At 44.1% G+C, this 1,153,433-nt stretch overlaps 1 protein-coding gene and 2 long non-coding RNA genes across 3 annotated transcripts; 1 reads left to right on the plus strand and 2 right to left on the minus strand.

Moving 5' to 3' along the window:
- Window positions 1-55,362: 55,362 nt before the first annotated feature.
- Window positions 55,363-81,550, minus strand: LOC138259061 (uncharacterized). Its single transcript, XR_011198631.1, has 2 exons — window positions 81,340-81,550; window positions 55,363-55,567 (listed from the first exon to the last, which is right to left on the minus strand). It is a non-coding gene; the product is annotated as an uncharacterized lncRNA (long non-coding RNA).
- Window positions 78,533-783,001, plus strand: ADAMTS9 (ADAM metallopeptidase with thrombospondin type 1 motif 9). The gene is made up of 40 exons (XM_069206502.1): window positions 78,533-78,899; window positions 79,249-79,616; window positions 139,970-140,132; window positions 169,810-170,090; window positions 181,748-181,831; window positions 181,922-182,046; window positions 184,103-184,143; window positions 200,442-200,547; window positions 204,501-204,647; window positions 217,338-217,479; window positions 217,700-217,807; window positions 245,269-245,414; window positions 254,838-255,019; window positions 255,105-255,241; window positions 268,800-268,917; window positions 269,302-269,397; window positions 318,386-318,552; window positions 318,635-318,764; window positions 326,847-326,973; window positions 341,351-341,561; window positions 344,179-344,343; window positions 348,736-348,900; window positions 366,491-366,610; window positions 366,890-366,979; window positions 410,874-411,041; window positions 411,412-411,690; window positions 434,627-434,788; window positions 434,929-435,105; window positions 585,018-585,185; window positions 614,521-614,694; window positions 684,750-684,920; window positions 714,220-714,414; window positions 716,598-716,730; window positions 717,536-717,630; window positions 722,221-722,315; window positions 723,838-723,971; window positions 725,254-725,345; window positions 766,070-766,174; window positions 774,281-774,375; window positions 779,595-783,001. Exons 1-39 carry the CDS (start codon window positions 78,797-78,799, stop codon window positions 774,368-774,370), a joined length of 5,760 nt encoding a protein of 1,919 aa, XP_069062603.1. The 5' UTR covers window positions 78,533-78,796; the 3' UTR covers window positions 774,371-774,375; window positions 779,595-783,001.
- On the minus strand, window positions 515,014-615,569 carry LOC138259062 (uncharacterized). Its single transcript, XR_011198632.1, has 4 exons — window positions 615,403-615,569; window positions 614,504-614,669; window positions 563,398-563,433; window positions 515,014-519,658 (listed from the first exon to the last, which is right to left on the minus strand). It is a non-coding gene; the product is annotated as an uncharacterized lncRNA (long non-coding RNA).
- Window positions 783,002-1,153,433: the final 370,432 nt, after the last annotated feature.

Genomic DNA, 1,153,433 nt, shown 5'->3' on the forward strand with positions numbered 1-1,153,433 from the left:
TGAAATCAATAGTCAGAGCAATGATCAGTTCCACTGTCTCACCTGTGTGTCATTGCCGGTGACTGATGTCCTGTTGTCCACATCCTCATCCTCTGCCTCCTCCTCCTCCTCACTGTCCTCAGGGTCCACTGCTGTCACAGGGGCATCTCCAGTCTCCTCCTTCTGCAGGAAAGGCACATGTCATCTGAGGGCCAGGTTGTGCAACATGCAGCATGCCACTACTATCTAGCAGACCCTTCTGGTTGACTAGCACAGGGATACACCTGTCAGATGGAAGCACCTGAACCTGGCCTTCAGAAGGCCGAAGGTCCTCTCAATTATTCTTCTGGTTCACCCATGTGCCTCATTATAATGGTCCTCAGCCCCTGTCTTGGCATTCCTCACAGGGGTCAGGAGCCACAACAGGTTTGGGTAGCCAGAGTCACCTGCATGTATTGAGGGACAACATTTAGCCTTACACAATGCTATGGGGATAACATCTTAAGGCATACACTGACATACAGTGGGTGGGGCCTCTGGCTCACCTATTAGCCACACCCTGTGCCCAACTACAGAGGCAATCACTTTGGGATGCTGCTATTCCTCAGGACAAAGGCATCATGCACCCAGGATAGTTGGCAGTGATGATGTGGGAGCTATAGTGGTCCGCCAGGCACACCATTTGTCCATTCAGTGAGTGGAAACTCTTACGATTCCTGAACACCTGTTCATTCTGGCGGGGGGGGGCAAACGCAATATGTGTACCATCAATCGCCCCAGTAGTATTGGGGATATGCCACATTGCATAGAATCTTGCCTTCACAGTTGCCAAATCTTCCACCTGGGGGGAAGCAATGTAGCTGCACATGTGTTTCACCAAGGCAGACAAAACCATTGCCAGCACGATTGAGAACATTGGCTGTGACATTCCTGCTGCCAAGCCCTCTGTCATTTGGAAAGAACCAGTTGGCAGGAAATGGAGCAATGATAGAACCTACACAGGAGGGGGATCCCAGTGGGATGACAGATAGCTGATATCAGGTCAGGCTCCAATTGGGGACACAGCTCTGTGATTGTGGGCCTGTCCAGCCTATAAATCAGTATAATGTGCCTGTCCTCCAGTGTAACCAAGTCCACAAAGTGTCTGTACACGGAGGTTTGTCTTCTCCTCCCATTTATCTGCAGCAGTAGGTATCTAAGGCACTCAAGAGTGAGTAGGCTGTCACAATTTGAACAATGAACCCCCCACCTCAGTGTACATAGTGCATTTATGTGATGGAACAGTGGAAATGCAAGGTATGTGGAAATCTAGGCAGTGTCGCAGTTAAGGTAAACCTGATCGTTGTCCACCACCATGAAATGGTGAGCACCTGTCCTGTATGTAGGGACAGGTGGAATTGTGGTAACTCCTCCGATGAGCGTAGTGGTGGAAGGCAGTCTTGCACCGCAGTGCAATTCGTCATTGGATAATATGGGGCTCTACGGAGTACAGTGGCCAATGGGGATCAGCGCCGGCAGTGATGGTGTACACCGCCGCGGATGTGACCGCCATTTTCTATCTGAATCCTCACTTGTTTCCTGACCTTCAGCAGGAGAACACTTAAACTGCGTGTGCTGCTGTGACCTGTGTCTGGAACCTACCATGGCCTGTGTGACTGGGGAAAGGGCCCCTGCCTTCACTGCAGAGGAGTTGGAACGATTGGTGGATGGGGTCCTACCCCAGTACGGACAGCTGTATGGGCCTCCAGACCAACAGGTGAGTTCACCTTGGGCACGATGCATGTGGGAAGGATGCATGGATATGTGTGTGCAAGCATCGTGTCATCGGGGGGAGAATGTTTAGTGGTGGTGTACATGGTGGGCGCGGGGCGATGTGTGTGCCAGTGGTGAATTAAACAGATTGGTGGGCCACATGTGTGACAGGCTGGATTTTATGTGTAATGGTGCCCTGCTGTCTGCATCACCTCTGCAGGTCAGCGCCCATCAAAAGAAGGGATTGTGCTGTGCCATCTCCAAGAACGTGCAGACCCTGGGGGTCTATGGCAGGTGGAGCACCCACTGTCGGAAACGGTGGGAGGACCTGAGACGTTGGGCATGGAAGACCACAGAGGCCGAGCTGGAGATGGCCTCCCAATGAGGAAGCGGTACCCATCGGAACATGATGCCCCGCATACTGGTGGCGGCCTACCCAGAGCTGTATCGGCACTTGAGGGCACCACAACAGCCACAAGGGGGTGAGTACAGTGGCCGTTACAACAATAATTGGTAGGTGGCATGGGATCCGGGTGGTGGGTGTCAGTTAGTGTGTGCCCCTTAATGCCAGGCCAGACATTGCAGCGTGATCCAGCTCAAGGGTAATGGTTGAAAGGGAAATCAAGGTAACCTAGCTAGGTTGCATTCCATGTCAGACAGGGCTTAGTGGGTCCCAGGAGGGGTGCAGTTGGCGGTGGTTGGACCTCATCTTGCTGTGGTATCTAGCCAATTGTTTGGCAGTGCAATGCAAGGTGCTTAATCCTGATTCCTGTGTGATGATACTGTGTATGCCTTCTGTGGTGTTGGTGCAATACTTTACCTAGTGCTCTCTTTCTTTCTCTCCCCCCTTTTTTCTTCCGTCATCCTGTCCATGTGTGCACTAGCATCATCGACAGAGGAGCAGCATCCCACAGGACCCAGGAGGCAGAGTACACCTATGCCGAGGGAACCAGTGGAACGGAGGGCGAGGGGAGCACCACAGCGAAGACAGGAGGTGACAGCACAGACTTCAATACCTCCGCCGATGGAAGCTCCCTGGTGGTGGACACCTCTGTGACCCCAGCTGCAGGTACAGCAGCAACCCCCTGTACCAGCACCGCCCTCCCAGTAGCCCCTCAGCGAGTTGCCCATGCCTGCTCACCCAGGAGGGTTGGCATCTCCTTTGACCCAGGCACCTCAGGCCCTGCCCCAGTGAGCCCTGCTGCCCTGAGTGAGGAAGCTATTGACCTCCTAAGATCCATCTCTGTAGGGCAGTCAACCATTGTGAATGCCATCCAGGGGCAGTCATCCCGGATGCAGCAATGCAATGCATCCCTGGAGGGCATCCACGACAGCCCAACAGAGATCAATTCAGGCTCTGGCTTCCTCTCTGATGGCAGCCAATGTACGTCTTCCTACCATCCCCCCTCCAACTACCACTTCCCAGTCCCTTTGGTGACTGTTCCCATTCAATACATTCTCATTATTGTCTTCTTGTTTCATCTACAGCTGGTTGTGTGTAGGGTGTGTGTGTGTCTGGTGTGTGTTGTGCATGTGCGTGTCACTCTCCTTTTCCTCCCTCCCTCCCTCCCTTGTGTGCTAGGCGGCTGTACTCACCGTCGTTGTCTTCGTCAGCGTTGGTATTCCAGGTGGAGCATGCCGTAGGAGAGCATCAGGAAGACTTGCAGTTCCGGTTCCCTGGTGGCGTTGTCCTTCTCTGTGTATCTGATGGTGAGACTTTTGTCTTCTATGCAGTGTTTCCGCCAGGCTTTTGATGGTGTTGGTTCCACCCCGGAAATCATGGTGGTGTGCTGTGTCATGATATGGTGAGCGGTACTTTGTCTTGCACCTGGCTGTTGATGGCTACCACTATGGTGTTAATGCCCTGGGGGATGGTGTGGTACATTAGCTGTCTATGGGAGTGCTCGCCGCCATGGTCATAATCTGGCGGTAATTACCGCTGGCCTGTGGCGGTATTTCTGCCACTTTATCACTCACCACCAGTGTTATATTGAAGGCCAAAATGGTGGAACATTACATCAACACTAGACATTCTGTGACAGACCTGTAATGGGTAATTCTTGAACATATCAAATCAAAGACAAGAAATTTGGAGCAAACACTATTTAAAAAAGAACAGCGCTGGATCTATAGATCATCAATGCAAATTAAGGTATTGAATGAAGGCATATATAAAACGTTTTTCACATAGATATTTATTTCATATGTTTTCACATGGTCTGTATGACTGCATGCTTCATGTGTAGTACACTGTTGAGACCAGTGTTAGGAGCTGGTACTCTTGATAATCTGTACAATTTCTACAGTTTAGAGTTGGTCCTGAAGAAAGCCTGCTGATCCTGAGTGGCACTGGTAAAGGCTGAAACATGTCAACCTTAGTTAGTCACAGATGTTAAGGGTTATTTTAACCATTAAACATCTCACAGTTTTTTTCCAAGTTAAAGGAGCTTATTAGTACATAGACTTTGGGATCCTGAAGGCTTTTTAAATTGCACTAAGGTTTTAGGGAGAGCTCCACTTACAAACTGTGTTGAGCCCACCCACTCATACTAGATGCAGTGGTTGAGGATCCAATGATGAAGCATGTCTCTGGTGGTACTAGCGGGTGAGGGCCCTACTAATATATGCAAGGGATACAAGTGTTGCACCGATTCACCTAGGTGCTGATCCTTTCCCGCTTTGGTATATATTAACACCAATTGAATTTTGACCCTTCCGGATGGTAGTGGTCAGTTATACGTGAGGTTTCCCCTCTCTTGCACTTTAGGGAGGCTGTGGATTGCTCCTATTTAGCTTCTCTAACCCCTTATAGTTACTTGTTGATTATAAGCTTCAGGATCACTATTCCAGTTGGAGATAAGGGGAAGGAGGGTTATCTTTATGAGGACTCTGTGTCGTTATGCAGCTTTTATTTTCTGCTTTTTTGGGCACCCTTTGCACATTTTCAAGAGATTTGTTTCTGGTTGGCCTTTCTACATTCTTATTTGGAATTAGGGGTGACTGGGCTGGCGAATGGATGGTTTGTCGATATTAGATGCTGCCATACTACTACAGAACTCCATATCAGCAGCGGTAGTGGTAAAGCCTCCCTCAGGGTTCTGAACAAGGGGAAAGGTTAATAGCTAGTTTATAGCTGCTGACAAGTCTGTTACAGGTGAGCGAGCATTCAGTGACAATCACCCCTCAGAGAGTTCAATCTTGGTACTAACAACACCAATCACTCTGCAGCAGACAATCAATCGCTGTCTTTGGGGATGAGTTTAGTATAGAATTAAACCCACCTGCTTCCTTCTTACCATGTTCATGATGAAAGAGACTAAAGTGCAGTCGTGAGCGTGGGATGTGGTATATATTGTATGCTTTTAATGAGACTCCCAGCAAAGATAAAAGACCGCAGATCCAAGAGTGCTGGCTGAGCCCAGGCTCCTCCGGGCTCTGATGAGTGCAGACAGGCCCACACTTGGCCCAGTCTTTGGCCGCGCACAAGCCCAGGCATATCCTGCACTGCGTGTTGGTGAACATGCTTTTATAGCACTTCAGGTGTTACTTCTGCAGGGCCTGCCTTCCTCGAAGAACAGCAGGCTGGGGGACAAAGTCCCACTCCCAGACCAGGGTCAGCAAAAGCAAATGGCACAGTTTGTAGCACCTCTAGCGCTGTGTGTAGGTGAACATGCTTTTACAGCGCTTCATGTGCTAGACCTGCAGTGCCTGCCCTCCTCAAAGAACAGGCTGTGGGACAAAGTCCCACCCCAGTCTAGGATCATCAAAGGCAAGCGGCACAGTTTGTAGTGTATCCTGAGCTGCATGTAGGTGAACGTGTTTCTATAGTGCTTCAGGTGTTAGTCTTGCAGGGTCCGCCCTCCTCGAAGAACAGTGGGCTGGGGGACCCTTATAAGATGCAATCTGTTATCCTATCTCAGAGCCTCTGCCTTTTTTAGCTGAAAGATAGGGGCTCCTCTCCTCCAGCCGTGTGGTTCGGGTGCACCATCATCTACAGCCGTGAAGCATCCTCAGTGACAATACCTGTCCTGAGGCAGGGATTCACCTCCTGTTGTGCCTACCACCTGGCTCTGAATAACAAGTTGACGAAACATATACTTAAGTGTACACAAGACGTGATATTCTTCCTATTTGTTCTAATGAGGGAGAGAGAATATATGTCCGATGTATCACACAACCTCAAGAGAAAAAGTACACATTTGGAGCACATGGTCATGTATATTAGTAATTCACTTGCATCTGAGAAGTGTAAATTATCTTCATATCAAATGGTAGTAAGTATGCGAAAAAAATAAAAAATAAAAATCTTTATGAAAGATACAAAGATCGTGCAAATGATTTATACTTTTGATAAAATCATCTCTATAAAACTGCATAAAATCGGGATTTTTCGCTCTCATGTGAATTGAGACATCCATAAGTAAGGGTGTCCACTTGTGGAGTTACAAAACACACATACTACAGCGATTAAGCAAATATATGCAATAATTTACAGACAATAAGTACGGTACTAAATTCAAACGTTTGTTTTTCAATTTAATTTATGTTTTATCCTTCCGAAATCACCTGAAACTATGCACACACATTAATCTAAACTATCCTGTGCTATTTCACAACGACTCTAATGCAGCTATTGAAAAATCCATATTTACTCAAAACTTGTTGTGGGTGCGACAAAGATTGCTTCTTCTTTGGATCATGAATCGGTAAAAAAAAGTAGATTGTATTCAGGTATCTGCCAGCCTTCACAAGTATGTCATTTAGTGAGTGCATCGGCAAACTCTTCGTAGATAAAACTTTACAAATTAAGTCGTAAAAATATGAGAATGAGGAATATATTGTACTCCTTTTTTGCCCTGGAAGCAAACGTTTATATTTACAGGTAGCCAGTGCCCAGCTCTAGTATGCCATTGGGATACCAATCTTTCATTCTTTATGAAGTAATGAGGAAATGAACCCAAATATGTCACGTTCTGGGAAAATAAACGTCTGTCTCAGCAAGAGTGTCTTTTTTTCTACACGCGTGCTTTTACAACAGCAAGTGATTTATGGAGTTTTTCTGAAATGTCTAAGCAAAGCCATAACCCACTTCTGATTGTCGTGCAAACTAGCACTGGTTTAAATACTTTTGAGCACACAGATGCACGGTTTTTGCCTATAAAGCTTAATGTTGGTATTTTCCAATGTTAATAATCTTCTCGTGCCAGTAATGGGATGTGCACAATTTGCTCCTCATCTCGTAAATGTGTCTACCCCAACAATTTGAACGTTCTTCCTTAGTGGTTTGTTAGAGGTCAAAAATGTTTTTGGGGTCTGTCATTCATTTTTATCCAATGTAATGGTCCTTGTGTTTGATATGTTATATTTCATGATGTACCCCTATATGTTATTTCTAAAGTACGCATATATCATATGGGTTGGTGGTGCAAGGGGGCTGAGAGGCTAGATCTGCATAAAACCACTAAGATTTGAAGATTATTCCACTCACCTAAAAAGTAAGCTTTCCAACAGCGCTGATCTAATAAAAGAGAGGTAAATGTGAAAAGCGCGGATGGGTGGAAGTTCTAAATCGTGGGAGCCAGAAGAACATATCTCTGTTCACTGATAGCCACATGATTAAATAGGACTAGTTAGTACAATTGTAGATGAAGATCCAAGAATGAGTGGTGAAGTTAAATAAAATAGGTGGTCATTACGAGTCTGGCGGTCACTTGACCATGCCACATTATGACAATGGCGGTCGTGCCATGGTAGGACCGCTAGGATCAGAGATCCCGGCAGTCTGGTGGTTGCAGCAGTCCTAATCTGCCAGGGCAGCGCTGCAAAGCAACGATGCCCTGGGGATTACGACCTCATTCTCCGCCAGCGATTTCATGGCGGTAACACTGCCATGAAAAGGCTGGCAGAGAACCGGTGGATGGGGCCCCTGCACTGCCCATGCAGTTGGAATGGGCAGTGCAGGGGTCCCCTGGCCAGCACCCTCACAACGTTCATTGTCTGGTTTGCAGACAGTGAACATTGCGAGGGTGCTGGTGCACTCTGCATCCTACAGCATTGCTGCAAGCTCGATTTCAAGCCCGAGACAATGCTGTAGGGTGTTTCTTGATAGGCCAACGGATGGAAACTCAGGTCTCCGCTTGCCGACCTAGCCGGACACTCTTAATGGGCCCGGTGGGGAGGTAGCCACTATGGGGAAACCTCCCTATCAGAAGTTTGGTGGACAGCCTAAACAGTCTGCCGAACTCGTAATCAGGCTCATAGGGGGTCATTACGACCTTGGCGGTCTGAGACCGCCAGGGCTAAAGTGGGGTCCGTACCGCCAACAGGCTGGCGGTACGGAGACCCATATTTCGACAGCGGCGGTAGCGCTGCGGTCGCACCCCTGGGGACGGCGGTTTCCCGCCGTTTTAGCCCCGGCGGTGATAATCCGCCAGGGCAGCGCTGCCCTGGGGATTATGACTTCCCTACCGCCAGCCTGTTTCTGGCGGTTTGCACTGCCAGGAAGAGGCTGGCGGTAAGGGGAGTCCTGGCGCCCCTGGGGGCCCCGTGCAGCTTTTCACTGAAAAGCGCGACGGGTGCAACTGCACCCGTCGCACTGCCGCAACACCGCCGGCTCCATTAGGAGCCGGCTCCTATGTTGCGGCCGCATCCCCGCTGGGCCGGCGGGAGTAAACTAGGTTTGCGCCCGCCGGCCCAGCGGGATGTTGTAATGGGCACCGCGGGAGTGCGGCCGCATTGGCGGGTGGCGGAAGCCGCCCGCCAATGTTGTAATGACCCCCATAGTGTCTTTCAGAGGAGTGATCACAAAGGCAGTGGTGAGCAACAAAGTGGGTTATTACTTAAAGATAGACCTCTCCTTCATAGCGAGCTGGTGTATTTACAGTAACTAGCTGTCGAGCAGTTTGGTTTCTGAGGCCATGAAAGCCACTGTGTTTGGAGTTTGGGGTTCCCAAAGTAAAGAGAATTGATATTGTAGAGACTGGATCCACTGTGGCTGTGATGGCACAGCTCTTCCTATCTCCACCAAGGTAAGGTAAAATTGGACTCAGTGGCCACTCATCTGCTCCTGGACCTCAACCAAACATTCTTGGAAACAGGCTGCTAACAAACTATTGCCATCCAAATTGTGTCCCGCCAGCATACATGGTGAAGCAGAAGACAAATAAGTGAATTTGTGTGGAAACAGGTTACACATAGATATTGAAGATCTGGGGGAATTAAGTATACATCTGTGGTTCTTAGCAGCCTAGAGTATGTGGTTGCAATGAAAAGAAGGAGGATAACACATTTTGAAAAATGTGTCAGAAAGCATTCCAACCATGTCAGTGCAGGTTCAGTGCAGACCTTAGTTAAGATGGTTGATTTTGTATAGCAGCCCTGACAGAACAAGAAAGATTAAAATGGTGACACTGGCAGAATTCACCTGTGCTCTAAGGTTGGTTGGCAAGGGCAGTCATAATGACAGACTCTGTGACCAAGGTGAAGGCTGGCATGGTAACTATCCAAGACCAGAGAGTTGGAGAAACTCACTTAGTTTCTTGCCTATGCAGCCTTCTAAAGGTAGTTAAATATGGCAGTGGTCAAAAAGTAGTCAAAAAGTTGAGTTGGACAGGAATCAGACATTACACCAGAGCTCATTTAAAGACATTTAAAGTCTTTAGCCACTACAACCTGATGCAAGGAGGGATTAAAGAGAAGTGTCAGGGCTTGAGGACAATAGTGCTAAGGCCCTTGAGGACATACATCGTACCAACATCGACTTCAGTTTGGCAACAGATGTATTAGAGAGTTAAAGAAGCAATGGTAGTGTGGTAACAAAAACTTTTCTATCTGGACACCCAGTACTTTTCACCATTTTGTGACCCTGTTTTTGTTGGTATTATGCCTCGGTGACAAGGCTATTCAGCACCTTCAAATGGTATAACGTAATTAGTCTTGCCCAAATGGTCTATTTAACTTTCCTATTGATGCCATAAAAATGGCAACACTGCCAGGGAACTTCAATGTCATATGCGGGCTTTGATATGTATTTATATCATCCAATAGATGATGACAATATATGGTTCCTGGGAGGACTGCTGTGCTCTATCTGGGCTGCAGTTTAAAAGCACTACAGTGATACATCAAAAAGAAATGTTCATGTAGCAAAACCTACTGTTATGTGTTGTCACCCCCAAAGTGTGCCCTGTAAGTCCTCAGGATAGGATGCTATGTATAAAGCATGTGGCACATTGCCTAATGGAAATAGTGTGCATTTATAGTTACTAAACACATTAAATATAATTGAACTGTGCAGGTTAAACAGGTTAAACCAGATTCTCAATGACAGGCTTTGGTCCAAATCAATCCCTTAATGTACATCTTTGTTTGGGAAAATGCTAGAAAAGTGATTCAATGTTACTTCCTACTTAATTTCAAAAGACTAATGCAATGGCGTAAATACATTTTGGACAACCTTAGTGAGAAAGTATCTATATAAAAAGTACTTTGCGCTACCTAAACCAAAACGTAGAACCAGTTTTCCAACTAAACTCACCTCCAGAGGCCCAATAAACATTCCCACTGGAGAAACAGACCATAATCTCCAAAGGAGGGGTGTAGTCAATAACAGGCCACTTAACATAGGGAAGTCCTCTTTGCATGCTCCATGGACCCTTAAAAAAGCCAATGCACTTCAGTTACAAACATTGCCCTCTGACTACAGAGGACTGGATCCTGGGAAGCCCTCTCTGGATGGAGATCTTGTGCCTAGAACACTTTTTCAGCAGTAGCTAGATAAAAATGTGACTTGAGAGATTTGTCTCCTCCTCTGATACTTTTACTCCTCTAGGTGGACTGTAACAAAGTGTTAAGGCTTGCCCAGGGATGCCCCACCCAAGGCAGGTAGTCATACCAACTCTGACCCTCTCACAGCTTTTTACCATGCTGAAGACAGGTTTCCCAAACTGGAGTGGCATGGTGAGTAAAAAAACAATGGATTAAACCCAGATCTGTGATGAGTGTTTAAAAGTTTCAGCACCCTGTCCATCATCCTTTTGTGTTGCTAAAGTTGCCCTGAGTGGGAATGACATGCCCAGACGTGGGCCCCATGCTCACTGTGCCCCTGGAGTCAAGCTAGTCTGGCTGATGAAGGGTGATACTCTGGCCTGGCAGTTCGGGCTGGACAGGGGCAAGACTGATTTGCATATGGCTGGGTTCAAACTGAGGAGGCAGGGTGAGCAAACAAATTATGGAAGAAACCCAGATCTGTGACTGGTGGTGAGTGTTTGAAAAGTTTCAGCTTTTATGTTGCGAAAGCTGGTTTGGTGTGACCTTGCAGCAAGACATCTAGCCTTGTGTAGAGTAGCTTCCAACCTTGCTCTGCTGCCCGATTTTAAGAATCTAAAAGTGTTGGACCGAGACAAGAGAGCAAATCTATCCCAATGGTGAAGTTTCTTCAGCAGCTTCAAAATCCATCTTTCTCCCACTTGAAGCTTTTGGTGCCAAAACCAATGGCTTCAGAACTGGGCTAACCACAACATTTTTGACTTTTGAAAGACCTAAAGTCTTGGACTTTGTCCTGCTGGAAAAATAACTTTAAAAAAGTACACCAAGTACACTAAGTCATCAGGCTTAAACTTTGACAGAGGAGACATGCATTGTGTAACTTACACTTGTACCGTCACAGTGGGACCTTCAGTCTCACTTAGATCCCAGTTAGCTTTACACTTTAATTTTTCTACTTGCTTTTTGACATAAGCTTTAGAAAATTCCTATCACTAGTTCCCCTTACCCACCTTTAATCGTTATGGTGTTTTTTTCCTTATTCATTTTTTCTCTGTTTTTCTAAATTGGTTATTGTATTGCTTTCATGACTATAAAACATTGTCTTACTGCAACTCTTGTTTAGACCTTGAGGACAGACATCATACCAACATTGACTTCAGTTTCGCAACAGATGTATTAGAGAGTTAAAGAAGCAATGGTAGTGTGGTAACAAAAACGTTTCTATCTGGACACCCACTAATTTTTCACCATTTTGTGACCCTGTTTTACTGGTATTATGTCTCTGTGACAAGGTTTTACAGCACCTTCAAAACCTCATAAAGTGTGTTTATGAGGTTGATAGGTGTCTCCCCTTTCCTAACTTAAAAATGGTCTTTCGACAGGCAACACATCTGGAAAACTGTCATCCAAATGTTGTGCAGGTCCTACAGTTGAAAGGGGGGGGAAGGGATAACACTGTGGATATTTCATTTCTTCTTCTATAAATGAGCTAGGGTAACTACAAAGGTTTTACAAGGGAACAATAGTAATAAGGAGTTTACAGTATCTGCTGGTTCATCCATGGTGTTAAAGACTTACTCTCTGGATGTTTCCAACTTGAGAGATGCGCCCTGATAGTTGATTTTAGAAGTAGGGTCATAACTTCAACGCAGGAGGTGTTCACTTGTTGTACCTTAGTTTTTGACATAGCATAATGTATATTACACCATAATGCAGGCTTAGTGTTGCAGGTCTTCCTTTTCAGCTAGCTGGGAGAATCAGATCTGCTGCTTGGGTAATCCAGAACCAGAATGAAAACTACATCTTCATAGGTAAGGCCTACAGACTAGGGTAGCAGATAAAGAGCTAACATCTATGATAGACTAGATACAGGCAATAACGTTTTTAACTGGTTAAGGTGACCACGGAAGTTGCCAATTCCATAGATTTCACAAGGCGTTTGAATCATGACCACACGCTCAAATGTAGTTTAAGTGTAGTTTAGTCAGAACAGATCACAATTAAAAAGCATTCTGATAATCAGACAAACAGGGTTAATGAGAATAGAGTCTGCAGGATGCTATGATAATGGCAAGTACCTCTCGACTACATACAGGCCGTCAAAAAAAGATACAAGGTTAACTCTGAGGTTAAAAAACTAGGGCTGGAATTAACATGTTCTGCTGGTTTCTCCCTGTGAGTTAACAGGGATAACGAGCTAGTTCACCAGGAATGGCGAATAGCCTTCTGACCAGAGAATACTAAGTCTAAGTTTGCATGATTCCCACCACCCCCTTCCCACAGTCAGGGAGTTAAAACCTGCTTATTTACCACTACCTTGCAGAAGGTGATGAATGGTGCTGGAGCTTTTTTCTTGGTACTGGGGATTTGATGTGGCACAGCAGCACTGCAGAAGGGTTTTTAATTTCACTTAAGAGAGCTGTTACCCTCTATGATGCTGTATGTGGTGGAGCAGAAGCTGCTTTCAGTCCCCACAATAGACTCCAGGTCCAGTTTCTCTAGGGTCGGAACTATTTTGTCCAGATTTTATGCATCTGATAACTCTGGGTCTGAAGAAACTGGAGAACTTATAGTTGCCTGGAGCAGTATCCCACGGGGGATATCGTTCGGGCAATTCATAATGATGTCCAGATTCCAAGGTCCAAAAAAGTACTACGAATAGATCACGCAGAAATGAGCAGAATGCGAATCCATAACAAGGAATTGCAGGAATATTATGGCTGGAATCTAAAGAAAGCCACTCTAATTACGGGTTGTCACTACTCTCTTTCCTGTAGTTATGTCTGCTGCTATGCTTAAAATCTTTAGAGTACATGATGATATAATGACAGTGCCTAAGAAGCCTTTACTTTCATTCATAGGTTTTAAAAATAGACAAATCATATATTAATGGCAATAAGAAATTCTTAAATTATATTGTGGTTTTTCACAGTACATTTTGGTGTAGTTCTACCACTGCCTAAATATGGAAGTCAACTGCAGGTAACCTTTCACGCTGCCAACATGTGTGGAAGAAAGCAATGTATCAAATAAATTACAATTTCGAGTCTGCAATCAAATCGATGTTGAAAAACATATAGAATGAATCTTTTGACATTGCTCCCAATAGCTTCATCTCTAAAACCCTTGGAGAAGAGTCCCTGTTAAAGACTTATAAACATACTTCACACCTTTGGGAGTGGTTGCATGTTAGTGACTTTTGCATTGCAAATCCAAATATATCAAAGTTGTGGTTCTTTGCTCTAGAGCAAAGCCGAAAAGTATTTTTTTACACCATTGTATGCCACTGGGGATCAATAAAATTTACTTCAGCGACGTCCCCAACGTCCCCAAAACAAAATTACTTGAATGCACTAGACCCACAGATCTCGGGCCTTCGCTTATTTTCCTGAATTTTTCACCACAAAGCCCATTTTACTGGCTATGCGAAAACAACCTATTATCATAACACGGCACACTATGCATTACGCCGATACCACTCAAAATCAGCTGAAAACACAACTCAAGCTGCTAACTATTAGCGGTTTACCGAAGCACATCTTGCACAGGAATCTTTTGACATGAAACGCGAACATCTCAGTCCCCAAGCATGCATAATTTACAAAGTAAGTTTTGCCAAGAAAATTCCTATTTTAGTACAGATTGTTATTTTATAATTTTATGGTATAACACGCCATCTGGGAACTAATTTATCTTTTCAGAACAGATAAGGAGATGCATTTGCAACAGTTTAAGTAGCTTTGTTTTATTGGCTTCTATCTGTCCTAAAATGCAACTATTAAATGTTTTCAACTCATGTTTCATCTGTTTTTGTGAGATTGTCATTCGAGGATGAACAAATGACAAACAGTTAGGAGCGCACCTGCCTGACATCCCAGCAATTAATCTGCCCCATTGCATCATGGTAGATGTAGTATCTTCAAAAAACGAACTCCATTAATTTTTAAATATTTCACCTTTAAGTAGGTACAGCCTTTACTGTGCATCTCTGGACACATGTGTTTCTGGGTTAGTCCCTTCTTCAGCAGAGAACATATTTGTGGGGTGCTGGGAATGCTGCCATAAATCACCCGGTTTCAGTACCTCTTTCCTGGCATGCTGGTGCCTGCTCCAGAGCTCGTCAGCCCAGTAGCTCAAGGGAGCCTTTAAAGTCACAAACAGTTAGGAGCGCACCTGCCTGACATCCCAGCAATTAATCTGCCCCATTGCATCATGGTAGATGTAGTATCTTCAAAAAACGAACTCCATTAATTTTTAAATATTTCACCTTTAAGTAGGTACAGCCTTTACTGTGCATCTCTGGACACATGTGTTTCTGGGTTAGTCCCTTCTTCAGCAGAGAACATATTTGTGGGGTGCTGGGAATGCTGCCATAAATCACCCGGTTTCAGTACCTCTTTCCTGGCATGCTGGTGCCTGCTCCAGAGCTCGTCAGCCCAGTAGCTCAAGGGAGCCTTTAAAGTCACAAACAGTTAGGAGCGCACCTGCCTGACATCCCAGCAATTAATCTGCCCCATTGCATCATGGTAGATGTAGTATCTTCAAAAAACGAACTCCATTAATTTTTAAATATTTCACCTTTAAGTAGGTACAGCCTTTACTGTGCATCTCTGGACACATGTGTTTCTGGGTTAGTCCCTTCTTCAGCAGAGAACATATTTGTGGGGTGCTGGGAATGCTGCCATAAATCACCCGGTTTCAGTACCTCTTTCCTGGCATGCTGGTGCCTGCTCCAGAGCTCGTCAGCCCAGTAGCTCAAGGGAGCCTTTAAAGTCACAAACAGTTAGGAGCGCACCTGCCTGACATCCCAGCAATTAATCTGCCCCATTGCATCATGGTAGATGTAGTATCTTCAAAAAACGAACTCCATTAATTTTTAAATATTTCACCTTTAAGTAGGTACAGCCTTTACTGTGCATCTCTGGACACATGTGTTTCTGGGTTAGTCCCTTCTTCAGCAGAGAACATATTTGTGGGGTGCTGGGAATGCTGCCATAAATCACCCGGTTTCAGTACCTCTTTCCTGGCATGCTGGTGCCTGCTCCAGAGCTCGTCAGCCCAGTAGCTCAAGGGAGCCTTTAAAGTCACAAACAGTTAGGAGCGCACCTGCCTGACATCCCAGCAATTAATCTGCCCCATTGCATCATGGTAGATGTAGTATCTTCAAAAAACGAACTCCATTAATTTTTAAATATTTCACCTTTAAGTAGGTACAGCCTTTACTGTGCATCTCTGGACACATGTGTTTCTGGGTTAGTCCCTTCTTCAGCAGAGAACATATTTGTGGGGTGCTGGGAATGCTGCCATAAATCACCCGGTTTCAGTACCTCTTTCCTGGCATGCTGGTGCCTGCTCCAGAGCTCGTCAGCCCAGTAGCTCAAGGGAGCCTTTAAAGTCACAAACAGTTAGGAGCGCACCTGCCTGACATCCCAGCAATTAATCTGCCCCATTGCATCATGGTAGATGTAGTATCTTCAAAAAACGAACTCCATTAATTTTTAAATATTTCACCTTTTGAAGATACTACATCTACCATGATGCAATGGGGCAGATTAATTGCTGGGATGTCAGGCAGGTGCGCTCCTAACTGTTTGTGACTTTAAAGGCTCCCTTGAGCTACTGGGCTGACGAGCTCTGGAGCAGGCACCAGCATGCCAGGAAAGAGGTACTGAAACCGGGGGATTTATGGCAGCATTCCCAGCACCCCGCAAATATGTTCTCTGCTGAAGAAGGGACTAACCCAGAAACACATGTGTCCAGAGATGCACAGTAAAGGCTGTACCTACTTAAAGGTGAAATATTTAAAAATTAATGGAGTTCGTTTTTTGAAGATACTACATCTACCATGATGCAATGGGGCAGATTAATTGCTGGGATGTCAGGCAGGTGCGCTCCTAACTGTTTGTGACTTTAAAGGCTCCCTTGAGCTACTGGGCTGACGAGCTCTGGAGCAGGCACCAGCATGCCAGGAAAGAGGTACTGAAACCGGGGGATTTATGGCAGCATTCCCAGCACCCCGCAAATATGTTCTCTGCTGAAGAAGGGACTAACCCAGAAACACATGTGTCCAGAGATGCACAGTAAAGGCTGTACCTACTTAAAGGTGAAATATTTAAAAATTAATGGAGTTCGTTTTTTGAAGATACTACATCTACCATGATGCAATGGGGCAGATTAATTGCTGGGATGTCAGGCAGGTGCGCTCCTAACTGTTTGTGACTTTAAAGGCTCCCTTGAGCTACTGGGCTGACGAGCTCTGGAGCAGGCACCAGCATGCCAGGAAAGAGGTACTGAAACCGGGGGATTTATGGCAGCATTCCCAGCACCCCGCAAATATGTTCTCTGCTGAAGAAGGGACTAACCCAGAAACACATGTGTCCAGAGATGCACAGTAAAGGCTGTACCTACTTAAAGGTGAAATATTTAAAAATTAATGGAGTTCGTTTTTTGAAGATACTACATCTACCATGATGCAATGGGGCAGATTAATTGCTGGGATGTCAGGCAGGTGCGCTCCTAACTGTTTGTGACTTTAAAGGCTCCCTTGAGCTACTGGGCTGACGAGCTCTGGAGCAGGCACCAGCATGCCAGGAAAGAGGTACTGAAACCGGGGGATTTATGGCAGCATTCCCAGCACCCCGCAAATATGTTCTCTGCTGAAGAAGGGACTAACCCAGAAACACATGTGTCCAGAGATGCACAGTAAAGGCTGTACCTACTTAAAGGTGAAATATTTAAAAATTAATGGAGTTCGTTTTTTGAAGATACTACATCTACCATGATGCAATGGGGCAGATTAATTGCTGGGATGTCAGGCAGGTGCGCTCCTAACTGTTTGTGACTTTAAAGGCTCCCTTGAGCTACTGGGCTGACGAGCTCTGGAGCAGGCACCAGCATGCCAGGAAAGAGGTACTGAAACCGGGGGATTTATGGCAGCATTCCCAGCACCCCGCAAATATGTTCTCTGCTGAAGAAGGGACTAACCCAGAAACACATGTGTCCAGAGATGCACAGTAAAGGCTGTACCTACTTAAAGGTGAAATATTTAAAAATTAATGGAGTTCGTTTTTTGAAGATACTACATCTACCATGATGCAATGGGGCAGATTAATTGCTGGGATGTCAGGCAGGTGCGCTCCTAACTGTTTGTGACTTTAAAGGCTCCCTTGAGCTACTGGGCTGACGAGCTCTGGAGCAGGCACCAGCATGCCAGGAAAGAGGTACTGAAACCGGGGGATTTATGGCAGCATTCCCAGCACCCCGCAAATATGTTCTCTGCTGAAGAAGGGACTAACCCAGAAACACATGTGTCCAGAGATGCACAGTAAAGGCTGTACCTACTTAAAGGTGAAATATTTAAAAATTAATGGAGTTCGTTTTTTGAAGATACTACATCTACCATGATGCAATGGGGCAGATTAATTGCTGGGATGTCAGGCAGGTGCGCTCCTAACTGTTTGTGACTTTAAAGGCTCCCTTGAGCTACTGGGCTGACGAGCTCTGGAGCAGGCACCAGCATGCCAGGAAAGAGGTACTGAAACCGGGGGATTTATGGCAGCATTCCCAGCACCCCGCAAATATGTTCTCTGCTGAAGAAGGGACTAACCCAGAAACACATGTGTCCAGAGATGCACAGTAAAGGCTGTACCTACTTAAAGGTGAAATATTTAAAAATTAATGGAGTTCGTTTTTTGAAGATACTACATCTACCATGATGCAATGGGGCAGATTAATTGCTGGGATGTCAGGCAGGTGCGCTCCTAACTGTTTGTGACTTTAAAGGCTCCCTTGAGCTACTGGGCTGACGAGCTCTGGAGCAGGCACCAGCATGCCAGGAAAGAGGTACTGAAACCGGGGGATTTATGGCAGCATTCCCAGCACCCCGCAAATATGTTCTCTGCTGAAGAAGGGACTAACCCAGAAACACATGTGTCCAGAGATGCACAGTAAAGGCTGTACCTACTTAAAGGTGAAATATTTAAAAATTAATGGAGTTCGTTTTTTGAAGATACTACATCTACCATGATGCAATGGGGCAGATTAATTGCTGGGATGTCAGGCAGGTGCGCTCCTAACTGTTTGTGACTTTAAAGGCTCCCTTGAGCTACTGGGCTGACGAGCTCTGGAGCAGGCACCAGCATGCCAGGAAAGAGGTACTGAAACCGGGGGATTTATGGCAGCATTCCCAGCACCCCGCAAATATGTTCTCTGCTGAAGAAGGGACTAACCCAGAAACACATGTGTCCAGAGATGCACAGTAAAGGCTGTACCTACTTAAAGGTGAAATATTTAAAAATTAATGGAGTTCGTTTTTTGAAGATACTACATCTACCATGATGCAATGGGGCAGATTAATTGCTGGGATGTCAGGCAGGTGCGCTCCTAACTGTTTGTGACTTTAAAGGCTCCCTTGAGCTACTGGGCTGACGAGCTCTGGAGCAGGCACCAGCATGCCAGGAAAGAGGTACTGAAACCGGGGGATTTATGGCAGCATTCCCAGCACCCCGCAAATATGTTCTCTGCTGAAGAAGGGACTAACCCAGAAACACATGTGTCCAGAGATGCACAGTAAAGGCTGTACCTACTTAAAGGTGAAATATTTAAAAATTAATGGAGTTCGTTTTTTGAAGATACTACATCTACCATGATGCAATGGGGCAGATTAATTGCTGGGATGTCAGGCAGGTGCGCTCCTAACTGTTTGTGACTTTAAAGGCTCCCTTGAGCTACTGGGCTGACGAGCTCTGGAGCAGGCACCAGCATGCCAGGAAAGAGGTACTGAAACCGGGGGATTTATGGCAGCATTCCCAGCACCCCGCAAATATGTTCTCTGCTGAAGAAGGGACTAACCCAGAAACACATGTGTCCAGAGATGCACAGTAAAGGCTGTACCTACTTAAAGGTGAAATATTTAAAAATTAATGGAGTTCGTTTTTTGAAGATACTACATCTACCATGATGCAATGGGGCAGATTAATTGCTGGGATGTCAGGCAGGTGCGCTCCTAACTGTTTGTGACTTTAAAGGCTCCCTTGAGCTACTGGGCTGACGAGCTCTGGAGCAGGCACCAGCATGCCAGGAAAGAGGTACTGAAACCGGGGGATTTATGGCAGCATTCCCAGCACCCCGCAAATATGTTCTCTGCTGAAGAAGGGACTAACCCAGAAACACATGTGTCCAGAGATGCACAGTAAAGGCTGTACCTACTTAAAGGTGAAATATTTAAAAATTAATGGAGTTCGTTTTTTGAAGATACTACATCTACCATGATGCAATGGGGCAGATTAATTGCTGGGATGTCAGGCAGGTGCGCTCCTAACTGTTTGTGACTTTAAAGGCTCCCTTGAGCTACTGGGCTGACGAGCTCTGGAGCAGGCACCAGCATGCCAGGAAAGAGGTACTGAAACCGGGGGATTTATGGCAGCATTCCCAGCACCCCGCAAATATGTTCTCTGCTGAAGAAGGGACTAACCCAGAAACACATGTGTCCAGAGATGCACAGTAAAGGCTGTACCTACTTAAAGGTGAAATATTTAAAAATTAATGGAGTTCGTTTTTTGAAGATACTACATCTACCATGATGCAATGGGGCAGATTAATTGCTGGGATGTCAGGCAGGTGCGCTCCTAACTGTTTGTGACTTTAAAGGCTCCCTTGAGCTACTGGGCTGACGAGCTCTGGAGCAGGCACCAGCATGCCAGGAAAGAGGTACTGAAACCGGGGGATTTATGGCAGCATTCCCAGCACCCCGCAAATATGTTCTCTGCTGAAGAAGGGACTAACCCAGAAACACATGTGTCCAGAGATGCACAGTAAAGGCTGTACCTACTTAAAGGTGAAATATTTAAAAATTAATGGAGTTCGTTTTTTGAAGATACTACATCTACCATGATGCAATGGGGCAGATTAATTGCTGGGATGTCAGGCAGGTGCGCTCCTAACTGTTTGTGACTTTAAAGGCTCCCTTGAGCTACTGGGCTGACGAGCTCTGGAGCAGGCACCAGCATGCCAGGAAAGAGGTACTGAAACCGGGGGATTTATGGCAGCATTCCCAGCACCCCGCAAATATGTTCTCTGCTGAAGAAGGGACTAACCCAGAAACACATGTGTCCAGAGATGCACAGTAAAGGCTGTACCTACTTAAAGGTGAAATATTTAAAAATTAATGGAGTTCGTTTTTTGAAGATACTACATCTACCATGATGCAATGGGGCAGATTAATTGCTGGGATGTCAGGCAGGTGCGCTCCTAACTGTTTGTGACTTTAAAGGCTCCCTTGAGCTACTGGGCTGACGAGCTCTGGAGCAGGCACCAGCATGCCAGGAAAGAGGTACTGAAACCGGGGGATTTATGGCAGCATTCCCAGCACCCCGCAAATATGTTCTCTGCTGAAGAAGGGACTAACCCAGAAACACATGTGTCCAGAGATGCACAGTAAAGGCTGTACCTACTTAAAGGTGAAATATTTAAAAATTAATGGAGTTCGTTTTTTGAAGATACTACATCTACCATGATGCAATGGGGCAGATTAATTGCTGGGATGTCAGGCAGGTGCGCTCCTAACTGTTTGTGAGGATGAACAAATGACCCTATACCAGTTTTAACATGGAGGACTAGAGCAGAGTATTTGAAATTAAGGCACTATTCACCGACATCAAGAGAGAGATGCGCGAGAGATATTTGCAGATTTCACAAGTAGTCGTCGCTGCAAATCACCATTTCGTGCGCTTGACACGATTCAGAGCAGGGACATCTTGTCAAACAATTCGCTGTGGATCATGCCTTTTCATCAAACCAATAATTTTCTATTGTCTCCAGCTGTGTCTGAATTTATAGATGTTAGAAATAGAGTAGTTGGTTTACCTTGAAGTGAGCCCTAGTCAAGCAGCAACCACAATCCTAGTCTGGGTAAGGCACAATCAACCCCAAATTAACCTGTGCTCAACCCCCTGGTAGCTTGGCACTGAGCAGTCAGACTTAGCTTAGAGCAATGGTTCCCAACCTGTGGTCCGGGGACCCCTGGGGGTCACAAAGCCTCCTCAGGGGGTCCGCGACTACTTAGAAAATTAAAATATGTACAGAGTAGGTCCCCTGCTTTTAGTAATGACTCAGTGGTGGGGGTCCCCACATTCCAATGATGATTCAGTGGGGGTCCCCACGATCCAGTAATGATAAAGAGGGGGTCCACAGAAGTCAAAATGTTGGGAACCACCGACTTAGAGGCAATGAGGAAAGTATTTTATGCAACACTTCAAACAGTAAAACAGTGAAAACACCACACAAAAATAACCCACACCAGGTTCGAAAAATAGAGCCAAATTTAACAAACAAAACAAGACCAGAACAACAGAAATCCAAAGAGTAGAACTTGAGCTATGATTTTTTAAAGAATCAACTGTAGAATACAGCCTAAAAACATTAAGCACCAACTGGGGACATCTGTTTGTGCTGGCCCGGGTCAAAGTCAAAATGTTCATGCTAACTGTGATAGAGAGTGGGTCTGACATAGTCCCAGATTAGTCCTGCTGAAGGTTTCCATTCTCAAGTTTTATGCTAAGGGTCCAGTTCGCGGGGAAGATGTTCACCAGGAGCAAGGAATGTGTCGGTGGCAAGGGTCAGCAGAGCGCAAAGAGCAGGCCAGGTGTCGCGGACGGCCGGGCTGGAGCCTCGCGTTGGCGATTCAGGCAAGTGTACAATGCTTGCTATCCAAAGAGACAAATTTACAGTGGCTCGCGCCGATTCTCGGTGCGAGCTGCGCAGTTCCGGTACTCAGTCACAAAGAGCCCAAAAGCTTGAATTTAAGAAATCTAGAGCCATGTCAAGGGCCCAGAACCTTATGTCACTCAGGCTCGGATGAAGGGGCCAACAGTCTAGCCCCTGGTCACTCTGGGGTCCTGGGTGCAAGATGGAGATACAGGTCCAGCTCTCCTTCCCCAGGCAGGAGAGCAGCAGTCAGCAGTACCTTGTAGAGCAGCAGTCCAGCAGAGTGGCAGTCCTTGTAACAGCAGTGCAGTAATTCTTTCTAGCAAAGTATCCACTGGTCCAGATGTGTACTGAATCGGTGGTGTCTGAAGTCCAGTATTTATACTGTTGTGCCCTGGTTCTGGAAGGTAGTAGAAGCTTCTGGGCAGTGGCTATGAAGTGCAAAGAATATCCTAACTCTCCTGCCCTGGCTCCAAGCTGGCTGGAGTGACAGTACAGTGTTGTTAAGCCCTTTGTGTGTGGACAGGACACAGCCTATTCAGATGGTAGTGAGGCTGTGTCCAGCTCCTCCCTCACATCCTGCTCCGATGACCCATTACATCACACCTAAGCTCCTATTGTGTGTGGCTGTCTAGAAGGAATACATGAAGTCCAACTGCCAACTACACCCAGTCATGTGACCAGAGACAGGCTGCAGGCACCAAATGGCTATGACAAGAAAACGCTAACCTAATAAAAGAGGCATTTTTAGAACTTCAATTTAAAATCTGACTTTGCCATGTCAGGACTTTAAATTGTGATTCCAGAAACACTAAACATGAAGGTGTGTCTTCCCATTTGGAAACAACACTATAAGATGTAATAAGGCAACTACAGTGTTTTCCTATGGGAGAGACAGGCCGTGCAATAGCGAAAAATGAATTTAGGAGTTTTTAACTTCCAGCACAAGTAAAACCTAACAGCGCATGTCCTCCTTTTAGAAACACTGGGCCCTAACCTTAGGGCTTTCTAGGGCCTACCCTAGGAGTGACTTATGTGTATAAAAAGGTAAGATTTGGACCTCGCAACAGGTTTAGTTTGGCAGGTCAAAACTGCAGTGTAAATTGCACACAGGCTCTACAATGGCAGGCCTGGGACATGTTTAAAGGGCCACTTCAGTGGGTGGCACAATCCATGCTGCAAGCCCAGCAGTAGCATTTAATTTACAGGTCCTGTGTACATGTAGAGTATTTTACTAGGGACTTATGAGTAAATTAAATATGTCAATTGTGGATAAACCAATATTACAATGGTTTAAGGAGTGAGCATATTCATTCTGAACACTTTACCACAGGTACCCAGTACTGGGAATACGTAACAGCCCCAATAGGCAATGTCGGGTGGTTAGGTCCACTGATATCTTTGTCACTCTGCACACCTCCTGCTTTACCTTTTCCCAAAATGTCTCGGGTTGCAGGTAGCCCCATGCAACATGGCTGAAATCTGGTGGGATACCCCTCCACTTAGCACAGCCTGCCAGGCGCGTCAGATAAGCCTTGTGTAAGTGCTGTGGCGTTAGATACACCCCTATAGAGAAAGTAAAACTGCACTAGCTTAAATCGGGCATTGCTGGCTACTTCCTGCAAACGCGCAACAGCTCTGTTCCACTCCCCATCCATAAGCAGGGAACTAATTCTCTGTCCCAGGTGGCACATTTTATCACAATGTTCATCTGTCTATTACTTTTTAGGGTTGAATTTAACTGGTATATGATTCCCTTAAAGGAGTCGGGATCTAAAATCACCTGAAGGAATTGGGACTGCTCCGGTTCTTCAGGGAAGGTAGTCCAAATCTCATGAGCAGTGCGAGATATGCTCACATAGTAGTAAAAACTGCCTTGGTTCGATGCCGTAGTGAGCTTCAACCTCCTCCACAGACATGAAGATGTCATTTAGAAAATAGATCTCATCCAATGTAGCAGCCCCCCTCCAGCCATTTAGTAACATCCATGGAACCACCGATATGTATGAAGGGGCGCAGCCACCAGATCAGGAGAAGCCTAGCATAAGGCACCCATTTCAGGACCTCTGTGATTGCCTTTTCCCACGCTTGGGTTACCTAGCGGACAATAAATGGGGTCCTCATTGGAAGCCTACTTCTGCAGATCAGCAGCTTAAGGAGTTTGGGTACCTTAGTGGATCCAGAAAGTCTTTCCTTTTCTCAGTTAGGGCCATCATCACACCACATTACAGCATGTTGTGATAGATCTGCTAAACAGTACATTTGGAGTTCTGGAAGCCCAAGTCCACCCTGACTGAGGTCCAGTTTCAGGATCTCCAGGTAGACCCTACTCCTCCTACCTGCCCACACCAAGCTCACCAGCAGTGCATCAATCTGCCAGAACAACGTGGATGGCAGTACACATAATGAATTTTGCATTATGTAGAGGCAGAGGGGTAACAGGATCATTTTGCTTACTGCTACCCTAGCCATCACCCACAGTGGCAGCGTGATCCAAAACTGCACTGAGATCATGAGGCCTTCCAGTACTCTACTCATGTTCAACTTGTACTGGAGATGGTGATCAGGAGTTATCTGTATGCCCAGGTACTGACAACTCCAGGTCTCCCACTGCAGGTTCACCGTCAGGAGATCAGATTCATTCTGATTGGCTGGTGCTGCCAAGTGCTACAGTACCGTCTTGTGGTAAATAACATGGAGCCCCAACACTTCACTGAAGTTCATCATCAGCTGCAGGAGGAGGGGTATAGAGTGCTCCAGATCATTCACATAAATCAAAATATCGTCAGCATACATGGACACAATGTGTGTCTTGTCCCCCACCTACACACCCAAATCCTGCATCTGATCTCTGAGATACGTTGCCAGTGGCTCCATAGGAAGGGCGAACAGTAGTGGCAACAATAGGCAGCCCTGTCTCGTACCCCTCTCAATACAGAACGTGTCAGAAACCTCAGCACCGATGCGCACTCTCGCAGTAGGTGCTTTGGTGTAGAAGTTGCACCCATGCCAGGAACCCAACTCCAAGCACCATCCACCGGAGGAACACCCAGGACAGAGTATCAAACACCTTCTCTATGTCTAAGGCTGTCAGTGCAGCACTAAGGTCAGTGGTTTGTGTTTCATGCATCACATGTGACAGGTGTTGCAGTTTCATCTGTGTACTTCTTCCTGTCATGAAGCTGCATTGATCATCCTGAACCAAGTGTGCAATGACCCGGCTCAACCGTGGAGCCAGAACCTTGGCAAGCAGTTGAACATCCATGTTTAGCAATAAAAGGGGTCTGTAAGACCCTGAGTTGGCAGGATCTTACTCTTTACCCGGTTTCGGGAGCATCATTATAATTGCTTTGCTCATAAGTGATGGGAGTTCACCAGCTTTGCATGCCTTGAGAAGTATCTAAACAAAGTGCAGGGAGCAAAGCAGTGGAGTTTGCCTGATAATATTCAAATGGGAGACCATCCGGTCTGGGACATTTCTCCCTGGCGATATCAGGTAGGGCTCCACTCAATTCTTCCAGAATTATGTCTTCTCTGAGCCCTTCTGTCTGAGCCTCCATCAACCAGGGAATGGTCATCCAAGCCAGGAAATCCATGACTCCACAAAGCAGTTACACCCCATTCAAGTGGTCTCACAACAGTTGGGTAATAGCCATCTGACCCATAATGACTAAGTCATCAGGCCTACGGATGGCAAAAATAAGCGGTGGGAGACATTCACATTTATTTAAGCAGCCAGGCCAACATGAGGCACAACCTATCACCCTCTCTGTGTAGGCACTGCCTAGCCTCCCTTCGGACATGGCAGTCTAGTCTGTCCTAAACGGGCGCCACCTTTCTATGCGCCTCTGCCAATGACCCACTACCAATCTCCTGTGCTGCAGCTCAGCAATGCCATTCTTCCCCTCCCCTCAACTCCTACCCTAGTTTCCTTCTTATGGCACAGGTCTTACCAAGGGTTACGTCTCTAACAACCAACTTTAGAGTCCCACATTCTGCACCACATGTATGGGCAGTATTCCAATTTGTAGTGAAGAAGTCTTGGAGAGCTTCTTTCATATCAATGTTATATTCTGGGTCTCCCAGCGCCCCAGGCACAACCTCCACAAAGGGAGTCGGGGCCTATGACCACTCACTCCACATTCTAACATCAAGGGGGCATGGTTGGAGAGAAATCACACTTGGTAATTTACCTTCACAACATTAAGAATGCCCTCATTGGTAAGAAGGAAATGATCCAACCTATTATATGTCCCGTATGTGGGGGAATACCAGGAATATGTATTTATCACGGGTGGAGCTCTCTCCACACATCAACAAATTAAAGTCACACACTGCAAGACGGGGGAGGGAGAGCAAATATGGAAGGGGAATGTTATAGTGCAAGAAGAAACAGGAAGAAAAAAAGACTAAGAAATAGAGACAAGGGAAAGGTTAGGCCAATTACCCTCTTTGAACATTGAGCATGTGCTGGGGCTTCAAATGCCCTTTTCTGTACACAGTATCCTGTCTGGCACTTCCCCCCACACACCTGATGCTCTTCCAAGGGACTGCAGTCTAATCACTCCTTCCATGTCTCAGGAATTGTACCATTGTGCACCTCCGGCCACCTCTGTATCTCCTTTTGATCAGTTTGGGACATCAGATAACAGACTCGACAAGTGCTCTGGCCTCCTCCCACTCCTGTCACTGTGTCTCCAGTTTCAGGGTGCCATCCAGCCCCACCACCACCCTCGCACCAGAGTGTGAACGTTTTCTGTGCCCGCTTCTTTTTCAGGGTGTGAACCCTCTCCCATGGTGTGCCCCATCACGGCTCTGTCCGAAGGCGGTGTCGGAATTCGATCACTGCCTCTGTGTTCATCTAGTCCCATGTCTCCTCGGGTGTCATAAAGAAGTGAGAGCAGCCATTGTGGATCACTCCTAACTTGGTGGGAAATAGTAACATGTACGTCAGTCCCATTGCCTTCAGCTTCTGCTTGACATGGCTAAAGGATTGCCTCTGCAATTGAACAGTTCTGGTGTAATCTGGGGAGATGCATGCAGTATGATTTTCAGACTTTGGATCACCCTGGTTTTGGAAAACCTGTAGGATTTCATTGCAGTCCCTGTAGTTGAGGAACTTAGCTCTGAAGGTTCATGGAGGAGAACCTGGCTGCAATTTCGAGGTCAAGGATCTATGTGCCCTTTCTACTTTGAAGAAATTCGACAGCACCACGCTCGGGAGCGCTATCACAATCTGCTCCTCCAGAAAGACTTCAGGGTTGCTGCCCTCTGCACCCTCAGGGAACTCCATGAATCTGAAATGAAGCCTATGGGAGTGCCCCTCTGTGTCTTCCAGCTATGCCTCCATTTTATTTGAGCAAGTTTCGAGCGCAGTCCTCACGGCTTACAGCTGAGGAACCTCTTCCCACATCTCAGTGACCTGGGTCAGAGTAGGTTCACATCTAGTGCTACGGCCTCACTTTTTGCCTGCACCGCTAGCCCCGAAGCATCCATGGTCGCCAGATTATGACCTCCCGATGGTTTGTTAGTACCCCGCTTGGTCTCACCCCCTGGGCACTAAATTGGCCCATTTTTGTTCGTTGGGCGCCGATCAGTCCTTGCCCAGATTGCGATGGAGGGTATGCTTGTTGTATACAACACAGCAGTAGCCTATCTCTGCTAACCGGGCACCTCTACCCATAACACTTGGCCTCCTGCTACTCGTCACCACCACTGGTGCCCATGGATTGTCGGGCACCTCAATCTGTACCAACTGGTTCAAAGGGATGTCCCCTGCGTGTAGTTGATGCCACAAGGGGGGCCCCCAGCACTTCCGCCACCCACCACTCCTTATGCACGATATAGTCACAGCCCACCATGGTCTCTCTCGCTGCAGGGGTATCTGAGTCACTGCAGGCAAGCCTATTGCATGCATGCAGTTTTAGGGCTGCCCACCTCTTTGTTTTGCAGTCTGGGCTGGGCGCACACCTCTCAGCCACCACATGGGAAGAGAGAAGGAATGGGCCCCTGGTGTTGCATCCCCCAATGGTTTCCTCAGAGTAACCCCTGGTCGGGGCTAGCAACCTCAGGTGGTGCTATGCAGGACATCACCTCATGGCCGACACCTCATGGTCAGGGGCCGAAATTAGGTCTCGGCTGCTGCGGTTTCCTTCTCCACTCTTGTGGGGGCGGTAACAGCTGCACTGATCACAGTTCCCTCCGCAGCAGCAGTTATCACTTCAAGTTTGCATCAGGTCCACTCTTCCCTGGGCCGCTACCAGCTGGAGGCAGCTGTCCAGGCATCTTCAGTCACAGCTGACAGTGTGGCGACAAATTTACATAGGGGAACCCTGTCGCCACATAGCCGCTTACACCCAGCTATGCCACCACACTTTTGGTGTCTGGGGGAGTCAGTGGGCAGAAGAAAGGAGTACGATCTCTCTTTCAGGGCCAGAGCACACGTTTAGTGCTGCCGCTTGCCCATCTTGTTGGCCACACGCCCCTGTTTTACTAAAATAAATTGAAAACAACATTCATATGATAGTGAGCACATTTGCAAGCCAACTGAGGAAAAACCTCTGGAGAGCCTTCCAGTTTGCATTGTGGGGATTATCCAACATGTGTATCCTTTACTTCCAAATGGCCACCATATCACAAGTTGAGATCAATGACAAAATAGAGTCAAATTAGACAACACTAGGGTCTACCTTTAATTCTCCTTCGTCCTACAATTTCCTACTACAAATGTAACAGAGTAGTCCAATACAATAAGTAAAAATGAAACCACATTTGCAGCAGTAACAGAAATGCTACTCTGCAAACAGAACTTTCACTATCCAATACAAAACAAGCATTGGCAAAGCCAATAGGTCTCACCTGGCGCTACTGGCTTTGGCTATGTGTTTTTGACATGTTGTACACCAGTTCAGCATGGCTAAAAAGGCAGTGGTGTGGAATGTCAGAGCAGAGTGGGGAAGTAGAGAGTTGTAGAGTGGATCTGTTGTAGTTTCATTGGGGGAAGCAAGGGGAGTAGAATGTCATTGGTTGAGTTAAGTAAAGGGGACACAAATTCAGTGGTTCAGTGGCACAGTGCCGTAGAGTGGGGTGGAGTGTGTTGGACTGGATTGAGGCAGTGGGATGGATTGGATTGGGGTAGAGTGGTATGGATTGATATGGGGTAGATTGGAGTGGGGTGGATTGAAATGGATAGGTGGACTGGTTTGGGATGGATTAGATTGAAGTGGGTGGTTTGGATTGCAGTGATAGGGCTGGGGTGGATTAGATCAGACTAGAGTGGGGAGGATTGTGTTGGATTTGGGTGGATTTGATTGGACTGGGGTGGGTTGGATTGAAGTGGGGTGGGGTTGCACTGAGGTGCGGAGGATTGGATTGGCCTGGGGAGAACTGTACTGGAGTGGGGTGGATCAGACTGGGGTGGAATGAATGGATTGGGTTGAGTGAGGTGGTTTGGGGTGGAGTAGGGTGAGGTGGATTGTATAGACTTGAGTTTCATTGGGGTGGGGCTCAATTTGAGTGAGGCATACTGTGGTTTGGATTCGAGCAGATTGTATTAGGGTGGATTATATTGGAATGGGGTGGGGTGGATTGGAATGGGGTGAGGTGAATTGGATTGGAGACAGGCAAATTGTTTTGGATTGGAGTGGGGTCGACTGGAGTGGGGTGGATTGGAGTTAGGCAGATTGTTTTGGGTTGGAGTGGGGCAGATTGTTTTGGATTGAGTGCAGCAGATTGCAGTGGGCATACTGTTTTGGGTTGGGACAGGTTGGAGTGGGTCAGATTATTTTGGGCTGGAGTGGGAACGATTTGTGTGGGATAGATGGGATTAGGGTATATTGTTTTGGATTAGAGTGGGGCAGATTGTTTTGGAGTGATGCAGATTGTTCTGAACTGGAACGGGGCAAACTGGATTGGGGCAGATAAGATTGGGGTGGGTTGGGAGGATTGGATTGGGTAGGAGTGGATTGGGGTGAGTGAATTGGATTGGAGTGAGGTGGACTGGTGTGTGGTGGATTGTAGTGGGGCAGATTGGAAGGGAGTGTATTGGGATGTACTGCACGAATATGTATTATAGCATTTCAGATGTTATACATAATAAAATAACAATGTCGCTTTGCAATATTTAGAACAAGAAGATTGTCATCTTTTGAGAACAAAGGCCATAAGCAAAAATGAAAGAAAACATGAATGCAAACTGAGAAAAGACCACCTGGCAAAATAAAAGAAGGTTAGATATAAATAAGAAACTTTGCAATTTTGTCTGTCCTGCTGGGCATGTTTTTGCCAGTCACAAGTCTTCTGTTTTCAGGGCACTAGAAGTTAAAAAGAACAAGATAGTACCTCAATCACGTCAGGAGCAGAGGACAAGCACTGATTAAGTTAAATCAATCAGTGCTTGGTCCTTGCTCCACATAGAGTAACGGAAATGATGCTTGGCCTGCAATGACGAAATACGAGGATGTAAAGAGTGTCACACAAGCCAAGAAATAGTAAGCAACAGGCAGGCTCCAAGCCCTTTACTGTACACAAAGTCTTATAAGTGAGACGCATGCACTAGCGCATGCACTCGCAGGATCAACCCTAAAAAGGTATGTTAGGGAATTCAACAGAAAACTTTCTTCATCAAAATATCACTAGATTAGCACAAAAGGGGGCAGTTTACCTATAGAACAGGGGTCAATAGTTTCATAGCCCATTCACCCCAAAAGCCAATGAAGACAACAGACACTAAATGCAGCACTTAGCAGAAATGAAAGGTACAACATTTAACACAAGGATATACAAATCTTTATAGTAACTTATTCAGTCTACAATGATTGCCCTTGAGTATCTGCAAAGGGGTCTGGTCCCTCCATAGTATTCTTTTTCCTCACCTTATGTTCTTCCAAGGGACAGACTGGTGGACTGGAGTGCTTTCACATGAGGATGGGTGGCTTTACAGTTGTTAGGGCGTCGCTTCTATTGTAGTTGGACTCTTGCTCCTTAGTGAGACTGCTGGTTTAGGAGAGACAGCACTTTTGTTTGTGGGTGACTGAGTCACTCCTACAACAAGTTGCAACCTGCGGCCCAACCCTCCTGGATCGCAGGCAGTACCTCACAAAAACACATGCAGTAAAAGTGATTTCTGGCAGCCTTACACTTAGACTCTAGATAAGACCTCTCAGGGTATTCGTGGTAGAACGGAAGTTACCCTTTTCTAGCCTTAGCAATACGTCTCAAACACACATAGGCAACATAGGAGATGAAGGAGAGTTCTCTATATGTTTATTGAAAAGACTGCAGTCTACAATAAAATACATGTTCTGCAATGACTAAGATAATGAGTAGTAAAAAAAAGCAGAATTGAGAGATGTGAATATGAAACCCCCACCATCTTACAATAAACATAAGATATATAATTCCTACCCAAGAATGCCTAATATTAACCCTGATGAGAGCTAGGTGTGATAAATGTAATCTGCCAGTACCATATCCATGAGAAGTGCCCCCCCAACCCAGTTTACTTTGGAATGAGGCCTCTAGGTCTGACTCCGTGAACACACAATGGCTGAGTTCTGCAGCAAGGTGAAGTGCTACTTAGCTGGCATCAGGAAGAGACCCATCCGGTGACCTTGTCCATGCGAGGTTTATTTATACAAATCATGTAGTATCCCTGACGCAGGTATGTTCCTAAACAACTGATAATGTGGCAGACTTGTGTCGGCAATTGCATAATCAATCCCTAACAAATGCGTATGATGTTCCTGTCAAACGTAAGTGAAAAAAGGACATGATGAAAATATCTATGTGCATCACTGATAGTGATGCTGATAATGATGCCTTCTCAGAATGGCACTGATAATGAAAATCAAAAATTTCTCATAAAATGTAAGCATTGGCAGCAAGCCAAAAGAAATAATAGAATAAATGGAATAAAACAGAGCATACTAAGTGGTTAAAAGGTCAATAGGTGACAGGGCAACAGGCCTGCAAGCCTAAGCTAACTCCTTTGTCCCAGCAGGAAACAGGCTCAAAATGCTGCTGGCGGAACAATAGCGGCCGTCGGGCTGGATATTGTTATCTCCGGCCCGGTGGCTGCTACCACCATGGCGGTAGGAACTGTAAATTGGTGGGTTGGCTGCAGCCAACCCGCCAATGTCATAATGTGGTGGTATGTACCACCAGCCTGTTGGCATTACTACCGCCACATTATCACCGACCATCGGGGTCATAATGATCCCCATAATGTTCTTGTTTTTGGTAAAGGGATTACAATTGGTTTTCTTCAGAATACACACATGGGCAAGGAAGAGGCTGATAGAGGCCGCCGGAGATGAAGCGTTGTCTGTACTTGGACACTTAGTCATCCTATGAAAAAGGGGGTGGGCATAGGGATTACTGGACATTCACAGTTTCAGGTGTAAATAAACTAGAGGGTACATATTTGCGGTCGGTGGGTATGATGAATGTTCGGTTGATCTATGTTAAAGGTATACTTAACAACATGTAATCCAAAATTTTCCCCCAAACAATGGAATTGTTGAGACTGTCTGTTGGTGTCCTGATAATACTGGCAGGAGATTTCAACTGTGTGAAGTGCGAGACATGTGATAAGAGTATCCCAGATGACAGGCCTGATACCCCGCATAAACAGTTGAAAGGCCAGCTCTTGGCATTTATGACTGATCTCTGGTGAGTGCAACACCCAGCACTGACTACATTAGTTCTTTTATACCCCTCTTGATCAGATTTTATTTAGCATGGAGTTAGGTGATGTGTGGAGATTCAGAATATCTGGGTAGTAGACTTTTGGGTTATAGGATGATGATAATGATGAAACCAACTTGTATCGCACACAGCTACTCCAGGGAGCACCCCTGTGCTTGGCACAAGTCAGAGAGATGGAACCACTTTGGGACTATTCCTGCACAAAAAAACAAGTTTTTTAAAATGCTCTGATATTATTCAATGAGTGAAGCTCCAAAGGGAGCTGATTCCATGCTGCTGAGCTTAGATAGGTAAGTGATCTTCCTCCTACTCTGGCACATCAAATTCTAGGAGTTACTGCTAACAGTTTGTTAGCTGACTTCAGGTTTTTTTGATGGAGAGTAGAAGCTGACCCTTGTTCTAAGGAAGACCGCATCAGTCTGGTAAAGAGCCCAGTGAACCAGATCTAGTTCCTTGAACAAAATGTTTTTCCTTATAGGGAGCTAGTAGAGAGCGCACAGATGGGAAGACATCCGCATTCTGATTGGCAAGTTCAGAAGAAGGTGAGCTGACGCATTTTGGACCACTTGAAGCCTGCCCAACAGCTCTTCTGGTAGTCCAAAAAGGAGGTTATTACCATAGTCTAGCCTAGAGGTTTTCAGGGCCTGAATAACAGGTTTTTTCACAGTGAAGGACAGATAGTGTAAGAACTTTTTAAGACGCACAGAATACCCAAACAAGTGCCAATCACTGACCATATTGAGGCTTTAAGGACAAGCCATCATCAAATATGTCCCCTAGATTCTTGACTACGCTTCCCTGTGGGCCTGGAAGGGGAGCATCTTAGACCCAAAAGGTCTGCCACATTTTTGGAGGGGTATTGCCAACAAAATAATTTCTGTTATGTCAGCATTGCACTTGAGTTGGTGTAGGCAGGCCGGCAGGTTTTAATTCGAACTCCTGAAATCTCTTCTCCCTTGCCACATTAAAACAGCCGCTGCGTATCATCAGTATACAATATAACTTTTGCCCCAAGGGCTTCAGCTATCGGGGCGACATGAGGTAGATAAATGTTGATCAAAGTTGGACTTACGGCAGAGCCCTTGGGAACTCACTGTCAATTTATGCTGTTTTGAGAAAGGAAGAATCCAGACTTGTTGGCATCTGCCTCCCAAAAAAGAGGTGACCCAGTCCAAGGCTTGCCCATTAAACCAATAGACTGGAGACACATCAGATGTCTAGAGTGGGGGACCATATTATCATGGATACTGATGATGTATTCAGAGACCTCCATAAGTGCTGTCTCTGTGCTAAAGCAGGGTCTAGAGCTGGATTGGATACAATGCAGCAGGTTATTGCATTCCATATAGAGGGAAAGCACATGCTTTTCACGTAGCTTGGCTAGTGCTGGCAGCAAGGAGATCGGCCTGTAGTGAGACAGAATACTTGGGTCCGCAGATGATTTCTTTACCACCGGTATGATCTTCACTTGCTTCCACGAACAGGGTACCATAGCTGTTTTCTTGCAACGTATTGAGCACCATGTTCGTCAGAGCATTGGTGATGAAAGCCCCTAATGCGAGGCAGGCACGGGTCGGATGGAGAGCCTGATTTAAGAGTACTCAAGGCTGTAGAGGTTAGCGCACATTCAATATTTTCTGAAGTTAAGTAGGGAAGAGTATGCTGCTGTACCTCTATAGATATCAGAAACACACGAAATACTCTTGACTGGTATTAGTTTTCTGAGCTTCTAAAAAGAAAATTAGGTACGGTTTTAGTTTGGATTCAACTAGTTAACAAGTCACCAATAGCAAGTATAAACAAAAACAAGGAAATTTCTTAAGGGTGAGTTCTGGAAAGGACTACTAGATAGGGTTGCATCTGTTTCCTCTTATTTGCACCAGCTTTGGAGTTACTGGTGGCCATTTTATGGAGACAGGTTTGAATGGGGATAAGGATAGAAAAGATCACACATTTTGTACCTCTCTATGAAGACAACACACTGGTGTTTCCAAACAATAGGTCTGTGCTCTGTGTACAGAATAAATGGTGAACACTTGGGGAGCTGTCTGGATTTTAAGACACCATAGCTAACTCAAGTCTGCTACTTATTGGGCAGTTAAATGGACTGAGAGATGTGGCCTCCAGAGGCTGGGTCTGAAGTGGCAGCCAAATGGTGTAAAATATTTGGAGAAGAGAAAAATACCCATACTGAAGAGACATGTTCAAATTTATTATGCATAAGAGCACTGGAGAGTACAAAGGAACATGTGCTATTTAGCACCTGTCTGCCACTATGTGCAATAGGTAGAATTGCTCTTGTAAACATGATCATGTTGCCATGATGTTTATATCATTTTAGAGAGTCTTCCCATTGATACTAAGTGATTTATGAAAGGCCCCCTTCCTTATATTTGTGAAGAGGGTAAAAATTGGGATTGCAGTTGGTCAGTTTCAAGTTGGGTGGAGCAGTTTCCCAGGCAGACCCCAGGAATCTTTGCTGTTTCAGAACTAGTGGAACAGGGGAGGGTCAGGAAGTATTGTCACAGAATGAACCACTGCATATGTATCAGGTGGAATAAGGAGCTGCCTTGGCTGATTCAGAGTGGGCATGAGACCACTAGTATACAGCTGAGTGTTCAAGTAATGCCTGAATTAATCTCACAGTGTGACACTATCTGCATAGTGTAGTCAACAAACACACAATATATAAAATGTAACCGCAGTACGCAGACACATGTACTTAGTGTGGCAATGGTCACAAATATGTGTTGCACATGGTGTGGGGCAGTCAGATCGTAGCCCAGTTCTGGGATGCAGTTGTGAATAGAGAACACTTTTGTACTGGGATTTTATTCTAGGAACAAGAAATCAGAATGGGATACATATTTTTTAGTCTTTACTGGTCTTAGCTGCGAGATTAACTGGTCACAATACATTTTCAGTTTTTGAAAAAAATAGTACAAGAAAACGGGCTGTATCTGAAGGACAAAGAATAGCATTGCTCCTCTCTGAAGAAAAACTAGAGAGGATCATCAGGAATGAAGCCAGCTTTTTGGTGGCTTTATAAAACATGATGCTTCACTAAATGCTTCCAGAGACGCTTATATCTATAGACACAGATTCATCTTCTTTAATAAAATGACAGGTCATTTTCCTTGAAAAATAAACAGAGTTGTGGTATTGTGATTACTGCTGCACTTCTTTTTTGTAATAAAAGTCACCAGATATTCCTTTCTGCATTTAAAATAGCAAAGTATTTGACAACAAAAGACATGTCAGAGAAAGGAGATGGGAAGTTAACCTGGGAAGGGGTGAAACAAAAGACAAGAGAAAAAGAGCAAGAGAAGAGAGAAACGGCACAAAAATGTTATGAGAAAAAAGGAAAGGGAGTGCAGAGCTATGTTAGATATCTTATTAGCTCAGAAAGGTGGAGTCTGCAATATGCTGAAAATTGTTGTGCTTGCAGAAAGCTTGTAGAGTGTGCAAAGAATATTTCTGATTTAAAACTCTTCTTGAACCTTTAGAAACCACTTGTATAGTTCAAAGCTGTGATAAATGCTTCACCAAAGTAGCTAGTTGGCTAAATACAGTAGGAGGAGGAATCCTTAAAGCAACAATAGTTCCTGTATTAATAGTAGTAGCTTGCTTTATATCTACACTAATGATATACAAAGCAATAACAATGATATTGATAAGGAAAAGAGCTAGAGACATGAATAAAAGAAGAGAGATTTGGAACTGAGTGAAAGTGAATGAAGAGTATAAGAAAATGAAAGAAAGGGAAAACTTGAAAAGGAAAAGACGCAATACTGAAGAAGAGGATGAAAGAGAACTTTCACAAATAAATTTGTGTATGACTTTGTGATGGGTTTGAACCATCAAGGGAGTAGGTTGCTAGAGATTTTACTAGAAAAATAAAATCTATGAATTAAATAACATGTACGACTGAAAACCAGGCCTAAAAAAGGCTGCATTTAAATGTGCACTTTCCTTTCTAAACTTTGCATGACCAGCATTTGCTCGACCTTCTTGATTTGCTAATGTTGTCAAATTCTAACTTACTTTAGTTCAGCAGAAAAGTTTCTATACTAACCTTTGCATGGCCTATGCATGATGCCAACTTCTATATGAACAAAGAAAACTCTATTATTTTATTGTTTCCATGTGACTGACCTGCATTGGAATTCCAAAACTTGCCAAACTAATCTGAAACTTGCTTCTTTATAAATAGACTTATAATGTGAAGATGTGTGCAAATGTAATTGACTGAATTAGAATAAACTTAACACCTATACAAGTGTCTTATTTTTCAGAAAGCAAAGGTCATGAGAATGAATGCGTAAGTATCCAGACAGAAACAGAATGTATTGAATGTTTAGACTGCTCTTTGTTCAAAAGGTCACATCAACAAAAAGTGTTCCGTTCCCAAGAAAATGCTGCTTCTGATTGGGTGTCTAATATCTTGAAAGAAACAACTTTGCTAAAAATGTATTTTTCATGTTACATGCATAAATGAGTTCCAAGGAAAGGAACAGAAGGAGTAGTTGGTAGACTTTAGCAGACTCACTCTTAGACCCTCTCCGACCTCTTGACACTTAGATTTATTTCCTGCTTAGACTGTTCTCTATTTGTAAGCAAGTTACAGTTTTCTTAATGAGTACTGATACAGGCCTTGAAAATTCTACTCTATTCTGAGTCTAGCACCTACTCTTCAGTGTGCTCGTCATCCAGTAAGTGAGTAATAAAGGCACCTTTAAATCTTGTTTTCATCTTGACACATTAGCTTAGAATAGGGTGTTTACTTTTCTTTCTATATTACAGTAAGGGTATTGTCCAGTAAGCTGTCTGGCAATCATTGTGAAACAAAAGTCTGTAAGATATCAGGTTTTTTTTCTAACACACAACAAATATATCAGGAATTACGGGAGAAGAAAACATTTTTTTTGTAATTCAGAAGCGAGATGAAAACAAAGATTTAAACAGGAGCAAAACAAATCAGAAAACTTTACTTGGTGATGTGCAAATTACAAATATTTGCAGAAACTTGATTTCCAAACATTGTACACTATGTAGTTTTATCAGTAATACCACATCTCAGTGGAAAATGTTGTGGCCATTTCAACAGAAGATCAGCTGATTGCAAATAACCACTTCATGCTTCAGGTAAATATTTATTAAAAGTGATAGATTTTAAACAGGATTTGAGAAACCCTGAAGACATTGTGGTTAATGAACTAAGAGGCAAGTCAGATGTCATGTGTATCCTATATGTAGCTGTATTTGTATTATATATGGAACAAACATTTAGTCTATTAAATCAAACAACAGTGTTATTGTGCAGCGGACATGCAGAACTCGCGTATCTGAAGCTGCTCTCATATGTGATAAAGTAAAAAAATGTCAGCTCAGTGAATTAAAACATTTGCCCAGGATCACATAATTTGAAACCGGTTTATGAGACAAGAACATTATAATTCGGGCAAGTACATTATTTAAGTCATTAGACCTGCAGGTCTAGTAAGAGTTTTATTCTTTTTCGAGGCCTGTAATAGCTTTGCAAACCAAACTGTTACTAGAATTATTCTTTTCACTATTCACGGACTAAAATATTTTTACTTTTACTGAAATAGAATACTAGACTAGAGACAGATTCTGAGACATACTTTATACTATGTTCTGTTAATTTCAATTGACTAATAAAGACCCCCAACCTTATGATAAAATAAATATTCTAAAACTTTAATCACATCCCAATATTGACTCCTGAAGAAAGGGATATTAATGCATTAATATTGAGAATTACATCTTGCACTCCCTCCCATCAATAGCACAAGCTTAGCTGCATAAAATCAGAATTAGAGACTGGGACCACTCAAGAACTGCGTTCTAGATCAAAATTAAGTGTAAAAGGTTTAACAGATAATAGACTTTACAAATAAATACACATTGCTTGGCATGAAGGCTCAGATACAGAATACAAAATCACAAATTATAACCCGATCCCTAGCTAAGCAATTAATATCTGTAGATTCTAAGTGTCATACTCATAAAGAGTACCGATAGCAACCTGAGTAAGGAACGAAAATCTCAAAATAAATCGGACAGTTTTGGGAGGAAACTGGAAAGTAGCCCGATCCCTAAAAATCTTTTTTTTTTCCTTTACACAATATATCAATTAATAAAATTTCAAACTCAGCAAAGTATGATCATGATTAGGTGACTTTGGCAAATCAAAAACAACTTTGTAATTCTACAAGGTTGTTAGCATTAACCCATTCCTTAAGGGAAGAGAAATCTTCTGCTTGCTTCCTCAGCAACTCCATTCTGTAGATTTAAAACATAAGGTTAAACATTTCTTTACAATAGCTCATAGAAATATGTTTTTCTGCACACATGCACCAGAATTCCAGTGGAAATCCTTCAAAATGGTATATCAGACACATGATGCAAAGCTTAATTCACAATGTACACATTCTAATACAACAGTTCTCTTGTGTCATAGCACTCTGTATTTTGTGGAAATTGTGGGGAAGAGATTATTCACATTGGGTAGCTGAGTGATAGGGGGAATAAGCAGAAGCAAGATGAGCAGAACACCAGAAACTGCATCAATTTTAAATAAATGGTGTCTCATAGGAAAATGTGACATAAGTTTACTACAATATTTATCACACTTATAATTATCTCATTTACATAATTTATGTGAAAAATCAGTTCATCGGTTACAGTCATATGAATCATTAAAATTAGTAATTTGCACAAATAATTTGTCACACAAAATTGCACAATAAAAAAAAAAAAAAAACTTCTAGCCCTCTAGCCCAGTACTACCCAGTACTGCACAGGGCCTCCTTTTACTCCATCTATATTCCCTAAAAGTGTTAGCCTTTTCCAGACGGTGTGTTTCAGTGCTGTTTCTTTCCACAATTGACACTTTTAAAGAGGTTTACTGTGAAATGAGCAGCCTCATGATATCAGGTGTTAGTGGGTGTTTGTTAATGGGGCACAACATTTCATGCTTTATGTCATCCTATATTCCATAAAAGTGTTCACTTTTTCTGGCTGGCTATTGCAGTACTGTTTCATGCCACATATGACCATTAAGTAGTGGATACTGTGAACTCAATTTCCTCCAATGTAACTATCTATCTGGGTGGGTGTTCTTGATGGGGCACACAATGTTATGCTTTACTACATCCTACTTGAGGGTCACCTTTTTCTGGATAGTCACAGATCACCCATATTTAATGAAGGGTGTTGCCTTCATGTGCTCATGAAGGCTTTCAAATTAAGGGCAGTGGAGGCAAGGGTAAAGACAGTGTGAGTTTCCTGCTATGCATGTGAGTCATAAATGTGTTTGGCCTCCTTTGTAATCCAATTCCTAGCCTCTCTGCAGAGCACACTGAGCAAACGTCACATATGAGCCAAATGTATTACACGTTTATGTCAAAGTGTGTGAACAAGGTTTCCACAGCTTTTGAAATAGTCAGCAGCTTACCTCAAAAGTCTAGAATGTTACTCATGTTACTGACATTCCTATTTTTCATTTTGTGAATATGTTCTAATGTATAGATACATGTATATTTTCTTTCAGCATTGCATACTATGAGTTTTGGTAGTAATTTGGATTTTGGTGGGAGGCTAATATTTTAGAGGTAAGTTTGTCTGTTGTTTCTACCAACAGCTCAGGCTGGGGAGACACCACTGCACAAATTGGAGCACAAATGGAGAATGTGCCAGGCCAATGCAACTCTCCCCTAAGATTCAACCACCAAGTGAATCAGACCACTAAACGTGTCACTCCTGCAGACCACTTCAATGCTAGCACTAACAGAAGCACACAAATCTTTGCCACTGTAAAAGATTTTACCTCACCATCGGCCACCTCCAATTCGACCCCCCTCTTTGCAAGACCTCTGCAGCAATCTCTCTCAATTCTTCGGCCACAAAATTACTGCCATTTACAGCACACCCAACCCACATTCGGACCCAGCAGGCTTCACCAAATGCCTCCTGATCCTATCCAGAGAACCAACGCTAACCACAAGGCCCATTATACCAGAAGAAACCACCACCACAATGAAGTTATGTGTAGTCATCAGCCATGCTCACATCCATTCTGAATGCCTCAGCCTCTTCTGCATCCCTATCAGATGCTTGTAGACACGCAACTGTCATCCTATTGCTGAAAAACCCCTCTGTGGATGCTTCAACACTTGCCAGCTTTCAAACTGGTCTCACTGCTACCATTGTGCCCAAGTTCTTAGAGAAATTCATCAACAAACTCCTCACTAAATACTTCAATGACCACCAACTACTCAACACCAGTCTGGTGTCAGACCCAACCACAACATGGACACTGCCCTCATTAATGTCATGGATGACATCCCCACGACTATGGACAGATGAGATATAGCAGCCCTCATTGTCCCGGAACCTCTAGGCAGTATCTGACACAGTCTTGCACCCTATCCTCATTTAGTGCCTACAAGACATTGGAATCCAAGGACATGCACTCCAACAAATCTACTCCTTCCTGACCGGAAAGACCCAGTCATTTAGCCTGGCATCACACATACCTCTGACACATGCAACCTCAGCTATGGAGTGCTGCAAGGATCCTCCTTGAGTCCGACCCTCTTCCCCTCATACATGATGCCTCTAGCCAATATCATCTGCTCTCACGCTATCAATGTCCTCTTCTACGCCAATGACACACAACTCATTCCCTCCATCACAGAAAAGGCACCCAGTACCCGGATCAAGTTCAATGCCTGCATGAATGAAATCACCAGGTGGATGAAGACCAACTGTCTAAAGATAAAGACTGACAAGAACAAAGTTGTTATCTTTGGGAATAGCACATCACAGTGGGACTCCACCTAGTGTAAAACAGAGCTAGATCAACACTCAGTCTAAGAGCCTCTGGATTATCATCAACAGCAAACTCGAATGCCCAAGTCAATGCCATCACCACCTCATGGCTCTCAATCAGCACCCAGAAAACTGTCACGCAAGCCCTGGTCACAAGCAAGCTGCACTATGGGAACACGCTCCATGCCGGGATCAACAAAAAATGCACCAGAAGTCTGCAGAGCATTTAGAACTCAGTGGCCGGAGTAACTCTCAACCGTCCACACCCAAACAGCATTCATATCACATCACACCTTAAGGAGCTTCATTCACTAACAAACATAATTCAAACTCCTCACCCACACTTTCAAAGCACTACTTTAGCCCAGCATACCTCAATTTCATCTACTTTCACAAACCTTTCAGAAAGCTCTGCTCTCCCGGAGCTCTGTCATATTTGCACAAATCATACGCATGTGGAAAACCACAAATCGCGGATGAGCCTTCTCCTACATCGCTTCTTAAGCATCGAGCAAACTGCTGCTACACATGAGTCTCCTCCCCACTTCTTGAATTCCACGAGAAGCTGAAGACCTGGCTTTTTGAGTAGCCCCAGTAGGCTATAGGTAAGCCTAGACTTACAACAGCTGAGCGCCAGTATACACTCCCAGGTGAGAGTGACCTCTACAAATCTGCATAACATAACATACAGGTTCTGTGTGTGTTCAGTTTGAGAATTCCCTTTATTACTGCATGGTTACTGGTTGTTTTTTTGTACTTTTCACTACAATCACCCGCCCCATAGTATAAAGGAACATTTTGAGATCATCACACAAATAAAAGGGTCTTTTTCATCTGGTGTGGCCTCACACAGAATAATTCACTATACCTGGAAGATAATGCTACCCTGTAAACACAAAGAAGGCACTTCAGTACAGGCAAGACGATCCACTGAAGCTCATTATTTAAGATATTTTTCTGGAATTGCTTTCCGGTAGAAGAGGTAGTATTACAAACAAAAGGCCTAGAAGAAAAACAAACACTTTAAATGGCAGTCCTGGGGAAAACCGACAAAACTTTTCTGCAACAGCTAGTGCAGATGCAAACTGTACCTGGATGCAGATAACCAATCAATGAGTGCTTGCAGTTTGAGAATTATGTATTAACCTTGACAAACTAACAACCTCCATTTAAAATTCTGGAAAGCAGGTGGGGGTGTTTTGCTTCCCTGCAAAACGTATGACACAAGTCAATACGCCCAGTACAGTACAGGGCCTTATTTTACTTCATACCTTATACCTTGAAAGTGTTTGCTTTTTCCAGATAGTTTCAGGACTTATTCATGTAGTGCTGATTTTGTAAAAAATAAATAAAAAGGTGTCATGGCTAAAGGTATTCGATGGCAAGTCACTGCAGCTTATGCGACCTACCAGTGCTGCTAAATGTCAGTGATACCTAATGACCAAAACAATTAAAAACAAAGTGACCATTTAGATTATTTCATGTCATTAACCCATCGGGTAACTGGGATGACATGGTTACGTCCTCGGCCCTAGCGCTCAGGTGCCCAGGATGTAACCAGCTCGTCCTGCACCCTGCCCACAGGGGAAGCGCTAGCGCTCCTCGTGGGCCTCCCACCCCCTCCACTGGGCAGGAATGGAAGGGGAAATCGCTTCCCCTTCTACCAGACATCGTATCCCCCTCCCCAGTGACGTCTAATGAAGTCAGCTCGCAATTGTGCACTGACTTCTTCAGAGGCCGACCCCACTGTGCTGGATGTTCAGCTTCCAGCGCGATCGTAAGAGAAATGAAAGCATTTCTCTTCCGTTCGAAGGGTGGGGAGGGCAGAGTCATGAAAGGAAAGGACTTGCCTTTCATCTCTTTCTGAGCATTTCAGCAGCCCGATCAAAATGCCCACTTGACACCAGGGATGTTTGTTTTTTTAGATATAAACAATGAAGGGGAGCGGCCCCTTGGGTAAGGGTAGCTCCCCAGGGGGCAATTTTTTATTAGGACTTTTATGCCCCCCTCCCCCAGGGGCAGATCGACCTATTTTAATTAGGCCGATCTGCCCCTAGGGGAGGCAGAAGCCAATAGACACCAGAGATCATTTACTTTTATTTTTTTTACACGTGGGGAGTGACCCCTTAGGCAAGGGTCTCTCCCCTGGGGAGAAATAGTTTTTAGGCCATTTCTGTCCCCCTTGGGGGCAGATCGGCCTATTTTAATTAGGCTAATCTGCCCCTAAGGCACCAGGGATTTTAATTTTTATTTTTTACACATGGGGAGCAACCTCTTAGGCAAGGATCACTCCCCTTGGGGGCAAATTTATTTTAGGCCATTTCTGCTCCCCTTCTATTAGGCCGATATGCCACCCCGGGGGGGGGGGCAGCCCCTTGAGCAAGGGTTGCTCCCCATGAGGGCACATTACTGATGGCCATTTCTGCCCCCTTTTGGAAGGCAGATCGGCCTATTTTTTTTAAGGCCTATCTGCCCCAAAGGGGGCCATAAAGCCACCAGATTCCAGGGAAGAATTTTTTTTTTTTTTTTTTTTTTTTTTAAGAGGGTGGGGATACGGCCACACCTCCACTTCCAATAAATTGGTACAAAGTTGTTCTGCCCACCGGTGGATGGATGGGGCAATTACCCCAGATCCACTCCCTGGGGTGCAGAAAGCCTACTAGATGCCAGGGAATAAAAATAAATAGTGGGGTGGTGGCTACCAACCAGTATGGGCATGGTTATGCCACCAAACCAGTGCGTAACAGTCTTTCAGCTCTTCCCCGCACACTAAAAGATCTCATCCCACCAGTAAGCAAGAGGATATTTGATTATTTTGGGGTTTGGTTTTACATTTGGGCAATGAGAGCTTGTCTAACTCAAACCTCCAACTTTGCTTGAAATCACAGATTTTCCATACATTTTTGCAATTGAACCAGGATCTGCAGGAATCCACAAAATTTCTACCACACAGCATTGTCGCATCTATCCCGAAAAAAATTCTGCCCCACTTGTCGGCCTAAAAATGTTTTTTTTTTTGTTTTGTTTTTTACAACTGCCGCTTTGGTTCCCCCTCAATTTTTATATGTTTTTGGCTCTTCCCTGTCACAGGAACAAGGCCCACCTACACAAATGAGGTGTCATTTTTATCGGGAGACTGGGGAGAACTTTTGGGTGGTAGGAAATTTGTGCCACTGCAGTGATCCCACACAGAAATGTGGGGAAAATTCGATTTTTTTTGTTTAGCTAAAATTTGAGGTTTGATGAGGATTCTGGGTAACATCCACACAAGTCACATCTCCCTGGACTCCCTCGGGTGTCCAGTTTTTAAAAATGCCTAGGTTTGGTAGGTTTCCCTAGATGGCCGCTGTGCCGATGAACAAAAACCCAGGTGCGCCCCCCGCAAAAACAGGTAGTTTTGTATTTGATCATTTTGATGTGCCCACGTAGTGTTTTGGGGCATTTCCTGTTGTGGGTACTGGGACTACCCACAAAAGTGAGGTACCATTTTTGTCGGGAGATGTGGGGGAATGCTGGGTAGAAGGAAGTTTGTGGCTCCCTTTCAGATTTCAGAACTTTGCAGCACCGAAATGTGAGGAAAAAGTGTTTTTTTGCCACATTTTGTGGTTTGCTAAGGATCCTGGGTAACAGAACCTGGTGAGAGCCCCACAAGCTACCCCATCCTGGCTTCCCCTAGGTGTCTAGTTTTCAAAAATGCACAGGTTTGGTAGGTTTTCCTAGGTGCTGGCTGAGCTAGAGGCCAAAATCCACAGCTAGGCACTTTCCAAAAACACCTCAGTTGTCAAAGTAAAAATGTGATGTGTCCATGTTGCGTTTTGGGGCGTTTCCTGTCGCGGGCACTAGGCCTACCCACACAAGTGAGGTACCATTTTTATTAGGAGACTTGGGGAAACACAGAATACATGTAATTGTCCCTTGTCTTTCTCTATATTTGTTTCCTTCCAAATGTAACACAGTGTGTAAAAAGACATCATTTGAGAAATGCCCTGTAATTCACATGCTAGTATGGGGACCCCGGAATTCAGAGATGTGCAAATAACCAGTGCTTCTCAACACCTTATCTTGTGCTCATTTAGGAAATACAAAGGTTTCCTTGGTACCTATTTTTTACTGTTTATATTCCAGCAAATGAATTCCTGTATACCCAGTATACAATGAAACCCCATTGCAAGATGCAGCTCCTTTATTGGCTCTGGGTACCTAGGGATTTTGATGAACCTACAAGCCCCATATATCCCTGCAACCAGAAGAGTCCAGCAGACACAACAGTATATTGCTTTAAAACATCTGCCATAGCTGGAAAAAGTCATAGAAGAAAACATGGAAAGAAATTGCTTTTTTTCACCTCAATTTCAATTTTGTTTTATTTTAGCTGTTACTTTCTATAGGAAAACCTTGAAGGGTCTACACAAATGACCCCTTGCTGAAGTTAGAATGCTGTCAATTGTTTTAGAAATGTTTATGCATCAAGCATTGGTTTCACACCCATTTCTGTCACTAACTGGAAGGAGGCTCAAAGCACATAAAATAGTAAAAAAGGGGCATGTCCCAGTAAAATGCCAAAATTGTGTTAAAAATGTGGTTTTCTGATTCATGTCCGTCTGTTTCTGAAAGATGGGAAAATTGTGATTTTAGCACCACAAACCCTTTATTGATGCCATTTTCAGGGAAAAAACAGAAGCTTTCTTCTGCAGTCCTTTTTTCCCATTTGTCTTTTAAAACGAAATTTTAGCTGTATTTTGGCTAATTTCTCGGTCTCCTCAAGGGGAACCCATAAACTCTTGTTACCTCTAGAATCCCTATGATGTTGAAAAAAAAAGGATGCAAATTTGGTGTGGGTAGCTTACGTGGACAAAATGTTATGAGGGTCTAAGCACGATCTTCCCCAAATAGGCCAAAAAGGCTCGGCACTTGAGGGGGAAAAGGCCTGGCAGCTAAGGGTTTAAGGCTGTAAGAACTACCTGATGAGGTTTTGTTAATTATTTAAATGACATTTATATTGAATTTTTACAATCTATTGATGTGCTCTGCTCAGAAATAATCTGACAGCCCCACCATGTGGTCGACTGCCAGAAATAAGTGTGAAGCACTGGAAAAACACTGGCACAAATTAAGAACTCGTTTCTTGCAACATTTTGTCCTTTTATGACGACTAATGAGAACTGAATTGCCTTAAGTGATCAGGTAGTGAATAGGTGTCCATGGGCCATCATGAATTCCCATTTCCCAAAAAGTGTTTGCTATTTCCAGATGGTGTTTCAGCACAGTTTCATGTCACATGTGACCCTTGTATAGTGGATACTGTGAACTGAGTTCCCTCCATGTGTTCATGAAGGACCACAAAATAAGAGCTCTGGATCTGAGGCTGAAGGCAGTTTCTCTCTGTGCTTGTAAGTGTGTCAAATCTCTCTGGACTATTTGTTCATCCAATCCTTTTCTCCCTGCAGATTACTGGGTAAAGGGCCCATATATGCCAAACATGTTATAATTTTACATGAAAGTGTGTAATGATGGTATTCACAGCTTTTGAAACAGTAACTTGGAAAGTCCAGAAGGTTACTCAAGTTACTGGCATTCTTACTATGTATACTGTGTGTATGAGCTAATGCACATGTGTCTGTATGTACATATCTTCTTTCAGTGCAGCATAATATGAGTTTTGGTACCAAGTTGATTTTTTATTGAAAGTTAAGTTCTTGAGGTAAGTTTGTATTTTGTTTCTACAAGTACTGTACAAGAATAAGGCTGATGGGGGGTTGCTTCAGAGAGTCCAGCCTGCTGTGATGCCTTTTAATGGAGTTGTTGGCTGTTCTGCGGACAAAGGCAATTACACTACAATTAATTTTAGAAAATCAATTTGTGGACAATTGGTTCCTCTGCAAGATGGCTGCACAAACAAATCTGTAGGCTAAGCATTATCTGACAACACACAAATAAGCAACTGCTCATTCTAAGAAAGCACTTGAGGTATTGAAAGTGTTGAGGTCTTACACTCCAAATGGGCATTATCTCTAAAACCTGTGTGTCCTCTTCTGGGCTCATGACCCAGTGTGGTATACACTACTCTTCTCTGCTGCCATGACCAGAGATATTTTTTTGTTTCAGCAGGGCATTCTCATTTTCTTTGATAATGCACAGGTGCTTCCCAGAGACCATCCAGACTCTGATCATCTCATCAAAGTTTGTCCTGTGCTGAACCATTTTGCCAACCTGGAAAGAACATAGCTGGTTATGAGTACTTTTCTGCAAGGTCAACCTTTTTTTTCTTGTTTTGCTTGACCCTATATATTTGCTGGTGTCGGAACTCTGTGCAATTTTATCTGTGTTAACTAGGAGTAAGGTCCCTGGGCTTCCACCTCAAACATGCTTAAATTGCCATATTTCCAATTGGTTTCTATAACTTACTTACAAGTCCCTATTATATGGTACCAGCTGTACCCTGGACCTGGATATTGAACACATATTGCTGATTGTAGCTCCTACTCTATCATCCACTACAGTAACAGTGCAAACATTGCATCAGGTGTATCCTGTGTAACTTAAATGTAGCAGCGTAAATACTGCAACTGGACTGGTCATAATATACACTTTGAAAGGTAAAAACCTCACTTTTAAATATTAATAGGTTACCTATATATAGACCTTGTAGTCCACAAGGCAGGTGTATCATGGTATTCAAACGTAGGACAGTACACATTAAAATCTGAATACTGTTATCTTAGGATCGGGGCTAGCTAAATAGCTAGAAAAATAAATAAATATATATATATATATATATATATAAACACACACACATATATATATATAAAAAACTATTTTTAATAGTTATTTAAAATCAAATTCAATGGTGAAGTCAGATTTGAATGAATATTAAAGAAAAGGAATGTTAGGAATGTACCTTTACCCTGTTGGAAGTTCCTGAAGGCTAATTTACTTTTACTCCCCAACTACTCCCAGTCACTGATTTGAATAAATGTGAAATGCCTCCCAGGATAAAACAATGGGCTGACCTGTATAGGCAGAGATGACTCCTCTGAACCTCTCAGCATGTAAAGATCAGGGGCTCCGAGTATTCTTTTTGACTTAACAGTGTCAAATCACACTCGAGTGTTAAAGCGTCATTGACAGGTATGCTGGGATTACATATAATACTTTTGGACACTCCTGAACGGCAGATTACAAAATGCCAAGATAATTCTTGTGTAGCCACTATCTGGTTGCTAAAGGATCCTGCTTTTGAACCAGAAGACGTCTGTCTCTTGGTTTTACACATAACAGTCAGGACGCATTTGAAAGGATGGAACAAGATGGCAAGACAATTCATGTGTAGCCACAGTCTGGTTGCTGATGAATCCTCTTTTGTTCTACTAGACTTCTCTCTCTGGATGAGTGTGTGTGTACAACGGATGCCCCAAACTGATTTTAGTGTTAGAATTGGGAGAACACTAGGATTTCTATAGTACACTCACCAAGCACACACACACACCCGTAAGAGCCCACGCTTCATGTGATTGAAGACGTTCTCCGTCTTGAAAATGCCCAATGTGTGTAGGGTTGGCACTGGGACCTTCTACCTCATTGTTCTGGGCGTGCTCACAAGTCATTCCCATCTTCTAGCTTATGCCCAGCTTACATGTGGCACCTCGAATCACCCACTTTAGAACACTACTTGACCTGAGGAAGAACAGAAGAGGAGTGGACTTGCAATCTGGGACATGAGAACCCTGAAAGACTGGATCTGCTTCCTCTTGTACCCAGAAAAAAGAAGTGGACTTCAATAGTAATAAGACTGAGCTGCTGTTACAGCTACAGGGACGAAACTAGCTAGAAAAGCCAATTACCCGCATCTGCCCTGGTCCATACTGGACAGAGCTTTAGATGTGGACTTCTGTGATGGATTGGGATTTAAAGGTCTAAAGTCAAAAAATAAAATATTTAACCAGGACAAACTTGTTTGGTGTATCTGACCCATGCTCCACAGCGGTCAAAGTCAAATTGTGCCTAGGTCCTAGTGTACCAAGACCATTGACTATCATTGGTACATTTTGCTTCTTGGTACTATTCCTAGTTAAAACTTTCAAATTTCATATATCCGGTTCCCCTTTGAAATTGTTTTGAATTTGGTGTCAATTTGTTTATTAAATTTTATCCTATTTTTCTAAATAAGTTTGGTGTTTTATTGTTTAGTATTTCGACAATTGTAGGCACATTTCTAAAACCTGAAAGAAGCAAAACCCTGATTAAGTAAAGCACAAAATAAATGTTGTTTTGAAGATTTTTTAGAACAGCTTTAGTACTGATAAAGGTCACTAGATTGATTAACCAATTTGATTAGGGTTGATTTGTTTTTTTCAGCTGGCACAAAGGCCCCAGAGGAAACAATCCCAATTATGGCTTCTCTGGTGGGGACCACTAGTAATCACTTGGGCCGCATCCCACTCCTTTGTTATTTTTCATACCATGCCACCTTAGTTTGGACCCAGCTACATGCAAATCAGTCTTGACCCTGCTCCAACAGAAACAGCCCAGCCTAAATTGCCAAGCAAGGTCCTCCCTGAAACAGAACACCAGCAACCCAGGACTGGTTTCACGCTATTAATGGGCTCATCAGCAGGATACAGCTTGGTTTCAGTGACAAGGAGTGCAGGGGACCCACGTCTGGAAATACCTAACCCACTTACAGCTACACAATAAGTACACAAAACAATGATGCAACCCCTGGTAGGGTTGTATGCCCTTTCAATGGAATGGGTGAACTATTGCCTGAGGGATTAGTGAATCACGCTTTTGTAAATGCAATTCCTTTTAATATCTACTTTTCTCCAGGTGACAATAAGGGATGCACCAAGTGCACTCCAAACCTTTACTCTTCCTTTTCATGTCACCTAGTTCTGGTGTATACCATGATTTGTTGAGATTCTGCTGTAATGACTTAAATTGTTTCACAAAGCTAGCAGTGTTAGATGTGAGACAACTATGAATTGTCATAAACTGTGTCTATAATTCTAGTTAATGTGGGAGCAGAGGAGGAAATAATGGTAAAAAAAACTATGGTCTTTAAGCTTATTCCACTTTATATTAACATATGACCAGGAGCTGTGTAGTAGTACCCGTCTTGAATAGTAGTGGCACCATCAACCATGAAGAATAACATTATGATCAGACTGTGATACATTTGAGGTGGAGAGATGACAGTCAACACCTGAGGCAAACATAAGATAAAATGTATGACTTCTATCATGGTTGGAGCAAAGGAATAGCTGTTTTTACTTTAATTGCTGCATGGTGATCCAGGCACGCAGAAGACTCCTAGGCAGTGAAGTCATATACGCAAGCATTAAAATGTCTTAGCACAAGTGGTTTACCTAACTAAAAAAGAAGGGGGATTATGCCTTCAATGAACGTATAAACGAATATGTTGGAAGAGCTGGGAGGACGGGGGGGGGAGGGGGAACAGCACAGATTTAGGATAAGTGTGGAATTCAAATTAATAATAAATGCAAGAAATTATGTGTTGAAGATCGAGGAGAGTGGGAGAGACGCAGTGCAAAAATAGTCCTTGTTGGTTAAGGCAATGCCATCACCCACACAAGACTGGTGGTCAATGGAAACAATTTCATAGCTTTCAGGAACCGCTATCTCAACATTAGATTTTGAAGAATCTTTTATCCAGGTTTCAATAACGTAAACAGAGAGAACAAGCATTAATTTACACACATGAGATAGAATACAGTAGCCAAGCTCCTTCAGGCCACAAAATTGCAGAGACAGTAGAAGGGCCATGGCAAGGTAGGTTGTGGAGAAGCACAATAAAGTTCAGATGTCAAGTCAGTGCAGAAGATCAGTGGGAGGCTTCCTACCAGGCATTCTGTATCAAAGAAAGAGAATAGGGTTCCTTCTTACCTGGAAGTGAAGGGAGCTTAGACCATCAGCATGACCTGGTCTCTGCCTAGGCGGTGAGCATACAGGTGCAAGTGGACTTGCCTTAGACCATGTCTGGTAAAAAGGCCTGAAACCACAGAGAACAGACACGAAGAAATATTCCCTTTCTGCCTGGGGATATTCTATTTCACCTCATAAAGTCTAGGTCCTATAACTGTTACGCACTTGATTCAAATGATGATCATTCAGGGGACATGGTACAAGAGAAAGTGGTGACGTTCTCGAAGTGAGAACTGGGCAACCCTTAGTCTGTGGGGATAGTGAAAGGAAATGATAGAAAAGTAATCCCTTAGGACAGGAGATGTTACAACTCCAACTACCAAAGAGTGCTAAAATAAACGGCCCCAACTGACAAAGGCCAAACATGCCCTAATCAAGAAATAAGATCTTAAGTGGGTGAAAGGAGGAGAGGGTATGATAGAAAAGAGGTGGAATACATTGGGAGTTACCTGGGGCTAATTCATCTCAAGAGGAATGTATGAGGGAGAACTCCCAGCACTCAAAAAGATATACAGATTTGACTCCACCTAGACAATTCAGAAGAATGACGAGTCAGAAAGAGTAGGTGTCGTGTGTGCAGGAATAAGGTAGTGAGGACTACACAGAGATTCTCTCCCATACTGAATTTATAATACTTTACCTCTACCTTCCAGACAGCAGTGGGCAGGGGTTTAGGTACAGGGAGATTGGCTACACTCATCCAACCAAATTCCAACAGTATGGAAGTGAAGATTCCTTCTTTATTATGAAAATGGTTAGTTTAATTGTTCAGTCAAATTAATGTTACACTCCAGATCCTCTTCTCAGAGCAGCAGTTATGTCAAAAGGGCACTCAAACTAAAGCAAAATGCAAAACATTTATTTTTCATCATCATCATCAAAATTACTTTAATGTGGCTCAAAAGTACATTGTGAAAAGAAAAAACAAAGTACCTAGTATATAAATATAAAAACATACTTTGTTTAAAATTAATCAAAGCAATGCATGTACGTCAGATAAAAAGATATAACAGTGTACAAATCTTGAGGCACTAGTCAGGATTGACCAAGTATGCATACCTTTTGCGAATACACCATAACATAAATAAACATCTTGATACCGAAACGACAACTGGCTGCCAGGAATTCGTTTCTAGGATTATAAGGGCCTCCACATGCTGTCTAGTGCTCAAATACCTGCATATCGAGAGCAACCACTTTCTTCTCGGAAGGGCATAGATTTTACAAAAGAAAAATACACATTGGCCTCAGACTCCTCACCTGCCCCACAAGCAGGGCAAGTCTTGTTCAGGGAGTTATTGCCACTCCTCCACTTGCTAGTCAGTGCACGGAGGAAGAATGTACTGTGCCTAAACTGCATAAATAGTTTATGTGCCAGCAACAACTGTATCTCATCTAGGAAGGATTCAAGCGCATAACAGTCCTTGACCTCTAAACATCTTTGAGCCATTGGGCCTAAAGAGCCACTCTCTAAAATCATCAACAATTTAAAATGCTTATATAAAACTACAAGATCTATCCGAAAGCAATGGGCAGGCCACCTCAGGTTCCTCCCACCATTCAGGCTTACCCAGCTTGGTCATGGTATCCCTGATATAATGCAACAGAGACAAATTTTCAGCAGGGTAGCCCAATAATTTCTTCCATTCATCTGTATGATTCTAATTCTGGAGTGACCCATAGTCTCCTCCAAAAAAGGAGAGGTCTGAGCTCCAGGTCATCAGTAATTGGTCTTATTCGCATATCAAACCTCAAGGGGATTAAAGGTGTGCTTGTTTGGAGGTTTAATAGCTAACAGAAGCATTCTTAATCTTTTGTATCCTGATCTCTCCTTTGTGCCCCCAAAGCCCTGCCCCATACTTAACCACCCCCAAAGCTTGTGACCCATAGATTTAAAAAAACAGGGCTTATTGACCTGAAAAAAGAACCTCTGAGGCCCTTACTAAGCCACCAGTGAATTGGGCCAGTCTAAGCTTTCGCCTAGCTCTGTGAGTCAATAAGACTGTTAATATGCAATAGAATTAATGTGGGGGCCAAAACACAGACCCGTCCGACACCCTTTCTTACAGAAAAAAGGTTTGAGAGTTCCCCTGATTTATCACAGTGTACTTGTTCAAAGTTCTCCTGATGCAATCTCTGGATGATATTAGATAGATAACGAGAAACCCCCATATCAACCAAAACCAGCCACAGGGTGCCTCTAGGGACCTAATCAAAAGCAGCCCGTAAATCAACAAATACTGAATAAACACTAGCAGCCTCGTAAACAACTTTCTTCCAATACAGAAGCTGGAGACGAAATAGCTGATCTATAGTAGAGGTGGACTGCCTGAAGTCCGTCTGAAGGGGGCTAAGGACACTACTATCTTCCAACCATCCCTGCAGTCCTCCTAGAGTCACATGTGCAAAACAATGTTTGCATCATGTCTATCGGACTTATCAGTCTGTAGTTTGCAGGAGATGGGGGAACCCTTCTTGTAAATCAGAAATATTTCAGCACTACCCCATGACACAGGAAAAGACATCATCCCCATGATGGCATTAAGAAATATAAGTCTCCCGGGATTCTATCTAACCCAGGTGGATTTCTGGGGGCTATTCATTTCATGGTGCTAGCCAACTCTTCAAAAGTAACCATGGGATATTCTACAGTGTCATGAGGACTAGATGGCACATAAGGACTAAAACCCACAAAGTCCCCATTCTCTTCCTGTAAATCATATAGGGAACTAAAGTGGGTGCTCCACTGCTCAGCCTAGATGTTATTCTCCATCATTACCCTAGAGCCCAGGCACCCCGGGGCAACAACCTGCCAGTGTAGCCTAAAATCATTGTGCTTTGGTGCCCCGTGCATGGCCTCTCACTTTTGCATCTTCCACTTTTTCTTAGCAGAATGTTGGCACTTTTATAGGCACTTCTGGCAGATAGGAGCCTACCCGACATTCTTCGCTCTAATGGTCTTTATAAGTTCAATTTTGGCCATGCTGCACTGCTTATTATACCACCCAGCGGGGATTTTTCCTGAACTCCCTGGCTGCCTCACTTTTGAATCGATTTTTGCGTTCTCCCATCAATTCTTAATGCATGGCCATGATCCCATGCCAACGATCAGATTGATCTGCCAGATCTAAATTCTTCCCCATATTTTCTAGAGCCAAGCAGACGACTTTATAGCGCTGCTGCAAAGATTAAGGGGACAGAATAAACTCCTCCCACGTAACTCTATGTCTATTTGGTGTTAAGGTTAGCCCTTGGTCCAGTCCACTATTTTTCAAATCTGATGTTTTAAATATTTTACAGCCTTTTAATGAGACAGTTATGTTACATATATGCAACCTGAAATACAATACTATTTTGTGGGATGTTATCTAATGAAAGGAGGTGCTTCCATAGGTACATGCAGTGGACATATAGTAAAACAGAAACAAAAGGCTAATTCTAAAACATAACATGCTGTGCATTAATAAAAGCCCCACTTTTTATTACATAAAGTATGCACATGCAGGTGTGTTCTCTGCTGAATGTAACATGTTTTACACAATCTATTTTTACTACTGAAGTTAAACTGAATAGTGTTTATTAATACTTTCGTGTTAAACAAAATTACTGTTTGTTGGTGAACAACATCTTCTAAAGGATTTCGTGAATGTGTACACATTGTTTCTTTTTTTTTTTAATTGCTGTATTCTGCATAGCTTTATTCTTTCTATCACGTGTGCTTAAATTATAAACTAGCTACATAATAACATATAATACAATAATATAAATACTAGAGAACATGCTGCAGATTTGTCTGTCGCATAATGTAGTCACTCCAACTCATAGTTTGGTCCCCTGGTGCCGAGTAGTTCCAATTGGCCTGCTAATGAGAGAGAAGACGCTCAGACTCATGAACAATTCAAATACATGTATAATCAGAACATAGTTTTCTCCAGCATTTCACACTAGAAACTTCCGCAATGTATCACATCGCTGCACATTAACTTAGTTTGACTTTTTTTTTTTTTGCATGCCCAGTACATTATTTAACCGTGACCAGTCCATTATTTAACCATCGCGCCCATGGACAAGTACCTTTATAAATAATTCCATACTCCTAGACTGAGCTATTTAATTTATCTGTATATTTTTACTGTTCTCCGGAAAAGCACATTTCATTACATTGCCTTCATTGACACTGTGTTATATCGATCACGTAGTATTTCACATATGTTGATCAGCAACTGAAGTACTCAGTTAATGTCAAGTTCTGGAAAAACATTTGGAGGGTTATAAAGATCGAACTTTTATTTTCTTGAGCATTTAGTCCACAATCAGATGGACGTGCAACACCCGCAACAAAACTTACTTTAACAGTGTGTAACATTTTCTCCAAATCAAAGTCCCTCAGAATAAGTGGAACCTTTGCTCATAATAATGCTTAAATACTAGGTGCATAGACTGTGTATATCACTAAGAACGCTTTAATGCTGTGGAAATGGTATTGGTGTGTTCAGTTTCAGTCTGAGCTCATGCATGAGAGTATAAACTTCAAAGAGATCGTGTGTAGTTATGTTAGCAGTGCTGAATAGAGATACTGATATTAATTATGTACTTATTTCTAAACCATTAATGATGTACTTTCTGGATGAGCCTCATAAAAGACAAAGACACTGAGAGCTCTATATATTTATAGTTAAATACAGCTGTGCTAGCCCAGTCCAAGGAATGTTGCACTATATTTCATGAAAGCACTGCTTCGTGGAGAGCTACGGAATGTAAATATAGTTTCTAAGTCCTTTTGGACTTCTTTGAATGGCGGCTGCTAGACAACCAGATGTGACATGCAACTCCATGAGAAGTATGGGATAACTATTTTTTTTTAACAAAGCACAACGATTTTTCCCATCTGTAAAGACGTATAATCAATTAAAGTGGATAGCCTGGTTGATGAAAGCCATTGCTTCCACCCTTTCAGCAGTAGCCCACCTAGATTGTTTTGGTAAAAGTGCTCCCCCCTCTGAAGCTAAAGCATTCACGGCTTAATTTATAAGCCCAGTGGGTCTGACGTATTATGGCAGCCGGATGTAGTAGGGTAACGCTCTAGTGTTCACTGAATGATGTCACGTGCAGATATAAAATGAACATGCTGCCTGTTGATCGGGGCGGAGTACATAACACCATACTAAGGTGGTCATTACAACATTGGCGGTAAAAGCCGCTTACCGCCGTGCAGAAGACCGCCAACACACCGCCGCGGCTGCGGAATTCCGCCACAGCTATTATAACCCACATCTCGGAATCCGACAAAATTCAGACACCCACACTAGTCCGCCACACCAAAGGTCAGTGATAAATTGGCGAAAACAAAACCTCCACCGCCACGCCAACAGAAATACGCCCACACTATCACGACCCACAAATCCACGTGGCGGTCTTTCAACCGCGGTATTCCATTGGCGGTACACACCGCCGCGCTCAAAATACACACACAGCTACAAAACACAGCCACATTGGACAATTCGAAATACACACACCTGATACACATACACGTACCACTCCCACACACCCAATACAATATAAAACACACACCCACATCACCCACAAACCCCTACGACCACAATTACAGAGAGAAGGCCAGAGAGAGACACCACCATCAACAAACTAGCATCCACAGGCACACAATACCTTCACCCACATAACTTCCACGCACCTCACACTACACACCACTACATATCACCACACATCACCTACACCACCCCATGGCACGGCAAAGACACCCCAGATTCTCGGAGGAGGAGCTCAGGGTCATGGTGGAGGAAATCGTCCGGGTAGAGCCACAGCTATTTGGATCACAGGTGCAGCACACCTCCATTGCAAGGAAGATGGAGCTATGGCGAAGAATAGTCGACAGGGTCAACGCAGTGGGACAACACCCAAGAAATCGGGAGGACATCAGGAAGAGGTGGAACGACCTACAGGGGAAGGTGCGTTCCGTGGTCTCAAGACACCACTGGCGGTTCAGCGGACTGGCGGCGGACCCCCACCTCCTCCCCCCACAACTAACAACATGGGAGGAGCAGGTCTTGGCGATTCTGCATCCTGAGGGCCCTGCAGGAGTCAGTGGAGGAATGGACTCTGGTAAGTCAAATGTTAACTATTACATCCCCCACCCTACCTGCATGCTATCACATACCCCCTCCCTCGCCTCCACCCCTATCACTCCAACTCCTCACAAATGTACCAATATCACAAACCACACATCCCAGCACATCCGAACACAAAGCCCTGTATGCAACAACAACGCATGGACACCCATCACTAAAGCATGCCCACTGCACATACCCATACACCCCCCTAAACCATCATCACACAAACTCCCACACAGGAATGCCAGCACTGGGGTACACAGTCACCCACCCATTGCACACCATGACACACACACATGCGATAATAATGCCTTTCCACCCCTGCAGGACCACTACCCAACGTCACCAGACAGGAGGGTCCAGACATGTCCACTCCACTCACAGAAGAGGCCCACAGTGATGACAGCACCTCTGTCCACCTGGATCTAGATGACCAGCCCGGACCATCGTGGGCCTCGGGACAGTCGGTTCCCCTCACACAGGCACAGGCCACCACAGACCTTCCCCCCTCTGGAAACACCAGCACAGCACCCACCCAGCGGGCCCATACCTCCGTCCCCAGAACACGTCAATCAGCTGTGTGTCCACCACTACAGGGAACCCAGGATAACCCACCACCCCAACAACAACAGGGACCTGGGGGCAGTGGCAGTGGGCACACGGTCCAGGGGACGGAGGCCCAGGAACACAGGGGAACTGGGAGGGCTGCTGTGCGACAGGGGGCGGACAGGCCAAGGGAACCCACTCTCTACGAGGCCCTCTCCTCCATCATGGGAGCCTACCAACACTCCCAGGAGACGATGGCAACGGTACTGGCCAAGTTTCAGGAGACCCAGCGCATGCAGGAGGAACAGTATTTGGGGTTCAGGGAGGAACTCAGAACCATCAGCTCCGCCCTGGGCACCATCCTAGGGGTGCTGACGGAAGTACTCAACACCAGGAGGGACACTGTGGCACTCCAAGGGACCCCTGACACTAGCACGGACGATGAACTGCCCACCACCTCCGCCGGCGCTAGTGGACGGGACGCCCTGCCACAGGACCACCACACCAGCACCTCACCCCCTGCAGACGGAGAACCACCCCGCAAACGGTCCCTGAGATCCAGGAACAAGACAGAGCACAATGCCAAGACCCCCGCCAAGAAATGAGACCACCCTGATTGTCATCCTACTGTCCATATTGAAACTGCCCCAGCTCCACTTCCCATGCCCATATGGGCAATGCACCTGTGAGACTACTAGACTGGACTCTGCCATGGACCCTCCTCCGCCATCACCCCTCACCATTTAACTTCCCCCTCCAATATTTTAAATTTAAATAAACACACCTAAAGCACCAAAAGATCTGGAGTCTGTCTGTGATTTAGAAATAGTGTATTTGCAATTACAGCGACAAAATGTTTATGAAATAGTAATGTCAACATACCTATTGTCACACAGCTCTAGTCCATGAGGAATCTAAGCAGATGACACACGTCGGGACCCACACCTGTGAAACCGTAAGGGAAAGTGACAACTCAGTGACCATTCACTGGGTGAAATCGACTGACAGGAGAGAGGTAGAAGTGTAAAAGTACATGTAGTAGGCAGGAATGTATTCTCACCTGTGTTTCACTGGAAATATTGCTGGATGACTGAGTCCCTGTTCTGCATGTCTTCTTCCTCTGCTTCCTCCTCATCACTATCCACAGGCTCCACAGCTGCCACAACACCGCCATCTGGACCATCCTCCTGCAGAAAAGGCACCTGTCGTCATAAAGCCAAGTTGTGAAGCATACAGCAGGCCACGATGATCTGGCACACCTTCTTTGGTGAGTAGAATAGGGATCCACCTGTCACATGCAGACACCTGAACCTGGCCTTCAGGAGGCCGAAGGTCCAGTCGATCACCCTCCTAGTTCGCCCATGGGCCTCATTGTAGCGTTCCTCTGACCTTGTCCTGGGATTCCTCACTGGGGACAGTAGCCATGACAGGTTGGGGTAACCAGTCACCTAATAGCCACACACGGTGCCTCTTGAGCTGACCCATCACATAAGGGATGCTGCTATTCCGCAGGATGTAGGCGTCATGCACTGAGCCAGGGAACATGGCATTCACACAGGAGATGTACTGGTCTGCCAAACATACCATCTGTACATTCATCAAATGATAACTCTTCAGGTTCCTGTACACCTGTTCACTCCTGTGGGGGGGACCAAAGCCACATGGGTCCCATCAATGGCACCTATGATGTTGGGGATATGTCCAAGGGCATAGAAGTCACCTTTCACTGTAGGCAAATCCTCCACCTGAGGGAAAACGATGTAGCTCCGCATGTGTTTTAGCAGGGCAGACAACACTCTGGATAATACGTTGGAAAACATAGGCTGGGATATCCCTGATGCCATGGCCACAGTTGTTTGAAAAGACCCACTAGCAAGGAAATGGAGCACTGACAGCACCTGCACTTGAGGGGGGATTCCTGTGGGATGGTGGATTGCTGACATCATGTCTGGCTCCAACTGGCTACACAGTTCCTGGATTGTGGCACGGTCAAACCTGTAGGTGATAATCAAATTTCTTTCCTCCATTGTTGACAGGTCCACCAGCGGTCGGTACACCGGAGGATTCCGCCATCTCCTCACATGTCCCAGCGGACGGTGCCTATGAAGGACAACAGCGAGCACAGAGTCAAACAACTCAGAGGTATGTACCCACAATCTACACAGAACACCATTCATACACAAAATGTGGCCTGTATGTGTGTTGAGACTAGGCCTAGGTATGTGTGACGCAGTTGGTAATTAGGCCATGTGGGCCCCTGAAATGGCGGCTGCCTGACCTCTAAACTGGGACAATGGGATGTGAGGTAACTGCGCTGGCGTTGTACACCGTCGCGGTTGGCAGTCAAAGACCGCGGCGAAATGCTGCATTGAATAACATTGGACCCTATGGGTCCCAGGAGCCAATGACGATGTACGCCGGCGGTGATGGTACACACCGCCGCGGACGTGACCGCCATTTTCTATCACTTCAATCACTCGATACCTGATCTGTGACAGGAGAGGACCTACACTGCAAGTGCTGCTGTGACCTCGGTCTGGAAGAGACAAGGGCCCTTGCCTTCACATCAGAGGAGTTGGAGAAGCTCGTCGATGGGGTCCTCCCCCAGTACACGCTACTCTACGGTCCTCCAGACCAACAGGTAAGTACACAGGGATCATGTTGTATGGGCTATGCCTGTGTGGAGAGGGCTGGTTGTAAGAAGGAAGGGGGCAGAGTTATGCGTGCATGAAAGACGGTGGGTGCATGTGCCACATGGCAAGGGTAGGGATGGGGGCCACTCACTTTGACAGCGCAGTTGGTAATGACTTCTCTTCGCACCCTGTACACTTCATGTAGGTCAGCGCCCACCAGAAGAAGGATATTTGGCTGCCATCGCCAAGGACGTCCAGACCCTGGGGGTCCACCAAAGACGGAGCACCCACTGCCGGAAGAGATGGGAGGACATTCGCCGCTGGAGCAAGAAGACGGAGGAGTCTCAGCTGGGGATGGCCTCCCAACGTTGGAGGGGTGCCCGTCGAACCCTGACCCCCCCGATGTTCAGGATCCTGGCAGTGGCCTACCCGGAGTTGGATGGGCGCTTGAGGGCATCACAGCAGACACAAGGGGGTGCGTACACTCTCATTCAGCTGACTTTGCGTGCAGTGGAGGTGTCTGGGTGGGGGAGGAGGGCTGTGAGTTTCCCTAGGCCAGGGCGAGTTCCGTAGGCTAGGCCCCTCCGTAAGGCATGGCCCGGTGGCCCCCCACCTCTGTAGAGTGCCAAGTACAGCTATTCATGCACCTGTGTCATCTATGTGTGCAGATGTCGTCCATATCCTTGTAGGCCATTTCCCAGGAATTGCACTGTAGAGCCCAACAGCGCGACGTAGTGCAGGGGGCTTCTGTGTCTGTCTTGTCTGCCAACGGTAGCGGTAATCCATGCACTCAACAGGTCTTTCTTCTGTCCCCCCCCCCCCCCCCTTTTTTGTGGTCTCCCTGTTCTTGTGTGCATTAGCATCATCAGGCGGAGGAGCAGTGGCACCGGAGCACGAGCACGAGGGAGCTGCATCCCACATGGCCATGGAGGGCCACACTACGGAGTCAGAATACACCAGTGGGACGGAGGGCGAGGGGAGCACCACGGCGGGGACAGGAGCTAAAACCAGTCACAAGGACTCATCCTCTGATGGGAGCTCCCTTGTGGTGGCGGCAACATCTGTGCCCCCCACTTCTACAGGTACAGCCGCCACCCCCCCCTAACACCACCGCCCTCCCAGCAGCCCCTCAGCCTTCGCCCGTGCCCGCTCAGGCAAACATAAGCACCACACATCCCACAGGCACTCACGCAAGCATCACACACATACAGACACACCAACATCCACTGCATCCACTGTGTCCCCCTCCTTGTCATCTCCCTCCTCCCTCCCAGTCTCATCTACACTCACACCTGCATGCACTACCTCTACAGCCACTACATCCCACACCAGCACACCCACCACCACACCCCGCTCACGTGCAGTCACCACCCCACTACCATTCACACGTCCCGTGTCCTCTCCCAGTGTGTCTGTGAAGCCCCCTCCGAAGATACACAAACGCAGGCACACACCCACCCATCATACATCCACCTCACTACAGCTTCCAGCGCATGCATCTGCACCCAAAGCCACAAAACGTACACCTCCTACAACCACCACCTCTTCCTCCACTCCCAAACCCCCTCCAGCTACCCTTCCCAGTGTCTCCAAACAACTTTTCCTGTCCACCCTTAACCTATTTCCCAACCCCTGTCCAACTCATAGGTCCCGAACTAGCACCTCAGCCACAACATCTCCGTGACCAGTGGTGCCTGTTGTCACAGGTATGTGGAGTGCACCGGCCACCAGAACAGCCAGTGTGTCACGGAGCCACAGCACAGCCAGTCCCCCCCCCCCTGTGAAGCACCAGACGTTGGCCAGTGCCCGGCGGGAGAGGGGGAAGACTCCAGCCACCCAAGCCGCTCCCATGGGTCCCGGTGGGAGTTTGGACGCAGCTGTGACTCCTCCAAAGGTGGGGAAGGGCCACAAGAAACCCGGCAAGTCTGGGAGGAGCAGCACGGCGAAGAAGCCCGCCATCATCCCCGCTGCCCAGGAGGGCCCCGCCAGCCCCATCGTCGCTGCCCAGGAGGCCACCACCAGCCCCATCGTCGCTGCCCAGGAGGGCCCCGCCAGCCACAGCCCAGATGCCCAGGAGGGCCCCGCCAGCCACAGCCCAGATGCCCAGGAGGGCCCCGCCAACCACAGCCCAGATGCCCAGGAGGGCCACGCCAGCCACAGCCCACCTGCCCAGGAGGGCCCCGCCAGCCACAGCCCACCTGCCCAGGAGGGCCCCGCCAGCCACAGCTCTCCTGCCCAGGAGAGCCCCGCCAGCCACAGCCCAGCTGACCAATGAAGGACCGCCAGCCCCAGCCCAGCTGGGCAATGAAGGACCGCCAACTCAAGCACCGCTGCACAGGACAAGCACCGCTGAACAGGGCAAGGACCGCCAACTCAAGCACCGCTGCACAGGGCAAGCACTGCTGAACAGGGCAAGGACCGCCAACTCAAGCACCGCTGAACAGGGCAAGCACCGCTGAAGAGGGCAAGGACCGCCAACTCAAGCACCGCTGCACAGGGCAAGCACCGCTGAACAGGGCAAGGACCACCAACTCCAGCACCGCTAGCCCATGAGCAGCAGGGGCACTGAAGCAACAGGTACCGTCACGGGGTGAGTGATGCACTCTGGGCACCAGTCCTCCTCCAGAACCAGTGGAGAGATACATCCACTACCTCAGTCCTTGGCAGGATGAAGCACTCTGGGCACCAGTCCCCCTCCAGAACCAGTGGAGAAAGACATCCACTACCTCACTCCTTGGCAGGATGAAGCACTCTGGGCACAAAGCCCCCTCCAGAACCAGTAGAGAGATACATCCACTACCTCAGTCCTTGGCAGGATGAAGCACTCTGGGCACCAGTCCCCCTCCAGAACCCGTGGAGAGATCCATCCACTACCTCAGTCCTTGGTAGGATGAAGCACTCTGGGCTCAAAGCCCCCTCCCGAACCAGTGGAGAGATACATCCACTACCTCAGTCCTTGGCAGGATGAAGCACTCTGGGCACAAAGCCCCCTGCAGAACCAGTGGAGAAAGACATCCACTACCTCAGTCCTTGGCAGGATGAAGCACTCTGGGCACAAAGCCCCCTCCAGAAACCAGTGGAGAATGTTATCCACTTGAGAGACTGTGGCTTTGCACTCCCCAGGATTGATCAGTGGGCAAACCACCCACTGTAGAGACTTGAGAGACTGTGTCTTTGTACTCCCCAGGATTGATCAGTGGGCAAACCACCCACCGTAGAGACTTGAGTGACTGTGGCTTTGCACTCCCCAGGATGCAGCAGTGGGCAAACCACCCACTGTAGAGACTTGAGAGACTGTGGCTTTGCACTCCCCAGGATGCAGCAGTGGGCAAACCACCCACTGTAGAGACTTGAGAGACTGTGGCTTTGCACTCCCCAGGATTGATCGGTGGGCAAACCACCCACTGTAGAGACTTGAGACTGTGGCTTTGCACTCACCAGGATGCAGCAGTGGGCAAACCACCCACTGTAGAGACTGTGGTTTTGCACTCCCCAGGATACATCAATGGGCATGGAGGCCCCTTGTGGATCTGGCGTCGTGCACTCATTCGGCTGAGGTGCCCCCCCCCCTCCCTTCCCCCTGAGGTGCCTGTTGTATTTCTATCCGATGCCCCTGCAGTGTTCTTTCTGTTTTTGTTCTGGTATCATGTGTGGGCCTCGCCCATGCATTTTGGGCACAGTGGTCCACGGACTATGAATGGTGCAATACCTGGACTAATAATCTTGGTGTATATTTTGTTAATAGTGTATATATGTATATTTTTGCTTACTGAATTTTGATATATTACAATGGTTACACTCATTTCCTTTTGTCTTTGCATTCTTCCAGGGGTGTTAGGGGGTGTAACTATAATGTATAAATAAATGTGTATTAGTGTGTGTTTTGTAGTAGGTGAGGGTGGGGTGGGGGTGGGGGTGTTGCGTGTGTGTGTCACTGTTTTTTGCCTCCCCTGTGTCATAGGTGCGGTACTCACCGTGGTCTTCGCCGCCGGCGTTGGTGCTCCTGGTACAGGAGCAGGAAGACTATCGCAGGGAGAATTTGGAGTTCCGGGTCTATGGTGTCCTCCTTCCTTGTGGAGTGTGTAGAGGTGAGCGTTTTCCCTTAGAAATTCCTGTTTCTGCCGTGTTTTTATCCGCGGTGTATCTGCCCCGGAAAAGGTGGCGGATTGGCCTGTCATAATAGTGTGGGCGGTACATTGTCCTCCGCCTGTCTGTTGGCGGTGACCGCCGAGCTGTTTGTTTGTACCGCCGTGGCGGTCAGAGTGTTAACGTGGCTGTCTTAGTTGGCGGTTTCCGCCACGGTCGTAATTCCAAAAAGTTTCCGCCGGCCTGTTGGCAATCTTACTGCCGCTTTAACACCGTCCGCCAGGGTTGTAATGACCCCCTAAGTGTCTGTTAAGTTTGTTGCTGATTCCTCTGTTAAGAATATAGCCATCACACAACCTTTAGCTGCCCCACTGACACCATGTTAATGACAAGGATTTTGCCGCAGCCTGCCATTGACAGCAGTGATGCTGGTTTTCCCCAACCACGCTGTTACTGACTGGCAGAGTACATCCCAACCTGGGCATCCTGCAGAGTGAGCCGGCCCACGAGGAACAACCTAGCCCAGCTAGGCCCCCATCCATGGCACTCTCGTCCGGAGTGCTTCCTCTCCACCATGCTCCACCTGCATGGCCTTCTAGTGTCCCCGTAAGAAGCTGAAATGAAGCAAAGGAAGGCACGCACTCACACTGTTTGCATTCTCCCTACTCATGGAGGCCCGCCCTCCCAGTGAAACACACACAAAGTATTTCGGTTCACAGAGTCAGACCGATATCGCTCTCCTGCTCTGGCATTTTATTATCCAAACTCCTCCCCCCCCGGAAGCCATCCCCGCCTTCCGGGTCAGGTTCTAGGGTCCAAGTTTCAGGACCACTAGACCATAACACAACAGTACATCCCTCCCCAACTGGACCAAAACACTTAAATACCCAATTTACACACAAAATCTTTCAGTCTCTGGCTGGGTGTGAGATTGGGTCTCAAGTTGTACCTCCCAGACTGGGATCTAGTCTCTCTGCCTTGAATCACCGTAGTGCTAGTCACTGGCTGCCTTGGAAGGATCAGCACAGCTGCTGACGGCAGCTACTCCTCCCGATCCTGTCCGGGACCCTCGGTAGCGGAACAGTCGGGTATTTGGTCATCTGCTTCCTGATCTTAAGGAGCCTCTACAAAAGTTGCCTTTTTAAACCAGACACATTTCGCGTTACCTGCTCATTACCTTTTCTTGCTGTCACCGTGGTTCCGGGGACCCAGTCACTGTCCATACCCCTGGTTAATAGGGCGTGTGGAATTTCGAGCCGGGTTTCCGGTCCTTGATAATTACCTGGTCACTTACTCAGATGTCTCTTACCATGGCACGTCTTCTTTTGCTCACCTTATCATTCACTTCCTTCTTCCTGGTTTGTGTTTCCCCAGGGTGATACAGGGTGGGCCGCCAATCTGGGGCTGTGGGGATAGTATCTTGCCTTTGCCTAGCAAGCATTGGTGACCAGGGAGTCTGGCCAGTGGTGCAGTGAGGGGTTCCTCTATACTCCCGTAGGAATCGATGAAGGCTGAGTACTGGGTCACTGGTTTGCAAGAGTCTTACTGAGCGTCCGCATGAACCTTTCGACCTCTCCATTTGCCTGGGGCCACTACGGTGTGATTTTTCAATGCCTAATGCTGAGGTTTCCCATTATCTCTTGAAATTTGTTTTCTTCAAATAGGGGTCCATTACCAGTTTAGATTTCTTCCTGGAGACCAAACATACCAGATAGTTTCTCCAGGACTGGACCCACATGTGCGAAGGCAGTGGATGCAATGACCTCCACGATTGGATATTTGGAGTAGCCATCTATGAGAGCAAGGGTGATCCGGCCATCCGGAAAACTTCCAAAGTCCAAACTAGTTTGTGACCACAGGGTCGTGCAGGCTTCTTCAGTAATGATTGGGGTCGGTGCCTCAGGATGGTCGTTAGCCCACAGGCTGGGCACTGGCGCACACACCTATCCACTCCCTCTTCAAGTCCAGGGAACCACACCTTCTCCCTCATGCGCGCTTTTATTTTGGTAATCCTCTGATGACCTCCGTGTGCCAGCAGGATCAGGCGAGGTTGTAGCTGCATGGGAATGACTAGTCGGTGTCCCCGGAGAAGGCCATCAGGTGTTGAGCTTAGTTCATTTCAGACTCTCCATAGTTTTTTTAGTCGTTCTCACTCAGCCACGGTCCAATTCTCCGTGTTCCGGAGAAAATTGTGCCAGGAGCCACCTTTCAATGCTGGTTTGACTCACAGCAATACCTCATCCTCCAGGATAGCTTCTGCAATTTATTTTGCGCTGAGCGCCTTAGGACAACTACCCTGAGCTAGTGCTTGCACGTGTGCCTCAGTGTCTTCTGCATCTTGGCTGGTGGACTGAGCCTGTTCCGAAGGGTGTCTCGATAGGAAATCTGCAGGGTTTTTTGGCTCCAGGTTGGTATATTACATCCATGCAATAGTGCTGGAGCTGAATTGCCCGCCGTTCAATTCGTGGAGGTGGGTGTAGTGCGTTCCCCTTGAACAGAGGGACATGTGGTTGATGGTCGGTGACCACTCGAAAGGGTCTTTCATGTAGATAAAAGGTGGAAGTGACCACACGCCCACTTAATGCTCAGGGCCTCCCTCTCGGTTTGAGAATAGCGCTGTTCGGCCGAGGTTAAAGCCTTGCTGGCATAGGCTAGTGGGGCCCATCGGCCCGGCTCACTCTCTTGTACTAGGACTGCGCCGAGGCCTACCGAGCTCGTGCCGACCATCAGTTTAGTCTTCTGCGTGAGGTTAAAATAGGCCATGGTCGTTTCACACAGAAGGGCCTTCTTGATCGATTTGAACGCTTCTTCCTCACGGCTCCCCCATACCCACGGTGCATCAGCTTTTGTGAGGGCTCGGAGTGGATCTGACAGTGTGGCTAGCTTTGGGATGAACCTGCCACAGTATGGCGCCATGCCCAGAAAACACTGTACTTCCGTCAAGGTCTTCGGGGCGGGAGCTTTCCGGATGGCACTGGACTTTCATGGGTCCACTTGGATACCTTCTGGTTAAACACGTATCCGAAAAACTCAAATCGAGGTCTGACAAAACATGCACTTGTCTCTGTGGAGGATGACCCCATACTCGGACAGTCGATGGAGGGTGTCCTTTTAGTGCCGTTGGTGGTCCTCTGCCATTGCGGAGTAGATTAGTATGTCATCACTGACATTCATGACACCTTGTAAACCAGACAGAGTCTGTCGAATGGCGTACTGAAACACCTCCGCCACAGACAATACGCTGAAACTCAGGCGTTTGTACCTTCTCAAACCAAGGTGCATTGAGAATGTTATGATGTATCTGCTCTACTCCACCAGCCTCAGTTGAACCCCGCGTTCAAGCCTAATTTGGAGAACGACTTGGATCCATTCAGATCAGCGATGTCGTCATCTATGGTCGGGTGATGTGCCTCTCTCTCTTGATGGCCTGGTTGGGAAGTCTCATGTCAATGCAAAGACTAATTTTTACAGGCTGCTTCGGCTTCTCCGCGATCACCATGGGTGACACCCAGGGAGTGGGACCAAATACTCTCTCAATGACACCTTGCTCCTCGAGGCTTGCCAGCTCTCTTTCTACTAGCTGTCTCAGGTGAAATGGTATCTGCCGGTGTCGTAGGGCAACCGGCTTCACGGCTTTGTCAAGGAGTAGCTTGAATGGAGGTGCTTTGAGGCACCACAGGCCCATGAATAAGTTCAGGAATTTCCCAAGCAGCTTGTCTATCTGGCATGTCCTTCTGATGTTTGCAAACATGACCAGACCCAGTTCCTCTGCTGCTTGACTGCCAATGAGCATATATGCTTCCCTGCCTACTATGTGGAATGTGGTGTTGATTGTCCGGCCCTCTGCCTGTACAGTCACAGCCATACATCCATTGAGAAGCAGCGGCACGGGACTTCCATATGTGAATATTTTGGTGTTTGATGGGGTCAAGGGTGGCCAGGGCTGGGGGCGGTGATACTGGTGCACGCTCATCACACTCACTGATTCTCCTGTGTCTATGAGGGCCTTGACCAGAGACCCTGCTACTTCGATCATGCATGTGGGCTGAGGCCGCCAGTGCCTCTTTAAATCATTTGTGAACGATATTAAAAACACTTCTTCTTCTCCGGGAGAGGAGTCTTCTAGGGCATGTTGTGACCCTAGGTAGTACGCTCCTCATGCTGCATATTCATCTAGCAATAGCTTTTTGATTGCCTTGGAGGGTGGGTGCCTCCCTCTCATTTCTCTTCTCCTCATTCCTCCTTTGCACACAGTTGCAAAATGATTCAGTTTGCCACAGTTGGAGCATGTCCTCCCTCGAGCCGGACAGTCTCTTGTGTTGTGTTCTTCCCTGCCGCAATATTCACACCGTCCTCCTGGATTAGCGGGGGCATACTGTCTAGGTTTCCTCTTTGTTTGTTGAAGCTGCACCATGTCCGCAAGTTCTGTTTTGACCACTGGGGTTTTCTCTGGCATGTGTGACATTGCCATGTGCATCTCAGCGGCTCTGGCCGCAGACAAGTCATGGGATCGTGCCATGATTAGGTGCTCATCAAGACTGATATTAGGTTGTCTCAATATCAGTCCTCTCAGTGTCTTGTTACGGCATGCTTGTATAATTTGGGCTCGAACCCACTTCTGTTGGTCATCTTTGGTGCATGGGAGGATCCAGGCCATTAGCAAGGGCCCCAATCTCAGCAACTGAAGTGGAAGAGACCAGAGAGTCTCGTCGGCACACAGACAAGCATTACTTGTTGGAGGAGGGTGAAGAAGACGAGGAAGTATTCCTCATATTCTATGTCAAAAGGCCGTCAAGCCACAGAGTTTAATAAACAGCAAATATCAGCACTCACTGACAAAAGGGCCTCGTGAACATCTTGACCACAGTCATTAACAGTCAATACTCCCTGCTACAATTTTAAAAAACACACAAGGTCTAACCTGACCTGTTTTTGCAATGCTGCTGACATTATCAGCCCCCTAGTTTTATGAGGGCAGTCTGGGCCTCCTCTGAATGATGGCAGGCTATTTTTAGCTTTTTTTTTCCACATGTGAAAATCAAGTTTCTTCCACAAACACCTAATAGCCTCCCTCCTCTTACAGCCGCATCCTACATAACATTTAATCGAGATTTCCCAGCTCCCTGAACTGCACTTCCAGGCATCCCTAGGCAGCCATGAGTATGAAGGTCAAGAAAGCGTGTCTGTTTTCTGACGGGGTGTGGGGCTATGGTTTCTCCACTGCACTGGGGTTAACCCAGTCACACTGCTTCTGTACTGCTCGAGTTAAAGCCAGCAACAGCAGAAGACACTCCAAATTTGTAGTATGCCAAGCGCAGCTCAGGGACTCCACAGATCTGAAACTATTTGAGAGATGCATCCTTGTCATTTTCATGCCTGGATGAGCTACAGCCAAATGCTCACCGACAAGTAATTTTTTTATAAATGGTCCCTAAGTGGGGACAAATTTATGATACGTGCCCATGGATAGGATTCCCATCCCCTTTCAAGCATGTCTCAATTGGTAGAAGAGAGATTCTAATCCTGGAATGCTGGAGGTTTCTGTAGTAATGTAAGGAGTTTTTCATCAAATGAATTTTGTAGAATTCTTGAAAATACTAATTGCTACCTGTAGATCATGAGCATTTATTTATGAAGAAGTTTCACCCTTTTTGAAGTTGTTTCACAATAAAACACAATGATTGCTAACAACCTTGTAAGATAAAAGTCTCAAGGAAAACGTTTTATAAGTTAATCTGCAAGAAAATCATGCCACCATTTACAGACCCAACTAGCAATGGGAAGGAAATATGCCAATATTTGGGGATAAACTAAGCCAGAGTCTAAACGTAGGGAACTCAGGAAACTCTGAACTTTGCACACCTCTGGTCCTTTGTTGACAAATGTGATTGATGCAAAAGAAGGATAAATGACACAAATTTCTAGCAGGGAAAAGTGGAGACATTGACAAAGGCACATAAGAGTGCGTAAAGAGTGCTCCTGTAGTCTTCTACATACTCTGGTACTTGTTTATTAATTGGGCCCACAACCTCTACAATGGGAAAAAAACTGGGGTATAGCAGGGTGGGGCATGAAATAATATACAGTTAGTAGTATGAAAAGAAAGGACTGATCTTGTTGCACTTTTACTGCAAAAACATGTAAGGGTGTTCAAAAGGGTACTCCTATTATACTGCTCCTCAATCTCATTAATGCTATTTTGAATTGGCCCATTATTTATCAGCGACCGGAACATACATCGATTTTTATGTCACTTTCTAAACTCCAACTACCAATCCTAATTCTCAAACTGTCTAAGGTTCACATGCCACCAAACTTTTCAGTGTGCTGCCTCACAGAAAATTCTGCGGTAGCAGATTATGAGTAGAAAATAATATGTTTTGTCTTCTGTAATACCGTATTGCAAGAAACTGTGACATTATTTTGGGTTGCTGACTACTTATTCCAAGAAATAACTGAAACCTTTGTCAGAGTGAACCTTTAAAGTCACTATGTTAATCAAAACTCAACTTCTTAGTAGGTATGATAGAAAACAGACAAGCTTTGAGGCAATGTGTTAAGTATTTATGCATTATAAAAACAGTTATTATAATAAAGTCAAAATGCTCAACAATTAAAATTCCAACCCAAATTAGAAGATATAGTAAACTGTGATAAACAAACAAAGTGACACCAGATGACAACCCTCCAATAAGGGGAACCAGAGATATGGATTTTTAAAGTTTTTAAGTAGAAATAACTGCAAAAAGCACAAAGTGCCAGTGATAAGTCAATGGTCACGGTAGGCTGGGCCTAGTTACAATTGGAGACAGAATACAATGGAGTGTGGGTCAGATACACCAATCAGGTTCATCCTTGACAAAGATTTGACCTTCTAACTTAGCCATTTAAGCTCCAATAAACTACATTAGTACACATCTAAGGCCTCCCAGGACCTCAGTGGAGGCACACAAAACTGAACCCTGGAGTCTACTTATTTGTCCTGGGTACAAGAGGAAACAGGTCCAGTTCTTTAGGGCTCCTTTCAGGTCACAGAAAGCAGGCCTATCCTGATCTTCTACATGTCCAGGAAGTGTTTTTAATTGTTAGGTTATAGCAGCTTGTATAGCACATAGCTGCCCTAGCAACGGGCTTCCCAGCATTGAAAACTGGGACAAAGGTACTGAAACTGCATACACAAAAAGGAGAAGGAGGGGGCTAGCCGGAGAAGAACCGGGGGGAATTTCATAAAGGGCAGATGGTTCTGGGTCTTCCTACAGGAGAGGGGCAGTTTATTCCATATAGATGCAATTTTTATGCCTGGAACCAGTTAGGGGCTTGGGTGAGTCCTGGGCACTCTAACCAATGGGGGTAAAAGTTTCCAAGGGGAACTCTAAAACCTTTTTCAGTAGTTTCTGTTTGCCAGTTTGGAGCAGACACTGTACCAACAACAAACACAGAGATACAAGTCTGGTAGGACAAAACTACGTTTAGCCAGCAACAAAACAGGGAATTGTCTTGATATCCTCTACTCCACCTCTAATTTGTGTCCCAAGTGTTACATGTGGCTCACAGAGCTATCAAGCAGGATTTGACATAGTGTCAAAAAGTTTGCTAACAGCCTCTGCTGTACAGACTGAAGTTTTGATGAGTCGCCTCTGTCCGTTCAGGTCAGCCTGTGATTTACTCCCAGGAGACATTTCACCTTTTTCACACGGACTCAAAGCTGAGCACTGTTGAGAGCTAGCAAATGCTTACACTAAATCAGCCTTCTGACAGTTAAGGCAGGTAAAAGGTTAACTTTCCAAAAGTTGTTTTTCTTGATATTTATTAAAAGTCCAACTTCACACATAATTTGGATTTTAATACCTATTAAAAATTATAATCTACTTACTTTTTAGATGCTCCTGTTCCAGAGATACAGTATTTCCAATCAATATTTCTCCCCAGTGTTGCTCTATGGACAAGCCAGCCTTCCTACAGTTAAACAGCTTTTGTGTGCTAGTCACTGTAGGGATATGCTAACTTTAAATTTCTAAATGCCCTACTTTTAAATACCATGTACTCTGCCTTTGGGCCACATGGACAATACAAGGGTGACTTTTTAATATTTCAAAGATTTCCACCCGTCAAAAAGGCTTATTTGAGCATGTCACATTGCATGTTTTGCACTGTTACAGCCAGGCTACATTGGAAGGCCTGAAATCATGTTTGCACTGCCACTATAGAGGATGGCACAATATGTGCTGCAGTGCACTAGTGCACTTAACTTCCAGGCCATGGGTGCATTGTGAACCATAAATTATGTACTTCTAGCCAAGTTAAATATACCAATTAGAAATATGCCAATCTGACCATGTTTAAAAAGAGGAGAACAGGCACATTTACTCCCGAATTGCAGGGCTAAAGTACAGAGTACTGAAGCAAAAAAAAAAAAAATGGGGTCCAGCAAAAGCCAAAAAAAATCAGAGGTGACCACGATGTAAAGGTAGATTTTGTAAACAGGCTACCACAGCCAAGAGCTAGGGTTGACTAATCAATTACATGATGGACTTCTCCATTCACACTACAGAACATGCACAGTTTGCCACTTCTGTGGTGGCATTTGTGTGATCTATGCCCCTCTGACCCTGCCTGAACCACTATGTCAACATCTTCCCTAGCCAAGAACCATGTCCATGGGGAACCCTGCTTCTAATGTGCAGAACCCCAGCTGTGAGGCAACTAACCTTAGTTTGCTCAGAGGTGCATCCCAACAGGCAGACAACACCACTAATGCCAACAATGTGATGTGGCTCATTCTTCCCTCTAGGTCGGACATCTGCCCCCAACCCAAGGCAAACTCTGCTCAAAAGGATAACAGCCTATAGAGGCCACGGACAGCAGTCAGTGTCAGGAACAAAGCCCCTGGCCATCCTCTGCCAGGTAAAGGATCTGTCCAGGGCCTTGGATAGGCCTGACTTTCAACTGTGGGGCTTGCAAATAGTCCTCCACTTGCACCCGAGGTCCCTTTGGCCTCTTAGTTTTCACAGAGTGGCAAGCTACATTTTCAGGTTGCAGACGTCCCCTTTCCACTCTTACTTCCACCATCTAGGGGTGATGCCCTCCGACTGCCTCTTCAGCTCAAAATCTGTATGAAGAGACTAATTATGTGCCTAGCAATCCATACTCTCGGAGTGGGCAAACCCCCTCAATAGAGACACACTCTAGTGGTGTCAAGCAGGGGACTTCCCAGCACAAGAGTCCTGTCCTGTCTGTCACAGTGTAGGCTGCACCTCCAGGTCAGAGGTGGCCTCACAACATCAGCCTTAGGATGTACTCCTTTCAGAGCAGGCAACCTTTGATCGTCTAGTTCTCCCCATGTGGATGGCCTCCTACCCCAGAATTTTATTCTGGGCTTCCACACCCTCTGTCTAGGTATGGTACCCACAGAAATCTGTGTTGCTTAAAGTTTTAAGTTTAGTGTAAAACCACAAAGCACCAAAGATAGTCAATGGGTATGGTACACCATGGCACAGGAGCAATGTGAGGCTGACCATTTTGGTGTGGACAGATACACCAACTAGGTTCATCCTGGTCAAAGATTTTATCTCCAAACTTACGGCTTTGTTACGAGGCTGGTTGTCGAACCGCTGCACTCTAAAGACCGCGGTCCCTGCCAGGAACATTGTTCCCAACGTGGTGATGGCAGTTGGGTTGTAGCCAGCCAGGGCGGCTCTGAACTTAGCACCGCCTGGCTGATTAGAACACCACTTTCTGCCAGCCTTTTCAGTTCAGGGACCCGACCATGAAATGGCTGGCAGAAAGTCAGTGCTGGGGCCCTCCTGCCCAGCACCGTCTGAATGTGCACTGTCTGCATTCCAATAGCGTACTTCCCATGAGTTTGGTAGTCCAAACTCCTAATGAGGCCCTTATCTTTTAAGTCCCAGTCCACCACAGAAGTCAACTTCTATGCCCCCCCCTTGACCTCAGGGAAGGCACATACAAGTTCACACTGTGTCAAGCAGAAGCTAACAGCAGGATTCAGTCCAATTCAAGTTGCCAATGGCCATGCTAGGAAAAGGCCTCTTGAAGCATGTTGCCTCCTTGTAACCACACGGATCATCAGCCAACTGGGTTCATAAGGTATCAGCGCTCCTCTCAGGTCACAGTCAGTAGGTCAAGTCCTCTTCCCAAGCTACATAAAGTATTGTAAAGTAGCTGTCTGGAAGTGCCACATTTATACCTAAAGCCAGCTTGGGGGGGTGGAGGGCTTGGAGGACTCACAGGGAAACCGTAACAAAGGGTAAATGTTCCCAGGGTAACCACTTTTTTCAGTAGTTCCTGTTTACCACAAACAGGTCCAAAATACAATGTGTCAGAACAAATCTGACAGTGTATGTATACACAAACACATGCATACAATGGATATTAGTGTTTGATGCTACTACCCCGCATCAAACACTAAAATCCAGTTTGAAGCAGACGCTGTACCCACAACAGAGACAGACGTCTGGTAGGACAAACGATAAATTATAACTTTCTCAAAGTTGCTTTTCCTTAATATTTATTTAAAATCTGGCCTCACCATGAAATAGGATTTTAATAACTATAAAAAATAGTCGTTTCATTTGTGTAATTTTAAGCTGGCTCCATTCCTTTGATTCTGTATTAGTATGTAATATTGTATCCCAGTGTTTCTGTATGGGCCAGCCAGTCTTCCTCCAATGAAATTAGCTGTTGGGTGCTGGTCACGGTAAGGACATGTTAACTTTAAATTTCTAGATGTCCTAATTTTAATCACCATGAAACCTATCTTGTAGGCTACAAGATCTACCTAGGGGTGACATTAAGATTTAAAAAGGAAGATTTACACCTTTCAAAGGCGGTTATTTTGACACGCTGCAGTGTATGGTCTGCAGTCTTACAGACTACAATGGTAGGCTAAAAGCCATGCTTGCACTGCCACCATGGTTGATGGAACAATAGGTGTTGCAGCCTTCTAGAGGCATTTACCTTTCAGGCCCTGGGTGTATTTTGCACCATAAACTAGGGACTCTCAGACAAGCTAATTATACCAACAACTGTGAGTACCTCAATTTAATCATGTTTAAAGGGGGAGCAAAGGCGCTTTTACTCCGATTCGTGTGGGTACAGTGCACAGAGTTCTAAAGCCAGAATAAATATAGGGTACAGCAAAAGGGGAACAATCCGGGATGATCAGGCAGAAAAGGTGGATTGCCCACCCACAAAACATATGCATTTTATCTCCTCAAGATGAAACTGCTAATGACTTCTATAATCAATACACAGAGCAAGGCTTTGGGGAGCACTATTAACCCTTTGATTAGTTTGCTTAAATGAGCCCCCTTCAGTCATTGCGTGAGAAGAAGTATTATTCAGTTGAGAGAAGTTTTTCTTTCCATCAGTCATCCTAGTGGCTATTGGATATTTACCTATTCCTAGAGACTACTCTGATTTCCATAAAGGGGGTGCACTGTTGGAGCAGCAGCTCTTTCTGAAAAGCAATGTGCTTGAGTCCTGAGGTGACCTTGAACAGAAAGTTTCCCCAACTAAAAGCAATACATTCTGTGTTAAAATTCACTTACTTTTAAATGTACCTTTTTGTCAAGTGTTATCTTTCATGAAAACAATATTTATGAAAATGACTACAAACGCACAATAAAAGATTTTATTATATATAAATAATAAACATATAAAATTAACAAGCATTATAGTGCATTTGCTGATATGATTAACCATTCTTCAAAGAAAGTTAGGTTGGTTTCAGTAGGCAAAAATTTCCTACACAAAGCTGAGCTAGCATCTCCAGTCACTGCACCTGCTCGTCCTTTCCAAAACCTGTTCGGCCGGAACAATCCTACCCCTCGGCACATTGATGCTTATTACTATTTTATGGGCGTGCATGTAGTCACATACAACATTCATTTAGTTTGCTACATTTTCCGAGACGATTTAGCGATGTGAAGAGTAGTGAATGAACATAAACACTGTGCTCTCTTTAGCTGCAGATCAGAGTATACAAAAGCAGATGCAGTTGACTCCAGACTGACGAGTACTGTCAATGAGACGTTGCACTGCACTTGTTTTCACAAAAACTATGTAACTGTGGGAAAATAATTAAAAAAAATACGAAAAAAAACACACAATATTTTAGTTCCTAAATAAAAGAAAATATACAGTTAAATTATGCATTAAGAACGTAAACAATGTATTTAGTCCTCTGCTTGGCAAGGGTGTGACAGAAATACACACTTTTTTAGTAATATGGATTATGTTTTTTTTACTTTGTTGTCAGAGTTTAGTACGCAAAATGATAATGATTGTGTCTAGCAGTAAACTAATTTAAACATTGAACTGTTCTTATGAACATCTCTACTCGTCTGCCTATACACTCACACTCACCTACTTATACTCACATCTGATTACATGTAATTACTCCTATTTTTTTAATTTACTCACTCCTACGTATGCCTACTCTCAAGTATTTGTTATAATCCTGCTTTACTTTACACGTCCGTACCTTTGTGCACTTCGCACATATAGCAATGATTTTCTTCTTCAGAATCTGACAGCTAAGGTGGCAGAGTTGGGATGTGATGAGCCTGATATGTGCAGTATGGCATTTCTGGGGGTCGCATTACTAAAGAAGAATCACGTTATGCTCTAAGCGCGTCCTGCTGATTAGGGTTGGGGGAATGAATCATAAATATCTTAATGATCTCAAGCTCTGGAGAAATCAACAACGCACCAAGTAGAATGTCGCATATTTACAAAATAAGACACAACTTTTACCACGCACTTGGAAACATGAAGTGTAATTAAATACACTGCAGTACCGAAAATAGTTGAAAAAAAAGAGACCCATGTTAGTCATTAAAACAGACTAAAGTAGATACGTTTTGTAAACGAGCACGCATGCCGGCAACAGAGCTAGAAAAAAAAAGTATGCAGAACCAAAATTAACATTTTAATACATCGAGAACAAAATAACGAAAACCCTTTGGAACCGTTGCGCCCCAAACCTGTACTACCACCCCCCCCCCCCCCCCCCCAAACTCTTTCGTTAACCTGGGAGAAAACCTGAGCTGGAACGTTAAGCAGAAATAGAAAAACAGTTTGTGTAAAAACGGATCTGAGACGTAACGGGGTATAAATTATCACGAGAGCCGATTCTTTTCTACTCCTATCCTTTGAAACGCACTCAATTGCTTTAAAATGAGACGGCACATAATCTTACAGTGAGCCTTTTCTGCGGTTGAAAAGGGACCGACGATATCACCCTGTTCTCGGGTAGTGGTTGGGTCCCTTACTCTGTGCAAGCAGAAGCAGTACATAGAAATATACTCGATGCAGAACTCCGCCCAATGGGCGAGGAGGGGTGTGTGGTTCAAGAATTCCCCGCCCTTCCCCTGTCTGCCACCCCCTAGCGCCCAGAGTTCTCAAACTCTCAGCTGCACAGGTTAGTCAGAAAAATATAGTAGCCCACCAGGCGGAGAGTGAGTCCGTCCCTTGCCCCATTAACTATGCTGGTGCATCAGTCCCTCAGGAGCCCCCGTCCATGTCAGAGCTGCAGCAGAGGCGCGCGAGAGTACACCGGAGAGGCAGCACTCACAGGTTGAACACTTGTGAGCCGGGTTGCAAGGGCACTGGGTGCTTTCTGGGCAAAGCAGAGGAGATAAAGCGCGAAGACCGCTTCCCTGGCTTGAACTGACAACCATGCATCTTGTGCTCTGGGCGCTGGCATTAATTACTGTACTGCGCGACCTGATAGCAATTGCAGCGACAGACAGAAGACAGGAGACCCAGCGCTCAAGACAAGGTAAACTTTCCATTCATCCGCTCGCGCTCCGAGAAGAAATGAATGAGTTAGTTGCACGTAGAGACCGCACAGCACGGATGCAGCAGCCAGAATCAGAGATATTTTATTTTATATTTAAATTGTATCCGACTTCGCTGTAGAACATAACGGTGAAACATGCGATTTGTACATGTAGACTAAGTATTGTGTAAAGAAGGTAAATAATTCGCTTGGGTACAATTTAACAGGGGAGACAGAGATTCTGCAGTTTCATGTCATGCAAACTTTGATTACAAAGTAACAAGTGAAAAGTGGCTTTCGTTGTTAATAAGGATTTGAAGGTCACGTTTGGAATTTCTTCTTTTTGCAGCGAAACTGTTGGATAAACTTGCCGAGTACGAGATAGTGACCCCCACACGGGTGGATGAGTTTGGACAAGCGTTCCCCACTAATCTGCACTTCAAAAGGAAGAAGAGAAGTGTCCCCTCTGACCCTTGGGCCCTCTCCCCTAAAACCCACTACCGGCTCGCGGCCTTCGGGCAGCAGTTTCTCCTCAACTTGACGGCCAATTCAGGATTTATTGCCCCACTTTTCAGTGTCACGCTCTTGGGCGAGGCCAGGGATAACGGTACCGACTTATACGGCGACGAGGACGGGGACATGAAGCACTGCTTCTACAGCGGGCACGTCAATGCCAGGGCTGAGCACACTGCCGTCATCAGCCTCTGTTCGGGGATGGTAAGTGTCACATTTAAGCACGTTTATGTCCAACCAGCATTGACAGCAGACTATACCGTGCAGCGCCAACCATTTCTTAATATACAAAGCGCCTTGTAAATTCAAAACACTTTATAACTGTTCTTCAGATCTGTTGCGTACTGTGCAATATGTCACTCCATAGTTTAAAACCAGGTACACCCTCACTGGAAACTTAACCAGGAGTCGGAGTGGGCTGGGGGCTTAACGTCCCTAAGACGAGCATTGCCATGAATACTTTTCCACGGAAAGAAAATATGGGGAGAGTTAGAATCATTCAGAAAAATGGTAATCAGAGAAATTAGATCTATTTAAAGCTTACACATCACTACAACATGATGCCAATCTGACATGTCTTCAGTTGCTCTGTGTGCAGAAAAGTTTCATGCCGCCGTTTATGGTTTGGAGTACAAGAAGTTCCTTCTAAGCACAATCTTTCAGATGCGAAACCAACTCAGCTCCAAAGGCGGCCGCAGTTACCCCAGCACCAAAAGGGAACTCACCCCCCTCCCTTTGCTTAGCGCAACTGAAGGCTTTACTAGAAGTAATTGGTGAATTCCGTAATTTTCTTGGGGTCACCGGGGCATGTACTGTTCACACGACGTTGTCCTGTGCCGGTGGCCCCATAGGATTAATGGATGACGCGATGCTGAGATGGGCTGAAATATGAGTGGGAGAAGGTCAGAGCCCACACGAGGGAAAGAGGGGCTGGGCTACTCAGAGTCTGAAAATCGAGAGAGGACTAGCAAGCACGTACCTATCCCTAGCGCACAGGACAGAATTACTCTAGGTGGCCACCTCTGCACGACGAACTTCTAAAACGCAATAAAACTTAGCAGAACAGGCTTCCGAAAGCTTTCGCACTTCTGTTAACTGAGACACCTTCCTGTGGTTAAATCAGTAAATCCGTAAACGAACCTCTAGAGTGCTCTCCTTTAATCCCACTGCAGCCCCTTTTCTCTTCAATGACGCACTAATATTTTGATGGAGTTCAAACATACTGTCCTCGTACGGAGGCACTTAAACCCCCAAGACCCCCTCCCCAAATTTGTAAAATGGCCGCAGTCTTCACTGTTGTTGCGCACACTGCATGGTGTCGCACGAGCCTAGAGCTTCGCAGTTCTATAAATCCCGACTAACGTGAGTTCGGCGCTCTAGTAGGTGTTTCTTTGCCAAAACTCTGCGGTTGCCTCACCAGACTAAAATTGTTACGTAATTAGAGTGACGAGATATTGGGTACAAAATTAGACCAGGTTAGCTAAACATTGTTTCCTATACACGTACCAACAAAACAGTTAAATAATACATCGCTCTCATGCCACATACATGCCAGTTTAAAGTCGAGGCGCCCTCCTGCCGCTACTTATAAGTTTCAAGGGCAAGTCTGTGTTTCTTTATGGAGGCAACGGAACAAGCTACATTTGCACTACGTTTTCAGTTACGCTTTCTAGCGTTCGTGATCTCATAATTTAAGAACATCAAAACAATTATGGGAGTGTCAGGCAACACGTTTACGTCTCCCTATAAACGGGATAGCTTCCACGGGGAACGTTCTGGAGAAAACATGCCATGTTTACACCAAGTACGTTTTCGTTAACAAAAACACAAACAAAAAACCCTTAATTTATTGCCACTCTTCTCATTCTAGTAAAATTTGGCATGTACCAGTAGGGAAACGCGCGAGCGACCTACTTGTTATACTCACAAAGTTTCACAGGCCAGCTCCAAACCTCTGTTTGCATAAAAGTTTCTTCTTTACTGGAAGACAACTGGGTGCTCCACAACAACAAAATATCAGGATGGCGGTGTATATTTCTTGTAGATCTGAGGTAGCACCACAGACCACCGATTGCATGCCTCGCTCTATGCTGAAAGTCTACAGTCACAGAGTTGTTTTGGTGTGTTTGGAGGCGGTACTTGAGGCCAGACGAAAGAGTCTTCTTAAAGGGGCCAGCCAGTGACGCCTTCAGTCGAGCTAGACGTTAACAGAGACAGTGAAACAGGCACACTGTTGTCCTTTTTGTGGGTGATGGATTGGGGGACTAAAAGTTTTCCATCAGCTGGATGGCCCACGTGTGTTATGTGGCACTGAAGTGGAGTATGAAACAACAATCAGGATTGTAAATTATATTTACGTATCGCTTATTGCTTCTAAAGGGCTATCATGAACCCAAGATTAGAGGTTACTAGTATTTTAGTACATTTTAAAAATTCCCTCGTGATTAGTTGTGTCAGGTTAGTGCTTTTGATGTTTTGTGCGTTTAGTAGAGTGTAGAGTAGGGAACAAATGATGGGAATGCACTTTAAAGTGGAAGTAGTAAGTTTAGGTCGAATCTAAAGACGTCTTGGGGCTGTTCTGAAAGCTTCACTGGGAATACATTCCATCTCTTGCTTACCATTGGCTTTGTGGTTTGTAACTCACATTTTATGGTTTTCTGTTTGCTGGATTTATTTGTTTTATAATAATCCAGGATTTGTAAAGCACAATCACCCGTGAGGGTCTCAAGGGCCCGAATTTTAGGCACAGGGATTAAGTGATTTTCCCAGAATCATAGGATGTTGTGCTGATGCTGAGACTCAGAAATGGTCCCCCACCTCTGAAGTCAGCAGCTCAGGCTATTATCCCACAGCCTCTCCTCTCAGTTTAAGGCTGTCCAGGATCAGTTATCCCTACTAAGGAGCAAAGCTTTTTCACACTACCTCTTCTTGCATTCTTCAACAAGTGCTTCCTTCTGTAAACATCCTGTAAATTGTGTTCTAATCTTGTCACATATGCTGTACATTCAAATACAGAGGTCAAATGACTGTCTTCTGAGGGAGCTTGGTTTTTACTTTTCTTTCTCTGACTTTAAAGTGAAAGGATGTATGTGACAATCTTGCTGGATACTGAGTGTAGAGGAAAGGGATTATGTTTTAGTACACAACATTTAATTGTACTCTGCAAAAATTTCAGAAAATATCAGAATTAGCAAAGCATTAATGAAGCACATTTCTTAAATTCTGAAGTGTGTTTGAAACAAATTCTTTAATATTATCGAAACAAATCAATACACTAGGTGATGTCAGTTCCACACATTATTGTTTGTGCACTGCATAGTTTTATTTGTAAAACTGTATGTCTGTGCAAATGTAATGGTCATTTCAATTGAAAATGTGTTGTATAAATGCAGCGTGCTACCACACAATGCATATTCCACTCCACTCTGCAGCACTTTACACCTCTCCACACTACTCTGCACCACTCCATGCTACACAAAGCTATTGCACTCTGCGCCACTGCACTCTACTCCTGTCTGCACCACTCCACTCTACGCCACTGCATTCTGTCACTTCACCTTACGCCTATCTACTCTGCACCACTCTACTCTATTCCAATGCACTCTACGCCCATCTACTCTAAATCACTGTTCTCTTTACCACTGCACTCTACTTCTCTCCACTCCGCACAACTCCACTCTGTGCCACTCTGCAACACTACACTCTACACCACTGCACTCTATTCCAATACATTCTACACCAATGCACCCTATTCTGTACCACTCTACTGTACACCAGTCCACTCTATGCCAATCCACTGTATGCCACTCTAATCTATTACACTCTATGCCCCGGCACTCTACACCACTTAATGCCATTACTCTATGCCACTGCACTCTACACAGCACCTCTCCACTCTATGCCACTTCACTCTACCCTGCACCACTCCACTCTGTGCCACTGCACTCTACACCATTGCATTCCACGCCACTGCATACTGCCTCTGCACTCTACTCTGCACCACTGTAGTCAGTGCCACTGCTCTATATGCCACTCAACTCCACTGCTCTCTATCCTAATGTGCTCTATGCCACTCTACACCAATGCACTCTACTTTTTGACTCTACACTCTCCGCCCTTGAACTCTACGCCACTCTTCCTTGCACTATTGCACTCTATGCAATTGCACTGTGCAGCGCTCCACTCTACACCTCTGCATTGTATGCATTCTACACCACTACACTGTACTGTGCATCACTCTATGCCACTGCACTCTACTCTGCACCACTGTACACTACTGCACTCTACACAACTCTTCTCTACACCACCCTACTCTGCACCACTGCACTCTATGCCACTGCACTCTACCCCACTATATGTGTGTATTTGATCGCTCGTATGTGAAAAGACCACAATAAGTCCCATGAAACATGCACAACAAGTGTAGATTAACATCAGTTCAAAACACGAAGCTCTAAAAATGCTCACCGCTGCCTCAAAGGACTCATGCATCTTTTACAGGAGCTACTTATGATAAGTCCAAAAACAAAGATTAAGGGCCTGATTCTAACTTTGGAGGACGGTGTTAAACCGTCCCAAAAGTGGCGGATATACCACCTACCGTATTACGAGTTCCATAGGATATAATGGACTCGTAATACGGTAGGTGGTATATCCGCCACTTTTGGGACGGTTTAACACCGTCCTCCAAAGTTAGAATCAGGCCCTAAATGACTACTCACAAAAATTAAGTCAATAATCAACACAAGAAACACAAATAAGTACTTCAGTAAATACTAAAACTAAACACAATAACCCGAATGTGAGCATTGACCAGGGAAAAAAATGGGAAGGTATAAAAAAAAAACGCAGTGCTTATCAAGTTCTCATATACAACTGTAATTATACAACAATTGATCACTGCTTCTTACATTTTCATAAACAAATTAATTAAGTTAGAATAGATGTGTTTTGTCACAAATTTAAATAACAATACAAATGTCGCAAACATCATCTCTTCGAGCTTTGTATTAATCAAATTAGAGCAACCAACTTTAATGATTTATACATTCCAGAATGTTGAATAAAAAGTTAAAATATATGTCAAAGATAAAGTGAAAATACCTTTCAAAGATCACAACCATCCATAATAATTGCTCCAAGGAACACAATATTGTACATTTCAACATTAAAGAAAAAGAAAACTTGTGGGAATGGTAGACAATAAAGTACAAGCTACCTTCAGCAAGTAATCAATGAATTACATTCTTTGAATGCCTTCAGTCCATTTGTGATGCCCTTGCATCGAAGAATCCATCAACTTTCAGCCTGATTAAGGGTAGTCTCTATACCTCCACCTAGAGGAGGTCTTTAGATAATTTCAATAACTTGCCAATGTCGATCATTAGGTGAATGATAAAATGTCTAAAAATGAGAAACCAAAGGTGCTGACATAGTCTTAATACAAATAAGTATTTTATGCTGTGACATTCATGACTTAACCATCTTGGTGGTTTGACCTACATAAATTAAGTCACAGGGACAACAAATGGCATAAACCACATTTTGTGAAAAGCAATTCTATGCCACTGCACTCTACACCAGGAAACTCTGCATTACTCTACGCCCCTCTATGTCACTGCACTCTATGCTACTCCAATACACCATGCCACTCCACTCTATGACATTCTACTTCACTCTTCACCATTCCACTCTGACACTCTATGCTACCCCTCTATGCCAGTAACAATTAGACACGCTTAAGAGCAGCCACGTTAGCTAAACAACATTGGCAAAGCCAATAGCTATTGCATGGGCGAGATCTATTGGGTTTGCCAATGCTCCTATTGTAAGTAGTGTTCGTGTGTCTGTTAGTTGGGTGACATGGAGAGCTATTTAATTTGGCAATGTTTTGCATCCTTTGCTGTACAGCAATGCGGACGCTTTGCAGTGTGGTTAAAAACAATTTTAAAAAGTGCTATGACACAGCCAGGGCTAATGTGCTTTTTTAAAACTCATGTTGGAAAATGACCTTCTCTGAAGTGTTATTCCAAAACCTTTGTCTTCCTCCTTTTCTTTTTCTGATCTTGTTTTGGTTGACTTTATGACTATGTTCACTTTAACACTGTTAACTAGTTCTAAAGTGTGTGTGCTCTCTCCTTAAAACATGGTAGTATTGGCTCATACCCTATTGGCCTATTTAATTTACTGATAATTCCCTAGTAAAGTGCACTACTTGTGCCCAGGATCTGTAAATTAAATGCTGCTAGTGGGCGTGCAGCAATGATTGTGCCACCCAAATAAGTAGCCCCGTAACCATGGCTTGCCATTGCAGGGCTTGTGTGTGCATTTTACTGACCCTTCGACCTGGCATTTAAAACCCCTTACCAAGCTGTAAACTCCTCCTAAAGTAGTCCTTAGGTAGCACATAGGGCAGAGTGCTATGTAACTAAAAGGTAGCACAGGTAGTTGTAAGATTTACATGTCTTGGTATTGAAAAACTCTCAGTCGTCTTCCTCCACTGTGAGTCCTACTCCTCTCATAAGCTAACATTGGGAATTTCTTAATAAACTTTTAAGCTGTAACTCCTGACTAGAAAGGGGTAGCTGTATTGTGTTTCATATCTTTGGAATGATAATGGTAAACCCTCTTTGATAGTAAAGTTGGATTTAACATCACTATTTACAAATGCCACCTTTAGAAAGTAGGTATTTCTCTTCAATCACAACTCTGTGCGCTTGCAGCCTGTCACAATACAATACACATCTGGGGTGGGTGACATCTACACTTTGTGTATTGTGTATTCCCTCTAGACAGCCAAAAACCCAGGAAGATTAGATGTGTCTGAGTACTCATCTGCATTTATCTGCGCTTTGATGGCTCTTCCAGGGAAGGAAGGGCGAGAGAGCATGACACTTACACTTCAATAGGCAGGGCCTGTCCCCCCACAAAGATTTGATTACCCACTACTGATAGTCTGAAGCCAGAAAGACCCTTCTTGAAGTCTCGCCCACTACAAAGATACATTTCGGTATAAGTACTGGGACTCTGACCCCACAAAATCAGACACTACTCTACCTACAACTGGACTCAGTCAAAAGAACTTCTGCACTGCAACAAGGACTGTTACTCTGCTGCATTGCTAACCTGTAAGGACAGCTTTTTTGCTGTACTACCCCGCTGCCTGCTGCTCTCTGATCCCGTCTTGCACCACAAGTGATCTCCAAAGGCTTGTTGGCTTGCTTCCTGTTGCCTGAGACTCCAGAATATCAAAGTCTCCACCCCTGCTCCTGGTTCACTGGAAATGGACCCAGATAGTTACATCATGGAAATCAGGGCATCTCCTGTCTGCATGTAGCAGAACCGGCACATCGACCCGATTGCGGGAGTAGAATTGGTGCACTCCTCTTGGAACCAATACATTGCTTCGAGAACCCGACACATCAGAACCATGCTTTGCCACTGGAACAGTCTGCGTAGATCAGCACATCTCTTGATTGCTTTAAGAAACTCGATGCATCTCACTTCGGAACTAACCCATCTCTGCTCCTGTGCTTGTCTTCAGAAACAGTGCATCGCTGTCACTGAGTGGGACAAATCAACGCATCACCATCCCTGAGAGGACCAGATCGATGCATCTTACCATGCATCTCGCGGTTGCTACCAGGAAGTTACCTTGTTCCCCGGGGCCTGTGTTGGTCCTGTAGCCTGTGCTCCATCACGGTTAACTCGAACTTTGACTTTGCCCCGGTCCAGCACAACCTAAAGTAACCCCTAAAAGCACTATTTGCTTCTAAGCACTATTTGGCATTTATTCTTTAAAAATTCATATAACAACTTATACACATTACATTTTTATTGTTCTGGTCTTATTTTATTTATAAAGTCATAATCTATTTTTCTAACTTGGTGTGGAGTCTTTTTGTGGTGTTGTCACTGTGTTACTATATGAGTTATTGCACAACTGCTTTACACATTGCCTTCTAAGTTAAGCCTGCCTGCTCTGCTCTGTGCCAGGCTACCAGAGGGTGACTACAGGATAATTTAGATTGTGTTATGACTTACACTGACCGGATTGTGGTCCCTACTTGGGCAGAGTGCATACCTCGGCCATCTAGAGACCCAATTTCTAAAAGTGTATTAGTGCTGGATGCATCATTGTCCTTTTATATTATTATTTTTAGTTGTGCTAAAGAGCAGCCACTCTGCAATACAACATGGCTACCAACCATTGCCAAAGTTGGCAATGTCCATGCTGTACAGCATGAACAAAAGGCAATGGCAGAGCCAAAAGTCTCAATGACTCAATGCCAGTGCTTGTTCGGTCTTGGCACAACATCGGTCACTTGGAGCAGTTAATCCTCCCATGTGTGAAAAAAAATTACATTTAACAAAACGTCCGTTCACATAAAGAAAGCCATTGTACAAATGCCCATGTCTTAGTGAAAATACATTTGGAAGCACATAACATCTCTTGTCACAATAAAAGCAGATAACATTACTTGTCACCATAAACATTAACTACAAAGGAGGAGGTTCAGATAGGATGACCGTGATGAAGAGTAATCAAAAGATGTGCCTCATTCACGGTGCAATCAGCGGAAGGACAACAATCAAGCTGAAGCAATCAATACTTGGTCCATGCTCCGGTTGAAAGAAGATGAAGTGAAGCCAGGGTGTGCTGACCAATTAGAAGGCAGCAGATAAGAGTGACAGTGAACCAAAATGAAAATGTTATAAAATAGGTTGGCTGCAAGCCACTTGTTATATACAATATCTCTCGCAAGCAAGAGGGCGTGCGCTGTCCGAGGCAAGACCAAAAAAAGGAGATCTACGGGACAGTGTTCAAGGGAATGGCAACTGCAAATGCAGGTCAGGGAGAGCTAGAAAATACTGTTCACATTTTATTTGCTCAAAAAAGTAGCAGCCTAGGAGAATGTTGCTACCTTTGTTAAGAGTCTATGAGATTAAAAATCCAATAGAGGAGCCATGGCATTGTTATAGGACAGATGTAGTGTTTATTTTCCGTACTGTTAGTCTGTATGTATGAGTAGCTTGTGTAAAACAAGCCCATTTAATGGATATACATAAAATATTGAAGACAGTCAATTCACTTTAATTTTATTCGCTGTTGATAATTTAAAATTAGTTTTAGTTTTTAAACTTTGTGTGGTGTGCATATTTTGTTTATATGTGTATTTTAAACAATTATATGCCTTTTTAGAGGAAACAATAAAGTGGGCCTGACTTGTCTGCTGTGTTCCTTGACTTTTGTTATAGTAAAACCCACTATTCACAGTGCTTTGAAACTGAACAACTAAAGTATCCAGATTATATAAAAACAAGTTATCATATAATAGTCATAAATCAGAGGTTTATGACGTTAATAGGGCATATCAAGTAGCCGTTGTTTATTAATTTAAACAGCATACTCTCTACTATTCTGCATCATAAACTGTTAGCCAACTATAAAGTCGCGTGGCATGGCGTACCAAATAAGTTTCTCTATTGACATAAAATTACAACAGATCCATAAGGTACTGCAACCTTCTCGTATAAGGCTTGCTCCCAACTGTTACCAACCTCCTCCCATATCATTCCCTCTTCATGGTTACCCCACGATTCCAAATTCCAGCCTTCCTCCACAACATTCTCTTCCCGTGGTTAACCCGCAATACCAATGAGGTAAACCAGGTAAGGCCCAACGCATCTTCCTCCTTAAAAATGTTTTTTTGTGCAAAATAACTTATGCATGGTATGCATACGACTTAAAGCTAAGACAGAACCCATATAACCTTAAATGCCTAAAAACAATGGATACAATTTGATATAAATTGCAAACGGAAACTATTCTATCTACATATAATATGTGGAAATTGTGGCACAGTATAAATTTAACTGAGAACATACTCATGAAGTTTATGTGGCAGTTTCTTCCTTCTGGTTGACATTCTATGTGTTGAACTTCTGCCATTCTTTAACTCAGATTGTCTCCGACACACCTCACCGTTCTTGCTTTGTTTGTTTCTAGCCTTTTCTTTGATGTCATGCATGAACTTTAGCCAATTGTTCCTTTTTACACCACTTATCATCTTCTAGTTTCATCACAATTTTCTTAACTTCCATTATCTTTTTGAGTGCTGAAAATTTGGACTTCCCTCAATTCTTGAAATGTGTACTCTTACATAATCTCCTACCTCAATCCTTGCCACTGTTCTCTGTTCATCCACATACTTACTTTAGGCTTCTAATCGTTTCCTGCTTACATCTTCTATTTTTTGCTTACTTAAAGAAAATTCCCCCGTCAACTGTCTTGTCATTTTGGAAGCAAGAACCCTCCCCCTCAGTAACACAAATGGTGACACTGCACATCTTTTTCAGCACTGGGAGTTGTGTAATTTGCCCAAGTAACTTCTCTATTTCCAATTTAGAATTTGGTCTGTTTATCCTGGCTAACTGTACATTTTCTTTGATTACTCTAAATCTCTCTACGAGACCATTACTTCTGGAGTGATATAAAGAAGTCTTAGTATGTTTAACAACTAGAAATTCAAAAAATCCTGTAAATTGTGCAGAGGTGAACTGACAACCATTGGCTGTAAAAATGTCACCAGGATTACCTACCTTGTCAAAAGCAGATTCCCAAAACTCTATAACCTTTAAGCTGTTATGAATCTTCACAAATTTGGCTTCCTCCCGGCAACAGTAAAAGTCCACTGCCACTATGCCATCTTCAGATACACCACCTGATAGTTCCATGGGACCAATGATATCTCTTGCTAACTTGCTCCAAGGCTTATTTGGTACTTTTATAGCCTCCACAGGACATGGAACAGTAACCTGCAATTTATCACTAATGGCACAATTCATACAATCCTTCACATAATGTTCAACACTCCTATCCAGTCCTGGCCACCAAAAATTCTCACAACTCCTTCTCTTTATTGCATGTATTCCAATATGTCCTTCAGGTGTCAAGGATAATACTTTGTTCCTGATACCCTCTGGAACCACTAGAACATTGGATCGATATGACAGATCATTAACAAGTCAACTCATCATAGACTTTTTTGTATGCTTCACTCAATTTTCCTTTGGATTCCCACCGTGACCACTCTTGAATAATACCTTCCTTCACTTCTTTGATCTGTTCATCCAAACTATATGCTAACTTCCATTCTTCCTCTGATAAGACACCCTCAGAATGGCCTTCGATTGTGCATACTAACTGTGCATCATCCTCGTACAATTCCTTCAATTGGGCTTGCTGATCTTGGGCAGGAAGAGGGGAAAGGCAATCAGCCAGGAATTTATTGGCACCAGGCACATATTCTACTCGATAGGTATACTCTTGAAGCCTGTACTGTCACTTGGCCATCCTAGGGGTGGAATGTTCTCCACTCTTAGTGGTAAATAACTGTACTAAGGGTTTGTGATCAACACCCACAGTGAAACTTGTGCCCCACAAAAAGCGTTTAAGTGCCCCTCCAGCACACTAGACTCTCCCTTTCTATTACAGAATAAGAGGCTCTGCGCCCCCCGAGGCTCCTAGAGTCCAAATCTACCACTTTATCAGTGCCTTGCCTGCACTGCATTAAAACAACACCTATACCTTTCTGACAGGCATCTGTCATGATGATGCCTTCATCCCGGATTTCAAGTGGTTTCAAAGGAATAGCGTACATCACCTCCCTTTTAATTAGTTCAAACTCATAATCACATTCCACACTCCATTCAAATTAAAAAAAAAGTTTTTCAAAGAGGTTTCTCAAATTCTATGATTTTTCACCACATTTAAGAATTAATCTTGTGTAAATCTTGACTAGTCCCACGAAGGACCGTAATTGGTCCTTATTTTCTAGAGACGTAAATCTTTAATTGCTTTGACTAAACTATATTTAGGTTCAACTCACTTAGATGACAATTTGGAACATAAATAATCAATACTTGTTGTATTAAATTTACACTTTTCTGCACTGAGTGTGACCCCTCTCTCCTTCAAAAGGGACTGATGTAATCTAGCGCCGTATTGTTCTTGATTCTTCCCAAAAAATAATACATCGTCTTTGAATGCTACAGTACCCTCCAGATATTTAAATAAACTTTACAGTACTCTTTGAAATACGGCCAAAGCTACTGCTATCCCAAAAGGCTTGCACTTGAATTGGAGCAAACCCTCTGGAGTTATAAAAGAAGGATAGTTTCTGAAATCAGGATGTAGATTGATTTGATAGTAGACTAAGTCATATCAAGCAAACTGAATGTGTTACGCCCACCCCCTTTCATGGTTGATAACGTTTCTGTTATATTAGGAAGGGGATGTTGATCGACCCATATCTGTTCATTGAGCAGTGACATTTTCCTTGTGAACGATCACAATTGGTGCAAGCAAATCAGAACATTCAATATGTTTTGATGATTTTGTGTTTCCACAATTGTCCAGTTCTTTTTTTTTTTTTAGCTCAAAATGTAAAGTGAACAGTATTTTGCTTTCTGCAGAACTGGACTAGCATGCTGAGACACCTTTCTCTTATGTCTGCACCCTTTGAATATGCCTAAATCTTTCTGAAAGACCTCAGGATAACACTTTCCCCACATATGTTTCTCTACTGAATGAATTTTCATGTACTCCCTACTCAATAACACTTGAGCTGGATTATTGGGATCTAGTAGAATTCCCAGTTTCTTTTGATCATACAAACCTAATAAACAAGCTTCATCTTCAACTACATACATGACACCTTGGCCCTCATTATGACTTCGGCGGACAGAAATGCCTGTCCGCCGAAGCTGTGCGGTCAGAAAACTGCCAGTGCGGTGACAGGACCGCGAGGGCTATTAAGAGATTCCCGCTCGTCACCAATATAAAGTCACAGAACACAGCTTAGCAAGTTTCTTTATTGACATAAAATTGCAAGAGGACCATAAAGGACTGCAACTTTCTCCTATAACACTTCCTCCCAACTATCACCAACCTCCTCCCATAACATTCCCTCTCCATGGTTACCCCACTATTCCACATTCCAAACTTCCTCACTAACATTCCCTTCCCTTGGTTACCCTGCAGTTCCAATGAGGTACACCAGGTAAGACCCAACACCAGCATCACATTATGTGTTACTTAAATTCCATGGCCTGGCCAGGTAGTGAATTGTCAGCTAGCATCATTCCCATCCTCACACATATGAACATAACTATATTTAATCTTATTAGTGGGTAGGTATTTATTTGTGAAGTCTTAAGTGGTTATTTTCAACATTGAAATTATTACTCAAGTAAAAGAATTTGAAACATTATGAGATTGACATTTTTATATAATCTTAAACACTGCATTGTAATACTTGTTTCAGCATGTTATACCAGTTGGGTCCAAGTCCTGCCTCAAAGAGGGCACTGTGTAGTAGGAAATACATTTGGGTGGTTGGTGTTTTACAAGCATTAAAGTAATAATTTCATAATTTCCACATGTCTAGTTCCCATTGTCTTGCTTATTTTCATAAACCATCATATAAATATACATCGATCCTAAAGTGACAAAACAAAACTGGGTGGCTCAGCTGATCACACAATGATGTACACCAGGTATTTTTTGTATTGCATATAGTAGTATGTATATAGTGTAACTCTGTTAATCAGTGTCTTCTCCTAGGTACTCGTAAATTGAGTTATGCATGTTACCACAATTTTATGTGGTCTCATCCATGCACAGGCAAGCCTAGTCCCTCGCCATCCTTATAAGAGAAGCCCAAGAAAGGTGTCAGCCATCTTGTTAAAGAGTATTCGATTCTGCACTTGTTATTATCTCTGACAATTTCACTGCCAGTTCTAGTATTCAGTCACATTGCTCGACCACTCGTCCAAGACCTTCCGGTCTGGACATCCAGAAGATCAGTTGCACCGTTCAGCCGTGCATCACTTAAGGCTTTTTTGTGTCTACACAGACTGTTACTTTCTGTTTTTCCTAGCGTTTGGCCGCATTACCAACAGCACTCTGTACACTGTTTTCAAAACTCGAATCATCTGTATCACACAACATCAATGGTGTCCTTGGTTACGGCTATGCATTGTGTACCTGAGCCATACTATCAGTTAACTGTATGTTCAGAGGCTACAGTTTGATTGCGTCTTTGTTGGCGTAAGTTAAAATCACTCCTGCAACTCCTTTAAAATGGAGTAGTGTTTCAGTAGACTTAGTTTGAGTTCATAGCTCATCCTGTTATCACTTGCAGAGAGTGATCCAAGTCTGACCAGGTTGGTTATGTGAGTGTCCCATTTGCTTTGTTTACTTACTGGGTATTATGTGGCACCGCAGTGGTTCATTAATAATCATATTGGTTCTTTTGACTACAGCTTTGGCTGAACAATCAGATTAGTATCCCATTACACAACACAGGTATATGGCAATTTAATACTTCAGAAGGTTTAAGTGAAGGGACTTTATCATGTATTGTAATGTAAGTTGAGCATGTCATATATTGATACTAGCCCCCTATTTTATAATACAGATGATATTTTATAATACAGATGATGATTATAATATCTGACTTGTTCCCTGCAAATTGTATCTGTTCTGATGATGGCCTTAATGTTACTAACAATATCGAACTGTTGTTGACACTACAGCAGACAGACTAGGGCCTCCTACATTAATTGAAGTATTGTGCTGTGGAATTTAATGTAATTCACCCACCCAGCCTTGTTGATCTGACCTTGGTTGCGTTCTAATTGTATATACACACCTTGAATCATAATCCTTGTTGCAAGTCATTGGGTAATCATTGGGGTACTGTTCGCTTGATTTGTCACTTTATAATCAATGTATGTGGTAAAATGGTTTATTAAAATAATTTGATTGAAGGTACTAGTGCTATAATTCATGAACTACATTGGCATTATTGTCAAATTGTTTTGCCTTCAAATTAATAATTACTTGTGAAATTAGGGGTAGGTGAGGAGGCAGGAGGAGGCAGGATTTCAATTCACCTAGAAGGCACCACAAGTTCTTGTAATTATTCTGTATGTTTTTTGCTTTTGCAAATGTCTTTTAATGATTTTGGAAACAATATTTCATAATTTACAGATAAGACCTATTGAGGAGTTGCCACAATACTGAAGGATGGTTAAACTAATTTATTGTTGAATACCTATCTTGAAAGAAAACAAAACCCTGCCCTTCCCCCTTTCTGTCACATTTTTCTGATTTTTGATTTTACCTCTGAATGCATGCTTACTTTTGAAGTTCCCAGCACACCACAACTGCCAGGATCTCTTTCTAACCTATCATGTGCCATGCAACCCACTCCTCACTTCTTTTTACACCTTCCTACCCTTGCACATCGTCGCCAGGCAAGAAAACCTACACTGCAAAAGCCCAGTGTCAACCACATCAATAAACACGCATTATGAACATGTTGACTATACTGATCATAAATTAATTCTTCTGGATTTCTATCAGTCCTTTCCTTGTAATATTGGAGGTTCTCCACCCCCATTATCTAGTTTTTAGATTCTTTCATATTTAGTTAGTTCTATCTATCTATCTATCTATCTATCTATCTATCTATCTATCTATCTATCTATCTATCTATCTATCTTTGCACTTTTAAAGCGTACACTGCCATGAATGGGTTGCAACAACAAGAGGCCCTAGTTCATAAGTTTGGTTCACATACCTCTGAACATTGAGAGTTATTTTAGTTTGTGGCCCACATGGACACACATAATAGGTGTTATGTGAGCATACCAAAGGTGTCTCTGGGGCAAGCCCGTCTGCACCCATTCAAGGCTTGTTGTTGGACGTTGTCAGGCCCACTGACTGACATCCTTTCAATCAGTCTTTTTTTGCAAACTTCTGTTACAATAAGCTTCTCATCATTTGGTCCAATAATATTGTTACTTGTCCTTATCTTGATTAATTTACTTTGAAATATGTAGAGAGCTGTGTCTAAAAGGGGAATACCTTTGTCTTTCCACCTAATCCTGGTGCGTATTCTACCTTAATGCTTTTTATTATGATGTGATAGTCTTTCCAGCTACCTTAACCCCTTCCCCGCCAAGAACGTAATAGTTACGTCTGGTGGCGCGGCGCTGAGGTGCCACGAACGTGACCATTACATCCTGGTAGGGGCCCTCGGGGGAGGCGTTGCCACTCCCCCCGATGGCCTTTCCCTTAGGGCAGGGCTGGAAGGGGAATCACATCCCCTTCCACCCCAACCCCCCACCCCCCAGTGATGACAGATGATGTCCGCGCCAACGTGCGCTGACCTCATCAGACGTCAACTCCTGTCAATCTGGAAGCAATGCTTCCAGGGCAACCGAGGAGAAACTGATTAGTTTCTCCTCTGTACGGAGGGCAGGGGAGGCAGAGAGACATGAAAAGGGAACAAAATGCTTTTCCTTCCCTTTTCATGTCTCTCGGTGCATTCCTGCAACACGATCGCATAGGGATTGTGCTGCAGGAAGCCACTAGACACCAGGGCATTTTTCTTATTTTGGGGGAAATTGTCATAAGGGGAGCTGCCCCTTCAGCAAGGGCCACTCCCCAAGGGGGGGATTTTATTTAAGGCCATTTCTGCCCCCCCCAGGGGCAGATCAGCCTATATTAATTAGGCTGATGTGCCCCCAGAAGGGGCAGAAGCCATTAGGCCCCAGGGATGTTTTTTTTAAAAAAAAATATTGATAAGGAGAGGGACCCCTTTAGCAAGGGGCGCTCCCAGGGGGACATTTTATTTAAGGTCATTTATGCACCACCCTGGGGGCAGATCTGCCTTTATTAATTAGGCCGATCTGCCCCCCGGGGGGCTGAAGCCACTAGACACCAGGGATTTAAAAATATATATATTTATATTGATAAGGGGAGCGACCCCTTAGGCAAGGGTCGCCCCCAGGGGGGCAGTTTTTTTATTAGGCCTTTCCTGCCCCCCTTGGGGGCAGATCAGCCTATATTAATTAGGCCGATCTGCCCCAAGGGGGCTGAAGTCACTAGACACCAGGAATTTAAAAAAATATATTTATATTGATAAGGGGAGCCACCCTATCGGCCTATATTAATTAGGCCGATCTGCCCCCAGGGGGCACTGAAACCACTAGACATCAGGGATTTTTTTATTTGTATTAATATTGATAAGGGGAGCAACCCCTTAGGCAAGGGTTGCTCTTAGGGGGGGTTCAAATTGTTTTTAGGCCATTTATGCCCCCTTTGGGGGCAGATCAGCTTATTTCTATTAGGCCAATCTGCCCCCAGAGGTGGGGAGGCAGAAACCACTTAGGCACCAGGGATTGGTGTGTGTGTATGTGCGTGTTTTGTTTGGGGACAGCCCCTTGGGCAAGGGTTGCTCCCCATGGAGGCACATTACTGTTGACTATATCTGCCCACCCTGGGAGGCAGATAGGCCTATTTTTGGAAAGCCCATCTGCCCCGAAGGGAGGCCGAAAGCCCACCACAGACCAGGGAAGATTTTTTTTCAGAATAAGAGGGTGGGGCTATGGCCATACCCACACCCCAAATAAATGGGGCCAAAGTTGTTCTGCCTACCAGTGGGCAGATGGGGCAATTTCCCCCGATGCACACCCTGGGGGGCAGAAAGTGTACTAGATGCAAGGGAATTAAAAAAGAAAAATGGGGTGGTAGCTACCAACCAGTATGGGTCTTTCAGCTCTCCCCCACACACTAAAACATCTTGTCCCATGGCAAGCAATAGGACATTTGATTGTTTCGGGTTTTGGTTTTACATTTGGACCATGAGAGCTTGGCTAACTCTCAAACTCGTCCTACTTGGAATGGTGAGGGCTGCACTTTTAGGCCTTTGCGACGCTGCCATGTTGAAAAATCCACAAGACCTAGGCACATCTGAAAACTAAACATCTGGGTGAGTCCAGGGTGGTGTGCTTCACATGCACCCTGCACCATTTTCTTACCCACAATGCCGTGCAAACCTCCAACTTTGCTGGAAATCACTCTTTTTTTCCCCACTTTTGTGATGGAACCTTCCGGAATCTGCAGGAATCCACAAACTTCTAACCACCCACCATTGTCTCATCTATACCGATAAAAATTCTGCCCCACTTGTCAGCCTAAAAATGTTTTTTTATTTCAAACTGCCCTTTTGGACCCGCTTTGGTTCCCCCTCAATTTCGACATGTTTTTGGCTCTTCCCTGTCACAGGCACTTGGCCCACATACACAAGTGAGGTATCATTTTTACCGGGTAGACTGAGGGGAACGTTGGGTGGTAGGAAATTTGTCTTGGTGCGGTGGTCCCACACAGAAATGTGGGGAAAATTAGATTTTTTAGCTAAATTTGAGGTTTGCTGAGGATTCTGGGTAAGAAAACACTGGGGGATCTACACAAGTCACACCTCCCTGGACTCCCACGGGTGTGTAGTTTTCAGAAATGTCTGGGTTTGGTAGGTTTCCCTGTGTGGCTGTTGAGCCCAGGACCAAATACGCAGGTGCCCCCCGCAAAAACAGGTAGTTTTGTGTTTGATAACTTTGATCTGTCCAGATGGTGTTTTGGGGCATTTCCTTTCACAGGCACTAGGCCTACCCACACAAGTGAGGTACAATTTTTATCGGGAGACTTGGGGGAATGCTCGGTCATAGGAAATTTGTGGCTCCTCTCTGATTCCAGAACTTTCTGTCACCACAATCTGATGAAAAAGTGTTTTTTGACCAAAGTTTGAGGTTTGCAAAGGATTCAGGGTAATAGAACCTGGTGAGAACCCCACAAGTCACTCCATCCTGGATTGCCATAGGTGTCTAGTTTTAAAAAATGAACAGGTTTGGTATGTTTCACTAGGTGCCGGCAGAGCTACAGGCCAAAATCTACAACTAGGCACTTTGCAAAAAACACGTCAGATTTCAATGTAAAAATGTAATGTGTCCATGTTGTATTTCCTGTCGTGAGCATTAGGCCTACCCACACAAGTGAGGTACCATTGTTATCGGGAGACTTGGGGGAATACAGAATAGCAGAACAAGTGTTATTTCCCCTTGTCTTTCTCGACATTGTTCCTTCCAAATGTAAGATAGTGTGTAAAAAAGATTTCTATTTGAGAAATGTCCTGTAATTCACATGCTAGTATGGGGATCCCGGAATTCAGAGATGTGCACATAACTACTGCTTCTCAAACACCTTATCTTGTGCCCATTTTGGAAATACAAAGGTTTTCTTGATACCTCTTTTTCACTCTTTGTATTTCAGCAAATGAATTGCTGTATACCCAGTATAGAATGAAAACCCATTGCAAGGTGCAGCTCATTTATTGGCTCTGGGTAGCTAGGGTTCTTGGTGGACCTACAAGCCCTGTATATCCCCGCAACCAGAAGAGTCTAGCAGATGTAACGGTATATTGGATTAAAAAATCTGACATTGCAGGAAAAAGTTACAGAGTAAAACATGGAGACAAATGGCTGTTTTTTCACCTCAATATCGATATATATATTTTTTTTATTTCAGCTGTTATTTTCTGTAAGAAAACCTTGTAGGATCTACACTAATTACCCGTGCTGAATTCAGATTGTTGTCTACTTTTCAGAAATGTTTAGCTTTCTGGAATCCAGTATTGGTTTCACACACATTTCTGTCACTAACTGGAAGGAGGCTGAAAGCACAAAAAACAGTCAAAATGGGTATGTTCCAATAAAATACCAAAATTCTGTTGAAAGATGGAGTTTTCTGATTCAAGTCTGCCTGTTCCTGAAAGCTGGGAAGATGGTGATTTTAGCACCACAAACCCTTTGTTGATGCCACTTTCAGGGAAAAAACCACAAGCCTTCTTCTCCAGCCCTTTATTCACACTTTTTTAAAAAAAGCTGTGTTTTCAGTCCTTCAGTGGAACCCACAAAGTCTGGGTACCTCTAGAATCCCGAGGATGTAGGGAAAAAAAGACTCAAATTTGGCATGGGTAGCTTATTTGGACAAAAAGTTATGAGGGCCTAAGCACAAACTGCCACAAATATCCAAAAAAATGCTTGGCACCTGAGGGGGAAAAGGCGTGGCAACAAAGGGGTTAACATGCAATAGAGCTATCTGGATTTTAATTGATTCCAAGCTATATCTGCCAGCGGTGTGGAATTTAATAAAATATCTACTTGTCCACGGAACAGATTGCTTCTTAAATCTATTTGTCCTGTAAAAAAATCTACTTGTCCCTTTGGTGCCATGTATTACTGCGACCAATTATGAAAGCGATCTCCTGATTATATCAGGGCTACTACTATAATAGGACTTGAATTCTTGCAATTTCAATTCCTACTATAGCAATTTCCTTATTTGCCACTTTCCACAGATCTACATACTGGGGCTGGAGGAAGCAGTAAGCAATAGTTCCAGGACTTTGAGTTTGCAAACCTACTAACTTGCATGTTTTAAGGATTTTCACTTGCTCTTCTCTAACTTTTTCCCATAATGAGAAAGGTTGGAAATGTACTGACAACGGCAGAAGTAGCAGTTCTTCCAGGGTGGGGAAAAAAGTGGATGGAGGGAAAGTAAACATGTAAACGCTCAATAGATTTTCACACGAGCAAATCTACACATGTATATTTGTTCGTGCTAAAATACAGTTGACAAATATTTTCTAGGAGAACGATTTCCTGTAAGCTCTTGTAAATGAATGAAGTCCACTAATTCAAAGACATATACAATGGGTGCACTTTTGTGACTTTCTTTAAGAATTGGGTCCCTAATTAGGTCAGGTGTTAACAAAGACATTTTGTTTTTTTTAAACTTCTATTTCTCTGTCTGTCGGCTGGCTTTACTGGGAGTGATCGCATTCTGCTCTTCTATCAGCTGGCTTTACTGGGAGTGATCACATTCTGCTCTTCCACAAATAGCATATTGGCACACAAAGTAGTTTTGTTCAGTGCCAGGAACTACTTTGTCAATCAGTGGGCTAACGAAATTGGAGGGGCCCCCTGCAAAGAACATGGAGACCCCTGCCCTCCAAACTTTCTCAGGGCAGGTGCTGTGCTTATGGGCCCCCTGGAGGAGGGCTGCTGGGCCTTTGTTAAACCACTGGTTGCAATGTGTGCTTTGTCAGACCAAAACCTTTTTTTTCTTTTTGCCAGTGTTCGTTACAATGGTGATGACCTGGCAGCTCCCATAACAAAAAAATGTGTTGCAAAAACCATGTCAAAACAAGACACACATTGACGAAACCAAAAGACTCACAGAAAATGTCAGATCGGTTGGCTTTGCCAGTTCTTGTTTACATTAATGCTTCCCATAATCCTGTTGAAAATGGTTTCACTAATTTTCCATTAGGAATATATTATTTTGAAATACTAGCACGCATCAGCACATTTAATAAATGATGCTTCAAAGGAATAGTACCTAAAATATTATTATAGCAATACTTCCATCTCTGCACATTTTATTTTGAAAGCAAAGAATCATCACTCTTGCTTACGAGCTTCTGCAAACATTTGCATTTAATCAGAGAGCATTCTGGGAGCATTATACTTAGCCTCATATTGTTAAACTTTTCAAATATTTGTACTCTTTTTTTTTTTTACTGGAACTACTGTAGTGCATTGTGACCTTAAAATGTTTATTTACCGTGCCCACCCTTATAATGAAGGCTTTTAATTAATGAACCGTAAATACAAGTTCAAACAGCATTAACATACAGACTCATGTATTACCTCCACTGCAGACAGTTCCCTTCTTTGTAAACTGGCAACCAAAGGGTTTGTGCTGCAGGGTGTTGGGCCTACTTGTCTCAAGGACAAAACAAACATGAAAACCTGTTGCCCTTGATCCTAAACAATATGCTCCGCCATGGGGCTATAGGAATTTCACAACCCTGATCTGCTCTTTCTCACTAAGCCATTTATTTGAGATTCTTCTTACTATGATATTGCTGTTGCAGGACTGATTACTGATGCAATTCTTCAGGTAAGTCCTACTGGTAAACTCTGTAATGGGTATTTACTGTAAACACTACTGTTCCTAGAAATCTCTTCCCCAAAGCTTATGATCTCCGGTTACTTTTCATCCCTCAGCAACTAATAGTTCTAGAGGGATTCTGGTGCATCACCCTCCTAATCCTGTCTCAAACCTTTGCACATAGGGCCAGATGTAGCAAATAACCAATTTGCGACTTGCAAATTGCGAGTCCCTGCGACTCGCAATTTGCAAGTCGCAAATTGGTATGCAGTACGGTGTCTCAGACACGTCTGCGACTCGCTATGGGGTCGCAATGACCCACCTCATGAATATTCATGAGGTGGGTCGCAAATTGCGGCCCCATAGCAAGTCAAGGCACTCGCAAACATGGAGGCCTGCTGTAGTCAGCAGACCTCCATGTTCGTGACTGCTTTAAGTAAAGCAGTTTTTTTTTTTTTTTTTTTTAAGTGTAGCCCGTTTTCCTTAAAGGAAATCGAGCTGCACTTAAAAAAAAATACGAAACCTTTAGTTTCGGTTTTTTTTCAGGGCAGGTAGTGGTCCCTGGGACCACTACCTACCCTGAAAAAATATTTGTGGGTCCATTCACAAAATGGAAGGGGTCCTATGGGGACCCCTTCCAATTTGCGAGTGGGTTACCATCCACTTGAAGTGGATGGTAACTGCGACACCATTTGCGACCGCATATGCGGTCGCACATGGTATTGCATATCACTCAGAATCGCAAATAGGAAGGGAACACCCCTTCCTATTTGCGATTCTGAAATGCATATTGCGAGTCGGTACCGACTCGCAATATGCATTTCTGCATAGGGAAACGCGCATAGCGAGTCGCAAACTGCAATTTTTGCCGTTTGCGACTCGCTATTTGTCGCAAATGGCAATTTGTTTCCTACATCTGGCCCATAGTTTGTTGAGTTTATCTATCCTCTGGCCCTAAATGCATCTCCTTTTAGTTTTAGAGGATTTTAACAATACTATGAATAATAATGATATTACTGCCTCCAAAGTCTCAACTAATTCTTGCAGCTCTAATAGCTTCTCAAAGCATGTTTTCAACTCTACTTATGGAGCTCAACACGCTTGATTTCATCTTTATCTCATTGAGTTAATTGATCAAACTAATTATTATCCTATTAGGTAGCTAATCATGTGGCTGGCCTGTTCTACAGTAATGTTTTATTTATTTATCTATTTTATTTGAATTAGTAGTGCACCCACTGAAATAAACATGCAAAATTGAATCATATAGCCACATAATATTATTATTATAATATAGTCTTGTAGGACGTGTGAATGCCTTATATAAACTATTCTATATTTAAAAATATAATAATTGTTCTCATTTTATAAGTGTAAAAATGAAGTAAAAAAGTTCTACACCCTACAAACAAACATTTCAGGATGGGGATTCATCATAACCATTAACACATGATCATAGGGTCAAGTTCATATTTTACAAATGTTTAGTTAATTTATTTATGTTGTTCATTCACAAGTACTGGACAGAAGAACCGTAAATGCGGCATGTGTCTACATTAATCTGATTTCATTGTCTAATTTTCCTTAGTCTATGGTGGCCTTACCTCCTAAAGCAAAATCTACGTAATTTAACACTACAGGTTGGTCAACATGCAAGTCCATTTTTGTACATGATCCAACGTCTATTTCACAATTATCCAGTGATTAATGACAATAAAATACTCTAACATGATAAAGTCAACCCTTGACGAAACACACACAGGCTACCCTTTGAAGAATGTGACACATTATAAACAGAGATTTGTAATTCAGACAATTTTATAATGAAAGATTATGATACTTTACAAATGATAACTGAGCAGCATAATCATGGAATTTTGTTTAACAAGAAATATTAATTAAATTTGGTGTACTGCCCATTCCTTTGATTTTAATTCAGCACATTGGGATTTTTCATTCTTATAGAAGGTCACCAAAATGTCCTGATAGTCGCTATAGCAGCAGTCTATGCAGACTCTACCACCCACCACACATGCTCCTTGGTAGACACAGATAGCGACTTATTTGACGGATGTGTGTACCTAGTTTTCACAGCTCCTGTTTTAAAAAAAAAGTTGATTCCACTGGTTTTCGACTCGGTGGTATAAACTCTGATTCAGATTTTGATTCCGTGGCTGATATGATTTGGTTCCCCTTTGAACTAACTTTGAAGTACTCATGAAGGGCCCTGTAAAGGGAGCTCTGCAAGTGCTAATTTAAGGCATGGTTTCTGCCTTACTTTTGGGCTGACTGTTGTCTCAAATAAGGGAAGAGCTGGAGCAGCCCTGTTTTACCAACTGAAACCATGGCAAGTGGTTGCTTTGCATGAGCCACTTTTGTCTGGAAATGTATAATCGTTTGTTGGCATATCTAAAGTAAACATCACAGCAAAACACAAAAGGATATACAATACCATACACAAAACAACATAACACAATTGAAACATAAGCAGGCATTCATAACACTGTGGTAAAAGGTGCTTGCACCAAGTACTTCCTTAACTTTCCACCAGGTACATGTTTTAGCACTAGTCAAAATGTGTTTGTGATACAGCCCACAGAGAGATGGCCAACTATGCGGTCCTTGTCTAGACTTTACTGCAGCACTCCCTTTATTTTCCTAGAAAATATCTGTAAGAAGACTTTTAAAAATATCCAACTGTTAATGCTAATTAGGGAATTACATATGAATGCAACTGTTCAGGTGTGCAAAGAACGAAAAAAGAAAGTTTATTCTGGTTTTCAGTTGTAAAGAGACACAGACATGTTCAGCTGTTATTGCTTGTTCTATTTATACTTTACTGAAGTGACCAGGGAAATATTTTCAATTCAGTCCTTTAAACGCCCCATCAAAAGAAACTGGGACTTTTTAAAACTGGTATGTGTACATGACACCTTCTTGATGACCTAAGGACGACACACTCTACAGGCATCCTTGACCACTACCAGGGCTGGCTCCTCCATAAGGGCGGAGGAACGTCGCCCCCTCCCGCCAGCAGCGACAGCTTCCACATTTCCACGTTTCCACAAAAGCAATAATAAACTTTCTTTATTATTGTTTTTGGGGAAAAGGAGCAGGGCCACGGGGTGACGAGCAGTGAGAGGGAGTGCTCAGCACTCCCCCCTCAGAGCCCATGTATATTTGGCCGGCTGTCTTGGGCCTGCACAGGCTTCCAGTCTGCCTGGCAGCTCCCTGGCTGGGTGATCCCAGCCAATCCTGATGCTGCTCTGAGCAGCGTCGAGATTGGCGCAGGGCAGGCTGAGAGCCTGTACCTGTGGAAAGAGGTGAGGAGCAGTGCTGTTCTTGCATCTGCAGCCCAGGTATGTTTTTTTTATTGTTAATTGAATCCCCCCACCTCCTGCGCGACGCCCCGCGACTGACTGCTACACCAAGTTACTACAAAATTAATGCAATCTAAGTAAATGTCCTCAATTCAGCAATTATGACCTATCCCAGAGCCCGAACATTTTCAAAGAAATTGAAAATAATGCATGGCAAATTGTAATTATCAGTGAAAATGACCCACTATCAAGAAAAATAGCCAATGAGGAGTACACATTTCTCAAGAGAGGAAACATTAATGGCCCTATGTATATTCTTTGGCCATGCGTCTTGCGAGCCTACTTGTGTTAGCAAGGGCAAAAATCCTTAATGTAGCAGAAAGAAGTGTAAAATGGATAAAAAAAATCGAAATTGCATATGTAGCCTGGGAGGAAATAGACCTCATTCCATGTGACACATTCTGTATTTGGTATTCAAGGGCAAATGAGAAATCGCACAGGAATGTACGCAGGGGTGTTCTACCTGCTGGGAGACTGGGGCCTCACACCCAACATGGTCATTTCTGTATTACTCAAAAGAGTGCTGAAGATTAGAAATTAACATCTGAGAACTAGTGGATTAGACACCAAATTAAAATCTAAAGAGTGGGCAGAGGACAAATAGCTTTTTTAACATCGAATGCATGTGAGGGCTTTGAGAGGAACAGGCTATAAAAATCTTAGATATAAACTCAGAGCTGCATTCTTACTCCTCCATTAAAGTTAAGAACTAAGGGCTGATTTACAACTCGCCGGACGGGTTACTCCGCCACAACGGTGATGGATATCCCGTCCGTCGAAATCTAAATCACATACTATCCAATGGATTTAGATTTGGTGGTCCGCCGAGTTCTAAATCAGGCCCAAAGTCAGTTGTTCTCATGCAGAGAGGAAAACGTAGCTTTTTTAAAATCTTAGAAAGCGCTCCCCAAACCCACCTGCAACCCACATGTTGACCTAAAAACCTAAAGTTCATGGTGTGTAACTGTTTATGTTTATTAAATATGTGTTTTATATGATGATGGCTGGAACAAAACATATTGGAGACTGAGGGCCTTATTTAGAGATCGGAGGAAGGGACACTCCTTAACAAACGTGATGAGTGTCACATTACCGTATTACTTGTGCATTCTAACCTATGGCACGTGCTAGGCAAGATAACCACCACATTTTAACAGAGTGACCAATTTCTAAACTAACTAATATCCCTTAAATACTGAAAACAGAAATCTGGTTATTTCCATTTGAAGGTGGAGAGGAAGGCAAGTTACAAGTATCAATTCACCATTGACATATTCTGGCATACCATATGTTCTATCTTGGCAAAAAAAACTTTCACACCGGGTCAGAACCTGACACCAGCATTTACATTCCTGTGGAGGTTTTACACTTTTGATTGGAAGACAGATGCGTTGTCCTTTCAGGTGAAGTATTGTAATTTTGCCAACATATAGTGATTGTGATTATAAAACGACGAGATACTGCGAAAAATACATAACTATCCTCAGTACAGAATGTGGAGTGTCATTGGTCTCTCAAGTGTCAAGGGCCCACTCCATCCCAGTTGCTGTTTTATGTTTCTCTGCCAGGGTATGGGTGGCTCATATCCTTTCCTTACGTAAATGCCGCTGTAATTGTTATGGCACCGAGCAAGTGCCTGCTGCTACCATAGATCTCTGTGCCAAGCTGTTTTTTTAAAGACCTAGGTTGGAGTGGCCAATAAACGATGTCTTCATTTTATGCAGTGTTTCTAATTTTGTGTCTATCATTTTCAAAACAAGATAATCTTCCTCTTGCTTTTGGATGCATGTTGTGTTCTTTCCAAGCCTGCCCGATAAATAAAATAGCCTTTCCCATCCCCAGTACCAGAACTCTCAAATGTCACGGTCTGTATCACTTCCACCAGCTGCGAATTCTTCCCACATGTCTGCAACGCTACATAAATATACGGAAGTGGCAATTGACCCCTGTTGCTCCGGACTGGGTGAGCAATTCCTTTGTACTGCTGTTTATCTGGTATTTGACTGCTAACACAGTACGAGGGCATCCTATTTACCAAGCACGCAGTTAAGAAGAGCCGCCAGTATTCCCTTCGTGACGGGTAGCAAGAGCATTAAAGTCCTTATCAGTTGATGCTGACATCTGACATCAAGGCACATAGAAACTAGTAGCAATGACAAGGCATTTATTTGACTTTGGGAAGTGATCAAATATTTCGGGAGGCGCGGCATGTGATTTGTGAATCTCAGCAGGGAGGTTGGGTCAGGTTTAGAAATCCACATACTTTAAGTAGAAATAAGAAAGTGGATACTGACAGATGGTGAAATGAAGTAGACTCCTTTTAATTACGGCAACTTTGGGCGATGTATCTACACTTTAATTAAATGCCGCTCCTTTGTGATTTATTGGACTCTATTGTAATATTACTGCTGAGCTCATGTAGGATTACTCAGCTGTCTAGATTAAAAGCAATATATATATATATATATATTTTTAACTAATTGCTTAGCCATCGGCTTTGCCAATACTTGTTTCACTGGCTAAAAAGTTCAAAATAGTTACTAGTGTGCATAACACAGTGGCGGTAATTTTGGAATTAAAAAAAAAAGTTTCGTTGACCATTTTAAGAAGGCCGACAGCAATTTTAGAATAGCAAATAAAAAAAAGCAAAGTATGCATGCGATGCTGTATAAAGCAGAAAAAGGAGGTGGCCTAGTAGCAGTGTGCAGCTGCTAGACCTCTCAGAAAAAAAAATATATATAGTAATAACAAATTGCAAGTGAGAAGAGGAATGGCAGGGAGCAATGGACAAGCAGGAAGCAGTCGGTCGAGATTTAGTCTGTAGTTTTCGGATCTTCGCACAGTCAACAACAAAAAATATGTATTTAAAAGCAAAAACAATGAGGTGGGATGGGGTGGGGTGAGAGAGCAACCGACTAGAGGGTGGGGTAAAGATGGTACTAAGTGGATGGGGAAAGGGAGGGAGGTAAGCCGTGCGCTTCTCTGTCAGTGGCTGAATAGAACATATCCAGACAAACAAGTGGTAAAGAAGATATTCTCCAGTGGTGGGACACAAAAAGGGCATAGTGGGAAGACATTAACCTCTTTGCTGCCAGACCTGTTCCCCCTCAGGTGGCAGGCCTGTTTTTGGCTATTTGGGGCAGTTTGTGCTTAGGCCCTCATAACTTCTATTCCACATAAGCTACCCACGCCAAATTTGCGTCCTTTTTCCCACCATCCTAGGGATTCTAGAGGTACCCAGAGTTTGTGGGTTCCCCTGGAGGAGACCAAGAAATTAGCCAAAATACAGCAAAAACTTCTTTAAAACCAAAATGGGAACAAAGGGCTGCAGAAGAAGGCTTGTGGTTTTTCCCCTGAAAATGGCATCAAAAAAGGGTTTGTGATGCTAAAATCACCATCTTCTCAGCTTTCAGGAACAGGGAGACTTGAATCAGAGAACCATATTTTTCGAACACAATTTTGGCATTTTACTAGGATATACCCCATTGTTACTATTTTTTGTGCTTTTAGCCTTCTTCCACTTAGTGAAAGAAATGGGTGTGAAACAAATGCTGGATCGTGGACAGCTAAACATTTCTAAAACATAGACAAAATTCTGAATTCAGCAAGGGGTCATTTGTGTAGATCCTACAAGGTTTTCATACAGAAAATACCAGCTGAAATAAAAAAACATTGAAATTGAGGTGAAAAAAACAGCCACTTTTCACCACGCTTTACTCTGTAACTTTTCCCGGCAATGTCAGATTTAAAAAAGCAATATACCGTTATGTCTGTTGGACTCTCCTGTTTGCGGAGATATATAGGGCTTGTAGGCTCATCAAGAACTCTCGGTACCGACAGCCAATAAGGAAACCTTTGTATTTCCAAAATGTGCACAAGATAAGGTGTTTGAGAAGCAGTAGTTATTTGCAAATCGCTGAATTCCGGGGTCCCCATACTAGCATGTAAATTACAGGGCATTTCTCAAATAGACGTCTTTTTTTAAACACTAACTTGGATTTGGCAGGAAAAATGTAGAGAAAGACAAGGGGCAGTAACACTTGTTCTGCTATTCTGTGTTCCCCCAATTCTCCCGATAAAAATGGTACCTCACTTGTGTGGGTAGGCCTAATGCCCGCAACAGAAAACACAACTAGGACACATCACATTTTTACATTGAAATCTGACGTGTTTTTTGAAAAGTGCTTAGCAAACCTACCAAACCTTTGCATTTTTCAAAACTAGACACCTAGGGGAATCAAGGATGGGGTGACTTTTGGGGCTCTCACTAGGTTCTTGTACCCAGAATCCTTTGCAAACCTCAGAACTTGGCAACAAAAACAACTTTTCCTCACATTTCGGTGATAGAAAGTTCTGGAATCTGGGAGGAACCAAATATTTCCTTCCACCCAGCATTCTACGAAGTCTCCCTATAAAAATGGTACCTCACTTGTGTGGGAAAGCCTAGTGCCCGTGAAACATAATGTCCCAAAACTCTATGTGGACTCATCAAAATGATCAAATACAAAACTACCTGTTTTTTGAGGGAGGGACACCTGCGCTTTCGGTCCTGGGCTCAGCAGCCATCTAGGGAAACCTACCAGATCCAAACCTTTCTGAAAACTAGACACCCAAGGGAGTCCAGGGAGGTGTGACTTGCGTGGATCCCCCAGTGTTTTCTTACCCAGAATCCTCAGCAAACCTCAAATTTAGCTACAAAATCAAACTTTTCCCACATTTCTGTGTCGGATCACCGCACCAACACAAATTTCCTACCACTGAACGTTCCCCTCAGTCTCTCAGTAAAAATGTGCCTGTGACAGGGAAGAGCCAAAAGCATGTCGAAAATAAAGGGGAACCAAATCAGGTCCAAAAGGGCAGTTTGAAAAAAAAGGTTTTTAGGCTGACAAGTGGTGCAGAATTTTTATCTTTATAGGTGCAACAATGCTGGGTGGTAGGAATTTTATGAGTCCTGTAGATTCCGGAAGGTTCCATCACAAACATGTGGGGAAAACTTTGATTTCCAGCAAAGTTAGAGGTTCGCAGGCCATTGTGCATAAGAAAATGGTGTCTAGGTCTCGTAGATTTTTCGACATGGCAGCGATCCAAAGTCCAAAAAGTGCAGCCCTCACCATTCCAAGTGGGACGATTTTGAGCGTTAGGCAAGCTCTCATAGCCCAAATCCAAAATAATCAAATGTCCTCTTGCTTGCCGTAGGATAAGATGTTTTAGTGTGTGGGTGAGACCTGAAAGACTGTTACCCCCTTCAGTTGGGGTGGGGCATAACCATGCCCATACTGGTTGATAGCCACCTTCACGCTATTTTTTTTAAATTACCTGGTATCTAGTAGGCTTTCTGCCCCCCCCCCCCCTGGGAGTGGATCAGGGGTAATTGCCTCATCTGCCCACCGGTGGGCAGAACAACTTTGTTCCCATTTATTTGGGGTGGGGGAATGGCCATACCCCCAACCTCTTTTTTGAAAAACAAGTCTTCCCTGGCCTCTGGTGGGCTTTCTGCCCCACTTGGGAGCAGAGAGGCCTTACAAAAATAGGCATATGTGCCCCAAGAGGGGCAGAAATGGCCAACAGGTATGTGCCCCCATGGTAAGCGACCCTTGCCCAAGGGGCTACCCCCCAAACAAAACACTCACACCAATCCCTGATGCCTAAATCCTGTCTGCTCCCCCGGGGGCAGATCTGCCTAATAGAAATAGGCCGATCTGTCCTTGAGGGGGGCAGAATTGACCTAAAATAAATTTGCCCCCAGGGGAAAGACCCTTGACTAAGGGGTCGCTCCCCTAGTGTGAAATTGGTGCAAAAACAAATCCCTGGTGCCTAGTGGTCTCTGCCCCTCTTGGGGGCAGATTGGCCTAATAAAAATAGGCCAGTCTACCCCCAAAGGGGCAGGAATGGCCTAAAACAAATGGACCTCCCAGGGGAGTGACCCTTGCCAAAGGGGTTGCTCCCCTTGCGTGAAATTGGCACAAAAAAAAACCCTGATGTCTAGTGATTTCCTCCCCCACTTAATATGAGATACAAATAAACAAGATTTCTAGTTGATACTCACTAGGACTCAATAGGAATTATTTGTGAGATTTGAGATTGAGGACTACACAAGACTATCAAACTAAACATAAAGTCATGGCAATTTGCCCGTTCTGGAAGATCAGCCTGTATATTTTTTGCCTTTTTGCTGGACCCTATATTTTTTGCTGGCTATAAAACTCTGTGCACTGTACCCTTACTAACTAGTGCTAAAGTGCTTGTGCTCTTCCTTTCAGCATGGTAAAACTGAGATATTCCTAATTGGCATTTTTAACTTACCTATAATTCACTAGAATGTTGTACAGACATACCCAGGCCCTATATGTTAAATGTTACCTGGGGACCGCAGCACCCATCAACTCCAGTTGTACTACAAGCACGACTAATACCCTCTATAAGCGCTCTAGCTGCTGCAGTTTTAAAAACTGCTTATTTGAGCTGTCAAATATTCCCTTCTGACAGGTCAAAACCTTCCTTTCAAATATTTATGTCACCTTTAAGTAGGTCCTATAGGAAGGACCTGTAGGAATTTATTGTTAAACATGTCTTTATGGTCAAAGGCTGTATTCACTGTTGCATTGACGGCTGTTCCATATGAAAACCCCGGGTACATTATTGCCTTTAAGAATGCTAATTTCAGTTTGGAAACATCTAGAAACACATTTCAAATACTCTTTTTAATAGTCCTTCAAAATCTAATTGAACTGTAAAATCAAATTTTATTTAACTATTAAGGAAAATATACTTTTAGAAAGTTTCCTTTTCCCTGTCTATAGCCTCTGGAGACCCATTTGTATGTGTTCACCCGCTGCTGCCAGCCAGCAATTAGCATTTGAATAGGTGTGAATTGGTGTGAAATGTCTCCCAAAAGCAAATAATAAGCTGATGTAAATGGGAAAAGATGACCCCTCTGAACCTGACTGAATATGCTGGGCGGGACTCTGAACATCCTTTTCTGACATTGCAGTTTGAAGTCCTGTTTAAATGTCACATTTGAATTGACAGATCTGTTGTGGATTTTCATATGACACTTAGAGCACACTTCAAAGAGGTCTCCCACGTCACAGTCAAATGGTAGCTGACACTAGGTCAAGGTTGTTCTTTATTCCTACCCTTCCCACCCATTAGGCAGGCTTCAGTGGCCTTCTTTTTGACATTACAGTGTCAGAGCCTATTTGACAGGTCTGATGAGTTTACATATAACACATGGGGCATACTTCAAAGCAGAGAAACACAATGTTAAATTAATGATTGTTTATTCACTGTGAAAACTCAGCTTTTATTCTACCATACTTCTGTCTCTGATATTTTTGTGGGTACAAGGGCTGCCTCAAACAGGATTTTAGTGTTAGGTGTGGGAGAATACAAGGCTTGCTATAGTATACTCCCCAATCTCCCACAGCCCTCGGAGTCCAAGCTGAGTGTGGGCAAATACTTCAGCTGTCTTGAAAATACCCAAAGTGAGTACCTTTACACCGTTGTTTAGGGCGCCCTCACTGGTCATTTCCACCCCCTAGCTCATGTCAGGCATAAATGTGGCAACTCCAGGCACACACATCAGAACACTCCTGGACCTGTGGAAGTTCAGAGGTGGATTGAACCTGCTGTCTAAGACCAGAGAAGAGCCTAGAAAACTGGAACTACTTTCCCTCTTGTATCTAGGACAAAGAAGTGTATTCCTAGGATGAGTTGGCTGACTTCCTGTGTGGCTACAGGGATACATCATGCTATAAGTGGCCTTTCCTGCAACTGCTTAGCTGACCAATGGCAACTGGACCTGGCCTTGAAACTGCTGTTGACTTGTACCAAACACGTAGTGAGTCTCTACGTGCCACCCGTGAGGTTCTGTGGAGCTTTAAAAGTGTGCTCCTGTGGTGGACTGGTACTTAAAGGATATTATTAAAAGGCAAAATCTTTGACCTGGGCCAGTCTAATTACTGTATCTGACCCACACTCCATGGTGAAATTGTGCCTAGGTCGTTCCTCTTCCACAGTGACCATTGACTATCATTGACATTTAGGGCCCTATTACGAGTCTGATGGTCTGAATACCGCCAGATTCGCTGTGGAGGTCGTACTGTGGTCCGACCACCACATTACAACCCTGATGGCTGGACTCCCAAAAGACCCTGACATCCCGATGGGATGACGACGGTCATGGTTGTAATCAGCCATGGCGGCACTGAAGTCAGCGTCACAATGCTGATTACAGCCATATTCTCCGCCAGCCTTTTCATAGTGGTTCACAGGGGTCCCCTGCACTGCCTATGACATTGTTGTGGGCATTCCAGGGGCCCCCTCTCCAGCACCCTCAGAATGTGCACTGTCTGGTTAGGAGACAGTGCTCATTCTGAGGATGCTATGGGGGCCCCTGTGAGACGGCATTAGACTCTGCTCCATGTGGAGCCGAGTCAAATGCTGCCGCACGTTTTCCGCTGGGCTGACTGGGCTGACCGGCGGAAACCCAGTGGAAAACTCGTGATGAGGCTGATAGGGAGCCCGCTAGCAGTGCGGCGGTCTCCTCATCAGGAGTTTAATGGTCGGGTTTTTTTTTGACCGTCAAACTTTTAATCAGCCTCTAAGTGGTTCTTGGCGCTTGTGCTACTTAAAACCTTTAAAAAAATCATATCTCCGGTTTCCCTTTTTGGATTTAGTAATTTTGGTGTAATTTTGTTTATTACATTTTACTCTATTCTAATTTTTGGGAATTTTATTGTTTTGCATTTCAACCTTATTACTTGTTTAGTACTGCATAAATACTTAAAGCATTGCCTTTTTGTTAAACCTGCTGTCTACTGTGGGACACAGCTACCAGGAGGTTGAGCTCAGGATTTCTTAGTGACTTAAGCAGTTCATGCTGATAAGAATTGTGATTATTACTTGAGGTGGGTATGTAATCTCTCAACTAATAACCCAATTATTTACACACACCTTCCAATAAGCATGTATTTAATTGACTTAATACACTCTTTGTAGATATACTAAATTGCAATCACCACTATTTTGTGCCTAGGGATGCTCAATGCCTTCTATGTAATAAGCTTTGCGGTGGTGGCCCAGGGATAAACTAGGGGCTTACCACATGGAAGTAATTCAGGAATATTTCTTTTACCTTGACACAAACGTGTTATGATTCAGACTAGCAACCAAGACCACTTTTTCCCTTTAATTAGACTTTGACATAGAACTAGAACTACTAAGCTACACCCCCCAGACTCAAGTGTGTAAGATTGCAGTGATACACCCTGCGTGCTTTGATGCGCCATTTAATAAAGTTAAGAATGTATATAGTATGGTGCACACATTAATATGATTAGATAGATACACACAAAAGGAGTGTACTATGCGAGTGTTTATAATTAATGACATCTCAGTGATTAAGTCCTACAGAACTACTATTTACTGATACACCCTGTTGAATCCTGGTATTTATTGGCTGCCTATTTCTCTTTTAACTCTATCATACTTTCACCAAATGCAAGTTAGAAGATGGACCACGATTGTAGAACATCTATTGACGGCTCTGTAGAGATTATCATCTTCTCAATGGCAGAAACTGTAGCTGCTATTAACTCCCTAAAATCAGCCAAGGCACCAGGCCCTGACAAGATACCAGGGGACCTGTTTAAATCTGAACCTGTCATGTGGTCCTGGTACATTAATACGCTATCAAATGCTATAGCAGCAGGAGGTTCTATCCCCGAAACTTGGTATGGGGTGGAAATAATTCCCATTTATAAAAAAGGGCGATGTGGGTTCGCCTGCTAACTATAGACCAATCAGCCTTATTGATAACCTTCAAAAACTTTTGCACAGCAATTACTGGATAGGCTTTTGGAATGGGTTCAAGATAATCAGGTGCTATCCCCACTCCAGGCAGGTTTTTGCCCAAAAACTAGTACGATGGATCAGGTTTTTAGGCTGACCCTTCTATTTTGGAAATATGTTATCTTAGCAAAACAAATCTAATATGTTGCCTTTGTGGATCTAAGACCCGCCTTTGACTTGGTCCCTAGAGGGAAGTTATGGGAAGTTCTGTATAAAATTGGCATCCCAGAGAATATAGTACATCTAATACAACAGATGCATGAGAACACTTACACACAGGTGAGATTGGGCAGTCAGGGAGAGCTTACAGATCGTATAGATATCCGGCGGGGGGTGCGACAGGGTTGTGCCTTGCACCCACTCTTTTTACTTTGTTCATTAATGGAGTGGTGCAAGTTGTGTCCGCCTGCCAAAACGATGCCCCCTCTTTGAATGATCAGAAAATTCCTATCTTATTATTTGCTGATTCACTTCTGATTTCCAAAATCCCTATGTGTCTTCAGATCCTGGTGGATAGGTTTAGTGCCTTCTGTGTGGACCATGGATTGGAGCTTAATGCCAGTAAAACTATACTAATGATACTAAGTATGGGCCCTGACAGGAGATGCGCTATTACATTAACTTGGGCTCCCTTAAGTAAGGTACATTCAATAGACTATTTGGGAGTAAGAATTACAAATAATATGTAGTGGGAGGCCCAGATTGACAAGAGCGCCGCACTTCTTCAGCATAGATCAGGTGCCATCTTGCGGTTTTATAATTCCACCAGGGTGAAAGCCGTTTCTCCGGCTATTAAGACTTATTTAGCAAAGGCCCAGGGTGCAGCGTCTTACGGCGCTGAGGTCTGGGGATCCTCTAATGCTAGCAAATTATCTGTAGGTGAAAATAATTTGGTAAGAACTCTTCTTGCATGCCCTCATAGTACACCATTGATCCCAGTTTTCCTGGACTTTGGGTTTCCCTGCATCTCTGATGTGATAGTCTTAAGACCTTTACTTTTTTGGGTGCGCATTTGGACCACTCCTGAGCTAGCTGTTTATAAGGAATCCATGCTAGGTATCTTAGGTAGACCGAATGCACTTTCTATTCCCTGGCTCAAGCATGTTTCAAAGTGGTTCCATATCCTGGGACTTGGGAACTTTTGGAGGTATCCCCATAATCTAGGGAGGGCTCAGAAGCAACACTTGAAATCAGTTTACTGGTCCTATGTTAGGACTACCTGTTATGCACGTCATATGGTCGACTGACACCTCAATTTCTTTATTTTAAATGGTACCCTCAGTTTGAACCCTATCTGGATTTAATTCCTGATTTACTATGTAAAAGTTTGTATGCCCGTTTTAGATATGGGTGTTTACCGTTAAAGTCTTTCACCGGTAACTGGCAACCCTCATTTACAATTGACCTATGTCCTAGTTGCAATTGTGCTTCCAAAACTATAGTACATTTTATGTTGATTTGCCCAGCCTATGGGTTTGCACCGCAGAAATGGATTTGTTCAGTCTGCATGAATCTGGGCTTGAGACACTGTAAAGTTGCACTCAGGATGTTGATGAGAGACACTTCCCCTTTTTTAATTTGTGCGGTTAGCAAGTTTCTTGCGGCCGCATTGGTATACAGGTACACTTAAAAAAAAATATATATATTTTAATGATTGCTGTTCTTAAACTTTTTTATTCACTTATTTATTATGTACAGTATATAAGTTTCGGATTGTTGTGACTTTTCTTTTTGCTTTGATGGTTAAATGTGACCGAATAAAGCTTGTGTTTGATGATGATGAAGGCATTGACAAAAGAAAATCTGTTTTCGGTCAGTAGAAGATGAGTTAAGTGTGAAGGGATAGATAGGCTAGAATGGGGCATTTCTGAGGTTGTACCTAGTTTATGCACACATAGGCATTTACTTCAAGTAGAGTTAAAATTAAACTTTATGAAAGGGAAGGAATAACTTTTATGAACATTTGATTTTATATAATTGTTCTTTCTACTGTAAGCTGTGTTAAATGTACTATCTATGGGAAATTGGAAATGTTTAAAAGGAATGTAAGGGCCGGTGAGGCATAACGGTGGCTGTAGGAGAAGTGTAATTACATAATATTGATCTCTTCAGTAAATATTTGAAAGTGCCATCATGTGAACTTTGGCCTTGATGACATCAGAGGAAGTGAAAACATGTGATGCTTGATCCTGATGTCATCACAGCGATTGGCAGTTTGTGATCTTTAAAAAGAAAAACTGTGTTGCTTTTCCTACATTGTTTCGGAGCACTAGAGTCAGATTGAGCAATTTGGTATGGATTTCTGTGAGAGGATAGACTTTTTTTATAACCACTCACTACCTCTGTGTGTTACCCTAGTCAATTTGTGCATGTGCCTCTGGTTAAATAATGCTTATGAAATGTAAACAAAATACAATATGAAACAGCACCATCATAGATAATTATAAATTAAATAGGGCTATCCAGGACTGTTTCGCACGTTAGTGCATAAGTAAGTAACAGAATATTTTGTATAGAAAAAAGATAGGCCTGTTCATGACTGAAACAGAATGTAGTATTCATGTGCAGTAGGTCAGCATACACTTTTGAAAATAGCTCATTATTACAATAATGCTGCAAGGAGATACAGTCGTTGCTACTTTTGAGCTTAATAGTCATTATGCACATTAGAAATGTGATTTCTCCACATCTATGTGAGAAAAATATAAGCATTACTAAAATCAACAAGGGGAGGGAGCACATTGCCAGCAGGGCAACACCAGCTGCCCCTCACTGCATTCTGGTAGGTGCAGGTCATAGTATTTTGAATTTCGAACCAGTGGAAGAATGCATGCCACTGGTGATGGTGCAGCCAGTGTCTGCACTTCTTGACCAAATGTCTAGGTGGGTGGAGGCGAGTCACACTGGTTTACTTGATACACTTTAAGCAGCCTTTCAAGCAGTGCTCCATAGCTACTCTTTCGAGCAACCATATGCAGATACATAGAAACCCTTTTATTTTACATGCACTTTGTTGGCAGTGCTAGCTAAAGCTTTCTTCAGCCACACTTAATGAGAGCACAGAAGAACTTGTGTGTTGCACTCCTGTTTATTGATTGCCATGAATCTCTATTTCTTGACTTTGGAATCCTAAGGATTTCAGAAGTGACTAATGTACATTCTTAGTTTGCAGAGTAATCTTAAATAAGCATGAAGTATGGATTCTTTCATTAATTTGCCACTTTTACTCTTTAAATTGCTAAATGGGCAAATGCTTAAAAAATGTATTTCCTTGGGTCTGCTGGGCGGAGCAACACTAAAAATATTGTGAAATGCGTACAGTCTGGAGATACTACAGACTCTAATTCACAATAAACACACAGGTAACTGCAGATAGAAATCCTTTTATATATGCTATATATTACTGGTACACACATTTGGTCTTAGTAATCAGCCAGAGACATGTAGCAGCTCACAGAGACTGAAGTCTCCTGGTGCAAATGCTGCATACTTAGCTCATGGAACTATTTTCACAAAGAAATGTAACTAAACAGCCAGAGTGGTGTCTCTCACATTTGATGATAGATGTGCAAGATCAAGATTTGCTGCAAGCGCATACCCACAGGAATCCAAAGGTGAGACAAGTGAAGGTTTTAATTATGTGGGTGTATTAATACCCAAAAAACCTGCCTAAGTTGAAAAACATACATGCTTTCAGACTGTATATCTATGTAATATATAAGTGGTTTCACAAACTCCTGTGTTCTTTGTCTGCATATGTAACCTTCTTATTTACCAGTCATTGATGTGTTACCATTGCTTTTCTGCCCCATACAAAAATACCTTGAAACGTAAGGTGTTGTGGCCAGATATTGAAGGATCTTTCAATATGAGCATTTTAAATATGTATTCACAAATGTAAACGTAGAAGCAAAGGTATATTGGCCTACTGCGAGGGCTTAGTAGGTGATTTTGAGAAACTGGGAAGCTGCAACCACAATCCTCCTTGTCAGGGAAAGGCAAAAGCCAATCCCAAAATAACCTGTGCTCAACCCTGGTGGAGTTTGGCACAGAGCAGTCAGGCTTAACTTAGAGACAATGTATAAAGTATTTGTGTAATACTTCAGACAGTAATAAAGTGAAATCATCACATAGAAGGGATCCCACACCAAGTTAGACAAATAGAATAAAACATAATAAATAAAGCAGGACCAAAACAGCAAAAATCCAATCAGAAGAGCCAGAGTTATACATTTTTTAAAGATTTCAGTGAAAAAAGCACCAAAAAGCACAAAGCGCCAACTTGGGATATCTGGTCACGCTGGACTGGGTCAAAGTCACACTTTCGGGCTGACTGTGAAGGGGATGTAGTCACCAGGTTAGGCCTGGTGAAGTTCAAATTCTCAAATCTGTGCCAAGAGTCTAGTTTGCATTAGAGGGGGCCGCGAGGAGTATGGAGAGCATCGTGGAAGGCTGCTATTGTAGCACAAAGATCCTACAGTTGTTGCAGACAGGTGTTGCTGGAGCCATGTGGTGGTCCCAGCGAGAGGTCAATGCTGTAGTGCAAAGAGATGGCTGCTGGAGCTTCGTGCTGAATCACAGTGCAAGCAGCAAGATCTCGGGAAGGGACCGAGTGGTTCACAAGTGGAGGGAGGGTTGTTCCAGGTCTTTGCGGCGGGGTAAGAGAAGGAGCGGCCTCCGCTGCAGCTAAGGCAGATTTGTGGGACGTGTGCAGGGAGGCTGACCAGAGTTCTCTGGTGGATTGGTGGAAGGTCAGACTGTGGTTGATGTGTTTTGATCCGATGTTGTGGAGGGCCTTAAAGGCAAGGGTCAGGACTTGAATCTGCATCTCCTGTGCACGGGCAGCCTGTGTAGGCTTCTGAGGTGTGGGGTGATGGTGGTGCGTCTGGGAAGATCCAGAATGAGTCTTGCTGCGACGTTCTGCATTGTTTGGAGGCAGGACACTTGTGCCTTTGAAGTGAGGAGAAGCTTCTACAGGCAGACGTTTGAAGTATACAGATGTCCTGCCTTCCAGTCTCAAGACTAACTAAAAGGGATGTGCAGCCCTTTGTGTGGAGACCGGACACAACCTATGTAAGTGTAAGTGGGCGCTTGGCCCAGCCCCTCCCACCCATCCTGCCAGTGATGGCCCATCCAGTCACACCTAAGAGCCCCATTGTGTGTGGCTGTTTAGGAGGAATACACAAAGCCCAACTTTCACGCTCCCCTATGCATGTGACCCAGAGACAGGCTGCAGGCACCAAACGACTAAGGTAAGAAAATGCCAACTTTCTAAAAGTGGCATTATTAGAATTGAAATTTAAAATCCAACTCAATCATAAGTTAGGATTTTAAATTATAATTCCAGAGACACCAAGCATGAGGTGGATTCCTATTCCCATGTGACAATTACACTTATAAAACGTAATAAGGTAACTCCAATGTTATCTCATGGGAGAGGTAGGCCTTGAAGCAGTGAAACACAAATTTAAAGTTTTTTCACTACCAGGAAATGTACCATGAAATGTAAAACATAAAAGTACATGTCCTACCTTTTAAATACGCTACACCCTGCCCTCAGGGTTGTCCAGAGCCCACCCTAATGGGTGACTTAGTTGTACAAAAAGGGAAGGTTTGGGCCTAGCAAAAGGTTTACTTTGTTTAGGTCGTAATGGCGGGTTAAAACTATACACACTAAGGATGCAATGGCAGGCCTGAGACATGCCTAAAGTGCAACTTAATTGGCTGGCACAATCAGTGCTGCACGCCTACTAGTGGCATTTAATTTACAGACCCTAGGAACAGGTAGTGCCACTTTACTAGGGACTTTAAATATGCCATTTATGTACAAGCTAATTTAAAATGTTTGAAGGAGAGAGAACAAGCGCTTTCACACTGCTTATCAGTGGAAAAGAGCAGAGTCCTAAGGTTAACAGAACAAATTCAGCAAAAAGTGGAGGACAAGGACAAAAAAGTTTGGGGGTGCCCCTGCAGAAAGGACCAAGTGCAACAGTGCGTTAATGACTCACATCTAGTCTACTACAGGAGATCTTACTGAATAGGATGCTTCTGTTTATTTACACTAGGATTATTTAATGTGCAAATGCTTACTGAGATAGTTTTTCACAATATGTCTTGTGTAGGAAATAACATTCATATGGTTTGAGTGCTTTCCAGTAACAATCTCATATTTATTGTTTTATGAAGTTCACACCCTGCCTTGTGTGTAATGACACAGCTGCAACTGTAGCACCAAATGAGCCAACTCAGGCACTTTATTACTGAATTCCGCAGGGTGCCAGGAAGGCTACCCTCCTCCTGAGTCCAACACAGAAAATTGATAATTTGTTTTTGGGCTATTATGTTTTAAAAACATGGTGTTGCATTTCTGTGTCTTTTGAAGCTCAGTAACCACAGAACTATAAGCATCTCATCATTTCTGGCAAATAATATTACTGATGGTAATCCATAGTTTGAGCCTGAGTGGTTCCACTATTAAACACCAGTTTATTATATTATTATTTCTGATTTTATTATAATAGTGGCAAGATATAAGGATGTTCAGTCAATTGGATGAATAGAGGAGCAGGAAATGGGGTCAAGGCTTTTCGATAATCTCCACTGCCAAAACCATCCCATTTCCTTTTGGGAGGGGTGGTGCAGGAATCCTTGTCCTAATTTTCTCAGACAACAGTGAACATGATAAGTAAACTCTCTTTATCATACTGACTGGTTTCTGTTACCATCCTATGAAAAAGACACTAATAAAAACATTGGTAACATTAACTTTTGTGATCACCATTACTTAAATGATGACTGGAGGTTCTTATTCGTTTTGGGCACTCCACGCTCGGACCAAAAGTAATGAATTATATCTAATAACCTCCTAAAATTGCCCTCTTGTTTGCTGAGTAATCTTATTACCCAAAGTATAATTGAGCTTCATCACTTCTTCATATTCTGACTCTGATCCGAACCTTGTACTCAAGTCTGGCAAACACACAGGCACAAAAACATTATAAATGTAATTGTCTTTGAAGAAAATGCAAATGAGAACTAGAAAAAATGAACTAATAAAAGATAATTAATGAAAAATCACACAACTGCTTTTGAGAATGCGTTAAATATTTTGTAAGAGTCCGTGCACTATGGGCCAATAAGAGTTGGTACACAATGGGCCCAATTCACAAAGATAAATGCACACAAGTATATTTACTCACATCCCTATTTACTCTAACCATTAGGTGTAACTCTCCACTTTTTTACTATTTGCCATTTCTGAGTGGAGATTAATACCTAGGTATAGAATTGATTTACAAGTGTAGTTTACTACTGTTAACTCCTCATCTGTTGATTGAGGCCTTTTCCACTGAGGTGGGATCTCTTTAGTGTAGGGGAATTTAATGCAATTTATTATGTTTAAAAATAAATCATTAAAAGTGGATAAGTGTACATTAACTTACAGTATTAAATTAACCTGGAAACACTTAAGTAAAAACTTACTGCACATCAACTCATTACATTAAATGTGCATTAAATAATAAAATACTTCATATAATAATTTATTTATAAATACTAATTTTAAAGCAATAATTTTAAAATATTACTCACCCTCACTAACATTTACTGTCTAGCAAGGTTGGTTAAACAATACATACCTAATACATTTGAACACTTTGGCATCTTTTTTAAAATGTATAAAAGTTGAATTTAATTTGTTTAAAAAGTTAAGTCTATTTTTAATGTTGTTTAAAAAATAATTACATATAGTTAGTATCATTAATATATGTGAATGTATAAATACATTTATACATACATATATTACCCAGTGGTGGTCACAACTGGGTAGTTCTAGTTAGGTCAGCATTTCCATGGGAAATGCTTTTTTGTGTTGCTAAAAACGTTGGCCCGTTTGACAAATCTACATGGAACTTTCCATAAGGGGGCTCTTATTTGCCTAGTTTGTGCATGACAAGTTTTGCAGTGGTCTGTCAAGCGGGAGCTGAGAAAAAAAGAAGTATTCCAAAATGCAAAATCCCAATGCATTTTCAATAGACTTCTTTAAAAAGCGCCTTCAAAAACTGCTGAACAGAATTACACCAAATCTGACAGGAAGCTAGATATTGGCCCACAGATCTGTGTGATGTGGTGCAATATATTCAGTAGTTTTTGAGAAATAAAGTAAAAGAATATTTGTATATCTGGAGAGTTGGTTCTGCTTGAGCCTCTCAAGAGTCTCGCAGGAGGGGCAGTTTATAAGTAGGTCATTCTGATTGGCCAAAGGATTTTTTTTTCCCTTTAGGCCATCCGGTGGGTGCAAACACTCTGACTGGCTGCCAGCAACATGAAAAAAATGTTACTGGCTGTGGACTCGGGAACTTAGCTTACTGTCCTGAAGTTTATATAAGGGGTAAGGCCCACTAGGTTCAATACCCTGCCCCACTAGGTCCGATGGGGGGACCTAGAAGGACCCGCACCCACCTACCCTCCCGGGTCAAAATAAAAAAACAATTAGGAAATATTGCAGGATCTCAAATCTATTTTATAATATATATGGGGAGGCAACACCTTGGGGAGGAAACACCAGTAGGGCCCCCCTCTCCAGCTCCTTTAGAGCCCGAAGTATATTTAAGGGGATTGGGGTGCATGCCCTTCCCCCTCCCCTCCTTTTACCCGTTCCCCACAGGAACATTTTTGATCCTGGTAACCCCATCCCCTGGGGTCCCAGCATTTATTAAGGGGAGAGGGGAGTGCAGCCCCCTCCCTGAGCCATAGTTTGGCCTGGGCACCCCATCCCTTGGGGTCTAACGCATTTATTAAGGGAAGTGGGGCTCACAGCACCCCTCCTCGAGCCGTAATAAAGGCCTCAGACCCAATCACACAGGGGTGTCAGTTTAATTGTAAAGGAGGGGCACTGTGCGTCACCCCTTCCTGAGCCTTTCAGGGCCCCAGGGACCCCATCCCTCAGGCCCGGCTTACTTACTGTGTCCTAGGGAGCCCACCACCAGGGCCCAGTAGTTTCCCAGCCTACACTACTGCAGAAAGTGAAACAACATTACACACTTTATTTGGATATTGGCAAAGGGGTTACTCTGCCAAAATCCAAATCCAATAGGATATAGAGGGTGTTTAGATTTCAACGAACGGGATATCTGTTACTGTTGTGGTGGAGTAACCAGTATCTAAATAAGGCTCGAAGTCTGCTGCAACTGAATGGAGATTTAAAAATGCTCTCGCTGGCTCGAAACAGACTTGTGTTCTGTTTCCCTGCCTTCAGTGTTGCATGCAGGGAAACAGAACACATATTGCTGCCATCCGGACGGAGCAGCATAAAGGCAGCTGCTGCCTCCAGGCCACAGCAATTCCGGCTTCCGCACCATGCAGCGACCTGTATAGGGCAACCAGGTGTCATGAGGGACATGGGACTTCTCCCACAGCTCCCAATGTGCTAGCCAGTGGGTGTCCCAGGCAAGCATCCATCGAGAACTGATGAGGACCCTGTGGGACGGTGTCTCTGGGACCAAAATGGGCTTGGGGAGGGGGGCTGCGTTGCCCCCTTCTTCTTAAAAAAAGAAAAAGGTACTACTCCTGGGGATGTCATCAGTGATGTCATAAGTGATGTCATACCACATGAATGAGTGTTGTAATATCTGACTTTGGAAGGAGTACATGGCGGGTGCACAAATTATAATTAGCTCTGCTAGCTATAAATGATGAATGTCTGTATTTTATTGAGTTCAAAACTTGATCAATAAGCTTGAACAGGCTTTGGTGGATTCGTGGGCTGATTGCCCACAGATAGGAGTTTGTTCTTTACCAGTTCTGCTCTATGCAGATGACGCACTTTTAATGGCAAAGACAGCAAGCGGCTTGCAAACCCTTTTGGGTCCCTTCAGAGCTTTTATGACGAGCTTGATTTAGCTTTGAATGTCAGCAAATCTAGTGTAATGTTGTTATGACCTAACTCAACCAAGTCGAAAACCTTTAATGCGGGGGCACATATTTTTCCAAGGTGAGGTCATTTTCACATTTGGGTATCCCGTTTGACTCAGACTTGAGCTGGAATTCCGTAATACGAGGGAAAGACACAGACTTCATAAGAGGTAATGCAGCTGTATCTAGCTTTGCTTCTACATTGGTAAGGAGACCGATTAGGGCATTAGTGCATGTTTACCTGGCTGAATGTATCTCTAAAGTCTAATATGGCAGTGATATCTGGGGGGTATACTAAACACAACCTTTTACAGGCTTTTGAAAGCAAGTTTGTAAGATGTTTTTTAGATGTTCCCCTATCTATTCCCTCTTTTATAGTGCATGAGGAATTGGGGCCAACTACCTCATGGACACTATAGCCCTGTGCCATCTTTTATGATGGGTAGACATCTGGACTAAAGAGGAAACCAAACTGAACAAGGAGAACTTGGTAGATTGCCTTTCCCTTGATCATGCCCTTTGTATTTCATAGCTTAAATACATCAAAGAGCTGCTGCAGAGCCTAGGGAGGACAAAGCTATTTACTAAACCTGGGGGAATTGTCAAGGCTCACCACAAATCTGTCAGAGAATGCTTTCTGAGACGGAGATTATTGGACAGAGAACAGGTGGCCTTATGGTATGTTATGATGAAAACAACTGAAGCTATGGAATCTTATCTTACAGCTGTAATTAATATATATGATTGCTACCTGCTTACAAGGTTTAAGTTTAATCTGTTGCATTGGCTGTTACCATCTCCATGGGCCCGACAAGGCATTCATTCATTAGAACCCTGCGGCCGTGACCAGGTTTCTCCAAAGGACACTTTGCACTTCATAATGTTTTCCATATATTATTATGTACTCAGGAAGGCTTGTATCATCCCTTTGTTAAAGGACCGACAAGTCACACAAGTTCGACCTGCTCTTCTGTTCTTAAAATTGCTTTCTGAAGGTATACATTTTAATGTAGCCTGTTTTTTTGTTCTGCTTAGCTCTAAACTAATAGAGAGCAGGCTAAAGAATGCAAAGAATGCAGCACTCTTAGTCTGAGTAATGAATTTTTTAAGGAACTTCCCAGGTCTCAAACAAAACTATACAAAAATATTGACGTAAGCATTTAACTTGAATGCAGCAAAACGTGCAGATACTAAAATAATCACAGAAGTTGAATACTAATAAGTAGAAAAAGTGCAATATATCAACAGTGAATATGTATGCAGTGAATATTTATATATATATTTATGCCTGCACACAGCAAAGCTAGATAATTAAGAATTAAAAATGCATCATCATGGGGTTCAATCCAACATCATCCTTGTTGTTGCCAACGTCAAGCTGTGGAACCCTGGACAGCTGAGACAGGAGAAATTTTCCCCAGTGGGACTCCGATTTCCGAGCAATGCATCCATCATCAGAAATAAGAAACCTTATATACCTTAAACAAAGTCAAGAGGAAGGTTCTGGTAACCTTCCCCCTCCCTTTGAGTAAGTGGTGAAATTCAAGCACTGGTTGTACTTGGTCAGTGTTGAAAATACACAAAAGGATTGGCTAGAACCCAATGTGCATTTCAAGACAGAACCATACACTTCTCTGCTATAAACATTCTCATCCTTGTACACCCTTATCATCGTTGCATCCCCCATGTTATGTTCCCTTCTCTGGTGAGAAAAACGAAAAAACATTTAGGGCCAGATGTATCAATTGATTTTGCACTCGCAAACTGCGAAATCGGCCGTTTGCGAGTGCAAAATCGGGGTCTGCAATGCATCAAATGCATTCGCAGACCAAAAAATGAAAATCGCAAAAATTGCGATTTTCTGCGTTGCGACCTGGATTATACGAATCGCAATTTGAGATTCGCAAAATCCAGGTCGCAAAGCAATTCTGCAAAAAATCGCAAATTGCGATTTTTCACAGAATGGTATTTTGCTCTTGCAAAATACCATGACCTGCAACCAGGTGGTAACCTGGTGCAAAATTAAAAAATGCAGTACAACTGCATTTTTAAATTAAATAAGTAAAGCACACATGCCCTTTTGGCATGTGTGTACTTTATATGTGCAAAAAAAAGAAAATGGGGTGCAGGAGAGGGGGCCTTAGGCCCCCAGCACCCTGGCCCTTTGCATTTCCCAAATTGCGATTTCTGTTTCAGAAATCGCAATTTAGGAAATGCAAAAAATTTGCAGCTATGGGCCAACAGGCCCATAGCTGCCAATGGGGCAAGTATCGCAATTTGCGATTCGGTAATTGCATTTGCGATTTTTAAGAAATCGCAATTACCGAATCGCAAATGTGATACATGGCCCCTTTGCGAGTCAGTAATTGCGATTTCTTAAAAATCGAAATTACCGAATCGCAATGGGCCAGATTCATACATCTGGCCCTCAATGTAGAGAACAAGCTGTGCATGAGAAAAATACCTGTGCCACCAATGTGACAGCATTTGAAGCTAAGCGAAGCACAAAATGAAGTCAGTGGTCAAGATGGAATCGGTGGTCAAATATAGATACCATTACATTTTTAAAAGTTGTAATGAGAATAAGGAATTACCTGGATGAATAAATATAATTTGGGTTTTAATGTTTTTCATAATATTTTAACATGTGATCTCTTATATTTTGTACATGAGTGTTACTGTAACCGAATAAAGCTTGACCTGACCGAATTATATAGTTCAAAATATTAATCTTGTCACTGAGATTCACCTAACTATACCATTACTTTAACCTTTATGCAGTAACTTTCTAATGTTGTTATTTAAACAGAAACAGATCTTTTTATCACACCTAACTATAACGTTGGTTTAACCTTTTGTTTTATCATTATATATATCTATATATATATATATATCTATATGCGTTGCCAAAAAAAATTGCTGCACTCCGAAGGCTACCATTTCATTTATTGAATAAGCAGCATTGCGTCAGACCCCACGACATATTTCAACTTTCAGTGTTTTGCAAGAGGTATCTGTGTGAGCACACATTCTTACAATAAGCATGTCCTTTGTAAGTCCAGTGGCATCATGGGGCAGTTAGTACTGCATCACACTTTTCAATTACAAAACTTTACCACTTGCCTCCATGCCCTTTTTGAAATATAGGTCAGTATTGGTATTGCAAACATTTATTCAGTAAATGATGGCGCTACTGCACTTTTGGAGTTACACCTTTTATTTGTCCCCAAGTGCATGTGCAAGAGATTAGTATTCCCATCGCCAACCTATGTAAATCTTTATGTCACCTTTCAGTCCCACTTACCTGGTGCTTTTGCTGCATAAATCCAAAAAACAAACTGGTCTGCAGGAAGGCATTCATAGTTGCTGTGCTGGCTTGGGTTCAGACCATGACCCCTATATGCATAGGCAAAAAAATTGCCGCACTACAGAAGGCTAACTTTTCATTTATTGAATAAGCAGCATTCCATCAGGCCCCACAAAGTGTTTCAACTTTAAATCTTTTTCAAATGGTATCGGTCTGAACACAGGTTGTTACAATTAGCATGTCCTTTATAAACCCAATGGCATCATGAGACTTGCAGTTAGAACTGCATCACAGTTTTCAATTACAAAATATTACAACGAGGGTGAAGGGATACTAATCTCTTGCATGTGCACTTGGGAACAAATAAAAGGTGTAACTCCAAAAGCGCTGTAGCACCATGATGTAATAAATAAATGTTTGTGATACCCATGTTGCCTTATATTAGAAAAAGGTGGCAATGTTTTGAAATTGAAAAGTGTGATGCAGTAGTAACTACAAGTCCATGTCATTATTTCGAACAGGGGGAACATTCTGGCCATTTTCTACAGACCAAAATGCTCTGCACCGAAGGGCAAAGTCACGCAAGTAGACAAACTCAGTGCCTGCTTTTATTCGAGGTGGTGCACCAACAGAACGTGTTCAACTGCAGTAATAGGCTTTGACTGTGAGCCCAGGATTCAAGCAGTGGTGAGACTGTTTGAGAAAAAAAAAAGTTTGAGTTTCTTGTATTGACATGGTTGCATGTGATTAGCCCCCATGATCAACTTCTGCTGTGACTTGAAGTGGCTGCCCCGCTCACATCAGACCTCCTGTTGACTATTTTTTGGAGTTAAAGTCCATAAGCAATGCACTGAGGTTTTTGTACAGCAGATTTGTGAAAGATCACTGAGCTGTTTCTGTGTGCAATGCTCATTGTGCTTCCAAATAATAATTCTCTCTTTTCTAATCTATGGAGGTATAATCTGGCCATTATTCCCAGGAAACCTGTTATGATTTGTGTTACTGTCCACAATGTAGTTGTGTCTAAAATCCCTATGGGATATTGCAAGGAGAAAATGTGTTTTTGGGACCCCCCCTTTTTTCTCAGGCCCCCGCTTGTTGAATCACCCTGACATTTTCCAGACAGCAGCTGAAGTGAGTTACATACTAATTTTGAAATGTTTGTGAAGATGCATTAAAACTGTGCCAAAGTTATTAGCAAAACAAAAAAATGCTTTTCCTATGGAAACTAGGCCATAACTATAACTACAAACTGGCTATCTCCAATAGGTAATGTATATATATATTTATATTCACTGAAAAAAAAACAAAGGTTACAAGGATCTTATAGTTACTTAAACGTGTGAAACCATAGAATTCACTAGTTAGAGTTACCACAAGTAACTCTAACTCTAACTGGTGAATTTCTATAGTTTCATACATTTAAAAATGTAAGCCTGACTATAACGTCCCTGTAACCTTTGGTTTTTTATGTGGATTTCTTTTTTAAATTTATTTCCTAACTATAACGTCGCTGTAACCTTTGTGTTTTTCAGTGAATTTCTATGTTTTTTTAACGTATACTATTTTCAATTACTATACGTGAATCCAACCACCGCCAGGCCTGATGTGATGGTGGTTGGTCCACAGGGCCTGGCTGCTGCCCAGGCCCTGAGGCCAACACCCTATAAGCATCCAACCGTGCACGGCCTTCACCTGTGCGCAGGGGAGGTTGTCAGCAAGACCTGGCCTGGAGCCAAACCCTGTGGCCAACACCCCCTAACCACCCAGACTCACAGTGTGCACAGCCATGTGCAGCAGGAGTTGGCCGCAGCTTCTCTGGGCATGAGAATAGGTGTGAGAGGGTGTATCTAAGGGTGAGAATGGCTGTCAGATTGTCTGGGTGTGAGAGTGCATACATCAGTGTTTTAGTGGGTGCATCAGTGTGTGTGTAGGTCTGTGAGTCAATGCTCGAGGGTGTCAGTGGGTCTGTGAGTGGGTGCATGAGTGTCTGAGTGGGTCTTTGAGTGGGTGCATGAGTGTCTGAGTGAGTCTGTGAGTCGGTGTGTAAGTGTCTGAGTGGGTTTGTGAGTGGGAAAACATTATTGAAAGAGAGAAAGAAAGTGAGAGGGAAAGAGATAGTCTTTTTTAGGCTTTAACATCTCATGTACATGGAATGAGATATTTGTGTTTGATTTAAATTAAAAATTGCATTTATTATTTTAAATAAACTATAATAGTTTTTCTTTATTTAAAACAAAAGGAGGGAAATGAGACCAGCTGGACTCGAGCCCCCAAAGCTCAGTGTGAAGGTCTGCTACCTTCACACTGCATTATATTATGTGAACGCCAAGGGAATTGGTGGTCCCTGGGGCAGTGGGAGCGCCCCCCGCTTATCATAACAAAGCCCAGGGAGGTGGGGATCCCCAGGGCAGCGGGAGACTCCAGGCCCCTCTGCATACAACTAATAACCCCAGGAAGGTATTGGTCCCAGGGGGCAGCAGTAGTGAGCCAGGAGGCCCCCCCACCTTTATACACATAAGCCCCCGGGACTTGGCCGACACAGGGGCATCATAGTAACAAAGCACTTTGAGTTTTTTTTATTTTATGGCGGAGTTTCGGATCCATCCCTTATCCGTCCATAAAATTAAACAAATAATGCTTTTTAGCCCTTTGGGACCTCACCACCAGAGATGAGGGCTCAGAGTGTTACTTTTTTTTTAGGGACTGTGCTTCAGCCGAGTCCCAAGATGGCTGTCAACACTTCAACAACTTCTGTTGTTAAAGTGTTATCAGCCAATCAGATCTCTGCACAAGATCGGGAGGGGTCACAAATCCTTTGTGTCCCTATATATAGAAATTCGTTTTCCCCTTAATTTCTCAAACCTACTGAATGAATTTATACCAAAACAAAAAAGGTCGCTTTCTCAACCAGGACCTACCTTCCTGCCAAATTTAGTGTAATTCCGTCTAGTAGGTTTTGCGCGATTGCTGTCCAAAATCCCTGTGGAAAAATGAATGGGGAAAACGTGTTTTGGGGCTCCCCTTTTTCTCAGCCTGCCCTGGACGGATCACCTCGAAACTTTGCTAGCAAATGTTTTTGAAACGTTTTTGTGAAGATTTGTCAAGTGGCGCCAAAGATATAGGCAAGTAAAAAAAAAACGCCTTTTATAGAAAAACTAGATCTTAACTATAACTACCTAGTGGTGACCACCTCTAGGTAATATATATGAAAATCCAGGGTACTCCTTACAGATTAAAGGATAATTTTATTACAATGCAGTGCCAACAACAACACGACTTAAGACTTGAGAAAGACTGTTTAGCCAAAATGTGTTGTCGCTGGCATCACATCGTAATAAAATTATACTTTGATCTCATTCAACTTGCTGTTTGTACATTTTCACAGGTACCATAATCCGTTGCAGAGGCGCAGAGGCACCAGCACACAATCGGATGTAACCAGTGTCCTGCGGACACTGTTCACTATATATATACATGTATATATATATATACATATATATATATATAATATGTGTATGTGTGTTTTTTAGATCTCAAACTGATTTATTTTAGTTAGCAACCGATTCTGTGGGGTGTTATTTTAATTCTTTGCCTCAGTTGTTTTCTCTGTGATTTTGTTGAAGCACCTGTTTGGCCACATGTATTGTGTGACTTTCTACAAGGCTGAACTGCACTACATTTGAGCTTGTATGACACCTTTGGGGTCGTATTAACTTTAGAAATGTATTTTACGAATTGGACGTTTACTGGTCTTTTGAGGGTGTGTGTTTTGTATTAAAATTTCCCTTTCAACCCCCTCCATAAATTTCCATAAACCCTTTCATTTAGTAGTAATTATTCTTCATTTTCCCACCATTCCCTCTTGTACGTCCCAGAGTCATTACTAATTTGTACACCTATGTTTGCGCTGATCTCCACCACTAAAGTGGAGATCTCTGCACAGACATGATAGGAGAGACTGTGATCTCCAGCAACAGGTTTGTGAAATGCATGTTGCTTATCTGACCGCTACCACTGTAGTACTGCTTTATGTGGAGTTAGTCAAATGAGCCCAATGTGTTTTCTTACATCATTAAAACATTGGAATGTGAACTATGCAATGTATAGTGTTGCCAGATCATTAATGTGAGTTATCTATGATTGAATATTTACTGATTGTATGATTAGGTGTGAAATAACCTGTGCTTGCTACCTGTTTGTGATATATGGTGTACTTTTGTATTGACTTCTGGGTACAATGGAGCATGTAGAGACTGTGCTGTTATGTCATGTGTGCTTTGTGTGTCTACAAGAAAAGCGTTATGTTTTGTTACCCCTTTCATTTGACATTTTGTATTTGTGTGATATAACTTCAAAATGCACGAGTCTCAGTACTCCTTTATGTGGTTGAATTGCTGGGGTATGTTTGTAGTTTTGATTCGTATTTTATTTATGTATAAAGCACAAACAGCTACCAGAAGAAAGTCTAGTTACACACCATAACCATACCTAGCAAAATACCAGAGAGGGGGACCCAAAAAAGTGAGAAAGGATATAGGAGGGATGTGAAGCAGATAATTTTTTAAAAATCGGATCTAAATGTGTGCTGTTATCTATGTGTGAGTGAGAGTGTGTGTTTATGCATGTGTGTGTATGTGTGCACGCACACCTCACTGCGTGCCATGTGGAGTCAGCAGCAAATAGTCAATGCTGTATTCATTTGATTTTTACCACACCTGAAGTCAAGGTTTCATAACCCATAACTTTGACTGGGATGTATTTACTTCATGCACGTTTATTAAGGTGTATTTTACTTAGGTCCTCCTTCTGACTCTCAGACAAACTTCAGTGTGTGCACAAATAGTTGTTTACACCTAAATCAGTATTTTAACTCAGCCGCTAATGTCGTATCCTGTGAATGTTTGTCCACACAAATTATGTCAAAATAAAACTTGGGGCAAATTGTATAGGTAAACTGCACACACACTGACTTTGCACAGCTTCGACGGGGAAAGTATCCACACATATCATGTTATTTCCCATTCTGAGGCTTGGAGTGATGCACAAATGGCACAAACAGTGAATACCAAACATCCAGTATTAGTTTGGCCTGACATAACTTGGCAGACAGGTTACTCTGTCACAACAGTGACGGATTACCCGTACGTCAAAATCTAAATCCCACTATTTTCTATGAGATTTAGATTTCTGAAGACTGGATATCTGTCACCATTGTGACGGAGTTAGCCATCCGCTGAGTTCTAAATGAGGCCCTTCGTTATTTCTTGATAATGATATAGATCCACATTTTTCAAGTATAACAGTAACTAAGTTTGGAGCAAATTTGCTAGTCTTCTTGGAATATTTTTGCACCCAGGCCTCTGTATGCAAAATGTAAAAATGGCTACATTTAAAAAAAAATACTTTCTTTTTTAACATTTCATTGGGTTTCATTTCACCTCATATCTGTAACATGTGTCAAATATATTGGCCGCTGTTTAGAGTATTTCAAACCTTAAATCTCTACCAAATAAGATATGCCTGAAACGTTTAATGGCTGCACACATCTGCTCCAAATTGCATGTTTCATGCTGATTTCTCTTCACTTATGTTTCCCAGTGATTGTTTAATATTTGCAAATTAAAGTAGCAAAAAAAGTACCCAATGCTAGACTGTAGAGCAATCGCCTTTGGGATCACTTTGGTTTTCTGAATCAGTGTATACATAGCTTTTAAAAGCACATTCAATTTCAGATTATAAACTGTAGTGATTTTCATACAAAATGATGTTGTTCTTTCCACCAAACGCCAAAAGGCAGCAAGTCAGAATATAATCTCCCTATCTAAGAATATGAAAATGACGCAAAGGTTCTTCTTGAAATCTGGAAAAAAAGTCAGCTACTATGACTGTCACCGGTTCCCTTGGCTACATACTTATGCTGGAAAATTTGATGTTGTTTTGGTAAAAACAGCATAAATGTCTTTCACATACCCTTTTGGTATAGCAGAGAGATGAAGTATCCGAGGGCTGTGAAATAGAGGCTGTGCCTTTAAGAAGCCAGAGACCACCAGTTACCCATCATGCTGAGCAGGGTGCAGTTGCTTCAGTTCTTTTTTTCCGGCTCCTGCTGACAGGACCCAGGAGCATTGAGCTTGGCCAAATTGTTCCTTTTTTCTTCAAACATCTGTACTGAATTTTGATGACAACTGTTTTATTTGACATCTTTGGTTGTTACCAAGCTTCTTCTGTCTTTTTCTGACAGGTATTATAGGTATTTTCACTGAAAATACCCTCTCTTCTGGATAAATGTCCTTCCTGTGGGAGGAAGAAGACAAAGATAGACCCTCATGAAGTGTGTATTCTCTGTCTTCCTTAGACTCATATTCCTGCTTCGTGTCAACACAGCAAGACCTTTTCCAGACGCACCCTGAAGGACAGAGAAAAAAGTTGCCTCCATGGAACAGAAGAAAGAAGAAAACAACAGACAGTCTGAAGGAGGGACCTCAGAGAGAGAAGAGGGTCAGACCTCTACCAGGGCTCTTTCATCTGTCTCTGGTGAGCATCCCAGACAGAAATTGTCAGCAAAATGACATAGGTTCTGATCAACTTCGACATCGAGGAGAGGTACGGCCCCTACCCCTTTACAGTCCATCCATGGCTCGCCATCGAGGAAAAGTCACTGGTCACCATCAAGGCATGGGTTGTCAACGTTGAAAAACACTGTTGACTAGGAGATCTCTGTCGCCGCCGAGGAGTCCAACGCCACCTCCATTCTCGCCATTGACGTCCAAATCGTCATCAAGACTCCATAGGAGATCGACGTTAAGATCCATACCCATGTCGAGGCGTCAAAGTCTTTCACCGTCCACAAGTCAGTCTACATTGAGACATAGAAATCAGTTGAAGTTGAGGAGCTTGACAACAGGAGGCAAGAAGTAAGAGGAGGCACATTTATACCTCTCCAGATTTGGAGTATTCGAGAACATACTCCCCTCAAGACTTCAACCTGGCTCTCTGTTGCCAGCACCATCTCCTCAACCACCTCCGCTGCCTCCATCACCACCTCAATCTCTGCCTCTGCCACCACCTCTGTCTCCAGCACGAGTAGTTCGACCCAGGTCCAGAACATGTTCTAGATCATGCCATCAACCACAATGAAAGCAGCGAGCACTACAGCCCTTTTAGGCAGATACAGGGCTTTATGGAACTCCATGTAACAATTTATTGACCATCTACCACAAAACAAATGAGAAGATTTCCATGAAATCCTCAATGAGGGGTTACTTGTCGCCAGTCAAATCATTAGTGCTGCTGCTGATTCCTCACTCCTTGCAGCAGATGAATTCTGCCACGGGGTCACTCTCCAGAGGCACTCTTCACACCACCTTACATCACTCAAACAAGAATCTCAACAGAGGATTTTAAATCTCCCATTTTCTAATACCACTCTATTTGGAAGCCACACTGATGACAAGATGTCAAGGATGAAGAGGCTGTTGGCCTGGAAAGATCCAGAGATCAACGAACATCTTTCTGTCCCTACCAACTACTGTACTATACTCAGAGGGCTCAAACCTCTCAGTGGGGATGCCAACAAAGTGGTACTCTTGCCACCAGTACTAAAGAAAACAGACCAGGAGTAGATCCACCCAGCAGACTACTCAAGGTGGGAAGCAACCATCTACGTCAAAACTCTGAGTTGTTACCGAACCCTCTTCTGTTATCCACTCAGGTGGGGGAAGCATTTGGAAAAGTGGCAAAAAATGACAAAAGACGCCTGGATTCTAAATATTGTATGAACTGGATATTTTCTCAGGTTCACCAGTCCTCCATCGTCCATCCCTCCGAAACCGTCCAGATTTCAACTCCCACTGTTATGGTTGGAAGTCAACGTCCTCTAACAGAAACAAGCAGTGGATCGTGTTCCTCACCAACCACAAGGGATAGGCGTTTATTTAAGGTACTTTCTGGTGAAAAAGAAAGACAAAACCAAATTGATACCCATTCTAGACCTCCAGTGAGCCAACAAGTGGATCTGGGAAGAAAGGTTCAGGATGCTGTTATTACAGCAAATTTAGCCCCAATTACACCAGGGGGATTACCTCTGTTCCATCAACCTTCAAGACGCATACTTTCATATTCCAATTGCCAGAAAGCATTGCAAGTTCTTGAGGTTTGTAGTGGGACAGGACACTACCAGTACAAAGTGCTTCCATTTGTTGTCTAGTTAGAACCCAGAACATTCTCAAAGGGCATGGCAGTGATGGCTTCCCATCTGAGGAAGCACAAAATATTTGTCTACCCCTACCTAGCCAACTGGCTGATCAAGGTGTCAATGTCTCAGGAAGCTCAGCTTCACTACAACTAGACTTGTGGACTCCTCTAAAGATTAGGCCTCCAGGTCAACTTCAACAAGTCAACTTCTGTCCCGATTCAAACCTTACTCTACCTGAGAGCTTCCATCGATACAATACAAGAAAGAATGTGTCCTTCACAGGGGAGACTTTTATTGATCCTTCATGAATGTCACTCTCTCATGACAGCTTGCTGTCCAACAGTGAGAACAATCTCTTTTCTCCTCGACTCAATGGCATCCTGCAACTTCCCACACTAAATGCTCACCTCCATATGCGACTCCTCTAAGAATATCTCATGGACCAGTGGGACCAGCTGACGGGCAGTTGGGAGGGCAGGATAGTCCCATCTCGTCACGCAAAGCTCTCCTTGAAATGGTGGTGGTCCCCAAAGAACCTGCTTTGAAGGATACTTTTTCATCAGGAGTTTTCTCCTCAAACCAGAGTAATGGCCGCCTCACTGCTAGGCTGGGGGGCTCACATGGACCAACTCCAGATCCAGGGCAAATGGTCAGACAGAAAGTCAGCATACCATATCAACCTCCCGGGGTTATGTGCAGTTCATCTAGCGCTAAAATCATTTCACCTATCGTTCAGATCCAACTCCCGGCTCGTCCAGACCGAGAATATGACAACCCTGTAACACCTCAAGAAGCAGGGAGGGATGATGTCCAGTCCTCTATCACATGGAGCACGAGCAATATGGCAATGGCTCATAGCCAGGAATCTTAACAATCACTGCAACTCACTTTCCAGGTGTCCAAAATGCACAGGCAGACTTTCTCAGCAAAATTATGCAAGAAAACCACAAGTGGGTCTTGCACGATGACCTCGTTCACAACATATTTCATTTGTAGGGAGGACCTGCCATCAACCTGTTCTCCATCGCAGAAAACAAAAAATGCCGAAGCTTCACCCCGAGATACTACCAACCAGGGAGTCTGGGAAATGGATCGACTGATCCAACAAATTTCTTTAAGCTTTTCCACTGATTTCCCTGATTCCATTAGTTGTTATCAAGCTGTCCCACTCGAGAGCCAAGATGATCCTAATAAGTCTGGAGTAGCCACATCAATGGTGGTTCACTGGACTGCTTCACCGGTCCAATCGTACACATCTCAAACTGCTATGCAGAACAGACCTACTAATGAAGTTCTGAGGCCAGATGGTACACCCCAATCTCTCCTCCTTGAATTTGGTGGCCTGGCTCATGAACTAGTGCAGTAAGGTCACTTGAATCTGCTGCAGGACTGCATGGACCTCCTCAAAGAGGCTAAGCCACCTTCCACCCATTCTGCATTTGCCTTCAAGAAAAAGAGATTCTGCATTGGGTCTTCCTCTTGAAACGTGGACCCCACTTCTTGGCAGGAAGCTTTCATTCTTCCATACTTACTCCATCTGGCAAAATCTGACTTGCAATTCTCTTCTACAAAGTTCACCTGGCAGCCCTTATTACCTATAGAAAATGTCCTTCACAAACCTCTTTTTACAAAATCCCTGTCATCAAGGGTTTTCCAGAAGATTTGCAAAAGGTTTTCCCTCCCATTAGGTGTCCTTCACCTCCCTGGGTGCTAAACAATGTACTCTTTCGTCTTACGCAGGATCCCTTTGAGCCTATTCGCAAAGCCTCACTACAACACTTCTCTTGGAAGACAGTTCTCCTTGTAGCATTGACATCAGCTCGCAGGGTTAGTGATATCCAGTCACTTTGTCCTCACAAACCATAGACAGTCTTCCATTCTAGCAAAGTGGTTATGAAAACTCACCCGAAATTCCTCCCTAAAGTCATTTCGGACTTTCACGTTAACCAAACCATATCTCCTCCAACATTCATTCAGAACCCCTCTACTCCAGCGGAAAGATCTCTTCATTCCCTGGATGTGACGAGAGTTTTGAAATTCTACCAGGAGAGGACATGTGACATTCGTAGGGCGAACCAACTGTTTATTAGCTATGGTCCAGTCTATACAGGCTTGGCCTCTTCTAAACAGTCCATTTCGCGATGGATAGTTTCCTGCATCCTATTATGTTATCAAAAGACTAGCAAAACACTAACAGCTAAGTCTATACTAAATGTAAAGCATACTCCTCTAGAGGTAAAGCGGCTACAGCTGCATTATTAAGAAATATCCCTATCCAAGATATTTGAAAGCAGACATTTGGAGAGCTGTCGATACATTTACTAAGCATTACTGCCTGGATTCAGATGCTCCAGTAGGACAGGCCTTCCTTAGGAATCTTTTTCCTTGAAATTACCTTCTTTGTCCTCTCCACCACCTTAAGTAGAGATGGGCTTGCTACTGTATTCACAGCTTATAATGATAAATGTAAAAAAATCCCCTACGAGAGAAGGGATGGTTTCTTACCTGTAACTCCAGTTTTCTCATAGAGGAATTTCCATTGTAGTCATAAGCAAACCTCCCTCTTCCCCAGTGGATCAGACAAGTTCACTAGTACACTGATGTGTCAACACACACATTGTCTCAAAAAGAACTGAAGCAACTGCCACCTGCTCAGCATGAAGGCACAGCTACTATTTTCACTCTTATAATGGTAGCCCATGGGGCTACACTGCCCTAGGATACTTCATCTCTCTGATATACCAAAAAGGGTTGGTGAAAGACATTTATGCTGTTTTTACCAAACCACCATCGAACTATATACATATATAAACTCCTGGCCCCTTTTCTAAATTCAGGATGAAGAATTTGGCCATTGTAACCTGTTCCTTTAGGCTGCATAATAATGTTATCTCTTAAGTGACTCTGCAGGCCTTCCTGAATAAAGGCGAACATCTGCACTTAAGAAGATATATTATAAAAAAGTGCTCTGGGGTCCCCACAAGTGGGCGGAATTATTCAGTGCTTATGACTATAAAGGAAATTCCCCTACAGAGAAGTGGAGTGACAGGTAAGAAACCGTTCATTCAGTTTGATTGTTATATAGTATGAAACATATTTGTCCTAATTCATACTTAACCTATAGCAGGCACTATGACAGTCTACATTTTTCGGAGAAGCATATACAATCTGAAAAAGTAGAAAGAAAATTCTTCAATCAGCAGGAAGGGGAAATTCAAAGGGAAGTTCAAGGGGAAAGCAAATAGTTCATTGCTATTTAAACATTTCAACAGGGAGTGTTTCATTTGTATAGTGTCTCTGCGTTACTGGTCCTGAATTTGCTCATGCTCCTATAATGAATGCTATTCTGTCCCCAGACTCGTCTTCATGTTACAGGGCGTCGTTATTTTATAAGTCTTCCTTCCTTGCTGCATATCCCCACTTCTTCCGTGGATAAACATAAATGCCTTCCATTGGTACAGGTGCATGAAACTGTTCTAGATGTCGTTCTTCAAGGCACAAGAAGATTTTACATTTTTACTTTGACTTCTGTCCCTCTGTGAGTGTGCCAGAAATTTGAATCATCAGCAGCCCATGCCCTCACTCTCCAGATTTTTTCCAAGACTTAGGTTGTCACTTTATCAGCATAGACTTCCCTGCATTCTTTTCTCTCTCACGGGCTGTTGTATCTCTACACCCCTATTTAACATCCAACGGTATGCATACTAAGGACAGGTGTATTTCAAACTTCATTATGAACTCGACCTCTTGTTAATTAGTGTGCACATTTATAACTTTGCATTGATTTTTCTTGTGAGTGCCAAAGCATTACATTTTTAATCACGGTTTATAAATATTTCTGCTTTGACACTTTTTATAATGCCAGTTGTTCATTGAGATTGTATGGCGTAGCTACTTGTCACCATTCTCTCTTCACTAAGGGCGTGCAAATTGCCAGACGAGAAAATACCGGTGTGGAAAATGTTTACTATGAAATATATTCCGCCCTATTTTAAATTTGAGAGTTTAAATCAGGATATTAACCTTTATTTTTTTGAATTTCAGCTAGGCACATTTAGGTCTCAGGATGCAGCCTATTTTGTTGAACCGCTGCTATCAAAGGATGGACAACACTATGAAGAAGAACACAACAAACCACATATTGTATACAGACAGAGTGCAGCACAGAAAGCTTCAGCAAAGGAACCGTATACCTGTGATACATCAGGTACACTTCACTTAATATCATCTAAAAACGTCTTGTTACTCCTTATACACTTATATGTATGCACATATTCACACGTGCACCAGAAACACACAATTTAATATGACGTCTACAGGATTTTTTTTTATGTCTAGGCATATCGCAGGTTTAAATAATTCTTCATACTTTTTAATAGCATAGGGCCATGACAGAAAAAACCTTTGGCTTGGAAACGTTCCTCTGCTTATGCCTGTTTTTTAACCTCGAAGTCCTCCAGATAGCGCAGCTGTGTGGTTTGCTAATGACATCTTGGGGACATTTAGAAAACTTGTCTAGGAATGCATTCCATCCATTGCTTACCATGGGCATTGTGGTTTGTAACTAACATTTGCTTGCTTTCTACTTGCTGACTCTATTTATTTAAGGCTGTCCAGCTTGAGTTCTTTCCTTCCCTCACCCATACCCTATTTACTGTACATTTTCACCAGTACTGGATTTCTGTAAACAGGCCTCTGAATCTTGTTCTTATCTTGTCTTGTGTATTCAAAGACAGAGGTCAACTGTCAGGCTCTGTTTTCTAGGGAGCTTGGTGTTTACCTTTGTATTTCTTTTATTTCAAAGTAAGTGAATTTATGTGACACTCATCCTGGATACTTGGGGTGTGCTTGAGGAAGGTTGTACAATGTTTATTTTCTTTTCCTAACAAATAACAAAATGTAAATGTCTGTAAACGAACTGTGCATATATTCCTTAGAATATAGCAGAATTTTAAATGAAAACATGAAGCACATTTTTGGTAATTGTGAAGTGTGAGGGAAACAAATATTTTAATACAATCAAAACACATCTGTAATCTAGATGTTGACATTTCCTCACAGCGTTTGTGCACTCTATACTTTTATCAGAAATGGTCATTTAATTTGAAGATGTGTTGTCTGTAATGGCAGGGTGCTTGCAAATAAGCAAGAATATTTTTCTGTTTAATTAAAGCTATAAAATGGTCATATTTCTCATCATTTGTCTCCCAATAAAAACAATATCTCACTTGTGTGGGTGTCCCAGGTGCCTGCAACAAAAAAAGGCCAAAAACCTGTAGAGATTGAGGGGATAGCACAGCGAGTTGATAAGCACATATTTTTCTTTTATACATCTTTAAGCTGACTCTGCTTTGGGGACCCACACAAGTGAGGTATCATTTTACTTGGGAGACTGAGGCGAACGCTGGGTGGAAGGAAATGTGTGCCAGAGCAGTGATCCTACAAAGAAAAGTGAGGAAAATATGCTTTTTAAAGCAAATTTTGAGTTTTGCAGAGGAGTCTGGGTAAGAAAATGTTGGGGGATCCACACAAGCCACACCTCCCTGGACTCCTTTGGGCGAGACCAGCTCATCCAGGGCACCTGAGGGTTTAATAGTGATCAACATCAACAATGTATGGATCCAATAGTCCATACCTGTACCATATGTTTTAGTAATGGACGAAAGGATAGACATTTCTTCCTGATTGTATTTGTTTTGAATGATAAATTGGCTGCAGCTGAGATTCTGTGAACTTTGCACTGATAAGGTCAGTCAGTTTTAGCAGCCTTAAGAATCACCCATATATGGCTGTGCTGAAGGAGACGTGTGATTATCCGTTTAGGTCATTCCATGTGACCCGTCCTTCTGCATCAAATGCTGTGTACTCTCTTAAAATCGAGCTGCCCTTCAAGCTGGTGTGCTAAGAACATTGGTAAAAGGAGTTCAGAACAATACATTTTGTTTTCTTAGTATTAGTGGTGAGTTTTTTAGAACTGCAATAAGATTTGAGCCTTCTCAATAGGCGATGTGCTGACAGCTCAGTTTACACCAGGAAAAAAGCATCTGCAAAAAATGGTAGTGGAATTTTCCCCTCCTCCCATTTCTGTTACGTTCAAATTCAACTCCAAAAGGAATTTGTTCACATAGTTTATATATAGGTTGAATGAAATTGGTGCAAGTACACAGCCTTCTCTGACTCCAGCTTGAATCTGAAAATCAGCCATATATTCTCCTTTGGGCCTATACCTGACCCTGACTGTTCTAGCGGAGCCGTTATAAGGCAGGAAGGAGATTTTCTCGTAATCCCTATTCCCTAAATAGGAACCAGAGTAGGGTTCTGTCAGCTGTGTCAAATACTGTTATCTGTCTATAAAGACCAGGTACAGAGTAGACTTTTTAAGCATCACATATTTGATAACATGTGAAGTAGACTCTCATTGCTTTGTCAACAGTCATACTCCTTCTCTAAAGCCTGCTTGGTAGTTGGACAAAACCTTGTGGTTTTCAGCCCAGTTCTGGATACGATAAGGAGCAGTTTACCAAACATTTTCCTGACCCGTCCTACAGCGAGATTGGGGGATAGCTTCCAGGGTCCATACAATAACTTTTTTGTGTAGACTGGAACTATAATTGCAGTTCACTAAGAGAATGGGACCTCTCTTTATTTCCAAATGGCATTAAACACTGTCTGTAGGTTAGGACCAATATATAAGTGGGAAAGAAGTCCAGACAGTTGTGGCTTGCCGGGCCTACACGGGGAGGGGTGAAATATTAATAAGGTAAATAAATACATTAAAAAAGAAAACTTAACTCCTCTCCGTACCGCTACTCCTCTGCTAAAGGTAGGCTGCAGGCACAGACTCCCAACCGACCCTGTAGCCAATCCCGATGCTGCTCAGAACAAGGATAGGATTGGCTGGGAGCGCCCAGCCAGGACGCTCCCAGGCAGACTGTGAGCCTGTGCCTACTCTCTCCAGCCCGACAACACAGTGCTGGGCTGAAGAGAGCACAGTGCACATGTGTGTTTGGCTGGCCCGAGACAGCCGACCAAACATACAGACGCACCAAGGGGAGTGCTCTGTGTGGTTTGCTGCTTCTGCTGCTGGCAGAGGGGAGACGACAAGGCGGAGGAGCCCACACTGAGTCCAGAGTGATTTAAATGGGGCCAGGTGTTTTTAGCAAGCTTTGTCTTTTTATAGCCTCAGTAACCTGTTCATCTGTGAATTCCAATATTGAAATCTTATTCTTTGCAAGTTTGTGTGATCATAGGTATCGCATATTTTGAAGAACCACTTCCAAAGCCTAATCAAAGGTACTGACTGGCTTTAGTGATGAAAAATGGTTAATATTCTCAGCCGAACTAATTCACGCTGTGATTATTTGGAAATCCGTATTGCTACATTTGAATCATTAAATCTCAGTTGAAGCACAATTATTACGTTAGGCAGCATTACATCTGCGAATACCACTGTATTCAACATTAATTAGACAAAAAGCACCATTGTTGAAACTCATGAAGGAGGACTAGACGGAAGGGGTCATTTCGAAATCTTTCAAAATTTAAATATGTCACTTCTCACCCAGCCTCAGTTGGCTGTTAATTGAAAATGTAAAATCTGGATTACATCTTTGCAGCTGATAGAGCAATATAAAATGTTCGAATATTATCTGTATTCTGTACTGTGATTCTATTTATCTCACGCTGTTCAGGTATTGTGAATCTTTAAATTTCATGCAGAGTTCCGTTTACAATTCCCTTACTTAATCGTTCACTTTGTGTGTTTATATTTATTTTATACTGCTACTTTCTGATATATTTGTCTAGTTTAGCCCTTTAAGAGTTTCGTGCTGTATATGCCTCCATAGTTAAATGGTAAAGTGAGTTGTTCATTTTAGCTAAGATCTATGGTTAGACTTTTCTAAGCCGTTGAAACAAATTATTCTTCACACTGCTACTTGTCTTCCTTTTCTTTTGCTATTGTTTATATACAATCTCTTCCTTGCTCTTTTTCACATGCCCAGCTTCTCCTTTCCTCTGTGCACACCCCGCTATAGCTGTCATCACTATGACGACCGCGCCCCAAAGACTTGGCTAGTTAAAATAAAATTATAATAAAGCTGGTTAATTATCATTTTATTTTTCAAGTTTTGCCTCTGCTGGCAGGTGGGCAGCGCATCTCCACCTAAACCGAGGAGCTGCCCTTGCCTGACACAAGCCTCTTTAGAGTACTGAACCCCATTTACCTACATCTTCCCCTAACCGCTGCATGTGAAGATCACAGAGTTCTAATTGAGAACTGGAGTGCTCACCTAGTTAAGTGTGTCTCTGCTTTGGGAGGCATGTTGCTGGAGGATATAGCTTCGGAATTATTTCCTTTCCTGTGCAGATGTCTGAATATATAAATGAAAATGTGTGTTATCCCTGCTACTACATGTCCCTGAAATGAATGAGCTCCAAAATATTCTATTTGTTTGTATTGTATATTTAAGGGGTTCTGTCTGGAAGTTGTGTAGTTTATGGCACTTTTCATTGTAATTTAAAACAGCAGTCCACACAAAGCGGGTCACAGAATGGCACTCTTTTTCAGGCTCTGTAGGCTCCTTTTACTGGGACCACCTATACTTCTCCAAAGTATGCAGAATGTTCAATAACATACTTCTGAATCATTGTGGTGCTATCAATATAGCAAAAATGGATGTTTGGACCTTCAGGGCTCTGCAGCTCTGGTGAGAGGAGGACTTGTTTTTTCCCAGCTGTATCTGATCCATAGAGGTCAAACGAGTGTGGGAATGCTGATTATGTGGATGGCGGGCTCAGGCATAACAGGGTCCGGCATGGACCTATCCAACTTTGACACCTATAAACTCACACAATTAGGGAGGTGTTCTCTAGGAGATGTGATCCCACCAGTTCATAGTGTTGGGTAAGGGCACGAAGTACGACGAGAAAGAAAGTATGTGAGGAGATGGAAGCCAGAAATACCTCAATTGGTGAACAAGCAGAGGGCAAATTGGATAATGGCTACCCTTGAATATGACCTCAGCAAACTAGACAAAATGGAAAAGACTTGACTTTAGAGGATGGAATGTAGAGTGACGGCAATGGAAAACTGAGTAATAGAGATTGTATGCAAAATGCAGGCTTTCAGGCCAGAATGCACCACTTTGTAGTAGCTCTGAAGACTAATGTTGACTTCCATGGTGGTGTTGCTCATGCACTTTAATGCAGGATACCAGAGTGAAAGCTTTGGAGCACTTGAGTCACACAGCCCACGTTTGGGACTTGCATTATCCCTATGATGTCAGAGGACATCTTTGCAAAGTAGATGACAAGGTCTTTGTGGAACATCTCTGGCTGACGATGTATGAAAGAATGTTTATTGTACATAAGGTGTATTGAAACCCTGCAAGGTAGAAGGGTCCTCCTAATACAAAAGAGGGAGGCACTGTCATAGTGACACTGACAAAGGCAGACTGTGTGGTCCTGGGCCGCTAAAGTGATTGTGCTGAATCAAATTAGAAATGGGCAAAAACTAATTTTGTTGTTTCCTGATCTCCTCTCGTCTACTGTGATGCAAAGAAAGGAACCCCTGGTGATAAGGCAAGAGTTTATGCTTTCTGGGGTTTCAACACCTGCGTCCAAATGTCCAGTGCTGTCAAGGGATGATGTAGCAAACTGTGGAGACTGGAACTCCTGGTGCCTACTTGGTGCCCGATTCCTCCCAGAGCTGATGTAACTATATGGGGAGACTGAGGGAACATGGCTGAATCTGATTTGTGTTTTCAGTATGGGTTGATTAGTTTGTGTAGTTCCTACCCTCTATGCAGGGATTGTTCCTGTATCTTTTTATTGTCTTACCTTTCTGATCTGTGTCCAAACATCTTCCCTTTTCTGTTACCTACTAGGCCCAGAACTTTCCTGAATGGTGCATTTTGGCATTATTTTTTAACAGTGCATTATTAGTCAATGAAAAGTGTTGCTTGTCATTTTGGCGCTGTCTTGCAGATCTAGATGGATAGATGAAAGTATTATGAATGTCATAGTTATAGAGAATCCATCTGATGTGACTCCCTTGTTCTGTATCTGATACAAATGAAACATAAAATCCACTAGCGGGCATTTAAATGCAAGATTAAAAAAATCTATGTCTCCAGAAATATTACTATTTAAAATTAAGGTGGTTTTAAGTGGCAAAGTGGATGGTAGTCTAGAGAAACAGTTGTAGGGAAGGATGATGATTAGCTGTCCTGTACTTAACTATGTTTAGCCTTTTAAAACACATTATGTGAACAAGAGCAAAAACTCATATTTTTCAATTTCAGTTTTATTTTTATTTATGATTTGGAACTCAACTGAGGTCCACATAAAAAGGGGAACAACAAAAGGGAAAAAGAAAAAAAGAGGAAAAAAGAATTTGTGTTACAGCCAAACAAAAAATCAAATTTACCCTTTACATCTAACTGAAAACCATATAAAAGTTTATAGTATAAATAAGCCAAGAATCAAAATTACTATTTATACTTTACAACCAATCAGGTACAAAAAATTAAAATTAAAAGATATATACAATAAAATATGACATCAAAATCCTGTGTCATGGGTACAGACTTTGTGTATACACACTCAATGAAACTCCAATTCAAAAGAGGTAAGAATACCGGACTGTCGGAAGACAGAACCGCGTTAACCATAGTATTGGTGGTATATACCTGTGCAAAAACAGCATTTTCACAATCCAATCTTGAGCTCTATCAAAAGGGGCCTGCTTTCTTCAGTCCCACATATTAAATCATAGTAATATTATTATTATTATGAACAAGTTAAAAACATTGATTCTATTAATTTATTTAACCAAGCCACCTGACTAGCCCTGCTACACACATTTCTTAAAATAAGTTTAAAATACATTTGAAAAAATTAAATATTTTAAAACAGAATCTTTCATTCGGAGGATCATACAGGGCTTGGAAAAACTCAGACACTGACAACAGAGAGAGCTAAAGACAAATTGGTTTTAACCATTTAGGCCAAAAAGGGGCAAGAGAAGGGCAAACAAATAATACATGACGTAAATCTTGAGATTCTGCCGGACAAAAGGTACACTCCTTTGCGGTACCATACCATTATGCTAGTAAGGTGTTCAAAGGGAGCTATCCCTTTTGCAGCAGTGACCAAAAGCGCCTAACGCTATGAGGGATGTTCCAAATGAGATAAAATGAAGAAAAAAATTATTACTAGAGTGTTAACTATGTTCGCAAAGGAGCTTCTGTTTTTACAGCTCTCTAAGTTTTGGCGGAAGCTCAGGGTCTACGAAGCGTTCTTCAAAATCGCCCTCAAGTGCAATGGGGAAAATTCTAGGACTTGGCTACAATCTAGCTCCAACCTTTCCAGAGCAATGGAAAAATTCTTACAAAAGGAGAATTTAGCCTTACTGTTATCTAAAAAGAGCTCTTTCTTTAAAAGTGATCTTATAGTGTTTTCTTTGCTCTTTAAAATTGAGGTGGCCAATCGTATAACCCCGCTAATCCTTGAGCATACACGCTTCTAAGCCCCATTCCCAGCCTCAGAGCCGCCACTGAGGCTGCCGCGTTAACAGATAATAATTTGCTGAGAATTTTACCTTCTACTTGATTTAGGAACCCCCATTTGGAGATGTCTATGAGTTCCACCCCATATAACAGGGATGCAGGAATTTTAACTCGATACACTGATAAAAGGTAAAGGAAATGTCTTCTCCCTGTGGCTGTATATAGAGCCCCCAAACCTCTTGCCTGACCTTCAGCCTTTGCTTTATTAGAGGCGATGTGGGCAACATCGCTAAGGTTCCCGCTCATGATTTTCCCTAAGAAGGGATAAGATTTCACGATTTCAAGATTTTGATTGCCCAATATCCAACGATAATTGGGGAAGGTAGTCTTTTTTTCCCCCAAGAGACAGAGAACCTTACTTTTGGATACATTGATCTTCAGATAATGAGAGTCCGAGTATTTTGACAAACGCTGCAAGCAATTCTGGAGGCCTTTAGGGGTTAAATAAAAAATTAAGATGTTGTCAGCGTATAACAGGCAGCAAATTGGGCGCCCACCAACTAGCGGGGGAAAACCATTACCCTTAGACAAAAAGGAGGGGAGATCTGAGATGTAAAGGGAAAAAAGCAAGGGAGACAGTAGACAGCCCTGTTTTAACCCGTTAGATGTAAAAATCTTATCGGATAAACCTTTATCACCCCCAAGGACGATTCTACACCAGGTATTGGAGTGGAAAGCTATTATTAACTCCAGGAGGGGTAAAGGTATCCCCAAGCTGCATAACGTAGACCATAGAAGATCTCTATCTACTTTATTGAAGGCCGTGGAGAAGTCTATGAAGGCGGCATAAACAACTCCACCTCTCAGTTTAACATATTTTTCCATAATAGTTTGAAGCACCATGATGTTATCTAGGGTACTATGTTTGCGCCTGACTCCAGATTGTTCCAAGGGAAGATGTTATTCTTCTCTGCCCAAGACATCAGTCTAGAGAGCAGACATTTGGTGAAAATGTTTCCCACTGCATCAAGGAGGGCGATCTGACGATAATTACTAGGACAGGATCGGTCGCCCTTTTTATATAAGGGTACAATTATGCTACCAACCCACGAGGGAGGAATACATCTAGAGGGGAAACATCTTCTAAAGACCACGTATAAGATCTTAGACCAAGAGCTCCTGTCCTGTTTTACAACTGATAAAGGAAGTTTGTCTGGCCCCATTGCACGGGAAGAACGCATCTCACCAATAGCACAGTCAATCTCTTTTATTGACGGAGGAGAGAGAGTGAGAATTCCTGGAATTTCTGGGAGCCGGAAGGGTGCAACCCCATTGGAGGCATACAGGGAGGAGATGGATTCTGACCAGCAGGTTTCACCCACTGATGCCAAAAAACGCCTAGCCTGGCACTTTGTAGTGGCTTCCTGGAGATGGATCCAGAGCCTGTCCCACGCTTCTTTTGCAAGACGAATCTTCAGCCGCTTCTTTCTCCTTTTTAATATGACAACCCTGATTTTCCTTTCCTCTGAGAAAACTAAATACTGGGCCCTGACCAAGTTATTTATTTCTGTATTTAAGTCAAGCAATACGCGGGGGATTGTTTTCTGGGCTACTTTATGCCCACCAATTGCTTCAGGAGATCAGAAAAGTTGAGCAACTCAATTCCCTCCCAATTAATAAGATTAGCAACCACGGGAGTTAAATTGCGGAAACACCAGCAGTCCTCTTAAAATTCCACTGGGTCCTCCCAGTCTTATTATAAAAACTCTGGGTAAACCCACCAGATATCCAAGAGTCTAATGACGATATGGAAGTTTCTAAGGTGATAAAAAGCTAATTATGATCGCTATAAGGGGTACTTATTATCCTAAGATCTTCCAATAGACCGAATGAGGAGTAACCCAGGACTAAATAGTCTAAAATGGCCATTCCCCCCGGAGAAATATGCGTAGAAGAGGCAGGGGAATCCAAAGTGGACCTGCCATTAGGAATAATACAGTATTTTTTTTTAAGAAGAATAAGGAGAAGTTTACCCCTTTTGTTTGTTTTAATTAGTGGGGGAAAAATACAGTCTGGGATACGCAGTGCTGTTTCCCTCTCTACGTCACACATTTGACATAGGGCAAAGTTGGAAATTTTGCAATTTAGATCTCTCATTAGTGCTATCAGAGGAGAGAACTCAGTATCTAAGGCGTCCCCTATAAAGGCAAATACCCTTTCTAACAGAGAATCGTACGCGGCCTCTGGGGGCATATACGCATTAATTAATAACAAAGAGGTAGGACCTCGCGAGGTATTATGCAATCGAATCGTAAGAACCATGAAGAGGTTGCTGAGGTCTTTATAGCAGGAATAATCCCATTTGAGGGTGTTAGACAGTAAACAAGCTATCCCCCCTTTAACATGTCCCCTTCGAGACAAAGAGGCCTTACAATCAACTACAAAATAATTATCCCACAGCAAGTCCGTGTCTGACCAAGTCTACTGAAGACAAATTTAATCTGGCTTGAGTGTGCTGAGGTAAGATAGCTTTTCCCTACTAAATTTTACCCCGGCTGCATTCCAGGAAATTATTTTTAAACCTCTATTAGTAAGAAGGCTGGAGTGGGTCCCTGGGCCCCCGATCTTGCGCAACGGCTCCCAGGAGCCAACCCCAATCTACCAGGGCAGAGGTGTCATACTTCCACTCACATTTGTTGGAATCATGTGGTGTCATATATGCAGTAACACCGGCTCATTTATTTCGGCCTGCCCCACTAAAAGCTTTTAAATTATTTTGCTCCTACTCCAGCAAAACGGCCATCAGGAGTGACTCGGTTTTGTCTTGAATGTAGAAAGTTAGCCCTCTAGTTGTTCATGAGAACTCTGTGGTGAAGATTCAGTAGAGCACTAAGAAATCAACTGACAACCGCTACTGCTGTTGGAAGTACATGTTTAACTGTGCATGCCAAACATTTTTTTCTGACATGGGATAACGAGGCTTTTTGCGAATTTATAGAAAATGGATCCTAATTTTAGGCTTCTGGAGCATTAGCTATAACCATAATTTCTAGAACAAAACAAAACCCCTCATTTTGTTTGCTGTTTGCAGTTTCCACGGGAAATTTTTTCAGTTGTACAGCAGCTATTGCAACAATCTGGCTTTCAGGTGTGCCTTACATTTGACATGAATATAGATTGCTAGCGCTCTAGATGTTCATTAGAACTTTATGGTGAAAATCATGTAGAGCACTTGGGAATCATGTGACAGGCTGCTGATGTATGTTCTACTCAGCATGTCAGAGATTTTCTAATATGGCCGAGGAAGATACTTGTAAATTTATAGAAACCATAACTCCATACCATAACTGCATTTCTAGGAACAAATACTTCCATTAAAAAACATTTTCTTTCAGACATGGCTCATCAAATTGCAGTGGGGATCATCATTTTTAACAGGATGGAACCCCTTAGAACTCAGAACAGGCCCTAAAGTTAGTATGACACCACCAACAAACGTTTTAATGTGTGACATGTTATAAGCTCCTTCTTGAGACCATCAAAACCAGATATTAATTACAAAGTACTTCAGTGAAACAGAAATGGTGAAGCTCCATCGCCAAAATAAAAAGAAAACCAACAGTTATGCTTCTTGTAACCTTCCACCTAAATAGTCTCATGAAACAAACAGTGACTACCAAACAAATTTGTTGAGTTACAGAAAAAGTAGATAAAAGCTGCTATTTATTTTTACAAATTCATCTATGTTTGGGTGGGAGGAATTCCATTATATCAAGAATGGTTGCATTTTTGAAGTTATAGATCATAAAAATTATATTTAATATAAGGATATATTCACTAGGGAAGCATTTTGGGGGAATACCTAATTAGTTCAAAGTGATAGAAGGTATGTAAATTGGAACATATCCTAACAAGAGTAACCAGTAGATCGTTTACAGTGCCCAAATTAGAGTTAATTGATTTTAAAACCTCACAAAAAGAATTACGAAACGAAAGAAAGCACACTAATTAAGCCAACTTTCTAGAGGTAAGTAATGGTAGAAAGTATCCCAAATGTATCTCTAAGTTGGTGACATAGTGGAAGGAGCGAATTGTTTGTTCTGATTTTTCCTTGTGACCAAGGACCCAGAATCCAACACCCAGATCCACACTATAGCTCTGTCTAACTCACTTGTTTTCTCTCACTTAAATGTTTTGTTTATTGCTAATTATTTGTAATGTGCAAACACTGCCTGGCTTTAAGGTGCAGGATTACTGAAACAGTCACCATATGGGCCGTTAGGCAAAAAGGTCTGAGCGGACTGGATACTGTTAGCGCGTCAGAGCCTTAGTAAGTAAACTTACAAGGAGACGCTTTCAGGGCAACAAACCTTTGGACCGCGTTTTGAGACTTCCCAGAATGAAGTATTTTCTTTGGTAATCATCAATCAATAAATCAATTAAACAATCTATAATAATAATCAATAATTGAACACACCATGACCTTTCAGTCATGAATAACCACACCAGTTAAGTGATAAGATATTTATTTCCCTATTAGTAACAATCTAATATCATGTCAATTAATCTCAATAGCAATAACACATCAAAACACTACTTAATTAGCAATCAGAGCGCAACTTAATCAAACATGGATCATACTCATTCAGTAAATTTGTTACATCATTAATATGAATCAACTTAACAGACTCTCATTAGTACGTGAATCACCAAAGCAATAACTCAGTCATTTGTCTATTTGCATCAGATATTAGTGAACACCTTAACTAACCTCAAATTAGCATTAGCATGTTGGGCTTCATGCAAAACATTTAAGTGAACATGAATTTAGAAAACATCTAAACTAAGGCCTCTATCAAAATAGCAGTTGGTACCTAGAAAGAAAAGGCAAACAGACAATCACAATTTGCATCGGATAGTTACGAATCCAACGGATCAGCAAGCAGCGTCAGTCTTCGTCCTCAGGACATCAGTTCATCAGCATCGGGCAAAGTAGGACGGGGCAAAGACTCAAGATAGCATAGCTCAGGAACATTACTTCCCACAGATGGAGGAGAAGATAATATCAACAAGGATGGGTAGAGGATGGTTTTTCTGAGACGACACGATAACTAAATTAAAGTATGGCAACTGGCAAAAGTCCCTGAGGAATGGAAAAGGCAATGCAATGCAACATGCAGAATGCTGAATGCGGAATGTGTTGATTTCTCCTTGGGTCATGCTGTTAAGTCAAAACAGGCTAACTATTCCCTAATTCCTCATTGGATAATATTTGAATCCGTATCTCTGTCCAATAATTTGCAAACACCTTACTAGAATTTTCCACAGTTCACAGTGCCCATGTCACGGATTGGTCCATGTTATTGACGTCTTCAACGGTTGGAATGTCAGGTAGAAAATGTTACACTTTGCGCTCCAGTCAGTGTCTTCATTGTTTTCTCCTAGTACGGTTAACCTTGCACCTCTTACAAATTACACTGTTGCATCTAGCAAGAACATCGCCTTGAGCAAGCCGGTTCTCATGAGAAAGAATTTACTACGGCTACACACATATAACTCCTGGAAAAATACAGCTTTGTGTCCTTCAAGTAAAACAGCACACTACACGTTAGAAAATGCAATTCCATATGAAGTCGGGAAGCTAGGCCCAAGCCCTTACTAAGCTAAAGCCCTTGTGTTTAATAAAGCAAACTCTTAACATATAACCTTAATTATGGTACACTAATACAAATTCAAAACATTATTGCATTATAATTCAGAATTCATAAGCCTTTTCATTAGTCTTCGTATACATTGGTAGCCACTCCCCGTGGGCACATTTCAAACGCATGCATCATTTTCTATGTTAACACAATTTCTATGCGGCTTTATCACACATTATATTTCAAGCTTTTCGTATTAATATTGCTTTTAAAAGACACACTCCAACAATACCTGCCTGCCTGGCCATTGCTCTTCACTATGTAAAAATGTCTCTACTGGACACAGGGTGCCAACTGTTTTTTTTTAATTAGAATACTAAAAATAATTTCCCAATGTAATAATTTCTCTAATCACGTTTATCAAAAGTGCATTCACTCAATTGAATGCAGATGCTAAATCGTGGGTCACTCCCATATGTGTTAATCACAGTATTACAAATATTACTGATGTACTTACAGTTTATTCTCAATAAACTGAGAGTTAAGAGAAACGGTTTTAAACCACATTGTCCACAGTTTCTTGATTTTGGCTTCCACTAGGGTTTTCCAAGAGAAAATCATTCAGTGTAGTTCTGTGACAGAAAGTGGTATTATGGCATGCACCTAAAGTGAAATCTGTATGGGAACCCAATTTCTACATATTTCTGCAACACATAACTGCTTGTGTGTGACATAATCATACCTTATATCTCGTTATGTACCTATAAACCAGAAGTGACATATGGTAACCTGCCTGATGTGCCTTTTTTACAGCCTTTCTAAAAGTTAGATGTTGACAGGACTGTGATCAATTGGTTAAGTTACAGAAATAAGTGGACAAGAGCATTTGGTGATTTGCTGTTTAAGGAACTGATAACGTTGAGCAAAGTAACAATGACATTGACATTACTCATATATGCACATAATCTGCTTTTCTCAGAGCTTGGATGGGGGGATTCCAGAATGTTAAGAACGGGTTTGTTTCCGAAGTTATGGATAATACATTTGGTTACAGATGCCTGTTTTTACAGGGATCGGAATTCCAACTTTTGAAGAGTCCTCTGCATGGGGCTTCATAATTTACTGGTCAATTTTGGCAGATGAAACCTGCCGAAATTTGTGGTGAGAAACTTGCTCAGTAGTTACTGAGAAGTGCAAAGGTTTGGTATGTTTGGTGCCAAATTCCTTTTGTTAGTCACCATATCCGAATTAAAACGTAAAATAGGAGGTGGTTACCTAACATGATAAACACCTCAACCTTATCCCAGTAAATACCACAAACCCTCTGGGGCACTCAAAATTGAGGTCATAAGCTTACATTTATAATGCTTCAACAGTTTGTGCATTTATCTTTTTCTGCTGTTATGATGTTTATTTTTGCAAGACTGCTGCCTTTTTCATGCCAGGGCAAAAAAGTTAGAGATATACATTCAGTCAGCCGTCTATACTTGTGAATTAATGCATTTGTAGTTAATTTTTACAGTTAAGTGCCTGGTATTGTTATACAGTGCTTATAATGATTGGTTCTAAGTCCCCTTTTTATATAAATGTAGTGTTTGATTTATGCTCAATGGACCAAACTGACAAACCATTTTTCAATTGCAGTACTTCTTTAGAGAGAGAAAGGTTTTTGGGCCAGGTGTACTAAGAAAGGAGTCAGTAAAAGTGGTTGTAAATTGCGCACTGACTTTTACCGAATCCGTTTTGATTTTACGAAACAAGTTATTCACTAAAAGTGGCTCCTCCTCTGTTAGGGTGGAAGAGAGTTGCTCCCCCCTACCAGCAGCAACAGCTGCAAAACCTTTACAAGAAAACAATAATAAACTGTGTTTATTATAATTTTCTTGTAGAGGGGTGGGGCCACGGGGTGGCGATCTGTGAGGAGGTGCACAGCACCCTCCCTCAGAGCGCATGTGTGTTTGGCCAGCCATCTTGGGCCGGCCAGACACACATGTACAGGCTACCAGTCTGCCTGGAAGGGCCCTGACTGGGCACTCCCAGCCAATCCTGACGCTGCTCTGTCAGGATTCGTCACTGGGAAGGTTAGGAGCCTGTGCCTGCAGCCTGCAGCAGAGGAGACAGAGGAGCAGACGGCACGGTGCGTGCCGGTAAATGGGTTTTTAAAAGAAATTAGTGTCATGTTTATCCCCCCTCCCTCCCACTGCACGCCGGCCGCCCTTTCCAGGGCCCCACTAGCTAGAACTGTTCACTAATAGGTCGGATTGCAAAAACTAGAATCATAGTGGGTCGCACATTTACATGCCTCATCAATATTAATGTTGTGGGTTGTAAATTCTTACCGACTGGTATTGTGGGGTCAGCAGACCACCATGTCTGTGATTCTTTTCAAATAAAGCAATCATTAATATTTTTTAAATGCAACCAGTTTTCCTTAAAAGAGATTTAGGTTATGTAAAAAGAGAAAAAAAAGCTTGACTTAAATCTTTAAGGGCAGGCAGAGGTCCAGAGGACCACTGCCCACTCTAAAATGTTTTGTCATCATTCACAAAGGGTAAAGGGGACCCCTTCCAGTTTGCAAATATCTTACCATTTCCCTTTAGTAGTTGGTAAACTATGGATTTCTGCCACAAAACACTTATACAACCCACTACAAATCAGTATTTGTTGTAAACACACTTCTTCCAAATACTAATTTGATATGATTCCATATGTATTGGAAAAATCAAATACCGATTGGGTAACATGCTGCTGAATTGCATTTTGGGTTTTATAAATGCCAGAAAGTATTTTTGGAGACTCAAACTGCCCAGTTCTGCTAATCATACCTTTTGCAAAAAGAATAAAAAAGCGTTCATACAACTAGCCCACAGTCTTTTAGCAGCATTCCTGATGCAGGAATCCAAATTTACCACATTATGGTGGATTTCTGGTTATACATAAATGGCACTTGCAACACTAAAAATGTTTTGTCAATGGATATTTATATAGCGCGAATAGTCACAAAGGTGGAAATATGCGAGTATTGGCAAACATTTGCAGTTACGTTTTCCCTCACTAAAGGCACTTAGGGAACATTGCATAATTGACACATAAGTTTATGTGAGGATTCAGAAGCTACATTATACTTGAAGAATTTCTAGTGCTTTCGTGTGTGCACAGATATATGTGTGCCTTTCTGTGAGTTCCTTCCAAGTCTGTCAGCATTCTTAAATCTCTCTTCTACCATCAGACGTCTACCATGCTACCTGTGTGGTGAGGAGATTACTTTGATGTGGAATCTAGAGTTGCACTGGTATACCTTTCTCATCTTTATTTTCAAAGCAGTAGAATAGCTATCCTCAGTTCCAGTAATCGTTTCATGCACATACATATTTCTTTTATCCACATTTTTGGGAGGAGACCCAGTTCATATTGGTCTTTTTATTTTTGATCAGGACTGCATTGACTCCAATCAAGGTGGGAGTTTGACTCCTGCAGCATTTTTGTATGTTGTTATATTTTATGTCACAACTTCCGACGTTTTTACTTTCCATTAGTCCACTAGTCTTTCTCATTACTTCTAAAGGACTTCGACTTGTCTAAGTGTGATTCTTAAGTATATACGTATTGCAAAGCCAAAAAGAAATATAATTGAGCAAAAAAAGTTTATTTCAATTGCTGACCTTTCATGCTTTTTCAAATTAGACACATTAACATTTTACATATGTAAAAAAAAAATTTGGGAGAAGAGAACATCAGAAATATTTTTTTTCTTGTAAGTTCGATCTATTTGTGAGAACAATAGGAATATCCCTATTTGCTTCCCAGGGAGTGGTGAAAAAGAAAATGAAAAAAGAAAAACTCACTTACAGAATGCTGAAGTGTGCAAGCAAGTCAAAGGGAGAGAGAGGAGGTCAAGAAGGAAATTATTGATATCTGGCCTTTCACACAGGGCCAGTTTAATCTTTTTAAAACCCTCTGCTTTTCCTTGGGCAATATCATATAATATTTTATTTACCAACCTACATGAACCTACGTCCCGATAAAAGAGTCTGGACATATATGTAGATACCTGCACAGGCATAGACTAAAATAAACAGCATGTCTCACACTACACAAGATACATTGTAGCTAATAAAGGTATAATGTAAACTGAATCTCATTTGATTAGAAATTTAAAAAAGCTATAGTTGGCAGTGAATGTATACTTGAAAAACCCCAGAGTCTTTTATTCTTAGTCGCATCTGTGCTGTGAGGTGCTTGGTTTGAAAATAAATATGTACTGGGGCTCAGGATATATAATTGGAGGCCACTAAAGCTTGCACACCCTGCCAGAAATGCTAAGCATAGTCCCACTGTCATGGGCTAACCATCTCATGAGGCAGATGTGACAATTTGGATCATTCCTTGTCACCAAAGTTGTAAGAATAGCCTTGACGAGGTTTTGTGATTTTATTTTTAATGTATATTGAATATTTAAATGCTCTGCTGATGTGCTCTTCTGAAAAATAGGCTGACAGTACCACCATGTAGTCGCCTGTCAGAAAATATTGCTGGTGTTGACCTATAAGTGACAATGCCAAGCATTAGCAAACAGCGGCACAAATTAAACACTGTCCTGTTATCTAGAAATATTTTTCTCAACTTTGTCTCATGATTTTATTTCATTTGGAATGTTGTTTCTTTGCATTGCAATGATTCACAGTTTCAGTCAATTGAAAATTCAAAGCTTAAGCACTGTCGACATGTATTTCCATTTTCTGATGGATATATCTCCCTGTTGATTCCTCATCTTTTGAATACTCCCAATGCTGCAGCATTCAACGGAAATATTTTCTTTCTAGCTCCCCACAAGGACATCACAATGATATGGCTGGGCACGTGACTCTATCTGACATCACCAGAGCTATAAGAAGTCCTCGAAGGTGTGCTGACGTCAGTTCCCTTTTTTCCGCACCTTCAATGCTAATGGTTTTTCCTACCTCTCCTGTTTGTTACACTGTTTCGAGGCGGCTTCTTCGTTGAAGTTTTTGTTGTGTTACAATATCACCACCAAAGAAGTTGGGTTTTAAGCCTTGTAGAGAGTGTGGAGGCCAAATGTCGGTTATTGACCCGCACAAAGATTGCCTTTAGTATCTTGGTTCCAACCATGACGTTGGGGGTTGTTCTTTGTACCACAGAATGAACCCGAAGGCTTTGAAGGAAAGAGAAGCTAAACTGTTCCTCTCGAGAGCTAAAAAAGAGAAGCGTGGTCATAGAAGATCGAGACATCGAGAGGGGTTGTTGTTGCACCGATCATCGAAATTGAATTAGAAGCATTGTCGTCATGGCTCATGACGTTGTTCCTCGTGAGATGATAGTCCATCTCCGGCTTCTAAGCCTTGGCACCGGTTGACTAGGGAGGTTAGTCCTACCTTATCTCCTCCTCAGCCGAAGTTGCCTGATGTATCGCCAACGTCGCCTTTGGTGGAAATTTCGGCGTCGCCGACTAGTCCTGCACGATACTCTCCTGTTACTCCAATGGATCAGGAGATCAGGCTCAGTCTCAGCAGAAGTATCTGGGTTTTCCAACCCCGGGGACAGACCCTTCTGCTTTTTTAAATGATATGTTTAGCATTTTTAATAGTGCTTTGGCCCCTGCTGGTGCACCGATGGGCCCACAGGACTTTTGGCCTTTAATCTTGGAGGACCCCCGGCGCCATATAAACAGGCTCCTTTCTTGCCTTTCATGCCAACGGCTCCAATGCCATCTGAGATGACGGCACTGCCTACGCCGATATCGACGACTGGATTGATCTCAACTGGCGCTGAGTCACTCCACTCGGGGTGCCATCCCAGCGCTGGGTCTGGCTTCACTGGTGCCACAAAAGACATCTTCGACATCAGCACATGCTTTAAAGATGCTAAGACTGGAATCTAGACTGAGATCTAAAAGAGAAGCCTTGAAGCTTTTAGAAGAGAAGCAATCTAATGAGGAGCAACGAGAACTTGAGGACAGAGAAATTCCTTTACCTTCTCAAGGTTCTGAAGGTATTGAGGAGGTTAGTGGATTGGATACCTCTCCGGTGTGGGAGTTGTTATAACTTGGGAGTATTCCTCCTCCGGAAGTTGCTGGTCACCATGGGGTGATAAGGAAGGCGGCTGAAGTTTTGGAACTGCTGTTACCCTCTTCAGAATTAAAAACACACATTCTGACTGAAATTCTTAGCACCTCTTCTGCTACCTCAGAGCCTTTGCTTCCTTTTAATGATGCTTTGACTGAGCCAGTCTTGGCCTTGTTGCATAAACCAGTCACTCCAGCTGTGTCCAAGGTGATTGCCAGAAGATATAGCTGCACCAGGTGAACTGCAATTTCTTACTCAGCATCCTTCACCTGAAAGTATGGTGATCCAGGCTTCTTGCTCTTGAAAAGCAGCTCCTGGTACCATCTCTACAAATCCGTCAGATAGGGAATCAAAATGCATGGAACCATCTGCAAAGAAGACCTTCTCCTTTTGTAGTATGGCATTAAAGTCAGTTAATGCTACATGTGTGTTGGGCAGCTATATCCATGTGCTAATAGATTTGGCGAGAGAGGTTGTTCCCAAACAAGAATTGTTGCAGGATAGTCAAGCAGCAGTTAGGCAGGTTATTCAGTCTGGCCTAGATACAGCAGACTCTGTTGCCAGAGCCATGGAAGCATCAGTGGCCAGTAGGAGTTATGCATGGCTTAAAGGATCAGGATTTTTCCCAGATGTGCAGTCCATCTTGATGGACCTCCCATTTGATGGATCCAAAATGTTTGGTGAGAAAGCAGATTCTGCACTTGAAAGGTTCAAGGACAGCAAGTCACTGCTAAGTCTTTAGGTATTCAATCACTCTCATCGACCTGTAGAGCTTTCAATAGGTTTAGGGCATTTGGCCGTAGCTCCTCCTTTCGTGGGAGGAAGCAGTTCCAAAGTCAACAACCTGCCAACCCTCTCTACAGGTCCTACAGAGATCATGGAAGACTAAGACACGTGGTCCCACGCATCAGCCTTCCTCCTCCTCCTCTTCATCGTCTGCTGGGAACTTGTCAGGGAAGCAGCCCTTGTTCTCTCCCCTTTCAGCAGCATGTGTTGCCCGTAAAAGAAGTTTAGTTAATTTTCTCTAAGAGTGAGAGTTGATAACATCAGACTCATGGGTGCTGAGCGTTGTAGGAAATAGATATGTCCTTCCCTTTCGGGAGATTCCACTCCCTTCCCTCCCCAACAATCTTTTTCCTCAGAAGAGCAGCTGCTGTTGCTCGTGGAGTTGGTTTCGGAACAGGAAAGAGGTCAGGGATGTTATTCAAGATATTTCCTGATTCCCAAGAAAGATAGTCATTTGAGACCCATTCTGGACCCGAGGATTTTGAATTGGATCCTCAAACAGGAAAAATTCAAAATGCTGACCATGGCACAGGTACTTCTTGCACTGGACAAGGAAGACTGGATGGTTTCTATCGACTTGCAGGATGCATATTTTCACATCCCCATTCTGAAGTCTCACAGGAAGTATCTCCGTTACATGGTGGGGTCAAACCACTACCAGTTTGCGGTCCTTTGTTTTGGTCGTACTCCCGCACCTTGAAGTTTCACGAAGGGGATGGCAGTGGTTGCAGCACATCTCAGAAGGAAGGGAATTTCTGTATTCCCTTACCTGGACGATTGGCTGATCAAAGCCAAGTCATCAGAATTAGTGTTGGACCATCTGCAAATGACAACCCAGTTGCTGTTCAACCTGGGCTTTTTGTTGAACAATCTTTTTGCTCAGAAGAGCAGGTACTGTTGCTTGCGGATTTGTTTTAGAAAAAAAGGAAAGAAGTCAGGGATGTTATTCAAGATATTTTCTTATTCCCAAGAAAGATAGTCATTTGAGACCCATTCTGGACCCGGGGATTTTGAATTGGATCCTCAAACAGGAAAAATTCTAAATGCTGACCATGCCACAGGTGCTTCTTGCACTGGACAAGGAAGACTGGATGGTTTCTATCAACTTTCAGGATGAATATTTTCACATCCCCATTCTGAAGTCTCATAGGAAGTATCTCCGTTTCATGGTGGGGTCGAACCACTACCAGTTTGCGGTCCTTTCTTTTGGCCTTACTCCCGCATCTTGAATTTTCACAAAGGGGATGGCAGTGGTTGCAGCGCATCTCAGAAGGAAGGGAATTTCTGTATTCCCTTACCTGGACGATTGGCTGATCAAAGCCAAGTCATCAGAGTTAGTGTTGCACCATCTGCAAATGACAACCCAGTTGCTGTTCAACCTGGGCTTTTCATTGAGCAAGCCTAAAACTAACCTGGAGCCCTCTCAGCACCTCCTGTTCATAGGGGCAGTACTGGACACAATATTGAATCATGCCTTTCCTCCTCCTCAGAGAATTCAGGACATACAGGCTATGGTTCCAATGTTTCAGGATGGAGCTGTGGTTCTGGTCTTAAAGGTCCTACGTCTGCTTGGTCTGTTAGCGTCTTGTATTCTGCTTGTCTCTCATGTACGTTGGTGCATGAGGGCTTTCCAGTGATGTCTCTGCAAGTACTGGTTTCAACACAAAGGAGATCTCAAGGAGTCAATAACAGTCTCCAGAGACACTCCAGCAGATCTTCGATGGTGGAGTGTGGATGGCAACCTATGTCAAGGAAGGCCTTTTTGTCTTCCACCTCCTGTGACCACAGTCATAAAGGATGCTTCCACTCTAGGGTGGGGAGCACATCTGGGGGATCTGGAGATCAAAGGTCTTTGGTCTTCATTAGAACAGATGTTTCACAACAATCTGTTGGAGTTACGGGTGATACGTCTGACTCTCAAGGCCTTCCTCCCGTCCATTCGCGGTCATTTGGTACAAGTCTTGACAGACAACACTATGGAGATGTGGTACATCAGAAAACAGGGAGGAGTAGGGTTGAATCTGCGCCTCTGGTCCTGGGCTCCGGACCATTGGATTTGCATAGTAGCAAACCATTTGGCCGGAGTTCACAACGTGTGTGCGGACAGTCTCAACCAGCACTTATCAGCCGACCATGAGTGGTGTCTCGAACCGGAAGTGGGTGTTCACGTCTTCCATTTGTGGGGGACCACTCAGATAGACTGGTTTACCACTCACGAGAACGCAGACTGCCCGTTGTTCTGCAGCCTCCAGTTCCAGAAGCAGGGAGCATTGGGGGACGTGTTTCAGCTGTGCTTGAGCAACCCGCAGCTTAACACGTTTCCTCCCACACCGTTGATTCCTCGGGTTCTGAGGAAGATTCTCTAAGACCAGACGCGAATCATACTAATAGCCCTGGATTGGCCAAGAAGGGTGTGGGACACAGACCTTCTTCAACTCATACTATGCCCTCAGCTCCGTCTCCTTTTCAGGGCAGACCTCCGCTCGCATTTGCAGGGACAGTTTCTACACCCCTCCTCCACAGCCTGCACCTACATGCCTGGAGATTAAACAGGGCAGCCTGAATTATTTTTCTGTCCCCCCTGAAGTGGTGAATGTTATTTTATCGGCCAAGCAACACTCAACCAAGACTGTCTATACTGACAGATGGGCAAAATTTGTTAAGTGGTGTGAGGAGAGACACACTGATCCTTTCAAGGCCCATTTGTCGGATGTTTTGCAATTTGCTCTTCCCTTAGCGCAACAAGGTTGCACAGTTGTCACAGTGAAGGATTACCTATCTGCACTGTTTGTTTTTATTTGTTTGCCTGATCAACCCTCTTTGTTTAAGTCCCCTATAGTATTAAGGCTTCTTAAAGGTTTGACTAATAGGTTTCCTCCCACTCCATTTATAATGACTCAGTGGGGCTTAAATTTAGTCTTAACATATTTGATGTGTTCACCTTTTGAACAATTGCATAGTTGCCCTTTGAGGTTCCTTACATTTAAGACTGTTTTCCTTATAGCGGTCACGTCAGCTAGGCTTGTTAGTTACCTGCAAGCTCTTAGTGTGAAAACCCCTTTTACTACCTTCCATGCTAATAAGGTGGTTGTGAGAACCAGGGTGGCTTTCCTACCTAAGGTAGGGACACCTTTCCATTTAGGACAATCTGTCACCCTTCCATCCTTTTACCCTCCTCCCCATCTTTCGAAGGAGGAGGAAAGGCTGCATCATCTGGATCCGAAGAGCGCACTGAGCTTCTATGTGGACAGGATGGAAGACTTCAGGACGGGTGGTCAGATCTTCATTGGCTATGTGGGCAAGATGAAGAGCAAAGCCGTCCACAAAGGGACACTGTCAAGGTGGGTCATTCTTTGCATACAAGTATTTTGTTTTCTAGCAAAGAAGGGCATTAGAGGGCATTATAGCTCATTCGAACAGAGCTATGTCTGCCACTTCTACTTTGGTAGAAGTATACCTATTGTTGACATTTGCAAGGCAGCATCTTGGGCTCCCCTCCACACTTTTGTAAAACATTACTGCTTAGACTCAAAAGTGAGGAGGATGGTCATTTTGCCCGTTTACTGCACGATTTCTTGGTATAGCCAGACAGGCACCCACTTCAGAGTGCGGTACTGCTTTCGTATTCTATTAAAAAAGGTAAGGAATCCACAGGTAGGGTGTATCCATCAAGAGAAAACAAGGTACTTACCTTTGGTAACTCTTTTTCTGGTGGATACAGTATCTACCTGTGGATTCCTCACGTCCCCACCCGCCTCCTCATTGCATATCTGGTTACACCAAGAATGATATTAGTTGTATATATATTTAATTCTGTAAATGTATTTATTCAAAATGATATATATATATATATATATATATATATATATATATATATATATATATATATATATATATATATATATACATATTTTTATATGTACATATACATAAGTATATAATATAAATTCTTGTATTGAGTTTGCACATGTTGTGCTTGTGTTGTTGGTATTCACCTGTTAGCCTCGAAGGCACTGTAAAAAAAAAGAAGTGGCTGAAACTGACGCCAGCACGCTGGCAAGGACTTCTTATAGCTCCGATGACGTCAGAAAGAGTTGCGTGCAGAGCCGTATCATTGGGACATTAATGTTGAGACTAGAAAGAAAACATTTCTGTTGAATGGTGGTGCATTGAGAGTATTCAAAAGGTGAGGAATCCAAAGGTACATACTGTATCCACCAGAAAAAGTGTTACTGAAGGTAAGCACCTTGTTCATTTCCATCTATAGCCTCGAATATTTGCCAACAGCTGAAAGTTAAGTGGACTTTAATTATACATTTCTGAACCTCTTTGTATTCAGGATAAGACTTCAACTCTTTGAATAAGGTAAATGCCTCCTAACAAATCCAACATCACTTGTTGTTTTGCATTACCTGCAACTTTGAACTAAGGCTATTTAAATACTCTAGTTATACTGCCTAGTGTTTACATAAAAAATATTGCTGCAATACTGGGTTTGTACTGAGATTGGGAATAAGAAGCATGCATCTCCAAATTCACTGTTTTAGCAATCTGACAAAGCCAAACGTTCTTTATATTTAAAAGTTTTTATCGTCTCGCTTGAAAGCACAGCTGCTGCCAGACAATTGTGTGAGAAACACCAGGAGAGGGTTATGGCTCCGTTCACATGCTAGAGGTCAGAAGTACATGTTTTGTTTAGGAGGAATTGCATGCTTCCACACAAATGTGCTTGCTCTCCATGTAGCTGTGAGCATTTATTTACCCAACTTGCTGAAGTTTTCGTTTCAGGAGCACACACATGACATGTTATGCAACTTCTATAACTAGATAATTGATGGTGTATTTCTCTGGAAGCAGCCAAGATGGAAAAGGGATAGCCCTTACCCTACATGGAATTTTAGGTCTGGCATGAAAGTGTAACTGTCATCTGACCTTTTACTCTACACCAATATTGTTCTACAGTTCTTTGTTTCCACACAAGTACATCTGCATTCACATGTTGTCCACATGCAATGCTTCACATTACCATACAATATTATTTTAAAGCCAGACCTATTGGCATTGCTGAGACATGCTTATTCACTGCAGTGAAGGGGAAGTCACACTAGGCCTAGCCATCTTCACTTCCTTGATTACCCCCTTTGAGCTGTCTTTTTGCGGCACCCTTGCACATCTGTCCAGATCACCATTGACAATCTCACTGTTGCTGCAAGCATTTGAGTAGATACTAAAAGACCAATCTTCTTCTTCATTGCATAGATCCTATTTTAATAATGTCTTTTAAAACATTCTGTGGAATAAGGTAGGCTTTTTTGATAAATTTTCTTAAAAACGAATTACCTTGACATCACTGTCTCACAGAAGTGTGAGGCATAATCTATTTTCTATATGATAGGAACTAATTGCTATTTTCTGATATGTTTACCATAAGCATGGTAAACAGATGGTTAATTTCTATTGTATTGAAGATCACTATAAAGTGTTTGCTGCACATATGATAAATTAGTACAGGTCTGCTTGTCGCAACTAGGAGCAAAATATTAAATAATATAGTGTTTTATTTACAATAAAAATTCTACCACTCATGAAATCTACATGTAGGTTGACCATATAGGCTGCATATTTAGCAGTGCCACACTATTAACTGAACTCAAACTAAAATAATACACTTCCTAGCAGAAATGATTACCTGTAAACATATCTTCTAAAATGCAGTTTATTTTGTTTGATTAAGTTTCAACACATATAACAACATTATTCAACTCCTATTTTGTTTTACACATAGAATGTATATTTCTTTGCATTAGAATAAACTCCTGTCTCATACAATAACTATATAGTAAATTAGTTTTTTTAGTATAGTAACCCACATTGTATCTTAATTTCAAAGCAAGATGAAATTTTACAAAGATAAAAGGTACATTATGTGTTTAACAAATGGGACATTCAAAGAAAAAAATGGCTGACCTCAAAGCTGCCATGATTATTTAAGACATAATTTGCTGATGTAATTTTAAACAACTTAGGGCCAGATGTATCAAAGGTTTTTACCCATTCTGTGTCTATGGGAAAAAAGGTTTGTACATATGGCCCTTAGTGTCAAATTGACCTTTGACAATGAAACTTCTATAATCCTTTTCACTCATTACTTTTATTTGTTGTATCTATGTGTAGGCGTAAATGAATGTAAAATGAAGGTGCTTCTCCAAATAGGCTTTTTTCCTGATATTGGAGCTGCTTTTGGTTAGCTAAATGTCAAATTAAGCCTTGAAAGTTACATCCAACCTCATGCTCAACCACTAAAGAATAGCTAATTAATAGATTATCAGATAATCGCTTCTCAGAGAACACACTTTTCCAATCCACATGGATGAATTTAACTGGTGGGAAATAATTCCACAATGCTGAGGCAAATCATCTAGTTTGTGTCTCTCTTTGTCTACAGCCCAACTAATTGTGACTCATTTCAAGCCTCCCTTTCTCTCTTCTCACACCACCCTGTCCTACTAATTTTTATAAGTCACTTAAATTGACTGGGAATGATGGAATCTATATTTGTGATGATGAGGCATTTAACTCTCTTGGCTGACATTATTCATTGTACTTATTGCAAAATAGTTGTTAGCGCGTATTCAAATTCTGGCCACTTGATATCATGTTAGGAGAAGGGCAGAGAGGTTCTGTGTTCGCCCAGGTACAATGTCCATGCCATGAAGTAAGATCCTTGATGTAGCAGTCCCAAGGGCCATAACAAAGTTGTTTTTAGTGGTCAGGCAATTTGAATGATGCACACCTGGATCTTAGTTTCAAACCAATTATGATAGCAGTGTTGCTTGATAAAAAGCTAGTTTTTTATTTAGTGGTGCAATATTGTCTGTGAGAAACAAAAGTCTTACATTGGATTTTAAACATGCAGGAATACCATTATGCCTTTTTTTCAGTAAGTACAGAAAGCCAGGTAATATTTATTTAATGTAAGGCACATTAAGATGCTTTTTTCAAACCTGGGAAGGGCAATATTGCTATGTGAAATTATTGTTTTTTCATTTGAGAACTTGATAAAATATTCACATTTGGGTCTATGCCCAAGTTAAATGGAACCAGATATAAACTGTCTTTTTGCATAATTACGGGAGATCAGGTCAGTTGATACAATTGGTCATTGTTGTACATAATAACTGAAAAAGATTCTCTGTGCAATACATATTTTTCAAAATGTTAAAAGCATTTTTCTCATGTAAGTGTGGAACGTCAAAAATCGTCCCCATAATTTAGGTTCTGTTATTAAGTTGTGTATTTAGAATAACCAGTACTTCATAAGATATACTGATCTGAAGTCTATTGTATTGTGCTGAGTAGAGTCATATGCAGTCTCTGTTTACTACGAGTACATATTTCCAAAATATCTACTTGATCCCTACACTGGGTCAGTTATGTGTTTTTATTAGAGAATGTAGTACATAAGAATCCTTGGAATAAATAAACTGGCCTGTATTTGAGTGTGGTCCCTTCTGGAGGGGGCTTCGCCTGGCAGTATGGAATGGATTGTTTCCATGAGCAGCAGGGTCAGTAGTGATTACCTAAGGTGGGCCTCTGTCTAGAGTGGCGCAGTGGGCAAAAAGATATGGGGTGGAGTGCTACCCAGAGCGATTGCCAGAGGATAGACTGTTTGCAAGCATCCAGTCTATTTCTTTGTTGTGTTTGACTTTTGTTTGAATCACATCTTCCGTCTTCTCACCTTTGCTTGTGTGAGAGTTAGCACATTATTACATTTTATATGATATAGATTATTTTTAGAGACTATTTCCATTCCAGCTAAGGAGACAAGTCCACTGTTCCTTTCCCCACATAGCTTATGGGAGCCAAGAAAGCCCAGAGTCTTTCGTATGCTGCCTTAGTAGGATGGTACTTCTGGTATGAATACACTCTAAAGTACTTGTGATAACATTGGGTTATTCCTTCTCATGCAGGTACACTTTTGGTTCCATTGGGACCTGAGTGCAGGAAATCTGACCTCATACTGCTGCAGGGAACAGTATGATCCTGTCAGCTGTGAGGGATAGGATTTGTGCATCTGCTACGTTGTGTAAAACATGAGCAGGAAAGAAAACCTCTCCATAAATGTAAATCAACACAATGTAAGAAAAGAGAAACCCTTTATTCAACAATATAGACCTAGCACACTTATTTTTTGTAAAGATGAAGATGGATATTTTTTTGTAAAATATTCAGATTTAAATGATAATATCGTGAAAGGTAGGTAACCATTGCCACTAATGAATGATTTATTGTACCATTTTCAGAAAGCTACAATATTAATCAGTTTAGGGCTGATGGGTTCCGTAAATTACATCAGGATTCTGACATGGGATAAAGGGAAATAGTCTCAAAATGTATATTTGGTCACCTTAATTAAAAGTCATTGTCCTTTGTAGTGAGTAATGCTAATTCGGCCTTTTCCATTTAGTTGATGATATTAGTATGATGTATAAATTGCAAGACTGGGCTAAATTTTAATTATGCCTGCGTAATTTGCATCCTTTTGGTAATTTTGCCTTACTCTTGTTTCGCTAAATTCCTGAAATTACTCAATTCCGTAACTTCATGTAATTATGCACCAGTCACTGTAACAATTACCATGAAATTCACCATTTGCTGTAACAATTTACCCCAAATGCACTCGAACAACAGAATATGGTTGTTATAAGTGGTGCTTTTGTGACTTTCCTAGTTTTTAGTTCAAAACACATCAAAAAATGATGTGAGGATACATTGTACACTAAAATACAATTTAAAACAACTGATTTGAATTTCACATAATTATGTGTGTAATTTTGTGTATTTTTGTTGTGATTATTCATAAGTGTGTTAAAGCAAAGTATACACATTTCAAACACCCCTAAATTCAATTATATCAAAAAAAAATCTTTACTTAGTTTATTTATAGGGTGTATTTTTCAATGCCATGGATGAACATCAACACCATGTAAAGAGTGTGTTATGATAGTTGCAATGCTATCAGTAATTCCCAGTAACATTTTAAACAGAGCTGCCACTGTGTGGGTATCAGCGAGGGAGTGAAAAACAAAATGGATGGATTTAAGAACACCTTAGTGGCGGCCTACTGGAGTTGGCAACTAAAGTTTAGTTCACGCATGTGCAGGTTTCCATTTGTTAGTGGGCTTGTGGTAGTACAATAATATCCTGAAGATTTGCAAACCAAGTGGTTTGATATGGAGGGAGAGAAGGGGATGGGGAAGTGCAATGGGAGAGGTTGATCCAGAGGTTAAACAGTGTGCTACCACTGTAGAAATAATTTATTAGGCCTTTCTTAGCATGTAATTTCTAATCCCTATGTTACATCTCCTGAAGTGTTTTTGGAAGGTTAGCTACAGTCCGGAGAAGATGCTGCTTTCTCTGACCCAGAACTTTTCTAACAAAATAGGCTTATATTACATTTAAATCATTTTCTTGACTGTGAGATGAGCAGTGTTCATGATGTTAAAATAAGCAGTATAGTTAATGTGCACCTGTATTGCAGTGAACTCACATTGGTTTTAAAGTATGTGAGGGAAGGAATAAGAACGTAGGAAAATGTTGTAAGTGTACAGACGTTCCTAGACGTATATACTTACGTGCCTTTCTGCGAAAGTCCTAGGAGGGTATCAATAACAGAATTCGAAATTACCTGGACAATAAACAGAAATGTAAAAATAGATGTAGATACTAAATACTATCTGTGGGGTTTTATAGAGGAGGAAGACTGGACTTGGTGCCTTTACTTGTTATTAGTTTCTATGTATTAATATATTAAATGGTATGCATATGTCTAAAAAGTATTGATAGTAATGTTTCTATTACAGACAAGGACGCCAATCATGGAAAGATGAAGAAAACAAAAAAATGGAAACATAGTAGTATATTATCTCATCTACAGGCGTTAAAAAGCAGTATTGTAAATAAGCACACAACTCCATATGTTAAAGTGACGGGCAAAATGAATGAAACGCAAGCCAGACATAGAAGAACAAAGCGTTTTTTGTCATATCCTCGATATGTTGAAGTGATGGTCGTAGCAGACAACAGAATGCGTGGATATCATGGAACTAATCTGCAGCACTATATTTTAACACTGATGTCTATCGTAAGTTGTTTTCCCAACTGTTTATTAAACCTCTGGAGATCACTTGCATCATTGTTTTCAATTAAAATGTTATAAAGTAATATTTAGTTTAGCTGCTTACTGATTTTGCATTTTTTAAAAAAATATTATCCCACTAGCATACATTGCCGTTTTCTGATGTCCACTCTTACGTGGCCTTAAACTAAAGAACCTCCCTGATTTGTATGTGGAATGTTACATAATGTTACATAATTTTAGTTTGCTTAATAAGAGATATCACACAAATGGAGACTGCACAAGTCGTAATTGCACAGGGGATGCCTCATCAAGTGACTGCTTAGGCTTTTAAAGGAAGGAATAGAAAATTAATAACTTCTGCATTTTATATTTTCAAGTATGAAATAATATTGCCTCCTTCTCAGGAGAAGTGCGGAATTATAGATGCCAATGGACAAAAGTCTTCCCTTCCTGCAGTTCTGCTTGTCTTCTCCAATTCCAGAAGTGTTTTGATTTTCAGTTGGTGTAAGCCCCTTTATATAGTGTTATTCTAGGATGGGTGAACGAAAATCCTGAATCAATAAAGTCTGCTTTAGTCCATCACTTAAAAGCTGATCATAATTGATTACACATACATCTAAAAGACAAATATCTATTAAAACCAACAAGTGTGGCTAACGTGTTTCCTTATAGCCACCATTAGAAAATAGCACAAGAATGACATATCAATAATTCATAAATAAAATACGATAAACCAAGAAGTTAGAACAAATAAAAAAAGGAACCCATATAATGACATTTACCTTTACGGGCTATCCAATATATAAAAACCATATTTAAAAAGCATGGATTTACGAAAACCTACAGCAGATTTTAACAATAAGCCTACAACTGAACAACACATTAACTTTGGACAGTTAATGTGTTGCACATATGTCAAAGCCAGTCTTCACTTAGAAAATGGAAGCTTAAGGGACACTAAACATTTTTGAAGCCCAACCTGAACCCGGGTCAACAGCATCCATTCCTATGTATTGGAGAACAAATCCAGATAAGGCTCCACCCCAGCATTGTTCGAAACACCCAATATTCTCCCACTGATGTTTTAATAAATTTCGTTCCCTCCCTCTAGGCCCTCCTATCAGACATAAGACTCTCTCTAAGCCACCCTTTATTTTTCTTTCTCAGATCATTAGTGCTCACAAAGATAGAATGACAACTAAGAGCAATGGTAGAGACCTTAATTAAGTGACGCCTAGTATTTTCTCACCTTAGTCACATGAAAGACAATCAATAATTATCTCTTTAGTTAAAGAGGCATGCCTGTTGCTCCACATCGAGCACCACAGTTCCAAAAGGGGCTAGTCTAATCAGATCCTTAATGTATTCCAGTCCCAGATCTCAATGGGTTGCAAAATGCGAAGTACTCAATGATACACCCAAGATATGTCAGCACTCCCTATTCGCTTCAACTTGAATGCAGCCAATATCATTGTATCCTCAAACAGTTGCACCACATCTTAAAACGGGGATACTTATAAATCTCCAACAAGAGACTAATGTATTTTCACCTGTAGTGGTAATGAGGGACAAGACAGTACCAACCAATGGCAGAAAGTGACTTTTCCTATTTATAATAAAGGGCATGATCAAACAATATCCCTAGATAAGGGAACTGATTCACTTTATGTCAATAAATCTATCCTTGCTACTCATACAACGAGTCTTCATATTTTTAGGAACACAGATAAAGGTTTTAGAGCAATTTGTCTCCAAATGTAGGCATTTCATGTAATCTATGAAGGCATCAAGAAGGATTTGAAGTCATTCGCTGTTATTACAAGCAAGACACCATCCTCCGCGTACACGAGCACTGGAATGGGCTTGTTGTTTACTACAGGGACATCCAACCCCTTCTTAACCAGAACAGATTGTATCCCATTCACATAAGCAAGAACAAAGTAGGTGCCAGTATGCATCCCTGGCACACATCCCGTTGGGAATGAGTCTTTACATTTACTTGTTTCCCATATCTCACCAAGGCTATAATGTTAGTATGTAACACACGCAACATTTTGCAATTTTATGTTTGCTCACTAGCAAAAGCAAATTAAAGGATTGTTCAAGTGTTCCAAGACCTCTCCTGAAACCATTATGGACTGCAAACAAGATGGTATTTTCCATGGTGCAAAGCAACAGGGTATCCAAGACAATTCTACCAATAATTTTCACTGACAAATCTATTAGGGAAATGTGGCATTACCATTTTGGCTCCTGAACCGTCGCCTTGTTAGGGACTGGTACAATTATTGCTCAATGAAAAGAGCGCGAAATGCCAACTTTACCTGCAGCGCCATGGTATTTGTAAGAAGGGTTCCCAGAACTTGACATTTTCCTTGTAAAGATTCATAGGGACCACATCCATCCCCGGAGTCTTTTTAGATGGACTATTATGTATGACATCCACTACTTCTTACAAAGAAAAGGAAATATCTATGGGAAATATGAAATGGTCCCTATTCAAACAATCATAGGTACTGTTAGCAGGGCAATACATCATACAAAATGTATTTACCCACTCTTCTAGGCCAATATTCAAATGTATCCTGTTCTTTGAACTACTGGGAGCTAAGTTAGCATTAACTAGCTTTCAGAAAGCCTGGATATCTTTTAGTTTACAAGAATAGATTAACTTTTCCCGTCTCTCAGTCTGCAAATTAGCCTATCTCTTTTTAAGACCCTTCCTATAATCTCTCCTACAATTTATTAATGCTTCTCTGTTCCTAGGTTTGTGGCTCAGTTCTTGTCTAAGCCAGACATTAGCAGCTCCATATACCCTATTATTTCCCAATGGATTTTGGTAATTTTTGTTTCCAACTGATCTAATAAACAGAGCCCCAATATTGGCGTTCAGCTTGCAAACATTTTCAACAGTAGTAACAGGGTTGTTGTCATAGGACAGACAAGAACCTCAGTTTCCTGCTACCGCCAATGACCTTACATATTATTATATCCGTTTTTGCAGACTGCCAAACTAACCTTTATTCTGAGTCATTGGTTGAAATATGGGGCCACTGGTCGGTAAATGTCTTATTCTCTTTCTTTGAAACAATTAAAGAAACAACTAAAGAATTGTGGTCGCTGTGTACACCAGCCAGAACATCCCTATTGGTTACATGATTAAACATGTTCCTAGACATAAAAATATAATTAATTGTAGAGCAACTACCCCTACCTATGTTGGCACATGTAGCTCTTGATCAATCATAACACTATGGAGGCCATACGTCACCAAGTGGGTCTGTAGCATACGACCCTTGGAGTCCTGGGGGTGAAAGGAATTCTGCTCCTGGTGCAAAAAGGAAGAGGCTTAAGCTGAGGGAAACAATATGATGCCCAGTGTGGCATTAGAATCACCTGCCCAGTTTGGCATTGAAATCACCTGCTAATAGAAGGTTAAAACCAGTACCCAAAAATGTATTCATATTGGCAACTCTGTCTAGAAATTCAAAGCAATTTATGAACCTTTGACTGTCCTTGGTAGAAAATATATCATTATAAAAATTCACAAGTACCATCCAAAATGTATTTCCCTGTCTCACCTTGAGAGATCTTCCATTCCTTAAAGGAATGTGTCAGAAAATTTCAGTAAATCAACGCTTTGAACCAAGAAGCGAGTTCTGCTCTTGCCCAACCCAAGGCAGACAGTTAAGCAGTTAGATTATAACACATGTATTTATCAAGACAAACATCATGCATTGTCTGCGTTGCTTGCAATAAAATGATATCATAGATGCTAATGAACTGTATGCAGTTCTCTGACTGCAAATTGGTAGATAGACCACCTACATTCCAATGTAACCATTTTAGTTGAAATCGCTTGAGATGAGATTGCGTAGTGTCCTGCGCCAGCCCTCTGGATGCAAGACAAGGGCATGTCGTCATAAATGGAAGCTTTCCCCCCCCCCCCAAAGGACCACCAAATGCATCCATTGTTCAATGCACTTACTTAACAAGAAGCAGTTCCTTATTGGTTTCATATTCCAAAGGTATCAACTCGCAGGCTTTTGTTCTAAATGTAGCTGAAAACCAGAGAAATGTGGACCAGCCTACATGGCTCTTAAACTGAAGAAATTACCCCAGCTGCTCTGTGCCTCTTTTGAGATAAAAATGAGGAAAGGTGCAGGGTTTTAAATCAAGTGCAGCACTCTGACAGGAGGAGAAAGGGTGTAGGAGAGATGGCAAGTAGAGATGAGATGACAGAGATATCCGGAGTGATAGGAGGGAACAGGAATGTCACTGTGAGCTCCAGGGCTCAGGATTACCATCGGTGTAAATCCTGGTAAGCCCCAGCCATCAGACCACCATTGGAACAGCTACAGATTGAAGAGAAAACGTACCTGATAAAAAGACCAGTCTGGAGCCACGAAGGGAGTCAAGACAAGGATTTGTCTTGAGGGAAGGTAATTGTGCAAATTGACCTTCAATTTGAGGGACTTCACTGACCAGGAGTCGGATGCCTTTTGCCCAATCAGCAGTGTCGAGCATGAATGGAGTCCAGTAGCTGGGGAGCTGGGAGATGGCCAAAAAGGCAGTGACAATATGTACTCCTGGGAGGCAAGCAGGGGTGGGACTGCTGCAGTGCAGCACCGAAGCAGAGGCCCCCTTCCAACAACAGGAGGTGTGCTCGGTCCCCGGGCCGGTGGGCAGATTCACCAACCCCTATGGGTACCAACCTCTTGGACTGTCCTTGCAAAAGGAGAGTGTCGGCATCTTTGGGCAGGAGGCACAGCAGCCTACGATTCCCAGCAGATTGGGGCCAGTTCTGGGAGCAGCACACCCTCCATAATTGAAGTGCTGGCATTCTGTGACCCCCCCCCTCTTTACAAAGGCTACATGTTATAGAAATTCTGATAAGCATTTGAATAGTTCCACCCACGTTCGGTATCCCGGAAAGATTAGTTCAGTCAACATGCAGTATCCCAGAGCACTTCTTTACATAGTCTCTTCTTATAGATGTTCGCCTTGCTTCAGGACGGCCTGCGGAGAAACTTAAGAAAGAACATAATATGCAACCTACGCAAACAGGCTACGGTGGTGTAATTCTTCAGATTTTACTTAGAAAAAAGAGTAAAAAATACCCTTATAAATGTATAATTTGAGGTAAATGTTTACACCAGGCCTCAAATCTCCTTCACAAACACTTTTTCTGACAAAGTAAGGAAGGAAGACTAGAAACGAAGTGTAGCCCCATAGGCTGATATTATGTGAGTGGAAAACAGTGACTGTGCCTTTTAGGCTGCCGAAACCACCTCTATCCCATCATGCTCAGCCGATGGCAGTTGCCTCAGGTTTTTTTTTTATCTGGTATCTGGTGACAGGATCCTGGAGCACTGAACTCAGCCTTTTTTCTTCAAAAATCTTCTGTGAATTTTCATTTAAATTGGTTGACTCTGCATTTTGCATCAATCTCTTGCCTTCTGAGCCTTTTCTGACAGGATTTTGAGGCATTTTCTACATTTATCATGCCTTCCCTGTTTGACAAGTGTCCTTCCTATGGAAGAAAAAAGGCAAAAACAGACCCCACAGCATCTGTATCCTTTGGCTTCCATCAAGTCAATATCTAGAGCAGTGTCCTTACTGCAAGACGTTTTTGCACCATACGCCGAGAGAGAAGGTTTGACTCCATGGCAAAGGAATATTAGCACAGACAGAATATACAGTATTAAGGTGAGACCTCAGAGTGAGGAGAGGGTCACTCCTCCACTAGGGCTGTTACATCTGCCTCCTGGGGATGTGGAATGCCCACAACAAGAGTGCCACAAAGAAAATTCCATCATTCCCAGTCGATGTCGACGTCATTCTCTACTTCCTAAAATTACAAACTATAGCTGTCACAGTTGCAGCCTAAAAAGTAATTTATCAGTTGTCTAATTAAGGATCTTCTTTCAATGTTTTCAGGGCTTCAGTCCATTCGATACTCACCCCACATTATTCAGAGACCCAGAACAATAACTTCTGTCAAAAAAGTCTGCAGTAAGCCCAAATATGAAATGATTCAAACTTGTACTTTGAAAACATTTATCTGAAGATGCATTTCTCAACTTTGAAACTCTTTCTGGAGTGATATATTATATATTTAATATGAAGTGTTGTGATCTTCGTAGATTCAGTAGTCAATGTAAGTCTTATAGAAACTAACCAACCACTTTACCACCCAATTTAACCCTGAGTCGATTCACCTTTGTAATATATTATTACAGTAAGTCATATACAGATTTCTGAAAGATATGGGGCCACATTTATAGTTTGGTCATTACCTCCTCCACCTTCACTGGTGGAAATCTCTGTGCTTTCAAAGGAACTGCCACTCCTCCCAGGGCACTAAAAGTTTGTTTAGAGGCCATCATGGTTTCATGCCGCTGTTCAGCAAACTTCCCCTCACACCCTTTGAGCTTTCTCTGATAGTCCTGAACAGAAAAAAGTACATGGGACTTTTCTCTCTAAATAGGGCAGACTTACTAAGGTACTTAAACTGGCAGCTCCACATCCTTCTACCCATCGGTGTAAGGTTTCTACTGGTGGACCCAGCAGAGACATGGCTGGCTGAAACATGACGGTCCACCTGACTCTACACAGAGTGGACAAACTGACGGTTTGGTATACATGGTATTCTGCCACGTTTCTGGAAGAGTACCCTATCCACCAAACCTGAAACGATGCCCATAGTGTTTTAACTACAAGGGATTTAGCAACAGATTGTAGTAAACAGCTTCTGGGTTTGGGCCTTCCTGGAGACTTCCAGGAGACTGCGCATCTTAGGAGACGTTTGTCTTTAGAATGCAAAATGGCACTGAAGACTGCAGTAATCATATGTCTGCTTAGAAATAAAATAATAATTGCCACATTTCTATATGTTTTATCATGTTAATGGTTCTGCTGTTGCATTTATGTGCAGCTCTTTCAAGGCTTGGAAGAGATTTGGTATGATAAGCTGCTCATAATTCCATGGAGAACATTGGGAAAGCGACACCCCAGACATCTCGCTTAATTCTGACTGTGGTATACTACCAGTGAGGAATCCCAGCTGTGTATAGGATAATTCTATACCAGCAATAATTCTGAAATGTAATACTCACATTTTGGAAAAGTGCCCATCCAATCAAATTATCTTACATGATAAAAAGATTAATTATCTTTACATAACAGAAGGTTACTTCTAATACTTGTAAAAGGGACCCCCGCAGGAGGAATTGGTCTTGGTCGGAGTCCCTGACACCAACCGCACCACTCTACTTCAATTCAAGGTCTGCCTCTTCTACAATCATGACTGCGCTGGCTCCAGCCCTAGACCAACATCAGAGGCCGTCCCCTGCAACATGACCACCTCTGCGACCCAAGTTTCAGTGTTGGCACTAATGTCACCAACGCTGTATACATATCCATTGGTTTTTTCAGATTTGGAAGCTCAGCCCCTACCCTCTGGACCCCCGACATTATGGCCATTCCAATCCAGAAACCTTTTAATAATATGATAATGATGAGGGCGATGGTGACTATGAAGGTAATATCTATGAAGTTGGGGATGTCTTTGAAGATTAGAAGGATGCCAGTTGGCTAGACACCTCACCAGAAATGTAGATATCCTTCCCAGACCAGCCTATGGCTACTAAAGACTCTGCGTCCTTCACCACGATGATTAGGAGTGCAGCAGAAGTTCTAAATCTTACTCTCCCCACAGACCCCTCAGTTGTCTCATGTAGGTGACAAATGAGAATCCCAAATTGTTGAGGTGGTCCATCTCCCTAAAGTGAATAGACTTTATGGTTGAACACCGCCTTGAAACTGGCCATACCAATGCTGATGATGCTTCCAGCTTCTTCTTCCTTAGTGATGGGAACTCCCATGAGGGTGGACAGTTCTCCCCACCTTTAGCTGGGGAAAATAAATTTGACTTGACTTACTTGTTGTGGTTTTACCACAATATGTTGCCTTCACTCCTTCTGTTTTGCTGAGTTTTTTTATTAGCATTAGGAGTGTATGGACTTTATCCAGTACTAAAGTGCATCTGATCACTCCCCTAAACATGGTAAAATTGGCGTTCACCAAGCTGTCATATTTAATGTACTTATAAGCCTCTAGTAAAGTGGTATTGCATGAACACAGGGCCTGTAAATTAAATGCCACTAGTGGGTCTACAGCACTTGTTGTACCACCCATTTAAGTGGCCTTTTAAAACGTATTCCACGTCTGCCATTGTAGCCTGCATGCAGTTTTAAACTGTTGTTTCAACCTACCAAAATAAACTTTTTACCAGACCTGAACCTCCTTTTTAATACATGTAAGTCACCCTTAGAGTATGCTCTAAACAGCCCATAGGACAGGGTGCAGTGTATTTAAAGGGCTGGACATATACTTTTAAAATGTACCTGTCCTGTTACAGAAAAGAACTCTCAGATTTGTTTCTGACTATTGCAAGGCCTACCTCTCCCTTAGGGATAGGATTGGGTTTCCTCATTACATTTAATAGGTCCTCAATTTTGATTTGGGACAAGTTGGAAAGTCAAGTTTGGTTTCTAAAGAACTGTAATTTAAAACTCTCTTGAATGGTAAAGTCAGATTTTAAGTAACAATTCTGGAAATTCCACTTTTAGAAAGTTGACACTTTCTTGTCCTAACCATTTGGTGCGTGCAGCCTGTATCTTCGGTCACATGACTAGGTGTAGTTATCAGTTGGCTGTTGTGTATTCCTCCCAGACAGTATCACAAAAGGGGAGTGGGTGTTGCCAGGTTGGGCCATCCTGACAAGATGGGAGGGATGGAGCTGTGTACAGCCACACTTGCTTCAAAGGAAGTTCTTCAGCACCCACACAAAGAACTTCACACCAGACTTTTGTGACTCCAGACATACAGGACCAAGGTCAGAAGGAAATTCCAGCACTATATGGGGGGAGTTGAGAGTTTCTCCCACTTCAAAGCTGTCACCAGGCATAAATATTGGACCCTCAGACCAATTATTCAGTATATTGCTGGATATATGAATACTGCTGAAGAAGGACTGCTAGGCTGCCAGAGCACTGCCCTGCTGCCTGAGGTCAGCCCTGCATGTTGAGACCAGATCAGCTCCCTTCTTCCCAGGCTATATGAAGTGACACCAATGGTCACCTGACTGACCGCCTGTTCAGAGCTACAGGGACACAACAAGCACCAGGAGCTTCCCTGCAATTGCCCAGCTGACCTGCTCTAACTGGACCTGGCTGGACCTGCCTGAGCCCTGCTGGCCTCTACAAGAGTGAGTCCCTGACCCTCAAGAAGTGACTTCCCAATTACAGGGCACTTTGTTGGCATCAAAGAGCACTCCTCTGACCATAAAGGAGAAATCTTGACCTTTCGGCTCATCGTTACTGCAAATGTGCTGGTTTGCCCCAGGATCTTGACGCCTGCAATGACGGCCAACCTGAAGCTCCTGTGAATCTGACTCTTTGCTCTACAGGGACCGCCAGTAACAACTGACAATGCAAGATTTGTACTTCATGTTACAGCTTCAACAGCCTGCTGTGACCACCAACCTGAAGTCCAGCAATGACTACCTGCAGTGCCCACCAGGATGTTTGTGCTAGATCGATGACCATCCTTGACGCTTTCCCTGCACCTCAGGGCCTCCTGCACTGTGAACTGGACTCTTCCTGCCAGACTTTGGGAAGGTAACTTTTTCAGCGGGACTAACCTGGTACCTTTATCAGACCCATAATTCATTGCAGTTCGTCCAAACTGTGACTTTTACTGGTGACAGACAACCAGATAACTACAAGTGTGGCTTTGTGCTTTCAGGCACCATACCTTAAATCGTTGAAATTGTATACCTCCAGTACTACTGATTGGATTATAATTTTTTGTTTTGGTGTCAAATGATTTTTAAAATTTGACTCTATTGTTCTAAATTTGGGGGTTTTATTACGTTGTTTTCACTTTATGACTGTGTACTGCATAAATACTTTATCCATTGCTTCTCAGATAAGCCTAACTGCTTTGTGCCAAGCTACCAGAGAGTTAAACACAAGTTCATTTAGTGACTTGACTGTGGTTGCTTGAGACGGGTTAACAACCCTTCAATCGATAACCTAATTTCTCACACTCCTTGAGTGATCTTACAGGTCCTTGACTGTGTCTTAATGGAGACCTAGTGTGCCCCCAGTTCTTTATTCATTTGATGTGCAGATGTATTCTCAAGACTGGCATTTGGCCCTTAGACATCAGTCCAGAAAAGTAGCTTTCAGTGACAATTTACCATACTTCAAAGATAATTTGGATTTAATGCAGCATAACCGCATTTAATTGTGCAGTTTACACATAATGGAAGATCTCTCTCATAGCTAGTTCATGTAAGTTGAACATTCTTTGGAATGGGTATTGTAGTTTGCCAAAATAGACGTTTTTTGTGTAATCAGTTAGTTCACAGGACCAATGCTATTGTTCCCTTAGGAGGATTTTAATAGTCAACGATCTTCTGAAGGGACAACAGATGGAAGAAACTTGATTTGGTACCATAATTGTCTTTTTTTTACTGTGTTCGAAAAGGGAATGGCCCTAATTCTAATGACCACAACAGCATTGACCAGATTAGAGAGCTCTACCAACCACTATTACCTTTGTTTTTTTATGGCTCAGCCTAAGCCTGTTTAAACTCAGCCAGTTATCTCTTGCTTGCAGGCATTTCATGAAATTTTCTTTGCCATGAATATAGGGTAATATTCTGAATGAAAGCTGTGTGTCATCAGTATAATTTAAAATGTAAATGAAAAAAAAATCCAGCGGGCTTTACGAAGGTTGCAATTATGTGTTAAAGAATACACATGTATGAAGTATTGTTACAATCTTGTTCTAGAACTTCAAAAACGATAGAATACCTTTCAGGTCGCAGACTTGGGTCTTGCAACCCATTCAGGAACATGGCCTGATTAATTTCATTGAACCGCACTGACAGGTCCCTCAGGATCTAACACCACAAATATCACCACAAATACCAGCTAGTAATCTCCGATCACAGTAATAAGTGATTCTGTCCTCCGTGCCCGGTGAAACCCAGCCTGCATTGGACTGAAACAATTCCTGATGTGCCGTCACCATCAGAAAATTCATCACAATCCGACGTACTGTAAATAATGAATGTAGGACAGAGCCATGAAGTAACGTGGACAATTCTGACTTCCTGTTTTTGACTCCTAATGTCTAGTTATTGAAATTATTTTAATTTCAGATTGTATTACTTTTTATTTGTTTATTTGTCAGACACCTGCTATGTTTATGCACTGGCGCAACAAAGGCTCCTGCAGCCCCAGTGACGCGGGGGCCCTGAGCTCCAGGCGGCCCTTAGTACAGCACCTGGCCTGAGTGAGTCCGGAGGGGGGGCACCCTTCACGTTCTTTGCAGGGGCCCCTCTCCAGTTTCCTTACGCCACTGTGTTTATGTCCTCTGACTTTGCCTTCATGCCATTTCATCCACCCTATGTCCTACCTGCACATCACTATTATTTGGTTGTCTAGATTGGAGCAATGAAATAATGATATTTGGAGAATAGTGTGTGAATTGGTGCAAAATGATTTGACTGATAATGCTATTCACAAATAACATGTTGTCTGCTCAACACAGTCATTAATTGAACACATTTCTTGTTAATACAGGTCGCTTCTATCTACAAGGACCCAAGTATTGGAAATTTAATTAATATTGTAATTGTTAAATTACTTGTTGTCCAAAATGAACAGGTAATTATTTATTTTTTAAAATAATTTCAACCTCTTTGGTTTTGATGGTTTACCTACTAAATTGCACTTAATGTGCCTATTTTTTTCTAGGATGGGCCTGCAATATCATATAATGCCCAAACGACTTTGAAAAACTTTTGCATCTGGCAGCAGACTCAGAACACCCCTGATGACAATCACCAATCTCATCATGACACAGCTGTACTGATTACCAGGTATATTTATATTTCTCCTAGCATCTTATTATTGGAAACTTAGATGGCTAATACACATTTGCTGATACTGCCCTTTAATTAATCATTTATAAGATACCGAACTGTAATTCACCAATGTGTTTGAAAATGAAAAGACAACTGCAACCAAGGTCAAATACACCGATTTTGCCTCATTAAGGGAAAATCTTTGTTGCACACCGCAGTGCGAATTTTGCGTGTCAAAGATTGCAACAAGCCTGCACAGCATGCGGTCCCCTGATTAGTAAATGAGATCTGTGTAATGTGGCAGGACACATTTTCACTGCTAGTGCAAGTGCTCTGCAGCGCAGTCTTCAGTGAATGACTCAGCCTTTGATAGGTTCCAGTCAGAGGGGAAATTAATGATGATGTCACATGCCCCCTAGCTTTCCATAAGCTGTCTGAAATTATTTTCTAGTTTTCGAGCCCTGTTGAAGCCCTGGGAAAGGAAAGACCTATGCCTATGGTCTTGCAAAGCACGAAAGTAGCCATATTTGACAATCCAATGTAGGTTGGTATCTGACATTTCCTTCCAGTTGTCCTGCAGGCTCCGTGTAGCCCCAGACCCCAGCACACTTTCCTGTGACGCACAGCCCTCTGCGTGCTTCTCCTGCGGCGTGGGATCCTTCTTAAGTTGTGCTGCGTGGGCTCCTCTGTAACTCCTGGGTCCTCTTCCAGTGGGCCTCTGTGGGGACTGCCTTTTCTTCTGTGGACTCTCTGCCTTGCTGAGGGTCCCCTGAGACTTCCCCCCCCTGTAGGTTGAGTCCTCTTGGACCTTGCTGGTCCCCAGCAGCTCCACTTTTCCTCTACACGACTCTTGCCTTTGCCAAGGCTTGTTGTTTACTTTTCCACACCACAGAACTCTTCACTGACTCCAGGGCTGCATTGCTGACCGTCTTCGTCCTACTGTGGATCAACTCCTGCAACTACAGAAGGGTGGGTAGTGGCTTCTCCCACCACCGGATACTCCTGTGACTTTTGGACTTGGTCCTCCTCTTTTTCAGGTCTTCCTCTTTAGGAATCTACAACTGGTGTCGTGCAGTCTTGACTGGGTGTTGCATTCTTCTTCTTTTTAGTCCTTTTGGTGGTTTGGAGAAAATCCAGTAACTTAGTCCGTTCTTCCTGGTCGCGGGGGGCACTAGGATACTTACCTTTGGGGTTTACTAGTTCCCCCAGCTCTCCTCTATAGATTCCACTTACCTAGGTGGGGTCCTACTTTCGCATTCCATTTTTTTAGTATATGGTTTGAGCTTCCCTTAGGGTCACTATTGTCTATTGCTCTGTTTTTTACTGCTATTTATGCCTATTTCTGATTACTAGTGTACATATTTAGTGTGTTACTTCCTATTGGAGGGTTGCCTCTCGAGTTCTTTTTGGTAATTGTGTCACTAAAATAAAGTACCTTTATTTTGTAACACTGAGTGTTTTCTTTCATGTGTGACTACAGTGGTATTACATGAGCTTTGCATGTCTCCTAGATAAGCCTTGATATAGTATAGTGTAAGTACCTTAGGTATCCACCACACACTAGGCCAGCTTCCTACACCCGTGTTAGAAAATCATGCTAGTTGGTGCGAAATATTTTTTGCACTTGCCAGCTTGCATTTTCTGAAGTCTCACTGGAGAAAAATACCACCCCACAGTGATTGGCAGAATTTGACCGGAACTCCTCATTAAAAAGTAACGTGAAGTGACCAAAATTCCACCAGTTCTGCAGGGCAGAGTGAAACATTCTGTCCACCATAGTTATCAGCCATTAATCAGTGTCTAGAGGTGCTCATCATTATGGTTTTCAGCTCCTAATTAGGTCATGGTTTTCTTTAGTTTATTACTACATTATTTTTCTAAAACGCCATCTTTATTTTCACTATTGCACTATTTTTGTATTTGCCCAAAAGAACCACAGGTAAAGTGGTCTGAAACCAACACACGATTTTCACTCCTCGGTGTTTTCATAATCCCTTCTTGTTCTGATGTCGTATCACATGCACTTAACATGCTAATTAATGTAAACTCATGAAGTCTGTTTTCCTTTCAGGCAGGATATTTGTAGAGCTCATAACCACTGTGACACTTTAGGTAAGTGTGAACACGGAATGCACTTGTTATTGGTAAATCAAATATGGTGAAAGAAATGATTTTGACTACGTCTGCCGATATCAAGTATACTTGAGAGAGTGTGACTCGTGTTACCGCTACTCAGCTGCCCTGAGAACACGCAAAGTTGAATGGTGAAAGAACATGCAGTTAAGCTTTCTAGTTGCAATTCTAAGTTCACGGGCCAGTGTAAGCAAATAGAAACACAGACACTTGAACTCTCCAAGTCTAAAATCTAATCGTAGCTTCCAAAATGTAATTACGCTATAGTTCGGAAGATATTCACAAGCACACGAGCACAGAGGATCACCTTGAATTTAAATATGCATTTGACATGCTGAAGCCTATGGACTTTTTACATGTATCAACATATAGCCTCAGGCAAGTTAAATGTGACATATGTACATGTAAGGTCATGTGCCTCATTGGATTGCAGAAATGCCACAGTCGTGTTCTTGAAGTGTTTAAAATGCTTAGCTCAAATAAATCATTAGGACTTCGCACAGTAATCCACTAAGTAGGAAAATCCAATAATCAGTTTTTCAAGATATTCACATTCAATATGTAGGAGAGTAAGGTACTTGGAGTTTTGCGGATGCCAGATATCTGCCACAAACCAGGTGAAGCCCCGTCTCCCCTACTTACAATGCAGTGGCCATATACACTTTAAATAGGGCGAAGGAGACATTCCCTGCTTTTTAGCAGATGTACTGTGTTCATCAAACTTTAAACATGCACTCATTTATTCAAATACATTTTCAATGGAAAATATTAATGTACTGAACGTCATCAATACATTACGTATTTGTCGTGAAAACCTAACTGGATTTTACTATTCACACGGTCAACGAACCCAAATCTATAACTCATAAACAGGATTGAACAGTTTTTGCCGTATCCCAATACCTATTAGTGATCTGCATGTGTTCAGAGCAGAAAGATGTGAACATGCCCAACAAAGCAGGGTTAGCATGAGAGCAGAAACTGAAGGGAAGGGACGATCCCCACTTACTAACCTAACAAGTGCCCAGAGGTTTCACATTGTAGTTGATTTTCAACGTTTAAGCACCATGCAGTTTTAAGTTGCAAGTAGAAACATATGCTTCTGTTGCTCCAGAATTTAGACTAATTGTATTTCTTTCATCGACTCAGGGTCAGTGCTTTTCTAAAAAATGCTATTTATGCCTTTCGGGCATTTATTGTCCGATTTATAAAAACAATTTCTGTACCTGAGTTGGACTTTGGTGTGTAACAAGCACACATTACTGTTTTGTATTCAGAGAATATGAACTTAAACTTGCAATGTAGTTTACTCACCTGTAACATAACGCCAGCAAGCTGTAATATTACATCTAAACAAATCTGCTCTCTGGGTTGGGGTGCGAGAAAGGGTCCCTTGGAAAGATGGTGAACATCTATAAAATGTGAATTTGTGTGTTTTTCCTAGATTCTTGCAGGGCATGTTCACATCCTGGATATAGTCCAAAATATAGGAGTAAATGTCTGTCCAGGATGGCAATGCTCAGGGACCCCCTTTGAAATTGTTATGTCTATAAAAGGAAACAAGGGCAACTGCACTTTTACATTACATTGCACATAGTAAATCATAACATAGGTGAGTAGTAGCAATTCAAAAGAGAATTCCACAGTGCATCCGTTGAGCCTCAACCTTCTCACAATTTACCCAGGACAAGCTGTGGATAATTTGTGTATACCTCGCGTGTAAGAGGGAGTTTAGGGGGAATTATACTTCGTGCAAAACACTGCTGGTAGATATTTCTACTGGGATTGCTAATTTGAGCATATTGAAAACTGCCCTCAAGGTTTGAGAACAAACACAAGGCTCCATAAATGACTATCAGACGCTTGGCTTAGGGCCCAGCAATTTGGAAGAAACACACTATATCACTAGTCATTAGCACATGACTGATTTAGTAGATCAAAACAGCAACCCTCCCCATTCCACATTCCTAACACTTGTTGATTATGCCATCTGACAGAGACTTCTAGTTACAGATTCCTTACCTTAGAATTTCCCCCAGGCGTCAGACTGGATCCGGAGATTTTCCTTCGAGCAGTACCCTTGCGTGTTGTCAGGTGGTGTCAGTTATCTATGCATGCGTCATTGGTGTCATTGTTAGTGTGATGATGTAGCAGTCGTATATGAGCGCCACCCCCGGTGCGCTGACGTCAGTTATTTTCTTTCTTCACACGCAGATCCGGAAAAGAGCTTTCCTTAGTAATTTTTTTACTAGCTTCAAATTTTTTGTTGTAATTGTTTTACGTTTTGGTGCGTAGAGGGATGTCACAGAAGACTGGGTTCAAACTGTGTGACTCCTGTCACCTAATGATGTCGGTGACGGATCCGCACCTCGTGTGCTTGTGCTGTCTGGAGCGCGACCACAACCCGAAGTCGTGCTCCGAGTGCAAGGCCATGAACCCGAAGGCTTTGAAGGAGCTGTTCCTGAAGCTAATCGCTGCCCGGCACTCGACTCTGCATCGCTCCTGATCAAATTCGAGAGGAAGATCAATAGGAACGCTTGCCGAGTCATCATCACTCTTCCTCATCCCATTCAAAATCTTTGGGACACTCAGGTCATAAAAAGAAGTCAAAGAAGGCCAAACGTTCTTTGACTTTCCCCCATCACTCGGCCGACGCGACGCATCGACACACTAGGCCTCTGTCTGTGGAGCCTACTTCTGGGTCCACTCTACACCTCCCTGGCTTCCCCGAAGCCAGAGCAACCCCTGCCCAACAGAAGGTGGCTTCCCCGGAGCCAGAGCAACCCCTGCCCAACAGAAGGAGTTTTATGAGGCTATGCACCTCATCTTTGGGCCGACCGACCCCCTGCAGCACCTTTAAAGCCTGGGGGATTGGATGGGGGCTCCTCGGGGTCCGTGCCAGCGGCTTCGGCTCCGACCACTGAGGGCCCCTCTGGATCCGTACTGACGCCGGTCGTGCCAACGCAACCTTCCCTAGTACCCATTGGCTCCTGATCCCTGGCGACCCAGAGCCAGAACAGCGTCACTTGACACTGGATCGGTCTTCTATGGAGTCGTCTCACCCCAGGTTGGATTCTGACCCTTCTTACTATGGGTATGGATATGGGGAAGGTTTGGAGATGTCTCTGGACCATCTGGAATACCAGCTAGACAACCGTGAATAGGACTGGTACAGGAATTGGACGATGCTAGTGGTCTGAATACTTCTCCAGACACTGGCATGCTTTCTTCACCTACCGTGCCTACGGCGGAGGGAGCATCATTTTCAATGGTGATCAGCAGGGCAGCTGAGGTCTTCGGACTCAAGCTTCATTCTATGGTGGTCAGGTCTTACCTCCTGACTGAGGTGCTTCAGCCTGGGGTTCCACTTCGAAACCCCTTTTACCTTTCAGTGAAGCCCTCACGGATGTCCTTCTGGGTACCTGGTCCAGACCCAGCACAGGGGCTCCTGTGAATAGGACAACTGCCCGCTGCCATCTGCCTGTGCCGAACGACCCTAAATTCCTGTCTCAATATCATACTCCTGAGAACCTTGTCATCCAGGCTTGTTTCTCATCTGGCGCATTCCCATCCGCTTCCCCGGATAGGGAATCAAAAAGACTGGATCAGCTTGGGAAGGTGATGTTTTCTTCCCCCTGTCTGGCATTGCAGTTCGCATGCCTCTTGGGCCGCTACACCCATTCTATATGGAAAATGATCGCGCAGGTGTTGCCGCAGGTCCCTGATGAGGCCTGGGCCATAATCATCTCCCAAGTCGTTGCTGATGGGAGGGATGCAGCCAAGTTCACAATCTGTTGCGGGCTGGACACGACCGACTCACAACATAGATTGGTGGCGTTGATGGTGGCCTTAAGGCGTCAACAGTGACCTTAAGACGCCACGCTTGGTTGAGGACGTCTGGCTTTTCATGGGATATCCATCAGTCTCTCATGGACATGCTCTTCAATGGCACCTGTCTCTTCGGAGACAAAGTGGAATGGTGCTCGAGCATTTTAAGGAGTCCCGGGCTACGGCTCAGTCCCTTGGCCTTGCAGCAGCACCTTACCCAGCACAGTCCAGTTTGTGCCCATTTCGTGGCCACGGAGGAGACTCCCTCCCGCGTCCTTTACCTTCCAGCCATGAGCTGTGCATACCACTCAGCTACTACAAGGCCATGAATGCAGAATCCCATGGGTTCATGGGTCAGGGAGCCGAACGTCTGCCCAGTCCACCCCTGCCCCTGTAGAAGCCTCCAAACCCTCCTACTTAGTCACAACATCCTGGGCCAGATGGTGTCAGGATCCGCCATTACCTGCCTCACTAGGAATCCATCACGATGGGAAGATGGGTTTTTGCAAATAGTCTGAAGGGGCTACTCCCTTCCCTTTGAGACTACACCTCCACCCATGCCACCATCTTATGACCGCTTAGCACTTCTACGTGAGGAAGTCGCAGCTCTCTTGGCCAAGGGAGCCATAGGGAGGGTCCCTGCACCAGCAATAGGTTGTGGTTGTTATTCCCTCTACTTTCTGTTGCCCAAAAAGGAGAAGGGACTTAGCCCTATTCTAGACCTCCAGGCCCTCAACCTCTTCCTCAGGAAGGAGAAGTTCAAAATGATCACCCTGGCTCAGGTCCTGTCTGCCTTGGACACAGAAGACTGGATGGTAGCATTGGACTTGCAGGACGCCTACTTCCATATACTTGTGCTGCCTGTCCACAGATGTTACTTGCGATTGGTGGTAGGTCACAAGCACTTTCAATTTACCGATCTCCCCTTCGGCCTTAGCAGCGCCCCTCAAGTGTCCCTACCGTGCCAACTGGCTGTTGAAGGCGAGCATGCCCAGACTGTTCAGACTACGGCAAACCTTTTTCATTCGCTGGGGTTCACTATAAACGTGCCAAAGTCACACCTGACTCTCTCTCAAATGCTCCCCTTCATCGGAGCTGTTCTGGACACAGTGCAGTTCTGGCTAATCCTCCCTAAATGCGAGTTCAGGAGATTCAGGCTATGACACAGATGTTTCAGCCTCTATCCTGGATTTCAGTGAGAATGACTCTGAGGCTGCTGGGCCGCATGGTTTCCTGCATCCTGCTAGTGACACAAGCCAGATGGCATATGGGGGCTCAGCAGTGGGGCCTGAAGTTCGGGTGGGCGCAGTCTCCACATCAGTCTATTGGAGGTCCGAGCAATCATGCTTGCATTGAAAGCATTCCTTCCCTCTCGCAAAGAGAAAGTGGTGCAGGTGTTCACAGACAGCACCACCGCTATGTGGTATTGCAAAAATCAGGGCGGAGTGGAGTCATTGACTCTTTGTCAAGAGGCTCTGCGCCTCTAGACGTGGCTGGAACACCAGGGCATAACCTTGATTGTTCAACATCTGGTGGGCTGTCTGAAAGCCAGAGCAGACAAACTTAGCTGTTGATGCATGGTATCCATCCGGAGGTGGCGCAAGATCTCTTTCAGCAGTGGGGAGAGCCTTGGTTAGATCTGTTCGCCTCTCTAGAGAATGCACAATGTCAACTGTTTTGCGCATTGTAGTTTCCAAGGCAGCACTCGCTTTTCATCCTGAGTGGAACTAAGGCCTCATTTACTCCTTCCTGCCACTACAAATTCTGCCCAGAGTTCTGAAAAAGATCAAGAACGACCGGGCCCATGTAATCCTTGTGGCTATCCCCTGGACAAAAAGAGTTTGGTATTCCAAGCTGTTGAGCATGGCCACAGATCCTTCGATCATACTGCCCCTTCGGGAGGATCTTCTGTCGCAATAGTAGGGGATGGCTCTCCACCCAAACCTGTCCAGTCTCTGCCTTCTTGCATGGAGATTGAGTGATGGCAGTTGACAGTTTTCAACCTTCTGCCCGAAGTCAGCCATGTGATATTGGCAGCTAGGAATCCCTCCACCAAAATGGTATACACCTGTCATTGGCATACATTTGTTGCATGGTGTACCAATAAATCTATTGATTCCCTTTCTGCACCTTTTTCTGAGGTTCTACTGTTTATCATCCCTCTTGCCCAGCAGGGCTCTGCTTTAGGCACCCTTAAAGGCTACTAATCTGATATCTCAGCCTTTCTTAGATTGCCAGATCAACCTTCTCTATTCAAGTCTCCCATTGTGGGGAGGTTCCTTAAGGAACTCACCTTTTTGTACCCACCTAAACCATTCATAATGCCACAGTTCATGGTGAGGAACATTTTCACGATGGTCCATTAATTTTGAATTTGTCGTCTCTCTGAAAACATTGAAAATAGAAAGGAGTTCCAGGTAAACTAGTTGCCATTGAGCAACATATTCACTTTTACGTGTCTGACCAACAATTCCCTTGCAGCTTTTCTGTGATCTCTAGATCGTCTGTTCCGGTTTTATATCTGGAGCCACAGCATTGAACCTTCCCTCTCTGTTTTTCATCACAAAATGTCTTTGGATGAATTTTCTGTAGCTGTATGTTTTTTTTTTGTTTTTTTACCTCTAGCTTCTTCACTCTTTTTCCAAGTACTAGGACCCATACCCATAGTTTATGCAACTGAATTCGTAAAACACAGTAACCAGTAACTCCACAGTCTTCACGTGTAGCTCCCAATCACCTTCCCGATCAGCATCAGTTTTTCACTAGAGCTATTGTGTAAAACATTTCCCCAGTACTTGCAAAGTTCAGATTTTTCTTCACATTCTTTGACAATCTCTACACACTTGCTTTTCAGGTTTTCTGATTTTGAACTGAGTGTATTGCATTATGTCTTTTGAATGAAGTGCACCCTGTGCCTAGTTCACTTCTGAGATTAGATATGCAAAACTTAATTTGTCATTCTTGTTCCAGAAAGCATTCCAATGCAATGTTTCTATAGCCTCAGATATGATGAGCACACCCTGTAACAAACGGACATAATGTGTTCCGCTCAATACTGACTGGATAGTTTTACTTCCAAACATTTCAGCCTTAATAAGTGCATCCTCTATTTCACATCCACTGAGAAAACGTCCTGAACACTACAACACAACTTTTGTCATGTGGAAAACACCCATCCTTTCATAAAGATCATCAAATTCTACTGGATTGCTCATAAAAATGTCAGCTACAATATGGAAAACACATTCATTGCAGAACATTGGCTGAATAGGCTGGTCTTCAAGCTGAGCATCCACATTTTGGATTTTTTTTAAATCTGTGTATATTGTTGCGTAGTTTGTGACTAAAGATGGTATTAATGATAAAAACCCAACCTTCTTCAGTGGGATGATATTCTGGGAGATCAGAGCATGAATTCCAGCCCATGGAGGAACTGGTTTTCTTCATCCTTCAGTCTGCACAGAATAAGCAATATGATAACTTCACATAAATAAGCTTTGTGGACCGCAGCATCAGGTAGAAGAAGATCCATTTCCTCAGCCACTTTAAAACTTTGTGGTAGACTGGGATGTGCTGATGGCTTCTAGTGATTTTGTACACATTGGCAAGGCAGTTGGGTTATAAGTTTGCAACTTTGTTTATGCCTACAACTGACACAGCTTGTTTTTCAGCAGCTACTTCATTGGTACAGTCTTGAAAAAACACCATGGCAGTGTCATGTGTGCTGGATGTTCCAGACAAAGAAGTGCTGTTTTTAAAATCGAAATTTTCAAGAGCAGCAATTGTAAATCCTTTCCTGGTAAAGTGACTTGGAAGTGGTGTGCTCTTGGATTTACAAGATTTTGCAGCATGAGCTGCTAACAAGTTCCTGCTCCGTGCTATGTCATTACAACGTGTTGATACACCATTCCTATTCATTGAAGTAATTAGCTGTCTACTTTTAGACTTGTCATAGATTGCGTGGGCTGTCATCATGTTGAGCGGAGTTTTCTTTTTGCCATGATGTAATTCATAAAAGGTGATTTGGAAAAGATAGTTCATTTGCACAGCATAAGCTTGTTGGTTCATGGGATTGTCTTTCACTTCTTCACTTAAATCTTCAAAGTCATCATCAATGTTGTTGGCTTCTGTTCCGAACTCAAGAATTTAAGTTTTTAACAATTTTGCTTTGCTGATTTAAAACAGTGGTGTAAAAAATGTTAAGACAATATCAGGCATTCTTGTTGACTTCCATTATTTGCAGAGCTCTGGGGCATCACAAAATTTGTCATTAAGTCTAAAGTCTATGGCCCTCATTATGAGGCTGGCACTCATCAGACCGCCAGCCTCACTGTGGCAGTCTTAATGCTGCGGACCCGGCAGTAAAGACCACTGCATTACAAGTTGTGGGGTCTGGCAGAAGCCAAACCGCCACAATGCCACCTGACCCGCCTGTGCGTTTGTTCACCAGCGTTGAACACCTGCGGCCTGGATTATGAGGCTGCAGACGCCAGGCTTTCCATGGTGGTCGCCCCGCCACGAAAACCCTGGCGGTAATGCACCCAGCAACAGGAATCCTCATTCCTGTCGCTGGCACACACATGCACACATGTCCCCACATCTCCATACACTCCCCACCTGTCATACACCCCCCCAACTGAACACATCCATCCAAACACCCCCACCCGCCCTCCCTTTGCACCACATACGTACACCCACTCCCCCCTGCACCGCATACATACACTCACCCACTCTGCCTGTTCACTCACACAAACACGCACCCCCCTCCCCGTCCACTTACACAAACACATGCACACGCACACACGCTCCAACAAATACCCTCCCTCACCCCCATCCACAAACACTCACTCACCCCTATCCACAAACAATTGCTCACACTCGCACCCCATCCACATTCATTCATACCCCTAACCCCTCCATGCACTCATACATTAACACACTCCCCTCTCTGCATACGCACACTTGCACACATGCACCCCAGTCACTCACAAACAGGCACTCATACACCCCCATTCACATACATACACGCACACACCACACACATGCACCCAACACTCCCTCCCTTCGGACGATCACCTTACCTTATCCGGCAAGCTGGTTGTATGGGAGGGGATGGGTCCTGGCGTTTTTTTACTGCCAGCACCACCACAGCAACAAGACTCCACGATGCCGTATTATGGCTTGTAATACGGCGGGTGGAGTCTTGCTGGCGTGTCAGCGCTGGCAATACACCCGCCTCGTTGGAGTCAGACTTCCACCCATAAATGGGCAGAAGTCCTCCAGCGACTCCTAATATGACGATCAGCAGATCGCCAGCATTAGTGGTCTGTTGGCTGCAGCGGCTTTGGAGGTCTCTCAAAAAGAGGGCGTAAACCTTTCAGGACATTTCTTAAAACAGTTCCTACCTGATTTTACTGCAACCTGTAATCTTAGTTTGGCAGCAAAAAGTCCAGGAGTCAAATCAGCTGAGAACAGCATAAGTGGTTCATTCTTTTTGTTAGACTGACAAAAACGAATTCTGCCATTGTACATTCTCACCATATAAATCTTAATTTCACTACTATGGATCAGTACAGTTTCATCAATGTTGATCATTATTTCTTTGAGTGTGAACCCGTAGTCCGCACAGTAGCATGCCTATGGCCCGTAGGCAGCACAGTAGATTACCTGTGACTTCTGAGTGGCTTTAAAACTTAATTTGCTTTTTCAAAGCGTTCAAACTTAATTGAAGGCTGGCGGTTACATTGCTGCTGGGAGCTCATTGTACATTCCTATTTTTGAATGTATGCATGCATGTAGTTTCGGATGGGCATAGAAATCCGCAGCAAATACATTCACCTCGCTGTTTAGAAAAGCTACTCGACTGAAAGCGTAATCTTGGAAGAAATTAGGGGCAGATAAAAACATGTTTGCTCTTTGAGACTCACATACTCTGTACTTTGTTTTTTCTTCACTCTCTTTGGCCCTTGTTCTGGCTAAACCACAGATAGCACATTGAAGATCCTCTGCTTTCTGGTCAGTTGTTGGAAGTGGACGAGGGGTAGTCATCGATCTTCTGAGTGGATGGGAGTTGGGTTTTGTTATCGTCGCTTTCTCAGAAGACTTGTATTCTTGTTGTGATTCATTGGTTCTGCTATTTTATGGGAATTTTTTCCAGGCTTTGTATACTACTTGTAGCACTTGTTGTTACAATGATAAAATATTTGATCCTCCTCACCCATCAGTTTCAGACTGTTGTGAACTTTATCTTACCGTATTTCTGCAGCACCTCAAACTCTCTTCAGTCCAGCTGCAGTTGATGTTTTCATTCAGATTAGTTTGGCATATGACCCATTTTTCTTTGTTGAACAAGTCCCCAGATTGTGTAGTTAGCACACTCTATCAGGAGGAAAAAATCCTCTACTACCACCTGCTTTGCTCTTGTTTACAAATTTGAATCTACGGGAAAACCTGAAACAAAAACAATATTAAATAAATTACCAATATGATGGGTAAAACACATCATTATATAGCTGCCTTTTTCAAAATGCCAGAGGGAGTTATTTTCTGTCTCCTTAAGACCATGTGACCCCCAAAATCTATTTTTTGACAGCAAAATGAAGTATATAGGCCTCATGGTTCCTGAAATATTACATTATCACTGCAACACATCTGCCATTTTTTAAAATGTTGTCCAACAAAAATCGGCCCGGATTAGCAATTTCTACCCAAGCTAAAAAACTTCTCTAATGATCCAAAAACACAAATCAAAAATGAAAATCTCTGGACACAATCTTTTTTACATAGGTATGTCAAGGGGCCAGGACTAAATTAGATGGGGAGAAATCCAGCCAGCTCTAGGGGCCAGATATGTGAAACCATTTTCTTGTTGCAAACACTGAGATTCTGTAAATTGCAGGGTTTCCAACAAGTAAATTTGTTTTGCGAATGTATTGAACCGATTCAGCGAGATTCCTTATGGTATGCATCAATGCTTTGCAACTCAAATCCGATCATACAACATTAATATTTTGCAAACTGTTAAAATGTAGTTCAACCAGTTAGCAAATTGGGAGGGGTCCCTGTTGGTCCTCTGCCCCTCTGTAAATGTCCCCAAAATTTTTTTTGGGGTAGGCAGTAGTCCAGGGGATCACACACTACTCTTAAAAAATAATATTAAAAACTTATTTTTGAAGCACTCTGTTTTCATTAAGGAAAACGGGCTACATAACAAAATTGCTTTATTTAAAGAAATAACAGACATGGTGGTTTGCTGAACCGGGCAGCCACCATTCCTGTGATGGCAGTGAATCGTAGTGAGTCACAGTTTGCAACATGCCTCATTAATTTTCATGAGGTATTTTGAATTGAGACACACTGTAAATCTGTATTTTCTGAACCGACCCATTAGAATGTAGCTCGGTTCAGAAAATACCATACTCAAAAGTATGTGCGCAAATTTTAACCTTTTTTTGCAAATACTATGTTAGTACATCTGGACTTTTATTCTGAAAAAAAAATAAGGCTCCTCTGACTGATTATGTCCCAACATGTTTCTTTCTACACAGACATTTGGGTTTAGCCATTTAATGTATTTGTCCAGCCTTATATATCAGACAGGATTATTCCATCAGTCCTGGCACCATGCTTTAATGATCCCGGTCTTAAAAAAAGGAAGATTAAAATGATTGTCTTTTGTCACTTTTCGATAGTATAGGTAAGTTATACAGGAAGATACTATGTAATAATGTGCAGGTGGTGCCGAATGCAAAAGCAGCTATGCTGGACCAACCCTGAGGTCGATCTCCGACCTGAAGCCAAACCCATATTGTGCTACGAAATAGCCAAAATGAAAGTAACATCACTGGAAAGTGATCCCCAGCTCATTCCTCAATGTCATTTTTGTAGAATACTGGAGACAGTTTTGATTTCATTTCATTCCAAGGGCTTGAGTCTATATCTCACAGTGGCAATGAAAAGGCAGCCAACTTACTCCCTACTCATTACACTGAAGGTGGTCTGTACATCAGCCTAAATAATTCTAGGTGGTTGGACACCTCTACTGAGACCGAGATAGAATCCTCATCACCTCCACCCACAGAGGAAAGTGCTTCTTTCTTTTTGGTGCTGGTACACAGGGTTGTAGAAGTCCTTGATTTACAATAACCTAGTGGAGATATTAAATATAGGTTAATTTCCGAACTTTTACAGCAGGGGCCTGCCTCATCAAAGAGGCTCTAATAAACGCTTTAATAGTTGTGTGGGTGAAGCTATTGTTGTCTCCCATTGTCAGTCGACCTGTGGCCAGGTGACTTAGGCCTGCCCATGGTGACCCAGCTTTCCTGACCCAACAACCAACTCAGGAAATTCTTGTGATACAGCTTCGACAAGCAAGATGTACTTTAACACTTTCCTTTTTATTCTGCCAGGTAGGGAGTCAAAACACATTGACACAATCAGTAAGAGATTGTTTCCATTGGCAGCCTGGCCCTGCATTCTTTGAAGGTGGTGTGTCTCTGGGCTGCCACCCACTTGCAATATGGGACATCACCTGTAATGTCATGTTGACTGTCCCAGAAAAACTCGAAACAAACTTCACCCCAAACAATTTAGGATGGACAACATACAGCAAAATATTTCTGGATATTTCTGGCAATATCCAGGCATCCATGATGCACATACTCTTTGACAGATCCACAATCTTTGGGGACAAAGCCATCTTGGCACTGGAGAGGTTCAAGCACAGGAAGCTGACCACTTGCTCCCTAGGATGCTTTCATGGCCCACTAACTCCACCAATAATATAGGATATTTATGGACTATTTGCCTGGTATATCGGTAGTCGTGGCCCTCAAAACCTAGCTGAGACTTTTCTCAGCTCCAGGGGATGTGTTGGAAGCTGAGGCAGCACACACCACCTAGAATAGCAGTCTTTACCTCCCTCCTCCACTGCTTCATGGAGCCCTATCTGCTCTGATTTATCCTCCCCTGCTTGAGTCCCCTACTTCAGATTGGGGGGGGGGGGGGTACTGCAAATCATTCAAAGGTGTTATGCCATGCCATCCCCTTCCTGTCATCTACCATACCCCCAATCTCAAGGTTCAGCTGACCATGCAACCATCCTTCAAAAGGAGGTAACTTCACTCCTGGTCAGAGCAGCCATTCAGAGGGTGCCAGAACCAGAGCAAGGTGAGGTGTGTTATTCTTGTTATTTCCGGTGGCCTAAGAAGGACGAAGGGCTTAGGTCTATCCTGGAGCTAAAGTCTTTTAATGTATTCTTATAGAACAACAAGTTAAAAATGCCCACTCTGGCTTATATTCTTTATCCTTTAGACCTATAAGTTTGGATACTATCCATGAACTTGCATGATGTGTACTTTCTTGAGCCCATCCTGTAGTCCCACAGTCAGTGCCTGCAGTTCATGTGCTGGTTAGGACATTTCCAATTTGCCGTCTTACCCTTTGGCCTCACCTTGGCTCCTCAGGTATTTACAAAGGTGATGGCCAGTCCACCACAGTCCAATTTACAAAGGTGATGGTGGTGGTCACAGTTCATTTTTCAAGGTCAGGTAGAGATATATTCCTGGACCAGGCTGTTCAAGACGAGCTCTCAGAAGTCAAGTCACAAACAACGTCAAGATAACAGTAACCCTTCTGTACTACCTTGAGTTTTCTATCAGTGCACAAACGTCCAACCTGACTTCTGTGCAGAGGATCATGTTTATAAGGTCTATTATGGACACAGTGGTGTTTAAGATCTTTCCACCTCTGCAACAAGTTCAGGACATTAAGGATAAGATCCTAATGTTTTGAGACCAATCCAGGGACTTGCTGAACATGACTCTGGGGCTTCCTGGACTTCTAGACTTGTGTATCCTCTTTATCTCTTGTGCAAGAAGCCATATGCAGGCATTGCAGAGAACCTCCAAACCCAGTGGCAGAGCACTGAGATCTCTATCAGAGACCTCCTGCATCTTGGAGGAGAAAGCTTGGGATCTTCAGAGGTGGCAGATGGTCACCTGCCCCTCTACTGGCAAGCCACTCACCCTGACCCAACCAGAGCTCACAGTATCTGTGTTGGAGAGGAGACATCAGGGGTCTATGAACCAAAGTAGAGCATCAGCTTTACATCAGCCTCCTTGAGCTTTGTGCCATACAGCTGGCCCTAAAAGAAACTCTACTTTCTGTCAGGGTGAAGGCTTGTGACGGTTCTCATGGACCAGATGTCCACTGTGTGATACTGCAACACGCAGGGAGCCATGGGGTCCTGGATCTTGTGCCAGGAGGCAGTACGACTTTGTGTGTGGCTGGATCAGCATAGGATCTTTCTTGTGGCCAGTCACGTGGTGGGATTTTTGTTTAATTTAGAGCAACCTAAGCAGGTGTCCTCTGGCAGACCAAGAATGGTGTCTTCATCATTGATTAGCGCAAAACATCTCATCTAGTGGGATCCACCCCATTCTGGTCCAATCCACCCCAATCCAATCAACCCCACTCCAGTCCAATTCCCTACTCCAATCCAACCATCTCCAGTCCAACCCCCCCAATCCAATCCATCCCATCCCACTCCAATACAACCCACCTTACTCCAATACAACACACCCCACTCCAATCCAATCCACCCACTCCAATCTACCCCACTCCAATCAGGTCCACTGCTACCCAACTGACCTCACTCCAATCCCATCCACCCATACCACTCCAATCCATCTCACTCCATTACAATCAACTTAAATCCAGCCTACTCTAGTCCAATCCAGTCTACATTTATCAACCCTACTCCAGTCCAATTCACCCCACCCCAAACCACCTTAATCTACCCCACTCTAATCCATTCCACCCCTCTCTAATTAATCCACCCCACACCAATCCAATCCAGCCTATTCCATTCCAATCCACCCAACTCCAATCCACTGCACTCCAATCTAACCCAGCCCAATCCAATCCAAATACATCCAACTCCAGTCCAATCCACCACAGTCCAATCTACCCCACTCCCATCCAGTCCTCCCCATCCAATCCACCACACTCAATACAATCCTCCCTCCACCCTAATACACCCCACTCAATCCAATCCACCCCACTCCGATCTACCCCAGACTGAGCCATCCCAATCCAATCCACCTTAGACTGATCCACCCCAAACCAGTCCACCACAAATCGATCCATCCCAATCCGATCCACCTCACTCCAGTCCACCCCACAAAAGTCCCCTTAACCAAACACCATCCCAATCCAATCATCCCACCCAACCCCACTCTAATCCAGTCCTCCACCTCCACACCACCCCACCCCAATTCACCCCACTCCATTTCAATCCAATCCACCCCACTCTACTCCAATCCACCCCACCCCACGTCAATCCAATCCACTCCAGTCTCCTACACTCCAATCCCTCCTACCCCAATGCAGTCCACCCACCCCAACTCACTGCAATCCACCCCACTCAAATGGACCCCAATTTAATTCATCACAGCCCACTACAGTACAACACACCCTACTCCAATCCAGTACACCCCACACAACTGCAATCCAATCCATACCACTGCAGGCTACCACACCCCAATCCAATAACACCACTGCATTACAATCCAACCCACTCCAGTCTAACCTAGCCCACTCCTCCCCAACCCACTCCAATCCACCCAACTCACTCCATTTCACCACACCACACTCCACTCCAATCCACACCCTGTATCCCCATCCAATCCACCCCAACCCCACCCAATCCACCCCATCCCAGTTCAGTTCATCCCACTCCAATCCAATCCAATTCATCCAGCCCACCCCACTCCAATCCAAACCACCCCACTCCAATCCAATCCAGTCCACTCCAATCCAATCCAATCCAACCACTCCAATCCAGTCAAATACTCCCCACTCCAATCCAATGAATCCAATCCACCACACTCCAGTCCAATCTAATGCACCCCACTGCACTCCATTCCAATCCACCCTACTCCAATCCAGTCCACCCCAGCCCTAGGGTGGGCTAGGCCCAGCAACGAAAGGGTTAAATGAATATTTTGTCTGCAGTGCCATTGTCCATATCCAGTGCCAGTAACTTTACTTAATAGTCAACATAGTATTTTCATCCCACACAGTTCTGAGTCAAATTACTGCCTTGGGTTATTTCTTTTGTCCCCCATGTCACTTGTATGTGACCATTCCTATGCAGGATTGCCCTAAAAGAGTCCAACTAGAGTCCAACATGTGGATAAGTCCATAGCATGTCCTCATATAGGACTTTTTTTTACCACATTACTTTGCGAATAGTTGAAAAGCACCTTTACCATGTTCACTTCTTAAGTATTAATGCTCTCTCTCTCTCAATATGTGTGTATATATATTTATGTGTGTGAGAGAGATAAATAGTTTCTCTAAATATGTAAATTGATTAGTGTTTCTGTTTTGTTTCTAAATATTTACCAAATGGAACATAAAATTGTTAATTTCTTTTCATTCTGCAGGGTTGGCTGAACTTGGCACGGTCTGTGATGCATACAGAAGTTGTTCAATTAGTGAAGATAATGGATTAAGTACAGCTTTTACAATAGCACATGAACTTGGCCATGTGTATGTTTCATGTAAATATTTTGACCTAAAACGTATACACTGTTGTTGCTATCTATGAATTAATAGGTTCAAGTTCATTTGAAAGAACTTATCAAAATGTTTTCGGTCCTATTGGGAGCGCACAATATTACATTTTAGAGGGGTCAGTGTTCCAGGAAGGAATGCCCTTGGCTCTGTAGGGGAGGAGTTGGGGATTGACTAAACGTTTGAACAGTAGATTCCCTGTGCATACATTCGGAGTACTAGTGCTATCAAGGACAGGGGTGAATTTGTTGCCTCAACGGGAATTGAAAGGGTCTACCCCAAAACTTTGCTAAAGGTAGGAGAAAGGGTTTCTGCCTTGGAAAAATATTTCTATTTGAAGATACGTTACATTTATACATGGAAACATTTTGCATTGGTGGAGTTCCAGATTTACTCCTGGGAAGTATGATTGTCTCTGTTTCAAAGGAGGACTCCTGAAATCCTCTGTAATTTTTTTTTTTTTTAATAACTTGGCCATAAATGCATTTTTGGTCTTTCTGTACATCTCAAGAAGGCTACTTACAAGGGGTCTAACATGTTAGAATGACCACAGATGTTCTACTTTGTAACTCTAATTTCTTCTTGACATCAAAATCTTTCTTAAATGTGGCACTCAGACTAGTCAACTGTCTTTCACTGTAATTGTATCTCCATACGCTATCTACTGCTTATGCAGAAACAGACTCTAGTCGTCCCTGTCTGGATCTTCCTGTATTACTTTAGGGCCTAATGGTTCGCAAGCAGTAGTATGTTGTTTTACATCTACTGGAGGACTTTGTTCAACACATGACTCTGCTAACTCACAGAATAGTAGACTGCATACGAACGTGTAACTAGTATTAATGACCCTCACTATTTTGGTCATTTTATGGGCCCAATTCAAGATTAGTTTTTTCAATTATTAAGGGGTCTAGTATGACTTCGATGTAGGGAAAAGTCTGTCCGCCAAAGTCCCGACAGGCAGGTTGCCACCAGTGCGTCCGTCTCCCCGCGGGCCCCATTACGAGTTTCCCACTGGTTCAGCAGGCGGAAAATGAGTTTCCATCCGCTGGCCTAGTGGAAAACAGCCTACAGCATTGTCTCCGGCTCATAATACAGCCGGCTGCAATGCTGTAGTGCGTATGGTGCACCAGCACCCGTCGCGATGTTCACTGCTTGCAAAGCAGACAGTGAACAATGCGACAGGGCTGGCCAGGGGGGGCCCATGCACTGCCCATGACAACTGCATGGGCAGTGCAGGGGCCTCCCTGGGACTCCCTGCACCCTGTCTCTTCCAGCTGTTTCATGGCAGTGCAGCGCTGCCCTGGCAGATTAGGACTGCCAGCAATGCCAGTCCGTCGTGTGGTGGACCAGCCACGGTCATAATGTGGCTGTCGGACTGCCACATTTGCGGCGGTCTGACAGCCACTGCGACTGCCAGAGTTGTAAAGATGGCTCTTGTTACCATTGATGTGTCTACTGTTGGAAATTCAGGAGAAGGAGACATTCCTGTTTGAAGTAAGACACAGCTTCTTGCAGGACAGGCCTTGTAGATCATGATGCATTTATGTTTTGTATGTAGGGCATGCAGATGCCAAGTGCATTAAAAAATAAGACTAATCCCAATTCTTCCACAAACATATTTTAACATGGCATACGCCATAAGTAAATGAAAATTAAAGCAATATAAAACTTATAGTTTTAAGATTAATATGCCCTGGAAGTGTCATGTCCTGCTGATTTCTAGATATGCTTGGTTATGATTTTATGGAGCTATGTTAAGGTAACCAATAGATGTTGTTTCTATTTGAAAGTGCAAATTATTAGTGAACTGCATAATATGTTGTTAGATAACCTCAGAAACGGAGCTCCTCAAAATAGAAGTGAATATCAAAAACTGGCTGGTACAAATCTCGCAATACAGTCTCACCACTGAAGTGCTAATTTCAGTTTTGTCCACTTGCAAATGAGTCTGAGAACCTTTTTTCAGTAGTAGTAACTAAGACTGGAATCTGTGTGTATGTTTTCCGTTTTACACTTGGATAGGTACAAGTGATTTTCTCCTTTATGGATTTTATTAACTGAAATGTCTGTAATGGGTCACATAATCTTTATGTGTGTGCCTGCAAGCAATATATCAGAGAGACTGTTGATACCTTTTCAACGCTTAGGAAAGTTAAATGTTCCACTGCAGTAAATACAGCTTCACTGTGGTAGGATGAGCTAACTCCAAATAATTCTTCATTTGGAAGTTTAAGCATTTAAAAAGGGGCCCCATGAGCACCTGAATTCCACCTTAGTGCTTCTAGGGAATGTTACTGATATCACAACTTTTCACTGAATAACCCCAGTGGTGTCAATAGTAGAAGAACTAGGGCAGACATAGGGTCCTTGACCATAGATCAGGTGCATATGAGCTGTGTAAGTGTATTCCACCCACACCATCCAATGAATATCTGCTGGTGCCTGTCCTTAACTTTAATTTACTTTAGTGAACTGGGCCTACAAAAAAGTACCCACCTAAGAAGGGTTTATTGATGAGGGTGAAGATGTATTGTCCCCGCAGCAATTATTGAAAGAATTAGCAACAGATCATTTAAACTGCTTTCCAACTAAAAATCAAGAAGCAGTACTCAGTCACTTAATCCTGTACTTTCCTTTACCAACCATATACCCTTAGTTGGACCATACCAAAAACAGTTCACACTGAAAACAAGGAAAACATCTTAAGAAGAAAATGAGGACACAAATGGGAGAACACAAACTAAGAGTCAAGGAAATCATAACATCAGAGTAAGAACAAGAAACAATGGAACTTCTACTAATGCTCACAGATTCATGCTAGAGGAGTATGGACACAAGGAGCAGCACAAGATCAAAGTCCTCTCAGACCTCCTGTGCCTAAATTTGGCTGCCATGTCATGTCTGACTCTTTAGATGCAGATGCTACTGGCACTATAATGAAGGGTGGTAGGCCATCTTTCCCATGTCCATAGTAGAACATGAAATTAACAAAATTGTCTCCCATTTTATTGATTATATTGATTTTGTAGATCTGTTTCCAGACATTCACTTTGCATCAATATGCCCTGGAAAATGATAATCTGGAAATTACGAGTCAGTACTTGATGCATTACAAATTTATATGTGCAATGTTTCCATTCATTTGAAAAAAAAGGCTTTTATTTAATCCCAGTACACCATAAGGGTGTACTTTTGATAAGGATCTATTTCATATTATGCAGGCAATTTTAGCTATTTTACTTATTGTGAATCAAGCCCTGCTTCTAATATTCAATTTCAACACAAGAATAATAAACATACCATCTATGAATATTAGGAGTGTGAAACACAATGAATTTTTTAACATTCCAGGACCCCAGCTCACTAATCAAAATGGGGATACTGGAGAGAATAAATTGTTGACTACTCTTCTAGACTGATGATCCGGTCTGTTGAATATTTTATAAGTGGTGTTTATAGAGCGTTACTTACTACTGAGTGTACTGCTTCACAATGGAGTAAGTGAGAAAACTACATGAGCATCAGAAGGCAAAGAAGAACAGCGTTCAATATTATTTAGTGCAGCAGAAGACATTACTTTGGTGATGACTAGTACTTCCTCAACTAATAAAAGATAGTGTTGAATAGTTTAAAACATGCTAGACGGTCTCTGCACTAACAAGATATGAGTAGTTTGGGGTGGGAGGAGAGGAACACACTTCTGCCTACCAGGGTATTGTAACCATTACAACTTCAAGTACAATATCAAATACTCAGAGCAATTAATATGCATAACTAAAAGTGTGGAAAAGGTTTGTGTGTGGATGAAAATGGGACTTCTTCTTTCCTAGCATGAACAGGCATTGTGTGACTATCCTTTAATCTTTGCTTTAACCTATTGGGAGGAAATGTTATGTAAATATCTACATTTATGTGTCTCTTAACAGATTTAATATGCCTCATGATGATAGCAATAAGTGCAAAGAAGAAGGAGGAAAAAATCAGCAGTTTGTGATGGCTCCAAGATTGGACTTTAACACAAACCCGTGGATGTGGACAAAATGTAGCAAGAAGTACCTCACTGAATTTTTAGAGTAAGACTAAAGCAGTCATTTGTAAATGTTTAAGTAGTGCAACTATATAAAACTTTCACACTGATAAATGTTGAACCTCATTTCGACAATTTGATAATACAGTTGATACATATGGAACATGTTTAACAGTTACACAATCTACAAGTGGATGGCTGCCTTGTGAGTGAAAGTTGATGTTTAGACTTAGTAAGATAAATTCAAAAATGTTTTTCTTATTACAGTGGATTCATGTCTTTATATTGTGCACTAGTATTAGTGACAGTGGATTTCAATCAGCTTCCACCTGCATCAAACATTTTTATAACTATTCCAATAAACAAGTATATTACATTTGGTAAATACATAATTGCTAGGCATCTTTCATTAACTCATAAACAACATACATTTAACAAACAACAAGATGTATAAAACTATTGAAGGATAAATTGTGTTAATAAAAGATCTCATAAAATATAGAAGATGGTAAATGTAATCGTTTAAATTTAAAAGTAACAGATATTAGTTCAAGGACTGCTTTCACCAACACGGACCACAGTAGAGGGGTCCTCTAGTCAGTCAACAATTGGATGTATTTTTTGTTCATGAAAGTCAACCAAGTCCCACTTAATTATTGTGCTTAATCAATTTCTTTACATATGTCAATTTATTTTAATAAAATAAAACACTATTACAATAGCTTTATATAAAGACACTGGTGTTTGAATTGAGAAAAAATGAACAATTTTTCAAAAGAAGTGAAAAAAATGGAAACACAAAATATTGAACTATTTCCTGAGCTACACCACATTCTGTAATGCAGGAAATCTCTCAAATATGAGCTATTCAAAAAATGTGACAAAATAAATTTTAAGTTGAAATGCAACATTAATGCAGCATTAATAGCAGCCTGTTTAAAAGTACAAAAAGCTCAGTTTTAGAGAACCCTTCAACTTTGACTAGGCTTTTTTGTTCATGTGAAATCACTTCATGCTGCTGTGGGTTATGGAATTGTCACTTCTTTTCAAAAGTTCCTTTAGTTTCGTAGGCCAATTGCATTTACATTTTTGTTCTGATTTGAAAGAACTGCAATATACATTCCTTATTGTGGGAGATATCAGTGCTTCTGATATCAGCCTCACTCCAGGGAACTGTGATTTAATGGATGTGTCCATAACAATGTCCCTTAATTTTTTGTTTTTATGTTACATACACCAGTGTAAAAGATTAAACATAATAAAAATCAAATATTGGGCAAGTATCACTGTGTTCTCTTTAGGGCTACATGAAGGGCCTAACAAATATGTTAGCGCTTGGTGGTGGGTGGTTAAACGGTTCAGTATTTTGTGTTATATATTTAACTGGCCTCACCTTCAACACCACTTAATGGCCTTACTCCATACTTAGTTCTTACTGGCATAAGTCAATACTCTGTGATGGGTATTTGGATAATACTTTTCTGGTTAATGCCATCTAGGAAACACAATTACAAATCTTAGAAATAGTATTGAGACACTCCAAGGAGCAATCCTGAACATCAAAGCAATTTAATTGTGTGAGGAATTGAGTTGTTGGTTGACTGGAGTGTGAGCCCTGGTCAAGCAGCAACCACAGTCCTTGTCAGGGTGAAGCACAAGCCAACTCTATATCAACCATTGCTCTACCCTCTGGTAGATTGGCATAGAGCAGTCAAGCTTAACTTAGAGTCGATGTGTAAAGTATTTATGCACCTTTTCAAACAGTAATAAAGTGAAAGTACTACACAAAACGGATCCCACACCAGGTCAGAGAAATAGAACGTTCTCTAATAAATAAAATAAGACCAATGTGGAAAAAATCCAACTAGTAGAACCAGAGATATTCAGTTTAAAAGTTTTAAGTAAAAATAGCACCAGAAAGCTCAACCCCCAACTGTGGGTATCTGGTCGCGCCAGAGCGGGGCAGAGTATAAGTTCAGGCTGACCACGATGGAGCATGGGTTGGCTACACGGACCCCAATAGACCCGCTAAACAAAGTACCTTAAATCCTCGTTTGAGGGGTGTTACGTGGATCCTCCTCGAAGATGCGTTGCACAGCCAAAGTGATGCATCAGTTCCAAAATGTGGTGAGGTTGCGATGCAAGGGCCTGTGCCATCGTTAAGAATCTTGGCGGGCAGTTGGGGCAATACGTTGGTTCTGAAGAGCTGTGATGCTAAGTCTGGCGTCACCCTCGAGGCTGCCGTTGACAAAGACTGCTAGGGTCTGCGCTGAGTCACGCAACTGGGGTGATGCAGCAGTTCTGAAGAGCTGGGATGCTTGTGACAGGTCCAAATGACACAGCTGTGCTTATCTGTCAGTTCTGCTTGTGTCTGTGCTGCTCAGCAGAGGAGATGAGTTGGTTCTGCTGGATCCACAGAGGCAGGTAAGCACCTTAAGTCTACTTCCAAGAGTCCGGGACTGGGGTGGCACCAGTTGGTAGGCTAGACTCACAGATCGCAGAGCCCAGGTTCAAGATTGTTGGAAGCCTCTTATGTCCCTGAAGCTTCAGATCAGGAGATCAACCAACAAGCCCTTGAAGTCACTATGGCTTCTGGGTACAAAAGGCCCAGGTTCAGTGTTCAGGACAGCAGTCCAGCAGAGTGGCATTCCTTGCAGCAGCACATCAGTCCTTCATCTTTGCAGAGTATCCACAGGTTCAAAAGTGTACTGAAGACTTGGTGCCTGGGGTTATTCTTTTGTACACATTTGTGCCTTTGACATGGGGAAAAGCTTTTAGAGGCATGCCTTTGGAGTGCATAGATGCCCTGCCTTCCTCGCCATGGCTCCAGAGTAACTACAGAGGGTATGCATCCCTTTCTGTGAAGACAGGCCACAGACTATGCAAATGTAAGCTCCTCCCACCCATCCTGCCAGTGCTCTCTAGTCAGACATAAGCTCCCGATTATGTGTGGCTGTCTAGGAGGAATACACAAAGCCCAACTGTGAAACACCCTCTCATGTGACCCAGGCAGGCTGCATACACTAAATGGCTTAGGCAAAACAAGCATTTTCAATGCAACAGGTCTTGCATCTGCTCGAGTTAGAGCTATTAGCGTTATAAAGAAAATACAATGCACAGCGATCGCACTATGTAAAATGCAGCGCGATCGCACTGCATGGAAAATAAACAGATAAAGTAGTCTGGACCCCAGGCTGAAAACATCGAGCCTCGTATGTTTTTAGTAGTTTACCGGTGCTGTGTAGGTGGGCTAAACACCGGAAAAGGCATGACATATGCATGCCTTTCACAAATGAAAGCAAGCGAATTTTAAAAGGCAAGCCCACGAACCAATGTAAGTGGCTGACGTGTCATGGGCGTGGTTTGAAGCCCAAAGAGAGATTACAGAATGGACGGATCGCTTTGCGCTCGCCCATAAAAATGCCAACTTTCTAAAAGTATCGATCACAAAGAAAAAGCCAATATTCCCTTTTGGCCTTGGTTAATTACAGGTATGTAGGTAAGAAGGCCAACAAGGGACTTACTTATAAACAATCTTTCCAGTAGATTTATTATGCATTTATGATGTCTAGGAATGACATCTTAAATAAATTGAATGCTTTTTAAACCTATAGAGAGTAATTAGAATTAAAGAAACACCTCAGACAATCTGAGATGCAGGTGTATGTGCTTTCAAATTGATATTTGAAAAAAAACAGATATTTAAACAAATAATCACAGGGGTTCAAACATAAATCTAATTGTTATATAGGCAATGTTTGCTACAATGTATTTTTAGTCTCATATAACATATGTTGATGTACTTTATGCCCACTTTCTGACATACAACTAAGGACGGTTTAAAAAAAAAAATACAAGACTCTTTGAGGGTGATAGCAATTTCTGAAAGAAAGTTGGTTTTCGTCGTTGACTTTTCGGTCTTGGTTGTTGCACATCTGTGCGGTCATCTTCAGGACTGTCTCTTTTAATGAAGATGAAGGACCCCCGTGAATATTTAAAAGGGAACATGACTAACATAGAAGAATTTCTCAAGCTTTACCCTTTAAAATACATCTGCAGTTAAACAAGTTGACAATTTTCGAACGAACGTGAGGATAGAAGGCAGTCGCCGTACTTATAGTTCATTAAAACTGAGTTATCTATAAATTTCTCGTGACAGATTATATTTGTGCCCAGTTTACAAGAGTTATCAGAGCAGCATTTAGAAGAAGACCGTATGGTGTATAGAATCTTAACTTTCAGAGCTATAGCAAAGAAAATGAATAAGGACATGAATTAGAAGACCTTCACCAGACTAAAACCAGCGCACATCTATTGTATATTATATTGTAGTTTAAAAAGTACATTTATGCTTACTGTGTGGCCAACAGATTGGTATTTGGCTGGGACTGCCAAGGCAGAATGCTCAAAAGTCACGTAGTATTGAATCCTGAGAGGTTCAGTACTCTCTGTAAGAATAAACCGAATGATTACACTGATCTATTAGAGAAGGAACCCTGGAGCATCACATCCCATTAGGACAACAATTTACGGGGCACTCACATAAGAATTGCAGTCCGGGACACGCTTAGTGATGATTCAGTGGTGTTTAGATGCACAGGTCGAATACTGCTAGGAAATTCAGCATATAGACAAAATCCTAGAGAAATAAATCGCTATTGGAAAATTCATTTTTTTAAGAGCAGTGTTTATTTGCTTCCGTATATTTAGTTATAAGGTCATATGTAAGTGAAGCGTTTGGGTTAAATGATGTTACATATGGCAGCATAGACTGCATGTGCCATTAGTATTGGCTACACTGTAACTGTAGTTTATTGAATTGTATTTACGCTCTGAAATCAGTTGTTGGCCTTATTTGCACTTATTATTTTGGAGTTGACAGAGCTTAATGTCTTTTCTGGATAAGAAAAGAATGGCTAATCGTGGCTACAGAAAGTGAAACCGCATTTACCGTGGACTTAATGTTAAACCACCAGCGCTTTAGTAAGTCAGAAATTGTGCGTAAAGTAAGTACATTGACATATGTTATATAAGACTCACAAAATACATTGTAACAAAAAATGTCAATGTACAATGAGATTTTATATTTTGAACCCCTGTGATTATTTGTCTAAACATCGTTTTTTTTCTAATATAAATTTGAAAAAACATATACGTGCATCTCAGATTGATTGATTCCTTTCTGTTTTTTTCGAATTACTCTATATAGGTTATCCCCTTTGCTGAGCCTTTTTTGGCTATGTGGGGTAGTTCTTGCTTAGGCCCTCATAACCTTTTGTCCACAAAACCTATCCACGCCAAATCTGCGTCCTTATTTTCCAACATTCTTGAGATTCTAAAGGTACACAGAGCTTGTGGGTTCCTCTGGAGGAGACCAAGAAATTAACCAAAATACAGCTAAAAGTTGGGGTTTTGGGGAGAAATGGGAAAAAATTGTTGCAGAAGAAAACATTTGATTTTTTTCCCTGCAAATGGCAGCAACAAAGGGTTTGTGGTGCTAAAATCAGTATTTTCCCAGCTTTTGGGAACAGACAGACTTGATGCAGAAAATCATATTTTTCAACACAGTTTTGCCATTTTACTGGGACATACCACATTTTTTCTATTTTTTGTGTTTTCAGCCTCCTTCCAGTTAGTGACAGAAATGGGTGTGAAATCAATGGTGGATCCTGGACAACTAAACGTTTCTGAAAAGTAGACAGAATTCTCAAATCAGCAAGGGATCATTTTTGTAGATCTTTCAAGGTTTTCCTATCAAAAGTAACAGTTTAAATAAATAAATATTGAAATTGAGTTGAAAAAAACAGCGATTTCTGTCTATGTTTTCTTCTGTAACTTTTTCCAACTTAGTCAGATTTTTTAAAGCAATATACTGTTATGTCTGCTGGACCCATCTGGTTGTGAGGATATATAGGGCTTGTAGGTTCATCAGGAACCCAAGGTACCCAGAGCCAATAAATGAGCTGCACCATGCAATGGGTTTTCATTATATACCAGGTGTACAGCAATTCATTTGGTAAAACATACAGAGTGAAAAACAGTAATAAAGGAAACCTATGTATTTCAGAAATGGGCACAAGATATGGAGTTTAGAAGCAGTGGTTATTTGTACATCTCTGAATTCTGGGGTCCCCATACTAGCATGTAAATTACAGGGCATTTCTCAAAATGACTTGTTTCTACACACTGTCTTAAATTGGAAGGCAAAAATGTAGAGAAAGCCATTTGGCAATAACACTTATTCTTCTATGCTGTGTTCCCCCAGGTCTCCTGATCAAAATGGTACCTCACTTGTATGGGTAGGCCTGGTGTCCGCAACAGGAAACGCCCCAAAACCCAACATGGACAAATCACATTTTTCCACTGAAAACGGATGTGTTTTTTGTAAAGTGCCTAGCTGTGGATGTTGGGCTGCAGCTCAGCCGGCACTGAGGCAAACCTACCTAACCCTTACATTTTTGAAAACTAGACACCTAGGGCAATCCAGGATGGGGTGGCTTATGGGCCTCTCACTGGGTTCTGTCACCCAGAATCCTTTGCAAACCTCAAAATGTGGCTAAAACACTTTTTTCTCACATTTCGGTGCTGCAAAGTTCTGAAACCTGAGAGGAGCCACAAACTTTCTTCCACCCAGAATTCCCCCAAGTCTCCCAATAAAAATGGTACCTCACTTGTATGGGTAGGCCTAGTGTCCCCAACAGGGAAGGGACCAAAACACAACATGGGCATGGGGGGCACCTGTGTTTTTAGTCCTGGGCTCGGCAGCCATCTAGGGAAACCTAAGAAATCCAGACATTTCTGAAAACTAGACTACCAAGGGAGTCCAGGGAGGTGTGACTTGCATGGATCCCTCAACATTTTCTTATCCGGAATCCCTTCCAAACCTCAAATTTAGCTAAAAATAACATTTTCCTAATTTTTCTGTGTGGGATCACCGCACTGCACAAATTTCCTACCACCTACCATTCTCCTTAGTCTCCCGATAAAAATGAAACCTCACTTGTGTAGGTGGCCCAAGTGCCTGTGACAAGGAAGGAACAAAAAATTGAAGAAATTGAGGGGGAACAAACGGGCAGGTTTTTTTCCAAATGTTTTTAGGCTGACAAGTGGGGCAGACTTTTTATCGCTATAGATGCAACAATGCTGGGTGGTAGGAATTTTGTGGATTCCAGAAGGTTCCATTGCAAAAATGTAGGGAAAGTGCATGATTTCAAGCAACAGTAGAGGTTTGCAGGGCATTGTGGGTATAAAAAAAGGTGTGGGGTGCATGTGAAGCACACCACCCTTGACTGACCCAGATGTTTAGTTTTCAGATGTGTCTAGGATTTTTCTACATGGCAGCGTCCCAAAGTCCAAACATTGCAGCCCTCACCATTCCAGGTGGGAGGATATTGGGAGTTAGCAAAGCTCTTTTGGCCCATATGTAAAATCAAAACCCAAAAGAATCAAATGTCCTCTTGCTGGAAAATGGGATGAGATGCTTTAGTTTGTAGAGGGAGCTGAAGACGGTCACCTCCTTCAGTTGGGGTGGTGGGCATAACGATGCCCATAGTGTTTGGCAGCCCCCACCCCTCTTTTTGTATTCAATTCCCTGGCATCTAGTGGGCTTTCTGCCCCCCAGGGAGGAGGGGGTGTATCAGGGGGATTCACCCCATCTGCCCCCGGTAGGCAGAAGGACTTTGTCCCCATTTATTTGGGGTGCGTGTGTGGCAATACTCCCACCCTTTTTAAAAAAAAAAAATCCCTGGTGTCTAGTGGGCTTTCTGTCCCCTTGGGAGCATATGGGCCTTAAAAAAATAGGCTGATACACCCCCAAGAGGGGCAGAAATGGCAAAAATGAATGCCGCCCCAAAGGGGACCGACTCTTGCCCAAGGGGTCGCCCCCCCCAGACAAAATACACACACACAACAATCCCTGGTGTCTAAGTGGTTTCTGCCTCCATTGGGGGCAGATGGACCTAATAAAAATAGGCTGATCTGCCCCCAAGGGGGACAGAAATGGCCAACAATAATGTGCCCACATGGGGAGCAACCCTTACCCAAGGGGCTGCCCCACCCAAGCAAAACACACACACACAACAATCCCTGGTGCCTAAGTGGTTTCTGCCCCCTTTGAGGGCTGTTGGCTTAGTAAAAATAGGCTGATCGGCCCACAAGGGGGGCAGAAATTGCCTAAAATAATATGCCCCTTGGGGAGCGACCCTTGCCTTAAAGGGCCGCTCCCCTTTTGTAATTTTATTTTTTTTAATCGCTGATTTCTGGTGGTGATCTGCCCCCAAGGGGAGCAGAAATGGCTGAAAATAATTTCCCCCGAAGTGGAGCGATCCTTGTCTAAGGGGCCGCTCCCCTTATGTAAAATAAAATGACAAACAATCCCTGATGTCTAGTGGTTTCTGCCCCCACGTGGCTGCAGATGGGCCTAAAAGAAAAATAGGGCAATCTTCCCTCAAGTGGGGCAGAAGTGGCCTAAAGTATAATCCCCATTGCCTTAGGAGCTGCTCCTTGCCTTAGGAGCTGCTCCCCTTATGTCACAATACAAAAAAAAAAAAAAACTCCCTGCTGTCTACTGGGCATTCCTGTGCGATTTTGCAGCAGGGATGCTCAGAGAGATATCAAAGGAAAGGAAAAGAACTTTCTTTTCCTTGGATGCCTTTCTGACCTACCCCTTCCCGAGAAGAAACTAATCTGTTTCTCCCAGAGACGCACTGAAAGCTATGCTTGACTTGCTTGATGACATCAGCGCTTGGTGCACTCTGACATCATCAGATGTCACTGGGAGGAGGCTGGGGTTAGGGCGGAAGCGCTTCCGCTGCCATCCCTGCTGGGGTGTGGATGGGTGGCCCACGGGGGGGGAGCGCTAGAGCTCCCCCCATGAGTCTGTCCATGGACATACAGTTATGTCCATGGCAAAGAATGGGTTAAATAACCATTTAAGTGATTTGTGATGTCATTACTAGACATCATAAATGTATAATAAATCTATTAGAAAGACTGTTTTTAAGTAAATCCCTTGGTGGCATTTTTACCTACCTAACATTCTGAAAGTGGTATTTTTAAAATTGTGATTGAAAATCCTACTTCACCATAAGTTAGGATTTTAAATTCCAATTCCAGAGACACCGAATATGACCAGGGCACCTGTTCCTATTTTTATAAAATGTAGCACCACTGTTATCCTATGGGAGAAATAGGCCTTGCATTAGTGAAAAACAAATGTAAGTTTTTTTAATTACCAGTACAAGTAAAACTTAAAAGTACATGTCCTACTTTTTAAACACACTGCACCCTGCCCTACCTTAGGAGTGACTGGTTTGGGCTTAGCAAAGGGGTTATTTGCCAAGTCAAAAAGACAGTTTAATATATGCACACACAGGCTGCAGTGGCAGGCATGATACATATTTAGAGGAATACTTAAGTGGATGACACAATCAGTGCTGCAGGCTCATTAGTAGCATTTAATGTACAGGCCCTAGGCACCTGTAGTGCCACTTTACTCTGGACTTGTAAGCCAATTAAACATGTCAATTAAGTAAAAGCCAGTCTAACATGTTTTAAGGAGAAATTTAAAGCAATTTAGCACTGGATAGCAGTGGTAGATTGCAGATAGTCCTAAGGCCAACAACAACAAAATAATCAAAAAATTGATAAGTGAAGCAAGAAGCTTGGGAATGACCCTGCAGAAAGGGATAATTCCAACAGATGGTATGTTGGAAAAGATTGTGCAGTCTGCCACAGCCACCAAATATGTGATTGGGGGTTTCAATCCCTCCAGACTTATATCCCAGCTTTCCTTAATTGGGGAGCCCCAACTGGTCAAACCTAGGGCACAGCTTCTCCCGGTATAGCTGATTATGATCAGTGATGTATCCATTATGAACAGTTTTTGTTTTGACTTCATCCCACAACCAATAAATGTGATCTGCATTGAGACTGACCAGAAGGCCTTCCATGGTTTGCAGTTTTTTGCTTTTTAGCAATCCCAGTTTTAAAATCACATAACTTTGATCAGATATTCATTTTAGAAGAAGTTGAATACCACACTGAACAGGAAGTGATGCCTACTCAGCGGTTAGTTGCAGTAATATGAAGGATTTGCTTTTGTGAATAGGAGCGTATTAAATTGGTAAACAACTGAATAGCAACTCTTTGCTATTAAGTCATATACTTTGAAAGCCACATCTCTGTTCAAACGAATTATAGCCTCCTGAAAAGACTTATGAGCATAAGGATGGAAATGAAAAGTTTCAAGTTTGCCTGTTTAGTTACATTTCATAGATATGGCCATGGACAATAGAGCAGGCCACAGCGATTAATCTCGTAATGTCTAGGTTTTATTATTTAGTTATTATGGAAGTATAAGACCCACCTGGGGTAGGTTGGTCTGTATCCCCTAAGGCAAACCTAGTAGAGCATTGTAGACAAAGTCAATTGGCCCTAAACTCTTTTTAAGAATATTTTTTTTTTCACTCAGATATTGATCCATGAGGGCCTTTTAGAGAGATGTGCAAGCTCTTATATTCCTGTTGAGAAGATGGTCACTATAATGTTATTTAATTTTATCAAATCCCTTTGTGTATGTTTGAGGGTGTGATCTCTCATATGTGTTAATGGGCAACAACATGCTTCTATCTGTGTGGCTGCAACGGAGAGTCATCTAAGCAACATATCATGTGTCTCATTAGGTTAATGTTTATATCTCGTTCTAGGCACAGTTTCCATTAGCAATGGAATCAGTCTATCAAACAGATGGGCTAGATAGTCTTTGTGCATGATTGACCAGAATGGCTTTTCAGCCAGTATTGTATATTCTTTAATTTCCTACTTACATTGGAGTAATCTCAAAGTAATAGGGAAAAGCTTAAAAAAGGTCACTCTTAACAGTGAACCTGTGCCCAAATTAAGTAGAAGTAAATATTATCTTTGAATATGTGTGTACAGACACTTACTTTTACTGTTATTGCAAAAGTCTATTTTTTGGCACAAGTTGAAGGAAACACCATAAATGCATGCACTTGAAATTTTTTTGTATAGTCTAGGATGTGTAAACAGGAAAATATAAATACAATCCAGTTTTGTCCAACTAAGCTATACTAAATTTATAAATATTGTCAATAGACAGAGCAGCACTCAATTGCTGCTAGCAGTTGATCTAAACTGATTTAACACTTTACAGAATGATAATCCTTGTTTGGGGGGGGGGGGTTAATTTATTTGATGCCTAAACCCAACAGGTTCTAAAATGGTGACGCCCAATTCTTAAAAAAATAACATTTTTCGACAACGGTCACTAATGACAATATATATATATATATATATATATATATATATATATATATATATATATATATATATATATATATATATATATATATATAAAATTGTCTGTTGTGTTGTGGATATATGACTGATACAGAGATCTGACGGTTCAAAAATGAGAGCCCTCTTGTCACACTAAAGGGATTAGGCCACTCAGCTTTTTCTTCAAATCTACAATTGTGTGCAATGCAGGTACAGGATTTTATCGTGATGCTTGAGAGCAATACACCCATGAATCCTCTGTTCCCTGTCTGTAGCTGAATTTTGTGCTAAGTATGTATATGCATTATTATTAGTAAAAGGCCTCCTGTCATAACACAGTACTTAGAGTGGACTTTGGTTTATTCCCTTGCTCCTCACTGGATGGCTTTGTTTTCTATTTGAATTCTCTGTTCTTTGTTTGATGTCTTTCCTTCTGTATTTCTGTATGAACCGCCTCTGGAGCATTGCTGTTTTTACATAGTTTTTTTTTTTTTTTTCACTACTGACTTGTGGGACTTTTTATTTATTTTTCCTTCAGCAGTCCATGGAAAAGCACGTTCTTTCCTTGCTCTCTCTCCGTCCACTTATTCTAATCAACTCCTCCCACTTCCACTCTTTCTTTATCCATATTTTTAATACACATTTTCTGTTTCTCAGTGGGATGTCACTCCTCTCTCTCTTGCTGGTATAGCTCACTATCCGAGTCGAAGCCATGCCATGTTTTTAGCTCTTGCGGCTCCCATTTTGATATTTGAAATTACCCTTTTGCATTCTGGACTACTGATGAATTCATACGTTTACTACTTTTCATATGGGGATGCTGATCGCAGTGTAGTTTTGATGATAAACTGGTCATCGGCAAGGGCTCCACTAAACTTCCAAAGTAGTTCCACAGACCGCAAAATTATTGTGTCAATTCTTTAACATTCTATGGTGAATCCACCTCATATCGCTCGTCATGTCTATGTTAACATAAATGAATAACAATTCCGCATCAGTGGTTTCGCAGAAGATTTGTTTCTGTTTGAAAAATAGGGTTTGCAGCATTCATTTCTCACTAATATCATTTTACAGTGCTGAAAATGAAATGTCTTCCAGAAAGAGACAACTGCTAGCAGTGCTAATTAGTTTAATTATTTTTGTTTCTTTCTGATAAACACAAGAATGACTTTAGCAATTACTGTAATCGTGTGCCATTAGTATTTAATCCTGCTTCTCTAAAATGTGCTATAATAAGACTAAGACTGAATTTATATCGTCTATATATTGTTCTTGTTGTTATTCAATAGCTTTTACTTAATGTGTTTTCTTTTTATTGTGAGAACTTTGTCTATGGAATTTGTGCTTAAATAGAAAAAACAACAATGCTGCTATAATTCTGTTTCTAAATTTTTGAATTATCTGTTTGTTTAATATTTTTTCTCTGTGTTTTTTACAGCACTGGTTATGGTGAATGTTTACTTGATGAACCTGTATCAAGAAGATACACGTTGCCTCAACAACTTCCAGGTTTAATGTACAATGTTAATAAACAATGTGAGTTAATTTTTGGACCAGGATCTCAGATGTGCCCGATAATGGTTAGTACTGTGAGAGGTGTTTTCAAAATCATGGTGTAAAATATGGATTACATGCTTATTAAAGTGAAAGTTAATATCTAATTTGTAACTCATTGTTAAGTGTATTTTAAGCTTTGAAGCAGGAATTGAACTGTACTGAAATGGTGGTATCAGCTTGGTTGTAATACATAAAGTACAATGAGTTGTATTTGAATTCATATTATTATTTTCCAACATTAAGCAGATGCAGTGCAGACGACTCTGGTGTGTCAACACGGAGGGCGCCCACAAAGGATGTCGTACTCAGCATACGCCTTGGGCAGATGGGACCGCATGTGAACCCGGAAAGGTCAGTAAGATTGTCTTCAAGGTTACAAGAAGTTTCACAATGCAAAATGCTGTTACCATTTCTGGTTATTGTCAAATTTAACTAACTTTCTTTCCCAGAAACAGGAGTTATATAGAAAAGGCCACGTGCTATTATTCGCTTTTCAAACTCTAAAAAAAATCCTAACCGCCCCTAGCTATTGGCCCCTGCTTAAAGTTATCGCAACCAAACTAATTCCAACTCTAGGATATGGAAGCAAAGCTCTGTGTGAGCAAGACACTACTATCCTAAATAAAATAATTGGAAAAGTCATTAGGTCCCTATTTCAGCTACCAGGATACACCTCATTAGCACAAATTAGGCTGGAGTTTGGATATGTAAACCAAAGCATAGACAGAAAAGCCAGCTACATCAAAGCCTGGAAACAGTTATAGCTGGCAAAGGAAAATCCGCTCTGTCGTGCCCTTTGGAAAGAGATCAGCTCAAACACCGCAGCCACTGGGCGCCGGTACTTAGACCAGGCACTAATCGACCTAGGGGCAGTAGAGTTATGGGACTCAAATATCTCTTACATTTCTTTAAAACAATTTTTTACATCGGATTGCAAAAAAAGATCACTAATCATGGACAAGGATTTACTAGCTACTAGATCACACTTGTGGATGATCATTAATGATTACAAACTTTTAAAGCTTCAGCCGTACCTGGAGGCAGGGTGGACCAAGACAGATAAAGATCTTTTTATTAAACATAGATTTGGGATTATTCTGGGCAATGCCCACCTAGTCCCATGGGAACGCTCTCTAAAAATCCCACAGTGTAGGCTATGTGGTAAAGGACAGGAAGATATAATTCATTTAGTTTGTATCTGTAACGTTTTAAGAACCGAACGCAAACTTCTATTGAAGTCATTATTTAATCAGAGGGGAATACGGTCTTGCCGGCAAGCAGTGATTGCCTGCCTCAAACCCCAGGACATTGTTTTAAATGCTAAATTTTCAAAGTTTCTACGCTTTGTATCCTGAAAACTTCTAATGGTAGAAGACAAGTAATATAAAAAATCTTTGCACAGGAGTGTGGGAACCCCTTTTTAGATAACAATAAGTTTTTGGTATGCTTTTTATCATCTAGATTGTAGAATGTTAAACTGATATTTTGTATTGTATATTTATTATTTTTATAGAATAATGTGATGTATCGATGTATTGATTTTTATTAATTACGCATCAAGAATAAACTTGTAGACTTGTAACAACCTACAAGTTACATGACTCAAACAGACCTCTTTTCTATTGCACCAGTTCTCTCTTTGAACTGTGTTCTGCATGTAAAAGCTTATGTTAGTTGCAAGAAGTAATAATAGCCTGTAGTAACCATGATTACAAAAAATGATATATTTATTGTTTCTGTTCAATATGAGGAGGTACTTAAACATTATGAAAGTTAAAATCACTCCTACTTTTTTGCTAGGGACATATCAACAAAGAGAATCCATATTTCTTTTCAGATTGTTAAATGCTGCTGGCATTCCAATTTAAAAGTTCTCCAACATTGTATATTTTATATGTTCACATGCTTGAAGCATTCCCTGTGGTCAGGCTGGGAATCCCCGGTACATTAAAATAGCAGTATACTGTGTAAAATATACAGTAACACATCCACCTCATTTGAAAGAACACACATTTTAGCTAATGAGGTGGAAGCTTAAACACTCCTACTCACCCTAGAAGTCACCATAGCTCAGGTTTCTACTGCATATCATGTGTGAGGGAGTACCATGTAAGTGCTCTGCTCTAACCTTTCAGTGAACCTTAATTGTTTCCACTTTTTTCTGCCCTTGGATTTGAACCAGCCCTATCTTCAGCACTACTGTACTGTGAGTTGTTTTTTTGGAAGGTTGTTACAATTTCTGGACCAAGGAGATAATTTAGTCTGACAATTAACTGTCACTAACTGTCATAATGTCTGACAAAGAGGATAAATCTCTTTTTAAAACTTGTTTATCTTGTGGCAGCAAGAAAATGTACACTGATGACCCACACACTCAGTATATCTATTGTCTTTATCCTAAGCATAAGTCCGCAGAATGCAAGATTTGTAAGTCTTTCTCAACGAATTCTCTTAAGGACAGAGAAAGAAGGTTGGCATTTTTTCTTATGAATAAAGAGAATGTTCCTCTTTCTAAAGGAGGTGGCCCCTCTTCAGGGAGAGATTTTGTGAGAAGTGCCCCCCCAAGCACTTCCATGAAGGCAGCACACAAGAGGAGACGTTTTTAGTTTCCTGAGCATTATTTTATTTTGAAGCCACCTCCTTTCCTGATAAACCCTATAAGTATGCGTCTAAGTGCTACTGAGATTCATCTTTAATGAAAAAGAAGTCTACAAAGGAAACCTTTTTTGATGACGAGACCGTTGGCGAATTCAGCTCCTTCATCGATGAAGATACCATCACTGATGAGCATTCTGTTGATGAGCATTCCATTGACAACATTGTTAATGATGAGCATTTCGTCAACGATGACACCATCGACATTGAGCATTCGGTCGATGTTGGAGAGGCCATCAATGACGACTATACCATCAACGATGAAGTCACCATTGACGTCATCACAGTTAAAAACCATGCAGTAAGTCAAAAACACCAGAGGAAATGATTTGTCCCTTTAAGGTTGATGGGTTTACCTCCAGTGCAATTACTGCAGTCATATCAAGAAGAAAAGGCTAGTGATTCTGCCTCGCTGACAGCTTACAGCCCACAACAATTTGATGTGAGTTATGTCCCTGATTTTGGAGAGGAAACAATGGACAGTGAGTAGTCCTCCTGCAAATATGTTTATCAGCAGGAGGGCAAGTCTGAGAGTATTCCAATTGATATGAAGCAGAAACCACCAAATATTATAGAGAACCAGATGTAGTCTAAGTGCCAATGTTCTTCTTATCAACATTGCAACAGATGGTAGATACACTTAAAATCACCACAACAACCAACTAATAATCCTCACATTGAGTTACCTGCTACACCCATTCTCCCACCTCCTCAACCTGCCCCTTTAACAGTTTCACCTCCTAGGCAGCCATCACTGCTGCCTCCCCCTCTAATGCCAAACAGATCGGTCCATGGAAAAGATATGGATGAGGCTTAGTCTAATGGTCCTACATATTCGGATATGGAAGGATAGGAAGGAGAGCTGCCGCCAGATGGTGATGGGAGAGATGATAATGAGCAGAACTCATTGTCCCAAGTGGAAAAGACGGGCCAATTCCACAGGACTATTATATCCCTAAATTTAGTCTACCAATGACCTCTGTAGATCAATCGTGCTTTATTTATGACTTTAAAGAATAACCTCAGAAATGTGTTAAGTCTATATCCATTCTTGATTATGTCTGGTCAGAAGAATTGAAATCAGTGAAGACACGGACTACCGTTCCAGCTGTGGTACCTGATCTGGAGTAGAAATATAAGTCTCCAGCTTCAGCTTCAGCTTGCTTCACGGGTCATAGTAGACCGGATTCAGTAATTGCTTCAGCAGCTCAGAGAAAAACCAACACCCCAATAACGCATCATCTAGGCTGTCAGACAAGGATAGCAAATGTATTGACAATCTGGGTCGAAGAATTTTCTCTATGGCAGCAACTTCGATTAAGACAGCCAATTCCCTGGGTATTCTAGGTCATTATGAACTCCAGATGTGGCATGACATTGCTCCATTGCCGGAACTTATCCGTGAGGATAAGAGGGAAACGGCAAGAGCTACCCTAAAGGAAGGAAACCTAACTTCTTCTATCATTATTAACACAACAATGGATGCCTCAAACTCAGAGTTTTCGCCAGTTGGCAGGAGGTGCTGTACTAAGAAGACCAGGCTGGTTACACAGCCTTCCGTACTAATGTGCAGTCCTTTGATGAGCTAACTCTTTTTGGTAAACATGTTGATGAAGCTTTGCAAGGCCTTAAAACCGATATTGACCCAGCAAAGGTGTTAGGACCTTTGCAGTATCGCAGCAGATTTGGGTCGTCTAATTTTCGTAGCTCCCGAAGATCACTAAATTTCAGAGCAGGATTTAATCAGTATGGAGATCAGGGATGTCCTTGTTATTCTCAAAGACAGTCTGGATACAATCAAGGATGCTCTTTCAATCGAAACCAGCGACATACTTACTGAAGGGGTTCAGGAAGAAATAAAGGTTATTCACAAGCATGAACCAAAGACAATCAGAAAAGAGCTTGACTCCCTGCTCGTACCCCCTTTTTTGCCTGGTCCTAAGAATTTGGGGGGACAATTTCCCTTTTTGCTATTGCATGGAAGATCATAGCATCAGACAAATTGGTGATACAAATTGTCCTGTCAGGCATAATCTAGAGTTCATTCAGAGACACCTCAGTTTGTCCACCACGAAAGGAACATCAACTGAAGGAGCTGCAAATGGAAATTCTCATGGTTCTCTTAAAAGGAGCCATTGAGACTGTCCCCAAATTGCAAAGGAATCAGGGTTTTTAGTCCAGGTTGTACCAAATCACAAAGAAGGCAGGTCAGTGGAGATCATTATTGGTTCTGAGGGACAAATGTCTATCACAGATCCCCATCAACGTTGTCAGATAGCAAGTGGTACAAATATAAGAAGAAAGAGAAGAAGTGGTTGCTAGTAAGTTCTTCTCATTGATCTCCATCTCCAACATGACTTTCAGCCTCAGATCTGGAGCTCATCCTTATTCCCACAGAGGACCCGCCACAGCCTTGCCTCCACTGAGAAACCAGCTCTGGATCGACATCCAGTCCTGATGCCAGGGCTCCTTTGGCACTGGCCCCAGCACTTCCTGACTTCCCAGTGCCTGGTGCACATCCTGCAGTGTTTCTCAACTCCATATATGCCATAGAGGATTCTGGAAGAGGAGACATAGAGAACTTTCCGTCTTGTGATCTTTGGGACTGATTAAGACCCAGTTGTGTTCTACTCTGGAGTTACAAGGAGTGTCTTCTGCACACCAGTTGGACACCTCACCTGAACTCGCCATTGGCTGTCTAAAAAGCCCTCCAACAGCAGCGGTTGTCTCCCTCCACAAATTGATGCTCAAAGCGCTAAAGTGCTGGAATTTACATTATAGACCACTGATACGAAAACAAATGTCCTCACTAAGGTTCAGCTGAGCCACTTCTCCAGTTCAATAGTACCCTGGTAAATCCAGTGCTAGCAGCATGTGAGAAACCTTCTTCATCATCAGCAGTGAAACTCCTCATGAACCTCATCCCTATCTTGCAGTCTCATCGGACATCACGAAGTTGATGCCAGTGGTGGTTGCATATCTCATTTGATCAGCCCCATCCTTCCTTACGTGGATGACTGGCTTCTCAAAGCCTATTCACTGGAATTGGTGTCCCTCCATCAGTAATCAATAGCATCTCTGCTGTTGAACCTGGTGTAGGGAGCTGGCTCTCTATATAGTGTACTAAAATGAAGTACACTTTGCAGAGATTCCAGTGGATCCCCAATTGGTAATGCAGGGGCAAAAGTGGATAGGACTAATGCTCTATTTGTGGTAGTGTGAGCGAGCAGTTAAGCTCATCAGAGGGTCATTCTAAACTCATAGGCAATAAATAAGACACACACTTAAAGAATACAGCTGAGATCAATTTAGACATTTCATACCCAAGAACTTCATAATCCGGTAAGTAGGCTTGTAATACTTTGCAGGTTCAGATATAGACAAAGTGCAGTTTTCTGAGTTTTCTTAATGTTATCCTATGGAGGAAAAACAATGTTCAGCAAACAAAGGGTTTACAACGACTTACAAAGCCAATCTCAGGGAGTTAAGGTAAGTATTGGGAAGTGATCAGAACCACACCGAAAGGTCACATCGGGTGGCATTGGGGCAGCCGGGTGCAGAGGTGCAGTAAGGCGTTGCGTGCCTAATGGTTTCATATGGGTGTTTGACCCTATGACAAACAGGCTGCAGTGTCTGGCTGGGAAGCCAGTCGGGGACAATAAACAGGTAAGTATTAGACTTGGGGTGCTCGGGGACATGGGTGCACTTTTGGCCCTCTTCTCCTGTGCCCAGGGACAACAAATGCATGGGTGTCTTTTGGTGTCAGGTTTTCTCGTCTGGGAGCACTTGCAATCAGAGAGTCCTGTGTGTTGCGGCTGGAGGCATCATCAGGGAGTCTGACAGGGCTCGAGCCAGGATGGATTTGAGCTCCTAGGAGCCGGGGGACATTGTTGGCACCTATGACCCACCTCAGCTGGGATCGGGGGTCATGGGTGCAGTGATTGCTGGGGTGTCTGAGTTTCTCTCATCACAAGCCTGTGGGAGAGGGGACCTGCCTGCAGAGGCTGCAGGTGTCTTAGGAGAGTCGAAGGTGGGTGAGACCACACTGGACTTGGTCTCTGGGCTGCTGGGTACCTGCGTTGGCACCATTGATTGGCTTGATCTCGGGTCATGGACATTGGGTGCAGTGGTTACTTCTGGTGTCAAGTTTTTGGGGTCCAGCAGCTGCAGAGTCTTTTCTTTAGAGTTTCTTCTTGTAATGCAAGTCCGCTGCCCACGGGAGTTTTGAGTCTTTATTGAAGGCTGGGAGAGTTGGCTTCCTGTGTAGGATCCTTCGAGGTCAGCAGGCAGGCCCAAGGGGCTGGTTCCAGATCAGCTGCTTCTTCTTTTGCTCTTCTGTGGGCGTAACTCTTCCTTGTCTGGGTCTTCTTAGGTTGTCAAAATCTGAATTCTGGAGTACAGGGGTTGCACCTAAATACTCAATTTAAGGGTGTTACAGGGAGTGCCAGGCTGTAGCAAATGGGCTGACCACCTTTAGGATGACTATACCCTTCTTATGACCTTTTCTGCTTGGAAGTGGGCATAACCCTAACCCTGGTGGCCTAATTCCTTCCAAAGAAGGTAGAGGAATTTGAAAAGTATTGTCCACTTCTGCTCCTCCACCTTATGGGTGGAACTGGCATGAAGTGGGCACTCCTAATTTAATTCATTTTCTCAGTCAGGACCTATCCTTTGCTTTATTCATTACCCTCTCAAAGTTTCCAGACAGGATTATCACCTCCCCTCCCCCAGAAGAACTCAATACATTTTGTAAAACCTTATTGACAAATTGATGTTGGCCTTGGTTCAGAGTATACAAATCGACCACTGTCAGAGCTACAGTTCAGACTTTACCATTTTGTTTATAACATACCACCTTCCCAGGAAGTGTTAACAGGATCTCTGTTGCAGAGAATTGTATCGCCACCCCTCATGTTTTTATATATACAGTGTATTTTTGTCTGGTAATGCCTCGAATTTCCCAGTCTCTGCATTCTTAAATGTTTCTTGTAATGCCACAACTCCGTCGTTGAACACATTTAACTGAGCATGTATTCTGAATCATTTCACCGTGAAATTTAGTCCCCTGACTTAAAGAGAAGGACGGTAATCTATAATGTTGAAATGTCTTAAAAAACCTTAAGGATTGTTTCCATTTGTATGTCTAAATTCCCCAAAGTAAAAGAAAGAACCCCCTCATATTCACCCACTTTACAGTAACCTAACCATTAAAACGCTAGTGTTCCAAATTATATAACGTAGCTCCATAATCAGATCCGTATATCTTCATGATGGCCCTGCAGCCATGCCCCTTATGGACTCCTTACCCCCTGCAGCATCAACAGTTACCCAGGTAGACCTTTATTTCTCTGTTGTTGTGTTTAGCTGTCACCATCCTGCCAGTCCCTGCCGGTAGAAAATGTAATTCGATATGGCACACTTCTAGCCTGAGTTTTCCCTTTAGATTATCAATGTTTTTCAAAGCTCTCAAAAACTTCCACAACCAACATCGACACAATGTGACTGCAGGGTGTTGAAATACAATTTATTTGTGTAAAATTCGTTAATCTATTCCAGCTAGTCGAGGAGTACATGATGCAAATTAAGCATCAGCTAACAAACTTTAAATTCACTCAATTACAATGTCAGCTTAAATCTGTTCTTTCGTGAGGTCCAACAGTAAAACAGTTATAGCAGCATATAATTATAATTGTTCACTATTTGTAAAATAATAAAGCTAATTCTTCCTTTCGGAAGTGATTGTTTAAACCCAAAGTAAAACTTAGTTTAATTAACAGTCTGCTTGTATGAATACGAATGATGAATGCAATGTGAATTTCAAACAGCCTATCTCAATTGGCTTATATGTGTAGACGTCTTACATGCATGATAGGAATCTGGATATTTTGCAATCTAATGTAGCTGTCAGAAATAAGGTTCAAAATATTGATCACAGCGGACATGAGAAAAAAACAACCAATAGGTTAAGAATGTCTGTCTTGCATTAATATATCTTAAATTATTTTCTTTGATCCGTGTGTTTTTCGTTGATGAATGTCACGGACTTGTCCATGGATGCACGAGGCCTCAATGATGTATTCAGTGAGCATATTCAAATATAAAAATGGAACTCAACCTGACGATACACCATGATTAACCACTCCCGGGGAAAATATCGCATTCAGAGGGGATCATTTCAATTAAAATTGTCAACATTGTTCAAACGAATGAGCTGTTTGAAGGAGATATAAAAAAAGAACATTGTGTGGAAAAAAAACTAATTTGCAAAGGAGAGTTTTCAAGAACTGCATCAAATTGTCGTTTCATCCAGCTCTGTGCAAAAATATGCCCTTGAAAACAGAAACCCTTCAAGTCTGCACTCAAAATTCAGTTAAAAATAGAATTGGTTTAGCCAGGCTTAGTCATGCCTGTTAGAGAACCTACTACTGTTTTTATGCCTTCAGGCAGTGTCGATGTCTGGTATGGAAGGATTTTCCTCTGTGTCAACCTATCTTCAACAATTCGTGTGGTGTACCACTGCTCTATGCTTGGAAACTTTCCCCTAAAGTTGATTGGGGAGCCATCAATGCACGAGGCCTTCAGTGAGCATATTCAAATATAAAAATGGAACTCAATCTGATGATACACCATGATTAACCACTCCCGGGAAAAATATCGCATTCAGAGGGGATCATTTCAATTAAAATTGTCACCATTGTTCAAACGAATGAGCTGTTTGAAGGAGATATCAAAAAAGAACATTGTGTGAAAAAAAACAAATTTGCAAAGGAGAGTTTTCAAGAACTGCATCAAATTGTCGTTTCATCCAGCTCTGTGCAACAATATGCCCCTGAAAACAGAAACCCTTCAAGTCTGCACTCAAAATTCAGTTAAAAATAGAATTGGTTTAGCCAGGCTTAGTCATGCCTTTTGGAGAACCTACTACTGTTTTTTTGCCTTCAGGCAGTGTGGATGTCTGGTATGCAAGGCTATTCCTTTGTATTAACATATCTTCAACAATTTTTGTGGTGTACCAATGCTCTATGCTTGGAAACTTTCCCCTAAAGTTGATTGGGGAGCCATGAAAAATTGACCATCCTCGAAGTGTGTAAAGATTGTTCATTGTTTGATGAAATTAATTATAATTACTAATTATAATTCACTTATAATTATGTCTGTTGATTTTAAATGATATATTTTCATTTGTATTTTTTCATTTACTCTGCAGATCTGCCCTCATCCCTGAGTGCATTAACCCTGACTATACTTCCCAGTTAAAGATTAGTTAGTGTGGTTCACCTAGACTTATTGTTTACCTCTCCTCACATGGACTTTAAATAAAAAAAGCTTACAGGGTCGAGTATGACACAAAGAATCAAGAATACGGAATATTTTATGCTTTCTTCCTAAGGTCTGGAGCACCTCCATTTATTGAATATGTTACACATGAAAACTAAATTATGCAAATTATATGCACAAGCTATGGCCAAGGCTCTACTAAAATACCAGCTCTGTCCATCTCTTGTCTTGCAGCTCAGAGTTCTTTATCGTGCATGGTGTTTTCAGATGTGGAACGTGCCAACGTCTTGGTCTGAATTTTAATAGAGAAAAAGAATGGCCATGTGTGTTCATTGTTCATGAAGAAGTTTAAATAGAGACCTTGAGTTCAGAATGTCCGCATTTACTAAGTGCCTGTCATTTCGTGTCAAAGTGTATATCCTTTTTAACCAGTGTTATGTAGCAAGACCACGCTCTGAGAATGCACCCGTTATGCATTACTAATTAACAGTTTCCAGGCTCAAGGATCCCTTTGGTCATCTCTGTGCAACACATGACTGTCATTCACATGTGTGTCCTGGGAAACACACCTTAAAAGTGTAATTGTTTGTGTCTTTATAGTTTAAATTACATACTCAATGCAAGTGAATAAAGTCACCTAGTGGGCCATTTCTGATATGTTTGACTTGGGCATGCAGTTCCAAACTTTGTAGAAACCCAGTCTTCGATTTTCTAGAGGAGTCTCATGTTAATATATCCAGTTAATGGTGCATTGGGGCAATCAGGACCCAATCAGAACTCAGTCTTTTCCTTCAGTGATCTCTTCCTACTACTTAACTGCTGTCACTTTCAGCCAGTCCCCATCCTTTTATCCTCAACGTAGTCTACCAGTGTCCTGGCTGATTAGTACAGAGTTGGCAATAACCACCTGAATGGCAAGTGCATGTTGACTGTCTTTGACTGAGACAATATGGTGATTTTCCACATTCGGCTGAACATCACAGGGGAAGTTCCAGATAAAACTGATGTCTTTCTTGAAGAGCTCCTTAACTATTGGTCCTAGAATTCTACTCTTGCTTGTGTAGACCGCACCAGATCTTGGAGCATGATTATTTTATCTTTTAGATACCACCTTGGGCTCTTGCAATTGGCCTCTTAAATCAGGAGATTTTTTGTGGGAAGCATGACATTTTGAAGGATTGTTCTCTGCCTTTTAATGTCGTCTCCAAGTCAGTGGAAGCCAACATTTACACCTTGTTTGTTGACCTCTTTAAATTTTTTGAGATCCATGACCTCTTGAAAGAGTTTAATAGTTTAATGTTTGTTGGAATGCAAGACGTTTCCTCTTCATCCCTTCTATTTGTGATGTTAGTATCACCAATTTAGGCTAGTTTTTTTAAATTTACACAATTAGTCTGTAGTATGTCAATCTGGTCATCCATTACCTTCAATGTATTTGTGGATTTAACTCCCTCTTTTCTGAGACCCACAAGTCTTCCTTCCAGTTGCATGTTTCCTTGACCTACCTGGTCATCAGACTGATTTGTAAGGTTGTTTTAACTTCTATTAAGGTCCTTAAGCACTGCAGACAATTCCTATTTTGGGTCATTTTTTCATTCTTTTTGCAGGTTTTTTAAGACGTTGTGTAAGCCTTTTTAATTGCAGATCTTCCTTCTTCTTCAGGGGATCTCCATTGTTAAGCACAGAATAGTGGTGCCCCCATGTGAAATCAGAGAGCGCTTCTTTAAAATATATGTTCCTACGTGTTCCTCTTCACCTTGAGAATGGTCACGTTTTAGCATATAACTTTGATTTTTTGCCTCCTCTCACATAGGCTATATTGCCCAATAACTTTAATTTAGTCATCAGACTGATTTGTAAGGTTGTTTTAACTTCTATTAAGGTCCTTAAGCACTGCAGACAATTCCTATTTTGGGTCATTTTTTCATTCTTTTTGCAGGTTTTTTAAGACGTTGTGTAAGCCTTTTTAATTGCAGATCTTCCTTCTTCTTCAGGGGATCTCCATTGTTAAGCACAGAATAGTGGTGCCCCCATGTGAAATCAGAGAGCGCTTCTTTAAAATATATGTTCCTACGTGTTCCTCTTCACCTTGAGAATGGTCACGTTTTAGCATATAACTTTGATTTTTTGCCTCCTCTCACATAGGCTATATTGGCCAATAACTTTAATTTACTTTTTAAAATATCACATTAATAATTAAAATAGGAACATTTCCAGAGAAAAGGTAATCTTTCTCAAACACTTAATTAAAAGAAACTTTTTAAACAGAAAATGGGGTGGAAGGCATAGGCCAATGTGAACATACTCGCTACAGATATGTTAGCATGAAAACTGACACTGCACTTTTAATGGCCAATAGCCCTTCAGCATTTCATCATGCCCAGAAGGAGGAAGTTCCCTCAAATCTTGTTTCCGTCTTCTGGTGACAAGATCTTCTGGCACTAACTTCAGCCTTTTTTTCATCAAGTGTGGTTTCCTGTCATTTTCTGACTGGAAATGATTGATTTCCAGCAAATAAAATCTTTATTTGCCAAATGCCCTACTTGTGGGAGAAAATTGGCAAAATCAGATCCCTGTGATCTGTGTATACTCTGCCGATTCTGCCTCTTTCATATCCCAGACAGATTTCAACACTTTTCCGATGGTCATTCCAGATTCTCCTGAAGATCACACCTCTCCACACCCTTCACCATCGTAACACCTAGTTATGCCAGAGACTCCTCCACCTCCATCAACTTCTGAAGTTCTTCTGCCTCTGCTTCCCCATCCTACAGTACCATTGGGATCTCACTCTCCAACAAGGCCACCAGCAGCCCCAAGGAGATTAAGGTCCTCATTACTACTTAAACCACAGGCGGTGTCCTGCTGGCAGAGCGCTGCCGGCGGAGGAAGCGCCCCTTCCCGTTTACTGCTGGATGACCTTCTCCCCAGAACAGATAAGGTGACGGGGGATGGAAGGAGGGGTGTTGTGTGTGCGTGTATGAGTGTGTGGTGTATGCGTGTGTGCATGAATGTGTGGGTGTGGATGCGTGGTTGTATGCGTGTCTGAATGTTGAAGTGAGGGTGTGTCTGCATGTCAGTGTGTATGTGTGTGAATATGTGTGTTTGGATGCCTGCTTGAATACATGTATGAATGTTGTGAATGAGTGAATGGATGCGTGTGAGTGGATGCATGTATGTAAGTGTAGGAGAATTGGTGTATGTATGGTGCATGTGAGTGTCAGTGTGCATGTACGCGGGGAGGGGAGGTAGAGGGTGTGAGGGGGGAGTCTAGTGCTTGCTGAGGTGGAGCCTTTCCGTCATGGTTTTCGTGGCAGATCTACTGTAGCAGAAACCATGTCAGAAGGCCAGCTCCTGATACCGCCAGCAGTCTTCTGTGGACTGCCAGGTCAGAGATGATCATCTCCGGCCCGGTGGTTCCGACTGCCATGTTGGTATGAGTAGAGATGTAGCAGGTTGGCAGAGACCAACCTGCCACACTCATAATGTGATGGTCTGCACACCAGCTTGTTGGTGGTGGGACCGCCACATTTACCTTGGCGGTCAAATGAACGCCAGGATCAAAATGACCCCCTAAGGCACCAAAGCCATCTAGGTAGCTACCAAACCCGACATTCTGTTATCAGCTCCACAACAATCACATCAGTGTTTTTTTTAAATTCTTCACCATTGTTCATCATCAAGGCCACTTCTTCGTCTTGTTCCAGACCTATTTGTGTCACACACACACCTGGTGCCAACCGCGGGGATGACACTGGAGCCGATGCTAGGCCCCCACTCCCAAGTCAAGACGAATCTGGACCCAGGGATAGTGCTTCTATTACCCTCAGACTTCTAGAAGGGGGAAGGAGGGATTGGAGGACAAAATAATGAACACAAACTTGTGGTACTGAGTCTGCTCACCAATGGTGCTACTCTGCTTAACAGGGTCAACACTTCTTGACCTGATATAATCGAAGATGAGATTTGCGAGTCAGCCCTTATGGTTATCATGAAAACACAACGCACTGTAAACAATAAGCAGCAATTACCATCAGTATATACATTCAGTAAACAGTTTACAATGCTTTCAATTTGCTTACACTTACAGGTTGATTAAATAATCATAACGGAAGCAGGTGAATCAGATACTCTAGTGGAATAGTCTGGAACTCTCAAAGAAGAACTTGCGGTACTAGGTTAAGTCACTCCACGGAAAACTCAGAACATAGATTTGAGTTAATTGCACTCCAAAACAAGCACTCAATACATATGTTGAAAACAGGGACATTCGCAAAGAAATAGAAAACCGGGTTATATTGGGCACGCAGGTTGGAAGTTAAACACTCTCTGGATATGTTTGAGACCAGGTTACTCCCAGGAATGGATTACATTCTGGATTACCTGAACTCAAAATAAGACTACACAGAACACAAGGTTGGGATTATGTAAATTCACATGAAACAGAATTATCCTTGATACTTTTTCCCAGGATTATACTCTGTACATTGACTTACACTTGATAACACTACATTAATTGAAACAAGGTTATTCCATGACACAAGGTTGGACTAACTGATACTTCCATGGAGGTGCTCGGAACATGGATGGGAGTTAAGAGGGGCTCCCAAGGCAATCTCCAGTCTAAGGCTGCAGTTGTAAACACTCCCAAGGTATGCTAGAAAACACAATTACACTCAGTACATACATTGGGAGTATAAGTTGGTTCTGGAGACAGTCTCTCGTCCATGAGCAACACAGTTCAGGAAACCAAGACTTGGAGAAAGAATCCAGAGGCAGTAGGAAGGAAATAGCAGAGAGGCCTGCAATGACTAGTAAAGATGAGTGTGCACTAACCTTGAGGCAAGTACTTAACCTGGAAGGCACTTTACAGAAGTTCAGAGGTAGCAGACGGGTCCTTGCTAGAAGTTAGGAATCGTAGCTCATGGAGAGAGACACTGGAGAGTTCTCGGGGGTCAGGATCTCTGAGCTGTCGTAAAGGACCTGAAAGACTAGAATGTCAGGTGTTTTCTGGAAGACTTGGCAGATGGTGCAGAAACAAGGTAGTCCAGAAACAAAGTGAGGAAGATGAGCGCAGGGACGACTCAGGAGATGGGTGCAGTGATGAAGCTTGCTCTGAACATGCATACAGGAGATCCAGGCAACTCAGGAGTTGAGTGCAGGAAAGCTGCTTGCTCAGAACTTGATGGAAGCTTGTGCGGGTCCGGATACACGTACGAGGCCAAGCCCCAATGCAAGTTCAGAGGGGCTATTTATACAGTAAGCCTAGAGTGTTACAGAAGTGCACATGCCTCACGTGTAGGCTTCCAAAGGAACCTGGGAAAAGTCATGTGTTTATACAAACGGGCATGGCTCAAAATTTTCTTTGGTGTTCTCAGATTTCTGAGAAAGGTCCTAAATCATTGTCCAGGCTATTTTCCTCTTTCGCCTGGACTATGGAAATGCTCTTTATCTTGGCTTGCCTCAATAATTAATGAAAAGGTTTCAGACTTCACAAAATGCCGCTGCTCGGCTTCTTATGAATATTCCTAGGCACCAGTCTGCTAAGAATGTGTTAAATGATCTCCACTGGCTTCCAGTGGGGCAGCCTGTTTAATTTAAGGCACTATGCATTTTGCATAGGTCTTGTCATAAGAGTGGTCCTACTCTGTTAAGATTGTTAGCTACCCTGTACACTCCTGAAAGATCACTTAGATCCTCCTCTGCCCATTTGCTGCAGGTTCCCTGAGTTAGACGATCTCTTTGGGGAGGCTGGTCTTTTTCCTATCAGGCCTCCAAACTCTGGAATTTCCTTCCTCCAGAACTACGCCAGCTGTCCAATGAGCTGTACTTTTGTAGCTTCACACTGCTTAGTCTTGTTGGTAAGCTGGCATCATGAGGGCCTGTTCTAGCACTGGAGGCTTCTGGGTATCTATGCGCTTTATAAGAACAACCAAGGGAAAAAAAAATAAAACCAAGCAGCAGGTGCAAACGGTAACTGACAACAACAAGTACAACGGGAACCCAAGTGCATGAAGGAACAACCTAATAGGCAACATTACTATTGTAGGAGGGCACGTGATATCTGCAGGTCCAAACTAGATTAAACTTGCATAGCAACACACACAGGAGGGTCGAGGAATCAGGCCTAACGGGAGGATGGAGTCATGGAGCATCCATAACAGAAAGTCAGCACAGTGGAAGGAATGACATGAGGGCTGTGAGTAACACCCACTGAACATAGGGCACAAGATTGAGTGGTGACAATTAGAACTGGCTACGGAATTACTTCTTGCACCACTATTAGTGAAACTGTGCCATCCAAGCTCAGAAAAAAATACTGATCTCATGATATATTCCTTCTTTCAGATCCTCCACTTGACTCTGTAGTGGTCTTGGCTGCAAAGAAAGTCCATGATACCACACCATCAGTGGGTCAAAACAAAACTTGACTATGTGGGACAAATGCTATGTAGTAGAGCAGCTACTAATATCAAGTGGGCAAGGGCTCCAGCCCTCAGAAAGAACCAAGGTTGTGTGCCTCTCTCCAACAAGTTGTAGATGATCTGTCAAGAGATTGCACAAAAGATTTAGTGGAAATCTTGAACGAGTGCGCGATGCTGTCTAACCAGTGAATCACTGACTCATTGCTATTAGCAGCACATGGTTACTGCCATGGATTAGTCTTAATGAGGCACTCCTGGCTAAAATTGACAGCCCTCAAACCAGAATCTCAGCAGAACATAATTTATCTTCACTTCTCTAGATTTAATTTGGAAGTCATACAGACGAAGATATGTCTTCCTTGAAAGTTGAGATGGAGACCCTGAAGGCTGTTGGTTTGGAGAGACATACGGAACAAAAGAAACATTCTTACAGACCTTATGGACCTCTTTACTTTCCAGAGCAGGTTCAAACTCAAGCCCTGAAGGTCACCAACTGCAGCAATACAGGTCTTTTACAAAACAACAGAGGTGACAACCAAAGGAGAGAGGAGGCCACCAATCAACTGCAGCAGAAAAACCTTCTCCAGGAACAATACAATGAGCGTGTACTTCGCACTCATCCCTTTCCTGCTCCAGTGGGTCGAAGAATTTCCAGTTACCTGGAAAAGTGGCATTCCATCACAAAAATAGCTACTGTCTCAGATTCACCTATCCTCCACTAGCTATACCACCAAAGATGTCATCTATGCAACCTCTACAACAGTTTCAACTAGAATGTGCTCCTAGGGAGTTTATTCCTGTTATTTGTTGTTAATAAAGAAAGGACCACAACACAGGTTCTGGCCGACCCTAGATCTGAAAGTCTAAAAACAAATGGATACAGAAAGTTCAGATGGCTAGTGTTGCATCACATTTACCCTCAAACCCATTAAGTAGGTTGGCTGTGCTCCACAGGTCTTCACGATGGGTACTTCCATATTGAAATAGCCAGGAAGCACCACAAATTCATGGGATTTGTGATTGGAATGAATCACTGCCAGTAGAAGGTACTTCCTTTTGGCCTTACATCAGCCCTGTAGTTGCAAGTCTGTCAGGAAATGCAAATCTTAATCTATCCTGATGTAGATGGCTGGCTCATCAAGGCATCAACATACCAACAAGTCCATTGACATTATCAAATAATTATCTGTACTGTCATCATATAGGACTGCACGTCAATCACAAGAGGTCAACATTATCCCTGATGCAGTCTCTACATTATCTAGGAGTGATTCTGAATACAATAAAAACAAAAGAGTACTCTTCGCAGGAAAGACCGTTATCTATAAGTCAGAATTGTCAAAGTCTATTGAAAGCCACTAATCTGACTGTGAAGCAGGTTTCTTCTATACTTGCATCATGGCATTCTGCATCTTTCTGTCCTGCCTCCATATGAGGTCACTACAGGAATGTCTGGAAGACCAGTGAAGTCACTTTTCTCCGATTTGGAATTCAAGACCACCATTTGCTTCAATGCAGCAAACTGCCTCAAATGGTGGTGTCAACCAAAGGATCTCCTCCTTGGAATGCCCTTTTTATTATTGGATTCCATCACAGAAAGTAGTGACCCATGTCTTTCTTATTAGTTGTTGTGCACATATGGATCACATTCCAATTCAAGGAATGTGGTACAAAAAATAAATTAAATGATATATCACATCAATTTACTAGGAGTTGGTGATATTCATTTGGCTCTGATGTATATTCTACCCTCACCCAGGACAAGCATTCTCCATGTTCAACGGATAACACAACAACTATTTACTGTCTGAACAAGCAGGAAGGAATGAGATCCAAAGCTTTGTCACTGGGAGCCCAATCCATCTGTTTTTGGTTGCTAGCCAGAAACCTGAGAATTATTGAAGCCCATCTCCCAGGTGTCCAAAACATTCAAGCAGACTCCCTCTGCAGGCCAATTCAAGTAAATCACAAGTGAGTTCTCAACAACTGTGTCATTTACGATGTCTCATTCACCTGGGGCTTCCCTCAATTTGATATTTATTCCTACCACAGAGAACAAAAAAGTGCAAAGACTTCGCCTAATTACCGACAAAGAGGAATGCCCTATGGATTGACAGGTCCAGAAAATTTCTCTAAGCTTTTCTTCAGATACCTCTTATTCCAACAGTAATCATTTAGTTGTCTTACTCCAGAGACAGAATGTTTTTACTAGCTGTGAAGTGGCCACATCAGTTGTGGGTCATAGACCTTCTACTCATGTCAGAACAATCATTGTGCAGACTGGACCGTCTCATCAAGTTTTGAGAGCAACTTATATATCCCAACCTTCCATCTTTGAGTTTGGCAGCCTGGCTTCTGAATTGATCCAATTTAGACACTTGGACCTTCCACAGGACTGTATTGACAGTCTTAAAGAAGCTAAATCTTCATTTACAAGAACTTTCTACTTCTTCAAATCGAAGAGTATTTGGTATTCTGTGATCCGACCTCCTGCCAAGTTGAAGCATAACTACCATGTTTACTTCTTTAGCCAAATCTGCTTTACAATTATTTTCTACTAAAGTTAATTTGGCAGCAGTTACTGCCTTTAGAAAGTGTCCTACATAAACATTTTATTAAGATCCCTGTAGTTAAGGACTTCATAGAAGGCATTAAAATATTTCCCTTTCGTGCCTCATAGGTTCTTCATTCTCACCTATCCATAAAGCATCCTTACAACACCTTTCTTGGAATTCTGCATTCCTTGTGGCTATCACATCAGCACCCAGGGTTACCGAAATTGGGGCTCTATGTTCTCATGAATTGTATACAATATTCCATAGCAAAATCAACAGAGTGGTCATGATGACTCATCCTAAAGTTTTCCCTAAGTGAGTTTCGCATTTTCACATAATTAAACCATTAACTTATAAAATTCCAAACAATCTCTGCCCATAGGGATAGTTTGTGCATTCTTTATGCTATCAGAGAGCAAACAAAGCCTTAGTTGCTAAACCAACATCTCCCACTACTAGAGGTAAATCTTTTATGGCAGTTTTAATGAGGACTATTTCCATTGCGGACTTCTGTAAGGCAGTCAGATGGGGATTTGTTCAAAAATACACAAGACATCATTGTCTCGATATAGATGCTAGGCTAGATGCCCAAGTATGGCTAGTCCCCTTGAGAAATCTCTTTTTGCTTAATTTCTTCTGTTAGTCATCTTTCTCCTCTTCCACCGCCTTTTCAGGAATGGCTTGCTAGTCTATTCAGTGCTTATGATTATCAGTGGAGATTCCCTCAAGGAGAAGGAAAAATGTGTTACCTGTAATACTAGTTCTCCTTCATTTGTCTCCAGTGGAAGGGACAAAAAGATTTAATAATTCTTCAAGTTTTCAGTATCCTTTTTCTCTCTCTCTGTAAAAAAAAGAATTGAGGTAACTGCCACCTGCAGGACATGACAAGCTACTGAAAGACTTTGGGCCTTTAAAGCTGTAGTGTCAGTTTTCATTCTGTCGTAGCTGGAGCCTATATCCCTGTGTTGCCCTGATTCCTTCAACCCCCATTTCCTATGAAAAAGGTTTGGTAATGAGGTCTGTAAGAAAGATTACGTTTGTTTGGCAATTTTCCTATTTTCTTTTTATTAATTCGGCCTTTTCAAAAGTAAATTAAAGAAATTGGCCAATATAGTCTCTTTCAGAGCCTGCAGTTTAAAAAAAGTATATGCTCAAACTTGACCTTCCTGGAGTAAGGTGAAGATGACTCCTTAGGAAAATGTATTTGAAATAAGTGCTTGACGATTCAGTGTTTATGATTTCAATGAAGATTCCTCTGAAGGAAAACCAGGATTACAGGTAAGAACCTTTCCTTCTTCTCAGTCATGTCTGCATGTACTGTGGGGAAGAGAACCTCCTTCTGCCTCTAGTTGTCCTCATCCTGCATGTCCACTACAAACCTATAGTTCTGTGCTCCCTAGGTGGGCTTACATGCCTCATTCATGTGCCTTTGTCAGTTCCCACTACAGATGTCTGTCCCAAGTGTCAGGCATTTGATTCTCACACATCGTCTATCTTTCAAGTGTTCAAAATGACATTTTTTTCCTGGCTCATAGCGGTAGGTTCCAAGGTTGGCCTTAAAATCAGCTTTTGATCTATGTCCGTATAATAAGCAGAACATCGGCACACTTCACAAACACTCTGATGCATCTAGTGTTAGATCATGTGTTGTTCCATAGACTGCAATCTTCCTGAAATGTATATGGACCCCTTTAAAATCCTCGAATTATGACCACCATTCGAGTGCCTAGCTCTAGGCAGAGTGGGGTACGGCACAGGTAATATTAATTAGTTACTGACATGTCTTGGTTCCTTTTTGCTGGGACATCTTTTTATGATGAGTTGGTGCCGAGGGCCGGGAGTCCCTCACTTTAGCTGCTGATCTGAATGTTGTTTCTAGGATTACCATCACCTTATCAGTTTCCAAAAGGACAACACGCTTGACCTCCACACACTGAACTTCAGCATGGGCCTCTCACATTTGATTACCTGTCCAATGGACCCACTATGTTTCATTATGCATTTTTACCTGCCTCATCACTCCCTCTATTTAATGCCTTTTTCTTCTCTTTGTCCCCCTGCACCTCGTCATCCTCAGACTTGAACTCCCCAAGGCATTTTAATCAACGAGCTCAATGATCTCTTTGTGCCCTCAGCAGATCTCCAGCTGGTTTTCATTTGTTCTCCCTCCGCCTCCAGCCTCTGGTCAGGATCCATCTTAGAGAGCCTTCCCAGACTGTAACAAAGCCTCAGTACTTGCTTCACAGATATACTGATTGTCTAGTTGTCCTCCGTGTGAAAAACATTCCCGTCCTTATGTTTTCAGAGTCATGCCCCTAGGCAATATTTATTTAATCCCTCCCCCAAGAAATATCACTTAATAAAATCTTCTAGTAAATAGACTTCATACTGTGAAATCGTTGCTTAGCAAAAAAGTAAAAACAATTGAGGAGGTTCTGCTACATTCTCATTCTCTGTGGTTATGTTTTAATTTTCCCGTGCATCAAAACTCGAGTAACTGCTTTGCAACTTTTTACCCAATTCTCGATCACAGGGGACTGAAGTGAATATACGAGAGAGATTAAGATGATTGTGCTTCAGTTGCGCGCATAAAACAGATACGGTTTTTAGCTCTTAAGTCTCCCATTCTTGATACAATTCCTTAAGTAGAACGGCCTAAACATGTGACGTGTCTTAATTTGCAAACATCATTTCTGAGATCTTGGGGTGCTAGTCCATGTAAACGTGAAAACATGAAAAACTAATTGAGAAGTTTTAAGGAGTAAAAGACTTTCCACCAGACTGAGGTCTTCTTTTATCTATGTCACATTAATTAAGATTTGGAAACTGCAAATTTTCAGTTTTAAAGTGAATTTAAAACTTCGTATTTTGATACAACCACTTACTTCCGTCCACACCTTTGTTCAAGAATTCAATTGAGATCATTTTGAGTACACCTAAGAGGTTTCACACTGAAGGAAAATTTTGCATTCAAATTCCGTGCTACAATTCCCGTAATGCAAATGTTGTTAAGTATTTCTATTTGAGGAGGAGATTCAGATCATCCTCTCAAGGGTACACTGGAACTAACTCTAGGGGAAGTGCATTAACACATGTAAAATGCAGGTGGTCCAAACAGAACTATCTCTGCACTCTTTACATCTGAGTAGAACAATATTTGGATTCTCACTAACCCTTCTGCACCTGCACTATATTGTTTTATCAGTCAGAATATACGGGGCACAATAATTCCACTCACCTTTTTCCTGTGCTTGAGTTTACTTATGAAAATTTTAACAATCTTCCACTTTGAAAAGTTGTGGTTTAACACACATCAAGCTACAGTAAACTTCATTCTAATTTTATTACTAGAAGGTTTTGTTCAAACCAGGCTCAGCCTGTCTGTTGAGAAACGTTTAAAGAAACCTAAACGTCTTGGAAATGTAAAGGTAGAATTTCTTCTGTAGTGAATTTTTTTTTTTTTTTAAGTTAAATGAGATGTTAATTGTCTAGGTAGACGTGAGTGGAAGAAAGGCAAGTTAGGCCTGTCAGTCTTGGGTGGTGTTCCCCCCAAATTTTGCGTTTCTCCTACATTTCTGCTAGCCTCGATTTTGCTGGCCTCAGGACTCTGCACACTATACTGCTGCTAACCACTGCTTAAGTGCATGTACTCCCTCCTTAAAACATGGTACCATTGGCTCATCCCCAATTGGCATATTTAATATACTTATAGGTCCCTACTAAGGAGGAACTACGTGTACCCAGGGCCTGTAAATTAAATGCTGCTAATGGTGCAACACGATTGCACCACCCACTTAAGTAACCCGTTAAACATGTCTTAGGCCTGCCATTGCAGCCTTTGTATACAGTTTAAACTGCCATTTCGACCCTCCCTCCTCTCCAGTGGAAGGAAGAAAAAGATTTAATAATTCTTCTAGTTTTTAGCGAGACCCAAACCTTCCTTTTTAATACATATAGTTCACCCCTATGGAAGGCCCTACACTGCCCAGAAGTCAAGATGCAATATTCTAAAAACATAGGACATATGCTTTTAAGTTTATATGTCCTGGTAGTGAAAAACTCTTAAATTTGTTTTCACTACTGTAAGACCTACTTGGAGTTACCTTATTACATTGGTACAAGTGTAATTTCCAAAAGGGAATAGGTGGCAAGTTCAAGGTTGGTTTTTCTGGAATCCTAATTTTAAATCCTAACATGATTAAGTCAGATTTTAAATTACAATGTTGAAAATACCACTTTTAGAAAGTTAGTACAGCAATAAAAAGGCCCACATGGGTAGAACAAAGACTATATTACTTACGCAAATTGAACCAAATTCTCAAAGAGCACACAGATTACTCATAACTTATCTAATGGCAAAAGAACAGAAAAAACAGTTGAAAAATAAAACTAGAACATAAATATATGCAAGATATTGCATGTATATATATTCCATACTATATACAATAGTTCCAAAGTACAATAGTTGCTCCATAATGTGAAATAATGATAAAAAAGTGCTTGTACAAGGTGACAAGAGGTGAATATTTACAAATAAAACAATGGAAAAAACGATCACAGTGCATGCATGCAACTACATACAGTCTGTCTGTATCAATCAATATCCTATTTGAAACCTCATCAGTTGGAGGATTGGTTATTAATAAATCAATTCCCTCCTAGTGAATAATAATTCAGTCCAGGTCTCGTTTAGGAAATTGTCGAAATTTTGACCTAAAAAACCTGGTCATCCAGTGCCTTAAAATATGGGCCATCTTTGAGTCTACCCTGCCACATGGTGCTTTCCCAGTCCTGGGCACTTGGAAGTGGATTTAAGGTGCTTTGCCAGCCTGTGTGGACCTACCGGAACTTACGCATCTCCTCTGCTGCGCAGTGCAATCCTGGGCAGAAGTGATGCATCACCGCTGCTGTGTGGATCAGAACCTCCACAAAGACCCACATTGCATCCCGCTGCTGCCTCAGAACCTCCGCTACGCAACGCATCTTTGGAGCAGGGCCTCGCATCCTTTATCAGCAGGCTTGATGATGACTTTGGACTCCGCATCACAGCCTTGCAGTGCCTCAGAACCAATACATCACCTTGACTAAACAATGCATCTCTGAATCTGGACTTCTCATAGCAAGCCCTTGTCCACTGGCTCTTCGCCAATGATGCAATAGGACTTCGCACTGCAGCCATGCCCCATCTCGGAATTGACGCATTGCTTCGGCAACGCATCTTGATGCAGATCCTCGCAATGCTCTGCATTCCAAGCGTGAAGATACTTTGTTCACCTGGCCCGCTCTCCACCACATTTGGCCAGAGCTTGTGACTTTGTCCCGGTTCGGCACAACCAGATATCCACAGTTGGCAATTTGCTCCTTTTGGCCCTATTTTTACTAAAATCTTTAAAATTGTATATCTCTGGTTCTACTGATTGGATTTTTGCTGTTTTAGTCCTGTATTTATTAAAATATACTCTATTTTCCTGTAATGGAGGAAGATCCTTTTGTGGTGTATTTTCTCTGTTTTACTGTTTGAAGTGTTGCACAAATATTTTGCACATTGCTTCTGAGTTAAGCCTGAGTGCTCTGTGCCAAGCTGCCTGATGGTTTAGCACAGGTTAATGTAGGGTTTGCTTGTGACTTCGCTCTGAAGAAAATTGTTGTTGCTGCTTGAGAAGGGTTTCACCCCCTCAACCAATGACCCAATTTCTTATAAGACTGATACTGCACATTTGCTTCAGAGTGTTAGCTCAGGTTCAGGAGTGGTAGCTGTCTGTTGTACCATAGTTTCCATGTAAATTGGATTCAATAAGTAAAGGTAAATGTTTTAACCCAGCAGTGTAACACTGTTGCTGTGTGTAGCTGTACAGCTTCAGATTCAATGTTTATAAAAGCAGTGATGCTTTATTGGCTGCCGAATATAAACCTTCTAGTTTAGCCATAGCAGTGGTGCTTAGCAACTGTTCTGTATATTTAGATGTTCCTTCTGGATCATTTATAGTAATGAATTCATACATACCAAAGGTAGAAAAGATTCGTGAGAGCTGCCAAGTGCATAAGTTGCATCCTTGCGGTTTAAGTCTGCATATCTACATTTGTACAGGATGCAGTGACTTGTGGCATGTATGATACACGAATCATAAAATACACTCACAGAAGCAGCTCACTGCGAAATCTGCACCAACAGGAGTTTTGCCCTCACTGCTCTAAAAGGCGAGAATCTTGTAATGCATTTACTCACAAAGGAAGAATATCATTTTAGAGATGATCCACTTTAGATCATTTTAAAGGTATTCTAATGAAGTCGAATCTCTACACTTGTCCTGTGTTCTGGATCAAATAAAGAAGGAAAGTTGAAGTTGTATATATCACAGTCACAGGAGACGATATGCCGATGCGCATGGAAAACTTTGTATGTACGTACTGTGATGTGATTCATTTAGACAGCTAACACATTAGAAGTCATATATTTAGTACACAAATGGCAATTTTTAAAATTAGTTTTGGCATGGCATTTCATCTTAGTATGTCTGGCTCGAATCTCCAAAGTGTTAATGCACCAAGCTGGAGTGTGATATATGTGTATATTTTTTAATGTGTAGTTAAAAACTTGTCCACTGCTGGTTCCATGTTCTTGTCGAATCTATCAGTGTGTGGTATGTGCAAGCCTACGGATAGCTAGACAATGAGGCGGCAGGAAGCAGCCTGTCTTTCAATTAGCTAGGCGCAAGGTATGCGGATCTATAAACACACACACTCGTTCTCTTTCCCTCTCTCGCTTACACACACTCTCTCTCTTTCTCTCTCTCTCTCTCTCTCTCTATCTCCTGTTTACTACAGAGAGTGTTCTATGTCAATGGTTACTAGCCGGATCAGAGCTATTCAGAGTCATTGACAACATTTCAAGGGTTGCAGGGTAATCATTTGATAGGCAAACAATAAGGTGTACTATAGTAGAGGACTGCTGTGAACATTGCGTAGTTCATCATAAATTGACGTAACAAAAGAGCCATGGACTGGAATGCAGATAGAGAAAATGGTCTCTTGGTAATTGGTAAAAGATAGCCATTATTAGTGTGCAATTGCATTCTCAGGTTACGGAAACTACCTGTAAGAGCAATAGGCTCGATTTAGAAACCGTAAATCGGAAAGTCAGAAATCTACTTCCATAATGTAACTTTCAAGTTCGAAGCACATTTCTGACTTTTGAACGAGTCATACACAGAGGTGCTCCAGGATATCTCTGGTAGTCATATTTCATGGAATCATCCAGTGTGGAAACTTTAGGAATGCAGAATTTGCACCCAGTGGGAATTCTGCTTGTGGAAATTAAACATGTATGTGCATAAAAAACTTTTTTTTTTTTTGCACGGTGTACACATATGTTTTCATTATATCCTTAGATGATATGTTCTCTCCCTTAGCATCTTTAAATACAATTATTTCTTTCTGTGCCAAGGACTAATTTACTTTTTTTTCTGAGTGGGATGTGTATATCCACAAACTTATGGCATGCTCCGTTTGCATTAAGCGTCCTCTGAAACACTCATATTCTCAGCTCAGCACTAAACCTCTAAATAGGTCAATTTCTCCTCACTCGTTAATTTTTTCCATTCATAAGTGTATCTTAAAAACATCGCGAGCCACAGTCCTGTTTGTGTGCATCTTCGATATTGAAATTAGGTTCAGAAAGTAAAATTTGTTTGCACCTACCGTCAATATACGTGTGCAAAACCTTTTGTGTATCTTTGAATTTAACTTACGTCTTCAAGATAGCTGCCTTAAGGTAGGTGGGCAACACAAGTCTTGAATATAAGTGCTAGGTTGAACAAGCGTGTGCAATGCCATGGGTCTTCCGTTTGCTCAAGTTAGAGCTATTAGCATTGTAAATTCCTAACAGGACTTTTCAGGCCATATAAATTTAAAATGTAAAGTAAAACAGTTGACATAAGCGAGCCGATTCAGAGCACCAAGGCCTCCATGACCGTGAGCGCGAAGGAGAGACGCAAAAGGTAAAAGACGTTTGCTCGCAATCCATGTAACATGGTCGGTCCCCAAGGTTGTAACAAAACCGCCCCAATACAGGAAAAAACATAAAGGAAAGGCATGCCCATGAACGAGTGAAAGTGATGAGCATGAGGTGGGCATGGTAAAAAGCTCACATAGATACCAATATGTCAAAAAAGCAGCACTTGCGCACTGGTATGCTCAACCTTAAAAAAGGAAAGTTTATTTATAAGAGCTGGAGTCATAGGTGGGTTTCATTGGTTAGAAATGTATCTATTGACAACCCCCAGCTATTAATTTTTAATATAATTTACCTGTCCTGTATTTCTCTTTTATATATAAAAAACTAGTGATATAACAACTAAACTTTATTTTCCCTTATATTTATTACTACAGTACAATGGGCAAACTCCACGTTATTACCACAATATATTGTAACTGATTTAAGAGAAAGCACTGCCTAATGTTCCAGAGATTACATTTTAGAATCGCTTCACAGTAGAAACCAAATAGAGCTATACTCACAAGTCCTAGTACTATAATTCTATCTCATTGCAGGGATTTCATGTTGCCTGGTAATAGTGAAATATCTTTGTTTTTAAGTACTAAACATAAAAAAGCATCGTATAAACATGTTTGCAGATTTGTTAAGTGTAATCTCACTTTAATACCACTGTTGAGGGTGGGGTGGAGTGCATGACTCACTTAAGCGTTTGGCTCTCATGAATCCTGGCCCCTCCCCATGTTTAACAACGGCAATACATAACATTAAACTCTTCGTAGTTCTGTGACACAGAATATAACTTAAAAATGTTTCCAAATCTTGTAAAAATCTCTTTTTCCTTCACTCAATTATCATCTTGGAATTAACACCAAATCGTTGTGTAATCCCCTTTCTTGAATACAGCACTGCATACATGGAGTTTGTGTCCTCAAGGAACGTGAAGTGGCAATGACTGATGGAGCATGGGGTACATGGAGTCCCTTTGGAGCCTGCTCCAGATCCTGCGGTGGTGGAATAAAAACTGCACTACGAGAATGCAACAGACCTGAGTAAATACTATTATGTTATATCATCTGTAAAGCAAATGGAGATGCATTTTGTCAGAAAGAAAATTAATATCCTACACAGTTGGAAATGATTATACTTACTTTGATGTTAATGAGAAAAAGAGATCCTCAAATACTTTTTTGCATACTGAAAAGATGTGTTGACTGCATGGTTAAATTAACTTTTAAATTATTTCACATAATTAAATACAGTTATTCTGCCCATGCAACATAGGGAGGCAATTGTCAAAGTATATACATACCCTAAGTACCAAATCTATCTCAGCAGAACATCTATTTCAGTGGCTAAAAATTTAGCTTTATCTGATAGAGGCTTCTAGTTTCAGATTCCTTATCTTTGAATTCACCAGACTGGATACAGAGAATTTTGTAAGCAGTACCAGTGTGCGCCATCAAGTGATGTCAATCGGCTCCACATCTGTGATGGATATGATGTCATGGTTCCTATATAGGTGCCACCCCGTAATTTATTTTTTCTCTGCACCAGCAAGCGCTGATTCGAAGAGAGCTACCTCTCAGTGATTTTATGACTGACTTCTTTCAACTTTTTTATCAAACATTTCTATAATTTTTCAACTCATGAAGCTCTGAGGACATCATTGTGGAAGACCAAGTAAAGCCCTGCAGTTCTTGTCATTGGGGGATGTCTGTGACAGATTGCACCTTGTATGCCTTTGGTGCCTGCAGTGCGACCAGGACCTGAAGCCATGCTCTGAGTGTCAGACCATGCATTCAAAGGATTTTAGGTACTTGTCCCTGAAGCCGAATGTACCCCGATGCTAGAATCCACCCAAGTCGGGTTTTTGGTCAAGAGGAAGGTCCCATGTTCGGTTGCGGAGTCCTCAATCATTGTTGTCCCATTCCAAGTCTTTAGGCAATCGGGTAAGATGAGACACAAGAAGAAATCTAAGACGTCGATTTATTCTTCAGCTTCTCCTCATCCACCAGGCAATGAGATGAGGGAGCATTGACATTCTAGGCCTCATTCTGCTTAGCCTGGACCAGCTCTACACCTCCCCAAGTTTCCAGGAGCCGATGCAACCCCTGCCCAACTCAAAGAGTTTGATGAGGCCAAGCGCCTCAGTTTTTGTCAGTCCGACATCGCTGGAGCATTTTTGGGTCTCATAGAGTAAGAAGGGGCCCCTTTAGGTTCCATGCCAATGGTTGCGACCTTGGCACTGGGTGGCACCCAGGGATCCAGTACTGGATCTGGACTGATGTTGGTCATACCACTCCGACCTTCCCCGACAACGGTCCAGAAGCAGAAGCTCCCAACACATCTGCTCCCATGGGCAGCACCATCCCCACAGTAATCCCTGACTCTGACACAGAGCTGGATGGGCGTCGTACAATGCCACTTCAGACAAGGGCTGGAGCCTTGCCTCCCAGGTCAGCTCCTGAGCCCCTTTCTTATAGGCTAGGTTACAGTGGTGAATGGGAAGGGTCGCTGGACCGTTTAGAATACCTGCTCCAGGATGAACAACCTATGGACTGGCGTACAGACTGGAATGAAGCCAGCGAACTGGATACTTCTTCAGATACTGGCATGCTTTTGCCCCCTGCAATGGCTACAGAGGAGGGAGCTTCCCATTCTATTGTGGTGAGGAGGGCAGCTGAGGTCCTGGACCTGTGTTGTCTTTGGTGGCTTCAGGACTAATCTCCTGGCAGAGGTCCTACATATGGGAGCTTTCACCTCAGAACCCATGCTCACGTTTAATTAAGTCCTCCTAGATGTCCTACTGGGTACCTGGTCCAAACCCAGCAAAGGAGCTCCTGTGAACAGGATGATTGCCCGCCGCCATTGCCCTGCTTCAGGGAACCCAAGGTCTCTGATACAACACCCTACCCTTGAGAGCTTGGTTATCCAAGCCTCTACCTCCCTGGGTGTGTTCCCTTCCGACCCCCCAGATAGGGAATCCAAAGGTTGGACACACTTGGAAAGAAGATGTTTTCTCCCACCAGCCTTGCATTGCAGTCTGCGGGCACTGCATGCCTTTTGAGCTGTTATTCCCACATGCTGTGGGGTATGGTTGCACAAGTGCTGCCACAGGTCCCGGAGGAGGCCCAGGCTGTACTCTGCACTGTTGCCAATGGCAGAGACGCAGCAAAGTTCACAATCCGCTGCGGACTGGACACAACGACTCACTGGGCAGATTGGTTTCCTCAACAGTGGCCATAAGGCACTACGCTTGGGTGAGGACATCTGGCTTCTCAGGGGATGTCCAAACTACCTTAATGGACATGCCCTTTGATGGCACCCATCTCTTTGGAGACAAGGCAGACTCAGTGCTCGAGCTCTTCAAGGATACTGGATCTAAGGCTCAGTCCTTTGGCTCCTCCGTGGCCCCTCGCCCCCCTTAGTCTGCCTTTCCTCCCTTTCGTGGCTACAGAATGGGTCTCCAACCACGTCCATTACTGGCCAGGCACCATGCCGCCCATGCTGTCCAGCCTCTGCGTGGACAAAGGCGTGGGATTTACCACCCTCATGGATTTGGTATCCAGCGGTCTGGCCAGTCTGCCACTTCTCTCCTTCACAGCAGCCTCCAAGCCTTCCTAGTTTGACTCTCCTCCACCTAGGGCCAGTTGGAGTCAGGATTCGCCATCACCTGCTCCGCTGGCAATCCTTCACATCAGACAGGTGGATTTTACAGATAGTCTGAAGAGGCTATTCCCTCACCTTCAGGAATACCTCTCCATCCTTGCCAACGTCCTACGATCAGATGACAGAGGATCACTTGGCCCTTTCACACAAGGAAGTTACGGCTCTCTTGGCCAACGGAGCCATAGAAAGGGTTCCAGCGCTAGAAGTAGGCCATGTTTGCTATTCCTGCTACTTTCTGGTACCCAAAAAAGAGAATGGCCTCCACCCTATCCTAGACTGCGTTCCCTCAATCTCTTTTGTAAGATGAAGAAGTTCGGGTTTGCTCTCTCTGGCTCAGGCTCTGGGCCCAGAAGACTGGATGGTAGTGTTGGACTTGCAGGATGCTTATTTTTATATCCCCATCCTACCTGCCCACCAGCTCCACTTGCGGTTCATGGTAGGCCACGAGCACTTTCAGTTCACCGTGCTCCCATTTGGTTTTTCTAGTGCCCCTCGGGTGTTCACCAAAGTGATGGCAATGGTTGCAGCTGATCTGCGCATATCAGGGGTTTCAGCTTTAACCTATCTCGATGACTGTATGATGAAGACAGGCTCGCCCTAGGCTGTAGTCTCCCACCCCCAGACTACAGCGGACCCCCTGCCTTCACTGGAGTTTACTATAAACATGCCGAAGTCACACCTGACTCCCTCTCAAATGCTCCCTTTCATCAGGGTTGTTCTGGACATAGTGCAGTTTCAGGCATATCCTCCAGAGCGGCGAGTCTAGGATATTCAGTCTATGATGCTGTTGTTTCAGCCTCTATCTTGTATTTCAGTCAGAATGACTCTGAGGCTGCTGGGCCTTATGACCTCCTGCATCCTGCAAGTGACACATGCCAGATAGCATATACAGGCTCTGCAGTGGGACCTGAAGTTTCAATGGGTGCAGTATCAGAGGAATCCCTCTGACAAGGTCCAGATCTCAAAGGGAAGTGCGCAAGATCTGCAGTGGTGGTGAATGAACCACAATTGAGTCAGAGGCAGATTCCTCTCCCTCCCCAACCAGATCTGACAGTAGTGACAGATGCATCACTGCTAGGGTGGGGCGGCCATCTGGGAGAGGTGGAGATCAGAGGCATCTGTATTCCAGCAGAATCTGGACTCCACATCACATCAACCCTGTTGGAGCTCTGTGCGATCCGGCTGCCACTGAAGCAATTTCTTCCTCCTTTCAAGGGAAAGACAGTACTAGTGTTCGTGGACATCCTTACTGCCATGTGGGACTGAAATAAGCAGGGCAGGGGGGGATCATGGACCCTTTGTCAAGAGGCTCTACACCTCTAGACGTGGCTGGAACATCAAGCATATCCCTGGTGGTTCAACATCTGGCAGGCTCTCTGAACACCAGAGCAGATGAACTCAGCTGAAAATGCCTAGTGGATCATGAATGGCATCTCCATCCAGAGGTGGAGCAAGGTTTCTTTCAGCAGTGGGAAGAGCCTTGGTTAGATCTGTTCACCTTCGCAGAGAACGGGCAATGTCAGCAGTTTCGCGACTTGGAGTTTTCCAGGCAGGAATCGCTCAGAGATGCTTTTTGGCTTGATTGAAACTCAGACCTCCTGCACACCTGTGCCCATGCCACTTCTGGTTTAAGTTCTCATGAAGAACAAGACCGAACGGCCCAAGTAATACTTATGCCTCCAAACTGGGCAGGGACAGTCTGGTATCCCGAGCTGCTGAGCATGTCCATCGATCCTCCGATCAGACTGCCCCTTCAGGAGGATCTTCTATTGCAGCAGCAGGGGAGGGTCTGCATCTGAAGTTGTCCACTCTCTGCCTTCTTGCATGGAGATTGACCTTTCTCCTGAAGTCTGCAACATAATCTCGGCACTGATGAGTACCTCCACCAAAACGGTATATGCCTGTTTTTGAAAGAGTTTAGTGGCATGGTGCACAGACAAATCTGTTGAGCCCTTTTCTGCAACTCTCTCTCTCTGAGGTTCTGTTGTTTTTTCTTTCTCTGACCCAGCAGGGCTCTGCCGTGGGCACTTTTAACTATTATCTGTCTGGTATTTCTGCTTTTTTGTGGTTGCCTGATCACCCTTCTTTGTTTAAGTCCCCTATTGTACATAGGTTGCTCAAAGGTCTTACACATCTCTTTCCTTCATCCCCATTCATTGTGCCACAAAAGGATTTGAATTTGGGTTTGACATTTCTGATGTGCGCTACTTTTGAGCCTCTCCACAATTGTCCTCCCAGGCTTCTCACTTTGAAAACAACCTTCCTAGTGGCCATTACATCTGAGCGTGGGGTAAGTGAGCTGCAGGCTTTATAATTTAAGCCACCCTACCTTTCCATCTATCCTGACAAAGTGGCTCTTTGCTCAAGGGATCCTTTCTGCCAAAAGTGGTTACACCATTTCATGTAGGCCAGTCCATCCCCTGGCCTACTTTTTACGCACCCCCACATCCTAAGGAAGAAGAGAGACCCTACCTCTTGTCCCTGCTGTATCGCCACCGCTGTCCCTGCTGTATCTCAACAAAAGTTTATCCACCCTCTAGGGACCCTTGAAAGCGTCAGTCTTGAGCCTTGTCCTGCTGAAGAATTCTGACATCCAAAGAGTAGACTAGGTTAAAAGGAAAAAAGCTTCTTGGTGTATCCAGGTTCCTCTCAGTTGCGATTGGTCTAAATCATACCTAGGTTCAGGTCAACCACGAACTGATACTTTACTTTGGTGCTTTAATATTTCTTGACACTTTATGTGTTCAAAATAAAAGAATCGTATGTCTTGTTCCCCTTATCTGAATTTGATCATGTGATGTCTTTTTTCTCATTACATTTTTCCATATTTTCCTATTTTTCTTTTTGCAGTTTTATATTTCACGAACTCGGCCGAAAGGTATTTCTTTACATGAGCAATAGTTACATTACACAAGGGCACATTCATTTTTTTAGGCAGGAGGAGATAAGTGATTTACCCAGAGTCACAGGATGTTGAGCCAATGTCAAGACTCAAACCTGGTCCCCCTGTTTCCAAGTCGGTAGCGCTGGGCATAGCACTAAATCGTTTCCCCTAAATTGTTTTAAAAGTTTTATTATATTGTTTTCCTGAAATGAAAGTTTCTGGTAGTATTTGAGCTTAACATGTATTTCTCTGTGTGATTGCCTTCTGCTTAAGCCACAAAGAGTTTCAATGAGAAATGTATAGAGACCTAACCATGTGATGTTTACTGAGTTAGGACGGGTATCCACATCCCAAAATATTAAGCTACTTTCTGACACTAATGTAGTAGTCTCAAAAGAACTGTTAATATAGCTAGGGTATCAGCAATATTTCACTTTATACTTGCATGAAAAATCTTTGTGTAATCAATGAAATATGCATACAGATGTGGATCAAATTATAAATTTGATACTTTAGGATAGATATCTGAAAAACAAACTGTTAGAAATGGGGTCTCTGGTTGGCAGTCAGTTTGCATTATGTCCAAGCATCGACCCTCACTCTCGTCGGGGTCAGGGAGCACAGCTCAGATAACCCCTGCTCACCCCCTTGGTAGCTGGGCACAAGCAGTCAGGCTTATCTCAGAGGCAATGTGTAAAGTATTTGTACAATCCCACACAGTAACACAATGAAAATACCACAGAAGCACTCAACAACAGTTAAGAGAAATAGCCAATATTTATCTGCTTAAGGAAAGGCCTAAATGACAAAAGTCCAACACACACACAGGCAAAGTTATGAATTTTCAAAGCTTAAACTTCAGCACAGCGCTTAGCAACACAAGTGTTTCAATTTGGTGTTATCACGGCATTGTGACTGAGTCATTCCCAACAATCTGACGCCACTGGCGCCGGTCACGCAGTCACATTGACCCCCCAGGTACAGTACCTTTTGAAGTGAGGAAACAAGCCGGTGCATGGATTTGGGGATCGAGGCGTCGCTGCATCCAGCATGGCATTGGTTCCGGTGCTGCAGAGCAGAGGAGCGGAGGCGTCGGTGCAAAGCATCGGTTCCTTACACTTCCGACGGGGTCGATGTCCCTCAGTCAAGACACAGTGGGGAAACCTCACGGGGTCATGCCACAAGGCTGAAGGCGCCACGGCGAAGTCTGGTGTCACATATGTCTGTTACACAGCACTTTGGGACTCACAGAGTTGTGGACTTCAACAAGGCTGCATCGGATCTACAGGATCGTTTGGTGGTGTTGCACTCCAGGGGGGACCACGGCCTCAGTTGCAGATGGCGTTGCAGGATCCTGCAGCGGCATCAGTCCGGGGTCGTCCAAAGTTGGCGCACTTGGCTTTTCTCGGTTTTTTCACCAGCTTCTCCTTTCCAGGGGCAAGGGACTCGATTAGGCACCACTTGGTAGGGTAGGAGTCTCAGCAAGAGAGTCCAGGTACTGGCAGAGGAAGCCTTTGATGGCACTGAGACTTCAGAATAGGGGGCAAGCTCAGTCCAAGCCCTTGGTGAGACTTCACAAGCAGGATACACAGCAAAGTGCAGTCTTTGCCCTCTTTAAGGCAGAAGCAGTAACTGCAGGCCAACTCCTCCTCCAGCTCTTCAGTTCTTCTCCTTGGCAGAGGTTCCTCTTGATCCAGAAGTGTTGTAAAAGTCTGGGGTTTTGGGTCCACTACTTATACTCCTTTCTGCCTTTGAAGTAGGCAACCTTCAATCGAAAGTCTCAGTTGTTGACAAGATCCTGCCTTGCCCTGGCCTGGCCCCAGACACATACCAGGTGGTTGGAGACTCCATTGTTTGAGGACAGACACAGTCCTTTAAGGTGTAAGTGTTGGCTCCTCCCTCCCCACTCTAGCCCAGGCGACTCATCAGGATATGCAGGCTACACCCCGGCTCCTTTATTGTCACTGTCTAGAGAGCATTCACAACAGCCCAACTGTCAGTCAGACCCGGATGTGGAATACACAAGCAGACAGAGGCACAGAATGATTAAGCAAAAAATGCCTACTTTCTAAAAGCAGCATTTTCAAACTGACAATCTAAAAAAAATGTTTACCAAAAATGTATTTTTAAATTGTGATTTCAGATACCCCAAACTCCTTATCTCTATCTACTCCCAATGGAAAACTGCATTTAAAAGATATTTAAAGGCAGTCCCCATGTTAACCTATGGGAGAGATAGGCCTTCCAACAGCAAAAACGAATTTAGTGGTGTTTCACTGTCAGGACATGTAAGACACATCAGTACATGTCCTACCTTCAACATACACTGTACGCTGCCCCTGGGGCTACCTAGAGCCTAGCTTAGGAGTGTGTTACATGTACAAAAAGGGAAGGTTTGAGCCTGGCAAGTGAGTACATTTGCCAGATCGAATTGGCAGTTTACAAATGCATCTACAGACACTGTAGTGGTAGGTCTGAGACATGTTTTACAGGACTACTCATGTAGGTGGCACAATCAGTGCTGCAGGCCCACTAGTACCATTTGATTTACAGGCCATGGGGCACCACTGGTGCACTTTACTAGGGACTTACAAGTATATGAAATATGCCAATCATGGAAAAGCCAATTACAAATACACTTTAAACAAAGAGCACTTGCACTTTAGCACTGATCAGCAGTAATAAAGTGCCCAGAGTGTCAAAAGCCAGCAAAAACATAGTCCTGCACACAGTCACAACATAAGAAGCAGAGGCAAAAAGACAGTGGAAACTTCGCTAAGTATGCCAGGTCTAACACAAACCTTTATAGTTATTTAACTGTGCTTCTGGAGTTTTTGATACTCCAAAGTATTGAGATTTTAAAATTATTAGGTTCAAATGTGGTCGTCAAACTAGATTGTGGTTTTATACTGCAATATTCTCCCAACCTCCCTGCCCTCCAGATAGAATATGATAATGTAAGTGTTCCTTTGCTTATTGTTATAAATGAGCCCTTCCATTGACACGAATCACAAGGCATTTTAAAAATTACAAACTTATTTTTTGCCAATATTGTCATTTTGTTGAAATGTGCTAATAAAACTAACATAGATAATATATTTAGTATTTATTCTAACCTATTTGAACCTTTTACCCCCAGCTTTTTTTGGTGCACTGTTTTCAGACGATATGGTTACACTCAAGGAGATCAGCCTTTCATGTTAATGCATATTTAAAAATCTTTCTGTAGTTGTTTTCTCATTCTTCTTTTGCTTTCTTCTGCATTAAATAGGAGTCCAATGTTCTGCCTTGGTTGTGTAATGAGTTGTCAGTTTGTTTGTGAAACTGTGGGACAACTTCCTTCCATGCATTTAGGCTTTTGACAATCATTGAGAATTTTATCAAATTCTTTGGTTGCAGATTTAGCATTTTGTATTCTGTCTGAGTAGTAGCTTTTTTTTTAGCCATTACTCGCAATCAAGCACCTTCAAGCAGATATGCAAACACCCCCACACACATGCACAATCACCTACGTCCTGTGTTGGAATCTTGCAATACTGATGCCTATTTCGTAAGGACCGGAACCTTGTACCCTGGTTTCCGACGTGTTACTGCTTCTCTGTGTTTTACTGGATTAGAGAAAGACTAAAACGCCCCCCTCCGCCCCCCGACAAGACCTAAAACGACCAACATTGGCAATGTTTTGTTTTACAGTGTGTTCTTACATATGCACATGCAGCGAAATACTTTGTAAAGCACCTAAATAATGTTTTTTTTTTTTTTTCTCATGTCTGCAGACTAATAATATTGATCCTTCCAAAGACGAATTCGCATCCCAACAAATTAACGAACACATTGTTATTTCACGAATCGTTTAATATTATGGAAAAGAGTAAACTCGTGTTACTCGTTGGTATAATATATTGTTGTATTTCCTTAGGCCAAAAAATGGTGGTAAATATTGCGTGGGTAGGAGGATGAAATTTAAATCATGCAATACTGAACCATGCTCCAAGCAAAAGAAAGACTTCCGAGAAGAGCAGTGTGCCGACTTTGATGGGAAGCATTTTAATATTAATGGTCTACCTCCAAATGTCCGCTGGGTTCCCAAGTATAGTGGAAGTAAGTAATTTAGTAACAGAATGCAAATGGTTTATCGCTGTGTTGAGAAATAACGGACGTAACGATCTTGTGTTTGTCGTTACAGTTCTAATGAAAGACAGATGCAAGCTGTTTTGTAGAGTAGCGGGAAGTACCGCCTACTATCAACTCAGGGACCGAGTTGTGGATGGCACTCCTTGTGGCCCAGACACAAACGATATATGTGTTCAAGGACTGTGTCGGGTAAACCTTCATTTATGGACTTTTTAAAATGCTGCCTAACCTTTGATGTTCTGTACAGCTTTACCTTTGTGTTTTTCCGTTGTGTTTTGTTATATGTATCTTTAAAGCATCCACTAGCAACAGATAAGTGATGTGACACCGCACAGATATCGCCTAAAGATAGCAAAATGCAAAGTCATTTCTCACTGTACCGATCTTAACCAAGTAGCAGTGGGCACGTATGCCCAAGATGATGTTTGTTTAATTCCCAATACATTTCCTCATTCATTTGGACGTGATGTCAAATATTTTTGCTGAGGGCAGACTGCTGCTCAACCCCTTTTTTTATGTTGTATGCCCTAGCTATGGTATTGATAAAGTGTAGTGTACATTTCTACATGAGGATGAGGAGGTGCCCCGATAAATCCTAAAGAGATTCTGGAGCTTACTCACGAGTTAAAGATGATTAAGCCACCTGACCAGGGGAGGCTGGTAATATATATGAAAGTGGTGGGTCGAGCGAAGTGCCCTGCCGCACCCCAAAACACATACATAAAATAAGCATGCAAATTCAAAACACTTGCATACATTATAATGCCATTAAACATAAAATAAACATAACGAGGCTGCATCCTCTGTGTCCTTCACAGTCTGTGGCTCTGACTGGCACAAGTGGAAGAGATAACTTTTCTAAATTCTCCAAATGCTGCTAAGTTGTATGGCGGAAGAACAAGCTCAATGTGTTTTAGACACCTAGCAGTTGCGGATCACGGGGGTTCCTGGGGGTGAGGCGGTGCGCGGGGAGCTAGGAAGGGGGGGTTCAGGAGTAATTAATAATGAAATATATATATATTTTTTAATCTACCTCTGCTCCCGTGGCGAGCCGAGCCGCTCCTCTCCTCACCTTTGTCCGGATGCTGCAGTCACAGGCTCCCAGCCTGCCCTGTGACCAATCCTGACACTGCTCAAAGCAGCGTCAGGATTATCTGGAAGCGGCAGACTGACAGCCTGTGCAGGCTCTCTCAACCCAAGAGAGCCTACTGCTAATGTATGTTTGGCCGGCCCAAGGCGGCCGGCCAAACATGCATGCACAGTGATGGGGAGTGCTGTGCACTGCCTCTCAGTGCACGTCACCCCTGTGGCAGCGCCCCTTTCAGAGAAAAGGATAATAAACATAGTTTATTATCCTTTTCTGTGAAAGGTTTTGCAGCTGCCACTGCTGGCGGAGGGGGCAATAGTCTTCCGCCCTTATGGGGGAGCCGCCCCTGACGCCTAGTCTCCTAGATCACGGGTCAGGAAATTGATTCACTCCAAATGTTTTAAATTCACTGCACTGCTCTACAAAAAACAACAACAGTACTAACAGACCATGGACAGTGCTCAGTATCATAAGTTAAAACAAAAATCCGCCTTCTTGTAACAGAGTCATAGGCCATATTTCAGCCAGTAAATAAAGAAATGTGCTCACTACAGTTAATTGGGGAATACAAATATTACCATCTGGATTTTGTGAACAGTAAAATAATTTCAGCTGTATAATTCACAAACAGATGGCCTACTTTCATGATCCGATCTTAACGTGATACAATTCTCACATATTTATAATAATCTCAAGCATCCCACGAGTGGAAATGCTGTATCTTGTTCATTTGGATGGGACCTTAAAATAAAAGTATGATACTTTGATAAAGCACCTCGGGGCAACATCTTGAATCATCATTGCTTACTTCTGCTCAATGTCCTTATTACAAACATAATGTCTCAGATTATCATAGCATCAAACACAATCAGGCCCAAGTGAGCGGGTGCAAGCTATTCTTTTACAGAGACATCTGCTCCACAATGGAACCCCAATAATGCCCTAAACCTGAATTGTTGAGGTATGTAGCAAGTGACAGCAATGTTTACAGTTGCAACACAAACTATAGAGATCAACAATGAACTGGGTCACTAAAGCCCAAGTGGGAAAGTCCTAGCTTGACTTCAGTTTAAACATGTGCATCAAATGGAAAGCCTAAGACCTACTGGGTGTAAAGTGTCATAGCCAATCATAAATCTGGCTTCTAATCCTCTAAATTCGAGAATCTTGTTGCTGTCTCTCTTCTTGAATGGAAGTCTGTCAAGTACAACCAATTTGAGGGGATTCACATTTTTATCATGATCTTATTTGAAATGACAGGTAGCAGGGAATTGCTTGTCTTCATTATCTATGGCCCGCATATGTTCTATGACACTTTTCTTGGATTTATATATCAGGCTGCCTATATAGAATTTATTGCACGGGCAGCACAATGCAGAAATTAAGAAATCCAAATTGCATACGAGATGTTTCCCAATCTGAACATTTTCGGGAACTGATGGAAAATTAATACATTTCTTGTTGTCACTATGCCTACAGGCCTTACAATTGCCACAAGCGAAAAAACCCTTCGTATTAGTGGTAGCTCTAGGCTGTGTTGCAGAACTACGGCTGAGTGCATCCTATAATAGAGTACTCCTCCTAAATGTAAACTTCGGGTGTTCCTGAAGATGCCATGCCAAGATATCATCTGTCTAGAGAACATGCCCATATATAGAAAAGTTGGGTTTGACCTCCCATGTTCTGTCATGATATGTAGTGACTATGTGTCTGTTTCAGATTTCTTCTCAGACAGTAACAGGTCTGCCCTTTTTACCTAGACTACCTAGGCCTTGTCAATTGAGGTTTTAGAATGTCCTTGCTCCAGGAACCTGTTGGACATATTTTCCACTTCCTTCTGGAAAGCAGTTTCAGAACTACAATACCTCTCGGCTCTCAAGTAGCTCATTAAAGGGGATACTGTGGATCAAATTCTTGGGATGATTATTGCTAGAATGCAGCAGGCTGTCCCCTGCTCTGTTCTTACTAAACCGACTACTCTTAAATCATGTGTCATGTATGCACAGCTCTAAATCTAGAAACTGAATTCTAGCATTAGTCATATTGCTGGTGAATCTAAAATTCAATGTGTTGCCATTCAGAATATCCACAAACTCCTGGGCTGATTCCTTGGTGCCCTTCCAAATACAACAATTTTCTTTGATGCACTGTACCCATAGGACAGCATGGTTGTCAAACTGATTGATGTTACTGACCACCTGTTCCTCCCACAAGCCAAGGTACAAACCTACATAACTGGGGGAGAAACAAGTGCCTACACAGTCCCCTGGGCCTGAGGTAAATCGGTTTATCAAAGATGAAAAAAGCATTTGTCAAACACACCCATGTCTAACAACATCTCTATTTGGAGAAGATGGGATAGTGACCATGCCCTAAGAAAATGTCTACTGGTCTGTATCCCAGGTCCTGTGAGGTGTGCATGTATAACAACTATTGACATCTAAGCACATGAGCAGAAAGCTTTCCTCCAAGGTGATGCCATCAATAAGACATAAAAAGTCACCAATATCCCTAACATACAATGGTAGGGCTTCAACAATGGGACGTAGAGAAATATTGGCATACCTAGAAGTGTTCTCAAATAAACTGCCCCTCAAAGAAACAACAGGTCTCCCCGGGGGTTAATAGAGCTTTTAAGTAATTTTGGCAAAAAATAATGTGCTGGGATTCTGGGGAACTAACATTGCAACAATTGCTACTCTTCCCCTTCTAACAATTGCTACTCTTCCCATTCTCTCCAATCAATGAGTTTATCATAATAACTCTTGTTGGTTTTCATCATCACCTCCTTACTGGAGGGCTCATAATTGGCTCTGCCCTGCAACTGTCTGTTGCCCTCATGTAGATACATCTCGATTGGCAGGATCACATAATTCCATCCCTTATAAGATTTTTTAATTACGATTTTGTCATTCCCTTATAATTCCCTGATTGCCTCCCAGTGTCTGGTTTAAAGATTACTCCAACTCCAGCCCCTCTTGTACTTTTTTCTTTTTGAATTCTTTGACTACTTCTCTTTCAGACACATCTATTTGGTCATTTAATGTGGGCGGGAAAAATACTGATTTCGGTCTGAAACCATTTGGACAGCTCATGTCAAAATTAATTTCAACATTAGCCAGATTGAGAATAGGGTCAGGCATACTATTCACATTGTCATCGAATTCACTTAGTTTATGCAACACCTCATTGCCACTTATAATTAAGTTAGGTCCGTCCTTGATTTGTCATGAAAGTGCTTTGTGGCAAACCATCTTTTGAGCTTTAATTTTCTAATAAAGTGAAACAAGTCAATGCAACTCTTTGTAATCAAAAAGGGCAGAAAGGGAGGCGTAATGACAGTACGTCTATCTGATAATCATTTAGAATAAGGTGCAAAAGATTTACCACCGTTTTATGGTCCATTATTTCAAAGATGTTTGGCATCTTTCCTGCATTCCCATAGATTCTCCAGCTTTGTCTATTTTTCTTGTGCCTCTTCTGTTTCCTCTCTTCCTTCTCAACCTCTATGGCCCGGTGATTCCCTGCTCAGTTGAGCGGCTAACTTTCCTTGGGTCATGAGATTGAATTCCATTAAAATGTCGGCTTTTACTCCAACCATGTCTGAGTGGACTGAGGTATCACTACCCATGTGTTTTCCTTGATTTGTCTCTTCAGTCATAACCAATTTCATTGATTCAGCCAATCCTGTGCCTGTTGCCTCTGTCTCTCTTCATGAGCCTGTGTGTTCCTGTTGCTTCTTCTTCAAATGATCATATTTTTGCCCAAAAGTTAAAATTTGGCCCTTCTCATAATCAATCAGATCCTGATTAAATGTATGTTGTATTTTTTGCTTTTAATTCTTTATCAGCTTTATGCAATCTGTTGGTCAACTTATTCATCTCTCTCTCACATTCTTGCTTCGTGCATTTGTCATTCAGAGGTGTTATGATTCTGTCAATCTCAGGCAGTAATCAGTAAATCACTGCTGGCAAGAGAGTTTGGAATATTGTTGGTTTTCGTAAACCCTCGGACCCTGGGGGCATTCTGCTGAACAGCCTGCATTTTGATGATTGGGGGTTCACTACCCAGCTGTGGTCAGTGGATATCAAGTGGCAGGAAATCCTGCAAACTAATGGACGTGATATATGTGTGTTTGTTTGATGGCATGTGTGGCTGAAGATTAGATACACTGCCATCTAGTGTTGGATTATATGTGTATATATATTTACATTATATATATATATATATATATATATATATATATATAAAATACTGGCGGCCGCCTGTATGTTGTAGTTAAGACCTAGTTTCCATTGAAAAAGCGTCTTTGGCACCGGTTGAGGAATCTTCATGAAATTTTCCCCAAAAAATTTACGCTTACTTCAGCTCCTGCAAGGGAGCGGGTGATCCGTCAAGCGGGGGATGAGAAAAAGTGGAGAGGGGTCCCAAAACACGTTTTCCCCATGCTAATTTCCATATGGATATTGAAAATGACTATGTTGCTGGACAGATTTACACCATATTTGGCAGAAAGCTAGCTCTTCCGTTATTTGGTGTAAATCCGTTCAGTAGTTTTCTAGTTATTAATTGAAAACCAAAGTGTGTATATAGGGATGTGGATCCTCCACAGATTGTATGTGGATCCAGAGAAAAAGCAAGGCCCTGATTGACAGGCTGCTTTCTAACAGAAAAGTTGCCACCATTTTGTTTCTCGCATTGCCTGGGGGGGTGGGAAAAAACAGTGTAAAAATATATAAGGGGTCAGGATACAGGTATTCTGACCCCATTGGACACGTGGACGGGTCCCTTAGGGACCCATCATGGGCAAAAATTGCCCCTTTTTTCAGCTGATCTGCAGATCCTCAAATCCTCTGTGGATCCTCCTCGAATCCAGGGGAAAGCCAAGGCGCTGATCAACTGGCCGCAACCTGAAAAATATTAACATGTGCATTACAAAACCATACAAATTCACTGAAAAAAAGCAAAGGTTACAGGGATATCACAGTTAAGTTGACGTTTTACCCATATGAAACCATAGAAATTCAGCAGTTATAGTTAGAATTATACTGATCTGAAGAAACTATAGCTTGTGCCGAAAGTAACTTTGGGCAATGAATTATAGTTTCTTAACATAAATATAGGTAACTGCTTAATTTCTATAGTTTTGTATGGGTAAAACATTAGCCTAACTATAATGTCCCTGTAACATTTGTTTTTTTTCAGTGTATATATATATATATATATCCATATATATGCTTATATGCATAGTTCTGCCATCTAGTGTTGGGTCCGGAAGGTTGAAAGTTGTTTTTCTTTCAAAAGTCTTTTGAGTCCCAAGGTGTAATGACTCCTCCTTTTGCTGGTAATGCGCATGGGCATCGTCTCCATTGTTAGATTGTTTCTGCCATTGAGTCCGGTTGTGTTTCATCGAGCTCTGGGTCAAGACTGTCTTTTCAGACTCTTTCAGTTCAGGATACATCCCCCACCTTCGGTATTGTTTTTGAACATACATATTCCATTCCATGCTTTTCGGGATGAAAAGAAATCATCTGTCAGATAAGCACGCTCTGACAGAGGACCTCTCTATTTGACCAACTCAAGAATGAACTGCTAGTGGAACGGGCCCTGCGAAGTTCCCACCGATCGATCAGCACCAGGTCTGCAACCTCTGTTTGTCCCCGGACCATAAAGAGGAGAGCTGTGAGGCTTGGCAGTCTTTTCGATACAAGAAAACTTTACGGGTTCAAAGGGCACACCACCGTGAGATGCAGCGACAGGAGATCAAAGTGATACTGGACATCTTTGGAGAACTAGATGTTGAGTCGTAGCTGAAACCAGAAACACAATGGGGCTCGGCAAATAAGAGGGAGTAGGCCTTTTCGGTAGAGTACTCCGATTCGGATGTGGACCCATTCCTTAAGATGCAAGATCTCCCTCTAGCACAACATACAGTGAGTACTGGCTCCCTTGTCCTGCTGAGCACCTTTATCAAGCCCATCCTCCATAAGATAAAGCAGCATCTCAACACCAAGCAGACACGGCTTCATATACAACCACAGACTGGCTGTATCTTGGTCAAAGCTGTTATTACTACCCCTTTAAAGAGAGAGTTTTAGTTTGGAGAGGCTGTTGATGTGCCTGTGCCTCCTGCAAAAAGTAACAGGATGGATAAAGACTCTGCTGCTGTACACCCTCCTCTACCTACCTCTCCTCCACTACCTACACCACCTCCACCACCCTCGCCCTCACCTCCTCATTCACAGGGTGGCCCTCTTGACATCACCCCTCACGGTTCTGCTCAGTCTTTTAATGGTGATCAGGGAGCAGGGATGACACACTCTCTTTCTCACATTATACAGACCTTTGGTTAAATTACGATGTCGATCCCCACATCGATCAAAATATCTACCCTGCCAGACCATCTTCAACAGATGACACCACCTCCTTTCAGGAGCTTAACAGTAGGGCGGACACTTACCACCAGGTGCCCTTAGATAAAGAGCCCACTCAGGATGATCTCCTTGTGAAACCCTCTCCACTTCTCACAGGGCAGTACAGTATCTCCAAATGCTGATGAGGCACTTAGAGGATATCTTTAAAGATCCTGGTAGGGTATGCATCATTACACCGCTTGTGGAAAAGAAATATAAGGCTTCACCCCAGACCCTATTTTCATTAGAAGTCAGATTTCCCCTGATTCACAGATGGTCTCCAATCCTAGAAAGAGAGCAAATTCTCAGCCTGCTAGTGGTGCTCCATCTCCTGATAATGAGACCAAGCTTATGGATGCCTCTAGCAAGCGGGTTGCAGCCCAAGCTGGCGTATAGCAAACACACAAAGGCTGTTAGCCAGACACAATCGTGCCCACTGGGACGATTTGGATGAACTCCTCCAATACCTCCCAGAGCAGTACAGGAAAAGGGGTCAAGAGATTCTTAGTGAGGGACAGCTTATTTCTAATAATTTAATTTGTTGTGCTTTAGATTCCACTGACACAGCCACCAGAGGAATAAACACAACCATGCCTTTGTACCGACATGGGTGGCTTCACATATCCGACTTTAAGCAAGAGGTACAATAGACCATACTAAATGTATCTTGCCATAAGGAACACCTCTTTGGCCAACATGTCGACCAGACATTTGAAAAAATAAAGAAGGACACTGAAATGGCTAAATTAGTGGGGTTCCCTGTAGACCCCTGCTGCACGTGTGTCCTTTCACTGACCATCCTTCAAAGCGGCCTTCAAAGCTGTGGCCACGGACACCTCGTCTCCCTATCACAAAGGTCAAGGCAGACATTCTCCCTAGAGGCTTCTATAGAGGTTCATACAGGGGAAGTAATAATAAAGGAAGAGGCAAAACACACTCCCCACATGGCTCCTCAACTGCCACAAAGCAGTGACTGCCTTCGCCTTCCCCTGACTACTCATTACCTGTCAGGGGACATCTACAACAGTTCCTCCCTGTCTGGCAAAATATAACATCAGATCAATGGGTATTGGAAATTATCCAACATGATTACAATCTGGAGCTTGTTTCCACATCTCCAAACATTCCCCCTCACACTTACAAACTTTCTCCAAAACACATCACTCTGCTCAAACAGGAAGTTGAGGCTCTCCTAAACAAAGGAGCCATAGAACCCGTTCCTTCACACCATTAAGGGACAGGAGTCGACTCCCTGTACTTTCTGATCCCCAAAAAGGATGGATCGTCAAGGCCTATTCTAGATCTCAGGCCCTTAAATTATTACTTCATGTCAGAGCATTTTCACATGGTAACACCTCATGATGTGATCCCACTCCTTCAGCAAGGCAAGTTTATCTCAGTACTAGACTTGAGGGATGCTTACTTTCACATCCCTATACACCAAGCACATTGAAAATACCTCAGATTTGTGACAGCAGGCAACCACTATTCATTCAAAGCACTCCCATTTGGGGTAACTACTACACCATGGGTTTTCACAAAATGTCTTGCAGTGTTAGCAACTTGCTTGTGCAGACAAAATATCAGGTTTTTCCATATTTAGATGGCTGGCTTATCAAAGCCAGCACTCTCAAACTATGTCTACATCACATCCAAGTCACCATAGACTTGCTTCATCAACTAGACTTCACTATTAATTTTCAAAAATCTCATCTTCAGCTGCTTCAGATCCAACCCTATCTCGGGCTGTTCTGAACATGCAGCTGGGATTAGCTTATCCCAACACACCAAGGGTGCAAAACTTTCAAACACAACTTTTGTGTTTTTGTCCCAGTCATCAAGTCACTGTCAAATGTGTCATGAGACTTCTAGGCATGATGGCTTCTTGCATTGCCATAGTGCTAAATTCCTGCCTGCATGTGTGTCCATTGCAGTAATGCCTAGCTCATCGGTGGTTTCATTCACAGAGTTGTCTGGAGGATCTAGTGTTGTAGTCAGCCATACCTATCACTCTCTGCAGTGATGTAATAAAAACACCTTGTTGAAGGGGCAGCCTGCACTATTCCTCAGATGATCCTGACAATGGGCGCATCACAGAAAGGCTGGTGTGCTCACTTTCAGAATCTCACAGTCTAAGATACTTAGAATCCAAAACACTGCAGTATGCACATCAGTTACCTAGAACTTCTCACTGTTTAACTAGTGCTATAAAGCGTTCACACCTAACCTGATCCACACAGACAACATGACAACCATATATTATGTGAAAAATAAGTGGGGCACATTCTATACAGCTGTCTCACCTATTGCAAACCATCTGGCATCATGCCATTCACCACAACAATTAGCGGATGCAGCAACAATTCCATGAGTGGTAACTTCAAACACAAGTCCTGCTTCCATACTTTCAAAAGTGGTGGTTCTCAGACATAGAACTATTTGCAACAAAAGAAAACGCAAACTGCCCACACTTTGCCTCCAGGTTCCCGCACCCTCAGTCCAAAGGCAATGCTCTATGGATGAACTGGTCAGATATATATTCCTTCGCTTTTCTGCCTCTCCCTCTCCTTCCATTTCAGATATGGAAGCTCGGGCAAATCACACTGATTCTGATGGCCCCCACATGGACCCAGCAACAATGGTTCACCACTCTTCTAGAACTGTCAGTAGTTCCTCATGAGAAGCTTTCCCTCAACCCAGACCTTCTGACTCAGAACCATGGTCAAATGAGGCACCCAAATCCCAAGGAATTATGCAGTGCGATATGGCTCCTGAGGTCATAGAGTTTGAATATATCAACCTGCCTCAAGAATGCATGGATATCCTTAAGGAGACACATAGACCCATCACTATGGCATGTTATGCATCAAAATGGAAACTTTTTGTTTCCTACTGTCTATCAAGTAGACCCTTTCAAAGTCATCGTGCAGGGTACTTTTTCATATATTCTCCATTTGCAAAAAGCAAATTTAGTGTAAACCTCCATAAATCTGGCAGCCATAGTTGCTTTCCTTCAAAACAGACAGCATCTTTCCCCTTTTCAAAATTCCAGTCATCAAGGCCCTAATGGGAGGATTTAAGCAAGTGATTCCTCCAAGAACTCCTTCTGTGCTTTCCTGGCATCTTAATATTGTACTTACAAGACTCATGGGTCCAACGTTTGATCCTGTACATGCATGCCCACTTTCAGTTTGGATCATGGAAGATGGCATTTAGTTGCTATCACTTCACTAAGGCGTCTCAGTGAGCTCCAGGCTTTAACCCTGCAAGACCCCTTTTTTTACAAATACACAAGGATAAAGTGGTTTTTCGCACTAAACCTAAATTCCTACCAAAAGTGGTATCTCAGAGGTTGCAGACCTGGTGCTGATTGATCTATTGAATTGCCAGTCTTCTTTCTGCAACCAGATTTTGTTGCTGAAAGGGCTCTTCACACTCTACATGTTAAGAGAATGCTTATGTTCTACATTGATAGAACTAAAACCTTTAGAAAGACCAAACAACCACCACTTAAAGGCAGCCCTATATCCAAATCCGGCATAGCCAGGTGGATTGGAAAATGCACCCAAACTTGTTATGCTAGAGCCAAAAGACCATTACCTGTTCTTCCTAGAGCCCACTCCACTCATAAAAAAGGAGCAACATTGGCCTTTTTAGGAAATATTCCCATAGCTGACATATGCAAGGCAGCTATGTAGTCCACATCACACACCTTCACCGAGCATTATTGAGTAAATGTCATATCATGCCAACAAGCTAATGTAGGTCAGGCAGTGCTAGGTACAGTTTTTCATACCACTGCAACACCCACAGTTTAGCCATCCTTTTTAAGGGGCATTGCTTGCAGTCTGTATCACACATGATATCAAACGGAAAATGTTACCTACCCAGAAGCATCTGTTTGTGGCATGTAGTGCTGTAGATTCACATGCACCTACCCTCCTCCCTGGACACCCCTGGCTGTTGCGGTCTTTTTACAATGATACCTAAATACATTTGCATGGACATTGCAATCTTTACTCTCTCACTACACTCCATTCTCACCCGTCTGCAGGAAAACGATCTAGCAATGGAGTTGATGCCTGTGTGCATTACAAGCAGAAAGAGACAGAAGGCAAAACTACACTTCCTGACTTGAAATACTTTTCATGGAAAAACAGCTTGCAACCTTCCGGACCCAGCACTAGATGACAGAAGTATGCAGAACATGTGAATCTACAGCACTACGTGCCACAAGAAGATGCTTATTGGGTAAGTAGCGCTATATATATATATATATATATATATATATATATATATATATATATTATATATGTATGAGTGTATATATGCACACACACATATATACACATATATCCAGAGAACTTGGGCAGATCCTCCTTGTCCATGATATAACAATGGGAGGAATACTGGTATGACACCAACAACTTGGAAGGACTTTCAGATCCATTTTTAAAAGAGGAAAAGTTGAAAGGCCCATGGCTTACTGTTTTGCCTCACTTATTGAAGATTCCTCAGAAATATTTGCCTGTTTGCTAGCACGAAAGGTAGAAGAATGTGCTAGTGCTAACATGCTAATCGCTAAAGGACAGACTGGGTTTAGCATGGGCCAGTCAAACTTGCACCATATTTTTTTATGTACTTACATTGATCAAAAAACAGTTTGTGAAAGGAGGGCTTCTTTATTCCAAACTGGTAAGAGGGTCCTCCTAAATGGGTTATTCCAATTATAAGTGGCCTTTCATAAAGACATATGGGCAGTGACCAGTTTTGACTATGAAGGGGAATGACTGCCAAGGGTAACATTACAAATAGCCTTGAGCGATATTGAGTGTTTGCTCATTTGTTTTTCTCCCCGTTTATACACCTGCCGACCATCTCACAGAAGGCTAAGGGTGAAAATCCAAAATTCAATGGTGTACGAGTAAACTCTGTGTTGTATGCAGATGCCCTGGTTAATTGTGACACCTGTTGGGCTACAGAAGTGGTTGGTGACTAGAAAACTATCATGCAGTGAACATATTGCTTTTCAACACAATTAGTACAGATGTAAAACAATTTGACAAACAAAAACTGGCATTTATGTGGAAACTTAAGATTCTAAAATAGAAAATGTTCTGACAGACTTAACATTTTCAACAAACATTCTCCAAAGCACTGTCTCTGTGACTGGTCTCTGTTACTTCAGTTGACATTTTGGAGGTCAGTGAGTCTGTCTCTGAAGGTCTATTTAGCAGATGTAGGCAATACTGCAACGAGTGGTTATCCGCAGCTGATATTAAAGGGCATTTCATTTCCGTTGTGGTTGAAGTGGAGGCACTACTATTGAACTTGGTTTGTTTTTGTTCTGTCACCATCAAAAGTGCAAACCACTATAAAAAAGATTGCAATTTATAAAGTTTATGGCTGTTATCGGGACAAGTTAACCACGCGGTGGTTGCAGCCTTTGTACAGCATCTATAAAAGTTTGAGACACATTTTGCCTGTAAAATGAGTTCAAAATGTAAAGAATTCGGGTAAAAATATGGCTTGCATTTTTATCTAAAGGCAATCTTCAGGGCTTAGACTGTGACAGTAACATTGAGTCCCTGGAAGCAGAAGCCACTCAAGATGTAACTTATAGAAGATTTGCAATTTTGTAGCACAACGCATCTGTGTTATGATTTCATAAATCTAAGGAAATTCCAGGTGTAGTAGACTACCTACTAAATGTACTTATCCATAACCTGTGCTATGATCTTTTAATATTTATGATGGGGGTACAGACTAGTCCGTTTATTTAATTTGGGGTTATTGTTTTTTCAAAATGCACCTGTCCATTTCATAGATCTCGTGAACTGCTACTACATACTATGCTTCTTTGTCTAGTTTACAAGGTAATGTGGTTCAAGATGCCAAACCTCCATAATAATTAATGGCCTTTAATCATTGACTGGAATTACAGTGAAATAAGGTAGCTATTGCTGTCGCTGTTTTATTTCAGTGCTGCTCGAAGATGTCATTTGATTTCTTGCTCTCAGTAACAATATGTTTATAATTTATAATCTATTTTGTGTTCTAAATATGTTATTTTTAAGTTGTTTTATTATTTTAAATATTCCCATCAATGCCATGGTCAGCACACGTGCTTACTCCCCATTCGCCTGCAGGTTTATTAAAATGGCTTGAAACGTGGGTGCTTTGTTGAGGCTCGAATTTATGTTTTGTTCAATGTCCTTTTATTTTTTATTTATTTTTCCTGCTAAAGCAAGCTGGGTGTGACCATGTGCTCAATTCAAAAGCCAGAAGAGACAAATGCGGTGTATGTGGAGGCGATAATTCTTCCTGCAAAACGATTGCAGGCACATTTAATACAGTACATTATGGTAAGGGACACCCACTAACATGAACTAGTATGCAATGTTTACATCTGACCTAACACACTGTGTACAATAGACTTAACGTTAACTAGCAATTTATTTCATTATGTCATGGCTATTGCACGTGTGTTCATATGTGCACTTTGTCATTCCTATAATTTTGCACAGAAACGCGCCTTTCAGACACATAACCAGCTTTACTTCCTTCATTCTGTGAACTCCTTCTGGTTGCATGGTTGTTTCTGTGAAATGAGGCATTGTGCTGTTGTCATCTTCACTTTATGTAATTGATTTTCATTTTCGTGGTGTGCACACAATTCTATATTTGTACACTTCAATAAACAGAGAAGACATTGAACAGTAATCTTGATTTGTGTGAAATAATTTCAGGTTATAATACGGTGGTTCGTATTCCAGCTGGTGCTACTAATATTGATGTGCGACAACACAGTTACTCTCGGAAACCAGATGACGATAACTACCTTGGTAAGATCAGTTTGTATGTGTATATATTTATTTATATCTATTCTAATTAGATGTGTAACCATATAGCAGGATTGTTTGTGTCTTTACGTGCTTTCCTTGAGGCTAGTTTGTTTGATTTGCATTGTGTAACATAGTATGTTGCCCAACTAATTCGTAATGTTGAATGTCTGGTATGTGTTCAAAACACTGTAATTATCCTACGAGGTATACGCTTTGGATGCACACCGTTCAATTTTCTGCTGTCCTGGAACAGGGCTGCGTAACCTTTTGAACACGCATTGACAAAGCCAGATGTTTTGGCTATGTGTATTGAAATGTTTTACTTTTAAACTTCTTATGCCTTAGTTTGAGCCTGTGGATTCTGTAATGACAGTCTAGTTAGAGCTACTAGACATCAATGTATAAAAAAAAAACTGTATGTCCTGTGGCCTTTCCAAATCCAAATTTACATTAAATTGCTCTAAGGAATACCATTTACCATGCTATGAGTGATGTCTTATGTAAGGTCATAACCAGTGCATGGTGGGGCAACGAGTTATGATTACTTTTCCCAACCATAACTGGCGATTTTCATTTTTATAACCATAACTGTGCTTTGACTGTGCTGTTTCAGTGAGAAATATATAATCCCTAAATTAAGCAAAGGTTACAGGGATGTTATAGTTAGGTTCACAATTTCCACATACAAAAGCAGAGAAATCCAGCAGTCAGAGTTAACCCAAGAAACTGACTTGTGCTCAAGGTAACTATAACTCGTGCCCCCACCATGCACATTTTTCTTATCAATACTTTTACAGCAAATGTTACACTGATATTATCAATGATTTCATAGAATGATGTAATATGTGACGTAATTAGCAGTGCATGGCAAGGGCACCAGTTATAGTTACCTACGTAGACATGTTATGTTTTCTTGAGATAACCCTAACTGTAACTGCTGAATTTCTGTGGTTTTGTGTGTGTAAATTGTGAACCTAACTATAATGTCCCTGTAACCTTTAGTTTTCCTAGAGAATTTCTAAGGTTTTTTAAATTCTATTTCCTAACTATAAAGTCCCTGTAGCATTTGATTTCAGTGATTTTCTATGTTTTTTTCAATGTAAAGTAATATTTAATTACCATACGTTAATCCACTGAGTTACAGCCTTTGGTCATGCGCGGCAGGGGGTTGGCCACACCCTGCAGCAAACCCACTGCATGCAGCCAACCCCACGCACCTGCCTGCTGCCAGGCACTGCAGCTAACCCCTGGCTTGCAGCCAAACCCACAACACACACAGCCTTCGCCAAACGTGGCCCGGTAGTCAACCCTCCAAAGGCAGCTAATCTGCGAGGGGGCATGCAGCCATCCTCTCTCTGCCGAACTTGGCCCTGGGGACACCATCCCCCAGGGCCCACCATATTTTTTAGGCATTGGGGGTACATGGCCCCCTTTCCTGGCCCGTAATTGACCTGGGGGACTCCATATCCTGAGGCATGGCCATATTGGAAATGGGGAGGGGGCATGCGACTGTCCTCCCCGGGCTCATTTCTGGCCCTGGGGACCCCATCTCCCTGTGCCTGGCCATATTTCGAATGGGGAGGGGCATGTAGTCCCTCCTTCCTGGGACAATATTGGCCCTGAGGACCCCCGCCCACAGGGCCTATTTAATTGTTAAATGGGCGCATGTGGCCCACCTCCTGAGGCTGATTTTGGCCCTGGGGGGCAACATCTTCTGGGGCCCAGCCACAATATGAACTGTGAGGGGTGCAAGCAGCCCCCACTCCCTGGGACAAAATTCCCTGGGGCCTGGCCGTTATAGGGTGGGTGCCCTGGATCCCACCCAGGGCAACCACTACTTCATTGTTGAGGGCTGCGCGGGTAGCCCCAATGCCGCTGCAGTCCCAGCCGGCCCCAACACCTGCAGCATAAACTGCCATTGCTCCCGCCCACAGTGAACAGCAAAAATTGCTGCTCCCTGAGGGCGGGAGCAATTTTTTCAAATGAAATGAAATTAAAGTTTGCTCCTAGCTGGCGGGAGCATTTTACATGCTCCCACCCGCTTTGAGAGGACTTAGGGGGTCATTCTGACTCCCGCCGGCCGCGGTATCCGCAGGGCCGGCGGGAGCCGCCAGAATACCGCTGCGCGGTCACAAGACCGCCGCGGGTATTCTGGGTTTGCCGCTGGGCTGGCGGGCGACCGCCAGAAGGCCGCCCGCCAGCCCAGTGGGAAACACCCTTCCACAAGGATGCCGGCTCCGAATGGAGCCGGCGGAGTGGAAGGGGTGCGACGGGTGCAGTTGCACCCGTCGCGATTTTCAGTGTCTGCATGGCAGACACTGAAAATCATGGTGGGGCCCTGTTACGGGGGCCCCTGCAGTGCCCATGCCATTGGCATGGGCACAGCAGGGGCCCCCAGGGGCCCCACGACACCCCATACCGCCATCCTGTTCCTGGCGGCCAAAACCGCCAGGAACAGGATGGCGGTATGGGGGTCGGAATCCCCATGGCGGCGCAGCAAGCTGCGCCGCCATGGAGGATTCCCCAGGGCAGCGGAAAACCGGCGGTACAACGCCGGTTTTCCGTTTCTGACTGCGGCTGTACCGCCGCGGTCAGAATGCCCTTGGGAGCACCGCCAGCCTGTTGGCGGTGCTCCCGCAGTCCCCGGCCCTGGCGGTCCATGACCGCCAGGGTCGGAATGACCGCCTTAGTGTTTGCTCTTGCTTGGCGGGAGCTTTAAAATTGCTCTAATAAAGTGAGAGGAAACAAAGGTTTCCTACTAGCAACGGTGTGGGCAAGAAAGCTGCTATGTCCTAGGGGTAGGTGCTCTCGGACATAGCTGGAGCCATGCCCTTGGGTATGAGGTCCCTAGGGTCATTATTGGCACCGGGAGAGGGAGTGATGCAGCCTCGCTCCCTTTGGTATGCACAGCCGGGCCTTGGGGAATGGGATCCCCAGGGCCAAGCGTGGCCCAGGGATGGGGGTGTGCTTGGGCACCCCTTCCCCTTTTTAGAAATCAGCCAGGTCCTCAGTAATGGGGTCCCCATGGCCAAGATTGGCCTGGGAGGGGGGCTCGTTGTTTATGAAATTGGCCAAGCCCGAGGGAATGGGATCCCAGGGCTGAAATTGGCTTCAGGGGGGAATGTGCCCTCGCCTTAATATAAACAGTATTTCCCTCCAGAGGCATGGCCCACCCGGTGGGCAAAAAAAGCAAATGCAGGCAAAAAGGGAAAGATTTGGCTCCTAACCTACAGCCCTACAGTGACTCCAAGGATCAGTTGTCTGATCTCCTGGAACCATCTCTGGGGAAACAAGACCGAAGAAGCCCAAACCAACAAGTTGGTTGCAATCACAAGAGTTTTGCTGCTACCATTCTCCAGGCACTCAAGAGGACAAATCCCAGATAGCCAAAAGTTGCTCCTGTGTCTTCCAGACCTGGGTGTGCCATCAAAGTCTGTATTTGTCGTACCCAAGGGACACTAGGGACCTAAGGATTTTGTCCCAACCACAGTACAGACTGGCAAATAGCCAAGCATCAGCTGATAGCTACTGCAGCATAGAGGATTTTAAGGGGTCCCAGTCTTTGTGGCCAAGTTCACCCCACTTCACCTGTGGACTGAGGAGCAACCCCAAAGACACCCCATCAGTCTCACCACATCCAGAGCATCCTTTGAGCAACTCAGTTTCAGAACCACTCTATTGATGTCTATGGCAGTCATCCTATAAGGTTTGGATTTTGCTTTAAATATGCCCCCTGGACCAAATAATTGCCCAAAGTATCCTTTCTGGCTCCCTCGACCTGTGTCCTGCTGGACCTAGTCACCCAACTCAGGCTAGAGTAGCCCAACCAACCATTTAAGTTTACAAAGTTTTTGTTGGTCAATGCTTGTTTGTGGTTACTATAAACGTTATTTATTGATTCTGAAATGTGTACGTTTGGAAACCTCAGGTGGATTTTTATGATTAACCCCTTCGCTGCCAGGCCCTTTTTTGGCTAATTAGGGCAGTTCGCTCTTAGGCCCCCATAACTTTTTCTCCACATAAGCTACCCACACCAAATTTGCGTCCTTGTTTCCCAAAATCTTAGGGATTCTAGCGGTACCCAGAGTTTGTGGATTCCCCTGAAGGAGACTAAGAAATTAGCCAAAATACAGCAAAAATTTTGTTGAAAAAAAAATATGTGGAAAAAGGGCTGCAGAAGAAGGCTGGTGGTTGTTTTCCTGAAAATGGCATCAACAAAGGGTTTGCGGTGCTAAAATCACCAGCTTCCCAGTTTCAGGAACAGGCATACTCCATTTTTACTATTTTTTGTGCTTTCAGCCTCCTTCCACTTAGTGACAGAAATGGGTGTGAAACCAATGCTGGATCCTGGACAGCTAAACATTTCTGAAAAGTAGAAAAAATTCTGAATTCAGCAAGGGGTCATTTGTGTAGATCCTACAGAAAATAACAGCTGAAATAAAAAAATATTGAAATTGAGGTGAACAAAACAGCCCTTTTTCTCAACATTTTACTCTGTAACTTTTTCCTGCAAAGTCAGATTTTTTAAAACAATATACCGTTACATCTGCTGGACTCTTCTGGTTGCGAAGATATATTGGGCTTGTAGGTTCATCAAGAACCCTAGGTTCCCAGAGCCAATAAATGAGCTGCACCTTGCAATAGGTTTTCATTCTATATCGGGTATTCAGCAATTTATTTGCTGAAATATAAAGACTGAAAAATAGGTATCATGGAAATCTTTGTATTTTCAAAATGGGCACAAGATAAGGTGTTGAGAAGTAGTGGTTATTTGCACATCTCTGAGTTCCATGAATAGCATGTGAATACAGGGCATTTCTTAAATAGATGTCTTTTTTTACACACTTTCTTACATTTGGAAGGAAACAATGCCGAGAAAGACAAGGGGCAATAACACTTGTTTCCCAATAGAAATGGTACCTCACTTGCGTGGGTAGGCCTAATGCTCACAACAGGAAATGCAACATGGACACATCACATTTTTACATTGAAATCTGACATTTTTTTTGCAAAGTGCCTAGCTGTAGATTTTGGCCTCTACTACAGCCGGCACCTAGGGAAACCTACCAAACCTGCAATTTTTTTAAAACTAGACACATGGGGGAATCCAAGATGGGGTGACTTGTGGGGCTCTCACCAGGTTCTGTTACCCAGAATCCTTTGCAAACCTCAAAATTGTGCCAAAAAACACTTTTTTCTTCATATTTCAGTGACAGAAAGTTCTGGAATCTGAGAGGAGCCACAAATTTCCTTTGACCCAGCGTTCCCCCAAGTCTCCCGATATAAATGGTACCTCACTTGTGTGGGTAGGCCCCCAATATAAATGTTTCCTCACTTGTGTGGGTAGGCCTAGCGCCCGCAACAGGAAATGCCCCAAAACACAACATGGACACATCACATTTTCCCAAAGAAAACAGAGCTGTTTTTTGCAAAGTGCCTAGATGTGGATTATGGCCTGTAGCTCAGCTGGCACCTAGGGAAACCTACCAAACCTGCGCATTTTTTAAAACTAGACACGTAGGGGAATCCAAGATGGGGTGACTTGTGGTGCTCTCACCAGGTTCTGTTACCCAGAATCCTTTGGAAACCTAAAAATTTGGCCAAAAAAACACTTTTTTCTTCACATTTCAGTGACAGAAAGTTCTGGAATCTGAGAGAAGCCACAAATTTCCTTTGACCCAGCGTTCCCCCAAGTCTCCCGATATAAATGGTACCTCACTTGTGTGGGTAGGCCCCCGATATAAATAGTACTTCACTTGTGTGGGTAGGCCTAGCGCCCGCAACAGGAAATGCCCCAAAACACAACATGGACACATCACATTTTCCCAAAGAAAACAGAGCTGTTTTTTGCAAAGTGCCTAGATGTGGATTATGGCCTGTAGCTCAGCCGGCACCTAGGGAAACCTAACAAACCTGCACATTTTTGAAAAATAGACACCTAGGGGATTCCAAAATGGGGTGACTTGTGGGGCCCCCACCAGGTTCTGTTACCCAGAATCCTTTGCAAACCTCAACATTTGACCAAAAAACACTTTTTCCTCTCATTTCGGTGACAGAAAGTTCTGGAATCTGATAGGAGCCACAAATTTCCTTCCCCCCAGTGTTACCTCACATCTCCCGATAAAAATGGTACCTCAATTGTGTGGGTAGACCTAGCGCCCGTGACTGGAAATGCCCCAAAACACAACGTGGGAACATCACATTTTCCCAAAGAAAACAGAGCTGTTTATTGCAAAGTGCTTAGCTGTGGATTTTGGCCTCTAGCTCAGCCAGCACCTATAGAAACCTACCAAACCTGCAAATGTTTGAAAACTAGACACCTAAGGGAATCCAAGATGTGGTGACTTGTGGGGCTCTTACCAGGTTCTGTTACCCAGAATCCTTTGCAAACCTCAAACTTTGGCCAAAAATACTGTTTCCTCACATTTTTGTGACAGAAAGTTCTGGAATCTGAGAGGAGACACACAGTTCCTTCCACCCATCATTCCCCCAAGTCTCCCAATAAAAATGGTACCTCACTTGGGTAGGCCTAGTGCCTGTGACACGAAATGCCCCAAAACACAACGTGGGCACATCACATTTTGCCAAAGAAAACAGAGCTGTTTTTTTGCAAAGTGCATAGCTTTGGATTTTGGCCTCTAGCTCAGCCGGCACTTAGGGAAACCTACCAAACCTGCCATTGTTAAAAACTAGACACCTAGGAGAATCCAAGATGGGGTGACTTGTGGGGCTCTCGCCAGGTTCTGTTACCCAGAATCCTTTGTAAACCTCAAAATTTGGCCACAAAAACACTCTTTCCGCTCATTTCAGTGACAAAAAGTTCTGGAATCTGAGAGGAGCCACAAATTTCCTTCCACCCAGCGTTACCTCAAGTCTCCCAATACATTTTTTACCTCACTTGTGTGGGTAGGCCTAGTGCCCACGGAAGGAAATGTCCCAAAACACTATCTGGACACATCAAAATTATCAAATACAAAACTACCTGTTTTTGCAGGGTGGGGGCATCTGCGTTTTTGGTCCTGGGCTCAGCAGCCATCTAGGGAAACCTACCAAATCCAGACATTTCTGAAAACTAGACACCCAAGGGAGTCCAGGGAGGTGTGACTTGCGTGGATCCCCCAATGTTTTCTTACCCAGAATCCTCAGCAAGCTCAAATTCAGCTAAAAATTCACATTTTTCCCACATTTCTGTGTGGGATCACCACACCAGGACAAATTTCCTACCACACAACATTCCCCTCAGTCTCCCGATAAAGATGATACCTCACTTGTGTAGGTGGACCAAGTCCCTGTGACAGGGAAGAGCCAAAAACATGCCTAAATTGAGGGGGAACCAAAGCAGGTCCAAAAGGGCAGTTTGGAAACAATCATTTTTAGGCTGACAAGTACAGCAGAATTTGTATTGGTATAGATGACAATGCTGGGTGTTAGGAATTTTGTGGATTCATGCAGATTCCGGAAGGTTCCATCACAAAAATGTGTGATTTCCAGCTAAGTTGGAGGTTTGCAGGGCATTGTGCGTAAGGAAATGGTGCAGGGTGCATGTGAAGCACACCACCCTGGAATCACCCAGATGTTTAGTTTTCGGATGTGTCTGGGTCTTATGGATTTTTCTACATGGCAGCGTCCCAAAGCCCAAAAAGTGCAGCCCTCACCATTCTTCGTGGGGCAATTTTTAGAGTTAGCCATGCTCTCATGGCCCAAATGTAAAACCAAAACCCTGAATAATCAAATATCCTGTTTGTTTGCGTGGGATAAGATGTTTTAGTGTGAGGGGGGAGGGCTGAAAGACTTTTACCCCCTTTAGTTGGGATGGGGGCATAACCAAGCCCATACTGGTTGGTAGACACCACCCCACTATTTTTATTTCTCTGGCATCTATTAGACTTTCTGCCCCCCCCCCCCCGGGGTGTGGATCGGAGGTTATTGCCCCATCTGCCCACTTGTGGACAGAACAACTTTGGCTCCATTCATTTGGGGTGGAGGTATGGCCATACCCCCACCATCTTTTTTTTTAAAGAAAATCTTCCCTGTTCTCTGGTGGGCTTTATGCCCCCCTTGGGGGCAGATGGGCATTCCAAAAATATGGCCAACAGTAATGTGCCCCCGTGGGGGCTGCCCCCCAAACAAAACACACATATGCACACACACCAATTCCTGGTGCCTAAAAGGTTTCTGCCAAAATATAATTTATTTTTATAAATTGGTGTCTTATTTCTTTCGTGTTGTGTCACTTGTTTATTTCATTATTTGGTGTTGTTAAATGCTTTATTCATAGTTCCTATGTCAAGTTTTACTGCTAGCAGCCACAGCTACCCAGGGGTGGAGCTTAAGGTTAAGTAAATGAGACTGACTGGACCTAAGATGGTATTTGTGAGTGTACTGCACAATGAGGACCCACAGCCATATCATATAGCACACCCAACTATGCACACTGACTTATATGACACATACATGATTGAATTCCCCCTTATTCATATTATGAATTGATATAGGACAACTTGAAATTACTACCTATCATAACTGCTGGTGGGGAGCTAATTTCTCACTTCTTAAATCGACTCTCTCTTGGCCAGCCCCCTCTATTCTTCTTTCTTGCAAAGGTGGCAATACAGATATGCTCCTTCCTGTACACTGGCACTGACAGAGCTATACATCGAAGTGTTAACTATAGAAACTCTAACTGTCATTCTACTTTCTATCAAAGGAATTGGCAAGATATTTTGAAACAGAGATTTGTATTTTGGATGGCACTACAACTTGTGAGCCTTCCAGAAACCTGAATTTGGTATAACTATTGAAAAAATACTAATACAAACTGTATTGTTTATCATATTGCTTTAATGGGTATGTAGATTTCGCTACGAGTCCAGGAACAGGAAGTTATACGATTCAGATTTGGTCTTAATGGTACTTTAGAAACATGAGAAAACCAAATTAACATATGCATCAACTCTGGATTGTAGATTGTGTGGTAGCTGTCAAGAAAGGTTTGCATCACATCCACAGTGATTGTGAACCAACACAGAAATATCGGAATCACTCTGTTTATTAGATATGAGGGAGTTTGTGGAGAAGGTTCAATTCTCTACAATTTCATGAATTGTAATACATTATTCACAGTGAAGTTCATAATGAGTACATCGAACATATTATTTGGATTTCAATCTCTTTCGATCTCTTGTATATAGTCACATACATATTATCTTCATTACATTCGTAAGAATGTTTTCTGGTGGGTATTAACGAGCAGTACTCGTGTGAGCCCCCCACCCAGGTACCCGAATGTATCTGTACATTTTCCCCAGTTCTCATAGCAGTCAGCCGCATCCCCCACCTGAAGTGACATGCTTCTGTTGTTAAACTTAATGCGTAGATTTGCATTATGTACCTTCATGGCATACAAGCATCATTAACAGCATATTCCTGTCATTTTGCGTATTTGCGTCCCTCTTCACAGCCATTTTTCTTTTGCCCTATGTGGAGCGGAACTTATTTCTCACATGCTGAAATAAGCACAGCTCAGCCCTGAAACTGTGGGTCATTTTGGGGTCAGTTGTTTTCTGTTCTTTTCTCTCCGTTTCCTTTTTCCTACAGATTAGGTAGTTTATCCCTCAACGCTGCAGCTTCAAGCTATGCACACCCTACCATCTACCATTTTCAGTAGCTGACCAGCTTTACTTCTGTGCCTCATGCTTGCAGAATAGTCTGTCAGTGCGCGCCTGCGCTATGCGTGCCACCATCTGTACCAGGCTACTTCACAACTGCCTGACTTGCGAGCACTGCAAAGTACACTGATTCCTAATAATATGCATTATTTAATTACTAGAAAGACAGGTCAAGTGGTAAATGCTGGGTACCAGCACCAAGCACCCTTTCTTCTTTAAGATGGCTTCCCCACAGGTATCATTCCCCTTCCTGTTTCAAGGTGTCGTCACTGGCCTTACTGGTGCACTTTACCATGGGGAAGGTGAAAGTAATTGGGCACATGAACATTATACCCCTATATCCGATGGCTGGTTACAACTGAACCTTGTTGTCCCAGTTCAGGGAAGGGATGTGAAGCGCTCAGGAGCAGGGGACATCTTTAACGTTGAGAATCTCTCATGCTGCGACCACTCTGTTGCACCACTACTTTGAGTGCAGCTTCTTGTCTGGGTGTGAAGGTCTAAGCCAATGTTTCTTTTATAGGGTGAAATATTCTCTTCTAGGTGGATTGCTGAAAGACCATTGCATCAAGAAATGGAGCTAGTTTTTTAGGGTCAAGCACACAAGCCTGTTGTAATCTCTCTTTGGGCTTTCAACCATGCTCATGTCACGGCTGTCACTTTACTTGGTTTGTGGGCTTGCCTTTTAAAATACACTTGATTTCATTAGTGAAAGGCATGCATACGTCATGCGTTTTCTGGTGTTTAGCCCTCCTCGAGCTCACCAGCCAACTACTGAAAACATACAAGGCTCCATGTTTTCAACCTGGTTTCTGCACTATTTATTTTAATATTTTTATTTTCCTCGCTCAATATATGTGGAAAGAAAAGCAACTTAGGAGTTTACAACGCTAATAGCTCTAACTCGAGCAAATGCAAGACCTGTTGCATTGCAAATACTTGTCTTTCTATGCACTGTTAGTGGGACCAAAATTTCCTCCATTCCTGGGGTCACTCCATCCCAAGTGTATGGTATGCACAGCTGTGGTAGGAAGGGAGTGCCACTGATTTACGATCATGTTCCTGCTTCGTTATCCTTGAAATAAGACAATCTACTTGCACCACGCAGGTAAGCTCAGATTCACCTTTGTAGAGTGTCACTGTACTATTGTGATTAGGGAAGCCCATTTCCTGACTCCCTCTCCATACCTATGAATGAGCTTTTCCCTTGCACACTGTAGATGGCTGTTGAGAAGAGGAGCACCATTCAGTAAGTAAGGGCCAGATGTAGCAAGCAGTTTTGCCCATTCTGTGTCTATGGGAAAATGTGTTTGTACATGTGGCCCTAAGTGTAGAAACTGGCAGAAGAAGAGGTTCTACTCCATAACGCAGTCCAACTCCAACTCCCCATGTGCGGCTTGTGTCCCTGTGCAGCTCCTACATACCCTGGCGCAGCTCCCAAAACCAGTGAACCAGTCCTCCAGTTCCAACCTGCACAGAGCGCATTCTTTTAAAAAAAAACAAATTTTCCAGAGGTAGCAGATTCATAAATATAAACAACTGTTAATTATCACAACACAAATAAAAAAAGAAACCATCAATTACCTTGAAAATCAATCTCAACATTATTAAAATCAAATAAGGTATGTAAACATCAAACTCAATCCATAGAGAATTCATACTGATTTTTCCCAATTTTTCCATATTTTAAACACTTTAGAAGTGGACATTGTTAGTTTTGCATACATTATTTATTGAGAAAGGACTCTTTGCCACTTGGTAATGTAAAAATGTAAAAATGTAAATTCGCTTGGACATTGAGGGGAGTGTGTCTGATTTCCAATTTGCCAGAATTAAAGATTTTTCCATCAGCCTGGGAATAATGACCAGCTGGCACTGACTAATTGGTACTTCCACAGGTTGAACCAATATCCCAAACAGTGCTCCATATGCATCCAGAGATGCAATGCACTGGAGTCTTATGTTAATTTCGGCAAAAGATATCCAGCCAAAATTCAAACAAATAAATGCAAATTAACATCATATTAAGCCAGTCCCCATTCATATTGATTTGTCTAAAACATATGGCCCCTGCTCATAGATAAATTTCGATTTAAAAAAGAGAATTCTTCCTAAATTAGCAACTCACACAGATTTTGCACTAAATTTGATTACAATATTTTCACTGCTAAATATCCAATCTGTAGCCTGTTGAGGATTAAATTTGCTGCAGTAAGTCTGATATCAACACCTCACTTCTTTTAGCCCATACCAGTTCCCCGTACCCTGTATTTTAGAGATAAAGTAAGCTTTACTAAGGGTAGCTGGTAGAGTTCCATCTCTTATTACGAAGCCATCCAAAAGTGCTTAATTTGAACATAACTAAACAATAACTAAGTCCTAAGATTAGGGTTCATATTAACCAGCTACTGACACTGGGAAAACTCATAATTATGGAAAGAATCTTGTAGCCTTCACAACAACAGCAAACCCCACCTACTGCACGTATAAATAGGCAAATGCAGACCCAGCAACTACTTTCTGGTAGGTGCAGCCGGGGACGAAGACTAGAAATTTCACTTTCTTCCCATACCCTGGTAAACCGCTCCACAATGATGCAGGGTGTCTCATATCTAGACCTCTTTGGTAGCCTTGGGATATTCATGAATGGAAACTGCCCATTTTCCGATAGAGATATTAAACTATAACACAATTTTACAAAAATATATGAAGAAAATGAATACATATGGGTAAACTCTTGGCCTGGTCGGTTAAGCACAGATCCAATCCTAATTGCATCAAACAGGTTCAAGGTCTTAATTCAGATAGGATTTTAACTCATCCGCAAGGCATAGCTGACGTTTTCTTCTGCCACTACGCAAGCTCTATAATGCACCCTCTGAAGTGGTGAGCAATTGGCTAGAAGGGCTTATTTTACTGGCCTTAGCTCGAGAGCAGGGGGGAGCCTTAATTAACCCAATTTTGTTAGCAGAAGTTGCACAAGTAGCTAACTCTACCCATACAGTGGTACTGTAGTGCTGTCACAATCAAGGTTTTGTAGGCAGTGTTTATTGTAACACCGGTGTCTGCTGGAGAATTATGACATCTGTGCCTAAGTGGCTACAATAGCTACCACACAAACACAAGGCCTCACCATGGAACCTCATTCCCTAACCAGGCTCATTAGCAGTATAAGAAGCCTTTCTCTGAGCCTTTCATCTCAAGCATGTAGGACACTTGGTAGCAGGCCCCAATGTAAAAGAGTGCTCATCGTTCTTCTACAGTACTGAGGCCCCAAGATTGTCCAGTGTTTGCACTCAGGAAAAACTCCCAGCTCAGGCTGTTACAATGATTTAGCTTCTCACAGGGACATATATTGGAAGATTGTCTACCTCTCTGGAGGGCTAAAGGAAGAACATATACCAGTGCAGAAGTCTCTTAGGCTGCCAGCAACAACTTGGGACTGAGGGCTTATTTAGACCACTGAACAGAGATGGTGGACTGACTGTAGAGAAACATCTTTAGAGAAACATACATCCTTGAAATAATGAAAATATTTGAATGAAAAAATCCAGCAATTAACTCCTGACAGTGCGAATAATTGCACAAAGTGCATTGGGCATTAAACCAGGATATGATTTTTTGGGATTTGTGAATCTTAGAAAGGAGTTTATTAGAACACAATTTTATTCAAATAAGGGAGCATTTTGAATTGATTTAAAGGGGAAATTCCCATCCAAAGAATGTGAACTTTATACCAGGGTTTAAGTGAACCTCGGCCAGTGGAAAAAGGCTGTTTGGTCATAATGGTTGCCCAGTTGTAATGAGGAACCTTTGACATTCTATAAATTGGATGGAGTTGTGAGATGTACTTTAAGGGTTTCTGAACATAAGCAGATAGACAACATTAGTGTAATTATGGACCCCTACAGTTGTTATTGTTGTTCCTGTCTGCGTTCAGTACTAACACAAGTATATGCTTAGGTGAGGAAACAGGATGATGTCTGGGGCTGTTAAGACCAGAAGTGACAGATGGATAAAAATCATCCATCACCCGTTTCTACAACGTCCTTCCTGCGTCAAGGTACAGTCCATGAGGGCTAAGTTGAGGACTGTGGAATTCTCCAGGCATGTACTTGCCAAAGACATATGACTGGCCTCAGGTGGTCTACCACTGATTCATTCTGTTAATACTTTTCTCTTGAGGTCTGATCTCTGAGTGATGCAAAGTTTTTCAGGATATTTTCTGACACCTCTTTGACTATACCTTAGCTACTTAAAGCTGCTTTTCTCCTCCTCCTTTGCTTGTTCTCAACTGTATTGGAATCTACATACAGGTTGAGAATGGGAAAGAGCAAGGACAAAAGGGTTATATACATTTACATTCATAGTAACCCAGTTACTTTTATTCTATAGGCTGATGCTCATTATAATTACCTTCCAGCCAACTTCTCAGTCATTGGTCAGAAAACACATACTGACTGCGTTCTATCTAAAATTGTTATCAGTACAATCTGATGATGCTGAACCAAGTCGACCATCTGCCTTGGGTAAACCATAAATTCATAAGTAACCATTATGCCTGATGTAGAATGAAGAATAATCTGTGTTCTGTTGCCAGGCGTCCTAATTTTGGAAACTTTCAGGATTCAAACCTCTGACCATACAGATTACTGGAGTAGATGCATTAGATCGCTTCGCCACTGAACACGAATCGGAAAACCTTGGAGTTAGAAACAAGGACTCAGATAAAAACCCGGGACTCTCCATTCATTCCTCAGTATTGAAGAGTGTTTTATTTTTTGAATAAAGGTACTGAGCAGCTTTGGTGTGCATACATTTATTCAGTCCTGGTGGTGTAGGACTGTCATATGTGGGGGTCCCTCAAGGCATCATGTTGAGACTTTTTGGCTCTACACTTAGAGGCTTTGACTGATTTGTAGTGAAATCTTTTACTGTTATTTCGATCGTGACATGCGCTCCTGAGTACAGTCTCTTGTTGTTTTCAGATTCCACTAGCAAATCTTCAACTTCTTCATTTGGGAGCAAGTTATGTTGGTATATGCATTACGCAGCATTTTACTTAGAATGAAATGCCATGTTTGACCATATAGCAGTTGAAAAAAATCTGGGAAATAGATAAAGTACATAAAACAGAGGCCATGTAGTGTCCGAGAGATAGTCGTTACTCTATCTTTGCAATCTTACACAGGTAATCATTTAATGCCCTTACTGTTTGTCTCTTCACTCTGGTGTTGCCATACATTCAGTAGGCCCATTACATAAGTTTGGTATGTTCAAAAATAAGCAGCTTTAACCAAGTTATCCTGACCCTTTCAAATATGGCTGCATTTGCTATAGAAGTATTGCAAGCTCTTTCAATGATGATGTCAGGGCCTTCGCAACTGAGGATCTCCTTAATTAACAGTAAATGAAAACGTCCTTATCTTGTCATTTTAATTTCCAATTCTGTTGGCTGACGATTGTTGCACATATACCCATGAGCTCTTCAAACTTGGCTTCTAGGCTCTGCCTACCTCTAATCACAAAGCTTAAGTTTTGGTAGCAGCCGAGCAATCACATCAACTGTACCTCATATTAGGCTCTAGTCATCTTTATGCAGTATTTTAACTGTAAGTCCTTTAATTACCGTCAAGACCACTGGACATTTTTATGCGAATCCTAAATGCACTTGCATAGGTTGCTGACTATAAAAATAATAACGCACAGTTGATCATCCTGGGGCACTATTAATAATATTTACACCTTGACCTTGGCATAGATTTCAAGTGTCAATTGGAGTTACTAGATGGACTCACAGGGCTGGCTTCCAAGTTGGAGCAGTGTGTGTCAACAATAGCTCACACAAGTCACCAAGGGAAAAACTTAATTTTGCTACCCAGCGCTTATCATGGAATACTGCCTTCAATAAATCTGCTTGAAGGAAGTAGTCTGGCTGATGGATACTGTCTGATCCATGTCTCTGTTTACCGCTCTTCAAAAGCCCCACGTGCTTTGATCATCCTTTAGGGCCTGATTTAGATTTCGAAGGAGGGGTTAGTCCATCACCACCATGATGGAGTAACCCCTCTGCCGAAATAATAAATCAGGCACTTCATTACATTGGGACACAAACCAGCACCCCATACACATTGAGCTGGTGCCCATTCTGCAGCTCCACAATCATAATGTGTAGTTTCCAGTAAATTTAGCTGCTGTTCAGGCACATCCAACCTTGAGAGACACGCATCACTGACACATTGATCAGTACCCCTGGCACACTGAACAACAACCCTGGCACACTGAGGAGAAAGTTTGATGTTTCGAGCAACAGTAGATACATATTGACCACCGCCTTTGAAATGTGAAGCAACTCTTAAGTGGTGAATAGCATCTGGCCCATCAGTACTGTAGAAGAACTATGAGCACTCTTGTACATTGAGCAGTACCCTGGCATTATGAAGTGCTCATGTTATTGGTCAGACTGTGGCATGCGGCGCGGCAGTCAGATTTCTTTCTCAGGTGGTGTTCATATTGATATCATGTCGTTGATACCTATATTTTAGCATTTTGAGCAATACCAATGAAGTTATGCCTCATTTGATGGCTTTTGGAACAGTGTTTTTTTGTATCGTCTGTGATTTTGTTTACTTGACTTAATTTGAAACATGAGAGAACAATTGAAAATAACTTAATTATTGCTCATCAAATGAATAACCTTGTCATGTAGCTAAGCTCAGCAAAATTATCTGTTAATACAGTTATTGGATATCCGTTTATTACATTCAGTGGGTAATTTTTCAATCCTCATTTTTAAAAAAAGCAGACATTTACATTGCGGTTCCCTAGCATGGGCTTCGTGCGTTTCCGACTCTGTCAGCCGACGACGGACCTCCGTACTCAGCCAGGGCACCACCAAATGTTTTGTCTGGACTCATTCGGCCTTCTTCCGAGTGAAGGATTAGAACATGTGTTTGACTGTTGCCTGCATCCTCCGGTCTCTTGTGCCAAAGTCAAATGAAGCAGTGCGTGCGCTAATTTCACACTGCCTGTAAAAGGAATACATTAGGGCGAAATCGTTCTTGGACTAAATATTTTAAACTGCCGACATGAGTTTTAAAATGTTTTATAATCTGACAAACTTTTTCATTTTAATCGAATAAGACGGTCACAATAAATTGAAAATAAAAACGACGGCTCTTGTTAATACCCACACAATTCAGAGAGAACTTGTAGGATTTAATTTACCTACGTTTTTACAATGCCCTGTGCCTTTATCTGTAACGCGTTTTATGCACGGCGGGTCTTTGCAAAGTGGTCTTCACTGTTCAGTTGCTATATTTTTGTTTTCAAGATTTGGCGACCCTTTACAGTAATGTAACTGTGATGGGTGTAATGGTGGGGAAACTAACTCAGGAAATTAGCTACATAATCGCATTAGTAGGAAGTTGTTTTTTCGGGAAATCATTCTTATTTAAGAAGAAAAAAAAACTTACACTAAAGCCTTGCTGTTAAATTCTTGTATCTGGAAAAAAAAAGAAAGTTCCTCCTTGAACTGCATCATTGCTGTTAGTTAGCTATTTATAAAGGGAAATTCTACCATTTGCATTAGTACCGTTTTGAGTTGTGGAATACCTACTTATGTTTGGCCATAAAGAGGCACAATTATACCTTTAGTGCGTGTCAGAAAATGTAATTACAAAAATCCTGAAATACAAATGTATCCACGTAAAAGTACTTTCTTTATTATTGCAAACATAAAAAAATGTGTTTAAATAGAAGGATGTCTTCCTCATTACTGTTATGGTTAATTCTACCAGTATAAAACCTTCCATTTATATTATGTATTATATTACAGAGGTGATCCAAGATCCCTCCTATTGATTCCTCCCCAAAGATATTTAACATAAAAGTGTAGTGTAACATAATGATGGATATCTATTTTGCAGTGCATCCCCATACTATATGAATTCAAACAGTGGAAAAACTTGCTTACACAGCACCCCTCGTACTCAGTCGTGAGACACAGAAAAACGGTCACACGATTCAACCAGTTAGTAGCTGTTCTACCTCTCAAAGCTCATTGACCCTAAGCTTAAATAGTTTGAATTCACGGAACAAAATAACCTATGGCAAATTATTAATGGTTATGTTTCAGAACTGCACGCGTTTTAGTGGATTCTAAACCCATAATTTGATGAAAGGCCTAATAGCCTATAATTATTTTCCATAATTTATAACATCATAAACAAGCATTTGCAATGCAATGGGTCTCACGTTTGCTCGAGTTAGAGCTATTAGCGTTGTAAATTCCTAACTGAACTTTTCTTGCCACATAAATTGAAAATTAAAAGGAAAACAGTTGACATAAGCAAGCCGATGCAAAGGGCGACGTCCGCCATGAGCATGAGCGCGAAGGAGAGACACAAAAGGAAATAGAAGTTTGTTCGCAGTAAAACTATAAGCAAACATGCAATTATCTATGTGACAGGGTCGATGGCCAAGGCAATAACAAAACTGCCCAAGGTGGAACAAACGTAAAGCATCTACCAATGATAACAAAGGATTTTTGAAAGACAAGCCCATAAAAGAGTGATAGTGATGGGTGTGCCATGGGTGTGGTTAGAAGCCGATAGATAGATAACAACAGGCCAGAGCATTTGCGCGCTGGACCTAAAAATGCTCACTTAATACCAAAAACAGACAATGTGTAGCCAGTTCCAGTAATGCATTTCCATTTTATGTGGCATTTACAAGCCACTTTGCCTTCTACATTATGCTGAATAACTAACCACCAAAATCATTCAATAGCATTATTTCCTTATTGCCCTCCCTGTTCTCTTGTGTTACTCTGTCCCATGCCAAAAATAACCCCTGATTAATATATTTCTCTGCCATCGTCTCCTCAGACATATAGTACTACTGTACTCCTCACGACTAAACCATAATCACCACCACATTTTAAAAGGCTGGCAAAAATAGCAGCAGTCAGTATCACCTAACATCATAAGATACTACACACTAGACCAAACTAAACCAATTCATTTAACAACAAAGACCAAACGTTATTGCACCATGCCACTTTGAGTAACATCAAACCAAATCACAGCAACATAGTACAATATACTACACCACAAGACACTCTTTACCATTCCCCATCACACCAGTATTGCACCAGACACCATAATACCACACCAGCCACATTACCATTCACCACATTGCAACAACCACCACACAGCTTACCCCACTCTTGGGAATGCTCTCTCCCAACCTCCAAATGTACAGTTTTGTGATTTAAGTAATGTATTTCCTAGATAGGCAGGCTACTGCTGTGGCATAAAGATATACCACATTCTGCAGCCCAGATCTTACCAGCATGTAGTTAGACAATCTCTCAAATGGGCATGGACCCCTTTTCATTAAAAGATGTTAGAGTAAAAAATAATTTACTTTTCTGAGTTTTAAATGTTGCACTTTCATTTCCTCCCTTAGTAAATGCTTCCTGACAGCACCCGTTAATGATGATCAGTACTATGTCTTAGTCAAGTGATTTTCTTTCCTACTGAGTTGGATGCCAAAAATCAGGAGCCTTAGGATCATGATTAGGAGCAAGAACTGCCTCTCGGACAAATGTAATGGTCCAGAGAATGTGCAACCTTTACGACTTCTCACTTGTTGCTGTTCAGTGTCATGTAAACCATCTATATTAGTCCTTATGCACAGGTTTTCCCGTGTCCATATAATGTGTACAAAGAGGTGTGTATTTGCTTGTTTTGACCACAGGGCGCATTCTTTACACATCTGCTCTGTGACTTGACCAGATAGACTGAAGCATCATTATCATTATGCCAGAAGGTCAGGAGTAGCTCAGTCTTCTTTCGTCCCTTTTCACCACTGAAATAAAAATGATCCTTTGTGGTCTTCACATCAGACTCCTTTTGGTTGTATTAACAAACTGATCAACTATCGTTATTCAGTTTCTTCAGGTCTGTACAAGGACCTACTCACTAGTTCTCAAGCACACCAAATTCCACTAACTTGATTTTCTAATCTCCCTGCACTGATGTGTATATCTTCAATGTTGCCCTCCGGTAATGCCAGAGATTTCATAGGGCATCATCGTTTCTTACATTGGGTTTGCCTCAGTCAGCTGGCCCATATGTTTTACTCAAGCCCACTGCATGTTGTCAATCATGAGTCTCCTAGGATTGTTCTCTCTATGGTCTCCCACCATATTGTCCCATGACCTTGTGTCTAAATTTGAAATAAAAATTACTGATTTCATGAAAAATTTGGGACCTCTCCCTAAGCAAATACAAACTCTTGGAGGGACAGTTCTCATTTATTTTTTATTCTTCCGGGTCCTGATCATTGACTTCCAGGTTTATTGTGTATGTATTTATTTATCTACTCATGTTTGTATTTATGGGATTATTTATCATTATGTTTTGAATGGCAATTACCTTATTATCTTTTTGGTTCTTAAAAATGTTTTTGGTTCCTTTAATGATTTGTGTGACCTATGACTCTGACTAATTACTATTGAGTTTGGCAATCTATGCAAGAGTTAGTGTGTCCACAATCCAGTGTCATGGTTTTTTTGGAGTGTTGTGTCAGCGATGTTTTGTTTTGAGGTGTGGAGACGCTGGGCTCTATGAGAATAGACATGATTGTTACCGAACTATGCTCCTTGTGCTCTTTTTTTGCTTCAATGGTGGTTCCTCCTTTTCTGATGACAGATCGGCAATTCAGTTTATTTAGGCATGTCTTTACTGATTGCCAATCCTTATTTTCCAGAAGGTCTTCAGAGAATGTAGAATATTTTAGTTGAATTCTTTATTTCTTTTGGTGCCAATGCAGGAATTTCCTTCGCTCACTTAGTTGTGTGCCCTTTGTAGTTCACAATCTGTTATTTATGATTGCCTATAACATTTTGTTAAGTTAGACCAAGCAAGGGATAGCCAGGGCTCCACTTTGCTCTGTATGTGGTTTATTTGAAGGATTGTCCAAGTATCCCAGAGTGAGTTTGACTAGAATTTAGCACCCATCATGTTTGCCTTGAATTTGGAGAGAAGGTGTTAGAAAGTTAGAATCAAAGAGGATGCTATCACATAAATGAAAGTGAGCATTACTATGAGTTCTGATGTAATAGATATATTCAGGCACAAAAAACTCCCCATCTACTAGAATTGAATGTCCTCAATGTAAATAGGCTCTTTGGACTGATATGCTGAATCTTTATCGATATGGTAGTGTTTAGTTTGTTACTTGTGTAGAACAGAAGGCCAATCAGCATATTATGCTTTGAACATCAGAGGGCACAAGGAGGAGTCCTTAAATACAACCTGGTACTGAGCCAATTTGGACTTGTTAGTTGTGGGCAATAACAGGATGTATTCATTTGATGCCTGTTGTGGACGCCAACTTCCATTCATGTGGGTTGACTTGTAGTACCCAGTGGTTCTGTCATAAACTGTTGTGAGTTCAGAAGAATTAGTACTGATTGCTGTATATCATCCACTTTGGTGGGCATACCCTCATTGGTGGCTGTTAGGTCTGACTCTATGACTCTAGCAAATCTCAACTCTGGCTGTTAATGCACAGTATACCATTGGTTTCTAAAGTTGTTTTCAGCTGGCAGCTAAGCTGACTCACAGGGAGTTTTGATTTATAGGTACTTGGGTGGGCTACTGTTAATTTGTGGAGATGGGCTGTTTTTCATTGAGCCCTGCAGGATGTCGTTATTAAGGCCATTGCTGGTGTCTGGCATAAGATTGCTTAAAATGATTGGTCCATGTTGCAGCACCGCTTCAACGTGTATGTTAGCTGTTTTTAATCTTCTGGCGGTTTTCAACTCCTGGATTGGGCTCATAGGTGTAAAGGCTGTTGAGGAATCTTGCACCACTGGGGAGGAAATAGAAAATAACATTAAGTATGTTATGGGTACAACCCTTGTACAGTGGCATAAAACATATCTGCAAACTTTGCCATAGAGTCAAGTACACCAGGTCCTGTCTCAAAAGAATGGCATAATTGTGTTTCTTCTATTGATACTTGTTAGACGTGGCTTCCTTGGCGTGGTGTCCCTTAACATTTTTTGCCCTCTGACCTGTTTTGCTAACCTCGTTTTTGCTGGCTTTAGGACTTTGAGCACTTTACCACCGCTAACCAGTGCTAAAGTGTATGTGCTGCCTGCTTAAAACATGATAACATTGGCTTAACCACAATTAGCGTATTTAATGTACCTATAAGTCTCTAGTAAAGTGCATTACCTGTACCCAGGGCCTGTAAATTAAAAGGTAATGGTGGGCCTTCAGCGCTGATTGTGCAACCCACTTCAGTAGCCCTTCAAACATGACTCGGGCCTGCCATTGCATAGCTTGTGTGTGCAGTTTTAAACTGCCATGTCGACCTGGCAAGTTACCTTTCTTGCCAGGCTCAAACCTTCCTTTTTATTATATTAGAGCCACCCCTAAGGTACGTCCTAGACATTCTAAGGGCAGGGTGCACTGTATTTAAAAAGTAGGACATGCAGTTTTAGGTTTTATATGCCCTAGTAGTAAAAGACCCTTACATTTGTTTTTCAATACTGCAAGGCGTGTTTCTCCCATTGGATAGTATTGGGATTAGCTTTTTACATTCTATAATTGTAAGTGTTAGTCAGGAAGAGATGGAACCCCCAAGTTTGGTGTCGCTGGACTCACAATTAAAAAAACACATCTTATGGTGAAGTCAGATTTTAAACTGTAATTTTGAAAATGCTACTTTAATAAAGTTGCCTCTAACCATCTGATGCCTTCTGCCTCTCTCTGAATACTCTGAGGACACCGCATCACCGTCAATGCAAGGATCGGGAGCACCACATTGTTGACTGTGTGATGCATTGCCTCCATTGCCAACGCATCTTCAACTTTGCTCAGCTCAGGGCCCACTCATTGCCTACATCCACAGGACTTATCAGATTTGACCCAGTCTAGCATGACCAGATACCCCCAGTTGATGCATTAAGCTTTTAAGCATTACAACTTACTTTATTCTTTAAACATTCATATTGCGACTTCTGCTAATTGGATTTTTGTAGTTTTAATCTTGTTTTGTTATTAGTTGTGCCTTATAAAGCGCTCATTAAATTAAGGTCTATTTTTCTAACCTGGTGTGGTATATATTTGTATGGAGTTTTCACTGTTTTAGTGTTTGAAGTGCTGCACAAATACTTTACACATTGCCTTTAAATTTAAGCCTGGCTGCTGTGCGCCAAGCTACCAGACTGTGAGCACATGTTGCTTTATGGTGTGTAACTGACTTAAGCTAACTAGGATTGTGGTTCCTGCTTGGACAGGGGCAATACCTCTGCCAACAAGAAACATAATTTCTATCAATTCTATTTGTTTCCAGGAAATCCAGTCTACATCAGCTGACTTTAAAGGTTACTTATCCTTTGCTGTTTCTGCTTGTAATAGTCAAGTCAGCTATTCTTTGGTTTGGTATTCTTATATGGTTTAGCTGTGCCAGCTAACTCACAGCATGTTAGCTGCAAAACCAAACATTCAGCAGCTTCGTATAAGGACCTACAGTCACAATACCATTAGGCTAAACATGACTCTTACAACTGACCCATGAATTATCACACTGAATTTTACACTTTTAGTAAGTTCAATCCTGTGATAGAGTCAGTACAATTCAGACAGGTAGAATTTAAAACAACCTTTGTCATATTAACATGGGGTTTAAACCTACAAAATAACTTCCTACTACAATTAGGTATTTTATACAATTATTAATACAGGGTTACCCCCACTTTTTACCAGTTGTCAGTGTGCTGAGACTGTTTTCACTGGCTCCTGCTAACCAGGCCCCCAGTGATTGTGCTCTCTCCTCTAAATTTGGTTGCCTTCGTACCTTTTACACACTCCAGTTGGAGTACTGGTTTACCCCTGTAAGTCCCTAGTATATGGTACTTCGGTACAAATGGCATTGGTACAACAGGGGTCCCCATGGGCTGCAGCATGTATTATGCCACCCATGGGAGCCCATGCAAACTGTGTCTGCAGGCCTGCCATTTGCAACCTGTGTGAAAAGATGCATGCACCCTTTCACTGCTATTCACTACACCAGGTCACAGTAAGTCACCCCTATGGTAGGCCTTTCCAGCCCTAAGGGCAGGGTGCAAGTCCCTGTGTGTGTGGGAACCCTTGTAAGAGCAGAGGAGTTCCTATTAACTCTAGTTCCAATTCCCTGGACGTCGTAAGTGTGTGGAAACCATTTTAGCTGTGTACTGGCCATAGGTGGTATCAAACATGTCGGAATCATACCTCATAACTTATGCCATGCACTCTGGAGGCTCCTTAGAGGACTCCTTAGAGGACCTGCCAGTATTGCTCATACCAGTCTTCCAGGGTCTGCGAGAAGCCCATGGTACTACAACCCCTCAGACAGGATTCTTCCCTCATGCTGCTTGACCAGCTCAAGCAGGGGAAGGCAGAACAAAGGATTTCCTGTGGGAGAAGGGTGCAACCTCCTCTTCCTTGGAGATAGATGTTACAAGGCTGGGGAGGGGTAGCCTCCCCATGCCACTGGTTTGCTTTGAAGGGCACATTTGGTGCCCTCCTTGAATAATCCAGTTTGCACCAGTCTGGGGGTCCCCAGTCCCTGCTCTGATGAAAAACTGCACAAAGGAAAGGGGAGTGACTACCCCTGTCCATCACCACCAAGATGGGCATAAGTCTCTGGAAGCATCTGGCTGGTCAGGTTAGGCAAATGACGTCAGTGATCCCCTCTGATAGGTGGTCACCTTGCAAAATGACCATGTCCCTGTTAGGGCTATTTAGGGTCTCACTTGGAGGTGGTTCCCCAGATTCAGTGTGCAAGACTCCACCAGGACTCCTCTGCAACAACCTCTTCTGCTCCTGACCACTGGAACTGCTGCTGGACCCCACAGGAACTGAACAAAACTGCAACACTGAGACAACCTCTTCTTGCAACATTGTTTCCGTGGCTCCTGTCAGCACTTTGCAACATTTCCACGGCTGTGTATCCTCAGGGGTCGGCAAGACTTCGACTGCACCAAAGAAGCAAGAAGGGATCTCCCTTGGAATGGAGTAACTCCCCTGCATCTGCAGGCACCTAAGGCTACAACGTCCGGCTGCTGAGAACCTCTGTCCTCGGAGAAGATTCTCCAACACAGGTCGTGGTTCTGAGCGGTTCTCTGGGTCCTCTTTTCCTTTTGTCCAACTTGGGAGACGATGAGCCCTTGCCTCTTCCTTCAGGACGGAAGCCCAGTGCACCGCAACTGTTGCAGCAACCAAGGCTTGTTGACTCCTGCTTCGAGGGATCTTAAGGTTCCAAGCAGCCCGGCCACAAGCACTCTACCTCTGTGTGGATAGTTTCCTTTCTGCTGTTCCAGCGACATGGGACTCCTCTTCAGGTGTGCTGCCTGGGCCTCACTGCGACTTACTGTGCTTGCTGCCAGTGGGTCGCACGCAGGGGCTCCAACTGCTTTTGCTGGCTCTCCTATCTTCTTAAGGTGAGCCTGGGCTCCCTTCCAAGGGTCGAGTCCCCAGGTCCTTGCTGGTCGTCTTCAGTACTAATCTGCATTTTCTTGTGTTTGTTGGTGTTCCACCTGACCACTGACCCATCTGCAATCCAGCGACCGCCAAGGGAGAGCTCCTAGGTGATTTCAGGGACTCCTCTGCAGCTCCTGGACTCTGCAGCTGGCCTTCATCTATTACCGTCGACTTGGATCTTTACCCACAGAAGGGTGGGCATTGCCTACTGCCCTACCTGGACACTCCTGCATGGACTGGACTCTGTCCCCTCTCTTTTACAGGTCCTCTTCATTCAAAATCCACTGTTGGGTTCCACTGGCCTGCTCCTGTTCTTGCATTGTTTCAATTCCAAGTCCCCATGTTAGCCCATGGGATGACCAGGTAATTTACCTCTGCTCTCCTGATTGCTGGGGGTCTTGTAGATACTCACCTCTTGGAGTTCGTTATGCTCCCAGCCCTTGGCTAAATACTCCATATCCTCTGGTGGGGGACCCATTTTCGCATTCCACTATTGTAGTATATGGTTTGCCCCTGCCCATAGGGCCCTTGCTATTTCTAACGTTTTATGCTAATTCCTAGTACTTATCTGTGCATTTTTGTGTATAATTATATCAAGAAAGGGTGGATTGCCTATAGTATTCAAGTTCATTATTATATCATAAAGTACCTTTATTTTTGCAACACTGTGTGGTTCCTTTCATGTGTGATAAGTTACTGTGTGACTACTGTGGTATTGCAAGTGCTTCACACTCCTCCTAGATAATTCTTGACTGCTCACCACAGCTACCACAGCTACAGAAGTCAGAGCCCTGACTTCTTAGACACTGTAACACTTACTAATAAGGGTTGCCTAGACCTGGCATAAGGTGCCAATACCATAGGTGTCCACCACACACCAGGCCAGCCTCCTACATACCCTTATGATGCTGTGCTGTTATCTAGGACACCCATCTGCCTACAGAAGAAGATGGTTACATTTGGGGAGTTTATGGCATTTAAAAATATATTGAATAATAAATCTAAAACCTATACAATGATATGTGGGACTAAATTTAAAAAATGTAAACCTTTTTTTCTTGTTGAGTCCCCAATTTCTGGAGTAAACTCCTTTTGTTATTTGGAGGTCCTATTCACAAGAAATGGTGAGTGGGCTTGGCAGGTTTTTAGGGCTAAATATAAGATGAGCATGAGTTGTCATGGGGTTTTTAGGTTTTCAAATAAACTGGGTAGTCGACCTGTCAAGGAGATGGTTGAGATTTACAAGGCCAGAGGGGTGTTTACAGCTACCTTTGGGACGGGACTGTGGGATTATTCCCCCCCAATAACCTTCTCCAAGTTGAGAAAATCAGTTTTCTGAAATGCCTCTTGTGTCTACCCACCTCAGCCTAATCCTTATTGCCCATAAGGAGGTTGGTCCACAGTATACGGAGGTCTTGGTTTAAAAAAAAATCCTTTACTACTGTGGTTCTCCATACGGTCAAAAGAAGAAACTAGTTTCACAAAATCAATTATTTTAGATTGCCGAACTTTGGATAATGTCTCTCTTATTTCCTGGCTCTCGTATTTGAATACAGCTTTTAGTACTTTGTTTAATTTGTCACTGTGGCAAGATCCACTTAAAATTGTATCTCTTACTAAGAGGCATATTAAGGATACATTCTTTAAAAATAGGGATTACCGCAGAATGAAAAGGCGAATAAATCAACAGTAGCTTTCTATATGTCTTTTACCCCCTTGGAATGGGTTGTCAGTACTATTTGACCTGTGTTGAAAACATTCAACATCGCTATGTCTTGAGCTGACTTAGATTGGGTATGGTCCACCATTTTGTCGCTTTCCCTACTATGAAGACTTGCCCTTCAGACTTGACGCCATGTCCATGTGATTGTTTAAGAATCTTAGGTGTTTTTATCTTAAACCAATTTTTCTTGCTCAGAATATTAAAATTTATAAAAATGCAATGGAATATCTAATTGCATTTGGAGATTTATTTTTTGTTTTAATGTTGCTTTATTTATAAGGAAGGTTATACACCAAAGGAAAAGTATTGTGTGTTAGACGTTACAAAAGGGTGAAATTGTCTGTCTTGCAAGCTTGGCAGCTTGTAAACCCTTAAACATTTCTATTTTGTATATGCCTTTTATGTTGGATATTTATTGCACGTACGTTTATGGCTGTTTTTTAATTTACCGAATATAGGGCCAGATGTAGCAAAGGGTTTTTCCCATTCTGTGTCAATGGGAAAATGTGGTCGTACATATGGCCCATAGTTTTGAACTGAAATGAACTGATTACAAGAATATCCAAAGGTAAATTTGGTACCTTATTTGGGAGGATGTGTTGTTGGCTCCATTCCCTTAGTAATATGGATAAGGACTAAATTGGTGTCTCTGGCCTGGTTAGAACACAGGAAGTAAAGACACTCAGGGAAATACCTTAAATGCACTTTGCATTTTCATCCCACCTGGTTTACAGCTTGATCCGAGCAGCTCTAAAGATATTTAGCAATTGCATGCAGGCCTGGTTTTACTGTGCAGTGCCTCTACACACTTTCTCTCTTTTCATCTATTTTCCTATGGAAATTCCTCCAATTAAAACTGGGGGAATTTTGCACTGAGGAAATGTATGTGGTCTGACTGTAAATTCCGTTCAACTGGAATCTTTTATCAGGTGCCATTACTGTTTTGTCCGACTTTAAATTCATTAGGCTCCAATAACAGTGATAGGCTAATCTTGAGCCATGTGAAACATCTTTTGGCTCGTCTTCCATTGCTGCCTTGTTGCTCATGGCGCTTATTGAAAAAGTCTGCAAACAAAGTAAACAAAACTACATTTTCCTTGTTGGTATCTGTTGTTGCTGATGGGGCTAAACAGAGAAACCTTATTTAGAAGAGCTAGCCGCTTTAGTCAAGGTGGACTCAGCTTCAACTATCATTTCCCCCTGCTCTTTGTCTATATTTGTCAGCTTACCACTAAGCAGAGAACTTTTTTAATCTCATTCAAACCTCAACTACATCGTTAGTTAAAGATTTAAATGAACAAAGATTACTTATCAATATCCTAGGGCTTTACTGGAAGTATAAGGGAAGGACCTTGCACACCAAAGCTTCAAGTTAAAATCAGTTGTCTCAGAGGCTATGTTAAAAGAACATAGACGTTCCTTACAGCCACATAATGGCACAACAATTAAAATCATCAAGGACCTCCTCTGTACCCCTTCAAATGCACTTACGTATGAAATATCCATTACAGTATTATATGTGTTTTGATGTGGATGGGATGGCAGAGGAAAGTCCATCAGGTAAGTGACCCAAATAATGCCCATGTATTCCACATAATCTAATGAATAAATTGTTGACCAGCATATACTGATGGGTGTACTGTACGTGTATTCTTATGAAGGAATGTATTACAACATTCACAGTTAAACTTAGATAGCACCATGAAGTTTATCATCACTAAAAACTTACCATCAACAATTCTACTATGAGGACAGTCGAAGGATGTGAGAATCGTGATCAAGAGGTGCTAGAGAGAGCAAGCCATATTAATTGCTGGATTAGCAAATACACAATCCATGCCTGATTTCTTGAAAACGGATGAGACACTCAAATAAATAAATCACAGCTGATGCCAAAGAAGCAAATCCAAAGATACAATTCAAAGTGTAATTACATCTTACATCAGAAAGGTGTAAATTTGGTCCAAAAATGCCAACACCAGAATACATTAAATGAAATGAAATCCCTGGGTGGAAAATTATATTCCCAGTAATATATAGTTATTTGGTAGCCCTTTCCATTTGGCTACGCCTTGGGTCACTAGTATATTCTCTTTTATTGTGACAATGCATTAATAGCCTTTAGGCACCAGGGGCCATATGTACGAAAGCTTTTTCCCATGGACACAGAATGGGTAAAATCATTTGGTACATCTGGCCCCAGGTCTCCTTCCTAGCACTTTGCACTAATCTCCATTAAACATGTGAATAGAGACCACCAGTTTACTAGTAACCACTCTGAATTAATGTTGAAGATAATTTTCCTCTAATTCCTGAAGTGGTAAGGCTCCATTCAAGTGAACCTTTGCTTACAAATCATAGCATATGCCTTTACAATGTACAATTGTCCTAAATCAAGTATGCATAACATGTGTAACAGGCCACTAAACAAAAAATATTGTAATTCTTCCACAAATGTTTATGTTTCCCTACAGGTGCGCATTTTCTTACTTTGTCTGATTCAAAAACCTTCCCAGGAATATGCCTCGAAAGGGGCAGTGGTCCAGTTGTGTTCCTGGAAAATCATAGAAATATTCTATTTTATATGTGTTGGCATTTCCCCAATGTAGAATGTATACATAGTTTAATCAGTATTATGGCCCTTTGTTGGAGTAAATCTCTGACCATTTGCAGAGTGGGACAACGTCAGAGAGGCGTTTGTCTGCATCCATGAGCTTGTGTTCATGGGTGTTTACAAACTTTCTAGGTTCAGAAGGATTATAAATGCTCATCAAGGCACATGCAATAAAATTTATATTATCATGCAAGTAACGGCATAGAATTCTAGGCCAGATGTGCAACCATTTCCTTTTGCGACTTGCAATTTGTGAGTTGCAAAAAGGAAATGTACTAATGTGTCACTGACACATTTAGCGATTCCCAATAGGGTCGCATTTGACCTGCCTCATCATTATTCATGAGGCAGGTAGCAAAGGCGACCCATTGGGAATGGGCAATAACACAGGGATGGTAACCTGCTGGGGACACCAAACCACCATGTCTGTGTTTGACTTTAAATAAAGCAACTTTCTTTTTTTAATGCAGCCCAAAGTAAAACAGGCTACATTTCATAACGAAAAATTAAACGCTTATGTTTAATTTTTGAAGGGTACCACTGCCTGCTCTTAAAATACATTTTTGCTACCACTCACAAAGGGGAAAGGGTCCGCTGGAAACCCCTTCCTGTTCGCAGCTGGTTTACCACCTACTTGAAGTAGGCGGTAAACTGTGATTGTTTTGTGACAACATTCCAATTGCAGAACAATGGTACATCCCCCTGCGGCTCATGTGGTCCTATATCTGGCCCAAGATTTCTAAAGTTTCTGTAGGGTTACTAGAATAGTGTACAAACTGAAGTGTTCTGGTATCTTTCTTTCCATAATTTGCATTTAGTCCTGTCAGTACTAAACCCCTTTCATGCCAAATCTTAGAAAGCCATGACATTTCCCAATAAAACAACATTGCTCGTGATAATGAGAGCTTGCAAGCTGAAAAAAGCAATCTGTTATGGGTATGTGTCGTGATATCACTGAATATGTGACATTAAATGAAAACACAGACATTTTCCTGAGGCTTTATCTGCCCCGAATTAGGTACCAATCACCTCCACATCTGAAATATATAGTGGCTGTATTGACTAACAAATTAAACGATTTCAGAAGTCACTTAAAATAAGAGGTGGTATAATCTCATTTTATTTCAGAAGTGGACCAACCATTTATTATAATCAATTGGAAAAAGCGTTGCATCTGTTACTGCTATTTTCATCTTCTATTCAAGATTCCTTGTAACTATTACAGTACCTAAAATGAAAATGAGGAACGCTTTTGGACACCACTCTGCAAGAGTATTGTTTTGTGCCAATAAGGCAGGCGAAGTGTGAAAATTATGTATTCTGGGTTTTAATGTGCTGTGAATAAATGCAATGTTTTCACCTGAATGGATAAACACAATTTAACCTCATTCAAGGACAATGGGCACAGCATACCGCGTGACTTCTGACTTTTTCTTCCAGCGACACAGTTTTCAAAGTAACTCCATAGAAAGGACATAATAGACCTTTAAAATCCAGCACTGTTGAGAAGACCTTGAAGCAGCCTCTCATTATTTGTTTGACTATTTTGTGTAGTGACTTCACTTTGCTGCGATTTAATAAATCTCTTTTAGCAGTCTCAGCAAATTAAGGGCCAGATGTGTGGAGGGAAAAGACTCCCATTCAGTAAATCGGAGCCTTTGTGACCGCAAAATTAGGTTCAGTATGTTCAAAACTCAAAATGTGATTCTGTAACATGTTACCAATCACAATTTGGATTTGCAAGTGTGTACTAAATCGCTATTGGAAGGGGCTTTCTAGAACGTCCCTTCCAAACAGCTATTTGCAATGAGATGTATTAACGTTTTACAACTGGCATCCAGTCACAAAATATTATTATTTTACAGACTTCATAAAGGTAGTGGTCACCAATTCGCAAATGAGTTTCGGAGGGCTCTTACATCGGGTAGTAAAATAGCATGGTATTCACTAAAAGTCAAACTGCAACCACTTTTAGCAAATACAATGTTAATACATCTGGCCATAAGATACTTAGGTCAGACTTGTGTGTGGAACAATGTTTCCACTCCTCTCTTTAAATGTCTTTATTTGGATGTTTTTCTTTTGTGTGTATCATGTAAAGTCATTAAGCCTTTCCAAGCTAACATTAAATAAAGGCAATATCAAAGCAAATAGTTTAAATTATTAGCTATTCACTTTTTAAATAGAAGAGATGTGTGACCATGAACACATAACTAAATCAAGGACCTTGTATTTTTTAAATATCTCAGCTAAAAATAAAATTGTGCTTACAACCGTAATTTACACTAAAGTGGTAATGGAAAATTTAGCAAAAAACAATTAACAGATATGGCAATTCCAGCATTAGAAGAATTACTGCAAATTTTGAGCTATGCCAGTTGGCAGTAATTCCTTCTCCCTCTCCATTAAAAAAAGGGGGTTAAAACTGTCAAAAAAAAGTTAGGGTAATCTACCTACACCAAATGGGAAGTCCATCTCACTATTGGCAGATAACATTCTCGGAATCCCCAGCTTGAAAAGACAACAAACAGATAGAGTGAATATGAGAATCCTGTCATGCATGCTGATGAATCTTTAGAGTATGTGGTAGGTGTTGAGGAATATGGGTATTCAATGATGGACTGCCTTTTAAAAGGTACATTCCCATTGCCTGCATGTAAAGGTATGAATTATGCAAGTGCAAGCACCCATTTCTGGACTATCTAGTGATGGATTTACTGATTGATTGTAAATCCATTAATCCGTCTTTGCCCGCAGTAAATACTGCCAAGTAGAGACATTAAATATACCACCAGCAGGAACTGCATTTCCTCTAGACAGACTCCAAATCAGCTCCTACATCTCCAGTTACATATGAATGTCACATAGAAGACTGGATTAAAGGGCAAAAATCCCTGTGCCCATGCATAGTGGTCCTTTCTGGACCACTGCTGAGGCCCTCATTCTGGTGGATTTGGCGGTGTACACAACATGGGATTGACACCAATTGGCCAGAAATAATGGTGTACAAATAATACATTCACTTGAACTATCCTTGTCTGACAACCCCTGTATTCCACATGTACTGGAGTCCAAGACAGGACTTCAACATGCTAAATTCTGGGACTTGCTGCCTAGAAGAATGTCAATCTTTTGTATCCAACACCAAAGAAGGTGCTCCAGTGATCCAATGATGCTGCTGACACATAACAATCCTGAAGCCCCATACATCACCGCACACAGACATATGGGGCTTTCTTTGAGCCTATTTATTGAGAATGAGACGTGTGAGAGAGCATGGCAAAATAATATGTAAGGTGTCATTGTTTTGTTGTTAAACACTTAACATGTATCAAGCTGTTCCAACAGTGAAGCTTTGGTATCGCTGCCTCTGTAAACCACTTGAAGTATATGTAGGCAAGGCAACATCTGTAACTCACCCCTGAAATGGTTGTCAATAAACTATGTTTGATGCTGAACTGAATAATTTGATTTATCTCTAAGACCCAAAATGTACGGTGTGACGGATGTGATTGTATTGTTATCAGTATCCAGAGTTCTTCCTGAAGGAAAAAGTGCAAAGATTAGATGAAACTGATCATTTGCTGGCATATTTTTTTGTGAAATATATTGAGTAGGAACAAGTAGATTTCACAAGCAATGCTGTATGTGAACTAATGAAATATTGAAATACTTCAGGGTCTGCTACAGTACACAGGAGCAATATTTCTCTGCAGGATGAAAGCAAGTAGATACCTATAGGAAAATTGTTTGCCACATGCAAAATCCCAGTGAGCAAATAGTTGTCTCTGATCTAAAACATTGTCTGATAACTAGGGGCCTCATTATGACCCTGGCGGTCTAATGACCGCCAGGTTTGTGGTGGACCGCCAGGTTTGCGGTGGTGCGCCAATGCAGTGGTCCGAGCACCATATTACGACCGCGGCAGTAGCACTGCGGTCGGGCTGCCAGCACCTCCAGATTACGACTTAATGTCGGCCTGGCGGTGCAGGTGGTCCTAATACGCCAGGACAGTGCTGCAAACACCCTGACCAATGTGGCACAGAAAGAAAAGTCCAATCTGTAAAAGTTTCAAGGCTTTATTTTACATCCACAAAGATAAAGTCACATAAACTGTGCACAAAATCAAATTGTAAAGATAAATCAACACCATTTGTTGCCTAAAACAGTGAAACAAGTTTAACTTACTTACCATGAACACCATTAAATTAAACAGAGATCATGAGTCAGGGTTTAACATGAGTTATCCCCACAACAAGCCAAATTCGGGCATGCATGTGTGGGAATGGACTAACACATGTGCGCAAAAGGAGACAAAAATAATTTGGTAAATAATGTCTCGGGCTAAGGGAAGCTAACTAGAAAAATAAAATAGGTAGGTGTCAGCATACTAGCTTCTATTAGAAAAAGGGCATGTCAAGGAAAATAGCATTTATAGGGAGATGTACCTCTCCTAGGGTCAGCATTCAAGGGATCTTTGTCAGCAAAGTTCAGTTAGAAGCACAATTAGGGTAAGTGCAGAAGATGAGCTGCACAGACAACAGTTCTCAGGGACAACCAGAAGACAACGAACTGAAACTTACAAAGTCCATTTCTGTTGTAAAGTACACAAATGTCTCTGATTTAACCGTTCAGTGATCCCGCATCACACAAAAGGGGCAGTAACCAATCACAGTCTAAACACAAATCAGAGTTGAAACATTTCAAAGTTTTCTCAGGTTTGGTCTGAAGTCATCTTCTCTGTGAATCCAATAGTCAATTACAATCTTCGATCAATTTGCAGCAAAATGGATTGCCAGGGCACACAATAGACTCATATTCTCCCCATGTGAAAACACATGTTGATAGAAACAATTTATTTCACATTTAATCCACAGGCGAAATGTTCTGGAACCAAGGTCATTTAGAAACAAGTCTTGTAAAATTAAACAAATTAACCCTTTATTATTCATAAGAACAACCTAATGGAACTATTCATGTTACAAAAAGTGAAATGATTCATCACTTTTACATAACTGCAAATATGAGGTCTGCAGGCCTAATTATGCTAATACAAGAAATATAAATGCATTGATATATATCTGTTAAGAAAACACACATAATAAGCAAACTTATATATTCGGTGTTAATAATATTTCACATGGACCTCAATTCACTGAAATACCATGGGTAACGAGTGACATCACATGCCCCTTGACCTTCACTTGCACACACACACATACACACACACATGCTTACGCATACTCTCAAACTCACACTTACATACATTTTTTCTCACATAAACACACTCTTCCCCACAAGCACGCACACACCATACATTTAAAAGCATTTTCTACCTACCTCAGCTGCTATGGGTGGCTATATTCCAGCTAATTGTACTACAATTTTATTACACTAATAGTGAAAAATATGTTACTATTCACTATTAGTGTGATAAAAAAAATGACAGAAAATAAAGAGTGGAGTCCCAGCTGATGTCCATAAGGAGGAGCTAACTCTGTATTCCTGACACTGAATTTGGCACTTCTGAGGTCAGGGGTCGCACAGGCAGTCCCAGGGGTGGCAAAGACCAAGCCAGGGGTCGCAGCTGCGATCCCTAAATGATGTCCATGATATATCATCAGAAAGAATAACACATTTTATTAGGACTTATAAACTAGTTAGGGCATCAATTAGGTATGACAGAGAAGTGCATTTTTTTGTTTATTCACTTGCCTACTAATCTAAAAAAATCACACATTAAACATTATAAAATCAAACTTATATCCCCACTACCAGTTTCTTTAATGTTTAAAATATACTTCGACTTTATTTAAATCTTGTTAGCACACTGCTAAGCCTGGTAGGCACAATGGTGTCCACCACTAATGAAAACATGAGCACTTTTAAAATACGTGTCAGTGCAGCTTTTCTCTATGCCTGACTAAATTTTACATTCCAACACCACTATGCTAGAGATGCTGCTAAAATATTTCAAAGATCTGCTGAATAGGCCAATGGGCCAGTGGTAATGACTAATGTTCAGATAACTTAGAGATGCTTTGATGACGACTTTATCTGAATGGCAAAGGCAATTGCCATGCCAGCATCAGCAGTTGCTATCAGCAGCATGTAACATGACATTGCTATGCAAGTATGCAAAATGTTTCTAGCCTTGTGAAAAAACAATTGTCATGCCATTTTCTACTATTGCCCCCCAGCAACGTGTATAGCATTGTTGTCCTATCAGCATTAACAGCTCTCAGTATGGACAACACAAGCCATGTTACTATGCATACAACTGCCAATATATATAACCACCTTTACCACTCCAGAATGAACAAAGCCCCAGAACTGAAGCACTATTTCCATTGTAGTTCACATATTGTTCTGGTATGTAAAACATGAATGGTGTGAAAGTATGTGCATTTCCCTAGTATGTGCAAATGCTACTTCAGTAATTCCAATTTGTCCCAGTCATGTAAATCATGTTAAGAACACCTGTATCCACACACCATGCAAGGATATACTGGCATGCCGTGACCTACTATTCACCAGGGATTCTCTATTCCGGTGACCTTGGTGGACTGGCCCCCATGCGGTGTTTGCAGGGGACAGGCAATAGGGGGTGCTGCATAAGGGGTCTGTAATGTGTTGCACTGGCCATCTAGCACAAGACCAAGACTACCTCCCAGTTGATAAATCGCTTATTTTCACATGTTCATATTTTAGCATGTGTGTTATTGCACAGTTTTAACACCTTTAGACCCTCACGGGTGAGTAGTCGCGCTTTACAAATATTGGTTATTTGATTGATTGATATACCAGTGGTTCTTCAGTTTCTGTTCCATGGCTGGATCAGTCGTATTCTTTAGAAAGGAGCAGGTAGGCCACTGTCTTTTTGTTAGCCATTGTGAAGTGTGGGTAATATTTACCGCAAGATGCCTCTACATGGAGAGCTAAGTCCAGTCAGCCTGTAACTCCCCATTCCCTAGAGGATCCCTTGGTTTCCCACTGGACTGATGCAGCAGTGACAGTACTAATGTTAATTCTGTTGGTTTGAGACTGTGGCCCGAGGCCGAGTTTCACGGTACTGGTAAGCTGTTACATCTGCACCTGTAGGAGTTGATACTGTGCATTAACACCTCACCAGTACTGCGGAATTCTGAGTTTATCCTTATGGAATGTGAAATAACTATGATGATCCGGTTTTATCAGAAGGAATTCCACGCGGTATCCTCTTTCCTGCTTCAGTAGGTGAAGGAGAGAGTATAGTTGGTAAGATGGGGAAGAGCAGAGGAGATATTAATCTGGCAGATGTGGCGCTTTAATTCTTCCCCATGCCACTGCTGGGGGTCGGGCTGAGGCAGGAGACCAGGTTCAGGTTAAATGTAGCCATTGTCAAAGCCAATTTACAGGCTGGATTTTCCTGTTAGTTAAATCGGGCCAGTATTCCCACATTCAAGTAACACAGCTGTGAGAACACAGGGCCATTTGTGATGAGGCAGAGCATATCCCTTGCTGGAATTCCTTTACCCCTGACTTGTGATCAGGCCCTCACAACTCACAGTCACTACTAATCAATTCAGAAACTCTGAGGCAATGTGGTAACATTTTTATCAATTTGTTAGAAATTGAGTCTCTAGTTGGCAGTCAGTTTACGCCCTGTCCAAGTAAGGACCCTCACTCTAGTCAGGGTAAGGGAGGTACATAGCTCAGATAACTCCTGTTCACCCCCTTTGTAGCTTGGCACAAGCGTTCAGGCTTATCTCAGAGGCAATGGGTAAAGTATGTGTACCAACACACACAGTAACATAGTGTAAACACTACAAAGGGACTCCACACTAGTTTAGAAAAATTGCCAATATTTATCTAAATCAAACAAGACCAAAATGAAAAAAATCCAACATATGCAAGCAAAGATATGCATTTTTAAAGTAAAAAGGGTCTTAATCCATAGAAATCATTGGATGCATCGTTTTAGCACAAAGTACCTAGTAGGCACCAAAAATAAAGTCGCACTGGTGAGCGTGCATCGGAAAAGCAAGTGATGCGTCTGTTCTTTACTTGCAAGTGAGGCCGTGCGTGTGTTGATTCTTTCTCCGCCGGGCAAGTGATGCCCAATTCTTTCCTCGCAGGGAAGGGATAGGGATGCTTTGATTCCCGGACAAGCAGGCTCAGATCCGTGCAGTGATGTTGAAGATTTTGACACCCAGGGACGATGCATGGAAAATCTGGACACATGGCAGTGATGAATCTGCGCTCAGCTGGCGATGTGCTGATTTTTCAGCCGCAGTGCAGGCGCTGTATCGATTTTTCTACCGCTCACACAGCGGTGTGTGGATTTTCCCCTGCAGGTTAGCAGCTTCCACTTCTGTGGGCCGAGGGTCTGGATTTGGCACCACTTAGTAGGTCAGGACTCCCAGCAGAAGAGCCCAGGCACTGGCAGATGAAGCCTTTGATGTCCCTAAGACTTCAGAATAGGGGGCAAGCTCAGTCCAAGCCAGTGGAGAAACTTCACAAGCAGAATTTCAGTAAGCAAAGTCAAGTCTTTTCCCTCTTAAGGCAGAAGCAGCAAGCCAGCAAAACAACAGGCAAAGTGGCAGGTCCTCCTCAAGCACCAAGCTCTTCTCCTTGGCAGATGTTCCTTTTGATCCAGAACTAATCTAAAGGTCTGCAGTTTTGGGTCCACCACTTACACTCATGTCTGCCTTTGAAGTAGACAAACTTCAGAGGAAAGTTTCTGTTCTTCAGAAGACCCTGCCTTGCCCAGGCCTAGCCCCAGACACACTCCAGGGGGTTGGAGCCTGCGTTGTGGGAGAACAGGCACAGCCCTTTTAAGTGCAAGTATCAACTCCTCCCTCCCCACTCTAGCCTGGGAGACTCATTAGGATATACATGACACACCTCAGCTCCCTTTGCGTCACTGTCTAGAGGGAATTCACAAACAGCCCAACTGTCAGTCTGACCCAGATGTGGATTCCACATGCAGGCAGAGGCACAGAATGGTTAAGCAAGAGAATGCCTACTTTCTAAAAGTGGCATTTACAAACAGACAATCTAAAAAACAACTCTACCAAAAATGTATTTTTAAATTGTGAGTTCAGAGACCCCAAACTACAGATCTCTATCTGCTCCCAATGGGAAACTGCACTTAAAAGATATTTAAAGGCAGTCACCATGTTAACCTATGAGAGAGAAAGACCTTGCAATAGTAAAAAACGAATTTGGTAGTATTTCATTACCAGGACATGTAAAACACACTAGTACATTTCCTAGTTTTTAAATACACTCCACCCTGCCGTTGGGGCTCCCTAGGGCCTACCATAGGGGTGACTTACATGTAGCAAAAGAGAAGGTTTGGGCCTGGCAAGTGGGTACACTTGCCAGGTCAAATTGGCGGTACAAAACTCCAGGGCTACTCATGTGAGTGTCACAATCAGTGCTGCAGGCCCAGTAGTAACATTTTATTTACAGGCCCTGTGCATACATAGTGTACTTTACTTGGGACTTACCAGTAAATCAAATGTGCCAATTATAGAAAAACTGTTACCAATATCTTTTAGTCAAAGATCACTTGCACTTTAGCACTGATTAGCAGTGGTAAAATGCCCAGAGTATCACAACCAGTAATATCGAATTACAGCACAGGGCCCCAAAACAGGGGATCAGAAGCAAGAAGGTACAGGGAAACCACGCCAAGAGCTGCCAGGTCTAACTCAATTTTAGAGCACTTGAAAGGAAAAGAAACCTACTTCTACTCTCAGTTGACAGACGATATCCAGGATATCCATGCTGTTGCACCTTTCAGGGTCGGTTTGCCTGGCTCGAAGGTAGGATGGCCGCTGGTTGGGCTGAAGCAGAGAACCTTCCTTTGAGGATATTTCTAGGGAGATTACCTGGCTACCCCCTCTACATGAGTTTCCAACTACAGGTTGGAGAGGGATCAGCCTGAGTCATGGTTTTTAACACTATAGTGTTAAACTTTGAGAGCTTACAATAACGTTTGTTTCTTTCACCATTAAAATAGCTATGTGGCATTGCTTATAGATTATGCGTTTTCACTTAATGTGAAGATCAGATTGAATGCATTCTACTTGGATGTAGTTCATATTGTAAAAAAGGAGTGGAGGATTTAGCCTCATGACTTAAAAAACAGGAGAGGAGGAAAGGACGTGGAGCTAATGCTATTAGTTTTGCACAACTACCATTGGTTGTCTGGATTGTGCAGAACGCACTTTATCTGTGGGTCCCCCTCCTCAGGGGCCTGTGAGAAGGAGAGCAAATAATGTTTTATTTGAAACAAAAGGTGTCTGTGGTGAGGTGGGAGCACCATATAATGTAGTTTCATGAACAAGGACATGGGACTCGGAGTGTTGAAGAATACCAGTAAGTAACTTGATCATTGCGGATTTGTAAGCAAGTAAATTCTGAAAACTCTTAGAATTGTTTACACAGGTCACAGGTTTGTTGGAGGATGGGATACATACTGTTCAATTTTTATTGGTGTCAAAGGAGGGCATTCAGGTTCTATTTGCTAAAACGTGTTGCTTAATTAAACTTAGATTAGGTTATTTTAGAAACGAAAGTGTAAACCCAAGTACCCTCTTAAGGTCTCCAAGTAGCTGTAAATTTATTTCCAAATGGTTCTTTCACCAGTATTGGTTCTTTCATAGATTCACATGCTTGTATCATCCCCTTCGTCGAGGTGGGAGTCCCACGGTAACCTTAAATATACATAGCAGTAAGTGTATTACACTAGGCCTCAATGGCCTATACTGGCACTGTTATAGCCTATCCATGTTCTTTTATAAAAAAAGAACCAAATCTGAACTATAACCAATCAGGGGACAGCAACCTCCAGAACACTGTTTCCCTCAGATTTTCTACCGCACGTCGTGTGAAAGGAGTCTCCCTGAGCTGTAGTCAGCTTCTTTTTCTGACAGGAAAATGTCTTTCAGATATCTTGGATTTCCAGTGGTCAGGATGTCCAACCAAACTAAACAAGGACTTTTCAGAAATTGTGACAGTTGTGGGAGAAATAGACTTCATATTTATGTCCCCCACAAGAAGTGTATTTACTGCCTACATCCAGACCATAAGGTGAGAGATTGCAAGATTTGTCACACCTTCAGTCTGAAAGACAGAGGGGAGGACTTTTGTTATGGCTACAAAAGCAGAAGGCTATGGAATACCCTTCTTCTGAGGAGAGTGAGGCCTCCTCACAGACTTCTCAGTCCCCAAAAAAGGCCTAAAAGTAAAGAAAGACTTTCTGCAGAACATCCAAAGAAGGTTTAAAAAAAATCTAAACACCTTTCTTTAGAGAAGCAAAAAGGCCAAGAAAGCTATGCCTCATCATCATTAGAAACCTGGTTAAAAGCCTTAAAAAAGGTTCACTCAGAACCTACAACTCCTGTGGGGAAAAGAGCACCTCCAAAAAGTGCTTCTCTGTCTTTGTCACAGAGGAAAAAATGGGAAGAAAATTCTTCAGACTTTTTACAAAAGAGGCTCATCGACAGCAATACTGTCGACGACCAAGTCTACAGTAACCACGATGACTATCACGTCAACGTTCAACACAGCAGTTTCCCCTATGATAGTCACGTTGTGGCTACTGTCGTCGACGGCGATCATAACAGCTAAAATCTACAAAAGGGCACCGTCGACGACTATTCAGCCATCAGCTATGCACGCGTTGACGAAGAAATCGTCGACGAGAGACAAGCCACCTAATACTGTGTCGACATCAGATCGGTCTACAAGACACAAATCGAAGACCCTATTGAAGACAGTCCCGTCGACAAGAGAACCGTCTAAGAGAGACCCGTCAAAGAGGGATCCTTCGATGAGGCATCCGTTGACGAGGAACCCCTCCATGAGGGACCCGTCCATGACACAACCATTGATGACATGTCCATCAACGACAGGCTCGCCGACAACACAACCGTCAACAACGGACACAGCAATGAGAGAAACATCCACAACTGATCTGGCAATGACCACTTCAGGAATGTCAAGGTTTCTCTCTCTATCATTGATAACTGTAGGAAAGAAAGCATCTCCAATCAGACCAATGCATACCTCCCCAAGTAAGGTATTACCGTATCCTCCTCAACACCTATTAGATGACGACGACGGATCTTTTCAAGATCACAGAATGTTTGGAGTGGCCAACAGTCCGTCACAACTTACTGTCAGGACCCAGATGATGATGGGGATGATCAGTATCAGGACAGCTATTATTCAGCAAAAGTCCAACCAGATCCGTCGTATTCCGCATATGGGGACGCAGACACCTCTTTCCCTATGCCAAGGTCATTAGTGACAGGTCTCCAAAACATGTTGCAGGACCACTACAGAAGATTTCCGCCCTCAGTATCAGCAACTTCAACCACACAGCAGTATGACCTGCAAGTGGGACTGTGGACCCCTCTACCTAGACATCCAGGGACAACGCTCAGATCAGATACAAACATCCCTTTTGTACAGCCACCTGAGGATGACCCTCAATCCACAGATGGAAAAAGGGAAGAGGGAGAAATACCTGAAACCACTCCTAGTGAGTAGGACGAATACCTGATTCCTATGCCATCACCACCATTTGCAGGACCAGTGGATTCACCCCCGGAGGACATAGGGGGATTCCATAATTTAATGGAACGAGCGGCTAAATGTTTCAAACTGCCCATTCTCTCTCTCTCTCGAGAAACTGATTGTTTCTTGTATGACTTTAAGGAACCATCAAAAAAGTCACTTAGAGCCATACCTATCATTGACTTTATATGGCAGGAAGGATTGAAAGCAATCAAAAACCTGGCTACAATACCTTACCTGATCCCACGTTCAGAGAAAAAATATAAAGCCACGGAAGATTCTCCAGCTTGTTTAATTGCGCAACCGAAGCTGGATTCCGTGGTATCTCAGGCGACGCAATGGCGCTCGAAAAATCCTTCAACACAAATAACATCCCCATCAGATAGAGAAGGACGCCGTCTGGACAACATAAGAAAAAGGTTCTCCTCAGAAGCAGCAATAACAGTCAAAGCTGCCAACTTGTTAGTCATTCTAGGCAGATATTATCAACAAATGTGGGCAGTCATCCTCTCACATTGACCTCTTGCACGAGGATGCTAAACTAGAGGCAAATAGTGTTTCTGGAGGGAGAGGAGATCGCAGCCGAAGTGATTGATTGCGCAATCAATATCTCACTAATGGGATTTAGACAACTGGCGGGGGCAGCGGTGTTGCACAGACAGGGCTGGCTGAAATCTACTTCTTTTAGGCCAGAGGTGCAAAACAAAATACTTGACATGGCATATGATGGGGAAAGCCTCTTCGGCAAGCATGTGGATGAGATGTAATAGTCCATAAAGGCATATACAGACAATAACCAAATCCCTAGGTACTTTGCAGTACAAAAGACAGCCATTACGAGGGGGCTAGACGTAGGGGAAGTCACTCCGTTCGTGGTGGTTTCCAAACATATAGACAACAATACCAAATTGCTCAAACAGGTTTTCAACAGCAGTACGGACAACACCAGCAGCAATACAGATTACCACCTACAGCTGCCTATAGACACCCCACGAGGGGAAGAACTGCTTCCCGTGGCAGAGACATGGGCAGAAAACAATGACCATGCATTCATTCCAGCTACCAGCCCCACTTGTGTTTCACAGATTGGAGGCTGCATCACTTCAGAGGTCAAGGATAACATCAAACAAGTGGGTACTAGATATAGTATCCAGGGGACATACTCTAGAATTCATTCAGAAGCCTCCAAATACCCCTCCATCAGGACCACCACCTCCATGGTTAAAACAGCTCCTCAAAGAAGTATATTCAATTTTATGCATATGGGCAATAGAAGTTGTTCCAATTCTGCACAGGAACCGGTGATTCTCTTCCCTTTTTTTTCTAGTAAAAAAGCCTTTGGGGGATTGGCAAACGCGATTTGAGGTCCTTAAACAAGTTCCTGAAAAAACAAACGTTTCGTATGGTAACGCTTCAGGACATTCTATGCCTCTTGAATACAGGAGATCACATGACATCTCTAGGCCTCCGAGATGCGTATTTCCATATCCCAATACATTGAAACCATTGGAAATTTCTCCGGTTCAAGGTAGCTGGTATACATCTACAGTTTTGAGTCCTTCCATTTGGATTAAAATCGCCCCCCAGAATTTTTACCAAAGTGCTAGGCCTAGTAGCAGTTCACCTACGCCAGCTGGGGATACAAGTCTTTCCAGATGTGGATGACTGGCTCATAAGGGCATCCACAAGAACTCAGGTGGTAAACCACACATCCACTTGCCTCCAGTTGTTCAAAACTCTAGGCCTTACCATCAACTATAGCAAGTCACACTTCCATCCCACAAAGAAGCTGAATTTCCTAGGAGCGATACTGGATACTATCCAAGGCAAAGCATTTCCATCTCAAGAGAGACGGCGAAAGATTTCCAAAATGGCTCAGAAGCTATCAACAAAAAAGTTCATTTCAGTTTGGAATTACAAATGATTCATGGGAATGATTTCTTCATGTATTCCACTGATCCCAAATTGCCGACTGCACATGCGACCTCTACAGGAGCAACTAGACACTCAGTGGCTCCAAGTGAATGGCTCCTTCGACTATCAAATTCAGATCATGTCGGAAATGAAAACTGCCATGTCTTGGTGGGAAAAACAGGCAAACTTATCCAAGGGCCTTTCTTTTCTTCAACAAGTGCCAGAATATATAATGACAGATGCGTTGCTTGAAGGTTGGGGTGTCCACCTTCAAGATCTGCAGATAAGTGGCAACTTGACATAAAAGGACAAACAGCTTCATATAAACCAACTGGAGCTGAAAGCCATAGATCTAGCACTGAGGGCTTTCTTACCAAAAATACAAAACTCAAAAGTTCTCATCAGAACGGACAATACCACAAGTATGTTTCACCTGAACAAACAGGGCTGCACAAAGTCCTTGGAGCTTTCACGTCAAGCTCAGAGCATCTGGGAATGGGCCATAGAAAATTAAATTTCTCTGAAAGCTGAACACCTGCCAGGACAAACCAACCTCTTGGCGGACGCTCTGAGCAGGACATTCCTCCCGTATCAGAAGTGGGAACTCGACCAACAAGTTCTCAACCAACTTCTCCAAAAGTAGGGCAAGCCGAACCGGTATCTTTTTGCCACATACGAGAACAAGAAATTCCTGTATTACGCAAACTGGCATCCCCAAAAAGGGTCGTGGGGAAATGCCTTTTTGATTAGATGGTCAGGAATCTATGCCTATGCTTTTCCCCCAATTCCGCTCATCCCCAGAGTGATAAACAAAATGTAAGCAGAGGGATGCCATCGCCTCATTGTGGCTCCCAGGTGGCCCAGACAGGTCTGGTTCACAGAACTCCTTCTGTATTCGGAACAACCACATGTTCTACTCAGACAGACACCAGTCCTACTGACCATGCACCAGGGCAAAGTCAGGCATCCGGATCCTTCATCTTTACACTTATTGACCTGGCTCCTGAATTCAATGAGTACTCCACCATGAACATTTCATCGAAATGTAGAGAAATATTAGCCAAGGCCAGAGCGGACATCACCCCTAAGACCTATAAACTTAAATGGAAACATTTCTGTTTGTGGTGTGCTACGGAAGGAGTCCATGCTATGTCATCACCCCCGGAACAAATACTTCCTTATTTATTACATTTAGCAAAATCTGGGTTTTCTTACTCCTCAATACAGGTACATGTGGCAGCAATTTCAAGATTCCGCTGTTCTCAGCACACCTCCTCACTATATTCTGCCAGGATTGTAAAACAATTCCTCAAGGGTCTTTTTAGAGTATTCCCACCGGTGCATAAACCTCCACCGTTATGGTCGTTAAACATGGTGTTAGCACAACTCATGAAGCCTCCTTTAAAACCAATCCACAGGTCAGAGTTAAAATTCATCTCTTGAAAGACATCGCTTTTACTGGCTCTCACATCAGCAAAAAGAGTGAGTCACATACAGGCCTTCACCATCAAAGAAGCTTTTCTTCTGTTCATTCCAAATGGTGTTATACTTCGAACATACCCTAAGTATATACCAAAAGTACCATCAAACTTCCATCTAAATGAGCCAGTGGTCTTAAGAACATTTTTTCCTAACCCACAGATAGCTGCAGAGAAATCACTGCATTCGCTAGATATAAGGAGATGTTTAAAGTTTTATCTTCAAAAGACACAGAGCATTCGAAAATCGGACCAGCTATTCGTAGCATATGGAGATACAAGAAAAGGCTCTGCAATATCTAAGCAGACCATTGCCAGGTGGATGGGATTAGCTATACAATTTTGTCATGCCCAGGCAGGAAAATCGCTGAATGGTAAGGTTATAGCCCACTCTACCAGAGCAGTAGCCACATTAGCAGAGCTTATCGTGGAAGTACCCCTGCAACTTTTAAGGGCAGCATCATGGTCCAGCCAGCATACATTTACAAAGCACTACTGCCTAGATGAGATTAACAAAATGGATACAGCCGTTGGGCAAGCAGTGTTAAGACATCTATTCCATTAAGGTGAGCCTCTCTGGTTATCCCACCGTCCACTTCAAAGGTATGGGATCTATATTTGTTTAATGTTATTGTTGTTAATATTGCTTTTATTATTATTATTATTATTATTATTATTATTATGTTATTATTATTATTATTATTATTATTATTATTATTATTATTATTTATATCATAATTATTATTGTTATTGTTCTTATCATTCTCAATACATATGTATATTGCTTTCTGATATTGGCTAAATGTGGCATCATTCCTATTGTTAGCGATGTTATGGCTAGAATAAATTATATAACTGATCACTACTCTAATTCAAGCATGTGAATCTATGAAAGATCCAATACTGGAGAAGAAATTTGGTTACTGTTAGACTTTTCATCCTTGGCGTGGTCTCCCTTAACTTTTTGCCTCTGTTCCCCAGGTTTTTGATGTGTGCTGGACTCTGATTTTACTGTTTTTGTTACTCTGGGCACCTTACCACTGCTAACCAGTGCTAAAGTGCAAGTGCTCCTTTACAAAATGTGTATGTAATTGGCTTATCCATGATTGGCATATTTGATTTCTTAGTAAGTCCCTAGTACAGTGCACTAGAGGTGCCCAGGGCCTGTAAATAAAATGCTACTAGTGGGCCTGCAGCACTGGTTGTGCCACCCACATAAGTAGCTCTGTAATCATGTCTCAGACCTGCCACTGCAGTGTCTGTGGGTGCAGTTTTAACTGTAAATTCGACTTGGCAAGTGTACCCACTTGCCAGGCCTAAACCTTCCCTTTACTTACATGTCAGACACCCCTAAGGTAGGCCCTAGGTAGCCCCAAGGGCAGGGTGCAGTGTATGGTTAAGGTAGGACATATAGTAATGTGTTTTATATGTCCTGACAGTGAAAAATTGCTAAATTCGTTTTTCACTGTTGCAAGGCCTGTCCCTCTCATAGGTTAACATGGGGGCTACCTTTAAATCTGATTAAAGTGTAGATTCCCTTTGGGAGCAGATGGACATGTGGAGTTTGGGGTCTCTGAGCTCACAATTTAAAAATACATCTTTTAGTAAAGTTGATTTTAAGATTGTGTGTTTGAAAATGCCACTTTTAGAAAGTGAGCATTTTCTTGCTTATACCATTTCTGTGACTCTGCCTGTTTGTGGATTCCCTGTCTGGGTCAGTTTGACTGTTGGGCTGGTTGCACCTCACACTAGACAGTGACACAAAGGGAGCTGGGGTGTAGCCTGCATATCCTGATGAGCCATCTGTGCTAGGAGGGAGGGGAGGAGTGGTCATTCACACCTGAAAGGGCTGTGCCTGCCCTCACACAATGCAGTCTCCAACCCCCTGGTGAGTGTCTGGGGCCTGGCCTGGGCAATGCAGGATTTCACATTCCAAAGAGACTTTACTTTGAAGTAGGCCTACTTCAAAGGAGAAATGAGGTATAATACTTGAAAAACACTTCTGGAACCAAGAGGAACCTCTGCCTGGAGAAGAGCTGAATAGCTGAGGAAGAAGAGCTGCCCTGTCTGTGACTGTGCTTTGTGGAGCTATCCTGCAGTTGCTGCTTCTGCCAGAGTAAGAGGGCTGACTGGACTTTGTGTGCCTTCCATCTTGAGAAGAAATCCCCAAGGGCTTGATCTAGAGCTTGCCTCCTGTTGTTTGAAGTCTCAGGGACAGCAAAGACTTCTCTCTGCCAGCACCTGGAGTCTCTGGAGAGACTCTTACTCTGCCCTGTGGTGTCCATCCAGTTCTTGGGACCCTGAAAGAAGAAGCTGGCAGCCTAAAGACAAGAAAAACCACGCACAGAGTGCTGTACGGGGAAAAGATTGTCGCAAATCCGATCTGCAGCTGAGAAAAACGACGCGCCGCCGGCTCCACAGCTGAGAAACGACGCTCGCAGGAAACGCAACCGAAGAATCGACGCACGGAGCAGGAGAAATGATGCGCTGCATTGCTGACGGAAGCTGCGAGAGCACAACCTGCGCTGCGGGATTTTCGGATCAGCGTGCGGCTGGATTTTCGACTCGCATACCACTGTGAGGAGTTATTTTTGACGCATACCCGCCCGTGTGGGGTACATTTTCACTCTAGCAGCGCTAGTGTGTATTTAAAACTACTTAAAGACACTTTTTGATTTTTAATTGATAACTTGACTTGTGTATGATGGATGTTTGTCGTTTTGGTCTTGTTTTGTTTAGATAAATATTTCCTATTTTTCTAAACTGTTGTGTAATTTTGTATTCATGTTTTCATTAAGTTACTGTGTGTGTTGGTACAAATACTTTACACCTAGCACCCTGAATTTAAGCCTACTGCTCTGCCAAGCTACCAAGGGGGTAAGCAGGGGTTACCTGAGGGTGATTCTCTTTTACCCTGACTAGAGTGAGGGTCCTTGCTTGAACAGGGGGTAACCTGACTGTCAACCAAAGACCCCATTTCTAACAGTTACTTACCTGTAACTGTAGTTCTCCAGTATTGATATCTTTCATAGATTCACATGCAACCCACCCTCCTCCTCTCAGAGGCTCCCCTTATTTCTAAAGACTATGTACTTCACACTTGTATGGGAACATCTAGGGAAACTGCCTCTGTTGGGAGTGTTCTGGAGGGTGCTGTCGACCTGATTGGTTATAGTTCAGATTTAGTTATTTTTTATAAAAGAACATGGATAGGCTATAGCAGCGCCTGTAAACGCCATTAAGGCCTAGTGTAATACACTTACAGCTATGTATATTTAAGGTTACCATGTCCCACCTCAACGACGGGGATGATTCAAGCATGTGAATCTATGAAAGATACCGTTACTGGAGAACTACAGGTAAGTAACCAATTTTCTTTCTGCTATGTTGTATTGCATTACAACCTATGACATAAGACGGCATATTTTATTTAAAACATTGTTATTAATTATTTCTTGTTATTTTCCCCAAAACAGCTTTATCCAACAATGTTGGTGATTTCCTGCTAAATGGAGATTTTATCGTCAGCATGTTCAAAAGGGAAATTAAAGTAGGGAATGCCGTGCTTGAATACAGTGGATCTGATCATTCTGTGGAAAGAATTAATTGTACTGATCGCATTGAGCAAGAAATAGTTCTTCAGGTAACATATACATTCTTGAAACGCAGGTATATCGGAAGCGCCATTTCTTTAATTAATGCTAACCATTTAATTATTTTTGTAGGTGTTGTCAGTGGGTAATTTGTATAACCCTGACGTTAGATATACCTTCAATGTTCCAATAGAAGATAAACCCCAGCAATATTTCTGGAATCCACACGGCCCTTGGCAGGCCTGCAGTAAACTTTGCCAAGGTAGGAGCTGTATTTCGTCGGAATCTTCTGCTACTGTGTATACCTTGCAAAATACTGTGAACATATTTTGGACAACTCTCAAATATCTGAGTTCTTTTATTTTTCCATTAACAAATCATCTATTGATGTGTTTATTAGAAGTATTAGAACAAGGTTTGCCTGTGTTTTGTCTAATAAATTCATTAAATTAATGTGGATGCTCTATAATGGTTTGTCGGTTGTTCAGTTATGTATCATAGTCAGTGGGGGACACCAGTGCTTCATTTGTGCCGGTCTTTGCAGGTACTTGGACCAGCACTTATTTCATGACACAGCCACATATTTATCACAGTCCACCACATGGTGGCGCTGCCTGTCTATTTTTAAACATCATCAGAAGATTTAACAGTACAACATTCATAAAAAAATGATAATACCATTACATCTGGGCTATTCTTACTTCTGTGGATGGCCAAGAATAGTCAGCATTGTCACATGTGCAGGAGTGTAATGGGAAGTAGGTAGATTTGATACTTGCATTTGGCAGCGCTGAGAGGGACAGTGCGTGGTGAAATCTGCAGTGTCCTCCTAAGAACTCTGTTGGGCCATAGCACTTATTTGTCCTTACATTAAGCACTGGATGTCATATTCTTGCCCATTAAACCTTTATTTTTGCATCACTATTGTTTTTGTATGATAATGTACCATGTAGTTATCCCTCCTTGTCAGTAGTAAATGCTTAGTCATCAAATTATGACTGCTGCACATGTTTGGTTGTGCTAATTATGTGATGCATACTTGGTTATTTGTGCCTCTAAACCTGGAGAAAATAATTTTGCTATTCTCACTGTGTGGTTTACACTTAAGCAATCATCTAATTCCTTACCACGGACTCACTGTGTGGCATGTAGCACATGCTTTACCATTCTTGCCTGAAACATGCATGGTAATTCGCATTGTGTGGCAAGTGCTTGGTCATTCCAGTTGTTTCATACTTGCTTGCTCATGCTTCCGTCTAATTATGAGGCTAATAGCCAGCCATTCTCAATGACATTTCTCAATGTGTGGTATGTGCATTGTTGTTCATATTCTCTAGGAAGTACTTAACCACTCTTATTGTTCAGGACATGCTTTACGATTCAACTCTATTTCTTTGCAGGATGCCATAAGCATTCTATTGTACGATATAGACTTGCCAATTCTTATTCAATGCCCCATACAGAGCTATTTGTTCCTCAAATTTTGCAGTGCATCCCCGACTACACCCATGTTGTGGCACATGGTTTTGCAATCTTATTGTGCGGCACATGCTTGATCATTCTCCTTCTTAGGCACATGTTTGCACATATTTGCATATTTATTGGGTGGCACGTACCTCGTCTAGGAAGCTGGCGGCACTACAACGCTGTTCCCTGGGAAGTAACCTGCTGACAAAAGCAACAGTGGGTCCTGGCCATCATCATTGGTCTGGGATAGGATTGCTCCTATCCCATGCTCAGAGGCATCTGTCTGCTCAATGAACTGCTTATTATAATCTGGAGCTTTGAGAATGGACGCTGAACACAGTGCATCTTTCAGGTTGTCAAAAGCCTTTTGACAACTCACTGTCCAGTTTACATTTTTAGGTTGCTTATTGGAGGTGAGTGCTGTGAGGGGTGCCACAATAGTGCCATTGCCCTTCACACATCTCCCTTACTACCTAGTCAAGCCAAGGAATGCCCTGACTTGGGTCTGGGTTGTCGGAGCCTCCCAGTCCAGAATAGTCAGGATCTTTGGTTGTAATGGTTGAACTTGGCCTCCACCTATAAGAAGGCCCAAGTATACAATAGTGCCCTGCACTATCTGGCACTTGCTAGTGAGTTATACACATGCCTACTGCAGGGCCTCAAGGAACTTTCCAAAGTGGGTCAGGTGATCCTATCAAGTGCAGCTATAGACAGCCGTAGATATGCTGCACTAAAAGATTCCAGCCCAGCAGGGACTTTGTTCACCAATCTTTGGGAGGTGGCGGGGCATTATTTCATCCAAATGGCATTACAGTAAACTGGTAATGTTCATCTGTGGTTAAGAATGCTTTTTTCCTTGGCTCCTGGGGTCAAACCAATCTACCAGTGCCCTGGTATTAAATCAGAAGTACTGAGAAATTTTGCAGCACCCTGCTTGTCAATAGGTTCATCTGCCATTGGAATGGGGTGTTCATCAGTCTTTGGGACAGCACTGAGGCACTTGTAGTCCACATAAAACCTCAACTCTGGTTGGTTTACCTCCCTTGGGATAAGGTTTGGGGACTAAGACCACTGGGCTAGCCCGGGAACTTTCAGAGGGCGCACTAACTCTAAGATCCAGCATCTTGCTGACTTTAGCTCTGATGCTTTTTCTGATTTGATCAGACTGTAAATTTTGCTTTTGATAGGCATGCTCTCTCCAGTATCCACAACATGGGAACATCGGGTAGTCTGTCCAGAGGTCAAAGAAAAGAGCTCAGCATACTGCCTCAGGACATGCCTGCAGTCAGTCTGCTGTTGAGCATTGAGGGTGTCTGGGAATATAACTCCAATCTGCAGGATTGTGGGAGAGGAGGTCAGGGAGAAACAGACTTCCTGATTCTCATCAGTGACCATCAGCCCTGTCATAGAAGGGTTTAAGGTGGTTTACAAGGATAACCCTGTGAGGGATCTGGAAGTGCCAGGGTACACTAGATAGGTGACATCCCCATTTCACTCAAGGATAGGGTAGGGTCCACTGAATTTGCCCTGGAGGGCCCTAAGGGCCCCAGACTCCAACATCCATACCTTCGCCCTGGTTGGTTAGCCAGCAGTGCAGCCAAAACCATTGCTTCTGGAGCTCTTGGCTTGTCTCGAGGTTTTTGTTGGCTTTTTCCATTCTGAAACGAAGGCCAAGCACATATTCCACAATGTCTTGCTTGGGGTCTTTGAAAGGTGTCTCACAGCATTCCCTCACTAGACTCAACTGTCTCCTAACAGGATGGCCAAACAAAAGTTCAAAGGGACTAAAGCCCACTCCCTTTTGTGGCACCTCTTTGTAGACAAAAAGCAGGCATGGCAGGAATACATCCCATCTCCTTCAGAGTTTTTCAGGGAGTCCCATGACCTTTTGTGGTCTTGTTGAATCTCTCAACTAGACCATTTGTTTGTGGTTGGTATGGGGCAGTGAACTTATAAGTCACCCTACATTCCTTCTATATGGTTTTTAGGTAGGTGGACATGAAATTACTACCTCTGCCTGAAACCACCTCCCTAGGGAACCATACTCTTGTAAAAATACTGACGAGGGCCTTGGCACCTGCATGAGGAATTGCCTCAGGATACCTAGTCGCATGATTCACTACCACCGGTGTAAATCTGTTCCCTGATGCTCTTCGAGAGTCTAGGGTACGAACAATGTCAATCTTTACCCTTTCAAAGGGAACTCCAGCCACTGGAAATGGAATTAAGGGGGGCACTGGCTTGACAGGTGACACAGGAGCTGCAAAACTCCTTCACTTTCTGGGACATACCTGGCAAGTCAAAGTGGTTAACCAACCTACCCCAAGTTTATGTCTGGTCAAAATGCCCTGTTTGGGGATGTCATGGGCCAATGTGAGTAAGAACCCCTTGTAGTGCTGAGGCACTAACACTCTTCTAGTCGTGCCAGGTTTGGAGTCTCTGGCCTCAGTGTAAAGGAATCCCTCCTCCCAATAGTTCCTGTAGGAGTCACAGGACATCTCCCTTTTCCTGGCCAGCAGCTTGTTGACTCATGCTTTTAAGAGTGGAACAGGTCCTCTGTCCCTGGCAAAGATCTTCCCTGGAGGGTCCTCCAGGGCCTAGGAGCTCTGCAGTGTAAGGCTCAAGTTCCCGGGTCTCAGTTCCCTCAAGGACTGAACCAGTCTTCTCCCTGAGGAGCGGGGACCTGAACTCGTGCCTCTTTATAGGTTGTTTCCCAGCCTAATTGCCTTTTCTCTTGGAGGGCTGAACCATTATTCCAGGCTCCAACACCTCTTTTTCACCCTGGACCTTGATCTGTTGTTTGGTTTTCAAGCACACACATTCAGGTATTCCCAGCACGGCTGCATTGGTTTTCATCTATACTTCAGCGTACGCTGAGGTGTCCAGCTCATTTCCCAGCAGACATTTAACAGGAATTGCACAGGAGATGACCACCTTCTTCTGGCCAGTAACCCGTTCCCTTTCCAAGGTCACCATTAGCCATGGTATGAACCTTGACATTGTTATCAGCTTTGATAATTGGATACGTTTGTTCAGTTATGTATTGGTCTGGGGATACCAGTTTTTCAGTCACTGTGATGACAATTGCATCCCTCAGTGCTTCCATCTCATCCCCATCAATATGTGGCTTTTGTCTTTATTTCTGCAGGTTACTGGGCCAGTCAGTCAGCCTAGCTGCATCAACCCCAACCTCAGGGATCAAAGTGGCTTCAGTGTGCTCTCTGGCTTGGTCAGGGCACACCTGGAATCCCACCTGGAGACTCTCCACCCCAGTAGTTATGGTCTTTTTGGGACACATACAGTCCCCGGTTTGGTGTCCATTGGCCTTACAGTTGAAAAACCAAGCCTTTTCAGGATCCCAGTTTTTACCCTTATACCCACCCTTTGATTGAGAAGAGTCTCGGGCCCACTCTTTTGAGCAGGTGTTTGGGGGTCTTTGGAAGACTCTTTGGGGCTTTCCTCTTTGTGCCCTTTATATTTCCCTTGGGGGATTTGCAAACCCTTTCTTTTGGTCACCCCTACCAATGGCCTTCCTGGACACCCTTGTTTCATCCTAGTGGTCAGCCTTCTTCCACACGTCTTGAAGAGAGACTAACCCTAAGTCCACTAGGTAAGGATGCCGTTTTTATGAAGTATAGTTACTTAACAGATGCTCCTTCATAATTAAATTTTTGTGCCCTTTATAATGTACACTTTATTACCTGTTTTGATTGAAAATTCTACAAAATCTACCCAGGACTGTCTCAAGGTTTTGTGAGTCTCCCTGAACTTAATCCTGTACTCTTCTGTGGTGAGTTCAAAGCCCTCTATTAGGGTATCCTTCATGAGGTCATGCTTCTTGGGGGGGTCTGCAAAAAGAGGACAAAACAGAGCAGCTGGACCACTGTTGGTGTTGGCCTCTGCAATGATGACATCCATTGGCAGCTGATCTCTAACTGCGGTGTTGGAATCTCGATTGGATTTCAAACAAGCATTGCTGCTACAAGTGGTCTGGGTCCCCGGGTATCAGTGCAGGATGACTCCGGTGGGTTCTGGCATCTTCTCATTTAGTAGGGACATAGATCTGACCTCCTGGAGTACAGTGACCTCCTCCTGGGCAGATGCTACCGGCCGAACTGGCGGTTTGCAGAACGGTGTGCCGGATGTTGCGGTTGGTGCCTGCAGAGTGCCAAAGATGCTAACGGCTTGGTTAAGCACTGGAAGCTTTAGGAGGATGCACAGCTGTAGGACAAGTCGAGTTGTTGTGATTGTCGGGACAGGAGCTAGTAGGCAAGCAGGGTTTTGTGCCAAAGTCCACCAGCAGACCGCCGTTCTTACTTCTTCAGCTCTTGTTATTCCTTCTTCTTCTTTTAGTCAGGCGAATCGATTCTTCTGGTGTCAGGGGTTCACCTAAATACTCAATTTAGGGGAATTTAGGAGAGTGTAGGGTAGTAGCCAATGGGCTACTTACCCCAGGGGCGACTACATCCCCTATATGACCACTTTGTGTGGGGAGTGAACATAAACCTGTCCCATAATTCCTAGTTTCACCAAAAACAAGATGATGGAACCCTTCTTTCGTGGCGCACATCAGGCTGCCTACCTTAGGAGTATGAGACTAAAATATAAACATGGGTAGTGAGTGGTAAGAATGCCGCACTTCCGTTCCGTTACAATTCTTATTAAGGTAACACAATAAGTTAAATGAGAAAAAGAGGTGCCACTTGGTCGGGTGCCCCACTACCCTGGTGGGCACAAAGATTTGGGTATCAGGGTACACAAAAACAGTAAGTACAGTTAGACCAAGGCACACAGAGAAGTAAAAGTTCAACAATGTTTATGGGACGAAAGTAGAGCCCAAGTACAATGAAACAGCTGTTTCCTGTAAGACGACACAAACCTACACCTGTGAATAAATACTCTACCTATAACACCAACCCGGAATCATCGCTTTACTCTTCGCCTTTGGATTCATTGTACTTGGGCTCTACTTTCGTCCCATAAACATTGTTGAACTTTTACTTCTCTGTGTGCCTTGGTCTAACTGTACTTACCTTAGGAGTATGACTAGCCTGGTAGTGCACCACGCCTACATGCATGCTTTATTACCCACCTGTCCAGGTACCAAATGGGCCTCAGGGCAGTGGGTGACAACTCCAGGTCTGGGGGTAGCCTGAGTCACATATCAGAGGCGGCAGGGACTCTCAAGTCCTTGGCCTTGGTATGCAGATCTACAAGCCATCCTACTCGAGGAGTTGATAACACCTTTTTTGGAGCAGGTATTGTTTCTGGCCTGAGAGAGCATGGGCTGTCACATCCAGGAGGGACAGAAACATGTCTGTGGTGGCGCACTTGTCAATATCAGTCAGCCAGCACACTAAGGATCTGGTAGGTTTCAGGGAGAACCTGTAAGAATCCCTCTGGGTGCATGTCATAATAAATCCAAGACTGGCAGCAGTCTGGATTTTTTAAGACAAGGTGTTTGATAGGTTTCAGTGAAGCCAATATGTAGCTTGGTAACTTGTAATGACGAGTGTCCAGTAGATACCTCAAGATGGCTTCCTTGTTCACTTACGACATCTAGGAATCGAATTAGACATCAAAGGGGCATACGTGCTTATGAAGATATGTCCTCACATCAAATATAATGCACCCTGCTTTAGGGCTCCAAAGCCTGCTGCTGGGGTGACTTACATAAACTTAGATGCAGTGGTCGGGGCATGGCACACAGTGATTGTGCCATGTTGTGTTTACTCTCATGGCTTGCACCATGGCATGCAGTCTGCAATGTCAGGCTGTGTGCAATTTTCAGGGGGGTCCCTTTGGGTGGCACAATACATGCTAGAGCCCTTAGAGACACTCTCTAGTGCCCAGGACCTAGGTACCAGGGGTACAATTTACTTAGGACTTACAGGGGTACTACAGTGTGTGCCAATTGTACACAATTTAGATCTTTTACCTCATTTTAGGGAAAGAACGCTAGCACTGGGGAACTTCTTAACAGGAACGAAAAACGACAGTTCAAGTGAGTAAAAAGTGGGGGTGACCATGTCCAAAAGCGGCACTTTCCTAGACTTGGTTGTTCTCTTTCTATTGCATTAGCTAAATCATTCACTTACTGTGGCAAATACTTGTCCACCTCTTTCTGTGAAAACATGCGCAATTATACTCATTCTTTAACACATACAATGTTATTCAGATTTTGTGGTTTATTCTCCATTTTCATTCTGTAGCACATTTCTAGTCATTCTCATTCTGTAGCAAATGCTTAACATTTCCATTGTTTGGCACGTGCCATGTCAAATTCGTTCATTAACACATGCTTGTACATTCTAATCCTGTGTTGCATGCATGAAAAAGTTCCTTCTTTGATACTTATCTAGACTCATGATGCACATGCTTGCTCATTTTGTTGTGGATAACTGTCCATCTCATTCAGCTGCACTTCCTTGTCCTCCTGATTTTTTGTTTATCTATTCTTATCGTGCTGTACTTTGTTGGTCCACTTTCAGCCTCTTACATATACTTGTCATTCTCTTGTGGCAGTATATTCTTGTCCCTTCATAGTCTGAAAAGAATGGTTTTCTATTCTAGTTCTGACCATGTGCTTTCCCACTCTCTTTGTGCAACATGTACCTGGAGGTTTGTCTGCAGCAAGTGCTTCCCCGTTCTCACACTAAGGTACATGCTTAGTTATTTGTTTGAAATATTTTTGTAGGCACGTGGGATACATATTGGGTGGTTTTAATTCATGAAAAGAGGCAAAAATGAAAATATAACCTGTGTTTATATTAAGGTTAATTTCTGTTTATCTTCTTGTGTTTAGTGCTTAACATTTTACTGAGAAGGGTTGTGATTGTTGTTGTCTGTGCATTAAAATATTTGCTTTATTGTTCAGGGGAGCGAAAGAAGAAACCAATTTGTACCCGAGACTCAGACCAGTTAGTGGTATCAGACCAAAGGTGTGATCGAATCTCCCCACCAGATGCAATAACTGAGCCGTGTAATACTGAATGTGAATTAAGGTATTTAGACAGATAAAACTGCGTTTTTGTTCTTACTTTTTTCAAACTATTTATGTCTCCAGGCATGTTGTGGTCTACCTGATAGCTGGGCCCTCTTTACTGATAAAGTACCCCTAGAGGTAAATTATCACTCTGGTGAGATTAATGTTTCCGCATAAACACTAATGATTGTACATCCAGGGCTTAATTTGAGTCAGTGGTTTCCGGTGTTCGGCACCGGCTTTTAATCGTCAGCGCCGGCTCTAGTGACAGTCCATTACAATTTATTTTTGAGTGGAGCACAACTACAGTGCTTAACAATTCAATATACAGTAAAAAGAATAATACCTGTCACTCATGACGTTATTATAGCTTTGGGTGGCCTGGAATAGTCTGAATTGTCACACTTGTAGGAGTGCAATGGCTAGTAGTTGTGTTGGTTATGTCATTGGCAGCGTTGGCAGTGACAATGGTGGTGCAGTCTGCATGAACGACCTGGGAAGGGCCCTGGCACTTAATTTATTTAAAAACAAACGCACTGGCTATAGCAATCATGCTTTTCTGCTGATATGTTTTGAAGAGGATGAATGACTGCAACCTTTATAAGACACCTGAGTGATCTTTTTTTAGGCCTTCTTGGGCTGCTCACTAGAAGAACAGGAGTGAGGGGCCCTGTCCCTTTTTTAGTGACCTTCTAGAGGACGTAGATGTGTCCCTACTCTCACAGCCACACACAGGGATATTTGTTCAGCTTCTGGAGCCAAATCAGCAGCCTCCATTCTCTGCGCTTTAAAGTTTTATTAGAAAAGGCTGATATACCTAACGGTCCTTAGCTGAATGGTCTGGATAAAGACAATAAATGCAATCCTTATGTGGATTCTCGAAGTGAAGCCTCTTCTTCCCACAGGCCTTGCAGGCTCTGAAGAGACCCCTTTCCTCCTTATTTGACAATGACTGGTAAAGAAAATGTCAGATAGAACACCAACAAAAAGACTTTGGTGTAAAAGAGAACTGGTGAAGTACAGAAATTTTGGAAAACATTTCCAGAAATAACACTGAAAAGGTGTGACTGAGCAGAGCTCAGTGAAGACTCCCTAGCACGACATACAGTAGAAAATCTGAGGGACTGAAGCTTCTCACAGAAGTGTTCTAGAAGGTAAAGCAGCCTGATTGGCTGAAACCTATGTTTGGCCTCTTTTTTTTTAAATAGACTAGGATATGCTACTAAAGTGAAGGGCCTAAGGCCTTCATGCACTAAACTTAGCATTACATTGCTCAGACAAGGCACCAGGGGACTCCCCCTCAACGACAGGGAATGATTCATGCATGTGAATCTATAAAAGATGCCAGTCCTGGAGAACTAAAGTTACAGGGAAGTAACTTGGGGCCAGATGTAGCAAAGGGTTTTACCCATTCTGTGTCTCTGGGAAAATGTGTTCGTACATGTGGCCCTTATTTCCTAATCCCTGCAGGATAAGAAAATGTTGAGTACTTGTTGAAGGTTGCAGGAGTTCCACCAAAAATTTGAAGATTACCCATCCTTGATATATAGATTATATATCCTCTTTAAAGTGTGCACCTATGTATATGCCATGAGTAGGTTGGATGGGACATCATCCAGTTCTTGTCAGATATCCCACATTTGCTAAAACTGCGAAATTCCTCAAACATTCCTTTGCTTATGCTCGGTTGAGTTGTAGTCAATGTGTACTTACCTGAAAGTTTTGTGTTACTCAAGAGTGTGAGTGTAATGCACATTTAAACATGTAATCGAAAATTGAACTAACACTACTCAGTAGCATGACCAAATAGGCTGTCACTCCTCCCACCACCCCCCCCCCATGATGGATGGTGAACTCCCGTTCAGCCATTTGGTCACTGCATACTCTCCCTTCCCCACCACTCCAAGAAAGACATCACAGAATAGGCTCCACCTTTAGATACCATATAACTCAGGTGGCACTCTTATGAGAAATAGAGTTTACAGGCCCAGGTGTTAAGCTTCAAATAGCAGAACTCGCCCACCATAATTTAGTCGCTTCAGCATTAGAAAGCAACAGTTTCATTACATAGATCTTTCAAATGCTTTGTTGTCATAAACAGCAGGTCTAGTTTGTGACAAAGAACCTGTTAGATTTGATGTCATAGCGCACACCTTACACTCAGAATATATATACTTTATACATTTGCTACTCTAATTGCAGAGTTATACCTAAGGTACAAAGTTTATAATATGACGACCAGAGGAGCTGTCCCTCAGTTTACACTGCTCCTTTTGACTGTTTTTTTTAAAACAAATAATTAGCCAAATGCGCTGCTCAGGATGACAAAGAGAGTCGGGAAGGAGCAATGATCTCCATATAGTGAGTGACTGATTGCACAGACCGCAGAATTAATCAGCTGCGGCCGCAGTACATGCTGAAATTGTATAGTGATTTTAGAAACAAGACATAGTGCAGCGTAGGCTTTCAAAGATATATTACTATTGTAAATAAAAGTAAACTTTATCAAACTATTTCCTGCAAATGCAGCGAAAAGCAAAGCTGGCGTCAGGCTCGGCCTGACGGTATTACACTTCACTTGTAAATAGACCAAAGTGCCAAAACAAAGTATCTTTCTTTCTTACTGATATAACTTACTGATTTGACTACCTAAACTGGAAGAGGGCCATGTTCAATAACCTTGCACGCACAGTCCACCTTCATTTCTTGAGCCTGTGATAGTGAAAGTAAGTTTTGTTGTGAAATGCAATTGAGTGCCACATCATAATAAAATGAAAAAAGAACAATTTCTCAGCTGGAACTCCATTCATTTAAAGGCAACAGTGACACTGCTAATTACTTACAGACGACGTACTTCTGTCAATTTATCACAGGATGCGTGTACTCTTGTATGCCCTTGAGTACAATTTTCATACAGATGGCCAGAAAAATATAATTTGATTTGGATAAATTGTGGTCGTTTCACAAAAATATTTATATGAAGTAATACTGCAGGAATACTCTTACATAATTTGCATGCACAAACGTGACAGAGTACCTGTTCACCAAACAGATGGTCGCTTTAGGGACCTATCATGAGTCATGCAGAACAGAAAGAGCAAATTAAAAATGCGTTAAAGTAGTTCTGCTCATTATTAGTTGTTAGATTTTTCCACAGCTAGTTTTTTCAGGTGTGGAAGACCCCGATTAATTTTTTCAGCCAGTAACACTGTCCATAAAAAACTGCCCTGAGCGTTTTCTGGAGCAGCCAGGCATGGGGGAAGTGTGGGAGGGGTCACTGGACCCTTTAGAATACCAGTTACAGACCCCAACTTCATTAGACTGGTATGAGCAAATAGGAGGTGCCAGTCGGCTGGACACCTCTCCGGATACTGGCTTACTCTCTCAACTCACCGTTGCTGCGGAGGAGGGAGCATCTTATGCAATAGTGGTGAAGAGGGCAGCGGAGATCCTTGGCCTCACATTTCCCTCTGGGGTGGTTAAGACTAACTTCTTGACTGAAGTGCTTCGGCCTGGGGCTTCCTCATCCGAACCCCTGTTGTCCTTTAATGAAGCAATGACTGATGTCCTGCTGGGAGCTTGGTCCAAGCCCAGCACAGGGGCTCCTGTGAACAGGACAATTGCCCTCTGACAATGCTGTACCCTGGGTGATCCTAGTTTCCTCATTCAACACCCCACCCCTGAGAGCCTGGTAATCCAAGCCTCAACTTCCCCAGGCGCATTCCCTGACGCTCCCCTGGAAACGGAATTGAAGATGTTGGATAGTGTAGGCAAGAAAGTGTTGTCTTTCACCAGTCTAGCATTGCGGTCGGTGAACATCACATGTCTGTTGGGCCGTTATTCCCATCCCTTGTGGGATATGATTGGGCAAATGCTGCCACAGGTCCTGGAGGAGGCCCGGGCCATCCTCTCCCAAGCAGTAAAAGACGGGAGATGTGCAGCGAAGTTCACCATTAGATATGGTTTGAACACGACTGACTCACTGGGCAGTGCGGTTTCCTCAACAGCGTCCTTGAGGTGCCACACCTGGCTGAGAACATCCGGTTTTTTGGGTGATGTCCAGGCCAACCTCATGGACATACCCTTCAATGGGACTCATCTCTTCAGAGTAAAGGTGGACTTCACACTGGAGCGCTTAAGGGACTCGTGGGCTGTGGCTAAGTACCTGGGGCTCTCAGTGACACCTCGCCCCCAAGTCTGCCTTTCCCCCCTTTCATGGCTATGGAAGGGGCGAACACTGGGCCAGCCCTATGCCAGCCACCGTCCTGCACAGGTTCCCAAGCTGTGTAAGGACATGGGCGTGGTGTATTCAGAACCTGTGTTTCTAATAGCCAGAAGTCGTCCACCACCAACTCCCCCAGCAGCTGCAGCCTCCAAGCCCTCCTAGTTTGGTTCTGCAAGACCATGGGTGCCCGGTTGGAGGGAGAATCCAACATCATCTCCGCCACATGCTGCCCATTACATCGGACAAATGTGTCTTGCAGATCATTCGGAGGGGCTACTCTCTCCCTTTCCAATCTTTCCTTCCCCTAATACCGCCAGCACAAGAACGGCTAGCAGATGATCATCTGTCTTTGCTCCAAGAGGAAGTTACAGCTCTCTTGACCAAGGGAGCTATAAAGAGGGTTGCAATTTCAGAAGTAGAGATTGGTTGTTATTCCTGCTACTTTCTGATTCCCAAGAAGAACAAGGGTCTTCGACCTATTCTAGAGCTACAAACCGTCAATCTCTTCTTAAAAAAGGAGAAGTTGAAGATGATAACTTTGGCTCAGGTCTTGTCTGTTCTAGACCAAGTTGGTAGCGTTAGACTTGCAGGATGCGTTTTTTCACATCCCAATCCTTGCTGCTCTCAGACATAACCTGCGGTTCAAGGTTGGCCACAAGCACCTTCAGTTCTCAGTGCTCCCTTTTTGCTTTACCAACGTCCTTCGGGTGTTCACCAAGGTGTGGCGGTGGTCACAGCTCATCTGCACAGGTCAGGGATTTCAGTCTTCCCATACCTCGATGACTGACTGTTGAAGGCGGGCTCGACCCAGGCTGTTGTCTCCCACCTTCAGACTATGGCGGAACCTCCTGCATTCGCTACGGTTCACTATAAAGGTGCTGAAGTCACACCTGATACCTTCTCAGACTCCCCCCTTTAATCAGAGCAGTTCTGGACTCAATGCAGTTTCAGGCTTATCCTCCCAGGCAGCGAGTCCAGGATATTGAGGCTATGACACCAATGTTTCAGCCTCTGTCCTGGATTTTGGTGAGAATGACTCTGAGACTGCTGGACCTTATGACCTCCTGCATCCTGCTGGTGAAACATGCTAGATGGAGTAGGTGGGCTTTGCAGTTGGACCTGAAGTTCCAGTGGACGCAGCATGAGGGGTATCTCTCCGACATGGCCCAGATCTCAGGGGGAACTACAAAATACCTGCAGTTGTAGCTGATGAATTGCGATTGGGTCAAAGGCAGACTCCTCTACCTTCCCCAAACAGATCTGGCGGTTGTGTGTTACTCCTGGGATGGAGCAGCAATCTGGGAGGGGTGGAGATCAGATGACTCTCCTCGCCAGCAGAATTTGGACTCCACATCAACTTGCTGGAGCTCTGTGCGATCTGGCTAGCTTTGAAAGCATTTTTTACCTCTGTTAAGTAGATGTTAGTGCAGGTGTTCACGGACAACACAGCCGCCATGTGGTACTGCAACAAGCAGGGCGGAGTGGGGTTGTGGACACTTTGTCAAGAGGCCCTCCGTCTCTGGACATGGCAGGAACTGAAGGGCATAACCCTGGTGCTCCAACACACAGCAGGTTCTCTGAACACCAGAGCAGACAAACTCAGCTGTCGATGCCTAGTGGATCAAAAGTGGCATCTCCATTCTAAGGTGACACAGGGTCTCTTTCAGCAGTGGAGAGAACCTTTGATAGATCTGTTTGCCTCCGAAGGGGACACGCATTATCCACGGTTTTGCACATTGAAGTTTCCAAGGTGGCTATCGCTCTGAGACACTTTTCGTCTCCAGTGGAGTTTAGGCCTCCTGGATGCCTTTCTGCTCATAACACTTCTGACCAGAGTTCTCAAGAAGATCAGGAATGAGCAGGCAAATGTTATCCTTGTGGCTCCATACTGGGCACAGAGAGTCTGGTATCCTGAGCTTCTGGAAATGAGCATCTATCCTCCAAACAGGCGGCCCCTTCAGGAGGATCTTCTGTCGCAACAACAGGGGAGGGTTCTGCACCCGAACCTGTCAACTCTCTGCCTCCTTGCATGGAGATTAAGCGTTGACAGATATCTTTTGGTCTTCCTCCTGAAGTCTATAACAGTATCTTGGCAGCCAAGTGTTCCTCCACAGTATATGCCTGCAGATGGCAAAAATGTGTAAATTATTGAAGAGAAAAGTCTAGCAACCCTATGTCTGCCTCTCTTTCTGATATTCTTCTCTTCATTCGTACCCTTGCCCAGCAGGGCTCTGCTCTGGGCACTCGTAAGGGTTATCTCTCTGCTCTGTCCTCCTTCCTCCTGCCTGACCAACCCTCTTTATTTAAGTCCCCAATAAATAGGCTTCTCGAAGGGCCAGTACATATGTTTATCCCTAAGCCCTTTATAATGCCTCAGTGGGATGTTAATTCAGTTCTCATATACCTCATATGTGCTCCCTTCAAGCCATTTCACAATTCTCCCTTCCTGCTGCTCACCATCAAGACAGCCTTTCTAGTGGCAATAACATCTGCCCCAAGGTTGAGTGAGCTGCAGGCTTTATCATGCAAGCCTCCCTGTCTCACTGTGTTCCCCGACAAAGTAGTGCTTCGCACCCGGGCCTCTTTCCTCCTGAAAGTGGTGACCCATTCCATTTGGGACAATCTGTCATCCTGACCACTTTCTACACTCCTCCACATTCCTGAAAAGAAGAGGAGCGTATCCACTCTCTGGATGCAAAAAGAACTTTGTCATTCTACCTTGACAGTACAAAAGAGCTCTGGATGGACGACCATCTCTTCGTGGGCTATTTAGGAGCTAAAAAAAGACGGGCAGTACAGAAATGAACAATTTCATGCTGGGTCATTCTCTGTATCAAGATCTGCTATGTCCAGGCTAATAAGCAGACTCCTGAGGGTTTACAGGTCCATTCCACCAGAGGGAAAGCGGCAACCACGGCATTAGCTCGAGGAGTCCCAGTCCTGGACTTCTGCCAGGCAGCAGCGTGGGTGTCCCTGCACTTTTTTGCCAAACACTATTGCCTGGACAGTCAGGTCCACAGGGACTGGCATTTTGCCTTTTCAGTCCTGCAGAAAATGTGTCCACAGTCCACTGCCAGGAGGAAATAGCTTGGGTATCTGTTCAAAGGTGAGGAATCTGCAGCCCGATTTCTATCTGATGAACAAGATACTTACCTTCGGTAACACATTATCTGGTAGAGACTATATCTAACTGTGGATTCCTTACACCCACCCATGCCTTTCCGCTCTGCATACAGATTTGTAGAGTTAGGGTTGATCCCTTTCAGGGCCCTAGTTTGGACACACATTCGTCATTCCTGGCGTGGAAAGTGGTGAAAAGTTATTGATGTCCGCGAGCCTGGGTGGCGCATATATAGGTGACTGCAATGCAACTTCCGGTGCCAACAACGCTGCTGATGCCACGTAGAACATAAATCAGTCACCTCACTGCGTGCAGGGGTACTGCCCACGCAAAAGTTTATGGATCCAGTCTGACACTTGGGAAATTCAAAGGTAAGGATTCTGCAGCTAGATATAGTTTTAACGATATAATGTATTTGCGAAGGCAAGTAGCGTGTTTAACAAGGAGAAAAATATAGTTTTTCCCCTTGCAAGAAAAATGCTTCTCCTTCACTCCACTACTCCCTCCCACCCAACACCTTCATTCCTCTTTCAACACAGAAACTGCAGCATATATTTACCACTTACTTATTGTATGCATTAAGCCCCATGTAATTAGGAATGCCAAGTGGTTTTACAGAAAAAAAAATGGAACCACCTGGTATTTAACTCATAATTGCATGGTACTGGGCAGATTTACCACATGGTAATAGTACATTTGCTTTTATATTTACAGTATGGTCAATCAGAAACTCATAATTGGGACTTTAGCTTCTGATGGATCATCATGTTTCTGTCAGCCATGCCAATGCTGGTTGGTGTTAAGTGCAGCTTCTCTACCCTATCTAGAACACATAATCTCAAACACTTTTTTCACTTTGAGACCTTTGTAAAACGCCTGGTGGTCCTGAAAAGGAAAGAAAAACAAATGACCAGTCATGCCCTGGGAGAAGACTCCCAGGTTATCGGAGTTAAAATTTGTAATGCCCGTTTTGGGCATTTGTTTTTGTAAAACAAAAAAGGTTGTTGAATAGCTGCATGAAACATGGCTCTCAGTAAACTTTGAATGCTGTGGTGGCAGCTCCTTTCAATGCATTGAAGATCTGAGATTACTGTGGGTGGTAGTCTGCCTGGGCAGATGCACTTCCCGAGGACCACATGCAGAACCTTAAATAAGGGCCTGTGCTGTTTGCTGGTTCAACCCAGTTTAAATCAAAGTATCTGGAGGTCATTGATAATGTATGTGCAGTCTCCTGGAAATGTGCAAATTTACCTACTGGTCTGTGGATGATCTTTGCATGTAGGGATTTGGATATTCCCCAGATGAATCTCACTGTGAAAATATCAAAGCCGGCATTTGGATCTGCCGTAATCCATCCACTGATTTTTCAACGCTGTTTTTTCAAAAAGGTTGATTGTGCAGGTGGGTTATTTCGTCTCGTAACCCATGTTTGACATCAAACTATTATTCAGTGGTCTCTGGCCATAAAACAATAATCTTGTCTGAATAGCACCTGTTTGACCTTATTTTATTAATGGCGGATCTCACACTGAGCAACCCTCTCTTCCCTCACCTACAATCGGCCATTTCATAAGGAGAAAGCACCAAGCTCCAGATTTGCCAATTTGCAGAAACCAAAATGGTCTGGATCAATGATTAACTTCTGTATTGTAAGATTCATTGATGTCTACACCTCCACTCTTCCATGATTAGCTAACACCTCCTTACTTGCTTATCAACCGTTCTCCCTCAAGGTACATTTAGGAGGCTCTTATGAGAATTGAGGGTAAGTTTGAGTTGACTTGGCCATATTACTAGCCTCTTTCAAGTCCTCAACTGTTTCATCTATTATGGTTACTCATTAAAAGTGGAAATGGTATGTTTGCTTGTTTCTGAATCCATTTTATCTGGCATACACTCTACTTCTTTGTCTGCATCATTCTAGAAGATGATACAGTGCATACCTACCCAGTTATTCAAATCCTCCAGCCTCTTACCCGAGCCATGCGTCATATGTATGTGTTCAGTGGGATCTGAGAGAGAAGGGACAGTGTAACAAGGTTAAAATGACATCACTGTGCAACGCACTCAAATTGACATAATGAGATCAGTGCTCCTACCTGTGATTCTATTGAGACATATTGAACCTCTGGCAGTCCCAGCTTTCACACCTTGGACCTTGGATACTAGAATATTGATGCAAGAAAATCATCGGACATAATGATAGTGTCTTGTTGTTTATCCATCCTTCTTTACCAATGACCAATCAGTATCAGGCCCTACCCTCCTCCTCAGTTAATAATTAACATTATGCACCTAGGCAAAAAGGGAAGGGGGTTGTATGCAGTAATTTTGCGGGTGTTACAACTGATGATACTATCATAGGGTCCCCAATTGATTCCATAGGCTCTAGTGGGAAGGTCATATAACAAGCCCCGCCTATAGAGGATGGTTATAAGGTATTTGTTACCCTAAATAATTTTCCTGAATAAATAATTTTCCTGAATCTAGAGATGAGGCCAGGGCTAAAGGCATTCAACAGGATGGGCATTTGAGTCTTGTTACATGGAATGTGAGAGGATTATTAAATAAGATAGGGTCCAAGGACTGGTAAAACTAAAGATCTATACATTATTTGTATTCAAGAAGTATGGCCTGTATCTCCACTATATTTACAAGCTTTCTCATCCCATTTCACATCACAAGCGGGAGAGCAAAAGGGAGATTGCAGATCCTTATTTCCAACAACCTTCTTGTTAAGTGAAAGAAATCAGATTCAGTGGACCAGTCAGGCCACTTACTGTGGTTATCCTATTGGGGGTTGAGACATGGTGTTTATCAACTTTTAAAATAACATCTTTGACTCCACTGGTTTCAGAGTTGCACACACCATTGATCTGCGTTTAGGAAAGTTTGTAAAAACTATAAACACTTGCTATGTGTTTCTATATGTAGGTGATTTTCATATACAAAACATGCCCTTTACCAGCTGCAGGGGTGTGTGGATTCACAGATCAGAAAGTTGAGGGTATGGTACATTTTCACCACAACGATTATGGAGAGGCCTTGAATACAGTACTCTTAAGCCATGATCTTGATTTGCTGAGGGGTAGCTGTGGTTATAATGGGAAGCCTATTCCAACATTTACGGGGAGGGCCAAGACTTTCATTATTGACTATGTGCTGGTGTCCTCATCAGCGAAGGGGTTGTGGGGCTCATCTTATATCTTGCAGACCACAGTGAGTGACCATGAGCCTATTATAGTCCCCTTTACATTTTAGCGTTCGAGGCAGGCAGTTAATGCCCAAATAAATGATATAGAACTCCATTAGCTGAATGGGGTACAGATTAAGTGGGTTGGCATTAATCACCAAGGTATTTTGAAGGAAATAGTGATGGGGAATTGGGTGGAACCGCGTCTTTGCCTTCAGGAAGAAGTCTCCCCAGTAGTACTGATAAACTCTTTTGACTATATTGTTGGTTATATTAAGGTACTTTTGACACAACAAATGAAGGGCACGCAGAGTAGGAGGAAGAGAGGTTGTTTTGATAAGGTTCATGATGATTTATATGGGGAACTAAAGGAAGTCCTTCACAAGCCCCCTCGGGACTCTGTAGTTATTAAGTTATTGCGAGTTAAATACAAGGAGGCAGTAAAATCCAGGAAAAAGGTACTTCAGGAACTAGCAAGGAACAAGTTGGCCCTGGCTGTGGAAGTCCATGATGTTACATTATTTTGGGAAAGAGTTAATGCCCCTTTTTTGGCTAGTAAGGTGACCCTGGAGCCTGGTATGACTGTTGCAAGTGCTGCTTGGGTGAATCACTACTTTCAGATTTTTAAGCAAGTTTCTAGGGTTAGTGATCGAGAGGATGATGTTTTTATGTAGGATCTCCCTCACCTGAACATCTCTTTTTAAATCTGCCCCCATTTGTAGGGCCCGGTTCTACCCAGGGTTTTTAATGCTGAAATTGCAAGTAAAATAGCTTCTTCCTGGGCCTCCTCAAAAATTGTTCTGGTTTGTAAAAAGGGAGCTAAGTCAGACCCTTAAAATTATCGGCCAATACCACTTATTGATTCCTCAGATAAGCTGGTTAGCTGGATTCTACTGAGAAGGTTGGAGGAGTGCATTCAGAAGTGTAATGTCCTATCTCTGGCACAATTTGGTTTTAGGAAGGGTCTGGGGATTATTGAGCAGTGTATAAATTTAAATTTATTAATCAGAAAGTATACTAGGGCCAAATCAGGTACCTTGTATTTATGTTTTGTGGATCTTAGTAGTGCCCTTGGCCTTATGGAGCATGATATTCTTTGGTCAATTCTAGTTGACCTTAGTGCTCCAAGGGAGATTGTTTTTTTAGCCCAGCTTTATGGTAATTTATCATTCAGGGTACGTTATAAAGCCGCAGGAGAGAGGGGGATTTGTCAAGGTTGTGTTCTAGCTCCAGTATTGTTCTCTTTGTTTATAAATGGAGTTGACAATTTTTGGCATCTCTTACAGGTTCCTGTTCCCAGGGCAGCGAATCGGCCTATGTTACTATATGCCGATAACGCTGTCCTCCGGTGCAGGACCCCATTGGGATTACAGACTCTAATGAGAACTTTTGCTTATCTTATTACATTGAGGGGAATGGAAATAAATAAAACTAAAACATACACTATGGTCTGTGGGAAAAAAGTGAATAGGTGTAAAACCTTTTATATCGCTTATACTCCAATTAGTAATGTAAAATCTTTTAGTTATCTGGGAGTTATGTTCTCTAGTAATGGGTCCTGGGAACAGCAGATTTTAACAACCAAAGCTAAAATGAGTCGATATTTAAATGGAATTTTTAGATTTTCTAGCAAACTTGGAAGTTGCCCTATAAAAGAGATGGTCGAAATATATGAGTCTAGAGTGGTGACAATGGCTTCTTATGGGGTGTGTCTTGGGCATTCCCCCTACAAGTAGAGGAAAATATTTTTTTGTTTACCTACCTCTGCATCAACATGGTTTATTCATCAGGAAGCAGGGCTACAGATTTTAGAGGATGTGTTCCTGGTAACACCTCTGTTACCGTGGCATAGCACTTGGACCAGAGAGGAAACTAGTTTTACTAAAATGATTATTCACGATTGTTCAAAACTGGATCATGCTTTTAGGATTCGTTGGGTCGTATATACTGATTTTGTTTTTAAGGGAACATTCAAAATGTCTGTTATTGAGTACCCCCAACAAGTACTTTCTCTTAGTAAAAAAAAGGATAAAAGAGTGTTTTCTTTACAACAGAGACTGGAAAGAAGGAGGGAGATTGAAATGTATAAAGGGTCAGTTTCCCTCTATATGTCCCTGGAATTAGAAGAAGGTTGTAAAAGTTATCTACAGTTACCAATCTGCAACATCGTTTTGTATTACCAAGATGAGGATTAGGTACGGTGCACCACTTAGTTGCATTCCCTAAGATAAAATGGTGCCCTCCTGAAGCAATGGCCTGCCCATGTGATGAAATCAGTAAAAAATCCACTTTGCACTTTATGTTGTTTTGAAAATGTTATAGGTGTTTTAGGTGTTTTTATCTTAAACCTTTATTTATTGCGCTAAATATAAATTCCTATCAAGGTGCTATGAAATTTCTGCTTGCATTAAATGACCTGCATTTGTGTTTTCATGTAGCAATTTATATTTAAAAGTGTATATATGAGACGAAAAGTATTATGATCTAATAGGGTAGGATGTAATGGACATTGTCTGGTAATTGATGGCTTTGGATTGATCTTTATTTATTTTTAATTAGGTATATTTATTTTTATGTTTCCAATTTTGTGTGGTGTATGTTTTGTGATATTTTAGTTTTATTTGTACTTTGATGGCTGTAAGCATATAGGCCGAATAAAGTTATGAAACTGTGTCTTAAATATTCCTTAGAAAATAGTGCCAAACTGGAGTTACTAACTGAAAATATGTTACCAATTGGACGGTACTTATGTAAATAATAATATATGTCAAAAATATTTCTGTAGACGATATTCTGACAAAGAACCGTGGAAAAGCCCTTTTGTCTTGATTTTCTTGTTAGTCATTTTGCCTTATGTAGTTGACTTTCACTTGCATTACTTCTACTCAAGTTTTAATTGCCCAGCTGTTATCTTTACAATATTCTTTTTTAATGTGCATCAGTACCTTCTGAAACTGTGTTTAATAAAGTGTGGTTATATTCTTGTCTCATGAAACAACTTTTGTGAAAATAATCAAAGTGAACTGCGTGGCTGGTATAACTCGCAGTTATGATTGCAGTATGACACTGGTGTTCAGTGCTTTAAATGGAAAAATAGAAGTGCAGGTACTCTGTACCAGAGTACCTGCTTGTTTCTGAGAAGTGCCGGTACTCTCCAATTAAAAGTATTACGTTTTTCGTGAGATATGCTGGTACTCTCCCTCTCAAAATAAAAAAGTGCCGGTACTCAGTACCGGAGAGTACCGGCCCATTTAAAGCACTGCTGGTGTTGTGTTTTTATGGATGGCCACTTGTGAATCCCTCAACTTTTGCTGGTGCAAAAACTGCTCCGATTAAATAGTGTTAACCCACAACGGCGATTTTACCTCGGGGTGGTTTTGTGTCCCTTTTGAGATTGCAAATTTGGAATGGCAAATAACATGCGGTTTTACTGCATTGCACAATTACATGCTTTTACTTTTTCCAACGTGAATTCCCCACGCAATTGTCTCTATGTAAGGACTGGATAGTTTTGTGCATGAAAATACCATAGGTCTGAGTTCAAATTTTGCTTAACTCAGAGCCTGAAATCACCAAGAGCAGTATTTGCACCTATTCTTAGAATGTTGCGGGTCCCAGTATAAGCTATTTGCTGAATGATTGTTATAAATAAAATGTATGTCAGCTTTATTAACTTCAGGCAATTTCCACGTTTAACGCCAATAAATAGTGTTTAGAACTGTGTTTTCGTATGACTTACTATGTACATTTATAGACTGCACAGATAGAAATTAACAGGATCCTCATCATTTTTGTCATCCTCAGACAAGCATTTATTTCCTTATGTTGAACAAGTATTCTTTCTTTATTGCATATAGGTGGCATGTTGCGCGAAAGAGTGAATGTACTGCACAGTGTGGTTTGGGTTACAGAACTTTGGATATCTACTGTGCAAAGTACATAAGGTCGGAAGGTAAAACAGAAAAAGTTGATGACCGATTTTGCAATGGTCAGACCAAGCCAAGTACTAGAGAGAAGTGTTCTGGAGACTGTAACATTGGAGGCTGGCGATATTCACCATGGTCAGAAGTAAGTTATGTTTATCGCTCCAAAAATTACTTTGTCCAAGCGTTTTTATGTATCACAAACACCTGATTCTGAAGGATAGATTTTCCCAAGTTTCCTCCACTTACGAATGTCATTCAGTTTGCAGACTGGGTCCAGGAGTTGTTTTCCCCCAGCCATAGCTCTCCCCCACCGCCAGGTAGCGTCAGACAAATCCAATCACAACTCTTTATCCGCTGAGCGTGATGAAATCTCGCTTTATACTGCTTTGTCTGGCACACTGGTGTCAGTTCACGTTATTCAATACCTCATCAATACGAGTCTGTAGCTATTCTTGTGTGTTTTTTTTTACTAACAATATTTATCAGGGAATTCAACAACCAAATGGTCAAACGTCTTTTCTGATGGTCTTGAAAACTCTGAATTGAAGGTATTTTCCACACAAAATAAATACCCCACCGTGGGTAATGGTATTTACCAGATGTGGTAAATGCCCCAACTCATCAACACAAACTTGTAATGAGGACCTACATGTTACTTTAACAATTCTTGATGCATAGCACAATACAGATGCTGATGGTGGATTATCTATTAGTTCACTTCTTACTATGTTCTTTGATGCAATAAACAAAATTGTATTTTCTCAAACAAGTCAGTTATTTAAAATAGTTTTTGTGTTTTTTTCCTTCGGATATGTGTGGAATAGGCCTATTTATCACAACAGATTTCAAAACTGTTTATCTATAACCAAGTTTGTTTATTTACAAAATTATTCCACACCAGATTCAGAGGTATTTAACTTTTTTGATGACTTTAATGCAGAATTCCATGAAGATATTGTTGGTTTGCTCTCTGAGAGTGAAATGTGGTTTGCCTGTACCATGTATGACTTTTCTTTTTTTTTTTTTACACAAATGCAGACCTCGTATTAAAATAAAAAGGTTTTATAAGATGCGGACAAGGGGATGATCCAAGCATAAAATGTCCACGAGAGAACATTATGTGAAATTGAATAGAGAGAGTTTGAGGTCTAGAACTACAGATGATATTTGTATCTTCTATTTTATTTGAATCTTTTTTTAGTAAATATCACTCAGGAAGCTTCTCTAATTTCTCCATTATCTTAATTACTTCATTGAGAATGTCTTTGCTGCAGATTTAATGTTTATATCCCATGGGATGTTTTGAAACTTCTGATGTACTTAGCTAACTCAAGGTATTTGGTTGTCAGGCTGTGAATGACCTATGGACATATACATGTAAAAAAACCTGCATTCCAAAATTGAAGTCAGTCTGCATATGTTTTTTTAGGAGGATGAGTCTCACATTTTAAAACTGGATAATTAACCATTGTGAATATGTTTAGCCTCCTTTTTGTACTTAGTTATGCTTTAGGCCCTGATGAAGCAGAATTAGAAGTTGTGAAACATGTTGGCCCATTTCCTGCTTGATTTAAACATGAAATTTGTTGCAGAGACATTCTCAATAAAGCAATTAAGATAATTGAGAAATTGGAGAAGCTTCCTGAGTGGTATCCACTACAAATGACGGTTCAAATCAAATATAAGATACATTGTATCATCTGTAGCTCTAGACCTCAAACTCTGTCTGTTTATGGTTCTTAGAGGGTCGATCCTGAGGGAAAGGTATGACCTTACATTTTGAGGTCCAAATTGTCTGAAAAATAGAGCCTCTTCTTTTCTCAATTCGTTTTCACACAATTATGTGAAAGTGCTTACAGCAAAATTTATAGAAATTTCATGACTTTTGCATACTGTGAATTTTAGAAATGTCATGAATTTTGTCAGTATTGTTCTAATTTCACGTAGGCCACTAAGAGGGAATGGCATTACAGATGGATACTGAATACCTCCTGACCTGAATAATTATTCAGTTTCAATATTTGGACTGGCATCACTGTCATTAAAATAAGTTTTGCATTGTTTGTCTCAAATCCCAAATTACAGGGAACCCTGCCATTAATTTAGACATGCCTTTGTAGGTGGCTCCTTTAGGAACAGTCTGACTACCTGTAAAGTTAAGACCAAATCCTAATAGATAGAACTTCCTGAAGAAAAGTTTATTATCTATCCAATAGAGACCAAGATGAAGATACAGTATCTGAATAAACCAAAAGCTGAACACATTTAAACTTAATTTGGTCTTTTGTCATCAAACATACACTAAAGTTTATCCATTTCATAGACATGAATCACATACTTTGGCAGTGGAAAGTGTGATCACTTTTTAGTATGGTACTGTTAACAGAGCTAGAACTAAAGTATTCTTATGGGCAAAGAGTCCATCGGTGACCCAGCTGCAGATGTAATTGGTATAAAAAATTGTTAAGAATCCGGCAAGTTAACTAAGATTGTTTGAAAGTATAGCAATAGGTAAACGCCAGAAAATTGCTTTAATCAAAGGTCATATACAGCTTACCATTGCATTTAACTCAGCTGGTCAGACACATCCACCATTATAAGCCTTATAACAATCTTCATGATGTTTGAGTGATGTCTTTGTTGTCTCACGTACAACATGCTCGTAGGCACATTTGGTTTTATCAGGAAAAATGAACCATAATATGTTCTTTAACTGGATGAGTTACTTATGAAAATGCATATTTTTATATTTCTACAAGTGTTCCAAAAGTTGTGGTAGCGGCTCACGGAGAAGAGAAGCAATCTGCATGAATTCTTTGAATGACGTCCTAGATGACAGCAAATGCAGCCTTCAGGAGAGGCTAACAGTTCAACGCTGTAGTGATTTTTTGTGCCCACAGTGGAAAACGGGCGATTGGTCCGAAGTAAGTACGAAAGAACATGATCATATTTAAAAAATCAAATCAAAAGGTAAGCGAGAATATGTATTTTCAATGGGAACTGCTATTCCTTTCCTGTTTCCCTCCCATTTGAATTTCCACTACATCTATTTCAAATCAGTTGTGTTTTTATTAGGGGACTTACACTTAATGAACTAGGGGCCAGATGTCCGACCCCACTTTTTGTGACTCGCAATTCCAAGCCGCAAAACCTTATGTACAACAGTGTACTTTACACTGTTTGCGATTCGCAATGGGGTCGCAAATGACCTACCTCATGAACATTCATATGGTAGGTCACAATTTGCGACCCTATTGGGAATGGCCGCCCTCACAGGGATGGTGGCCTGCCGGAGACAGCAGACAACCATATCTGTGACTGCTTTTAAATAAAGCAGTTTTTTAAAAAAATGCAGCCCGTTTTCCTTAAAGGAAAACGAGATGCATTTCAAAAACAAAAATGAAATTTTTTTTTCTTCATTTTTTCAGAGCAGGCAGTAGTCCATGGGACCACTGCGGACCACTGCCTGCTCTGAAAAAATATTGTTGCTACTATTCACAAAAAGGGAAGGGGTCCCATGGAGACCCCTTCCCATTTGCGAATGGGTTAGCACCAGTTTGAAACTGGTGCTAACTGCGATTGTTTTGTGACCGCATTCACGGTCACAAAACAATGCTATATCGCGCTGCGACTCGCAATTAGGAAGGGAACGCCCCTTCCTAATTGTGACTCGCAAACCTATTTTGAGATTCAGTAAATAGATTACCGAATTGCAAAATAGGGTCTGTACCAAAATATTTTTTTCCTGTTACAAATGGTCCGATTCTGCAAATCGGGCCATTTGTGACAGGAAAAATGGTACGTACATGTGCCCCTAGGTATAGATCAGTGTTTCTCAAACTTTATAGAACAAAAACCCACTTTTCAGAAAGACAAGCTTTTGCATACTTTTAATGGGCATGCGGAGGGACTATTTTTTAATGTAACTAAACCATTGTGTGGTAGCGTATTGTCATTTACAGACAGTATATTCTCCATTGAAATTGCCACTAACTTTGCACAAACACAGTTCTACTGATACAACTATAAAGCACTCAAATGATAATGTGTCAAAAGCACCTTTCTGTGCATATTTATCATTTGTGGATCATCGAGTAAAGTTTTGCTTTGATCCTATTAAAATTTCTGTTTTCAGAACACTTCAGAATTACCAAAAATGTGTTTCATTGCTGCTTTCCTAACTGCTGGATACCTAAAGGTCATGTACAGGTTTTAACATTTTGTTGTATGTTGCAAAAACAGGACACCCTACAGCCTTTCTGTTAGAAATTGGGTTGGTGGTTGACTGGGGTGTGAGCCCTGATCAAGCAGCAACCACAAACTTTATCTGGATAAGTGTCAGGCAAACCCTAAACTAACCTGTGTTCGCCCTCGGTAGCTTGGCACAGAGAAGTCAGGTTCAACGTAGAGGGAATGTGTAAAGTGGTTATGAAACTCTTCAAACAGTAAAGTAATTAAACGCCACACAAATATATTCCACACCAGGTTAGCAAAACCTATCTTAATTTAATAAATAAAATAAAAATAGAAATGACAAAAATCCAATAGGTAGAACTTGAGTTGTGAATTTTTAAAGAATAAACTATAAAATAACTCTTAGAAGCAAGAAGTGCTAACCTGGGATATCTGGTTACGCCGGACCATGACAAAGTATAAAGTTCAGGTGGTCCAGAGTGGAGTGCGGGCCAGCTACAGTGACCCAGTTAGGTCCACTGAACCAAAGCACCTCAAATTCTGACTGCAGAGCGGTGCGTGGGTCCGGGAAACAGATGCATCACATAGCTGAGGCGATGCGTTAGTTCCGAGAGGCGGTGAGGCTATGGTGGAAGGTAAAACTTTACACTGTGGTGGTTCCAAAGGCAATGCATTGGTCCAAAGATGCAGTGATGCGAATCTGTTGGTCAGTTCCGACCCAATCTTTAGTGGTGATGGGTAGGTTCTGCTCCATATAGCAGCGGTCATGCATGGGTTCTGCTACCACAGCCGTAGATGCATTGGTTCAGCGGGAGCATACACTTTAGGCTCACTTCCAAGGGCCCAGAACTGGGGTGGCACCACTTGGCAGGGAAGACTCACTGATGTCAGAGTCCAGGAGCAGGGTGGGTAGAAGTCTTTTATGTCCCTGAGACTTTGGATCAGGAGGCACTTTGGGTTCAAGTGATGTAGGTCCAGTCCTTCTCACCCAGGCAAGAGAGAGCAGCAGGCAGCAGGGCAGCACAACAAGTCAGCAGTCCCACAGATCTTCTTGGCAGAATCTTCAGAGGTTCAGAGGTGTACTGAGTTGATAGTGTCAGAAGTCCAGTACTTATACCAGTTAGGCATTTGAAGTGAGGGAGACTCAAGGACAGGCCCTTCCTGCCTTGGCTCCAGACACACTGTAAGGGGAGTATGTACCCCATTGTGTGGGGACAGGAAATTAATGACAGCTCTTCCCTCCCATCCTCCCAGGATGGCCCATCAAGTCACAACTAAGTTCCCATTGTATTTGGCTGTCTAGGAGGAATACACAAAGCCCAGATGTCACCCATCCCAGAGAAGTGATCAGAGAAAGGCAGCAGGCATCAAATTGCTAAAGTATGAAAAAGCCAACTTTCTAAAAGTGGCTTTTTGAGAATTGCAATTTAAAATTGGACTTCAAAATATGTTGTGTTTTTAAATTGTGATTCCAGAGACACCAAATTTGAAAAGTGTAGATTTTCCAGATTGTGAATTACACTTAAAAGAGGTAATAAAATAATCTCAATGTTATCCTATGGGAGAAATAGGCCTTTCTGGAAGTTGGAAGTTTATTTGGAAGTTTTTCACTGCCAGGACATGTAAAACTGAAAAGTACTTGTCCTGTCTCTTAACTACTTGGCACCCTGCCGTCTCTATTGTCCAGGGCCTACCTTAGGAGTGACATATGTGTAAAAAGAGAAGGTTTGGTCCTCGCAAAAAGGCATATTGTGCCAGATTGGCATGGCAGTGTAACACTGGCCATTCAGGCTCTACAGTCGTAGGCTGGAGACATGGTCAAAGGGCTACTTGAGTAATTTAATTTACAGGCCCTGGGCACATGTAGCACACTTTACTAGGGACTTATAAGTAAATTAAACATGCCCTCTGTGGGTAAGCCCATATTACCAAGGAGTGAGCACAAGCACTTTAGCGGTGGTCAAGTGCACAGAGTCCTAATACCAGCAAAAACAAGGTCAGAGAAATGGAAGAGGTGGGCAAATAGTTGAGGAGAAAACCACCCTCAGGCTGTCAGGTCTAACACTTTTCTTTCTCATTCCCTGAACCCCATCAAGATTGTCACATAATTCAATTTAAAAACTCCTCTGATTCTGCAGTCAGAAAAATGAAAATAAACATCAATCCCTATGTTTAAAAGGTAAACAGCAATTTGTAAGAAGATAGATACAGTATTTAAAGGCATATTTATTTATTGCTCAGACTTTCATAACCCACAAAAAATTAGATTGCGGCCCAAAGTTTGAGAAATACTGGTATAGATCATACTTGTGCCATATATTGCATGTTCACAGATGTTCAAAATTGTTTCACTGTAGCATGACAAAGGAATTTATGGTACCCGAGTCTGTTGCAATGTACTGTTCAATTTACAGAACATTCCAGGGGTCTCAGCATGTTAGAAAGTGCTTGTCTGCTCAGTGCACACGCTGAAGTTACTATGGCCAGCAAAGAAGTGGCCATGCCCAGCGCAGACAGGGACAGTTTGCGATAGTAAGTATAAAAAAAGGTGCTTTCCTAGGAGCAGGCACCCTTTAGGGATGCGCCACTTCATAAGTGACACAGAATTAGTGTGCCACCTAATGGCTTGTTTGCCTCTCTGCCCGCATTTGTAATAATCACAGGGGCAAAGGTGTTCCCTCATTTAGTAAATACTTTCTCGGAATCGCATGGGTGCAAAACGTGTGCCCACATCATTTTTAATAAAGAAGGGGCATAGACGCACTTCTGAGGTGTGCAAAGTGGACCATGGGTACAAACTCCTATTGCACCCAAAGGGCATGTTCTATATTGTGCATTTTATATATGTTTAATGCTTATGGTAACACCATTTTCAGCAGAAAATATATTGGTGATTTTATGTGACTTTGTTCTTGTAAATATTTATCAGTTGCTTAAACATAATAATGCTATGAATCTTCAGATTAGACATTTTGAGAGAATAACTATGAATCTTCTATGAATTTGGGGACAAATATTTGTAAAACAGATTCACAACTTTACACTAATGTGATACAAAATGATTGGTCAAAGAACGCTTCTAAATAAATAACATTCGTAAATAGGTGATTATTTTCTTTTAGTGCCTAGTAACTTGTGGTAAAGGGCATAAACGTCGACAAACCTGGTGTCAATTTGGAGAAGATCGATTAAGTGACAATGCATGCGATTCTACAACAAAGCCGGAGTCTGTGCACATGTGTCAACAACAAGAATGTGCAGCGTGGCAAGTTGGGCCATGGGGACAGGTATTTTAACTGATAAAATGAATTTAAAATGTCTGTTTAAGATTGGTACTTGTAACTGCAGATTCCTCTCTTTGTGAGCATCCCCATGTGCTAGACTGGAGCAGGAGATTCAGCAAATCCCCTTTATACCAATAGTTGGTGTTATGCAGCTCCGCAGTGACTACGTCGTGCCATTGAATGGCCCTAGAAATAACTTGTGAGTCATATATATCTGCTACCCCTGCAAGCAAGCATCAGTGCCTTTCTTTCTACGCCTTCCAGTGTGGATCCGGAGCTTGAACCCTCATTTTCTCTCCTTTAGCACAACTCATTTGATAAAAAAGAATATTGCAGTATGTCTTCCCGTAAAACTACAAAGTTCATACTCTGCAAGGACTGATGTAACCAGATGTCAGTGGAGGAACCCCCATCAAGGATATCTCTGGTGTTTTTGTTTCTCACCTGAATCGAAATCGTGTGACGACTGTGCCAGGATGAAACTGAAGGCCATCCAAAGTCTCATGGCCAAGCTCTATGTAACTGAAAACTGTCTGAAAGCATGGAAGGACTGTCCTTCTTCGAAGTTGTGGATGAGGACATGTTGACACTATCAAGCCCATTCTTGAGACAGGTCCTCTTTCCACTCCAAGTCGTCAAGTAACTCCAAGTCCAAGTAAAAACATAAGAAATATAAATGTAACTCCCCTTCAAGTCCAAGTAAAAACATAAGAAATATAAATGTAACTCCCCTTCTTCCTGCCACTGTCATCAAAAGAAGTTGCACAGGCATCAGGGTGCCTCTCAGTCTTGGTCCCAAGTCGACTGGTGTAGAGCTAATCCCTCAGCTCATCCTGATCCAAATTGAATTCCCAGTTCCTTCACCATTGCCACAACAGGTTGAAGCATTCCTGAAGGCCACTGCATACATTCAGCACCCTACTGACTCCCTCTGGCATGCCTATGGGCCACAAGGATCCGAGGAGTCCTCTAGTCAGAATGTCACTGGCCAATCCATCCCTGATGCAGACTGTGCCTCTTGACCCAGCTGCGGGGCCTTTTTTGACTTCTCACCTGGTGCTGGGATCTTATCTGGTTCCCCAATTGTTGATGGCTGCACCGACACCACTAACGCTAGATGAAGAACCAATTGACCTTTTGGACTTGAGGGCAAATCTACCTTGACTGAAGTCACACCGATTTTGACTGCAGACACAGTGCATGCAGCCCCTTTCAAGCTAGGATGGGACATTGCCACAGCTGACACACTTTTCAGCTCTAAAATGCCATGATGGGGATGATGATTCTCAACTTTATGAGAAGGAAAGCCTGTTTTGGATCTTCAAGATGCCAGTGGATTAGATATGTCCCGTGGCCTGAACTCTCAATCTAACCCTTCCATAGAGAAGTTAACATATTTTGCTATGCTTGGTAGGTAGGCTGTAACAGTCCTCAAACATCAACTGCGATCAAGAGGAGGTAACCCCGAATGTTTTCATAGAAGTTGTGCACCCTCTGTAGACTTCTTCAAAGCCAATTCTCCCATTCAAATAGGCTCTAATAGATACCTTAATGGGCACTTGGCCCAAATCTGGATCATGCCCTCCTTTGATTAGACATATTGCAGCACGGCACAGCCTGCTCCAGGGGACCCATCATTTCACCTCCAGCACCCTACTCCTGAAAAACTTGTGGTGCAAACTTCTACGAGCAGGTTGAACCCTAACTCTTCCTACCTCACACCCAAATAGGGAATTCAATTTCATGGTGGCCTTCGGGAGGATAATATCATCATCATTGCCAAAATAATCTTTATTCAGTTATATAAAACCATAAAATAAGCAAGCAGTACATTATGATCAAGGAGCATAATGCATGAGTAAAAACCCGATCAAACAAGGAAAATAAAGAAACCATACAAAAATCCTTTAAAAAAGTCATGCTAACTAGAAATAAAATAAAGTTAAAGGTAAAACAACATTTTCTTAAAAACAAAAACGGTCATCCCGTAGAGTTGCTAGCAACCTCTTCTCTTTATTGTTCTAATTAGACCTATTAAAAAGTTGACTAAATTCAAACAAAATATTAATTGTGCAGCATCTGTAAGAAAATTACGGTGTACGGTGGGACTGGCTTGTGCAAATTGTTTTCCTCTTAATAAAGGTAAATACTATTATATTCACAGAATAAAAGTGCATTGTATCTTGATTAGAAAAACAGTCACAACTACTTTGGGCCAGATTTTTAACTTTGGTCCAGCTCACCGTCTCTGCCACAATTCAGTGCAAGAAGTTTATGCTAAATCCTGTTAACAGAAACCAATGATGAGGGTTTGTGACCAATGTATGATAAGGCTCTATATAGCCACATGTTTTTGTGATAACGTGCACGCGCTGAGGGCTTAAATAACTCTCTGCTCTATCTAGATGCTGGTACTACAGCAAAACGTATTTTTAACCCCCACAAGATCGCCGCAAACAATCCTGTCAGAGTGATCGTATAAATCCAGTCATCCCTATTCCCTGAAGGCTAATCTGATATAACTTAACCATAGTATATGATCAGCCTTGTCAAGATGCCTACAATCCCTCAAGATTGACTTGTTCAGCTCCAGTTCTGGGTTTAACTCATTGAAACCTATCTAAGTGAGAGTTAACAGATCGGAGATAAATCCCACCCGTAACTCTTCATGCACAACAAAGTAGGCTACAGATTGAGGCACCAGGCGTAGGTGTCTCAAAAACTTCGTATCAATATTCTTGATTACCTGTAACTCAGAGACCTCTTTATAGCGCCAGATATCACTGCCATAAAATACAAGGGTGATACATTTAGAATGGTAGATTTTAATCGGTGCCTAAAAGGGCCTGGCCCCCCAAATGGATAGCAAAGCCAAACACTGAGGCCAGTGCCCTAACAATAGCGTTTCAATTAGATTTTAATAAAGGTGCTCAAGAACTCTTTTATCAAATAAGGCCTTGAGGTAAAGAAAGGTGTTTAACCTAGAGATCTCATCCCCCTCTAGGGTGTATTTCCTCCATCCCTTTTCTCCGGGACCTATTACTATGGTATCAGATTTACTATAGTTTGTGCAGAGATCCAAATTATTAATGAAACGAACAAAGGAGTTGAGGAGATGTTGCAGACCTATGGCAGGAGAATATTCTCACCTGCCAGCCTAACCCTCAAATCAGACAACTCCATTTGCCTCTTTCGATGTTGCTTGCATTTATTATAAGACATGGTGAGTGAAATCTTACCTGCAGTCCCTGATGAGTTTCACACCAATTTATCTCAGATCATACAAGATTGGCAAGATGCTGTGAAGCATAAAATCAGATCAGGGGTGGACATTGCCGATTACTTGACTATGGCAGTCGGCATCAGCGTAGTCCTGCGCAGCCACTGGATGAAATCCACGCTCTTCACAAGTGACATCTAGGTTTCACTGATGGACATGCCATTTGATGGCACCTGTCTCACTGGTTGGTTTGGCCCTGGACCTACTGGAACTACTGGAAGCAAGTTGGGCTTTCAGCACCCTTGCAGCACTATCTCCAATGGCATCCCCCTTTTCAAGTCTTTTGAATGACAATCCTGCAAAGGCGATGCCAAAGCCTTCATCCACAACAAAAGACCTCCCAATTCTTTCAACCCAGAGGAAGGAGATCCAGCCAACAACACCCAGATCCGCAGGGAAGCATACTACTCACTGCCCCACCTCCACTGCACGACTCCCAAACCCTTTTACACTGTTCTCTGTGGCACACTGTCATCCTGTTGTAGGAATGATAAGTTGTTACCTCCATGGGTGACAAATCATCACATCAGACAGATGGGTACTTTACATTCTTCAGGATTGATATGCCCTACGTTTCCTGTCCACCCCTCTTTATTTGCTCACTACACCACAGCTACTTCAGAGGGGTTTCTTGTCCATTCACCAAAGGGACAAGGAAGATATTGAGAGGGTGCCAGCATTAGAAAGAGGAACTGGGTGTTACTCCCATTATTTTCAGATGCTGAAGATGGACTGGGAACATTGTGCTATGTTGGCCCCTTACCCTGTTACTTTGTTCCTCAAAATGGAAAAGCTCAGGATGCTCACCCTCGCCCCAAGTTCTGTCTGACCTAGATCCAGGTGACTGGATGGTGGTGCTGGATTAGATTGGCATTGAAACTCTTTCTGTCATCCATTAAAGGGAGGCTGGTTCAGGTTCTCACGAATGACAACACAGCAATATGCTATTGCAACAAACAGCTGAGGGGTGTTCTGGTCTCTGTGCCAGGAGGCCCTATGTCTCTTAGACTGGCAGAATCATCAGGGCATTTCTATAATTGAGTACCACCTGACAGGATCTTTAAATGCAAGTGCGGACAAACTCAGCCAGTGATGCCTAGCAGATAATCAAATAGCAGTTATACCTGAGATGGTGCTGGCATCTTCCAGCAGTACTCGCTCCATCTCTTCGCCACCAACAAGAACATGTGGTATCAGCACTTTTGCACGCTTTAGTTCTCAAAAAGGCTTGCTTCCTGGGATGCATTCTGCCTAGATTAGAGCCTGGGACTTCTGTATGGCCTCCCACTGCTACCACTCTTGGCCTATGTTCTGTAGAAGATCAGAAACGACCAAGCCCAAGTTATCCTAGAGGTTCCGAATTAGGCCACAAGAGTGTGATATGTGGCAATTCTGGGCAGTTCAGGAGGATCTTGTGTCGCAACATCAGGACAGGGTCTTTCACATGGGCCTGTGCAATCTACGCCTTCATGCGTAGAGATTGACCACTTTTGATATCCTTCATCAAGTAGTTGATGTCATCCTTGAAGCCAGGCATCCTTCCAGGGAGTCTGTTTACGCTGAATGATGGGACAACTTTTTGGCTTGATGTGGAACGTGCAATATGGATTTGTTGCAGGCCAAACTGTTGGATATATTTTTGAGTTTTTTTTTTGGACCCAGCAAGGACTTGCAGTACGTCTAACGTCTGTCCTTATTCATATCACTTTTTGGCATCCTATTCCATAGGTTACCTCCTAAACCCTTCATGATGCCACAGTGGATTGCTAATTTGGCCCTTACTTTTCTTAGGGGCACCCTGTGGAGCCGACGCCCTTTACAGTCTTTCTTGTTGTGATGACTGCACCTCATCACATACGTGAGCTTCAGCCCAGCTGCCCTACCCCACCTTCTTTCATGACAAGTTATTTTGAGGATAGAGCATCCTTTCTACTGAAGGTTAGTGACTTTCTCTTATGTCAGACAATACACCACATTTCTGAAAGTCTTTGTTCCACATCACCCCTCAAAGAGGAAAAATTCCATTGTTTAGACCAAAAAAGGGTGCTGAGTTTTTACATCGAGCACACCAAGGCCATTGGGTAGACAATCAGCTTTTTGTCGTACTCTCTGGGGCAAAGAAAGGCAGGGCAATGCAGAAAAGGACTTCAAAGTTTGTTACACACTGGCCAAGAGGCAGCCCCTGTAGGACTGAGGGCCTATCCCCACCAGAGCCAATACCCTAGAACTACGTTGGCACATGGAGTGCCTGTCCAGGATATCTATCAGGAGACAGCATGGTCTATAGTGCACGCGTTCATGAAGCACTACCGCCTTGAGAGCAAGGTCAAGCAGGAAGGACATTTTGGCCATTAGATCCAGCAGGATCCCGCAGACCCACCGCCTGGAGAGGTACTGCTTTGATATATATTCTAAAGGTGGGCGATCAGAAAAACTATTTACATGCATTCAGTAATGCTAACCGCAGATTCTTCCTGCCTCCCCATTCTATGGAATGGCCTCTTTTCCATCTAAAAAGGTCACAAGTTGCACACTGCCACCCTTAACTACTTTTTAGACTCCACATCCACGGGTATGGATGGTGGCATGAATGAAACTGACCTGAATGCACTTGTGCAGTGCTTAAATGAGGCTCCAAAGAATCAACACAGCGGTTCAATGGGTCCCATTTACATGTCGTCATGAACTTACAAAACAGTAAGCTCTTCCTCAATGCCATCAATGACTTCTTGTATTTATTCTCCAAAGAGGTGGTTTTTAAATTACAGTAGTGCAGACTGTGCAGGGCTCAAATGTGTAGTGATGTGAACAATAAAACATGATGCATGTGTACAGGTGGGATTTCCACAATTTTATGACAAAACACAGTTCAGTATATATCCTGATTTCTGTATTCAGATATTTACACACTGAACAATCCCTATCACATGTCTATGTTTCAACCCACACCCAAACTCCAAAGAATCGACTTGGGACATGACATGCCATCTGGCACAACACCTAGTTGTGTGTATTCTTCACATGCTGGGTTGCCTAGTACTGATGCCTCAAAGTCTGCTCCTCAAATTCAGCTCAGATAATAGCAGATGTCCCAGCCTGATCAGGATCCTCCAATAACATGTTGTGGACTAAATATCAGAAACTATCGGAGCTGATGAGTTTGGTGCACCGTGTAGTGTCTTCCCGTGTTGCTTCTTCCCGTGTTGCCCCAGTCACCTTCCCTGCCTCCATTGTCTGTGTTGCCCCACACCCAGCATAAAAAAAGTGATATAACGCGGTCTTCACATTCTTTTCCCCACTCACTCCATTGTCTGAGGTGCAATCGCACATGTCCTTTCTCTCTCAATTTGTCTTCTTGCTCTGCCCTCCCCCCGCCTGCCAGCAATAAAAAAACATGATGAGGCAGCCAGTATTGGCCATAGCCCTTTTTTAAAAACATTCAGCCTTGCTGCACAGCAGTTGCGCTGCTATTTAACATGGCTACAAAGATTCATGAAGTCAATACTGCGCCTAGCTGCAACGCATTGGTTTTGCCAAGGCTTGTGTTTTTGTGGAATTTTCTGCAAGCAAAGTATACTGGTATGACTTTAACCACTCTCGCTTCAACAAGTGATTGCTTGTCATGATTTACTCCATTCGACATCATATAGCACTAACCAACTACATCCACTTATAGGCACTTGGACCATTTTTTCAGGTACTTTAATTTCTTTAAGTATGCAACTTTTAATCAGAAAAATAACTGATTTTCACATTCTCATATTTTTATTTTGGTTGATTTGTTAGATTCTTTCATTAGATTTACCCGCTATAGACTCAGGTGTGCTTTTTATGCTCCTTTCATAAGTATATTTTTAGCAGAAGTATACATACTGTTATCTAGTTGTGGTACTCTTCATCATAGCTTCAGTCTGTGTGTGAATTGACTCCCTGCGTTGTTCTTACCTATTTGGCTTATTCTCCAACACCTCTGAGACTTAGGCTATATTGACTCCATGTAATGAAACATTGGGTGTCGCATTGTGTACACCATTTCATGTGGAAGTAAAAAAGCATGAGTTGAATTCAGATCATTGATAACATATCCCCAGTTCAAATGCAAAAGAGCATCACAAAATCCTTGCAATTTAATTTCAAGACCGGAGGCTACCATTATGTATTATATCTTTATATATTTGAATGCAACTCTCAGCAGCACCTTCAAAGAACATCTACACAACATAAATCCAGAACAAGAACACATTAATCCATATATACATCCTTCTTAGAACACTCATCCTCTTTTAATTGCTGCTCTTGGAAGAGATAAATACCTTCATTATAAAACTTTAATAGATATATAGAAGGACATGGATTAGTTGTATTAATTTATTGAAATTCTAATTTACAGAAGCTGTATCAGTTTAGTTGTGTCGGCTTAGAGTTAAAATTTATACATTTTACAACTTTCAGTATATATTTTAAACAGAGACGAACATTTCTTTATAGAAAATATTAGGTTTAATCATGTTTAACTAAAAAACATGAATTTAAACTGCAACATTTTAAATAGTCCAGGAGACATGTATTTATAAAATACGACCATTCGCAGTCGCAAGAGCTTATTTTGAAAGATACAATACCTAGCGTGAGCCTCCTCCCGGCCATCAGGTTTCTGAAAGGGAGCCTGCTGCATCTTACAAGGTAATTTCAGTGACTGCATGCGTATTAGAGGAAAAGTTTCTTTAAGTAAGGTAGTCTCACGAGTTTTGGGTGCCACTTTGGACCGGAATAGGTGTTCGTAAAGTCAAAGAGAAAGACACGAACACATACCTTTCAAGGTAATTTCAGTGACTGCATGCGTATTAGAGGAAAGAAACTTAAAGGTAATCTCACAAATTTTGGGTGCCTCTTTGGACCGGAATAGGTATTCGTAAAGTCAAAGAGGAAGGCGCGAACACATATGCTTAAAATAAAACAAAAATCAAATTTACTGAATTTCACATTGTAACGAGGAATGCTTGTGTCAGGGGAGTTTCACTAGGTTTCTAGAAAGAGGGAGAGAATTTAAGGAGAATAATTTAGACAACAAAGAAAGTAGTTAGATGTAGACATTTTGAAGCTATAGATAATAGACATTAGTTAATAAGTGCAAAACTATATTAATTTAATAGGATAGATTAATTAGATAAGGTTACATTCTTTTTTAAATTGATGAATATGGAGAATAGTCAAGGTTCTAGCATGGAGGTAAAAGGTACAGTTACGAATGAGGAAGTTGTGAGGAGAATATTTGAACATGAGATAAGAAATAGGGTTCAAGAGTCAGTAAATAATATTTTGAAAAAGGAAAAAAGAAAAGAAATGGAAACTGGAGAGGAGTTTTATTCTCTTTTAGAAGAAGAGGGTCACAGTAATACTACAGGGGGTAAGTAAATGAGAAAAACAAAGCATGTGGACTACATGAATATGTAAAAAAAGGAAAGGATGGTTTGGATACCATTAAGAGAAGAGGTGTCCTTTGCAGCACACAAAGGAAAGGTGTTCTTAGCAACAAAGTGAGAATTGTGAGAATTGGCAAGTTGATTTGGGCAATTTTTCCATGTCAAATGCACATACAGAGTTTGATGAGTATGTTTTAGACTTGCAACAAGATGAAAAGTTTTTGGATGGATTTAATAGTTTTGAGGGAGGTTGTCCATCTGAGATCCTGAAAGAACCTTCAGGAGCAGATATGTTTTCGCTTTATAATATTATATAATATCAGACGTCCAAGGAGTGGAGACTTGTGGCCTATGGAGCATGTAGGCAGCTTCATTTAAGAATGGATTTGTATCTCTTTAGATAAGGAAGTAAGGCGAGTGATGAGAGCTGAATGCTCTAGGTCTGTCATTGATGAAAAGGTGTGTAACACACCTAACTTGGACCCTGAGCTAATTAGCTTATTGTTTTAGACAGAGATCATAGGAAGGGTCTGCAACGATCTCTGAAGATCTGTCAGGACAAGGTATTGGATGTGATGGGTCCTTTGGCAAGAATAATGGATATGGCTGAGGAAGCTTATGTAAATGAGACTAATGTTGACCTGGAGTTACTTAGGGGATGGAGCTAGAGAGCTGTAGTTCTTTTAGGAAATGCAAATGCAGGTTTGCTTGCAGAAATAAGGAAGGCTATTCTAATGACAATTAGTCCAAAATTGGGAGATATGGCACAGAATGAACCTAGTGAAGAAGCAAAATATTTACTTTTGAGAGAGGGGTTAGTTAAGAGCCTTGGAAAATTTGTATCCACTTTCACAGCCTTAGAAAAGGCGCAAGGGAATCTGAGAAGTGTTTGGAAGGAGTGTTTTTGAAAGGGCCAGTAGAAGGGGACTCTCTACTGGCTGAGGAGACACAAAGGTCCCAATACTATAATCAATATAGAGGAAGAGGATCCCAAACATCTTCAGGTTTCTACCCAAATCGAGAACAAGAAGATCAGGAAGAGGAAGGATGTTGCGAGGAAGAGGTCAAAGTTTTACAGGAGGGGAAGGTGAGTACGGAGATTCTTTCTGGTTCTTTTTAAAAATAATTAGGGGGCCAAATTTGTTTTTTCATACGGGAATGGAAGAGATTAACTTAAGATCCCTGGGTTCTGGAAACTATCACGGATTTGTAATAGAGTTTGTGGGAAATCCAAATCAGAAAAGGGAACCAAGAGAGTTACGAGTGGTAAAAGAACAAAGGAAAGTAGTGAATGCAGGGATACAGTCCTTGCATGATTAAAAAAGGGGCTATAATTCTCACTGAGGAATCAGAGAAGTGCTATGTGAGCACAATTTGTTTGGTGCAGAAAAAGGAGAAAGGATGGAGGCTAGAGATAATTCTAAGAGCATTGAACAAATTTGAAGTGTGCAGACATTTCAAGATTGAGGGTATCCATTGTCTGAGCGATTTACGGTTGAGGAAGGATTGGCTAGCAAAGCTGGATCTAAAAGATGCTTATTTAGGTATTTCTATGGGAAAAAAGTCTGAGGTATTTGCAGTTTCGATGGAGGAACAATCTGTATCAGTTCCAATGTCTTCCATGTAGGCTTACATCTGCTCCAAGGTGATTCACAAAATTAATGTGAGTTATGGCGGCATACTTACATGAGATAGCAATTTGTATGATTGTGTGCCTGAACAACATTTTAATACTGTCTCAAACCAAAGAGGACTTGGAAAAAGATTTAATTCAGGTGAAGGAACTGTTCGAAGTTTTAAGTTTCTTGATCTGTGGTGGTACCTGCTCAGTAGATAGATTTTTTAGATTTTCCAGGTAGATACAAAGGGCCTTATGTTATAGCTTCCAGAGAAAAAGGTAAAACTGATAAGAAAAGAGATTCTGCATGTGTTGAGAAAGGATTTGCTGTCTTTGAGGGACCTAGATCCCATAATACGGTTGTTATCATCTTTGATAAAAGCAATTTTTCCAGGACCCCTGCATTATTGTGATTTGCAGAGGTTAGATGAAATGCCTTAAGACAGTGCTTCCCACCCTGTGGTATGGGGACCCCTGGGGGTACGTGAAGCCTCCTCAGGTGGTCCGCAACTTCTTAGATAATTAAATAATATTAACAGATTAGGCCCCCAGCTTTCAGTAATGACTTAGCGGGTGTTCCCCAGATTCCAATAATGATTCATAGGGGTCCCCGGTTTCCAGTAATGCTAAAGTGGGGGTCCACAGAAGTCAAAAGGGAACCACTGCCTTCAAAAAACCTCTTTTGTATGGAGATATGTCTGAATGGCGAAGAGAAAGAGGAGTTACTCTGGTGGTTGAACAATATGCGATTGTGCGATGGCTGCACTATTTTTGAAGGTACCCCAGATTATCTGTTGGAAACAGATGCAAGGCTAAGATGTTGGGGAGCACGTTTGGGAGACCAGGAGGAAAACGGACAGAGGGGGAAATGTTGAGGCAGATAAACTGCTTGGAGCTGACTGCTGGATTGAATGCCCTAAAACAATTCAGAGGAATTTTGGGAGGGCAATCAGTATTGATAAATATGGACAATATGTAAGCGGTTGCTTACATCAACACAGGGGGGAGCAGATCAACTGGCATTGGGACCTCTGGAGGTAGATTTGTTTGCGAGCAGGATAACTTTTCAGATAAAGAGTTATTTCAGCTGGATGCCAGATCCAGGGGCATCAGCAGTGTAGGAAAGTACCCTCTTTTTGGCATGGTTACCCCCACTTTTTGCCTGCTGACATTGTTTTGACTATGTTCACTGGGATCCTGCTAACCAGGACCCTAGTGAATGTGTTCTCTCCCTCCAAATGTGGTTGCTTAGGACTTTGCACACCCCACATTTGGCATACTGGTGCCCCAATATAAGTCCCTAGTATATAATACCTAGGTACCCATGGCATTGAGGCACCAGGGGGTCCCCATGGGCTGCAGCATGTATTGTGTCACCCATGGGATCCCAGGCAAAATGTGTCTGCAGGCCTGCCATTGCCGCCTATGTGAACCAGGTCACTGTAAGTCACTCCATGGTAGGCCCTTCTAGCCTAGAGGGAAGGGCACAAGTACCTGTGTGTGAAAGCACCCTTACATGAGCATAGGTGCCCCTACAAACTCCTGCTCCATTACACTGGACTTCATGAGTGCAGGGAAGCCATTTTAACTGTGTACTGGACCTGTGTCCAGCTCCATCATGGTAACTCCAAACCTGTGCATGTTTGGTATCAAACATGTTGAAATCATACCCTAGTATTGTTACCAGTGTTGGTTGTATGATTCCATGCACTCTGAGGGCTCCTTAGAGGACCCCCAGCATTGGTCCTACTAGTCTTCTGGGTTTTCCGGGCAGCCCACTCTGCTGCCCCCCCCCCTCAGACAGGTTTCTTCCCTACTGCTGCTTGACCAGCTCAGGCAGCGGAAGGCAGAACGAAGGATCTCCTGTGGGAGAGGGACGTAACACCCTCTCCCTTGAAAATAGGTTTTACATGGCTTGTAAGGGGTAGCCTCCCCAAGTCACTAGTATGCTTTGAAGGGCACATTTGGTGCCCTCCTTGCATAAACCGGTTTGCACCAGTCCAGGGACCCGTAGTCCTGGCACAAAACTGGACAAAGGAAAGGGGAGTGACCATTCCCCTGACCATCATTATCCAAAGGGTGAATCCATGTTGGGCAGAGGACCCTGGGAGCATCTGAGTGGCCAGATCAGCTAGGTGACATCACAGCCCTCTCCTGATAGGTGATCACCCTGCTAGGTGACTGTTCTGCTTTACTGCAGACTGAGAGGAGACAAAATAAAAGGAATGCCAAGAATGCAGCACTCTTAGTCTGAGTAATTCATTTATTAAAATGTCTCTTAAGTCTCCTGCACAGACAAAAACAATGTGAACTTTTACATCAAAGGCAGTAATTTAAGTGACATTCTGAATATAATCACAGCAGTGAAATATTAATAATGATCACAGAACTCAACAATGGTTATTGCATGTATTAATATATATATATTGTATTCACAAATGCACAACAAAAAGCTAAAAATAAGAATTAAAAATGCATCACCATGGGCTTGACAACGACACCATCCCTTTGTTTGCCAGCATCAGGCCGTGGGACCCAGACGACCACTGAGAGAGAACTACCCGCAATGGGATCAGGTTCTGAGCAAGGCATCCTTCCTCAGATGAGCTCCCTCTATCCAGCCGTCAAGCTCCTAATACCTTATGTACTTTAAACGAACTGGAGAGGAGAATTCTAGAAACTCCCCCACCCATTCAGTAAGTTGTTGTTGAAAAGCTGGCCGTACCAGGTCCGTGTTGAAAAGAACACGCTAGAGACTGGCCAAATCTAACTGTGTTTTTCCGTAACCGAGCTTTCCTTGCCTTACCATAAACATTCTCAGCCTGGTACATCTTATTATCCGTGTTCTTCACTCCTCCATGTTATGTACTCATCCTTTAGTGAGAAAGAGTGAAAACACATTGCACAAGCTGCGCATGGAAAAATACCTGATGGTGTGTGAAGCTAAGCTAAGTACAAAATGGAGTCAGTGGTCATGATGGAGCTGGTGGTTAAATACCAATAGCATTACAGTGACCAGTCCCCTTCCTGGGCTGTTTAGCTGTTTAGGGACTCCCTCTTGGGTAGGTCCTAAAATTCAATGTGCAAGATTCCAGCAGGACTCCTCTGCATTGTTTACTTTATCTTCTGGCCAGTGGGACCAACAGGACTGCAGCTGGACCCACCATGAACAGACAATCTGCAACTTCAGTGACAACTCTGCTCTGCAACATTGTTTCTCCGTCTCCTTCCAGCAACTGCACATCCTTCCAGCAACTGCAACATTTCCCCAGCTGTGCATCCTCTTAGGGCGACGAGTCTTCAGCCTGCACAAGAAGTAAGAAGGAATCTCTCTTCGAGTGAAGGAGTCACTCCCCTGCATCTGCAGGCACCAACTGCAATGACAACCAGCTGTGTGGATCTTCTCTTCTCCGGAGCTAGGTGAATGCTGCATCACAGGTGGTGGTCAGGAGTGGTCCACTTGGTCCTCTCTCCCAGCTGTCAGACTTGGGAGACAGTAAGCCCTTGCCTCTCCTTGCAGGACAGTACCCTTGTGCACTGTAACTCTTGCAGCTACCAAGGCTCGTTTGTTCCTTCTCCAAAGGATCTTCAGGCTCCGTGTAGCTTGGCCCCCAGCACTCCTTCCTGCAAAGCACAGGCTCTGCCTGCTGCTCCAGCGATGTGGGAAACTTCTTCAGGTGTGCTGAGTGGGCCTCACTGCGACTCCTGTGCCTGATGCCAGTGGGTTACCTGTGGAGGCTGCCTCCTCTTCTTGTGACTCTCCCAGCTGCTGAGGGTCACCCCAGACTACTCCCCATTGGCTCCAGTCCTCTGGATCTTGCTGGTCCTCTTCAGCCTTGCAAAACCTTCTTCTCCGACTCTTACCTTTTCCAAGGCATGTTGGTGGTTTTCCAGCACCACTGACCGACAGCATCATGACCACTGTCGTGGGACATCACTTGCATCATCTCTAGAACTCCTCTTCTGCTCCTCTGCTGCAATGCTGACCTTCTTCGTCCACCCTCGATCTAGTCCTGCATCCACAGAAGTGTGGGTAGGGCCCCTGCCACATCCGGACAATCCAACTCGAACTGGACTTGGTCCCCTTCTTTTGCAGGTCCTCTTCTGTCAGGATCCACCTTTGGGTTCTTCCAGTCTTGGTTGGGTCTTGCTTAATTCTTTTCCTAAGCCCTTCTATTGGTTTTGGGGATAACTAGGTACTGACCTCTGCTTTCCTGGTCTCTGGGAGTCACTCTTAGCTATTGGGGTTCCTAGTTCTTCCAGCTCCCTCCTACTGATTACTCTTTCTTGGATGGGGGGGCTGCAGTTCCCATTCCACTTTTTTTATATATGGTTTGGCCCTTTCCTAGGGCCCTCACTATTTGCTATTGCTTTTACCAATGCCTATTGGTTTCTATGCTATCTACTGATTTCTACTGTTTCTATAATAGTGTGCTTACTTACCTTCACTTGGGGTATTGCCTATATAGTATTTGTGTTACTACTAAAAAGTACCTTTATTTTTGTAACACTGTGTGGGTCTTTCATGTGTGTAAGTGCAGTGTGACTGTTGCATGAGCTTTGCATGTCTCCTAGATAAGTCTTGCCTGCTCATCCACAGCTTCCTCATTAGAGCCCTGGCTTCCAAGACACTGCCTACCCTTCACTAATAGGGGATACCTAGACCTGGTATAAGGTGATAATACCATAGGCGCTCACCATACACCAGGCTAGCTTCCTACAAGCAGTAGATGCATTTTTAACAGACTTGAAAAGAGAAGAAAGGCCATGCCTTCCCGCCCTTTGCTATGCTTCACAGGGTACTTTTGAAATTGAGAGAAGAGAAATGTCAAATAGTGTTGGTAACTCCATTTTGGGTGTCTCAGGTATGGTCTCAACTGTGTTGGCATGTGCAATTCCTTATTTGATTCCAGCAAGGGAAGGTTTACTAAAAAATGTAGTAGGAGAAGAAGATCCTTTAATTCAGGGCAGTGTTGGACCTTCTTGTTTGGAAGGTGTCGGGAAATCTGACTATTTCAAGGGACTTTCAAGCAGGGCTGCAGAATTATTGGAGGAGTCATGGGCACCAGGAACTAGGAGAAGATATAAAGGAATATGGAGAGTATGGACATATTGGTGCTTGGAGAGGAGTATGGATCCCATGGAGGTTCCTGTCATAGAGGTGATAAACGTTTTAGTAGAACAGTTTAAGAAGGTTTTTTGTTACAGAAATATGAATTGTTACAGATCTGTAATTTCGGTATGTCATTCTTTTGTTAATGGCAGGTCATAAGTATGAGGTTGAAGAGACCTTCTAGGAAGCGTTTTGATATTTTGTGGGATGTGAATGTGGTTTGATCATTATTTTTGAATTGGCAAATGAATAAGTATTTGGAAATACAGAAACTTTCAGACAAATTGGCTACTCTATTGTGTTTAATTTCCTACAAAAGAGTTTCAAATGAGAACACTTTGGAGGTAAGTAGAAAGAAGCATGGTCCAGATGGAGTATATTTTTAAATCTGGAAAAGGACAAAGGCCATATCAGAGTCTATATTTTACCCAATATTTCCAGAGGAGAGAACAGCAACGATCACAAGATGGGTGAAAAACATTGAGACAAGCGGGGGTGATGTAGACAAGTTGAAAACATTCTTTAAAAGGTGCAATGGCGAGTAAGTTGTATCTGTCTTGGGGTTGTTTGGAGGAGATACTTGATTGGTCTAATGCTAATACTTTTGCAAAACAATACTTTATACCAACAAAGCATGTGTCAAATGAGGTGTTAATGGTAGCCTCCGGTCTTGAAATGAAATGGTGATTCTCAGATTGAAATGAAAAGAGAATCAAGATTTCATTAAAGACACGGAGGCTAACATTATCCCTTCCCACCTCTCCCATTTCTTGGAAAAAAAAGAAATGTTGGAGTGCATAACTGACAATTATTTAAAGTTTGTAATATGTATTGTAAATATATGTACATAACATCTTGTTTAATGCTGTGGAGCTATAATAGGTAGTAAAAGTACTTATTACTGATATATCTATTTTATTATAGAGACACAGTAGAAGAAAGGAAATGTCTTTTAGAAGATGACAAGAAGAAGAAAATACTTAGGAGATCAATTTTTTTCTGCATTTAAAAGAGAACAAGTGTTCTAAGAGGGATCTATTTATGGACTAATGTGTTCTAGTTTTGGATTTTTGTTGTGTAGATGTTCTTTGAAGGTGCAGCTGAGAGTGCCATTAAAAGATATAAAGATTAAGGGGGTGATTCTCACCCTGGCGGGTGGCGGAGGCCGCCCGCCAGAGTTCCCCCCTCCAAAATACCGCTCCGCGGTCGCAAGACCGCTGAGGGTATTTTGGGTTTTGCACTGGGCTGGCGGGCGACCGCCAAAAGGCCGCCCGCCAGCCCAGTGCAAAACAGCCTTCCCACTAGGAAGCCGGCTCAGAATTGAGCCGGCGGAGTGGGAAGGTGCGACGGGTGCAGTGGCACCCGTCGCGTATTTCAGTGTCTGCAAAGCAGACACTGAAATACAAAGTGGGACCCTCTTACGGGGGCCCCTGCAGTGCCCATGCCATTGGCATGGGCACTGCAGGGGCCCCCAGGGGCCCCACGACACCCCATACCGCCATCCTGTTCCTGGCGGCAGAGCCACCAGGAACAGGATGGCGGTATGGGGTGTCAGAATCCCCATGGCGGCGCAGCGAACTGCGCCGCCATGGAGGATTCTACAGGGCAGCAGAAAACCGGCGGGAGACCGCAGGTTTTCCCTTTCTGACCGCGGCTGAACCGCCGTGGTCAGAATGCCCTGCGGGGCACCGCCAGCTTGTTGGCGGTGCTCCCGCCAACCCTGGACCGCCGGGGTCAGAATGACCCCCATAATGCATAATGTTAGCCTCAGTGTCTTTAATGAACTCTTAATTCTCTTTTCATTTTTCATTTCAAGCTGAGAATCTCCATTCTCCACTATACATTTAAATTTATATGAATCTTATTTGCTAGCCTAAGTATATATGATATATGATATCATCCCTGCATTTAGTATTGACTTCTTAAAATGCTAGTTATATTTTTGTGATATGTCCAAACTAAATATATGTTCTATAGAAGGAACAATCATGTAATCCCATTGCCAGAGTTTTTCAGTGCTCCTGCAGCTCAGTACAATACAGAAACAAATACATACATAGAAAATAAGGTAAAACTAGGAAAAGATGTCATGTTTATAACAAACATTGAAATTGCTTTTATCATGTATTCCCTTGATGGTATTAATAATTTTTACATAGTGTACTGCAACATGTGGAAAAGGGTACAAAATGCGAGCTGTGAAGTGCGTTGCAGGAGCCTACAGAACAATGGAAGATGACAATGAATGCAATGCTGCTACTAGGCCTACAGACACTCAGGTGAATCTTGATATACTTGTTTTTAATAAAATATGCTTCCTTCTCATTTATGTTACTGGAAATAGAAGTAAAACTGTCTAATGTGTGTTAATTTTTATTTCTGGGTTTTTTGTGGAAAGGTGCAGTTACCTGGTGGAATCAAAATTACATAATTTCTGTGTACAATTTTAAATATGTAATAATATTTATAAATGGGAAATATGTTAGTTGTTTCCAATGTGACTTGAAATGCAATTTTTTATTATTTTTTTTTAAACAAAAAATCATATTATTTGCTAGGACTGTGAAGTAGCACCATGTCCTGGTGTCCCAGAAACAAAACGACTCTTCCACAGTAGGACACAATGGAGATATGGGTCCTGGACTCCAGTGAGTGTTTTTGATATTTATTTATATTGAAAGTGTATATTTTCTTTTGTAGTACAGTTGAATGCAATGAATGAATGCACAGGAAACAAATAAATTTTGAGTCAGAAGACTGCTCTTTAAATAATGCAAGTAAGTCAGGAAAGATGAAAACTTTTCTTTTGAAACTTCACCTAAATGGCTCAATGCTCTTCTTCCCCAGTATTGGATTTTTCATAGATTCACATGCTTGAATCATCCCCGTCATCGAAGTGGGAGTCACACGGTACCATAAAAAAGCAGCATAGAGAAATTTTCCATAGAAAACAATGTTGAGTGCATTCACTTTTACTGCTTATCTGCATGATTAGAAAAGACCCAAGTCCAGCCAATCAGGTGACAGCACCCTCTAGAACCCTCAGCACAGAAGTTCCAGTCATATTTTCTACAGCACGTCGTGTGAAGGGAGTCTCCCTGAGCTCTGCTCCATTTTTTCCTTACTTCAACTTATAAAAGCATCAAGATGTCAGATATTGCTACAAAGGTCACTTCAGATCCTGCAAAACCTGTGGGTAGAAGAGATTACATGTGGATGATCCACATAAAAGCTTCCTCTACTGCCACCATCCTGACCACAAGCCTAAGGACTATAATGTATGCAGAACTTTTTCTCTACCAAGACCCTAAGAGATAGAGAAGTGAGGCTTCTTTTGTGGTTACAGAAATCCAAACCACAAAGACATCTCCTCAGATGAAAGTGACATCTCCTCTCACTCTAAAAAAGAAGTAAGGTCCAATAATCAGGGAACCTTTGGGGCAACTAGAAAAGCCCTAAAAACTCACTACCATTGGCTGTCAGCCAGTGGCAAAAAGGAGAAATCTGTTAAAGTATCCATAAAGGTTTCTTCTTCCAAGCCCTCAACTCCATCTGTGAGGCCTTTATCATATACTTCCACACCGTTGACAAAAATGTCTCCGTCGACGATGCTGTGGTTGACAGCGATGATAATAATGACCACAAGATTGACAAGGCCTTCTACAATGAGTATGACAATGACAACCGCCGTAGATACCACCACCTATACCATCGACACAACTATACTGTCAATGAAGATTTTCTCAGCGACGAAGACTCCACCGTCAATGAAGACTCCACCGTTGGTGAAGACTGTAATGTTGACAAAGACTCCACAATTAAGGGCACCATCATCAACGGCACCGTTGTCGACTGTATCGTCGTCAACGACACCATCGGCGTCTTCAATAACGTCGGCGATTGCAGGATCATCATTATCAATGCCACCTTCATTGACGATGACTTCCATCCCCTTGCCAATGACATCATCAGTCTATCTTAAAGTCACCAGAACCTTCCTAAAACCACAAGACACTTTTCCCATTAATGTATCGCCATATACCCCAAGTAATCTGTAGGTTTTAGACGACTCTGACAACAAAGGTCTGTTTGGCACAACTCATAGCCCTTCTCAGCTACAAGTAAGGTACCATGATGATGATGAGGAAGGAGATGACTTGTATTATGGGAATACTATACAACTCAACCTACTCATAGGTATCCTCCCTATCACGCATATATGGAGAACACCCAAGGGATAAAGTGCTGATTCCATCGCATTTAGTCCAAACTAGGCTATATTGCAGGATTACCAGAGATGCTTTCCTGAAACAACAGCTCCTGCACCTCATCCTCCTGCACAAATTCCGGAAACACTAAGGGCTATTCCACCCCCAATCACACCAAGAATGACTCCATCATCATCAATACCAGCATCAGCAAGAGATGACTCTTCGTCATCTGACGATGACGGGGAAGAAGGCGAACTTCAAGACACCCATTCACCTCAAGATGAATGGGATGATTATCTTCTCCCCATGCCTTCCCCTCCAGTGCCGCATCCTTCATACTCCCATCCTGAAGACATTGTGGGTTTCCACAATTTAATGGAGAGAGCAGCAGCAAGATTTGACCTGCCTATTACAGTAAAGCATTCTGGATTAATCCTATATGATTTCAAGGAGCAAGCAAGAAAGTCTATTCAGCCGTTCCGATAATAGACCACAGCTGGGAAGAGGGCCTCTAACCTATGAGAATTCTAGGAACTGTGGCAGCAGTCGTACCATTCATAGATTAGAAATATAAGGCCCCTGACAATTCCATTCCCCTGCCTGCCTTACAGGGAACCCTAAGGCTAACTCCGTTGTTTCTCAAGCAGTGCAAAGGTGTTCCAAGAGTCCTTCTATTCCAGTCACCACTCCACCTGAGAAAGAGGGCAGACAATTAGATAATATTGGTAAGCATTTCTCCAGTATGTCTGCCATAACAGTTAGAGCGACATATTCATTAGCCATCTTGGGCCGCTACGACAGACAAATGTGGTGGGACATACGTGCTCTTCTAGAGCTGACTCCAGAAGACAGAAAATCGGAAGCCTACAAAATATTACAGGAAGGGGATGCATATCCTCAGAATTAATGGACTGTGCGATGGAAGTCACCTCCACCTGATTCCGGCAGCTTGCAGGGCCTGTTGTCTTGCAGAGACAAGGATGGCTGAAAGGTACATCATTTAGGCCAGAGGTGCAATCCAAAATACTTGACATGCCATACGATAGTGAGACACTTTTTGGAAAGCATGTTGATGATGCCTTACTTGCTGTTAAGAAGGACATGGCTACGTCTTTGGGCATGCTACAGTTTTGCAGGTTCCCCTTTCATGGAGCTCGTGGCAGAAGTCTACCCACATACAGAGGAGGCTTTCAGAGCTATCATCTGCCCTTTCAAGCACAGTTTGGACCTCCATATGAGTAGTAACAATACTGTACGCCATCATCAGTGGCCTACAGCAAACAGGCAGGAAAAAAGAAGACAACCTTCTCAATCCAGGCACACTGTTCTCAAGCAATGATTCCAATAGGGTGCCAGCTACTACCAACTCTCAAACATTGGGCACAAATATTTCCAAACATCTTTCACAATGGTGGGAAATAACAACTGTCAAATGGGTACTAGATCTGATAACCCATGGTCATACACTGGAATTCATTCACAAACCGCCAAACATGCCTCCAAAGGGGACCCTCTCACCTCATTTTCACTTATTGCAAAGAGAAGCTCACATCATGATAGCCAAAGGACGAATGAGGAAGTACCTCCCAACCAGAGAGGCACGGGTTTCTGTTCTCATTTTTTCCGTATATAAAAGAAATCAGGAGAATGGAGACCCGTTTTGAACCTCAGAAAACTCATCAAACTCCTCAGGCAGCAATCATTCCTCATGGTTACTCTAACTGACATCCTGCGTCTCCTAAACCATGGAGATTATATGACCACTCTCGACCTGATGTATGCATGTTTGCATGTTTCCATGTTTCCATATTCCCATATACCCGAAACATCACACATTTCTCCATTTCACCATAGCTGGTACCCATTACCAATTTAAAGTCCTCCCATTCGTCCTCAAATCACCACCCCACATTTTTACAAAAAGCCTAGACCCAGTAGCAGCAGCTCTCAGAACAAGTGGTCATGAAATATTCCCATACCTAGACGATTGGATGCTAAAGGTACTATCACCTGCTCAAGCAGCCAAAGACATAAGGGATTATATGACTCTGTTCCACAACTTGAGACTCACTTTGAACCTTCAAAAATCAAATGCTGTCCCTCACACAAGATCATCTTTCTAAGATCCATCCTGAATACCAAACAAAAGAAAGCATTTCTCACTATAGAAAGGCAACAAAAAAAAAACTCAGCTGGCTCTAATGATATCCAAAAGAAAGTCTGTTTCAGTGCGTCGATTGAAATCTTTACTAGGAATGATGTCTTCTGCAATAAACCTTGTCCCCTTAGCACGCCTGAAAATGCGATCCTTACAGGAAGAACTTCAAAAAGTGGATTCAGACAGAAGGCTCCTTTGAAGACTCATAACAATAACTCCAAGGATGATCCAGCCAAAGGCTTTTCCTTCCTACCATTGATACCAGACTTCATCATCACAACAGATGCCTCTCTGGAAGGTTGGGGTGGTCATCTTCAATACCTATAAATTCAGGTCAAATGGTCCATTTTACAAAGTTCCCTTTATAAAAACCGTTTGGAGCTCAAAGCCATCACTCTCCAGGCCTTTTTACCCTGCATACAAGGATCTGCAGTGCTGGTACTTACGGACAAAATGACCAGAAGACATTATATAAACAAACAAGGAGGTACAAGGTCGCAAGCACTCTCAGAGCAGCACAGCACCTATGACACTGGCTGACAGTGCACAACATACCTCTGAAGGCCGATGATGTGTCATGGGCAACCAACAGCTTGGCAGACACACTCAGCAGATTCATGGAGAGTTGCCACCAGTGGGAGTTGGATCAAGTAGAACTCAACAAAATATTTAACCTCTGGGGTAAACCAGAATTAGACCTCTTTGCTATGAACAATAACAACAAATGCTGTTTTTATGCCAGTCGGCACCTTCTCTCGGGATCATGGGGGAATGCCCTTTCGATAAGATGGTCAAGGATGTTTGCATACGCTTTTCCCCCATCCCCATGATTCCAAGAGTGCTCAGAAAGACAAAAGCGGAGAAGTGCAGTTTAATTCTGATAGCTCACAGGTGGCCCAGACAACACTGGTTCAAAGAGTGTTTTTTTCAGTCCGAGACCAAACTGATTCACCTCTCCAAAAAGCGAACTCTGCTTACGAGGAACTAAGGCCAAGTTCTCCACTCGGATCCAGGCTGTCTTCAATTAGCTGCATGGCCCCTGAATTCCATGAATTTGAGAATATAGCCATTCCTCAATACTGCAAAGATATCCTCGCAATAGCAGATTCAACCAAGAAATCTTATAGATTAATATGGAAAAAGATTTTGTTTATGGTGTCAAAAACAAAACTTGCACCTTGAAAGCATCACCGGAGCACATATGACCTTATCTCCTCTCTCTCACTCAGGTTTGATGCATACCTCTGTGAGAGAGACATCTTGCAGCCCTCTCCAGATACAGATGCTCTTCCCAGAATGCATTGCTTTGCTCAACAAGAATAATCAAATAAACAATTAATCAAGAGCTTATTCTGTGTCTTCCCTCCAATCCGTCAACCACCTCTCAAATGTCATCTAAACATAGTCCTTGCTCAATTGATTAAATCACCATTTGAGCCAATTCACAAAGCGGACTTGAAATTCCTTATCGGGAAAGTGGCTACACTGTTGGACTTATCATCCCGTACAAGGGTAAGTGAGATTCAGGCATTCGCAAACTGAGAGCCTTTTCTCACATTTACAGGTGAATGAGCAATATTAAGACATAATCCAAAATTTATTCCAAAGGTAATCTCATAATTTCATTTTCATGAACCTGTTGTTTTACGGACATTCTTTCCAAATCTAACCACCCCAGCACAGCAATCTCTGCATACCTTTGACATAAGAAAATTTCTCAAATTTTATTTACACCGTACCAAACCCTTCTGAAAATCAAAACAGTTGTTTGTCACATATGCACAGTCATGAAAGGGCACTGCTATTACGAAAGCAAGCATTGCCGGATGGATTTCAGCAACAATACAATTTTGCCATTCTACAGTGGGCAAACCTCTTTCCTCCAAAGCAAAAGCACACTTAACAAGAGCTGTTTCCACTTCAGTTCCATTGTTTGTAGGTGTTCCAATGGAAAAGATATGTCGTGCTGCAGCGTGGAAGAGTGTACACACATTCACTTGACACTTGTTTAGACTCATCACAGCACAGAGATAAGGCAGTCGGAAAGGCTGTGTTACGACATCTATTTCAGTAAGATGAACCTCTGTTTTCACTATTATTTCTCAAATAAATATCTGCCACCACACATGACAAATGTATATTTTGCTTGTTATTATTTTATTGACATTGTTATAATTATTTTTATTTTTACTGTTACTAATTTTATATTGCTATCATTTTACTACCCTTCTTCCACAATGTAGGACAAGCTTAAGTACATAATATTTTGCAACTGCTTGCTATTCTGATTCAGGCATGTGAATCTATGAAAGATCAAATACTGGGAGAAGAAAATGAGTTACATTTAAGTAAGATTCTCCAGTATTGCTATCTTTCATAGATTAACATGCGACCCACCCTTTTCCCCACAGAGGCTCCCCTTATGTCTCTTTAACATGTCTTTCACTTGTGCTGGAAAATCTGAGAGACTGGAGCTTCTGTGCTGTGGGTTCTAGAGTGTTCTAATGCCTGATTGGCTGGACTTGGATCTTTTCTAATGATGCAGATAAGCTGTAAAAGTGAATGCACTTTAACATTGTTTTCTATTAAAACATTTTCGATACTACTATTTTAAGGTACAATGGGACTCCCACTTCGACGACTGGGATGATTCAAGCTTGTGAATCAATGAAAAATATCAATACTGGAGAACTGAAGTTACAGGTAAGTAACTAATTTTCTTCCTGCCTAATCTTTACATAATATATTTCTCTTTTACTTTTTTTCCTTTCCTGTCTTTTCCAATTACAGTATTTTTCCCTTCTCCTTATCACTCCCCAGATATCTTGCCTCTCACTTTTCGTTACTGAAATGTACCACATTTTTTATAGTTCAATAGTTTCATTCACAAATAGACTGGGACCCACTTCAGGTTATGTTTGTGTCCTGTAAATCACTGTGAAGGTACAGTAGCAACAGATAAAAGTTTTCAATACGACAAACTTTACCTGGGTGGTTAAATACAGGTATAGTATTATGCATCTGTCTGGGTTTGGGGTCACTAATACAAGTCATGTTATTGTTAATATGAAAAGTTCCACCTATCAGTAGCTCAGCAGCATTGCAATGTGGCAAGCACCTTGCAACACTAGTCGTGGCTCTGTTCCCATGGAAGTTATGACACTAGCTTATACAGTGGAACCTTTCGCTCAGCCATAAGTCTCTTTTGCACTCTGTTGATTGGCATCTGGAGCTCTTCTATGATTTCCATTAACTGTTTTCAAATCCTAAACTACACTTTCTGTGCAGTTTAGGCCAAATGGTACCTCTTAAGTGGTTGGGGTTTAAACCCTGTCATAGCAATGTTGTGAACAGGTGTCCCTGTCAACTCCTCACACATCTCTATGCAGTGCCTACTGCAGGATAAGGAACTGTTGATCTGTGATTCCTGTGCCTTCATGCTTTCATAGGCCATGATAAAGCAGGAGACTCTCAAAAGGTAACCCCCCTTAAACTCTCCAGATAGGAAGTGGTCCTCCAAGGTATCCTTTTATAAAAACACCATATGAAGAACAAGTTTTCCTTTTCCTTTTCTAGAAGATGGTCCATATTTCAGGACTGCTTGGAGAGGTGCTTGCATTCTTCTTTAAGGGCTGGCGTCCTCATCTTCTTTCTAGAAGTCAGCCCTTGCTCTTTGTGCTGATCCATCTCAAGTGGAGTTTTTCAGCGAACTAAACTGGACATTTTCTGGGCTCCACTTCCTCTTTCTGGACTGTTTAAGCTCCTAAGGACTGACCATGCCCTTTGGGCCCAGCACATCCAATGGCTCCACCCAAATCGACACCTTGTCAAGCCTCAGCTTTCATGCTGCCTCTTTGGAAGCTACATTCACCTACCAAACACCCATTTCACCTACAAAAACTATCACAGTCAACATCCTCTACAGCACCACTCTCGGAGAAGACAGCACCTCAGCCCTAGAAAGAAGAGGAAATTTTAAGAGTGGCTAAAGAGAATGTAAGAGCATCCTTTGTTGACCAACATCTTCTACCATTTGCCTAGAGTTTTCCCCATATGAAAGAGATCTTTGGCTTGGGATCAGTTACTTTGGGTATTCCAAATTTGGAGTTCCAGTGCCCTAAGAAGGATGATGTCCCCATAAGACGCTGATGCTTTTACTTTCTCTCTGGTTACTGATGCAGAGCTTTTTCTATAATTTCAGAATGCTGGTGCTCTTGCTAAATCTCTGAAAGGGCATATCTCCAATCCTCCTGCCCTGCCTTGAGGAAGAACTTCTTTACTAACAGCCATTGTATGCAAAGCAATAAAGCTGCTTGGATTGTACATTACAGCTGCTGAGCCTAAGTCAAAGATTCTGAAAGAAAGTCTGCACCTGTCTTCTTTGACTCATGAGCCTTTTCTTCCCTCTAATGAGAATTTGCTCATGCAGTGCTTGAGGGAAATCATTGTTAGGCCATACAGTCTTTAGAAATATTGCATGCATTGCCCAATTCAAGGTTTTTGTCAAACTATCCTTTGCCAGAAAGCATAATAATTCAGGAGTCCTCAGTAAGAAAACTCCAGCCCTTAATCATGCCCTACCCACTGCTATTGCCACATACTTCCTTGTGTAGAGTATTCATGGGTTGGGAGAAGTTACCAAATAATCTATTATTAGACACCATGACACAGTGAAAGGTCCATTTCCTGAACTGGCCATGGGCAAATTTGATTTAAAATGTGGTCTGGATTTTGAAATGTATAAAGTATTGGATCTTTCATAGATTCGCATGCTTGAATCATGTTCCGTCTTCGAAATGGGAGTCCCACTGTACAATAACATAGCACTATGCATCATTACCATATGCCTCAATGGCAATGAACAGTCTCTTCAATAACTTATCTATGACCTTTTTTTAAGAAGGACCACACATGGACTATAACGAATCAGGCAACAGCACCCTCTAGAACACTTCCAAGAAAGGCTGTTTCACTCAGATTGTCTACTGCAGGTCGTGTGAAGGGAGTCTTCCTGAGCTCTGTTCAGTTTTTCACTTCTTGTAGCTACAATTTCAACAACAAATGTCTGATACCTCCAAAAAAGGTCTGTTCAGATTCTGCAAGTCCTGTGAAAGAAAACGTCTGCATGTGGAAGACCCACATACCCACATAAAGAACGCTTTTACTGCCTATATCCCAGTCACCAGGTGAAGGACTGCAAAATATGTAGAACTTTTTTTACAAAGACATTAAAGGACAGAGAAGGCAGGCTACTTCTGTGGCTACAGAAGTCTAAAAGCCGAAAGACAACCACATCTGAGGAGGACAGTGACACCTCAGAGAAATCAAGAAAAAGGCCGAAATCCTCTGAGGGAGGTAAGAAGGTCTTCAAATCCCATCATAAAGAACCGCTGAGAAAGAAGAAAACACACCATATTTCCACACATGAGGCCTCTTCTCATCCCACGACTCTATCTCAAAAATATGGAGAACCTTCTGCGTCCAAAACAGATAAAAACTATTCTCGACGACATCACCATCAACGGCACTCTCATCACCAATGACGACTGTTGTGACCGTCTCATCCAGGAGACCATCGTCGGCAGGAACAATGACGGCCATCAATGCACCTATATTGTCAACGAAGATTTTACCACCGTCAACGCTACCATTGACAACAGCTCTGTCGACAGCACCATCGGTGTTGGCACCACCATCAACGACAACACCTTCGAAGATACCACCGTCGACACCAACACCAAAAAAGGCATCGGAGGCACTAAAATTAATGTGGATGACCAAGCTGCCTGATTTTGCATCGACAATGACTTTGTTGACAATGATAATAAAAGTGGCAATAAAAACAATTACACCAGGGATTACTTCTCAAGTAATGTCTCTACATTTCTTCCTTCACATCTATCAGTTATAAAGGAGTCTGATGAAGAAGGACCATTTGGAACTGCACATTGTCCACCTGAACTCTTGGTTAAATGTCAGGATGATGGTAATGACGTTTATGAGGACGTCGAGTGATACTACCATCAGTATTATGCTCCTCCTCAAAAGAGAAGTTATGAACAATATAGTTATCAGCAAAGACAGGAGGAACCACAAATAGCTATCTCCTTGGTACACTTGCAGACTATTTAGCAAGATTATACAAGGATATTCCCTGAGACAGCATCAGAACAGGTGTTACCACTTCAACCTAGTGCACCTTCTACACCTCAGCTTATTCCTCCTCCAATAAGAATTACACCATGTCTAATGATGGCAGCACCACCTGGAGAGGACCCTTCTTCATTTGACGATGAAAGAGAAGAAAGGGAAATTCAGGAGAATCTTCCTCCACAAAATGAGTGGGATGAATATCTCATTCCCACACCATCACCCCCATCTCCACATCCATCAGATTTTCCACCAGAGGACATAGTAGGGTTTCACAGCTTGATGGAATGAGCAGCCACCAGATTTCACCTACCAACGTCTATCAAACAAGCTGATTGTTTCCTTTATGATTTCAAGGAACAGGCAAGGAAATCAGTGTGAACCCTTCCCATAATTGATTACATCTGGGAGGAGAGGATAAAAATAATGAAGAAGGGGGCTACATTGGCGGCAGTGCTAGCCAGGTAGACAAATAGTATAAGGCCCCTGAGGATTCCCCTGCATGCCTAACTGGTCATCCCAAACCTGACTCAGTTATTTCACAGGTGGCACAAAGACGCTCCAAATATTCTTCTTCTCCCATCTCCACACCACCAGAGAAGATAGGTGTCTGGACAATGTTGGCAAAAAATGTTCCCTTATGTCTGCTACTGTACTCCGAGCAGCAAATGCCCTGGCTATCTTAGGCCGCAATGATAGGCAGATGTGGTCGGACATTGGCAATCTAATAAACCTCATCATAGAAGATAAAAAGTCAGAAGTGATCGAGATTTTACAGGAAGGAGAGCACACCTCCTCTGATGTAATAGACTGCACACTAGAATTTGCCTAAGTAATCTTTCAACAGCTGGCAGGAGCAGCAGTCCTTAGGCACCAAGGATGGCTGAAATCAACTTCTTTCAGACCGGAGCTACAATGTAAAGTTTGAATATGGCTTACAATGGAGAGACATTATTCAGTAAGCACATTGACAAAGCACTGTTAGCAAAATTACAACAGATACAGATACTGCGAGATCACTTGGCACCTCCAAAATAAAAAAGCTCCCTTTCAGGAAATTAGTGGAAGGTTTTTCTCATCCAACTGAGGTTCATACCGTGTCAGCAGTATCAGCCCTTTCAATCACTGTACAGGGCAAAATTATCAGCAGCAATACCGTCAGCCACCACAAACGGCCTATACACACAAGGCCCCCAATGAAGGCAAAACCTCCCAGACTGTAGAGACAGGTCGCAAATAGTGGCCTCTGCTGGGTACTGGTTACATGCACCTATCTTCATCCGGTGGGTGTGAAGATTTCCAAGAACCTACACCAATGGAAATTTATAACATCAGGCAAATGGGTGTTAGACCTTGTAGGGTATGGTCACACTCTAGAATTTTTACAACTACCACCAAACTATTCCCCACAGGGAATGTACCCCCCTCATCTTCGCTTACTGAAAAAATAAGCACTCACCATGCTTGTAAATGGAGCAGTCGAGAGAGATCCATTTTCTCAAAGAGGCATAGGCTTCCATTACAGATTCTTCCTGATAAGAAAGAAAACAGGGGAATGGAGACCCATCCTGGACTTAAGAAAACTGAACAAATTATTTTGCAAGCAATCCTTTCGGATGGTCACTCTCTCCAATATCCTGAACCTCTTCACAGTAGATATTTTATGACAACTCTCAAATTGCAAGACACATATTTCCACATCCCCATTCATCCCAAGCACAAAAAATATCTTCACTTCACCGTAATGGGTACCTCCATTCGGTCTGAAATAAGCACCTCTCATATTTACTAAGTGCCTGGCACCAGTAGCAGCTACTCTCAGGAACCAAGGTCAAGTGTTTCCTTACTTGGGTGACTGGCTATTCAGGGCCCCAACAGCATATAAACATCCAAAACCACACAGGCCTGTCTAGACCTATTTCTCAAATAGGTCTCATGATCAATTTGTTAAAATCAGTTACCATCCCAAAACAAAGATAATGTTTCTAGGAGCTCTTCTGGACATGATACACAATAAGACATATCTATCCCAACACAGACTGCACAAATGAAGAGATCTGGCAGTCAAGCTTTCAAAAAGAAGGTCCACTTCAGTATGTCTGTACAACTCCTTGTTAGACATGCTGTCTTCTGCAATCAGTCTAAGACCTCTGGTGTGACTGAAGATGAGACCACTTCAGGAAAAATTACAGAAGCAATGGGTCCAGATGGAGGGATTGTTTGATGACATTGTGACCATCATTGAAAATGTTAAGAAGTCCCTATTGTGGTGGTTCCAGGTTTCTCATTTTTTTCAGGGCCTAACTTTTCTTCCGCATATTCCTGGGTTCGTAATAACCACAGACCCCTCTTTACAGAGCTGGCGTGGCCATGTACAAGACCTGCAAATTCAGGACAAATGGTTGAAGCAACAGAAAACCTTACATATCAACAGTCTTTAGTTGAAGGCCATCTTTCTCACTTTGTAGGCGTTCCTCCCAAGGATAGCAGGTTCAAAGGTGCTGGTTGGACGGACAACATGACCAGCATGCACTACATGAACAAGCAAGGTGGTGCATGATCGCTAACACTCTCCCAACAGGCACAAGATCTGTGGAATCGGCTCACTACTCACAACATGTCCCCGAGAGCCGAGCACGTGTCCAGAATCAGCAACACTTTGGTGGATACACTGAGCAGGACAACAAACTGTTGTCACAAGTGGGAGTTGGATCAGACACAGCTAAACAGGATATTCTCATGCTGGGGTACACCGGCGTTGGACCTTTTTGCGACAGACAAGTACACCAAATGCCAGTTCTCTGTCAGTCGGTACCTGCTCCCAGGGTGGTGGGGGGAATGACTTTTTGATAAGATGGTCAGGGATTTATGCTTACGCTTTTTCCTCCTTCTCTCTCATAATGAACGTTCTCAGAAAACTAAGGAGGGATCATTGTCGGCTGATCCTAATTGCTCCTAGGTGGCCCACGCAACACTGGTTTATGGAACTCCTCCTGTTGTCGGAATGCAAACCTATTCACCTGAATACTTCACCACTTCCAACATTATTAACCAAGAACAATCGACAAATTTTACATCCAGACCCACCATCTCTGCATTTGTGTGCATGGCTCCTGAATTCAATTAGTTTAAAGACCTAAAAATTCCTCAGGACTGTAGAGATTTCCCATCCAAGGCAAGAGCTGAATCCACCATCAAAACCTACAGGTTAAAATGGAAAAGATTCTGTGTGTGATGTCAACAATCTAACTTGAACTCCTTAAAAGCACTGTCTGAAAAGATTTTGCCATATCTACTATCACTAGCTAAATCTGGATGCTTTGGTAAAGGTCCGCCTTGCAGCAATATCAAGATATAGACTGTCATCTCATTCTCCTTCCCTCTGCTCTGAAAGAATAATTAAACAATTTATGAAAGGATTATTGAGGGATTTCCCACTGGTTAGCGCTCCGTCCCCTGTATGGCATCTCAATATAGTTCTCTCACAACTACTGAAACCACCATTTGAACCTATTCATAGAAGAGACCTAAAATTTCTTACTTGGAAAGTAGCATTGTTACTGGCACTCACCTCAGCTAGAAGGGTCAGCGAAATACAGGCTTTCACTACACAGGAACTATTCATGCAATTCACCAACGGCTACATTCTCATAAGAACAAATCCTCGCTTCATTCCAAAAGTACCAACTCAATTTCATCTTAATGAACCAATCATTGTTTGCACTTTGGGCCATATGTACGAAAGCTTTTTCCCATAGACACATAATGGGTAAAATCCTTTCGTACATCTGTCCCTTTGTTCCCTGAATCCTGCCACCCCAGCAGAAAAATGCTCTTTACTCTCGATAAAAAGGGATAGCTTAAATTCAATTTGCGTCATACTAAGCACATATGCAAATCTGATCAACTTTTCATATCATAGTCACGCGCATTAAGGATCTGCAGTTACTAAAGTCACGATCGCAAGATGGATTTCTATGGCCATCCAGTTTTGTGATTCAGAGGCGGATAAACCGCTTACAGCTAAAACTAGGGCACACTCAACAAGGGCGGTATCCACCTCAGCTGCTCTGTTTGCAGGTGTGCCATTGGAAAACATTTGCCGTGCTGCAACGTGGAAGAGCACCCACACATTTACACAGCACTACTGCCTGCAATTGGTGCACCATGAAGATGCAGTTGTCAGACAAGCAGTGCTATGGCATTTGTTGCAATAAGGTGAGCCTCTATTTATGTGGGTTTTGTATATTACGAGTTAAATGGTTTACTGGTCATATGCTATTATTTGTGTGCAAGTTATTCTATTTCTAACATGTCATAATTAGACGATGTAGCTATGTTGCATTGATTTTTATTACCCGCCATCCGCAAAGGATATTTATATTGTTTCAAAGCATACTTATAATAACTGCTTGCTATACTGATTCAAGCATGTGCGTCTATGAACGATCCATGACTGAATAAGAAAATGAGTGACTTACTTGTAACTGCAATTATCCAGGATTGGTAGCTTTCATAGATTCACATGCGACACACCCTTCTCCCGTGAGAGGCTCACCTTATAGCTCACATGCAAATGATTACACTTGTGCTTGAAAATCTGAGGGAAACAGCCTCTCTTGCAAGTGTTCTAGAGTATACTGCTGCCTGATTGGTTATAGTTCAAGTTTGATGCTTTTTAGAAAAAGGACATATGATATGTTATTAATGAGACTGTTAATTGCCATTGAGGCCTATGGTATTGATGCATAGTGCTATGCTATTGAACCATGGGACTCCCATTTCGACGACAAGGAATGATTCAAGCATGTGGACCTATGAGAGATACCAATACTGGATAACTGCAGTTACAGGAAAGTAACAAATATTCTTTCGAGGCATACTCTGTTATGACTGCAGTGACCTTATACAGGCATGCCTGGAGCCAGAATTTTCCAGAGAAATGTCCTGGCTGCTTTGATGTGGTTGTCCTTTGACAGGAAGAAGTCCTTCATAGAAGAAATTGCTCAATGGAAAAGGTCAAGAATGTTCCTGCTACTACAAACTGTGTAAGGCTGGTGTCTCCTGCTATGCCATTCCACCAGCAATACCATCACTTTTACAGGTTTTTGAGATTGCACAGCAATGTTTCTCCTTTTGTTGGAGAGAATGAATGAAGGGTTGTCAGCAGGAACAGTAAATTCCTATCCCATACCTTAACCACTGGCTATGCTGCCTTAATGATTCACTGATATTTCCTTCTAAGGACCTTCTGGTCAGAGGGAGGGTCTCTTATTTTCTAATGCAGTGGGACTCTTCACCATGACTGGTGGGCACTTCCATTTACTCGAAAGACTATGCCTTCCCCTTTGTGACTAGTTCTCCATAACATCCCCACTCTGCCCTGAATGTTCCCCAGTCATACTTTTATTTTGGATGTGGAAGTTTTGGTCTTTTGAAAAAGGAAATATAATAGTGGTACTGTTGGAGTAGAGGGGTAGGTGATTTTACTCCCTGTATTTGCTGTTTCCTAAGAAGGATGGGGCCATCAGATCTTTTCTGGATCTCTGGTTATTGAACTTCATTATCTGCCAAGACAAATCCAAATGCTGTTTTTGAGTCAGATCCTCTTGGCTCTCAGCAGACAAGAGTGAATGGTTTCCTCCTGGGCACCAATTTTCATATCTACGTCCTTTTAGCCCATGGGCATTTCCACTGCTTCACATTGAGGTCACGGCATAATCAGTAAGTGGTGGAGCGCTTTACCCTATCGACTGCTTCATGGGTTTTCACCGAAGTGCTTGTAGTAATAGTTACTTGTCTCAGGAACTTCCATATTTTCATACTTTGACTACTTGTGAAGTCATGGTTCCTTAGTTGGTTTCCGACCATTTAACATGTAGCCCAGCCTTGCTTTATTACATGGAATTTTCCATCAATCTGCAGAAATCACACCTCAATTTGAATCAACATCTGTTCTTCAATGTTTCAAACCTGGGTCTGACCTACCGGAAGTCTTTTCACTCTCTTCAGTGAATCTTGGACATTCGGGATGTGAACCCAATAGTTTGGACTACAGTGGCATTTCCGCCACAACAGGCAAGAGCAAGTGTATTTGAGGATCCTATTCTTGGAGGCTTTACATTTGTGGGAGCAGTTCTTGAAGCCTGGACTTTTTTAGTGGCTTCAAAACTGGCAGTTGCATTTAAAGTGAGGGCAGATGCCCTAAATCAACTGTACATGGGGAACCATGAATGGATCTAGAGACTTCTCTTTACATCATCATCTTCTAAGTCTTGACAAAAAAGATCCGTGTGTAGATATTCAGGAACATTACATTAGGTGTATTCATCAGCTCTGGTCACAAGTGTACCATTGATTAATATTTGCCAGATGGCTATGTGCTCCTTGTTGCACACTTCTAGTAAGTATTATTGCTTGGCGGCTCAGGCATGAAATAATGGCTCTTTTTAGCTCCATCTCCCAGTGGGTAGTACTTTAGAACTCATTCTTAAAATGAGACAACTGCAGTAAGAAGTATGCATCAAAAGAATAAGTTATGTAGCTTGGGTAGTGCTCTCTCTTCCCATAGGTTCCTCACTGCCATCCCACATCCCCTTCCGAGGTAGAGCCGGTCTAATAGGTTCTAAGCTATCTAAGTATCTTTGCCTTTACATTGCTCCTGCAGTACCTTCTGCTGCAATTAAGTTTGTTTGGGTTCCTCTCCGTAAGCCTTGGTTGGGAGCAAAAAAAGTGAAGAAACTGGCACACGTGGGCCAAGTGGTGCCATGATTAAGCCCGTGTTTCCTCTGCAGCTCTGTGACTGGAGAGCTGCTGCCGGGAGAGACGTTTCCAGATCTTGTCTTGTACCTGTGGCAGTTCATAAGGTGAGGAATCTGCAGAGAAGTATAGTATTAATGAGAAAAACCATTACCAGATCTAAGCAACCTAATCTTCTGAACTATTGCACCAGCGTTAACATGGTGAAGGAAAGTTTAAAGAATCTATACCATTTAATTTATTGTGTGACTTGAGCTAGAAAAGGCACACGAACATTGCAAATTCATTCGCATTAAAAAAAGAATGAAAGAAATAGAACCCGTTCTTAATTAGAGCAAACTGAGAAACAGAATAGTTAGGTTATCAGACGACAATGTTTTGTACTCTTCTATGAACTAGGACCGAAGTATAATCATGTACGAAATGTTAGATCGAAAATATTAATGGTTAGTACGGTTTGCACGGAAACTGTCTCTGGTATTTGCCCACCTTGGTTTTTCTCCTTTCTTTTGAGCAACGTAATGCTTTATCTAAGGTAAGAAAATGAGTGAACAAATGATGCAGAGATTGCTGTTTAAATCATTTGCCTTGTGAATGGTTGTTTTGTTGCTACATCCCTGAATAAATAGCACAAAAAAGTATTTACAATATCTTAATCGATATTTTAGCGTTTAGGAGCTTATCAATATACGATATTTCACATCAATCAGAGCCCTCTTACAAAACCAACAAAAATGTAAAATACAGAGGCAACTGTAAAAATAAGCATACACTTTGCCAGAACTGCAGCGGTTCTCATATTATTACAGTTATAAATACCATATTTTCTCTATTAATCACTGTTTCTAAAAATGTGTCAACCCTATCACATAGTTTCATATTACTGCATGCCAATATCATAGATAAGTCTTTTATATCTGTAGTACTGCTGTAACGTGCCACTATAACCTGTGTCTAGTAAATGGATCAGCTGTGGTCCCTTCCTGCAATCAATAATGTCAGACTGCAGAGCCTTAGTTTTTAGCATGTTCTTTTTATTGAACTTTTACTAGCTCGCAGTTGGAGTTCATTAGAAGTAATAGCAAAGGATGAATTCATAGCCTGTAAACCATTACCTAAGTTCTTAGTCCAGAAGGTTGTATCCTTCAATTGCAACTTATGTTTGAGTAAATATCTAAATGTATTCTTAGATGCTGGCCATACTTTTACTCCATAATTGTACATTTTCTGCCAATACCTTTGCTTAATATTCAAAAGGCCCAATTCCTGTCCAAGTGCATTATTGATCTAGCTTTTTAGAAGTTTCAAGATTTTTTTCCAAATAGCCATTTGTACTGATTGCTGGTGTAATATATCAGATTCCACCATGATTCCAGAGCCGTCCAGCAGTAGCCTTACTATTTTTGGAGTGTAAGTTTTTTTTTAAACCTGAAGAGACCTATGCCCCAGAGCATTATCCATCTTCTTTAAGGAGCAAGAAACGACTTTGACCCTCTTCTCCTGGCTGGTCACATGAGCCTTAAAATTAAGATTAGCTTTAAAAGTTATACCCAGATATTTGTATTCATCTGCAGCCTTTAATTTCTTACATCCAGTCCACCATTTTAACTGTTTCTGGTATGCCTTACTCATTAATCTCAAGAATATCATTTATTTGTTTTTTAAAATATTACTTATTAAGTCATTAGCTAAAAAGTAGTCAAAGTGTCCAACTGCTTTTGAAGGCTTAATGGTGTTTGATCTAGTAAAATAGTGTTGCCAGCGTATAATATAGCTGGGATTAACTCACTTCCTTATTTTGGTGGAAAAATAAGTCTCAGCCTTTAATTCACCATGATATCTGATATATATATTGAGAAGAGCAATGGTGCCAATATGCAACTTTGGTGCAGGCCAGTTGGAGTATAGATTTTCCTTCTTAGGGCTCCATTGTTCCCAAATTCCACTTGAGCCCAAACACCACCAAGTAGTTGGACAACCTGCTTCAATCGCCCAAGGGGTATATTCTAATTCATAAACTTTTCCCATAGTTCTACTCTATTGATTGTATAAAAAGCAGTAGTTAAGTCTATATACGCTACATAGATGGATTAATTTCTTCTAAAGACATAGGGCCTTATTATGATTTTGTCAGACGGTAAAGCCTGTCTGCCGAATTCCAATGGGTAGGTCACTGCCATTGTGAGAGCCTCCCCACCTTGCCCATTACGAGTTTCCTGCTGGGTCAGTGGGTGGACTCCTCAGGTTCCACCTGCTGGCCCAGTGGGAAACGGCCTACAACATTTTCTCTGGCTCGTAATAGAGATGGCGGCAGTGCTGTAGTGCGCAGGATGCACCAGCACCTTCGCAATGTTCACTGTCTGCAAGGGAGACAGTAAACATTGCGACAGTGCTGGCCAAGGAGGGGGCTTTCACTGGCCATGTCAAGTGCATAGTCCCACAGTGTTCCAATGGAAATGGAAAGCACACATCAACAGTTGAATGGTTCCTTCTGAATCCCAACTGAACATTTGGGAGGATTTCTTCTTTTTCAACCTATGCTTCTAGGGCCTGTGGCAGATGTTTTGCATACATTCTCATTTAGCATTATCATTCTGTATTTATAAGGCATTACTTATGATCCTTTAAAAAAAAAAAAAATGGGACACAAATACTCGCCTGACAGAATCCTTTTTATTCTACCCCCACAAACTATGTTAGTGATTAGAAGGGTAAGAACTTGTGCTCAAAGATCAGTTTCCAATTTTAATATATCTGTTGACAGCGCATCCGGGCCTTGGGCTCAAAAGCTCCTTTAGTTCTTTATTTTAGTTGTCATCTTCTTTATTGAGGGTATTAGAATATTCTCGTCCCTTCTAAGACTTGTATTCCCCCGAAAGTTAGCCAGATAGTCCTGCAGTTAATTTTCATTGTTACTTTTACACTGATTATGAGCGAAATTTCGCCAGACATCTCTTCCTTTAGTTACCCAGTCAAGTGTTAATAGAAGAGGTCTATTGTTACTCCCAGTGGATTCCCCTATGACCAAGTCATCAACTAAACAGAACTTCTCCATGGATATTATTTCATAATCAATTAAGGAGGCCATTTTTTTCATTCTTAAACATAGGCTTACTCGGGAAGAAGCTAATGAAACTGATTACTTGAACCCAGGTGTTAATTACCATTTCCAGAAATACATATGCGATTTGATGCCACGTTTTGTTCAGGATTTATTACAGTTTCTACAATTATTTAATGTGCACATTCAGCAGAGTTTGTTTTTAAAACAAACTTCTTATGCATGGCATTGTTATTTAACAAAAAGAAAAGTACTATACCAGCAATGAAGATTAAAATGTGCATCAATTATTTATTTTGTAGTAGGATGATTTTCGGAAAGAGATCCACAATGCTAGTGAAACTTTTAAAACATTGAGTAGTTTGCTATAAACATCAAAAGTAAAATGTTTAAGTGCATTTTTTTAAGTGCAGGAATGGAATTGGCCAGTCCAACTTTTCTAAAATGTCTACATACTATCATGAGATTGTTATTTATTTTACTTGTATTTCTATGTCATACTTATGCAGCCAAGGGACACTATGGACCAATGGCAGTAGGGATGAAGAGTAAACAGCCTAATTAAAATAAAGTCCAAGAACTTGGCCGATGGGGGGGAGGCTTCAGCTATTCATAGGAAGGAGCCTTTGTGGTTGAGGGCCAGATGTAGCAAAAATCCAATTTGCCAGTTGCAAATTGCGAGTCCTTCCGACTCGCAATTTGCAACTCGCAAATTGGTATGCAGAACGGTGTCTCAGACCCACCTCATTAATATTAATGAGGTGGGTCGCAAATTGCGGCCCCATAGCGACTATGGGCACTCGCAAACATGGAGGCCTGCTGTAGTCAGCAGACCTCCATGTTCGTGACTGCTTATAAATAAAGCAGTTTTTTTTTTTTAAGTGTAGCCCGTTTTCCTTAAAGGAAAACGAGCTGCACTTAAAAAAAAATCTGAAACCTTTAGTTTCGGTATTTTTTCAGGGCAGGTAGTGGTCCCTTGGACCACTACCTGCCCTGAAAAAATAATTTGGGGTCCATTCACAAAGGGGAAGGGGTCCCATGGGGACCCCTTCCAATTTGCGAGTGGGTTACCATCCACTTCTCGTAGATGGTAACTGCGACACCATTTGCGACCGCATATGCGGTCGCAAATGGTATTGCATACCACTGCGAATTGCAAATAGGAAGGGAACACCCCTTCCTATTTGCGATTCGGAAATGCATTTTGCGAGTCGGTCCCGACTCGCAAAATGCATTTCTGCATAGGAAACATGCATTTGCGAGTCGCAAACGGCAAATTTTGCCGTTTGCGAGTCGCAAAGTGTTTCCTGCATCTGGCCCTTAGAGACGTGCCCCCAAACCATTTCAAAGACCACTTAGACATCGCAAAAAGTTCTATAAAAATAAAAGCTACAGAGCAATTTAGCAAATTATTTTAAGATTGTCAAAATATAACATTAATTAAATGAATTCAAGTTCTTTAGAACAGCTTGAATTTTATCACAAACGACCTCAACATTTTAAAACGTGCAGGTGTCAAACAATTTGGAATCTTCTAGCAAATGTGTGAAAATTAATTTAAATTTGCCTTTTGACTTTCTTGACAAACTACTTAAACTTGAGTAAGTGATATACCATTTTAGCAAACTGACGCAACAAGTACAATATTGCTAAACCTTTAATATAGTATTCCAACTGTTTAAAGCCCTCACAACTTTTTTTCAAACTGTATATATTCAGTCCTGTATAAAATCTCCTATTACCTTTTAGTTTAATTTTAAAACTATCGAAAATAAGGTGAAAAGACTCACAAACCTACTAAAGTCTCCTCACATTTATTCAGCAAACAAGCCATAGTGTTATGGAAAGTGATAGTATGCCCCCTCTGTAGTTAATAATAACCCCAACCCTAATTTCTAAGATAGCTATTTATTGTTTCACAACGAACGTGGCCGAGGCCTTCGGTGCTGGTCCTCTCCCCCTCATGTCTGGGCAGGTCTGGGCAAGTTTTGGTGGTCTTACCTACAGCACTCGGAGTCTGCGGGAGGAGCCTTATTTTGGCATGTTTTGTTGCAAAGTCAAGAAGGAGCCACTTTGCAATTTCTAAATACATTTTTTTCATTGAAAGTTTTTCTGTAATACATTGATATTATCAGTGATGTTATCAAAGATGTTACGAGTGCTGTAATTTGTGGGGTAATTAGCAGTGCATGGTGAGGGCGCGAGTTATAGTTACTTTATGGCATCAGTTATAGTTACTTGTGATACCTATAACAGGTGAATTTCTATGGTTATGTACATCTAAAATGTGAGCCTAACTATAACATCCCTGTAACCTTTGTTTGTTTCAGTGAATTTCTATGTCTTTGCCAATGCGCAGCAGGGGTTGCCCGCAAGGCTTGGCCTGCAGCCAGTCCCTTCTGCCAACCAACCAACACCACTCTACACACGGCCCTTTGGCCGTCTGTGTCGGGACTTGGTCGTAGCCTATCTCTCTGGCTGTGAGAATAGGTGTAAGTAAGAGGGTGTATCTGGGTGTGAGAGTGTCTGTGAGAGTCTCTGTCTGGGTGTGAGAGTGCGTGCATCAGTTTCTTTGTGGGTGCATCAGTGTCTGTGAGGCTCTGTGAGTGGGTGCATGCAGGTTTCAGTGAATCTGTGAGTGGGTGTGTGAGGGTTTGAGTGGGGCTGGGGGGAAACGTGTTTTGGGACCCCCTTTTTCTCACCTCCTGCTTGACGGATCACCCTAAAACTTTCCAGTCACCAGTAGGTAATTATAGTTATAGTAGGATGTCGTTTTTTTATAGAAAGACTTGTTTTTTTTTTTTTTTTGCTAATAACTTTGGTGCGTTTGATGAATATTCATGAAATTTTCCAAGAAAATATGACACTCACTTCAGCTGCTGCCTGAAAAGTTTCGGGGTGATCTATCAAACTAGAAAAAGGGGAGTCCCAAAACATGTTTTCCTCATTCAGTTTTTTATAGGGATTTTTAACGGCTATAGCGCCAATACTACTGGACGAAATTATGTTGCAGAAAAAAGGAGCTCTTTGGTCCGGATGGAGTCCTTTTTGTTATTTGTCGTAAATCCAGTCAGTGTTTTTTGAGAAATTAAAGAAAATCCAAATTTGTTTATAGAGGGACATGAAAGATTCACAACCCCCCCTGATCTTGTACTGAGATCTTATTGGCTGTCAACACTTCTACAAAGCCAATTTTAAAAAAGAATAAAAGGGGCCAGGGGACTGATACCTTGACCCCTTAGCCCTGGGGGTGGGGTCCCAGCGGGACCCCCCAGGGCTAAAAAGGATACATATTCACTGAAAAAATCCAAAAGTTAAAGTGACTTTATATTTAGAGGAAATTGTTAGTGCCAAAGTCTTAAACTTAAAAATAACCCACTGAAATTCTTCAATTAAAGTTATCTCTATTAGCTCTAGCTCATGCCCTAAGGTAACTATAACTTCAGTGGTGTGTAGCAGAGGTAGGTCGCAGAACCTGGCCTATGGCCAGGCCCTGCATCCAATTTCCTATGGGTAGCCAACCCCAGCAAAAGTTCAGGCAGGGAAAATCATTGTGTCCCAGGGATGGACTCCCTGGGGCACAGTTAAAGAGCTGGCCCCAAAGGATAGAGTTTCCATGGCCTTGTAGGGCTCGAAGAAGGGGGCTGCATGCCCCCCTCACTTCTTATTGTTTGGCCTCCAGGGATGGGGTCCCCAGGACCCATTTTGGCTAGGAGAGGGTGCTGCACACCCACCTCCTATAAATAAAGAATCTGACCCTAGGGGATGGGGTCCCCTGAGCCGCTACAGGCTCGGGGAGGGAGCCCACTCACACTTACTACAAGGGCTAGAGGGACAGATTATCCCTACCTTGCCCATTTATATTTTTTGTTCATTTTAAATTGCAGGATAGAAGACTAAATCCACAATTCCTATAATGGCTGCTAGCAACATATTTCTTCATGTCGCTGGCAGCCAATCAGAGCCTTGCTTCCACAGGATCAAGATGGTCAAATGGTAAAAAGGCTCCCTTGCCTAATCAAATGGCACTACTTTTTAAAATTGGGTCCCAGGAACTCTTGCAAGAGCCCCTTGAACTCAACCGTACAAATGTACAAATATTTTTGGATCCAGATTTTTTCAAAACTACTGAATGGATTTACACCAAATCAAAAAAAAGCATGCTTTCTGGACCAAGATGTAGCTTCCTGTCAAATTTGCTGTAATTCTGTTCTGCGGATCTGTTCGATAGTGCTTCTTAAAAGAGTCTATAGAAAATGCATGGGAATTTTGCATATTGGAACCTCTCCTTTTTTCTTGGCCACGTCCTGAAGGATCACGGATCATCCCGAAACTTTCCATGCTTTAACTTGGCACAGAAGAGAAACATTTTAGAAAGTTTGTGGAGATTCATCAAATGGTGCCAAAGTTATTAACAAAACAAAATGCATTTCCTATGAAAATGCTGACCAACTATAACTATATATATATATATATATATATATATATATATATATATATATATATATATAGTGAGATAACTATAAATGGTGAATTTCATTGCTTTTTTAGTTAGAACAGTATTTCTAACTGGCATTTTCACCTAGCTATGATCATTAACCTTTGTTTTTTCAGTCAATTTTCAAGGTTTGTTTAATGTAAAGTAACATTACAGTTCCTAACTATAAGGTCACTTTAACCTCTTTTTTCAGTGAATTTCTAAGGTGTTCATTGCTGTGCACGGCATGGGGCTGGGCACAAGCCCTCTGATCAACTGTTAGAAATGAGGTTTCTGTTTGTCAGAGTATGCACCCTTTACAAGCATGAACCACCACTGCAGTCAGGGTAAGCTAGATAAACACTTACAGATAACCAGTGCTTACTCTCTGGTAGCTTGGCACAGAGCAGTCTGGCTTATATTAAGAGGCACTGTGTAGAGTATCTGATAGAGATTTCTAGCTGCAGATTCCTTACCTTTGTTTTTCCCCAGGTGTCAGGCTGGATCCAGAAGCCTTTGCTGAGCCATACCCCTTGTGAACGCCGCCGGGTGGCTCTATTCGGCATCTGTGTGATGTTGTTGGCGCCAGATGTGATGTCCCGGGCACCTATGTAGGTGCCACCCAGACCTGCAAGCGTCAGTTCTTTCAGCACCAGTTAGCTCAGATCCGGAGAGAGCTACCTCTCTGTCGCTTTTTGACAGCCCTTTTTTCAACATTTTGTTGAGTTTTTTGCTAATGTGTTGAGAAATGTCTTAGAAGAAGGCTGGGTTCCAACCGTGTGGTGCCTGTCACAACGCTGTGTTAATGACTGATCCCCATCTCGTTTCTCTGTGGGGCCTCAAGCACGACCATGACACCACGTTGTGCTTGGACTGCCAGGCCTTGTCACCGAAGGCTTTGACGGAGTGGGCACTAAAGCTGCATGCGGGCCAGCAGTCAGCAACACCAGCATGTGTGGTGCCCAAGAAGGTCTTGGTCCCGGTCGAGAAGGAGGTCGCGGCACCGATCACAGAGCCCCAAGTCCTCTTCCTCCCATTCGAGGTCATCAGGGCACTGGGGAAAGAGGCACAAGAAGAAGAAGTCAAAAAGGATTTTGACTTCACCTCATGGCAGCACTAGTCCCATTTTTATATCCGATGATCTGGATCCGAAACAGCGTTGTACGACACCGATTTCAGCACCGAAGGCACGCACAGGTGCCAGATCATTGTCTAATCCTTATTTTGGGATGTCATGCCTAGGGGAAGAATAAGATGGGATGCTGGACCCTTTAGAACACCTGCTAGAAAGATCTGTGGACTAGTATGAGGAGCTAAGAGTGTCCAGAGGTCTGGACACCTCTCAAACACTGACTTCCTCTCTCCCCCCACTGTGGCTATGGAGGAGGCAGCCTCCTATGCGATGGATGTGCTTAGGGCACATCCATCGCATTTTGACCTCGAACTTCCCTCAGTGGCTGTCAAGATAACATCTTGGTGGAAGTGTTTTAACCTGGGGCTTCCACATCAGAGTCCCTTTTGCCCTTCAGTGAGGCACTTACAGACGTCCTGCTGGGAACTTGGTCCAAGCCCAGCACAGGGGCTCCTGTCAATAAGACAATTGCCCCCCATCATCCACCCATTCCGGGTAACCCTAGCTTTCTCAGCCAACACCTCACCCCTGAGAGATTGGTTGTCCAAGCCTCTACGTCCCATGCTGCATTCCCTTCCACTCCTCAAAATAGGGAATCCAAGATGCTGGACCATCTTGGAAAGAAACTGTTTTCTTCCACAAGCCTGGCATTCAGGTCGGTGAGCACCTCATGCTTATTGGGCCATTTCTCCCCTACCATTTGGGACACAATTGCACAAGTGCTGCCTCAGTTCCTGGAGGAGGCCCAGGCCATCCTCTTCCAAGCAGTGAAAGACAGAAGAGATGCAGCTAAGTTCACCATACGGTGTGGCTTATACACGACTGACTCGCTGGGCAGACAGTTGTGTCGACAGTGGCTTTAATGTGCCACACTTTGCTGAGGACATCTGGTTTTTTGAGGTATGTTCAAGCAAATCTAATGGACATGCCCTTCGATGGCACTTGCTTGTTAGGTGAGAAGGCAGATGCGGCACTGGAGCATTTTAAGGACTCTCGGGCTACAGGCAATTCCTTGGGCCTCTCGGCAATCCCTCATCCACAATCTGCCTTTTACCCCTTTCGTGGCTACCACGCAGCCTCCAGCAGCTGCAGCCTCTAAGCCCTCTCAGTTTGCATCTGCAGGACGATACTTGCCCAATTGGAGAGAGAATATACCATCATCTGCTCCACTGGAAGTCAATAACATTAGACGCATGGGTACTGCAGATCATCAGGAAGGATTATGCCCTACTCTTTCAATCCTTTCCTCCTTCTATCCCACCTACGTTCAAACAGCTCATGGAGGATCATTTGTGTCCACTCTGAGAGGAGGTTATGGCTTTCTTGGCCAAGAGAGCAATAGAAAGGGTCCCAATATCAGAAGTAGACACTGGTCGCTATTCCCGTTACTTTCTGATTCCCAAAAAGAACAAGGGTCTTCACCCTATTCTAGACCCACAGACCATAAACCTTTACCTCATAAAGGAGAAATTCAAGATTCTTATGTTGGCTCAGATCTTGTTGGCCTCGATCCAGAAGACTGGTTGGTAGCACTAGACTTGCAGGATGTGTATTTCCATATCACAATCCTGACAGCTCACAGGCATTACCTGCAGTTCAAGGTAGGCCACAAGCACTTTCAGTTCACAGTGCTACCATTTGGCCTTACCAGTACCCCTCAGGTGTTCACCAAGGTGAAGGCAGTAGTCACTGCTTATCTGAACAGGTGAGGGGTTTCAGTCTTCCTCTACATCTACGACTGGCTGCTAAAGGCAAGTTCGCTCCAGCCTGTCTTACCCAACCTCTAGACTACAGCAAACCTCCTGCATTTTCTGGAGTTCACTATAAACGTGCTGAAGTCACACCTGACTCCCTCTCAGATGCTCCCTTTTATTGTAGCAGTTCTGGACACAGTGCAGTTTCAGGCTTATCCTCGCGAGCACCGAGTCCAGGATATTCAGGCTACGATACCCATGTTTCAGCCTCTGTCCTGCATTTCTGTCAGAATGACTCAGGCTGCTGGGACATGGCATATGTGGGCTCTGCAGTGGGACCTGAAGTTCCAGTGGGTGCAGCATTGGGGAAATCACTCCAGCATGGACCAGATGTTGGGAGGAACTGCGAAAGACATGCAGTGGTGGTTAACGAACCGCGATTGGGTCAGAGGCAGACTCCTCTCCCTTCCCGAACCAGACTTCACAGCAGTAACAGATGCATCACTTCTGGTATGAGGTGGCCATCTGGGAGAGGTAAAGATCAGAGAACTCTGGTTTCCGGTGGAATCCAGGCTCCACATCAACATTTTGGAGCTCAGGGCAATCGGATTAGTGTTGAAAGTATTTCTTCCTTCTCTGAAGGGGAAGTTAGTGCAATTGTTCATGGGCATCACCACCGCCTTGTAGTACTGCAACAACCAGGGCAGGGTGGGGATGTGGATCCTTTGTCAGGAGGACCTGCGTCTCTGGACTTGGCTGGAACAACAGAGCATAACCCTGATGGTTCAACACCTGGCAGGTTCTCTGAATATAAGAGCGGACAAACTCAGCTTCTGATGCCTAGCAGATCAGTAGTGGAGCCTCCATTCAGAGGTTTTACAAGGTCTCTTTCAACAGTGGGGAGGTCCTTCGTTAGATCTGTTCGCCTCTGAAGAGAATGCGCAGTGTCAGCACTGTTGCATGTTGGCGTTTCCAAGGCGGCAGCAGCTTGATAATGCTTTTTGTCGCAAGCAAAGCTCAGGCCTCCTGTACGCCTTTCCACCCTTACCAATCCTGCAGAGAGTGCTCAAGAAGATCAAGAACAACCATGCCCAAGTAATCCTTGTGGCTCTGGATTGGGCTCTGAATTGGGCAAGGAGAGTCTGGTATCATGAGTTTCCGAAAATTAGCTTCGATCCTCCGATCAGGCTGCCTCTTCTGGAGGATCTTCTGTCGCAGCAGCAGGGGAGGGTCGTCCACCAGAACCAGACAACCCTGCCCCTTCATGCGTGGAGATTAAGCAGTGGCCGTTGACAGCTTTTGACCTTCCTTCTGAAGTCTGTAACGTTATCTTGGCAGCCAGGCGTTCTTCCACAAAAACAGTATACACCTGCTGTTGGCAAAAATGTGTAAGATATTGTACAGAGATGTCTACAGATCCTTTTTCTGCTTCTTTATCTGATATTCTTTCTCTGAACCAACAGGGTTCCTTTCTGGGGACACTCATGGGCTATCTTTCTACTATATTAGCTTTATTGCAGCTGCCTGATTGTTAGAAAGGAGGTCTCCAGTTGGCAGTCGGTTTGCACCTTGTCCAAGTAGGGACCCTCCCTCTAGTCAGGATAAGGGAGATACCTACTCAGATAACCCCTGCTCACCTCCTTGGTAGCTTGCCACAAATAGTCAAGCTTATCTCAGAAGCAATGTGTAAAGCATTTGCACATAACACACAGTAAAAAGTAAAAGAACCTCAAAAGGACACCACACCAGTTTTAGAAAAAAATGCCAATATTCATTTATATAAAACAAGACCAAATACAATAAAAATCCAAAATACAGTAATAAAAGTATGAATTCTGCAAGATTTACTTAAAAATACAGTTTCTTGAAGTCGATAGCTCCTCCTGGGGCTATCTCCTTGTTGTGATCAACAAAACCAACAGTTCAGGCCGGCTGCGGAGTTGTTGGCCAGCTATGGTGTCACGAAGACCCGCAAACAGTACTTTTCAGAATTGCAGGGCGTTGTGATCCTCGCGGTGAGCTCCGGAGAGCGGCGTCGCTGGTGTCGCAGTGTTGGTTCCGGAGCCGGTCCCTTGAAGTCACACACGTTGTAGATCGAACTCCGGGCTGCTGAAGTCAGGAGCACTGGCGTGGATGCCAGTGAGGCTGCGGGGCGAAGTGGGATGATGCAACGGGTCATGGAGCAGGCAGCGGCTAGGTTACAGCATCTAGTGGCGTCGGTGAGTCCAGGGCTGGGGTGTGAAGTGGGGCGGTGCGATGTGCAGTGTTACCAGGTCACGGTGCAGGCAGCGGCATCATCATTGCTGAAATGCTGTCATCGGTAGGCCCAAGCCGGCGTTGCAGTACAGGACAGTGCTTTGTGACCCTCACGAGCAGTGTCCGCAGGCCACAGTGCAAGCAGGGATGCCTGGTGACGATACTGAAGTCGATGGTGCTGCCGTCAGTGGACCGGGACTGGATGGCACTATGTGTACCTCATGAGTGGTGTCCACAGGCCACGGTGCAGGCAGCGGCACAGTGTGAGCAGGCGATGCTGGAGTGTGGGGCTCACAGGTCGTGGTGTGAGCAGCGGCTTTGTGAAGTTGTCTGATGCCAGTGAGACCAGGTTCACGGTGCGAAGCGGAGCAGTGCGGCTCTGTGCGGCATCATCAGGTCATGGTGCAGGCCAGCGGCGTCGTTGGCCGCATTGCAGTGGTTTCTCCTCTTGAACAGCACAAAACACACAGTTCCCAGTGCTGCAGGTTGAGGAAACTGAGACTTCCAACAGGAGGCAACCCCTACTCCAAGCCCTTGGAGAGCTTTCTCAAGCAGGACACCCAGCAAAGTTTACCTGTTGCGTAGGCTCTCATTATTCTAATGAGACTACTGGATTTTGAGCTCTAGAATCGCCTGCGGTGTGGGAGATTGAGACTTAACACTACAGGTGACGCCTGTCGCCCCAATCCAGGTTTTGCTCCAGCTAACTAGCAGTGCCTCGTCTCTACCCATGAGCAGGGATGGTTGGGCAGCCGAGCGCATGACATAATTGATTTCTCAGGGAAATCGTTGTCACTCAGGTCTCATCCGTTTCTCTCAGTTACATTAGTTTCACATACACAATGACAAACAGAGGCAGTATATGTTTCAATAAGGTTTTAATGAAGCAACTGCATCTTAGATAGCAAAGCATGTACTGCAATAACCAGGACGATACAGCATGAAAGATTAAAATCGCGACAAGGAGAGTGAAGCATAGAAATAATGCTAACATATTGTCTCTAGAGTCAATAGACTAATTCCTATCTAGGCTATGATAGAGCACAGCATGTTAAACTCTAATTCTGCCTTTCAGGTTCCCCTGGGAAGACATCATCCCCCATACCTGAGCAAAGGCCTGAAGTCTGCATAAGCAGCTGTAGCGAAGTGTTCAGCAATCAGCATACAGTCATGGTTCTCTGGCTGGAATCTCCCTCTAACGTGTAAGGGACAAGGAAGTGTTTTTTTAATAAAACAGCTGATGTTTTGAGAGAGTGTCCCTACGTAAGGATGTGTGTTTTCTATGAATGTCAGAGACAAAACTTGTACCACGTTCACCCGCAACCTATCTTGCTGCAGCCTTGAAAAAGCACAGAGTGAACAAGAATCTCTTGTTTAAGGACGTAGTGCTGGCCTCAGCAAAAAACAATAGATAAAAAGAAATAAAACAAGACCGCAAATTGGCTATTGTTAAAATAATAAATTAAACTGAATAAAATATATCTACGTTAAAGTGCACAGCGGCAGGCCTAGTATGCTAAAATAACATGCATGGAGCTGTAACTAAAACAGCTACACAACACCCTCCCCTTGTCAGTTGAAGGTGGTTTGAAATCTAAGTATGTATAAAAGCTACTAAGACTCAATCTAAGATATATATGTAAAGAATTTCAATAATGATAAGTTAAAAGGACTCATGAGCATATATAAAAGGACAATTTAAAATGGTAACATGTGGCGTAAAAGGCGCTGAATCAAGAGTCAAAGTAATTTTAAAATTTGCCAATTGGATCCGGAACAATGGAGGACAGGAAATCTTCCACTTCGGCAGGTGTTAAAGTTGGAAAGGCATCGCCGAGAAGGACCAGGGAGCAGTCTTGTTCCATAGCCTAAGCCTCAGCCAAGGCAGCAGCCCAGAAATGAGTTCAGAGCTGCATCCTCCAGGAAGGGCAACTCATAAGCAGCTTCCCGTAGCAAATGCACCCTCAATGCGCATGTCCGGTAATTAACCCTCAGCGAGAACATCAACAGATCAGCATCCAATGAAAGCAAGCGCTGCGTAGAAAGACAAACCTCCAGTGCATGTTCGAAAGAGCACCAAACACACCAAAACACGGGCTGCACACAAAGCTAAACCGGACTGAATGACAGAGACCAGTCACACTCCAATTCCTCCAGGAGTGATGCGTTCATGACACAGCTGCGCTGGAGGGAGCGCTTTCATTCCTCCTTGTTGCGGCGGGACAGCCATTGCACAGAAAAAGTAGCAACAGCAAGATGCCAACTATTATAGTCAAAGTTACCGGAAATCCCCCGAAAATACTGGTAAATATTGAGTGTATGGCTGATGGTATTAAACCGAATATGGAGGAGAAGATGTGAACAAAACCAGAACCAACAGCCTTAAAGAAATTTGCAATTCCAGTAGTACTGGATGCATTAAATATTCATCCCACAAGTTCACCAAAGTGTCTCGGCAAGTTGGTACTTAAAAGGGACTGTATCTCTGCTGATGACCTTGCCACCTGAAGTGTGTAGGTCTTGCATAAAGATGTGAGGGCAACATGTTTTTGGAACAGTAAAGCTTTGAGTCTGCTCAACTTGTCAAAATTCACATTAGAAGTAGCAATGTGGGGCCAGATGTCAGCTACCTCTTTTAATCTAGTGGGAAGAAAAAGTAAGTTCCTGCAGCATGTAACAATCTTAGAGACCAAAACAACATAAACTATTCCGGCTTGCATCCCACAACAGTCTTCACCATTGAGGAGAACATTGCTGCCATTGGAAAGCACCTGGAACATGGGTCTAATCAAGGGGACTAGAACTCCCTTCAGATAACAAGCCGAATTTGCTGCCGATGCGTTACATGCCCCGTGCAAGGACAGCTGTTTACAAACCATTGAATGGCTGATAGAAGTCGTGCATTCACTACCGCTAAGAAAGACTTCTTTCATGCCACTGAGACATTTGTACGAGAAGGGTAGATCCCACACCTCATGGAACTATGTTACTATCTCCCAGCCTTTCATATCTGCCTACCGGAATGTGTTTTAAACAGGACGTGGATTGTAGTGTGGAAATAAGCAGATTAATGACCCCGTGTATTAACCATAAAAGGCATCTTTTCTAATTTTTCGATGTTTAGTATGATATAAGTTGCTTCTTTCTTAGCCATTAGTTGTTGTTGCGTTAAATTAAATGTAGTAAATATGTCCTTTGCGCTAACATGTTGCCAGGGAACGCAACCTGCCTTCAGTGTTTGAAGTGTCCAACCCAACTGCATAATGGACCTTAGTTGACTCTGTCCATGGTGTAAGGAAGACATATCTGTTTGTATAATGTCTATAACAGAAGTGACAAAGGTATTTAAGGTGTATATTCAGTTGTACAGGGTATTAATCCCAATCTCTACAACAGCTAATGCCTTCTGTAAATTTTCTTGGTCTATTTGCCTTAACTGGGAAGCAGCTTCTTGTTGGGAAAGCTTCCAGATTTCTGGTAAACTTGCGTATGTTGGTCACTAATGTGATATTGTCTGATTTGGTCAATATTACAATACTTATATTATTAGTACCACAGGATGACTTATAGTGGGCATAAGTGGTTCTTATAGAAAATGTTGAAGTAACCTGATTTTAATTTTAATTATAAACACTCACAACAGATTTAGCTGTTTTGGAAATAAGAAAGTTTCTTCATCCTGGTACCTAGAAAAAGGGGTCTTGACAATTGCACCAGAATATTGTTACCTAAGCTTATTTGTCTCATAAGGGTTGTGATAGGGTCAAACTAAGAAATTGTAAGGGGCAAGGCTCAATCAGATATGAGAACTGTTAGAGGATTTAACATCATGTACATGGGCCTAGCAGTTATAGTTTTCCTTAAAACCTACGCACCTAAAATAACACAAGTGTCATTGTATGGGTTTCCTATTATGATGCTAGAAGGTAATTTTGACTTTTCAAGTATGGAATAAAAGTGCCTAAAACTTGCACTTTCTCTTCCCATGCAATCTGTGACTGAGGCCCTATGCCTAGAATGTTGCTTGTGCTCACCTAATGTCCTGCGTGAAAGCTTCAGTATAAATTTCTTCTACTTGCTGTCCTGTGATCCAGAATCAACCATCACTGGTTTGTGTTTCTATGCGTTAAGTCTTATTCTTGCTAGGAAAATGCTGTCTCTGGTGATTTCCAGCTTTAGAGTAGATTCAATTGAATTATGATCTGAGTGTAACTGAAAGAGGTACAAAAGTGATTTGAAAGCCTACATATGGAAACACTCCATTGCTTATTGTTGGGAAGCAGTCTTTAAAATCTATTAGCTATCAAGGTGTGGACATGGAATGTATTTAACTTCTTCATATGATCCAAATCTTAGACATATACTCGAAAATTAAATTAAAGAAGAATAGGAGGAAATGAAGCGACCATGTGATTTCTGATGAACTGTGCAGTGCTTAATTTGGTCCATTGGTTGTCGGTGGAGCTCACTGGCACTCAGTTTTTGAGGACTGGCACTTATTTTTCCTCATCACATACTGACCGTGAGCAAGAGAGGGAAAAACACACAAAGTGAAAAGACAGAGGAAGGGAAAGATGAAAAATGGCACAAAGGGGGAAAGCAGGATTTGGCAATAGTAAGATAATAGGGCAGAAATGTCTGGTAGTGAATTAAAGAGACATGAGGTGAATTCAACACTGCATAGCTTTGGTATTTGGCATACTGATTTTTAATAGCACTGAAGGAGCAGAGCTTTGAGCACCAGCACACATTGATTTACAAGTTAAGCACTGGGAATATGTAACATCAAAAATATTTGTTGTTGCATGTTATTGATTTCACCATTGATTTTGATACAAAGATTTTGAAAACAAGTTTTACTTACATCAGGTCTACATTAGGTAAAAAGCATTTCAGTTATTGAGTGACTTGAAGACCTCTTGTCATTGCTTTTGCATTGTCAGACTTTTAAGAACTGCTCAGAATGTTTTTTAGGTTTCCCCTGCTCAGTGCTTGTTGTGTGCTTGCAGCGTTTTGTTTTTTAAGGGGCTTAGAACCTGCCCCTTACGTGAACTTACAATTTGTGGATTCCAATGTCACTCTAACTTACTTGCTTCTCGTTGGCCAGCGCATCATCTGCTTTCACTTTTTGCTCTGCTTTTTCCATTCATACTATCTCTTGAGGATTTGACCAATTATAGCTTCTGGACACTGGCCACTGGCTACTTGCCAGTGTCCTTGTGTTAACCACATGATTCCCCAACTTACTTTGTTTTACTTTTTCAACTGCACTCTCTAGGGATGCACATGCTGCAGTCCATTTGCTCAAGCATGCTGTATTTCTTTTCCGAATTCTTTATTCTACCCGTGTTTGCCCAAACCTCCCTCACCCAAACCCTCATATTATTACATTCCTTGCTTGCCCTACTCTCCTCTCCATTAGATGATACTCTTTAAAACTTCATTGCTTAATTTTAGAGCTTTCAGAGCCCGAGGTCCTAAGTATCTTACTGCGAGATGCACGCACTATACCCCTTCTCGGACACTAAGATCTTTCTCTGCTAATTTCCTCAAACTTCCTAAGTTTAAACTTAAAATCAGAGGCGGTAAGTCCTTTGCTGTTCTTGGTGCTAAAGCCTGGAACCAAATCCCCTTGCAGCTGAGGCTTATTGAGTCTGAAACTTGTTACAAAAAAACAGCTTAAGACCAGGATTTTCAATGCCCCTGAAGCTCTTTGCCATTCATAAATAAATTAATTCTGTTTCTATAAATTAGAAGCTTGTTTTCAGATCATAGCCCTGATCTTTTTTTCAGTTTTTTCTAAGTAGGTTCCCCTTCCACATAAGCTTGTCAGGCCTCCCGCTTAGCACCAGCATGCTCCCACTGGAGTGTAAGTTGCGCTTTATAAATATTCTTTCTATTCCATTTTATGTTACAAAATTTTACTCACAGTGATATCTGCCGTTTCAACTTCGGACACGTCGGAAAGAGACCCAAGGTTCCTGCTCAATCAGAGATGTTAGACCAATGGGATAAACCAATTTAAACATGTCAGTGACCTGGGTAACCCTGTGCCCCTTTAGCTCTTTCATCTGGAATGTAAAGCACATTCCATTGAGAAGGGCTATGAAGTCGTCAAAATCGGTGTAGCTGCTATGTAGAGCAAACATTGGTAAAGCCTATACGACATCTATTGGGTTTGTCAATGTTTTTTAGACCTGTTGCACAGCCATCGTGGGCTGCTGTGCAACGTGGCTTAGGGTAAAAACAAAACGAAAGAAAAAGCTATGAATCGGATAGTGTTGGCCACGTCAAAGCCCTTTTTTCAAACAAGTTTAAACCACTGCTTTGCAACATCTAAATATGCATTAACAGACTCAATATTTGTCGCATATGCCAAACGTACTGCTTTCTCTTCCTGTGGTCGTGATGCCTCCAAGAGAAAACGCAGTTTCTTGATAATATCTTCTGATCCATAGCAAAGAACACCAGTCCGCAAGTATCCAATAGTGGAAATATTTGATCAGTAACATCTTATTTCTGAAAGCAAGTAGACTGGCCAACAGACAGGATTTCCCAAAAACAAACAGCTGCCGGCAGAAGACAGTTACGAAAACAGCTGCAGGGCTTTAGCAGCTCTCTCTCTTGTGCATTTGGGGCGCAGGGAACTATAATTGATGAACATCCTGGGTCCCTGTTTGACTTTCCAGCCGAGAACGAGCAGCACACAATATTCTTTTAAGTGCATATATTTCGCGCTGCAGAGAAGGGAATTATGTCATATCATGCATCCATGGAAAGGTTGGCTCCAGTTATGCTTGAAAAAGTATGGATTTTATACAAAACCAGGGACGTAGCTTCCATTGGTGCAGCAGATGCAGTGGCACGTGCGCCCGGAAGTGCGGGGGGGAGGCATTCAACCCTAAATATTGCTATCTTTTTCAATTCAAATAGCAGTTAGTTCGTTCAGTTCTTCCTTGTATTAGGTCCTATGACAAATTGGCCATGCCTTTAAGCATGCTCAAATAATGCCTACATTAGCTGCAGCTACTCCCAGGCCAGACTGCAATACATGGCTGTGCACATGGTCACAATCAGGAGTGTGTAGCAGTGCCCCTACCACCACCCCCCCTCCGAACTCCACTTCTGGCCTCTATGACATGCGTGCAACCTCTTGCTTTGACAGTTTCATCCTCCCCCTTCCATCTCACCTCAAGGCACTGGAATGCTCTCTTCTTGTCAACGCAAACAGTGAGAGCAACGCTTCCCTAGGAAGAACCTCGAGACCCTTGGATTTCACTAAAAAGCAGCACCACTGAAGGCCTATTGCTGTACTGACAGTACCTCTACTTCATGAACACCATCAAAGCCGACTCACCTCTCATCCTTGCGAGGCAGATAATAGGAAAACTACTGTTTAAAAGCAACATTTGTGATGAACGCCAAATAAAGTTGTATAGTTACTGTTGTCATACTTATTTTATTTTTGTAGTTTTATGTAATTCAAACTTGGCCCAAGGATTTTGAAGCGCTTTCCTTGAGCAGCCAACACAGATCTAGATACTATTAATTCTGTTCCAAAACTTTGAGTGGCTACAGGAAGCTTTTGATATCTTAAGGAAAACTAAACAGGACAAAAGAAAACCAACACCTTGGAGAAACACAGAACTTAAAAAGATAAAGCAACAAATCAGAAAGTTGCAGCGGACCTGGCTCAAAACAAACAAACAACAGTCAGGACAAACTGCAGCTACACAAACTTAACAGAATATACAAATCATCAATCAAAAAAGCTAAAAAAAAAAAAAAGGTACTACTCAGACAGAATTAAAAATGCTAAATTTGCAACCAAAGAATTTTATAAAATTCTCAATTAATTTCGAAAACCTACATGCATGGAAGGAATTCATCTCACTATTCAAGATTTCACAAACAAACTGGCAACTCATTACACAACCAATGCAGACACATTGGACTCCTACTTAAAACAGAAGAAACCCATCAGCACCAACCCCTTTCCTAAAATACCCTCTAAGAATAAACCAACCCAGCCTCTACAGCTGCTTTGTTTCTCCCACAAAGCTATACACGGAACAGGACCACTTTTTATCAGGAAACAAAATAACCAAATACATTCAACAAAGAAACCTCCGCTCAAGATTGCCACCCTGCCTTAACACACCACCATACAAGAAAAAGAGTATAGGTGGTCCATCCTTTGCCATTCAAGCAGCCAAACTATGGAATTCATTACCCCCAGCTATAAGAGCCACTGATAACTATCTTGTCTTCAGAAAACTACTCAAGAGTTGTCTCTTTCCTTCATAACCACCAAATTCAAACAGCTATGGACTGCATATGCCTAGGTTGATAAATATTTTTTATCTGATTATGTGTATATTCTATTCTAGTTATATATAGTTCTTTGGAAAATATGTATCGCTACTATATCATAAAAATAAACTACACACATAGGGCCTCATTCTGACCCTGGCGGACGGCGGAGGCCGTCCACCAGGGTACCGCCGCTGAATGACCGCACCGTGGTCAAAAGACCGCCGCGGCCATTCAGACATTTCCTCTGGGCCGGCGGGCGCTCTCCAAAAGAGCGCCCGCTGGCCCAGAGGAAATGCCCCTGCAACGAGGACGCCGGCTCAGAATTGAGCCGGCGTAGTTGCAGGGGTGCGACGGGTGCAGTTGCACCCGTCGTGTATTTCAGTGTCTGCTTAGCAGACACTGAAATACTTTTCGGGGCCCTCTTACGGGGGCCCCTGCCGCAGCACCCCCTACCGCCATCCTGTTCCTGGCGGGCGAACCGCCAGGAACAGGATGGCGGTAGGGGGTGTCAGAATCCCCCATGGCGGCGCAGCAAGCTGCGCTGCCATGGGGGATTCTAAGGGCAGCGGTAAACCAGCGGGAGACCGCCGGTTTGCCTCTTCTGACCGCGGCCGAACTGCCGCGGTCAGAATGCCCTGCGGGGCACCGGCGGCCTGTCGGCGGTGCTCCCGCCGACCCTGGCCCCGGCGGTCTTAGACCGCCGGGGTCAGAATGACCCCCATACTCTTTAAACCTGTTTAACGAATGTATATTTACTCATGTTTTAAATATGTATATGTATGTACATATGTGTGCACATGTGTGTGTATTCATGTGTGTAGGTATATATGTATATATATATATATATATATATATATATATATATATATGTTATTCTATGCTTAACATGTTCATAGGTCATTGCATAGCTCCTAGATAAGTTATTATATTAGATACTGATGAATCCCTGCTCTCTTTTATCACACTTTGTCTTCCCATCACCATGTCATGTCTCTATCAATCTATCCTCCATTCCCACTCTGACTCATCCCAAATCCATTCTACTACTTTCATCTCCTAAATAACCCTGCCTAAGCTCTTCCCTCCTCTTACACATCTAACTCACCCAAACCTCACTTTACTAACATGATCTCCCAAACAGCCCTACTAAATTATCCCTCATTTATCTCACCTTTAAATCATCCAAAACCCCTCCTGCTACTATGATCTCCCTAACCCTTTCCACAGACTCTTCCTGCCTCCATCCCCCTCATCCCAAGCCTAAATTCTATTACCATAAACTCCCAATTAACACTTCTGGATCCTTCCCCCTCCACCCCTCCATTACTCCAGTCAATCCAACTAACAAAGTCACATACCTGCGACTCAAATTTACTCATAATAATACTAAGACTGTACTGATATTTTCCTATACTAATCCACCACTAATTCCTTTTGGGTTCCGGAGAAGCGTGCTACTCGCCATAAAGCGCTTCAACGCCTCGTCAGGGGTAGTACGCGCTATATTAATACTATTACAATACAATACATAGTTAGGTTCATTTTTTTTCGTTTTTAGCCACGGGAAGCTAGGGTGATTTTCGCAAAATCACATCTTGTTGAGTCGGCGCTGGGACTCTGGCCTACTTCCCCCTGTGTAAAGTCGGCGGCAGCTCTGGCTGGAACAACACACCTTCCCCAGAATGAATGGTGGTTAGTTATTCCTTTGTATATGTATTGAGTGCCAGCGGATTCCACCTGCTTTTTTTGAATAATGGCTTCATGGCTTTCATTAATATCCGGCATCATAAATAATGACTTGGCAGTCATTTTAAAATGTAGGCCCTTTATAGTGAAGTCATGCGCTTTTATTTTTTTATGTTTTTTTTTTTTACTTTAAGCCATGATGCACAGCAGGTCAACTGCTGTCCACCATGTAAAAATACATTGGCAAAGCCAAATACATTTTGAATTAGCAAAACCAATTGTCTTTGCCAGTGCTTGTTTTTCAACTGTATTTTGTTGTACAAAGTTTTTTTTGTTTTTTTTTGGTTTTACTGTTATTTATACCTATTTTACTTTTGTTTCCAGAAATGTATGGGGATGTTTTCTAGAGATTTTTATGAAATGTTGACAATTGTTGTCCAATACATGGTAAATGTGTTTGTTCTGTGTGGCTGATAATATATAAAAGAAGAGCAATTCCTGCTCATTCCAAATTTTCTCCTTTGACCCTCTTGAAGTATCAGCATTTCTCATCTCATTGCTGCTTTTGGTACAGAAGGTCCTTGGACACTCATAGATATAGTTTATCCAAAAGAATCCACTGTAGTACACTGCTAGAATATTTGACTATCTTAGAAAATATTGTATGCTTGCATAAAAGAATTCAGACAATATGTATTGTCTCAGAAATGTTATAGATATTGACGCTGGGCTAAAATTGCATTTCAATAAGGAAATGATATCTAATGATGCTAGTTGGCCCACGGGAACTCCCCTTTGTTCAAACCTGTCAGATGTCATGGGAGCACAGTGGTGTCTATGAAGCCATATTTTATTTAGCATTGAGTCTCATGTTATGAAAGATTTTGTACTGTGATCCTCAGATCAAGAAGATCAAGGCCCAGGCATCAAGCTTTTCTTCAATTACATTTCTATTACTTTATCCACAACACTTTTCTTAACTCCAGGCTATGATGATTTCTACATTTATAAGTATTTGATTAAGTGACATGCCCTTAAAAAGTGGTCATCTGATAGAGATATCTAGCTGCAAATTCCTTACTTAAGAGTCCTCCACCAGGCGCAAAACTAGATCTGATATTTATTTTTTCACAGCACGTCTGTGTGTCAGAAGGTGTCACCGCACATCTCCGTATCGACATCGTCCACCAGATGCGACGTTGATGGAGTCCATATAATCCTGTCGCTGACACCAGTTCCTTCTTTCTAACGCTTACAACATGGATCCAGAGCAGTTATGGGACCGTTGTTAAGCCCATCTCGATAGTTTGTCGTGGAAACAGTGTACTTTTTGTGATGTCTTCAGTGTTTAAGCCCTTGGCTCTTGTGGCAAATAGATGTCTGTCACAGATCCTCGCACCATTTGTATATGGTGCCTTGGAGAACACCATGACTCAGAAGAATGCGATTCCTGTAGTCGTCTTCGCAGAAGGCGTTAAGAGGGCATCGCATGAAAATTCTGGCGACACAAGTATCAGAGACAAGTTGTCGTCAGCAGTCCTCATCAAAGTCCAGAGACCGATTGAGGAGCCATTCGCATAAGCCGTCTCCTTCAACATCGAAGGAGGCGAAGTAGAAATGTTCAAGACTTAAGTTAGTCTCAAACACCGTCTCCCAACCTTCTGCTGTGAAGCACGGGTCCCCTCCCTTGTCTCCCTAAATTTCCTGGAGCTGGAGCAACTCTAGTCCAAATGCGGGAATATTATAATTCCCTGCATGAAATCTTCTGGGCCTCAACCCCCACATGGTGTACTTTGAGATCTCAAGGAGGTGCGAGGTGCGCTGACTGTATCCTCGCTGGCACCTTCACCATCGTTGACAGTTGAGCCCTCTGAATCCGTTATCGATTCCAACTAGTGCACAGCCCCTTGGGGATACCACCTTCGGCATCACATCAGCCAGTGACGTTGATGGCACTGATCAGTGCCGAACCCATTATCCTTTCCAATGTTAATACAACACTGCAACTACGCCAGACCGCATCAAATGTGGTGTCGATGGAGCAGTCTACTTTAGAGAATTCTCCATATGTCTGTATGCAACCTAGCTAATGCGTAAAAGCTTTTATTTTCAAGGTTTACTCAACAGTATCTAAATCATGTGTTGTTAATGTCATTATGATGGTCTCAATTCAATCACAATGCCTAATTAACTACCTAAAGTTCTGTCAATGGTGTTGTATCATTTACTTTTATTTGCTGAAAGAGGCATTCAGGCTGATTAATATCAGGACTAAATAAATACTCTGCAAGGCTGGTTTTCAGCCTGACTAAGAACGGACACTTTTAGTGCATGACTAACTGTGATGCTAAGGTCGTTGAGGTACACACTTTGGTTTTGGTATCCTTGTATGTTTTCCATGAAGGCAATGTAGTACTCAGTCACTCATTCCAAGATTATCTTTGGTTTCCACATCAATCAGACTATCATTCCCCCAGTTTTCTTCCAAACAACTTATTTTAATGGGTCGGAAGAAAGATCACCATATAGATGATTTTAGATGGGAAATGACATTCTACACCTCATATAAAACTGGAAACTCGCTCACTCAAACGTTTTCTTGTCATATAGTTGACATCCTCCAGAAATGTAAGCTTCCTTTGCTATTCTGTTATGGCTCTCTGCATCTGTTACTCATTTTACTGTTTCAAGATACAAGAGGTTCTGTGGCCATTTCACTAGTTGGATTCCGCTTAACAGGGGGTTTCTTCTAATAAGATTATCAAGTTGGCTACAAGCTGTGCCGTGCTTCATTAATTAACGATTCTGCCTTTGACCAATTATTCTTTAGAGCTTTGAAGCTTTCTCGCTTGTTACCTGGAATAACCCAAGGCTGCTAAGGCACCCCTAGACAATCCTGACATGACTTTTCTTACCTCAACATGCTGTTATGTTCGAGGCAGCAAGATAATAAAGTGAAGAAGATTGTACACCATTAACTCTTGCACTTTTAGTTAAAAATAAATTTTCCTTTGCTAAATATCCGCCTCTATCCCTAGCTAAAATTAAAGTTGGCACGTCTCACAATATTGCCACATGGAAGGCGTGCTTGTGTTAGTCTGTTGGTCACACTTGTCATTCCAACTCTCCGAATAGTTCCGTTGCTTTCCATAAATATTTACGATTCATAGTATTTTGTAAAGGGAGAATCACTAGGAGCAGTGACATGAATTGAAAAGCTAAATCTGTTATCTATACTTCGTAGGTGCTCTTGCCACACCATCTTCAGTCTCAAGTCTTACAATATTCTCCTGGCCTGCAAAAACAGGTGTTATTACTGCACACGTTTGTTCTTAGCCAGTACACTGGTATGGGGAACTCCACACAATTGTAATGACATTAGCTGTTGTATGTTTGTTAATGTTATTGCTTATAAGTCGAAATGCCTTTTATTGGATCATAACAAAAAACACAAATGTGTTTTTTACTCTTTGGCTTTAGCAACCCAAATACCTTTATGACCAAGAGTGTTTCCCATCTTTATAATGTCCAAGTCAGAGAAAGCTACCTTACATATTTATAGACAGAATGCTTAAAAGTGATATACCATATCATCACTTTTGCTAGCCCAGTGAAAGGTGGAAAATGTAACAACTTTAGGAAAGCAAATCAGTATTCCAACCTTCAATCATGGTTGTTAGGTATTAGTTGCATACATAAACATGAGTAACATAAATGCATCAACCATAATACAGAAATGGGTATTCCAGAACTTGGGATAGAGAGTGAAGTGTATTCCTTGTACCTTCTTATCCTCAGGAAAGACAGAACATTGTTCTTGATGCAACTGTTTTCATAGAGAAGAGTATCAATCATTTTTTTTAGCAATAATCCAACTTGTTTTGTGGGGTGTGATTAACTTTAAGGGATACAGGTTTTAAGGGATCACCAAAGCAGTTTATAAAATGACACACAGATATAAAGAATCCATTTCATAAAACAAGTGAGTGGCAATGAAGCCAACCAATGGTAAGCATGGACAGGCTCTTAGCCCACTGTATGCTAGCAATACATCTCACAACAGACAGTGCATGTGCTGTCCAGTAGGAGATATATAAAACCTACATACATAGCTGATCATTTAACCTTGCTCTGGAAGTGCAATACACTAATAACCGTCAACTCAGTGCTACCTGTGATCCTCATAAACAAACTACTGCGCTCCTCAAGAGGTTGTTCTATAGTCAGAAGTCTACCAATGGACCTCTATAACACAGCTCTATCATTCATCAAATATAATGTACCTCTCTCTTCCTGTTGGCTTACTGCCAGCACCAACTGCTAAGCCTTAAAGATAACTCTTCTTTAGTTATGCCCTCATTGTGCATTCCTCATTTCTTTCATGAATGTTACTTTATTTGTGTTTCTATGTTTACCTTTTATAAGTACAACCTGCTGACACCATCCTCCCATTAACAGTGCTGTAAGAAAACAAATAAATAGCAAATCAGTTGGTGCTACACTATAGTATGGGATGAGTAGAGGTTGTCTACAGAGGCCTACTCTACAAATGGGCAGATGAAAAACTCATAAAAATAATCAAGTTAGCTATGAACAACAGTGATATATACACTTCTGCTTAAATATTGGTGATTTCTTTCAGTGTTCGGCAACATGCGGGAAGGGCACCATGATGAGATATGTTAGCTGTCGCGATGATCATGGTGCAGTGGCTGATGAGGCAGCATGTTCGCACATTCCAAAGCCTTCAGGAGAAGAAACATGTAACATAACACCATGTGGACAGTGGAAAGCCCGGGAATGGTCAACGGTAAGTGTTCATCCTTACTGAAGGAAATTGTAAATGTTGATTGTTTTATCGGAGTTAGCCCTGTTAAATGTGCTATTGCTTTAAGTTAATTTAGTACTGATTACGAGTCTTGGCAGATGGAATACTCCGTCACAAATGTGATAGATATTCCATCCACCATGTTACAATTTCCGTAGGATGTAATGGATCATAATAGACAGACAGAGTAGCCCCATCTGCCAAGATCATAATCAGGCCCTAAATCTTTCCCTTAATTTGAAATGATATATTGTGCTTCCTCGGTTAATAATTAAGCCATCAAGGATCACACAATTTTTTTATTTAAGAAATAGTGCTTTAAATGATTCTGATAAAATATTTTCATTTTCAGTGTTCAGTGACTTGTGGTCAAGGTAAGGCAATTCGACAAGTGGATTGCATAAACTACAGTGATCAGATTGTTGAAACAAGTGAATGTGATCCAGATGGTCTTCCAGCAACAGCGCAGGAGTGCTCTATGTCTCCTTGCCATCACCCAAACCAGGACTATAGCAGAACTGTTCATTCTTCCCCACACACGGATCATCGAGTAAGATCTAGTCTAAACCGAAACACAGGCCGTTCAGTTGTGGCAGGTGGCAACCAGTGGAGAGTAGGACCTTGGGGCGCGGTAAGTGATTCTTTCCATATTTTCATGTGTTTTCGTAGCTATGACCTACCTCGTTTTACCGTGTTACTTTATAGAAACTAGGCAGTTGCAGCCCTTCCATTGTGAGAATGTAATAACACTACCAGCTACTGGGGAAATTGTACTATATATATGTTGTCTCTTTGGTAAGGGCCAAGGATCAATTGTTTGCATTTTTCTTTGACCTTTAGTTGCAAGCAATTTTACTTGAAACTGACATTCCAACTTGCAGCACTGGTGCTGTGAAGTCTAACATTTTTAACAGGGAAACAAGGCAGTGTGTGCCAGATTTACTAAATGATGATGCTACCTGATCAGTTTATTTGGCCAGGAGATATTTTTGCGACCATCCAGTTAATAGAACGAACAGCTATATTAATAGGAGGGCTATTGCTAACAGTCATTTGTAATGAACTTGCTGGAGGAAAGTATGAAGAATGAATTACTTATGACTTAGTCACACAGTGTTTTAGAGTAGCATTTCTCAAAATGTGGATCGCAACTCGATTTTTGGTGGGTCGGGAGAGCAATACATAGAGCTTCCTTTAAATTCTTTTGTTTATCTTGTCACATTTGCCATTGCTTCAAAGACAGAAGTCAAATTATGTCAGGCTATGACTTCTGACAAGTTGCTACTCATTCACCAGTATTGGATCTTTCATAGAATCACATGCTTGAACTTATTCCCCGTTCTCGAAGTGGGAGTCCCACGGTACCATAGAAAGCAGTCGTCAATGACATACATAGCTGTTAATGTTAAGCAACATTGGCTTCAGTAGCTTCTCCTCATCATTTAATAAGAGCCAAAGTCCAGGCAACAGCACCCTCCAAAGTACTCACCACTGAGGCTTTAGTCCCTCAGATTTTCTTACACACGTCTTGTGATGAGTCTTTGTGAGTTCTGCTCAGTTTACTACAATTTTCTCAAATTTGCGAAGGATTTTCTTCAGATCAATATTGATATCTACTTCTTTGTACTATAACTACTCAACCATGAAAGAACCACCTAAGAAGGGACTGTTCAGGCAGTATGGAGCATGTGGCAAAAGGAGGCAGTACTCAGAAGGGCCGGACAGGGAATGCATTTACTGCCTACATCTCAAACACAAAGTAAAGGATTGTAAGGTATTAAACACTTTTTCTCAAAAACCCTTGAAGGACAGAGAGGTAAGGTTACTGATTTGGCTTTAGAACCTACAATCCAAAGAAACCACTCCTTCTGAGGAGGATAGTGATGATTCCTCAAAGACTGTAGAATCCTATAAGATGGAAAGGTCTCATAAAAGAGTGCCTCCAGGGTCACCAAGAAGGCTTTGAAAAGGACCCTGTTAGAGCTGACAGCCTTAGGGTGGTCACCCCTAACTTTTTACCTTCCTCCCTCCACTTTGTAGATACTGTTTTTGCTCGTTTTAGGACTCTGCACACTTTACCACTGGTAACCAGTGCTAAACTGCATTTTCTCTCTCCCTTTAAACATGGTAACATTGGATCACACCTAATTGGACTATTTAATTTACATATAAGTCCCCAGTAGGATGCACTATATGTGCTCAGGGCCTGTAGATTAAATGCTGCTAGTAGGCCTGCAGCACTGGTTGTGCCACCCACTTATGTAGCCCCTTAACCTTGTCTCAGGCCTGCCATTGCAAGGCCTGTGTGTGCAGTTTCACTGCCAATTCGACTTGGCACTTAAAAAGTACTTGCCAAGCCTAAAACCCCCCTTTTTCTACATATAAGACACCCCTAAGGTATGCTCTAGGTAATCAATGGGGCAGGGTGCTGTGTAGGCAAAAAGCAGGACATGTACCTGTGTAGATTACATGTCCTGGTAGTGTAAAACTCCTAAATTCATTTTTACACTGCTGTGAGGCCTGCTCCCTTCATAGGCTAACATTGGGGCTGCCCTCATACATTGTTTGAGTGGTAGCTGCGGATCTGAAAGGAGTTGGAAGGTCATAATTAGTATGGCCATAGTGGTGATACAAAATCCTGCTGAGTTGTGAAGTTGGATTTAATATTACTATTTTAGAAATGCCATTTTTAGAAAGTGAGCATTTCTCTGCACTTAAATCGTTCTGTGCCTTACAATCCACGTCTGGCTGGGCTTAGTTGACAGCTCCCTTGTGCATTCACTCAGACACACCCCAAACACAGGATACTCAGCCTCACTTGCATACATCTGCATTTTGAATGGGTCTCCCTGGGCTGGGAGGGTGGAGGGCCTGACACTTGCATGTCAAAGGACATTAGCCTGCCCTCACACAAAGGACTGCCACACCCCCTACTGAGACCCTGGCTGACAGGACTGAACTGAAAGGGGACCTTGTGCACTTCTAAGACACTCTTTGAGGTCTCCCCCACTTCAAAGGCACATTTGGGTATTTAACCAGGGCCTCTGCCCCTACCAACACATACTCTTCCTGGAGAAGAGAACCTGAACCAGAACTTGCATCCTGCCAAGAAGACCTGCCTGGCTGTTCAAAGGACTCACCTGTCTGCTTTCTGTGAAGGGCTGCTGCCTTACTGTTGCCCTGCTGCCTTGCTGCTCTCTGGCTGTGGTTAAGAAGTGCTCTCCAAGGGCTTGGATAGAGCTTGCCTCGTATTCCCTGAAGTCTCAGGACCAAAAAGACTTCATTTCTATAAGAAGGACACCTTGTGTGGCGAAATTCGATGCACAGCCTGCCAGAAACGATGCACAGTCTGCACCGTGGCGAAAATTTCACCACACGACGAACCGGACCAACGCAGCCCGACTTTGCAACGAGAAGATCGATGCAGTGCCAGCGTAGCAACCGGAAATTCGACGCAGGGCCTCACTGGATCGACGCACAGCTCAGCCGGAACGACGCAGCCCGACTTCCAGAGAGGAATCGACGCAGCGCCTGCTGTGCGGTAGAAAATTAACCGCAACTCCTACCGGATCAACGCAGCTCCTGTGACTTCGTCCTAGCAGCGGCGGAAATCCACGCATTGTACCCAGGGCATCTGAAAACTGAGGATCCACGACCGAGCGCCGGAAATCGATGCACAGCCGTCCCTGCGTGAAAACTTAATGATGCATCGCCGTGTGCAGTCCGAGAAATCGACACACACCCCTTTGTTTCCACGCATCTCCTCCTCTGCGGTTCTTTGTGGAGATTTTTCACGCGAACCAGGTACTCTGTGCTTGAAAGAGACTTTTCTTTTAAAAGACTTAAGACACTTTATATCACTTTTCAGTGATAACTCAACATATACTTATTGCATTTTAATCATTTTGACCTGCATTTATCCAGATAAATATTATATATTTTCCTATATGCTATGTAGTGTATTTTTGTGGTGCTATATTGTGTTAGTGTATGATTTATTGCACAAATACTTTACGCATTGCCTTCTAAGTTAAGCCTGACTGATCAGTGCCAAGCTACCATAGAGTGGGCACAGGATAATTTGGATTGTGTGTGACTTACCCTGACTAGAGTGAGGGTCCTTGCTATTGAGGGGGTAACCTGACTGCCAACCAAAGACCCTATTTCTAACAGACCCACCATGAGTCCTCAAGGCATTCAAAAAGATCAGAGGAACATCCACATTCTTCAGAAAAGGAGAAGCTCCCCTCAGGAAAGGTTCAATTTGAGCCTACTGTTCTTTCACCAAAGGAACCTCCTCTAAAATAGTCATCCAGATCCCTTCTGTCAACGACTAAACCACTAAAAATGTCTGTTTCATCTCAGTTTGATTTTGCATCAATGATGGCACCATGGGCGAAACCCTTGTCAATGACACTGTTGGCAGTTACCACCACTATAACAACATTAACATTTTCATCGACGGCATTACCTATGATTATCTGGTTGTCACCTATAGCCTCGACAACAATAACAGTGAAATACTCTCAACGACGGCACCAGTGACCAAGAAGATACTGAGGAAGACACTGACAAAGACCATTGATGACAACACCACCAATGATGGCTACGACTATGATAATCACACTGACAAGATCCCCATCGACAATTACAACGCTGACAAAAGCCCCATTGATGTCACAACGTGGTTTAGTTGTCGACTGAAGAGATCTGGATGAAGCCAGCAGTTTGAAAGACAGACGGACCAGTAGTTACTATCTCGTATGACCCACAACCCTCGGTACCTGCTCTAATTTAGTGTGCATGGCGTCCGCTGCTGTGTTATGCAGGACTGTGTTGAGCTTGGTGTCATGGGTCACTGCATCCGTTTTGGATAAGGCAGGATCTGCAGCTGTACTGAGGTGCAGCACTGCTCTGTGCAAGCTGCAGGGATTTCCGTTGATCCGGGTCATGCTACTGCATAAGGGGGCCACACTGAGATTCTTGCTATGGGGCGTGGCTGCCTCCTCACAAACCAGGCCGCAAGTTACACACTGGATGGTGAAGGGACCATAATTGGGTTCTTGCCTGGTCACAATGATGGCCTCTGATCGGGTCCAGTAGTGTCTCCAAGGGCCCCCAGTCAGCAGTTAAGGTGGGTGGCATCTCAGTTCAGCCAGGACTTGGGCAGTGCATAAGACACGCTAATCCTTGAGTCCTTTGAGTGCAGGGCAGTACAACAGGGCAGAGCAGCAGTTCCTGGGAACAGTCAAGTCTGACATAGTGGCGATCCTGACACACAGCAGTCTTTATTCCAGCAGAGTCCCCTTAAGTCCAGAAGTGTACTTACTTGAGTGGGTCAGAGACCCAGTACTTATAATACAAAAGTGCCTTTGATATGGGGGATGACTTCAAAAGATTTCTGTGAAGTGCACAGGTTCCCCTTTCAGCTCAGCCTTGGCTCCAGACTATCAGTGGTAGGCCATCAGCCCCTTTGTGTGGCCTCTGGTCACTACCCTTTAAAGTGTAAGTGTGAGCCCTTTCCAACCTCCTCCCCAGGAAGACCCATCAGTATGTAGATGAATGCAGATGAAGTTGAGTATCCTGTGTTGCGGGTGTCAGGAGGGCAGCCATGTATTGGAGACATGCTGTAGACACCCAAGACGGTGAGAGCAGAGAAATGCCCACCTCCTAAAAGAGTTGTTTCTAAAATAGTAATGATGAATCCGACCTTACCAGTGAAGAGGATTTATCATGACCTTTCCAGTGATACAAAACAGGATGCTGCTACTCCTCTCAGATCAGGAATTACAGCTTTAAAGTATTTTACAGAATTTCCACTGCTGACCCTATGACAGGAGCAGGCCTCACAGTAATGAAAAATAACTGGAAGTTTTTGATTACCCGGACACTGAAAAACTTAAACGTACCCTTCTGCCTTTTAATTACATAGCACCCTGACCTATGGGCTACCTATGGTGACTTATACGTAAGAAAATGGGAGCCTAAGGCTTGACAAGACATTCTAAATGCCAAGTCTGTGTGGCAGTGAGGCTGCACATACAGGCTCTGCAGTGGCAGGCCAGAGATATGTTTACAGAGCTACTTAACTGGTTGCCACAATCAGTGCTGCAGGCCAATTAGTAGCATTTAATTTAAGGTCCCTAGGTATATGGTATACCACTTTACAAGGGAAGTACATGTAAACTTAAATATTCCAATTGTGGAAACACCAATGTTACCATGTTTAGAGAAGCACATGCTGTGGTAAAGTGCTCAAAGTCCAACAAAAAGATACAGCAACAAAACAGAAGGTAAAAGGCAAAACGTCTGTGGTAAGACTACCCTAAGGATGCCAGGTCTAACTGTAGTGTTGTCTAGGCTTTATAGAAAAGTCCAAAGCACTAGACAATTCACCAGTCTGTCTAATCAGTCATACCAAGCCAGATTCAGTTGCATTCCAAGCTGACCAGCATTGCTCAAAGAATCCATCAACCCCTATTACAACAGCACCAGATCTAGACAGGAGTAGGCTGAATAATATTCTGAAATGCTTCACTTCCATGGCAGGTACTACTATCAGAGCAGCTAACTCCCTCACTATATTAGGACGCTACGATAGGCAGAGGAAAATTCAGCAGGAGGGAGAAAGAATTTCCTCAGAAATTATCAAATGTGCGATAAATATATCGCCAACTGGATTCCAGGCAACTGGCTGGGGCAGCTGTCCTCAGAACACAGGAATGGCTGAAGGCAACATTTTTCAGGCTAGAAATACAGAGCAAGATCCTAGATATGCCGTATGACGGTGAGGCGTTATTCGGAAAACATATTGATGACGCTCTCCAAGCTATAGAAACCAACATGGATACAGCAAAATCCTGAGGAATGCTACAAATGAAGAGGCAGCCCTTTTGGGGAGCCAGGGGCAGAGGATCATACTCCTATATGGGAAGCTTTCAACCATATAGAAAACAACATCAACCCTTTCAAAGCCAGTATTACTCTCAGTAGTCTCAGCAGCAATACAGACAGCCACCTACAGTAGCTTACAAACAAGCACCCAGATGTAAACAACCTCCCCAAGAGAGAGACACTGCCAGGAAGCAGTGACCCTTCAATGGTGCCTGTTACTCCTGAGCAATTGCCAAAAGCAACTTGGAGGTTGAATGTCAAAGTTATCTCCCTCAATGGGTCCCCATAACAACGGACAGATGGGTTCTGGATGTCATCTCACGTGGACACACATTGAATTCATCACAAAACCACCAAATACCGCACAAAAGAGCCACCTCCTCCCCATCTACTTCTTCAGGAGATAGTAACCATGTTCAGAAAAAGAGTAATAGAGGAGGTCTCGAACACCCAGTGGAGTATGGGTTTCTACTACTGTTTGTTTCTAAAAAAAGAAAAAGTCAGGAGACTGGTGACCCCGTCTTAGACCTCTAGAAATTCAACAAGTATCTAAGAAACCAATTCTTACACATGGTCACCCGGCAGGATATATTGCATCTCCTCAACCCTGGCGATCACTAACAGTACTAGATCTCCAGGATGCATATTTTCATGCCCCAGGGCAACCAAAGCATCACAGGTTCCCATGATTCAAAGTAGCCGGCACCCACTACCAATTCAAAGTTCTCTCTTTCGAACTGAAATTGGCACCCCACATCCTTACCAAATGTCTAGTTCCAGTAGCAGCTCACTTGAGGCAACACGTTAATAAAGGCAGCCATGTCGCAACAGGAAAAAAGGGATGCATCAACCTGTCTCACATTCTTCAAAGCTCTAGACCTCACAGTCCACAAACTGTTCTATCTGACACCGCCAACAACCTTGGTTTTCTTGGGAGCGCTATTAGATGCGAACCAGGACAAGGCATTCGCCTCCGCCTCACTAGAAAAACAGATAATGATTCAATAGTTAGCACAAAAATTAAGCGGAAAAAGTCTGTTGCAGTTGGACTGTACAAATCTCTCCTCTGAATGATAGCATCTTGCATTCCACTAATTCCAGATTGCTGCCTTCACATGTGGTCACCAGAAGAGGAGCTAGACAAATAATGGTTGCAGAATCAAAGGTTATTCAACAACATCATTCAGATTAATCCAACTATGATAGCATCCATGAAATTGTGGACACAGAGTACATACCTATCCAATGGGCTAACATTCCTTTCGCAGTGGACAGTGGAACCACCTCCAGAAGAAGATGCACATAAACTTGCTGGAACTCGGAGCCATAGCATAGCATTGGCCCCGCTTTCTTTCCTTCCCAGAGTACCAAATTCATCAGCCCTGTCACAGCAGGCACAAAACCTTTGGAAATGGGCTCTGCAGCATCAAACAACACTCAAGGCAGAACATGTGCCTGGAGCAACCAATGTCCTAGCAGACAGTTCGAGCCTGCTGTCGCGAATGGGAGCTCAACAGCAGATTCTGAAGGACATCTTTGATCACTGGGGAAAACCAAACCTAAACTTGTTTGCGACAAAGGAGAACCGAAAATTTCAATTCTTCAAAAGCTGGCACCAACAGGAGGTACTGTGGGGACACATGTTTCGGATCAGATGTCAGGGATCTATGCATACGCTTTTCCCTGGATCCTGTTGATCCTGAGGTTCCTCGTGAAAATAAGGAGATTCTGACAAAGGCTAGGGCTGATGCAAGGAATAAAATATGCAAACGTAAATACAAGTGTTTCTGTATGTGGTGTCAGGAAGCTATTGTTCATCCTATCTCATCATCTTCGGAACAACTTCTCCCGTATCTGCTACACTTGGCAAAGTCTGGAATGGCCCACTACTCCATTAGAGTGCACCTAGCAGTGATAACACGTTTTTCGGATAAATTATTTTCACTATGGTCTAGCAGAGTGATCAAGCAATTGATCCTTTTTAGAGTGTTTCCTCTTATAAAGAAACCTCCTCCTACTTGCCACTTTAATGTAGGGCTACAGCAATTGATGAAGGCCTCATTTGAGCCCGTTCACAAGATAGACTTAAAATTTCTGATGTGGGAAACAGTGCTGCTTATAGCACTTATGTCAACTAGAAAGGTCAACGATATTGAAACACTCACAATCAAAGAACCATTCCTACAATTCAAACAGAATAGTGTTGTGCTGAAGACCACTCCTAAGTTCATAACACAGGTCCCTTTGGATTTCCATTTGAATGAACCCATAATACTCAGAACATTCTTTGTCAATCCCTATGGCAGAAAGATCTTTGCATACATAGGATGTTAAAAGATCAATTATTTGTCGCTTATAGGAACCTTACAAAAAGCAATCCAAGTGTCCAAACAAAGCATAGCAAGATGGATTGCAGCAGCTATCCAGTTCTGTCACAGGCAGGCTGGAAAACCATTGACAAGCAAAATCAAGGATAATTCAACCAGAGCTGTCTATACGACCACAGCGCTCTTTGCTGGCATGCCTATACAGCCAATATGTCAAGCAGCAACATGGTCCATCAGGCCCACCTTCACACAACATTGTTGCCTGGATTCTTCGGATCAGAATGATGCAGCTTTGGGACAAACAGTGTTGCACCTTCTACTTCAATAAGGTGAGCCATATCTTAATATGTTTCCCACCATCCACTATACTCTGTTTATGTTGTTAATTGTAGACGATTTTACTGCTAACTATTCTGATTCAAGCATGTGAATCTATGAAAGATACAATACTGGAGAAGAAAATAAGTTACCTGTAACTGCGGTTCTCTAGTATAGTTATCTTTCATAGATTCACTTCCAACCATACCTCTCCCCCGTAGAGGCTCCCCTGCTACATAGGTCATTCTCTACTGCTTTCGATAATATAGTGGGATTCCCACTTCAACGATGGGAAATGATTCAAGCATGTGAATCTTTGAAAGATACCAATACTGGAGAACCACAGTTATGGGAAAGGAACTTTTAAAATGGGGATTGGTGTTTACTTTTCTTTTTCTGACTGCAAAGTGAGAGGAGTTTTTGAAGCTAATTATTTGACAATGTTGCTGGAGTAGAAGGTACTGCCATACCAGGTAGAGTAGCCCTTTCAGGAATTTCAGTCTGCCACGACACACACTAGAAGGGGCTTCCATAGCAACATCAGCAATAATGCCAAAAGTGCCCAAAGTAAGAATTTTACTCTAAGCAGTGATGTTCCACACATTCTCACGGTCACTCAACACCTTTCAGGGGATGCATCACATTATAATTTCTCCAGTAGAGGGATATAGCTTAGGATTAGTGTGTGCTCTCTGTCGTTGACTGTAGCTCCTTTGTGGTATTCCATACCACACCACCCAATATACCACCATGCCAGTACAGCATCAGCAAATACAACCAACAGCTGTAGCTAGAAACATTTTTGATATATACATTTCTGTATTGTCGTCCATCACATATTAGTTTATTATTTGGTTATAGCAATTTGGTTTTGATGTAATGCAGTATTGTGTTCATTTTTAAATGTCTGTTTATTAAGCAATATTGGTCTGCTGTATCAGATTTACAATAAGGATTACCTTGACTGTGCTACATAGTGAGGGCAAAGATGCATGTACTTTTCTTTCAAGCTTCTGATCCCTGTCTCCAAGTATCTCCTGTAGACTGAAACTTTACTGCCATCCAGTTTTACACATATTGGGAGAAGGCATTTCATTTTGTTTCTACACATGCACCTTGCACTTCAGTGTCAAATTCTACAGTTGGTTAACCCCACAGATCTTCAGATGTAAGGAACGTAGGTTTTCAGTAGTAATTCTGTAAGTCTTACAAACACAGACGTAGTAGTGTTGTCTCTTGAATTGGTAACATTTGTCAAAATAGGCATCTTATTTGTAAACCATAGGTTGCATTTTAGTTCATCGACGTTTTTGCAAATATGACACGTCGGCACACATCTCAGGTAAACGAGGTTAAAGAGTTAAACTAGTTTGGTACTAATCAATAGGGAGTGAAGACGGGCCCCCGCTTAGGCACAGCAATATGTATAAAAGAGGATTCCTGCTCCTTCCGTTGACAGAGTTCCATATCTACCTAGAAGTGGTTATAAAATGTTATTCTAATTCACCAATTCTGGATAGAGAACAGCACTGCGTGGGTCTCGAGAAAGGCACTCTGCAAATTATTAATTTCATCTTATTCCATTGGTTGCTTTACATCCAGGTTGACCCAATTTGAATCTTAACAACTTCAAGTTTCTAGTTACTTTCCAGAAGAGCAAAGGGCTGACTGCTTGTTCTAAATGAAGAAGAACAGTAAGCTACATAGATCAACACAGAGACAGAATACATCCAAGTCAGCGCCTTCAGCATATACTATGTTTTCAATATTGAATTTTATATCTAATAATGACGAATGGACTAATTTGAGTCAGCAGTGTAGGAAACTGGCTCTTTATGTTGTTGACCAAAATGAGGTACACTATGCAAAGAGTCCAAGCAATCCCCAGAGGTATCACAGAGGAAGAAGTGACATCCCAAATGCTCTCTTTTTGGGTAGTGTAGTCAAACAGTTAGGCATATCAGAGAGTAGTGCTAAGCATGTAAAGCACACACTCATACAGTAAGTGAGACACACACTCAATAAAGACATCTAACATCAATTTATAAAAATAACATATAGTTTTATATAAACTTTGATACCAAGATGATCGGAATCAGGTGAGCTCTTTTTGAGATATGGATTTTTACAGTTTTTGAAAGTTGACACTTGCAATTTTTGGGTACGGTAATTTCATCCTATGGGGGAAAAACATGTACTTCATTCGGACACTTCACAGCAATCTACAGGAGTGTTCTCCAGGACTTAACGTAAGTATGGGGCAGGGTACCAGGCCATAACAACAGGTCACCTCGGGATGCTCTGGTGTGTCCAGGTGAAGAGGTGTGTTATGGCGTTGGTTGGCCCATTCACTTCAATCGAGAACAGTCCGGTCACAAAGTTTCTGCAGGATGGACTGGAAGGTCATTCCAAGGGAATTCACAAGGGGGCTCAACCTTTGAGGTCCTTGGTCACCTGGGGACACTGTTGGTCCACTTAACCTGGAGCTGCGGGGGTAGTTGCAGTGGTGTCTTTTGATGTCAGGTATGATGCTGGAGTGTCTCGCGTTTACGGAGGGCCTGCAGAAACAGTCGGCAGGCGTGGGTTGTGGGTGTAGTCCGACCAAGTCAACAAGTGGGCTCAGGTATCATAAAACATGGGGACACCCTTGGTTCTCTTCTTCTCAGTCTGGGGTGGACGGGTGAGGAGGTGTCCTGGGCATTGGGTTTCTGTCTCCTGGTCACTTGTGGTTGCAGGGGGGTCTGCAGAAACAGGCTGCAGATGCCGTCTTGAAGTCCACAATGGGTGAACACAGGGTAGACTTCGTGTCTGGGGGTCCTGGGAACCATACTAAAACTGTTGGCCGACTTCAGCTCCAGTTAGGTGGCTCATCTGCAGTGGTGATGTCTGATGTAGTGTTTTTGGCAATCACGTCTTCTCTGTTCTTTCTATGGTGCCTGTGGATGCAGGGGAGTAGCTCCTCTACTTCAAGGAAGTTCTTCTTGGTGCTTTGTGAAGCACTGGCAGCTCTTCTAGTTTCTTGGAGGCTGCAGCGCAAGACAGGCCAGTTGCTCCTTGAGGGTTGGGTGCGGCAGGCAGGCCGGCAAGGTTGGCACCACATCAGTCATGCTCTTTGGTTCTCAGGTTCACCAGGCTTCGTTCGTATGTGTCCAGCGAAGATCTGCAAATCTGGTATCAAATACTCAATTTAGGGGGCGTTAAGGGGAGTGAAGGGTAGTAGCCAATGGGCTACTTACCCCTGTGGTCACTACGCCCCCTAGTTGACCACTTCCTGTGTAGAGTGGGCAAAACCCTGTCCAAAGGTCCTCAATTCCACCACACAAAATATGGCAGAATTTCCGAAGTCGTGTCCACTTCAGGTCATCCTTGGGGTGTTCCCAGTCTGGAAATGCAACTCGCCTCCTGCATAGCTAATTATCCTCCCTGTCCAGGTACCAAATGGGCCCAGCGAGAGATGCCAGATCTGCATTCCAAAGGCGGTGGGCTTCTTTGAAGCTCCCTGACTTGGAATTTAGGTCATCCTGTGGAGAGGGGTGTTTCACACCCCAGCCAGAACAGGCTTTTGTTTCTGACCTCCAGAGAGCCAGGGGGTCTCACCCTGTGGGGGTCTGATTTTTGTCTGTTGGTGGCAGACTGGCCAGAACTGGTCAGCGAGCTCACCAGCAGTTGGTAGGTTTTCAGGGGGCACCTCTAAGGTGCCCTCTGGATGCATGTATTAATAAATCTGTCACTGGAATCATTGAGAGTTTATTAATATAATATATTTGATACCAGACATCCCTACCTTCATAGAAGCCATCATGTAGTTGGGGAACTGTATTGACTAGTGTCCAGCACATATATTTAAAATGGCTTCCCTGCACACTTACTATGTCTAAGAATCAACAAAGACATAGTAGGGGCATATTTGCTCATGCATATGTGTCCTCACTTGTAATATAATGGCCTGCTGTAGGGGTGACTTACAAACAATACAAGCAGTTGTACACAGAGAATATGCCATGTTGTGTATTCACTTTTGAGAGCACCTTGTCACTCAGACTGCAATGGCAGTCTGCATGAGGTTGGTGCTGCGTCCCTTAGAGTGCTAAAAGTTGTGCTGCAGCTCTTAGAGGCCCCTTTCAGTACTCATGCCTTAGGTACCAGGTGTACCATAATATAGGGAGTTACAGAGTCTGTAAAGGACCTGGCCACTTGGGGATCAAGTGACCAGGTGTCTTGTTTGAGGAAAGGAACACTGGCACTGGGGACTTGGTTAGCAGGAACCCAGTGCACTTCAGTCAAAGTTGCATCAACAAACCAGGCAAAAAGTGTGTGGGGGTACTGAAACCAGAATCCAATTTCCTACAAGAAATAATTGCTGCACTTCCTTCATTCTTAGTGGGTAACTACCTTACACCTCTGGTTTTATTCAAGGATGCTACAATAGATTTGACAACACCCCACCAGTAACTTTTTTTCACCGAGCTAAGGTATATAAGTTTGACATCCTTAACTTGCCAGTGAAGTAAGTTATGTTCTTGTGGTTCTATCCAACAAGAAAGACTACAAGCCTGCCTAATAGTCAGTGATCTTGCCTGGACTACAGTCCATTATCCATGAATTTTCTAGTGGATGTTGAACAAGCTTCTTCAGTGACTGCTTCACACATAGGGGGTAATTATGAGACTGCCAGACTTGCGGCGGTCCGAGCGCCACAATATGACCACAGTGGCCGTGCCGCAGTCGGACCGCCAGCTTGCAGTGCTCCCTTCTCCTACCCCCTTCTCCTCCAGCAGTTTCATGGTGGTACCACTGCCATGAAAAGGCTGGCAGAGAACGGGTGCAGCACGCCCCAGGGGGCCCCTGCACTGCCCATGCACTTGGCATGGGCAGTGTAGGGGTCTCCCTGGCCAGCACCCTGCATCCTACAGCAATGCTGCCGGCTCAATTACGAGACGTAGACAATGAGGTAGGGTTTTTCCCGGTAGGACAACAGGCGGAAACTCAGGTTTCCGCCCACTGATCTAGTGGGAAACTCATAATGGGCCCAGCGGGGAGGTAGCTACTGTGGAGACAACCTCCGTTTTGGAACTTCGGCAGACAGCCTAAACTTGTAATGATGCCCATAATGTTTTTACAATTGCAGTCTGTTGGAAAATGGGTTATTGGTAGGGCAGGTAGGTACCTACACCTAGCAGCAAGCCACTAACCTCCACATAGGTACAGTTAGGTCTCAGTAAATTAATCCCAGCTCTACCCTTGGTAGCTTGGCATCGAGCGTCAAGGCTTAACTTAGGAGACAAAGTGTAAAGCATTCAAATATCACAAAACAGTAATTAAATAAAACACAGGAAACAGTTTAAAAATCCAAAACCAATTTATAAAAATAGCTTATATTTTTATCTTTAAAATGACACAAAAACGATTAAAATCGGTTCAGGGGAACCGGAGATATGAATTTTTAAAGTATTATTATTTTCTAGCGCTTAGAAACAAAAAGCGCCAATCGGGTCATCTGGTTGCACCAGGACCGGGGCAAAGTCAAACTTTCAGGCCGACCGCGATGGAGCCCTGCTCGGCTACAAGTCGCGGGAGGCCTCGGTTAAAAAGTTACCTTCTGACTTAGTCTTTATTTTGAAGTTTTTCTTCACCGGGACGAACCTGCCAGTTGAATCCGACCTCCTGGAGCCCTTGTCCGGATACGCGATGTGGGTTTCCTTGGTGGAGACTTTTACCTTCGGACTTAGTCGTTTTTTCGAGATGAAAATCCTTCGACCGGGGTAAACCTGGATCTTGATCCGACGTCCATGGAGCCCTTCTCGGATACGATGGCTGGGAGGTCCCGGTCAACTTTTTACGTTCGGACTTAGTCTCTTTTTTGGATGTTTTTCTTTACCGGGACGAACCACGAAGTCAGGCCGGGTCGCGGTTGAGGCAAGCCGGCTAGAATTTCCGCGTCGGGTCGGTCACTTTATGGAGCTTTTTTTCAAAAATTCTCCAATCTTTTCCAAACTTCTGGGGCTTCACCCAGATGTTCTTTCAAGGTTCTTTTGGGTTCCACAGCTCACCCCAAGGGTCCAGAAGTTCTGTGATGGTCCTTGGGGGTGCGGACTTCAACTCCCAGAATGCACCTGGCGCAAACTCCTTTTTTGGCCACTGGGCAGTGGTCAGCTGGTCGCTTCTTTCAGGAGTTGGTGCGGGGGACTCTGGTTAGCAATTTTTCACCTGTAGCAAACAGGGAGTCCCTCCTTGAACCAGTTGAAGCCAGGCAAAGTCCTTCTTGTGGTGAAGCCCAAGTGTGCAGCTGGTGCAGTCCTTCTGAGTGCAGGGTCCAGGTGCAGGCCAGGGGTCCAGCAGGGCAGTCCTTCTTCTCCTTAAGTTCCTTTCTTGTTGAATTCTGAAGGGGATCTGAGGTGTGGGTGCAGGTCTGCCAGTTTTATCCTTGCTCCTGGGTGAAAAGCAGGGGGGGGCCTGGTTCTCCAATCAGGGACAGGGTCGTCCCCCTGTGATGACCACTTCCTGGGAAGTGTGGCAAAAATCCATCCCAGAAGGCAACAGTCTCTAAAAATCCAACATGGATGAATCTGATTTTTGGAGGTTACATCTGGCTGAGCCCACCCACTGGTGTGGCTAAAAATCATAAACACACCCCTCTCCTAATCTAATCAAGGGGGCACCTAGCTGTCTGGGGTTGCAGGATGTGGGGGTGTTGCTGGGTGCTGCAAATGTCCTTCTCTGCCTTTGAAGACCAGTTTGGCAGCCCTCCCCCTTCCTGCCTCACCATCTGCTGAGGGGAGATTCTCTCCCCCAAGCACATTCCTTTGTGTGAAGTCTGGCCACTTCACACCTCATCAAGGCAGCCTGGCAGAAGATGCTGCAGGCTGGCCAATCAGAGCACAGCAGCAAAAACAATGCAGAGCTGAAATTGGCAACTTTTTAGGTAAAGTCTAAACTTTTTACCTGGACAAGTTATATTAAATCCCACAACTGGAAGTTGTGGGATTTATTACAACAATCAATTTGATACCAAATTCTTGGTATGTAACATTTAAGGAGACTTTAAAATTTAAAATAAAGTCTGCCCATTCTAGCCTATGAAGGCCATTTACTTCAATGAGGGAAAAACGAATTTGGCTGTTTTTACCTCACCAGGGCTTATAAATCTATTTTTATAAAGTCCCTGCTTATAGTTACATGGCACCCAGCCCTAGGGGCACATAGGGCACACCTTAGGGGTGACTTATATGTAAAAATAAGGTAGTTTAAGACTTTGGAAGTACCTTTAATTCCAAAGTCGAATTTGCATATAACTTTAATTTAAAAGCAGCCAGCAAGGCAGGCTTGCTTTTAAAATGACACTGGGCACCTCAGCAATGCACCTAGGTGTGCACCACCTATGCTGTGGTCCCTAAACCTACATGCCCTACCATATACTAGGGACTTATAGGTAGGTTAACTTAGCCAATTATAATTAGCCTAATTTGCATATCCATTTTACACAGAGCACAGGCCCTGGGACTGGTTAGCAGTACCCAGGGCACCTTTAAAGTCAGGAAAACACCAGCATAAAGTGGAAAATGGGGGCAAAAAGTTATGGGGCCTCTGCAATCAGCCCTGTTTTCTCACACAACCCCCCCCCCAGCCCACACGCCCAGGAGACTCAGCCCAACCCTGGGAGAGTGTTCCTGGCTTGTTAGGCGAGGAAGACAGTGAAGAAAACTGGCTGTCCCTTTGCAGGGCCTACTCTGCCTTACATCCCCCTGTCAGGGTCACTCCCTCTGGGTAGTGAAGCCATCCCAACAGTAAAAGGACCCAACTCAAACTGAAACTTCCCTCTAGGGGGGTCTTCTTCCTTTCTCTCTGCCAACTTGGGTAGTGAGGTGCCCACCTCCCCTACTCCAAACTTTGCTAGGGCAACACCTAGCTTACCCAAAGAGGTCACCCAACACTTGAGCAACCCCACCATGACCAATAGGGTCAGGGGGGCTACTTTGCTATTGGCCCTGGGGTCTGCCTCCCAGGCCAAGTACAGTGCTGCCAGGAAGGCTAGCACCCAGCAGAGGCTACTGACAGCTGTCAGTACCCAGAACCACACCCTAAGCTCTCCACTGACAGGTGGCTGAGCTGCTTTAGGGGCAACTTTGGGGTCCTGGCACCCCTCTTGCTGTCTAGAGTGGGGGGCTACCACCTCCTGTGGCAGACACCCTCCTTCCACTCTCCCTTCTGTCAGTGCAGGGGCAACACCTTGCATCTGGACAGCTGCCTGACTACTCAGGACTTCCTTGGGGTCAGGTGAGGCCTCACCAGTGCCAACTCTGGGCTCCCCTCTTACTGGGGCAGAGGGCCCTTGGCTCCCTGGAACTCTCTTTAAGAGTGGCCTACCCTTCCTTTTCTTCTTTCCTTTTCTTGGGGACCCCTGTCTCCTAACTGTAGGGACTGACTCCCCAGGACTTTGGGTTGGGGGGGCGCCCTGGGCCACCACCCCATCTGTGACCAGACTCACCTCTGGGAGGTCATTGCCCAGGATACAATCTAGGGGAAGGTCAGCACTGACTACCACCCTAATCCAGTCAAGGATACCCTCCCTCTCTAGGGGCACTATGGCTACAGGTTTGGAGGTGACCTCCCCTGTGGCTATCCTGACTTTCTTTGTCTTTCCTGGGACATACATGTCTGGGGTCACTAACCGGTCACTCACTATAGTGTGACTGGCACAGGTGTCTCTCAGGCCAGTGGTAGGGATCCCATTCACTTGAATGTGGTGGAAGTGCCTACTCCCACCCTCAGGGATCACCAGCTTACCATCTGGTCCTGTCTCCCAGCTCAATGCTAGGAGGACTTCATCATCTGAGGAATCCTCCTCTATGGCTACACTGGACAGCCCAGTGCTAACCACCTTCTTTGGACAGGCTGCATCTCCTCTGAAGTGACCTGTCTGCTGACAGTCAAAGCAAGCCCTACTGTCCAAGAGCTTTTTTAACCCTGGGTCTAACTGTCTCTGCTGGTCAGAGTGGGAGTGGGATTTACTCTCCTCCTTCTTAGGGTTCTGGGGTACAGAGGGAGTCTCTGTGGTGGGCTTACCACCTCCCTCCTTAGGTTTTTGGGGACCTGTCCCCCCCTTCTTGGAGTCTCCCCCCTGGGACTTCACAACCACCCTGGTTCTCAACCACTCATCAGCTGCCTCCCCTAGCTCTCTAGGGTTGGTCTGCTTAGAGTCCACTAGATGCTGGCGTAACCTTTCTTGGATACAATTGGTCAAGATGTGCTCTCTCATGATCAGATTGTATAACCCCTCATAAGTATCTACTTCGTTACCAATAATCCAGCCCTCTAGTGCCTTTAGTGAAATGTCCACAAAGTCAACCCAAGACTGGGTACTGACCTTCTGGGTGTCCCTGAACTTCATTCTATATTGCTCTGGGGTCAGACCAAACTTCTTGGCTAAGCACCTCTTCATACTAGGGTATGAATCTGCCTCCTCCCCCCTTAAGGTCAGAAGCCTATCCCTCCCTGAGTTGGGGACCAACTCCCACAAAAGGGAACCCCAGTATTGAGGCCTAACCCTTCTCATTTGGAGTGCCCTCTCAAAGGCCCCCAGCCACTTATCCATGTCATCCCCCTCTACATAAGCAGGAACTACCCCCTTGGGTAATCTGGGGCAAACTCCCCCACCCATGGACACCTCAGCTTCTTTATCGCTGCTTCCATCTCTTTTCTCTTTGTATGCCCACTTTTTCTTTTCTAGGGCCAGCTTCTCTGCTTCCAAAGCTATGTATGCTAGCTGGGCCTCCAGCTCTCTTTCTCTGATGGATGGGTTCTCTCCTCCTGAAGGGACCCCCTTCCTACTCTAGCTTTGGGCCTGCCCCTAGTGACTGTATCTACTGAGGACTGTTCTTCCTCGTCCTCACTTAGGGTCAGATGCCTTCCCTCCCCTGAGTGGTTAGAGCTTGCATCCTCCCTTCTTTCTCCCTCCTCTGGAGCTTCTTCTGACTCTACCTCTTGGGCCTCAGTCCATGCTGTCAGGGATGTGATCAGGATTTGCTTCCTGAGATCAGTGGTTGCAGGCAACCCTCTTTCAATACACAACCCCGTAAGCTGGACTACTGTCAGTGTGGGTAGGCTAGCCAGATCAAGCTCCATGGTTCCCTAGTTTTGTGTCAACAAAATCTTTTTGCAAAAATTGGAAACAAGAATTTAGAAAAATTACAAAAATTCAATAATTGAAATTAATCCAAATTAAAAATTAAAAACAATTTTTGCACTAGGACAATTTAAAGGATTTTTAATTTGTTTTACCTAAAACTGTAACGTGATATTGAACACAAGTACAGGATCCCGTCGCTGCTTCCAATTATGTTGGAAAATGGGTTATTGGTAGGGCAGGTAGGTACCTACACCTAGCAACAAGCCACTAACCTCCACATAGGTACAGTTAGGTCTCAGTAAATTAATCCCAGCTCTACCCTTGGTAGATTGGCATCGAGCGTCAAGGCTTAACTTAGGAGACAAAGTGTAAAGCATTCAAATATCACAAAACAGTAATTAAATAAAACACAGGAAACAGTTTAAAAATCCAAAACCAATTTATAAAAATAGCTTATATTTTTATCTTTAAAATGACACAAAAACGATTAAAATCGGTTCAGGGGAACCGGAGATATGAATTTTTAAAGTATTATTATTTTCTAGCGCTTAGAAACAAAAAGCGCCAATCGGGTCATCTGGTTGCACCAGGACCAGGGCAAAGTCAAACTTTCAGGCCGACCGCGATGGAGCCCTGCTCGGCTACAAGTCGCGGGAGGCCTCGGTTAAAAAGTTACCTTCTGACTTAGGCCCTCATTCTGACCTTGGCGGTCGGCGGAGAGGCGGCGGTCGGACCGCGAACAGACCGGCGGTATTAAAAATGGCATTCTGACCGCGGCGGTCACCGCCGCGACCGACCGCCACTTCCCCACTCCGACAGCCACGGCGGTCATGACCGACGGGCTGGAGTCTGCGCACTCCGGTCCGGCGGTCGACCCAAGACCGCCAACGGTATCATGACCCTGCTTACCGCCGCGGTTTCTGGCGTTCGGGAACCGCCATGCGAACCATGGCGGTAGGCACTATCGGGGCCAGGGAATTCCTTCCCTGGCACTGATAGGGGTCTCCCCCACCCCCCACTGCCCCCCCCGAGTCCTCCCCCCACACCCTCCACCCCCCTGCCACCCCCCAGAGGTGGTACGAACCCCCTCCCCACCCCCACCCCGACATGCACATACACGCACCCCGACATGCACACACCCCCAACATGCACATATACACACCCCCTACACACACACATACACAACGGGGGCACATACCCGCACACATACATGCCGACATGCGCACCCGCCGAACTACACACATTGCCCATAGGCACAGCAGCACTCCCCGCCCGCATGCACGCACTCACACACCCCCTCTACACACTCACACGCACACCCCCATGCACGCACACATCACACAACACCCCCCCACCCCCTCCCCTCACGGACGATCAACTTACCTTGTGCGTTGGTCCTCCGGGAGGCGACGGGAGCCATAGGGACGTGACCGCCAACAGAAGACCGCCAACAGAAGACCGCCACACAGAAATGTGGGTCGTAATTCTGGGGGCGGTGTTCTGCTGGCGTGGCGGTGGAGGTTGACCAGTCTCCACTTTCCTGCCGACCGCCAGTGTGGCTGCTGGCGGTATTCCGGCGGAACGCTCCCAGCGGTCGGAATACGCGCAGCGGCATACCGCCACGGTCGGCGGTCTTTACCGCGGTGGTAACTCGGCGGTCTTGCGAAAAGACCGCCAAGGTCAGAATGAGGGCCTTAGTCTTTATTTTGAAGTTTTTCTTCACCGGGACGAACCTGCCAGTTGAATCCGACCTCCTGGAGCCCTTGTCCGGATACGCGATGTGGGTTTCCTTGGTGGAGACTTTTACCTTCGGACTTAGTTGTTTTTTCGAGATGAAAATCCTTTGACCGGGGTAAACCTGGATCTTGATCCGACGTCCATGGAGCCCTTCTCGGATACGATGGCTGGGAGGTCCCGGTCAACTTTTTACGTTCGGACTTAGTCTCTTTTTTGGATGTTTTTCTTTACCGGGACGAACCACGAAGTCAGGCCGGGTCGCGGTTGAGGCAAGCCGGCTAGAATTTCCGCGTCGGGTCGGTCACTTTATGGAGCTTTTTTTCAAAAATTCTCCAATCTTTTCCAAACTTCTGGGGCTTCACCCAGATGTTCTTTCAAGGTTCTTTTGGGGTCCACAGCTCACCCCAAGGGTCCAGAAGTTCTGTGATGGTCCTTGGGGGTGCGGACTTCAACTCCCAGAATGCACCTGGCGCAAACTCCTTTTTTGGCCACTGGGCAGTGGTCAGCTGGTCGCTTCTTTCAGGCGTTGGTGCAGGGGACTCTGGTTAGCAATTTTTCACCTGTAGCAAACAGGGAGTCCCTCCTTGAACCAGTTGAAGCCAGGCAAAGTCCTTCTTGTGGTGAAGCCCAAGTGTGCAGCTGGTGCAGTCCTTCTGAGTGCAGGGTCCAGGTGCAGGCCAGGGGTCCAGCAGGGCAGTCCTTCTTCTCCTTAAGTTCCTTTCTTGTTGAATTCTGGAGGGGATCTGAGGTGTGGGTGCAGGTCTGCCAGTTTTATCCTTGCTCCTGGGTGAAAAGCAGGGGGGGGCCTGGTTCTCCAATCAGGGACAGGGTCGTCCCCCTGTGATGACCACTTCCTGGGAAGTGTGGCAAAAATCCATCCCAGAAGGCAACAGTCTCTAAAAATCCAACATGGATGAATCTGATTTTTGGAGGTTACATCTGGCTGAGCCCACCCACTGGTGTGGCTAAAAATCATAAACACACCCCTCTCCTGCCCTCTCCTAATCTAATCAAGGGGGCACCTAGCTGTCTGGGGTTGCAGGATGTGGGGGTGTTGCTGGGTGCTGCAAATGTCCTTCTCTGCCTTTGAAGACCAGTTTGGCAGCCCTCCCCCTTCCTGCCTCACCATCTGCTGAGGGGAGATTCTCTCCCCCAAGCACATTCCTTTGTGTGAAGTCTGGCCACTTCACACCTCATCAAGGCAGCCTGGCAGAAGCTGCTGCAGGCTGGCCAATCAGAGCACAGCAGCAAAAACAATGCAGAGCTGAAATTGGCAACTTTTTAGGTAAAGTCTAAACTTTTTACCTGGACAAGTTATATTAAATCCAACAACTGGTAGTTGTGGGATTTATTACAACAATCAATTTGATACCAAATTCTTGGTATGTAACATTTAAGGAGACTTTAAAATTTAAAATAAAGTCTGCCCATTCTAGCCTATGAAGGCCATTTACTTCAATGAGGGAAAAACGAATTTGGCTGTTTTTACCTCACCAGGGCTTATAAATCTATTTTTATAAAGTCCCTGCTTATAGTTACATGGCACCCAGCCCTAGGGGCACATAGGGCACACCTTAGGGGTGACTTATATGTAAAAATAAGGTAGTTTAAGACTTTGGAAGTACCTTTAATTCCAAAGTCGAATTTGCATATAACTTTAATTTAAAAGCAGCCAGCAAGGCAGGCTTGCTTTTAAAATGACACTGGGCACCTCAGCAATGCACCTAGGTGTGCACCACCTATGCTGTGGTCCCTAAACCTACATGCCCTACCATATACTAGGGACTTATAGGTAGGTTAACTTAGCCAATTATAATTAGCCTAATTTGCATATCCATTTTACACAGAGCACAGGCCCTGGGACTGGTTAGCAGTACCCAGGGCACCTTTAAAGTCAGGAAAACACCAGCATAAAGTGGAAAATGGGGGCAAAAAGTTATGGGGCCTCTGCAATCAGCCCTGTTTTCTCACACAGTCATGACAAATTATCATAAATATAAAGGGATTCTTGAGATTGCCTTTATATATATATATATATATATACATATATATATATATATATATATATTTCTGTTGAGAACCAAATTATGCCTTGCACTGTTATTTGCTGTTAATCATGTTAACATATTTGTACGAAGCATTGGCTAACTGCTTTCTTTTTACAGTGTTCTAGTACATGTGCTGGTGGATTCCAAAGGCGTGTAGTAGTGTGCCAGGATGAAAATGGGTATCCAGCTGTCAACTGTGATGAAAGATCCAAATCTGCTGAACAAAGATCCTGTGAATCTGGTCCCTGTCCAGAGTGGGTTTACGGCAATTGGGGAGAGGTAATGCTACTCACCTTGGTTGTATCTCCAGTTACGAAATTGCCAATGCTGTCATGTGATAAAATTGACACATTAGATCGTATTGGATGCTGACATCTTAAGATGATGAGCTCTACAAATTTTGGAACATTTTTTTCTAGTGTACAAAGAAATGCGGAGGAGGAACACGGACAAGACTTGTAGTGTGCCAGCGTCCTAATGGGGAAAGATTTAATGACCTGAGTTGTGAAGTGCTTGACAAACCTCCTGACCGGGACCAATGCAACACGCAGAGCTGCCATCATGATGCTCTCTGGAACACTAGTCCTTGGAGTTCGGTACGACCATAACTATTTATATCTATGTCAATAGATTACTGCTCTGTCATACTATAAGCATACCATGGTCAAAGACACAGCAGAACCTTAGTGACTTTCATGTTTTGTGTTGTTTTAAAACACTGCCCTTAAAGAGTATTTACAATGTGTAGAGAATGAGAACACAGTCAGAAGAAGCCCAGATTGGATTGGGAAATTTTTGAATTTGAGAAGCACATTCTAGTGCCTATAAGACAGTAACATTTTATCTGAATGTGCAAACTCTACGCATTTCAAATCTAGGTTCTGGTTGACTTTGTGATTATTCCCAATTCTTCACATTGGATATATATAGATTAGGTACAATTTATATTTTATAAGCATTAGCTTATATTTATTTGTTAATAGTTGATATCTTGGTGGTAGCATATGACTCACAATCTCTGCAAAAAGCTTTTTATGGAGAATGTTGTTGGTTGGGCAAGTTGTTCTCATTCAGTGAAAATTTTCAGTATTTGAAAGGTGCTTTTGAAGTCGGTATGGGCTTTGTTTTCATAAGTTTTAGAAATATAACCAACACCATTTATAAGCCAAGTTAAAATGGTGTTCAATTAAATGTAAAACCTCGCTGTACTTTTTAAATCAGTTTAGTCTATGGGTTTATTTTTGGTATGCGATTCCAAAGCACTTTATATAAAAAGGCATTTGGAATATATTGGCTGTATGGTTAGATGTGCTAAAATCGTGTAGTGAGGTTTTCCCTTAATTGACGGTTTCTGTTGATGCTCCTGTATATACTCATAATCTGTAATCATACCTCAGTGCATTACGCTGAAACCATAAGACTGTGGATGAGTATTTATATGGTACTTCATCGTTACTAGGGAAAGTACATTGAGGTAATAAGGAAAGCATTCATATAATTCAGAGCAGAGGTATTGTCCCAGTATTTAACAGAAAAATGCTGCTACCGTTTAAAACGTGCCTCAGTGTTCCATGCCCAGAAAAACAGAGAAAGACTGTTACTTTTGTACTTCGCAGAGCATGCGTTGATGGCATAATTACAGTGAGTGTTGAGTGACATCTCATTTGAAAATGTTTTTTTTGTGCACCTTCAGCAAACTGTCCGTTAGATTCTACAGCGATGTGCATTTTGGAAAATCGTTTGCCTTATTAGTGCTGCTTGGCTGAGTGAAGGAGTCTGCAACCCCAGTTGCAGGAATTTGTGAATTGCCCTAGCGTAAATCGTACCATTAGTCTATATGAGGTACACGTTGGTTTCCCCAATGTTTGTTCCGGTTAAATTACCAAGGTGTTGGGCACAGACCTCTAGAGCTAGAAACATAGCGAGTGTAAAATCCATTCAGTGACTGAAAGGGTGATAGGGATCCCTTGCCTCCAGTGTCCCCTGTAATGAATGATCTATGGCACTGCTAGCGTGCCACTTGCAATTCATTTCAGAGAACCTTTGTATAGAATTTGTTTTCGCACATTGGTGGCAAATATGAACCCGTGGGTCCGTGTTCAACTTTATAGGTGGGATTTTGTATTAAGATTCTCAAGACAGTAAAACCTGCTACTTGTACGAGTGTCATGCTGAGATGAATGATAACATATGGGAATCGTGACATAAATGTTTGCACATTTAAGAATGCCGCCAATGCTGTATTCAGTCCCGAGAAATTTGATGCCGTGTTGTGTGTGACAGGTAGAATTCAGAACGTGTCTATTACATTGTCATAACCAAAGGCAATATACCTATCTAGAGAGTCAGTTGCTAGTAGAATTGTTCTTGTGGTGGCTGTTATATTTGATTTGGGAAAGTGAGTTCATGAACATTTGGTGAACTGGAAAAGGGTTGTGAAAACTAGTTTGCGTGTGCTGGAGTTGCTAGGACGATGGCAGGCCGTTCATGTGGTGCTCTATGTGTTTATTTGGACCCTTGATGTAGACAATAATTGTGGGAGGAAATATATGTGTCCAAGTGAATTGGTTAAACAGTGATATTTTAACCTTGTAGTGGATGGTCACTCCATTGACAGCTCTAAAAATCTAAACATACTCACTACTAAATTGGTCATCGGCATTGAACATGACAGATTGGAAGGCCTACCAACATACTAAGAATGGACAATTATCTATGATAATTATTTTTTCTTTCTCTAAGTAGACCAGCTTTTCCTTTTGTTGGACAAGGGGTATAGAGCATGACTGTGAACAAACCACTGGCAGGGGAAACGAAGTAATAAAGTAAGGGTGGTGATGACCAAACACAAGGTTCTCTTAACATATTGTATGAAGAGCAAGTATACTGAACCTTACTCTAGATATTTGTCCAGATGAATGGAGCTTTAAATTCCTCTTGTTATGTGAGAGAAAGTGGCCATATGTAAACCACACTCATCTGCAGTGTGGTAGGAGCTACAAAATATGCACAAACCAAGTCCTGTTCTTTGAAAATAGCGCACAAACCCATGGCTGTTACAAAAGGAGCTTGTTAGGCCAAGGAATACTGTATTTTGCTTTTGTAGATTGGTAAATTATGACTTAACAACATGAAGATATTTTTTCAGCAAATGCAACATACATAGTGTGTGTTAGAGCAACACTACTTTGTGTGAAAAGCAATGACAGAAAATCAAAATGTAGTTGCCTATTTAAATTCAGTGAGTTTTAGGATACATTCTGCGAATCAAACAGTTACAATTTTATTATTCATTACACTTGTTTAGGTGTTCTTTAATAGGTAATAGAATTGCAACATCATTTTCTGGCCTGGACAACAGTGGTAGAGTTATGTTCCTTTACATTTAAAAAATGCACTTATCGCAACTATCTTATAGAGTATGGAGCTGTCAGCATCATAATTTTTCCCTAAGTCTGAATTTCTGTGCACTCTGACTCTGGGTAATGTGAGGCAAATAATGCTTAATCCTTACCTAGAAGTGTGCAATGCCAGTCAAAGGTAGTTTACTCCTTCCTTTGGACGTCATTTGTTATTTTATTTGGTGACCAGTTGGCCTGCTTTTGCATGGCCCTACATTAAAAGAGTTCATATGCCTCTGATCTGTGACTAACTTGACAATTTGACATACCCTCATGGAGGACAGTGCCACTGATGCAACTTTGTGATCACTATCCCATTGCAAAGTATAATTGGCAATGGCTTATATTAGTTTACTAATCCCCTTAATCACTTCATGCAACACTGAGTTTGCACATTCACAAGACTATACCAATATCAGACCACAGTGTTGTACCCATTTGATTGTGCCAAAATATTTGGTGACACCACACTCATTGGAATGTATTATTTTTCTGTGTAGCATCCAAGACACATTATTATGATTTTATGCAAATGCTCTCTATGCTTAATATGTAAAAAATATTGTCACTCTTTTGCAGGCATGACATCAAGACTCTTTATACACTAGCCAATGAGTGTGAATTCCCACCTTAAAAAAAGATATTAGTATACTATGTAAAATGGTGATCTGTTAGAGTCAGCAATCATCACAAAGTGCAAGGTATCACCACCGTCTTACCTGACACATTTTTTAAAGAAGATAAGTGCCATTGGCTATGTTGACATGGCTTCTGCTGTCTGGGTACATGAATGTTCACAGATGCAAGATTTATCTAAGAATGGAAAACTCGTTAGCGAGTGAATATACAATAATATTATCAGAATCCCTGACCCAGTCATGAATACTTGTATGGGTCCATATCAGAGAGCATCCTAAAAATCATTCAGAATTCATGTCAAAACTATTTGTTCTTCAAGAGATAGAGAATGTCTATAGTAGTGGCCATCTACAGCAATACTTACAAAATCCACGTTAATATAAAATCACTCTTGAACAGATTATTGTATAACTTTTCTAATAGGGGCGTCTGCTTAAATGTTTTGTAAATATCAAACACAGCAGGAAAGCCAGATAGCTAAGAGGTAATGGATGGCTGAACTGTTTATTAGCAGACCTATCTTTATGTTGTGAAGTGCACAAATTATTCGAGGTAGTAATTTGGAATAGGTGTAGTGACTCCTTATGATTAATAGCTGATGTACATAAATCTGAATATGCACCATCAGAATGTCTAGACAATCTTGATAATGTCTTAGAAAATACTCAATTGCACATACCTTCTGCATTCCAAAGTGTATCCCAGGTCAGTTGAATTAGGTTACTTAGGGCAATCAAGCTTTAACTTAATTTTAATATTCTCCATTGATAAACCCTAATTATTTTTTGTGTATTATCAAAAGCATGGACCATGGTGTAACCAGATGTTGAGAAATGCAAAAGTTTAATTTAAAGAATTAAATGTTTTGATAAAGATAGATGCCCATTGTTTAAAGGAGAGAAACACAATCTATTTGGCTTAGTAAGTATTTCAGACTCCCCCCGAACGAGAGACTATATAAAAGGACATTGACTACTTTTTTCACATTCCAACTATCCTTGATTTTAAATGATAGGACCTTATATCTGTTAACTGTAAAATCCCATGGGAAAGACTCCGCCAATGTGGTTTTGAGTTAACTAATCATTAGTTCATGATCATTTGAGAACCTAGTATAAAAAGTGGGCTCTAATACTAGCTGATTAATGGAGCAATCCTCATTTAAAAGTACTGTGAGCAGTATGTATGAACATTGAATGAATTCCACCTATTATAGATGTGTTATGATGAACACCTTCAGTTGCGTGCAGCCATCAACTTAGGGCTTGTGTTTCAGAATACTGATAATAAAGATATTGTTTGAAGTAAATGTGCTGTCCTAAATATCACTTACAAGAATATTGCTCCATTTTATGTATATTTTCTATTATTAACTTAAATGGGGTGATATTGGTGTAAATTATGTTTAGTGCACCCTATTTTTGTCAGACTATATTTTAGCCCTAGTGTTCTGGTACTTAATCCAGTGGCGGAACATCTTTATATCCCCACCTGGAAATCGGATGGCAGCTTCAGTTGCCTTCCTCATGTCAGGTGTTTTGAAGTATACAGTAAAGGGCCAGGGGTTCTGAAGCAGAATTTTATTAATCTGTGCCCGAGTCATTTCTGTGGGACAGAATTTTCAGGTGTTTTTTTTTCAAGGAGGACACATTATACTTTTCTCTGGTAATCTAACAGAAGTACTGAACTACCTCGTTTCGCTATTACAGTGTGCTACTATTGTGAGTAGCAGAAAAATATGTTTATTAGAGATATGGAATTCTCACCAGTCATTTGCTCTGGCATTTTTCTCATACAGAATAGCTAGTTGGGCTTCTATTTATTAAAATGGGGTGTCCATGCAACATTGTGAGATACTTTTAAAATAGAGTATAGTGTAGTATTGGCTGTATATTTTCAGCATCATGGATTTTTGTATTTATGTAATAAAGCTTATTTATTTTTCCAGTGCTTTTATTTAATTTTATATAATTGTTACATCATACAGTGTTTAATGTTAATGTTTAACATTGACGATGAAAAACAAGTAGAATGTAATTATAAGTGTTTTTGTTGTTTTGCGTTATAAATTACTTTGGGGGTATTTACTAAATAAAATGTGATATGCATTTTGTTTTAGCATTTTATAATATGAACTTGAGTACATCCTAAAGAAGGAAACTGTATTTCATGTTCTGAAAGTAATTTATTCTGTAAATTTTTTCAAATGTTGATATTTTATTCAAATGTTCGAAATTAAGTTTATAATGCAATTTGATAGTGTAAAAAATAAATATTTACATTGTTTACATTTTTTTAAACTTTTTTTCTCCATTGTTATGTAACACATACGTTTCTTAAAAACTTAGGGCCTGATTTAGAGGTTGGCGACTTGAACACCACCACAAATGTGGCAGATACCTGATCCCACTTATTACTAGTGCATTAGGATATAATACTCTTGTGATCAGGTAGATGGGATATCAGTATAAGAAACCCTAAATCAAGCCATTACACACGAGTATAGACTAAACTTTGACTTTATATCCTTAATATCAATAGTTTATAGATTTTGGGAGCTGTGAGCTAAGGCCATCCCAACCCAGTCAAAAATACATACTGATAGCAGGTCTTTAACAAGACAGCTGGAAGTCATCACAGCCATGTTTTTAAACTCAGTCTATTATTGCAGTTTGGGTTATGAAGCATGGGAAGAGGATAATGCATTTCCAGCTGGTCTCTAAGCATGGTTTGCCTCTCGGCACCCAGGCATGCACATACACTACGTCTTCTTGATTCTTTCAGATATATTCATTGCCCTGTGGTATCCAATTAAGCACCCACTCTGCACATACTCAGGAAGAACCCAATGATTACAGTGATAACTTGAAGAATACTTTGTAACTTTGTAAGTAACAATTTTTCTTATAAAGGTGCACTTCCCAAGTGAATGTACCTTTTCATGGTTTAAACCTCCAATATAATTAGCCCCTTTAGGGACTGCCTGGTCTAGATGTTAAGGATCTAATCGGGAGTCAGGATTGTTTTCCTTTGAGTGCCAACTGAGAGCTACTGTGAGCAGGTGCCCAAGAAAAATCCTGTACAGTCTGTCAACATACAGGGACTGGTACCACAGTTAGAAAGCATAATACATGTTTTTTGCACCCTTAGAAATGAAACGTTCCCCAGTTTATCTAAAGCCAATGATCAAATATAACACTTTCCATCTCCTTCGTTGTGGCTTTAGTGGTTATTTAGCAACAAAACTCTTACCTTGAAATATTGCCAATCATTCTGTTACGCCATGGTTTCTCATTAAGTACACAATAGCAGGTTTGTCACTTTATTAAAGGGGCACATCCATAAATGTGCTGGAATGTGAGATATAAGATATGAGAAGTCTACCGTCCATTATGCAGGTGTGCAGCATATTTCTGCATCCACTGAAGGCACTGGAGATGGCATTTTTTCAAACTGAGGTAAGCATCACTGGCATAGTTTAAATGACAAAAGACTAGAACCACAACTGTACAGGCCTTCTGTGTGTAACCTAACATAGAGCACTTTCTTTAACACCAATGGACTAAAGTAAATTGTCACTGTCATAATTTGTGATAATATAAAAGCTACTGAATAACATAAACACATACATGCTCCACCTTAGTGACTGAAGAAGAACCTCCGTGGGAGAAGCAATGCATTACCAAGGGAACCAGGCAGATGACATGGTTCAATAGTATGCCTTTGGAGCACATTATAATACATGTTTTGGGGGGATTCCTTTTAGCATATTGGTGTCTATCCAGGGGTATAGGGCGTTTATATATTGACATTGAGGTGAGTATAATTTGCATAGCTTTGCTATGGATGTAGAGGTTGGCACAGCAGTTTCTACCATTCTTGGTTTCATTTTTAAACATAACATCGGAATAACAGGGTTTGAGAATATATGTTCCAAACTGATATGTAATCATTGCATTTTAGCTCCCTTCCCTTTCACCTTCAATAGGAGTTATTAAGATGCATCCTGTGAATTATTTTTTACATATCTCATAACCGTAGTAACCACTTTAAGAAGATAGAAGTGGATGCATTGCATTACATATATGACATTACTTTGTGATTATTCCCCTGACATCCTGCAAAAGGCTATTTAGGTAGAGATTTGGTATGCTTGACAATAATGCATTAAAATCAAGTTTGTAAACATTTGGTCAGTAATGGGCTATAAGTATCTGCACATTCATTTAAAAAAACAAACTGGAAAAGGGCTCTCAACGAGGAGTATTCTCTTAATACATTATTGTTATCTTTAATTAGCATAATGTTTTTAACCAAAGGTATAGTGGATCATTTTTTAAACCATTGCTTAGAGTCTCCAATGTCAAGATTACACCAGACTAATCTTTGGAGGTGATATATGATTACCAGTTACTAGTACTTCTATTAATAACCTTGAAGGACCACCATAACAGTGGCACTTCGGTGTAAGGGAGTCCACTTGTTTAGAATTGGTTAGGTTTAAGTAAATTTCAGCCAGGTCTTTGCACTGGTACATATAGTTGTGTCTACTCTATTGGTAATAATTCCTTCCATTGAGTACATGTAGAATTACTTATGAAAACCCTGGGCAAATATGTAATCTATGCATTTTTTGCAAAGTATGTGCCTGACATCTGGATCATCCATTGCTTTATTAAAATTGGGTAAACTCACTATCTGTTAAAATGAATGATGAAACGTCAGTTCTGTCTATGTCCCATGAAACTGATTTCTCCTTGCTACTTACTAATAAATCTTACCATGTTTGCTGCTCCTACTATCCTAACGGGGATCGTATGATGCTCAGAGATGTCCAATTAAGATTAAAACCTACATGCCGATTAGATTTTACTTCCTAAACTTGTTAAAGACTGCTCATGCTTTGGACAACATCCCTTCCACTGACCAAATCTGTTGGTTATGCCATGCATCAATTAAAGAATTTCAACAAGTTATGTTTTTTTGGGATGAGTTCAGTATAACTATACAAATATCTTGTTGAATTGTTACTCTTCCTGGTATTTCCAGCATAGATTACTTAGAGTATAAACATCCCTGATATATTTGTATTTTATATGGTGAATGATTATTTAGTTTTTTAATCAATTAATAAATGTTGTAAAGGGAAAATACTATACAATTTATATGGTTTTAATTCACCACAAAGAAACTATAATTTAAAAAATCTAATAATGTGGAAAGCTAAAAGATTAAATCACTGAAGCCTGTGGATTAAGTTAAATAATACAGAATGTTGAGTACAATATAATGCCTGGTGCAACTCTCTGTTTAAAAGGAAGGAATGTTGACTATAATAAGCTATCATAAAATACCAGAGGCAAGGGAGTTTGAAAACTGTTTTCATGAAACTTTGGCCTTGATGCCTGCTTGAGACAACTAGTCAATCTGAATGAGATACAAATGTGTCAAATGCTGCAGCGAGACCCATTATCTAATGTGCCCAGGACTGTTTCTGTCCTTAGACTAAACACCACATACATGATCTTAGATTCAAGGCCTGATTCAAAATCCCTCACAAGCCAGAAGTTAAAATATTAGGAATGTAACTGTGAAAGAAAAGATGACAATAATATTGAATCCACTACATCGACCTAATCAGTACTTTGTTATGTGGGTATATTATTATTGTTTGTAATCCACCTATATTTATCTTGCCTTTATTGAAGTATGTGTGGAGTTAGAAGTAGAAGTTATATACTTACTAATAGTAGGCAATGTAATGTATACAATTTTATTGTGGAACAATATTATCACCTCAATATAATGACATACAACAATGTTCAAAGGTATAAAACCATCTGATACATACATTTGCAAATGTGTACATTGCCCATGTCTTCTACACACATGTTTGTCATTAATCTTGATCATTTTAATGCTGAGGAATTCGATAGTTTTTCTCCTTCCCAATCCTAAACACCTTCTATTGACCTGATTGCGTATGTTACCATAGCCCTTGAAAGACAGCATGTATTTATTCTATGAGCGTCTATAGACTAGAAATTAAACTAATACAATTCTTCTGAAACTGAATGTAGAGAAAATAGTTGAGAACAAAAGGCCCAACCAAGTGCACAATTGACATTGTTAAAGGAAGATGTAATATTAGAATGTAAACAACTGGCAATTGTAAATGAGCTGTTGGCCTGACTGGGGTCTGTATTAAATTGTTTGATCATAGTAAAGGCTAGACTTGTGAATGCAAAAGAGAATTAAACGCAGGTGTTAAATAAAATAATGTAAAGGTTAATCTAAAATTTCAGCACATCATGAATTGCATATCAAACAAAAGACTGTGGTCCTGTATATGGAACTCATTTTCATTTTTCTTTCTTTGAAAAACACTTAACAGCATATCTGCCATCTGATCTCTATGTGATAAATTCCTCAATAGCACATAGATTGTGCCAAATTGGAAGAGTCTGTTATTGAGAAGACTGAGATATGTCATCATCATTATTTCCTTGCCACAAATTAAAAAGGATTCTGAGATATTCTAAAATGAAACAAATACTGGCACATTCATTGCAAGGTGCATACAATTTGCTAATTACTGCACGCACTCTAAGCAAGATTTCTTCTAATAGGTACCAGCATGCCCAGTCTTATAATAACAGAATTTTGTTTTGTTCTCTATGGACAAACATGCTCAAATGCCATTTAGATTTTAGACTTTTCTCTCGAATGTGAGTGGCACTTAGGCCAACATTCCAAAGAAGTCTTGACTGTGCTGATTTCACAGTTCATGTTCTGAAGCTCAAGTACATTTATTATTTTGACTTTCCTCAAGATGAAACCATAGGTTCAATAATGGCAGCTTCTAGCGTTTTAAACAGCGAATAACAATCAAAAATCTCATTGTAATAAATATGGGTTACACTGATGAGTGTTCTGTCATCAGTAGATTATACCATATAAGACTCAAGGCTTATATGTATTCTGATGGGCAGTGAGGATGTATATGGTCTCAGGTGATTGAACGTACATGATTCAAGCAAACATCTTATTTTTTGGGAAGTAGCCCTCCTACAGTTTGAGACTTGAGCAATGCAGTTTAGTTATGTGTTGGTCTAGTGCTGAAAAAAGGGAGATACGCAAGCAAGCGCTTAATAAATCAGTAAGAACTTGTAGAGCGTGTATTATCACCCATGGAGTCTCAAGGCGCTGTTGTGGGGTTAATATACTATGGTCTATAATATGACCTCAGTTTAAGCTTGTGGTTTATCTGTCTTTCTTGATTTTTGTTCTATATAGATCTCTTTTGTTTTAGTAGTATTATGGTTGGTGTTTTACCACTGTTTTGCACTCTGGAATAATATGTGTCTGTGCATGCAGGACATTATTGATTTTTTAGTTATATATGTGTTTTATAGTTTCTTTTAATCTTTTATAAACTAATAAAAAAATTAAAACAAGTTTATATTATGCTGAGCTCTACAAAACAGTTATGCATGTATGTGTTACCAAGTCACAGTCTTGGTTACTTGACACAGCAAGCAATAGTTGAGCAAGCCATAGCTGTAAGGCAGATCCTTCATAATTTGCTATTCTCTCTCACTTTCTTCATGCCACCTACGTCACTAAAGAGATGGCTTATGGGTCTGCTAACATATGTGGCTAAATGTATGTGACTCTGCACAGTAATGAAAATAATATTTGCTGAGATTACATCTGTTGAGTTAAGAATGTATGTGACTGTCAATCTGTAATATAAAACAGTGTGGCAAGTTCACAATGACAGTAGTAAATCTGTATGCAACAAAATTATGCCTGTGAACATGTGCAAATTTACTACATTTTGCAGTCAGACACAATATCGTGCCTGGTAATCTTGTGTCAGGTGTAAGTTTCAAGGTGCACAACTGTGAATATCATGTGACATTGCCAGGGCTCCCATCCCAACAGTCAGAAATTTAACATAGATTACGAACATGCAAAAGGGAAAAGCTGCTGTGCAAATGCACACTTTTTTTATTTTTTTCCCATGGAGAAAAACACTACTCTGCAGTAACCCCCCCCCCCCTCCCAAATAAAAAAAAGAAATTCTGGAGGTAATCTATTCCTCTTCCACTCATGGCAGAAATACAACTCTAACCTTTTTTAGGGTGGGAAAGAGTGAGATCAGAGTAGGGGAATCTCCACAAGTGTATGAGGTTCTGGGTGTTCCCAAACTTACAAGACTAACCAAACCTTGCTTTGCCCACTTCTCACCTGCTGCATGATTGTGTCCACACTGTGGCTGAAAAATCCTCAGTAGTAAACCATTTATATCTCCCAGGACTCCTTTTGTCAGTTCCTGCTGGCATAAACAAGGGTATTTTTGTTTGGCAAACTATGCTTACCACCGAAAATATTAGCCTGGTATGGTTAGAAGTTCTACAATGGAGTGTATCAGTATGTCTTCCATATCTTTCATAATACCCATTGTCATTGTTTCCTCTGTAGTCTGTGTCTGAAGGGAAAGACATTAAGTGACTCTGAAATCAATACTCACCTCTTCTGACACATTATCTCACTAAAGGCTTAACCAATGATTAGTTTCTCCATAATGTCTCTTATAATATGTGGATTACATACCTGCTTGTGATCTCTATTGTACATAGCATCTTATGCAAGTTGTATGTTGTACTTAATTTGGCTCTCTGCATCTCCTAAGTCGACTTAATCACCATTTACTTTATTCCTTATCCTTTCGAGCTCGTTGTCAAGGATGTTGCCATGTAATTGTAATATAACTTTTAATCTCCGAGCATGGAACACAATCTGAGTGGATACATTTCAAATCTCAAGCATCCGTCAGGAACCGTTGGGGATAGACTGGTGGCAGGGAAGACAAAGGAGGCAGAATACTGGTATGGAGCTGCCCAAGATCACACAGAGAGTCAGACAAGAGAGGGGATCCAAAAGGGAAACTATATTCAAGGGAATAGGAGAGGTAAGGTTCATAAAGAAAGGGCATTCAAAAGGCAATGTGGCACCCAGACAAACCTGCAAGATATGTATATATGCCATAAACAATAAAGAGAATGTGGGGTAAAGCACTCAGGATCTCCACACGGTAATACTGAGGCTCAGTAAGCTCCCCACCCACAATTGCTGTTAGAAATTCCGACTGCTAATCCCCATATATTGGATATAGATGCAAAGGCAGGGTCTTAGGAGCTGACTCATGGTGATGTTAAAAAAAGTAACTGAAAGACAATACTCACAGTGGACCAGAAACATCACCAAGGTTGTCAGCTGAGCCCACGGATCCTGCCGATCAAACAGGAATCTACAAGGCAATAACAGCAAGGGTGTAGAAATAAATACAACCACAATAGAGAAGGAGCTACGAAGGAGCAGTGCTTAACAGGAAAGAAGGGACAACAGAGGGCATTCTTGACAGAAAGCAAGTAACACACATACAAGGAAACTAAAAGCAAGACAGAAGTAAAACAGCAAACGGAGAACTGGAACAAAATAATGGAAAGAAAGTCAAGGACTGGGAAATGGACAATACAGGAGGAGTACAAGAAGTGCTAGTGCAGGAATCAAGGAAACCAGGAAACACTGCAGGCAGAACCAGTAGAAGGAACAAGGAACAGCTGAGGCTCAGATGTCAAAAAAGCTCTGTGGGGAGTGCTAGTTCAGGAATAAGGATTTGCTACAGCTCAATAACAGGAACACGGATAGCTACAGCTCAGGAACAAGGAATAACTAAGGCTCAAAAACTTCAGGAAACAATGGTCGGTCCCACCAGAAAACAGCTACAATGACCAACACTGGGCTGAAGGGAGCTGAGGCTTAAAAGGACTCACAGTAATCACATGCATTCGGTGTGAGCAGGCTAGAAGCAGCCTGTCACAGGTGTGCTGAATTCCTCCACCATTCCTTGGCCTTCAGAGGTGGAGACGGAGCAGTGAGCAGGGGATTCCAGGTAATGGAGTTCCAAGTATGAGCAGACTGGTTTCCACAAAACCCAGCATAGATTGGGAATGGATGGTAATTTGCAAATAGCATCTAAATGGCTGGAAGTTAGGATATGCAGGTAGGGAAGGTCTGGAAACTTATGAGAGCATTGAAATGTCCCAAAATTTGATTCCCTGGTGGTAGGCTTGGGTGCGCTGGGAGCAAATCGTGACAGCATCATTGACATTTGGAGCCTGCCTTTGCAATATATAGTAAACTTGTATGACATCTCCCCTTGATTATATTAAAATCTGGATACTTACCCTGGCACATACCTTTGAACTGAATATAGTTTTTCTCTCTAATGAGTTATGCGAAACAATGCGCCCTAGTTACTTATTTGGAGCACCTTCCTGTTTTACACTCACCTTGCAAGTATACTTGTATGCAACATTTTATTGATTGTTTTTGATAAAGCTCATTGTATCTCATGCAGAGTTAGATGCAACTATCTATAACTTCCTATACCACATCAAGTGATAGATCACATTTCTGAGAAAATTTCTCTTCTGTTTTTTAACACTCATTGTATCCATTTTAATTAAAGGCTTGTCCCAGGGTTCACAAGTATACATCATCATTGAGGAACCCTTCCCTTTGGCATCATATATTGCTATGCTTTATTATCCATTTTTCCCCTGTAGATGTATTGTGGAAATTTATCATCATTTGCAACATTTGGTGAGACAGAATATAAACTTAATTTTGATTACCTTTACCGCAGTCTGAAAATGCTCAATGTTTATTAAGTCATTGATCATTGTCCTCCAGCATCCTTACTATTCTGTTTGGTGTCAGTTTTTATGTGTCAGGACAATACATGGAAAAAATAACTCAGCTTCTCACCAATTAACTAGTCAAATGTACATGTGTGATAATGTTGACAGTGGCAGATAGATATGTTATTTCCCAATGGAAAATGGAAATCATTATCTTCATGGATTGAGAGATAGATTTACTAATTTCCATCCTGTTTGCTGTTAAGGCGGAATTGTCTCCATCTACTTCTCCACTTATATTTTGCTGAAGGGATCAGGTCACAGTTATGAGGTTGTGCTCAGATATCTTAGTTGTGGCAAGTAGAAGATCTTTAACTCTGTGCTAGTGTTTCGTTTGGTGCCCTCATCCAGCTGAGCTCTGACCTCTGGTCAGTAAAACAATCACATTCTTGATCTTGTGACATCTAGCAAAATTACAGTAGCAAACATGATATCTCTAACTCTTTACCTGCTTGAACCATTGGCACCTCTCTGCATTGGTAACAAAGTGTTCACCTAGAACTAGTGGAAAAATGTATGGTCCCAAAGCCCTTGAATTGTAATAATATTCCCTGGTTGGTGAAGGAGAATAGATAATTGTCCATGAGGATCATGGAGACAAGGAAGTGCAATAGCTTCAATCAAGTGATATTTGTAGAGGCAGCTGGTGTCCACATGGCCCTGAAATGGGACAGATCCATCCATGCTGATGGGAAGAAAGGTTGGGTGAGGCCATTTGGGTCACCTGCTGCTGACCTTAAACAATTCACTCCTTCAGAAGCAGTTCAGTTTTTCTACAAAATAGGAGTAATTCTCTCGTAAGGTAATTCCATTTATAGTCATAAGCACTGAATAGTCCTGCTCAGCCTATAGGAAGAGGCTACAACAGTCCAGTTGTTCATCTTAAACTTAAAAAAGGAGCCAGAAAATTATATATGTTTATAATTTCATGATGTTTTTTGTAAAACAGTATAAATGTCTTTCACAAACCCTTTTTCAATAGAGTAGGGAGATGAAGCAAGGCAGGACAGTGTAGCCCCATAGGCTGCTATTATGAGAGTTAAAATAGGGGCTGCGCCTTCACCCCTTGGTCGACATGGACATAATGGTTATGTCCGGTGTCGCGGAGCTGAGGCGCCATGGACATAGCCATTACGTCCTGGGACCGGCTCACGGGGGAAACACTAACGCTCCCCGAGGGCCTCCCCCCACACCCTCCCAGGGAAGGGCTGGAAGGGGAATTGCTTCCCCCTGCATCCCTGACCCCTACCCCCCACATCCCACAATGACGTCTGATTAAATCAGCGCACGATTGTGCGCTCACCACATTTGAGGCCACCCCCATTGCGCTGGAAGCTGAGGGGGTGGGGGCAGGCAGAGGCCTTAAAGGAAAGGAAAGACCTTTCCTTTCTTTTGATGTCTCTGTGAGCATTTCACGATCGGGCTGCAGAAATGCCCACTAGACACCAGGGATTTTGTGTTTTGTTCTTAATAAAGGGGAGCAACCCTTGCAAAGGGGTGAATTTTTAAATTAGGCCTTTTCTGCCCTCGGGGGAGGCAGAGAGGCAGAACCCACTAGACACCAGGGAGTTTTTTTTTATATTTTTTTTTTAACGAAAACGATGAAGGGGAGCAACCCCTTGAGCAAGGGTCGCTCCTCTGGGGGGCAGTTATTTATGAGGCTTTTTCTGCCCCCGCGCAGACCGTCCGATCTTAATTATCTAATTATCTTATTATCTTAATCTTAATTAGGCCGATCTGCCCCAGGTTTAGTGGGGGGAGGGGCAGAAGCCACTAGGCACCAGGGCTGAAAAAATATATATATATTTTTAGAGGTGGGCAGCTACCCCTTAGGCAAGGGTCAGTCCCCTGGGGGGCAAATTTATTTTAGGCCATTTTGGCCTATTTCTATTAGGCCGATCTGCCCCCGGGGGGCAGAAACCACTTAGGCACCAGATACTGGTGTGTGTGTTTTGTTTGGGGGGCAGCCCCGTGGGCAAGGGTCGCTCCCCATAGGGGCCCATTACTGTTGACCATTTCTGCCCCCCTTTAGGGCAGATCGGCCTATTTTTGTAAGTCCCATCTGCCCCCAAGGGGGACAGAAAGCCCCCCAAAAACCAAGGAAGATTTTTTTTTTAAATGCCTACCTGATGCCAGGGAATAAAAAAAAAACATTGTGCGGTGGTTGCTACCAACCAGTATGGGCATGGTTATGCCCCCAGCCCAACAGTCTTTCAGCTCTCCCACCCCCCACACTAAAAGATCTTATCCCAACTGCAAGCAAAAGGACATTTGATTATTTTGGGTTTTGGTTTTACATTTGGGCCATGAGAGGTTGTCTAACTCTCAAAATCATCCCACTTGGAATGGTGAGGGCTGCACTTTTTGGACTTTGGAACGCTGCCATGTAGAAAAATCTACGAGACCTGACCATCTGAAAACTAAACATCTGGGTGAGTCCAGGGTGGTGTGCTTCACATGCACCATGCACCATTTTCTTACCCACAATGCCCTGTAAACCTCAAACTTTGGGTGAAATCACACATTTTCCCCACATTTTTCTGATGGAACCTTCCTGAATCTGCAGGAATGCACATAAATTCCTACCACCCAGCCTTGTTGCATCTATACCAATAACAATTCTGCTCCACTTGTCAGCCTAAAAACATTTTTTTGTCAAACTGCACTTTTGTACCCGCTTTGGTTCCCCTTCAATTTTGACATGTTTTTGGCTCTTCCCTGTCACAGGCACTTGGCCCACCTACACAAGTGAGGTATAATTTTTATCAGGAGACCGAGGGAAGCATTGAGTGGTAGGAAATGTATGCCGGTGTGGTGATCCCGCACAGAAATGTGGGGAAAAATGTGATTTATGTTTTAGCAAAATATGAGGTTTGCTGAGGATTCTAGGTAAGAAAACACTCCCTCAGGTGTCAAGTTTTCACAAATGTCTGGGTTTGGTAGGTTTCCGTAGATGGCTGCTGAACCCAGGACCAAAAAAGCCGGTACCCTCAGCAAAAACAGGTAGTTTTGTATTTGATCATTTTGATGTGTTCACGTAGTGTTTTGGGGCATTTCATGTTGCAAGCACTAGGCCTGTCCATACAGGTGAGGTAAGGCTGGGTGGAAGGAAATGTGTGGCTCCTCTCAGATTCCAGAAGTTTCAGTCACTGAAATGTGAGAAATAAGTGGTTTTTTTTTAACCACATTTTGAGGTTTGCAAACGATTCTAGGTAAGAGAACCTGGTGAGAGCCTCAAAAGTCACCCCATGATGGATTCACCTAGGTGTCTAGTTTTCAGAAATACACAGGTTTGCTAGGTTTCCTAGTACCAGCTGAGCTAGGGGTCAAAATCCGCAGCTAGGCACTTTGCAAAAAACAGATCAGTTTTCTTTGGGAAAATGTGATATGTCCACGTTGTGTTTTGAGGCATTTCCTGTTGCAGGCACTAGGCCTACCCACACAAGTGACGTACCATTTTTATCGGGAGACTTGTGGAAATGCTGGGTGGCAGGAAATTTGTGGCTTGACTCACATTCCAGAACTTTCTGTCGCCGAAATGTGAGGAAAAAGTGTTTTTTGCCAAATTTTTAGGTTTGTAAAGGATTCTGGGTAACAGAACCTGCTGAGAGCCCACAAGTCACCCCATCCTGGATTCCCCTAGGTTTCTAGTTTTAAAAAATGCACAGGTTTGCCGGTTGAGCTAAAGGCCAAAATCAACAGCTAGGCATTTTCCAAAAAACATGTCAAATTTCAATGTAAAAATGTGATGTGTCCATGTTGCGTTTCCTGTCGCGGGCATTCGGCCTACCCACGCAAGTGAGGTACCATTTTATTGGAAAACGTGGGGGAATACAGAAGAGAAGAACAAGTGTTATTGCCCCTTGTCTCTCTCTACATTTTTTCCTTCCTAATGTAAGACAGCATGTAAAAAAGATGACTATTTGAGAAATGCCCTGTAATTCACATGCTAGTATGGGGACCCGGGAATTCAGAGATGTGCAAATAACCACTGCTTCTCAACACCTTATCTTGTGCCCATTTAGGAAATACAAAGGTTTTTTTTATACCTATCTTTCACTCTTTATATTTCCCCAAATGAATTGTTGTATACCAGGAATACAATGAAAACCCATTGCAAGGTGCAGCTCCTTTATTGGCTCTGGCTGCCTAGGGTGCTTGATGAACCTACAAGCCCTATATATCCCCGCAACCAGAAGAGTCCATCAGACGTAACGGTATATTGCTTTTAAAAATCTGACATAGCAGGAAAAAGTTAGAGTAAAACGTGGAGAGAAATTGCTGTTTTTCTTTACCTGAATTTCAATATGTTTTATTTCTGCTGTTATTTTCTGTAGGAAAACCTTGTAGGATCTACACAAATGACCCCTTGCTGAATGCAGAATTGTATCTACTTTTCAGAAATGTTTAGCTGTCAGGGTCCCAGCATTGTTTCATACCCATTTCTGTCACTAACTGGAAGGAGGCTAAAAGCACCAAAAATAGTAAAAATGGGGTATGTCCCAGTAAAATTATGTTGATAAACGTGGTTTTCTGATTCATGTCCGCCTGTTCCTGAAAGCTGTGAAGATGGTGATTTTAGCACCGCAAATCCTTTGTTGATGCCATTTTCAGGGGAAAAAACACAAGCCTTCTTATGCAGCCCTTTTTCCCATTTTTTTTTTTTATGACATTTTCACTGTATTTTGGCTAATTTGTTGATCTTCTCCAGGGGAACCCACAAACTCTGGGTACCTCTAGGATGTTGGGAAAAAAGGATGCAAATTTGGAGTGGGTAGCTTATGTGGACAAACAGTTATGAGGGCCTATGCGAGAACTGCCCCAAATAGCCAAAAATGACTTGGCACCTGAAGGGGAAAAGGCCTGGCAGCGAAGCGGTTAAGAAACCAGAGACTACTAGTATCCCATCATGCAGAGCAGGTGATAGTTGCTTCAGTTCTTTTTTCTGGCTCCTGCTGACAAGACCTTAAAGCACTGAAATCAGCTAAATTTTGGCATTTTTCTTCAAAATTCTTTAATGATTTTTGGTGACAACTACTTTATTCGACATCTTTGGTCTTTACCAAGCTTTTTCTGTCTTTTTCTGACAGAATTTAGAGGATTTTTTAATTGAAAATGCTTTCTCTTTTTGACAGATGTCCATCCTGTGAGGGGAAGAAGGCAAACACAGATCCTCACGAGGTGTGCTCACTATATCTACCTGACACTCATATTCCTGCTTCATTTCAACATTGCAGGTACTTTCAACCAGGGACGTTAGGAATGCCTTATGGATCGACTTGTCAGGCAAATTTCTTTCCACTTTTCTCTGATTACCCTGATTCCATGAGACTTCATCAAACTGTTCCACTTGAGGGCCAGGATGATCTTAATAGCTCCGGAGTGGCCACATCAGTGGTGTTTCACGCTCCTTCACTGGCCCATCCATCCACATCTCAAGCTGCCATTCAAGACATACCTGCTCATAAAGTTCTGAGGCCAGATGGCACACTCAATCTCTCCTCCTTGATTTTGGCGGCATGGATCCTGAGCTACTGCAGTACATACCTGTAGGCTTATATTTCATCACACATTGCCTCAAAAAGAACTGAAGCAACTGTCACCTGCTCAGCATGATGGGATACTAGTGGTCTCTGGGTTCTTAAAGGCACACCCTCTATTTTAACTCTTATATTGGCAGCCTATGGGGCTACACTGCCCTGCCTTGCTTTATCTCTCTACTCTACCAAAAAAGGGTTTGTAAAAGCCATTTATGCTGCTTTACAAAAAGCACCATGAAATGATATACATATATAAGCTCCTGGCCCATTTATTAAGTTCAGGATGAGCAATTGGGCCATTGTAGCCTCTTTTTATAGGCTGCGTAATATGTTTTCTTAAGTGACTCTGCAAGCCTTCCCAAAGAAAGGTGAACATCTGCTCTTAAGAAGATGTATTGTGAAAAAGTACTCTGGGGTCCCTGCACGTGAGGGTGACTATTCAGTGCTTACGACTATAATGGAAATTCCCCTACGAGTGAACTGGAGTTGCAGGTAAGAAACTATTCCATATTCTGCACCATTGTAGAATGTAAGCCTAGTCATTGACATGTTAGACATCAAGACTTTTCAAGCAATTTTGTGCATTTACTATTTCCACTAAATGAATGTTTAAAGAGACCACCTCTTTGCTTACATCGCTATACACACTTTTAGGTAATGGTCTCTCAGAGATGTGTCATGGTACAGACACACCTTTTCTTACCACTAAGAAATGTAAAATATTAAAAGTGTTTTGGTCAGAGTGAAGAACTGCATGAAATATGGAGTAAGGTAGACACACGGAAGCTTTGGATGGCCTTAGGATAAAGGAGAATTCACAAGTTGCACTGTAGATGAAAGGTGCTGTATTCTATACACGGTGGGGGAAACGTGTAAGCACATCAAAGATATGATGGCAGTGACATCAGTTATGACTATAGTGGGTGTTTTCCAACATATCTTTAGTATGACAAACCCAACCTATCCCTTACTCATCTAAACCCAGCTTACATGTCTTATTAGGGGTACGCATGCCAGCATACAATTGACAGTATAACAGTAACCTCTTTTAATACAAACAAAATCACAAATCATGAAATTAGTCAGTTTAGTGCTGGTGAATAATTACATAGTCAGGGATCTATGGCTCTGCTTTATAGCAGAGCCACAGATGAGCAGAGGGAAATCAAGAGACCAGGAATACATCAGAAAAATAAAAAGGCTCCAAGATGACAAAATAACATCAGGAGGCCAAGATGATGTCCACCTGAACAGTCATTTATGAGGAAGGGAAGTATGAACCATGTCGTCAAGAGTAAACTGGATATGACAGCGAAAAGACGTTGCAATTTGCAAATGTTAGCAAAGAAGACGAAAATAGCTTACATGGTTCTTGTGCCAACTGGCTCCTCCAAGCCCAGAAGAAACTGTAAGTCTAGAAGAAAGTCTCCAAAACCCACACATCACCACAGATTTGAAAAAAGGCACCATTTTCAAACACCCTTGTCATTCCCCGCCATCCACCTCCAAAATATATTTGGATGCCTGCACGTGTCAGAAACAGACACTTTTGTATACCAGATGAAAATATGAACACTTTTATGTGGCTACTACGAAAGTTGTTCTTCCCCACATTTTACATGAAACACTGACAGCTTGGAAAAGCTGGGCTGTCCCTGCCAAAGGGGATGTGAGCCAGGTAAGATCCTGACAGCATTTCCTATGTAGTGGAAGCCATGTTATCTGAAAGGGGGTTGTGAGAATGAACAATTTAAGCCAGGTAGGGAAATGTTAGCTTTGGGATTTCAGTATGAAATTTAAATACAATCTCCAATTATCTGGGAGTTTAAGGTGGAAAAATGTAGTACAACCATAAATGGGTTCGAACTGTCAGAGTGCCAAAATCCATGTTTTCATCGATTACCTATTGCTTTTTATAGTAAGTTTCCCCTTATTTAGTGAACCGTCCAACATATTTCTGTATCCATGTTGGCCTTGATTAGTAGTGATGACGTGCATCCTGATTGAAAAAGAGAAATATTTGTATTGCCTACTGTCCCTATTAATGTGTACTTTGGACTTTAAAATATAAAGTCTGACCAGCACACAATTCCTAAATAGTCAGACTCTTAGTTGTAGTTAGGTATGCTTCTGAAACTCTGTGTTGCTGATTTCTTAGCTTATGCTATTCCAGCAGTCACCTACAATTATGAACCTGCGAAACTATGGGTCTCTGGTATCGAGCCTAGAGTGTTACTGAGCATAACGTACAGACCTAAATAAACAAATTAAATTAAAAAGTAGTTATGTCTTCAATAATATCAGCATATGTGTTCACAGAGACGACGCTGTGTTCCTAGCTTCACATTCCTCAAAAAAATACAAGGCCAAATAGCCATGTACAGAAGCAGAAAGGCAACAGGAACGAAGGGATTAGCTTCAGCACTACAGTTGGTGGAGACATTCATACCAGGATTAAATCAAATTCGCACGAGTAAGAGTTCAATCAGGAGCTCAGTGGGGACATCAAAAGAGGGACCTATTCACCATTTAGACCAACAGAAAATTTCCAAGTGTTTTTTTTTGTGGCAGTATCCTTTGAACGGATCAATCAAGCTTGCCCTAATAGCTGACTTTGGCTTGCCACTTTGCTGTGCTTTTCCTCCCAATTGTTTTCATGCCCCGGGTTCTGAGGCAAACGAAATACCAAACTGCAGACACAATCTTCATCCTTCAGAAATATTAGTCAGAAGGGCCCTGGAGTTGAAGGTTACAGTATTAGTTTGCGCTGCATCACTTACACTGACATAAATGCCTGGCAAGAAGACACTTTGACATTTTTTGGCTTTCTGTATGGCATATATAAATATTTTAAATCCAGTGTTGCTTATTAAGATTTTAAGTAGTGGACTAATTATATCAATGCATAGAACAGCAAGGCTAGAACATTATTGAATGTAATGTTATTCACTATTGGAAAGAGGGACTCATACGATTAAGAGTAGCACTTCAATTGATGGAGTAATTTTCTTCTGTCTGGTAATCAAAGTCTCAGGCGAGAAGAAGTGGTCCTGCGAAAGAATGATTGAGTGGTGTTGAGACCATCAGGTAAGCTGTAAAATTGACACGAACCCATATCGTGAGCACTGCGCAAACGGCACAGAAGTGAGGCACGTCTTTATAAGAAATTGCACTGTTTTCAGCATAAAAATTGGCTCAGAAACTCTACCAGTTAGAGTGTACGCTGCACGCAGCACAGTAAGGTTCCTCCATTACTCTGTTTGCCTGTGCAGGCGTTCCAGACGTAAGAAAGGAGTAGAACTGTATTAATACAAATAATTGACAGTGTCTATTCAGGTCATATGTAGTTATACATTTGTGTAGCCCTATAGCTTGGTTAGACCGCAGCTAGCTTTTGTGAAGATTTAGATTGGAATATTATTCAATCTAAAGCCTCATACAAAAAGAGAAAGATAAGTTACAAAAATGAAGCAAATAGAATTACATGATCCACCACAACCACTCAACAAATTATACTATTGAGCGATTACAACAATTTGTGTTTTTTATCGGGCATTAAAGATAGCTAATTATCTTTGCCATTTTTTTGCTGTAGGAACGTACATTTTTAGAAAGCAAGCTACACCACCTCATACATGAGTTTCTTTTAAGCCATTTTTTTCCCACTGCGATTATTGCTTAATTGGAAACTATTTCATTCTACAAAATTAAGGGTGTTTATATGAAGGCTTTGTGTTTCTATATAATAAAATACTCTACTAGAAAATGTTTTTGCAATGGATTCTTGTTCCTGTCGTATGCTAATTAATATAATTACTTGGAATATGCAGCCGGGAGCCATATGAAAAGTGTAATACTCTGCATAGGCTCTAAAATGTTCCGCGATAATTGCTTGTTGAGCTAGTCCCCACGGAACGAGTTCCTCTAATGCCGTTGCTGAAAAGTACATCATGTCCATCGACGCTATGAAGCAAGTCAGCCAAATTCCAAATAAGGGATTCGTTTTTCTTAATGAAGCAGGATGGGACAGCGCGCCAAATCGGCCCTGCTCCAGCGTGACAGTCGAAGTGTATGATTTGTAAGGCCGAAATAGTAAGCGGACTATTTTAAAACCTGGACAAATGTCAACATTCTCAGCCTGAATTCTTCAACTGACACTGACAGTTGAAAGTGTTGCACAAAATCAAACCTGGGGGAGAGGGGGGTTACTGGCCGTGCAAAGCAGTGTAGGCAAGTGTTTTACAAAGAGACAACCACCTTTTTTATCAGCAAATTGACAAAGATCTATGACAATATAAAAGATTCAATGTTCTTAGGAGAAAACTAGCTCTATTATCCTTGAGTGGCCCGGACAAGATTGTTCCAGGTGAACTTTTGTACCATCTTTGAACCACCAGTGAAGCTGTTATTACGAACTGGAAATCTGGTTCCTCAGAGGGCACCCACCGAACAACTATGTTGCAGGCTCTGGTCCCATTAATGATAAGCAGGCTAGCACAGATATTTAATGGTAGTTTGGGTGGTTCATTAGCCATGGAAAACCGGGGTGTTTTCTCCAATTTAAAAAAAATGTAATCTTGATCCAAGTGACACCAACAAATACCATCAGGTTATAGTTCTGTATGACTTTGGGAAGCTACTGGAAACGTTGACAACCACACAATATTCAAGCTAACTTTAGGACTACAACATTGACCCTTGGCAGACAGAATTATGCCTAGTACTTGGTTCTGAGACCACTTTGGTGGCGACCTTGTATGAATTTAGCTCTATTATGGATAATGGAAGAGAAGCAGGAACGATCCTTTTGTATCTCTGTCTGCTTTTGAAACAGTGAAACATGATATCCTTGTCTTGCACATTAAAACACAATTCTGGTGTGGTTCAAATCTGTTTTTGATTAACCACTTCTTAGCATACTCTCTACCTTCTACTGGTCAGACAAGATGCTGGTGTCTGTGTGTGCAGCATCCCTCCTTGTTACCTATTCTCATCTGATGGAGTCATCTAGCTGCAGATTCTTACCTTTGAAGTTTCCAGGTGTCCGAATGTATCCGGAAGATTTTTGCGTGAGCAATACCCCTTTACTCCATCAGGTGGCTTTGTCTGGGCCTTCCTTCATTTTCGGGAGTTGAAGTGACCCCCGCTGAGGTAGGGGAGTTTGTTGAGGCCATGCGCCTCGTCTTTAAGTGAGTGAGCCCCACCAATGCACATTCGTGCCCCGTGGGTTCAGAGGGGGACCCATCAGGTTCCACGCTGGTGGCTTCAGCCGTGACTCTGATGGGCCCCTGTGGATACAATCTTGAATCTGGACCGGCACCAGTCGTGCCAACGTGACCGTCTCCGGTGCCAGTCCTGGCATGGATGCTTCTGAGGGCGCCACTGCCCACTGGCAGCACCAGCCCCATTCTAATCCCTGATGGAGCCAGAACAGAGTTTGTCGACACCGACTCCGACACTGACAGGGCCATTGGTCCTAGATAATTGCCTGAGCATTTTTGTGAGCAGCCAGGCTTAGGGGAAGAATGGGAGGGGTCACTGGACCCTTTAAAATACCAGTTGGGAATATCTTTGGACTGGTATGAGGAACTTGGAGATGCCAGTGACTGGACACGTCTCCAAATACTGGTTTGCGCAGAACCCCTGCTCCCCTTCAATGAAGCACTGACTGATATCCTGCTGGGAACCTGGTCCAAGCCCAGCACAGGGGTTCTAGTGAACAGGACAATTGCCCACGGCCATCACCCAGCCCGGGGTGACCCAAGTTTCCCCAGCCAACAACCCACCCCTGAGAACAAGGTAGTCCAAGCCTCAACTTCCCTCGGCACGTTCCCTGCTGCTCTCCCAGATATGGAATCCAAAAGGTTGGACACTTTGGAAAAGAAAATGTTTTCTTCCATCAGCCTAGTACTGCGGTCAGTGAACATTGCATGCCTTTTGGGCTGTTATTCCCAAACTCTGTGGGATACGGTTGTGCAAGTGCTGCTGCAGGTTCCGGAGGAGGCCCGGGCTATCCTTTCCCAATCAGCTAAAGATGGGAGAGATGCATCAAAGTTCACAGTTAGGTGTGAATTCAACACGACTGACTATCTGGGCAAAGTGGTTTCGTCGACAGTGGCTCTTAGATGCCATGCTTTATTGAGAACATCTGGCTTTTCGGGGGATGTCCAGGCCAACCTCATGAACATGCCCTTCGACTGAACTTGTCTCTCCGACGAGAATGCAGACTCGGCACTAGAGCGTCTCAATGACTCATGGGCTACGGCGAAACCCTTGGGCCTCTTAGTGACCCATCATACCCAGTCTGCCTTTCGCCCCTTTCGTGGCTACAGAAGGGGCATACCACTGCATCATCCATATGCTAGACCACCATCCTGTGCAAGCTTCCCAATCTGTGCTAGGAAGTGGATACGGTGCATTGCACACCCTCTGGTCAGGTAGCCAGAAGTTGTCTGCCACCAACCCTCAGCAGCTGCAGTCTCTTAGCCCTCTTTGTCTGGTTCTGCAAGACCATGGGTGCCCAGTTGGAGGGAGAATCCAACATCACCTCCTCCACTGGCAGTCCGTTACATCAGACAAATGAGTCTTGCAGATCATTCGGAGGGATTACTCCCTTTCCTTTGAAACTTCCCCCTCCACCTATACTACCAACCTAAGAATGGCTGATGGAGGATCATTTATCCATCCTCCTAGAGGAAGTTACGTCTCTCTATGCCCAGTGAGCCATAGAAAGGGTTTTGATTTTAGAAGCAGGCAGAGGTTGCTATTTCCCTTTACTTTCTGATACCCAAAAAGCACAAGACCTCTGAAACCATCAATCTGTCCCTCAAGAAGGAGACATTCAAGATGCTCACTTTGGCTTAGGTTTTGTCTGCCCTCAACCAAGGAGACTGGTTGGTAGCGTTGGACTTGCAGGATGCTTATTTCTACATACCCATCCTGCCTGCTCACAGACATTACCTGTGTTTCAATATAGGCCATGAGCACTTTCAGTTTACTGTGCTCCCCTTTGGCCTTAGCAGCGCCCCTCAGGTGTTCACCAAGGTGATGGTGGTGGTCGCCGCTCATCTGCGCAGACCAGAGGTTTCAGTCTTCCCCTATCTTGACAACTGGCTGTTGAAGGTGGGCTCACCCCAGGCTGTCATCACCCACTTCCAGACTACGGCGGACCTTGTGCATTCGCTGGGGTTCACTATAAGCATGCCAGAGTCACACCTGAATCATTCCCAGAAGCTCCCTTTATCAGAGCAGTTCTGGGCACAGTGCAGTTTCTGGCTTATCCTCCCTAACAGCGAGTCAAGGACATTTAGGCTATAATCCGATATTCCAGCATCTGTCCTGGATTACGGTGAGAATGACTCTGAGGCTGCTGGGCCTCATGAGCACCTGTATCCTCTTGGGAATCATACCAGATGGCATATGTGACCTCTGCAATGGGACCTGAAGTTCCAGTGGGCACAGAATCAGGGGAATCTCTCCAATGTGGTCCAGATCTCGAAGAGGACTGCAAAAGACCTACAGTGGTGGCTGGCAAACCGTGAATAGGTCAATGGCAGACTCCTCTCTCTTCCCCAACCAGATCTGACAGTAGTGATAGATGCGTCACTTCTGGGGTGGGGTGGCCATCTTGGAGAGTTGGACATCAGAGGTCTCTGGCCTCTGGCAGAATCCGGACTCCACATCAACTTGCTGGAGCCTTGTGCAATCGGACTAACAATAAAAGTATTTCTTCCCTCTGTCAAGGGGAAGATAGTGCAGATGTTCATGGACAACACCACCACTAAGTCATATTGCAACAAGAAGTGCGGGGTGTGGTTGTGGACCCTTTGTCAAGAGACCCTGCATCTCTGGACATGGCTGGAACAGCAGGCCATAACCCTGGTGGTTCAACACCTGGAATGTTCTCTGAATGCCGGGCAGACAAACTCAGCTGTTGAGTCCTAGCGGATCATGGGGCTACTCCATTTGGAGGTGGCGCAAGGATTTTCTCAGCAGTAGGGGGAGCCTTGGTTAGATCTGTTCACCTCTGATGAGAACACACAATGTTAGCAATTTAGGGCATTGGAGTTTACAAGGCGGCTATCACTGTGAGACGCTTTTCGTCTCGAGTTGAGTTCAGGCCTCCTGTTCTGCTTTCTGCCTATTCCACTTCTGTCCAGAGTTCTCAAGAAGACCAAGAACAACCAGGGCTGTGCTGTGGGTACTCTCAAGGGTTATCTCTCTGCTGTGTCTGACTTGCTGGGACTGCCTGAACAACCCTCAATATTTAAGTCCCCTACTGTAAATAGGTTTCTTAAAGGGCTTGTACATATGTTTCCCCCTTTGCCCTTTATCATGCCTCAGTGGGACCTTAATTTGGTTTTCGTCTACCTGATGTGTGCTCCTTTCGATCCGCAACATAATTGTCCCCTTCGGCTGCTTACCATGAAGACAGCCTTTCTAGTGGCAATAACAGTTGCCAGGAGAGAGAGTGAGCTGCAGACTTTGTCATCCAAGCCGCCCTGTTTGACTGTGTTTCCAGACAAAGTTGTGGTTCGCACTAGGGTCTCTTTCCTTCAGAATGTGATGGCCCTATTTTATTTGGGACAATATGTCAATCTGCTCACCTTTTACGCTACTCGATATCCGGATAAAGAAGAGAAGCAACTCCACCCTCACAGGGCTCAAGGGCTCATTCTACCTCAGGGAAGGCTGTGACCACGTTGTTGGCATGTCCAGTCCTGGAGATCTGTTAGGCAGCAGCGTGGGCACCCCTGCACACATTTGTCAGACACTACTGCCTGGACAATTAGGTCTGAAGAGATGGGCATTTCCCCTGTTCGGTCCTACAAAACTTTTTAGTTTAGACAAATTTGTCTGCAGCCCACTGTCAGGATGTTTTTGCTTGGGTATCTATTCAAAGATAAGGAATCTGTAGCTAAATGCCTCCATCAGATGAACAAGTTATGTACCTTCAGTAACGCATTTTCTGGTAGAGACTCTATGTAGCTGCAGATTCCTTACACCCACCCATGCCTCCCCGCTCTGCTGACTTGTTACTAAGGTTATGGTTATCCCTTTTCAGGGCCCTAGTTGTGACACACATTGTGCCAGTTCTTATAATGGCTCTGCGCTTCTGGTGTAGAAAGTTACGGTAAAAGTAACTGACGCCCGCACCTGAGTGGCACTTATATAGGTGATTGTGGCATGACATCCGGTCTCAACATTGCCAGGCAGAGCCGAATGCAGCGGCCCTACGGTACCAGCAACGGGTATTGCTCAGCAAAAGTTTCCAGATCCAGCCCCACACCTGCAGATTCCTTACAGACCCACCCACGCCTCTCCTCTCTGCAGACAGATTTCTAGGGTTAAGGACGATCCCTTTCAGGGCCCTAGTTTGGACACACAAATGTCAATGCACTTTATGGCTCTGCGTTCCTGGTGTGGAAAGCCGGGAAAAGTGACTGACATCTGCGCACCTGTGTGGCACTTATATAGGTGACCACGATGTCACTTCTGGTGCCAATGATGCTGACGACGATGCATGGAGCTGAACAAAGCCACTCAATGGCGCACAGGGGGGCTGCTCATACAAAAATCTTCCGCATCCAGTCTGATGCCTTGGAAATTCAAAGGTCAGGAATCTGCAGCTAGATATTGTCTCTACCAGATAATGTGTTACAGAAGTTAAGTAACTTGTTCTTCAATATATGCCAATCTGCTGTCCGTCCTAATCAGCTCATTCAGGTGCAGAGCTACGGCTTATGCTGAAGTCATGCAGCTAATTATAAAAATGAACTCTCCTGCTCTTGCTTCCTTTGCAAATTTGAAGATATACTGGTGGCCATGTCTCAATAATTTATACTTCAAAGACAATAAAACCAAGTGTAAGGAAATTCCTCTTTTTGCATGATCACCCCCAGGTTTTGGATTGATGCTGCTGGATTTTTTACTTTAAGAGTGCACTGAGGTCTGATAACCAAATCTCAGTCCCAGTGTTCTAAGCCCCTACAAAATATATGCTGAATTTGCTGCCCCTGTGACAAACTAGGTTTCTGGTTGGCTGGGGTGCAAGCCCTGGTCAAGCAACAACAACAGTCCTTGTCAGGGTAAGGCATAAGCAAACCTCATATTAACCTGTGCTCAACCCCCTGGTAGCTTGGCACAGACGAATCAGGCTTAACCTAGAGGCAATATGTAAACTATTTGTGCAACACTTCAAACAGTAAAACAGTGAACACACACAACAAAAAATCCCACACAAGGTTAGATTAATAGAGCTTAATTTAATAAATAAACAAAAGACCAAAAATCCACTCAGTGGAATAGAAGTTATGACTTTTTAGTGAATAAAATTAAAAATAGCACCTGAAAGCATAAAGTGCCAATCAAAGCTATATAGTCACGCTGCACTAGGTCAAAGACAAATGTTCAGGCTTATAGTCACATACAGTCCCTGATTAGTCTTTGGCGTGGTGCAGTGAGAAGGCCGATCATTGCAATGGTGGTCTCCCGCGATTGGTTAATGCTGCTATGCAAAAAGATGAGTGGACGGTGGATTGTGCTGATTTTCAGTCCGAGCAGCACGGTCTATCTCAAAAGCTTGATTTAAGCTAGCTGAGCCAAACTAAGGGACCTGGACCTAAATGGCAGCACTTGGGGGTCAGGAACTCACTGCAGCTGGATCCAGGAGCTGGTTGGGCTGCCTTTTATTTCCCTGAGGCTCAGATCAGGGTTCCAGCAGACTACCCCTTTAAGCAACTCTGGCGTTCTCGGTTCAAGATGAAGGTAGAGGTCCAGTTCTTCTTCCCTAGGCACGAAGTGGCAGGTCAGCTCAGCAGGGCAGCAGTTCCTATAAAGCAATAGTCCAGTACAGTGGAATTCCTTGTAGCAGTGCAGCAGTCTTTCTTTCTGACAGAGTTCCACAGGTCCTAAAGTGTACTGAAGAGTTGGTGTCTGAGGTCCGGTATTTATATACAGTTGGGCCTTTGAAGTGTGGAGAAGCTTCTACAGCCATACCTTTGAAATGCACAGACGCCCTGGCTTCCTGGCTCTAGCTTCAAACTAACTACAGGGGGTATGCAGACCGTGTAAGTGGGGCTAGGTCCAGCTTCTCCCACCCATCCTGCAAGTGATGGCCCATCCAATCACACCTAAGCTCCCCATTGTGTGTGGGTTTATAGGCACAATACACAAAGCCGAACAGTCAGCTACACCCAGACATGTGACCAGAGACAGGCTACATGCACTGAAATGCTAAGGCAAGAAAATGCCAACTTTCTAAAAGTGGTATTTTCATAATTGCAATTTAAAAAGATTTCACCATAAGTTAAGATTTTAAATTGTGATCCAATAGATGCTAAACATGAACCGGTCACCTCTTCCCATTTGGAAATTACACTTATAAAATTTAACAAGGCAACTCCAATGTTATTTGATGGGAGAGATAGGCCTTGCAGTAGTGAAAAACGAATGTAAGAGTTTTTCACTACCAGGACATGTAAAAGGTAAATGTATATGTCCTACTTTGTAAATACCTTGCATCCTGCACTCTATGCTGTCCAGGGTCTCCTCTAGGGGTGACTTATGTAATAAAAAGGAAGGTTTGGGCCTGACAAAAGGTTTATTTTGCCATGTTGAAATGGCAGTTTAAAACTGAACCCACACAGGCAGGTCTGAGACATGCTTACCAGGCTACTTAAGTGGGCAGCACAATGAATGCCGCAGGCCCACTAGTAGCGTTTAATTTACAGGACCTGGTAGGTGTAATGCCACTTTACTAGGGACTTACAAGTAAATTAAATAGGCCACTTGGGTATAAGCCAGTGTTACAATGTTTTAGCAGTGAGCACAAGCGCTTTAGCACTGGTTAGCAGTGGTAAAGTGTACAGAGTCCTAAGGGCAACAAAACCTGGTCAGTAAAAATGGGTGGATTGAACGCATAAGGTTTGGGGGATGACCTTGCAAAAAGGCCCCCAGTTGACATAAACTGACTTACTAATAAATCCTTAGTATATGGTATCCAGGGAATGTAAGACAGGGTGTTTCCCCATGGCAGCAGCACTAGTTGTGTCACCCTTTGTGTGAGAGCATACAAAGGGGCTGCCAGCTTTCCACTGCACAATCACAAAATAGGTACACTGTTCCATAAATCTAGGGAGATACTGATGTTCAGGAGCAAGAGCCCTCACACATCCAAATGGATGTCATGCTTCATCATCGGGTTGCTCCTTGTCAGACTGGCACTGCAATATCTGACGGGCTCCCCGTTCGGGGGCTCTTTGCCGGAGATCTTTTTATAAGTGGCTGCCGTCGTGATCGTAAAGGTCAGTCACTCATTCTGGCAGGAAAGTAAAAATTAAAATTGATTCTTAGCCCCACTGAAAACAGCACAGTTTAATGTGTCAGAAAGAAAGGGCCAAGACCAAGATTAAAAATGTAAGGAAAGTGGAACATTGAAGATTTATGTTCAGCCACTTTCTAGTTGAACCTAGAGAACTGGGAAATGTTCCCCTATCTCCTAAGGCATGGTCAACATGTTTCGCGTATTGTGGTCTATAAGGATCCTATAACGCTTCTTCAGGACCGAAAATCAATTTAACTTCTCCTGACTCATAAAAATAGGTGAAATACAGAACTACTTTGTGTATGTATAAGAAAATAACAGTCACTTACATTTCAGTAAACTGTCTGTCAAAAATACTGAATAAAGGTCGCCCATCCCTCATCATTGGGGGGGCCCCATGGGAAGTAGCAAGCCACATGCGTCACTATTTTTGTTGTGGCGGGCGAGGTTGCCTTCACCTACCCCTGGCGTGCACTCCCGGTAGCTTTCCACTGCAGCCTAGAAGAGCAGTTTTAAACTGCTATTTTGACATTGCTTTTCTACCAATGGCAAAGCCTCCACTTACCTTAACAATATATGTGTGTCTTCCCTAAGAGAAGTCTATGTAGCCTTGTATATTATTAAGTAGGACATATACTTTTAATATGTTTTAACAGCAAAACTTTCAAATTGTCATTTTCGCTGTGGAAACGTTAGTAGACCCATTGGCTACCCCAAGTTATATGCTGACCTTTCCACTTGGCTAACTTGTGAACGGGACTGCTAAACTGGGTACTTTAAGGTAACAAATTAATTGTGGCATTAGACCCATCTTGAAGCCTCATTCAAATTTAATGTCACTTTTAAGGAAAGATAACCTTGCTGTCTAGTGTGTCCAGTTACCTTGCACAGTTGCTGGCCACTAGACAGCCTTCTGCCCTCATGGGGAATAGTGTGAATGACACCCAGGCTCAAGAACACTACAAGCCTGCTACAGAGAGAGGTGTTACCTCTCCCTTGCTGTAAGCTACTCATCGGGTTGGCTCCAAAGGTGAGTTTCTAGGGCAAAGCCGCCTTTCGTGAGAAAATGGCAATCACACTCCTGAAGGATTGCCCCTTTGATCAGGTAGACAGGCTGGCGGCAAGGTCAGAGAGAAGAGACCAGTGCCCAAACCAGTTTTCGCATGGGCGTCTAGCCGACAGGTAACCACACCTCAAGGGAGGGCTACCAAACTCATCCAAGGAAGGGTTCAGACATCTTGGGAGTGGGCAGAATAATGCACCCTGGGATTGCTAGATGCTACACATAGGTGAAAGTTGTCACAGGGCAGGATGGGTCATGGTAGTCCACTGGCTAGTGACCACATCATCCCCCAGGCACTTTCTGGCCATAAATATCGCACCCCTGCCACATTGAACCTCAGATCACAACGGGACTGGAGAAAGGACCAAAGAAGGACTGCCCTGCAGACCTCTTGAGCTAGCAAGAGAGGCTGCACTGGCTGCTGGACTGCACCTGCTGCATCTTCAGGTAGCAAAGAGAGAACTGTGCCTGTGGCTCCGGGCTCATGAAGAAGTCGCTTAGGGCCACGGACCAAAGAAGTGACTCCAAGTTTCAGTTGGCTAACCTCCTGGAACCAGTACAACGGCCATCAAAGCTGAAGTAGCCTATTCCAGCAAGTTAGTAGCCACTTTCTGTGAATCACTGTTGGCTATCGCTGGCAACCCAAGAGACCAATCCTTGATAGCAAAAAGTTGCATCCAAGTCTGCTCGACCCAGGAGTGTCAGCTGAGTCTAGATTGGTCTCGGAAAGATATTGTGGACACACAGGGGGTCATTCCGACCCTGGCGGTCCATGACCGCCAGGGCGGAGGGCAGCGGAAGCACCGCCAACAGGCTGGCGGTGCTTCCTGGGCTATTCTGACCGCGGCTTTCAGAAAAGGGGAACCGGCAGTTTCCCGCCGGTTTTTCCCTGGCCCAGGGAATCCTCCATGGGGGCGCTGCTTGCAGCGCCGCCACGGGGATTCCGACCCCCTTCCCGCCAGCCTGTTTCTGGCGGTCTTCACCGCCAGAACCAGGATGGCGGGAACGGGTGTCGTGGGGCCCCTGGGGGCCCCTGCACTGCCCATGCCACTGCCCATGCCACTGCCCATGCCACTGGCATGGGCAGTGCAGGGGCCCCCTCACAGGGCCACATACAGATTTTCACTGTCTGCTTAGCAGACAGTGAAAATCGCGACGGGTGCCACTGCACCCGTCGCACCCCTGCAACTCCGCCGGCTCCATTCGGAGCCGGCTTCCTCGTTGCAGGGGCTTTTGGCGGTCGCCCGCCGGCCCAGCGGGAAAGTTGGAATGGCCGCCGCGGTCTTTTGACCGCGGGGCGGTCATTCGGCGGTAACCGCATGGCGGGCAGCGACCGCCGCCCGCCCCGGTCAGAATGACCGCCACAGTGTACAGAGATTGGTAGCTCAGCTGCAGCTGGCCTTCTACTGAGTCAAAGAGGACTTTGAGGGACACCGACTCCTTTGGCCAAAGTCACCCAACCTTACCCATGGGCCAAGGAATAACTACAAGTACACCCCATTGAACACACAGCACTTAGAGCATCTTTCAGCATCCTCAGCATCATGCATCCCCAGAATCAGGAGTGCTCCCTTTAAGACTACAGTGATCTAGCACTGGTGACCTGATAACTGTCCAACTACTCCTTAGTTGCCCCCTGACCTTTTCTCTCTAGGAGTTGTTCACCACACTTGGTCCGTAGTAACCAACACAGATATTTACAAATTTTCAAGAGTTTCTAAACTTTAGAGTTACCAATGCTTCTTTGTGCTTTGGACTAAAAAGCTGAGCTTTACATTTTACTTGAAAATCTCTAGATCAGCAACTGTCCAATAGATTTTGCTCATCTTGGTGTTGAGAGATTTATAAAAATATCTATTTTTATAAATCAGTGGCAGATTTCTATCATAGTTTGTGATCTTAAACTGAACCCACACTTGTTCTTTTGTTTGAGCCTTGCTGCTCGAAGCCACAGCTACACAGTGGTGAGCTAAAGGTTTTACAAACAAGTCTGTCTAGACCCAATGCAGTTTTGTGAATGTATTCCACTGTAAGGTCAAACAACCATACTAAACAACACGCCACAATCCGCACACCAAGCTACTTCTCTTGGTTAATATCTTCTACTCGTATGAGATCTTACGGTTGCTCTGTATGGTGCTCCATCTACCCATTTTCAACAGTAAGTTCTCTGGAAGCAATCCTCAACCAAAATGCATTGCATAACTGCTCATATTAAGCCGGCTGCCACTGCTTGTTTCCCACTCTTCACCTGATTCGGACGTTCCTTCCTTAATTTCCCAAAGATAGACATACACATGTGATAGTTGGCATGTGTGCTGTGAAAAATCATCTGCTGCAACTATTTCTACCTAATAGACCTGCTCACTCCTTAACAACTCTCGAACATGCTCAGATCTTTGCCATCAAACTAGTACAAGGACTTTGCAAATTCAACCATATGTTGAAGGCTAAGGTTAAAATGCACTAGCAAGTGTCCAATTTATGTATAGCTTCATGACACATAGATCCTTCAATGGATGTGAAGAATCTGAAGTGCCCAACTAAATGTAACAGTTTTTTTCCCCAACACAGTCTCCAGTCATAAAATGAAGAGGGAACACGAGCACACTTCTGTTACCATTGTGACCTCAGCTGTGGAACAATCTGTCCTATGAATGAAAAGTGATTGATTACTCTAGGGTTCTCAGTTACTGTGGAACAAAAATACAGAAATGTTTTATAGCATTTTGAGTGTATATATAATAACATCAGTTTTCTGTATAGTTTCATTCAATATCTGTGTGCTGCTTATCCGAGATTCTGAACGTTCCATTAGGAAAAGGTAAAACACTCAGACCAAACCCACAATGTGGGTATGAAAGCAGCTCATCTTAAACCCTACTCTGTGCATCCCTTGTCTTAAGGTGACTCGGTCTCCATACGTCTCTCTGACCTATTTTAATCAGCCATGCTAATCGCATCTCATCTTAAAACAGCGAATGTTTGATTTTTTGGAATATTATCAATAACTCTAAGGTATAACCCACCAACAACCGCAAAAAGCAACATACTGGCAGATGTGTATAAAGGATACAATAAAAATAAGCATCATATACCTCATGCAGTCTAAAACAAGGAAACATATAAAAGGATATCATGGGCAAAGAGCTGGTTCCCATATAAGGTCAGTCTGTGAAATCTGGTCATTGAAACTATAAATGCTATTTTTCATAGGCAGCTATCTTGTGCTATGTCCCTCAGCCATTTTCGTGTGTTGGTACCGTGGATTTTGTTAAGTGCTATAGAGTTTAAAATGTTGTAGTTTCCAATGAAGTTCAACCCATCAACATTTGTGAGTATTGGAAATAGTACAGTCTGACATGTTGTGAAATACATTTTTAAATAGGATCAGACTAATGTCATCTGTGGATGATCGAGTTCATTTATATATCTGTTCATTAAAATATTGTGGCATTTAATTCGCAGCCAATGTGCCTACATCTACACTATTCTGAAATGCATACACTGGGTAGGTGCCACGGAGTTCAATACCAATTGTGAAAAAATTAAAGTAAGCAACATTTATTCTCAAGTCCTTAGTAATCCACTGTGGGTGGTCAACAAAGTTTTCCAAGCCTCTGGACCATAGCCTGAGCTTGATTTATCTTGCCAGTATTATTTTGCTAGTAATTATACCGGCATATGATATATATGAGCTATCAACACACTATATGAACCCGAGACTAATCCATTACACATTTCCAGTTTCTCAATGTATGTCCTAATTAAAGAAGAACCCGGGTGTATGGGATCATGCCTAGGTTGTTACACAAGCTGAACACTAGCTGACATTGTTTCCAGCTTTGTGATGAGAACAGGTGGAAATGTTTTCTATGTCAGAATGTGTTTTGATAGTTTTGTTGTCTGTGAGGTAATAAAGTCTGTGTTTTCATGCCAAACCCATGTCTTCCAAAGGACAGTAGGCCCACCCAATGATATGCTCGTATTTGTTATTTTATGTTAGGGTTTTTTCTAAAGTGTAACAAATACCCGGAGGTGACTTGGCACTAAAAATGAGAAGAGAGAGCAGAAGTCTAGGCAGATCCAAAGAGCCATGTCACTGTAAGAGTGCTGAGTTATGGAGCCACATGACCACTTTGAGTAAAATGTGTGCAGTCTTTCGCGACTGACGGATGCAGTTCAATATAAGGTTATCTATAAAGTACTGGGGTGGAAATTCATGGTAAAGTATCTGACAGGCAGTCACAATCTAGAATTTTACATTCCATCGATACCCACCCATGGCAGAGTGCTCATCACTGCACTACTATATGTTAATTTTGAGAGGTGGTTAGCAAGGAAGTATTTGTAGGGGAGCACGCAAAGACCACCCGCTTCAGTAGGAGCATGTAGCTTACCCATTTTTAAATGTAGCTTTGAGTTGTCCTGACAAAGATTTCAATGACAGTGTAAATACGAGAAAGTAGCAATCGTTTTTCAAACTGAGGGGTAACATTCCAAATAAAGGAAGAAGCTATCATCATTTTTATAGCTTGCCCACATCCCCACAATGAGAGATTTAATGTAGAACATCTCACAGAATCTGCCTGGGCTTTTATTAAGAGTGGGAGAAGGGACTCTTTGAACATGTATTCTAGTCCTCTATTCAATCAAATACCTAAAAATCGGAGATCTGAATAAGTCCTTTTTTATCAGAAAGTTTGTCATACAGACTCTAGTGGTTTGTCGTAATTAGAGTATTGCATAACTTTTCCCCCTCTTAATCTTGTAGCCTGAAAATCGTGACAAGGAGTCTGTCACAGGTATAAGATTTTTTTGTTTCAAGTAAAGTTATAAGAATTTAATTCAGGTATAAAAATGACTTGATTCGGCCAATATGATTTGGAACCCCTGTAATGACATCAGAGAATCATATAGCTAATGCTACTGGTTTAAGAGCGGCAAGAAATGCTAACAGTGATGGGTCTCGTCCCTGCCTCATACCTCCCTACCAAGACCTTCGCTATAACCGTAATGTCTACATCAATAAGCAATATGGGTCTGTAATTACCATACTCCAGTGAGACTTTTATGGCCTATGGAATGAGTGTAGTAACTACCTTACTTGATAAAGAGCCCAGAAACCTGGATACCTTTGTTTTTAGGAAGGACTTATGGAGAATAGAGTTGATCTGATTCTTGTATGTTTTTAAAAATTCCCCTGGAAAACCATCTTTCCCGGGAGAGCGACGTCTGAAGACACACTGTTGCCTCTATGATTAGTCCCAGGATTACCTCTCCACTCAATAATCCCCATCTTCTTCGGTCAGTGTAGGTAAGGCAATACTTTAGGGTCTATCTGTGATGAATCATGCAAGTTCTTGTAATAAGACAAGAAGGTTTCTGCAGTGTCCTTAGGGTGTGTCAGCTGTTATTTAATTTGTATTTATTTATTTTTTATTTTATTTAAGAGTTTTACATAGTGCTGGGATGACCCCAGGGTATCAGAGCGGTCTATATCAGTACATGTTCAACAAATTACACATACGAGGATATAATCCGAACAGTTGAATCAAGACAAGTCAAGGGTTGAGCACAATGGAGGAAGAAAAAAGGAAGGGAAAGCAGGGGAAGGTACAAGGGAATCTAAGGATTCTTGTAATGTCTTGATGGACGATTGCTATCAGTTCTTCATGCAGACCGCTTATTGCCATGATAGCCATCTGAGCTTACATTTGATGTAATTGAAAATCTACTAACCTACTTGCCTTCTCACTCCTTTTATAATGTGTGTGTTTGAGTTTGACCAATGCATTTTCTGCAGACGTGGTATAGAGAGTATTAAGTGCGATTTTCTCAGCTTCTAATTACTTGCCAGCGACGAGGGGTGGGTCTTGTTTAAAATTTGTGTTCAAGGCGTACGATAGCTCATTTGAACCTGTATTGTTCTTTCCGGTATTTTCTCTTGGCTAGTTCTGAGTCTTGGTTCATGATCCCTTTCCACAATATTTTACCAAAAAACCACAGTGTTTGAACAGAGGAGAGAGTGTCATTCTCCTCTAAATATACACTGAAATGCGCATTCAGATTACAGTTTTCTTCGCGTAGTCTACATTAAGACACCAGTGTATATAAAAATGCTCTGTGGTGGACAGCATGCCCTAACTCTAATTCTTGAACTACTGGTAAGTGATGTTATATTCCTCCAGCAATATATTAGTATGGGTACCTGTATTCAATAATAACCCTGCAGTCAAGCAGTAATCAATTCATCCTGTGAACTGGTGACAAAAATGTATAGTGCTTGTTTGGTGGGTTAGCTCCACACATCCTTCAAATTATGGTCAGACATAACATCCCTGAAAACTGTCGCCAACAGTGGATATGTTCACCAGAACTGGCCGGTCTAAAACTGTCTAAGACTGGGTCGATGGACACATTGCAACCACTCCTGAATAGAGTCCTAGTCTCACCGAACTAGGTCAATATTCTGCATAACCAGGCCACGAATTGGATATAGTTAGAGGAGAGTGGATAGATTGAGCCAAAATATAGGAATCTGGCTGGTCATCTTAATTTTTGCAATCTACCTGCTTGGTTTGTCCAAGTGGAGAGAAGGGAATTTTGGAGTATCTTCCTGATTAGTATTACTACTTTACTTTTCCTATGTACACTTGTAATAGGGACTTTCATGAAACTGTCTGAGTGGGCACGGCTACTGACTGTATTGCAGAATTTTTTCTGTGCTTCATGTAGTTAAATAATCCACTGATATTGAATGATATGGTGAGAAGTGGTTTGTTGGGGGTGCGTCCTAGACACATTGTCTTATCTGTGATTGGTGACTGTCATTCGGGTCGTGAGCTAGTATTATCTTGATGTTGTAGGGAGGAGGACCTCAGGGATCATTCTGAGTATATTATGGATTGACATGTAGTGACCATATGTGGCATGGTATGAGCCAAGTGCTCAAGAGAGCTTTTTGTAAATTGAAGAATAGGTAGTGTGTGGATACCCTCAGTGGTGACAAGCAGGTCTCTACAATCCACCTTACATTACAGTATTGTGCAGCAAATTGTGAGTGATGAGTACAGTAGTACTCTGCTCAAAATTCTGCTGTGGTCTCATTTCTGAGTCAGACTTGTTAGGGGAGAGTTCCAGGGATGTATGAGAGAACAGTGTTGTGTTTTGAGGTACTGTGACTATACCCCTGACTGTCCGTTTGGAAACACGTGCTGTCACATGTACAATTCTGTTGAAGAAAGAAAGAGGGCCCCAGTTAACAGAAATCTATGTAAATAGCCAGTCCTCAATAGGTACCATTGTTACAGAAAATGGCCGAGTTGAGAGTGGGATGCTACAACAGACCTCTGGGCATGTGTAATGAAAAGTTAAAAGCTAGTGAAAGCTCAAGGACTGAGGAGAGGACGGCATTCAGTTGCAGTTTCTATGTTTAGAGTTGTGGTCTTTCAATGAAGAATAGCATTTGTCTCTGTCTGTAGTGAAAGCCTTTAACATCATGTTCATTCTGTCCCTTTCTAACCTCCTGTGATGAGCAGCACGAGGTCCTGTTGCAGGGTAAGTGGATGCAGGAGGTCATTGTGCAGGTCCTGCTTCTTCACATTCATTAGGGCCTTGCTCAAGCAAAGGTGTGATATTCATGGATGTTGAGAAGAAGTTATCTTGAAAGGTTTATGTGGTTCAACAAATTTATGTGTTTTGCCATTGACAGTGATTATCATCGTGGACTGTTCCAGAAAGCCATATTTAGTATTATTTTGTATCTGTCTGGGTCTCATAGTAAGAAATTCCTTCCTTTTGATGGATGTTGCAGGAATCTGTTTATATATATACTTTACCAAAATGAGTTATAGCGTGCCCAGAAGCCAGTGCATCCCCAGAGGTTTAACAGAGGCTAAATTAGATAATACTATACCTAAATGAGTTATAGCGTGCCCAGAAGCCAGTGCATCCCCAGAGGTCTAACAGAGCCTAAATTAGATAATACTGATTCTCTCTATTCTGGTAGTGTGGTTGAGCAGTTAGGCTTATCAGATGGTAGTACAAAGCACTTGTTGTACACACACAGTCAAGAAATGAGGCACACACTCATTAACTTCAGGCCAATGTTTATATAGCAAAAATATATTTTGTTACTTTATTTCTAGAACCAAAAGGATCTTTGTTGCAGGTAAGTACTGTTGTAAGTTTGTATCAAGCTCATATATGAAATGCACTTTGTTTGGGTTTTGCAGAAAAAACTGTTTATAAGTAACACTATTCAGTTTCAAAAGTAGATACAGTGCAATTTCTCATAGGAACCAATGCTGTCCTAGAGAAGGAAAAGTGTTATCACAGTTTAGAGTTAAATACTTGATTTACAATCCCAGTCATCTGAGGTTAGGATGTCTACAAGTCAAAGTTCCAGTTGACCCCAAAAGTGCACCACCAGCAACACAGGGCTAGCCGGGTGAAGAGGTGAAAGTTGGTGTTGTGTTTTCAATGGAATCCTATGAGGACTGGGGCACTCAGAAAGAAACAGGTTGCAGGTAGGTACCCATGGCTTCAGGGAACCGACCTGGGGGGTTTAGATGAGCATCAGGGGGAGCCACAGATCAACACCAAACACACACCCTCAGCGGCACAGGGGGGCATGGTGCAAACATAGCGTTGGGCGCACAATGCAGGAACCCTGAGGTCCCAAAGATGCTGCAGGCTGGATCCAGGGAGTTGGTTGCGGAAAACCAAAGGCTGGACACATACGAGAGGCGCCCGCTGAATGTTGCTGGACTGTTGATCAGAGTTTCCAAGGCCAGAGGGCTGCAGGTGCAGGGGTACCTTTGGGAGTTGGGAATCTTCATCCGATCCAGTCGTGGTTTGGGTGGTCCTCTGGATTTAGGCTGAAGGGGTCATTGTGTTGGGCAGGAGGGGTCACTTCAGAGTGCACTCAATGTTGGAATTGCCTGGGGACCTTCTCTGGACTGGTGGGCCACCTGGGCTTGGGCTGTGGGCATCGGGTGTAGAGTAGGCAAGGCTTGCGGATCCTAGGTGGTCTGGAGTCCTTCTTGGATGTTCCTAGTGGACAGGGCTGCTGTCCTTGGGAGTTTTTGGTCCTCTGGTGGGCAGCCAATCCTCTGGGGGTTTGTAGATTTTGTTGGTCCTGCAGGATGTGTTTCCTTTTTGTTGCAGGAGTGTTGAAGCTGCAGACAGGCTGGTAGGGCTGGGACCAAGTCACTTGTCCCCTGGAGTCTTCACTGCTGAGTTTGGTTCTTCAGTCCTTCTTCTTCTTCTTGAGGTTGCCAGGAATCTGAACAGCAAGGTTCAGGGGTCAGAGGGCAGTAGCCATTGGCTACTGTCCCTGAGGCTGGCTACCCCCTTCCTGTGCCCACTCCCTTTGGGTAGAGGGACACATTCCTATCCCTATTGGTTACTTTCCTCCAAAGCAAGATGGAGGATTCTGCAAGGAGGTGGTCACTTCAGCTCTGGACCCCTATGGGGTGGTCCTAGCTACAGTGGTCACTCCTCTTTGTTTTTCCTAATTATTCCGCCAGACCTGCCACCAAAAGTAGGACCTGGTCCAGGGGCAGGAATCTCCACCAGCTGGAGTGCCCTGGGGCACTGTAACAGGAGGACTGAGCCTTAAAGGCTCACATCAGGTGTTGCAGTTCCTGCAGAGGGGGGGGGTGAAGCACCTCCACCCAGAGCAGGCTTTGTCCCTGACCCCAGAGAGCACAAAGGCTCTCACCTATGGTGTCAGAAACGTGTCTGTTAGTGGCAGGCTGGCACAGACCTGTCAGCTGGTACTTCCCCGGGGGGGGGGCACATATTTCAGGATGTCAGACAGTACTGACTCCTTATCATGGCTTTTTCTCCTGTTACCAAATGGTCTGTTTAGGCTGCAGGACAGATATCGGGCAAGATGTTAGCAATGTGTGGGACAGTTAATGGGTGCCAGACTGATACCGCAATACATTCAGTCGCCTAGTGTTATGTCATGTCGGCAAATAAAGCAAGAATACAATAACAATGGCCATTCAATTATAACGGTATGTAATTTCAGACGAGATGCAGGATCTATTTCATCACTCGGGAAAGATAACTAATAGTATGTGAATATCAGTAGTTTTTAGAACAGAACAGCAAGTGATCATAGCCTGATAATGTAAAAGTAGAAAGTCCCATGTATGCATATATGCTATTTTTAACACAATCAGTAACAGCAGAATATAGAGTTATACTTGTTACTGGTCCAGTAATGTGCCTGTATATGGGACAGAAAAGTTACAGCTGCATTTATATGCCATCATCGGTAATCTTCGCAGCCTTGGGGTGCATTACACACTGTCCCAGACCATTGAGCAATATCATCCCCCTTACCCCCACCCCCCATGAGATTAGTATCTCATCAATTCTGAATAAAAATGAAAATGAAAATTGCGTTACCTCTCTTGCTTCTCCAGTCTGACTCATCTGGTGACACCTCTGATGTGATCCAGCCTCACACTGCCTAGAGGGTTCCGTTGAGGAAGCAAGCCCTCTGCAGGGTAAGTAATCCTGTCTGGCCAAGCAGAAGTCTGGGCTTCTCTGAAATGTCACTTCAAGCAACACTTGTAGGCTGGCCCGTCTTTCCGAAGGTGTACCCCGTTGCTGGCTCCTGAGCTTAACAGGTCCTTGTTTATGTTACCTATTTCTGAGAACCGCACCCGTTCCCCATCAGATGATGGCGCAGCTCGATACAACATGCCGAGCCTGCCACCAGTCAACATCTCCCAGGCGCTGTGGAGCCTCTGTCTAGACACCCATAGCTTGGGAGCTGTACACAGATGGTGTCGGGAAGTTTCGTACGTTGATCCGTCCAACCAGAATGGTCACTTGTTGTTAGGTGCTCGCAGGGCCGACAGTGCTACATACACAACCTTTTCAGATAGTGTTGGTCTGGTGGTAATCAATAAGAAGATGGGCTGTTACACAGCCACACTGGTGCTACAGGAGTCCAAACTGCCTCTATACAAGATCATGCTGCTTCCTCCGACACCACTGCATATTTTCAGAGAAATATGTCAACCCTGATGACGTGATAAAAATTCTGAGATGTCTCCACATGCAGCAGAGAGAATTGCGGAGTGGCTCCATGACTTGCTTCACTTCCTGAAAAATTTCTGTATTTTTAGGGTTTGTTGACTGTATTCATGTTTTGTGCTCATAGTCTGTGCTGGTGCTTTATTGCCCAGAATCTTTAAATGCAAGTCATCCATAAACAATTAAATTAAGCCACCAAACTAGTACTGGTCCACTGTTTATTTCCTCTTAATCAGGGAGGAATTTTCTCAGATATCAATGTGTTCTTTATGATGTCTTTTGAATTCCGAATTGTTGACATCTAGTTTATATAAAGAGCATCATTTTCCTGTACAGATGCCATAAGCGCTAGGATATGGAGGAAAAAGGGAAAAATAATTCAGAGGCAGGTGGCCTAGCATTAAACAAACGCTGTTGACGATGAACAATGTGAAAAAAGTGTTGAATGAAACTATGATAAATACTGAGATTCACAAAGAGTATGCACGTTTTCTCATCAATGCTTTTATTGCAAATGTTGCAGTGATATTATCAATGATGTCATAGAAGATGTCCTGACTGATGTAAAATGTGGGGTAATCAGCAGTGGGATAATTAGCAGTGCATGGTGAGGGTGCAAGTTATATTTACCATAGGGCATGAGTTATAGTTTCTTGAAATATTTATAACTCTAACTGCTGAATTTATCTGCTTTTGTGTGTAAAGTCTGAGCCAGCCAACCCCCTGCATGTAGCCAACCCCACTACACGCATGGCTGTATAGGTGTGTGACTGGGTGTGTATGTTTGTGTATGTGAGTGGGTATATGAGTGGTAGTGTGGGGCTTTGAGCAGGTGTGCGAGTGGTCTTGTGAGTCTGTGAGTGGGTGGGTGAGTGGCTGTATGGGTCTGTGAGTGGGTGGTCAAGTGGTTTTGTGGGTCTGAGTGGGTGTGTGAGTGGGTGTATGAGTGGGTATGTGAGTGACTATATGGGTGTGTGAGTTACTGCATGGTTGTGTGAGTGGCTTTATGGGTCTGTGAGTGTCTGTATGGGTGTGAGTGGGAGTGTCCTTATGGGTGTGAGTGGGTGTGTAAGTGGCTTTATCGGCATGTGAGTGCCTGTGTGAGTGTTTGGATATGTAAATGGGTGTGCAACTGGCTGTATGGGTCTGTGAGTGGGTGTGTAAGTGACTATGGGTCTGTGAGTGGGTGTGTGAGTGGCTGTATGGTTGTGAGTGGCTGTGTGGGTGTGTGAGTGGCTGTATGGGTGTGTGAGTGATTGGTCTGTGAGTGGGTGTGTGAGTGACTGTATGGGTGTGTGAGTGGGTGTTTGGGTCTGTCAGTTGATGTGTGATTGTCTATATTTGTGTGTGAATGGCTGTGAGTGGGTGTGTGAGTGAGTGTGTGAGTGGCTCTATGGGTGAGTGGCTGGATGTGAGTGGCCGTATGGGTTCAAGAGTGGGTATGTGAGTGGCTGTAAGGGTCTGTGACTGGGTGTGTGAGTGGCTGTATGGGTGTGTGAGTGGCTGTATGAGTGGTAGCTTGGGGGTATAAGTGGGCCTGTGAGTGTGTTTGTATTTTTTCTTCCATTGAGGCTAGATCTGTGGATCCATCGTTAATTCTCACGGGGGCCATAATGCCTGCCACAATGGATCCACAGATCCAATCATGTGGAAAAAATCCTTTTGGGAGTCCCTCAGCAAACGATGTATCACACCCATAGGGTTAGGGTACCTCCACACTGACCCCTTCAATCACTGCAGACTATAATTTTCAGGCGCCCAGGACCAATACATAAAATGGTGACTGCAACTTTCCAGTCAGGTTGCGGTAAGCCAATCACGGTGTATCTGCGTCTCTCCTGATATCTAAATTTCTTTATCTTATAGAGACTTATAGCTGCAGATTTCTTACCGTAGAATTCCCTGGCGTCAGCTTCAAATCCAGAATTTTTCTGCTGAGCAGTACCCTGCGTGCACCGTCGGGTGGCTTCGTTCGGATCCGCATGCATCGTCCGGCTCCGCGTGGCATCCTCAGCATCGTTAGAGCTGTCTGTGACATCACAGTTGTCTATATAGATGCCACCCCAGCGTGCGTACATCAGTTATTTTCCTTCCGCGCCAGTTAAGCGCAGCTCCAGAAAGAGCTACCCTTTTTCTTTGACGTTCGTCAAGGTTTTTCGGCTTGATTGTTTGAACATGTCTTCTAGAAAGACTGAATTCAAACCGTGTGGTGCATGTCATCGCACCATGTCGGTCACGGATCCACAGAGTGTGTCTCTGGTGTTTGGAAAAGGATCACGACTCAACCTTGTGTTCCGACTGTCGGGCCATGGCCATGGCTCCGAAGGCCTTGAGGGAGAGATCCCTCAAACTTCTTGCAGCCCGACAGCCGTCTTCGGTCGGCACAACTCCGAGGAGGCCCCAAGTCCTCTTCCTCGCATTCAAAGTCATCTGATCATTCAGGTACGAGGCACAAGAAGAAGAAGTCAAAACGGAATTCGACTTCGCCACGCCCGTCAACCAATGAGGTGTCTAGGGAACATCGACGTTCCGAGCGTTGTTCCGTGGAGCCGTCGCCAGGGCTGACTTCGCGTCTTCCCCCTTTTCCAGGAACCGGAGCGACCCCCGCTCAATGAAAGGAATTTTACGAGGCCATGCGCCTTGTTTTTGAGAGGGCTGCACCCTCGGTGCCAATTAGGCCCAGATCATAGCCTGAGCCTTGTTTGAACAGCCAGGCACAGGAGAGGAGTGGGAGGGGTCTGAGGACCCTTTGGAGTGTGAATTGGAGCAAGAGCAGAACTGGTATGAGGATCTAGGGGATGCCAGAGGACTGGACAGTTCTAAAGATTCTGGCATGCTCTCTCCTCCTAATGTGGCTACGGAGGAGGGAGCTTCTTATGCTATGGTGGTGCGTAGGGCAGCTGAAGTCTCAGACCTAGACTTGCACACAGTGCCAGTCAGGATAAATCTCCTGACAGAGGTGCTTCAGCCGGGGTGACTACTTCAGAGCTGATGTTGCCCTTCAATGAGGCTCTAACGGACGTCCTTCTGGGAACATGGTCCAAACCCTGCTTCAAACGACCCTAGTTTCCTCACCCAACACCTCGAAGAGCTTGGTGGTCCAAGCTTACACTTCCTGTGGTACCTTCCCTTCCCTTCTCCTCCCCGGGATAGGGAATCCAAGAGGCTGGATCAGCTTGGAAAGAAAATGTTTTCTTCCTCTAGCCTGGCATTGAGGTCAGTAAACATCTCTTGCCTATTGGGCTGTTTTCTCCATACTTTATGGGATACAGTGGCACAGGTGCTGCCCAGGTCCCGAGGGCGTACGGGACACTCTCACCCAGGATGTCACGGATGGGAGAGATGCAGCCAAGTTTACAATCAGGTGTGGATTGGACACTACTGACTCGCTGGATAGGGCGATTGCGTCAACAGTGGCCCTATGTCACCACGCCTGGCTACGTTCGACTGGCTTTTCAGGGGGTGTCCAGTCTAGTTTGATGGACATGCCCTTTGATGGCTCTCGCCTTTTTGGTGAGAAGGCAGACTCCGCGCTTGAGAGGTTCAAGGATTCTCGAGCTACGGCCAGATCCTTGGGCCTCTCAGCGCCAGGTCATCAGCAGTCTGTCTTCCGTCCCTTTCAAGGCTCGGAATGGGCACGGTACAATGGCAGCCACAACTCAGCCACCGTCCTCAGGCTTCACACCATCCCGGGAGAGGACGTGGTTGCAGTACCGTCAGACCCAGAGGTTCTGGCCAGCGGTCGGCCACCACACAGCCCCCCTCCACTGCAACCAAGCCCTCCTCGTGTGGTTCTGCAGGACCATGTCCGTCCAGTTGGAGGGAGGATTCAATTTCATCTCCCTCACTGGCATTCCATCACAATGGACAAATGGGTTTTGCAGATCATACGGAAGGGCTATTCCCTCCCCTTCCAGTCTTTCCCTCCTTCTATCCCTCCGACAAAAGAACAGCTGATGGAAGACCATTTGGTTTTGCACCGCGAGGAAGTTATGGCACTCTTGGCCAAGGGAGCCATAGAAAGGGTCCCGATATCAGAAGTAGGCAGTGGTTGTTATTCCCGCAACTTTCTGATTCCTAAAAAGAACAAGGGCCTTCACCCTATCCAGTATTTAAGGGATGTCAATCTCTTCCTCAAGAAGGAGAAATTCAAAATGGTCACTCTTGCTCAGGTCTTGTCTGCCCTGGACCAAGGAGACTGGTTGAGAGCGCTGAACTTGTAGGATGCGTATTTCCACATCCCCAACCTGCCTGCCTACAGGTGTTACCTGCAGTTCAAGTAGGTCACAAACACTTTCTCTTCACTGTGCTCCCCTTTGGCCTTACTAGTGCCCATCGGGTGTTCACCAAGGTGATGTCTGTGGTTGCATCTCATCTGCGGAGATCAGGGGTTTCAGTATTCCCCTATCTCGATGACTGGCTGTTAAAGGTGGGCTTGCCACAGGCTGTCATCTCCCAGCTTCAGACTATGACAGACCTCCTGTATTCACTGGAGTTCACTATATATGTGCCAAAGTCACACCTGTCTTCCTCTCAGATACTCCTTTTTATCAGAGCACATTCTGGACAAAGTGCAGTTTTGGGCTTATCCTCCCAAGCAGCAAGTCCAGGATATTCGGGCTATGGTACTGATGCTTCAGCCTCTGTCCTAGATTTCAGTGAGAATGACTGAGGCTGCTGTGCCTCATGGCCTCCTGCATCCTGCTGGTGAATCATGCCAGATCCTATATGCGGGCTCTGCATGGGACCTGAAGTTCCAGTGGGTGCAGCATCAGGGGAATCTCTCCGACATAGTCCAGATCTCAAGAGGAATTGCGAAAGACCTGCAGTGGTGGCTGAAGAATCGTGATTGGTTCAAAGGTAGATTCCTTTCCTTTCCCCATCCAGATTTCACAGTAGTGAGAGACCCAAAACTCCTGGGATGGTGCGGCCATCTTGGAGAGGTGGAGATCAGAGTACAGTGGTCTCCGGCAAAATCCAGACCGCACCAACTTACTGAAATGCATCAAAAGCATTTCTTCACTCTGTCAAGGGGAGGATAGTGCAGGTGTTCACAGACAATGCTACCATCATGTCGTACTGCAACAAGCAGGGCGGGCTGGGGTCGTGGACTCTTTGTCAAGAGGCCCTGAGTCTCTGGAACAGCAGGGCATAACCCTGGATATTCAACACCTGGCAGGTTCTCTGAAGGCCATTGTAGGAAAGTAGCATCTTTCTGGCATGGTTCCCCCCACGTTTTGTCAGTGTGTTTAGACTGCAGTACACTGGGATCCTGCTAACCAGGACCTCAGTGTCTGTACTTTCTCCCCTAATCTTAGTTGTAAGGTACGTTTTACACCCCACAATTGGCATACTAGGGCACCCATCTAAGCCCCTAGTATACGGTACTTAGGTACCCAGGGCATTGGTACACCAAGGGTCCCCCATGGGCTGCAGCATGTGTTGTGCCACCCATGGGGGCCCTTGCAAACTCTCACTGCAGGCCCGCCATTGCAGCCTGGGTGAAATGGTACATGCACCTTTCACTACAGATGCAATAATGACCTTCTATCATGGTCACTGCACTCTGACCCTGTAAGTCACCCCTAAGGCAGGCCCTTTAGCCCAAGGGCAGGGTGCATATTTCTAAGTGTGATGGCACCCCTGCATGAGCAGAGGTGCCCCTGCAAATGCCAGACTCCATTCCCTGGGCTTTGTAAGTGCATGTAAGTCATTTTGAGGTATGTAGTGGACACAGGCCAACACGAGTGGGCCAACTTTATAATGGCTTCACTGAACTGGCATTTTGACATCAAACATGTTGGAATCATGCAACTACGCTGATTCCAGTGTTAGTTGCATGATACCATTTACTCTGGGGGTTTCCTGTCTGAGAGAGGTGTGACCTCCTCTCCTCTAGAACTAATTGTCTGTGGGCTGCCAGTAGGAGGGCTCCTGCTGAAACTTTCTTTCTTCTTTCTGCAAAGCCTTCTGCAGCCCTGTGGCTGTGCATTCTCCAGAGTCAGTGGGACTCTGCCTGCACTCAGGAAGGCAAGAAGGAATCTCCCTTGGAGTGAAGGAGTCACTCCTCTGCATCCGCAGGCACCTCAATGATGACAACCAGCTTGTGGATCCTGCTGTCTCATGGACTCTCCAAGGCTCGGCAACACAAGTGGCGGTTATGTGGCTCTCCAGAGGTCTGACCTATCTTTCTTGCAACTGGGAAGTTTGTGGTCCCTCGCTGGAGCTGTGGGTGGAACCCCTGTGTACTGCATCTGCTTGTCATTGCCAAGCTTGTTGGCTGTTCAGTCTGAAGACTTCCTAGCCCTGAGAAGCTCCGGTCTCCAGCTCTCTCTGGCTCCAAGAATGATGTCCTCTCTGCATCTCCTGTGACATAGGAATCCCTCTTTGCTGTGCTGCTGAGACCTCCCTGTGCCTGTTGCCAGAGGGTCCTGATGGGGGGGGGCTCCACCAATTCCTACTGGTTCCCTGACTGATGAGGGCTGGCACTGACCTACCTGCCAAGGTTTGGTCATCTGGACCATGCTGGCCCACAACCCTTCTGCAAACTCTGTGTAACTGCCTTTGCCAAGGCTTGTTGGTGGCCCTGCTGATCACTGACCCCCTCTGCAATCCGAAGACTGACCTGGGACAGTGCATGGATGACTCCTGGGATCCTTCTGTATCTCCTGGATTCCACAGCTGCACTTCTTCATCCACTGTCTTTCAGGAAGCATCACCGAGAAGGGTGGACATTTCCCTCCTGCACCGCCTGGGCACCACTGGGTGGTTTGGACTCTGTCCCCTCTCTCCTTAGGTCCTCTTCCTCTGGAATCCATACCTGGGTTCCACCGACCTGGTCCATGGGACATGAGAGCAGCTGCACAACCGAGGTCCCCAATGATTTCAGGGGGAGGTTCCGGCACAACTTCAACCCTGTGCACCTGGGCTCCCAGGTGCAGGCAATCTACTGTTCTGGGTATCCACAGGTGGGGACCCTATCCAACCTCCCTTGTACCAGTGGGTTTCCTCAGCTCCTCTGGAAAGGGTCCTAAAATGCTAGAACTACAACCGCGACTTCCCCATGTTAGCCTATGGACACTAACCAGAGGTTTCTACTCTGCACACATGCCTACCTAATTACCTTTGGGGTGTTAGTAATGCCCCAGTCCTAAGGGTCATTGGTGGTAGTGTGGGTTGGGTGTGGGTTTTGCATCTCATTGTTTTAGTATATGGGTTGGCCCCCCATCGGGCCAATGTTATTTTATGCCTTTACTTACCTGTTACTAAGTGTATTTGTGTATATCCATATCTCCTGTTAGGATATATACCATAGTTAGTTCTAGATTGTATGTTACAATAAATATTATATATTTTTCAAACACCTGTGCAGTTCTTTCCTGTGTGTACTTCATTGACTGACCTGTGTGGTATGTGCAGTCGCTTTCCACCCTCCTGGATAAGCCTTAGCTGCTCTCCACAACTACCCCTATGAGAGCTCTGGTTATCTAGAGCTGCCTACACTATCACTAAGGGACGCCTGGACTCAGTACAGGGGGCTTCACCTATGGGTGTACACCATATACTGAGCCAGCCTCCTACAGCCACGGTGGAGAAACTCAGCCAGTGATGCCTCAGGGATCTAGAGTGGCATCTCCATTCGGAGGTGGCACAAGGACTCTTTCAGCATTGGGGATAGCCTTGGTTAGATATGTTTGTCTCTGTAGAGAATGCACAATGTCTGCAGTTTTGTGTGCTGGAGTTTCCAAGGAGGCTATCGCTCGGAGACGCATAAGATGACATATGACTGCAGATGGCAAAAGTTTGTATTATATTGTTCAGAAAAGTCGATCGACCCTCTTCCTGTCTCTCTGTCTGATATTCTCCTTTTCATTCTTACCCTTAACTCCGGATCTCTGCTCTGGGTACTCATAAGGGTTATCTGTCTCCTCTGTCTGCCTTTCTGTGGCTCCCTGACCAATTCTCTTTAAAGTCTCTAATTGTGAATAGTTTTCTCAAAAGACTTGTTCATATGTTTCCCCCTTCACCCTTCATCATGTCTCCGTGGAACCTTACGCTTGTTCTCAACTACCTTATGTGCGCTCCCTTTCAACTGTTGAACAATTGTCTTCTCTGGCTGCTTACCATCAAGACAGCCTTTCTAGTGGCAATAATATCTGCCAGGTGGGTGAGTGAGCTGCAGGCTTTGTCATTAAACCCTATTTGATTGTGTTTCCAAAGTAGTGCTTCCCACTAGGGCTTCTTCCCTATCAAAAGTGGCAACCCCTTTCCATTTGGGATGATAAGTCACCCTGGCCACCTTTTACGTTCCTTCACATCCCCCTAAAGAAAAGAAGCAACTCCACTGTCTGGACCCAAAAAGAGCATTGTCGTTCTACCTTAATCGCACAAAAAGAGTTCTGGGTGGATGACCAACTCTTCATGGGGTTTGTTGGATCAAAGAAAGATCGGGCAGTATAGATATGAATCATTTCATGCTGGGTCATTCTCTGTATTAAGATCTGCTATTCCCTGGCCAAGAAGCAGCCTCCTGAGAGCTTAAGGGCCCATTCCACCAGGAGAAAGTCCGCAATCACTATATTAACATGGAGCCCCAGACCTGGATACCTGCCAGGCAGCAACATGGTAACCCTGCACACGTTTGCCAAGCACTATTGCCCGCTCAGCCAGGTCCGCAGGGATGGACATTTCACCTGTTCAGTCCTGCAAGACTTATTATTTTAGAACTTGTCTGCTTCCCAACTCTAGTAACGGTATTGCTTGGGTATTTATTCAATGGTAAGGAATCTGCAGCTAGAAGTCTCTATCAGATGAACAAGTTACTTACCTTCGGTAACGCATTATCTGGTAGAGACAATATCTAGCTGCAGATTCCTTGCAGACCCTCCCATTCCTTCCCGCTCTATGGACATATTTCTAGTGTTGGTGAAGATCCCTTTCAGGGCCCTAGTTTGGACACAACAATTTCAATGCTCTTCATGGCTCTGCGCTCCTTGTGTGGAAAGTCGTGAAACGTAACTGACGTCTGTACACCACGGTGGCGTATATACAGGTGACCGTACATCACTTGCGGCACCAACAACATCAGCAGTGTCGAGCAGAGCCGAACAAAGCCACCTCACTGGTCACAAGGGTACTGCTCACGCAAAAATCTTCCTGATCCTTTCTGTTGTCTGAAAAATTCAAAGGTAATGAATCTGCAGCTAGATATTGTCTCTACCAGATAATGCGTTACCAAAGGTAATTAACTTGTTTTTCCTGCTGTAGGCTCCCAAAATACTGATGTCACCAGTATGTTGCCTTCCACTCCTAACATTACATCTAAAATCTCAAATTCCTGCTTACTGATGTTGCTTGTAGAAGCAGTAAGGTTCTTGCTGAAGCTACCCCCTATCGCGATGCAATGTTTTCATTACATGGAATTGAATGTGCAGACTGCACGGGTGCAGGAAGCCTTTCTTGTCTTACTCTGGCTCTAAAAGTATGGAACAATCATTCCTTCTGTTTGCAATGCACAGCCACCCTGGGACACGGGGCTGTTTCTCTGACGTATTGTTGTGGCATGTATAAGCATTGATTTTAGGAGGTTATTAAATTGTAAACTTACATCCTATGGTAGTTTTTAAAGATGTAGTGCAGTCCCATTTTATGGTATTCCCTGCTTGTTTTTTACCTGCTGTGCCCTCTGCCTGCTTGTGCACCGTGCGTACCAGCTTAACACAATTACTCCAAGTTGATAAGCTGCTCTCAGTTTATCAAGAATTGCTCTTGTCTTTGATCTTGGTGTCATTAATGACACGTCAGAGAGTGAGAAAAACTGTTCAGCAGTTTCACGATCATGATTTGCAAGATTATTACTTGCAGACTGCTCTTTTTATGACCTTCTGCATTTTCGCTTTAAATCTTCAAGTTGTATGTTACAGCCACCCTGAGATTCACCGTTGAAAGATTCCCTTATGGATACTGGTGGGGGCTTGGCTACAACTCTTTAATTGTAGCCATATAACTACCATGAATTTCCTTCTGAACTACTCAAGAAAGAGAGTCAAAGTCCTTTGAATTATCTGTAGGTCCTGGCACAGGAATAGTACACCTTAGTTGAATGACTAGTCTACCACTCATGATTGCTCGTGCTCCAGCTGCAGGCCGACTTGGTCTCATTCTGGTTTTCCAACATCGTTAGTAGCTGGAGAATTGTTGATCCCCGAATTTGCCTTTGTTTTGAGTAGGAAGTGGGGCAGAGTAGCAATGTTTCTAGCCAAAACAAAGTTCTTTGATGTGGAACACTGTTTTCTTAATCCATTCTGGCAGACAAACTACATTCTCTTGACTCTGTGAAAAACTCTGACAGAAGTCTTCACCTTACCTGCTCCGAATGATGTCTGGGGTTGGTTGAGTTGAATCCAGTGGCTTTGCAGCATTTACTAGTGGTAGTAACATCCTGTATCAAGCTGACGGGTCTGGAGCCTTTCGGACTGTTGAGCATAATGATTTCATGAGAGGGTTTTGCTGCTTTGAGTGCCATCCTCAGACCATGTAGTCATAACTCAATGCGCTGTAGTCCGAAAGCCCGTATAAGCTGAGCTAGCTCTATCCTACAGTAACAGAGCAAACCATTTGCCTCAGACATCTCCCATCTGTAAATCATTTCCCCATCAGAACTCAACGACACATCTTTCCAGCTGGAGACTCTTTATAAGAAGAGAATGTGCTACACGGTCAGTCAAGCTACTGTCATCTTGCTACCCAGCCCACAAAAAAACACCTTAAAATTCTCATTTTTGATCCCCATCCATGGTTGCTCAGTTTCAGAGTAAGAGAACAGAACTAGCAATTTTGAGTCCCCCCTTTTTGACTAAGCAGTGCTTTGATACTCTACAAAGTTATTGGCTTCTGTGGTATCTCTGCTTCTCAATCACAGCTTCAGGGTTGACCATTATCTGAACAACCGTCTAATTAATTTGTCTTCTCAGAGTTTGAAGAGCACGAAGATGTTGATGGTTTCCTATAAAGATACTGGAATACATAGTAGGGTTTAGTACAGAACGGTTATGGTGAAAGTGTTTTCTCTGACTACCTGAGAGAGAAATTCAGCAATCACCTGAGCAAGATGATATCGTAGAAATGAGTTGTGGTGACACAATGGTTCCACATACAAAGAGCTATGGCAGTCTCTCTGTTACTTATTTCTTGGGCAGGGGTTCATTTAGGGAAGGAGGGCTCCCACACCCTTCTCTGGTGGACAACAAGTTCAGGGGCGTATGAATTCCTCATCCTGTTCACATAGACTGCTTGGGGTCAGCTAGCCTGTCGCTTGATTCCCTCAATTCCGGAGTAGTGGTCTTTGGTTTTCTTTCCTGAATCCCATAAGTCTGGAAATGGCTGCGTGCAGCAGGGATTTGGAGAGTGTTGAGGTTCCTCTGTGCTGGAGGATCACTCCAAACAGGTTCATGGTTTTACTGGGTTGGAATCCAGTCCTCCAATGGGAAAGAACCGATGATTGTGTGGAAGGTTTACAAGTACTGTTATCTAAGTTCAAGGGCTAGGTGTTGATGGTCTGCATAGAAAACATGATAATGAAGGCTTATCTCGCAATAGTAGTTTAGTGCAGGCTCTCTGAGACTGTATTTATAATCCCAGAAAATTTGCTCCGGGGCAAAGATAGGTTTCTCTCCTGTAGAAATTTTCATTCAGCGGTCTCACTAGTTCTGTGCTGACCATCTAAGTCAGGTTCTTTCCTTGCTCATGGTACTTCATCTTTATCCTCTAGCTTTTGGAAAATTCTTCGTCATTGGCCGAGAGGGACATGGTTTCCTCTCCTTTGGTTTCTCTCATTGGAAAGTGAGGAGATCCTTTGCTTATTACTTATTTTAATTTCTTGCTTTCTCTAGCTTCTTACAGAATCTAAATCCATCGATCAGAAGGCAGAGATTCAATGCTTGCTGAAACAGCAATCTCTCAGTTGACAAATGGACTTTAATTTAGGTTCTTTTGAAAGGACCCTTTCTTTTGCTAAGATCTTGCTATATAGGCTTTTTAAGGAGGCTTGATTTGTTGAGACCATAGCCTATGATCTTGTTCTCTTCTTAAGATTCGCCTTCATTTTTTTTAGATGCTTTTAGAAAAATTCCTAACTATAAGGGTTCTCTTCATAGTTACTATCACCACAATAGAAAGGATAAGAGAGTTGGGTGTGTTACTTTGCAGTTACCCATACCTAAGGGATTTTGATGATAGACTTGGTCTAATTTTGGGTTATAATTTTATTTCTAAAATTAGTTTTGCTTTTCCTAAAGGTCAGGGGGTTGTGCTTCATCCTTAAGTTCCAGCTGTTCCCTAGATTCTGAGTCACTGATTCATGTTTTAGATGTTGTAAGATCTAAGAGGTTTCATTATCAGAGGATGGCTGATTTCAAACAAACAGTCTGTTTTTACATTTTGAATCAGGTAGAGCAAGCTGTAGGTTTTCTAAAGCTACCTTTCGTAAATGAATAAAGACTGTGACCTTTTTAGACTTTGACTTAGGTTTTCCTATGTCATTTCGCCTCATTCTGCTGGAAGTAAGAGGTGTTTCTATTACCAGACATTTGCAGAGCTGTCACTCGGGTACTCCTTCTACACCTATGTCTCATTACAGGCTAAATGTAGCCTAAGAAAGGATTGGGATAGTTTTTTGGAAAACAGATTCTTTCTAGGGTAGCTACTTGGTAGTACGTTTTTAAATGGATGTTAATGGCAAATGCCTAATTGTATGTTCTCATTAGGGTGTGATACTAGAGGTTGTTTGTTTCCTGCACCCAGTGCTATTATTGTTTTTAATTGTATGTCTTGTTGGGTTCCAGGTTAACAGACCATGGTGAGGGCATACTCATTTCATTTATCCTCAAGAAAATAAAGAATGGGACGAGGCAGGAGATGAGAAGTTAATGCAGAGATTACTTACTCATAGTTTTTATTATTCCGATTCTTCTTTCCTCGTCCCAGTACTTTTGACTCTCCCTCACCCCTTCCCTGTGAGCCTTCATCAGCTATCTGAAAAGGGGCTTTTACAGTGGAGGAAACAATGCAGAAAGCTATAATGTATATAGGAGGAAAAATAGCTTGGGCAAAATGTTGACTTGGGAGAAGGGAAGAGGATAACCTGCATCGAAGTAAGCACTGGGATGAGGGAGGGTGAGATGGAATAATGAAGATTACTAGTAAGTAATCTAGGCATTACATGTGAAGCTAAAATATGGATCAAAATGCCTGCACAAATAAGAATACTCTAAAATCACGCTGAATCCAAGTGAGCTCTAGAAACACGACTCTTCAGGTCCACATAATTACAAGATGCAGATGACTGGCTATATGAGCTGAAATTGTAATTCTTCACAAATTCTACATTACCTTTCTAGGAAACAAAGGCAAACTATTAATGGTGTGTATTAGCACGCTGCATCCATGGTTTCTTGTATCCTCGCCAAAGAATTGAGCAAGCATGCCCTCTTTCTCTAGCTGGCTGAACAGTGTAGAGTGATTTGACATTTCATATATGACTATTGTTCAACTTGAACAAGAGAAAGACAATCACGATATATATTTCCTCTTCAGCATTCTCTCAGTAATCGTTTACATGGTGATGTATCTCGGAGCAGACTACGATAGAGCCTTGTCTTTTTAATGCCATATATGTAATTTAATTTTGCTCAGCGATTTGAATTGTTCATGACTGAGAAGACAGTTGTTTTCTGGCAAGGTGGCCTTAGAATATGCATTTTCCAAAGTTTCTTAACTAAAAATAGGCAATGCTATTTTTAAGATGGGTGAGCTGCACTGCATGGCATGTAGTGCTGTACAAAATTCAAATTTCCATAACTAGTTTGAATCGCTAAACCCTTCTATCACCGAGTATAATTTCAAAACAGTACTAATATTTTTAATTTGGAAATATTGTAATAAAACAAGCAATTAAGCAGAAAGAAGGCTGACGTGTACAAGTTGTGCTTACTACTATTTTAATTCTCAGCACATAAAATGTAAACAAAATTATCTAAGGCGGAGCAAGTTACACAGGAATTGACAAGGGTGGATGGAAGCATGAAAGCATGAATGAATAAATGAAAGCAGAGTATTTAATAATGTGACGCTTCAAACCGCATTACTTAAATGAAGAACTGCTAACTGTTCTCCCAGAATCAACGTAGGGGGTTTAAAAGTCTAATACATGTAGCATATGCCCAAAATGTGGTTCGATTCTTTGATAGGTTGACAATCCATAACTTATTTAAGAATCTACCGGCCTATTTAAAAGGTATCAACCTCAAGTAGTGACGAACCTGGAGAGGAAACCCTAGTCTCAGTTCACGGCATGCAAATTCAAGAGTGCTGAAACCCCTTACTTCAATTGTTCTGGCTCCTTTGTTGCCTTTCTGGCGAGAATGGAGGCACTTTTTATTTGAGGAGATTGTCACTTGCTATTCTGTTGGGAGAATCCAAAGGTTCTGGGTAGCTGGCATGGATTATTAGCATCTAATTTTCATGCGCCGTCATCACAGTCCTCGGTTGGACTGGTGTCTGAGATGTTAACTATACTTCTTGTCTTTCTGGCTAGTATCTTCTGGTAACCCTGTAGCGTCTTTCTGCTACTACTTGAAGACCTCCCTGATTATGCATTACTGGTATCCCCGGCATCGATGGAACCATCATATATGTTTTGAGAAAACAATGATTCCTAGGAGTCTCTTATGGGTGGATGTTTTTGTTAAAATGGTGGGGATGACAGTGGCCACTGACTAGTGAAATCATCAATTTGTACAAAATCTTATATGCAGAGCAACGCTATCGATATTCATTCTGAAGGGGGTGGTTAATGGCTTTGTTTTATTCCACCTAAACATGGAGGAGGTCATGCTTGCAGGAACAGCAGCCTCCATCTCTACAAGACTGTTACGAAAGTTACATTAATTTCTGTGTATCATCATGTAAAGTCGTATATTCCAAATTGCCACCTTATGAATGATATCTGTAGTTTTTTAGAAGCTTTTCCCCTGATCAGCATCAGTCAGAGTGCTTTCGCCTGGATTACATGCTGGTGTTATGCGCCACTTTATTCAATATGTTATCGTATTTTCCTTCTTCTACTGCAGGCCCAATATCTGTTTCTTCTGCACCTTTTCTTTTTTTCGGACACAGACTGTTCTGTCAGCTAAGGCACCAAATTTGTTGTAAGCTCCGTTTATTTAAATATTGATTTGTTTGAGTCACGGCATGATTGTCTGGACCACTGATTGCAAGGAAGACGACCTGTGTGTCTAAGTGTGCAACGATTAAATGTAATCAGCATAATTACTTTTTTGATCCCAGCTCATTATCAGTTTTACGAATATAACACGTAAACAATAATGAGGATGATGTATTTTCCTGAGCCAATCCCTTTGAGACAGAGGAGAAAAGGGTGAAGGCTGCCATATGCACATTTTCATCAGAAAAGACTTATCCAAACCAGTTCTGCATTGAGAATATCCATAACAGAAAACCTTTCCGGCTGAACTGATTGCCGATGGCATAGGAAGCTTGCTGCATATGCAATACTATCAATGTCTCAACACCGCCCTTCTCGGCAAATATATGTGATTAGGTGGTCCCTGATGTAAAATTCTTAACATCGATGCACCTGTTCACTTTAGTCCTGATTACCAGTTGTGTAACAAAACTTATGCCCCCCCCTACCCAGTCGGAGTCCTGCCATCTGTGGACAGTGAACTCTGCTGAGGGGGCTTCCTGGAGCTTTGGGGCCTCTCCACACCGTGGGGCTGTGGGAGCCTTTGTTAAGCTACTGCCGATTACTTAGGCGTGTGGCCTCAACCTAGACCAAACTTCTAAGTTTATGTCTTTGGGAATTTACCGAGGACATTAATGATTAGTGTATTAATGGCCGCATTCCTGAGGTCAGCTAGGCAAAGTGAATAACTACCTTAGTTACTTCTTTTTTAGGATTTATTTGATGTTCAGATCGAGCACGCTTATAAAACAACATCGTTTCAAGAAACTTTGTTTAAACCAGCCCAACTGAAAAAAAATTACCATTAAAGTTTAATCTTTGCGTCTATTCTTCAGCCCTTCTTCTCAACTGACAAAGAAGGTGGGCAGATGAGTGAGGGAAGCAAACGAGGTGAATGGAGAAAGTCTGTCCAGAAGCACTGCATTCATCCTGTGCTTCCATGCATGTTCTCACCCTCACTGGTAAAAATATTAGGGACCTACTACTCTCACTCCACAATTTAAAATATGACCCCCAACCAACATGGCAATCAATTTCTTGGTGAAGCAAACGAATTGAAACCATAACTCCAGCAACACTATTTCTGTTCTTTTCCTTTTTGCCTGCAGGAAGGCATTTGCTGATTACTTGTTTTAACACCTTCAGCTTGGTAAGGTGCCACAATGATGCCCCTGACCCCAGTTTGATCCGAGTGGCTGCAATCAGGAAATATAATAACTCTCTTGCCTTCAGTGGAGGCTTGTCATCAGTTGGATGACTCAGAATCTTTTCCCTGTCTTGTGTACTGTTCCCGTAGAGTTGGCGCATTAGCTATGGATCTCATAGATTTCCTCACTATGGACTCAGTCAAATTGTCCCTTAGTGTCCCTAAGCAGTTTCATTATTGTCATTCATGACGCCAGTGATTTTGACACTGAATATGCTATTTTTCGTCAGTGACAATACTTGGGTTATGGTTGCGTAGCTAGCCATAATATATGAAACTCAGTAGCATTTAGGCTTTGGTCATAAACATGTCTTCTTAATTGGAGTTTTTTGGGAGAACTTGGGGCTTTTTTAAATAGCAAGTTATTCTTAGGTTAGCCGGAATTGCTGCAACAGTTCTCTATATATGTATACACACCACCGGCAACTACCTCAGGGGCATGATGCAACTGTTGGCGAGAATGAAAAAAAAAAGACGCTGACATTTCCTGGTGGATGATGTGGTGCAGGCTTGGACCTTCATTGTACGTCCTGTGGTCTAGGGGAACTTTCTAGCTGTGGAGACCAGAGACTGCATTGTGCCAAGATAAGAAACGTGTGTGGAGGGGCCTTTCCCATCCAAAGATGACAGTGGCAGTGGGCAGGAGTGATTACTTCCGCTCCCAGGTTGGGGGAGGCAACAGCACTATTTAAGGATGTTAAGCTCTGGAAGCCCCGGCCTTACAACTTGTGAGTTTTTTTTTCCTCATAAGCATTCCATTTTGTACATGGCCTCCATTTGTATTCCTCATCTATTTTAGTCTTCATGTTTCTTCAGGTGGTTCCTACACGTTCTGACACTCAAAAAACTTTCTAGCTTGCGCGTCAAGAATTTTCAATTCTATTAAGGACACAGAGGCGAGGATTATGCTTTCTCTCTCTTTACTGACATCACACAGCAGCCAACAGTAAACACTAAAAACAAAAACTACATTTCCCAGAGTCTCACAGCCTCGTTATGACCCCCAATCAGGGCCAACCATCCATTATATATATCACAGTCACTGATGTCCATCCTCTTTCTTTGCACATCTGCTCCAAGGATACCTGAATAATGAACCAATTGCCAGGAACCCTGAATTTCAGAACCAAACAAAGTCTTTTCAAGTCAGGGAGGTGAAACATTGCACAACAGGTGCAAGGAACCGATTCATCCTAGCCCATTTCCAAAGAAAACATTGCCAACCTGTCCATCAAGTAGTTTTCTCATCTGCAAAAGATAATAAGAAGGTAACATTCTAAACTACTACTCCATGCCATAAAATAATGGGTAGATAAACAAACATTCCAATCTTACAATATTGACATAATTTTAAGACATATTATTAATCCCTATGGTGGGATAATCCTCGCCTCCGTGTCCTTAATAGAATTGAAAAGTATTGGCGAGCAAGCTAGAAAAGTTTTTGATTCTGTGTCGGAACCGGTGGCTTCGGATTATGCTACTTTAAAGTTGAGCGATCACTCTAGAAGCCACATCCACAATTGGTTTATGATAGAACAATTTCAAAGTAGAATCTGATGACCAGTCTGCCACTGTCATAATATCCTCCAATCTACACCCTGAATTGGAAGCCTTGGAGGCCTTAGCCCCACGAACTGAATGAGCCCCAAAAACAGAGGTATCTATGCCTGACTCTTGCGAGAACCATCTGACCCATCTCGCCAGAGTTGCAGAAGGAACAGGACCAAATGGTTTTTGCAAGGTAATCAATAATTGCCTTGCTTGATCTCTACGTAATTCTCAAGTAACATCTTCATATACCGTTAAGCAATTTACCACACATAATTTAGAGTTGTCTCTAAAAGCAGGATAACTAATACATTTTGAGTTTGATTTTGTATGTTTAGAAATACAAAAAGAGACTCCCGTAGGAGTGAAAACTCTACCTGCAATGTCCAAGGACTTTATGTCAGAGACTCTCCTGCATGAAATTAGACAACGTAACATGGTCAATTTTGCCAACAATTGTTTCCTTGAAAGACCCTCATTGGCCGGCCAAGCTAACAAAAATTGTTAAATTATGTTTACATCCCAAAGAGAGGAATACTTTGGTAGAGGAGGTCGAAGCATACGAACACCGACAGTAATTTGCAAATTAATGGATGTTCACCCACAGGCTTACCATCTATGTGAGGGTGTTTAGCTGAAATAGCTGATCTAAAATTATTCACGGTTCTGTATGCTAGACCTTGTGCCGCTATATGTGACAAGAAATTGTCCATCATCTGCACTGAGGCCCCCAAGGGATCCACACTCCTCTGACTGCACCAATCCAACCATCTCTTCCAGGCATATCTTTTATTTGTACTAGGTGCCAATGATTGAGAGAGGAAGAATCTAGTGTCTTCCGAAATCCCAGTCCCTTGAGATGATCACCTGATATCTTTCAAGCCATGAGCGACAATTGTTCCTCCAAAATCAGTGGATGTGGATGCCCCATTGGGTCCAATAAGAGATCCTCCGAATGGAGAATTCGAACGGGAGCAGCACAGCATAGTGTTAACGCCATCTGAAACCATGACTGAGCTTTCCAGCATGGGGTTACCAGACCCAATTCTGCTCTCTGACGAATTACCTGGGGGATGATTCGAGGAATCATGGAAAATGGGGCAAAAGCATATTGCAATCCTCCTGTCCAGACTTGGAGAAAGGCATCTGAGCTGAGGGTGCTCAGATCCGGTCTCCAACTGTAAAAGAGGGGAAGTTGTGCATTCAGTCGGGCTCAAACAGGTCCACCATGCACAGACCTCAAAGCTGATTCAGAAATTAAATACTCTGGGGTGAAGATGCCAATCGCTGGTGTCCCAGAGATGTCTTGAATTCCAGTCCACCAGTACATTCACCCTGTCCGGTATGTATTTTGCTGTTCTGGAAATCTGATGGTCTAGACAGAAATGCCAAAACTCTTTTGCAATTTCCACCAACATTCGAGACCGAGTCCCCCCGAACTTGGTGATGTATCTTACTGCTGAAATGGTGTCCCTCTTCAAGAGTATACAACATTTGGATTTGAGAGGGGACAAAGTCTTCACTGCAAAGGAGCCCACCAGAAGCTCCAGGCAATTGATGTGTAATTGAAGTTGTTCTTGGGACCACCTTCCCCCAGTTTCCATCTGACCACATCTGGCTCCCCAACCCCATCTGCTGGCATCTGATTCTATGATCACTTCCGGAACTGAGGCGAAAATCGCCTTCCCATTCAAAGCGCCCATAAGAGTCAGCCACCATTGAATCTCCGTCCGAGCTTCCTGTGAAAGAACAATCAATTCGGAATAATTCAGATCTCGCTGAAGGTGAAGAATTTTCAAACTCTGGAGAGCTCAATAATGTAAGGGACCCGGGAAAATGGCCTGAATAGACAATGCTAGGAGGCCCACGAATCGGGCAAGTACCCTCAAGGAAATTGAATGAGCAGACAAAGCTCTCCTCAGTTCTTTCTTTGTAGCCAGTCTCTTGGTTAAGGGGAGTTTTAGTTGAGTCAATAAGGAATCTATCTTGATACCCAGGAAGTCTATATTTTGCACCAGCACTAACTGGAATTTTTCCATGTTGATTATGAAACCTAGATCCTGAAGGAGTTGTATTGTCTAGGAAAGATGGAGGCGGGCCTGACGCTCAACCTGTGCCATGATGAGGATGTTGTTGAGATAAGATGTACAGCTTTTTCTCTTAGCCATTGCATCCCCGGGCGCATGACTTTGGTGAAGCACCAGGGGGCGGAAGAAAGACCGAATGGAAGGGTGGAAAACTCGTAACATTGGTTTTCCCAAAAGAACTGAAGGAACATGTGATGAGGGGGAAAAATAGGAATGGTCAGATAAGCATCTTTGAGATCCAAATGGACCATCCAGTCCCCTTCTAGCAAGAGATCTCTGAGAAGATGAATGCCTTCCATTTTGAAATGTCAGTAAACAATCCATGAGTTGAAGTGTTGCAGATTGAGTACCAAGTGGGATCCCCCTCCCTTCTTCTGAACATGAAAAATCGTACTGATAAAACCTCGTGGATGAGGGTGAGAAGTGACAATCGTGCCTTTTTGAAGAAGGGCCTCTATTTAGCGATCTATAAAAACTCTCTCTTCATGGGAAAAACTGAAAGGAGGAGGGATAGCAGTTTGCTGGGGTTTTGAATAAAATTCTAGATGATGACCTGCTATTTGTTCCAGTACCCACGCATCCTGTGTAATCAAAGACCAATTTTGAACAAATGGACTCACTCTGCCCCCCCAGAATAACTTCCCCGGAAGGAATAATTGTTACCTGTTTGAAAGGGATTTGGGTTGTAATATCCTCCTTTGTGGGGTCCTCTAGGATTGCGGCTCCTATATCCTCAGCCTCTGGTTGGGTAGAAATTGGAGCCTGTTTGGTAGTTTGAGTCCCGTCTACCCCTCTGATATGGACGAAAGGTAGGACATGTGAAACGGGGCCACACGATCGACCTCTGAAGTGCCCAGCCCAGTGAAAAAGGCCACTGTTACATACTTTCTTGATTGAGGTTTGGGCTTTGTCCAAAACTGAAAAAGTAGCGACATGCTTAGCAAGATCTTTGATGAACTTGTCGCCAAACAAAAGGCCTTTTGCAGCTGGACCAGCATGAGCTGGAGCTAATTCCGCTAACTTCAGGTCAATGTGCAACAAAAATGACTTCTTATGCTCTGTGGATATAGAGCAGTTAGCATTCCCCAAAAGACATACGGCCCATTCGGCCTATTCCAACAAGGCGTTCAGATCAATAGGTTCTTGCGACTCTTTGGCCTGAACTGCCAAATCAATAATTTTAGTTAGGGGACCTGTAATATCCAATAGTTTGTCCTTACCTCCATGCCAGGCCCTATCAATAACTTATTTCAAGTCTTTCGCATATTTGTTAAGAAAAGTAACCATGTGCGGATCTAGTTCAGTGGTCTCTGCTTCTTACCCTGTGAGTGCCAGACGCGGGTATTCAAAACATAGAGTACTGCGAATATCCTTCTCAAAATGTTTCCTGAGACATGATTGCACATAAGAAGCCACTTCTGGACAAGGAGTCCACTCTGAGGACCTGGGAAGCACTATATTATCTGGCTCAAGCAGGAGATTTTTAGTCAGAGGGGAGATGAATCAGGGTTCTCTGTATGATGCGTTTTGCATTTACGCTTGCCTTTGCGCTTTTCAGAAGCTGAATCCTCTTCCGAATCGGAAACCGATGACTCATCGGTTGAAATATGAGTGGATTGCACAAGGGGTTCGGAGCCTTGACTCTGAAAGGCCCATACTCATATTCTTTTAGCACTGCAATACTGGTGTGCTCCCAGGGGTCAAAATTTGATCGGCCAGGCTCATTTACATTGACCTCAACTGGGATGGAGTTCCCCGAGTCTGCACCAAAGCGCCTGAGTCCAAAATTGAATATAGGCTGCACAAAAGGACATAAGCATAAGGCCTTTACTAAAGCCTTATTTACTAAGTCCTGCACGTGAAAATCGAGGGCTTCCACCAGGCTTTCTTTCATGTGCTGGTCAAACTGGCCAGTGTATTCCCTATATTGGTTATCCTCATTATATTGGGCCATATTTGCAGTGCAATTAAGATAAGCAGAGGTCCCAGTAAAACACTGCACCGATTACCGGGGGGGGGGGGGAACCCAGGTGCTCAAGAGGTCAAAACAGATCTTAGCCGGTAAAATGTAAGTATTTGCCAATCAGAGGAGCCCAGTCCCGCTTCCCCTAGAGCAGTGGTTCCCAACCTGTGGTCCGGATGCCTCCTCAGGGGGTCCGTGACTGCTTAGAAAATTCAATAATATTAACAGATTAATATCTGAGCTTTTAATAATGACTCAGTGAGGGGTCCCTGAATTCCAATAAAGATTCAGTGGGGGTCCCCGGGCTCCAGTAATGATAAAGTGGGGGTCCACAGAAGTCAAAATGTTGGGAACCACTGCCCTAGAGCAAAGCGCTTATAGGGTTTATTACAGCCCCCTTGGGCGTAGGACGGGGAGTGCTGAAGCTGAAAACCTGTCCTTCCTCCGCCAATGCAAGTCGCGCGCTCACAACACTCGAAATAAAGAGTTGGGTGCATGCGCGATCACCGCGGCAGAGAGAGGACTGCCCGAAACAGACCGCGCTTCCCCTGACGCTCCTCACCAGCTCAACACAACGCAGCCAAAAAGGCCGTTGTCACGGGAATGCGACACACAAGCTGTCAGAGATTCAAACAAAGGCGCCTATAGGCAAACCGCTGCGCCATAACAAACACAACAATAAATTTAATAAGAAAATGTTTGAAGGGTGTTAGTACTTATCTCTGCATCAAGCAGCAAAGAAAGGGGGCGGACTTTAGTGACTCTGATATATATAATGGATGGTTGGCCCTGATTGGGGGTCATCACAATAACGCTGTGAGACTCTGTGAAATGTAGAATTTGTTTTTACTGTTTACTATTGGCTACTATGTGATGTCAGTAAAGAGAGAGAAAGCATAATCTGAAGCCTCCCTTCCTGACATAGAATCCAATATTTTCTTAAGGCTACTGCGCTCCTTCAGTCTGCCATTTTCACATCATTTTTAATTATTTTTGATCGTCTAGAACGAAACAAGACATGTCAGTTCTCATGTCGTGCAGTGGTGTTAATTAGACATATCATTTCCAGTATCTATTTTTACATTCTTACCTTATTGCATGCGGGCTCCGGCTGATACGGGAAGTATCAGTCCTCTCTCTGGGCATGTTTCTTCCTTTCCTGCTCCTTCGCCCTTGTTTCCTCCAGCGAGGTAGTTTAGATACAATCATGTATTGGGGTACTCTATTTCAACTCAGTGTGCAGGCAAAGGGTCGGAGGACAAATCAGTTTGAGTTTACTTGTACATGACAAAAACACACATGCAAATACGCACACACTATTTTGCAGAAAATGAAGGCAAATATGAGAGCAAAAAGAACACACATATTATTTGTCTTTAACATTGACTCCTAAGAAAAAAAAACATAGTCTGAAGTTAGTTACACCTGAGGATACTTACCCTCAGAGTGTCCGAGAGTTTAGTGCAAGCAATAGAGGGGGACGGTAGGTCAAAGAAGAGGATCTTGGATCACAAATCTATTGATTTAACATCCATTCACAATATCAAACTGATTCCCAGTTACTATACCGTTATGAGGCTTAGTGGCCATATACATGTAGGTTCACGCGCCCTTATAGAAGCTTATGTACTGGAGACTAATAGAGGAACAGAGGCTGGATTTAATTTTATGTAAAATTAGTGTTACAAATGTGTAATGGCTTAAGCAATTGTGATTTCCTTCACTAGAATTTCTAACTGTGAGCATTAAAAATAGTGAAACTAGTGTGGTAGTATTTTGAGGTCCAACCCCTAAAGCAAGTGCACAGAACAGTTCTAGCAGGCCTTATGACGATCCGTCAAAGCAGCCTTGCATTAATAACTTAGTAAGGATGGGGGATGGAAACTAAGCACACCGAGGGGAGGTGGTCACACATTACATACCGAGGGAGTGGAGCAGAAGCAGACTGGTGTAAAGAGACGACTAGGACAAAGGCACGGGGTAAAAGAGAGGGCAGGGGATCACACAAAGTTAGTACCAAGAAATAGGAGAGGGGCATCAGCAACTGCAGAGGGTCGAAAACAAAGGCAAAAAGGACAGAGAACAACCTACTTCCCGGTGATATGAAACGGAGTGCAAACTACAGTGAAATAAGCTCTGAATTGCAGATGACTTCTGCTCCTATTTGGCCCCACAATGTGTCATCAGCAAGCTGTCTCCATACAGAAATTCCTTCAATGTGCTGATCAATGTCACTTTCAGCCATGTTCCTCGACATAGAAGAATTACAATATGAAACTCTGCTTCGTCTGGCATGTTCAGAGATGCAGTAATTCCAGTTCCAAAGTGGTTAAGCATCAATTTGCATAGAGGATTTATATACCACAGTAACACTAAACTGAAGCTTTGCCGTGCATGTAAAGTAATAGAAGCGCTCCTCTGACACAGCAAAAATATATGATTCATCCAGCCCTTTCCAGTGCTAAATTCTACCTCTCTTTTATTTTCCGCAGCATTGTAAAACGTAATTTCTAAGGTAACTGATAAAAGAGGTGCTTTCAAAATTATTTTGTTTGGTGCTTTCAATAGGAGGGAGCGATGGCTGAAGCCATGAGGTGATTTGGTAATATGAATGGTCCTTATTCTATGTTGTACTTCCTGGGTCTTCACAACACCGATAAAAGACAACTGTCAGGCCATTAAGGGTAACATCAATATGAAGAGATGTTTTCTCCCGCTGAGCATGCACCTCTCTGTCATGGCCACTCTAGAGGGATCAGAGAGGTGGGGATTCAAATTATGAAGTTAAGCTGAGGTGATTCTAATGTAATATTATTGAGGACATTGAATTTGTCTAATTGAATCCAGATGGCAATTGTGCAGAAATAAGCAGTAGTGGCAACCCAGATTTTTGCATGGTTTGCTAGGCTCTCTTTTCAGTAATACTTACAGAGAGTTCTTAAAACGAGAACACACACTAATATGAATTTTATCACTAAAGGGATGCTGTATTAAACCACTGAAAACTCAACACTAAGAAAACAACAGACACTATCACACAGTGGTGCCTCAATTTCAAGATCCTAATAGAGAATGTTATATTATGCCATAACAGTGGTGGATAGCAGTATACAAATAACATAACATCTAAGTTGAGTAGTAAGATGTCCTAGGAAATGTTCCTGCTACCCTTAAACTGTCTGTGCTAAAGGACATTTGTATCACTGCTCTGGGAAAGTCTCATGGTTCTACGATGCAGACGACCCATGTTACGGTTGATAAGACATCTTCTAACATTGCGGCTCACACTTATGTGGACATGACCACTGTGGCCAACTTATGTGTAGCCAAGGCTGTTAAACTGCAAAAGGAAACTTCAAAGGAGTTAGACTATCTGGAGTGGCATTATATTCTTTCTATGTTAAATGTTAACAAAATATGGAAACCAACATAAGGAAGCATTATACATGTCAAATGCCATGCAATGAATGTAATTCAGAATTGCAATATATATAACTCTCGGACACGCAGAAAAATGTTTTCCTTTTATCTCCTTTGTGTGAATTTGACTGCTTATGAAATGTGCTATGTTGCCAGCACTTTAAAATGAAGATCAACATGTTCAACGAGATTGTGCACAGCAGAGAAAGTTCTGCTACTTTCGACCCCAAATGCAATTTGGAATGTTAGATGCTAGATATGATTTTAAAGTAATTTCGTCTTTGGTCGTTGTAGTGAGGATATCAATATGTTCCATTGTGATCTAATTATGAGCAGACTATTAGTCAGGTGAGCATCTTACATCTGCAACTATTTGATTTCACGTAAAACAACGGGGTACTAACAGACCATAATGATTACTCTTTGGCTACTATTTTCTAGACCACAATCAGACATTTTGGGCCTCCAGTTGGAACTCGAATTATGATTTGCAGGACATACATAATGAGGGCCTGCAGCTATCTAACCAAACCGTTTCAGACATCTGTTTTTGTTTAGAGTCTTCTTGTCCATCATTTTCTCTTGGTAGCATTATTGTGTGTTGTAGAATAGAACACAAAAGTTGCATCCCTAAAGGATGTTCTTTTGTAAGGCAATTCAAATATTTCTAGTTTTTCTGGGTGAGGAACTGTAATGACTTCAGGTATCCTTTGTGTTTTCTAGTGGAATGCCTGTAGATAGCAGCATGCGTGTCCATTGGTTGCAGGTTGCACTTTGAATCCTCCTTCACATTACATATTAGAGACAAGAAAGCATTAACATAACATAACATATTGTGAAGTAATAGTCATAATTGATTGATTCTTTGTTCCAAAAGATCAAGGTTCTTGAATGACTGCTAAATGAAGCAAGTTTGTGCTAACCTCTCAAAATGTCTGAATATAAAGTAGTCTATTGTAACATGACACAATCCTTCTTAAGAAAAGTCACGGTATGAGGAGGTGTTCAAATATATAGAAGCAAAAGAGGTCAATGGCTCAACGTCCCAACAAATCAAAACACAAAGGCCCCAAAGTACTAAGGGCCAGATGTAGCAAACTACAATTTTGCGAGTTGCAAATTGTGAGTCATACCGACTCGCAATTTGCAATTCGCAAAATTGTATGCAGAAAGGTGTCTCAGACACCTTCTGCGACTCGCTATGGTGTCGCAAAGACCCACCTCATGAATATTAATGAGGAGGGTCGCATTTTGCAACCACATAGCGAGTCCATGTATTCACAGGAATGGTGGCCTGCTGGAGACAGCAGACCTCCAGGTCTGTGACTGCTTTTTTAATAAAGCAGTTCTTTTTTCTTTTTGCAGCCCGTTTTCCTTAAAGGAAAACGAGTTGAAAAAATAAAAAACTTCCGAAATCATTTGGTTTCGTTTTTTTCAGAGCAGGCAGTGGTCCATAGGACCACTGCCTGCTCTGAAAAAATATTATTTTCGGAATTCACAAAGGGAACGGGGTCCCATGGGGACCCCTTCCCTTTTGTGAATGTGTTACCACCAGTGTGACACTGGTGGTAACTGCGAGTTCGCGGTCACAAAGCAACTCAGCATGGCGGAACACCCCTTCCTATTTGCAAGTCGGTACCGACTCGCAATTTGAGGATGTGCATCGCGTTAGGCCTTTTGCATGCCGCAAATTGCGTTTTTCGCAGTTTGCGACATGCAAAAGGCTTCCTACATCTGGCTCTAAGATACTGGTCGCAAATTGAAACTCTTCCTTTTGCAGCCAGCATTTGTTTTTTGCGAACCGACCTATGTTCTTGCAAGACGCTTCCAAAATATAGTTGCAAAACAACCTACCACGTGAACATTAATCAGGCAGGTTGCAATTTTTGATCAATACAATTGGTTCAGTCCCACGGATAATGGCCTGCAAGTGTCAGCGCACTTACATCCCTGTAATTGACTTTTAAATTATTATTTTTTATAGAACCCCAATGCGTGTAAAAGAAACCTGGCTGCTTTTAAAAATAAAGTGTTCCTTTTTTTTAAATTTCAGTGAGAGTTGATAGTGGTTCCCTGCAGTGGTCCTTCTCTTTTGCAAATAAGGTACTGCACCAACTTGGGAATTGGTAATGTATCAATTCCAGTCACAAACCACTGATAAATATGAATCCGAATTGGCATTTGGAAGTAATGCCCATAGCAAAAGCCTTCCAAATTGTGATTCGATATTCACTCTAGGAACTGGTAAATCTTTACCAGCTCTTAAAAACGAGATTAGTACTGTCAGAATAACATGTTAGTATTTGCAATCACTCTGATTTTGCAAATGGGATTGTCTATTCCCAATTCAAAATGTCCTCCTCTATTTAAATTTATATCAGATTTAGCTGATGATATGGCTTGCTCTGTATCTCTGCCTTGCTGGTGACTTTACTGTTCAGTTAGTGTGAACTATGAGGATTTACATTAGGAGTTTTATGCCTCTATCGATCACTGTAGTACTGAATTAGTTTATTTTCTCGCCCCTTTTGACTTCGTCAATGTATTAGCCATCTCCGGCTTGCCCACTTGCACTGTCCCTATTTTCAAGGAGCAGCTAAGATTGTCAATAATAGAGTATGTATTTTTTTCTCGGAATTTGGAGGACCTAATATTGCATGGTAGGATCCTTTCTCCATGTTGTAGTGATCATAACCTCACAGAGGCCATGTTATCTCTGCGCTTTAGGGGGAAGCATAGGCGGGATGTTGATGCATGTCACTTGAAACCCAACTCTGATAACCTAACATTGTGTGGAGATTGTCTGACCCTGCTCAAACCCTGGCAGAAGTAATTAAAGGCAATTTTGAACAGATTAATCTGTACTTTGCTGAAGAGCTGCTAGGTTTCTGGATAGTGGAAGCTTTTTTAAACTTGTGACCTTGTATCAGGAAGGTCCTTCTGAAACCGGTCGAATCGTTGGCCGACACCCCAGGTGGTTTAACTCAGATTGCTCTGCTGCAAACCAGGCTTTTCAGCTGGCACTTGGTGCTAACCGAGGTATACTGTTTTGATAGTACAACTCCCCAAACATTATAAACAAACCTCAGTGATGCGCTGGCAGGTGTTTGTGTCTGCACAATGGGAAATCTTAGTCCAGGCCTCTAAACAGTGTAACAGTGACAGACGCTTAGCGCACTATAAGATTGCCTAGTACTATTTCTTGTAATATTGTTCCCAGTGTTTGAGAGGACCACTTTCATGCTATTTAAGCAGCTCCCCCATACTCTGTTCCTTTTTGTATGGATTATACCTTGGTACCTTTTTTTCGGACTACCCTTGAAGAAGTGGAGAAAGCCGTAATTCAGAGCGTGGGTGGAAAGGTTCCAGGTCCAGATGGGGCCCCTATTGATCTTTTTTAATGTAATATTGCTTTGTGGGTCCCTTTATCAACTAATGTTTTTGATAATTTATCTCACTCTTTTTTACCTGAGATTTGGGGTACATCCATTATTGTCCCTACATTTAAAAAAGGGAATCATTCATCTCTGGCATGTTATCAGCCAATTTCACTTATAGAGAAGATTCTTGGCTGTATTATTTATAATAGGGTTATGGCCTGGGTAAATGACAAGTCTCTTCTTCACCAATGTCAATTTGGGTTCAGGTTCAAAGTTGGAAGCATTGAGCAATGCTTTAACCTTAATTTGGTTTTAAGCATGTACACTGTGGCTAAAAAGGCTCTACTCTACTGGGCATTTATGTGCCTCTTGTCAGCATTTGATTGTGTGAATCGCGGTAAACTTTGGCACTCAATAGCTGTGCAAGGTCTGGATTTAGTCTTATTTCATTTTCTTGCTAATAGAGATATGAGGGCCAGGGTCTGCATCAGCATGCAAGATGATGTGACAGGGGATATTAGAATCCAATGTGGAGTGAAAAAGGGGTGTGTTTTGGCTCCTCTTTTATTCATTTTATATATTAATGATTTGCAATCTCACTTGACTCAGGTTACTCCTGAAGTTCCAGTAATTCAGGGTAAACCACTGCCCATGCTTCTCTAGGCGGATGTGGCTGTGCTCTTAGCTGCCCCCCAGGGCATTATGTCAGTTAGTTCACACATTTGTTGGTTTAAAGCCCTCCCTGGATTTGCAAACACATTTTAATAAATCCCACATTATGGTTTGTGGTCCAAAGTGCAGATCATATCCAAAATGACATTTAGCAATCAGTACCTGAGCAGTGTTAATGTATTTCCTTATCTGGGTATTATTTTTTTCTGCTCATGGTTCTTGGACACATAATATTGCTCAGAGTTCTATTAAACTATTAGCAACCATTGGGTCACTATGAAATCTTCCTCAGTCCAGGGGTGGGGTTCTGGTACCAATGTTAAAAACATATAGGGGGTCATTCTGACCTTGGCGGTCAATGACCGCCATGGCGGAGGGCGGCGGAAGCACCGCCAACAGGCTGGCGGTGCTTCCTGGCCGATTCTGACCGCGGCGGTAAAGCCGCGGTCAGAAAAGGGGAGCCGGCGGTTTCCCGCTGGCCCAGGGAATCCGCCATGGCGGCGCTGCTTGCAGCACCGCCATGGGGATTCCGAGCGCCTTCCCGCCAGCCTGTTTCTGGCGGTGTCCACCGCCGGAACCAGGATGGCGGGAACAGCTGCCGTGGGGCCCCTGGGGGCCCCTGCATTGCCCATGCCACTGGCATGGGCAGTGCAGTGGCTCCCTAACAGGGCCCCACAAAGATTTTCACTGTCTGCTGTGCAGACAGTGAAAATCGCGACGGGTGCCACTGCACCCGTCGGACCCCTTCAACTCCGCCGGCTCCATTCCGAGCCGGCTTCATTGTTGAAGGGGCTGTCCCGCTGTGCGGGCCGGCCGGCGGTCTTCTGGCGGTCGCCCGCCGGCCCAGCGGGAAAGCCGGAATGGCCGCCGCTGTCTTTTGACCGCGGAGCGGTCTTTCGGCGGGAACCGCTTGGACCACTGCGGTCAGAATGACCGCCATAGTTCTCAGTGCGTACCCATTGCTATGTATAGGTCTGAAGTTAGGGTAATTGCTAAGTCTATGGCCTTTCAACAGGAAGCGAATAGTCTCTGTAGAAGGCTGCTTTTGGTCCCTTTCTCAGCTTCACACTTCATCTGCCACAATAAATTAGTACTTTCCTATTTTGGGGATCTGATAAGGGTCCGGCCGATCATGTTATGCTTAGCTGTCTGGCAACATTTTGAGGCTGTACTGACAGAGGAGATAATAAGGGACTGCTTGGATCTGGATCATGGCCCTTCTTTTCCCTGGCTTGCTTATGTAAAAAGTGAACTTACTGAAGTGGGTAAGCTAAATCTGTTTACTGACCCATCTTCCTGTATTGGGGTGAACAAGAAGGCGGTATCCAAAGCACTCTATGATTACATAGACCTAAGGTGACTTAGAGGTATGGAGGGGAAGTCCAATGTTGACAAATACCTTTGTTTGAGGGAACTGAACTAATCAGCTGATTATATTTGGTCTGCCCGTATTCGTTGGGAGCGTTCCTTGCTTTTTCGTTTCAGGGCGGGCACCATACAATATCTCCATTGTTTTCCTCTGGGATTTGTACATAATCTTCATGTCAAGTGGTGCCCCTATGATGACTCATCAAGACAAAAATTTGCTTCATTTTATGTTTTTTGTACATTTTATGTTAGATATACTAAGCTTTATTTAATCCTACTTTTAAAGAAATATTGTCATGATGTTGGTCAGTGTAGGCTTGCTCTGAGATTTTTACAGTTGCTTACCAATGAAGAAGTTGTCTTTTATATAGGGATTTTTTAAATTCGCCGTACGAACCTGCAGGTCTATGCTATTTTAAATTTTGTATCTTATTTTTTTTGTCTTTTTTATATTTCAGCATTCATAGCTGCTATAATTGCCATTGTATGTTTTTATGTGCACCTTTATGGATTTCAAAATGAATCCGAATAAAGTTATTATTGATTGACTACTAAATAGTGTAGTATATCTGGCCTTAAGATCATGAAACAGGTTGTCTCTGTAGCAGCCCCTAAATGATGACAGTAGCTATTTCTCTCCTGCAGAAAAGCACCTACTATCAACATTTTCAAAATGTTCCGACATATAAGTACTTCTTCAGTAAGCTAAATCATACCTTGCTATGGTCAAACTGCCCAATGTATTTCATACGTCTATTTGCTTTGACTTGTATGTATCTGGACTGGTACCTTACTGGCTTCTACCTCTGGACATATGTTGTTTAACTCCTCGATTCACAGTGAATTTGTTTTGCCCCAATATGCGTCAATGAGGCCTATTCATCAACTGCATTTTGTAGTATTTTTAGTAGCATCACAGTAGTAGCACTAATGCACTACAAAATGTTGTTCACTAACCAATGTACTGAGGTTTGCATTTCCACCTCTCCTATTCCAATTGCAGAGATATCCACACATACTGGTATACATTTCAGTTGTAAATATTGGAACTATGGGGGAGTGCCTGAAAATGGGGAATATTTACAACTAAAGGGGGAGAGGGTTTAGTTAGGAGTAAGAGGGGTTAAGGGAGGGCTAAGGTGGGGTTTAGGGAGGGGTATGGAAGGACATGCACTCACCCCAAAAGAGTAGAGAACATATGCACTAAAGCATTGTCTCAGAGACACAGGGTGGGTACATCTGGCCTAATCCCACTGCTATTCACAAACTGCACTTCTATAGCTACTACAGCCACAAAGGACCATGTTGTAAAGTACTCCATTTCAGAGCGCAGTAAGTCCAGCATCGCTTGTGGACCCACTGGTACTGCAACACACTCCCATAGAAAATAATGGAAGAAGAGACTTAAAATAACAAACAGCCCATATGAAATGATGTATTAAATTACCTTATTTTAACTTTGTTTAAATATAAATTTGTTTGTTGTTAAACATTATATATAGATAAAACGTACATTAGTTTACTAATAAATATGTTAATAATGTTCTTTCGAAATGTAAGCATTAATGTAACTTTAAGTTTAAAAAATAATAATTACATTAATTTTAATTTCATACATACCTTTACAGAATATTTACCCCATAGTAAATAAATAAAAATGTTTTAGATTATTTTTTAATGAAAACATAAGAAATGTTATGTTAATTCAATTTAATGTATTATAAATTATTGCATATTTAATTACATATTAAGCTACTAATGCTGTGGCATTTTTCATTTTATTCTACACTTAAAATAAATATTTTAGATTAATTTACATTAACATTTAAATGTAACATACTTTTACTATTTTTAAGGTTTAATAAACTTTTTATATTTTCCATTAGTTTTCCATAGGGAGATCTCCCCTCTAGTGGTGGAGACCTCCGTCTAGATGTGAAAATTTACAAATAGTAATGTTACACTCATAAATTAGTCTCCACCCCCTGAGTTCAGGGGGTGTGGAGACGTATGTCTACCCTTTTGAATAACTTTACACTCATAAATGGTAAATAGCCAACACTTATAACGTTACTCAAATAAGGTACACTAGATTTACTCCTGTGGGAGTTTATCTTTATGAAAAGGCCACTATATGTTTCCCTCTGGTCCTTATGTAGTAATGACTCCTTACCTGATTTAATTATTCATTTAATGATTCCAATAGTGCGTTGTGCTAGCTTTGATTGGTGTATACTCCTTGTCACAATTTGTAACATAATGCTTGCCTGTATGTATATTGTTTTTTGCACTGTGATGTATTGTTAAGGTCTTGCTCCATTGCGTCTATCATTTATTCTATCCTGTAAATACCTCTTCTTGCCTGACAAACACAAATAAACAAATATGCCCATACATGAGAGATCCAAAGTGATCCTGATGTCGTTATCAGTTGAAGAGAAGACAGGAATGATTTTCCTCATTCTGGTTTGTCATTTTATTTTTATGAATAATAATGAAAGAAGCCCAGGGTATTTTCGTAAGCTCAACCACGCACAAATATATATTTGTCTGCATCAGAAGAATATTAAGTACTATAAAACGGATACAACTGGAATGAGGAATGTGAAAAGTATGCACATAATCCTTATTCAGTTCTCATTTTTAAATAATCCCAAAACTTTACAGTAGAAAGTAGTAAACAGATGAACAATGGGCATGAGGCGCTCACACTATGCCACAGAAATTAATAATAACAGATGATGCGTCTAAAAAAAATTGACCATTATCAGTTGAATGGCAAATATCATTGAGTCAGCCTTACCTTTGCAGGGGTGTAATTATTTGTCATGCCGGGGTGGTAAAAGTAACTCAACCTGTGGAAAAACATTCTCTGGCACAGCACAATCAAAGTTGATTCACAGCACAGTCAAAGTTGATTCACAGGACAGTCAAAGTTGATTTGAAGAGGGAGGAGAGGGCTAAAAGTACTTATGAAGAGTTTTCAAAATAAGTTGAGTTTCAAGATGACATTGGTGTAGAGCTTTACTGGTCTTCAGTTTATCAGAAACAATTCACATTGGTCGTGTCTAATATTGCCGTGAGTGAAATATTTCTACATTGCAGGATTGATAGAACGGCCTATGGCGTCTGATTCCAAAGACTTTTACATTTTAAAAGGTTTGTTAGTATATCATAAATAACTTGCGAGAATATGTGGGGTGTGTTATCACTTAATCACGAATCCTAAAATCTTTAAGTAGAGTACTATTAGGACAGTTGGTAAGATTGTCCAGGAGGTTCAGGAGATGCAGTAGTACAAGTTCAAATATCGACAGCCTGTACTGTATGAATAGTTTGTAAAATACCTCCAGCTCCATCAGAGAAACTCCCCTACAGGCGCTAGGTAAACAACCAAGTATTACTTATTACTCCCGTACGATCCAGAACTAAAATGCCTTTCATCTATATTCAAAGTAGCATCGGTTTTGTGCACAGTGATGTCAATAATATATCACATTATAGACTTGCATTTCTAACAATTTATTTAGTGATACTGAAAACAACTTATAAAATCTTTCATCTTATGCATGTTCTGTAATGTATATTATGATACATTTCGAAGGAATATATTATATCGAATGTGAATAGCTACTAACAGTAGGTGAACAACTCACAAATGCGAATTCTGAAGTATCTAAACCTTTGGAATTAACGAGGGGCACTGGGCACCAACATTACTCAGCCTTGGTGTAATGCAACTTGGTGGGAGGCATAATCGTATGATAAATAACGTTCAGGCCTCAGAGATCAAATGATTACTTGAAATGTTTTTTATATGATGTAAACATATCCTGGCAAGGCACGAGTGGAAGAGCTACTTGATATTTGTGTGTGTGCTGAAGCTGAGCTCCCACAACACCCAGGCATGGAAGACTGCCCTCTGGAAAACCAAAGTTTTAATTATAGCATCTTTGACTTACTCTTGGGTAGCACGAACCGAGCTCAAGGCTTATCTAGGAAGGTATTGAGTTTGCAAGATCCATAAATCAAAATCGTTAAAAGAAAAGAGCGGTTTACTTTTCTACTATACTCTCCTTACGGGCGATGCTGGTGAATTATCGCCAGAAAAATATTGCTCAGACTTTTTATAAGTCCGGCTTGTAGGACGAGGGTGAATAGTTAGGGCAACTCATGAGTGGGTAAGATGTGACTTGCTTTGTATTTCTTGTGAAAAAAGTGGTGTTTAAAGATGTGAAGTTCTAAACCTCTAGACCATCACAATGTATTTTAAAATCATTGACAGCTTCTTGAAGATGGCATTGTTTAATAAAATGGTACAAAATTTGCCCTGCGCTACAGTGTGACCAGAGGGCTGGCAACACACTGCTTGGATCCCACTTACAGTTGCTTCACCAATGCTAAATATTCCCATTTCACTTCTGCAGTAGTCCCCGAGTAGGACTTTTAGCATAGGTGCTTTGAGCTGCAGAGCTTCCACGTTGACCCTAATGTCGGTGGAAACCCTGATAGACAGATGGAACACCCAAATACTCTCTGCCTCATGCATCATCCATGCTAGGTAGGACACCTAGGTCAAGATGATGGGTTGGGTAAAGTGAAACTACATATCAGTCACAGTCCGTGAAATGCACACACTTCTACACAAAGTTTGAAGATGCATGGCATCAGGATGGAGCAAATGCCTCTTCTTACCCGACAAACAAAAATAAACAGGCATGCCCATACATTTCATATGAGAGTTCCAAAGTGATCCTGATGTTCGTGATCAGTTGAAGAGAAGACAGGAATGCTTTTCCTCATTCTGGGTTGTCATTTTATTTTTATGAATAATAATGAAAGAGGCTCAGGGTATTTTCGTAAGCCCAAACATGCACAAATATATATTTTTCTGCATCAGGAGAACATAAAATACTCTAAAACGGCCAATCTTAGTCTGAAGCAGTGCTGAAAAATGCTGATGAACTGGAATAAGTTCTGAACGTGTGATAAACCCCTTTAATGAATGATGCAGGAGTCGAGGACGTTGGATGCCCTCGGTGGCATACCTCAGTTTCTTTTGTATCTTGGGTTTTTATGCAACCTTTCTGGTGAGCAGAATAGAAGTTGAGACTGAAAATTCATGGCTTATGAGAGGTTTTGTGTGATCTTGCAGTGATGTAGTTTTAGGGGGTGGGACAGCTCGAACAATCATTGTGATCAGGCCACAGCTTTGTCCCACTGAAGTTTAATATACCAGGAATCCCGCACTTGGGTTATTACAGTTTTTATTCAATGCAAATCGGGATCTTTAGTGTTGCGTGTGCCTTAAAAGCCAATAAATATTCAGGCACTGGCTCCCAGGAGGCCAGTTCACAGTCTTGCTGAACGCCAGCCAGCAGGACCTTAGCTTTCTCGGCATTTGTATTTCCCAAATACAGGAAGACAAAACATAACAGTAAGCAGTGAACTACATTGAAAGGATGTGGTTTCAAGACAAACAGCGGGATAATACAAATCTGAAAACAATTCTTTGTGTTACAATTTATGGTTCCACAACAAGTTTTAATTTTGAGGCCGGACTGGCCGTACCGGGCATTGGGCGTTTCCCGGAAGGGTGGGGAGCGTTTTAGTTACTAAGGGCCGGTTATATAGTAGTTCAGCATTTTTAAAAGCACTGCAGAGTTCCTTGTGTAGCCATCAGTAAAAATGCCAAGATAACTCTGGTGATGAATGTGCCTGCTGGAGAGAGATCAGGTTTTGTCTAGTGGCAGTTTTGACTCATCTAAGTTAGTGCGGAGTGTTAAAATGCCTGCTGCAAAGGTCGTACACTATGGAGATCACAGAACAGGTTTTTTGTGGCCATACCTCAGTGGGATACTGCTTTGCTCACAGAGCTGCGTTTGTCACTGTGCAGTTCATAAGTTACAATCAAAATCTATCACAGTGAGCTATGACTGCCATCTAAGAGCTGCATGCTGCGTGGTACAGGTTAGAAAGTTATGTTTTTTTTCCAAGTCCTTGATTATTCCAATTTTCCTAAAAATATTTTGGGTAGAAATAAAATGTTATTAGTAAAGTCAACCCTAACTCTTGCGTTACAACCTGAATCTTGAGTTTATGCTTCCCCGGACCAGGCACTCTTATAAAATGTCTACCAGTATGGATGCCATGTGAATTCTACACCTTGTAGTCCCCTTTGCCAACATTCTCTATACACTGATTTACACATGTATGATTCATTGTCTCTGTATGGGTGTGTGATGTAGACTGTTCCAACACTTAGAGAGGGGCTATGGAGAGATGAGAGGCACTGTTAGAGGGTGATGGTGAGGGTATCGTTGAAGAACGCCAATAATGATTGCTGTATCCTGCTGTATTGTTAAGACATCATTTACTATGCTTTAGAAACAAATTTAATTGAATATATAATGAAAAATGTGTTGCAGAATGCACAGTTCATGCTATTTTACCCAAATGTTCTTGCAGGGGGAGAACCCCCAAGCCCCATTGCAGTGTTCAGGCTCACTCGCTATGCACCCTATGGTCTGTTTTGACAAAATTTGCCATGGCTGCTTTGAGTTCCCAGTCCAGCCCTGTTTAGTTAATGTTTGATATGGCCTGGGACAGTTTTGCAGTTTAGGTCACAAGATAAACATATTATATATAATTTTCTAAGGGATGAAGGTACACACTGTTCCAGGTTTGTCCCAGTACTCCCCAGGGCATCATAAGAAATGCTGTTCAAGGCAGTCCATAACTTACAGTGTTTCTTGTATCTAACATTCTCCATAATGAGAGTAGGGGAACATCTTAATTTCCAGGATGCAGTCTTTTCTCAGTTTGCAAGATCTGCCTTTGTAGACTTTAGCAGAAACATCCTTCTAACAAAAACAGGACAACCCCATCAGGAATAACAATATTTCATAGTTGTTAATGAGCGCCACACCTCCCCATAGTCACTAAGCAGAACTGCAACACTACAACACCAAATCGTACAATAACTGTACATGCATGTGTTACTGATTAAAGGCACCATTTTCATGATGAAGGCACCTGTGTTGTACTTTGTTTTGCATTTCATTGTAGTTTTTTAATCAACTGCTTCTAGTGGGCATCTCATACTTCTATAGACCACTTCATTTGAATATGTGCCACACTTACCAGACAAAAACAGTAAAGCCGAAATATTTTTGGCATTTCCTTACAAGTTATTTTCTACTTGGGGCTGCCACCGCATACTCAGGAAAAAAGGATATGAGCGGGTCAGTGTTACCCACGATTCACCTATCTACTCACTCAGCCCCCATGAACCCACCTGTTTGTCCTTCTATCTACCACTGTACAAACATTTACCCACACCTATGTACCTAGTCAACAACTGCCATGCGTCTCTGATCTACCCACACCAGAGCGCATATCCACCCACTTAAACATTCATCCATCTACCCACAACCAAAACTCCACACATCAACTAACAACCAAACATTCATTCTTCTTCATACACTTGCATCCATCTATGTATTACACCTAAAGTCACCCAGCTAAACAGCCATACATCTATCCATGCATCCACCCAACATGTATGCATGTTTTTGTTTGTGCATCCAAATATATCACGTGCATCATTGAACTATTACAATAAAAAATACAAACACCTAAAACTAGCCAGACCAATTGGCATTGCCAATACTTATTTTAGTTAGAATTCACAGCTTTAAGAGCTTTACTGCACTAATATTATGATTGTGTGACTCAGTGTTCACTGCAGCATCTACAACAAATCTACGCAATTTGCTTTGTCTATGCCACAGGTCCACAGCATACTCATGCATTGAATGCATTATTAAACATGTGTTCTCATAGTAGAATCCAAAAACATGTGTTCTCATAGTAGAATCCAAAAAGTAATGTGTGAAAGTTTTTATATAGTTAGCCCTAGGACCCATTCAGAAATGTAAATTCAGATGTAAAGGGGTGCTCATTAACACATTTGCCTTTTACTACTTCTTTGAGTTTTACACAAAAGGTTTCCTGGCATTTACTGGGGCACATATCCCTGCCACTCAAAGGATGGAAAGTGGGTGTTACAAGTAGCGGTTAATCTTGTAAGTTTGGGAATGCCCACTAACTCATACATTTGGTCATTCCCAATCTCCCCCACTTTCCTTTTCAACCTAGAAAGGGGTGCATTTTTACTTCAGCAATGGGGTAGCATAAAAACCCATTGCAGAATGAGAAAGGGAATAGATAATGCCCAGATTTGGTGAAGGTGTAGGGTAAGGGTTTTAACCAATGGGAAAAGCGCTTCCTCATAGAGGAAAAAGAGAGTGTTTGCATTGGAGAGCCTGATCCCCCTCGGTGGAGTCGTTTGCTATGGAGAACTCTATACAGCAGGAATAAAAGCCTTCTTCACAAAGTCACATGACCTTCACAGGTGTACGTCTGGAAACCTCAGCCAATCGGGGCAGAAATATCTGCCACTTCCTTTCTAGCGTTCTTTGTGACTGGGCCTCCTTGACAAGAGAGAGCATGAACCATGCAAGGTCCATTAATACTTACCATTAAATCATCCACAGGATGCGATATGTATCTAGCCAAACAGGTTATGTAGCCCGCTGATAGAGGCTGCACGTATGTTCATTAACATCGTACTGAGCAGAAGAACAGGTACCCTGCTTTTCTCCCATTTACATTGTCAGGATGGGGTTCTTCGGAATCCACACTCGGATGTGCAAAGGACTAATCTGTCGACTGATGGATGTGCCTGCTTTGTTGCTGTGGGTGTTGATTGTACACGTCATTTGTGAAAACAAAAGAACATAACAAACCTTTCCAGATAATTTCCTACCAGAAAGAAGCACTGTGCCATACTTTACTTGGCATCATAACAACGAATCGCACATTTTCTAATGGAGTGTGGCGGTATTCGCGCCTGCTGCTTATGTTTCTTTGTGGTGTGGTAAGAATGTTCCCTTGTGGGAAAGCAGCACTTTGAGAGGCTAGAGCCTGGCTCGGAGAGAGAGCTCTCACGGCCCCTCAGAGTGAGCCTGGGCTGATGCTAATGAAGTGCCCGCCACCATGTACTTCAAAGGCCCGTGTTATGTCTCGGTAGTGTTTTCCTAAGGTGTTGGGGGAGGGGAAGGAAACCACAAAAATGCTTTCTTCGTCTACTGCGTGAGAATGACAACACAAGAGAGGGCGAATAATGGAAGCAAGTGGCAATTATAAGGCTTTTCCTATTTCCACGAGAAGCTGGCGCTGCCCCCGGCAGTGAGATTAGTCACAGGGTCACAGCGGCTTTCAACTCTTTGTCTCTGGTGAAAACGAGGCGCAGGTTAGCGCTGACCAACGTCATTACCATAGTCTCTTCCTGAAACGAGGACGGTCCGGTTCAGGAAACCACCACATCATAGCATTCCTTGTGCTTTACCGCACTTTGTGCTATCACCAAATTACCTCGAGAGAGGGAGAGAGAGAAGTAGATATTAATACACATCACAGACAGGAAGGAGATACATTTGACACAGACAAACTCATTCGTTATGTTGTGAATGTTAATGTCTTCTAATTTTTAGGGTTTCTTGCCACCATTCCCATGCTTGGTCACTGGCTACTGATTTATTTGATTCTTCTGACCTCACATCATGTCAAACGCACTGCTTAGAAGAAAAGAGAGTCCTTGACAGGAAGTGATTTTTTCAGATTCTTACTGTAGAGGATTCCTGAGATGCACACCTGCAAATGCTGAAGTACCTTTCGAGTTGTGCTCTTCGCACAGGTCCTGAGGGACTCGGTTCTGTTGAGACGGACTCTATTAAATCACCACGTACATCAAAGTGAGAAATGATGCTGACAAGACATGGTGGGCCACGGAAAGGAGAAGGCTTCTTCCTTGTCTCAGAGTTAAGGTTAGGATAGTACAGTGTGCTGGTGAGTGCAACAGGAGTAGAGCGAAGCTGCCAGGAATGGTAACAGTAAGTGTATGCATGTCAGAGATAGGAAGACATAGATCTGGGACACTGCATTGAGGTCTATAAGTTAAGAGATGGAGGATCATGTGCTTCTCCTCATGTTCATAATACATAAAGTGGGAAAATCTGATATTCACATTGGTCTTTCCTGTCAAACAATGATGCACCATTGCCAAGATCACTTGAAAGCATTCAGTTGGTAGACGTTCATCCTAATGTGGTAAAGCCCTTTAGAGTCTCTTGAAAATACTCTAGACTAACCCAGAGTTATATTTTAATGAACCATAAGAAGGCAAGCCTAAATCTGAGGTACTCAAAGGCATCTACTAATTTTCTTCGCAGGAAATCTTTGTGGCCCATTCGATCCTAGATTGACTATTGGCTGATTTCAGTCTAAAGCACACAGACTAGTAAACATATTAGATTACATACATTAGATTTAATTATTAGTGATCATATAAGGCATATTGTGCAGAACCTCAGGAGTATAATGATATGTTTGTAGGAAGTACTTCATATTTTTGTCCAGGGTGTCGCCAAACATTTTAACCCCAAAATGTATTTGTTAATTGAAGCAATGTAATTTTGATGTCATATATGTTGATGCAGTAGGATGGAAATCTTGGGAAAAAAGAAAATATTGTTTGGCCAGCTTGAAGAGTTATTTTTCTGTAAATCCAAAATGGATGGCACGTTGAGTCTGCGCACAATGTGGTGCCTATCTTGGAAGTATAAAAATAAAATTCCCAGAAAGCTTAACATTATATTCTAGACTTTTAAAATAGTTGCCATGTTGCTTCTACATGCAACATTACAGCCATCTTGGAAGTATAGAAAATAAGAATTCTAGATGACTGGCTGCTGCTATTGGCTTTGCCAGTTTCTACAGGCTCAGCTTTCAAGAGTACTGGCAAAACCAATAGTAGGGGGCAGCAGAGTGAAAGCGAGGTTTAGGGTAAAAGAGAGAGAGAAAGACACTGAGCCACAGCAGTGCTTTACTGTTGGGATGGTAATACAGCAAATACAGAGCCAGTGAGTAGCGAGGGAGGTAAACGGAGGATGATGGGGCTGTGCATTTATGCTAAAGAAACAAATGGAGAGAGAAAGAAATAGACAGCTCCAGAATATGCCTTCCCATGGCCTGCTAAGCAAAGCATGATTAAAAAAAGAAAATGTTGTTCCCTGATGTGAGCAATGGCATGGTACACGGAACTAATAAAAAATGAGGGTGAAACCTAACTGCTACAGGATTGGGGCAAACACACGAATATAAAGTAAACCATCTATTTAGAAGCAGGGCATTGAAATATACAAGAAAGCCATTGAGCAATGGAAAGGGCAGGCCTAATGCCCACTCTATATCATATACTGTTAGTTTTAGTTACAATACTCTCTGTGATATACAGCTACGGATGTCTGCAGATAACCCACACTGAGCTATAAGTGAACTGCTAGCACTCAACATGGGACAACTGTTAGATCTCTTTCATGACTGCTGTCTTTTTATAATAGAAGCCAGTTGATATTGATGGCAGGGAGAAACAAGTGATTGATTGGCGAAACTGAATGACAGAATCTGGAGCCTCCTCTTACTGCAGGCCTCTTTTCCAGAAGCAGAAGTTAGGTATTTGATTACTATCATATCTATGGCTGCCGATGGGACATGTATCTTGGGGTTCATCCAAATCAGTTGATCCCCTCTCTGTACCTTTTTCCGAAGTTTTCCTTTTCGTTCTTTCCTTGGCCCAGCAAGGCTTCCTCATGTGTTCTCTTTTTTGAGCCGATGCACAGCTGCACTTTATGGCTCATAACAATCAAAACTGTCTTTCTTGTAGCTATAACATCTGCCAGGAGGGTTAGGGTATTGCAGGCACTTTCAATTATTCCTCCATACACTTCCTTCTTACCAGACAAGCTGATACTTGAACCCCAGCATCCTTTTGCCAAAGGTGGTCAATCATGTTTACGTCAGAAAAACATCATACCAAAGAATCCCGGGTGGACTCTCAACTCCTTGTTAGAATTGCAGAGGCACAGGAAGGGAAGGCATTTCAAAAGAGAAACATCTCTCAAAGGATCATCCTTTGCATTAAGATCTGATACACAATGGCCAACAAACAGCCCCTGAAGGCTTAACAGCTCACTCCACTTGACCTACACATGTGACCACTGCATTAGCTAGAGGAGTCACAGTCCTGGACATGTCAAGCAGCTATGTGGGCATCACTGCGCATGTTTGCCAAACACTACTGCCTCAACAGGTCCGGTGAGACTGGCACTTTGCACATTCAGTCCTCCAGTACCACATCTGGGGTCCAGGGCTTGGTAGCTTTTCCGAAGTATGGAATCTGCAGCTAGAAGTTTCTTTCAGATGAACAAATGACTTACCTTCTGTAATGCCTTATCTGGTAAAGACTTTTATCTAGCCACAGATTTCCTACCGACCCTCCCATCTTCCCATTCTGCGAACTGCCTTCTCACATTGAGAGATCATTTAGGACCTCACTTTTTACACACTCCTCCTCAGGTTGGCTCCATGCTTCTGGTGTGGAAAAACAGTCAAGTGAGGTCGGCCTGCTGGGATGGCCCATATCTTGGTACTGCAATGTCAGTTCAAGCTCAGACACTACCAACAGCGCCATGCGGGGGATGACCGACATCACCTACTCGCGTGCAAGAGGATTGCTCAAATATTTCAGTATCCTGTCTGACACCTGGGGAATATTCTAAGGTAAGGAATCTGCAGCTCTATGGAGTTTCTACCATAATGTTTTACCAAAGGTAAGTAACTTGTTCAATATCGCAGCAAGGGGGTAGTCCTCAGGGCTTGGCCTGTGGCCAGGTCCTGCAGCAAACCTGCCACAGGCAGCCAACCCTACACTGCGCATGGCTTTTGGACATACAGAGCAGGGAGTTGGCAACAGGGCCTGGCAGACCCACACAGAGGCAGTGTTATTGCTTACTACTAATGAGGAAGGAGTGGGACCAAATGGGAGGCGCTTGTTGGTGATTTGGCGCCTCTGCATACTTAACAGCATTTAAAAGAGCGAACCATGGACTCTGCACTCAGACCAGGAGACAACAAGAGAGAACCCACTCATCATGGATAGTTACTACAGAAGACACTGCGCTCCAATAAATCAACAATGTGTTCACCTCCTTCAAGAATTTCAGATCGTTTTTCAACATACAATTTTAGACAAAACACACAGTCCATCATCCTTGAAAATGGTGGGAACAAAGTTGCATTGGTGGAGCTTGTAGGTCATTTGACTCCTTTGCATACTCAGCAGCAATTAAAAGGGAGAACTGTGGCTCTGCTCTCAGACCAGGAGATAATGAAAAAGAACCCACTCATCGTAGACGGTCACTACAGAAGTGATTGCGCTCCAATAAATGAAGGATGCATTCACCTCCATCAAGGATTTCAGATCGTTTTTCACTTTGCAAATGTAAAGAAAACACAATGTCCATCATTAAAAGGGGAGGGGAGGCTGCGTGGCCAAAACTGGCAAAAGGAGGGAGGGCACTAATTACGCCCCCTCCCCAAAAATATTTTTTGTTTTTGACACAATCCTGTGGTAGGCCCATGGGATTGCTGCAAACCCATGCATTTATTTTTCCTATTTTGGCCCATAGATAGTAGGGGAACATGGTGTCCCTACCCTGCCTTTATATCTTTTTCCTTCCTAACCTCCAGGACAGGGGACTAAGTCCCCAAGTCCTGTAATGGCTGCCAGCAACATTTTTCTCATGTTGCTGGTAGCAAATCAGAGCACTTGATCCATCCCCTGGGGGTCTGCCTCCTGTGGCAACGAGAAAGCCCAAGGGGAAAAGCTCCCTGGGCCAATCAGAATGCTCTATTTTTTAAAATTAGGTTTGAGTAACTATCATAAGACTCCCTCAAACTCAACCATCCAGATATACAAATATTTTTTAACCTTAATTTCTCAAAAACTACTGAACGGACTTACACCAAATCACAAAAAGCACAATCTGTGGACCAAGATCTAGTTTCCTGCCAAGCATAGTGTAATTCCATTCCGCAGTGTTTGTGACAGCCCTGCGTAAAGAAGACTATGGAAAATGCATGGGGATTTTGTGTTTTGGGACCCCCCCTTCTTTCCCAGCTCCCTCATGAGGGATCAAACCCAAACCTTCCATGTGCAAACCAGGCAAAAAAGAGTACTTTTTAAACTAAATTAATGGAGATCTGTCAAACGGTGCCAAAGTTATTAGCAACACAAAACAACATTTCCTATGCAACATCTGCCTTACTATAACTACCCAGTGGCAATCAAACAAACTGGTAGTTGTGGCTCCATTACACCACAGAGGCCTATACCTTATTATATAAGAATAGTGCACTCTCCTTAGGGTCCGATAGCCATCAAACCTCAATTTCTACAGCTGTATTTAGTCCACTAAATGGCTGCAGCTCCAATATTCAAAATATCATGTCTGATTTGAACAAAAGTCCATCTAGAGATCCTATAGTGATAGTTAGGAGTCATTCCGCAGTCAATTCATTGAGATGAAGGAGGCATCCAAGCCTGGGAAATTTTCAATCTCTTTATTCTTTCTTCTTCAATTGCCGAAAATATAGGTTTTGTTGTGATGCATTTCGCCCCTGCCATGGGACTTCATTAGGGCCTATAAAAATATATACACACATTTTTACTATATTTACAATAAAAACATTTAAAACACAGGTCCATACATCCAAATTCATCTGTATAGTGAGTATTCCTATTTTAATTTTTGAACATTATTTGATTCACACAACCCCACGGCCATCGCCATATAACCACATCATGTTATTTACTGTGGTCCATTACCACGTTTTCTGTCAGTGTAAATCAGATAAATTATTTATCCCAAGGTTTTTATCATACCATAATTATTTTGATATCAATAAACATGTCACCCCTAGTTGCTATTACAATAATTAATGTTAAGATTTCAAGGAAGAAACAACATTCCAAATATTCATATGATGCCCAATCATTTCAAACTATCACTAAAAGGCCCAATATTTGCATCTAGTGACAAATATTACGTCTGGGTTAGCATATGTACAATTAAGACACTTAACAATTATATGAATCATTAATCACAATCTATTTTGTAAAAATAAATTCACAGTTCAAAAATGCTGAACACAGTAAATAGGAAAATGTAATCAAACAAAAAATCTGGACACACAAACAAGTATAGCTTGAATTAATGCATTCAGACCTCATTATCATGTGACACCGGGAAGTGATGTTCAGTGTTCAGTTGCAGTAAGTGCAAACATGAGCAAATGGCCCCAAACCAAATATGAAAATTAAAAATGCATGATGGGTAACTTGTAATATAGAACTATATTACCACCTTGGCGTTCTGGTGACATTTACAAATCACTTGGCCATTGGCCTCATGGGTTATGCTGCCACCACCCCCTTTATAGTGATGTAGAGGCATATTACGTCACTACCCTATGACCACATGAGTTCTGTCCTACTATCGAAACTTGTTTCCCTGAAGCATTTTTAGTGAATGGCTGCACTATAGTGTACTAAGTTACTTTTGTCCCCATATGTTTTAGAATTGAGAAAGTAAGGCCCGGGGGCACACGCGGCCCTCCTGACTTTTATGTACAGCCCCCAATCAACAATACCACTGGGCTTCCTTTTACTCAGTTCTGCACTAATATTAAAAAGATGTTAAATAAATGGGCAAGCATTTACTTAAAGGTTAATTGAGTTTAAAGAAAAGAAGTAGCAAGGATGTCCTGCACGCTTAACGGTAGGAACACCTTCGTTTTTAAAGACATCTTGCACCAAACCTATACACATTTGATAGTCCCTTGATAATTCAAAAAGTGTATTTCTTTAACATGCAGAACCGTTTTACCTTAGTATATCAGATAATAGGAGTGCATTGAGGAGTATTTTTTTTTTTAAGTGAAAGTTTTCAAACATGAGTTTAGAAACAATCATGCTTCTTTCAACCCTGACAACTAATAGGCATGTCAGTTTTTATATGCACCCTTCCAGTGGCATTGGTTCCTATTATACATGAAGGTCATTGTAGTTTAATAAATCAAACACAGGAGAAGATTTTGTACAACGCACAGCCATGTGTTTCAAGGTTCTCATATATGTAGCAATAAAGAAAAAAGATGGAAAGTGAAATAAAACAACTGCTTAGGATCACACAATTTGGTCAAGTGGGGAAGCAAGAATTGATCCCTAGTTGCTGGTTTCACATTGTGCAGTTCAGCCACCAGATGAAAATGCTTTGCTTCCGCTACATTCCCCCATACCTCCAAGCATCCACACCGTTGGCATCAATGCGCCCTCAGTTACACTGCAGACCAACATTTTTGGCCCCTTGAAAAATATTTGTGAGTACCAGTTTTTAGGCCGAGCATGAACATATGACCTCTTGTATACTTTTAAGTACACTTCTACTGAGGGCTTCCAGCTATTTAATTTGTTAGTTTCAGTGTCATTTAAAAATCCTTACTTGCTAGTGGTCAGTCTTGCCTCTTTCTCCCTCCTTCTTCTGTGTGTGAGCAGAGACCAACTACTGTGTAATTACGCTTTGTCATGTTTATCTGGTCTGTAGTGGACCTTTTCTTTACTTTGTTTCCTGGTCCTGTCCAGGGAAACATCCCTTTTCATTTGCAGAGCGTTCTTCCTCTGAGCTTCGCTGTAAACAAGGCTATAAATCAGGCTGCTATCTTGGTCATATTTGGCCTTTGTGGGCTCTATGCACCCTCTCTCAGCTGCCTTTCTCCCTCCCTTCCTTGGCTTGGATTTTATTTACTAAGTGTGCCTGTCTGTGTGCTGAAACGGCCTGTGCAAGGAACCACACACGTGCTGTTTGTCAGAGCACCTCAGTTCTTACAGTCAGTACATTCTGCTGCTCCAGTACTGGGACCTCGGGCGCAGCTCCATCAGTGAACTGCAGTTCACACACTCCAAGCCCTCACCCGTGCCAGTCCCAGGAACCCCACATGTTCTGTCTGCCAGAGCACCTAAATTCTTGCGTCAATACACTCTGCTGCTGTATTACTGGGACCCCGGGTGCAGTTCCATCAGTGCACTTCAGTTCACACATTCCAAGCCTCAGCAGTGACTGTGCTAGGAACCCCACACACTCTGCCAGAGCACCTCATTTCTTTCAGTCAGTACACTCTGCTGCCCCAGTACTGGGACCCGGGCGCAGCTCTATCAGGGCACCTCAACTCATACACTCCAATCCCCTCAGCCGTGCCCGTGCAACCCCACACACGCTGTCAGCCAGAGCACCTAAGTTCTTACAGTCAGTACACACTGAAGTTCAAGTACTGGGACCTTGGACGCAGCTCCATCATTGCACCTCAGTTCACACACTCCAAGACCTTCAGATGTGCCAGAACACCACACACACTGTCTGCCAGAGCACCTCAGTTCTTACAGTCACTACACACTGCTGTTCCAGTACTGGGATCTCAGGCGCAACTCCATCAGTGCACCTCAGTTCACACACACCAAGCCACCCCAGCCATGGTTCATGGGCTAGCCTTTCAAAACTCCTTTATCACCATTGGTAACTGCTTTCCATTTGTCCCTCCTGGGGGCAGTTTTGTTACTGTTTGGCCATTGACCCTGTTACATGGATAATTGCACGTTTGCCAATACGTTTGCCTGCAAGCAAACTTATTTTCCCTTTTGTGTCTCTCCGTGCTCACGGCGGCCGTGGCGCTTTGAATTGGCTTGCTTATTTCAACTTTCAACTGTTTTATTATATATTTTCAATTTATGTGGCAAGAAAACTCCAGTTAGTAATTTACAACGCTAATAGCTCTAACTCGACTAAACGCGAGACCCATCGCATTCCAAATGCTTGTTTAGAATATGGTGATGAGAGTTACAGAATGGCATCAAGGGATATTCCTTGCAAATTCATGGAAGAGAATGCTTGGGAACGGCCTTTGCCAGAAATAATAAGGATAAGTTCATTCCAAATGGACTTACACCCCCCGTAGACGGAAAATGAATGCACTAGTAACATAAAACAAATTTGAAAACGGAAAGAAACGGAAAGAAAGTTGCATACCTGTAACTTGCGTGTGAACAATGCACTCTTTAAACTTTTAGTCTGGCCACACTTAAATTCCAAATAGACTTGCTAAAATGATTAATTACTGAACAGAAGGGCAAGGTATTTACTTCTTTTTCTCCCAGAACTGCAGATCCAATCTGGAATATAGCAGGAATTTCATCTAATAATATGTAAGGAAATAGTTAATATGTCCTAAGCGAGGAGTTCCTGTCCCATTTGTAGGTGCAAGAATGTACATAACCATTTTTTTTCACATTGGTCACGTTCAAGTTTTTCCAAGTGGTTTGGCAGAAAGCTATAGATGGTTCTGTGCCCATTCGGAGCCATGCAAAATGTGCATACTTCACTCACTTTTCCCTGAGAATAGGCCAATTTGTCATCAATAATATATCCTAAATGTCTGATAAAACACATTCGAAATAATTTGCCGGGGTTAGTATTTTATTTCACCTCCATACTAGAAATTGAGGCTCTAAAATTTTCTTCCGTTTGAAGTGAAAGCAACTATCGGAAATTTGCTCCGCTTTGAAGTTTTTCCACGCAAACAAAACTACACTGGAAGCCGCCATCTGCGGCTGTGATCTCCTGTCCTCTGTGTGCTCAGTGCAAATATTGCATCGTAGTTACGCTGTGAGAAGGAATGACCTTGTTCCCAGACTCGCATACGTGGTTTGAGCATGGTCGGAGCCTCCTCTCTGCTATGTTTCGCATATGTAACTTTCCAGGCCAGATTCCTCATCTCTTACGCATGTGGCTGGCTGGCAGCTGCAAGTACAATTCCCAGAGTCCCCCGCCCCTCTACAAATACAGGTGAAAATATCCAGTGCACTTACCCTCTAGTGGTTTGCCTACCAAAAAAGGAGAGCGTGGCTTGTGTATTTTATCAGGTTGCTCGCCCTCATGGTCACCAGTATCAAAGAATCTCACATTAATATTTTAAACGAGTATTGCTTTGTCTTCTGAAATGTATGAGTTCTTGGAAAATACACTGTGATAAGATATTGCTCTTCGAAGAGTAACATATCTCAGAATCGAAGCTGTTGTCAGCCTGGGTGCAACCGTCTGTAGCCCAAATTTGAACTAAAATAAATGAAACGCTACTAAACACTTCGGAATACTTTTTTAATCAAGAGTTACTTTCCTGAGGTCAGCACGCTGTTTGATAATCAAGCCTCACGTGCCCCCCCGTTCGCCCCCAAACATCTATTTGTAAGCTGTACTGCGCCTCTGACACCACTCATCTGCAACTATCCCTCTTGAATGGGATGCATGGTTATTAAAGTTTATTAGTGAACAGTTCACAATCAAATATCTGGTTCAAATACAATCCATTACCTTGCATTGAATTATTATCAGCATTAACCTTTAGCTCATTCAGTCGAACCACCATGCAGAACGCTGATTCGATCCCACCTAACTTATTCTCGAATAATGTATGCAGATTTCCCCTCAAAAACGGCTAAAGCATCAAAGAATCTAAAAATCACAGACTTTAGCTGTAGTGTGAAATGTTTAGATCGTGACATTGAGTAAAGTACAGTGGAGTTATGTAGAGTGCAGTGGTGTAGGGTAGAGTGGCATAGACTGCAGAGGTGTAGAGTAGAGTGGCGCTTAATAGTTTGTAGTATATTGCAGTGGTGCAGAACACAGTGACATAGAGAGTAGAGGTTTCAAGTAGAGTTGTATAGAGTGCATTGTCGTAGAGTGTAGTGGTTTGGTGTAAAGTGGTATAAACTGCAGTGGCATAGAGTGGTGTAGAATAGATTGGAATGGCACAACATAGAGTGCAGTGGGTGGAGTGGTGCAGAGTGGAGTGACCCAGAATAGAGTGGAGAGACGTAGAGTTCATTGGCATAGATGCAATGATGCAGAGTAGACTAGAGTAGCGTAGAAGGGAGTGGTGCAGAGTGGAGTGGTTTAAAGTGGAGTATGCATGGAGTGGTAGTGCACTGCCATTACAAACAAAACGTTTTCAATTGGCAATTGTATTTGCACATGCAGTTTTATTGATAAAACTATATTGCGCACAAACAATAATGTGTGGAAATGGCATCACCCAGTGTAGTGATTGGTTTAAATCAAATTGAAATATTTGTTTCCACCCAACTTCAGAGTTACACACAAATGGTGATTCATTTGTGCTTTCCTAATATTGATGTATTATAAAAATATTTGCACAATTTAGAGACATTTAAATTTTTTTGTGAGGTAGAAAACTACCTTTCCTTTCCCACCCCAGAATCTAGCAAGATTTTCACATAAATCCACTCACTTTTAAGTCAGCGAACAAAAAGTAAACCCTAGGTTCCCTTGGAAGAGAGAGCCTGAAATTTGACCTCTGTGTTTTAATGCCAGGCAAATGTGACAAGAGCAACATTTAAAGGCCTGTCTACAGAAAGTAGCCTCGCAGAAGAATATAAGATGCAAGGTGAACAGGCTATAATTCACAGGAGGGACAAGCCTAAAACAACTAGAGCTACTAAATCTAACATTTTGGGAAGAGGGTTGGAATCCTCCCAAATAGCCTTGTTAAGGCTTCTCAAATCACTCTTCCCCTCTTGCACTCTTCCAGTGTGCAAGTATACATATCACCCATATAACTAGAGGGTTTAAACCTTGTAGGGACTGACGCAAATATATGTCTGTGCAGATCCCCATGAGGTGTGCCTCTGGTGTTTGGGTCCAGCTCACGGCTCCAACACCTACAACGACTGTGCCCAAATGAATCCCAAAGCTATTTGAGGTGACAAAACTCTACAGGACCTTGCACAGGTCCTGCTCTTGGTTGAAGTTAAGAATGCGAACCGTTACTCATTCCCAAAGTCGTTCACTAGGCTGATCTCTTTTGTGGAAAAAGTCCTTGTGTAAGTTCAAAACGAAACACAAGAAGTCCAAGCAGAACTCTGCCCCTTCTTACCACTTTTAATCTCTTGAGAGGGTGTGAGGGTGTCGCCGTGCCTCCAGTTCTCACTCCCATTCCACCCAGAAGTTGATTCCAACCCTGACCCAGATGCACCCCGAGTTTCTAGGTCTGTTGTTGACCTTGCAGCAGATCACAGTCTTCAGAGAGGGCATGCTGCTCATCTTCAGCATGCTTCCTCTATCTTTTGTTTGCCCTTGTGCCTCAAGGCTCAGCGGGGCTCCCAGACAGATTATTGCAGGTTTTTCCTTCTGATTCCAACACTATACCATTGCCATGCAGTACAGCCAGACACTGTGCTAACTTTGTGTCTCAGACTCCAACCACAGTCAGCCATATGGAGAAGATAACGAGGGTGAGGTGGGCGATTGTGACCCACTCTATGAAGAGGATAACTGGTACATAGATCTGCAAGATGACAGTGAATTGGAAACCTCAACCGATTCTGGGGGTTTCCCATCCTGGTCCAGCAACTGAGGAGAGTACATCCTTTACTTCACTCACTAGGAGAACTGCTGAAGGTCTTGACCTCCACTAACCCCTTATGAAGGTAAAGACTAAAGACCATACTGAAATCCTTCAGTCTTGAGAGACACAAAACAAACCTCCCCTACGCTTCAATGAGGCCCTCAATGATACACTCTTGGACACTTGGGCTAAGCCATCTTCTGGCTTTCTGGTCAGTTACCAAGTTGCACATCGCAACAGACCAGCTCCAGATGATCCTGATTTTTTAACTCAGCACCTCAGTGAATTTGGTGGTGCAGACATCCACTAGTAAAGTGAATGCTAACACCTTTCCCACTACTCGTCCTGAGAGAAAATTCAAACGTGGATATGTTTGATAAGAATTTATTTTCATCAGCTAGTCTTGCTGTGAGGTCAGTTAACGTCAGCTGTCTTTTGGGTCACTACATTCATGCACACTCTGCCACAATTGATTAGATCTTACCAGTGGTTCCAGAAGACTTATCGGCTTCAATGCCCCAAACCTTTCAGGATGGTGGGGATGCCACTAAGTATGACATCCGATCAGGCCTTGGCACCGCTGATTGTCTCGTAAGGGCAATAGGACAAGAATAGTGCTTTGGCAATATTCATGGATGAGAGCCACAGGCTTCTTCAGGGAAGTACAGGCATCCTTACTAGACCTGTTCTTTGATGGTTTCCATCTATTTGGCGAAAAAGCAGGCTCAGCTCTGGAGATTTTTTCATTGAATTCAAGAAGCCTGTTGGTTGACCATTTCCCCAATTAAATCAAAACTCGTTTATGTCCGGGTTAAATCCCCCAATTTCGTCCTCCACTTAATTCTGTAAACCAATCCAGGCTAAAACATTATCGTCGCGATAATGTTTCAGCCTGGATTGGTTTACGGAATTAAGTCCCGATAAAGTTTTAGCCTGGATTGGTTTATGGAATTAAGTGGAGGACAAAATTGGGGAATTTAACCCGGACACAAACGAGGTTTGGTTTAATTGGGGAAATGGTCAACAAACAGGCTTCTTGAATTCAATGTGTTAATGGATATGTGGGAGGTTGGTTGTCGATTTCTGTGTTTCTAATCACGAGCACTTTACTTTTGCACTTCTTCTGACCTTCTTTCTGTTTTGATATGTTAGGATGTTCTATAAATATACAGTGAATTATTAAACACAATTTTAATATGGAGGAATTGATGTATTCTTAATGTTATTTTGTGTCTATGCTGTATGTTTGGAAATTATTGATATTGTGTATGGATTATCACTGGAATGCCATTGATGAGTGTTTTCTCCGGATGGATCAATGTAGTTTTGTAAGATGATTAACCCAGGTCCTTTGGATTTTTTTGGGTTACCCTGTGAAGATTGTAATATTTTTTGGGAGAAAAACAGACTCGGCGTTTGAGCTTTTCAAAGACTTTTGGGCTACAGTCAGATCCTTGGGCCTCTCGCCACCCGCTCACCAGCAGTCTGCCTTTTGCCCCTTTCGAGGCTTCGGAAGGGGTGTGGTAACACACCATCCACCAATCAGCCACCATCCTACGTCAGTTCAAGACCCAGAGGGTCTAGCCAGAGATCGGCCACCACCTAGCCCTCCTACTCCACAGTGCTCAAGTCCTCCTAGTATGATTCTGCAAGACCAATCGCATCCGGTTTCGAGGGAGGGTTCAATTTCATCTCCCTCACTGCTGGTCCATAACTTCGGACAAATGGGTCTGGCAGATCATACAGAAGGGCTATTCCCTTCCCTTCCAGTCTCTTTCATTGGACCTGTTCTGGACACACTGCAGTTTCAGGCTTATCCTTCCGAGCAGTGCGTCCAGGATATTCAGGTTGTGATTTCAGTGAGACAGACTCTGAGGCTGCTGGGTCCCATGGCCTCCTGCATCTTGTTATTCAAACATGCCAGATGGCGTATGAGGGGTCTGCAGTGGGACCTGAAGTTCAAGTGGGCACAGCATCAGGGAAATCTCACTGACACAGTTCAGATTTCGGAGGGAACTGTAGAAGACCTACAGTGGTCGCTGGTGAACTGCGATTGGGTCAGAGGCTGACTGCTCTCCCTTCTCCAACCAGGCCTCACAGTAGTGACAGATACATCTGGGATGGGGTGGCCATCTGGGAGAGGTGGAGATCAGAGGCCTCTGGTCTCTGGTGGAATCCGGACTCCATATCAACTTCCTCGAACTATTGGCGATCTGACTGGCATTGAAATCATTTCTACCAGTTGTAAAGGGGAAGGTGGTACAGGTGTTCACGGACAACACTACCGAAATGTGGTACTGCAATAAGCAGGACGGTGTGGGGTCGTGGAACCTTTTTCAAGAGGCCCTGCATCTCTGGACATGGCTGGAACAGCAGGGCATAACCCTGGTGGTTCAACACCTGGTAGGTTCTCTGAATGCCAGGGTGGACGAACTCAGCCGTTGATGCCTAGTGGATCATGAATGGTGTCTCCACCCAGAGGTGACGCAAGGACACTTTCAGCAGTGGGGAGAGCCTTAGTTACATATGCTCACCTCCGCAGAGAATGCGCAATGTCAGCAGTATTGCACATTGGAGTTTCCAAGGTGGCAATCGCTCGGCGACGCTTTTCGTTGTGAGTGGAATTTGGACCCATACCACTTCTGCCCAGAGTTCTCAAGAAGATCAAGAATGACCGGGCCCAAATAATCCTAGTGGCTCCGGATTGGGCACGGAGAGTCTGGTATCCCAAGCTTCTGAGAATGAGCATTGATCCTCCGATCAGGCTTCCCCTTCGGGAGGTTCTTCTGTTGCAGCAGATGACGGCTTCTGACCTTCCTCCTGAAGTCTGTAAAGTTATTCTGGCAGCCAGGCCTTCCTCCACTAAAACGGTATATGCCAGCTGTTGGAAATGTTTTGTATATTATTGTGCAGAAAGAGCTATTGATCCTCTTGCTGCCTCTCTTTCTGCTATCCTTCTGTTTATACTATTCCTTACCCAGCAGGGTTCTGCTGTGGGTAGTCTCAGAATTCCTTCTGCTGACTGATCAGCCTTCACTGTTCTAATCTCCCATTGTACATCGATTCCTCAAAGGGCTTGTACATATGTTTCCCCTCTGCCCTTTGTTATGCCACAATGGGATTTAAATCTCGTCCTTACATTTCTTATGTGTGCAGCTAAATAGACTCTCTACCAGATAATGCGTTACCGAAGGTAAGTAACTTGTCCTTTTGGCCTTCCTACCAACCATCAAAGGGAGGTTGGTGTGGGTTCTCAAGGACAATACCACCACTATGTGGTAGAGCAACAAGCAGGGCTGGGTGGAGTCCTGGGTCATGTGCCAAGAGGCTCTGTGCCTTTGGAATTGGCAGAGTCATCTCTGAACACCAGCGCAGACAAACTCAGCCAGTGACGTCTAATAGATGGCGCATGGTAGCTACATCTGGAGGTGGCTCAGGGCACCTTTCAGCAATAGGGAGAGCCCTGTCTTGATCTTTTTGCTTCTGCAGAGAATAAACATTGTCAATACTTATGAGTGCTGGAGTTTCCAAGAAGCTTCTCACTCGGAGTTGTGTTCTACCGAGACTGGAGGATAAGACTACTGTATGCCTTCCCACCACTACCTGACCTGCCTCAAGTTCTGAAGAAGATCATGAACAATTTAGTCCAATTCATTTTAGTGTCTCCGGACTGGGCCAGGAGTGTATGGTGTTTGGAAATTCTGGGTCTGAGCAGCTGTCCTCCAATCAGGCTGTTGCTTCTGGAGGATCTTCTGTTGCAGCTACAGGGAAGGTTCTTGCACCCGGGCCTGTGTAACCTGTACCTCCGCATGAAGATTGAGCAGTAGCAAATAATCTCCTTTGAAATCTACTTCCGATATTTAATTAATGGTGGGAGCCAGGTGCCCTTCCACAAAATCAGTGAACTCCAGACTCTGGGATAAGTTTGTGGCCCGGTGTGATGTCTGCCAGATGGATTCTTTGCAAGCCGTCTTGTTGTTTGGTTTGTCTTTGGCCCAACAAGGACTTGCAGTGGGCACTGTTAGAGGCTACTTTTTTGCCCTCTCAACCTTTTTACGTTTGCCAGGTCAGCTGTCCTTGTTCAAATGACTTGTTCTGAAAAGTATTCTTAACGGTTTGCAACATGTTTCCGCCAAAGCTCTTTGCAATGCCACTGTGGGACTTCAATTTGGTTCTCACTTTTCTAACGTGTGTCCCTTTTGAGCCAGTGCATAGTTGTCCAGTGTACCTCTGACCTTAAAAACTGTTCTTCTGGTTGCATTAACATCAGCACGTTGTGTGAGTGAGTTTTTGGCCCTCTCTGTCCAGCCATCCCATAAACCTTTTTTCTGGGCAGACTGGTGTTAGATAGTGGAGCTGAATTCCTGCCTAAGGTAGTGATGCCTTTCCATGGAAGACAAGTTGCCACTCTTCCATCCTTCTTTGCTCCACCTAATCCTTCGAAAGAGGAGGAGAGACTCCACTGCTTGGACTCCGAGAGCGTGGTGAGCTTTTACACTGATTGTTCCAAGGAAGATCTGATGGATAACATGCTCCTTGTGGGGTTTTCTGGGGAACATAAGGGCAAGTTGGTGCAGAGCAGGCCATCCTACGATAGATAGTACTCTGTATTAAGACCTGCTAGGATCTTTTAGCTACGAAACAGTCTTCAGAGGGTGTGAGGAGTAAATTCATCAGAGCTAAGGCTGCTAACACTATGTTGGCTCCCAGAGTGCCTGTCTTGGATATCTGTCAAGCTGCTAGGTCAGCATCAGTGCACACATTCACAAAGACTATTGCCTTGATAGGTCAGTCAGGGTGGGCACTGTGCCTGCTCGGTCTTGCAGGACTTATTTATCTGAGCCATTCCACAGATCTACCACCTTGGGGGGGGAGATTGCTTTGGTATAAATTCACAAAGTGAGGAATCAAGCAGTTATAATTATCCATCAGAAAAACAAGTTAGTTATCTTCAGTAACACTCTTTCTGGTGGATACACTAACTAACCACAGACTCTTTACCACTCTCCCACCTCCCCCTTTCAGTGGAATGGCCTAATTTTCCACCTAAAAATGTCTCAATTGAGGAATCTGTTCATTAGTCCTTCTAATCTGCTGACCGACACAGTGTCTGAGAGTGCAGGCAAGCTTCCAAAAGAAACTGACATTAATGTACATAGGTGGCGTTTATATGTGTCTCCGATCATCACTTCTGGAGTTGGAACTAAGTTGGTGTCAAATTACACACCACTACCTAACGACATGCAGGAGCACTTTTTTTTGAGTTTCTGAATCCAGTCTGGTACCTTGGGGATATGATATTCACAAGGTGAGGAATTTCAATTTAGAGTATCCACCAGTAAGAGCTTTACCAAAGGTAATTATAGCGTTCATATAAAAGATGTTACTCTTTTCAGTTGTTACTTGCTTCAATGAACACCGGTTTCAGGTATTGTAGATCACGTTTATTGGATCTGTCTCTCTCTACAGGGTCATCCCCAGACATTTTTGACTACACCTTCTTATTTTCTGAACCTATTTTTGTTGCCTTTTAGGACTGTGCACTTTACCACTGCTATCAAGTGCTTTAGTGCTTGTGCTCTCCCCATAAAACATGGTAAAAGTGGCTTATACCCAATAGGCATATTTAATTTACTTATAGGTCCCTAGTAAAGTGGTACTACATGTACTTAGGGGATGCAAATTAAATTCTACTAGTGGGCCTGCAGCACATGTTGTGCCATCCACTTACTTAGCCTTGCAAACCTTTCTCAGGCCTTCCATTACAGTCTATGTGTCATTTCAACCTTGCAAAATAAACTTTTTCCAGGCTTGAGCCTGCCTTTTTAATACATGTATGTCACCACTAGGGTAAGCCCTAAACAGCCTATAGGGCAGGGTGTGCAATGTATTTAAAAAAGTAGGACATTTAATTGTATGTTTTACATGTCCTAGCAGTGAAAAACTCTTCATTTTGTTTTCCACTACTGTTTTCCACTACTGTATGGCTTGCTTAAACCATAAGATAAAATTGGAGTTACCTTATTCCATTTAATAAGCTATAACTTCCAATTGGGAGCATGTAAACAGTTCATGTTTGGTGTCTTTGGAATTATAATGAAAAATCCTCATTTATGGTAAATTTGAAGTCTGAATTACAAATCTGAAAATGGCACTTTTAGAAAATTGACATTTTCAAGCCCTAGCCATTTAGTGTTTGCAGCCTGTCACATGACTGGGGGTAGTTGGCAGTTGGACTTTGTGTATTCCTCCTTCCTCCAGGACAGCCTCACACAATTGAGCACTTAGGTGTGCCTGAATGGGCCATCACTGACAGGATGGGAGGGCGAGGTTAAGCACAGCCCCACTTACACCTGAATAGGCTGTGTCCTGTGTTCACACAAGGGATTGCATCTTCCCTGTAGTCTGGGACCAGGGCAGGGGATGCAGGAAACGTGAGCACTTCAAAGAGAAACCTCTAGAAGTGCCTCCTACTTCAAAGGAGTCACCAGGTATAAATACTGGAGCTCAGACACCAACTCTTCAGTACACCCCTGGACCTGTGGATACTCCAGAAGAGGGGCTGCTGTGCTGCTTCATTGGCAGAAGTACTGGCACTCTGTGGCCCTGCTGCTCTGCTGTCCTGCTTGCTGAGAAGGAATAGTGGACCTGTACCCATTATCCCAGGCTGAAGTGACTCCTTTTCGGAGATACAGGGACATAACAAGCTCCAGAGGCTCCCTGCAACTGCCCAGCTAACCTGCTGCCTGGACGTGCATCTGGACCTGCAACTAAACCTTTCTGAGACCAGCTAGCCTCTGCTGGAACGAGTTCCTAACTCCCAAGTAGTGCCCCTCAAGTTCTAGACCCTTGGGTTGGCCTCAGTTGAGCACTACAGAACGTTTGGGCCTCCCCGCTTCCACTACTAATTTAAAAAGTTCTGGAGTATCAATTCTTTGCACTACAGAGTCAACCACCACGGTGACTGCCAATGTGAAGCTTTAGCCACAACCGTCCACAACGCCAAGAGGATCTTCACGCTACAGCATCGACCATCCGCAAAGCCCAGCCAGTCCTTTGCGTTACTTTGATGGACGTTCACCCTGCTCCTCCTGGCCCCTTCCACCATGAATGGAACTCTTGGCACTGGACTTAAAGGTAACTCTTTCAGCAGGACTAACCCAGTCCCTGTATCCGGCCCCCTCTCCATCGTGTTTGGCCTGAACTTGTGACTCTTACCCAGTCCCGCACGACCAGTTAGCTGAGGCTGGCACCTTGTGCTTTTTGGGGCTATTTTCATCTAAATTTATAAAATTGCATATCTCTGGTTCTCCTAAATTGGATTTTTGTCATTTTGGTCTTGTTTTATTTAGTAACTTTCCTCTATTTTTCAAAATTGATATGAGATTTTTCTGATAATGTGTTTTCACTTTATCACTGTTTGAAGTGCTGCATAAATACTTTACACATTGCTTCGAAGATAAGCCTGACTGCTGTGTGCCAAGCTACCAGAGGGCTGAGCACAGGTCAGTTTGGGGTTTGTTTATGACTTCACCTTGATAAGAACTGTGTTAGTACTTGAGTAGGGTTCATCCCCCTCAACCAAAGGGACAAGCTTTGTGATGAAGTCCATTAGAAGCTAAATTAATACACTGCGTTACATTTATTTCCCTAAGTATGTTAAATAAAGACTTTTCTACAAGACTTTCTAGAACAAGCATTTGTAATGCAATGTGTCTCGCGTTTACTTGCTTTAAAGCTATTGACATTGTAAACTCCTAACAGGACTTTTCTTGCCACATAAACTGAAAAGTAAAACAGTTTCACATAAGCAAGCCGACGGCCACCATGATCGCAAAGCAAACACACAAAAGGAAACAGAAGTTCGCTCGCAGTGACATTTATCAGCAAAAGTGCAATTATCCATGTAACCGCAAAAGTACAATTAACCATGTAACCGGCAAAAGTGCAAATATCAATGTAACAGGGTCGATGTCATGGGAAAACATTTTTAGCGTTCAACCGAAAAAAAGGCAAAGAGTGAAACAAAGCATCATCTAATAAAATATCAAAGGGGCTGGTCCACCTAAAACTGATAGCATGCCTGTGTACATGGAAAAAGAACAGGGAAATACTTAACAAAAATCCTGAAATGCTGGCCTTGTTACAGGGTACAAAATATTATTTTATGAAAAATGAAAGCGTGTCTTTGCCTGGGCACAGAATGGCTTAACATAAGAATGGATGCAGGAAAATGAAGCACTTGGTGTCCCTGCCATTTGAGAATGCTACAGTCATGTCTGGGCCTGGGCCTGGGTGGGACAAATAGACATGGCAGGCCCATGCATTGTAAAGACCAATAGGACCATCATGGGACAGAGTGGAAGAGTCCTGGTTCTCCCAAATATGCAATGGTGGGCCCACTGGCACCCCCGGCGCAATGTAACCACTGGGTTAAGGACAAGGCACTGTATGGGTACAAAGAGAGGGTGGTGGGTAGTTATAAAGTAAGGTTTCATTTTAAGATGTAGGTTAGCATAGGGTCAGTACACTTGCTTTTGAATCTATTTTACTCAATGTAGTGGTAATCCCTGCAGTGGTAATCTCAGCAGTAGTAATCACACTAGTAGTAACCTCAGCAGTGGCAACCCCTGCAGGGGTAAACTCGGAGGTAGTAATCACAGTAGTGGTAATAGCCGTGGTAATCTCAGCAGTGGTAATCCCTGCAGTGGTAATCTCAGAGGTAGTAATCACAGTAGTGGTAATTCAGCAGGGGTCATCCCTGCTGTGGTAAACTCAGCAGTAGTAATCACAGCAGTGGTAATCTCAGCAGTTGTAATCACTGCAGGGGTAGTCTCACAGGTAGTAATCACAGTAGTGGTAATATCAGCAGTGATAATCTCAAAGTTAGTAATCACAGTAGTGGTAATCCCTGAGGTGGTACTCTCAGAGGTAGTAATCACAGTAGTGGTAATTCAGAAGTGTTAGACCCTGCAGTGGTAATCACAGAGGTAGTAATCACAGTAGATGTAATCTCTGAAGTGGTAATCTCTGGAGGGGTAATCTCAGTAGTGGTAATCTCAAAGGAAGCAATCACAATAGTGGTAATTCAGCAGTGGTAATCCCTGCAGTGGTAATATCAGAGATAGTAATCACAGTAGTGGTAATCTCAGCAGTGCCAATCTCTGCAGTGATAATTTAAAAAGTGGTAATATCATCAGAGGTAATCCCTGCACTGGTAATCTCAGAGGTAGTAATCACATTAGTGGTAACCTCAGCAGTGGTGACCCCTGCAGTGGTAATCTCAGAAGTAGTAAGCACAGTGGAGGTAATCTCTGCAGTGGCAATCTCGGAGGTAGTAATCACAGCAGTGATAATCTTAGTAGTGGTAATCTCAAAGGTAGTAATCACAATAGTGGTAATTCAGCAGTGGTAATCTCAACGATAGCAATCACTGTAGTGGTGATCTCGGCAGTCGTAGTCGCTGCAGTGGTAATTTCAAAGGTGGTAATCTCAGCAGAGGTAATCCTTGCACTGGTAATCCTAGAGGTAGTAATCACTGTAGTGGTAACCTCAGCAGTGGTAACCCCTGCAGTGGTAATCTCAGAGGTAGTAAACACAGTAAAGGTAATCTCTGCAGTGGTAATGCCTGCAGGGGTAATCTCTGAGGTAGTAATCACAACAGTGGCAATCTCAGCAGTGGCAATCCCTGCAGTGGTAATTTCAAAGGTGGTAATCACAGTAGTGGTAACCTCAGGAGTGGTAATACCTGCAGTGGTAATCTCAAGGGGCTCATTTCAATGTAGTAGATTCTACGTAGTGGTGTATGGACTTCATTGTATTTTAGGTGGTGACATGCAACCCTTCGTGCTGGGTCCTTGGTCTGATATGTTCATTGCATTTGCATGTGAATAACGCTGAAACATTGTTTGTTTATAGGGAACAGAAGTCCGCTCGCAGTGAAATTTATCGGCAAAAGTGCAATTATCCATGTACCCACAAAAGTGCAATTATCCATGTAACCGGGTGGATGTCAGGCAAAGTACTCGACTTCTGTCCAGCGAGATCGCGCTGCCTACTAAATAAAGAGGAAAAATAGTGCAGAAACCATACGGAAAACATGGAGCCTCGTATGATTCCAGTAGTTGGCCGGTATGCTTGAGGCCGCCAAAACGCCAGAAAATGCATGGCGTATGCATGCCTTCCACTGATGAAATCAAACTAATTTTAAAAGGCAAGCCAACGAAGCAACCAAAGGGATGGGCTTGACATGAGCGTGGTTAAAAGCCCACAGAGAGATTACACCAGGGACAGAGCACTTTGCGCTCGACCCTAAAAAGTACTAAGTTAAAGGAAGGCAAAGTACTCTATTTTTATGTTGATATCATAGAACTTCTTTGATTAAACAGAGAGCCTGATTTGAGGAGAGGCTCAACACTGCTGTCAAAGTAGGAGTAAAAAGGATATACTCATCCAAGGGCTGAAGTGCAAAATGTGTAACCAGGAAATCTAGGTTCAAATCCAGTCTTCCTGCTTGTCTAAGTTATTTGATCTCAGTCAATTACATTACTCCACTACACCTCTTCTTCTTTGATCACATTTGAGAGCGCCTTGAAGAAATCAAGTTCAGGATTTAAACACCTATAATAATAACAATGGTATGGTTTCTCCTAGCCAGGCTTGTTTGGAACAGAAATTATTGAACACAATAGTTCTTCAAACACCCACATGTATGTATGGTTGTTATCTTTCTCAAAGATAATACTGCTCGTTGTCTGTGTTGCATTCTTTAAAGGCAAAGAGCTAGCACCAGAATAAGAAATTGCATTGCAACTCTCTATAGGCACCACTGCTATGCAAGGATGAGAACATACAAACTTTGAAGAAGCAAAAATGACGTCTAGGAACAAGATAAGGAGGCTTGTGGAGTACATCACAAATTGGTTGAGCATCTCTACTGTCCTCAAAGACATCACTATTGTGAAATGCACCAAAAAGGGTTCCTCCAATGTGAAAGATAATCAGTGCGTCATTGAGAAGCTTAAGTGGTATTTGGGCATGGCTGGTTACAGGCAGCACATGAAATGGGTAGAAGGTATGTCACTTTGACCGAAGCAGTCCTGATAACATGATGGAGCAAGAGGGATGTTGATTGGAGCACTTGGCTGGATCTAAGTCACAATGACCAATAATGTATACACTGGCTAATTAAATTTGGTAAAGAAGCCAGATTAAAAGGCACATAGAGCTCTTGCAGCAATTCCCAGCCACAGCAGAGGTATTAATGTCTGACGGATAGCAGCCTGGAATTTGGGACTTGATAAGTCGGTCCTTGCTATTTTTGAAGGTCCAACAGCAGACCTTTGGGACTTTGATTCAGTAACAACACACTGAAACACAAAATAATCTGATCCAGTCCTCCAGAAAGACCCTATAAAATGTCGGCAGGGTCCTCTGAATACCTTTATAAATTATAAGTGCCACTCCAGCTTCAGGATGGAATCATGCATTAATGCCACAATATCTGCAATTGAAAGTATATACCAAGCAGTCATAGTAACAAGTAGGTGTAGTTCTGGGCCATGGAATATTTTCGGGGGATTGATCACTAGCAAATTCATAGTGAGTTAACACAGCATCAGGTTCTGGGGGCAGCTCTCTCCCCAGAAACAAAATGTTTAAACAGCCATTTGCCAGTGCTGCACACCCAGCACTTTCTGAGTGCCCAGTAGCAAGGTAGCACGCTTGCTCAAATTGTGATTCTTGCTACACCTCAGTTGTGCACACAGCTCAACAAGGTTCGCACACAGAGCCTACATTGCCACTCACCATGAAAAATAATTAGGGGCGAACATTGGTTGTGGATCTAGGTGTTTATAGGCCCTCCGCTCTGGTGTTTGTGCTTATTCTGGGTTGTGCCATCCCTGCTTCGGGGCGGACTGCGTAACGACTGTGGTCATTGTTTGGGTGCCAGCTTGCTGATCCCTCCACCAACAATTAAGAAAACTAGTTGCCAGAAATTATAGCCTCTATTAGGTAATTGTGGTAGCTATGTCCAAATGCTACTCTGTTCCTCCCACAGCTTTGAGCTGCACACATTGTGCTCAAGGACAGGTATGAGTTCACTGCAACAAGTTCGGAATACATCTCTGAATGTTGTACACCTTACTACAATGACCATGCTAAAAACAATGCCAACCTACTTTACAAATGCAGTAGATCTATGTTCGATTTTCTGAAAAACTCTTTAGACCCCTGAAAGGTGGATGTAAAAATGCCACTACACAGTAATACATATAAGTCAACGTGGTGATGCTAAAATTATGGCTTTCCAACGTAGGAGGGCGTGTGCCAACACTCTGCGGCAGGCCAACCTCGCCCCCATGGGTGTCCAACACCCGCCAAAACGCAGTGGGCACCAACCCCCCTATCCGGTGAGACTCTTGTGAGAACCAGGGGACCATACTGGTTCTGTGGGACTCCTGCAAGAGTCTAGGTGCCAGTGCTGGCTCTGGCTCCTGTGGGATTCCTTTGGGATTGTGAAAACCCCCCAAAATATATATATTTTTTTATTTGACCTTCTCGGAAACCCCTCGCCCGACAAGGTCCAGTGGTTCCAGGTACCTACACTGCCTCCTTCTGGCTTATTTTATTTTTATTTTTAGGAAATGGGGACTGAGTCCCTAAGCCCTGTAATTGCAACCCCAACTTTTTTATTCAAGTTGTGCCCAGCTAATCAGAGAGCAAGCTCCTTGGGACTCAGGTAAGCCTCTTGCTCCAGCAAGGGCAAACAGCCACATGAAAAGACTCCCTCTCAACCAATCGGATTGCTCTATTTTGTAACGTTGCATGCCAGAGGGACACAAGTGAGCTTCTTGAGAATTCAATCATCCAGATATCCATACATTTTGACCCTTACTGTCTCAAAAACTACTGAAAAGATTTACACAAAATCACAAAAAGCATGTTTTTGCTGTAGCACTGTCCAAATATCTCTATAGAAATTGCTTGGGGAAAATGATTGCCTTAGCCCTCATTTAACATATGATCCCGGAGCTTTCCGAGAAAGAGCTGAGGTGGATGAACTTTTTAATTTTGAAAAGTTTTGTGAAGATTCACCAAACTGTACCACAATTATTAGCAAAACAAAATATCCATTTCCTATGGTAACTATAATTACACAGAGGCATCTCTCTCTCTCTCTCTCTCTCTCTCTCTCTCTCTCTATCTCCATAAATACATCACTGAAAAAACAAAGATTACAGGGACGTGATAGTTAGGCTCACATTTTAGACATATCAAACGATAGAAATTCACCAGTTATAGAGCTATCCAATTAACTATAACTCGTGCCCTAGTAGCTATAATTCGAGCCGCGGTGGGAGCCGGCACTGCTCCCTGTTTGTGGGAGCAATGTTTTCATCTGTCTTCCCCAGATAAAAGCTCTGCTTTCTGACAGCGGGAGCTGTTTGACAGCACCTAATGTCAGAAAGCGGACTTTGTTTGCTTTTGCTTGGTGGGAGCTGTCAGCCACATAATATTTCTGTTATGCCCCAGTGAGATGGTGGGCCCAGGGGCTGCGAGGGTGGGGCTGCACCATCCCCGCTCATATTTCTGTTATGTCCCAGGGAGGTGGTGTTCCCCAGGGCTGCGGGGGAACTGCCTGTCTCCCCCATTAAATTACATTATAGCAATGGGGAGGTGGCTGCAGGGGCGGTACGGCCCCCCTCATTGCATTTGACAATAGCCCTGGGGCTGTGGGTGGGCAGCGCTGCCCGCATTGAATTTAACTATATATATATATATATATATAAATATGATAGAAACATCTAGGTGCAGATTCCTTACCTTTCAATTTCTCAGGTATTTACATGAACAGTACCACTGCGCACCACCGCGTGGCTTTGTTCCGTTCCGTGCTGCATCGTCAGGATTGTTGCCACCAGAAGTGAGGTCGCTGCCCCTAATGTAGGTGCCACCCAGGCACGTGGGTGTAAATGCACATTCCGAATAAGTGAGCTTTTATGGCTACTTCTTAAAAAAAATGAGCTTCCTGCACTCGCATAATTGGAGGGCTGTGTGCCTGCTGATATCAAAAGACTTTGCTCTCTCCATCCATATTGTGAGCTCAAAACATTTCAACAGCTAGGCTTACTGACTGCCCTATCAATAGATATTCGGCCAGGACCAAGAAGCCAGGAACACTTGTTCTGGACCTAGGGCCTTGCCACAAAACAACTTTCCAACAGAGAGACCTGTGCTTTGTGCCATGAGTAAGATATGCGTTGCAATGTGCAAATCATTCTGTTTTTTTAAATTGGAGTTATTGGTGTCTACAGAATTACTTTACCATACAGGTTCCTATTTTAAAATCCATGAAGGCCCTTCACTTTACCTTTTAGCAAATGTGCTTCATAAAATATTAACAATATACATATGCCAGGCAACATTTTTCCCTCCCTTACACAACTACTTGGATTTACTCAATATATTTTTATTATTTGAAATTAATGCGATAAAAGTGCACATCTGATAGAGACTTCTACCTGCAGATTCCTTACCCTAGAATTCCCTGGCATCAACTTTGAATCCGGAATTTTTCTGCTGAGCTATACCCTGCGCATGCCGTCGGGTGGTGCCGTTCAGATCCGTGTGCGTCTTCCGGCTCTGCGTGGCATCGTCAGCGTCGTTGGTTCCGTCTGAGACGTCACGGTCCTCCATATAGGCGCAACCCCGGTGCGCGTACAACAGTTCTTTTCCTTCCGCGCCGGTTAAGCGCAGGTCCGACAAAAGAGCTACCCTTTTTCTTCGACAGTTGTTGAGGTTTTTCGGCTTGATTGTTTGAACATGCCTTCTAGAAAGACTGGATTCAAACCGTGTGGTGCATGTCATTGCACCATTTCGGTTATGGATCCACACAGAGTGTGTCTCTGGTGTTTGGAGAAGGATTATGACTCGACTTCGTGTTCTGACTGTCGGGCCATGGCATCAAAGGCCTTGAGGGAGAGCTCCCTCAAACTTCTAGCGGCCCGACAGCCATCTTCGGGCACTTGACTCCGAGGAGGTCATGGTCCCACAGCCTGAGGAGGTCGCGGCACCACTCCCGGAGCCCGAAGTCCTCTTCCTTGCATTAGAGGTCATCCGATCATTCAGGCAAGAGGCACAAGAAGACTTTGACTTCGCCACGCTCGTCGGCTGACGAGACATCTAGGGAACATCGATGTTCCGAGCGCAGTTCTACAGAGTCGTCGCCAGGGCCAAATCCACGCCTTCCCCCTTTTCCGGGGACTGGAGCGACCCCCGCTCAAATTAAAGAGTTTTACGAGGCCATGCGCCTTGTTTTTGAGTGGGATGCACTGTCGGGTGGGTCTTTGGGCCCCACAGGGTCAGCAGGGGCCCCATCGGATTTGACATTGGCGGCTTTGGCCTCGGGCTGTTTGGGGCCTCAGGATCCGATAGCGGATCTGGACCGGCACCGGTCCCACACAGTCGACCTCCTCCGGCACCGGGTCCGACATCAACGCTTCCGACATCACCAGCACCCACTGGTGGTAGCCCCATCCTTATTCCGGATGATCCGGAGCCGAAGCGACTTCGTCTGACGCTGACTGCAACGGCGCTGATTAGGTACAGATCATTGCCTGAGCCTTATTTTGAAAAGCCAGGCACACGAGAGGAGTGGGAGGGGTCTGAGGACTCTTTGGAGTGTAAGGTGGAGCAAGATCAGGACTGGTATGTGGATCTAGGGGAAGCCAGTGGACTGGACACGTCTAGGATATTGGCATGCACTCTCCTCCTAATGTGGCTACGGAGGAGGGAGCTCCTTATGCTATGGTGGTGGTAGGGCAGCTGAGGTCTTGGACCTAGACTTGCCCACGGTGCCAGACAGGACGAATCTCGTGACAAAGGTGCTTCAGCCGGGGTGACTACATCAGAGCCGATGTTGCCTTTCAATGAGGCCATAACGGACGTCCTTCTGGGAACATGGTCCAAACCCAGCACAGGAGCTCCTGTGAATAGGACAGTCAGTCACCACCATAGACCTGCTCCAAATGACCCTAATTTCCTTGCTTAACACCCCACCCCAGTGGTCCAAGCCTCCACTTCCCGTGGTGCCTTCCCTTCTGTTCCCCCGGATAGGGAATCCATGTGGCTGGACCAACTTGGGAAGAAAATGTTTTCTTCCTCCAGCCTGGCGTAAACACCTCTTGCCTATTGGGCCATTTTTCCCATACTTTATGAATACGGTGGCACAGGTGCTGCCCCAGGTCCCGGAGGGCATACAGGACACTCTCACCCAGTCTGTCAATGATGGGAGAGATGCAGCCAAGTTTACAATCAGGTGTGGATTGGACACGACAGACTCGCTGGGTAGAGCGATTGCATCGACAGTGGCCCTACGTCATTACCCCTGGCTACGTTCGACTGGCTTTTCAGGGGATGTCCAGTCGAATTTGATGGACATGCCCTTTGATGGCTCTAGCCTTTTTGGTGAGAAGGCAGACTCCGCGCTTGAGAGGTTCAAGGATTCTCGAGCAACGGCCAGATCCTTGGTCCTCTCAGCTCGACCTGAGTCTGTCTTCTGTCCCTTTTGAGGCTTCGGAAGCAGCGCGGTACCACGCCAGCCCCAATTCAGCCACCGTCCTCCGGCTCCACAACATCCCGGGAGAGGACGTGGTCATGGTACCGTCAGACCCAGAGGGTCTGGCCAGCGGTCGACCGCCACACAACCCCCTCCACTGCACCCAAGCCCTCCTAGTGTGGTTCTGCAAGACCATGTCAGTCCAGTTGAAGGGAGGATTCAATTTCATCTCTCTCACAGGCATTCCATCACAACATGGGTCTTGCAGATCGTACGGAAGGGCTATTCCCTCCCCTTCCAGTCTTTCCCTCCTTCTATTCCTCCGATAAAAGAATGGCTGAATGAGGACCATTCAGTTTTGCTCCACGAGGAAGTTATGGTACTCTTGGCCAAAGGAGCTATAGAAAGAGTCCTGATGTCAGAAGTAGACAGTGGTTGTTATTCCCGCTACTTTCTGATTCCCAAGAAGAACAAGGGCCTTCACCCAATCCTGTATTTAAGAGACGTCAATCTCTTCTTCAAGAAGGAGAAATTCACGATGCTCACTCTTGCTCATGTCTTGTCTGCCCTAGACCAAGGAGACTGGATGGTAGCGTTGGACTTGCAGGATGCGTATTTTCATATCCCCATCCTGCCCGCCCACAGGCGTTACTTGAGGTTCAAGGTGGGCCAAGAGCAGTTTCAGTTTACTGTGCTCCCCTACGGTCTCACCAGTGCCCCATGGGTGTTCACCAAAGTGATGGTGGTGGTGGCAGTTCATCTTCGCAGGTTAGGGATTTCATTCTTCCCCTACCTAGACGATTAGCTGTTGAAGGCTCCGACGCCCCAGGCTCTCGTCACCCATCTCCAGACAACGGCGGACCTCCTGCATTTTACTGGGGTTCACTATAAATGTGCCGAAGTCACACCTGACTCCCTCTCAGAAGCTCACTTTCATCGGAGCTGTTCTGGACACAGTGCAGTATCAGGCCTATCCTCCCGAGCAACGAGTCCAGGATATTCAAGTTATGATAACGATGTTTCGGCCTCTATCCTGGATTTCGGTGAGACAGACTCTGAAGCTGTTGGGACTCATGGCTTCTTGCGTCCTATTGGTCAAGCATGCCAGATGGCATATGAGGGCTCTGCAGTGGGACCTGAAGTTCAAATGGGCACAGCATCAGGGAAATCTTACAGACGTGGTTCAGATCTCGAAGGATCTGCAAAGGATCTACAGTGGTGGTTAGTGAACTGTGATTGGGTCAAAGGCAGACTCCTCTCCCTTCCCCAACCAGATCTTACAGTAGTGACAGATGTGTCACTTCTGGGATGGGGCAGCCATCTGGGAGAGGTGGAGATCAGGGGTTGCTGGTCTCCAGCGGAATCCGGGCTCCATATCAACTTGTTGGAGCTTCGAGTGACCGGGCTAGACTTAAAAGCATTTCTTCCTGTTGTGAAAGGGAAGGTAGTGCAGGTGTTCACAGACAACACTACCGCAATGTGGTACTGCAACAAGCAGGGTGGTGTGGGGTTGTGGTCCCTTTGTCAATTCTAAGGTAAGGAATCTGCAGCTAGATAGAGTGACTACCAGATAATTTGTTACCGAAGGTAAGTAACTTGTTCTTTGGCATGTTTAATTTGTATTTGCTTTATACTGCCTACCTCTAAAATTGAGTCACTACAGTGACTTAAAGGGAGTTGGTGTAAGTAACCACGTGAGGATAATCATAACCTTGACTACTGAATTTGTTGATATTACTTTTGATTTCTCTCTTCTATCTGGTACCCTTGCTTATCACAACTGGTAATATATGTGAATAATGTTTCCTAGGCTCAGACATTTTCGTTATACACATCACTGTCTTTCAGAGGTAACAGGAAAGAACAACATTAATGGACTATATAATGCATGCCCTATGACTAGCACCTGTAGCGATTCTCTATTTGTCACTTATTTAATTTCCAGTATTTGTCAAAAGAAGTAATTTGTGTGTTTAAATCTTTGCCATATAGTTTGCCATAAAATATTTATGCGAATCAAAGGACTATCAAGGGAAATGACATAAATTTAGGACAAAAATATGAAAAATAATATATTAAAAATGAATGTTAGCCAGGAGGGATGCAGCCTAAATTAAATTAGGCTGAAAAAGGAAGTTTTACATGACGCACATAAACTCATTGTTGTAACTTAGTGTTTGGAACTGAATTAAAATGCAATTTACCAAGGCGAAACCTCAGGTCTCAGTATTAGGTCCACTGAATATTTATATCAACCCAATGTTTAACTTGGCTACACGTTATACATCACCAGTTCTAGAGTAGCTACACACCATACCTGTTAGAGAAAGAACCCCTATTAAGCAGGAGTAACGGTTTCGTCAAAATAGCCTTAAGCTGGTTATTTGTTGGAAGCTTTTACTATAACGCACAGTAACCAAACAAAGTCTGATGTGAAATACTCTAAGTCACCAAGGGCCAGATGTAGGTAGAAATGGTTTTGCGACTCGCATATGCAGAATGGTGTCCCTGACACCATCTGCGAATCGCAAGGGGGTCACAAAGACCCACCTCATTAATATTAATGAGGTGGGTCGCAATTTGCGACCCCCTTGTGATTCCCTGCACTCACAGGGATGGTGGCCTGCTGGAGACAGCAGACCACCATGTCTGTGACTGCTTTTTTAATAAAGCAGTTTTTTATCTCTGTATTGCAGCCCGTTTTCCTTAAAGGAAAACGAGTTGCAATACACTCGGGAAAATGAAACCATTTGGTTTCATTTTTTCAGAGTAGGCAGTGGTCTATTGGACCACTGCCTGCTCTGAAAAAATATTTTTGGCACCATTCACAAAGGGGAAGGGGTCCCATGGGGACCCCTTCCCTTTCGCAAATGAGTTAGCACCCACTTTACATGGTTGCTAACTGCAAATTGCTTTGGACCGCGTTCGCGGTCACAAAGCAATTCTGCATCGCGGTGCGAATCGCAAATAGGAAGGGGAACACCCCTTCCTATTTGCGAGTCGCATTAACATTTTGCGAGTCGGTACCGACTCGAAAAATGGGAATGTGCATTGCGATGCATGTTTTGCATGGCGCAAACTGCGAATTTTGCAGTTTGCGCCATGCAAAACGCTTTGTACATCTGGCCCCAAGTGCTTTCTGTAGGTAATCTATGTCGTCTGGAGAGAATAGGTTTACTTCCACATGGGTTTCTATTTATGATGCTGTAGTGATTTTTGTGTGCTGTGAGATGTCCTCCAGGAACAGCAGAAAGTGCCAGGAAACAAAATAATGCAACAGAATACAATATATTTAGAACAACATTTTTAGTTAAATCTAACCCACACTTTCCATCACATTTTATCAATCAGTAACCTTCCTGAGGGTCTTACTGAGAACTTCTTCATAAATTCCTGGATCAGTTGCATATGATATGGATATTATGACACATTTGGTTTCCTTTTCATCTCTTATTTGTAATGGGCAGGTGTCAGCCATGGTATTTTTGAGTATTGGATCTGTAAAGAGACATTTTGAATATTGTTTTGTAACACTTTAGATGTTTGTGGGCCTAGCAATAACTACCTAATAAAAATGGAAACCTAAAGCAAAGTCAACATGGTACTGCCTACTGTAAGGAGTGGACACATAATTTAAAAAATTTTGAAAAAAAGACTACCAAGAGAAAGGTAGTCTGGCCATGTTTTTCTGCTTTCTCCAGAATAATCTGCCAAGGCCAAAGACGATATGGGGAGCACAATTCAGAGGGCAGGGGGCAAAAGGCTGAGCGTATGCAAGGTGCAGAAGTGCATCAGAAAGGCATTAGATCAAGCAAAGAAACAGCATGGTACGTGCTGACCAGTAGGTGAGAGCAAAAGATTGAGGACCGTGTAAGAAGAGTCAGAACACTGGGACTGGGATTGTGCACGCGTCTTGACAACAAGGCATGCTGAAACTAAGGCCCATATTTAAACTTCAGCGTCAAGAAGTTTACCGCCAGCTACAGCCATACCAAGATGCTGGCCGGGTGTCATATTTATGGTATGACGCTAAACGGCGTTAAGGCCCAGCTAGCGTCATAGAAAGGATGCTAGCCAGGTGGGGGAGGCGTAGGGGGAACAGGGGGTGTAGCATCAGAGGATAACGATAGTACTGGTAGAGGCAAAACAAATTCCTCTGCCCAGACTAGTCGTTTTCTGATGTTAGAACCACATGGACATGACTCCTGTCTCAGTTAAGAAAGGAGTCATGCCCCCCAGCCCAATGGACATGCCCAGGGAACTTATGTCATGTAGGGAGGCCCAAGTTAGGCCCCACTATGGCACTTCGTAAAATAAAAAGTAATACTTACCCATACCTACCTCTAATTACCTGGGATGTGGTTCCCCCATCCTTAGGTGTCTTCCTGGTGTGGGTGGGGGTGTCCCTGCGGCCAGGGAAGTTCACCTCTGGGCTCTTTCCATGGTCTCTGACCATGGAAAAAGGCCCACAGGTACCCTAACGCCTGCCCTGACCCAGGTGTTAAATAATGGTGCTAAGCAAGCTTAGCGTCATTATTTAATGCCCCTATCCCCTGTGCTAGATTTTAGCACGGGGGGATAAATATAGAGCTAAGGCCATATTGTTGTTTTCTGCACAGGAAAGCCTACCTTGCATCTCATTAACGCAAGGTAGGTTTCCACATCCAGAAAATGATGCAAACTCCATAACTTTGATGCCAAAGTATAAATATGGAGTTAGATCCGCGCTGAATTAGCATTAAAAAAATGACGCTAATTCAGTGCAAACCGAGTATAAATATGCCCCTAAGTCTCCACAGTAAACAATTAGGTTAGGTGAATCCAGTGAGACTTGCCGCAATGGCGTCTCAGCTTGCTATGACGCAGGACGGGCAGAGCTGGGTTTTAGCGCACAGCGTACCAAGAGCGGCCAACAATCCACTTGTAAAACATATTGTAGCTGCACACTTTAAACCTTAGGCATGCACGCATTTTGCATTTTAGGTGAAGACTATTTAGCACTATGTTTCACCTAGCATCCTACTGCAGTTTCACTATATTGTTGAATATTATACCCGTAACACTAATTTTGTAATTACTGTTATAGCCTTAGTATAGGATGCCCTTGTTTTTTCGAACGTTTCAGCTTGAAGAAAAAAAGGCTATTGCAGAATATACTCTTTAACACATGGTTTATGGAACACGAAATTTCGTTTTTATGTTGCGTAAAGGTGGAAACTAAAATGGTCTTCTATTTCCATCTGACAATTAAACAAAAAAACACACTTAGTGACAGGAGAAACACAGTTTTTTGTTTTCAGCCTGCATACAATATATATATATATATATCTATATATATATATATATATATATAACACGCCAAAGCACATCAAAAGCAAATCCTGTTTGGTGGCGAGGAAGGGGCTGCACATCTGCAAAGTTGACATCATCCTGTGATCTTACAATACTTATAATTGACGCGGTTCAAACACAGTACGTATTCTTTAATGTTATCTGACTTAAACGTTAATGATGCCCTCGCGGTCTTCTTCACGTATGTGTAAGGATTATTTAAACATGCCACTTATGGTTCCCATCTGTCCTGTTGAGGCAGATTTTCCTTAATTAGTTTTTCCGAGAACGTTACAAATAATGGCTGTGTGTACTGACCAGAGCAGAGAACGACGACGACAGCGATTTGGAGATAAAAGCGCAGGCAATTAGTAAGCTAAAAACCCCACAACTTCTTCTGCGGGAAAGGGTGGTCTCTCGAACGTGGGAGACTTAATTTCCTCTGTCGCCCGGCACACATTTCTTTGCAAGACTAAATATACCATTATGTTCAGAATTCGAGGCGATGCACCTGCATACGAGCGCGAGAGGGTTTTAAATCAGTGACATGGCATGAAAGGTCACGTGGCGCGCTAGACGAAAAAGCTGAACTACAGTGGCCCGCTGTGTAAGGGGCCCGCTCTACAAAAAACTGTCATAGTCAATCTCTGTCCTGATTGCTGGATTCTTTTGATTCCTCTTTCTTTCGGAGGAGCCTAAGCTGAAATCAAAGTGAAGTCGCTGGGTGCCTGCATGCCAGGAACGGTCAGGTTTGAAAAAGTTAAGTGAACCTGCAGGAAGAGGTTGAAATTAGTCGCCTTACTACAAAGCCTGCAGTTCACACACCTGCTGATTTGCCTGAGTTTTTTCTCTGAATCTAATGGCACGCTTTCATGCCTGGTTTTAGAGCCGTCTCTAAATGTCTTAGATGTGTTGCAGCCTGTAATCCGCAGGCTCATTTTACAAGTTAAAATGTACATTATAAAAACGTTCTTGGGCTTTAATCATCTGTCCTATAATTATTTTACTGTTACATGTGTGTGGTTGAAATATCTGTGTATGCCTTTGCGAATTTGCCGGAGAACATCTCAAATGAGAATAAAATGGATCTATTCAGGTAATATTCACATATAAATATTACAAGCAGAAATAAACTGTGCCCTCTTTGCACCTTTACTAATAGGGAGTTGGACTTTTTGCTGGCGATTCACAAAGCCATGTAAGAGTATGTATAAGAGTACTCGTAGTAGTACTCACCATTCTCATAAAGGCTTTTGTGAGGTATTTAGCTGCATGTACTTCTTAGTAAAGTATGTTTTAAACTGACCACAAGGAAAAGTAAAGGCACATACCTCAAAGCCAGTGCATGGACATACATGCAAAGCCATGGGAATGCAGTGGTTATTTGTCTTACAAATAGCCAATGGAGGACGCAAATGCTAGGGAACCATTGACAATGATCGCCAAGTTCAAAGTAACAATGGGTCTGTGAATCTGCTTTGTTGGAATCAGTGGCGTAGCGTGGGTTGTCAGCACCCGGGGCAAGGCAAGTAATTTGCGCCCCCTAACCTGGGGCAAGGCAAGTAATTTGCGCCCCCTAACCCGTGGATTTAGTCTCTTCCAAGATGTTGCGCCCGGTGCGGCCGGCCCCCCCTGCACTCCCCACGCTACGCCACTGGTTGGAATGCCCAAAGATCCACATTTGCAGTCAATGTATGTGTGTGTGTGTGTGCAGGAGAGAAAGTGGTGAATGTGTATGTGGGAAAGAGAGGTGACCAATAATTGGTTTGGTGTGCAAATAGGTTAAATATGAGCTGGGATGTTTGCCTCTTGAATTCTTCTGGAGAATATCTGTAGAAAGAGGGATCTGTCTCTACTGAGATGGAGAACGTCACCATTGTGCACCAGTTGACCATGTGAGCCAGTTCACTGGACTGGAAAACACCTACGGGCAATATGTGCGTGTAGATATAAACTCAGTTTAAGAAGTCTGATAAAAAAGTGGATTGAGTCGTTTGTGTATGTACTTACTCTTTCAATCCCATCATTAATAACAATCAAATATTCACAGTTCTGAAAGCTTTAAAAGTTTTAAAATAATAGTCAAATATGTTACCTCTATCACCCAGTCATATGTGGCATGACATAGTTCTGAGATGAGGGCTGGATACTTTTTTGATTCATTGGCTGACCTTTATGTGTGGTCCCTTCATCCTCTGCCCACTTTCAGCCAGCACAATACAGCCGCTGCTTTGAGAGTTTAGGCCTCATTTAGGGCTCAATTTAAAATTCAGCGGGTAGGGTGCTCTTCATCAACGTTGACAGAATATGCTTTTGGCCAAGCTTTATAGTAAAAATGCATACAGTTCACAAAAGGGCCAGTGGTCAACTATAAGTTTGGCTGGCAGTGTAAAGACACAGTGTTGAATCTGTACCATATACATGAACTGGTCTGTTAAAGACAAAAGTTCAGCTGAGTTTTTGGCCATTGTTCTCTTCTAATTTCAAAAAAGGAGACCTTCAAAGGGGTCTGCTCTGATCATATTTGAGACAGTGGCATGCACAAATGCTATTGGCATGCATTTGCACAATACAACCAGATCTATTGGCTTTGCCAATGCTTGTTTGTTTTAAGAAGTGAAGAAGGGACGTTCAATGGACTGATTACAACACATGATGGCAGCTTGTCAAAATGTCTTTCAAGTTAACATAGTTATCCAAAGCCTTCTTAATATGAATGAGTTATATGTATGAAAAACAGGCCAAACGTAATGGATACAAATCATGTGCAATGGTCCATTTTCATGCGTTTCATCCTTCAGAAATATGTACTCAAGCACATTACGTTGGTATACCAATTGTATTTTACCTTGGAGATCACTGGATGATTCAAGACATGCTTTAGATGCCAACAAAAAGTCTTTTAACCCCCTAGCTGCTGAACACCCCCCCACATGCTGAGCCCTTTTTTGGCTATTTGGGGTAGTTCACGCTTAGGTCCCCATGCCAACTTTGCGTCCTTTTTTTCCAACATTCTAGGGATTCTAGAGGTACCCAGAGTTGGTGGGTCCCCTGTAGGAGACCAAGAAATTAACCAAAATACAGCTCAAATTTCGTCTTTTTAAAAAAAAAAATTGGAAAAAAGGACTGCAGAAGAAAGCATGTGGTTTTTCCCTGAAAATGGCTTCAACACACGGTTTGTGGTGCTAAAATCACCATCTTCCCAGCTTTCAGTAACAGGCAGATGTGAATCAAAAACACACATTTTTCAATTTGGCATATTACTGGGACACACCCCAGTTTTACTATTTTTTGTGCTTTCAGCCTCCTTCCAGGTATCTTTTTTTAAACACATTTTATTACTTTTAATAGACAACTAACGGGATAATACATTTGCCATAATAGATATCTCCATACATTAGTTTCTCAGTATGCATCTTTTGGTATTAATGACCTATTCCGTTCAAACTTCTTTCTGCACCCCTTTCCCCTACCTCCGAACCCCATTTCCCTATCCACCCCTCAATCTGTGCAGTATTTTATTCAATAGTCCATAGCCACACGTCTAGCCCCATATCTTATCCCTTTAATGCCACTCATGCATGTTCTGCCTTGCCCCAGGTCCCAACGCTCCTCTCCGCACACCAGCCAGTTGGGGGTGCGAGACGGCGAGTTGGTCGCCGGTGTTATCAATTGTTTGAGTTCATCCACTAAGATCGACAACCTTCCTGCCCTCTCCGAAGGGCAACCTCGCTTATGCGCCTCAAGTGTCAATACTGCCCCTTCATAGATGGCCCACTTTAAGAGTTCTTTTCACCATACTAGTGCCCGAAGGCCCTGGGAAGCTTTCCAATTGCAGGCTATTTTCCGTTTGGCTAGTATGAAGCCCAAGTCTAGAAAGTTGGTGGTAACCTTAGTCTTGGCAGTATGTGGAAAGTCACTTAACAAGCAGTAAGTGGGGTCTCTAGGGATGTCTCTCGCTCGGAGGGCCTTGCTGGCTCCTCATCCACTGTGTAAAATATTGCAGCTGCGCCGCCATGTAGTAGTCTTCAAAGTTAGGTGCCGCTAGTCCACCAGTGGATGTGGGTCATTGCAAGGTGGACAAAGCCACCCTTTTGCGCCCTGTGCCCCATATGAATGACAGGGTCATGCTGTCCAAATCCTTAAAAACAGCATGTGGTATTTTAATAGGTAAAGTGGTAAAGTAATAGAGAAGTTGTGGCAATGCTACCATCTTAAGCAGCGCCACTCTTCTCATCACCGTTAATGGCAGTGTTTCCTAGAAGTCCATAGCCCATTTTAGGGGACCCATAGCTCTTCCGATGTTACCTTGTAGCACGTCTGAGTGGTCACGATATACTCCCAAGTACATAATCTGATGCGGCTCCCAGTGGATATTGTCCTGGACCACTGGAGGGTGAACGTCTTGGCAGACCCGGGAATAGACTAGTCTTTTTCCAACTGACTCGAAGGCCTGACATTTCTCCAAATGAGCGCAGTAATAGTTGTGCCCCTGCCAAGTCCCTCTCCCTATCCTGTAGGAATATCAGAATGTCATCCGCATATAATGCAATATGTTGCCAGTCCGCTAATATCTTAAGGCCCCTGTAATCGGTCCCCAAGGGAGCTCGGAGCACCATGGGCTCGATTGCCAGGGCGAACAATAGCGGTGACAATGGGAATCCCTGATGTGTGCCTCGTTCTATTCTGAAACTCGGCGGTCAGGGCTTTTTGTAGTATCAACAACAGCCGACGGGTATTTTGGGCTGTGTTACGATTTGGGATAAAGCCTGTTTAGTCCCTGTGGATCAGCTATGGCATATGGGTTAGCAACCGAGCTGCTAGTACTCTACTGAGAATTTTGTTGTCCGGGTTGAGAATTGACAGTGCAATTACTGTCCATGTTGCAGCTCAGCCAGGCCAATTGCCAACTGTGTTGTTTCTGGATTCAGGATTCTAGAGTTTCCCACAGTTAATGAACCAGTGGTGGCCAAACCGTAGTTTTACTCTCTGGTGGACTCAGAGGAGATCACTCGCCGTTTTGGGTGTGACTATGGGAAGATCCAGCTCAGAGTCTGACAGGTCCGATGAGTCAGACTGGTTTGTTCCGTTACTCATGGCAACTTCGGTGTTCTCTTCTCGGTCTATGGGGTTATCACTACTGGGGGTAGAGTAGGCCAGAGTACTCCTTCCAAAGGCCATTGCATCTGCCAGCACCTGGTGTTGGGCCTATTTCGCCTCCTCAGCCATGGGGGGCTCCCATATAATTTTCCCTTCTTCCATTTAGCGTGATTCGGGCGTGGTGTTTGCCAAGTCTGGGCATCCTGTGAGTGCTGTATCAGCTGCATTTCGACCCAGGACCACACTCCCTGTGGGGTAATGAAGAAGAAGGCAAGTCCTTGCAACAGCACTCTCAGCCGGGCCAGGTAGATCATTGCATAGGTCAGGCCCATTTGTCTCAGTTTCCGCTTCGCAGTCAGGACAGTGTTCCTACGGGTTTGGATTTCTTTTGAGTAGTCTGGGAATATCATGATCCTATTATTGTTCAACATTATGTCACCTTTCTTCTGAGATTGGGCCAGGATTGTATCCCTGTCTTTAGAGTGCAGGAGTTGCGCTAATATGGCTTTAGGAGGAGTCCCCGGCAGAGGGGGCTGTGGAGGGACTCTGTGTGTTTTCTCCAGTGCAAAAAACACCGACAGCCCAGTTGGGCTTCCTGTTTAAACTGGGGATACTTCTTGTTGTTCTAGGGCGCCAGGTCCTGCCATTAGATAAGCACGATCTACTCCTGCTTCCCTTTTTTTACTCACCTTCCCCAAGTTAGCAAGCGCTGGTTATGATCAACGTTTCCTTTTCAGGTTCCCGTCCAGGACACAGCGAGCACTCCTTCTATGGTGTCATATTGGTCTCCCCTTGGTGTCGCCAAAGCCTTGATTCTTGGAGCTCTTTTCACTCATCCACTCAATACCTGCCAGGCAAATAGGACTGCAATATCTCCTCCTTTCAGCTGCTTCTACTGTGTCTCTATGATTCGATGAGCGCAAGAAGCCAGGTGCGCAGTGCCCCCTGTCTCTTGTAGTCTGGTACCCCTCTGTTCACTGGCAGGCCCCCCACTGTCAAGCCCCTGCCCAGTGGGGTCTGCTCGCCAAGCCGGAAAGTGACTACTGCCTTTTTCAGTCCTCCAGATCTTGTCACAGGGTCAGGGTGGGAGCCTGGTAGCAGAGGATTAGCTGGTCCCCTTCATCTTCAAGTAGGGGGTAACTTTTTCGGGGTACACAGACCTCTCAGTGTAACCAGTCTCCTTGTTGGATAGCACCCGAGGTCTCCATGCAGTAAACTCCACCCAGGGTTTGGGGAGGCCGCCCTGGCTCCCAGTTTTTCCCGGTTCCCCTGGTGGCATGCCCCAGCCGACTTTTGTTCTGGCTCCCCCGGGTACCGTTCTGCATCGCTGGCCGCCTGTGCAAGTGAGGAGGCAGTCAGCTTTTCGGTCCGCTCTGGATTCCTGCTTTTCTTCGATATGGGAGGGAGGTAGGATTAATGTTCCCCACTAGTTCCACTGTACCCCCTGACCCTCCATACCTTCTGCTCGGCTGTTCTGTATAGGGGCACTCAGCACCAGCACGCCACACGGCTACATGCATCTCTGCAGTATTTACTCGCGGACCAGCACCGCTTCTGGGTCCTTCCGCTGGTCGGCCTACTGGCAGTCTGGATTGTGGGGGTGGGGAAGGCAAGGGGGACACCGACGACCGGTTCTCTGGCAGTCGTGGGTCTTTCCCCACTCCGTTAACTTACGGGCTCCGAATTACCACAGTAACTGCCCCCAGCTGGCCCTCCTTTGCATCAGGCACCCCGTCAGTCGGCGCACCGCCCCTAGATTCTCCTCTTCAGCAGAGTCACCCAGGCGGGCAGGGGCCAATCGGGGTCCTCACGATCTAGTCCACCCCATTCTCCGGGGCCCACAGCCACTCACCCCTGCCCAGGCCCGGCCACGTTGCCTCGGTTCTCGCTCTTTCACCGGAAGCAGCGCTATCAGCACCAAAGTTCCCCCGCCCGATTCCCGGTTACCAGAGGAATATTACCGGGGCTGTTGTGCTGTATTCCGTTGCCGCCTTGTTCAGGATGATCGTGGCTGAGGAATAGGCTACAGCGGAGCAGTGCTTTACACATCTGCCATCTCTGCCATCTTGGCCAGGCCCCGCTCAGCCTCCTTCCAGTTAGTGACAGAAATGGGTGTGAAACCAATGGTGGTTCCCGGGCAGCCAAACATTTCTGAAAAGTAGAAAAAAATCAGAATTCAGCAAGGGGTCAGTTGTTTAGATCCTTCAAGGTTTCCCTACAGAAAGTAACAGCTGAAATAAAAAAATATTGACATTGAGTGGGGAAAAAACAGCCATTTCTGCCCACGTTTTCTTCTGTAACCTTTTCCAGCTATGGCAGATTTTTGAAAACAATATACCATTACGTCTGCTTGACTCTTCTGCTTGTGGGAATATATAGGTTTTGTAGGTTCATTAAGGACCCTAGGTACCCAGAGCCAATAAATGAGCTGCACATTGCAAAGGGCTGTCGTATACCGGGCATACAGCAATTCATTTGCTGGAATATAAAGAGTGAAAAATAGGTATCAAGGAAACCTTTGTATTTTCAACATGGGCACAAGATAAGGTATTGAGAAGCAGTGATTATTTGCACATCTCTGAATTTAGGGGTCCCCATGCTAGCATGTGAATTACAGAGCATTTCTCAAATAGACTTCTTTCTTACACACTGCCTTCCATTTGGAAGGAAAAAATGTAGAGAAAGACAAGGGGCAATAACACTTGTTCTTCTATTCTGTGTTCCCCTAAGTCTCCCGACAAAAATGGTACCTCACTTGTGTGGGTAGGCCTAGTGCCGGCAACAGGAAAGACCCTAAAAAGCAACATGGACACATCACATTTTTACATTGAAATCTGCCGAATTTTTAGGAAAGTGCCTAGCTGTGGATTTTGGCATCTAGGTCAGCCGGCACCTAAGGAAACCTAGCAAACATGTGCATTTTTTAAAATCAGACACCCAGGGGAATCCAGGATGGGGTGACTTGTGGGGCTCTCACCAGGTTCCGTTACCCAGAATCCCTTACAAACCTCAAAATTTGGCAAAAAAAACTACCTTTTCCTCACATTTCGATGGTGGAAACCTCTGAAATCTAAGGAGAGACACAAACTTCCTTCCACCCAGCATTCCCCCAAGTCTCCAAATGAAAATGGTACCTCACTTGTGTGGGTAGACCTTGTGCCCTGCAACATGAAATGCCCCAAAAAAAAAATGTGGACACATCACATTGTTCTAATGAAAACTGACCTGTTTTTTGCAAAGTGCCTAGCTGTGGATTTTGGCCTCCAGCTCATCCAGCACCTAGGCAAACCTACCAAACCTGTAAATTTCTGAAAACTAGACACCTAGGGAAATCCAGGATGGTGTGACTTGTGGGGCTCTTTCTTTTACCCAGAATCCTTTGCAAACATCAAAATGTGGCTAAAAAAACAAGTTTTTCTCACATTTCAGTGCTGCAAAGTTCTGGATTCTGAGGGGAGTCACAAAATGGAACCTTACTTGTGTAAATGTAGATTGGGTAGGCCTAGTGCCTGCATCAAGGGAGGGTTCAAAACCCAACATGGAAACATCAAAATTATCTATCCTAAAACTACCAGTTTTTGCAAGGGGAGGCACCTCAGTTTTTGGCCCTGGGCTCGGCAGCCATCTAGGGAATCCTACGAAACCCAGAAATTTCTGAAAAGTAGACACCTGGCAGAGTCCAAAGAGGTGTGGCTTGTGTGGATTCCCCAAATTTTGAATTGAATAAAAACTCTACTTTTCCTCGCATTTCTGTCATGCAAACTACAGGAATATGCAGGGATCCACAAAATTTCTACCACCCAGCGTTCAACTAGTCACGATAAAAGCGATACCCCACTGGTGTTTCCCTATATGGCCTCCAAGCCCAGGACCGAAAACGCAAGCGCTCACCTTACAAAACCAGGTTGTTTGTGATCGATAATTTTGATGTCTCCACGAATATAATTTGGGTCTTCCCTGTTGCGGCCCTGTGAGATGATGGGGTTACCCAAACCATGCGAGTCGTCCAGCAGGACTGCAACGTGGGTTGTGCACTAACCCCATTTTGAGCGTAAGGCCCCAAAATATCTTCAGCTCCACCAGAGAAGTGGGAGTCCACTGGCGTTCCCTAGAACGGGCCCCAGGGTGCCTCCATGCTCCCTCAGAAATTGTTTGGAACGCAAATTTATTTGCTGGACAATTTGCTGAAGAAAGTCAACATCCAAAAAGAGATGGACGTAGTCAATTGGCAAAAAGTTGGCTGTATCTACTGTACATCCAGCGTTGCCAGTAAAATGTGGAATTTGGGACTGAACTAAATTGGAGGGCTACCAAGAGAGCACTCTCTGTGCTTGCTGCCGCAAGCACCATCTCTCTGGTTTGGGCTAACTCACTGCTGTCCCGCTTCAGATACTGTGCTTGTGAAGGGACAGCACAACTATCCTCGTCTCTCTCAGAATAACTGGGAAAGGTGTCAACGGCTGGGACTCTGCCGACTGAAAAATCACTCCCAGATTCTGCTCCATTGTCCTCTCCCTCAGATGCCGTCTTAGTATCTGATGTTTCAGTCTCTGATCCTGCCTCAGAGCTGCCTGCCATAATCCAAGTTACAACTTCAGCAGCAGTCATCCAACAATATGAGATCTCTGCTTCTGGCTAAACTGTCCCTCTAAAACACTAGCCTACATAGGTGGCAGATATGGTGACAAGATAGCTAGTGGGTGTGTGTGTTTGTAATGTGTATGACAGTAAATGTCAGTGACCTTACCTTAGCTTCTTCCCTCTAGCAGGTTCTCTGAAGACACTGAAGAAAAAACAAAAAAGACACAATATTATTTCACCTTGCCACATACCCATCATCACAGCCTTTAGTGCAGGTGGCACCCAGTGCAACAAGCTTTTTCACCGCTCCCCCTCCCATGACCTCCTCCTTGGATTTCCTCACTGCCACACAGCAAAATTGCCCTTCATTTCTCCATAGCCCCCCTCGCACATACATTTGTTTTACAGCGCAGGTAACAGCTGGCTTTATTAATCCACTCTGCAATTCACATAAATAAATTACAGATCTGTTGTTTGCAGGAGGCATATAAACCTTCTGTGCTACTTTATGGCATCAAAACTGCCACTAGACAAAAGTCTGATCTCTTTCTCTAGCAGGAACATAATCACAGATTTATTTAGTTATTTTTATTGCTACCTAAATTATATATATATATATATATATATATATATATATATATATATATATATATATATATATATATATATAAAACCCATGCACATATATAGGGAGATAGGGTATCTCTCTCCATATGTATATATAACGATATAAAGGGATCACATTTATATGCGTATATGCGTGTGTGGTTTCCCTGGGGTCGATGTGAGCCTCCAGGAAAACAACATATGCAATGACAAAAGTAATCTATATATATGTATGTGTATGTATATATATATATATATATATATATATATATATATATATAAGATTTCTCGCCCTCTTTAGTCTCTCTCTCTCTATATGTATGTATATACATATATATTTTTTAATAGCTGTTTGATTTCTTTGGGGGATGATCGTGGCCCCCAGAGAAACCACATGTCAGGAAAACTATTGCTAGTGTTGTTAAGTTCTTCCCTCAGCAGAAATGATTCCCCTTTTCCTTGTACCCACGTTGGTTGCAGCGGCATTCTCACTTCCGGTGGCTCTTGTGGAGGCTGTAGTTAGAACTAGGTTCTTCAGATTTAACCACCACCCAAGTTGGTGTCTGCAAATCCTTGTGAGGTCAGCACTCTAGTGTTTCTACCTTAGTCTCATGCTGAAGCTTCCCTCCAGCTGTTTCTCTCTGGGAACCCTGCACTTCAACTGTCATCCTGAGGAGAATGAGCAGTATTCCTGAGGCGTTTAGTTTCATAGAGAATTCTTCCAGTTTTTAGTAATTAATTCTTTTTCTTGTTACGGTGTGCACACCAGCTATTTTTTCGCTTCTGGAGAAGCTGATTTTCTTCCTTCTTCCAACAACTGGCTGTCGGCTTTCTGAGGAGAATTCGTTTTGGCTTAACAGAACTTCAAGCAACTGCAATAAGGAATCCTTTTGTATGATTCCCAGACTTGCCTATATATATATATATATATATATATATATATATATATATATATATATATATATATATATATATGTATATATATATATATATATATATGTATATATATATATGTATATGTATATATATATATATTTATATATGTATATATATGTATATGTGTATATATATATATATATATATATATGTATATGTGTATATATATATGTATATATATGTATATGTATATATATATATATATGTATATATATATATATGTATATGTCTATATATATATGCAAAAAACAAAGGAGAACTCTGGGAAGTTCCCAATTTTAGGTGGAGAGCTGCTCTAGTAAGGAGCACCCTGCAACACCAGCGACACTCTAGATTTGCTCACCTCAAATGTATATATATATGTATATATATATATGTACCTATATATTTAAGAACTCTTTGCTTTGCAGACTTGTCGGTGTTAGAGACAAACCTCAGTGCTGAGACTTATTCCTAGAGACTGTGAATGAGAAAACTGAACTTTGAGAAGGAGTTTTCGTTTCGTGTAAAAGACGTTAGTAGTTTGTTTATTTGTGAAGCTTTGGACTGTTCCCCAGAGAACCTTGGAAACCTCCGACTCCTGGAGAAAAGGAGATATTAAGTTAACATTGTTCTCTTAGAGAGAGTCTAGTCTCTCAAAAGATCCAGGTTAGGAGAGTGATAGAAGTGGGTTAATGTGAATAGCTGAACAGTTGAATGCGCAGTAGGAATATACTTATCTATGCTCTTATCACTCGACTGCAGGTCCTTCCTCTAAAGAAATCCCAATAAGAAGAAAGGTGCAGCTTTTCAAAGTCAGTCACTGAATATCCTATCTTTAAGTGGGAAACACAGATAGTGACCTCGTCCAAGGCTACAGTTCCAGTGTGCCTTGGACGAGGTCACCTCGTCCAAGGCACAGGAACTGGGGGGAGCCTAGCGCCCCCCCCTGTGCACAAAGGCAGGGATGGAAGGGGAAGCCCTTCCCCTTCCACCCCGACCCACCCCCCCCAATCCCCCCTGTGACGTCAGCACGCGAGCGCGCGCTGATTAGTCACTGGGTCTCCCCCATCGCGCTGGAAGTTCTGCTTCCTGCGCGACTGAAAGAGAAATGCTCAGCATTTCTCCTTCAATCACGTGGGGGAGGCCCGGAGAGGCTTCAAAGGGAAGGAAATGTATTTCCTTCCGTTTGAAGTCTCTCCCAGGGTTTCAAAAGCTGGATTGCTTGCAATCCGGCTTTTGAAACCCCACTAGACACCAGGGATTTTTTTTTTTTGTTGGTTATGGACATAAGGGAGCGACCCCTTGGGCAAGGGTCGCTCCCAGGGGGGGCATTGTTTTGGGAAGGCCTTTACTGCCCCCCCTGGGGGCAGATAGGCCTGTTATTAGGCCGATCTGCCCCCAGGGGGGCAGAAGCCTGTAGGGCACCAGGGATCATGTTTTTTTTTTTCTTCTATTTGTTTTGTTTTTTGTTTTTTTTCGGTGGGGAGCGACCCCTTAGGCAAGGGTCGCTCCCCTAGGGGGCAAATTATATTTAGGCCATTTCTGTCCCCCTTGGGGGCAGATTGGCCTATTTTGATGAGGCCAATCTGCCCCCAAGGGGGGCAGGAACCACTAGACACCAGGGAGTTTTTTTTGTTTTCGTGAATTTCACGCAAGGGGAGCGACCCCTTAGACAAGGGTCGCTCCCCTCGTGGGGGGAATTATTTTAGGCCATTTCTGCCCCGCTGGGGGGTAGATCAGCCTATTTTGATTAGGCCGATCAACCCCCAAGGGGGGCAGAAACCACTACGCACCGGGGATTTTTTTTTTTGTTTTGTTTTTTGGTTTTACAGATGGGGAGCGACCCCTTGGACAAGGGTCGCTCCCCTGGAGGGGAAAATTGTATTTAGGCCATTTCTGCCCCCTTTGGGGGCAGATCAGCCATTTTTTGCTACGCCAATCTGCCCCCAAGGGGGGCAGAAACCACTAGGCGCCGGGGATTTTATTTTTGGCACCAATGTCACGCAGGGGGAGCGACCCCGTAGGAAAAGGTGGGGGTTGGTGGGCCAAATTTATTTTAGGCCATTTCAGTCCCCCCCGGGGGCAGAATCCTCTAGGCACCAGGGCAAATTTTTTTTTGTGTGTTTTTTTTGTGTGTTTTCGTTTTTTTAGAGATGGGGAACGACCCATTATGCAAGGGTCGCTCCCCTGGGGGGCAAATTGTATTTAGACCATTTCTGCCCCCCTTGGGGGCAGATCGGCCGATTTTAGGTCAATCTGCCCCCAAGGGGGCAGAAACCACTAGGCACCGGGGATTTTTTTTTTGGCGTCAATGTCATGCAGGGGGAGCGACCTCGTAGGCAAGGGTCGCTCCCAGGGTGGGGGTTGGGGGGGCAAATTTATTTTAGGCCATTTCTGCCCATTTGCCCCCAGGGGGGTCAGAAACCTCTAGACGCCAGGGCAAATTTTTTTTGTGTTTTTTTTTTTTGTTTGTTTTTTTTTAGATGGGGAGCGACCCATTAGGCAAGGGTCGCTCCCCTGGGGGGCAAATTGTATTTAGACCATTTCTGCCCCCCATGGGGGCAGATTGGCCAATTTTAGGTCAATCTGCCCCCAAGGGGGCAGAAACCACTAGGCACCGGGGATTTTTTTTTTGGCGCCAAGGGGAGCGACCCCGTAGGCAAGGGTCGCTCCGGGGCGGGGGGGATGGTTGGGGGGGAAATTTTTTATTTTAGGCCATTTCTGCCCCCCGTGGGGCCGGATGAGCTAGAGGCCAAAATCTACAGGTAGGCACTTTGCAAAAAACACTTCTGTTTTCTTTCAAAAACTGTGATGTGTCCACGTTGCGTTTTGGGGCATTTCCTGTTGCGGGCGCTAGGCCTACCCACATAAGTGAGGTATCATTTTTATCGGGAGACTTGGGGGAACGCTGGGTGGAAGGAAATTTGTGACTCCTCTCTGATTCCAGAACTTTCTGTCACCAAAATGTGAGGAAAATTTGTTTTTTTAGCCAGATTTTGAGGTTTGCAAAGGATTCTGGGTAACAAAACCTGGTCAGAGCCCCACAAGTCACCCCATCTTGGATTCCCCTAGGTCTCTAGTTTTCAAAAATGCATAGGTTTGGTAGGTTTCCTTAGGTGCCGGCTGAGCTAGAGGCCAAAATCTACAGGTAGGCACTTTGCAAAAAACATTTCTGTTTTCTTTCAAGAAATGTGATGTGTGCACGTTGTGGTTTGGGGCATTTCCTGTCGCGGGCGCTAGGCCTACCCACACAAGTGAGGTATCATTTTTATCGGGAGACTTGGGGGAACGCTGGGTGGAAGGAAATTTGTGGCTCCTCTGTGATTCCAAAACTTTCTGTCACCAAAATGTGAGGAAAATGTGTGTTTTTTAGCCACATTTTGAGGTTTGCAAAGGATTCTGGGTAACAGAACCTGGTCAGAGCCTCACAAGTCACCCCATCTTGGATTCCCCTAGGTCTCTAGTTTTCAAAAATGCATGGGTTTGGTAGGTTTCCCTAGGTGCCGGCTGAGCTAGAGGCCAAAATCTACAGGTAGGCACTTTGCAAAAAACACCTCTGTTTTCTTTAAAAAAATGTGAAGTGTGCACGTTGCGGTTTGGGGCATTTCCTGTCGCAGGCGCTAGGCCTACCCACACAAGTGAGGTATCATTTTTATCAGGAGACTTGGGGGAACGCTGGGTGGAAGGAAATTTGTGGCTCCTCTCTGATTCCAGAACTTTCTGTCGCCAAAATGTGAGGAAAAAGTGTTTTTTTAGCCAAATTTTGAGGTTTGCAAAGGATTCTGGCTAACAGAACCTGGTCAGAACCCCACAAGTCACCCCATCTGGGATTCCCCTAGGTCTCTAGTTTTCACAAATGCAAAGGTTTGGTAGGTTTCCCTAGGTGCCGGCTGAGCTAGAGGCCAAAATCTACAGGTAGGCACTTTGCAAAAAACACCTCTGTTTTCTTTAAAAAAAATTGATGTGTCCACGTTGTGTTTTGGGGCGTTTCCTGTCGCGGGCGCTAGGCATAGCCACACAAGTGAGGTACCATTTGTATCCGGAGACTTGGGGGAACATAGATTAGCAAAACAAGTGTTATTGCCTCTTGTCTTTCTCTACATTTTTTCCTTCCAAATATAAGAGAGTGTGTAAAAAAGACATCTATTTGAGAAATGCCCTGTAATTCACATGCTAGTATGTTCACCCCGGAATTCAGAGATGTGCAAATAACAACTGCTCCTCAACACCTTATCTTGTGCCCATTTTGGAAATACAAAGGTTTTCTTGATAGCTATTTTTGACTCTTTATATTTCAGCAAATGAATTGCTGTATACCCGGTATAGAATGAAAACGCACTGCAGGGTGCAGCTTATTTATTGGCTCTACGTACCTTGGGTTCTTGATGAACCTGCAAACCCTATATATCCCCGCAACGAGAGTAGTCCAGCAGACGTAACGGTATATTGCTTTCGAAAATCTGACATTGCAGGAAAAAGTTACAGAGTAAAACGTATAGAAAAAATGCTGTTTTTTTCATCTCAATTTCAATATTTTTCTTTTTCAGTTGTTATTTTCTGTAGGAAACCCTTGTAGGATCTACACAAATGACCCCTTGCTGAATTCAGAATCTTGTCTACTTTCCAGAAATGTTTAGGTTTCTGGGATCCAGCATTGGTTTCACGCCCATTTCTGTCACCGACTGGAAGGAGGCTGAAAGCACAAAAAATTGTAAAAATGTCAGTAAAATGCCAAATTTGTGTGGAAAAATTGGGTTTTCTGATTCAAGTCTGCTTGTTCCTGAAAGCTGGGAAGCTGGTGATTTTAGCACCGCAAACCCTTTGTTGATGCCATTTTCAGGGGAAAAAAACACAAGCCTTCTTCTGCAGCCACTTTTTCCCATTTAAAAAAAAAAAAAAGACATTTTCACTCTATTTTGGCTAATTTCTTGGCCTCCTTCAGGGGAACCCACAAAGTCTGGGTACCTCTAGAATCCCTAGGATGTTGGAAAAAAAGGACGCAAATTTGGCTTGGATAGCTTATGTGGACAAAAAGTTATGAGGGCCTAAGCACAAACTGCCCCAAATAGCCAAAAAAAGGCCTGGCACAGGAGGGGGAAAAGGCCTGGCAGCGAAGGGGTTAATTAGTAATCTTCTGATACCACACAACTCTAAAAAAAAAAAAAATATATATATATATATATATATATATATATATATCCCCCAGGGGGTCAGCCCTGCTCATGGGTGACCCCCTGTCAATTTCATTTTTTTTATTTATTGTTTCTTTTTTTTTAACCCCTGGGTTGGGGGGTATGATTGCCCCCAGGGGTAAACACACAAATAAAATTAAATAATCTGCCCAAGTTTTTTTTGTGTGGGCCTTTCCCATTTCTAAAGGGCAGACCCCCAAGTCAATAACCTTTTTTTTTTTTTTTTTTTAAACCCTGGTGTCTAGTGGGGTTTCCTGAGCATGGATCGCAGAGCGGCTGTGATCCATGCCCAGGAAACACTGTCAGAAGGCCTCGTTTGAAAGGGGAGAATCTCACCTTTCAAGCAAGGCTTTCCTGAAGGCTGGGAGGTGCTTTCGGGCCCGTTTTCCCCAACGGAGCAGAAAGCGCCCCTGTCTCCGCCTCCTGCTCTGGTTGGGAAAACAAACTGTGACATCACAGAGGGACGGGGGGAGACATGGAAGCTCTTCCGTGTCTCCCGATGGGGATTAAATTGAAAAAATATCCTCCCTGATGAACTGGACACACAACAAATTAATTTTGATATGAAAAATCAATATATACTTGATTGAAAAAGACCAGGAACACCCTCTGTAAAGTAAAACATTTTGGGATATTTTAAACTATAATGTGGATTGCATATTTCACGTACCTATAATTCAATTAGCTTATGTTTGACATAAGCCATTTTGTCCATCCTCAGTAGAATTTGTTACAAAGCACCATGGTGCCAAGGCCATTACAGTACTAACACGTTTCTTGTTATGTGTATTCGAAGTAAGAATTTAGGGCCAGATGTAGCAAGCAGTTTTGCCCATTCTGTGTCTATGGGAAAATGTGTTCGTACATATGGCCCTAAGTCCTTAAGTCATAGTTTATTATATTTCTACCACATACATCAAATACCTAATTGGTGTGCTGAATACTGGATAGTTTCAGTCTCCCAGCATCATTCAACACTTCTGAACAGTTCTCAACACGACCTGCTTGATAAACACTACACAGAAATCTACCAAATATCCCAAAGAGGTAGGTATCACCTTGATTAAAACAGCACACAATGTATCACTGTGCCAACAACAGCATACTTCTGTCTGCAGTACATGAAAGCCAGATATGCATTATAGAAGGATATCACCTTGTTTACTGCAGTAGTCTTAAACATGGCATACCAACAACACAGCCCAATAGGCTGTTCAATGGCTGTTAACGGCATTCAGTATTACTCATTAGTACCAATTACTTTGCTCACACATATATAGTAGCTAATTGACGGATCTACAGACTTAGAAATCAATCACAGCCCTCTGGAATTACCTGGAAAACTTAACTAGCTTTGTTACTCACAAATGACTGACATTCACAATTTCACTTAATAAAGGAATCCTCACATTCTTAGTACTGAGGCAGGAGGATTTCGCAGCATTCAAATAAGTGTCTTACAGATTACACACAAGCAGATCAACAGGAGGCACATTAACCCATTATATATATATATATATATATATATATATATATATATATATATATATATATATATATGTATTACCTAGTGGCAGTTGCCAGTAGGTAGTTATAGTTCGGACCTAGTTTATAGAAAGAATGTTTTTTGTTTTGCTAATAACTTTGGTGCCGTTTGAATCTTCACAAAAAGGGGGTCCCAAAGCACTTTTTCCCCATAAAACTTTCCATAGGGATTTTGAACTGCGATAGTGCCAAGTCTACTGGACGGAATTACACCACATTTGGCAGAAAGGTGGCTCTTGGCCCAGAAAGAGCCTTTATTTTATTTGGTGTAAATCTGTTCAGTAGTTTTTGAGAAATTAAAGAAAATCCAGATTTGTATATATAGGGACGCGAAGGATTTGTGACCCCTTCCTATCTCGTGCTGAGATCTGATTGGCTGTCAACACGTCTACAAGAAAGTGTTGGCAGGTATGTTGGGACTCAGCCTGAGTCAAGTCCCAGACAAAATGGAAATTAAAAAAAAAAAATGAACAAAGAAAAGGGGCCAGGGTACAGACACCCTGACCCCTTAGCCTCTTAGCTCGGGTGGTGGGTGCCAGACAGATGCCCCAGGGCTAAAAAGCATTTTTTTAAATTAACAGCAGGAGGCGCAGCAAATCTGCTGTAAATTTAAAAAGTGCAGATTCCCACGCTTCATCTTTTTTAAGCCCCCAGGCGAGCCAAGTCCCTGGGACATTGTTTATTTGTAAAAGGACTGCCACCTCCCAAGGGAGATGCAGAAAATATGTGCGGGCGTGCTGAGTGGCTCCCCCCCAGGGACCATCACATCCCTGGGGCTATGTGTTTTATTTGTGTGGGGGAGGTGTGGAGGACAACTAGCCACCGGGACTGACACCTCCACAGGGCTTTAAGCAACATTAATTCAGGGGGCCAAATGGCCCCCGACAGCTTCAGGGACCACTGCCGCCCAGGGCTATATTTAACTTGTGTGGGGGAGGCTTTTCAGCCTCCCCCACAGCCCCAGGGACTGTCACGTCCCTGGAGTTTTAAGCAACATTAATGTGGGGGGGCCTCCTACCCAGGGCTATATTTAGATTGTGGCAGCGGGAGCTGCATTGCCCACCTCGGCCCCAGGAACCACCTTCCCAGGGCTTTAAAAAATGAAAATTGTGGGGGGCACCCCCAACATCCCCAGGGACCACCACCTCTCTGGGGCTATATTAAAAATGGATGATAGGGGTTCAGTTTGGGAAACTCATAGCCCTGGGAACCAATAGCTCCCCGGGGGCATTGATCGTACATGGCCCCCCTCGAAGAACCACTGATTGCCCTAGGGACTGCCACCCCCTGCCCCCACAGCTGTTAGCTGTGGCTTGGCTGCAGCTTTGACAGCTGTAGCCAAGTCACAGCAAATGTAACTCCACTTTCTGACAGCGGGGCCTGTCAAACTGGTCCCGCTATCAGAAAGAGTGTTTCATCTGTCTTCCCTGCAGTCAGATATGCGTGCAGGGAAGGCAGGTGCAAACATTGCTATTAAAAGCATTTTCTTTCTTGCTGGAGCAATGTTGACTCGTGCAGGAGGTGGCTGGGACCAAAGGGAAAGCCTTGAGGCTCCCCCTGGAGTCCCAGATAGACCACAAAGGGCACAAAATAAAATAAAATAAAAATCAACAGGGACCTCAGGGGAGGCCTTGAGGCTACCCCTGCGGTCCCAGATATACTGTAAAGGGCACAATTGAAAAAAAAGCATTGGCCTAATAGTTAAGGCGGCCTCAGACCCTCATGTGGAGAGTTGAGGGTTCTAGTCCAGGTATGCCTGTGGCTATTTCCCTACTTAAATGTTTTTAACTTCTCTCACTCTTTTTAATTGACAAAAACATTTTTCTTTTCAATTTGTCACGAAATATCTCATTCTAAGTGGATCATTAATTAAAGCCTAAAAAACTCTTTATCACTCTCCCTCTCTTTCTCTCTCTCAATTTCTCTTTTTCAACCTCTTTTTCCCACACACACACACACTCAGACCCTAACGCACCTACTCACATACCCACTCAGACACTCACACAAACACTGACAGACCCACGCAGAACCTAGTACACAAACTCACAGCCCCACTCAGACCCACCCATACCCACTCACAGACCCACTCAAACACTCACGCACATGCTCACAGAACTCACTCAGACTCTCACACTCCCACTGAAACCCTCATTCACCCACTCACAGAGCCAAGTAGACACTGACACACCCATTCTCACCCCCTGATACACCCTCTTGCGCCTATTCTTACACCCAGAGAGGTAGGCTGCGGCCAGCTTCCGACGTGGACAGCCAAAGGGCTGTGGGCAGAGTTGGATTGGGTGGATTCGGTTGTTAGGGGGGTTGGCAGAAGGGACTGACTGCAGGCAAGGCCTTGCGGGCTAATCCTGGTTCTCACAGGCAAAGGCCGCGCACGGTGAAAGGTTGGGTGCTTATAGGAGGTTGGATTAACACATTGTAATGAAAATTAATATACGTTAAAAAACAGAAATTCACTGAATAAACTAAACGTTACATAGTTAGGAAACAGAATTTTAAAAAACATAGAAAATCACTTAAAAAAACAAAAGATACAGGGATGTTCTATTTAGGCTCACAGTTTAAACATACAAAACCATAGAAATTCATCTATTATAGTTAGAATTATCTCAAGTAAGTATAACTCATGCCCTAAGGTAACTATAACTTGCGCCCTCACCATGCACTGCTAATTACACCACAAATTACAGCACGCATGACATCGTTGATAACATCACGGATAATATCAATGTAATACTTGCATAAAATTTTTTATGAAAGAACTAGGCATGGCGGTGGCGCAAGTTATAGTTACCTTAGGGCACGAGTTACACATTTGCTGCATACACATAGTCAATAAAAGACACACACTGTCAATAATGAGATACATGCCAATCTAGAAAAGTAACACATATTTTTATATATTTTCTAACACTAAGAACTTTGTTCTTGGGTAAGTACATTTTAAGTTAGCAGTTTTAAAGTATACAGCAAATACACTTGCATTGGCTTTAATGCTGTAATGTTATCCTATAGGAAAAGAAGCATATACTTCATACGGTTACTTAGCAACAGCTTATAGGACTGTTCTTCCAAAGTTAAGGTAAGTATGGGTCAAAGTCCAAGGCAGCACCAATAAGTCACCTGGGTCAGCCCTGTGGCATCCGGTGCAGAGGTGCTTTTCAGCTTTAGCTGCCCTAATGTTATCCTATGGGAAAGAAACATATACTGCATATCAGTACTTGGGAGCGACTTACAGGACTGTTCTTCAGGACTCAAGGTAAGTATAGGGCAAGGTCCAAGACAGGACCAACAGTCTCCTTGGTCAGCAAAGTTAGGTTCAGAGGTGGTTTTACATATCGGGTGCCCCGTTAAAGTCAATGGAGAACATTCTGATTGAAAAGATGCTGAAAGCAGGGACTGGTGGGGGCCTCAGGCTGTGCAAACCCACAGGTGGGCTCAGCTCTTGAGGGTCTCTGGGTGCAAGGGTTACGGTCGGTTCTCCTCGACTATGGATGTGGGGCTCAGGTGCAGAGGTCTTTGGTCCAGCGAATCGAGGTGGTCAGAGGCACTTGGTTTTTGGTGCCTGCAAGATGCAGGGAAGTAGCTCTGCTACTCCACAGGAGATGCTAGCTGTTGGGTGAGGTACTGGCATTCCTCCCAGGCTTTTGGAGGTTGCACAGTGGCAGGACGAGTCATCACAGTTGTCGGGAGCAGCAGACAGGCCGGTAGGTTTGGCACCAAGTCAGTCGCAGGTTCCTGGTGTCAGGGTGACACCTAAATAAAAACTTTAGGGGTGTTAAGGGGAGTGAAGGTTAGTAGCCAATGGGCTATGTACCCACATGGTCACTACACCCTCTAAATGACCACTTCCTGTTGGGAGTGTGCATAACCCTGTTTCAGAGTTCCTAATTCCACCACACACAAGATGGTGGAATTTTTTCTTTTGTCTTAACTTCATTTAGGCCTGCATATTAAAGGAGGTGTGCTCTTTGAAGCTCCTGTCCTTGACATGCTAATTTACTAGCTTGTCTGGTGAAGGAGGTGTAAATGCCTCCTGTCACATCAGGCATTGTTTCTGACCTCAGAGAGTAGAGCTCTCACCTCCTAAGGGGTCAGAAACTCATCTGTGGTGGCAGCCTGGCAAGGACCAGTCAGCCAGCGCACTAGAGGGCTAGTAGGTTTCGGGGCGTACCTCTGAGGTACCCCCTGGGTTCAGGTATTCCTAAATCCAACACTGGAATCAGAGTGGGTTTACTATTATGAGGTGATTGATACCAGGCACCATAGGTTTCAGTGAAGCCATTATGTAGCTGGGAAACTCTTTTGACCAGTGTCGGGTACATACCTTAAGATGGCTTCCCAGCTCAATTGTAATATCTAGCAATGGAACCAGACATTGTAGGGCCATACCTGCTCATGCAGTTATGTCTACGCGTGCTATAATGCACCATGCCTTAGGGTTCCAAGGCCTGCTGTGGAGGTGTCTTACATATAGCCAATGCAGTGTCTTTGGCATGGTACACAGTGGTGTGCCATGTTGTGTTTTCAATCACGGTTTGCACCATGTCACGCAGCCTCCAATGGCAGTCTTTATGGAATTTGTGTGTGGGTCTCTTAGGGTGGCATTAGATGCTGGAGCCCTTAAGGACCCTCTTTAGTACTTATGCCCTAGATACCAGGGGTACCAATTACTAGGGACTTACAGGGATACTAAAGTCCATGTCAATTGGGTTACAATTGGCCATCAAATAGTTTTAAGGAAAGAACACTGGCACTTAGGTCTGTTTAGCAGGCCTCAGTCAGACTATCAGTTCGAAAACCAGCATATAGTAGCTATATAGGGGGCAAAACTGGGGGGGAATTCTGCAAAGAAGTACACTTTCCTACAATATAATTTTCTCATTTTGTACCTTGAGAGTCACCAGGTGACAACTGGCATTAGCACATTAACAATGAACGCTGTGTGCTACACTGATATTGTTCCCATCTTCTTGGACCAAGCTCTCCCACTCTGTATTCCATGTATTCCTATTAATCCCCATTCCATTGTATCAATCTGTGTTTGTGAATGCTGAAATGTGTCTCCCATAAGACAGTATAGACATTTTCCTGCAGTATTACCTTTTGCAAAGAGAGCCACCGTCCTTCCTTTTTCACCCTAAAAATATGTCTCTGTTGCTCCTGCCAAGTACTAACACTCCTGAAGCTGGAATCCCAAAGTCATAATTAGACCTTATCCTTATGTTACTGTGAGGCATGAATGTTAAGCGTTCAGGTCAATTAGTCCCTGCTGCTCTCTCCATGTGATGGTAGTGCTGATAGCACATCTTCACTAGTTGAATCAAACTCTGTTCTCTTCTTGAAACCACAGAAAGAGTTAGAACCAAAGATTATTGACTTTATTATGTTTGGGGTGCACTGCCCTTGTCTCTGACACAGCACACATTTCTCTCAGTGTGCGTGTTGCTGACGTGGATAGTGTGCCTCTTGACAGTTCCTTTCCCTCTGAGCCGTGTGTAATACAGCATGGGCGCAGAGACAAACAGTTTATTTGTTAGGGAGCATGCCCTCATGCAAATGACTGCACACACACACACTTGCGTTCGCACCTGCACTGCATGAGCGCTGGTGCAAGCTTTATGATAGATAGGACAGCGCAAGCATCTGTAGCCCCTTCACTAATGTCATGGCGCCCAGGAGGCGTAGAAAGTCGGTGCACATGACTGTTACATCCCCGGGGCATTTCGAATAAAATGACCCCTGGAGTATCAAATGAAGATTGTGTGCTACATAAATGCCAATAAAATACAACAACATAACATGCACCCCATAGGCTTTTTCCTAGCATGTTAAAATTGATGTTGTTTTACAATCAGTGTAGTAAAAACGAATTATGAAGAAGACGAGCTATTCATTTCCAGAAAGTATCATCTTTGGTTGTTACTGGCAATCAAATTCCAAGGGACTATAATTAGAAGTGGGTTCTAGCCTAGGTATTATTAATTTTCCCATGATGTCACCCATGACCATTACTTACCTTGTCATTTAATGCTTTTTCACAATATATTTGCCATACAATAATTTCCTTTAAACAACCTCATAATAAATACATGTTAATATGATGTGTTCTGAATTTTAATTATCTTTTTTTCTTAAACTAAGCCTAACCACCACCAGGGTTCTTATTCACAACAAACAAGAATGTAAGGACGGGTGCAGATCTACGTCTTTGCCTGAACACCACTTTATGGTTTATTTTCCTATTCACAAAGGTTCCCAGAAGTATGCACCAGATGCATGTTCCCAAGTACTCCTTTGGGGATGTGAAGGGGCATATTCCTTGGGCTCCTATTCCTGCTGCATATTTTCAACAGAGAGGGAATGCAGACCACTAAGCAAATGCACCTTTTTTTACTTTTTTTTCTCTGGGGTAAACATTTTCCCCTAGGCAGAAAGCCCCTCCGCTACTCCTCAACCATATCTGAGGGTGACATCTTTCCCTTCCAAACCTAGAAGTGACTAGGTGACTAGACTTACTTCATGGCAATTGCTGAAGTAGTAATTGGTCTGAATTCAGTTTGGGAATGCTCACAAACTGCACATTTGTGAGTGTTCACATACCTTTGAGGTTAACCATTGCTTGTAACACCCACTTTACAACACTTGAGTGAGACTTACTCCTGACATTTCTCCACACATCTCTGGAATCCTTTTGTGAATGCCTGTCAGGCTTAAATGAGGTCATTTCGACCAAAACCATGCATATATGGCTGAAAATAGCCCTGTGAATAGAGACCAAATGCTGGCTTTTGTTCAGTTGGTATGTATGTGAAAATAGCTCCCACAGTAAATTTGTGTTCAAGAATATTTAGTTGAAGAGGGTACAGGTAATAATCTTGTGTTGAACATTATTCTCTATTTAACTGTTTGTGGGGTTATTAAGTATTATACCTGACCTGTCACGTTCATACGTTAACTGGGAACACTTTTGCAACCTGCCCTTGTGCTCCTCTCTTTACTTGGGGAAGCTCCATGCACACTTCACTCCTTCACATCGTTTTACAGGGACAGTAAACCCCCTGCATTTTGCCTGTGCTCTACTGCCGTTTCACTGAAGGATTCATCTTCATGGCTCCAATCTGTGAGGTCACATCTAACAGGCTTTTAATCACTAGTTTCTTCCCAGCATGCCACTTTTATGTTTATGACTCTCCTCATTGCCTGGCAGACACTTTAACACTAAATAGTTGTACTTCTTTAGTCAACACTGGCTTTTACTTATTCAACAGGAAAACATAGGTTGTGATTGTTCTTGATACAGGCCAATGTATAACCTGTATCCTTTCAGCTCTGTTTGTTGATGATCTTTTTGCAAAGACCTCAAGTAAGCTACACTATTATATTATCGACTATTTGTCGTTTTGCATAATACAATAATATGGTTGAGTGCTCCTCAGAAAATGCAACACTGCTACCACGATTTCTAATAGAATAAAGGTAAGAGACTGTTTAAAGGAGTGCAATGGAGAAAAAACAGATTTACTTTGGCATTAACTTGAGGCACTAGAGTGATTTGTCCATTTGAGGGCTACACCCAGATTTGTACCTGATCTTATAAAACAATCATTGCCTGGAACAAAATAGGCAGTTATAAAATAATTAGAAGGGGTTTATATACTAAAAACAAAATCACTTTCAACAGTGTGATAGTCAATTGGAGACAAAAACCTATTATTCAACCTTTAAATATTATACTGGGGCAATTTAGAACCAACCATGATAAATAGCTGAATATCAGCAGCAGATGTATAAAAAACCAACCTTGAGTGTTAGTTTAATTGTAATAAAGACCAGATCTATGTTAAATACAATGGTCGATGAGCAGGTGTTATCTCTAACACAAATCATTTGTGGCATCAGATAATTGATTCACGAAGGTCCATCATATAAAAGGCCACATGAAGGTGTAAAAGCACCAACATAAATATCTTATTAGGATTTGTGATTTAAACAAATTATTCAATACTTCAAATAGGGTTAAGGTCTTATGAAAATCACATTGATTGAATTTTTAATTTTACCACTGTTTCTGGGGTGAGTATTGTAGATATGCTGCCCAGGTAATTTGATTAATGAGGGTACTGGACCTGATTCACAACACAAAAGAGTAAATCTGCACCAGAGAAAAGATGCTAATTTACTGCTTTCAGAAATTCACACAATTTCCAGGGTGAAAAGGGTTGGATCATAGTTTGTGAATTATTTCAAAATCTCAAGTTGATGTTCACAATCTATCAAAACAAATGACACCTTGTTCTACTCATTCCTCACCCTTTGAATGGGATTTACTACACAACTTTCCCCACACCCATTAAGGAACAATCTCTGGGGGTAATATTGTTTATGCCTGTTAAAAATCCTTCCTTGAATTCCACAAATGTAGACAGAGAGCCATTTTCACACATAAATATGTTTACTGCCTAAGGTGGCTACATGGATCAGGCCCATTGACCTAAACTTGGAACTGGCAAGTAGACTTTGATTTCTTGATATTCTGATGCAAAAAAGGTACTACCTTATGAAATCGTATTTACTATGGAAGGATTGTCCTCCAGTTGTGTTTCCACTGCCTATTCTTTCATCTAGGCACCAGAATACAAACCATGCGGTAAAGAAGCTTTACGCCATACAGAATGTTAGTATATGACACATTAACATATTGTTTCAAAGAGGAATCTAAATCGGTATGCAAAGTTTCACAATTGTTGGCTTACCAGCTATGGATAGATTTATGCAATGGGGTTTGCGAGACCTATGCTGGAAACTGTTTAATATTAAAAGTATTTGGTGGGTGTGGGGCAAAGAAATATCTTTGTAAAGACTTCCTTTGTTTTCAAGGTGGAATATAGGCTTTGCCCATTAAGCTAATGTCCATCATGTGTACAACCAAAGCGGATATTTTATTCCTGATAACTTCTTTAAGGGCTACCCTATATCTTCATAAGTAATTATATGCACATCCTTCAAATATAGGCACTCAAGCTCCGATGTAGACTTTAGAATGAAGAGGCAATAACCTCTGCTCACCAAACACTTTCCTTCATGCTCCAATTAGAACAATTTGCAGTCTGGGACCAAGTTGAGGATCCCTTCACCCTGGTGTTAGAGTCTACTCTTCTGCACCTGCTCTGAGCTACGAAGCTCACTAAGTATGGGTGACTGCTGCTTGATTCTTATATCTTATATCGTCAGCCACAGGCAAAGGATGACAAAGGGGTGATGGTGAGGTCCATCTGCTGAGAGATGGCATTAGTGTAACTTAGGACAGCATTATTTTGAACTTCATTGAGATACAAAAACATGTACTTGTTCTCAAAGTCTGTCCAGTTACCTTACTCATCTTTATTTTGTGCCTTTATTTCCAGGAGCCAAAGCTAAAAAATCATGAAGCTCAAGCAGCCAATGAAGGGCTTATGGCTGCTGCTAAGTATGATAACAATGTTAAATACATTTCAGAGTGCACAGCTTAATGATTTAAACCCAGTCTCCTTAAAACTAGATGAGTAGAGTTTCTATTATAAATGCAGCCAGTGAGAATAAAATACCACAACCACTTTCTCAATAACACAGAAAGTTAATTGCACCTCCCATATGAGATTACATCTACACCTATCAGAGCATGCAGCCACAAGTCACTGTGTAAGTAAAGTTAGATGCTGGCAGGTGTGGGCCCCTGACGCCTAGAGTGTAAGCTCAAATACTGCACTAGACCTAACATTTTAATATGCCAAGGAGAGGTAACTGAGAAGACTCAAAAAGGTGTTTATACGATTAAGCTGAAGGGAGTGGCAAAACATCCAGAGATTTACAGCAGTAAAGTGATTGTAAAAGGTGTCATATATAGTGGGGTTGTTAGAAGGAAGGTATTTAGTTAGGAATCATTGGTAGAGCAGTGGTAACAAAAGCCAAAAGAGGCTGTAATATTTTAAAGGGGGTGTTGCATAGATGCAGGAATGTAAGGGACTCAAGACTAAGCCCTGAAGAATTCTGCACTAAAGAGTAGAAGTGTTTTGTCAAGAACTCTGAAAAGCAATGGTGTCAGGTTTAGGAAGAAATTAAGGACCATACTGATGCCAAAGGAAATATAATGAAAGAGTGCTAGGAAACAACAATTGATCTAATGTGGTAATGAAGGAAATGTTGAGGTGGTAGGAAATGAGAGAAGGGCCCTCTCAGTAAAGTGAACTGAGTGAGACTTCAAATGAGAGGGGGAAGGAAAAAGGGAAACAAGGTAGATGGAGAGTTGAGATTGAATTAGACATTTAAGCATTTAATGAGTTAATAAAGAAAGGGGAGAAGAGATAGAAAGAAAGTTAGGTGAGATATGCAAATCAATGGAAGCCTTTTGAAAGAGTTAGCGAGAGAGTCACTTAGAAAAGAAAGGATAAACAATAAGAGTAAGTGATTGAAAGAAGGGTAAAGCAGACGAATATGCTATGGCAATATTGTGTCACACCGGGCAGATGTTGAGTTGTTGTTACACTGAACAAGCACATTAAAAAGACCATTCCATAGACCATGGATGGTGAGGAATACAAGCTAAGTTTCAGAGGCAAGGAAGAAGTAGAGTGGTGGCAGTGTTGGGTGCAAGACTCTAAAAGCTCTTTTGCATAGACAAGGGAGATACAAAGAGAGAAAACAAAGCAAACAGTGGCCTTTTCTGCATTAAATAGTTGACAATTTTAGTTCCAGAAAGGGAATACCAATGGAGATATCTGGGGAGAGAAAGGAGAGGTGAGCAGTAGATTGAAAATAGAATGCAAGTGGTTAGGCCCAAATGGAGGGTCACAGTTTGATATGAGTGGCTTAGATCAGTAAAAGATGTTATAGAGGAAACCTGAGAAAGCTATTTTGACATTCCCAAGTGAATAAGGACTGTGACGGCCAAAGGCAAAAAGGTTAATTGACAAGAGCAACAGCACCTGCTCACCTCAAGGCTTGGCAAAGAAGGGGAGTTGTGGAAATGTGTGTGGTAACAATATTCAAAAGAAGTGGAGGGAAGGGAAAAAGAAAGGAAATTAGCCATCAAACGTGTCAAACAAAGGAGCTATTGGTAGGATGGCTCATCACTGTACCTGTGATAATTATATGAGCACAGTTGGCCCTAATCCCAATTTTGTTGCTATATGTTTACTACTCAACTGTAGTGGGCTCATTGACACAAATTTATTGATTAGCTTTTTTAACCTTTAGGGTACTCATACAGTTTGAATTCACTGCTCTTCATTGTTCTTCCAGACTCAGTCACTATACTACCATTTAAATAAATCTCAAAGTGTCATTCCATTTGGTTTTCTGCATGAGTGGGGAGTTTTTCAAGGTGCAATTTGCATGCCACGTGGTGGAAAACATATCCAGTCAAACAGTATAAAGTGAAAAGACCACGTTATAATAAGAAACCTTAATATAAATAAGTGTTTCATTCTATTAAAGACCAGAGAACAACTGCAATTTATGCAAGTAATTTATCGGACCCACTTTCCATATCAGTAACAGGTATGTAAGGATTGTAAACAATAGGACAGCACCCTCAATCTTCGTTGCTTGTTATATATTAGTATTTGTCAGAGTTTACTTAGGTGGTTGTACTCTATAATTGATTTTGAATGTCTTCTGCTGAAATTGAGCAGTGCATATATGAAAATATGAAATAACTAAAAATAGCCACAGAGTTCTCTAATACATATCTTAGTACGGAAAGTAAGGAAGGATAGAGTTACCTTAGTTGCTGGTACATTGGGATACGTATCCACAATTGCAAGCCATCCCATAAGCACTGTCAAGTAAAGCTATAAAATTGAAACAGTGGTACACATACCTATTTTCAAACCATTCGAAGTTTTGCTTGCCTCATACAAATTAAGGATTGTTTGTCAAAAGAGTAGCGCCTCCAGTGGATTGTGAGTTATTGGGAAAAAACATACAAATAATGGTTTGACGTTTTTCTCTGAACTGTTTTGTTTTCTGTCCAATAGGCCAGGCTCCAGTGACAAGCAGGTCAAACTGGGAACTACTAACTATGCTTTCTTATTACAATTTTAACACACATTACAACAGACCACATTTGACTTCCCCATCAAAGATTTGCATAGGCCTGGCTCGATCTAGGAGAACTAAATGCCCTCCCTTGCAATCGTTTCCCCTGTCAGTTCTTTCGACCTACTGCCCTCCAACAACATACAGCAATAGAAGTAACAAGCCCTACCATTTAAAATTCCAACAATTTACAGAAAATTAGAAACTGTCCCTTGCAAATCTCTTGAAAGGTGTCAGGTTGTTAAATTCTATAAGAAATGATCGCCTTTGTTGAATACCATGTCTACCCAATTTTCAGGGCTGGTGCCATATCATGAAACAGCAGAGACCTCCCCTACAAGCCCAGCAAGTTCACCCCGGAGCTCAAAATACACAAACAAAAGTGCTGTGGCCACATAACATGGCTTCTAAATTCCACCCATTGCTTACCTTTATTCCCTTCTACTTTTCACATTTAGTGACAGGTCTTTAAAACAAATACACATGAAAAAGGCCACGGTATAAACCATATATGCATATTCGCAGAGTATAATATGCAATTATGTTCTGTTGATGAGGTAGGGGAATCGCCATTATAACTCAACTTACTTGTGATCCACTTTTCATGAGTTATGGCCCCTTCCCACTCTCAGTAGTGGTAATAAATTGCACATTACAATCGGTGCATCTGTATTTACACAGTATATACGCATGTATATTGTACATATGTTAGGACAGAGAGATATTTTTATTCAATGTTATGTTACTATATACATTTTGTTTTTCATGCACTATTTCTTATTTGTCTATATTTCCATTCACATTTAAACTTATACATATTTAAATAATGAACATGCAATATAGCCCATTTCCAACCAGAGATGCTGAGGAAAATCGCCTGCTTCTACAAATCAAACACCGAGTTTAAATGACAGGAGCACTGTTCCAGTCCCATTTAGTCCCTTTTCATCTCTGCAGGAGTGTAACAAAGAAGACAGTTACAATTCCACCCTGGTCAAGCCAAGTCTCAAGGCTCTTCTTCAACCTTCAGAAAGCTCGCCATGTTACACGCTCTGTCAAATAAATCTGCTAATTTCTAGAACAGAAAATCCAGTTCAATATCCCACGTGACGTACAAAGTTTATGGAGAAACAGAGCCAAATCAGGTGCATGGAAGTGAAGTTTAGACATTCCTTTTAAAAGTTCCTTGTAAAGATTTCTAAGTAGTACATCTCTTTTCTGTCTTGCTGTTACCGCTGTGATGATAACATTCAAATGAGTGTCTAATCTGATTTCCTGCACTCCCCGTTGAGGTGTGTAGAGGTTTTTTGTTTGAATCAGTCAATCTGAAAAATAACACGTTCTGCAAATAACAGAGCCACAAAAATGTTTAGTGGATAGGACTGTGATGTAATGTCAAGTAAACATGTGCATTGTTTTCAAATTGCAGTGTTCTGTTTCTTGTGGACGTGGAAATAAATCCCGCAGTGTCTATTGTGTTACCAAGGAAGGAGTGCAGGTGGAAAATGAATACTGCAAACACCTTGCAAAACCAAACGTACAAAGAAAGTGTCGAGGGGGAAGATGTCCAAAATGGAAAACTGGAGAGTGGGGGCAGGTGAGAGACACATTTTATTTTATGAGTTGAACAATATTTATTTCATTTGAATATGTATAGTTTTATAAACTGAGATGCTCTGACTTCGTTTAGGGAAGTGACTGCAGTCTAGGTTCAGGATACATAAACATTTAAGAGATTTTAAAAGTTTAACTCTCAGCACATTAAATACAAAGTTAAGTAATATTTTTTAAGATAATTCAATCTTTGGAATTTGAACAATGTGGTATCAAATAGTGCGCCCTCATTAATGTAGTGTAAGTTCTTAAAACATTTTTGGAGTGCAAGCCAACACGCCCTATTCGTGGAGCCATGAAAATAACAATAAATCCGGTGGAGGATATGGAATGTTGCCGGATTAAAAATGGCTTTTAGGAGAGCAAGGCGTATATAATATAATGTTATGTTCATTCTAGGATTGGCCTATATGTAGAGTTTGGTGACCACCCACACATCTGTGGCTGTTTACACACTTATATATGGTGAATTTGCACCCCTGAAAAATAATGTAGACATGTGCCCATTAATGGGCAGCGGAAAATCGGTTTTGAAGATGGGAACAGGGATGGAAAACTTCTAGAATTGATGGGAAGTAGGGAAAAGGTTTTCTGCCACAGTGAAAATAGTTTACATCGAAGAAACAAAAATGACTATCATCATCACAGCAGGTACATGTCTCATTGGAATATTTCAAAATACGATTAATTAGATTACTTTCACAGCATATGCATTCTCCAACTCCCTTCTGCTGCCACTCCATCAAAAGCTGTCTTTCAGAAAAATCACTAAAGGCTCATCTCTTTCTATCATCTCATGGAGCCTAAACCTATCCTTAATACTTTGTGCGCTTGATGACTTCCTCGTCTCCTTTGCTCCACTTCCCCCTGCTAACTAGCTTCCAGAGGCAACCACTCATGAAGAACTTCATTCTATAGGTAGTCCGAGTAAAATAAAATTAAAAATATGCAACAAGTTGTTGTCCTAGAACACATTCACGGCACAAGCAACACACCATTGTTGACAGAAAAGTTTAAAGAAGTCTTGGTAAATTGAAAATGAGCAAATTTGATATTAATCAAAATAAAGCAAATATATTTAACCTTATGTTGGAAAATACAATTCTATGTATAAACAAAAGCCAAATTTAGCCATAATATAGAAAATTTGTTATTTTAGATCCGAATACGTTGAGCATCACTGAGAAGCAGCAACATTTCTACAACCTTTGATTATGTATATTCATCAAAATACTTAAAGCTTGTTACTTTCCATTAAAATAGTGTATATGACGAGTTAACACAAAAAAAACCTGACAGGTCACATTTTAAATATATCCAATATTTGTTGATTCATTATCATTATTAAAATACAAATATTTCAGAAATTGTGCAGCAGCAGTAACAACATAAGTATCACCCAACAAGGCTCCTAGAGTGGCAATTGCACTAACATTATCCAACAAGACCCTGGTGTATATATTCCATACGTTTCAGGATAGGTAATAAAAAATCACTAGTTCTGCTTCATTACCAGTGGAAACCTGCTCTAGAGTCTTTATCAATAAAGAATGTCTACTGGTAGCCATGTACAAAAAGCTGTGATATTCGTGTGAAAAAGTAAAAACCCCGGCTCAGTAATATATCGACCATCTAATTTATTTGCTCAGTTGGTTACTCCCTTTAAGGTCTTCCTAACACCTTTGCTGTCTCTGACAAATTATATGACAGAGCAAAGTTCATGTCCTTTGGGATCAAATTAACCATATGCTGACCACAAAGCTCCAAAACACAAGGCATGAATGTGATTTACTTCCATACTTATGTGAAAAGAGAAAGTTTTTTTAGACCTTTTTCTGCAAACAATATTTATTTCCTAGAAGCTTACATAAAGGAATACAGGAATGCATCTCGCTAACCATAAAATATGCACCTGGAGCATCGATGAATCCAAACACTAATAATAAAACACTAAAACCCAGTAGAATTTACACCATGAGAAAAGATGATGGGTAAAAAGCACATTTTACGCATGTTCACATTTAGCAAAATACACTTCTTGTGTACACATTGAAATGTGCACATACATTCACAGAATGGTGGCACTAATCCTCAGCCTTCACTGGCCTGCCTTACCAATCATGAGCTCTGACATGGCACATGTGGGTCCCACAGAGAATAGAGCAATACCAGCAGAAGCCACATATGACTCCCATTTGCACTGCCTAACCATGTACACTGTTGATGTACAGGGTTATGCGCCCAACCTTAAATTGGTATTACAAATGAAATTATGATCCTTTACCTTAACAGCGGTTTTAATAGAGTCAGATGTGGCTATTGATCAATTATTATATCATTGACTGGCTCTCTTTTGCTACCAACATTTTGGAAAAAGTTGTTAATCTTCTGATTTCAGAATATTCATATGCTCACTAATCATTGAATCCATTTCAGCTATGGTTTCAATGACTGAGTCAATCCTAGCAGAAGTCCTCGATTATCTTTATGTCTCTATAAATGCAGGTCAAATGGCTGGGATGGTCGTTTGGACTTATCAACCAGCTCTCAACGTTTCTCAAGGTTGCAGGAAGAAACTCTATAAAGCAGGTTAAAATGGTTCTCCTATTTGTAAGGACACTCAAGCAGTCTTCATGGGTCACATTGATTATGCCCAAAAGGTTTGGACTTTAGAGTACCTCATAAATCTTCTTTGAGCCATACACCATTTGATATATACATAAAACTGTTTGCATCTATGATTCTATCCTTTGATTTACCCTTTATGGATATACAGACAACACATAATTTACCATCCAGCTGGTAACTAAGATCTTCATTACGAGGCTGATGGTCATCAGACTGCTAGCCTCGCTGTGGAGGTTTTAGCACCGCAGACCTGGCGGTAAAGACCGCCGCATTACAAGTTGTGGGGTTTGGCAGAAGCCAAACCGCCACAACGCCGCCTGGCCCGCCGGTGTGGTTGCACCGATGGGGCTGGCGGTAAGCTCCTCTAGCCCGGCGGCAGGCCTCTGCCTGCCGGCCGGATTGCAAGACTGTAGACCGCCAGGTTTTCTGTGGCAGTTACCACCGCCACGAAAACCCTGGCAGTTATGCACTCAGCGACAGGAATCCCCATTCCTGTCACTCGCACCCCCACAGGTCCACACACATGCAGACACCCCTTCACCCGTCCACACACTTACAAACACCTTCCCAACCGTACACATTCATTCTAACACCCCCACCCGCTCTGACACTGACATACACACACCCCCACTCACACATACGCACACCCTCCACAAACATCCACCCCCTCTGCAAACATCCACACCCCCACCCCCTCTGCAAACATCCACACCCCAACCCCTCCGCAAACATCCACCCCCCGGCCCTGCAAACATTCACACCCCCACCTCCGTCCGCAAACATCCACACCCCCGCCCCCTTCGCAATCATTCACACCCCGCACCTCCGCAAACACCCACACCCCTGCGCCCTCTGCAAACATCCACACACCTACCCCCTCCGCATACACAGTCACTCACACACCCCTCCGCATAGATTCACACACACACCCCTCCGCATACATTCACATACACATCTCTCCGCATACGCATACATTCACACGCACACACCCCCAGTCACTCCTAGACTTGCACACATGCACCCCCACTCGCATGCATCCCAATACACTCACCTAATCAGGCGCACCCTGACACATACTCTTCCCCTCTGCATACATGCAGACACACCCCCCCCAACTGTATGCATACATCCAGATACCCCCACTTGCTCGCTCACAAACACGGACTCATACACCCCCATTTGCACACATACACGCGCACACCACACATGCACCCTACACTCCCCCCACCCTTGGACGATCAACTTACTTTTTCTGGAGTGCTGGTCGTCCAGGAGGGGATGGGTACTGGCAGTGTTGCACCGCCATCCCACCACCACGCCAGCAAGACTCCGCCAAGCCGTATTGCGGCAGGCAGAGTCTTGCTGGCTTGGCCGTGCTGGTGATGCAACTGCCTCTTTAACTCCGTCGGCCAGGCCGAGGGAGTCAGACTTTCAGCCCATAAATGGGCGGAAGTCCACACACAACTCCTAATATGCGGTCTGTTGACTGCAGCGGCTTTGGTGGTCTTTGTAAAAGACCACCGAAGTCGTAATGAGGCCCTAAATTTCAATACTATCTACCAAAGTTTCTAATGTTGTATGAGAGCAGCATCTAGAGGTACGATATCTAATGCCCCTTTAAATAAAAGATAAGCTAAGATTGTGGCCGTTATAGGGTCCTTAGTTATCTGGACAGGTGCAAGCTTCTGGCCAGTCTGTAGGACGCAGTTAGATGTCTTGACCTAATACTTGATAATAATTTGTTTTTTAAGCCACAGATAATTAATTTATTCCTGGCTGGTTTTACAAGCTTTAGGAAAAGTCAGCATTAACTTCCAGAAGCCAGTAAAAAGACTATAGGTCAAGCAGTAATTGTTTCATGCTCGGATTATGGCCATTCTCCTTAAACTGAGCTTCAGTTCAAAGTGTTGCTGGTAGGCTGATTTTAAATCTCAGAATTTCAAATTATTTTGTTTCATCATCTTCCAGAATTGTACTGCCTCCCTGTATTTAACCGCCTTGTGTACGCTATTTCTACATTCATCGAAGCCTGTATGAAGAAAGTACTTCGATCAGGATAGTAAGATCGGGTGATCAAACCCTGTCTGCAAAGGCATAGAAGCAACTGCTACTGTCTATTAGAAAATATCGTAATAACCATGAATGTTGGAACATTCTTAAGATTTTGATTTTATTCTTGTCCATCGGTCTGGGAGGTGTAGTGTCCTCGTGATCTAATCCTTCCTTCCAAAATCATCTACTGTATGAGCTACCACTAGCATTGGGAAACCCCTTTGGGTCGCTGTTAACGGTGAAATAGTTTAAATAAAACATAATGCACCTCTAAGGAAATGTACTTTAATGCTCAATAAGTGGAGGGGTGTGAACCTGCTGACATCCTGCCCCTCCTCCCACACGGCTTCTGGGTGCCGATGAATACTAAAGCTGTGGGTTGGTTTTCATTGCTTTAGTAGTCATTGAGGACAATGATGTAAGGGGCTGTATTTCACTTGGGCGTCCTCAGCCCTCCTCGTATACATACGTATGCATCAGGGTGGTATTTCTATAGTGTAATTCCTGTGCATTGTTAAAACGTGCAGGCTCATTTGCAGTGTGCAGAATGTGCATCCCAAGTGTGTGTTCTACATTTCATGAATTTACCCCAATATGACAGAGACTTTCTCAGCCCATTGGTGGAAAAGAATGAGATGAAACATGACAGTGCCCTTTCAAACCACGCCAACATCTCTCCTTTGCACAACAGTAACAAATTAATTTGTAACCATTAAGGTGGCTGAATAACATAAAAAATTGAAATGTTCATTTCTTGAGGATACTAAAGAGGTGAAAATAAAATTAGGACGCAGAAAAGCACTTCTATAGCAAGGACAAATAAACCTGCCCGGGGTAGAAAAACGGCAGGATGAAACCAAAGTATTTCTAATTAATGCTCTTAAATTGCAGGATGTTTTTTCTTAAAACGTTTTAAACAGGTTCAAATATTAGAGATGCTACTACAGGCTTGTCTTCTTTACTCAATATTTTGGCTAAATCTTGAGATAAAAAGCACAACGGCTGTTTGTGAAACCAGACAAACTGACTAATAAAGCAGAATTACATTACCAACTCATTACATAGAAACAACAGCAATACAGTTGTAAGAACGAGGCATGTGAAAACCAGGACACAATTTCAAAGATGACTCGCTTCGTTTATTGCATAAATACAGTTCTTCCGTAGAGAAAACATCCCGACCTCCGCCTTTCTCCGCAACCGTCCTTCTCCGTCCACGCACCTCACATTCCAACCTCGCTCACCATTCTCCATTCGTCTCCTCGTGCACACACAACCACACATTCTAACACTCACCTTCTCGCGCTCCCACCCGGATCTAGGATATAACACTTCTCCCTTCTTTAACCAAAACAACAGTAACAGAACATAAACATTTTTTTTTTTTTTAACATGCAAACTAATTACAACTAACTACGGCATTTTGTAAAATAGATACTTCACAACAAGTTATAGTCTTTGAGATATGACGGAGGTTTGACAGATCTGTTCGATCTCCTCACATCTGAACTGCACGGCAACTCTTCAGCGATATCCTTCCGACTACTTGAGTCTGAGTTCCGTGTATCCTTCCGACCACTAGAGTCTGAGTTCTGTGTGGAGACCCCAATGGCCTTCTTATGAGACAGATTCCTACACAAGGAATTGGCATTTCCTCTAAATCTAACAATTCTATTTAAATTCCAAACTCTATTATCATCTGTTTTCACAGCATTAGTAAACAACTTCACAACCTTTATGGGACCAGAGAGTTTTTTTTTCATCAGAGGATTTTTGATAAGAACATAATCACCAACATGAACTTCCGTTTTCTTCACAGCATGAGTTTTATCAAAATTAATTTTACTCTTCACCTTCTTTGCACACTCCCTGGACCTCCACTCATCATTCACCATCATCCTACCCCTGCCATCAAGTAAATTATTAACCCAAGAAGGTTCCAATTCAGAATTTCCACGCCTACCTCGAAACAGAGTAAAAGGTGTTTCCCCTGTAGACGTGTGAGGGGTATGTCTATAGAGATAAACCTTTTTTAGCACTTCTTCCTTCCAATTCAATTGGTTATCTTTTGCAATTGAGATAGTTTCTTTGAGAACCCGATTGAAACGTTCCACCATACCATTACCCTCGGGATGATACAACGAACAGAGTTTGTGTTTGACACCACACCCATGCAAAAACTCATTCATTTCTCCTGAAACTAACTGCACTCCATTATCTGTGAGAATGGTAGTGGGTAAGCCTTCTTGAATTATTAACTTCTTGATAAATTTAATCACCTTGTTAGTTTCGATACTTCCAGTAAAATTTACCTCAGGCCACCTTGAAAACATATCAATAACCACAATCACGTATTCAGCCATACCACCACTATGAATGGGTCCTAAGATATCAAGTGCAATATCTTGCCAAGGCCCTTTTGGAGTTTCCTTAGTGATCATGGGTTGAACACGAGGTTTCAAAGCTTTTTCACTCACCGCACACTGTAGACAATCTCTAACAACCCTTTCAGCTTGCATGTCCATTCCTGGCCACCAATAGGAGGAACGCAACCTCTCTTTGGTTTTAGATATGCCCATGTGACTATCGTGAGCCTGATTTACTAATTGACTCCTCACACTTCTAGGAGGAACCAACCTCGTACCTCTCAATAACAGCCCATCAACACAAACCAATTCATTTCTCACATTCCAAAATTCAGCACTTCCCCCACAACTTTTATTTTTAATCCTCCAATCATCTTGTATCAACTTGATGACTTCTTGTAGCACCACATCTCTTAAGGTTTCTTCATGCCATTTGACCTCAGGGATTATTTCAAAACTGACTTCACACACTTGATCAAAACATTCTGTATCATCACCCTCCAGACCTTCACTCTCATAGTTCCTACTTTCTGTAGAAACTAATCTAGATAAAACATCAGCCGACAAGTTATGAGAACCAGGAACATATTCTACAATAAAATCGTATTCCTGTAATCCAACAATCCACTTAGTGATCCTACTAGAGACAGAATCAATTCCCTTAGAGTAGAAAATTTGACATAAAGGTTTGTGATCAGTCCGCACGACAAAAGAACCTCCCCACAAAAACTTTTTTAACTTCTTAATTGCCCAAAAAACCGCCAGTGCCTCCCTCTCGATCACAGAATATTTGCTCTCAGCACCTCTAAGACTCCTAGAAATAAAGACAATGGTATTTTCAGGATTTAAACCACCTTGTTGTAAAACTGCTCCCAACCCTTTGTTACTGGCATCGGTCGTCAAAATAGAACGCATATTAGGATTAAAATTCTTGAGTGCAGGCGCTATCACCAGAGACTCCTTGATACTGCTAAATTCCCTCTCACACTCATCATCCCACTTGAAATCAGTACCCTTTTTTAGCAAACTTCTCATGTTAAAACATGAACTGGCAAAATTCCTGACAAATTTACTGTAAAATTCAGCCATACCCAGGAATCGCACTAGTTCCTCCTTCGAAGTGGGGGAAGACAAACACCGAATAGAGTCAACCAGTTCTTTCTTGGGTAAAACACCCCCACCAGAAATAGTGTGCCCTAGATAATCAATGGCCTCCACTCCAAACTTGCACTTCTCAGCCTTTATAGTTAGACCACTTTCAGTTAACTTCTTAAGTACCTCTCTGAGTCTTGTCATATGTTCTTTGAAGTCCTTACCATAAACAAGTATGTCATCTTGATATATACATACTCCACGCAAACCTTTCAACACACTTTCCATCAACCTTTGAAAAACAGAAGCAGCAGAGATCAGACCAAAAGGTAATCGTACAAATCTCAAGGTGCCATTTGGAGTAATGAAAGCTGTGTAGTTTCTACATGATTCATCTCGTTCGACGTAATGATAAGCCGACGTGAGATCTATTGTAGAAAAAAACTTAGCTCCTGAGACTCTAGACAGCAATTCTGTAATGTTAGGAAGCAGATACCTATCCACAACAACACACTTGTTAAGCTTGCGGAGATCCACACAAAGTCTGATCTGGCCATTAGCTTTCCTTGCAATAACAATGGGGGCCAACCATTCTGTGCCCTCCACTTCTTCGATTATTCCTTGATCCTTTAGTTTCATCAACTCAGTTTGAAGATCATCCCTTATGGAAAAAGGTACACTCCGTACTTTGCTGCAAAAAGGAACAGAACCAGGAAACAATTTGATTTTGTGTGATTAAACTCGCATGCAACCTATCTTATCACTAAATAGGTTTCTGAAGTCTTGACGAAGAGTGGAAATGAAATCTGGAACTACTTCAGTGTTATTTACTTCTCTCACACCCGGCAGTTCCTTAAGAACAATAGAAGGAGAACTGTTGGGGTCAAGCATCACTCCCAAATCTTTTTGATGCCACCAGCTAATTATGCTATCCCCTTTTTTTTAAACATACACCTTCCCCGTAGCAAATCGTTGAGCATATTCCAGTAAACCTACGAAGTAACCATGTAGTTCTATGGGTTCTCCACCATAAGCGCATGGTCTGATGTCAGGTTCGAAAAGTTGAACTTTCCCTTCTAGATGTTCCTGATACAGTTGATTAGATATTATCGTTATTTTGGCGCCAGAGTCAAAAAGCATTAAGGTTCTTGCCCCTTCCACTAATACGTAATCTACTGGACCCTTAACTTTGCAGTCAGAAATCTGTAAAACAATCTGACCACACTGGAAGTCATCAACCCTCTGAGTTTCATCAAGGTCAATATCAATGGAGTTGACAGACTTCTTAAACTTCCTTTGGTTGCATACCGCAAAGAAATGACCCTTCTTCTTGCAGTACGAGCAGTAAGCTTTAGCAGCCGGACATGATTTATCATTGGCAAAATGTCCTTCTTTGCCACATCTAAAACATCTTTTATTGTTAGCAGACCCTTGAAAGGAGTTATTGGGTCTACTGTCTTTCCGCACTACAGACACTTCCTTGTACTCTTGTTTCTTCATGACATCAACACACTTTACTGAGTGTTCAATTCTCTTTGCAAGTAGGATTACCTCATCTAGATGTGGATCATCTAACAACCATAGTTCGTCACGTACTTTATCCATTTTGCATCCTAGCATGAATTGATCACGAATTCGTTCATCCAAAGTAGAGCCAAACTTGCATGAGGAGGCCAAACGTCTCAGGTCTGTTAAGTAATTCTCAACTGTTTCTCCTTCAACTTGTAGTCTCCTACCGAAATAGTACCTCTCCAAAATTGTGCTGATTTTCGGTAGATAATGTAAGTCTAATTTTTTAATACAAATTTCATATTCATTTAAGGCAATAGAATCAGTGTCAGGAATATCTGGAAGATGGTCGAAAATTTCTTGACCTTCCGTACCTAGGCAGTGAAGTAACAAAGCAGTCCTCCTTTCAGTACTAAGTGATGTACCACAAACTCTAGAATATCTTTCAAATACCTTCTTCCATTTGCTCCACTTGATTGGAGGATCTCCAGGAGTGGAGAGAAAAAAAGGTGGAGCAGCAACATTCTGCATTGTGTATGGAAAAAAAATGTATATATATATATATAATTAGCTAGTGTAAAACTGATGAAAAGGTTTGTTTCTGACAATCTTGCGAGGCAGTCGCAGGAGAGACGGCACGCAAGAAGGAACGGCAAAAAAAACTGTGTGATGGCAATAAACTCCGAAATTAGCACTTCATATGACTTTCAACGATAAGAAACAGAATTATCCTGGAAATGGGAAACGCTGAAGGATTTGAGTTTTAAAAGCATGTAAGTTGCTTTAAAAACGGGCTAGATATGCGCTGGCATCTGCATGAGAATCGCCCTGACATCAGCAAGCACTTCGGTTGACTTGGTAACAGTGAGCTCGAGAGCGCAATCTCCGCTCAAATCAAAAGTATGAAAGACGAACGAAGCACGTTTGAAAACAAAGAAAACCATGAACTTGTAGGCAGCTTACGGTTACAGTTCACGAAAGTTTATTGACATCTCCTTTTCCTTCCGTATATGTCTTCTCAAGTCAGGATGCTTTCCGAAGCTGGCGTGGGATCCCACCTTCGTCGCCAGTGTAAGAACGAGGCATGTGAAAACCAGGACACAACTTCAAAGATGACTCGCTTCGTTTATTGCATAAATACAGTTCTTCTGTAGAGAAAACATCCCGACCTCCGCCTCTCTCCGCAACCGTCCTTCTCCGTCCACGCACCTCACATTCCAACCTCGCTCACCATTCTCCATTCGTCTCATTGCACACACACAACCAGACATTCTAAAACTCACCTTCTCGCGCTCCCACCCGGATCTAGGATATAACACTAGTATTATTATTTAGTATTGAATGTGCAAGAGTTATCTCTGCAGACAACAATTAGATTTGTATTTCTAAATTGGGTATTAATTAGGCTACCGCATACCAATTAATATTCCACCATTAATTACTATCCTTAAAAAAAATTTTGGGATTGTCAGTATAGTATTTGAGGTACAAGCATGGAAATTGGAGATTATTCATCAATTGAGTAATCACATACACTAAACAGGTAGTCGCTCGCTTTACATATCAAGGCAGTAGTAAAAAAACAGTAAAGAACCACATAGTTATTTTATTTATTTCAGGTTTTACAGAACTGAAACCACAAGATACTATCTTAAAGTGCTGGCAAGGTGAAGGAAAGTACATGTGGTCGCTTCCAGGAAGTGAGCCAATGGGATGTAGGCTTCTTAGTCCTGGTGGAAGCGAATTTCTAATCGCAGGCAAGTATTCTGCAGAGTAGCGAGTCTACAGAGGATTACATTTTAAGAACGTCTCTTCAGAGCTTTGCCCTTAAGTGTCCTGGTGAGGAGGTTTTCATTTAATCATTTGTTTTCTTCTCTGCATTTTTGCCTGCTTGCCGTTTTTCCAAATGGAATGATTGCTTAGGCACAACGGCAACATTATATTCGAAATGAGTCTGACATAGGTTGTGTCTGGTAGTGGAATAAAGAGGCATGAGGTGGATTCACACCTACCCATTCAGCGGTGACATTTAATAACACTGGGCACAGCCTTCAGAGCAGAACTTTAGGCACCAGCACTTTTACAAATTAGGCACTGATAGAGCGGGTATAGCCACTTTTAAGCCACGGTGCTAAGTAGGCTTCGGGATGACACATTCGTTCTTAGGCTTGCAGACTGACTACGTGAGAGAGTAGAAGTAGGATATTCACTTCATAAAGAAGACTTTATCTCAGAGCATTAAGCAATCACAGCAGTGTCTGACAGGGCAGCAACTGTAGAAGAGGACGGATTAATCAGCATAGCTTTGAGGCAATTATTTATTGTGAGTATCTTAAAATGTCTTCAACAAAATGAATACAAATAATAAATAATCTGATTGCCGAGGTTGGATTGTGACAGACATTAGGTTGTGGTTAAATGCTTTCTGTTGTTCTGTTCATGATTGGCTTGAACCCTTAGGGTGATATTTTTGGTCAGGAAAGTATACCTGAAGGGTATTGAAGAGTCTGGGAGTTTCATATGCCAGGATGGCATTGTGTGGGGATGTAGGAGTGCAAAGTCTGGGGCCAGTAAGGGAAGTGCATCTTGAAGAATTTGTGGTTGATAGAGGTGATGCAATTCTTCCAGCACAAGTAAGAGACTATATTAGGATTGTTAGGGTGGTGGGGAAGGATGGTTAAGTGAATAATTTTTGTTAATACTGTTAAACAGACAACATGCAACTTCCAGCAGGCAAACATACTTAACTATTCATCTTACAATCCGGCCACCCTGCATCATAGACCTTCCTTTTTTCTTGTTCAATTTCCGCTCAACAGTGCAACTCTTTGTTGAGTTCAATTTTTCCCTCTCCCATTTGATGCATCTCTCAATTGCAAAAATCCACTCATTTAGCCCGACCATCAAACACCTTTTTTGAGCTCCTTCCCTTTGGAATCATTGCATGGTGTCAAATGTTTGACTCTAAGGTCGGTAAAGCTCTGAGGGCCCTCAGGCATGTAAATCTCTGCAATCCCTAGTAAAATAGGTTAGTAGCAGCTTCCATATTATGCTAACTGTCCTTTCTGTTCCATACATAGTGTGTCTTTTCTGATGGATTCTGTGTCCATTTAGCCAGGAGTACTTGCTTCGCTCACAGTTATCAGATTAATTTACATCCAGCATCTATCCCAGCAGAATACTGCTCATGGAATCTGAGATATATACTCTGTTATTTACGTAATAGCTGTTTCACTCCAAAAGGAGCCAATATGGACACAGCCCCTTACTATGTGAGCCCTCCTGCCCATAGACATATGACCAGCACAAGTCATATCTAGCAGCATCAGCATTAAATGTATGTAAATATTTAGGTGTTCAATTCCAACAGAAGAGTACTTTTGTTGTTTTCTCATAGTCCTATGCAAGAGTGATGCCTTCTATACATTCAGCACAATAGCGCCCATTGTAAGTCTGTCAAGCACTGTCACAGCACCCCTTTCATCTAGATTGGTATGGTTTCTGAGTTGTATGTTCTAGCAGTATCTTGTAGATCCTAGAAACGTGGTAGGCCTCACTATCAACTTGACAGAACAGCCCCTCAAACAGGGTAAGTGGCCCTCTCCCCACCTCTCTGATTGGTCAATTTATGATCCAATGATGGACCTGCATGTAGCAGAATTGTTCCAACCCTGGCAGACCTGAGTCATCTTCAACTGTTCAAACAACTTTCTTTTGCCTTTACCACAAAGGTTGTCAGTCTTGCATCTGACCTCCTGCCAGTTCTGGAATACAACAGGAAGGGAGACTGATCGACCCTTATCCCACAGAGTCCCATTAAGTAGAGGTTTCTTCCCCTCCTTCTCTGTGTTAGTGTCAAGAACAAAGAGGACCATATATGTTGCTATTGGCATTCCTAGCCATTTGGTTTTATTCTCGGCCAAGGCAAAATGTTGCTGTGAGAAAAACCTGAATATATGTCACCATACATCACGTTAGGAGGTGTGTTTCTTTTTAAAATCAAATTTCTCCTCATATTTGATTCCTTATCCTAAGGAGTATGAGTATTTAACTGGGGGAATTGAGACCTCACAAACTGAATGAAATTAGTTTTATCTTTTTCATTCTTATCCCTTCAGATCATAGAGGACTGCTTTCCATTGCTTGTGATTTAAATGAGGCTGTATGGAGCTGTGTGGTGTTTCAAATTAAACATTTGAGGCTACTGAGGTGGGGTGAAGGAACGGCTCTGTCCCAGTTCCCCAAATCCGAATAAAACAGAACCTGTAACTTAAATATGGCACCTTTTGTTGCTTAGCTCTCTCCAGGCACATTATTCTTTAGCTTACTTGTCTGAGTCCCTCTGCTCATTTTCTAAGAGATCTGAATGTAAAATCCATGCTCCACACCCTCTCATCCCCTTTCATGAAGTAGAAGCGTGTGTCAGTCTCCCTGCTGTCATAAGTGGGTCACATACTTCAGTTCGTGGCTTCAGACAGGGAGTATGGACATCTCAAGGATAATAATGGTGGACATCCTCTGACCTAGTCAAATAGTGGCCTGTTGTTCTTTGCCTATATCCTCCATGTTGGATGTCAGCCCCCTTTTCTTTCTGGGTCCTTTTTCTATCTTTTATGATTTTCCACTGCTCTGTCGTTTGGTTTTGATGATTCTGCTCTATCTGCCACTTCTTTTTTTAGATCCGGAAGTTTGAAGATAGTCCTTGTATTATTTGGAAAGTATGGCCCTCCCATTTGGAAACTCAGGAAAAATGTATGGCCCTAGCAGTATTTGATGTTTTGCTTAAAATGATCTACACTTTTGTAATATGATTTCAAAAAGGTCTTGGAAGAGTATGGCAGGGTAACTCCTGAAGGTGAAGTTCGGAGATAGCTGTGCTGCCAACATGATTTTCTCTGTCTGCTGAATATAATATACCATTGTTATTATGTCTGGTGGTTTGTCACTCCAGGGCTAGGGGCTTTTGTTCTATGAGTTCTGTCAAGTTCTATTTCTAAAGAGTCTTATGCCTGTAGGAGGTGTCAAAACAGTTGGCGTATGAACGATTTGGTGTTGTTCCCTTCCGCACTGTGTGGCACTGACATTCCTCTTATCCTAAAGTTTCTCCATTGAGACCAGTTTTCAAGGTCTTCGCGTTGCACCATGAAGATTAAAGTTTACTCTTAGTATGTCAATAGTTTGTGCCAAATAAACTCAATTTCTTCAGATAAACCATCTCTGGATTCCTCCATGGAAAAACCCTATCACTAAGTTCATGTAGCTGTTTGTTAATTTCAGGGATGTCTGCTGTCAAATACTCTTTGAGGGAAGTGGTATCTTCATGTAAACCTTGGAAGAATTCCTCCATAAATATTTTGTGATGGTGTGCCCTCGTGCTGCTGATTATAAGCATGCTTGGAAGTGACCTAGCTGCAGTACCTCTCTCCAGCGCCCATCACAGTCAGTTCTCCTTCAGTGTGTGGCTTCACTTCTGCTGGATGCTCTCTAGGTTGTAGGCCTTCCATCAGATCTCTGTATGGGCCTCCCATGGTGCCTCTTTTCTGTAGGTCCGCATGTAGAGTTGTTTCCCTCCGTGGAACCTAGGTCATTGCTTTGCAGAATAAATCAAATTGCTTCTATATCTAACACCCTATACAATGCATAAAGGTTTCCCATACCATTTCTGTTACCTCATGACTTTTTTTTAAGGTACACTATTCCGTAGCTGATTTTAATATCCCCTCAAACATCAACAAGACCCACAATTTATCTATATTAAAGCAAATCTGCACCCAACATAATTTTTCACCCAACTTTCAACAAAGAATGCTCTGTTCATCTGATTATCCCGGTTCAATTCATATCAACCTGGAAAAGCCTATCAAGTTTGACTGCATAGATCACATAATCCTATCATTCTGCACTGATCCCTGGAACATCATAGCATGTTAAGAAGACCATGAGCAGAGTTCTGGAAAAACTTATCATGTAATCAACTCTCAGAAGACCTTGGATCCATAACCACAGATACAGGCATTGCTCTTTCTACTGAGGATCCTATTAATTACTTAACATTACAGTCATACATCACCAACAAATTCACTCCCCCGCTGAAATGCCTATGCCCCATGGTACAGCACAGAACCTAATTACAGAAGAAAGTCATACATAAAACTAGAAAACATTATGGAGAAAACTTCGAAATCATAGAGCATAGAATAAGCGGTCTGAATCGAACGTCTATCCAAGAAGTTGGGGTTGGGTTGGGCCGCACAACCCTGCTTAGCACTTCTGAGATCAGGCGCATAACCAGAGTGGTAGCCAGGTGGCACTATGCCACACACGGAACTCTGTGAGCTCCACCTGACCTAGTAATCACATATTTTTTAATTCAATGTTTCCTGGGTTGCTTGTGCCACTGCATACATTCTTAGATAAGTAAAGATGACCTAAGTAATATATTGTAATGTGACTTAGGGGCTATTAGATCTTCATTTTGTATTTCTGAACATATGACTTTCTTCAACAGCCTCACTCTCAGCTTTCCAGCCTCTGACTAAAGATCTAGTAAATACCTGGGCTCCATAAAATCCGGATCTCCTCTGGACCCTTCCCCCCCTTCTATCTTAGCTCTAGGATCCGAAGTTATATCACCGGTGCTAATGAACATTTTGAATGACTCGTTGTTACACGGGCATGTCCCAGAATAATGGAAACCTGCAGTAGTTAAGCCTCTATTAAAAAAGCCCGATCTTGACACAGATTTACTATCTAACTATTGGCCAATTGCTCTTCTTCCCATTGTGTCAAAAATAATCGAGAAACATATCAACTCTCAAGTCTCAGGTTTTCTACTCTGTTTACTAAATATATTCACCCCTAAGAAGCCAAAAAATGCATTTTCTGTCTATGTGGTCTAGCTTTATTTCTCAGTGTGAAAAAGTGTGTTCATCTTCAAAGCAGTGAATGTGAGCTAATTTGAGGACCATGCAGAGAATCTAGGTGAACTGCAGCCTCAGATGGTTTCAACGTAAATCCTATTGTACTTGATGTCCAGTGGACAAAAGTTGTGGAAACATAAACATGTAAGCTATAGAGGGGATTGAGAAAGGGTTAAATGGATGAACATTATCCTGAGAGCTTTTAAGAACAAGTAAATGTACATGAACTAAAAATGTGTATTTTACATTAGAATGCTGGAAAGGAGAAGCTCAAATGAATCTTTAGGATGTGTTTCGTGTAAGAGTGCAAAAAGCTGCCTTCATCACGGTGGTGAAACAATTTAGTGGTAAGACACACAGAGGCAATAGTGTTAAAGAAACTGTGTATCCAAAAATCAAGCAAAACTCTGCCGTCCAGTTTGTATGTGTTAGCAATTGGGTCTCTAGTTGGCAGAGGTATGCATCCTGTCCAAATAGGGACCACAATCCTAATCAGGGTAAATCAGATACAGAGCAGTCAGTCTTAACTTAAAAGGCAATGTGTAAAGTTTTTGTGCAACACACATAAGATACAGTAACTCAATGGAAATACCACAAACAGACTCCACACCAGTACAGAACAATAGGGAATATGTAGCTGAGTAAAACAAGACCAAAACAACAGAAATCTAATAAGTAGAAGTTGAGATATGATTTTTTAAATATTAAATGTAAAATATTGCTTTGAAGTCGCTAGCGGTTGAAAAGTAACTTGAGGCCGCCAGGGACTGGTGCAAATCCAAAGTTCAGGCAGACCGCGATGGATGGTAGGCCGGCTACAGAACCCACGCAGGGTTCACTGAAACCCTACCTTTGATGGAGCAAAGCGGTGACGTAGAGGGCACGATGCATCAGTGTTTTCCATGCAGGCAGGTCACTGCATCATTGGGCTCCATTGAAATGAATGTGATGTGTCTTTGTCTAGCCGCTCAGGCTGTGAATCCACTGTTGTCAGCAGCCGCTGCAATTTCACGTGCACTTGGGGCAATTTGTCGTTTTTTTCAGGAATAGTCTGCAGAACCCTCTTCTGTGGCCCAGGACTTGAGGGGAGCACCTCAGGCAAGGGTAACACTCACAAATGGCAGAGTCCGGCACCATCAGGAGAGTTGCAGTCAGTCTTCGATGTCACTGAGACTGCAGGAAAACAGGGAGCAAGCCAACAAGCCTTTGGAGAATCTTAGGTACAAGGATATAGAGAACAAGTCCAGTCCTTCTCACTGCAGGCAAGAAGCAGCAGGCCAACACAGCCCACAAGTAGCAAAGTAGCAGCCTATTCTTCAGCAGAGCACACAGCAAGCTGAGGGCCAACACAGCAAAGCAGTTGCAGAGTGGCAATCCCTCCTGGCAGCACAGCAATCATTCTTCCTGGCAAAATGTCCTTGGTTCCAGTTCTGATTTGGTGGGGTTTGGGGTCCAGTACTTATTCCCAAATGTGCATTTGAAGTAGGGGAGACTTCAAAGAGGACTTTGAAGATCACAAGGTCCCTGTCCTTCCTTCCCTGGTTCCAGACACTCTGCAGGGGGTTATGAAGCCCTTTGTGTGGGGAGAGGCACAGCCCAATTCAGGTGTAAGTGAGACAGTGCAAATCTTTGCCCCGTCAAGCAGATTAATGGCACAATAACGCTGATTAAGTCACACCCAAGCCCCCATTGTGTTTGACTGTCTAGAGGGAATGTACAAAGCCCAGGTGTCACCAACCCCAGACGTGTGTTCAGAGACAGGCAGAGGCACAGAACGGTTTAAGTAAGAAAGTGTCAGCTTTCTAAAAGTGCCCTTTTCAGAGTTACAATTTAAAATCCGGATTTAGTGTATGTTGTTATTTTAAATTGTGAGTCCAGAGACACCAAACTATAAATTTCTATCCTTTCCCAGTTGTAACTTACACTTAAAGGCTGCTTTCAGGTAACCCCAATGTTAACCTATGGGGGAGATAAGCCTCGCAATAGTTAAAAATGAATGTAATATTTTTTCACAGCCAGGACATGTTAAACATAAAAGTATGTGTCAAACTTTTTAAATACACTGTACCCTGCCCTTGGGTCCAAGTAGAGGCTAGCATATATGTAATAAAAGGGAAGGTTTGGGCCTGGCAAGTGGCTGCATTTGCCAGGTCGAAATCGCAGTTTAAAACTGCACACACAGGCTCTGCAGTGGCAGGGCTGAGATATGTTCAAAAGGCTACTTTAGTGGCCTGTAGTGGGTGGCAGAATCAGTGTTGCAGGCCCACTAGTAGCATTTACTTTACAGACCCTGGGCACATATAAAACACTTACTAGGGACTTAAAAGTAAATTAAATGTGCCAATTGTGGAGAAGCCAATGTTACCATGTTTCATGTACTGAGCATGAGCACCTGCACTTTAGCACTGGTCAGCAGTGGTAAAGTGCTGAGAATCCTAAAACCACCAAAAACAAGGTCAGGAAACGAGGAGGAGGAAGGCAAAATGTCTGGGTATGATCCTGCAGAAAGGGCCATTTCCAAAAGTATGCCATTGTTTCCTTCTTGTGGAGACAATTGTGCTCTTTATTCTCAATATCAAAAACCTGCCATAGGGTAAACTTTGTTGCAGGAATACTGTTGGTGTAATTGGACAAAGGATCTGGGTCACACAAATGCTTACTGTATGGTGAACAACACGGCTCCAATGTCTCTTATTTTAGTATATGTTCTTACCAGGAACACAAACATTCTTTAAACATATTCTGAAATGATATCCATAGTCCCATGTTGCAAAATGCAATGTACTATGCAGTAATTCCTTCTCATGTGTTTAAAGCCTACGTGATTTATTTTGTTTTAGTTATTGCATTAAGGACAGATCTAGCTTTAAAAAAGGCAGCAGAGCATTTCCATTTCACCCGCAAACATATCTGATAGAGACCTTTAGCTGCAGATTCCTTACCTTTAGAATTTCCAGACGTCAGCTTGGAATCCAGAACTTTTGCTGAGCAATACCCTTGCGCACGCTGTTGGCTGTCGTAGTTCGGAACCATGTGGTGTCATCTGCGTCGTTGGAGCAGTCTGTGACATCGCTGTCACCTATAAAGGCACCACCCATGCATGTGTACATCGGTTCTTTTCCTTCTGTGCCGGTTAAGCGCAGATCTGGTACACCGCTACCCTACTGTCTTTTTTGACAGGCCTTTTTTTTACCTTTTTGTTTTTTTTGTCAGGAGTTTTTTAGTCTGTGTAAGTATGACCTCGAGGAAGACGGGATTCAAGCCATGCGGCACCTGCCATCTCGCCATGTCAGTGATGGATCCCCACCAGGTATGCCTTTGGTGTCTCGAGCACGACCGCAACTCGACATTCTGCTCGGACTGCCAGGCTATGGCTCTGAAAGATTTGAGGGAATGGTCCCTGACGCTCATGAAAGCCTGGCAGTTGACATCGGCCGGTGCAACTTCTTGGAGGTCATGATCCCGGTCGGTAAAAAGATAACGGGACCACTCCAGGACCCTCAAATCCTCTTCATCCCACTCGAGGTCCTTGGGGTACTCGGGGAAGAGGCACAAGAAGAAGAAGTCCAAACGGACTTTGACTTTGCCCCGCCTGTCGGCTGACGAGGCAACTCTGGAACGTCGACATTCCAGACAAAGTTCTGTGGAGCCATTGGCAGGGCCAACTCTGCGCCTTCCTTCCTTTCCAGAAGAGGCCTTATTGGTTTTGGCGCCTGCGGCTTCGACCTCAGCTTCGATGGGGATTCATGGATCCGATTCTGAATCCGGATGGCACCGGCTTCACACAGTAGATCTTCTTCGGCGCCGTTCCCATTGTCGACAATCCCGGCGTCATAGGGCCCACTGGTGGCGCGAGCCCCATTCTGATCACTGATGATCCGAAGCCGGACCAACATCGCACGAAATTGATTCAGTGCTGACGGCTCCCACAGGTGCAGATCATTGCCTGAGCATTTACTCGATCAGCCAAGCAGTAGTGAGGAATAGGAGGGGTCTTTGGACCATCTAGAAAGCCATTTGGAACCCTTGAACTGGTATAAAGAACAAGGAGAAGCCAGTGGATTGGACACTTCTCTAGATACTGGCTTGCTTTCCCGTCTTACAGTGGCTATGGAGGAGGGTGCATCATTTGCAATGGTGGTGCGTAGGGCAGTGCCGGTCAAGACTAACCTCCAGCAACACAAAAGGATGATGGACGGAGTGTTGAACAATGCAAACACTCACCCCCAGTCATAGATCTGAGTTTAATCCATCATTCTTTTGCTCACCATGCCACCCCAGTTTGGACCCAGCCACATACAAATCAGTCTTGACCCTGTTCCTCATGGGAACAGTCCAGCCGGAACTGCCAAGCCAGGTCCTCCCTGGACCGGAAACAAGCATCCTGGGACCGGTTTCAGGGTATCACCCTTCATCAGCCAGGCTAGCTTGAATCCAGTGGCACAGTGAGCAAGGGGCCCACGTCTGGGCGTACCCTTCCCACTTAGGGCAACTTTAGCAACACAAAAGGATGATGGACGGAGTGTTGAACAATGCAAACACTCACCCCCAGTCACAGATCTGAATTTAATCCATCGTTCTTTTGCTCCCCATGCCACCCCAGTTTGGACCCAGCCATATGCAAATCAGTCGACCGTGTTCCTCATGCAAGCATCTACTTCCCATGGTGCCTTCTCTTCCGCATCTCCGGATAGGGAATCTTAGAGGCTGGTTCAACTTGGGAAGAAAATGTTTCCTTCCAACAGCCTGGCATTGAGGTCGGTAGACACCTCAAGCCTATTGGGCCATTTTCCCCACACTTTGTGGGATATGGTGGTGCAGGTGCTGCCTCAGGTCCCGGACGACATGCGAGCTATTCTATCCCAAGCAGTTAAGGACGGGAGAGATGTGGTGAAGTTTATCATAAGGTGTGGTTTGGACACAACTGACTCACTGGGTTGAACAATTTCATCAACAGTGGCCCTTCGATACCATGCCTGGCTACGTACATTTGGCTTTTCGGGGGTTGTCCATGCAAACCTCATGGCCATGCCCTTTGATGGGTCCCACCTATTTGGCGAAAAGGCAGACTCAGTGCTAGAGCGTTTTAAGGACTCCCGGGCTACGGCCAAATCCCTGGGACACTCGATGAGCCCTTGCCAGCAGTCTGTCTATCACCCCTTTCGTGGCTTTCGAAGGGGCGTGGCACCATGCCATCCACAAACCAGCCACTGTCCTGCGCCAGGCCAACAGCTTGTGTGGGGATGCGGTCTTGGTGCCTTCAGACTCAGAGGGTCTGGCAAGAACTTATCCACCACCCGCCCCCTACCTCTATAAGATCCAAGCCTTCCTAGTGTGATTCTCCAAGCCCATGTATGTCCAGTTGGAGGGAGGTTTCAATTTCATCTCCCTCACTGGCGGTCCATAACATTGGACAAATGGGTCTTGCAGATCATACAGAAGGGCTATTCCTTCCCCTTACAGTCTTTCCCTCCCCCATTGCCTCCCTCAAAAGAACGGCTGATGGAGGATCACTTAGATTTGCTCCACGAGGAAGTTGCGGCTCTCTTGGCCAAGGGAGCCATAGAAAGGGTCTCAATATCAGAAGTAGGTTGTGGTTGTTATTTCCGCTACTTTCTGATACCCAAAAAGAACAAGGGTCTTCACCCTGTTCTCGATTTACAGGACATCAATCTCTTCCTCAAAAAGGAGAAATTGAAAATGCTTGCTCTAGCTCAGGTATTGTCTGCCCTAGACCCAAAGAGACTGGATGGTAGTGTTGGATTTTCAGAATGCATATTTCCACATCCCAAACCTGCCTGACCACAGGCATTACCTGCAGTTCAAGGTGGGCCACAAGCATTTTCAGTTTACTGTGCGCCCTTTCAGCCTCATTAGCGCCCCTCACGTGTTCACCAAAGTGATGGAGGTAGTCGCAGCTCATCTGCACAGGTTAGGAGTTTCAGTCTTACTCTACCTCGACAACTGGTTGTTGAAGGCTCCTTCTACCCAGGCCGTCGTCACCCACCTTCACAATATGGCAATCCTTCTGCATTCGTTGGGATTCACTATAAAGATGCCGAAGTCACACCTGACTTCCACTCAGACGTTCCCTTTCATCTGACCTGTTCTGGACACAGTGCAGTTTTGGGCCTATCCTTCCAAACAGTAAGTCCAGGGTATTCAAGTTATGTTTCCGCGGTTTCGGCCTCTATCCTGGATTTCGGTAAGACAAACTCTGAGGCTGCTGGACCTCATGGCCTCCTGCATCCTATTAGTAAAACATGCCACATGGCATATGCAGGCTCTTCAGTGGGACCTGAAGTTCCAGTGGGGGCAGCATCAGGGAAATCTCTCCGACCCCGTTCAGATTTCAGAGGGACTGCAAAAGATCTGCACTGGTGGTTAAAGAACAGCGATTGGATCAGAGGGAGAGTTCTGTCCATCCCCCTACCAGATTGCACAGTAGTGACAGATGCATCACTTCTGGGAGAGGTGGAGTTCAGAGTTCTCTGGTCTCCAGCAAAATCCGGACTCCATATCAACTTACTGGTGCTACGGGCAATCTGCCTAGCATTGAAGGCATTTCTTCCTGTTGTCAAAGGGAAGATAGTGCAGGTATTCACGGACCACACCACCGCAATGTGGTACTGTAACAAGCAGGGTGGTGTGTGGTAGTGGACCCTTTGTTAAAAAGGCTTTGTGCCTCTGGACATGGCTAGAACAGCAGGGTATAACCCTGGTGGTTCAACACCTGGCAGGTTCTCTGAATGACAGGGTGGACGAACTCAGCCTTCGATGCCTAGCAGCTCACAAGTGGCGTCTCCATCCAGAGGAGACACAAGGACTCTTTCAGCAGTGAGAAGAGCCTTGTTTAGATCTGTTCACCTCCAAAGAGAATGCACAATGTCAGCAGTATTGCACGTTGGAGTTTCCAAGGCAACACTCGCTCAGTGACGCTTTTCATCACGAGTGGAGCTCAGGCTTCCTGTACGCTTTTCTGCCCCTACCACTTCTGCCCAAAGTTCTCATGAAGAACAGGAATGACCAGGCCCAAGTAATCTTGGTGGCTCCGGACTGGGCATGGAGAGTCTGGTATCCTGAGCTTCTGAAAATGAACATCAATCCTCCAACCAGGCTGCCTCTTTGGGAAGATCTTTTCTCGCAGCAACAAGGGAAGACTCCCCACCCGAACCTGTTAACTCTGCACCTTCATACATGGAGATTGAGTGGAGGCAGTTGACAGCCTTCGGCCTTCCTCCCAAAGTCTGTAAAGTTATTCTGGCAGTCAGGCGTCCAACTCCCAAGACAGTATACGCCTGTCGTTGGAAAGGCTTTGTATATTATTGTACAGAAAGATCTGTTGATCCTCTTTCTGCAATTCTCTCTGATATCCTTCTGTAATTTTGTCCCTTGCCCAGAAGGGCTCTACATTGGGCACACTCAAGGGATATCTTTCTGTTTTATCGGCTTTCCTCTGGCTGCCCGATCAGCCTTCTTTATTCAAATCTCCTATTGTAAATAGATTTCTTAAAGGGCTTGTACATATGTTTCCTCCTACACCCTTTGTCATGCCTCAGTGGGACATAAATCCAGCTCTCCCTTTTCTCATGTTTGCTCCGTTTCAGCCTTTGCCCAATTGTCCCCTCTGGCTGTTCACCATCAAGACAGCCTTCTTAGTGGCAATAACATCTGCCAGGAGGGTGAGTGAAATGCAGGCTCTCTCATCCAAACCTCTGTATCTCACCATGTTTTCAGACAGAGAAGTGGTTTGCAGTTTTGCCTCTTTTCTCCCTAAGGTGGTGACCATTTCACCTGGGTCAGAAGATCACCCTACCCACCTTCTTTGTTCCACCGCATCCCTCTAAGGAAGAGGAGTGACTCCATCGACCAGACCCAAAAAGAGCATTGTCGTTCTGTGACTGCACAAAAGAGTTCTGAGTGGATGACCAACTCTTTGTGGGGTACGTGGGAGCAAAGAAAGGTCAGGCAGTGCAGAAACAAATCATTTTGTTCTGGGTTATTCTCTACATAAAAATCTGCTATGCTGTAGCCAAAATCCTCCTGAGGGCTTGGGGGCTCATTCCACCAGGAGCATGGCTTTTACCACTGCATTAGCAAGAGGTGTATCAGCCCTGGACATCTGTCAGGCTGCGACATGGGCGTTTCTGCACGTTTGCCAAACACTACTGCCTGAACAGTCAGGTCCGCAGAGACGGGCACTTTGCCTGTTCGGTCCTGCAGGACTTTTTAGTCTGAAGTGAATTTGTCCGCAGCCCACCACCAAGAGGTTATGGCTTGAGTATCTATTCTAAAGGTAAGGAATCTGCAGCTAGAAGTCTCTTTCAGATGAACAAGTTACTTACTTTCAGTAACGCATTATCTGGTAGAGACTATGGGGGTTATTCTAACTTTGGTGGAGTGTTAATCCGTCCCAAAAGTGACGGATATACCACCAGCCGTATTACGAGTTCCATAGGATATAATGGACTCGTAATACGGCTGGTGGTAAATCCGTGACTTTTCCGTCACTTTTGGGACGGATTAACACCTCCTCCAAAGTTAGAATAACCCCCTATATCTAGCTGCAGATTCCTTACACCCAGCTATGCCTCCCCGCTCTGCAAGCTTATTTACTAGGTTTAATGATTGTCCCTTTCAGGGCCCTAGTTTTTTTGCACAAAACTGTTGGTTCTTTCCATGGCTCTGCGCTTCTGGCATGGAAGTTTGTAGAAAGGTACTGCTGCACGCCTGCCTGGGCGATGCCTTTATAGGTGACCGTGACATCACAGATGGCTCCGATGACGCCGACGATGCCACGCGGATCTGAACACCACCTGGCGGCACATGAATGCTCAGCAAAAGTTCTGGATTCCAAGCTGATGCCCAGAAATTATAAAGGCAAGGAATCTGCAGCTAGATAGAGTCTCTACCAGATAATGCATTACCAAAGGTAAGTAACTTGTTCTTTAATTGTATCACAGACATCTCAGGCATGGTAAACTGTACCGAGAGAAAGATTCTGAGTGGGGTCCAGTTGAGATGGACTTTCAAAAATCATGATCTTAGTGCTAGTGCAACAGAGGGATGGGAATTCAGAAACCTCAAACAAGATGAGTGTAAACAATGACAGTTAATGGTATACCACAAGCCTGTTGTGTTAAGTTATGTTATACATATTTGAACTGGAGGAATGTTGCCATTGGTTTGAGCTCAGAGCACTTGTTGCGTTCTTATAGACTGAGGAGAAATCGATGGCAATGAGCAACAGCCTCATTGTTGTAATTTGAGAAAACCCTGAATGCTGGTCAATGCCCATTGTTCAAGAGTGGTGTACACCATTCAACCCTCCTCTTTGCTTCTCCTGTGTTATCCTGTTAACCAGGTTGACTCACCACTTAATAAACTGTGCAAGTTGAAAACCAATATCAAAGAGCACCGAGACCAGCCTTCATGTGCATCAGCATAAAAAAATTAAGCAATAATAATAATTTAGGGTTCTCCTATCGTGCTTAAATTTAATTGAACAACATAAAACACACAGACGTTTGGTTGTCAATTAGCCATTTAGAAACAGAGGAAGTGCTACGACCAACAATTTTTTTTAAGATGCTCTTTTGATATTTTGGGTCTAATGGTTTTCTTGAAGCTACCTTAAATCTTTTGCAAGGAATGCAGCATGTTACACAGATCAGACAAGGTGTATGTGCTAAAGTGAATCCAAGCACATTGACCCCTTCATGCTGCAGTAGGGATGACCAGAAATGGGAGATTCGTGATACCCTTCTTCTTCAGCGAAGGATAGTTCTGTTTCTTTCTTTATTCAGTATCTTTTGTCAGCAAAAACTCACCAGCAATCTAAAAAATGGAATAGCACACATTGCTAAAAAATATGAAACCATACTTTGCACACATCATTTTCTCTAAAATGCTGCATATACTCCTTATGTAGCATGATAGTCTTCAAAGACTTGTAAGCTTTGGTCAATGAAAACTATGATCTTCAAGTTTTAATTATTTTTATATTTTCTTAAATATGGCTATTTAAAGTGGGGTTGTAGCACTGCCATTCAATTGAAAAGCCTTGATTCTCCCAAACTGTATTGCACTATGGATAAGGATTCGCTGTCATACAGCATATGAAAAAGATCCAGGGGCACATGGCTCGATGACTTGGGCCTGAGGCACCCTCAATACAAACCTACATGTCCATGCACTTGCGCATACATACACACCACACAAATATTCACATAGTATTAATTGTATACATCCACCTTTCACTAACTTTGTTAAGCCGTTTTCATACTATACAAAATGTTGTGCCCTAATACGTATAACCTATGGCATTATATGTTTTCAATTTTTCAAGCACTTTGTGTGAACTTCACAACAAACAGAGAAAGGACACTGATTAGTTGCAGTGGTTAATTTGTGAGAGAAAAGGCTCCAATACCTGAAGCTGTGCTGTGCAATTAAACTTTGGCGTGCCACATACCAAGGATGGTAGTCTTCAATCTACTACCAACATGCTACCTGCCCGTTTCTCTCATTCTTGCAGGTCCCTGCTTTCTCCCTATGAGACGGTTTTGATATCTTCCTCTTCCTCTGTCTTCCTATCTGTGTGTTTTTACCTCTATTGCAGTCGGGAACCATCTGATGCAGACATATACGTACTGGTGCCCAAAAATAAGTGATGAGGCCCCCAGCAACCTCCAGCTCAAATTAAGCACTGATTAGTTGGAATGTAGGGCTATATATCATAAACATGATAACTGTGAGTAGTATCTGGCATGACAATACATTGAAGTATGCAGTTATGACGTATATATCAAGAAGCAATAATGTCTACCCTGCTGACACAATTTCATCTTGCTCAGCTTTTTCGGAAGTAGTGATAACTGAGAACTACTGATGATAACCTTCATAAAGACATCTCCATCTTAAATACACCTCCAAAGCTTACACATTAGTTGGCACATCTGCTGTGTAATATTCTCATTGACGTAATTGAGGCTGACTGACATGGCTGTTGGTCTCTTTATTGAGTAGGTAAGATTTGTTATAATCAATAACCAGCTTACGAGAGAGCTATGGCGCTACAGTAAAAGAAAGTCCTACATGCAGACCAGCAGATATGGTGATAAGCAGTCTGGTGTATATCCAGTAGTTTTGCATTTGATAAATACTGAAGCTATAAGTAAATATGAATGCTCTATTTGTATATAGTGCTTTATACTTTGGGCCCTATTACAATTTGCTCGTAATATTCTGACTGCTGTTTATGCATAAGTCGGATTTATGCGCTGGAAGGTATTTAACACATCGGCTAGTTATCGGATGCGTTAAATAACTCAACCTTTGTTACATTTCGTCAGGTCAAACGTGCGGAAATTTAACCAGGGAAACATTCAGTATTCACCGTATCATGCGGATTTTGATGCTTTAAACACCAAAATCTCCATGTTATTACCCATGGACTCATAATAGGTGTTATCTATCACACCTGATAAATGACATACCCCATGGCATTGTTACTTAGCAAGGGCGATAAATAATGCCTTCACTCGTAAGCACGGCCTTAGAAGCCTTGTTGTTGTGTCTCACTCTCCAAGCTGTGGAACCAACTGTCTTATTGCATCAAAGTTCTCCCCATATCACTCATGTTCACGAAATCTATGAAGACACGCCTCTTGAAGTAATCCCCTCACTGTTTGTCTTGTTGCCTCTTGTTGTTGTGTGCCTTCAGGCTATTTAGTGTGGCTGTTGGTAGCAAGGAAATACTGGGAGTGTACTGGAAATAGAACCCAGCATGCATAGCCCATAAGGTGGCAATACAGTCAGTAGAAAACATCTTATAACCTGGTTTATAAGGCAGATGATGGGGGAAAGTAGCCAAAAGGGGATATAAACTATCTGCCAGCTCTACCCTGTCAAAAGTTCCAGCATGGTGCTGAGTCTGCATATGAAGCGCTTAGCAATATACTCACACCATCCTCTTGGTACAAACATGACTTCCATTTTATGGTTTAACAAAACTCACTTCAGTATGCCTTATATATTGCACTCACCCTATCCGTCTGTGTACCAATAATTCTAAACAAGGAGAGAGGAAAAGAAACGGGGAAGAGGAAATTCTGATAAAACGCTATAAAGAGACAGGACGAATGAGATGAAAGAGAAAACGAGAGATACAAAAATAACACCGTGAGAGTCATAAGGTAAAAAGTGTGAGAAAGAGCAATGCGGAGAGAGGGGTGTGTGATGTGTGTGTATACCGATATGATGATGGCTACAGAAATAAATAATATAAATTCATGCACGAAGGTAAGAAGAGGCTGAAACAAAGAGAAAAATGGACTGGATTGAATTAAAACAGGACAATTACCCTTACCCATCCGTCTTTCTTTTATTCTTTCAAACACCAGTCACGCAAGTGTTTTAATTCTCCTTTATTTGTCTTTTAAAAGTTTTCGTTATCATCCGTATCTAAAATCTTTACCTGTTATCAAAACAAGTGGTCCATTATTTGTGCTGTAATCTGAACATGTAATGCCTGTTGAGGAAAAGATGCTAATTTAAGTGAAATAGTTATTTACACTGAAATCTGACCCTGGAAGACACAGGTGCATCATTGTTCGGTCTGAGGTAAATAGTATTCCTCTATGTACTCACACATGCTTATTATGTAACATCTCAGAAACCAACCTCGAGCAGCCCAATAATACGAACACCAACCCTCGAATGCTTAAACTTACTTTATCTCTCTCCTCAGTGCTCGGTCTCGTGCGGACAAGGAGTTCAGCGGAGAGCCGTGTTCTGCGCCTCTGGTACTCACAAAAGTGCCCGGGAGACGGGCTGCAAGCAGTCTACCAGACCCGCCTCCGAGCGGCACTGCCAGGATGCAGAATGTCCGGTGTACAGCTGGAGAGCAGAGGGGTGGCAGGAGGTAAGCAGGGGGCCTGCGGTGGGATGCTCTTGTTCTGCTGGAATTGCGCGCGACCACGGCATTCTTCCAACCGGCCCCCACCCTGGATCGCATTACCCGTTCTGTGAGGTGCACGTCGCGTAGCTGGGCTGGATGGCTGGCTGCGCCCCATACATTTATTTTCTGTCAAGTGGCCAAGATTTCTGCTAGATGCGGAGGTAGATAGAGTCTGCGCCTGATACAAATCAGATGCTACAGAGAGCGTTACACGCCTGCTGGCTGCTGCGGGGAAAAAATGCGCGCTTTCTAACAAAACATACGGGGTCCGTTGTTGCACGCAGGTGTCGCGCGGCACAGTGCCAACTCAAACGTAAAACTGTCACAACCCTCCTGGCTGATTATCCGAGCTAATTCTTAATATGTGTGCGACAACGCCTGCAGCAATCACGCGGAGGGGTAGTTTGGAAACTGTAGACCCTGGGGCCTTGGATTATTCTGAAGGAATGTAGTATGGTGCTGATAACGAGGTGTTATGTCGCAGTTATATCAAAACAGACAACGCCCTCACAAGTCAAAATACACAGCAGATGTGCAAACCACTGATCATTCTGTGCTCTTTCTGATGTTCAGCCAATGCATGGAAAGTAAAAGCAGGCTGTGAAGTTTGCACTATTGTAAACCCGTTGTGCAGTGCTGAGATGAAGTAAACCATGCATTTGCAGTACTTACCAAAAAGAGCAATTATCCGAAAGCTTGGTTCTGCAGTTTTTTCCTTCTCTGTTAATGGCGTTCCTCCAGCTGGAGGTATTTAAAGGGCCCCTCTTCCCCTCTCGGCTGCAATGCCGCTTCTCCTTTTCAACGCCTCCCTCTTTTTCTGAAAGGTGGGCTTGCTTGCTTCACTTTCTTTCCTTAAAAGTTTTCTGGGCACCGGGAAGGATCGAGCGTGCTCTGAAAATGCAGACCATGTGACAAACCCAATTCCAAGAAACACACGAAGACATTCCTCCCATTAGTTAATCTTGTTCTAGAAAATTCACTACAGATGTTGCAATTTTCAGTTCATTTTTTTGCATGGATTGGCTCAAGGTTCCAGTCATTCACATGAAGAAGTTCTTCCAAAAAGTATTTCCGCCGAATTTCCTTCTAATAATTCTAACAGTTAACAGTGTTCACGCGGAGATGAGGTATAACAATAGTGATGCTATGAAGTTTACCACTTAAAATAAGGCAGAGCCATCGAATGGAGCTAAACTGCATATCACATTGCATTAGTATGACGCAGAGCATAGAGGGAAGTAAGGTAGGCCCTATAAATATTTTCTCAGGATTGTAAAAGAATTCCATACTTAACAAGGAAGATGATTTCCCTATAAAAGACCAGTGTTAGGGGAGTGATTTAACAGTTTGCAAGGTGATTATGCACGATTTCTAATTTCAGATTAAAAAAAATAAAATTGCAAATGAGCATGGCAAATGCTACAATATACGAGTCAGTGGCAGCAAAACGAAATATGGCTTTTCTCGTTTAGCAGCATTTTGAAGTAAGATTTGCTCATTTTATTTAGCTACAAGGGACAATTTCTGGCTTCTCTTTAAGAACGCCTATTGCTTGATCAAACGCAAACTTATTCTTTGAGCAAGGACCGCGAAGAATACTTTGAGGTGCACAATAAGAAAGGAGCATGACGTTCACAAGAAGACAGATCCTCAATCCATGTATTATAAATTGCTTCCTCCACTGCAATTCCCATGACCATTAAAACAGATGGGCTTCGGGAAACCAACTTCCAACTTTTCACAGGCCCAAAAATATACGTGAATAACAAGGGGCAACCCAATACACCCTTGTGGGTTTGGGTACTAAAATGATAACAGTTAAGAGTGCCAAGAAGGGATATTGCTTAAAGAATTGTTGTATGACATTTCATTATTTACTGATGTCTCTCATTTACATAAAAAATTGATTAATTACAATTACAATTAGCATGACATATATGTGATAGAAAGAAAATAAACATATCATCAGGTGTAGCTGTTTTTAAATTTGTATTAAGAACCCAAGCAGAAAAACAAACACAGAGAACAAAAGATTAGGGGTTCTATGTCAATGGTGTTTCTACGTACATCACAAAGCCTGATCCAATGCAATCGTAGCTTAAAATTGTTGACATATGTCAATGTGCTCAAACCCCACTTTCTATATATAGATCTAGAGATTGTATGTCTAATGGACATAACAAAATGATCAAATAGATATAGCAAATTATTCCTCCGAAAAATAGGGAACACATCAACGTTTTGGGCTCATTTCATATTAATCCTCGAGACCATCTTCAGGACTGAGCTGTCTGTAACAAAACCAAAGGCCCCCTATAAACATTAAAACAAGATGTTAACTTTAATACAATTGCCACATAAGTTATTAAGATATTACACCTGCAGTCACTTTAAATAATAGAGCCGGAAAAATATAGCTCCTAGAAAAGAAGAGGTAGAATCCTTTCTCCATGACACCACCAGATCTAGGTTCACGTGGTACACAATCAATGTGTGATTCAGCCCAACGTCCCCAAGGTGTGGAAACGGAATAATTTTTTTTTATTCCAGAACAAGTTCAACGATGGATGTTCATGAGCGTGCTTTCCAGAGAATGTTGATGCACTTACTATAATGGTTGAAAATATAGTTAAAGCAGTGTATGATTAAATTCCATACTAGGAAATTATCCTGAAAATTCAGACCAAAAATCCTAGATGTCACTGTAAATGAGTAAGTAGAAAAATCTTGTTAAATACAAGTCACTATGGACCTCGAATCTAAGATAAGGTGCAGAAGTAATCCGCACTCACATGGTTTCAAATTAAACCTATATCAATCTCAGCATTGCTTATTGTAGAGATTATGTCAAAGATTTCAGATTTAGACTGCAAAGACTGAAAATTATTGCTAAAAAAGAATTTTAAATAAAATGTATATTGGGTCACAAATGTATTAATTCATTCAGTTTGTCTTTTAAGAGAACTTACTTATACCATATGAAGACATGGGTCGACTGTTTGAATAATCAAAATTGACGTCAATTGATGCCTGGATAAGTGAGTTTAAATAGAAAATGCAAAAAATGTTTTGCTGAAAAAAGGATAAGACTAATGTCAAAACTTTGATTACGGGGTCTCAGATTCAAATAGAAAAATCGGGCCTCAAAGTCAACAAACATGATGAAATTGATATATCTAGTAATAGGATCAGCTACAGTGTTGTGGTCTGATTAAAACATCTGATCCAGTACAGTGTTATGAGGTACTGTATTTGTAGCTTCTATTTTAAAAAAAGATCGCAGTCCCTCAACTTGTAACATGATTATAGAATATAGAATATAAGTAAACACCTCTGTGAATGTAGGTATAATAAAAAAAAACTACTGTCAAATTGCGACAGTTTTGCAAGCAAACATATTTGAATCTATAAAAAGTCAAATAAATGATTCATCAAGCTGGGATGTTCTTAATATGACAATGCAGTGAGAAAAGATTTATGTGCCACCTCAAATTACTAAATTAGAAACAAATGCCAACTTCTCGTAGTTCGGAGCCTCTTCATTTGCTGATACTGACTCTGCAAAAGCACTTGGGAATTCAGGCTATTTAAACCTGCTCAAAAACTAGACGGAAACTACAGGTTAGCAATATTTGTAGTGAAACGCCCAAGAACTACAAGGTCCCTAAGTATTAATACTATTCGAGCTGCCAAGGTCCTTGTTTCAGACCTGAACAGAGATCATAATATTGAATGTTTTCATAACTAAAAAATAATAATAAAATATAGTGCAACAGAATATGGAGGTAATAGATATTGCATGAGACTGCATATGCAAAAACTAGAATGTTGATTTTAGTCGGTCATATTAGGGGTATCAAATAAACCTGATCTCGACATATACCTAATTCCAAGTATCATATTAGGTGTAATGGTCATTGGATGGTGCAAAGTACGATTCTACAGGTATCTCTTTTTTAGTGGGACGTGATATTATTAATAAAGCCTTCATGTCAGCGGAAACATGATCAGAGGAGTGTTATGAGTTCTTTTTTGTAAAATGCCTGAATGAGTGATCATCTCCTGATAATGTTAATCAACTATACTAAAGATATCAAAAGACCGTAATAGCAACCTTATTAAAAATAATCTATTAATAGCGGTGAACATCAGAAGGTATAAATGCATGTGTCATATCTCATGCAGTGGTGGTCGAAGGGAATTTATAAATTCAGCATGATAACCTGCCTGAATAGTTAATCCTCATTTACAACTACACGTCCGGATAATGAAATGTTAATTCCAATCAGACATGATAAAGAATTAGGGAAATGCCAACATTGCTAGACCTAGTTAAAAAAATCGAACTCACTGCATTAGAATGCTGAAGAATGTGACTTTACATGCATACTGGTAAGTATCTACACACTTAGGGCCTGATTTAGAATTCACCAGACAGGTTATTCCATCACAAAGGTGACAGATATCCCATCCGCCAAGTTCTAAATAAGGCCCTTTGTGTTTTAAGCTGAAGCTGCTTCCAGACTTTAAATGTATGCATCAATTTTGAACTGTTGTCTGTATGGAAATTGTTATACAATGCAATTGTCAACATCTTTGGATTGTATCAAATTGATGCATACATCTACCGTCTGGATGTAGCTTCACCTGAAACACAAAGGGCCTGATTTAGATATTGGCGAACAAGTTAGACAGAGGCCATCTGCATAAACTGATAATAGGTTGATCCACAGGCAATTATATTATAAATGATTGAATCCCACACAGTGTTCAAAATTCTCCTTCTCATTGTGAACCAAAGACATATTGCAAAAGAACCCTGTCTTCTTTGAAGTCCATTCAGACAAAAAGCATATCTGGTCTGGATGAGGAGGGACCCCTATGATGAAGCATGCCTCCAATGGTGCGTGAGGTCGCCTGCCCTTAGGTGATTTAATTAATCTTAAAGTACCCCACTTTACCACATTTTGTGATGCTGGGAAAGTACTTCATACCCACATTTCAATTTTCTCAGTCTTTGTTATGTTTCCTAGATCCAGCTTCAGCTGTAGTGTCACACTCTCTGTAGATAGGCTTTCTCGGGTTGGTAGTCAGGTACCATGACTTCCAATCTGCTCTGGCAGTGTCTGTGTTGGATCATACTTACGATAAGCAGCCTTTGCACAGGGACATGTTCAATTGAGCCAGGGTCATGCTTATTCTTATACAATGCCTACTTGATCTTATACACAAGAGAACAGGCGGAATGAAAGTGCATCATTAATATGCATTAAAACCTGATTGCTCTGTAATTACTTTTTTCAGAAGCTTGTCAAATTTTCAAACTATTCTAAGCCCTTATTGCCCAGAGTTCAGAAAAGTCTTCACTTGTTTACTTTGTCATGGGTTTCTAGGTAGTCTCACTGACATATCCCAAAATATGTTTGCTACGACAGGAAGGCGAGAAAAGCAGAAATACAAATAGGCCTCATGTTTGACAGATATTCCGTTTATTGGAAGGGAAAAGGGAGATGGAGAGAGAGAGGGAGGAATGTACACAACATCCCACCTTGTATGTTTAGGTTTTATCAGTAGAAGTGTGCTAGGACAGCTCATAATGCATCTGTTTATACTTCACAGCTACTCTGTACATCTTTTTTTGTCTTAAGAACCCAACATGCCAACCTTTTCTGTATTTATGTATGTAGTATTTGTATAGCACAAATCTGGCCAAAGAAGCAGTAGAGCGCTGTACAGGGTCAAATCTAGCCAAAAAAGCAGCTGAGTGCTGTACAGGATCAAACACAATAATACTGTGAATGAGTTATGGGAAAGGTAGCTGAGTTCTGGAAGCAGATGTACACTGATATTACATTGTGATGGAGTGTTCTTTAAAGAGGAACACCTTCAACTCTTTTCTAAATTTGAACAACATTGCATCAATCCTGATGGATACAAGGATGTTGTTACTGATGCTGACTGCATAGATGAGAAAAGGACTGTGCCTGTATTTTCTTTTTATATCTTCTTAGTCACAAGTCTGATGGTTTCCTGGTTGTGGGGTTGCCAAGAGCCATCAGAAATTTCACCTCAATCCAATCCACCCCACTCCACCCTAATCCGCCCCACTCCAATCCAATCCACCACACTCCAATCCAAAACAATCTGCTGCACTGCAGTCTGTCCCACACAAGTCCAAAACAATCTGCTCCACTCCAATCCTAAAAGTCCACCCCACTGCAATCCAAAAAACTCTGCCCCACTTCAATCCAAAACAGTCATGCCCACTACAGTCTGCTCCAATCCAATCCAAAACAATTTGCCTGATGGCAATCTGCGTCACTCCAATCTAAAACACTCTGCCTCAGTCCAATCCACCACTCCAATCTTCCTCACTCCAATTTGCCCCACTACAATCCACTCCACTCCTATCCAACACAGTCCTCTACCACTCCAATCTGCACAACTCCATCCAGTCCATCCCGATCATATACAATCCACCTCACCCCAATCCACCCACTCCATCCCAATTCTCCCCACTCCAGTTCACCACAATCCACCCCACTCAAATCCAATCCACCCCAATCTAGCCCAATCCAATCTACCCCACTCTGATCCAATCCACCTCACCCCAATCTAATTCACACCACTCCATTCCCATCCACAAGAGTTTACCCACTGCAATCCAAAACAATCTGCCCCACTCCAATCTGTTCCACTCCAATCTGCCCACTCCAGTCTGCCACACTCCAACTGTCCCACACCAATCTGCCCACTCCAATCCAAAATAATCTGTCGTACTCCAATCCAAACATTCCGCTGCACTCCAATTCAAAACAATCTGCTCTACCCCAATCCGCTTCATTACAACCCAAAACAATGTGCCCCACTCCAATCTGTCCCACTCCAATCCAAAACAGTCCACTCACTCCAATCCACCCCACTCCAATCTGAAACAATCCGCCCCCTGTAGTGAATCCTAGTTTGGTTTAATGGGAAACAGGAGTTGGCTTAGCCTTTGGCTTGCAGACTCGTGCCCCTGTCACCTATTGACTTTTACCCTACTTAGCTTGCTCTGTTTTAGCGCATTTATTTAATTTAATCTTTTAAGATGGCTGCCTTGTTTTTAGTTAGGCCCATGTTTTAGTTTTGCATTATCAGTACCACCGCGCTAAGGCGTCAATATCAAGCGACAAAGATCAATAAACTGTAGGTGTTCACATTAGGTACTTTTCCTCTTCACACTTTCAACTGAATTGTTTATATAAATTACTGTGCCAAGCATGTCTTGTTATCTATTGTTTGGGAACAGACCTACGTCAGGGGTCCAAACAGATCTGTATGAATACTCCTTACTTAAACAGATAGTCAGAGGGATTCCGACCAGATGCCATCACTGCTATTGATGCTGCACGTCGCCTTGACGCTGACCCAGTCTTCATGACCCTACGGAGTCTGAGCTAGAGACCTCATTCCAAGGTAACGAGGGTGAGGGGGCTCTTCTCACGGACATAGCATTGGCATATTAAGTTTAAACCACCTAGCTCTCTTTCTGGTTAGAGATTAGATACATGACATTAGGGTATTAGGACATATTTCATATCTCATGTCATTGCAAGATGGTGGGGGGTCTTTGTATTAATGACTCTTGACTTTACCATTCTGTTTCTTGCATTATTCATTATCCTAATCATTGCAGCCCATGCAACTTATCATAGATTGCAGTTTTACTGAATAAAACCTACTGAAACCTTACTTCATCTTCTTCATTGCCTGTGTTTGATTGAGACATGTTGTTCATGTGAGAAAGGGGTAATCTCCGTTTAACCACAACACTCCCTGAGGTGTCACACTCTTGAGTCCATGTGTAAAGGCTGCCACAAATCACCTTTTACTGTTTGGGTTTTTGGTGAGGTGCTCCTTGTGAGCCGGGAGGGTTGGGATGACAGTTGCGACTTGTAAGACTGGCATAGTCGCCTACAAACATGAGTACTGTCATCCTTAAACCAGCAGTCTTGCCTAGAGCAAGAGTCAAACTAAGATACCCCACTCCATTCAAACCCCTTCCAATCCACCCCACTTCAATCCACCCCACCCCAATCCAATCCACCTTAACCCAATCCATCCCAATCCAATCCACCCCACTCCAATCCACCCCACTCTAACCCAATCCACCCAACTCCAATCTACCCACTTCAGTCCATCCCACTCCATTCCACCCACTCCATTCAACCTCACCCCATTCCACCTCTCTTCAGTTCACCCCATCCAGTGCACCCCACCCAAATCCAATATAATCTCCCCACTCAATCCATTTCACCCTGCTCCAATCCGCCTCACCCCACCTCAATCCAATCCAACCCACTCCAATCCATCCCACTCATCCCTCCACCAGTCCAACTCACCCCCATCCAAACCACCCACCCACTCCAGTCCATCCCACTTCAGTCCACCCCATTCACCCCAATCTAATCCTCCCACCCCAACCCATTTCAATCCACCACACTCAAATCTAATCCATCCCATCCAGTCCATTCCACTGCAGTCCACCCCACTCCAATCCACCCTACTTCAGTCCACCCCACTCCAATCCAATCTACCCCTCTGAAGGAAAGTAGCCTCTTTCTAGCATGGTTACCCATACTTTTTGGTATGTTTGTCAGTTTGTTTGACTGTGTTTTATGCTCCCTCCTTTAAACTTGGTTGCTGGAACTTTTTTCATCCCACATTTGGCATACTGGTACCCCCATGTAAGTTCCTAGTATATGGTACATAGGCATCCAGGGCATCGAGGTACCAGGGGATCCCTATGGGCTGCAACATGTATTATGTCACCCATAAGGAGCCCATGCAAATGTTCTGCAGGCCTGCCATTGCAGCCTGCGTGGAAAGGTGCATGCACCCTTTTACTACCAGGTCACTGTATGTCACTCCTGTGGTAGGCCCTCTCATCCCAGAGGGCAGGGTGCAGGTACCTGTGTGTGAGGGCACCCCTGCACTAGCAGTGGTGCCCCCACAAACTCCAGATCCATTTTTCTGGGCTTTGGGAGTGTGGGGATGACATTTTACACATGTACTGGACATAGGTAACTACCTATGTCCAGCTACATAATGGTAACTCCAAAGCTAAGCATGTTTGGTGTCAAACATATCAGAATCATACCCCAATACTGTTGTAAGTATTGGAAGCATGATTCCATGCACTCCAGGGGCTCCTTAGAGGACCCCCAGCATTGTTACCACCAGTCTTACAGGGTTTTCCAGGCAGCCCTGCTGCTGCCATCCCTCAGATAGGTTTCGGCCCTCCTGCTGATTGATCTGATCAAGCCCAGCAAGACAGAACAAAGGATTTCCTTTGGGAGAGGGAGGTAACAACCTCTCCCTTTGGAAATAGGTGTGACTGGCTTGGGAGGGGTAGCCTCCCCAAGCCACTGGTTTGCTTTGAAGGGCACATTTGGTGCCCTCTGTACATAAACCAGTCCACACCAGTTCAGTGACACCCAGTCACTGCTCTGATGCAAAACTGGACAATGGAATGGGGAGTGACCACTCCGATGCCCTTCACCACCCCAGGGGTGGTGCCCAGAGCTCCTACAGATGGTCCCTGGGTTCTGCCATCTTGTTTCAAAGGTTGTCAAGGAACTCTGGGAGCATCTGAGTGACCAGGCCAGGCCGGTGACTTCAGAGCCCCATCCTGATAGATGCTTACCTGGTTAGGTTACCAATCTCCCTTTCAGGGCTATTTAGGGTCTCTCTCTTGGGTGGGTCCTCAGACTAGGCTTGCAAGATTCCAGCAGGATTCCTCTGCTAGTTCCACTTTGACTTCTGGCCAGTGGAACCACGACTGGACCCTCCAGAAACCGACAAATGTGCTACAATGAAGAAGACTCTTCTCCAACTTTGTTTCCACATCTCCTGCCAGCTTTGCAACATTTCCCCGGCTGTGCATCCTCAGAAGACTGCAACTCTTCAGACTGTACAAGAAGAAGAAGAAATCTCCCTTGGAGTCATTCCCCTCCAACTGCAGGCACCTACAGCAAGCGACGACCGGCTGCGTGTATCTCCCCTCATCTTGAGCTGCGTGAATCCTGCATCACGGGTGCTGGTCACGGAGTAGCCCTCTTGGTCTTCTCTGACAGCTGTCAAACTTTGGTGGAGGTAAGCCTTTGCTTTCCCATGCAGGACAGTACTCTGTGCACCGCATCTCTTGCAGCAGCCAAGGCCTGTGTGCATCTCCTCCAAGGGATCTTCAGGTGACTTGTAGCTCCAGCCCCCAGCACTCGTTCCTGCAAAGCATAGCATCCTGCAAGTTCTCCGGCAGCGGGAGATCCTCTTTTATAGTACTGCATGGGGTCCTTCTGTGACTTCTGTGTCCCCGTCCTGTGGGACTCCTGTGGGTGTTGCCTCTGCTCCTGTGGACTCTCTGCAAAGCTGAAGGTCCTGTGTGACTCCCCCTGCTGGGTTGAGTCCTCCTGGGCCTTGATGGACCCTGGCAGCACTGCTTTTCAATTAACCACGAGTTTGCCTTTGCCATGAATTGTTGGTAGAATTCCTGCACCGACACCCATCTGAGATCTTCACTCCAGCGTGAGACATCATCTGCATCCATCAAGAACTCTTCTCCGGTTCCAAGGCTGCAGTGCTGACCTGTTCTTGATAACATCAACCAAATCCTGCAAGTACAGCTGGGTGGGTAGTAGCTCCTACTCCTCCTGGACTCCAATGTGACTCTTGGACTTCGTCCCCTCTCTCCACAGGTCTTCTTTCTTCAGGAATCCACAGCTGGTTTTCTTGCAGTTTTGTCTGGGTGTCTCCTTTTTCTTCTTTTCCTCCTTTTGGGTGGTTTGGGGAAAATCCAATAATTTACTCCTGCATTCCTGGCCGCTGGGGGGTACTGTGTAGTACTTACCTATGTGGTTTTCTGGTACTCCCAGCTCCCCTCTACATATTCTACTTACCTGCTCCTGTGTTCACATTCTATTTTTTGAGTATATCGTTTGTGCTCCTCCAGGGTCACTATTGTTGATTGCTATTTGCACTGTTTTCTAACCTTTTAAATGCCTATTTCTGATTGCTATTGTATATATTTAGTGTATTACGTACCTCCTATTGAAGGAATGCCCTTCTAGTAATTTGTGGTATTGTGTTAAACAAAAATGTAGTACCTTTATTTTTGTACAACTGAGTGTTTTCTTTCATGTGTGTTAGTGCTGTGTGACTACAGTGGTATTGCATGAGTTTTGCATGTCTGCTAGATAAGCCTTGGCTGCTTATTCACAGCTACCTATATAGAGCCTGGCTTCTATACACTGCCTACACTACACTCATAGGGGATACCTGAACCTGGGATAAGGTGTAAGTACCTTAGGTACCCACACCAGGCCAGCTTCATACACCCTCTCAAATCAACCCCACCCCAATCCAACTCATAACAATCCAATCAAATCTATCCCACTCCAATCCAGTCCACCCCACTCCAGCTCAATCTACCTCACTCCAATCCAATCTGCTCCAGTCCAATCAACCCCACTCCAATCCACCCCACTCCAATCCAAGTCACTCCAATCCAATCTCCCCCACCCCCAGTCCAATCCACCCCACTCAACTCTAATTCACCTGACTTCAAACCACCCTCTCTAATCCATTCCACCTCTTCACAGTCATATCACTCCAATCCAATCCAATCCACCCACCCCATACCAATCTAACTTACCCCACTCAAATCAGCCCCAATCCAATCCACCTAACCCCATTTCAATTCACACCACTCCAATCCAATCCAGTCCGCCACCTCAAATCCACCTCACTCTACTCAATCTAACCCACTCTACCCCAATTCAGTCCACACAATCTACTCCAATCCAATCTAACCCAATCCAACCACTTCCTCAATTCACTCCAACCCACTCCACCCCATTCGACCCCACTGCACTCAATGTAAACCACTCTGCCCTAATTCAGCCCACCCCAATCTACTCCAATACAATCCAACCACTTCCTCAATCCACTCCAACCTACTCCACCCTATTCCACCCCATTCCACCCCACTTTCAGCACTGCACTCTATAACACTCTTTGCCAATGAACTACTGAACTCTTCTGCCCTTTACTTAACTGTATGACACTATACTCTCCCTAATTAATTCTGTGGCACTCTACTCCAATAAATCAAGTCAAGGACACTCTACTCTACTCCCCCACTCCACCTTAGTTTCTGCTGTTTTCACACAGAATGCTGAAACAGAAACTCACCCACCTGAGTCATCTCATAGGGCTTAGATCCTGTATCCTGTAGGTGTCACAGTTGCTGTGGCATTTGCTCATCTCATCACAAAGTTACTTTTTTTTAAACAAATGATACATGCCAGAAGTGAATCTGATTCTACTCTGGAACCTGCTGGCTTTGCTGCACCCCAGCATTCAATTTTGTTACCAGTGCTATTTTATCATTATATAGAACTGCTAGGAGGAGATCTGTTTATAGGTTTGTGGTCTCCCTGAAGCAATACACACATGACACACATCTAGAGATGGAAATTATTTTTCCATTGATGATCTATAATTTTTTACGACTGCCTAACATTGAAAAAGCATCTAAAATGATATATGTAAGTGGAATGTATCTATGTAAGTGGACATTAAAAAATGTGCAGGTACTATTGTTGTTACATTTTTAAATAAATACATTAGGAAAGTTATTGAAGATCTGCTTCCAGGCTACAGTTGGGGATGTACAATTTCTTTTTAAAAGTCAATATTTTTAAACCTGAATTCCTGCTGTTTCACAAATATCATAGCACTGTTTCCATGATGCTAGAAGGGGTAGCAATTGGGGGCATCACCCCTGATTAGGCCACTTTCACTAAATAACAGATTTTCAACTGTAGCTCAGTTTATGAATGAAACCTCATTATTTACTGTTGGAAATCGTCATATATCCTGGGCCTACACTTGCAATTTCAAACTTGCCAAATAATGCTCATTAGCTGCCATTGTTGAGACCTCTTTGCCACCTCTCTTCTACAATAATGTATCTGGTCACACATTTTTTAATTGATGCACTGGCTTTAATTAAGCACAGTTGCAGTTGCAGGAGATACCGGCTGCAGCCCCTGCCAGCTCCCTCGGATCTAGGCATATGGGCTGTGTACTGCGAGACCCAGCATATTCACTCCCACAGACAGTGACGCAACACCGTGCCTCCTGTATTCCCAGCATTTACTAGCATGCATCATGCATGGATGCCATGTATTCTGGGAATTGAACATGGGAATCCTGGGAAGGAAAAGTTTCCAATAATTCCTCTGTTGTGTGCACCCAAACACTGATTAGCTCCAGCTTCCATCATGCATGTCATGCAGACCCTTTTGGGAGAGTCACATAAACTGATGCCACACAGTATGGTTTTAGAGTAATTTCTTCTTGCCCCGCACGTCACTGGTGACGGAATGCAGGCCTCTTTCTGCGCCTGTGGGGTGGAGGACAGGGATGGACTGAGAACCAAAAGCATCCCTAGCAAAAATGTTTAAACCACCCCGCATCCTGTCTCTCTCCTTATGCTCCCACTGATACCTTTGACTGAATGGCACATGAGGTGGCAGCCAAACTTCATAAAGCAACCTCCCATGGCTCCAGTCAACCTTACAGAAATGCCTTATGGGAATAAATGGTCAGTCAGGCTGTGGTGTGGGAGCACAGACCAGCCAGACCTTTTAGGTGAGGAAGGACCTTTATGCCCTCTTATAGTCAACTCTGTATGGTGGGATCAATGGGTAACGAAAACAGGGCAGCTATGCCGCAAGTGTGTAACAAACATAAGCATTAACATGATATGTTGGTGTCATTGGGATCACTTAGTATACTGTCTCCTAAGTTTTGATCATCTTTCTTTTTTGCTGCCCCAAAGCAGCAGTAAGCTAGTGAGCTTTTGAATATAATTTGCTCCTGCTTTGAAGTTAGTGGGAGATCATCTCTAGAAGAAGTAGTAGTAGTAGTACATTTGGAAGTGTCCACGCAGGAAACACTGGCTACAGCCAACATTTGTTCTGTTCCCAGAAAAGCAGTAGATGAGCATCTTGAAACTTCTGCATTAAACTGCATATTCCACATTTGTGGTAGGCTATCATTGAGGAGCAAATACTTTGCAGCACCGATGATGCCAGGCCAGGACATTTTTAAGATAGTATTTTGTAAACCAAAGTGGAGGTTTTGTCTTTTCATGGATCAACAACAGGCCAGAGTTCTCACAGGTAATGATTTTCAAGTTTCAGTGTAGGAAAGTCAAATCTACTTACTGATGAAATGGATAAGCTGTGGTTCGGAGTATGATTTTTGCAAACTTGAGATATTATGAATTCTTTTGGCATTATTATGAGTGCGCCAATTTATTAACTCTAGGTTCTTAATTTATTGCATATGATACATTCCACCTATCACAAGTATTGCCTGTTCAAATGGGGCATAACATGCACAAGAATATCAATTTCCACAGTATTTATGGACCCTTCTCACCTGGTAAATTTCATTAGGTGTGACGTACCAGAATTTATCTAGAGACACAAAATATATCGCAGGAGCATAATAAACAGATTTTTGTGCTAAACATAGATATCCATATAGATTGGTACTCTTTTCACCTGTAAATTGTGGCAGATTTGACCTGGTTAGATTTATCAGGATATGCTTACTTTACCGCACTTTATAGTTACTAGCTGCAGTAAATCACAACTCATAATTCCTACTTTTGGGCAAACAAGAGTTTGCACAGAGGTTGGAATTTATCAGGATCCTTGTAACCCAACCATTTGTGTTAGGTTTGGTCATTCCCCTGCCAAAAGCAGAAAACAAAGTTAAAAAAAAGTCCCCTACTGACCAGATAAACAGGACAAAGAATAATTATACAGTAGTTAGTCCCTGCTCTCACACTGAAGAAGAAGGGACAAAAAGACATGACTAATCACTAGTAAGCAAGGCTTTTTAAATGACACTGAAACTAACAAATGAAATACCTGGAAACCCACAAACGAAGTATACTTAAAAGTATACAAAAGGTTGTATGCTTACGCTCGACCTAAAAAAAGAGAGAGAGACAGGAAACACATACATCAATGGACATAAAGAAAAAATAGCTTCCTTGAGTATGCGCTAGAAGAAATAACTCATCCAGTCTAAAGAATACTGTAAGACCAAAATGTGCCACAGGAGTCCGCTGGATTAAAAATGCATGTGTTAACCTTTATTTTCAAGCTTTTTATGTGCCCATAGCTTACACATAGTTTTAACTTCACTTCCCATACCAAAAGAAACAGAGACTGGGGATGACCATAGCTGAGATATGCCTATCCGCATTGCAAATTTGCAAATTCACCTAAGCCAACCCAGTGAGTAGTCTCCCACTGGGCCCAGCATATCACTCAAGAACTTATGGTTTATTTCACGGGCTCCCTAGCCCAGTGCAGGAGTGGTGTGAGCTTTTCTAAGAAATATATGCTATCAATAGAGAGACATTAGGTGTACTCTTGGAATGCATAAAAGATTTCAGGAAAGCAGTCTCTCATGTAGACATTGGTGCAACTGTACAGTGGCCCCAGATTTCCACACCATAAAGTGCAGAATTTTGGCAGTGTGCTTTGTAAACAGGACAACAGAAGAGACCATCTATCCCCAATGCACCCTGGCAAAGCATGTGGTTACACCCCTGTGCTTAGCTCGGATAATGCTAGCAATACTTCATAATCAGATTTTTCCAGGTTAGGTATGATGATATTTTTAGGCCCAAAAACCCTAAATCTTGTACTTGTTCAAGAAAAAAGCTGTCTAACCTAAAGGTGTCATCAACTTTGCTTTAGTGGTGTTGATGGCTAATCCGTTTGGTCTGAAGGAGTCCTTCTATTGGTCCAAAAGAGTCTGCAAGTCTCTTACAGAATCCAATAGAGAATCATCTGCAAATAAGAGAATTGAGATTTTGGAACTGCTTAACAGTTTGGCCTCATGAAATCCAGCTCACAAACTCAACTACTTGATTAACAAAGAAAACAGCAATGGAATAAGTATGTAAACTTGACGCACGTCTTTGTTGACAGGAAACGGTCATGTGTTTTCCCCAGCAGGGCCCCACCACACTATGGCATTATTTACATGGTGTGGTTGTACCAGAATGCTAAGCAGCCCAGGTGGAGTGCCCGCTGTCCTAGTTTCTTTCTAAATCCTGCATGTCAATGTGAGAGAGAATCATGATGCTCGTCCTAGAATGAAAGTCTAGATAGAAACCATGCAAAAATATTCTAGGCTTTGAATAGTTATCTTATTGAAGATCATTTGTAATATTGTTTCTTCATCTTTTCTTATGTGTGGCATTATCTCATCTCCCAACCATGATTTGGTTTTTGGCTGGTTTTAAAATTGCTTTGCCTACGATCATGATATATTTACCCAATAATAATGGCTCAGGTTTAAATAGTTCAGCCCGGATTTTAGTAGCGTCTGGGCCATTTCCCCTTTTGCTGAATGCTAATAGACCCACTTGTGAAGTAAACATTTTGAGATGTAACTTGTTGGCAGGCAAGCTCTTACAACTGGGCCTCTCCCCAGCCTGGACCACAGCCTCATAATACAAAGATGAGAAATGTGCAAACCAGTGAACCTCTCATACTTATGTTACAGGAGGTTTTGCATTGTGTTTACAACCTTTTTCCACTATGTGCAGATATTTTTTTGCATACCTTGGCATGACTGCCTTGTGTAAGTTGGACCATCTGAAGTGTTCCAGTGGCCTCTTGTTATCAACAAAGTTAGTTGTATATTATCTCCTGCTCCCTCTTATATACATAGGAATCTTGCTCCTTATAACTTCCAGAAGAAAGGAAAATCCTGCCTCTTCTTCTGTGTCTATAAAACCAAGGACAGGGCTTTATTTTCATTTTCCACCTACGAGAGGAAGGTTTGGTGGGATACCTAGTGACACATTCACAAACAGCCATATGTGAAGCAACACATTTGTGTGGATCTAAGTTTACAGAATTTATTGACCTCATTTCACTTCCAACAACATTTGTATGCTCTTCATCATGAACTGTATTCACTTGAGTCATCAATCACGTGGATTGCCCTATTCACCTTGCTCATTCCAGCTCAGAGGGACAGAACTCCCTTACCCCATGCTGTTGTAATTGGAAAAGCAGTTTCTAGAATTCTGGTGCTCTAAGTCTCCTAAGGTCGCCATCTAGGTCACTTCCCTATCATTGAATGCCTCATAGAGCCTTCACAGATTTATCAGAAAAAATGCTGTTCCCATGGGATAAACTGAATTAGTATCTATGAAGATCCAACTTGGTTGTTGTCATGCTGGGAACTTCAAGAACTGTGCGGCCTTGGTTGTAGACAAAGAGGTTAAGAGTGAAACATTGACAGTACAGGGAGAACTAGTGCCTAAATCAAGGAAAAACACCATTATTTTTTTATTAATCTCCCTAGATCAGCCTTAGTGTAGTTGTAATTGCTAGGGTTTGTCATATGGATTTGGGCAGACACTATAATAAGTACGACTGTTATCACAGTAATGACAGTAATGGAAGTAGCAATTGTTTTCGAGATGCTGGCATTGTTAGTAGCAGCAGCATTATCGATATTAGTCATGACAACAATAGTATCCGAGTCCGAAGTCAAGCCTTGGTCTATTTCCATTACCACGTCAGGATACAAAGGTTTTGCTCCTATACTTGAGCGTTTATACATGCCTGATGACAGGTTGATCTAATAGCTAATATTGTAATATCTTGTTAGCTTTTCAAATTTATACCACCTGCTTCTCCAACAGCTACAAGAAATCGTAAGGTCCCATAAAATTGACAAATGCCATTGCAATAAAATTGCACATTGATCAAAGTGCCAGAGGGCCACTTGTGCCAAAGTACTTGGGGTGCTAAAAGTGCCTAAATGCCCAAATATTATAATCCCAAAATGACAAACTACCATGGTATCGATGTGATTAGGTACTAAAAGGGACTAAAATGGCACAGTGGTGGTATAGTAAAATACATTTAAAAATCAAAGCATTGCACACACTTTAGTTCAAATTAAAACTACAAACTCCAAAGAGTCTGTAACAGTCTAAGAAACGCCGGGTCACAGAGCAGTTCATTAAATCAATTCCTTTTTGGGCTCAAGTCCAAGCTCAACTATATGTATCTTATGATTCTTGTAAAACATCAAATAGGAGGCTTCGAGCTCTACTCACACCTGCTCACCTGGGTTTTCTAAAAATTTAAATGCTCGCTTTTATTCATTGACAAGGCAAGTACATGTTGGAGGAAGCAGCCACAAGCTGCACCAGGAATGGCCTCTCTCCTTCAAACAGCCTTGACCATACACCCTTCGGGCACCTAGCACCTAACATGCCCTTGGGGGCTACTGCCACCACTGTCAACAGAGGCACGGACACCGGTGTGGGCATCAGGTGGCAGAGTATGTTTTTCATTATCAAAAGAAGATCATCTGGGGCATGGTCTAGCAGAGCATGGAGTGAGACGCACTCTGTCTCTGCTATGGATCCTTGTAGGCCTTCCAGCAACATCTACAGCACCGGGAACGCATACACACAGCACAAATCATGCAGGGGCACTTGCGCTCTCCCCTCTGTGTGCAGAGGGGGCTATTGTGACCTGAATTTACAATCCAAGCAACGTTGACTCTGGCCCTTGCTTGCAGCCTATCCCGGTCCACCATCTTGGCTGTCTGCAACGCAACGGGCTAGCCTGACGGGCGCAGAGAGCAGTGGATAGGCCGGACCCTGACGGGGGAGCAGGCTGCCTTAGCCTGGATTGGAGGCACCTGACTTCCCTCTCGTAACGGGCCTCATTGGGGGATTAACCTCCCAGGGATATCCTCAGCAGCAGCGGGACCTCCATATTGGAAATAGGGTTTTGGATGCCTGCGACCTGCTGCAGACCTCACAGAATCTCTGGCGCAGATGGAGATTTCACTGAACTGCTATTGAGACAGTGAACCATCTGTTATTAGTGACCTACTCACACACCGCGCCAATACAAACCCATCAACACCCCTCTGTGAAGGGCAACCCCTCCAGCTTAACCACTGCTAGTGCCGTGAAGAGCCCCCTGATCCCCCCTGGGCCCCTGAACTGGGCCTATTATACCCATTTCTCCTACACAGCATCCATGCCCCCTGCAAACAGACTCTGCTTTCTGAAGGACGCTTTGGAAGGAAAGTCCTGGTGCCCACCGCAGCACTGGACCCAGTCAGGATCACAAAACACTTGCCTTACTGTGCCAGGAACGTACTCTGTGGCTCCCCTGGGGCACTTAATCCACTTTTGACCGGCGGCGACACTGGCGATGCAATACTGCCTGCTCCTGGACCTATTTGAGTTGAGGTATGCAGTGCTGGGGACGCTGCACTCCCTTTAACCCCTGGTTGGGATCTCCTCTGTCAGTGGTGCCCTGGGTAGCCACCCTGAAACTATCTTCCTCCTCTTCTGCACTGGGCCATCAGGAGGAGAGGGCCGCTGTGGATTGTCTGAGGGTTATAATAGCCCGCCTGCTCCACACCTGCCAGAGACAGTGGCAAACCTAATGACAGACCTTCAGCTCTTCTGCCTCTATGACAGTTAGTAGCCCTACACCTGCGTCATGCTACCTTCCACACGGCAAGTACTCTTGAACTGGCCATGTAAGGTATTTTGGGGAAGTTCCTGCAAGTCATACACTGGATGCTGCCACACCCCTGGATGGGGACTGATCAATGCATTGTATATCCATGTGACACCTGAACCCTCTGTGGTGGACTGGGCAGTTACAGCCTACAACCAGGGAGGCTACTGATTCAACACACTGCTCCCCTGGCTCACTCCTGCTGCATCCTCATCCCAGATGCCTCTTGCACCAGTACTACGAGAGGGGCTTCTACACCTTCCATAGAGCCTCTGGCCATCTTGCCTTTGAGGAACCCCTGGGGCACCCACCGCATCCTTGTAGTGCTCCGCTACTGCTGGGATGGCTTCTAGCACACAGCCTGTGGTGATTCCCCAGATCACGTGCCTTTGGCTTCTCTGAAACTCCTGCTGACAACTGTCATGCCTCTTGGCAAATCTGCAAAAGACTTATTCAGTAGGCTATCCAAGGATGACACAGACACCTCCCTGTGGCATAAAGCACATACGACAAGCATTGACTCTACCGACCTTCCATCTGCCAATATGTCTGGAGAATCATCATTGGTACCCCTATCTCAGGCCTACATGGCCTATTTCCTGCACAAAACTCGATCTGAAATCAGCTCCCTCAAAACAGACCTTAAATCCTGCATTCAAGACATCAGGTGCAATTTCAATGAACTGGGGGGCTGAGTAGACAACCTGGAACGCAAAGTGGATGCCCAGTCGGAAGACCAAACACCACTCTGGTGCAGGCTGATGGCACTGGAAGAACAGCAAATCGAATTGCAAATGAAGCAGGAGGACGTAGAATACAGGAGCCACAGGAACAACATTGGTATTAGGGTAATCCCTAGGGAGGCATAAGGTGAAGACATCATGGTCACTGTGGAGCTGCTACACACAATATGAAGAGACGATGATGACTTCCCGTCTGCACTGGACAGGTCACACTGTGTAGCATTGGCACCAGAGCGCCTAGAGTCTACCAGAAACATCCTGATATGGATCCATTTCTTTACTGAAAAAAGAAGCAATCTTGAAGGAGCAAAGGTGACCACACTGTCCAGCTTTTCCAGGATCTCTCACCTGGCACCTTGCGTTGCTGTAGAGACTTCAAGCCTGTGACTGACAAATTGTGACTGTCAGTGGGGCCACCCTTTCTCTATCATTTTCATGTGGTTGGGTAAACGCTCTGTTCTTCGTTCTCTGATGGAAGTGCAACAACTCTTGAACTACTGACAAACCCACGAGATGAGATCCCGACCGCACCCAGCTTGCCTTCTTGTGAAATGTTTGGCCCCGCTGGACCACTGTGCAGTCTCACCCTAACGACAAATGCTGCAAAGAAGCTCTCACTCAAGAAGCAAAACAGGACATCCTCCAACACCTCCACATCATGGAAAAGGGACCCTCCCCAACTCCTTCGGCCACTGGATCTTTGCAAGCTCACTCTCCCCACCTGTCACAGCCCAATCCAGGCTAATAGATGCTGTGGTTTGTCAGCCATTGAGGTCCTAGCCAACAGGAACAAGCAGGGAACCTACTAAATCTGAGACCCATGTGGGGGGTGGGTAAACCCACCGACCCCACCCCCCCTCGGAGCTATGATGGCTGGTAAACTCCAGCGGACATGCCTATGCCCCATTTATCAGGCCTTCTGTATGGCAGCCTTGCAGTGGCTGGGAACTGTGGTCCCCTGATCTGTCTGCCCCACATACTAGACCCCAACCTATCCTCCAAAGGCCACGAGGGTCTGGAGTGCCAGAGAGAGTCTTTGACTATGTGCAGACCGTGGCGCTATAGGCACCCTGACACGCGGGACTACTACTTTTACTCACATGTCCACACCTTGTATTCCTGCATTGATTGCCTCTTTCTCATCCACTCGCTCCTTCAAGATCTAGATACTGCCACCATATCTGACATATCAATTTCAGACCATGCTCATCTAGAGCTTGTGTGGAATGGGGTTGGGAGCCAGAAACAAACCCACCCGAGGTGCCCCCCCTTTCACACACCCCCACATGTGCTCAGAGATCCTGTTGATGTGGCTGAGATTAAAAAAAGGTATCATGGACTACTTTGACCTGAATGACCAGATGGGGATCTCAGGACATACACTATGGGACAGCTTCAAAGCTACCATCAGGGAAATTAACTCCTCTATAGCTATTGCCTGTGTGCAAGAGGTGAGACTGGTCAAGGAAGTCTTAGCTGCTGAGATCAAAACACAGACACAAGACAGCTAGCTCTCTTGGAAAGTCAACTGAGAGCTCACAGGACTAACAGCGCCAAACAATCCCTACTCGCCCTGAAGCAACAATAGTATGTGGTGGGGGACAAAGTAGGGACTCTCCTTGCCTGCCAATGGTGACAAAAACATACCTGAACATACATCGCCAATATTAGGACAGGGGACTCGACATAGGCCACAAATGAACAGGAGAATCAATAGGAGAAACAGCAGGTATTTCATAGCTTCTACTAAACTCTCTATAATAGGGAAGATGCTCCACAAGAGCTCATAAACTTTTATCTTAGTTCTTGTCCCTGGGACCCCCTTGACTCACAAGACACTGAAATCTTGGAAGCCCCCATCACCATAGATGAGCTAAATCGTGCCTTGAGAGACCTGCCCACTAACAAGAGACCTGGCCCTGATGAGCTACCATTGGCCTTTTACTGAGAATTTCTCCCTTCCATTCATCTGACGCTCTTTAATGTGTTTACAGCAGACAGGAGGCTTACCCCTACGATGGCTGTGGTGGAGATTGCACTCATTCCAGAGCCTGGCAAAGACCCCTCTTTCTGTGGCTCCTACTGATCAATCGTTCTCCTGAATACAGGAGCTAAGATCTATACAAAGTTCTTGGCGATCCAGCTAAAGGTGTACCTTCCTCGTTTGACCGAGCCAGATCAGGTAGGCTTTATCCACCACCGACAAGACGTGGACAGTATCCACTGTATTGCACATCTGGTCGAAAAATCCCATCACCACAATATCCCCTCCTGCCTTCTCTCGCTTGACACAGAGAAGGACTTTGATAGGTTAGCTGGCCATCCCTGAAGGCAGTTCTTTAGAAGATCGGTCTAAGCCTGGTTATGGTTTCTAGGATTATGACCTTCTACATCTCCCTTTTCACCAATATACACATTAACAGCCACCCTACTAAGTCCATTCATCTGGAGAGGGGTACTAGACAGGGGTGCCTGCTCTCATCCTTTCTGTTTGGCTTGGAAGTAGAGCCTTTGGCTATCACCATCCTGCAGACAGACGCCATAGAAGGCATCCCTTTCTGTGGCTGCTCCCATAAACTTGCTCCCCACTTCCCTCCCCACAGCTGGACACATCCTTACGGATTTTGAATGAGTCTCAGGTTTTAAGTTCAACATGACCAAATCCTATGCACTGAACCTTACGATTCCGAAACTGGACTTCCCCGCTATACATTCTCTTGTCCGTTTCTGTGGGTCCACAAAGTCCATATGATATCTGGGCCTTAATTTAGTCCCCGCCTTGACACCTTGTTGAAAGCTAACTGGCCAGAATATCTGACTTCTGCTTTGTAAGACATCCGCCAGTGGAAGCCACTATACATGTTTTGGATGAAACGGTTAAATGCTGTTAAAATGGCCATCCTCGCAAAGGTCCTATACCTATTTCAAACTCTGCCCACCTCCATTCCACATGATTACATTGTCCGGCTTCAATAAGACATACGCACCTTCATCTCGCTGGGAGAGTCCCATGTTTTCAAATACTGTATGGATGTTCCCCAGGGACAGAAGGTCTGGCCTTCCCCAACCTGTTCAAATACTATTAGCAGCCCACCTCTGTTTCATCTTGGAATGGGTTGTCCAGGAAAGCCGATCACTGGTTCCATATGGACTGAGAAGTAGCCTGTCAGCCTCCTAAGGACCTTGTCTGGCTCTCTAAACATGCCCATCCACAAAGCACCTACATAGAAACCCCCACCGGGGCTGTCCTGGGGTTCTGGGACAAGATCGTGCTTACATGGTGCACCACTACATTCCTCTCCCCTAATACTACACTGATCCACAACCTGGACTTCATACCAGCCCTAGAAACCCACTCATTTTCCAGCTGGGAAGAGGGTGATTGTCGTACCCCCGCGATCTATTTGAAGACATGTCTATTAAGAGATTTGAGCAATGCAAAGCAGACTGTCGGGTTCCGGAGACAGCCTGACTGCAATATTACTAGCTGCATCATTGGGCACTCCGGCGTGCCAAAGCCATGGGAGCAATACGGCAATACACTCCCTTTGAGACATTGGTATGAGCATTCAAGTGGTACAAGAGGCCTGATAATGTGGACCTACCAGGGACTCCAACGCTCCGCGCAAGCACAACCACACACATCCCAATTCCAATAGCATGCCAATACCCCTGAGAGAGTCTCCCAGAAGCAATGGGAAACATTATGGCAAGACATTTCTAAGATGTATCGAAGCATACCCCAGCATTAAAACAGCTTATAAGTTGATGACAAGATGGTAACAAACACCGGTCTGCCTTCACACTATATACCAAACCACCTCTGTTGGTGAAGCAGTGCTGCACCTGGTGACTTCCAACTCATTTGGTGGTCATGTTCCATAATCACTCCCTATTGGAAGGAGATCCTTAGTCATATTATGGGGTTTGTGGATTTTCCTCTCCCAACTTCCTATACCATAGCAGTCTTAGACATAGGCCATGTTAAATGAGAAGCGATGACCTACACTGATTGGTTCTTAATAAATCATATGTTGGGTGCTGCTAAGCAACTCATTGCACTTCACTGGAAGAAGCGTTCAACCCCCTATTGCCCAATGGTCTACCCGCCTTTGGCGTATTATGGCCTTGGATCTTTTTCCCCATAGAATAGCACACACTGATACCAAGTTGCCCACATTTGCAGGCCTCTGATAGACTACTTCACTTGCCTGGAACTTTCCTACTTTACACTGCCCAGGCTTAGAGCACTTCAACTATTCGATTTGTACTGCTTGTACACATACGTGCTGTCTTCCTACCTCTTACGTCCTGCTATTGGGAACTCTATAATGGTACCACTGTGGCAAATCACATATATATCCTTTGTAATCCCCAATTTAATAAGACACTGCACTGCATGTTACTGTATGATGCATTTCTTTACGCCACTGCTGAATTGCATTCAAGTTAAATGGCTCATTGTATTGACTTGTGAAAATCTTCGATAAAAGGATTCCTAGCAAAAAGAAAAATTTTCTTCCCATTTAAAATCGTTTTTGAATTAATCATTAGTGGTTAAATTTAAACTACAGCCCAGAATACCCACCTTAGTTATTGATTGTAGTTAAAAGTTCATATGTGGATGGTGATGTTGCTGCTGGTAGTTTTTGACATAGGATCACTCAGTGTCATAATTAGTTTTGGCCTCTGTCTCTGAAACCGAGTTTTATGAGCGCTGTATTCATGATGTACTGGCATGTGAATGTCTTCAGACACTGTAGTTCAGGCTTCTCCAAAGAGTAGCTTGAGCTACTGGTTGGTCACCCGATACCTATAAGTAGCTCTCCTGTGTCCAGGCCAGCCTACTAAATTTGATGCTTTTACTTGGCTGAATTCATATATTATACCAAAATCGGAAATTTTGTATTCAAATAAAAATTAGTGTATTTTCGTAACTCATAAGCTGATGTTTGGAGAAGACTGGTTGAATGTCCAAAACATACATAACGCTTGCAAATAGTATTACCTTGGTTCCAGTGGCATTCAAGCTATAGCTATTATGTATTACCTATGTAAATGCATTCCAAACAGACAAGCTTTTTTTTGCAATACTGCTGACTACCCTGCCTGATGCACTGAGATGATCATTGGTAGTAATTTTGAATGGTGGCCTGCTAATGTAATCTTGCCTGACCTCACCATTACAACACTGATACTATTAGTAGCTTAGGAGGATTTCATTGATCATTAATAGGTCTTATTACAGAAAAGATGTGTCACTGGTGATGTCAAAAATGACTTGCTCTATTGTCTTAGGTGGGGGGAATCTACATTTGGTCCTATTGAACGTGCTTTTCATGTAATGCTGCCAGAATCTAGAACGCTCTCCATCTCAGTTAACACTTGCTACTTCTATACAAAGCTTTAAAACTAACCTGGAAAAAACATATGTACTACACCTAACTACCCTCCTGCTTGAGAGAAAAGGAGTAGCCAGAATATTTAGGTAAGTTTGACCAGTAACTTCTCATGAGTCAAGAGCTCAAATTTAATTATTTTATAGGTGATGTGGTTTGTTTGATTCTCCAAAATAATGTTCGTTGCAAGCAGGTCAGTGGATCCACTGTTTGAACCATAGTAAATGTATGTTTCACTCAGGATTACAACATTCCCTGAAACCTTTTTAAGGCGAGAAAATATAACAATGTAGGTAATGCAAATTACAGCAAGTCAGTGGTACTGGTATATATTGGAGATAGGCTATGGCTAATAACAGGAAGTAAATTGGACTCTTTAGTTCCCAGAGAAAGTCTTCCCCCAACATTTCTACAAGGACCAAGGTAATTATATATTACAGTACAAACAACTTGCTATGAATGATGTCACTATATCTACTCGCCATGAAAAGGGTCCAAGGCATATTGTAAGCCTGAGTGACCTATTTGTTGGCCATGCTTCAAATAGTGAGTGCAATAAAAAAGAATCACAGATTTGCCCTTAATGCTTCCTCTACTATGTGTTCTTTCATTGACTCCCAGAGGATTTGCTTCTCTTCACCTTTAGGAACTGGATAGCATAACTTCTGTGGAGTCTGACCTATTGGTACGTGACATACATGCATATTACTTCTTTTCTCAAATTCCTCTCTGTGCACTTGTTTGACTCATGACATGTACTGTTACTCTTTAAAAAAAAAAATGGGATTTATAACTTGTGATCCCTACACAGTGTACCAGAATCTGTCTCTCTAAAAAGCAGTCTTATGAAAAACTGCATTTCAGTGTGACATGCTCTAACACCCTGATCTGATAGAGACCTCTAGTTATGGATTCCTTACGTCAGACTTTCCCCAGGCAACAGACTGGATCCGGTAAGGAATGTGCAACTAGAACATGCCTCAACCAGATAAATCGTTACTGAAGGTAAGTAACTTGTTCTTTATGACTTACCGCTGTCCCAAAAAGTAACTAAACAAATCTATTGTTTTTATCATCATCAAAGTTACCTTTAGTGTGGCTGAGTGGTGTGCAGAGTCAAGTTGTGGTTATAGTATTCATTGGGTACTACCCTTCTGCACCCTATGATAATGTTCTCTGAGCTACTGGCTGCTCCTATATTTGGAACACTTTAGGACATCTCCAGCTTTCACAGATTGTGTGGACTGCGCCTACTTAGCATTATCATCAGACCTCCAGTCTGTCACGTGTCCTGCAGGACACACAAGCAAGATCTGTGCTGCACATTTGGACTCAAGACACCATATAATGAACATTTGTTAGGTTGGCTGTGAGCCTGTTGCACTAAAGTGTCACAAACTGGTTCCATTGACATTCATTGTAGTTGTCTTTGACTGGCTGGTGATGTGCAGGTACCTAATATGCTGATCATGCCAAATAAACTTCTAATTGTACCATACCATTCCAGTACTTCCTGTGCAAGCATTTGCAGGTATGGTCAGTCTTAAGGCCTTCATTACACGTTCATAATTTCTGATTCCTTTCCAAATAGGACTTTGCACTGAGGTTGATGCCTAATTTGAAAGTCTCAAATCCAGACTAGGGGCCATTTACCATACACTGAAAATACCAAAATTTAGGGTTATGCTGTTTATCATACCATTTGGCTTGCTTGTAATTATGTCCCCAATGGTACATCAATCCTTTGTTTTCTGCTGTTTCTGGAAAGCTTAGTGCACACAGATAAAATTATGTGTAAGCAACGGTCTCTACAATCTTGAAGAAATGTGGTTCTTCACACACAAGCCTGGACAATTCGGCTGACGAATATCTCCTGTCCTCCTCCTAAAATCAGGGCCTGCTTTAGGGCAGTGCGAGCGGTGCGGCAGCACTGGGTGCTGACCTGGATTGGGGAGTGCTGACCTCAGAGGGGCGCTGTGTTTAGCAATGATTTTAAAAACGAGCGAATGCACCTGTTGAAAAGTTCCTTGTGCGTCCAGCCTTCAGGAAAAAATCAAAAAATGTCAAGATACCTCTTGTGATTAATGTTCCTGATAGGGAGAGAGAGATGAGAGTTTTGTCTACGGCAACTTTGATTCACCATAAAGTAACTCAGAGGGTTAACATGCCTGCTACAAAGAACAGAACTATATTTTATGTGGATAGCTGAGTGGATTAGTAAAGCCAGCCTTTACAAGTGCTTTGAAACAAATGAATTTATGTGAAAGTGGGGCTATGGAGACATGAGGGGCACATTTGCCGGGTATTAGTAAGTGAATCCGAGGAGGCGTTCATGGGGTGGGGGACGCCTGGGTACAGGGCGCCACCAGTGCTAAAGCCGGCTCTGCCTAAAATAGTTTAGCGCACCACTCTAGAAAGTATGAACCTTAACTTGCCTTTCTGACAATATTTTTATCAGTCTGCCTGTCTCTCAAACAAACGCACACACTTTGTCTCTCTCTTTGGCCTGATTTCTCACATCCTTGCAGGTTTGTGATCCTTTGTGCAAGCCTGGCCTGTGTTTCTGGCAAAGCTCACTCTTGTTAATTTCTTCCCTTTAATTAATCTCTCTCATAGGCCTATCCCTCTACCACTCTCTTCCTTTCTCTCACTCACTCTTTTTTCACTCCACCTCTGTTTTGTATTCTCTCACTCTGTCATGGCCTGGGTTTCTGACAAATGTATTCTCGTCTTTTAGGGTCGAGCGCAAAGCGCTCTGTCCCTGGTGTAATCTCTCTGTGAACTTTTAACCACGCCCATTAGTTTGGTTGGTTCGTGGGCTTCCTGTTTAAAATTCACTTGATTTAATTAGTGAAAGGCATGCATACATCATGCCTTTTCCGGTGTTTAGACATCCTCGAGCTCATCAGCCAACTACTGAAAACGTATGAGGCTCCATGTATTCCGTATGATTTCTGGACTACTTTTCATAGGCAGCGCGATCTCGCTGGGCAGTAGTTGAGCGCTTTGCATGACATTGACCCTGTTACATGAATAATTGCACTTTTGCCGGTTACATGGATAATTGCAATTTTGCCAATATGTTTCACTGTGAGAGAACTTCTGTTTCCTTTCGTGTGTCTGCTTTGGACTCATGGTGCCCGTAGGCTCGCTTATGTGAAACTGTTTTACTTTGCATTTTCATTTTATGTGACAAGAAAAGTCTGGTTAGCTGTGTAAAACTGTTTTACTTTTCATTTTCAGGTTAAGTGGCAAGAAAAGTCCAGTTAGGAGTTTACAACACTAATAGCTTTAACTCGAGCAAACGCTAGACCCATTGCATTGCAAATGTTTGTTGTATATTGCATTTATTTTCCAAATCTGTCTTGCGTTCCACCTGATAGAACTTTTTCCTGACTCTATGGATAACTTTTTTGTAGCAGTGTTTAAAATTGCTCTCTCAGTTGTGCAATTATTAACACCACTATGGTCTCCCAAACTGGCAAATGGCTCATTTTATTATAAAACAAAACGTAGGCTGCAATTCTCGGTTCGAAGGTTACCTCGCACAGCCAAGCCTGCCAAGTTGGTAAATTGCTCTGCATATAAAAATATAAAATTTCTCGGACGTTATAGTTACCCTCACATTGCAAACATACGAAACCATAGAAATTCACCAGAGTTATCTCAAGTATCCATAACTCGTTCCCAAAGGTAACTATAGCTCATGCTAAAGTCCTTCACTATAGTCTCTCAGTAGGGGTTGGTGCCAGCGTCAACCACCTCTGCAGTATTTCATGATCTCGTTAGATTGTTTGTGTAACGATTTAATTGTGCCCTAAAGTGAGAAAAATGAGCACCTTGGGAACACCACATATCCAAAATTTCTAGGAAGGGCAGCGAATGCAAATCTTTCACTCATAGCTAGAAGGCACAATCCTTGAGACTCTTCTAATACTGGCACCTTCAACTCTAGTAAGATACTTTTAGTTTGGAAATCAGCATATTTTATGGTCTAACAGTTTAATGCCTTGACCCTGGACTGCACCTTTTCAATATATGGGAAATAATTTCTCTCTCAGAGGGTGTGTGCAGAACAAATGTCTATGCTTCAAGGCAATGGCGTCTCTAAGGGAAGCATGACTGCCGAAATACTATGCAGCACAACAGATTTTGCGATAAAAAAAATACATAGCCAAAAAACATGTAAACACCCAAGTCCTCAAAGAAATACAGAAATCACGGTAGTTGGTAGTTGCTTTGCTCGGTAAGAACACGGTCAGAGTTTGTATATATAAAACAAACATTGTGCTATCCACCCTGTATAATTAGTTTTGGGTTGGCAGCCACGGGAAGTCAATCATTTGAAACCTAGCTATGTTTTAACACAGAGAAGTCAACTTTTGATATATGACTCTCGTATGAGTTTGTGGAAGCTGGGCTTCCTCTCCTGCATTTCGTCTGCTTGACGTCTAGCCTACATTGTGTTTGTTCATTGATCAACACTGCCCTCGTGTGGGCAAACATTAATATGGTTCCTCCTGAAAAAGTTTTACCACTGAGTTTAAAACCTGTTTCACGGTTTGTTTACAAAGTATTCAAGTGCTCACATATTCCAAAGTATACTGACCAAAATGAACTTTAAGCCAACCTTTCATGCCACATTTGCTTTAGCCGTCAAAACTATCGGTCTCCGGCACAGGCTTCAAATGTGGGCCTTCGGTAATAGACACACGGAAACCATCGGTCAGCCATCGACCTGATGGCCCTAGGCCCACATGCTGCAATAAAAGTTGACTCTGACACCAGTGGATAGTGTGCAGAACTGGCCTCGAGCACGTGCACCCAGGCCCCTTTATTGGCAGGGTCGCCTGACCAGTGATGCCTGTGTTGGATGGGCGTGGGTGAAGTCCAGCCCTCAGGGAGTGGCTAGAAAAATATTATGTGCGGAAGTGCATGTGCGTCCAGCACGATACTCCATTGCTCCTAAACTTTATTGAAAATAGAAAAAGTCCAACTTGGAAGAACAATACAGAAAAAACACCAACTAAGTCTCTCAGCCTCGACCGGCAGTCCGCAGGATAGCAGTGGACAGGTGCAGCTGGGAGCACCCGGGCATCTCCTCGTGCATCTATGATTTAACCAGCACCTTCTGGGCACAAACGTTGTGTAGATGGAGTCCAGATTCAGTTACAGCCAGTTGGTTGGTTCAATGTCCACTCACGTGCTGTTGGTCAGTCCTGTGTTCTCTCGTGGTGATTTGGTTGGTGTACACCATTCAAAGTTGGTACATCAAGAGCATTGGTGGAGTCTGCTGCAGAGATACTTCGTGAGATATCCTTCATGATGGCCAATCCTGCGAAGACTGTGACAACATCTGCAGTGATATGACACTATCCCCTGAAGCTCTGGCACATCCTGATACTTTGTCGGTGGAGCAGCTTCCAGACCACATTTAGTTTATGGATTCCTAACTCACAAAATTCCTTGACGCTCTTTCAGTGGGTCGCCACGAGACCGGCATGGATTGTCCTTGGATGCATGTGGGCCATCTGCGGGCTCTCTGACAAGAGTCACTGCCAAGTAATTTGTGCAACCATAAGGGTGGATGATACATGGTCAGTGCACTTGCCAACAAGGAACCAGATACGGTTGGGCTCTCAGATAGTCTCTGGGTAATTGGTCTCACACGTTGCCAGGAGTGACTTGTTGGTCTTTTGACATTTTGCGGAGGTACGATTCCACTTGGGTGTTGAAATGCTCCTCTTTTGGATCAGGTGATATACATGTCAGGGATGCTGTTTGCCGTTAGGTGACCTGGATGACAGGTGTTGATGTTGCTGGAGTGAGGTGACTAGAAGGACTTCTCCACCATATGGCTGGTTGCGTAGTTGGTGCAGTTCTTGATGCGGTTGCTAGCAGGGATGCCATCTACTTCAAGCAGCCAGTGACATTTGGCTGGACGGTCGCACTGTGAAGCGTTGGGCAAGTACACAGTTCACGCTTGCATGCAGCTTACATTCAGTACTACAGCTGAGCTGTCTCCATTGGCGTCGCTGTACCCCAGTGGCTGGTTTATCTGTAGGTGCACTCTTCTGTAGTGGCACAAGTCCTCCATCTCTTCACTCTGGGATCCTTCACTCTTGCACATCCATGGTCGCCAGGTGCTCAAGTGCAACAGGTCTGTCACACAATCTTCTCTCCTCTCCCCTTCCCTCCTCTCCCCTTCCCACATTCTTCCTGGCGTGGCTTAGTGCTACGCTCTCTTCTTGTTTGCCATGGTGTGGCATCTGGCCACATGTCTTCTTTTTGCGTGGACCTCTTGCGGGTCTGGTCCTGTCTGAGGACTAGGCCTCTTCTCTTTGCGCTGCGGCAGCTTGCCACTCAGGGGTGTGTGACTCTACTCATGCCTGTTGTGAGTCACTGGTGACTCTTTCTTGAGGCAGTGTATGAGAGGACACTCTGATCAGTCTCTGGCCCACTGCGGGGAAGTGATGGCGTGTCACTTCCTTTCTGCCTTCCCTTTGCTTAGGAGTGCAGGGCTTGCACCTCGAGGCAGTGGCGCCAGGTCCTGCCTAGGTTCATGCAGTTTTGAATGGGTTGGTCACTCCATGTGACACTCTTCTCGACGGGCCAATGGGTACCATTCTTTGTAGGAGTGGCTTGCTTGAGAGGTCTTTAGTGGTTCATTGTCTGTGCAACCTCTTGGCATTATCTCTGCTTTGTAAGCAGCCTGTGCTTCATTCGTTGACTGCTCTCTCCACTGTGGGCAGCCGCTCTTGGTCAGTCTTGGGTGTTCTTGGGCAGCAAGGTTGCTGTGTGAAACTGTCTGGGTGCAAATGTTCTTGCTTACTCCGGGGATAGGGCAGCCCTGATGATGCTGCTGGCTGTGCTTTACTTGTGGCAGCTTTGGGCTTCTTGTAGTGGAGGAACGTGCAAAGGCTGCCCCCGCAGGGGGCATAGAGGGCCGGCGCCTTAACGGCCGCCTTGGTCCGGAAGGGACCGGTTAAACCGGTTTTGGGGAGGGCGCGCCCCAGCTAGGGGGCAACGCACCCCCTACCCCTATTGTTGCCAACAGGTAAGGGGGGTCAAATACAACACGACCAATGGGGGGGGGGGTTTGCTGTTTTTCAAACCCCCCAATAGAAACATCGCAAACTGTGTTTGGGGGGGGGGTCACAGGCGGTACATTTAAGGGCGACCGTCCCGCTTGGTCCCCAAATCGGGATCATCGTGATCGGGACAACGCGCATGCCGATCGTCAAAGGAAACAGCAGATCGGCGAGTCACCTACCTGTTGGGAGCCAAGGATACTGGAGGACTTCAACCTGCTTGGAGCCAAGCCTTTTCGCGGGGACACCGGAGGACTTCGCCTGCGCCTCAATCCGGCTCCCGACACTTCCGGTAGGCACTTTGTTTGCGGAAAGCCTCACCGCAAACACCCAGAAAGAACCAGCAGCCCTTCCTTGCACCGGCTGCGGCGTTGTTGCTTCGGGGGACCGCGCATTAGCACGACGCGACCCCGGGCACTTCCCTCGACGAGTGTTGTGCGGCAAAGACCCAGGCAGAACAGGCAACCCTTCCGTTGTGCCGGTGATCCCGTTTTGCTGCCTCGACGTTGCGCGCAGCTGACTGCAGCGTTACTGCATTGGGGGACCACGCATTAGCGCAACGCAACCCCGGGCGAGCGTTGTGCGGCGTAGATCCTGGCTGAAGCGGCATCATTCCCTTCGTGCTGGTGATTCAGTTTTCTGCTTTGGGGGTCCTTGCAGTTGCGAGATCCCGGGCTCAGCTGCTCGCAACGCGACCCCGGAAGAGCACCGCCATGTGGTGCAAGAGATAGTTCCCCGGCGTGCCAGACAAGCTTTTCACCCGGCGGCTCCAGGGGACCGCGCATCGGCGCGGCGCGACCCTGAAAGAGCGCCTCCACCGTGGCGCTCAAAGAATCGAGGTTCCCTCGTTAGCACGTATAACAAACTTTTGCACCGGCTGCTCCAGGGGACCGCGCACCGGCATGACGCAACCCTGCAAGAGCACCCACTCCCCGGCGCACAGTGAATCAGGCCCTCTCACCAAACATCGCATTCCCGCCTTTCCCAGCAGTCCAAACTGCTCTGGGGGATCGCGCATGTGAATTAACACGACCTCTGAACGGGGCAAAGCAGATCAAAAAGACCTCTGAGCCGGGGAAAGCAGATCAACCCAAGAACTAGTTAGCTGGCTGTGATTGACGTTTAACAATTGCTGCTCCGGGGGAAAAATGCACTATTTGGACAATTTTCTATTCTTAGGAGGGGCAGACGATGGAACATGCGCCAGCCTCCTGGAAGCTTTCTACGCACTAACAGGGGAATTGGGCGTCCCATTAGCAGGGGACAAGACGGTAGGGCCGACCACCTCACTCGTGTTCTTAGGCATAGAGCTGGACACAGTCACAGGAACATCCAGATTACCACATGAGAAAATAACTGGACTGAGAGCAGACATCAAGTCCATGTTAGGCAAACAGAAAGCAACCCTTGGCGAATTGCAGAGCATGGTTGGCAAACTCAGTTTCGCAACCAGAGTGATCCCAGCAGGCAGGGTGTTCACCAAGGCGGCTAAGCAGGTTGACAGCAGGGTTGCGCAAGAAACATCACCATGTAAGATTAGGAAGAGGGGTCAAAAGAGACCTCTCCATGTGGTACTCTTTTCTGGAGGAATTCAATGGCCGGCTCATCTGGAGAGAGGGCTGGATAGCAGCGAGGGAGATCTCACTGTTCACTGATGCCGCAGGGGGTTGCGGCTTTGGGCCATCCTTGGTAGGGAATGGTGCGCGTGCAGATGGCCGCACAGGTGGTTTGAACTAGGGACCACCAGGAATATCACGTTCCTCTAATTATTCTCCATCGTGGTAGCCCTGAGAATATGGAAATCTCAGTTACAAAACTTAAAAATAACTTTGTGGTCCGATAACTTAGGCGTGGTCTTGGCCATAAACAAAGGGTCCGCATCATGCCCCAACACGCTGAGGTTACTTAGGCGGCTAGTCTATATCCAGTTAAAAAACAACCTGGACATCAGGGCCAGACACATCCAGGGCACAAAGAACTCACGGGCGGACGCCCTTTCTCGTTCCCAGATGGACAGATTCAGAAAACTCGCTCCGGAAGCAAGCGACAGGATGACACCTTTCCCAGTAGAGCTATGGGACCTGGCAGAACAGACCTGTCCATATTAGTACAGAGTGCCTTCACGCCAGAGACACAGCAGAGCTATAACAAGTATACCAGGGTCTTCATGGAGATGGGGGGGCTAGAGTCCTTAACTGACCCAGCAGCAACCAGGCTTGCAGCAGAACATTTCATTATGTGGGCTTTTAAACAGGGGAAATCCAAGTCCTGGGCACAGGCACACTTGGTGGCGGTGGCCCACTACACAAAGCTACAAATGGGCACTGACCCCACTGCCTGGCATTACATCAAAACAGCTATGAAAGGCTGGAAACGCCTAGAGGGGCACAAAAAAGACACTAGACATCCCATCGATTTTAACAAACTAACCCGCTTAATAGATTCCCTTCAACCCATAGCAGAGAGCCAGTACGAGCAACTAGTTTTCAGAGCAGCCTTCACCACAGCTTTCTTTGGGGCATTCAGAGTGGGCGAGCTGGTGGCATCAGCCAAGAATTCAGGGGGCAACTCCTGCTTGCAAATAGAGGACTGCCAGTTAGAACCTGACGAGGTGCGGTTAACACTGAGACGATCCAAAACAGACCAACTGTGCCAGGGCACTCACATTGTGCTAAAATGCATAAACCAGGCAAAGTATTGTCCTGTGTGCAGCATAAGAGAGTATTTGCAGGTACGCCCCACCGGGCCAGGCCCCCTGTTCAAGCATGCCAAGGGGGATCACCTGAGAAGATTCCAATTCACTGCAGTCATGCGGAAGGCACTAGGGAGGGGAGGCCTTCTCCCATCAGAGTTTAGTTCTCGCTCATTCCGCATCAGGGCAGCCACCACAGCCGCCGCTCTAGGGTTAGAAGCAAACGCAATCAAAACAGTTGGCAGATGGCGGTCCAGTGCTTCAAAGGTATACATTCGCCCTCACCTATTGTGACGGTATCGTGTCATTTCAGTGGCAGGTGCACCCCCCAAGCTCACATGGATTATAGGGCACTCATTCATATCCAGGCTACAAACATGGTGGAAGAAAAACAAGAAGTTTAACACAAGGGACAGACCAGCAGCCACGATCCGATGGTGGGGTTTTCCAGGCATGAAATGGGCACAGCTCCAACCAACCGTGGAAAGAATATTAGAATCCACGCAAAAACACCCGGATCTAATAATCATGCACCTGGGGGGCAACGATTTGACCATGTTGGGAAGAAAGGCACTCCTCAACAACATCAAGGAGGTGCTATGGAGCCTTACTAGGCTTCTGGGGAAAACCACCATCATCTGGTCAGAGCTAATCCCCAGGATCACATGGCGTGGGGCAACATCGGAAAAGGTGGTGGATAACTCCAGGAGGAAGCTGAACATCGCGGTCGCAAAGTACTGCAAATACAATGGTTGGGAAAGTATCCGCCATGGCTTGATCCACCCCAGGCGACCAGAGCTCTATGCGCCGGACGGCGTACATTTGTCAGAAGAAGGGATGGGCATCTTCTGGTCCAACCTGGCAGCAATCATGGTCTAAAAAATTTTTTTTAAAAAGAGGGCCGCTCCAAAGAGGGGAGCTACCAGGAGACGTGAGCCTCACTGGCAGCGTGGCGGAAGACAGGTAAGGTTTTACCAAAAAATTGATTGGAAGACACACCTAGTAAGGGGGTGTGCGAACAAAAAACACACACCTTGGGATGCCTCACGGCAGGGTGTAAGGTGGCAAAGTAAGGGGACTAAGCGGAACAGGCACTCGCAGCCCAGACCCGCCAAGTCAGACGGCAGGGCATAGAACATGCCAGGTAGCGAGTTGGGCCTAATTCCAAGAATGGAAGGCTACCCCCGAATAAACAACATGGTAAAACAAACCCTATCAGAGTGAGCCTTTCCAATAAACGGAAGGTGGGACTGCCTAAAAAATTCAAAGGACAAAAGGATGCAGGACAAATGTAGGCCAGGACTTGAAGGCCACTAGTCACTCAGTGCAAGTTGTGAAATGTAGAATCTAGACGTGTAAAGTTTAAAACTAAATAACTAACAATCTAAAAGTTTTATTTGTCATATGTACTAAACGCTTTTGATCAGTGACTGGGTCTCACACTCAATATATATGTCAACATTGGGCAGTCACACGATTGCTTGTCCACACTAATAAAGCGGCCAAATTATATCCACTATATAAACGTTGTCAAAGTATGTTTCCGTGCTCATATGTTCATAGGCTGTATTGCATGTTAAGTGGTCATTATTGTCTGCTCTGTAGTGCGCCAAGTGCGGGAGTTAAGTTCCCCACCTCCAAAACACTAGGCAGCTACGATGTGCTCCTGGAGCTCTCCTGACCAGTCCCCTGCAGTGGGGTAGGAGTTGGGGAGTAGCTCACTGCCTGCAGTGATACGTGCGTTTACAGCTCTCCTTGTCTGTACTGTGTCCGGCCAGTGGTGAACATAGTGCCAGCTTCTGGACAGCTGTGGATGTTGTGTGCGCAACAGGCCTGGTTCCTGGCACTTTCACAATCTAATGGGACAATCTGTGCTCAATGGACTCCCATATGCATTGTCCCCTCAGGCAGTTCAGCTTGGCAGGGTGGGTCCTCTCACGTCTCCTGTGCTTGCAGGGTTACTTTGGGCTATTAGTTGTCCTACATACCGCTGTGCGGTGCCGCCGGTGGGTGACACTGAATTACCACTAAGTGATGCCGCAGACACTTGAGGAGTTAGTGTAATTACAGCTTAGGTTTGGTGGGCAGAACAACATACACCTGCCCTTGTTGCAGCAGCTCCCTTGTGCTGGGCTTGCCCCTAGCCCCATGTTCACTAGTGAGGAGCTGCTTGTGTTCCATGTACATCTTCCCCTCTCATGCTTGGGGGGATTTACGCTGGTGCAGTGGGGTTGCCACAGGAGGCTAGGCAGTGTTCTTATTACCCACGGTGGTGGCAGGTGATCTACTGGGGTTTGTGGGTCAATTTGCTTCTCTCTCTACTGCCTGCAGGCTGGACTTGGCTCGTGGATGTCACAGCTGCTGTGGGGCATATTGGTCTTTCCTCTAATTAGCAGCGTTAGTACACTGCCACCACGGGGTATGCTGCACTCTCACTGGGCTGGTCTTGGTGTCCCTTGGCAGTTGCAATCTCCGCTGATACACAAGAGACACAAAGCTGTTCAGTTCCTGCGTGGAGGTGTGGCTACAGTATCAGGTACTTGTTTAATTTTGCACTCAACTTCTTTACAGTGTCTGCTGTTTTGGGCAGAGGCAAGGGCCTTGAGCCTTACGCCTGGATTGCTCTTCTCTGGTGATAGTAACCAGCCTTATCTTTTTATTATCCTCTGACCTGGACTCTGTGCAGAAAACTATCGCTAGGTGGCGCTGCGGTCCCTTTTCATTGCTGTGGCAGCCTTCCTAACGCTGTGGGCCCTGCTACGCAGGAGAGTGTGCTACTCGGGTCTTCTCCACTGCCGGAGTGGGTGCTGCCACCACTGCCTGAGGATGATACTGGGCGGCACCGCTGGTTAGGCTGCCATACTTCCTTTGTGCACTGCTGGTGCACAGGTAACTGGAGGCACCCTAAACCAATGCAGGCGTCCTTTGCCCCCTTGGGGCAGCCTCTTTTTGTAGCTGTGGTATGCGCTGGGATTTGGCAGTGAGAACTGGAGATTCCAGTGCAACACATCAGCTTCTCTCATTACATTAACCCCGGTTGGGCTGCCACATCCAGGTTAATCCATGCTGGTGTGGGCTCACCTACAGTTCTTTCACCACGCGGCGAAGTTTATCATACAGCTGCAGGGGTGGCACTCACTATAAAGTCACCCATGGGCCAATCCGGTCTCTCTCTTGCCTGAGGGAAGGGCGTCAGCAGGCATGCTTATCTCTGTGCACCTGCCCCGCTGGTGGTCCAGCTCTCCTATTCATCATTTGCATGGCCAGGGGCATGGCAATACGTCATCCCCTTTTTCACTTCACTTTCGCTGCACACACTTTGGTCAGCAGCCGGTGCAGCGAGGGGTTGGAGGTGAACAGTCTCCATTTACTTCTCCTTGTTATTGCTGGCAGCTGAGAGCTGTCTCATCATCCTATGTAGGCATTGGTGCAGGGGGGTCTCTCTGTGATGCGGCAGCACCTCACCATTTCATGGCACTGCTGCTTCGTACTCACTGTCTCTTTTAGCAAGATGCTCACCACACTGGCATTTGGCAGCTACTCCTTTCATCCAACGGGGCCAATCGTGCTCCTCACCAATGCCAGAACTCTGGATTCAATGTGCAGGAGCTGCAGCAGTGCGCTGGGTGCAGTCTGCTTAATTGGGAGGGTGCTTCTCCCCTCCAGTCCCACTATTCGTGCCAACATTCAGAGCTTCAGTTTGGGCCAGTATTGGGTGACTGGTGGGGTCGAGCCTCCTCTTCACCAATCTGGTGTTCTGGGCTCTGGGCCCTCATGCTGCAATAAAAGATGACTCAGACACCAGTGGATAGTGTGAAGAACTGGCCTCAAACATGGGCACTTGGCCCCTTTATTGGCGTGGTCACCTGACTGGTGACGCAAGTGTTGGATGTGTGTGGGGTCGGTGTAAAGTCCAGCCCCCAGGGATTGGCTGCAAACTACTACGTGCATAAGTACACTTGTGTCCAGCAGGATACTACAGGGCTGTGAATGATCTTTATCAACTCTTTCTTGCATAAGTCTATACTGCAGCTAGTGTAGTTAATGTGGGAACCCTGTGTACGTTAGAGCAAGAAGGAATAACATTTACAGAATAAGTATGAATTCCTTGTCTGTAAGAATTCTCCACATGAGGGATTACAGTGCAGTCTTCAGCCATAGGAGCCTTTTTATTCTGTTTTGTACGCGGCAAAAATATATAATCATGATTGCCATACAGATTTTAGTGTCTATCAACGGAATATGGAAAATGTGGCAAGACATTTAAAATCTGTTTTAAGAAATCCCTGCATGGAGGGGCAAGAAGGATATGCTTTTGGTTGCAGACTAGGACCTCTTAGCATGGTACATATGTAACCCGCAATTCACGACTGTCAAACAGGATTCAATTCTGTTTCGCTTGGGTTTCACACACACACACACCCTCCCCCCCACCTCTAAGAGCTGTTCTAGCCAGCCCTGTGCTGCTTTCCCAGACAGTATGTAAACAAGCATTTGCAATGCAATGGATCTCGCATTTGCTCGAGTTAGAGCTATTAGCGTTGTAAACTCCTAACCGGACTTTTCCTGCTACTTAAATTGAAAATGAAAAGTAAAACAGTTTCACATAAGAGAGCCGATTCCCAGTACCACGGCCGCCATGAGCATCAGCGTGAAGAGACACACAAAAAGAAGTTCGCTCGTAGTCAAACTTATGGGCAAAACAGGGGTGATTGCCAAGGCGGTAACAAAACCTCCCCAAGGAGGGACAAACCTAAACCATTTACCAATGTCATCAAAGGATTTTTGAAGGGCAAGCCCATGAACGATGATGGGCATGAGGTGGGCGCTGTTAAAAGCCCAGATACATACCAACACCTTGGAAAAGCAGCGCTTGCGCGCTGCTATGCTCGACCGAAAAAGAGACAAAGCAAACTAACAAAAATACTGTGTGTGTTTATAAAGTAAAGATACCACCAAATTAGCAAATTTTTGTTGAAATGCCTAAACAAGTTCTTATGGAGTGTCAGGGAAGATCTGGTACTTTCAGGTCTTATCCTATGACCCATGGTATGAAAGAGCTGGGCCCTGTGAATGTAAACAAGAGGCTCGTAAGAATTCCAGATGTCCCCGTGATGAGGCTTATTTGAAATAACCCAGCACATGACCCCGGCTCAACAGTTAAAGGTTCACCCTCAAATACAGCCCTAGGAGACCTGCTGGGCAACTGTCTGAGTCCCAAAAACCGCACTTTGTTGGCGTGTGTAAATAAAATGACACTTTAAGCTATACATTTAAAACACGCACTTACTTTACACTCTACATTATCACTAAAAAACAAATCTTTTTTAAAAACGCTTTCGGAAGCGTGCGTAGCACTTTGAAAACTTATTTGGCTATTTTTCTAAAGAGCACAAAGGCTTGCCTAAGATATACACGCACACACTCTACATGAGCATTAGAAATAAATCTTTTTTCAAACACTTCGGGAAGCTTGTGCACTGTAGAAAACAAAATAAGTTTCCAAATCGCATACACACGCATCAGGAAGCGTTTGACAAAACGTTTTTTTCTACGGACAATGTAGTGTGTGTGCGTTTAAATGTCTTTTTACATGTTTTTAAAAAAAACATTGCGCTTCATATTTTGTTTTATGTATTTGTCATCCAATTTCACCTGGCAATTTACTGAAGCCTCTTCTGTGCCGGGAGGGGTATCTGACCATGACGCTGTAGAAGTGAACATCCATCTACAGCTGCTGGTGCCCCTTCGGGCCCTGGCGCCTGAAGGCATCCTCCTATAAAGAACCCAAGGACCACCACTGGCTGTGCGCCCACGTACATCAATTCTTAAATGATAATAAAGGGTCAGTATCCTCAAAACTAGTGCTCTGGGAAACCGGGGAGGCCTTTGCCAGAGGGGAGTTGACGAGGGTCTCTACTGTAGAAATAAATGTATACGTATTGCATGGTTAGTTCGTGTTAAATTGTCATGATCAAGAAATGCTTCGAATCGATCTTTAACTCCGGGGATTTATGGAAGATTTTTTAATTAGCTTATCAAATGGACAACTGCGCCTCTACTTGAACGCAAACAAGCCTACTCAGTGGTGGGATTGCTTTGAAGTCAAATTGAAACGAAGGAGCCGCCCCTTGCAATGACACAGAAGACTACGATCCAGATTTCATAACATTTATGCCAGAGTAATAGTTCATCCACAAGAACCTGCCAGGCTGTTTTACAGAAAATATTTAAGCAGTTACAACAGACACCAGTCTTGAGAGCGGGGGTTACCCTACAACCGAGACAAGGAACAAGCGAGATCACGCTGCGAACAAAAGATAAAAAGTAGTTCACAGACCTGATGGGAAACAGCATGTTTTCAGTACTTGGTCGCTGCGCTTGAGGTGGGCTAACCACCGGAAAAGGCATGATGTATGCGTGCCTTCCACTAATGAAAGCAAGCAGATTTTAACAGGCAAGGCCAAGAACCAATAAAAGACACTGACGTGACGTGGACAGGGCTCCGAGCCCTTTTCTAACTCCTAAAGCGTATCGCAAGCGAAACACATGCGCAAGCGCATGCAACGGAGGCTCGACCCTAAAAAGATGGGGCTTCTCAGAATCATGGACCCAGCCATCACCACCTTACTACCACTGCCCTATTGGCACTGGTAGCAAAGCTGGAGACTGCTTTGGTGTTGGGCATCTGGACCACAGTCTCAAGGCCTATGCACTCCCTCTTCCTACGCCCGTTCAGCTTTGACTTGACATTGTGGGCATCGCTTGTCTCAAAGCACAGGCTAGGATTACCGGTTTTTACCGTAACTCACTATGTGAAACATGCTGCTCATTGTTAGAAATGGGGTCTCTAGTTGGCAGTCAGTTTGCACCCTGTCCAAGTAGGGACCCTCACTCTAGTCAGGGTAAGGGAGATACACAGCTCAGATAACCCCTGCTCACCCCCTTAGTAGCTTGGCACAAGCAGTCAGGCTTATCTCAGAGGCAATGTGTAAAGTATTTGTACAAAACACACATAGTAACACAGTGAAAACACCACAAAAGGACTCCACACCAGTTTATAAAAATAGCCAATATTTATCTAAATCAGACAAGACCAAAATGACAAAAACCCAACATACACAAGCAAAGATATTAATTTTTAAAGCAAAAAGAGTCTTAATCCATAGAAATCAACGGTTGCGTTGTTTTAGCACAAAGTACCTGGTATGCGTCAAAAATAAAGCCGCACGGGCGTGCGTGCTTCAGAAAAGCAAGTGTTGCTTCGATTCCTTCTTCGCAAATGAGGCCGTGCGTCAATTCTTTCTCTGCTGGGCAGGTGGTGTGTCAATTCTTTCCTTGCAGGGAAAGGATGTGTCGATTTCTGGACAAGCAGTCTCAGGTCCGTGCAGTGATGCTGAAGATTTTGACGCCCAGGTTCATTGCGTGGAAAATTCTGAAGTGGTGTGCGAAGGGTCCGCGTTGAGAACAGGTGCTGTGTCAATTCACCAGCTGCTAGGCAAAGGCTGCGTCAAATTTTCAGCCAAGGGACAGGTGCTGTGTCGATTTTTCTGATGTACACACAGCAGTGCATGGATTTTTTTCCCACAGGTTGCAAGCTTCCACTTCCAAGGGCCCAGCGACTGGATTTGGCACCACTGAGCAAGTCAGGACTCTCAGCAGAAGAGCCCAGGCACTGGCAGATGAAGTCTTTGTTGTCCCTGAGACTTCAGAACAAGGGGCAAGCACAGTCCAAGTCCTTGGAGAAACTTCACAAGCAGGATTTAAGAAAGCAAAGTCCAGTTATTTCACTTTCAAGGCAGAAAAAGCAGCAGGCAAGCACAGCAAAGCAACAGACAAGAGTGGCAGGTCTTCCTCAGGCATCAAGCTCTTCTTCTTGGCAGAGGTTCCTCTTGATCCAGAAGTAATCTAAAGTTGCGGGGTCAGCAGTCCAATACTTATCCTCATTTCTGTCTTTGAAAAAGGCCAACTTCAAAGGAAAGTCTTTGTAGTGCACAAGACCCTGCCTTTTCCTTGCCCTACCTGAAACACACACCAGGTGGTTGAGACTGTATTATGAGAGAACAGGCACAGCCCTTTCAAGTGCAGGTGCCAGCTCCACCCCCTCCCACTCTAGCACAGGAAGACTCATCAGGATATGCAGGACACACCTCAGCTCCCTTTGTGTCACTGTCTAGAATGAATTCACAAACAGGCCAACTGTCAGTCTGAGATAGACATGTATCCAGCAGCCAAGCAGAGGCACAGAATGGTTAAGCAAGAAAATGTCTACTTTCTAAAAGTGGTATTTTCAAACTTACAATCTAAAAACCAACTTTACCAAAAGCTGTATTTTTAAATGGTGAGTTCAGAGACCCCAAGTTCCATATCTCTGTGTGCTCCCAATAGGAAATTACACTTAAAAGATAGCTAACAGCAATCCCCATGTTAATCTATAAGAGAGATGCAATAGTGAAAAACTAATTAGACAGTATTTTACTATCAGGACATGTAAAGCACACCAGTACATGTCCTACCTTTTAAATACACTGCACCCTGCCCATGGGGCTACCTTGGGACCTTCCATAGGGGTGACTTACATGTAGTAAAATGGAAGGTTTGGGCCTGGCAAGTGGGTACACTTGCCAGGTCGAATTGGCAGTACAAAACTGCACAGAGAGTCACTGCAATGGCATGTCTGAGACATGCTTACAGGGCTACTCATGTGGGTGGCACAATCAGTGCTGCATGCCTACTTGATTTACAGGCCCTGGGTACACATAGTGCACTATACCAGGGAATTACCAGTAAATATGCCAATCCTGAAAAACCAATAAGCAGTATCATTTAGACAGAGAGCATATACACTTTAGCTCTGGTTAGCAGTGGTAAAGTGCCCAGAGTCCTAAAGCCAACAAAAACAGGTCAGAAAAAATAGGAGGAAGGGGGTACAAAGTTTAGGGATGACCATGCAAAAAGGTCTAGGCCCAACACACGTGCTGACATTCTTGCCAATAGGACGTTGCAAGGCCTCTTCGAGTGGGACTGGAGAAAATTTGCCCAGAAGCCCCCACTCTCATGCACACCTCTCAGCCTGGTGGGAGCAGAGGTGCAGCAAAGTGTGGCAGCAGCATCATGTGCAGAGACAGTGGCGCACCCCTCATTACTGGAAGATTTGCCATGTAACAGTCAGTGTTAAGATTTGGCTGGTACGTTGGGGACCAATGGATGGGTCATAGTCTTGGGGCTGGGTGCCGAGGTCACGGCAGATGCAGGCAGAGCCTTGGGACAGCTAAGAAGTTGTGTGGTGGAGGTGCATGAAGTGGTGGAAGGGCTGGATGGGTTATCATCCAGTTGGAGGTGCTTTCAGTTTGCTGGGATAAGTTGCAGTCCTAAGGCAAAGTGCATGAAAAGATGCCACTGTCCATTGTGGTGTGCCTCACAAAGTGAGACTAGGAAGTGTGGTAAATACATCTAAGGCCAGAAGGGCATTAGAAATGGACTTATCGTGAGTGGAATCAGTGATGGCTAGATGGGGCTCATGATATGGAAGATTGGCAGCTTTCCTGACAAAACGTTCCAGACTGTGGAGCCTCTGGGTAAATAGACAAAGAAAGCTGTGAAATAAGAGTATCAGAAAAGTATGTGAGCATGAAGAGAGCTTGTGAGAGATGGTGAAAGGAGATGAGCAAAAAAGGGTACAACTAAAATTATGGTTATGTATGGTGCACAAGACTGAAAGGAAATGTGTTAGTGACTGAGGAGTTATGCTGAATTGTGACATGGTAAGGCCCATGACCAGGAGGTGTTGGAGGGAAGAGACCTGGTCATGCGACACAGGGTATTAGCTAGTATCAACCATTGGACAGTGGTAAGACTGTATTGGCAAGAACATTTTGTGGGAGCTGCCACAGGCCACTGTAGCACAATTTGAAGGTCCCGATGTTCTCTTGATGTCTATGATAGGTTTAGGGTACTGGTTTGACTGAAGTAAAGAAGAGAATGTTTAGACCAGTCAGGGGAAAGTGAAGATGGTTTGAGGCTTCAAATCATGACACCTATGAAGAATGCAATGGTGATACAAATGATGAGTGATTTACTTTTTCTCCATGGCCGTTTTCAAGATGTCCCCTCCAACATAAATGCTGGGCATCATACCAAGTCCACTGTGTCCATAGGGGAATGCTAGCCCTCTAACAATAGCCCATGCTTTAAGTCATTGTGTGAGTTTCAGCTGTTAGCAGTGCAATAATGATTTCTCTGGCTAAATTGGTAGCGACTGTGACTAGCAAGATGAAGAGGACATGGGTAGGGCTATTGGTAATGCCACTTATTTAAGCTGCGCAGGAGGATGTGGTTTTGTGTTGGAGAGATGAGAGGACAGCGGGAGGTTGAGCACAGGATTTTCAGATTGATTCTAGATGCCTTACACCGGCCGACATAAGATGGAAAGGGTAGATAGTTTGAAATTTATGTTAGAAATGCCATAATTAAAGGTTGAGGAAAAAAGGCTGGCAGTGGGTCAGCCATGATTTCTGAAACTGGTGTTTCGCTATTGGGGGTTGCACATAGGAAAATCTGACTAGAAGATGTATGGCTGATTTACCACCTAATTTGTCCAGAGGGGAGTAGATGAGGTCATCCTTGACCAGATGGCCATTTGGTGTCATGACTGGGCAGCAAATAGGCCTTTGCAGTAGTTCATAAGCCCAAGATCAGGGGCCGAAATAGGGTTGCCAGACAAACAGTTGGCATGTTGTTGGCTATGAAGCATGTAGTACACTTTTCTCTAGTGGAGAGGTGGTGTAGAGTAATTATTTGTTGGGAGCTAACAAAGTGATTTTGAGGGATTCCTTGTATGTGTATGCAGAGTTGATCCTCAGACTGTGTAGTTTAGGAGGTATCGAGGTCTGAGTACGTGCTGCATTGCATTGGCAAATTGTGGTTAACTGACAGGGGCCAGTGTACTAAAGGACTGTGTTTACTAAATATGATTAGAGGAGCAGGTGACATCGGAATTTGGAGTGTGGTTCACCCCAAATCAAACCGAAGGCACAGTAAAGGGTATTACATTTTGAATCTTGGACTTGATAGTGTATACAGCTTGCCAGTAGAGTATTGGGACCAGCTAGAGGCTACTGCTGAAAATGTAGGGGAGGTTGTGGTGGAGAAGTTGTGGCAGGTCTTGAGAAACCTGGACTTTGGAGGTATGCTGGTTGATGTGGACAGCACACGCATGACCATAGGGCATTTTGGTAGGTGAAAAGACAGCATATCTTTACCGCAGTTATGGATAGAAAGGACAAGAGGACCTAGTCCATTGCCTGCGCAGCCTTAATGGGGTGACAGGATGGCTACAGTGGGTCTCAAATCACATACACTGTAAGATTTTAAGAGAACACTCGGGGGCAGGTAGGTTAGTACCTGGCAAGCAAAGGAGGTGTGTGTGCTGTGGAATGGCTGTAAAATTGCAGGTGGCACAGTGATGCTGCTGCCTTTTTGGTAAATCTCTCAATAGTTTTCACATTGATTATGTATAGCCAACCGTGAATAGATAGGATAGGGTGTGATAGATGGAGTGTTTTGGGAGGTGGGGAGATGAGGGTAATGGATCTAGCAAGGTTTGATAGACTAGTGGGCCATGGTGCTTGTTGTTAAACCTGGGAGGAATGTGTTAAGGGTGGGACACTGAGGAGCAGGAATAGTAGATGGGTAATGGCAGTTACACAAACAAATGTGGTGCATTCTATAATGTTATTGGTGAGAAGGCGGCTGTCACTGTTGACTATTTATGACCAGTTGGTGGGGATACTGTTCTATGGGTAATGCTTTTAGGGGTTTACAAAGAAATAGGATGAGTTTTGTAGCACATTATAAGCACATAGGCTAGAAAGAAGAGAACATGTTGGAAAACAGGCCTTAAATGCACAGATGATATGGTTGGGAAAGGCTATTTCTGTGGGTGCATCCATCAGAAAACAACTTCACTTCTGGCTATTTCTCCATTACATTTTTCAGGACGATCATAATTTGGGGACTAGAGAGAGGTCAAAATACTGTGAGCGTAAAAGTCAGAACCCTGTCAGTGAGAACAGACAATGCTACAACTTGCAAGGAGTATGAGAAAGCTTGCCCAGATGGGTAGGCATGAGGGTGACTACAGTTGTTTGGTAGGGACGAGTTTGGAGAGCATGTGGTGAGGCATTCATTTATGTCAAAGGGTGTGTCTGCCGCCACCATACCAGAGCCATCTAGATCTTGGACATGCATAGGTATCTCAAAGAGCACCTCATAAGGAGTGCAACCTCCAAAGGACCGTCTTGGCAGATTATTTAGTGCTCTCTGGACCCCATATGGGTGATGTAGCTATATGTGGCCTGAACTTAATGCTCTTGCTGTTAAGGACTGCTTTAGGTCACAAGTCCTCCTCTCCACATCAGAATTTCCCTCTGGATGACAGAGTTCAACACCCATTGTCCTCATAGTGTCCCTGAATGCCCTCGAGGCAAAAGCAGGGCCCTGGACCAAGTAGAATGCTTCAACCTCATATGTACCGATAAAGATCAGTAAGTCTTTTATAACAGTTCAAGCCTCAGCCGACTGCTGTGGCCATACCCACAGGAATCTAGAACAAGAATCAACAGCGACTACGACGTATTTATATGCACCATCGGGTTGTAAGGGACCACAATGGTTCAGGTACACACATTGGAATGACCTATTGGACACTAAAAAGGATGTCTGCAGAGGGCGTTTGATGTTGGAGCCCCTTATTTGCTGGCAAATGTCACAGCAAAGGACATAGGCCCTCATTCTGACCCTGGCGGTCGGTGATAAAGCGGCGGCCAAGCCGCCAACAGGCCGGCGGTCTAAAATATGCAATTCTGACCCTGGCGGGAACCGCCAACACAGCCCGCCAACTTAACACTCCGCCCGCCACAGCGGTACAAACAAACAGCGCGGCGGTTCCCGCCAACAGCCAAGCGGCAGACAATGTACCGCCCACCCTATTACGACCCACCAATCTGCCACCTTTTCCGGGGCGGGAGCACCGCCGATAAGAACACGGCGGAAACAGACTACGAACGGGAAAACGCTCACCTCTACGCACTCCACGCGAGATTCCGGCAGTATGGAACCAGAGTTGCAGGTCATCCCCGCACTCCTATTCCTGCTCATATACCAGGAGCACGCCCGGCGGCGCGGAAGACATCGGTGAGTACTGCACCTACGACACAGGGGAGGGAAAAGATTACCGGCACACACCCACCCACCCACACCCACTACAACACACACATCAATGCATTCCCACAGATCACTGTCACAACCCACAAACCACCCCCCTCCGAAATAATGCAAAGACCAAAAGAAGAGATCATAAACGGGCAGATATATTGAAATATGTACACCAGTAATCCCAATAAATAAATAAACTATGTACAAAATATATACAGCTACTAAATGTAGTCCAACCACTGTCCGTGGATCACAGGGGTCCTGTGCAAAGGGGCAAGGCCCAGTCCCACGACAAGAACTCCACGGAGAGAACACTGCAGGGGCATCAGAAAGAAAATAGGACAGGCACCTCAGGGGGAAGGGAAGGGGGGGCACCTCAGCCACTTGAGTACACGACGCCAGATCCACGAGGGGACTCCATGACCACTGGGCCATCCTGGGGAGAGCAAAGCCACAGTCCAAACAGTCCATACAGTGGGTGGCCTGCCCACTGGGCCATCCTGGGGAGAGCAAAGCCACAGTCCATACAGTCCATACAGTGGGTGGCCTGCCCACTGGGCCATCCTGGGGAGAGCAAAGCCACAGTCCAAACAGTCCATACAGTGGGTGGCCTGCCCACTGGGCCATCCTGGGGAGAGCAAAGCCACAGTCCAAACAGTCCATACAGTGGGTGGCCTGCCCACTGGGCCATCCTGGGGAGAGCAAAGCCACAGTCCAAACAGTCCATACAGTGGGTGGCCTGCCCACTGGGCCATCCTGGGGAGAGCAAAGCCACAGTCCAAACAGTCCATACAGTGGGTGGCCTGCCCACTGGGCCATCCTGGGGAGAGCAAAGCCACAGTCCAAACAGTCCATACAGTGGGTGGCCTGCCCACTGGGCCATCCTGGGGAGAGCAAAGCCACAGTCCAAACAGTCCATACAGTGGGTGGCCTGCCCACTGGGCCATCCTGGGGAGAGCAAAGCCACAGTCCATACAGTCCATACAGTGGGTGGCCTGCCCACTGGGCCATCCTGGGGAGAGCAAAGCCACAGTCCATACAGTCCATAACAGACCCCACTGCCACTGGAGGAGGCAAGTTGGCCAGAGGACATCCTGCAGCCCTGCCCGAGATAGATCCTGCCCTGCCACGTCTGCCAAAGGGCCAGCGGTTCTTGCCTTGAAGGGCCCAGTTCAGCGGTTCCTGAGACGGCGGGGCCCAGTTCAGCGGTCCTTGCCTTGAAGGGCCCAGTTCAGCGGTTCTTGAGAGGGCGAGGCCCAGTTCAGCGATCCTTGCCTTGAAGGGCCCAGTTCAGCGGTTCTTGAGACGGCGGGGCCCAGTTCAGCGCTCCTTGCCTTGAAGGGCCCAGTTCAGCGGTTCTTGAGACGGCGGGGCCCAGCGGAGCGGTGCGTGAGACGGCGGGGCCCAGTTCAGCGGTCCTTGCCTTGAAGGGCCCAGTTCAGCGGTTCTTGAGACGGCGGGGCCCAGTTCAGCGCTCCTTGCCTTGAAGGGCCCAGTTCAGCGGTTCTTGAGACGGCGGGGCCCAGTTCAGCGGTCCTTGCCCTGAAGGGCCCAGTTCAGCGGTTCTTGAGACGGCGGGGCCCAGTTCAGCGCTCCTTGCCTTGAAGGGCCCAGTTCAGCGGTTCTTGAGACGGCGGGGCCCAGTTCAGCGGTCCTTGCCCTGAAGGGCCCAGTTCAGCGGTTCTTGAGACGGCGGGGCCCAGTTCAGCGCTCCTTGCCTTGAAGGGCCCAGTTCAGCGGTTCTTGAGACGGCGGGGCCCAGCGGAGCGGTGCGTGAGACGGCGGGGCCCAGTTCAGCGGTCCTTGCCTTGAAGGGCCCAGTTCAGCGGTTCTTGAGACGGCGGGGCCCAGTTCAGCGGTCCTTGCCTTGAAGGGCCCAGTTCAGCGGTTCTTGAGACGGCGGACGGTCTATGGCCAACTGCTAATTGCCTGGTGGTGCCCTCCTGGGCAGCGGGGATGGGGCTCCTTCACTGCCCACCTGGGCTGTGGGTGGTGGGGCCCTCCTGGCCAGCTGGGCTGGGTCCTCCCTGGGCAGCGGCTATGGGGGTGGTGGGCTCTCCCGGGGCAGCTGTGCCGGTTTCTCCCGGGGCAGCGGCTATGGGGGTTGTGGGCTCCTCCTGGGCAGCAGGCCTGCTGCCTGACCTCTCCGACTTGCTGCCCTTGCCCTCCTTAGTCGTGGGCCTGTGGCCCTTTCCTCCCTTTGGAGCTGTGGCTGGTGACTGTCTCTGGGTGGTGTCCGGGGGGGATGTAGAAGGCGGGCTCCTGCGGCGCCCCTTCCGCCTTCTGCTCCTCTTCCCAGGGGGTGGGCTGGCTGTCCCCTTGCTGCTGGGCGAAGATCCAGACATGCGGGCTGGCGGGCTCCAATACCCCTGCACCCTTGTCAAGGGGGCTGCAGGGCTGGTGGTGGCTGAGGTGCTCTTCTTACCCCGACGAGAAGGAGGGGGGGGCTCAGGGTCAGGAAAGAAGTTAGTAGTGGCGAGGAAGAGCTTCTTGGGACAATGGAGAGTGGTAGGTACAGTGGGAATGGGAGTGGAGGGAGAGGATGTGGTTGTAGGTGAGTCACGTTTGCTGTCTTTGGGTGCAGGTGCAGGAGGGATAGGCTGTCGTGAGGTGGATGGCTGTTGGGTGGGTGGGTGGCTGCGTTTGTGTGGTGTGGAAGAGGGGGTGACAGACACAGTGGGAGAGGACACAGGGGACGTGTAAATGGCAGTGGGGGTGGTGACTGCACGTGTGCGGACTGGAGTGGAGGGTGTGCTGGTGATGGAAACACTGGCTGATGGTGAGGTGAATGGAGGTGTGAGTGTAGACGTCACAGGGAGGGAGGAGGGAGACGAGGAGGTGGGGGTCACAGAGGTGGTAGTGACTGTTGGCATGTCTGCATCGGAATGTTGCGTGTCTGAATGTCTGCATGATCTGTGGTGCTTATGTTTGGATGAGCTTCTCTTGGGTGTTGAGGTGTGTGCAGGCTGGTCTGATAGTGTGGGTGGGACAGGCAGAGGAATAGGAGACTGGGAGGAGGGAGTTAGTAGAGGGAGGCAGGAGACAGGGACAATGGCTGCCGTCAGTGCTGAGGCCAGAGCCTGGAACGATCGCTGATGGGCAGCCTGACCCGAATGAATGCCCTCCAGGTACGCATTGCTGCGATGAACCTCCCTCTCCACCCCCTGGATGGCATTCAAAAGGGTAGTCTGCCCAACAATGAGCGTTCGGAGGAGGTCAATGACCTCCTCACTGAGGGCAGCGGGGGTAACAGGGGCAGGGCCTGAGGTGCCTGGGGCGAAGGAGATGCCCGGCTTCCTGGCAGAGCGGGCACGGGGCGAACGCTGAGGGGCTGCTGGGAGGGCGGAGATGGTGCGCTGGGTGGCGGCTGTACCTGTAATGGCGGGGGGCACGGATGGTGCCACCCCCGCAAGGGAGCCCCCTTCCGAGGACGTGTCCGTGTCGCTGCAGGGTCCAGTCGTCCCCGTCGTGGAGCTCCCCTCGCCCTCCGTCTCACTGGTCCAGTCTGACTCTGTGGCATGGCCCTCCTGGGCCATGTGAGATGCAGCTCCCTCCTGCCCCGATGCCACTTCTCCTCCGCCTGATGATGCTGATGCACACAAGCACAGAAAGACAAACAAAAAGGGGGGGGGAGAGAGAAATAAAGGGATATTGAGTACATGGATCTCCGGTACAGTTAGCGGACATGACAGACACAGATGCCCCCTGCACTAAGTTGCACACTTGGGGTCCGCTACGCATTCCGTGGAACATGCCCTACACGCCTAGAGTTGACAACTGCACCCATGGATGACACGGCCCAGGGATGGCTGTACTGACAAACTACTGAGGGTGGTGGCTGGGGACACAGGGGCTTACGGGGGTGCCCAGCCTACAGATATCGCCTTGGCCTAGGGGGACCCCCAGCCCTCCTCCCCAACCAGACACCTCCACTGCGCGACAACAGAGTAGATAATGCTTGTACTCACCCCCTTGTGTCTGCTGTGCTGCCCTCACGCGCCCATCCAATTCAGGGTAGGCCACCGCCAGGATCCGGAACATCAGGGGGCTCAGTTGACGGCAGGCACCCCGCCTACGTTGGGAGGCCATCCCCAGCAGAGACTCGGCGGTCTTCTTGGTCCCGCGGCGGATGTCCTCCCACCTCTTGCGGCAGTGGGTGCCCCGTCGATGGTGGACCCCCAGGGTCCGGACTTCCTTGGCGATGGCACGCCAAATCCCGATCTTCTCATGGGCGCGGACCTATGTGACACGTACAGGGAGGGAGAAATACCACGTTCAAGTTTGTCAGCATTTTCCTTTCCAGTGGCCCAACGCCCCCCATCCCCGCCAGGCCCCCCGCCATGCCCCCCGCCAGGCCCAACATGCCCCCCATCCCCGCCAGGCCCCCCGCCAGGCCCAACATGCCCCCCATCCTCGCCAGGCCCCCCGCCAGGACCCCCGCCAGGCCCAACGCCCCCCATCCCCGCCAGGCCCCCCGCCATGCCCCCCGCCAGGCCCAACATGCCCCCCATCCCCGCCAGGCCCCCCGCCAGGACCCCCGCCAGGCCCAACATGCCCCCCATCCCCGCCAGGCCCCCCGCCAGGACCCCCGCCAGGCCCAACATGCCCCCCATCCCCGCCAGGCCCCCCGCCATGCCCCCCGCCAGGCCCAACATGCCCCCCATCCCCGCCAGGCCCTCCGCCATGCCCCCCGCCAGGCCCAACATGCCCCCCATCCCCGCCAGGCCCCCCGCCATGCCCCCCGCCAGGCCCAACATGCCCCCCATCCCCGCCAGGCCCCCCGCCATGCCCCCCGCCAGGCCCAACATGCCCCCCATCCCCGCCAGGCCCCCCGCCATGCCCCCCGCCAGGCCCAACATGCCCCCCATCCCCGCCAGGCCCCCCGCCATGCCCCCGCCAGGCCCAACATGCCCCCCATCCCCGCCAGGCCCCCCGCCAGGCCCCCAAGCCAGCCAGTGGCCCCAAATCTATATTGAATTAAACTCACTTGTTGGTCTGGAGGACCGTAGAGTAGCGCATACTGGGGGAGGACCCCATCCACAAGTTTCTCCAACTCCTCTCCAGTGAAGGCAGGGGCCCTTTCCCCAGGCGCAGCAGCCATTGTCCCTTCCAGACCGAGGTCACAGCAACACTTGCAGTATAGGTCCTCTCCTGTGAAAGTTCAAGTCGCAAGTGGATAAGTAGATAGAAAATGGCGGTGACGTCCGCGGCGGTGCGTACCGCGGCGGTGCGTCCCGCCACCGCCGGCGCCCTTCGCCATTGGCTCCTGAAACCCATAGGCTTCAATGTTAACCAATGCGGCTTTGCGCCGCGGTCTTCGCCCGCCGCCCGCCGCGGTGTGCCACGACAGCGCATTGACCTCACATCCCATTGTCACACTTCACAGGTCAGGCAGCCGCCATTTCCAGGGCCCACATGGCTCAATTTCAACTGCGTCACACAGGCCTAGGCCTTGCATAGCCACTCAGACACGCCATTCACTGCATAGAGAATCGTATACTGTGCTAGCTGTGAGTACGTACCTGTGGGTTGCTTGACTGTGTGCTCCATGTTGTCCTTCCTAGGCACCGTCCGCTGGGTTGGGCGAGGAGACGGATGAATCCTCCTGTGTACCGACCGCTGGTGGACCTGTCGACAATGGAAGAACGCCACATTATCCTGACCTACCGTCTTAACCGTGCCACTATCCATGAACTGTGTGCCCAGCTGGAGCCCGACCTGATGTCCCCCATCCGCCAACCCACAGGGATTCCCCCTCTGGTGCAGGTCATGTCAGTACTCCATTTCTTGGCAAGTGGGTCATTTCAGACAACCGTGGGAATTGCTTCTGGGATGTCTCAGCCCATGTTTTCGAAGGTGTTATCCAGAGTGTTGTCTGCCCTGATGAAATCCGTGAGGAGCTACATCATTTTCCCTGAGGTGGGCGAATTGGCTACAGTGAAGGGTGATTTCTACGCCCTTGGACATATTCCCAACGTAATTGGTGCCATTGATGGGACCCATGTGGCTTTGGTTCCCCCAAGAGACAGGGAGCAGGTATACAGGAACAGAAAAAATTACCATTCAATGAACATCCAGGTGGTGTGTTTGGCTGACCAGTACATCTCGCATGTAAATGCCAAATTCCCAGGGTCAGTGCATGACGCCTACATCCTCAGGAATAGCAGCATCCCTTACGTGATGGAACAGCTACAGAGACACCGTGTATGGCTAGTGGGGGACTCTGGGTACCCCAACCTGTCGTGGCTACTGACCCCAGTAAGGAATCCCCGGACCAGGGCAGAGGAACGGTACAATGAGGCCCATGGGCGTACTAGGAGGGTGATCGAACGCACCTTTGGCCTCCTAAAGGCCAGGTTTAGGTGCCTGCATATGACAGGTGGATCCCTAATGTACTCACCTAAGAAGGTGTGTCACATCATCGTGGCCTGCTGCATGCTTCACAACCTGGCTTTGCGCCGCCAGGTGCCTTTCCTGCAGGAGGATGGTCGAGACGGTGGTGTTGTGGCAGCGGTGGAACCTGAGGAGAGTGACGATAAGGAAGACGACGGGGCTGAAACAGACAACAGGGACAGAATCATTGAACAGTACTTCCAATAGGACACAGGTAACATTTCAAAGATAATTTAGTAAATGTTAACTACTCTCCTGCATCTCTGCTGCCTGTCTATTTGCCCCAGTGTATGATGACTGAGTTTTGGCTTTTCCCTCCCTATTTCAGATCTGGGGTCCCCACTACGAGTCCTGTGCTTCGTTTCCCCATGGACTACAGCTTTGTGGCAGCTGTTTGTTGACTTCACCATGTACAAGGACATATTTGCACTGTCATGTCAATTACAATCTATTGAAATCACAGCCAGACTCCAGATATTTTGGAGCAAAATAGGTGTTTATTGAAGTGCTCAAAATGGGATGGGTGGTTTCAAGTGGGTGGGGGCTATGGTGAAGGAATGTCCATGGCAGAGTCCAGAGTAACAGTCACACAGGTGCATTGTCCAGAGGCCTGTGGAGAGATGGAGCATGGGCAGTTCAAGGATGGACAGGGTGACAATGTGGGACAGTGGGATGACATCAGGTGGTATCCATTGCTGGCGGGGGTCTTGACATCCTACTCTGTCTTCTTGCGAGATCTCAGGGCCCTCTTGCGGGGTGGTTCTTCTCCTGCAGGAGGTGGGGGTCTGGTGGGCTGCTGCTGTGCGGGGGCCTCCTGTCCACTAGCGCCGGCGGAGGTGGTTGGCTGTTCTTGGTCCAGGCTAGTGGCAGGGGCCCTTGGGTGTTGTTCAGTGTCCGCCCTGTTGTTGACGAGGTCCTGCAGCAGCCCTACCATGGTAACCAGGGTGGTGTTGATGGCTCTGATGTCCTCCCTGTACCCCCGATAGTGTTCCTCCTGCAGTACCTGGATCTCCTGGAACCGGGCCAGTACCGTCGCCATCGTCTCCTGGGAGCGGTTGTATGCTCCCATGATGGTGGTGAGGACCTCGTGGAGAGTGGGTTCCCTGGGCCTCTCCTCCCCCCCCTGTCGCACAGCTGCCCTCCGAGTTGCCCTGTTTCCCTGGGCCTCTGCCCCCTGGCCGGTGTGCCCACTACCACTGCCCCCAGGTCCCTGTTGTTGTTGGGGTGGTGGGTTATCCTGGGTGCCCTGTAGTGGTAGACACACCGCAGATTGACGCGCCCTGGAGACAGAGGCATGGGCCCGCTGGGTGGGAGCTGTGCTGGTGTTCCCAGAGGGGTTTGGGTCTGTAGTGGCCTGGGCCTGTGTGAGGGGAACCGACTGTCCAGAGGTCCCCGATGGTCCGGGCTGGTCATCGGTGTCCAGGTCGACAGAGCTGCTGTCATCGCTGACGGCCTCTTGGGTGGGGGGTGTGGAGAATTCTGGCCCCTCCGCCGCGGTGTGTTGACGGTCGGGTCCTGCAGGGGTATAGAGGTATGGTTATAGTTTCAATGTGTGGCATATGGGTGTATCTGTGGGTTCTCGTGTCCCCAAGTGCTGGCATTCGTGTGTGGGGGCTTTGGTGAGGGTGGCTTGTGGGGGGGATGTGTATATGCATTGGGCATGCTTTGGTGATGGGTGTCCATGCTTAGTGGACGCATGCAGGCCTAGGTTTTGGGATGTGTGGGTTGTGATGGTGAGACATTGGCGGGGAATAGGTGTGCTGGGGGTGGGGGTGAGGATGGTGGTGGGGGTGAGGATGGTGGTGGGGGTGAGGGTGGGGGTGAGGATGGGGGTGGGGGTGAGGGTGGGGTTCGAGGATGGGGGTGAGGGTTGGGGTCTGATTTGGCATGCAGGTGGGGGGGAAGCAGTATTGAAGCTTCGACTTACCAGTATCCATTCCTCCGCCGACTCCTGCGAGGCCGTCAGGATGCAGGATGTTCAAGACTTCCTCCTCCCATGATGTGAATTGTGGGGGTTGAGGTGGGGGTCCTCCGCCAGTCTTCTGCACGGCGATGTTGTGCCTGGATACCATGGAACGCACCTTCCCCCGTAGGTCGTTCCATCGCTTCCTGATGTCTTCCCGATTTCTGGGGTGCTGTCCCACTGCGTTCACCCTGTCGACAATCCTCTGCCATAGCTCCGTCCTCCGGGCAATGCTGGTGTATTGTATCTGTGTGCCGAACAGCTGGGGCTCTACCCGAACGATTTCCTCCACCATGACCCTGAGTTCTTCGTCTGTGAAGCGGGGTTGTCTTTGGGGTGCCATGGGGTGGTGTGTATGATGTGTGGGGTGGAGTATGTGTATTTAAGTGAGTTGAGTGTGGTGGTGTGTGTTGTTTTGTGTGTGGATAGTGTGTGGGTGATGGTGTTGAGTGGCTGTGGCTGTTATTTTTTGGATGCTGGTGTCTCGCTCTTGCCTTCTTTACGAATTTTTTAGCGTAGGGGTTTGTGGGTGATGTGGGTGGGTGTTTTATATTGTATTGTGTGTGTGGAAGTGGTGTGTGTATGTGTATCAGGTGTGTGGGATTCAAATCGTCCAATGTGGCTGAGTTTTGTTCGTTTGTGTGTATTCTGACCGCGGCGGTGTGTCCCGCCAATGGAATACCGCGTTTGAATGACCGCCGCGTGGATTCGTGGGTCGTAATGGCATGGGCGTATTTCTGTTGGCGTGACGGTGGAGGTTTTGTCACCTCCACCTTTCCGCCGACCGCTGGTCTGGCGGTCTGTTGTGGCGGTCGGATTTTCGGAGGTTTGCCTTCTGCGGGTCAGAATGACCGTGGCGGGTTTCCGCGACCGCGGCGGGATTATGGAGGATTTCTGACCGGCGGTAGGCGCCTTTTACCGCCGAGGTCAGAATGACCCCCATAGTGCTTGATTTGCTTGTGTAGACCCGGCCACCAGAAACGTTTCTGTAACAGTGATATTGTGGCCGCCACAACCTCATGAGCAGATGCGACACCCTTATGCGCTGCGTTGATGAGATCTAATCTCTGATCTAGGTTGGGGATCACACAATCTCCCACCCTAGAAATTGTCGCAAAGGCAACATTCTGTGAACTAATATGGTAGGAATATTTTGCAGGGTATGCTTTTAAAAGAGGCTTGCATTCAGCCAAAGCTTTCACAGCAGCCTGAATCTCATTATCCAATCTCATATGAGAATGAGTCACTGCAGCAACAGAAGCCGTAGCTACTGTGGATTTGGCAGTTTTATCAGCCAAAGTGTTTCCTACAATGTGTACTCCTACACGTTGATGGCCCAGCGTATGTACTCCATGAGCATCTGGCAGCTTATCCTTAAGATCTGCCACCCTCTCCTACAGAGTTCTGTGATTTATGGTGTTCCCCTCTGGAGTCTCTGAACCCGTTCAACCGCCAATGATTAAGATAATCAATGTAGCACTGGACACAGTAGTACGAATCACACCCAATCAATGTGAGCTGTTCTGTATCTGTATGTTCCAGTGCCAAGATAAGAGCTGGAAGCTCAGCCAACTGAGTGGTGCAATCCCCCAGGGTCTGCGTGTCGGTATGTTGAGAATGGAATACACCATCCTTTGTCACTCCGCTCACAGCTGCGCAAGCGGCTGAGTATTGATGTTTTGTATCTACAGTTGGTTGCGCTGAACCATCAGCGTAAATTACAGTTTGGTATCTAAGTGGCAAGTTGTTAGTAGTCATAGGTACTCCTGTTCGTACTGGAGAAATTCTTTTGTTTTAAGTTTTGGTTAAAAAATGTAGTCAACATCGGTGGCAGTCAGGGAGGTTGCCCGTTGAATCCAATGTGGATGTAATAGTTTAGCATTAGGAACGCTTGCTTTGGTGACAACCTCTAAGGCCGGCACCGGGGTAACGACAAAAATGTGTTTCCCTTGGGCAAGTGGCTTCTCCTAAATGCCAGCCATCTGTACAGCAGTCAGAATTCTTTCTGTGGGTGCAAAGCATTGTTCTGCATTTGAGTACACGTGATTTGAATGCTATGGACACAATGTTGCCCTCATTAAAGGTGACATAGGTAAACCCAATGGCACCAGCAATTATTCTGATGACCAAATTTGTTTTATTGTCAGGTGTGTGTAAGTGTTTTGCTTCTAGCATGTCTTGCTGCAATCCTCTAAGGATGCACGTGTGTTCAGCAGTTCAGTGTCTGCTTGAGAAGTCAAAGCAAATTAAATCATAGAGTGGTTTTATGCGTTGTGTATAATCTGGAATGTAAGTTCTGCCAAAGTTAAAGAAACCAAGTAATGACTGCAGTTTCTTAGTAATATTTGGTGATTGAAGTTGAGCGCATTTTTCCTAAAAGTGTGGGGCCAGGCTCTTCCCTTCACCTGATAGCATTTATCCCATGAACAATACACTGAGAAAGGCTATTTTAGTTTTCTTAAAATTAAATTTTTAGCCAAGCCTGCGAACCCTAAGACAATCTGATCGACCCTGGCAAGATGAATGTTGAGGTCATCATCTGTGAGATAGATGTCATTCACATAGGACAATGCCTCAGGATTACTATCATGCAATATTGAGGTTAAATGGGCAGAAAACAACCCTTCGCTGTTCTTATTGCCCTGGGGCAAATGGCAAAAACATTTTTGTGAGCCAAATGAGGAACCAATCAGGTCACGACTTTCATGCACTGCATTTTGGCAGAAAAAAAATGTGGAAATAACCAATGTTGTTTTTGTATTTTCTACGGTCTACCTTATTAATTAGTGCGGTGCTATGCACATTTTGTATTGCGTATGTGCATGTGTAATTGTTTAAGTGTCTGTAAGCTAAGACTATTCTATATGAATAGTCTGATTTTCCAATGGGGAATAACGGATTATTCATTGCAGAGACACAGGGCACTATTGCTCCCTGGTATTGTAGTTGAGTGAGGATCTCTCTCACTAGAGCTTTAGCCTCATGTTTAACAGGAGTTTGGGGCTGAGGCTGAGGTATAGACCTAATAGGTATTAAATTGTAGGAGGAATCCTTATCCCACCCCATGTGGTTGTGGTAAAACGTGGGTGCCTGAGCCAAAGGCCAGTCAGCATAGGCTTCTTTTACTGCATCCGGAACAAGATCTGAGAAATAAGGTGTAGGAGGCTGGCCTGACTTATAGTGGGTAACTTATGGTACTTACACCTTGTGCCAGGTCCAGTTATCCCTTATTAGTATATAAGTAGTATTCTAGCAGCTTAGGCTGATAGAGGTAGCTATAGCAGAGCAGCTTAGGCTGAATTAGGAGACATGCAAAGCTCCTACTATACCACTTATATCATGTAGCACTATATCATAAGAAACACAATACTCAGAGTTACTAAAAATAAAGGTACTTCATTTTAGTGACAATATGTCAAAAGTATCTAAGAGGATATACTCCCTTAGGAGGTAAGTAAAATACACAAAATATACACACAAACCAAAATCAGATAAGTAAACAGTTAGAAAAGTAGTGCAAACACTGTAGAATACAATAGGATGCAATAGGACACAATAGGCCTAGGAGCAACACAAACCATATACTCCAAAAGTGGAATGCGAACCACAAATGGACCACAGGCCTAGTGTAGTGTGTAGAGGGTCGCTGGGAGTGTAAGAAAACACTAAGGGTATCCAAGATACCCCACCCCAAGACCCTGAAAAGTAGGAGTAAACCTACTACCCAAGAAAGACAGTAAATTCGAGATAGGGGATTCTGCAAAGACAACAACTGACTGCAAGGCACTGAAGATGGATTTCTGGACCTGAGGACCTGTAAAGGAAGGGGACCAAGTCCAAGAGTCACACAAGTGTCCAGGGGGGCAGGAGCCCACTAAACCCCGGATGAAGGTGCAAAAGGGCTGCCTCCGGGTGGAAGAAGCCAAAGATTCTACAAAACGGTAGGAGCCAGGAACTTCTCCTTTGGTCAGAAGATGTCCCACGGCGTGCTGGAGGATGCAGAGTTGTTTCCGCGCAGAAAGACCATAAACAAGCCTTGCTAGCTGCAAGAGTCATTGTTGAGGATTTTGGGTGCTTCCAGGGCCCAGGAAGGACCAGGAGGTTGCCCCTTGGAGGAGGGGACAGAGGGGGTGCTCAGCAACATGGAGAGCCCACACATAAGCAGACAGCACGCGCAGAAGCACCTGAACAGGTGTTCAGAAGATCTGAGCACGACAGGCGACTCAGCACAACAAAAGGGAGTCCCACGAAGTTGGAGTCCAACTCAGTGAGTTGGGCAATGCAGGACGGAGTGCTGGGTACCTGGGCTGTGCTGTGCATGAAGGAATCCTTGCAAAAGTGCACAGGAGCCCTAGCAGCTGCAGATCACGCAGTACACAGGATTACTGTCTGGCGTGGGGAGGCAAGGACTTACCTCCACCAAATTTGGACAGAAGGACCACTGGACTGTCTGGGTCACTTGGATCCAGCTCCTGTGTTCCAGGGACCATGCTCGTCAAGATGAGAGGGGACCCAGAGGACCAGTGATGCAGAAGTTTGGTGCCTGCGTTAGCAGAGGGAAGATTCCATCGACCCACGGGAGATTTCTTCTTGGCTTCCAGTGCAGAGTGAAGGCAGACAGCCCTCAGAGCATGCACCACCAGGAAACAGTCAAGAAAGCCGGCAGGATTAGGTGCTACAATGTTGCTGGTAGTCGTCTTGCTACTTTGTTGCGGTTTTGCAGGTGTCCTGGAGCAGTCAGTGGTCGATCCTTGGCAGAAGTTGAAGAGGGAGATGCAGAGGAACTCTGGTGAGCTCTTGCATTCGTTATCTGAAAAGAAACCCACAGGAGAGACCCTAAATAGCCCTCAGAGGAGGATTGGCTACCTAAACAGGTAAGAGCTGATCAGGAGGCATTTCTGACGTCACCTGCTGGCACTGGCCACTCAGAGGTCTCCATTGTGCCCTCACACCTCTGCATTCAAGATGGCAGAGGTCTGGGACACACTGGAGGTGCTCTGGGCACCACCCCTGGGGTGGTGATGGACAGGGGAGTGGTCACTCTCCTTTCCTTTGTCCAGTTTCATGCCAGAGCAGGGGCGGGGGGATCCCTGAACCAGTGTAGACTGGCTTATGCAAGGAGGGCACCATCTGTGCCCTTCAAAGCATTTCCAGAGGCTGGGGGAGGCTACACCTCCCCAGCCCTTTACACCTATTTCCAAAGGGAGAGAGTGTAACACCCTCTCTCAGAGGAAATCCTTTGTTCTGCATTCCTGGGACTGGGCTGCCCAGACCCCAGGAGGGCAGAAACCTGTCTGAGTGTTGGCAGCAGCGGTAGCTGCAGAGAAAACCCCAGAGAGCTAGTTTGCAGGTACCCGGGGTCCATGCTGGAGCCCCAGGGATACATGGAATAGGCACCGCAATACCACATTTGGCTTGGGGGGACAATTCCAGGATCTTAGACATGTTACATTGCCATGTTCGGAGTTACAATTGTGATGTTACATATAGGTGTTGACCTATATGTAGCTCACAAGTGTAATGGTGTCCCCACACTCACAAAGTCCGGGGAAATTGCCCTGAACAACGTGGGGGCACTTTGGCTAGTGCCAGGGTGCCCTCACAAATAGTAACTTTGCACCTAATCCTCACTAAGTGAGGGTTAGACATATAGGTGACTTATAAGTTACTTAAGTGCAGTGTTAAATGGCTGTGAAATAACGTGGACGTTATTTCACTCAGGCTGCAGTGACAGTCCTGTGCAAGAATTGTCTGAGCTCCCTATGGGTGGCAAAATAAATTTTGCAGCCCATAGGGATCTCCTGGAACCCCAATACCCTGGGTATCTAGGTACCATATACCAGGGAATTATAAGGGTGTTCCAGTGTGCCAATCAGAATTGGTAAAAATGGTCACTAGCCTGCAGTGACAATTGTAAAAGCAGAGAGAGCATAAACACTGAGGTTCTGGTTAGCAGAGCCTCAGTGATACAGTTAGGCGCCACACAGGGAACACATATAGGCCACAAACTATGAGCACTGGGGTCTTGGCTAACAGGATCCCAGTGACACAGGGAAAAACAAACTGACACACAAGTAAAAATGTGGGTAACCTGCCAGTCAAGATGGTACTTTCCTACAGAAGGCAAAATGATATCTTCTCCATGGGGGAGTAAGGTGGCCAGTCTTTTTCCTCCAGTAGGATTTCACAAAATATTACACCAATAGTGCACTCTATGTCTCCCTCAATTTGGATATTTAAACCATAAACCCTGTTGGGTGGGAGAACACGCCCATCTGCAGTCTCGACTACAAGAAAGTTGTTAGTTGCTGCCACATCCAGATGACCTTTAAGACTCTGGCAACATATTTGACTTCTGCTGCGCTGTCCAGCAGGGTCACTGCCCACCTCTTGTTTCTCAGCAACTGTTCTCAAGTTTGCTGGCATGTTTTATTGAAATTGCTGCCACCTTTTTCTTTTTAAATTATGGCTTCTGTTGGGGAGATTTGTCCTCTTTCTTGTCTGCGGAATGCTGTAAGTTTTTCCTCTGTTTTATGTAGTCAGTGCGTTGCTCTGATCGGCCCACTCTCTCATGCCATTCCTGAAAGGAATGAGAGGGACTTGTATCAGTATATCTGTCAGGAGCTTTTAAAGTTTCTCTACTTCTGAGATTATACCTACTTTTGGAGCTCTCCGGATGCTGAGAGTCTGCTCTCTGGCTTCTCCTGTCTTTATTTTGTTTTAGTTTATCGCAATGTTTTTAGAACCCTCTTGTGCTCGTTAAGTACCTTCCTTAGGGGTGGTACTCTGAATTTCTGGCATCTTCGGCTTGACTCCCAAACTATCCTGTCCTATACTAGATTAGGTGTCAAAAATTATTTTTGGTAGTTGACATTCCTGTTCCAACTGTGGAATCTCCCGGTGCCGCTGGTGTATACCCAGTGCTACTGCTTCCCCTTTAATGTTACTGAGTATTTATTAAGAGACTGTGTCGAAGTTGTGCACCAGTTTCATCCCCAAATCTAGGGCTGGAGTAGCCTCATGTTCATTTTGAATTTGTTTTAACACTTTCAGTAAGTTGGCAAGTGTCTGGGTACCATGCGTGGTAGTGTAAATTGCAGCAAAGACTGTACCCCATGTGGTGCAGTCGTCCACTGAGGCAACCATTCCAAATGGGAAGCACATTTTGAGAATTCTTTGTTTGTCTTGGGGTCCTTAATGGGGAAACACTGCTTCCAGCTGGTTAGTTTTTTCACGTTCCGCGGGTGCTTTGCCCATAATAGAATGTACTGTTTGTGGGTTAATCCCAATTGGTGGCCAGCCAGTGCATCCCGTGCTGGGGTGGCATTCAGGGTCCACATAGCGAATTGTACCATTCGTCTTTAAAGAGCTACTAGCTCATATAAAGTGTGTGTACGTCAGTTATTTGTATTGCCTGTATGCCAGGATGTGGTGTATACGTGGTAAACATGGGCCACATTGGTCCGTCATTAACTAAGGGTCATAGGGCCAGATGTATCATCACGGCCCTTTGCGATTTGGAAATAGCGATTTTTAAGTGCCATGTATCACATTTGCGAATCGGTAATAGAGATTTCTTAAAAATCGCAAATGCTATTACCGAATCGCAAATTGCGATACCGGCCCCATTCGCAGCTATGGGCCTGTTGGCCCATATCTGCGAATTTTTTGCATTTCCAAAATTGCGATTTCTGAACCAGAAATCGCAATTTTGGAAATGCAAAACCCCAGGGTGCTGGGGGGCTAAGGCCCCCTCTGCTGCACCCCCTATTTTTTTTGTGGGACATGTAAGGTGCAAACATGCCAAAAGGGCATGTGTGCTTTACATGTACAATTTAAAAATGCATTTTAAATGCATTTTTAAATTTTGCACATGGTTACCACCAAGTTCAACTTGGTGGTAATTAGCGATTCCTAAATGCCAAAATCACATTTAGGAATTGCTTCATACATGTGCTAAGAAATCGCAAATAAGAAACCTTATTTGCGATTTCTAATTTAGAGAGTCGTAATTTGCGACTCTCTAAACAGGGTCGCAATTTTAAGGAATCGCTATTTTAGCGATTCCTTAAAATTGCGTTCAGGGTGCATTTCATACATTCTGAAATGGCATTTTGCATTTGCAAATGGGCATTTGCACCGTTTGCGAATGCAAAATGCTTTCATACATCTGGCCCATAATCTCATGGGTTGTATTACATGTGGTACGGCGCCTTTGAACCAATTTTTTTGTTCTTGATAAGAAAGCGGTATCTCTAGATACCAGTAAGCCTGGTACCACTGCGGTAGGTTTGCTAATTTATATGTGTGAAATGTATGTGTTGTATCATCTTTTTCAGAAAAGGTGAGCCATGAATAGAATGTTTCTGTTTGGCAAGCTTCATGAGCTTCCATGATAAACGTGACATCCCTGCCCTAATCTGTTAAGCCAGGGGCTACTAGGTGTTGTGTTAATGCACGTCTAGCATTTTCTGAAATGTTTATGGCGTTAGGCATGTTGAGTAATGGGTACAGAGAAGGAACAGCAGATGGGGAATATGCTTTTTAGAGTTCAAGCTTGAACACCCTAAATCCTAGTTAGGTGCTCCCTATTCGGCTGAGGAGTATTGCCCCTAAGACAATGGATGTCTCCGTATAAAGGTACTTAGAGTACCTGCTGTGTGCAAGACAGAGATACTCAAGATATCCATTAAATTAGTGCCAAAACACCATTGTTCATGGCACCATGTCGTAGTTGGACTCTCGCTCCTTAGCGAGACTGCTGGTTTAGGGGTGACAGCACTTCTGTTTGTAGGTGACTGAGTCACTCCTACAACAAGTTGCAACTGTCGGTCCAACCTTCCCTGCTCACAAGCAGAACCTCACCAAAACTCAGACAGTAAAGGAGTAAAGGTGGTTTCTGGCAGCCTTATGCATGGACACTAGATGAGACCTTTCAGGGAAGTCTTGGTGGAACAGAAATTACCCCTTTCTCTCGTTAGCCATAAATCTCATACACACATTGCAATAAAAGAAGATGCAGGAGAGTTTTCAATATATTTTTAGAAAATACTGCAATCTATGATAAAATGAATGTGCTGCAATGATTAGGATAATGAACAGTAATTAAAGTACAATTGTGAAGATGAGAGTTGTGAATTTAAGCCCCCCCCACCATTTTACAATAAATGTTAGATATGTAATTACTAACCACAAAAGCCTAATCTCTACCCTAATGAGAGCTAGGTTCGATAAACCTTATCTGCCAGTACCATATCCATGAGAAGCGCACCCAACCCTTGTTACCTTGGAATGAGGTCTCTAAATTAGACTCCGTGAAGACACAAAGGCTTAGCTCTGCAGCAAGGTGACGTGCAGTGAAGATAGCATCTGGAAGGAACCCCTCTAATGACCTTGTCCATGTGAGGTGTATTTATACTGATCATGTAGGATCACTGACACAGGTATGTTCCTAAACAACTGATAATGTTGCAGACTTGAGTCAGCAATTGCATAAACAGTCTTAACAAGTACGCATGATGTTCCTGTCACACATAAGTGAGAAAGTGTTGTGACGCGGCCACTCACCTGAAAACCAGGCTGTCTGCAGGAGCGATGACTGTTCTTCCGACCTCCTGAGGCATCTCTTGGTGCTGCTGATTGCACCAGGAGCCCCAGCAGGTGCCCCAAGGGGAAGGGGATTTGGGAAAAGAGAGAAAGAAACACTGCAATCCTTTTCATCAGGTCCAGCCGGGTGCAATTCCTCAGGTTATGGAGGACTGTCAGTGGAGCCCGTGGAAGCTGCCTTTCTGTAATGAATTACGGTATTGGTGAAGCTATGTGCTATTAAGAGACTGTTTCACAACATTCAATAAAGCCTGCACTGGTCTAATTAAACAGGATTCAAAAAGGCATGCACTGATCTCATTAAAGTCATCTAATTTGGTTATCACAGCACAATCACTTGGTAATATCAGCAACTTGGCCCTCTCTCTCTTCTCGCGGATTAATATATACAAAAAGTGATGAAATCTGAATGTCTCTAAACAAATTAGGATGCTGTGCAAGTCTCTTTCATGGATCTGCACTTTCACATTAGGCTATGGTAAAACTACAACATAAAACAAGTTGAAATACCAAAAGCAAGAAAACTCACATATAGAGTATTCCTAGCACTGAGCTGCATAATCACTATTAACATAAAATGAATTGCAATACCAAAAACAAGTAAACTCACACATAAAGTAATCCTAGCACTGAATTGCGTAATCACTATTAGTACAAAAAATAAACAAGTGGAAGATAGTAAAGTTCTGTCACAGTTCTCAGTTACAAAATGAAAGTTGTGAAAGCACCCACGCTAAATCTGTTATTCAACCCTCATCAAGGCCCCCACTCATAAATCATGTCTGTGTCCTTAGAAGAGGCCTTTCAAAGTCTCAAGAAGGCTACAGTGCAATCAGTCTTAGTTTTTTCAGCTTTCACCAAAAAACAAAGCAACACCAGACAGCATGCACCACTTAGCTGACAGAAGTGTGTTCTTTCCACAAGATCTCTGCTGAGGCTCTTTGCTGCCAGCCAGAGAGCAGCAGGTGGGGCCTGGAGGCAATTCTAGAGTGCAGAGGGCTTTCCTTACCATAGAGGAAGAAAGCCAAGCAGGATCATGTGCACAGCAAGAGTATTTATAGCCAGTATGACTCATGTTTTTGGAAATACCTGGAGACCTTGGGGAGTGGTGATTGCCTGGCAACCAATAAACAAGTGAACCTGACACATATAGAAGTAAGAGGACTTGACACAGTCACATGTGTTCAACAAGCATTGGTAAAGACAACTTTATACTGCAACAAGCATTGGGGAAAACAATTATATAGTGCAACAAGCATTGGTAACATCAAGTACATATCAAACATTGGCAATATCTATCCTGAAATGCAGACAGTACAATGTTGTTACAAGCAACCCAGTGGTGCTACATGCCCCTGAGGATGTTGACAAATTAGGCAGAGCTGTTGGGTGCTGACAGAAAGTGACATGATAACAATACCTATGTGTATCGCTGATAGTTACGCGGATAATGACACCTTCTCAGAATGGCATTGATAATGAAAGTCAAAACATTTCTTATAAAGTGTAAGCAGTGGCAGCAAGCTAAGTGAAGTAAATGAAATAAAACTGAGCATACTAAATAGGTAAAAGGTCACTAGGTGGCGGGAGCAACAGGCCTGCAAGCCGAAGGCTAAACTAACGCCTGTGCCCAGCGGGAAACTAAAAATGGATTGGGAGAACTAATGTGGAAACTGTGATTGGTGGAGAATATAGTAAAGGTGCATGAAAAAATACCCACAAGCAAAACTTTTGGCTGATTTGTGTCTTAAAGTGAGTCCCATGTGAAAGGGAGGATAGTGCCCTGTCCGCTTGGGGAAGATTCAGAGAGACAATGATGATGTGTATGGCATTTGAGGTCAAAGCTGTTTGGCCACTCTGGGCCTGATTACAACTTTGGAGGACGGTGTTAAACCGTCCCAAAAGTGGCGGACATACCACCTACCGTATTACGAGTCCATTATATCCTATGGAACTCGTAATACGGTAGGTGGTATATCCGTCACTTTTGGGACGGTTTAACACCGTCCTCCAAAGTTGTAATCAGGCCCTCTGTCTTCACAGTAACATGCTTGCATCAGAGGTATTTCTCAATATGTAGGCACAATGATGAGCCCACCTCCCATCCTGTTATTTGATATATGGTCTTGTTTTGAAGGAGATAGAGTGCGATATGTATGTATGAATGTATGCTTGTCACAGGAAGTAAGCGGAAAGAGAGAGCTCACGGTATAGTGGGGAGAGCTGGACAGGTTAGGAGAAAAAAGTATGCAGAGAGAGCAGATCAGGCAGGGAAAAAGAGGCAGTCTAGGCCTAGAGCAAGCAGCCTGGAATCAAAGTTAACGGGGATTCAGAAGTAAGGAATAGGATGTAAGCAGTTAACAGATAAACATGTTGAAAGGGTTGGAGTGCTACGGGGGAAGGGTGTGTTAGAGATGTAATGGGTGGGTAATATTTAGGGGTGAGGGAATGGGTTATAATTGATTGTTGATTTATTAACTTTTGGTGCAAACCAGCAAGGTAATGGAGAGGGCAGGAATGCACCATATTTACTAAGATATGGTACATTTCTGCTCTCCCTAGTGCACTTGTGGCTGTCAAGTGCAAACACAGGCATCCTTCGACCATGGTTACAGCCAGGAGTGTTTTTGTGCTGGAAGGTACATTTTCCTGCATAAAGCAATTCTCTGAAGCTTTTTCCTCTTTCCATGTGTTTTGCAGTATTCAGCATAGGTAGAAAGAGGAAAAAATTAGGAGAAATAAACTTATTCTCCTTTGAATACATACCATTTTAATGTATTCCCAGGTTTACTAGTGTTAGTAAATCTGGGAATATGCCAAAACCATTGGTGGATGCGTGAGAACACCCAAGCTTCACCCAAAGAGTAAAGCAATGAAGTGACTTGCTCTACTTTACGTTACTCCAGATTTACCATGCCACACAGAAGCTTTTCTTTGTGACTCTACGTGGCATTGTAAATCTCACTTAAGAACTGCATTACCCTGGCGTCACCTTGCCTTTGCTAAATCTGTCATTAGTGTGTTGCTAAACCAAAGAGTTATCAGTAATTGTGAGCCCTGCTTACTTCCAATAAAGAGACCTTTTCCACAAAAAGCAAAAGTATCAAAATGGTCATTCTTCTAAGTGTGTTTCTTGTGTGTGAACTAGAAGGGTCGCAAAAAAGGTGTCAGAATGGATGATGGATCAAGGTTTGGTAGAATAAGAAGTAAGCAACTGTGCTAAAGGATCTCATAGTTCCCAGTAGTCAATGTTTCACTTATGTGTTTGCAGTGCACTAAAACCTGTGGACTCGGCTCCCGGCATCGAAAAGTCATTTGTTTGAACCAAGATGGAGGAGAAGAGGACAGCGTGCGCTGTGATGCCAGCATGATGCCACTTGACAAAGAGAGCTGCAGTTTACAATCATGTGAATATATCTGGATCACAGGGGAATGGTCTGAGGTAATACATATCTAGAAGAAGCCAGGAACACACTTACATTTCATTGGGGTGTCTCAAAAGGGTTCCTGCATGGAAAAAATGTGTTCTGTAATGAGAAAAAAATTGATGCACTTTACTCACTAGGCATTACAGTAGGATAGGAGGCGTATTCCTGGAAATCTAAAATCATTCATTTTCTGTAGGAAGCCGGCTCTTTATATGGTATGAAAATGAGTTATATTGTGCAAAGTGTCCAGGGGTTTCCCCAATTGTGAACAGGGACTTGCTCTAGCAATCCCAGTGTGCTTGTTTAGGGAGTGGTGCAGTCGAGCAGCCTTAGGCTTATCGCAGAGGAGTGTGTGACATCTGCAAACACACACACAGTCAATAAATTAGATATTTGACTAAAGAAAGAGATCCTCACCAATTAAAAAAATTAACAAGTATTTATATAGATGTTTTGGCACCAGAAGCAAGCCATTCCGTTAAGTATGTTTAGCAAGAAAAATCTTTACAGTTTTGAAAAGTCAACAGTGCAATTTCTGAAAAGCTGCAATGTTATCCTATGGAGGAAAAACAAAGGCGGCAAAACAGGTACAGTACAGAGACACCAGGAGGCACTGGGGTGGCCAGGTGAAGTGGTATAGTATGGCGTCAGGTGCCCAATGTTTTTCAATGGGCATTGGTTTGGTCAAAAAGATGCTGCAGGTGAGGACTGGGGATCCAGTCGGGGAAAACCAACAAGTGGTATCCAATCTTCAGATGCAAAGGGACGTGGGGACACCTCGGGTCCCCTTCTCCACGGGCCAGGGATGACAGGTGCAGAGGTGCGTTGAGGCATCAGGTTTTCTCCACCAGAGCACTTGTGATCGATGGGGCCTGCATGCTGAGGCTGCAGGCGGTGTTGATGAGTCCACAGTGGGCAAGTCCAAGGTGTGCTTTGTCTCTGGAGGGCTGGGGACTATGCTGGCATTGATGGTCCACTTCAGCACGGGCTGGGCAGCACAGGTGTAGTGGTGCTTTCAGATGTTGGGTTTTAGTCAGTCCAGAGTCCTTGCATTTGGTGTTGGGGTGCCTGCAAGATGCAGGGAAGCAAGTTCGCTGCTCCATGGGAGTTCCTGGGTCTGTGCTGAAGGCAGGCACACCTTCCAGGCTTTGGAGTCACAGCAGCTTGCAGGACGAGTCAAGTTTGCTGCAAATCGGTGGGAGAGAATAGCAGACAGGCCCGCAGGGCTGGTGCCTCGGGCTTTGCTTTTGCTGCTTTTGGGTGTCCTTTTTCTTCATAGGTCAACAGGAATCTGATTTCTTAGTGCAAGGTCTCCCCAAATACTGCATTTAGGGGCCTTTTGGGGAGTGTAGGGTAGTAGCCAATGGGCTACTTACACCTGGGGGTCACTACACCCTCTATATGACCACTTCCTGTGGGAGGTGGGCATAACTCTGTCCCAGAGTTCATAAATCTAATAACACCAAGATGGCAGATTTCTAAATGTGGTGTCCACATCAGGTAGCAAAATTAGGGGTGGGACTTACCTGAGGGGTAGACACACCTCCCTGAATACTAAATTTCCCACATGTCTAGGTGCCAAATGGGCCCTCGGTCAGGGGGGTCGTCATCTCTTCTGTGAGTGAAGCCAGATCTGCATACCAAGGGCAGTGCACTTATTTGAAGCCCCCTCCCTTGTAATGCAGGTTGGAAGGTCATCAGAATTTGTTTATGACTGCCCGAATGCAAAGGCTGTCACTCTTGGAGGTTTGGTGATGAAAGGCTAACTAAAACTGGTCAGTCCGCACACGGGTAGGTGGTAGGTTTTCAGGGCACCTCTAAGGTGCCCTCTGGGTGCATGTATTAATAAATCCATCACTGGCATCAGTGAGGGTTTATTAATATTAGATGTTTGATACCACACATCCTTATTTTCAGTGAAGCCATCATGTAGCTGGGGAACTCGGTTTGACCAGTGTCCAGCACACATACTTACAATAGCTTCCCTGTTCACTCACTATGTCTAAAAGTCAAGAAAGACATAGCAGGGGCATATCTGGTCATGCAGATATGTCCTCACATGCAATGTAATGCGCCCTGTCTTAGGGCTGTAGGGGTGACATATATATATATATATATATTGCCTGCATTGTTTAGGAAACATGGCGCACAGATGATGTCATGTTTTCACTTTTAGCTGCATTGAGACACGCAGCCAGCAATGGCAGTCTGTATGTGTTAGGTGAGGGGTTCCTGAGGATGGCGAAATATATGCTGCAGCCTTTGGGGCCCCTCTTTGGTGCCAATCCCCTGGGTACCAGGAGTACCATTTACTAGGGACTTACAGGGGGGTCAAAGGTATTGCAAATTGGGGAACTACTGTACAGTTTTAGGGAAAGAGATCTTTCACTGGGGACCTGTTTAGTAGGAGCCCAGTGCACTTTCCGTCAAATTTGCATTGAACACTAGGCAAAAAGTGGGGTTGTCCATGTCAAAAAGGGGCACTTTCCTACACAAGCGTACACAAATCTGTGAATGCACTAAACATAGTTAATCTCAGATGTGTGTTATACTCTTGCCGACAGTTCAGGTGACCCTTATTGGTTTACAGGGTTACGAATGACGATCCCAAAAGCTTTCTTTTGTGGGAGTGTGGATGAGTAGTTATGCTCATCAGAAGGTAGTGCTAGGGATTTGTTGTACTCACAGTGCCAACAAATGAGACACACACTCTAAAGAAGGAACTCAACACCAGTTGTTAGAAAAATAGTTACTGTTTATATTATGTTTCAACACCAGAGTACTATTGCAAGAATAACTACTAATGCAGGTTGACGAAAGCAAGCAAAATAATCACAGTGTCTAAGGCAGTAATGCAAACCTATGGAGACAAACACATATATTGCATACGGGTACTCAACAGCAACTTACAAGGCCAATCTTCAGGAGTTAGGGTAAGGAAAATGCTCCTCAGGAAAAGAAGCTGCAGGTAGGGACTGGGGAGCTAGTCCGACTGAATCATCAGGGGGTCTCAGGTCTTGCGATTCTCAGGGAAGTAAGGACACCTTTAGTGCTCTTCTCCTCAGTTCAGAATGGCTGGGTGCAGGGGTGACCTGAGGCATCAGGTCTTTGTCACCTTAGACAGTCACTGTACAGGGGGCCTGCACAAAGAGGCTGCAGGCAGAGTTGGGGAGTCCACAGTGGAGGAACTCAAGGTGGGCTCATGTCCCGGAGGGCCTGCGGAACATACTTGCACCATTGACTTAGTCTAGGAGGCATGGGTGCAGTGGTGCTTTCTGCTGTTGGGTTTTTGGCAGTTTCAGTGTTCTTCCTGGGTGTCTGCAGATTGCAGGGAAGTAGCTCCACTACTCCACAGGAGATACTCGGGTCGGGCCAGGTCAGTAGCTGCTCCTCAGTTCTTACTTTTTGCGGCTCTTCAGTTTCCTTCTTCTTCTTGGGTCCAAGTAATCTGTCTTATGGTTTCTGGGAGCCACCTAAATACTCAATTTAGGGGTGTTTAGGGGTGTGTAGGGTAGTAGCCAATAGCTACTCACCCTTTGGGGTTCCTACAACCCCTATATGGCCACTTCCTGTGGGGAGTGGGCATATTTGTATCCCAGCAGGCCTATTTCCAACCGAAAACAAGATGGTGGAATTCTTCCTCAAGTGTCCACCTCAGATAGCCCACCTTAGAGGTGCGGCTAGCCCAGAGGTGGTACACACCTACTGACTAATTTCCCTCCCTGTCCTGGTGCCAAATAGGGCTCACGGCAGGGGCCAGCTACACTCAGGTCTCGGGAAGCCGGGGGTTGCATACTAAATGCTGCAGGGTATTTGAAGCCCCTGGCATTGGTATGCAGATCTGCTAGCCATCCTGCTGTAGTGGGTGACAACACCCCTCTCTGAAGCAGGCTTTGTTTCTGACCTCTGAGAGCACAGGCTGTCACCTCCAGGGGGTCAGAAAAATGTCTGTGGTGGAAGTCAACCAACAAACTCAGAGACCAGTAGGGTTCAGGGGGCACCTCTAAGGTTCCCTCTGCGTGTATGTCATAATAAATTCTGAGGCTGGCATCAGCCTGGATTTAATAAGAAAAGGTTTTTCATACCAAACACCAGAGAGTTCAGTTAAACCATTACGTGATTGGGTCAGTTGTGATGAAAAGTGTCCAGCACATACCATAAGATGGCTTCCCTGTTTACTGGTGATGCTCAGCAATGGGGCTGGGCATCACACGGTCATATCTGCTTGTGGAGATAGGACCACACATTAAATATAATGCACCATGCCTTAGGGCTCCAAGGCCTGCTGTATGGGTGACTTACCTATATTTAAATGCAGTGCTGGGTACATGGCACACAATGGGTATGCCACGTGTGTTTTCAGCAGGCATGCACCAGGTAACACAGACTGCAATGGCAGTTGTGTACATCGTGTTTTTAAGGGGGGGGGGTCCCTGAGGGTGGCACAGTATGTGCTGCAGCACTTAGAGACCACCCTCTCCCCTACCCAAGCCCTTGGTACCAGGTGTACCACTTACTGGGGACTCACAGGTAGAAGAGTGTGCCAATTGTACACACTGTTACCTGTTTTTAGGGCAAGAGCACTGACACTGGGGACCTGTTTAGCAGGGACCCAGTGCACCTCAGTCAAAAAAACCTCAGTACCAGTGAGCAAAAAGTTGGGGTGACCATGTCAAAAAGGGCACTTTCCTACACACACCCCTAGCCCTCAAACGAAAGGGAATGAGACTTACCTTTCCCAAGAGAGAATTTGGTGTTTAAGTGCAAAAACTGGAAAAGGCCATTTGCACTGGCATGGTCAGTCTCTGGTCCGTGTTCCATTGTAAAGTCTATACCCTGTAGGGAGATGGACCACCTCAACAGTTTAGGATTTTCCCATTTCATTTGCATCAGCCATCTGAGAGGCCTGGGTTCAGTTTGAACAATGAAACGAATACCAAACAACTATGGTCTCAGCTTCTTCATGAACCAAACCACAACAAATGCTTCCCTAACAATGGCACTCCAACACTGTTCTCTGGGGAGGAATCTCCTGCTAATGAAAGCAACAGGTTGGTCCTGGCCATCATCATTGGTCTGGGTTAGGACCTCTCCTATCCCATGTTCAGAGGCATCCGTCTGCAGAATGTACTGTTTGGTATAATCTGTAGCCCTTAGAATGGGTGCTGAACAAAGATACTCCTTCAACGTGTCAAAATCCTTTTGACAACTAACTGTCCAGTTTAACTTCTTTGGTTGGTTCTTGGAGGTGAGTTCTGTGAGGGGTGCCACAATGGTGCCATGCTTCTTCAATAACCTCCCATAGAATCCAGTCAAGCCAAGGAATGCAGTGACTAGGGTCTGGGTTGTTGGAAACTCCCACTTCAGAATTGCCTGGATCTTGGGTTGTAAGGGTTGCACTTGGCTTGCACCTACCAGGTGGTCCAAGTATACAACTGTGCCGTGCCCTATCTGGCAATTGCTTGCTTTGATAATAAGGCCTGTCTGCTGCAGGACCTCAAGGACCTTTCCAAGGCGGATCAGGATATCCTGCCAAGTAGTGCTATAGACAGCAATATCATCTAGATATGCTGCACTGAAAGACTCTAACCTAGCTAGGACTTTGTTCACCAACCTTTGAAAGGTGTCAGGGAAATATTTAATCCAAAGGGCATCACAGTAAACTGGAAGTGCCCATCTGGGGTCAAAAACACTGTTTTCTCCGTGGCTCCTGGGCAGTGGCAGCTGGTGGAATTTGAAGGTGGTTGGGCGTAAGAAAAATAAATCAATGATTGCTAGTGAGCAAGTGAAACTAGCATGCCCGATGTTGAAAAGAGAGGTTTGGGGGAGGTTCTCCTCCTGAGACGTTTGTTGAAAATTGGTGTATTTTGGTACAATTTGCAGAACTATGTTTATGATAAATTGGCCAGGAATACAGTTCTTATAGGCATTTGTAAAGGAAAACTCATAAAACATTTAATAGAATTTCTGGGTATCAAGCAAGTCTGACCTCTGAAGGGTGCTAGGGTACCAGGCAAGACTGCTTTGGCTCTACCCTTTCCAATGTAAACACATAGCACAGGATCATAAACATGCCTTTAAATACTGTGGCACCAAAACAACAGTTACAATCAATCTATTTTGATAAAATGTATTGTTTTTTCCACTTCTGCATTATGTTTTCTTACTCCTGCAGGGTATGCTTCACTCAATTGCAACACAATGTCAGATTTTCTGAAAAGAGATAATTTCAACGTCTGTCAAATGGGATTTACTGGAATCATGTTTTTTTTTTTTTTTTCTGCCAGATGCTTTAGGTCAGTAACTCCTGTTTTTGTCCAGGTACCTTTACCCCCAAAGAGTAAGCAAGGGAAACAGGACAGAGCATTTTTAGAAGTGCTGCCAGTAAGTCATTACATCCATTCACCATACTCTGGTAAACCAATGTGTGTAACCCTTCCCCCTATCTTTTGCACACTATTCAATTTTAATTTCAGGTTTATCAGCTCATAACATTTTCACTTGAAGTTTATCCGCATGTGTCAATTTCAAAATTGGTTTCATGAGTAAACTGTCTTTCGTGTTCATTATGCACAGCTATAGATCAGACTGTAAATAGAAACGCTAGCCTGTGTTTGAATATTCCCTCAAATGAAGACACAAAAACTGTATTACCCAAAATATTAAATAAACACTGAACTGTCATGCACACAAGTAACAGCGATTAGTCATTCATTCTCATTCTGGCAGGAACAGAACTGCAGGAGCACGTACAGCTTTCCCCCAAAGGGGTATAGCCTTGTAACTATTTGCAGAATTCCTTCCAGATGCCTGTTAATAATTAAAATATTGTGTAAGGTGTGAGGGTAGATGCCATTGCATGCACAACACCAGTGACGATTCAAACACTTGAGCATACCAATTTAGTGATCTTACTATAATTTAAAGGGTGTATTCCAATAATGGGGTCCTTGAATTACTATTATATAAGGATAAAATAACTATATGTTTGGAATAAAACTAAAACAATGTACCTGTACATTTTGACTTGACTGACTTGATGTCACATAATACAGAAATAATTGAAAATGGTCTTAAAAAGCATAAGTCTCTTGTTGAGTAGTACCCTTTAAAAGAGTTCCAGAAAGACCTCTGATATCTCCAGTACCCATCTGTACCAAGCACAGCAAAATAAATGTATATTTTTCAATCAATCAATCAGTCAATCAATCATTAAATTTGTAAAGCGCAACATATCACCTTGTGGGGTATCCAAGTGCTGAGGGTTGTCGCTGTGAGCCAGTAGCTGTTCCTTCAAGAACCATGTCTTGAGCTCTCTCCTGAAGTCGAGGATGGTGTGCGAGGTGTGTAAGTGGGGGGCAGAGGGAGTTATTCCAGATCTTGGGAGCGAGGTAGGAGAAGGAGCACCCTCTATTGTGGCTGACTTGAACTCTTGGGACATGTGCAAGGGTGAGAGTTGTTGAGTGGATTTTCCTGATTTGCTGATGGAAGGTGAGTCTGTGGTTGATTAGATTGGGTCCAATGTTGTGAAGGGCTTTGCATGCGATGATGAGAAACTTGAATTTGCACCTCTTATGCACAGGCAGCCAGTGGAGACCTCTGAGGTGGGAGTAATGTGGGTCTATCGGGGGAGGTACAGGACGAGTCTCGCTGCTGTGCTCTGGATAGTCTGCAGCAGGTGGAGGAGATGGGTGGTGAGTCTGACATAGAGGGTATTTTCAGAGCCTAGTCTGCTGGTGATGATGGCCTGGGTGACTGTCTTTCTGGTTTCAATGGGAATCCATCTGAAGATCTTCCATAGCATGCAGAGGTTGTGGAAGCTGGAGAAGGCCACTGCGTTTATCTGCTGTTTGAAGGTGAGTTTGCTGTCAATGATGATGCTGAGATTGCAAGCATGGTTAGTTGGGGCCAGGGGTTGTCCGGGCGTAGTGGGCCACCAGGAGTCATACTTCGAGGGGTAGGGGGATTGCTTCCGAAGATGATCACCTCAGTCTTGTCCGTGTTCAGTTTCAAGCAGTTGGATTTCATCCATTCGGTGACGTGCATCATGGCTTTGCTGAACTTGTCTCTGGGGGTGGCGTGGTCTTTGGAAAGGAAAAATATGAGTTGGGTGTCGTTGGCGTATGAGACGATGTTGAGTCCAGGGGAATGAACAATCGAAGATGTTGAAAAGGGTGGCGCTGTGAGAGGATCCCTGGGGACGCCGCATATGTTGCTCTTAGGTACTGAGATTAAATGTGGGAGGCAGACTCTCTGGGTGCAGTCTGTGATGAAGGCATTGATCGATTTGAGGACATTGCTTTGGATCCCCATGTGGTAGAGTCTGAACGTGAGGGTGTAGTGGGAGATGGTCTCAAAAGCAGCAGAGAGGATCAAGGTCGCCTTCTCTCCTTGGTCGAAGAGGGACCTGAGGTCGTCAATTGCAGTGATGCAGTCTTGGTGCTGTAGTTGGAGCAGGCGGAAATCGCATTGGGAGGAGTCTAATAGGTTGCGTCTTACCAGGTGTTGGGAGAGCTGCTTGTTGATGGCTCTTTTCAGGACCTTGGTTGTGAAGGGGAGAAGAGAAATGGGGCGGTAGTTTTTTAGTTTGCTTGGGTTGGCAGAAGGTTTCTGCAGGAGCGGCTTGACCTCTTCTTGTTTCCATGCTTCAGGGGTGGTGGCAGTGCTGATGGAGGTTTTGAGGTTGGGAGAGAGGATTTCCTTCTGGCCCAGGTTAAAGATGTAATGTAGGCATGAGTAGTTGAGTGAGCCGGAGTGGGTCAAAGTCATGATGGGGCGGCTGTTTCCTGGATGGATAGTAGCTTCCAGTCGGTGATGATGTGGCTGGGGGAGTCCTCGGATAGAGTCAGTAGGTGTTCGATGCTGGTGGGTTGGGTTGAATGTTTCTGTAGATGGCTGTGGTTTTGTTGTTGAAGTAGTTGGCTAGTGTGTCACAGAGGGCCTGGTGGTTTGGATTGTGTTTTCAGTGGCTGCTGGATAATCCTGAAGAGTTCCTTCAGACGGTTGGTGCTCTCCTCAATGTGGCTGAGTAGGGTGATCTTTTTTCCTTCTGAGGCAGAGGTGATATTTGTTCAGATCATCTTTGAAGATGGTGCGGTCTGCGAGGTCCCTACTACTACACCACAGTCTTTCTAGCCTTTTGCATTCTCTCTTGAGTGTGCGTAGTTCGTGGTTTAAAACTGCAGTTAGACCATTTCTAAACGCTCAAAATTTTTTAACAGAGCTGTTAGACTCGGCATCCTTGATGTAGTCTCTCCTAACTTTTTACCTCTGCTTCCCAGGTTGTTTTTGTGTGCTGTTTTGTTTGTTCTGGACACTTTACCAGTGCTAAAGTGTGAATGTTCCTTGTATAAATTATATGTGTACATATATCCATAATTGGCATATTTGATTTACCAGTAAGTCCCTAGTAAAGTGCACTAGAGGTGCCCGGGGCCTGTAAATCAAATGCTACTTGTGGGCCTGCAGCACTGGTTGTGCCACACACATGAGTAGTGCTGTAAACATGGCTCAGACCTGCTACTGCAGTGTCTCTGTGTGCAGTTGTAAACTGACAATTCGACTTGGCAAGTATACCCACTTGCTAGGCCTAAACCTTCCCTTTTTATACATGTACAACACCCCTAAGGTAGGCCCTAGGTAGCCCCATGGGCAGGGTGCAGTGTATGTTAACGATGGGACAGGTGCTCATATGTTTTACATTTCCTGACAGTGAAATACTGTCAAATTCGGTTTTCACTGTTCCAAGGCCTATCTCTCTCAAGGGTTAACATGGGGGCTGCCTTTAAATATCATTAAAGCACGGATTCCCTTTGGGAGCATATGGAAATATGGAGTTTAGGGTCTCTGAACTCACAATTTAAAAATACATCTTTTAGTGAAGTTGGTTTTTAGATTGGGTGTTTGAAAATGCCACTTTTAGAAAGTAGGCATTTTCTTGCTTAAACCATTCTGTGACTCTGACTGTTTGTGGATTTCCTGTCTGAGTCAGTTTGACAGTTGGGGTGTTTGCACCTCTCCTCTAGACTGTGACACAAATGGAGCTGGGTGTAGCCTGCATATCCTGATGGGTCATCTGGGCTGAGGAGAGGGGAGGCGTGGTCACTTACACCTGAAAGGGCTGTGCCTGCCCTCACACAATGCAGTCTCCAACCCCTTGGTGTGTGTGTCTGGGGCCTGGCCTGGGCAAGGCAAGCTCTTGAAAACAACAGAGACTTATCTTTGAAGTAGGCCTACTTCAAAGGCAGAAAGGGGTATAAGAAGAGGACCCAAAACCCCTGAAAATTAGACTACGTCTGGAACCAAGAGGAACCTGTGCCCGGGAGAAGACCTGGAGAAGCTGGAGGACTGTGACTGTGACTGTGACTGTGAGGTCAAATCAGGTGATAATTATAATGGTTTGATTTGAGTCGCTAATAGCTGAAGGCACTATTTTACATAAGCATAGCTGCAAAGTTTTTACATTGCTTATGAGTAACATTTCCATGGGTTCAGCGTACCTATGAGTGACATTCTACTACCAAATGTGTGACACTTAGAGTGGCACTTTCTTGCAATTAAACCCAAGCAATGAAGTCCAAGTAAAGTGATAAACATTTAAAATTATCCCTGTTTGAGCAGTGAGAATCTCTAAAAAGGTCTTGAAACTGCTACAAAACCACTGAAATGGAAGGTTCTAATCTACTGAGATAAATTTATTACCAGTCACCTCGCAGTGCTAAGTCCCCAGCAGTGTTGGACTCACCCGACCTGTCTGTGCAAAGTCCCTTCTGACTGCTTATCAGCCCTCCAATCAGCCTCAATGGAGTTCTCTTTAGGATTGGTACAGGACAGGTAAGCCTGAGAGGCATATGATTGTTGTTAGACTTTTCATCCTTGGCGTGGTCTCCCTTAACTTTTTGCCTCTGTTCCCCAGGTTATTGATGTGTGCTGGACTCTGATTTTGCTGTTTTTATTACTCTGGGCACTTTACCACTGCTAACCAGTGCTAAAGTGCAAGTGCTCCTGTTTAAAATGTGTAGGTAATTGGTTTTCCATGATTGGCATATTTGTTTTACTGTTAAGTCCCTAGTAAAGTGCACTAGAGGTGCCCAGGGCCTGTAAATCAAATGTTACTAGTGGGCCTGCAGCACTGGTTGTGCCACCCACACAAGTAACCCTGTAATCATGTCTCAGACCTGTCACTGCAGTGTCTGTGTGTGTATTTTTACACTGTAAATTCGGCTTGGCAAGTGTACCCACTTGCCAGGCCTAAACCTTCCCTTTTCTTACATGTAAGGCACCCCTAAGGTAGGCCCTGGGTAGCCCCAAGGGCAGGGTGCAGTGTATGGATAAGGTAGGACATATAGGCCCTCATTTTGACCCTGGCGGTGTTGCACCGCCAGGGCCAACGGGGGCGGGAGCACCGCCGACAGGCCGGCGGTGCTCCCTTGGGCATTCCGACCGCGGCGGTAACACCGCGGTCGGACTGGGAAAACTGGCGGTCTCCCGATAGTTTCCCGCTGCCCAAATGAATCCTCCAAGACGGCGCAGCATGCTGCGCCGCCTTGGGGATTCTGACACCCCCTACCGCCATCCTGTTCCTGGCGGTTCGCCCGCCAGGAACAGGATGGCGGTAGGGGGTGTCGCGGGGCTCCTGGGGGCCCCTGCAGTGCCCATGCCAATGGCATGGGCACTGCAGGGGCCCCCGTAAGAGGGCCCCAAATAGTATTTCACTGTCTGCTTAGCAGACAGTGAAATACGCGACGGGTGCAACTGCACCCGTCGCACCTTCCCACTCCGCCGGCTCGATTCCGAGCCGGCGTCATCGTGGGAAGGGATTTTTCCCCTGGGCTGGCGGGCGGCCTTTTGCCGGCCGCCCGCCAGCCCAGGGGAAAAGTCAAAATACCCGCCGCGGTCTTGCGACCGCGGTACGGTATTTTGACGGCGGGACTTTGGCGGGCGGCCTCCGCCGCCCGCCCAGGTCCGAATGAGGGCCATAGTAATGTGATTTATATGTCTTGACAGTGAAATACAGCCAACTTCGTTTTTCACTGTTGCACTGTCTCTCTCATAGGATAATATGGGGGCTACCTTTAAATATGATTAAAGTGTAGATTCCCCTAGAGAGTAGATGGACGTTTGGGGTCCCTGAACTCACAATTTAAAAATACATCTTTTAGTAAAGTTGATTTTAAGATTGTGCGTTTGAAAATGCCACTTTTAGAAAGTGAGCATTTTCTTGCTTAAACCATTCTGTGACTCTGCCTTGTTTGTGGATTCCCTGTCTGGGTCAGATTGACAGTTGGGTTGTTTTTCACTGCATTTCCTGATTAGCCATCTCTGCTAGGAGGGAGGGGTGGAGTGGTCACTCTCATCTGAAAGGACTGTGCCTGACTCTGACAATGCAGACTCCAACCCCCTGGTGTGTGTCTGAGGCCTTGCCTGGGCAAGGCAGGATTTCACAAGTAGGTGTGAGTCCCCTTTGAAGAAAGGTGACTTCAAAGACTAAAATGGGTATAAGGTATAAGAAGGGCATCCAAATCTACAGACTTTAAGAAACACTTCTGGAACCAAGAGGAACCTCTGCCTGGAGAAGAGCTGATAGCTGAGGAAGAAGTGCTGCCCTGCCTGTGACTGTGCTTTGTGGAGCTTTCCTGCAGTGCTGCTTCTGCCAGAGTAAGATGGCAAAGACTGATCTTGTGAAGAAATCGGCAAGGGCTTGATTTAGAGCTTGCCTCCTGTTGTTTAAAGTCTCAGGGACAGCAAAGGCTTCTCCCTGCCAGCCCCTTGAGTCTCTGGAGAGACTCCTGCTCTGACAAGTGGTGCCCTATCCAGTCCCTGGGCCCTTGAAAGGAAAGCTGGTAGAAATCTAAGGAAATCGACTTCGGACGACTCCGGACCGACGGCGCTGCTGAATCCGGTGACCGCCGCCTGCACCCGACGACGTAACCTTCGCTGGAACGCGACGCTCTCCGCAGGCCCGATGCCGCTGCAGCCCCGCTGAAGTCCGCGACCCCGTGGAAGTCGTCGCACCACGTCGTGACTGACGCCGCTCGAAGTGCACAGATTCAACGTTTCGCACAGACGCCGCGATCCCCGACTTCGCGCATCAGCTTGTTTTCACTCTTCACCAAAGGTACTGTACTTGGGGGTCTACCCGACTCTGTGTCCGGCGCCGCTGGTGTCGGCTTGTTGGGAACGACTCCGTCACGACGCCGTGTTAACATCTCATCAAAGCATTTTTTGTTTATAAGCTCTATTTTTGAGTTTAATCTCTAAAAACTCATAACTTGACTTTGTATGTCGGATTTTTGTCGTTTTGGTCTTGTTTTGTTTAGATAAATATTTCCTATTTTTCTAAACTGGTGTTGTGTAATTTTGTAGTGTTTTTCATTAAGTTACTGTGTGTGTTGGTACAAATACTTTACACCTAGCACTCTGAAGTTAAGCCTACTGCTCTGCCAAGCTACCAAGGGGGTAAGCAGGGGTTAGCTGAGGGTGATTCTCTTTTACTCTGACTAGAGTGAGGGTCCTTGCTTGAACGGGGGGTAACCTGACTGTCAACCAAAGACCTCATTTCTAACAATTGTGCATCCACAAGGCTCTCCTGAACTACCCTGACAATTAGCCAGTGCCCCTGATAGCATGATCCCTTCAGTTGCAAAACTTTTAAAGTTTCATAGTGTTGGACTCACTTGTCCATGGCACAATTGTGCCCTCTGACATACCAATCAGTCCTTCTCAGTACCAGCATCAGCCCTGTCGACTGCCTGCTCACTTCACGTCTCCTCCCGGCACATAAGAGTCACTTGCATGGGACTGTCTTGGGCGGAGCTGGTGCTGATTGAACTTCTGTCCTCCGAGTCCAGCCTGACCCAATCACCGGCTCTCCCTTGGGCCGACTGCTGCCTATTAAAATGCTGGCAGTAGATGAGTTTCGGTAGCAAGCCAGGCTGTGGATAACTATTTTTGCAGATTAAAGGCCTTCCAAGACTGGCCTCAGATGCTGCACTTTAATAGTGTATGTGTTCATTGTTGCGCAGAGAGGCTGCATGCCTCTGTGCTTGCTGCTGGGCACTGGCTATGGCCAAGTGCCTAGACTGGCATAGCTCTTTTGAACTGTGCAGCTGCCCTGTCTGGACTGGATGGCCAACTGTAGTACCCTGCAGCAGCGCTCTACCTAAATTGCCACAACTCCAGAATTCCAGGAGCATGGATTATGAAAGTAAATAAATAATCTAACATAATCAACTACTCACCCATAAACTAACATAAAGAAATAAAGTAGAACAAATTAAAAAAGCGTGCACAAGGAGCATTAGGAAAAATAAAATTGTGGCTTCATTATTTTACCAAACAAATAGAAACCTAAAAATTGCCAATTAAAAGCAAACGTGGGCCATACCTTAATCGGCACTGGGCTTGAACTCTAGAATCCTGGAGGTGTATTGAGCACAGTAAGGGGAACACCACATGTGATTAGAGGAGGGATGTTAGACTTAGGCTTTATAACAGCAACATTCAGGTGGTTGGGGAGCCAGTGGACAGATAAGCCAGTGGAAATTCACCAGCAACCGGACCCCAATGTTGAAAACATTCTGCACCAAGCCCACTGCCCCCTCAAAGCGGCCCATAGTCTGGCACCTTTCTGGAAAACAACAGTAGGCAAAGTGCCAGCGCTTTGATCCACAATAGGCACTGCCTGCCAACCGGGTCCAGAATTATTTTTGTTTATGACCATGCACTGACTGAAGAAAGTGTTTTACACTCAGGGCAACAACCATTTTGGCAAGAGATGGGTTATTATTTTTTTCCTGGTAGTGCCCAAATTTGATTGTGCCAAGTAAATAAGTGGGACAGACTGCATGCTTTCCACAGTCCACTTACTGCCAGCACATTCGATGCTTAAATGCAGTAGCTGCTCATGCGTTGAGCAGGGTCGTCAGGGTAAAGGGGTGCTATGGTTTGTATGAATAATGCATTCTAGTGTGGTAATGCGGACACCAGCACTAGTCTGACCCCTGATGCATGATACTTCACAGGACTGCAGATGTGAAAGTGCACACTCTTCGAAATTCAGAAAAGCATATCTCTTTAACATTTGGAAGATTTGACATTATCATGTTACATTATAGCACGCACTGAGAAGCCTCTATTGAACGTGGTAGTGTTTAAGCATGGTGGCAGTGCCATTAGTGCATTAAGAGGCAAGGCAGCTGTCAGGTAGACTCTGGATGTGGGTGATGTTCTTATCCCCAGGGCACATGTGGAGGGTACTTGCGGGTACCCACTATTTTCGTATGGTGGACTCTGCCTGCCAAAAGATTGGGCCCCCCAGAAATATACTGACCTCATCCGGGTGTCCTTTTAAGGCACTGGGACACATTCAGCGGCACCTTTACATTGTCTGCTTTCATTTCAAGTAACAACGTGAAGGTGGGTAGGGGGCTTATCAGATTTCAGCTGGGACCATAACAAAGGCTGAGGTTAAGGGGCCATCAGGCCTCCTTTTGTTTTAGTATTCTGTCTGGGAGCTATCTGGAGCATCAACTTAGATGCAAACGCAATGGAGGGGAAAGAGATGCTCACATCTTCTTATCACTTCACAGGTACTTAAGAGAGACACGCTTCGGACTTTGTTCAGTCCCTGCATGTAAGACATATGCATGCATTATAATGATGTCAGATGTGCTGGTTGTCCCCGTATTTACACAAATATCAATTCAATTACCACTATTTTATTTTTTATTTCTTTCATAAGGCTACTCATCTACATGCAGGGTGTCAAAGCTCTTTAGATCAGATGTACACAATATATATTGACAATAAATTATGTGTGTGTAAATCAATGTACAGAATGTGTTACATAAGTCAGTGAGTGTTACAAGGTGTAGGAGACATATGTTCTTTGTAGTTCACTGTGCTAAATTTGAAAGATTACAATTTATGAACTGCAAATAACAAAAGGATCTCTGTGTTAAAAGCAGCAATCCACTTACCCAGCTACATAAAATACAAATCTGTCATCTGCATATTACATGATGTGCTTTGCAGAAGACACAATAACCCTCTATGCTATTTTGATTTAAAACTGGAACTACAGGGAGTGCAGAATTATTAGGCAAGTTGTATTTTTGAGGATTAATTTTATTATTGAACAACAACCATGTTCTCAATGAACCCAAAAAACTCATTAATATCAAAACTGAATATTTTTGGAAGTAGTTTTTAGTTTGTTTTTAGTTTTAGCTATGTTAGGGGGATATCTGTGTGTGCAGGTGACTATCACTGTGCATAATTATTAGGCAACTTAACAAAAAAAAATATATACCCATTTCAATTATTTATCATTACCAGTGAAACCAATATAACATCTCAACATTCACAAATATACATTTCTGACATTCAAAAACAAAACAAAAACAAATCAGTGACCAATATAGCCACCTTTCTTTGCAAGGACACTCAAAAGCCTGCCATCCATGGATTCTGTCAGTGTTTTGATCTGTTCACCATCAACATTGCGTGCAGCAGCAACCACATTCTCCCAGACACTGTTCAGAGAGGTGTACTGTTTTCCCTCCTTGTAAATCTCACATTTGATGATGGACCACAGGTTCTCAATGGGGTTCAGATCAGGTGAACAAGGAGGCCATGTCATTAGATTTCCTTCTTTTATACCCTTTCTTGCCAGCCACGCTGTGGAGTACTTGTACGCGTGTGATGGAGCATTGTCCTGCATGAAAATCATGTTTTTCTTGAAGGATGCAGACTTCTTCCTGTACCACTGCTTGAAGAAGGTGTCTTCCAGGAACTGGCAGTAGGACTGGGAGTTGAGCTTGACTCCATCCTCAACCCGAAAAGGCCCCACAAGCTCATCTTTGATGATACCAGCCCAAACCAGTACTCCACCTCCACCTTGCTGGCGTCTGAGTCGGACTGGAGCTCTCTGCCCTTTACCAATCCAGCCACGGGCCCATCCATCTGGCCCATCAAGACTCACTCTCATTTCATCAGTCCATAAAACCTTAGAAAAATCAGTCTTGAGATATTTCTTGGCCCAGTCTTGACGTTTCAGCTTGTGTGTCTTGTTCAGTGGTGGTCGTCTTTCAGCCTTTCTTACCTTGGCCATGTGTCTGAGTATTGCACACCTTGTGCTTTTGGGCACTCCAGTGATGTTGCAGCTCTGAAATATGGCCAAACTGGTGGCAAGTGGCATCGTGGCAGCTGCACGCTTGACTTTTCTCAGTTCATGGGCAGTTATTTTGCGCCTTGGTTTTTCCACACGCTTCTTGCGACCCTGTTGACTATTTTGAATGAAACGCTTGATTGTTCGATGATCACGCTTCAGAAGCTTTGCAATTTTAAGAGTGCTGCATCCCTCTGCAAGATATCTCACTATTTTTGACTTTTCTGAGCCTGTCAAGTCCTTCTTTTGACCCATTTTGCCAAAGGAAAGGAAGTTGCCTAATAATTATGCACACCTGCTATAGGGTGTTGATGTCATTAGACCACACCCCTTCTCATTACAGAGATTCACATCACCTAATATGCTTAATTGGTAGTAGGCTTTCGAGCCTATACAGCTTGGAGTAAGACAACATGCATAAAGAGGATGATGTGGTCAAAATACTCATTTGCCTAATAATTCTGCACTCCCTGTAGATAAAACAGATCTCTCAAGCAACCCCCAGTGTTATCTTTCTATTATTATTTTTCACTGAGATATTCTGGGCACACGAAGATCTCTACAACAAGTGCCTTAACTCCATAAGATATCTTAAAACGCTGACATTGCAAGCGATTTGGCAGAATAGATTTAATGCCATGTTTCTCCTTGTTGCCAACTTCTTAATGGCAGAGCTTTAAAAAAAAATATATGAGTTGAGGCTCAGATTTTGCGTCAGGGTTGCGTTACTTTTTTGGGCACAGCCCCAATGCAAAATCGAATTTGTTAAATCTCATAAAGCGCTCAAATGTACTTATGGTCAGTGCTTTAAATGGAAAAATAGAAGTGCCGGTACTCTGTAATAGAGTACCTGCTTGTTTCTGAGAAGTGCCGGTACTCTCCAATTAAAAGTATTACGTTTTTCCTGAGATATGCCGGTACTCTCCCTCTCAAAATAAAAAAGTGCTGGTACTCAGTACCGGAGAGTACCGGCCCATTTAAAGCACTGCTTATGGTAGCCTTACTATGCTAAACATATGTGTGGCAATGCAGCGTACCTAAATTATACTAAATTAAATATTTAATATTTTAAACATACCTTCTCGGGCAGCTTCAGTCCCAGTCAGTCCTGCAGGTTGATGGGTTGAGGCCAGGATTGGTGTGCTGACTGATGCTGTCGCAGAGGCCGGGAAGTGTCCGAGTCATAATCTCAGCCACAGTTCACAGAGGAACTGAAAGCTGTCCTCTGTGAATTCAGCTGAAATGCTACACTTTGCACAGTGTATTCTATTTATAGCATGCAGCATGTGATTTCACACAGGGTCATGAGTTGAGTCTTGACTCTGTGTCGTGGTCATGTCAATTAGATTAATAGCATTTTTTAATCAGAATGCAGCATTACTACAGTAATCACAACACGATATAGTGCAGTGATTGTTGCAATAACATTGCTTAGACGGTACTAAAAAAAAAAAACCCTACCTTTTTCCATCTCACACAAAGATGGGTGGGCGTCAGTCATGCTTGATCATCCTGCCTCATATAGTGACAACCTGGGAAAGGTCAGGGTCGTCATGCAGTGGTTCAGTCATGAGCAGCCTCCAACAGTACAGGGCTTATACTGTATCCTTCCCAGACTGCTTATAAATATGACGCAGCCTAGCGTAATTTGTGGGAGGTTTCGCTAAGCCCCCAAACAGTAAATACAGGGCTAGAACCATGTCAGCCTAGTTTACAGAGCCTTTATGTGACACATGCACAGCGGTGCATGTGTCACAATAAATCTGCCTGCCCTGTCTGTTGCCTGAGTCTGACTCAGAGCGTCATCCACTAGGCAGACAGGCAGTAGCAGGACTGGTGCGAGACTTCCAAATTTGTTACAAAATGCTAAGTAACATCACCACTGGTGTTACTTATTATTTACATTAAATGTGGATTCCAATAATAGGGTGGGCACAGCGCCTGCACCCATAGAAAGAAACTGCTGCAGCTCCTGCGGTTAGCCTAATCTTCCAATACCCTGAAGTTAAATCAAAGGCACTGAAAAACGTGGCCTAACCCATCCTATCTATTAATTCAACAGCCGTTAGAAAGGGGTGAGCATCTGTCTTAGTGACAGCATTGGGGCCCCTGTAGTCCACACAAAACTTCAGCTCTTGTTTAACTCTCTTGGAATGAGGGATTAGAGATTAAGACCACTGGGCTAGCCTAGGCCATTCACAGGGCTTAATCACCACAAGCTCCAGCATCTTGCTTACTTCAGCTCTGATGCATGTCCTTGACTTGATCAGACTATCTGTAGATTTTGCATTTGACAGGGAAGCTGACTCCAGTGTCCACATCATGAGTACCCCAGATGTCTGACCAGAGGTCAAGGAAAAAAGCCCACCATACTGCTTCGGGACGTGCCTGCAGTAAGCTTGCTGTTTGACAGTAAGGGTGTCTGAAAAGACCCACTCCTTCAACTGACCCATCTGCATGGTTGTGGGAGAGGAGGTCAATGTGAGGTTCACTCTATTCTTCCTGGCCCTCATCAGTGATCATCAGCATCACCACATCAGCCCTGTCTAGTAGAGTTTAAAGTGGTTCATATGGAAGACACTGCGGGGGCTCCTGGGACTGCCAAGGTCCACAAGATAGGTGACCTTCCCTTTTCTTTCAAGGATAGGGTAAGGCTCACTTCCTTAGTCCTGGAGGGCCCTGGGGGCCACAGGCTTCTGCACCCATACCTTCTGCCCCGGTTGGTACTTCACCAGTTGCTTCTGGGGCTCTTGGTTTGCCTCAAGGTGTTTGTTGCCTTTGCCATGTACTCAGCCATCCTGGAATGTAGGCAAAGCACATAGTCTACTGTGTCTTGTTTGAGCTCCTTGAGAGGTTCTCCCAGCTTTCCCTCACCAGACCCAGTGGTCCCCTAACAGGATGGCCAAACAAAATTTCAAAGGGACTAAAGCCCATTTCATTTTGAGGCACCTCTGTGTATGAAAAATGCAGGCATGGCAAAAGGACATCCCATCTCCTCTTGAGCTTTTCAGGGAGCCTCATGATAATAACTTTCATGGTTTTGTTGAACCTTTTAACTTAACCATTTGTTTGAGGGTGGTATCGGCTTGTGTCACACCACATTCCTTCCATATTGCTGAAATGTAAGCAGACATGAAGTTTGTACCTCTGTCTGAAACTACCTCGTTAGGAAATCCCACCCCATTAGATATACTGATGAGGGCTCTGGCAACTGCAGGGGCAGTGTTAGTCCTAAGGGGGATTTCCTCAGGGTACCTGCTGGCATGATCCGCTACCACCAGTATAAATCTGTTCTCTGATGGTGTTGGAGGATCCAGGGGACCTTTCAAGGGGTACCCCAACCTCTGGTAGTGGAATTAAGGGGGCCTTGGTTTGCCACTTGTCTTGCTGGTGGCCTGACAGGTGACATGGGAGTTGCATAACTTCTTCACTTTCTGGGACATGCCAGGCCAGTAGAAGTGGTTCACCATTCTACTCCCAAGATTTAGCCTGGCCAAGATGTCCAGCTAGGGGGATTTCATGGGCAAAGGTGAGTAGGAACTCCCTGTACTGCTGAGGCACAACCACTCTCTAGTGGCACCAGGTTTGGGGTATCAGGCCTCAGTGTAAAGGCGTCCATCCTTTCAGTAGGTCCTGTGGGAGCCACTGACATCTCCCTTTTCCTGGTCAGCAGCTTGCTTTCTCAGGCTTTCAAGAGTGGGACAGGTCCTCTGTCCCTGGCAAGGAACTTCCCTTGAGGGTCCCCCTGGGATTATGAACTCTGCTGTGTAAGGTCCACGTTGCTAAGGCTCAGTTCCCTCAAAGGCTGACAGGTCTTCTCCCTGACGAGAGGGGACCTGAGCTTGTGTCTCATCAGAAGTTGGTTTCCGAGACTTCTCTTCTTGCCTTTTCTCTTGGTGGGTTGGGCCATTATTCCAGGCCCCAGCACCTCTTTTCACCCTGGGCATTGCTCTGTGCTCTGGTTTTCATAAACACCCACTCAGATATTCCCAGCATTGCTCCGTGGGTTTTCCTTTCTACCTCAGCCCATACTGAGGTCTCCAACACATTCCCTAACAGACATTCTACTGGAATTGCAGGGGACACAACCACTTTCATCTGGCCAGCAACCCCTCCCCACACCATAGTCACAATAGCCATGGGATGGACATTGACTATGTTGTCAGCTTTGATAACTGAATAGGTTTGTCCAGTTATATATTAATATGAGGAAATCTGTTATTCAGTCTCTATACTTGCACCTGTATCCCTCAGTGCTTCAACCTCAACCCCACTGATGTGTGATCTTTGTTTTTATTTCTGTAGGTTACTGGGCCAGACAGCCAGGGTAGTTACATCCACCCAACCTTCTGATATTAAGGCTGCTTCTGTGTGTTCCCTGACCCTGTCAGAGTCCACTAAAGATCCCATCTAGAGACTCACCACCTCAGCAGTAGTTTAGGGTGCACTAGAGGGGGCCTTTTTGAAACAGGTAGAGTCCATAGTCCGGTGTCCATTGGCCTTACAATTGAAACACCACACCTTTTTGGGATCCTAATTCTTACCCTGGTATTCACCCTTTGATTGGGAAGAGTCTCATGGCTTAGCCCCCCTGAGCAGATTTTTGGGGGCCTTTAGAAGACTCTTTGGGTTTTTCCCCTTTGTGCCCACTGTCTTTCTCTTGGGGGGGAGGGATTAGCAACTTCTTTCTTTTGGTCACCCCCACCAAGGGCCTTCCTGGACACCCTTGTTTTGACCCAGTGGTGTGCCTTCTTTCCCAACACCTGGGGAGGGAGCAGCCCTAAGCCCACTAGGTACTGGAGCAATTTTTCTGAGGTACAGTTACTCAACAGATGCTCCTTCATAATCAAATTGTAGAGACCTTCATAATCATGCACCTTACTTCCTTTCAACCAGCCTCCTAGTGTCTTAACTAAGAGGTCTACAAAATCTACTCAGGAGGGTTTATGAGTCACCTTGAATTTATTCCTGTACTCCACACTTGTGCGTCCAAAGCCCTCAATCAGGGTATCCTTAATGAGGACTTAGCTTCTTCCTCATTCAGTATCAAGAGTCTATCCCTGCACTTGCCTGAGAAAAGCTCCCAAACTAGAGAGCCCCACTGCTTTTGGAGAATCTTTCTCATTTTACAGGCCCTATCAAAAGCTGTAAACCATTTTGTGGTGTCATCACACTCGACATATTTTGGGAAATCCCTTTGAGGATTTTGGAATCAAACGTTTCCTCTTTCTCCCTATTTATTTTGCCAACACCACTCAGGGGTTCTAACCTCATCTCCCAATCATCTAGCTCTTCTCTGTGCCTGAAGGAACCTGCCCTATGATGAGTTGACGGAAGCACTCTGGGCACGGTCTAAGGGTTCAGGTCAGAGGGTACCTCATTACCTTCCCTATCCAGTTGTGGAGGGCTAGACTCACTTTCTTGATCACTGTCCACCTCACCCTCTGCGGTTGTGTCAGGATCATCATTTATGTGGAGGGCATCAAACTCTGCAAGTAGCTCCTCAAGCTTGGCCTTGGTAGGGTGTAGCCAGTTTCAATTTTGCTGGCCTTACAGAGGTTCCTTAGCTGCTGCATAGACGGCTGCAGGTATGGGGTCAGGTTGAGCTCCATGACTCCTCTGTAACAGACACCTTTTAGTAACTTATACCAAGGGGCTTTTACAGGCCTAACTAACAACAAAAACCTTTTAAATATTTTAAGACAGTTGGAGGACTTAACACAAGGCCCTACAAGTCAGATCAGAAATTTAGAAAAATTGAAAAAGTTTGAAAAAATGTTTTTGGAAGCTAAAGTTAATTGTGAGTTTCTTTTTTGAGACCCTTACTGATAGTTTGGTATCAGCAAATGGCAAGTCTTCTTTTCCATTGCTGCTTCCAGTGTATGAAGCTGACTGTCTATGTTAAGGTAAGTATGGGGCACTGTCCAAGTCCAAGGCAGCACCAACAGGTCACCTCGGAGTATACAGGTGCAGTGGTGCTTTACAATGTTGGGTGCTCTGTTGACTTCAGTGGAAAACGGTCCTACAGAAAAGAAGTTGCAGGTAGGGACTGCAGCAACAGTGGGGCTCGGGTCTTGCAATTCTTGGGGATGTAAGGACAACTTTGGTCCTCTTCTCCTCAGTTCGGGATGGCCCGGTCCATAGGTATCCTGAGGTATCAGGTCTTTGTCACCGGAGATGGTCGCGGTAGAGGTAGCCTGCACAAAGAGGCTGCAGGCGTCACGGGGAGTCCACAGTTGAAAAACTCAAGGTGGGCTTGTGTCCTGGAGGAATTGGGGACCGTGCTGGCACTGTTGGCCCACTTGAACTTGGGCTAGGGGGCACGGGTGCCGTGGTGCTTTCTGGTATTGGGTTTTTGGTGGTCTGGAATCCTCAAAGTGCTTCTTGGGTGCCTGCAGGGTGCAGGAAAGTAGCTCTACTACTTCATGGGAGATCCTGGTGCTTCTTGAATTGCAGGCAGTCCACCCAGCCTTCTGGAGGCAGAGCAGCTGAAGGACGAGTTGTCTTTGGTCCAGTTGTCGAGGACAAAAAGTGGAGGTGAACATGTAAAAAAAGAGCACTTTCCCACAACTCTCATGGGTTTTCCTTTCAATATCTTCTTTGTTTTATGTAACTATACTCATATTTATTTATAAAACATTTTATAAATCTGATAAATTCAACCTTAGTAAATAGTACATTTACATTATTATGTATAAATATAATTGTAATAACCCCATAGAAATCTTTATCCTGATAAAATTGTAAATTGCAAAGAAAATATGGTGAATCACTAAAAAAGAGCTTGTGCTGCAGGGCTTTGCTTTTGTATGTAATTTACGTGACATGGTTTCCAGGAACATGAAATGTGTGAGTCTTGAAAATTAGTAATAGAGAATAAAGAGGACCCCTCTAGATGATCCATTCCTATATATTTCTTATAGATTTGACCACAATCACAAAGCCATGAGCAGCAGCAAACCTAGTTTAACAGCTTCATTTACCTGTCAGGTATCCTTAAAAGCATATGTCATGTAATGGTTTTTTTCTGTTGTATAACTGTAGGTAACAACTGCATACAATTATGCTGTAGTAAGGACCATGCAAAGTCTGGTTGGGGGTGGTTTTCTTTGAGAGTTTGTGAACACCCTTAAACTAATGAATTTGTAAGCACTTGCAAACTCTTCTCCGAGCATGGAGTTGGTCATGCAGTAGACTGGAATAAGTACCATTCTTTGGTGAGAAAGAGAAGGAAACACCCTCAAACCTCTTGCAGGTTTAGGGGCATGAATTTTTTCTGTGGATAAAAAAAGAGAAAAATAAAAAAAAGTTAAAAGTTGATATGTGCATACAACTTCACACTGGGAAAATAGCTGATTTCACATGATGTTCCCAGCAGTATGCTGGGGAAGCCACAACTGACTCAACTCTCATGTCAGACTACTGGGAATTCATGCAGATTCCTAATATTTGCAAATTTACACCCAAGCATTGAGGTGTACATTTACAGATCTAAATTTAGGAGAAGCAGTTTTAATAAGTAGTACTGCACACAAAACAATCATGCTCAGATAATGGGGTAAATGATTTAGCACAGTGGTTCCCAACCTTTTGATTTCTAAGGACCCCCACTTTAACATTAATGGAATCCAGGGACCCCCACTGAATCATAATGGGAATCCGGGGACCCCCGCCTGAGTCATTACTGGAAGCTGGGGACCTAATTTGTCAATATTTGTTCATATTTTTTAATTTTCTAGGCTCTCGCGGACCCCCTGAGAAGGCTTCGCGGACCCCCAGGGGTCCCCGGACCACAGGTTGGGAACCACTGATTTAGCATGTTAAACCACATAAAAATTGATTGACCATAGGAGAGACATTGAGTCCTCCACAAACACTTGAGGAGACCAGTTTCATGTGGTGGCCTGCAATCCTCTGTTAATCAAGTTCTCACCCCCCCCATATTTTCATCTAATTTTAGAGGACTCTGGAGATATCATTTAGACAAGATTCATATGATTTCTATAATAGATTAACCAACCTTTTAGTGTCAGTCATTTCCTGATTGTTTGTGATTTCTCTGCTTTGCAACACTGCAAATATTGCAAAATGTATGAAATCATACAAATATGTTTGCCTATTGAAAAGTTTCAAGGTTTATTCTGAATACCTGTCATACATTGTGAAACTATGTTCAGTGGAAATACATAGGGTGTACTTTGTGGCGTATTTGAGGCAATGATGAGTGAGACCAAAAATGTTCTAAATGGCCTAGTCCCAACAAATCAAAAGGAAAAGGAAGCTATGTAAAACATTGTTTTCATTTATTCATCAAAATCTCAAAGCTTCTGGACAGTAGGGAGAGCGCTCATTTTCCATAGCACATCATTGTACCAACAAATAGGTATTTGTGGCTATCTTTGTATGCATGGGTATTTGTAGAATGTGAGCCCAGGAAAGAGCTGACATTATTAATAGTGAGGTAAGATGTTCACAAAGCGATCATTATGTTGTCATATAAGGGATGAAATCAGTTTCCTCAAAGTAATCTGATGTGTTGACCCCTTTAACTGAAAAGGTTATTGGTGATGGTTTTTAGGGTTTTGAAGTATGGCTTCCATTTTATCAGCAGTAAATTCATATTTCTTTTGATATACATAAACATCTGATTTTTGAACGCGTAACAGAACCTGAATGTGAGTCTGACGAAAATGAAATTTCTACTTGCACTTCATATGTTTAATGGTGTAGGGATAGCTGTCTGAGTAGCCACAGAATTAAGTACCACGCATAAATTCAGAAACCCAGAATATAGAACAATTCCTCCTTTACTCCAAATTGGAAGCGTACATGGATGAGTAAAATAGCTCTGCTGTATCTGCCTGGAGGAATGATTGTGGTAGTCATAGTCACAGTCTTATAAATTCTGTTGTTTGACATCATTCAGTTGTGTATGATATTAAATTGGCATAACGTTTATTAACACTTCAATACATGCAAACCCTTTTTTATTTTGTGTAATAAGGTCAGTTGTTATTCTTTGTGCACACCCTGCCTAAAATTATATGCATAACTGCCAGGTACTTCATTACTCTCTAATTAATGTAATGCTAAAATTAATCTTCCTCTATTGTTTAACAACATTTGTCCTTCCAATTTTATTAACTATCCTTATTTTGACTTCTATAATACTGAATCCCAGCAAACATTTCATTATTGCAAATGCCATTAGACAAGCTATATAAGCAGTTCCGTTACTAGGCAGCCTGTGTTACTATAATATTAGTCCTTCCAATTTGATCAACTATCCATTTTTTTTTACTTACTATCAAGCCTCATGCACCTACCACAACCTTTTAATTTATTATTGCAGATGTTACTATGCAGCCTATATTACATAGCTAAATCAATAAAAAAGTAGCTCTTGAATAATATTCAGATGTACTGGGAGCTCAGTTTAAATTTCAAATATTTGATCTACTCTCTTAAGAGGAGGAAGCATTTTTGACAACAGGTTGATCACTGATTACTCCACCAATAACCGTTGGCAATCTCATCTATAATGTTACTATTATTTGTATTATTAGATTTATAACATTATTTCATACTATATTGTTGATTTATTGATGTGCATAATTTCTTCTCTAAGTACATAATATGACTGTAACCATATTCTTATGGAAGTACAAACATCCTTCAACTCTTGTAGTTTGTCTATGATTATTTCTGGTATAAGGGTTATTGTCTGTATGTGTATATTTAGATAAGTATGCAAATATTCAGATATACCTGCTAGTTTACAGAATATGTGGAGTTACAAATATTTATTTAGCACTATAGCAACAGCAAATTGCCACAGACGTATATTTCTGATAGTTTTATCAACTAGCATGTCATATAGTATATTCGGTCAGGGTTGTTGAGATCGCGTACAACAAGTGGTTCTCTGTGCAAGTACAAAACAGTACTGCTGTGACTCTGCAGACTTGGATTCATTTTTATGTTAATAATGCTGTCCATTTTTCATATAACCTCCTGGAATGTAAAAAATCTAAACAACCCCATCAAAAAGAATACTGACCTAGAAGGAAAACGGCTACTGAACCTTATAGACACATCAGATAAAAAGCTGTGGATTGTTAACATTTATTTTCTCAATCAGAATTCCGTTCTATATCGATATTTGTGGTTATTTGTAAAGTGGTCATCTTATTTCAATATTTTAACTTAAAAGAGGCAGAAGATTTAAATCTACCATCAGGCCACACATTAAATCTAAGAGGTACAGCTATGTTAAGAGATGAGACAGACTTTGCAATGCTATACTGACTTAGGTTTTAAAGACGTTTAAATCTGAGAGCCAGGGAATACGCTCATTGGTCATCTTTGCATTCATGATTTTCCCTCATTGACTACTTTTAAGTGAATCTTGAAGTCTCCAAGGCAACACTTCTCAGTAGTATTAGCTCTGCTTGCATATCAGATCATGCTCCGATTCCTATATATGTATCAAGTACTACGGAAGTCTGTAACTATAATGCGCATATGCATACTAAAATCGGTTTTCTTCTTCTTTTTATTATTGTTATTGTTATTGTTGTTATTTTTTTATAAATTTCAAAATTTTGGTGGATTGGATGTACAAGCATTTAGAAAGCTAGGGAGGTCTTGAGGAAAGAAATTGAACATGGTGTGACTGTTAAAATCTCTGCTCCAAAATACTTTCTAAACTAGAGGTGAGCTGCTCCCTTGACAGTATTTCAATGTTGCCCATGTGTATGTACAACATATTTGTTACATTTAGTAGTTTTGTGGACATCCACAAGTTTTTCAGTTCTTCTCTTGCCTCACTCTTATCCAGAGCTTTACTGAAAAACATTGCTGTAGAGTCTTGCATATTTTAGGATGGAACCTTTCTATCTCCTGATGGACTTTGTATCAGTGTGACTTAATCGCTGGAATAAAATGTAATGAAAGCTCATTTTAGAATGTTTGAGTTCACAGGTACATCTAGAGGAATAAATACTTATGATTTACAGTTTTGTGTGTGGCATAGTCATTGGTGAGTACCCAGGCTGGTGAGTACGCCACGATTGCTAGAAAATTAGTACTTTGGGAATTCACCCTTTTTATTGAAGAAAAAAACTAGTGAGGGACTGTGTCAGTGGCAATTCTAAATCAATAAAGCTGCCATAGACTTTACATATTTATTTGGTTGTTTTACAGAGCCTTCTACACTGTCTTTTAGTCACTTCTGAGCACTTGACAAAGTTCCACTTAAAATTAATAAATCTTAGAATAGCCGCACACACCATGCACTTTTACAAAGCAAAGCATTCACAAGTAGTCCATTTATGTTTTTCCCATCTAGAGTTAATGCAACAAAACCGGTATATGTTCTATTGCAGATCAATCAGATCTTCGGTAAATTGAGTCTAAACTTTCGCCCTGAGCAAACATGTCATATGAACTTTCATGACACCAAGTTCCCTAATGTATAAATGTCGATTATGGTTATAGATTATCCTGCTAGTGTTTTGGCTGTACTCTTTACAGATGATATAGTAGGGAGACCTTTCGGTAGGGTCTTTCTCATTTATATTGCAGAATCACTCAGTTCCATCACTTTGTATTTCTTTTAATTAGGTATTAATTTCAGAGCATTATAATTTTGAATCTGGGTGCCTCTGTTATTTTATTTGCCAGAAATTATGAGTGCTGAGGACCGAATCATACTTGAGACCAATATCCTGTTGCTCAGATTAAGAGGAAATAGAAGTAGATTCATTTTCTCTGATTTCGATGGTGCACCAGACTGAGAGAGATTTTGTAGGAACTAGAAAAATATACAAGTGAAAAAAGATGGGGGAAGAGTGTAAAGGCTGACAACAGTGAGCCATATTATCAATGATTGTGACATGTGATAGAACCCAGGAGACGTCTAGAAACAAGCCATGTGAACATTGAAAGAAATACAAAACCATATTAAAAGATGTATACCATGTAATTCCTACATGCTGGCCAATATATAGTTCTGCAAAGTCTAAACATTTTCAGATTCTTTTTCAATGCTGAACTAATTCGACCTCCATATAAATGGTGGACATATTCCACTATTTCTGAACATTTCCTTTATGTCAATACTGATGTTCTTTGTCTTGCAGTGCTCTGTAACCTGTGGCAAGGGCTACAAACAACGGCTAGTATCCTGCAGCGAAATCTACCCTGGGAAGGACCACTACGAGTATGGCATTCAGAGTACTGTAAACTGTCCCGACACCCAACCACCTAATGTCGAAACCTGCTACCGTGGCGAATGCCCAGTTTCAGCGTCATGGAGAGTTGGAAACTGGGGAAGTGTACGTGTGTTTTATTTCTAGCGGTTGAAAATAATACAGTTCAACAAAGTGAGCATTTTTACACTAGTAAGGGCAAGAAGTAGATGATGGGACATCTGCCTTCATTATTTTGTCTTTCAAGGAGTGCTGTTGCTGCCAAATGTGTGAATGTTTTTGAGTTATGCTTATAACATAGTGTTTTAGGGAGTTAGGTGCAACACTACTTAGAGCCAGACCAGTAAATGTTTGGTTAGAGTTGGGCCTCCCTGCGGCCACATTCTGACCTCATAAAGCATAACACTGCCTGGAGAGTTTATTTGAATGGGACAAACAGCAGAGTAGCTACCATTGATGCAGCAAGTTCAGTGGCACTGGTGCTCACTGAATCCTGATTATTTCGGTATTTGATCATTTAAACAGTAGCCAGCTGCCCATTTGCGAATATTGTTTATTACGAGATTAAAAGGCATATATATGTTTCTACTTTCTTTGGTATTTAAGTAGAGGTATAGGTTTGACTGGATGTAAGTTCTTTGTCTGACTGTTAGACTCGTAACCACACAGCACTGTCACCTGGGGTATATCCTTTCTAGAAAAAAAAAGCATAGGCAGCGCAATTATAGAGAATCTCAATTTTTGGTGATTCCCTAAAAGTGTGAGTCCAAACAGGGAATCACAATTTGTGATTCCCTAAATAGGAAATCACAAACAGGGATTTCCTATTTGGGATTCCCTAAGCACATGTAACAAGCATTTCCTAAATGCGAAATTGGCATTTAGGAAATGCTATTACCATCACCTCCAAGTTTTGACATTTTAAAGGCATGTGTGTGCTGTACATGTGCACAGTTTAATTTATGGGTGCATCAAAGGGGGCCTTAGGCCCCTAAACACCCTTGGTTTTGCATTTTCTAATTTGTGATTTCCTTACAGGAAATCACAAATTAGGAAATGCAAAACAATTCGCACCGATGGGCCTTTAGACCTATAGGAATGAATGGAGTCACATTTCCTAATAGCGATTCCCTTATAGCAATTGCGACTCAGTAGGAATCGTTATTAGGGAATTGCTATTTTGTTACATACCATTTTGCATTCCCTAAAAAGTGATTTCTTAAAATTCGCTACTTAGGGAATGCAAAATGGGATTTTGATACATATGGCTTCTGCTTCCATAGGCGACAACATAGCAGTTCTCCCACTTCCAGAGAGTGTGTACAGTGAGCCTTATTTTTACACTTCAGCTGTTGGTGAATCCATTACTCCATGATTCCATGATTTATGCCACAGGCCTCTGAAACAAGCAATATTTATGTACAGCCCCATCAATAATCTTTTTTAACTCATGATTGATTTCTGATCCTGAAATGACATAACTGTTGTTTCCGGCCTTAGAATATTTATATCACTTTTGCTCTTGCTCACCTCATTAAAATATAAACTGTTCAAGAGTAAATCAGCTGAGAAGCTCTCATCTTCTAAGAGGTTAGTCCTATGGCTTGCAGTTATGAAGCTGCTCTTTGTTGATCTATATGCTGAGCTATTGGCGAGTGATGTTGATATCAGTCAATTATCTCTCAATTCTCAATCTTTATTGTCAGAATTGTCCGAGCTGTGTGTCTGTGCTCAACATTGTACTAGCTGGCAATTAATGCAGATATCATTCATAGAGGTTAAAATGGTGGGCTATATTAGGACATTCTAGTAATTCATTCATGCTGGTTTCACAGTATTTCTCATAGAAGTAAGGAATTTGGAAATGACACGTCTAAGGTTTTATCCTGTCACACTAATAATGGTGGTAGTGACCGTCTGTGTTGGTCTTCAGACAAAAGTATTGTAGGACAAAATATTGTGTCAAGAACACCGAAGAGAAAAATATTTTGAAGGTAAGTATCTATAGGTGAGAAATGTTTACAATGTATAGCTCAGCATATATATACCTTGACAATATATATATCTTCAAGGTACGTGGACGTGGAGCTAAGATTAGTAATATATACTCCTCTATTTGCACTTACATTCTCAATATTTTAGTCCTCGACAATTTTGACACAATATTCTGTCCACACAATATTTTTGTTTCTGATATTCTGTCAATGATCCTCTGGGTTTCCACTGATTTGCTGAAATTGTATACAATTAACGTACTAGCCAATGACAGAGAACACAATAAACATTGCCAGTTTCCCTTTGATATTCAGTGCTCGGCTACCTGTGGTGTTGGTGCAATGCACCGGTCAGTGAAGTGCTTAACAAACGATGACCAGGAAAGCTACCTCTGCCCTCTGGAATCCAAACCACAGGAAAAAAGAACCTGTCACAGCTCCAAAAACTGTAAGTTATTGAACCAAACATTTTGCTTTGCTGGTGCTTTATATTACATTTGAAACACTGCTTTCAAAATTAGTATGCCCTCCTACTTACTTTCCTCCCATTTTCCTTATCTTCCTTGTTCACTTCCTTATGCTTCTTGTGTTAAAATCCATTGTTCTACCCTCTTCTACTATGGCAGGGTTCTGCACAGTCAGTCCTGGAGAGCCGGGTCCATGCCAGATTTTTAGCATATCCCCATTTAGAAGAACAAAGATGTTTCAGAAATCTAGTTTTCTAAATGTGGATATGCTAAAACTCTGGCATGGACCCGGCTCTCCAGGACCGACTTTGAAGAACCCTGTACTATGGCATGAAGAACACTATTTCCAAACCTGCTCATTCATAAAAGAACCTAATGCAGTATGGAAGCTGTTGAATCAGTCCTACCTTACACTGCTTTGTAGCAGGAAAAACTGGAATTAAACATTTTGTGCTGAGTTGCGTGTACTTTGAAGAGAACCTTTCCTTCCATGCACTTATTCACAGTTTTATTCCATTTTATCTTTGCAATCTCCTTAAATTGGCACAATTGTCTGCGGAAATGTTATTTTCTCTTGAAAATGCCTTCTTCAGGTACATGCACATACTCAATGACTGATCCCCTATTGTTATTTCCTCTTATATTCAGTATCTGGGAATTTTATTACACTTTGGTAATGACGTTTCAAGCAAAATACATCGAAGCATACATTAATTCATTGTTATTAATGTCATTGGTTCATTTTTTGGGGTACTCTTGGATAACATTGTTTTCAATTAATTTCAGGTAAATTACCGGAAAGCTGTAAGGAGGTCAAAAATCTTAAAGGTGTTACTGAAGATGGGGAACACAATATTATTGCTAAAGGAAAAATGTTGAAGGTGCTTTTGAATTTTATAAACAATCTGCATGTATGGTATTCAAATCATACAATGTTTTGTTCCATCTTTTTTGACTGGTGTGCTATTAATCAAAATCATTTTCAGCTTGAATATTTTTGAATAAAAAGAATTGCCCAGAAGGTAGCCAGCACAAATCCATAATCCTCCACTCTTGTTGGTCATTGGAGCAGGCAAGCTGGGAGGGAGTAGTGGGTATGACGGTGGGGGAGTGTTCGTTTGGCCAAACACTTAGAAACACTCAGGAAGGCTGAGAACCGTTTCAGGCAGACTCAGGTCAACTCTGGGTACTCTCTTGCAAATGGTTCACTGTTCTGGGCAATCCTCTTCTGGGCTCATTAGCTGGGCAGTCAGCTCGTACAGTGTCATACATGCTTTGCCACCTTCTTCAAGCACTCTTCCAGGTCACAGGCAGACACAAAGCTCTTCCAGAAAGATGTCCAGATGTCATGTGATGGCCCCTCACCTCAGGCAGACTGGTTGTCTGACAGCTACCAGCCTTCAATCTTAGCAGTTCTTTTAGTACACTACAGAGCACTCCCTTCCTTGGTCATGAAGAACTGCCTAGAAGCATCCCACCCTAAACCAACAGAATTGACTACATCATCCACAGTCTCACACTATTAAAATAAAATGCAGTGTTTAGGAAGGACTAATAAGAAATCTTATGCTAAAAGGTCACCATAAAAATTCTAAAGGCATCCCTATCACCATTCTCCCATACTTAAATATCTAGGATTACACCCTACAGCTCAGGAATGCAGTCAATATGCTTCCAGTACCTTCGGAAGAATGTACTACAACCTTTATTTTATGCCATGTAAAACCAGAGGCAAAACGAAATGGATCATGGTCTCAACAGTTTTACATTCACATTCAGATTCCTGCTCCTATGCACACTTCACACACCTAATATGCTCACAGGATGTCGACACATGGCTTGCAGTGTGTCATACAAGCAGAATCTTATATGAGTGGGGCCAGAAGGCGCCACACTCATACTGAAAAGGGAAAATAAGTCTATTCAGTGCTAGGAATATAAAATTAGTCCCGCTCTAAGGGAGGAACCCCGAACCCCTGCATGAGTTAGATAGCATGGGTTTGTCTGTTGTCTGGATGGCAATCCTCTATAGAGCTGGATGGTCAGCGTCAAAATCAACAAAGCTGGCTGCAATATGACGAACGCCCCAGGATGGCCATGACTGGAATGCATTCCGTTCTCTTTAGACATATGTGTTGTTTATATAATAAACCCTAAACAGTTTGTGGAAGTAAGTCTGATATGATATGTCCAGAAATTAGGAATTGTCTCCTGAGATGGCAATTCAAGATAGCATACCATGTACTGAACACAACAGCCTTGGAGAAGGCACAGAATGCGTGTTGTGTTAAAGGCAGATAAAAATGTGCAGTACATATCCTGTCTTCCTAGAAGGTACCAGCTGATAAAAAATATAAAACAATGCACTAAGAACAAGCCCTGCAAAAAAAATGACAAGGAATAAAACATGTGAATGTGTTTAAAGGTGCAGGTCGTGAAACACACTCAAACCTTGGTGTCCAACCTGGCACTATCAGTCAAACAAACAGAATTTATAAAGCACGGCAAATCACCCATGAAGGTCTCCAGGCACTGACATTGCTAGCTGCTTTGCAGTGCTCTGTTCAATATGAACAGCCATGTTTTGAGTTCTTTTATGAATTTCCAGAGCGATGCTGCATTTTTGAGGTGCAGGGAAAGGTTGTTCCAGGCTTGGATTGGCGAATCCAGGGGGTGTTTGTGAGGAAAAGGGAGGCAGATCAGAGGCGTCTGGTTGGTTGGAGGATGAATATTCATTTGCTGATGTATGCTGGTCCTTCATTGTGCAGGGCTTTGTATACGTGGGTCAACATCTTGTACTGGCATCTCTTCTGTTTCAGAAGCCAGTGGATCTTCTTGAGGTATGGGTGTTGTGAGTCCATCTGGCGAGGTCAAGAATGAGTCTTGCTGCTGACTTTTGTATTGCCTGTAGTCTCTTCAGGAGGCGTACAGTGATTCCTATGCAAAGAGTGTTACCATAGTCCAGCCTGCTGGTGACGGGGGGCTTGTGTGATGGTCTTTCTGTTGCCGATTGGGACTAAAGAGCCACTACAACACTGCCCTAACTCCCTAATGTCGACAACCCAGAAGATGGACTTCTGCCATGTCTAGAGGATGTTCTTGGTACGTGGTGCACCCATCATGTTCTCACAGCCAGACTCTGGACCTCAAAATCAAAGAACAGGCAAGGTCTCAACATGCATTCTAGATTACCATATGTGCCTTGCAACATAGAGACAGAATACCTCATGTCACATGCAGTTGGATCACTGAGAGCCAGGGTATAGGCCTGTTTACTATTCACCATGTATGAATCTCAGGCCGCTGTGAATGAGGGATGTGCTTGGATCATCTATAGCTGTCACACAATCAGCCTACATCCAAGTGTACATTTTGCACAGGATCAAATGCATGTACACACAACTTTGCTGGCATGCAGCACTGTTTGTGTGTGCACATATTATCTTTATTCATTGCAACATACATGAAATATGCTTCTTTTGCAATATGCATTCATGAAATAAAGAAACATCTTTCATGCATCAGAATGTGTGTGAATATTTAACTCTGACTTGCTATACATATCAGTGTATGTTTTCTCAAAGTAATTTCCAAGCTTATTTGGTAAATTGTCACAGATGGGAAGTGCCTAATTATCCAGCAGTGTGTATCCCTTCAAAGTGTCTTTGTAAAACATGGGAAGTGAAACAGGCAATTTTAGAAAAGGTTTTTCCTTTAGAACATGGATACTTAGTACCTTCATTAAAGGCCAGCCCCACTCAGGCTCTGGGGCTTTCCAAAATGAATGTTTTTGAGGTATAGCTTTTTAGTTACTTGTATGTTTAGTGGCTGTACAGGTAAACTGACTTAATATCACCTGGCAATACTTTTGGCAAGTAACCATGCCCCAGGTTAGTCACAGAGTTCCTGGTTAAAAATAAATATACATATTCTCTTCTTTCACCCAGCATGGCATTTTACCGGTATCTGACACTGCAAAGGAGATTCAAAATCTGGCTTCTCTGGTAGCTCTTCAGCTATCTGTAAGTAGCTCTCCTATGTGCAGCCCAACCTACTAAATTAGATTTTGCTTTTCTGAATGAATATAACAGTAACAAACTTGAGAGTGTATATGTGGGGCCAAAATATGTTTATATCTAGAACTCATAAACTGCTATTTGGAGAAAAATGTCTGTCTTCCAATATATATGTAATGCTGATATATGAGTGATCAATCATTTAGCATTTGGGAGACTTTTTACAAATGTTATTATCTTGGTGCCAGAGGTGTTGCAGCTATGGCTGTTATTTACTACCCATGCAGAGGCATTCCAAATTGACAAATCATTTTTGTTACATTACAGCAGGCAACCATTTCTGATGTACTGAGGTAATCACTGATAGCCTTGCATAGGGTGGCCACTAATGAAATCTTGTCTGATGTTGTCAGTATTACAACACGAATAATATTAATAGGCCTCAATTAGCTTTATTGAAAATAAGTTGCTCTTATTACAGAAGAAATTGGATATCCATGCTCCAGAGATAGAACTCACTGGGCTCCTAACCACCCCACAGTGTATTTTGAGGGTAAGACACAGATGGACTACCCTACGAGGAATAAGTGAATTTCTGGCAGGCTACTTTCTCTAACAGGCATGTGCGATTGGCAGAATCATTCATGGTCGCACGTGACAGACCCTTCCGCTGCCACTGGCCCTACATAACTAAAGTGGACGGCTTTGGAGCCACAGGCCAGCCCTTCTCTGACACCTCCAAACAAGCTCTCTGTGAATTAAAAGAGAAAGCAAGCGGAGTTCTGTGACTAGCCTCCTTGGATTGCCAAAGCGCATAGATCAGACGCTCTTGTCCATCTGCTGTTTCTTCAGGATCACTTTGCACTACCAGAGCATCCAGAGGAAACTGAAATGACACACTTTAACTTAATTTACCGCTGCTATACTTCAGTTGCCAAGAGAAGCATGGCAAGAAAATGGCACGACATCTGGCCTGTAAAATCTGCAACCGAAAGGTTAAATTAGGTCAATGTCCAAAAAAAGTCTGGTACAGTCGGCATTTCCATGGCCACATGCAGCCTACAATATGAACTTTAAAGGCACTAAGTGCAAAAAAACCAGACACTGTTTCCAAGACTGCATAAAGTAGAGTTAAATCATGCACTCACATGCAGCTAATATTGTGCGGTGGAGAAAACGCACATAGTTTACTAAACACATGTTTACATTAAAAAGAAAAAGCCTGTTGACACTTGTATGCTTCATATTCTGAAAAATTTGAACACGAAACATTTTCGGTGCAAAAAATTTGCGGCCTTTAAAAGAAACGCGTAGATAATAAGTACTAAATCTCAAAAAGGGTATTTTTTCTTAATCAAGTGTCTCTTTCTTCCCACCTTTTCATAATATTTTAAAGATGTGCTGCTTAAAAGAGTATGTATTCAGCTCATAAAATAATTATCGCTATTATTTCAGATATATTGTGCTGGGATGCATTCGGACAGCCCCATAGAGTATGTAACACTTGTCAATGGTGATGCTGAAAATTTCTCAGAGGTGTTTGGCCACAGGTAAAAATTAAAGACTATAAATGTTTTATATAAAAATTAAAAAATGTCTGATTCATGAGTCTCATTATCCCTCAAGTTATTGTAAATTGGATCTAATTTATGTTCTGTAAAATTGTATTTTATTTGTGCCTGGGGTCCAATGTTCCATGGTGGGGTTGCTAAGTAGTCAGTAGTTTTGCACATTGAAGGCTTTGCACCCCCCAACTTCATTTTGTGTTGCAATTAATTTTACTAACAAGTTAATATACAAAATACTAATTTGCAGTGAGTCAAAGATTCCGGACCTTTTGTGATTCCGTTTCCAATGAATGCAAATGCAGAGATATGGGTCTGCGAGGAGACCTTCATCACCCCATTCGCATTCATTAAATAGTGGCTTTTTATTTTAAAGCACCACCTGAACCACAATTTGATAAGTGCTTTAGGGGGAGAGGATGCCTTTGAAGCAGTACCCATCCCTTTGGACGACAAGGGCTGCTTACAAACGTTAAAAGCAGAGACGTTTTAAGTCATGGGCAACGTGGGCAATGTCCTACGGGCCCCAAGGGAAAATGATCATTCTCTTTATTTAACCACTGACTATTCTATTCCTCTACTTAAACATCTCTTCTTGTCTATCCACCTATACTTCTGACATCATCTATTTTCCCGTGCTATCTTATGGATTTTTAGGGTCCTGGACAGGACTCATTTAAGTTGATTTTGTGTGACCCTCCTAAAGTATAACATGGTATTGGATATTTTTGCCTGCATGTGGGCTTGAATTAGCATGGATTGGTTAAAAACATTTCAATTTGTTCCATACCATGGTTCCCCAAAATTGGTCTTGCCCGAGGCCCCCCAAAACCCTTAAGGTGACACTGCTTGAAAGGTGATGTTCATTGAATGATTTCGAGGAGAGCATGCAGTGGTGTCTTGGACCACTGTCTGCTCTCACCTGATGCCAAACATACACATTCACAACGTGGAAGCTGTCCAACATCTTTAGATTCAAATGTGTAATGACCTGTTGTTTATTATACTATCCTATATTTATAAAATAACATGTTTATAACAAAACATCTGGAAATTAAATCAAGCGTGGTAATTGGCCAGTTATAGGAAAGGGGAAGAGATGGACACATGGAAAAGAAAGGGTGCAAGAGAACACAAGAGAGAGAAATAATTTTAAAGAGGGAGACAGGCAAACATCATAAACTGCAATTTTTAAACCTTCCCTACAAGTGCCCATTTTCCACGTCCATTTCATGTGACAATGTTTTTGTGGATTGGTTTCATCATGCATTTTTACAACAAGAATTTCAAATACACAAACCATTTGAATGAAGTTGCCTTTTATCAATTGGGAAATCAAAAACATTTTCAACTGCAAAGAAAATGTCAACCATGTCATTCATTCTTGAAATGCAAACTTTTGCACAAATATACATGTAATATGTCTTCCTAATGTAGACCACTTTTACATACATAATATATTTTGTATTGAATTATTTGACGACTGCATTCTCTTCCTTTGATTTAGGTTAAACAACCCAACAGAATGCCCATACAATGGGAGCAGGAGAGAAGACTGCCTCTGTAGAAAAGATTACACAGCTGCTGGGTTCTCTATTTTCAGCAAAGTAAGGCTGGACCTGACCAATATGCAAATAATAAGTGAGTAAATATTGGATCCCTCCTTGATAGTAAGTGCTTCTGTTAGTGGATTGAAAATGTCAAAAGCAAAGGTGTGTGCAAAGAGGGCTGTGCACACAATGAAGACTTGTTGATTACCTCTGCTTTGGACCTTCTCTCAGACCATGGATACTTTTTTCTATCAGTCTGTTTATGCCACCCAACACAGCCATCCCTCTGAATTTGTGGACTTAAAACCCTGGATTTGCCTTTCCACTACCATGGGTTGTCCAATATTATACGGAAACAAATCATAAACACTCTTGTCGTCACTCGCATAATATTTTCCTTCACCAACCAAAATGACTTGGCTATTTAGGGTGCTGCCTTGTACCAAGCAGTATGTGAAATATAAAACTACTACTATCAAAAACGTGTCACCCACATCTTAAATGTGGCCCTTTTCCATCTTCTTATGTTTGGTCACTTGGAATTGAGGAAATTTTCTCATGTTAAGATACACGATAGTGGTATAATTTTACACTTTTGCACGAGCAAATTCACATTTTGTATACTCCTGAATGTGAATTTGCACTTTTACATCAAGTGATTTGCATAACTAAGTTAAACGTAATGGCTTTGTGAATTTGGTCAATGTAGATAAACATTTAATCAATGTGTCACTGATAAAATGCATTGGTACATGTCACATTCTGAAAATTAACCAGTAAGTTATCAATATTCTGTAAATACAAGTTGTTGCTCCTTGATATGTGCTGATGTCAACTTTGCAATGTCCTAAAAAATGTTTATTTTCATACCACATTATAAGAACAAACTTAATTTAGAGAGGGGAACAATTCATGTATGACAGGATTGCTTCTATGGAAGTTATGCAGCAGTAAAACCAGTGGTAAAAAAAAGTATAAATGAAATGGGTGACTACAAACAACTGTGATAACAAAGACTTTTGCTGTAACCTCCGCCAGACTTTGCACTCTTGCCTTTTTCAGAGATTATAGGTTCTGGTTGGAGCCCCAAGTGAAGTTTTACTGATTATAGAAAACAACATTGCTGATGGTAGCACTATAATTAGATACATTTTACTCTCCCGATATTTAAAAAAAATGATCAGGTAATCAATGCTTGCATTCTTCAAGAGCTCCAACTATGCTTTAACCTCTTTATCAGTAGCTTGGAAATGCGTGTTGCTCATACATATTGCAAAGGGAACACATTTTTGCATCCTCGGCCTTAGGACCCTGCAGCTGAGACCCAGTGTGCCTGATTATTAATTTTGCTATTTAAACATTATGTTTTACAGCAACAGATTTGCAGTTTGCACAGACACTTGATGGGCGACCAGTTCCTTTTGCCACAGCCGGAGACTGCTACAGTGCTGCCAAGTGCCCACAGGTACTAAAATATGTAATTTTTCTGGAAGTTTGAGGGGACAGTGTTGTAGATAGTATGAATTATGGGTTGCGAAAGGCTTTGGAACCATGAAATACCCAGTGGCGGCTAGTGACATTTGAACGTGGTCGGGCATAAAAGTTATGAATGGCTTAAGTATCAAGCAGGCACTGCATTTTCTTTTACTTTCGCCTTGTTATTATTTTGCAGACTGTGTAACCCTTGATGGGGCTCTCATCACACCCATTTGCACAGAATCACAATTACAACAGGGATATGTGACTACTGCCCTGTGTTCTCTGCAAAGAGGCCAAGTATTGGATTCCTGGTGCAGTTCTTACTTGTTTAAAAGCTTGGTTATCTTTTCTTAAAAGTTAGGCTTAAATAGTTTACTTCTTTCATCTGAAGTGCTACTGAGGTGGTAGACGGAGGCCGGCCACTGTGTGAGTGACGGGACACACGAGGTAACTGTACCCGTGCGTGGGTGTCTGGTGCTTTCTTGTTTATGTGTGCGTGATTCTGTGTGTGTGCTGCCTGTGTGTCATGTGTGCTTGTGCATGAGTCTCTGTGTGTGTGTGCATGGTTCTTGTCTTTATGAGCATGCGTCTTTGAGTGTGCAGTTGTGCCGGTGCATGCGAGTCTTTATGAATCTGCTTCTTTGTGTGTGAGAGAGACTATTCGAGTGTCTGGATGAATGAAGGAGCATGGGCGCTCGGTGTGCGTGTGCCATGTTTGAAAACGTGTATTTCTGTGTGTGCATGTGCAAGCCATGTTTTGCTAGTCATTCCATTTGCACAGCACTATGAAGTCGGTCACTTTAATAGCATTTCAGTTTGCAGAGTGTGCCATACAACTGGTAAATGTTACACAACATTGTCTTAACTTTCACTGTACTAACTGCCCACATGCTGCTCCTTCCACCTGGTGCTGCGAACAAAGGGACAAAGGAATGTGTGTCCAAGCGCCTTCCAGCTCATTCCTTAATAACAAAGTTTTAATGCTTGGTATTGCTTTTTGATTTTCACTTCATCATCTATCGATACCTTAACCAAAGCTAGCACGTGCGCTATCTAATTAGTCAACAAGTAATCTGTTCCATTCTGAAAAACATTCTAACCAAATTTTAAAAGTCCCGTGTTTATACAATTAAAACATTGAATAAGAGTAACTTTATAAATGACCACTCTGCATTCCCTAAAACAAGAATACAAATTTACAAGGAAACTGAATTATACTTGAATATTTTGGAAATAGCTTCCGTGCAACCACTTGACTTTTTTTAAAAAATCTGGTTACAAAAAGATTTCTGCAGCAGGCAGGGAGCCCTCTAAGGTACCTTGCAGCACACGAAGAGCCGATTAAAATCTTATCAAAGCAAAAAGAGTTTTAGCAGGGCATTTTTGCAGGCATGAGTTCTCAAAAACTTTGTTTTTACTCCGAGACTCATTAATGTTCCTTGGTAGCTGCCACCTAAAAATTGAATAATTAAAGGCCAGGATGATGACAGCTTGAGCTCCGACGGCCCACACCTAAACGACGGTCAGCCCTAGTGGCAACCCACCAGGCACAGTAAAGCAGAACATGAGGACCACCATCTTAATCAAAAGCACCATCATACGTTGGACACAATTTCCAATAGGCAAGCAGCAAGGTGGGAATTCAGAGATATTTACTATTACTGTGTATGCATGCACTGTAACCAATGACGAACTCCCTAATTAAACTTACTTACCTGTGGAACTTAAGGCAGCTCAGCTCTTTTCAAAGGTGTGTCGTGCCATAGTCGCATAGCAACCAACGACTGTCTTGTGAATCGTGCCACATAAAAAAGGGAGAGAGAGAGAGACAGCCTCCTCCCACCCCCACATTGCCTCATGCGAAGTGCACACACTGCACAGAGGGCCCCTAGTAACCACTGCATCTCTAACCTAATGCAGGCAGCATCAGGATAGGCTTGGGCAGAAAACCTTACCGCTTATACTGAGACTAGGGGCTGCGGCTTTGAGTCACCCCGGCTCACTAATGTGCAGGTGGTGGCGCCTCTAGTGCGCATGTCAGGCTGGCCAGAGAAAGACTGAAGTCCAACCTAACATGCACTCTTGGGCCCAGGTGCAAGCTGGCACGAATACGTGTCTGTAAATATAAGCTCCACCACCTCAGTCCCAGCCACACTGGCTTCTCTAGGACCAACCTTAGGTGCACGATACATGCTACCGGGCTGAAGGACTTTAAAATGTTTTGTATTTTTCTGTTTGAAATACTCACATTTAATTGGAAGGCTATGGAGCCAAAATATGAGTGGGGCAATGCCCCAACACCCCACAGGAGGCACTGCCCCTGGAAATGCCTCTCTTTTGCTACTTTCCTTTTTTTTTTTACAAGCTGCAGCCTAGTTTAGCATTGCAGAATAGAAAGGTGTGGTGGATTACTGAGCACGGTGTTGGGGCGGGTGTTCTACATCTGCTTAGGAAAAGACAGATGTAGCTGTCCTCTGTGCTTCTTGTAGCTCCTTGCAAAATTAGAAATCTTTCTTCAGGCCAGGCATTTTAGCTGGAAGTGGATGGAAATTGCAGCCATCTTGTGGGAGAGAATTTGGCTAATAGAACTCTACTGGCAGTCGGTTTAAATAACATTATGAAATTAGCTTATGTATATTTTTTGCAGCCGTGAATCACTGTTCGTAGCTAATGCAAACATTTCGAATTGTCCAATTTCGTCATTTGCAGTGATTTTTGAATGAAGTTACCTTATTTGTCACCCTTTTTAAAACTGTTCACATCATTCATTTCCGAATGCGTTGTGCACACCTGCTTCCATTTTAGGTGTGCAAAATGAGCATGCTACAAATGTAAAATGACACCTGTCAGTCACAAATATATAATTGCCAGTTGCTAGTAATGAAGAGTTACTTCATTGGTAGGCCCAGGAATATTTTAGAGTTACATTTAGGAATCTGAGCAGTCTTTGTGGTTCAGGGTTCAAAAGTAGGTCACAAACTGGGTTGTCAGTCTTTCCATTGCCCTTGCAGGTGTATTTCCCACCCTAGGTCTTTGTGAATCGGATCTATTTGATAAATCTGGGTGATTACAATTCTACTCGTTAAAAATTGCCTGTGATTTTATTTCTCTCAGTGGGATGGAAGTAGGAGTTGATTTTGCTGGCATTGACTCATTTCACCATGCTTACAGAAAACCGATTATGCAGAATTAGCTAAAATCTTTTCTTTGAATAAAGGATGTCAACTGCAACAACAACAAGATAATGGGTGGCATGCATAAATTAATCTTAACCACTGGCAACTGCTGGTGGCCGCATCCCACTCCATTGTTTTTCACCCACCATAACACCTCAGTTTGGACCCAGGCATATACAAATCAGCCTTGACTGCTCTCATGAGAACAGTCCAGCCCAAACTGCCAGGCCCGATCCTCCCTGAACTGGAAGAGCAGCAACCCAGGACTGGTTTCACACTGATTAGGTCTCATCAGCCAGTTATAGTTTGGTTCCAGTGACACTTTGAACACAGTACCCACATCTGGTATACCCTTTGCACTTAGGGTGTCAACTGCTACAAGAATAAGGTGATGGACGGAATGCTTGAAGTAATCTCCGCTGCTGGCAATCCCATTCCATGGTATTACGCCCACTACATCATCTCAGTTTGGACCCAACCATATGTAAATCAGTCTTTATCCTGCTTTATTGGGAGTAGTCCAGCCTGAACAGAAAGACCAGGTCCATCTTGAACTGGAACACAAGCAACGCAGGACCGGTTTCACCCTGATTAGGATTCATCCTCCAGGACTAGCATGGTTCCAGTGAGCACTGGTTCTAATACTTTAAATGTATTAACTGTGCTAAATGTTGGTAATATTGCATGCTTTATTTTGAGGAAAGCCTTCTTGACTCATTCAAACTATTCCACACAAAGCAGGGATTCCTTACCGTAACCAAGATTGTGGGCTCCTTCTGCCATACATTCTAATTTCCTGTGTTGGACCTGGCCCTTTTTGCTAGGTCATCCTCAAACTTTTTGCCTCCTTCCTCCTAATATTTCAGACCAATTTTTGTTAGCTTTTGGACTCTGGGGACTTTACCAGTGGTAACAAGTGCTAACATGCATATGCTCTCTGTGTAAATTGTATTGTTTATTGGTTAATCCATGATTGGCATATTGGATTTACTAGTATGTCCCTAGTAAAGTGCACTAGAGGTGCCCAAGGCCTGTACATCAAATGCTACTAGTGGGCCTGCAGCACTGATTGTGCCACCCACATGAGTAGCCCTGTAAACCTGTCTCAGACCTGCCCCTGCAGTGTCTGAGTGTGCAGTCTTGCACTACCAATTCGACTTGGCAAGTGTATTCACTTGCCAAGCCCAAACCTTCCCTTTTTATACATGTGAGGCACCCCTAAGGTCCTAGATAGCTCCATGGGCAGGGTGATGTGTATGTTAAAGGTGGGACACGTACTGATGTGTTTTACATGTCCTAACAGTGAAACATGGAGCAATTCAGTTTTCGCTGTGCAAGGCCTATTTCTCTCACAGGTTAACATGGGGGCTGCCTTTAAATACCCTTAAAGTACCTTTTGAGAGCAGACAGAGATTTGGAGTTTAGGGTCTCTGAACTCACAATTTAAAAATACATCTTTTAGTGAAGTTGGTTTTTAGATTGTTAGTTTGAAAATGCCACTTTTAGAAAGAAGGCATTTTCTTGCATGAACCATTCTGTGACTATGCCTGTTTGTGGATTCCCTGTCTGGGAGAGACTGACAGTTGGGCTACTTATGAATCTCCTCTAGGCAGTGACACAATGGGAGCTGGGGTGTAGCCTGCATATCCTGATGAGCCATCTGGGCCAGAGTGGAGTGGTCACTTACACCTGAATGGGCTGTGCCTGCCCTCACAAAATGCAATCTCCAACACCCTGGTGTGCATCTGGGGCCTGGCCTGGGCAAGGCAGAATCCTGTAAACAACAGAGAATTTTCTTTGAAGTTGGGCAACTTCAAAGGCAGAAAGGGATATAAGTAGTGTACCCAAAACCCCAGACTTTAGATTTCTTCAAGATCACTTCTGGAACCAAGAGGAACCTCTGCCAAGGAGAAGAGCTGAGAAGTGCTGCCCCTGCCTGCGACTGTGCTTTGTTGGGCTAACCTGCAGTTGCTGCTTCTGCCTGTGAAAGGGGACAAAGACTGGACTTTGTTGTGCATTCCTGCTTGTGAAGAATCTCCAAGGGCTTTGTGATCGGGTAGACCCGACCACATCCTCGGCAATGGCAGACACCGACGTGTCGGGTAGTCCCGACACGTCACTTCCGCGTTCCCACATTTCCGTGGGAACGCTCCCAGAACGAGGTGAGCATTTCCCAGTTGCCGGGGTAACGCCAGAGGGTTTCCGGGCCGCGCTGCTGAAAGGGGAGAGTGGACGCGGAGACAGGAAAAAGAAAAGGAGCGAGTGGAGAGACGCCGGAAAACCCAACCCGTGCAGAGGAGCTTGCCGCGGTAGAGGAGACCCTGACCAGAGACGAGTCTGAGGAGAAGGAGAGTGTCGACGGAGGAGCGCAGGAGACAGAACGCCCAGGAGCCAGCCACGACCCAGGAGGGTCGTGGCTTGCAAAGGTACGGTCCTTGTGGGGCACCAGAGAAAGTACACAGCTTAAAAGGGCACTGGGGAAGGGACCTGGGGAGGAGTAAGGGCGGGCTGGGAAAGGCCATTGTAAAGGGCGTATCTAGGCACAGGGGGTCACATAACACGTGCACTTTAAGGATACTATTTACGCTGCCCCAACACGCTACCAGCACAACCCTACCCTTTCTCCCCTTCCCCTTTAGTTTTGAAAAACCCAAACCCAGACGTAATTCACCACTTACCTTAGCGTTCTCCTTCTTTTCCCGGTAAAATCCGCTGGAGCCATACGGGAGACATAGGAGCCACCAACCTAAGAGACAAAGAAGAAAGAAGAATAAGACCCTAATTAGAAGAGTAGAAGAAGCCATCCAGAGACCCTAAGAACCCTCTAAATAGAAGAAAAGACAAACCTCATAAATAAATCACTTACTTGATCACCATAACCGCTCTCCGTTGCCTTTATACCGTTCCGCCTGCCACAGTGGTGTCAGAAGTGGGATCAGGCAAAAGGGCCCTAAGGCTACCGAACGGTATAGACAATGAGTGAAAGTCCCTCATTAGAGGACATGATTAAACAACTGGCGGAAGGCCAGCGCCACTTGCAGTTGGTATGGGAAGCCCACCAACGAGAGGCGAAAGAGGACAGGGAGGCCTTACAGTCCGCCTTGAAAAGTCAAGCCACTATACTAGCGAACAACCAACTAGTACATGAAACGGCGATTAAAAAGTTAACAGAGACAATAGCCGCCAGCAAAGTCCACCCCAATGTCCCCAGTTCAGTACTACAAAAATATCAGGAGGGAGAAGATCCGTACTCCTTCTTTACTAACTTTGAAAGAGTGGCTTCCTCCGCGCAATGGCCTGAGGAAAGATGGGGACAATACATCGCGCCATTACTCACAGGACTCCTGCAAGCCGCGTACCAAGCAGCGAATCCCGGGGGAACAACACCCTACAAAGACATAAAGAACAGTATTTTAGAACGGGTGGGGCACGATACAGAGTACTATAGAGTAAAATTCCGTAAAGTAAAATGGGGACAGAATGAGGACCCCCGAACCTTTTATTTCCGTGTTAAAGATTTAGCCCTGAAATGGTTGGGACCTATAGGGAACAGCCGGGAGGAGGTCATACAGACAATTGTCCTCGAGCAATACTTGGACTCGTTACCTACCCCTACAAAAAACTGGATAAGACACCATCCAAAGTTAGACACAGACATGGCCATTGACTTAGCCTGTGCATACCATCGATCCACCGATGTGAGAGGTATACAGCCCAGACCTAACATAAAAGCCGGTATACCACCCCCCAAACCCTCTCCGAGGTTCCCTCTAGAAGACCTGGTTCCCCGGAAACTGGGAAAAGGTCCTCCCCTACAGGGACCACAATGTTTCAACTGCGGAGAGTGGGGTCATATAGCTCGCATGTGCCCACGGAAAGTAGAAGGAGGAGAACCTATGGAGATAGGGGTGACCCGACGGAGAGTACTATGTACAGGAGGGGGAGACATTAAATTTAAACAAACCCTAAAAGTCAATGGACGATCCCTATGTGCTCTCATAAATTCGTGTTGCAGCCAATCCGTTGTTCGCGAAGACTTAATAGGCCCTATAGATAGGGAAACCAGTCAGTGGGTCAATATCTGCTGTATACACGGCGATAAGGAGCAATACCCTGTGAAAGTAGTCGAATTAGAGTGGGGCGAATACAGGGACTTTCTTCCTATGGGAGTTATGACCCAACTCATTGAGGAATGTATCGTTGGTACCGACTATGAACATTTCCAAGAACTCTTGGATCATATCCGATATCTAAAAGAGAACCTGGAGTGGTGGGTTGAGGCTCCTTTTGCTGGAAGTCCCATTGATTGTCCTCTAATCCGCAGAAAACTTTCCCGCCGAGAGAAACGGGATGAGAGGGTACACTTCCGGGCTCCCAAAGAGCAGGAGCAACCCCTAAGACGTATAGCTGAGACACATGAAGCACCCATAAGTTTCCGTCACCAACAGAGAGAAGACCCTACCCTCACTCAGGCCTGGAGAACCGCAAAAACCGAAGAAACCGATGAGGTGGGTCCCTACTTCCTGGTTAAAAGAAACCTCCTCTACAGGGTTACCACTACCCGAGCAGGGGATCAAAAACATCAGTTAATAGTCCCAGAATCCTATAGGAACCAAGTCCTTAACCTAGCACACAACCAACCAGGGGGGGGACATTTTGGGAGAGAAAAAACTGAGGAGTATCTCCTCAGACGGTTGTATTGGCCAGGGGTTTTTGCACACATTAGGAGATATTGCTCTCAATGTCCCAGGTGTCAGCTTACAGAACCAGGTAGGCCCAAGAAAGCCCCTCTCCTACCACTTCCCATCATTGACATTCCATTTAGCAGGGTGGGGATGGATTTAATTGGACCCTTAGTACCCTCCTCTAAAGGCCATATCTATATGTTGGTGATAGTAGACTATGCTACCCGATACCCCGAAGCCGTCCCGCTGGCAAGTATGACAACAAAAACAGTCGCACAGGCGATGATAACCGTGTTCGCTCGAATAGGGTTTCCCCGAGAGATACTCACTGACCAAGGGACCCCATTCATGTCGAATCTCATGAAACAAGTATGTAGGGTGTTAGGAATTTCCCAAATAAAAACCTCAGTTTATCATCCGCAGACGGATGGATTGGTGGAGCGCTACAATCGGACCATCAAAACGCTATTAAAGAAAATAGTCGAGGACTCAGGGAGATATTGGGATCAAAAATAACCCTTAGTTCTATACGCTATTAGAACCCATGAACAGGCCTCAACAGGCCATAGCCCATTCAAACTAGTGTTCGGACGGCAACCCCGTTCCCTTTTGGATATGGCTGTAGAAACCTGGGAGGAGGAAGCGGAGGAAGAAGGAAGGCCGTTGTTGGAATATGTCCAAAACTTGAAATCCCATTTACAAGGACTGTGGGAAGAGGTACGGCAAAATATGGAACAGGCCCAAGAGATACAAAAACATTATTATGACAAAGGAAGTAAAGTGCGTACCTTTCACCCAGATGACCAAGTATTAATAATGCGTCCCACGTCTGAGCAAAAGCTTCTCGCGAGATGGCATGGACCCTATCGGGTTATTAGAGCAATCTCCCCCGTCACTTATCTCATAGAACTAAGTGCCAATCCTAAAAAAAAAACAAATTTATCATGTGAATCTTTTAAAGAAATGGGAAGTTGCAGATGAATTAGACAACTCAGTAGAGATGGGTCGGCTTTTATATCCCAGTAAGGAATTAGACATAGAGTTCTTCCCCAAGGACAAGCAAAATACTGCGAATATGCCCTCTGTCAATGCTTCTCTGACAAGGTCGGAAAAAGAGCAGTTATATTTCCTATTGAGTCAGTTTCAACATGTCTTTGCAGAGACGCCCGGAAGAACCTCTTTAATCAGTCATAAAATACGAACAACCCCAGGTAAAACAGTCAAACTGCGTCCCTATCGTATTCCTGAGGCAAGGAAACATATCATAGAAGATGAGATACAGAAAATGTTAGCCTTGGGAGTGGTCGAGCCCTCTAATAGCCCCTGGTGTTCTCCAGTAGTCCTGGTTCCGAAACCTGACGGGTCCGTCAGATTTTGTATAGACTTCCGTAAACTTAATGAGATATCTATGTTTGACACGTATCCAATTCCCCGAGTAGACGATGTCCTTGAAAAACTAGGAAAAGCTAAATATATGTCCACATTGGACCTCACTAAGGGGTATTGGCAGATTCCTCTTTCTCCAGACGATAAAGAAAAAACAGCCTTCTCTACACAATCCGGCTTCTATCACTTTACAGTGTTACCCTTTGGTCTGCATGGAGCCCCGGCTACGTTTCAGAGACTAATGGATAGGTTATTAAAACCCTTTCACACATTCTCGGCAGCCTATTTGGATGATGTCGTAGTTTTTAGGGAGACATGGGGGGATCATCTTTACCACCTGCTGCAAATATTCCATACCCTGGCGAAGGCTGGGTTAACAGCCAACCCCAAGAAATGCATATTAGGGAAAACAGACATATCTTATCTCGGATACAATATTAGCCATGGTACGCTACAACCCCAAACCACGAAGGTGGAAGCCATAAAACATGCCCCTACCCCTAAAACAAAGAAAGATTTGCGGTCTTTCCTTGGTTTAGTGGGCTATTACCGTAGGTTCATACCGGGATATTCCACCATTGCGGCCCCCCTTACAGACCTCCTCTCAAAATCCCACCCTAACCGGTTGCTACCCTTTACAGACTGTCAAACAGAAAGTTTTGAGAGATTAAAATCCTCTCTTACGAGGGAACCTGTATTGAAATGTCCCGATTTCTCAAAACCGTTTCATCTGTATACAGATGCCTCTAATGTAGGGCTGGGAGCGGTTCTGGCTCAACCTGACGGGGACGGCATGGATCACCCTATCGTGTTTATCAACAGGAAACTTCTTCCCCGGGAATGTCATTATCCCATCATCGAGAGAGAGTGTTTGGATATTAAATGGGCGGTGGACAACTTGCAGTATTATCTTTTGGGCAGACCTTTTATTCTATATACTGATCACGCTCCCCTTACCTGGCTGGCCGCTCATAAAGATTCCAACTCCAGGATTTTACGATGGATCCTTGAACTGCAGCCTTTTTCCTTCCAGGTCAGCCACATCCCTGGGTCGCAACAGGGTCCTGCGGATTATTTGTCCCGTTTTCCCTGCTCTTCTTCGGTCCTAGAACAGGACCGTTCTTGGGATGGGGTGTGTGATCGGGTAGACCCGACCACATCCTCGGCAATGGCAGACACCGACGTGTCGGGTAGTCCCGACACGTCACTTCCGCGTTCCCACGTTTCCGTGGGAACGCTCCCAGAACAAGGTGAGCGTTTCCCAGTTGCCGGGGTAACGCCAGAGGGTTTCCGGGCCGCGCTGCTGAAAGGGGAGAGTGGACGCGGAGACAGGAAAAAGAAAAGGAGCGAGTGGAGAGACGCCGGAAAACCCAACCTGTGCAGAGGAGCTTGCCGCGGTAGAGGAGACCCTGACCAGAGACGAGTCTGAGGAGAAGGAGAGTGTCGACGGAGGAGCGCAGGAGAGAGAACGCCCAGGAGCCAGCCACGACCCAGGAGGGTCGTGGCTTGCAAAGGTACGGTCCTTGTGGGGCACCAGAGAAAGTACACAGCTTAAAAGGGCACTGGGGAAGGGACCTGGGGAGGAGTAAGGGCGGGCTGGGAAAGGCCATTGTAAAGGGCGTATCTAGGCACAGGGGGTCACATAACACGTGCACTTTAAGGATACCATTTACGCTGCCCCAACACGCTACCAGCACAACCCTACCCTTTCTCCCCTTCCCCTTTAGTTTTGAAAAACCCAAACCCAGAAGTAATTCACCACTTACCTTAGCGTTCTCCTTCTTTTCCCGGTAAAATCCGCTGGAGCCATACGGGAGACATAGGAGCCACCAACCTAAGAGACAAAGAAGAAAGAAGAATAAGACCCTAATTAGAAGAGTAGAAGAAGTCATCCAGAGACCCTAAGAACCCTCTAAACAGAAGAAAAGACAAACCTCATAAATAAATCACTTACTTGATCACCATAACCGCTCTCCGTTGCCTTTATACCGTTCCGCCTGCCACAGGCTTGAACTGAACTTGCCTCCTGTTTTGAAATCTCAAAGCCATCTAAAACTTCCTCTGTCAGCACCAGGACTCTCTGTTGAGACTCCTGCCCTGACAAGTGGTGCCCTATCCAGTCTCTGGGACCTTGAAATGTGAAGTTGGAAGAACAAGAGCTGAAATCCACACACAGAACGCCGTGCAGGGAAATGTTTGATGCACCATCTGCAACGCAGCTGATAAATGACGCGCCACCCGCTTTGTGGCTAAAATCCACGCTTCACCTGCATTGTGGCTGGAAGATCGATGCATTGCGGCTGGAGAAATGATGCAACACCCGCTTGCAGCTGCTGATAACGACACAAACCCCACACAGTGTGGTTTTCTAACACTGTGCAACCGGATTCCTCACGCATCATCCCTAGGCATCATAGTCATCGTGAATCGACGCAGATCAGCTGTGCCCTGTCCGGACATCGATGCATCGCTCTCTTGCGAGGGAGAAAAAGGACGCATCACCTATATGACCAGAGAAGAAACTACGCACGGCCTCACTTGTGAGTAAGGAATCGACGCATACCTGACTTTTCAGACTCACGCTCGTCTGTTTGCCTTTATTTTTTATGCAAACCATGTACTTTGTGTAAAATTAAAGTTTCCATTGTTTTAAATGGAGTAAGACTCTTATTCTTTTGAAAATTCATATCTTGACTAGTGTATGTTGGATTTTTGTCATTTTGGTATTGTTTGGTTTAGATAAATATTACCTATTTTTTTAAACTGGTGTGGTGTCCATTTTGTAGTGTTTTCACTGTATTACTGTATGTGTTGGTACAAATACTTTACACATTGCTTCTGAGATAAGCTTGCCTGCTTGAGCCAAGCTACTAAGGGGGTGAGCAGAGGTGATCTAAGTGTCTTTCTGCATTGCCCCGACTAGATTGAGGGTCCCTGCTTAGAAAGAGTGCAAACGGACTGCCGACTAGAAACCCCATTTCTAACATCCTGTGATCGCCTTAAAAACATATTGGCAGTTTAAGGAAGAAACCCCTAGGACCTAGGCTTCAACACTACATAAAGCATCCACAATGGGGTAGAAATTCATTTTTTGAAGAAAAGAGGCTAGACCACCAACCTAGTATACACTTGTTCTGCAAAAATGTCAGTGACCTCATCCCCTGTGCAATAGCCTAAATTGAATCACATCCAAAAAAGGGAAAGCACCCTAAAGCTTATAGAACTCATCTATAGGACACTGTCAACATTAAGCTGAAAATTTAGCAAAACCTACTGCTTTCAAAATGGTCTAAACACCACACTGTTTAAGCAAGACCTTTGGGTCTAATGCTGTATGAATGGGACATCCCCACTGTTGCAGGCGGCACCTTCTGATTGCCTGAGGCTGGGCCCAATTTAGGCAGAACTCACCACTCCTGTCAGGGGTGGGTGATTACACTCACTGTATCACCTGGGCTCAACCTTGGGTAGCTTGGCACAGAGTAGTCAGGCTTGTCACAGCGGCAATGTGTAAAGCAATGGCACAGCAATACCACACAACAATCATGCTGAGCGTCTAAAAAGAAACTTCACACAAGGTGTATGTAAATATGTTTTCTATTCAACACTCACATCAATTAACACAGCATTAATCTTTGGACAGGAATCACCATTTGAAACAACACTAGCAGTATTAGGTCCAACTGTATCAAAACGACATTTGCACTATGCACATGTGAGAAAAATACTACATTCCCTCCCAGCACCCACATGAGGTGAAAATGTTTTCAGCACGAAGCCCATCCTAGCGATTACGCAAATTCAATTATTCACAGTTCTAGGGTGCATTCCAGATCACAACAATAGCAGCAATTTATATCACCCACAATTGCTCTCACACATTCACTCTGCACCACCAAACAGTGCATGGATATCAGGGGCTTGGAAATTGTACACTCGCATACACTCACTCCCAGCACCCTAATGTGCTGCACTGATATCCGTCAGGCTAGCTGTCACTGTGCTCCCAGACCCCACACTTGGGCCCCGAACTCCTCCTCTAACCACCCATTGGCCCTACCCCCCTGCCTCCCACTAGCTGAAGATGCGAACAGCCTTTCCCCAGGTGGTAGGCCACCCACGGCCAAAGTCACACTTGTTCAGGCACTCGGGACAATATGGTGGGAAAGGAAGAGATACCAATGGAGCATATAATAGTCAACAAAGGGAGGTTTGGCCACCACTCTAGACGTTGACTGAGAGGTCTCCACATCATGCCTCTAGGCACAGGCCCAGGTCTGCAAAGCATGGGGGGAGGGTTGTTGGGGGGTACACACTGGTCACATGGCACCCAGCCGAGCCAGACACTCTAACACAGATTAGTTACCAAATCCCACGCCTCCCTGGGAGGAGGCGCAACATCTGGGGTGTGATGACTTGAGAAGCCCCATACCGACCTGGTTGCAAACAAAGAAATACCAATCTGCACCTCCCTTGGTGGAGGCGTCACATCAGGTGTGCAATGACTTGAGTCTCACCAGACAGGTTCCGAATACACACACAAAGTGCTTAATGTTGTACCTTCCTGGGATGAGGCACAACGTCTGGTGCGCAATGACTTGAGTTGCACAAGACACTTCTGATTGCCAACACAACGCATTCAATATCTTGCCTCTCTGGAATGAGGCACAACGTCTGGTGCTTGATGACTTGAGCTCCCCCGGACTATCTTGATCACCAATAGCAAGTGCTCACTGTTGTACCTCCCTTGAATGAGGCACAATGTCTAGTGCATGATAGCTTGATTTGCACCTGATGATCTTTGAGCATGCATACAAAGGATTCCAATTCCGTGCCTCCCTGGAATGAGGCACAATATGTAGTGCGCAATGACTTGAGTCGCACTAGATGATCCACCTACGCACACAAAAGATGCAAGTTCAGTGGGGATGTAGAAGGTACGATACGGCACTGCTCCTGGGAAGGCCACACCTCTGAGGGTCGTCACCTATGACATGGACACTGCACACTATGAGCATGCAGTCAGGAGTCACATGAGAGAAACATGACGCACTCGACAAAGGCGGGCCACGTGGGGTCCTGCCCCAGTGAATCCGCTCACAACAAACCAGCCTCTTATGTGTGTCATGGCCCCAGGATGAAGGGCCAGACTCCTTGGAGTGCGGGCAATACTTTGATGGCACCACACCAGGCAAAAACTGGTCTCCAGATGGTATACTTGCTTCAACGCTCACACCACTGCTGCCCGATGAAATCCAGCTGACAACGCATGCAAGTATTTACAATGGCACAGTTCTCTAGATGACACTGGTAGAATGTGTAGGTCACTCACAGGAAGTCTTCGATGTCCCTGAGACCTCCGCCAGAGAGCAGGAGGCACGCCATCGTACCCTTGGAGATCACACTTCAGCTTGCCACACTGCAGCGACCAGTTTGCCCAGGCCAACCACAATGTTGGAAGGGTGCGCGGTCCCTTCCTATATACTGAAGTGTGCCTTTGACGTTGGGGGTGGTTCAAATGGTTCCCCAATGAACCACAGATGTCTCCCCTCAACTTTAGTCCTGTGTGCCATGGGCCATGGAATGCAGATTGTTATCTTCAGTGGGGCCATGATCTGAGCCAGACCCTCAGCTGGCAGGGGGCTGTCGTTCCTGGTGGCCAACTTTTATGGCTGCCGCCAGGGAAGGCACAGATGTGTTTTCCCAGCCTCCAGTGAAATGGAGCTTGAATTCAAAGGCACCAAAAGAGAGTTTCTAGAAAATGCTTCTCAGAAGTGGCATTTCTAGAGCATTACTTACAAAACCGCTCCTGCCATGGGAAGGGGTTTGTCCTTGTGAATCCAGTGACAGTCAACACCATGAGGCAGTCCACTGTTGCAGTTCAGGATCAATTTTAACCTACCCCCATGTTAACCTCTGGGCAGGGCAGCTCTCATGTGTAGTGAAAACACACATGGGTATTCTTTCACTACAGGGGCACATGTGCCCTTGTGCATGCACAAGCCTGTAGGTGCAGTATGGACAAAAGTTAAAGGACACCACACTGGTGAAAATGTACCCATTCAGGCCTGCTGTGACAGGCCAAGTACGTAGGGGCACACCAGTGTGCAAAGGTGCACATACTGGTCAGCACCACTTTCCTGGCATAGGTAGGAAGGCAAGTGTGCACTTCCACACTGTGTTCACAGTGGTAAAGTGCCTAGGGCCCCAAAGGCACTTTAAGCCTCATTGTGCAAGTGTACACCCACTGGCATGCTGTATCAGGTACAGTGTACATGGAAACACCATTGTGGAAGTGGGCACATACTGGTAAGCAATGGCAGAACCAGTTCCTTATTGGACTCCATGGGGCCAGTGCGCACATACTGACCTGCCAGGCCAGGTTCAGCACAGGTCAGAATACCATTGCAAGTGTGCCCTACTTTTGGCCTGCAGTGGTAGTTCCAGTACACACTGGTTAGCACCACTTCCCACCATGCATAGGAAGGGCGCTGGCACTTCCACACTATACTCGCAGTGGGACAGTGCCCTGAGCTCGAGGGCCACTCCCAGGGAATGAGCAAAACCTAAGAGTGGGGCCGACCACTTCATTGGCACAATTGTGTTCTGTGGAGCCGCAGCCTGCAGCCAACTCCAAATACTTTCTTCAAGGATTCCTTTTATCTCTTTTGGGCACTTACTTAAAGAAAGTGTTGGAAGTGAATGATTGACATTGTACTGCCCTGCCTCTAAAGTCAGTAACCCACTGGTGGAACCAAGTTTTTGTGTGTGTAACTTCATATGATTGTCCCCAGATAAACTGAGATATGAAAGCGTTCTACTTTTTCATGTTTTATATGTAAGTAATATACTGGCATTCACTATTTTACTAATTGACACTGCTTGCAAAAGCATTAAACATCATGCTGTTCTTAAACCACTTCCATACTGGATTAGGCTTTGGTCTCATCCTGAATTAATAATTCATAGAAGGGATCTATTAGAAATCAAGAACCTTGACACAGGGAGAAAAATTACGTGTTTTTTGCCTATTAACAATTGGTTTGCAAAGCTAGGTCTGCACTCAGTTTACCCCTTCCCGGAGTCCATTAATACAAACTCCAAAATCATTATAGTCAAAATGTATTAGGATCTCATAGTGGTTCAGTGGCATTATTCCACAAACTTGTGATATCTTACTACTTATTTTCAGGTCCATTGACTTTTCCCCAAATACAGGGCCTTCCTTGATGAGATCACCCCACCCCCCTAGCGAAATGTATGTACATTAAAATTTGCTTGGGTATTTTTCCTCTGAATTCTTTCACCTCCAAGTGGTCTTCAGGATCCTGTATGTTCACTCTGTACAATTTATGCAGGCATAAATCAGAGAGTGCTGACCTCCTCTCGTTTTTTGTCCTTATTACATTGATATCAGGCGAAAATGGATTTGTCCTTTGTGTCTTAATTTGGGCTTACACAGTTACCTGGTAGCACAGCGGATTTTCATCTCTGGCCCTTCTGGAAGTGTAGTCTTGACGGTCAGCAGATTCTTGCTTGTGGCTTGGTTTATTTGCTCTAGACTGCTTTCCTCCCAGACATATCATTCCCTTTGAGAACATTACTTTTATCTGTTTCTCTTGTTCTTTGGTTCCTCTAACCTGTTCTCTCTATCATCTCTTGGTATATTTTATTTGTATATTAATATCGTCTGATAGAGGCTTCTAGCTGCAGATTCCTTACCTTTAGATTTTCCAGACGTCAGCTTGGAATCTGGAGCAATCCCCTTGCACGTGCCATTGGGTGGCGTCGTTCAGATCTGCGTGGTGTCATCGGCATTGTTGGAGCTGTCTGTGACATCATGGTCCCCTATAAAGGCACCACCCAGGTGTGAGTACATCAGTTCTTTTCATTCCCTTCCGATTAAGTGCAGAACCAGAAGAGAGTTACCCTCTGTCTTTTTTGACAGGCCTTTTTGTCAATACTTTTTTCATCTGTGCGAGGATGACCTTGAGAAAGACTGGATTCAAGCCGCGTGGTGCCTGACATCATGCCATGTCCGTGATCGCTACACACCAGGTATGTCCATGGTGTCTCGAGCCTGGCCATGATTCGAAGTCGTGCTTGGACTGCCGGGCCATGGCTCCAAAAGCTTTAAGGGAGCGGCCTCTGAAGCCAATGGTGGCAGGGCAGTTGACATCGGCCGACTGGACTCCTCGGAGGTCTCGGTCAAGAAGAAGGTCTTGGTACCGCTCCAAGAGCCCCAAGTCCTCTTTATCTCACTTGACATACTCCCGGCACTCAGGAAAGAGGCACAATAATAAGAAGAAGTCGAAGCGGACTTCAACTTTGGCTTGCCCATCGGCCAACGAGGTGACTCAGGAATGTCAATGTTCCAGGCAAGGTTCTTTCGGGAAGCTGGGGTGAGCCCCACTCAATTGAAGGAGTTTTACGAGGCCATGCGCATTGTGTCTGAGTGGCCTGGCCCTGCGGAGTGCCTTCCCGCCCTGTGGGGTTGGCAGAGGCCCCATCAGGTTCCATGCTGGTGGCTTCAGCTTCGATGGGGCCTCGTGGATCTGATTCCGGCATGGCCCCGGCTTCACACAGTTGACCTGCCCCGGTGCTGCTCCCGACGTTGACACTCCTGGTGCCACCAGCGCTCACTGGTGGCGCAAGCGACATTCTTCTCACGGAAGATCTGGTGCTGGAACAGTGTCGCACAACGCTGATTTTGGCTCCAACAGCACTCATAGGTGCCAGATCTGCAGATCTGTTTCTGAGCATTTATTTGAACAGCCAGGCACTCATGAGGAATGGGAGGGGTCTTTGGACCGTCTAGAAATCCATATGGAACCTTTGGACTGGTATGAGAAACTAGGAGAGGCCAGTGGACCGGACACCTCTCCGGATACTGGCTTGCTCTCTCCTCCTACAGTGGCTACGGAGGAGGGTGCATCATATGCAATGGTGGCGTGTAGGGCAGAAGAGGTCCTTGATCTTGAACTGCCTTCAATGCTGGTCAGGGCTAACTTCCTGACAGAGGTACTTCAGCCACGGGCTTCCACATTGGAACAAATGTTGCCCTTCAATGAAGCCCTCACTGATGCCCTGATGAGGACGTGGTCCAAACCTAGCACAGTGGCTCCTGTAGACAGGACAATTGGCCGCGGCCATTGCCCGGCACCAGGACACCCTAGTTTCCTAACACAACACCCCATTCCAGAGAGCTTGGTAGTCCAAACATCTACTGCACATGGTGCCTTCGTTTTCGCACCTCGAGATAGGGAATCGAAAAGGCTGGATCTGCTTGGGAAGAAAATGTTTTCTTCCAACATCCTGGCATTGAGGTCGGTAAACACTTCATGCCTATCAGGCTGTTTTTCCAGCACTTTGTGGGATACCATGGTGCAGGTGCTGCCTCAGGTTCTGGAGGGCACGCAGGCCATTCTTTCCCAAGCAGTTAATGATGGGAACAATGCAGCAAAGTTTACCATAAGATGTGGTTTGGACACCACGGACTCACTGTGTAGAGCGATTTCAATGACAGTGGCCCTTCAACGCCATGCCTGGTTATGAACATCTGGCTTTTCGGGGGATGTACAGGCAAACCTCTTGGACATGCCCTTCGATGGGTCCCACCTATTTGGCAAAAAGGCAGACTCGGCACTGGAGCGCTTTATGAACTCCCTGGCTATGGCCAAGTCCTTGGGCCTTTCTATGACGAAAAGGAGAAATTCAAAATACTTACTCTAGCTCAGGTCTCGTCTGCCCTACCTAAAGGAGACTGGATGGTAGAGTTGAACTTGCAGGATGTGTATTTCCATGTCCCCATCCTGCCTGCCCACAGGCATTACCTGTCGGTCAGGGTGGACCACAAGCACTTTCAGGTTACAGTGCTCCCCTTTGACCTCACCAACGCCCCTCAGGTGTTCACCGAAGTGATGGCGGTGGTCGCAGCTCATCTGTGCAGGTTAGGGGTTTCAGTCTTCCCCTACCTCGACAACTGTTTGTTGAAGGCTTTTTCGGCCCAGTCTGTCGTCACCCACCTTCAGACTATGGCAAACCTCCTGCATTCGCTGAGGTTCACTATAACAATGCTGAAGTCACATCTGACTCCCTCTTAGACACCCCCTTTAATCAGAGCTGTTCTGGACATAGTGCAGTTTTGGGCCTTTCCTCGCGAGCAGCAAGTCCAGAGTATTCAGGTTATGATTCCGATGTTTCGGCCTCTATCCTGGATTTCGGTGAGACAGATTCTGAGGCTGCTGGGCATCATGGCATCCTCCATCCTGTTGGTAAAACATGCCATATGGCATATGAGGGCTCTGCAGTGGGACCTAAAGTTCCTGTGTGCACAGCATCAGGGAAATCTCTCCGACACAGTTCAGATTTTGTGGGGAACTGCAGAAGATCTGCAGTGGTGGTTAATGGACTACGATTGGGTCAGAGGCAGACTTCTCTCCCTTCCCCTACCAGATTTTAAAGTAGTGGCAGATGCCTCACTTCTGGGATGAGGCGGCCATCTGTGAGAGGTGAAGATCAGAGGTCTCTTGCGGAATCCGGACTCCATATCAACTTATTGGAGCTACGGGGGAATCTGGCTAGCACTGAAGGCATTTCTTCCAGTTGTCAAAGGGAAGATGGTGCAGGTGCTCACGAACAACACCACTGCAATGCAGTACTGCAATAGGCAGGGTGGTGTGGGGTTGTGGACCCTTTGTCAAGAGGCCTTGCTCCTCTGGACATGGGTGGAACAGCAGGGCATAACCCGGTGTTTCAACACCTGGCAGGTTCTGTGAACTGAAGGGTGGATGACCTCAGCCATTGATGCCTAGAGGATCACGAATGGCATTTCCATCCAGTGGTGGTACAAGGACCCTTTTTTTAATCAGTGAGGTGAGCCTTGGTTAGATCTGTTTGCCTCCGCAGAGAACGCTCACAGTCAGCAGTAATGCACGTTGGAGTTTCCAAGGCGGCAGTCGCTCCGCTACGCTTTTCATCTTAAGTGGAGCTCAGGCCTCGTGTACGCCTTTCCGCCCATACCACTTCTGCCCAGAGCTCTCAAAAAGATCAGGAACGACCGGGCCCAAGCAATCCTGGTGGCTCCGAACAGAGCACAAAGAGTCTGATATCCTGAAAATAAGCATGGATCCTCCCATCAGGAAGACCTTCTGTTGCAGCAGCTGGGGAAGGTTATCCACCCAAACCTGTCAACTCTGTGCCTTCGTGTGTGGAGATTAAGCAGCGGCAGTTGATAGCCTTTGACCTTCTTCCCGAAGTCTGTAAAGTTATTCTGGCAGCCAGGCATCCCTCCACCAAGATGGTCTATGCCTGCCATTGGAAACACTTGGTACATTATTGTACAGAAAGATCTATTGATCCTCTTTCTGCTACTCTCTTTGATATTCATCTCTTCATCTTGTCCTTTGTGCAGCAGTGCTCTGCATTGGGCACACTCAAGGGATATCTTTCTGCCTTATCGGCTTTCCTTCGGCAGCCTTCATTATTAAAATCTCCTATTGTAAATGGATTCCTTAAAAGGCTTTGTTAGAAATGGGGTCTTTGGTTGGCAGTCAGGTTACCCCCTGTCTAAGCAAGGACCCTCACTCTAGTCAGGGTAAGTCGCACACAATCCAAATTATCCTGTGCCCACCCTCTGTTAGCTTGGCACTGAGCAGTCAGGCTTAACTTAGAAGGCAATGTGTAAAGTATGTGTGCAATAAATCATACAAAAACATCATATAGCACCACTAAAATACACCACACAGTGTTTAGAAAAATATATAATATTTATAATATTTATCTAATAAGATGCAGGTCAAAAATTATCAAAGATGCAATAAGTAAATGTAGAGATATCACTGAAAAGTTATATAAAGTGTCTTAAGTCTTTTTAATGCAAAAAAGTACCTGGTTCGCGTGAAAAATCTCCGCAAAGGGCCGCAGAGGAGGAGAAGCATGGAAACAAAGGGGTGTGCTCGGTCGTGGATTCTCTGCTGGTTGCAGGGTTTTCAGACGGCCCGGGGACCGTGTGTGGATTTCCTGCGCTGGCAGGGTGAAGTCACAGGAGCTGCATCGATCCAGTGGGTGTTATGGCAAATTTTCTACCACACGGCAGGTGCTTCGTCGATTCCGCTCTGGAAGTTGGGCTGCGTCGTTCCGGCTCGGGTATGCGTTGATCCAGTGGGCCGTGCGTCGAATTTCTGGTCGCTACGCTGGCGCTGCGTCAATCTTCTCATTGCAAAGTCAGGCTGCGTCATTCTGGTTCGGCGTGCAGTGAAATTTTCACCGCAGTGCAGGCTGTGCGTCGTTTCTGGCATGATGTGCGTCGAATTTCACTGCACAAGGAGTCCTTCTTGAAGAGATAAAGGGGGTGATTCTCACCCTGGCGGGCGGCGGAGGCCGCCCGCCAGAGTTCCCCCCTCCAAAATACCGCTCCGCGGTCGAGAGACCGCTGAGGGGATTCTGGCTTTTGCACTGGGCTGGCAGGCGGCCGCCAAAAGGCTGCCCGCCAGCCCAGTGCAAAAGAGCCTTCCCACGAGGACGCCGGCTCAGAATTGAGCCGGCGGAGTGGGAAGGTGCGACGGGTGCAGTGGCACCCGTCGCGTATTTCAGTGTCTGCAGAGCAGACACTGAAATACAAAGTGGGGCCCTCTTATGGGGGCCCCTGCAGTGCCCATGCCATTGGCATGGGCACTGCAGGGGCCCCCAGGGGCCCCACGACAACCCATACCGCCATCCTGTTCCTGGCGGGAGAACCGCCAGGAACAGGATGGCGGTATGGGCTGTCAGAATCCCCATGGCGGCGCAGCGAGCTGCGCCGCCATGGAGGATTCTAAAGGGCAGCGGAAAACCGGCGGGAGACCGCCGGTTTTCCGCATCTGACCACGGCCAAACCGCCGCGGTCAGAATGCCCTGCGGGGCACCGCCAGCCTGTTGGCGGTGCTCCCGCCAACCCTGGACCGCCGGGGTCAGAATGACCCCCAAAGTCTTTTTGGTCCTGAGACTTCAGGGAACAGGAGGCAAGCTCTATCCAAGCCCTTGGAGGGTACTTCTTCACCACAGCCATCGAGCAGCAAGGCAGCAGGGCAACAGCAAGGCAGCAGTCCTTCACAGAAAGAAGTCAGGTGAGTCCTTTGGGCAGCCAGGCAGTTCTTCTTGGCAGGATGCAGGTTCTGGTTACAAGTTTCTTCTCCAGGAAGTGTCTAAGTTGGAAGGGGCAGAGGCCCTGTTTATATACCCAAATGTGCCTTTGAAGTGGGGGAGACTTCAAAGAGTGGCTTAGAAGTGCACCATGTCCCCTTTCAGTTTAATCCTGTCTGCCAGGGTCCCAGTAGGGGGTGTGGCAGTCCTTTGTGTGAGAGCAGGCCCTCCATCCTCCCAGCCCAGGAAGACCCATTCAAAATGCAGATGTATGCAAGTAAGACTGAGTATCCTGTGTTTGGGGTGTGTCTGACTGAATGCTCAAGGAGCTGTCAACTAAACCCAGACAGATGTGGATTGTAAGGCACAGAAAGATTTAAGTGCAGAGAAATGCTCACTTTCTAAAAGTGGCATTTCTAAAATAGTAATATTAAATCCACCATTCTGGTCATACTAAATATGAGCTTCCTACCCTTTTCAGATCAGTAGTTACCACTCCAACAATGTATGAGGGCAGCCCCAATGTTAGCCTATGAAGGGAGCAGGCCTCACAGCAGTTTAAAAACTTATTTAGGAGTTTTACACTACCAGGACAGGTAAACTACATAGGTGCATGTCCTGCCTTTTGCCTATACAGCACCCTGCCCTATGGGCTACCTAGGGCATACCTTAGGGGTGTCCTATATGTAGGCTTGGCAAGTACTTTTAAATGCCAAGTTGAATTGGCAGTGAAACTGCACACACAGGCCTTGCAATGGCAGGTCTGCGACAAGGTTAAGGGGCTACTTAAGTGGGTGGCACAATCAGTGCTGCAGGCCCACTAGTAGCATTTAATATACAGGCCGTGGGCACATATAGTGCACTCTACTAGGGACTTAAAAGTAAATTAAATAGTACAATTGGGTATGATCCAATGTTATCATGTTTAAAGGGAGAGAGCATATGCACTTTAGCACTGGTTAGCAGTAAAGTGTGCAGAGTCTAAAAACCACCAAAAACAGTGTCCAAAGAGTGGAGGGAGGCAGGCAAAAAGTTAGGGGTGACCACCCTAAGGCTGTTAGGTCTAACAGGCTTGTACATATGTTTCCTCCTATGCCCTTTGTCTTGCTTCAGTGGGACTTAAATCTGATTCTCACTTTGCTTATGTGTGGTCCCTTTGAGCCTTTGCACAATTGTCCCCTCCAGTTACTCTTCATCAAGACTGCCTTTCTAGTGGCAATAACATCTGCCAGGAGAGGGAGTAAGATGCAGGCTCTCTCGTCAAAACTTCGGTATCTCATCATGTTTTCAGACCAGGAAGTGCTTCACACTTCTTCCTCTTTTCTCCCTAAGGTAGTGACCCCATTTCACCTGGGTCAGAACATCATACTGCCCACCTTCTTTTCTCCAATGCACCCCTTTAAGGAAGAGGAGTGACTCCTTTGACTGGACCCAAAAAGAGCGTTGTTGTTCTACATTGCCTGCATAAAAGGGTTCTGGGTGGATGACTGACTCTTTCTGGGGTACATGGGAGCAACGAAAGGTCGGACAGTGCAGAAATGAACTATTTAGCACAGGTGCTTTCTCTGCATAGACATCTGCTGAGGGTTATTCCCACCAGGAGAAAAACTGCTACCACTGCGTAAGCAAGAGGTGCACCAGTCCTGGATATCTCAAACGACAGCTACAACGTGGACATCTTTGCACACATTTGCCAAATACTACTACCTGTTTAGTCAGGTCTGCAGAGATAGGCACTTTGCCCGTTTGGTCCTGAAGGAATTTTTAGTTTGAGGACAATTTGTCTGCAGCCCACCTCCAGGAGGTTATGGTTTGGGTGTCTATTCTAAAGGTAAGGAATTTGTAGCTAGAAGTCTCTATCAGATGAACAAGTTACTTACCTGCAGTAGAGCATTATCTGGTAGAGGCTCTATCTAGCTGCAGATTCCTTACACACACCAATGCCTCCCCACTCCATGGACTCATTTCCTAGAGTTAAGGGTTGTCCCTTTCAGACAAAACATGTGGTTCTCTCTATGGCTCTGTGCTTCTGGCGTGGAAGTTTGTGGAAAAGTACTGATGCACGCACACATGGGTGGTGCCTTTATAGGCAACCGTGATGTCACAGATGGCTCCAACAACTACACCAACGCCACCCGATGGCGCCTGCAAGGGTATTGCTCAGCAAAAGATCTGCATTCCAAGCTGATGCCTGGAAATTCTAAAGGTAAGGAATCTGCAGCTAGATAGAGTGTCTACTAGATAATGCTTTACCAAAGGTAAGTAACTTGTTCATTTGCTCATTTACTTTGACTGAATGCCGCACTTTGCTGTATATGTTTTGCTAAATTATTTACTTTTTATCCATCCTGGATTTTCTTATATGGCCACTTTTACGTTATATATGTTATCTAAAGCTGTATACTTTAAAAGTTTAATTGACCAAGGACCATTGAATGTGTTCTTAAGGTGCATTTTCCACTTTTTTACTTTCATCTGTATTTTGCTTTAACTGTGCATCATGTTTGTGTTCTTTTATGGCTTCTGGCCGAAATAAAAGTGTCTACTACTAGTGGTATTCAATAATAATGAATATTGATAGAGGGTACAAGGCTTCCTGAATTGTTCTTTGCAATTAATCAAGGCTCCCTGCAACAAATGGATCACTCTATATAGCTATCTTTTTTTATAAAATTTTGCAATGTACAAAAAACATACGTTAACACAAACGAGCCCCCTTGTCATAGCAACAGGTGTATATGCTACAGCCCTCCTCAGTTACAGCGTTGTCCCAGCCAGCAAAGAGAAGTCAACAAATGTGTCTCACAGTATGCATCAGTATCAAGGGGCACTTCTCCGGGCCACCTCTTCTGGCTTTCAGTCGACATAGTCCGCATAGCCAGTCCAGGAGGTTTGTCATAGCCAACAAGAGGTTCAGCATATCATAGCAGAGGGGGAAAACAACAAAAATAACAAACAAAGAGGCAGGTGGAGCACACAGCCAGATCATGCTAGCATATCTCAGCAGCACAAAAGCATACCCAATCAAGGGAGGGAGTGAGCCACTGGCGTGAGCCTCTCCAGCCATTCCATCTACTCACTCCGGGACGCCAGATACTCATTCAGCGGAGCCCAAATATCCCTAGGTCGGGACCCTTCAGGCATCAGCTCCCAGAAAACCGTCAGCTGATCATGACAAAAGGCAGCATCTTGCAACCATTCAGATCTACGCGGCACCCTCCTCCTGCCCCAGCACATGGCAACCCTACGCTTGGCCAAAAGCAAAAGAAAGCCCACCAGTCGCCTATGCGGTCCCTGGATCTCATCTACGCACCCAAGCAGCGCAACTCTGGGAGAGACAGGCATCTCCAGGTCGATCATTTCAGTAATCACTTGAAAAACCTCCACCCAAAAAGCGTGGACTTCCGCACACTCCCACGCCAGGTGCAGAAAAACTGCATCCAGTGCATGACAGCGAGCACAGCACGCATCCACACGCAAACCCATAGAGTGGAGCCCTCTGGGTGGATAGTATATTCGGTGCAAAAACTTAAAGTGCAGCAGTCGCAACCTGTAATTCGGGGACAGTGCTCTCATATGAGCACAGCAGCTGCGCCACATTGCCTCTGTGATAGGCTCCCCCACATCTCTCTCCCATGCAATCCTGGAGGACTCTCCAGAGCCGCCTCTCTGCTCCTGCATGCAGCTATACAGTTTGGTGACCAGCTTACTCGGCGACCGCGCGTTACATAGCACCTCCAGCACCCGAAACTCCACAGGCGCCCCGGCCGGGCCAAGAAATCGGTCCTGCAACAAAGCACGGACCCAGAGAGCATACATGCGCTGCAGCACCGTACCATCACAGCCATCCAGCGCCTCTGAAATGTCGAGCAGACGACCGTCCACTACCCAATCCCCCAGCTCTGTCAAGCCAGCATCTCGGAGAAAACCACGTACCCCGCCATCCCGGAACATCTGAGCATCAACAACCGCCACGACGGGCAGCGAGGGAGCAAAAGGCGCAGTAACCCCAGAACGCTGCATCAACACCCCCCACGCTCGTACTGTACATGCCACCGTGTTGATTCCCTTAACTCGAGATCGAACTTGGCCCCCAAGCACGCGCATCAAGCCATCCGGCCACACGGCGTCACTCTCAGGTGCCAAATGCGGCAAGTATCGAATCAGATTCAGCCAATAATACGCAAAGTGCGCCTGTGCACAGTAGTAGTATAACTCCAGGTTTGGAGCAGCAAGCCCGCCCAACTCAAACGGCAGCATCAGTTTCTCCCAGGAGATGCAAGACCGACGTCCCGCCCATACCAAGCGAATCAGCGCAGAGCGCAGGCGTCGTAAGTAGCCCCTCGTGAGCGGGAGAGGAAGATTTACAAACAGATACAGGAACTTAGGGAGAACCACCATCTTTACTATGGCAATACGCCCAATTAACGATAGTGGTAGGGCGCGCCAAGTCTCAACCTTTTCCTCAAGCCATGACAGTGCAGCACCGTAGTTAGCCAGCCATAGTGTATCAACATCACAGCTCAGCTGTATACCCAAATAGCACTCCGGCCCCTCCGCCCAGGCAAGGGGGTATCGAGAGTCAAATCTTATCACATTAGGAGTCAAAGGCAAACCATCGATTTCGACCAGTTGATAGTGATGCCAGAAAAAGTACTAAAGCGCACGATTTCCTCCAATAGAATGTCCAGATTCTGACCAGGATTCCGCACGTATAGTGCAATATCATCGGCGTAAAGAGATACCAAGACAGGTCGCTGTTGAAACTGTAAGCCTCTATCATTGTACTTCTGTCGCAGCCCCGCTGCCAGAGGCTCCATCGCCGCCGCAAAGAGGAGTGGGGACAGCGGGCACCCCTGACGCGTACCGCGTGCAACAGGAAATGGAGCCGACACGCATCCATTAAGGCGCAACCTAGCCGTAGGCAGAGTATACAACAATCTAATCCAATTCATGAATCACACGCTGAGTCCCACACGGCCTAAAAGTGCAAACATATAGTCCCAGGCCAGGGTGTCAAAAGCCTTGGCGGCATCAAGAAATACCGCCGCCGCATTATCCTCTGCCCCCAGCGAGCCCGCCACCATGAAGAAAGTACGCAAGTTGTGACCTGTAGACCTCCCGGGGACAAATCCCGACTGATCTGGTAGCACCAACCTGGGGAGAAGTGGCTGCAGATGCGCCACTATCATTTTTGCCAGGATTTTATTGTCAATGTTAATCCTGGAGAGCGGACGATACGAATCGCATCGGGTCGGGTCCTTCCCAGGCTTCGGTCCGGTTACTATCAAAGCCTCCCGGAGCGAGGCCGGCAGCGACACAGTCTCCAGTGACTCCGCATACACCTCCAACAGGAATGGGGTGAGAATATCCACATATTCCTTATAAAAACGCTGGGGTCAGGCCGTCCACGCCCGGGGACTTATCACCAGGCAGGCCGTGAATCGCCGCCGCCACCTCCTCTACAGTGAACAGTTCATCCAAGTACGTCCTGTGCGCCTCATCAAACCATACTAGCGAAATATCCGCAAAGTACGCCTGTGCAGCCGCCGCACGCAGGCCCTCCGGGGCCGCATAAAGCTGCGCAAAATATTCTGTGAACACTTGCATTACACCATTCACTCCCGTCACCTTTCCTTACTCGGCATCAACAACCTCTGTAACATAATTACTGGCCCAGGGCCTGCGAAGCATGTCTGCAAGCGTGCGCCCCGCTCTCTCACCCTCCCCATAACGACGAGCCCGCGTATGCCTCCCGGTAAAACAAATTTCTCTCAGGGAGGCCTCCTCATACAAGGACACCTCAATGTCAGCCATCTTCCGCCTCAAGGCCTTCACTGTAACATGTTGTTTCGAGAGGCATACTCCCCGAATAACTACCTTAAATGCCTCCCATAGGGTACCGGCAGACCTCACAGATCCCCGATTCTCAGCAAAAAACAGCTTAATAGCCTCACGTACTTCCTCCCGAAAAGCCTCACCTTGAAGCGCCCCACAGGGCAACCGCCACATAACCGACTGGCGATATTCACCAGGTATCTCCAACTCCAGCCTGACCGGCGAGTGATCCGACAGTGTGCGGGGAAGATGATCCACCGCTCTCGTTCAGACCTCCACATCCCTGGTACCCAGCCAACGATCAATTCGGGACCAACTGCCATGGACGTAATTCAGACACGTACCCTCTCTCACATATACATGCTTTTGCTGCCACAAGTCCACCAGCGTGCCGCTCCGCATCACTGCCTCCAAAGACTTAGCCGCTGAAACATGCTGTACCCTGGCCACACTCTCACGATCCATCCTAGCATCCAAAATCATGTTAAAGTCACCTCCCCAGATCACTGCACCCGCACCCAGCGATCCGACCAAGCGCCACAGCTCCAGAAAAAATTCTGGGTCATCTACATTCGGCCCATACACCGCCACAAGCCGACAAGCTCTGTCAAGCAACGTACCGCTCAGCAAAACATATCTGCCATTTGGATCAACAATAACTTCTCGTGTGCGCCACTGCAACCCCTTGCGGATCAAGATTGCTACTCCACGAGCATAGCCAGAGTACATGGAGCAGTGAGCCTCACCAACCCACCCAGCTTTCAATCTACCCAACGCAGTTTTAACCAAATGCGTCTCTTGTAACATACAAATATCAATTTCATGTCGCTTAACATATGCAGCCACCAATCGCGCCTTCCGTCTGCCATTGAGCCCACGCACATTCCACGTCAAACATCGGACCACAGCCATACTATCATCCCCCATCCCACCCTACTGGCATCCATCGCTGCCCAAGAGAGCACATCTCCACCTGCCAAATACTTAAAGGAAGGACAACCAAAACTACATATGAAACAGTCGTCCTGTGACCAAAAGAAACCCGCACCCCCCACCCACTCAGGCCCCCCAATCGGAGCCTTTCAGTGACCCACCCACTCAAACCCCAAGCCCACCCCTTGTAACCAAAGCAAAAATGATCAGGACTCATCCCAGGGGCGATAGCCGGCCTAACAGCTCTCCACCCAGTGTACACTAGGGAAGAGGGGCCCATGGGCCGAGTAGCAAGCTACACACCAGGCGGTCCCGTGCGCGAAAGCGGACCCGTGCACCCCAGCAGCCCCAACCAGTACTATTAGGTCAATCAGAAGCCGTTTAGTCATTGTCACTTAAGGCGGCATCCTCCGCTCCTGGCCCCCCGGCTCCGCAGCCCCCACCCTTTGGGTAATCGTCGAGCAAACCTGGCCGCTTGCTTTGGGTCCGTGAAATACAGCGCCTTTCCCTCGTGTCGCACCCTCCACTTGGCCGGATACAGCAGGGCGAACCCGACTCCAGCCTAGCTCAGCAGCCGTTTGGTCGGCAAAAAAGCACGCCTCTGAGCCTGCACAACAGGGGTGTAATCCAGGAAGAAGTTGATTTCCGAATTCTTGTACACCAGCGGCCTTCTCTCCCTTGCCAAACGAAGGACAGCATCCCGGTCCCGGTAATTCAATAGGCACGCTACAATTGGACGCTAAGGAGTTCCCGGCGGGGGCCGAGGCCCCAAGGACCTGTGCGCCCTCTCCACCACCAGCATCCGTGAGAACTCGCCCGCGAACAAGTCCGACAGCATACTCTCCACAAAGTCTTCCATGCGACCATATCAGTCGCCTCCGGCAGCCCCACGATGCAAATATTATTACGGCGGGACCTCGTCTCCAAGTCCTCATTTTTATTCCGTATCACCTCCAGGATGCGCTCCATTTGTGCAATCTTTTCTCTATCATCCCGGCGTGCATCTTCTATTTCCGACGTACGCGACTCCAGAACCTCAAACCTGGAATCGTGGTCATCTACCCGGGCTCTGATGCGGTCAAGCTGTTCCGTCACATGGTCCAGCTTGGCGTCGATGCCAGCCAAGCTAGTCTTGAGCTCCAAAAACATGGACCGCACAGACACCTCCAGGCTCCCCTCACCAATCTCGACTTCACTGGGCTGGGAGGCAGGAGACGCACTCCTCTTTTTCCCACCCTCAAAGGTGAGTTTTGCTTGGCGCTGATCAGCCTTGCCCATAGTTCAGCTCAGCACGTTCTGACTCCTGTCCGCGCTGGAGCAATTGAAAGGATCCAGTGCAATGGACTCCCACAACTGGTAGCTCTCTCCCAACTACCCAAGTCGCTCTGCAGATCCACCAGCCAGCACCCAGGTCACCAGGCATGCATCAAAACTCTCCAAACAGCAGGCCAATCCGTGCTGGTACCTCACGATGCTCCACTGGCACAGCTCGGACTCAGCAAATCTGCGATGCAGGGGACCGCTCCCGGGCCCCAGCCAGAGCCGACCCCCCTGCAAGGGGAGCCCCTTCCAACTTCAGGCCTTCAGTGAACCGCCACAGGCTTAGCCAGCATCACCAGCACCATGTCACCGCTACCCACTTTCCAGCGATCGGCTCCAGCATCCAGTCAGGCACTCTGGTTAGCGCAGCACATGTCCTCCAATGAAATCCAACGGGCCCCGCCTGGGCCCCACTCTGGGGGGCGCTCCGCAGCAGCACGCCGCGGCCCCACCAGCCGTCTGCTCACCGATATCTGGCGCCCCCGGCTGCCACAGTCCACAGGTCAGTCCACCTCCTCTCAGGGCTGATCCAGTTTCTGCACTAGGCCTGCTCCTCGCACGCCCGTCCGCATTACCGGGCCATCCGAGCCCAGGTGCCACCAGTGACACCAGCAACACAGAGTCCAAAGGGCCACGAGGTCCAAACAAGTCACTTCAGCCGTGGGGCCGCGGAAGCCATGGGGGGCATGAGGGCCACGAGGGCCGCGGCCCGACCAAGCCGCCGATCAGGCCCCCCGTGCACTCTCGCTCCCGGCACAGCGCGCTCGCCGGGAGCAGTTTCCAAGCCTCCCCGCCTTTCAAATCGCGCGCACGGGCAGCAGCCTACTGTCAGACCGGCCCGCACGGATCCAGGCCCCATCTCCGGCCCCAGCCACACTCCCACAGTGCCCAAAGCGTCACAGGGGCTCACTCGGGATATCGCCCGGGCCCGCCCCAGCCAGCACCGCCTGCAGGATAAATAAAACGAATAAATGGCCCGCGGCCCAGCAGAGCCTGACTCAGTGCCGGCCATCTTGCCTCGCAGCCAGGCCACACACCCCACTCTATATAGCTATCTTACTAGCACATGAACCTGTGATTTGCAGGATACACCAATTCGTTAGCAGTAGCCAAACTTACCCTCTCATCTATCATGTGTTGTTTCAAACCTGTGACCAGCAGATTGCAGAGGGATCTTTTCCGTAAGTGTATAACAACGTTAGGTATTTTACCAGCATTATATTTGATACACAGATAATTGCCACTGGAACATTTACAAAATAAGCTGTTTTATAATGTAGTCTGTTTATGACTAATACAATAAGCAGTAACAGTGTTACTATTAGCAATTTCCTTGGCAGGAGAGGTTGTTTAAAAGTCATACATATTTTCAGGACTACATGCTGACCACACAGACTCCTCTCTGCCTCCTTTCTGACATCTGTGTGACCCCTTTTTGATGGTTCCATGAGTATATGTTTTCTAGTTTCTGTATTGATTGAGTTCAAGAGTTGTGGCACTTTTTGTTATTAACATCTTGTGAATAAACTGTTTGAACATGCAGCAATAGAGTGTTATCTATTGCTTATGTAATTTTACTGCTTCACAAATAAAATTATTATCATTTTTATTATTATTATTTTATTCATAGCTCCCTTTTTAACACTCGAGTGTCCTCCTAAAAATAAGAACGGTTGCAGGAGGTGGGAACAGGAGGACTTCTAGGTTCATCTACAAATTAGATGTATTTCGGAGCTGTAGTATCCAGAGGGAGTGAGTTCTAGAGCTTAGAGAGAAGATTGTCTGCCAATACTACTATTAATGACATACGGGTCCGTGGTCAGTAGTTGACCAGTGGAGCAGTTACCATCTATACCACAATGTTTTGAATGAGCCGGAGTTTGGTAAACAAGTAAGCAGAAGACTCCACTGAGAGGCTATTACAGTAATCCAGTCCAGCCAAAATCAGGACAGTCACCACTGCTGATTTTTTTTTCTTGAGATATCAATAGTAGGATCTTTATGAACATATATAGTGGCAGGAGGAAGATGGAGGCGACAAATTTACCTCTCTAAAAAATGGGAGGAGTCAGTGTGGATAGTGATACTTTAGCTTTGAATACAAGTAATAGGTTGAGGGCTCCCAATTTCATGGGCAATAAGGTGATATTCCATCTCGTTTGCATTTTTTTAAAGAGCAGAAACTCAGTTTTGGCTGAGTTATGTTTTAGCAGATTGGAAGTTATCCATTTCTGTGTTTCACATAGGTCATCCTTCAGTTTCATTACTGAGTTCGGAGCCATCAGGTGATTTTGGTGATTTTAGCATACAACTAAGCTTTAAACCCAAAAAGTCGACTCAGCTGTTAGAGGGAACGAACATAAATGGTAAAAGGAGCAGATACCATGACAACCCCGGTGGTTCTCCACAGTTGTTAGAACCCTTCTCTGAAAGATAAAATGGAAGCGATAGTCAGTGAGCATGGTTAGACAGGAATAACTGAAATCATGATAAGATTAATATGCACATTGTTCGAACAGCCATTTGATGAAAAATCGTGGACCTTTTAGCAAAGATGTGCTGAAAATGCCCTCGATTATATTGTGTATGTGCTGCTTTTAATTAAAAGATCAAAAAACAACAGTACCAACTCTGTAAGGTAAATTTGGTCGCAAATTTGCATGTACAGCTGAATTTATCTTTTTTCACCTGACAAGAATTCAAAAAGGGATTCCTGGTAGGCATAATCCCATTTATGGGCGTAGAGATCAGCACAGGGGTAATTACTCAAGGTTTAGGAACGGATTATCCAGTAATGGTTTGTGGGCATTCTCAAGCTCCAATCCATCCCATTTACACCCTAGAAAGGGTTGTATTTTTACTCCAGAACAGGACTGACATAAATTGCCTTCCTGGGTGGTAAAGGCGAATGGCTCACTCTTTTGCTGGGTGCATAAAATGTGCATTTGCACAGGACATCTTAATCCTCCTGTGCAGAGTTCTCTGCTATAGAGAAATCTATACAGTGTGAGTAGGAACCTGCTGCAACAGTCACACAACCTTTGTAGAGGTACACCTGGATAGCTGCATCAGGTGCAGCTTTCCACTCCTGGGAATGTTGGTAAAGGAGCAAAATTCAGAAAAAGTACATCCAGGGAAAGAGCTCCAACTGTACTTTTGCGACTTTCTTTCTGAATATGCACAAGTGGCTCCGGTAGCGTTGGGAGCAGAAAATAGCATCTGAATGTTTTTGTCCTCAAAATGTTGATGCTTTCACTTTGCTTACACCAACAATATAATGGTAGAGTTAAAAAATGACTGGCTCAGAATTCCCCTTCAAAGAATGGAAGCAGTCAATATATCAGTGTCTTTTTCTACCATTCATGAAATTTCACATAAAGACCAAGGCCATCATTACAAGTGGCAAGTTGAATTCAGATGGGGCCAGTAACTAGGCTCCAGCGGAATTCTAAGTTATGCAGAAACACCATGTTGGGGCTATTACAGTCACACAGTGTCACTATGAAAGACTTGAAAAATAATATGTGAATCAGCAGAGTAAATCATGTCCCACAGAATAGTCACAAACATCTCATAATACCTGTTATTCCCGCTCCTAGAATTAGCTGGTGTTGAAGATGGTGCAAACTGGCAAGGGGAACCAACAAAGTACATCAGAATAGGGATGATGTGATCATATTTCTTCAGGCCCTGCAAGAGATGTTTTCCAACACGTAGGATACCATTAAGGGGTGCCAGTCTGGAGTCTGGGAGGCCATTGAGTTGGACATTTCCACCAGCCACAGGCCTGAGTTTGAGTGATTGAACAGCATTTCTGTAGTGACTTTCTGGAAGAAATAGGTTTACTTTCTTAGAAAAGATAGCTAGTACCTGCTCTTCTTTGTTTTTTTGGCAATGCATTCCTTGAGAGTGAGGGTACATTTGGTGAAAATTGAGGTTCGCGGCTATCAAGGTGTCTTTGAGCTAGGTTTGTACTGTATCTTGTTTACTGTTCTGGCAAATAACAAGTATTCTGTCTTTGAATGGGCTTCCTGTAGGTGTTGGACATCTAGGTCTGGATGGTGTGCAAGCAGAGTTTGAGGTGTTAGATGTCTAAAGCTTAGGGGACTTAAAAGTATCATTGTGTATCATCAGTATATTGGTGAATCTAAATGCACTAATCTGTCAGTAGAGGAACGAGCAGCTCCATGTATAGATTGAAGATGACAGGAGACAGTATGGGGCCCGGGGGAAGGGGGGTTCTCGAGGTGATAGGATCTTTTGTGACCTGGAGATGTCCATGTGAACAAACTGGTGCAACTTGAAAGGTAGGAGGAGAACAAGAAAGGACACTGCAGTTAATCCAATTTGAGGCTCTGTTTCTCTTTTGTTCTTTCATTCAGAAACAAAAGACAATCCAGAGAAAATTATTTCCACTCCAAAACAGTGCTATAACCTATAGTCTTACTGATGACAGTCATGGCAGATCTGCTTCTGCACCCCATTCTGACAGTATTGTGCCCCTCTTGCCTCAAATGACAAGAATGAGACCTGATTCCACCAAACAAAATGTTAGATCTGGACTTTCTTAGATTCACGTATTGTGGATCTTGGGGATCTAAGGGGTTAATGTCATAATATTTCAACTATGCTATGTAGACCAGTGAAATTGCATGATTTGAGGGACTCTGGGGATTTAATCAGACCTGCATACCCAACCTTTTTGTGTCCAATCACCATTTCTCCTTTCTGTGAGTGGATAACATCTAAATTGGCTATTTTGTTCAAGATAAACAAAATGAGCATGTTTTGGTTCTCAAGTATACTTAGGACTTGAAATGCTCTTGGTGTCCTTGGGTTTCCATAACAGGCAGACAGGCCCCTTTTCTATGTTGCTGGTGGGACAGCAACATAGAAAGAGAGTAGATGACACTTTCTTGACCCATGATGATAGTAATTGGCCTGCATTACAAGTGACATCTGCACTCTTGTAGACCTGATGAATTATTTTGTTGTGGAGCTTGTGTACTCAACAAAATAGGAAACAGACAAAGTCAGAGAGAAAAGGGGGTGACATGAAGTTGGGTTAGCCACACAGACCTCATTGTCAGTTAAAGTCCTGAGTATGTATATATATTTTTGATCCTTCCTTCAAACGTCTGTACAGAAGATAATTAATGGCAAAATATAAAGAGTGAAAACAGCTAGGAAAGGTACAAGCACGGGTTCAACTGGAAATACCTGAGTAAAGCAAGGAATTGTGCTTGGTGATATATATGTTTGTAAACATGCATGTGTGAGATATGTATGTGATTTATACTGTCCAATCATTCTTACAAGCATCAAAGCGTTATACATTATGAGGATTTTACAGTGTAGAAGAAGATTGAGGGGAGGAGGGAAGATAGGAAACACTAAGCATAGGAGTTCACTCTGAAGCGCTGAAGGGCACTGGCGTGAGGTTTAAATGAAGGGCCAGGTCAGCAAGGTGAGTGGTGGAGTTGTGGGTGAGAAGGGGTGATATGAGAGGGGGTGTACATCGCAGCAGTTTATAGGCATGTGTGTGGGCATAATGTGATCAGGTATTGCTTGAAAAGATGTTTTTCAACCCCTTTTGGAAGTGCAGATGTATTTAGACTGGAATGGTATTCCAGATCAAAGAAGCATAGACAGATAATGCGTTGAGGTTAAGCCTATCAATTCTGCATTTCCTAATTACCAATCTGGAATATTCCTCCTCTGAACATCTTGGTCACTTGGGTTAGTTAAGCACCAGGAGACTGTCTTGTCTTCAGTGCAGATCTTATATGTGAAGCATGCTACCAATGGGGGCAGTGGAGAATTGGTATGAGCATGTTATATATATGAAGACATTTGAAATATGTAGGTATGCTGCTGCATGGAGAATGCTCTTTAGTTGGGTAATGTTGATCTCACAGACACTGTAGAGGATTGCTTCTTGCTTCGATCAAGGTAAGAAAGTCCCAGAAACTATACAGTAGATCAGATTTCTTTTTCATGTAGGAAGAGCTTCACTGTACAGAGCACAGGACCAAGAACTCAAACATGAGGGTGGTGGGTGGACTAAGTAGGTCTCTTCAAGAAAGAAGGCACCACATTGTTTATGTTGTTTATGTTTTTAAGACTGTCTACTCTTTTTATTTGCATCATTGCAGTCGGCTTTAAGAATCTGCAAGTGCATTCTTTGTACTTCGTGTGTGAGAGGTGGTGAGTGGAATGTCAAGAAGTTGGTGTGTGTTATACGTGCTTCAGTGGTGTGTATGGTTGAAGGTTGTTTGTGAGCTGGTTATGACGCTTCACAGACATATGGTGAAGAGCAGAGCTATGGTGCTGTGCAGTTTGCAGTACAAGACGCATGGGTTCTGGCCATTAGAAAGCCCTAACAGGTCCAAACTGATAACATCGCTATCTTATTCACCCTCTGCTTTAGACTCCCATTTGAGATCACCCTGAGTTACCTGAGTATTAAGCTTCCAGTGGGGCTATTTCTTGCTTGAGACTGGCTTGTGAGGTTGAAAATGTTCCTTCTAATTGTCTTCTGGCTTAGATGAGAACATTTTATTTTCTTCTTTGACTGGCTTGACGGTGATATGACGTCCCTTGTACTGAGCTGCAGTCTGATTGGTGGGCAGATTCACTTCTAGTGGTGATGTACGTTTTGTAGCTTTGGTAGGAAAATGTTCAGTGCTTTTGATTGGCTTCTGATTTAGACAGGAACATAGTCGTTGCTCGTGATTGGCTTGACAGAGTATCTAGTTTGGTGGCCTGCCTCGTCCTGAACTTTTATCTTTTCAGATTATCTCTATTTGGATTTTAAATTGTTTTTGAGAACTGTGGTGGCCTCATTCACTGAATATCTACTTTAAAGGAGGGTACAATGTACCTCGTTTGATATTTTGATGTTACTAATGTAATATTGAGGGTTGGAATGTGACACAGCGGTTTTAGATATTTAGTACTGACCATAACTTTTGGATGCTCTAGAACACTTGCCTACTACTTCAGCACTCCTGTTTTCAGTCAATGTATTCAAACATATTATTGAAGTTTATAGAATATAAGCTGTTTGCCTCCATTGCGGACACTTTCAACTAATGGCTAATCAGAAACCTGTTAGAAAACCTGGATTAAAATCATAGATTGACAGTAGCATTTGCAAGTGGAATTGCCTAATAGAATGTTAACATTTACACACAAATCCAGAATTCCCTGATTACTAATCACACTCTAAACTGAGGTTGCAAATTCTAACCCTTTGACTGGTGTCTGTGAAGCATCTATACTACTTATAATTAAAGGTCCACTTTTCACGGCTATACTGTTTAATACGAAGGCATACAGAAAAAGAGACATATATATTTCCTGTTGTACCTGTTGTGCCCAAAAATGCAAAATAGGTCTTTTATCAGTAATGCTCAATGCTATTAGTCATGACTGCCAAGTGAATAGCAATTCAGATTGACAACTAATAATGGATATGTTCCTTGTGAAGCTTAAGCAGGTACAGATGTGTAGGCGTGTATACAATGTGCATGTTTTCAAATGAGTGCATTGATGTATCCTGTATGTGTACTAATGGCCTAAACCCATTAGGCATTGAAGAATTATTGAGCATTTAATAGTTAAATGAATACGGAAATATACTAGTTGCAGTTTCTTTTTACACGAAATCGAAACTAAAACCAGATAAACAGATAAAATAAGCAAAAGTAAATAAATGTAGACAAATATAGACAGAAATGCTAAAAAATACCCCAAGACTATTGTCCCTACTTATCAACAGGGAAATAACAATCAATTTGCAGCAGTAGTATAGACAACATGAAGATTATATCGTATTCATATTCGAGCACAATTCTTCAAGAAAGTTGTTCTGGGTTAATAGAATGCCATGAGATATATTACAGCTTAGGGTATGCTCATAATGGAAGCACTCACTACTAAATAATATCAAACAAGTCAGGCCATTCCAATGGCTAAACCATTCTATCCAGCGATAACTAAATTATCTTTATTTTACCTTCTTTATCTTTTTTCCAGCAATATTTGATTCAACATCACCTCCCTCACCTCTTCCTTCTTCCCTCAGGTTCAGACTCATTCTTGTTTATTTCCGTCTTTATTATCAATGTTCTCTCACACCACATAGTCAATCTGTGTAATCTGGTCTGCTGCTGAATTTTGTATTCCACATTAACCATTAATTTAACTTCTCACCACATGTTATTTTTACTATCAGAATTGAGTTTCTGAAATAAAGTTACGGATACATCAAATTTATAAAGATAATGTTTGTATCATAAGACTATTACTGATGATACTGTTTATATCTTGGTACTCTACTCTGGCCCTGTCGTTAAGCCTTTTCTTTCTTTCTTTGCATACAATAAAATAGCTGATACAATGGAAGGATAAAGTGTAGGGCCCCCTTTCAGCAAGGGTGAGTTTGCAGTGATGGGAGACGTCTTTTGTGAGTGGGAAATTTTTCACATAAATACCACTGTCTGGGGCCTCATTTGGATTGGGGTATCTGCATGCACATGAAGCCTCACTCCTGTAACTGACAGACCCTAATGCTGGTTAGGAATTGTAAACCCAGCATAGTCAATGCATTCACGACACAGGATTCATTTATTCCTGTGCAGGTCTAATCTTGGGTGACGGCTGTGCTGCAGTTTGACAGGAAGGGCGGGAGCACCGGTTGTTCTCCCTAAATTTAGTTTTCATGTGGGAGATTAGCTGGACTATATCCATCCCTAACAAACAGGCAATTTGGAACCTCTTGAGTAGGGATACACACTATGTGGCACCCTTCGTCTGACCAATTGAGACATTTCCCCCACTGCCCTAGGTACCAATGGATGGAAGTGGACAAGTAAGAGAAGCTGCACACCTTTTCGGTCCTTAACACATTTAGCTGTATATTTAAGGTGTTCAGTCTTTGCTTTGGCTATAAAACCATAGAGGTACATTTACCAACCGGCTGATACATTGTCCTCCCATAGCTTATTTAATAAGAGTCATTAAGTTGGCTTCCTCTGAAACTAGCTTTTACATTTTTTTAACATCTTTATTTTTCTTTTTGTACTTGATAAATGAAACCTTTCAGTTCAACACAACTTGCTGTCTGTCTTACATGAATAATATTCATTCATTATAGTATAAGTGTGTCTGGCTGGTACGGGTCCAATATGCAAGTCGAACAATTTTTTTGTAAATTTTTTTGGTTAACTGTAACATACTCTAAGTCATTCTAACCTGATTTCCCCTGCAACACTCTTCTCCCCCCTAATGACTGGCAACTGTGGAGGCCCATACCATAACATTTCTTTCAACCAATGCATTAATTGGGTATTAGAATACAGCCAGTGGATATCTATTCAGTGCTTAGCCAGCACTGTCCTCAAGACAGTCAATCTATGCCACATTTTACCATTTTTCAGTTGTGGGATGATTTCGAGCAGGCAGGGCTTAATAAAGACTTCTGAAAGCCTACACAGATTTTACAGGCTTGCTCCTTGCTGTTGAAGCTCTCTTCCAAGTTTTATTTGTTAAAATATTCGTTCTATTAGGGTCGATCGCAAAGTGCTCTGTCCCTGGTGTAATCTCTCTATGGGCTTGTAACCATGGCCATGTCACTCCTATCAGTTTGGTTGGTTCGTGGGCTTGCCTTTCAAAATTCGCAGGATTTCATTAGTGAAAGGCATGCATACATTATGCCTTTTCTGGTGTTCAGCCCTTCTCGACTGCAGCGACCAACTACTGAAAACATATGATGGTTGATGTTTTCCGTATGGCTTCTGGACTACTTTTTCTCTTTATTTCGCAGTGCGATCTCACTGGGCAGTAGTCGGGCGCTTTGCATGACATCGACCCTGTTACATGGATATTTGCACTTTTGCTGGTTACATGAATAATTGCACTTTTGCGATGCGTTTCACTGCGAGTAAACTTCTGTTTCCTTTTGTGTGTCTGCTTTGCGCTAATGGTGGCTGTCAGCTCACTTATGTGAAACTTGTCAGTTTATATGGCATGAAAAGTCCGGTTAGTTATGTGAAACTGTTTTACTTTTCATTTTCAATTTATGTGCAAGAAAATTCCGGTTAGGAGTGTTCAATGCTAATAGCTCTAACTCGAGCAAACAGGAGACCCTTTGCATTGCAAATGCTTATTTTTAATTAGTTCAATTAGAGTGTCTTTATCATTTAGTTCGTCAAAGCAGGTATTAAAACCCTGTTATTTTTTCCTAGGGGCGTTTTCGTATCAACCTCCAAGGAACTGGTCTTGCTCTAACAGACACATCCAAATGGATATCTCAAGGGAATTATGCTGTGGCTGAAATAAAAAAATCACCAGTAAGCAAATGTTTTATGAATAACCTATCACTTGTGAGTTTGTGATTTCTTTATCTGTGAGAGTTAGTGCCTTATCTCGGTTACCTTTTTGAGCAGATAAAGTAACCCTGGCCCAAATTCTCAAACCCTCTACATCACCCACAAGGCCCTCTCCTGAGTAGGGGCAGCTTTCCACACTAATAAATTGCCAATCTGCTTGCCTGCCACTGACCTCTGACCCCTAGAACGATAACGGCACCGTTGCAAGCACCACAGAGCAGGAAACTTTAAGGTAGTATTGAATCATTTTTGTATTTATGAGACAGCTTTTGCAGTGGCAGGAGTATTTATGGAGAGCTTTACCAGCTCTTGACTTTGCTTAGAAAGGTTCACAATCAATCTGACTACTAATTGCATGTTTAAGGTACCAGTATCCGAACAGTTGCTCAGCAACCTGAATAGCACTGCCATAGTTAAGAATGCATCTAATTCTCACCGTACTTTAGAGACCCCTGTCGGATGCTGAAGCGGCCCTGGATGGCAACAGTCTTAGTGTACCACACACCAGCCAAAGGCATGGTGTTGCAGTTTAGGAGGTGCAAGTACACCCCCTCACTGAGGGGTGCGACACATAGAATATTTTTGCCAGTGATCAGGTGATGCTCCATTCCTATTGAATTCTATTGCATTTTTTATTCATACTGTGTCTATTGTTCCCCTTCAAAACCGGTGTAGGTACTTATGGCCGCAGTGAAAATTACTGCTAAGCTGTGTAAACGCATCTCATTTGACGTAGTTGGACACAGACCCTAAAAGCATGTATTACTGAGTCTTTCACGGGCTTCATTTAAAACTAAGGGTCTGTGCAGAAGTAATACATTACTATGGCCCTCATTCTGACCCTGGCGGTCTTTGACCGCCAGGGCGGAGGACCGCGGGAGCACCGCCGACAGGCCGGCGGTGCTCCAATGGGGATTCCGACCGCGGCGGTAAAGCCGCGGTCGGACCGGCACCACTGGCGGGCTCCCGCCAGTGTACCGCCGCCCCATTGAATCCTCCACGGCGGCGCAGCTTGCTGCACCACCGCAGGGATTCCGACCCCCCCTACCGCCATCCAGATCCCGGCAGTCCGACCGCCGGGATCCGGATGGCGGTAGGGGGGGTCGCGGGGCCCCTGGGGGCCCCTGCAGTGCCCATGCCACTGGCATGGGCATTGCAGGGGCCCCCGTAAGAGGGCCCCTACATGTATTTCACTGTCTGCTGCGCAGACAGTGAAATACGCGACGGGTGCAACTGCACCCGTCGCACAGCTTCCACTCCGCCGGCTCGATTCCGAGCCGGCTTCATCGTGGAAGCCTCTTTCCCGCTGGGCTGGCGGGCGGTCTGAAGGCGACCGCCCGCCAGCCCAGCGGGAAAGTCAGAATTACCGCCGCGGTCTTTCGACCGCGGAACGGTAACCTGACGGCGGGACTTTGGCGGGCGGCCTCCGCCGCCCGCCAAGGTCAGAATGAGGGCCTCTATGTGTAACAGTTTGCAGCTTTCTATGATACACTGTGTGACCCCAGAGAGTGTACTTGCCCACAAGAATTTTCAATTTCTTTCTATGCCCAGAGACACACTTAGTTGCTGGTAGCCTTTTTATCCTTCCTGCTTTATTTTTGGTAGCTTGTAACACAAAGCCTAAAAAAAATATTTGGACACCGGAGTTGAGCTGATTTTCATAAACGTATTCATGTTAACTTTCAAGTGCAGCGAAATCTCATCGGAATTCTTAATGGCCCAGCCCAAGTGCTTTAAAAAGAACAGTTTTACAGTTCCTCATACTCATAGGGTATCTCTTTAAAACAGTGCTTTAAATGCGGGAGAACTCACAGGTAATGAGTCCCTGCATTTCTTTATTTGAAAAGGACAGTACCTGCACTTCACAGTGTAGATGCAAAACTTATAAAGGAAGGGGACAAGTACTTCTCAGTATCAGCCAAGTACTCTGGGATAGTAAGTACCCGCACTTTAATTTTTCCATTTGAAACACTGTTTACAAGTATGCACAAACTCCCAGGCACATTTTAGCACAAAACACTCACAATCTATCTTGCATAGAAAAGTACTCACAAAATTTCCCTCACACATAGGGCCTGATTTAGATAGTGGCGTACAAGTTACTCCACAACTAATTGTTTTTGTGCAGAAAGGTGTCCCTTCCTACGCAAAAAAATCCTGCCTGTAACGCAGGCACCCTTGCTCGAAGGTGCGAGGGTGCCTGCGTTGGCACTAGGCTTGGGATTGTACAGCAGCACAGGCAGAGGACAGGAATGCGCCATATCTTGATAGACATGGTGCATTCCTGCCCTCTCGCTTTCATGCCGCCCAGCGCAGCATGTTGTCTTGCTGTGTTGCGTGATAAAAATGGAAAATCTGGCACCCAGTCTCTCACACCCATGTTCTGTTTCGCTCACGGAACCTCACACGCAATTGTCAAGGGCACATGAACTTTCACACCCCATTTTCGACCAGTCTCAACATTAGTGTGCTTAGCTACAGTGTTTTGTTTGTATAATAATTTAATGAAGTATAGCACTGTTGTGGTATTTGCTGAGTTACTGGGTTTGTAGCAGGATTTCCTCTGCATTAGCTAGAAAGACAAATTAGCTGCCACGAGAAACGTCTGAATGTATAACAACTTTATTATCACTCGTTTGTTAAGCGTATCACTTACAGAGTTAGCAAATGCCAAACTTGTGCTGCCTGCTGTGTTTCTTAGTAGTGGTCACGTTTCCTGGCAAAGACTTTTGAAATTATTCTTTGTAGCTGTCACATTGGCAAGGTTTTTCAAAAGAAATATTTTATCAGTCAGCCTGGCTTTAAAAATGGTCTAATCTAAAGCAGAACATGCTGTAGAAATAATGTCTTGACAGTGCCGGAGTTTGGCAGACATTAAGTTGTAACAGGAGGATAGCTGGAGGGAACCTAGTGAAAATACATTTCATCTGGAGTGAGGCTTGCCCAAAATAATGTGTTGGTGAGAGTACAGCTAGCAAGAAATGCTCAGTTAATAGCCATCCATTTTCCATGAAACCAGCTTGGGCCACTGGAAAAGCATTAATACAAGCAGAAAAGGCAGAAAAGTATCCCAAACTCTATTATCACTTTCAGCAAGTTTGTCTTCAGCTAAAACTTAAATATAATTCCCAAAGATCAGGTAACTTAACTTAGACTATGCTAGGTGCAATTTAAATGACGTTGCCGCCTGCAAGATCACTGCAGCTGCCTGCAAAATTTTCCACATACTCTAAGTTTCAGGCTAACTAACTTGGGACTTATTTATAACTGGGAACTGAGTGCAGGAGTGCGTGCCTACTGACCTGCTCCTTTCTGACACACAACTTTTGCTTCTCCTGTGCCTTATTGGAGCGGATGCCTTCTAACCTGTTTGTCCAGGGCCCTCAACCGGGATCATGTTCACTTTTATCCTGAGCAAGGCGAGAGACATAGCGCTGCTACCCCTAGTCCCTTAGGGTGTGTGCAATTGGCGTGTATCACATAACGTGCATGTGACATAATAAATGCTAGGACAACATTTGTGGGTATAACATGTCGCAAGTTTATTGTTTTCCCCAGGTTGGGTTAGCTTACGGGCGATCCCGGTGTCGGAGATGAGTTTCTTAAACATTGGCCGACACCCATCCTGAGAAAGCTAGAGCTGTTCCATCTGGTGTTCTCTGCACCAACGTGCTTAGCATAAAGAGGCCCAGTCCTGCTAGGTCACCCCTTAAAAGGACCTCCTGGCCTTACTCCTCACACCTTGGGTGCCATAAAGAGAGGTGGACCACCCTCCCTAAGTACAGAGGCCCCTCCTGTCCATTTTTCTTCCCTAACAGGGAAGCAACGCTAGGGAGCTGTCCCCCCTATTGTCGCCCTGCGTGCGACGTGGCCAGCTACAGTCCTTTGTATACACCCTCCTTATTCTTAGGGGATTATGGGAGGGCATTTCCTCCCCTTTTGCTTTTTGGCTATGTAAGGAGGGAGGTGTAATTTTCTTAGTTTCTCTTTATTCTGAGACAGACTTCTCCTCCTTTGGTTCACAAGCTCTCAGCCTCGGCGTCTCTCTTAATCTCTGGCTTCACATGATATTTGCCAGACAGAGCTCTCCTCCTCTAGTGCTTCTCTATAGACAACCCTGCTCATTCTGCTTCTGTATGGTGCTGCAGTGCTCTTAGAAAACATGCAGATTGTGCGACCCATTCCTCAGCACCATCTCCACCATTTCCACCACACTCACACAGAACGGCATTCTGGTACTGGGTTCACAGAGATCTACATAAGAAACTGTCCTTGGTTACACTGAAAATTACCAAATTTTGAGCTGTTTTAGAATCTTCAGGATATCAGTTTCACTTTTTTCTGGGTTTTGGGGAACAGAGATCCAATGAATCGCTAGCTCCTATGCAAAGGATCTACGTCCTTGCCTGATGTGCTGAGGAGGGCCATAATGTTCCTCTTGAGGAATACCAGGCTTTTAGATGTTTGTGAAATCTTGATCACTGGGAACTTTGAATCCAATACATAGACATTTAAAGGTAAAGGATTTATCTATCATGAGCCAAGGCAATACTTGGAGATTACCAGAAAAGTGAGCCTTATGTAGAAGGCCCATCAGAAGCTGAGCACAGTTGTACACAATCTTATGTCGCTGCAATTCACAGGATGATAAACGTATGAATGCCTCTTACCCAGTGCATATCCATGGATACTGTTGCTTCTGCAAAGCAGGAATCCTTTTGCCCTTGCCTTGTGTAGCTTTACTATATCTCAGAAAACAGTCACACCTTATGTGTATTAGATGGTCCGGAAAACTGAACACAGCTTTAAATGGACAATACATTCCTTTCTGTTTCTTGGTACTCTTTAGACCTTCATTAGGATAAGCCTCTTAATTCTGATGAAGCTAAAAATGGTAGTCACTAGCATCATCATAATTGTGAGATTCTCAGGAACACCACGGATCTGTTTAGTTTTACCAAACGATTTGGATTGCAGAAAGAAGCCGAAATCTATGAGTGAAATTCCAATTACCAAGTTCCATGATAATGCTTCGACTTTAAGGAGACCTTACAATCCCACTTTTACTCCTGGAATAACTCCAACTGCAGAGTTAGTGGTACCCTGACCATCAGTAACTCGAGTGGCAGAATTACTTTGTAGGATTACTGGGTAACTCAAAATGCCAGCCTGTGTGTGATGTTGTCACTGCGCTTTTCTTAGTAATGTTGGTGCTTCACTTGGCATTTCTCTACATCTCACCATCTAGCTTATTTACCTATCATATTCTCATTATACCAGTCTCTTTGAGTGAGTGTATCTGGTCATCCCGTCTCGCCACCCTGTCCCTCCAGTTTGTTATACTGTTCATGCAGTGTGCTTTGATTCAAGATTTCCTTACATAGTCCTCTATGTCCCTAAAACAATGATTTTTTTTTACAGTTGATGGTTGAAAAAGATTGTCATTCAAAGTAGAAAATATATAAAAATATATCACATAAGCATGATTCTAAAGTGATAGTTCATTCCATTTGTCCATCAGCAAAATAATTTTTGGATTGCTTATAATGTTATAAAACTTTCCAAAAGAGACATTTGGTCACCCATAATTGATTTTACCAACATTAAGGTGGATTCATGGGGCCAGGTGTGTGGGTAAAAGATTAAGGGGGTCAATATGACATTCCCGCTGGGCCGGCGGGCGCAAACCAAGTTTGCGCCCGCCGGCCCAGCGGGAATGAGGCCGCAACATAGGAGCCGCCTCCTGATGGAGCCGGCGGTGTTGCGGCCGTGCGACGGGTGCAGTTGCACCCGTCGCGCTTTTCACTGTCTGCTATGCAGACAGTGAAAAGCTGGCCGGGGCCCTGTTAGGCGGCCCCTGCACTGCCCATGCCAGTGGCCCCAGGAAACCTCTTACCGCCAGCCTCTTCCTGGCGGTGCAAATCGCCAGAAACAAGCTGGCGGTAGGGGGGGTCGTAATCCCCAGGAAACCGCCGGCCCCGGCGGTGCGACCGCGGCGCTACCGCCGCGGTCAAAATACGCCGGGAGGCACTGCCAGCCTGTTGGCGGTGCTCCCGTCGTTTTGGCCCTGCGGTTATAATACCGCCAGGGTCATAATGACCACCTAACTTCTTAAACAAAATTCTGTAGAAAGGATATACAAAGTAGCACCACAGAAACCCCTGTAGAGATTGGCACCAACATTAACAGGAAAGTAGAGATTAGTCTGAGTGAGCATCCTCTTTAGAATGCTAAAACTAGTAGAGAGAAGCACACCTTTAGAAATGTAAACAGTCTCTGATGTAAATAGAAACGTTTAAATTCTTTATCAATCCAGTTACATTTCTTGTAAAAATGGTCAAATTTTTTCTTACATTTTCATTTTTTCTTTATTAAAACCTTTCTCAGTGATGGGATCATCCCCACAAACTCCTTTGTCCACGACTAGGACTTCACTTGGGCTGTAAGAAAATACATACAAAATAATATTTACAAATAAAAACATCAAAATATCAATATACAAAATTCCTACAATTATTACAACAGCAGGTAATGCAGACAAATAAAGCATTCATAACAATTCATATTTAGAATATCATAAAAATCACTACTGTATAGTCTAAGTATACAGTTACCACTGGACCACGGATCTGTTTGCAAAATGTTACATAATATTTAGGAGGGCCAAATAAAGGCTATCCATATACACCAATGATTAATGCATTTTATAGCGACCCAGATGCACATGATCAGTAGTTTTAGCATCTAATTAATACAATTTATACATCATCAAATGTTTACATTCCCGCTTACATGAACTTCAGAGGAGTACCATTAGGAAATTATAACCATACAAATCTTTTTAATGTCCAATATTGAGTGTCAAATTTTATCTAAAAATCTAAATTTCAACCAGTGTTAAAGCATCCATATATATTCCATTTTGTTGTGTGTTATACATCACTTCCATGCATTATATATTCACTTGAAAGTCACTGTCTGGAACAAAAAATAAATCCCCATTATCCTTTAATAGATAGGGCCCACATCAATATCTAGGATGCTATTGAGTTACAAAATTGTATGTGTGTATTAGGTTTTGTGCACTAAATTAAAGACCCTAAGTGTGAATTACACATACTTGTTCAAGCCTAATTATGGTAAATATAATATTTTTCCAGGCCAACTATTTAGGTAGTCTTTATGCTGCATATTGTTGAATTATGCATTTTATGAAATGTGTAGATTTATATGGCGTGGCTTATCACCCGTGAGGGTATCCAGGCGCTGTCCATGGGCACAGGGAGATTAAGTGATTTGTCCAGAATCACAGGACGTTGCGCCAAGTCCGAGACTTGAATCTGTGTCCCCATCGTCCAAGGTGGTAGCTCTGACCGCTGCACTAAATCCTCTCCCTGCGAACGACAACCTCAAACCTGTAATTATTAATAGGCAGTTGAAAACAAAGGTGTGAGGTCCATGTCTCGTTAATTTTAAAATGTGAGTTGAGTCCTGTAATTATGGTGCAGGTTCAGACTTCAGCTACCAGATCCACCAAGTCTCCGATATCCTGTTTGTATATATGACTCAACTAGAATACATGAATTTCAATGTTGGAGGGGATACATAAATCATTTTTATAGTCTTCCATAAATTTATGACCCAATTATTATCCAAATTCAGTGTTTTACCTACAGTCTATATTAAATTTCAGTAATTCTCATGTAGCACAAGGCCCTGTTCACTGGTTATATTGGTTTTAAATTAAGTATTATAGTGATTTTCAGTTTTGTAGGTAAAAAAGGAAGATTGTAAAAGAGTCCAGATGACAAAAAAGGCTTTGTATCTGAAGAAATGCAAATTGATTGTATTCACCATTATTAACCAAGCACATATGAATATGTTCATCAATTGCATCAGAAAGAACCCTGTATTTACTTGTCAGGCTGCTTTAAGCAACACATATCATTTAATGGTAGAACACTTAGGCCTTTAATAAATCACACACATATGAGCCCAGCAGGGAAGAAGGGCATTGACAGTAGGGATGTTTAAGGAAAATAAATAAATATTTCATTTGTTCTCCAGGATGGAACAAAAGTCACAGGGAAATGTGGCGGTTACTGTGGAAAGTGTACTCCATCGACAGGAACTGGCCTTAGTGTACAAGTGCTGTAGAATTGGTAAGTACACATTTTATGGCTCAGCACATTTGCAGAAAACACATATACTGCTAACTTGAATGATCATACTGTGTATGTGTAAAGAAAAAAATATATAACCTCTCTAACATTGTGGCTGACTGCTCTTTGTGTAATATGTCTAATCAACTAGAAAAACCTAAATGTGGAAATGTTTTAATGCTGGTAACCCTTTTACCTATAATTAAATCTATGTTTGCCTTTTTGGAGACTTGCTTAACTGGAAAGCAAAATGTGTGAACTTCAAGTTCAATAGCCCATTAGTATTTATAAATAGGCAATGTTAAATCTTGGAAAAGGTAGATATGTTACTTTACTTCAGTACCTCTATCTTCTAGATGCTGTTTAGGGATTCCTAGAACTGACATCCTTCTAGAGTAACGCAAGGCAGCACAAATAACTGCCTTGTGTTACTCTGCCCCGCAGAGGTGTTCCATGGGTGGAGAGTGGGTTTTTCCAGGCATCCACCCATGGATTTCTGCGTCTTCCCAGATTTATCAACAATTGAGAATCTGGGAATGCATACAAATGCTAAGCCTTCCTAGGGGAGGTGCAACGAGGAGAAATAATTGTATTCATCCTTGTTGTTTCTTCTTTCTAAATGTGCGGCATTCTGCAGCACACTTAAAAAAAAGGACTGTGCTTATGATGATTGTTTTTTATAGAGAAAAAGGTCCCCTTCCTGCACAAAAGCAATCCTGCCTGCAATGCAGGCACCTCTGGACCATGCCGCAAGGGTGCTTGCACTGGGACTTGGCTGCACTGAGTGTGCCACTGCAAGCAGAGGACAAGAATGCACTGTGTCATGCTGAATACAGCACATTACTGCCATTTCCCTTTCATGCAGTGCAGCTCAGAAAGGTTGTCCTTGGTTCCCTTTTAGTGCATAGACTGTGCGTCTTTATTTTATCTTCAGGCCTGCAGCCTGTGCCCTTTTACTTATATACACATTTTATTAGTTTATTCCTTTTATTACATTTTAGCACAGCTTGCTTTTCAGCAAGGTTGTTTTTATATTCTAATTAGCTGCCTTTCTGCGAAATCATTGTTGTTAGTTTCTTTCCATGACATTTCGCTCTGTACCCTGCTCAAGGCCGTCATTGCACACCATAGTTTGCGTGGTATTGCCAGTAAAAGAGTTATGGAGTCATCCTTCTTACCATAGATATATTATCATGTCAGCCCTGTTCTCAGAATACAACACCTTCTGTTATGTAAACACTACACAGGCCAAAGAAGGGTATATGGGACATTCCAGCCAGCCATCTTACGCTGAGTGCCACTTAATCCCAGCTTTACTGATCTTGGCCTTGTTTCTCTAGCCAACCAGGAGGACTGCTAGTAGCCCAAGGGCAGGCCCATGCTTTCCAGGTTTGCAGTTTGGCTCCTTTCAGGGACTAGCATTGGCAGAAGGGCTAACACTGCTATGCTCTCCTGTTAAATGCTAGAAGTATAGGTAGGAAGTCTTAGACCAATGATTATGTCAGGATGCTGGGACTGTTTATATGTTTTACTCTAACGGTCACAATGGTCACTGTGTTTTGTTTTATCTTCCTAATAATTGCAGCTTATGCCTTTTATCATATAATGCCGTTTCTTCAATAAATGCATAGAAATATATCCTGCATTTCTCTGTCTCCGCATGTGTGATACTTTGTGCAAATGAGAGAAAATGGGTAAGATCAGTTCCTCCACAACCTCCCTGAACAGTCTGAGTGTCATGTTTTTAGGCTGCCACAAATCACCTTTACTTTCTAGGTTTGGGTGAGGTACTTCTAGCTAGCTGAGAAGGTCAGACCGACATCATCCATTCGATGTGGGACTGACTCAGTCACCCACACGCGGTGGTGCTGCCACCCAAAACCATAGTCTTACCCCCATGGTAAGAGTCCTTCTAGAAGGTGACGCTGCGCTGTGCTGTACTGCATGAAATAATTATAAATCTTCCCCCTAAGATCTAAGTAGCTCCAGTAGAGAACCTAAGAGCTAGACTTGGCCTCTGGCACAGGTAAAAATATTCTGGGACATCCAGGACCAAACAAAGTGCTCCTCAATAGATTTAACATCTTAACAGAAGGCATGGGCATGGGCACTGCAGGGGCCCCCAGGGGCCCCACAACACCCGTTACCGCCAGCCAGGTTCTGGCGGTCAAAACCGCCAGAACCAGGCTGGCGGTAAGGGGGTCGGAATCCCCATGGCGGCGCTGCCTGCAGCGCCGCCATGGAGGATTCCTCAGGTCAGGGGAAAACCGGCGGGAAACCTCCGGTTTCCCTTTTCTGACCGCGGCTTTACCGCCGCGGTCAGAATTAGCCTGGATGCACCGCCAGCCTGTTGGCGGTGCATCCGCGGTCCATGACCGCCAGGGTCGTAATGACCCCCTTAGTTCTTTGTATTTGGGGCACTTGCTGATAGAATGCCAGAAAGCATAAGTGAAACTAGTCAGCTTACATTGTTACATTTCATTTTTTCTATTAAACATCACTACTGGAGACGAGACAGCCTTCAGCCTCGCAACCTCTTAACCTCCAAGTTTCAAGTTTCTTTTGCACTTTATGTACAATATACTTTCCTCAGTCTTCCTGTATATTTTGTGTAGGAAAGATATCATGTTTACTCTTACAGTGTTAACAGAAAAAGCTTGTAGCATACCTAAGGCCACTAATATGTGATGCCCTAGGTCATACTTTAAATGTTCTTAACACTACTCCCGAAAATATAAATTTTTTGAAAATTAAACATTAAGGGGGTCATTCTGAATTTGGCGGGTGGCGGAGGCCGCCCGCCAAAGTCCTGCCGTCAGAATACCGCTGCGCGGTCAAAAGACCGCCACAGTAATTCTGAGTTTCCCGCTGGGCTGGCGGGCGACCGCCAGAAGGCCGCCCGCCAGCCCATCGGGAAACCCCCTTCCATGAGGATGCCGGCTCCGAATGGAGCCGGCGGAGTGGAAGGGGTGCGACGGGTGCAGTTGCACCCGTCGTGATTTTCAGTGTCTGCTTGGCAGACACTGAAAATCTTGGTGGGGCCCTGTTAGGGGGCCCCTGCAGTGCCCATGCCGCTGGCATGGGCACTGCAGGGGCCCCCAGGGGCCCCATGACACCCGTTACCGCCAGCCAGGTTCTGGCGGTCAAAACCGCCAGAACCAGGCTGGCGGTAAGGGGGTCGGAATCCCCATGGCGACGCTGCCTGCAGCGCCGCCATTCCCTAGGGCAGCGGGAAACCGGCGGGACACCGCCGGTTTCCCGTTTCTGACCACGGCTGTACCGCCGCGGTCAGAATGCCCATGGATGCACCGCCAGCCTGTTGGCGGTGCATCCGCGGTCCCCGGCCCTGGCGGTAGTCAACCGCCAGGGTCGGAATGACCCCCTAAGTTTCAACTAGCTGGTCATTTTATTTTCCAGGGCTGCACTGGAAATAAGAAGCCTCAATTGCCCAGGTATGCCATGACAGCCATGGCGGTCCTTGGCAGTAAAGCTGCGCAATGTTTCCCTCCCCCACACACACACACACACAGAGAAGGGCATATTAGGGCCTATGATCTTTTGTTTCCCAAAAACATATTCCTGTTTATGGGGTTTGTATCTTGAAAACAAAAGCACTTTGCTGAACAGGACAAACATGGCAGTGCTGTAGGACTTTTTCTTTGAGGATAAGAGTGCTTGGTTTTGGGCTGGAGCCCACCATGCGTGAGTGACTAAGTCAGTCCTGCACTGGCCGGAAGCTGTTGGCCTAACCATTTTGGCTAGCTAGCAGCACCTCACCAAAACCTGGAAAGTAATTGTGATTTGTGGCAGCCGAAATACATACCACTCTGATTCCTCAGGAAAGTTGTGGTCGACAGACTATACCCCTTTCTCTCAGTTACACAACGTCTCACACATGCAGTGGCAGACACCAAGATGCAGGACAAGTTTCAATGTGTTTATTGAAATGACTGCATTCTACGATAAAAGGAATGAGCTGCAATTTTTAGGAGGATGAAACATAGCACAGTAAGGATTGTGATCATAAGGGAAAAATAGATAAACTGTCCCAACACCCTGAAATAAACATGTCTAAGAATTATTAACTACAGTCAATTCTCTAACATGAGAGCATAGCAGTGTTTGCCTTTTCTGCCCATCCCAGTCTTAAGAAAGGAGCCCCGACCCCATACCTGGGAAAAAGGCCAGGGTCTTGCCTGTTGGTCTGCTTGGCAGTCCTCCCAGTTTGCTGGAGGACATGGCCAAGGCCAGCAAAGCTGCAACGAAGTGGCACACAGCATAAGATGTCTTCTCTGACTGGAATGTCCTCCCTAACCTCCTTTCGCCTGTGTGATGTTTTTATAACAAAACATTTTGTGTTCTGAGAACAGGCCTGACGTAATTGTGTGTCTATGACTTTGTATTCTTGTAGCAACAATACTTAGTAAAATATTGTGTATAAATATGACAGCCTTGAGCAGAGCACAGAATGAAATGCATACAAAGTGAAGCAAACTGAATGTGTTTTCTAAGAATGGCAGCTGATAAAATATGAAAGCAACAAGCTGAAAAGATAGCTTTGGTAAAGTATAATAAAATGAATAAAAACAAATAAAATGTGTGAGTGCCTTAAAGGCACAGGATATGGCCCAAAGACTAAATTATGAGTGCCCACCTTGGCACTAAAAAGTGAACCCATGACAGCATCAGCTTAGCAAAATTCAGTGAAGTCACTGGAGAGCTGCACCAGCATCGCTGCTTAAGATACAAAAGTTAATACCTACCTGGCAGGAATCTCTATATACGGGGAGCAATCTCTGCAGGTTGTGCTCAGAGCCTGTCCTCTGTTGACATAACTGGCCAACAAAGTGTAAGAGTGTAAATAAACATGCTTGGTCTTAAGCTAAAGTTTGATGTTTATTGAGAAGTACATTTGTAGAAGCGATGATGAACTAAGCCAAGGATCGGTCCATATTTAGTTCAGCCACTTGATAGTTTCTAAAGGAACCTTCAACCCATATAGCAGAATACACTAATTGAGATTTGCTAAACATGTTATCTTTATTCTTTATAAATTATGTGATCAGGTCTGATCATATTTGAATGCAAAATGGTGGGCTATGTAGTAGCACCCTATGGAGTAAACTCTGTACCTGCTTACAAAAAAGTTGACATTGTTTATCAGAATCGGCTTACAAGATCATGTAGTAATAGGATTTTACAATGTTTTTATCTTTCAGGTGCTTTGAAAGGGAAAAGAACAAATGTGATGGATGAAGAAACATGTTGTAATACCTCTGTATCTATGTGTGTATATGTACATATATATATTTGTATATTCCAATTGTGTAAAGAATAATATTTATATTTTTAATTATTTATTTGATTTAATATTTTTATATGTAAAATGTTTAAAGTAATGCTGATTTTCATGTTTTTGTAAACCCTGCAGTCAGACTACTGCATTTATGTACTCTACATCATATGTAGCATAATGAAAAAAAGTGGTGCTTTATTACCAGTGTACTCGCTCATATTCAGTGATTAATTCCTTTCAGCTGTTACTGGCTATGAAGGCTTCTATGGTGCTACTCAACCTCTATAAGTGTATGTTTACTTTTTTACCACATGATAACCGGGATATCAGCTGTACCCACACTCTTAGATCTGCTGCACCCAATTGGCAAACACTGGATCCCTGTGGAAAAGGCCTTAATAATTGCAAACAGGGCTATATATGCTTATAACCTCAAAGACATTAGACTAATGGTCACGTTTCTCACTTTTTCACTTCTGGCTTTTACCTATATACATTGCTTTTAGCTAGCCACTTAGTATTGCTATCTAATACTAGTGCTGTGAGTGATACAGAGAGCAGTGTCTTCTGAACATACATCCACAAAAAATACACATCGTTAGAAAATGTGTCTTGCATACTTTAAAGTATGTAATAATATTCACCTTTGCTCCTGTGGCACTTTAACTTCTGTGCATCTATTGCCATCAGATGTATAAGCATGCCACATTTGTGAAAATATTCATGAATAGTTGAAGAATTATTTACAAACCAATTAAGCTGCTGTCGTTGATAAAGACAAGTAACTTCAGTGACACCATCATATTTTGCACCATCTCCGGGATGACATACAGTTAGCTCCACAAATTGTGTTGTAGTATGCACAGTGCTTGAAGTTACTGTGCAATCCATTTCAAATTATACCATTGAGCACAGTCACAGAGAATACACTACAAATGTATGTGGATGGGAGAAGTGTGTAAACGTGTGTAAACATGGTACAGCATCTGTATGTGTGGATGATCTTTACAACCTAGATTAACTGGATGGGTAAGGGAAACCCTCTATGTTGGTCCATATAGCCAGTAGATGTTGCCATACCATCGCTTTCCCCAATAACGGCTTCTAATACTTCTGACTGCTGCAGTTTGCTGTGTCTTCAACATGTTCTGTGTGGCTTGTACTAACACAATGAGTGTTCACGTGTCATAATTTGATCCCAGGAAATCTGGACCCACTGAAAAAAAACGCTTGCTAATTCTGGAATTCTAATCATAAAACTATAATTCAGTGCAATACTACCTAAAGTCAATCTCTTTCCCACAGCTTTAGCTGAAGACTGTGCATTATGTCTATTGTTCTGTGAATGCTGTAAATCTAGTTCCTGAGAAACTCTCTGGTCCCTGTTGTGTTTCCAGAGGGATCAAATCCCCTCTTACACACACTCCCATGCTAAAACACCGAAACACGTTAAGGCGGCCAGTCCTGTTAGCAGTATGGTCCTCACAACAATGGTGTTGTCTGACTTTCTCAGTGTTTACCATCACTATGAGGACTGGTCCTTCACTAGGCTGGTTTATAGATGCCCACCCACACATGCATGACACACAGACACGCTCACACTCAGTATGACAGCATTTATCTTGAAGTTGCAAAATCTTTCCACAAATTAAAACGTAAATCCTTGTGCCTTAAGTAATGCTGTTTAGTTTTACTATAGCTTTATAGCCCGCTTTAGCAGGCTATACCAGCCATTAAAGGCCTGCTCCATTGTTAAAGGCCCGGGCTGAAGGTAGGACTTTAATGGCCAGTATAGCCCAGCTACATCGGGCTATAAGCCTATTAGAACATTCCGCCACTAAAGGGCAGAAGGTTCTAATAAATAAAACAAACGGCTCACGGAACTCGAGGGAATTTCAATCCCCTCGGGCGCTGTAATTTCAATCCTCTCGGGCTCCATGAGGCCTTTGCTCACAGCTGTTGCTGTGTGACAAACATTGGAATGTTGCTCCTGGCTTTTACCAGCCATTAGAAGCGAGGATCACTCCATTGTCTTCAATGGAACTCCAGACATTCCAATGTTCTAATGTCATTTTCAAAATGATCTCTTGCTTTGTCGCTGGGCTGAGGTATGCTGCAGAGTGTGGATCAGTAGAGAGTACCTCTCTAAAAGAGAACTGCCATTACAGGATAACGACCTGTTGTTTGTCAGCCAAATTGTACAATAAATGTGTTATTAAGAAACACCACAATGTTTATTCCTTGAACATTGACATATTTAAAATATGTTTTGGTTTTGTAATGTTGTGCACAGTCAGTGAAATGATAATGAGCATTTATGTATTGATTTGGAAAACGTGTTTAATGTGTGCAGGAAAACTGCCTTAAAACCTATTAATAAATAACACTGTATGCGTCTGACAAAGTGGTATTCAATGGTGGCGAAACTGTGGGGGTCATTCTGACTTTGGCAGGCGGCGGAGGCCGCCCGCCAAAGTCCCGCCGGCAGAATACCGCTGCGCGGTCAAAAGACCGCCGCAGTAATTCTGAGTTTCCCGCTGGGCTGGCGGGCGACCACCAGAAGGCCGCCCGCCAGCCCAGCGGGAAACCCCCTTCCATGAGGATGCCGGCTCCGAATGGAGCCGGCGGAGTGGAAGGGGTGCGACGGGTGCAGTTGCACCCGTCGCGATTTTCAGTGTCTGCATGGCAGACACTGAAAATCTTGGTGGGGCCCTGTTAGGGGGCCCCTGCAGTGCCCATGCCATTGGCATGGGCACTGCAGGGGCCCCCAGGGGCCCCACGACACCCGTTACCGCCAGCCTGACCGCCAGAACAAGGCTGGCGCCATGGAGGATTCCCTTGGGCAGCGGGAAACCGGCGGTACACCGCCGGTTTCCCGTATCTGACCGCGGCTGTACCGCCGCGGTCAGAATGCAATGGGAGCACCGCCAGCCTGTTGGCGGTGCTCCCGCGGTCGTTGGCAGTCAGAATGACCCCCTGTATGTGTAAGTGCATGTCAAATAATGTCGTTCGTTTTCGTGCTCGTATTACAAAGTAAAGAATTATCACATTAACATTGCAATGTTGTCTGAAAATACAAATGGACAGTTAAGACTCGAAATAAATAATTGCACCACTGTCGAAGCACGTTTATATTGGTAAACAAACACACGTTTTACCTCATGTTAGAGGTACCTTCTGCAAGTGGGTACTGTATGTGTCACCGCTAAGAGAAGTGGTTCAGCCTTTACTCACTTCCTAGTGATACATACCGTTTTGTACATTTACAGGAGTAGATTGCAAGCTCGTGAATTTTGCAAATGAGTGAACAAATTAAATATCTAAAAATAACTCTTGTGTTTGAGTGAACTACTTTTTTGCATGAATGTCTTGAAGTTCCTGTGAACGTCTGCCATGTCTGCCTTGTTGATTAAACAATAATGGCTCATCAACCTAACAATTCAAAACAAGCATTGCCAATGCCATTTGAGCTGTCTTTGACAAGGTGGTGCAGTGGTTATTTTTATTGCAAGCATAAGAAACAAAAATAAATAGAAGAAAATAAATTATCCCTCTGTATAAACGTAGCAGCCATGTACTGGGGATAAAATGTTAAAGAACTACTCACTTCATATAATTTTAATAGAACATAGTGCTTACATCAACTATTGAACCTTTTAATTGAAATGTATTTCACTGGAAAATATGACAAGTATTGGTACAAAGAAACAGTAGTATTGTATGTGAATTTTTGTAAGCTGAAGAAATAATAGATAGCTGGAAGGATGAAAAAGTACAGAGAATGGAGTGGGATAGGCATTGGCAAAGTATTGTCTCACCAGTCCTGGCACAGAAGTGCAATTCTTTCTAAGTGGAAGTGCACATGGGACAAGTCAAAATGTGAAGAGACCTAGTGGTTGAAGTGGGTCACACTTTATGCTACGGTCGGCAGAATGACTGTGAATGACAGTTGAACATACCAATGGATGAAGATGTCTGACCCAAAGCATTTCTATTTATGTATGTAGGAATGTATTTTAGTAATGCTTTTTTCTTACATGATGCTAGTAAGATAGCTAAAGCTGCCACTAGGCTATACATATTCATGAATATAAAGTACGCTTACTAGTTGTATGCAGAGCTGTTTCTTGGAGTCCTTCATACCAGAATAAAAACTTGAATTATGTATTTTCGAACAATGTTTAGAGTATCAAAATAGCCTATCGATTTATTTAGTACGTGCCCTATATTATTGCTAATTTCATATCCTTGTAGATAAAATCTGTTACTTGTACCAACCATCTTTCAATAATAATACACGTTATTAATCTCGGAAGGATGAAAAGCTGTGCCAAATATTTTGAAAACTGAGCCAACATTTTGGATTTCTGATGATTAGATGTACCTGTTAAAACTGCACTTTTATAAATGCATGCTTACCTTCTTCCTGAATATTTTTGTCATTGTTTTCAGGACCCTTTAGCTATGCCAGATCTCTACAGGATAACTAATACACCATCACTTAATAGTCAGGTTGTCCTAGTTAGCTTACCTCCACTATTGTAAAATGCCAAAATTAATATGGTCAATTAGTGCTTAGTTTTAGATGCAACGTCATAGTGCTCTACAAAAACCCCTAAACAAATATATACTGAAATACTGCTCTCTATAATGTATTGTGGCATGTCATGTGTTGATCTGATGTGTGTCAGTGTTTAAGGGTGGATTTCACTTATATTCCTGTATTGATTTATTTCTGTTTAAGAGCCCTACAGCAATGGTTCCCAGTCTTTTTACTCCTGAAGCCCCCCACTGAATCACTTCTGGAAGCCGGGGACCCCCAAGCAATTTGTACGATTTAAATTTCAAACTTTAAAACAGTAATTCGCAAAAAATACACAAACAAGTACACACCAAACAAATAGTTGAATTACTAAAATAATTATTGTACATGAAAAAAAGTAAGCAAAAATGTTAATGGGAAGGTTGGTGCTGTATCTCGGCGACTAAATTTTCAATGTTTGGTTTTATTTAGGTAAACTGCATCCTCAGGTCAGAATCTGCATTTCCCAAGAGATTTCAGTTTTTATTTTTTAGGTACATAAGACCTGAGAAAGTCTTTTCACATAAACATGTGGAGGGTAAAGGAAGTAAACCATAAGATCCTTTCATCCCTCCATAGACTCTCTGTCATGTATTTCATTTGTTTTATAGCACCTCTCATACAAGTTAGAGAGTCAGAGCACTTTACAGGGAGCTATAAGGTGTAGGATTCACGTCATCCATACTGGTAGACATTTTCTAAGTGTGCTCGGTCTGGAGAAGCACAAACTCAGGATTCAGAACATAACACAGTGGTTAGCATTGACTTTAATAATAATGAATTTCTACATAAGCAAGCCTTTTTTAGCAGCATAAGGATAATGAAAGACTGGGAAAAAAAAATAACTTCCTAATTTGTGCCGTGCAGTTCTTTGATTGCAGTTCATCGCTCACTGTGCTAGATTACGATTGTAACTTATGAACTGCACAGTAGCAAAATAATCTTTATGATAAAAGCAGTAAGTCACTTTTCTATGCACATAAAATACTGTTCTTTGCATGATGCAAGATCTTTGCAGCAGGCATATTAACCGTCTGCGCTATCTTAAATGAGTCAAAACTGCCACTAGATAAAACTTCCATCTCTCTCTAGCAGGTACATTAATCACCAGAGTTATCTTAACACTTTTATTTTTGCCCTAAAAGCTGCTGAATGTAAAAGGAACTGTGCAGTGCTTTTAAAAGTAATAAATGTAAAAACATGCAGAGAGAGGCCCCAGCTGGAGAAGTGCCTTCCTGCCTGCCTAGGCCTGTGTACCCCCCTGGGAATGTGTTACGGACCCTGGGGGTCCGTGGACCATAGGTTGGGAATCGCTGCTCTACAGTTTCACCGTGTGGACACTTCAGAGCATTCTTTTAGGGGCTAATTAGAACGAGTTTGCAATATTCAATGCTTTTAGCGTAAAACATGATATTGAAAATATCAGTGGATGTAACTTCACTAAAAGCAAGACATGTTTTTTTAATTTACTGTTTAGTGCTCAAAATAAGTCCTCTCATGTTGACCCTGCAGCAGAATGCAGCACACATAGAAAGAGGAAAAACAGGGAGAAATAAAGATATTACTCACGTTGCGTCACTCCTATGCCACCCCTGGGGTGGCGTAGGCTTTTGACACATTCTCAGGTTTACAAAACTGAGAATCTGGGGCTGCATCAAAATCCATGGGTATTGCATGGGAACACCCACGTAACAACCAAGAAAACGCCTCACTGATGCAAAGTAAGGGAACGCAGCGACTTGCACTGCGTTACCTTACTACATACCTACAGGCCATGAAAAGCCATGCAAAGTGTCTTTGCGTGGCCTTGTAGAAATGGGTCAGCCACCTGCGCTGCCAGTGAATCACAAAAGGTGACGCACCGGTGGCTTAGGCCATGTGTAAATATGGGCCCTGCTTTTGCCATCTTGAGCGCACATATTAATTTAAAATATCGTCAAACTGCATATTTTGCTGACAGCAAACTTGGAAACACAGAGGCAATTATTGCATTGTTGTTTCTGTGCTTTGTTGTCAGCAAATCATATACTAATATTTTGAGTTAATGTATTCACAAAAGATGGCAAAAAGACATCCCTCCTGTGCCTTTACAGCACAAAACATGGCTCATGATATTGCCCCTGGTAGGAGAAACGTGAACAACAAGCATTGGGAAAGCCAATTGGTCTCCCCTAGGAGACAAAACAATGTTTTGTAACCATGCTTTACAGCAGCACTGATGTTTAAGAAAGTGCTATGACAAAGGCAGGCTTAATGTGTTTTAATACATTAGTGCTGCATGCATTGTATTTCCGTTTTTAAGTATTATTTTTAGCCATGCTGTGCAGCAGCCACACTGCTATACAGCATGGCTTAAAATCATTGCCAAAGTTGACAATGCCTGTGAAGTACAGCATGAATAAAAGGCAATGGCAAAGCCAGTAGTTTAAAAGGTGAGATCTATTGGCTTTGCCAATGCTTATGAGGTATTGGTACAATACCCCTGTGAGTCTGAGCAAATCAATTAATCTCCCCATACATTAAAAAGAAAAATAATAAGACATCTGGCAAAAATCCTATTACATAAAGAAAGAAATTGCCTCCCATGTCCATGTCTTAGTAAAAATACATATGGAAGCAGATAACAACTGTTGTCACAGTAAACATCCATTTCAAGGAGAAAATGACTTATTTGAAGTGTGTGTGGCACAGTTAAACATAGCTACATATGGCAAGAGGTTCATCAAGGACAACAGGGAAGAAGAAAACATAAAAGTAGTACCTCAATCTCAGTATGATCTGCGGGAGAACAGAATTCAAGCTCATGCAAACAGTACTGATCCATGCTCCAGCCAACGGGAAGTGAAGCCAGCATGCGCTGGCTGATTAGAAGGCAGCAGTGGATAATGAATCCAATGAATGTTAAGCAATGGGTGGGCTCCAAGCCCCTTGTTATACACAATATCTCTAGCAAGTGAGAGTACATGCAGCACATGCAGTGCATGCCTGTTGCAGGTGAGGAATAAAAAGCAATTATAATTGTAATAGGACAGATCATTAGTGGTGTGGCATGGTATGTTAGTTCATACAGACATTTGGTAGTTAATAGAGGCACTAGAGGAGAATGGGTATTCTTAGTTTGCAGGGGAAGGCCTGACCTTCAGGGAGTGAGAGTTTGTGATGTTTGAAATGAGTGGTCAATCTGTAAAATACATGGATTAAAAAAAGGTGAACAAGCAAGTCCTCAGAGAAGGTTGTGCTCAGAGAGAAGGGGCATAGGAAGCGTGGAGGGGAAGAAGAGGGCCACTCAAAAGAAAAGGCAACAATCTGAATATTTGAGTAATGGTTCGTTTTTATGCTGGATTTAAGAAAAAATGGCAGATGCCTTTTGAGATAGCATTGAATTTCAGCATGCAAGACTATGGAAGGAAACATTATTTGCATGTTAAGATAGCGCTTCATTAGGTACTTTTTGTAGGCATGCAGGCGCATGCGTGCACTTAAATGTCCTGCTGCACATGACCTGCTGACCTATGAAACAACTTATGCTGTCTTTATTCATAAATGATTTAGCAGAGTAATATGCTTGAGTTTGATTTACATTACTAGTTACAAGGCAATGTGGGATCTATTTTTAAAATTGTGGGTTGAGGCCTGGGACAGCTTCCCCTAACAGTGGAAATGTAATGCCTACGTCCCTGTGGCTAGAGGGTGGAGACGGAAACACTGCTTTAAGGAGAGTGGAAAAGGGTTTCTTTAGAAATTCAGTTAGCAAGGGGCTCCTGATTAGACCCTTTCGGTGGGTGGTATTGCTAAGGGTGGGCCTGCAGGTTCAGTGGTGAAGGTGAAAGGCTCCTTTTAGGAGAGCCCCAACCTTTTGTCTTCCTAGCCACACTTTCAGTTAGGCTGCTGACAGATAAGTGCAGTAAGCGCTAAAAGCTCACACCTCTTTGTACCGCTGTTGCTGATGCTCCAGACTTGAGTCCTCCCTGCTGTGAAGACATTACTATGCAATGGCTGTGTCTGGAGAGCAGCCTGGAATATGTTAATCCATGAACATCCCATCTGTGAAGAAGGCAAAAAAACACCATCCTGTTGGGACAGGTAACCCCACACTCTGAAGCCCATCTTCTTCACTATCTTTACGGGTAGAGGGTGCATCATTCTGTCAATAGAACAGCTCCTAGTGAACAACATCACCTAGCGAACATCAGTGCCTAATGTATTGTGACATTGTTAACAAAGTTTTGAGGGGCACAGCCTTTGAAGCGGACAAACAGGTTGTTTAAAGTAGGGCACATGATGGGAGAGTTTGTCATCATAAAGAAACCTCTGGTGTAATAATTCAGTTGCTCAGTTCTTAGGTCTCTGTGTGGTCCAGATTGCTCTACTACACTCTGAATTGTAGAGGTGGGTGAACCAACAAATTAACAGGGAGAGCTAAGCCAGAGCCAAACCAAGGGTCTGGCTCGGCTCTTAGAGCCCGTGCACGAACTGAGCCCTGGAGGTGTTTGCTATTTTAAATCATACACCAAATATAAGTTAAAATATAATAGCTTCCTTACCGAACTAAAAAAAGTGTTTGCCATTAACATGAGGAATGTTTGAAGTCAATACCTCACATTATAGATGTGCACAAAGTACTTTAATAAAAGTGAATTGTTTTTAAACATGAACCATTAGTAAACTAAGAGGCACCAACTGTCATGTACCCATCAATATTCATAAATGCTGCAGAATGGAGATACAAGCCACCTGTTACCTCGACAAACTCCAGAACTACAAAAGATATTGCAGGCACCTGGAAAGGAAATGGAGGTCCAACCACAAAGCCAGCACAAGATTTACCTACAAGACCGCACTGAGGCACTACCACCATGTTGTGAGAGACACCGAGAGAAAATTCCTCACTGATCGGATTGAAGCTAGCACTTACAACCACAAAGAAATCTTTTCCATCATCAAGGAGTTCACCACCCCAGAAGCCACAGCTAGCTCCATCAGTTCTTCCCAGGAACTCAGTGACAACATCTCAAACTTCTTTCACAGCAAAATCACAAAGATCAACAACTTCAAAAAACAATCCAACCCCAAGGACATCACCAACCAACCCATCACCTAAATGGACATCCAGCTAACCAACTGGGGAACTCTCACTGAGGAAGACACCACCATAATCATGAAAAACATCCACTCCGGGACCCGAACAGACCCCAGCCCACAACTTATGAAGTCCTCTGATTAACAAATTCCTCACACGCATCATGAACTCCTCCATCAGCTCCAGGACCTTCCCTGAAAACTGGGAATATACAGCAACCAAGCCAGTCCTCAAGAAAACTTTGGCCAACCACAGCAAGATGAGCAATTTCCCACTGCTCTCAATCACTGCCAAAGTGAGAGAGAAGACAATCAACCAACACCTCACCAACCATCTGAAACTCCACAACAATCTCAGCCTCATGCCATAGCATGGAAACAGCACTCCACGCTGCTAGAGACAAGATCTAAACCCTACTAGACTAAGGATATAACTCTTCCCTCATACTGCTGGGCCTCTCCGCTGCATTAAATATTGTTTCACACTCCAGACTCATAAAAATACTTTATGAAAATGAAATCCAAGGACCAACCTTCAAATGGATATGCTCCTTCATCACAGGAAGAACACAAAGAGTCAGACTCCCACCATACACACTAGAGCCCAAGGAATTTACCTGAGAGTCTCCAAAGTTTAATCTCCCAGCCCAATCCTGTTCAAGATCTACATTACACCTCTCTCCAATGTCTTCAAAGCATATGGCATATCCATCATGTACTGCACTAATGACACCCAACTCATCCCATTAATATCTAACAAGTCTACCATCACCAAGGTCACGGACTGTATGATTTGCGTAGCAGAATGGCTGAAAAACAACTTCCTCAAACTCAGCTCTGACGACGAATGTGCTGATCTTCGGGAACAGGAAATCCACCTGGGACTCCACGTGGTGGCCCTCACACCTTGTTCCTACAACAACACCCACTCACTGTGTGAGAAACCTAGGAATCATCTTAGATGACAAATCAACAGGCCAGCACAGGTAAAAACAGTCTTGCTTTCATATACTATGCAACCTTAAAAATAATCTTCAAATGGACATCTAGGAACACCAGGCGCACAGTCACTAAAGTTGTCATCACAAGCAGACTAGACTACGACAATGCTCTCTATGCCAAAATCTCTAACCACCTCATCCACCAACTTCAGACCATCCAGAAAGATTCATCAAGACTCATTCTAGACCTCCCACCTCACATAACACCTTGAGAGAACTCCACTGGCTTCCGATACATGATAGCTGTCAATTCAAACTCCTCACACATGCATACAGGGCACTGCCCAACACAGGGCCAGCATGCCTCAACAGGGGTCTTCACTCCTACCAACCCACCAGACACCTGCACTCACAATCTCTTGCACACACCACCTGGATCCACAAAAATAGAATGTGAGGCCTAGCTTTCTCCCACATTGCACTCAAAACATGGAACAACCTCCCTCTAAATATCAGGGCCTCCTCCTTGCTTCTTGAATTTCCAAAGAGGTTGTATACCTTGCTCTTCAACTAACTACACAGCCCTAGCAGCTATACACCTGCTTCAGTGTGCTGATACCCTTTCTGGTTATAAGCAGCGCTTTACAAATCCAGCTAACATAACATAACATGTAAACCCTATATGTGGCCCAGATTACTATAGAGCACCATTATAGTCTATTAAATAAAACACAAAAGGTTTTTGTACAACTTGCATTCTAAGCTCACATATTTGAAAGTGCTTTCAAACTAGATAATGAAGAAACAAAGAGTTTTGCTAAGATAAAATATTTGCCTAAGATTTTATAATTCAAGCAGGGAAGCTGCAATTTATTCAGGTTTTCTTTTGTCACTGTGTACAAAATCAGCAACTAAATGCTTATCTATTTGCCTTTCCTTAAGTTGAGAATTTGTTTTGACCTCTTTGTGCACTCGTCATATAACACAAACTGAAATACAATGGGGTGCTTTAAAACAGCACCAGTTTAATTACACAAGGTCACCAATCATTGTTTATAGAGATGGGGAGATTAGGGCCCTCATTACGAGTTTGGCAGTCAGTGGACCGCCCCGGTGGAGATGGTGGTCACACCGCCGCGGGCCTGGTGGTATAGCCCGCCATATTACCAGTACTGGGAAGGCACCTGCAGAACACAGTCGAGTTTCTGTCTGGATCGCCATTGTGGATGGACCGCTGTTGCCAGAGGAAGGCCTCTTCAGGCTGGCGGTCAGATAGTTTCCACCCACCATATTATGAGCTTGCACACTGGCAGGGCTTTCAAGGCAGTCTAACCGCCGCGAAAACCATGGCGGAAACGAACAACACAAAAAGAAGCACCCACCTTCTGAAATCAGGCACATCTGTAGGCACCATGGCACGCAAATTGCAATTCTTTCCAATGCTCCTGCTGGCCACTGACATCCAGGACCAGCAACGCCGACATAGACACCAGCCGTAAGTACCCCAGCCTAGAAAACACTGGAAGGAAGGACATTAGTACACACACAAACGCACAGTCACCACACATACATGCGCAAGGAAAACCAGGACAAGCTATGTAGCATCAACACCAACTGTGCCGTTGTAGATAAATATAATTCAGTATTTTTAAATACTAGTAAAAACAACTATTCACAAAATGCCACAAGGGCCAGAGCATTAATGGATAAAGCAAATGTATAAGGGATTAGGAGGATTAATGGTCCAGTGTATGCCGTGCCTGGAATAATACTATGCAACAAAAATCATGATACACTGTTCCAAAAAGAAGTAACAGAAAAAACACAGGGGAGTCCTAATTTAGGAACAAGAGTCCTCAGACACCCAACTGGGTGTCATGCTTCATCATCTGATATGCTCCTCATCAGACCGGCGCTGCAATGTCTGACAGGCACCCCCCATAGGGGGGCTCTTTGCCGGAGATCTTTTCTGGATGATGCCAATACCCCAAGAGTGAGTTTGGAAGAAAAGAAAAAAGGAGAGAACAAAAAAACTAAAATTGGCTCAGAACCCAAACCATGTAATGATTTTATTAATCCACGATGGGCAATGACCAAGATTAAAAACTAATAAGGAGAGTGAAGTAGAGATAATGCTCAATCACTCTCTACCACATTTATAGGGGATGGGGAAGTAAGGAACTTCCAGACCATCCTTTGAATGGGGTCAACATGTTTCGCGTCTCTGTGGTCCAAAAGGATCCTGTGACGCTTCTTCAGGACCAAATGGATATAAACTTGTCCTTTAATAAACTGAATTGACTCCTATAATCTGAAACTGTCAGTTTTAATGTCTCCAGTCACTTACACTAGTCTGGTAAAACTCGAACTTGCTATCCCTATAAGTCACCCTGTGATCAAATAAACACAGGTCACATGGTGAAACTTCTTTCTGAATATACTGTTACTGGGATAAGTTCATCAATTATGACACAGGAAGAAAGGTGACAATCTGTGCAGCACACAGTGATAGTGGCGGTAGTGGCAAACCCATGCATGCTAGATGAATATAAGCTTACCCTCCCTGCTCAGAGACGGGCTTCATGGGACAACGCAGGCCTAAAGCCGGGTGCAAAAACTCAGGTAGCAAAGTAAACAAAAGACAAATATGCCTGTTACGGTAAAGATAGCACAAACCAAAAAGAGGTACCGTATGTCATGTGGCAAGGTGTGACGCACTGATACAAGGGTTGAAAAATGGGTTAGATAAAACTAAACACACATAATGACATCCAACCCGTTATAGTATCCACGATACATTAATCATGATAAATAAAAGGTTATATGGTCTAATGAGTCAAGGAATTAATGTCAAGTCACTCTAACAGTGCAATCTAACGTAGTAGAAAATAGCAAATAGCCCCCAAGTCAAAGTAGGATGGTTAATCAAATAGTACTCAAACGTCCTTTACGGGTGCTCCATATTTTGCTCTAATGTTAAAAATAATTACAAATAGAAATGCCATATCAATTATAGAGTGTCATTAGTGCACCTCCAAAAACGAATAAATCAATCTTTAACTGGGGATGAAAATTCCCACGTTTACTCTCTCTAATTTTGAATTAACAAAACAGTGCTGCTGTCCGTAACGGAACAGTTAGATAACAAATACCCTTTATGAAAGTAGAGGGCCGTCAGAAGAAAGAACACCGGTGTTGTGCTCCAACAAACAGAGTCGATTAAAAGTCACTTACTTCAATGCTCCCAGTGACAAACGGGTAACCTACCCCTGGCCGCACTCCCGAATCAATGAGGGAGCCGCGGACCTCAGGGTAGAAAAAAGTCCGGGACCCGGAAGTGAGAGCGTCACGCTGACGATCACGTTACCAAGTAACGGAGCCGAGCGTGTAAAAACAACTACAATCGCGCTCGTGAATTATAGTCAAAGAAAGAGGACAGTTATTCCTCACCTTGTTGGGAATACAAAGAATGGTAATGTCGATGTGATTTGGTCCGATAAGGATTCATGTAGAAAACGTAATCATGGAATTCCATAAAAAATGTGCCAAGTCACTCAATAACGGGAGAAGCAGCAGGAGGCTATTACCAAATGTGCAAAAATAGACACGTCAGTAAGAGGTAAACAAAAAAGGGGGTGGCAGAAAAGAGTAACAAAAGGGGCACAAAAAAGGAGCCAGATGAGCCCCAGTTAAACTGTAGTAAAAAGCAGTAAATCATGATGTTATAAGCAGGGGTGCAAAGGGGCGGGGTTGAAGATTCCCCAACGTGGTATGTAATACTCAATGTAAAAGGCTAATCCAGGGGATATCATCATTCAACCCCCTCAAGATGTGTGTTTAACTCATACACCCAGCGATGTTCAAGTTCGAAAAGAGATCTCGTCCCCTTGTGTAGGCAAGTCTGCAAAACTATCCACCACATGTCATCTGGGCTATGGTTAACTTCCTTGTTGTGAATACTTAATTTAGTCGTTGCTCGGCCGCATCTGATATTACTACGATGCTCATTTATCCTCAGTTTCACTGCTCTGGTCGTCATTCCCACATACCGTAAGTTGTATGGACATGTAATCAAATAAATGCAATTGCGAGTATTGCAGTTGGTATGTTTCAATAATCGCCAGGTCCCTATTGGTTCCAATTCAAGAGTGTCCAACCGTTTAGTAAGTGTGCACATGTTGCAATTCCCACATGGTAAGTGACCTATGACTGGCGGAAGATCCCAAAGGGACCTTTGTCTGGAAGACACAGTTCAGGGTCTAAGTCGAGTGTGAACCAACATATCCTTGATATTGGTAGACCTTTTGAAAGCGAAGAGGGGTTTTGGAATAACCTCTCCTCCACTACGAAGGATGTTCCATCTCTTATTAATCACTTTCTTTATGGTATGGGACAAGGGGCTAAATGTGGACACACAAGTCAACTTAGTGTCTGGAGATCTAGGGGTCATCATTAGTAATGCGTCCCTGTCACAGTGCTTAGCTCGTTTATAAGATGCGCTTACCACTCGATGTGGATAGTGGCGGTCACATAATTTGTTGGAAAGATCTTTAGCTTGAGTGTCAAATGATTGAATGTTGCTACAATTGCGGCTGAGCCAGAGGAACTGACCGTAGGGCAAATTATCTCTTAAAGCTTTAGGATGGTGGCTCTCATATAGCAACAGACTATTGCGGTCAGTGATTTTATGATACGTACAAGTCCTGAGCTTGCCTCCATCTATACTGATCAACAGATCCAAAAATGGGATCCGGGTGGAAGATACCGAGGATGTAAATTTCAGAAAAGGGTCTAAGCCATTGACCCATGTCGTAAATGCGTCTACCTCAGTGAGAGGGCCTTGCCAGACGACCAAAATACCATCGATATACTGTCGCCATAGTTTAATGTTGTCAAAGAAAGGGTTGGAATTCGGTAATATGAACTGTTTTTCAAAATCGTACATATAAAGACAAGCCAAACTGGGGGTAAAGGTACTGCCCATCGAAGTACTACATATCTGATGGAAAAGTAAGTCTTCAAATTGAAAAAAGTTCTCTGTCATGGCTAGAGTGGCACAGTGCATTTTAAAATGAACAGGAGTTGTTGATTCCCATCTGGCGGACAAGAGTGCTGTCTCAACTACCTTTAATGTGGCTTCTTGTGGTATGTTGGTGTACAATGCTTCAACATCTAAAGTGATGAAAGCGTGTACATAAACAGTCGAGTTGATAGACTCTATCAGGTTGAGAACATCTTTAGTGTCCTTAAGGTAAGTTGCTGACTCCCGTACAATAGGGTGTAAAAAATGATCACAAAATGTAGATAAAGGTTCTAGAACCAATCCTATCCCTGAAACTATAGGGCGACCAGGGGGAGGGGTCCTGCCTTTATGAATCTTAGGGAGACAGTAAAAATAGGGGATGTGGGGATTCATGGAATCCAGGAATTCTGCTTCTTTCTGAGAGATCCATGAATTGCTGCAAGCCTCCTCTATCATCCCTGGTATCTCAATTTGTAGTCTGTCTGTAGGGTCTTGTTCGATCTGAGCATAGTAAGTAGAGTCCCCAAGTAAGCATAAACACTCTTGCTATAGTCCTCTGAATCCATCACGACTATGGCACCACCCTTATCCGCTGGTTTGATAACAATGCTGGAATCACATGCCAGTATGTTGAGAGCGTTCCTCTCGGTTTTGGATATATTGACAAAACTCTGTCTCAGTTGTAATTTAGTAAGATCATTCATGACTGCCTTCTCAAATGGCAAGACTTCGAAGGGCGTTGATGATGAGGGGGGCATAAACTTTGACGGTTTCTTAAGGCCTGAATCTTCAGGCTGGCTGTCAGTAGGTCTGTCTTTGAAAAAAGTCTGAAGTCAGATTTTTCTAAAGAATTGAGAAAGTTCACAATGAAGACAAAAGAAATCCTCTTTAGGAGTGGGTACAAAGCCCAAACCTCTATTCAGGACCCTAGTCTCGTCAAGAGAGAGCGGTCTAGATGAAAGGTTGACTACTAAGTCCTTGTTGGTTGATTCTTCCCTTGGCTCCGAGTTACCATCTGTGGTTCCTCCTGAGCCCAGTGGACCCTTCTGCCTCTTCCTCTCCTTCTGCCTCTTCCTCTGCCCCTGCCATGACCTAAAAAAAGCCTGTATGGTAACATGGGGTGGGGTTGGTAGAAGTGGAAGGGCTGCTGCCATGCTAAAGCTTGGCCTGTGGGTATTGAGGGAAGTTTAAATATGGATGTGGTCTGTCATCATCAGTGCTTCACCCATCAGAGGAGGAGCTGTTGCTATATTTGCGGGCCTTCTTGAGAGAGGAAGAAGACTCGTCAGAAGAATAAGACTGGGTATCAGCAGTATAGTCTTCCTTAATGTAAGGATAGACCTTCTCTCTGCTGAACTTGTTGATATCCTTCTGTAATTTGGTAATCTTTTGTTGGGTCAGGAATTCTTTCGTCTAATTAAGTTCAGAGTTAATTTCCGCCAATTGATTCTTAAATGCAGAGATGGAAACTGTGGTTTTGAGGGGCATATTTATACTCCTTTTGCGCCGAATTTGCGTCGTTTTTTTCGACGCAAATTCGACGCAAAACTAACTCCATATTTATACTTTGGCGTTAGACGCGTCTAGCGCCAACGTTCATGGAGTTAGCGTCATTTTTTTGCGTGAACACCTTCCTTGCGTTAATGATATGCAAGGTAGGCGTTCCCGTCTTAAAAAATGACTGCGATGCATATGCGTCGTATTTATACTCCCGGGAGTGGGCGGGTCTAAAAAACCCACATTTGCGCCGGATTTTAGCGCCTGGGTCAGGGCAGGCGTTAAGGGACCTGTGGGCTCAGAATGAGCCCAGAGGTGCCCTCCCCTGCCCCCAGGGACACCCCCTGCCACCCTTGCCCACCCCAGGAGGACACCCAAGGATGGAGGGACCCACCCCAGGGACATTAAGGTAAGTCCAGGTAAGTATTTGTTTTTATTTTTTTGTGTGGCATAGGGGGGCCTGATTTGTGCCCCCCTACATGCCACTATGCCCAATGACCATGCCCAGGGGACAGAAGTCCCCTGGGCATGGCCATTGGGCAAGGGGGCATGACTCCTGTCTTTGCTAAGACAGGAGTCATTTCAATGGGGGATGGGCGTCGTAAAAAAATGGCGCAAATCGGGTTGTGGCGATTTTTTTGCCTCAGCCTGACTTGCACCATTTGTGGACGCCCATACGCCATTTTCCCCCTACGCCGGCGCTGCCTGGTGTACGTCGTTTTTTTTAACGCACACCAGACAGCGCCGGCGGCTAACGCCGGCTAACGTCATTGAATAAATACGGCGCCCGCATGGTGCTTCAGAATGGCGTTAGCCGGCGCTAATTTTTTTGACGCAAAACTGCGTTGGCGCAGTTTTGCGTCTAAGTGTGCTTTCCATCAGGTTGATCTGTATGGAAATAGATTCTGCTAGTCGTTTGGATGTGTTAATGATAAGAACAAGCCAGTCCCTGGTACACTTCCAGGCGATCTGAGCACAATCTTTCCTAAAAATAATGTCTTGTAAAAAGATCCTGGGCATATTGGACACAAGTAATCCATTGGGGGCTATGTTCGCTCTCAAGTATTCTGTCATGATTGTTCCATGTAGGACCGTCTTAATCAGATCTCGTTTTAGTGAGAACAGTTTTGTCCCATTCTTCCTTTGAAGGACCCGAAGGTCCTGCACCGTCATTTCCCAGAATGGATGGAGTCTGTAAAATTGCAGACACAATATCATCATCAAAACTAAGCCCCTGAAAATTGTCCATATCGGGGGTCTGAAATAAATCCCACAGCTAGGCTGCTGTACTGAGTAGATAAAGCAAAAGTATAAGGGATTAGGAGGATTAATGGTCCAGTGTATGCCCTCCCTGGAATAATACTATGCAACAAAATCATGATACACTGTTCCAAAAAGAAGTAACAGAAAAAACACAGGGGAGTCCTAATTTTAGGAGCAAGAGTCCTCACACACCCAACTGGGTGTCATGCTTCATCATCGGATGTGCTCCTCATCAGACCAGCGCTGCAATGTCTGACAGGCACCCCCGTAGGGGGGTTCTTTGGCGGAGATCTTTTCTGGATGATGCCAATACCCCAAGAGTGAGTTTGGAAGAAAAGAAAAATGGAGAGAACAAAAAGAAACTAAAATTGGCTCAGAACCCAAACCTAAGTAATGATTTTATTAATCCACGATGGGCAATGGCCAAGATTAAAAACGAATAAGGAGAGTGAAGTAGAGCTAATGCTCAATCACTCTCTACAACATTCATAGGGGATGGGGAGGTAAGGAACTTCCAGATCATCCTTTGAATGGGGTCAACATGTTTCGCGTCTCTCTGGTCCAAAAGGATCCTGTGACGCTTCTTCAGGACCAAATTGATATAAACTTCTCCTTTAATAAACTGAATTAACTCCTATAATCTGAAACTGTCAGTTATAATGTCTCCAGTAACTTACACTAGTTAGGTAAAACTCGAACTTGCTATTCCTATAAGTCAAATAGCCCGGCTACGGGGGGTGCCTGTCAGACATTGCAGTGCCGGTCTGATGAGGAGCACATCCGAAGGTGAAGCATGACACCCAGTTGGGTGTGTGAGGACTCTTGCTCCTAAAATTAGGGCTCCCCTGTGTTTTTTCTGTTACTTCTTTTTGGAACAGTGTATCATGATTTTTGTTCCAGAGCATTAATGTCCAAATGTCTCGAGCACACTGAGCATATGAGGAGTGCCCAACTTGACTGCTGAATGCAATAGGCAGACCTCCACAAGGTAGAGGCATCAATGGGGCATGCAGGCACCTCAGGAATGGTGGGGGTGAGGGGGTGTGATCAGGGTTTGTATATGGGGGTCCCTACTCTTCTTTTTAGGCATCTCCTCCTTACATTTCTGCTTTCGGGGGGACGCCTTTCCTGCCTCATTTGGAGGGACGACGGTGGAGACAACAAAAGCAGGGGACCAAGATGGAGTGCTACCAGGGCTGGAGGCATGATGGGCAGGTGTGCCTGTTGTGGCAACACTGCAGACTGCGGGGCACGGCTCAGCCCAGAGGAGGACAGGGAGGTTGAAGGCAGTGGTCTGGCAAGGGTAGCAGGGCGGGAAGAGGGAAAACTCATGGAGGAATCTTTTTTTAGGGGCATCGGGTAGGTCATGGGTAAGGCGTTTGGGAGTGGAGGGAGAGGGGATGGTTGACAGGTGTATACGTGGATGTGGTTTGGGTGCTGGTGCATGGGTGTATGTGTGTGCTGTGTATGTGTTGGGTAGATAAGTGTGGGCGTATAGGTGTACTGGGAGGAGTGGAGGAGGCACAGGGAGATGGCAGGTGGGATGTGTGAGTGAATGTTGGGGTGGTGTGTGCAGGAAGGGTTGATGTGCTGCATGTGGTTGTGTTGACTGTTGTGGTGCGTGCCGATGTGTTGTATGGGGTGTTTATATGGGGGTCTGCTGTTGTGGTGGCAGTGGCAGTAACGACACACGTGGCCGGACCTGGGACTGATGATGTGGTGTCTGCATGTGTGAGTAGCAATGTGACTGTGAGGGGGAGGAGGTGGGGGACTCAATGTAGGGAGTGGATGTTGTTGTGTGTGCATCTGAATGGTGGGTGTGTGCATGGCGGTGGTGGCATTTGTGGTACATGTGATTGTCCTTGTGCTCTGGGTCTGTTGGAGGGGATGCATGCTGGAATAAAAGTGTGCTTTGGATGGGAAATGGGAAAGTGTTGTGGGAGTCAGAACAGGTAGTTCGAGGGGAGCTGAAAGAAGAAGAAAAATCAGCTGTTGTCAATGAGGAGGCCAGAGCCTGAAACGATCTCTGAAGGGCAGACAGGGCACTGTGAATGGCTTCTAGGAATGCATTTCACTGTTGCATCTGGGGTGCCAGTCCCTGGATGGCATTCATGATGGTTGTGTGCCCAACAGAGATGGACCTCAGGAGGTCAATAGCCTCCTCATTGAGGGCAGCAGGGCTGACTGGGGTAGGGGCAGAGGTGCCTGCGGCGAAGAAAATACCCACCCTTGTGGGTTAGCGGGCACGGACAACTGGGTGGGAAGCTACTGGGAGGGCGGTGCTGGGAAGATGGGTGGCAGACAAGGATGGTGCAGGCATAGGGCCTGAAGATTCCGCCACCACCAGGGAGCCGCCATCGGAGGAAGAATCTGATGATGGTGTAGATGTTCCTGTCTCCCCAGCGGTGCTGCCCTCACCCTACATCCCACTGGTCCCCTCGGCTCTGCTGGTATCAGCCTCTTGGGTCCCTTGACATGCAGATTCTATACTCACCGGACTTCGTCATATGATGCTGATGCACACAAAGACAGAGGAGGACAGGGAGGGATAGTGGTACAGTGAGAGACAGGGTGGGAGAAAGAGAAACAGGGAGCAATTGGTCAATGCCAGCAAACAGCCACACGCAAGTCACTATAACATACTCTAATGCCATGTCATTACTTGCCATGCCTTCACTCACACATGCCACTCCAATAACAGCCCATGCGTGCCACCTCAGTCATGCACATGAGTTTCACTCATGCTGACACACATTCAATCCTGTACAGGATGAAAGCCATACCCTCAACACATGGCTGTACCAGCCCATTGGGTCATGGCTCTTGCAATCACAAGACCCAAACTAAATACTCTGCGGGCGTTTGGAGGCATACTTGCAACACCACATAATCCATGCACATATAGCTGTGTGATGTGAAACCTCAGACTTTGCAGACTACACATACACCACATGCCAGCAGGCAGCAGATAGGGATATGGCCCCAGCAACACTGTTTGGATAGTTGGGAGTACAATGTGTGTGAACTCCAGAAACAGGATCCCTGTCCACATCAAATACCCTGCTCATCTACTACACAGTTGCCATGTGATTGATACTACTTAGCAGTTAAGTTAACCTCAACTCACATCCTGCCCGGGATTTCAACAAATGAATGTAGCACATCCGGCCTCTTTGTGTCCCAAGGCTAGTCCGACAGTAGCTACCTAGCACACATTCCACAGCCTCCACACACTGCACAGGCTGCACCTATCACTCACCACATAACCTAAGTACAAATGTGAACTCACCCCCTTGTGGCTGCTGTGCTGCCCTCAAGCGCCCATCCACCTCAGGGTACGCCACCCCCAAAATGCAGGACATAAGGGGGAGCTGGGTCTGGCGGGCACCCCTCCCTCATTGGGAGGACATCCCCAGATGGGCATCACCGGTCTTCCTCGCTCAGCATCTCAGGTCCTCCCACTGCATCCTGCAGTGGGTGCTCCGCCGGGCATGGACCCCCAGGGTCCACACTTGCTTGGCGATGGCACGCCAAATCCCCTTCTTCTGATGGGCGCTCACCTGCATGGATGACACGGAGAAAAGGAAACAGTCGTGAAGCGTGGCATCTTAGGGACTGCATTGGACACAACACATCTCCTGAACATATGCACATTTCAACATTCCAGTTGTCCTCACAGCCCTCAGGCAGGTCCTTCCAATCAATCAATCAGTGTTTATTAAGCGCAACTACTCACCTACAAAGGTACCAAGGCGCTGAGGGAGGGGGGTGTCGCGGCCATCTGTGAGATGGTTATTTGAAGAGCCATGTCTTTAGCTCCTTAGTGAAGTTGAGAGGGGGGTAGTTCATCTGAGGTGGAGCGGAAGGGCATTCCAGGCTATGGCTGCGAGGTAGGAAAAAGAGCATCCCCCTGTTCTTGTTTTCCTGATGAGGGGTACTTCTGCGAGAGAGAGCTGGGCTGAGCGTAGGGTCCTGTGGGGGGTACGTGGAAGTTGAGTCACCTGTTCAGGTAGGCTGGTCTGGTGTCGTGGAGGGCTTTGTGTGCGTGGGTGAGGATTTTGAAGGTTTTTCTTTTCTCTATGGGAAGCCAGTGTAGTGTAGTGTGCACAGGTGTTGAGAGATATGGCAGTGTCGAGGCAGGTCGAGGACCAGTCTGGCGGTGGAGTTCTGGATGTTCTGTAGTTTGCGGGTGAGTTTATTGTTCATCCCGGCGAGGAGCGCATTGCCGTAGTCCAGTCTCCTAGTAGTGATGGCGTGTGTGATGGTCTTTCTGTATTTGAGGGGGATCCATTTGAAAGTCTTGCGTAGGAGGCGGAGGGTGCGGAAGCAGGTGGATGTCACTGAGTTGATTTGGTGATCCATGTTGAGTTTGGAGTCTGGGATGATCCAGAGGTTGCGGGCTTGGTTCGTGGGGGTGGGCGGGCTCCGAAGGGTGGGTGGCCACCAAGAGTCATTTCACGTGTCAGGTTGAGGGCCCATGATGAATACTTCTGTCTTGTTCACGTTTAGTTGAAGGCAGCTACTTTTCATCCAGTTGGCGACTGTTCCCATGGCTTTGCGGAAGTTGTGTCTGGCTGTGTTGGGTTCGTTGGATAGGGAGAGGATGAGTTGGGTGTCGGCGGCGTAGGAGACAAGGTTGATTCCATAGCTTCTGATGTTGGTGGCCAGCGGGGCCATGTAGACGTTAAACAGCGTGGGACTGAGGGAGGATCCCCGGCGAACTCTGCAGGTGGTAGGTGTGGGGTCTGAGAGGAAGAGGACGAGTCTCATTCGTTGAGTTCAGTCTGAGAGGAAGGATTGGATCCAGTCAAGGACCTTGTCTCTGATGCTGGCTTCAGGAAGTCTGCGTATCGGGTTGTGGTGGGAGACTGTTTCGAATGCCGCTGAGTGGTATAGCAGGATGCGTGCCGCCATCTCTCCTTTGTCCAGCAGGGAGCGGATGCCGTCTGTTGCAGCCAGGAGGGCTGTTTCAGTTCTATGTTTTTTTTTTTTCATCTGGATTGGGAGGCGTTGAGGATGTTGTGGTCCTTGATAAAAGCAGCGAGTTGGCTGTTGATGGCTTTCTCAATTACTTTTGCTGTAAATGGGAGCAGGGTTTGAAGTTCTTGAGATCGATGGGATCTTCCGAGGGTTTCTTGAGGAGGGGGTTGATCTCAGCGTGTTTCCAGTCGTCGGGGAACAAGGCGTCAGCTAGAGAGCTGTTGATGGTGAGGCGGAGCTTAGGGGCGATAGTGTCAGCGGCTCTGTTGAAGATGTGGTGGGGGCATGGGTCCGTGTGGGCCCCGGAGTGTATGGACTTTATTGTCTTCAGTGTATTTTCGGTGGTGAGGGGGTCAAGTTGGTGATTGTTGGTTTGTTGGTGTCGGGTTCCGATAGAGGGGGTTCTGGGCATAGGTTGTCCTCATTGTAGCTGTCATTGATGGTCTTGATTTTGTGGTGGAAATACGTGTTGAGTCTGGCGCAGAGGTGCTGTGAGGGTGGGATGTCCGTTGTTTCACTGTTGGATTGGGTGAACTCCTTGATTATGCCGAAGAGTTCCTTGCTGTTGTGTGCATGTGAAGAGATTCTGGGCCTCATTCTGAGCCCGGAGGTAGCACCGCCAACAGGCTGGCGGTGCTACATGGGCAATTCTGACCGCGGCGGTAAAGCCGCGGTCAGAAAAGAGCAACCGGCGGTTTCCCACCGGTTTACCCCTGCCCAAGGGAATCCTCCATGGCGGCGCTGCTTGCAGCTCCGCCATGGGGATTCCGACCCCCTTCCCGCCATCCTGTTCCTGGCGGTTGTTACCGCCAGGAACAGAATGGCGGGAACGGGTGTCGTGGGGCCCCTGGGGGCCCCTGCACTGCCCATGCCACTGGCATGGGCAGTGCAGGGGCCCCCTAACAGGGCCCCATTAAGATTTTCAGTGTCTGCCTTGCAGACACTGAAAATCGCGACGGGTGCCACTGCACCCGTCGCACCCCTTCAACTACGCCGGCTCCATTCGGAGCCGGCTTCATTGTTGAAGGGGCTTTCCCGCTGGGCCGGCGGGCGGCCTTCTGGCGGTCGCCCGCCGGCCCAGCGGGAAAGTCGGAATGACCGTCGCGGTCTGTTGAACGCGGAGCGGTCTTCCGACGGGGTTACTTTGGCGGGCGGCGGAATGACCCCCTCTGTCTTGAATTGCTTTCTTTTTGGTGCTTCTGATGAGTTGGTTGTGTGCTGTGGTGGCGGCTCTGAAGTTGCTTTGAGCTTTTGTGGATTTGGTGTTTCTCCAAATTGTCTCGAGGCGTCGACAAGTGCATCTGGATTCTCTGAGTTCTGCGGTGAACCAGCTGACTTTCTTGGCGTGGTTGCTGTTGTTCTTTATGAGGGGGGCTATGTTGTTGGTGCAGTCCACGATCCATTTGTGAAAAATACGTGTTGCAGTGTTCGGGTTGTTGTTTTGTGCGATGGAGGGGGCGGAGTTGGCGAGTGTGGCAGTGAGCTGGTCGTCAGTGATTCTTGCCCAGCCTCTACAAGATGGCTGGTGCTGGGGTCTGAGGACGGTGGGTGTGTTGAAAGTGAAATGGATGCATCGATGGTCTGTCTGTAGAGGTTCGGAGGAGAGGCTGAAGGTGACGGAGGTTCCTGTTGTGAAGATGGGGTCAAGGGTGTGTCCCGCTGAGTGCTTTGGTCCTGTCACAATCTGTTGGAGCCCTATGCTGTGGAGGTTGTCTAGGAGGGATGCGGTGTTGGGGTTTTGTAGGTTGTCGAGGTGGAAGTTGAGGTCTCCCAGCAGGGTGTAGTTGGTGGCTGTGATGGCTTGTGCGGTGATGTATTCATTGATGGAGTTGGTGAAGGGTGCGTGGGGTCCAGGTGGGCGGTAGATGAGGGTTCCCCTGAAGGTGGATGTTGGGTTGTTCTGTAATTTTAAATGAAGGTTTTCCATTAGGCTTGTGGTGTGTGCTCAAATGGATGTTAGACTTGTGGACGATGGCGATTCCCCCGGGTTATCTTGTATCCTTGGGGAATGGCGATGGCGATGTCCGGGATGATGTGGTGTTGGTCCAGGTCTTGGTGAGAAAAACGATGTCCGGGGTGGTGCTGTCAAGGAGGTCCCAGATTTTGGTAGCATGTTTATGGAGGGAGCGGATCATGAGTAGGATGCATTTCAGGGTCTTCGGTGTCAGAGTGTTGTTGTGGTGACTTCCACAAGTCACTCATCGTCGTCGTCCCAAGACCCCTGTCCACATTTGTACCACTCACAGATAGTACAATCATAATGTAAATGTAAATGTAAATTAGCACTTGTATAGCACACTACTCACCCGTTAGGGTCTCAAGGCGCTGTACTCATACCGCTATGGAACCCCTCCTGGCTTTTCCCTGTGAGGGGCCCACTCCTGAGCACCCCCAGGGTGAAGCCAGGCATCCAAGCGCTGTTGGGGCCGTTGTGGAGATTAAGCAAGCTATTGCCCAGAGTTGCAGAGTGGGACCCATGAATTAGATTAGGCACTGAGGCGAGAATTATCTGGTCAAGGGGAATTGAGCCCAAGACCTGCCGAAGCAGGACTTGAACCCTGGTCTTGAGCCAGATCTCTGCTTCAGGGTCTGCCGCTCTAACCATTGAGCCACACTTCTCCACACCTGCTGCCTGGTGCCCCATACAACTGGGCATACAGGGGTAGGACACCCTCCACAAGTTTCTCTAGTTGTTCCTGAGAGAAGGCTGGGGCCCTATCCCCTGCAGCACGTGGCATCTTGGCTACCAGTGGCAGAACACAGCAGCACATGCAGTGGAGGTCTTCTCAGCATTCATGCTAGGAGTCAAGTGAACATGAGTACATGATATGGCGGTCACAGCTGCCACGGATATCACCGTCACCACCAGTGGTGATCGCCCTTGTCTCATGTTTCCCATAGGCAACCATGTTAACCAATGAGGAGTTGCAAGGCGGTTGCAACCGCCTACCACCATGACATCTTATGACGGGATTCGCTCACTTCCATCTGTCCTGTGCATGCAGGACAAGCGGCTGCCATTTTACTTTTACAATGTGTATAGAGGGTGTTTATGAGGTGCGTCATGGATGTTTTACAGTGACCTGTGCACAGCTCTACTGCGTCCACACAGTCCTTTATGCACATAATGATTGCTACTCCCTCCTATTCCGAGGTACGGTGGAAGAATGATGATGAGGAATGCTCCTGTCTACAGGCCCCTGGTCTATCTTGCCACCCTTGAAGAGCGGCATCAACCAGTACTATAGGATAAAACCGTCAGACCATCATGGAGCTTGTGAGGCTGTTGGAGCCGGATCTGCGGCCTGGTCTTCCTCATCCCAATGCCATCACACCCACATTACAGGTGTTGGCAGTCCTCCACTTCCTTGCCTCAGGGTCCTTTCAAATGACAGTGGGCTGGGCTGCCGGAATGTCCCAGCCCATGTTCAGCCACATCTTGAAGAATGTCCTATGTGCCCTACTCAAACATATAGGAAGCTGTATCCGGTTCCCCGAATGTGACGATCTGCTCACTGTGAAAGCAGCCTTCTATAGCACATGTGCCACATGTAATCAGGGCTATTGATGGGACCCACATTGCCCTGGTGCCACCCAGGAGGAGTGAAAAGGTGTTTAGGAACCGTAAAAACCTCTACTCAACCAGTGTTAAGGTGGCATGTCTCACAGACCTCTACATCACACAAGTCACTGCCCAGTTCCCAGGTTCAGTGAATGATGCCTACATTCTGTGGAACAGCAGCATCCCACACCAGATAGCACCACTGCAAAGGGATCGTGCCTGGCTCGTCAGTATGTAACGTGTCATATGTGTGCCTCTGTATTCTGAACACTCTACACCACCTTCCAGATTTATCTACAGTTTTCAATATGCCTATTACCTCTGTGCATTGCATACAGGTGACTCTGGTTGTCTCAACCTGCCATGGCTACTGGCACCTCTCAGGCATCTGACTACAACAGCAGAAAAATGTTTCAATGAGGCCCATGGTAGGACCCGATGGGTCATCAAACGCTCCTATGGAGTGCTGAAAGCCAGATTCCGGTGCCTGCACCTTACTGGCGGGGCCCTACTGTATAGACCAGTGAAAGTGTGGCAGAAAGCATGCTGCATGTTACACAATTTGGCTCTCAGACTTCACATCCCATTATTTGATGCTGAGGAGGATGCAGCTGTGCCAGTAGCTGATGAAGGGGAAATGGGGTGTGATGAGGAGGAGGATGACGAGGATGCAGCTAATTCCAGAACAGAGCTGATACAACAGTACTTTCACTGACGTACAGGCATGTGTAAAAGCCATCCTATGTAATCAGTAGCAATGTCTGCCGTTTGCACGGCTGCTACCAGGGTTGTGTGTTCAATGGGAGTATTGGGTGAACCCATTACTTTAGATGTGGTGCTGTTATCTGTATTACAGAACTTGTAAATGATTGCTTCCCCTTCTGGCTCTGTCACATACATTGGTAGGACAATGGTCTGTCTGTTACACATGTCATGGCTGTATATTTTGTATTGATGGTAGAAAAAGATGTAGTCAGAAACTGTGCTCAAAGGTGTTTATTTTAATTATACAAGTGCGAGGGCTGATGAGTCGGGTCATGGTGAGTGGGATCAACAGAGTACTTAGTCCACCTTTGGGTAGTCGAAGTCCAGTATGATGGCCATGTGAAAAGGGAGTTATGACAGTGGACAGACAACAAGGTGTTGCTGTGATCCACAAGTGGGCATGTCCAGAAGTGGCTCACTTCCTGGCGGTGATCTTGGTCTTGGCATCAGTGGAGGCTGGATGTCTGGTTGGACGTGCTTGCTTGCGTGGGGGCTCCTCAGCTACAGGGGAATGGGTGCTGATGTCCTGCGTGTCCTGTGGCAGGGCCTCCCTTCCTCTGGCTGAGGCTAACGTGGAGGGCTCAGATGTGATCTGGCTAATGGTTGGGGCCTGCTGGTGGGAGGTGAACTGATGCTGGATGGTGGTAAGTTCCGTCAGCACCCCTGCTATGGAGGCCATTGTGGCATTGTGGGTCTGCCACTGCTGCATGGCCTCCTGATGGTTCTCCCTCTGAAGCCTCTGGGTCTCCTTCATGGTAGTGAGGATCTGTGCCATGGTGTCCTGGGTTTGGTGGGATGCACCCAGAACTTGGGTGAGGGCCTCCAGACCAGGCTGATGTTTTTGCTGACCCCTCCCTTGGACCACAGATCCCCTCCCACTAGCCCTGGCCCCCTGCGCCTGTGCCTCTGTCACAGAGTGCCCACTCCCAGTAGCACCAGGGCCTTCATTGTCTGGGACGGGTGCCCTTGACTCAGGCCCATGAACTGTGGGGCACACTGCTAATTGGGTGGGCTGTGGGATGATTGTCCATGCAGGTGCTCCATTGTGAGGTGTGAGTGTGACTCTGATCCGGCATGTGTAATGATGGATTGTGGGAGTGATAGTTGAGGAGATAGTGAAGGTTAAGCGTGCATTCTGCGGGGTGGGTTTGTGGATAGTGGGAGGGGGTGGTGTGGCATGAAGAGTAGGAAGGTGTGGTGATAGTGGGGGTTCATTCTTGTGGTCTGCGATAGAATGGGGAGTGGTGGGTGCTTGCGAGGCATGCAAGATTGGAGTGGTTAGTGCTATGGGGGGTGTTGCTTCCTTACTAGAGTCAATCCCTCCGATGACTCCAGTCAGGCCCTCAGGATGCCTGATGTCCAATACCTTCTCCTCCCAGGATGTCAAGTTGAGGGGAGGAGATGGGGGCCCACCTCTAGTCTTGTTGAGGGCGATGTTGTACCTGGATGCCATGGAATGGACCATCCCCCTAAGGTCGTTCTACCTCTTTCTGATGTCCTCCCTTGTGCGTGGGTAGCTGCCGACTGCACTCACCCTGTTGACGATCCTCTGCCATAGCGCTGTATTCCTGGCCATAGATGTTTGCTGGACTTGTGCTCCCATAATTTGTGGCTCTACTCTAACAATCTCGTCCACCATGACCTGCAACTCATTGTCGGTGAAGCGTGGATGCTTGTGGCGTGACAAGTTGTAGGATGCGTGCACCGTGTGAAATCAATGGTCAATGTGCAATGGTTTGTGGGTCGTGTGTCTCTGGGTCATGGTAGTATTCGCAAGAGTTTGAGGGGGTGAGAGGGGGCGTATATTATGGTGTAGGGAACAGGTGTGTGTAGTGTGTGTATGTGTTTCAGGTGTGGGGTATTCAAACTGTCCAATCTGGTGTTGCCTTCTATTGGCGGTGATTTTCTAGCCCGCCGCAGTGTGCACCGCCAGTTGTTTCCCACCATGCATGATCCGCTGTGCTGAAAGGTAACTCATAATATGGCGGCTGTAATGGTGTCGGCGTGGCAGGCTCGGTGGGCAGACAGTCACTCTTTCGCTGTCAGTGGCACTGCCGGTGTTGGATTTCTGGCTGTGTTTCATCGGCTTGGTGATTGTGGCTCGTAATATGGCAGACACTGTACCGCCAACACTGGCGGGCTGGTGGTGGGATTTTCCATGGTGGTCTTACCCTAAGACCGCCAAACGTGTAATGAGGGCCTAAGTGTTTTTCCCAGAATCACAGGATATTGATCCAATGCTGAGATTTGAACCTGGATCCTCAGTTTTAAAATCAACAGCTCTGGCCTTAACCCCACATCCAGGGTACAGGGAGGGAGAGAGGCAGAAGCCACATGAAAGCTTAGCTCGTTATGGCTTGAGGTTCCAACAAGACCTCGAGATGAGCCAGGCTTCAGGCTCGAGCCTGGCTCAGGCTTTCAGTTGCTCGCCCACCTCTACTGAATTTCTAAAACTGACCTGCCCCTGAGTCCTCGGAGTACGTGAGCTGAGTTAGCCCACATTTACACTGAGAACAGGAGGTGTTACCCTCTGTCGCCACCTCTCCTGGGCTATATCAAGCAGCAGATGGGCTGTGTGCCAAGCCAGTCGAAATTTGTGCTCGTGTGGCCACAGCGATTTTTGAACAATCATATTTTGCTGCATTTGTCACGTAATCTATCATCTGCTGCATAATCTGCAGATTTTAACAAAAAAATTGTTTCTAGCTCAAACGGTTAAAAAACTATTAAAAATCCAGCAACATGTGTTGATGCACAGTGGAAGGCCCTTTGTGAAGCTGGACTGGTCACCTTTCTGTTGCTTACTGCTATACTTGGTACTAAACTGGTGCTAATGAGGTAAAATTAATGCCCAGACTGTATTACTAAGTTTAAAAATGCTGAAATAATGAAGTAATACTATTACAAAATGTGCCACATTATTTCACTTAATATGCCTTTTCTCCCTGCATAATTTACTCAACCATGCCATATAACTTGATCCTCTCTTGCCAGATAATTCCAGTGGCCCTGGCTGTGGGTACCGAAGACATAGGGCACCACAGTGGACTCCCTCACTTTTCCCTCGATCCAAACTCACTGCTGCTCCCCCATCTTTTCTCATCAGTACCCTGCAACTGAACCTCCCATAACATTGATAATGTGACTACCATTAATTGCTGTGGAAAAGTAAGCGCTGTGGAGCTGCCAGACCGGGGCAGGAAACATTACATAAAAACTACAGAATTAAAACTACGATATAAAAGGTTTGCGATGAAAGGAAAATTAGCTCAGTGGATAGCAGTGAGTCACATGCGCATTAGGATGGTCAAATAGGGACGTGACTTACATACAAGTCTCAAACTGGGATGGATTAGAGTATTGATCCCCAAGAAGTTCCAAAACAGCACTTACCATTCCCATTTCCACTATAAAAACACTTGCTAAATGAGAACAGGAAATAAAACTCAATTCTCGTGAGAATGTGAGCTGTAAAAAAAGAGATGGAGCTCAGGCAGGATATGACATCTACGGTAGATCTATACAGGCATTGGTGGTTGTGTTCTGACACTTTATGGTGCATGGCTTTGTAGTCTTTGGTGTTAAAAGCTTTGGTCTTCAAGCTAAAGCAGAGAAATTAAGCCCTAGCATTGCTCAAATGAAAATGTCAAAAAAGAAGAAATAGTACAGTGAGAGCAGTGGAGGGACACTAATTACGTGTAATCAATCTGTACTTGATCAATGCTCAACACAAAGAGGAGGAAGTGATGTGTTACAAGCTTGCCAAATTAGAAGACAGCAGAGAAGACTATGGGCCTAATTTAGAGTTTGCCAGATGGGTTACTCCATCACAAACGTGAGGGATATCCCATCCGCCTTAATACGATCTCCATATGATATAATCGGATCATAATATGGTGGACGGGATATCCCCAAAAATGATTGCTCTTTAAATAAAGCAATCTTTTTTTTGTAATGCAGCTGGTACGCTCCATCGCTATAACCTCTCCACAGTGGGAGATCTCTTTCTGGGTGGCTAAGTTTTCCACCTTCCTGGAGACCTGCAGGTGCAAAGTGTCACTCATATGGACCATTTCATATTTAAGAGATTACATACTACCCTTTGTATCCTACTACCCACATACTTGTTATCCCCTGAGGACTTCCCCCCATTGACGCATGTGGATGTGGATGGGAATCGATTAGTTTCCAGACCGTACCAATTATGTCTCACTATGAGGCCTGACACCACAACCCAAATGCGGGAGGCATGGTCTGACGAGTTGGGTTCCCCCATTACTGATAAAATTTGGTCCTATTGCTCTTCACAAATACGAAGCATTTCAATCATTTACCATCATAAATTGCTTCATTTTAAATTTCTCCACCATTGCTACTTATCCCCCGTGGCAATTGCGAGGTTTGACCCTGACAGGACGGATCATTTTCACAACCTGCCAGATGCTGACTTTTCACATTCCGCATGGACCTGCCTGGTAATTTCTCGCTATTGGAAGGACGTTTACATGCATATCTCTTCCACACTGCATATAAGTCTGCAGCCTAGCTCCGACCATGCCCTTTTGGGGTACACCAGGGAATTCCCTCAGCCAACGTGCCGACTGCCGTCTTTGGCTTTCCTTTTGGCTAAGTGGGAAGGTACAATACACTGGGTGGACTGTAGGGCACCGACACCCACTGACTGGCTTAAAAGCATGACTTTTTGTGATAAAGACATTGGAGATTACACACTCCTTCAGCCCTCCACTTCCTGACCCATTGATATATGGCAACCCTTCTGGGATTATTTTACCATTCATGATCAGGATTCCTCAGACTAGAGTGTGTTCCCCATTCCCCCCTACATAATCTTACTCATCGCAGTTTACACTTCAATTACTCATCGCAGTTTACGCTTCAGTTCAATTCCAAATATAGACATGTACGCATATTGTTTACTTTTGCTTTTCATTTTGACATTGTGATGATGAGACTTGGTGGTTCTGGAAACCTTACGGGCAGTGAGGGTGTGATATATACCAATTGATGATTTTTAATTGTAGGTTATCATCTAAAAATCAATAAAAATTTAAAAAATTAAAAAAACATTCCTACATATCAGTGCGACTCACTATTAGGAAAGTATGTCCTTGGCACGCCCCTTTCTAATAGCAAGTCGCAAACCCTATTAAAAAAGCATTTTACCTGTCGCAAACGGACTGGTGAAAGTGCTTCATACATCTGGCCCCAAATGGCCATCTTTTGAATCTTGTAATATAGGGAATGATTTAAAATGTTAAGCTAACCTTTTGGCCCTCTGAAAGTGTAATTGTATTTACTTCGTGAAATAAGTTGTAGCATTTGAAATGCTGTTTACTGAAAATGTTTCTGACAGTGCAACTCTTCCTAGAGGTATGACTGAATTTTGTTGGATCAGAGCAATTTCTGTCCAACACTTACATAAGTCTTAAGTCCAGTGTGGTTGTTTCACCCACTTTAAAAATGAATATTAAGTAATCAGTAATGTGGGTTACCCCTGCTTCAGTGGTCCTCCTTCCCACAATGGGTGCTCAGCTTGGAAGGGTACATTTAGAAATGCACCTTTCGTAATTTTGCAATTCTGAAATAACCATTTACTGTTATTACGCACTATTCAGTTTTTTAGAAAAGTATGCTTTTAAATTCAAAGAGTTTTTCTTTTACTTTTATTTCTTAGTGGTTTTAAAATCTCCAAAATGCCTATAAATTAAGCATCCATAATACCAGGTTTCTCAATATTGTTTTCATTTTAAATCATTGACCAATGTCGGTTGTCTCATAATCTTGTAATTGGGCAATTTGCTACTAACATTTGTTTCAAATTTGACCATTTAGACAAAATCTGCCAACAATTCCCAGTGTAAGTAGTATTAATATCTTTCTATGTTGTATCCAATGTTTCTGGGCGTATGTCGTTAAAGTTGCATCATGGTTGCAAAGACCCTCAATCTCACTCCCCCGCACCCCATCTTTGCATAAACAAGCGGCCAATGTTGCTGAACTCATGACCTCACGTTATTAAAAAAGCACAATTTGGAAATAATGATCGCAACTATTTTTTTGGAGATAACCAACGAGTAACCCATTAGAAGAGTCTTTTTAAAGCATACAGATGGGAGCCCAGTTTTACTGGGTTCATGGGACTAAAATACATCGTTTGCTTTAAAATATAACATGTAGGTCTTTGTAGAGAACCCTTTGACCCCAATAAAGAGGGATTTAAAGCCTCCAAAGTTCTAACCAATTTCACTAGCCTCATGAACTCACGAGTAGGCATGTCAGGACAACTTCTTGAAGCGCTGAAGAGAGAGATGAAGAAAAATATATAATTTGGAAATCATCAGCATAGAAGTGAGTTTCCACACCATGAGCAGAAATAAAAGAGAACAGAGTCAAAACGTACAGAGAGAAGAGAAGTATACCAATGATTGGTCCTTAAGAGACCCCAAAGTGAAGTAAATAGAGTGCAAAGACCAAGGCCCATATTTATACTTTTTTTGCGCCGCATTAGCGCCGCTTTTTAATGCAAAAGCGGCGCAAACTTACAAAATACAGTTGTATTTTGTAAGTTTGCACCGCTTTTTCAGCAAAAAATGACGCAAAAAATGACGCAATTGCGGCGCTAAAAAAGTATAAATATGGGCCTAAGTCTTTCCAGGATACTTAAAGGTCAGTGGTGGCTGGTGTTCAAGGACTAAGGGGCTGCGTCCCTAGCCTTTTCTGGCCTCTCTAGGGAAGCATAAATTTAATTACATGATGAAAGTAAAACATTTTCTGCACAACATTTTCAGAGTGAAAGCTGTGCACTTTGAAAAGCCCCACTGCGCCTGCGTCAGTATGTGGCTGAAAGCTGCACAGTAGGGCTGACAGGGCTCGAAGCCCTTACGTTTTCTCAGAACGCAGTGACGTCCCTGGCTTATCTCCTCCTCCACCAGAAGCCCTGATTGTAAACAGCCTAGAGCATTTTTTTTTCAGCCCAGGTTTCTGAAAACTTCATGTCACTCCGATATTATTCTCCACCCTCTCCTATTTACTCAAATGGTGGGGTGTGAAAATCCCCAGTCTGTGGCAGAGAAATTGAATAAATACAATAAATAACTCCATCCAGGGCTCTCTGGGAGACAGGAGTGTGACCTGAAGACCTCAAGTCATAAATATGCCAAAGACAACCCTGCACACAAGTAAGTTGGAGCTCTATCTTTTTTACAGACAATAAGAAAATAATCTGTTCTCTCAGCTCTCCTCTCCCTTCAATGCCTCTGTAGGTGATTTCGTCTCTCAAAGGCAGTAATGGTTCCAGTAATTTATCATGGCTAGTTATTGTTTTATTTCTTCTGCAGACTAATGACATGGTATGTCATATTAAACATGTAATCTGCAGCTCAAATAAACGTGTACCTTTTATCACTGAAACTGCTGGATAGTGGATGGGTGAGGCAATGTGTGTTTGTTTGAATGTGTTTGCAGGGCTTGACAGAGTGGCTGAAAAAATGTGGGTGTCTGTGTGTAAGAGTTGTGTGAATGGCAGTGGATGACAATGTGGATGAGTAAATGGGTAGGTGACCAAAGGCAGTGGGTGAGTAGGTGAATGGAAATACGTGGGTAGTGAGGCGCTCTCACAAGGTGCAATTCCATCTTGTATTTGTGCCCCACCACTGCTTTCAGTCACCAGCCACCACTGCTTCCACGTTGTGGTGGAGTACTCTGATGTTGTGATGGTGAAGCATATTTGAAACAGGAAGATGACTTATGAACAATTTAAGTATGCTTATGCTTGCTAAATAACATTTGTCTTCTTGATATTGTGTCTGAATGCAAAGTACAATTTGTGGTTCACAAAGTGCTTGACCCTTGACTTTGGCTGAACCTTAGGTTTTCAATTAACCTTTTAGATGGATTTTCTGGGTGAAGGTCTACAGGCACATACTTTGGTATTAAATGTAAACGTGGAAGGAGCAGCTGCATAATGGTGACTGTTAAATCACTGCTTTGCTAAAGAAACCATTCGGGTTTATTGGCAGCATGTCCCCACATCCTCGATTTATGAGTATGAAGAATTTAGTATTTTTGTGCAGTGAAACACAATGGGGTGTGTTAGAGCTAAACCTCCTCCTCTATATGTGCCTCATTTTATTGTGTATGTTATGGGCTTGTTGGATAAGGATAATTAAGGATAATAATTGAGAACCATCTGAGATAGGTCACAGCGAGACCCAACACGATTACCTTCTTTGAATACCTGCCTTTTAGTGCCAAAGGTATGAGTGGAAAGATGACTATTGGGGAAAGAGTTCATGTAAATGTTTCAGTTTGTGTTCCATAGCATTTGCTTCTGTGAGAAAATGCTTTTGTTGCTTGTCTGATAGAAAGATGTTTTGTGGGTCTTTCGGCTAGCTGACCAGTAACGGAAACTTTCTCATTGATGAGGGCCTGAGGGGCAGCCCTATAGTTTCTGTTGTCGGTGTGCTGATGTCTTCCTGCTTTGACCTTCAGCTACGTTGCTTCTCAGCAGGTCATGCTTTGTGGTCGTGGTGGGGGGGAGGGAGCTTTAGTGCATTTCAGGCACTTTGCCAGTAGTTTGAAGTGGCGCATGAGCTTTGTTAGGAATTATGAAAATTTATCCAATCGTTAGTAGATTTGAGGTTTTAGTAGAAGAGCTCCTCAGAGCATCCTAGAATTGTGTCATTAGTCTGGACTGCTATACCACTAATATAGGTGTAAATCGTTTGGCTTCGGTGTGGGATTAAAATGTGTGTGGCAAAGTGAGTAATTAATACATGGCTTCTAGATGGATAATATATATATGTATATTTCTGGACATGCAAATGTGAGATGACAGCTTTATTGATTAAACACAGTGCCTTAAATCTCTCTGTTGGTCCACTCAAAGACCAATGTGGTGTGTTTGAGGCCAGAGAAAGGTGGCCTGCTTTTTTCAGACCTAAATAATACGTGCTGCACAACCCGTGTTCTAAAATACATGAGCAACCACTGGGTACAATTTGTTTTTCAACACATCATGTGCTTCGAAAACATGCAATAATAAAACATACAACTGACGTCCTGAACCTTCTGTGAAGGGAAATAAACGTTATGTATCAATAGTGGCCACTAAATAAACAAGGGAGTACAGACAGGGCAGCTAGACCAGTATGAAAACCTCAGTCCTGCATTTAGATATAGCTAGTGTTGCTTACTGTTGTGGGTGTGTGTCAGGCAATCTGTGTTAGGCAATCAGCATTGTACACTATGGCCCCTTCTAAAGGTGAACATGTATCCAAGTGTTGATTAAGCTAAGGGGCAGCAATGATTGATTGTAGTCAGTAGCAGTTGTAGCTGGTGACATTTGAAAGTGGTGGGGCTTAAATGTTGGTGTTAACGCGTCCGTCTATGTTAACTTATACACATCAGGACTCGTTTTAGGACGATGAATCTTTGGGCCCAGTGGTGAGACACCGTAGGATGATATAACTGATCAAAATATCAATCAATATGTCAATAACATTGTCAACATTTAACACCAAAATATATCTTACTTTAGGCATTAATAAACATTCGGCGCAACCATGACCTTTCAGTCATGAATAACCACACCTTAATGAAGTTTTATGAGTTTTATTCCCTATTGATTATAATCTAATAGCAAATGCATCAATCTCAAAGCCAGGAAGCATATAAGCACAGTCACAAGATGACAACCATAATAAGCTTTCAATAATGCTAAGATCAGTAGCATAGACAATCAAATGGATATAAGCAAATCGTAACACATCGAACTTTCTAAAGATACTAGTTCAGCATAGCATTACGTCAGTCACGTCAGTTTGTCAGTCAGAATGAATACCTCGTCTAACCTCTAATTAGCATTAGCATGTTGGGCTTCATGCAAAACAATTTTGAACACCAATTTGGAAAACTTCTAACTAAGGTCTCTAATCAAAAATATACAGCAGTTGGTACCTAGAAAGAAAAGCAAGTAAGTAGATTTCATTAGCAACATTTGTTATTACCCTCCTCAAGATAGGTCAGCATACAGGATCGGTCTTCGTCTTCAGGACATCAGTTAGATCGCCATCAGTCTATCTAAATTAAGCAAGGGACACTCTGCTCATAAGGAGAAAAGTGTAAGGGGCAGTCTATGGGCAAGGATGGTTTTATCTAAGTCTCAAGTCACAAAATAGAGTGACAGAGTTTCGGGATGCAATCGATATCATTCCCTACCTAATGTCGTTTGTCTCCTGTGTCATGGGTTTTTATCCCTTCTTCATGATACATTCCCCCAAAATTCTATTGGTCAGTCAATACACCCCACCATTGGTAACCTATCAAATTATACATTAAGTAATGCATTTTGTCATTTTCGATAATTCCTTTCTTTCTAATTGGTCTTCATAATTGACGTATTTTCATAGGTGGCTCATCCGGGATTACTTCATCAACTTTGCACGTATCAGGTCAAAAGTTCTCTTCTTCTCGCTTCATCGTCCTTGGAAGTGTCCATTAATGTTTCAAAGTATATAGCTGTTATGCTAGAAGCTACTAACATGCGGATGGGAGAATCGGGTAATGTTGCAAACTAGTGAAGAAAAGAACAATTGCTGGGTCATGGTCTTTTGCAAGTCAGTACACTGAAGAGACAGAAAAATACGCTTTAATATGAGAGCTATACAGCTTTGCTTGACTCACGCTAACTTAAGATATACGAGTCCTAACGAATGCAGTCTTATGCGTTTTAATGTGCACAGCTTTGGCAATCTATTGACGATTATTTCTTACAGATGACATTAGTTTACACACATGAAAATCCTTTACGTTAATGAATATGTTTCAATGAATATTTTATTTAATGCAGCATTGTTAATCATAAGCATTTCACGTCTATAATATGTAATATCAAACTACGCTCTCTCAGTCCCTCCTCTGATGACGCTCGTCATCACAAAATCTTTTGATCTTAATTTTTCACCTTGCGCATAATACGCATTTCAACATCCTGCCCTTTATGTGAGCTTTCCCATATTTCATTGAACATTTTCTCTCTTTCACTTTCTTCGTTTCTTTTGGTTCTTTTATTCCAATTTCTTTTCACTTTATCATTGATTTTGCATATTCCCCATAATCCCAATAAACAAATCAGAATAATTAATAAACTCATAATAATTTTTGCAAGTACCCCATTCCAAATGTTGGTAAACCAGCTTCCCACTCGGGCAATTCCTTTCCCAAATTTCTCCCAAACACCAGGTTCTTTTAGATCCTTCAAATCTGTACTGTCTCTAGTAAGGTTAGTAAGCATGCTTCTAATTTTCTTACTGTTATCAGGTATGAATGAGCAGCAATTACGTTCATTAAGCATTTTGCACACACCTCCACTCTTTGCTAAAAGAATGTCTAAAGCAAGCCGTTTTTGAAGAGTCATAGCTCTTTCTGCAGCGAGTTCAGTATCCATCAGAAGTATAGTTCCTGTAAAGTTTGTCAGCATGTTATCCACAATAGTAGACAACTTTTGAATTTTCATAGAATTTAGGATAACCCCCACTGAAGGGATTATAGCTCCAAATATGTCACCAATGACAGCCGCCACTGATTCTCGTTTTTGTCTGGTATGTTGTAATTCAGACGTTTTAGGTATTTGTTTTAAGTCATCAATCTGATAAATCTTTGGGAATACTATTCCCAAATAACATGTCCCATACCATCCCTTAGGGAGACGGTAATATGCATTTAACCCACAGATGTAATATATTCCAGGAATCGCTGGGTCTTGTCCATTTAACATAAAGGTCCATTTACTCTGAAACAGAAACACATGCCTACATTCACTCATTCCCACAAACAAATTATCTTGATCAGATTTCGGTCTATATATACAAAGTCTACATACATGTAATGCATCTATAGCTAATTTGCCTTGTGTTTTAATTGCAGTATAAGCGTAATCATTTGCATAAGTGTGTTTTTCTAAACCTTTTTCTAATCTTTCTTTTAGTGCTTTGCGTCTATCGTCTGTGTGATCTAAAAAGCTTTTCTCTACAGGAGACAGTAAGCAGGTTAAATTATTGCGATGTGCATAAGCAGTTCCAAATGTTAGTGTTGGCTCAAAGAATCCTCTAACTATTTTAATATCATGCTCTTTAGCTAACTTATTTAAGAATTCAATAACAGGCACAAAAGAAAACACAACATCTAAATTTGAATAAAAGTATTGCACATGCTCTTGATCATAAAATCTTGTTAATAGCAAGCTGCAGCTGATTCTCAGACGTAAGAGGGAGGCTGTGATAAGTAACTCCCTCCTGCACAGATGAAGGAATTTTAGTGCATACATAACAGTCTTTCGCATCCATAGTTTCCACATACTCATTTAGTAAGCGATAGAAAACATTAGTAGAGAGTTCCCCTTTTGCATTAGTTCCCTCATGCAGATGTCTTGCGTCTTGCTCGAATTTCTCCCATGGTGATAGTTTATTAGTTGTAGTAGTAGTCTCAGGTTTTGAAGTTGCATTAATAGTTTCACTCTCTCTCCATGGCATTCCTACAATCACTCCCACAATCATTATTGCGCATACAACACCTATCATAAGTCCTAACCAACCACACACTTTACTTCCTTTGCTACTATAAGCCATGTTTGTATAGAATCAGAATAGCAGATCAACAATCAACTCTGAGAAGCAAAACTCTTTCTGCGTATTTTACAGCATCTTCATTCACTCCAGGACCCTTTTTCGTCAATTTAGGTTAGCAGCTTGTCGTAATCAGGTTTTTATAAGTCAAATCCAGGTTTAATGTCACTTTCCTGTAGTTTCTTAAGACTTTTTATTTTTCTATTTTTTATTTTTCTTCAGCTTTCACAATTTCAATTTTTATCTCAGTTTCCCTGTTGTATATTTTCAGGTACCGTAGTATTGGCCTGGTATTTCTCGATCAAAACAGAATGCTAAGAATTCTTGTTGCCATTCAGAGGTTGTAGCATATGCCCATTCAGGACCTGTGTATCTTCTGTTTGCTATTCTCTTTCTTTTTAATCTTTGTTCACCTTGTTGTTCTCCTTCACTCAGATCGTCTGCTTGTGAGGTATCGCTTTCCTCTATTATTGTCTCGTTTGCTATTTCTCTTATTCTAAGGTGTGATTTGTCTGGCCAATCGTCACCTCTGTGAGTCTTGCTTTGGTGTTTCCCTTCGGTACCTTGGACAGCACCCTCCTCTTGTGATATGGTGTTTTCTCCTGATAGGCTTGGAACTTGTTCAGGAGATTCTGATTCGTTTTGATTTGAATTTACCACTTCTCCGTCTCTATCGCCTTCCTGTTCGACACTGTATTCAGGCTCTGAATTGTATTCGTCTGCTTCTGGGAGAACCTCTCCTTGCCTTTGTTCTCCTGCTGCCTCCACTGAGATTGGCACTCCGTCACCTCTCTCGAACTCACTGACAGTTTGAGGGACACGGCTGTTCTCAGCGGGCTCTCCTGTAGTCTCAGATCTTTCTTGACTGATCTCTGACTCTGAGACTCCTCCTCCTGAAGTTGCTGTACCGGAATTTTCAGGTTCCTCTTCAACAGGACACGTTACCCTTTTGGTATGGCTGGCATGTATCCAGTTGGGAACCCCGGCACACTTCACAGCAGTAGTGGTCGTCAATATCACTTGATATGGCCCTTTCCAACGCGGCTCAAGACACGATTTTCTCACGTGCTTCTTGACAACCACCCAATCTCCAGCTTGCAGAGAGTGTCCTGGTTCGCCGATTGGTGGTAACGTGTTAGCTTCCACCTGGTGAGAGAAAGAGCGAATCACGTCAGCCAAACTTTTGCAGTAATCCAACACCATATCATCTGTAATATTCACTAGTGCATTTGCAGGTACCGCCGGTAACCTCATAGCTCTGCCCATGAGGATTTCATGGGGGGACAGTCCCGTTTTCTTATCTGGCGTGTTTCTCATAGACATCAGCACTAGAGGTAATGCATCTGGCCACTTAATGTTTGTTGCTGCACACATTTTTGCTATTCTTGATTTTAAAGTACCATTCATCTGTTCAACTAGTCCTGATGCTTCAGGGCGATAGCTACAATGCAGCTTTTGTTCAATGTTGAGTGCGGCACACAGAAGTTTAATCACCTCATTATCGAAGTGTCTTCCCCTATCTGATTCTATAGAAACCGGAAACCCGAACCTTGGTATTAATTCTCTGAGTAGTAGTTTTGCAACTGTAAGACTGTCATTCCTACGAGTAGGATATGCCTCAATCCAATGACTAAAAACACACACAATCACTAGCACGTACTTCAAACCTCCGCAAACAGGCATTTCAATGAAATCCATTTGTATTTTATTAAATGGACCACCAGCTCTCCCAATGTGGCTCAAAGTTACCACGGTTCCTTTTCCAGCGTTCATCTGTTGACAGATGACGCACCTGTGACAAGTAATTTCTGCGGCATGTCTGAATTTTGGATTGAACCAATCAACCTTAAAGGATCTGATCATGGCATCTCTTCCTAAATGTGCCTGCCCATGGTATAATCGGGCAAATTGTGACAGAAGACTGTTTGGCAAAACCAGTTTTCCCTCTTCTGAAACCCATATATCATCTGCTCTTTGTACACACTGCATTTTCTGCCAGGAGCGTTTTTCTTCTTTACTAGCGTGGCTTTGTAATGTCTTTAATTCATCTAAGGTATCAACCACTCGTAATGCTAGGCTTAAGGTTGTGTCATTCTCAGGTTGTGGTAACAGTTCCCACTGCTCCTTAAATGATATATAGTTTAATGCACAAAATCTGGCAACTTGATCTGCATAACCATTCCCCATTGACACAAAGGGCCTGATTCTAACTTTGGAGGACGGTGTTAAACCGTCCCAAAAGTGGCGGATATACCACCTACCGTATTACGAGTTCCATAGGATATAATGGACTCGTAATACGGTAGGTGGTATATCCGCCACTTTTGGGACGGTTTAACACCGTCCTCCAAAGTTAGAATCAGGCCCAAAGTCTTGTGATCTGGTGTGAGCACTGCACTTCACCACGGCAATTTCAAGAGGCAAATGAATCGCATGTAACAAATCTCTTATTTGTTCTCCATTTTTCACTGGTGAACCAGAGGATGTCATGAAACCCCTCTGTGACCAGAGTTGACCAAAATCATGTACAATTCCAAATCCGTATCTGCTGTCAGTATAGATTGTGACTTTTAAATTTACAGCAGCATGGCAGGCTTTTGTGAGAGCTATTAATTCTGCCACCTGTGCAGAAAACACTTTCTCGAGCCAGGAGGCCTCGACTATGCCAGATATGGTACATACTGCATAACCAGCTCTCAATGTTCCTGTTGAATCTCTTAGGCAGGACCCATCAACGAACATAATACAATCATTTTCTTTTAACTGGGTATCCTGTATATCTGGGCGAGGTTTGGTACAGAGCTCAGTCACCTCCAGACAGTCATGCTCAAATTCTTCCCCATCTTTGATTTCTGTATTCTCATTGGGAAGTAGGGTTGCCGGGTTCAGCACAGTGCATCTTTTCAAGGTAACATTGGGTGACCCCAGAATAATCGTCTCATATTTGGTAAGTCGTGCATTTGTCATGTGTTGTGTCTTAGTTCGTGTCAACAGAATTTCAACAGAATGTGGAACCAATACTGTCAAAGGGTATCCCATGACTATGCCCTCACATTGTGAAAGGCTTTGACCAACTGCTGCGACTGCTCGCAAACAACCCGGTAAAGCTGCTGCGACAGGGTCCAAACTAGCTGAAAAATATGCTACAGGGCGATTTGCATCTCCATGGACCTGTGTTAAAACAGACAAAGAACAAGCATCACGTTCATGACAGAACAACAGAAATGGTTTCTCATAATCAGGCATTCCTAATGCTGGAGCCCTGCACATGCACTCCTTCAACTCTAAAAATGACTCGAGCTCTTCTTTTGTCAAAGTGATTGTGTATGGTTCATCCTTAACTTCTTTTCCTGTCAGTTTTATTAAGGGCTTTGAAATGATCGAGAAGTTGGGTATCCACTGGCGACAGTAGCCCACCATTCCCAAGAACATCCTGACATCTCTCTTTGTTGTTGGAGGATTCATTTGTAAAACAGCTGTTATTCTCTCTTTTGATATTCTTCTGGACCCTTTCTCAATCAGATGCCCTAGATACTTCACTTCTTTTTGACAGTACTGCAGCTTTTTAGGTGACACCTTCTGCCCGTTTTTCCCTAAATGATTCAACAATGCAATGGTATCATATTTACAGCTGTCTCTGGTTTTGGATGCAATCAACAAATCATCAATGTACTGCACAAGAGTCGAATTGAAAGGCAGCACGAGAGGTTCCAAATCCTTCTTCAATATCTGATTGAAGATGGATGGTGACTCAGAAAACCCCTGAGGAATTCTGCACCAACTGTACACCTTATCCAGGAATTTGAAACTGAACAAAAACTGTCTGTCTTCGTGAAGTGGTATTGAGAAAAATGCTTGTGATAGGTCTACTACAGTAAACCATTCAGCATCACAAAGAAACTGGAACATTATTACCGCTGGGTTGGGAACCACAGGGCAGCATTTTATCACAATTTCGTTTATTTTTCTCAAATCCTGCACAATTCGAACCTTTCCACAGGGCTTCCTCAAACCCATAATAGGAGAGTTACACGGACTGCCCAGGACTTCTTTCAAGACTCCCTGTCTAAGGAAATCTGCAATTATCTGTGTCACTTCAATAAGGACATCCTGAGTCATGTGGTATTGTGGCACTTGTGGGAACACTGCATTTGGCTTTATCTGCACCTTGACTGGACCTACTCCCTTGATTAATCCGACCTCTTTTCCAGTCAAATCCCACACCTTCTTTGTTACGGACCCTTGTAGATCAGCAGGTAGATCGATCAAGGTAAACACTGGGAATAGAGTAATTAGAGGGTAATCTTCATTCATCTCTCCTCCTTCTTCTATGAGTTGACCCTCATCTCCCTCATCATCACTGTTTGTCTGTACCTCTATTCCACCATTGGAACAGGTAATCGAACATTTGGTTTTGCATAATAAGTCTCTTCCTAATAAAGATACTGGGCTTGAGTCGCATACAACAAATCTATGGAGGCCCTGAAAGTTTCCGATTTCAACCTGCACTGGGTCAGTGATTGGATTAGTCAGGTACTGGTTAGCCACACCGACCACTTGTATGGTGCGCCCCGAGAGAGGTAATCTCGGTACTTCTGCACTGCGAACCGTAGAGTGTGTAGCTCCTGTGTCGACTAAAAATGAAACTTTGTAGCCCATTACTTTTCCCTCCACATATGGGCCTCTCTGGTCTACCTCTAGAGATGCTGCAAGTCTGCACTCTTCACTGTCTGAGCTGTCGTCTGACCAATCTTCATTCATGTCATTTTCACCTCTTAATGGGAATTGTTGTACAGTGTTGTTTTGGTTTGTTACCTGGCCTGTGACCTGCTGAGGAAGCGTCACCTGTTGCTGTCCCATCGGAGCTAGGGGTAACTGCATTTGCTAGGGATCTGCTGTTGTATTGGTTGTACTGACACTGTTTGGAATCGCGGCATTTGCATTTGCTGCATGGGTTGCACCCCTGACATTTGCACCAAATTATTTTGATAATTCTGATTCTGGTGTCTCATTCTTGGACCTCGTGAATTTTGTAGTGTACCAGCATTAATACTCTGCTGAACCGTACCATCCTGCATTATATTCGGACAATCCCATTTCCAATGTCCCACGCCCCCGCACGCATGACATGGTGACATCTTTTTCACTCCTTGACCATCGTTTTGAATAACGACATTATTCATGTCCGAACCACGGTTCACAAACCCTCGACCTCTACCTCTCGGCTGTGCCTGAAACACACCATTCGATTGCGGTTGTTGCTGTATCATTTGCTGAACACCATTTCCCTGTATTCCAGCCTGTGCAGCCCTTATCTGCATCACCATCACTTTCTCCTTCAATTTTTTCTGCTTCAACTCAATTTCGTCACTACAGTATTTTGCATACTGTAATACTTCATAAATCGGTTTAGCTTGCCAACAAATCAGATGATTTTTAATCATTTGGCTGACCTCCGGTCTCAGCCCTTCGACGAATCTGAACACAAGATGATTCATGTCCTTCGGTTCAATTGTTTCAGTACCACTGTAATGTTTGAATGCCTTCAACAACCTTTCATAATATGCATGTATTGACTCTTTAACCTCTTGAGAGGTCCGGTTGATTTTCTGCCAATCAGTCACCTTCGGCGACACCTTTTGTTTCAAAAACTCAATTACTTTATGATAATATTTCATCACCTCTTCAGAAGGTGCTCCAGTCGCTTTATCCCTTGCCGGTTCCTTTGTGGGCCAATCTACCCCTCTCTTACACTCGAGCCACAAGTCTGGCGGAACAATAATCTCAAACAAGGTATTTAAGTCTTCCCAGAGACATTTTGCAAGTTTCACAAATCTATCTGTCTGTTGATACCACTCAATCGGTTTTTCTCTTAACCTGGGGTAATCATTCGTAAAGGACAAAATGTCTCCCCTGGACCAAGGCACATGCACCAAGACACCACCAGCTGTTTCTCTCATAGGTAGGATTTTCACTGTGTCTAAATTAGGTGTGACTGTTGTTTCATTAGATCCTGGACTATCTCTTTTTCCCTTATCTCTTTTCTTTGCCCATCGGCCTTCCCATTTCTCTAGTGCTCCCCAAATTTGTGCGCTTTGCAGCAACTCTTTCAAGTGTGTCTTCATGCCTGCAGATCTCATGTGTTCAAAATCTTTCGTGTCAAAATCTAATCTGTAACTCCGTTTCAAATGTTTCGTGTTTCCAATGTCGATATTGTATCTGTCTGCCAAATTCGTTAATTTCTGGTGTACTTTGCCTACCTCTTTGGTAATCTTAGGGCATAAGTACCTTAATTCTGCCTCAGTGTAAGATTCCAACCTATTTACTCCCATTGTTCCATCCACCAATTCAGCAGCTTCTGCTCCTAGTCGTACTAGATTCAGGTATTCATCTTGTTTTTCTTTTTCAGGTTCGATTGTAGTCACTGTAGTCTTTTGTGAAGTGCAAGTTTTCTCTAACCACTCATTCAACTGTTGTACTGTAAAACCCTGCAGTGAAATGTTCCCTGCATGTATCATTGGAGTGTATGAGGTATTTGTACTCATATTTTGGGGAGTCAGGACTCCCAACCCTGCTTGTCGCATTGCCTCAAGAGGTGCCCCTATTGAACTGAGGTCCATTAAGGGTCTTGATTGTTCACAAACCTGTCCTCCCTGGGCCATTATTTGTGGAGTTCTAATATGCCCTCCTCTTATCGCTTCATGAGTCATAACCCCCTGTTCGCATGTCCCTGTTTTCTCCTGTGCATATAATGGTACTGGGGGACCAACAGTAATAGGTAGCGATATAGCGGCAGGTGTCTGGCCTGATCCCAAGCTTCTTGGAGCGGCGACACCATAGGTCTGCTCTAATATTCCTGGTGCAGGTTCTTTCAAAGGACCCGCTACTGGGTTATACCCAGGTATCAGTTGTGGCGGTTGTGACACTAACTGTGGAGTTGACTCAATCTGTATTAACCTAGGCTTTGTATATATCGGGTCCGGCGGCACCACCAAGTTCGTAGTAGTCTCGAGTACTGGGACATCGGGGTAAATTCTTTTTATCTGCGGTGGAGGCTGCAACTGTATCGGGGAGTCTGGTGCAGTGGGTACACTGACACCATTCTGTATCAAATCTGTATCGCTAGTCTGCACCGTATGAGTAACGCCCTTCTCCTTCGTCTGGTTCCCAGGATCCAAGCTAGTACTTGGAGCACTGTCGTTCACCGCATACGGTGGCGGACGATCATGTAACAATCTATCCATAAACGCCTCATCATCTGAATCATCCTCTTCTTCCCAGGATCTTTTGTTCTCTTTGAGTTTGCCTGAATCTTTGTCAGTTTTGCAAGAAGCTTTCTTTCCCTGTGCCTCCTCTCCCTGTGTTATTGCCGGAAACAGCTTTAACCCATCCACTATTCCTCGTCTCCACATTTTGTTCTCATTATCCCACCTAGCCTCTGCATAGGACTTTTCTGCCCTTGTCAATCTTCTGTGAAATCTTTCTTGTCTATGTTTAAGAGCCATCAGGTCCCAAATCGCCAAAGCCTCATATTGTGCTGGTCTTGGAGGTGGTTTCTGCGTACTTAACATCCACCTCAAATTTTCTAACACCTTCTGATTAAATGTTCCATGTTCCGGAAACGCTAGACACCCCTCTTTCTCTGTTATTTGCGCCATTGTTTTATCCATAAACATGGTGCAACACCCTTTTCCTCCATAACCGTATAAGCTGGTGTACCCTCAGGTGGTGTAGGTTCCCCATCGGTTGCAACAATATACACATCTCCTTTCAAAGCGCTTTTGAATGCCTTAACAAAATTCATTTTATTTTGTATTTAACCAGAAAAACGGCTTAGTTCCCAGGACACTCTTCACCTACCCTTTGCTCAACGTATTGCCTCTCACGGTCGGCAGCCAATCCGTGCGCGACCCCTCTCGGCATCTGACCTATCTCAGCGCGGCACCACTGACGTCACACTCACACACACTGCAGCTGACAAAGTCTTGCGGCTTGTCCACACCTCACTAACTCCTTACAACTCATACAAACTAATGCAAATTATTGCCAGCACTTAAATGACAACACAAATCTGCCGGTTTACTACAGGAAGGGTAACACATTCGCTTCAGAACTTTACAGAGATTTCACTTGAAGCCTCGGCCGCTACTCTCTCCTTCTCAGTTCCCGTATATGCAAGCAGAATTCGACCTGCAAATCCTACTCTCGACTTGTCAATGACTCCTTCTAGTGCACATTAGAATTTGTCAAATCTCCATCGAAGGTTTCACACATGCATCATAACTCGAAACTTGACTTGTCAACCACGCCCGATTGACCTACTAAACCGCACAGATTACAACATAAACCATATTTAACATCATACTCCGGAGTCTTAGACCTCAATAGGCCCGTATACAACAACCAACCACGTGGATAATTTTGAGCAATAAGCGCTGCATTCACATGAAGTACGCCGACTTCCCTACTCTCATGCTATGGAGTACGCCCACTCCTTCTAAACAATACTTAGGGGGTGATTCTGACCCCGGCGGTACTAGACCGCCGGGGCCAGGGTCGGCGGGAGCACCGCCAACAGGCTGGTGGTGCCCCGCAGGGCATTCTGACCGCGGCGGTTCAGCCGCGGTCAGAAGAGGAAAACCGGCGGTCTCCCGCCGGTTTTCCGCTGCCCTTCTGAATCCTCCATGGCGGCGCAGCTCGCTGCGCCGCCAAGGGGATTCAGACACCCCATACCGCCATCCTGTTCCTGGCGGTTCGCCCGCCAGGAACAGGATGGCGGTATGGGGTGTCGTGGGGCTGCTGGGGGCCCCTGCAGTGCCCATGCCAATGGCATGGGCACTGCAGGGGCCCCCGTAAGCGGGCCCCACTTTGAATTTCACTGTCTGCATTGCAGACAGTGAAATTCGCGACGGGTGCAACTGCACCCGTCGCACCTTCCCACTCGGCCGGCTCAATTCTGAGCCGGCGTCCTCGTGGGAAGGGTTTTTGCACTGGGCTGGCGGGCGGCCTTTTGGCGGTCGCCCGCCAGCCCAGTGGAAAAGCCAAAATACCCTCAGCGGTCTTGCGACCGCGGAGCGGTATTTTGGAGGGGGGAAGTCTGGCGGGCGGCCTCCGCCGCCCGCCAGACTTAGAATGACCCCCTTAATTTGGCCTAATCGCACTCAAATATTCACAATCACCTGCAGAATGCATAGGATTTAATAAGCGCAAGGACCCTAACCACACATACTATGGCGCCGAGAACATTCCCAACTCATTCAGGCAGGCTCCGAGATCCCGGGAAAGCCATAGCGAATCTAGCAACTCATCATCTCTTCAAATTGCATTATCACAGAAAAACAAATTAAACAATGAAACTTCTTCCTAGGGCCCCCAAGGGCCAAACTGTACTCTGCTACCAGAACTGTTAACGCGTCCGTCTATGTTAATTTATACACATCAGGACTCGTTTTAGGCCGATGAATCTTTGGGCCCAGTGGTGAGACACCGTAGGACGATATAACTGATCAAAATATCAATCAATATGTCAATAACATTGTCAACATTTAACACCAAAATATATCTTACTTTAGGCATTAATAAACATTCGGCGCAACCATGACCTTTCAGTCATGAATAACCACACCTTAATGAAGTTTTATGAGTTTTATTCCCTATTGATTACAATCTAATAGCAAATGCATCAATCTCAAAGCCAGGAAGCATATACGCACAGTCACAAGATGACAACCATAATAAGCTTTCAATAATGCTAAGATCAGTAGCATAGACAATCATATGGATATAAGCAAATCGTAACACATCGAACTTTCTAAAGATACTAGTTCAGCATAGCATTACGTCAGTCACGTCAGTTTGTCAGTCAGAATGAATACCTCGTCTAACCTCTAATTAGCATTAGCATGTTGGGCTTCATGCAAAACAATTTTGAACACCAATTTGGAAAACTTCTAACTAAGGTCTCTAATCAAAAACATACAGCAGTTGGTACCTAGAAAGAAAAGCAAGTAAGTAGATTTCATTAGCAACATTTGTTATTACCCTCCTCAAGATAGGTCAGCATACAGGATCGGTCTTCGTCTTCAGGACATCAGTTAGATCGCCATCAGTCTATCTAAATTAAGCAAGGGATACTCTGCTCATAAGGAGAAAAGTGTAAGGGGCAGTCTATGGGCAAGGATGGTTTTATCTAAGTCTCAAGTCACAAAATAGAGTGACAGAGTTTCGGGATGCAATCGATATCATTCCCTACCTAATGTCGTTTGTCTCCTGTGTCATGGGTTTTTATCCCTTCTTCATGATACATTCCCCCAAAATTCTATTGGTCAGTCAATACACCCCACCATTGGTAACCTATCAAATTATACATTAAGTAATGCATTTTGTCATTTTCGATAATTCCTTTCTTTCTAATTGGTCTTCATAATTGACGTATTTTCGTAGGTGGCTCATCCGGGATTACTTCATCGACTTTGCACGTATCAGGTCAAAAGTTCTCTTCTTCTCGCTTCATCATCCTTGGAAGTGTCCATTAATGTTTCAAAGTATATAGCTGTTATGCTAGAAGCTACTAACATGCGGATGGGAGAATCGGGTGATGTTGCAAACTAGTGAAGAAAAGAACAATCGCTGGGTCATGGTCTTTTGCAAGTCAGTACACTGAAGAGACAGAAAAATACGCTTTAATATGAGAGCTACACAGCTTTGCTTGACTCACGCTAACTTAAGATATACGAGTCCTAACGAATGTAGTCTTATGCGTTTTAATGTGCACAGCTTTGGCAATCTATTGACGATTATTTCTTACAGATGACATTAGTTTACACACATGAAACTCCTTTACGTTAATGAATATGTTTCAATGAATATTTTATTTAATGCAGCATTGTTAATCATAAGCATTTAACGTCTATAATATGTAATATCAAACTACGCTCTCTCATTGGTTATGGCTTTTATGTAGCAAGTGAAGCAAACAAGCTAAATGGACAAATGTGGGTTCCAAATTAGTCTTCCTCCCAAGGAAAAATTGCAAAAAGATTGACAAATTGTGCATTTGAAAGCAAATTAATTTAGTGAGAAAGCAAGGTTTATAAAGCAGTGGGAAAGTGTATAGTCTTTAAATATTGAACACATTAAAAGCTGCCCTATATCATACTGCATTAGTACGTTTAACAGTTACTATATTGTGCAAATTGTACAGCACAACAACTTCAGACCCTTCAAAGTGTGTGCTTGCCCAGTATACTGCACAGCATGCAGCATCAACTTTGGAAGAAAATGCTCTAACCAGGCATCAGGAAGCACCCACAACTGCTGGCTGTAATCAATCATACAGAAATATGTGCAGCCAGATCTTTAAGTGGGATGAAAAAAGTGTGGGTTCTCTAAAAGGGAATATGTACAATATAATTGCTTTGATTCCCATAGTGTGTCACCGAGCCTGTCTTTTGGTTTCTCTCTGAGATATTATTGCATCCAGAAATATAACACAGCTGACTTACACCTAAAACCTGTCAGTACTATTGCCTTTGTCAGAGGTTGTTAGCTGTTAAAGATAAATGAACAACCAGAATGATTAGTTATAAATAACTAACATTGGAATTGTTTCAATCCTGAAATTGTGAGACTGTGAATTAAATATTATTGAGGCCTATGGGAGGAGTATGGCCTTCAGTTATGTGTGCTTTACATTAGATATCCATGCACTTTTTCTATTCACATCTCATCAATTTGCACATTTTCAACCTCTTCTCGTTCCTTTTCAGCACCCTCTTTCCCTCTTCCCTGAATGCACTCCCTCACATCATTTTATCACCCCAAACATACACTGCACTCAATCACATTTAAACACTTTATTTCATTTTGCTTTTGCCTTTCAAATTGTTTGACATCTACACACCCTTTCACACACATTTACACTGAATTTCATTTGCAATTGGAAAACATGACCATTGTTCTGTGTGCTTGGTAGAGAGACCAACCACCTGTCAGGCACTTTGCTCTGCCTTCAGCCTCAGCACCAGCATTCTTAATCAAAGCCACTCATAAACACCTGGCACGAGTCAAAGTATGCACTATGCAAGAGTAATACAATGCACAGAAACACAGCATGATGAAACAGCTAACTCTCTTGGGGAGTGCATGTAAAATGTGAAATAAGAGGAACTAAGGCCCTCATTCCGACCCTGGCGGTTTCAAACCGCCAGGGTGGAGGACCGCGGGAGCACCGCCGACAGGCCGGCGGTGCTCCAATGGGCATTCCGACCGCGGCGGTAAAGCCGCGGTCGGACCGGCAACACTGGCGGTCTCCCGCCAGTGTACCGCCGCCCATTGGAATCCTCCAAGGCGGCGCAGCTAGCTGCGCCGCCGAGGGGATTCCGACCCCACCTACCGCCATCCAGTTCCCGGCGGTTCTCCCGCCGGGAACCGGATGGCGGTAGGGGGGGTCGCGGGGCCCCCGTAAGAGGGCCCCTAAATGTATTTCACTGTCTGCTTTGCAGACAGTGAAATACGCGACGGGTGCAACTGCACCCGTCGCACAGCTTCCACTCCGCCGGCTCGATTCCGAGCCGGCTTCATCGTGGAAGCCTCTTTCCCGCTGGGCTGGCGGGCGGCCTGAAGGCGGCCGCCCGCCAGCCCAGCGGGAAAGTCAGAATCACCGCTGCGGTCTTTCGACCGCGGAACGGTATTCTGGCGGCTCCCGACAGGCCGGCGGCGACCGCCGCCGGCCAATGTCGGAATGAGGGCCTAAGTGGTGGACACACATTGCACACGTTTTAACATTCATTGTTCGCATATCAATCCCTGTTTGTGGCATTAATGTTAAGGGCATGGAGATAGGGCAAGTTTTAACGCCATACAGAAGATAACTGCCTTTAATGTAAGGATGTGTTTCTCCCCTTGTGCTTGACTTGGATATTTGGACCCATTTTGGAAGGGAGCAAGAACCCTGCTCATCGTTTTGAACAGTTTCACGCGGAACAAATACAGCAGCTCCACTGTTAATGGAGCCAGCGATATGCAGCCAGGGCCTGGGGTGTCACATTAGGGAGGTTAGCATGACAAGGGGTCTCAGTACAAAAAAATAAATAACACAAGATTAGCATTATAACACTTACCTTAACTGAAGACAAGGCACGAAATCACACATGCTTGCATCCACTCCTACTGCAAAACGAATGGGGAAAGGGTTGGATCTATGACTGTGGATGACCAATGCTGCCCTCACGCAGAGATGAAGACTCCAACACCCAAAATCCTGATGCTAGAAGCGTCACTGGCCTACAGTGAATACTGACATAGACCACAATGGTAATGAAGGGCTTTAGAGCAGTCATCTCTGCGTTGTGCGCCACATTGTAGAAAGTTGATTTACTGCCTTGCTTTCATCTTGTGCTTCAAAGTGAGGCAGGGCAGGCTGCCTGGGAAAGACAGCCCAGACTACAATGCATTGATTTGTTTAGAGATACTATTGTCAATTCTAGCAGCACTCTGCTCATCACTAATATCTGAAAGATATGCTAAAAGATGTAGGGCTAGATGTATCAAGTGTTTTTGTATTCGCAAACAGTGCGAATGTCCGTTTGCGAATGTAAAAAGGCATTTTATGATGTATGAAAGGCATTCGCAGTGGGAAAATAAGAAATCGCAAAAATAGCGATTTTTTGCAAATGAGACGCGAATTAGCGTGTCGCAAACAGCGTATAGCAAATAGCGATATGATTTACCGAATGGCTTTTTGCGAAGCACTAATTGCGATACAGAATAGCGAATCGCAGATAGTGATCTCCTAAATCATGCTGCTATTTGCGAGATGCAGATTGCGACACACAAAAACTGATTCGCAATGCGATGTAGCAAAAAATCACAAATTGTGATTATTTGCAGAATGGCCGTTTGCACATGCAATTTACCACGAATTGAAACCAGTTGGTTACCAGGTGAAACCTATTTAAAGAGGCCCAGAATGCCTCAGCCCCTCTTCCACAATGGCTGCACTCTACGTAATGCGAGGAGAATGAGGATCTTGGCAGGTTTGAGGAGAGAGAGGAGGAGACAGGAGCACATTTTCAGAGTGCGTATAACCCTTTTTGACCATACCGAGGAGGAAATTCATGAGATGTACAGGTTAAGCTCAGCCATGATACTTGACCTGTTAGCTGAGCTACAACCCATGCTGCAGCGCACAACACACAGGACCAATAGCATACCCACACATTTGCAGGTATTATGCTCCCTGCACCTACTAGCCTCAGGGAGCTATCAAGGGGTCATAGCAGCAGCTGGAGGGATATCACAGAGTGCCCTCTCTAGATTTTTTAACGCATTTCTCAATGCCATGCTGAGCAGAATAAAACTGTACATAACATTCCCCAACACCCCACAGGCATTACAACAAACTAAATGTAATTTTTACCATATAGCACAGTTCCCACATGTCCTAGGTGCCATTGATGGGACACATGTAGCAATCTGTCCACCATTGGCCAGGGAGTATGAGTATCGCAACTGTAAAAACCATCATTCTATGAACATACAGGTGATATACAATGCCTCTTACATCATTACCAATCTCGTGGCCAGATACCCAGGGAGCGCACATGACTCCTACATCATCCTCCACAGAGGGATACAGACAAGACTGCTAGCTGGGGAGTTTGGGGAAGGATATCTACTTGGTAATTTGATAGTTCAGAATAATGCATTTATGTAAGCATGACATCAGACAGCAAATGTACTCATTTTACTCTCTGTGCATTCAGAAGACAGTGCTTACACAGTGCGCACCTATATGCGAACGCCCTACCTGAGCCCTTCCACTCCAGCAGAGAGGAGGTACAATGCTGCACATAGGGCTACCCACAATGTGGTGGAGCACACTTTTGGGCTGCTGAAGAGCTGTTTCAGGTGCATCCATAGGAGTGGAGGTGCACTACAGTACATCCCTGAGACAACATGCAAAATTGTGGCCACATGTGCTATCCTGCACAACATAGCAACCACCAGGGGCATACCAGTTGAACTTACGGAGCCAGACTCAGATGAGGATGATGATCCCTTACCACACCTTCTACCAGCAGACAGGACCAGTGCAGCAGAAGGCAGGCAAAGACGTGCTGACATCATGCGCAACCATTTTTGATGTAAGTAATGACAAATCCACCTCAACAATATGTATTTCAGTAGTTAGCATCTTTATTACCTTGACTTTAGGTAAACAATGTGTCATTAGAACATAGCTATTTACAATGGCCAGACATGAACTATTAACAGTGTCACACTAGTAGCATCATAGCATGACTTTATTTCTACATGTTTAAGTGGTCCCCTGTAGCCCTCAACATCACTTCTTACGTCCACGCACTCCACTTGAGTGCTCAGTGCCTTTGCTGGCACCTCTAGTAGCAGGTTCACATGCAGTACTGTGTCTGGCACTACAATGCTTCGGGTCAATCACAGGGACTGTCAGACTGCTGAGGCTAGGGGACTCCTGACTGTCACCAACACCCAGTTTGCTGGTTGTGGTCATGCGTGCTGTTTGCATGGCATCCACTACGTTGGTAATTTGCACCAGTCCCAGTGCAATGTCTCGACTGCAATGTGGCATCTCCACCTGTGTGGAAACGGCACGCCGTGATATCTGGGCTGCTGAACTTGCAGGCCGATTGGCTGACCTACAGAAGCTATCAAACTTTCCCAAATATTGGTGATGGCGCCTGCGCTGGCTGACCCGCTCCTGCCGTATCTCAGTGCAGAGTTCCCCTGTGTCAACTCCTTGGTGTTTTCAACAACTCTTTGCTGTCCCTCAATCAGGGTCCCCAAGTTCTTGTTTTGTAACCTCATATTGCTATTGTGAGACACAAACTGTCTGTGCAGTGACCTCAAATGTTTGCATTGCAGGCGCTGCACCTTCAGCACGGAAGCTTCCAGGCTGCCAAAGATTGATGGGACCACTCCTTCTTCTGTGCCCTGTCTGCCTGCATCGTGGCATCTCCTGAGGGGAGTTGACTGACAATGGCGCTGGTGCAGGGACTGCTGTCTTACTGTGGGACTCGCCTCTGGTGGTGGTGTGGGTTCGTGTTCTGGCATCTCATCTGAGTCCAGGTTGTACTCTGGCAGTGGTAACACCCTTGCCCTGCTTCTAGTCGGAACAGTACTGTAGGACTCACTGGTATTTGAGTCAGACTGTGGCTGTGTTTCTGCTTCCCCCGCTTTTTCAGATCCTGCAGCAGCAAGGACCGAGTCATCTGCAAGTACAATGTGCAGCATGTCAGTTCTAGCATTTGTCACAGATTTCCACAGTGTTGCTTTATATGTACAATTAAATTGTGTCTCCCTGAGTCGTTTGTGGTGTTTCTCTATGTGGCTGACCACTATCTTGCTATTTATGTTGTATATTCATCTTAGGGTTGTGTACTACCACTCCCATAAGGCACTGTTGTGTTGTATGTAAGATGTGACATGGACTACTTTTCATTGTGCATCAAGCTATGTTCTAATTCCTAAGGGGCATGTGTACATGCACATGTGGGGATACACATAATCACTAGCCTTACCTTTGCTGGTGCTGGGTGTCCCTGAGGTGTCAATGTCAGTTACACCACTGACAGCTTCTGGCAGCAATGTGGACTCCACCAGGTCTTCCATAGGGGTGGACGGTGTGTCGGTGGATGGTCCGCCTCTGGTGCTCCTCGCCTCCCTAAGGCTGCTGGCCACCCTCCTGTCATAGTTTGAACTCTTGCTCTGAGCAAGACTGCTGGTTTAAGGATGACAGTACTTTTGTTTGTAGGCGACTGTGTCTTTCCTACAACAAATCGCAACTGCTATCCCAACCTTACCGGCTCAATAGCAGCATCTCACCAGAAACACACTAGTAAAAGGTGATTTATGGCAGCCGTTTATGCATGGACTAAAAAATAAGACATCTCAGGGAGTGTCGTGGTTAAACGGAGATTACCCTTTTCTCACAGATATATTGGGGCATATTTATACTCCGTTTGCGCCGGAATTGCGTCGTTTTTTTTGACGCAATTTCGACGCAAAACTTACTCCATATTTATACTTTGGCGTTAGACGCGTCTAGCGCCAAAGTCCATGGAGTTAGCATAATTTTTTTGCGTGGACACCTACTTTGCGTTAATTATATGCAAGGTAGGCGTTCCCGTCTAAAAAATCGACTCCGAGGCATGTGCGTCGGATTTATACTCCCGGGCAAAAATCAAGCCTGGGAGTGGGCGGGTCAAAAAAAATGACGTACGGACGCTTTTGCGCCGTTTTTTAGCGCCTGCAAAAGGCAGGCGTTAAGGGACCTGTGGGCTCTGAAGGAGCCCAGAGGTGCCCTCCCATGCCCCCAGGGACACCCCCTGTCACCCTTGCCCACCCCAGGAGGACACCCAAGGCTGGAGGGACCCATCCCAGGGACATTAAGGTAAGTTCAGGTAAGTATTTTTTTTTATAAAAAATTGTGGCATAGGGGGGCCTGATTTGTGCCCCCCTACATGCCACTATGCCCAATGACCATGCCCAGGGGACATATGTCCCCTGGGCATGGCCATTGGGCAAGAGGGCATGACTCCTGTCTTTGCTAAGACAGGAGTCATTTCTATGGGGGTTGGGAGTGAAAAAAAATGGCGCAAATCGGGTTGAGGCGAAAAAATTGCCTCAACCTGACTTGCCCCATTTCTTGACGCCCAAGCCCCATATCCCCCTACGCCGGCGCTGCCTGGTGTACGTCGTTTTTTTTAACGCACACCAGACGGCGACGGCGGCTAACGCCGGCTAACATCCTTCAATAAATACGGCGCCCGCATGGCGCTTCAGAATGGCGTTAGCCGGCGCTAATTTTTTTTAAGCAAAACTGCGTTAGCACAGTTTTGCGTCAAAAAGTATAAATATGGGCCATTATGTCTCATACAAACACAGGCAATGACACAGATGCAGTAAAGTTATAATAGCTTTTTATTTAACATAACTGCAATTTGCGATAAGTTGCATGGACTGCAATGATTAGGATAATGAATATAGCAAGTAACAGTATTGTGAAGACGAGAGTCATTGTTACGAAGACCCCCACCATTTTACAATACATAGAAAAGATATATGAGATGTAAGATGACCTACTATCCTATAAAAAAAAGGCCTAACCTCCTACCTAAAGGAGAGCTGGGTTCGTTAAACCTAATCTGCCAATGCCGTGTCCATGAGAGGAGCCCCCAACCCTCGTTACCTTGGAATGAGGTCTCTATCTCAGCCTCTGCAGGGACACGAAGACTGGGTCAGCGTGAAGACGACTGCAGCATCGGTATCAGCGATGGTGGCGATGCCCTCTGGTCGGAATCCCTCTGATTATCTGTCTAAAGTGTGATGTATTTATACAGATCTACAAGGTCCCCTGACGTAGGTGTATTCCTAAACAATAGATAACAGGCATGCTTGGGACGGCAATTAATATCAACAATCCCTCGAAAGTATAGAGAGGGAAAATCCCTAAGTGTGAACACCTACTGTTTGTTTGTCTTTGGTGCTTGATCTTGATGCCTTGGCGCGGTGACACTGATAATGTAACTCATAACAAGTGGCCTAACTATAAACAAGGCAGCCATCTTAGAAGAAATAAATAGTTAAATGGGCTAAGACAGAGCAAGCTAAGTAGGTTAAAAGTCACTAGCTGACGGGGGTACGAGTCTACAAGCCAAAGACTAAGCTAACTCCTGTTATCCCATTAAAACGAACTAGGATTCACTACACCCTCCCCATTGCCGTAACAGGTATGATGAAGGTACAGGAACCCAAATGCTAAAAGTTGCTTCTGAACTAAAAGCGAAAGGCAAAAACAAGCTAAGTTAAGCTAAAAAAACTTTTTTGCATGTGTTAAAAATATGTTAAAACAAATCTGTTTAAAATACATACAGAGATGTTAATGTCAACTATGACAAGTACAGCGTGCAACAGCAATTTAAACGCATAATTTGGAATCGGGAATGGCAAGTCAATTCACCAAATTATTTGTTATACGCATGATCTTGAAGAATGTCATCGAAGTCACCAGCAAATTATCTCAAAAAGGAGTCAACATCGTCCGAAGTTAAGTCGAGTGCGGGGCGGACAAACGGATCAACAGAGCAGAAGTGAGCCGTATTTCCTGGTGTGTCGTTATTCGTTGCAGTGTCCTCATCCATGGTAGATCTAACAACGGAAGGCTCATAGGTGGCCTCGCGGAGCAACCTCAGTCTCAAGGGGCATGACCGTGTATGAACCTTCATCGGGGACATCAGCAGTTCGTGGTCCGCAGGAGATGTCGGTGCAACAGCAAGACAGACCATAGGCAGATGTTCAAAGAGACACCATATGCAGCGGAAGACTGGTTGTACACAGCAGAGAAGTGGCCGAAATGACAACGACCAGTCAAGCTCCAGTTCCACCAAGAAAGGTGCTCTGAAGATCCTAACCATGCGCTCACTGCACAGTGGAGTTGGCGGGAGTGGCTCCATTGCTCTGTGTTGCTGGAAAGAAACAACCACTGCAAATCAGAAAAAATAGCAGCAGTAGTCCGCCAATCAAAGCCAAAATAATTGGCAAGCCACCAAACACACTTGAAAAGAGAGAATGGATGGCTGATAGGATGACTCCGAAGACAGTCTGGAAGATGGACATGAAACCAGACCCGACAGCCTTAAAGAAATGAACAATCCCAGTGGTGCTTGAAGCATTGAATATTCTTGATACCAGCTCTCCAAAGTGTTTGGGGAAATTGGTATTTAAAAGTGATTGTATCTCGGCTGATGATCTCGCAATCTGGAGAGCATACGTCTCTTTTGCGGATGTCAAGGCGACCTGTTTCTGAAACAATAGCGCCTTTAGCCTACTCAGCTTGTCATAGTTCACATTAATAGTATCTATGTGGGGCCACATGTCAGATACTTTTATCTCTTGTGTGGGGGGAAACAAAACATGGCCACAACACGTAACGACCTTCGTGACCGAGATTGCGTAGGCAATTCCAGGTTGCATGCCGCAACAGCTTTGATCGTTCAGTACCACATAACTTCCATTGGAAAGTACATGAAACACTGGACGAATCAAGGGGACGGGCGTACCCTTCAGAAAACAGGCCAAATTTGTGACCCCCGCATTGCAAAGACCGTGAAGAGACACCTGTTTGTATATCATAGAATGACGAACAGCAATCTCACATTCGCTTCCACTAAGAAAGACCTCTCTATTACCGTTCAGACATTTATAGTCAAAGGGCAACTCCCACTCTTCCTTAAGAAAGCTATCTCCTAGTTGCTCATATCGTCCCACTTCAAGATGTTTCAGGCAGCTCGAGAAACGAAAGGTCGAAATATGAAAATTAATAATGCTGTGTAAGAGCCAGATAGTTGAAGGACTCTCTGCTACCGTGAAGGGCAACTTATCTAATTTCTCATCTTGAAGTAGGGTGAAACTAGCCTCCCTTTTAGCCATTGTCTCTTGTTCCCGGAAAAATTAAAAGCAGTGAAGAATACACTCCCATTAGTATACATCCATGGAATGTGGCCACTTTTCAGTGTCTGTAATGTCCAACCCAGCTGCATGATGGAACGTAGCTGTGTTTGCCCATGATATAACCGGGACAAGTCTGTCTGAGTGATATCAATAGCAGACAACACTATATTAGATAGTGAATAAATCCTGTTGGACAGCGTGTTCATGCCATTGTCGACAACAGCTAATGTTTTTTCCAAATTTTCCTTATCTAGTTGCCTTAAACGTGCAGCAGCCTCAATCTGGGAAAGTTTCCACATTTCATTGTACATAGCATATAAAAACAGTTTTGGGCGCTGTTTTCTAGGACCTAGCAGAAAATACTGCAAGTCTATACTGTCAGAAAGAGTGTTCAGGTGTTTCTTAACCGCTGTTAACGTGTTTGTTTGCACCCATTGCTGGCACAGCTTACCCACACTGTATGTTGTAACTATAGCTGTATGTTGACCTGATATAAAGCGAGGGTCAGGCCTGTTAATTGAAAAAAACCCTGAAGACTTCAAGAAACGCCTTTCACACCCATTAGTGTCGGTGGGCCATACCAACCACCCGCCGGGACTGGAAAGTGAAGAATTATAGGTACCAGCCTTAACCATTGCATCTAGCCTGTCCTCTGTGATATTAAGGAAGTGTTGCCAACCTTTACATTTTGCTTGAGTAGGGATACTGGGCGTGTTCAGATCTTTAATTTTTGCTAACCCCAGACAGGATGTCTGCTCAATAGTGTCATTTAGGAAAATCATTTGCACAGGAATCAGGCATGCTCGAAACAAAGCCTCCCTACCCTGTATCTGCCAATCTTGTGTTCCCCATACACTTTTCAAGTCAATAGTGCTCTTCCAGTATTCGTAACCCTCAATCGAGAGCCGGGAAACAAATGGATCTGAATAAACCAGTTTTGTATCTGTTAGCAACATTTTCCTAATTTGTGCCGGAGGTATTTTAAAATAATACAACTCTGCTTTTTTTGTATCATGCCCAGAAAAGTATGTAAATTTATTGCTATAATACTTTGGACTCCCCACCTCTAGTGTCGAACAGTGTTCCCACTGTGTGTAGTTCAAGAGAGGCCTATATCTAGTGGCACGGTGTAGGTAGTGATGTCCCCAATTGTTATAGCAGAACATTTCCCCATAATTCATTGTATAATCATATACATCATCACTTTCAAAAGCAGAATAGTCCTTCATTTCAGTTAGCATGGAATCAACTGTTTGGATATCCCAATCATCAGAGACAACATTAGGTGTAATAACATCAGACATTTAAATTTTTAACATGTATGGTATTTGAATAATCTCGGTAGGCCCGTATATATCGAATGGAACTTTGTCCCACACAATCCCATCAGTAATTGGTATTGCTGTAATATTTACAGGGGACAAATCTCTTCGGACCTTATGTGAAGAATGATGCAGTGTTAAAATTTCATCAACAGGCTCCACTGAGGAGCGATCAGGAATATAGAGGGTCATTACAACCCTGGCGGACGGTGTTAAAGCTGTGGTAATACCGCAAACAGGCCGGCGGACAAAAAAAGGGAATTATGACCGTGGTGGAAACCGCCAACATAGACAGCCACTTTAACACTCCGACCGCCACGGCGGTACAGACAAGCAGCGCGGCGGTCACCGCCAACAGACAGGCAGGAGACAATGTACCGCCCACAGTATCACAACCCGCCAATCCGCCACCTTTTCCGGGGCGGATTCACCGTGGATAAAAACACGGCGGAAACAGCTTTTGCAATGGGAAAACGCTCACCTTAACACACTCCACGAGGAAGGAGGCCACCATGGAGCCCGAACTACAAATACTCACTGTGCTTGTCTTCCTGCTCCTCTACGATCACCAGCAACGTAGGCGCCGAAGACAACGGTGAGTACTGCACCTTTGACATAGGGGAGTGGGAGGCAAAAGTCAGGGGGACCACTGGGCCCAAAATGCATGGGCGAGGCCCCCACTAGATACCTGTCCACAAACGGAGAGAACACTGCAGGGGCATCAGATAGAAATACAACAGGGGGGGCACCTCAGCCGGATTTCAGCACCACGCCAGATCCACGACGGGGTTCCATGCCCATTGATGTATCCTGGGGAGTGCAAAGCCACAGTCTCTCAAGTCTCTACAGTGGGTGGGTTGCCTACTGTACCATCCTGGGGAGTGCAAAGCCACAGTCTCTCAAGTCTCTACAGTGGGTGGTTTGCCCACTGTTCAATCCTGGGGAGTGCAAAGCCACAGTCTCTCAAGTCTCTCCAGTGGGTGGTTTGCCCACTGCTTTATCCTGGGGAGTGCAAAGCCACAGTCTCTCAAGTCTCTACAGTGGGTGGGTTGCCCACTGTACCATCCTGGGGAGTGCAAAGACACAGTCTCTCAAGTCTCTCTAGTGGATGGTTTGCCCACTGCTTTATCCTGGGGAGTGCAAAGCCACAGTCTCTCAAGTCTTTCCAGTGGGTGGTTTGCCCACTGCTTTATCCTGGGGAGTGCAAAGCCACAGTCTCTCAAGTGGATGCAGGTCTCCACTGGTTCTGGAGGGGGACTGGTGCCCAGAGTGCTTCATCCTGTGAAGGACAGGCAGAGTGGATGCAGGTCGCCACTGGTTCTGGAGGGGGAATGGTGCCCAGAGTGCATCACGCTCCCCGTGACGGTCCCAGTTCCGTCACTGTCGCAGCTGCTTGATTTGGCGGTCTTTGCCCTGTTCAGCTGTCTTCACCATGGCGGTCTTTGCCCTGTTCAGCGGTGCTTGCCTTTGCTGTCTCTGACCTGTGCAGCAGTGTGTGGCATTACGGTCCCTCAGTGCCCAGCGGGGCTGTGGCTGCCGGGGCCCTCCAGGTCACTGACGCTGGCGGTGGTCTCCTGACCAGTGACGACAGTGCTGGCGGTGGCGTCTTGGCCGGCGGGGAGGATGGCGCCCTTCTCCGCCGTGCTGCTTTTACCAGACTTTGGGGACTTCTTCTGCCCCTTCACCACCTTGGGAGGAGTCACAGCTGACTCGGCACTCCCCCGGGACCCTTGTGAGCTGTTTTGCCGGCAGGAGTCTTCACCCTCTCCCGTCGGCCACTTTCGAACTTAAGGTGCTTTACAGGTGGTGGACTGGCAGTGCTTTGGCTCCGTGTCACACTGGCTGCCCTGGTGGCCGGTGCACTCCACACAATGTTGATGAGGAAGAGTTTCTGACGAACACTGGGATGGGTAGCTGGAGGGGGTCTGGGAGTGGAGGAAGAGGAGGTGGTTGTAGGAGGTGTAACTTTAGGTGATTTGGGTGCAGGTACTGGAGGCTGTCGTGAGGTGGATGGATGTTGGGTGTGTGGGTGCCCCCGTTTGTGTACTTTGGGAGGGGGCGTCACAGACACACTGGGAGTGGACACAGGGGACGTGTAAATGGTAGTGGGGGTGGTGAGTGCAGGTGAGCGGGGTGTGGTGCTGGGTGTTCTGGTGCGAGTCCTAGTGCCTGTAGATGTAGTGCATGCAGGTGAGAGTGTAGACAACACTGGGAGGGAGGAGGGAGACGACGACGAGGGGGACACAGTGGAGGCAGTGGGTGTTGCTGTGTCTGTATGTGGGTGATGCTTGTGTGAGTGCCTGTGGGTTGTGTGGTGCTTATGTTTGCCTGAGCTACTTTTGTGTGTTGAGGTGTGTGCATGCTTGTCTGATGGTGTGCTTGGGATAGGCTGGGGTACAGGGGACTGGGTCTGGGTGGAGGAAGTTGGAGGGGGGAGGCTAGACACAGGGACAATGGCTGCCATCAGTTCTGAGGCCAGAGATTGCAGGGTTCGATGAAGGGCAGCCTGACCAGAATGAATGCCCTCCAGGAATGCATTACCGTGTTGCAACTCCCTTTCTACACCCTGGATGGCATTCACAATGGTAGACTGTCCAACAGTGAGTGACCTGAGGAGGTCAATGGCCTTCTCACTGAGGGCAGCAGGGGTGACTGGGGCAGGGGCTGAGGTGCCTGGGGCGAAGGTGATGCCCACCCTCCTGGGTGAGCGGGCACGGGGCGATGGCTGAGGGGCTGCTGGGAGGGCGGTGCTGGTAGGGGGGGTGGCGGCTGTACCTGTAGAAGTGGGGGGCACAGATGGTGCCACCACCACAAGGGAGCTCCCATCAGCGGACGAGTCTGTGTCACTGTTTGGTGATCCGGTGACTGACGTGAAGCTCCCCTCGCCCTCCGTCCCACTGGTGTATTCAGAGTCTGTGGTGTGGCCCTCCATGGCCATGTGGGATGCAGCTCACTCGTGCTCCGGTGCCACTGTACCTCCGCCTGATGATGCTGATGCACAAAAGAACAGGGAGAGCACAAAAAGGGGGGGGGGGGCGACAGAAGAAAGACAGGTTGAGTGCATGGCTTACCACTACCGCTGGCGAAAAATACAGACACAGCAGCCCCCTGCACTACGCCGTGCTCTTGGCCTCTACAGATGCAATTCCTGGGATCTGGCCTACATGGCTATGGTGGACATCTGCACACATAGATGACACAGGGGCATGTATACCTGTACTTGCACTCTACAGAGGTGGGGTGGAGTGCCACATGGCCTGCATTCCGGAGGGGCCTAGCCTACGTAACTCGCCCTGGCCTAGGGAAACCCACAGCCCTCCTCCCCCACCCATACCCCTCCACTGCACGCAAAGTCCGCAGAATGAGAGTGTACTCACCCCCTTGTGTCTGCTGTGATACCCTCAAGCGCCCATCCAACTCCGAGTAGGCCACCGCCAGGATCCGGAACATCAATGGGGTCATCGTGCGACGGGCACCCCTCCCACATTGGGAGGCCATCCCCAGCTGAGCCTCCGCCGTCTTCTTGCTCCAGCGGCGAATGTCCTCCCATCTTTTACGGCAGTGGGTGCCCCGTCTCGGGTGGACCCCCAGGGTCCGGACGTCCTTGGCGATGGCACGTCAAATGTCCTTCTTCTGGTGGGCGCTGACCTACATGACATGTACAGGGGAAGAAGAGAAGTCATTACCAACTGCACCGTCGAAGTGAGTGGCCCCCATCCCTACACTTGCCATGTGGCACATGCATTCACAGTCCTTCATGGTCGCTGAACTCTGCCCCCTTCCTACTGACATCCAGCCCTCACCACACAGCATAGCCCATACAACGTGATCCCTGTGTACTTACCTGTTGGTCTGGAGGACCGTAGAGTAGCGTGTACTGGGGGAGGACCCCATCGACTAGCTTCTCCAACTCCTGAGCAGTGAAGGCAGGGGCCCTTTCCCCAGACGCAGCAGCCATTGTCTCTTCCAGACCGAGGTCACAGCAGCACTTGCAGTGTAGGTCCTCTCCTGTCGAAGATCAGGTATCGAGTGATTGAACAGATAGAAAATGGCGGTCACATCCGCTGCAGTGACGTCCGCGGCGGTTCGTATCATCACAGCCGGCGCACTTCATCATTGGCTCCTGGGACCCATAGGGTCCAATGTTAACCAATGCAGCATGGCGCGGTCTACGACCGCCTACCACGACGGTGTACAACGCCAGCGCAGATACCTCACATCCCATTGTCCCACTTTAGAGGTCAGGCAGCTGCCATTTCAGGGGCCCACATGGCTTCATTTACTACTGCGTCACACATACCTAGGCCTACACTCAACACACATACAGGAAGAGTTTTGTATTTGGTGTCGTGTTCTGTGTAGCTGTGGGTACATACCTGGGAATTTGTTGGCTCTGTTGTCGCTGTTGTCCTTCTTAGGCACCGTCAGCTGGGACATTTGAGGAATTGGCGGAATCCACCGGTGTACCGACCGCTGGTGGACCTGTTAACAATGGAGGAGCGACATTTGATCATCACCTACAGGTTTGACCGTGCCACAATCCAGGAACTGTGTACCCAGTTGGAGCCAGACCTGATCTCACCAATCTGCCATCCCACAGGAATACCCCCTGAAGTGCAGGTGCTATCAGTGCTCCATTTCCTTGCAAGTGGATCATTTCAAACAACTGTGGCCATGGCATCAGGGATGTCCCAGCCTATGTTTTCCAACGTGTTGTCCAGAGTTTTGTCTGCCCTGCTGAAACACGTAAGGAACTACATCGTTTTCCCTCAGGTGGAGGATTTGGCTACAGTGAAAGGTGACTTCTATGCCCTGGGACATATCCCCAACATCATAGGTGCTATTGATGGCACCCATGTAGCTCTGGCCCCCCCCACAGGAGTGAACAGGTGTACAGGAACCGGAAGAGTTATCATTCCATGAATGTACAGATGGTATGTTTGGCTGACCAGTACATCTCCCAGGTAAATGCTATGTTCCCTGGCTCAGTGCATGAGGCCTACATCATGCGGAATAGCAGCATCCCGTATGTGATGGGTCAACTCCAGAGGCACCGGGTGTGGCTATTAGGGGACTCTGGTTACCCCAACCTGTCATGGCTATTGACCCCAGTGAGGAATCCCAGGACCAGGGCAGAGGAACGCTACAATGAGGCTCATGGGCGGACTAGGAGGGTGATCGAACGCACCTTCGGCCTCCTGAAGGCCAGGTTCAGGTGCCTCCATATGTCAGGTGGTTCCCTATTCTACTCACCAAGGAAGGTGTGCCAGATCATCATCGCCTGCTCGCTGCTTCACAATCTTGCTTTGCGACGCCAGGTGCCTTTTCTGCAGGAGGATGGTCCAGATGACGGTGTTGTGGCAGCTGTGGAGCCTGTGGACAGTGATGAGGAGGAAGCTGAGGAAGAAGACATAGACAACAGGGAGTCAGTCAGATAGCAATATTTCCAGTGACACACAGGTGAGAACAATTTTTTTACTATTACATTCACTTTCACACTTCTACCTCTATCCTGTCTGTCGATTTCAACCAGTATATGGTAACTGAATTGTACATTTCCATTACGGTTTCACAGGTGTGGTTACCAACGTGTGTCATCTGCTTGCATCCTTCATGGACTTGTGATGTGTGACATAGGTATGTTGGCATTACATTTGAAAACGCATTTTGTCACTGTCATTGGTAATACACATTTTCAAAATCACGGACTGACTCCAGATTGTTTTGTGGTTCAAGGGTGTTTATTGAAGTGCTAATTATTGGAGGGGGTGGCAAAATGGTGATGGGTGATGGCGGAGGAATGTCCATGGCAGAGTCCAGTCTATTAGTCACACAGGTGCACTGCCCATATGGGCATAGGAAGTGGAGCTGGGGCAGTTCCAATCTGGACAGGGTAACAAAGTGAGAACAGTGGGAGGACAATCAGGGTGGTCTCATTTCCTGGCGGGGGTCTTGCCATCTTGCTCTGTCCTGTTCCTGGATCTCAGGGACCGCTTGCTGGGTGGTTTTCCGTCTGCAGGGGGTGGGGTGCTGGTGTGGTGGTCCTGTGGCGGGGCGTCCTGTCCACTAGCACCGGCGAAGGTGGTGGGCAGTTCATCGTCCATGCTAGTGTCAGGGGCCCCTTGGAGTGCCACGGTGTCCCTCATGGTCTTTTGTATGTCCTTCAGCACCCCTACGATGGTGCCCAGGGCAGAGCTGATGGTTCTGAGCTCCTCCCTGAACCCCAAATACTGTTCGTCCTGCAGGCACTGGGTCTCCTGAAACTTGGCCAGGACCGTAGCCATCGTCTCCTGGGAGTGGTGGTATGCTCCCATGATGGAGGAGAGGGCCTCGTGGAGGGTGGGTTCCCTTGGCCTGTCCGCCCCCTGTCGCACAGCAGCCCTCCCAGTTCCCCTGTGTTCCTGTGCGTCCGTCCCCTGGACCGTGTGCCCACTACCACTGCCCCCAGGTCCCTGTTGTTGTTGGGGTGGTGGGTTACCCTGGGTTCCCTGTAGTGGTGGACACACCGCTGATTGACGTGTCCTGGGTACGGAGGTATGGGTCCGCTGGGTGGGTGCTGTGCTGGCGTTACCAGAGGGTGGAAGGTCAGTGTTGGGCTGTGCCTGTGCAAGGGGAACCAACTGTCCCGAGGCCCACGATGGTCCGGGCTGGTCATCTGGATCCAGTTGGCCAGAGCTGCTGTCGTCACTGTGGGCCTCTTCTGTGAGTGGAGTGGAGATGTCTGGACCCTCCTGTGTGGTTACGTTACGTAGTGGTCCTGCAGGGGTATAAGAGCATGATTATTGCATGTGTGTGTGTTATGGTGTGCAATGTGTGGGTGTGCGTGTACCCCAATGCAAGCATTCCTGTGTGGGGGCTTGTATGATGATGGTTGGGGGGTTGTTAGGGGTATGTGCAGTGAGCATGCTTTAGTGCTGGGTGTCCATGCTTAGTTGTGTCATGCAGGGCTTGGTGTTGGGATGTGTGGTTTGTGTTATTAGTACATTAGTGAGGAGTTGTAGTGATAGGGGAGGGGGTGGGGGTGGGGGGGTGTGATAGCATGCAGGTAGGGTGGGGGATCCGAAAGTTAAGATTTGACTTACCAGTGACCATTCCTCCACCGACTCCTCCGAGGCCATCTGGATGCATGATGGTCAAGACCTGCTTCTCCCATGTTGTTAGTTGTAGGGGTGGAGGTGGTCCGCCGCCAGTCCGCTGAATCGCGATGTTGTGCCTGGAGACCACTGAACGCACCATCCCCCGTAGGTCGTTCCACCTCTTCCTGATGTCCTCCAAATTTCTTGGATGCTGTCCCACAGCGTTGACCCTGTCGACGATTCTCCGCCATAGCTCCATGTTCCTGGCTATGGAGGTGTGCTGCACCTGTGCTCCAAATAGCTGTGGCTCTACCTGTAGGATTTCCTCCGCCATGACCCTGAGCTCCTCCTCGGAAAACCTGGGGTGACCTTGCCGTGCCATGGGGTGGTGTAGGTGATGTGTGGGGTGGTGTATGTGTTGATGAGTGTGGTGATGTGTGGTGGTGTGGGGTGTTTTGAGCGTGGATGTTGTATGGGTGATTGTGTGGTGGGGTTCTCTATTGCTGTGCTATCTCTCTGTCGCCTTCGCCTCTAATTTTTGGTCATAGGGGTTTGTGGGTGATGTGGGTGTGTGTTTTATATTGTGTTGGGTGTGTGGGAGTGGAGTTTGTATGTGTCTCAGGTGTGTGTATTTTGAATTGTCCAATGTGGCGGTGTTTTGGAGATGTGTGTGTATTTTTAGCGCGGCGGTGTGTACCGCAATGGAATACCGCGGTTGAAAGACCCCCGCGTGGATTCGTGTTTCGTGATAGCATGGCCGTGTTTCTGTTGGCGTGACGGTGGAGGTTTTGTTTTCGCCAGTTTATCACTGACCTTTGGTGTGGCGTACTTGTGTGGGTGTCTGAATTTCGGCGGAATCCGAGATGTGGGTCATAATAGCTGTGGCAGAATTCCGTGGCTGCGGTGGTGTATTGGCGGTCTTCTGCACGGCGATAAGCGGCTTTTACCGCCAATGTTGTAATGACCCCCATAGTGACCATTGATGAGCAAAAAGAAAACAGTCACAAAACCAACCCATAAAAATAATGCAATAAATGTCAAACAGAACCATAGATAGTTCCATGGGTAGATCAAATAGGTCTTTTTAAGCCATTGATACAGCTTACTACTTTTGGAAATATTGTCAATCGCTGTAGAGGATGAATCCGAAGAAAAATCATCAATGTCAATGAAATAGCAAGAGGTAGTCTCTGTAAACACAGGAGCCAGTGTATTCTGATCCACTGCACGTGGAGGCTCTTGGTAGACAACGTCATTAGTCGTGGAAGTGTTCGTGTAAAATACAGCCAAATCTTGAAGCGGGTGGTCACTGAAGATGTGACTGGAACCAACAAAAGTTCATTTTCCGCCCTCCCCATGGTCGATGAAGTGTCTGGAACAGCAGTTGACATAGTTGCATAGTCAGTAGTAGTGATGTTCATCCTACTATGTAGATGGATGTCCTGTTGGGTAGTGAGAGGGGATCGGGAACCACCCAAGGGACCTCCTGGTCTACTGTGAAGGATCGGCCACATGGTGTAATTTGATGTCATCAATGGAGATGAATCTGTTCGACTTAGAACCAGACAGTGGTGGTAAGATGACAGTCCTGGTGCCTTTTATTCCCAAGACTGGTACAGGTGCTCACAGCGATCTTCTCATGAACCAGATCCCCAATGTTAGGAATCCAGCCAGTTGAAGTTTTCGCCAATTCCCTTATTCCTAAAGTGGCAGCACTTGCAGATGATTTATCAGCACGAAATTGTTGAAGCTCCTGTAAAACAGTGAGACGTTCTTTTATGTCAAATGGTGTTTCTGCTGCCACCATACCAGGGGCATCAAGATCTGGGACATAAATAGTTATCCCAAAGAGAACCTCATATGGAGAGCGTCTCCCCAAGGACCGTCTTGGCAGATTATTCAGTGCTCTCTGGACCCCATATAGGTGGTGTAACCAACTGCGGCCTGAACCTAATACTGGAGCTGTTAAGGACTGCTTTAGATCACGATTCTGCCTCTCCACGACCGAATTTCCCTTGGGATGGTATGGTGAGGAGTAATGGAGTTCAACACCCATCGTCCCCATGGTGTCCCTGAATGCTTTAGAGGCAAATGCAGGGCTCTGGTCCGAATGGAATGCTGCAACCGCATATGTACCGATAAAGATCAGCAAATCTTTTATAACAGTCCGGGCGTCAGCCGACCGCTGTGGCCATACCCACTGGAATCTAGAACAGGAATCCACAGCCACTAAAATGGATTTGTATGCACCATCAGGCTGTAAAGGACCACAATGGTCCAGGTACACACACTGAAGTGGCTTGTCTGACACTAAGAGGGATGTCTGCGGAGGGCGTTTGATATTAGAGCCCTTAATCTGCTGGCAAATGTCACAGCAAAGGACATACTGCTTAGTTCGTCTGCATAGACCAGGCCACCAGTATCGTTGCTGTAAAATTGTTATCGTGGCCTGTATACCAGCATGTGCAGAAGCGACACCCTCATGTGCGGCTGTAATCAGCTCTAATCGCTGGTCTTCATTGGGGATCACTCGAGGGTATCCTTTCGGAAGGGGCTTGCCTGCAGCCGAAGCTTTAACGGCAATCAGTATTTCATTATCCAATCTCGTCCGAGAACGAGTCACTGCAACCACAGAAGCCGTAGCTACTGATGCTTTGGCCGCTTCATCAGCCAATGTATTACCGGCAACGTGTATTCCTACACGTTGGTGTCCTAATGTATGAACTACATGGACACTAGGTAGCTTATCCTTAAGATCAACCACCCTTCCCCACAGTATTTTGTGTTTAAAGGTGTTCCCTTTAGAGTCCCTAAACCCGTTCAGCTTCCAATGATTGAGATGTTCATTGTATGACTGGACGCAGTAATATGAATCACAGACTATCAAAGTCTGGCTTCCTGTCTCAGTGTGTTCGCACGCTAGAATAAGAGCTTTAAGCTCAGCCAACTGGGCTGTGCAGTCCCCTAAGGTCTGCGTGTAGGTATTGTAGGGTGGAAAACTCCATCTTCCATCACTCCGCACACAGCTGCGCAAGCTGTCGAGTATTGATGTTTAGTACCTACAGCCAGTTGTGCTGATCCGTCAGTATAAATGGTAGTATTATAACTGTCTAGTGGTAAAATATTTAGAGGCGCGGGGTACTCTTGTTCATACTGGATAAATTCTTGTGTTTGAAGTCTTGGATCGAATATATAATTGACATCAGTTGCGGTCAGAGACGTTGCCCATTGAATCCAGCGTGGATGTAATGCTTTAGCGTTCGGAACGCTCGCTTTTAGTGACAGCCTCTAAGGCCGGCACCGGGGAGACAACAATAATGCGTTTCCCCTGGGCAAGTGTCCTCTCCTATATGACGGCCATCTGAACTGCTGTCATAATCTTTTCTGTAAGTGCAAAACGTTGTTCAGCATTTGAATATAAATGTGATTTATATGCTATCGGCACCGTGTCATCCTCATTACTGTAAAGGTGACATAAGTAAATCCAAGGGCACCAGCAATTATTGTGATGACCAAGTTTGTTTTATTGTCACGTGTGTGTAAGTGTTTAGCTTCTAGCATGTCCCGTTGCATGTCCCTAAGAATGTGTGTGTGTTCAATCGTCCATCGTCTGCTAGAAAAATTGGGCTGAACTAAGTCATAAAGTGGCTTGATGCGTTCTGCATAATCTGGAATGTATGTTCTGCCAAAACTGAAGAAACCCAGTAATAACTGTGATTTCTTAAGTGTGTTTGGAGGCTGTAGTTGAGCACACTTTTCTAGGAAGTGCGGGCCAAGCTCTTCCCCTCGTTCGATAGCTCATATCCCAGGAACAATACACTAAGAAAGGCTATCTTGCTTTTCTTAAAATAAAATTTTTAACCGAGGTCTGCAAATCCCAAAATGATCCGATCGACCCTCGCAAGACGAATGTCGAGGGCGTCGTCAGTGAATAGATATCATCCACATAGGACAATGCATCGGAATCAATCTTGTGCAAAATTGATGTTACACGGGCTGAAAACAGGCCTGGGCTATTTTTATAGCCTTGAGGTAAACGACAAAAGCGTTTCTGAGAGTCAAATGAAAATGCACTTAGGTCCCTACTTTCATGTGATAAATTCTGGCAGAAAAATCCATTAGATATATCCAATGTAGTTTTATATTTTTTACGCACTATATTGTTTATTAGTGCAGTGCTGTGTGAATTTTGTATAGCATATGTGTGTGTATGACTATTTAAGTGTCTATAATCAACTACTATTCTATATGAATGATCTGGCTTTGCAACGGGGAATAATGGATTATTCATCGCAGACGTGCAGGGCTCAATTACTCCCTGGTACTCAAGTTGTGATAGTATCTCCTTCACCGGAGCTTTCGCTTCATGTTTAACAGGGTATTGTGGCTGCGGTTGGGGTGTAGACCTAACAGGAATAACATGACAAGGAGACTCCTTGTCCCAACCTACAGGATTACGGTATAGTGCAGGTGCCTGCGCTAAAGCCCATTCAGCAGCATAGGCTTCTTTTGCTGCTTCCGGAACAAGATCGGAGAAAGAAGGCAAAATTACATCTTCCCCATGCGGGAGCTTGCGGACGTGTTCAGGTGGCCAATCTCTCTCGCCCAATAGGATATAACTAGTAAGTTCATCCCAAAATATTACACTAATAGTGCGTTTCACGTCTCCCTCTATCTGAATTTTTAAATCATAAACCCTATCGGGGGGAAGAACGCGGCCATCCGCTGTTTCAACCGCGATATAATCGCTAGTTGCTGTCGCATCCAGATGATCTTTCAGACTCCGGCGACATATCGTGACCTCTGTTGCACTGTCCAACAGAGTCACTGCCCACCTCTTGTTCCTCATCAGTGTTCTCAATACTACTGGCTTTTTTTAACTGTCAATGCTGCCACCTTCTTCTTTTTAAACTGTGGCTTTTTCTGAGGAGTCTTTTCTTCTTTTTTAATGGTAGACTGTGGTGAGTCTTTCTTTTCTTTCACGTATTCCGGACGTCGATCTTGACGGCCCCCTCTCTCGCTACGTCTATCCAGTGCGTCCTGAAAGGAACAAGAGGGACGTGAATCAGTATATCTGTCTGGAGTTCTAATCTGCTCCCTATTTCTGAGATTATACCTCCTTTCGGAGTTCTCCAGGTGTGGAGAATCAGTTCTCTTATTTCTTCTTTCTTTGAAATCTTTTTGTTTGTCCCAGCGCTTCTTAGAGCCCTCTTGTGCCTGCTTCGTACCCTCCTTATGGGCGGTACCTTGTAACTCCAATTTTTTAGTTTTGGCTCCCAAACTATCCCGTCCTATACTAGTATAGGTATCGGAAATTATTTTCGGTAGCTGTCTCTCCTGTTCCTGATTTGGAGTTTCCCGGAGATGCTGGCGAATTGCCAGTGCTACCGCTTCCCCTTTAATATTACTCAGTATTATTGAGGAGACGGCGTCAAAATTACGCATTCATTTCATCCCCAGATCCAGGGCTGGTGCAGCCCCATTTTCATTTTGTATTTGTTTTAACACTTCCGGTAAATTGGCAAGTGTCGGGGTACCATGTGTGGTAGTATATATGGCAACGAAGACTGTACCCCATGTGGCACAGTCATCCACCGAGGGAACCATCCCAAACGGCAAGCACATAGTGAGCAATCTATGTTTTTCCTGAGTTCCCGTATGGGGAAACACAGCTTCCAGCTGATTAGTTTTGTGGGCTATCCAGAACGGTATTTTTTCCCGTTCCGTGGGCACTTTACCCATAATAGTATGTACTGTTTGTGGATTAATCCCAGTAGCCAATTGATAACTACTAGCTACTGGCGGTGCTGGACGCGCTGGTGTTGTGTTCAATGTTCGCATTACGAACTGAACCAATCGTCTATATAATGCCACTAATTCATTATACAAAACTCGTAAATCTGCTATCAGCATATTCTGTATGCCTGGGTGAGGTGTATATGTGGCGAACATAGGCCAGGTAGGTCCCTCATTACTTAAGGGACCTAACCTCACTCTTCGTAGTACATGTGGTAGGGCGCCTTCAAACCAGTTCTGATGCTCTTGATATGTGAGCGATATTTCATGATACTGGCATGCTTCGTACCGTACAGGTACGTTCACAACTTCATATGTGTGAAATGTGTGCGTTCTTTGGTCAACCTCAGGAAAGGTGACCCAACAGTAAAACGTTTCTGTTTGGTATGCTTCAGTTGCTTCTATTATCAGAGTAACATCCCCGCCCTCGTCTGTAAGGCCATGCGCTAATAAATGTGTTAGTGCATGTCTAGCATTTGCAGTAATGTCTATGGTATTAGCCATAGTTATTTAGAGAAACGGAACACCAGATAGGGGAAGTATTTTCCTTTTTATGAGTTAGAGCTCGAACAACCTCCAGCTTAATTAGGTGTTACCTGTTCAGCTGAGGAGGATTCTCCCAAAGACCACAGACGTCTCCGTATAATGGTACTTAGGGTACCTGTTGTCTGTGAGACAGTGATAGTCAGGGTAACCGTAAATTAGTGCCTCAACACCATCGTTGGTGGCGCCATGTCGTAGTTTGGACTCTTGCTCTGAGCAAGACTGCTGGTTTAAAGATGACAGTACTTTTGTTTGTAGGCGACTGTGTCTTTCCTACAACAAATCGCAACTGCTATCCCAACCTTACCGGCTCACTAGCAGCATCTCACCAGAAACACAATAGTAAAAGGTGATTTATGGCAGCCGTTTACGCATGGACTCAAAAATAAGACATCTCAGGGAGTGTCGTGGTTAAACAGAGATTACCCTTTTCTCACAGATATATTATGTCTCATACAAACACAGGCAATGACACAGATGCAGTAAAGTTATAATAGCTTTTTATTTAACATAACTGCAATTTGCGATAAGTTGCATGGACTGCAATTATTAGGATAATGAATATAGCAAGTAACAGTATTGTGAAGAAGAGAGTCATTGTTACGAAGACCCCCACCATTTTACAATACATAGAAAAGATATATGAGATGTAAGATGCCCTACTATCCTATAAAAAAGGCCTAACCTCCTACCTAAAGGAGAGCTGGGTTTGTTAAACCTAATCTGCCAATGCCGTGTCCATGAGAGGAGCCCCCAACCCTCATTACCTGGAATAAGGTCTCTATCTCAGACTCCGCAGGGACACAAAGACTGGGTCAGCGTCAAGACGACTGCAGCATCGGTATCAGCGATGGTGGCGATGCCCTCTGGTCGGAATCCCTCTGATTATCTGTCTTAAGTGTGGTGTATTTATACAGATCTACAAGGTCCCCTGTATTCCTAAACAAGAGATAACAGGCATGCTTGGGACGGCAATTAATATCAACAATCCCTCGAAAGTATAGAGAAGGAAAATCCCTAAGTGTGAACACCTATTGTTTGTTTGTCTTTGGTGCTTGATCTTGACGCCTTGGCGCGGTGACACTGATAATGAAACTCATAACAAGTGGCCTAACTATAAACAAGGCAGCCATCTTAGAAGAAATAAATAATTAAATGGGCTAAGACAGAGCAAGCTAAGTAGGTTAAAAGTCACTAGGTGACGGGGGCACGAGTCTACAAGCCAAATACTGAGCTAACTCCTGTTATCCCATTGGCATGGGACCGCAAGTCATACCATCGCTTGCGTATCTCCTCCACAGAGCGCTGTGCAACACCCACTGCACAAACTTTTGTCTGGATGTCAGACCAGAGTTTCAGCTTCTCACTCTCAGGTACTTGGAGTGAGGTCTTGACAAAGAGTCACAACAACCTCCTCAATGAGCACCTCCAATTCTTTCTCACTGAATTTTAGATCCTCTTCCTGTCTCCTTTCTCCTTCCCTTTGCCAGCATTGGCCATGTTGCAGTTTGATCCTGGCTTCTCACAATGCTGACTCCCTGGTGCTGGGCTGTGTCTCTCTCAATGCTCCTATGAGTGTGGCTTCTGGAAACAGCATGGGCTGACTCGCTTCCTGCTTGTGATGTCATCAGGCTGTTCCAGTGTTCCGTTTTCGCTATTTGTGATTTTCAGTTACTGAATCGCCATTTTTTTTTGCGATTCCGTATTTGCATCTTGCAAATAGGGTTTGCGAATTTTAAGAAATCACTATTAGCGATTTTCAAATTTGATACATCGCGTTTTGCATTTCTAAAATTGTGATTACTTAAAATTCGCAATTTGGAAATCGCTAACTGGAATCTTGATACATCTGGGCCATAATTCCTTATTATTAGCTTTCCTCTAATGTAGATAAAGGTGTCTTTTTATCACTCTCGTTGGGACGGAATTTGGTTTAAGAATCATTTTCCAGGGCATTTACCGTGTAAGGCATGCCTGTTTACTATTGTTATATTTATTCAATAGAGGAGTGATAGAATGCATAAGGATTATTTTACGGGTTTTAGGTCAGTGACATTCTAATTTAAGAAGATTTTGGGGGACAGATGTCAATTGGGGAAGAGGATTACTTCCTGAATTGCACTTGTGTACAGGATTCAGGAGAACAATATCTCTGATCTCTTGTTAATAGCAAATACATGATACTCTGTTTGTGAAATGAGTTATTTCACTTCTTGTGACAGATGTACGAAGAAGTGAAGGAGAGGAACAGCAGTGGTGTCATGGGCTCAAGTGCAAGCAAATAAATGCCCCCTACTGATGTTTGGTTAATGAAATACAAAGAAAATCATAGTTCACTAGGCCTTTTAGACCTCTGGTCCTCAATACCACTGCACTTGCTGCGCCAGTGATAGCTTTGCTGTGTAGAGTGCCATCTGGGCTCTACCACACATTGTTGCTGCATGTCATCCAGAGGGCTGGGTGCAGCCTGAGAGCATAAATAAGGACAGAGGTGGCGCTCATGGCCAGTCCGACTATACCAGAATTCTGTCTCTGTGTTCTCTTACTGCAACAGTGTAGCGCATTTGGACTACCTGCATGTCTGCATTGGAGAGGACATGGCACTCATGATGAGGACAGTCACAAGTCAGAGGGTGCCATCTCCACAGCCAACCTCTGGCAGTGCATGGCTGCTGAGTGCTGCCTGGAGTGTGGGGCCCAGAGCGAGTCTTTAGGTGCCAGGATCAGGCCCCTGCATCCGTCCCTGTGATCGGGCCTCTGTGTCAGTCCTGCCTGCTGCTCCTGCAAGTATTGTCTGCCTCTGCTGTGGTTGCCCTGCTGTCTGTCACCCTATTGAGATACTGGCAGCCCCCTGCGCCCTGCCAACGCATGATGCTGTACTAAATCTGGGGCCTGAGTACAGAACTCTGCATGAGATCGTCACTCCTGTGACTTCCCTGCACAGCCAAGGAGCCTGACGCTGTGCCATCTGCTGATGCATGTGAGCACTGTAAAAATATTCTCTCGCGCATCAGGGTCTGGCTCGAGTGAGTGCCCTGGCACACTGGCCTGGCACATCAACTCCTGATTTGGTAGGAAAAGTCATTCTGGACATTCCTGTGTGTGGAGAGTGAGGTGCCTTCCCATCAATCTCCATTGTACACCCCAAAAGAGGAAAAAAGGGAGCATCCCGTGCAGCAGCCCCGGTCAAAGGCTACAAGAGGCTTTTGGACCATGGGAGAAAGAACGCACAAAATCTGAGTAGCAGCAGGCCCACACCCCACCAGCCCCCACTCCCTATGCCCACTCGTCTGTCACGTTGCTGATGCTGTTCAGCGAACTGGTGGACCCAGCGACAGCCACACCACAGTGGCACTCCTGAATTGGACACCTGCCACATTACTTCACGTGCCACCCACAAAATGGATGGAGCAGTGAAGAGGTCACTTTTACTTCTTTTTGGAGGACAGCATTGTATGACTTGTTGGAAATCCTGTCCAACACAGGTGGTGACACAGACTTTGATGATGCTGTTGTCTCTTTGAAGTGACATTTCCACCCTCAGCATAACCCAGACTACGAGCAGTTGAAACTACTACAGCCTTTAGAAACAGAGGATGAATCAGTGGACGTGTTCTACGCACACCTCAGGAAGCTAACAAGGATGTGCATCGACATCAACCAGCCTGAACAGATCAAGTCACAGCTGAAACAGGAATGCATGTGGGCAATCCGGTGGTGGGTCATCCTATCCGAGCTAGGGATCTCCCTGGTTGCAATTCTTGCCTTGGCACGGTCACACAAACTCTTTGAATTGTCATGCTGATGACATGAAGGTAGCTAGGGCAAGAGGGGTGTCCCCCACCGGAGGCTACTTGCGTTGTAAAAGTGAAGGAGGAGTGAGTAGACACCATTCAGAGATGACCCCCATATCCTCAACACGCCAAGACAACCCAATGGCAGGTGCACCAACTGCAATATGGGACACCAAGTGCTGAGTATCTGCCATGCTGGAGGGCAGTTGTGCTTTTGATGTGGGTGCATGAACCACTTTAGCAAAGTGTGCCACAGCAAAGGGCAGGGGCCAAGAACAGGGTACAAAGGCAAGTTAATCATAGCCCTGCAACAGCTGTCGATTGATAAAGAGGATGCCAGGGGCCAATAAACTTGGAACAAGTCAATGGTCTATCCTGAACTCAATGATGACAATGACAACAAGGCTTTTCACCATCTCCTTTGCGTGCAAATAAGGCAACTGGAAAGGCCCTCCGCCCATGATTATGAGAGTATTAATTGACACTGGAGCTAAGTCAATGTTCTTGACTATACTCAGTTTGACAGGATAATGCCAGGCCTCGAACTGGCTCATATTAGGGGGACGATAAATACATACGTTTGCACAGCTGCACTGAATCATTGCCATTGGTTGGAGTAGTTGAAGTGATGGTGGTGAGTGAAAGAAGGTTGACACAAGCTTGGTTCCATGTAACAAAAGGAGATACCAGCACCACCCTGAGCTGCCACATGGTGGAGGACCTGAGGCTCATCTTTGCAAGGCAAATCCATAAATTGCATGCTGCCTCCATTATACAAGAGTTTCCTCAGTTTTTGTAATTGCTAGTGTGCCTGAAAGTCACCAAGTTCAGCTACACAATAATGACACGGTGAGGCCCACGGCGCTCTACCACTGGAAGGTACCTTTCCACCTGCAACTGTTGATGGAAGAGGAGCTGCAGAATTTGGAACAGCAAGGGTAATTGAAAATGGCACAGTCCCCACATCCTGGGTCTCACCTTTTGTAATTGCACTAAAGCCCAAACAACCTTGGGCCATTCGGCTCTGTGTGGACATGAAACTCTCAAACAAGGCCATTTGACATGAGCGGCACATTATCCCTATAATGGCTGATTTGAATGGTGCACACCGATTCTCTATGCTTGAGCTTAATGCCGGCTATCACCAATTGGAACTCGAATCTGGCAGCCGTTACATTATAACATTCTTGAACCACATCAACCTCCAAACGTATCAGTGGCTAAACTTCAGAATATCCTCTGCAGCATAGGTGTTTGAAAAAACTGTCCACAAGACCCTATCTGACCTGGTGGTTGTCTTAAAAATCAGCGATGACATCCTGATCTCCTCTGACGACCTGGTGAAATACCATGTGAGGCTCCTAGCAACACTAAAACAGCTGGTAGACTGTGGGCTGATGCTACACAAGCAGAAGTGCTAATTTTAAGAGAACTCAGCAGAATTCTTTGATTATGTGTTCTTGATGAAGGGGCTGTGAGTAGACCTAAGAAAACTTGAAACAATAAGGAAGGCTTCGATCCTCTGAATTACCACACAGGTGAGGAGCTTTCTCAGGATGGCAACATACTGTGGCCGGTTTATCCCAAACCTAGCCATCCTATCAAAGCCGCAGAAAGTCTTGACAAGGACTGACATCCATTTGGAAGTGGGGCGCACATACAGAAATAGTGTATTACTAGGTGAAGGACGCACTGCTGATGGACACTTTCAGGGCCTATTTCAACCCAAGGCCCATCTCACAGCTGGTGGCTAACACTGGCCCCTTAGGGTTAGAGGCAGTTCTCCTGCGAAAGAAGACTGAGGGATAGTGGGTCCCAAACACTTATGTCGTCAGAGCATAGTCAGACTCTGAGGCTCAACATGCTCAGATTGAGTTAGAGGCACTAGCAATCAGATGGGCTTGCCGCAAATTTCATCTTTACCTGTGTGGACAGCAATTCAGGATCATCACAGATCACTAGCTGCTTATCCCACTTTCTGTGGGAATGTCGTAGCACTTCTGCCCCACATCGAGCGATGGGCTATGCAACTACAGCCATATTCCTTTGATGCGGTATATTGCCCTGGTGTGTACAATCTGGCGGGCTACCTTTCATGACAGCCACAAGTGCAGCCTGGCCACAGTGAGGTAGAGGAAGGTAAACAGGCTGAAGAATTTGTACACATGTTTGTGCACGAAGCATGCCCTTGAGCCCTGTCAATCGAGGGAGGCGACTGTGGCAGACACAAGTCTGTCCAAGGACAAGGAGACGCTTCTCAGGAAACAGTGGAGAACTTTCCTAGATGGAGCTAAGTCGCTAACATTAGTCGAGCAGACAATGGTTGGCCGGCTCTGGAGGGTCAGAGATAAACTGAGCAGTAGCAGTGAGGTACTGCTGCCAAGAGGGAGATGCATCATGATGCCCCAATGTCTCTGGGCCAGGGTTATCAACCTGGCTCATCAAGGCCAAAAGATGTGTTGAAAGTGAAAGCAAGGCTATGAGATATGTGATTTCCACCTTGGTGGGTGAAAATGTGCGAGGCTGCCACTCATGCACAATTACCACTGGGGAACCACCATTGGCGCAAATGATCAGGGAGGACCTGTACTTAAGACCCTGATACTGGGCCAGCATGGGATGTGCACGTTTCTCAGATTGCTAGCTCAAGGAAGTGATTGTGGACAGTCACACAAAATTACCAATAGTCAAACTGATGCAATCCACGACTATCTTGAAGGTGAAACCAGTCCAGGAGAAGGTGTTTGACCTGCTAGGGCTCCTCCCAAAGAAGTGAAAATGGATAACAGGCACCTGTTTCAGGGGCAAGATTTTCAAGAGTACCTGTTGTCTCTCAACATCAAACAATGCAAGGTAACTCCGCAGGGGCCCTAGGCCAATGGGTAGATGGAACGCTTTATGTGCACTTTGAACCAAGCACTCTGCACAGGGGTTGAGCAGGGTGAAGGTGCTCAGTGCTGCCTCTGCAGATTCTTGAAGGTGCTGAGTGCTGCCTCCGCAGATTCTTGTCGACATACCAGAAAAATCTGCATAGCATCACAAACTGTGCACCCATGGATTTGTTGCTTACCAGAGACAGAATCCCGATGGGGCCTAGCTGCAACATGCAACTCTTGATATAGAAATAGAGGAACACAAACAACTGAGCTAGCCAGGTCAGATGAGCAGTGGCCCCTAACCGGTCAGTGGGTGACCAGGTCACAATGTGGAATCATCACACACGGTGGACGTTCTGCACACCTTTTGAGAAGTAAATTGGGAATGTTGTGGATATTCAAGGGACCATGGTGACTGCCCAGTGGACTCACTATACACAAAAGGAGAGACAAGAGGTACACCTTATTTATCCCAACCTTGTGATGGGCCTGGCCAAGCAAATGACAATAGAAGCATTTACAGGGGTATCCTCTTCTTCCTCCACCTGAGCTCCAAATGCTGTGCTGAGGACACTTCACACAGCCTAGAAACTACCTCTCCCATGACCCTTTGGGCTGCGCTACGCAGGCCCTGAGGGAGTCTGGGATGCCCTACGTGAACATGCCCTGCGACACTGTAGGAACACCCCGGTGGCCTTCCTATAGCCGCGTGGAGTTCCCTACCAGCATACAAGTGTCTAGGAGCGGCTCTTATTAGATGAACCCGTACAATGGACCTTTTGACAAAGTAAGCTGGGGGACAAAACTGTTTATTTCCTGCTACTGCATCTACCCTTCAACTCAATTAGCCTGTGGGCTGCTTTCAGTACCTACCTTTGACTAATAACATGGCAAGATGCTGGGTTGGGTGCTGGGGGCCACAACTGTATTTTCCCATCAACTAAGGATACCGAGGCTATGCCTAAATTAGCTTGCGGGCTAACTGGATTTTTTTTTTTATCTCAGAGCGATTCCTTGACTATAATCATTACAGGTTACCACAGGGAATCTAGACCCTGTCTGCACTCTCTCTATATGTATGAACAGAGGATGGTAAGGGTGATGTAACCTTGTGGGCTCCAGGGAGTCTCGAAACAATGTTAGATATATATTTTAACAACAATTTAACCACAGTACGTTCCAGATTTTAACAAAACTACATACGAAAGGGGCTTCAAGGCCCTGCCACCAGAGCCCCCCACACAGATTCTGGGGTCAGGTGGTGATTTAGGCCTAATATATCTCACCTGCCCCTTTTCTTACATAATCCAACATATCCTGTAATTGCTTACGTCAGGGCATCTGGATCCTACCCACACGACCCCCTCACACAGATTTTGTGGTTGAGATGGTGATCTAGATATATCTCACCTGCCCCTATGATCACATAACCCCAGTCATGCATGATATTTCCTGCCATTGTTTGTCTTTTGCTTCCTTTTTTCTCTCCTTTAGTGTGTGACATCGTCCTGAAGAATGTCCCAGACCAGTGTAGGCTCAGAGTGAGGGCAGAAACATGTTGGCTTTCTAAGACGGGCTTAGTCATTACACTCAGAGGTACTGCTAATGTGTTTTCATTCATACCCCTAGACACCACTATTAAAGGTAGAATTGACCCGTAGTCCGTTACGTATTTTGAGCAGGTCCAGATCCCCCTATTATCTAGTAGAATTTATCTAAGAACTCTCTCCAGTGTAGGTGTACTGAGAGGTTGAGTCCACCCAGGTGGCACTTTCTTACCAGGGTGGGGAGAGGTGGTCAATGATGAAGCATGACACAATTAAGTGTGTGAAACCACCTCTCCCACAAAAGGGGAACCCCTAACTAAACTTTTCAACACAACTTCTTGGCATTGGGTTACTCTTGTAACTGCCATGCTCCCCCACAGCCTTTCTGTTTATTTATGACTACCTAGTGGGGCCACACTACTGTAGCCTGAAATGTTGCCTGGGAGGGTGGATGTGATTGCCCTTGTAATTCTGGGGCTATGGCAGGGGCTGGTGGGCCTGCTTCTGCATGGGGTCCTCAACACTCGGACACCTATGCCAGGTCAACCAATGTTGTCACCCCACCAGCTGGTAAGCGAGAAGAGGGAAGCCAAAGTCAGTGGTATGGTCTTTGCCCTAATCCTGCACCATCAGAGACTGAGAGATTTTGGATGTGTGTTATAACTAAGAAGTCGGTTTTAGTTAAGAAAAGTTGGAAGGGATGTAGAGTGCCAAAATGGACTCTTCCATACATTATTGCTGCACATCATCCCAAGGGCTGGGCACAGCCCAAAGGCATAGATAAATTACAGAGCAGCCGCTCGTTGCCACTCCAACTATACTAGAATTGTGTCTCTGTGTCCACTTACTGCATCAGCACCTTGCCTGCAGACTACCTTCGTGTCTGCGTCAGAGTGAAGGTGTGAACTGGGCCTTAACAGTGTCAGAACTCTGTGCACAGAATGTTTATTGGGGAAAAATGAACAGAAAAACAATTAGATGTCATTCAGAGAGATGCTACATTGCAAAATAAATAGAACAATGAGCAAGAAATGCTACAAAAGAAGGCTGCAGATACAGTAGTAGTATGGTAGGGAGAATGAAGGGGCTACAGGTTCTGAAGGAGTAGATAGGAAATAAAAGAAAGGGAGTGGTGAGTGGGGAGGAAAAGCCCCCACACACAGCTAGCAAACTGAAGACATCCTAGGAAAGAACAGTTGAGCTAAGATGGGGAGAATAAAATAAAAAGAGAGAAGCTCCAGGTGAGGTGTAGCCTGGGGAAGGCCAATACTTATTAGGAAAATGCCTTCTAATAAGTACAAAATGTCTTCCAGAGTGTTATTGTCATGGAGATTAACAGTACAGTTAACAGGTACATAGGCATCAACATTAGAGTTTTCAAAGTGTCTCTGCCATGTAGTGATATTTCCAGATTTTGATCTCCAACTAGGCTAGAAAGAATGAGAAAGTGTCATGTAACGACAACTGGCTGGGGACATTAGCAGCAAACTTGATTGACATTCAGCGGGAAAAAAACATTGAGGCACTGGTTCACTTTCTTGGTGGTTAATGACAGGGGCAACTCCTCCGTAATAGTGGAGGAGCATCGCTCCCTGCTCAGTCAGGCAGGCAGTGACAAATAAAATGATAATAAAAAACTTTTATTATCATTTTATTTGTCGCTGTCTCTCTGACAGCCGAAGAATCTAGGGAGGGGTGAGTCGGGCCATAGGGAGGATAAGTGGTGGGCACTCTGAAGTGCGCATGTTGGTTTGGTCGGCCGTCTTAGGCTGGCCAAACCGACATGCTCACTTATATTTCTCCAACCCAGCTGTGTTACACATCCAGGTTGGAGAAATTGCTCAGGCTCCCTGTGCCTGAACGAGCATCAAACCAGCTCACTCAGGCCAATCCTGGGGCTGCTCTCATGCTTAGTTTAGCTTTTAGAGCAGCATCTGGATTGGGAGCCTGTGCTTTAGTGGTGACTCGTGACTGCTGGGAAAAGAGAGAGCACCTGCAGCAGGACCGGGAGCAACAGTGGCAGGTAAGTTATTTTAATTTTTAGTTTTACCCCTCTCAAAACCTACCCTCCGATACCCACTCACCCACTTCGCCCCACCACTTTTAATTGGCAGTAGCCACCACTGTTAAAAGTGGTGCACAGAGAGATAAGACGAAACCCAGGAAATAACAGATCTCCTAATGTTCTAATAGAAGAGATAAATGTAGAATGACACATTTTGTCAAAAGCATCATGAATCATTTTAATCGTCTAGGTCTTCTATTCTGAAGGGATGATGGGTGCCTCGTGTAAACGGCCGGTGTAAGGGGGATTCAGTGTTATAATGCCTTGCAATAAGTTATTTGCTGTGTTTCCAGCTCCTAAAATTGTAGCAGGGGAAGTTAGCTTAGCTTCTTTTTACAGCAAAGAGATGTGTGGGCTTGATGCTGTAAATGCTTTGCCAAATGTGGGAAAGAACTACATACGTTAAAACGCAACTTTTAATTTTCAGATGGTCACTCAGAAATCCAGCAGAAGCTCCACCTCTGCCAGACAGGAAAACTGCCTTTCTTATATAAAATTCCCCGCCAGGCTAGTACATTAATTTGCCACTTTGTCGTTGTGCCCAACATGCTATGTTCCATGCCATTTAAGAAACAAACGGCAGATTTATCGATATTGCACTCAGCGCGGGAAGCCACCTTGCGGCAACGCAGGCACCCTTGAGCCATGGTGCAAGGGTGCATGTGTTGTAAGCAGGATTGTTTTTTGTGCCAGAAGGGGCATGTTCCTGCACAAAAACAATCCCCTGAGGCATTTTCCTCTTTCGGTGTGTGCTTGCAGAATACAGCACACATACAAAGAGGAAAGAAATGAGGGGAAATAAGGAAATTTCTGCTCATTACTGCTCACCTGGGGAGGCATAGCATTGTGATGCATTGCCAGATGTGCCAATAATGATAAATCTGAGAATGCACCAAAATCTATGGGCGGACGCATTGGAACATCCATGCTCCACCCATGGAACGCCTCCCTGGGTCAGAGTAAAGCAACACAGCGATCTGCGTTGTGATACTCCAGATTTAAAAGTTATGCCTGGCCACACAAGGTGGTCTTGCATGGCTTTATAAATGTATCTTACTAGTTGTGTTGTCCTTGTGTCCCTTTACATGGCACAAGGGAGACAGAACTTGTTAATAAATCTGCCCCAAACTTGCAAAAATGTGGGAGGCTTCAGAAATAGAAAAAACAAACACACTAAGTTGCAAATATTTTTCTCCTGGTCCATTGGATATAGTTCTGATTTTCACTGCTGGCTTCGCTACTTGAATGGTGGAACAGGCGTGGAAAAATAAACATCAGAAAGTCCGCTCTAAATAAGGCGGGGCTTTTGACCACCATAATTCAATGGCCTTTGAGAAATTAGTAGTAGTTCAAAGGTTTTTTGACAGCAAAGGCAGCTGAGACACTGCCACTAAAGAAAAAAGCATTTGCAATACAGTAGGTCTCGCATTTGCTTGAGTTAGAGCTATTGGCGCTGTTAATTCATGACTGGGCTTTTCTTGCCACACATAAATTGGTACACCTTGCCTTATGATTCCAGTGGCCCGGCATATATCTAAAGCACTTTCATTTACCTTCTTCCTCTATCTGTAACAAAAAATGAAAATATTTCCATTCCTTTATAGTACAGCAGTAATATGGTGCGTTCCCAGTTAAATTTTGATATCTTGAAACATAAATAAAAAGGGAGCCAGTCTCACACGTATTCACACTGCTAAGCCGTGCATATGCAAATATACAACTGCCACAGTTGAGTCAGCCGACACTGCAAGTATCCTTCACAAGTCCTGAGACAACCCAACTCTGAACATTTGCTGAAGAGAATGCCGAAACATCACCATGTCACCCTGTAAGGCAAACTCTACTTATGTAAAAAAAATACATATCGTTGCATGACAACGTTAAAATAAATATTTTTTGTAACAGATTCAAAATCACTTGGTTTCAACTCTAAACAAACTACTGCTGCTCATTCAATTGACTTAAATACTGTAAAGACTAATAACAAAGTCTGCTTTGCTTGATTATTTCATGTACTTGCTAAAAATGTCAAATCTCAACGAGGGTGGAAGGTAGAGAAATGCTTTTTGAAGTGAATTAATTGTATGTCAAGCGGGTTAAATCGATGATATCAAGATATCAACCAATCAAGACATCAAACTTCAAAAAGAAGGTACAACAGACAGCTTTTGTCTAACACTTGGACTCTCCTCATGTCGTAGTGATGCACAGCAGATGCTTGAGAGTGTTTCTATCCTAGTGGCGAGAAGCCGGGCTCACATAATGCACTCAAGTGTATACTATCATAAATACCGAATCGAATTCAAAAGCGTTTGAACATGTGTTTTCGCGCTTACTATGTTTTTACCTAGCCATAAAGTTTTGTCACTTACCACCACTTAATATTTGTGTGGAGTACAGACTGCACATCCTATTTCCAGGGAAGATGTACTACTACCAATGACCACTAGATGGCAATGTCACAAAAGAAAAAGTCATGTTGTGCGCTTATAATAGTTTTTTGCTGCTTTTGTAGACTTACGTTGAATGTATACCTAGATTTTCTAGTAGAGTGTACCACTTCGAAGTGAGTTCATTTTATTACTTGATTATTGTGTTTTCTTCACATGTACATTGAACGGGTTAAATTGATGATATTAGTGGTGATGTGATAAGCTGTCACCGATGAAGCGCATAGTGAATACATTTTTCCATGCCTTGTGTGACACCGTCTTGGGTCATCTGCAGTGCATTATAGAAAGTTATGGTTGCCTAGCTATTGATAAACAGCTAATTTTATGGGGTTTCCCCAGTTCAGCATCTTTTTTAAGACAGCTTGTGTCTCATGCTTGGGCTCTCCTCGAGTTGCAGTGATGCACAGCAGATGCTTGAGAGTGCCTCTCTGCTAGTGGTGATAAGCCGGGCTCCACGGAGAGTGATTATCTTGGTATGTTATGGCACTGGCAGCACAGGTCCAGCTTCCTGCTATCCCTGTTAGGGTGAAGGACTCACAAGCCGGTGGGAGGACACTTCAGGAAGAAGGAATGCATAAGAGACTAACTGCAGCACACGGACCACTGAAGATGAATGCCTCCTAATTCTATCTACATTGCTCTACTGATGGCAGGATAAACAAGCTATGGCAAAGTAAAAGAGAAGACCTTGTCGTGACGTTGATGACGTTATCGCGCATGACGTGCAGCTGCCACCTTAAATTGGGGCAACATACTATTCTATTCATAGCGATTTTCTCCATGCATCAGCAGTGCGTAGGGAAATCAATAAACACACAGTTGTGGTCACAATTGTCTTTGCGCGGCGGCAGGGGGTGGGAATAGGCACCCTAGAAAACAGCCTCTAACATTTGACCTTGGTGTTTGAATGCACAGCACATATAACCAGAGAAGAACATGATTTATAGCTCTGCTTACAGAAATGGACTGGAGCCATTGAAAACATCCAGCGCTCTATTCAAATGCTCTTAGACTAAGAAAAAGTAGTCCCTAAGAGGATTCTATAGTGGCACAAGTGTAAGGGTACAAATACTGGGGCCGTGCTCCAGGGGAGTGTACAACTGAGGAAAAGGTGGGACAAAGTGGAAGGATTGACCACTTGCAAGCAAGGATTTTTTAAGGACACTGAAACAAACCAATGAAAAAGCAGAGAGCCCACAAAAGAAGTATATACTAAAGTATATACAAGAGGTCTCGAATGCTTGACCTAACAGGGAGGATCCCCACTACTACATGAGGGGGTGTGGGTTTGAAGGAACTGGACAACTGCCAGTTTAAGGGAGAGGTTTAATTTCACCAAATTCTAAGAGACACTAGTAGGGGATCATTTATTAGAGGGTTAACACCTACATTTACTCACTCCAAGGAATTCTACCTGTCATAATTGAAACTGCCTACCACAGTTTGGCACGTTTGCCAAACATGCTCCTGTTGTTGTGGTAGGGTCCCTTTTGCTGACAAGGCCTGGCTTGTGAGCCATCATGTCATGGTGTCTTTCTTGGTGTATTCTCATGTTTCTTTAAACAAGCCCCAGTGCAGGGGTCTGTTTCTGAAAAATACTAGTGTCCCTAAAATTCAGGGATGTTCTCCCTGTGCATTAAACACTTATTTACATTGTCCTATCAGAGTCAGCTATACCTAGCTTGTCAGACCCGAGGAAAGTAAATGATTATCAGAAGCCCACCGTATATGTGCTGGTCAACCTGCACAGGATGGGCTGACCACTTAGGGTTTTTGATGGGAATGTGTTCAGAGACTCTGCCATTGAGAATCCAGTGCCTTCCCCATCTCTAACGAAGGTGGAGGACCCGTGACTTTGGCAGAGTCGGAGCTACACTGATTTCCAGTGTTTTTTTCATACACTGCTAAACTCTGAATGTGTGTCTTCCTTAGTGCTGAACTTAATTATCGCATCTCTGCACCAAGGATTGGGCTCAGGAGTTTGAGAAATAGATCAGTGTTTGTTATTGTAATATTAAAGCTAAAACATGCCCTACTAAGCTAAAAATCCCTTTTGTTCAGGATGCTTTTGGAAAAAACACGGTACTCAACTAAACATTTATTTTTTTGTATCTTCCAATTAAGCATGAAATGAGAGGGGAAGATTACAGGTGCAAGAGAGGTCTGTGTGGCTGATGTCACCAGTGCGAAAACTAGCAAAATTATGTATTTTGGCTGGTGTGAGATAAAACTTGAAGTGAAAAAAAGGACATTCAAGATAGATAAGATGACGTTATCAAAACGGTCTCCATAATAAGGTAATTTAATGGCCTTCTAAACGAACCGCACAAGAAATTTGATCACATTAATAATAACCATTTGGTCTGCCCGATGGAAAGACTTACCAACATGGCTATATTGTAATGTGACTGTGGTATGTGTTAAGATATGTGATGGATGAACATATTTTATTAATCGTATTTTCTATCGTTTGTTGGCGAACTAGACTGTTAAAGTACTCTGCTTCTGGTGTTAATGCAGGTAAACGAACAGTTCAAATATATGTGCTGAGCATGCACCGTGGATCTGACTCTGTCACTCACCAGGGAAATTGAAAACAGAAGTAATGGTCAGCCTAGAACTGGAATTATGTGGATTTACCCTTGTGGAATTTTGTGATGTGATGTGCCTTGCTCGGCACTGGCCACACTTGTATCCCTCTTTTTCTTTTAGCAATCAATCCTGCTTTGATCCAATTTATGTGCAGATAAGGGTATGTCCAACTGGTCTGTGGAATTCTCAGTTTCTATCCCACAAGCACTCCCCAAAGTATGATTTGTGTCATCGTCTTAAAGCCTTTTATGTACCACCCTATAATACTATTTGGGTACAAAAACAATCTTCAATCACTTATAAATAGCAAATTATAATCCACATTTGTCGTTGCTGAAATAATCCTTTATTGTACCAATCTATCATAGATTAAAATCACATCTCTTGTTCGTGATCACGTAGTTTTAACTTGAGCACTCTGTTGTCTTTTGTCTGAACCCTGATGCATTTAGGGCAACTACTGCTCTTCTTCAGGGCGAGGGTGTCACATATGCTTGACCTAATGGAAGTCCATAAGGTTTTTATGTTAGACCCTCACCCACTCTATTAGTAGCATGCTTTATCATCAGTTCTCATCCCGGTCCCTAAAAACCAGGATGGGCTCCACTAAGTACCATGGAGCACTTTGGATAATATCCTGCCAGTGTTTCCTAAGAGATAAAAAACATATTAGAATACCCAAGTAGCCCTTTAATCCATGGGCGTTCCTGATTTGGTTAAAAATATATAGTTTTTAGGGGTGTTATTGGGAGATGATGACTCTACATACTCTGCATTGTTGACATGTTTCAGCCCTTTTTCACAGGGCCAACAGGTCCCAGGGTTTAATCAGGACTAAGCTATTGTACTCCAGGATCTATATTTTAAGGTCTGTCAGTCCACCTAACGGTCTTACTCGAGAGGTACAACAACACCTAACACATAAAACATGCAAGGCAAGGGGCTACTTGCTCTGCTCGATGGACTATTTGCCCGGATTCTTAAGTTTGGGTGCACTCAGCGCCAGGTAGGAGGGATGGGGGAAATAAAACCTTATAGTCACTTTTTCATCAAGGATGTCATGTCACTCGTGCCCCGATCCCCTCTTGGATGCCCCGAGAGCATTCAGGACCATGTTGCCCCTCTTCATGTGACTATGAGTGTTAATAGTAGAAGCGATCTCTGGCATCTCCATGTCAAAAGAGTAAGGCCCATATTTATACTTTTTGACGCTAAACTGCGCTAACGCAGTTTAGCGTCAAAAAATTTAGCGCCGTCTAACGCCATTCTGAAGCGCCATGCGGGCGCCGTATTTATGGAATGGCGTTAGGCGGCGCAAGCAGACCGGCGCTGCCTGGTGTGCGTGGAAAAAAACCACGTAGACCAGGCAGCGCCGGCTTAGGGGGAAAATGGCGTTAGGGCGTCTTAAAATGGGGCAAGTCAGGTTGAGGCAAAAAAATCGCCTCAACCCGATTTGCGCCATTTTTTTCGACGCCCAGACACCATTTAAATGACTCCTGTCTTAGTAAAGACAGGAGTCATGCCCCCTTGCCCAATGGCCATGCCCAGGGGACTTATGTCCCCTGGGCATGGTCATTGGGCATAGTGGCATGTAGGGGGGCACAAATAAGGCCCCCCTATGCCACCAAAAAAAATAAAAAATTATACTTACCTGAACTTACCTGAATGTCCCTGGGGTGGGTCCCTCCATCCTTGGGGGTCCTCCTGGGGTGGGCAAGGGTGGCAGGGGGGGTCCCTGGGGGCATGGGAGGGCACCTGTGGGCTCATTTTGAGCCCACAGGCCCCTTAACGCCTGCCCTGAGCAGGCGTTAAAAAGTGGCGCAAATGCGGGGTTTTTTGACCCGCCCACTCCCGGGCGTGATTTTTGCCCGGGAGTATAAATACGACGCATTCGCGTCGCCGTCATTTTTTTAGACGGGAACGCCTTCCTTGCATCTCATTAACGCAAGGAAGGCGTTCACGCAAAAAAATGACGCTATTTGCCCATACTTTGGCGCTAGACGCGTCTATCGCCAAAGTATAAATATGGCGTTAGTTTTGCGCCGAATTAGCGTCGAAAAAAACAACGCAAATTCGGCGCAAACGAAGTATAAATACGGGCCTAAGTGCTAAAGCTGCCCTTTGATCCACAGACTGCTTCTAATCCCTGCTACGTGGTCGACAATTAACACCCATTGGCTTTTCCTGGGCCTTAGGCAGGTTTAAAACAGCCAGATTCCAGTCACAGTAGGGGATCCAACCAGTTTGAAACCTGTCAGGTAGGAGAGCTCCTCCTTTAAAACAGGAGCGCCTGCCTCATTATACAGTAAAGCAAAGAAGGAGGCCTGCAATAGGAGGTGGGGACAGTAACAAAATAGTTAGGATTAGGTGTCAGCATTTCTCCAGTTACTCCCTAGTGCACAGAATATATCTGGCACCTCAACCACCACTACCTTTGAAGACTCCTGAGCATGGAAAGACTTCACATAAAAAAAGGTCCAGCTGGATTTTGACTCCTGACTTCTGGCTCCTTACCTTTGCTGGAAGATGAAGAATAATTTAGGGATTCAAAAACTGAAAGACGTCTAAATCATTCTGGCATCGAAGGATGGAACTATTCTCCAAAAGTGGATTCTTGGGGTTCTGTTTGCTGCTCCTGATACTCAAAAATCACTTAAAGAAGAAGATAGACTATCTGAACACAGGGGTTTTAACCTTTATGTAGGTCTTGTAGAGAGACTTTGGGAATATTTATAATTTCTGATGCAACTCTAGCTTTCGTAGTGTTGGGTCAGAGTAAAAGGTGCTGTGTTGCAGAAGATTCTGTGCAATGAATATGCCACATTTGTCCTATGGTGCACCATGGCCCAGGGCCCCAAGGTGCTTTACACATCATGACGTAAAGTAGTTGATCATGGCCCAAAGTGCCATGACCCAACTACTACCTCTGTGACTCAAAGCTGAATTGTGTATTGAAAACACCTTGATATGCCACAAATTAGCATTGCACCATGCAGGTGTGCATTGCATCGCGGGAATGCTTGAAAAGAGTAAACTGTGCAACGCAATTCTCACTACCACCCTCCAATATCTACAACAATGGGAGGAGCCTAGGCAACCTTGGAGAGCAACACCCCTAACTTTGAAGAACTGCCAACAACCCAGGGAAAAGGAAGTCAAAATTCCCTTGGGAGGAAAGCCAAATACAGATCATTGAGGTGACCAAGAATGAACTTTTATTTGTAACCTCCAAATTACCATTAGGAAACAAGGATGCTATATGATAAGGCAATCTATAGTGGACAAGATCAACTGCATTGCTCAAACAAAAAGAGCTGTAGTGGAGTACAAGAAGAGGTGGCACCATTCCAATCGTAGGACAAATGAAAAACTGGCCAGGAACCTAAAGGCAACCATGAGGACTGGAGGAGGATATGATGTCCAGGAGGATTTGGACCCAATGGAGGAAAAGGTGGCATCCCTCATTCCAACAGCGTTAGTATCCAGAGTACGTTCCCATGCATCCACCCATGGATTTTAACTGATTCCTAAGTTTTACCAATATGGATAGACTCAGGAATGTGTCAGAACTGTACACCTCCCCACCAGAGGCACAACTAGGAAAAATATTTTATTCCTCCTAGTTGTTTCCTCTTTTAAAATGTGCTGCATTCTGCTGCACAAATAGAAAGAAGGTAATGCCTCTAAGGATTGTTTTTGTGCAGAGTGTTGTCCCTTCCTGCACAAAAACAATCCTGCCTCGAACCCAGTCACCCTTACAACTTGATGCAAGGGTGCCTGCATTGGCCCTAGGCAGCTAACAGTGCACTAGGAAAGGACAGGAATGCACTGTATAATGGTAAACATGCCACATTCATGCCCTTTTACACAGTGCAGCAAGGTGGCTTGTTGCATAGTGTTGTGGGAATGTTGGATAAATATGTCCCCTAGGGTGTTAATATATACGAGAGAGGACAATGCAGGACAAGGCATCTTGCAGTTAGCATGAAAGGTAGAGGGCAGGAATATGGGGTATTTAATAATAAATGGCTCATTACTGTTCTCTGATTGCACTGGCACACCAACAGCTGCCTAGCGCGAAAGCAGCCACCCTTGCACCATGGTGTGAGGGTGCCAATGTTGTATTCAGGGATGTTTTGGTTGAGGAAGAGAGGGCCTCCTGCACAAAATCAATCCTCAGAGGCACTTTCCTCTTTCTATGTGCCCTGCATGATGGAGCACACTTTGAAATAGGGAACAACAAGGAGAAATAAAGACATTTCTTCTTATTGCACCCTTGGTGGGTAGGTATATATTTCGGACACATTCCCAGGGCTACCACTGTTGGTAAACCAGGGAATGGAATGTGTCACACAGTGTGTGTGAGTGCATGAGAACACACATGGCACACCTCCTTGTCGCAGAGTAATGCAAGGCAGTGAATAGTCTTGCCTTGTGTTACTATAAATGTATCAAGCCACGCAGGCCCATGCATATGTACATCAACAGCATCATATACTGTAAGGAACTCAATTACTTTCTAGGGGTAAAACCTTCAAACTAGAATATTAACATATGTAGTGAAAATACTGTGTAGACAATAAAATCTGTGTGCCTATATTGTATGTTGTTGTCATGACCACACAAACTTGCCAAGTCAAATCAAAGAAGTGCATGAGAAAAGCAAAGAGATATCCTCAGTGGAGACAGCAAAGCCCAAACTGGAAGAAGGTTTGCAGAGTAATCTTGCGCTTATTTCAAAGGAAGAATCAAGAAGAGAAGATCCAAGATGGCCGCTGTGAGTCCTGAAGGTTAGTTACAGTTCTAGTCTTGCAATCGGTTGGTTGCTAGGTTACGAGCTCTCCAGCTGGAAGCCTTGAACTTCAACTGAGGTCTGACAGGAATCAGCTGTGTGGAGAGAGAGCGCGCTTCAGAACAGAAACTCCTGTGAGGTTGTTAACGCGTCTGTCTATGTTAATTAATACACATCAGGACTCGTTTTAGGCCAATTAATCTTTGGGCCCAGTGGTAAGACACCGTAGGACGAGATAACTGATCAAAATATCAATCAATATGTCAATAACATTGTCAATATTTAACACCGAAATATCTCTCACTTTAGACATTTAATAAACATTCGACGCAACCATGACCTTTCAGTCATGAATAACCCCACCTAAATGAAGTTTTATGAGTTTTATTCCCTATTGATTACAATCTAGTAGCAAATGCATCAATCTCAAAGCCAAGAAGCATATAAGCACAGTCACAAGATGACAACCATAATAAGCTTTCAATAATGCAAAGATCAGTAGCATAGACAATCAGATGGATATAAGCAGATCATAATACATCGAATGTTCTAAGATACTAGTTCAGCATAGCATCACGTCAGTCACGTCGGTTTGTCAGTCAAATGAATACCTCATCTAACCTCTAATTAGCATTAGCATGTTGGGCTTCATGCAAAACAATTTGAACACCAATTTGGAAAAACATCTAACTAAGGTCTCTAATCAAAACATAAAGCAGTTGGTACCTAGAAAGAAAAGGCAAATAAATGAATTTTCATTAGCAACGTTAAATTACCCTCCTCTGATTAGGTCAGCATTCAGGATCAGTCTTCGTCTTCAGGACATCAGTTAGATCTCCGTCAGTCTATCTAAGTTAAAAGGCAAAGACACTCTCCTCATAAGGAGAAAAGTGTAAGGGGCAGTCTATGGGCAAGGATGGTTTTCTCTAAGTCTCAGGTCACCAAATAGAGTGACAGAGTTTCGAGATGCAATCAATATCATTCCCTACCTAATGAGCTGTTTGTTTCCTGTATCATGGGTTTTTATCCCTTTTTCGTGATTCATTCCCCCAAAATTCTATTGGTCAGTCAATACACCCCACCATTGTTAACCTATCAAATTATACATTAAGTAATGCATTTTGTCATTTTTGATAAATCTTCATGTTCTAATTGGTCATCATAATTGACGTATTTTCGTAGGTGGCTCATCCGGGGTTACTTCATTGTCTGTGCACGTATCAGGTCAAAAGTTCTCTTCTTCTCGCTCCATCGTCCTTGGAAGTGTTCATTAATGTTTCGAAGCACATAACTTTATACTAAAAGCTGCTAGCATGCGGATGAGAAAATATGGCTTTGTTGAAAACTATTGAAGGGAAAAGAACAATTGCTGGGTCATGGTCTTTTGCAAGTCAGCATACTGAAGAGACAGAAAAATACGCTTTAATATGAGAGCTACACAGCTTTGCTTAACTCACGCTAACTTAAAATATACGAGTTCTAATGAATGCAGTTTTATGCGTTTTAATGTGCACAGTTTTAGCAATCTATGAACGATTATTTCTTATAGTTGACATTAGTTTACACACACATAAAATCCTTTATGTTAATGAATATATTTCAATGAATATTTTATTTAATGCAGCATTGTTAATCATAAGCATTTCACATCTATAATATGTAATATAAAACTACGCTCTCTCAGTCCCTCCTCAGATGACGCTCGTCATCACAAATCTTTTGGTCTTAATTTTTCACCTTGCGCATAATACGCATTTCAACATCTTTCCCTTTATGTGAGTTTTCCCATATTTCATTGAACATTTTCTCTCTTTCACTTTCTTCGTTTCTTTTGGTTCTTTTAGTCCAATTTCTTTTCACTTTATCATTTATTTTGCATATTCCCCAAAATCTCAATAAACAAATCAGAACAATTAATAATCCCATAATAATTTTTGCAAGTACCCCATTCCAAATGTTGGTAAACCAGCTTCCCACTCGGGCAATTCCTTTTCCAAATTTCTCCCAAACACCAGGTTCTTTTAGATCCTTCAAATCTGTACTATCTCTAGTCAGGTTAGTAAGCATGCTTCTTATTTTCTTACTGTTATCAGGTATATATGAGCAGCAATGACGTTCATTAAGCATTTTGCACACACCTCCACTCTTTGCTAAAAGAATGTCTAAAGCAAGCCGGTTTTGAAGAGTCATAGCTCTTTCTGCAGCAAGTTCAGTATCCATCAGAAGTATAGCTCCTGTAAAATTTGTCAGCATGTTATCCACAATAGTAGACAACTTTTGAATTTTCATAGAATTTAGGATAACCCCTACTGAAGGGATTATAGCTCCAAATATGTCACCAATGACAGCCGCCACTGATTCTCGTTTTTGTCTGGTATGTTGTAATTCAGTCGTTTTAGGTATTTGTTTTAAGTCATCAATCTGGTAAATCTTTGGGAATACTATTCCCAAATAACATGTCCCATACCATCCCTTAGGGAGACGGTAATATGCATTTAACCCACATATGTAATAGATTCCAGGAATCGCTGGGTCTTGTCCATTTAACATAAAGGTCCATTTACTCTGAAACAGAAACACATGCCTACATTCACTCGTTCCCATAAACAAATTATCTTGATCAGATTTCGGTCTATATATACAGAGTCTACCTACATGTAATGCATCTATAGCTAGCTTGCCTTGTGTTTTAATTGCAGTATAAGCGTAATCATTTGCATAAGTGCGTTTTTCTAAACCTTTTTCTAATCTTTCTTTTAATGCTTTGCGTCTATCATCTGTATGATCTAAAAAGCTTTTCTCCACAGGAGACAGTAAGCATGTTAAATTGTTGCGATGTGCATAAGCAGTTCCAAATGTTAGTGTTGGCTCAAAGAATCCTCTAACTAATTTTATATCATGCTCTTTAGCTAGCTTATTTAAGAATTCAATAACAGGCACAAAAGAAAACACAACATCTAAATTTGAATAAAAATATTGCACATGCTCTTGATCATAAAATCTTGTTAGTAGCAAGCTACAGCTAATCCCATACGTAAGAGGGAGGCTATGATAAGTAACTCCCTCCTGCACAGATGAAGGAATTTTAGTACATACATAACAGTCTTTCGCATCCATAGTTTCCACATACTCATTTAGTAAGCGATAGAAAACATTAGTAGAAAGTTCCCCTTTTGTATTAGTTCCCTCATGCAGATGTCTTGCGTCTTTCTCAAATTTCTCCTATGGTGATAGTTTATTAGTTGTAGTAGTAGTCTCAAGTTTTAAAGTTGCATTAATAGTCTCACTCTCTCTCCATGGCATTCCCACAATCACTCCCACAACCATTATTGCGCATACAACACCTATCATAAGTCCTAACCAACCACACACTTTACTTCCTTTGTTACTATAAGCCATGTTTGTATAGAATCAGAATAGCAGATCAACAATCAACTCTGAGCAACAAACTCTTTCTGCGTATTTTACAGCGTCTTCACTCACTCCAGGACCCTTTTCGTCAATTCAGATTAGCAGCTTGCCGTAATCAGGTTTCTATAAGTCAAATCCAGGTTTAATGTCACTTTCCGTTTTTTTTGTCTTTTTTTCTTCTTTTTTTCTTCTTAAGACTCTTTATTATTATTTTTCAGCTTTCACAATTTCAATTTTTACCTCAGTTTTCTTGTTGTATATTCTTCAGGTACCGTAGTACTGGCCTGGTATTTCTCGATCAAAACAGAATGCTAAGAATTCTTGTTGCCATTCAGAGGTTGTAGCATATGCCCATTCAGGACCTGTATATCTTCTGTTTGCTATTCTCTTTCTTTTTAATTTTCGTTCTCCTTGTTGTTCTCCTTCACTCAGATCGTCAGCTTGTGAGGTATTGCTTTCCTTTATTATTGCCTCGTTTGCTATTTCTCTTATTCTAAGGTGTGATTTGTCTGGCCAATTGTCACCTCTGTTCGTCTTGCTTCGGCGTTTCCCTTCAGTACCTTGGACAGCACCCTCCTCTTGTGATATGGTGTTTTCTCCTGATAGGCTTGGAACTTGTTCAGGAGATTCTGATTCGTTCTGATTTAAATTTACCACTTCTCCGTCTCTCTTTCTTTCCTGTTCGACACTGTATTCGGGCTCTGAATTGTATTCGTCTGCTTCTGGGAGAACCTCTCCTTGTCTTTGTTCTCCTGCTGCCTCCACTGAGATTGGCACTCCGTCACCTCTCTTGAACTCACTGATAGTTTGAGGGACACGGCTGTTCTCAGTGGGCTCTCCTGTAGTCTCAGATCTTTCTTGACTGATTTCTGACTCTGAGACTTCTCCTCTTGAAGTTGCTGTACCGGAATTTTCAAGTTCCTCTTCAACAGGACACGTTACCCTTTTTGTATGGCTGGCATGTATCCAGTTGGGAACCCCGGCACACTTTACAGCAGTAGTGGTTGTTAGTATTACTTGATATGGCCCCTTCCAACGCGGCTCAAGACACGATTTCCTCACGTGCTTCTTGACTACCACCCAATCTCCAGCTTGCAGAGAGTGTCCTGGTTCGCCGATTGGTGGTAACGTGTTAGCTTCCACCTGGTGAGAGAAAGAGCGAATCACGTGAGCCAAACTTTTGCAGTAATCCAACACCATATCATCTGTAATATTCACTAGTGCATTTGCAGGTACCGCCGGTAACCTCATTGCTCTGCCCATGAGGATTTCATGTGGGGACAATCCCGTTTTCTTATCTGGCGTGTTTCTCATAGACATCAGCACTAGAGGTAATGCATCTGGCCACTTCATGTTTGTTGCTGCACACATTTTTGCTATTCTTGATTTCAAAGTACCATTCATCTGCTCGACTAGTCCTGAGGCTTCAGGGCGATAGCTACAATGCAGCTTTTGTTCAATGTTGAGTGCGGCACACAGAAGTTTAATCACCTCATTGTCGAAGTGTCTTCCCCTATTTGATTCTATAGAAACCGGAAACCCGAACCTGGGTATTAATTCTCTGAGTAGTAGTTTTGCAACCGTAAGACTGTCATTCCTACGTGTGGGATATGCCTCAATCCAATGGCTAAAAACACACACAATCACCAACACGTACCTCAAACCTCCGCAAACAGGCATTTCAATGAAATCCATTTGTATTTTATTAAATGGACCACCAGCTCTCCCAATGTGGCTCAAAGTTACCATGGTTCCTTTTCCAGCGTTCATCTGTTGACAGATGACGCACCTGTGACAAGTAATTTCTGCGGCATGTCTGAATTTTGGATTGAACCAATCAATCTTAAAGGATCTGATCATGGCATCTCTTCCTAAATGTGCCTGCCCATGGTACAGTCGGGCAAATTGCGACAGAAGACTGTTTGGTAAAACCAGTTTTCCCTCTCCTGACACCCAAATATCATCTGCTCTTTGTACACACTGCATTTTCTGCCAGGAACGTTTTTCTTCTTTACCAACGTGGCTTTGTAATGTCTTTAATTCGTCTAAGGTATCAACCACTTGTAATGCTAGGCTTAAGGTTGTATCATTCTCAGGTTGTGGTAACAGTTCCCACTGTTCCTTAAAAGATATACAGTTTAATGCACAAAATCTGGCAACTTGGTCTGCATAACCATTCCCCATTGACACAAAGTCTTGTGATCTGGTGTGAGCACTGCACTTCACCACGGCAATTTCAAAAGGCAACTGAATCGCATGTAACAAATCTCTTATTTGTTCTCCATTTTTCACTGGTGAACCAGAGGATGTCATGAACCCTCTCTGTGACCAGAGTTGACCAAAATCGTGTACAATTCCAAATCCGTATCTGCTGTCTGTATAGATTGTGACTTTCAGATTTACAGCAGCATGGCAGGCTTTTGTGAGAGCTATTAATTCTGCCACCTGTGCAGAAAACACTTTCTCGAGCCAGGAGGCCTCGACTATGCCAGATATGGTACATACTGCATAACCAGCTCTCAATGTTCCTGTTGAATCTCTTAGGCAGGACCCATCAACCAACATAATGCAATTGTTTTCCTTTAACTGGGTATCCTGTATATCTGAGCGAGGTTTGGTACTGAGCTCAGTCACCTCCAGACAATCATGCTCAAACTCTTCCCCATCTTTTATTTCTGTATTCTCATTGGGAAGTAGAGTTGCCGGATTCAGCACAGTGCACCTTTTCAATGTAACATTGGGTGGCCCCAGAATAAATTGTCTCATATTTGGTAAGTCGTGCATTTGTCATGTGTTGTGTCTTGGTTCGTGTCAGCAGAATTTCAACAGAATGTGGAACCAATACTGTCAAAGGGTATCCCATGACTATGCCCTCACATTGTGAAAGGCTTTGACCAACTGCTGCGACTGCTCGCAAACAACCCGGTAAGGCTGCTGCGACAGGGTCCAAAGTAGCTGAAAAATATGCTACAGGGCGATTTGCATCTCCATGGACCTGTGTTAAAACAGACAAAGAACAAGCATCACGTTCATGACAGAACAACAGAAATGGTTTCTCATAATCAGGCATTCCTAATGCTGGAGCCCTGCACATGCACTCTTTCAGCTCTAAAAATGACTCAAGCTCTTCTTTTGTCAATGTGATTGTGTATGGTTCATCCTTAACTTCTTTTCCTGTCAGTTTTATTAATGGTTTTGAAATAATCGAGAAGTTGGGTATCCACTGGCGACAGTAGCCCACCATTCCCAAGAACTTCCTGACATCTCTCTTTGTTGTTGGGGGATTCATTTGTAAAACAGCTGTTATTCTCTCTTTTGATATTCTTCGGGACCCTTTCTCAATCAGATGCCCCAAATACTTCACCTCTTTTTGACAGTACTGCAGCTTTTTAGGTGACACCTTATGTCAGTTTTTCCCTAAATGATTCAATAATGCAATGGTATCATATTTGCAGCTGTCTCTGGTTTTGGATGCAATCAACAAATCATCAATGTACTGTACAAGAGTCGAATTGTAAGGCAGCACGAGAGGTTCCAGATCCTTCTTCAATATCTGATTGAAGATGCATGGTGACTCAGAAAACCCCTGAGGAATTCTGCACCAACTGTATACCTTATCCAGGAATTTGAAACTGAACAAAAACTGGCTGTCTTCGTGAAGTGGTATCGAAAAAAACGCTTGTGATAGGTCTACTACGGTAAACCCTTCAGCATCACAAGGAACCTGGAACATTATTACCGCTGGGTTGGGAACCACAGGGCAGCATTTTATCACAATTTCGTTAATTTTTCTCAAATCCTGCACAATTCGAACTTTTCCACAGGGCTTTCTCAAACCCATAATAGGAGAGTTACATGGACTGCTCAGGACCTCTTTCAAAACTCCCTGTCTGAGAAAATCCGCAATTATCTGTGTCACTTCAATAAGGACATCCTGGGTCATGTGATATTGTGGTACTTGTGGGAACACTGCATTTGGCTTTATCTGCACTTTGACTGGACCTACTCCCTTGATTAATCCAACCTCCTTTCCAGTCAAATCCCACACCTTCTCTGTTACCGATCCTTGCAGATCAGCAGGTAGATCGATCAGGGTAAACACTGGGAATAGAGTAATTAGAGGGTAATCTTCATTCATCTCTCCTCCTTCTTCTATGAGTTGACCCTCATCTGCCTCATCATCACTGTTTGTCTGTACCTCTATTCCACCATTGGAACAGGTAATCGAACATTTGGTTTTGCACAATAAGTCTCTTCCTAATAAGGATACTGGGCTTGAGTCGCATACAACAAATCTATGCAGGCCCTGAAAATTTCCGATTTCAACCTGCACTGGGTCAGTGATTGGATTAGTCAGGTACTGGTTAGCCACACCAACCACTCGTATGGTGCGCCCCGAGAGAGGTAATCTTGGTACCTCTGCACTGCGAACCGTAGAGCGTGTGGCTCCCGTATCGACTAAAAATGAGACTTTGTAGCCCATTACTTTTCCCTCCACATATGGGCCTCTGTGGTCTACCTCTAGGGATGCTGCGAGTCTGCATTCTTCACTGTCTGAGCTGTCATCTGACCAATCCTCATTCATATCAGTTTCACCTCGTAATGGGAATTGTTGTACAGTGTTGTTTTGGTTTGTTACCTGACCTGTGACCTGCTGAGGAAGTGTCACCTGTTGCTGTCCCATCGGAGCTAGGGGTAACTGCATTTGCTGTCTAGGCACCATTGGGATCTGCTGTTGTATTGGTTGTACTGACACTGTTTGGAAACGCAGCATTTGCATTTGCTGCATAGGATGCACCCCTGACATTTGCACCAAATTATTTTGATAGTTCTGATTCTGGTGTCTCATTCTTGGACCTCGTGAATTTTGTAGTGTACCGGCATTAATACTCTGCTGAACCGTACCATCCTGCATTATATTCGGACAATCCCATTTCCAATGTCCCACGCCCCCACACGCATGACATGGTGACATCTTTTTCACTCCTTGACCATCATTTTGAATAACAACATTATTCATGTCCGAACCACGGTTCACAAACCCTCGACCTCTACCTCTCGGCTGTGCCTGAAACACACCATTCAATTGCGGTTGTTGCTGTATCATTTGCTGAACACCATTTCCCTGTATTCCAGCCTGTGCAGCCCTTATCGGCATCACCATCACTTTCTCCTTCAACTTTTTCTGCTTCAACTCAATTTCGTCACTACAGTATTTCACGTACTGTAATACTTCATCAATCGGTTTAGCTTGCCAACAAATCAAATGATTTTTAATCATTTGGCTGACCTCCGGTCTCAGCCCTTCGACGAATCTGAACACAAGATGATTCATGTCCTTCGGTTCAATTGTTTCAGTACCACTGTAATGTTTGAATGCCTTCAACAACCTTTCATAATATGCATGTATTGACTCTTTAACCTCTTGAGAGGTCCGGTCAATTTTCTGCCAATCAGTCACCTTCGGCGACACTTTTTGTTTCAAAAACTCAATTACTTTATGATAATATTTCATCACCTCTTCAGAAGGTGCTCCAGTCACTTTATCCCTTGCTGGTTGCTTCGTGGGCCAATCTACCCCTCTCTTACACTCGAGCCACAAGTCTGGCGGAACAATAATCTCAAACAATGTATTTAAGTCTTCCCAGAGACATTTTGCAAGCTTCACAAATCTATCTGTCTGTTGATACCACTCAATCGTTTTTTCTCTTAACCTAGGATAATCATTCGTAAAAGACAAAGGGGGTCATTTTGACCCCGGCGGGCGGCGGGCGCCGCCCGCATGGAGGGAACCGCCATATGGCCGCTCCGCGGTCGAAAGACCGCGGAGGCCATTCTGGCTTTCCCGCTGGGCTGGCGGGCGACCGCCAGAAGGCCGCCAGCCAGCCCAGCGGGAAACCCCTCCCCACGAGGAAGACGGCTCCGAATGGAGCCGGCGGAGTGGGCATGTGCGACGGGTGCAGTTTGCCCCCGTCGCGTATTTCAGTGTCTGCTAGGCAGACACTGAAATACCCAGTGGGGCCCTCTTACGGGGGCCCCTGCCGTGCCCATGCCATTGGCATGGGCACGGCAGGGACCCCCAGGGGCCCCGCGGCACCCCCTACCGCCATCCTGTTCCTGGCGGGCGAACCGCCAGGAACAGGATGGCGGTAGGGGGTGTCAGAATCCCCCATGGCGGCGCAGCAAGCTGCGCCGCCATGGGGGATTCCCAGGGCAGCGGAAAACCGGCGGGAGACCGCCGGTTTTCCCTTTCTGACCGCGGCCAAACCGCCGTGGTCAGAATGCCCTGCGGGGCACCGCCAGCCTGTTGGCGGTGCTCCCGCCGACCCTGGCCCCGGCGGTACTGAACCGCCGGGGTCAGAATCACCCCCAAAATGTCTCCCCTGGACCAAGGCACATGCACCAAAACACCACCAGCTGTTTCTCTCATGGGTAGGATTTTCACTGTGTCTAAATTAGGTGTGACTGTTGTTTCATTAGATCCTGGACTATCTCTTTTTCCCTTATCTCTTTTCTTTACCCATCGGCCTTCCCATTTCTCTAGTGCTCCCCAAATTTGTGCGCTTTGCAGCAACTCTTTCAAATACGTCTTCATGCCTGCAGATCTCATGTGTTCAAAATCTTTCGTGTCAAAATCTAATCTGTAACTCCGTTTCAAATGTTTCATGTTTCCAATGTCGATATTGTATTTGTCTGCCAGATTCGTTAATTTCTGGTGTACTTTGCCTACCTCTTTGGTAATTTTAGGGCATAAGTACCTTAATTCTGCCTCAGTGTAAGACTCCAACCTATTTACTCCCATTGTTCCATCCACCAATTCAGCAGCTTCTGCTCCTAGTCGTACTAGATTTAGGTATTCATTTTGTTTTTCTTTTTCAGGTTCGATTGTAGTCGCTGTAGTCCTTTGTGATGTGCAAGTTTTCTCTAACCACTCATTTAACTGTTGCACTGTAAAGCCCTGCAGTGAAATGTTCCCTGCATGTATCATTGGAGTGTATGAGGTATTTGTACTCATAGTTTGGGGAGTCAGGACTCCCAACCCTGCTTGTCGCATTGCCTCAAGAGGTGCCCCTATTGGACTGAGGTCCATTAAGGGTCTTGATTGTTCACAAACCTGTCCTCCCTGGGCCATTATTTGTGGAGTTCTAATAGGCCCTCCTCTTATCGTTTCATGAGTCATAACCCCCTGTTCGCATGTCCCTGTTTTCTCCTGTGCATATAATGGTACTGGGGGACCAACAGTAATAGGTAGTGATATAGCGGCAGGTGTCTGACCTGATCCCAAGCTTCTTGGAGCGGCGACACCATAGGTCTGCTCTAATAATCCTGGTGCAGGTTCTTTCAAAGGACCCGCTACTGGGTTATACCCAGGTATCAGTTGTGGCGGTTGTGACACTAACTGTGGAGTTGACTCAATCTGTATCAACCTTGGCTTTGTATATATCGGGTCTGGCGGTACCACCAAGTTCGTAGTAGTCTCGAGTACTGGGACATCGGGTTAAATTCTTTTTATCTGTGGTGGAGGCTGTAACTGTATCGGCGAGTCTGGTGCAGTGGGTACACTGACACCATTCTGTATCAAAGCTGTATCGCTAGTCTGCACTGTATCAGTAACACCCTTCTCCTTCGTCTGGTTCCCAGGATCCAAGCTAGTACTTGGAGCACTGTCGTTCACCGCGTATGGTGGCGGACGATCATGTAACAATCTATCCATAAACGCCTCATCATCTGAATCATCCTCTTCTTCCCAGGACCTTTTATTCTCTTTGAGTTTGCCTGAATCTTTGTCAGTTTTGCAGGAGGCTTTCTTTCCCTGTGTCTCCTCTCCCTGTGTTATTGCCGGAAACAGCTTTAACCCATCCACTATTCCTCGTCTCCACATTTTGTTCTCATTATCCCACCTAGCCTCTGCATAGGATTTTTCTGCCCTTGTCAATCTTCTGTGAAATCTTTCTTGTCTATGTTTAAGAGCCATCAGGTCCCAAATTGCCAAAGCCTCATATTGTGCCGGTCGAGGAGGTGGTTTCTGCGTACTTAACATCCACCTCAAATTTTCTAACACCTTTTGATTAAATGTTCCATGTTCTGGAAACGCTAGACACCCCTCTTTCTCTGTTAATTTGCGCCATTGTTTTATCCATAAACACGGTGCAACACCCTTTTCCTCCATAACCGTGTAAGCTGGTGTACCCTCAGGTGGTGTATGTTCCCCATCAGTTGCAACAATATACACATCTCCTTTCAAAGCGCTTTTGAATGCCTTAACAAAATTCATTTTATTTTATATTTAATCAGAAAACGGCGTAGTTCCCAGGACACTCTTCACCTACCCTTTGCTCAACCTATTGCCTCTCACAGACGGCAGCCAATCCGTGCGCGACCCGTTTCGGCATCTGACCTATCTCAGCGCGGCACCACTGACGTCACACTCACACACACTGCAGCTGACAAAGTCTTGCGGCTTGTCCACACCTCGCTAACTCCTTACAACTCATACAAACTAATGCGAATTATTGCTAGCACTTAAATGACAACACAAATCTGCCGGTTTACTACAGGAAGGGTAACACATTCGCTTCAGAACTTTACAGAGATTTCACTTGAAGCCTCGGCCGCTACTCTCTCCTTCTCAGTTCCCTCATACGCAAGCAGAATTCGACCTGCAAATCCTACTCTCGACTTGTCAATGACTGTGTTGTGATGTCGTACTTGTATTTATCTTCTTATGTACTGGAGATGTGTCTATGTAAGGCCTGATTTGGGTTAGGCCTGGAACCTCACTGCCTTGTATGTTCTAGGACTTAATTCTAGAGCCTGGAGAAGCTAGGGGTTCCAGGAAGGACAGTTGAGTGAAGACGGTGGAGAGACGTGGCGACACGGATCCTGTTGGGTTGGCTGTTCTCTTAATAAATCTTACTGAACTTCTATTGTGTGCATCTCATCATAACAGACTCCTTCTAGTGCACTTTAGAACTTGTCAAATCTCCATCGAAGGTTTCACACATGCATCACAACTCAAAACTCGACTTGTCAACCACGCCCGATTGACCTACTAAACCGCACAGATTACAACATAAACCATTTTAACATCATACTCCGGAGTCTTAGACCTCAATAGGCCCGTATACAACAACCAACCACGTGGATAATTTTGAGCAACAAGCGCTGCATTCACATGAAGTACGCCGACTTCCCTACTCTCATACTGTGGAGTACGCCCACTCCTTCTAAACAACACTTAATTTGACCTAATCGCACTCAAATATTCACAATCACCTGCAAAGTGCATAAGATTTAATAAGCGCAAAAGACCCTAACCATACATACTATGGCGCAGAGAACATTCCCAACTCATTTAGGCAGGCTCCGAGATCCCGGGAAAGCCATGGCGAATCTAGCAACTCATCATCTCTCCAAATTGCATTATCACAAAAAAACAAATTAAACAATGAAACTCCGTCCTAGGGCCCCCAAGGGCAAAACCGTACTCTGCTACCAGAACTGTTAACGCGTCTGTCTATGTTAATTAATACACATCAGGACTCGTTTTAGGCCAATGAATCTTTGGGCCCAGTGGTAAGACACCGTAGGACGAGATAACTGATAAAAATATCAATCAATATGTCAATAACATTGTCAATATTTAACACCGAAATATCTCTCACTTTAGACATTTAATAAACATTCGACGCAACCATGACCTTTCAGTCATGAATAACCACACCTAAATGAAGTTTTATTAGTTTTATTCCCTATTGATTACAATCTAGTAGCAAATGCATCAATCTCAAAGCCAAGAAGCATATAAGCACAGTCACAAGATGACAACCATAATAAGCTTTCAATAATGCAAAGATCAGTAGCATAGACAATCAGATGGATATAAGCAGATCATAATACATCGAATGTTCTAAGATACTAGTTCAGCATAGCATCACGTCAGTCACGTCGGTTTGTCAGTCAAATGAATACCTCATCTAACCTCTAATTAGCATTAGCATGTTGGGCTTCATGCAAAACAATTTGAACACCAATTTGGAAAAACATCTAACTAAGGTCTCTAATCAAAACATAAAGCAGTTGGTACCTAGAAAGAAAAGGCAAATAAATGAATTTTCATTAGCAACGTTATAATTACCCTCCTCTGATTAGGTCAGCATTCAGGATCAGTCTTCGTCTTCAGGACATCAGTTAGATCTCCGTCAGTCTATCTAAGTTAAAAGGCAAAGACACTCTCCTCATAAGGAGAAAAGTGTAAGGGGCAGTCTATGGGCAAGGATGGTTTTCTCTAAGTCTCAGGTCACCAAATAGAGAGACAGAGTTTCGAGATGCAATCGATATCATTCCCTACCTAATGAGCTGTTTGTTTCCTGTGTCATGGGTTTTTATCCCTTTTTCGTGATTCATTCCCCCAAAATTCTATTGGTCAGTCAATACACCCCACCATTGTTAACCTATCAAATTATACATTAAGTAATGCATTTTGTCATTTTTGATAAATCTTCATGTTCTAATTCGTCATCATAATTGACGTATTTTCGTAGGTGGCTCATCCGGGGTTACTTCATTGTCTTTGCACGTATCAGGTCAAAAGTTCTCTTCTTCTCGCTCCATCGTCCTTGGAAGTGTCCATTAATGTTTCGAAGCACATAACTTTATACTAAAAGCTGCTAGCATGCGGATGAGAAAATATGGCTTTGTTGCAAACTATTGAAGGGAAAAGAACAATCCCTGGGTCATGGTCTTTTGCAAGTCAGCATACTGAAGAGACAGAAAAATACGCTTTAATATGAGAGCTGCACAGCTTTGCTTGACTCACGCTAACTTAAAATATACGAGTTCTAATGAATGCAGTTTTATGCGTTTTAATGTGCACAGTTTTAGCAATCTATGAACGATTATTTCTTATAGTTGACATTAGTTTACACACACATAAAATCCTTTATGTTAATGAATATATTTCAATGAATATTTTATTTAATGCAGCATTGTTAATCATAAGCATTTCACATCTATAATATGTAATATAAAATTACGCTCTCTCAAGGTAAAATTACATTTGAAGATTGTATTACAGAAAACAAATAAATATTGTCAAGGTTTATTCGAAGAGTTTGATAGTAGACCGTTCCTGTGGAAGTCGGCAAGGCTACAGAGTTAATGTATGAATTAACCTTATGTTTACAAGGTTCTTGTTTAAGATATTAAAGTCAAAGAAAAAACGAACTTTAAAAGAGCAAGTATCTACAAATGTCAAGGTTATAAACAAAGGCCAAGTTTAAAGGAGAAACGAACTGTTAACAAATAAGCATTTACAAATTCAATGGTAATAAACCAAAATAGAGTTTAAAAGAGAAACAAACTAAAATAAACAAGCATTTACAACTACAAGTTATCAACAGATGTCGAAGTAAGGAAGGAGAAACTAACTGTAATAAACAAGCATTTACAAATACAAGTTATCAACAGATGTCGAAGTAAGAAAGGAGAAACGAACTTTAATAAACAAGCATTTACAAATACAAGTACTGACAGAAGTCACAATAAGATAGGAGAAATTAAATAACATCAGCTGATTTGAAGAACGCATTATCACCAACTATATATATATATAGCAACATAAGACCAATCTCTAACAAAGGTTGAGAAGTTCTTCCAGAATCAGTAATAAGCATTTTTTTAAGAAGAGCTATCATTTATAGAGAGAAGCAAGGCTACAGAGGACTCAGGGTGAGTGAAGAAATAATAGAATTAAAGAGAATTAAGTGTTGAGAGTAGCAAGTGAAAAACTGATGTTGTATGTCCCTAGTAATTGCGACTGTGACTCTTGCAGGTGCTGTATCCAATCTTAGATGTGAAGAGGCAGACTGAGTACTGGCGTTCATCATCTCTGTGGCAGTCTCTCTACCATCCCATTCCCCATTCCCCCTCCGGGATACTCAGCACGAAGGATTAATATTCGTTGTGAGTAGCTCGGGTCGGGACTGAGGAGTTATCTTCTGCTTCTGAGGAAATCGAATTGAAGTATCCTGACAGTTGTGGAAGGCACTTCTCTAAATATTTCTAGCAAATAATGAGGGCGTAAGATCATTGTACACGGATTGATATGTGACAAGTGACAACAGCACAACATGGACATATTCACTTGTAGAAACATACACTCTTCATATCCCTTTGCACATGAAAGTGAAGGAGTTTATGTCACAATGTAAAAGATCCCTTACAACATATACAATTAGGGAATATTTGTAACATATCCCTAATTATTACCAGAACATTTCCTAAAGATCAGCCTCTCAGTGATGATCAACCCTTTGTGGACACTCTCCTGTGCTCCCCATGGATGAAGACACCTTCCAGCAACTCCTTGACACTGTAGAAACATCTCCTCCAAGTTTGCCAAGAGAAGACAACATTTTTGGGTCTCCCCATGAAACAACCCAGACTGTACATGAACTATCTACTTGTAATATTGTGAGTAAGGACTCTGATGAACCCCAAGTCACATTTCAACAGCAAGTGGTGGGGGTCCAGCAGCGAATGGTTGATGAAGTCAGGTTGGGGATAGAGACTTTAAGGGGCACTATTGAAGGAGTTCATAGGTGTGTCAGCTCCAATAAGGGGTTATCAAATGTTATTTTAGGCACCTACTCCTGGCTCCATGGGATTTATGCCTCCTTAGATAACATCATTGGTGTTATGATGCAGAAGGACCAACAACACAAGCCTTAAACATTTAACATCACCAATATTGTTAGCTAGCTGGGAGCCATCAATTCCTCCATCCCGTCCTTGTAAAGAGGACTGGAGGCTTTTGTTAATCGTTTGGAGGCCACAATAGATTCCTTCATGTCAACACCCTTGCCAGGGACTACCATGCTGCCTTAATGGTATTCTCAAATGTAATTGGGAAATTTGGGATAACATCTACTGCGTCTAATGATTGTGTTTGTGAGGCTATTATGATCACCCCTCAGCCTCCTATTCCAACAACACAACATCCATTGGAAGCATAACGCTCAACAGAGGAGGAAGATGTACAGTTCCCCAGTTGCAAGACCAGAAATTCCCTATAACTATTTGTGAAAGCCTTCTGGCCAATTTTATGATCTGGCCTTTGTAGTACATCATGCCACCTTCTTTGCAACCCACTACAGTACTCCTTTTTAAGAAGTAATTGATCCTGTTCTACTCTTAGCATCTGTTTTTGATAATGGCAATTTTTTCCTCAGCACATTTCATATGTAACACATGTACATGAGAAGCACATGTCCAATCTACATGTATTGTGAATCACTACTAATTGTTATTTGCTACTATGTGATAAATTGATGTAAGTGGGCTTATCACATGATTGTGTGTGAATTAGAACCAAGTTGACAATAAAACTATTTACATCCCCTGACCAGATTTAAATGGTCTAATCTCAAAAGTCTTCATACATATCGTATTAAAATGTAAAATATAATTTTTTATAATCCATAGTCAGAGGTGATTAAACAAAATATTGCATGCAGTCTCTGATTGTGCAACTGCTACAGTAACATCCGTTGCAATGGAAGATTGAGGAGTGTGTAGAACCTCTAAGAAACGTTAGAGTAAACCAACCAGCAACTTCATCTTGATTTACACATAGGGAGATGGACAAAAGTACATAATGACTTACTAGTTCTTAAAGATATGTGTGAGGTATGGGAACACAAAGCACTGTTCCACTGATCCATATCTATGCTGGTAAGTACTTACCTTCACATAAATGCATACGTTGTATACCGCACTGCTCCCACAAAGGATTTTCAAGAATACTTGAATCAGGTTGGGTGAACCTATAGTAGACAGATATTAAGGCCCATATTTACCATGGCTTTGCATTGCCCTTACGCCACACAAGGGAGCACAAGGGTAATACAAAACTGTGAATGATATTTACCATGCAACGGAAGTCCACCTTGAGCGACCCTGAAATCGCTATTTAAGAAATGCAAAATGGGATGTATGAAATTTGCGATTCGGTAATAGCGATTTCTTAAAATTCGCAATCACTATTACCAAATCGCAATTAGAGAATGCGACCCCATTCATCCCTCTGGGCCTGTAGGCCCATAGTGCAAATGATTTTGCATTTCCCAATTTGCGAATTCCAGTTAGGAATTAGCAAATTAGGTAATGCAACTCCCGGGGTGCTGGGGGCCTAAGGCCCCTTCTGATGCACCCCAAAAAAATATTTGCGGGCATGTGTAATGTGCATTTATAATGCATTTTTTAAAATTGCACATGCTTACCACCAAATTGGATTTGGTGGTAATTGCATTTCCTAAATGCCCAATTCGCATTTAGGAAATGCTTGATACATGTGCTTTAGAAATCGCAAATAGGAATTCTCTATTTGCGATTTCCTATTTAGAAAATCGCAATTGCGATTCTCTAAATGGGGTTGCAATTTTAAGGAATCGCTATTTTAGCGATTCCTTAAAATTGCACAGCTAATGCCTTTCATACATCTTGAAAGGCATTTTTGCATTCGCAAACGGCCTAATTTTGCGATTCACACCGTTTGCGAATGCAAAATTGCTTGATACATCTGACCCTTGGTTTCCACATAGATTTCACATCAGGCAAAACACTTTCCAATAGTCAAGCTTAGTCTCTTTCAGGGCCTGATACAGAAAGTTCTCTTTTCTACAGATTGGGTAACCGCATGTTTTATGCTCAAACTGCTGAATTCCCAGAACCTATATTGTTGCCTGAGTGTGCGATCATGACTACAGATGAAGCCTCAGTATTTATATATTTAGGGTCTGATTTATGAAATGTTAGCGCCGCCTTAGTGTCATTGTTTGAGGCAAAAGCGGTGCAAACTTACAAAATATAATTATGTAATTATATTTTGTAAGTTTTCACCGCTTTTAATTATATTTTGTAAGTTTGTGCCACTTTTGCATCAAAAAATGGTTACTAAGGCAGCGCTAACTTTTCATAAATCAGGCCCTTAGGGCTTACCCAGCCTTATCTTATTGAAGCAAGTGCCACACAGATCACAGTGGGAAGAGTTCCTATACAACAATATGACAGGTAACGTTACCTCAGTTTCCCCATCTTTGAAAGGGATATTGCCGGCAGAACAGAGTTACATTAGTCGGGACATCAGAATCTGACTCTCCAGAACATGGTTCCCTCAGACACATTGAAAGTGGCAGGGTGCCAAAGATCCTTTTTGGGTACAGAATTCCATCTCTAATACATGAGCAACACAGTTCAAGCACCAAGGTTGAAGGGAGACACCAGAGGAAGAACAGGCAATGAGTACTGGAGGAAAATTACGGAGAAGCAACAAGAGACGAGCCTAGTGTCTCTGGCCTGCTTTTACTACTATGAAAGGATTAGTGCACACTAACCTGAAGGGAAGGTACTTAGCCTTGGCTGATACTTTAACTGGAATCCGAAGACAGTAGGAGGCTTGGTGCAAGAAATTCAAGAGGAGGGGGAATCATAGCTCATGGAGGAAGAGACTGGAAGTGTCAGAGAAGCCAGGATCATGGAAACATCTGGAAGGTTTAGAAGACTTGAGTGGGTGCACAGTTGAAGTTGAGTGCAGGGCCAAAGCTTGCGCAGGGCTGGAGTGCTGAATGATCCGGGCAACTTGGAAGACGATTGGAGGGACAAAGCTAGTGCTGGACAGGAACGCATGAAGATCCGGGCGACTCAGGAGGTGAGTGCAAGGACATTGCTGACACAAGTTGGGTATGAGGCCCATCCCCGATGCAGGTTCCGAGGGGGTATTTATACAGGAAGTGAAGAGTGTTCCAGAAAGGCATGTGTCCCACATGGAAGCGAGGAATATTCCAATAAGCATGGAGAAGATCACTTGTAACATACAACGCATATGAGGCCTTGCAGGTGGGAGGTGCAAATGGTAATTGACAAAAAAAACAAGTACAACGTAACCCTAACTGCATGATGGTACAATTCAATGGTTCAGAGTGAAAATGTAACTCTCCTAACTAGACATATGATACCTGCAGGTGCACAATAGGCCAAACTTGCATAACAACAGCACAGAAGGGTCATTGGGTCAGGCTTCCTGGGAGAGGGAAGTCATGGAGTACTCGAGACAGAAAGGGACCACAGGGGAAGGAGTGTCATGAGGCTGGTGAGTAATACCCACTGCACACAGGGCACAACCTTATCCATGCAATTAAATAAAACAAATGACCCTTAATACTCCATGAATCTAGAATCTAGAGCAAACATCTAAGTTTATGACTTTGAGAATTCCCAAAGGGCATTTATATTTATGAGTACTATCTTTAGGTCCGCACTCAGGCGCCAAGTGTGGACCTAAAGTTAGTACATGTAAATGCCCTTTGTGAATTCCCAAAGGCAGAAACTTAGACATTTGGTCTAAGTTTAGACCAAACGTTTAAGTTTACCTTTGCGAATCAGGCCCAGGGTGAACAGGCAAATCACCTGGCAGTTGGAGGTGAACTGTTACAGAATTAATAATCTTTTCAATCAGAAGGGGATCAAAAGACAAGGTTGCATTTTACAAGGACCCTGTAGACTTAACTTTTTGTGAGAAGCCAAACCTGAGCTCCGCTTTTGTACTCAGGTGGTTGTCCTAAGGTTTATTAATGTTTCTCTTCATATTCACTTTACCTGTTGTAAGTGTTGTAACACCTCTTGTTGGGAGTCAGAAAGGTACTTTACAAAGTCTTGTATTGCAGGTACATTCTTGGAATTCATAGCAAAGATTTCAGGTAACGATCATGGATGTTTGCCAGTTGCACAACTGAAGAGGGAGACCCCTGTGGCTGAATGCAGTGTGTTATTGTAGGCAAACTCAGCGAACGGTAACAAAGGCTCCCAACAATTGGGAATAGTGGTCACACAACATTGCAACACATGCTCTAAAACTTGATTTACCCACTCCTTCTGGCCATCAATGTATGGGGGCAGGCAGACGAGTGTCAAGGTTAAATGTTCAATGATGTGCATAGGCTGTCCCAGAATCTTGAAACGAACGGTGGGCCCCTATTAGTCACAATGACCAAAGCAAGCCTGTGCAACCACATGAGGAGTTGAAGAAACGGCATGGCATAAAATGTATCATCTTGGAGGAAGGATCAATTACTCCCAAAACGTTAATATAGCCGTTGGAGTTAGGAAGGTCAGTAATAAGGTCAATGCTGATGGCATGCCAGGGATAAGGAGTTATGGACAAGACACTTAAATCGCCTGGAGGGGCGGAGTGGAATGCTTAGTCCTGAAAACAAGTTGGGCTAGTCTGAACTCAGTCATGCACATCCTTAGACAATGTGGACTACTCATGCCATATTTGACAATCTATTAAGATCTCTTGTATTCTAAGAGGCTCTGCTAATGGAATATCAAGACATCCAATCAAGGCTTGGACTTGATTTTGAGTTTGGTGGAGTGGTTCCTCTGTCCCAACGGTGACAGACATCCCATCCACTGAAAGATAAATCCAATAGGATATAAAGGGATTTCTTTTTTGGCGGATGGGATATCCGTCAACGTTGTGACGGAGTGACCCCTCTGCTCAACTCTAAATCAGGCCCCTACTTTTTTCTTGGGAGTAAATAGGCCAGTGTCACAATAAGGGAACTGCTGGTGTGCAGGTCATTTTTTTCAGTTACCCGAGGGTCGATTTCATCCATACTCCCTCTCTGCCTAACTCTACCCAAAAAGGATCTTTGGTCCCTTTCAACATGTTCAGACTGGGCTGTGTTAAAGGAAATTGGTTCCTGAGTGTCCTCACTAAGATGACTTTGTTCTGCCAGCAATATCGTCTTCAAAACCAGGGAAACTAGAGGTATATATCCTGTTGTACTATGAGTTGTGAAGGAAACCCTTCAAAAGTTATCTGTGAGGCACTCGCCTCTACAAGATAAGGCTGTTGGGGCCTAAAATTCTAAACACTGGAGTCTCTTTTTCATCCATGGTCACACTTTCAGATGACAAGATAGGTTCTGAGAATTCATAAATTGTACTTTTACCCAATTAGGCAAAAAGGAAATATTCTGTCTCGATCCCTGAAGAAGCGTAAACAAGGCTATGAGGAAGGGTTGCGCCTGGTGAAAAATAAATGCGACAGCAAGATTCCTTATGAGGAGAAGGTTATATACTTTGTTATTTGTCACAGAAATCTTGAAAATTTGGGTTACTCTCTGAGTGAAGTTTGAAGGAGTCAGTGTAATAGCCCACATGCCAAGAGAGACAGGCCTCTCATCACATTATCATAGCAATGAGTGCAACAGTAATAACATTCAAAGGTGACAAGATGCAGAGACCAGTCAATGGTAGAATTGTGCAGCTGAAACCAAGGAATTCCTAATATAGGGCCAGATGAATGAAAGCCTTTTGCGTTCGCAAACGGTGCGAATGCCCGTTTGCGAATGCAAAAAGCCATTTCAGAATGTATTAAAGGCATTCTGAAAGCAATTTTAAGGAATCGCTAAAATAGCGATTCCTTAAAATTGCGACCCTGTTTAGAGAGTCGCAAATTGCGACTCTCTAAATAAGAAATCACAAATAAGGATTCCTTATTTGCGAATTCTAAGCACATGTAAGAAGCAATTCCTTAATGCGAATTGGGCATTAAGGAATCGCTATTAACCACCAAGTTGAACTTGGTGGTAACCATGTGCAAATTTAAAAAATGCATTTAAAATGCATTTTTTTTTAATGTACATGTAAAGCACACATGCCCTTTTGGCATGTGTGCACCTTACATGTCCTAAAAAACTTTTTGGGGTGCAGCAGAGGGGGCCTTAGGCCTCCAGCACCCTGGGGCTATGCATTTCCAAAATTGCGATTTCCAGTTAAGAAATCGCAATTTTGGAAATGCAAAAAATTCGCAAATATGGGCCTACAGGCCCATAGGTGTGAATGGGGCCGGTATCGCAATTTGCGATTCGGTAATAGCATTTGTGATTTTTAAGAAATCGCTATTACCGAATCGCAAATGTGATATATTGCATTTTGCGAATCAGAAATAGCAATTTCTTAAAAATCGCTATTTTCGACTTGCAAAAGGCCTTCTTGGTACATCTGGCCCATAGTGCCAAAGGCAGGTATGTCAATGAGATCCAAGGTCAAAGTCTTGCTGTGTCCTTTCTCACATACTAAAAATAGTAGAGTAGTTTGGTATACAATAAACCCAGAAGAGAGCTTGGAGCCATCTATGGTTCTGCCCTGTTCAGGCTCACTCTTAGTAACCCGTGGGACTTGTAAGGAATTGGCTAAGGTTAAATCTAGGCAATTCCCATTGGCCCCAGAATTAATGAGCATAGATAACCCCAGTCTCTGGTGGGGTGAAATGATCAAGGTGACTGGTATCATTATAGGTTGTGGAACCTTTTGTGAGGTAGCAGCCATGTAAAGGGGGATCGTGTCAAGAATCATATCCAACTGACGGACCTCTTTGTCAGCTGGGCACTCAAGTCATTTAGGTAACGTAGCGGAAGTCAAGGCACTAACCCTCTGAATTCTCTTTGGTTTAGCAGTACACTCTTATGTAAAATGCTCCTCCTCACTTCAATAGAGACGCAATTTAAATTATTTTCTAAGTTCCATTTTCTTCTGATCAAACCTGACAACTAAGTCAATGAACTGGGAACAGTCGGGGTAGGTTTGCAAGGAGCGTCAAGGAAATCTTTAATTCACTACTCAATCCCCTATAAAAGGAAAAGGTTTTCGTTTCAATGTGCCAGGGGAACCCCATGACTAGTTTACCGAAAACAGTAATGTAGGCAAGAAGGTTCTTACTACCCTGATGATGATTAAGCAACTCAATAGCAGTGATCTGAACAAGGGTATGCGTCTTTAAGGGGATGAAGCATCATCTCTTTAAGGTTTCCAAGATCATGTAAAGCAAAGCCATGAATTTCAAGGGATAGATTAGCCCAAAAACTGTGACATGGACAGGATTAACGCTTCCTTTAGCAATGGCGGTTACTTGATTTCTTAATTAACCAGAGTGAACTAGAGGCTACAAGTCCACTAAGGCCCTGCTTAGATCTAAAACACTCAGAGTGTCCTTGGACGGGGTCCAGGCCCGTCCATCTGGCAAGGTCCATCTGGCAGCTACATCTGCTCATCCATGTTGTCCAAGGGGTGGAAAGTGCGAGGCTTGGCCTTCTATCACGCTCTCACCTGGTTTCAACCGCAGAGACAACACTGGAGCTGATGCAGGACCTCCACTCCCACTCAGGAAGATATAGGACTTAGGGACGATACACTGAGTCCCACCGGCTTCCAGAGAGGAAGGAACAAAATAAGAAAAGAAGCTTGTGTACTACACTACATAAAGAATGTGTAGTTTTTGATTCCTCCTTGGACTGTGAAGGCGGATGTTTACAGGACCAACACCTCAGGTTTGATGAAGATGCAATCCTCTGGGAACAATAAAAAGAGGCAATTATCATCAATGCACTAGCAAGCTGCTACATCAATGCATTATGTCTAGCAACTAATACTTACAGATTTCCTCGAAATCACAGCATAGGTCAGAATAGCCAGGTTTCTGGATAAAAATCTCTGAAAACTCTTGGGGAGGAACTTGAAATACAAATTGGAGCTCCTGACATTTCCGGGATCACTCAGAACATAGATTGGAGTTACTGGCACTTTCAAATAACACTCAGAACATAGGTTTGGGGTGGCTGGCATTCCCAATTTATACATGATTTTAGAGTTACTGACACTTCAAAGGTATGCTAGAAATGAGGTTACACTTGATACAGATACTGACACTCCCAAGGTATGTTTGAAACTAGGTTACACTCAGTACATAGGTTTGGAGTTATTGACATTCCCAAGGTATGCTAGAAACAATGTTACACTGGATACATAGGTTTGGAGTTGCTGACACTCCCAAGGTTACAATTGGTACATAGGTTGGAGTGGGGACACTCCCAAGAAGTACTAGAAATATCGTTACACTCTGTACATAAGTTGGAGTTGGGGATAGTCCCAAGATAGACTAGTGACAAGGTTAAACTCAGTACATACGGTAGTGTTTGGGACACTACCAAGATATACTGGAGACAAGGTTACACTCAGTACATAGGTTGCAGTCGGGGACACTCCCAAAATATACTAGAAACAAGGTTACACTCGGTACATAGGTTAACTAGAAGTATAAGGGCCTAATTTAGATCTTGGCTGTATTACTGCCAGCCCCCGGCGACTGTGAACTTGAGAACACCATCAAGTCAATGGTGTTCCACCCACTGTATTTAGATTTTACAGTCCTGCTGGCGGTATACTGGCTGTGGATTACTGACAGAGGGACTCTATCCTTGAACCCAATTGACATCATACAAGGGCATTGGTTATGGAATAGAGGGAGCTTAGCCATATGTGTCAACCTGTACAACACAACACACCACATACACGCTATTGTCTATTGCCATTCTAACACCACAGAACGCGCACATGCCGAAAACCCACATTGACGTACATCCATAACACAACATACACACACTATTGATACTAAATCCACACACCCCACAACAACCAACGCAAATACACACTCATCGACACAAACACACTCACACAAAGATACAACTACACGCATCATGACAACAACCGCCACATAACAACACTCATCTGAATGTTGCACACAGCAACACGACACACAACATACACAACATCAGACCCATATGCAAGTGGCACATATACTGACACAACCGCACCACAACACCCACTCCAGCTCCATCCACCTCAACCAGCCAATCTAATCTCACACATACACGTACTGACTCGCATACACAACTGGCAGCACAACACTGTGTTTTCTTTATGGTCCAATGGCAGCAGCAATGGAAGGTGTTGTCCACACGTGTCCTGTCAAAAATGGAATCAGGAAAAAAGGTAAATTTTTACCTAATGTCCCCCCACTCCACCAACTCGGGTGTGGAGCTCAGAACGCCACAGTTGGCTTGGTGCTAAGGGGGTCTTCAAATCTGCACAGGGAAAAGGGTGGCTGAAGTCCTGCCACCAGCCACTATTTTCAATGGCGCCATCAACGTGGATGGGAATTCTTGGCTTGTCGGTGGGACTGTCGTCTATGGGACCCCTAACATTTAAATCGGGCAGGCAGCCCACCAGTCCGACGGACAGATTTTCCATCGAAAAAGTGGCAGAGTATCCATTACCGCCAACATCTAAATCAGGCCCTAGGTCTCTAGTCTATGAACCAAACAGTTCAAGCACCATGGTAGTATAGAGCGTACATAAGCAAGGAGCGCTCGAGAAACAAATCACGAAGAACAAGAGAGAAGTCCATAGTCTTTGGAGATGTTAAATATCAGGCCTGCTCAACTGCTTTAAAAGATTAGTGCACACTATCCTGAAGGAGAAATACTTAGCCTTGTTTAGTACTTTTACAAGACTTTGAAGATGGCAGGCAGCCCGGTGCAAAAACCTCAAGATGAGGCGGAATCGTAGCTTATGAAGGGAGACAGTGAAAGTGTTGCAGAAACCAGGATCACGCAATCATCAGGAAGGCTTGGAAGTCTATAGTGCTGATAGCTCCAGGTGACTCAGAAGTTGAGTATAGGGACGAAACTTGTGCTGGACTGGAGCTCTGAAGATCTCAGAGACTCAGAACGTGAGTGCAAAGATGTTGCATGTTCAGGACAGGGACGAGGCCAAACATTGATGCAGGTTCAGAGGTGGTATTTAACCAGATGAGCATGTGAAATATTCCAAGAAACCTGAGGAAGATCATGTGTTGCATACAACAGATTTGAGGCCTAACTGGTGTCAGGTGCAAACAGTAATTGACAACAATGAACAAGTTCAAAGGAACCCCAAGAGCATGATAGTACAATTCAGTGGTTCACTGTGGAAACATGACTATCCTAAATAGATATGTGATATCTGCAGATACAAACTAGACTAAACTTGCATAGCAGAAAATAGACGGTCAATGGTTCAGGCTTCCTGGGAGGGAGGAATCATGGAGTACTTGAGAAAGAAAGGTACTACAGAGGAAGCCAGAGAATAATGCCCACCACGCATAGGGCACAAGATGGAGTTGTGATACATGCCCAGCTGAAGAGTGACACTGTGGCCGAGATTAACTTCTCCAAGGGCTTTGAGCTTTCTACAAAAGGCTTCACTAGAAAGGTGGAGCTGTAAAAAGTCACTGAGAGCCTGGTTAGAAGCCCAGGATGCACCTGTGAGCCCAGTGGAGGGGCAGGATGAGATAATAGGGGATGATGTGGTGCTGGACCAGGATTTACTGTAACTACCTGTGGGGCAGGGAGCCAATAGAATGGAGGTTCAGCCAGGGCAGGGAGCAGCCTGTCATCTAGAGGCTGGTCCCCAGAGGAGCTTGACGAGAGGAAGGAGGAGAAAAAGTTGAAGTTTGAACTGGCTAAGCTCAAATTGGAGAAAGAGAAGGTGGAGAGAGCCTTAGAGGAGAAGAAATTTATGTTGGCTCATTAACTGAGTCTGAAGGAGTTGGCCATTTTTAAGGCCAGGTAGGCTGAGTCCAGCAGTGATCATGGCAGCAATTCTTCAGTGCCTTCTGACAGGAGTGTCCACATACCCAACAGTTTGGTGTCTGACTTTTTGGTAGGGGACGACATAAGCAGATGATATGAGGCGTATGTGATTGCATTACAGATGCACAAGGTACCTGAGGAGGATTGAGGAGCTACTGTGAAGGCACATTCTTAGGGAGGGGAGGGACACTCTGCTGACTTTAGAGAGGGGTGATAGGATGAGGTATCCCTCCATGATGGAGGCCATAATCAGGAAGTTTGGTCTGAACCCAGAAAAGTACAGACAGAAATTCAGGGACAGTCAGTAGCTATTCCAACCTGGGTGGATTGTGTGGATTTATTTTGCAAGGCACTGGATGCTTGAGTGAAGGGTAGTGAGGTAAATGATTACCAGAGGCTGTACAACTTGATTGCAAAAGAGCACATTCAGAGGCTTATTTACAAGCCCCTTGCGCCGCTGGTGCATCCATTTTTATATGGGAAAAGGTGATGCACCGGTGGCGGAAGGAGCTTGTAAATAAGCCTCTCAATCTTTGTTTTCCAGATCTGCTCCAACACCTTGTTGACAGTAAACTCTCTGATCCCAGTGAGCTTGCTAAGGTGGCAGACTGCTGGGCCAGCACCAGGGTCCACATGAGGCTACCTGGGAGTGAACTCAAGAAGGATGGTTCAGGTTCCTCCCAGAAGAGTGAAGAGGAGGTCAAGGGAGACATAGACAAGTCCCAGATTGAGAGGGGAGGAGAGGGTTCCCATGCCCCTTCTGAGATTTATAGAGGAGGGACTGGCGTGTGATGTCCCAGTGTGTACTATTTCCATCCTTCTGCTCTGATTGTTCTCAGCTAGGACACAAGCAGGGGGACTCTGTCTGTCCTAAGAAATGACCCACTGGTGGGACCTCTACAGGGGTGGCTAATGTGGCCTTGGGGGTCAGTAGTCCCCAGGAGCAGGTTATAGACCATGTCGTGACCTCCCTTAGTTGGTAGGTAGACTTAGAGGGTGAGTTGGTGATCCAAGGGTGGGAGTCATCACTTCTACCAGGTGACAGTGAATGGGGTTCAAGTCACTGTTCTGAGGGACACCAGGCCCAGCCATAACATGATAGTGGAAAGGCAGTTTCTCCTGAGCAGTACACTGGCCTGGAGTGTAGGGTTACTCCAGCCCATGGGCAGGAGTTCTTCTGCCTTCCAGCCCTGGTATCCCTTTAGGGGAGATGGCACAAGGGAGGGATATAATTAGTTCCCATTTACCTATAGACTGCATTCCGGGGAATGAGTAGCCCCTGGTGTCATGGAAACTGAGAGGAGCGGCCGCCACGGGTGCACTGGCAGTTCAGTTTTCTCGGGGTACCACTCCCAAGTGGAGGGTGCAGGACCACAGATGGAGAAGCAGGGTAAGGGAGAGCCCACCCCTGTCTCCTGTTCAGCCTCAGGGTGCAGACCCTAGGCTGGGTGGCCAGTTTCAGGATACCACCCCTGAACTGGTGAGAGGTAGTGGGGGAAAAAGGGTGCAAGGCATCTGGACCTACTGGTCCTTACTCTGAGAAACCACAGAGGTCTGAACCTCTGGATGAACTGCAGCCTGGTTGTTGACATAGACAGTTGTCTGTGGCCCCTGTTAGTTGTTGTCCTTGTGGACAGAGTTTTCCCTGGGTTTCGGACAGAAGTCAGACCCAAAGGAAGGGTTGGGATGGGCCACATCACTTTGTTGGCAATGGAGGGACTGTGCCTACTGGGATCAATCTGTGAGCAAATTACGGTTAGGTGTTGCACAGATGGGGTCTACAGATGAGGAGGAGGGTTCCCCATGGGTCAATTCAATGGCTCAGGAAAGTATAGACAGAGGGATCCAACTGGGTTCAGAGAGGCGTAGAATTCACAAGTACCCCCCGTAGGGGCCATTGTCCCTATTCTATCACCCTAAGCAGGGAAGTCTACCCTGGCTTTAGGCTGGAGGAGAGTCACTGGCCCTTTCTGTTCTGCAGGGTCATCCCAGACTATTTGCCTTTTCTCTCCATTTTTTGCTGAATTTGTTTTTGTTGGCTTTAGGCCTGCTAACCAGTGCTAAAGTGCATGTACTCTCTACTTAAAATATGGGAACATTTTCTTATCTACAACTGGCATATTTAATTTATATATGAGCCCCTAGAAAGGTACACTACCTATGCCCGGGCCTGTAAATTAAATGCTACTAGTGGGCCTGTGCCATTTCAGAGCCTTTGTGTACAATGTTAAACTGCCATATCAAACTGGCAAGTTAACCCACGTGCCAGGCCCAAACCATTCTTTTTAATACATGTATGTCACCCCCAAGGTAGGCCCTGGACAGCCAAAAGGGCAGAGTGCAGTGTATTTATAATGTTGGACATATACTTTTACGTTTTACACGTCCAGGTAGTGAAAAACTCTTACATTAATTTTTCACTACTGCAAGTCCTATCCCTCCCATAGGTTAACATTGGGATTGCCTTATTATATTTTAAGTGTAATTTCCAATTGGGAAAAGATGGGACCCTCAAGTTTGGTGTCTCTGGACTCACAATTTTAAATCACAACTTATGGTGAAGTCAGATTTTAAATTATAACTCTGAAAAAGCCACTTTTAGAAAGGTGGCATTTTCTTACTTTAAATCATCTAGTGCCTTCTGCCTGCCTCTGAATACACATCTTGGTGGGTGGCAGCTGGACTCTTGTGCAGTCTTTCCAGACAGCCATACACTAAGGGAGCTTAGGTGTGACTGAGTGGCCATCTGCATGTTGATGGTCCGTCCTGGGCTGGATGGAAGGGAGGAGCTGCCACTTACACTTGAATGGGCAGTGTCCTGGGCCCTCACAAAGGGCTGCATAACCCCCTTTAGGGTGCCTGGAGCCAAGGCAGAAAGGCCAGGGACATTGTGCACTTCAAAGGCCTCTCTTTGAAGTCTCCCTGACTTCAAAGGCACTACTGCATATAAGAATTGGACTTCTGATCTTACCAAATCGGTACACTTTTGGACCTGAGGGCATTATGCACCCCTGGTAGCTTGGCACCCCCTGGTAGCTTGGCACAGAGCAGCCAGGCTTGTCCTCAGATGCAATGTGTACAGCGTTTGTGCAACACACTCACACCAGTGACACAATAAAGACACCACTAAAGAGCCTCCACAAAGGCTTATATAAAAATGTATAGTACATTGTTTTTATAAATGCCGACCAAAATGACATGAATTGTAATTATAGAACATATGCAAATGCTGAAATACTACTCATCATCCTAACAGTGCAAGGCAAAAACTTCATAAATACTGTGCACACTATGCCATTACTGAAACAGTACTCGGTATCCTGGCCATGCAAAAACATACATCAGACACCAGGCCATGAAATGCAGCAGTACACATGAGTCATAGATACCATGCATGTAAAACACATTGATTATGGATAAACCCTTAAATCACCATCTCTCACCATACAGCCATCAGTAGTATACCAATCATAAGAGATTGCTTTAAATGCATGACAACTGTAGGTACAGAAGCGCCTACGCTTCAACTAGAACCTTTACTGTAACTTCCATATATAATATAGGGCACATCACAGGGAATATGGTACTTGAGGCAGTTTCCTATGGGAATCAGAGACCTATGTTGAGGTTTCTCCCCATAGCAAAAAAAAGGATTCCCGTGCCCCCACAAAGTGCGTGCAGAAGCAGAGGGGTGCGTGCAAACATGGCCCATCTGAGCTGGGGGGAACCTCACAGGCCAAATACTCCCTTGCAACTGCCCACAAACCATGGTGAGCCACTCCATGTGGCAGCCGGTCCGGCACCCTTCAGGCCTCTCAGACCACTGTTTGAAAATGCCTGCAAACAGAGCCACCTGTGAAGGCGTGGGATGGCTGTACTCCCCAGGGCCAGACTCACACTCTGTGCTCCTGGGGGGACGGTCCTCTGTGCAGCACTGGGTGTGTGCAGAGTGGTCCCTGCATCCCTGGGGACCAGCTCCATTAGCCGCTGCAGGTGGCAATGGGAGGGATCTTCTCCTCACAGCTTCACTGGAGAAGAGGGGCACCACTAGGGAGTTCTTGGTTTCTGTCAAAGAGGTACCAGGCAGGAAGGTGGTGCCACTCGTTAGCACTTTTCCCCTCAGGTGCTGCACGTCGGGTCCCCCTTGAGTGGGGGTGCCGTACCTCATATGAATAGAACCATTCTTGAAAGGGGAAGCGTTCTCCGCACACTGCACTCTGCTTGCAAAGTGAGGGAAGCACTCCACATGCATGTCCCACAAATGAAGTGCCCAACACGCTCTGTGGTTTAGAAGGTTCCCAACATACGCTGGGCAGAACATTATGGCAGGAACAAGAAGACAGACACCCAGGCCCTGCACAACAACTGGGGAGCTCTCAGGGTGGTGGCAGGCAGGCCAGCACACAGAGTCACTTGGCTGAGAGGCAGCCCCTTCAACAACCTAGAAGGCAGCAGGTTAGCGCAAAAAAGCAAGTAGTCCAAAATGGCAGTTCCTCCTGGCTGCACAGCAGTCCTTTGGTGTAGTCTGTAAAGCCAACAGCATCTTGTTACAAGCCCACGAAGTGTCTAAAAAGATGGGGTGAGAGCCCCTGTACTTATACTCAAAATTGTCTTCATTTAAGGGGGCACTTCAAAAAACCCTTTCAAGTGTAACAGAACCCCTTTCAACCAAGCCCTGGCTCCAGACATCAGAAGGGGGTAAATCAGCACTTTATGTGAGGACAGGACACAACCTTTTGACATGTAAGGTGTGAAAGACCGCTCCCTCTCCCAGCCTGGGAAGAATATCAGTATGAAGATGAATACAGATGCCTCTCACTCTGCCCTAGATGTGGGTTGGAGTCTGGCTGCAAAACACTAGAGTCATAAGCAAAGAGAAATGCCCACTTTCTAAAAGTAAAAAAGAACAGATAGTGGACGGAATGCTGAAGAATGCAAACATTCACCCCCAGTCACAAAGATCTTGGTTAAATCCATTGTTTCTTTGCCCACCCTGCCACCCCAGTTTGGACCCAGCCATATGCAAATCAGTCTTGTGAGTGGGCAGAACAATGATGAATTAAATCCAGAGCTTTGTGACTAGGGGTGAATGTTTGATTACACAGCATTCCGTCCATTATCTGTATTTTTTGCTTTTGTTGCCCTAAGTGGTAAGGATATGCCCGGACATGGGTCTTGTGCTCACTGCACCACTGCATTCAAGTTAGCCTAGCTGATGAGGAATGATACCCCAAATTGGTTGCTTGTTTCTAGTCCAGGGAGGAATTGGCTTGGCAATTCAGGCTGGACTGTTCCCATGGGGAAGAGGGTCAAGACTGATTTGCATATGGCAGAGTCCAAACTGTGGTGGCACGGTGGGCAAAAAAACAATGGATTAAACTCAGATCTTTGTGATTAGGGGTGAATGTTTGCATTGTTCAGCATTCCATCCATCATCTGTTCTTTTTGCTTTTGTCACCCTAAGTGGGGAGGGTATGCCCAGACGTGGGTTGCGTGTTAACCGCGCCACTGGATTCCAGCTAGCCTGGCTGATGAGGAGTGATATCCTGAAACCAGTCCCAGGATGTTTGTTTCTGGCCCAAGGAGCACTGAACTTGGAAGTTTGGGCTGGACTGTTCCCATGGGGAACAGGGTCAAGACTGATTTGCATATGCTAGGTTCAAACTGGGGTGGAGCGGTGGGCAAAAAAATGGTGGATAAAACCCAGATCTTTGTGACTAGCGGTGAATGCTTGCATTGTTCAACATTCTGCCCATCATCTGTTCTTTTTGCTTTTGTCGCCCTTAGTGGGAAGGGTATGGCCAGACATGGGTCTCGTGCTCACTGCGCCTCTGGATTCAAGCTAGCCTAGCTGATGAGGAGTAATACTCCAAAACTGGTCCCAGGGTACTTGTTTCTGGTCCAGAAAGGCTTGACAGTTCGGACTGGACTGTTCCCATGGGGAACAGGGTCACGACTGATCTGCATACAGCTGGGTCCAAACTGGGGTGGTGCTGTGGGCCAGGGTGCTTTTTTCTGCACATAGAGGACCTGGCATCGTAGTTTGCGCTGGACTGTTCTCCTGGGTAACAGGGTTACGCATATGACTGGGTCCAAAGTGGGGTGGCTCGGTGGGCAAAAAAACAATGGATTAAACTCAGATCTTTGTGACGAAGGGTGAATATTTTCTTTGTCCAGTATTCCGTCAATCATCTGTTCTTTTCACTTTCTAAAAAGTGGCATTTCTAAAATAGTAATGTAAAATCCAACTACACCAGTAAGCAGAATTTCTCACTACCATTCCCAACATACTGGACATGCCCACCCTACTCCTTCCAGATCACAAATTACCACTTTAAAATATATATGGGAATTCCCAATGCTAATATATGAGAGGAGCTTCCTTCCAAGTAGTGAAAGATGAAATAGGCTGTTTGTCACTACTAGAACATGTAAAATATAAAACTACATGCCCTACCTTTTACCTACACAGCACCCTGTCCATAGGGCTACCAAGGGCCTATCTTAAGAGTGACATAGGTGTAATAGAAGGGGAGTTTAGGTCTTGCCAAAAAGTTTGAAATGCCAAGTCAATATGTCAGTAAAGTGCGCACGCAGGCACTGCAGAGGCAGACCTGAGACAGGTTTGAAAATCTACTTCTGTCGGTGGCACAATCTGCGCTGTAGACCCAGTAGTAGCATTTAATTTACAGGCACAGGTGGCACTTTAAGCTTCTAAGCACTATGAGCCCGATTCACAAAGGTAAACTTAGATGTTTGGTCTAAATGTAGACCAAACGTTTACGACTTTGGGAATTCACAAAGGGCATTTATGAGTACTATCTTTAGGGCTGCACTTGGATCTTTAGAAATTCAGATCTTTACTTCTTAATGGATTTTTGTCATTTTTGACTTGTTTTGTTCATTATATTAAGCTCTAACCTGGTGTGCATCCTTTTTGTGTTGTGTTTCACTGTTTTAAGTGTTGCACAAATACTTTACACATTGCCACCTAAGTTAAGCCTGTCTGCTCTGTGCCAAGCTACCAGAGGGTGAGCACAGGTTAATTTATGGTGTTTCTGACTACCCTGACTCAGATTGTAGTCCCTACTTGGAGATGGTGCACACCTATGCCAACCAGAGGGCCAGTTTCTAACAAACATTAACAGTCTCAGTAGATTTGTAATCCATGCGTATGGCATGACACAATTAATGCAAAATTTCATTAATCATATAATATGCTTTAAATGTGCAAAGAATGTTAGGAATGACTTAGATACCTTTATCGGTTAGACTTCTAACCCCATTTTGCTCACACATCAATATTGACCTTTCGATGTGATTTGAGGTTATACTGGTGATATTGTTGGTATGTTGGAATATGTAAGTACCACAATATCGACATGTTGGCTGATCAAATGATAGGTAGATTTGGATTAGTGTATTAGTTTCCAAATTTTGTGGTCACTCAGATTATATGTAATACCTGTGCTTGAGATAATCAATTTTAACTTCATAATGATTTCCAGCATAGCTTGGTAAATTTGTTTGTATGCACAATTTGAAGTATGTATGACCTTTTACACATACATGTTTTTAGTTTACAACATCACTGATTAGTATTTCATTGGAATGTGGTAGTGGCACTTTTTGTTTTGTCTGTAAAGGTAATGAAAGCTCTATCAGTAGTGCTGACATTGTACTATACATTGCACTCATACATTACTGTAGTCACCATTAACATGATTGCCTTTAACATGCATATGTACGATTTCTCAAATTGCATGTAAATAACTCTTTAGTGATAGGCCTTCAGATATATCATCTTTATTGGAATCTGTACAGTATGCAGATGATTGTTGACTATCACATTGTGAGTGAGACATGACATTCTGTAAGTGGCATATGTTTGGTAGTCTGTCTGTGGTCTTGCTATTCATACATCATCCTTTGAAAATGTTTTTATCATTGCACAGTTATCTTGAAGAGCAAGGTTAACTAATTGAAGTGTTACTCGTATGGTAAATGTGGCAGGTTATCAGTGATGGTGATGTGATAGCATTATTTTAAGGATCAATTACTTCATAAACAATTATCAACATTGAGGGTCATGTACTTATGTAGGCTCATAAATAAGCCATTTCAAATTGATTTTTCTTGATAGTGATTCTGAGGTCACATATACCTAATTCAGAAATACAAAATATTTTTATCTAATATTTTCTTTGTGATTTATTTTTTTTGATACATTTCACAGTGATGATCTCCACATTGATTAAAAAGTAATTCACTAGATACATTGTTATGTAAAGGTTTATTAAAAAAACATTTATTGTTACAACTCATTAATTCAAAAGAAGTGACATTTTAATAAACAATTATGTAAAAAATGTGCTACTATTTGTTCATATCTGACACCAACTGGCATTGAATACACTATTTCTGCTTGTGATTCATCATGCTCATTATCTTCTGGTAGGATTGTACACTCATACTCCTAGGGAACATTTGTCTTTAAACATATGTTGTGCAATGTTGCACAGACTGATATTGTTTTGCAAACTATTGGTGGTGAGTATAGTAGTTATGTTATGTTATTAAACTTATAGAGCGCATGGCTACCCGAAGGCCTCCCAGCGCTAATGGACCGACACCTAAACTAGGAGGAAAAACAGCCAATTCTAGAGCAGCCAAGTTTTCAGTGCTTTTCGAAAATTGTATTCATGACTTATCAGTTGAAGTCTAGCGAGGAGGGAGTTCCACAGTTTGGCTCCCAGGTAAGCCATCGTAGCACCACCCCATCTTACCTTTTTAACTCTAGGTAGGGTGGCCAAGGCTGCTGATGCCGACCTGAGGTCTCTGTTAGGCTTATAAAAGACTGCAAGGGTCTTTAACAGAAGAGGGCCACTGTTGTGTAGCGACCTATGAATACAGCACAAAGCCTTAAACATTATGCGCTGTTCCACTGGTAGCCAATGCAGAGAGGCTAATGCTGATTTTACAAAAGAACGTCTGGGAATGTCTAACAGAAGGCGGGCCGCCGCATTTTGTACCACCTGCAATTTCTTTTTCACATAAGTGGGAGAGCCGAGCAATAGACCATTGCTGTAATCAAGACGGGAGAGAATAATCGCCTGAATAATGAGCCTTTTTGCCAAAGATGGAAGTATGACAAAGACCTTCCTCAAGAGTCTCAATAATCCAAAGCAGGTGGCAGAGATGTTCCAAGCATGCTGTTCCAGCGTACGTAGGGGATCTAGCCAAATTCCTAGACTCTTAGTATATTTCTTTGGGGGGGGGGGGGCAATTCTCTCAGGGCGCTTGGCATCGTAATAAGCTTGCCTGGTCCAGAGTTATGGCCCATTACCTCTGTTTCATCACCGTTAAGTTGAAGCCTACTATCCGCCATCCATCTTGAGACTGCCTGTAAGCAGGAGGACAATGAAGAGTTCTCCAAGGCAAAGTTCAATGAGAAAGAGACCACCAATTGGGTGTCATCTGCGTAAGAAACCAGTGATAGTCCAAAGGATTCCACCAGCTCGGCCAGAGGGGCCATATATATATTAAATAGCGTGAGGCTGAGCGATGAACCCTGTGGCACTCTGCAGATATATAGTGGAGTCTATCCGAGAAGTAGGATCGGTCAAGGACCTGGGATGATCTACCCTCTAAAAAAGATGTAAGCCAAGAGAGAGCTAGACCCTCAATTTCAATTTCCTTCATCCTTTGACCCAGCACCTGGTGATCTACGGTGTCAAAGGCCGCACTCAGATCAAGAAGTATCACCGCCGTCATCTGGCCCAGGTTCATGCGCTTCCTAGACTCTTCCATGACTGTGATCAGGGCTGTCTCAGTACTATGACGGGCCTAAAACCCATCTGAGTAGGGTGAAGGCAGTTATTTTCCTCCAAAAAGGTAGAAAGTTGAGTGTTAATATTCTTATCTCATATTTTGGCCGGAGTGGGTAATAATGATATGGGTCTGTAATTCTTGAGTGCAGCGGCATCCAAGGTAGGTTTCTTTAGCAGTGGCTTGACTAGCGTGTGTTTCCACTGACCGGGTACTGAACCCCTGAATATTGACATGTTCAGTAGTTCCGCCAGGGCCGGAACAATAACTGAGCCCCCCCCAAATTAATATCTGAAGGGGTACAAAATTTAATTGGAGGTGAGCTCCCACATTCAATAATTTTGAAATACTGAGCCCAATGCTTCAATGGTGATTAATTCACTTAATCAAAGTAAGTTCATCCCAAGGCTTTTTATTACAATTCCATAAGTGGACTTCTTGAAGTTGAAAAGAAGAAAAGAAGTAAATCCCAAAATTGACAGCTTTATCGTCCAAGTAAAGTTGGTCAAGGATGGAGAAAGGATGAGGAACAATGTTCGATGAAAAACAGCCAACACGTGTTTCACCCCATAAGCGAGTTAGCGGGGGCTTTCTCAAGGCTGTGAAAGATATGTGTGAACAGTTATAAGTTACATGTCAGATCTTACCCAAATGTGAGCATGCATTCCATGCATATCATGCGGGACATGTTGTGCTGCTCATAGTGACATATATAGGTAAAATGAAAAAGTGCCCTGACAGTCTCCCCAGTGTTACCCAAAAATTGAAACCCTACAAAAGTATTAATAGAAATGTGATGATAGATCGGTTTAGAGAGGTCCACTATTCTTATTTATATTATAAGAGGAAATAAGGTGATATAGGGTAGTTAATTTCCTAATGAATAGTGAGTGAGAAGAAAGAGTCCTTTACAACCTGGCACTCACGTGGTATAAATACATGCTAAAGAAGAAAGATTATGAGCAAGTGCTATTATAAAATCGAGTTGTGTAAGGAAAGACTAGAGCATGCAATATATCCACATTTCTAAAACAAAGAAGAACGTTACCCAATTCTAAATATAGTAACAGACTTCAGACATCCCTGGTCTCAATTGACGGTGCAAATCTGAACGTAGAAACCAAATGGTAACAGCTCACTTGTGTAACCAAAAGATATAATACAGAACAAAACAGAACAACTTTTCAATTCTTAAAGAAAACAATTACCCTCCACTAACATGATCAAACAAAACCCATTATTGTCATGAGCCTTTAGATCCCCCCAAAAACAGAAGCATCATTAACACAGAAATTCTAAGTCCACTCGAATCACATAACAATTATATATATACATATATACCCCCATCAAAACAGTAAAAAAGCATCACAATTAAGGATAATGTAAGAATAATGCAAGTAATTAACAGAGCCACAAGACCTTGTTTATGCCTGTAGTGCTTAGGCACGCCATGTAAAAACGCCCAAGGTATGAATGGGAATTTTAGAAAAAGTTTTTTGCTGGAAACGTGGGTCTTAAACTCACCATATAGCACAAAATATTGTAAACCGGAAGAAAAAATGGTACCTGGAAGCGCGGTAGGCGCAAGGTGAAAACGGCGAAAAATCGCCGACAGGTCCCGCGTTCAAACGCTGCAGCCGCGTTCGGACTGCAGTGTGATATGCTTGATCGAGTGTCCCTTCTCAGTTTCGAAAGTATCGAAACAGAGGAGGGACAAAACAATACCAGCACAAACAAGAACAGCGGCGGCCATATTGAAAGTCGCCGGGGCAGCTGCTGCACTAATCGTGGTAAAATAGTGGGAAACAGAACTTGAAAAAGAAAGATTTAGAACGATATATCGAACTCCAAAATAACAAAAAAGGCCTGATTAGGCATTTGAGATATTTAAAGTCAAAACGAAAAAAAAAAAAAAAGAGCATAGGGATAATCAAAAGAAAGAGATACAAGCATAACACTAAATGGTAGAGAATTACTGAAAACCCTATTTACTAGAAAACATCACCATCTCAAAGACGAATAATCAAGTGAAAGAGAAAAAAGTAATAAATAGGGAAATTAATTAAATTCACCAGTAGAATTTAGACTCTTAAGGAAAGCCAACAGTTGAAAAATAAGCTCATATAAAGAGAAAGAGAAGAAGAATTGTAGTAGGTCTACAGATATCATAAATAAGTACAACAGAGCAAAAAATACAGTACAATAATATGAGCTCAGGACAAGTTTTTACAAGAGCCAATAGTGCCATTCATGATCTTGATTCAGGCCACTGTTCACTGTGTCGTATTGGATAATCATCCTGCTTTCTTCCTGGCGAAGGCGTAATTGTAAGTTCCCGCCCCTTGGGGATGAAGTAAGACGACGTATGCCACTGAATTCAAAGCGCCGTTCACTATGGTGAAATGTTTTATAGTGTTCCACTAGGGGCGCCTGAGTCTCCAATTTGAGAATGTTTCGAAAGTGTTCTTGGATGCGAAATTTTAGAGGACGGATCGTACTACCGATGTAAGCCTTGTGGCATGGACATAGAATCAAATAAACCACATTTCTACTTTCACAGTTGATGAAGTCCTTAATCACAAGTTTGTTATTGTTGATGTATATGGTAGTTGATCTGTTAAGTCCCAATTTACATATTGAACACTTGGTACAGGTAAAAAAACCTTTAGGTTTGGCAAAATAAGGTTCAGGGGCTTTTTGTTGAAAAAAGGAAGGACAAAGTACATCCCGAAGGTTAGGAGCCCGACGAAACCCCATTTTTGGTTGTTGTGTGATGTACTTTTGAATGGAGGTATTATTGCTGATAAGATGCCAATGCTTACGAAGCTGTTTTCGTATTAAATGGTGACCATTATGAAATTGGGTAATAAAGCGGATAGTAGTATCCTCTTTCCGTCGTGGTGATGAATTCATCATCTTGATCCGGTCCATTTGACCCAATTTACTGATGGACAAATGCAGTAACTTATGATTATATCCCCTATTCAGCAGTCTCTCAGTTATTTGTGAAGAAAACAGGTCATAATCGTTAGAGTTGGTACAGTTGACTCTTGCTCGTCTATATTCACCTTGTGGAATATTTGTAATAATACTTGAGGGATGACAGCTGGAAGCATGTAGAATTGCATTTGCCGCTGTAGATTTTCTGAAAAAGCGTGTCTGTAGTCTAGCATGTTCCACATAGATCAGTAAATCAAGGTACTCAACCTGTGAATCCGAGATGTTATATGTAATGTCAATGCCCCATTTATTTGGTACCAGAGATTGCAAGAATTGGGTTAGAAGGGTTCTTTGTCCTTGCCAGATCAACAGAATGTCATCGATATAGCGCCCCCAAAATATGATATTGTGGGAGAAGCCTTCATTTTGATCACTCCATAGCCACTCTCGTTCTACGGCTCCCATTAGGATACAGGCATAGGGAGGCGCAAATTTGGCCCCCATCGCCGTGCCCTGTAATTGTAGGTAGAACTGACCATCAAAAAGGAAATAGTTATTTTCAAGGCAGAACTGTAGCATGTTCAGTATCATACAATTATGAGTGGTGAAGGACACTGGTTTAGTCGAAAGTGCTTGTCTGACAGCATCTATGCCGTCCTGGTGTTTGATAGAGGTATAAAGGCTGACTATATCTATTGTTACTAAAAGATAGTCAGATTGCCAATCAATATCTTGGAGTTTACGGATGATATCTTTTGTGTCTCTTACATAAGAAGGTAAATTAGTCATGAAAGGCTGAAGAACTTGATCAATTAAAGTCCCTAATTTGGAACAGATGGAATTAACTCCTGAAATTATAGGTCAAGAACGTACAGCTCTTTTTCTTTCCCATCCGACTGTTCCTACTTTATATCTACTGCCCAAAATTCATAAAAAAGATTTTCCCCCTAAAGGCAGACCTATAATTTCAGGAGTTAATTCCATCTGATATTGATTGGCAATCTGACTATCTTTTAGTAACAATAGATATAGTCAGCCTTTATACCTCTATCAAACACGAGGACGGCATAGATGCTGTCAGACAAGCACTTTCGACTAAACCAGTGTCCTTCACCACTCATAATTGTATGATACTGAACATGCTACAGTTCTGCCTTGAAAATAACTATTTCCTTTTTGATGGTCAGTTCTACCTACAATTACAGGGCACGGCGATGGGGGCCAAATTTGCGCCTCCCTATGCCTGTATCCTAATGGGAGCCGTAGAACGAGAGTGGCTATGGAGTGATCAAAAGGAAGGCTTCTCCCACAATATCATCTTTTGGGGGCGCTATATCGATGACATTCTGTTGATCTGGCAAGGACAAAGAACCCTTCTAACCCAATTCTTGCAATCTCTGGTACCAAATAAATGGGGTATTGACATTACATATAACATCTCGGATTCACAGGTTGAGTACCTTGATTTACTGATCTATGTGGAACATGCTAGACTACAGACACGCTTTTTCAGAAAATCTACAGCGGCAAATGCAATTCTACATGCTTCCAGCTGTCATCCCTCAAGTATTATTAAAAATATTCCACAAGGTGAATATAGACGAACAAGAGTCAACTGTACCAACTCTAAAGATTATGACCTGTTTTCTTCACAAATAACTGAGAGACTGCTGAATAGGGGATATAATCATAAGTTACTGCATTTGTCCATCAGTAAATTGGGTCAAATGGACCGGATCAAGATGATGAATTCATCACCACGACGGAAAGAGGATACTACTATCCGCTTTATTACCCAATTTCATAATGGTCACCATTTAATACGAAAACAGCTTCGTAAGCATTGGCATCTTATCAGCAATAATACCTCCATTCAAAAGTACATCACACAACAACCAAAAATGGGGTTTCGTCGGGCTCCTAACCTTCGGGATGTACTTTGTCCTTCCTTTTTTCAACAAAAAGCCCCTGAACCTTATTTTGCCAAACCTAAAGGTTTTTTTACCTGTACCAAGTGTTCAATATGTAAATTGGGACTTAACAGATCAACTACCCTATACATCAACAATAACAAACTTGTGATTAAGGACTTCATCAACTGTGAAAGTAGAAATGTGGTTTATTTGATTGTATGTCCATGCCACAAGGCTTACATCGGTAGTACGATCCGTCCTCTAAAATTTCGCATCCAAGAACACTTTCGAAACATTCTCAAATTGGAGACTCAGGCGCCCCTAGTGGAACACTATAAAACATTTCACCATAGTGAACAGCGCTTTGAATTCAGTGGCATACGTCGTCTTACTTCATCCCCAAGGGGCGGGAACTTACAATTACGCCTTCGCCAGGAAGAAAGCAGGATGATTATCCAATACGACACAGTGAACAGTGGCCTGAATCAAGATCATGAATGGCACTATTGGCTCTTGTAAAAACTTGTCCTGAGCTCATATTATTGTACTGTATTTTTTGCTCTGTTGTACTTATTTATGATATCTGTAGACCTACTACAATTCTTCTTCTCTTTCTCTTTATATGAGCTTATTTTTCAACTGTTGGCTTTCCTTAAGAGTCTAAATTCTACTGGTGAATTTAATTAATTTCCCTATTTATTACCTTTTTCTCTTTCACTTGATTATTCGTCTTTGAGATGGTGATGTTTTCTAGTAAATAGGCTTTTCAGTAATTCTCTACCATTTAGTGTTATGCTTGTATCTCTTTCTTTTGATTATCCCTATGGTCTTATTTTTTTTTTTGCGTTTTTTTTTTTTTTTTTGCGTTTTGACTTTAAATATCTCAAATGCCTAATCAGGCCTTTTTCTTACTTTGGAGTTCGATATATCGTTCTAAATCTTTCTTTTTCAAGTTCTGTTTCCCACTATTTTACCACGATTAGTGCAGCAGCTGTCCCAGCGACTTTCAATATGGCCGCCGCTGTTCTTGTTTGTGCTGGTATTGTTTTGTCCCTCCTCTGTTTCGATACTTTCGAAACTGAGAAGGGACACTCGATCAAGCATATCACACTGCAGTCCGAACGCGGCTGCAGCGTTTGAACGCGGGACCTGTCGGCGATTTTTCGCCGTTTTCACCTTGCGCCTACCGCGCTTCCAGGTACCATTTTTTCTTCCGGTTTACAATATTTTGTGCTATATGGTGAGTTTAAGACTCACGTTTGCAGCAAAAAACTTTTTCTAAAATTCCCATTCATACCTTGGGCGTTTTTACATGGCGTGCCTAAGCACTACAGGCATAAACAAGGTCTTGTGGCTCTGTTAATTACTTGCATTATTCTTACATTATCCTTGATTGTGATGCTTTTTTACTGTTTTGATGGGGGTATATATGTATATATATAATTGTTATGTGATTCGAGTGGACTTAGAATTTCTGTGTTAATGATGCTTCTGTTTTTGGGGGGGATCTAAAGGCTCATGACAATAATGGGTTTTGTTTGATCATGTTAGTGGAGGGTAATTGTTTTCTTTAAGAATTGAAAAGTTGTTCTGTTTTGTTCTGTATTATATCTTTTGGTTACACAAGTGAGCTGTTACCATTTGGTTTCTACGTTCAGATTTGCACCGTCAATTGAGACCAGGGATGTCTGAAGTCTGTTACTATATTTAGAATTGGGTAACGTTCTTCTTTGTTTTAGAAATGTGGATATATCGCATGCTCTAGTCTTTCCTTACACAACTCGATTTTATAATAGCACTTTCTCATAATCTTTCTTCTTTAGCATGTATTTATACCACGTGAGTGCCAGGTTGTAAAGGACTCTTTCTTCTCACTCACTATTCATTAGGAAATTAACTACCCTATATCACCTTATTTCCTCTTATAATATAAATAAGAATAGTGGACCTCTCTAAACCGATCTATCATCACATTTCTATTAATACTTTTGTAGGGTTTCAATTTTTGGGTAACACTGGGGAGACTGTCAGGGCACTTTTTCATTTTACCTATATATGTCACTATGAGCAGCACAACATGTCCCGCATGATATGCATGGAATGCATGCTCACATTTGGGTAAGATCTGACATGTAACTTATAACTGTTCACACATATCTTTCACAGCCTTGAGAAAGCCCCCGCTAACTCGCTTATGGGGTGAAACACGTGTTGGCTGTTTTTCATCGAACATTGTTCCTCATCCTTTCTCCATCCTTGACCAACTTTACTTGGACGATAAAGCTGTCAATTTTGGGATTTACTTCTTTTCTTCTTTTCAACTTCAAGAAGTCCACTTATGGAATTGTAATAAAGAGCCTTGGAATGAACTTACTTTGATTAAGTGAATTAATCACCATTGAAGCATTGGGCTCAGTATTTCAAAATTATTGAATGTGGGAGCTCACCTCCAATTAAATTTTGTACCTAAAACATTTGGGAGGTTTAGGGTCCAGGCCTCCGGTTAGGGGCTCTCACAACAACTCTAATTAATTTGGCATTTCAAGGAAGTCAATTGGCTGGACCTTCTTTCTTTCTCATTTCCTAATATCTGAAGGGGAGCTGGGTCCAGTGGAGATCCTGATTTAAGAGAGATAAGAAGCGAGGCAACCTGCTCCTGTGATAGAGGGGTGAACTAAGAGATAGTGGCAGTACCATTGTTAGTGGAATTATCCCGACCTTCCGACATAGCCTTACAGGTAGGAAGGTTCAAATATATATCGATAATTGTTTGTTGGAAGAACACAGCCAGCTTATTGCTGTGCTCTACCAAAGCTACTGTGGGGTCCTCCTCTAAACAAACCTGAAGAATTTCTTTCAACACCTGAAAGACCTCTTTGGGAGAGCCAGAGGCTACAACCAGATTGATCCAGGCATCTAAAACGTGATTTTAGGACACCAAGGCCCGTATTTATACTTTTTTGGTGCCGCATTTGCTTCATTTTTTACGCAAAAACGGCACAACCATACAAAATATAATTGTATTATGTAAGTTTGCGCTGCATTTGTGTCAAAAAATTATGCAAATGCAGCACTAAAAAAGTATAAATATGGACCCAAAAATGTTATGTTATTGGCACTTGTTATAGCGCAATAATTCACACCCGAAGATGTGGCTCAATGCTTCACCAACTCAGGGCCAAAAGACTACTTAGAACAACCACGTCTTCAGGAGTTTTTTTTTGCATTTGCCTAATTCAGTGGAAGAGGCAATTTGAAAGAGAGGTTTATTCCAATAGAAACAGTGAGGTACAAAAAGGACCTGCCACCAAATCTCTAGGTTGGCCTTCGAGGAATCAATAGTAAGGCCTTGTCCTTAGATCTAAGTTATCTGCTGGTGCAGTAATAGGTAAGTCTTCTGTGCGGACAGATTTGGCCTTTAGTGGCCAGCAACTTATATGTGAGATAGCACAACTTAAAATAAGCTCTTTTCCTGACTGGCAGCCAATACAAGGTACTTAGGGGCATATATATAATGCCCTAGCGCCACCTTGCTGATGTAGCTATTATTTTTTTTATAAGCAACTTTATTGGTTTTGCACAATAACATAAAAACCAATAGGTCACATCTGCACCTCATAGGCATAGTAGTATACAAATCCCACAATCTCACATAGTTAACATGAGTACATGATTGCAACTAATTATACTGGTCAGGGACAGGTCACACAATTGTCACTGCATCTCAGTTGTAGCAGTTGAACGGATATCCCATGTCACTGTCCACTTCCCCCACACTCTGTCATACTTAGCTGGGCACCCTCTTGCTTCATATACTAATTTTTCTTGTTGGGTGCACCAGTCCATCCCACGTCGCCATTTCGCAAGTGCTGGTGCGGTCTCCGCCTTCCAGCCTGCTGGGATATCTCTTTTCGCCACCAGGCATGCCTCTCCCAAAAAGGCCCGCTCCCCTCTACTGGACCCCACTCCCTCCAAGACACTAAACAAAAGCAACATCGGGGCAGCCTCCACCTCCACCTGCAGGATTCTGGAGATTTCGGCTGTAACCGCTTGCCAGTAGGTTGCTATGTGTGGGCAACCCCACACCATATGGTAGAAGTCAGCCTTGGTGTCTGCACAGTGGGAACAGTCTGCGCAGGGCACGAGACCTGATTTATGCATTTTATTGGGTGTGAGATATGCTGTATGCAGATAGTCAGTTTGCACCACACGAGGGTGGGTGGTCATAGTCAAGGTTCTTGGGGCCATCAAGGCGTCCCGCCAGTCCTCATCATCTATGTGGCCCAGCCAGCTCTCCCACCGCTCTTGGGGCCATATTTATACTTTTTGACGCAAAACTTCACTAACGCAGTTTTGCGTAAAAAAATGTAACGCGGGCTAACCCCATTACAACGCGCCAGCCGGGCGTCATATTTATGGGATGACGCTTGCTGGCGCTGCTGCCTGGTGAGCGTGAAAAAAAATGATGCGAACCGGGCAGCGCTGGCGTAGGGAATAATGGAGGTTGTGCGTCAAAAAATGGTGCAAGTCAGGTTAGAATCAAAAATATTGACGCTAACCTGACTCGCGTCATTTTATGACACACAACAACCATGGAAATGACTCCTGTCTTAGCAAAGACAGGAGTCATGCCCCACTGCCCAGTGGCCATGCCCAGGGGACTTCTGTCCCTTGGGCTTGGGCATGGCCATTGGGCACAGTGGCATGTAGGGGGCCCAAGTTAGGCCCCCCTATGCCACTTAAAAATATATAAAAAATACTTACCTCTACTTACCTGTAGTTACCTGAGATGGGTCCCCCCCATCCATGGGTGTCCTCCAGGGGTGGGCGAGGGTGGCAGGGGGTGTCCCTGGGGACATGGGAGGGCCCCTCTGGGCTCCTTCCGAGCCCACAGATCCCTTAACGCCTGCCCTGACCAGGCGTTAAAAAATGACGCAAATGCGGCTGCACGTCATTTTTTAAGGCCAGCCCCCTCCCGTGCGTCATTTTTGCACGGGAGTTTTAAATAAGGCACAAATTTTTAGCGTGGAAACGCCTACCCTGCATTTCATTAACGCAAGGTAGGTGTCCACGCAAAAAAATGACGCAAACTCCAAAGTATAAATATGGAGTTAGCTTTGCGTCGGATTTGCGTAAAAAAAAACGACGCAAATCTGACGTAAACAGAGTATAAATATGCCCCTTGGAGTCTACTGAATGTCTGTGCTGTATTGGTGACCAGGGTGCAGTATATTTGAGACACTCCCCCTTGCCTAAACCACCCATCAGGGATCTGGCCTCCACAGGGCTAAACTCAGGAAGGGTCGTGCTAGACTGAACGTGTACGCTCAGAGCATGTCTGAGTTGTAGGTATCTATGGAATTGGGTCCCGGTGAGCGAGTACTGCTGTTAAAGCTCCTGAAAGGACCACATGTGGAAGCCCGCCCAGACGTCTCCTAAAAGTAAAATACCTATAAGGTCCCATTTCTGGAACCCCTTCCAGGGCAGAGACCTCTCCCAGCCATGTCCCGTGCCATAGAGGGGTTTGTTGGGTGTGTCGTCGCCACCATCCCGTTGCCTCCTGTGCTGCCCTCCACCCCATCAGCACCACTCTTGTCACCTCTGGGATCTTACATGGCAGGGGGTTACCACACAACATCTCGAGCAAGCTAGGGAAGCCCATTGTCAGGAATTCAAGTTGGTATGCTGGATCCAACCAGCTGCCCCCCAGCCAGTCATTAATCACCAGCAAGTGCATTGCTGGATAATAGAGATAAAGATTGAACATTCCCAATCCTCCTTCATACACATCTCCTTCACAAGTGCTGAATGCAAGCCGGGGGGGAGTATTATAACATAGGAATTGCCGTGCTACTGCATCCGTTTCTTCAAACTATCTCTTGGGTATGTGGTAGGGGAAATTCTGGAGCAGGTAGAGGAACCGAGGTAGCACCTTCCCAGGACATTAAGGGGCAGGGTCTGCCATCTCTGAAGATCGTCTATGATCCTCTGGGTGAGTGGTGAAATATTAAGCGACCAGGCTAATTCGGGTAGGAGGGCAACAGTCAATCCCAGGTACCGGAAGCTGTTACGCCGGACAGGAATGTTATTCTGCCAGTCGTAGCAATCCCTTGCAGGGTGCAACGGGACCAGCAGAGACTTACAGGGGTTGAGTATCAGGACGGAGGCCTCAGAGAACAGCCCCAGTAGCTGCAAATCTCGGGGTCCACTACTGGCCGGGTTGGCCAGGAACAAGAGTACATCATCTGAGTACAATGCTATGCGGTCTTCATGTCCTGTGGGCCAAGACCAACCGTCAATCAGGGGGTCTTCCCTTATAATCTTCGCAAGCAACTTCATCGCTAGTGCGAAGTGAAGCAGACCCAGAGGCACCCCTGGCGGGTTCCTCGGCAAATTCTGAAAGGGTCTGACACAACCCCGTTTAACTGCACCCGAGCAGTTGTATTAGAATAAAGGAGTTTCACTAGTCCACGGAATTTAGGACCAAACCCGGTGCTTAGAAGTACCTGGTGAAGATACGGTCAGTCCACTGTGTCGAACGCTTTTTCAAAGTCTAGGAGGAGGAGTGCCAGAGGAGGGGTCAAGGAGCCACGGTGAGCCAGTGCTGCATGTAACCGTCTAATGCAATGCCTAGTACTCGTAGGTGACATAAAGCTGCACTGATCCGGGTGTATCAACGAGGACATCACCCTCTTCAACTTGGTGGCCAATATCATAGACAGTATCTTAACTTCGGTGTTAAGAATTGAAATGGGGCGGTAGGCGGAACAATGCTGTGAAGGAGGGCTGGTCTTGGGGATCACTACAATGGTGGCCTGGTCGAGACCCGGGGGAAAACCACCAGTCTGTTCAGCTTCCTCAAACATGCTCAGCAGGTGGGGGGCCAGGATATCGCTACACTTGCTGTAAAGCTCTGCCGGAAACCTGTCGGGCCTGGGGTCTTGCCCGAGGACAAAGCAAAGATAGCGGTCCTGACCTCCTCTAGCACTATGGGTTTGTCAAGGTCTTGTCTCTACTGCTGAGATTCTAGGGAAGGACACATCCACTAGAAAGGGGACCTCCCTCTCCATTTTGGGTCTGGGCCGTTCCTCATACAGTCTTGTGTAATAGGTGGCAAAGCTTTGTGCGATTTTGTGTGGTGTCCAGGAGGTGGCACCTGATCTGTCAACGATTTCAGGGACGACTTGGTTTGCTAGGGCGAGTCACGAGCCAGTGCAACAGCTTTCTGTTCTTGTCCCCCCACCCGTATACGCGGGCCATCGAGGCTCGCCCCATGTGTTTCACTGTTTTGAGAGTAGAATGCCTGATTTCCTCCCTAACTAGATTTAGTTGTCTCGTTACACATTTGTGCGTGGAGGCAGTGAGCTGACGATCAAGTCATAGCGCCCGGGCCTCAAGGTCTGACACCTGTTGGTTCATCGTGCGCTCTCTCATGCGGAGGAGATGTTTGACCTGCCCACTGAGTGTGGCCCATATTATGCCAGGTGACGGCACTGACCCCAAATAATTTGCGAAGTATTGGATAAGCTGGTCTCTTAGGGCTTGGGTCAGGTGCCAGGCGTTTAATCGCCACAGGAGGCGTTGGGTGACGTCTATGTCATCTATTCGGACGAGGAGTGGTGTGTGATCCGAAACCCCATGTGGCAGTATCTCTGCCCCTGTGACTCTACAAACGTCTAGGACCAGCATGAAGAGGAAGTCTATTCGTGCATGGGAGTGGTGCGCTGCTGACATATTGCCGCACTTTGGGGCGCCGAATCGGACACACATCACAAAGGCCTAGGCCTTCTGCCCAGAGGCTCATTCTAGAAGCCCGAGCCGAGCATGAGAGTCCGGTGATATCCATCTCTGGATTCATGACGGAGTTGAAGTTTCCCCCCAGGATAGTCAATCCCGGGGGATCCGTGCCACCACCTCCTGGAGAGTTGCTGAGAATCGCTCAAACGATCTAGGGGGAGCGTAGGAGCTCAGGATGTTAACTGGTCGCCAGACGAGTGCGCCATTGTGGGTCTAGCTGGGAAGCAGTAATCACTATGGGTAGTGAACAGTGCAGCAGGATAGCCACCCCCCTAGAACCTTTGGAGAAGCCCGCATGGTAGACTCTGTCATACCCACTCCGTGCAAGCATAGGGCACTTAGTGCCAACCAAGTATGTCTCCTGGAGCAAGACTACAGAAGGGGCAAAGTGGCGGAGGGTGTTAAGGACCGCAGATCGCTTGATTTTATCTAGGAGCCCATTAACATTCCAGGAAAGAACCTGTTTAGAGGGTTCTAGTGGTATGTGTAGTGTGTTAGTCCTAGGGCCGTGATGTGACCAACTGAAAGAAAAATGTTAACACAACTGATACTCCACCATAACATGACAATAGATTGTTTCATTGATATTTCTTCCCATCCCTCCAACCTCCCCCCACACCATACTTCCAGCCCGGAAGCATCTGTCACCCTTAAACACAACCAAAACTTTAAAAGGAAAGTGTCTGTCATTGGTGTGGAGTGGTGGACCCCTCCATGTAGTCAGAGTTCTGCAATATTGCCGCCCCTCGTCCATTTCCAGACAAGAGGCCTACCTCTCACCTCTCCCTTAATCGCATAGGGTATTCCTTGTCTTATGGTAGAGAGGGAGTTTGGCTGAGGCGGTCGTCCTTAAGGTGTGGCGTGGGCCTCTTCTCTTCCCGGCCATCGGTGTAGTCCGTCCCCTCAGGTGATCAGGATTCATTGGTTCTTCCTCTGCAAGTGATCGAATTGGTTAACTCCGTTTCCTCCGGTGGGACCGGGTACGTCTGAGCCAGCCTTGCAATTCTGGCTAGTCGACGCGGCAGGGCCCTGGGGGGGCTATCCTCTAATGTAGTTATTGTTGATGTTAATGTGGCCCAATGAGACCAAAATCCCTGCACTGTATTTACAGGGTGGCATAATGCATAAATTGCACCACTCTGTAACCCTTTGGGCTTCTTTATGCCTGTGCCAGGCATAATGTATGCAGAGGGGGCGTTCCTCCTTTAGGGGAGCCACAAAAATGGCGTAAGGAAATCCATGAGATTTCCTTGAGCCATTTTTTAACAGTACTTTTAACACCTGCTCAAGAGCAGGCGTTAAAAGGGGGCTTCCATTCTTTAGAATGGGGCCCTATGTATTCTGCAGGAATAGCGCCAATATTTTAGTGCTACACTTGCAGAGTACATCAATAGGGCCATGAGAAATGGCGCTATTGCCCCCTACCCTGCGTCGTGGTGTACCATATTTTAAATACGCCACACACATGGCTGTAGGGGGGTGCTAAGAGGTCCAGGGAAAGTGGTGCTGCAACCGGTGCAGCACCACTTTCCATACATCTACCCATTAGGTCCATATTTATACTTCAGTAGCTCCAAATTTGTGTCATTTGTTTACACAAATTCAGTGCAAACCCAACTCCATATTTATATTTTGACGTTAGACATGTGTACGTCAAAATATAGGAGTTTGCACATTTTTGGGATGCATGCACATACCTTGCTTCAATGAGGTGCAAGGTAGGCATTCCCATCTAAAAGATTGTGCTATCCCCATAGCCCCATATTTATCACCTGTGCTAAAGTGAAGCATGGGTGGAAGGATGGGCTAAATATTGGTGCTAAGCTTACTTTGCACCATTATTTAATGCCTGTGTCAGGCCAGGAGTTGGGGGACCTGTGGATCCATTCCATGGTTAAATACCATGGAATGGGTCCACAGGCGCCCTCCCCAAGCCTCAGTAACACCTCCACCCCCACCAGAGGGACAACGGAGGATGGGGGACCCCATCCCAGGTAAGTCCAGGAAAGTATTATTATTATTTTTTTGCCAGCAGGGGCCCTAACTTGGGGCCCCCTGCATGGCACAGGGTGCAATGGCCATGCCCAGGGGACACTTGTCCCCTGTGCTGGCCACTGGGGTGGTGGGCATGACCCCTGTCTTTCCTAAGACAGGAGTCATGTTTTTGGTGGTTGTGTGCCAGGAAATGGCTCTAGTTTGGTTAGAGGCATTTTTTTTACCTCTAACCAGGCTAGTGTCATTTTCTGATGCACAACCCCCTCCTTCCCTACCAACACCGCTAGCCCAAGTTTAGTGCCGGCTTGCGCCATTCAATAAATATGGCGCCTGGATGGCGGTGTTAAGTGACACAAGCCAGCACTAAACTATTTGCTGCAAAACTGCATTAGCGCAGTTTTGCTGCAAAAAGCATAAATATGGGCCCTAGAATGGGGTCCAACGGGGAGCCTGGAGGAAGGTTGCATAGCAGTCGAGCAGCTGTGTTCTGTACCTGAAGTTTGGACATCAGCCAAATTCAGTTTGGGAGGCAACCAGTCAGTGAACCAAAACTGCTGAGCTTTTCCAAACAGCAGGATCTTGGTTTTGTTACTGTTCAGTTGCAGACAGTTGTTAGTCATCCAGACAGCTATTTTTCTAATACAGTCAGTAAATCAAGAATACACTCCTTCCAGATAGTGTCCCAAGAAGATGACTAATTGAGTGTCATCAGCATAGGATATTATTTCAAAGCCACATGCTTTGACAATCCATGCAGGGGGGGATTTTAAATAATGTAGGACTCAAAGAAGAGCCTTGAGGAAACCTGTTATTAACAAGCATTGCACACGACTCAAAAGAGATCATTGTAGCGATTTACCATAGATGCCTACATCAAAAAACCTGCGGATTAGTAGAGCATGATAGACCATGTCAAAAGCTGCTGACAAATCCAACAGCACCAGCCTAGCAGGAATGCCAGTGTCAATGAGCAGTCTGATGGTGTCCATACCTGCCACCAGCACAAGCACCACCACCACCACCAGCAGAAGTGCTCTAAATCCAGATTGTGAAGGATCAAGAAGCTTGCGTTCTTCCAGACATGTAGCTAGCTCTTTATTTATGAGTCTTTCCAGGATTTTATTCCAAAAGAGGAAGCAGCAAGATTGGGCGATAGAGAGATTTCCTGGGTCTACAATCGGGTTCTTTAGAATCGGGAAGGCCAGCGCAGCTTTCCAAGCCTCCGGGATTTTGGTAGAGTCCAAGGAGAAGTTAAAGAGGGATGTGATGCAAGGTGAAATCAAGTTGTGTAAACTAGCAGTGATGCTAGGAGGGCACAGGCTAAAGGGGAGCCACATACGTCTAGTTGTAACAACCCCTGAATTTGCTCCAGTGTGCATGGTTTAAACCTCTCCAAGTAGGAGGTAGCCTTAGACGGTGGCAAGCTGTACTTAGATAACTCGTTTAGCTGCCTTGGAATAGTAGGGAAGTTCTTATATATTATATTAATTTTCTCCTTTAAAAAGTCTGCAAGGGAATCACATAAGTCTTGAGATGCTGGGATGGCACGACTGGAAACACGTGATTTAATGAATTCATTGAATGCTTTTAAAAAGTTCTTTAGCCGAGTTGCCAGCTCAATAACATTCCGTGTTTTGGTCAGAGCTGAATTATATTTGTTCTGGCCATCGCCTGTGCTGTTTGAAAGGGGGTCATTATCCATTCCTGCAATCTATATCCATGACCACCCGAAATGAAAATTAATCAATATTAATAATCGATTTGCTTTCACTTGTACATCACGGGCTGTGCTTAGAGTGTAAGACATACAACACATCAACATACTAATATTGATATTTATACAGCAGTTTAGTATTGTAAGTTAGGACATCTGTATCAGCTTTATGGGAATTGCATTCAGTATGAATGCAATGTTGCCAGTATGTTTTTCGTTTTATCTTGTATTACTTAGATTTTTGTAGTGTCAGTAACTGCCACCGTGTGACTTACTCTTATCATTTGCCACGTTTTACCTGAGATGTCCTTGGTTTTATATACTGGATAATGATTTTGGGGCCCTATATTTGTAATCTTAAGTTTGCATTGGTAGTTGAATAGCAAATGTAGCCATCACTCAACATGTTAATTTGACAATTTATTTGGGATTCATTATACAATCAGCTAAAGCTTTTTGCATGGTAAAATGTATTTATTACCTATGAATGATAGATAAGTGTGACAATGGAGCCGTTTGGCTGGTGAAGCTGATTGATGCAGAATTAAGCAACATGCATGTTTGCATGTGATTTTTCCTGTTTGAGAACATTTATTTGCATGACTCGTTCATTACTCAATTTCTTTAGCATGAGATGGTTCTTATCGTAATTGCCAACACTTTACCGTGGTGCTTTTTCACATAGGTGTCACTGGCATCTCTCATCTTGCTAAACCTATATAATTATTCAGGCAATAATACTGTAGGTGACAATAGACATTTTAGTTATCTATCACATTATAGAACGATGTAAGTGTGGCTCAAGTTCTGTGTGTATATTTTAACTTTTAATGTTGCGATCCCTTGAGAATTGCTGCCCTTTGACCTTTTTGTATCACAGATGCACCTATGGTCTGGAGCTATTTCTGTATTGATACAATACTTTCAGTGCATAACAGACATGGATTGTTGAAGTGCACTTTCCTTTCGTTCTCCTAGTACATCAGCGTGCATATACTGCCATGTACAACACATATGCTTAGGATAAATTTTGCTTTGGAATACTTTTACTTTATTTAAAAAAAAAAATAATTATTGACTTATCACACCATAAACAGATCAAGTAAATAACACCCTCTATCCGTTGTTCTAGATTTCAATCATTCTTGGTCCGCATTATTTTTTAGTTGACAATGCAGATATTGTGATTCTGTCCTTTCACACTGTGTGACATGATACAGTACCTCTACCTCTGCACATTTTAACTTTCACTGTGTAATCAGTGAGTCACCACATAATGGAACATCAGTGGCTATTTTTTTGAGAGAGTATCACTCTGTGTACATGACACAAAATCAAAACATAAACATTAAGATGTCTATAATGTCGTAATGTTGAATTAAAATGCTATATTGATTAATCTATTTTCCTTAGCAATGAGTAGACCATTACCATATCTTCCATTCTCAAACAGTTTATTGATGGTACTGTGCCGAAATATGTATGCAACATGGGCACTTCAAGAATACCTTGCAAGGACATTGGTAAAAAGTCCATGATGATCCACTATTGCTTGGATGTTCACAGAGTAATCGTGATTGCGGATTCTAAAAAGGTGTGCAGAGGCTACATTGCACATGTGTGCAAATAATAGCACCAAGCACATGAGTTAATGCAGCAATGTTATAGGCCCCTTTCTTGGAAGCTAATTGTTGTTGGCTGTTTTTTGGGAAGAGAAAATTCTGTAGTGTAAGTTTTATGATGGCATCCAACACAGATGGGAGAAATGCTGAAATGAGACATGCCAGCCAGTCTTGCAGATGTGCTTTGAAAAGATCCAAATGTCAACATGTGTAGCACTCACATCAATTTGACATGTGTTGGGATGGCATTGGTCCTTGCCGTTGCTGACTGAAGACTTGGTGATATCTTCTCCAACAATTCATTGATACACGTTTTGTTCAGTCTGTAAAACATGATGATCTCCTCTTCCCTGAGATGATTGAAGGATATACATTGACAAAATACACACTCCTTCCTCTTTTGCTGCCTTCATGGTAGTCTCCTACCTACTCCCAGTTGCAATATAACTACCTCCATGCCATAGTTTAGCTTGCCAAAGTGTACTGATACTGACGTTTTTATACTAAAGGCACTGCGTCATTTCCTACTCCTGCATTAGTTTGTGATTCGCAGCATTCTGACGCATTTCTATCTTTGAGTTACACTGCATGACAAAGCGTGACGCAGTGGAATGATGATAAATCACACTGTGTTATGGTTGCATTAGAATTTACAAGGGAACATCTACATTACATATATTATTTTCTGTGTGATGTAGGCAGATTCAGCACAGCACTTGCACCATGCAAGTGCCTAAAATGATGCAGTTGTTCTCTTGCGTTGCTTGATAAATTTGACTAACTGCTTGTTTCACCCTTGTGTCTCACTGCATGATGCAAGTTTCACGCAGACCCTTGATATATATGAGTCTTGGTTCATAGAAGCCTACCCTGAAGACCTAGGCCCATATTTATACTTTTTTAGCACTGAATTTTTGCCACTTTTTGACGCAAAAGTGGCGCAAACGTACATAGTACAATTGTATTTTGCAAGTTTACGCCGTTTTTGCGTCAGAAAATGATACAAAAGCGGCGCTAAAAAAGTATAAATATGGGTCCTAGGCGCTACAGGAACGACTAGAAGTAACTTTTCCCATGGATAGAGAAAAGGACATTAGGAGGACCAGGCCAAGGTGCTGAGGGTTGTCATAATATGTTGCACCCAAGTGGGCAAGAAAACCAGGTGTTTCCAACTTTGAAATTTTTCTGAGCTGAAAATAGTTTCACCAGAACCCATAGTAAAAATATTCTGCTTCTCGGAGCTCTGTCTCGCTACATATTCCTTTGTCTTCCAAAGAGGTAGTACTTGTTTTTATACTGTAGTAGTTTATTTATGATTGATTACCTAAAATCATTACATAAAATCGTCCGAATCCCACAATTTATGAGTACCATGATAAAAGGCTCTAAAAGTTGATAAAAAGATATGCCCAGTAATGGATTCATTAAAGGAAAAAATAATAAAATTATATACTAAAATAAAGACCTTGAGAGAGCAACATTATAATGTTCCAATGTGCCAGGTTACAGATGCTGGATCAGCTTTACTCGTAACCCATTAGCGTTTGGCAAGCTGCACCTGGGGCCCAAAAGACAATCTCAAGGTACAGCAGTTCCTTCCTAATTAGAATGTTGGATTAGAGCAATTCTAACAAGATTAGGGAATTTTATCAGGGCTGGCAGTGATCCATGTGATGTTGGTAATTAGACACTGGGCCCAGTCTGTGCTACAATAACTGGGCAGATCTTGCTATGTTTATGCATTAAGAAGTGCAGAACATATCTTATCTGTTAATTTCCCCATCATAGCAAGAGTCTGTGGTGAATTGGTGTAAAACACAGGTACAAAACTTATCTGCAGTGTCTAACACCATTGCCCAGGCATGAAGGAAGTAAGAGATGATGAGGTTCACTGGTAAGTTTAGAGCAGCAGCACAAGTGTAGCCATGATTCTCTGTGATAATTGTAGAATTGGCAAGATGTTATTTAGTCGTGCTGCACCTAGGCTGGATTAAAGTCCGCAATAGGCAAGGCAGCACGCCTCATATAAATAATTTTCCTTTGTGTTTGGGCAAAAGGGGTTGGTAAAAATTCAGCTAGGCCTTCCCCAGAGTGCAGGATGCATCCAGTCCAGCAAGAGTGATGCCTTGGCAAACACTTTCTATATCTCGTCTGAATGAGATTTTCATGACCAACCCATTGACTGCTTTCTTCCAGGCAACAGACAAAATTACCAAGCTATGCAGACTTGCTATCTCAATTTCCAGGCAGCTGGCAGCAACTGTGAGCCTCCCGTGCCTTGGGGGAGTCACTTGGAAGATTGTTTTGATTTCTGATTTAAGGGTGATATCCGGGGCCCACAAAGTCCTGATATAATAATTGACTAAATCTCCAAGACACATAAGGCCCAGATTCCTAAGGCCTATTTCCAATCTCAATCTTGCTCTTCTGGCCTGCCGGGGAGCGTGAAAGATTTTTTTGTGTGTGAGATTTGAAAGGACATGAGAAAAGTGCCTAGTGCCGCAGGGAAAGCTAAATGGCCGTAGTTTAATGCTGGAATCAACTATGCCCTCAGGACTTTTAAAATCGGTTCGGCAGTTGAACTATCTAGGAGGCGATTAAGATGTCTCAGACTGTAAATGACCCTGGCCCCCTTACTCTTGAAATGTTCAAATGAACATCCATTTTGGCCCCATCGGAAAGCCAGATGCCTAAGTAATTGCAATGTGTGGTTGTGTTCTTTTTTAATTCACCTAGCTGCCATAGGTCTGGCTCTTATGTGGATAGTTCCCAAAAATGAAAACCTTTGTCTTCCCCTGGTTCACTAGGAGTTAATTCCCTAGATTATAGCTACTGAGGGCTCTCTGCAGGCCGACTCTGGTGTGATCCATTATAACAATGTCATCAGCATAATGGAGAATCTGGAGACGCACCTTTCCCAGCTTGGGGGGCAGTAATCTGGCGCCGTCCAGTGCTTTGCCCAGGTCAGCTTTATTAAGGTTGAAAAATAGAGGGGCCAGTATGCAACCTTGCTTGAGGCCACATTCAGTGGGCACTCTCACAGTGGCTGTGGTGGGGCTTGTTTTTACCTGAACCCAGGTCCCCCTATATATGGATTTGATGGCTTTAAGAAGCTAGGCAGGAATCCCTCAGGCGATTAGCTTTGTCCACAGATTTCCTCGGTCTACCCAGTCAAAAGCCGCTCTGTAATCCACAAAGCAGCAGAATAGTGGGGGTTGCTTGCATTGGATGGCTTGATGTGAGAGATGAACCAAGGCTATCATGTAATCCATTGTGGACTTTCAAAGAGGTGACTATGGGCCTGATCCGACCGCCAGACCCGTGGTGAGGAGATTCCCATTGAGGTGGCGATCTCCCCACTATCAGCTCAGTAGGAAAGGTGCAGCAGCATTGTCCCCAGCTCATAATAGAGCCGGCGGCAATGCTGCTACATGCAGGGGGTGCCAGCACCCTTGAAATGCGCACTGGCTGCACAGCAGACAGTGCGCATTTCGAGGGTGCTGGGTGGGGAGGTCCCTGCATTCCCCGTGCCATGGACATGGGCAGTGCAGGGACCCGTGCACTTGTTCTCCACCAGCCTTTTCATGGAGGTGGAACCACCATGAAAAGGCTGGTGGAGAACAAGGTTGTAATCAGCAGTGTGGCACTGACTTCAGTGCCACCCTGACTGCTTACAATGCACGATGTTGCAAACGACTGAGTGAAGTAATGTGTAATATGGAGAGATCCTGGTGGGAACAGTGGTAGGTTAGAGGGTCTGCCTGCCAACCTCGTAATGTGGTGGTCGAACCGCCACAACCGCGGCCGTCCCACCTCCACCACAAGTCTGGCGGTCTGTTGACCACCAGTCTCGTAATAAGGCCCTGACTCTGAAAGTAAAACAATGGATCGGGGTGAGGCACAAAATCTATCTGACCAGCAAAGCACCCTTAGTGACCACGAAATCCAGCTTTATCCTGCTTGGATCTTTTGGCACCAAAACAAATAGCTTCATTAGGAGCTCGATGATGACCTATCTGACTTCAAGGGATCCTTGCCAGTCACAGGCTTGAATTTTGACCCTCTGGAAAATTTAGAATTCCATTTTAGTGGTGGAGTCCAATGGTAAAATCAGGATGACCCGCTTAGTATATCAGGCCTCTGCTCTATTGGGGTTGTCCAGAAATTGTGCCTAGGTTCCAGTCAATCTCAAACTGTTTTTTTTCAATGGCACTTTACTTTACCAAGGAAATTTTGCCTTAAAACTTTTAGAATTCCTATCTGGGGCTCCTCTTATCAATTGTGTATGATTTTAATGTATTTTTGCTTATTGATTTGTTTAATTTGATTGTGTTGTATTCTTTACTTCAAAATTGTTGGTACTGCATTAACTTGATACACACTTTTTTGGGGGAATACCACTTGCTTGCGCCATAGCTACCAGAGATTGAGCAGATATTCTCTCATAACTCCGTTTTGACCCCTGTCAGACTGTGTTTATTTGATTTGGGAGGGTCTCCTCCTCCTAAATCAATAATCCAATATCTGATAAGCATGCAATCCAATTCCCGTGTTCCCGAGATTGACGGATATGTACCAGTTACACCACTATTCAAACAAGCACTCGGAGAGCCTTTAGGGCTGGGCTCTCATAGGTGAATGTGTATTTTAACATATCGAAAGAGATAACACATGTACAGGTATCCAGCAGACTACACAAAGAGGCACATATACACGCAAAAAATACACCTAGGCGTGCATGCCGTCAGGCAATGGATAAAGTGACACAAAGAGGCAATTTTGTATATCTAGGATAACTCAGACAGGTATCTGGGCTCGAGAGAGCACAGCAATAACTTGTGGGATAAGTTGGCTCTCTTATAGGCTGAGTCCTCATGTGGCAAAGCAATCTTTCTGTTATGTAGATACTGCATGTGGCAACTACTGGATAGCAGAGTTACATCTGAGATTCCCCAAATCTCACAGGTCTAAGCCCAACACAGCAGAACAAAGTGTCATTCTTAAACTTGACCTAATGTTATTGGTAATAATATTAGGATATGGGTGGCTAAATCATTGATTAGGAGCAAACAATGTTGCAAACGACTGAGTGAAGTAATGTGTAATATGGAGATGCAATGAGTTATATTGTAAAATACGAGATTAGCGTTGATGGTGACAAAACAATGTAAGTGAATTGTGTAAGTAATTGGTGTTATTCTGGATAGGTGTTAATGCGAGCACGTGCATGAGTGCCATTGCTGAGATGTGCTACATTTAGCTGAGTGATGTGATAGACTGAGTTGTGTTGTGAGCACCTATGGGTGATTAGGTGGTGTGGTAAGTCGGTACGTGGATGTGTTGCGAGTTGTGTGGTGGATGGGTGTAGCTGATGTGAAAAATGCTCTTTGTAAACAATATCTGGTTTGATATTTTAATGTAAGAGCATCCTAGTATGGCGACTGCTAGAGAGCTCTAATATAGAACGCAAATACTCTGAACAAGGGTTGAGCCAGAGACTGAGCGGTATTCTGCCTGATAAACCTGCTTTAGAAGCCTTTATTTTCCAACACAGCAGATGCTTTTTATGAAGTTAAAATAGTTCTTAGCTTATCTTTCTTTCTGAATTATCATAGTCTCTAAAATATGTTGTACAATTATTGCAATCATGAAATGTTACTCACTTCACCACATACTGTTCACAATGTCTGTCAGTAGAGGAAGTTCAGAAAAATCCACTGCATGTAGTAGTAACTTGATACAGGGCCAGCCGTCATAGACAATAAGCGTAGAAAACTATGATGACGCAGAAAAAGAAGGACCAACATATATTCACATATCATGTAACCAAAATCGTATAATGTAGTGTGATTTTAGTAAAGAAAGTAATGTACGTGGGAAATTGTGCCCTCGGAGTAGTTCGCAAAGATTATAAACGAGCTTAATTAATCATGAAGAATTGAAAAATTTAGTAATCTGTCATAATTGCAAATATGTGCTATGATTTCTTGTTGAAACTGTTTTATGCTTAGCTTAAATTTAGTAGAGAATTTGGCCTAGTCACCTGGTCTCAAATTTAACTGCGTGGTTTTCGCTTTTTACTGACAAAGATATTATTCTGTATTTTTCCAGTAGAGATGACTAATACACTTATCTCCAAAGTTTCGTGCTAGGCCGGTTTCATCCCCTTTGATACAAGGTCAGTTTCTGCAGGTGCGGACAATAAAGCACTGATACCGAAATAATTGACAAACTTTGTTGCAACTTGTGTTCCAAGGCTCCAAGGACAATGTATGCATAAATGAGTACTAGGAAAAAGACACTATTCATTGGTCAAATTGAAGCCACCCTATGAACCCTCCAATGGAAGACCCTGCAGAATTTCAAATGTTTCTTACTTAAACACACCGGACAAAGAGAAGTCAGCCATTTTCCTTGATGCCATCTTTGAAGCCAAATGCCAGACGCCATCTTGGACGACATCTTGATGCCCCTTTCTATATTCCAGAGAAAGAGACTTTAAGAATTCTCACCCTAGAGACTTTAATTATAAATTGCCCCGTCTTGCCCATGCAGTAACTTTGCCCCATTCTCCTTGCTGCCGCAAGGAAACTTGCCCTTAACTCTGCCCCTTTGAAATTTGCCCCATGCTGATCGAAACGGTACCTGAAGGACGAAGACTTTCTTGAATGCTGATTGTATTTGGTAATTATGAAAGGATAACCTTATTATGCATTGTGTTTTCCTTCTTAGGTACCAACTGCTATTTTGATAGGGCCCAGGCTAGAAGTTTTCCAAATTTGTGTTGACTAAATTCGTTTTGCATGAAGTCCCACATGCCAATGCTAATTAGAGGTTAGTCGAGGTATGCACTTGACGCACCATGTTGAATTAAAATCTTGTTATGCTGACCGATGTATGTAATTAGTCAAATTCAGTTACTCATATTAGTGATTTTCATTGCTATAACCGAGTGTATTATAATTCAGATTTTGCGTAGATTGCGTTTCTTCCGCCGTTATGGACAGCTAGTAATGTTCGTATACATATATCATTTGATTTTGAGACTCATATATATTGTTTTAGCTTTGTTAATATAGGGAAATAAACTCATTAACTTTTAATAAACTGGTGTGGTTATTCATGATGGAAAGGTCATGTTGCATCGAAATACCAACTCTTATTTGATTCCTAATGTGTTATTTTGATCTAGTAATAGAGTATTGGGTCTCGATTACAATAGTTATTGATTATAGATTTATGTGATCCGACTATTCTAGGATGAGGAGAGCCCAACTCGGCTAAAAGTTTCACCAACCTCCAACGTGTCCAGGTACAAGTAATTTATAAGATGGTAGCAGAGATTGATGGTTTCGCCCTTTGGGACCCCATCCGAACAATAGACAGAATCAAGTTAGAATTTTCTTTGATAAAACAAGTTGGAGAGATGATGATGCCCTGAATCCCCAATGACTTTCCCGGAATCTCGGAGCTTGCGAATGGAGGAAGTGGAGGTGTGAGAATGTTCCTGGCGTTTCTAGTGACGGTATGAGAGAAGTTAGGGTTTTGCGCTTGCACACCTTATTGCCGCAGATTAATTGAGAAGTTTGTGAGGATTTTAGGGGGTTACGAACTCCAATTGAAAGGTCTTAGAGTAGTGTTACTCCAAAGTGTGAGAGTAGGGAAGTCGTCAAACTTCACATGTGTGTAGCGCTTTGTGCAGGAAAAATTGTCCACGTGGTTGTTGTTGAGACGGACCCTGCGAGGTCAAGAGACTCCGGAGAACCAGTGTGCAAGTTCCCCACTTCAGAGATTGTGTCCTTGCACTCCCCAGCAAAGACAAATGGGCATGGAGCCCCCGCCAGAACCAGTGGGTAACTTCCCCACTTCAGAGACTGTGGCCTTGCACTCCCCAGCAAAGACAAATGGGCATGGAGCCCCCTCCAGAACAGTGGGCAAGTTCCCTACTTCAGCTGAGGTGCATCCTCACTCCTCCTCCATCACCCTGAGGTGCCTGCCCATTTCCAACATGATGCCCCTGAACAGTGGATTCCGAAAGTTGTCAGGAGTCAAGTTGGGCCTTGAATTGTGCTCTGTGGCCATATGGCCCTTTTGTACTCTGGACTGGCCTTTGGCCCATTCTGAACATTGTCACCTGCACTTGGAATCGAATGGACAACATGGTGGCTGTTGGCATCACATTACAGTGTTTGCTGATTCTCATAGTTGTCCTTTTTTTATTTTAACGTATCGCCTGTGAGATTGGCATCTGGTTCTGTGTATGGTGTGTGTGTGTGTGTCCCACTCTTCTTTTCCTCCCTTGTGTGCTAGGTGGCTGTACTCACCGTCGTCATCTTCGTCATCTTCGTCAGCGTTGGTGTTCCAGGAGGGCCATGGCGTAGAATAGCATCAGGAAGACTTGAAGCTCTGGGTCCATGGCGGCGTCGGAGTTCTCTGTGTACCTCTTGGTGAGTCCTTTGTTTTCTGTGTTCTGTTTCTGCCAGGCTTTTGATGGAGTTAGTACCACCCCGGAAATCCTGGCAGTTTGCTATACCATAATATGGTGGGTGGTACCTTGTCTTCCGCCTGGCAGTTGATGGCTACCGCCGTGGTCAGTGGTGTTAACACCCTGGCGACTGGTATGGTACAGTGGCTGTCTGTGGGAGGTATCACCACCATGGTTATAATTTGGCGGTATTCACCACCAGCCTGTTGGCGGTATCACCACCAATGTCATAATGACCACCATAGTCAGGATAACAAAAGCTATATCCAAAACAATCCACATCACTTTACGCTCATCCTTACACATGCGATACCAGCACCTGGACACTTCAGCAAAATTAAATTAAGACTATGGACAATTCGAATTAAAACAGAACACAACTACTAGGCTCCTGAGTTGCAGTCATTTGCAAAAGATAAAACCTTTTTCCTTTGCACCTCACATACCTGTCTACAAACTCATCTACTCAAATAGGGCATCTGTACTAAAGAAGACCAAGGTACGGAGGCAGTCAGCAAATATTTCAAAGGTACAAAGGCACTAAAGAACCTTCTTGGAAAATATGAGAAACTGCAGGAAACAGTAAAGTCTATATTTCGAACACTGAGGGCCTCATTATGACCCTGGCAGCCGGCGGTACACTGGCGGTAACACCGCTAACAGGCTGGCGGTGTTCAACCAGTGAATTATGACTGTGGCGCATTAGCCAAGGCCATACCGCCGGCCCCTCCACTTGACCGCCAGGCTTCGGCCAGATGGTCATAATCCCCAGGGCAGCAGTGCAAGCAGCGCTGCCCTGGGGATTATGAGTTCCCAACCACCAGCCTGTCCATGGAAAGGCTGGCAGTAAGGGGGACTCGGGTGCCCCTGGGGGCCCCTGCACTGCCCATGCACTTGTCATGGGCAGTGCAGGGGCCCCCAGGCACAGCCCCATCGAATTTCGGGCAGTGAAATGCGCGACGGGTGCTGCTGCACCCACTGAACATCAGCATTGAAGCTGGCTCTATTGTGAGCCGGATGCAATGTTGAGACTTTTCTGGTGGGCCAGCGGATGGAAACGCTGTTTCCGTCCGCTGGGTCAGCAGAAATGTCATAATAGGGAGCCACCAATACCGCCAGCACTGGTGGTATAGTGGCGCCCGCGGCTTCTGCGGTCTTTTTTAAAGACCGGCCAAGTCGTAATGAGGGCCTGAATGTCAACAACCACTAGGAACTCACAATGTTCATAATGCCAGAAGATTGACTTTAGTGCATTTCCAAGTAGTGACATCCAGTCAGTTTCACTACTTATTAAGGGCCTGATTTTGAGTTTGGTGGAAGGGATTAGGCTGTCACAAATGTGACGGATAAACTGTCTGCCATATTATGATTCCCTTAATCGCATAGGGTACTCCTTGTCTTATGGTAGAGAGGGAGTTTGGCTGAGACGATCGTCCTTAAGGTGTGGCGTGGGCCTCTTCTCTTCCCGGCCATCGGTGTAGTCCGTCCCCTCAGGTGATCAGGATTCATTGGTTCTTCCTCTGCAAGTGATCGAATTGGTTAACTCCGTTTCCTCCGGTGGGACCGGGTACGTCTGAGCCAGCCTTGCAATTCTGGCTAGTCGACGCGGCAGGGCCCTGGGGGGGGCTATCCTCTAATGTAGTTATTGTTGATGTTAATGTGGCCCAATGAGACCAAAATCCCTGCACTGTATTTACAGGGTGGCATAATGCATGAATTGCACCACTCTGTAACCCTTTGGGCTACTTTATGCCTGTGCCAGGCATAATGTATGCAGAGGGGGCGTTCCTCCTTTAGGGGAGCCACAAAAATGGCGTAAGGAAATCCATGAGATTTCCTTGAGCCATTTTTTAACAGTACTTTTAACACCTGCTCAAGAGCAGGCGTTAAAAGGGGGCTTCCATTCTTTAGAATGGGGCCCTATGTATTCTGCAGGAGTAGCGCCAATATTTTAGTGCTACACTTGCAGAGTACATCAATAGGGCCATGAGAAATGGCGCTATTGCCCCCTACCCTGCGTCGTGGTGTACCATATTTTAAATACGCCACACACATGGCTGTAGGGGGGTGCTAAGAGGTCCAGGGAAAGTGGTGCTGCAACCGGTGCAGCACCACTTTCCATACATCTACCCATTAGGTCCATATTTATACTTCAGTAGCTCCAAATTTGTGTCATTTGTTTACACAAATTCAGTGCAAACCCAACTCCATATTTATATTTTGACGTTAGACATGTGTACGTCAAAATATAGGAGTTTGCACATTTTTGGGATGCATGCACCTACCTTGCTTCAATGAGGTGCAAGGTAGGCATTCCCATCTAAAAGATTGTGCTATCCCCATAGCCCCATATTTATCACCTGTGCTAAAGTGAAGCATGGGTGGAAGGATGGGCTAAATATTGGTGCTAAGCTTACTTTGCACCATTATTTAATGCCTGTGTCAGGCCAGGAGTTGGGGGACCTGTGGATCCATTCCATGGTTAAATACCATGGAATGGGTCCACAGGCGCCCTCCCCAAGCCTCAGTAACACCTCCACCCCCACCAGAGGGACAACGGAGGATGGGGGACCCCATCCCAGGTAAGTCCAGGAAAGTATTATTATTATTTTTTTGCCAGCAGGGGCCCTAACTTGGGGCCCCCTGCATGGCACAGGGTGCAATGGCCATGCCCAGGGGACACTTGTCCCCTGTGCTGGCCACTGGGGTGGTGGGCATGACCCCTGTCTTTCCTAAGACAGGAGTCATGTTTTTGGTGGTTGTGCGCCAGGAAATGGCTCTAGTTTGGTTAGAGGCATTTTTTTACCTCTAACCAGGCTAGTGTCATTTTCTGATGCACAACCCCCTCCTTCCCTACCACCAGCGCTAGCCCAAGTTTAGTGCCGGCTTGCGCCATTCAATAAATATGGCGCCTGGATGGCGGTGTTAAGTGACACAAGCCAGCACTAAACTATTTGCTGCAAAACTGCATTAGCGCAGTTTTGCTGCAAAAAGCATAAATATGGGCCCTAGAATGGGGTCCAACGGGAGCCTGGAGGAAGGTTGCATAGCAGTCGAGCAGCTGTGTTCTGTACCTGAAGTTTGGACATCAGCCAAATTCAGTTTGGGAGGCAACCAGTCAGTGGACCAAAACTGCTGAGCTTTTCCAAACAGCAGGATCTTGGTTTTGTTACTGTTCAGTTGCAGACAGTTGTTAGTCATCCAGACAGCTATTTTTCTAATACAGTCAGTAAATCAAGAATACACTCCTTCCAGATAGTGTCCCAAGAAGATGACTAATTGAGTGTCATCAGCATAGGATATTATTTCAAAGCCACATGCTTTGACAATCCATGCAGGGGGGGATTTTAAATAATGTAGGACTCAAAGAAGAGCCTTGAGGAAACCTGTTATTAACAAGCATTGCACACGACTCAAAAGAGATCATTGTAGCGATTTACCATAGATGCCTACATCAAAAAACCTGCGGATTAGTAGAGCATGATAGACCATGTCAAAAGCTGCTGACAAATCGAACAGCACCAGCCTAGCAGGAATGCCAGTGTCAATGAGCAGTCTGATGGTGTCCATACCTGCCACCAGCACAAGCACCACCACCACCACCAGCAGAAGTGCTCTAAATCCAGATTGTGAGGGATCAAGAAGCGTGCGTTCTTCCAGACATGTAGCTAGCTCTTTATTTATGAGTCTTTCCAGGATTTTATTCCAAAAGAGGAAGCAGCAAGATTGGGCGATAGAGAGATTTCCTGGGTCTACAATCGGGTTCTTTAGAATCGGGAAGGCCAGCACGGCTTTCCAAGCCTCCGGGATTTTGGTAGAGTCGAAGGAGAAGTTAAAGAGGGATGTGATGCAAGGTGAAATCAAGTTGTGTAAACTAGCAGTGATGCTAGGAGGGCACAGGCTAAAGGGGAGCCACATACGTCTAGTTGTAACAACCCCTGAATTTGCTCCAGTGTGCATGGTTTAAACCTCTCCAAGTAGGAGGTAGCCTTAGACGGTGGCAAGCTGTACTTAGATAACTCGTTTAGCTGCCTTGGAATAGTAGGGAAGTTCTTATATATTATATTAATTTTCTCCTTTAAAAAGTCTGCAAGGGAATCACATAAGTCTTGAGATGCTGGGATGGCACGACTGGAAACACGTGATTTAATGAATTCATTGAATGCTTTTAAAAAGTTCTTTAGCCGAGTTGCCAGCTCAATAACATTCCGTGTTTTGGTCAGAGCTGAATTATATTTGTTCTGGCCATCGCCTGTGCTGTTTGAAAGGGGGTCATTATCCATTCCTGCAATCTATATCCATGACCACCCGAAATGAAAATTAATCAATATTAATAATCGATTTGCTTTCACTTGTACATCACGGGCTGTGCTTAGAGTGTAAGACATACAACACATCAACATACTAATATTGATATTTATACAGCAGTTTAGTATTGTAAGTTAGGACATCTGTATCAGCTATATGGGAATTGCATTCAGTATGAATGCAATGTTGCCAGTATGTTTTTCGTTTTATCTTGTATTACTTAGATTTTTGTAGTGTCAGTAACTGCCACCGTGTGACTTACTCTTATCATTTGCCACGTTTTACCTGAGATGTCCTTGGTTTTATATACTGTATAATGATTTTGGGGCCCTATATTTGTAATCTTAAGTTTGCATTGGTAGTTGAATAGCAAATGTAGCCATCACTCAACATGTTAATTTGACAATTTATTTGGGATTCATTATACAATCAGCTAAAGCTTTTTGCATGGTAAAATGTATTTATTACCTATGAATGATAGATAAGTGTGACAATGGAGCCGTTTGGCTGGTGAAGCTGATTGATGCAGAATTAAGCAACATGCATGTTTGCATGTGATTTTTCCTGTTTGAGAACATTTATTTGCATGACTCGTTCATTACTCAATTTCTTTAGCATGAGATGGTTCTTATCGTAATTGCCAACACTTTACCGTGGTGCTTTTTCACATAGGTGTCACTGGCATCTCTCATCTTGCTAAACCTATATAATTATTCAGGCAATAATACTGTAGGTGACAAGAGACATTTTAGTTATCTATCACATTATAGAACGATGTAAGTGTGGCTCAAGTTCTGTGTGTATATTTTAACTTTTAATGTTGCGATCCCTTGAGAATTGCTGCCCTTTGACCTTTTTGTATCACAGATGCACCTATGGTCTGGAGCTATTTCTGTATTGATACAATACTTTCAGTGCATAACAGACATGGATTGTTGAAGTGCACTTTCCTTTCGTTCTCCTAGTACATCAGCGTGCATATACTGCCATGTACAACACATATGCTTAGGATAAATTTTGTTTTGGAATACTTTTACTTTATTTTTAAAACAAATTAATTATTGACTTATCACACCATAAACAGATCAAGTAAATAACATCCGTTGTTCTAGATTTCAATCATTCTTGGTCCGCATTATTTTTTAGTTGACAATGCAGATATTGTGATTCTGTCCTTTCACACTGTGTGACATGACACAGTACCTCTACCTCTGCACATTTTAACTTTCACTGTGTAATCAGTGAGTCACCCCATAATGGAACATCAGTGGCTATTTTTTTGAGAGAGTATCACTCTGTGTACATGACACAAAATCAAAACATAAACATTAAGATGTCTATAATGTCGTAATGTTGAATTAAAATGCTATATTGATTAATCTATTTTCCTTAGCAATGAGTAGACCATTACCATATCTTCCATTCTCAAACAGTTTATTGATGGTACTGTGCCGAAATATGTATGCAACATGGGCACTTCAAGAATACCTTGCAAGGACATTGGTAAAAAGTCCATGATGATCCACTATTGCTTGGATGTTCACAGAGTAATCGTGATTGCGGATTCTAAAAAGGTGTGCAGAGGCTACATTGCACATGTGTGCAAATAATAGCACCAAGCACATGAGTTAATGCGGCAATGTTATAGGCCCCTTTCTTGGAAGCTAATTGTTGTTGGCTGTTTTTTGGGAAGAGAAAATTCTGTAGTGTAAGTTTTATGATGGCATCCAACACAGATGGGAGAAATGCTGAAATGAGACATGTCAGCCAGTCTTGCAGATGTGCTTTGAAAAGATCCAAATGTCAACATGTGTAGCACTCACATCAATTTGACATGTGTTGGGATGGCATTGGTCCTTGCCGTTGCTGACTGAAGACTTGGTGATATCTTCTCCAACAATTCATTGATACACGTTTTGTTCAGTCTGTAAAACATGATGATCTCCTCTTCCCTGAGATGATTGAAGGATATACATTGACAAAATACACACTCCTTCCTCTTTTGCTGCCTTCATGGTAGTCTCCTACCTACTCCCAGTTGCAATATAACTACCTCCATGCCATAGTTTAGCTTGCCAAAGTGTACTGATACTGACGTTTTTATACTAAAGGCACTGCGTCATTTCCTACTCCTGCATTAGTTTGTGATTCGCAGCATTCTGACGCATTTCTATCTTTGAGTTACACTGCATGACAAAGCGTGACGCAGTGGAATGATGATAAATCACACTGTGTTATGGTTGCATTAGAATTTACAAGGGAACATCTACATTACATATATTATTTTCTGTGTGATGTAGGCAGATTCAGCACAGCACTTGCACCATGCAAGTGCCTAAAATGATGCAGTTGTTCTCTTGCGTTGCTTGATAAATTTGACTAACTGCTTGCTTCACCCTTGTGTCTCACTGCATGATGCAAGTTTCACGCAGACCCTTGATATATATGAGTCTTGGTTCATAGAAGCCTACCCTGAAGACCTAGGCCCATATTTATACTTTTTTAGCACTGCATTTGTGCCACTTTTTGACGCAAAAGTGGCGCAAACGTACATAGTACAATTGTATTTTGCAAGTTTACGCCATTTTTGCGTCAGAAAATGATGCAAAAGCGGCGCTAAAAAAGTATAAATATGGGTCCTAGCCGCTACAGGAACGACTAGAAGTAACTTTTCCCATGGATAGAGAAAAGGACATTAGGAGGACCAGGCCAAGGTGCTGAGGGTTGTCATAATATGTTGCACCCAAGTGGGCAAGAAATCCAGGTGTTTCCAACTTTGAAATTTTTCTGAGCTGAAAATAGTTTCACCAGAACCCACAGTAAAAATATTCTGCTTCTCGGAGCTCTGTCTCGCTACATATTCCTTTGTCTTCCAAAGAGGTAGTACTTGTTTTTATACTGTAGTAGTTTATTTATGATTGATTACCTAAAATCATTACATAAAATCGTCCGAATCCCACAATTTATGAGTACCATGATAAAAGGCTCTAAAAGTTGATAAAAAGATATGCCCAGTAATGGATTCATTAAAGGAAAAAATAATAAAATTATATACTAAAATAAAGACCTTGAGAGAGCAACATTATAATGTTCCAATGTGCCAGGTTACAGATGCTGGATCAGCTTTACTCGTAACCCATTAGCGTTTGGCAAGCTGCACCTGGGGCCCAAAAGACAATCTCAAGGTACAGCAGTTCCCTCCTAATTAGAATGTTGGATTAGAGCAATTCTAACAAGATTAGGGAATTTTATCAGGGCTGGCAGTGATCCATGTGATGTTGGTAATTAGACACTGGGCCCAGTCTGTGCTACAATAACTGGGCAGATCTTGCTATGTTTATGCATTAAGAAGTGCAGAACATATCTTATCTGTTAATTTCCCCAGCATAGCAAGAGTCTGTGGTGAATTGGTGTAAAACACAGGTACAAAACTTATCTGCAGTGTCTAACACCATTGCCCAGGCATGAAGGAAGTAAGAGATGATGAGGTTCACTGGTAAGTTTAGAGCAGCAGCACAAGTGTAGCCATGATTCTCTGTGATAATTGTAGAATTGGCAAGATGTTATTTAGTCGTGCTGCACCTAGGCTGGATTAAAGTCCGCAATAGGCAAGGCAGCACGCCTCATATAAATAATTTTCCTTTGTGTTTGGGCAAAAGGGGTTGGTAAAAATTCAGCTAGGCCTTCCCCAGAGTGCAGGATGCATCCAGTCCAGCAAGAGTGATGCCTTGGCAAACACTTTCTATATCTCGTCTGAATGAGATTTTCATGACCAACCCATTGACTGCTTTCTTCCAGGCAACAGACAAAATTACCAAGCTATGCAGACTTGCTATCTCAATTTCCAGGCAGCTGGCAGCAACTGTGAGCCTCCCGTGCCTTGGGGGAGTCACTTGGAAGATTGTTTTGATTTCTGATTTAAGGGTGATATCCGGGGCCCACAAAGTCCTGATATAATAATTGACTAAATCTCCAAGACACATAAGGCCCAGATTCCTAAGGCCTATTTCCAATCTCAATCTTGCTCTTCTGGCCTGCCGGGGAGCGTGAAAGATTTTTTTGAGTGTTGAGATTTGAAAGGACATGAGAAAAGTGCCTAGTGCCGCAGGGAAAGCTAAATGGCCGTAGTTTAATGCTGGAATCAACTATGCCCTCAGGACTTTTAAGATCGGTTCGGCAGTTGAACTATCTAGGAGGCGATTAAGATGTCTCAGACTGTAAATGACCCTGGCCCCCTTACTCTTGAAATGTTCAAATGAACATCCATTTTGGCCCCATCGGAAAGCCAGATGCCTAAGTAATTGCAATGTGTGGTTGTGTTCTTTTTTAATTCACCTAGCTGCCATAGGTCTGGCTCTTATGTGGATAGTTCCCAAAAATGAAAACCTTCGTCTTCCCCTGGTTCACTAGGAGTTAATTCCCTAGATTATAGCTACTGAGGGCTCTCTGCAGGCCGACTCTGGTGTGATCCATTATAACAATGTCATCAGCATAATGGAGAATCTGGAGACGCACCTTTCCCAGCTTGGGGGGCAGTAATCTGGCGCCGTCCAGTGCTTTGCCCAGGTCAGCTTTATTAAGGTTGAAAAATAGAGGGGCCAGTATGCAACCTTGCTTGAGGCCACATTCAGTGGGCACTCTCACAGTGGCTGTGGTGGGGCTTGTTTTTACCTGAACCCAGGTCCCCCTATATATGGATTTGATGGCTTTAAGAAGCTAGGCAGGAATCCCTCAGGCGATTAGCTTTGTCCACAGATTTCCTCGGTCTACCCAGTCAAAAGCCGCTCTGTAATCCACAAAGCAGCAGAATAGTGGGGGTTGCTTGCATTGGATGGCTTGATGTGAGAGATGAACCAAGGCTATCATGTAATCCATTGTGGACTTTCAAAGAGGTGACTATGGGCCTGATCCGACCGCCAGACCCGTGGTGAGGAGATTCCCATTGAGGTGGCGATCTCCCCACTATCAGCTCAGTAGGAAAGGTGCAGCAGCATTGTCCCCAGCTCATAATAGAGCCGGCGGCAATGCTGCTACATGCAGGGGGTGCCAGCACCCTTGAAATGCGCACTGGCTGCACAGCAGACAGTGCGCATTTCGAGGGTGCTGGGTGGGGAGGTCCCTGCATTCCCCGTGCCATGGACATGGGCAGTGCAGGGACCCGTGCACTTGTTCTCCACCAGCCTTTTCATGGAGGTGGAACCACCATGAAAAGGCTGGTGGAGAACAAGGTTGTAATCAGCAGTGTGGCACTGACTTCAGTGCCACCCTGACTGCTTACAATGCACGATGTTGCAAACGACTGAGTGAAGTAATGTGTAATATGGAGAGATCCTGGTGGGAACAGTGGTAGGTTAGAGGGTCTGCCTGCCAACCTCGTAATGTGGTGGTCGAACCGCCACAACCGCGGCCGTCCCACCTCCACCACAAGTCTGGCGGTCTGTTGACCACCAGTCTCGTAATAAGGCCCTGACTCTGAAAGTAAAACAATGGATCGGGGTGAGGCACAAAATCTATCTGACCAGCAAAGCACCCTTAGTGACCACGAAATCCAGCTTTATCCTGCTTGGATCTTTTGGCACCAAAACAAATAGCTTCATTAGGAGCTCGATGATGACCTATCTGACTTCAAGGGATCCTTGCCAGTCACAGGCTTGAATTTTGACCCTCTGGAAAATTTAGAATTCCATTTTAGTGGTGGAGTCCAATGGTAAAATCAGGATGACCCGCTTAGTATATCAGGCCTCTGCTCTATTGGGGTTGTCCAGAAATTGTGCCTAGGTTCCAGTCAATCTCAAACTGTTTTTTTTCAATGGCACTTTACTTTACCAAGGAAATTTTGCCTTAAAACTTTTAGAATTCCTATCTGGGGCTCCTCTTATCAATTGTGTATGATTTTAATGTCTTTTTGCTTATTGATTTGTTTAATTTGATTGTGTTGTATTCTTTACTTCAAAATTGTTGGTACTGCATTAACTTGATACACACTTTTTTGGGGGAATACCACTTGCTTGCGCCATAGCTACCAGAGATTGAGCAGATATTCTCTCATAACTCCGTTTTGACCCCTGTCAGACTGTGTTTATTTGATTTGGAAGGGTCTCCTCCTCCTAAATCAATAATCCAATATCTGATAAGCATGCAATCCAATTCCCGTGTTCCCGAGATTGACGGATATGTACCAGTTACACCACTATTCAAACAAGCACTCGGAGAGCCTTTAGGGCTGGGCTCTCATAGGTGAATGTGTATTTTAACATATCGAAAGAGATAACACATGTACAGGTATCCAGCAGACTACACAAAGAGGCACATATACACGCAAAAAATACACCTAGGCGTGCATGCCGTCAGGCAATGGATAAAGTGACACAAAGAGGCAATTTTGTATATCTAGGATAACACAGACAGGTATCTGGGCTCGAGAGAGCACAGCAATAACTTGTGGGATAAGTTGGCTCTCTTATAGGCTGAGTCCTCATGTGGCAAAGCAATCTTTCTGTTATGTAGATACTGCATGTGGCAACTACTGGATAGCAGAGTTACATCTGAGATTCCCCAAATCTCACAGGTCTAAGCCCAACACAGCAGAACAAAGTGTCATTCTTAAACTTGACCTAATGTTATTGGTAATAATATTAGGATATGGGTGGCTAAATCATTGATTAGGAGCAAACAATGTTGCAAACGACTGAGTGAAGTAATGTGTAATATGGAGATGCAATGAGTTATATTGTAAAATACGAGATTAGCGTTGATGGTGACAAAACAATGTAAGTGAATTGTGTAAGTAATTGGTGTTATTCTGGATAGGTGTTAATGCGAGCACGTGCATGAGTGCCATTGCTGAGATGTGCTACATTTAGCTGAGTGATATGATAGACTGAGTTGTGTTGTGAGCACCTATGGGTGATTAGGTGGTGTGGTAAGTCGGTACGTGGATGTGTTGCGAGTTGTGTGGTGGATGGGTGTAGCTGATGTGAAAAATGCTCTTTGTAAACAATATCTGGTTTGATATTTTAATGTAAGAGCATCCTAGTATGGCGACTGCTAGAGAGCTCTAATATAGAACGCAAATACTCTGAACAAGGGTTGAGCCAGAGACTGAGCGGTATTCTGCCTGATAAACCTGCTTTAGAAGCCTTTATTTTCCAACACAGCAGATGCTTTTTATGAAGTTAAAATAGTTCTTAGCTTATCTTTCTTTCTGAATTATCATAGTCTCTAAAATATGTTGTACAATTATTGCAATCATGAAATGTTACTCACTTCACCACATACTGTTCACAATGTCTGTCAGTAGAGGAAGTTCAGAAAAATCCACTGCATGTAGTAGTAACTTGATACAGGGCCAGCCGTCATAGACAATAAGCGTAGAAAACTATGATGACGCAGAAAAAGAAGGACCAACATATATTCACATATCATGTAACCAAAATCGTATAATGTAGTGTGATTTTAGTAAAGAAAGTAATGTACGTGGGAAATTGTGCCCTCGGAGTAGTTCGCAAAGATTATAAACGAGCTTAATTAATCATGAAGAATTGAAAAATTTAGTAATCTGTCATAATTGCAAATATGTGCTATGATTTCTTGTTGAAACTGTTTTATGCTTAGCTTAAATTTAGTAGAGAATTTGGCCTAGTCACCTGGTCTCAAATTTAACTGCGTGGTTTTCGCTTTTTACTGACAAAGATATTATTCTGTATTTTTCCAGTAGAGATGACTAATACACTTATCTCCAAAGTTTCGTGCTAGGCCGGTTTCATCCCCTTTGATACAAGGTCAGTTTCTGCAGGTGCGGACAATAAAGCACTGATACCGAAATAATTGACAAACTTTGTTGCAACTTGTGTTCCAAGGCTCCAAGGACAATGTATGCATAAATGAGTACTAGGAAAAAGACACTATTCATTGGTCAAATTGAAGCCACCCTATGAACCCTCCAATGGAAGACCCTGCAGAATTTCAAATGTTTCTTACTTAAACACACCGGACAAAGAGAAGTCAGCCATTTTCCTTGATGCCATCTTTGAAGCCAAATGCCAGACGCCATCTTGGACGACATCTTGATGCCCCTTTCTATATTCCAGAGAAAGAGACTTTAAGAATTCTCACCCTAGAGACTTTAATTATAAATTGCCCCGTCTTGCCCATGCAGTAACTTTGCCCCATTCTCCTTGCTGCCGCAAGGAAACTTGCCCTTAACTCTGCCCCTTTGAAATTTGCCCCATGCTGATCGAAACGGTACCTGAAGGACGAAGACTTTCTTGAATGCTGATTGTATTTGGTAATTATGAAAGGATAACCTTATTATGCATTGTGTTTTCCTTCTTAGGTACCAACTGCTATTTTGATAGGGCCCAGGCTAGAAGTTTTCCAAATTTGTGTTGACTAAATTCGTTTTGCATGAAGTCCCACATGCCAATGCTAATTAGAGGTTAGTCGAGGTATGCACTTGACGCACCATGTTGAATTAAAATCTTGTTATGCTGACCGATGTATGTAATTAGTCAAATTCAGTTACTCATATTAGTGATTTCCATTGCTATAACCGAGTGTATTATAATTCAGATTTTGCGTAGATTGCGTTTCTTCCGCCATTATGGACAGCTAGTAATGTTCGTATACATATATCATTTGATTTTGAGACTCATATATATTGTTTTAGCTTTGTTAATATAGGGAAATAAACTCATTAACTTTTAATAAACTGGTGTGGTTATTCATGATGGAAAGGTCATGTTGCATCGAAATACCAACTCTTATTTGATTCCTAATGTGTTATTTTGATCTAGTAATAGAGTATTGGGTCTCGATTACAATAGTTATTGATTATAGATTTATGTGATCCGACTATTCTAGGATGAGGAGAGCCCAACTCGGCTAAAAGTTTCACCAACCTCCAACGTGTCCAGGTACAAGTAATTTATAAGATGGTAGCAGAGATTGATGGTTTCGCCCTTTGGGACCCCATCCGAACAATAGACAGAATCAAGTTAGAATTTTCTTTGATAAAACAAGTTGGAGAGATGATGATGCCCTGAATCCCCAATGACTTTCCCGGAATCTCGGAGCTTGCGAATGGAGGAAGTGGAGGTGTGAGAATGTTCCTGGCGTTTCTATTGACGGTATGAGAGAAGTTAGGGTTTTGCGCTTGCACACCTTATTGCCGCAGATTAATTGAGAAGTTTGTGAGGATTTTAGGGGGTTACGAACTCCAATTGAAAGGTCTTAGAGTAGTGTTACTCCAAAGTGTGAGAGTAGGGAAGTCGTCAAACTTCACATGTGTGTAGCGCTTTGTGCAGGAAAAATTGTCCACGTGGTTGTTGTTGAGACGGGCCCTGCGAGGTCAAGAGACTCCGGAGAACCAGTGTGCAAGTTCCCCACTTCAGAGATTGTGTCCTTGCACTCCCCAGCAAAGACAAATGGGCATGGAGCCCCCGCCAGAACCAGTGGGTAACTTCCCCACTTCAGAGACTGAGGCCTTGCACTCCCCAGCAAAGACAAATGGGCATGGAGCCCCCTCCAGAACAGTGGGCAAGTTCCCTACTTCAGCTGAGGTGCATCCTCACTCCTCCTCCATCACCCTGAGGTGCCTGCCCATTTCCAACATGATGCCCCTGAACAGTGGATTCCGAAAGTTGTCAGGAGTCAAGTTGGGCCTTGAATTGTGCTCTGTGGCCATATGGCCCTTTTGTACTCTGGACTGGCCTTTGGCCCATTCTGAACATTGTCACCTGCACTTGGAATCGAATGGACAACATGGTGGCTGTTGGCATCACATTACAGTGTTTGCTGATTCTCATAGTTGTCCTTGTTTTATTTTAACGTATCGCCTGTGAGATTGGCATCTGGTTCTGTGTATGGTGTGTGTGTGTGTGTCCCACTCTTCTTTTCCTCCCTTGTGTGCTAGGTGGCTGTACTCACCGTCGTCATCTTCGTCAGCGTTGGTGTTCCAGGAGGGCCATGGCGTAGAATAGCATCAGGAAGACTTGAAGCTCTGGGTCCATGGCGGCGTCGGAGTTCTCTGTGTACCTCTTGGTGAGTCCTTTGTTTTCTGTGTTCTGTTTCTGCCAGGCTTTTGATGGAGTTAGTACCACCCCGGAAATCCTGGCAGTTTGCTATACCATAATATGATGGGTGGTACCTTGTCTTCCGCCTGGCAGTTGATGGCTACCGCCGTGGTCAGTGGTGTTAACACCCTGGCGACTGGTATGGTACAGTGGCTGTCTGTGGGAGGTATCACCACCATGGTTATAATTTGGCGGTATTCACCACCAGCCTGTTGGCGGTATCACCACCAATGTCATAATGACCACCATAGTCAGGATAACAAAAGCTATATCCAAAACAATCCACATCACTTTACGCTCATCCTTACACATGCGATACCAGCACCTGGACACTTCAGCAAAATTAAATTAAGACTATGGACAATTCGAATTAAAACAGAACACAACTACTAGGCTCCTGAGTTGCAGTCATTTGCAAAAGATAAAACCTTTTTCCTTTGCACCTCACATACCTGTCTACAAACTCATCTACTCAAATAGGGCATCTGTACTAAAGAAGACCAAGGTACGGAGGCAGTCAACAAATATTTCAAAGGTACAAAGGCACTAAAGAACCTTCTTGGAAAATATGAGAAACTGCAGGAAACAGTAAAGTCTATATTTCGAACACTGAGGGCCTCATTATGACCCTGGCAGCCGGCGGTACACTGGCGGTAACACCGCTAACAGGCTGGCGGTGTTCAACCAGTGAATTATGACTGTGGCGCATTAGCCAAGGCCATACCGCCGGCCCCTCCACTTGACCGCCAGGCTTCGGCCAGATGGTCATAATCCCCAGGGCAGCAGTGCAAGCAGCGCTGCCCTGGGGATTATGAGTTCCCAACCACCAGCCTGTCCATGGAAAGGCTGGCAGTAAGGGGGACTCGGGTGCCCCTGGGGGCCCCTGCACTGCCCATGCACTTGTCATGGGCAGTGCAGGGGCCCCCAGGCACAGCCCCATCGAATTTCGGGCAGTGAAATGCGCGACGGGTGCTGCTGCACCCACTGAACATCAGCATTGAAGCTGGCTCTATTGTGAGCCGGATGCAATGTTGAGACTTTTCTGCTGGGCCAGCGGATGGAAACGCTGTTTCCGTCCGCTGGGTCAGCAGAAATGTCATAATAGGGAGCCACCAATACCGCCAGCACTGGTGGTATAGTGGCGCCCGCGGCTTCTGCGGTCTTTTTTAAAGACCGGCCAAGTCGTAATGAGGGCCTGAATGTCAACAACCACTAGGAACTCACAATGTTCATAATGCCAGAAGATTGACTTTAGTGCATTTCCAAGTAGTGACATCCAGTCAGTTTCACTACTTATTAAGGGCCTGATTTTGAGTTTGGTGGAAGGGATTAGGCTGTCACAAATGTGACGGATAAACTGTCTGCTATATTATGATTCCCTTAATCGCATAGGGTACTCCTTGTCTTATGGTAGAGAGGGAGTTTGGCTGAGACGATCGTCCTTAAGGTGTGGCGTGGGCCTCTTCTCTTCCCGGCCATCGGTGTAGTCCGTCCCCTCAGGTGATCAGGATTCATTGGTTCTTCCTCTGCAAGTGATCGAATTGGTTAACTCCGTTTCCTCCGTTGGGACCGGGTACGTCTGAGCCAGCCTTGCAATTCTGGCTAGTCGACGCGGCAGGGCCCTGGGGGGGGCTATCCTCTAATGTAGTTATTGTTGATGTTAATGTGGCCCAATGAGACCAAAATCCCTGCACTGTATTTACAGGGTGGCATAATGCATGAATTGCACCACTCTGTAACCCTTTGGGCTACTTTATGCCTGTGCCAGGCATAATGTATGCAGAGGGGGCGTTCCTCCTTTAGGGGAGCCACAAAAATGGCGTAAGGAAATCCATGAGATTTCCTTGAGCCATTTTTTAACAGTACTTTTAACACCTGCTCAAGAGCAGGCGTTAAAAAGGGGGCTTCCATTCTTTAGAATGGGGCCCCATGTATTCTGCAGGAGTAGCGCCAATATTTTAGTGCTACACTTGCAGAGTACATCAATAGGGCCATGAGAAATGGCGCTATTGCCCCCTACCCTGCGTCGTGGTGTACCATATTTTAAATACGCCACACACATGGCTGTAGGGGGGTGCTAAGAGGTCCAGGGAAAGTGGTGCTGCAACCGGTGCAGCACCACTTTCCATACATCTACCCATTAGGTCCATATTTATACTTCAGTAGCTCCAAATTTGTGTCATTTGTTTACACAAATTCAGTGCAAACCCAACTCCATATTTATATTTTGACGTTAGACATGTGTACGTCAAAATATAGGAGTTTGCACATTTTTGGGATGCATGCACCTACCTTGCTTCAATGAGGTGCAAGGTAGGCATTCCCATCTAAAAGATTGTGCTATCCCCATAGCCCCATATTTATCACCTGTGCTAAAGTGAAGCATGGGTGGAAGGATGGGCTAAATATTGGTGCTAAGCTTACTTTGCACCATTATTTATTGCCTGTGTCAGGCCAGGAGTTGGGGGACCTGTGGATCCATTCCATGGTTAAATACCATGGAATGGGTCCACAGGCGCCCTCCCCAAGCCTCAGTAACACCTCCACCCCCACCAGAGGGACAACGGAGGATGGGGGACCCCATCCCAGGTAAGTCCAGGAAAATATTATTATAATTTTTTTGCCAGCAGGGGCCCTAACTTGGGGCCCCCTGCATGGCACAGGGTGCAATGGCCATGCCCAGGGGACACTTGTCCCCTGTGCTGGCCACTGGGGTGGTGGGCATGACCCCTGTCTTTCCTAAGACAGGAGTCATGTTTTTGGTGGTTGTGCGCCAGGAAATGGCTCTAGTTTGGTTAGAGGCATTTTTTTACCTCTAACCAGGCTAGTGTCATTTTCTGATGCACAACCCCCTCCTTCCCTACCACCACCGCTAGCCCAAGTTTAGTGCCGGCTTGCGCCATTCAATAAATATGGCGCCTGGATGGCGGTGTTAAGTGACACAAGCCAGCACTAAACTATTTGCTGCAAAACTGCATTAGCGCAGTTTTGCTGCAAAAAGCATAAATATGGGCCCTAGAATGGGGTCCAACGGGGAGCCTGGAGGAAGGTTGCATAGCAGTCGAGCAGCTGTGTTCTGTACCTGAAGTTTGGACATCAGCCAAATTCAGTTTGGGAGGCAACCAGTCAGTGGACCAAAACTGCTGAGCTTTTCCAAACAGCAGGATCTTGGTTTTGTTACTGTTCAGTTGCAGACAGTTGTTAGTCATCCAGACAGCTATTTTTCTAATACAGTCAGTAAATCAAGAATACACTCCTTCCAGATAGTGTCCCAAGAAGATGACTAATTGAGTGTCATCAGCATAGGATATTATTTCAAAGCCACATGCTTTGACAATCCATGCAGGGGGGGATTTTAAATAATGTAGGACTCAAAGAAGAGCCTTGAGGAAACCTGTTATTAACAAGCATTGCACACGACTCAAAAGAGATCATTGTAGCGATTTACCATAGATGCCTACATCAAAAAACCTGCGGATTAGTAGAGCATGATAGACCATGTCAAAAGCTGCTGACAAATCGAACAGCACCAGCCTAGCAGGAATGCCAGTGTCAATGAGCAGTCTGATGGTGTCCATACCTGCCACCAGCACAAGCACCACCACCACCACCAGCAGAAGTGCTCTAAATCCAGATTGTGAGGGATCAAGAAGCGTGCGTTCTTCCAGACATGTAGCTAGCTCTTTATTTATGAGTCTTTCCAGGATTTTATTCCAAAAGAGGAAGCAGCAAGATTGGGCGATAGAGAGATTTCCTGGGTCTACAATCGGGTTCTTTAGAATCGGGAAGGCCAGCACGGCTTTCCAAGCCTCCGGGATTTTGGTAGAGTCGAAGGAGAAGTTAAAGAGGGATGTGATGCAAGGTGAAATCAAGTTGTGTAAACTAGCAGTGATGCTAGGAGGGCACAGGCTAAAGGGGAGCCACATACGTCTAGTTGTAACAACCCCTGAATTTGCTCCAGTGTGCATGGTTTAAACCTCTCCAAGTAGGAGGTAGCCTTAGACGGTGGCAAGCTGTACTTAGATAACTCGTTTAGCTGCCTTGGAATAGTAGGGAAGTTCTTATATATTATATTAATTTTCTCCTTTAAAAAGTCTGCAAGGGAATCACATAAGTCTTGAGATGCTGGGATGGCACGACTGGAAACACGTGATTTAATGAATTCATTGAATGCTTTTAAAAAGTTCTTTAGCCGAGTTGCCAGCTCAATAACATTCCGTGTTTTGGTCAGAGCTGAATTATATTTGTTCTGGCCATCGCCTGTGCTGTTTGAAAGGGGGTCATTATCCATTCCTGCAATCTATATCCATGACCACCCGAAATGAAAATTAATCAATATTAATAATCGATTTGCTTTCACTTGTACATCACGGGCTGTGCTTAGAGTGTAAGACATACAACACATCAACATACTAATATTGATATTTATACAGCAGTTTAGTATTGTAAGTTAGGACATCTGTATCAGCTATATGGGAATTGCATTCAGTATGAATGCAATGTTGCCAGTATGTTTTTCGTTTTATCTTGTATTACTTAGATTTTTGTAGTGTCAGTAACTGCCACCGTGTGACTTACTCTTATCATTTGCCACGTTTTACCTGAGATGTCCTTGGTTTTATATACTGTATAATGATTTTGGGGCCCTATATTTGTAATCTTAAGTTTGCATTGGTAGTTGAATAGCAAATGTAGCCATCACTCAACATGTTAATTTGACAATTTATTTGGGATTCATTATACAATCAGCTAAAGCTTTTTGCATGGTAAAATGTATTTATTACCTATGAATGATAGATAAGTGTGACAATGGAGCCGTTTGGCTGGTGAAGCTGATTGATGCAGAATTAAGCAACATGCATGTTTGCATGTGATTTTTCCTGTTTGAGAACATTTATTTGCATGACTCGTTCATTACTCAATTTATTTAGCATGAGATGGTTCTTATCGTAATTGACAACACTTTACCGTGGTGCTTTTTCACATAGGTGTCACTGGCATCTCTCATCTTGCTAAACCTATATAATTATTCAGGCAATAATACTGTAGGTGACAAGAGACATTTTAGTTATCTATCACATTATAGAACGATGTAAGTGTGGCTCAAGTTCTGTGTGTATATTTTAACTTTTAATGTTGCGATCCCTTGAGAATTGCTGCCCTTTGACCTTTTTGTATCACAGATGCACCTATGGTCTGGAGCTATTTCTGTATTGATACAATACTTTCAGTGCATAACAGACATGGATTGTTGAAGTGCACTTTCCTTTCGTTCTCCTAGTACATCAGCGTGCATATACTGCCATGTACAACACATATGCTTAGGATAAATTTTGTTTTGGAATACTTTTACTTTATTTTTAAAACAAATTAATTATTGACTTATCACACCATAAACAGATCAAGTAAATAACATCCGTTGTTCTAGATTTCAATCATTCTTGGTCCGCATTATTTTTTAGTTGACAATGCAGATATTGTGATTCTGTCCTTTCACACTGTGTGACATGACACAGTACCTCTACCTCTGCACATTTTAACTTTCACTGTGTAATCAGTGAGTCACCCCATAATGGAACATCAGTGGCTATTTTTTTGAGAGAGTATCACTCTGTGTACATGACACAAAATCAAAACATAAACATTAAGATGTCTATAATGTCGTAATGTTGAATTAAAATGCTATATTGATTAATCTATTTTCCTTAGCAATGAGTAGACCATTACCATATCTTCCATTCTCAAACAGTTTATTGATGGTACTGTGCCGAAATATGTATGCAACATGGGCACTTCAAGAATACCTTGCAAGGACATTGGTAAAAAGTCCATGATGATCCACTATTGCTTGGATGTTCACAGAGTAATCGTGATTGCGGATTCTAAAAAGGTGTGCAGAGGCTACATTGCACATGTGTGCAAATAATAGCACCAAGCACATGAGTTAATGCGGCAATGTTATAGGCCCCTTTCTTGGAAGCTAATTGTTGTTGGCTGTTTTTTGGGAAGAGAAAATTCTGTAGTGTAAGTTTTATGATGGCATCCAACACAGATGGGAGAAATGCTGAAATGAGACATGTCAGCCAGTCTTGCAGATGTGCTTTGAAAAGATCCAAATGTCAACATGTGTAGCACTCACATCAATTTGACATGTGTTGGGATGGCATTGGTCCTTGCCGTTGCTGACTGAAGACTTGGTGATATCTTCTCCAACAATTCATTGATACACGTTTTGTTCAGTCTGTAAAACATGATGATCTCCTCTTCCCTGAGATGATTGAAGGATATACATTGACAAAATACACACTCCTTCCTCTTTTGCTGCCTTCATGGTAGTCTCCTACCTACTCCCAGTTGCAATATAACTACCTCCATGCCATAGTTTAGCTTGCCAAAGTGTACTGATACTGACGTTTTTATACTAAAGGCACTGCGTCATTTCCTACTCCTGCATTAGTTTGTGATTCGCAGCATTCTGACGCATTTCTATCTTTGAGTTACACTGCATGACAAAGCGTGACGCAGTGGAATGATGATAAATCACACTGTGTTATGGTTGCATTAGAATTTACAAGGGAACATCTACATTACATATATTATTTTCTGTGTGATGTAGGCAGATTCAGCACAGCACTTGCACCATGCAAGTGCCTAAAATGATGCAGTTGTTCTCTTGCGTTGCTTGATAAATTTAACTAACTGCTTGCTTCACCCTTGTGTCTCACTGCATGATGCAAGTTTCACGCAGACCCTTGATATATATGAGTCTTGGTTCATAGAAGCCTACCCTGAAGACCTAGGCCCATATTTATACTTTTTTAGCACTGCATTTGTGCCACTTTTTGACGCAAAAGTGGCGCAAACGTACATAGTACAATTGTATTTTGCAAGTTTACGCCGTTTTTGCGTCAGAAAATGATGCAAAAGCGGCGCTAAAAAAGTATAAATATGGGTCCTAGCCGCTACAGGAACGACTAGAAGTAACTTTTCCCATGGATAGAGAAAAGGACATTAGGAGGACCAGGCCAAGGTGCTGAGGGTTGTCATAATATGTTGCACCCAAGTGGGCAAGAAATCCAGGTGTTTCCAACTTTGAAATTTTTCTGAGCTGAAAATAGTTTCACCAGAACCCACAGTAAAAATATTCTGCTTCTCGGAGCTCTGTCTCGCTACATATTCCTTTGTCTTCCAAAGAGGTAGTACTTGTTTTTATACTGTAGTAGTTTATTTATGATTGATTACCTAAAATCATTACATAAAATCGTCCGAATCCCACAATTTATGAGTACCATGATAAAAGGCTCTAAAAGTTGATAAAAAGATATGCCCAGTAATGGATTCATTAAAGGAAAAAATAATAAAATTATATACTAAAATAAAGACCTTGAGAGAGCAACATTATAATGTTCCAATGTGCCAGGTTACAGATGCTGGATCAGCTTTACTCGTAACCCATTAGCGTTTGGCAAGCTGCACCTGGGGCCCAAAAGACAATCTCAAGGTACAGCAGTTCCCTCCTAATTAGAATGTTGGATTAGAGCAATTCTAACAAGATTAGGGAATTTTATCAGGGCTGGCAGTGATCCATGTGATGTTGGTAATTAGACACTGGGCCCAGTTAGTGCTACAATAACTGGGCAGATCTTGCTATGTTTATGCATTAAGAAGTGCAGAACATATCTTATCTGTTAATTTCCCCAGCATAGCAAGAGTCTGTGGTGAATTGGTGTAAAACACAGGTACAAAACTTATCTGCAGTGTCTAACACCATTGCCCAGGCATGAAGGAAGTAAGAGATGATGAGGTTCACTGGTAAGTTTAGAGCAGCAGCACAAGTGTAGCCATGATTCTCTGTGATAATTGTAGAATTGGCAAGATGTTATTTAGTCGTGCTGCACCTAGGCTGGATTAAAGTCCGCAATAGGCAAGGCAGCACGCCTCATATAAATAATTTTCCTTTGTGTTTGGGCAAAAGGGGTTGGTAAAAATTCAGCTAGGCCTTCCCCAGAGTGCAGGATGCATCCAGTCCAGCAAGAGTGATGCCTTGGCAAACACTTTCTATATCTCGTCTGAATGAGATTTTCATGACCAACCCATTGACTGCTTTCTTCCAGGCAACAGACAAAATTACCAAGCTATGCAGACTTGCTATCTCAATTTCCAGGCAGCTGGCAGCAACTGTGAGCCTCCCGTGCCTTGGGGGAGTCACTTGGAAGATTGTTTTTATTTCTGATTTAAGGGTGATATCCGGGGCCCACAAAGTCCTGATATAATAATTGACTAAATCTCCAAGACACATAAGGCCCAGATTCCTAAGGCCTATTTCCAATCTCAATCTTGCTCTTCTGGCCTGCCGGGGAGCGTGAAAGATTTTTTTGTGTGTTGAGATTTGAAAGGACATGAGAAAAGTGCCTAGTGCCGCAGGAAAAGCTAAATGGCCGTAGTTTAATGCTGGAATCAACTATGCCCTCAGGACTTTTAAGATCGGTTCGGCAGTTGAACTATCTAGGAGGCGATTAAGATGTCTCAGACTGTAAATGACCCTGGCCCCCTTACTCTTGAAATGTTCAAATGAACATCCATTTTGGCCCCATCGGAAAGCCAGATGCCTAAGTAATTGCAATGTGTGGTTGTGTTCTTTTTTAATTCACCTAGCTGCCATAGGTCTGGCTCTTATGTGGATAGTTCCCAAAAATGAAAACCTTCGTCTTCCCCTGGTTCACTAGGAGTTAATTCCCTAGATTATAGCTACTGAGGGCTCTCTGCAGGCCGACTCTGGTGTGATCCATTATAACAATGTCATCAGCATAATGGAGAATCTGGAGACGCACCTTTCCCAGCTTGGGGGGCAGTAATCTGGCGCCGTCCAGTGCTTTGCCCAGGTCAGCTTTATTAAGGTTGAAAAATAGAGGGGCCAGTATGCAACCTTGCTTGAGGCCACATTCAGTGGGCACTCTCACAGTGGCTGTGGTGGGGCTTGTTTTTACCTGAACCCAGGTCCCCCTATATATGGATTTGATGGCTTTAAGAAGCTAGGCAGGAATCCCTCAGGCGATTAGCTTTGTCCACAGATTTCCTCGGTCTACCCAGTCAAAAGCCGCTCTGTAATCCACAAAGCAGCAGAATAGTGGGGGTTGCTTGCATTGGATGGCTTGATGTGAGAGATGAACCAAGACTATCATGTAATCCATTGTGGACTTTCAAAGAGGTGACTATGGGCCTGATCCGACCGCCAGACCTGTGGTGAGGAGATTCCCATTGAGGTGGCGATCTCCCCACTATCAGCTCAGTAGGAAAGGTGCAGCAGCATTGTCCCCAGCTCATAATAGAGCCGGCGGCAATGCTGCTACATGCAGGGGGTGCCAGCACCCTTGAAATGCGCACTGGCTGCACAGCAGACAGTGCGCATTTCGAGGGTGCTGGGTGGGGAGGTCCCTGCATTCCCCGTGCCATGGACATGGGCAGTGCAGGGGCCCGTGCACTTGTTCTCCACCAGCCTTTTCATGGAGGTGGAACCACCATGAAAAGGCTGGTGGAGAACAAGGTTGTAATCAGCAGTGTGGCACTGACTTCAGTGCCACCCTGACTGCTTACAATGCACGATGTTGCAAACGACTGAGTGAAGTAATGTGTAATATGGAGAGATCCTGGTGGGAACAGTGGTAGGTTAGAGGGTCTGCCTGCCAACCTCGTAATGTGGTGGTCGAACCGCCACAACCGCGGCCGTCCCACCTCCACCACAAGTCTGGCGGTCTGTTGACCACCAGTCTCGTAATAAGGCCCTGACTCTGAAAGTAAAACAATGGATCGGGGTGAGGCACAAAATCTATCTGACCAGCAAAGCACCCTTAGTGACCACGAAATCCAGCTTTATCCTGCTTGGATCTTTTGGCACCAAAACAAATAGCTTCATTAGGAGCTCGATGATGACCTATCTGACTTCAAGGGATCCTTGCCAGTCACAGGCTTGAATTTTGACCCTCTGGAAAATTTAGAATTCCATTTTAGTGGTGGAGTCCAATGGTAAAATCAGGATGACCCGCTTAGTATATCAGGCCTCTGCTCTATTGGGGTTGTCCAGAAATTGTGCCTAGGTTCCAGTCAATCTCAAACTGTTTTTTTTCAATGGCACTTTACTTTACCAAGGAAATTTTGCCTTAAAACTTTTAGAATTCCTATCTGGGGCTCCTCTTATCAATTGTGTATGATTTTAATGTCTTTTTGCTTATTGATTTGTTTAATTTGATTGTGTTGTATTATTTACTTCAAAATTGTTGGTACTGCATTAACTTGATACACACTTTTTTGGGGGAATACCACTTGCTTGCGCCATAGCTACCAGATATTGAGCAGATATTCTCTCATAACTCCGTTTTGACCCCTGTCAGACTGTGTTTATTTGATTTGGAAGGGTCTCCTCCTCCTAAATCAATAATCCAATATCTGATAAGCATGCAATCCAATTCCCGTGTTCCCGAGATTGACGGATATGTACCAGTTACACCACTATTCAAACAAGCACTCGGAGAGCCTTTAGGGCTGGGCTCTCATAGGTGAATGTGTATTTTAACGTATCGAAAGAGATAACACATGTACAGGTATCCAGCAGACTACACAAAGAGGCACATATACACGCAAAAAATACACCTAGGCGTGCATGCCGTCAGGCAATGGATAAAGTGACACAAAGAGGCAATTTTGTATATCTAGGATAACTCAGACAGGTATCTGGGCTCGAGAGAGCACAGCAATAACTTGTGGGATAAGTTGGCTCTCTTATAGGCTGAGTCCTCATGTGGCAAAGCAATCTTTCTGTTATGTAGATACTGCATGTGGCAACTACTGGATAGCAGAGTTACATCTGAGATTCCCCAAATGTCACAGGTCTGAGCCCAACACAGCAGAACAAAGTGTCATTCTTAAACTTGACCTAATGTTATTGGTAATAATATTAGGATATGGGTGGCTAAATCATTGATTAGGAGCAAACAATGTTGCAAACGACTGAGTGAAGTAATGTGTAATATGGAGATGCAATGAGTTATATTGTAAAATATGAGATTAGCGTTGATGGTGACAAAACAATGTAAGTGAATGGTGTAAGTAATTGGTGTTATTCTTGATAGGTGTTAATGCGAGCACGTGCATGAGTGCCATTGCTGAGATGTGCTACATTTAGCTGAGTGATGTGATAGACTGAGTGGTGTTGTGAGCTCCTATGGGTGATTAGGTGGTGTGGTAAGTCGGTACGTGGATGTGTTGCGAGTTGTGTGGTGGATGGGTGTAGCTGATGTGAAAAATGCTCTTTGTAAACAATATCTGGTTTGATATTTTAATGTAAGAGCATCCTAGTATGGCGACTGCTAGAGAGCTCTAATATAGAACGCAAATACTCTGAACAAGGGTTGAGCCAGAGACTGAGCGGTATTCTGCCTGATAAACCTGCTTTAGAAGCCTTTATTTTCCAACACAGCAGATGCTTTTTATGAAGTTAAAATAGTTCTTAGCTTATCTTTCTTTCTGAATTATCATAGTCTCTAAAATATGTTGTACAATTATTGCAATCATGAAATGTTACTCACTTCACCACATACTGTTCACAATGTCTGTCAGTAGAGGAAGTTCAGAAAAATCCACTGCATGTAGTAGTAACTTGATACAGGGCCAGCCGTCATAGACAATAAGCGTAGAAAACTATGATGACGCAGAAAAAGAAGGACCAACATATATTCACATATCATGTAACCAAAATCGTATAATGTAGTGTGATTTTAGTAAAGAAAGTAATGTACGTGGGAAATTGTGCCCTCGGAGTAGTTCGCAAAGATTATAAACGAGCTTAATTAATCATGAAGAATTGAAAAATTTAGTAATCTGTCATAATTGCAAATATGTGCTATGATTTCTTGTTGAAACTGTTTTATGCTTAGCTTAAATTTAGTAGAGAATTTGGCCTAGTCACCTGGTCTCAAATTTAACTGCGTGGTTTTCGCTTTTTACTGACAAAGATATTATTCTGTATTTTTCCAGTAGAGATGACTAATACACTTATCTCCAAAGTTTCGTGCTAGGCCGGTTTCATCCCCTTTGATACAAGGTCAGTTTCTGCAGGTGCGGACAATAAAGCACTGATACCGAAATAATTGACAAACTTTGTTGCAACTTGTGTTCCAAGGCTCCAAGGACAATGTATGCATAAATGAGTACTAGGAAAAAGACACTATTCATTGGTCAAATTGAAGCCACCCTATGAACTAGCAATGGAAGACCCTGCAGAATTTCAAATGTTTCTTACTTAAACACACCGGACAAAGAGAAGTCAGCCATTTTCCTTGATGCCATCTTTGAAGCCCAATGCCAGACGCCATCTTGGACGACATCTTGATGCCCCTTTCTATATTCCAGAGAAAGAGACTTTAAGAATTCTCACCCTAGAGACTTTAACTATAAATTGCCCCGTCTTGCCCATGCAGTAACTTTGCCCCATTCTCCTTGCTGCCGCAAGGAAACTTGCCCTTAACTCTGCCCCTTTGAAATTTGCCCCATGCTGATCGAAACGGTACCTGAAGGACGAAGACTTTCTTGAATGCTGATTGTATTTGGTAATTATGAAAGGATAACTGTATTATGCATTGTGTTTTCCTTCTTAGGTACCAACTGCTATTTTGATAGGGCCCAGGCTAGAAGTTTTCCAAATTTGTGTTGACTAAATTCGTTTAGCATGAAGTCCCACATGCCAATGCTAATTAGAGGTTAGTCGAGGTATGCACTTGACGCACCATGTTGAATTAAAATCTTGTTATGCTGACCGATGTATGTAATTAGTCAAATTCAGTTACTCATATTAGTGATTTTCATTGCTATAACCGAGTGTATTATAATTCAGATTTTGCGTAGATTGCGTTTCTTCCGCCGTTATGGACAGCTAGTAATGTTCGTATACATATATCATTTGATTTTGAGACTCATATATATTGTTTTAGCTTTGTTAATATAGGGAAATAAACTCATTAACTTTTAATAAACTGGTGTGGTTATTCATGATGGAAAGGTCATGTTGCATCGAAATACCAACTCTTATTTGATTCCTAACGTGTTATTTTGATCTAGTAATAGAGTATTGGGTCTCAATTACAATAGTTATTGATTATAGATTTAAGTGATCCGACTATTCTAGGATGAGGAGAGCCCAACTCGGCTAAAAGTTTCACCAACCTCCAACGTGTCCAGGTACAAGTAATTTATAAGATGGTAGCAGAGATTGATGGTTTCGCCCTTTAGGACCCCATCCGAACAATAGACGGAATCAAGTTAGAATTTTCTTCGATAAAACAAGTTGGAGAGATGATGATGCCCTGAATCCCCAATGACTTTCCCGGAATCTCGGAGCTTGCGAATGGAGGAAGTGGAGGTGTGAGAATGTTCCTGGCGCTTTTAGTGACGGTATGAGAGAAGTTAGGGTTTTGCGCTTGCACAGCTTATTGCCGCAGATTGAGAAGTTTGTGAGGATTTTAGTGGGTTACGAACTCCAATTGAAAGGTCTTAGAGTAGTGTTACTCCAAAGTGTGAGAGTAGGGAAGTCGTCAAACTTCACATGTGTGTAGCGCTTTGTGCAGGAAAAATTGTCCACGTGGTTGTTGTTGAGACGGGCCCTGCGAGGTCAAGAGACTCCGGAGAACCAGTGTGCAAGTTCCCCACTTCAGAGATTATGTCCTTGCACTCCCCAGCAAAGACAAATGGGCATGGAGCCCCCGCCAGAACCAGTGGGTAACTTCCCCACTTCAGAGACTGTGGCCTTGCACTCCCCAGCAAAGACAAATGGGCATGGAGCCCCCTCCAGAACAGTGGGCAAGTTCCCTACTTCAGCTGAGGTGCATCCTCACTCCTCCTCCATCACCCTGAGGTGCCTGCCCATTTCCAACATGATGCCCCTGAACAGTGGATTCCGAAAGTTGTCAGGAGTCAAGTTGGGCCTTGAATTGTGCTCTGTGGCCATATGGCCCTTTTGTACTCTGGACTGGCCTTTGGCCCATTCTGAACATTGTCACCTGCACTTGGAATCGAATGGACAACATGGTGGCTGTTGGCATCACATTACAGTGTTTGCTGATTCTCATAGTTGTCCTTGTTTTATTTTAACGTATCGCCTGTGAGATTGGCATCTGGTTCTGTGTATGGTGTGTGTGTGTGTCCCACTCTTCTTTTCCTCCCTTGTGTGCTAGGTGGCTGTACTCACCGTCGTCATCTTCGTCAGCGTTGGTGTTCCAGGAGGGCCATGGCGTAGAATAGCATCGGGAAGACTTGAAGCACTGGGTCCATGGCGGCGCCGGAGTTCTCTGTGTACCTCTTGGTGAGTCCTTTGTTTTCTGTGTTCTGTTTCTGCCAGGCTTTTGATGGAGTTAGTACCACCCCGGAAATCCTGGCAGTTTGCTATACCATAATATGGTGGGTGGTACCTTGTCTTCCGCCTGGCAGTTGATGGCTACCGCCGTGGTCAGTGGTGTTAACACCCTGGCGACTGGTATGGTACAGTGGCTGTCTGTGGGAGGTATCACCACCATGGTTATAATTTGGAGGTATTCACCACCAGCCTGTTGGCGGTATCACCACCAATGTCATAATGACCACCATAGTCAGGATAACAAAAGCTATATCCAAAAAAATCCACATCACTTTACGCTCATCCTTACACATGCGATACCAGCACCTGGACACTTCAGCAAAATTAAATTAAGACTATGGACAATTCGAATTAAAACAGAACACAACTACTAGGCTCCTGAGTTGCAGTCATTTGCAAAAGATAAAACCGTTTTCCTTTGCACCTCACATACCTGTCTACAAACTCATCTACTCAAATAGGGCATCTGTACTAAAGAAGACCAAGGTACGGAGGCAGTCAACAAATATTTCAAAGGTACAAAGGCACTAAAGAACCTTCTTGGAAAATATGAGAAACTGCAGGAAACAGTAAAGTCTATATTTCGAACACTGAGGGCCTCATTATGACCCTGGCGGCCGGCGGTACACTGGCGGTAACACCGCTAACAGGCTGGCGGTGTTCAACCAGTGAATTATGACTGTGGCGCATTAGCCAAGGCCATACCGCCGGCCCCTCCACTTGACCGCCAGGCTTCGGCCAGATGGTCATAATCCCCAGGGCAGCGGTGCAAGCAGCGCTGCCCTGGGGATTATGAGTTCCCAACCACCAGCCTGTCCATGGAAAGGCTGGCAGTAAGGGGGACTCGGGTGCCCCTGGGGGCCCCTGCACTGCCCATGCACTTGTCATGGGCAGTGCAGGGGCCCCCAGGCACAGCCCCATCGAATTTCGGGCAGTGAAATGCGCGACGGGTGCTGCTGCACCCACTGAACATCAGCATTGAAGCTGGCTCTATTGTGAGCCGGATGCAATGTTGAGACTTTTCTGCTGGGCCAGCGGATGGAAACGCTGTTTCCGTCCGCTGGGCCAGCAGAAATGTCATAATAGGGAGCCACCAATACCGCCAGCACTGGTGGTATAGTGGCGCCCGCGGCTTCTGCGGTCTTTTTTAAAGACCGGCCAAGTCGTAATGAGGGCCTGAATGTCAACAACCACTAGGAACTCACAATGTTCATAATGCCAGAAGATTGACTTTAGTGCATTTCCAAGTAGTGACTTCCAGTCAGTTTCACTACTTATTAAGGGCCTGATTTTGAGTTTGGTGGAAGGGATTAGGCTGTCACAAATGTGACGGATAAACTGTCTGCCATATTATGATTCCCTTAATCGCATAGGGTACTCCTTGTCTTATGGTAGAGAGGGAGTTTGGCTGAGGCGATCGTCCTTAAGGTGTGGCGTGGGCCTCTTCTCTTCCCGGCCATCGGTGTAGTCCGTCCCCTCAGGTGATCAGGATTCATTGGTTCTTCCTCTGCAAGTGATCGAATTGGTTAACTCCGTTTCCTCCGGTGGGACCGGGTACGTCTGAGCCAGCCTTGCAATTCTGGCTAGTCGACGCGGCAGGGCCCTGGGGGGGGCTATCCTCTAATGTAGTTATTGTTGATGTTAATGTGGCCCAATGAGACCAAAATCCCTGCACTGTATTTACAGGGTGGCATAATGCATGAATTGCACCACTCTGTAACCCTTTGGGCTACTTTATGCCTGTGCCAGGCATAATGTATGCAGAGGGGGCGTTCCTCCTTTAGGGGAGCCACAAAAATGGCGTAAGGAAATCCATGAGATTTCCTTGAGCCATTTTTTAACAGTACTTTTAACACCTGCTCAAGAGCAGGCGTTAAAAGGGGGCTTCCATTCTTTAGAATGGGGCCCTATGTATTCTGCAGGAGTAGCGCCAATATTTTAGTGCTACACTTGCAGAGTACATCAATAGGGCCATGAGAAATGGCGCTATTGCCCCCTACCCTGCGTCGTGGTGTACCATATTTTAAATACGCCACACACATGGCTGTAGCGGGGTGCTAAGAGGTCCAGGGAAAGTGGTGCTGCAACCGGTGCAGCACCACTTTCCATACATCTACCCATTAGGTCCATATTTATACTTCAGTAGCTCCAAATTTGTGTCATTTGTTTACACAAATTCAGTGCAAACCCAACTCCATATTTATATTTTGACGTTAGACATGTGTACGTCAAAATATAGGAGTTTGCACATTTTTGGGATGCATGCACCTACCTTGCTTCAATGAGGTGCAAGGTAGGCATTCCCATCTAAAAGATTGTGCTATCCCCATAGCCCCATATTTATCACCTGCGCTAAAGTGAAGCATGGGTGGAAGGATGGGCTAAATATTGGTGCTAAGCTTACTTTGCACCATTATTTAATGCCTGTGTCAGGCCAGGAGTTGGGGGACCTGTGGATCCATTCCATGGTTAAATACCATGGAATGGGTCCACAGGCGCCCTCCCCAAGCCTCAGTAACACCTCCACCCCCACCAGAGGGACAACGGAGGATGGGGGACCCCATCCCAGGTAAGTCCAGGAAAGTATTATTATTATTTTTTTGCCAGCAGGGGCCCTAACTTGGGGCCCCCTGCATGGCACAGGGTGCAATGGCCATGCCCAGGGGACACTTGTCCCCTGTGCTGGCCACTGGGGTGGTGGGCATGACCCCTGTCTTTCCTAAGACAGGAGTCATGTTTTTGGTGGTTGTGAGCCAGGAAATGGCTCTAGTTTGGTTAGAGGCATTTTTTTACCTCTAACCAGGCTAGTGTCATTTTCTGAAGCACAACCCCCTCCTTCCCTACCACCACCGCTAGCCCAAGTTTAGTGCCGGCTTGCGCCATTCAATAAATATGGCGCCTGGATGGCGGTGTTAAGTGACACAAGCCAGCACTAAACTATTTGCTGCAAAACTGCATTAGCGCAGTTTTGCTGCAAAAAGCATAAATATGGGCCCTAGAATGGGGTCCAACGGGGAGCCTGGAGGAAGGTTGCATAGCAGTCGAGCAGCTGTGTTCTGTACCTGAAGTTTGGACATCAGCCAAATTCAGTTTGGGAGGCAACCAGTCAGTGGACCAAAACTGCTGAGCTTTTCCAAACAGCAGGATCTTGGTTTTGTTACTGTTCAGTTGCAGACAGTTGTTAGTCATCCAGACAGCTATTTTTCTAATACAGTCAGTAAATCAAGAATACACTCCTTCCAGATAGTGTCCCAAGAAGATGACTAATTGAGTGTCATCAGCATAGGATATTATTTCAAAGCCACATGCTTTGACAATCCATGCAGGGGGGGATTTTAAATAATGTAGGACTCAAAGAAGAGCCTTGAGGAAACCTGTTATTAACAAGCATTGCACACGACTCAAAAGAGATCATTGTAGCGATTTACCATAGATGCCTACATCAAAAAACCTGCGGATTAGTAGAGCATGATAGACCATGTCAAAAGCTGCTGACAAATCGAACAGCACCAGCCTAGCAGGAATGCCAGTGTCAATGAGCAGTCTGATGGTGTCCATACCTGCCACCAGCACAAGCACCACCACCACCACCAGCAGAAGTGCTCTAAATCCAGATTGTGAAGGATCAAGAAGCTTGCGTTCTTCCAGACATGTAGCTAGCTCTTTATTTATGAGTCTTTCCAGGATTTTATTCCAAAAGAGGAAGCAGCAAGATTGGGCGATAGAGAGATTTCCTGGGTCTACAATCGGGTTCTTTAGAATCGGGAAGGCCAGCGCGGCTTTCCAAGCCTCTGGGATTTTGGTAGAGTCCAAGGAGAAGTTAAAGAGGGATGTGATGCAAGGTGAAATCAAGTTGTGTAAACTAGCAGTGATGCTAGGAGGGCACAGGCTAAAGGGGAGCCACATACGTCTAGTTGTAACAACCCCTGAATTTGCTCCAGTGTGCATGGTTTAAACCTCTCCAAGTAGGAGGTAGCCTTAGACGGTGGCAAGCTGTACTTAGATAACTCGTTTAGCTGCCTTGGAATAGTAGGGAAGTTCTTATATATTATATTAATTTTCTCCTTTAAAAAGTCTGCAAGGGAATCACATAAGTCTTGAGATGCTGGGATGGCACGACTGGAAACACGTGATTTAATGAATTCATTGAATGCTTTAAAAAAGTTCTTTAGCCGAGTTGCCAGCTCAATAACATTCCGTGTTTTGGTCAGAGCTGAATTATATTTGTTCTGGCCATCGCCTGTGCTGTTTGAAAGGGGGTCATTATCCATTCCTGCAATCTATATCCATGACCACCCGAAATGAAAATTAATCAATATTAATAATCGATTTGCTTTCACTTGTACATCACGGGCTGTGCTTAGAGTGTAAGACATACAACACATCAACATACTAATATTGATATTTATACAGCAGTTTAGTATTGTAAGTTAGGACATCTGTATCAGCTATATGGGAATTGCATTCAGTATGAATGCAATGTTGCCAGTATGTTTTTCGTTTTATCTTGTATTACTTAGATTTTTGTAGTGTCAGTAACTGCCACCGTGTGACTTACTCTTATCATTTGCCACGTTTTACCTGAGATGTCCTTGGTTTTATATACTGTATAATGATTTTGGGGCCCTATATTTGTAATCTTAAGTTTGCATTGGTAGTTGAATAGCAAATGTAGCCATCACTCAACATGTTAATTTGACAATTTATTTGGGATTCATTATACAATCAGCTAAAGCTTTTTGCATGGTAAAATGTATTTATTACCTATGAATGATAGATAAGTGTGACAATGGAGCCGTTTGGCTGGTGAAGCTGATTGATGCAGAATTAAGCAACATGCATGTTTGCATGTGATTTTTCCTGTTTGAGAACATTTATTTGCATGACTCGTTCATTACTCAATTTATTTAGCATGAGATGGTTCTTATCGTAATTGACAACACTTTACCGTGGTGCTTTTTCACATAGGTGTCACTGGCATCTCTCATCTTGCTAAACCTATATAATTATTCAGGCAATAATACTGTAGGTGACAAGAGACATTTTAGTTATCTATCACATTATAGAACGATGTAAGTGTGGCTCAAGTTCTGTGTGTATATTTTAACTTTTAATGTTGCGATCCCTTGAGAATTGCTGCCCTTTGACCTTTTTGTATCACAGATGCACCTATGGTCTGGAGCTATTTCTGTATTGATACAATACTTTCAGTGCATAACAGACATGGATTGTTGAAGTGCACTTTCCTTTCGTTCTCCTAGTACATCAGCGTGCATATACTGCCATGTACAACACATATGCTTAGGATAAATTTTGTTTTGGAATACTTTTACTTTATTTTTAAAACAAATTAATTATTGACTTATCACACCATAAACAGATCAAGTAAATAACATCCGTTGTTCTAGATTTCAATCATTCTTGGTCCGCATTATTTTTTAGTTGACAATGCAGATATTGTGATTCTGTCCTTTCACACTGTGTGACATGACACAGTACCTCTACCTCTGCACATTTTAACTTTCACTGTGTAATCAGTGAGTCACCCCATAATGGAACATCAGTGGCTATTTTTTTGAGAGAGTATCACTCTGTGTACATGACACAAAATCAAAACATAAACATTAAGATGTCTATAATGTCGTAATGTTGAATTAAAATGCTATATTGATTAATCTATTTTCCTTAGCAATGAGTAGACCATTACCATATCTTCCATTCTCAAACAGTTTATTGATGGTACTGTGCCGAAATATGTATGCAACATGGGCACTTCAAGAATACCTTGCAAGGACATTGGTAAAAAGTCCATGATGATCCACTATTGCTTGGATGTTCACAGAGTAATCGTGATTGCGGATTCTAAAAAGGTGTGCAGAGGCTACATTGCACATGTGTGCAAATAATAGCACCAAGCACATGAGTTAATGCGGCAATGTTATAGGCCCCTTTCTTGGAAGCTAATTGTTGTTGGCTGTTTTTTGGGAAGAGAAAATTCTGTAGTGTAAGTTTTATGATGGCATCCAACACAGATGGGAGAAATGCTGAAATGAGACATGTCAGCCAGTCTTGCAGATGTGCTTTGAAAAGATCCAAATGTCAACATGTGTAGCACTCACATCAATTTGACATGTGTTGGGATGGCATTGGTCCTTGCCGTTGCTGACTGAAGACTTGGTGATATCTTCTCCAACAATTCATTGATACACGTTTTGTTCAGTCTGTAAAACATGATGATCTCCTCTTCCCTGAGATGATTGAAGGATATACATTGACAAAATACACACTCCTTCCTCTTTTGCTGCCTTCATGGTAGTCTCCTACCTACTCCCAGTTGCAATATAACTACCTCCATGCCATAGTTTAGCTTGCCAAAGTGTACTGATACTGACGTTTTTATACTAAAGGCACTGCGTCATTTCCTACTCCTGCATTAGTTTGTGATTCGCAGCATTCTGACGCATTTCTATCTTTGAGTTACACTGCATGACAAAGCGTGACGCAGTGGAATGATGATAAATCACACTGTGTTATGGTTGCATTAGAATTTACAAGGGAACATCTACATTACATATATTATTTTCTGTGTGATGTAGGCAGATTCAGCACAGCACTTGCACCATGCAAGTGCCTAAAATGATGCAGTTGTTCTCTTGCGTTGCTTGATAAATTTAACTAACTGCTTGCTTCACCCTTGTGTCTCACTGCATGATGCAAGTTTCACGCAGACCCTTGATATATATGAGTCTTGGTTCATAGAAGCCTACCCTGAAGACCTAGGCCCATATTTATACTTTTTTAGCACTGCATTTGTGCCACTTTTTGACGCAAAAGTGGCGCAAACGTACATAGTACAATTGTATTTTGCAAGTTTACGCCGTTTTTGCGTCAGAAAATGATGCAAAAGCGGCGCTAAAAAAGTATAAATATGGGTCCTAGCCGCTACAGGAACGACTAGAAGTAACTTTTCCCATGGATAGAGAAAAGGACATTAGGAGGACCAGGCCAAGGTGCTGAGGGTTGTCATAATATGTTGCACCCAAGTGGGCAAGAAATCCAGGTGTTTCCAACTTTGAAATTTTTCTGAGCTGAAAATAGTTTCACCAGAACCCACAGTAAAAATATTCTGCTTCTCGGAGCTCTGTCTCGCTACATATTCCTTTGTCTTCCAAAGAGGTAGTACTTGTTTTTATACTGTAGTAGTTTATTTATGATTGATTACCTAAAATCATTACATAAAATCGTCCGAATCCCACAATTTATGAGTACCATGATAAAAGGCTCTAAAAGTTGATAAAAAGATATGCCCAGTAATGGATTCATTAAAGGAAAAAATAATAAAATTATATACTAAAATAAAGACCTTGAGAGAGCAACATTATAATGTTCCAATGTGCCAGGTTACAGATGCTGGATCAGCTTTACTCGTAACCCATTAGCGTTTGGCAAGCTGCACCTGGGGCCCAAAAGACAATCTCAAGGTACAGCAGTTCCCTCCTAATTAGAATGTTGGATTAGAGCAATTCTAACAAGATTAGGGAATTTTATCAGGGCTGGCAGTGATCCATGTGATGTTGGTAATTAGACACTGGGCCCAGTTAGTGCTACAATAACTGGGCAGATCTTGCTATGTTTATGCATTAAGAAGTGCAGAACATATCTTATCTGTTAATTTCCCCAGCATAGCAAGAGTCTGTGGTGAATTGGTGTAAAACACAGGTACAAAACTTATCTGCAGTGTCTAACACCATTGCCCAGGCATGAAGGAAGTAAGAGATGATGAGGTTCACTGGTAAGTTTAGAGCAGCAGCACAAGTGTAGCCATGATTCTCTGTGATAATTGTAGAATTGGCAAGATGTTATTTAGTCGTGCTGCACCTAGGCTGGATTAAAGTCCGCAATAGGCAAGGCAGCACGCCTCATATAAATAATTTTCCTTTGTGTTTGGGCAAAAGGGGTTGGTAAAAATTCAGCTAGGCCTTCCCCAGAGTGCAGGATGCATCCAGTCCAGCAAGAGTGATGCCTTGGCAAACACTTTCTATATCTCGTCTGAATGAGATTTTCATGACCAACCCATTGACTGCTTTCTTCCAGGCAACAGACAAAATTACCAAGCTATGCAGACTTGCTATCTCAATTTCCAGGCAGCTGGCAGCAACTGTGAGCCTCCCGTGCCTTGGGGGAGTCACTTGGAAGATTGTTTTTATTTCTGATTTAAGGGTGATATCCGGGGCCCACAAAGTCCTGATATAATAATTGACTAAATCTCCAAGACACATAAGGCCCAGATTCCTAAGGCCTATTTCCAATCTCAATCTTGCTCTTCTGGCCTGCCGGGGAGCGTGAAAGATTTTTTTGTGTGTTGAGATTTGAAAGGACATGAGAAAAGTGCCTAGTGCCGCAGGAAAAGCTAAATGGCCGTAGTTTAATGCTGGAATCAACTATGCCCTCAGGACTTTTAAGATCGGTTCGGCAGTTGAACTATCTAGGAGGCGATTAAGATGTCTCAGACTGTAAATGACCCTGGCCCCCTTACTCTTGAAATGTTCAAATGAACATCCATTTTGGCCCCATCGGAAAGCCAGATGCCTAAGTAATTGCAATGTGTGGTTGTGTTCTTTTTTAATTCACCTAGCTGCCATAGGTCTGGCTCTTATGTGGATAGTTCCCAAAAATGAAAACCTTCGTCTTCCCCTGGTTCACTAGGAGTTAATTCCCTAGATTATAGCTACTGAGGGCTCTCTGCAGGCCGACTCTGGTGTGATCCATTATAACAATGTCATCAGCATAATGGAGAATCTGGAGACGCACCTTTCCCAGCTTGGGGGGCAGTAATCTGGCGCCGTCCAGTGCTTTGCCCAGGTCAGCTTTATTAAGGTTGAAAAATAGAGGGGCCAGTATGCAACCTTGCTTGAGGCCACATTCAGTGGGCACTCTCACAGTGGCTGTGGTGGGGCTTGTTTTTACCTGAACCCAGGTCCCCCTATATATGGATTTGATGGCTTTAAGAAGCTAGGCAGGAATCCCTCAGGCGATTAGCTTTGTCCACAGATTTCCTCGGTCTACCCAGTCAAAAGCCGCTCTGTAATCCACAAAGCAGCAGAATAGTGGGGGTTGCTTGCATTGGATGGCTTGATGTGAGAGATGAACCAAGACTATCATGTAATCCATTGTGGACTTTCAAAGAGGTGACTATGGGCCTGATCCGACCGCCAGACCTGTGGTGAGGAGATTCCCATTGAGGTGGCGATCTCCCCACTATCAGCTCAGTAGGAAAGGTGCAGCAGCATTGTCCCCAGCTCATAATAGAGCCGGCGGCAATGCTGCTACATGCAGGGGGTGCCAGCACCCTTGAAATGCGCACTGGCTGCACAGCAGACAGTGCGCATTTCGAGGGTGCTGGGTGGGGAGGTCCCTGCATTCCCCGTGCCATGGACATGGGCAGTGCAGGGGCCCGTGCACTTGTTCTCCACCAGCCTTTTCATGGAGGTGGAACCACCATGAAAAGGCTGGTGGAGAACAAGGTTGTAATCAGCAGTGTGGCACTGACTTCAGTGCCACCCTGACTGCTTACAATGCACGATGTTGCAAACGACTGAGTGAAGTAATGTGTAATATGGAGAGATCCTGGTGGGAACAGTGGTAGGTTAGAGGGTCTGCCTGCCAACCTCGTAATGTGGTGGTCGAACCGCCACAACCGCGGCCGTCCCACCTCCACCACAAGTCTGGCGGTCTGTTGACCACCAGTCTCGTAATAAGGCCCTGACTCTGAAAGTAAAACAATGGATCGGGGTGAGGCACAAAATCTATCTGACCAGCAAAGCACCCTTAGTGACCACGAAATCCAGCTTTATCCTGCTTGGATCTTTTGGCACCAAAACAAATAGCTTCATTAGGAGCTCGATGATGACCTATCTGACTTCAAGGGATCCTTGCCAGTCACAGGCTTGAATTTTGACCCTCTGGAAAATTTAGAATTCCATTTTAGTGGTGGAGTCCAATGGTAAAATCAGGATGACCCGCTTAGTATATCAGGCCTCTGCTCTATTGGGGTTGTCCAGAAATTGTGCCTAGGTTCCAGTCAATCTCAAACTGTTTTTTTTCAATGGCACTTTACTTTACCAAGGAAATTTTGCCTTAAAACTTTTAGAATTCCTATCTGGGGCTCCTCTTATCAATTGTGTATGATTTTAATGTCTTTTTGCTTATTGATTTGTTTAATTTGATTGTGTTGTATTATTTACTTCAAAATTGTTGGTACTGCATTAACTTGATACACACTTTTTTGGGGGAATACCACTTGCTTGCGCCATAGCTACCAGATATTGAGCAGATATTCTCTCATAACTCCGTTTTGACCCCTGTCAGACTGTGTTTATTTGATTTGGAAGGGTCTCCTCCTCCTAAATCAATAATCCAATATCTGATAAGCATGCAATCCAATTCCCGTGTTCCCGAGATTGACGGATATGTACCAGTTACACCACTATTCAAACAAGCACTCGGAGAGCCTTTAGGGCTGGGCTCTCATAGGTGAATGTGTATTTTAACGTATCGAAAGAGATAACACATGTACAGGTATCCAGCAGACTACACAAAGAGGCACATATACACGCAAAAAATACACCTAGGCGTGCATGCCGTCAGGCAATGGATAAAGTGACACAAAGAGGCAATTTTGTATATCTAGGATAACTCAGACAGGTATCTGGGCTCGAGAGAGCACAGCAATAACTTGTGGGATAAGTTGGCTCTCTTATAGGCTGAGTCCTCATGTGGCAAAGCAATCTTTCTGTTATGTAGATACTGCATGTGGCAACTACTGGATAGCAGAGTTACATCTGAGATTCCCCAAATGTCACAGGTCTGAGCCCAACACAGCAGAACAAAGTGTCATTCTTAAACTTGACCTAATGTTATTGGTAATAATATTAGGATATGGGTGGCTAAATCATTGATTAGGAGCAAACAATGTTGCAAACGACTGAGTGAAGTAATGTGTAATATGGAGATGCAATGAGTTATATTGTAAAATATGAGATTAGCGTTGATGGTGACAAAACAATGTAAGTGAATGGTGTAAGTAATTGGTGTTATTCTGGATAGGTGTTAATGCGAGCACGTGCATGAGTGCCATTGCTGAGATGTGCTACATTTAGCTGAGTGATGTGATAGACTGAGTGGTGTTGTGAGCTCCTATGGGTGATTAGGTGGTGTGGTAAGTCGGTACGTGGATGTGTTGCGAGTTGTGTGGTGGATGGGTGTAGCTGATGTGAAAAATGCTCTTTGTAAACAATATCTGGTTTGATATTTTAATGTAAGAGCATCCTAGTATGGCGACTGCTAGAGAGCTCTAATATAGAACGCAAATACTCTGAACAAGGGTTGAGCCAGAGACTGAGCGGTATTCTGCCTGATAAACCTGCTTTAGAAGCCTTTATTTTCCAACACAGCAGATGCTTTTTATGAAGTTAAAATAGTTCTTAGCTTATCTTTCTTTCTGAATTATCATAGTCTCTAAAATATGTTGTACAATTATTGCAATCATGAAATGTTACTCACTTCACCACATACTGTTCACAATGTCTGTCAGTAGAGGAAGTTCAGAAAAATCCACTGCATGTAGTAGTAACTTGATACAGGGCCAGCCGTCATAGACAATAAGCGTAGAAAACTATGATGACGCAGAAAAAGAAGGACCAACATATATTCACATATCATGTAACCAAAATCGTATAATGTAGTGTGATTTTAGTAAAGAAAGTAATGTACGTGGGAAATTGTGCCCTCGGAGTAGTTCGCAAAGATTATAAACGAGCTTAATTAATCATGAAGAATTGAAAAATTTAGTAATCTGTCATAATTGCAAATATGTGCTATGATTTCTTGTTGAAACTGTTTTATGCTTAGCTTAAATTTAGTAGAGAATTTGGCCTAGTCACCTGGTCTCAAATTTAACTGCGTGGTTTTCGCTTTTTACTGACAAAGATATTATTCTGTATTTTTCCAGTAGAGATGACTAATACACTTATCTCCAAAGTTTCGTGCTAGGCCGGTTTCATCCCCTTTGATACAAGGTCAGTTTCTGCAGGTGCGGACAATAAAGCACTGATACCGAAATAATTGACAAACTTTGTTGCAACTTGTGTTCCAAGGCTCCAAGGACAATGTATGCATAAATGAGTACTAGGAAAAAGACACTATTCATTGGTCAAATTGAAGCCACCCTATGAACCCTCCAATGGAAGACCCTGCAGAATTTCAAATGTTTCTTACTTAAACACACCGGACAAAGAGAAGTCAGCCATTTTCCTTGATGCCATCTTTGAAGCCAAATGCCAGACGCCATCTTGGACGACATCTTGATGCCCCTTTCTATATTCCAGAGAAAGAGACTTTAAGAATTCTCACCCTAGAGACTTTAACTATAAATTGCCCCGTCTTGCCCATGCAGTAACTTTGCCCCATTCTCCTTGCTGCCGCAAGGAAACTTGCCCTTAACTCTGCCCCTTTGAAATTTGCCCCATGCTGATCGAAACGGTACCTGAAGGACGAAGACTTTCTTGAATGCTGATTGTATTTGGTAATTATGAAAGGATAACTGTATTATGCATTGTGTTTTCCTTCTTAGGTACCAACTGCTATTTTGATAGGGCCCAGGCTAGAAGTTTTCCAAATTTGTGTTGACTAAATTCGTTTAGCATGAAGTCCCACATGCCAATGCTAATTAGAGGTTAGTCGAGGTATGCACTTGACGCACCATGTTGAATTAAAATCTTGTTATGCTGACCGATGTATGTAATTAGTCAAATTCAGTTACTCATATTAGTGATTTTCATTGCTATAACCGAGTGTATTATAATTCAGATTTTGCGTAGATTGCGTTTCTTCCGCCGTTATGGACAGCTAGTAATGTTCGTATACATATATCATTTGATTTTGAGACTCATATATATTGTTTTAGCTTTGTTAATATAGGGAAATAAACTCATTAACTTTTAATAAACTGGTGTGGTTATTCATGATGGAAAGGTCATGTTGCATCGAAATACCAACTCTTATTTGATTCCTAACGTGTTATTTTGATCTAGTAATAGAGTATTGGGTCTCAATTACAATAGTTATTGATTATAGATTTAAGTGATCCGACTATTCTAGGATGAGGAGAGCCCAACTCGGCTAAAAGTTTCACCAACCTCCAACGTGTCCAGGTACAAGTAATTTATAAGATGGTAGCAGAGATTGATGGTTTCGCCCTTTAGGACCCCATCCGAACAATAGACGGAATCAAGTTAGAATTTTCTTCGATAAAACAAGTTGGAGAGATGATGATGCCCTGAATCCCCAATGACTTTCCCGGAATCTCGGAGCTTGCGAATGGAGGAAGTGGAGGTGTGAGAATGTTCCTGGCGCTTTTAGTGACGGTATGAGAGAAGTTAGGGTTTTGCGCTTGCACAGCTTATTGCCGCAGATTGAGAAGTTTGTGAGGATTTTAGTGGGTTACGAACTCCAATTGAAAGGTCTTAGAGTAGTGTTACTCCAAAGTGTGAGAGTAGGGAAGTCGTCAAACTTCACATGTGTGTAGCGCTTTGTGCAGGAAAAATTGTCCACGTGGTTGTTGTTGAGACGGGCCCTGCGAGGTCAAGAGACTCCGGAGAACCAGTGTGCAAGTTCCCCACTTCAGAGATTATGTCCTTGCACTCCCCAGCAAAGACAAATGGGCATGGAGCCCCCGCCAGAACCAGTGGGTAACTTCCCCACTTCAGAGACTGTGGCCTTGCACTCCCCAGCAAAGACAAATGGGCATGGAGCCCCCTCCAGAACAGTGGGCAAGTTCCCTACTTCAGCTGAGGTGCATCCTCACTCCTCCTCCATCACCCTGAGGTGCCTGCCCATTTCCAACATGATGCCCCTGAACAGTGGATTCCGAAAGTTGTCAGGAGTCAAGTTGGGCCTTGAATTGTGCTCTGTGGCCATATGGCCCTTTTGTACTCTGGACTGGCCTTTGGCCCATTCTGAACATTGTCACCTGCACTTGGAATCGAATGGACAACATGGTGGCTGTTGGCATCACATTACAGTGTTTGCTGATTCTCATAGTTGTCCTTGTTTTATTTTAACGTATCGCCTGTGAGATTGGCATCTGGTTCTGTGTATGGTGTGTGTGTGTGTCCCACTCTTCTTTTCCTCCCTTGTGTGCTAGGTGGCTGTACTCACCGTCGTCATCTTCGTCAGCGTTGGTGTTCCAGGAGGGCCATGGCGTAGAATAGCATCGGGAAGACTTGAAGCACTGGGTCCATGGCGGCGCCGGAGTTCTCTGTGTACCTCTTGGTGAGTCCTTTGTTTTCTGTGTTCTGTTTCTGCCAGGCTTTTGATGGAGTTAGTACCACCCCGGAAATCCTGGCAGTTTGCTATACCATAATATGGTGGGTGGTACCTTGTCTTCCTCCTGGCAGTTGATGGCTACCGCCGTGGTCAGTGGTGTTAACACCCTGGCGACTGGTATGGTACAGTGGCTGTCTGTGGGAGGTATCACCACCATGGTTATAATTTGGAGGTATTCACCACCAGCCTGTTGGCGGTATCACCACCAATGTCATAATGACCACCATAGTCAGGATAACAAAAGCTATATCCAAAAAAATCCACATCACTTTACGCTCATCCTTACACATGCGATACCAGCACCTGGACACTTCAGCAAAATTAAATTAAGACTATGGACAATTCGAATTAAAACAGAACACAACTACTAGGCTCCTGAGTTGCAGTCATTTGCAAAAGATAAAACCGTTTTCCTTTGCACCTCACATACCTGTCTACAAACTCATCTACTCAAATAGGGCATCTGTACTAAAGAAGACCAAGGTACGGAGGCAGTCAACAAATATTTCAAAGGTACAAAGGCACTAAAGAACCTTCTTGGAAAATATGAGAAACTGCAGGAAACAGTAAAGTCTATATTTCGAACACTGAGGGCCTCATTATGACCCTGGCGGCCGGCGGTACACTGGCGGTAACACCGCTAACAGGCTGGCGGTGTTCAACCAGTGAATTATGACTGTGGCGCATTAGCCAAGGCCATACCGCCGGCCCCTCCACTTGACCGCCAGGCTTCGGCCAGATGGTCATAATCCCCAGGGCAGCGGTGCAAGCAGCGCTGCCCTGGGGATTATGAGTTCCCAACCACCAGCCTGTCCATGGAAAGGCTGGCAGTAAGGGGGACTCGGGTGCCCCTGGGGGCCCCTGCACTGCCCATGCACTTGTCATGGGCAGTGCAGGGGCCCCCAGGCACAGCCCCATCGAATTTCGGGCAGAGAAATGCGCGACGGGTGCTGCTGCACCCACTGAACATCAGCATTGAAGCTGGCTCTATTGTGAGCCGGATGCAATGTTGAGACTTTTCAGCTGGGCCAGCGGATGGAAACGCTGTTTCCGTCCGCTGGGCCAGCAGAAATGTCATAATAGGGAGCCACCAATACCGCCAGCACTGGTGGTATAGTGGCGCCCGCGGCTTCTGCGGTCTTTTTTAAAGACCGGCCAAGTCGTAATGAGGGCCTGAATGTCAACAACCACTAGGAACTCACAATGTTCATAATGCCAGAAGATTGACTTTAGTGCATTTCCAAGTAGTGACTTCCAGTCAGTTTCACTACTTATTAAGGGCCTGATTTTGAGTTTGGTGGAAGGGATTAGGCTGTCACAAATGTGACGGATAAACTGTCTGCCATATTATGATTCCCTTAATCGCATAGGGTACTCCTTGTCTTATGGTAGAGAGGGAGTTTGGCTGAGGCGATCGTCCTTAAGGTGTGGCGTGGGCCTCTTCTCTTCCCGGCCATCGGTGTAGTCCGTCCCCTCAGGTGATCAGGATTCATTGGTTCTTCCTCTGCAAGTGATCGAATTGGTTAACTCCGTTTCCTCCGGTGGGACCGGGTACGTCTGAGCCAGCCTTGCAATTCTGGCTAGTCGACGCGGCAGGGCCCTGGGGGGGGCTATCCTCTAATGTAGTTATTGTTGATGTTAATGTGGCCCAATGAGACCAAAATCCCTGCACTGTATTTACAGGGTGGCATAATGCATGAATTGCACCACTCTGTAACCCTTTGGGCTACTTTATGCCTGTGCCAGGCATAATGTATGCAGAGGGGGCGTTCCTCCTTTAGGGGAGCCACAAAAATGGCGTAAGGAAATCCATGAGATTTCCTTGAGCCATTTTTTAACAGTACTTTTAACACCTGCTCAAGAGCAGGCGTTAAAAGGGGGCTTCCATTCTTTAGAATGGGGCCCTATGTATTCTGCAGGAGTAGCGCCAATATTTTAGTGCTACACTTGCAGAGTACATCAATAGGGCCATGAGAAATGGCGCTATTGCCCCCTACCCTGCGTCGTGGTGTACCATATTTTAAATACGCCACACACATGGCTGTAGCGGGGTGCTAAGAGGTCCAGGGAAAGTGGTGCTGCAACCGGTGCAGCACCACTTTCCATACATCTACCCATTAGGTCCATATTTATACTTCAGTAGCTCCAAATTTGTGTCATTTGTTTACACAAATTCAGTGCAAACCCAATTCCATATTTATATTTTGACGTTAGACATGTGTACGTCAAAATATAGGAGTTTGCACATTTTTGGGATGCATGCACCTACCTTGCTTCAATGAGGTGCAAGGTAGGCATTCCCATCTAAAAGATTGTGCTATCCCCATAGCCCCATATTTATCACCTGTGCTAAAGTGAAGCATGGGTGGAAGGATGGGCTAAATATTGGTGCTAAGCTTACTTTGCACCATTATTTAATGCCTGTGTCAGGCCAGGAGTTGGGGGACCTGTGGATCCATTCCATGGTTAAATACCATGGAATGGGTCCACAGGCGCCCTCCCCAAGCCTCAGTAACACCTCCACCCCCACCAGAGGGACAACGGAGGATGGGGGACCCCATCCCAGGTAAGTCCAGGAAAGTATTATTATTATTTTTTTGCCAGCAGGGGCCCTAACTTGGGGCCCCCTGCATGGCACAGGGTGCAATGGCCATGCCCAGGGGACACTTGTCCCCTGTGCTGGCCACTGGGGTGGTGGGCATGACCCCTGTCTTTCCTAAGACAGGAGTCATGTTTTTGGTGGTTGTGAGCCAGGAAATGGCTCTAGTTTGGTTAGAGGCATTTTTTTACCTCTAACCAGGCTAGTGTCATTTTCTGAAGCACAACCCCCTCCTTCCCTACCACCACCGCTAGCCCAAGTTTAGTGCCGGCTTGCGCCATTCAATAAATATGGCGCCTGGATGGCGGTGTTAAGTGACACAAGCCAGCACTAAACTATTTGCTGCAAAACTGCATTAGCGCAGTTTTGCTGCAAAAAGCATAAATATGGGCCCTAGAATGGGGTCCAACGGGGAGCCTGGAGGAAGGTTGCATAGCAGTCGAGCAGCTGTGTTCTGTACCTGAAGTTTGGACATCAGCCAAATTCAGTTTGGGAGGCAACCAGTCAGTGGACCAAAACTGCTGAGCTTTTCCAAACAGCAGGATCTTGGTTTTGTTACTGTTCAGTTGCAGACAGTTGTTAGTCATCCAGACAGCTATTTTTCTAATACAGTCAGTAAATCAAGAATACACTCCTTCCAGATAGTGTCCCAAGAAGATGACTAATTGAGTGTCATCAGCATAGGATATTATTTCAAAGCCACATGCTTTGACAATCCATGCAGGGGGGGATTTTAAATAATGTAGGACTCAAAGAAGAGCCTTGAGGAAACCTGTTATTAACAAGCATTGCACACGACTCAAAAGAGATCATTGTAGCGATTTACCATAGATGCCTACATCAAAAAACCTGCGGATTAGTAGAGCATGATAGACCATGTCAAAAGCTGCTGACAAATCCAACAGCACCAGCCTAGCAGGAATGCCAGTGTCAATGAGCAGTCTGATGGTGTCCATACCTGCCACCAGCACAAGCACCACCACCACCACCAGCAGAAGTGCTCTAAATCCAGATTGTGAAGGATCAAGAAGCTTGCGTTCTTCCAGACATGTAGCTAGCTCTTTATTTATGAGTCTTTCCAGGATTTTATTCCAAAAGAGGAAGCAGCAAGATTGGGCGATAGAGAGATTTCCTGGGTCTACAATCGGGTTCTTTAGAATCGGGAAGGCCAGCGCGGCTTTCCAAGCCTCCGGGATTTTGGTAGAGTCCAAGGAGAAGTTAAAGAGGGATGTGATGCAAGGTGAAATCAAGTTGTGTAAACTAGCAGTGATGCTAGGAGGGCACAGGCTAAAGGGGAGCCACATACGTCTAGTTGTAACAACCCCTGAATTTGCTCCAGTGTGCATGGTTTAAACCTCTCCAAGTAGGAGGTAGCCTTAGACGGTGGCAAGCTGTACTTAGATAACTCGTTTAGCTGCCTTGGAATAGTAGGGAAGTTCTTATATATTATATTAATTTTCTCCTTTAAAAAGTCTGCAAGGGAATCACATAAGTCTTGAGATGCTGGGATGGCACGACTGGAAACACGTGATTTAATGAATTCATTGAATGCTTTTAAAAAGTTCTTTAGCCGAGTTGCCAGCTCAATAACATTCCGTGTTTTGGTCAGAGCTGAATTATATTTGTTCTGGCCATCGCCTGTGCTGTTTGAAAGGGGGTCATTATCCATTCCTGCAATCTATATCCATGACCACCCGAAATGAAAATTAATCAATATTAATAATCGATTTGCTTTCACTTGTACATCACGGGCTGTGCTTAGAGTGTAAGACATACAACACATCAACATACTAATATTGATATTTATACAGCAGTTTAGTATTGTAAGTTAGGACATCTGTATCAGCTATATGGGAATTGCATTCAGTATGAATGCAATGTTGCCAGTATGTTTTTCGTTTTATCTTGTATTACTTAGATTTTTGTAGTGTCAGTAACTGCCACCGTGTGACTTACTCTTATCATTTGCCACGTTTTACCTGAGATGTCCTTGGTTTTATATACTGTATAATGATTTTGGGGCCCTATATTTGTAATCTTAAGTTTGCATTGGTAGTTGAATAGCAAATGTAGCCATCACTCAACATGTTAATTTGACAATTTATTTGGGATTCATTATACAATCAGCTAAAGCTTTTTGCATGGTAAAATGTATTTATTACCTATGAATGATAGATAAGTGTGACAATGGAGCCGTTTGGCTGGTGAAGCTGATTGATGCAGAATTAAGCAACATGCATGTTTGCATGTGATTTTTCCTGTTTGAGAACATTTATTTGCATGACTCGTTCATTACTCAATTTCTTTAGCATGAGATGGTTCTTATCGTAATTGCCAACACTTTACCGTGGTGCTTTTTCACATAGGTGTCACTGGCATCTCTCATCTTGCTAAACCTATATAATTATTCAGGCAATAATACTGTAGGTGACAAGAGACATTTTAGTTATCTATCACATTATAGAACGATGTAAGTGTGGCTCAAGTTCTGTGTGTATATTTTAACTTTTAATGTTGCGATCCCTTGAGAATTGCTGCCCTTTGACCTTTTTGTATCACAGATGCACCTATGGTCTGGAGCTATTTCTGTATTGATACAATACTTTCAGTGCATAACAGACATGGATTGTTGAAGTGCACTTTCCTTTCGTTCTCCTAGTACATCAGCGTGCATATACTGCCATGTACAACACATATGCTTAGGATAAATTTTGTTTTGGAATACTTTTACTTCATTTAAAAAAAAAATTAATTATTGACTTATCACACCATAAACAGATCAAGTAAATAACATCCGTTGTTCTAGATTTCAATCATTCTTGGTCCGCATTATTTTTTAGTTGACAATGCAGATATTGTGATTCTGTCCTTTCACACTGTGTGACATGACACAGTACCTCTACCTCTGCACATTTTAACTTTCACTGTGTAATCAGTGAGTCACCCCATAATGGAACATCAGTGGCTATTTTTTTGAGAGAGTATCACTCTGTGTACATGACACAAAATCAAAACATAAACATTAAGATGTCTATAATGTCGTAATGTTGAATTAAAATGCTATATTGATTAATCTATTTTCCTTAGCAATGAGTAGACCATTACCATATCTTCCATTCTCAAACAGTTTATTGATGGTACTGTGCCGAAATATGTATGCAACATGGGCACTTCAAGAATACCTTGCAAGGACATTGGTAAAAAGTCCATGATGATCCACTATTGCTTGGATGTTCACAGAGTAATCGTGATTGCGGATTCTAAAAAGGTGTGCAGAGGCTACATTGCACATGTGTGCAAATAATAGCACCAAGCACATGAGTTAATGCAGCAATGTTATAGGCCCCTTTCTTGGAAGCTAATTGTTGTTGGCTGTTTTTTGGGAAGAGAAAATTCTGTAGTGTAAGTTTTATGATGGCATCCAACACAGATGGGAGAAATGCTGAAATGAGACATGCCAGCCAGTCTTGCAAATGTGCTTGGAAAAGATCCAAATGTCAACATGTGTAGCACTCACATCAATTTGACATGTGTTGGGATGGCATTGGTCCTTGCCGTTGCTGACTGAAGACTTGGTGATATCTTCTCCAACAATTCATTGATACACGTTTTCTTCAGTCTGTAAAACATGATGATCTCCTCTTCCCTGAGATGATTGAAGGATATACATTGACAAAATACACACTCCTTCCTCTTTTGCTGCCTTCATGGTAGTCTCCTACCTACTCCCAGTTGCAATATAACTACCTCCATGCCATAGTTTAGCTTGCCAAAGTGTACTGATACTGACGTTTTTATACTAAAGGCACTGCGTCATTTCCTACTCCTGCATTAGTTTGTGATTCGCAGCATTCTGACGCATTTCTATCTTTGAGTTACACTGCATGACAAAGCGTGACGCAGTGGAATGATGATAAATCACACTGTGTTATGGTTGCATTAGAATTTACAAGGGAACATCTACATTACATATATTATTTTCTGTGTGATGTAGGCAGATTCAGCACAGCACTTGCACCATGCAAGTGCCTAAAATGATGCAGTTGTTCTCTTGCGTTGCTTGATAAATTTGACTAACTGCTTGCTTCACCCTTGTGTCTCACTGCATGATGCAAGTTTCACGCAGACCCTTGATATATATGAGTCTTGGTTCATAGAAGCCTACCCTGAAGACCTAAGCCCATATTTATACTTTTTTAGCACTGCATTTGTGCCACTTTTTGACGCAAAAGTGGCGCAAACGTACAAAGTACAATTGTATTTTGCAAGTTTACGCCATTTTTGCGTCAGAAAATGATGCAAAAGCGGCGCTAAAAAAGTATAAATATGGGTCCTAGGCGCTACAGGAACGACTAGAAGTAACTTTTCCCATGGATAGAGAAAAGGACATTAGGAGGACCAGGCCAAGGTGCTGAGGGTTGTCATAATATGTTGCACCCAAGTGGGCAAGAAAACCAGGTGTTTCCAACTTTGAAATTTTTCTGAGCTGAAAATAGTTTCACCAGAGCCCACAGTAAAAATATTCTGCTTCTCTGAGCTCTGTCTCGCTACATATTCCTTTGTCTTCCAAAGAGGTAGTACTTGTTTTTATACTGTAGTAGTTTATTTATGATTGATTACCTAAAATCATTACATAAAATCGTCCGAATCCCACAATTTATGAGTACCATGATAAAAGGCTCTAAAAGTTGATAAAAAGATATGCCCAGTAATGGATTCATTAAAGGAAAAAATAATAAAATTATATACTAAAATAAAGACCTTGAGAGAGAAATATTATAATGTTCCAATGTGCCAGGTTACAGATGCTGGATCAGCTTTACTCGTAACCCATTAGCGTTTGGTAAGCTGCACCTGGGGCCCAAAAGACAATCTCAAGGTACAGCAGTTCCCTCCTAATTAGAATGTTGGATTAGAGCAATTCTAACAAGATTAGGGAATTTTATCAGGGCTGGCAGTGATCCATGTGATGTTGGTAATTAGACACTGGGCCCAGTCTGTGCTACAATAACTGGGCAGATCTTGCTATGTTTATGCATTAAGAAGTGCAGAACATATCTTATCTGTTAATTTCCCCAGCATAGCAAGAGTCTGTGGTGAATTGGTGTAAAACACAGGTACAAAACCTATCTGCAGTGTCTAACACCATTGCCCAGGCATGAAGGAAGTAAGAGATGATGAGGTTCACTGGTAAGTTTAGAGCAGCAGCACAAGTGTAGCAATGATTCTCTGTGATAATTGTAGAATTGGCAAGATGTTATTTAGTCGTGCTGCACCTAGGCTGGATTAAAGTCCGCAATAGGCAAGGCAGCACGCCTCATATAAATAATTTTCCTTTGTGTTTGGGCAAAAGGGGTTGGTAAAAATTCAGCTAGGCCTTCCCCAGAGTGCAGGATGCATCCAGTCCAGCAAGAGTGATGCCTTGGCAAACACTTTCTATATCTCGTCTGAATGAGATTTTCATGACCAACCCATTGACTGCTTTCTTCCAGGCAACAGACAAAATTACCAAGCTATGCAGACTTGCTATCTCAATTTCCAGGCAGCTGGCAGCAACTGTGAGCCTCCCGTGCCTTGGGGGAGTCACTTGGAAGATTGTTTTTATTTCTGATTTAAGGGTGATATCCGGGGCCCACAAAGTCCTGATATAATAATTGACTAAATCTCCAAGACACATAAGGCCCAGATTCCTAAGGCCTAGTTCCAATCTCAATCTTGCTCTTCTGGCCTGCCGGGGAGCGTGAAAGATTTTTTTGTGTGTTGAGATTTGAAAGGACATGAGAAAAGTGCCTAGCGCCGCAGGGAAAGCTAAATGGCCGTAGTTTAATGCTGGAATCAACTATGCCCTCAGGACTTTTAAGATCGGTTCGGCAGTTGAACTATCTAGGAGGCGATTAAGATGTCTCAGACTGTAAATGACCCTGGCCCCCTTACTCTTGAAATGTTCAAATGAACATCCATTTTGGCCCCATCGGAAAGCCAGATGCCTAAGTAATTGCAATGTGTGGTTGTGTTCTTTTTTAATTCACCTAGCTGCCATAGGTCTGGCTCTTATGTGGATAGTTCCCAAAAATGAAAACCTTCGTCTTCCCCTGGTTCACTAGGAGTTAATTCCCTAGATTATAGCTACTGAGGGCTCTCTGCAGGCCGACTCTGGTGTGATCCATTATAACAATGTCATCAGCATAATGGAGAATCTGGAGACGCACCTTTCCCAGCTTGGGGGGCAGTAATCTGTCGCCGTCCAGTGCTTTGCCCAGGTCAGCTTTATTAAGGTTGAAAAATAGAGGGGCCAGTATGCAACCTTGCTTGAGGCCACATTCAGTGGGCACTCTCACAGTGGCTGTGGTGGGGCTTGTTTTTACCTGAACCCAGGTCCCCCTATATATGGATTTGATGGCTTTAAGAAGCTAGGCAGGAATCCCTCAGGCGATTAGCTTTGTCCACAGATTTCCTCGGTCTACCCAGTCAAAAGCCGCTCTGTAATCCACAAAGCAGCAGAATAGTGGGGGTTGCTTGCATTGGATGGCTTGATGTGAGAGATGAACCAAGGCTATCATGTAATCCATTGTGGACTTTCAAAGAGGTGACTATGGGCCTGATCCGACCGCCAGACCCGTGGTGAGGAGATTCCCATTGAGGTGGCGATCTCCCCACTATCAGCTCAGTAGGAAAGGTGCAGCAGCATTGTCCCCAGCTCATAATAGAGCCGGCGGCAATGCTGCTACATGCAGGGGGTGCCAGCACCCTTGAAATGCGCACTGGCTGCACAGCAGACAGTGCGCATTTCGAGGGTGCTGGGTGGGGAGGTCCCTGCATTCCCCGTGCCATGGACATGGGCAGTGCAGGGACCCGTGCACTTGTTCTCCACCAGCCTTTTCATGGAGGTGGAACCACCATGAAAAGGCTGGTGGAGAACAAGGTTGTAATCAGCAGTGTGGCACTGACTTCAGTGCCACCCTGACTGCTTACAATGCACGATGTTGCAAACGACTGAGTGAAGTAATGTGTAATATGGAGAGATCCTGGTGGGAACAGTGGTAGGTTAGAGGGTCTGCCTGCCAACCTCGTAATGTGGTGGTCGAACCGCCACAACTGCGGCCGTCCCACCTCCACCACAAGTCTGGCGGTCTGTTGACCACCAGTCTCGTAATAAGGCCCTGACTCTGAAAGTAAAACAATGGATCGGGGTGAGGCACAAAATCTATCTGACCAGCAAAGCACCCTTAGTGACCACGAAATCCAGCTTTATCCTGCTTGGATCTTTTGGCACCAAAACAAATAGCTTCATTAGGAGCTCGATGATGACCTATCTGACTTCAAGGGATCCTTGCCAGTCACAGGCTTGAATTTTGACCCTCTGGAAAATTTAGAATTCCATTTTAGTGGTGGAGTCCAATGGTAAAATCAGGATGACCCGCTTAGTATATCAGGCCTCTGCTCTATTGGGGTTGTCCAGAAATTGTGCCTAGGTTCCAGTCAATCTCAAACTGTTTTTTTTCAATGGCACTTTACTTTACCAAGGAAATTTTGCCTTAAAACTTTTAGAATTCCTATCTGGGGCTCCTCTTATCAATTGTGTATGATTTTAATGTCTTTTTGCTTATTGATTTGTTTAATTTGATTGTGTTGTATTCTTTACTTCAAAATTGTTGGTACTGCATTAACTTGATACACACTTTTTTGGGGGAATACCACTTGCTTGCGCCATAGCTACCAGAGATTGAGCAGATATTCTCTCATAACTCCGTTTTGACCCCTGTCAGACTGTGTTTATTTGATTTGGAAGGGTCTCCTCCTCCTAAATCAATAATCCAATATCTGATAAGCATGCAATCCAATTCCTGTGTTCCCGAGATTGACGGATATGTACCAGTTACACCACTACTCAAACAAGCACTCGGAGAGCCTTTTGGGCTGGGCTCTCATAGGTGAATGTGTATTTTAACGTATCGAAAGAGATAACACATGTACAGGTATCCAGCAGACTACACAAAGAGGCACATATACACGCAAAAAATACACCTAGACGTGCATGCCGTCAGGCAATGGATAAAGTGACACAAAGAGGCAATTTTGTATATCTAGGATAACTCAGACAGGTATCTGGGCTCGAGAGAGCACAGCAATAACTTGTGGGATAAGTTGGCTCTCTTATAGGCTGAGTCCTCATGTGGCAAAGCAATGTTTCTGTTATGTAGATACTGCATGTGGCAACTACTGGATAGCAGAGTTACATCTGAGATTCCCCAAATCTCACAGGTCTGAGCCCAACACAGCAGAACAAAGTGTCATTCTTAAACTTGACCTAATGTTATTGGTAATAATATTAGGATATGGGTGGCTAAATCATTGATTAGGAGCAAACAATGTTGCAAACGACTGAGTGAAGTAATGTGTAATATGGAGATGCAATGAGTTATATTGTAAAATACGAGATTAGCGTTGATGGTGACAAAACAATGTAAGTGAATGGTGTAAGTAATTGGTGTTATTCTGGATAGGTGTTAATGCGAGCACGTGCATGAGTGCCATTGCTGAGATGTGCTACATTTAGCTGAGTGATGTGATAGACTGAGTGGTGTTGTGAGCTCCTATGGGTGATTAGGTGGTGTGGTAAGTCGGTACGTGGATGTGTTGCGAGTTGTGTGGTGGATGGGTGTAGCTGATGTAAAAAATGCTCTTTGTAAACAATATCTGGTTTGATATTTTAATGTAAGAGCATCCTAGTATGGCGACTGCTAGAGAGCTCTAATATAGAACGCAAATACTCTGAACAAGGGTTGAGCCAGAGACTGAGCGGTATTCTGCCTGATAAACCTGCTTTAGAAGCCTTTATTTTCCAACACAGCAGATGCTTTTTATGAAGTTAAAATAGTTCTTAGCTTATCTTTCTTTCTGAATTATCATAGTCTCTAAAATATGTTGTACAATTATTGCAATCATGAAATGTTACTCACTTCACCACATACTGTTCACAATGTCTGTCAGTAGAGGAAGTTCAGAAAAATCCACTGCATGTAGTAGTAACTTGATACAGGGCCAGCCGTCATAGACAATAAGCGTAGAAAACTATGATGACGCAGAAAAAGAAGGACCAACATATATTCACATATCATGTAACCAAAATCGTATAATGTAGTGTGATTTTAGTAAAGAAAGTAATGTACGTGGGAAATTGTGCCCTCGGAGTAGTTCGCAAAGATTATAAACGAGCTTAATTAATCATGAAGAATTGAAAAATTTAGTAATCTGTCATAATTGCAAATATGTGCTATGATTTCTTGTTGAAACTGTTTTATGCTTAGCTTAAATTTAGTAGAGAATTTGGCCTAGTCACCTGGTCTCAAATTTAACTGCGTGGTTTTCGCTTTTTACTGACAAAGATATTATTCTGTATTTTTCCAGTAGAGATGACTAATACACTTATCTCCAAAGTTTCGTGCTAGGCCGGTTTCATCCCCTTTGATACAAGGTCAGTTTCTGCAGGTGCGGACAATAAAGCACTGATACCGAAATAATTGACAAACTTTGTTGCAACTTGTGTTCCAAGGCTCCAAGGACAATGTATGCATAAATGAGTACTAGGAAAAAGACACTATTCATTGGTCAAATTGAAGCCACCCTATGAACCCTCCAATGGAAGACCCTGCAGAATTTCAAATGTTTCTTACTTAAACCCACTGGACAAAGAGAAGTCAGCCATTTTCCTTGATGCCATCTTTGAAGCCAAATGCCAGACGCCATCTTGGACGACATCTTGATGCCCCTTTCTATATTCCAGAGAAAGAGACTTTAAGAATTCTCACCCTAGAGACTTTAACTATAAATTGCCCCGTCTTGCCCATGCAGTAACTTTGCCCCATTCTCCTTGCTGCCGCAAGGAAACTTGCCCTTAACTCTGCCCCTTTGAAATTTGCCCCATGCTGATCGAAACGGTACCTGAAGGACGAAGACTTTCTTGAATGCTGATTGTATTTGGTAATTATGAAAGGATAACTGTATTATGCATTGTGTTTTCCTTCTTAGGTACCAACTGCTATTTTGATAGGGCCCAGGCTAGAAGTTTTCCAAATTTGTGTTGACTAAATTCGTTTTGCATGAAGTCCCACATGCCAATGCTAATTAGAGGTTAGTCGAGGTATGCACTTGACGCACCATGTTGAATTAAAATCTTGTTATGCTGACCGATGTATGTAATTAGTCAAATTCAGTTACTCATATTAGTGATTTTCATTGCTATAACCGAGTGTATTATAATTCAGATTTTGCGTAGATTGCGTTTCTTCCGCCGTTATGGACAGCTAGTAATGTTCGTATACATATATCATTTGATTTTGAGACTCATATATATTGTTTTAGCTTTGTTAATATAGGGAAATAAACTCATTAACTTTTAATAAACTGGTGTGGTTATTCATGATGGAAAGGTCAGGTTGCATCGAAATACCAACTCTTATTTGATTCCTAACGTGTTATTTTGATCTAGTAATAGAGTATTGGGTCTCGATTACAATAGTTATTGATTATAGATTTAAGTGATCCGACTATTCTAGGATGAGGAGAGCCCAACTCGGCTAAAAGTTTCACCAACCTCCAACGTGTCCAGGTACAAGTAATTTATAAGATGGTAGCAGAGATTGATGGTTTCGCCCTTTGGGACCCCATCCGAACAATAGACGGAATCAAGTTAGAATTTTCTTTGATAAAACAAGTGGGAGAGATGATGATGCCCTGAATCCCCAATGACTTTCCCGGAATCTCGGAGCTTGCGAATGGAGGAAGTGGAGGTGTGAGAATGTTCCTGGCGCTTCTAGTGACGGTATGAGAGAAGTTAGGGTTTTGCGCTTGCACAGCTTATTGCCGCAGATTAATTGAGAAGTTTGTGAGGATTTTAGGGGGTTACGAACTCCAATTGAAAGGTCTTAGAGTAGTGTTACTCCAAAGTGTGAGAGTAGGGAAGTCGTCAAACTTCACATGTGTGTAGCGCTTTGTGCAGGAAAAATTGTCCACGTGGTTGTTGTTGAGACGGGCCCTGCGAGGTCAAGAGACTCCGGAGAACCAGTGTGAAAGTTCCCCACTTCAGAGATTGTGTCCTTGCACTCCCCAGCAAAGACAAATGGGCATGGAGCCCCCGCCAGAACCAGTGGGTAACTTCCCCACTTCAGAGACTGTGGCCTTGCACTCCCCAGCAAAGACAAATGGGCATGGAGCCCCCTCCAGAACAGTGGGCAAGTTCCCTACTTCAGCTGAGGTGCATCCTCACTCCTCCTCCATCACCCTGAGGTGCCTGCCCATTTCCAACATGATGCCCCTGAACAGTGGATTCCGAAAGTTGTCAGGAGTCAAGTTGGGCCTTGAATTGTGCTCTGTGGCCATATGGCCCTTTTGTACTCTGGACTGGCCTTTGGCCCATTCTGAACATTGTCACCTGCACTTGGAATCGAATGGACAACATGGTGGCTGTTGGCATCACATTACAGTGTTTGCTGATTCTCATAGTTGTCCTTGTTTTATTTTAATGTATCGCCTGTGAGATTGGCATCTGGTTCTGTGTATGGTGTGTGTGTGTGTCCCACTCTTCTTTTCCTCCCTTGTGTGCTAGGTGGCTGTACTCACCGTCGTCATCTTCGTCAGCGTTGGTGTTCCAGGAGGGCCATGGCGTAGAATAGCATTGGGAAGACTTGAAGCTCTGGGTCCATGGCGGCGTCGGAGTTCTCTGTGTACCTCTTGGTGAGTCCTTTGTTTTCTGTGTTCTGTTTCTGCCAGGCTTTTGATGGAGTTAGTACCACCCCGGAAATCCTGGCAGTTTGCTATACCATAATATGGTGGGTGGTACCTTGTCTTCCGCCTGGCAGTTGATGGCTACCGCCGTGGTCAGTGGTGTTAACACCTTGGCGACTGGTATGGTACAGTGGCTGTCTGTGGGAGGTATCACCACCATGATTATAATTTGGCGGTATTCACCACCAGCCTGTTGGCGGTATCACCACCAATGTCATAATGACCACCATAGTCAGGATAACAAAAGCTATATCCAAAAAAATCCACATCACTTTACGCTCATCCTTACACATGCGATACCAGCACCTGGACACTTCAGCAAAATTAAATTAAGACTATGGACAATTCGAATTAAAACAGAACACAACTACTAGGCTCCTGAGTTGCAGTCATTTGCAAAAGATAAAACCTTTTTCCTTTGCACCTCACATACCTGTCTACAAACTCATCTACTCAAATAGGGCATCTGTACTAAAGAAGACCAAGGTACGGAGGCAGTCAACAAATATTTCAAAGGTACAAAGGCACTAAAGAACCTTCTTGGAAAATATGAGAAACTGCAGGAAACAGTAAAGTCTATATTTCGAACACTGAGGGCCTCATTATGACCCTGGCGGCCGGCGGTACACTGGCGGTAACACCGCTAACAGGCTGGCGGTGTTCAACCAGTGAATTATGACTGTGGCGCATTAGCCAAGGCCATACCGCCGGCCCCTCCACTTGACCGCCAGGCTTCGGCCAGATGGTCATAATCCCCAGGGCAGCGGTGCAAGCAGCGCTGCCCTGGGGATTATGAGTTCCCAACCACCAGCCTGTCCATGGAAAGGCTGGCAGTAAGGGGGACTCGGGTGCCCCTGGGGGCCCCTGCACTGCCCATGCACTTCTCATGGGCAGTGCAGGGGCCCCCAGGCACAGCCCCATCGAATTTCGGGCAGTGAAATGCGCGACGGGTGCTGCTGCACCCACTGAACATCAGCATTGAAGCTGGCTCTATTGTGAGCCGGATGCAATGTTGAGACTTTTCTGCTGGGCCAGCGGATGGAAACGCTGTTTCCGTCCGCTGGGCCAGCAGAAATTTCATAATAGGGAGCCACCAATACCGCCAGCACTGGTGGTATAGTGGCGCCCGTGGCTTCTGCGGTCTTTTTTAAAGACCGCCCAAGTCGTAATGAGGGCCTGAATGTCAACAACCACTAGGAACTCACAATGTTCATAATGCCTGAAGATTGACTTTTGTGCATTTCCAAGTAGTGACATCCAGTCAGTTTCACTACTTATTAAGGGCCTGATTTTGAGTTTGGTGGAAGGGATTAGGCTGTCACAAATGTGACGGATAAACTGTCTGCCATATTATGATTCCATAATATCCTATGGAGATTTTAATACGACGGAGAGGATATCCATCACGGTTGTGACAGAGTAACCTGTCTGCCAAACTCTAAACCAGGCTTAAGTCATCACTAATTAGGCACTACTGCCTATAATGTGGGGTGCATGGTATTTAAAACTAGGACATGTAAAAGTTTAATGTTAAACATGCCCTAACAGTGAAAGATCCCAAAAGCTATTTTCACTTCAGCAGGGTCCATAGGAAAGCACTGGGATACAATATTAAATGTAAGAATATTATCTTTGGATAGAAAACATGCACAATTTCCATTCTTGTACTTTTTGAAACATGCATTACAATTCAATGGTGATATTGAAGGTTTGATAAATATTTAGGAAAAGGCCCTTTTAGACAGTTAACTTATCTCTTCTGAAGCCTCTGGAGGCCCATTTACAAGAGCTCACACTATGACGTGCCAGATGAAAAGCCCCCTTGATGAGGTGCAAAAACTGCTTCTTGAGCAGGACAAAGGCCTTGGGTATTGGGAGGTGTTCTGTTCATCTGGTGGCTGTCCATCTGGGCTCTGTACCAGAACATTGTTAATTTCGAAGAAGCCTACCCTGTCACATGAAAATGTTAGCTGACATATGGGCAGGGCCTTTCTTTGTTTCCCCAGTCAGGCAGGTGCCAAGCGCAGTGGGCTAGGAGCTGCCCTCAGACCTACTTTAGAGTAACCACTTAGGAGGAATTGCACGTTTCCCTGCCCACATCTCTGGGGTGGTCACACAGGTTTTGCTTACAGAGAGAAGGGTTTCACCTTCTTGGGTTTAGGCAGAGAAGGACATTCTGGGATTGGTTGCAGGAATGCACATAAGAAGTGCTGCAAAAGTAGGCTTTGGAAACTTTTACCCTATTGGTTAGGGAGGGGCGAGGAGTTACCTCCACTCACAGCCTGGTGCATGACACACATGAGGCACCCACAGTATCCTCCTCGGAACACTTTCTGGACCATGGACGAACAAAAGAGAACTGAACCTGTTGTCTATGATCTGAGCCAAAGACCATACCTGCTCTTCCTCTTCTACCCTGGACAAAGAAGTGGATTCCAAGAGTCACAAGGCTGACGTCCAGTTCAAGCAACAGGAACCAATTTTTTGCAACTGCAGAGCTGACTAGTTCCAACTGGATCTTTCCTGGATCCTACTACTGGATCATTTTCCATAATAGTAAATCTGATTCAGTCGGACCTCATGGAGAACGTTTTTATCTTTGTCGAACCTTGTCAGCTACAGCCTGCCGCCCTGTCTCACTGGAAGAAGCCAAGCTTCGAAAAAGTGACCAAGGGCCTGATTTAGTTCTCCGCGAAGGAGAATACTCTGTCACAAATGTGATGGATATCCTGTTCACCGTATTATGATCCCAATATATCCTAAGGTGATTTTAGGATGGCGTCTTGTTTGTGACGGAGTATTCTGTTCACCGAGATCTAAAGCGGCCCTCAATCTGAAGGTAGGAATGTTCATCGGGCTAAAGATGCCTAAAGTATTCAGTTGCGGAGGGACGTTCTTTGGGTTTAAAACTCAAATTTCAGCTGCTTGGAGCTTTTCTGCCAAAGTCAATGGCTTGACAGAGACTTTGTTCAGAGAATATCCAACGATGTGGAGCCCTCTTTGGCCACAGCCTGCAGCCTTGCGTCGCAAAGGGTTTTGACTTCCATTTCAGAGACTAGTCCAAAGATAGAAATTCCGAACAGGTCAAACCTTGTTTTTTGCCTATGACCCGTGTTTCATCGCGGTCAGCTTTGTGCCTAGTTACTGGTCAGGAAACCCAGATGACTGCAGTTGACTCAATGATTTTTGGTGCTATTTTTATAATTAAACTTTAAAAATCAAAACGTCACTTTCCGTTATTGGAATATTTGTCATTTTGGTGTTACTTTAATTATTAAAATTCACTCTATTCTTCTTAAATTGGTTTGGGAATTGTCTTGTGTAGTGTTTTATTACTGTTTCCATACTGCATAAACACTTTACCCATTGCCTCTAAGTTAAGCATGCCTGCTTTGTGCTATAGCTATCTGGGGAGGGGGTTGAGTTCAGGCTTAGCGATTTTAGTGGTTCATCCTGACAAGGATCAAGTTATTACTTGAGGTGGGAACTCTCCTCCCCTCAAATAACACCCAAATGTCTTACATCTGGCATATTAGAAGATGCCTGGCACAAATCTGTGCAGAAGGAATGAGGGGATAAACTTAAAAAGATCTGCTGCAAGAGAGTAGAGGATTTGCTTTATGCAAGGTGGTGCGGTGCATGGTTCCACTGGTGGGTTTGATGCTTTTGTCCCTTGGCCTAAGCTTAAAACTTTATTTTTGGTCATTGGGAGACAGGTGATGGAGAAAGACCAAGTAGGCACGGGCCCATCAGAGGGTTGGTTCAATGTTGCTAGAGTTGGAATCATTTTTGAGATTTTAGATTGAAAGAACAGTGGGTCTTCACTGTGCTGACTCTGTGCATATGGACTGTATTTAGAGACTCCTACCTTAGTCATCTAGCAAGCATTCTAAAAAAATATCCCTTGCTAGATCTGTTGGGTCGTTGTTTCATTTGTAAAAGTTATACCTTTGTGATAGAAGCAGTTCACCCCAGACTGTGGGGCATATACTTGAAAACCAAAGAGAGGGTCTGATCCTTGATAAATCAAATTGCTTACTTCTCTGACGTGGACAACAACTGCAAAGTATGAGTAAACAGAGTGCATCCCCAACCAGTGAGTACGTTTTATGTGTTTGAGATTGTTTTCAAACTGCTAAAATATTTGTAATTAAATTAAAGTTTTTGCCACAATTACCTTTTGTATTATTCTTCCAGTACTTCATCAAATTTCTAAGCCATGAGGGAGATTAAATACACAATGTGCTCTGAAAGTCTCTACGGAGGTATATTGATATTTAATTGGGCATGCAAATTAAATGTCCCAATTTCTTTTTGGTTATAATATGAGAATATAGGCCCTCATTATGACAGTGGTGGTAAAATCCACCTACTGCCGCGGCGACAGTCGCCCAAAAACCGTCACCGCAGCTACCAGCCGTCCGCCATATTATGACCGTAGCTGGAATTCCACCAGAAGGATGGCAGAATTCCAGCTGCGGTCATGGCAGCAGATGGCATTAAGGTGGTGCTGCTGCCAGCCGCATCGCCACACCAGTTGACCACCGCAGACCGTATCATGACCCATGATACAGCCTGGCGGTGTTCTGCTGGCAGACGCTGCTGCTGGCACCAGTGCCCCATCCTGCATTCTGTCGGAGGACCCCCTAAAATCAGGTAAGTTGGGTTCTCTGACAGGGGAGGGCGGTGGGGGGTGTTGTGTGTGTGTGTGTTTGTATGTTTGTATGTGCGTGAATGTGGGTGTGCGTTGCGTGTCGTATGTGTGTGCATGTGTGGATGTGTGAGTGCGTGCATTGTGTGAATGCGTGTGTGATGGTATGTATGTCACTGTGTTTGGATGTGTGAGTGAATGGATGTATGCATGAGTGGGTGCATGTGGTATGAGTGTATGTATGAGTGTGTGTGATGGTGTGGGAAGGTGCCTGTAGGTTGGGGTGGGTCTGGAGAGGGAGGGGGTAGGTGGGGGGACATCTGGGGAGGGGGACGCAGGCGGGGAAGACCCCTATCAGTGACAGGGAAGGAATTCCCTGTCACCAATAGTGCCTACCGTCATGGTTTTCATGGCGGTAAGAAAGCCATGAAAACCATGGCGGTAGGCGAGGTCATAATCCTGACGGCAGTCCAGTGACGACCGCCTGGCTTGAGACTGAGGTCTCCAGCCTGGCGGCTGTTACCGGCATGGCGGATGGAGTGGTACATTGGCGGTTTGGCTTGAGCCAAACCTCCACTGTCATATTGTGGGGAAAAGTACCGCCAGCCTATTGGCAGTACTTTTCTCCATAATACCGCCATCCACCAGTGTTGTAATGAGGGCTATAGTGTTTTACTGTGAGTCTTCATTGCTTCACTATAAGACTGTAGCATTCACAGAAACAAAAGTAGGCAGCCAGACATCAATCACAACTCACAGGAGGGCTCCTGTTTTAATTTGTTAATGTCATGTTTTAGGGGCAATTGTAAAGATTCTGGAGAGATATGACTGACTAAAGCTTGATTTCTGCCCCTTTCAAAATCTCAGGATGGGTGCATGGGGATCATACAGGGGTAAAAGGGTGATGTGATATTTTTTAATTGGGGCAGTGATGCCGACTTACTAGAACTCTCTTTCTCCACTTTGAAACCCCCGTGCAAGGGATACGTTCTGAGAAGCATGGGGAACTGCATAAGGGAAGAAAGGAAGGCCTCTGCGAGGAAGGACTAATGTATGGAATAAAGCAACATTTCTGACTTCTACTTGTTAGCATTCTGTTGGACCTGTGTTTTCATGGCCACTGGTACTGGCCATCCCACTTCTTCTTGGAGACAGGAAAGGGTGGACTTGCTGGCACACTGAAGGACAGGTATCCGCTGGAACCTTGTCAAATTGGTCCTGATTTAGTGGCCCTTGAGGGAGACTGTCTGATTCAAGCTGTTCCCATAGGTACCTTGCAAGTTGCCAGGAGCCCATTGGCCTGGGGAATGCAGGCAAGGTGTGTAGTCTGCCATGACGGCCGCAGGGTGGTACTCAGGAAGAGCCCTGGAGAAGATATTACCAAGAACACATAGAAAGAGAAGCAGATTGTGAGTGCTAAAGAGCTCCTTGCTTTTGGGAGAATGCAGCTATATCCTGGAGCCACAAAGAAGCATTAAAAACAGGCTGAGAAGCTACATGGTCAGAGTCCTCTGCTCTTCCTCACTGGAAGGGAAGCAGTTAAAGAAAATGCCAAAATTATTAGAGGCCAGGAGGCTTTAGTTCATAACTCCGGGTGGTTTGAGCTGAGCACCACCAGAAGTAAACCACAACAATCCCCACATGAGCCTGCCTAATGGGGCCCGAGATATGCACTTGTATTACTCTCCTTCATGGGGGAACAGCCTAGATAGTCCCAGGAGCTGTTGGGTGAGAAAAGGCAGTTCTGTGAGATGCAGTTTTCAAAACTAACTCCCCTCAAGGAGGGCCCGTGCCCCGGAGGACTATTCAGAGATGGAAGGGGTGCCTAGTACTCCCGTCAGTTCCCTACTTACACTCGACCGGAGTGCTAATGCCCTGGGTTCCTGGCAGCCTGAGTGCTATTTTGCTCCCTTGTTAAGGGCTGCCCAGGCAGGTCAGCACCCAGGGAGCATCAGAGTTTGCCTCCTTCAACTCCCCTTGCCCGTGTCTGGAGGAGCACACAGTGCCTATGGCTGTGTGTGCCAAGATGAGACTGGGAGCATGCAAAGGAGTGGGAGACAACCTGCTTCCCCACTACTAAGGGAAGCAGAACAGTCACATTCAGCTTCCTACCCTAAAGAGAAGTGCTTAGCAGGCAAGGCTCTCACTGAGCTGCGCACAGGTACCACACACATACAGGCACAGATTCCCAGTTACTAAGAAAGAAAAAAACAAAAAGGCACCAGTGGGTGTATTTCTGATAATGAAAACGTGGAAAGTTCAAGGAAACTGAAAGATAATGCCTATGGAGATAATGTGCATCAGGGTCTCTGAGAAAATTGCAAATGAGTATAAATGGTGTCCCAGGAAGGGCAGAGACAGGAATAATGATCTCTAGTTGCTCCTGGGGCTACAAAAAGAGTGGCAAAGTCCCACATGAGCTTTTCTGAAAATTTTGGTTTGGCATTCCAACTCTGTCAGGTTACCGAGGTAGAGAAAATATGATGTTGAAAGAATTTTGCACTGTTTGAAGCATCCCTTGGATTATGCTATTTAGTGAAAATGCTTTGTGATGAAGGAGGTTTTGTAAGGAGGGCCTGTGATTGTTTTCTAGTCAGTTTAAAGCTCAAAGAAATACTTACACACTTTTTAAGGTTGGGAAATAAAAACTATAACTTACACTATGTTGTCTGCATGTATTGTTAACTCTATCCTAAAGTATTTCAATATTGATTTGCTTAGTGTATGACTCCTTGTTTTGCAATTACTATTGTGATGCTAGCCATACAAAGCCTATAGGCCTGTATTTTACTAAATTCACCTCTCAAGGTGTGTTAGGTTCATAGGGAGACTATTGTGTTTTTTGTAGTGGTCAGGGCTTGCTAGAGCACAGATGTGGTTCCAGTTCAGGGATTCTAGGTAAATTTAGGGGGTTTCCTTATCTGTGAGATTTTTCTCTACTACATGGCCCTTGTTTGTTATGATGTACCTTAGAGGGTGTCACCACGGGTACTTCCACTTGTTCTATATATATTTGTCAATATGTGCATAGTATAGCGTAGTGTTTATAGGATAGTACATTTCCTTTTCAAAGTTAAAAACACTGGTTGGACAGCGATATAAAGTGTGTTTGCTGTGTTCCTCAGTTCTGAATCTCTAGCTCACATCACCTTCCCTTAGTAAGCTACGGGCTGCTCTGTCTCATTGCCCTGAGAGTCAAGTGCTAAAAAGTGATACTTTGTTCCTAGTTGTTCCTTGTTGGGGAAACTGCTGCAAAAGAGCCCAGATGTCACCATTGTGGTCAATTATACCCCTTCTGCCCTGGGATGCTCTGACACTGATTCCTTATAGACCATTTTACCAGAAAAGGTACACGTCAAAAAATGTTTGGTGCACTAAAACCTGTTCAACACTCTAAAAAGTTGTCTAGTGTATCATCTTATGTATTAGACACATTGTCAAAGGACGTGTGAACCATGGTCATGCTCTACACCACTGTGCATCTATTACCTTTACAACAAAAACCCATGACGTGCAATTAACGTACATGTGAGAAATGGGGTCTTTGGTTGGCAGTCAGGTTACACTCTGTCCAAACAAGGACCCTCACTCTAGTCAGGGTAAGTCAGACACAATCCAAATTATCCTGTGCCCACCCTCTGGTAGCTTGGCACTGAGCAGTCAGGCTTAACTTAGAAGACAATTTGTAAAGTATTTGTGCAATAAATCATGTAAAACCACAGTAGAACACCACAAAAATACACTACACAGTGTTTAGAAAAATATATAATATTTATCTGATAAGATGCAGGTCAAAACGATAAGATGCAATAAGTATACGTTAAAATATCACAGTAAAAATGATACAAAGTGTCTTTAGTCTTTTAAAAGTAAGAAATGTCTCTTGCAAGCAGAAAGTACCCGGTTTGCATTCAAATTCTCCGCAAGGAACTGCAGAGGAGGATTTGTGTGGAAAACGGGGAGGTGTGCGTCGATTTCTCCGTCTGCACACAGACTATGCGTCGTTTATTTTCCACACAGGGAAGACTTTGTGTCGATTTTCGGCACGCGGACTTGGATCCTCTTCGGGTTGCGGGGTTTTTGGACGCCCCGGGGACAATGCGTTGAAATCCGGTGCTTGCAGGATGAAGTCACAGGGGCTGCGTCGATCCGATGGGCGATGCATGGAAATTTCTACAGCATGGCAGGCTCTGCGTCGATTCCTCTCAGGAAGTCAGGCTGCGTTGTTCTGGCTCAGCTTTGCATCAATCCAGTGGGCCGTGCAATGAATTTCCAGTTGCAATGCTACATCGATCTTCTCCTTGCGAAGTCGGACTGCGTTGTTCCTGTTCGGCGTGCAGTGATTTTCTCACTGCAGTGCAGGCTGTGCATCGTTTCTTGCAGGCTGTGCGTCGATTTCCACTGCACAGGAGTTCTTTTGCAGGAATGAAGTCTTTTTGGTCCTGAGACTTAAGGGAACAGGAGGCAAGCTCTATCCATGCCCTTGGAGAGCACTTCTCAGCACAGCCAGAGAGCAGCAAGGCAGCAGGGCAACAGCAAGGCAGCAGTCCTTCTCAGAAAGCAGTCCAGGTGAGTCCTTTAGGCAGCCAGGGAGTTCTTCTTGGCAGGTTACAGGTTCTGGTTCAGGGTTTCTTCTCCAGGAAGTGTCTGTGAAGTAGAAGTGTCTACCTCAGAAGTGTCTGTGTTGGTAGGGTCAGAGACCCTGCTTAAATACCCAAATGTGCCTTTGAAGTGGGGGAGACTTCAGAGTGGCTTAGAAGTGCACAAGGTCCGCTTTCAGTTCCATCCTGTCTGCCAGAGACCCAGTAGGGGGTGTTGTTTCCTTTGTGTGAGGGCAGGCTACTGTCCTTTGACATGTAGGTGTCAGGCTCTCCACCTTCCCAGCCCAGGACGACCCATTCAATATGCAGATGTGTGCAAGTGTAACTGAGCATCCTGTGTTTGGGGTTGTCTGAGTGAATGTACAAGGGAGCTGTCAACTAAACCTAGCCAGACGTGGATCGGAAGGCACAAAAGGATTTACGTGTAGAGAAATGCTCACTTTCTAAAAGTAGCATTTCTAAAATAGTAATATAAAATCCAACTTCACCATTAAGCAGGATTTTGTATCACCATTCTGGCCATACTAAATATGACCTGGCTACTCCTATCAGATCGGGATATGCCACTTAAACAGTATATGAGGGTAGCCCTAATGCTATCCTATGAAAGGAGCAGGCCTCACAGCAGTGTAAAAACGAATTTAGGAGTTTTACACTACCAGGGCATATAGAACACATATGTTCATGTCCTGCCTTTTACCTACATAGCACCCTGTCCTATGAGCTACCTAGGGCCTACCTTAGTGTGACATGTGTAGAAAAAGGGGAGTTTAAGGCTTGACAAGTACTTTCAAATGCCAAGGAGAAGTGGCAGTGAAACTTCACACACAGGCACTGCAGTGGCAGGCCTGAGACATGATGAGGGGCTACTTTTGTGGGTGGCACAACCAGTGCTGCAGCCCACTAGTAGCATTTTAATTTACAGACCCTGGGCACATGTAGTGCACTTGACTGGGGACTTACAAGTAAATTAAATAAGCCAATTGGGTATGAGCCAATGTCACCATGTTTTAAGGAGAGAGCATATGTACTTTAGCACTGATTAGCAGTGGTAAAGTGCGCAGAGTCCTAAAGCCAGCAAAAATGAAGTCAAAAAAAGAGAAGGAGGAAGGCAAAACATTTAGGGGTGAACCTGCAAAAAGGCCATTTCCAACAGTACATTAAAGTTCAATGCAGTCAGAAATATTTACATCCACGTGTATACACAAATGTGACAATTCTGTGCTTTACAGGTTATAAAACATTTGGTGTGGACATAAAACTTCAGTTAAGACCATTTATTTGCGAGTGTGGCAGAAAAGCACAGCTGAGGAGGAGTGGCAGATAAGCAAGGCTATAGGGTAACATGGTTAGAATCCCAAGGTATTTCTTCCCGGACTAATCTGAGCTCCGTCCAAGTATTCAGGGAAGTATACCCACAGAGCTTCTGATCAATGACTGATGTTTAGCCCAGGTTTACACGTCTCATTTGACAATAGATATGAGTTGTTTGGTTAAAACAATGATCATGTAAAAGTATATGATCATGCAACCTAGCACTGGCTTATGCAGTGTGCCATAATTACTCAATGTCAACATTAGATGTAAGAAGCTCCTGATATCTACAGAGACCAAATCCATCTAAAATACTGGCTAAGAAAGAAGATCCCTAGAAGAACACAGTTGCATCTTCTTAGTGAAACTAACAACATCCAGTACCAATGTGGTGAAAAACAAGGGATTCTCACATTCAGCCAGGCTTACCCAGATGGAATCAGAGACAGAACTGAAGGGTAAGGTTTATAGGTTAAAGCTACAAGGTTGGACAAACAGAGCCTGAAAAATGGAGCAGGTGGCATCAGTTGTACCAGCCGGGTTGGTGGCAGGGGTTGAAGGACATGAAAGTGCAGCCTATGAGGACCAACAAGACACACAGGATAAGTGGCAACAATGGACAATATCACCAGATTTGTCAGGCTCAACATTGTAGAATGCTATGTTTCCATGTTGCACTGTGCTGAGTATAAGGGAAAAGGATGGAACTTGCCACTTATTCAGTCACACATCATCAATATGTAACTTAAGAAAACTACTCACATGTTGCACATTTCACTCCCCACCTGCCATGTGTGTTCTGTCCATGTGTGATGTGCTGCACAGTCTAGCTTCACTGTTGGACCTTGGGATTTTCTGGGCATCAGTGTCCAGGACTACAAATCCCACAATACCAAGTGTCCTGACCATCCTGACTTGAATAATCCATGCCCCCTTGCACCATGAGGCTAGTGGGTTTCTCATGGGGCCATGCAGCCAAATCTGGTCTGCAAAGCAATGGAATGGAATGTGGGTGTCAGAGGATCAATGTCAGGTGTTGGGCATGTGAAGTGCAACCACATAGGACCATGTGCAGAGCCATGTCCAGAAGGGCATAAGTACAACAATAGTGGCTGAGGGCAGCACAGCAAGTGACCATGCTTTGCTGCCCTGCGCCACAGGGTCAAGCCAAAAATGCAACATATTTTTAAAAAGCAATGCATTCTTGTTCCTTACTCCAGGGCTGGTGCCCTTCTGGCTGCCCAGCGTCAATGCAGGCACACTTGCAGCATGTTATAAGGGTGCCTGTGTTGCATGCATGATTACAATCCATGGAGGTATTTACCTCTCCCCATCTGTGCAGCAGAATGCAGCACACATGTAAAGAGGCAAAAAGGGGGAGAAATAAATGTATTTCTCCTTGTTTTGCCTGCCCTGGTGAGGCATATAGTTTTTATACATTTCCAGGTTTACCTGTCCTTGTACATCTGTGTTAGACCTGACATGCCTTAGGGTGGACACCCCTAACTTTTTGCCTGCCTCCCTCCACTTTTTGGACCTGTTTTTGCTGGCTTTTAGACTGTGCGCGCTTTACCACAGCTAACCAGTGCTAAAGTGCATATGCTCTCTCCCTTTAAACATGGTAACTTTGGATCATACCCAATTGGACTATTTAATATACTTATAAGTCCCTAGTAATGTGCACTGTATGTGCCTAGGGCCTGTAGATTAAATGCTACTAGTGGGCCTGCAGCACTGGTTGTGCCACTCACTCAAGTAGCCCCTTTACCTTGTCCCAGGTCTGCCATTGCAAGGCCTGTGTGTGCAGTTTCACTGCCACTTCGACTTGGCATTTACAAGTACTTACCAAGCCTAAAGCTCCCCTTTTTCTACACATAAGTCACCTCTAATGTGTGCCCTAGGTAACCCCTAGAGCAGGGTGCTGTGTAGGTAAAAGGCAGGACATGTACCTGTGTAGTTTACATGTCCTGGTAGTGTAAAACTCCTAAATTTGTTTTTACACTACTGTGAGGCCTGCTCCCTTCATAGGCTAACATTGGGGCTGCCCTCATACATTGTTGAAGTGGCAGCTGCTGATCTGAAGGGAGTAGGAAGGTCATATTTAGTATGGCCAGAATGGTAATCCAAAATCCTGCTGACTGGTGAAGTTGGATTTAATATTACTATTTTAGAAATGCCACTTTTAGAAAGTGAGCATTTCTCTGCACTTAAATCTTTCTGTGCCTTACAATCCAAGTCTGGCTAGGTTTAGTTGACAGCTCCTTGTGCATTCACTCAGACACACCCCAAACACAGGGTACTCAGCCTCACTTGCATACATCTGCATTTTGAATGGGTCTTCCTGGGCTGGGAGGGTGGAGGGCCTTCTCTGACACAAAGGACTGCCACACCCCCTACTGGGAACCTGGCAGACGGGATTGAACTAAAAGGGGGCCTGGTGCACTTCTAAGCCACTCTTTGAAGTCTCCCCCACTTCAAAGGCACATTTGGGTATGAAACAGGGCCTCTGCCCTAACACCTCAGACACTTGCTGGAGAAGAAACCTGAAACAGAACCTACATCCTGCCAAGAAGAACTGCCTGGCTGCTCAAAGGACTCACATGTCTGCTTTCTACAAAGGACTGCTGCCTTGCTGTTGGCCTGCTGCCTTGCTGAACTCTTGTCTGGCTGCAAAAGTGCTCTACAAGGGCTTGGCTAGAGCTTGCCTCCTGTTCCCTGAAGTCTCAGGACCAAAAAGACTTCTCTTTTTCATTTGGACTCCTTGTGCGCTGAAAAATTTGACGCACAGCTTGCTCCGCGGTGAGAAAATCGCGCACGCTGATCCAGAAAGACGCCCCTCGACGAGACGCCTACGGTGCGACCGGAACTTCAACGCATGGCCTCGCATGGACAACGCCGCCCGACTTCCAGAGAGGAAATCGACGCAACACCTGCTGTGAGAAAGAAACTTCCACGCACAGCCTCCCGGAACGACGCGCAGACGGAGAACAAGCCGAGGAATCCACGCACAGACCCTGGGACATCTGGTAATCCAGACAACCATAGAAGGAGTCAGCCCGCATGCCAGAAAACGACGCACGTCTTCCCCGAGTGAAAAATAACGACGCAAGTCCGTGTGTGAAGGGGTGAAACTGACGCACACACCATTTTTCTTCCCTCAGAACGACGCACGTCTCCCTGCTTGAAAAATAACAACGCAAGTCCTTGTGTGAAGGGGCAAAACCGACTCACACACCATTTTTCCACACATCTCCTCCTCCGCGGCCCTCTGCAGAGATTTTCCACCCTAAACCAGGTACTTTGTGCTTGAAAGAGACTTTGTTTGCTTTTTTTAAAGACTTAAGACACTTTATATCATTTTTCAGTGATATTTCTACAAATTCTTATTGCATCTTTTATTGTGTTGATCTACAAATATCCAGATAAATATTCTATATTTTTCTAAACACTGTGTGGTGTATTTTTGTGGTGCTATATGGTGTTATTGTATGATTTATTGCACAAATACTTTACGCATTGCCTTCTAAGTTAAGCCTGACTGCTCGTGTCAAGCTACCAGAGGGTGGGCACAGGATAATTTGGATTGTGTGTGACTTACCCTGACTAGAGTGAGGGTTCTTGCTTGGACAGAGGGTAACCTGACTGCCAACCAAAAACCCCATTTCTAACAATCTGGTAATGAGTCAAACCCCTTGAGGGTTGCTTTTGAAGACTCACGACAACACAAATGGAAGGCCCACCGATGCAGACTGCCATTTTCTCTGTTTTGCATTACTCCACATCTATGAAGCCAATCAAAAGCACTCAATTAGCCTTCGTGTGTTCGTACAGCTGTGGGTCTGCCCTCTGCACCGCTGGTGCTTCAAAACAACTGTTTGCAATGGTGGCACATAGGGCTCGTGACTATGCCCTTCAGACCCTAGCATTGCTGCAGTGATGTGGGAGGTGTAAGCACACAGGTGTAGTCTGCCATAGTAGCCAACATCCTAAATCCTGTTATGTAAAATACAACTGGGGAGTGATGCAAGTGATGCATAACATAGGGAGCTTTGGGCCAGATGTATCAAAGATCCGTTTTGCATTTCTGAAATAGCGAGTCGCTATTTAAGAAATGCAAAATGGGATGTATGAAATTTGGATTCGGTAATAGCGATTTCTTAAAATTCGCAATCGCTATTACCGAATCGCAATTTGAGAATGTGACTCCATTCATCTCTATGGGCCTGTAGGCCCATAGGTGCAAATGGTTTTGCATTTCCCAATTTGCAAATTCCAGTTAGGAATTCACAAATTAGGTAATGCAAACCCCAGGGTGCTGGGGGCCTAAGGCCCCCTCTGATGCACCCCAAAAAAATATTTGCTGACATGTGATGTATACACATGCCCTAGGGGCATGTGTGCGCTACATGTCATTTTTAAAAATGCATTTATAATGCATTTTTTAAAATTGCAAATGCTAACCACCAAATTGGATTTGGTGGTAATTGCATTTCCTAAATGCCCAATTCTCATTTAGGAAATGCTTGAAACATGTCTTTGGAAATCGCAAATAGGAATTCCCTCTTTGCGATTTCCTATTTAGAGAATCGCAGTTTGCGATTCTCCAAATGGGGTCACAATTTTAAGGAATCGCTATTTTAGCGATTCCTTAAAATTGCACAGCAAATGCCTTTCATACAGCTTGAAAGGCATTTTTGCATTCGCAAACGGACGAATATTGTGATTCGCACCGTTTGCAAATGCAAAATTGCTTCATACATCAGGCCCCTTGTGTTTTGTCAAACAATAGATGGCGTGTGAGACAGAGTGGCCCCTGGTAGTGCTGTTTAATGTAGGCGTGGCTGAGCACATTGAACTGCTACTGTGTTTGAATGGGGGCACATTGCATAGCAAGGAGGTGAGAAGTTGCACCGAAAGGTAGCCTGAGCTATACTCATGCACTGCTGTGTTTGATAGTGTTACACATCTGTTGCATCTAGGAAGGGATGACATGGAAGACGGCATAGGTGTACTACATCCTTCATATGATGTGCGCCAAAGGGAAGATGTAGCACATGTCAAGAGGGATATGTAAGAAGAAGTCTTGTACCAGGCTACATATGTCAAAGCAGGAGGATGTCAAACAGGGAATTGGGAAGTGACAAGATGAGCTAGGTTGCTATAACTATGGACAGCATCTGTGATGCTTTGAGGCAGAGAAGTATGGGTACAATTGTGTGGCAAAGCAGGGAAGGTACATGACATGCATTATTAGAACTACTAGCATGTCAGTCCAGCCTGATACATAGCTCACATATACACACAGCCATGTTAGGCAATTGGAAGTTGGGAATGTAAATGTATGCTTTGGTGTCACATATGAGTCAATGTATGTGGCAGTAAGTGGAGTCACTGAGACTAAATGAGATTACCAGAGGAGTAATGTACATGTCAAGTAAGTGGGCCTGAGCCTAACAATGTGTGATACTCAGCAGATAACCAACTGGCAAAGATGAAATGAAGTGTCAGTGCTTGCTATCTACCTAGTTTCACTTCGTATATCCCCTCAGAGTTAGCACAGACTGGCCACTGTTTCTACAGATAGCACGCCCATGGTAGGTACATGCACTTACACATTCCTGCTGTGTAGCAGGTTGCTAGCTGTGTAGAGTAGTGTGGATGCATGACGAATATGAACATTGGCCACATAAATGCACATAAATGCACAGTGAGCATGCCCAACAGCACAACAAGGCTGACTGCTATGATGCAGTGTGTGTAAGGCTGACAACAGGATCAAACTGAATAAATCAAAAAACTCTGCTTAGTTTCACAGGAGGTGTGGCCTGAGTAGTGGCCACAGGGAACACTTGGCACACTGATCAGTTGGGACAATGTCTGTGCAATGTGCACAGTAGCACTGTAAATGCATGAAAAACATTAGACATAGCCATCATGAACAGCAGTGCCAATCTCCAAGCTCGATGTGTACCTTACCTCAACATATCTGCACTGACAGGGCAGGCCAACAAGCTGTGTAACTGTGTTGCAATGTCTGGTATGACCCAAACAAACACCCTTATCATACAGTGGCACGTGAACAATCAATCAATCAAGGGGTTCTTGTAGAGCTCGAACTTGCCACCCCAGGGAGTCTCCAGGCCCTGGAGGGATGCTGTTGGCCTCGTCTGGCTGGCAATGGGAGTCAAAGAACCAAGTCTTGAGCTGCTTTCTGAAGTCCCTCAGGGAAGGGGAGGTACATAGATGTCTGTCCTTCTAGGACCTGGTGACGAGGTGGGAGAAGGAGCGACCTCCAAAGCATTCTCGGCGGATGCTGGGGACATTGAGGGAGGCTGAGCGGAGTCCTCTGGTCGGTCGGTGGAAAGGGAGGCGATTGTTGATGTAGGTGGGTCTAGCATTGTTGGGGCCTTTCATGCATGCGTGAGGAGCTGAAAGAGGAATATTTGCTGGACGGGGAGCCATGCTACATTTATATTTATCTCCCTTCTACTACTGTGTGTGGCGTTACTTACAATCATTTTCCCTCTATCTAAGCATTATTTTGTAGTATAGTTATGAATCAGTTTTATCATCAAGAACATCTGGAATATTATCTCTTGAATTTGAACCTAGCTTTGGTGTCTATTATTAAGTCTTGCATCCATGAGCGGGGAAAAGTCTGTGGAGTGAATGAGTCATTATAGGAGATCTATCATACAAACTAAAATTACCAACCTGGCAACTTTTAAGGATTCACATGAAGAGTGCTGAGAATGATTTTATAAAATATTGAGAAAGGAATGAAGAAAGGAGAAAGAAATGGTTGGGAGAAAGAAGCAGATGCATTGAACGAACTAGGAGTGCATTCACAATTCAATTTGGAGTTGAAATGGAAAGGAAAACTGCACTGTGTATTGTAAGAGGGAAAGGTCAGGTTCAAACTCCTGGGGTTGTGGACTTGAGTGATTGTGCAAAACCATTTAAAGCTAAGAGGTTTTTAGATCCGATTATTATAGGAGTTTATTTTGGATGCAGAAAGGATGCATTATTTCAGCTTAGTTTTTCCCAAAGCGTATCATGTAGATGACATAGATGATAGGGTATTAGTAGTAGCTCATAAAAGGGCTAAGAGTAGTGCTTCACTGGTAATAGGTGATATATTTGTGCTAAGATACCTTCTGTGGGTACAGTTTTAAAGGATTTGAGGATCAGAAAGTTGACCACCCTTGTAAATTGTTTGGCACTAACACAGTTTGTGCTTTAAGTAGCTTTAAGGCCACTTTAGAAGACTAAAGGGCTGATTTAAGAAAAGTGGTGCTGCTTTCCTTGCACCCCTTAGCATTTGCCTACTGCCACCATGTGCGCACCATATTTAAAATACAGCGCACCATGGCACAGGGTAGGGGGCATTAGTGTCAGAATTTCTGACACTATTGATGTACTCTGCAGGAGCAGCACCAAAATGTTGGCACTACTCCTGCAGAGTACATATGTGCCCATTGTATTCAATGGCATGCCCCCTTTTAACACCTGCTCTGAGCAGGCATCAAAAGTGCCAAAAAAATGGAGCAAGGAAATCTCTGAGATTTCCTTGCGCTATTTTTTCGCCCCCCCTAATGGGGGAATGTCCCCATTGCATACATTATGCCCCCCTACAGGCATAATGTGGTGCAATGGTTTACAAAGAGGTGCAATGCATGCATTGCGCCACTTTGTAAATATGGCACATGTAAAAAGCCCCTTTAGCGCCTCCTTAGCGTAAAAAAATTACGCCATGGTGGTGCTAAGGTAGGGCTATGGCCTCTTAAATCAGGCCCTAAGTAGAGCGATAGGGGGTGAAAGTAAGGAGCAGGATAGAGGAAAATAAGTAAGAAATCTAAAATGTTGAGGAACTATCCTTGAAAAAATTAGCAATCTACAGCAAAACAGCTGTACCTTCCCAGACTGGGAAATAATGCATTGAAAGAAGGTGACTTTAGGTGCCTGGTGAACTGATCAGAAGGAAGTCTCCATACAGGCCATAAGAAAGCAGGAACGGCAAGGATGGATTTAAGTTATATATTTGGAGATTATTTTGCTCCTAGGTTGTTAATCATCTATTTTGACGTGTAAGAGCTTGTTTGATCTTATCCGTCCTGATTAGCAAATAATCACATCATGCACCTCCAACACTATGCCTTAACATAGGCGTTTGCCATAAGAATTCCCATTAACTGTAATCCCAATAGAGGATTGTTACCATCCAAACACATAATTCCACCCATACCTTCATTATAATTGTGGGTGGCTATCACTGATTTCCACAAAGGGATAATTTACTATTCTAAACCCCACTTCATTTGGATCACTTCAAAAGCAATATACTGGACTAAGTAAATGTTCCTGTATTAAAATTTTGAATGAGGACACATATTTAAGTAAATGCTGCAAACGCAATGTATGGTATTCACAGCATATGTAAGGCCTCTTTTTCAAGGCCCTAGAGGCACACTTCGTCACTGGAGTGTCTTTTTTTTTGGCGCTCCGGTGGCTCAGTGTGCCGGCCCATATTTAAAAGGTAATACAAAGACACCTTGCATGGTTTTTCATGGCCTTGTAAATGTGGCTCCCAATCTGCATGAAAGGGTCGTTTCATGGATGTTGCTGTGGGTGTTCCCAGGCAACACCCATGGAACCTGACGTAATCTGACTCATTCCCAGATTTACAGGACTGGGAATATGTCAGATTCCTACGCTACCTCTGGGGTGGCGATAAAGTGGCACAATGGGGAGAAATAACATTGGAAATAACATTTTTTTTTCCTCTATATGTGCTGCATTGTGCCGCACAGATAGAAAGAGGAAAACGCCATGAATGATTGTTTATGTGCAGGAAGGTGTTCCTGCAATTGTGCCTGAGTTCTAAACTGGTTTGCAGCACCAGAATCCCTGACACCCTTTTATCTCTTTATGCCTCTTCTCTGTCTTGCTACTCTCACATTCGTCTGTAAATACCCGAGTGCTGCAGCGGAGTGACAGGCTGGAACTAAGAGCTTTTCCTTTTTTAAATGACATTTTGAAAAGCAGGTCCCCTCCCACCCTCCGCTCAGCAGTGGTCAGTTCCTCAGCTGCTTCCGTCTGGGGTGTGATATATGAATACTCAAGAGGGAGACAGGGAAAGCAAATGCCAAGGGAAGGCCTGGCTCATTTTTAGCTTGAGAGCCCCGGAGGACGTTGGTCTCAGAAAGAGCCACATAGCAGGCTCAAGCTATAAATATATGTTGTTCAAAATGTCGGTCACATTTTTTTTTAAATCCCTTGATAAGATCAGGTACCACGAAAGACATATTTTTTTACCTTGGAATTTAATTATGAGCCTTGATAAGCAGTACACTCCATAAACACGACAACTGTCTTTTGGGAAAATAAGGCGCTGACTATTTAAAAAGTAAAGAGGATTAACTGATATTTTAGGCATTTATATTTTCGATGGCTGTAAAATGTTGTAAACAAATTCTATATATTTTGCTTGATTGAATTTGAAATTTACATCTAAGAACTGCCTCATTACTTACAACAGCCTAGTGTGAAGATATAACAAAGTGACATTGTTTTTGTACATAGCTTCTTTCCTTCAGCACCGAATGTGGCACAAGGGGGAGAGGGGAAGGGAGAGCTTTATGCCTTCGATTTCAATCTTTTCAGCTGTCCAAGCTCCGCATTAAATAAAAAGCAAACCTGTCATGCTCATTACTTATTTACGTAGCTGTAGCACTAGATGGCGTCAAATGACACGTTTTCACTATCCATGAAACACATTTGATTTTTTTTAAACACTTAATAGAGGTTAGAGAGCCACTGGAAGCTCGAACGATGGTCGAGTCAGATCCCTGGCTGTAGCTCACCTCGAGCCTAAAACTAGTTGAGCTATCTGCCACCCAGGATCTAACCTCATGCTCCAACAATTAAAAACGAAGCATTAACTTATGATGCAGCAACGGGCAAGAGATCAAGGGCCACATGTATGAACACATTTTCCCATAGACACAGAATGGGTAACCCTTTGATACATCCGGCCCCAAGTGGCTAAATTGCACAAATAAACCAGAAAACTTAGGACCAACCCTGGCTTCTCCACTTGACCAAATTGTATGATCTTTCACAATTACTTTATTTCCCTAAGCTTCATTTTTTTCCAGTGAATTCAAGGCAGTACAACATTTCATTTTATTTAACTGTTTTTCTTTTTACACGGGTCTCTGCAGTAAACAGAAAAACACTGAGTTAAATAAAATGAAGAGTTGTACAGCCTTGAATTCACTGGAAACAAACACACAGTTGCATTTCCCCTCCTCCCTCTTCACCCAATACATGCAATCAGAAGGCTGTTTTCCAGTGAAATAGAATGCAGGCCAGTGGCGGCCCGTCCTTTAGGGTGGAGGAGCCACGCCCCCCCCCCCACCTTTTGCCCCTCATGAAGAGTGTCTGTCAGGCTGAACAAAGGCCAGCCTGACAGACACTCTTCATTTTCAGCTCAGACAGCCAGGAGTGAGCCATGCGCGATTTGCGCAGACTCCTGGCTGCCTGAGCTGAACTTTGCTGGGCTGAGGAGGTCACAGCTCCTATGGGCGTGACCTCCTCGGCTCAGCAAAGGTGCCTCGAGGCCCTCCCCTGGGTGACGAGGAAAGCGTCACCCATTGACACTCGCCCTGGGCTCTTCAGGTTTAAGCCATGAAGCGCCCAGGGTAAGTGTCAATCAGTGACACTTCGTCACAGAGTGGGGTGGGGTCAGCAGTCTCACTGACCCCGTCTCACTCTGTGACGAGGCTGGGACTGCTGTCTTCCCTCATTGGCTGAACTAGAGTCAGCCAATGAGGGAAGCCAGCAGTCCCAACCCTCCTGGGACCTGGAGGCTGAAGGTAAGTGTGTGTGTCTGTGTGTATATGTGTGATGATTTCAATTGAATGTTTGGTGCGCGCGTGCATGTTTTAGTGTTATGAGTGTTGTTAATGGATGTGCGTGCGTGTGTGTGTGAAAGAATGAGTGTGTGTGATCTTTTAAAATGAATGTTTGGTGCATGCAAGCATGTTTGAATGTTATGAGTGTTAATGGATGTACGTGCGTGCATGCGTGTGTGAAAGAATGAGTGTGTGTGATGTTTTAAAATGAATGTTTGGTGCATGCGTGCATGTTTGAATGGTATGTGTCATTAATGGATGTGCATGCATGTCTGTGTGTGAAAGGATGAGTTTGTGTGTGTGTGTGTCGGTGTGTGTTGGTGTGTGTGTGTGTGTGTGCTTCCCACCGCCCCCCTCCCTCCTAAAGCTGCCGGCCGCCACTGATGCAGGCCTCTCTCATAACTCTGATTGGCTGTTGCCAGCTAATCAGTGTGAAGGTGTGTTTCACAAAACTGAAAATGTGTTGGTATGACTGAGGGATGAGGAATGAAGAGTAGGGATGATGGATGAGGAGTAGGGGTGATGGCTGAGGCATGATAAGTAGGAATGATGGAATATGGATGAGAAGTAGAGATGAGAAGCAGGGATGAGGGATGAGAAGTAGGAGTGATGGAAGAGAAGTAGGCATGATGAAAGAGAAGTAGGGACGAGAAGATGGGATGAGAAGTAGGGATGATGGAAGAGAAGCAGGGATGATGGATGAGAAGTAGGGATGATGGAAGAGAAGCAGAGATGGATGAGAAGCAGGGATGATGTATGATGGATGAGAAGTAGGGATAATAGGTGAGAAGTAGGGGTGATGGAAGAGAAGCAGGGAAGATGGATGAGAAGTACAGATGATGTATGATGGATGAGAAGCAGGGATGATGGATGAGAAGTAGGGATGATGTATGATGGATCAGAAGTAGGTATGATGGATGAAAAAGCAGAGATGATGTATGATGGATGAGAAGTAGGTATGATGGATAAGAAGCAGAGATGATGTATGATGGATGAGATGTAGGGATGATGGATGAGAAGTAGGGATGATATATGATGGATGAGAAGCGGGGATGATGGAAGAGAAGTAGGGATGATGGATGAGAAATAGGGATGATGGATGAGAAACAGGGATGGTGGATTAGAAGTAGGGATGATGTATGACGGATGAGAAGTAGGGATGATGGATGAGAAGCAGAGATGATGGATGAGAAGTAGGGATGATGTATGATGATGAGAAGTATGGATGATGGATGAGAAGCAGGGATGATGGATGAGAAGTAGGGATGAAGGATGAGAAGTAGGGAAGAGAAGCAGGGATGAGGGATGAGAAGTAGGAATGATGGAACAGAAGTAGGGATGATAGAAGAGAAGTACGGTTGAGAAGCAGGGATGAGAAGTAGGGATGATGGAAGAGAAGCAGGGATGATGGATGAGAAGTAGGGATGATGTATGATGGATGGGGATGAGAAGTAGGGATGATGAAAGAGAAGCAGGGATGATGGATTAGAAGTAGGGATGATATATGATGGATCAGAAACAGGGATGAGGGATGAGAAGTAGGGATGATGGAAGAGAAGCAGGGATGATGGATGAGAAGTAGGGATGATGTATGATGCATGGAAAGCACGGATGGTGGATGAGAAGTAGGGATGATGGATGAAAAGTAGGGATAATGTATGATGGATGAGAAGCAGGGATGCTGGATGAGAAGCAGGAATGATGTATGATGGATGAGAAGTAGGGATGATGGAAGAGAAGCAGGGATGTTAGATGAGAAGTAGGGATGATGTACGATGGATGAGAAGCAGCATTGGTGGAAGAGAAGCAGGGATGATGGAAGAGAAGTAGGGATGATGGATGAGAAGTAGGGATGATGTATGATGGATGAGAAGTAGGGATGATGAAAGAGAAGCAGGGATGATGGATGAAAAGTGGGGATGAGAAGAAGGGATGAGGGATAAGAAGTAGGAATGATGGAAGAAAAGTAGGGATGATAGAAGAGAAGTAGGGATGAGAAGCAGGGATGTGAAGTAGGGATGATAAAAGAGAAGCAGGGATGAGGGATGAGACGTAGGAATGATGGAAGAGAAGCAGGGATGATGAATGAGAAGTAGGGATGATGTATGATGGATGAGAAGCAGCGATGATGAATGAGAAGTAGGGGTGATGGATGATGGAAGAGAAGTAGGGATGATGGATGAGAAGCAGGGATGATGGATGATGGATGAGAAGTAGGGATGATAGATGAGAAGTAGGGATGATAAAGAGAAGCAGGGATGATGGATGAGAAGTAGGGACGATTTACGATGGATGAAAAGCAGGGATGATGGAAGAGAGGCAGGGATGATGGAAGAGAAGTAGGGATGGTAGATGAGAAACAGGGATGAAATGCAGGGATGGGAAGTAGGGATGATGGATGAGAAGTAGGGATGATGTATGATGGATGAGAAGTAGGGATGATGGAAGAGACGTGGGTGTTATGGATGAGAAGTAGGGATGATGTATGTCAGATGAGAAGTAGGGATGATGGATGAGAAGTAGGGATGATGGAAGAGGAGCAGGGATGATGGATGAGAAGTAGGGATGATGGATGATTGATGGGAAGCAGGGATGAGAAGTAGGGATGATGGAAGAGAAGCAGAGATGATGGATGAGAACTAGGGATGATGTATGATGGTGAGAAGTAGGGATGAGACGCAGGGATGAAGCAGGGACGAGAAGCAGGGATGAGAAGTAGGGATGATGGATGATGGAAGAGAAGCAGGGATGATGGATGAGAAGTAGGGATGATGTATGATGGATGAGAACCAGGGATTGGGATGAGAAGTAGGGATGATGGAAGAGAAGCAGGGATGATGGATGAGAAGTAGGGATGATGGATGATTGATGGGAAGCAGGGATGAGAAGTAGGGATGATGGAAGAGAAGCAGAGATGATGGATGAGAAGTAGGGATGATGTATGATGGATGCGAAGCAGGGATGGTGGATGAGAAGTAGGGATGATGGAAGAGAAGTAGGGATGATGGATGAGAAGTAGGGATGATGAAAGAGACGTGGGGATGATGGATGAGAAGTAGGGATGATGTATGATAGATGACAAGTAGGGATGATGGATGAGAAGTAGGGATGATGGAATAGAAGCAGGGATGATGGATGAAAATTGGGGATGAGAAGCAGGGATGAGGGATGAGAAGTAGGAATGATGGAAGAGACGTAGGGATGATGGATGATTGATGGGAAGCAGGGATGAGAAGTAGGGATGATGGAAGAGAAGCAGAGATGATGGATGAGAAGTAGGGATGATGTATGAAGGATAAGAAGCAGGGATGAGGTATGAGTTGTAGGGATGATGGAAGAGAAGCAGGGATGATGGATGAGAAGTAGGGATGATGTATGATGGATGAGAAACAGGGATGATGGATGAGAAGTAGGGATGATGGATGAAAAGTAGGGATGATGTATGATGGATGAGAAGTAGGGATGATGGATGAGAAGCAGGGATGATGTATGATGGATGAGAAGTAGGGATGATGAAGAGAAGCAGGGATGATGGATGAGAAGTAGGGATGATGTATGATGGATGAGAAGCAGGGATGATGGAAGAGAAGCAGGGATGATGGAAGAGAAGTAAGGATGGTAGATGAGAAACAGGGATGAGACGCAGGGATGAGAAGTAGGGATGATGGATGAGAAGTAGGGATGATGTATGATGGATGAGATGTAGGGATGATGGAAGAGACGTGGGGTGATGGATGAGAAGTAGGGATGATGTATGATAGATGAGAAGTAGGGATGATGGATGAGAAGTAGGGATGATGGAAGAGGAGCAGGGATGATGGATGAGAAGTAGGGATGATGTATGATGGTGAGAAGCAGGGATGATGAATGAGAAGCAGGGATGAGAAGTAGGGATGATGGAAGAGAAGCAGGGATGATGGATGAGAAGTAGGGATGATGTATGATGGATGAGAAGCAGGGATGGGGATGAGAAGTAAGGATGATGGAAGAGAAGCAGGGATGATGGATGAGAAGTAGGGATGATAGATGATGGATGAGAACCAGGGATGAGGGATGAGAAGTAGGGATGCTGGAACAGAAGCAGAGATGATGGATAAGAAGCAGGGATGGTGGATGAGAAGTAGGGATGATGGATGAAAAGTAGGGGTAATGTATGATGGATGAAAAGTAGGGATCATGGATGAGAAGCAGGGATGATGTATGATGGATGAGACGTAGGGATGATGGATGAGAAATAGGGATGATGGAAGAGAAGCAGGGATGATGGATGAGAAGTAGGGATGATGTACGGTGGATGAGAAGCAGGAATGGTGGAAGAGAAGCAGGGATGATGGAAGAGAAGTAGGGATGATGGATGAGAAGTAGGGACGAGAAGCAGGGATGAGAAGTAGGGATGATGGAAGAGAAGCAGGGATGATGGATGAGAAGTAGGGATGATGTATGATGGAAGAGAAGCAGGGATGGGGGATGAGAAGTCGGGATGATGGATGAGAAGCATGGATGGTGGATGAGAAGTAGGGATGATGGATGATGGATGAGAAGTAGGCATGATGGAAGAGAAGTGGGGGTGATGAATGAGAAGTAGGGATGATGTATGATAGATGAGAAGTAGGGATGATGGATGAGAAGTAGGGATGATGGAAGAGGAGCAGGGATGATGGATGAGAAGTAGGGATGATGTATAATGGTGAGAAGTAGGGATGTTGAATGAGAAGAAGGGACAAGAAGCAGGGATGAGAAGTAGGGATGAGGAGTGAGAAATGAGGAGGTCCTAAAAAGAATGCTGTACACCATACACAGCAACAAGTGAAGAACGTATTGTTCACTGGTAAGTGGTATGATGCCACACCCCAGGTTGGATGTCAACCAATAAAGGATGTTACAGTGCGAGTGAAAGACTGAGTGGCGGATTTTCTACCTCTCTTTATCTGTGTAGACCGCATTAGCTCAGCAGTCGAAGTGCATTAAAAAAGCATTGGAACTATGATGATGCATGCAATGGGGGCATGGTCAGTGATTGTGGGAATGTGGTCAAAGGTGTGGAAAAAAAACAAAATATTCTTTACGTTTGTTTTGGTCTTTTAATGTCACATAGCCACATATAAAATAATGCACAACTTAAATGAAAATTAAATTTAAAAAGTTGTTACTCAGTGGGAACTGCACTACAGTACATTACGAAACATCTATTAGTTAATGCACTTCAGAGGTCTGTGTATTACCAGAGAACCATAGAATTAAATCTTGGTTGGTGCAGTGGAGAATAGTGACTCGTGTATTTTTAGTGCTGCGAGTCACAGACTGTGAGAGAGAGCACTGTGGATTTGTAAGTCATTATTTTAAAATTGCATTACACACAGTATAAGATAGACTGCTACAAAATGTGAAAAAAGATTTAAGATAAAATGATGCTTCTAGAATACAGATTTTAGTAATACCAAGACTGTTTGAATGCAATTTTTGTCATACCTCTCCCTTCAACACCTCCCTTGGGTAGTAAGCATTATATAAATATAATTAAAAGCCCTCACTTCACAGCTCAGTTGCACTCTTTGCACTACGACTCAAAAAGAATAAGGGCCCGATTACGACCCTGGTGGTTGGACCACCAGCCTGCAATGGGGCGATTGTGAGGACGTCACCAAGCCGGCGGCCTTTGGACATCCCCGCAGGGCTGGTGGTGCAATCAGTGTGGCAGCACTGGCTAAGGCTCTTAGAGAAGCCAATGCCAGCTGCCCTGACTGCGCTGCCAGCAAGTCAGTCGCACTGTTGCCATGCACCATGTCACGCATGGCAGACAGTGCGCATACTGACAGTGCTGGCATTGAGGCCAGTGCACTGCCCACGACATGGGCAATTTCTGTCCTGGGGCCCTTCATGGCCCCTTCCCTGCCTTTCCGTTGAGCTTTTCATGGCAGTATCCACGGCATGAAAAGGTTGGCAGAAAGGCAGGGTGACATATTGATGGCAGTGCCACTGCTGGCAACGCCTCCATTGTCTGCCGCTCTCCCGACCGCTGCCGCCATGGTGGGCCAGGAGTCAGCGGTGGCAGCGGTCTTGTGGCAGTCCGACCGCCACCATCATAGTTGGATGCAGTGGTCTCACCACCAAAGTTAGTACAGTGGTCTTCAGACCGCCATGCTCATAATCGTCCCCTAAATCTTTATCATCACAAAGATTTGAGTGATAGAATCAATTAGAGCCAGTACTGGCTCTCAAGCATCCTTTAGGATTGCGGATTACCTTTTAATTTGCAGATTAATTCCTTGTGCACATGTGCATTTCTTTCAGACAAGCAGGCACCCTCGCAGGAAGGCATGATAAGCTGTCTGCTCACTTCGGTTTTACAGTACAGGGGCTTCACTGAATGACACTTCAGCTGAAGCATTTAAACTATGGGAATTAACCATCCTGGAACGGCTCTCTTTTTACAAAAAGTAAAGGATTTTTTTTTTTTCATAAATCGACATAGTGTGGGCACGTCGTGCCCCTGCGAACCCACCCCTGCGGCCTCTGCCTTAGCTAAGGAAACAAGTAAAACTTTGATTATACAGACCTAGGAAGATTGATGATTACTGGCTGCAGGCCCTGGGACTTAAAGATACTTATAATCATCATGAGAATATGCAGAAAATACATCGTTGCTTCTTCTTCATTTCTCAGGGAAAGAAGGTTGACCTGTTACCAAAGTCGGAGCCACTTCCGCAATATAATACACATTTAAATTAGAAGACGATACATTTAAAATACACTAGAGGGCGACCTTGGTATTATTTTCATATCTTTGTCACTAATTATGCGTCTTTACTTGCGTCACTGAATCTGTTCGCCCTGCGTCCGTAGGTGGTGTTAGCCGCATGATAATTTCCTTCTCTTCTTCAGTGCGCTGTCAATAGGGTTAACCAAGTAAGAACGCAGTGAAACATTTTTAGACTAAGTCCCCGGGACTAAAAACTGCCTTTCAGAGGAACACAGCTGAATGAATTGTAATCGATCACCTAGGACTCCGGTAGAATGAGCGGAAAGGTAGCTTCTCTCAAAATGCTTTAACCGCGCCTAATGGCTCGTTCCAGAGCCCTAGAAAGATACAGTAAAACGGCAACCTAATATGACTTCAGCAGGCGGGGAGTAAAAGCTAAAATCAACCCACACCATATTTGTCATTCTCCACAGAAATGAAAACACAGGCTCTTTTAAGATGCAAATGTAGATGAGCACTGCAGCCATGGTTTCCTAAATGGGCACGCCGGGACTGTGCCGCATCGAGACTTTTATTTACCGAGGAGTGAGGAGTTTTGCCCCAGAAGCACGATAATGTGGAAAGGCCTTTAGTAAACAGGACGGGAAAATGTGCTTAGGAAGGCTAAATGAAGCTTGATTAATTGCAAATGAATGATCGAGTCAGCGTTTCCTTTCAACTGCAAGAAAAAGAGTAGCACTCAGATTTATAAGAAAAAGCAGTAACACGTTGGTAATAAATCAAATCAAATCATTAACATTTATAAAGCGCGCTACTCACCCGTGCGGGTCTCAAGGCGCTAGGGGACTTTGACCTTTAGAACTAGGTCCATTGTCCAAACTTACTGTAATACTGTGTTGTTTTACATACATTGGACATCTGGCCAGTCATACAGCTCGTTCATATAATTGCTTGTGTATTCAAATGAAAGTTGTTATATGCAGCTAGCTTCCCCGTCCTTTTTATAGCCATTATTATTTTATTTTCAATCTTATATTTATATTTTTGATAAAGTCCGTTAAATATCACTCGAACTTTGTAGTAGACTTTCCTATTTCATAGAAACACACCAATTAGATTGGATTTCTTAACAGCAAGTGCTACTTGATTCAAGTAAACGTTCCAAAGCCCTGAAAAGAGACTGGTCTGGCCTAGTGAAGTAAAAGGAATGCAAAGTCCTGCCAGAGGTTTCCTTTCAATGGGCATAAATCAAAACATATTTTTCAACTCTTGGATACCTGGAGACTCCCTTTACAAGTTACAAAAAAACTGAATCATTATTGTTCTTTAAACTTAAAAAAAAAAAAAGAAAGAAAGAAAAGGCCAGTGCCGGCAGAATGGCCTTGATCACATTTTTGTTCTCTCTTGGCATCCCATTACTGCTAGCACCCTCATTACACTAAATCATTAATTCTTATTAGTTTTTATCACTATCCCTGTTAACCTATCCACTCTTCCCTTTCTCTTTTTGCCTTTGTTTTTTTTTCTCCTTCTTGTACTTTCTCCCAGCAGTTTTTCCTTTGGTGTTTGCTGCAACTTATTCTTCCTGGGTTCCGTTTTTTAAACTTTTTCCGTAAGGGGGGGCTACCCACCTTTCCTGTCCCTTTTTATTATTTTAATGCATTTTCAGAGCTGGCCTATTTCACTTTGGAAGTGTTGACAGACCAGATGTTAAAATGAGGCCCAGCCACAAGTATATAAGGAAAACACAAAGAAGGAACCCTGGCAAGCAACTGGACAACATGGACCTGTTACTGCTACAGCTTTGCACCCGGAGAAGAGAACAGTGACAATGTCAAGTGCCACCATTACCACTGCAGCGACCTCAAACACTCCCACCGCAGGCACAATGGCTTAGCACCGAAGGAGGGAGAGAATATTTTGCCAATGTGCATCCATCCTTGGCCTCAGGAAAGAATAGGTCATCAAACTCTACCATTTGAAGCTGGAGTCCATTGTACGGCTGCTCCACTACATTGATCCTGTCATCACAGCAAGAGTGGAAAGACACACAACCATAGCACCAATGACCAGACTCCCAGCTGTCCTCTACATGCTGGCGTCTGGATAATTCCAGACCACTGCAGCACAAGTGGGTGGGATATCACAACCATTCCTTTCTGCCTTCCTTCCTATGGTCCTGGATGCCATCATCTGCCTCACACCCCACCACATCTGGTTCTCCAACATTCAGCAACTGCAGCAGGAGATCAAGCAAGGATTCTATCAAATTGCTGAATTCCTGCATGTGCTGGGTGCAATGGACTGCACCTATGTCCAACTTGTCCCTTCTGTTGCAACAGAACACCTCCACAGGAACCACAAACTTACATACTCAATCAATGTGCTGGCCTTTGTGGGGCATCATGGCACATTCACCAACATCCTTGCTAAATATCCCGGCAGGATTCATGATGTCTACATCTTCAGACACTCAACAATCAATCAAAAAATCCAGGATGGACAATATGGCAATGGCCTACTTGTAGGTAAGCCAACATGCAATTCTTAACACACACAACATATCTAACTTGTGGAACAAACAATGCATACACCACACTAAACACACATTAATAGGGAAACATGGATGTTTAGACAACAACACGTATGCCACATGCCGCACTACACCGCAATCAATGCACATCACCGTCACATATGCCCATATGTACAGGTACGTAGCACCACCTGACTAACACTTCACACGATGGACTGGTGGAGCAGTGTCCCCTTTTCATACAAAAGCAGGGCCAAACCACTACATGTGCCCACAGGTATATTACAAAACACAGATCCGTCACACATAACACTTACCATGGACTAGATCAGCTATGTGTATTGCATTGGCCATGCCACTGTCAAACAACTCACACATTGACACTGCCTCACATTTACCATACTGTAAAAACCTGAGGCAGCACCGATAATTAATGCCACCCAAGTGGTGCCATCACTATCTACATATCAGCAAAATATACCTGATATACTCATTGTGTGACACTTTCCCTTGTGTGGTGCATAATGCAGCACACATTGAAATACAACATCACTATCATTGATAGATCATCTGTAGAAATGTACACCGCACAACACACCAAATCCCATGTAAATCCCACATCTCCTTACCATGATACAAGGGTGCCAACAGTGTACAGTGGCAGGTGAACCACTGCCAATACACTAGTAGAGGCCAGAAATGCATATTATTGAGGAGACATGGGACTTTTCAGGCCTGGCCAGTGATACAGTACCTCATGCCCTGTCCTGTCCCACATGTGTCTGCAAAATCTTGCATACATCACAATACATACCATACAACTGTGCCACACTGTGCATATGAACCACATGCACATACACATGCTAGCCAGAGATTGTGCAAGGGAGGTATTTCAAGGGCAAAGGAGTGGGATTCACATGCAACACACAGGGCGCCACACCTGTCACATGGCACACAGTACACAAAATAGTTACAAATTTCTCAAACATCACTCTTCTGCAGGTCCAGCGTTAAGGGAACAAGGGCCAGATACAAGAAAATTGTTGCAGCATCCAAAGCACCACCACTTATTCGTGCACCCCTTAGCGCCCCCTACCACCACCATGGGTGCACCACATTTAATATATGACCCACCATGGCAGAGAGTAGGGGCAATAGTGTCACAATATTTTACTCTGTTGATGGCCTGTGTAGGATTAGTGCAAAATATTGGGTGCAAATCCTGCACAGTAAATAGGGGGCCATTGAAAGCAATGGTGTACCCCATTTTAACACCTGCTCTGTGCAGGGTTTAAAAGTGGCAGCTAAAAATGATGCAGTGGAATCTGCCATCTTAGCAGTCCCCCTAACGGCGGAATGCCCCCCTTACATAAATGATGCTGGCACAGGCATAATGTGATATAAGGGGTTACAAAGTGGGGCAATGCATGTGTTGCATCACTTTGTAAATATGTTGCAGTGGTTATGGCCTCAGGCCACATTAGCATCAAAACAAATCACACTAATATGGGGCAAGGAGGCGCTAGTCCCTCTTAAATTTGGGCCTCAGGGTCAAATATAGACAAAACCACACATATTCTGAGTAGGTGAACTGTCAAACCCGAAATTAATTAACAATCACCAGGTCCCAAAGGCACAGCCAATGATTGGTAAGTGCACTGCCACATACCAATACAACCATCCATTTAAACAGGAACATACACAATACTAGATGCACATCTGAATCACCATTCCACTGAAAATAAATATGTGTCATGGCAGGGAAAATAACAAATATGCATGTCTGACACCTTTTCTCACATTCCTTTGTAGCAGACCAAGTATATGCCATCCAGCCATGGGTCATGACCCCATTTGGAAATCCAACAATGGATACTGAGCTGGCTTAGAATGAAGGTTACAGAAGGACCAGGAATGTGGTTGGGGGGACCTGTGGCCGCCTCAAATCCGGAATCAGGTGCCTAACCCTAACACAAAGAAGCCAGTTATATTCACCACCCCTTGTGTGCAAAATTATATGTGTGTGTGCTATTTTGCACAACATCTGTGTACGCACCAATGTCCCCTGGGGCGAACAGGTAGATGTCCCAAGTGAGGAGGATGAGGACAATGATGCACAACAGGAGGAATGGGAACAGCCAAACTCTGCTGCTGGAGCATGCAGAGTTTATTTATTTTTTAATTGTATCAGCAACAAGCCTTACAATAGTATAAAATGGCACATATCAAAGAGACTAAAAATTAATAAAAGACCCATAATCATAACTTAAAACATAATAGCAACAATCACTCTACTATACAGATTCATAAAAAAGAGGAAGGAAAATCACATATCCCCAAACAATTAAGTATAAATAATTAATTTAAAAACGACTATCCCCCCGTACACATCCTGGAAGAGGGGCAGCCCTTTATCAGTACCCATCCTCTACACAGGGGAGTGGGGGTGGGGAAAAAGTGCTTTTGCTCACATTTTATATTAACAGCAATAACTCACATACCTATGGGATCTTTTGGAGGGCAGAGAGAAAATCTAATGTGAGCATGGGGGGAACCATTATTTCATCTTACCACTGGCGCCTAGGGCCCTGTTAGGTCTTGTAGGATTTTATAAATCAGCCACCCCTAATTTGGTTGACAATTCCCTTAACCTGGGCCAAGTGGCCCATATATATGAAGCATTTAAGTTATGTTCGCTCATATTGGCCGGCCTTGCGCAAAGTGCGGGTGCAGTTTTAGTTCAATTTGCTTCACTAGACTTAAAAAGAGGAAGGAGCCACTGACGCCTTGCCTCATCAAATTTTCTAAAGGCCATGGTGAAGTGAGCCACTGTTAGAAATGGGGTCTTTGGTTGACAGTCAGGTTACCCCCTGTTCAAGCAAGGACCCTCACTCTAGTTAGGATAAAAGAGAATCACCCTCAGCTAACCCCTGCTTACCCCCTTGGTAGCTTGGCAGAGCAGTAGGCTTAACCTCAGAGTGCTGGGCGTAAAGTATTTGTACCAACACACACAGTAACTTAATGAAAACACTACAAAATGACACAACACCAGTTTAGAAAAATAGGAAATATTTATCTAGACAAAACAAGACCAAAACGACAAAAATCCAACATACACAAGTCAAGTTATGATTTTTTAAAGGTTTAAAATAAAAAGAGTCTTTAGGTAGTTGTAACACCACACTAGCGCTGCTAGCGTGAAAATGTACCTGGTTTGCGGCAAAAATAACCCCGCACGGGCGGTGTGCGTCGAAAATAACCCGGCACGGGTATATGCGTCGAAAACAGCTCGGCTCGGCGAGGCGCGTCGAAAAAGCCAGCCACGCGACGGTCCGAAGTCCCGCGGCGCTGGTTGCGATCTCTCAGCCTTCGTCAGCGATGCTGCGCGTCGTTTCTCCTGCTCCGGGCGTCGATTCTCCGGTCGCGTTTCCAGCGGCGTCGTTTCTCAGCTGCGGAGCCGGCGTCGCGTCGTTTTCTCAGCCGCGATCGGATTCGCGTCGATCTTTTCTCCGCACGGTGCTCGGTGCGTGTATTTTTGTCCTTAGGCTGCCAGCCTCTCCTTTCAGGGTCCCAGGAACTGGAAGGGCACCACAGAGCAGAGTAGGGGTCTCTCCAGAGACTCCAGGTGCTGGCAGGAAGAAGTCTTTGCTATCCCTGAGACTTCAACAACAGGAGGCAAGCTCTACATCAAGCCCTTGGAGATTTCTTCTTCAAGATTGAAGGCCCACAAAGTCCAGTCTTTGCCCTCTTACTCTGGCAGAAGCAGCACTGCAGGAAAGCTCCACAAAGCACAGTCACAGGCAGGGCAGCACTTGTTCCTCAGCGATCAGCTCTTCTCCAGGCAGAGGTTCCCCTTGATTCCAGAAGTGTTTCTAAAGTTTGTAAGTTTGGATGCCCTTCTTATACCCATTTTAGTCTTTGAAGTCACCTTCCTTCAAAGGGGACTCACACCTTCTTGTGAAATCCTGCCTTGCCCAGGCAAGGCCTCAGACACACACCAGGGGGCTGGAGACAGCATTGTCAGAGGCAGGCACCGTCCTTTCAGATGAGAGTGACCACTCCACCCCTCCCTCCTAGCAGAGATGGCTAATCAGGAATGCAGATCACACCCCAGCTCCCTTTGTGTCACTGTCTGGTGTGAGGTGAAAAACAACCCAACTGTCAACTGACCCAGACAGGGAATCCACAAACAAGGCAGAGTCACAGAATGGTTTAAGCAAGAAAATGCTCACTTTCTAAAAGTGGCATTTCCAAACTCACAATCTCAAAATCAACTTTACTAAAAGATGCATTTTTAAATTGTGAGTTCAGGGATCCCAAACTCCACCTGTCCATCTCTCTCTAGGGGAATCTACACTTTAATCATATTTAAAGGTAGCCCCCATATTATCCTATGAGAGAGAGACAGACCTTGCAACAGTGAAAACGAAATTGGCAGTATTTCACTGTCAGGACATATAAACCACATTACTATATGTCCTACCTTATCCATACACTGCACCCTGCCCTTGGGGCTACCTAGGGCCTACCTTAGGGGTGCCTTACATGTAAGGAAAGGGAAGGTTTAGGCCTGGCAAGTGGGTACACTTGCCAAGTCGAATTTACAGTGTAAAAATACACACACAGACACTGCAGTGGCAGGTCTGAGACATGATTACAGAGCTACTTATGTGGGTGGCACAACCAGTGCTGCAGGCCCACTAGTAGCATTTGATTTACAGGCCCTGGCACCTCTAGTGCACCTTACTAGGGACTTACTAGTAAATCAAATATGCCAATCATGGATAAACCACTTACATACAATTTAAACAGGAGAGCATATGCACTTTAGCACTGGTTAGCAGTGGTAAAGTGCTCAGAGTTGAAAAGCCAACAGCAACATGTCAGAAAAATATAGGAGGCAGGAGGCAAAAAAGTCTGGGGATGACCCTGCAAAAGCAAAAGTCCAACAGCCACGTTATCCACCTCCCCAGGGGTGCAGTCACAAAACTCCAGACCTGCTGCCAGCCTACGAGTACGGACCAAGTAGCCTCTAAAGGGCAGCACTCCCAGCCTGTATTTCATATAGCTCCTGGGGAGCTGGATCATAGACATTGTTAAAAAATAATGCATAATTGAATCAGGCCTGAGTTCCTGGTACATCCTCATCTTACTGAATTCCCGGTATTGTTCTTTTACCAGGCCCACAGTATCCTTGGTAACTCTACCAGGATCCACCCATAGAATCCTCCAGCCGAAGGTTCCCTAGAGTCTTTTTAACATGAGCTCCCCAGAAACACCCCCAGATCTAACAGAAGATTTGACTTCTTCCAAAGTTTCTAAGTAAATGCCGCCCTAGGGTTACGCACTAGCCTCACCCAATACAATATTGGCCTTAGAGCTGCTAGTTCCAAAATCGGTGTCAGGTTTAGTTCTGCAAAAAGAGCTTTCAATGGAGTTCCTGGCCCCAACCCCAATAAGGTTCTCAAAGAATTATTCTTGGCAACCTGCAGCACTCTAATATTCGTATATCCCCAGAGTTCTGCTCCATAGAGCACCACAGCCACTGCTTTTCGAACACATATCTCCAGGATAATGCTGACATTCCAGCCTCCAGCCTCATACTTAAATCTCATTGTTGCCCCAGCCGCTTGTTTAAGGGCTATGGCTGCCTTCCGAACTTGGCAGTCCCAGCTTAAGTTCTCAGAGAACCGCATCCCTAATCAAAGTGCTTGGGGCATGATTAATCGTTAGCTTCCTCCGTAGACTAGGAGAGGGCCGGAGAGTCATCCCCATGGTCTTCATGCAATTAATGGTTAATGATTTTTCCTCACAATAATTCACAAAGCAGGAAAGGAGCCTAGAGGCTGCATTTTCATTGCCTGCCAAAAGAACTGCATCGTCCGCAAACAATAATATTGGTACCCTCCTACCCGCTACAAGAGGGACATCTCGCTGCTCCCCTAAAAGGAAATTAATAACATCGTTCAAAAAGAGGCTAAAGAGAAGTGGTGCCAGGGTGCAGCCTTGTCGAATGCCCTTTTGGACATGGAAGGGATCTGTACATTCCCAGTGGTGGCTGGTGACTGAAAGCAGTGGTGGGGCACAAATACAAGACAGAATTGCACCTTGTGAGAGAGCCTCACTACCCACGTATTTCCATTCACCTACTTACCCACTGCCTTTGGTCACCTACCCATTTACTCATCCACATTGTCATCCACTGCCATTCACACAACTCTTATACACAGACAGCCACATTTTCTCAGCCACTCTGTCAAGCCCTGCAAACACATTCAAACAAACACACATTGCCTCACCCATCCAGTATCCAGCAGTTTCAGTGATAAAAGGTACACGTTTATTTGAGCTGCAGATTACATGTTTAATATGACATATCACGTCATTAGTCTGCAGAAGAAATAAAACAATAACTAGCCATGATAAATTACTGGAACCATTACTGCCTTTGAGAGACGAAATCACCTACAGAGGCAGTGAAAGGAGAGGAGAGCTGATAGAACAGATTATTTTCTTATTGTCTGTAAAAAAAGATAGAGCTCCAACTTACTTGTGTGCAGGGTTGTCTTTGGCATATTTATGACTTGAGGTCTTCAGGTCACACTCCTGTCTCCCAGAGAGCCCTGGCTGGAGTTATTTATTGTATTTATTCCATTTCTCTGCCACAGACTGGGGATTTTCTTTGCACAATGCCACATTATTTTAATAAAATGTGACCTCTTGTACGTAGACCCTTCTGATCACGTAAATACGAAAGGGCGGAGAATAATATCGGAGTGACATGAAGTTTTCAAAAACCCGGGCTGAACAAAAAACGCTCCAGGCTATTTACTATCAGGGCTCCTGGTGGGGGAGGAGATAAGCCAGGGACGTCAATGCGTTCCGAGAAAATGTAAGGGCTTTGAGCCCTGTCAGCCCTACTGTGCAGCTTTCAGCCACATACTGACGCTGGCGCAGTGGGGCTTTTCAAAGTGCACAACTTTCAGTTGGAAAATGTTGTGCAGAAAATGTTTTACTTTCATCATGATGTAATTAAATTTATGCTTCACTAGAGAGGCCAGAAAAGGCTAGGGGCACAGCCCCTTAGCCCTTGAACACCGGCCGCCACTGTACATTCCCCACCCGTCCCATACCTCACTCTAGCCATGTTGTCCGTATGCAGTGATGCTATAGCTTTCGCTAGGGAGGCATCAACCCCTAAGCTTAACAGTGAGCTCCATAGCTTACCCCTGTCTACTGAATCAAAGGCGGCTTTCAAGTCTATGAAGACCAGATACAGCGAACACTTCTGATTAAAGTAGATTTATATGAAATCAGGTAGAGACTAATGATCTTGTCAATGGTTCCAATTCAGGGACGAAAGCCTGCTTGCACTTCTGTTATCACACCCTGGGCGTCAACCTACCCGCAGAGGCGGTTAAGCAGGACTTTCCCTAGGACTCTCCCAGCCCCATCCAGCAAAGAGATCATCCGGTAGTTGGCAGGGCATCCTCGATCACCCTTCTTATAGATCGGGCACCCTTCTTATAGATTGGAACACCCTTTCTTAAAGATCGGATCACCCTTCTTATAGATAGGAGCACTCTTCTTATAGCTCAGACACCCTTCGTATAGATCGGATCACGCAGAAGATACCAAATTGTGCAAAACATTTTCTCATAGATGCTGTACTCCAAGATTCAATCCTTAAAATATAGCAATAAAATCACTTTAACTCTGTTCTCTCATGGCATATTCATTATCACCATCAAATAATATTTTTAACTTGCCCATGACTACAACTACACCACAACAGATGTAAATAACTTAGGAACATAGTTGTGAGCTTCAAACAAATTAATAGAATGCACTATCATCACATGAATGTGTGGGTGAAATGGAAGCACAGACTGTAGCAATACCAATTTTACATTGTCACACACATATCACACAAGTGTTTTGGCTTGACATATGCCTGCAGCAATCCTGGAAATACAAGTGAAGACTGCTGTACAGATATATGGCCTAGGAAAGAAAAGGGTAGCAATTACCTACAATGGCAGGTTTGTGTCCATTAAGTAATCAAACAAAGTCTGTATGACACTATCACACATGATTACTGAAGACATACTCCTCAGTGGCACTCACTTGTTTGACCAGGAGAGAGTGACATACAGGGACTAAAACTCCTAAATGTCTAGCCCGCTCACACTCAATCCAGTTTAGAATGTGCATGCAAGACAACTAATGTCCAAACATGTCACAGACCCTTGCCAAATTGTACGTGTGATAAATGAATGTCACAACTTTTCTACTCATAGCTGTCATGAGCAATCACACATACTAAATACACTCATGGTTAATGTGACATAGGTTGTAGAATGCAGATGTGAGTCCATGCCCATGTCGAAAAAATGATGTGGAAGGACAGCTGACAGACTCCCTTATGTCACTTTGAGATGCAATATGTGGAGGTCACTCAGACACTACACAAGTATTGTGGCTGGTGTTCTGTAATATGTGGGGATCAGTCATGTGATCTAGCAAAGCCTGGAAATGCAAGGGCAAATAGTGCTTAGCCTGTAGAAGAAGCTGTGTTCCTCTACAAAGTTAGCAAGTCTGACTTAGTATGCTGTGCATGAATGAAGGGACGATGCTGATGAAAAAGATGGGTACTAAGGGCAATCAGCAGAAATTATGCCAGCAATATTGAACTAGAACCATACCTGACAAAATATGCCATCAATGTGTGTGAAGGAACACACATAGACTAAGACTCACTGTACAATGCAACAATGTTTCCATGGAACACCAGACACATGTTCATGGTGAGTGTGTAGGTCCGTACATATTTCAGTCACATTGTCAATGATTACAACTATGTGCTTGGCCAGCACTAGCTAGTGGGACAGAAGCAACTGACACATGACAGCATCTGTACCCTGGGTCTGCAGATATGACCCAGTTCCACAATCTATCAATGACCTAACCGAGCATCATAGGAATAATCTCACCTATGTATGCCAAGTCATGTCAACCATAGCAAAAACTGAGACATGTCCAAAACAAACAAGCTGTAAATCCCTAGTATATAATAGGGCAAGCCTGACATCAACAACCTCAATGTTAGCCAGACATACTTGGCCATGGGACAGGTGTTAGTCTGCAGGTGACTGGGCATTGTAGTGCTGATGATTGATCTTGAGGATGTCAGCCCCCCTCAAGCCCCAGTAGAGGCTTTATCGACTCTTGACACAATCAGGGGCCTGCTGCCTGTGCACAGTGAACTGAGCTGTGGTTACCACAGTCAACCTGTGTCAATACATGGAACAATTGGCCTGTGTGGGCATAAAAAGAGCCACTGGAGCACTGATGACTAGAGCTCCATCACTGCCTGAGAGCAGCTCTGTCATACAGATTGTTAGCTAATTTGGCAACTAAACAAAAGTCTGAGTCATCGTACATTTCAATGGTATGTGAAAACATGTAGGGGCCTCCTTTGCTCCACATTAGTGTACATTTTGTTTTTACGCTAATATGGCCCAATGATGCCAAAATCCCCAGGACATATTTACAAAGTGGCGCAATGCAACTCATTCTCTCTATCTAAGAACATGATTGTTTAGGTAAATGTTTGAAAACCTTTATTTGTATTTTTCTTGTGTTTAGCCTGAGCATGCATGAGTAACACAACAAAAGGGGTAAAGTTTCTGTCCACTACTTCCCTGGTGGCCCGAGTGTCATGTTTGAAGTTGCCAAAATCATCTGCTACCCTGGGAAGGTTGAGGGTTCAAGTGAGTCACTGTGATCTAGCTAGGAATTGGGTCAACAATGCATGATGGTGTTGATAGAATCAGTCCTTTCGTCCCGAAGTTCTGTCACCCTGACACATAATCCTACCTTTTTAGTGGGAACCGTAGAACATCTCATCCCCTTTGTCCATCTCAAACTGATTTTGAGGGCAGCTTCCCTCCCTCTGGGTTTTCAGCCAAAAAGTCTATTGTGGCCCTGGGCAACGAAGGCTTGCCAGCTTCCAAGTTTCACTTTAAATCGCCTTTTGAAATGGCAGGCCTTCCCTTGGTCCAATTTCAAGCTAGCAAGAGTTCCTGGGCCCTCCCCAACTGTCCTTCTAGCAAGGCAAAGAAAAGCACCTCCAGGTAGCCAGGCTATTGGAAACCAAAAGGCCCAGGCTATTGTCTCTTCTTCTGTGGGAGCAGTATTTATACCTTATTGTCAGGAAGGGAGCACAGGCCAGCTGTCTTAGACTTTAGCTATTGTAACTGGGGATCAGGCAAGAAAAGTATACTCTCTAAAAGGTACGTTTCCAACATATTTAATGAAAATTGCCCTTCACCAATTATTTACATTTTTAATAAATATGAAAAATCGATTTTGAATGATCATTCTGGTTGTTTCTGGTCAAAAGCTACCAATTAAAGTTGAAAATCTATACTTTGATGTTTTATGGGATCCAGCTATAGCCAAGCCTGTGAAAACAGCTTTTGGGGCCTAGATACTGGAGGAATATGCCAACTCTAATTTCACTCATGTTCCTCTTTTAAATATCAGGCACCCTACCTTGTAGGCAACAAAGTACATTTAGGGATGACATTCATATTTAAAAGTAGTATTTCCTGTCTGTCAGAAAAGGCTATTTCACAAGGTTTTGTAGGCTGTTGCAGTCACGCTACACATGGTATGCCTGAAGCCTAGTTTTACAGGCACACTCTGTGGATGTCACAATAGGTGTTCAGTCCACAGGTAGTATTTACGTACGAGTCCCCAGATTTAATTTCTATACCATATGCTAGAGGCTTGTAGGTAAGAGAAATATGTCCATCAGTTGTAAGCCAGTTTAACCATGTTTATAGTTGGGGATAGACACTTTACTCCTATTTGGCAGGGTAAAGTGTACAGAGTTCTAACTCTAGCAAAGCAAACAGAGCAAAATGTAGTGGGATATCACTCCAAAGCTGGTCATTTCTTACACCTGACCCCTCATCCCAATAGAAGGCAGGAAGAACTATCCATCCCCATGGGAGTTCTCAACACTAAGGAAGAACAACCTGGAAAGAACATCAGCATTGCCATGCTCAGTCCCAGGTCTGTGCTCCACCATCAAGTCCATGCCCTGTAGAGAGATGGACTCCCTAAACAGTTTGGGATTCTCTACCCACATTTGCATCAGTCATCTAAGAGGTGTTTGTCTGTCTGATCTCTGAAATGAGAACCAACCAGGTATGCTTTCAGCTTCTTCAGAGACCAGGCTACTGTGAATGATTTTTCCTCTTTGGTACTCCATTGTTGTTTCCTGAGTAGTAGCCGTCTAATGGTAAATGACACAGGTTGGTCGTAGCCTTTTTCTTTCAGCCGGGATAGAGCTGCTCCAGTACCATGCCCTCAAGCATGTGTATGCACCATGAACCTTTTGTTGAAGTTGAATGTCTAAAGGACTCCTTCATGGAGTCAAACGCCTTTTACCATTCCTCTATCCAGATCACCTTTTTGGTGGCTTTTTAGAGGTAAGCCCAGTGTGGGGTGCAACAGTGCTTCCATAAACCTTCACAAGCCTGTGACAGTAGCCCATAAGGCCTAAAGAAGGTCCTTACCTGAGTTTTGGATTTGGAAGGCTCCCAGGTCATATTGGTTTGGACCTTTGGCTGGCGAACTTACACCTGTCCCCCACGTTCATTGTTTTTGTCTAAAGTACACCACAGAACACTGCCCCATCTGGCACTTAGTAGTCTTGGCTCAGGCCTTAGAGCAGAAAGGCCAGACTACCTTTATTGCAGGTGGGCCAGGTGGTCTGCCCAACTGGAGATGAAGACTGCAACATCCTCTTGATAAGTAGTGGTGAACACCTTGATCCTAGCTAGTACCCAAGTGACCAACTTTTGGAAGCTTTCAGTAGCATTCTTAAATTAAAAGAGCATTACCCTTTGTACCCTCTGTCAGGTTGATCTGCTTGTACCCTGATGTCTGGTCAAAGGTACATAAGAATGTGGCCCCTAACCTGTCAATTGGCTCATTAGCTTGAGGTATGGGTGTTCACCAGTCTTGGTGACTGAACTGAGTTCCCTATAGTCCATGCAGTTCCGCAGTTCCAGGGTGCCACTTGGAGTGACAACGTTTGGTAACAGAAGTATGGGGCTGGACTCGGGAATATTGGAGTGCTCAATCACCACCCGTTCAAATATCTTGGAAACCTCATCCTTGATGCTTGCTGCTACCTATCTGACAGCCTGTATATTTTATTTTTGACAGAATACTCCTTGGGGGTCAATTTCATGGATACTCTAGTTGGTAAGCCCAGGGACTAGTGAGAAACAGTGAGGCTTACTGCTCCAGAAACTAGTGGTAGTCTCCCTGCTGCTTCTCTGTCCGAGTGGAACAGAGTACTAATCCACCCACTAAGCCTTGTGTGACAGGAGATCTGGAAGAGGCTCATTTTCTCCCTTTTCTCCATCATCCATCAATTTAAGCATGGTTATCTCAGACTTCTCAAATAGTGGCTTCAAGCAATTGAAGTGCACTACACTCAAAGATTTTCTGGAAGTTTGCACGTCCACGGGATAGGAGACCTCACTCTTTTTTCTTTTCCCTCGTAGGGGCAGTCTTTCAGTCCTAAAGAAATCATGGCACCATGAGTTCCATGACCCACACTTTCTTGCCAGATTCATACTCTACTAGAATGGCCTTCTGGTTGCCCTATTGTTTGATCGCCTGCTGGCTGATCTTTCAGTTTAGGCTAGCATTTTTCATGTATTTCCCCATTTTGGATCTGAGTGCCAGCATAATGTCAGCTACATCCTGTCAGGGCTTTGGGGAGTTTTCTATCACGTTTCTTTACTCTCACAAGGTAGCCAAACAGAAATTAAAATGGGCTAAAGCTTATCCCTTCTGCAGGACCTCTAGTAGGCAAACAGGTGGCATGGTAGTAAGACATCCCAGCCAATCCCTGGAGAGGCTCTTAATCATGGCCCTCAGGGTCTTTCTGAACCTTTCAACAAACCCTATGTTCTGGGGAGGATAGGGTGGAGAACTTTTAGGTAACTCTGGACTCCTCCAACATGGAAGTCATATATTCTAACATGAAGTTAGCCACGCTATCAGACACTACCTCCTTGAGAAACCCACTTGGTTAACGATTCTCATCAGTGCCTATTCCAGCACTGGTGCAGTCACTTTACTGAGGGGTATGGCTTTAGGGTATCAGGTGGCATGGTCAGGGAATACCAGAATAATCTTGTTCCCTACGGCTGTCTTAGATCCCAGGGCCTAAAAATGTCCACCTCTACTGTTCAAAGGGGGTCCCTACTACTGGGAAATTCTGGAGGGAGCTTTACTCTTCCTTCTTGACTTGTCACTTGCCTGACAAGTCAGACAGGACCAGCAGAGTGCAACTGTCTTTGTTCTCATCTGTGGCCAGTAAAAGTGGGTAGCCAGGTGGGGAAATATGTCAGCCTTTCCCAGATGTCTGGCAAGGGGATCTCATGGGCCAGCTGCATTAGGAAGGCCTTGTGGTACCAATACTCTGGTTGACCCAGGATTATGTATCTTAGGTTCACTATACAGGAGGGCATCCTCCCAACAAATGTTGTGATATCCAGAGTTTTCTCCATCTTTTTCTGCATGGCACTGAAAATTCTCAAGAGTGGTCACTTTTGCTGTGCCTTGCAGAACTCTACATGGGGTGGTCCTCCAGCAGCTTGCCACCTGAGCAGCTCAGACTGATCAACCTGGCCAGAGCCTCCCCCCTCGGGTTGGACTCCTCCAGGACAGTGGGAGCCTTAAGGGCTGCTTTCCTTTGACCCTGACCTTTTGTTCTTTGTGGATTCCCGGGCCACAGTTTCAGACTCCAGGCCCTGTTGACTCCCTTGCCGGATTGTCATGGACAATGTGGTCAACAGTACCCATTCTGGCAGTCCCAACATCTCAGCCTAGGACTTGGGCTCTACCTCTTTCTAGATGGTTTGCTCTAGGTCTTTTCCAAACTGATGTTTTATAAGTATGGCAAGTCTAACACCTATCTTCAAAAAGCCGAAGACGTCGCACTACTCCAGGGAAACCATCACCACAGGATGGTGACAGACCTGATTGCCAGCAGTCACCACACTGGGAAGTACATTGGGAATGATCTGCTCTACAGACACCAGCTGTCCCCTGAACGTAGACATGCTGTGTCCTGGGTCTCAAAGAAACTCCACCCTCGTCCCATTGATGGAAGGCCACTGCCAGTATTTCTTACTCCTATCAGACATATGGACAGTGGGTTCCATCTCCTTCTCACCTAGGCACACTAGGGTAACCTTTGTCCACTCCACAGCTCCATCAGGCCAACTTCTTAAATAAGGCTTGCATTGCTATACCCTAGGACTGCCCACTTGTAGAGGGCTTCTTATGATACACAGAGGGGGTCATTCTGACCCCGGCGGTCTTAGACCGCCGGGGCCAGGGTCGGCGGGAGCACCGCCGACAGGCCGGCGGTGCCCCGCAGGGCATTCTGACCGCGGCGGTAAAGCCGCGGACAGACCGGCAACACTGGCGGTCTCCCGCCAGTGTACCGCCGCCCTTCTGAATCCTCCAAGGCGGCGCAGCTTGCTGCGCCGCCGAGGGGATTCCGACCCCCCCTACCGCCATCCAGTTCCCGGCGGTCCACCCGCCGGGAACCGGATGGCGGTAGGGGGGGTCGCGGGGCCCCTGGGGGCCCCTGCAGTGCCCATGCCACTGGCATGGGCACTGCAGGGGCCCCCGTAAGAGGGCCCCTACAAGTATTTCACTGTCTGCTTGGCAGACAGTGAAATACGCGACGGGTGCAACAGCACCCGTCGCACCTTCCCACTCCGCCGGCTCGATTACGAGCCGGCATCCTCGTGGGAAGGGAGTTTTTCCCTGGGCTGGCGGGCGGTCTTTTGGCGACCGCCCGCCAGCCCAGGGGAAACCTCAAAATACCCACCGCGGTCTTCCGACCGCGGTACGGTATTTTGGCGGCTCCCGCCGGGCGTGCGGTGACCGCGTCCGGCGGGAGTCAGAATGACCCCCAGAGTCTCTCTTCTTAGCCCTTTCTGTTGGCATTTAATAAACTGTGAATGGTGATAAGACAACATGGTCTTCTTCACAACAAACCCCCAATTCTTCTCAGAAGTGGCATGGGAATCTTTCCCCTAAAAGCTCTTCTGGGACCCTTTAGAGAACCCCCTTGTTTTATTTTTGCTTCTCCAGCCTTCTGTGGGTGGGTATCTGAAACACCTTTCTTGTGGTCCCTTCAGTGTGCCTTCTTGGACACTGTGTTATTGTGCTAGAGTTTTGCTTCCTTTGTGAGCTCCCTAGAAATAGTGAGCTTAGAGTCTATCAGGTGCTGGAGCTACTCTGTAAAGCAATTACTCAAGCTGTGCTCCTGCATAATCAAATTACACAGCCCATCATACTCCTTTTCTTTACTGATTTCAACCCAACAATTCAGTGCCTTACTGGATACGTCCACAAATTCTACCTTACACTAATGTGACTGTTTCTACCCTTCCCTGAACCTGAGGCAATACTTTTCTGAGTTCAAACCAAATTTGTGTGTGATGGTGTCATTCAGGGACCATACCTAACATACTCAGATATATCTAGGGCCAACAACAGACCCCTCCCGCCAATGGGTATGTGCTTCCACAGACTAATCCTGCCAGACCTCCTCTGGAACTCTGTGCTTACACTAGGCCATCTCATAAGTGACAATACTCTGATCAGTGTCATCCCCACCACATAACTAGACACCAGGGGCATGATGTAGAGTTTGACGGATGGATTACTGGACATAAGACATAAAGGAATCATAATATGGTGGACGGGATATCCGTCACAAAGTCATTCCATGCGCCAAGCTCTAAATCAGGCCCAGGTCTTTTGGAATGTGGACTTTATAGTTAGCTTTCCCAAGCACTTTGAAATCACTGCCACCAACATCACTAGACTCTGACCCCTGCTGAAACTGCAAATCCATCCTCCTCTGGAATCTCACACAGGCCAGTATGGCCTTCTCTCTCCAAGGCCAAATTGTTCCAATCCAGTGCAAGAGCTGCTGCCTGTTTCAACTTGGCTTTCAGGGCACCTGCTTCTCCTCCAGGGCAAGGTTTGCCATTATGAGTTTAGGTGCCCTCTTAGCCTGCCTGTCTGCCAGCTCCAACTTGCAAGCTTTTACCTCTGATTGTGTGAAGCTGCGAGAGGACACAATGCTCCCTGCCCTGGACAACACAGGTGACAGTGGTCCTTGGAGGTCTTCTTTCTCCAGGGAATGGGGGGGGGGGTCATATCCTCATACTTCTTTGAGGCGATCTGTGCTTGGCAGGCCTCTTCCCAGGCCCTAAGTGATTTCTCATAATCCCTCTTCAAGTCACAGTTAGGGTAGCACAGGCATCCAAATGTACGTCCATGTTCTTCTGTGACTTAAAGTGCAAAAATTTAGTGAAATAGTGAATTAAGAAAAAATGGAAAATGGCACAATTAAAACTAAAAGCCTATTAAAAATCCAAAAAGTACCTCTTTGCAGGGAATTTAGAAAGGGACTTTTCGTTTTAAGTTAAATCACTGTCTGGTACTGCAAAACTCAAGTCTTTGATCCTGCTGCAATACCCCCTGGTAGCAATGGCACAGAGCGCACACGCTTAACTTAGGGCAATGCGTACAGTTTTTGTGCAGTGCCAAATAAGGTAAAAACATTAAACAATAGAAATTCCAAACTGAATTAGAAAAATAGAGTACATTTAATAAAAAGAATAGCATCCAATAAAGGAGATAGATAGGAAAAATGAATTTATAATCTTTTAGTGAATATAGCACCTAAAAGCATTAAGTGCCAAGGATAGTGTGTGATGGCAGTTTACTGGGACCTAAACAAACTCTGAGGCTCACCACAATGGATACCGAGGCTGAATACACCAATCAGTAAATCCAGTCAAGGATTTTATCTACAGACTTCAGCCCAGATTTACCATGATTTTGCCAGAGTTGCGTCACGATTGCGGCGCATCTCTGTAGCAAATGTATTCTTGGTATTTACTAAGCCATGCAAAGCCATTTTCCCTTGCCATATCATGTTGCATAAAATAATAGTAAATGTATCCGTTCATTTGCAAAATGGAGATCAAGTCTTTCAGAAGGGCAAGGCAGCAGGCTGCATCTGACAAAATCAGCTCAAAGTCAAGTAGCTGTTGGACGAGGAACTGCTGAAACCATTCGTTTGGGTAAAAAGAAGATCTGAGCAGGAGAAAAGTACATCTCCCACCTGCTAAGATCCAACTATAACCTGAATACATTTTGCCCTTCAGCAGATCAAGATTTGCTTGTTTTGTTCTTAGGGCCTGATTTAGATCTTGGCGGTCGCACCACCAAGCTGCTTCAGTGATGGACCCAAGAAGACCGCCAAGTTGGTGGTCTTCCACCCGTCGTATTTAGATATATTGCGGTTGAGCTGAAGACCTCCACAACGGAGTGCTCTTCCTAGCTCTCAGGCAGACGGGTTCTGGCCGGCTGTATTTAGATGTCATAGTTGGACAGTCATGTATTGACGGCAGTTTGGTGACAGTGGGAGACATTGCTGGACCCAGTGGACATTGGACAATGCCAGTGGCCATGGAATAGAGGTGGGTCTCACACACACACATACACACACACACACACACTCTACCCTTCACCTATGCGCCCCACTGCATCACACACAACACAAAACACCACATACACACCATTATCCATTTGCCATTACACCGCAATGAGGCCCCTACATGCTGCAAACACACTTACATGTACATCCATCACACCACATACACACACTAGTGGCACCTCACCCACACTCACACACACGCACAACTATACACATCACAACAGCGAACACAACACAACAATATGTGCCTGAGTTCTGCATGCAGCAACACAACACACAGCAAAATATATACAACTGGCACACATGCTGACACAACCACATGACCACTACACCTCTCTCCACTCCACCCAGCCAATCGCATTGCACATACACATACACTGAATCACACATACATCTCAAGTATAACATGACAGTTGTCCGTCATCTGGTGCCAGCATTCATTTGCCAATGAATACTGATGTCATAATGAGAGTTGTGTATGCTTTTGAGGTGCTATGTACCAGTGTGTCCCCACCCATGTCTGACTCACCCAAGCCCCCGACATATGCATGTCACAGTCATTTAAAAAAATGACTGTAACATGTACATGTCTGCAGTGGTTCTGTGCCCATGTGTAGTGACCCTCCAATATACACAGTCAATGCTGGTTGCCTACCTTTGTGTCCAGCAATGGGGGGGGTCGTGTTTTCTCCAGGATCCCGTGGCAGCAGTGACGGAGGATCCTGTCCAGTTGTGTCCAGGTGAAATGGAAATAGAATTGGGAGAAAAGGTGAGTTTTCATCCCTTTTAACCCCAATCTGCTAATCCAGGAGTGGAGGTCAGACCACCACTTTTTGCTTGCCAGTATGTCACATCAAAATCTGCTTGGCAGTAAGTGTGGCTGGAGTCCCGCGACCAGCCACTCTTTCCTATGGTGCCGAGGTGGCAGATGAGAATCCTTGGTGGAGTCGGCAAGACTTGGGCGAGTTAAAGTCTATGGGACTGCCAACATCTAATTCCAGAGGGCAGATCATAATGGGGGCGGGCAGGTTTTCAGTTGGAAAACCGACGGCAGGACTGTTACTGCCAACATCTAAATCAGATGCAAAAAGAACAGTTGATGGACGGAATGTAGACCAAATCAAACATTCACCCCCAGTCACAGATCTGGGTTTAATCCATCAGTTTTTTTTGCTCACCATGCCGTTCCAGTTTTGACCCAGCCATATGCAAATTAGTCTTGACCCTGTTCCCTGTGGGAACAGTCCAGCCCAAACTGCCAGGCCAAGTCCTCCCTGGACCAGAAACAAGCATCCTGTGACCGGTTTCGGGGTTTCACCCTTCATCAGCCAGGCTAGCTACATTATGCTAGAGTTCTTGGATCACAGAAAACTATCATGTGGAGTCTGATCTAGTTAGCACGAAGAGAAATAAACACCACAACCGCTCACAAATGTTGTACTCCTCTTAAGCATGTCTGGATGAGCAAACTTACCAGTGCAGACTGGTGATATCAATCAACATGCCAGGCATGCTTGGGAGAACACTACACTGCTCTTCAGGGGACAAATACATTTCTTTTTGCATGGGGAACTGTATCGTAACGAAACCTAAAGGGGCCCCCTGCAAAGTCCCTGTGCCCCCCTCACCTCCCACCTAGACCCAGTTAGGGGCCTGCCGCCTGTTCACTGTGTACTGCTCTGGGGGTGGCCCTGGAGCTCCCGGGGCCCCTGCACTGTGGGCGCTGCGGGAGCATTTATTTCGCCAGTGAACCTACCTCTTAAAATGTTCAATCTGCAGTCATTCCAAACGCAGTGGCATGGCTGCTGCCACTCTGAGCTGCGTGACCTGACATCATCATTGCTTCAGTCAAGGACTTCCACGACTGCCAGGGTAAAACAACTGCAGATCCTGGCCTGCTCCACTGCAACTCCAGTAGGATCATAGAGGCAGAGCCAGCTCCATGGTCCTGTTCCCACTGTGGAGGAATCTGCTGTGTGACAGTGAAGTGTGCAGAGTGACTCCGGGAACACTGAGCTGGCTAGTGTACCCTCTTGCTAGGCCCAAACCTTCCCTTTTACTACATGTAAGTCATCCCTAAAGTAGGCCCTATGTAGCCCCATGGGTAGGGTGCAGTGTATGTAAAAGGTAGGACATATACTGGTGTGTTTTACATGTCCTGATAGTGAAATACTGCCAAATTCGATTTTCACTGTTGAAAGGCCTATCTCTCCAATGGGTTAACATGGGGACTGCCTTTAAATATATTTTAAGTGCAGTTTCCCACTGGGAGCAGATAGAGAATTGGAGTTTGGGGTCTCTGAACACACAATTTAAAAATATATCTTTTGGTAGAGTTGGGTTTTCGATTGTCTGTTTGAAAATGCCACTTTTAGAAAGAAGGCATTTACATGTTTAACCATTCTGTGCCTCTGCCTGCCTGTGGAATCCACGTTTGGATCAGACTGATAGTTGGTCTGTTTGTGAATCCCTTTCTGGACAGTGACATAAAGGGTGCTGATGTGTGTCCTGTATATCCTGATGAGTCTCCTGGGCTAGTGTGGGTGGGAGGAGCTGAGATCTGCACCAGAAAGGGCTGTGTGTCCTCACATAATGCAGTCTTCAATCCCCTGGTGTGTGTCTGGGGCCAGGCCTGGCAAGGCAGGATTATGAGAACAACCAATACTTCCTTTGAAGTTTGCCTACTTCAAAGACAGAAATAAGTATAAGTAGTGGATCCAAACCCCATACTTTTAGAAAACAAACTTCTGAATCAAGATGAACCTCTGCCAAGGAGAAAAGCTGAAGAGCTGGAGAAGGAATAATGTCCCTTTTGCTGTGACTGCTTTGCTGGGTTGGCCTGCAGTTGCTGCTTCTGACTTGAAGAAGACAAAGACTGGACTTTGCTGTGTATCCTGCTTGGAAGTTTCTCCAAGGGCTTGGACTGTGCTTGCCTCCTGTTAAGAAGTCTCAGGGACATCAAAGACTTATTCTGCCAACACCTGGGCTCTCTTGCTGAGACCCCCTGTCTTGCCAAATGGTGCCACATCCATTCCCTGGGCCCCTGGAAGGAGAAGCTGGCAGAACTAGAGTGAAAATGCACACACTGGTGCCGAACGGTAGAAAAATCCACACAGCGTCTGCACTGTGGCTGAAAAATGGACTCATCAATCATAAAATCAAAGCATCACCAGCTCAGCATGTATTAATCGCTGCAGTGTGTCCGGATTTTTCAAGCATGGGCGTCAAAATCTTCACCATCACTGTATGGACCTAAGGCTGCTGGTCCGAAACCGACGCATCGCTTGCCCGGCGATTGAAGAATAGACGGATTGCTTGCCCGGCCATGAAAGAATTGACCCATGGCCTCAATTGCGAGTAAGGAATCGATGCATCACTTGCTTTTACGAGGCATGCTCACCCATGCGGTTTAATTTTTGACGCATACCAGGTACTTTGTGCTTAAACAAGGCATCCATTGATTTCTATGGATTAAAAGTTTTTTTTATTTAAAAATTCATATCTTTGCTTGTGAATGTTGGATTCTTGCGATTTGGTCTTGTTTGATTTAGATAAATATTGGCTATTTTTCTAAACTGGTGTGGAGTCCTTTTGATGAGTTTTCACTGTGTGTGTTGGTACAAATGCTTTACATATTGCCTCTGAGATAAGCCTGACTGCTTCTGCCAAGCTACCAAGGGGGTGAGCAGGAGTTATTGACCTGTGTATCTCCTTTACCCTGACTAGAGTGAGGGTCCCTACTTGGACAGGGTGTAAACTGACTACCAACTAGAGACCCTGTTTCTAACAACTAGCATACCAATTGCTGTATCACTGTTTTTACTCTCACTGTAATGCGGCATTTGAGGTAGTAGATGGGACTTTTCTCTAAAAGATACCTTGTCTACATTTTGTAAGAAAGGAGCAAACCAACATGTGCATAAATTAAGCAAATCTCGGAGAAGACCCAGAACTTGCAAAAATTGGAAAAGTGAGTCGATTTAAGAAGAGTTATAGACTGGTTTTCTGCTTTGAGTGGTGGGATTTCCATTCCAAAGCTTTCGACTTCAGGGCACATTGATTTCTTCCCCACAAAAGAGGAACCCTGTTGTTCTGTTTGCTACTCTATGTAGATAGTGACACATTATCCGTTTAACCTACTTTGGGGCAAGTTATACCTACAGTGAAGACTGTGCCAAAAAAAACTACGCATAGCTGTATTGCAAAAATAACATTACTGACATTAGAGCTGCTGGTTCATTAGGCATCTTGGGCAAATGTAGTAATCACATGATAGCACAGTATGATGTGAAAATACACAGCACATTGTTGATCGAACAATAAAATATTAATAATAATAATAATAATAGTAAGGATCTCTTATATGCTTATAGCTACTTCTTATGGAGTGTTCCAGGGCTAGGGTACTGACACTCGAGGATAAAGTTGCCCAACAAGGTAACCTCATCTCATCTAGGCCTAAAGAGCCAGGCTTTCAGTTTTTTCCTTAAAACAATTTCTGATGCAGCCTGCCAAAATGCAACAGGAAGAGAGTTCCAGATTTTTGGTGCAAGATGGCTAAAGGAACTGCCTCCTATTCTAGTTCTTTCAAATTTTGGAATAACAGCCAGTTTTGCTTTGGCCTATCGTAAATTTCTGGATGGAACATAGGGATTAACCATCATCTGAAGATAAATTGGGCCTCTGAAAGAAATAGCCTTGTATCAGTAGCAGAGAGCTTTAAAGTTGACTCTGCATCCCTGGAAGCCAGTGCTGTTTCCTAAGTGCGGTGGTTCTGAAAGAGGCACGTCTAGGTAGATTGAGTAAAACCCGAGCTGCAGCGTTCTAGACCCATTGAAGCCTTCTAAGGTGGGATTGAGACACTCCTAAGTACAGAACGTTGCAGTAGTCCAGTCTGGGTATAGCCATAGCATGAACTACAGGTTTTTGGGCAGACTCTGGTAAATGGTGGAGAATTTTCTTCAAGGATCTCAGCATCCCAAAGCATTTCCCAGTGAAGGCACTGATCAGGTTATCGAAATTGAGTTTATCGTTGAACTAGATCCCCAGATTTTTAACTATATCTTTGTGAGGGGGTAAAGGATTAAGACTATCAGGCCACCAGGGATTACACAAGATGTTTAGGTGCTTGCCCAAAACCAACACCTCAGTCTTCCTTGAATTCAGCTTTAGGCAGTTTAAATCCATCCAAGAAGCAACCTTTGACCGATATGAACATTGAGAAGAGGCCATCTGTCTGCTGTTCCGAGAAAAATTAATACAATCTGTGTGTTATCCGCATATGAGATGATGATAAACCCATTGCTCTCAGTGACCTTAGCCATGGGGGAGATGTAGATATTGCTGATTCTGCTGCCATTGCGGAGGAGCTGCCCCTGTTGACCAGGATGAAAGGAGAGATTATGAGGGTCATTCTGACCCTGGCGGCCGGTGGCCGCCAGGGCCACCGACCACGGGAGCACCGCCGACAGGCTGGTGGTGCTCCAATGAGCATTCTGACCGCGGCGGTTCAGCCGCGGTCAGAAGCGGAAAGTCAGCGGTCTCCCGCTGACTTTCCGCTGCTCATTGGAATCCTCCATGGCTGCGGAGCGCGCTCCGCAGCCATGAGGATTCTGACCCCCCCTACCGCCATCCAGTTCATGGCGGGAAAGCCGCCATGAACAGGATGGCGGTAGGGGGGGTCGCGGGGCCCCTGGGGGCCCCTGCCGTGCCCATGCCAATGGCATGGGCACGGCAGGGGCCCCCGTAAGAGGGCCCCAAAATGTATTTCACTGTCTGCCTTGCAGACAGTGAAATACGCGACGGGTGCAGTAGCACCCGTCGCACCTTCCCACTCCGCCGGCTCGATTACGAGCCGGCATCCTCGTGGGAAGGTCGTTTTCCCCTGGGCAGGCGGGCGGTTTAACTGGAACCGCCCGCCAGCCCAGGGGAAAACTCGTAATACCCGCCGCGGTCTTTTGACCGCGGCGCGGTAATTTGGAGGGCGGGATCCTGGCGGGCGGCCTCCGCCGCCCGCCAGGGTCATAATGAGGGCCTATGTCTACTGGGGAACCAGGTTAGTTGATAGAGCATACCTCGAGTTGAATACCACAGAATTGCTGAGCTTAACACTTTCAGCTGTTGAAGCAAACAATACATTCAGCTGCGGATTGTTTGTAGCTTCCACTGGGAAAGAAGCAAAGATGTTCTCCACTTTTTCGAAGAAGGAAGAGACAAGTGCATTATAACTCTCTTCTGATGGAAGTGAGGAGGGTGAAACTGAAGATAACGAGGTAAGAGATTTGACGATCTTGAAAATGTCACGAGAGGAGTTATTGATTGAGTTAATTTTTTTAGTATAGTAGTCGGGCAGGAGTGGTTATTGAGCTGGTGATATGCTGCGTCACAGAATGTTGTGCTGCGCCGTGAGAGTTTCATGATGATGATTTCACGCTAGGTGTTGCACTGTTGCACAATGGTGAGTCAATGGTGTTCAGCATACAATTTGTATTCAGCAAGCATCCTTTAGTATACATTTCATTGTAATATCTATTTCTTTTTTTTAACAATTGAACACAAAAGGCTTGAGCAATTATAATTCACAGAATGTGGAAAGGGATATTCGTTGTAGAAAGAAATCAATTACATATATTTGTCGTGTTCCTTTGATGAATTTATATACCGATGCGAATTGAAATAGCCTAAGGGAAGGATGCAATATAAATTTCAATGGAAGAACAATAGTGGAAGGGTAAGCCATATAAGTGGTGTAATATTCAGATAGGTAACACGTTACTCATGGGGCTATGATGCAATAATTGGCTTCCTCCTACCTTTTTTTCGACTGGTTTCATGGGCAGTAGGTTCAGCTGCAAAGGCCTGTCACAGCAGGTTGGTGACCTCGCTTCTCACAAGAATTTTCAACGTGTTGATGCCCAGTTATGCTCCTCGTCAGTGCTTCATTTGTGCTTGTTGTTTCCTGTGCTGTTGAGCAGAAGCACTTATTTTTGAGGTAGGGGCTTATTCTTCTGCCTCAAGCATTTGCTGTGAGCAAAATACACATATGGGACACACGGAAAGTGAGCTGAAGGGGCAGGGATTGGCTTTATATGGATTGAAGAGGCCAGAGATGGCTTCAGGACTACGCCGCCTCAGTATTCACAACTTGCACATTTAATTGCAGCAGCCGCGAGTTTAAGAGGAGGGTTTTGGGCGCTGGCACCTTTTAATTTACAAATTAAGCACTACTCCTCTTCATCCATTAAAGTTGATTGGCGCATCGCAGTGCAAAGCGATGTGGGTACCGCGTTTGAGTCAACTTCAGCGGTAACGCACTTTTGCTCCTTCAAGTTAATTAACACATGTTTACACGCATTGTGTCACGAAATTCCACTAAGACTTGTTTGACCTACAGTACACAGCCAAACTTTTCTTTTGCAGGATTTATACATCATCCTACTTTCGCAACACTTTGGTCTCAATTTAACTCTGTATTTTCCTCATATCTGGGCTAAATACCGAGGACGAGCTTTGATGAGCACAAAACAGGTGCCCATGTTAGTATAGAATTGCAAGACATAGGCGGTCATTCTGACCGCGGCGGTCGGCGGTCGCCGCCCGCCAAGCGGTTCCCGCCGAAAGACCGCACCGCGGTCAAAAGACCGCGGCGGTCAAAAGACCGCAGCGGTCATTCCGACTTTCCCGCTGGGCCGGCGGGCGACCGCCAGAAGACTGCCGGCCGGCCCAGCGGGACAGCCCCTTCAACGATGAAGCCGGCTCGGAATGGAGCTGGCGGAGTTGAAGGGGTGCGATGGGTGCAGTGGCACCCGTCGCGATTTTCACTGTCTGCTAAGCAGACAGTGAAAATCTTTGTGGGGCCCTGTTAGGGGGCCCCTGCACTGCCCATGCCAGTGGCATGGGCAGTGCAGGGGCCCCCAGGGGCCCCACGGCACCCGTTCCCGCCATCCTGGTTCCGGCGGTGGACACCGCCAGAAACAGGCTGGCGGTAAGGGGGTCGGAATCCCCATGGCGGGTTCCCTGGGCCAGCGGGAAACCGGCAGGAAACCGCCGGCTCCCCTTTTCCGACCGCAGCTTTACCGCCGCGGTCAGAATCGGCCAGGAAGCTGGCGGTGCTTCCGCCGCACTCCGCCATGGCGGTCATGGACCGCCAATGTCAGAATGACCCCCATAATGCTGGGATAAATCCTTGGAACGTATGGAAAGTTTTTTGTGGTTGTGTATGAATTTAGGTAACACAATGGTTAAACCTTTTTCTAAAAGACGGATATTGAATCAGGCAAAATAGACGGTCACTGGTCAATTGCTGTGCTTCATGTGGAGTGGTTCCCACCTTCTGTGTTGCTAACATTCCACCTTACATTTAAAAAATCAAATGTAAGCAGGCACCCCCTACTTTTGTGGCTATTTCACACCTTTCCCACCCTGGCACCGGATTTTCTACGTTTGTTAGCAGGAGTAACTCCCCTACCACTTTCAGGGTGGAAAAGGGCTGGAAAGGAAGTTCGAAAATACCCAGAAACAAGTATATTTTCCAGCACTGCGAAACTTTTTTTTTACATCTCCGTACTGTGCTTTGCAGGGATTAGCTCAGATGAAATTGTGCGTTTGACTACATATTTTCATGAGTGTAAAAACGTCTATGAATGTTAGGCATATTATTACACTTTCACAAGGCTATTTGTACTGGTAATATGAACCCAGATACTCCTTGATTGATCAGAACCGATTTTTGGGTCTAAAAGGATAATGCCTAGTGAAACTGCAGTACATTCAGTTGTTTTATGTATAGCTTTGGGCAGTGGTTCCCAAACTGTGGTCCGGGGACCCCTGGGGGTCCGCAAAGCCTCCTCAGGGGGTCCGAGACTGCTTAGAAAATTAAATAATATTAACAGATTAGGTCCCCAGCTTTCAGTAATGACTCAGCAAGAGGTCCGCGGATTCCAATAATGATTCAGTGGGGGTCCCCGGGTTCCAGTAGTGATAAAGTGGGGGTCCACAGAAGTCAAAAGGTTGGGAACCACTGGCTTAAGGTATTTCTATTCCATGAGTGTTGTTTTCTGTTTTTTATTACCGGAAGGTGGTGAAGTGTAATGAGCTGTTGTCTTCCCCGCAGCAGTATCGATTTCTGCAGGTGCAGACTGAACCCAGTGTGGTGGATCCCTCGCCTGTAATCAAGTCCCATGCCAAGAAGAGCTCATACCTTACTTGGTAATACAGTACTTGTATTGTGACTTGCATATGATTGTTTACTTCCTCCTTATGGGGGTATTTTCCATATGTCTACCCATCCTCACTTCTCTAATAACATTCTTTAGAAAAGAGTAAACATTGAGCCCTGGACAAACACAATGCTCAGGCATGGTCATTGGGAATGGGTGTCTACAGTACATCACAGAAGTGCTTGGTTTAAAACATTTTCAATAACGAAGCCAAGAGGAAGCCACCATGGTTTCTTTATAAATTAAGCTTTCCACTACAACAACACTGCACAGTGTCAAATGTTCTAACAGCCTTTATGTAGGAACAGAGTAATAATGTTACATATTTTGACCCAAGATGTAGGCATGTAGCACAATTCCTGGAAAAATATAAATCCTTCATAAAGTGACATCAGCCTTGGAACAAGGAGGGCATTTAGTGCTGGACATAGAGCACATGTTGGCAGATAACCATATCATAGGATTTACCTGTAAAACTGAGACAGCTTGCAATAGACAACGAGATGTGCACTGGAGAGTGGTGCTGCAAGAAGTGTTTTGGGGCGTATTGAAAAAAAATACAAAAACAGTTGTGTCATTAGCAGTGCAATGGAGCTGAAATGGGACTGCTACTACATATGTGCTGCCTGCTACTGCCCTGGAAGCTTCTGCTTAAGGTGCCTATGCAGTTCTTAGTGCAGGAGACAGGCAGAGGACGATATGTACAGAGATTTAAAGTTACTTCAAGTCAATACTGAGTTGCTAGCGTAATCCTGATTTTTTTCTTTGTTTTCCACTACTTTCAGCTTGCATTTATTATGAGAATCAAAAAGCTAAAGATAGATAGATAGATAGATAGATAGATAGATAGATAGATAGATAGATAGATAGATAGATAGATAGATAGATAGATATGCAGCTTTTGATACCATGTGGCATTGCACTTTTATTTTACAACAAGGAGAAATAGGTATAAAAGATCATTCATGAAAATGGCTGAAATATTTTCTTTCAAACCATTGCTAAGCATTGTTTTACCTCCTTTTATGTCTAAGGTGGTCAAACCTGACTGTGGTTTCCTGCAAGGATCCTTCCTGAGCCCCTCTTCATTCAATGTATACATTGCCCCTCTGGTCCATCTCATCAGATCTCGTAATCTAGATCTGAAGATGTGCGAGGACCACACTGAGATTACCAACTGCTTAGATGGTGATGTACAACTGTCGCAGTGAATAGGTGAAAGAAAATGTGAATAACACAACAGACTATTGAATGAAGTTTGACTGAAAACCACTCCAATTAACTTTGTAATGCACATTATTTTAGTAAAATCAAAATGTCTTGGTCTTGACTAACAGCAGACCTAACAATTCAGCCAGTCTGGCCCTGGCTGCTAACATCTTGCTTTGTTAATGCTTTTTTGTAATGTTTTTGTAAATATTTATTACAAATAGATAGGATAGAAAGGTTTGAAAAAATAGATAAGTAGCGAGGCTAGCAAGGGTAGAAAGAGAAGGTTACATGGATAGATAGATAGATAGATAGATAGATAGATAGATAGATAGATAGATAGATAGATAGATAGATAGATAGATAGATAGACGGACAAACGGCTGGCTGTCTGGCAGGCTGGCATTCATTATTGCACGGATCAGAGAAGTGTTAAAAATTGAACTATGATAGAAGCGAAGATCCTAATTTGTGGAGGTTCCCCCTCAATCTGGACCATTCGGTAGTGGTGATCGTCGTTAGGGGAGTGTCAACATCTTAAATACTGTTCGCAATCTCGGATTTATGTTTGGTTCATAGACGGATTCTTTCAGTGCAGATTGTAACACTCCCTCTTTTTATTTTCTTCACTTGAAGCAAATGAGAAAACTAGTTGCCCTATTACCACTTAAACATAGGTTAGCAGTTATACAAACCACTGTGGAAGCATGGTTTGACAAGTGCAACTCCTTGTGACCAGGTCATCCTAAATATGCAATACATACATTGCAGTTCATTTAAGATATGGTTGCAAGAACTTTGATAAACCTTCTTCGGATGTCACAGGTTATGGAACAACCCCACTGATTACACTGGCTACCAATTGAACAAATAATTATGTTCAAAGTTCTCACGGTCTGCCGCAAGGCCTTTTATGGTCTTGCCTCAAATGAGTTAAATATTGAATTCAGAAGAATATTCAAACTTGGCATCTGCGCTCTTCACCTGTGTGTCTTTTACCTAACCCCTCAATCAGGAAGGGTAGACAAGGAGAAAGCTACATATCTCATGTTGCTCTCTGGTGTGAAATGCTTTCCCTGTGCAATTATGTCTGACTGACTACCATCTGGGCTTTAGGAAACGACGAAAAATGCACCCCTGCAAACAAGTATGCACATGAAGCAGAACAACAGCACACTCACACAGTGTTGGGTCGCGCTCTCCAAATCATTTTGTTTAACATAGATAGATAGATAGATAGATAGATAGATAGATAGATAGATAGATAGATAGATAGATAGATAGATAGATAGATAGATAGACAGATATATCACACTAATTTATCTGGAGTAAATATTCACATCTCATAGTTGACAATTTGAAATCTGCATATGGAGAGCAAGTGTGTGGGCCGATGTATGCAAGCACAGATAATGATTGCATCTTTCATCTGGCCTTACTTCCTGTTCAGTGCTCCATTGCGCTTGAGCTAGTTTCGGACTCCACAAGCATGCAAACCTACAACATGGATTTGCATATCTAATGTAGGACCTGTCTAGGTCACTGAGGGTAAACAAGGAGACAAGCTTGCTTAGAATACTGTCTTGAGGACCCATTTTAGCCAAAAAGCATAGATCAGATCTCAGATCATCTTAAAAGGAACGTCATAACATTTTCTCGGGTAAGAATGGAAGAATAATGAAAAAAAGGGTACGACATGAAATGGTGTGTCTAAGAAGTTACTAACTCTTTCTACGTGCAGGGATACATATTGGTAATGGGCTGGAAAACTAAGGGTGTTACAAATCCAAAGGAATTTCCTAGACATCCGGGGCCAGATTTACTAACATTTTGTGTCATGGTTGCATCACTTCTATGATGCAGCCAAGATGCAAAATGCCAGTAGATATTTACAAATCTATGCACGTTGCACCACCTTGCATAGCTTTGCAAACAAACGTAATGCACAGCAGCTGCTTGCACTGTGTTGTGTTACATTTCATTCTGGGAGGTGTTCCATAGTAAGAGCATGGGCTTTCCCATGTATCAATTCATGGAATTCACACAAGCCCAGACTTACAAAGGTTTGTAAACTTGGGATTCAGTGAAATTGCTACGTCTCTTAGAGGATCATGTAACAAGAAGAAAAATCTTTTTTTCCATGTTATTTATGCTATCTATGTGTGCTGCATTTAACATTATATGGTGCATTCCTGTCCTCTCCTTGTGAACTCTTGGCTGCCTAGCTCTAAAACAAGCACCCTTGCGTCGTGGTGCAAGGGTGCCTGTGGTGCTGACAACATTGGACTTGAAAGGGATAACTTCCTGCAAAAATCACAACCCTCCTCTTTTTTCCTCTTTCTCTGTGTGATTTAGAATGCAACACACATAGAAAGTGGACAAACAAGGAGAAATAAAAATATTTCTCCTTTTTGTGCCTCCCCTGGAAAGGCTTAGCATTTTGACACATTCCCTGGTCTACCCCTTATTATAAATCTGGGAATGTGACAAAATCCATTGGTGTATGTGTGGGAACACCCATGCTCCACCCATGGAATGCCTCCCTGGGGCAAAGTAATGCAAGGCAGCGACTCATGTCTCCTGATGAGCCATCTGTGCTAGGAGGGAGGGAAGGAGTGGTCACTCACACCTGAAACGGCTGTGCCTGCCCTCACATAATGCAGTCTCCAACCCCCTGGTGTGTGTCTGGGGCCTGGCCTGGGCAAGCAAACAAGAGAGACTTTCCTTTGAAGTAGACCTACTTCAAAGGCAGAAAGGGGTATAAAAATAGCACCCAAACCCCTGGATATCAGATCACTTCTGGACTCAAGAGGAACCTCTGCCAAGGAGAAGAGCTGAGTAGAAGTGCTGAATGGCCCGTGACTGTGCTTTGTGGAGCTATCCTGCAGTTGCTGCTTCTGCCTGTGAAAGGGGACAAAGACTCAATCAATCAATCAATCAATCATGACATTTATAAAGCGCGCTACGTACCCGATAGGGTTTCAAGGCGCTGGGGGGGGAGAGGGGTGAGCTGCTATTGGTCGAAGAGCCAGGTCTTGAGGAGTCTCCTGAAGGTGAGATGGTCTTGGGTCTGCCGCAGGGGGGTGGGGAGGGTGTTCCAGGTCTTGGCGGCGAGGTAGGAAAAGGATCTGCTGCCGGAGGTCTTGCGTTGAAAGCGGGGAACGATGGCGAGGGAGAGGTTGGCAGAGTGGAGTTGGCGGGAGGGGACGTAGAAGTTGATTCTGTTGTTCAGGTAGGCGGGTCCGGCGTTGTAGAGTGCCTTGTGAGCGTGGGTGAGGAGCTTGAAGGTGATCCTCTTGTCCACGGGGAGCCAGTGGAGGTCTTTCAGGTGGTGAGAGATGTGGCATCGACGGGGTACGTCGAGGATCAGTCAGGCGGAGGCGTTTTGGATGCGTTGAAGTCGTCGGATGTCCTTTGCTGGGATGCCTGTGTAGAGTGTGTTGCCGTAGTCTAGTCTACTGCTGACGAGGGCCTGGCTCACCGTTTTTCTGGTTTCCGTCTGGATCCATTTGTAGACTCTACGGAGCATGCAGAGGGTGTTGCAGCAGGAGGAGGAAACTGCGTTGACCTGCTTGGACATGGTGAGGGCGGAGTCGAGGATGAAGCCGAGGTTGCGTGCGTGGTTGGCTGGCTTAGGAGTGGGTCCCAGTGCGGTGGGCCTCCAGGAGTCGTTCCAGGCTGAGAGGGTGCGTCCGAGGATGAGGACTTCCGTCTTGTCGGAGTTCAGCTTCAGGCGGCTGTTTCTCATCCATTCGGCAACGGAATTCAGTCCTTCGTGGAGGTTGGCTTTGGCGGTGAGTCGGTCTTTAGTGAGGGAGAGGATGAGCTGGGTGTCGTCGGCGTAGGAGAGAATGTTGAGGTTGTGCTGGCGGGCCAGTTGTGCGAGGGGGGCCATGTAGACGTTGAACAGCGTCGGGCTAAGAGAGGAGCCTTGGGGTACGCCGCAGATGATGTTGGTGGCTTCGGAGCGGAAGGGTGCGAGTCGGACTCTCTGGGTTCTGCCAGAGAGAAAAGAGGAGATCCAGTTGAGGGCTTGGTCTTGTATTCCGGCTTTGTGGAGGCGTGTAAGTAGGGTGCGGTGGCAAACTGTGTCGAAGGCTGCGGAGAGGTCCAGGAGGATGAGGGCAGATGTTTCGCCGTTGTCCATTTGTTGTCTGCTGTCATCTGTGGCGGCGAGGAGAGCAGTCTCGGTGCTGTGGTTGCGTCTGAAGCCGGACTGGGAGGGGTCCAGGATGGAGTTGTCCTCGAGGTGGTGGGTGATCTGCGCGTTGACGATCTTCTCGATGACCTTCACCGGGAAGGGGAGGAGGGAGATCGGGCGGAAGTTTTTGAGGTTGTTGGGGTCTGCCTTAGGTTTCTTGAGGAGGGCGTGGATTTCGGCGTGCTTCCAGCTGTCTGGGCAGGTCGCAGTATCGAAGGATAAGTTGATGACCTTTCGAAGTTGGGGTGCGATGGTAGAGTCGGCTTTGTTGTAAACGTGGTGTGGGCATGGGTCTGAGGGGGATCCTGAGTGAATGGAGTTCATGATCTTGCAGGTTTCGGCGTCGTCTACGTGGGTCCAGGTGGTAAGGCGGTTGGCGCTGGAGGAGTTGTCGGGGGTGGGGTCTGGCGGAGGCGTGGTGTTGAGGCTGTTGTGGATGTCGGCGATCTTCTGATGGAAGAAGGTGGACAGAGCATCGCAGAGTTCTTGGGAAGGTGGGATGTCGTTGACGTTGGCGCTGGGGTTGGAGAGCTCTTTCACAATGCAGAAGAGTTCTTTGCTGTTGTGTGCGTTGTTGTTTAGGTGTTCTGTGGAATGGGAGCGTTTGGCGAGTCAGATTAGTTGGTGGTGCTTGCGGGTGGCTTCCTTGTGGGTCGTCAGGCTGGTAGGTGTGCGTTCGAGGAGCCATTTCTTCTTTAGTTTCTGGCAGGTGCGTTTGGAGGTGATGAGTTCGTCTGTGAACCAAGCGGCTTTTTTCTTTTCTTGGTTGACGGTGGGTCTCTTGAGTGGTGCGAGGGTGTTGGCGCAGTCGTGGATCCACTTTCTGCCTGTGAAAGGGGACAAACACTGGACTTTGTTGTGCATTCCTGCTTGAGAAGACTCTCCAAGGGCTTGAACTGAGCTTGCCTCCTGTTGTTGAAGTCTCAGGGCCATCAGAGACTTCCCCTGCCAGCACCTGGACTCTTTGCTGAGACTCCTGCCCTGCCAAGTGATGCCCTATCCAGTTCCTGGGCCCTTGAAAGGTGAAGCTGGCAGCCAAAGACTGAAAATCCACACACAGACCGATGTGAGAGGAAGTTTATGATGCACCTTCCGTGACGTGGCTGATAAACGATGCGCCGCTGGCTTCGTGGCTGAAATCAACACTCCACCAGCATCGTGGCTGTAAGATGACCCAACGTGGCTGGAGAAACGATGCGCAACACCTGCTAACGGAGGCTGATAACGATGCAAACCGCATGCAGCGTGGTTTTGTGATATCGTGCGACCGGATTTTCAACGCAACATCGCTGGGTGCGGAAAAACAACGCAAAGCCTGCCTGGACCCGAGATGCCTGTCTGGATCAATGCATCGCTCTCTTGCAGGAGAGGATAAATGACGCACGCCGACCTGACCGAAGGAGTAACGACACACCGTATCGCTTGCGAGTGACAAATCGACACATCGCTGGCCTTTTCCGATGCACACTTGCCCGTGCAGTTTTATTTTGATGCTACCCAGGTACCTTTGTACACTGACAATGTTCTCATAGTTTTCTAAAGGATTTAAGACTCTTATTCTTTGAAAATTCATAACTTGACTTGTGTATGTTGGATGTTTGTCAGCTTGGTCTTGTTTCGTTCAGATAAATATTACCTATTTTTCTGAACAGTGTTGTGTCATTTTGTAGTGTTTTCACTGAGTTACTGTGTGTGTTGGTACTAATACTTTACACCTTGCTTCTGAAGTTAAGCCTGCCTGCTCGTGCCAAGGTACCAAGGGGATGACCCGGGGTTAACTGAGGGTGATTCTCCTTTACCATGACTAGGGTGAGGGTCCTTGATTGGACATGGGGTAACCTGACTGCCAACCAAAGACCCCATTTCTAACAATAGATAGATAGGTATATAAACTGATAGATAGATAGATAGATAGATAGATAGATAGATAGATAGATAGATAGATAGATAGATAGATAGATAGATAGATAGATTTGGAGTAAACTGCTTCAATTAATAATATAATAGTTCAATTATTATATAAGCAAAACATACACGAGTAATGAAAGCAAATTAAAAATCCATAGAAGCCGATCATACAAACTAAATTGGTTTACGAGTACTGTAGTCCTCAATTCAACTATACACCAACAAGACATGCAGATGTGCATCTATAGAAGCATAAACTAAAGAGAGGTGAACTTTAAAAAAAAGGTTTCAAATGGACACAATATGGTATTTCTGAAAGTAGCAGCAGTCAGATAAATAAAAGTTTCTCCCAAAGGAATTTACAACAGCATTAGCTGGAGATGTAACTAATAAAGCTGGACAGTGCTTTGCACCACATTAAAAACAATTTGGAAGAGCTGATAGAAAGCTCCAGCTATCACATCAAGCTATAAACACAATAGCAACTCTAAAGTAACAAAAACGGGGGCTACATTTTGTGTGGATGCGTTTCATGTGAAGGAATAAAAAGGTAGTCAGTCAAAGTGAATTTAGTTGCTGAAGTAGGCAGACCCATTACCCTATGCTGTATGCTGTAGCAGGCAGAAGTCTGAATGACACAACAACAGACCAATGGATGAATAAAGCTGGTTAAAAGCCCCTTAAAAACATCACATACATATACTTTTAGTCAAATCAAAATTTCTTGGCCAACCCCAGGCTTAAAAAGTGGCCATTTTACATGACTAGAATAGCGTTGGCGGTGGATTGATACATTGATTCTAATCCCCTAAAGTCAAGGAGACCTCAAACATTGTCCAAATCTTCTTTAGGTTTTGACACACTCTAGAAGGCCTTCCCTTTTGGAATTCTGCAGATCCTTAAAGATCTGTAATTTGAAGAAAAATATTTTTCATAAACCTCTGGTTGTGATAGTAGATTTTTTTGTTACTTGTTTTTTAATGCATGCATCAATGCAAGACCTAAAATTATACATTGAAGCTAAATAAAAATATACATCACTTTGTTTAGGCCGAACAAAAAATATGTCAAAAGGGCATTAAATGTACTCTAGTTAACCAACATTGCTAACATAAGTTGTTTGATAATGTCCTTCAAACTGAACATGTTAATGACCATAAGATCTGTTGCGAACAAAAAAAACTAATGAGTAGAAAATTGTTTTGAAGAAGAAACCTGCTCCAGCAACCCTCACACTCTAAATGCCTTACGCTGTCTCAGTACGCTCCACAATACTCAAACTTCCCACCCCTATGTGACTCCAATCACTTTCATAGCAGCTCTGACTGTGTCATGTTTTTCATTGTCGCTGCTCCACAGAGCACATTTTAGGTTTGTGGACACAATGTTTGCTGTATGCCAACGCACACATAACAAAAAAATAATGCTAATAAGGGGACAGCCTTTTTTAGTCATTACTTTGGTATATATCATGCAGCTATTGCTTACTACATGTGTCCTGCACGCAGTCTTTGAGAACAGGGACTTCCAGTCATGATTTATGTCATTTTGCAGATTCGTGCTTTTTAAAATAGCTATTGGCAAAAGAGTATGTTTCATAGTGAGAGTGAGATGGAGTCTCACTTCGCCGTTTGGGGGCTCCAGGTGAGTAGACTGCCACTGGTAGCTTAGGCTGCATTGCAGTAATGTAAAACTGCTATTGAATGTGGCAGCCATCTTTACTGTTCCAAGCTGTCTGCCACATCCAGGGCCAGTGCCTAAAATTCCAGCTATCATAAAATGGTCTGATCGTCATTGAAAGGAATTGCTATTTTTGTTTTAAAGAGAATATCTCTAGCGCCTTTGTGACCCCTTAAAGATGAGTTATTTTCTTGTCCATGTGGCGTATACTTTAAAGCAGTCATAGGCATCACACACATTTTAGCACAATAAAGTACACTTCTAATACTCTGTAGATGTGCTTACTTTTACTATACAACGATAAGCTTCTACATGAGGTCGAGTTTTAAAAGGCAGACAGGACTATGAACTATTTCTTTTTGGCTATGCACTTGCAGATTCTTTTTGGAATGGAACAATTCCCCTTGGTAGGATCCCTCTTGCAATTTCCTTGACTTTTGTCCGAGGTACCTTCTTAACAGGAGCTGAACAATTGCAGTTGTGAGGATTATTTTAATCAAGAGTTGTGTAAATGTCCCAATTTCTCACTAGGTTTAAGCGTTATGCTGTCTTTCTTTCCAATTATTGCTCTACTAATGTTTATTTTTGTGTGATGCCTTTGGCCAATTGGATTCGAGGTGACAATTGATTAAGCAAACACATTTTTGTTTATTTTATTTTTGACCTCACCATTTTAAGCACTGAATATGCCATCAGTATAAATCCCAGTTGTATTGTACCTGATTAATCGTTTGCTCGAAGCACGTTTGTAGACGCATCAAATGACTTTTTCTCATTTGCTGAGATTCATCCATGAAAACTTAAGCGGAAGAAAATGGGTAATCATGTACGCAAAGAAAAGTGACTAACTGGTGAGTGCTGGCTACTAGAACACTGATCACGCCAAATTTTCCTAATCTGAGATTTTTATTTCAAATTTTGTTTAACTAGGTTACACTACAGTTGTTCTCGTTACTCGACATTTCTTTTTCCACATTGTACCTTTTAAAGGTATTTCCTATGCCCTACCTCTCTGCTATGGTCTGTATTGAAAGGCTGTTCACTCCGCATTGATCACTAGAACTTTTCCTTGCTTTTGGAGCGGTGCAACGCTATTGACACTTATGGTCTCATTTTTAGGAGTAAGGGTTAGGGTGACTGATTCCTATTTTCATTGCATGTAGATAACTTGTGTGTCCTTACCAAGGGGCAGGCAGAATGGTGACCAATTTTTAACAGCTTTGCGCCTGTCCCTTGCTCATGATTGAAGTATTTTGTACCATTTCAGTTCTCTGCTCCTGACTCAGAGCTCATTACGATTTTGGCAGATGGAAAAGCCCGTCTGCTGAAATTCCGATGGGAAGGTTGCCGCCATTGTGACTGCCTCCCCACCGGGCCCTTTACAAGTTTTGCGCTTGGTCAGCGGCCGGAAACCTCAGTTTTCGCCTGCTGGCCTAGCGGGAAACAGCCTACAGCATTGTCTCCAGCTCATAATAAGTCTGACAGCAATGCTGTAGTGCTCAGGGTGCACCAGCACCCTCTCAATGTTCACTGGCTGTAAAGCACGAGACCACCAGGTTCATAATGAGGGCCTCAGCATCTTTCCGCCCTTTTTTGTGTTTGTCCCACCCATGGAGCATTCAGGTTTCGCCCTGCTTTTGAATTGGTTTGAGCATCCTACTCCTTTTGACGTCAAATAGCTATTTTCTTTTTGCTTTATTTCTGCTACATTTGAGATTTAGCTCATGCATGTCCTGCTACTGTTTCCTCTGTCTCTCTCTTTTTCTTGCACTTTCTTTCTTTCCCTAATGCCTTACTGTTTCTCTCTCTTCACAAATCATTCTCAGTTTCCCTACTCCCCTACTACCTCAACACTGTCTTTTTCTCCTACCACCTGCCAATCTTGATCAGTTCTCCCACTGTCGCCTGTCTCTCCATAACATCCACCCACATTTTTGGCTTTGCCAGTGCTTATATAATTGTGCCAGTAATGGCACATCCAGTAGTGTCTACCAGCCATACCTCTATGTTATTTTCTATGCTTTGAAGATGGCGACCAATGCAATACAAGTTTATGAATAACATTCTAGTTTGGCCAGCATCAGCTACTGGTTTTACAATTACATATGAGGCAATTTTACAAACATTGGCAAATCAATAACTGTTGCAGTGGCCATGTTCGGATGTTATTTTCTATAATCATAAAATGGCGACCACTTTACATCCACATGAAATGTTCCGCCTACTTGAAAGTCTAGAAAATAGCAATCCAAGATCAAAATATCAGCACACTGGCTTCAGCTTTTGCCAATGCTCATGCTTGCTTTAAAACTATTAAAGGCAAATAACAGGCATTGGCAAATGGAACCTGATTGACTTTGCTACTGCTTGTTAAACTTGAAGTAAACACAGCCCAAGGGACAGGCATTCATTAATTGAAGTGAGTCATCAATAGTAATTCTCTCTGTATAGACACAGGTTAAGTTTGGAAGGTGGAGGAATACCTCTCTTGAGGCACCTCCAGGGCCGCCTGCACACAGATCGCCATAAAGTTTTTAGATCAGTGTGCTGGGGACCATGAAGCAGTTAATATATCATGCAGCCTACACTTGGAGACAAAAAACAGCCCGAGACACACAAGTAAAACCTCAGACCTGAAAGTTGTGCAAGGTTGCATCTGGTGCTCTCCAGCATAGTGTGCCACACATTCTATACTAGTGTCAAAAGGGAACCAGGCAATAGACACTTCCCTTCTTAGGCACCAATGATCCCTTTTCCTGTGTGCAAGGAAATGCCTCTTTTTGCACGTTCACCCCCACTTTTTGGGACTGATGCTTATGTTTTTGTGACTCTAAGAGTGCCCTAATGCCTGCTAACCAGACGTCAGTGCCCATGTTTTAACCACCTACAAAGTACATGTCGAATTAGATCCACCTAATTGGCAAAGCCTCGCTCACTTATAAGTCCCTATTATATTGTACCCACGGTACTGAGGGCATGTAATACAGAGTGTCCACTCAGGGCTATAGCACTGTTTGTGCCACCATTTGTCTAATAAGGTACAAAATGGCGCCCAGCGTGCCACTGCAGACTGGAAAGAGCGTTTTCATTGTCAGTTCGACTTTGCTATTCAAACCAATGGCAAAGTCACCTTATCTCCTAGCATTATAGATGGGTCTCACCTAAGGAAGGCATCTGGAGTCCTATGGCCGGAGGCTGTATTTTGTTAAGTAAGACATATATTGTCTGATCATTCTTAGCAACAACACTTTTACATTGTCATTTTTGCTGGTGGGTAAGTTGGTAGCCTCATTGGCTAACACAGGGTTACTTGGTGGCATACTAACCTGGTTAACATTTGACTGGGGCAGCAAGCTCATATAAGGTAACAAATTAAACATTGCATTGGATGCGACCTGATGGCCAAGTCACAATCCTTGCCACTATTAAAGGTAGGCAACATTTAGAAAGTTGCCACTCTGCTCCTCTCATCCAGTAGCCTTACAATGGCACACACACAACAGACCGCTTTTTTACCTCCCCGGGGTGATGTATGAATGTCTCCGAGGCTCAGGAACAAAGGCAGGGCTGCAGCCGCAAGGTGTCACCTCCTCTTCCAGAGTGGCCACTTGGGGCATTAGCCTAGAGGTGAGCATCAAAGGGAAGACGTTTTTGATGGGCTGCCTGGCCCAACACTCCTGAGCAGGATGTCTTTGTTCATGTAGACAGCATGGAGTCAGGGACAGAGAGGGGAAAGTCCCCTCCAAACCGGTTTTACTGTGGGTGTGTAGCCGTCAGGTAGACGCATCTCTAGGATTGGCTACCAAGTTCCTGACGACCAAGTAAGGGTCATGCCATTTAAAAAGGGGCAAGAATGTGTCATTCTGGGATAGCCAGATGCCACACATCACAGGAACTTCATTACTTGGTGGCGATGACCCTGTAGCCCATTGGCTCGTGACCACATAGTCTACTCAGGGCAGTTTCCTGGGATAAATATGTCACCCCTGGCCCCTTGACCCTCAGATCACACTGGAATGGGAGGGAGAACTGAATAAGGACTGCCAAGCTGCCATTGGACCCTGACAAGGAGAGGTTCATGCTCGGAAGGACTCAGCTGTGGGTTGCTGTTGCACTTTAGGCTAGCAAAGACTGGACTGTGCCTATTACTCCTGACTCGGGAAAAAGTTGATTCTCGACATCCAACATCAGCCATAACTCCAAGTATCCATTGGCTGATCTCCTGGAATCAGCTAAAGGGACACAAGAGCTAAAGTTGCCCAAGTCTCAAAGTTGGTGGCCACCACAGAAGGCTTTGCTGCTACTAATTGCTTGGCACCTAAGAGAACAAATCTGAGATAGCCAAAACCTGCACTAGTGTCTGCTGATACCGAGAGTGCTATCCAGGGCCAGATTGGTCATATCTAAGGGACACAAGGCCCCACCAATGGATTTTTCTCCAACCGCAGTGCAGACTGGCCAGTTGCCCAGCATCGCCTTGCCTGTTACCACAACCTAGAAGACTTCTAAGCAGCCCAACATTTGTGACCAAGTTTGTCCTAGTCCCCTCGTGGACTGAGGAACTGCCACAAAAGCAACCCCATCGACCATACCACAACTGGAGCATCCTTTGAGCATCTTTTTGCTTGCATCCCTCAGCATTAGGACCGCTCCATTGGTGTCTACAGTGGTCATCATGTAAAGTTTGAAACTTGCCTTAAAAATGCTCAGGTGGCCAGGTAACTGTCCAAAGCTCCCTTTCTGGCCCCCTAGGCCTCTGTCCTGCTGCACTAAGTCACCCCACTTGAGCCGGAGTTGTCAACCTAACTTTTACAAACTTTTCAAAGGTTTCTAAACTTTTGTTGGCAAATGTTTGTTCACTGTTGATATAAAAATTATTTATGACCTTTAAAATCTGTATCTCCGGAACCCTCTAGTGGATTTGGATGCCTAAGATTTCTCACATTTATAAAAAATCAAACTTATTTTCATAAATTGGTGTCTTGTTTCTTTCGTGTAATGTGACTTTCTTGTTTTATTGCTTGATGCTGTTAAATACTTTACACCTTGTTCCTATGCTAAGCTTTACTCCTCGCTGCCACAGCTACCCAGGGTTGAGGTTAAGTAAACATACCTGACTTAGATCCAAGATGGTATTTGTGAGTGTACTGCATGGCAAGGCCTCCCAGCCATATCACATAGTACAACCAAATCCCTGACTGTAGCCATGCTGTGGTGTGGTATTTCTTTTTCACAGGGGTATATGTGTGTTTCAGGGTGTCTACTATGCCTAAGGATAGCAGGAAACCTTTGGGCTGTGCCTCACAAGGAGGTGGTGAAAGCAGGCAATTTGGTGCTCTCTGACATATGTGGTGGCTGTCGAATGACCCGTGCTTGCACTGTCTGTGATTAGAGCCAACAATCTAGTTCCATGTATCACTGGACGTTTGTAAACTGTAATCTGGATCGGTGTGCTGTGCAGGTATTCTTATGCCCAGCTGAGGTCAGGGGATACTGTATCCATGTGAGGATTTGGGTGTATTATATGCTATGTCTTTTGGGCCTTATAATGGAATACAATTGCAAAAACTGCCTTGGGTCCAGTCAGGCTGATTTGTATCACCTTTAGGTCAACCCTAGGTAGCTGTGGCTTTCAGCAGAAAGGCTTAACAATGGAACTTAGAGGCATATTTATGAGAGGCTTGCACTACTGTTGTGCCAAATGTTTTGACACAAAGTGGTGCAAGCTCTCCTCCATATCCATGATGTGATGTATTTGTCCAAATGCTTCATTTTTTAGGGCTTGCATCGGGCACACTCTGCATCCAAACCAGCTGCGCCACGCAGATATTAAAATATACAAGGTAGGCATTTCCCTGTAATATATCACACAAAACTAATGCTGTGATATTTTTGGGCTTGGCAATGTTTAACGAATCATATGGATGTGGCACACAAAGCCTGAAATGTGCCAAACGTTCTGTACATCGGTAATCCAGGGCGTACAAAATGATACAGTTGCTGTGGTATAAAAACCTGAACATCCAAAAACACATTGGCAAGCTCAACTAGGCAATGGAGGTTGTGATCATGCAGCTCGACGTTGCAATTAGATCACCACCATGTAGGCAGCGAAGGAGGAGAAGCATGTGTTCCGGGATTGCATCTCCTTCATCAACCTCATGGAGCATGAGGTGATAAAATTCTATAGGCTCAGGAGGGAGTCCTTTATAGAATTGCTCCAGAAGATTGGTCCAAGTCTGCTGCTACCATCTGCAGGACCACCAACATTCCTCCCCAGGTAAAACTGATGGCTGTGCTCCACATGATGGTCTCTGGGTCCTTCCAGGTCACAACATCAAGAGTGACAGGAACATCCCAGGTATCATTTACTGCCCTCTTGCCCACTGTCCTGGAGGCCATCATTCGCCTCATATCCCAGTGCATCCTCTTCCCCAAAGCCCACCAACAACAGCTGGAGACTGATCAAGGCTTCTATGCCCTTGCAGGGTTTCCACATGTATTGTGAGACATAGATTGCACACATGTGCAATTGGTTCCCCCAGCAGAAACAGCACACCTGTTCCAGAATAGAAAACGTATGTACTATATCAATGTCCTGCCATTGTAGGGACATCTGGGGATGTTCACCAATGTGCTGCAACAGTACCTTGGAAGTGCTCATGATGCTGACATCTTCCAGCGCAGAATTATCAATAAATGCTTCCAGAATGGCTGTTATGGGATTGGTCTACTTGTTGGTAAGTAAATCTGAAGTACGCAACATCCCAACAAACATGTTGAAACGAATGACAAAATAGCTAACCCTGTGTCTGTTGATGGAGCTTGGGGCATATGCAAAATTGATGTGCCTAATTCTTGCACCATGAATTGTGGTATATGTGTGATGCAAACTCATAAGTCACATATTTAAGAATATGCCAGTCCACTTTGTATGGTTTAGAATATTGTATGAAATCTGGAGTAATGCAACATAGCAACAAATGTTGTGTTGCATTACTGTGTACTATGCAGGTGTTCTGTGGGCGTTGTGTGGGTATATCCACGCAACTCCCATGTTTGATGGAGCATGTCATGTATACTAAGCATAGTAAACTTGGGAATGCGTAAAATAAATATGTCTTCATAGGTGATGCGAAACAAGGATATTTGACGTAAGTTGTCCATGTCACTTCCGCTTCCTATGTGTGCTGCCTCCTGTGGCACACATGGAGGAACATGCCTCTAAATAATTTTTATTTGCCGGAAGGTGCCTCTTCCTGCACTAAAACAATTATTATTATTTTTTATTGCATTTGTAAGAAAGTACAATCAAACAGAACATTCACTGTCATGACAGTCGAAAAACACAGTTGGCAAAATATAATCGACAAGCCTAGTAGCAATGCAGTACAAGCAGCTTTTAACCAAAACCCCCCTCCCTCCTCTTTTCCAAGCTATCTACCCCCACAAGGTGGGGGCATTTGTTCAACACACCAACAAATGGGGTGAAATGGCTCATTCTTATGAGATAACGTCAGTGGCGGTAAACATCTAAAGATTAAGAGCAAAACAGAGAGAGAGGGAAAAAGAGAGGAGAAAGGGAAAGAGGGGGGGAGGTCTGCGCAGCAACAACATCTCCCTTGCAGAGGGGGCGCGGCATCTCATCGCCCCAGGAGGGGGTGTTATCTATCTCATAGCAAGTACTATGAGTTAGCGGCCTTGTACATCATTACGGCCTGAACATAAGGAAAGATTGTAGGGGAGTCCATATGTCTTGAGGCTGGGAGTTTACCAGCATCAATTCTCAATAAACCATTAATTGTTCCTGGCAGTGTGCAGCGTCACTTAGCCACGCCCTGCATTGGGGTGTCTGTTTCTTCCCCCAGCATATCGCCACCCTGCGCTTGCTCAGCAACAATAGCAACCCCACCAGTTTCCTGTGATCAGGGGGTACCACTCTGACATATCCCAGGAGGGCAATCTTGGGGGAGCTCAGCGCTACGAGCCCAACCATCTCCCCAACATGCCAGGTGCAGAAAGTCTACCTCTGGAGCTAATCATCTTTCACATCTAGCATCTGACCTAATGCCCATTCTCCTTAGTCTACTTGCCATATAGTACAAGCGGTGAAGGAATTTAAAATGGATGAGGCCCAATCTGTAATTGAGGGAGAGTTCTCGCATTTGTGCAGAGCAATACTGCCACACCTCATCCAGAATGGTCTCAACTACGTCCACTTCCCAATGTGCTCTGGCCTTGGACGTGACAGAGATTACGGTCATCTGTATGCAAAAATATAGACCCATGATGAGTCTGCGCGGAGACGGCGATCTGTACATAAGCTCCAACGCGCGGCACACCGGGGGCATCTCAGGGAAGCAGGGGTATTGTGCCCGCAAAAGAGACTTGATTCGAAGGAAGTATAAACAATATAGCGCAGTATCGTGTGTATGCCAAGCGCAGCTTCTGAGGAGATGAACAACCCCCGGGAAACCAAGACCCCAAGGTAGTCATATTCAGATCGCGCAAGCGTTCACAAAACTGGCCTTCCTCCGATATCTGTGGTTCTACGATGTCCTGCACTGGCACCAAAGGCGCAAAGGGCTCCCCAGCCTCCGCATGCCTCAGGAGCACCCTCTAAGCCTGCGCCATACATGCCACAGTATCGACCCCTCTGGGCACTAAAAACAATTATGCATGCAAAATAGGCACACTTGCACCATGCTGCAAAGGTGCCTGTGTTCTGCTAGGCACACCATAGTGTGCCACTGCATGTTGAAAGTACAGGAATGTACCATATGGCTTAAATACTGTGCATTACTGCCCCTTCCCAGTGATGCAGTGCAGTACAGCAAGGTGACTTGCTGTGCTACACTGTATCGCTTTGACAAATAGTTGGCCCCTAGTGTGGTGTGCACATAGTGGGAACAACTTACAGAAATGTGTAGGTTGTGATTTCCCCTCTTTCCATACCATCACTAATCCTGTAATGGCAGTAGCAACAGAACATCTGTATGTAGTATTGCCATATCTCACACTGTTTGAATGGACTGAACCACATCATCTGCACTTGGTAACTAATCAAGATAAAAATCACGTGGTCCACAAGACAACTTATTATAAGTACAAACTACACATGAAATCTAAATGTGGAATGAGTGTTTCTTCAATGGTATACCTTGTCTCTGTATCGGTTAAACTCCAAATAAATTAATGATGTTTCAACTAAACCTGTGTTCATAAGTATGGGTGTCACACATGGCTGAAGACTTGAATGGTGACCGCAATTCCTAGAGCAACTCTGGAAGAACTAGTTATAAATTATGTTTGTGCAATGCAATAAAAGTGTAGGCCATGGCCAACTGTATTTATAATGCATGACGTTCTGTACTGTAAGAAATATCTTTGAGTTAGTCAGAGTATATAACTCACATGTACAGGTATGCCTCAATAACAATTTGCATAGTAACTAACATTTATTTTCTACTTTCAGCTGGCTAAGGTTATGGTCTGCAGCCGTGGGTCATTACCCCATCCCCAATGGCTAAGGTTATGCTCTGCAGCTGTGGGTCTTTACCTCCCTAAACGGAGGCTTACAAAATGTACAACCAGGCGCTGACCTAGACTAGCAACATTGTGGAATGTACGTTCGGCATTTGGAAAGCCAGGTTTAGGTGCCTAGGTATGTCTGGGGGAAGGTTGCTCTACTCACCCCCTAAGGTGTGCAAGATTATTTTGGTATGTGCCATATTACACAACATTTGAGTCCAGACTAATGTGCAATGGGACTTCGATCCAGAGGAGAGTGAGCCAATAGAGGAGGAGGACAATGTTATAGACCTCAAACACATGATGGCAGGACCTCGACGAAGCAATACCATTGTGTTGAATTTTTCTCCTAATCTTTTACCACAATGGACCAAATGTCTGACAAAATTTTCAATGTTCAAATTGAACATAAATGTTTTAACTCATTCATTATGTTGTCTGTATGTCACAGTCAATGTAAACATCAAGTCAACCACATCTTCTCAACTAGGAGTAGGCCTAAATGTGTATGAATTATGTTGTCAGGCGCGGTAAGCAACATGAGGCCATGACTCCAAATATTCAGTCAACAAACGCAGCAATGCAATGTGATGCAGTGTACTGAATGTAAGTGACAGGCCAGGCTTGCCACATATCCACATCTAAATAGAACATTTCTGTCCTTGTGCTCTTTAGCAGAGTAGTGCTGCACAGCTACCAGTCATGTTGTGTTCTGCAATATCAAAACCCACTGAGTGTTGCAACAAAAATCACCCAATATACCCATAACTGTGACAAGACAAAACACTCAGGGCCTGATTACAACTTTGGCGGAGGGGGTTAATGCACCCCAAATGTGACAGATATCCCACCCACCGTATTACGAGTTCCTTAGGATATAATGGACTACTAATACGGCGGGCGGGATACCCGTCACATTTCAGATGGATTAACCCCATCCGCCAAAGTTGTAATCAGGCCCTCGGTGTAGTGTGTCTCCCCAAATGTGGTAGCATGCAGAAAGGCAGCCCATTGCAGTAACACAGCTGTTAAATCTTTAATAGCTGTGGTGATGTTCACAGATCATGATTGTCAGTTGTCAGGACGAAGGCCAAATATGATGGGTAGAAGTTAAAGTTTTGTTTGTACACAAGGCATACATACATGCCTGTGGATCCTCACAACAAATACATGTGAGTCAAATCCTGGACACATTGTCATATATACCACTTCAGGCCACAGTTGGAAAAATACACTTTACACAGGCATTGCATAGTAATGTGATGAGCCTCAAAGTCATGTAACACAACAATATAAGCAGATGACGTTGCAATGTAATTTCCCTGAGAATTCTGACAATGGAGATGGATTTTGCAAACACCACATCACCTGAAGAATTCAGAGATGTCAAGGGTGTAAACTAACTCTTTGAACGTGGTGTAATGGAGGTATTTGTATATGAACTTACCTCTGCATGGCAAGAGTGGTTTACCTCTGACCTGAGCGTGCAAGTTCATAGTTGAGAAGATCACAAATGTTATATCATCCCAAAGGGGAAATGTGAGTTGAGTGTGTGCCATGATATATGCCTGTGTCAGGGAATGCTGTCTCCTTAGACCAGGAGGGCCATACAAAGACCTTCCCTCGGAGTAGATGTACTGTTACTAAATTTGACAGGAATAAAACAGAAATCATGTGTGTTTGGCAGCATTATGTTAATTGAACACCAGTAGTGAAATGACTTTGAGACTCTGGTTTACTGCAGTGAGGCCTAATGGCTCACTCACCTATTCCAAAGGTCGGTTGCTGTGTGTGTCACACTCACCCCTGCCGAACATCATGTTGTTAGACAAATTTATGCATGATAACACCATGTGTAGAACACATCTGCCTGTGCACCACATACACAACAGAAAGGTTTCAATGTATAAGTTTGCACATGCTGAGAGTGTGTGCTGCAAGAGTATGTTCACCCTCAGACCCTCTTGCACAGTCCAAATTGAGTGTAGTTCCCAACAGTGTGAGATGACTGCATGTGCTGCACGTCATGATGTTTGTTTCTGTCCTCCATATGTCGATCACAGTATAGTTTCCATAATATCCTGTGACTGTAAACAGAGGGCCATATAATGAGCATGGTCACACAGTGCAGCACATACAGGCCCTCATTCCGAGTTTGGCTGGCGGCGGTAGCCGCCAGCCAAACGGGAACCGCCACTTGGCCGCTCCGCGGTCAAAAGACCGGGGAGGCCATTCTGGCTTTCCCGCTGGGCCGGCGGGCGCCCGCCAAAGGAGCACCCGCCGGCCCAGCGGGAAAGGCCCTGCAACAATGAAGCCGGCTCCGAATGGAGCCGGCGGAGTTGCAGGGGTGCGACGGGTGCAGACAGTGAAAATCTTTCTGGGGCCCTGTTAGGGGGCCCCTGCACTGCCCATGCCAAGCAAGCGCCGCCATGGAGGATTCTCCCAGCCGGGGGTAATCCGGCGGGAAACCCTGCTGGGCGACCGCGGCTTCACAGCCGCGGTCGGAATACAAAAGGAAGCACCGCCAGCCTGTTGGCGGTGCTTCCGTGGTCGTCGACCCTGGCGGTCGATGACCGCCAGGGTCAGAATGACCCCCATAGTCTCCCTACTGCACGGCTATGTGTGAAAGCAAATTGCAAGTAATGTTCTGTATCTAACTTAATTTTTAAAAAATCATGTTTTTCCCCTATGCCGGTGCTGTTTTGGCTGCCTGGGCCTAACACAGGCAAACTTGAACCATGGGACAAAGATGCAACTATTGCATGCATGAATGTATGTGAGCATAAAGATGCATCTTACTGCTAGCCAATATATCCTGTGAGCCATATTTCACCATCTATGTGTGCTGCTGAACACAGGACACAGAAAAATGAAGTAACAAAGAGAATTTAAGGTCTAACTCCATGTAATGTCACTCCTGGGAAGGTTGTACTTACTGGCATATTTCCAGTTTTGCCTGGTGTTGTATGTTTGATAATGCATATATAACCCTCAGATGCGAATAGACAACCCTATGCGGTAGGCAAGGAGCCAGTAATGCAGTGGTTTATATCGTGTCACTCATGATTTATGACATGTCTGGGCTACTCAACTTAAAAATGGGGCAATAAATTACAATATTTACTTGGTTTGCCTCACAATAAAATGTCACTCAATATATCACATCTAAGAAGGTAAAATGTCACACATAAGCACACCATGACCAATGAAAAGTCACACATCAGCAAATTGATTACTTGTCTGGTAAAAATCCTGGACCAATGAAAGTGTGCCCAAGGTGTGTTTTCCTGCATTGAACAATCCTCTACTGTGGATCCCTCCATTAGGCCAGTTGCGTGGATCAGAACCCACGCATCGACCCAGTTGCGCGGCACATTGCACTAGTAGTGCCAGTCATAACTGGCGCATTGACACCAATGCGTGGAAGTGATTGCAGAAGTGCTTTAATGCACTGTGCGGTCATCGCACATTGGACATTGCAGTTGTGATGCATCAAAAAAACAGCACAAACATAGAAAATGGGCAGGATACACCCACAAAATGCTGCAATGGGTGTGGCAGGCTGCATACTAGGAAGTGTGAAGGTACTTTCATTTTCTCTTACTCTCTGTTAGTCTGTGCTAGGTGTAGGAGGTGTTTTTGGAGAGTGGCTATTAGTTGTGTGCAAATATTGTCATTGCTGGTATGTAGTCTGTCCATGTATAGTGCAATCCATATGTCTTTTGTGCCTTTTGTTGTTAATTGTATTTGTTTTGCAATTGTGTTGCTGTGTGTCTGTAAATCTACGGGTTTAATATTTTGGGGTAGTGTTTAGGTTAAGGTTTTTTGGGGAGTTATAGGTGTTGTTGTTTCATTGTCCATGTCGGGAAAAGGTAGGGCAAAGAATTTCACTGAAGATGACTTGGGGGGCCTTCTATGGCCCCTGAGCCATTCCTGACAAATATGCTGGCATAAGGGGGCCGGATCAGTCAAGGCTACCCTGCCAAGGAGCAGACGGAGCGCTGTAGAGGGTACATTGGCACACATCAACAGTGTTTATGACTGAATGCACCGTCCACCAGCTAAAACACTGCTGGGCAGATGTGGTGGCCTGAGAGGGTGATCTGGTCGACCACATTGGATTGGAGTTTGGTGAACCCGTAGGTATGTATGCCTGTACCATCTGCTTGTAGATATGTTTGTATCACATTTAAAACAGTGTAAGGATGTAAGGGGCAGATCATTTATTGTACAGATTAAATATTCCATTGTAATGATTCTCAGTTGCCACAACCAACCTTAAGGTCCTGTTCAATGGGCTGTGTATGTAATTCTTGGATTTCACATGCATGTTTCGAGATAACTTACCTGAATTCACATATGTGCTTGTCCAGGATGTGAACCAAACATTTCGCAACCCAAAACAGGTTATGTAAAAGGAGAAATGTAATTTTCATTCTCCTCTAATGTGAAACTTTTCATGTGTGCTGCATTGTTCAGCACATGTAGACAGATGAAAATGCCTCTGGCATTTGTATTTGTTCATGTAGGTGAAACTTCCATGCAAAAACATTTACACATTCTTCCAAGGCATGAACCTTGTTGCCATTGAGCACTCTGTGGACCAGGGCCAAGAATAGTCTGACATGGTCCTTATCATGTTGACACGGTGTAAACCTGTCTTTTTCCATTGGTGCACTACTTTGGTCTTCCCAAAGACAATACTTTCCCCTTGTGTCATGGTGCAAGGGGGCCTGAGGTGATGCTGCCCATCAGTTCACATAACATTATGTCTGAGACATGCTTCAGGCATGTGATGTTAGCTATAACTGAGCCTCAACATCCAGCCACCGCTGCCTTGCAAGGTGGATCGCTACATCCTCTATTCAGACATATACAAACGTGTGTCCAACCTGTTGAATCATCAAATTCACTGGGATGTCACCACTGTCAATGGGATTCATACTGTGTGTATTTGCACTATTTGCAATGCAATATTTATGTTTTTGTCTTGTAGGTGGACCTGCTCCATACACCAAGGATGAGGCAGAAGCCTTCCGGGATCCCAAATCTACCATTAAGTGTGATAAGTACATGGTTGTAGCTCTGTAAGGGTTATGTGTGATCCATGATAGTGGTGACATTGTGATGGGTATGTGGAAGTATCAATCATCTGCCAACAAATTACACTTAGTGCACCAACACAACTGAACTTCTACTCAGAATAATGGTAAAAGGCCAAGGACAGATGTCAACGTGCATGTAGGGGCATTGTATGCAGGCACACAGATAGCATGCATCTTTAACAGCTGTGGTGATGTTTGCTCAACTACTGCTTTGATGCTTATGGCACATGTTCCATCATATGGCACTCAATTAGTAGATGGTCAACACAATCTAATTTTAACAGCAAACATATGGGATACACATTGCATATAATGTTTCAACAGAAGTTGCTTAAAAGTGGAATGGGCTATGCTAAGCTTGCCTTTGCATGGATTGGCAGACTATGCGCACATTTGAGTATAACACTGATGCTGATGAGGATTAACACATTAACCAGACAGTTTTACCAAGTGTAAAATAATCTTGTCTTATGAGATATGATTCAGAACAAGTGTGTGTCCAAATGTCACATATTTTGTGTCATTTTCCAAAATACAATGCTGGACCTGTTATATCTATCTTGAATTGTGAATGAATATATTTGTGGTCTGACAGTCATGCAGAAAAACACTGAAACTATCTGGTAACATATACCTGTTTGTGTATGAGTGTGTAAAATCAAATTACAATTTGTTAAATCTTGTATGACTGTGTCAGCAGGCTAGCCATCACAAAAAAACATTATTCCTATAAGAGATGCTGCAAATATTGTTGTTATAGGCCAAACTTGTATAGAAACTTGGATTTGAATCATGACAGAGGACATAAAACATCTCAATAGGTGTTTCTGTAAGAGTGTGAATACATTATAAGTAGTATATTGGTTACATCATTTGCTTAACTTAACCTGAGGTATGTCTGCTATAATCCAGCCTCAGTGGAAGTAGAGCATCCCTTAGAGCTGTACATGTCATTGTTATGTGAATAAGAGTGACAGAGGAAAATTAACTCAGATGTCCTTAAGGTTGTAAGGATGTAGGCCTGCAACTGTTATTAACCATGGTGTTGGACATAACATTACCACGCTGCCGGACTGATTTGCATTTTGAGGGTAGATGTCCAGATGGCAGGGTTAGAGACATATGGCTTGGCAGATCAAATGAAGATGTCAGATTTCCTAGCTCAATGCAACCAGAATTTTAATATGAGACACAGTGAGCAAAGGTCACTGGTCTGCACATGGATTTCCATTGATATGCCAAACTCATTGCCTATGTACCATTTCTCAGAGGCATTCATCCAGTGCAAAGTATGTACTGATGTTGATGCACTGTGTAAAATGCACATGCAGGTATGCCTTATGTCAGCAGCATATAGCCCATTACACTGCTCACATACTGGTGAGGTAACTTGTACTGGATAGCAACAAAGTAGTCAGCCTTGCATCATGGTGCACGGTTCTCTACATCATACCCCACAATGTGATTATGCAGATGGGTACACCAGCATACATACACACTTCTGAGATGCACTCACAAATTTAAAATGTGATAAGGTGTAAACCAGCCTTGGGAGAATGTGTGTCCAGACATTTTTAAAGGTTTCGCTCACCATGGTATTAGTACACCAGAAGCCACTTGTCTGATTCCCTGGAAATAGCCTGAGGCTCATTCGTTGTGATGTACTATAGTTATGTCTTGCAGGAGGTATCCAATCTCCCTCCATCTATGTATTCGCAATCTTGCACTGAGTAAATCAAGGCAGCAATGTCTGTTGTCTTAGGTTACTCCAGATGAGTAATGCAATACAGAAGCACACTACCTAGACTTGCTTAATTTAACACATCTCACATGGGGTAATGAGCAAATTACAGACCCAGTCGTATGATGCAATACCAACAGCAAAGTGTCGAGATCTGGACCATGTGTTCTATTCCCTATGTATGTATCATCATGATTGCATATCGCTGTCATGAATAATATGCAATTGGAAAATAGTGAGACTACATTTCAATATCACATACCTACACTGCTACCACTTGAGTAGGTTTGTGTTGTTTGATTTTGAGATTTATTTGTTCAGACAGTACATTGTCCAGATCTTTTTCGCCATAGCTGTGGTTGGTCTGGGCTGCCACATATAATTGTATGAAAATGTAAGCATAGTCTTGCAGACATCATGTACATTTTCAACTGGAACTGATATGTTATTTTTTTACCTCCCTAGATAACATAACAGCAAAGGAGACAAACATGGCTGCTTGCGACTGAAGAGCTACCGCCACATCAGGCGTGTAGGCAAGGCTTTCGTCAAGATGGGAGTACTATATGAGATTTCAAAGTCTGCGGGTAACTGGCTTGCAGGAAGGTGGGCTCAGACAGGCCGATTTAGTGGCCCCACACAACAGAAGGAAGCATAACAGCAGGTGGACACTACCCAAACAATTCCAGGCACATCTAATGGTTTTCATGTGGCAGGCCATCAGCCTATGTGAACAATATCTGCAAGTAACTCTATATTCCAGGGCCAGGTCCTGAAGGACTTAACCAAGCTAAAAGCATGGATGCAGGTCACTGAAAATGAACAGGCAAGCCTGCGTGCCATACTAGTGGAAATACAAAATTCAGTGGATCATATATGTGCCCAAATTTTAACTCTATCCTTGTCCAATACCCTTTCCCTGTTTTCTGTTTTTTTAACAGTTTTTTATGGGTTGTATTAATATAGGCATAGTGCTATTTAGGAGTTAGCATAGCTTTAGTGTAGATTAGGGATAGTTTGTTTTAATATGTTATTAGGTAGTTACATTTAAGTGTGTTTGTATAGTGTTACTTTTTTTAAGTGGTAGGGGGCCTTAATCTATAGTGTGTTATAAAAAAAATTAAAACAAATAAAAACCCAGAAATATATATTATTTTTAGGTTTACATGTTTAGGTAGAGCATGTTTAGAATGTGGATATTGTAGGTATTGTGCTGATCTATGTGTATTAAGGGGGAGGTGGGCTGATGTTTAACTTGCCATTTGTTCGTAGTAGGTAGGATAATTTTAGATAAGTTTGGAAAGTGTAGGCTAGAGGAAAGGTCAGTTAGGATAGGCTAGGTTGGTGTTCGTAGTGTAAGAAGAACTACATTAGTGTAAGGTTGTTTTAAGGTTCAGTAGTCTAGGCTAGATAGGTGTAGTTAGATTAAATAGATTATATAAATCAATTTTCTTAAACTTTTAATTACTTTCTCATCATTTAAATAATTATGAGTTGGTAGCGTGGAGTGAGTTGAGTTGAAAACATAATGTTTTTTGCCTGCCGTCTTAGTAGTTAAATGTTGCTTTGTCAGAGGACTATTAAGAGATGTTTCTCTACCTAACATTTGAGTCAAGCTTGGTGCATGTTCCTACCTCAGGCACTGTAAGTGGACCCCATTTTGAATTGTTACTCAACAACACTGGTATCATACTACTCTTACACACAGTGCAAAAGTGATAGTGACAGAGTTGTGGCTGTGCAGGGACACACACTAGTGCATGCCACTACCGCACGCACCATTGTGCAAATGAGTCATTGTTGTTGGCTGGTTAGAAATCATGAATGTGTTCACACCTGTCTGAAGAACCACCATCATAATTGACATTGATTACTTGCTAAGTGTGGCACTTTATGCAGGTAACTTTGTTATAGCAGTTGCACAGTTTGTAACATATATTTCTCCCATTTACTTCTCCCCGTAGGGAAGTGTTGCTTTGTTCCAGGTTCTGTGCTCTGGTTTCTATGCAGTAATATGTGTGTATATTGTACAATTGATGCCATGTGTGGTTACACTCACACTCAAAACATGTGAGGCTTGTCAGAGGCAGAGTAACACATTTTCCTTACTTATCCCGGTGTAGCTTGATACACCACTTATCAGTTGACACAGAACCCCAAGTTTAATCCCTTGCATTTCAAGCATACTGATATCCTAGGTATAGGAATGCCCTTGTACATCCGTGTGTGCCACAGGTATGATGCAGGTTCAGAAAGAGCCTGGCCCTGAGAATCCACTTATCCTCAGTGCAACTATGATAACCTATGGACTATACAATCTTTTCAGTGTGAGCATTCACCACATCATATGTGTTTGATCACATTGTCATGTTCACTGAGCTAGATACAGTATATGTGGAAGAGTAAAACATTATTATTAACTCACATGATTCACATTCACTGTTCTTAGCAAGTAGGCATGTTTGTGTTTAGTACGGGCTTTTCACTGTGTGCAAGTCAAGGAACTGAAACTATCAACATATTGCCATCACAGTGGATGTACGTGATGTTGGTGCATAAAAAAGAGTGCAGGTGATAATGACTTTAGTTCACTCTACGTGAGATGCTAAGAAGTTTTTAAGGTATATACACTTCCGCCATGGTATAAGTAGTCGTTTCTGCAATAGAAAGACAACACTCAGGTTTATGGGAGTTAATTTATTTACATGTGTAGGTTTGTCAGCATGAGCATTTGTGCATTATTTGGTGCACAAACTCAAAATTGAAAGTGAGCTAATGATGTCCAGATAGAGACCATTTGGAAGACATGTCATGCAACACATAGAGGTGATGAGAATTTCAGTAAAGAGATACAATTTGCCATTAGGGAAGGTAGGCTACTTCAACAGTCCACAAGTGGATAAGATTGACAGGTGCACAAACAAAAGGTTGCAGTTCTGGGTAACAAAATAGGTGGCGTGATGATAGACACAGCACCACTGGGGAACTGTCCGGGGGCACAGGCAGATGTTACCTGGCAGCTCTCCGACGGAAATTGAAGAAGTTCACATCTTCCTCCTCTGATGGCTGTGGTGCCTCATCTGCAGTTGTTAATGTTTGTGTGTGATGCTTCTGAGGCAAACACACATCAAGGACTGGATATGTGGCTCCCCTGTCCCTGGCAGCATTTGTCTTTGCCAGCAAGGAAGGCAGCACAGCACTGAAAAAGGTCTGATGGCTTTTCAGTAAAGCAGCAACATCTCTATGGAGGTACCTGTTGTTGCTATGTAGAAGTCCAACTTGCGCTCCATAGATGCCATGATAATAATAATGGTCCCCTGCTTGGTGGCAACCTCACTGGTGTCAGATGTTGAGGCCTGACTCTCTTGCCTCGGCCTCATAACACCAGTAATGTCAGCTACTGACTCAGCCATACTATGGAGGGAAATGTAGGTGCCTTTTATTTCCTCAGAGGTATCCTTATTGGGACTGAGTCACCTATGGACTCCTTCTAGGGTGCCCACTACTGTCTCTATCCACTTCTGTACCTCATCAACCATCTACTGCTGGAGTACTACCATTCACTGTTGGAAGATAGCTTGGGTGTCCTCAGAGTCCACAGCTACATTTCGACAGGCAGATGGGGCATGTTCTGTGGGTGGCTCTTCATCTGGAGACCCAACAATGCTATCATCCCTTGGCATGTGCGTTGAAGGAGATTCTATGGAGTCCAGGAGTTGCTGGAAGGTGTAACGCCCATGGGGGACAGGATATGAGCAGCAACAGGTTGGTTGGTCGTCCAGGACAGGCTGCTGGACACAAAGGCCCTCATTCTGACCTTGGCGGTCTTTTCGCAAGACCGCCGAGTTACCGCCGCGGTAAAGACCGCCGACCGCGGCGGTATGCCGCTGCACGTATTCCGACCGCTGGGAGCGTTCCGCTGGAATACCGCCAGCAGCCACACTGGCGGTCGGCGGGAAAGTGGAGACTGGTCAACCTCCACCGCCACGCCAGCAGAACACCACCCCCAGAATTACGACCCACATTTCTGTGTGGCGGTCTTCTGTTGGCGGTCTTCTGTTGGCGGTCACGTCCCTATGGCTCCCGTCGCCTCCCGGAGGACCAACGCACAAGGTAAGTTGATCGTCCGTGAGGGGAGGGGGTGGGGGGGTGTTGTGTGATGTGTGCGTGCATGGGGGTGTGCGTGTGAGTGTGTAGAGGGGGTGTGTGAGTGCGTGCATGCAGGCGGGGAGTGCTGCTGTGCCTATGGGCGATGTGTGTAGTTCGGCGGGTGCGCATGTCGGCATGTATGTGTGCGGGTATGTGTCCCCGTTGTGTATGTGTGTGTGTAGGGGGTGTGTATATGTGCATGTTGCGGGTGTGTGCATGTCGGGGTGCGTGTATGTGCATGTCGGGGTGGGGGTGGGGAGGGGGTTCGTACCACCTCTGGGTGGTGGCAGGGGGGTGGAGGGTGTGGGGGGAGGACTCGGGGGGGCAGTGGGGGGTGGGGGAGACCCCTATCAGTGCCAGGGAAGGAATTCCCTGGCCCCGATAGTGCCTACCGCCATGGTTCGCATGGCGGTTCCCGAACGCCAGAAACCGCGGCGGTAAGCAGGGTCATGATACCGTTGGCGGTCTTGGGTCGACCGCCGGACCGGAGTGCGCAGACTCCAGCCCGTCGGTCATGACCGCCGTGGCTGTCGGAGTGGGGAAGTGGCGGTCGGTCGCGGCGGTGACCGCCACGGTCAGAATGCCATTTTTAATACCGCCGGTCTGTTCGCGGTCCGACCGCCGCCTCTCCGCCGACCGCCAAGGTCAGAATGAGGGCCAAAGTGTTGTTTGTCCATCTGCAATGACATTTTTGTATTTTCATGATGATCTATGATAGATGTTGCCAATAGTAATTGTGCAGACAAGCTGTCTTATCATTCACTTTATGTTATATATAGATGTGTTGAAGATCTGTTACTAAGAGTAAATGGAGCAAAGTTAGACTATTTTTGATTTCCAAATGTCAACATTTGTACATAGTTCACACAACCACTGTGTGACATGGAGACATTTTGTTTCATAGCACACATTGCAAGGCTTTTATACAGCTTGCTGGCCTGTCCTGGCTGAAAAGATGAGTGTATATAAGGGCCCCCATATAGCATGTTGCTGGACTTTTTTTCATATCATAGCTATATTGATGTAAGGTTCACTTATTGACACTACTACTGAGAACACAGCCCCATATCATCAGGGTGCCTGCATTCCATCCAGTCATTACGTAGCTCACAGTTCTTGACAAAGTTATGTTAATTTGGTCATCTATTACTTTTGGTCCATCACTCTGCCTTTTAAACAGTAGACCACACCAATCTGCCTTGCAGTGCTGTATTGCATACAATGCTTACAACACTGATGGAACCGGTAAGGGCATGTACTTACCATGGTTTTCTTATTTGCGTGTACATCTGTGGTTTCCTAGAACATGCATTCATCTCCAGTGTCCAAACCAGTAGGCAATGTGAGCCATTTCTAAAGGAGATGAGTACCATCACACTTGTTAATATGAAACTACTGAAGCTCACCCCATTTTGTCATTACCCAAGTTGGCCGTCTGCAGAGTATCACAGATCTTTTCAATCAGCCTTGCTCACTTGTATCGGTACATGACTCCTCTGTCAATCAGCATTTGAACCCATGGCCAGGACTTACTCACACACACTAAAGACACCCAGATCATGCATTAACTCTCAGGAGACACAGGCACAACCTGCATTAGTTACAATATGCAGTTGCCCAACATGCCTACCTGTATGTCAGAGCTATAACTCCTGATGAACCTCACAAGAGAGTAGTGATGATAATCTGTAAAATGTATCTACCCTGGTAGCCCACACAACTAGCCCCTCTTCCATGCCATCCCTTCACAGCTACTACACAAGTGCAACACTATCAAAAAGCAGCAGTGCATGATTGTCATTCAGGCTACCTTGCGGCACAAACATCACTCCTCTCTTCCTTGAAATCCAATGGCTCCCCGTTCAGAGACACTGCCAGTTCAATGTGGTCAGTCACACCTACATGACAGTACACTACCAGGGACACACCAAACTCACACACTGTCTATGCTTCTGACAAAAACTTATGTACCTCTGGTGTGCATCACTTGCATTCACTCCCACCCCTAATATTAATTTGTAAAACACAGGAAGTAGTGTTGTTTCTAACATGGCAGACAACACCTGTGAGATCCGACCCAACACATCAGGACAGCTGTATGCAATGTGGTTTCATGCTAGTGACTGTACACATGGCTCTTTACATGCTCCTACTTGGAGATAGTACACATCCTCCACTCCTGGATACCCCCTCAGGAGAAAAGTGGATCCTCTGGCAATCCCATTCCAGCCCATTAGTTCAAACTCCACTTTTGGCTGCATTGCCCCAAAATAAACACATTTGCCTCATGGTGCCAGGGGACCTGTTTCATTACAGAAAATTTGGGCAGGTTTCTCATGTCCAAGCATGATGTGATTCTCCAGTCCAGGTTTTTTGCTTTGTATTATGGGACATGTAGTCCTGGTTACTCATGTTAAACATTAGCCCACAAGTTGGAGTATTCAAATGACAACCTGGACTGAGGCAGCACATCACACATGAACATAGGAAACCTCGCTGGGCTGGGCTGGACTAGGCCGGACAAATTGTTGCTGGGCAAAACACTAATATTTATGTGCTGTAGGGTTTGACATGTAAGAAATTTCTGCCCTTTTCTTGCACACGGTGCAGTGCAGCACAGCAAAATGTCTTGCTGCACTGCATGAGATGTTTAACTGTATTGTTCCTTGATGAAACTATGGGCCATATTTACAAGAAAGTGGCGCATCACCAGTGATGCACCACTTTACTTGCGGCCCCCTTGCATCCCCTAACGCAACCATGGTAGCATCGTACTTACAATACGGCACACCATGGTGCATGTTAGTGGCAATAGTGTAATTTATTTATGCTATTGTAAAGCTATACTGGATTAGTGTAAACAATGACTCTAATCCAGTATAGTGTTAAGAGGCCCATTGAAATAAATGGGAGCCTCATTTTAACACCTACTTTAAGCAGCCGTTAAAATTTAGGCTAGAAATGGTGCAATGGAATCTTCTAGATTCTATTATACTATTTCTTAGTGATCCTCTAATGAGGGAACACCCCCTTTGCACACATCATGCATATTTTATGCATGAAATGGTTCAAAGGGTTTACAAGGTGGCGCAAACTTAGTTTGCGCCACCTTGTAAATATGGCGCTATGGGAATGGCCTGTTAGCATCACATTTGCGGCGCTAAGGGGTGCAAGGGCCTTGTAAATCTGGCCCTAACTCTGTTCATCATCCTGGTCCTCAACAGCAGCACTGCCCTGCCCGACAACTACTGCCACCAACTTATTTGGGATGAGTGGCACATGCTCCTCCAATGGGTCCAACTCCTCCTAGTCCTCTGGTCCTCCTCTGGTTCACATGGCTGCTCTTAGGTTCTTGGTCAGCTTCTCCTTAGTCCTGTGCTTATAGTCATGCCACCTGTTTTTTTCAGCTCCGACACTGTCCTTTTTCTTGGCCAACCCTGTTGACCTTTGTCCACTATGGCCGACCAAACGGTTTCCTTCTTCCCTAATGGCAATTTGGAGGTGACAAAGAGAAGGTGTTCATTTTTTTCTCCTTCTCACTGAAATTGCTCTTGCTCTTCCTCCTCCCCTGGCCTGCTGTCTGGTCATTTTGGCTGGGTTTGGGATTGTTGCCCTCCTGACTTGAAGATGCTGCTGCCACCATTTTCTGCATTTGTTCAGATTTTTTAAATGCTTCGTTTTTTTTTAAACACATCCTGAAACACAACGCACTCCTATGTGCCGTAATGCTGATTTTGAGAATTCCCAAGTGCTTTACGACATGCAAATCAGGTTTGGGTCATATAAGGGGCAGTTGCCTTACGCCACATTTTGTATTTTGTTTTTTTGAGCCACAGTGTTTGACTCAGCATAGGGCCTTATGACATTTTGTGCTCTTCTATGGATATGGAGCATCCATGTTGCAAGGAAATGGCACACCAAAATGCAAATTTTTTAATGCAACACAGCATTGTGCCACTTCTCATAAATCTGGTCATAGGTATACAGCATTTAACAGTATCACACAACTAAATGAGAAAGTTACAACAACACAAAAGAACAAGGACAGTAAGGACAGTAATTTATAAAAATAAAGTATATTTTTATTAATTTTAATAGACCTTGATAAGGAAAATCCAATAAAAGGGTTCTAGAGATACAGATTTTATCACTTTGAAATGCAACCGCAAACAAGCATTGGTTAACAAAAAGTTTGTAAACTTTGGAAAAGTTTGAAAGAGTTAATTTGGCTATTCCTGCCTGGCTTGGGTGACCAAATACTAAAGGATGGAGGTCTAAGCGGCTAGAAAGGATAGTTCCGAAAGTTACCTGGCCACCAGAGCAAACTTAAGGCAAGTTCCAAACTATACAGGACAACTACCATAACTACCATAGACTTTAAGGGGTGGTCCTGATATTGGGGAAGCAGAAGAATGCTCCGGTTGAGGTGCGGTCGATGGGTGTGCCTTTGGGGGGATTCTTCAGTCCACAGGTGAAGCAGGCTGACATTGACCACGGAGGTCAGGGTCCTTGAAGTCCTCTTTGTGGAAGTAGCCGGCCAGCAGATGCTGGGCTACTGGTCTCCATGCACAGTGTTAGGAGCAAAATACTTAGGTGAGGGCTAGTGTCCTTTGTGGGCAGCAAATCGGTCAGGTGCAACTTTTGTATATTTTGGATTTGTCCTTTGAGGAGCCTGGCGACTGGCAGCAGCAAAACGTCTGAGGTCGCTACCAACTTGTCGATTTGGGCTTCTTCAGCTGTTTTGTTCCCAGAGCTGGTTCAAGGGCATTAACCTACTCATCCTTGAAGGGGCTGAAAATCAACTCTTCCCCGAGCCATGAGCAACAGGCACAGTCCAAACTTTGCTAGCCCAAGGTGCAGCAGGTGCAGTCCTTCCGACAATGCAGCCTCTTTTCATGTAGGTTCAAGGGCAGTTTGGCAGGCCTTCTTCAGTCCTTTCTCCAAATCCAAAGTGAACTAAGGGGCAGGGTGCCAGGGGTTCCATACTTATCCCAGGAAAGTGTCTTGGCAAGACCATCGGTCACTAGCAGGTTACATTGAGTAAGCCAATCAATAAGGCTCAACTCATTGTGAAGCCTTTTCAGCTATACATCTTCCCCAGCGAGCCTGTCCCTATGTAATTACTCTAACGGATGTCCCACATTTACCCCAGAGGTTTCAAAATCTATGGCACAATTAAAAAACAGGGTCTTCCATTGGCTGTCAGGAAATGTCAAGTGTAACATTTGTAACTACAGTGCATAATGTGATTTAATGGTGTGGAGATCACCGTGGATATGCCTGCCACTTAAGACTTTTAAAGGACACTGTATTATAGTTAGTTTTAAAAGACCTCAATAGGCCGGATATCTACTAGACATGTTACTACACAGCTTCCTGACTCTGTCCTCTATTAAACTACTGCCCTTGGGTTACTTCTACAGTCATCTGAACCCTGTACTTCAGAATGCTTGCATTTCATCTAAAAAATCTCTGGCAACTGACACCCCAGTTCCTCTGGAGTATTCATTGCAGATACCTACTGCAAACTGGTTCTTCTTGCTTGCTGTTTTACCCCAAAATGAGTTACTGTCAGGCTCTACACTTTGTGATTCTGTGGGTAGTGCCCATTTGCGGTACCAGAGTGGTGATCACATTGTTGTTCGTAGTGTTATGTTAACTAAAACTTATGTTCTTGAAATAGTTGTTTGGAACATAGCTGGTATGTGCTTGAAGTTAAACGTGGAGAACTGGTCTAACTACATTAACCAGTGTGATATGGTGTTGTTACATGAGATTCGGGCACAAAATTAGGTCTTTTTTGATGACATGGTTTGCTTCATTAAGGCCTCAATCTCTTCCCCAGCTAGGAGGGTGCGAGGTGGAATAATGACATGGTTTAAAAATGCACCATCTTGCTTATAGCTGCCCTGAGTGATTTGATTCAGGCACTTAGGCCCTCATTACAACCCTGGCGGTAAATCCCACTTTCCGCCGTGCAGAAGACCGCCAACATACCATTGCAGCAGCGGAATTCCGCTACAGGTATTACGACTCACAGTTCGGAATCCGCCATAATACAGACACCCACACAAGTCCGCCACACCATAGGTCAGTGATAAACTGGCGATCCCGAAACCTACACCGTCACGCCAACAGGTATACGCCCATAGTATCACGACCCATGAATCAGCTCAAAATAAACACACATTTACAAAACACCCTCACAATGGACAATTAAAAATACACACACCTGACACACATGCACACACCACACCCACACACCCAATCCAATATAAAGCACACACCCACATCACCCACAAACCCTTACCACCAAAATTCTGAAAGAAGGCCAGAGAGAGAGACTACCTAACACAACACCAGCATCCACAGACACACAACACCATCACTTATACAACATCCACGCACCTCAAACAACGCACACCAACACATCCCCTCACACATCACAACAGACAGCACCTCACACATCACCCACACCACATCATGGCACCTCAAAGACACCCCAGGTTCTCTGAGGTGGAGCTCAGGGTCATGGTGGAGGAAATCATCTGGGTAGAGCCACAGCTATTCGGATCACAGGTGCAGCAGACGTTCATTGCAAGGAAGATGGAGCTATGGCGGAGAATTGTCGACAGGGTCAACGCAGTGGGACATCATCCAAGAACACGGGATGACATCAGGAAGAGGTGGAACGACCTATGGGGGAAGGTACGTTCCGTGGTATCCAGACACGAGATTGCTGTACAGAGGACTGGCGGTGGGCCCCTCCTCCTCCCCCACAACTAACAACATGGGAGGAGCAAGTCTTGGCAATACCGCCTTGCAGGAGTAGCAGGAGGACTGGACTCTGGTAAGGCAAATCTTTACTACTTTATCCCCCCCACCCCACCTGCATTCCATCACATACTCCCACCCTCACTCTCACACCCATCACCCCAACAACCCACAGATACCCCACTGACACAACCCACACATCCCAAAATCAAGCCCTGCATGTAACACCAATGCATGGACACCCATCACCAAAGCATGTCCAGTAGAGAGACTCACTCATGCCCCAAAATCACCAATCACACAAGGGCCACAGAAATAATGCAAGCACAGGAGTAGAGGGTAACGCACAAGAAGGCATACACAGATACTAACATTATGCATTCACACCCCAACAGGACACATACCCAGCGTCACCGGACAGGAGGTGCCAGACATATCCAGTAGGCCCACAGTGATGACAGCAGCTCTGCACACCTGGATCAAGAGGACCAGCCCGGCCCATCAGGGACCTCGGGACATTCAGTACCCCTGACACAGTCACAAACCACCACTGAACCTCCCCCCTAAGGAAACACCACCACAGCATCCACACAGCGGGCCCATCCCTCTGTCCCTAGGACACGTCAATCAGCATGTGTCCACCACTACAGGGAACCCAGGCAACCCCACTAACACAGGACGATCAGGGACCTGGGGGCAGTGGGCACACGGTTCAGGGGACAGAGGCACAGGATAACAGGGAAGCTGGGAGGACTGCTGTGTGACAGGGGGAGGACAGGCCCAGAGAACCCACTCTCCACGAGGCACTCTCCAACATCATGGGAGCTTACCACCATTCCCAGGAGACCATGGGCACGGTACTGGCCAAGTTTCAGGTGACCCAGCGGCTGCAGGAGGAACACTACCTGGGGATCAGGGAGGACTTGAAGTCCATCAACACCTCCCTGGTCACCATTGCAGGGGTGCTGGCAGACCTTCTCAACACCAGGAGGGACACAGTGACACAACAACGGTCCCTGACACTAACCTGGACGATGTACAGCCCTCCACCTCCGCCGGCGCTAGTGGACAGGAGCCACCGCCACAGTGTCAACAGGCCAGCAGCACCCCACCCCCTGCAGAAGGAGAACCACCCCGCAAACGGTCCCTGAGATCCAGGAACAAGACAGAGAACATTGCCAAGAACCCCACCAGGAAATAAGACCCCCCTGAAGATCACCCTTCTGTCCCACTTTGTCACCTTGTCCACCTTAAACTGCCATTGCTCCACTTCCTATGCCCCATTGGACAATGCACCTGTGAAACAAATAGACTGGACTCTGCCATGGACATTCCTCCACCATCACTCCAGCCCATTTCACACACCCCTCCACTTATCTACACAGAAATAAACACACTTGAATCACAAAACTATCTGGAATCTGCCTGTGCTTTCACTAATGTGTAATTGCAAAACCTCTGGAATATAGCAATGTCAATATACTTGTTCACATACCAATGTAACACAGCTGTAGGCCAGCAGTAAACATAGTAGAGGGCACAAAGTGGGACCCAGATCTGGGAAATGGAAAGGCAAAGTAACAAGTCAGGGTCCATACACTGAGTGAAAATGACAGACTTATGCTAGCTCCAACAATAGTATGAGATGTGGGAAGCAGTTACATCTTCTTACCTGTGTCTCACTGGAAGTATTGCATGATGATGTTGTTTCGGTTGTCGACATTTGTTTCTTCTGCCTCCTCTTCTTCACTGTCCACAGGCTCCACAGCTACCATAAGACCACCATCTGGCCCATCCTCCTGCAGAAAAGGCACCTGGCGTCACAAATCCAGGTTTTGCAGAATACAGCAGGCCACGATTATCTGGCACACCTTCTTCAGTGAGTAGTATAGGGAGCCACCTGTAAGATGGAGGCAGCAGAATCTGGCCTTCAGGAGGCCGAAGGTGTGTTTTATAATCCTCCTAGTTCGCCCATGTGCCTCATTGTAGCGTTCCTCTGCCCTTGTCCTGGGATTCATCACTGGTGTCAGTAGCCATGACAGGTTGGGGTAACCAGAGTCACCTGCAAATGTCGAGGGACAACTGTTAGACAGACACTAATCCTTAGGGACAACCCCATACCCAGACATCTATGTCAACTGTGTTGGGACCTTGGGCTCACCTACTAGCCACACACAGTGCCTCAGGAGTTGCCCCATCACATAAGGGATGCTGCTATTCGTCAAAATGTAAGCGTCATGCACAGAGCCAGGATACTTGGCATTCACATGGGAGATGTACTGGTCTGCCAAACACACCATCTGATCATTCATGGAATGGTAGCTTTTCCAGTTTCTGTACACCTGTTCATTCCTGCGGGGGGGACAAATGCCACATGTGTACCATCAATGGCACCAATGATGTTGGGGATATGTCCCAAGGCATAGAAGTCACCTTTCACTGTAGGCAAATCCTCCACCTGAGGGAAAACAATGTAGCTGCGCATGTGTTTCAGCAGGGTAGATAACACTCTGGAGAACACGTTAGAGAATATTGACTGGGACATCCCTGATGCCATTGCCACTGTTGTTTGAAAAGACCCACTGGCCAGGAAATGGAGTACAGACAGAACCTGCACTAGAGGGGGATTCCTGTGGGGTGGGGGATAGCTGAAATCAGGTCTGGCTCCAACTGGGCACACAGTTCCAGGACTGTGGCACGATCAAGTCTGTATGTGATGATAATGTGTATCTCTTCCATTGTCGACAGGTCCACCAGGGGTCTGTACACCGGAGGATGCCGCCATCTCATCACCTGCCCCAGCAGACGCGCCCTATGGAGGAGAACAGCGAGCAGATGGTCGTCCAACACTTAGGTATCACAATGTGTTATTTGCTAAAATGTTGGAAAATCGCAATGTGCCAGTATCTGTCTGTATTCCAGGCCTAGATAGGTGTGACACAGTTTTTTTCCATCCCATGTGGCCCCCTGAAATGGCGCCTGCCTGACCTGTAAGGTGGGACAAGGGGAAATGAGGTAACTGCGCTTGCGTTGTACACCGTCGCGGTGGACGGTCGAAGACCGTGGCGCAATTCAGCATTGGTCAACATTGGGCCCTATGGGTCCCAGGAGCCAATGACGATGTACGCCAGCGGTGACAGTACGCACTGCCGCGGACATGGCCGCCATTTTCTTACTGTTCATTCACTTGATACCTGACCTTCAACAGGAGAGGACCTATACTGCAAGTGCTGCTGTGACCTGTGTCTGGAAGCGACGATGGCTACAGTGTCTGGGGAAAGGGCCCCTGCATTCACTTCAGAGGAGTTGAAGAAACTGGTGGCTGGGGACCCCCCAGTACACGGAACTGTATGGTCCTCCAGACAAACAGGTGAGTATACTGTGAGCATTGTGGGTGGCACCTGAGTGTATGGAGTGTCGTGGATGGAAGAGGGTGGGGAGAGGGACAGGCCAGCATGTCAGAATTGTGTGTGAATGTATGGCTGGGCCTGGGTGGGAGGTGTGTGGCAATGCGTGAGATGAAATGTACGGGCTAGAAACATCCATTTTTACTTCACTTTTCCTCTAGGTCAGCACCCACCAGAAGAAGGGTATTTGGCGTGCCATCGCCAAGGACATCCGGACCCTGGGGATCTACCATAGACGGAGCACCTGCTGCCGTAAAAGATGGGAGGACCTGCACCACTGGAGCAAGAAGACGGCGGATGCCCAGAAGGGGTGCCCGTCGCACCATGACCCCCCTGATGTACAGGATCCTGGCGGTGGCCTATCTGGAGTTGGATGGGCGCTTGAGGGCATCACAGCAGCCACAAGGGGGTGAGTACACTCTAATTCAGCTGACTCTGCGCGCTTTACGAGGTGTCTGAGTGGTCGAAGTGGGCTGTGGGTTCCCCTAGGCCAGGGCGAACTTGGTAGGCTAGGTCTCTTGTTAGGCAGGCTCTGTGGCACCCCAACCCCACTACTGGTAATAACCATCTACACCTAGTCAGGCTCCTGTGACTTCCAGGTGTGCACCAATTGGGCTTAGGCCTCGTCCCCCATGGGCATGTGAATTTGCTAGGAACTGTTAGTGCATGGCTTAGTGCAGAGGGCTGCTCCCTGTGTGTTGTGTCCGCCAACGGTAGTGGTGTTGCATGCACTGAACATGTGTTTCTTCTGTTTTCCCCCCCTTTTTGTTCTGTCTCCCTGTTCTAGCGTGCAATAGCATCATCTGGCGGAGGAGCACTGGCACGGGAGCAGGAGGGATCTGCAACCCACTTGGCCCTGGAGGATGAAGCAGCAGAGTCTGAAGCCACCAGTGGGACGGAGGGTGAGGGGAGCTCCACAACGGGTGCCACGACTCCTCCTCTGATTGAAGCTCCCTTGCGGTGGCGGGCACCTATGTGCCCACCGCATTTACCGGTACAGCCGCCACCCCCCGTACCAGCACCGCCCTCCCAGCAGCCCCTCAGCGTGTGTCCCGTGCCTGCTCACCCAGGAGGGTGGGCATCTCCTTCGCCCCAGGCACCTCAGGCCCTGCCCCAATCAGCCCTGCTGCCCTCAGTGATGGGGCTATTGACCTCCTGAGATCCCTCACTGTTGGACAATCTACCATTTTGAATGCCATCCAGGGTGTTGAGAGGCATCTTCAACAAACAACTGCATACCTGGAGGGCATTCATTCTGCGCAGGTGGCCCAACAGAGAGCTTTTCAGACTCTGGCCTCAGCACTGATAGCAGCCATTGTCCCTGTGTCCAGCCTCCCCCCTCCATCTTCCTCCACCCAGACCCAATCCCCTGTACCTCAGCCTATCCCAAGCACACCATCAGACCAGCATGCACACTCATCAACACACAAAAGTGGACATGACAAACATAAGCACAACGCATCCCACAAGCACTCACACAAGCACCATCCCCATGCAGACAAAGCAACATCCACTGCCTCCACTGTGTCCCCCTCCTCCACGTCCTCCTCCCTCCCTCCCTGTCTCATCTCCACTCACACCTGCATGCACTACATCCTCAGCCACTACCTCCATCACCAGCACGCCCATCTCCACACACCGCTCATGTGCAACCACCACCCCACTACCATGCACACATCCCCAGTGTCCTCTCCCAGTGTGTCTGTGAGCCCTCCTCCCAAAGTACACAAACGAAGGCACCCACCCACCCAACAGCCATCCACCTCACAACAGCCTCCGGCCCATGCACCTTCACCCAAATTAAGCAAACGTACACCTCCTACAAACACTACCTCTTCCACCACTCCCAAACCCCCTCCATCTTCCCGTCCCAGGGTGTCTAAGAAGATTTTCCTGGCTAACATTGACCTTTTCCCTACACCTCCCACCCCGTCCTTCCCCTAGGGCCAGGTCCCAGCCCAGCACCTCAGTCACCAAATCCCCAGGCACAGTGGTGCCAGCAACTGCGGGGTCATCGAGTGTGCCACCCATCAGGGCTGCCAGTGTGCCACATTGCGAGGCCAAGGACATTCCACCACCTGCCAAGGTGAAGAAGGTGCCCACATCCCAGAGGGAGAAGCCACACCTACCAGACACCAAGGTCTCCTCCAAAACAAAAGGGGACAGTGGTGCAACACCAGGACAGTACGCGCTCTCTTGGCGACAAAAAGGCAAAAATCCAGCACTCTCAAAACAAAGTAATTTATGCATTGGGCTGATATTTTGTGGTTTAACCTTTTGCATTGCAGAGTTCAATCCTGAAAACTTATTTTTAATATGCTTACAAATACTGTTCCTTTGCAATTTATTGCTGCAGGTTTTCAGAGTGTGTTAGGGTGTGGTCCCTTTCCAGGGCCTTCCAGAGACTTTCCCTGCAACATACCTGGGCGTGGTTCTGGGCTGGGCCAAGACTCTATAAAAGAGAGCCAGCCCAACTCCCAGTGCTCACTATTCAGAGGTCCCGGTGCAGAGCAGCAGCTTCTTCCTGAGCTCCTGTTCCGGCAGCCTATTTGGATTTTCCAGTCTCTGCCCTTCATCCTTCATTGGTGATCATTGTTCCAGGCGGTAAGACGGTGGTTGGACTGTCCCGACACCGTTATTGAGAATTTTCATATTCTTGGTTTAATTTTTAAATGAGTAACAGATTACTTGCGCGCTACCATTTCTTGACATTTATATGGTAGTTTACAAATAGGCAAGACGCGCAATTGGTTTCATAAAGGTTTGACTTTGTTATTCATTGCGTGCTACCATTTCTTGACATTGGCATGGTAGCTTAAGAATCGGCAAGACGCGCGATTCGTTTTATGGTGTTTAAACATTGTTGTCCATTGCGCGCTATTATTTCTTGACATTTACATGATGTTTTACGAATTGACAAGACGCGCAACTCATTTCATGAGGATTTAACTTTGTTGTTCATTGCGCGCTCCCACTTCTTGACATTTACATGGTGGCTTAAGAATCGGCAAAAGAAGCGTGATTCGTTTCATTGTACTTTGATCTTGTTATTTATTGTGAGCTGTTATTTCTTGGCATTAACGTTGTGTTTTACGAATCGGCAAGACGCGCGATTCGATTAATGATGATTTGACCTTGATATTCATTGCGTGTTACCATTTCTTGGTATTTTACATGGTGACACTCGAATCGGCAAGACGCACAATTCTCTCCTTGAGTTTATTTCATGTTGTTTATTGTATGCCACTATTCTAAGATATTTATTATGTAATATTCGAGTTGACACGTTATGTGATTTGTTTCCTGAATCCATATCGTGTTATTCATGGTGCACAATCCTTTTATGGTGTTTACTATATATATATATATATATATCTGCAATATGCACAATTTGTGTTGAAACATTTGAAGAGTACACAGAAGGCCAGAGTTTCTAGATGCAATATTGTATGGTCCTAGTATACATTCTCAAAACAGGATTTATATGACTGGTTTAAAATTTAGTCAGAATGTTTTTCTGATTCTCATGTAAAGGAAAGTACTTGAATAAGAAAGTTTTCATTTAATTCATCTTGATTCCCCTACAGGGATCCGGCAATCTTGAAACTTAATCATTTTAAACTTAACTCTTAGATTGTTCATGTTTTCAGAGTGACTAGGCTTAGAATCATAGTCTAGTATTGATTTCAGGAGATATAATTTTCATATTGTGTGTTCTAACCTTTTTCTTACTACAGGTCTCCTTCCCAGCTGTTCCCTTCCTAATTCCCTCTTCCCCTTTTGAACTCTCTCAGTCTCTGTGATTTATCTATCAGAGTCTTGGAGCTGTTCAGTGGTGGACGTGTTGGGAACGTGCACAGACCCTGAGGATCTGGTGACTCTGACAAGTGGCAAGACACCTGCGGCACCATCAAAGGTGGGGAAGGGACAAAAGCAGAAGAGCAGGTCAGGACAGGGCACGGTGGCACCGACTGAGGGACTAGTGTCACCCCTTCTGTCAACGACTACACCAACCAGTATGGCGGCGAACACTGCAACCTGCACTGCCACCTGCACCGCCACCAGCACTGCCACCTGCACGTCTGCAGCCTCAGTACCAGTCCCCAGCATCTTCCCCAGTGGGCAGCCATCTGAGGCTGCAGGAGACGTCCTTCTGTGTCCCTCAACAGGTTCTGACACATGCACCACCGCCAGCACCGCAGCCCCAGACACCGCGGCAAGCACCACCACCAGCCCCGCGACATGCTCAGACAGAGGCACCACAGCTGACATGGCTACCATCCCCAGTGGGCAGCCGTCCGAGGCTGGAGGAGACTTCCTGGACCCTGCCCAGCTTCCATGAGGCACGACTCTCATCACTGTTTGCACCTGCAGGTGGAAGGCGAAGCCGCAGCAGGGTAGGGTATTTCTCTGCCTCCATGGCGTATGATGCTACCTGTTCCTAGGCAATCTCATGCACACACACCCAGGTGAGGGAATGGGACCTGCCACACTGCATGTGGAGCACTCTGGGCACAAGGCCCCCTCCAGAACCAGAGGAGAATGACATCCACTACCTCAGTCCTTGGCAGGATGAAGCACTCTGGGCACAAGGCCCCCTCCAGAACCAATGGAGAATGACATCCACTACCTCAGTCCACGGCAGGATGAAGCACTCTGGGCACAAGCCCCCCTCCAGAACCAGTGGAGAATCACACCCACTACCTCAGTCCTTGGCAGGATGAAGCATTCTGGGCACAAAGCCCCCTCCAGAACCAGTGGAAACTGTTATCCACTTGAGAGACTGTGGCTTTGCACTCCCCAGGTTAAAGCAGTGGGCAAGCCACCCACTGGGAAGACTTGAGAGACTATGGCTTTGCACTCCCCAGGATAAAGCAATGGGCATGGAGCCCCCTCGAGGAGCAGTGGCGTCATGCGTTCATCCGGCTGAGGGGCCCCCATCCCCCTGAGGTACCTGTTTATTTTCGATCTGATGACCCTGCAGTGTGGTCTCCGTTTCGAGTCAGGTACCTTGTGTGGGCTTCGCCCATGCATTTTGGGATCACTGGTCCACGGACAATGATTGGTACACTATCCAGACTTGTGTAGTTGGTGTACATATTTGTATATACTGATTTTTGAACTTTCACTATCTGATTTTTCATGATTACAATTGTTACAATCATTGAATTTTGTCCTTGCGTTCTTCCAGGCGGTGGGGGGTGTATATGTAATGTTGCTGCATGTATTTGTATCTATGGTGTTGTGGGTGGGGTGGGGGTGTTGCGTGTTGCGTGTGTGTGTCACTCTCTTTCCGTGGTCATCAACGGCGTCTGTCCTTCCTGATACAGCAGAAGGAAGACCAGAATGGGCAGTACTTGTAACTCGGGCTCCATGGCGTCCTGGTTCCTCGTTGGGTGTCGCGAGGTGATTGGTTTCCCTTCTGAGAACTGTTTCTGCCGTGCTTTTGATAGTATTGGTTCCGCCCCGGAAAAGGTGGCGGATAGGCCTCTTGTAATACAGTGGGCGGTACTTTGTCCTCCGCCTGACTGTTGGCAGTTACCGCCGCAGTGTTTGTTTCTACTCCTGTGGCAGTCGGAGTGTTAAAGTGGCTGTCCATGTTGGTGGTTTCCGCCATGGTCGTGATTCAATTTTTTTTCCGCCGGCCTGTTGGCGGTATTACTACTGCTTTACCACAGTCCGACAGGGTTGTAATGAGGGCCTTAATCTTTATTGGTCCGATCATTTTAACTTCACACTGATCAACTTTTACAACAATTATTTTACTGTCAGGGACAATCTAAATTTTACTGTATTGTTTGATTTTATTACTAAGTTGACCACTAAGACCTTTGTCCGGGGCCGATCATTTAACATATTGTTGGGGGCAGGAGTTTAATGCAAAATTAGAGTCCAGCAGCACGTTTGCTGCAAACAATCCATTTTCTGACCGCTCAGAAGGATGAACCAACTAACAGGGATAGGCGGGACAATGTTTTGTAATATTTTTTGTAGGAACGTGATTTGTGCATTGTTATAGATTCTCTGGACCCTTTCCTTCCCTCAGTTCTACCTTTGTTTGCAGGAGTTATTGTACAACAATCCATTTTTGCCTCAGGGAGTTGGCTAACACTGTCCTGAAGGGTTTTGTCAATCCCAAAACAGTCAGTGATCATATACCTCTCGAGGCTACTTTAAAAATCCAGAAAGACTAATGGGCATATTTTTTAAAAGTGGCGCTGCACTGCTTGCACCCCTTAGCGCGCCCTTAATGGCAACATGTGTGCGTCGTATTTAAAATACGGCGCACCATGGCAATAGTTAGGGGACTAGGGTCTGAAATTTTGATGCTAGTCCAGTGCTTTGCAGGATTAGCGTAAAACATTCTGACGCTAATCCTGCAAAGCACCCAGGGGCCCATTGTGAGCAATCAAAGCCTCATTTTAACTTCTAGTTGAAGCAGGCGTTAAAATTGCCAAAAAAAATGGTGAAAGGAAATCTCTTAGCTTTCCTTGCCCCATTTTTTTGGCCCCCTAGCAGGGGAACGTCCCCTTTGCATACATTATGCCTGGTGCAGGCATAATGTAGCACAAAAGTTACAAAGTCTTCTAACTCCATATTAGCATCAACAATGATGCTATGGTGACATTGGAATGGCACTAAGGGCTCTTAAATATGCCCCTAGAGGTACATTGAGCAAGGAGGAGTTGCCAGGATCCCAACTAAAAGTAACAGTCATAGGATTGTGTGGAAAAATGCAGACCTTGTTGATTTTCTCTGTAGATTAATCAAAGGTAATATGTGCCTTGTGGACCTGTGCTTAATGGTAAATATTGTGCCATTTGAAATTACCAACACATATGTTTAACTAGGGGTTCGCATAAGGAACTGTTTAGGCAGGTAATTATCAAATTGCCAGGGTGGTTAGACACTGTCTATAAATCTGCCAACTGTAATCTCCTTAAAATGTGTTCCACGAAATAGGGAGGAGGTAGCTCTGTGCCGGTGTGTGTGTGAGGGGGAGGAGGGTTAACAGAAAAGCATAGCAGAAGTGAAGAAATAGAAACCGGCCTTACAATAGTTGGAGGACTGTGAGGCGCTGGTTGACTCATGAAAACGCAATGACCCCTTTGCCTTCTACAAAGCAGTCAATACCAACAAGTTGTCCTGGGCCCCCACCAGGGACCTGGCTCACAACAATAAATTAATGAATGGGTTGCCCATTTTGAAAATGTTTACCTCGTGCCTCCCTCTGATAATAATATCTATGCATCCCTGCCCTCATATCCCCCTTAACATATCCTTTGACCTGGATGAGGTAATAGCCTCAAAAAATAAAAGCCCTAGGGCCATATTTATACTTTTTGACGCAAAACTGCGCTAACGCAGTTTTGCGCCAAAAAAATTAGCACCGGCTAACGCCATTCTGAACTGCCATGCGGGCGCCGTATTTATTGAATGGCGTTAGCCAACCGGTGCTGCCTGGTGTGCGTGAAAAAAACCCACGTACACCAGGCAGCGCCGGCGTAGGGAAAAATGGCGTTTGGGCGTCCAAAAATGGGGCAAGTCAGGCTGAGGCAAAAAAATCGTCTTAACCCGATTTGCGCCATTTTTATTTGGCGCCCAGACGCCATTAACATGACTCCTGTCTTAGCAAAGACAGGATTCATGCCCCCTTGCCCAATGGCCATGCCCAGGGGACTTCTGTCCCCTGGGCATGGTCATTGGGCATAGTGGCATGTAGGGGGGCACAAATCAGGCCCCCCTATGCCACAAAATAAAATTAAAAAAAATACTTACCACAACTTACCTTTTCTTCCCTGGGATGGGTCCCTCCATCCTTGGGTGTCCTCTTGGGGTGGGCAAGGGTGGCAGGGGGTGTCCCTGGGGGCTTGGGAGGGCACCTCTGGGCTCATTCTGAGCCCACAGGTCCCTTAACGTCTGCCCTGACCCAGGCGCTAAAATCCGGCGCAAATGCGGGTTTTTTAGTCCCGCCCACTCCCGGGCGTCATTTTAGCCCGGGAGTATAAATACGACGCATATGCATCGCAGTCATTTTTTAAGACGGGAACGCCCACCTTGCATATCATTAACGCAAGGAAGGTGTTCAAGCAAAAAAATGACGCTAACTCCATGAACTTTGGCGCTAGACCCGTCTAACGCCAAAGTATAAATATGGAGTTAGTTTTGCGTCGAATTTGCGTCGAAAAAAACGACACAAATTCGGCACAAACGGAGTATAAATATGCCCCCTAGTTCTACGACACAGTGCCCAGATTGGATCTCCTTAAATTTGTATAAAGAAAATATAGGATTTGCAGCTCTGTTGCTGACAAATGTTATGAATGTGTCCTGTACATCTGGACTACAGCATTCTTGGAGAACCGCTATAGCACGTTTGAAAAAAAGGCACATGAAGGGATTCCAGTTGTTAATGTCCAATATTCATCTTGGACTCAACAGTAGAAGTTGTGTGCAGGATTGTTATGGAGAGCTTGTATAGTGGACGTATGAGCATGATATAATTTCAGGATTATAGTATGATTTTGCCACTGGACCTGGGACACTTGAACAATGCTTAACATATATCATCTCATTTCTAACTATACGGTGGCTAAACACTGTTCATTTTATATAACCTTTGTGGACCTCTCATGAGCTTTCAACAGTGTCAGCAGGTCCAAGCTATGGGAGATTCTGGTGGTCATTACAACCCTGGTGGTCGGTGTTAAAGCGGCGGTAAAACCGCCAACAGGACGGCAGTAAAAAAATTGGAATCACGACCGTGGCGGAAACCGCCAACAGAGACAGCCACTTTAACACTCCGACCACCAAGGCGGTACAAACAAACACCACAGCGGTAACCGCCAACAGACAGGCGGAAGACAAGGTTCCGCCCAGTGTATTACAACAGTCCAATCCGCCACCTTTTCTGGGGCGGATTCATCGCAAACAAAAACATGGCGGAAACAGGACTTGGAAGGGAAAACGCTCACCTCTACACACCCCACGAGGAATCAGGACGCCATGGAACCCGAGCTCCAGATACTTCCAGCCTTTATCTTCCTGCTTCTCTACCAGGAACAACAAAGATAGCCGCGAAGACCACGGTGAGTACTGCACCTACGACACAGGGAAGAGGGGAGGGAAAAGAGAGTGACACACACACGCAACACTCCCACCCCCACCCTCACCCTCACCCACTACAACACACACACAAGTACATGTTGATACATTACATTAACAACCCCCAACCCCCTCGGAAGAATGCAAGGACAAAAGGAAATGAGTCGAACGTTTGTAATCAATTCAAATACAGTAATCAAAAATATATACATACATATATATATATATATATATATATATATATATATATATATATATATATATATATTTACACTAGAAACAACTATATACCAAGAATACAAGTCCAAGGTATTCCACCATCATAGTCCGTGGACCACTGGGCCCAAAATGCATGGGCGAGGCCCACACTCAATACCCGATCACAATGGAGAGAACACTGCTGGGGCATCAGATATAAATATAACAGGCACCTCAGGGGGAAGGAAAGGGGGGGCACCTCAGCTGGATGAGTGCACTATGCCATTTCCACGAGGGGGCTCCATGCCCACTGCTGTATCCTGGGGAGTGCAAAGCCACAGTCTCTCAAGTCTCTCCAGTGGGTGGGTTGCCCACTGCTTTATCCTGGGGAGTACAAAGCCACAGTTTCTCAAGTCTCTCCAGTGGGTGGGTTGCCCACTGCTGTATCCTGGGGAGTGCAAAGCCACAGTCTCTCAAGTCCCTTCAGTGGGTGGGTTGCCCACTGCTGCATCCTGGGGAGTGCAAAGCCACAGTCTCTCAAGTCTCTCCAGTGGGTGGTTTGCCCACTGCATTATCCTGGGGAGTGCAAAGCCACAGTCTCTCAAGTGGATGTCAATCTCCACAGGTTCTGGAGGGGGCTTTGTGCCCAGAGTGCTTCATCCTGCCAAGGACAGAAGTAGTGGATGTAAATCTCCACTAGTTCTGGAGGGGGCTTTGTGCCCAGATTGCTTCATCCTTCTCGTGGCAGCCTCAGTAGCGTCGGAAGCTGTGGCGCTCACTGGCCTGCGGTGCTTGTTGCAGGGGTGTGCTGTTCAGTGGTGCTGGTGGCGGCAGTGTCCTGTTCAGCGGTGCTGGTGGTGGCGCTGTCCTTGGCAGCGGTGCTTGTTGCGGCGGTGTCCTGTTCAGCGGTGCTGGTGGCGGCGGTGTCCTTGGCAGCATTGCTTGTTTTGCGGCGGTGTCCTGTTCAGCGGTGCTGGTGGCAGCAGTGTCCTTGGCAGCGGTGCTTGTTGCGGCGGTGTCCTGTTCAGCTGTGCTGGTGGCGGCGGTTTCCTGTTCAGCGATGCTTGTTGCGGCGGTGTCCTGTTCAGCGGTGCTGGTGGCGGCGTTGTCCTTGGCACCGGTGCTTGTTGCGGCGGTGTCCTGTTCAGCGGTGCTGGTGGCGGTCTTGTCCACCGTGCAGGTTTTCGCAGACTTTTTTGTTTTACTGTGCCCCTTCCCCACCTTGGATGGTGGCGCAGCTGTCTTCACACTCCCAACTGTACCCCTGGGAGAGGCTTTGGTGGAAGATGTTTTGCCTCTCTCCCACCGGGCAATGGGCAACTTTTTGTGCTTTTGAGGTGGGGGACTGTCTGTGGTCTGGCTCCTTGGCACACTGGCTGCCCTGCTGCCTGGCACACTCCAGAAGCCGGTTACTACTGGCACCACTGTTCCCGCAGATGTTGTGGCTGAGGCGCTGGGTTGGACCTTGAAAGGCGGGCCCTAGGAGAATGAAGGGGTGGGGGAGGTGAGGAGAAGAGGTCAAGGTTGGACAGAAAAAGTTTTTGGGACACACTGGGACGGGTAGATGCAGGGGGTTTGGGAGTGGAGGAAGAGGTAGTTGTTGTGGGAGGTGTATGTTTGGTGACTTTGGGTGAAGGTGCATGGGCTGGAGGCTGTCGTGAGGTGGATGGCTGTTGGGTGGGTGTGTGACTGTGTTTGTGTACCTTGGGAGGTGCACTCACAGACACACTGGGAGAGGACACGGGATGTGTGAATAGTAGTGGGGGTGGTGAGTGCACGTGAGCGGGGTGTGGTGGTGGGTGTGCTGGTGATGGAGGTAGTGGCTGATGATGTAGTGCATGCAGGTGTGAGTGGAGATGAGACTGGGAGGGAGGAGGGAGACGAGGAGGAGGGGGACACAGTGGAGGCAATGGCTGTTGGTATGTCTGCATGTGTATGATGCTTGCGTGAGTGCCTGTGGGATGTGTGGTGCTAATGTTTGCCTGAGCTTCCCTTGTGTGTTGACGTGTGTGCATGCTGGTCTGATGGTGTGCTTGGGATAGGCTGAGGTACAGGGGTTTGGGTCTGGGTGGAGTAAGTTGGAGGGGGGAGGCTAGAGACAGGGACAATGGCTGCCATCAGTGCTGAGGCCAGAGTCTGAAAAGCTCGCTGTTGGGCTGCCTGACCAGAATGAATGCCCTCCAGGTATGCATTGGTCTGTTGCAACTGCCTCTCTACACCCTGGATGGCATTCAAAATGGTAGACTGCCCAACATTGAGGGACCTGAGGAGGTCAATGGCCTACTCACAGAGTGCAGCAGGGCTAACTGGTGCAGGGGCTGAGGTGGCTGGGGCGAAGAAGATGCCCACCCTCCTGGGTGAGCGGCCACGGGGCACACGCTGAGGGGCTGCTGGGAGGGCGGTGCTGGTAGGGGGGGTGGCAGCTGTCCTGGTAGGCCATCCCCAGCTGGGCCCCTGCCGTCTTCTTGCTCCAGCGGCAAATGTCCTCCCATCTTTTCTGGCAGTGGGTGCTCCGTCTGTGGTGGACCCCCAGGGTCCGGACTTCCTTGGCGATGGCACGCCAAATATCCTTCTTCTGGTGGGCGCTGACCTACAGGAATAGTACAGTGGAAAAGGAGAAGATATAACCGTCCGCACCGTCACAGTCATTGGCCCGCATCCCTACACTTGCCATGACGCATATGCACTCACTGTCTTATCATGCACGCCTCATTCTCCTCCCCTATCTTTCATCAACACCACTCCAAACAGGCATTGCCCATACAGCATGCTCACAGTGTACTCACCTGTTTGTCTGGAGGACCGTAGATTAGCTTGTACTGGGGGAGGACCCCATCCACTAGTTTCTCCAACTCCTCCGTGCTGAAGGCAGGGGCCCTTTCCCCAGACACACGAGCCATTGTCTCTTCCAGACTGAGGTCACAACAGCACTTGCAGTGTAGCTCCTCTCCTGTCGAAGATCAGGTATCAAGTGATTGAACAGAGAGAAAATGGTGGTGAAGTCCGCGGCGGTGCATACCGTCACCGTCAGCGTACATCGTCATTGGCTCCTGGGACCCATAGGGTCCAATGTTAACCAATGCAGGACTGTGCTGCGGTTTTCGACCGCCTACCGCAACGGTGAACAACACAAGCGCAGTTACCTCATATCCCGTTGTCCCACATTACAGGTCAGGCAGCCACCATTTCAGGGGGCCACGTGGCATTAATTTTGACTGCGTCAAACAAATCTAGGCCGTGCTTAAACACTAATACAGCCATATGTCGATTTTCAAACATTTCCAATAGAGTTGTGTTTACCTACCTCAGTGTTGGTTGATTCTCTGCTCGCTGTTCTCCTCCATAGAGCACATCCGCTGGGGCAGGTGAGGAGATGGCGGCATCCTCCGGTGTGCAGACCGCTGGTGGACCTGTCGACAATGGAGGAGCGACATGTAATTATCACCTACAGTCTTGATCGTACCACAATCCTGGAACTGTGTGCCCAGTTGGAGCCAGACCTGATGTCAGCTATCCGCCATCCCACAGGAATCCCCCCTCCCGTGCAGGTGTTGCCAATACTCCATTTCCTAGCAAGTGGTCTTTTCAAACAACAGTGGCCATAGCATCAGGGATGTCCCAGCCTATGTTCTCCAACGTGTTGTCCAGAGTGTTGTCTGCCCTGCTGAAACACATGTGCAGCTCCATCGTTTTCCCTCAGGTGGAGGATTTGCCTACAGTGAAAGGTGACTTCTATGCCCTGGGAAATATCCCCAACATCATAGGTGCCATTGATGGGACACATGTGGCCTTGGTACCCCCACGCAGGAATGAACAGGTGTACAGAAACCGGAAAAGCTACAATTCCATGAATGTGCAGATGGTGTGTTTGGCAGACCAGTACATCTCCCATGTGAATGCCAAGCATCCTGGCTCTGTGCATGACGCTTACATTTTTGACGAATAGCAGCATCCCTTATGAGGTGTACAGAAACCGGAAGAGTTACCATTCTATGAATGTGCAGATGGTGTGTTTGGCCGATCAGTACATCCCCCATGTAAATGCCAAATTTCCTGGCTCAGTGCATGACACTTACATTCTGCGGAATAGCAGTATCCCTTATGTGATGGGGCAACTCCAGAGGCACCGTGTGTGGCTATTAGGTGAGGACATGGACCCAATACAGTGTGACTAGGTGTCTGGGTATGGGGATGTCCCTAAAGGTTAGTGTGTGTCTAACAGTTGTCCCTCACCATTTGCAGGTGACTCTGGTTACCCCAACCTGTCATGGCTACTGACTCCAGTGAGGAATCCCAGGGCAAGGGCAGAGGAATGCTACAATGAAGCCCATGGGCAGAGTAGGAGGATTATAGAGAGGACCTTCGGCCTCCTGAAGGCCAGGTTCCGGTGCCTCCATATGACCGGTGGTTCCCTATTCTACTCACCAAAGGTGTGCCATATCATCGTGGCCTGCTGTATGCTTCACAACTTGGCTTTGCGACGACAGGTGCCTTTTCTGCAGGAGGATGGTCCAGATGGAGGTGTTGTGGCAGCTGTGGAGTCTGTGGACAGTGAAGAAGAGGAAGCAGAAGAAGAGGACAGAGACAACAGGAACACGGTGATCCAGCAATACTTCCAGTGAGACACAGGTAAGAAGACAACACTGCCTGCAACATCTGATTTAATTCTTCTACCTCTCATCTGTCTGTCATTTTCACCCAGTGTATGGACACTCAGTTGTCACTTTCCCTTTTGAATTCACAGATGTGGGTCCCACTGTGTGACCTCTGCTTTGTTTCCGCATGGACTAGAGCTGTGTGACATAGGTATGTTGACATTATATTGGATATAGCATTTTGCCACAGTTATTGCTAATACACATTTTTGAAAGCACAGACTGACTCCAGATTGTTTTGTGATTTAAGGGTGTTTATTTAAGTGCTAAATAGTGGAGGTGGTTGTAAAATGGTCAGGGGTGATGGTGGAGGAATGTCCAGTCTAGTCTATTAGTCTCACAGGTGCATTGTCCAAAGGGGCATAGGAAGTGGAGCTAGGGCAGTTTAAGTATGGACAGGGTGACAAAGTGGGACAGAAGGATGACAATCAGGGTGGTCTTATTTCTTGGCGGGGGTCTTGGCATTGTTCTCTGTCTTTGTCCTGGATCTCAGGGACCGCTTGCGGGGTGGTTCTCCATCTGCAGGGGGTGGGGTGCTGGTGTCGTGGTCCTGTGGCGGTGCCTCCTGTCCACTAGCGCCGGCAGAGGTGGTGGGCAGTTCATCGTCCAGGCTAGTGTCAGGGGCCCCTTGTTGTGCCACAGTGTCCCTCCTGGTGTTCACGAGTTCCTTCAGCACCCCTACAATGGTGCCCAGGGATGAAAATGATGGATTTGAGTTCCTCCCTTAACCCCAAATACTGTTCCTCCTGCAGCCGCTGGGTCTCCTGAAACTTGGCCAGTACCATTGCCATCGTCTCCTGGGAGTGGTGGTAGGCTCCCATGATGTTGGAGAGGGCCTCGTGGAGAGTGGGTTCCCTGGGCTTGTCCTCCCCCTGTCGCACAGCAGCCCTCCCAGTTCCCCTGTTTCCCTGTGCCTCTGTCCCCTGAACCATGTGCCCACTACCACTGCCCCCAGGTCCCTGGTGTTGTTGGGGTGGTGGGTTAGCCTGGGTTCCCTGTAGTTGTGGACTCACTGCTGCTTGACGTGTCCTGGGGACAGAGGTATAGGCCCACTGGGGGGGTGCTGTGCTGGTGTTTCCAGAGGGGGGGAAGCTCTGTAGTGGCCTGTGCCAGTGTGAGGGGAACCGACTGTCCCGAGGTCCCAGATGGGCCGGGCTGGTCATCTAGATCCAGTTGGACAGAGCTGCTGTCATCACTGTGGGCCTCTTCTGTGGGTGGAGTGAACATGTCTGGACCAGCCTGTCCGGTGTCATTGGGTAGGGGTCCTGCAGGGGTGTAAAGGCATGATTATTGCATCTGTGTGTGCCATGGTGTGCAATGGGTGGGTGACCCTGTACCCCAGTGCTTCCATTCTTGTGTGGGACCTTCTGCGATAATGGTTTAGGGGGGTGTATGGGTATGTGCAGCGGCCATGCTTTGGTGATGGGTGTCCATGCTTTGGTGTTACATGCAGCGCTTGGGTTTGGGATGTGTGGTTTGTGATAGTGGGACATGTGTGAGGAGTTGGAGTGATGGGGTGAGGGCGAGGGTATGTGATAGCATACAGGTAGGGTGGGGGATGAAGTAGTTAAATGTTTGACTTACCCGAGTCCATTCCTTCAGCTACTCCTGCGAGGCCCTCAGGATGCAGTATAGCCAAGACCTGCTCCTCCCATGTTGTGAGTTCTGGGGGAGGAGGTGGGGATCCGCCGCCAGTCCTCTGAACCGCAATCTGGTGTCTTGAGACCACGAAACGCACCTTCCCCTGTAGGTCGTTCCACCTCTTCCTGATGTCATCCCGTGTTCTTGGGTGCTGTCCCACTGCGTTGACCCTCTCCACGATTCTGCGCCATAGCTCCATCTTCCTAGCTATGGTGGTGTGCTGCATCTGTGATCTGAATAGCTGTGGCTTTACCCAGATGATTTCCTCCACCATGACCCTGAACTCCTCCTCAGAAAACCTGGGGTGTCTTTGGGGTGCCATGGGGCGGTGTGGGTGATGTGTGGGATGGTGTGTGTTGTGATGTGTGGTGTGATATTTAGAGGTGTTGTGTGAGTGATGGTGTTGAGTGCCTGTGGATGCTATTGTTCTTTCTGGTGGTGTCCCTCTCTGGCCTTCTGTCGCAATTGTTGTCATAGGGGTTTGTGGGTGATGTGGGTGGGTGTTTTATAGTGTATTGGGTGTGTGGGAGTGGTGTGTGTATGTGTATCAGGTGTGTGTATTTCGATTTGTCCAATGTGGTTGTGTTTTGTAAATGTGTGTGTATTTTGAGCGTGGCGGTGTGTACCGCCAATGGAATACTGCAGTTGAAAGACCGCTGCTTGGATTCGTGGGTCGTGATAGTGTGATCATATACCTGCTGGTGTGACGGTGGAGGTTTTGTTATCACCAGTTTATCACTGACCTTTGGTGTGGCGGACTTGTGTGGGTGTGTAGATTTTGGCGGTTTCCGAGCTGTAGGTCATAATGGCTGTGGCGGAATTCTGCGGCTGCGCGGATGTGTTGGTGGTCTTCTGCACGTCGGTATGTGGCTTTTACCGCCAATGTTGCAATAAACCCTTCTGTATGGATTAGGTATTGATGGAGGCCTAGTGAACTTTATGTGCTCATTGCATTTAAACCTATCAGAATCAGTATACTGTGGTAACAATAGGGAATGCACAAATTCCTTTGGTCTAGGGCAAGGGGGTTCAGCAAGGCTGCTTCTTAGCCCCAATGTTGTTCTTAATACATATTAATGGGTTTGAGGGCAACCTTGCAGGAAGCAGGGCTGGATATGATAGGGGTAAACAACAGGCCTGTGCCTATTATATGTACATGATGCTGTCAGTATGCCCAGAACCCCTAATGGCCTAAAGAAATTACTCAAATCTTTTGTGCAATTTATGGAGTGCCTAAATCTGGAGACAACCTCGCTAAAGTATGTACTATGACGTGGTCATAAAAATTTGAACTTCAGCTGTTATGCCATTAATGGCAAACGTATTGAGAGGACCTCACAGTTACTATACTTGGGGTGACATATGTTTCTAATTGTACCTGAGACCCATGCGCTGCCGCTAGGAAATATTGCTTCACTCAATCTCTGGGTTTCTTATTTAATCTATCTGTAAGACCAGGAAAAGAACCGAATATCCCTTTTCTGGAAATTTATAGGTTACATGTCTCCCTATACTGACATTTGGGGCAGGAATCTGGGGGAAGCGCAATGTTACCTCAGTAGAGTTAGAGGAAAATTGCACCCCTTCGCGTGTCTAGGGACTGCGTCTGAGCAGTGCCAATAATGCAGTGCACAAAGAACTTGGGATAGGGTTTGTGGAGGACAGCATCAAACTTGCTCTTCTACTATTGTGAATATCTGTATGGCATTACAAATTTGCAAACGTGAATAAAGAAGTCATAATGGATTGTCTTTTGAGAGACCATGGCCTTGCTACCTCTTGGCTTCGATATATAAAAGCCATTGAGGTCAGGCTGGGCAGACCTTCCTTGTCATTTGTCCCGACTGAGGAAAGTAGCAAAGATAAATCTTGGGTCGCTCAAAATGTTTTGAATACCAACCCTATTGAGAGGGACAAAGTGGAATTTCAAAAGTCGTCCATTAAAATGCATTTTGATCCAGACTACCTTGGGCCTGGTGCCATGTCTTAGTATGTTAATCAGACATGGGAGCATTTGAACCTGGCCAAGTTAAGAATGGGCTTCATAAGGTAGTTAGGGTTTGCACTACTTGATCTACTTATACTTCACTCTGTTGCAGTCTGTGTGAATGTAGGCCTTTTTCTTAAATCAGCTGTCCGTTATCATAATAGCATACGTCTTTGACTCTACTGCTGGGAAAAATGTGGTCGTAGTTTATGGTTACCGTTTTTTATTGCTATTTATCTATGGACTAATTAATACTTGTAAATATGTATTTTTTCGTGTGCTTTTAAGGTTATATTTAATGATGGCCTATCGACGTATGATTCTGATTTTAAAATGTTATGCATTACTAATTATTAAAAGTGATGTATAGAATTAAAAGCAAATGATATATGTTTTATAACAACATAATCTGACATTCATTTGTAAAAATAAAAAGGTTTTAAAAATATTTTATAGCTATATAATAAATATTGTTTTAGAACTTTGTTAACATTATATTATATTAATACAAAACTGTATCTATTTTCAATAATTTATTTTCATTTACCTTTGTTTCATATAGGGTTCTATTTGAAGCCCCTAACTCCATTATTTACTATGGGCCAGTGTTCCATATCAGTGGTTGGTCATGTGTGGTGTTAAACTATCTACTGTTTCTTTTTTGGCTTAAGCTCCTAAAATTGGCTCCAACTCCCTATTCATGGTGGGAGGGAGATGAGGGGGAGACATGTAAGTCTACATTTTTTAGCACAATTAACACCCGATCAGCCAAAAGTAGTTAGGTTGCTCAAAAGAGTCAAAGTAAATTACACAAGTAAATTGCTCACACGTGTTTGTTACCTTTGTGGTTAGCCCCAGATGTTGCATGCCTACTCTTATCTGGCAATTAACTGCTTGATACACAGAAACTGACTAAAGTTAAATCAGGCAAGATTGGGGTATTAATATTTGGTGATACTCCCTTCTGCTAGTTCAAGAAATTTTGACCAATAGAGTTGGACTCCTGCATGATTTCCTCTGTAAGAAATAGTGGCTTCCCATTTGAACAGGACCTGGCCTTTGTGCTAAAATCTAGGGTATCCAACCATATTTTTTTTGTTTAACCACTATTCTCAACTATGTGTTTATTCAAGTCTGTGTTGGTTTGTTTCCATATCGTCTCGGTTTTGTACACATTTATTTACATTCTGATTGTATTACCAAATAGCTAGCCAACCTGCACAATTTCCCCCATTCTTTGGAAATGTGAAAGCTTTTCCTGCCAGCCTAGGGTAACATACAAAAGAACCAATTAGCAATGCTTATGAGTGGAGTTGAGAAAAGCAGTGGTGCTCCCCTGGATATTTTCAGTTGCAGTAGAGTGCACACCCTCAATCACTGTGCAAAACAAGATAGTACTAACTACTCCCAAATGCTGGCCTGTCAGTATTATCCCAAGTAGAAAACTCAGACACCATAATTGTTGCCTCCTACTGACAGTTGAGAACATTCTCTTATTCACTGTTACTTGTGTTCAACAGCTCTCTCTAATTGATAGATGGAGGAGAACCATGGAAAAGGATAACAGAAGGAAGCCCAGGAAGAAGAAGTCAGATTTCCTTACCATTAAAATTTCTCGAGGATAGGTTAGGCACTGCTGAGGTGGGAGCTACTGAACCAAACTTGTCACCTTGACAGTCCTTCATGGTGGCGACTGCAGAGCTGAAGACTATCACTCTTGGAAGAGACACCAAGGCATCAATGGTGAAAAGCATGTTTGTGGGCCATTAGACTAGGTGGTGGTAAATGAGTCCAAAGTGCAAGAAGTAATTCATTATTTGGGTTAGGTCACATCCAAATTGGTAATCTTGGGCCCAGATAAGGAATGTTTAGATTTTTGTGGACCTTGGTTGGCAAGGATTTAGCTGTCCAACATACATGAATCTCTGGAACAAGTGTTACCTCAAGCTTGCTGGTCTTATGGTATTTCCCGGGAATCTTGTCATTCGTCCATTTTGTGCGATTGGCTCTTGATTGCTTGCATGTGAAGGGATATAGGCCTCAGGTTGTGAAGTGGTCAGTAGATTTTTAGTTATTGGTTTTATGTTGATTGGGTTCTCCTTGTGCTGTTAGATCAGAACTACCATACCCTACTTTCCTCTGCCTGTACTTTGCTTGGAGAAGTTATTATAGTAAATCGTTATTGCTGTAGTCAGGTAAGAATATGAGGTAGATGTAATATGTGTGCTTGGTGAATTTATGAGTGATCGCTTCTGCTTAACATAATAATATATTTGGCATCTCAGGAAATGGTACTGCCTGTGCTGTGTTTTCTCTGTACTTATCTGCCTTTCTCTTTGCAGCATTGTGATCCACTTTGGGTTAATTGGATTACCTCTTTGTTGCAGTGTGTTATATGGAGTGATTATTACAACTGACATTTTATTGCTTCGGACCAACCACCATACAACTGGTAAATTCCCTTATGAGTTGGGTTTGGTTTTACGGTATTTATTTTGTAGACATTTCCGTCCGTAGTTTTCACTAGTTCTTTTTTGTTCTATTTGTCTGTATTTACCTATATTTATTTTGTGTTTTGTCAAAAAATGAACCTGATATTAGTATATTTTCACATTTATTTAAGCAGTAAAGGTATATTTGCAGTTGCCTACCTGATGTGTTTTAGAGCTAATAGAGGCCAAATATAATGAATCACTCATATGTGATGCACTCACGGGACACTGCCAATTTAGAACAAAACGTGCAGAACTGCAACTTTTTAACACTTCAACAGGAACATTTACAATTTCTTTAGATTCTTGCATGTCAGCATGCACAGTTAACAGCTTAGCAGTGATGACTGACAGCATCAAAGATCACTCAGAAGAAGACCTATTTTCACTTTTTTTCCATGTTTAAAAGAAAACAAAGACAGAGGAAAGTCTGTTGGGAGAGATGGCTTTCTCTCTGTATCCTTAACCATCGGTAAAAACGGAAAACAGGGAGGAACTTACTTATAAGTAGGTATTGCCCAAATTGTTCTCTAAAACATATACCGAACAAAATCTGTCATTTATAGGTCTAGAGTGACAGCAGAGCTACTTGTAAATCCTACTGTTAACTTTTCTATAAAATAAACAAAGTCTTGGATTTGGCTGTACTACAGAACTATTTCTCTATCACTTCATGCTATTAGGTGATTGCTGTACCATTCTGCCTTCTATGCAGAGCTTGCATTCCAATGCGTGGGGGACTATTTTACATTTCAAAAGTTCAGGTAATCGTCACACTTTTAGTCACATTCAATTATTTGTTACACTTACATTATGCACACAAAGAACCATTTTTGTTATATTCCTGCCGTAGCCTTATTATGTCGAGGATCCATTTGGATTTGCTCAGGTAAATGACTTTAGCTTAGCCTCGGCTTACAGGCCTGTGCCTTCTTACCTAGATAAACATGCTCTGTTTTATTATTAATCTTTTATTCATTCTAACAGTACTTGCAGTTCTTGCATTTTAGAAGAAATGTTTTTATGTTATAATCAGTTGCCATTCTGTGAAAGCGTCATTATCAGTAATGTACGTATTGAATTGCCATCACGTCCCTCTGCTTCACAGAATATGAAGATGTCAGGCATTCTTGTTATAGTGTTGACGATCCAAGATCCAAGTTTTCAAACACAATCTAACGCTTAGGTACATACACTAGCAGGGGCCTTCCATAAACATTCTGTGAGACCAAGATCTCTAGAAGGGGGTCCATGCAGGATTGTCCATCTATACTGTGCGCTGCTTTGCAGCAGACCTCAGCATTTGCGTCTCTACAGTGCTTCATTTGGGGGCTGGGGGTCTATCATGTTCCAAGATAACAGGGTGGGGGGTGGCGCTTCTCATGGACATAGTTTGGGTAGATTAGGTTTATCATACCTTGATCTTCTTAAGGTATAATGTACACCTTTAGGAAGGAGTTTATGTTTTCATGTTTATTTTAAATTGTTAGTATTGTTCATATTCACATTGCTTATTTTCACAATCCTGAGTTTGTCTCTTGTCATTATGCTAATCATTGCAGCTTATGCAATTTATCGTAGATTGCAGGCTTTTCAATAAATATATTGAAAACTCTCCTGCATCTTCTTTCTTGTCTATGTGTTTGAGAGACTCATTTCTATGACAGAAAAGGGTAAGCCTTCTTGCATCGGGAATCCCTGAGAGGATTTCAGACACTATGTGCTAGGTTGCCAGAAATCACCTTTACTGTTCGTGTTTTGGGTGAGGTGCTGCTAGAGAGTCGGGAGGGTTGGGCTGACAGTTGCCAACTGTTGCAGGAGTAACTCAGTTAACTACAAACAGAGGTGCTGCCGCCCCTAATCCAGCAGTTTTGTAGAGATACCAGGGTCCTTACAACAAATATTTTGTACTGCTTCCAGTAAAAATGACAATACGTCTGGCTTCAATGCACTAGTACATGCAAAACGGACACAAGCAAATGCATACAGACTATTTGAGCTTTGTGACTCAGTATCCTGCTGCAGGGCACCACAAACCTGAGGAATAAAAACAGGAAAAAGACAGCGGAAACATGCAAAGATGCAAACTGTAGAGATGGTGCACAAATAGTTTGCGCTATTTTGTGGTGGCTTTGCCAATGCTTGTTTTGAGTCTGCCGTCAGAGCTTAATTTAATTTGCTTTACTGGCAGCCAATCAGAATAGCGGTGAGAAAGGCTATTTGTGTCTCTCACCTGGCCAGCAATGTCCAGTCAGACAGTGGGCTGCGGTTTTCAGGATGGGAAGTGCATCTATAGGAATGATCTAAGCTCCTGATAAAATCTAAAATATACCTGTGCACAGGTGAGTTTGGACATGGCTAGTAAATGAAGGTTAGCAGATCATACCAATGAAGAGGTGGCATTGAACATGATTTGATCGCAAACAATAAAGGTAGCTGCTTTACAGTAATACAGTGCTCAATACTGAGGCACTCTTGGGGTTGGGATAAATACTTTTTTTGTGCTGTGTCTCTCACTCTATGGTGGCTTCTGCTCTGGGTAAACCCAGGTTGGCACTAATTAGAAAGTAATCCAATTATAAACAAGAGAAGAGACATCAATTTTGAGGTTCATGAACTAGTCCTTCTTCATACTTACTTTCAGGTCTCCCAAATGAAACAATGTACACTTCATAAATGAAGACAACCTGGTAGATAATCCAGCAGAGTTTGTTATCCACTAGATGTAGTCATATGCTTTATGTAAGATGGGCTATAGTACAGTTTGGATGTTTTGGAAATGTAGATCCATATTTACACTGTTTTCAAGCAACACATTTGCTGCACTTCATTGAGCAACAGAGAAAACACCACACAGAGCCATATCTACAAAGATTGGCCTGATCCTCAGTGTTTGCACTTTTGTAAGGCTCCCTTGCCTGACATATGGCCTCACACCATGCCACAGAAATGTGTGTGTCCTGTCTAGCAATAAATTTGAACTCAAAGCATATACTTCCATTACCATTTCCCATGCCGAGGCAAACTATGAAGAATCCCACACATTGGATTTGTACTATGGCTTGCAGAACTCATGTGATATGTCATGTTGTTTACAAAATTAATACATTTTCTCTAGCTTCAGGGTGTCAATTTTTTTAGGGAAAAGGCCGTATGGCTATCTTAGCAGATACTGCTTTGGATCACTTTGCTTCACTTTGCACCAGTACAAAGCCTTAGTAAATCTGGACTGCAAAGCACTCTCTCTTGCTGTTGCCCATATTTGGTTAAATCAGCCACTATATTTCTCCATCTTACTATTCAAGCTTAGCAATACTTTGATTGTGCCTATCTCAATTCACCCTGAGGACATTTGATTCAATTTTGCTGCTTTCACCTATCTTTAAAGACTTGTAGTTTTGTGCATCAATAACTGTATCTATTTGCCCTTTTCATTGCTCTCTGGGACGCTGAATGAGGAATGATCTCCCTGAGTGAAAAGCTTGTGATATTTTAAGGACTCTTCACTGTTTTCAATGGCACTTTGATGCATTTCTTGGTGTGCTGAGGATTAGGGTCCATAAGCACTTCTCATTGAGTGTTCTGTTGTCTCCTGATTACAAGTAGTTATTTGATCCTACATCTGTCACTCTCCAGATTCCATTACATCTCAGCTACAGTTTCTTAAACCACTCTCTACCTTCTACTGATAGTCTTCCTTCTTTAGTGCTGTTCCTCCAGAGCAGATCTTGTCAGCACCAGGGCTAACTGAGGACAGGTACATGCTGACAGGACAGTAGGGACAACATATTGATTTAAAAATATTGTGTGACATGAATATAATGTCAATCCATTTTAGAACATAAGAAGGTATGATTAACATTGTATGTTTTATCTTTATAATAGTGTATTTAAAAATATTGTTTATACAATATTGTTTATGATGTATTAGTATTAAATTGTGTTTTGACAATTATAATATATATATGTATATATATATTGTTTGTAATATAGTTGTATTAAATTGTGTAGCATTGTTAGCAGAGCTAACTATAACTTCCGCTCCTGCCATACACTGCTTATGACCTCACATATTACTTCATTCATGACATGTTCAATGGCATCATTAATGACATAACTGATGACATAATTCAAGCTTCTTTTGCACATATTGCTCTATAAACTAGTATGGAATTAGAGGCCTGGAAGTAAGTCAAAATAGCTCTGAATAGTGTGAATTTCTAGTTAAAAATAAAAATAAAACATAAAGTAATATTTTATTACCATACATAAAGCCAATCCTCGGCCAGGCCCTGATGCCAAATCCCTAGAAGGCATCCAACCCCATGCTGAGCACTGCCTTTGTCCTGTGCAGCGTAAGGTTGGCCGTTGGGCCCTGGGGACCCCATCTTGGGCCAAATACAAGAAAAAAGGGGAAGAAGCCACACAGTCCCCTACCTGAGCCTTATTAGCCCCCAGGGATCCCATCCCCTGGGATGGTATCAATAAAAAGGGGAGGGGTCCCATTCCCATGGTACTATGTATTTTAAAGAGGAGGGGGGCCACGTGCCCATTCCCCGAGCCTTATTAAACCCTGGGCCCCCATCCCCTACTGCCTTTTCTACATGGGAGGGGGACATGGGCCCCTTCCTGGAGCCATTATAGGACCTGGGGAGTCCAGTGCCAGGGCTAAAACATACAAAAAAGAAGAAGTGGGCCACATGGTCCCTCTCCACAAGCTTTGAAAAGGCCCTCAGGACCTCATTCCCTACCCCTTGTCCCCCAGGGCCTTTTTTTAAGTGGAGGGACCCCATTCCTCAAGGCTGACATATATATATATATATATATATATATATATATATATATATATATATATATATATATATATATATATATAAAATTAGGAAACAGAATTTTAAAAAACTATAGAAATTCACTTGAAAAAACAAAGGTTACAGGGACCGTATAGTTAAGCTCACATTTAAAACTTACAAAACCATAGAAATTCATCTGTTATAGTTAGATTTGTCTCAAGTAACTATAACTCATGCCCTAAGGTAACTATAACTAGCACCCCCGCCCGAAATTATAGCTACTTGTGATAACTCTAACAGGTGAATTTCTATGGTTTTGTATGTTTAAGCTGTGAGCCTAACTATAACGTCCCTGTAACCTTTGTTTTTTTTAAGTGAATTTCTATGTTTAAAAAAAATATATATTTCATAACTATAATGTCCCTATAACCTTTGTTTTCTCAGTGAATTTCTATGGGTTTTTTAATATAAAGTAATTTTTATTGCTATATGTTAATCCAACCACCACCATGCGTGCACGATGGGGGTTGGCGGCAGGGCCTGGCCTGTGGTCAGACACAGTAGCCAAACCCCCTAACCACCCAACCCCACACTGCGCAGAGTCTATTGCCATGCATGGTGGGAGTTGGCGGAGGCCTGCCTCTCTAAATGTGAGAATGTGTATCTGGCTGTGAGAGTGGCAGTGAGAGTATCTGTTTCGGTGTGCAAGTGGGTGCATCAGTGTCCTAGTGGGCCTGTGAGTGGGTGCATCAGTGTCTGTGTGGGCCTGTGAGTGGGTGCATGAGGGTTTCAGTGGGTCTGTGAGTGAGTGTGTGAGAGTCTGAGTGGGTCGGTGAGTAGGTGTGTGAGTGTCTAAGTGGGTCTATGACTGGGTGTGTGAGGGTCTGAATGGAGCTGTGAGTGGGTGCACGAGGGTCCGAGTATGTCTGTGAGTAGGTGGGTGAGTCTGTGAGTGGGTGAATAAAGGTCTGAGTAGGTGTGTGAGTGGGAGAAAGAGATTGAAAAAGAGAAATTGAGAGAGACAGAGAAGGAAAGGGAGAGAGAGTTTTTTATGCTTTGATGAATTATATCCTTAGAATGAGATATTTCTGGACAAATTGATAAGAAAAATGTATTTGTCAATTAAAAAGTGTCAGATCACCTTTCAATATGAACCTTAAACTTTTGAAGTTTAAAAGAAAGTAAAGAAGGAAAATTCCCACAGACAATATTGGATTAAAACCCTCAACTTTCAGTGCAAGAGTCTGTGACCTTAACCTTTAGGCCATAGGTGACTCCTTTCTGTGAAACTTCCAGACATACCTATGGCAGTCAATCCAGGCATGTGATTGGAAAGAAATGTGACTTTTCCATCCCTAGGAAGGTTTAACAGTTGAAACACTCAGTAAATTAACAAACACACTGTCAAGTGATATTAAGATTCGAACCTTCATCCTACTGAGTGACAGCACAAGACCCTAAGTTAGAAGTGACCCTGTTCTGCTCTGAATCCAAATGTAGCTATAACATTTGCATAAAACATCCTGCTGGTCTTACTCTTCGAAGTCATTGTATGGAGAGACCATTGCAAAGACAATCTCTCGGTCTCTCTCTTCCATCCCATTATGGAATGGAAGAGACAGAGAGAGTCACAGGACTGCGGAGGGAGCTTCAAGGCCCCCCCTGTCCTAGCTGGCTCCCCGTGTCCTGCGAGAGCCAGCATTGCTCCTACAAGGAGGAAACTGGTTTAAATAGCAGTGCCCTGTTTGCGGTAGCAATGGTTTCATCTGTTTCCCTGCACGCATATTTGCATGCAGGGAAACAGATGAAAACTCTGCTTTCTGCCAGAAGCAGCTGTTTGACAGCTCCCTCTGTCAGAAAGTGGACTTTGTTTGCTTTTGCTTAGTGGGAGCTGTCAGGTCACACACCTACTCAGATCCTTAGGCACCCACTCACGGATTAACTCAGACACTTACGCACCCATTCGCAGACCCACTCAGACTCTCATACAGTTTCTCACAGACCCACATACCCTCTCATGCAGCCACTCACACACCTGTGCAGACAGTGATGCGCCCACTAAGACAGTGATGCATGCACTCTCACACCCAGACAAAGACTCTCACAGCCACTCTCAACCCCAGATACACCCTCTTACACCTATTCTCACACTTGGAGAGATAGACTGTGGCCAACTCCTGCCACATACTGCCAAAATGTCATGTGCTGAGTAGGGCTGGGTGGTTGGCCGCAGGAACTGGCTGCAGGCGAAGGTCTTGAAGGCAACCCCAGCTGTGCTGGGGCAAAGGCTGTGCACGGTAGGGTGCTTATAGGGGGTTGGCCTCAGGCCCTATGGCCAACCACCTCTGTGCACAGCCAAAGGCCATGTGCGGTGGTGGCTGGATCAACAATTAGTAATGAAAATTACTATACATTAAAAACCCATAGAAATTCACTGAAAAAAACAAAGGTTACAGGTATGTTATAGTTAGATTCACATTTTAAACAGGTAAAAACATAGAAATTCACCTGTTATAGTTAGAGTTATCCGAAGTAACTATAACTCATGCCCTAAAGTGCCAATTACTCGTGCCCTCGCCATGCACTGCTAATTACCCTACAAATTACAGCAGTCATGACATCTTTGATAACATCATTGATAATATCACTGCAATATTTGCAGTAAAGTTTTTGACAAAAAAACTGCATGGCAAGGGCGCGAGTTATAGTTACCTTAGGGCATGAGTTATAGTTACTTCAGATAATTCTAACTATAACTGGTGAATTCTATTGTTTTGTACATTTAAAATGTGAGCCTAACTATTAAGTTCCTGTAACCTTTGTTTTTTTAAGTAAATATATCTGAATATATATATATATATATCCATATATATATATATATATATATATATATATATATATATATAGGACCTAGTTTCCATAGGAAAACGTGTTTTTTGACTTGGCTATATCTTTGGCGCCTTTTAACAAGTCCAAAAAGAACAGATGATGGACGGAATGCTGAATAATGCAATGGGTCCAAACTGGGGTGATTTGGCAAGCAAAATAACGATGTGTTAAACCCAGATGTGTGACTGGGGGTGAGTGTTTGCAATGTTTCAACACTCTGTCCATCATTTTATTTTGTGATATTGACTTGTGCGCCCTAAGTGGCTAGGGTATGCCCAGACATGGATCCCTTGCTTGCTGCACCACTGAACTCAAGCTAGCCTGGCTGATGAATGGTGATACCCTGAAACCAGTCCCAAGATGCTTGAGTCCTGCCCAGGGAGGACCTGGCTTGGCAGTTCGGGCTGGGTCAAGATCGATTTGCATATGGCTGGGTCCGAATTAGGGTGACGTGGCAAGCAAAATAACAATGGATTAAACCTACATCTGTGATTGGGGGTGAGTGTTTGAAAAGTTTCAACATTCTGTCCATTATTTTATCTTGTGATATTGCCTTGTGCGCCCTAAGTGGCTAGGATATGCCCAGACGTGGATCCCTTGTTTCCTGCACCACTGGACTCAAACTAGCCTGGCTGATGAAGGGTGATACCCTGAAACCGGTCCCAGGATACTTGAGTCCTGTCCAAAGGACCTGACTTGGCATTTCAGGCTGGACTGCTCCCACAGGGAGCACGGTTAAGACTGATTTGCAAATGCCTGGGTCTGAACTGGGGAGACGTCACATGCAAAATAACAATGGATTACACCCAGAACTGCGACTGGAGGTGAGTGTTTAAAATGTTTCAACACTCCGTCCATCATTTTATTTTGTGATATTGCCTTGTGCGCCCTAAGTGGCTATGGTATGCCCAGGCGTGGGCCCCTTGCTTGCTGCTCCACTGGACTCAAGCTAGCCTGGCTGATGAAGGGTAATACCCTGAAACTGGTTCCAGGATGCTTGCGTCCTGTCCAGGTAGAACCTGGCTTGGCATTCGGGCTGGACTGCTACTATAGGGAGCACGGTCATGACTGATTTGCATATGGCTGGGTCCGAACTTGGGTGACGTGGCAAGCAAAATAACAATGGATTAAATCCAGATCTGTGACTGGGGGTGAGTGTTTGAAAAGTTTCAACACTCCGTCCATCATCTTATTTTGTGATAATGCCACTTAACAAGTCTCCATGAAATATTCTAGAAAAAGTGTCAAGTTGGGTCTTGTTGTGCATGGAAAGATTTTGGGTGATTTATCAAGCGGGGGCTCAGAATAGAGGGGTCAAAAGAAGTATGCTTCCCATGGTAAATCCCTTAGACTCTTTAGACAGGCTTGTAGCCTGACCCGCTGGAAAGAATTACACCAAATTTGGTGGAAAGTTAGTTTTTCAGCGGTAGATCATGCTTTGTGTCATTTGGAGTAAATTAATTCAGTAGTTTTTGAAATATTAAAGGAAATCCATATTTGTTTATTTAGAAGTGTGAATACTTCGCAAACAGTACAGATCTTCTGCTGAGATTTGATTGGCTGCGAATACTTCAACTAGGAAGTGTTGGCAGCCATTATGGGACTCAGCTTCATCTAAGTCCCAAAAAATGCAAAAAAAAAGAAAAGGGGGCAGGGTAAGAATACTCCTTCCCCTAGCCTGGACCCGCACCAGGGCAAAAAAAGATATTTTTTTAAATATCCACGGCAAAATTTGTGAATATTCTAATTTTTCCCCCGGGTGGGCCAGGTCCTGGGGACATACTTACTATTATTAGTAAGAAAGTGGGCGCAAGGGCCCCCCTCCTTGGGCTTTCAAGCCCCAGGTAGCACCACCTCCCCAGGGCTACATGTAATAACCCCCATGGGCCCACCACCTCCCCAGGGTAACAACAAAAAAAAGATGTTGGGGGAGCGTGTGGACTCCCGGGCTCCAGGAACTGCCACCTCCCCGGGGCAACAACAACAAAAGAGATGGGGACCGTGTGGATCCCCCAGGCCCTGAGGGCTGCCAACTTCCCAGGGCTACAATAATAAAATGAAGCACTGTCCTCCATGGACCCCCAGGCCTCGGGGACCACCACCTCCCTGGGGCTATAATGAAAAAATTATGCAGGGGGCCACACGGACTCCTTGGGCCCCAGGAATGACCATCTTCTGGGGGCAAATTTATTTTTTTTAAATGAGGGGGGCCTTGCAGCCTCCCCCTCCCAGGCGATTTACGGCCCCGGAGTCCACCACCTCCTCGGTGCTGGCCCTGTGCAGAAGAAAGAAGGGGGGCTGCGCAGCCTTCCTCCTGGAGCCATTTATGGCACTGCAGAATGCCAACCCCAAGGCTGGCTCCTGTTACCTTCTGGGGTGCCTACCCGGAAGAGGTAACTGTTTGCTTTTGCTTGAAGGGAGTTGTAAAAATGCAAGTGAAGATTTCATCTCTTTCCCGGCCCACAGATATACAGGCAGGGAAAGAGATGAAATTATTGCTCCTGCATGCAGAGAGCTGCTATTTGCTGCAGCTTCCTGCGTGCGAGAGCCATGGCAACTCCCACAGGAGATGAGAGATGGCTGGGACGGCGGGGCATTGAGGCTGTCTCTCGGTCCCTATGAGTTTATACTGGCACCCAGGGCACCCTGGAACACATGGCCAATCCCTGGGGGATGGGGTCCCTGGGGCTCAAATAAGCCTAGGGAGGGGGGGGGCACATAGTATAAGTATTGGCCCCAGGGAGGTGGTGGTTCCAGGGGGGGTCTGCATGGCCCCCCTTATATTTATTTAATATAGCTCCAGGTAGGTGGTGTCCCCGGGGCCAAAGGGGGTCCACATGGCCCCACTAGCTATTTTTATTATGTAGCCCCAGGGAGGTGGTGGTCTTCGGGCCCAGGGGGGGTCAGTGTGGGCCCCATATATTTTTAATGTTGACCCAGGAGGTGGTGTTCACAGGGGCTTTCAAAAGCCCTGGGTGGGGGTCTTGTGTGCCCCCCTCCTTATTTATTTTATTGTCCATGCTCTTGGAATCGGCCAACCTGAGGGCAAAATTAATAGGAAGCGCAGGAGAATGCACTTTTTAAAAACAAAAATCAGTAAAATACACAGATTCACCTCTGGGTTTTGTTGAAAATGTAAAAAAAAACTTTTTGGCCTTGGCGGGGTCCCAGGGGAACTCCAGGACCAGGGTAGGAGAATTAAGGTATGTATACCCAGCCCCCTTTTCTTTTCTGCATTTGGTGAAGGGTGTGTGTGTGATGCGGCATTTGGTGCTTTTTGCATCATACACCCTGCACTTTGGAGTCCGCGCTTTTTCTCTTTTTTCTGAAGGAGAGGTTTTTGCTATATATATGGATTTAACGATTTCAAAATAGGCATTGAGAAAGCAGAATTAAAAGGTATGGTCGTTCCACACCAGATTTAATCAGAAGTTGATTTTATTTAAGTCATCCATTTACAGCTTCTACCACCGTCCTATCGCTTCAGCCGCCCGATCAAAACTGCCTCAAAACACTTAAACAGACCCCAACATTCTTTTACCCATTCCACATTCCCATTGTCCTGTCGCGCGGGGCGCGCAAAGGACACGTCCCAACACATCTTTTCCCTTACAACAATTTAGTAAAGAACAATAACAAAACTTGCAATAAAGAGTATTACATCATACATAGATAGCATTTGGCTTCTAACATTATGATAACATGATAAACCACATAAAAATAATGGCCATCATCTGGACTTGAACACCATTTATTTCTACCGAACAGAATGTTTTTTTCTTGTAAGAATGCTTTATCTGTTTCGCTTGGACCATAAATACTTCTCCTTCATCACTACTGGAAGAAATGTAATTATTAGTAACTACACTGTTAACACGTTTGGAATTAGGTCTTTCGGCATTATTAAACTTGTTAGATTTGCACACTCTTGCGAAATGACCTTTTTTATAACACTTGGCACACATTTTATCAATAGCCGGACAGAATTTAGCATTGCCTAAATGAGAAGTGCTGCCACATCTGTAACATTCTAAAGGTTTCAAAAGTTTTTTCTCAGTTTTTCTACTATTGATTGTAAAGTGTTCTCACTCTTCTTGTTAACTTTTTTGTATTTAGGTTTTACAGCAAATACATCCAATTGTGGGGGTTGGTTCTTGTTATCTGAAACAGTCATTTGTTCCATAAATGAAACAGTGCTTTTTATTCTAGTGGCAATTTCCAATGCTTTTTGTAAAGTTAAGTTTGGTGTAGATAATAAAGCTTCCTGAACTTTCTTGTTGTTAGTTTTTTTCCACAAGCTGATCCTTTATCATTTCATCTTCGAACTCTTTATACTCCCACAAAACTGCCAAGAGCCTCAAGGCTCCCACGTAGCTGGACGCAAATTCTCCTTCAACTTGGTCTCTTTTGTAAAATGTGTGCCTTTCTAAAGTGACGTTTCTGCACTTTTTGAATATTACATCCAAAGACTTAATAGCAGTACCATATTCATCTTCAACACCATCACCTTCACCTTCAATAGTTAATACAGATACTTTGGGTGTATATTTCAAACGTTTCCACCCTTCGTTGCTCAGGCAATGCCTTAAGATTGCATATTTTCTCTAGTGGGTGAAGGTTTCACCCTCAAGAGCATCTAAATATGCTTCAAATACCTCTTTCCATTGTTCCCAATCTGCATCAGGAGCAGCTGGATTGGGAACAAAAGGAGGCGGCGGAGAAATAGATTGTTGCATTGGTAATATAGATTCAATACAAAATGAAACTGAAACTTCAAATAGAAATGAAGATGACACTATAAAAATAACAAAATGAGTTTGTCCAGTAAAGGTTAACAATTTAAAGTGTTCCTCTTCTCTCCTATTCCATGTTTCTTATATATATATATTTTTTTTTATTAAGGAAGGTGTGCGTATCACCGTGACACGCAGGTACAATTGTAGAAATGTGCCAGTAAATGCGTGTTGTGAGAAAATCTGTTTGTAGACATTAAAATTGAGGAACAAGGTGTGCGTGTCACCGTGACGTTATATTAAAGGTAGGTTGAAGAAACACAGTCTAGTGTCTCTTTTGCACTCTAGAACATGGCTGCTGAAGGTGTGCGTGTCACCGGGACACGCTATTGCGGTAAAATGGCTGCTTGCGCGGTCTAGTTCTTCATATGCGAAGGTTCTTCAAAATGGCTGCTGAAGGTGTGCGTGTCACCGTGACATGCTATCCTCAGCCTGTAGTAAAATGGCTGCCTGTATGCGCGCACTAACCGTGCTATGACGTACTTACATAGGGTGGGAGAGAGTGTCTGGCAATGTAACTCTCTCTCCGAGGCATGTCAACTGGAAAAGCGGCTCCACCCAGACGAAGGGAAGCGGTGGGGAGAGGCCCTTCCTGCACGCAGCCGACGGATGGAGAAGCTGTAATGTTTCTTTATGTTGACAACACACAAAGTCAATACGTCGACCCTCGTCACCACTAAAAGGTATGGTCGTTCCACGCCAGATTTAATCAGAAGTTGATTTTATTTAAGTCATTGATTTACAGCTTCTACCACCGTCCTATCGCTTCAGCCGCCCAATCAAAACTGCCTCAAAACACTTAAACAGACCCCAACATTCTTTTACCCATTCCACATTCCCATTGTCCTGTCGCGCGGGGCACGCGAAGGGCACATCCCAACACAAGTAAAGCATTCTTGCAAGAGAAGACCTTTCTGTTCGGTAGAAATAAATGGTGCTCAAGTCCAGATGATGGCCGATTCAGGATCACCATTCACTCTGTTGAGTGAGAACAAATGGAACGATTTGTTTAAAAGTCATGGTGCTACTTTAAATCAGTCACGTATTCAGCCAATTGGTTATTTTGGTAATTCTATTGATGTGCTGGGGGAATTTCAAGCTGAACTCAGGTTTAAGAGCATGTTATACGTGCAAACATATATGTGGCTAAAGACAATGCATGTTTGTTAGGTTGGTTCGATCAAGGTAAATTGGAACTAATATTAGATCCGAATAATCCTGAACAAGTCATACTGAGAGATGAGTTCATGCAGGTGTCAACTGTCATGAGTGATAAATGGGAAGTGCGTTTTCCTGGAATTTTTAAAGGTGGTGTAGGTTTATTCAAGGGCTTCACTCATAGAATTAAAATTAATAAAGATGCTCAACCTAAATTCCATAAAGTACGGAAAGTTCCCCTCACCTTGAGAGACGACTTTAAGAAAGAACTTGATAATTTGTGCTCCCAAGATATAATTGAACCTTTAGAATCTTCTGACTGGGTGGCACCTCAATTACGTATGTGTGTCGATTTACGTGATCTGAACGATCAGATTTGGGAGGACCAATTTCCCCTACCAAACATATCTGAAATGTTATCTTCAATTAAAGATGCTAAAGTATTTTCTTTGCTTGACATGACGTCAGCATACCACCAAATCACCCTACACCCTGATTCTAGACATTTTACAGCCTTTATTACACCTTTTGGCTTATTTCAGTTCAAATGCATGCCGTTTGGATTGGCGTCTGCATCCGCAGTTTTTCAAAGAACAGTAGAAAGTATGTTTAAAGAGCTGAGAGGTGTGAAAGCTTTCCAGGATGACATTTTAGTTTATGGGAAGGATGTGCAGGAACATGATGAGAGACTGTGTTGTGTTTTAAATACGTTAAAAGCAAGAGGCGTGACCTTAAGTTCTACTAAATGTCGTTTTGGTGTGTCTGCTGTCAACTACTTAGGTTTTGAATTGTCGGCTGATGGTATTAAACCTAAAGAAAGTTTGGTGGAAGCCATTCAAGATTTTGGAAGCGCAGAGAACAAGGACCAATTGAGGTCTTTCATGGTCCTAGTAGAGTTTTACGCACGATTTGTCCCTAATTGTTCGTAAAAAAATTATAATTTAAGGAATCTCCTAAAAAAGAATGTCAAGTTTGTGTGGGAAGAAATTGTAAGTGTGAGTTTGAACGTATTAAACATGAAATAGCTCAGGCAATTCCCTTGAAACCATTTGACACCAGGGATCATACCATTATCATGACTGACGCCAGCCAAAAAGGGTTAGGTGCTGTGTTATTGCAAAGGAGGAACGGCAGGGAGGAAGTGGTCACGTTCGCATCAAGGAGTCTGAAGGGTGCTGAAGCGACATATTCAGTAATTGAACGCGAGGCCTTAGCATGCTGGTGGGCTATCAGTCACTTCAAACAATTTGTGTGGGACTCAAGATTCACTGTGAGAACGGATCACAAACCATTGGTTCAATTGTGTACAGCTAAGGGTGCAGAGAAAACCACACCTAGAATTTCTAGGTGGCAATATAGATTGTGTGAACACAATTTTAAGGTGGAGTATGTGCCTGGCAAGAAAAACATTTTGGCTGATTGTCTGTCTAGATTACCTGGTACTGACCTTATAGCAGACCATTCTGCTGTTAGTGGCCCCATGGATGATGATAGTGATATTGTTGTATGCTCGGTTAATGAACAGTTGGATGGTGCGTTGTGTGGATAGGAATGGAGGGAAGCTTGTCAAGTAGATCATGAGATTATATCAATCATGAATGCAGTGGTTTCGGGGTGGACACAATGGTCCTCAGAAAGCGAACTAAGAAATAAGTACAAACATGTATTTGATGAGCTGTCAGTCATTAGGGGCTTATTATTTAGATCCAATCAGATAGTTGTGCCAAGTGGAATGAGGAATAAAGTACTATGTTTAGCACATGAAGGTCACATCGGGATGCGTGCTATGAAGAGGCGGATAAGAGAAGGTTTTTGGTGGCCTGGTGTTGATAAGTACGTAGAACATTTTGTAAGAGATTGTATATATTGTGCTACCAGTGACAAGTCCCAAGTTACAGTGCCAAGCCCGATAGAAGCAGTATATGTGCCAGACAAACCGTGGAGCAAACTAGCAATTGATATTATAGGACCCATGAAGTTGTCTTGTGGAACTCAAGAATATGGTTTGGTACTGATAGATTACTACAGCAGATGGCCTGAACTGAAATTTGTGAAGATCCCTGATTCGGGTAATGTGATCCAATGGTTGGAGGGTATTTTTGCTAGAGAGGGTATTCCTGATGAGATTCTGACCGATAATGGCCCTCAATTTACTTCTGAGCAATTCATAAAGTGTATGCAGTTTTTAGGTATTAAACACTCAAAAACCTTGTTGTACCATCCAAGGAGTAATGGCCTTGTGGAGAGATTCAATAGAGTTCTAAAAGACAACATTCAATTGCCCAAGGCGAGTGGACTACACTGCAAGTCTGAATTAGCAAAATTGTTGTGGGCTGTGCGCACTACTAATAACTCCGATACACATGTTTCTCCAATTGTTTTGGTACAGGGTCGCATTCCATCCTCGAACATTTCCAGAGAATGGATGGGTCATTTTAGAGTACCTTGGTATAAAGTAGATAGCGTAATGGAGAAACGTGCGATTGCTCAACAGAGATACATGTCAGATTCACAGAAAATGTGTAACCACATGAAAGAGTTGAAGGAAGGCAATTTGGTGAGAGTGCGGTCACATAGAGCCATGATCAAGGGCTCACCTAAATTCAGTGATTGGAAGAGAATAATTCAGGTGGGTGATAGTGCCATTAAATTGGAAGACGGAAAGTGGTGGAACAAGAGTAAAACTTCTGTATCTAAGGTTGTGAGTAAGGAGGATGTGCAAAGTGCGAATGCCAGCATGCAGGATGTGCATGATAACAATTGTGTTTCCGGTACAACTGTTCCATCTGCACAACATTGTGTACGTTCTTCCAGAATTGTCAAAATACCTAAAAAATTAGACAACTATGTATTGATGCAAGGTTAAGTATATCTTTTAGTGGTTACCCATTATTTTTATGTGGTTTATTATGTTATTACAATGTTTGAAGCCAAAAGCTATTGTTGTAAGGGAAAAGATGAGTTGGGACATGTCCTTTGTGCGCCCCGCGCTACAGGAGAATGGGAATGTGGAATGGGTAAAAGAATGTTGTGGTCTGTTTAAGTATTTTGAGGCAGTTTTGATTGGGTGGCTGAAGCGAAGGGACGGTGATAGAAGCTGTAAATTGATGACTTAAGTAAAATCAACTTCTGATTAAATCTGGCATTGAGAAAGCAGAATTAAAACGGATTTGTGAACATTTTGTAAGTGTTATTATTAACATTTCGAAGAGAAAGAGTCAATATACAAAGATCACTAAATTTAATGGAACAACAAACGGAGCCAAAATATAGGCGTGGTGAATTATGGTAATTGTTTTTTAACTAACAGTAAAGAGGGAGCAAAAAGGTTTTATACCAATACATTTGGCTAGTTACACCAGAGATTGTGATAAAATGGAGGTGAGAGCAGCTAAAAGAAGACAAAAAGCAGAACTAATATTTTGTGGAGAAATCAATACATCAATGAATATGGAAGCAATGTCTCAAAAAGAGAAGCTATACACTTTGAAACAAGCTTTTTGGCAATTGGAGAAATTTCTAAAAAAAAAGAGATTACAAAGAGTTGGGAAATTATAACACTGGAAAAATATATTGAAGTGGGACGAATACCACGAGGTTTGAGAATGTTTACCTTACCCAACCAAGCTGACACCAAATCTGAGATGCTACAAGAATGGGGAGAAAATAGTATCCAATGTTCAAAGAACATGATTCTAATCATTATAAAATATGCCAAACTAAGTTTGGAAGAAATCTTAAAACAGATTATGGACATAGAAGAGCAAATTAAGAAATTGGAAGAGGATGAAGAAAGTAAAAAATTGAGAAAACAAATGGAAAATAGACTTAACAGAAGTAGAAGAAAGAAAGCAGAGAACGTTTGTAAGGGATGAGCAGTATTATCTCAATGGCACAATACTGACATTTGCCAGGAGATTTGATAATTTAAAGAAACAGTATCAATCAGGAAAATTGTCAGTGACTACAGCATCCAAAGAAACAGTAAGTGAGTCAGATGTGGAAACTTCTGAGGAAGAACAGCCATGCACATCAAATACTGGAAAAACGTCTTTTTTAGAGGAGTTACAACTACTACACATCGATCAACGGACCCCGAGATACAGAGACCGAAGAAAAAACCCTACCCAAAGACAAGATACAGGAAGGGTAGAAGAGGAAACCGGAAGAAAAAGGTATCAGTTACAGGAGCGTCAAAAGAAATAGCTTCAACAACAGAAGATGACAATTTGATAGTGAATCTATCAAATTATGAGTTGACAACAGAGGAAAGGAAACTAGTAAACAAAGGCCTGTCTTTTTGGCCTGAAAAACATTTTGATTATACAGAATTGCAGATTGATATTTATAAGTTTGTGAGAAAACTTCAATTAAAAATTTGGGGGCAATAAAGACAAAACAAATGAAGGTCAAGAGAAGATTAAAGATACTGATTTGAACATTGATCAAATACAAGATTTAAAAACCTGCTATGATCTCATATACAATTTGGATGAAGAAGAATTCTCAGAAAAGGAAACTCTAGAAATGTTGGATATAAGAACTAATCAACATCAATAAAGTTCACTAAAAGCACAATCTAAATGTTGTCCAATTTTAAATCCTGGAAATAAAATTTAAATTTTTCAGGAGTTTGTGGTAAAAGATTGGTACAAACTAAGAAAAAAAATACCAGGAGGGTAAAACAGAAAATTTTACATTGGGTGAAAGACAAGCCCTGGAAAATCTAAAATTGAATAAAACAATAGAAATCAAATCAGCGGACAAGGGAGGAAATATAGTTATCATGAATGTTCAAGATTATAAATGTGAAGCATATAGGCAATTGAATGATAAGAATAACTATTGTAGATTAAAAGAGAATCCAATAGACGATTTGATAAAAAAATTGGAGTACATATTAAAACAGTGGCGAGATGAGAGCATGATTAACAAAAATGAATATCACTTCCTATATAATGAATTTCCTGTTATTCCTACAATTTACTTTTTACGCAAGATACACAAAACATTAAATAATCCACCAGGTAGATCGATTATTTCAAGCTGTGGTGCTTTATATGAAAATATGTCATCCTATCTTGATTATTACGTGGCACCCTTGGTTCCGACTTTGAGTTCTTATATTAAGGACACAGGTGATTTTTTAAGAGTACTCACAGATATTAACTGGCAGGAGGAATATTTGTTGGTAATAGTGGATGTGGTATTTTTGTACTCATCTATTAGACATGAAGTAGGTCTTAAGGCCGTGGAGTATTTTTGCAGACAATGGAACATTCAAGAATTACAAAATTCTAAGACACTGCTAACTATGATTGAAATGTGCTTAACCAATAATATTTTTATGTTCAATCATGATATTTTTTTGCAAACACAAGGGACAGCTATGGGAGTTTCCTTCTCTCCAAGCTACGCCAACCTCACCATGGGTTGGTGGGAGAGGGAAGTGGCTTGGAGAGAGGAGAACAACCAATATATGGAAAAAGTACCACTATGGTTGAGATTTATAGTTGATTTGTTCATTATTTGGAATGGAACAGAGAAGGAATTTCAGGATTTTGTGAAATCTTGAATACTAATGAAGTTGGTTTAAAATTCACAAATAAAACCAATAGGAAGGAGATAAAATTTTTGGATGTCAAAGTCTATGTGCATAAACAAACGCTACAGACAACCATGTATTGGAAACCCACATCAACAAATAGCCTTCTACATGGTACACGCTTTCATCCACAAAGCCTATTGAAAAGCATACCGTATGGTGAATTCTTGAGAGTCAGATGAAATTGTTCAGGAGAGCGTAATGCTAGAACAATGTGAGGAAGTGAAAAATCGGTTCACAAGAAAAGGATACAATCAAAACCACATTAGAATAGGCATGGTGAAAGCACAAAAAACATGTAGAGAACACACCCTGATAAAAAAAGCGTTAAAAAACTCACAGACTAAGGATGACCAGGATATAAGAATGATAATGTCATATAACAAAGTACACAATGAGATCTCAAAGATTCTGAAGAGACATTGGAATCTTCTATATAATGACTCAGATATTGGACCCATGGTGGGAACAAGACCAAAGATCACCTACAAGAAAGCACCGTCTATTAAAGATCAACTTGTGAAAAGTCACTTTGTTGAACAAGTACCACAAACTTGGATAAAGAAAGAGAACACAGGATTTTTCAAACGTTTGAAGTGTAAAGCCTGTCAAATTGGCGAAAATAGAAAAATAGTAAAAGACACTATGGAACACACTTTTAAGATTAATCAAAAAATAATGTGTGAGACAACCTATGTGTTATATGTATTGAAATGTGGGTGTGGCTTGAAATATGTAGGCAGCACAATTTGTAAATTGAAAAAACGTATATTGGAACATATTAGAGCTGTCCACAATGGTGACTTAAGTTATGCAATGGCAAAACATTATAGGCAGTGCCATGAAAAATATTGGAAAACGTTGCAATATTTTGGAATAGCGCATGTCCCCGAAAATGAAAGAGGGGGCAATAGAACATTGAAATTACGTCGTCTGGAATCCAGATACATTATTAAATTAAAGACCAAAACTCCATTTGGGTTGAATACCGATGAAGAACTTTTTGTACATTTATAAGGAAATTAGTGGATAACCAAGACAAATAATTGGGAAGATTTTTCAATAATGTCTTACAGATGTATATGAATGAATTTTGACTAAATGATAAATAAATAGGAAATAATACATACAAATTGTAAATACCAGTGCCTATAAGAATGAAAATCACTGTTTTTAATTCACATTGGGTATATATGGGAACAATATTGTCGTCCACTCCCACACTTGTAAAGAAACATGCTATATTAAGAGTATTGAAGACCATATAATTAACAATGTTGGATATATAAGAAAGAAGGCAAATTGCTTTGATATAATATTGATGGTAGAAGAAATCAAGGATGTTTATAGTAGGACAAGATGTCAAAGATAATGGACATTGGTCCATATATTCATAATTGAGCTTTGATTTCAGTTTCATGTTATTGTGTCCCAAGAATACGCCATGTAGAAATATTAGCTATCAATAATAGAAACAAATGACAAATCATATGAATACAGTACTAAATTATAATGAAAAATGCACAGGGTTAATAGATTGAGACCTAAACGATTTCAATAAAATGTTACATAATCGATGTATTATGAAAAATTACAAAGGAATGGGTAAAAAGGAAAGTTATGGAGAGTAGGTTAATGTTTAAAAACTACATGTCCCATAATGCAACATTGTAGGTAATTAACAAGGAACTATATAAATGTGGTGAATGGAGACAATGGTTACCTGTGATCAAGACCTGTTTGAGGTCGAAACGCGTTGGGTGGCGGAAGCACTGTTTTATGAAACAACAATAAAAAGCTGAGATAGGAACTTCCTGGAGTGCGATGGTTAACTTTCCTGAAGAGATTTATGGGAGTTCTGGTCATTAACCTCTCCATCGACACTGGGAGAAAGAGCACGCAATTTGGTATGCGGCCAATTGGTGACTAACGTATATATATATATATATTTTCAATGAAAAACCAAAGGTTAAAGCTTAGTTATAGTTAGGAAAATGTATTTTCCCTTTACAGACCAAGGCTCTTATTTATGGGAGAATGACGGCGCATGAAGCTGTGCCAAAAATGGCAGCGCCGTGCTCCGTCATTTTCACAATGCGCCATATTTACGTGATTATGGTGCACCCCTGTGTTGTCTCCTGCGCTGGTGCTAAATTTAGCTGCCAGCGCCAACACAGGCATTCTTGCACCACTGTGAAAGGATATCTGCATTGAGGGGTATGATTGTTTATGTTATGTTTTGTTATGTTATATGGATTTATATATCGTATGACTACCCGAAGGCCTCTCAGCGCTTATGGCTGAAAACAATAGCAAAAATGAGCAAAAAGAGGGAATTACATTTTAAATAACCAGGTCTTTACAGCCTTGCAAAAATTCAATTCATGGCTGATTACTCGTAAGCCATGGAATAAGGAATTCCACAGCTTTGCACCCTGATATGCTAGGGATCTTCCACCCAATCTAGCTTTCCTCACTTTTGGCATCACTGCCAAGTAGGCAGATGAGGATCTAAGAAGTGTGTTAGGTGAATAGAAGGATGCAAGGGTCCTCAGGATTACTGGACCTTTATTATGAAGAGCTCTATGTATATGGCACAATGTCTTAAAATGAATCCTATTGGCCACAGGTAGCCAATAAAGTGAGGAGATTCCTGCTCTTATAGATTCATGTTTAGGGATGTTCAACAGCAGACGCGCAGAAGCATGTCCCTTCCCGCACATAAACAATCACTAATGGTGATTTGGCACTTTCTGTGCAGAAAACAACACAGACAGAAGAGCCAAAGCGTAATTTTCAAATGATTGTTTATGTGCAAGAAGGGACACCTTCCCGCGCATAAACAATAATTTCTTTCATTTTGCTCCTTCTATGCATGCTGCAAAATGCAGCACGCATAGAAGAAGCAAAAACCAAGGAGGAATAAAAGTATTTCTCCTCGTTGTGCCTTGCTAACGCCATCCCTGGGGTGGCGTTAGATTTTGGTGCTGCCTCAGGTTCACAAAATCTTGTAAATCTGAGGCAGGGTCAAACTGCGGTGGGTGTTGCTGTGGCACGGCCACATCAACACCCATTGCACGCCCCTCTGACGCAGATGACGCATTGGAGGGGCCCATATTTACAAGGAGCTGTAACGCCACAAAAAAGTGGCATTACACCTCCTTGTAAATATGGAGCAGAGGTTAGCGCCACTGGAGGTTCATGTAAAGTGATGCTCCAGTGGTGCTAGTGGCTCATAAATATGCCCCATGTTTAAACCAGACAACACTAACTATAACTTGCCACTCTACTGTGCACTGTATTGTGACAAATAATGTCATTTGAGAAGTTATAAGTGTTGTTATGAATGCTATGATTTCACATGCTACACATATGCATGGGTATAAACAGATCATGGAAAAGACATGGGCTATAGTTAATGTAGCGTGGTGAGTGAGCTGACAAGACAGTGTTCAGAAGTGCGTGACTTATAGTAATTTGAAGGTGGTGCATAAATTATAAATTGAAGTTAGAATTATAACTTTACAATTTTTAATGTTTGTGTATTTTAAGTTTGGTTTGTAGAGAAAGAACACAAAAGGTATTAAATATCTGTACGAATTATCCTTAACATTGATTTTTTTCATTGTATGTTAATGGTTTTTAATTCTTATTAAAATATGTTTCAGATCATAGGGTGGAGTATCATTGTTTGGAGTTTCGTAATGTGGAGTGTAGTACAGTACAGTGAGGGAGAGTGTCTTAGAATCAAGGCCCATATTTATACTTTATTAGTACCGCATTTGCGTCATTTTGTGATGCAAAAGGGTGCAAACTTACAAAATATAATTCTATTTTGTACATTTGTGCCACTTTTGCATCAAATAATTATACAAATGCGGTGCTAAAAAAGTATAAATATGGACCCTAGTGTCCTACAATAGGGTATTGTAGAGTGCAGTTGTGTAGAGTAAAGTGACGTTACATACAGCGGCATAAAATGTTAAACAATGGAGTGGTGTGGTGTTTTGTATCGTGGAGTGGGACATCATAGAGTGGAGTGGCGTGTTGTACAGGGTAGTGGATAGTCAAATGGTAGAGCTGTGTGTTGCATAGTAGAATGTGGGTGATTGGAGTGTCATGAAATAAAGTGCAGTGGCTTTGCTTGTCATCCAGTAGAGTGTTATAGGGGTACACGGGCTCTTACTCCTGGGAGGGGCAGTGCATATTTCTCATCATAAGACATTTTCCAAGACAAACAGAGGGAAAACAAACTAAACGGAAAGACCGAGGAACAGAAATACATAAAATAAGTTGCCAAGGGAGAAAGCACAAACCTATAAGAGTGAGATTACTGGACAGGGAGTACCTTTAGGGATTTAGAGAGGCCTGAGGTGGATTCAGGACTGCTCACCCTTGGTATTCGTCAAGCTTACATTTTATAGCAATGGTCGCAGGTGTGTGAGCTATTTTACATTTAAAGTACTGAGGCCCTCATTACGACCCTGGCGGTTGGTGTTAAAATGGAGGTACCACCGCCAACTGACCAGCAGTAATTACTGCCAAATTATGACCATGGCGGTGTTATCTCCAATAGACAGCTAATGTACCACACCGACCACCAGGGCGAAAACAGTAGCCACCACGGCGGTAGCCATCTACAGCCAGGCGGAAGTCAATGTTCTGCCCACCATATTAAGACACACAATTCCGCCATCTTTTCTGGGGCAGTACCAATGGCATCAAAAGCCTGGCGGAAACACTGCACAGAAGTGAAAGGACTCACCATTGGACACACAGGGAACAACCACGCCACCATGGAGCCCGAGCAGCATGTCTTTCCATTGATTTTCTACGTGCTACTCCACCACGAACACCAACGCCGGCAAAGACGACGAAGGTGAGTACAGACGCATAGCACACAAGGGAGGCAGGAAGGAAAATGAGAGTGACACACACACACACACACCCAACACCATACACACATTCAGCTGCATTACCAAAACATTTCTACACCGTACCTCGGACGAATAATGCAAGGGCAAAACAATTTTGAGAAGGTGAATGTAATGAGAGAAACACATCAAGATAAATAAGTGAGGCAAGACAAGAGATATATACATATGTACACAAAAAGGGACACAGCCCAGTCCACAATGTACATAGTTCACATGGCCACAGGCCAAAGTCCTAAGCCAAACATGGCACCTGCCTCAACACAGAGAGAACACTGCAGGGGTATCTGTTGGTAAATAGGCAGGCACCTCAGGGGGACAGTGGATGGGGGACACCTCAGCCGGGAGATGGAACAACACCACTGGTTCTGGAGGGCATAACATGGCCTGTGCTTGGTCCTGGGGAGTGCAAGGCCACAGTCTCTCAGGTGGGTGACTTGCCCACTTGCTCTGGAGGGGGCAACATGCCCTGTGCTTGGTCCTGGGGAGTCAAGGCCAGAGTCTCTCAAGTGGGCGACTTGCCCACTGGCTCTAGAGGTGGCAACATACCCTGTGCTTGGTCCTGGGGAGTGCAAGGCCACAGTCTCTCAAATGGGTGACTTGCCCACTGGTTCTGGAGGGGGAATCGTGCCCTGTGCTCTTGATCCTGGGGAGTCTGGGGTAGGTGGGTGTCATACCCAATGGTTCTGGAGGGGGCATCATGCCCTGTGCTCTTGATCCTGGGGAGTCTGGGGTAGGTGGGAGTCTTACCCACTGGTTCTGGAGGGGGCATCGTGCCCTGTGCTCTTGATCCTGGGGAGTGCAATGTCACAGTCTCCCATGTGGGTGTTACACCCACTGGATTTGCAGTGGGCAGGCTGCACAGCAGCCCATGGAGGCAGGATTACAAACCTTTTGCCGCCGGTGGCGGCAGCTCACTGGAGGTGGTGCTGCTGCTGGTGGGGAGTGGCTCCTGCCCATCCCCTGCAACCTTGGACGGTTGCCCACTGGAGGAGGTGGAGGTGGTGCTGCTGGTGAGGGGGAGGTTCCTGCCCATCCACTGCAACCTTGGACGGCTGATCCTTGGAAGAGGTGGTAGTGGTGCTCCTGGTGGGGGGGGCTCCTGCCCATCCCCTGCAACCTCGGACGGCTGCACAACCATGGTTGGTGGTGGGGGTTCCATCACAGTTCCTGTCCCAGGCCCCTTGCTCTTCCTGCCTGCTGGTGCAGGCTCCTTTGTCTTCCTGCAGCAGCTTGGGCTGGTTCCTTTCCCTTCTTGGCAGCTGCTTGGGCAGACTCCTTCACCCTCAGGACATGTGACCTGGATCCTTTTCCACCACGAGTGGGTGTGGTGACGATTGGGCCCGTGGACTGGGTGGCTGAGGTGCTTGGCTGGGTTCTTCTCACCCTGGCCAGACGTGCAAGATGGGGGAGGGGTAGGGAAGAGGGCAATGGTGGATAGGAACAGTTTTTTAGGGACAGTGGGGCGGGAAGAGGGAGAAGGTTTGGGAGTGGAGGAAGAGGAAGTGGTTGTTGGAGGTGTCTGTCTGCTGATTTTGGGTGCAGGTGCATGGGCTGGATGCTGTTGTGAGGTGGGTGGCTGTTGGGTGTCTGAGTGCTTGCGTTTGTGCACCTTAGGAGGGGGGACAGACACAGTGGGAGAGGACACAGGGGACGTGTGCATGGATGTTGTGGAGGTGTCTGCCAGTGAGGTGTGTGTTCTGCTTGGAATGGTGGTGATGCTGGTAGTGGATGATGATATAGTGCATGCAGGTGCACAGAACTGGGAAGGAGGTTGAGGAGGAGGCAGAGGGGGAGACAGTGGAAATAGTGGATGTTGGTATGTCTGCATCTGGATGGTGTTTGTGTGAGTGCCTGTGGGATGAAGAGTGGTGCTTGCCTCTACCACTCTTGTGTGTTGTCTTGTGTGCATGCTCCTCTGCCTGTGTGCTTCGGATGGGTTGGGGTTGAGGAGAATGGGACTGGGAAGTGGAAGTTGGAGGGGGGAGAGCCAAAAAAGGGACAATGGTTGCCATCAAAGAGGAGGCCAGAGCCTGGATCGATCTCTGTTGGGCTGCCAATCCAGCGTGAATGCCCTCCAGGAAGGCATTAGTCTGTTGCATCTGGGCTGCCAGCCCCTGGATGGTATTCACAATAGTTGACTGCCCTACAGAGATGGATCTCAGGAGGTCAATATCCTCCTCATTCAGGGTAGCAGGGCTCACTGGGGCAGGGCCTGAGGTGCCTGGGGCGAAGGAGATGCCCACCCTCCTGGGTGAGCGGGCACGGGCAACTTGATGAAGGGCTGCTGGGAGGGCAGTGCTGGTATGGGGGTGGCGGCTGTACCTGTAGCTGGGGTGGTCACAGAGGTGTCCACCACCAGGGAACTTCCATCGGAGGAAATAAGTGTCAGAACTGCCCCCTCCAGTCTCCACCATGGTGCTCCCCTCGCCCTCCGTCCCACTGGTGCACTCAGCGTCGGTGGACTCTACCTCCTGGGTCCTGTGGTATGCAGCTCCCTCTGTCACCGGTGCCTTTGCTCCTCCACCAGAAGATGCTAATGCACATTAGGACAGGATGGCAAAATAAAAAGGAGGGGAAGAGACAAAGGATACACTTGGTCAATGGCTGCACCAACACCACTGTTGGCGTACACAACACCCACAAACACAGGGAACAGGCCTACGCAATATGCTATAGCAGTACCAGAGAAAACGTTAGCATCCAAGGTGGGACACACACACACCGCCAAATGCCGCACACCTGGGACCAACGCAGCCCTGACCAGTAGTGGATACTTATAAGCTAGGTAGCAGGATTATCCCCTCAGAACCCTAGCCACCAGGGGACCTACACTGCAATGTCAGGCCTGGCCTAGGGGCACCCACCCAGATACCACCCTACCATGCGTACGTTGTAATGATAGGCACTGTACTCACCCCCTTGTGGCTGCTGTGATTCCCTCAAGCAGCCATCCAGCTCAGGATAGGCCACCGCCAGTATGCATACCATCAGGGGGGTCAGGGTTCGACGGGCACCCCTTCCTCGTTGGGAGGCCATTTCCAGGTGGGCATTCAGTCATCTTCTGTGCCCAGCGTCTCAGGTCCTCCTACTGTTTCTGACAGTGGGTGCTCTACCTCCCATAGACGCCCAGGTTCTGCACGTCCTTGGCGATGGCACGCCATACAACCTTCTTTTGATGGGTGCTGACCTGTAGAGGAAATACACACAGGAAAATAGTATTAGTCAAACAGTCCTGCCTATTACAATTATGGCCCACCATACCCCTTCACATCACCATTTACAAACACATGGCACAGCACACAACCAATTAGCCGCCCAGAGAACATACACCCACCCCCCCTTACCCAAGGCCTTCACACACAACTCCATGCATTCATTGCACATGCATCGTGCTCACAGTATGCTCACCTGTTGGTCTGGAGGCCCATACAGCAGTCCGTACTGGGGTAGGACCCCATCCACCAGTCTCTCCAACTCCGCTGAAGTGAAAGCAGGGGCCCTTTCTCCAATCAAACGGGACATGGCAGATTCCAGACACAGGTCACAGCAGCACATGCAGTGTGGGTCCTCGCCTGTGGATGATCAGGTAGCAAGTGAGGAATAAGACAGAAAATGTCTGTTATGTCTGCGGCGGTGCATACCGCCACCGCTGGCGTAGATCATCTTTGGCCACTGTACCCCATAGGGCCCAATGTTAGCCAATGAGGAGTTGCACGGCGGTTCCCGACCGCCTCCCGCAACTGCGCACAACGTCAGTGGAATTACCTCACTTCGACCAATCCATCCACACATGACAGGCAAACGCCATTTCAGGGGGTGGAGTGCAGGCCCTGGATGTTTGCTGCGTTACTGGTGAAATTTGGACATACTTTACAAATCACACTTACCCATTACAAGTTAACAGCATGCAAAGTTCTGTTGTAGCCCCATTGTTCAGTTTGTGACCGGCTCCTCACTCTTTTGCTCCATAGATTGCTACTGCTGTGGATGAATAGGAGATGGAGACATACCCCTGTGTACAGACCCCTGGTGGACTTAGCAACAATGGAGGACAGGCACATCATACTCACCTATAGACTTGATAGGGCCACAATCACAGAGCTGCGTGCCCAACTGGAGCCTGATCTGATATCTGATATCCGTCACTCCACTGGAATCCCCCCTCTTGTGCAAGTTCTATCAGTGCTCCATTTCCTGGCAACTGGTTCTTTCCAAGTAACACTGGGCTTGGCAGGAGGAATGTCACAGCCAGTGTTCTCAATAGTGCGGACCAGAGTGTTGTCTGCCCTGATTAAACACATGTCACTCAGAAGAGTCTCCAAAACTCAGAGACTTTTGCTAACATCAATTTCCAGGGTAATACCCTTTTTGAGACTGTCTTCATTACAAATGCTGCCCACGTTTAATGTTTAATTTGGAATTGCAGTGAAAGTATGGAGCTTAATACTTTCTGTACAATTCAAAGTTTGTATTGCATGGGCAGCTGAATTGACACTGAATGGCTGTGCTGCAGACCCTGTATCAATTCTGTAATCAGATTTAAGTTACATAGTTTTGTTTTGGTACTATGACACATTGTGTGCTTGAGCCGATTTGAGTGAGTTAATTTACATTTTAATGGTGTACAGTTGTTTCAGCATGCTTCTTCATAAACCTGCAGAACCCATTAAATAAGAAAGGCAGATAAATCCAAGGATATGTGGATAATATTTAACAAGGACTTACTCCCTAGATATGGTGTCATGGAGAACTGCTATTATTTAGCCTGTACCAGTAAGGTTTGTCCTGCGGATTCTCTATCTCTAATACATTGTGAGACATTCCCGGACAGTGACAAAATAAGGTTCTGGACTGTTTTAGGGAGAACTTAACTATACTTGTACAGTTCAATGGAGTGGGAAGGCAAAATAGACCTTCTTAGCAGCATGTACACAATGTGTTTTTATCTTTAAGCACATCCACAAACAAGGAAAGTCATCATACTATTGTAAACGTTGGTGTGCACATTGAGTAGACAATTTAGGATTTCAGATGGTATTGCCTAAAAATGCCATTCTTGTTCTCTTTTAAAATTCAGGATGGGAGAACTTCAGAATTTGGGAAACTGAGTCCTTCCTCACCATTGGAAACTGTCAGGCCAATTTCTGGCCAGCTCGCTCACAGTGCCTCAACTAAAACCCAAACCCTGCCAGGGTGAAAGGTGATTGTGGGAACCTGAACATGACACTCTGACTCCTCAGCTCAGGTAAGTTGTGGAAATAGATCTCACCCTTTTGTTGTATTGCTCATGCATGCCCAGGCAAAACACAAGAGAGATACAAAATATGTTTTGCACACATTTATTGAAACAATAGTAATCTTGCTTAGAGAGAATGAGTTGCAATGATGAGGCAGATGAAACGAGGCAAGGTAACCAGCAAAATGAACATGGTAAAGATAATAATCAATTCAACAATGGTAACTGAGTTCTAGAGGTTCTAGAGATTCCTACCCAACCCTAAGACTATACTGAGAGCATAGCAGGTGTACCCTTCTGCCTGTCCAATTTACAGGTTATCCCTAGCCTCATACCTGGAAAAGGTGTCAGGAGTCTGCCTGTAGTGTGGATGGCAATCCTCCCGAGCGCTGGTAGATTAGTGCCAGTAAAGCTGCATTTCAAATGCAGCGTTCATCCCAGGATGGTTGTGGCTACAATACCCCCCTGCCCCCTCAGGGTCAGCGCATCATTTATGTCATAAAACCACACTGTGTTAGAAGCACAGCTCTGTCTAGATGTTAGAAGCTGTCTCTTGAATGAGCAATGCGAGCACTAAGATATTGTGTACGGTGTTCTTATCCTTGGACAGAATGTATTGATTATATATTGATAAAAGGCTTACTAAAACAAGCCACATGTACAATATATGCCTAGATTAGTATCATGCAAGTGAACTGAAATAAAAAGTGTGTAAAATGTCATTGCTAAAAGCAATGCAGATAAAATGTAAAATGAAGCTAAGAAACAGGGGAATCAACTAGGGTCTAAGAGGTCCTCACAACGTGTGCTTTGCACAGTGGCCCTCAAGACTGTCTTAGAAGTAGTAGAAAGATTAAGGGGGTGATTCTGACCTCGGCTGTAAAATGCCCTTACCGCCGGTCATAAGACCGCCATAACACCGCCGCGGCCGCGGTCAACCGCCACGGTCATTCTGACCCACAACGGCCAAACCTCCAAAAATCCGTCCTCCACTGCAGCCCGCCACATCGGCGGGCAGCGATAAACTGGAGATGACCAAACCTCCACCGTCACGCCAACAGAAATACGCCCATGCCATTACGACCCACGAATCCACACGGCGGTCATTCAAACGCGGTATTCCATTGGCGGTACACACCGCCGCGGTCAGAATACACACACATCACCAAAACACAGCCACATTGGACAATTTGAAATACACACACCTGATACACATACACACACCACTCCCACACAATCAACCAACTATAAAACACACACCCACATCACCCACAAACCCCTGCGACCATAATTACAGAGAGAAGGAGAGAGAGACACAGCAGACAATCCATAGCAAGACACACTGAGGCACACTACACCATCACATGCACCACATAGTAGCACAAAGGACCACACACCAACATACTCATCATCACATACACCACCCCACACCTCACCCACACCACCACATGGCACCCCAAAGGCACCCACGCTTTTCGGACCAAGAACTCCGGGTCATGGTGGAGGAAATCCTAAGAGTGGAACCCCAGCTCTTCGGCTCGCAGGTGCAGCACACCAGTATAGCCAGGAAGGCGGAGCTATGGCAGGGATCGTGGACAGGGTCAACGCGGTGGGACAGCATCCCAGGAATAGGGAGGACATCCGCAAAAGATGGAACGACCTACGGGGGAAGGTCCGATCGATGGTCTCCAGGCACAACATCGCGGTCCAGAAGACTGGCGGCGGACCCCCACCCACCCCTCCCGAATTTACATCGTGGGAGCAAGAGGTCTTGACCATCCTGCATCCTCAGGGCCTCGCAGGAGTAGCCGGAGGAATGGACTCTGGTAAGTCCCATCTCAACTACTATATCCCCCCCACCCCACCAGCATGCCAACCCACACCCCCACCCTCACCCCCAACCCCCCAGCACATATCCTCCCTGACAATGTCTCACCAGCACAACCCACCCATCCCAACACCAACTCCTGCATGCCAACACAAATCATGGGCACCCATCACCTATGCATGACCACTGCACTAACCCCTACCCCCCACTAAATACCCTCACAACACCTCCCTCAAGGGAATGCCTGCACTGGGGAACAAGGGCACCCATAACACGCACGCTATTGCACACACAGAAACAATAACCAAACTCTCTTACCCCATGCAGGACCCGAACGACAACACACCAGCCAGGAGGGTCCAGAAGTGTCCATCCCACCACCGGAACAGGCCCACACTGAGGATAGCAGCTCTGTCGACAGTGAACCTGATGACCAGCCCGGACCATCGGGGACCTCTGGGCAGTCGGTTCCCCTCAGGCAGCCACAGGCCACACCAGACCCGACCCCCTCTGCCGACACCAGCACAGCTCCCACCCAGCGGGCCCATGCCTCTGTCTCTAGGACAGCTCAATCAGCGGTGTGTCCGCCACTACAGGGCACCCAGGCTAACCCAACACCCCAACAACAACAGGGACCTGGGGGCAGTGGGAGCGGGCACACCGGCCAGGGGACAGAGGCCGGGGGAAACCGGGCAGCTCGGAGGGCTGCTGTGCGACAGGGGGGGGAGGAGAGGCCCAGGGAACCCACTCTCCAAGAGGCCCTCACCACCATCATGGCAGCCTACCACCACTCCCAAGAAACGATGGCGACGGTACTGGCCAGGTTCACTGAGATCCAGGCACAGCAGGAAGAACGCTACATGGGGTTCAGGGAGGAGCTGAGAATCATCGGGACCGCAATGGGGACCATCGTCCTGGCCCTCCACAGGATAGAGGACGCGTTGCGGGACCATGGTGCACCACACAGGGCCCCTGTCACTAGGCCGGACCAGGAACAGCCTACCACCTCCGCCGGCGCCAGTGGACAGGAGGTCCCAACACCTCGACAGCCCCCCAGAACCCCACCTCCTGCTGAAGAACAACCACCCCGTAAGAGGAGCCTGAGACCAAAGAAAAAGACAGAGTAGGATGTCAAGACCCCCGCCAGCAGGACATACCCCCTGAACTCTTCCCACTGTCCCACATTGCCACCCTGTCCAACCATGAACTGCCTATGCTCCATCCTTCCACAGGCAAAAGAACAATGCACCTGTGAGACTGAGAACTGGACTCTGCCATGGATATTCCTCCACCCCCACCCATCACCCTTAGAATCACATGTACCGATATCTAGCACTGTAAATAAATCACATTTTGCACAATAATCTGTTTTGAGTCATGCTGTCTTAGTAACAAATGTATTACATATTACTGTTCAATTTCTGTTCTGTCAATTAGTCATGACAACATACCAATGTCAATACGCTGTATTTCATGGGCGAACCAAGCAGAAGTCAGGTACTGAGTCAGACAGCACTGAGAAGGGAAGGGAAAGGCAAAAATTACTGAAAAACATCTGTGGGGAACTACAGAAAGTACAGATGCAGGAGGCTAGAAGCAATTGGGAAATGGCGTGGGTGATTCTTACCTGGGTGTCACTGGAAATACTGTTGTATCACTCTATCCCTATTGTCTGTGTCGTCCTCTGAGTCTTCCTCCTCTTCACTCTCCACAGGCTCCACGGCTTCTACAACACCACCATCTGGACCATCCTCCTGCAGGAAAGGCACCTGGCGTCGCAAAGCCAGGTTGTGAAGCATACAGCAGGCCACGATGATATGGCACACCTTCTTTGGTGAGTACATTAGGGATCCACCAGTCATATGCAGGCACCTAAACCTGGCCTTTAGGAGTCCAAAGGTTCGCTCAATCACCCTCCTAGTACGCCCATGGGCCTCATTGTAGCGTTCCTCTGCCCTTGTCCGGGGAATCCTTACTGGGGTCAGTAGCCACGGCAGGTTGGGGTAACCAGAGTCACCTATTAGCCACACACGTTGTCTCTGTAGCTGCTCCATCACATAGGGGATGCTGCTATTTCGCATCACATACGCGTCATGCACTGACCCTGGGAACTTGGCATTTACATGGGAGATGTACTGGTCAGCCAAACAGACCACCTGGACATTCATTGAATGATAATTTGTTCTGTTTCGGTACACCTGCTCATCGTCTTTTGGGGGTACCAAAGCCACATGGGTCCCATCAATGGCACCAATGATGTTGGGGATATGTCCAAGGGCATAGAAATCACCCTTCACTGTAGGCAAGTCACCCTCCTCGGGGAAAATGATGTAGCTCCGCATAAGTTTCATCAGGGCAGACAACACTCTGCTCAAAATCTTAGAAAACATAGGCTGAGACATTCCAGATGACATGGCCACTGTGGTCTGGAATGACCCACTGGCCAAAAAATGGAGGACTGACAAAACCTGCACCAGAGGGGGAATCCCTGTGGGTTGGCGGATGGGGGACATCAGGGCTGGCTCCAGCTGGGCACACAGTTCATGGATAGTGGCACGGTCAAGTCTGTATCGAAGTATTATATGGCGTTCTTCCATTGTCGACAGGTCCACCAGCGGTCGGTACACGCGAGGATTCCTCCTTCTCATCGCAAGTCCCAGCGGACGGAGCCTAGGAAGGACAACATGGAGCACAGAGTCAGCCAAACCACAGGTACGTACAGACAGCTTGCACAGTTAAAGAATGGCAATGGGTTGAAAGGCGTGTATGTGTGGCAATGCAAGGCCTAGGCCTGTGTGTCGCAGTCAAAATTAAGCCATGTGGGCCCTTGAAATGGCGGCTGCCTGACCTGTGAAGTGGGACAATGGGATGTGAGGTCAATGCGCTGGCGGGGCACACCGTGGCGGTAGGCGGTCGCAGACCGCGGCGCAAAGCCGCATTGGTTAACATTGAAGCCTATGGGTTTCAGGAGCCAATAACGAAGTGCGCCGGCGGTCGCGGTACGCACCGCCGCGGTACGCACCGCCGCGGACGTGACCGCCATTTTCTATCTGCTTAATCACTCGAGACCTGATCATCCACAGGAGAGGACCTATACTGCAAGTGCTGCTGTGACCTCGGTCTGGAAGATACAATGGCTGCTGCGACTGGGGAAAGGGCCCCTGCCTTCACGTCTGAAGAGTTGGAGAAGCTCGTGGATGGGGTCCTCCCCCAGTATGCGCTACTCTACGGTCCTCCAGACCAACAAGTGAGTACACCGGGTGCTAATGGAATGGGCTATGCCTGTGTGGATTGGGGTGGATGTAAGTTGGTGGGGTGGGGGGCGAATGAGGAGTGCAACGCCCGACAGATGAGAGCATGTGCCATATGGCAAAGTGGGTGGGGGGGCCAATTACATCTAACATGCAGGTCATTGATGATTTCCTCCTTTCCACCCTGTACATGTCTAATAGGTCAGCGCCCATCAGAAGATCGACATTTGGCGTGCCATCGCCAAGGAAGTCCGGACCTTGGGGGTCCACAACAGACGGGGCACCCACTGCCGCAAGAGGTGGGAGGACATCCGCCGCGGAACAAGGAAGACCGCAGAAACACTGCTGGGGATGGCCTCCCAACCTAGGAGGGGTGCCAGTCGCACCATGACCCCCCTGATGTCCCGGATCCTGGCGGTGGCCTACCCTGAATTGGATTGGCGCTTTAAGACATCACAGCAGACACAAGGGGGTGAGTATCAGCACATTCTCCTATCTTTCTGCGCAGTGGAGGCGTCTGGGTGGGGGAGGAGGGCTGTGGGTGACATTAGGCCAGGGCGCTTTCTGTAGTGTAGTCCTCTCCCTTAGGCATGGCCCTGTGCCCCCGGCCCCCACCTCGGTAGGGTGACAAGTACAGCCATTGAAGGTCCAGCATCTCCCATGTGCGCGTTTGACGTCTCTTGGCCTGTTGTCTTAGTCAGTAGTACTGAGTAGTGTACCCCGAATGCGCGGCTTAGTGCATTAGGCACCTGTGTCTGTCCTCTCCGCCAACGGTGTTGACATTGCATGCACTCAACCTGGTCTTCTTTTTTCTCCCCCCACCCTTTCTCTTCATCTTCTTGTGCATGTGTGCATTAGCATCATCAGGCGGAGGAGATATGGCATCGGAGCACGAGGGAGCTGCAGGACACAAGGCCCCGGTGGGCCCAGGAACAGACACCGAGGGCACCAGTGATCCGGAGGGCGAGGGGAGCACCACGACGGGGACCGCTGGTGAGAGCAGCAAAAGCGACACGTCCTCGGATGGGAGCTCCCTAGGGGTGGCGGCAACATCCGTGCCCCCCGCCTCTACAGGTACAGCCGCCACCCAGCGCACCAGCCCCGCCCACCCAGCAGCCCCTCAGTCTTCGCTCCATGCCGGTTCGCCCAGGAAGGCGCGCGTCTCCTTCGCCCCAGGCACCTCAGCCCCTGCTGCCCCTGCTGCCCTCAGTGCGGAGCTCATTGACCTGGTAAGGACGCTCATTGTTGGGCAGACGACCCTTTTGAATGCCATCCAGGGTGTGCAAAGGGAGGTGCAACAGAGCAATGCGTACCTGGAGGGCATTCATTCGGGTCAGGCTGCCCATCAACGAGCGTTCACTGCTCTGGCATCAGCACTGACGGCAGCCATTGTCCCTGTTTCCAGCCTCCCTCTTCTGACTGCCTCCAGCCTGTCCCTGTCTCCTGTTCCTCAGCCTATCCCATCCACACCATCAGACCAGCCTGCACACACCTCAACACCCAAGAGCAGCTCATCCAAACACAAGCACCACAGATCCCGCAAACACTCACCCGAGCAACACCCAGATGCAGACATGCCAACAGCCACTGCCACCCCTGTGTCCCCCTCCTCCTCGTCTCCCTCCTCCCTCCCTGTGACGTCTACACTCACACCTGCATGCACCCCAACATCAGCCAGTGCTTCCATCACCACCTCACCCTCCAGTACAGTCCACACTCGTGCAGTCACCACCCCCACTGCCATGTACACGTCCCCTGTGTCCTCTCCCACTGTGTCTGTCACCCCCTCTTCCAAGACACACAAACGCAGGCAGCCACCCACCCAACAGCCATCCACCTCACGACAGCCTACAGCACCAGCACCTTCACCCAATGACAGCACACCTGACTCTCCTACAACCACCTCCTCTACCTCCACTTCCATCTCCACTTCTCCTACCCTTTACCTTGGCCCTAAAAAACTTTTCCTGGCTAACCTTAACCTCTTTCCCCCCAATGACCTCCCCCATCCATCTTCAAAGAGTCCCAAGAGCACCGCAGCCACCACCAGCCCAGCTTCGGGTGTCACTGTTGTGCCTGGGTTCTGGAGCCCACCCTTTGCCAGCAGTGACACATCGATCAGCAGCAAGGACACGTCCAGCCCCCCCCCCGGCAAGAGGACCCGCAAAACCAAGGACCGCCGTGCGAGGACCGACAGGGCTGCCCCCAAGGAGCAATGTGCGGCCACTTCACCACCCACACCATCTGGGGGAGGCAAGGGCCCGAGAGCCCCATCAAAGGAGCGGAAGGGCAGCAGGAGCGCGGAGAAGGTGGACCCCACATGCCACATCCCAGCTGGGAAGGAGGACACTAAGGAGGCCAGGAGTCCGTCCCCGAAGGGTCCAGAAACGTCACGGTCCGAGGGCGACTGAGCAGGGAGTCCAGGCCAGGTCTGGCTCCCTTGACCTGCTGGATGAGCACCGCTGAACAGGGCCCGCGGTGCAGAAGAGCACCGCTGAACAGGGCCCCGCCGTGGAGATAGTCACCGCTGAACAGGGCCCGCGGTGCAGAAGAGCACCGCTGAACAGGGCCCCGCCGTGGAGAAGAGCACCGCTGAACAGGGCCCCACCGTGGAGAAGAGCACCGCTGAACAGGGCCCGCGGTGCAGAAGAGCACCGCTGAACAGGGCCCCGCCGTGGAGATAGGCACCGCTGAACAGGGCCCACGGTGCAGAAGAGCACCGCTGAACAGGGCCCCGCCGTGGAGAAGACCACCGCTGAACAGGGCCCCGCCGTGGAGAAGAGCACCGCTGAACAGGGCCCGCGGTGCAGAAGAGCACCGCTGAACAGGGCCCCGCCGTGGAGATAGGCACCGCTGAACAGGGCCCGCGGTGCAGAAGAGCACCGCTGAACAGGGCCCCGCCGTGGAGAAGAGCACCGCTGAACAGGGCCCCGCCGTGGAGAAGAGCACCGCTGAACAGGGCCCGCGGTGCAGAAGAGCACCGCTGAACAGGGCCCCGCCGTGGAGATAGGCACCGCTGAACAGGGCCCGCGGTGCAGAAGAGCACCGCTGAACAGGGCCCCGCCGTGGAGAAGAGCACCGCTGAACAGGGCCCCGCCGTGGAGAAGAGCACCGCTGAACAGGGCCCGCGGTGCAGAAGAGCACCGCTGAACAGGGCCCCGCCGTGGAGAAGAGCACCGCTGAACAGGGCCCCGCCGTGGAGAAGAGCACCGCTGAACAGGGCCCGCGGTGCAGAAGAGCACCTCTGAACAGGGCCCCGCCGTGGAGATAGGCACCGCTGAACAGGGCCCGCGGTGCAGAAGAGCACCGCTGAACAGGGCCCCGCCGTGGAGAAGAGCACCGCTGAACAGGGCCCCGCCGTGGAGAAGAGCACCGCTGAACAGGGCCCGCGGTGCAGAAGAGCACCGCTGAACAGGGCCCCGCCGTCTCAAGCACCGCTCCGCTGGGCCCTTCTTCTCAAGCACCGCTCCGCTGGGCCCTTCTTCTCAAGCACCGCTCCGCTGGGCCCTTCTTCTCAAGCACCGCTCCGCTGGGCCCCGCCGTCTCAAGTACCGCTCCGCTGGGCACCGCCGTCTCAAGCACCGCTCTGCTGGGCCCTTCTTCTCAAGCACCGCTCCGCTGGGCCTTTCTTCACAAGCACCGCTCCGCTGGGCCCTTCTTCTCAAGCACCGCTCCGCTGGGCCCTTCTTCTCAAGCACCGCTCCGCTGGGCCCTTCCTCTCAAGCACCGCTCCGCTGGGCCCCGCCGTCTCAAGCACCGCTCCGCTGGGCCCTTCTTCTCAAGCACCGCTCCGCTGGGCCCTTCTTCTCAAGCACCGCTCCGCTGGGCCCCGCCGTCTGAAGTACCGCTCCGCTGGGCCCTTCTTCTCAAGCACCGCTCCGCTGGGCCCTTCTTCTCAAGCACCGCTCCGCTGGGCACCGCCGTCGCAAGCACCGTTTATGGTTCACTGTGCCCACCATGCCTCCTCCTTGACCAGTGGAGACTGTCATCCACCTGATGGACTGTGGCTTTGCACTCCCCAAGATGGTACAGTGGGCAGCCCACCCACTGTAGAGACATTGAGAGACTGTGGCTTTGCACTCCCCAGGATGGTCCAGTGGGCAGCCCACCCACTGTAGAGACATTGAGAGACTGTGGCTTTGCACTCCCCAGGATGGTCCAGTGGGCAGCCCACCCACTGTAGAGACATTGAGAGACTGTGGCTTTGCACTCCCCAGGATGGTCCAGTGGGCAGCCCACCCACTGTAGAGACATTGAGAGACTGTGGCTTTGCACTCCCCAGGATGGTTCAGTGGGCAATCCACCCACTGCAGAGACTTGAGAGACTGTGGCTTTGCACTCCCCAGGATGGCCCAGTGGGCAGCCCACCCACTGTAGAGACATTGAGAGACTGTGGCTTTGCACTCCCCAGGATGGTCCAGTGGGCATGGTGGCTCCTCGTGGATCTGGCGTCGTGGACTCATGTGGCTGTGGTGCCCCCCCCTTCCCTTCCCCCTGAGGTGCCTGTAGTTTTTACATCTGATGCCCCTGCAGTGTTCTCTCCAAAGGACTCAGGTCTCCTGTGTGGGCTTTGCCCTTGTTTCTCAAGACTTTGGCCCACGGACATGCTGAAATCGTAGGTTGTGCAGGACTTGGTACTTCAGTTATACACTGATGTGTGTGTCATTAGTTTTGTTGTGGATATCTTTCATGGTTGTACGCTAATTTTCTGGAGCTTTTTGGTACATAAATATTTATTCAAAATATGATTATGTCCTAGCATTTTTCAGGGGTGTTTGGGTGGTGTCACTGTGACTTGGTGCGCTGCATTGGTGAGTACATAGTTGGGGGGGGGGGGTCGCATATGTGTGTGCCCGTAACCTTTCGTCCTCCCCCTCCCGTGTGTCGTAGGTGCAGTACTCACCGTTGTCGTCTGCGCCGGACTTCGTACTCGTGGTAGATGAGAAGGTAGACGAGAGCAGGTAGGATGTTTAATTTGGGTTCCATGCTGTCCTCCTTCCTCCTGGAGTGCGTAGTGGTGAGCGTTTTCCCGTCCGTAGTCTGTTTCCGCCGTGTTTTTATCGGCGGTGCTCCCGCCCCGGAAAAGGTGGCGGATTGGTGAGTTGGAATAGTGTGGGCGGTACATTGTCTGCCGCCTGTCTGTTGGCGGTGACCGCCGCGCTGTTTGTTTGTACCGCCGTGGCGGTCGGAGTGTTAAGGTGGCTGTCTGTGTTGGCGGTTCCCGCCAGGGTCAGAATCCCATATTTTTTACCGCCAGCCTGTTGGCGGGTTGGCCGCCACTTTAATACCGACCGCCAGGGTTAGAATCACCCCCTAAGTCTTTCCTTCTTGCTGTGTAAAAAATAAATCTGGCAAGCATGCTTGAGAACTCTGCAAAAACTGTGTCTTATTTCTCTAGAATCTTTGTTGTCTGGGTCTTATCTAAGAACAGGAAGGGTTTCTCGATGTTGCCTTCA

The sequence above is a fragment of the Pleurodeles waltl genome, chromosome 9 (assembly GCF_031143425.1).
Source record: "Pleurodeles waltl isolate 20211129_DDA chromosome 9, aPleWal1.hap1.20221129, whole genome shotgun sequence".
Taxonomy (NCBI): Eukaryota; Metazoa; Chordata; class Amphibia; order Caudata; family Salamandridae; genus Pleurodeles; species Pleurodeles waltl.

Bases quoted from the DNA above. Each gene is read 5' to 3' on its own strand.
- ADAMTS9 (XM_069206502.1), top strand. From the start codon at position 78,797: ATGCATCTTGTGCTCTGGGCGCTGGCATTAATTACTGTACTGCGCGAC. The intron at 411,691-434,626 runs GTAAGTGATTCT...TTCTTTTTACAG, and splicing joins GAGTAGGACCTTGGGGCGCG to TGTTCTAGTACATGTGCTGG. The intron at 434,789-434,928 runs GTAATGCTACTC...ATTTTTTTCTAG, and splicing joins TTTACGGCAATTGGGGAGAG to TGTACAAAGAAATGCGGAGG.